This window comes from Lissotriton vulgaris, chromosome 9, assembly GCF_964263255.1.
Source record: "Lissotriton vulgaris chromosome 9, aLisVul1.2, whole genome shotgun sequence".
Lineage (NCBI taxonomy): Eukaryota > Metazoa > Chordata > Amphibia > Caudata > Salamandridae > Lissotriton > Lissotriton vulgaris.
In genome coordinates this window covers 492,882,121-494,035,553 of record NC_141697.1, presented here as the reverse complement: position 1 = coordinate 494,035,553, position 1,153,433 = coordinate 492,882,121, and the positions used below count along the sequence as shown (strand labels likewise).

At 44.7% G+C, this 1,153,433-nt stretch overlaps 3 protein-coding genes across 4 annotated transcripts; 2 read left to right on the top strand and 1 right to left on the bottom strand.

Moving 5' to 3' along the window:
- The first annotated feature begins 2,378 nt into the window (after nucleotides 1–2,378).
- Nucleotides 2,379–50,136, top strand: TRMT5 (tRNA methyltransferase 5). Its single transcript, XM_086937954.1, has 6 exons — nucleotides 2,379–2,474; nucleotides 7,395–7,556; nucleotides 29,506–30,149; nucleotides 45,315–45,439; nucleotides 48,147–48,801; nucleotides 49,782–50,136. The coding sequence occupies exons 2-6, from the start codon at nucleotides 7,552–7,554 to the stop codon at nucleotides 49,850–49,852; spliced, it is 1,500 nt and encodes a 499-aa protein (XP_086794080.1). The 5' UTR covers nucleotides 2,379–2,474; nucleotides 7,395–7,551; the 3' UTR covers nucleotides 49,853–50,136.
- A 150,904-nt stretch (nucleotides 50,137–201,040) lies between these two features.
- Nucleotides 201,041–888,433, bottom strand: MNAT1 (MNAT1 component of CDK activating kinase). The gene is made up of 8 exons (XM_086936667.1): nucleotides 888,226–888,433; nucleotides 727,331–727,483; nucleotides 710,198–710,271; nucleotides 625,343–625,446; nucleotides 587,976–588,116; nucleotides 549,436–549,564; nucleotides 453,945–454,066; nucleotides 201,041–201,449 (listed from the first exon to the last, which is right to left on the bottom strand). Exons 1-8 carry the CDS (start codon nucleotides 888,312–888,314, stop codon nucleotides 201,329–201,331), a joined length of 933 nt encoding a protein of 310 aa, XP_086792793.1. The 5' UTR covers nucleotides 888,315–888,433; the 3' UTR covers nucleotides 201,041–201,328.
- Nucleotides 888,434–1,040,269: 151,836 nt separating this feature from the next.
- On the top strand, nucleotides 1,040,270–1,152,491 carry LOC147690316 (homeobox protein SIX4-like). 2 transcript variants are annotated; one of them, XM_086937952.1, is made up of 3 exons: nucleotides 1,040,270–1,041,111; nucleotides 1,048,204–1,048,841; nucleotides 1,149,795–1,152,491. In XM_086937952.1, exons 1-3 carry the CDS (start codon nucleotides 1,040,276–1,040,278, stop codon nucleotides 1,150,586–1,150,588), a joined length of 2,268 nt encoding a protein of 755 aa, XP_086794078.1. In that variant the 5' UTR covers nucleotides 1,040,270–1,040,275; the 3' UTR covers nucleotides 1,150,589–1,152,491. The 2 variants fall into 2 exon arrangements, with proteins under 2 accessions (XP_086794078.1, XP_086794079.1); XM_086937953.1 differs by lacking the exon at nucleotides 1,149,795–1,152,491 and adding an exon at nucleotides 1,118,564–1,119,687.
- The last annotated feature ends 942 nt before the right edge of the window (nucleotides 1,152,492–1,153,433 follow it).

Below are 1,153,433 nucleotides of genomic sequence, written 5' to 3'. Positions count from 1 at the left end.
GGACACCCTTATCCAACTCCTCCACCAGATCATATTCAAGAGTGACCTCTTCTTCCTCATGATAGAAGCAGTCATCGTCATCCTCATAATATTCCGCCATTGCACAGGTGTGCAGATATTCAGAGCCACTAGATGACTGGAACAATATGGAGTATCGAAGATACAAGTAAGGGGGGAGTGAACACCCCAGGCAGGCTAACTTGAGGTAAAACTCAAGGAAAACAAATACACGTGGAGGGAGACAAGCCTGCCACAAAATATCACTCTAGGCAGAGCCTATGCACAAGTAACAACCAAAACACTTTCCTGTGCTCTGGCGTCGAACGGGGTCGAAAGTTCAGGCTGTGGGCGTGAGCGCTGTCAAAGCGGTCCTTCACTCAACCAGCGTGAGGAAAAGAGCCTCAAACCGGAAACAATGCAGTGCGCATGCGCGACACTGCTGCTACTGAACACCGGCTCGAGAGCGCTTGCGCTCCTCGTGTGAGCTGGCGACCCCTGCTCCCGCTCCACAAACAGCAACCGGGCACAAACGGCCAGGTGCAGGGAGGTGAACCCACGCTCCCAAGAAACACGCCGCTAACGGACGAAACAAACACCGGTACACACCGCAGGAGGAACCGGGACCAGAACCGTACACAAGCAACGCGCACTAAAGCAAAGCTGCGCAAGACAAGGCAAGTGTAGGAATAACAGCATTAAGCAATAGCAATAACAGCAATTGAAGCAGAATAAAGTTAAAGAGACTTAACTGGCTGTGGAGCAGCAAAGAAAGAGGAAGAAAGACTAATGTTTGGACCTTTTATAGCATCATCTCTATGGTCATTCCCTGGTGTTCATGGGAAATGTAGTTTTGTTTTTTATTGGCTGCTGAGCATTTCATTAAAGAAATGAGAAAGCATAATCGGAGCCTCCTGTCCTGACATAGAATTACTATAAGCACTATGCAGGCACTGATCTGTGTCCTCTATAGAGAGGACTGGATGTGCATGTAGTCTGCAGACCTCTATGACGCACTGACAGAAAATGCAAGAAATACGCGCTGCCTTCTGCCTCAACTTCAGAGCTCTCAATATCAAGCTCTTTTGTGTGGTCTCAATCATACACCGTCATAAACACCCACTCACAACCTGAACACCTACTATATCTACTCGTTTCACAGTATGAACTATACAAGTCATAGGTTTCATGAAAAAAGTACAAAAACAGAACAGCTGGAAAAAACAAATATGCTTAGGGAATGCAAGCTCAAGCAAGCGTGAAAGTAAATAAGGATTGCATCACTGACATGGACTATATCTTAAAGGTTTGTACAGACACTGTTGAGCAATCCGATCAGTGTTTTGCCAGTAAAGTTAAGGACATGAACAGAGAAAGAGCTCGATAGAGAGCCGTTTCAAAGTTGTTTTTTATACGCTGCAGGGTCAGACACCCAGCAGCACCTGCCCCACATAAAGTTCTCATCCCAACGTTTTCAAGACGTCTTTCTGACGTTCACACTTTATCGAGTGTACTCACCACTAGATCTCTGTCTGAATGCTGCCTTTGCCTGTTCTTTCCTAAACACTTTATTTTACAGTTCTCGTTTATATAATTGGAGTTTTCTTTCAGCGAAAATAGTTAGAAAATGTTTTATTACATTCACAAAGTGCAAAAGAGTAAAGTACTACGAAGTGGTCACCATCGGCCTATTTAAACCGCTGTTGTGTACTGAAAAAAGTAAAAAACAATAAAGAACAAATAAGCAAAAGTGTTTACTAGCCAAACGTTTACAAAAAAACATAAAATAAGAGAATACCAAACTTACATTTCCCAGCAGCAAAGGGGTGGATTCGTCTTGTTGGGCAGATACATAGTGACCGTGGTCTGCGTTGATGGTGTGCCAGTTAGAATCCATATTTCAAAAGTATATGGAAATCTATGAAAGGGTGAAACTAAACTAAACACTCTTCTCAGTCAGGACACAGTAACTAGCACCAGAGTCCCTTAAACGTAAACTTCATCTACAGAGAGTTCTTAGTAGCTTCCAAAAACACTCCGCTGGCAACGCGACGACCTGTCCACAACTTGCCCCAACAGTCCATTATTTGAGACCGCATTCTGTTCTTGATTATTGCGGCACATTGCCCCTTTCTGTTTTGTTAATTCATTACGGTAATCTGGACGAAAGTTGAAGTACCCGGAAGCCCCGAACCAATCACGTGAGGGGTTGGCTGGACTACACGTGAGGGGTTGGCGGACTAATGCATTATTTGGCGATTGGTAGGGAGAGCACAGTGAGAATGTGCCGTTCTCTGGGATTGGTTCGATTTAGCAATCGTTCATTTGCTACGAGGCTTCGGAGATTGCACCGTGGTTTGGGATTTGTTGGAGAAGGCTTGTTTGAATTGTGCAATTGCTTGTAGCCGGATAATTCACGTGCCTTCAACACAGCACGTAGCTGCTGCACACACCAACATCGACTTCCATTCCATTAGGTAAGTTAGCCCAGAGATGTTGACTCTACTGAGTTATTCCCTATTCTGTTAGACACTGGCTGACCGCTAGGTGACCGTCCGACTTTGACAGCATCCAATCTGCTATGAAAATGTGAAACATGCTGGTAAGTAGATTTGCCACCAAGGCAGGTTGCATCTGGCTCAGCGACTTTTTGGGCGCGACGTGCCACCGAGAAGCACCTGCACTAATTCGTAATATTATGGTTTCTATTCGAAACTAAATAATTTGGCATTAATGTGCGATTTTACAGCGATGTTTATTTAAGGGGAATATCAACTTTCAAGCAAAATTTGCTTTACAGGTTGGTGTAGCTGTTTCAACATTGTGGCATTTCACTTAACTACCTACATAGCCTTGTGCTGCACTGTATTGGAACATTTATTTACGTCTTCAGGCCCATGACAACTTCAAGGACAGAATGTGTCCTCTAAAGGGTGTTTTACGTTGTATGTCCTATGTAGGAGATGTTGGTGGAGATGCCCGCTGTTCGAAGATGTGCTCCTAACCGTGAGTCGCGTAACTTTGTAGCTGATGCACCTCAAGTGGTGCAGAGTGCAGACAGTGTAAGATTCCTACTTGCCAGTTTGTGCATATTGTAATTGCATTTATCTCTCACTTGTTGACGCATGCTATTCAGGAAGCCTATAAAGGATTAGTGGTGAATTAATATGGTGAAATATGAGGTAATTTCAGTGGTGGATATTAGTCTGTTACTTGGAGTGAGTAGGATAGCGGATGGATAAAAGGGGAAGAAAGATTTGCATTCATATAGCACTTGTTACCCCTGATGGGTGTTTTAGCGCTTTTCTGGCGAGTAGCACGCCACTCCGGAACCCATAAAGGATTAGTGTTGAAAAATAGTATAGTATAAATATGAAGTAATTTGAGTAGTAGATATGGTATTCAGTTATTTGGGCAGTATATTAGTATAGTTGAAAATGGAATTTGAGAAGTGAACATGTTAGTCTGTTAATTTTGATTGAAAAGGATAGTGGTAGGATAAGAGTGAAGGTTTTTTTTTTTTAAAGGTTTTAGCAGTAGGAAGAGGCTTTTGGATGAGTAAAAAGGAGTTTTGGAGGGAAGGAGTCAGGGGAGAGTGTAAAAAGTTTTGTTTTAGGGGATCGGTGTAGTAAAAAGGTGTCAGGTGATGCAAGGAGGGGTAGAGCAGGAGAGAGTCTAGAAAGGGTTATTTTGGCGACCATAGTAGTGGTATGGGGTTTGGGATAAATGAGAGAGTGGATGTAGAGGATATATTGATAGATGTATAGGATGAGAGATAGGGTAGTGCATTAGAAGGAGTAGTAGAAAGAAGTTTGAGAGGAGTCAGAAGGTTGGGCTAGAAGATATATAGAGCAAAGTATAGGCTGAGAAATAGGCTAGTGCATTGGAAATGCTAAATTAGAAGAAAGTGATAAATATATAGATCCATAAGTACATTGAAAGTATATAGATACATAAAGGAAGTAAGCATATTTAGATTAAATATATTGATAGAGGCACAGGATGAGAAATAGGGTAGTGCATTGGATATGCTTTTTCAGGAGAAAAGTAACAGACACAAAGATGGAAGGTACATAGATGCACAATGGAAGTATGTATATGTAGACCAAAGATGATTTTTATTTATTGATGAATATTATTATTATTATTTTTTTTTCTCTTAACAACATAATTATTTTACATGTTTTATAAAGTAATACACAAAGATAGGTAAATATCTATATTGAAAACAAATGCTTATATACAGAGGGATATGTGGCACCGGTAGCCAATGCAGGGCTTTCAAGGCAGGGGAGATGTGGTCTCGTGGTTTGATATGCAAGAGTAGTCTGGCAGCCGAGTTCTGAATTCGTTGTAGTCTTTTCATGGTCGTTAAAGGTGATCCGTGGTAGAGGCCATTGGCGTAATAGAGTTTGGATAGAACAAGGGAGATGGTAGCTTGGACCTTTTGTGGAAATCCCAAATGAGGGAAAATTTGTTGCAGCGTTTTTATAGTAGCAAAGCTTGATCTTGCTAGTTTATCCACTTGGAATGACCATGGACTCCAAGCTGTCGATGAATGTCAGAGGTTTCTTACTTCGTTTGATACTTTAGGCAGTGATCCCAGTTCATCAGGCCATGCGGCAAGGGGGTTGTAATTTTTCCAATCGCCACACGTGAGTATTTCAATTTTTGAAGCATTCAATTTGAGATGGCTCCAAGTCATCCACTGATCCACGGCTCTGAGACAGCTGAAAATTGGTGATTTTCCAATGTCTTTGGGGCATTCCAGTTGAAGGAGTATTTTCGTGTCATCTGCATAGTTGTAGCACGTGAGGTGAAATTTATTGATCAGTACTGGTAAAGACTTCGTGTAGATGTTGAAAAGCATGACGAGAGGATAGAACCTTGAGGGACCCCTGCTTTTGTGGAGTACGGTTTGGACGAGAAAGGTGGGGTGTGGATGACATTAGTTATGTTTCGAAGGTAGGACGCGATCCAGTCTAGAGCAGTTCCCTATATGCCGGCTTCATAAAGTCTTTGTTTCAGTGTTATGGTCAACCTTGTCAAAGGCAGCTGAGAGGTCCAAGAGGAGTAGCGCAGCAACCCAGTTGCGGTCAACTGTATTCTTTAGGTCATCCCAGATGGCAAGGAGGGCAGATTCAGTGCTTCTTCCCGGACGGAATCCTGTTTGGAAATCTGAAAGTATGTCATACTCTTCAATGAATTGTGACATCTGGGCGAACGCTGCTTTTCGATCAGTTTGCCCAGGAAAGGCCCATTTGTAATCGGTCTGTAGTTGTCAGGGTTCAGCAGGTTCAAGTTTGTTTTCTTCAGTAAAGGGCGTATGTATGACTTTTTTTGAGTTGTTCTGGAAATATTCCAGTAGTTAAGGAATCGTTGATGATTCTTCTTACTGGAATGGCAGCAGAGGTTGTTAATTGTCTTGAAAGTTTTTTGGCGGACAGGGGTCAGAAGGGCTGCCGGCAGGCCTGCTTGCTTTGACCAGGTCCATAAATTCATCTTGTGAGGTGTGTTGGAAGGAACGGAGAGGCTTGATTAGAGCATTCTTGGATAGTTGTTTTGTACAAGGGTTAGTGCTGGTGCTTTGTTTCTGTTGTAAGTACGAGTCCAACGTGTCTGCTTTGTCCGTGTAATGATTTGCCAGTTTGTCTGTGAAATCTTGAGTAACAGGATGAGTTCCTTCTAGGCAAATTGGTTTTCGAAATTCATAGAGTATTTTATAGAATTCTTTATTTGCACATTTAGGTTTTTCAATTCTGTCTGGATAGTACCTTTTCTTAGCTTTTTTGATCGTTGACTTATATAATCTGTTAATTTTCTGTAGGTGAAGTTTGGCGTTTGTTTTGAGCCAGGTACGTTGCAGCTTTCTAATTTGTTGTTTTATGTCTTTTATTTCTATGTTTCTCCAAGGCGCTTTTTTCTTTTGTTCTGTTGTGTGGTTTTGAGTGGTATCAGGATGTCAAAAGCTTCCTGTAGCCAATCATATAGATTCTGAACAGAATTTATGGTTTCCAGATTTATACTGGATGTTAGTTGTGTTTCCAAGTGTTCCAAATTGAGTTTGTTCCACGGCTGATAGGTGGATGGATGTAAGGTAGTTTTAGGTGAGCCGCTTAGCGTTGTTTTATATTGGAAAGCAATCAAGTGGTATCTGACCATGTGACTGGAGTTATAGTTTGAAAGGTAACTAGTTCAGTATTAGCAAAAATGACATCTAGGATAAGTCCAGCGGTGTGCGCCGGATTGGGGACAATCTGATGCAGGTTCAATGCGTCTAGGCCGGTGATTATTGTTTTTGGATGGGTCATATTGGTTTTATCAAACCAAATGTTAAGGTCACCCAGAATGTATAGGTTGGAGTGTATTGTTATTAGGTTTGAAACTGTGTCTAGAAGTGCAACGGGAATGTTGCCTTGCTAGGTGGAGGTCTGTAAAGGAGCAGGAAGTTACAGGTGGAAGACGGTGTAGGATTGTATCTTGTTAGAAGAGCCTCACAATTCTTTATGGAGATGTTGTCAACATTAGTGATATGTATTGTTTGCCTGAGTACAACAGCTAGACCACCTCCTTTTTTGGCTATACGATTTTGGGTGATTATTTGATAGCCTAGAGGAATGGCTTCATGCAGGACTGGAGCCATATCATCTCCCAACCATGATTCGGTTATGAATAGTATGTTTGGTTTTGCATCGGTGAGAAGGTCGTAGATGTGATGCTTGTTTTTAGAGAGGGATTGAGGATTTATTAGTAGACAGTGTAGAGAGTGGCCTTTGGTGATAGTGGGACTTTGTTTTGTAGAAGAGTGATCAGTATTGTGTGGGTGTGTAGCAGGTGTGTTTTTAGTGCTGTATTGGGATAGCAATCGTGTAGCTGTTCTTTATCGTGTTCCTCATCCAGCATGCTAAGAAGACATTTTGATGGGTCTGCATGTGTATGTTTTGGAGATGGATCGTCTGGGATCTTTATCCGAGCATTTCGTTGATTTTCTAGACTGAAAAGAAAGTGCCCCCGCAGTAAAGCCAGAAATGGTTGCAAGCCTCTACGTTATTTTTTATATAAACTACATGCAAAGGAGGGCTTCTGGGCGATGCGTGCTGTGTGCTTTGCTATTAGGAAGTTTCTTTACTACTGAATGCAAAATTAGATGTTTTTGCATTTCGATTAATTAGAATATTGACCTTCTTTTGTATTATGCAATTTCAAGAAGCCCTATTTACAGGAAGGACGATTTGGATTCAGTTGACTTCAAGACTTTTCTTCTGTAGGATATGGCAACTGCACAGATGCAGCAATGACATTTAATAAAGCATTACACTTAGTATTAAATTACTTTTGAAAACACTTCTGAAATTAAACAAAAGAATATATGGTATAATGAATTATGTTTTCTCTAGGTGGTGTAAATAAGCTTTGATAAATGAGTCTTGCAAGAGCCAGTCAAACCTGGAAAAAGAGGCTGTCCCGTTACCTCCAGTAGGGCCATCAAAGGTTGCTGGTGCACATCATGGGATTTCCTAGCAATTCAAAATATGCTATATCTAGGACCAGAGCATGAGGTGAGTGGACCTTAGATCTGCTTGGGACAACCATGTGTATTATACAATGTGTGTGCAACTCAGACATTTGTGAACTGGCATGGATATTGGTATTTGTTAGCCCTGATGCCCATACTAAGGGTTTGCGTTGTTTCAAAATCCCTACAGTATTGTGGAAAGAGAAAAAATGCTTTTTTAAAGTTGTACATGATTATTCTACATTGTGAGATCATACAATGAGGAGTAGGATGGCGAGTAAATCAGTATATTTTATAGATCAGTCAGGCATACAGTGAACCTCCTTAAGTTGGACGTCAACGCCCATCCCTTCATTATAGGTTTTTAATGAATACATTGTAAATTTCTGTGTCATCAGTTTCTCAGAGCACAGCTGTGCCCACACTGCACTCTGGTGTAAAGTTTTATTTTAAATTCTCTCGGTCATTATCATCATAGATATTTTCTCTAAGTATAAGGCTTAAAGTTGGGGTCCAGAATAAAACCAAGGGAGTCTTACAGTGGGAGAGGCACCATCAATATTCAGTGAATCCAATATTGTGGCATTTGTGAGAAGGTAAAAAGCAAAGGAATTGTTTTTTGTTGGGTATACAAAGTAAATGTTCTGACAGCAGTTCTAGAGGCTTTCAAGGCAGGGGAATCGAGTAGAATAAATGGTACTGGAAAACATGAGACTTTCTGATTACATTGCCTCTGTTCAGGGTCAAACGGCAGACGCTCTCGTGTTGTACCTCCCACTTCCGCATTCGACTCGCCGCGAGCAAACGCAAGCAACACCGAAGGAGCAGCGGTTAAATTACTGGGCAAATCAGACCTTTGGACGGCGCGAGAGAGCGCCTTATAGTGGAAAAACGTGGATGGCGAGATAGCGGCCGTGGGAGCCGCGTAAGTTGGAGCTTGAGACACAGTTCTAAAAGTGTTTTCATCCTTTTAAAAGGATATGTAAATTGCGCACAGCTCTGGTTCTTAAAAGTATACAACAAACTGAAGGCTCAAGTGGTAGAGGGGTCATTAATGGTCTGTGGCCAACTTAGAGAATGGAACAGTGAATTAGTGGCGGAGAAGTGGTGGAGGCGAGAGCAGATGACCTTTGAACTGAGGTAAGTGATTTTTTTTTGTATTTTTGCCTACGAAACCGCCGTGTAAAAGGAAGTGAAGGGAAGATTTCGTAGGCACATGAAGTGTTGGGTGCCTGAATTCCCATAGATTATCACTCAAACCTAAGGCGAAGAATACTCCAGCTGGATTTATACCTGAAGGAAGGAATTTAGGGATGAAGGGACCCTAAGAGGAAGAAAGGAGATGGCCTTAGGGAAATCTAAACCCCGGAAAGTCCCGAAAAATTCTAAAAAATCAGGAAATAAAAGCCCAGGGATGGAAGAACCAACTGAATTACCTATTGCAGCAACAATAGGAACAAAAAAATCAGCAAAAAGAAACACAAAATCATTGAATTTAACCCCACAGTCAGCAACAACGTCTAAAAAGTCAGTGAGTATAAAAGGAGGATCAGCAGTTTCGAAGTCGTTTAAGGATTTTTTTAGGGAAACATTTTAAAGGGAAGGAGTTATCGGAGAAGGAGCAGAGCGTCGTAGAGACTCCCATAATCCTAGAGGATCCGCCACCTCTAAGCTTGGTCTCTCTGAATCAAACGAATTTTAACATCACAGAGACTTCTATGGAACCACGTTTATCCTCCTCGCCAAGGTTATTCCGGTCATTATTCGCCCAAGACACTGAGGCAGAGGTGGTAGTGGAAGAAGGGGCCTCGCAAAGTAAATCTTTGAGCTAAGGAGATATTAATCAAAGGAAAGACTGTTTTTAATGTAAAATGATATTTTGAAAATTCCTATGTTGCTCAATCTGATTTAACATGTTCATCATTACATAGTCTGGAGGTTACGGGATCCTCCAGCGTATCAATGTTAGAGGTTATGCTGATGCTCCAGAAAACACTGCAGGGTATTCTTGAGGTCGCAGTGTTAAACAATGAAATTTTAAAAACATAAAGTAAGCAGTTTAAGATTATGACTGGGGAGCTAACACAAATTAAAGGTCTAATGCCTCTCTAGTAAGGCCAGTAGAAGCCCAACAGGAAATAATAGTTGGTGGGTAGGAAGAAGTAGTAAGTAATAGCCAATTACAGAAAGAGGAACCTACGGTGTGTGTGTGTATATGTATATGTATATGTATATATATATATATATATATATTATATATATATATATATATATATATAATCACGTTGCCCAATGATTATAAAAAGCTGCGGGAAAGAAGGTATAATAAACAATACATTCCGTAAGCAAGAATGGGGAGGAAAAGTCCACCCAAGTGTCACACCTTAAGGGTACAGGTTAATAGGAAAGGGGGAAAGTTAGATCAAAGGGCAAATGGAAATGCAGTGTCTCCTGAGTCTAAAAAGATTAGTTTAAATGAATCAGGAGTATCTATTTGCAGTCCAGAGTTACAATCTAGATGGATAAAGGGAAAAAGAACTTCAAATAGTGCAAATGATAAGAAACCTTTTGAGGAAGCTAAAGAGTTAGTTGCAGAAAGAGGGGCAGGCACGTCCTTGGGTATAGGGCCCTTAAAAAGAGTAGTATTGATGTGGCTCTTAGACAAAGAAGGAAAGAGAGGATAGATGGATATCCATCAAGTTTATATTTAGAACAACGGGGGGACCTTTGGCTCCTTTTGGAGCCTATAGGTCAGGGAAAAGGTGGGACAATAGTTAGGAAACTAAACCCCCTAAATCGCTCCCAACTCCTCTCTTCTTTTTCTAAATGTCCTAGCCTCTGAGACAAAAAGTCATACAAGTACAGTTAGAATATCATAAGCGACTTACAACTCGTATCACAGATAGAACATATTAAAAAAATTAAGGGAAGTCCAGCTGACATTCACACTAGAAAAATTGCAACCAGAAGAGGGCATTACCTGGTATGAAGACATAATAAGGCAATTGGTAGAATGCTTCAAGATAAAAATTAAACAGGGTAAATCTGGGTCAGTAAGTAAGGAAAAACGACCCACTAATAATAAGCCTTGGTTTGACGAGGATTGTCGCAAAGTAAAAGTTAGTATTAGGCAAATGGAAAGAAGCCTAAAGGGGGAGACATAATGACGATGTGTTACTTAGCCTCCAGAAATTAAGGATAAAATATAAATCAATTACTAGAGATAAAAAAAGAACTTATAAGGACAGATTCTGGGTGAAGTTACTCGAGTTAATCGAAGAAAAAAATGTGAAAGGCTTCTGGAAATTAGTACAAGAGAGCACTGGCAAAGTATTAGGGTCCTTACAGTGCTCGGTGACGGAGGATAAGTGAGTAGATTATCTCGAGGATATTTATGGGAATTGGCCAAGGATGGATGAAATAAATATCTTCGTTTGGCCAGGTGTAAGGGAAGAAGTAAAAGAGCACTTCTCCACCCACCATATTAGAAGTATAATCTCTAGGTTAAATCTAACTCGAGCCGCCGGTCCAGATAATCTGCTGGCTGTAATCATAAAAACGAACCCAGAGTGGTGGTCAGAGTACTTTTCGAATATGTTCCAGGGGATCCTTAATACATGGGTTATGCCAGATAGTTGGAAAGGAGCAATTGTAAGACCTATACATAAGAAAGGTGATATAAATTCCCCCAAAAACTACTGTTAAATAAATCTCCTGGACATAGGCGAAAAAGTGTTTGCTAAAGTAATCCTGGGTCTGCTCAAAGACTGGACAGAAGAAAGGAAGATTGTGCCCCAAGAACAGGGAGGGTTTAAAGAGGGTCATTCGACGGTTGATCACTGTTTTGCTCTCTGGTCCATTGTGCGGAAGTCGATTGAGCAGAGGGACAATTTGTTCTGCTGCTTTGTTGACTTCTGCACAGCTTCCGATCTGGTAAACAGGGGGCAGCTGTGGTCAACCTTGTTAGGGTACAAAATTCAAAATGATTTACTGGCTCTGATCCAAGCCCTTCACATAAAAAATTGGGCCCAGATAATCCTGGACGAGAATGGAGAATTATCCAGGAGGATCCAGATTGGTAATGGGTTAAGACAGGGGTGCGTGCTTGCCCCCTGCTTTTTTCTCTGTTTATAGCGGTCCTGCCCTTGGAGTTAAGAAAGGTTAGAGGGGATAGCCCGAAAATAGGAGGAACCCATATCCCCTGCTTATTATATGTAGATGACCTGGTCATTATGGATCAGACGGAGATTGGTCTCCAAAGAAAATTAAACCTGTTTAAAGAATATTGCCAAACTAAAAAACTAGTTGTGAGCATGGAAAAGACCAAAATCCTGTGCTTTGGAAGAAGCAAAAGAAAGTTCTCATGGTATCTGGGCACTGAGTTGCTGGAAAAAGTAACAGAATACAAATATCTGGGGATGTGGTTCACGAATAGTCTCCATTGGCATACCCATCTTGACGCTTTAAAAATCAGGGCTTCTGCTTCAGTGAAGGGATTAAAAAGATTTAATAGTGTATATGGTGAAATGTCTGATAGACCGATGTTAAAGGCTTATCAAGCAATGGTCCCTCCACAATTCTTGTATGGCGCAGAGGTACTCTATATAAGTGGCAAAAATAGCTGGGACAAAGGAGGGAAATATCCTTAAATGTTTGTTCGCGCTACCAAGTTCGACGATGGTACAGGGGGCAAGATTAGAAGTGGGAACCACCGCATGGAGTAATATAGCCTGTATGTCTTTTTAGGTTGAGTTTACTCGAACCTATTACTGTTAAACCAGAAAATTCCTAACAGGCGGATTTCAAACAGTTCACGAGAAAAGAATCACGTGACAAGCTCCTCGTGCACGAGCTTGCCCGAGCCTTCCCCCTACCAGCAGCATTTCTCCTGCAATCGGCCCACCCCCCTTCCTCTCCATATGGTGCGCTCTGCCTCAGGCCAGCATCTCTCCTCCCATAATTATTCACTGCAGGGCCTGCGTCTCGTCACTCTTCCTCCCAGTCCCCACAAGCAGGCAGCAGCTTCAAAGGGATCTGCTTCCCCACCCACTGCTTCACACTTCACGGCCTAGCGGCCGTGACTTGCATTTCTCCTTCCCCCTCCCCACAGCAATGCTAAGACGAGCTTGCCCGAGCCTTCCAGCAGCATTTCTCCTCCCCTTACCATTTGCTCCTGCCTCCGAGAGCTTCAAAGGGATCTGCTTCACACTTCACGGCCGCCGTGACTCACATTTCTCCTTCCTTCGTGCCCAGCCCCCCTCCCAGCACTGCCTTGTTCTAAATCATGTTTAAAGTCACAGAGGTCCATTCATTCTTAGTGGGGAGTTGCCCACTTTATTAACGCTCCCTTGTTTCCCTACAACCCTTTTAATATATCATTGTTATTTATTTTGCAAAAAATTTCATGAATACCTTCCCTCTTAGTTCATTCCTTTGTACTTCCATTCAAACTCTCACCTTTTCAATTGTGTGCCTATTTCTGTAATTTCTCATCAGAACAATCTACTTTTCCTGTCCCACTAGTGGATTATTGGCTTCTTTCACTACATACCGTTCATTTATTATTATTATTATTATTATTATTACATTTATTAAGCGCACAGCTACCCGGAGGTTTCCCGGCGCTAAAGCAAACTGAACGGTGAAAAGAGGGAGGGACATTAGTTGTTAAAAAGCCATGTTTTTATTCCTTTACGGAATTTCAGAAAGCACGATTCCGTGCGCAAGGGTTGAGGAAGAGAGTTCCATAAGGATGGGGCCAACAGGGCAAACGAGCGGCCACCCATTTTGGCTCTGTTGATGCGTGGAATTTTAAATTTGTTTTGTGACGAGGACCTGAGTGTACGGGGGGGAACATATTGTTGGACTAAAGCAGCAAGATAACGCGGGGCTCTATCAGTCATGATTTTATGCATGTAGCAGAGTGCTTTAAAGTGCACTCTGCTTTCAATGCGCAGCCAATGCAGGTTACGCCTGTGATGAGTGACCGATGATCTTGCGGGAAGGTGGCAAATCAGACGAACTGCCATGTTTTGAACCACTTGGTATTTCCTGGTTACCTCTTTGGCAGCACCTAAGAGCAGAATGTTCCCATAGTCCAGGCGTGAGATGACAAGGGCCTGGACAACAGTCCTCAAAGTGTCTGTAGGCAGCATCCAAGTGATCTTTCTCAGCCACCTGATGATGGTAGTACAGGTGGCCGCAACTTTCACAACATGATGTTTGAAAGTGAGTTGGTTATCGAAGATCACACCGAGGTTGCGCGCAGACACTGATGGAATGGGTAAGGGACCCATCTCCGGAGGCCAATGGTGAGGGCCCCAGAGAGAGGTGTCGAGTCCAAACAGGAGCAGTTCTGTTTTGTCCCCGTTGAGCTTCAGTTTGTGCTTCAACATCCAGTCCGATATATGCTTTAATCCAATTTGGAGAGAGGATGAAGGGAGGTTTTTGTTAGTGGAAAGTGAGTAGATGACCTGCGTGTCATCAGCGTAGGAGTAGATTGTGAGACCAGCCTGTTCGGCCAAGAACGCAAGAGGCCTTACGTACAGGTTAAAGAAAAGGGGGCTGAGGATAGAACCCTGGGGAACACCGTGAGAAGAAGGAAAGGTGGAAGATACAGAGGTAGAAGAAAAAACCTGAAACGTGCGATCAGACAAAAAGTTAGCAATCCAGGCCAGGGCGGTACCACCAACACCAACTGCCTCCAAGGTGGATAATAAGATGGAATGGGAGACGGTGTCAAAAGCGGCACTCAAATCAAGCAAGATGAGTGCCACCGTCTCACCATTATCCACTTGGCGCCTGATGGTTTCTGACACGCCAAGGAGAGTAGTTTCCGTGGAGAAACCAGCCCTGAAACCGGACTGGGATCCATGGAGAAAATTGGAGGATTCAACAAAAGAACTAAGTAAGGAATTGACATGTTTCTCCAAAATCTTGGAGAAACAGGAAAGCAAAGAAATAGGGCGAAAGTTGGAAGGATTATTCGGATCAGCATTGGCCTTCTTTAATAGTGGTACCACCATTGCGTGCTTCCATTCATTCGGAACAGTCGCTTCTACCCCCCACCCCCCCCACCCCCCCCTCCCCCGAAGAAAACCGTTTTTTAAAATATAAGATATTTTATATTTAACAAACAAGTCCAAAGGTTACATTTTCCCACTGAAATGCATGAATCCAGAGGAGCAGAGACTGACCGGAAGTTTTCAACATCTGTAAGTTGTTACCCGGGCTGGAGATTGACTCCTGTCACTCAGTAACACTAGGAGCAAAAATATACACTGATGGATGTCGTTTTATGTCCAAATATTGGGGACTCCACATCTTCTCCAATCCTGTCTCCTTGAAATGCACTGGAGGGGAGGTGGGGTAATTGATGTCTAGTTTAGGGGGGGTGGCAGGGATGACCATCTAAAAAGGCCAGCTCAAATTGTTTACAAGGAAGACTTTCCTCAGAAAAAGTTCTGTGGGGTGCAAATCAGTGTTAGAAAGTAATCGTGACTGTCAGTCGTATATCAAACAGTTTAAAACGCAGTAGCTGGGATCCACATCACAGATAGCGATGTATGCAAAACCCCAGTTGAAATGCAATGTGTCAAGATATTTTTTTTAATCTAACCAATAGCCAGACATAAGGAAACGTTTTAAAGGGAAAGTGTGCCCCCAGGCATGATTTATGTTGTCTTCAAAGCACCAGGGCACCGAATGACTTCTCCACCCCCCCCCCCCCCCCTTCCCAGGCTTCTGTGAACTAGGCACAAAAAAGAGCAAAACTAGAACAGGCAGAGCTACTTCAATACACTTCAAACAGCACTTACACTCCAGTTAGTTGAAGCCCTCCACCAATACACACAGAAGAGGTTCCCGGTAGGAGGCTGGAGGGGTGGGGAGTTGGCGTTAGGAATGCATCAGACAGGCATACCCTAACAAAGAAACGGCGCTTCACTGCAGGCCACCTAATCCCTGTCAAGCTAGGGCTTGCAAAATACCTCTAAAAAGAGGCAAAGCGGAAACACTCAAAACTTCAAAAGCTCTTGGGGAGCAAAGTAGACCCGCACAGCCGCGAAAGCAGCTTCTTGGCACATGATCATTAAAACATATTTAACAGGAAACTTAAAAGCAGAAGCCTACTACTTATTTTATCGAACTTGGTAGGATGAAGGTCTGCTTCTCCCTGGATTCCAGTGCGTGGCCAATAAGCTGCACATGTGTTAACCCACTGAACACGGTTACAAATGTTGATAGACTGCAATGCATGCTGGCATATGATTGTGCAATGGCACCTACATATTGACGCCTCGCCTCTGGAGACAAAGGCCTGCCCCTGCCTGTCCACAGGGAGCTGGTGACATCTGGCCATCTGAGGATGCGTGAAATGGCACCGCTTGGGGTGGACTGGCACTGCAGTGTGGCAAGAGAGGGCACGGCACCCATCCCACCGCGTCACAGGGCGACGCTCTGCAGGCTGCACTGCGTAATTCATTAAGTATTTAGGTTGTGTCTGTGAAAGTGATTTACATTGAGTAATGTTAGCGTAATAGGACCGTCAAGTATTTGTAATATGTGCTGGAAGGGGCATATGGTAAGCAGAATTAATACCCTCTCGTGTAACCGTTTGTGCTATCTTGATGTTTCTTGGCGCTAAAAGGTTAGGATCTCGGATGGTAATGGCATTTTAGTGTCTGATATTGAGAGAATGAACTGCCGAATTGGCCCTGTTGAGATCATGACTCCGGTCCTGCAGGTTTCCCACCGGCGCCTGTAGGCTTGTCTCGTTCTCTTTCTGTTAACACTCCGGAGTTAATCAGAGCCACTCAGCCCCAGGGGGAGGCTGCCTGCTGTCGCCCAGTTTTATTGCCTGTGCCTCCGCCAGTTCACCACCAGATGGCACCTTTGCGCGGGAATTGCCGCGTTTTTATCAATTTTACCACAGCTGGTTAAGCCACCGTTTAATTTTTTTTACTATTTTATTTTATAAAGCTACGACTATATAGGTGAAGGCCTATATGCGCTAAACGCTAAAACGGCAGAACAATAAAAGAAATGTAAACAATTTATGAAAACTCTCACTTTCCTTATTGATACAGGAGTGACAAGGAGACTACTTTCAGAACCTCATAGGTTTTATTTATTTGATATTTTTCTAAAGCATGGACCTGACACTCGTGTGGGTCATAGCGATGAACAGCGTGGATGGAATAAAAGGGGTTCAGTTACACAGAGCAAGGTTAATCACAGTTCAGACCAGGCAGCAAACACAAATTATAATATGAAAAGTTGAGGTATATGTAGGGGTGTCTATTTATTTATGTTTTTTTATATAGCGTTAACTTTACACGGAGGTGTCGGAGAGCTTAATAATAGAACCAGATACACCACATAAGGACTTCAGAGTGCATGAATTACATAAAAGATACAAATAGATAAACTCTAAATTCACATACAACTGATAGTAAGTAGATAAGTCTGCTACCAATGCTAACTAGTGCTTAGAGTTACATACATACAAGTTGCAAATTTACTCAAGGTTACATTTTAAGAAATGTTGCAGCGATTAGGAAGCCCCCCTCTGCTTTTTAGGTTTCGCCTATTATTCACTTGCGAATGTAATAGGCGAGAATTCAAGTGCTCCATCGACTCGTCAAACCACTGCGGTTTTTTCACAGTGCATGTGAGTCACGTGACCACAAAGGTGGGTCACGTGACCACACAAGCACGTGCATCTCCCTAATCCGCCTGCCACACTTCTCCTCCCCTCGCTCGCATTCCCGCCCCCCCCCCCTTCCAGGCACCCCCGCCCCCATCCGGCTTCCCTCCGGCCATTTGCCAGCATTGCGAGGCCATTTGCCTTTCCTCCGCGCATCTCCCTAATCCGCCTGCCACACTTCTCCTCCCCTCGCTCGCATTCCCGCCCCCCCACCAGGCTCTCCCGCCCCCATCCGGCTTCCCTCCGGCCATTTGCCAGCATTGCGAGGCCATTTGCCAGGAGCTCTCCCCCGCCCGCAGCTTGACAATGTAAACTCCTATCGCTACAATACGTATCAGGTTGCAGTTAGTAATCTCTCCTAAACTGCCTATGCACTTCCACCCATACAGAAATAGTACTGCGACTTCCTCATTTCTATCTATGTTTGCATCTGTTTCTCACTAGAGCTAGGGGTTGCACACGCTTCCCCTAGGCACAGTCGTACTCCGTTAACATATTGGATTCTACACATGCCCGCCCAGTGAAGCCCCCAGGCACCTCGGGTGTAACCCCACCCTCTCGCAGATGCGGGACAGTACACATGGACCTTGGAATGCCAGGGAGTGCACACGCGCCTTTTATGCTGAATAGGAAAGCCGCTGCACGACTCGCCTGCCCCGAGTGGAATCCCTTTCTGAAAAAAAAATGCACCATAGAAACATTAACCCTGACGACACCTTGCAAGAGGCTGGCATGCGGAGAAAACACTGCGATCGGCCGCCCATCGCTCTCTACTTGTCAGACACACCATAGCCTTGGAGCCACGAGAGGCACTTGGAAAAGGGCTGGTCGAATACGATGGCTCCTGCTGTAGGTTTGGTTTTGTTGTTGCAATTTTATATAGCGCGAAATCGACTTGAATGTAATGGAACACTTTACACGAGCACCAATTATGTAACACAAGGATACATTCGTTTTTTGTTTTTTTTATATGCTCGGGAGATTAGGTAATTTACCCAGAATCACAGGATATTGAGCCTACTAAAGGATCCATCAACTCCTGATTACGGTTACTAAAGGACTTGTAATGCGGTCTGTTCTCTAGGAACGTTTACCTTGCCATCAAGTCCAATGGAACAGTATTTGAAATGTGCGGCAGTGGCCGACTGCATCACCACATGCCGCCGGAGCTTAACGCAGGAACTTTTATTAACCACAGCGGGCAGCACCTCATCTGTTTACTTGTTATGTAGTGAAATGTGCGACAAGGTGTGTGGCAAAATTAAGAGTGGGTTTGTGACAAAATCTTAATTGAGGGCGGTCGCTCTACACGCATGACGCTGACATTCTAAGCATTGACTCTTGAGGCTAGAACCAAAATCGTTCATTGTGATGATATGAAAGTCCCGGGTTCAAATCCAGGCGCGGCCATCCCACCCCTTCATCCAGTCCAGGTCAACCAAAAAATAACAGGCAGTCCCGTAAGAGCTCACCAGAGAGGGGAATCATGTACTCTCGATCAAAGCGCTATAGCGCATTCCCGTTTGAGATGCTAATCAACAACCAGTCAAACATCACTGACTAAGGTTTCATCATCGAGGCGGCCCCAGAAAGCAGGCACATAATTATATTATTGACATTTCACAGGCGGGGCCTTGTAGTACGCTTTACACACTAGAACCACCACTCCCCTCGGCCCCTCCCCTACAGGAAGGCTCTGACACGCACCACACCCCCTCCCGGGAACTCCTGCCCGGCCTGTGGTGCAGGCGAGAGGCAGTCTTGACTTCTTCGCCAGTCTCTGGGCCACTTAGATTTCTGTGGGAATCCCAAAAGGCCTTAAGCAAAACAAGCACTGCCGTTGCCAATAGGTTTCTCATTTGGAAAGTTGGAGCTATTGGTTTTGTAAATGACATTTTATATTTATATATCGTTATTGGCATTGTCAATAACAATATATAAATATAAAATGTCATTTACAAAACCAAGCGGATCTGGGTGGCAACATATCTCAGACGTTACGGGGTGAGCATAGCCCTGCTTCAAGAGACACACCAATGGGGAGACTGTCTTAAATATGTCCAACGTGGATGGAGGGGTCAATTATTCGCTACATCTTATTCGGGATTTGCCAGGGGAGCGCTAATCTGGGTGGCACCGGAAGTTCCCTTTAAGGTTTTGCTCACTAAGCAGGACCCGGACGGGAAGTTTGTGATAGTGGTGGGAACGCTAGATGGGCGCAGTTTATGCCTGGTAAATATTTATGCCCCAAACAGTGATGATGGTGGGTTTCTGAGTCACGTTCTGGGGCAATGGGATCTGGATCCGGACACGGAATTGATTGTTGCAGGTGACTTTAACTGTGCCCTAGAAGGGAAGTTAGACAGGTACCCCTCGAAGCTAGATACTAAACCTAAAGTCTGAGAGGCGATGGGCCAGATGCTCCACAAATATGGCTTGGTGGATGTATGGAGACACTGCAATCCTGGTCGCCGAGTGTACTCGTGCCTCACACCTGCTGCCAATACCCACAGTAGACTAGGCTATTTTTTTTTTGTTCAAAAGACGGCGGTACATCAGATAGCGGAGACGCAATACCTGGCTCGCTATTTGTCTGACCACTCCCCACTGTTAATCACCTACTTGCTAGGCCGTCTGAGATCAAAGATACCACTATGGAGGCTTAACACTGAGGCCTTTGGCGACCTGACCTATAAGGACGCTATCTCGAATTGGCTGGATGTTTATTTGGAGGTCAACTGGGGTTCGGCTAGTACCAGGGCGACCGAATGGGACGCTATGAAGGTGGTCTTGCGTGGGATATGTTTGTCCACGGAGGTGGGGGTTAAAAACGTGACCTCCGGCGGTATGAAAAACGATTGGCGGCAATGGACCTTCCATTGAGCAGGGAGAGGCTGCCTGAATGGACGGACGTGCGGCTGAAATTGGGGGAGACTTGGGACTTGGTCAGCAAATTCAATAGAACGGCTAGTAGGCGATGCTGGTATACGGAAGGAGATAAGGCAGGACGGCTCCTGGCGCTCCTGATTCGTGCGGAGACTCAACATCACCCGATCCTGGCACTTGAGAATGACCGGGGCAAGGTGGTATACACCCAACATGAGATTATCAATGCATTCCAGACCCATTTGACTAAAATATACTCTGAGCCCCAGCATAGATTCGCAGAGTCAGGAGGCCTTAATTGGCCCCCTTAGGGGGGAGGAGGTGCGGGCGGCAATCGTCCACCTGAGGGCTGCAAAGTCCCCTGCGATGGACGGCATAACAGCCGAACTATATAAGGAATATGGAGGGGTCCTGATCCCCAAACTCCTGGACATCGCGGCGGAGGTCAATGAACGCGGAAGGCTCCCAGACTCCATGCGGGAAGCATTGATAGTAATAATCCCCAAACCGGGGAAAGACCCCCTCCTCCCCAGTTCTTACAGGCCAATTTCAATGCTGAACGTCTATCTTAAAATCATTAGTCAGGTGTTGGCAAGTAGGCTCCTCCCTTATCTTCGGCGACTGGTCCACGATGACCCGTCCGAGTTTATACCGGTCAGGAATACACTGCGGAACATTTTGTCGCCTCGCCCACGTCATGCAGACGCTGGAAGGACTGGCTCAGCATAACACCTTGGTATTTCTTGATATCGAACAAGCATTTGTTTCGGTCAGATGGGACTACCTATGGCAGGTACTTTTGAAAATGGGGTTAGGGGAGGGGTGAAACTGCTCTACGCTCGCCCGGTGGCAAGGGTTCGCACGGGCCGATATGTCTGACACCATAACCATAGAGTGGGGAACGCGGCAGGGCTGCCCGCTCTCCCTGTTGCTATTCGCCCTGGCGATGGAGCCGCTAGCGATCCATCTCCGCGGGGTACTCAAGGGACGGGGCATACGGGTGGGGAGCTCGGAGCATGTCTTATCAATGTACACTGGGTCGGCCTACTCAGTCCTTACCGACACTTATGGCTACACTGTCAGTTTGCAGCTACCTCCAGACTTTCAAATAATAAAACAAAATCACTGCTTTACGCGGTTGGACTGGAGAGTGATTGGGAGGGGGGCGCAACGCCCGGAGATGGGACTTCCGTGGGTGGACGACACACTTCGTTATCTGGGGATATGGATTGGAAGGAATGCGGCTACCTTTTTATCAGCATAATATGGGAAGGATTATACAGGGTCTTCCGGGTAGTATTGCGTTCTGGAACACACTTAAACGCTCCCTAATGGGTAAGATTGCCTTAATAAAGATGGTAGTCCTGCCTCAATGCCTATACCCTCTGCAGGGTTCTTTCTTTGAACTTCCGCACCGGGTATTCAGGGAACTGGATGCATGTCTGATCCTATTATTGTGGAATGGTAAGCGATGTCAGATAAGTCTGGCTGTCATGACGCGTATCTTGGGTAAGGGGGGTTTAGAGGTCCCAGACTTGGAACTTTACTATTTTGCGTCACAATTGCAACATGCAATAGCCTGGTTGGACACGGATCCCTCGTGGGAGAGATCCCTGCTGGGAGGTACATACGGGAACCGGCAGCTGGGAATGCTCCTATGGCGGGCAGGAGGTGCGCCGAGACCATGGCCCTCCCTTGGCGCGGCTTGTAGCGGCACTATGGCACTGGGTGGTTAGACGTGTATTCCGAGAACGGCTGTTTGCCCCGGAACGCCACCCTTTGCTCAAATATCCCAGGTTATGACTATGGATAAATGGAAGAAGGGGGGCTGCCTGATGTTGTCTGACCTCTACCCGGAAAATAAATGTATCACTAATCGGGAGGCGTGACTACCTTCGAGCTGGGATCAGGGCAATTCCTGCAGTACGCTAAGTTGGCTGCAACAGCCCGGCAATTGTGGCCCTCCATTCCAGAGGCTCCGGAGCTCACCCAAACCCTAGTCACCATGATCTCGTTGCAGGGGGACGAAAGTTCATTACCCACCTCTACAGGGCATTGAGAGACGATAATAAGATTGGACCCCTGAAGGTAGAGCACAAATGGCAGCAGATGTGTCCGCAGGAGATCACACTGCGAGATTGGGAAAAAATACACGAGCGTGTGCGGAAGGTGTCGGTGAGTAACTGCTTCAAGCAAATCCAATATAATATCATACACATGGCTTATCTCTCGCCCCGGAGGCTCCAAGCCATTGATAGTTCTAGGGATCCACATTGCCCTAGATGTCGCAACGATCGGGCGGATTTTCCGCATATGGTGTGGGAGTGCCCAATAATCCAGACGTACTGGGTAGCGGTCCTTGAGGATCTGGCCAGGATCACAGGGTGGGCAGTCGTCCTGGACCCACGTGCCTGTCTCCTTGGGTCTGGTTGTAGCCAAGCGGCGTTTTGCAATCCATTGGCTAACCCAGCAAGGGCCTGTACTAGCAAAGTGGAGAACAGACATAAGAGAGTGGGCTCTAGCAGAGGAGGGACACATTCGGAACACCAGGAGGGATGCTAAAGAGCCCGAAGTCCTGATGGCGTGGGGGGAAATGATCCAGGAGATAGCAGGCCAGGCATCCCAACCTACACCCGACAGCTCGGAGGAGACGTCCTCTAGGAGGGGGGAGGCCTTAGGACAAAGGGGAGTGACGCACAGTGACCCAAGATAAATATTATGATGCACGGACCTCAAGTTATAAAGACCCGGCGGCTTGGGGGGGGGGGGCGTTAAAGGGGGGAAGGGGGTGGGAGAATGGACGAAAATTCATTATTGTTTGAGTTATGTGTAAACACGAAATGCAGAGGAGAACTCTGAAGATAGCAGAATTTCCAAAGAGGTGATATGCGGTCTACACATTGTCATGTATAACTATGGTCGCGAACACCACCCCGGCTGAGATGGAAATGTATGTTTGTATTTCCGCTTGCTCTAATGGTTCGGAGAATTAAAACTAATAAAGAAATTATTTTAAAAAACTGAGTTTGTCGGACTACCTTGCTCAGTCATTCCATTTGTTACAACCTTCAAGATGCTGGACAACTGAAAGTAAATATGTAACTTTTGAACATTGTAAAGGTTAAAGATGTGTTTTACTTAACAACATTTTTTCCTTATGTAATCCATTATTATATCAAACCAAAGTCTCAGGATTACCTTTCAATTCACATTAATAACAGCTTTTTAAGTACATTTTTCTGGCTCAGATCCATGTTAACCTCTCTCGGAGTTTAGACAAGGCTGGCCTGCTTATAAACTTTGCTTGGTTGGTTAAGTGGTGGGTGTAAAAAAAAATTATATTTTTAAGTGTTTGCCCTAGTCTTTTGCAAAAGTGCCACAGACTCCTAATAGCAGTGTTCCGGGATTTAGGAATCTGCTTGGTAAAACGTTTTATTTACAACAAGGGCTGGTGAGGGACAGAGTCTCTGAATTAAGCAGAAAGCTCTCACCCAGTCAAGAGATCAGGGCTAGATCCAACACCGTTTTTTAGCTCACTGCACCATCCCAGTTTCAGAACCTGGCTGTATGCAAATTAGTCTGTTCCTGTCCCAGTGCATGATGGGAACAGGGCAAACCAAACTACAAAAGCCAATTCTTACACTGGGAAGGAAACAAGCTCCTGGGGACCGGTTTCTGGCATTACAGCCGTCTTCAGCCCGGTTTGCTTGAATCCTGATGGTGCAATGAGCAAGGGTCTCACATCTGAGAATACCCTTCCACGCTTAGGGTGGACAAAAATATTTACAACAAGGGCTGGTGAGGGACAGAGTCTCTGAATTAAGCAGAAAGCTCTCACCCAGTCAAGAGATCAGGGCTAGATCCAACACCGTTTTTTAGCTCACTGCACCATCCCAGTTTCAGAACCTGGCTGTATGCAAATTAGTCTGTTCCTGTCCCAGTGCATGATGGGAACAGGGCAAACCAAACTACAAAAGCCAATTCTTACACTGGGAAGGAAACAAGCTCCTGGGGACCGGTTTCTGGCATTACAGCCGTCTTCAGCCCGGTTTGCTTGAATCCTGATGGTGCAATGAGCAAGGGTCTCACATCTGAGAATACCCTTCCACGCTTAGGGTGGACAAAAATATTTACAACAAGGGCTGGTGAGGGACAGAGTCTCTGAATTAAGCAGAAAGCTCTCACCCAGTCAAGAGATCAGGGCTAGATCCAACACCGTTTTTTAGCTCACTGCACCATCCCAGTTTCAGAACCTGGCTGTATGCAAATTAGTCTGTTCCTGTCCCAGTGCATGATGGGAACAGGGCAAACCAAACTACAAAAGCCAATTCTTACACTGGGAAGGAAACAAGCTCCTGGGGACCGGTTTCTGGCATTACAGCCGTCTTCAGCCCGGTTTGCTTGAATCCTGATGGTGCAATGAGCAAGGGTCTCACATCTGAGAATACCCTTCCACGCTTAGGGTGGACAAAAATATTTACAACAAGGGCTGGTGAGGGACAGAGTCTCTGAATTAAGCAGAAAGCTCTCACCCAGTCAAGAGATCAGGGCTAGATCCAACACCGTTTTTTAGCTCACTGCACCATCCCAGTTTCAGAACCTGGCTGTATGCAAATTAGTCTGTTCCTGTCCCAGTGCATGATGGGAACAGGGCAAACCAAACTACAAAAGCCAATTCTTACACTGGGAAGGAAACAAGCTCCTGGGGACCGGTTTCTGGCATTACAGCCGTCTTCAGCCCGGTTTGCTTGAATCCTGATGGTGCAATGAGCAAGGGTCTCACATCTGAGAATACCCTTCCACGCTTAGGGTGGACAAAAATATTTACAACAAGGGCTGGTGAGGGACAGAGTCTCTGAATTAAGCAGAAAGCTCTCACCCAGTCAAGAGATCAGGGCTAGATCCAACACCGTTTTTTAGCTCACTGCACCATCCCAGTTTCAGAACCTGGCTGTATGCAAATTAGTCTGTTCCTGTCCCAGTGCATGATGGGAACAGGGCAAACCAAACTACAAAAGCCAATTCTTACACTGGGAAGGAAACAAGCTCCTGGGGACCGGTTTCTGGCATTACACCCGTCTTCAGCCCGGTTTGCTTGAATCCTGATGGTGCAATGAGCAAGGGTCTCACATCTGAGAATACCCTTCCACGCTTAGGGTGGACAAAAATATTTACAACAAGGGCTGGTGAGGGACAGAGTCTCTGAATTAAGCAGAAAGCTCTCACCCAGTCAAGAGATCAGGGCTAGATCCAACACCGTTTTTTAGCTCACTGCACCATCCCAGTTTCAGAACCTGGCTGTATGCAAATTAGTCTGTTCCTGTCCCAGTGCATGATGGGAACAGGGCAAACCAAACTACAAAAGCCAATTCTTACACTGGGAAGGAAACAAGCTCCTGGGGACCGGTTTCTGGCATTACAGCCGTCTTCAGCCCGGTTTGCTTGAATCCTGATGGTGCAATGAGCAAGGGTCTCACATCTGAGAATACCCTTCCACGCTTAGGGTGGACAAAAATATTTACAACAAGGGCTGGTGAGGGACAGAGTCTCTGAATTAAGCAGAAAGCTCTCACCCAGTCAAGAGATCAGGGCTAGATCCAACACCGTTTTTTAGCTCACTGCACCATCCCAGTTTCAGAACCTGGCTGAAATGCCAGAAACCGGTCCCCGGTAGCTTGTCTCCTTTCTGGTAAAGAATTGGCTTGGTAGTTTAGTCTGCCCTGTTCCCATGATGCACTGGGCCAGGGACAGACTGATTTGCATATAGCCAGGTTCTGAGCTGGGATGGGGCAGTGAGATAAATAACGGTGATGGATCAAGCCCTGATCTTTGGACTGGGTAAGAGTGGTCTGCTCAATTCAGACACTCTGTTCATCACCACCCCCTTTTGTAAATCGATTTTGGCCACTATAGGTGTGGCAGGGTATACTCAGACATGAGTCCCTTTCTCACTGCTCCATCAGGATTCAAGCAAGCCGGGCCGAAGAGGCTGAAATGCCAGAAACCGGTCCCCGGTAGCTTGTCTCCTTTCTGGTAAAGAATTGGCTTGGTAGTTTAGTCTGCCCTGTTCCCATGATGCACTGGGCCAGGGACAGACTGATTTGCATATAGCCAGGTTCTGAGCTGGGATGGGGCAGTGAGATAAATAACGGTGATGGATCAAGCCCTGATCTTTGGACTGGGTAAGAGTGGTCTGCTCAATTCAGACACTCTGTTCATCACCACCCCCTTTTGTAAATCGATTTTGGCCACTATAGGTGTGGCAGGGTATACTCAGACATGAGTCCCTTTCTCACTGCTCCATCAGGATTCAAGCAAGCCGGGCCGAAGAGGCTGAAATGCCAGAAACCGGTCCCCGGTAGCTTGTCTCCTTTCTGGTAAAGAATTGGCTTGGTAGTTTAGTCTGCCCTGTTCCCATGATGCACTGGGCCAGGGACAGACTGATTTGCATATAGCCAGGTTCTGAGCTGGGATGGGGCAGTGAGATAAATAACGGTGATGGATCAAGCCCTGATCTTTGGACTGGGTAAGAGTGGTCTGCTCAATTCAGACACTCTGTTCATCACCACCCCCTTTTGTAAATTGGTAAAACGTTTTAACAACATAAATCCAGACTGATTGCAAGATTAGTAAATTACTTAAATGTCGAAAAAAGGAAATTATATTATTTTGTGACCTAGCAAAAGCGATGTCCATTCAACTGATTGTTGTCGCCTGCCTTTAAATGAATGATGTTGCTCAAAAAGCTTTCATTACTTGTTACTCTTTGGATAATTTACTTTTATAATTATCCCTTATCTCGCACAGAGATGCTTTAACATTCCTTTTAGCCTCTGTAATGGAGAGGAGCTGTGCTGCACATGATGAATTTTGTATGCTTTGTGATTACTTTAAGTATTGTTCAAATAATATTTTTCGTACACAGATAGTTCATACTATACCTGGGTGAAAATTTGGTTCTGCCACGTCTCAGCAACATTCTAGGTAGAATTTAAGTCTTGGTATTCTCAATGCCATGGGTTGGTAAAAACATTTTTGAGACAAAGCCGCCATGGTAATGGTTATCTCGCTCAATAAATTGAAAGGATCACAAAAAATTCTTGGGTATGGCCTTGAGAATGCTTGGATGTTTATCCTAGATTGAAGATGTAGCGCACTCAAATATTTGATCACTGAGGAATGACATTTGAGAGGGTTTTGCAAGTTAAAAGTGGCAAGCATTATGTTTCTAGACACGTCATCTGCTTCACAGACAGCACGAAATGTAATAGGAAAAGAAATGTACTGGCACCGGGAGTATGATATTTCGCTGGCAGTGTTTTAGGGGTATCGCCAAGCTGAATAATGAATGATTTCACCACTATCAGATATAGTGTTCTTTTAGGATAATAGCAGCGCTTCTGCCTCTTTGTTCAGAGGGATGGAATTTTTAAACACAGGCGAAAGGGCCTCTGCAAATCGCCTGTGCAAACTATTCAGTAAGCAAAAATTCTGGGATGCATAAAATATCAAGGTAGAACTTTTCAAGAAGCTTATGTACTTCCCAACTATAGTTTACTGAGAAGCAGGCATATATGTACCCAAGTTAGATAGTCTCGGAATCGTTCACGGTGGCAGCAACTTGGTGAAGTTTAGGAAAGGCGGCATCTATCACGAAGGAAAGGAGTGTTTAATTGATTCACTTGGTTTAGGGTGGCATATGGTAGCTGAACGAGCTTAGAGGGGCCGAAGTCCTTCAGAGTGTTGCTGCTGTAGATCAGTTGCTGTGCTTGAACCTTGTGAAGCTTGCTGTAGGGGAGGTTCTGGCACAACAGATAGGGCCAAAAACACTTCCCTTTGGCACGCCTGCTAAGCGAGGTTTTAAGATTGGATCTCATTTCTCCCTTCTTCCCTGAGGCAGGACTGGATGACCATTTGGGATGGGTCATTTGTGTTGAGACAGTTAGCATTCTGAAAGTCAGTGTTCAAGTATGGTCATTCTATTTACTTCTGCTGGTTTCTGTGCCATCTGAATGTATTCCAAAATTTGTCTAAACAGTTTGAGTTTTCATCTTCAGTGGCATTTGCAACCTGTATGTTATAAGTAATAAGGGATGGCATTGAATCTTAACATCAGCCTCACCCAACTGGACGCCAACCCCACGCGCATTGCAGGACATATACTAGGTCCTTTCTTCACGGCCAGCGACAGAATCCAGTACCGCTATGTCACCAAGCTAAATTGACTGACCACGCCACTTCGCCATCGTAGGACCCCCAAGCACTACCCTAAGCCACCCAGCACTTTGCACCACAGCTGGAACAAGATCTCAGAGAGCCAATGGATCGAAGCACTCAACCCCCTCCGCCCTCTCACTACAACCAATCTAAAACATGCGGTGAAGAACTTCTCTACCTGGATCACAGACTGCGCTTCCAGAGTCCCTCTCAGCAAACCCAAGAGGTCTGTCAAAAAAACTATCTGGTACACTACGTAACTAAGAACAGAACCATGAAGTGCACCTGCAAACAACTTGCAAGGAAATGGCGCACCAGTATGGATTCCACAGACCGAACAAAAGTCAAAACAGCAAGATTTTCAAGTGACTGCAGACACTAAAAGCACTGTCACACAAGCCCTGGTCACCAGCCAACTGGACTACGGCAATACACTCTACGCAGGAATTACCTTATACCACCTCAAGTGACTCATCCTCGACCTCCCCAAAGGGACCTCAATCACCCGCCACCTCAAGAAGCTCTACTGGCTCCCCATTCAGAAGAGATGCCAGTTCAAGATGCTGATCCACACCTTCAAAGCCTCCACAACTAGGGACCAGTATACACCAACCACTGACTGAACTTCCACCTTCCTCCAGACCATCTGCGCGCCGCCTCCCTCTGCCTCACCCTTACCATCCGTATTTGCCTCAGCAACAGTGGAGGTGTCTCCTTCTCCTATCTCGCTGCAAAATTCTGGATCGATCTCCCACTTCACCTACCATCCTCCCTGCTGGAATTCAGAAAATGACACGACCTTGCTGTTCAACTCAGCCTCCTGCAGCAGCTCCTCAAGCGCCTGGATACCCTCACAGGCATTAAAATGTTCTATACAAATCCAGTTTTATTTGATTGATGTGTGCAATACCATTTGTGAAATGTTACAATGTAAAGCATTATAAAGAATTTAAATTGCAAGGCTTTTGGAATAGTAATTTTTCATTTAAATAATTTAAGTTCCATGTATATGCAAAGTGTAGATATACTTGAATTAGAGAGGCTTCCCAATTTTCACGTACAGAAAATGCAATCTTTTTCATCAAAAGTAAACAGCGAGCATATGGAACTAGGTATGGTTGTAGCTATAACGTGAAAGGAATTATTTCAACTACTGATTTAATATTGTGTTTTTTTTCTCCAGGATTCTGTGGAGAACCTATATCTGGACTGTTAGTCTTCGTCAAAAAAGCCACCATTGGGTAGGAGCAAAGGCAACACTGTGCATTGGATATTTGAGACAAAACAATTTTGAATTGCTTCGATTTTGTGCATTTCAAAGACAGTACGTCTGTGCCATTCCAGAAATGTTGAAGACTAAAGTTGATGTAGAGCTTTACTCTCCTAATCCTGCAGTTAGAGGAATGACTGTTCTTAACAGGTCTGCATTTAAAAGGACAATTACTGTTCCAGCTTTTACAGTTAAAAAGGACATCATTCACAGAATAATGAAGTCTCTTAAAAACAAAGTACTACACCGTCCAGGCCTGAAAAGAGTGGTAGATTATCCCAAAGATGAGGATAAGAAATTAGTGCTGTTGGATCCTTGCAAAATATCCTGTCGGGAATCTTTCGAAAAGGACGAACTTCTTCTTTTAGAAGAATTGGATATCGACCCTCAAATTACAAAATATGATTTGGTGCTGTCGTATGAAAATTTTAAGACTGAAGAAATTTTACGAGCAGTTTTACCAGAAGGACAAGATGTTACCTCAGGATTTAGTCGAATTGGGCATATTGCTCATATGAATCTTCGGGAACATCAGCTACCATATAAGAACTTAATTGGTTTGTATCAGTAATTATTTATTTTTTTATCTTTCATTAAAATTATACATATACCAATAAATGCACTGGAATGTCTTACTCGGTTTTATAGCCTACGATACCACACTGTTGCCCTAACATTTTGATATTTTCTCCTTTTTAAATATGAAGAACGAAAAGAACCTGTTACACTAGTCATGCAACCTCACAATGAGGAAACTGCACTTTGTTTCAAGGCAGACAAATGGTCCTGTAATGTCGTTCATGGCCGTTTCTCTCAGAGTACCTTGTTCCTCTTTGTAAAGATAACGCACACTTACCTCTGCTACCGAGCACTTGTCTATGCCCAGTTTAATTTCTGTTTGTGGAATCCTAGAGCATTTACTTAGCTTTGTTTGACATTTCAAAAATCTATTTTCATTCTAAGATGTTTTTTCTTTACTTTTTGTTTCTTGTATTTTTTAAAAGAATTTTGTTTTAATAAATGTTATAATTTACGTAGAGGTGAAACATGTTCTGTATGTTTTAAGAAAAACCCTCTTTCATTTTCCCTGTTATATATATATATATATATATATATATATATATATATATATATATATATATATATATATATAATCTACCAGCACATTTCCCAGTTAACCTCCCAAGAACTGCTAACATAGCTACAAAGTCATAACTTTGTCATTCATTTAAAGTAGGTTTTGAAGCCTTCCAATGTTCTGAATGTTAAAATCTTGTGTACTACATGGCTTCATTGGGCTTAGCTGACGTCCCCAATCCCTTCCGAAATACACTATTTGACAGTATATAATTTGTCCATTGAATTCTTATATTTGTTCTAATTATGACCTTGCATCTGAATTATTCACAGTCCTGCACTAACTAGTTATGTATGCCCCTTAAACTATAAGGCTATCTTGCACTCTGTGTTCCATGGCTATACATATCTCACGTTGTATGCCATGCTGTGATTCAATTTCTTGTATATAACTTTATTGGTCAACTTTCAGTGCTGAATACCCTTCTAATCTCCTTATGATGTCAGGTTCTGGTTTTGCGGCTTTCTTTGGTACCAGTCTGTGTTTCTTCTAATCCCAGAATGACAGATTTAATTTAACAAGTTTGAACTGGTACTTACCACATTTGTGTGTCTAAAACCCCTTATGAGAGCCTTAAAGCAAACCCACAGCACATGCATGGAAGATCTGTAATTCCCATAGTTTCTTCAGTGTTTGGGGAATTGTGATACTTCTACTTTGGTGGTGCCCTTTATGTGTATTGCAAGACATAACATGAGACTAACTTTGTATTAATGTTCCCGGTGCTTTCATTTCATAAGACTAAGGACTCCCCTAATTCATAATCTTCGAATTCGAGCTTCGGGTATTTTCCCAATTTCACTAGTTATAGCTTCATTAGGCTTCCCTCCTCAAATAATGAGATTGCAAGTGTCCAGGAGATGCTACGTTTCAGTCCCCCATCGTTCCCCTCTTTCTGACTCTTTGGTGCTACTGCTACAGATATTTTAAAAAGTCTCTAGGTGGAATATTCTATTCTTTTCATATCCCCAGATGGTTATCTGATTGTCCTTTCAAACAATATTTTATCTGGTGTAAACCCTTCTAATCTCAGACCTCTCAGTAAAGAAGCCTGCCATCAGGCAAACGTTGGTGTTCATCCAAATGGTATGTGAGAAAAACAATCCCAGGCATAAACTAAGGAGAATACACAATAGATTAAACAAACAAACTAGTTCAGTGGGAAAAATTATTTGTATTTTAATTTGATAAAAAGAGAGATAAAAATTCAACACAGTAATCACAATTGATAAAAAATTGATACAAATGTATTCACAAAACAGATAAAAAGAAAGTTAAATGGTCTCCAGTCAACGCGTTTCGACATATACAATATGTCTTCTTCAGGACATTAACCATCAAAAAGCTCTGTAAGACATAATTATAGCATAAAATTACTATAAAAATTCATTAAAATGAATCTCACATGATTATTACTGAACTAGATTAGAGTTTGTTAGCACATTCTATTGGTAAACAGAAAAAAACTTATTTCATTCCAACTCTGTGATAAAACCGCTCTAACAAGACATCATACATCATACATTTATTTCGTCATAGGCTTACTAATAAAACACCTTATGTACAAGATAATATTCACCTAATCCTATTTAGCGTAAGTTGTAACACAGGGAGAAATATGCTTATAAGATATCCTCTGTTTTAGCCATTTAACATGGTGAACTATTGTTTTAGTTTCAATACAGCTTTGGTTCAAAAAAAGAATTTTCAATGAATTCACAAGCTTGTTCTGTCTTTAACGATGAATGAGTACAAAAAGATGAAAAAGGTATATTTGGTATGAAATATTCAAATGTCTATTACTAAACTTATTATTCAACCAATATAATGATGTCTACTAAAGTAGTGCATGAGGAAAGGTAAAAAGAAAAGATAAAGAAAGACAAAGTATATAGAAATAAGTGGACAGATAACACGTTAATAACTAAACTAGGCTAGTACAAGGCTCTGTTATTTGAAATGATGGCCTAAAAGGCCATACATTATGGTGTTATATTCTTACCTATTTATGCAGTAATATAAGGGGACATATATCAAGTCTCTTCCTTATTTATCCCAGAATTGGAAACACGGTCAGAAGTTCCTAAAGTGAAAAGATATAATCACAATGGTTCGCATTTTAATGTAAGAACTATTCTAGTATGAGAAATAGGTTTAGTTTAGAGCTATGTTTATGTTAATGTTCCACTATTCTTACCCTAAAATTAGAATTCATAGGTTCCACAAAATAAGGTCCGGATTAAAAGGTGATTGGTAGCGTGGTTATTTATGAATATGTTCGTGCTACCTATGAAATCAACACAAGAAAAGTGTACATAGTATCAATTGAGATCGAGCGTGCTGTACTACTTATACGGGTATAGCCAATAAACTTCTTACCAAAATGAAATAGTTGGGTTCACTTATAAACAGTGACAGCTATTCTGAGGAGCGCAGCTGCAAGTTACGCTAAATGCTGTGGTTGTATTGTAGGCTGTGATGAAAATCCTAGTTAGAAGAGCAATAGTCATTGAATTAAATTACTTAAAAAATAGTACACTATAATATTTGGGCTAATTGTACACAACAAGCACGTAAGTAAGCAAATAAAAACAGACCTTTCTAACCGAAGCCAAATCCTCCTCACCAGCAAAGTTAAATGGGAAATGGCGCCAATAATGAAGTCGGTACGTTCAAGAGGCGTGCAAAGGCGTTTGGCCACACAGGCAAGTCCTGTGGGGCGAGGGCAGGAAGGATTAGTTTAATGGAAAGACTCCAGGGGAGTTCGAGCTGTTGTTTAGTTATATACTGCACACGTTTACATCACACGCTTACCGTAGGCGCCAAGGAGGCGAACGCTCCTTCGGGTGTTGATATTTTAAAATCTAATTCTACGGGATACTTCTCGAGTAAATAAAAAGTTCCTGTTTTAAGAAAAAAGGCGCTTTAGTATACCTAGCGTCAAAATAGAGTTAAAGCATTTAACTATCCTAACATGGTTTAACGATAGCTTACCGGGTGCGCTGAGAATGGCCAGCTGCATCGGGGGTTCTGCCGACGGGTCAGATTGCGAAAATAGAGCAACTCTGATAGGTCGGTTGTGGCGTGTATTTATATGCTTCTTTTCAATTGGAAAACCTGACTGCATGTTTCTTAAAGGGACAGGCTATTATATTCATTGGTTAATCAGTATTGTCAAACGATGAAAACGAAACTAACGATGGAAACAAACCTAATTAGAAGACAACACTGTGCTTCGTGGATAGGATTATTACTCTTGCATGCTATAGGGCATCTAACTAGACTACATAGTTCAAAATATGATACGCAGTCATAGAAATGTTATGTATATAATTAGATTTGTATTGAGGACAAGGGCTATTCTATTGATTCTCTGTGTGTTAAACACACCTTGATATTAAAAAGGACTTTAAGCCATTTTAAGTCAAAGATTCAGAGTAACTAAAAGAGTCTTTAGCCACTTATGAGATGGCATTCTCCCAGGGTAATTCATTGTTGAGCCCATGGGTGAAAGTTTTAAGAGAGAAGATCCAAAAAACTTCGCGTTTTTTTCGTATTTGTTCTCCTCCCTTATTATTTGGGGTATTAATTTTTTCAAGTATACGCCATCGCAGATCAGAAGGGGCATGATTGTAATCATTGTAGTGTACAACTAGGGGTGCAGAAAGTTTTTTAGTCTTGATAGCAGACCTATGCTCTGTAAGCCGAGTTTTTATTGGTCTGGATGTTTCACCCACATACCCCAAATTGCAAGGGCACACGAGCAAATAAACCACATTACTTGTATTACAAGTCCATAGGTCACTGGCTTTGATGTCATAGCCATTTAATTGAAATGACTCTCCTATTAAAATGTCTTTGCATGATTGACAAGATCCGCATCTAGAGGTGCCTTTCACAGGGTTTGCTCCTTGTATAGATTTTTGTATGAATGGGGGTTTTTCAGTGGTCCCTATGTGTCTTGATCTTACGATGAAATCTTTAAGGTTCCTATTTCTACGATGTGCAAACATCGGTTTCTTCAGTTTGGGTTTTGCTTGCTCTATATTTAGCAGATGCCAATTTGCATTAACTATCTGCCTGATAGTTGCATTCATGGTAGAGTGTCGCGTAACACACACCAATTTCCTTTCCTGGGTCTCATTTTTAGGTCTTAGAAGAGCATCCCGATCATAAAATCTAGCTCTTTTGTAAGCTTGCCGGACTAATCGGTGAGGGTAACCTCTGTCGATGAATTTCTTCTTCATTAGTTCTGATTGCATGTCGTAGTCCTTGATGTTAGTACAATTACGTCTTACTCTAAGAAACTGGGAAAAAGGTATTCCGTCTTTTTGGCTCCGAGGGTGGTAACTAGAGAAATGGAGCAAAGTATTCCTCGACGTAGGTTTAGTATATAGATCTACTTCTAGCTTTTTGTCACTATTTCTGATGTATATATCTAGAAATTCGACTTTACTGGTATCAAACCTTGCAGTGAAGTGTAGATTATCGTCTGCGAGGTTGATCCATTCCAAGAATTCCACAAGGGTCTGTTCCCCACTGGTCCAGATGAAAAAAATATCATCAATATACCTGTACCAGTGGGAAACAGACTCGTAGAATGGTGCCATCTCGTTGTAAATGTTACGTGCCTCAAAAAGAGCCATATATATGTTCGCTATCGAGGGGGCCATGGCCGCCCCCATGCTTACACCCTTGATCTGCTGGTACATACGGTTACCAAATTGAAAAACATTCTCCTGTAGCACAATGGACAGACACTCATACACAAATTGTTTATTGCAGGGTATTTGGTGGAGATCTATAAACCACATTGTCGCATCCAAAGCGCCTTTCTGCGGGATGTTACTATATAAAGCCTCAACATCCAATGTTACAAGGAGGTCTTTATTTTCATTAAATGTTAGGTTTTCTACTTTTGCTATAATTTCTCCAGTATCTTTAATATAGGATGGAGATAAAGATATATAAGGTCTCAAGATATTGTCCACATACTTGGAGATAGCTTCAGTCGGGGTACCAATTGTGGACACTATTGGTCGATAAGGGGGGTCCTGTTGATTTTTGTGCATCTTGGGCAAACCATAGATGCATGCTAGTTTACCCTGAGAGGTGTTTAGAAATTCATATTCTTTTTTAGTTATTATTTGTCTGTCTAAGGCTCTCTTGGTGGTTTCACGAATCTTTCTCATTACTTTGTTTGTTGGATCATTCATAACTTCTTTATAGAAAAGGTGGTCATTAAGCATATTAAGCATGTTAGTTTCATATGCCTGACAATCTATAAGGACAATGCCGCCTCCCTTATCGCTACTTTTTATTATTAGGGATTTGTCATTTTTAAAATCACTCAAAGAGTTATGCTCTTCTTTTGTAATGTTATACTTGGATTTTGGTATGAACCTTAAAGCCTGTTCTAATTTGGCAAGCACCACCTTCTCAAAAACCGCCACCTCAGGGCCCACTTGGTCTAAAGATGGTGTAAATGTAGAGGGCAAGGCTACAATATTATTAGTAGTTTCTTCCTGTTCCATTTCTACCCTATCTAGAAAGAATTTTTGCAGTCTTATTTTTCTAAAAAATGAATGAACATCTTGATATAATTCGAAGGAATTGACATTTGCATGGGGTACAAAGGTCAACCCCTTCGATAGTAATGAGATATCTGAAGATTTGAGATTGTGTTTTGATAAATTAAAAATGGGGATCACATCCATTGTCGCTGGTACTGCCGACTGCGAGTCTCCAGATAATGTTGGGGCTGGGGTTCCATTTGATGTTGGTAAGACTGATGTTGTCCTCGGGTTGTTGGTTGAAAACGTACCCTCTGTCTTCCCCGTTTCCCTCCTCGGTACCCTAAAAAAGGCTGACGAGTATTCCTGCGGCCATTTTGGGGGTTATAGTGACCATCGTCCGGGTAGTTTTGCTCATTATCGGATTCAGGATCCGACGAGTCAGTAAAGTTATTTACTCTTGGATGGTTGTAGTTACCATCACCTTGTTGGTTATCAGGTTTATAGAAACCTTCACCTAGGTAGGGGTATGCCCTTTCCAAGGTATAGAATTTTTTATCCTTGGCGAATTTTTCTTGCTTCCTTTTGGTTAAATATTCAGAGAAGGACAGAATATCATTGTTCAGGGATTCAAGTTGTTTGTCTGCGTCTGTTAACACTGTTGACGTTTTAATTTTATTTTCTAGTTCTTCTATTTCTTTTTTAATATCTGACGCTATCTCCTTGGAAGTTGATATAATAAGGATCATTAGATCTCTAGAGCACCTACTAGCTATCAAGCTCCATTTGTGGATAAATGTCTTGACGTCCACAAATAGCCCAGGAATATTCCTGACTCGTAAACCTAAAGGAATGATGGCAGCTTTAAGGTAATTTAACATAAACTCACCATGAGCTTCTATCCTTATTAGTTTCTTTTTTAAGTTTGACAGTTTGACTAGATCGCTATTATTCTGTGGTTTAGACATAAAGTTAGTACCTAATGGTATACTTGTGCCAACAAGGGTAGCAAATTCGTCATCAGAGAAACCAAATGTTTCCATATGAGCCATATTTTATACCTATTTACATAGAATATATGAGATGGAAAAATGAAGAGAAAATAGGGAATCAGATAACAAACTGAGGCAAAGACCTACACAGTTTACACAAAGTGAGCGGTAACTTAATAGATAAAGGAACAAGAAAGGTCCCACACGGAAACCGTGGGTAAAATATTGTAGGTAGCAAGGACCCCCTGATAAGGATAGATATCCTGGGACAGGGTAAACAATATGTGAGAAAAACAATCCCAGGCATAAACTAAGGAGAATACACAATAGATTAAACAAACAAACTAGTTCAGTGGGAAAAATTATTTGTATTTTAATTTGATAAAAAGAGAGATAAAAATTCAACACAGTAATCACAATTGATAAAAAATTGATACAAATGTATTCACAAAACAGATAAAAAGAAAGTTAAATGGTCTCCAGTCAACGCGTTTCGACATATACAATATGTCTTCTTCAGGACATTAACCATCAAAAAGCTCTGTAAGACATAATTATAGCATAAAATTACTATAAAAATTCATTAAAATTAATCTCACATGATTATTACTGAACTAGATTAGAGTTTGTTAGCACATTCTATTGGTAAACAGAAAAAAACTTATTTCATTCCAACTCTGTGATAAAACCGCTCTAACAAGACATCATACATCATACATTTATTTCGTCATAGGCTTACTAATAAAACACCTTATGTACAAGATAATATTCACCTAATCCTATTTAGCGTAAGTTGTAACACAGGGAGAAATATGCTTATAAGATATCCTCTGTTTTAGCCATTTAACATGGTGAACTATTGTTTTAGTTTCAATACAGCTTTGGTTCAAAAAAAGAATTTTCAATGAATTCACAAGCTTGTTCTGTCTTTAACGATGAATGAGTACAAAAAGATGAAAAAGGTATATTTGGTATGAAATATTCAAATGTCTATTACTAAACTTATTATTCAACCAATATAATGATGTCTACTAAAGTAGTGCATGAGGAAAGGTAAAAAGAAAAGATAAAGAAAGACAAAGTATATAGAAATAAGTGGACAGATAACACGTTAATAACTAAACTAGGCTAGTACAAGGCTCTGTTATTTGAAATGATGGCCTAAAAGGCCATACATTATGGTGTTATATTCTTACCTATTTATGCAGTAATATAAGGGGACATATATCAAGTCTCTTCCTTATTTATCCCAGAATTGGAAACACGGTCAGAAGTTCCTAAAGTGAAAAGATATAATCACAATGGTTCGCATTTTAATGTAAGAACTATTCTAGTATGAGAAATAGGTTTAGTTTAGAGCTATGTTTATGTTAATGTTCCACTATTCTTACCCTAAAATTAGAATTCATAGGTTCCACAAAATAAGGTCCGGATTAAAAGGTGATTGGTAGCGTGGTTATTTATGAATATGTTCGTGCTACCTATGAAATCAACACAAGAAAAGTGTACATAGTATCAATTGAGATCGAGCGTGCTGTACTACTTATACGGGTATAGCCAATAAACTTCTTACCAAAATGAAATAGTTGGGTTCACTTATAAACAGTGACAGCTATTCTGAGGAGCGCAGCTGCAAGTTACGCTAAATGCTGTGGTTGTATTGTAGGCTGTGATGAAAATCCTAGTTAGAAGAGCAATAGTCATTGAATTAAATTACTTAAAAAATAGTACACTATAATATTTGGGCTAATTGTACACAACAAGCACGATCTCAATTGATACTATGTACACTTTTCTTGTGTTGATTTCATAGGTAGCACGAACATATTCATAAATAACCACGCTACCAATCACCTTTTAATCCGGACCTTATTTTGTGGAACCTATGAATTCTAATTTTAGGGTAAGAATAGTGGAACATTAACATAAACATAGCTCTAAACTAAACCTATTTCTCATACTAGAATAGTTCTTACATTAAAATGCGAACCATTGTGATTATATCTTTTCACTTTAGGAACTTCTGACCGTGTTTCCAATTCTGGGATAAATAAGGAAGAGACTTGATATATGTCCCCTTATATTACTGCATAAATAGGTAAGAATATAACACCATAATGTATGGCCTTTTAGGCCATCATTTCAAATAACAGAGCCTTGTACTAGCCTAGTTTAGTTATTAACGTGTTATCTGTCCACTTATTTCTATATACTTTGTCTTTCTTTATCTTTTCTTTTTACCTTTCCTCATGCACTACTTTAGTAGACATCATTATATTGGTTGAATAATAAGTTTAGTAATAGACATGTGAATATTTCATACCAAATATACCTTTTTCATCTTTTTGTACTCATTCATCGTTAAAGACAGAACAAGCTTGTGAATTCATTGAAAATTCTTTTTTTGAACCAAAGCTGTATTGAAACTAAAACAATAGTTCACCATGTTAAATGGCTAAAACAGAGGATATCTTATAAGCATATTTCTCCCTGTGTTACAACTTACGCTAAATAGGATTAGGTGAATATTATCTTGTACATAAGGTGTTTTATTAGTAAGCCTATGACGAAATAAATGTATGATGTATGATGTCTTGTTAGAGCGGTTTTATCACAGAGTTGGAATGAAATAAGTTTTTTTCTGTTTACCAATAGAATGTGCTAACAAACTCTAATCTAGTTCAGTAATAATCATGTGAGATTAATTTTAATGAATTTTTATAGTAATTTTATGCTATAATTATGTCTTACAGAGCTTTTTGATGGTTAATGTCCTGAAGAAGACATATTGTATATGTCGAAACGCGTTGACTGGAGACCATTTAACTTTCTTTTTATCTGTTTTGTGAATACATTTGTATCAATTTTTTATCAATTGTGATTACTGTGTTGAATTTTTATCTCTCTTTTTATCAAATTAAAATACAAATAATTTTTCCCACTGAACTAGTTTGTTTGTTTAATCTATTGTGTATTCTCCTTAGTTTATGCCTGGGATTGTTTTTCTCACATATTGTTTACCCTGTCCCAGGATATCTATCCTTATCAGGGGGTCCTTGCTACCTACAATAGTTCATCCAAATGGTGGCATTTTTAGATGCTGTCTTCCTAATGTTGCTGGTGTGATCTAGGATAGAATTGTGGTGAATAGTTTCAAGAGGACATTTTCAAACTTCACCCACATTGGTGTCTCCTCCCCACCAAATTGTACACTGGCAGGTTGCAGTAATCTATTTGGCCGACATGTCACATTTTAGGCTGGACACGCATCCCTCTCTGAGTGTTAGCTGCGTATGGCAAATACAGTTTTATGTTAGCTCTTTAACAGCCTGATTCATCAATCTCCCGTTTTGCGAGGCCCTAATAGCGAATTATAGCGATTCGCTATTAAGGACTCGCAAAACGGGATTCATGTAGGATTAGCAAAATTTATTGCGATTCCTACTGATTCCTTATTTGCGATTAGCAAATTGCTAATCGCAAATAAGGAAAAACTCCCCATTCATTCCTATAGGCCAAAAGGCCCATAGGAATGAATGGGGAGTATTCCTAATTTGCGATTAGCAATTTGCTAATCGCAAATAAGATTGCGATTTGAAGGGTGCCAGGGGTGTCCAAAGGACACCCTGTAGCACCCCTCAAATGCACATTTGAACAGGTGTTGCGCACACACATGTCCAGAGGACATGTGTGAGTGTAACATGCAAAAGAAAAAAATGCACTAAAGTGCTTTTTACTCTTTTTTCGCAATTTACCACCAAGTCAGACTTGGTGGTAAATTGCGACTAAATATTGCGAATTCGCAATTTCCAATTGGTTGATGAATTGGATTTAAGGAATCTCTATTAGAGATTCCTTAAATCCAATTCCTCGCAAATATGCGATTTCGGTAATAGCGATTTTTGCATTTGGGATGATGAATCCCAAATGCAAAAATCGCACTCGCAAACGGCCAGATTCTCAGAATCTGGCCATTTGCGAGCGCAATTCATGTTGATGAATATGGCCGTAAGTTTGCTATATACATTTAGCAAGACATTTCTCCACATTTTGTAAGTAGTCCTTGCTTAATTGGAAAGACAGGCAGCTAAACCAAGTTCTTCTGGAATCGTTGCCACCTTGTCTATACACAAGTGGTACGGTAACTTTTGATAGACCATCTTAAATTGCACTCCTAATCTTTGATTGTTCTCAACCTAGTTTCAGTTCTAGTTCAAAGGCGATCAACCAATACTTCAGGGTCTCTGTTTGTCTTATTGCTAGTTCTTCTTGTTTTCTCCTTTCCAATTTCTTCTTGATCAAGGGCATCATTTCGGTTTGTCACTGTTTAATCTCATCAAGAATTCTATTTTGTTGGTAAGTTTGGAGGGATGTATATATGGGTTACACATTTTAAACACAATATCTGTGTAGAGTAACAATGTAGTGTATGAAATACCATTCAGTATCTCACTGATGTCCGAGTCTTTTAATTGGATATGCCAACAGTTTCAGTTCTATTACAAAAAGAAGCCCGGACAGCCAATCGTGGTACCCCTCAGGGGATGAAGAAATCTTTAGCTGGTCATACAGATTTCCTACTCGCCCAATAACCATCTAAAACCAAATTCCTTAAAGGTCCTTTTAAAGGTCCTGATCGTGAAGGGGCACTTTACATGATTACGTGATCAAATATCTTTTCTGCATCTAATAATACGAGGGCTGACACATTCCTTAGTTTGGAGCTGTCATGTATGTCACTAAAACATAAGGTATTGAATTGATCAGGAGAAGTTTGTAAGTGCACGGTATTAGGGTATTGAACATAACGCAATTGTGTATACCTAGCCATAGTTTTATGTTTGCAGGGCATCCAGGTAAAGAAAAGTGGTGGAATCACACAAACCAAATCTGAGTTCCTTGTGTCTTCATAGTTTAAAAAAATGTAAGGGGCTGGCCAGTTTTCAAGGTTTCCTGCCAACCTCAGCCATATTGCAACACTCTTGCGTGGTAAATATTTGCAATCCTCATCCTGAAAATGTAACTTTGGCACAGTTTTTGCCCCTGCTATTTGATGTGCCAACCCACATATGTTGATGAGTATTAATTTAATAAGCAGATCATTTGTTATGATTGTTTAATTTTATCAAAATGTTTAGATTCCTGTTGTGTCTATATATAAAAAAAAACACTTATTACAAAAACTGCCAAAAAGTCTGACAGAATAATGGGTCTTCCCTTGTTGGTTGTACAAATGACCGCTATCCCTAAACACACATTCTTGTGTATAATTAAAACAAGCATTTTCAATGCAATAGGTCTCGCTTTTAAGAGCGTTTAAGCAATTGGCATTGTAAATGACAATGCCTGTTATTTGTGTTTTAAACCCAACACATATATAAAAGGCATTGTTGGTTTTTTTTTTCAGAACAAAATGTTATTGTTTTCTTGAGAGAGATTGCAAGTAAACCACAGTACTCCGAACACCGGAGGGGCTGTGAGCATATAATCAAAATGCACAGAATAGCAATCAATACAGTAGTTCAAAGAAGCATAATTATTACAACTCTCCCACCCCCCTGCCCCGTATTAACTACCCCCTCCCGGATTCCCACCCTAACCCCTCGCACGATGCCCTCACAGGTCTAGGAAAGAAAATAATTATGAAACGGGTAATGCATACTCTCCCTCACCCAGGTTCTAAATGTATCTGTTCTGTTCTGCATCCACATCGCGCTGTGCTGGCGGCCCCAGCCACAATCCCCTGTATTCCGCCCATCTCTTCCATATTTTATAGTGCTTCCTGGGGCAGCCTCGGGCCTCAAACACTGGACGCTCCAACCCCATACAGTAGTCTAATCCCTTTTTCCATACTCTCACCGGGGGGGGCCTAGGGTCCTTCCAGGAGCGGGCCACATCCCTCTTGGCCACGGTAAGGCAAAAAAGGCAGTAAATGTTGTTTATAAATGTTGCCACCCACTTGTTCCATTACATGGAGAAGGCCCAGCTGCGGCGTACGGGGGCGCTCCCATGGCATTGTTATTTTTAATGCCAATAGCTCAAACTCTCGCAAATGCGAGAGCACTTTAATGTTGGCTGCGCCCTTCCTTTAGGCGATGCTCACCGTATTCAGGTTACAGTGAGCAGCGTCTAAACAAAGGGGCACTGACAATATTAAAGTGAACACTCATATGGTGCGCTTTCACACAAAGCAAAAACACAATAATTGATTTAGAAATGTTCTGTAGTGCAGCTGCTGAAGGGAAAGCGGCCCTCACTATTAATAAAATAAATAAGCGCGACCGCTAATTTGAAAGTGGCCACCTGTAAAATCGTTAAATAAGCTTGGACGCTAAACTGAAAGTGGACTGCGCCATAAATAAAATAATTGAATAAGCATGGCCTCTATAGTTAAAGCGGACAACATAGTAATTTTAATAAAGTAGTCAAAGCGTGCAGCGTGCTGCAATATCCAGCGTGCCCTGATGTCTTGGGTGGAATAGGGGGAAGACCATTAAAGAAAATAGTGCTCACCAACTTATATAGTAGACCATGTAATAACACCAGTAAAAGGTCCATTTGTTATGGGAGGTAACAAATGCAGACAAGATGTTACCAAGGAGAGATTAACAAGCCTACTAACGACTTGGAAGCCAGCGTTTACAAAGGACAATGACACAAGCCAATTAAAAATATGGGCAGAGAGTGGGCGGGGCTTCAAAGCCATACTCCACTACTGCATGCCTTGCACAGCGCGTGCGCTGCACAGGCTCGACCTAAAAATTAATAGATTTCCTTGATAACCAGTTTCTATTCATTGTATTTTTCATGGTCTTGTGATGATCAGTACCCATTGAAAACGGATTGTACTCTACTGCTGAACTGTTGGCTCCTGGTTGTTTTGTACAAAGAAATGTTCTATAGCACTGTGAGAGGCAGAGTCCAGAGAACGCAGAAGCATGTTTTGTGTAGCTCCGCCTGTTAAATAAAACTACTCTCAGCCTACTCAAAGTCTGGAACATGTTTATTGACAAAATGCAAAGGAAGTAGTAACCTCAAAAAAAACCATGCGACTTTGCCCTCAAAAACGTATGGAGTATATAACACTAACACCTCTAGGAATTGTATTACATTTATACCTTCCTTCACATAAGAAAACGAAGGAGTTACATAACTGATAGTGAAACCACTGCAGGCAGTAGCTAAGATAGATTGCCTTGGTTCTCATGAGAAAACAGATGGAAAGACATTGCAGGAGAGATGCAGGGTAGAAATTTCTTTGCAGAACTTAGTGTATTCTAATTTTCTCGCTGAACAGTGCTAAGGTGAAAACGAGGCTTAGGCTTTCGCATACGAAAAGGCCTGCAAATCTTGGTATAACACAGGAGTGCATTAAACATTTGGGTTCAAAATATATTGCTCATGCTAAAGCGGTATTCTAATCGATCTATATTCGTTGTTCACAAGCTTTTTGTACAAGTTGCAAGTGCAAATCGGGACTGTGATTTCTCTTTCCCATCCAGTGAATTCACGATTTTGTGAATGTAATTATTATTATTATTGTATGGTAAGACCTTGACTAGTCTTTTCAGTTGAGCCCTTACGGAATACCAACATTTATCTAGTTTTCATAAATATCTAGCTTTCAAGCTTCATCCAGGATTTCACATTTATATTCTCTCACAAATTGCAAGAAGGTAGAAACTGAAAAATATGAAATAGTGAACACCACTTGCAAAATTGCAAAAGCATTTGTAAAAAACATAATCTCTGCAGGTTGCTCACCCATTACCCAGAGAGAAGCATGCGTTTCTGTCCATTTGAAACGGTTATTAGATAGAATTGGAAAAGTGAACTGATATTCGTCTCTTAACATGGTAATCAGTATGAAGTCTCTAGGTTTGGGACCCCGTCCTGCAGTACTGATCTGTCCCTTTCAATATGCTGTTGAAAAAGGTTGTCTATAATAGACAGCCAATAGCTCTGCCTTGATTGGCCAACTGAGGCTACCACACCCTTAACATACATATATAATGTGAAAAAATGTATGAAAATATTTGACTAAAAGTAGCCTTTATTTTCTTTAAATGTTTATTCCAGGTGAAGTCATAATGGATAAGAACCCAGGAATCACCTCCGTAGTAAATAAGACCAACACGATAGATACCACGTACCGAAATTTTCAAATGGAAATTCTGGCTGGGGATAATAACATGATAACAAAGGTGTGTATGGGTTCTGACTGATTTGGAGGAGAAATGTGAAAGAATATTCTGGATGCTGTAACCACAAACGTCTTTATATTTCCCCTGTTGTATCTCGTTCACACTTTATGTACATATGCTCGAAACATTTAGTCCGTTGTTTGTTTAATATTTGTCGGTTTTGATTGTTTTATAGTGTACATGAGATTTCTTACGGTTTATTTTTTGCCCATACTTGTGATGCTTTCTTGGAAAGGGTAAATGCATTGCTTTTGATTTATGCTTTGTTTGTTGCTATTAACCCATTTTTGTTCCTGAAGGATCCATACTTCCATATACCACGTGAACCCCCCTCTCTGTGGAAATACAGTAAGTTGACGATTTGAGGGTTTATCTAGGAACACTTCTTTTTGTCCTTCTCAGCCTGTGGACATTTACCAAACATACATACAGAGGTTTCATTGTCACATCTATCATTATTGGTGTCCGCATCTAAACCTTTCAGGTCCATTGGTTACTCAGCAGGCAATGCTGAGTGAAGTTTGACTTCTCTATGTAGCTATCATTAATGCTGCTTTTTGTTCAGGTTCAGAGGGACAACGGTCCAAAGCAATTTCGAAAATATACAGTAAGGATAATAAGACAAGCCGTGATGAGCTGCTTATATTTTTATCCAGGTCCAGCCGGACATGGAATTTATTTTCATAACAATAGTGGAATTGTATAATGTATAAGAGACATTTTAGAGAGCACAATCCTGTGCTTTTACCACAGAACAGAGAAGGTGAAGAATAAAGAATAGTTGTAAGGAGAAGAAGATATCGCAGGCAAGAGAGAAGTGAGCAATCTGGACACTTTTAAATTGATGGTACAAGTGTTTTGCCAGAGTAGTACATACAGGAATTTGATACACAATGGCTTTACTGTATAGCTACTATAAAAGGTCGACGTTTCGATCCCGCGCTCAAGGGTACAAGGGGATCATCATCAGGACTGTACAAATTAAGTATGCCTGGTAAAAACAATGATGCGCCTCCTTGATGAGGGGAGGCGTGTACAAGAGTAAACGCTATGTGCTCTTGGGCCGGCCAGCAGTAGGGACCGCTGGAGTACAGTCTGTATATTCTTGCATAAAATAGAATATCCGTCCAAAAATGGACTCCGGGGGGTTTTTGACCGTCAATTAATCAAAACGGCGTTCACAGAGGGAGATGATTGAACACGGCAGTTGTCAGGTGAGCAACCTGTGAGTTTGGGCCAGCGGTCCTAGATAAGGCTCGAATCTGCGGCGTGAAGGAGCGGTGTCCTCGTATACACGGCTGGCTGGTGCAGTGACCCGGTCTTTTTGTTCAGGGCCATTGTGAGTCAGGATGCATGTTACTTTTCCCTTCAGGTGTACATAGCCAACCAACAAACGTTCATGTTGGCCTGATATTCCATCAGTTGCAACACAACAGTTCTAGCTTGTGTGGTGTTGGCAGAGGGCAGCTTGTTGATCCCATTAGTCTCAAAGCTTTCTTCAGGCATGTAGTGTAAATGTTTAGCTAAGAGCAACACCATATTTAGTTAGCTGTAGATAGGCATACTAGTAAGAGACACAGTTGGATCAATGAATGCTATGTTTAGCCATTGCATAATGTTTAATATAGGTCAAGTCTTAAATATCTAACTGGAGTCTAGGGACTTTCTTGCATTACTTCTTGGTACATTAATGCAGAGAGCCTCCCTTTTTTCCAACACTCTACAAAACCTGGTTTGTAGCTCTTTATTTTTAACTTGTGTGATGCTTGCATCATGGGGAACATATTATATTCTCTACTTACAGATTTAGAGCAGCCATTTGCTATTTTACCTTGGAACATTCACCTTGACTTGAAACTTTGTGACTCGCAACTTGAATTTTCCCATTGGAGTTTTTTGGGTGTCACCATTTCTTTCTATTGGCTGTATGTCCTTCTGTATGCACTTGAATGGACGAGGAACTGTTTGAAAGACAGTGAGCATCCAGGTAGGAATGGGGCACACGCGCTGATATAACTTCTGGAAAATGGATGCTACAGAAAAGCCAGTCATTTTTGCTTCTTGTAACATCCATTTTCGGATTACTTTGTCTGCACTTTCTCACTGGTTCACAAACCTGCTGTGGCAAAGCTGACTGTGCGCAGTACAATAGTCGCCAGTACTTGTTTTGTTTTCCGGTCCAGAGTTAATAAGGACCAGATTTGTGACGCATAGGTCTCGAGTGCCAAATTAATATCTTGTTGTGCAGGCGAGCTGTTTCTGATCCACTGGGGTCTTAGTTACTGCATCCCTGAGTCTTTGCATTTTTAACAAGTGGAGAGCAACAGTGATTCTGAATGAAAGGATTTGTAGATGTGCTGTTTGCATTCCCTTCACAGAAGAATGTCCTGTTATTTAGCAGGGGCATTTTGAGTGAGTCAACTTAATGAATCCTGTCATCTGCCATATAAAAGATAGCATGTGCAGTTTAACTTGACGAGAGTGAGAGAGCACAGTATCACCCACCCCACCCCACCCCACCCTCTGGGCACTCTCGCTCTGCTGAAATCTTAAAGATCGGCTATAGTCCGCATCATATGGAGCCCTGTTGGCTAGTTAAAAATGCATGCAAAGGTTTTGTATAGTGCCTTCGTCTAAAGTAGCCTTCTGTAAATTGTACTGTAAATAAAAGCTCTGATTGGCTTCTATGTGATTTTTAATTTTTTAGGTTAGAGAAAACAACATCAGCTATGAATTTGATTTTTCCAAAGTCTACTGGAATCCACGGCTGAGCACCGAACACGAACGGGTCATTGGGTTGCTGAAGTCTGGTGACATACTCTTTGATGTGTTTGCTGGGGTTGGTCCTTTCGCCATCCCTGCTGCCAAGAAAAACTGCACAGTATTTGCCAATGATCTTAATCCAGAATCCCACAAATGGCTGTTGCATAATTGCAAATTGAACAAAGTGGATAAAAAAGTACAGACATTCAACATGGATGGTCGTGATTTTATCACTGGGACAGTGAAAGAACAATTAGCTCAACAGTTGGTGCTGCCACCAGAGGAAAGAAAAAACTCTGTGCATATTGTGATGAATTTGCCAGGGTTGGCTGTTGAGTTCTTGGATGCTTTTCAGGGTCTCTTAGATGAACAACCAAGCAAAAACATCATCCTTCCCACTGTGCACTGTTACAGCTTCTCAAAAGATGATAATCCTGCTAGCGACATAAGGCGGAGAGCTGAAGCTTTTATGGGCGCCTCTATCGAGGAATGTTGTTCCATCCATCTTGTGCGAAACGTTGCACCAAATAAGGAAATGATGTGCATTAGTTTTAGGATCCCTGCAAGGGTCGTCTACAAGAATTATTGTGCAACACCAGGTAAGTCTGTTACCAAAAACCTGTTGTAAAATGTTTCAATCTGTAGAGAAAAAAAAGCATGCACGTTTTAGTGACCTTCTCTGAAGGTTCAGAATATCGACCTATGTTTAAAAAATGTAGTCATGCGTGAATCAAATCCTTCTTAATGAATTAGCAGATGGACTATTGCCCGCATTCTGTTTCATTGCAGGTCAAATAGTGTGCATGCTCAATTTGTGAAGGTTTGTTCACAAAAGGATAATTCAGCCTCTACAAGGAAATGTGTGGGTCAGTTATGACTTGTTTGGGGTTTGATTAGCTGTCAGCTAGAGCCTATTAGACATTCATAACTTCAATACATTGGCAGTGAAAAGAGTGTTGAGGCCGTGTGGCAGCAGTAGCAGGTGCACACTACTCTTTCCCCTTCTGATATTGCATTCACCGGGCTCCCAAAACACTGCAGAAAAACATTGTCCATATGGGGCAGGTAGTCCCCTATACACCCAATTTGCATCTAGCCGGGAATGCCGGCCATGAGTTTTGCGCGAGGTGGCTGATATTTCCGATGGACGACATTACAGAAAGGTTGTAAGTTTGGTCGTTTCAGTGGGGACTGACCTCGAAAATCTGTGCTTCACCCATTCCACCTGGGTCAGTCAGAATAGCAGTCAGTTCCATTATGCTGGGAAGAGGGCGGGGACGGCAGAGGTCAAAAGTGGAAGCGTCATATTTGCCTACAATTGTCTATGAAATTAAAGTTATGCGGTGGAGGGCACACCCCCACTCTATCCATTTGAATTGCATAATTAAATGCTTTTTCTTTTTATAGCAGGTTTAACCTGTTCTCCCTTTTTAAAACATGCCTTCCAAATGTTCCTATTTAAGAAAATGTAATTTTGCCTCTGCTTCTGTTTTCATTTGTTTTTACATATTCAGAACATATTACTACACGGTTATTATTTTAAACTTCCGTTAACTTTTTATTTTATACTTTTCTGCAGAAAGTACAGATGAGCCATTGTCTAAGCGTCTTCGAAGAGACGAAGAGAGCAATGAAAATACATCTAACTGATTCAGTATATCATTTATAGTTCTAAGATTCTGAAAAAGTTGAATATATATGAAACACAAAGATGTTTTTTTCAAGCTATGGGGTTTTGCTCTTCTCTAATAGACTACAAATGTGTGCTCCTATGCTCTACCTACAGGAATGAAACATGTTTGGAAAGGGTGCAGACTATCAAAATGTATAACAGTTTGAATTTCAAATTTTGTTTTTGGAATTAATTTAATGATGCAAAAGGTTGTTGATGACATAAGCGCTTTACTCTGATTAAATGTATTCATTGATAGCTATGCCGTTTTCACATAACCAGGTATCTTATTCTTTCAGTGCAATATCTACTGACAGGCTAAGGGTGCCTACCCTGAATGCCATCTTTAGAGTAAACTCACCTGTACCGATAACATTTTTACATCTATTTTCTGTTAGTGGCTTTAAAAGGTAATATAATTTCCAATATGTTTAAGTTGTGGCTAAGTGGAACTTTAGGTTCAGAGCTAATGCGATAGATAAAATTAAAAAAAGAACAAATGATGGGCAAAATGCTGAACAAATCAAACATTCACCCCAGTCACAGTTCTGGGTTTAATCCGTCATTTATTTGCTCCCCACACCACTCCAGTTTGGACCCAGCCATATGCAAATAATTCTTGAGCCTTCTCCCCATTGGGAACAGGCCAGCTCGGACTGCCAGGTCAGGTCCCAGGATGCTTGTTTCCAGTCCAGGAAGGACCTGACCTGGCGCATGGACTGTCCCATGCTTCTGTATCTCACGCTCAGTTGACCTTGATGCAGAACCCTCCACTGGCAACAACCTGAGTTTCCAGGACCGTCTGCATACCAAGGCAAATTCTAGAGTTCTGCAAGAGCATTCTGTGACACTTCTGACACACCTGCAGGCAGGTTTTCTCTACCTGCCAGTTGGACCCCTTGAACCCAAGTTGCTTCTGGTGATCTTAGTGGGTCCGCATCTGGTGCCACAATCCACACTGGTTCCTGAAATGTTAGTGTTGACTCTAACTCTATCGTTGCCGGAGGAGGTGCTCATTGTGCTCTCTGACTGAGCCACAACAACCTCAACCAAGATAGCACTTGGCTGCAATCAAACGTCAACATGCACCCCTTGACATCCCACCTCCACAAGGAAAATCTCACATTCCAGAGTATATTCACAAGTGCGTGGCATTAAGCAAACATTTCTGACACCACGCTTTGCCATTCTGAAAATGCAGGGATGCACTGTATTTACAATGGTATGGCACATCCCTGTGTTTTTGCTGGCGCTAAACTCCGCAGCCTAGTGCTAACGCAGGCATCCTTGCACCGGACTGCAAGGGTGTCTGTATTGAGGTAATGATTGTTTATGTGCAGGAAGAGATACCGTCCTGCACATAAACAATAATTCATGACGATTTGCAGTTTCTGTATGTTCTGCTCATTGCAGCACTCAGACACAGAAGAAACAAGGAGACATTCAACATTTCTCCTTGTTGCACTATGTTAAGATCAGGTTTTTCCTCATCTTTGGCACTGCCCTATATTTATGCCACCCTTGTAAATAGTGAGCAGCATTAAAATCAATGGGTGTTGTGGGTAAACACCCACCGCAACGTCCATTGCCCACCTCTTTCACGGTAAGTGTAGCGTGAAAGGTGCCTTATTTAAAAGGCTGCCTTAACCCACGTTAAGTGGATTGATGCTGCCTTGTAAATAAGCTGAAGGGATTATTGCCACAGAATGTCCCAAAAAGTAAATATTCCCCTTAAATCCATTGTTTAGCAGATTATAACTCGTGATGAAATTGGTCAACCCTACTATGAAGACAGCTGGTATGATGACCTACAAGACCCCAGTGACCTCAACACCTCTCCTAACTCTAGCCTTCTCACACCCTCAGATCCTACTACTACTAAAGAGAGTGCTTTTTTGGCTGCAGTCATAAAGAGGGTGGCCGAAGTTCTCAAGGTCCTCACCATAGTGGTCACAACCAATGACTTGACTGAAATTCTCTAGCCGGAGCAAACTACTACACAGCCCTTATTACCTTTTAGCAAGAGCCACACTGATACCCTCTGATGGACCTGTGCAAATCCTTTTTGTGGTCTCATGGTAAAACTCCAAATTGCACAATGCCACCATCCTGCCCCTTGGAACGCTGCATTTTTGCTTCAGCTCTCCCCTCCCAAGCGTGTAATGATGCAGACAACAACTAGCCAAACTAGGCCTCTTCCGACTACTTACCCCTTAAGGGAGTCCAAAAGGATATACCCCCTTGGGAAGAGGGTATTTTCTTCCACTAGTTTTTCTCGCATGTCCATCAATGCCAGTTGCCTGCTGGGCTGTTATTTCCACCCTGTGAAGGATTTCGTGGTTCCAGTCCTCCCAGGTGTCCAGGAAGACATCTGACCTGTCCTCACCCAAGCTATATAGGTCTTTCTTGGCAAGGCCGAAATGACAATTTGGTGTGACCTAAACACCACCTTTTCCATTGGGTGAGCTGCAGTTGACAGGTTTTTAGGTGATGTCCAGTGATCCCTCATTGACATGCCCTGTGACGGGGCTCCCCTTTTTCCTGTACCCCTTATTTCAAATATTGATTGTATTTACAAAGTGCAATCAGCTACTTCCTAGGAAGTGTCCTGGGTATGCAGGAATAATGTAGGATTGTGAAATGTGAGGGACCGATGGGACACTGGGCTAGCTTCCTAATTTAAGCCGAAAGAGATGTTTTAACCAGTTTTCTGTATATCATCCCATGAAGTTGTAGTCTGATGGATGATGGGAGTGCGTTCCAGATTTCCGCTGTTAATCCCAAATGCTGTCCTCACTTTCTTGAATCTAGTGGCCTCAACAAAGCCACTGTTGGAAGACCTTACTGCTCTGAGAATACCATGAGAAAATGATGTTCATATATGTAGTGCTGTTATTTTGATGTATGGTTTTAAGACCTAGGCGGAGTACTTTAAACAGACATTTTTTTTGCACCGATACCCAGTGAAGTTTATCTAAAAGTGGTGAGATAAGTCCGCTTTTTTTCAGGCCTATGATCAATGTTGATGCAGCATGTTGAAGACTTTATATAAGGTATTTGAGGGTTCCAACCATCAAAGAGTTGTAATATTACACGCAAGACTTAATGAGTGCCTGGATCATGTTCCTCCTTGCAAGTTTGGGTATGTAGGGCAGGATCTTCTTCAAACAATAAACTTATCTGAAGCCTGTGGTACATACTAATTTCACATGGTCCTCGAAATTTAAATCAGCCAGTGCGCAGGGCACTGAGACATGTTCACCTTTTCTCTCATTAGTCATCTGGAGCTATGTTTTCATGAAATTATAATGAAATGTGAGAAACCCAAGACCTAGGTCCAGCTGAAGCAAAATTACCGGGACAGGAGTAGGAGGTAGGGTGGGTGAGATAATAATTGGTTATTTAGGGCTGGCATATTTATAAAAAAATATATATAAATGTTACCGCAACAAGAATGCAGGGAAAGATGGGGTTCTGAAACTAATTCCATCATGGCTGACACCATAGGCCATGCCCACGTGACCAGCAGCGCTCCAGTGCTCCTAGGGAAGGCGACGGACTAATGGCCACAGCCCTCTGGGGTTCAAAGAGCAAGGATAACAGCGAGCTCTTGTGGAAATTGAGCGGAAGACGAAACGCTTGTGGTTCCGGTGTAACTGACACGGAAAAGGAACAGTAGCGGAAAGACACACATGAGACCGGAAATGCTTCCATCGCAATTGGGAGGAATCACTGGAGAGGCAACAGCAGTGTGGAGGTGTGTGGAGGTGTGGTGAGGCTGTTGGTCTCATTGGTCGAGGAGAAGACGCCACATGACAAGACTGGCTGAAGGAAGCAGTTGGCTTCCAAAGAGGTCGGAGGGGAGGAAGCTCCGGACGACACAGCACTGCCGTACACTGCTATCACTGCCTGCAGCCAGGAGAGTGACACAGACACCCCAGGTGCCAACGCCCAGGATATGGGTCATGCCCGGGGGCAGGATGGTCCTTTTGGTGGGGCACACAAATAGTCTAAACACACATAATGGGAGTATTTGGGTGAACTAGGGTGATCAACCTCACATACTTGCATGAGCCTAAATACTACCTCATGGTGATGCTGGCACTGTGGTCGGGTAAACTGATCTTAGTTTGTTTGTTTTGTTTTTGGGGAGGGATGTGTCGCTGTGAAGATGCTTGGGGAGAGGTCCCTAAACCTACCTCGGAAGTCACCAAAGGCGAGAGTAACCTGAGCCCTCGGTCCAGAATACGCCACTAAAGACTAAAATAAAAGCCTAAACAGTACCCTTTGTAGGCTCTCACCTCCTTTCACCACTACAATGATAATGGTTAACTTTTGCTGATTCATGACAATGTAATGGTACTGACCTTTCAGCCAACAAATGACCATGGAGCCGGAAAGTCCTAGCCTTCTAACCTTCACATGAGAGTCTAACACATGAACCAAAAGACCCCTATGACTCTCTCTTGAGAAACACAAACACATAATTATGACACTTGATCTCAAAAATTCTAATTAAAGAGGGTCCATAAGTGCCTATAACATTGACAGTTTTGCGCGGGAGAGGAAAAAAATGTTTAGTTATTTAGAGACTGGCCTATTTATTAACTAAAAATTATAAACATATTAGTGTAGCATTAAAGTTATCAGCCTTTTTTTCTTTCTTTTTATTAAACAAAGTCAACAAAGAAACATCAGGTGACATAGTACAAAATGTTACTGATCAGTGGATGACATTCCATACCTCCAAAATATATTGCAGTTGATGGATCAAGGGGACATGTGCTCCACGGGAACCCACTGGGGGGTTGCAGATGTCCCCCCTATATCTATTCCAGGCCTCCCAGATCTTGCTCCACTTCCCAGGAAAACCCCTGGCTGAATACACTGATCTTTCCCTGAACATACACGAGTCCAAGTCCTCCCTCCATTTCTCCACCCGAGGCGGCTGATTTGCTCCCCACAATTGGGCCACATTGCGCTTCGCGATCATGAGAGCCAACATTACCCATTGCTTTTTATATGTGTTGAGGTCGGTTGGCTCCCAGATATTCAGAACACACAGGCTTCCATACGCAATTCCATACCCAGGACAGCTCGCAACGTGCTGTGGACCCTCCTCCAAAACTCCTGCAACCTCGTACAATGCAATAAAGGATGCATAAACGTTCCCAGCTCCCCGCATCCCCTCGTACATTCCCCCCTCTCTGAGCGGCCCATATGGACCAGTTGGGGCCCTGTGATATAAGACCTATGCAAGATCTTCAGCTGCACCAATCTAAGCCTCATCGGGATTGCCACAACCTGTGGGGAGGACACCTCCTCCTGCCAGTCCTCATCATCCAATTCCAGTCCGTCCTCCTGCCACTGCAGTCTAAGGTGCCCCAGTGGGTCTTCCATATGGTTTATGAGTTTTTTGTTATATATTAAGGAAATGTTTTTTTCTGGAAGGTGGCTATCTAGCACTCTGTCTTCTAGTGGAGAGGCGTCAGGGAGTGTTGTGTCCCGGGGGATATGTGTAAGTAATGCATGCCGTACCTGAAGGTACCGGAAATATTCTCCGTCGCTTAGATGATATTGTAGCTTGAGGGAGTCAAAGGACAGAACCGTACCCTTTCCCCATATATCCTTTATGCATGTGATGCCAATGAGGTCCCATTTTTCGAAGCCTTTCGACTTCCACAGACTTCCCAACTTTTCCGAATTCCATAATGGGGTGGCAACCTTCCCACTTAAGGTGTCTTGTTAGCCGCATGCCACACCTGGACGGCATGCACCGTGGGACCCTTGAGATGGAATTAGCGGGGTCCCGCATATAATGCTCTGGTATAATCCCCTGGCATCAGCCAATGATCCATCGCATAGCCGGGGTCATTAGGGGCCCCATATATCCCGGATTAACTGCAGCCAATTGGGAGGCCCAATAATATTTCTTGAGATCTGGCAGCCCTATGCCCCGGTCGTATCAGGGAAGGGTGAGTTTGGAATAGGCTATTCTGGGTTTACCGTCCCAGGGTAGCTACCTCTGGAGGAACTCTATTTCTTTGAAGTATGACGCTGGAACTGGGTCGATAGGGTTCTGTTGAGCATACAGGAACCGGGGCAGGGCCAACATTTTAAAGAGTACTGCTCTGCCCAAAAGGGAGAGCAGGAGCGTCTTCCAAAGCGCCACATCTTCCCTAAACGTGCCAGAGGGGGAGACAGGCTACTAGCGAAGTTTGTAGAGTTCAACAGGGATGCCTTTTGGCCCGATGCTTTGCCAGAGTTAACCCCCCTGACAGCCTGCACTACCCCCATCATTGGTAAGCGGGAGTCCAAGTATGTATGGTCCTCCTCGGAAAGCCGGGGCATTTGGCTGTCCTTAATCATCCCTTTATTACCTTCCTCCGAATACACTCCTGAACAATACACCGTACTATAGTGGTTGGCGAAGCTGTCAGCAATAGCCTGCGGGTCAGCGATCACTTCGGAGTCCTCCCCCTGCAATTCCCGCACTAATCTTAACGCCCACTCTCTCTTTTCCAACCAAGCAATTAGTTTTCCCGCCTTGTCTCCATGTTCATACACCCTACTCTCGGTTTCGCCACACTGTGACACTGCGCCTTAGCCTCTTCCCTAGCCAATCTACCAAGCTCATCCTGCTTTAATTTGAGATGGTGGAGACCCTCTGGGGTTGCCGTCTGGGATACTTCCCTTTCTAGTGGTATTACTGCCTCCTCTGCTTTCGCCAACTCGGTCCGCCTCTCCCTCTTATTCTTAACAATCAGGGATAGGGCCTCGAGCTTTGAACGCTTTCCACAAGGTTTATGCCGAGACCACCGTACCCTGATTGTCTTGGAAGTACCTGTCCATGGCTTTGACAATGTCCCTCTTAATGGTAGGGTCCCGTAAATGCCAAGGGTTGATGGGGGCGATCCTGCCTGCGGTGACTCGGAATTATTCTAACTGCAACCAAACCGGTGAGTGGTCAGAGATGCCCCTCCCCAGATGTCGCACCTCCCGAACAGCCCACGCCTGAGCGGCAGGGACTGAGATGTAGTCTATCCGAGACATACAGTGTTTTGCAGATGACACATACGTATACTGTGCGCCATTCTGATTCAGCACCCGCCAGCTATCTACCAACCCTGTTGTATCCAAATAGTCAGGGAGCAATCTCTGCGCCAAATGCAGTAGCCTGGCAGGGTGGCGGTCAATTTCTCCGTCAACCACCGCGTTGAAATCTCCCATGACCAAAGTGCCCAGGGGCAGAGTCAGGAAAATTGCGCCCAGACCCCGATATGTATCGGATTGCAGACCTGGTGGGACGTAAACTGAAATGAAGGTGGCAGTCTTCCCCTCCCACTGGCCCGAAATGCCTCCATATCTCCCCCTGTGATCCAACCACGTGGCTTGAATATTGAGGGGAAAGGAGTTTTTAAGTAAAATACCGACCCTGACGTGAATCCCGCATGCGCCACCAACCTGTAGCCCCCCCTGTGTAGGGCCATGCACTTATTTCCAATAAGATGCGTCTCTTGCAGCAGCACCACCACATCTGGGGAGTGACACCTTATGAACTGACTGACCATCCCCCTCTTGATTTTATCACCCAAACCATTCACATTCCAACTAAGCACGTTGATCCCCGATCCCTTCCTACTATTCGGCATCAAACTGGTATAGAAGCATCACATTTGCTACACTGTCCCCGGATGTTATAAACAAAAAACACAAACCAAACAGACCCACAAACAGCGCAACCCCGGAGTCCACCAACCCTGAACCCCCTCCCAGCACCCCTGCTCACGGCTATGCCCATCCCCAATTGGCAGTGTGCCTGTCGCCCCAGACTCTAACTCTACAAACTAACTAAAGGTAGTAATGAGGAGGAGAATTGATGTACAGCACTCCCCCCTCCAGCTCCACATCAAACATTAGTGCCCAAGTTCGGAGTAGCCCATATGCCTCTCATCGTCACTGCGCCTACAAAATAAGAAATATCAGTGGGCATAGCCCCACCATCTTACGATCAACAATAGTCCCACAGTTCCGTCTGCCTCGGTCAGTCCTGCTCCTGTTGTTCGCCTTCTCCCTCACGATTGTGTCCCTCCGATTCGGCCGGGGGACGGCTGTCAATCCAGTCTCAAGCGCGCTGGAAACATCATTGCATACTGCAGGCCGTTGTCTCTCAGTTTCTTCTTCACTGTTAAAAAACGTTGACGCTGTTTCTGGACAAGCTGTGTAAAGTCCGGAAAGAAGGAGAGGGTGACATTCTCGTACCGGAGGGGCCCCCCGTGCGGGCCGCCTGAAGTATAACATCCCTGTCTCTGAAATTCAGGACCCTCGCGATCATCGGGAGGGGTGTCCAATGATTTTACCTTCTCGCTCGCTTTCATGAGATCCGCCCGGATGAGGTTGACCTCTATCGTGACCATGTCCAGTTTGCTGTCCAGAGACTCAATTTTCTGCCCCAGGGATGACTGGACTCCTTCGATAGCCGCCATCACATCAAGCAGCGTCAGCTCCGCAGCCGCTCCGGAAGAGTCACCGCCCACCGACCGGGCCCGCTTAATTTCTGTAGCGGTCCAGCTTGTTGGACTGAACCTGTTTAGACCCTCTGGAGGACCTAGGCAGAGTCTTGTCGGTGTCCGCCCTGGTCGCCATCTGAAACTCTCCTCAGCTGCCACTTCCACTCTCGGGCTTCGTTTGAACGTGCGAGGGCCCGGGTTCGAATCAGCCACACTTGCTAAATTGGTCTTCCCTCCTCTGCCCGATGCCGCCGTTCAGGCCAGGGTGGTAGGGCGCCCCAAGGGGGGGGAGGGGTTCCGGAGCGGCAGCCAAAGGTTACAGCCCAGAGCCAAGTCAGGTTCCTCACAGGCTGGGCGACCCAGGCCCACACAACACACCTCAGCTGTGCCGAAAGTCTTGGGCGTCAGAGGTCGCGACACTCACGGGCGGGTCATCGTCGCAAAGCGACCGCAGCAGTGGAACACCACAGGGTGTCGGGGGCAAATCAATGGACGACCAATGTGGAAGCCGCACCGTGGAAGAACCACCTCAGCAAATCCTCAGAGGACTGCACAGACCGCACACAGCGCCTGCCTTATCCACAAGCAGGACAATCACCCCAGAGGCCCGCAGCAGGAGGATCTACCGGCCGACGGCGTGGCAGCGCCCATGGAACCTTTCACACTGTCAGTTGCTCCCCATGCGACCATGCGGGACAGCTGATGTTGCGGCCGACCCCCACACACGCCACTGCACCCCCGTATGTCAGCCAGACACAACCAGTCCGATATTCAAGCGGGGGTGGGAAGGCCCAGGCCAGTCTGTTTCCCCTCGAGGCACCGATTGCCCCCCCCCCCCCCCCCCCACCTCCTGTCCCACAGTCTCACCGGCTCAGAGCTTCTCCAGCGCGTTCCTAGGGGGAGGGGGGCACAACGGATGCGGCCGATGGTGCAGATAAATCCCCTCTGCCCACGTGTAGCTGCACCTCCCTTCGCTCTCCACCAGCGGGCTAGACCGGTCACTTCCCGTTCCCGCACCCGCTGATGGCTCACTCCGCCTCGGCCACTTGGCTCACGCAAGCCCCTGGTTTCAGCCTCCTCCTAGGCCGCAACTGACGGACGGCGTATCTCCGGCCCCCGATATCGTAGCAGGCTGGAATCGCCGTTGGAGGCTCAGCGGCACTTCTTCCGTCTGGTGGTGGGCTCCAACACCAGGATACCATGTAGGATTAAGGAGCTGGAGGGCTGGCTACGGGGAGCCGAGGTCCTAGGCAGCCATCCTGCTCAAGGCGTAGCTCCTCCCCAGTTATCAGCCTTTTAATTCCATGTACTGGAGCTGACGTTTAAGCAAACAGATGACCACGGAAAGACTTGAACCTTTTACCTCAACACTGAGGGGCTAGGAACTTAGCCACTAGGCACTTCTGACTCTCTGTTGTAATAGATTATCACATTTGTTCTGAAATAATTCAAGTAATTTAGGTTCTATAGGGGACTGTAACATTAACGGGACAGAGGAATTGGGGAGAGTCAGAGAGAGAAAGAGCAAGCGAAGATGTCTTGTAAAACGGGGTCTGACATGGTTATTAAAAATCATAAACATTATATGAGGCTAGGGGTTGTCCTGAGAAATGGGGGAAGATTTGGGGGGCTTGGAATAGCCACCGCGGCGATATATGTACACCCCCAAAGACACTGAGAGACCATGCAACGCTGGAATCCCTGTGATCCCATATACTCTATATACTGTAATCACTATTTGACACGATTGACAGTATTAACCCTGCCATGTTGACATGATTTGCTCGCCTGATGCTTTTATATTGTTATGTTCTTTATCTAATAAAAAAGATATTTAAAAAAAACATAACATGTTAGTACAACATAAAAATGGTTAAAATTGTACTGAACCTTGAAACTGTTTGTAATGGAGCTGATTACTTATAAAAAAAAAAAAGAGAAACTTGAACCCTTCACCATTACACTGGGAAGCAGACATTATTCACTGTGCCACCTGTGACTTTATTGAGACTGATGAAAGCATGAGTGACAGGACAGTGGAATTGAGGAGAGTCAAACAGAAAAACAGAGATGATGTTTTTTTATTTTGTTCCTGTAATATTTATTTTAAAAATTATTAACATCTTCGTGCATCATGAAAATGACTAACCCATTCCCGAAACTTGAAATTCTTTGTAATGGAGGTGACCGTGTAGCAAGCACATGACTATGGAAACAAGAAGACTAGAACCTTTAACCTTCAACCTTCTCACTGAGGAAGGTTAGACCTTTACCACCAGCGTCTCCCTATCGAACGGCACGAAAACATAAATATATTTGATCTAAAAGTTCAACTCAATGAGGTTCCACCACATGTGACTGAGAGACAAGATGTTTTGTTGATTTGAGCCCGGCCTATGTATTTAAAAATAGTATTAACATGTTAGTGCAGTATCAAAAGGATTAACCTTTTACAGAACCTTGGGATTCTTTGTAATGGAGATGACCTTTGAGCAAACACATGACCTTGGAATCAGAAAGACTTGAACATTTACATTTCACACTGCAAGTTTAAGACATTAACTACTAGGCCACCAGTCACTATTGAGAATGATGAAACAGAACGATGAGATTTAATCTAAAAATTCAAGTGAACGAGATTCAAATAGGTAGTTAACGTCATTAAGAGAATAGGACCATGGAGTTTGGGGGAAGAGAGAAGAAAAAAAAGAAATCAAGGTTTCTTCCTATTTGGGGCCTGGTATGTCGTAAAATAATTTATAAACATGTACGTGCAACCTTTTAATTTTTGCAATGGAGCTTCTCTTAGGCAAACATATACCTATGGAGACAGAAAGACTCTTAAGACCTTACCACTAGGATACTTGCAACTCTCTCTTGTTAACTATGACATTTGATCTATAAAAAAAAAGTCATTGAGATTCGATTTATAGGTTACTGCTACATGAAAATGATTATCCTTTAACTGAACTTCCTTTTAAGCAGTCATTCGCATAGATACGCTTGTTTGTAGTAGCTGAAAACGCAACTATGACATTCAATGTAAAAGATTCAAGTCAATGAGGCCTGTATGTGACTGTAACATCCTTAAGAGAACCACAACAGGGTTAGCCGGGAGGGCCATGGACAAACCGAGAGAAGATGTTTTGTTAATTTGGGGCCCATATCATAGTTCAGCATGAAAATAATTCATGTTTTCCTGACCCTTTACATTAGAAGCTCTATGCTTCTACACAAAGTCGAAGAACGTAACCACTAGACCACAAGTGACTGTTGAGGTAGATGAGAAACTAACAATGGCATCTGATCTAAACCTTTCAGGTCAGTGAGGTCCCATAGGTGACTGTAACATCATCAGGACTGGACAGATGGATTGGCGGAGAGAGAAGATGGCTTGTTATTTGTGGCCTGTCTTATTCATTATTAAACACATTTATAGACCTGTTAGTGTTACTTGAAAGTGAATACATTTTACAGAATTTTGAAATTCTGTGCAGTGGAGCTGCAGTTTTAAGCAAACACGTGGACATAAAGATAGAAAGACTTGAAATCTTCACCATTATACTGAAAACTAAAGACCTTAACCAATAGGCCACGTGTGACCCAAGGTTGGGGAAGATTAAAATATTCCTATGCCTTTTTTCTTAACAAAAATCAAGTCCGTGAGGTTCAGCAGGGGGCTGTAATATCATTAACAGGAAAGAGGTATTGGGGGATATATTTAGTTATTTGGTCTCTGCATACTAAGAATAATTATAAGCATAATAGTGCTGCATGAAAATTATTCACCTTTTACTGTATTTTCAAATTCTTTATAATGGAATTAACATTTAAACAAGCATAAAACCATGCAGACTTGAACCTCTAGACTTCACACTGAATGTCAAAGGCCTTAACCACCAGACCACGTGACTTCTGAGGTAGATCCAAAAATAACTATGGAATTTTCACCAAAGAATTTATGTCAGTGAGGTCCAATAACATCATTAATAGGACTGGACCGAGGGATTGGGGGAGATAGTGTGTGGTGTCTTGGTATTTGGCAAATTAAAAAAATAAACCTGTTAAGGAACTTGATTAACATTTTACTAAACCTTTGGATTCTTTGTAAGGGAGCGGCCCTTTAAGTAAGCACTCAGCCGTGGAGACAGGACGATTTGAAGCCTCACATTTCATAATGAGAATATAAAACCTTCACCACTAGGCCACCAATGACTATATAGAGTCATGAAAACAAAAGTATGACATTTGATCTAAAAGTTAATGTCAATGAGCTTCTAACTTCATAGCTGCTATGGAACGTCCAGTTCCAGTGCTGGACGTTCCATTGCGCAGGTGAGGTTCGAACGTTCAACGGCTGACGGCAGCACTACGGAGGTAGTGGTGCCGTCGGCCGCTGAACGTGCGCAGCACCTAAGGGGTTATAGGTGACTGTAACATCATTGACAGGATTGCACAAAGGGATTGGGGGGAGAGAGTGAGCAAGGGAGACAGAAGATGTTTTTTAGGCCCATTTATCAATAAAGGAAATATATAAACATTCTGTAGTAATCTGTTGTAATTACCCGTTGTTATTTCATGTGTAGTTCCGTTTATTTTATTCAACGCTGACGTACATAGCTTAATTTTTTTTCTCGTGTCCGGCAACAACGCTGATGCGCTCAGCTGCAACTTGATTTACCTGCGCATCACCGTCATTCTTCATGCACTAACTCTGATGTGCACAGCTCCTCGCCACAAATTAAAAAGTGTTACTCATTTAAAATGATAATTCTTTTTTAGCATAATCCTTTTGTTGCACTCAGTTTATTTCATTCAACACTGATGTGCACAGCTTATTCTTTTCTTGTGTCCAGTGTGATTCTACGGTGATGCACACACCTCTTTTGTGCTCATACTAGTGTATATCACAGTGATGTACACACCACTATTACATTTTGTTCTCGAATTTCAGTTAATGTGAAATTTTCTTTTTGTTACTTTTCATTTTAACTTACTATTTTATTTTATTCACACACCTAAATTTATTCCTTGTAATATGTGTACTCTTCAGTCAGTCAATCCTCCTCCAGCATTTTTGGGTACTCCTGGTGAGCCAGCAATCAGATGGGAGGTTTGGCATGACGCTTTCGAAACCTATTTAGGAGCCATAGGTGCGTCCAGATTTAGTGCTGACAGAAAGAAATGTTTACTTCTACTATCCCTAGGTTTTGAAGGTAGGTCTGTGTTCAAGCACTTACCAGACTTACCTCAAGATGATGTCGCATCTACTGATGAATACAAAGAAGCTGTACAAAACTAAAACTTCGCTTTGATAAACAACCAAGTCTCATGGTTCTCAGGCATACATTTTTCAAGAGGAAGCAATCAGAAGATGAAGATGTGGATTCATACATTTCGGTACTGCGGAGATTGGCAGCTGAATGCAGGTTTGAGAACTTTACAGACCAACTCATTAGAGACCAATTTGTATGTCATTGTAAAGACAAAAATATTAGACAGAAATTACTTACTATGGGTGCCCTTCCCTAGATGAGACCATAAAACTAGCAAAAAGTTTTGAGATCTCAATGGTTTCTCTAAAAGAGTTGGAGGAGAAAATTGTAGAACCCATTAATGTTATTAACCTCAATTCCGGTGTTAAAACTACAAAGAAACCTGTCAAGTCTTATCTTAACAAAGTGATAAAGTCAGCTAAGTCTTCCATGTCTGTTAATACTGATACTCCTGTTTGTATAAGGCGTGGGAACCCTCCTCATCCTAAAGGATCGCATTGTCCTGCCTCCAATGTCACTTGTAATTATTGCAAAAAAGGTTGGGCATTTTGCAAAAGTTTGTCTAAAGTTACAGGGTCAAAAGAATTTTAAGAAACCTACTCTGTGAATGATCGATTCTGAGTCTTCTTCTGATTCTGAAGTGGTTTCAGTAGTTACCGATCTTACTTCTGGTGAGGTCATAGAAGGAGATCCTAAAGATTGTGTTGATCCCATTGTGGATATTCATGTTGGTTGCAAATGTGTCAAGCTCCTAGTTGACTCTGGTGCCAAGGTAACCATGATCACCCAGAAACTTTTTGATGAGTCTTGGGAAGGTACGCAACCCCTTCTTCCTCCCGACCGCACACCAGTATCATATGAAGGTCGGAAGATTGATCTCCTATGTTATTTTCAAGAGGAGATGTGTTTCAAAGGAAGAAGAATTAGAGGAAAAATCTAAGTTGCTGTCAAAGGACTTAATATTTTAGGGTGGTTCCACCAAGCACTCTTTGGGATGGTCCTTAAACCTGGAACCAAAGACCAAGTCCTTGTTGTAGGGTGTTCAAATGAAGTCCTTCAAGAAAAATGTCCCTCTGTTTTTAGTTCTGAGCTTTGTAATATCAAAGGATTTAAGCATGGAATAACAGTTATAGATGGATCTTTGCCTGTAAAACACAAACTCAGGGGTGTACCCTATAGTGTCAGGGAAGATCTAGAGAAGGAATTAAGGCAACTATGTGAGAACGGAGTTATCGAGCCAGCAGAATCTTCACTTTGGCTTTCACCTTTAGTTGTTGCTAGGAAGAGGTGTGGTAAACTCAGAGTCTGTGTTGACTTAAGGTTTCTTAATAAGGAGATCTGGGTTGACTCGCACCCTCTTCCTAAAATCAATGATCTTTTTGCATCAACCAAGGGTGCAAAATTCTTCACGAAACTTGACCTGGTTGGCGCTTATCACCAGGTTGAATTGCACCCCAAGTAACGTCATCTTACCGCTTTCGTCTCTCCTCTGGGGACGTTCCAATATCGACGCATGCCCTTCGGGTTGGCATCTGCCACGTCAGTATTTCAAAGAGTTATGAGAAATATCCTCAGAGGGGTTGATGGAGTATTGGTCTTCCAAGATGACTTGCTCATTTTTGTAAAGGATACTTCTTCACATGATCTTATTTTACACAAAGTGTTGAGCTTATTTCAAGAGCATGTTGTGGTTTTAAAATTAGAAAAATGTACGTTTTTTGCACAGAAGTGGAATATTTAGGTCACATTGTCACCCAAGATGGTATTAAGCCCAGACCTGGGGCCTTATTTATGAAGACCTTGCGCCACCGGTGCGTTACTTTTTCCCATGTTAAAAGCGACGCACCGGCAGCGCAAGGCCTTCATAAATAAGGCCCCTGGTCTTTTAGAAGCAATCTCCAATGCAGCTACTCCCACAGACAAAACAAGTCAAATCTCTTTTGGGACTATGCGAGTACTACTCAAGGTTTATTCCTCATTATGCTACAATAGTTCGTCCCATCAGCAATCTTTTAAAAAAGGGAACCAAGTTTGAGTGGACAAATGAATGTGTTTAGGCTTTTCAAGAGGTTAAAAATCTCTTAAGTGAGAGTTCTGTACTCCAGTAGGTCTGGGCGCTACACTTACACAAGTTGAGGATAGAGTTGAAAGAACAATAGGGTTTGCTTCTAGGGTTTTCAGATCACCTGAGTCACAATACTCAGTCATTGAAAAGGAATTACTAGCTTGTGCATGGGCCATTGAGAAAATTCGATCCCATGTGTGGGGAAAGCGGTTTTTGCTCCAAACAGATCATAAACCTTTAGTAAATATTTTGGATGGAACTCTCACTAAATGCAGTACCCCCAGAATCATGAGAATGGTTAGTAAATTACTACAATGTAAATTTGATGTCAGACATATATCTGGAGGCAAGGATGGCCGAACGGATTTTCTTTCTCGGTTTCCCTCTATAGACTCCCATGAAGATGATGTTTCTTTCTCAGACCTCATTGATGAAGATTGTTTTGTATCTGGTGTGGACATCCCGGAGTTAAAGTTCTGCTCTGAGGATGAGTGGAAGTTAGCTTTTGCCAATGATTGTGTCCTTCAAGAGGGTTGTAAGTTCGTTAGTTGTGGGTGGCCCAGGGAAAAGGTTTTGTCTCCCGCCCTTCAACCTTTTTCTAAAATTGAAGTTGAGTTATCTGTGGAGGATGAGATTCTGCTGCTGAATGACAAACGTATTCCTCCACATTCATTCAGGAAGGGGATTATTGTTAGAGCCCATCAAGGACATTTGGGTCCTTCGTTTACTAAGCGTCGCATCCGTGACACGTTTTGGTGGCTGGGAATGGACTCAGAAGTTGACGAGTTTGTTATGGATTGTGGTATTTGCAGGTCATCTGACAAGTCCCTTAAAACTTCTGTTCCTCCCCTCATTCATGTTGAGTGTCCTAACCGTCCCTCGGAGAAGGTTGGTGTAGACGTCATGGGACCCTATGTTACTCTCAGTGGCAGTTCTAGATTCATTTTAGATTTGGTTGATTATGCATCAAAATGGGCTGAATACAAGTTAGTTAGAGAAGCTGATACTAAGACCATCATAGATAGTTTTAAGCGAAGTGTGGTCTAGAGAGGGTTTTCCAGAGATGCTAGTTCCTGACAATGGTAAGCAATTTGTTAGTAAAGATTTTGAATCATTTTTGACTCTCTGGTTTACGGCACATTAAAAGCTCTCTTTATAACCCTCAAGGAAATGGACTTGTTGAGAGGATGAATCGGGTGGTTGAGGACTGTGTAAAGTGGGCGAACGCTATTAATCAAGATGTTGTAAAATCACTTAACAGCATGATTTAGTTTTATAGGACCACCCCACTATCCTCAACGAAAATGTCTCCTTTTGAACTGATGAGGGGAAGGAAACCTAATATCTCTTTCCGTCCAGGGTGGATGTCCAAGTGGCTCAATACTGAGTCAGATGTGCATAAATTAATGTCTTTTGTAAAAGAGAATTCTTTTATCACTCAGGCCATGCAAAAGCAGAGGTTTGACACCAAGATGGGGTCTAAAATGTCCATCCTGAAGGTTGGTGACATGGTTAAAATAAGGAATCTATTCATGTTAACAAAGGTGAAAGTAAGTTTGGTCCACCTGTCACAGTTGTTAAAATTGTTGAGAATGCTGTTCAAGTTGAGGGTGGTTGTTGGTGGAACTTGAGCAAGGTAGCTAAGGCTCAGTGTTTTAACCAACGGTCATCCTTAAAGATTGATAACAATGCTAGTTCCAGTATGGGAAATGTCCCTGGAGTTTGCAGGAAAAGTTCCCGTACCATTTTTAAACCTGAAAGATTAAGGTAATTGTTAGAAAGGCGATCTTAGGGGAAGGCCGAGGCTATCTGGCCGACCACCCCGAGACCCACCTCTCCTTATGGAACTGGCCGAGCGCCGTCGAGAGGCCTCCTGGCGAGGTTCCTCTCCTAGGATCGTACAGGCGAGCAATCACACCACTACAGATGGACACCACACAAGGATAGATTCCTAACGTCTTTATCAGCAATCAAGGCAGGTTATCTCAGCAATATATGTACAAATAGATCGAGGGATCCGTAAGGTCTTAGTAACTGTGGGAAGGGGGTAGCGGGACAGTCTTGGTACCAGCCTGGTACAGGGATACCCTACGCTCAGCTCTCAATCCTCAAGCTGGGGGGTTCCTCGGGGTCGGGCCGCGGCAGCGCCAGCAGGGCTCCGGAGATGGTTTCAGCGAGGTCCGGCCGCCACAGCGCCAGCAGGGCTCCGAAGATGGTTTCAGCGAGGTCGAGCCGCGGCAGCGCCAGCAGGGCTCCGAAGATGGTTTCAGCGAGGTTGGGCCGCGGCAGCGCCAGCAGGGCTCCGAAGATGGTTTCAGCGAGGTTGAGCCGCGGCAGCGCAAGCAGGGCTCCAAAGATGGTTACAGGGTTCGAAGTAGGCGAGTTCTTCTCAGGGTCTCTCGACTCCAGGATACAACTGCTGACCCATTTCAGAGCTGCCCCAGATATAGGTCTGGAGTCCTTTGATGTCCGGACCCTCGCACCTGGGGGTCGGAGGGGCAGGGGGATGAGAGTGTCCAGACACCCAGCAGGGGGGGTGGAGCTAGCGCCCAGGGAGGCCGGAGGGCGATCGAAACCAGGCGTCCGGGGACGGCTGGAGGGCCATCGAAACTCTCCTCCTCCTTGATCCGTCAAGTGGCCGTTTTACCACCTGGTCGGATCTTGGTGCCTCGATGTCGGGGCTTCGCTGGGGCCGAGGTCGGGCCGAGGCCACGGGGCCCAGACGTGGAAGGCCCAAGATGGAGTCGGGGCCTGAGAGGGTGGCCCGGGATAAGGGGCGGACCAGCAGCGTGGGGCGAGTAGGGGTCGCCATGTTCTGGAGGGGGAGAGCCGGGGGGCGCCATGAGTGGCGGCTCTCGTGAAGGTTGGAGGGGGTAGCTTCAGGCCGGAGGACAGGGGTCGATGTCGTCCAGGGCCCGCCATGCGGGAGGAGTGGGACCACGCTACGAGGCTGGGTCCAACACACGTCTCCCCCTATGCCCCGGTCGTATCAGGGAAGGGTGAGTTTGGAATAGGCTATTCTGGGTTTACCGTCCCAGGGTAGCTACCTCTGGAGGAACTCTATTTCTTTGAAGTATGACGCTGGAACTGGGTCGATAGGGTTCTGTTGAGCATACAGGAACCGGGGCAGGGCCAACATTTTAAAGAGTACTGCTCTGCCCAAAAGGGAGAGCAGGAGCGTCTTCCAACGCGCCACATCTTCCCTAAACGTGCCAGAGGGGGAGACAGGCTACTAGCGAAGTTTGTAGAGTTCAACAGGGATGCCTTTTGGCCCGATGCTTTGCCAGAGTTAACCCCCCTGACAGCCTGCACTACCCCCATCATTGGTAAGCGGGAGTCCAAGTATGTATGGTCCTCCTCGGAAAGCCGGGGCATTTGGCTGTCCTTAATCATCCCTTTATTACCTTCCTCCGAATACACTCCTGAACAATACACCGTACTATAGTGGTTGGCGAAGCTGTCAGCAATAGCCTGCGGGTCAGCGATCACTTCGGAGTCCTCCCCCTGCAATTCCCGCACTAATCTTAACGCCCACTCTCTCTTTTCCAACCAAGCAATTAGTTTTCCCGCCTTGTCTCCATGTTCATACACCCTACTCTCGGTTTCGCCACACTGTGACACTGCGCCTTAGCCTCTTCCCTAGCCAATCTACCAAGCTCATCCTGCTTTAATTTGAGATGGTGGAGACCCTCTGGGGTTGCCGTCTGGGATACTTCCCTTTCTAGTGGTATTACTGCCTCCTCTGCTTTCGCCAACTCGGTCCGCCTCTCCCTCTTATTCTTAACAATCAGGGATAGGGCCTCGAGCTTTGAACGCTTTCCACAAGGTTTATGCCGAAACCACCGTACCCTGATTGTCTTGGAAGTACCTGTCCATGGCTTTGACAATGTCCCTCTTAATGGTAGGGTCCCGTAAATGCCAAGGGTTGATGGGGGCGATCCTGCCTGCGGTGACTCGGAATTATTCTAACTGCAACCAAACCGGTGAGTGGTCAGAGATGCCCCTCCCCAGATGTCGCACCTCCCGAACAGCCCACGCCTGAGCGGCAGGGACTGAGATGTAGTCTATCCGAGACATACAGTGTTTTGCAGATGACACATACGTATACTGTGCGCCATTCTGATTCAGCACCCGCCAGCTATCTACCAACCCTGTTGTATCCAAATAGTCAGGGAGCAATCTCTGCGCCAAATGCAGTAGCCTGGCAGGGTGGCGGTCAATTTCTCCGTCAACCACCGCGTTGAAATCTCCCATGACCAAAGTGCCCAGGGGCAGAGTCAGGAAAATTGCGCCCAGATCCCGATATGTATCGGATTGCAGACCTGGTGGGACGTAAACTGAAATGAAGGTGGCAGTCTTCCCCTCCCACTGGCCCGAAATGCCTCCATATCTCCCCCTGTGATCCAACCACGTGGCTTGAATATTGAGGGGAAAGGAGTTTTTAAGTAAAATACCGACCCTGACGTGAATCCCGCATGCGCCACCAACCTGTAGCCCCCCCTGTGTAGGGCCATGCACTTATTTCCAATAAGATGCGTCTCTTGCAGCAGCACCACCACATCTGGGGAGTGACACCTTATGAACTGACTGACCATCCCCCTCTTGATTTTATCACCCAAACCATTCACATTCCAACTAAGCACGTTGATCCCCGATCCCTTCCTACTATTCGGCATCAAACTGGTATAGAAGCATCACATTTGCTACACTGTCCCCGGATGTTATAAACAAAAAACACAAACCAAACAGACCCACAAACAGCGCAACCCCGGAGTCCACCAACCCTGAACCCCCTCCCAGCACCCCTGCTCACGGCTATGCCCATCCCCAATTGGCAGTGTGCCTGTCGCCCCAGACTCTAACTCTACAAACTAACTAAAGGTAGTAATGAGGAGGAGAATTGATGTACAGCACTCCCCCCTCCAGCTCCACATCAAACATTAGTGCCCAAGTTCGGAGTAGCCCATATGCCTCTCATCGTCACTGCGCCTACAAAATAAGAAATATCAGTGGGCATAGCCCCACCATCTTACGATCAACAATAGTCCCACAGTTCCGTCTGCCTCGGTCAGTCCTGCTCCTGTTGTTCGCCTTCTCCCTCACGATTGTGTCCCTCCGATTCGGCCGGGGGACGGCTGTCAATCCAGTCTCAAGCGCGCTGGAAACATCATTGCATACTGCAGGCCGTTGTCTCTCAGTTTCTTCTTCACTGTTAAAAAACTTTGACGCTGTTTCTGGACAAGCTGTGTAAAGTCCGGAAAGAAGGAGAGGGTGACATTCTCGTACCGGAGGGGCCCCCCGTGCGGGCCGCCTGAAGTATAACATCCCTGTCTCTGAAATTCAGGACCCTCGCGATCATCGGGAGGGGTGTCCAATGATTTTACCTTCTCGCTCGCTTTCATGAGATCCGCCCGGATGAGGTTGACCTCTATCGTGACCATGTCCAGTTTGCTGTCCAGAGACTCAATTTTCTGCCCCAGGGATGACTGGACTCCTTCGATAGCCGCCATCACATCAAGCAGCGTCAGCTCCGCAGCCGCTCCGGAAGAGTCACTGCCCACCGACCGGGCCCGCTTAATTTCTGTAGCGGTCCAGCTTGTTGGACTGAACCTGTTTAGACCCTCTGGAGGACCTAGGCAGAGTCTTGTCGGTGTCCGCCCTGGTCGCCATCTGAAACTCTCCTCAGCTGCCACTTCCACTCTCGGGCTTCGTTTGAACGTGCGAGGGCCCGGGTTCGAATCAGCCACACTTGCTAAATTGGTCTTCCCTCCTCTGCCCGATGCCGCCGTTCAAGCCAGGGTGGTAGGGCGCCCCAAGCGGGGTGAGGGGTTCCGGAGCGGCAGCCAAAGGTTACAGCCCAGAGCCAAGTCAGGTTCCTCACAGGCTGGGCGACCCAGGCCCACACAACACACCTCAGCTGTGCCGAAAGTCTTGGGCGTCAGAGGTCGCGACACTCACGGGCGGGTCATCGTCGCAAAGCGACCGCAGCAGTGGAACACCACAGGGTGTCGGGGGCAAATCAATGGACGACCAATGTGGAAGCCGCACCGTGGAAGAACCACCTCAGCAAATCCTCAGAGGACTGCACAGACCGCACACAGCGCCTGCCTTATCCACAAGCAGGACAATCACCCCAGAGGCCCGCAGCAGGAGGATCTACCGGCCGACGGCGTGGCAGCGCCCATGGAACCTTTCACACTGTCAGTTGCTCCCCATGCGACCATGCGGGACAGCTGATGTTGCGGCCGACCCCCACACACGCCACTGCACCCCCGTATGTCAGCCAGACACAACCAGTCCGATATTCAAGCGGGGGTGGGAAGGCCCAGGCCAGTCTGTTTCCCCTCGAGGCACCGATTGCCCCCCCCCCCCACCTCCTGTCCCACAGTCTCACCGGCTCAGAGCTTCTCCAGCGCGTTCCTAGGGGGAGGGGGGCACAACGGATGCGGCCGATGATGCAGATAAATCCCCTCTGCCCACGTGTAGCTGCACCTCCCTTCGCTCTCCACCAGCGGGCTAGACCGGTCACTTCCCGTTCCCGCACCCGCTGATGGCTCACTCCGCCTCGGCCACTTGGCTCACGCAAGCCCCTGGTTTCAGCCTCCTCCTAGGCCGCAACTGACGGACGGCGTATCTCCGGCCCCCGATATCGTAGCAGGCTGGAATCGCCGTTGGAGGCTCAGCGGCACTTCTTCCGTCTGGTGGTGGGCTCCAACACCAGGATACCATGTAGGATTAAGGAGCTGGAGGGCTGGCTACGGGGAGCCGAGGTCCTAGGCAGCCATCCTGCTCAAGGCGTAGCTCCTCCCCAGTTATCAGCCTTTTAATTCCATGTACTGGAGCTGACGTTTAAGCAAACAGATGACCACGGAAAGACTTGAACCTTTTACCTCAACACTGAGGGGCTAGGAACTTAGCCACTAGGCACTTCTGACTCTCTGTTGTAATAGATTATCACATTTGTTCTGAAATAATTCAAGTAATTTAGGTTCTATAGGGGACTGTAACATTAACGGGACAGAGGAATTGGGGAGAGTCAGAGAGAGAAAGAGCGAGCGAAGATGTCTTGTAAAACGGGGTCTGACATGGTTATTAAAAATCATAAACATTATATGAGGCTAGGGGTTGTCCTGAGAAATGGGGGAAGATTTGGGGGGCTTGGAATAGCCACCGCGGCGATATATGTACACCCCCAAAGACACTGAGAGACCATGCAACGCTGGAATCCCTGTGATCCCATATACTCTATATACTGTAATCACTATTTGACACGATTGACAGTATTAACCCTGCCATGTTGACATGATTTGCTCGCCTGATGCTTTTATATTGTTATGTTCTTTATCTAATAAAAAAGATATTTAAAAAAAAACATAACATGTTAGTACAACATAAAAATGGTTAAAATTGTACTGAACCTTGAAACTGTTTGTAATGGAGCTGATTACTTATAAAAAAAAAAAGAGAAACTTGAACCCTTCACCATTACACTGGGAAGCAGACATTATTCACTGTGCCACCTGTGACTTTATTGAGACTGATGAAAGCATGAGTGACAGGACAGTGGAATTGAGGAGAGTCAAACAGAAAAACAGAGATGATGTTTTTTTATTTTGTTCCTGTAATATTTATTTTAAAAATTATTAACATCTTCGTGCATCATGAAAATGACTAACCCATTCCCGAAACTTGAAATTCTTTGTAATGGAGGTGACCGTGTAGCAAGCACATGACTATGGAAACAAGAAGACTAGAACCTTTAACCTTCAACCTTCTCACTGAGGAAGGTTAGACCTTTACCACCAGCGTCTCCCTATCGAACGGCACGAAAACATAAATATATTTGATCTAAAAGTTCAACTCAATGAGGTTCCACCACATGTGACTGAGAGACAAGATGTTTTGTTGATTGGAGCCCGGCCTATGTATTTAAAAATAGTATTAACATGTTAGTGCAGTATCAAAAGGATTAACCTTTTACAGAACCTTGGGATTCTTTGTAATGGAGATGACCTTTGAGCAAACACATGACCTTGGAATCAGAAAGACTTGAACATTTACATTTCACACTGCAAGTTTAAGACATTAACTACTAGGCCACCAGTCACTATTGAGAATGATGAAACAGAACGATGAGATTTAATCTAAAAATTCAAGTGAACAAGATTCAAATAGGTAGTTAACGTCATTAAGAGAATAGGACCATGGAGTTTGGGGGAAGAGAGAAGAAAAAAAAGAAATCGAGGTTTCTTCCTATTTGGGGCCTGGTATGTCGTAAAATAATTTATAAACATGTACGTGCAACCTTTTAATTTTTGCAATGGAGCTTCTCTTAGGCAAACATATACCTATGGAGACAGAAAGACTCTTAAGACCTTACCACTAGGATACTTGCAACTCTCTCTTGTTAACTATGACATTTGATCTATAAAAAAAAAGTCATTGAGATTCGATTTATAGGTTACTGCTACATGAAAATGATTATCCTTTAACTGAACTTCCTTTTAAGCAGTCATTCGCATAGATACGCTTGTTTGTAGTAGCTGAAAACGCAACTATGACATTCAATGTAAAAGATTCAAGTCAATGAGGCCTGTATGTGACTGTAACATCCTTAAGAGAACCACAACAGGGTTAGCCGGGAGGGCCATGGACAAACCGAGAGAAGATGTTTTGTTAATTTGGGGCCCATATCATAGTTCAGCATGAAAATAATTCATGTTTTCCTGACCCTTTACATTAGAAGCTCTATGCTTCTACACAAAGTCGAAGAACGTAACCACTAGACCACAAGTGACTGTTGAGGTAGATGAGAAACTAACAATGGCATCTGATCTAAACCTTTCAGGTCAGTGAGGTCCCATAGGTGACTGTAACATCATCAGGACTGGACAGATGGATTGGCGGAGAGAGAAGATGGCTTGTTATTTGTGGCCTGTCTTATTCATTATTAAACACATTTATAGACATGTTAGTGTTACTTGAAAGTGAATACATTTTACAGAATTTTGAAATTCTGTGCAGTGGAGCTGCAGTTTTAAGCAAACACGTGGACATAAAGATAGAAAGACTTGAACTCTTCACCATTATACTGAAAACTAAAGACCTTAACCAATAGGCCACGTGTGACCCAAGGTTGGGGAAGATTAAAATATTCCTATGCCTTTTTTCTTAACAAAAATCAAGTCCGTGAGGTTCAGCAGGGGGCTGTAATATCATTAACAGGAAAGAGGTATTGGGGGATATATTTAAGTATTTGGTCTCTGCATACTAAGAATAATTATAAGCATAATAGTGCTGCATGAAAATTATTCACCTTTTACTGTATTTTCAAATTCTTTATAATGGAATTAACATTTAAACAAGCATAAAACCATGCAGACTTGAACCTCTAGACTTCACACTGAATGTCAAAGGCCTTAACCACCAGACCACGTGACTTCTGAGGTAGATCCAAAAATAACTATGGAATTTTCACCAAAGAATTTATGTCAGTGAGGTCCAATAACATCATTAATAGGACTGGACCGAGGGATTGGGGGAGATAGTGTGTGGTGTCTTGGTATTTGGCAAATTAAAAAAATAAACCTGTTAAGGAACTTGATTAACATTTTACTAAACCTTTGGATTCTTTGTAAGGGAGCGGCCCTTTAAGTAAGCACTCAGCCGTGGAGACAGGACGATTTGAAGCCTCACATTTCATAATGAGAGTATAAAACCTTCACCACTAGGCCACCAATGACTATATAGAGTCATGAAAACAAAAGTATGACATTTGATCTAAAAGTTAATGTCAATGAGCTTCTAACTTCATAGCTGCTATGGAACGTCCAGTTCCAGTGCTGGACGTTCCTTTGCGCAGGTGAGGTTCGAACGTTCAACGGCTGACGGCAGCACTACGGAGGTAGTGGTGCCGTCGGCCGCTGAACGTGCGCAGCACCTAAGGGGTTATAGGTGACTGTAACATCATTGACAGGATTGCACAAAGGGATTGGGGGGAGAGAGTGAGCAAGGGAGACAGAAGATGTTTTTTAGGCCCATTTATCAATAAAGGAAATATATAAACATTCTGTAGTAATCTGTTGTAATTACCCGTTGTTACTTCATGTGTAGTTCCGTTTATTTTATTCAACGCTGACGTACATAGCTTAATTTTTTTTCTCGTGTCCGGCAACAACGCTGATGCGCTCAGCTGCAACTTGATTTACCTGCGCATCACCGTCATTCTTCATGCACTAACTCTGATGTGCACAGCTCCCCGCCACAAATTAAAAAGTGTTACTCATTTAAAATGATAATTCTTTTTTAGCATAATCCTTTTGTTGCACTCAGTTTATTTTATTCAACACTGATGTGCACAGCTTATTCTTTTCTTGTGTCCAGTGTGATTCTACGGTGATGCACACACCTCTTTTGTGCTCATACTAGTGTATATCACAGTGATGTACACACCACTATTACATTTTGTTCTCGAATTTCAGTTAATGTGAAATTTTCTTTTTGTTACTTTTCATTTTAACTTACTATTTTATTTTATTCACACACCTAAATTTATTCCTTGTAATATGTGTACTCTTCAGTCAGTCAATCCTCCTCCAGCATTTTTGGGTACTCCTGGTGAGCCAGCAATCAGATGGGAGGTTTGGCATGACGCTTTCGAAACCTATTTAGGAGCCATAGGTGCGTCCAGATTTAGTGCTGACAGAAAGAAATGTTTACTTCTACTATCCCTAGGTTTTGAAGGTAGGTCTGTGTTCAAGCACTTACCAGACTTACCTCAAGATGATGTCGCATCTACTGATGAATACAAAGAAGCTGTACAAAACTAAAACTTCGCTTTGATAAACAACCAAGTCTCATGGTTCTCAGGCATACATTTTTCAAGAGGAAGCAATCAGAAGATGAAGATGTGGATTCATACATTTCGGTACTGCGGAGATTGGCAGCTGAATGCAGGTTTGAGAACTTTACAGACCAACTCATTAGAGACCAATTTGTATGTCATTGTAAAGACAAAAATATTAGACAGAAATTACTTACTATGGGTGCCCTTCCCTAGATGAGACCATAAAACTAGCAAAAAGTTTTGAGATCTCAATGGTTTCTCTAAAAGAGTTGGAGGAGAAAATTGTAGAACCCATTAATGTTATTAACCTCAATTCCGGTGTTAAAACTACAAAGAAACCTGTCAAGTCTTATCTTAACAAAGTGATAAAGTCAGCTAAGTCTTCCATGTCTGTTAATACTGATACTCCTGTTTGTATAAGGCGTGGGAACCCTCCTCATCCTAAAGGATCGCATTGTCCTGCCTCCAATGTCACTTGTAATTATTGCAAAAAAGGTTGGGCATTTTGCAAAAGTTTGTCTAAAGTTACAGGGTCAAAAGAATTTTAAGAAACCTACTCTGTGAATGATCGATTCTGAGTCTTCTTCTGATTCTGAAGTGGTTTCAGTAGTTACCGATCTTACTTCTGGTGAGGTCATAGAAGGAGATCCTAAAGATTGTGTTGATCCCATTGTGGATATTCATGTTGGTTGCAAATGTGTCAAGCTCCTAGTTGACTCTGGTGCCAAGGTAACCATGATCACCCAGAAACTTTTTGATGAGTCTTGGGAAGGTACGCAACCCCTTCTTCCTCCCGACCGCACACCAGTATCATATGAAGGTCGGAAGATTGATCTCCTATGTTATTTTCAAGAGGAGATGTGTTTCAAAGGAAGAAGAATTAGAGGAAAAATCTAAGTTGCTGTCAAAGGACTTAATATTTTAGGGTGGTTCCACCAAGCACTCTTTGGGATGGTCCTTAAACCTGGAACCAAAGACCAAGTCCTTGTTGTAGGGTGTTCAAATGAAGTCCTTCAAGAAAAATGTCCCTCTGTTTTTAGTTCTGAGCTTTGTAATATCAAAGGATTTAAGCATGGAATAACAGTTATAGATGGATCTTTGCCTGTAAAACACAAACTCAGGGGTGTACCCTATAGTGTCAGGGAAGATCTAGAGAAGGAATTAAGGCAACTATGTGAGAACGGAGTTATCGAGCCAGCAGAATCTTCACTTTGGCTTTCACCTTTAGTTGTTGCTAGGAAGAGGTGTGGTAAACTCAGAGTCTGTGTTGACTTAAGGTTTCTTAATAAGGAGATCTGGGTTGACTCGCACCCTCTTCCTAAAATCAATGATCTTTTTGCATCAACCAAGGGTGCAAAATTCTTCACGAAACTTGACCTGGTTGGCGCTTATCACCAGGTTGAATTGCACCCCAAGTATCGTCATCTTACCGCTTTCGTCTCTCCTCTGGGGACGTTCCAATATCGACGCATGCCCTTCGGGTTGGCATCTGCCACGTCAGTATTTCAAAGAGTTATGAGAAATATCCTCAGAGGGGTTGATGGAGTATTGGTCTTCCAAGATGACTTGCTCATTTTTGTAAAGGATACTTCTTCACATGATCTTATTTTACACAAAGTGTTGAGCTTATTTCAAGAGCATGTTGTGGTTTTAAAATTAGAAAAATGTACGTTTTTTGCACAGAAGTGGAATATTTAGGTCACATTGTCACCCAAGATGGTATTAAGCCCAGACCTGGGGCCTTATTTATGAAGACCTTGCGCCACCGGTGCGTTACTTTTTCCCATGTTAAAAGCGACGCACCGGCAGCGCAAGGCCTTCATAAATAAGGCCCCTGGTCTTTTAGAAGCAATCTCCAATGCAGCTACTCCCACAGACAAAACAAGTCAAATCTCTTTTGGGACTATGCGAGTACTACTCAAGGTTTATTCCTCATTATGCTACAATAGTTCGTCCCATCAGCAATCTTTTAAAAAAGGGAACCAAGTTTGAGTGGACAAATGAATGTGTTTAGGCTTTTCAAGAGGTTAAAAATCTCTTAAGTGAGAGTTCTGTACTCCAGTAGGTCTGGGCGCTACACTTACACAAGTTGAGGATAGAGTTGAAAGAACAATAGGGTTTGCTTCTAGGGTTTTCAGATCACCTGAGTCACAATACTCAGTCATTGAAAAGGAATTACTAGCTTGTGCATGGGCCATTGAGAAAATTCGATCCCATGTGTGGGGAAAGCGGTTTTTGCTCCAAACAGATCATAAACCTTTAGTAAATATTTTGGATGGAACTCTCACTAAATGCAGTACCCCCAGAATCATGAGAATGGTTAGTAAATTACTACAATGTAAATTTGATGTCAGACATATATCTGGAGGCAAGGATGGCCGAACGGATTTTCTTTCTCGGTTTCCCTCTATAGACTCCCATGAAGATGATGTTTCTTTCTCAGACCTCATTGATGAAGATTGTTTTGTATCTGGTGTGGACATCCCGGAGTTAAAGTTCTGCTCTGAGGATGAGTGGAAGTTAGCTTTTGCCAATGATTGTGTCCTTCAAGAGGGTTGTAAGTTCGTTAGTTGTGGGTGGCCCAGGGAAAAGGTTTTGTCTCCCGCCCTTCAACCTTTTTCTAAAATTGAAGTTGAGTTATCTGTGGAGGATGAGATTCTGCTGCTGAATGACAAACGTATTCCTCCACATTCATTCAGGAAGGGGATTATTGTTAGAGCCCATCAAGGACATTTGGGTCCTTCGTTTACTAAGCGTCGCATCCGTGACACGTTTTGGTGGCTGGGAATGGACTCAGAAGTTGACGAGTTTGTTATGGATTGTGGTATTTGCAGGTCATCTGACAAGTCCCTTAAAACTTCTGTTCCTCCCCTCATTCATGTTGAGTGTCCTAACCGTCCCTCGGAGAAGGTTGGTGTAGACGTCATGGGACCCTATGTTACTCTCAGTGGCAGTTCTAGATTCATTTTAGATTTGGTTGATTATGCATCAAAATGGGCTGAATACAAGTTAGTTAGAGAAGCTGATACTAAGACCATCATAGATAGTTTTAAGCGAAGTGTGGTCTAGAGAGGGTTTTACAGAGATGCTAGTTCCTGACAATGGTAAGCAATTTGTTAGTAAAGATTTTGAATCATTTTTGACTCTCTGGTTTACGGCACATTAAAAGCTCTCTTTATAACCCTCAAGGAAATGGACTTGTTGAGAGGATGAATCGGGTGGTTGAGGACTGTGTAAAGTGGGCGAACGCTATTAATCAAGATGTTGTAAAATCACTTAACAGCATGATTTAGTTTTATAGGACCACCCCACTATCCTCAACGAAAATGTCTCCTTTTGAACTGATGAGGGGAAGGAAACCTAATATCTCTTTCCGTCCAGGGTGGATGTCCAAGTGGCTCAATACTGAGTCAGATGTGCATAAATTAATGTCTTTTGTAAAAGAGAATTCTTTTATCACTCAGGCCATGCAAAAGCAGAGGTTTGACACCAAGATGGGGTCTAAAATGTCCATCCTGAAGGTTGGTGACATGGTTAAAATAAGGAATCTATTCATGTTAACAAAGGTGAAAGTAAGTTTGGTCCACCTGTCACAGTTGTTAAAATTGTTGAGAATGCTGTTCAAGTTGAGGGTGGTTGTTGGTGGAACTTGAGCAAGGTAGCTAAGGCTCAGTGTTTTAACCAACGGTCATCCTTAAAGATTGATAACAATGCTAGTTCCAGTATGGGAAATGTCCCTGGAGTTTGCAGGAAAAGTTCCCGTACCATTATTAAACCTGAAAGATTAAGGTAATTGTTAGAAAGGCGATCTTAGGGGAAGGCCGAGGCTATCTGGCCGACCACCCCGAGACCCACCTCTCCTTATGGAACTGGCCGAGCGCCGTCGAGAGGCCTCCTGGCGAGGTTCCTCTCCTAGGATCGTACAGGCGAGCAATCACACCACTACAGATGGACACCACACAAGGATAGATTCCTAACGTCTTTATCAGCAATCAAGGCAGGTTATCTCAGCAATATATGTACAAATAGATCGAGGGATCCGTAAGGTCTTAGTAACTGTGGGAAGGGGGTAGCGGGACAGTCTTGGTACCAGCCTGGTACAGGGATACCCTACGCTCAGCTCTCAATCCTCAAGCTGGGGGGTTCCTCGGGGTCGGGCCGCGGCAGCGCCAGCAGGGCTCCGGAGATGGTTTCAGCGAGGTCCGGCCGCCACAGCACCAACAGGGCTCCGAAGATGGTTTCAGCGAGGTCGAGCCGCGGCAGCGCCAGCAGGGCTCCGAAGATGGTTTCAGCGAGGTCGGGCCGCGGCAGCGCCAGCAGGGCTCCGAAGATGGTTTCAGCGAGGTTGAGCCGCGGCAGCGCAAGCAGGGCTCCAAAGATGGTTACAGGGTTCGAAGTAGGCGAGTTCTTCTCAGGGTCTCTCGACTCCAGGATACAACTGCTGACCCATTTCAGAGCTGCCCCAGATATAGGTCTGGAGTCCTTTGATGTCCGGACCCTCGCACCTGGGGGTCGGAGGGGCAGGGGGATGAGAGTGTCCAGACACCCAGCAGGGGGGGTGGAGCTAGCGCCCAGGGAGGCCGGAGGGCGATCGAAACCAGGCGTCCGGGGACGGCTGGAGGGCCATCGAAACTCTCCTCCTCCTTGATCCGTCAAGTGGCCGTTTTACCACCTGGTCGGATCTTGGTGCCTCGATGTCGGGGCTTCGCTGGGGCCGAGGTCGGGCCGAGGCCACGGGGCCCAGACGTGGAAGGCCCAAGATGGAGTCGGGGCCTGAGAGGGTGGCCCGGGATAAGGGGCGGACCAGCAGCGTGGGGCGAGTAGGGGTCGCCATGTTCTGGAGGGGGAGAGCCGGGGGGCGCCATGAGTGGCGGCTCTCGTGAAGGTTGGAGGGGGTAGCTTCAGGCCGGAGGACAGGGGTCGATGTCGTCCAGGGCCCGCCATGCGGGAGGAGTGGGACCACGCTACGAGGCTGGGTCCAACACACGTCTCCCCCAGCTGAAGGCAGGGAGAGTCGCCCATCTTCTTGGGGGTTCTCCTCGCTGAGGCGGAAGAAGCGGGACAGGCTGTCAGCGTTGGCGTGGGCGATGCTCCACAGTGAAGTCCATCCCTTGTAGGGAGATGGACCAACGTAGCAACTTCGGGTTCTCCCCTCGCATCTGCATCAACCACCGCAGGGGTCGGTGTTAGTCTGCACCCGGAAGTGGGTGCCGAAGAGATAGGGTCAGAGTTTCTTGAGGGCCCACACCACGGCGAAGGCCTCTGGTTCAATGGTGCTCCAGCGTTGCTCTCGGGCCAGCAGACGTCGGCTGATGAAGGCCACCGGCTGATCAACTCCTTCGGCGTTGATTTGGGACAGGACCGCCCCACACCATGCTCAGAGGCATCTGTTTGGACTACGAATTCCCGGCTGTAGTCGGGGGTTTGGAGCACGGGGGCGGTACACATCGCTGTCTTTAGGGTCTCAAAGGCAGCCTGACACTCGGGTGTCCAGTGCACCTTCTGTGGCTGCTTCTTGGAAGTGAGATCAGTGAGGGGGCCCACAATGCTGCCATAATTCTTCACAAAGCGCCGGTAGTACCCAGTGAGCCCCAGGAAGGCTCGGACCTCTGTCTGGGTGACCGGGGGCTCCCAGGCCAAGATGGCGTCGATCTTGGGTTGGAGAGGGGCCACCTGGCCGCTCCCCACTTGGTGCCCCAGATAGGTCACGGACCCTTGGCCGATCTGGCATTTGCTTGCTTTTATGGTCAATCCGGCGTGGCGGAGGGCCGCCAAGACCTGCTGGAGGTGTTCTGTCCATTGGAGGCTGTACACCGCGATATCGTTCAGATATGCGTTGCTGAACTCTTCTAGCCCCGCCAGCACCTTATTCACCAGTCTCTGGAACGTTGCGGGGCGTTTTTCATCCCGAAGGGCATCACCCTGAAGTGGTAGTGGCCATCGGGGGTTGAGAAAGCAGAGCGCTCTTGGGCGCCTGGTGTGAGTCCGATCTGCTAGTAGCCGGAGGTTAGGTCGAATGTGCTCAGGTAGCGGGCCGCCCCCAGGCGGTCGATCAGTTCATCAGCTCGGGGAATGGGGTGGGCGTTGGTCCGGGTGACAGCGTTCAATCCCCGGTAGTCTACACAAAACCTTAGTTCGGGAGAAGCACCAGGGGCGGCGGCTTTGGGGACCAGGATGACAGGGCTGGCCCATGGACTGTCAGAGGGTTCGAACACCCCCAGAGCCAGCATCTTGGAGACCTCCGATTGAATGCAGGTCCGAACTCGATCGGGAACTCGGTAGGCCCGGTGTCGCACAGGCGGGCTGTCCCTGGTGTCGACATCGTGGATGCACCACGGGGTGACTCCGGGGGTGAGAGAAAATAAGTCTGCAAATTGTCCCAACAGCTTTTGGCAGTATCGGCGTTGTTCTGGCGTCAGGGCGGAGGAGAGGTTGACTCCCTCCACGGAGCCGTCTTTCTCGGAGGCGTTCAGGAGGTCCGGTAGGGGCTCTGAGTCGTCTTCGGCCCCGCTGTCAGTAGCCATCAGGAGGCTAAGTTCCGTCCGGACAAAGTGAGGTTTGAGCCTGTTGGCGTGGAGGACCCGGAGGGGGTTCCTGGGTGACTCCATGACCACCAGGTATGTGACAGGGCTCTTGCGCTCCACCACTTTGAAGGGCCCAGTCCACTTGTCCTGGAGGGCACATGGTTCGACCGGGGACATGACCCAGACCTGTTGGCCTGGCTCGAACTCAATGGAAGAGGCGTTTTGATCATACCAGTGTTTCATCTCTTCTTGGCTGACCTCGAGGTTGTTTTTGGCAAGTTCCCGGAACCGCAGAGTCTGGTTGCGGAGGGTCAGGAGGTACCGGTATACGTCGGGGGGAGTATCTTGTGTGGCCACCTCCCAGCCTTCTTTGACCAGGCTTAGAGGACCCCGGACGGGGTGCCCGTACAATAGTTCGAAGGGGCTGAACCCCAGGGACTTCTGAGGGACCTCCCGTTAGGCGAAGAGGAGGCAGGGCAGCAGCACATCCCATTGTCGTCGTAAGGGCTCTTCCAGGCCCATGATCATCCCCTTGAAGGTTCGATTGAAACGTTCCACCAGTTCGTTCCCTTGGGGGTGGTAGGGGGTCGTAAATTTGTACGTGACCCCGCATTGTTGCCACAGAGACTTCATGTAGCGGAAATGAAGTTCGTACCTCGGTCACTGACGACTTCTCGGGGGGAAGCCCACCCGGGAGAAGATCCCCATTAGTGCCCGGCCCACCACGGGAGCCGTCACAGTCCGGAGAGGGATGGCTTTGGGATAACGGGTGGCATGGTCCACCAGGACGAGAATAAAACGGTGACCTTGAGATGTTCGGGGCTCCAGGGGTCCCACGATGTCGATCCCCACCCGTTCGAAGGGGGTGTTGACGATTGGGAATGGTTGTAGGGGGACATTGTGCTTCCCGCCGCTCTTCCCGCTGGCTTGGCAGGTGGGGCAAGTCTGGCAGTGATTGCTTACATCATTCTTCATCTTGGGCCAGTAGAAATGGGTCACCAGGCGGCTGTATGTCTTGTCCTGCCCCAGGTGCCCGGCGAGGGGCACATCGTGTGCCAGATTCAGGAGGAAGTCTCTGAACCGGAGGGGGGCCACCAGCACCCGGCTGGCCCCCAGCTCGGCAATCTTTTGTTCATTGTAGAGGAGATCGTTGTCCCAATAGACCCAGTGGGACCCCGAGGGGTCTCCGGTGGTTTGAGCGGCGGCTTGCTGTCGGATCCCCTCGAGGGAGGAACAAGTTTTCTGTTCTTGTCGGAACTGTTCTTGTGTGGGGCCACCTTCTTGGCGCCATTGGGCCAGTTCCGGGAGGTCGCTGAGCGGGGCAATTTCTTCACGGTTGGGCCCCCGGGGACCGGACTCAGGGTCGGAGTCTTCGGAGATGGCGGGCGGCGGAGGCTCGGACCACTCTGGTTCTTCGGTTGGGGTGGTGGCCCGGGCAGCCATGGATCGGGTGGTCGCACAGACCCACTCAGGGAGGCCTAGCATCCCCAGATGCTCTCTCCGCTCGACGTCGGCCCAGGGGGATCTTTCCAGGTCGTTCCCGAGGAGGCAGTCTACGGGGGCATCATCCCGGACGGTCACTTTCAGCATGCCCGACACTCCCCCCCACTCAAAGGGGATTCGGGCCATCTGGCACAGGCTCTCTGAATTGTCCGCTGACCGCACTGGGCACAGTACATTGGGCAGGATCTGGTCAGGGGTCACCAGGTGGCAACGGACGGCCGTCACGCTGGCTCCCGTGTCGCGGAGTGCTTCGGTCCGGTGTCCATTAATGGTGACACACTGGCTGTACTTCTGAGTGTTGGCCGGGATTGGGGCCCGGGGGACCATGTCTCTTTCGTCCAGACATACCAGGGACATGGCGGCAGGCTCCCACTCAGTCTGGTCTTGGTCATAGTCCTCTTCTTCGCCCCTCTCCTCTCCCAAGGAGGCAGTGACGATCTGGTGGTTTGGCTGACCGGTGGTGCTGGATCGCTGGTTCATTAGGCAGTTGGGGTCATTGGCATAGTGACCGGATCGCTGGCATTTGTGGAAGATAACGTTCCAGTGGGGCCCCTGCCGTGCTTGGGGGGCCCCTCTTCTGGCCAGGGAGGGGGAAGTGTTGGTCGGGGGAGGCACTGTGGGGGCATCCCGGTTCCGGTTCTGGCCTCCTCTGCCGCCTCGCGGACGGTGGGGCCCCTGGGTAGCTCAGCCGTGGTCTCCCATCGAGTTCCGGGGGACCCGGGTGCTTTCCCATCGATCGGCTTCGATGGCGAGTTTACGTGGCTCGGTCAGTTTGCTGTCGAGGAGATGCTGCCTGAGTTCGACAAAGCAGTTGTTGGAGAGGTGCTCCCATACAATGAGGTTGAACAGCTGCTCATAGGTGGTGACTTGGCTGCCTTTGATCCACCCCTCTAAGGCTCTACTATAGAAGTTCACATACTCCACCCAGGTAGTACCGGGAATTCTCTTACAGTCTCGGAATTGCTGCCAGTACATCTCGGGGGTGAGTCCATAGCGGGTAAGGAGGGCGGCATTCATGTGTTCATAAGAGGTCATCTCGGCGTCGGGGAGCTGTAGCAGGGCGTCTCTCCCCTCGTTGACGAACTTTCCCCACAAGGCAGCACCCCAGTCTTTTTGCGGCACCCGGTGCGAGGTCATGGCTACCTCGTAGGCCTTAAACCATTGTTGAATGTCGTCGTTTTTATAGTATTCTCTGACGACATCTTTGGGGATGTGGACCTTTGTGTCAGCAGGAGGAGGTGGGCTCCGGTTCCCGGAGGCGCTGGCCTCTTCGTTTTTAGCCTTGATCTCAAGTTCTTTTAAACCACGCTCGTGCTCATACGTGAGCTTCTTCTCCTCTAAGTCCCTCTGCCTTCGTTTCTCCTCCAGGTCCCCTTGCAGCCGTAGTTGCTCAAGGGCTATCTTTTTCTCGGCCAGCTGTAGTTCTCCATCCAGACGGAGTCGGGCCAGCTCCAATTCGTGGAGCCGGCTCTTTTCTAGCTCTCGGGCGTCTTCGTGGGAGAGGCCCGTGTTTACGTTGGTATTTCTTTCCTCTGCTGTGGTTGTGATGGTTTCCGGGTGCCTATCTGGGATCGTGATATCTTCGTTCTGGGGTGGCGTCGCTCCTGTCTCTACCCATGATTGCAGGGCCTGCTTGAAATCGTCCTTGGTGCTTAGTCCAGTGGTAGCGATGCCCATGTCCTTGCAGAATTGTTTCAATTCTTTGTGGTTATAGTCTTCCAACCGTTCCTTCTGGAACTCCACGGTCGGTCTGGTTTCCTTGGTAGTCATGGTCGTAGTGTGTTTCTGTCAGTAGTGGGTGAGTCACTCTGTACGATTTGCGTCAATTCGGATCGAACCGCCTGCCACCAATGTTAGAAAGGCAATCTTAGGGGGGAGGCTGAGGCTATCTGGCCGACCACCCCGAGACCCACCTCTCCTTATGGAACTGGCCGAGCGCCGTCGAGAGGCCTCCTGGCGAGGTTCCTCTCCTAGGATCGTACAGGCGAGCAATCACACCACTACAGATGGACACCACACAAGGATAGATTCCTAACGTCTTTATCAGCAATCAAGGCAGTTTATCTCAGCAATATATGTACAAATAGATCGAGGGATCTAAGTAAGGTCTTAGTAACTGTGGGAAGGGGGTAGCGGGACAGTCTTGGTACCAGCCTGGTACAGGGATACCCTATGCTCAGTTCTCAATCCTCGAGCTGGGGGGTTCCTCGGGGTCGGGCCGTGGCAGCGCCAGCAGGGCTCCGGAGATGGTTTCAGCGAGGTCGGGCCGCGGCAGCGCCAGCAGGGCCCTGAAGATGGTTTCAGCGAGGTCGAGCCGCGGCAGCACCAGCAGGGCTCTGAAGATGGTTTCAGCGAGGTCGGGCTGTGGCAGCGCCGGCAGGGCTCCGAAGATGGTTTCAGCGAGGTCGGGCCGCGGCAGCGCCAGCAGGGCTCCGAAGATGGTTTCAGCGAGGTCGAGCCGCGGCAGCGCCAGCAGGGCTCCGAAGATGATTTCAGCGAGGTCGAGCCGCGGCAGCGCCAGCAGGGCTCCAAAGATGGTTACAGGGTTCGAAGTAGGCGAGTTCTTCTCAGGGTCTCTCGACTCCAGGATACAACTGCTGACCCATTTCAGAGCTGCCCCAGATATAGGTCTGGAGTCCTTTGATGTCCGGACCCTCGCACCTGGGAGTCGGAGGGGCCGGGATGAGAGTGTCCGGACATCCAGCAGGGGGGTGGAGCCAGCGCCCAGGGAAGCCGGAGGACGATCAAAACCAGGCGTCCGGGGACGGCTGGAGGGCCATCGAAACTCTCCTCCTCCTTGATCCGTCAAGTGGCCGTTTTACCACCTGGTCGGATCTTGGTGCCTGGATGTCGGGGCTTCGCTGGGGCCGCGGCCGAGGTTGGGCCGAGGCCACGGGGCCCGGACGTGGAAGGCCCAAGATGGAGTCGGGCCTGAGAGGGTGGCCCGGGATAGGGGTTGGACCAGCAGCATGGGGGGAGTAGGGGTCGCCATGTTCTGGAGGGGGAGAGCCGGGGGGCGCCATGAGTGGCAGCTCTCGTGAAGGTTGGAGGGGGTAGCTTCAGGCCGGAGGACAGGGGTCGATGTCGTCCAGGGCCCGCCATGCGGGAGGAGTGGGACCACACCACGAGGCCGGGTCCAACAGTAATGAAATGTTGTTATTGTCATCTTAACTGCTTCTGTTGAATTGTTATTATTTTTTTTGTTGTAATGAGAAGGGAAGGTAATGTAGTAATCTGTTGTAATAACCAGTTGTTATTTCATGTGTAGTGTTTCTTTAAGGACATTCTTATGCTGCTTAGATACATTGGAATGTGCATATTTCATTCTTGAGTTTGTGTCTGTTGGAGCTGGTTTGCTTGAAGCTGGCTCCTCATCCATGTAACCTACAAATAAACTACTCAAGACATCTACAGTATCCAGCTTCTTTACTACACATTCTAGTGCAACATGAAATTGATTAAGCCTTAACTCAACGTTGACATTCTTCATAAGTTGATTCACCTTTAAGCAAATACATGACAAGAGGCAGAAACAATTTAACACTTTACTTTCCACTGAGTGTGCGACACCGTAAGCATTAAGCAGCTATGATATTTTATTATTATTTTTAAGGTAGATGAAAACGTAACTATGGCATATGATCTAAAACTTCAAGTCAATTAGGTTCCTTACAAATGTGTGTATGTATTGGCATTTATATAGCGCACTACTTACCCGTAGGGTCCCAAGGCGCTTCGACCGCTGCGAAACCCTTCCTGGCTTCCCTGAGAGATGGTCCCTTAATGGGTATCTCCAGGGTGAGACCAGGCATCCCCGGCGGTCTGGTGGGGCCGTTAGTGAAGATGAGGCAAGCTAATGCCCAGAGTTGCCGAGTGTGATCGCTGATCAGAGTGGGCACCAAGGCGAGAGAATTATCGAGTCCGCTGACCCTGGTCCAGAAACCTGCCGCGCCGGGAATCGAACCCTGGTCCCGGGCCGTCCTCTGCTCTCGGGTCTGCCGCCTCTAACCAGTGAGCCACACTACTTCACTGACAGGACAGATGCCGGGAAAGGGGGTGGGGGGGAAGATATCTTGTCACCTGGAACTTCGTATTTTAAATAAATATATAACATTTTTGTGCAAATTGAGAACGATGAACCTGTTACCTATATTCACTAAGTATGGGCGAATTTTGCGAATTCGCGAATTTGCGTATTTACAAATTCACAATCCGCAAAATTCGCAAACTTTCGCGAATTTACAGATTTTTTTGCGTTCGCAAGGGTTTCTGCCAGTTCGCAAGGGTTTTTTACCAGTTCGCAAATGCGAACTTACTTGTCAGGTCGCAACAGTCGCGACCATGTTGTTTCTACGTCTGGTTCATCACAGCACACTCTGTTTCACCACTGCCACCCTCTGGTTCACCCATACCACCCTCTGGGACATCACTGCCACCCTCTGGTTCATCACTGTAGATTATGGGAGGGAAAGCACACCTGCCCTGCCTCAACTGACATGAATTAATTTGGGGCTGATTAATGTGTCACTGAATTTGAGCTGGCACCTGCTTCCTTAGCTGTAAGTGCTTCCTGATTAATGATGAGCTTGAACTTTTACACCTGCTAAGTGCTTTCAGTTTTGCAAAATTCGTTAGCACACCTGCCCTGCCTCAAGTGACATGAATGAATTAGGGGCTGATTAATGTGTCACTGAATTTGAACTTCCAGTCTGGCACCTGCTTCCTTATCTGTAATTGCTTTCTGTTGCAGTGTAATTCTTTTTAACAGGACCTTTGTGGCATACTTGTAGCTATTCTCTGAGCCTGCTGTGAGGGTCAGAGCAGGGTCATAGAATAGTTGCAAGTAGGCAACTGAACTCTGGAGGGGCCCCTCAGGAAGCACTACAGGGAATGGTTGCTAATGACGAGCTTGCACCTGCTGAGTGCTTTCAGTTTTGCAAAAATCGTTTTTCTGCAATTTCGCGGGGCGCAAATTTGCGCGAGATCGAATTTGGAAGCCGCGAATTCGTGCGAATATGCAATTTGTTTTTTTGCGGCGTGTTAGTTCGCGTGTTTTTTTGCATTCTCGCGAGCCGCTTGTAGCGCAACGACGCAAAGTTACCCTAGCGGTCGTACATGGGCGCGGCCATCTTGTTTGCGTGACGTATTTCCGTTTACGGGTGCTATGTGTAATCTCGCGAAGTGTGCGGCTCGCTAGTACAAGTTTGCGTGTGATCGCGGGGGAAATCTCGCGCGAACTTACCCATGCGGTCGTGAACGGGCGCGGCCATCTTGTTTTTCATTCATTGCAATGGTTCTGGGCATCCTTTCTGTATCCTTTCTCAATCTCTGCCATCCTTTGCTTGTTTGAAGTTTTTTTTTTATCTATTTGACTTATTATCTATCCCTCTATTTTTCTAGCTCTATATTTTTGTGTTTTCTGCTACTTTTGGTTAATTTTAAACTACTTTTTTAAACTCTTTTCTTTTCTTCTTCCCTATTCTATTTCTTATTTATTATTTACCTTCCTTTCTGCCCAGACCATGGTAAAGGGAGCCAGGAAGCAGCCCGAGAAGGCGAAGGGTCCCGCACCCCGTGCCCGGCTCCCGTGCGGGCGTTTGAGGGGGGAGCTAGTGATGCCACGGTAGATCTTTAGCGCAGAGGAGGTGGCCTCACTAGTGTACTATGTACAGCGCCGCCTCCCCAGGACCATCGCGGCAGGTGGCAAGATCGCAAGCGGCTACGGGCTCCGCGAGCACCGGAAGCGGTGGGAGAAGGTGTGCCGGGCCATGTATTAACACTCTCGGGTCTGGTGCACCTACAACCAGGCCACCCACCGTTGGACGGATCTCCTGGACCGGGAACGCGACCTGCTCAACCTGCTCGGCGTCGAGATCCCCGGGCTTGGTGAATAGTAGCAGCTATTTCATCACTACTCTGTTTTCTCCTGCTCTGTGTGTTATTATATTGCACATTTTTGTTTTTTACCAAGAGCAATAATGCTGCCGATTACATTGTAGGTAAATTATATTTCAAAATCTTCTGTGCATTTCAGGTGCACTGCTCTCCTTCTCAGTAGCGTTGCTACAGTGCTTATTTGTTTTCGATTTTGTGTTCATTTCATTGGCCTGAGAAATTATGTATAAGTGTAGTTTACAGAACTGCGTAATGCTAGACACTAAGTGGCAGATTTGCAATTACCGTCGCATCCCTGCAAAGTAACAGGGATGCGCCAGTAATTGTGCACCACGCCACCACCACCCATGGTGCGTCGTATTTACAATGAGGCGCACCATGGGCCCAAAACGTCACCGAAGCGTTACGCATCTGTGCCGTAATGGCGGCGCATTGCTGGAGTTGCGTCGCAACGATGGCGCAGCTCCAGCAATGCTCTGGGGTGCCCTATCTCTCCAATGCTGCGTCAAGCCGTACGTCTGCTTCAAGCAGGCGCAGGGTTTGAGTGACGCATCATTGTCCTAAAAGTGACTGATTGAAATCTTGTAGATTTCCCTCAGCCACTTGTAGGATGCATTCCTGTGCAGGAACGCCCTCCCGTGCGCCGGAACGCCCCTGATGGCGCAGGGCTTTACAACGTGATGCATCTCCCATATGCGTCACATTGTTAATATGCGCTGCACCATGGTGCCTCTTTTGTTCTGCCTCTGCGTCACAAAAGTCACGCAACAACGGAGCAAAAGAGCTGCAAGGGGCTTGTAAATCTGCCCCTACAGACTCAAGTCCAGTCCTTCTTTTGTACACCTAGCAATAAGAAGAAATAGTGGTGGTGGATTGATAGTTTGAGTATTTTAATGACTGGTTAATTTAGTAGGAAACTTTTTAGTGTTGTCACTGATCTGCAATCACGATGGAGTTTGTCTGTCACTTCGCGTGCTGCGGACTGCTGCCTGCCAGTCCTAGGCGAACCTTTTTAGTAGTTTGTTTAGTGAGTTACATAACTTTCCAAGTCGACGGTCCGCAAATCAAGCAATACTAATATCGTAGTAGACCACATGAGATAGGTCAATATATCCCGTGGAATAGTTGTCTATTTGCTATTTCGCCAAAATATTTTGTTATTGTTCTTTTGAAATGTTTGATTTGGTTGACAACAATCATCCATGTTTTCGGGTCTTTCTTTCTTTCATGTTGTAAATCAGTTCCCCCCAGGAGCAAGAGGACAGAGGAGGAGGTGGTATCGGCTGCTGCTGCTGTAGAAGGCCAGGATCGGTCAGGCGAGGGCTCCTATGCTGGCCCCGGTAAGTTTTCATTTTAATATAGAGCACCTATTTTTATCTAGCGTTCCTCATTCGATTTTTTCTAAATCGTCTTTGATCTTCTTGTAGACTGTATCTAAATTCTTATCCTGCCTCTACTATGACTCCCTGTGGTATTACTAGATTATTCTTATTAGACTGTCTGTGTAGCTAACTAAGATTGCACATTTGGCAAAAGGTGTTAAACGAAACTCCCATTCTAGTCAGCAATAGCTCTATGCACTGAGTGCAGTCCTCTGGGATTGTCCATAATGTATTTTCAAGTCTTCTAAATGTTTATGCTTTGGCAATTCCCAACAATAAAATGTGAATGACCACCAAGAAAGAATAAGATACTACTTTACTTTTGGTTTGGGTAGGAGGACAATCCATACTACTACTGTTGCAGGGACAAATCTGCACAAACAGAACTATAGACACTAAATAGTTCATTGTTTATCAATTATAATAGGCGCAGGTAGACTTTCCACATACCTCAGTGATAACAGACTTTGAAGAACCCCCAATCTCCTTACTGACTAGATAGTGTGGCAGAGTCATTTAGCTCCCGAATTCATCAATGATTGATCCCCAATGATGATTATCCAACACAGGACAAGAGTACGGAGTCAGAGTCCAGAAGTGTCAGAGGCACGGACTCATGCTTGCAAATTGCAAAACCTTTTGCTCAGTCACTATTGACCAAAAACCACAGAGTCTATTTAAGTTTTAAAGCTTTATTAAAAGTAAAAACATTTATTAAAATCAAGCTTGTCATAAAACATAAACGGTTGATTAAAAATGGAAAAGTGCTTAGTGATTTATTTCACACATTTATTGTGGGCGAGCCGAGCCCTCACCTGGTTTGAACTTTAATTTTTCTTTTTGGTGCTGAATCGTTGGTCACTCCGTCCTAGTGATGATGATCTGATCTTGCTCTTGTTCTTAGAAGTGAAGCTTCTGTCTGTTATGAGAAAAATGGTGCGTGTTAAAAAACAAGCATTCATCAGTTGTGCCAAAAAGTGCAGCAAGACAACACCCTTCCCTGAAAAAAGGGACATTTTTACTTTAGAGTAGACAGTCACAAATTATTACATTGGTTTCTGTATTCACATTTCTTCATTCCTAGACAAAATACTAGTGAGTGGTGTATGTCTATGACATCTAACATTCTTAAATGTACTTTGTAGGTGGAACATCTGGTGCCGGGGCCAGCGCGGAGGTGGAGGAGGACACTTCTGGGGAGGAGGCGGTGCAAGTGCCGGAAGAAACTGCTGTGAGGGTTGCCATGGTAGTGGCGGGCAGTGGTAAGCTCTTATATTCCTTACTTATTGAGATTGCAGACTGCAGAGTGTGCTCTCTGCACGGGTGTAGTATACTATATATTTTGTACAGTTAAGTTACTATACTGTTAAGAAGACTTTCAAATTTAGAACAAAGTTTTTATCAACCAGGTAGTAGCCTCCTCTAAATTTACTTCAACTCAGCGGTGAATATTTTTTTCGAGAATCCAAATCAGATCTGAGATGAACTTGATGGATGGGATGAACGAAAAGCGAAAGAAGGGTGTAAGTAAGTGTGGAAGGACGAGCAAGTTAAAAGTAATGATGACTGACAAAGAAGATTGATACGTGTTTGATTGGTGCCCGAGGTGGCTGGGAAGGAATATGATGCATGGCTGGGTGAAGGATGAAGCAAGGATGGGTGGAACAGAAACTGTATGTGTGCACAATATATCCTTTGGTTGAAATTCAAATGCAAGTCAAGCACGGATGTATGGCTTGCGGTTTCCCAAATAAAATGAAAAGGTTATTTTCCCGTGAAAAAAACGTAAGGTTTGTCCATATTGTAAATTGTAAATTGATACTTGTATAGCACACTACTCACCCGCAAGGGTCTCAAGGCGCTTGTACGAATACCGCTGTGGAACCCATCCTGGCTTTCCCTGTGAGGCGTCCACTCCTGGGCACCCCCAAAGTGGAGGCCAGGCATCCTTAGCGTTGTGGGGGCCGTTGTGGAGATTAAGCAAGCTATTGCCCAGAGTTGCAGAGTGGGACTCCATGATTGGAATAGGCACCAAGGCGAGAATTATCAGGTCCGTGGAATTTTTGAGCCCAAGACCCGCTGAGGTGGGGAATTGAACCCTGGTCCCGGGCTAGACCTCTGCATCAGGGTCTGCCGCTCTAACCATTGAGCCACACTTCTCATTTGAAGAGCATGTAACACCGCACCCGCACGTCCGTTCCAGTGCAGGTAAGGCAAGTAAAAGAAGTTTTAATTTTGTCCGAATACTACCATGAATAGTAGCAGTAGTGTGTATTGCAAGCACAGCATATATCCGGCTATTACAATGGCCACTCACTACCTCTGTTAATAAGTTTAGTAGAACTCGGTCATTCATGTGTGGATGTATCACTGTTCACTCAATAAAAAGCAAAGCACCTAAAGTCATCCCATATGTAAGCAAATACATACCATGTGCATTGATAGATAATCAGATTATTTATCTTCTTCATTTTCCTTTTCTAGTATTCATTGGCACTGTAGGGTGAAAGTTAAATTAATTAAGCAGTAGCCCTTGTAACAGAGTATTCTCAGTGCCACCCGTAATAGAAAAGTAAGAGCATCACCACCTGCATGTACTGGACTGGTACAGTAACGCAAGTCTTTCTCACTCATCATGGCGGGCGTCTGTTTTTCTCGGGTGCAAGTTGACTGCGCTGGCATTATGCCGGCCTGCAGAAGTTAACGTACCAATTTTGCTAAACAAGAGAGAAGAAGAAGAATAAGACTGGTGTACTGTCATAGTCGACTCTAATGCAGTGAGTCCATAGTGCTCGTAGAATGGATTCCTTAAACTCCCACTAATGATAGAGCAAGGATGAAGAAGTGGGAGGTTGGATAGATACTAGCCACAATAGTTATGTACTGCGCTTGCAAGTTGCTAGTTCTACTGTGACACAACTTTCTGATGAATCATTTTGTGTTAATCTTAAAGAGCATTGGTTACAGACTATGTCTTTCTTTCTTCATACAGATGCCCCTTCCAAACCAGCATGGAAGTAGCTGGCTAAAAGGGCCCAGCAACGGAGGCTGGAGGCGACTGTCGCCGAATATCGGCGGCTGGTGGCCCAGGAGGTCCAGGAGGAGGGGGACACGCAGTCGACCACAACATTGACCGGGACAGCTGCATCCTCCTCCACGCTCCCTGGGTCAGCCAGTCAGCACAGTAGGTCTCCAGCGGTACGGAGCCGGGGTACCGCAGCCACCCGCCACCGCCGAGCAGCAAACAAATCAGCTGCCCCCCACAGCAGTACCAAAAAGAGGTTGCACCGCCTTTCACTCAGGGTGTCCTACCTCGAGCAGGAGCTGTTGAACACCAAAACCCTGCTCGAGACCCTCCGCAAGGAGCATGCCGACCTGGCCCAAAAAGTGAACAGCAGCCAGCAGTAGGAGGAGACTGTCCCTTGCCCCTTTTTTAAAGACTTCTGAGGGTGGGAATTGGGAGTAGGGTTTTTTGGACTTTTCACGGATCTTCGTTGGGGTTAGAGAGGGGGGGTGGGTTGGGTCTTGCAGGAGAATATTTATGTTAGGGATATAAATATACTTTAAACTTTATCTTAGCATACGTGTTTTTTACTGCTTTTGAGGCTGGTGGGTGGGGGTTTAACAGTAAGTTTGTTTTCCTGAAACTTAAGTGGCATTTTGATTCAAGTTGTGTAAGTAATTGCCCAAATGTTTTCAAAACTAAGTGCCTCTCACAGAGTAAGTGAATTCAATAGTCCTAAGACTTTGCTAGTACTACCGTAAGTCTCTCGTCTCTCCTAATACTCCATTATACTACCTCCCCCCAAACGCTTATCTTACCTGTAATTTATGTTTGGAAATAGGGATAGGCACAGGGCTGGCTCCACGGGAAATGGCGATTAAGGTTGGCAATCCTGGGCGGATGAAATGTCATCATTGCGGTAGTACTAGTGGTGTTACACAGTGGCAGTTGCAGCATATGAAAAAAAAGAAAATTAAACCTTGTTTGTCCTTACCGTAGCATTAGAACGATACGATAGAGAATATAGCAGGTGACAGTACACTAGAACAGTGCCACAATGTAGCCTAACAAATGGTAAAGTATTGAAAGTATAACTACTACTTGCGTTGAATTTCTTTGACATTGGCTACTACTACAAAAAATAGTACAGAAGGTGAAGCACAAAGCAGCGTAATCATTTGCCACGTCTAGGAGGAGGATGTTCTTGATGATCAATCACGTTGATGGCGCACATGAAAATCTGCTTTCATTTGCCAATAGTCATGGGTCTGTGTCAAGCTGAGTAAGAACATATCCTCGGATTCCTTCACCAGCCTGTTGCTATGACCTTATCCTCCCCAGCAAGTGGGTGGAATTATTGCTGTCATTTAGTCACACATCAATCAAAACCACACAGCCCGGGGGAAGAGGGTTAGGGTTTGGAAAATGGATGGGAATGGGGTTTTTTGGGAAAGTTTTGTTGAGAGAAGAAAAAAAAGCACAGCATGGACAAACAATAATTGAAGCTAAACAAATCTTTGGGTACAAAGCTATCCATAAATCTTTTAAGTGACATAAAGGAAGTGCCTGCACTACTGCATGCATGGTTACTGAAAAGTAAGTAGTACTTTCGACAACCGTGAATGAAAGAATGCGACAGTACAGGGCTGCAGTAATAATTATGCGTTTTCACTTGCCTATCTCTGCACTCAGAGAAACACTTCGTACATTAAATTAGGTTGGAAAAATAGCAAAAGTAAAACCTATACACTGGCTGTAGGGATGAATTTAGAAGCAGAGATCAAAGAAATGCAGAGTCACACTCATAGAAGTTCACAGCAATAACATTACTTAAAAGATAATTAGAAAAGAACGGATACTGTATCTGTATGTTGTTGTAGTTGTCCTGTTGAATTTGGGAAGTTGCATACATCCAACCATTCCTCTTATTAGCGGGACTCCTCCATTCCATCTGACGCTCCGTCCATCAATGTTGGTGACCAGAAGACACCCTGTCCACCTGCCTGCCTGGCGGACGCTGAATTGCCGCTCGCTAATGTGAAGCCTGACTTCATCCTTTTTTTCCCATTGCACAGGCTGAAACCCGGCCTGTAATTATTGATGGAAAAACAGGAAGTGATATTAGAACACCACTGACAAATAAATATAAGGTACGCACGCTGTTTAGTGCAAAAAGTCCCACTTTGAGTTTCCTAATAGACAGTACAATATTTTTGAAAGTGCGGACTCTGTCTGAGTCTCCTTTTGAAGGATAAATAAGCATGGGCGAATTAATTTAGCGAATCTTTCCCCTCAAGCTAGGTGTACTGTAAACTGTGTTTTAGAACAAAATTAGACCTTCCCAGCAGTGCTCCCAGACCCTTACTAATCCCAGTCGCAAAAATGTAGAAGACCCCCAATCAGATCTCAAAAAACGTGCGATACTGCTACCTGTCAGAGGCCTAGTAGAAATGGTGACAAAACGTACTTTGAAAGTAAAGTAGGCCCAAATCCCCCCTTACCCACCATGGATTGTATTCAAACTACTTGCAAGCAAGCAAAAGTATCCATACCCAGCATTGCTTCAAGACTCGCAAACCCCCCCCCCACAAACACCAGGAACCCCCATAAAACAGCCCCCCAAAAACGATAGAGTGAGCGAAATCTCAGAAAATGCTAAAACTTTTTCGCCAGGGATTGTCTTCAAAACACTTTCTTTCGGGTATTAGACCTTCCCAGCAATGGCCCCAGAAATGTCAACCCGGGCGAAAACAAGTTTAACACCCCCAACAAGCCAAAAGGCAAAACCCGGGAAAAGCCACACTTAGAAAACTTTGGGCTTCCCTGGAATTCAGTCCAAATGCGCTCTGCAGCTAGGCCCCAACTCCCCTTTTCCACCATGGATTTCCTGTAAAACAAATGCAATCAACATTAGAATGTGCCAGCAGTGCTCACAGACCCCAAAACCCACCCCAACAACCTAAAAGCCCCCCAAACAGCACCCCAAAGACAGGCAAGTGATCAAAAGCGCAAACACTTTTTCTGCTCCGATTTTCTCCAAACCACTTTTAGCCGGTATTACACCTTCCAAGCAAGGCCCCCAGACCCGTGAACCCGGGCAAAAACAAGTTTCACCCCCCCAAAAAGCCGAAAAGCAAAACCGGGAAAAGCCACACTTAGGAAACTTTGGGCCTACCTGGAATGCAGTCCAAATGAGCTCTGCAGCTAGGCCCTAACTCCCCTTTTCCACCACGGATTTTCTGAAAAACAAATGCAATCAACATTAGACTGTGGCAGCAGTGCTCCCAGACCCCAAAACCCACCCCCAAAAACCACCTGGAAGCCCCCCAAACAGCACCCCAAAGACAGGCAAGTGAGCAAAAACGCAATATACTTTTCACCTCAGATTTTCTCCCAACCACTTTTATCCAGTATTAGACCTTCACAGCAATGCCCCAGACCCGTCAACTCACCCGCAAAGAAGTAGAACACCCCCACAAGTGCAGAGTCTTTCTTCATTGGACATAATCCAGCCATCTGCTTTGAGGTAAATAGGCATCTGGAGGAGTAGGATAGAGGAGCATGTTCTTGTGAACTTGTGAACCTGAGGAATGCAGACTGCGGCACCTTCAAATCAATAAGCAAATAAGTGAAGACAGTTCTGTTGATGGGCTTGTTTTGTGATTTAGGGCCAGATGTAGGTCGGCCAATACCGGTTGGTAACGGCCCAAAATCGGTAAAATCGGCCGTTACCAAGCGGTATTGCGAGAATGAGATGTAGGTGCCAAAAAAAAACGAATCGGTAAATCTCAAGCGGTAAAATTCCGACTCGGAAATAACCGATTCGATATTTACCGATTCGGAATTCACCGATCGGATAAATACCGACTCGGTATACACCGATTCGGGAAATAAGGAATCGGAAAACATGCCCATCGAGATGTAGGAAAGGGAAAAAATACCGAATTCATCCAAATTCGGTATTTCTGAGTCGGATTTTACCATGGACTGAAAGGTGGTGGTAACCATGTGGATGCTATAAAAAGGCTCCCAAAATGCAACCCTCCAGTCAACATGGCTGCACTCTATGTGATAGCGAGGAGGCGAAGGCTACAGGCTGCAGGACTGAGGGGATGGCAAAGGGAGGAGCAGGTGTACAGGCAGAGGATCACTCCTTTCCAATTGACTGAGCCTGAGATACTCCAGAGGTACAGGCTGCACCCCAATACCATCATGGACTTAATAAGGGACCTCCACCCATACCTGGATCATCCAACACCCAGGGCCCACGCCATACCTCCCCATGTCCAGGTGCTGTGCAGCATACACCTGCTTGCCTCTGGGAGCTACCAGAGTGTGATAGCTGCAGTAGGAGGAGTATCCCAGAGCTGTCTGTCCCGTTTCTTCAGGAAGTTCCTGGATGTCATGACTCAGAGAATGGGAGACTACATACAGTTCCCTGACACACCTGCAGAACTTGCCAGTACTAAAACAGACTTCTATGGACTGGCTCACTTCCCACATGTGATAGGCTGCATTGATGGCACCCACATTCCCCTATGCCCACCTGCAGCCACGGAACACATATACAGAAACCGTAAGTCTACACACTCCATCAACGTGCAGGTGATATGCAATGCAGGGAACATCATCACCGACATAGTAGCTAAATTTCCAGGCAGCACGCACGACTCCTACATATTCCAGAACAATGGAATATATAGACGGCTACAGAATGGCGATTTTGGAGATGGTTATCTGCTAGGTAAATATGTAGCACACACCCTGAAATGTATTTCTGCTCCATGTGGAATGTGTATGAAACCCATGTACCTCTTGTTCTCTCCCAGGTGATAGTGCATATGCCCTGCGTTCCTTTGTGCTGACACCGTACCTGAACCCAACCAACAGAGCAGAAAGGCGATACAATGTTGCTCACAGGTCCACACGCAATGTTGTGGAGAGAACCTTTGGACTCCTGAAGAGCAGGTTCTGTTGCCGCCACAAAAGTGGAGGTGCGCGACAGTACACCCCCCTCCTGTGTTGCAAAATAATAGTGACCTGTGCCATATTGCACAATCTTGCGACCAAGGAAGGCACAGAGGTGGAGTTGACACATCGTGAGAACATAGATGAGGACCAAGAACATGCTGATCCCCAGGCTACAGGGCCAGCCGCAGGAGATGGCAGATTGAGACAGAGTGAAATTACACAACGCTATTTCTAGGTAAAGTATGACACACACACAGGTATACTTCCGGACATGAGTAGTTTATTCTTCACTACTCCATGATGGTCACATGACTGTACGTGAATGTCACTGGCTGCACATACTCAGTTGCTGTCACTGTGTGCATTAGAGTCAGTTCCCTGCATAGTTCAGTTATTGCACCCTCGCACCACATTGCGGGACTTAGATGCCTGTCCTTCAGGTTCCCTGATGGTGCCTGACTCACCATGGCTGTGCCTGCCGCTCCTGCGCACCTCCTGGACAGGTGTACTGGAGCCACTCCTGCTGGTTGACCCCTCAGTCTCCTCCACACCCGTGTCACCTGCATGACCTAGGTTTGAGGTCAACATCTGCTCCATTGCAGAGGTAACTCTGCCCACGCCCCGGGTTAACTTAGTGCAGCAGTGCTCTATTGCCTCCTGCATTGAAATGGAGCGTCTGCAGAGGAGAGCTGTGTTGGCAGCGAACCTGTTCATGTCCTTGGTCTGGTCGCGCATGTACTGCCGTTCCCTTGCACGCTGGAGATGTTACCTATCAAGCTTGTCCGAGAGGACCCCCATGTAGGTTGAAATGTCTGAGATCCCCTGTGCAATCAGGTCCATGCTACTAGCCATTTGGGTAATGCCCTTGTCCATGTTGGACATTGTTGCGCTCAAACTGCGCACCTGGCGCTGCATGGCTTGCAGCGATTTGGCCTGCTGCCGTTGGACCTTCACCATCGTGCCCTCCAGCCCACAGAACACGCTCTCACCATCCTGGCCCTCCCCACCATCACGTGCCCTCCTGCCAAGGACAGTAGTGCGCGCTGAGCCAGCAGACATAGTTGTTCTTGGCCTGTCAGGCACTGGCGCACTCTTCTGGGGGACATCTTCCTCATCCTCTGAATCAGAGGTCTGCAGGATCCTCTGCGGGGGTTCCGCCTGGCTACTTTCCCCTCCCGGCATGGGCGTGTTTGTGAGGTCTGGAGACCCAAACAACAGAGGGGACATTGGGATTGGTGTAGTGGGTGGGTCTGGTGATGAGGGGTCCTGGGTAGTGTAGTCTTCACCTTCTCCTGCGCTGTGACGATTTTTCTGTTTCTCTTTCTCCCCTCTTTTAGATGGTGGTGCCCTCTCCTCCCTCGGCGGTGCAGAACTGCATGACGACTCTCCTGTGGAATGAAATTGACAGTGTCAATGCTGTAGTTTGTCTGTGTGTTTTTCTTAATTAAATGGTCTGCACACCTTTGCACAGTCCACATTGCTTGTTTGGGGATGTGTGTGGCATGCCTTGCTGAGTCATGTGTGCTGTACTTTGCTTCTGTGTGTACATGACTACGTCTACCATGATGCATTGCTGCAATAATTTCTGGCCTCTCCTGCTGTGTCATGTGTGTACACAGTGGTGTGCAGGGTTGGGATAGGTGGGGGTGCATGTGGGTACATGCCTCTTACCTTGTTTTTTAGCTGATTTCGCGATGCTATCCAGGTCTCCAATCCCATGGATGCATTCAGACTCCATGGTGGATGCAACCTGCTCCTCTATAGGTGTGAGTTTTGGGGCTTTGGCCCTGCCACCTCCTGTCAGACCAGCATCCTTTTTCTGTCCTGCTATCTTCTTCTTGGTGACTATACGCAGGTCATACCACCGTTTCTTGATGTCCTCAATGTCCCAGTGGGTGACTCCTATGGCATTCACTTTGCCCTGAATTGCTAGCCATATGTTACGCTTCACAGTCTCTGCAACATGCAGAGACTGTCTCCCAAATATTTGGCTGTAGTGGGTGACAATCTCATCCACAGTCACCTGTAGTTCCTCTTGGCTGAACTTCTGCTTCCTTTTCCTCTCAGCAGCATCCTTCTGCCCTTCCTGTGCCTCCATTCTCTCATTCTGCTGGCCTGTGAATGCTGTGCTCCTCTCTCCTCTGCAGATTTGTTTGTACAGTTAGTTTCCACCTGCATGGGTGTGGCCACTCCCAGGTACTGGGGTGTTGTGCCTCTCTCTCATTGGTTGGATTAACAGGGCCTTGGCTGGGGGGGGGGGGTGTAGGCTCTCCCTGATTGGTTGACAGGCTCACATGGCATCTTTCAAACTCCCAAATCGGTATTTACCGATTCGGTAAAATCCGAGTTGGTGTAATCCGAGTCGGATTTTTCCGAATCGGTAATTCCCATTGATTCCTATGGGCAATGTGGCCCATGGGTTTGCTTGGGTTTCACCGAATCGGATTTTACCGACTCGGTCAATTCCGATTCGGTAAATTACGATTTGGCTTACCGAGTCATACTGAGTCGGTAACTTTTACCGATTTTTTTCCTACATACCATTTTCCGACTGGGGAATACCTATTCGGTATGAGTCAGTATTTTCCATTCGGTAAATGGAAATTACCTACATCTGGCCCTAAGTGATTAAAGTTTTTTTATATAGATTTTGCAAAACAAAGAAAGACAGACACACAGGAATAAAAGTGAATAAGGACGAAAAAGAAAGCTAGTGATTCATTGACTCATTTTCAGGGCTCGGTGTCAGGGAAGAAGAGCTCGTCCTCAAACTCTGCGAATTCAGACGGGAGTAGGTCAGTTAACAGAGAAGAACTTCCCTCCTCTAAGTTGGTGTCCTCCTCGTCTTCTTCCTGCGTGCATTCTCGTATTTTGTAATCTGGTGGTATGAAGTGCTGATTCATCTTGATCATTGTTAACCTCTCCACATTTTTGGGCGAGAGGCGGGTCCTTTTGGAAGTTACAATGCCACCAGCAGCACTGAAAACACATTCAGAAGACACGCTTGTGAGTGGGCAAGACAAGTAATTTATAGCCAGGTTGGTGATCTCTGGCCACACATTATTATTCAAATACAAGATGGCCGCGAAGATGGAGCACTGACCCGGAGCTCCCGTCGCCAGGATCATGAAACAGGGGAAATCCTCGTGACCAACGGGCAATAAGTGGAACATACCAAAGGGAAAACGTACCTGCCAAAGATACGAGTAGCCTGAAGGAGGTGTGTGCACGCCCGGAAAAGTGCCCGATGATTCGCACCTCGTCTCCCCCCTACGCGGAGGAACGACCAGCGAGTTACACCACCAGGGAGATAAGGCAGTACAAGCGGCCCTCGCATCCACTAACGTCCGGGAGTAGAAACGGCCAGCTGAGAAATCACCGCACTCCGGGAATGAAGCTGCGGTGTCTGCGAAACCAGAACCTCCGGTCCCCTGCATACTCCAATCGCCGCATGAAAGGCAACACCAACTCCCGTAATCTCCGAGGAGAGGCAATCGGTCACAAGCCCGACAACAGCGATCCTCCCAATGTGGCGAGGAGACGCTCACAGGAGTGGCGAATCCCGGTGCCTGACCCCAAAATGGAATCGCTTAGGACAGTTAAACTGTAAGCCCAGTTACTGTCGCGATCTGAATCCATATCAGGTCCCGCCATCATCCAAGGCATCTCAAGCTACTCGAAAACCTCACCAGTCACAGCAGCACATCTAAGGAACACCATTAGCTAAGAGGACCTGAATTATGAAGCCAAAACACCGGAACAATTCACAAAAATAGTAGAAGGACTAGAAAGCCAAAAAACGGATCTTGACACAATAATAGAAGAAGGACTATAAAGCCAGAAACAAGAACATTTCAGTAAAATAGAAGAAGGACTTCAATTTTACTTCACACGATGAGAGCACTCCTCAACAGAGAATTACAGAACATGCTGTAAGATCATACATAAAATGCAATTTTAAGCCCAGTAGCTTGTCTGGTAATTAAATTGCTTTCTTGAAAAAAAAATAACTTCTAACTACCATAAAACATAATAACACCTCCCACTGTTTACAGTGGACCCTCGACAAAAACCGGGACATGAGCTAAATTTCTTGAAATTTGCTGAGACAGCTGGTGAAAAACAGGAACCGTCCTGGCAAAACGGGGAAGCCTGATCACCCCTCCATTAGCTCATCGAAGCAGCCTGATCCCAAAATGACGGTCACACAGGGAAATCCACACAGACAACACATCTGTCCATGTGCCTAAACAACTCGAGTGAACCCAAGCAGTCACCTGACCAGTGAAGCTAAGAAAGCCAAACAATAACTAAAACCTGAAGGTCACACTTCATTCAGCACAAGTTGTACAATCCTAAACCTGGGGTAAACCGGCACTTGGGAAGGAAAAAGCACCCAATTGACTTAACTCCTCAACCCATGAACGATAAATTCAGATAACAAGATCATGCTGAATGCCCTTAACCTATCCTCCGACATAGCTGACTCCAACACTCCCTATCCCCCAGCCCCTTTGCGGTCCATAATGCACCTACAGAACAGAATTAAGGGACCCCAGGTCAGACTGACTCTCCCCCAAACCAACTCGAAAACGACTGGGAGGGTTTGGGGTTATTCCAGAAATGACCAGGCGCACACCTGAGTAACCGCAAGGTATATACTACTCCAGAGTACAGCAGTCCAGGCAAAGAAGGGCGGGCGTTAATCCCTCGTAACCGCTCGAGGTGGGACCCCAGGGATCCACACTAATTGCACAGTAACAACAAAGCCCTTGCACTGTAGACAAACAGTAATTACTTAGTGATTTACAGTATCAATGAGAAAAATAGAGCGAGCACATCAAGACTTGAGTGAGTCGATCAATTGATGCAATGAAAAGAGTTCAAAAAGCTGTAAAGTTCTTGGTGTGTAACACCAGTTTTAATGTTCCTCTGTACTGGCCAACACGTGTTTCATCGCAGGGAACAGACTGCGAATCTTCAGGGCTGGGTATAGATACAAAAAATGCATTTGTAACGGTGTTTAGCACGAAATTAGAGTTAAAGTGGTATGTGTGACCGGGGTGAAAAAAATGGCATGCCTTGGAGTGACATTGTGTCAATAGTGACTTGATACAGTAGGTGACTGTAGTGAGAGTGAAAAGTGAATATGATACTGTCATGTATCAGCAGATGGTGAAAAAGTGACTGTATTCTGCGAGTCTACAAACATTTGTATTGACACTGACCAGTGTGAGAGAACGTGAAGGTGACGGAGTAAATAGTGGGTGTTTGTGTATATATCTATATCGAATGCGCACCCCCGGATGACTTGAGTGACTATCAGAATATACATATCGATAATACTATATAACATGTTTATATTTCATAGAATATACCTAAGCATAGCTTTCTCAAAACGTAATCCATTTCACTTGTACATAGCGTTCTATTTGAAAGGCTCAAGCATGGCTTACTTGACTTGTGTGAACATTGTTAAATCGTAAAGGCGAATTATGTAGTTGTCTTTGGATGAACAACAACGCCCAGTGGGATTTCGGTTCTTATGTCTAGGGGGAGCGTCCACCCCTGTTGAAGGGACATTGGTTATGCCCACTAATGGTCCGTAGGACTGCTAGAGGTCAGTGCAAAAAGGAATAATATATTGGCGATAGGAGGATAACTGGGAAGTAGGTGCAAGGAAGTAGGAATGAGTACACCTCAGGGAACACCGTCTGGAGTCCAAATCCTAACTGTCTAACCACGTAGTATGCAGTATTGTGGTGGAAAATGCTGAGTAATTATAAGTCTAGGGCAAAAATGATCATGACAGGTAGTGCCCTAAAAGGAAATATAAATTGTAGAGAGTTTCTAATGAACATGTAATAACATTCAAAGGACTCACCCTCATAGGCTGTGAAACGGTAATGGTAATTTGGCCACCCGGATGGGAACAGATGTGTAGATAAAAAAGAATAAACGAAGCTCGCGTAGTTGGCTGTCTCTAAAAATATATACATGATGCGTGTTTCAATGAAAGTGAATACATTTGAACGGCTTGGTACGATGATAAACATTAAGAAAAAGCACTCTCGTTCGGTGAACATACCTCATTAGTATTCAATGGAGGCCTCAAACCGGGAGGAGAAGATTTAGCGCGGTAGCGCTCAAAATCAAAAACAGGCGGATACACCTGTGTAACAAGTAGATTGACAAAAATAATGATGTAGAAGTGCGATTCTTAGTAATAGGGCACTATTTTTAACTTTTGATAGTATATGGCCAAAGGGCGAGCGTAGTTTACCTGAATATCTGCATTCCCCCTCCTGTAGTTCCCGGCGCCGTGTTTCGAAAGACGGTCACCTGACAGGAAGTGGGGACGCTTTTTATAATCTAGTTCCGCTTTCATTTACCAGAAGAACTAGACCGTCAGTGTAGTGTGCTAATTCTACAAAGCCTGTCTATATTTAGAAGAAATACTATGTTATAACGTGGTATGGGTTGGGAAGGGGGTAGAGGAGAGGTGTTTTTTTTTTTTTTTTGAAGTTGCTCCAAGTAGTGGGTGTTCCAAAAAGGGGGGCACAATATAAAAAACCTTCGGAAACCCGAAGGGTGGAGCAGAAATTGATGAATCAGTTTATGGTTTCGTGGATGATTCAGGTATGGAGAAGAAAAGTGTTGGAGATATGTGTAGAAATTCGCTGTAACTACAAATTATTACAAGGATAAAAAACATTGGTGAACAACATAGGTGAAAAATATAGGAAAAGGATAATTGAAAATATATATATATATATATACAGACGTCAACATAATGGATTCATTAATGTTCAGTAAACGTGTGACATTCAATAATTCTCTAGAACTCGTGTGACATTCCTGAAGCAGGTATACATCCTACTGGTGTTGATCTACGTCAGGGATTTATTTGTTCTGGTAATGCAAAATGAAAATGGGAAGAACAGGGTGTGTACAACAGGTCTTGGTTCAGTTACCCAGGAAATATTGCATCTCAGGGTCATAATTTAATCCGAATTCTATGCTACGTAGACGCATGATCCAAGTTGCTTCTTTGCGTCTGAGGGCTAGTTCACGGTTGCCCCCTCTCACATGTACTGGCACTGTTTCAATACCATAGAAACATATACGAAAATCTTCAATGGCAGGTTGGCATTTGGCTATATGTAGGGCAACAGGATATTTTGGGTCTTGTTTCTGGATGGCCCTCATGTGTTCTGAGATTCTATCTTTTAAACTCCTGATAGTGCTGCCCACGTATTGTTTCCCACATTGGCATTCTATTATGTAAATTACATATTTGGTGGTACAGTTAATGTTAACTCTGATGTCATACGTGTCTTTGTTAGGTCCATTGAATTTCGTGGTTTTGTGTTTGGCCCATTTACACATTGCACAGAAGCCGCATTTGTAGAACCCCTTGCTGCGTTGTGTCAGCCAGTCGGGGGTCATATCTGTTCGTGGAACAGTGGGGCTAAGTCTATTTCTCAAGGTCCTTCCTCTGCGGAAGGTTATCTGAGGAGATGAGGGAATTATGTCTTTTAGTATTGGATCATTTATAAGCAGACTCCAATGTTTGGTCATGCTGTTGCGGATGGATTTATGTAGACTATTAAACTCGGTGATCATTCTCACTGTAGAGTCTTTCGCCTTGTTTGAGTTGTTCATTTTCAGTGTCTCTGGTCTCGTGATCTTGGTCAGTCTCTTTTTAGCTGAGGTTAGGGTTTCTTGAGGATAACCTCGTCTCTCGAATCTTAGTTCCATGTCCTGTAAAGTGTTGGCCAGATCACTGTCTTTGCTGCAGTTTCTTCTAGCCCTAAGAAATTCTCCAAAAGGTATGGATCTGATCTGGTGTGGTGGATGGAAACTGTCTGCTCGAAGAATAGCATTGCAGGACGTAGGTTTCCTGTAAAGTCTACTATGTAGTTCATTTCCAAGGACATAGAATTCCAGGTCTAAAAACTCCATTTTGGTTTTGCTGGATTTCATGGTGAAGTTCAACTCCCAGTTGTTGTGGTTGAGGTGTTCAAAGAAGCTTAGGAGTAGCTCATCTGAACCCGTCCAGAGTAAGATACAGTCGTCAATGTAGCGTCCCCAAAATAATATGGAGGCATTTTTTGTATCTATACCCAGCCCTGAAGATTCGCAGTCTGTTCCCTGCGATGAAACACGTGTTGGCCAGTACAGAGGAACATTAAAACCGGTGTTACACACCAAGAACTTTACAGCTTTTTGAACTCTTTTCATTGCATCAATTGATCGACTCACTCAAGTCTTGATGTGCTCGCTCTATTTTTCTCATTGATACTGTAAATCACTAAGTAATTACTGTTTGTCTACAGTGCAAGGGCTTTGTTGTTACTGTGCAATTAGTGTGGATCCCTGGGGTCCCACCTCGAGCGGTTACGAGGGATTACCGCCCGCCCTTCTTTGCCTGGACTGCTGTACTCTGGAGTAGTATATACCTTGCGGTTACTCAGGTGTGCGCCTGGTCATTTCTGGAATAACCCCAAACCCTCCCAGTCGTTTTCGAGTAATTTGATTTCCAGTAAAGGCTGCCCCCCGCTTTCATCTCCTCTAAAACCACAATTCACGAAGAAGCACATCGACTTTTTTTGACAACTAATCACTTCTCTAGTCCAATATGGATAGGGATAAAATAGCAGCTGATTTATTTGAAAATCTAGCCAAAGGCATGCCAACCCACACTGCCACGGCCAATGCTGGCCCACCCCGAGTGGAGGGCCTTAAAGACAAATTCAAGAAACTAGAGAGACTCAAAAAACAAGAGAACTCACGTTGGTGGGATTCTACGACTCTCAAACAATATATGCGTCTCAAACAAATACCGAGAGGCTTACGCTCTCATACCTTCCCGACATATGATGATCTTGATTTAGACCTAGTAAAGAAATGGGAAGATTCCGTAACTAATAACTCTTTTGCCCTTATGGACATCCTGATAGAGAGTGCAGATCGCAAGTCCAGTAAATTACTGGGAGAAATTGCGGCAATAGAACAAGAAATAAAAGATCTCAATATGCCTGAACCCACTGTAAAAAACTACACCATTCTAGACGAGGTATTATTGAAGCATCAGGAGGAAATAAAAAACAGAAAGGCGAGACAAATTAAGAGAGACGATGCGGACTACCGGAATGGTAGAATTTTCACTTATGACCGCAAATATGATTCACTGATTCGACCCAAAAATGCTAAAAAAAGTGGAAATAATTCATCTGCCCCCAGCTCTGTCTCATCCAGTAATGCATCCCTAAATTCTGCAGGTGTTAGCGAACCTGAACAGGAAAGGGGAGATTTGCAAGACAGCAATAGTACTCCTTTTTTAGTGGAACTAGAACGTATGCGCAAAGGCAACAAAACCCAACCCCAGAGGGATTTCTCAAACCAAAGACCCATAGAGGCAGCCGGGGCAGCAAACGAAGATTATCGAAGCAAACTAAGATCAGGAACAAAGAAATAGGAAAAGAGCTTAATGAAGTTCAAGTGGTGAACCTGTCCTCTTTCCCATTAACTCCTGACATGACCAACCTTCTTTCAAAAGGTCTTAATTTCAACCCCTTCTCAACCGGGGACACATGTCAAACAAAAATAGACCTCTTTAAATTTGTCAGGAACCTTAAATTGAAAAAGCACTTTGCTGGAAAAACCACCAACCTCAAAAATGTTAGAAACATTCCTGATGTTTTCACTGATGATGTAACAACAATAAAAGATATACAAGCAGTTCATCTATTGTTATCTATTACTGATTGTGAGGACAGCCCCCTAGAGATGGGACAGCTTCTAGAAGAACTGAACATAGACATAGACCTGGGGGTTGTTAGTGGTCTTAAAAGTAAATCAACATGGACACCGACACTACCTGGTGGCAACAACATTGACACTTTTTACAAACGGGTTCTCGATGACATTAACAAAATCAACACCAAGAAACTAAATGAAACTTTTACTTTTAAAGACAATCTTACCAAAGGAGAGCGTACTGCCCTCATTACACTCACACAGACTCCCACCATCGTGATCCGCGAGGCGGACAAAGGAGGTAACATTGTGATTATGAATGCAGACGATTACAACAATGAAATACTAAACCAACTAGCAGACACCTCTTGTTATGAACCAATTGCACTAAACCCTATGAGTACTTTGACTGTGACCATCAACAACCATCTACAGAAATGGAAAGAAGATGGTCTCCTGAATGAAGACGAACACCTATATCTCAAAGTACACAAACCTACACACCCATGGCTTTACACCCTTCCCAAAATCCACAAAGATCTCCCCTTTCCACCAGGCAGACCTATTGTCTCGGGAATAGGGGGCCCCACTGAGAGACTGGCAGAATACGTAGATGTATTTCTAGGCCCACTAGTAAAAAACCTACTCTCCTTCATACAAGACTCCAAACATATTTTGAGTATACTAAGCGACCTAGAATGGCAACCGAACACTACTATAGTGACAATGGATGTTGTCGCTCTTTATACGAGCATCAATCCAGTCCTGGGCATTGAAGCAATCACGCGGGTTTTGTCCAACAGACCAGCATCCCTGTGGGCTCACACACAAATGCTAATCTCAATGATGAACTTGATCCTTAACAATAACTTTTTCATGTTTCAAAAAAACTGGTACAGACAAAAACGCGGAGTAGCCATGGGTTCAAAGTTTTCACCATCTTTCGCCAATCTTTTCATGGGTGCTTTCGAAGCAGACCACCTTTGGGGTACCCAAGGCATCCCATATACCGACTCCATATTATTTTGGGGACGCTACATTGACGACTGTATCTTACTCTGGACGGGTTCAGATGAGCTACTCCTAAGCTTCTTTGAACACCTCAACCACAACAACTGGGAGTTGAACTTCACCATGAAATCCAGCAAAACCAAAATGGAGTTTTTAGACCTGGAATTCTATGTCCTTGGAAATGAACTACATAGTAGACTTTACAGGAAACCTACGTCCTGCAATGCTATTCTTCGAGCAGACAGTTTCCATCCACCACACCAGATCAGATCCATACCTTTTGGAGAATTTCTTAGGGCTAGAAGAAACTGCAGCAAAGACAGTGATCTGGCCAACACTTTACAGGACATGGAACTAAGATTCGAGAGACGAGGTTATCCTCAAGAAACCCTAACCTCAGCTAAAAAGAGACTGACCAAGATCACGAGACCAGAGACACTGAAAATTAACAACTCGAACAAGGCGAAAGACTCTACAGTGAGAATGATCACCGAGTTTAATAGTCTACATAAATCCATCCGCAACAGCATGACCAAACATTGGAGTCTGCTTATAAATGATCCAATACTAAAAGACATAATTCCCTCATCTCCTCAGATAACCTTCCGCAGAAGAAGGACCTTGAGAAATAGACTTAGCCCCACTGTTCCACGAACAGATATGACCCCCGACTGGCTGACACAACGCAGCAAGGGGTTCTACAAATGCGGCTTCTGTGCAATGTGTAAATGGGCCAAACACAAAACCACGAAATTCAATGGACCTAACAAAGACACGTATGACATCAGAGTTAACATTAACTGTACCACCAAATATGTAATTTACATAATAGAATGCCAATGTGGGAAACAATACGTGGGCAGCACTATCAGGAGTTTAAAAGATAGAATCTCAGAACACATGAGGGCCATCCAGAAACAAGACCCAAAATATCCTGTTGCCCTACATATAGCCAAATGCCAACCTGCCATTGAAGATTTTCGTATATGTTTCTACGGTATTGAAACAGTGCCAGTACATGTGAGAGGGGGCAACCGTGAACTAGCCCTCAGACGCAAAGAAGCAACTTGGATCATGCGTCTACGTAGCATAGAATTCGGATTAAATTATGACCCTGAGATGCAATATTTCCTGGGTAACTGAACCAAGACCTGTTGTACACACCCTGTTCTTCCCATTTTCATTTTGCATTACCAGAACAAATAAATCCCTGACGTAGATCAACACCAGTAGGATGTATACCTGCTTCAGGAATGTCACACGAGTTCTAGAGAATTATTGAATGTCACACGTTTACTGAACATTAATGAATCCATTATGTTGACGTCTGTATATATATATATATTTTCAATTATCCTTTTCCTATATTTTTCACCTATGTTGTTCACCAATGTTTTTTATCCTTGTAATAATTTGTAGTTACAGCGAATTTCTACACATATCTCCAACACTTTTCTTCTCCATACCTGAATATTACACACCCTCTAGGGGCAATCATCCACGAAACCATAAACTGATTCATCAATTTCTGCTCCACCCTTCGGGTTTCCGAAGGTTTTTTATATTGTGCTCCCCTTTTTGGAACACCCACTACTTGGAGCAACTTCAAAAAAAAATAAAAAACCACCTCTCCTCTACCCCCTTCCCAACCCATACCACGTTATAACATAGTATTTCTTCTAAATATAGACAGGCTTTGTAGAATTAGCACACTACACTGACGGTCTAGTTCTTCTGGTAAATGAAAGCGGAACTAGATTATAAAAAGCGTCCCCACTTCCTGTCAGGTGACCGTCTTTCGAAACACGGCGCCGGGAACTACAGGAGGGGGAATGCAGATATTCAGGTAAACTACGCTCGCCCTTTGGCCATATACTATCAAAAGTTAAAAATAGTGCCCTATTACTAAGAATCGCACTTCTACATCATTATTTTTGTCAATCTACTTGTTACACAGGTGTATCCGCCTGTTTTTGATTTCGAGCGCTACCGCGCTAAATCTTCTCCTCCCGGTTTGAGGCCTCCATTGAATACTAATGAGGTATGTTCACCGAACGAGAGTGCTTTTTCTTAATGTTTATCATCGTACCAAGCCGTTCAAATGTATTCACTTTCATTGAAACACGCATCATGTATATATTTTTAGAGACAGCCAACTACGCGAGCTTCGTTTATTCTTTTTTATCTACACATCTGTTCCCATCCGGGTGGCCAAATTACCATTACCGTTTCACAGCCTATGAGGGTGAGTCCTTTGAATGTTATTACATGTTCATTAGAAACTCTCTACAATTTATATTTCCTTTTAGGGCACTACCTGTCATGATCATTTTTGCCCTAGACTTATAATTACTCAGCATTTTCCACCACAATACTGCATACTACGTGGTTAGACAGTTAGGATTTGGACTCCAGACGGTGTTCCCTGAGGTGTACTCATTCCTACTTCCTTGCACCTACTTCCCAGTTATCCTCCTATCGCCAATATATTATTCCTTTTTGCACTGACCTCTAGCAGTCCTACGGACCATTAGTGGGCATAACCAATGTCCCTTCAACAGGGGTGGACGCTCCCCCTAGACATAAGAACCGAAATCCCACTGGGTGTTGTTGTTCATCCAAAGACAACTACATAATTCGCCTTTACGATTTAACAATGTTCACACAAGTCAAGTAAGCCATGCTTGAGCCTTTCAAATAGAACGCTATGTACAAGTGAAATGAATTACGTTTTGAGAAAGCTATGCTTAGGTATATTCTATGAAATATAAACATGTTATATAGTATTATCGATATGTATATTCTGATAGTCACTCAAGTCATCCGGGGGTGCGCATTCGATATAGATATATACACAAACACCCACTATTTACTCCGTCACCTTCACGTTCTCTCACACTGGTCAGTGTCAATACAAATGTTTGTAGACTCGCAGAATACAGTCACTTTTTCACCATCTGCTGATACATGACAGTATCATATTCACTTTTCACTCTCACTACAGTCACCTACTGTATCAAGTCACTATTGACACAATGTCACTCCAAGGCATGCCATTTTTTTCACCCCGGTCACACATACCACTTTAACTCTAATTTCGTGCTAAACACCGTTACAAATGCATTTTTTGTATCTATACCCAGCCCTGAAGATTCGCAGTCTGTTCCCTGCGATGAAACACGTGTTGGCCAGTACAGAGGAACATTAAAACCGGTGTTACACACCAAGAACTTTACAGCTTTTTGAACTCTTTTCATTGCATCAATTGATCGACTCACTCAAGTCTTGATGTGCTTGCTCTATTTTTCTCATTGATACTGTAAATCACTAAGTAATTACTGTTTGTCTACAGTGCAAGGGCTTTGTTGTTACTGTCTCCCCCAAACCAACTCAGCACATGGCTTAAAACCCCATGGCAGAAACTCCTTCTCCGTCATGTACCCCCCCAACCTATCGCACAAAGCAGAAAGAAATTTTAAGCAAAGGCTACTAAGACAACATCAAGAATGCCTAATTGCAGACCTATACCACTGCGCCACAAAAGGATTACGGTAAATGGATCTCATCTTCCACACACAGAATCCAAGGGGGTGGACCTCCATCCTCAGATCCCACCTCCACCTTTTTAAAACGACCACCACCCCTGCTAGCTGCAAACTAACGTTGCTAATCCCCAACCACCGCACTCGCTGTGAAAACTCCTTTGTGACCATATACAACAATAGAGGGGCATAGGTGCCTTCAAGGGAATTTGTTTAAGCAACAATTGATAATTCAAGTTTAACTAGGAAGGATAAATCAATGATCCTTGTAAGAATTCAATTCCACCAAATGATATAATAATTATAAAAGAACGCAATTCATCAGAACACAAAAAGAATACATGGATAACAAACACAAACACAAAAGGTGTATAGAAATATAGAATTTATCAAGTGGTAAAACAATTAGTTTCATATACAGATATAAATAATTCGAAATTGATTAGGTCTGCAGGTATACAAACAGTATGTTAATGAGTAACTCAACAGAACCTAAAAACACCTATCCAAAATCCAAATACGTAACATAAAGAAAGGATGAGGCTGAGGTCGACGTTTCGGTCTCCTAGAGAGTACTTTGTGAGACCATCTTCAGGATTGGTGTCAATTGGAAACTGTATAATAACCAAGTGTAATCTGAAAAAAAATGTTGGCAGTTACACAACGATATCTACTATTTTGCATTTTATCTATAACACCTTAGTGACCAAACAAAAACACTGATAACAAAAACAAACTACACCAAAAAACAATTATTTACAAAAGACATATTGTTAGACCATAGAGAATTCAAATATGCAGAGTTCGTTATTCCATTCAAGCAGCTGCTTGTATTCACAGTATTTACAAGAATTTTCCTATCACAGTCGCATATGTTTAGTTAATCCAGTATTTAACTGTGGTGACATCAAGAGAACTTAGAGAGGACATCAATCTCATACAGTGAATATGCATCAAGTTCATATATTCAAAGGATACCAATACATATTGCCGTTATTCATGATTGGCACACTTAAATACAATGCCTTATGAGCAAAACATATTGAGAATTTGATATATACAAAACATATTTAGAATTTATTGTTTGGAACGCTTAGACTATTCATAGTATTCATCACTCTGATTATACAGTTATATTGGCCCGAAACCGAAAGTTTCAAGTTTGTGGATGTTTACAATCAGAAAAAATCTTAGGTGGGTAACCATTTTACCTCAATTTAGATGCTAGGCAACGTTATTTTTCAAGTTGGATCGCTAGTCCAAAGAGCGGGTGAAGCTGCTCCTAAATATAAGTATATCAATTACTTAAAAAGATCAAGGATCATGTGTGTAATCTTGGTTGAATACGGAAGTAATAAATACCCTCTAGCAAAGATGGGACACACCGATAGGCATTCAGTTTCAGTAGCAACGAAGGTCAAAAAGCCGAACACATCCAATCTACGAGATAGAGGACTAAGTTATAGGCAAAGAAGTAAACAGCCAAGATTCATATAAGGCAATAGAACAGATGCACATATCACATGAGCGATTCAGAAAAGGGGGTGGTGATGAACAGAGTGTCTGAATTAAGCAGACCACTCTTACCCAGTCCAAAGATCAGGGCTTGATCCATCACCGTTATTTATCTCACTGCACCATCCCAGCTCAGAACCTGGCTATATGCAAATCAGTCTGTCCCTGGCCCAGTGCATCATGGGAACAGGGCAGACTAAACTACACTACATACGGCCTCCTCGCCTGATTATCCGGCCCGTCCTAAGCCCACGTTCACAGTCACATCATAGACCTACCCAATGGTCGTTGTCAAAGTCGTAAAGACAAACAGAGTAAGTAGCGTTGTTAGCTAAACCCACGGAATGGAGACGAGCGATTCCAAATCTAAGGAGGCAAATGATATTGTATCAAATATCCGGTTTAACATAGATTATCACAACCTCTGAATACCGTAGCAGAGCTAGTTTACCTCTAAGTCCAATAGTGATGTAATTGGGCCATAAGGTACGTCGCGTTATTAGCGTGGTAAACCAAGTCGGAATATCGATCCCAGATAGTCAGAGAGGATCATGTGGGTCTTCAGAGTAATTGGTATGATTCTGAAATCAAAAGACAGGGATCTGTAAAAGCCTGTCGACAAAGTGCCAAAAGGGTACCAGTGTGACTGGGACTACGGGCTTACCGTCAATCTCTCTCTGTGGTCGGCAAAAGAAATCCAGCTCATAACCGGGAGGCAGAAGCGGCCCATGCTTTTGCTTGTATTTAAAGCTCCGTTTTGGAGATCGATATGGGACTGCACATATGGGCTCTGCTACGGTATTCAGAGGTTGTGATAATCTATGTTAAACCGGATATTTGATACAATATCATTTGCCTCCTTAGATTCGGAATCGCTCGTCTCCATTCCGTGGGTTTAGCTAACAACGCTAACTTACTCTGTTTGTCTTTACGACTTTGACAAAGACCATTGGGTAGGTCTATGATGTGACCTCATGTGATATGTGCATCTGTTCTATTGCCTTATATGAATCTTGGTTGTTTACTTCTTTGCCTATAACTTAGTCCTCTATCTCGTAGATTGGATGTGTTCGGCTTTTTGACCTTCGTTGCTACTGAAACTGAATGCCTATCGGCGTGGCTCATCTTTGTTAGAGGGTATTTATTACTTCCGTATTCAACCAGGATTACACACATCGATATTTTTAAGTAATTGATATACTTATATTTAGGAGCAGCTTCACCCGCTCTTTGGACTAGCGATCCAACTTGAAAAATAACGTTGTCTAGCATCTAAATTGAGGTAAAATGGTTACCCACCTAAGATTTTTTCTGATTGTAAAACATCCACAAACTTGAAACTTTTGGTTTTGGGCCAATATAACTGTATATTCAGAGTGATTAATACTATGAATAGTCTAAGCGTTCCAAACAATAAATTCTAATATGTTATTGTATATAACAAATTCTCAATATGTTTTGCACATAAGGCATTGTATTTAAGTGTGCCAATCATGAATAACGGCAATATGTATTGGTATCCTTTGAATATATGAACTTGATGCATATTCACTGTATGAGATTGATGTTCTCTCTAAGTTCTCTTGATGTCACCACAGTTAAATACTGGATTAACTAAACATATGCGACTGTGATAGGAAAAGTCTTGTAAATACTGTGAATACAAGCAGCTGCTTGAATGGAATAGCGAACTCTGCATATATGAATTCTCTATGGTCTAACAATATGTCTTTTGTAAATAATTGTTTTTTGGTGTAGTTTGTTTTTGTTATCAGTGTTTTTGTTTGTTTTGTTTTGGTCACTAAGGTGTTATAGATAAAATGCAAAATAGTAGATATCGTTGTGTAACTGCCAACATTTTTGTTTCAGATTACACTTGGTTATTATACAGTTTCCAATTGGCACCAGTCCTGAAGATGGTCTCACAAAGTACTCTCTAGGAGATGGAAACGTCGACCTCCGCCTCATCCTTACTTTATGTTACGTATTTGGATTTTGGATAGGTGTTTTAAGGTTCTGTTGAGTTACTCATTAACATACTGTTTGTATACCTGCAGACCTAATCAATTTCGAATTATTTATATCTGTATATAAAACTAATTGTTTTACCACTTGATAAATTCTATTTTCCTATACACCTTTTGTGTTTGTGTTTGTTATCCATGTATTCTTTTTGTGTTCTGATGAATTGCGTTCTTTTATAATTATTAATTCATTTTGTGGAATTGAATTCTTACAAGGATCATTGATTTATCCTTCCTAGTTAAACTTGAATTATCAATTGTTGCTTAAACAAATTCCCTTGAAGGCACCTATACCCCTCTATTTAATCACCCAAACCCTCAAGGGTATTTTGCGTTGCTCACTGTTCGATTCCCCCCATATACAACAATGGCACGATCCTGATCCAAGCCAACAACGACAACCTAGAGGCCTTTGACCCACTCTTTCCCACATTACGCCTTGCCCTCACCTATCCATCTCAGACCAACGCGAAAGACTCCCTAGTCTCAAACCACACACAAGATGAGAACGTCCCAACCCTTGCACCCACTCAACCCCCCCCCGTGGGTACCGCCAACCTACCGCCCTCTAGCTCCATCATTCACCTCAACGCCTTCCTGAGCCCGCAATATTCATCCTGCTTATGCTCTCCCATCTCTAGACTCTCACCAGACAACACACCCCAACCCCTCTCCAGCACAAGGGTCTCCCCCTACCCCCACCCAGTAACCAAAGAAACCGACCCACTGCTAACTGTCCTGAATGCCCTGCCCACTCTAAACCCAGTAAACCCACCGATACCAGGGATTACCCCCATAAACCACAATAAGATCACAGACAGAGTGAGGAACTCCCACACAGATCCGCTTTCTCCACCTACCATAACTAATCTCCCTCCAACAACCAAGGATCGAACACGGGATACACAAAGCCCCAACCCCTCCTTCCTTGAGCATAACCCAAAGATTGGCTCGACTAGAACTCCAACTAGGGATAGTGACTCAAAATATTAACAGAATCCTATCTAAACTTAACATCCAATCTACTCAAGGCCTACCCCTTTCACTCCCTGGCCCCCTCAACAAACTTAGACTCCACCACATAAATTCACGACTGAGTTGGAAGACAACCCCCCTCAGTAACCATCCACACAGACCCAAGCGAGCGAGCGCTGTAATGTCCATGCAAGAGGCGAGGGTGAATCCTATAAAGCAAAGCCAACCTCCACCACAAGTGCTAGGATCCCAGTAATTATCGGTCTCGGGAGAGAAACCACAACCTCAAAATTAATGAGACCTCCAGCGCTCCTTATAAACATTCCTAGCCCCCCCTCCCCCAATCTTAGAGCTAAACAACAAGAAAATGGCCAACTGCATGCTCATCAACTGCAGATCTGCGAATAAACACGCAACCGAACTGGCAGAAACCATCTTAACACATGACTTAGACATCCTGTTCATCACTGAAAACCTGGCTGAATGAAACCTCCCCACCTATCTTCGACATGCTTGTACCCCCAGGATTCTCTATCCTCAACAAGGACAGGAACAACCAAAGAGGCGAAGGGACGGCAATCATATCTAAAAAGAACATCTCTATAACAGAAATCGACTCCCTCAAATATCATAATCTGGAATACCTGTCAGTCAACATCAACATGTCTGACAACAAAAGACTTCACAGCCACCTCATCTATAGACCACCAGGAAACAATACTATTTTTGGTGAACAGCTGGCCGACCTGATCTTGCACTACTCACTCTCAAATGAGAACAACCTGCTACTAGGAGACCTAAACCTTCACTGGAATGAGACAAACAACCCTCTAATGCAAACCTTAAACGATCTCCTTCACAACAACAACTTGATTCAACATTGCACTGAACAAACTCACGACAAAGGCTCAATCCTAGATGCCATCATAACCCATGAGGAGGCAATCACCATCATTCGCACCCTCCCAGTCGACTGGTCAGACCATCATCTCATCCTCTTCCACATCAATCAAAAAACGCATCAAATTCCTGACAGGAATGATCACTTCCACTGGACAAGAAACCTGAGACAGATCCCCTTGGAAGAACTAGAAGAAAGTCTGAACTCACTCTTCCCCCCCCCAATGAAGACGAAAGGTCCACTATAGAACTTACCACCCAATATAACGAGGCCCTAACCGACATGTTGGACAAATTAGCACCCATAAAACAAAAAAAAGCAAGACCCTCCCATCGAGATCGTGGTTCAACTCTGAACTAAACGTGGAAAGAAGACAGCTCAGAGCAACTGAAAGACTCTAGCACAATAACCCCTCGTCAACTCACCTCGAACTACTCAAAACAAAACGTAGGATGTATAACAAGCACATCGCGCACGAAAAATCCTCCTTCTTTTGCGACGCACTGAACAATGCAAAAAACCGCCCCAAAGAAACATTATCAGACAACAAACATCTAAACCAACTCCGGCTGCTATTCCGGCCTCCAAAGAGCTATGCAACAAATTTGCTAATTTCTTCAGCGATAAAATTCTAAAGATTGAGCTCTCACTGACAGCCCATCCACCTCCGTCAAAGACCGGCCCGCTACTCAGTAAAGATGATGCAAACCCACCCAGCCAACCTACCTACAACTGGCTAACCTTCACTCCCACCACTGTAACTGAAATTATTGAACTAACCACCGGATCCAAACCCTCATCGCACCTTGAAGACCCCATCCCCGCGCAACTGGCAAAACAACTCAAATACTCCTTAGCCCCCACCTGGATTAGGATCATTAACAGCTCACTGGAAACAGGAATCATACCTGACTGCCTCAAAATAGGCCAGGTAACACCACTAATAAAAAAGGCTGGTGCTGACCCCAACGATCTTAGCAACTACAGACCTGTATCCAATCTTCCTTTCCTAGCAAAATTACTAGAAAAATGTGTTCTCTGTCAATTTCCACCACATGGACATCAACAACCTCCTTTACCCACACCAATCAGGCTTCAGGAAAGGATGTAGCACAGAGACTGCCATCCTAAATGTCATAGATGATATGCACAAATCACTGGACAAGAATCGCTGCTGTCTACTCATACTCCTGGACCTTTCGGCGGCCTTTGACACGGTCGACCAAAACTACTCATCAACACTCTCACAGATAGGGTAGATGCCAATGGGGTGGTTGCACAGTGGTTCACCTCCATCCTACAAAACCGATCTCAAAGAATAAAAATAGGAAACTTCACGTCCGACCTACACCCTATAACTAGAGGTGTCCCCCAAGGGTCAGTGCTATCATCCGCACTATTCAACATCTACATGGAGCCCCTCACCATCATCCTCAAACAAGCCAACATTCCCTTCCATCTCTATGCCGACAACACCCAGATATACCTAGAAACCTCTGCCCTAGCAGATATGCAAAGACTAAAAATCACCCTAAGAGAAGTACAAGAGTGGCTGTCCCGCAACCATCTGAAACTAAATCAAAACGAAACGGAAATTCTTCTCCTAGCCAGCAAGGAAAAGATCCCGCAAATCACGGAATGGTTAAAGGCTATTGATGCTCTAGACCAGGGGTCTCCAACCTTTTCTGCAGTGAGAGCTACTTCTGATCAGTGAAAATCATCGTGAGCTACTAAGGGCCATGCAAATCGCAAATTTTTCCAAGAGACTCTCTCACGCGCAGCTTCATTGACTTTTTAAGGCACGCCTAATTTATTCAGAGCCCATACTGTGGTATGAACAAAATACTTGAGTTCCCTAGAAACGCTGACCACATCTGAGCTAATCAGCGCATTGGTTGGCCATGCCGTGCTTCTCAACATGAAATCCTTCCCATTATCCATGTTGGTGAACCCTTTAATTAGTCGCAATGTAATCAAATTAAAACAGACGGTAACCATGGGTGGAGGGGAGGAAATGAACCCTTAATCTTCATGGTGATGATCTCTGGCCTTCACCTGTAGGCCACACATGACTCCCTTACTGCTTCCCATAAGACCACTTCCCATCAAGGCGAGCCGCCCTCCTCTCCTGCCCTGACTGCAAATATGTGCCCTAGTGGAAGTGTTATAAGCCAGGCCAAAAGCAGAGCTAGGGACATCTTTTGGACTTTGGGGGCCTGTGCCAAAGGTATCTTGGGGGCCCCTGTTTGGGACAGCTTTGAATTTATGATCCATTCTCAGCTCTTTCATGCCCTCTATGCCAGGTCACTGACAGTGCACAGGTACCTCTGTCCAAATTCTAAAGCTGCTACATTTGATATATTCAGGGATAGTGGGGTGTGTTTTCAATGTTGTAATGCAGCAGCTCACTGCAAATAATCCATGTGACACCCACCTATTTCTCATATAGGAAGTCTTGTTTTGATCTAATAGGAGCGTAATTTATGGATGTTGCAAGAAACATAAATACAACATTCATTTCTCTGCAAAAACGTCTGTAATAGACTTTCACAGACATTAACAATAAATTAAAGTTAAACAATAAAACAATATGTTGAAGAACTATTTACATTTATGAATGAAGGCAAGACTCTGTGAACAACAGAGCTTGCTCTATCACAGCCCCCCGGAAGGCTGGGGCCTTCCAGGGGGCCAGAGTCCACTTTGCCCATGTATAAAAACATCTCTGAGCAGAGGTATTTATAACTTCTGAGTTGGCATCCATTCACACCCACTATACTTTGAGAGCTTCAATCAGGGGATCTGTACTTCAAGATCCTCCTGCAAATCATTTTATTTTATGAATATTTCATATAATAAGCCAGCCATCTATATCGTGGTGAAAATGAAGTTTGCTGTGGAACCTTTACTATCCTGCTAATTCTTTTTGTTGCATCCCACGAATGTTGTTTGCAGAACTTGTTTAGATTTCAGTCCTTGCCATGTTTGCTCACTCCAAAAGTTTGCCATAGAGTTAGACATCATGGCACGCGATGCACATCTTGACCGTGTAACTTTCACCAAAAATCAATTTTCAGCATCTTAAAGGCTTAAAACAACAGGAAACGGCCACCGTAGTTTTATTTTCTATTAGGGAATGCTATCTCTGGGAATCGACATGTTGCACAAAATATTGTAATTCACAAGTGCATTTTAAATTAGTGAATTTTGGTACGATCAGTTTAGGTGTGTTTCACTGCCAATAATATGAAGTACGTTTTGACATTTTTATTTTAATGGTTAGCATCACAAATCACTTCGCCCCATCCTCACTCTCTTCACGCCATCCATACTCTTGATCTGACCGTGGTTCTGGGCAAGAATATTTTTGGCGCCGGGGGCTGAGAAATACTAATGCTGAGGTACGGGCACACAATTATGCTACGACTAATTCAGGCAAGAGATTCTGCAGGCTGCAAACGCACAACATTGGACATGCACAATGCCATGCTGATACAAAAAGCGGTCTGATCAAAATCTAGGAAAGAATTGTAGGAAGCGTCCTCTCGCTTAGTCTGCTTGCACTTACAACTACACAGCAAGAACAACTAATTCAGGCCAGGGCTTACCGGTCGATCTGCTGCTTCACAAACGGATCAAAGAAGCGGTGCCTGCCTGGAAAATGCTAATGGCGCGGGTACAGGTGGGGTAGCAGTTCAATTCTGCCTGTGCCACACCACTTGTCTTGCTCACTACCAAGCTCTCCAGCCCCTGCTGCTCTGCACTGGAACATGACCTGCGGGATGAAAGCGCGGTGCCTGGCTGCGGAAGGCAGGTGGCGCAAATATGACTCTAATGACGTCCTCTTCAGCCCGCCCCGCCAGCCTCAGCTATGCTTAATTGAGCTTATCAGAGCAGCAGGTTTGGGTGAGGGCGGGCAACTTCTACTGAAAAAAGGCCGAAAAAACAACAAGGACAATAAAGGGCTACAAAATAAAAATGCTGGCTCGAGCTACTCACAGGGCCTCTGCGAGCTACCGGTAGCTCGCGATCGACCGGTTGGAGACCCCTGCTCTAGACTGCACCCTCATCCCAGCAGACTCAGTGAAGTCATTGGGTATCACTCTGGACCCTAACTTGGATATGATTAAACACATCAAGAGCACTGCAAAAGGTGCCCTCTTCAACCTAAAGCTATTAAGTAAAATCAAACCCTTCATCCCACCAACGGACCTCAAACAAGCCACGCAGTCCCTTGTCCTATCCAGATTAAACTACGGGATCGCCACCCTCACAGGCACGGCCAAACTACACCTGGCTCCACTTAGAACAACACTAAATGCAGCAGCCAGAGTGGTGTTGGGAGTGAAGAAATATGAACACATCACTCCAGTGCTAACTGAACTCAAGTGGCTTCCAGTAGAAATGCGAGCTAATTTCAGAACCGCCTGCCTCACACACAAAGCTCTACACACTGGCAAACCCACCTATCTAGCTGTCAAACTCAAGAAAGCGGGACAGACAAGAAACCTCAGAAGCACTAACTCTATGCTTCTCATCCCTCCGAAAACCTGCAAACAAAAGACTCTATCTAGGTCCTTCACCGGAAATGCACCCAAAATCTGGAATGCCATTCCCATACATATTAGGATGAACTCTTCCTACAGAGCCTTCAAGAGCCAGCTCAAAACGCTCTTCCTCAATCAAATCCTCACAAAGTAAAAACGGATCCTCTTTAACTCCCGACCACAATGCAAAAGACCCAGAAACTACGTCAAAGCGGATTAACAAACCTCCTTAGACCTTGGACTCACTATTTACCTGGGCACTCTTGGTGTAACAATCCGTTTATAACAATGTAATCTGTTTATAACAATGTTGTAAAGCGCTCCGATACCTCCGGGTCTGGCAAGCGCTATAGAAAACTCCAAAAATAAAAATAAAAAAATAAAATAAAATAAATCTCTTTTCCCATGCCAATACGCCAATGGGTCATGATGAACATAGACCTCTGTTGAGTCATTCAGATAGGCCTGCACCATCGACTCAAGGTTCTCCAGGGTTCCTCCACTTTGCTTACTTTTTTCTGGGACCTTTTGAGAAGCAAACCCAAGCTGAGTTAGCCAATCCTCTTCTTCACACAATATTACTGTTGTGTCTGGTGCAGATGATACGGTTGCTGGTGTCGTTAATGGCTGAGAGGGAAAATCACTCACTTCTGCTACAGCCACAGATGCAGAAGTAGATTTTTTTGACTCCGGATGGCCTGCTGATGCTGATTTACTGCCTTTTCCTTCAATTTCCTGCCGTTCTCTTTCAAACTGAGGGGCTGACACAGCTAGCCAATGTTTGTACTTTGTAACATCTGCGTTATCAAAAGGAAAGAATACTCTGCCTGCCACTGCCTTTTTGTACCTTGGATCCAGAATAGTAGCAGAAATGTAATGCTGTTCTGTGTGGATCTTTTCAAGACGTTCATCGCAAAATAGGCGCTGTAATAACTTCTCCGCCAACTCAAATGCTTCTTGCTTTCCATCTTTTTGAAACGTAGAAGACACCGCCTTCAGTTGGTGCTCTAGCATGCGCAACAATGGAATAGCTTTTCCCAAATTACAGTCCTCCCTGCTGACTGCACGTGTGAAGACCTCAAAAGGACGAAGCATGTCTGTCAGGCTTTTAACTAGCTCCCATTGCTCCACCTAGTCTAGTCTAGTCCGGATACTTGTATTGCGCATATATCACATCCCGAAGGAGTCTCATGGAGCATGCAGACAGTCCTGAGATAGGAAGATGAGCCAAAGGATAAAACTAGCAGAAGAGCCAGGTTTTAATTTTTTTTCGAAAGCTCATAAGTTCTGTGGTTGTACCAAGGCTCAGAGGAAGTTCGTTCCAGAGGGATGGTGCCATGAAAGAAAAGGCACGACCACCATTTTTGGCACTTTGAACTCTGAGCGGCGTGAGCAGTAACTTAGTACTTGATCTCAGCAGTCGGCCAGGCATGTACCATGTCAATTTCTGAGTCCAGTATTTTGGTCCTCGTCCGTACATGTGTTTGTGAACCAGACAAAGGGTCTTGAAAATAGTTCTTTTTTTTTACCGGGAGCCAATGTAGGATTCTCAAACAAGGCAATGAGGGGGATCATCTGGGTAGGCCTAAAATCAGACGAGCAGCCGTATTTTGTACAACCTGCAGTTTTCTGATATGGCACTCGTTAATGGCAAGGAGGAGTGATTTGTCATAATCTAGCCTATTTACGATAAGGCCCTGAACCAGAATTCTACGTGCTTCGGTTGGTATCCATTTAAAGACCTTGCGTAGACTCCGCATGATTCCAAAGCAGGTGCCCACAGTATGATTAACTTGGTCCCTCATGGATAGCTTCTTGTCCATGTGAAACCCTAGGTTGCGGACTTATTCTTTTGGGACAGGGCACTCCCCCAGTTCCGAAGGCCACCAGTCCTGGGTCCAGTGCACACTTGCTCTCCCAAATAGCATGACTTCGGATTTAGTGCCATTCAGCTGGAGATGGTTTTGGCCCATCCAGTTTTTTACCTCTACCATACATGTTCTGAAATGCCTTTTAGTCTCGTTTGCGTCAGGGCCAAGTGTGACCAGTATTTGCGTATCATCCGAGTATGATAACACGTCAAACCCGCATGCCCTGATCACTTTGGCCAGGGGGGCCATATAAACATTACAAAGCGAGGGGCTCAAAATAGAGCCCTGAGGCACACCTCTTATGACGGGCCGAGTACTGGCCAAAGTTTTATCTACTTGTACTGTGGTTGTTCGGTTCATCAAGGAACTGACAAACCATCTTAAAACCTGCCCTCTGACACCACACTCCCATAATCTTCTGATCAAGATCTGGTGAAAGATGGTGTCAAAGGCAACCGACAGATCTAAAAGGACAAGAATAGAAGATTGACGTTTGTCCAGGGCAAGCCTAATGTTGTCGGCAACTACGATCAGTGCTGTTTCCGTGCTGTGGGCAGCACGGAAACCTGACTGTGAGGGATCGAGTAGGTTGTTCGTCTCCAAGTAGTTTACCAGTTGTTCATTTACAAATGCTTCCAACACTTTCCCTGAGTATGGCAACAAGGAAATGGGGCGATAATTTAAAAAAGCATTTGCATCAGCGCCAGGTTTTTTTAATATAGGTTTAACTCTTGCCGCCTTCCTGTATCCTCAGGTCTATCATAGGTGTACCCAGTTTAGAGAAATACTGATCGACTACCGCATACTGCTCATACAGACGCTCAAGCATGTAGAAGGTTGAGTTCCAACGTGTTACCACCTCCTGGATGAGTGCTTCACTGGCACTTTACGTTCATGTTGCAGGCACCTCAGCTGCTTCCGGGCCTTAAAAGAATGGTTGAAATGTGTGCACATTCTTCGGCAGGTGGTCAGTAACTCGTAGACTGGACTTTCTTCACGCAAGAATTTTTTAACAACCACGTTTATACAGTGCGCCAAACACGGCACTCTGAAATAGTTACCCTTATCCATGGCCTTAACTACATTGGCTCCATTATCCGTGGAAACAACCAATGCTGCGTTTTCTTGGGGACAGCCATTGAAAGACCTTTGTGTTAAACTCATGCAAAATGTTTTCTGCTGTATGAGCTTTCTCCATGGCAAACATGGCTACTGTTGCATGTTTCCGAGCTGCTTTATAAACTTTGTCCGTGTCAACACCTGCGTTTAGCTTTGCTTTAACCCCTGAAAAAGAGACCCAGTGTGCAGTGATGCACATGTAATCAAGGGATTGGCAACTGGTCCACTAGTCTGTTATCAGATGTATAGTGTGAACAGCACTCTTCTGCAAAGCTGCCCCAATCACCTCCAGCACATCTTCATGTAGTGCTGGAACCGCAACTCTGGCAAAATAGAACCGGCTAGGAACTTTCCATTTAGGGCAGAGCATTGCCACCATTTCAAGAAAACCCACCCCTTACACAAAAGAAAAAGGGAGAAGGTCCAGCGCTAGCATTTTAGCCAGCTTAGTGTTATACAGACACGCCATTGGGTGGTTGCGTTCAAATGGCGCATCTGAAAACAACATGCTTCTAATGGTGGGCTGGACCATTATACGGGATGATGATGACTTCTTCGACCCAGTTACGCTCAGTGATGATGAACTTTTTCGCATTGGTGTCTCACTCTCTCCCACACTCTTAGTGTGGCTCATATATGCGGACAGGGTACTGGGTGTAACTGAAGAAATGTTTGACGCTTCTTCCTTACCGTCATCATCAGATGAATCATCAACGGATACAATTTGTTGACTTGCAACTCGGGCTGCCTTGATCTCCCTTAGGTGCGCAGGCCATTTGACAGTGTGCTGTCTCTCAAGATGACCTCTCTGGCCTCCGGTACCATAGTTGGTACCAAGCTTACCACGACTAACTCGAACCTTACAAATGGTACAAATGGCTATATTTTCCCTTGTTGAGCTATGTTAGACGGGGACCGGGAGGGTCGGCCGAGGACAAGGGGAGAGGCCTCCGGTGAGGGCCGTCTCCAGCGATCGTACAGACAAGTAACTTCCCCCCCACAGATGGACACCACACAAGGATAAGGTTAATGTTCTTTATAGGCAATTCTTGAAGTACGGTGATACGATACAATGGAGCAGGACACGAGGGTCCTCTCAATTCTAGTCTCTTGACAGGGAAAGGGGTAGCGGGACAGTCTTTGTTACCAATCTGGTACTGCGATGCGATGATGGTAGCTCACAATCCTCGAGCTCGGCGTTCGAGAGGGACGGGCCGCGGCAGCGCCAGCAGGTCCCGAGGTGGTCGTAGATAGGAACGGGCCGCGGCAGCGCCAGCAGGTCCCGACGAGGACGAAGGTTGCAAGAAGGCCGCGGCAGCGCCAGCAGGTCCAACGAGGATGAAGGTTGCAGAAGGTTGCGGCAGCGCCAGCAGGCAGGACGACAGTTCACAAGGCAGGGCTGCGGCAGCGCCAGCAGTCCGTCAAGGATGAGTTCTTCACGGTGTCTCTCGACTCCAAGATACAACTGCCTTCCTGCTCTGGAGCTGCCCCAGTTATAGGTCTGGCGCCCTTTGATGTCCGGACCCTCGCACTTGGAGGTCCGGGATGAGGGAGTCCAGACACCCAGCAGGGGGGTGGAGCCAGCGCCCGGGGAGGCTGGGGGCGATCGGCACCTGGCGGGGGAGAGCCATCGACACTCCTTTCTCCCATTGACCTGCCAAGTGGTCCGTTCACCTCCTGGGTGGATGGTGGTGCCGGGATGTCGGGGCCTGGCCAGGCCCAGGGTTAGGGTCGAGCTGAGGCCACGCGGCCTCGTGGTGCAGTGTCCAAGATGGCGGCCGGGCCGGGCAATGGAGCTGACAGTGGCCCGGGCCAGTGATACAGAGATGTTCGGGAGCAGGAGTCCCGTAGGGGACGGTTTGCGGGTTGCTTCTGTGGGTAGCACCTGGAGAGCCGGTGTCCGGGCCCTGTCATGCGGGGAGGGAGCGAGCCCTTCATGTGGCCTGTCCAACAAGCTAACACTAAAGAAGTCCCAAACTGCGGACTTCAAATGTCTGTGGGGGGTGGAGGAGGCGATACTGGGAATGCTAATGCCAGATGAAGTGGAGGATGTATGTTGCCGAAATTTACTACGTTGTGCACTTACAGCACCACTAATTGAGGAAATGGAGGTCGAGGTGGATGGAGGTCCCTTCTGGCGAGAAAATATGGAAACTGTAGGTGGTGGTGTACTAGTTAACCGCATTGGTGGTGGTCCCATTGACACGTCGCCAACATCACGCTCAGCATCATTTCGGGATAGGGTAAAAATGTCTGTTTGCTGCATGCCCGCTGAGGCTGGAGTGACGTCTATGATGACTGCGTCGTCGTCGTGAGAGTCTTCATCAGCAGTAGTATATGCCACTTCTTGTTCAGCGTCATCATCACACTCCATAACTATGAGACTTTCGGGGACCTTCCTTTTACGCTTAGCTACCTTTGTCAGATCATGGTGTGCCTCACTCTCAGACGGCACTGGTGGTTCCCAATTTTCATCCATATCATCAGAAGGAAGAGGGCTTGAAGAAGATGTAGACACCATCCTTGATCTTCTCCTTGCTGGGGATCTGGAAGACAATGAATCATCAGGAGGAGTGGCTTCCTCAGATGATACCGCGGCTTGAATGTCGATTTCCTGATGTGCCCCTACTTCGGGAGGAACAACTATTGTGGGCACTTGTGCCGCTCCATGCACCTCTGCTTGCGCCTCTCCTTGCGCTGCCTCTCCTTCCACATGTACTTGGGCTTGTACTTGCACATGTGGTTGTTGTTGCGGCTGTGGTTGTTGAACACTCGTCAGATGAGTTACAACAACCTGTGTTGATTGAGGGATGCTGCTACTTTCTTGCGATGAGCCAACATCACTGGTCGATGGTGATTGAACAACTATACTGGCTGCCTCTGCAGCACTCAAGGGCTTGGACCTAAGTTGGCATGGTGGTGGTGGCACTGAGCCCAATGGAGCGGAGGTGCTGCTCCCAGCTTGGTTCCCAGCAGACCCCGCTGCTGCTGCAGGTGTACTTTTTTTCCCCAAAAAATGCGGCGGTCGGCACACCAGTCTCCTTGGTAAGTGGCGCCACTTGCTTCTTCTGCTCCTTACTGGCAACTTTCTTGCTAGAGGAGCTATGGGCAACTTTTTTTGGGGCCATCTTCTTCAGATGTCAGAACAGCAGGCCGCAGTTGCATAAGTTGCAGAGTTGTCTGTGGCCACACGTGACGTTGTGCTGCACACACCGCAGCAGGACTTCTTCCTGGCACTGATGAGGAACGATGAGGCTGATGATTTGTCTTTCTGCACCTAAAAGCAAACGAAACAAGAAGAACATCAGTTAAATAAATGTTGCATATGTAGCGCTTCAATTAATAGTTTGCAAGTAAGCATTTTTATTATATCCACCCCCCCCCAAAATGGAAAGACCAATAAAATGCACCACTGACAGAGTACCCCTGGGCATAATGGATGAAAGCATGGCAGACTGGGTGCAGGCCTATGGCACAACAAAGCACACTGCCTGGCTTCAAAATGGCCCCTAGACCCCATCCCACGTGGCCAGGCACTGGACCAGGCCTCAAAATGGCCCACACCCACATGGACAGGCCCCAACACCACCCAAAAAGTCGAAACACACACAAAAACCACCACAATCCAATGCCATCCATGCCCTCCATGATGCTTACATTAAAGAGACCCCACAGAAAGACTCAATCCATGCACCACTGAGTACCCCTGGGCAAAAGGCCCCAACAACAGCTAAAAAATCGAAAAACACACAAAAATCACCACAATCCAATGCCATTCATGCCCTCAATGTTGTTTACATTAAAGAGACCCCACAGAAAGACTCAGTCCATGCACCACTGAGTACCCCTGAGCAAAGGGCCCCAACAACAGCCAAAAAATCGAAAAAACACACTCAAATCATCACAATCCAATGCCATCTATGCCCTCCATGGTGTTTACATTAAAGAGACCCCACAGAAAGACTCAGTCCATGCACCAATGAGTACCCCTGGGCAAAAGGCCCCAACAACAGCCAAAAAATTGAAAAACACACAAAAATCACCACAATCCAATGCCATCCATGCCCTCAATCATGTTGAAATTCAAGACACCCCACAGAAAGACTCGGTCCATGCACCACTGAGTACCCCTGGGCATAATGGATGAAAGCATGGCAAACTGGGTGCAGGCCTATGGCACAACAAAGCACACTGCCTGGCTTCAAAATGGCCCCTAGACCCCCACCCACATTGCCAGGCCCTGCCTGGACCAGGCCTCAAAATGCCCCCCACCCACATGGACAGGCCCAAACACCACCCAAAAAGTCGAAAAACACACAAAAATCACCACAATCCAATGCCATCCATGCCCTCCATGATGTTTACATTAAAGAGACCCCACAGGAAGACTCAGTCCATGCACCACTGAGTACCTGTCAGGAACCACAGGATAACCGTCATTAGTACTCCTAAATTCTATGCCCGTAGACGTCCCTTGGTCAAATTCAATAATGTAGGGGTTTGGTTTCCTTATTCCCCAGTCAGGACCTCCTCCCAAGATGGCCGCTGCACAGGCCGTCTTGTTCCCAGCAGAGTTAGTGCAGTCTAGAGTATTTGGAACATTCGCGCGTTTCAAACTGCGCACTTCAATAACGTTCCATTCCGAGTCAGTCATAGTTTGCAGTTTCTCCTTGTCATTTTCTGTGATAAGGAAAACTGAGTTTTGGAAGTAGCGAGTAAATTCTGAGTAATTCCTAGTCAGTAACCTTGGGTTCCGTCAGAGTGAATTCTCAATTTCGACTTTGAATTAGGAATTCAGCAGAGGGTGCTGCGGAGTATCTTTCAGTATATATCTCCTCAGTTCAGCTGACAGCTTCTTCCTCAAGACTTATCTTCAGTTAGACGTTGAATTTGTCGTCCTACTCTACCGAGCTACAGCGAAGAATCCTCCGTTTTGCTAGAAGCTGTGAGTGAACACCAAACCGCCAGCAGAGACAGTAAGACATGCACACCTGCACAATAAGAGATGTACAATATTACCCTTGTTGACTCCTTTTGCGCTTACCCTGGCTTTTCCTCCCTCTTACCCTCCCTTGAACCTTTTTGCGTGCTTTTTATGAACCTCTGGAGTTTGGACCAGATATTGTTGCTTTGAACTGCCGAATCCAAGGAACCCCAGTATCAAGGTATCTGCAGGAGAGCATCCAAGTATAGATAGTAATGCATAGTATTAGTAAAAGGTAGAATACATAAATGTATATTAGATAAGCCTATACCCAATTCCCTTTCTATTCCAGCTCTACGCTCCCTGTAGCAAGTACTATCAATAGAAGAGAAGCATTGCCCTGAGAATTTCTGGTAGGATCAGCTTCAGTTGTTTCATAGAAGTTAAGTAGTAGAGAAGATTGTGTTCTTATGTTCCCTTGCTCTGTGCATTAGGTATCCCAAAAGATTGGTTGCAGAGAACCTATACCTTCCTGTGACGACCTAGAGGATACCAGCGATTGTCAAGGTTTTCTCTTCTCTGTCCACTTCCCATTTTCCCCCTTGCTAGTGAATCTGTTTTTAAAGCGGAGGCACTGGGAGGTGGGCAATAGGGACCAGCATTATACTGCTCCTGCGAAGGTACTGGAGACTTCTGACAGATTGAAGTGCCCACATTAACTACTTCACCTGGGCAGTATGGCTGAAGGAATGGATTCAAAAGCTTTAGGTAACATTCTGGAAGGTATCCAAAGAGAAATAATTGCAGTCAGGGATGAAAATAAAAGTTTTAAACAGGAGTTAGTGGCCTCTCGTCAAGAGACGAGAGTGTTAGCACAGAAGGTGGAGGATTTCACCTTGGGGAATCCTGTTAAGAATCTTTCAAATTCCAGTACTAGTCTTCCACCCTCAGACCCTAAGGCTTTCATTCATTCAGTCTCTCCTTTAATTCCACTGGCCGCTCCTGAAAGGTTTTCGGGAGATCCCCAAAAGGCGCAGATTTTTTTGACCCAGTGTTCTTTACACTTTATGTGTCGTCCTACCCTTTTTCCCGATGCGCAGTCCAGGGTGGCCTTTATCCTATCGTACCTAAGTGGGGACGCAGCTAATTGGGCTATGCCCTTAGTTAGTAGAGATGATCCCTTATTAAGTGATTTTGCCAAATTCAAGAGTGAATTCCTTAGAATTTTTGCAGGAGAAGGATTTCCCAGGCAACCGATAACGAGCTCTTCGAATTGCGCCACGGTTCAAATGATTTAATCACTTATCTTACCCAATTCAATAAACTCATTTTGGAGACTAATTGGCCCGAAGAAAAAAGAACCGCCCTGTTCTATCGGGGACTAAGAGATGAGATCAAAGACGTTTTAGCACAAGTTCCGAATCGTCCTACGGAGTTGACGGCCATGGTTGATCTAGTGTTGGAGTTAGATTTTAGAAATTCGGAGCGTAAAGGAGAAAAGAAGAAGGATTGGAAAATGAATTTCCCTTGATTTGATCGGATGCAAAGGAACTGGGGTCCAGAATGAAGGTGAACCCATGCAGATAGGGGCCGTGAGAGGTCCCTTAAGTCAAGAGGAGAAGGAGCAGCGACGCCAGAAGAAATTGTGTCTTTACTGTGGAGGCTCCGGCCATTTTGTGAAGGAATGCCCTAAGCGTCCAAAGACTCCATGAAGGGAAACGATTCGAGCCATCAGTAGGCGGAGTCGCTCTGGTGGTAAAGAATGACAAGACGGCTCCTGCACCTCATTTAATCTTGAATACATTACAGACCATGACCCGACATGTGATTTTGCACATGACTATCAAGTTTCGTGAACATCAAATTACTGGAGTTTCCATTATGTTAGATTCTGGAGCGACTGGCAATTTTTGCGACATTAAATATGCTCGCAGAATGGGCATACAAGCCATTCGGAAAGAGAAAAAGGAACCAGTACGTGCTGTCGATGGTACCAATTTATCTTCGGGACCCATCACTAGCCACACGGAGGAATTAGAGTTGGTTCAAGCCGACGGTCACAGAGAGCTGTTACAATTCAACTTGATTGATGCCCCACAGTTCCAGTTGATTCTGGGACTGCCTTGGTTAGCCACGCACAACCCCACTGTTGACTGGGAAAAGCGTACAGTGAGAATGCAATCTGATTATTGTCAGGATCATTGTTACCAGTTTGAAAGAAGCACACCAGAACCTTCAGTAGCATCGTTGTTATCTTATGGGGGACAATCCATTGCAGTCATTCATACTGGAGAGATTCCGAAAGAATATCAAGACTTCGAGGAAGTATTCAGTGAACAAGAAGCGGAAGTATTACCACCTCATCGGGTATATGACTGTACCATTGATCTGGAGCCTGGAGCTAGTCTTCCGTGCAGTCGAATTTATGCTTTGACGGAGGCGGAAAATGTTCATTTAAAAGAATATTTGGACCGTTATTTGGCTAACGGGTTCATTTGACCATCGCAATCGCCAGTATCTTCACCGCTCTTTTTTTATATCCAAGAAGCAGGAAGGAAGTTTAAGGACCTGCATCGATTTTTGAGCATTGAACCAAGTTACCATCAAGAATCGCTATCCGTTACCCTTGATCTCAGTGTTATTGGACCAAATCAAGGAAGCTCAAGTGTTCACTAAACTCGATTTGCGTGGCGCCTACCATCTTATTCGCATGAAAGAAGGGCACGAATGGAAGACAGCTTTCCGCACCAAATTCGGACTTTATGAATATTGCGTAATGCCCTTCGGGTTGTGTAACGCGCCTGCAGTCTTCCAACACTTTATAAATGATGTGATGGGAGATCTGATTGACAAGATTGCAATTATTTATTTGGATGACATTTTGATTTACTCTAAGAATGTTCAAGATCATCCCAAACATGTTCGAGAAGTGTTAGAGAGATTGCGAACTCACCAATTATTTGTGAAGTTGGAAAAGTGTACCTTCCATGCTACCAAGGTTGAATTTTTGGGATTTGTCCTAACGGAATTACAATGGATCCTGGAAAGGTGCAAGCGGTGAAAACTTGACCGTCTCCCCAGAACATCAAGGAAATTCAGAGATTCCTGGGATTTGCCAATTTCTATCGATGCTTTATCCAGGGGTTTTCGCAGTTAATTGAACCAATTATGCGCTTGTTGAGGAAAGGGGTCAAATTTGAGTGGTCCACGGAGGCAGAACAAGCCTTCATTGATCTCAAGGGTCAATTTGTGATGGCTCCCATTCTCTTGCATGCCAATCCCGAAGAACCCTTCTTTGTGGAAGTGGACGCTTCCGATCAAGCCATTGGAGGAGTTCTTTCACAACGTCATCGCAAAACTGGACAACTTCACCCGGTGGCTTATCGCTCCAGGAAATTGAATGCGGCAGAATTAAATTACACAATCGCCGAAAAGGAACTATTAGCAGTAAAAGATGCATTCGAAGACTGGAGACATTATCTGTTGGGTGCTAAACACACAGTCACGGTTTTCACGGATCACAAGAATCTTCAGTTTCTCAAATCTGCCAAGACTCTTACTCCTCGACAATTACGTTGGTCACTTTACTTTGCAGATTTCGATTTCGTGATCATGTATCGCCCAGGCACCAAGAATGGCAAAGCAGATGCTTTATCCCGCCTGCATACAGAAGACTCTGAACGCTCAGTAGATCCTCAGCCAATCATTCCTGAAGACAAGATTGTATGTACCATCTCTCTAGATAACTTCATGAGGAAGAGTTTATCTAGGGAAGAAATTTAGCAGTGGGTCCTTCAAGGTGAAGAAAGGCGTTTACATCAGCAATTACCCTATTTTAAGGAAGCTTTATATCTACCTACACCAAAACTCCAGCAGAAGGCCTTACAAAGTTGTAATGATCACCCTCTGGCAGGACACAAAGGAATTGCTAAGACTTTGGATCTGGTGCAACAATATTTTTGGTGGCCTGGATTGTCCTCTCATGTCAAACAATATGTGCAATCTTGTGAACTATGTGCCAGGGGTAAATCTACTAGACAAGCCCCTCAGGGATTGTTACAGCCACTTCCAACGCCTAAACATCCATGGCATACCATTTCCTTGGATTTCATTGTAGATCTACCCTTGAGTAAAAGTTTTGACACCATTTTGGTGGTTGTGGATACTTTCACCAAGATGAGCCACTTTATTCCTATGTCAGGCACACCCACAGCCCCGGAGCTAGCTAGAGTTTTTGGAGAAAATATAGTGAAAATTCATGGAATCCCAAAGGTAATAGTATCCGACCGAGAGACTCAGTTCATTTCCCATTTTTGGAAGGCTTACCTTACGGGGTTAGGAATTGAGAGTCGACTATCTACCAGCTATCATCCAGAGTTAGATGGTCAGACGGAAAGAGTTAATCAGGAGTTAGAACAGTATCTCCGTTTGTTCCTTATTGATCAGGGTGGAGAGTGGGCAGAAAGGCTGTGGATGGCAGAGTTTGCTTGTAATAACGCCAGGAGTACTTCCACGGGTTACTCCCCGTTTTACTTGAACTTCGGTCGTCATCCGAACCATTTGGTTACTAGAGAAGAACTGAAGGTGCCTGCAGTTCAACATTTGATGACGGATCTAGCATCCCTGCATAAATCTGCAGAACAAAATTTACTTAAGGCCAAAAGTACATTTAAAAGTTGTGCTGACCGTCATCGACGGGCCGCTCCGGATTATCAAGTGGGAGATCAGGTGTGGTTATCCACTAAGAATTTGGATTTGAACGGCAACAGAAAGTTTCAACCAAGATTTGTGGATCCGTATTCTATTGAGAAGGTGTTGGGGCCAGTCACGTAGAAGTTGAAATTACCAGCTAAGTTAGGTATCCACCTAGTCTTTCATGTATCTTTATTGAAGAAAACTAGATCCCAAATGAGGCTGAGTAAACCCCAAGATCCACTAGAAATTCAAGGACACTCTGAATATGAAGTTAAAGACATACTTGATTCCAAGTTAAAAAGAGGAAAACTTTTTTACCTGGTAGACTCGAAGGGGTATGGCCCAGAGGAGAGATCTTGGGAACCTGTGTCTAACATTCATGCCCCACAGTTACTTCAAAGATTTCCTTCACAAAAACCATTCAAACCAGGACCGATAAATCGGTCTTTGAGCGGGGGTACTGTCAGGAACCACAGGATAACCGTCATTAGTACTCCTAAATTCTATGCCCTTAGACGTCCCTTGGTCAAATCCAATAATGTAGGGGTTTGGTTTCCTTATTCCCCAGTCAGGACCTCCTCCCAAGATGGCCGCTGCACAGGCCGTCTTGTTCCTAGCAGAGTTAGTGCAGTCTAGAGTATTTGGAACGTTCGCACGTTTCAAACTGTGCACTTCAATAACGTTCCGTTCCGAGTCAGTCATAGTTTGCCGTTTCTCCTTGTCATTTTCTGTGATAAGGAAAATGGAGTTTTGGAAGTAGCGAGTAAATTCAGAGTAATTCCTAGTCAGTAACCTTGGGTTCCGTCAGAGTGAATTCTCAATTTCGACTCTGGATTAGGAATTCAGCAGAGGGTGCTGTGGAGTATCTTTCAGTATATATCTCCTCAGTTCACCTGACAGCTTCGTCCTCAAGACTTATCTTCAGTCAGACGTTGAATTTGTCGTCCTACTCTACCGAGATACAGCGAAGGACTACTGGAAGAATCCTCCATTTTGCTAGAAGCTGTGAGTGAAAACCAAACCACCAGCAGAGACAGTAAGACATGCGCACCTGCACAATAAGAGATGTACAATATTACCCTTGTTGACTCCTTTTGCGCTTACCCTGGCTTTTCCTTCCTCTTAACCTCCATTGAACCTTTTTGCGCGCTTCTTATGAACCTCTAGAGTTTGGACCAGATATTGTTGCTTTGAACTGCCGAATCCAAGGAACCCCAGTATCAAGGTATCTGCAGGAGAGCATCCAGGTATAGATAGTAATACATAGTATTAGTAAAAGTTAGAATACATAAATGTATATTAGATAAAGCCTATACCCAATTCCTTTTCTATTCCAGCTCTACGCTCCCTGTAGCAAGTACTATCAATAGAAGAGAAGCATTGCCCTGAGAATTTCTGGTAGGATCAGCTTCAGTTGTTTCATAGAAGTTAAGTTGTAGAGAAGATTGTGTTCTTATGTTCCCTTGCTCTGTGCATTAGGTATCCCAAAAGATTGGTTGCAGAGAACCTATACCTTCCTGTGACGACCCAGAGGATACCAGCGATTGTCAAGGTTTTCTCTTCTCTGTCCACTTCCCCTTTTCCCCCTTGCTAGTGAATCTGCTTCTAAAGCGGAGGCACTGGGAGGTGGGCAATTGGGACCAGCATCATACTGCTCCTGCGAAGGTACTGGAGACTTCTGACAGTACCCTTGGGCAAAAGGCCCCAACAACAGCCAAAATATCACCACAATCCAATGCCATCCATGCCCTCCATGATGTTTACATTAAAGAGACCCCACAGAAAGACTCAGTCCATGCACCAATGAGTACCCCTGGGCAAAAGGCCCCAACAACAGCCAAAAAATCGAAAAAACACACTCAAATCATCACAATCCAATGCCATCTATGCCCTCCATGGTGTTTACATTAAAGAGACCCCACAGAAAGACTCAGTCCATGCACCAATGAGTACCCCTGGGCAAAAGGCCCCAACAACAGCCAAAAAATCGAAAAACACACAAAAATCACCACAATCCAATGCCATCCATGCCCTCAATCATGTTGAAATTCAAGACACCCCACAGAAAGTCTCGGTCCATGCACGACTGAGTACCCCTGGGCATAATGGATGAAAGCATGGCAGACTGGGTGCAGGCCTATGGCACAACAAAGCACACTGCCTGGCTTCAAAATGGCCCCTAGACCCCCACCCACATGGCCAGGCCCTGCCTGGACCAGGCCTCAAAATGGCCCCCACCCACATGGACAGGCCCCAACACCACCCAAAAAGTCGAAAAACACACAATAATCACCACAATCCAATGCCATCTATGCCCTCCATGATGTTTACATTAAAGAGACCCCACAGAAAAACTCAGTCCATGCACCACTGAGTACTCCTGGGCAAAAGGCCCCAACAACAGCCCAAAAATCGAAAAACACAAAAATCACCACAATCCAATGCCATCCATGCCCTCCATGATGTTTACATTAAAGAGACCCCACAGAAAGACTCAGTCCATGCACCACTGAGTACCCCTGGGCAAAAGGCCCCAACAACAGCCAACAAATCGAAAAACACATAAAAATCACCCCATTCCGATGCCATCCATGCCCTAAATGATGTTGAAATTCAACAAAACAGTTGTATCATGCACCCATAACCAACCCTGGTCCTACTGGATACTGTGGCTACCCACAATATATTTTATTTAATGTTCTGAAAAAGTTCCAAAATTGTAGTTGCAGCAACTGTAATGCCCCAAACAAACAACATCAACTTACTTGTGAAATTTCCCATCCAAAAGTGATTCAAAGAAAGTCAAAAGGCCTCACATCCAAATATCCAGCAGCATCCACAAAAAGTAATCCTTCCAGGTCAAGATCCAAATCAAAGTGACCAGGACATGAACAAAGCACTGGGAGGAGCCTGCTGGATAGGAACAGGAAGTTGGAGACTGTGGGACACTTCCGAGAAAATGGACTCCTTACAAAAAAAAGTGCAGGCAAATGTCAACCTGAGGAGTTATTCTGATAAAAATCATCATTTTCAGAAGGTTTATGCTGCCTGCTGGTGGATTGCTTGTGCAGAATTGCAAATTTTGCAATTTCGCGAGTGCGAGATTATTGCTTCCCGTCGCATTTACGTGTTCGCAATTGTTTACTCCCGCGATGCGTGATCACGGGCCTTTATGACGTACTCGCGTTGAAAAACTCTTGCTGTGCATGGTGGCGGGCCGTGATGACGTAATCGCGGTCGACAAACCCCGTGGGATCACGCAGCAAGATCCAAAATGGCGCAGCACATGCAAACATGGAGAAAAACAACTCTTCAAACGCTGAATGACGATAAGTGAATGCCGCGCACCGCAATATTGTATTTGTCAAGCGCGACCAAGTAAAAAAATCCGCTGCGTGCGAATTTTCGTCAAATTTGCGAAAATTTGCGGATCGCGAATTTGCCGAAAATCCGCAAATTCCGCGAGCGTAACGGATTTTACGCTCATACATAATATTCACCATTAAGCAAACGCATGATCACTGCGACAGGAAGGCTTGAATCCTTAACCTTCATGCTCAAGAGATTACTTACAAGCCCTTTACGCCACCGGGGCATCACATTTAATAGGAAAAAAAGTGACATACCGACAGCGCAAATGGCTTGTAAATAAGCCCGAAGAATGTTTTTAGGACAAATGCACAGCTATGTTTCACTTATATTATCAGGCTGTTTGACTGTGTTTTTTTGGTGCTCTAAAGGTGGCGTCGAGAGTCCCACGGCGTCGGAAATACATAAGCAAAAAGTGATGCTAGTGGGTCACTAGCTTCATCCCTTTAGGCACACATTGATGTCTTTTTGCTAGAAAGAGACTTCCACACTTGTTTTGCCAATTTAGTTAATTGTTATGTTTTTATTCATTTATATTTTCTTTCCTCTTATTTTTAGATCATAATTGGTTGATAACAAGAACAAAACTCCTATCAACAAAAGTCAAGACAGAACAAACCTGGGCTGTGGGGGTCTCTAAATTTTCAATATCCAGTAGGAAATTTAAAAAAATAATTCTAAAACATTGGACACTTTTAAACATTGAACCTGATTTCAAACAGATTTTCAACCTCCCACCGATATTTGCATTCACGAGAGCACGCAACTTGGGGGAAATCCTCCAAAACAAACCCATGCCAACGATTGAGTACTCAGGAACCAAACCGTGTTTAAACGAAAGAAAATATAAATGAATAAAAACATAACAATGAACTAAATTGGCAAAACAAGTGTGGAAGTCTCTTTCTAGCAAAAAGACATCAATGTGTGCCTAAAGGGATGAAGCTAGTGACCCACTAGCATCACATTTTGCTTATGTATTTCCGACGTCGTGGGACTCTCGACGCCACCTTTGGAGCACCAAAAAAACACAGTCAAACAGCCTGATAATATAAGTGAAACATAGCTGTGCATTTGTCCTAAAAACATTCTTCATTGTTATCTCTTTAGCGTCCACACTGGATAAATAGCACGCTTAAAAATCATTCGAATCAACCAAAATGAGCAACTATGAGGAAATATCTAAAAGCACTGAGGCCAGAGCCGCCACCTTTGCTTTTAAAGCAGATGAAGCAGATCGTATATACTCACTTATCAGGGAAGAACTAGCACAGGAAACTACAAGTAGGTCCAAGGAGCAAAATATAAGACAACTACTATATCTTACAAAAAGAAAAATCAATTAACAGCTCCATGCGAGCACCCTCATAAAGTACCACCGCAACCAACGCATACCCCGGGGCCTAAGAATTGCTCTTTAACCATCCCTCTGCAAACATTCAAAAAAATTCCAAGAACGATGGTTTGAAATACTCAACAAATGCTCGCTGGATCTTATCCTATTAATTATCGAAGAGCTATCCACAATACTGGAAGATCTAACCACAGAAATAGAAGAGGTATCAACCGAGCTATCCAAAATGAAGACAGAAGACGAATTAAAAACAACTCTAGAAGACATCCAAGTACAAATGGACAAACACTCAAGAGAAATAAATGAACGCAAAATTCGAAAATTTAAGAGGGATACCCTTGACTATAGACTAGGAGAAGTCTATACATGGGCTGAAATATATGCTCAAAAAAGAAGGAACCGCCCGTACAATTCCAACACAGACACGTCATCAACAGATAGCGACACCAACCAAAGATCACAAAAAACTCAACCTATGAGAAAAACACCAGACACCACTCCGGCGGAACAACCTACCACAAGCGCACCAACTGACATTAATCTTTTTTTAGACCAGGGCCAAGCACAAAAAGGAGACCCCGGAGAGGACAAAGGAAGGGAAAAGGACAGAGAGCCACCCATCACGAGGAGTGTGACAGGAACCAACAAGGAGAAATACAAGAAGGCGAAAAAGAATTAAACACAGAACAGCTTGTGATCAACATAAGTGATTACCATCTCAACCCTTATGAACTGCGACTCTTACAGAAGGGAACATCATTCGTACCCACAACAACCACGGACAACTTGGAATTAGAAGTCAGCTTTTTTAAGCTCATGCGAAAACTCAGTTTACGACACTTCTTTGACAATGTGCTTCCAGAACAACCAAAGAAAGAGCAAGATCAACTATTAGGCCTACGTGCTCAAAGCAGTTTTCAAGCACCTGTTAGTTTTAAAACACTTGACATCTTTGAAAATCTAGTCAAACAGGACCTAATGAAGATGAAACACATAAAAGTGAAGAAGAAGAATGTAACCCAAAAGGATCTAGACACATTACACAAACTAGCAGCCAATGAAAATATAATCTGCACAAAGGCAGACAAAGGCGGAGCACTAGTAATTATGAACAACTCCATGTATGAAATGAAGGTGATGGAACACATCTCAGATACTAACACATATATGCAGCTGGATAAGAATCTGACAGCAGAATTCACAAAGAATCTATGCAACATCATTGAAAGGGCCCACCAACAGGGCACCATCACAGACAGAACAAAAATTTCCTAATCAAATCAAATCCGGGAAGCCCAACTTTGCGAATGGTGCCCAAGATACACAAAAATATAATGGACCCACTGATGAGGCCAATCGTCTCCACCTGTGGAAGTCTCCATGAACCAATTGGACAACTCCTAGACAAATATCTCCAACCCACAGTGCAAGCTATGAAAACATATGTTAAGGACGCCACACAATTCTTGCTCAAACTGCAAGAGGTGACAGTTGAACCTCAAGAAAAACTCATACTCTGCACAGGGGATGTCCGCTCACTATATACCAGTATACCTCATATGCTGGGCATAGAAGCCATGGAGGAGGCACTACTCAATACAGAACTGGATTCCTGCTTTCAGACATTCTTGATGGAACTCATGCTCTTCACACTCTATCAGAGCTACTTCAAATACCAGGACAAATGGTATCAACAACTAACCGGAATGGCTATGGGCAACTCGGCAGCGCCAGTATATGCCAATATCTTTATGCAATGGTCTGAGAATAAGCATATTTTCGCCAAAAAAGAATGGACAGATAACTTGAAATTAATCATCAGATACATTGATGACATATTTATCATTTGGACAAACTCCAAGGAGGAGTTACAATAGGCACTCATAAAATTTAACCAAACAGACGAACGCATACAGCTAACTTGGGAAATATCTGAAACTTCAGTTAACTTTTGGGAAGTCAAAGTTTCCGTGACCCCGGAAGGATTCTCTACAGACCCGTTTGTAAAAACCACGGACAGAAACAAGATGTTACATTACACGAGTTTTCATGAACCCAATCTCAAAAGAAACTTACCGTTCTCACAGATGGCATGTGTGAAAAGAATCACTTCTGAGTCAAATATGGTGGATCAAAGAATCAATGAGACAGCTAAAAAGTTTCTCAATAGAGGGTACCCTCATTCCATGATTGAAGAATCTAAAGAAAGGATCAGAAACATAACAAGAACAAAACTCCTATCAACAAAAGTCAAGACAGAACAAACCCGGGCTGTGGTGGTCTCTACATTTTTAACATCCAGTAGGAAATTTAAAAAAATAATTCTGAAACATTGGACTCTTTTAAACATTGAACCTGATTTCAAACAGATTTTCAACCTCCCACCGATATTTGCATTCACGAGAGCACGCAACTTGGGGGAAATCCTCCAAAACAAACCCATGCCAACGATTGAGTACTCAGGAACCAAACCGTGTTTAAACTGTGGCAATTGCAACAGTGTAATCAAGGGGAACAAGATCAACCATCCCATGAAGGTACATGAAAGCAAACTTAAAGTCAACGCCACATGTGACTCAAGCAATTTGATTTACGCTATAAAATGCCCATGTGGGAAACTATACGTGGGCAAAACAGAACGACGTATCAAGTGAGACTAACTGAACACAAATCAAATATCCGCCTAAAAAATATGAAGTCATCCCTATCAGCCCACTTTGTGGAAGAACAACACAATATTTCCCAACTCAAAGTTACCATCCTAGAAACTGTGAAGAAAATAGAAGGAAGAGACAATACGAAACATTTACTAAGAAGAGAAAACTGTTGGATACAAAGACTTTCCACCCAGAAGCCATTTGGCCTTAATGATAGGATTGAAATGTCATGCTATCTATAGGAATGCTCCATGGACCATATTGTAATTACTGAGACTGTTCACACAGACCCACCATAATTGTCACCTTTTTATTTACATTCACCTTATGTTGATATGCAACCGAACTGACCTTGTTCAAATCACCAGTTCATACACACTAACATTCTCACGACAGTCAAACAACCCCGTAGCTCACGCGCTACGAGCGGTTGCATGATGACACCGAACTCACGAGTTCGTATCCTTATCCCACACGTTGCGGTCAACCCACCTCTTTGTAAACCTTTTTATTTCACCACTTTATTATTTCACCCCTTGCAACTTATTAATAGTAGGATGCCTTTGCATCTATAATCAAGACGTTGCTACCGCTTTACAGACACGCGGCAATGGGTTTAACCACCAACTTCATCGCCCGATACAGTCTGTTGTCTAACTCCATGATCACGTGATCCTATCGTAGTTCAAATCTCTAAAACACGGCTAGACCCGTTCTATGCCGGCGTTCTCAAGGGAGCGAGCATACTAGAATACGCTTCGATTCCACACTAAGGTTAGTCAATAAGCCCCCTTCCAAAACCCCTGCTCGAAAAACCAGGAGACTTATCGCATTGACAGTCTCATTGACTTTCCCCGTTTCGTTTTGCAGATTCACTCTTAGATCCAGCACAACAACACGATAACAGGCTTGTAAGTGACACACCGCTTTAAACCTACACATGTTTTTTGAATGAACCCCACGGGTCTTTGGGTTACAAAAGGTGTTACAACAATGTCATTTCATAACCCTAGTGATTTATGCAACTATTTTGTTACACACTTAATTTACATGACAAAAATGAAAAAGCATTCTAATGTTTTGTTTATACACATTTTTATAGTGTCTGTTCCCTGACGAAGGGCACCACTGTATGCCCAAAATGCATTGGATTTGTTTATAAGACATCGCCTGAAGTGAAATATTTGTTCAAAATCAACCAATTATGATCTAAAAATAAGAGGAAAGAAAATATAAATGAATAAAAACATAACAATGAACTAAATTGGCAAAACAAGTGTGGAAGTCTCTTTCTAGCAAAAATACATCAATGTGTGCCTAAAGGGATGAAGCTAGTGACCCACTAGCATCACATTTTGCTTTTGTAAATAAGCCCCTCAGTGTCGAAGATCTTAACCTAAAGACCAGCTGTGACTATTGTGGTAGATGAAAACATAACAATGAGATTCTATTGAAAACTTTTAACCCATTGTAAAATAGTTTATTAGTTAATAAAAACCATAAACAGAAGCAAAAAATACATTTGACATTACCACCAATCAAGATGTAAGTATAAAAACATCACATCTGGGACCTCCCCTTACATCCCTCCCTATAAAAGCAGATAGAAGCTCAGCCTGGCTAATATCCCGAAATGTTCATAATGCATTACTGTAGTCCCCTAGCAGGCCACCCCAGGATGCCTAGGGCAATGGTGTTTGGCAGGGGATGGAGTGCCTATGGATCAGACACTACCGCTTCCTTGCGCAGCCTAGATTGAGATGTCACTGAGCGGGGCCAGTTTCTCCAGAGTAGTTAGGGTAATAAAGTACATAGCCACATGCAACCAGTGCCTAATTGTAGCGGGAAAGAGGGTAGCTGGGGTGCCTAGAGAGGCAGATGTTTCTGCTACCTTTTCCCACCTAATACTATGTATTGCTAAAAGGGATCAGCCTCGTTGGCACCAACTGGCGGGCAAAAACAATAAGGTGACAAAGTGCATAGTGCATACACCGCATATGTCCAGGTCCTAATCCTAAGGGATGGGTGACATTTACCTAGCGAGCCGGGTGCTCTTGCATCCCTTCCCAACCTAAACTGAAATATTGCTAAAAAGAACTTGGCCTGATTAACGTTAAGCAGAGGCTGCTGTACATAAAGTGCTGGGGTGCATGCTAATTAGCTTGCATGTAACTAAGACCTAAACAAGGCGGAATAGAAAATTAAAGCATTGCTATTCTTACTGCACCCCTAGCAGCCCACCTTTGACATAGACATGGTGGGATAGGGAATTGGAGCATTGTTATTCTTGCAGCAGCCCACCTGCGCGGTGCCAAACATACACCCCCACGGCCCATCGACTGTACTTGCGTCCGTTTTAGGACTAATTTCCTATGTACTGTCTTTGGCCTTCACAGGTTCCTTGAAAATGTTGAGCATAGGGTTCCTTGGGTTTGATTCCGTTGCTGCTGATCTGCAGGTCCTTATTCTTAGCGTCTTAAACTCACTCCACAGCAGGGTCCTCCGCTGCGTATTTAGGTGAGGGCAAAGGATTACAGCAGTGTTTGCTTTGACTGATGGCATAAGTGGCACAGTGCGTCCTCACAATGCCTGTCCTCCTGCCATTTAGGCTTAAAGTCTAAGGTGGGAAAAACATCCAGTCTCATTGACAGTAGCTGTTATAGAGTAAGTGGCTTCAAGGAGAGGCTGGACTTTTTGCTCATCATACGAGTTTAGCACCAGCCATCCAAGCGCTCGCTTAGCTAGTGTTATTTCATCTTCCCATCAGCTTTGCAGCCTAATGCTTTTGTTCACTATTTTCTTAAGCACTAGCTCGCTTGTGTCTATCTTCCAGAACTCACCCAGGCCATTTTTCAATGCTGTCCTCTAGGTACCTTTTATAGCCACCTTTCCCTCTTTCGAGGTTGCTTTCAGACTATATATAATGAGCTATTGACTCCTTGGCAGGTTTCCTGTTTGTCACACCATTTTACAAAAGCCCCTGGTCTTGCAAGGGATTAGTTTACCAACGAGAACTCGAACCTGATTTGCGCGGGTGATGCCAATCTTGGTAGTTGGGAAATGTGCCTAAATGCCTGAGTTGTGAGCTTGTCCAGTAGGCTGACGTCTGAACTCAACATTATTTCGAGGGTAACTTGGCAGCAGTTTTGACTTCATTTCGGTAACTAGGGGTTTGTGATTGTAACCTCAGAATGATTTCCATAAGGTTGAGAAAGTGAAATTTAGAGCCAGTGCTTCTCCTCTTATGACTTACTATTGCTGTGCGAATATGGCCCTCTAGTCTGGCTTGACCCCTAGATAGACATAGCTAGTTGTTTCTTCTATCATGAAACCACTGAGAAGCCAGTTGCTCTGCTTGGAAATGTTCCTGTTTAGAAGAATAACCTTGGTTTTCTTGAGGTTGATCTCGAACTGATTATCTTTTGCATACACCACTAAGCGTGTAACTAACCCTTGTAGCCTTACTCAAGTATTACTGAGGAGAAGCAGATCATCTGCATAGAGGATATTTGAAAGGGAAAGCCACCTAGGCTCAGGGCATGTGATGCCAGCTCGTCAAGAGCCAGAGAGGGATCTGAGATGTACAGATTGAATACAAGTGAGGGGGGGAGGGGCGAGATCACAACCCAGGTTTAGACTAATCGCTGCCATCACCTCCCTTGACCGGTGGGTTCAGTCTCCGATCTTGATCTTAACCCAGGTATTTCCATAAAGCAGCCTAACTGCCCTCGATAGGTTGTGCGGAATCCCCCATCACTGAAGCTTTTTTTCACAGCTTGTCCCGTGGCACATGGTCAAACGCAGCTTTAAAATCAACAAAACACATATAGAGCGGCGTGTGGGTGCCATTTGCTTTTTTCATAATTAGTCCTACAGCCAATAGGTTTGATAGCGTCCCTTGATTGTTTTGTAAACCCCGTCTGGTTTAAAGGCAGCCTCCCTGTTTCAGTTGCCCACAGCAATAGGCCTTGAAGCAGCAATCATGAAAAGTATTTGAGATTCACGTCCAAAAGCACTATCAGACTGTAATTACTTGAGGACAAGGCTGATCCTACTTTGAAGACACACAGGACCCACAGGATAATTTGGTGTTAAACATCATCGCCAGAAAGCTTGCCCATACAGGTGCATTTTGGTTGAAGAGTACTTGGGGAATACCATTCAGGCCAGGAGCACAACAAGGACTTGAGTTCTCAATAATCTTAGCTATTGCTGAGGCAGATCAAAGGCATTGCTAGTCACATGATAATGTTCCAAGGGAAACACTGGAGAAGTTAAATCAGCCATGCCCCCCTGTGAAGTGCAACTTCAGATACATTATCCAGGCATCCTCGTGGATGTTAGTGTCATTTGCCACCCTTGTCGATTTCATTAACTATTTTTCAAAACGTACTTGGGTCAGATTAGCCCATAGGGTTTCGTGCCTATTTCGCTTGAGGGCCCACTCCTCTCTTTTGAGCGTTTTTCTGTCCCTACATAATGATTTTAACAGTTCAAAGTTTTAAGGAGAGCGCTATAGTTGTCGGAGGGTTCTGGCAATTTTGGATCTTATCAATCGGATAAGCCTTGTAACAATGTAGCTCTTTTGATGAACGATGCCCGCCCCTTGTGTGAGCTTTTAGCTGTGTGATTAGCCATTAGGCGGTCAGAGAAACATTCCCATGCTAATATCGTGTTGGGCTCCTTCATTACAATGGTTTAAAGATCTCTGCAGCAGTACTTGACAGATCGCTGATGGTACTAGAATTCCACTTAAAGCGTTTTAGGTTTTCAGAATGAGCATCTTTTTACTGGATTCTTGCAGGACTGAGCGTGCTCTTGTTGACTCCAATTCAAATAGTTTGGGGATGATGATCACTGTCGGGGCGATGGGTAATTTTAAAGTCCATTACCCGGCCATTTAGAGAACAGCTTACAATGAAGTAATCCAGATATCGAACCGTTTTATCTGATGACTCAGACCATAAAGGTAGATTGTCGCCCGGAGAGCGATCATTTAAGACTATTAGGCCAAGCATCTCACAGGCTTTAGCGATTTTTCCCCAATCTTGTCTTGACGCCTTTAGCATGGATGGCATTGGTCTGGCAAGGCCCCAGTTGCATAAACAAGACCCTCATCCGGATGATGGAATAGGTTTAAATTGACGTCTCCAGTAATTAGCAGATTGGCTTTCAAACAGACATGTTTCAGCTGCAACATGGGGGTAGTAACCGTATCCATTGTTACAGATTCCCCTTTAGTGTGAATGTAAACATTTAACAAGGATCAGAGGGTCGGCCGGCTGATGGGACCAGCCATCGAGGCGCAAGGCCAGTAACCAAGGTTCTCGTATGTCCAGCAGTGCAATCTTTGTGAGTACCTTGGTGCTTTTATAAAGAGCTAAGCCGCCCTTTTCTCTTCCGAAGGGCCTATTATTTTGTGCAAACCTGCTGTATTTCACGAATCCTATAAGCAGCATGTTGCCTAGGGCCCATGTCTCCTGAACAGCTATGACATCAAATGCATACAGGAACTCCAATACGGGGGATTCATAATTTTTTTATCGATCCTCACGGATTCCAGTAACATATAGTGAGGTCCTTCCATTCTTGGTGATGGGATTTGGCTGCATTGCTATTCAATCCTTATAGGTAGTCGCAGGTAAGGCATATTGGAAGCCAGCTCCAGCACTCTGATTTATTTTACCTCATTATAGTCCTTCTCTGTTCAGCAGACTGGTGCTCCAGTTTTGCATGAATTGTCAGACCGGAGTGCTTAGCAATAAGCGAGGTGGAAGAGAGAGAATGCCGCCCCAATGCACTTCTCAATACTGATCTTGCAGGGCCTTTCCCCTAAATGTAGTGTTCTTGCTGTAGGAACAGTGGGGGGGATATCAGTCTTCCTGGCAGTCTACAGCCTCTATACCCCAGCTTTATGACAACTTTTTTACTCTCCAGAATTTTTATTGGGAGGCGCTTTACGGGGGATGTGATGAAGGTGTGTTCTGAAACCTGCCTTGCTGTCACTGGTAAGATTTTGCTGGAAAAAAATTCATCTGACACTGCATGCTCAAGGCTTTTATCAATTTGAGGACATTTGCACGATTGAAAACATGCCGAGGGCCCCTGAGTGCTGGAATCCATAGAAGCCGGAGTTCCTGCTTGTTCTGTTCCGTTGGATTCTGGCTCAGACTTTCAGTCGGTCCTGATAATTCAGCGGTTTCTTTCCCCTAGCCCTGAGGAAAGGGCATGGATTTCTTTAGCAGGCTTTGCCTCAATGTGAATATTTTACGGGGTACATGTCTGCTTCTTTCTTTCAATTAATTGGGTATGGAGCTCAGTTCCGGTTAGCCTTTCTGGCGCCATGCCGCGCCTACAGATAAAATCATCTGTGCGTGATGAAGAACTATGGACCTTGGGCTGACTTGTTTCTTCATTAACTGGAATGTGCCTCATACTTTCATTAGGTTTTGTTGGCAAGCTACAGCCCTTTTTGCATTGTGGGGTTTTAACATTCGCAGGTGCAGTGTCTGATGACTCTTCACTGCCCGCTGGTGTGCCAATTCCTTCAATAGGACCCTCTACCTCCAAAGGAGACCCAACTAAATGTGAGGTTAAATACCTGGAGTCCCTGGACTGGGTCTTGTTTTTAACCTTTCTGGCATGCTTTCTTTCCCGCTTTATCAGGCAGGGAGGCACCTTTACGGTATCTGAATCCAGGCTGTTTTTCTGGGTTTCACTCACTGCATAACTCGAAGGCTGTGCAGGCGAGGTGTCCCTCCTTGTCTCCTCCACATAGGGTGGGATAGGTGTATTTAAGGCATTGCTTTGCCCTGGGGACCTGGATGCCCATGTTTTGGAGTGGAGGGGGTCCTTACTTCCCTCAGGATTTCTTCGAGGACCGCCAGTAGGTGCGCCAACTTTTCAATCACTTCTTTGTACAAGCATATAGATAAGTTGGTATCAATATTTGCTTGTACACAGGTTATGAGAGCACGTCATTTTTCAATTTCTTTCATCGATGCCCAACACAAAGACTGCGGTGGTGTTGAGCAGGTCCACTTGTATGTCCATTTTATTGGCATTACTGTTTCTTGCATCGAGTTTAAGATAACTACCCACAGCTTATTTATATCTATTGGGTTTGAAGCATTGACACTGGGTTCATTATTCCCAGCCATATCCCATGGATACCAGGCCAGGGGAACTGTGTTCCCATAGTCCTGATCCTGTGGTGGAGTGGTGGGTCCAGAGAGTCCCTGGGGATGGCCTCAGCGGTTAGCTGAGCTCACCGTGAATGGTGGAAATGAACAGAATGCTTATTGAGAGCTTTTCAAACTGCCTGGGCTAGAGACCAGAGTTGGTGTACACGCTGGTGTGGTGGTGACCTGGACTGACTGCAGGCTAGGAGATGTCTTAGCGGCTTTAAAGGGGATCACTGCATGAACCTTTCAGAGCTGGCATGTCCAGGATGGGCAAAGGAGGCAGTAGACTCTTTATGACCACAACGTTAGGAGACAGAGAAACCAGGAAAAAACTCTCCCATGAATTTATTTTGCTTCCTTCCCAACAGATCCAGGAGTTAGAATTGCATTGGGGCTTTGTGACGCGATCACGACAGCAGAGTTGTCCTCCACCACAATGTGATGCGGGCGGCCTGCACCATTAATGGCTGCTCCATCCCCAATTCCGTTCAATGAGTGGATAAAGTCTGACATTTTTGATGTTTGGGGAATGGCCAGTCCTTGAAGCCATATGAAGACTTGGTCGACTTCATAAGCCCCCTTGCCATGTGGGCTCTCTCCTGGGCCACTATCTCATCCTATGACACAGTCAAATTTGTCCTTGGGCAGTGTACTTTTAGCTTTCCTTTTTAACTCCACTTCCACAAGGGCGACTCGTGCTCCCTCTTTTTTGATGCAGGTAGACCGTAGGTCCTGGATTTACCTGGTCTCATCCTGGTGAACGTCTCTATAGTTAAGAGGGGAGGGATGAACAAATACGCTTGCTCACTTGGAGGTATGGCTTACTGGGTGATTAGTCGTGCTTCCAGTTGCTAATATGCCCGTGGTTTCCTTGGTTGCCTGCCCCAGTAGAATTCAATCATTTAGCCTTGCCCGGCGTCGCTTTACCCCACTCCCCCCATATGTAGCCTGTATGCTCACAGGAGAGGGACATGAGGGATCTGGCAATTATTTGATTGCTGGGACTGGGACACCTACCACGGTCCAGGGGAGGGGTGGGAGCTTGCCAGGTCACAAGCCACACAAGGGCATAGCCGGGCCACTTCTGCGACATGGGGCTCAATCAAACCAGGCAGTGGGACCTAACCTCACTGACACCTTTCCTCCCCCACCCTAGACACCCACCAATTGCTGCCTTGTCTTACCTGTTTCGCAGCCTGTCACTGATGCAGCCCTGCTTCTTCCTCCTTCCTTCTTTCTTTCCCTCACGTCAGTTGTAATAAATGCATTGGGGCCAGGTGGCCTGATATTGGTCAGCAGCTTGGAATGGTTAACGGAGGCTCCCTGCTTTCTGGGTCTACGTTTAATGGTAAACGCTGGAGGCCTTGGAGTGAAAATCATCAGGCGGGTGCAGTCAAATGAATGCCGTCACGTGGGAGTATGAAATGGTGCAACGCTCAACCACTTCGGCTCTGTTCCTTCAGGCAGCCACACAGGCGTGCTCCTTCAAGCAGCTGCACAACCGTGTTCGTGGGTTGGACTGTTCCCATGAGGCACAGGGTCAGACTGATTTGCATATGGCCATGTCTGAACTGGGGTGGTGGAGTGAGCTAACGAATGATGATCGATTAAACCCAGATCAGTTGACTGGGGTGAGTGTTTGATTTGCTCTGGCGCTCCGTCCATCATCCCCTTTGGTATCGCTGTGTTCGTGGGTTACAGCATGCATGCATGTCACGGATATGCCACACGGTACACTGCTCAACACTAACAGCTCTTCAGTTAACCGTGGCTCACCTCACAGCTCCCACTCCAGTCTCCTCCAGGTCCTCGCACTAAGTGCTTGACTGCTGGCTTCACCAGTAGCGTGTCACTCCTCCATAGTATGCAGAAAAGCTCTCTTAGACAGTTATTTTTTTTACTTTTAAGCCAGTGCGATTCCATGGATGACTGTAAAATCATTAGCAGACCAGGACAACGGGATCGGGGGACAGTCGGAAAGAAGAAAAGAAAAGATATCTTATCATTTGGGATCTGACGTTTATTAAAACAAAATTTAAAAACATTATTGCAACCTTAACATAATTAACGGTTTGCTAAACCTTGAAGAAAACTTATCTTTGGTAACACCTTTTCTGGTAGAGACTCTATCTAACCAAGTCTGAAGTGACTTTGTGGTGCCTATATAGGCACCACACCAGCACCCTGATATCAGTTTTTTGTGACTAATTCTGCACCAAAAACTCAGAGCCACGTAAAAATAATGTAACAGTTTTGACCAGTGTCTAAAGGGATCTTTTGGGGGGAGAAGCCCAGTTTGCAGAACAGGGAGTATCAGTGAGGAATCTGTGGTTAGAGTCTGTACCAGAAAAGGCATTCCCAAAAGTTAGTGACTTGTTCTTCTGGCAGAAACTTCTAATCACAGATTCCTCACCTTAGAATAGATACCCAAGCGATACCTTCCCGCGGTGGGTCTGCAAACTTGCTTAGATCAAAAAGTCCTGGAGTACTTAACGGGCGCAATGCTCACCACAACATACTTGGCTGTCCAAGCAGTAGTGCTTTGTGTGTGTGATTGGAACAGCTTAACAGATGTCCAGGACTAACGCAGAAGTGGTAGCCTTGGCCCTGGTAGAGTGAGCCATCAAACCATCTGGATTACTTCTTCACCAGCGCGAGCACAATCCTTCTGGAGATGATTTGTTTATGCTCGGCCTTGCTGTTTTCGCTCCATTGATCCAAACGAACAGCTGATTGTTCAGCGGGTGATCTTTGGTACATGACAGAGCCCTTTTTGGGTCCAAACAGAGTCCCTCCTCCACCTTTTTACAGATAAGGCAGAGCGTAGAAGGGAGGCAGATGCTCTGGCCAATGTAAAAATGGGTGAAAACCTTCAGAAGGAAAGAGCATAGTTTGTCAGGGAAGAAGGTGGTGTATGAAGGCTGTAACAATAGAGCGAGAAGTTCACCGACCTTTCTGTCCAATGTAATGACCACCAGGAACACTTTTTCAGAGTCAAGAGCCAAAGAAGCAGCTATGAACGGGCTAAAAAGGAGACCCCATAAGGAAAGTAAGGACCAAATTGAGGTCCCATTGGGGCATCACAAAAGATGAAAGCAGGAGCAAATGATGCAAACCTTTGTAAAACAGAGTCATAAAGGGTGACTTAAATAGGGAGGGTTGGTCCGGCAGCTGCAAGAAAGCCAAGATGATGACTAATAACCTTTTATGGTGTCCAGAGGTAAGCCTTGCTGAGCTAAAGAAAGAACAAAAACAAAACCTCAGCAAGAAGTGAGGAACAGGGATCCACATGACATGAGGAATACCAAGCCACAAACTATCCCCACATCAGGTTTGGAAAGTTTTAATGGAAGGACGCCTGGCTGCCAAGATGATATCACAAACCTCGGGAGGGAGTTTGAAAACCCTCACCTGTCATTGCTCAATCTCCATGCAGGAAGGCGGGGAGTGCGCAGTTTCGGGTGCAGGACCCTATCCAATTGTTGTGATTGGAGATCCTCCCGAAGGGTAGCCTGACAGATGCTCATGCTGAAGATTTCAGGATACTATATGCTCTGTGTCCAATCTGGATACACTAGGATGACTTGGGCTTTGTCTGTTCTAATCTTCATGTGATGTCTGGGCAGGAGTGGTATTGGTGGAAAAACATATAAGAGTCCCGCATTCCATTCGAGGTGGAACACCAATCAGAGCAAGAGTCGCTTTGGAAACCGCAACCTGCAGAAGTGCTGACATTGCCCTTTCTTGCCGGTGGCAAACAGATCGAATCAAGTTTCTCCCCAGTCTTAAAAGAGACTTTATATCATCTCCGGATGTAGACTTCATTGTGATCTGTGAGGCATCGAGGGCTGAGCTTGTCCACCATGGCGTTCAGAAACCCCGCCAGGTGTTGTATGACCAGGAAAATGTCCTGGCGTCCCAGCCCTGTCTGGAGGCGCAGCACCTCCTGGCACACGCTCCAAGACCCAACCCGGCCCTGTTTGTTACAGTATCACATGGCAGTGGTGTGGTCCGTGAATACCTGCACTAGACATAACCCTGGATCGAAGGAAGAAAGGCTTTCAAGGCCAGTCAGGTCACCCTCCGCTCCAACAAGTTGATGTGGAGCTGTGACTCTGCCAGATACCAGGGTCCTCTGATCTCCACCTATCTCAAATAGCTGCCCCAAACCAGGACTCTGGATGGGTAAGGGAGAGGGGCCTGCCACTGATCTATAACGGTTTGTCAGCCACTACTGTAGATCTTTTGCAGTGACCACCAATATCTGGATCAAGCCGGAGAGATTGCCCTGATGCTGTGACCACTGAAACTTCAGGTCCCACTGCAGTGCCCGCATATGCCTGCGGGCTTGCTTTACAAGCAGGCTGCAGGAGGCTTTGAGACCCAGCAACCCCGGAGTCAGTCTCATTGAAATCAAAGATAGAGGTTGGAATCATAGCCCAAATATCCCAGACTCGCCACTCCAGAGGATAGGTGCGGAACTGCACTGTGTCCAGAATGGCTCGGGCAAAAGGGAGCATCTGCGAGGGGGCCAGATGAGACTTCAGCATGTTGATAGGAAACCCAAGCAAATGCATAAGGTCCACCATAGCCTGGAGGTGGACAATGCTGGCCTGGGGTGAGCCAACCTTTAACAGCCAGTATTTGAGGTAGGGAAGACTAGCACCTGTAACCTCCACAGATTGGCTGCAACCACTTCCATCACTTTCGTGAATACCTGAGGAGTGCTGGTGAGATCAAAGGGGATCACAGCGAATGGAAGATGCTCTTTGCCCACAAGTAATGCCTGTGGGCCAGCAGGATGGGAATTATGGAAATATGCATCCTGCAGATCCAGTGCTACCTTTCAGTCTCCAGGATCGAGGGCAGACAGGACCTGAGCCAATGTGTGCATCTTGAATTTTTCTTTTTTCCGGAAGTAATTGGGAGGGAGCAGGTCTTGTACAGGGCAGACGGAGGCCGCTTTCAGCATCAGAAAGTAGCGGGAATAACAACCATGCCCCACCTCTGGTGCCAGCACCTTCTCGATGGCTCCTTTGGCCAAAAAAGCCTGCTTTGTAGAAAGAAAAGATGGTCCTCCATCAGCCATGCTTGGGAGAGCCAGAGGTGGTTCCAGAAATGGCAGGCCATACACCTTCTGAATGATCTGAAGAACTCACTAGTTGAATGTACTCATCAGCCATGGAAGTAGGTGGTAATTGATTCTGCAACCAACAGAATGGCTGTGCTGGATGGTGGGCACACTAAAGGTGTTTTGTGGCTTGGGCAGTCAGACAGCATGCTGGGACTTGCTCCCGCATCCTTTCTGGGTTCTGCGTCCCCATCTTTAAAATGGCTAGGCAGGCTCCTGGACTGGGTCTGGCTGGTACTTCAGGAACCCAAATTTTACCCTTCCACTTCTGTGGGAGGGACAAAAGGACTGCTGTTGTGGGCAGGTTGAGAAGGAAAGGCCAAGGGATCTGGCAGTAGCCCTTGTTCTTGCAAAAGTGCTCAAGCACTGCATCGAATTTGTTGCCTAATAGGCGGGAGCCATCAAAGGGCATATCAATCAGTTAAGACTGCACAGCCCCTGAGAACCCAGTGAACATTCACCAGGTGCCATGAAGCACCGCCACTGTAGAAGTCATAGCTCTTCTCAGGGAGTGCATTTTCTCCAGTGAGCACCAGATGGCGAACTTGGCTGCATCCTTGGGGTCCACCAGAGCTTGGTTGAGGATGGCACAGCCTTCCACGGACAGCATGGGAAGAAGCTGCACAACCAAATCCCACAATGCATGGGAATCACAGCCCCAGAGGCACGCAGTGTTCACCGACTACGGGGAAAGGTTGGTGGAAGAAAGAATGTGCTCCCTAAAGGTGCCATGTCTCTTGGATTTCCTGTCCGGTGGTCTGGTAGGGAATGCACTTGGGGTGATCTACGCTGTTGAGGGCTACACTAGCAAGCTCTAAGGGGAGCGATGCTGGGAAAGGAAGGCTGTTTGTCCTAAGATGATGTCCAATAATTCTTTACGTTGGTTGGGCGTGGCTTCAGCTCAAGAAACTCAGAGTAGCGTGGAGCGGGCCATAATGCCGGCTCAGCAGGCTGAGTGTGGGAGTGGGGCCTGGAAGCAAGATATCTAAAAAGAGAAGCCAAAGAGTGCTTCGACTTCTTATTCTTTAGCAGACTTCAAGGAGGTGGTATTGGAGCAGGAAGACAACTGTCCACAGGAACAGCTCCAGGAACGACTCTGAGATCTTCCAAGGGAACGGTAGGGGTGCAGAGCCTTCATCTGCTGTGCTACTAGGAGCTTTGTCAATCGCTTGTGAATTGCCTTCCGATGCATCGACTTGCACTTGTCACAGGCTTTGGGGTCATGTCCCAACCCCAGGCATCCAGGTGACAATACCCACAAGTCTTGAACCCTGAAGGTTTAGCAGGGGACATGATGCCCTTTGCACACTGGGAGCAAAAGTTCAACAAAGATAAAAAAACTCGGCCAAAAAATTACTCAGGAAGCACTCCGTATCCACGCTATTGGAGCGGAGCAAAATAAACTGATTTCAGCGTGTCGCAGAGGTAGGGCTCACGATTTTCTGGATCCATTTTATCGCCTGGAGAATATTCTAAGATGAGGAATCTGTGGTTAGAAATCTGTATCAGAAATATTTTTGTAATAGAGCTGACCTTTATGCAAACGTCAAGCCACAGAAAAGCAAGACTGGAACTTTAAACCTTAACACTGAGTCTAAGATCTTAACCTGAAAACGATGAAATTATAATCATGACATTTGATCTACAAATTCAAACCAATAAGGTTCCATAGGTGACTATTGCATAACTGAAAGACCTGAATTTGTAATGGAGAGTGGGGGGCAAGAAACAGTGAAAAGAAGACCTGCTATTTGTCGCCTGGGATATTTCTTTAAAAAGTTTATAAACCAGTTAGACAACATGAACATAAATAACTTTTTACTCAAATTTGAAATTGTTTATAATGTAGCTAACTTTTAAGCAAAAGCACAACTGAGACAGAAGACTTGAACGCTCAACATCCACAGAGTCTAAAACCTTAACCACTAGGGCACCAGTCACTGTCTGGTGAGATTGATCAAAACATAACTATAACATTCGATCTAAAAATTCAAGTCATGAAGGGTCCACACTTGAATGGAACATTAACAGCACAGAGGGACCTGGAGAGAGTCTGCGAGATGCCTTGTAATTTGGGACCTTACATAGTTATTTAAAAAAATTATAAATATGCTAGTGCAAAATGAAAATGTAAACCTTTTACTGAACTTTGAAATTGTAATGAAGATGAACTTTAAGCTACATGACCATGAAAACGAAAACCCTTGAACATTTATCATTCACATCGAGAGTCAAGAGACCTTCACGGTTAGACCATTAGTGATTCTTTATTGATATAGAAGAAAAGGGTTGTATGACGTTACAACGCATGCCATTACCCCGCATGCCGTTGCAATGCAAATCTTTAACCCCAACTTGCTGTCGGGGGTGTGCTAGAAGTTGGAATAGTTTAACTTATTATTCCAACTCCAGTGTGTGCAACCGTAGGGAAGGTGGTGGAGTTAAATCCAACACCTTCTAACCTCTGCTACACACCTTTCATGATGCAACGGCATGTGGGGTAATGGCATGCATTTTAACGCTTGCAGTGTAGCAGCTATTTCCCTCTGAGAAGATAACTATGACAATCGATCTGCAAATTTACGTCAGTGAGATTCCATAGGATACTGTACCAAGGCCTGGCAGAAAGTTCTGTTACACTGGTGTGATTTTGCATAATTTTGCATTACGCTTGTTACAAAAGTATAGTATAGTGCTGCATTTGTATAACTAAGTGCCATTCATGCTAAAAATGTAGCATGACTGCACTGGAAGAACATAAAACACAAGAACATTGTAATCCGCTGTTTGTGGCGCTTGCTATTTTTGTGCTATTTTTTTGTGCCAAATGAGTCTTTGCGTCCAAAATGGATGCATGAACGCATTTTGTGCTACAATATACCACCAAATGCTGGTTTTGCATTTTACATAATTCTGAAGCATTTCTCTAAAATTTACATAGTTATGCATATTAGTCAAATTCCCACTCCCCCTCACAAGGACCACATACATTGCGTCAACAACTGGTTGTTCTCAGCCAGATTTTTTTGTTTTTTGGAAAACCTTTATTGGTACTTCAACCAGTTACAAATATGGGCCTACAACCACCAGGGCCGGCCGCTAATCAGTTTCATCACAGCAAGTCAGCTAGGACACGACTCGGCAGCCCGGGAAGCGAATGTACCACAAATTAAATTAAAACTGGCTATTAAGCCTACCATGTGAATGACAGGATTCTAAAGGCTCCATTTTACAATATAAAAATAGAAGGATCAGGTTCCATACAATATCACAGAGTCGCATAAAGGGCGGGCAAAATAGTAGGGTTTCCACAGTTAGATCGATCTCATTTAAGACAGTGGCGCTAAGGCATACAATTCAGGATAAACAAGCATACAATCACAGTTCGCACCAGTTAAGCGCCCGCCCAATGATACTGAAATACCGTGAAAAGTATAGGCACAGATAAGAAAAATCGATAATTGACAGAAGAGTGGACCCACTACGCTGACCCGAAAAAGGAAGAAGCAAAAGAAAAGGCAAAAGGAAGGATACGAAAGAGAAAAAAGGCCATAGAAACAATAAAGGCAAAACAAAAATTCCCCTCCCCCAACCCCCCCACCCTGCACCCCTGCAGATGACTACAGCCTACCCCCCTAGCAGCGTGCCTGTTGCCCCAAATAACTGAAACCCGAAATATAGGAAGAACAAAGAGAAATAAAGAAGAACTAAACCCCTACACTAAAAGTAGAAATGGAAAAGGGCTTTATCGTACGCATTCCCGGTCTCTCCCCACCGCCTTAACAAAGAATCTCCCACAAAGCTGACACAATCGAGCAGAATACAATAGAAAATTATAACGAAGGAAACTATAAACCCCGCCCGGTCTCCGTTAACCTAGTAAAGCAATCCAGTTACCAATGAAACCATAGTGTGAAACCAAAAACAACAGTCTCAGCCTTGGCCCCGTCGATCAAATTTGCTGATTCCCTCCGATAAGTAGAGCCCCATCGTCAAATTGTCAAAATATACACAGAAGTTGCCGAAATATAGTCTGTTAGATGGAGAAAGGATGGCAAATCCCAAAGTAGATGGCCGGTTCCAACGATGCCCCTCCCCGACTCAGAGGCCAGACACTGTCCCATCCGTCATCTTGATGGACCAGCAGGGAAGGGGGTGCAACACAATCCAACACAGTTCACAGTTCCGACCAAAAGTTTCCAGAGTTGGAACAGCAGTTAAATGTTCCGCTGGTTGCGAAACCAAAGATTCCGACCATATGGTTGATAAGCAAATCTCATCATGTTCGATCAGTTCCACTTCTGTAGGGGCAGGCACAGCTCCATGCACCGGGTCTGAATGCACCGCTGGGGTGTCTGTCGAGAGTTGAGCTGGCCGCCGGGTCCCGGGCAACGAGTCAGGGTCCAGTCCCGATCTTCTAATTCCATCCACTGCCGACATCAGATTCCAGACCTGGGCCTCCATAGTCGCCTTAAGTGCCTCGAGAGCTGCCAGCACTAACCGCAATGACAGGCCGCACTTAGCCCGCTCCACCGGGTTTCGCATTACATCAGGCATAGTGATCCCCTCGGAGAGTCGCCCTCCCCGGGGGAAGATTAGTCGGAGCAGGAATGAACCGTGAGGGACAGATCGTCAACATGCGTTCGTGCGCGCCAAGTCTCCAACCCAAAGGCACCGGCGATGCAAACGCTAGGCCTCCGGGTCAGGGACCCCCGCAACACCGCCTCAGGCATCACTCGTCTCCTCACCTTCGATACGAGACCAGGCAGCAGATCGGCAGCAAAGCAATCCAAAAGATGTCGAAAGTTCCATGGACCGGACCCTGCCACCCTCAACGGTCCGCTGTTGTTCAACTAGGACCCGGCTGGACCAGCACTCGAGACCCCGGCTTCCAGACTGGGTTAGGCCTCAAGTCAAACCTCGACATTACTCCACTCCACAATGTCGGAAAAGTCTCGGGATTGCTCCATCGGACTGCAGATTAGTTCATAGACACGGATATGGGGCGGAATATCAGGATAGATGACAGGATCTTCGAGCGAAAGACGGAGGTCAGTGGAGCCGGGAGACTAAGCGGCCATCTTGCTTGCTGTCGATGATTTCCACCTCAGCCAGACTTTTAACTCAACTTTATAGGTTTATTTATACTGTTCGAGCTATGAACTTTTTGTTTCACGGCTCCTGGTCATTTATGATGGTACTGCAAAGAATCAACTACTTAGAAATTGAGATCAGAAGACTAAATTCTTTTCCCTTGATGTTTGTCAGCATTCTTGCATCCTGTTCTTCATTGTTTCCATTTCCATCGATCCCACTTATGATCTACAGTGTTAACCTCACTTAAAATTGGTGATAAAGAGGTCACTAATATCCTTTTTTATTTACATTTTAACACATTACTGAGCACACACCTTTGTGAATTACGCATGCCAGTTGGGATTACTTAGCCCATTCTGCCTTTTTGAATAGTTCATCTTTGTCCTCACAGTCAACATGGACCACTCCAATAATGCTCATATCCTCTGCTGATGGAAAAGAAGAAGACATTTGATTGGTCACCTCCTCTAAACCTTTTTTCTTTTTTTTGGAAGACCTTTATTGCACAATATACATATACACAGCGGTGTGCCTACAACCCACTGGCAGGGCCGGCCGAAATCAGTGTACCATACAAGATAGACGAGCTTGAAATCATACGTCATTGGCACAAGTGCATGATCCAGAGAGGCACAGCTCACGAAGGCACCACAGATGAACTAAATGCAATGTTCAAAGCACACCTGTAGACTGTGGCCGTGTCGCCCTTATGTGATCACGGTCTCATTTTCAAGTTTTGTAGAAACAAAGTCAAGCAACAACAAACCCCAACTCCCCCCCAACCCTCCCGATCCTGGTCTTAGTGAGCATTCCAAGTTCGATAGGCACAGTGTCCAAGAGGCAACCGACCTAACAGATGGCAAGAAGGTCATTAACAGGGCAGGCAACCGTTAATCGGTCTCTCCAACCGGGCACAAACCATAGCGGGGCACTGCAAGGCAGCTAGGCCACGCCAACCCTTCATAGCGCACGTGAAGCCCCCAATGAACTCCATAGCACAGACACACTACACAGGACATTCGTCTCTCCCGCACTCGGGTATCACTCAAGCAGATTCACCGTCTCCCTCTGACAAGTCGGCGGTCGCACTCCACTCGCTATCAGTGTCAGCTAGGGACGGCATATAGAGCGTAAACGGAGCCCATACGTCCCGTGGGGGAGACTTCGCTGGCAGTCCCTCATAGTAACAGTGCAGTTGGTCCCTGCAGTAAGCCATGTCATTCAGCCACAGCTGCACATCAGGCGCTCTCCTCCCTCCCCATCCCATAGCAACTCTCCTTTTAGCCAATTGAAGCGCCAGCACCACAAGCCGTCGCGATTGCGCTGACACACCAGAAGCGATTCCCAAAAGGCAGAGGCGCACATCCAGCTTAACTTCAGTCGATGTCATGACAGTCAGCTTCTCAGTCACCGCCTTCCAGAGCTCATATACACGCGAGCATCCCCAGGCCAGGTGCACAAAGTCAGCGTCATCAGCACCGCACCGGACACACTGAGCAGTAGCCCGAAGACCAAACCCAACCAGCTGAACCGGCGTGTAATACCACTGATGTAGAAACTTATAATGCAGAAGGCGGAAATTGCCATTGATCACATACCCCCCGGTCATAGTACAACATTCGGTCCATTCGTCATCACTTCTGGGAGGCTCCTATCCCACCGCGCCCTAGCCAGGACTGCACCCCCTCCCTCATCTTCCTGCGCAGCTTTATATAGTTTAGATAGCAATTTAGTCCTGTCCTTAGCCGTGTAAAGCAGTTGTAAAGCCCTGAGTGCTAACGGCTCCCCTGGGTATGTTGAATACAAATCACGCACAGCAGCCCGAAGCCTAACATAGACAAAGGTAGACATACCAGCATTAGTTGAGCGGGCTGTCATGGCCTGTAAGGAGAGAAACGATGCACCGGGAATGAGGTCCCCCATTGTTTGTAGTCCAGCTTCCCGCAGAACCTGTAATCCTCCGATCTCACTCGATACTGACATACCTGAGTGGTAAAGTAGCGGCATAGCCGGCGCATATAACGGCAACCTGGCAGCCCGTCTACCCAGGCCCTCCCAGGCGGTCGCTGTGATTCGCACAGTATCAATCTCCCCCTTCTCAAACACCGAATGTTCGTTAACAATCATGGCCCTCAGGGGATACGGCAGAACCGCACTTGCCTCAAGTGCCACATGCGGGGTATACGGTGGAGCATTCAACCAGTAACTCGCGAAATGCGCTTGCGCGCAGAGATAATAAAGCCTCATGTCCGGTAGGGCGAACCCTCCCAGTTCATATGGCTTGATCAGTACCTCCCATGTTACACGTGGCTTCTTGCCGGCCCAGGTGAGAGATATCAAAAGGGACCGCAACCTTGCAAAGAAATGCGATTTCAGCGGGACAGGAATGTTCACAAAAAGATAAAGAAATTTCGGCAGCACTACCATTTTAATCAAGGACACTCGATTCGCCAGGGTCAGTGGGAGACGAGTCCATCGCGCTACCTGATCTTCCAACTTAGAGACGGCAACGCCATAGTTAGCCCGTATGACTTCCTGACAATCCCTATGTACCCAGATGCCTAGATATCGAACCGACTCTGTCGCCCATTCCAGCGGGAATTCCAATGGAATTTGGTGAGTTGCGTCCGTGAGAGGTAAAACTACAGATTTATCCCAACTTAATGAATTCACGGAGTATGTTTTCTAGATGGAGCACCGGGTCCCTAACATATAGGACCATGTCGTCAGCATACATTGACACAGCCAAAGATCTAAGAGGGAACTTTAACGCCGCTTCCGCATACCTCTGCCGCAAGATACAGGCCAATGGCTCCATCATGATGGCAAAAAGCAAGGGTGAGAGAGGGCAACCCTGCCTCGTCCCCCTCTGAATCGGAAATGAGGTAGAAACATGACCGTTGACCCTAACTCTTGCCGTGGGCGCAGTATACAAGAGGGCAATCAGCGATGTAAAAAAGAAAGGCACCCCCATCCGGTGTAGGACAGCCAAAATATACTTCCACGCCACTGAATCGAAGGCCTTGGCAGCGTCAAGCATGACTGCCACTGCAGCCAGTTCTGGTTTAAGCAGGTGTAGCACATTGTGAGTAGTGGACCTGAGGGGAACAAATCCTGATTGATCCGGCAGTACCATGACTGGCAGAAGTAAACGCAATCTCGTGGCTAAAACTTTGGCAATTATCTTAACATCGGTGTTCATGAGTGAAAGGGGACGATACGAATCGCACTTGTTTGGAGGTTTCCCTTGTTTAGGCAGTGCTACCAACAGCGCCTCTCTCATTGTCGCCGGTAGCCGTCCGCACTCAAACGCTTCCTCCAAGACCATTGCCAAGTGCGGGATCAGCAAATCTGCATACGCTTTATAGAATTCGGAGGGCAAACCATCCGTGCCAGCTGCCTTCCCATTCGGGAGAGCGGCTATTGCGTCCCTAAACTCCGCCTCAGTGACATGATGCATTAGGAATTCCTGCTGACCCCTGGATAGCCATACCAAGGCGATGTCCTCTAAATACCGATTCACGTCCTCCTCATCCGCCGTGTCCCTGTGCTCATAGAGCTGCGCATAATGTTTCGAGAAGCAGGCGAGAATACCGTCCGTGCTAGTCACCACGTTCCCCTGATCCTCAATCTCTTGTACCGTGCAGTGGCGTGCCCATGGGTCCCTGACCCGATCCGCAAGCCCCTTTCCTGGCCTACCCCCTTCGCCATAATACCTAGCTGTAGCATGTTTGGACAGGAATTTCACCTCCTGCTCTGCCAAGTCGTTATATTCAGTGACTTTTGATCTAATGTCAGCCAATAATGTGACCTCCGCACCCTCCTCCAGTCGCCGCTCCAGAACCAACAACTCTCCTTCAAGCCTGGTCATAGAGTCCCTGATAGATGTGAGCACCCCTGACCTTATTCCAATACACGCCCCTCTCACCGTCACCTTGAAGGCCTCCCACACCGTACTCATACTGTCAACAGACCCCACATTGTGCACGAAAAACTCCTCAATTATCTGTCTCAGACGCTCACACAACACCTGATCAGTCAACACCCCAGGGGAGAGTCGCCAAGTGAAAGGAGCGGGAGCATGCGTTGGTAGCTGCAGCACCAGTGTAACAGGCGCATGGTCAGAGATAGTACGAGGTAGATGTTCAACACCCATCACCCAACCACTCACATCACGAGTCATTAGCCAGTAATCCAATCTCGACCACGTATCATGCGCCGACGTGTAACAAGTTCCTGCCCGCTTGCTCGGATTTCGCAATCTCCAGACATCCAGCAGTTGCAACCCACTCATACCCTCACATACCGCATCCACCGCTTTCTTGCGCACATAGGGCCTGTCGTGTTTCTTGTCCAATTCGGAATCCAGCGTGACATTCCAATCCCCCCCACAGAGGATAGCCGATGGTGGAAGCATATAAAGTTTGTTCCAGAGTGTAACAAAGAAATCAGGATCATCGACATTCGGACCATATACATTGAGAAGAGTGATCAGCGTACCACACAATTTACCCTGTACAATGATATATCTACCATCCTGGTCAATCTCCTCATGAATCACTTCAAACGGGACATTTTTCTTTATCAGAATCATCACCCCACGGGCATAGGAAGAGTATGCCGTAGCCAGTCGCACCCCCGCCCACTGTTTGCCCACCATTTCAGCCGCCTTACCCTTAAGGTGTGTTTCTTGAAGAAACGCCACCTGTGCACCATGTCTATTCAAAAAAGCAAGCATTTGTCGAGTCTTTTGCGGCCTATTGAGTCCCCGCACATTCCAAGTGACACACGTGAGTTTACCCCCCCTATCCATATCGCCAAACCTTTAAGCAACCCAGAAGCCAATAGACCCCCACCAGCTCCCACCCGTTAGTACAACCCTCCGTACCCATCGACCTGGAATTGACATGAGCTCCTCTGTGACAAATACCGATCCCCCACCAGACGCTCTGAACACAGCCCACAGACATCTCAGATCCTCCACCTTTGACCAGGAAAAAGAACAACCCCCCAACAAACCCCAAAAGCCCTTCCCCCATCCCACCACCCACTTCAGCACTCCCAATTTGCCAAAGCCATCCCGTATCCCCCCCCTTGCAACCCCCAACAATGCAAACAACTGTGTGTGGGGATCTCCCATGTCAGGGGGCGTAGCGGCACACTACTCCCGCCAGTAACTGACGAGAGTGCAGACCATTCTCAATAACAATATCCCCAACCCTTCAAACCCAGCCTCGTGGTCATGGCAACAAATAATCAGCAGTCAAATAACAGCACATTGCATAGGGCACCCCTTGATGTGTTCACCACCAATAGAGCATTAACTGTAGCTGATAATGCCAGTAGTGATCAGCGCGGCAGACGCACAAGACTCCCCCGGTCGAAATACATCTAGCCAGGCCCCCCATTGAGCCCACAGGAGGTATGGCCCAGACAATAGCAATACATCATCATCTGTAGAGTCACCACTGGCCAGAGTGTCCTTTCCCACTCAGCAGAAATGGCAGCAGTACAAGGCAGTCCAGGCACTGGAGCGCCGTGGGAGCTGGCAACGACCATTAAGTGTAGAACAGTGGAGGTGATCTAGTGCAGCACTCCGCAGTTGCGCCCCTGCCGCAGCTAACAGCGCATAACAGTTAAGGCAACCTCATCCTGCCTCTCATCCTCGCCATCCCGACGTCCATTCGGCTCTTTAGCACGTTTTTTCAGTTTTTTGGCGTAGTCCATGGCCGCCTTGGGGGAAGAAAAAATCTTATTATCCGAAGGGGGCCCAATCCGAAGGCGTGCGGGATACAACATGGCATATGCAATGTCTTCAGCTCTCAGTAGCTGTTTCACCGTGGCAAATTCTTTACGAGCTGTCTGTACCGCCATGGTGAAGTCAGGATAGAACTCAAGTTTGTTACCCTGGTATTCCATGGAGCCCTTTTCCCTTGCAAGGCGTAGAATAGTATCCCGGTCCCTATAGTTCAGGATCCTGGCCACGATTGGTCGCGGCGACGCCCCGGGCGGAGGCCGTTTAGCCAGAGAGCGATGGGCACGTTCCACTATAAAGACACGAGACAGTTGGTCAGCCCCAAAGATGTCGATGAGCATGCGTTCCATGTAGTCCTCCATTCGTCCAACATTCGTGGATTCCGGCAGGCCCGTGACGCGAACATTGTTCCTTCTGGACCTCCCTTCCAACTCCTCGTTCTTCGCTTGTATGACCGCCAACACCCTCTCCATACTGAAAACTTTAGACGAGACCGTGGCTAGTCCATCTTCCGTGGCAGATACTCTTTGTTCCACCTCCCCTATCCGCTCGTTTTGGCGGTCGAATTGCGTTGCCATTTGGTCAAGGCGGTGATTAACTGACTCCATGGTGCCTTCAATGGACTGGAGATTCTTCTGCATAGCCACCAGCGTAGACTCCAAATTCGGGGCACCCCCAACAGCCCCCCCCTGGTCAGAGTCAGTGGGCGCCTGGGAAGACATGAGCGCAGTTTTTTTTGCCTCAAACGTGATTTTCGGTTGATTCCTCTCTGGCCTGCCCATGGCGGCGAGTAATACAGCCCAGGCGAAGGTGCGGAAATGTAGGGCAGATATACCAGGCGAGGCGCCCCAATCAGTCTCCGAGCATATACCAGCTATCCCACACCAAGGGGCAGGCCCAGGCCTCCGCAATTACCCCCAACGCAGGACAGGCAGGTCCACCGCTCCCGGCGGTAAAAGCGCGCCAAGTCGATCTCGAAGTAGCCTCTCAGCTCTCTCGTAGAGCAGTCATCTGATAGTCCCCAAAGCAATCAAGTGGCTATGTCGCCAGGACCACAACCCTGGTATTCTCCTCCTGCCAGCACCCGCGTCTGAGGCTGTGATCGCTGGGTATGTGCCACCTACTAGAACTCAATCTCCAAAGGATCCGGGGATCGGAGCCACAAAATGGCGGGCGCACTGCAGGCCCACAGACACCCAGTGTATAAAGGCACCTCAGTAGTATGTCCGCATCAAGGGTATTGCACCCACGCAGCTCAGGCCAACTTTCCGCTCTGTTCAGAGCCACAGCTCCGCCACTCCGCCTCGCTGCAGGCCCCCTCCCCCTGCCCCCGCTAGCCTCAGCTTGCGCGGCCCGGCGCCACGTCCGCAGCCCCGGGCTTGCGTAGCGCCCCACCCCACTCACGGAAACCAGCAGGGCGGGGTCCAGGCCGTCCGATGTCTTGGCACCACTCCGGGGAGATTTCACAGGTACCGCCGCCGCACCGCCACTGCAGGGACCAGGCGCCGCTTCTTCAGTGTCACACCCGCAGGCGGCAGCGGAGTGTACAGCCCAGGCTGCAGCGGGACGGCTCCTCCTCGAGAAGCGAAGGTTCCGTCAGCGGGATCCCGGCACAGGGTAGTCCGGCTCCGGGTGCGCTCTGCACAGCCGCTGTCCAAGAGAAAAGCGCCTCAGCGAACCCCCAATGGTAGCCGGGTTGGCTCAGCTGAAGTACAGGGCGCAGGTGTTGGGGATAACAGGATAAATGGGCGAATTTTAGATGATCTCGGCAGAGCCTCACTTACGTGCGGCCATCTTGCCCGGCGCCCTCTAGCGCCCCCCCCCCTCCTCCTCTAAACCTAATGGGGTATCTTGGGATGTAAATATCCCCTACCTGGTAAACAGGCGTGTACAATTGCCCTTAGTGATCCAAAAGCATGTGAAACTGGTATCATGGGTTTTGTTGACCTATGTGAAACACTAATCTAGTCTGTGTACTGAGGTCTGGATATGTCCCCAGTAATTCCAAAGTCCAGAACCTATTCTGTGTACTGGAGGGAGACTTCAAGCATGCCTTTTATTTGATGACACAGGACTACAGTCCTTGTCCCAATTTGTTGACATGAAGTATGAGTGGCAGCATACTCTTTTTAGCTCTCAGCTCTAGATGGCGCACATGTGCTATCTCAAGAGAGACATGCTGTATCTACTGTTGTGGGCTTCAGCCCGCCGATAGGCTTGCCATTTGCTGTCTCCGTTATTCCTTCTCCCCATTGGTCCAAGGCATGCATGCATCATGCCTCTTCGCAACTTTAGTCCTCCTCGAGAGCAGAGACAAAGTACTGCTAAACATATGCAGCAGCAATTGTATCGGATTGTCTTGGACTACATTTATATTTCTGTAGGACGCCCCTGCCCTTGCTCAGCCCTGGCATGTGGCTTAGTTTTGGTTAGCGTCTTCTAAAACCTGTGGGAAGAAACAGCTATCATTCTAGTTCCTTTCGAAGGCCAAGCGGACCGATACGCATTTCAAAAGCATTGTCACAGAGGATGATGGTGTTGCAGCTTGGGGAATCCTGTTCTCAAACCAGGATGAAAGACTTGCCATTAAATGCATCTGTATGCATCCATGTACCCAAAAGAAACCTCTGCTCAGCCAACCTCGCCCTAGCAAAAAACGCTGCCCACCTGCAGAACTAGAGCAGATGGAAGAGCTTTCTCCTACATCGCCACCAAGGCATGGAACGAGCTCCCAGTCAACATCAGACACTCCCCTACTCTGCACACCTTCAGGAAGAGCCTCAAGACCTGGCTTTTCAGATAGCCCGGGACTGCAACACCCCCCCCCCGCTCATGGGTGAGGAGTGCACTTTAATAATTCCCTGATTGATTGATTGAGAGAGTGTCACCTTGCACAAAGACTGTGTCTACACTGCAGCCAGCAAGTGAAATTTGAAAAGTAATCACCCAAAACGGGTTCCTGGACTTTACACAGTGGATCAGCATTACATCTATGGAAAATAAGTATAAAGGTGGGACCCAAACAATCCCACTTTGCTCCAGTACTAAGTTCATTATAACCAAGGAATAGGGTGCACCGGAGAGTACTCAAAGAACTGTATTGATACAGAGCTGGTGTCATTCTAGCAGCCAATCTCTCCGAGGTGAGAAGACATCAACTGAAGTCTGCACGCTTGCTGGTTAGCTTTGCATCTGCATAGACATCTACCTGCTCAGAGAGGGAAGGAGTACGCTTGGCACTGCAGAAGCAGAGGCACGGTCATGTTTCTGGACCACCTATAAGAGAGAGCGGACTTGTGACTGAGAGTTTGACCAACTCTTCCCAATCTGTGGATGAAGATGTCCGGAGCATCATAGCGAAGAACTTCCCAGAGACTGAAAGACCACAACTGCTGAAGACTGGTAACCACTGTCAAGGACTGCCACGCTGCTGCCACTGCAACCCTATACCCACTAAAAGAGAGGCCAGATGTGCGAGTACCAAGAGCACACCGCAACTGCAGCCCTATACAACATTCTTACACACAGGTAAACAGGACAGTGCTGAGAGGCTGCCTCTCCCTCTAAAGGAACAGACCTGCACACTGAAAGGAGTAATGATAGTGACTATGAATAAGATACAAAATGAATTGACCTAAGGGTTCCCATGATGAGCAATTGCTTGCATAAGCTGATTAGTGAACTTGCACCTTTGCTGATTCACACCCATGAGTTTTCCTTTACTGCTAGGTCGCTATAGTACTGAAGGAATTGCAGCCAGTGATCTGAGGAATATGTATTTGGGCGGGAAAAAACAAGTTACTTACCTGTACACCGTGGTTCTCCAGTATTGTTATCTTTTATAAATGCACATGCTTGAATCTTCCACTTCGTCATGGAGGGAGTCCCACGCTAACAGTAAAATAGCAGTATCAAGCTTTAAAATTTAATTCCGCTTGGAATTCAAAAGCATTTAGTAACCAGACAACATCATTTAGAACATCCAAACTCCAGCCAATCACAGCATAGACCCAGAGTCCGTGGCGGTTTCTCCATGGGGGCGTTTGGGCGCCGCCCCCCCTGATTTCTCGCCGTGCGAGAAGAAGCAGAAACAAATGGTAGTTATTTATTTATAACTACCATTTCTTTCTGCCTGCCCTTCTCGCAAGGCGAGAAAGCAGTCAGCAGATTAGAACTTCCTGGTTACTAACTCGAGCCTCAGGGCAGGGGGGAGTGGCTTGCCCACTGTTATTAATACTGACTGTTTGGACAGCCTGAGAGGCTGTTCAAACAGACAGTATTAGCAACAGTGGGCAAGCCGCTCCCCCAAGCCTCCTCCCACTCTCCGTTCTGCAGGATGCAGACTAAGAGAAATGACGCAGTTAGGGCAGCCGGCCGAACCAATAAGCGCCGGCTGCCATGGAGGGGAGGGAGGCTGTCTGCAGCCTTCAGTGACAAGAGCGGCAGCATTCAAAATCCAGGACGGCGGAAGCAGTCTCGGGACTCGGGAGTCAGCGCGGGAAGCCAAGGTAAGTTTTTAATATTTATTTTATAAGTCTAAGCTTGTGCCCCGGCCTGCTTTATGTTGTGACCTTGTAATGCAGCAGCAGCAGCGCACTAATATGAATGCAATCTTTGATGCCCCCTAACATTTCTCATGTGTTACGTCCTGTTTAGATTAAGAGGAGTATCAATAAAAATCTTTTTCAGCGCCAATAATTTACTTTACGGACGCCTGGGGGCCCGGCCGGCAGGGTGACTGATTCCCCGTGGCAGTAGTTGGGGGGGGTGGTTTTTTAGGCATTGCCCAGTTTGAGGCCCTGTGCGCCTTCGTTTGCCATTCTTAACAATTTCATTCATAAAGGTAGAAAGACGAGTAAACACCAATCTCCATGTTAAACGAATAGGCAGCAGTTTGTCTTTCAAGCATCAACGTAAAAACGCAATTGGTTTGATGTTCAGTCCTATTACCCTTAACCTCATTAATGAATACCATATTGAACATTTTGAACTGCCCTGGTCTTTTTTTTTAAAAATATGCAGGTCCGGATTGAGAGATCAGCAGTGAAGTGAGGGAAAGGGCCTGTTAATGTGGGCAATAAGTAAAAAAAGCTATGTGGTGAAAAAGGAAACAGAACTGTTAGTCAGTGGGAGTAAATGAGTAATGTTTGTGAATGCTGAAAAGGGTCAAAAAATGTAACAGAAGACATATGGAATTTCTTAACTGATAAATAATTAAATCGTATTCCTTTATTAAGTTCCTGCTTCCTCAAGTTTGCTTGAAAATGTATCATTTGTCCACAATTTCCCCTCAAAAAACCTGTAGGTTGTTCGGGCTCGCTCGGTACGCTTGCTCGCCATTGTGCAGTACGACAATAAGTTTAAGCCCTGCCACTTTCAAATGTCACCAGCCGCCACTGCCCAGAGCATCCATCCCCTGCAGGGCCACCATACCTCAGACTTTGAGCACAAGTGCAGTTAGCAGAATAACAGAAGTATGGATAAGTGAACCTGAAAGGGGAGGACGGAGGGCTGCATGTGAATCTATAAATGGAGAACCACATTGTACAGGTAAGTAACTTGTTTTTTCTCCAGTATTGTCTCTTTTATAGGTTCACATGCTTGAATCAGAATAGCAAGCAGTAACAATAAACCAAAGGAGGTGGGAAAACAGGTGAACCATCCCACCATGTGACCTAAAACAGAAACCAACAATCAGAAGTATACAATATATATATATATATATATATATATATATATATATATATATATATATATATATATATATATATATATATATATATATATATATATATATATATATATATATATATATATATATATATATATATATATATATATAATATACAATCATCAAACAGCATTATAGGAAAAAGAAGAGACCTTTATAAGTCAGTCAGTCAAATTCACTTTATTCGATTTTTTTAAAAATCATAAAAGGCATAAAACATGTATATACATAAGTTAAAGCACTTAAATTTACAAACACCATGCAGGGATATTTAAAAAGGTACAATACAAAACCTGGACCGTAGACAGTGTGGATGGAACAATTACTTTAGAAGGTATAAATACTCTAGAAAACGCTATTTTTAGTTTTAGTTCTACATGCTGCCACCAGAAAACCTGCCATTCCAAATATGATGAGGGTGCTACTCAAAGATTGTAAGTACACTAGGGCAGGCCTGACTTGGGCAAAGCCAGCCTCTCTCAGTATTGGTAACAAGTGTCTTTGTCTTATGTCCGAGTGATGGAGCAAGGATTCGCACGTAAAGCGACTTGCTCACATTCATGAACCTCGTTAACTTGTAATAGTACGATCAATCAATCCTGTTTGTCATTAATATTACACTTTTACAGTACACGCGGGTGTCCCAGAGACGCTTGCCTATGTGTCTATTAATACTAATTACGTTTGCATACTACAGAATGGCCGCTTCGCAGAAATTCAGTCTGCGCATGCGTCGGTCATACCCATGTGATGTGACGCACTCGCAGTTTTGGAGGGATATTTCGCTCATGCGCATTGTAGCTAATATGGCCGCTTGTCTTTAAACACGCTCTCTGCTTGCCCATGCTGCTTTGCACTTCGATCTATTTCTGCTTAACTCTTAACCGCTATAGTTATTGTGAAGTAAGGGGTGCAGTGTAGATTATCATGGTATACAGTGTATTCATTTTTCTGTGTGTTTAATTTGTTTTCGCTTACTTTTCATGTACCGCGTATCTGGGGGCCTGGGAGTGGGGAGTCGCTCCATCTTTGAAACCCATTACGACCCCATCATGTGATGAGGGAGAAGTCGAGCTGCGCAGAAGCAAAACCCCGCCAGCTGGCTGCTGAGGCTGGGATGCTCATGAGAACCTGAACTGTGACCCGACTAGGGGAGCCGAGCTGCACCTGAACTTGAAACATATTGATACTTTACTGTGTGCTCCATTGTCTTCTTCTACACGTATGCCTGGGAACAGGAATGTACGGAGTGGGTACTGAAAAATAAATATTAATTATCGGAACTCAGAATTTTAGGTGGTGACAATGACCTAACCACCTCTCCTGACCAATAGTAAGTTGGGACCCTGTCACTTGCAACATTTGTGGGTGGTCTAGGGACCCGAAAAGAGTATAACTAGCCTAGTTTTAGATAGCGAAATTGTCCGACTTGTCCGAATAGCTGACCTGTCACCGACCCCACGACTCTATAGGTGATTGATACAGAGGGCTGCGGAGCACTCTGTCCGAAATTTTCCACAAACTCCAAGGGGTGGAAATAGTCCTAAGTGCTGGCGGAGCACTTTTTGCTGGGAGGTTCTTGAACCCAATTGGGGTTACTGGCGGATTCCGTGCAGTGAGGGGGTAGCGCAGGCGTTGCATCCGAAGCTGCAGGTGTTGGTCGTGCCCTTTGGTGAGCCCAGTCCTGACCCAAAGTCCTGAGGGGTATCCTGTCCTGATTTTCCGGGAGCGGTACCTGCTCACCAACTGGTATCATAAATCCTAGAGGGCCCTTGTCCTCATCTTTTCCCGAAGCTGACCCGTGGCCAGGGTTAGTCCTCATTCCTGTCCTAGGTAAATATATCAGTGGGTGTTCGTTTACTATCCTTTTCCCTAAACTCCAAGGGGTGGAAATAGTCCTAAGTGCTGGCGGAGCACTTTTTGCTGGGAGGTTCTTGAACCCAATTGGGGTTACTGGCGGATTCCGTGCAGTGAGGGGGTAGCGCAGGCGTTGCATCCGAAGCTGCAGGTGTTGGTCGTGCCCTTTGGTGAGCCCAGTCCTGACCCAAAGTCCTGAGGGGTATCCTGTCCTGATTTTCCGGGAGCGGTACCTGCTCACCAACTGGTATCATAAATCCTAGAGGGTCCTTGTCCTCATCTTTTCCCGAAGCTGACCCGTGGCCAGGGTTAGTCCTCATTCCTGTCCTAGGTAAATATATCAGTGGGTGTTCGTTTACTATCCTTTTCCCTTCTTATTCTTTAATAAAGCCTCTATGCCCATGATATTCTCTCTGTTCTCTCAAATGTCGCATATGCAAACTGTTTAATAGTATGTTCCATTTTTCCCCTTCCTGTAGGGCATATTGAAACTGTTTTTGTTTGAATAGTGTGATGAACATTATTGATGTTTAGGAATCTACGTTTAGGTTAATAGATAGACTAAGATTAGGGTTTGAATCACTTATAGGTTTTTAGTAATTCACTGACTAATGTGTTTTATTCACTGACTAAGGTATTTTAAACTTACCTTCCCTAGTATAAGCCTGAAACTGAATAGCATGTTCCCTGTTACCCTTACCAGTAGGATTTTCCACTCGCACTCAAATGGTGTTTGCCCTTATCCATAGCTATATTATTGTTGTAATCTTGATCATTGATGTTCTGATTTGCATCAGTCTTATTCTCTTGTCACTTTGAATTTTACTTACTATATAAAAATCCTTAAAACCCCCCAGGTGTCTGTGGTCATTGAAGAATTATAAAATGTTATTGAATGAATAGAGTGATTTTAGAATTTTCATGTCTCCTGTCTACAACTAGCTCCTGATTCATTGTGAGGATATGTACCTGTGGTAAGTCAGGTGCTATGGTAATAGTGTTAAAGAAAACACTCACAAAGTACTGATAGTAGTGCGTAAACTTGCCTGACTCACAAAATTGGTGTCGTAATCACGTCATGGGCCCAAGTGCGTGAAAATCTGGTAAACTCAGAGCCGGGTGACCTGCGCGCTCTATCACGAGTATAGCCCACAAAACATAATAAAATGCATGGTATCCTGTATGGAAAAATTGTCACATTTACAACATGGACCTCCTTTCAGGTTTACACCAGGATTGGTAACTGCCTAAATAGAAATTAATCAAGTTAAATCTGAATTTAGTTAATAAGAATCTATGAAAAGGCTTGGTTACAATCCTGAGGTATGGCTCGAGTGAGGGAGAAATTAATAATGTATAATGCGATCTCACAGTAGATTTTAACAGTTCTTGCTCCTCCCGAGCTATTCTGGCTCTAACCATAAAATGCTTTTAGGTCCAACTGACGTCCTCCCTCCTGATAATAGATGGTGATAAGAAGAGTTCCGGGCATCCCAACTGAGCGAAAGTGTGTCTCACGTATTGCAACCAGGGAATGTACTTAGCGTGGTCCAAGGACATGACATCAGTCAGGATTGTGTGGTTGAGGGTTAATTCTTGGTTCAGCCATGTCTTTACCCAGAATATTAGTGGGGCCAATGTAAGCATGTCGGTTACATAGTCCAGACCCACCTCACAATGAATCGAGAAGGTGGGGGTGGACTGAGGAACGGACAAGAGAAATCTCAGGAACCTATTTTCCACCTTTTGGATTAGTTCCTGAGACACGTACCCCAAAGGGGTGAGCCATACATGGCAATCGGGATACATTTAGTGTTGTAAACTTTAAGGAGCGCCTCCATAGGCCTGGCCCCCAGTCTTTTGGAAAACCCTATAAGGGCAGATGTTGCTTTGGCCATGGATGTACTCTTGGCCTTAATTTGGGGGCCCCACGATCCCTTCTCGTCAAAAATCACCCCTAGGTAGGGGAAGACTGTAACCCTAGAAACCACCTCACCCTTGCACATAAAAGATTTAGATTTACTCTTAATTCTATGGGGACCGACCACCATCGTGTGTGATTTTTTAGCGTTAATTTTTAGATCTAAACGATCCATAAAGGCGCCGAAAAGATCCAACAAACGTTGGAGACCCACCCCAGTACGGGCTATCAGGACTGCATCGTCCGAGTGTAAGAGAGCCGGTAATCTTACCTCCCCTACACGCGGAACGTCCACCTCCTCAGCCTCTAGGTGTTTGCCCAGGCCATTTATATAAATTGTAAAGAGGAGGGGGGGCCAGGATGCAGCCTTGGCATACTCCTCGTACCGAACTGAAGCGGCTCGTGCACCGTCCCTCCTTGGTGACCCTTATAGTTGCAAACAGCTCCTGATGGAGGGACGCCATGAAATTCACCAACGATGTATCAATCCCTATCTCTAGCAGGATATTCCAGAGTTTTGCCCTGTTTACTAAATCGAAGGCCGAGGAGAGGTCCATAAAGGCCAAATACAAAGACCCCTCCTTGGCTATCGTGTATTTTGAGATTAACAAGTGCAGGTTGCAGCACTGGTCCAAAGTGCCTCTCTTCTCTCTAAAACCATCCTGGATGTTAGATAGGCCTCCGCTGTTCTCAATGTTACCCCTTAGTTTGGACAACAGGACTCTGCCTAAGATCTTAATGGCAGAGTCTAGGAGGGAAATGGGTCTATAACACCCCGGATCATCGCGCCTCCCCTTCTTAAAAATTGGCACGATAATTGAGGTGACCCATGTGGAGGAAATTACTTTACCATTTGCGGCAGAGAACACATACGTTAAGACCCTAGCCTAAAGTTTGGGGGAATGTCTATATAGGTCCGCAGGGACGCCGTCCGGCCCCGGGGCCTTGTTTTTAGATGTCTCTAAAATGGCTCTCTCCATCTTGGCCTCATTAAAAAGTAGGGGTGCCAACCAAGGACTGCCTTGGGCTCCAGAGTTTGTATCGCCATACACCTCCCTGAAGTGGGTAAGCCATTTATCCTCTGGGATGACACAGTCCATAATGGCGTTATCTTGTTCTGAAAAAAAGGGCTGATTTATTGTGGCCCAGAACTGGGAACTATCACGCAAGACGTCAATAGAGAGTAATTTCTCCCAAGCTGCATTTTTTATCTCAGTCTTCCTCTCATTGATTGTATGCTTATACTCCTTCCTTAAACGGGCGACAACTGCCTTATCTCTTATCTTTAGAAGAAAAGGCCTACCTTATGCTAGAGGCTTGTGTCAAGGCCTGACCCTTCCTAGGGGCAGAGAAGGCAACGAGCAGCTGGGTTGACTTACAGACAACTTTCGTCCTTTGTTATGTTAATAAAATTTGTACAGCGCACGAATACCCTCGGGTGTCTTGGCGCTTCCAGTGCAACATACTGTACTAGGTGCTACTACTGCTAAAAAAGCCAGGTCTTCAGTTGTTTCCTGAATTCGAGAAGGGGGGGGAATTTTTCTGAGATATGAGAGGAGGGAATGCCATTCCTTGATGGTGTTGAAAGTAAAACTCCTTCCCCCCCCAGTTCATCTTTTTGATCCTGACTGGCTGCATCAAATGTGCATTAGCCAAACGCAGAGTTCTATTTAGAGAATACCAACTGAAAAGGTCCTCAAACATTTCGGCCCTTCTTTGTGTAGTGCCTTATGGGCCATGTAGAGTGTCTTAAACTTTATTCTCTGGCCGACTGGCAGCCAGTGGAGTTCTCGCAATGCTGATCTGACAGACTGATATTTCGGTATGTCCAAAATCAGTCTTGCAGCGGCATTTTGCACTGTCTGTAACTTCCTAAGGAGGGTGGATTTCACATTAATGTACAGTCCATTACAGAAGTCAAGTTTAGACAAGACTAAGGAGGTTACTACTAACTTTCTGCATAGTTTAGGGAATGAAAGGCAACATTTTCCTTATAGTCTTAATCATAAAGAACAAACAAGACACAACCTTGGAGACTTGAGCTTTTAAACTAAGTTTTTCATCTATAATAACCCAGAGATTTTTTGCTTTATCTACCGGGGTGAGGGTGGACCAAGATTATCTGGCCACCAGCTGGGGACCAAGGAGGAAAGATGTTTCCGAACATGATCACCTCAGGTTTGCTTGAGTTTAATTTCAAGCAATGAGAACTCATCCAGTGACTTAAGGAGAGCATACAGTCATGGAGTTTTAATGAGTGATTAATGTCCTTATCCACTGTCGAGATCACCAGCTGGGTGTCGTCAGCATAAGATGTAGGAATCAAGTTAAAGAGTAAAAGGTGATGACTTAAATTTACCCAAATGAACTGATTGAGTCCTCTCTGCTAAGAACTATGTCAACAGGGAGACAGCTTTGCCTCCTATCCCAGTTTCTTGTAAACGATGAACCAGAAGAGTATGATTTACCATATCAAATGCAGAGGATAGGTCAAGCAGCACCAAGGCTGCTGACCCACCGCTGTCTAGTGAGGAGCAGATTTTTTCTGTGGTCTTAATCAGAGCGAACTCTGTACAATGGTTAGCTCTAAAGCCAAACTGGCTGTGATCTAAAATCTGATTGGTTGTAATAAAAGTGGAGAGTTCCGCATTCATGGTCTTCTCAATTATCTTGGCCAGAAGTGGGATTCTCGCAATGGGTGTAGTTGGCTGTCTCAGTTGCATCCAAATTGTTTTTTTTTATTTTTTTAGAAGAGGCAGGATACAAGCCTGCGTCCACACAGGGAAAGGATCCTTGTTCTAGCATCTGGTTAAATATCTTCAATAGGTGGGGTCCAATAAGATGGACATTTTTTTGTGAGATCTTAGGAGGGCAAGGATCTTCCGGAGAGCCTGACTTGGCCATGGAGATCAGTTTAGTGATTTGCATGGGAGAAGTCAGTGAGACGTTAAAAAAGGATATATTTCCACTTGATTTCTTGTTCAAATTATTTACCATTTGATGTAGAGTGAGTGAAATGATCATACATTTTGGTCTTCCTTTGTTCTAAAGGAGAGAGCTAAAGCATTACATAATTCTTGATTAAAATTATCAGAATCATCTTTTTTGATTGTGGTTAGGTTTTTCACAGTACGAAATAATTATTTACTAGAACCACTAGCTTTTTCTATCTTCACTGTGTAGTAAAGAGTTTTCTCCCCAATCAACTTTTTTTTAAAAGTCTGAGAGCATGGATGTATATCTATTTTGTTCTAGAAGTTCATAGTTTTTACGCCAAATCCTTTCAAATAATGGAGGGCTTTCTCTGCAGGTTTAGATGGAGAGGGAAAAAAGGAAGGCAGAACCACCGGCTCATTGAAATGAAACGTGGTAGGCACGTTGGGAATTAAAAGAAGGATTAGTGCGGAGTACCACTCTGTCCTGATGAAACTGCAGGTAAGGCTCCGTTGCAGCGAAGGCTTGAATCTCACTAATGCATCCAGCAGACGTGATGGCCAAAAGAAAAGCCACCTTCCATGATAGATACTTCAAGTCGCATTTGTGAGACCTCATAAGTTGTGACAAGACAATGTTCAACTGGCAGAGGATTTGAGGAGCCCGACTCGGTGGGTAGGCCCTAAAGAAACCCTTCTTAAACTATTTCACCAGCCTCTTGGACCACAAAGACAAATTACCTGAATGCCTCCTGTATCTGGAAATTGCCTCCAAGCGCACTCTAATGGATGAATGGGTAAGGCCAGGCTTGGCAAGATACAAAAGATAAGGTAGAATGTCCTCTGGAGGTAAAGAGAGAGGATGACGAGTGTTCGACACAACAGGAACAGAATTGCTTCCATTTAGCCACGTACCACTTGAGCGTGGAAGGAGCTCGGGCTCTGTTAAGTATGGATTGGCATTTATCAAAGAGCATTAACTGTCCAAATTCCGTGTGGTGAGGAACCAAGCGGACAATTGAAGCATGTGAATCTGTGAATGAACCCCTTGGCCTTGGTTCATGAAGAGCAGATTCTTGATTGGTTGGAAACAGATTGGCCAATACTCTGATATGCGATACAGCTCGGTGTACCAATACTGCCTTGCCCAAGCCGGACCAATGAGAATAATGCGCAGGGCTCCCGTTTTAGTTTCTGCAGAACCTTTGGAATGAGCAGGAACAGAGGAAACACATAAGCAATGTTCCTTCCCAGGAAAAGTGGAAGGCGTTCCCTAGAGAGCCTGGTTGAGGAAACCTGCTGGCGTGAAACTCACATTCTTTGGTGAGTAATGTAGCAAATAGATCTAGGGTTGGCAACTCCCAGCACTTAGATACCGTCCGTAGCGGAGTGACACTAAGCTCCCACTGGTGACATTGCTTAGTGTCTCTGCTGAGGGAATCGGTCCAATCGTTCTGTACTCCTGGAACGTGTAGGACTTGCATAGGTATGTTGTGGACTATTAGCCATTCCCAAATGTGCTGCGCTAGGATTGACAGGGCATGAGACCTTCTCCTCCCTTGCTTCTATAGATAGAACATGGTGGTTGTGTTGTCCGTGTGGACGAGTATCGACGATCCTCTGATCCTCGGTAGACACGATCGGAGTCCTAGAAAGACTGCTTTCAGCTCCAACAGGTGTATGTGACACAATGCTTCTTGATCTGACCACCTCGCCTGGACTTGTAACTCCTCGAGGTGAGCTCCCCATCCTTCCATGGAAGCGTCTGATGTCATTAGAATATCCAGTTTTGTTGGGAGGAAGGACAGGCCTTGAGACAGATTGTCCCTGCACCAGGACATTGCCATGGTCATTTCTGTAGTGATTGAAATGATGTTGTCGAAGGAGCCTCAAGATTGAATCCACTGAGACTCAAGCTGCTCCTGTGGAGGTCTCATCTGCAAGCAGCTGTGTAGGATTAACGGGATGCAGGAAGACATCATCCTCAGCATTGACTTGAAAATCCTTACAGAAACGCACCTTTTTAAGGAGAGAGACTGTGCCATTCTTTGAATGCGAAAATCCTTTCTTCTGTGGGAAAAGCCATTGAGTAATTGGTATCCAAGATCACTCCCAGGAACACCAGCATCCTGAATGGGACGAGAGAGGACTTCTCCCGGTTGAGATTGAGGCTCAGGGGCGAAAACGTCTAAGACAGGTTTTCTTAGATTCCCTGGCGCCCTGGAGGGATGGGGCTTTAACTAACCAATTGTCCAGGTAGGGAAATGCCTGGTGACCGGATCGCCAGAGAAAGGCTGCCAACGGCGTCATGCACTTGGTGAAAACCCTGGGTGCTTAATTTAGCCCGGAAGGTAGCACCTTGAATTGGTAATGGCACCCTGCCACCTTGAACCTGAGAAAGCGACAATGTTTCTGGTGTATGGAAATATTAAAGTATGCATCCAGAAGATCCAGGGAGGTCATATAATCTCCTGTATCCATGAGTAGAAGAATCTCCTAGAGCGACAACATCCTGAAATGTTGACTTTTGATGAACTTATTCAACAACATGAGGTCCATATTTGCCTCCATTTTCCTGTCTTTTTCCTGATTAAAAAGAAATGAGTAGAAGCCTAGGCTGTGTTGACTGCGTGGCACCTCTTCCATTGCTTGCCTGGCTAGAAGCAAACTAATTTCTTTTTTGAGAAGTGCAAGATGATGGTGTGCAGTCTTCCGCAGAGGGAAATTCAGAGGCTGTTGAAGTGATTCCATGGTGTGACCTTGATAAAAGATGTCTAACACCCATTTGTCAGAAGTAATGGTGTTCCATTGAGAAAAGAATTTGGAGAAAGTTTGGGCCAATTGAAGCGGGACCGGGGTGACGGGTAACTGCAAATTTTCACTCTCTCCTGTTGGCATCGTGAGATTTTCCTTCAGACGCGGGGCATCTACATGCTGGTGGTCTTGTATATGCTGGCGTTGAAGTCTGGCGGACAGACTGTGCCTAATATTGGGGCAGAAACTCCTGCTGATAGCAGGGCTGAAAACACTGTTGGCGCTGGGGCCGAGAAAGAAACTGACCTCTCCCTCTTCCTCTGAAAGCGTAACATTTCTTCTGCTACAAATTAGTCAGAGATTTGGCCATGTCTGTGTCCGATTTAATTAACTGTAGTGCCTCACCCACGTGCTTCATGAAGAGATATTCGCAGTCAATCGGCATATCCATTACTTTAGACTGAACCTCTGGCTGAAAAGTTGTTACTCTAAGCCATCCTTGCCTCAACACAGCAGCTCCCGCCATTTGCCTAAAAGAGGTGAAAGAAATGTCCAGCGCCACATTGATGATCTCAGAGGAGGGTCTCTCTCCTTCTAATAGAATATCCTTTGCCTCCTTCTTATCCTCTTGAAGATACTCCAGCAAGGGGGAGATGTCGGACCACATTTACCGGTCATATCGCCTGAGGATAGCCATGGCGCGGGAGCACTGATGGCTATTGCTGCTAGCACAGAGAATCTCTTGCCAATGTTATCCAACCTGCACCCTTCCTTATCTGGTGGGTCTGCACATGGTGATGCAGAATTCTTGGATCTTCTCTGGGCGGCCTGCATAATAACAGAGTCAGGTCTTGGATGGCTGATAAGACACGTAGGAGAGTCCTCAGGTGCCCTGTATTTCTTATCCAATTTCAGGGTAACAGCAGGAACGGAGGCTGGGGGCTTCATTAGCTTAAGGCCCTCCTACCATAGGCAGTCCACTATTGGGATGGCTCTAGTGGAGCACTGCATAGCGGCCTCAAAGTTGTACAAAAAACACTCTGTCTGCTTGATGGGCATGGGAAGGTCAAAACGTTAAAATGCCCGCTCTAAGAGGTCATGAAAACCGCTATCATCTGCCGGTGGAGAACCAGCAATCGGCAGAGTGGGAGAAGGTGCTGTGTGTAAAGTTATGTGTCTCTGCAGCGTAGTCGTGGCCTGCTGATTTGGGATGACCATAGGTACCTCCTGGGCAGGAGGTGGCTTCTGACTAGCATTGACCCCAGGAAAACATTTATAATAGTCACTGAGCATCAGACGCAAGTCAGTAAACAGTGAAATAGGGATGTTGATGGAGGGCTCCTGCTTACGCTCCGTCTCCTGTTCATCATAAGGATAGTGTTCCTGGAAATTGTCTAAGTGTTGCACACTGGGACGACCCATGTCCGAAAAGGAATATTCACCCTCTAGATTTGTAGAAGGGTCATCCAGCACTTCCTCATCCTCAGATTCTTGCCATTTGACCCTAGGTTGCGAAGGGCTATATGCAGGACTATAAGGACCCTCATCCTCTGTTTCCTGGAAGTAGAAGAGGAGAGTAGGAGGCAATGGGGAGACCTTGGATTGGCTGGAGTTTGGATGTTCTAAAATAATGTTGTCTGGTTACTAAATGCTATTGAATTCCAAGGGGAATTAAGTTTTAAAGCTTGATACTGCTATTTTACTGTTACCGTGACAATGGGGCAGATTCAAGCATGTGAATCTCTGAAAGATGCAATACTGGAGAACTGTAACAATTGTGCTAGGACACTGTTTGGTGTAAGAAATAGAGGAATTGGTGAGTAGTATGTTGCAGATCCCTGTAGCTGTAGTTTGTTGTTCTATGCTATTAAGGTACTTCTCTTTTTGCGACGACAAGAACTGTGCTGGAGTGCGCATTATTGTGTTTGTTATTTGACAGCCGAGTTCTGAATCTCAAACTCCGCACCCCCCCAAACTTCCTACCTGAGAAGCCTTTGACTGCTCACCCTGAGAATCCAGTGCAGAAAGGAAGTAGTTTGCCTAATATACAGAATAACAGTAATATGGACCCCAGGTGAACAAAGGTAAATGACACCAACCAGCATGGTTGCGGTCTAGTAATCCTCCCTCTGCCCTGATAATGTGACAAGCCGTCCAGTAACTTGTGTCTACACATAATCAGAATTTCTTTTGAATGAAAACTACAATGCCATGACATATGCTTCATGCAGATCCATTATAGATTAACTAAAATATTTGCTCAAATATTATGTTGCATACCTTTGACATTAGAAAGTAGAAAGAAATATATGAAATACACCTGAAATCTACTTTTTAGGCCTGGCATTAACCAAGACCCTTTAATTTTACTAAACGTATGCATAAATATACTTACTTTTGGGGCCTTCAGCCAGCCCTCTTCATTGATTGGTCTGCTGTTATGTCATACACATTTTACCTCCACCCACTACAGCACACAAAATGGGCAGTGGGTAAAAATCACTTTAGCAATTATTGCCTAACTTGACTCTGAGTTACGATATTCTGCTCTTTCACAAAGGGACTACTATGGCAAAAGTGTGTTTTGAGAGGGAAAAATTGTTTTGCTTTAATTGTTTATACAGATGAGGACCCGGCAGCTCCTCAAAAATACAGTTTTTCTCAAAAACCATTAAATAAGCATTAAAGCCAAAAGGCTGGTAGTCACCACCAGACCTTTTGGCTTTGCTACAGCTTCTTTGTCTTGATTTACTCTTCAGATGAATTCTCATAGGGGAAAAACTGAGTTTGAAAGGGCTTTATCTACCTGAGAAACCTAAGAATTAGTCAGTGATGTGTTGATCTGTTTCAGTTCAGTTCAATCTTTATTATGTTTTGGAACTCCTTGGAGGTCCACATAAGAAAAAGTACAACACAAAAGTATCATTGAAAATGAAAGTAGACAAATCATAGCCATTGTTAGAACACAAAGTGACACAATAATAGGCATGCCGGTATTCAAAACATTTCTAAAAAACATTTAAAAAAGTTATATATATGAGAGCAAAATCTCTCATTAGGGGGATTATGTAAAGCATTCAAAAAAGAGTTCACATCTACAATACCCATTTGTAGACATATTTGTCTTAACCATTTGCTGCGATAAGAACGCAGCGCTGGGCATATGAAAAGTACATATGTACGATCTTGAATAGATTGATGACAGAAATTGCAAATACACCATTTAAACAAAAGATTATTCAGGGGTAACAAATCTTGTCTCAATAAAAACCAAAATCTCCGAATACCATGAGGTAGGTTCCAAGTAACATAGGGTTGTATGGATTTTCTTGCGAATGTATTAGTAAGGAAATTGACACCCTTTTTAGCAAAAATTGAAGTAAAGTCTAGCCTAAAGCTAAGATCCCAAGTAGCTTCTTTCAGGACAGACTTTAGCTGGGATGCAGGAAGAGAAAAGAGAGTACTCTCTTCCAGCTGCAAAAAGGATACAGCTTTTCTAAAGTTGTTAACAATTAGCGAGTGTTCCCCTAGACTTCCCAATAGTTCAGACTTTAAGAGGAACCTCATAGTCCCCTCTTCTCCTCTGGCTATGCTTGCGACCCAATGTACCACAGCTGCCAGGCCCTGTACCCAGCTGCTGCGCAAGCCAAACTCAAGTCTGCAGGCTGCCACGGAGCAGGCAGAACTAACGGTGAATATGTCTCTTAGCAATTTACCCTCCACCTTATTTAGAAAATCCCAGTACTTAATATCAATTAGTTCTAAACCATATAAAAGGGTGGAAGGGACTTTTGCCTTAAAGACTTCCAATAAATGTGAAAAATGCCTTCTTCCCAATGCCGAATACAGTGCACTTAAGCTTCTCCCTTGGGCTAAAGCCTTCCGGGCACTGTTATCGGTGTGGGGTTTAGCGCTTAGATTATCACAAATTAATTTTCCAAGGAAAGTATAACTCTTTACTACCTCCAATTTGTCTTCTCCCACAGACCAGGTAAAGTTCCTAAATTTATGTTTTTTCCGGCCTGTGATGCACATAATTTTGCTCTTGGATGCATTGATTTTTAAATAATGAGCAACTGCATACTGATGTAGAGCAAGGAGGCGTTTGGCAAGACCTTTGGGCATAAGATCCAATATTATGATGTCATCCGCATATAACATACATGAAATGTGTTTTCCACCCAAGATTGGAGCAATACCGTCACAGGAGGAGAGGGAAGCTGGTAGGTCTGCAATATACAGCGAAAAAAGTAATGGGGCAAGGAGACAGCCTTGCTTAAGGCCATTAGATGAGGGGATAATCTTAGAGAGCCCCCTATCTCCTCCTTGCAGGACCTGGCACCAGGTGTCTGTATGAAGCAATTGAATCATATCTAGTAGATAAGGTGGCAATCCCATAGCAGAGAGCTTTCTCCACAGCAGTGGACGATCAACCTTGTCAAATGCTGTGGAGAAGTCTATAAAGGCCACATAAACTCTTCCGCCACGTACCCCTATATATTTATCAATAATTGTCTGAAGGGCGGAGAGGTTATCCAGCGTTCCGTGACCCTTACGAAAGCCTACTTGTTCTAAGGGTAAAATTTGTTTTTGCACCACCCAATCATTAACTAGGCTTAATAAACATTTACAGAACACTTTCCCAATAGCATCTAGGAGAGCTATTTGTCGATAGTTAATGGGTAAGTTTCTGTCGCCCTTTTTGAACATAGGAACCAAAATACTCCCCTTCCAGGATGCTGGAATAAATTTTTTTATATAGCAAGTCCTAAAAAGAGGAAAAAGGATTTTACTCCAGGATACTGGATTTTGTTTCAAGACAGATATCGGGAGTTCATCAGGGCCCATGGCGCCTGATGGGCGCATGTCCCTTATAGCCAATTCTATAGATAATTCTGAGGGGTATTCAGTTATAGGGGTAGTATCTTCCTCAATACCCCTTAATTTCACATGCTGATCATTCATAGCATACAGACTTGAGATGTAATTAACCCAGGTTTGTTCGGAAATGGGGATTGGAGATGGACGCACTCTAGAACCACATCCCTCCCCAATAAGGGTCCAGAATTGTCTAGAGTTCCCATGAACTGCGGCTTCCCGCAATCCAATCCATAACAGGTCCTCTTTTTCTCTTTTCATTTTTTTCCTTATCCTGCTTCTCCTCCTTTTAAGGAGAGATATTTTCTGAGATCTTTCTACTGCACCGCATATATATTGTTCCCTCACCAGTTTATTTATCTCCTTATTAAGGGAACCAACTGCTTTAGGGAGGGTGTTTTTTTTTCCCTAATTAAATTCAATTTTTTTACGGTAGAAATAATCTCCTTTATAAAAGCATCGAAAGAGGACTGTTCCACCCCCTTCCAATTGCTTAAATTGGATAGTGTATTTTCAAGAAGAGGTTCCACGCCCTTCATAGCTTTATAATCCCAGAAACATCTTCCTGTTTTTTGGAAGGTGACCGCATCCCTATCCAACGCCCAGGAGTCAGAGTTGGGGAGCTCCAGAGAAAGCGTAAGGATGATAACATTATGGTCACTAAGAGTAGTGTCCATAACAACCAAATCCCTTAAGAGAGAGAAAGTAGGGTGGTCAACAATTATGTAGTCTAGGATTGATTTGCTATTGGAAGAACTATGAGTGTAGTTTGCAGGAACGTCGGATGGGAGCCTACCGTTGACTATAAGTCCCTCCGTGCTATGTAGTTCTTCCAGCAGCTGTTTACCCCGTTTGTTTGTTTTTATGTTATCTGGAAAGAGGGCTTGGGGTATCAATAAAACCTCCTCTTTTTCTTTATTCCTGAATAGTTCCAGACTATAAAGTGTGTTTTGAGAGGGAAAAATTGTTTTGCTTTAATTGTTTATACAGATGAGGACCCGGCAGCTCCTCAAAAATACAGTTTTTCTCAAAAACCATTAAATAAGCATTAAAGCCAAAAGGCTGGTAGTCACCACCAGACCTTTTGGCTTTGCTACAGCTTCTTTGTCTTGATTTACTCTTCAGATGAATTCTCATAGGGGAAAAACTGAGTTTGAAAGGGCTTTATCTACCTGAGAAACCTAAGAATTAGTCAGTGATGTGTTGATCTGTTTGTTCATGCTTTGCTTCGGGACGCCATTATTTTAATTCAAAATTTTATTTAAGAGAGTTTATTTTGCCATGATCCTTTGATATTTCACCCTTTTTTGCGCCTGGTTGGGTCATAATTCTCTTCACTTATTGGTGAATTTAATTCAGGGAGAGAAAAACTCGGCTCCTAAAATTGTGGTGTGGACGACTGCTACTTTCTCCCACAAATTGAAAATCTCTCGTCATTCTATATGGAGCAAGTCTCCTACTTCCCACCAGAGTCTGGGGTTTCAGAGAGATCCTTTAACATCTCTGTCAGGTAAAAGAAGCAGAGTCAGGGCTCTTGCAAGGATTTTTGCCACCACATGCAATGTATTATTTCCCCACCACTACCTAGGCACAAGTGTGACTTTAACTGAATGTCGAGAAAATCTGGCACCCCTGATGCTGGAGTCCTAGGCAGACGTTCCTTCTGCGTACTCGTGTAATCACACAGTCCAGCTGAACTAAAAGGCAATTATGGTAGCATGAGAAAGTCAGTTGTCCCTTGATGTAAATTTAAGGTAAATCAACTAAGTGGCAGCATTTTTTTTGTTTTGAGGAAGTTATACCAGAAAACAGGAAAAAGACAGAATTCTAGAATAGCTGACAGTAGCTCATGACTGGAAATTTCAGCCAGCTACTGTGTTCCTCTCTTCATGAGTAAAGTTTATGGAAGGACGTCAAAACTCGCTATTATGTAAAATGGGAACTCCAAGTAAAGAGAGGGTAAATTATATGCAAATAATAATTAATGAAAAAGTCACACATTTTGTTATGCATAGTAAATCACCTGTTTAATGTTCTAAAAAATATGTATCTAAAAAGTGTGTGTATTTTATAGCTGTATCTCGCTAGTGTTGGCTTAAAAACATGAAGAAAGAGTTTCAGGTTCGAGGTAACTCGTGGTACATCCCCTAAATCACACAATGCACAAGGACACATACTTCAACTTGAATTGTTTTTTTCTTTCCACCATCGGACTCGGACATATCTGACTCCATTACAGTAGAGGATTGGAGTAGACCTTTGATGCCATTAAACATCGTCGAGAACTGTCAAGCAACTGTGGCTGCCTTGAGATGAGCGGTACAAAAGGGGGTGGTGATGGACGGAGCATCTGAATCAATCAAACACTCACACCCAGTCCATCACCGTTCTTTAGCCCACTCTGCCACCCCAGTTCAGACATGGCTGAATGCAAATCAGTCTGACCCTGTGCCTCATGGCACAGGGTCAGACTGCCTTGAGATGAGGTCATCGGAACAGTCTGGAGCAAGGGCAAATGGGGTGACTTTATTTTGTAGGAGAATTACTTTAATTTTGTTGAAGAACAACTTTACTTTTGTTGGAACTTAGTTACTCAGTTCTACCTTCCATACGATCTACCTTACAATTCTGTAAGAGAGACTATGTAATCTGGAGGTGACACAGCGGGCCTGGATATGGCTCGCCTCTTTTCTTCAGGCATCTTCAAGTGTGGGACAAGCCTTAATACTCACATCCGTCATCTCTCAAATGTGGAGTCCCTCAGGGTGGTTCTTTGACCCATACACTGTTCAAAGTCTATATTCACCCTCTTGGAGGTAAGTTTATTTCTCCTCCACTCAACATCCTGGTAGCAACTGCCAATAACAGAACCCCCACATGGAACCCACCCCAGGTTCCATGCAGGGAACCGGAACATAACCTTCCCAACATTTCATCTCTACACACCCACCTTCCTCCGAAAACTAATTTTTTAAAACTGAATGCATGAAGAGTAAAACATTTAAGATATACATGGATGAAAATCACAACAAATGATACTGAAAACTCCTGACCTTATGACTAACAAAGAGAACACACAATGAATGTCATAATATCTGTAGCATTGAGAAGGCAAATTGGGTTTATGCATTTCATAATCCTGGAACTTCACAGGCATTGACCTAGTCCTCCCAGAAACTCTTTGACACCGTCCTTGTCCAGGGTAACATCAATTTGTACCCCCATTTTCCTGCCAACATACTCAGTTTTGGATTCAGGCACTACTGAAAGAAAACACTTGTTCCACGTTTTACCATTTCTAGCACCACAACGTGTTCCTTCAGACAGACAGGAGCAGAAAAGCGTAACAAACGCCTGCAGACAAAACCAGGTCTCTTAATCCTCACCGTCTCAAACCTGGACAAAGTCCTGTGTCAATCATTCATAATCTATATTTTTGCTGTACAGCAACGCCTCCATACACCACATTTGCCATTCTTACAGCGTCAACAGTTTTTCTAGACATGTACTTTTTATTTAACTAACCCTGCAATCCTGCCTCTCAGCAAAGTGAAAGGGGATATTCCTGTATGAGGGGTAGTTCTTACTGCCCACAACATATCATCAATTGCTTCTTTCCAATACTATCCATTGAAAAGCGCAAGTTGTAGTTGGTCCTTGATTGCACGGTTCAGCCTCTCCACCTGACCATTACTGCAGGGACGTTACAGGCAAGTTCAAATGTGCTTTATACGCGACTATTCAAAAAAGCTTTTCTTGTCCCGGGATATCAGTCGGGTACCATTGTCTGTCACTAATTCCTCTGGGAAACCCTCTCTTAAAAGTACCTCCTTGAAAAATCTAATGACAGCATCCAAATTTATATTGTCCACAAATTTCACTTGTGGCCACTTTAACATGTACTCTATCACGACCAAAGCATATTTATGTGCACTAACTGTAACCTCAAAGGCCCAGACATATCAAATTCCACTTTACTCCAAGGTTTACATTGGAGTACGATAGGATTGACAGGAGTGGGCCATGTCACCTGTGATTTATCACAGAGGACACACATGCCACAGTCTCTGACATAATGTTCAATAGCTTTGTCCTCCCCAGGCCGCCAAAAATCCTCCCTTACTCTCCGCTTCATGGCCAGAATCGCAAGATGCGCCTCATGGTCTAAATCCAATACTCTTTTCCGTAGGCATTATAGAACAACAAACTGTTCACTTCTATACACAATGCTCCGAACAATAGACAACTCCTCCTCCACTCTCCTGTGAGGAATCAATGCCTCTGGGGTATTCTTGATAATAGCCAAACTACTAAAGAAATCACCCTGCCTATATATAAGATAAGTATAGAACCCAAGTAGGGTCAAACAATATAGGACAACACTGGGCTAACAGTAGGACACAATCATAATTCCAAGAATAAACATTTTTGCAAAAGTTCAATTTTTTAAATTATTGTTGTTATTTTTATAATCAATTAAGTTTCTCAGGGTTCACAAAAAAGGACTTAAATAGATAAATAATACGTAATAAACATATATACACATGTCCCACACCAAGCATTCAATCAAGGCACACTCATTCAAGGTTCCAAATTTGCATACAAATTCATTTGTCACTCTCATTCAACAACACTGTAACAATCAAACATATTGCTAAAACAATCCAAGATGCTCTACATCCAGAAAATGTAAGTCTTGTGGCCTCTTGTGTATCCTCCCAATAATAGATGGAGGCTGGATGCAAATACACAGAGTAATTCAACGCCAATGCGCCTTTCGGTGTCAGGCCCAGGAGGAAGGGCTACACCTTCATCAGGGGCGTAAATATATAGAGATTGGGACACACAAGCAGGACCTCAATTCATATCATCCACTCAAGGTTGTAAAAAAACATATATTGTCGAGACCAGCTCACAAACAAATATCCAAATGGCTGAATAAATGGCAAATTCCCGATGTCTCACGCAATATCAGACTCAGGAAGAAGCAATCGATCAAAAATACTATTCTGTGAGCGTTTAAAATAATCCAATAATGCTCTTATTCTTGGAATTATTATGATTGTGTCCCACTGTAAGCCCAGTGTTGTCCTATATTGTTTGACCCTACTTGGGCTCTATACTTATCTTATATATAGGCAGGGTCATTTCTTTAGTAGTTTGGCTGTTTTCACCTGCTTCACCTGCCTATTATTCGCCTTCAGGGTTCCCCCTTCTTATTGGGTATTCTTAATAATAGACCAACCCTACGTCACGAAATTAGTCACCTTTTGTAACTCTGTCGTTCAACACAGCTTCCAGCCACCCCTGCTCAGACAAAGCCCCCTTTGTGGTGTCGCTAACCGAACCTACATAACCTACTACCTCATGATCATCCATCACTTCCGATTCTTCTGGATTCCCTTCCAATGGTAATCTAGAGAGGTAGTCAGCAACCTAATTCTTTGCCCCTGGGGCATATCTCAACTTGTAAAGGAATTCTTGCAATCTAGATTGCCATTTGGCAAATACGTAGGGTTGCTCTACCCCTACTTTTTTTGGTAAACAGATCCACCAAGGGGTTGCGGTCTGTTTTTAAAACAAATTCCTTTCCCCACAAGACGTTTTTGAAATTTGGGTACTCGCCACCACATGGCCAAAGCCTCCTTCTCTATTGTGGAATATGTAGATTCTGCTACCCGGAAGGTTTTTGATGAGAAAGCAATGGTATCCACCCTCCCATCACTTCTTTTTTGCATAAGCACTGCACAAAACTCGACGTTACTAGCAGTGGTGGTGATGCTTAAATCATTATTGTCAAAGGTTTTAAGGGGGTAGCACAATTTCCTTTTAGATTAATTCAAAATTCCCTTCACATTCATCATCCCACACATTTCACATTTTTCTTCAGGAGCCTATGCGAACACACCGTTTTATCTGAAAAATTATTCACAAATTTGGAGTAGTACTCTACCAGCTGAAAAAAATAAGCGAAGCTGGTCTTTGTCTCAGGGTTTGGGCGCACTTTGAAGGGCATCTAAAATCTTCAGTTTTGGTGCAACCCCTTTCCTGATACGTGATGACCCAAGTAATTCACACCATCTTGTAAAAATGAATTTGTCGTTTTTTAGGGTCAATCCACTCGCTTTAATGATTTCTAACACACCCCTCACTCTGCTGTAGCGTTTCGCCTCTGTTTCACCAAATATCAAAATGCCATCCTGTAAAAACATGAAACCTCCGGAGTTTTTAAAGAAGCTGTTCATCACCTGTTGGAATACAGCTGATGCAGAAGCCAGTCCAAATGTCATAAGGACGTACAGATATGCCCCATTAGGTGTAATAAATGATTTTAAGTGTCTAGAATCTCTACTCAACTCGATTTGAGGATACACAGAGAAGTGAAGAATTTAGCACCAACCAAAGTTTCCAGCATTTAGTTAGTGTTAGATAAGGGTTGGCAATCTACCCAGATGTTAGAATAAGGTTCCTAAGATCCACAAAAAAGTCTTATAGATTTATCTGCTCTGCATGCAAGTACTATGGGTGCTAACCATTCTGATGCATCAATGGGTTCAATTATGCCTGCAGAACATAGTTTTCTAACTCAAGCTTCAATTCTTCATGCAAACCTTACGGCACTTTCTGTACTTTGCGAGCCACTGGCCTTGTGTCATGCTTTAAAATTATTCGGTGCTGGAAGCCCTAAAGCTTTCCTAAATGTTCACTAAAAATCTCAGGGTAATACTTGATCCACTACTTAGCTTTTACGTGATTGACCTGGGTGGAACTCTGGAGACAGGGCAATAGTTGTGCAAAAAACACCCTACTCAATTTTTGTTTAGATAAAACAATGTCAGCAGAATTGGGGTCCAAAATAATTCCCAGGTCCCCTTGCTCAGCCCAACCCAACAAATGAGCACACTTTTTGACAATGTATACTGGTCCCACAGCATGGTTCCTACAAATTGCAAATCAGCATTAAATTTACACACAGCCTCTACTCTTGCCCCCTATGCAAACATTTGTATGCGAGATTGGTGCACGGCACCGTCCTCAATTTCACCAAAATCACTCTTATTTAATAATGAAAGGAGAACCAGAGTCCGCCAAGAAATCTCTATTATTCACTGAAATTACATAAGATGGAGGGTTCCTTTTGCATGACCCCTCCGTAGATGATAGTTCCATGATTCCACTCCCTTTTTGGCTCGCTGAGGATAACATTAGTACAGTATGACTATCCTCATCAGAGTCAAAAAAATCTTTTTCAATACTCTCGACAGTCTGGAAAGGAGCGGCTCGTTGACTAGTATTTGCTATGCACACTCATGCAAAATGCCCTTTCTTGCCACATTCAAAACAAATTTGATTCATTGCTGAAGAAAATCGGTGTTGCTAAAATGGGACTTGTTGCCACAGCAGAAACTTGAAGTCTCATGTTTCTCAGTCCTTTCAATCTTTGACTTGGATGGATTAATTCCAGATTTACAGAGCACACTAGCCCCGTACGTAGGTTGCTTAGAATAATATTTAGCATTAAGATGTTTCACTTCAGAGGATTTAATACATTAATTCATTTCTTTCATGCAAATTTATGAATGTTCAATGCTTCTAGCTAACTTCAGGACTGTCTCTAAATCGGAGTCCTAAGTTGGCTTGTTACTAGTTCTATCTATCAATTGATCTCAAATAATATCATCTCTGAATGTTCTATAGTTGCACCTTTCAGCAAGTGTTTTGAGTGCCGAAACAACGTTGTCAACTGATTCTCCCGGAATTTAGGAGCACTGACATTCAATTACTATGCTTTTTCTTGAAATACATCGTTTATCTTATGTGCTGATAATGGACACACATTCGTCAATCACAGTTGGATAATCACCACCCTCTCCTACCACTGTAACGATACTGTCTCCAGCAGGAAAGTTTTCAGAATATTCCTGGCTTCGGTACCTAAACTGTGTACTAAAAGCGCCTTTTTATTTTTCAACGTAAGTGTGTCCACATTAATCGCCTCTAAATAGGCATTAAAAGTTGTCTTCTACTTTTGCCAATTCAATGGCGGAGTTGCTGGTGCTTGAAGAAATGGTGCTGGTGCTAATATTCTATCCATGAGGTGACCTATGTGGGTGAGTTGCTTCCACACACTGTTGTAAAATCTGCCTAGATGCAATAGTTCTCTCACCATTTATTATTGCACTCTTCAGAAGTGCCTGACACTGATTTTTATTCAGGCCAGAATAAGTGTACTGCAATATATTTAGCACAATTTCAATTGCCCCCAATACACTATATATGCCTGCCACTGTAAAAAAGTTTAACTTGTTTTGAGGAATATTCAATTTTTGTTGTGCTTGTCACTGAAGTAGAGGACACGCTGGTTATTCATTTTATCAATTATCCATTTTCTGGTGTGCCTGTCACCAAAATACAGTGCAGGAAGTTTAATCTGGAAACTAATATCAAAATTAAGCAGTTTAAATCTAATCCAACATGGCTGACACATTGTGCATGCAATGTGTGTTTTTGCAGGCAATTGTGTACACTTTGGGAAGTTTCACATTTACCCAAACTGGCCACTAGACATGCGCGTTGTTCTTTTTAGGTCTCGCCTGTCGATGCGCATGCGCATCGAGCAAGCGAGAGTATTGCGACTTATCCACTCTTTATCTACACTGCAAGGAATCGTGGCGATTCCTTGCAGTGCCCGTGACTTTTAAGGTCAATGCGCATGCGCATTGAGCTTATGCGCATGCGCATTGACCTTAAAAGCGCGTGCGCGTGCACGTCCGTCTATGTTTACCCGCTCCGCCCCCTCCCGCCGTGTCGCATTTCTCCTCCCCCCTCCCCTCTCGTCTATGTTTACCCGCTCCGCCCCCTCCCGCCTTGTCGCATTTCTCCTCCCCCCTCCCCTCTCTTCCGTCCGTCCGTCTTGTTTTTTTTAAATCTTGGCACTGGATATTGCTGATTCACACTGCCTTTCTCCGCCTCTGTAGTTGGTCTTAAGACGTTGCTATCCATTTGCCTTCTGTGGAAGGTATTTGGGAGAGTCTCTCATTCCCGCAAACAAACGATAGAAAGCTGGTAACATGACTAAATAATCTGCATTCCTTGTTTACATTTACCAACCATCTTACAGTGTGATTGTTCTATTGAAACTTCCTTTTAAAACCCGGTGGTTCTTATAGTAGCAAGCAGAGCAAATGGAAGGCACTAAAAGTCAATCCATGTTTTCACTAAAATTAATGTGAGCTATTAAATCTTCTTAATGATGCCAACACGTACATGGAATCTCTAAGCAGTTATTTATAATGGTTAACAAAGTTGTTCCCAAACCTTATTCTTGACACATCTGTGGAAGATGGAAGATCTGCCCGTAATGATCGCTCTTTGACTTGCATTTCTCGTGCTATCTAAGCCATGGATACGTTTGAGATGTCTGCAACTCTCTGTCTGGTTGCCATCCTTCCTGTACAGCATTTTAGGCACGTAGTGCCTCCCTAGTTGTGTGTGCATGCGTCTTTAAACCGTCTTCCTCGTGTAATGCTGTCTGTCCCTGCGTGCTTCTACCCGCCCCCTTCCTGTTGTGCTAGTCTGTGTTTCTCCATTTTGCAGTCGCCCTCAATCCTGCCCCGTGTGGCCTCTGTGCCCCCCTGCCCTTCCCCTGTTGTGTTTCTGTCTCTCCCGCCCACGCCGCTTTGCTCCCAACCCCCCTTCTTCACCCCCGCCCTATATTCCCATCCCCTATCTGCTTTAAATAAAAATAAACATTTTGTGCGCTTTGTTTTTTTAGTTACCTTAACTGATTTATATCTGTAACTAAAAACAAAAGTAGCCGCATCATTCTGTAGATGTGCGCACCTAAAAGTGACCAGTGGCTATGTATTCGGTTGTTTTTTTGTACTTCAGCGTGCCGGGTGCATTGCAGCTTGGCTAACAGCCATTGGTAAAACCAACAGTCACATAGGTAAGACTTAGAAGAAATAGTTTTATCTTTAGACAACATAAAAAGTGATATTTATTTTAATGTTGCTATTGCTGTGGTTTCAATTAACTGAACAATAAACGTATTTTTACTGTTACTGTTTTTTTACTGAGACTTATTGGTTTTTACCAAAGCTTGTTATGCACAGAAAACAAGTTTATTCTTTTAGTGAGTGAAAAGCAATTAGAAGAAAGATACGATGTTCGTTTTCAGTCACAGATTGTCCTCATACTGTGACATTAATTCCAGAATCAACGCAGGAGTGGCGGGCGGAGAATTGTCAGAATGCATCTCCATTTATTTTACGCCAGCAAAGTTTTACAAAGTTACATTTTTTTCACAATTTGTTAAGTTGCGGGTTCAAGCTTTCCTTCCTCCATGCCAAGTTTGTATGTGCATTGCGTGATACTTTTCATAGCAAGTTGCCTTATATGGAAGTGTTCTCTCCAAGTTTACCTCTTACGAGATAAATTGTTGAAAATAATGGATTGTCGTAAGTGTCACGACTTGTAAACAAATTTGGCAACAATCTCAAACTGTACAAATTTGTGAAGTGGCAAAACACAAACCTCACCAGGGTTGCAAGAAACGACTTGTACAACGTTCACACCCCTTTTGGGAATACCGCCGTTGTCTAAAGGTAGCGCCACTTTAAAATCACCTGTGAAAGAGATCAAACAATCACAGACACTTATGGCCCTGCTCGTGAGGCTGAATAAGCGTGTGTTGATGGCCACGGAAGGCTGATGCATCAGCGTTTCAGGGGTCAGAGGGGCCATTGTTTGGGTACTTCCTGCCCCAGGGTTTGGGGCTGGTCATGCTTCCTGCCCCAGGGTAGGAGGCTGCATCCGTGGATTGTCTCCGTCGCGGGCCCTCCCCACCCCGTGACGCAAGTGCTAATGTGATGTCTGCAGACCAGCACGAGCCATGAATTCCAGCCACTGAAGTCAGTATTTACGGTACAGAAAACAGCTCATTCATTCACTATCCAGGGGTAGGCGCGGTTAGGTTACGTAGAGTCGCTCAGTGGCTTAGCCAGGGTGTAACGGGCCCTCTGTTAAATGCAGCAATAATCAGGGATCAGTGGGTTTCTCAGCCCCGGTGCCACCCTCACCCTCAACGCCTCACCCTCAATCACCCTCAACCCCTCACCCTCACCCACCTTCACTCACCCTCACCCTCACTCACCCTCACTCACCCTCACTCACACTCACCCTCACTCACCCTCACCCACCCTCAACCCCTCATCCTCACTCACTCTCAACCCCTCACCCTCACTCACCCTCAACCCCTCACCCTCACTCACCCCCACTCACCCTCAACCCCTCACCCTCACCCTCACTCACCCTCAACCCCTCACCCACCCTCAACCCCTCACCCACCCTCAACCCCTCACCCTCAATCCCTCACCCTCACTCACCCACACTCACCCTCACTCACACTCACTCACCCTCACCCTCACTCACCTTCACCCTCACTCACCCTCACTCACCCCCACTCACCCTCAACCCCTCACCCTCCCTCACCCTCACTCACCCTCAACCCCTCACCCTCAACCCCTCACCCTCAATCACTCACCCACACTCACCCACACTCACCCCCACTCACCCTCACTCACCCCCACTCACCCTCACTCACCCTCACTCACACTCACCCACCCTCACTCACTCTCACCCTCACTCACCCTCACCCTCACTCACCCTCACCCTCACTCACCCTCACTCACACACACCCTCACTCACCCTCACCCACCCTCAACCCCTCATCCTCACTCACTCTCAACCCCTCACCCTCACTCACCCTCAACCCCTCACCCTCACTCACCCCCACTCACCCTCAACCCCTCACCCTCAACCCCTCACCCTCACCCTCACTCACCCTCAACCCCTCACCCACCCTTAACCCCTCACCCTCAATCCCTCACCCTCACTCACCCACACTCACCTCACTCCCACTCACTCACCCTCACCCTCACTCACCTTCACCCTCACTCACCCTCAACCCCTCACCCTCACTCACCCCCACTCACCCTCAACCCCTCACCCTCAACCCCTCACCCTCCCTCACCCTCCCTCACCCTCAACCCCTCACCCTCACTCACCCTCAACCCCTCACCCTCAATCACTCACCCACACTCACCCACACTCACCCCCACTCACCCTCACTCACACTCACCCACCCTCACTCACCCTCACCCTCACTCACCCTCACCCTCACTCACCCTCACTCACCCTCACCCTCACTCACCCTCAACCCCTCACCCTCACTCACCCTCAACCCCTCACCCACCCTCAACCCCTCACCCTCACTCACCCTCAACCCCTCACCCTCAACCCCTCACTCACCCTCACTCACCCTCACCCTCAACCCCCTCAGCCTCACCCTCACTCACCCTCAACCCCTCACCCTCACTCACCCTCAACCTCATGCTAAAGATTTACAAAAAAACCCATAAACAATTCTAAAAGCACTAACTCTAATGCTGCGAGACCTATTGCATTTCTAATGCTTGTTTCAAATTGGCTCCACGCGCACAGTTTCCTTTTTACAGGCGATCACGCTTGCAGCACAGATCTGCAGAGTAGCATGCATGCAAGCATTAAGCTCTTTTCTTTACAAGTGCTCAATTTCGCCTCAGCACTCTTGCCTTGGACCAACGCGTAAGAGACACAATGGCCCCATTGTACTTTTAGACACCGTCAAGTTGCCAAACTGTCAAAGCGCGGTCTGAAGTATTAGCAGTAACAGAGGCACCACTGGGAAAACCCTGCAGCTGAGGATCGTGGCCACTGAAAAGAAGCCAGACAGGCAGTGAACCAGCAGGTAAGTTTATTTCTCTTCAGCTCAATGTCTCTGCAGAAACTGCGGTAACACCCACATTGAACCCACCCTAGGTTCCACGCAAGGAACCAGAACATAGCCTTCCAAACATTCCATCCCTACACTTTGTCTGTGTAAAGTGTATGATCTACAGCTATATGTGCCACAAATAAAAAGTTTATATATGTGTAATATGTTTGTAGCTATAGTGCTGTAGATTCAAATGCACACCACCCACCTCCCAAGAAGTGTGCAAGCATATTTCAACATTTACGATTCAATTAAAGTTACTAAGTGCACTTATTTTATAACTTAATGCTGCTACCTATACCTATCTACCCTGGGAGGATAATCAATCTAAGGTGGAGTCTGTGCTGTGCCCCGATGGAGTCTGGGTCTTAAAGAAGGTACCATGAGTTCTCTAGATTGAAAAAATCCCTTTTTTTCAAAGAAAAACAAGCTGCATAGTTTGAAGCCCAAAACCAGATTGATGGAGTGTGCAAAGCATGTGAATCTACAGCTCAGCACGCAACATACAAAAAATTATAGGCAAGAAATATTTTTCCTTCCAAGTTCTTAAATGGATGCCATATTGTGTTTTGAAATCACATATTTTTTCATACAATCCAAAGGTACCTGTGACCACTGCAGTTAAATTAGTAAAACTGTAAATTGATCTGCTATTAAAGCATTATAACATTTTACCTGAAAGTTAAAAAAAAGAAATTGTTTTCTAGTTTCATAAAAACATTTTAAATGAATACGTTGGTAACATATGTTTAGTTGGTGGTGTTGCTATTCTTCTTTTTAACCACTAGCAGGAGATGCATCTCAAGTTAGAAATATGCACTTTATAAACACACTACTCAACTAAAAGAAGTACAAGTCAAACAAAAAGGATATTAAAATGATGGTTTATTGAAAAATAAAATATACACCTCAAATTAGGCTTTGACAAGCCTCTTTTAAGTGAGTCCAGTTGATTAAGCTGGTTCTGGTACAGTGCCTTATTACCAAAACGCCATTGGCCTCAGTCCGACAAAAGGTCTTTTTCTTTCCTTAAATTCAGCTGTTTTCGCAACATTGGCTATGTTTTGGTCCAATGTTTTGGGGGTTGGTGCAGTTGTCAACTATTTTGCTGGAGACTGTTATATGCAGTCAGTTTCTGTATGATGGTGTACAGTTTAACTTGGTTGCCAGAAAAGTCCACTGAAAGCATCCTGTAGAGCTCTGTGGCATGCGAGCGAAGACAAATAGCCACCGGCCTGATCCTGTGGCGAGGCTGCTCTTACATGGTTCAGATACCTACAAACAATAGAAGAAACTGTAGTTAAGCACTGTGTATAATTATATGTTTATAAAGTATGTACAGACAAACCATTCTCGTTTGAAATCTTTGAGAAGTTACACAAACTGCAGGAGCAATATCCGAAAACTTTGATAAACAAGTAACACGTCATCATCATCATCATCAAAACACTTTATTCGATTAATTAAAATCATAAAAGGCAGACAAATTCATACAATTCAAAAACATACGACACACATATATATACATCATATATATACACATCAATAGTGCAAACCAGCAGTAAAGGATAAAAATTACTTTTCTGATAAAAATACACATAATAAAATCCATCAGATAAAAAACAATCACGCAGGGTCAAATATGGAAGGCAAACTTTTTGTTTTCACCCGCATAGCTGCCACCAGAAAGCTGGCCACATAAAAAATGCCCCGGGGACAACTTAACATCTGCAGGTAGATGAGAGCGGGTCTGACTTGTATAAACCCTGCCTCTAGTAAAATTGGTAGCAGATATTTTTTCCGTAAACCAGAATAGAGCCCACAAAACATAATGAAATGCATTGTGTCCAGGCAAGAGAAATTGTCACACCTACAGGGCTTACAGCATTCAGGTTTGCTCCAGGACGAATAGGTACCCAGGCAATAGTGGATTAAGTTAAATCTAAATCTAATCAATAGGAATCTATGGTAGGGATTAGAAAGAGTCCTCAAATAAGGCTCAAGTGAGGGAGATGTTAATAACACAAAATTGGCTCTAACTGATTATTTTTTGAGTTCTTTCTCCTCACGTTCCAAACTTGCCATGCCCGCAAAGTGAGTTTTGATCCAATTTACATCCTCCTTAGTGATTCGACCTGGGAATAAATAAAGGTCGGGGCGTCCTAGTCGTGTAAACATCATTCTAAAATACTCCAGCCAGGGAACCCTTTTAACATAATCCATTGCTAAGATATCATCAAGAATTGCATGGTTCAGGGTAATTTCCTGGTTTAACCAGGTTTTGGCCCAACAAATCAGTGGGGCCACCTTCAATTTATCTGTGACCTACCCCAGCCTTACCTCATAGTGCGTAGAAAAAGTGGGGGTAGACTGTGGCACCGTCAGAAGGGATCTCAAAAATCTGTTCTCAATTAATTGTATCTTGTCCTGAGAAACATATCCCCACAGTGAAGAACCATACATAGCAATGGACAGGCATTTTAAGTTATAAACTTTCAACAGGGCCTCCATTGGTCGGGACCCCAACCGTTTCGAGATGCTCATGAGTGCGGAGGTGAACCTTGCCATAGAAATACCTTTGAGCTTTATTTGGGGGCTCCAAGAGCCTTTATCGTCAAAGAGAACCCCCAAATATGAGAAAACGGCAACCCTTGACACCTCCTCTTCCTTACAAAAGAAGGATTTAGATTTAAGTCTGTTGCGAAGTTTGCCCATCACCATAACATGTGATTTTTTTATATTAACTTTCAGATCTAACGTGTCCATGAAAGCTCCAAAAGAATCCAGCAGTCTCTGAAGGCCAACTCCAGTGCGAGCCAATAAAACTGCGTCGTCCGCGTAAAGGAGAACCGGTATTACAGATTCTCGTACACGCAGAACATCCACCTTAAAACCCCCTAAAAACTTCTCCAGAGCATTAATATAGATAGTAAAGAGAAGGGGGGCCAGGGTACAACCTTGCCTAACCCCCCTCTCCGACCTAAAGTGGCTCGTACATCTGCCCTCCTGAGTGACCCTAACTGAAGCTTTGAGATCCTGGTGTAGGGCCGCTAAGAAGCTAACCAGGAGAGGGTCAATGCCGATCTGTAGTAAAATTGCCCACAATTTACCCCGATTCACTAAATCAAAGGCAGAGGATAGGTCCATAAATTCCATAAATAAGGACCCATCCTTCCCCACCGTATATTTACTAATTAAAAGCTAGAGGTTTAAGCACTGGTCGAGGGTGCCTCTCTTTTCTCTAAACCCATACTGTGAATTAGAAAGGACCCCTAAGCTCTCTATGTTATCCCTAAGTTTATGAAGTAGGACTCTGCCCAGAATTTTGACTGCAGAGTCTAGGAGGGAAATGGGTAAATAACAGGAGGGATCCTCAAGCTGCCCTTTTTTAAAAATCGGAATAATAACAGAAGTAGGCCAAGAAGCGGGGAACAAATTCTCACTAGAGGCAATAAAAAAATTTGTTAAAATCTTGGCCCATAAAGTCGGGGAGTTGCCATAGAGATCAGCTGGCACCCCATCCGGGCCCGGGGCCTTATTCTTAGAAGTCTCCTGAATCGCCCTTTCTACTTCGTCAAAATTAAAAGATACTAGGGGCATAGACTCAGGCACCAAGGGAGGAACCCATAAGGCGCATGGGCCAGCAGCGCCATAGATTTCTTTAAAATGGCGAAGCCATTGGTCATCTTGAATAACACAGTCCAAAGTTGTGTTTTCTGAGGCGGCAAAGAATGGATGATTAATTGTTGCTCAGAATTTCCCACTATCATGCAATACATCAATTGAAAGGAGCTTATCCCAGGCAGCCTTTTTAATTTCTGTTTGTTGTCTGCTAGTGGCTTGTTTATATGACCTCCTTAAATCTGCGATGACTATCTTATTTCTTGGACTGGCTTTTAACGCTCTAAGCAAAGCCCCATGAGCCCTGGAACAACTGCTGTCGAACCATCTTGGTTGGGGATTGCCTCTCAGGGTTTTTGTGGTTGTCAAGTACCTCGAGATCTGTGTGCATATGGCTTCAAAAGCACTAATGATCTCTGGTCTGGTTGAGTTGCTATCAAGGCAGATGGCCATATGCCCATCGACCTTGACAAGCAAATCATCAAGTAAAGTTTCAGGGACCACTTTATGCTCCTTCGTTGGTCTTTAGTGGTGACTATTGATAGCCCAACCTGGTGGGGGCATTTCTTGTAAACCATTGTACCCCTAAGTCAAACTCGAGGAACATTGGGTTAGGGTCACTAAATATTAAAGGTAAGACCTTATAGGCCCCTACCCTATATAAAACCCTGGTAGAAATAAAGATGTAATCAATAACTGTGCCAGGATAAGTGCACTTGTAAGTGGCAACCCTTGCCTACCCCTCTACAAGGATTGATTTCGCTGTGGAGGACGGGACGCCACGCCACTATCGTTGAGGTAGCACCATCCTGCTGCCCATTATTTATTTCTTGAAGCAACGAGATTGCCGTTGGAATTAGCCGCTTTCGCACACTGATGTGCATCGTATATCACGTATCTTGGGTCACCCTAACTTAATCAAACAAGTTACATTCGCAACCACGGATACGTGTGGCGACGTCTTAAAAAATAAATATCTCGCTGCTGCACATATATGCTGTACTTGTTACCAAAGTCATCCTGAGGTTCCGTGACAATTATAAGTGGTGTTTTCGACTCGTTGGAATATGGACGAGTTTGGTATCTATGAACCGCAAATGACGAGTTTAGTGGGTGTACGCGTTTTCGCTATGCTGACCTGAACCGTTCGTCTTATTCGTGGGTTTCTTCATCTGAACCCACGGGTTCCATTTTAGATACGGCATCCATTTTGTCTCTTGCCCTCAAGTAGCCAGCGAACGGACACTGTCCGCTTCGTGACCCTGGGATTCCCAAACTTCTGCGGAAGACACGTGTTCCTTTGAGGGTGTCTTTATGATGAGGGGGATGATACTGTAAAGGCAGATGGCCCCGCTCAAGGCTCATCTTGCCGTGCCGGTCTATTGTTTCAGCCGTGCATTCATTAGACACGACTCCTTTGATCCTGCAATCATGTTTCCGATATCGCCCCCCTACACTCTTTTCAATCTGTTGTCTATCTTTGTCTTCCCTTGCACCTGTTTCTGACTCTTCCTTAAACCTCGTTTACAGCTGGAATGGAATGTATTTAATGGTGGGATAATGTACTTTTACAGTTGGGAACCGGCGATGCTACTGTAATTATGTTCCGGGATCCTGAATACATGAAAGCAGCCCTTTTGAAGTTTACTGTGGGAACTGAGTTGAAACCTTTTGTTCGCCATGTTGTGCTATGACGGAAATATGTATAAAAGGAGCGATCCACTGTTGCAATTTGAAGCAGTCTCCTTGAACCTACATGCGTTGTACTTCTTGTGACTTTTGTGTTCCCTGCAGAAAATAAACCTCGATCTTTGACGCCGAAGGAAGTGTCCCGTGTCTCTGTAATTTGTACGCCGGAACAGGTAACCCACGAAGGTTTCAGGTGTTGTCCCCTGGCACCGCTGGGCCTTAGAATAGCCCAGTCCTTCAATCCTTTCAAATAACACAGCAAGAAAGTTTTATATCTTTTCAGGAAAAAACCTCTATCAAGTGATATTTTGCTTATACATATACGAAGATATCAGCTGCCTAGATATACTGCCATGAAATACAACTTTGAATAGTATCGTCTGTGACTCCTGAGGAAGGCGTTTTCTGCCGAAACGTGCGTCGAGTTTTTATGTTTTCCAGCACTTTAGGCACTAATTACAACTCAGAATGTATTTTTAACTGTACTTTGTATAATTTATATGTAATGTATTTATTTTAATAACATTTGTAGATGTTTATGTATGTTTTATGATATTTGTCCATCCTCATCATATAGTCTGACTTCTGTTCAGTTTCTATATGATTTTTACTATGCTAATTAAAAACATGTTTTTTATATAATTTCAATTCGATTGTTCTTTTCACCACTGGGTCTGGTTAATTGTTCACTTATTTAGTAGATGGCCTGGGATACTTTACTCACATACTTTGATACCCTGCCCTAGGAGTCTGTACATTACTACTACCCAGGGGGTCCTTGTTTTTCTCACTTGATTCAAAAATATTACAGTTAGCCAAGAATTCTTCAAGTGCCTCCCCTTGCCTTGTATGCTCAAAGTGAGGGACCGTAGAGCCAAGCGGCCCCTCATGTACCCCGCGTAGCACTCCTCACCACAAGGGTGAATATTAAAATCACCTATGAGGATGAACTCGATAACAGTGTTTTGATTAGAACTATAGTCAAGCATAAACTTTTCCAAGGCTTCCATATGTTGGTTACCCTGATCGTGCTCTCTGGAATTATAAAAATTAATCAAAAGAATCTTACGGGAGATTGAAATCAACCATTCCACCATTAATATGTTGCACGAACCAGATTCAATTAGCTTGAACGACCCAACTAGATTTAGGGAAAAAAGGGAGATTAATCCTTCCTTTGCTCTCCCCGCTGTACCCGCAGTTGCCGGGACTACAAAACTAGTGTAACCATCCAGGCTGAAGCTACATGAGAATCCCAGGATTCTTGCAAAGCAATTATATCATGTTTTGTTACTAAATCCAACAAAACTGGGTCAGACCTCTTAGCTCTAGTGCCAGCAACATTCCAGCTAACTATTTTACATCCAGCCACTGCCTCAAGGTTGGGGGAACTTGGGAAAGTAAACTGGACCGTGTCTACCTGTCAATCATTAGCATCTAGTTCTGATAGTGGCCCGAAACGGTTATTTACGGAAAAACTGGGTGCCTGTATTATGGTATAGTTTAGCGGTGGTTTGGTGCCTGCAATAGTTTTCCCTTCTACAGCTCTTGGTCTTTGGTCCCCCGCAGACAGTATGTATGTACGGTTGGGCTGTGGTTTACGGGGTAGGTGAGCCTTGTGCCATGCAAATTTATCATTATACATATTGTTAGGTCCAAAAAATGGGTATGGTGGTGGATAAAAAAAATCCCAAGGGAACTGGTCTAGTCCCTACATGGCCTATCTGGGATCCATCCCAAAACAATCTGTCTGCCATATCGGGACTATTGAAGTTGACTATGACACAATCGACCTCACTAATCTTTGGGCATTGCCCGATCCAACCCACCCTTCTGACCATGTTGATGCTTGAGGAAATATCCAAACCACCACTACTATAATTAAAGCACCAGGATCTGGCCTTCCTCATCAGTGCACCAGTTGATTCCTCCTCACCAGCCTTAAGAGGAGGGACCCCCAAAAAACTGCCACTAAGGGAGCGGCTTCTGGGGGGAGATCTAGGTTAATATCACATCCCTTTACCTGGGAAACGGAGGTGCTAGGTACACAGAGCGCACTGCCTGACAAGCTCACTAGATGAGTACGCTTACCCGAACTTAATGAGCCCATTGAGCTCAGGCTCCCCCCTCGTAGCATAGCGGCGGCACTGGCATTTAAGCTAGTTGAGGGCACGGGCCCATGAGATGCATCAGTAACCTCAGCCACAGCATGACTAGAATGGGTAGCAATCTTGTCCACTGATTTATGAGATTTGTACTCATTAATAAATAAGTCAATTTTGGCTCATTTTTTCATAAGTCCGGCGACACAAGTGTTCAGGGTGTCCACAATGTCTATGGCTATATCAGCTAGCAGGTGCTCCAGTCGTGAAATAAATAGGGCTTCCAGCAGCTCGCCCAGATTGTTCAATGTAGGGCTATTAGTATTCACTAGGGTCTCTTGCTTTTTAGCCCGTTTGATACTTTTCTTAGCACCCTTTCCAGTGCCCCAGGTCGGGATTACATTGGACTCTAACTGCTTAGCCCCCTCCAGCAGAGTATTAATAGAGTCAGCCATACTGGGAGGATTAGCCACGACCACAACTGGGTCCAAAGGGACATTTGACACTGTCTTAGGCACATTATCGATCTCCTCGCAAACCAGTGGGGGTGTAACCAAACCAAGTTCCATCTCTGCGGTAGCAATTTCTTTGGAAAGAGCCCCAACGGCAGAAGACAGGTAAGAGATGATGGATTCTGATTTCCTGGGAACCTTAGCCTTCTTTCCCCCTCCTCAGAATGGACTTGATGTTTTCGCTTACCCATTGTAGGCGTTAGGGGGATGGCCCGGCCCGTCCTCATTCGTCCTTAGACGGCCCACCCTTTGCCCGGCTCAACCCGCGCGCGTCCTGCGACGCGGAAGGCTGTGTTGGTTATGAGCGCTCCTGGTGCTGCTGCTTGTGTCGTTTGGGCGCCTCGCCGCTGGGGCTGCCGGGGGTTGTGGTCCCGGGGCGGCGGCGGCGCAGCTGGTGGCACCTTAGGACTCCTGGCGGTGGTGGCGGCAAGGTGTGCCCCCCCCCGCGGTTAAGCGCCGATTTTCTAAATGCAACCTCCTGTTGCAGAGCTCCCCCCACACGTCATCTGTAGATGAAATCTGTACCAATAATTGTTAGAAAACAGCGCTTCATTTGAAAGAAGTTGTGTGTGAACGTCCTAAAAGTCAACACTGCTGAGGGTTCGTGTTTGTTAACCGGGGTGGATTATCACATCACCATTGGGACATCTGTACGATACAAATATTGAATTTTAGAACGAACTGGAGAGCCAGTGACTTACACAAAACTTGTCTGGAGCCTGAAATGGCCAACTAGCAACATGACAAGGATATCTGTGCTTGAATTGTATTTTGGTGGACTATTCATCGTCTTGCAAGGCACGTGGAATAAAGACTTCCACGTCCGCCCTGATGAAGCCCTTTGGGGTGAAACGAGTTGGCTGTGTGGATCAAGAATAAAAGAAGAATTTTTCATGAAGACAAGTCTCCCTATCAATCTGTGTGATCTGTGTGCATATTATATGCTAATTACTTTGTGACTCTTTGACCGAGTGTAGTGGACAGTGAGCATTAGTATAGAAAAGCTGGTGACAAAACATACTGGACGACTCAAAGTTCAAAGGATTCTTTGTATTGCTAATTTTGAGAACTTTAGTCAAATGTTCTGATGCTTGGGCCCAAGCTTAGCTTATTATGAAGGAATAGGGACAATAGAAATGATGATCTCCTGTATCCTATAGACCAGAAGCTACCATACTAATTTATCATGCATCAACCTAACCACTATTAGGATAATTTTAAAAGGGCCGCACTGTAGATATGGATTGAGGTAATGATGAAAGTGCAAATTAAAATGATACAGCTTTAGCCAAAGACTCATTTAGTTAAGTATGAACATATTTTCCTGGATTTCTGATTTCAGCTACAAATGGCTCTAGGATCTTTAAATTTGTAATAAAACGAAATGGCACTGTGGTGCACTGGCAGTTACCCCTCCCTGACTCCTATGAGGGATCTTAGGAATTTACTACAGCAACTTCAAGTGGGTATATGTATACATCTTACAACTTTACTGTATCAAGTAAATAAAACTTAAAAGTGAACTTCAGAATTGATCACCATATTGAGCATCTTCAATATGACTAACTGGGTCTGAAATAAAGGAATAGACTTCATATCTCTTTTCATTTTGATGATGGTAAGAGAGTAATACAAGATATCGATTGCAGTCTGAGTTCCTTTTTTTCTACTCCGCTCCTCTTCTATGGAGTTTCTCCGATTTATCTATGGAGCAGAAATGTGGGTGTGGGCAAATGACTACACGGAATCTCTCTGGAATATTCATAACCTACAAAATACAGTACCAGAGGGTACAGCCATAAAGTCGTGGAGGCTGCCATGAGAAAATCCCAATTGAAACCTAAGGAGGAGCTTCTCCAATACAGAGTTAATCACAGCCAAGGAGTAGAGAGCAAAAAGGCGGAGCCGGTTCGTTTGATTTTAACATATTTCAAGCAAGAAAAAGAGTTGAGGAATATTATAAGGCGCAACTGGCATTTCATCCAGGATGATCCTGTGATTGGCAACCTTATGCCTTCGAACACGGCTATTACCTTCCGAAAATCTAAAAGTATGGGCAATGTGTTGTCCATCAACAGCAAGGAGAGCTTCAGGAAAGAAAGTTGGCTGCCCACTAGAAATGGATTTTATAAATGTTTAACCTGTCGTGCATGCCAGTTTGGTGCCAACACTAAAACGTACAGGACAGCTTTCTCTGAGATCACGAGAGAAATTTAACAGCATCTCACATGTTAAACTGAGTACTGTGTGTATGTCCTGGAATGTGAATGTCGTTTGAAGTACATTGGTAGCACCAAACTGGCAGTACACAAACACATCCTACAGCATTTGAGAGCAATTATAAATAAGGACCAGAACTACCCAGTTGCTAGACATTTTCAAACAGTACATAATAGGGACCCCAAATTTCTCAGCTATTATGCCATAGAGTCAATTCCCTCAATGAGGAGAGGAGGGGATAGAGAAGCCAGCCTTCGTAGATTTGAGACAAGTTATATACTAGAGTTTGACTCCAAGTGGCCGAGAGGGTCTTAATGCAACTGAGGACCTTCATACTTTCTTATGAGAAAACAAACATGAATTAGGGGTCCTCCAATTGTAGTTTGGCCTATTTTACCATTATCTTTTGAAATTGCTTCTGTAGTAGATATGAGTACGAAATGAAAAGTTAGAATCCATCATTCCTGCATTTGTTGTAAAAGGAATCCCTGGTGGAGCATCAAATGAATCAGAGTGAATCCCGTATGCACAGGTGTCCCCAGGGCGCAGTTTTTAATGGTTGGTTTTAAGATGTATGGGTAGTTTTTATCTGTGCTTCTTTTTATCGATTGTTTTAAGCGTGTTGTTGGGTGATGATTTGTGTATATTGGTTTTACTATCATGGTTATTGCTTAAGTATATCCTTCAAGTAACTGAATAGATTAGCATGCTGTGATATTGGGTCATGTGAAATAACTCTCTCGATGTAAATCTTTTCAAGTCCTTTTTTCCTGTTTGTACTGTACAGGTACAAGTCACTTTAAAATTTAGCACTAAGGCACAAGTCACTTTAAAACATGTAGTACTGTAGCACCAAAGCACTTTATTCAATGAATTTTAAATTGAATGTTTATCTAATTAACTGTCCTTATTTTGACAGAATTAGTGAAGAGCGTGGGTGCATTAGGAATGTGTTTAATATGCATTCTTCAAACTTTGTTATTGGTAATTTACCAAGTATTTCCTTGCAGTTCGATTTGAAGATATAAAAATTGAAATTATGCAATGTGTACTACATATGTTGAAATATTGACAACTATGGAAATATTTGATTTTAAGCATTTATACTGTTATAATATAAAACTTTTTTTCAGTTGTCAAATTCATCGGAGAAAATTTATTTACACAGTTATTGGTATTTCTTCTATTTTCATTACCAAAATGATGCACTAGCACTTTAAAAATGGGTGATGTATGCATGGTCAGATGACCAAGGCCGCTTGGACGGCCGAAACGCGTCCTGACATTTTGTGTGTGGAAATAAAATAATGCTGCACTGAAGTTTGGTCTGCGCCCGTGATTCCGCGTTTTAAGCGGGAAGGATTACGAGTTGGTGTATATATATATGTATATATATCCACAACACCAAGGTTCCCCCTTCCTTCACCTTCTACTCATCACAGTCGGAATAGAAGGGCACAAACTCCACTTCAGGTTCGCAAAAATATCTTTATTGTTTCACACGATCATCCAGTCATTACGCGTTTCGGTAACAGCCATTACCTTGATCACATGATTTCAATGCAATTCCACCTTACATAAATACCGCCTACCGGTTGTGACGTCATACAATAGACATAGTAAACAGCATATTCGACCTATGCTGATTTGTATACTTATATGCATAGCCACATATTATAGGGCTATTGATTCAAAAAACAATTCATTGAATATAATTCCACATGTAGCTTATAAGTCTTCATAAACATATAAATAAATATATATGATAAATTTAGTTAGGTAAAAACACTATTGTTTAACCATTTATAATTCATATTTGAAATTCAAAATCCTTGAAATTTGCGTCTCTGTGATTCAGAGATTAACTAATAAGTTATATCTGCATGAATGCATAAAACAATGTACTCAGATGTAATCATTGTACATTGTAATTCAACATCTCATTGATTACGAAATTGACTATTAAATTATATCTGTATAAAATGTATAAAACAATGTACTTAGATGTGGTCATTATACATTCCGAATTGGGAAACACATTTTTGGTAAAAAACATTTTATTTAATAGCAGCTGTCGAAAAATAGTTTTTAAAGTGCTAATTTGCTTTCTTTAATGAAAGTGCCTATTGTAAAATAACTGTGCAAAAAGTGCATAAAGTAGTGCAAAAATAGTGTGTCACATTTGTTTGGGGTAAAAAAAACGAAGTTTCATATTATTTATAATGTTTATAAAGTTTTTTTAAATATATTTAGGCTAAAAAATGGGCGGAAGGGTAAATACACCAAATCTTGCCCAAATGTAAAAAATGTACAAAGTCTTTATATTAACAGCAAGCTTCTTCATAAATAATTGTGCATGTCTTCATTATTATTAAGGCTGTTCAGAGTCTTACTATCCAGCTCAAGTATCATGCGCATTTCAAGCTGGCGTAGGAGTTTTTCTCTATTGCCTCCACATCTTAAACTTAGGGCTGCATTGATAACAAGGTATTTTAGACATTCAAGATTTTTATTGTGCACAGCCTTAAAGTGTCTGGCAACAGGGTACGTAACATCATTGTTAACAATAGCCCTTAGATGCTGTAAAATTCCCACGTGCACTTGCAGCTTCGTACTTCCAACATATTTTAAGCCACAAGTGCATGTGAGAACATACACAGTGAAGTCCGTCCTACAGTTGTAATTTCCTTGAATGGCTATCTTTCTAGTGTCAAAAGCTGTTTCATAATGCGTCATGTTAACCCCAAATTTACAGGCTCTACACGACGAGCATTCGAAAAATCCATTTTGAGGTTTAAGCCATGTAGTAGCGGGACTTAGTTCAGGGCTGACTTTCACTAGCTGTGTTCTCATTGAAGGAGCCATTCTAAATGCAATGGATGGAACAGCAGGTAACCTCGGAGCCAGTACCGGGTCAGTTAATACAATAGGCTGAAACATGTTGGCCCCAACCCAGTTATTTGTTATAAACTGATTTTTCATGCACTGTTCCTGGTTTTAATTAGGAAGAGGCCAATCTCTAATAAAGTTCTTTCTTTTGTCCTCTATCCTATTTTATATTCACCACTTACATACACCCCCTCTTTTGGTTTTTGCACTGCACAAATTCCCATCGTAAAATACTATCTACACTGTCCAGGAGTGACTGTGGGTCTAAACCCAACTCAGACCAGAGGTTGGTATAAATGTCTCAATGATCTAGAGGCACACCATCCCCGAAGAATGACCAGATGATAGTATTGATCACAACAAGACTTTGATGGGAATCCTATATTTATATATTGGTTTCACCCACAATCACTGTTTGGTTCTGTGTGTATCGTTTATGCACTTACATCAGTAGCAAATCGCCCTGGTAATTGATAGACTATTATGCTATTGTTACATTGTTCCTGAGGTTCTTTGTTTCCTCATAGACTAGACCCCTAGGTTTTCGTGTTGTGAATAGTTACTATTGGGGATTGTAACCTAGGCTGGTCTATAAACTTCCCTTAGACCCCTCACACAGTATTAGGTTTTTTATATCGACATAGTCACAGAAAAAATACTTTTTTTAAAAGGGGGCAGGGCAAAAAGTTTTTTTTATATTATGCGCTTCATTTGTAATCGGCCCCCAGGTGGGCCGATGCACGGGGCAAGTGTATAATACTCAGAATGGGGGAGAACAGGGCCCCACTCCTTAGAGTATTAAAGCCCCGGAGATCGCTATCTCCCCGGGGCTTTAATGCCCTAGACAACCCTGTGCCCTGGGGACCGGCATCTCCCCGGTGAAAAACTCAACAATAATGTGTGGGGGCGGGCTGCATGCCCCCTGAAACCACAGGGACCCCCACTTCCCTGGGGCAATTTGCAAAACTTAAAGGAGGGGCCCCCTGCAAATCCCCTCAGCCCCAGGGACCACCACCTCTGTATACTGTAATTGAGGGCGGCCTTGTGGCCTCCCTTCTGGAGCCTTAAGTGGCCTTGGGGCCAACCCCGCCCCCAGGGCCGGCTCCAGCAATGTACCGGAGCGCCCACCCCCGGAACATTGCAGTTTGCTATGGCTTGGCAGGAGCCATGCGACCACCTCCCCAGCTGATTTCAGCCCCAGACCTCAACATTCAGGTCCTGGCATCTAGGCTGGGTGCCTGATCCCACAGTGGCGGTTCCCAGGGCAATGGGGGAGCCACAAGGCTCCCATGCATATAATGTCACTGCCTCGGGGAGGTGGAGGCTTCAAATAGCCAAGGAGTGGGGCCTGTGCTCCCCCTCCTATCTTTATCAGATGCCCCAGGGACCTGGCCCACCTGGGAGTTATTCTAAAGCAAGCGCTGGCTTTTTTGTTTTAAATTTTGCTGTGTATTTGAGGTATCCACCAACGAGTCTGCATCAAAATTTAAAAAAAAATGCTTTCCCCACCATGTGGGTACAGGGTATTCCTACCCTGCCCCCTTTTCTTTATTTTAAACTTTTTTCTGAGTTCAAGCAGAGTCCCAAGATGGCTGCAAACACTTTCTGGTTGAAGTGTTGGCAGCCTATCAAATTTTGGTAGGATCCGCTAGTCCACTGCAAGGACTTGCATCCCCAGATACCTATGTTTTTTAAAGTTAGATATCTCAAAAACTACTGTACGGATTTACACCAAATCACAAAAAGCAAACTTTCTGGACCAGCATCTAGCTTTCTGCCAAATTTGGTGTAATTCTATTCAGCAGGAAAATTCCCATAGACTTAACATGGGGAAAACGCATGTTGGGACCACCCTCTTTTCTCGGGCACAGCAGCTGAACAAAAAACGGGAAGTTTTGTGAATATTTTGTGGAGATTCATCAAGCGTTGCTTAAGTTATTGGCACAACAAAAAATTTATCACAATTTATATTATATATATATTATACACAATATATATATTCTTGCATTGATACAGAAGAGCAATTAGATGTGATCAAAGTCTTAACCAGTTCCATGCCACGGACGTAAGGGTTACGTCCAAGGCAGTGGCACTACAGTGTGAAGGACTTAACCATTACGCCCAAGGCACACTATTCAGAAATCCCTAGGCTGTAAACAGCAGAGGGATTTTCTGTTTTTTTTTCCAGCCTCGTGAGCTAAGAGCTTCCCCAGCTGCCTGAGGCATTTTACTTTCACTGCCTACATGCTCCTGGGGCTATCTCAGCCCACCAAGCACCGAGTCAGACAGGAGAGGTATCATTGGAAAGGGGGGAATCTCCCCCTTTCTAATGGTACCCTTCCCTAGTGGATCCTTGCTTGGAGACACAGGAGGGCAATACCCAAGCAGGGGTCCACCCACTACACACCAAGGAGGGAGGGGATTGGCCCCTTGGACGAGGGCATTTGCTCCCCTATAAACATTTGGCCACATTCAGATTTTGGCCCTCCTGGGAGGGCAGAAAGCATACTAGACAGCAGGGTTATTTTTTGTGTGGAAAACTGGACACAGACTTTCTGCTCCCACTAGGGCGCAGATGGGAACAATAGCCCCCCACCCCTCGGGGTGGGGCAGAAAGCCCACTAGGCACCTGGGATTATTATTTTTTTTAAATAGAGGGATGGGGGCTGCACACAATGGGCATGCCAATGCCCCCAACCCAACACAAAAGGGACAGTCTTTCTGCCCCCCCGGGGGAAGATGGGGTAACTACACCCGATCTTCCCCCCAGGGGAGGGCAGAAAGCCTACTGAACACCAGGGATTTATTTTATTATAAAAGAGGGATGGGGCTGCCCACAATGGGCAAGGCTAAGCCCCCTCCCACAGTTATAAAAACATAAGTCTTTCTGCCTCCCCTGGGGGGTAAATGAGGATACTAGCCCCCGATCTGCCTGCCCCGGCCAGAAAGACCTCTAGGGAGTTTTTGTTTTGAATATGTAGGCGTGGGGGCTGCCCAGAATGGAAATGCAAATGCCCCCACCAAACAAAAAAGGGACAGTCTTTCTGCCTGCCCCGGGGGGGCATTTGGTGGGATTTTATCCTGAATCTGCCTGGGGGTGGGGGGCAGAAAGCCCACCACTAGACACCAGAGATTTGCTTTTTAAATAAAAGATGGGTGTGGGCTGCCCATAATGGCTGATGCTAATGTCCCCCCAAAAAATAGCCCCAGTCCACCGGGGAGGAGATGAGGGCAATCACCCACAATCTGCACCCGGGGGGGGGGGGGGGGGGGGGGGGGGCAGAAAGTCCACTAGGCACCATAGATATGTTTATAAGCATGTCATGGAGCGGCTCCTTAGGCAAGGGTTGTACCCCTTTTTTTGTAAACACATTTTGGCTACTTGTAAACCATCCACCCCAAGAGACCGGGTCCAAAAATGAAGGTGCCCCCTTGCAAAGCCAGGTTGTTTTGTGATAGATAATTTTGATGTATACAAAATATGTAGCAGGCACTTGGCCCACCAACACAAGTGAGGTACCATTTTTATTGGGAGACCTGGGGAGATGCTGAGGGTAGGAAATGTGTGTCGGCCCGGTGATTACACAACTTTCTTACACAGCAATGTTACGAAAATGTAATTCTTTTTTTTTTTACCACAATTGAGGTTTGAAGAAAATGTTGGGGGATCCATGCAAGCCAAACCTCCCGGACTCCCCCAGGTGTCTAGTCTTCAGAAATATCTGGGTTTGGTAGGCTTCCACAGAAATGTGAGGAAATTTTGTTTTTTAACACATTTTGAGGTTTGCAAGGGATCCACATAACCTAGTGGGAGCCACACAACTCACTCCATCCTGGATTCCCCTGGGCGTCTAGTTGTCAAAAATGTACATGTTTGCTAGCTTTCCCTAGGTGCCGGCTGAGCTAGGGATCAAAACACACAGCTAGGAACACTGCAAAATAAGAATCGGCTTTCTGTGGAAAAATGTGATGGGTCCACGTTGCGTTTTGGGCCGTTTCCTGTCGCAGGCCCTACCCACACAAGTGAAGTACCATTTTTATAGGAAGACTTGTGGTAATACTGGGTGGATGGAAGTTTGCAGCTGCAGATTCCAGAACTGTTTTTTCTTTTAAAAAACATTTTGAGGTGGGGGGCTTGGTTTGGACGCCGGAGAAGATGGCGGACTGAGCCCTTCTCTCCTCCCGTGGCGCCGAATCCAAGCAAAATATCGGTGACTTCCTGCTATCACCGGTTACTCCAGATGCTTCGGTGAGGTGGCGGAATGCGTCAGGAAGTTACAACGGTGATCTAAATAATGGGGAGTGATCCTAACAGCAGATCCGACGACCGTCTGTTGTGGCCGCATGGTCTCCTGCACGGGGCTCTGCCCACCACGCTGACTCACCCGGTAATTGCCTTTACCTCCCACTGAGCGGCCGCTGGACTTCTGAGGCCCCTCCTGTCAGCCCGTGCAACCAGTTCTGCATGGTGGGTTCCTGAGAACGGTTCTGGAGCGTGCCCCGGGTCCGAACTGCCTTGCATCTGACATCAGGTACCGCGTGCAGTGCACGCAGGATGGCGGCCGGCCGGCCGGCCTTATATCGGACCTTCTCCTCGAGGCGAATACCCCTCTTCCCTATGATGGCCAATTAAGCTTGTATGGCAGCATAGCGACCGAACTTTCACGCATTCCTGTTCATGGCTGCTGTTTCTATAGCGACTATGACTCCTTGTGCCTTGCTAATAGATGTCAGGTTATGGGATCAGTACATATGCGGGCTGGCTGCTTAATTGCTCACGTATCCCACCCACATCTGCCTCCAGTCTGCGCCACACCCAACGCTGCCTTATTTACCTGTGCCTTTGAGGGTATCTGTGTGCTTGGTCTTCCCAGTGTGGAGGGGAAGGTTCCACTTTCAGCCCCGCCTGACCCTAAGATGGCCAACAATCGGGACACTCTCAACAGTCATTGAATGCTACTGGTTTAGAGGCTGTTTTTGCACGAGTTTCTTCTAGATGGGCACAATGTTTAATGCATCCGAGCACTTACCTGCAGAGAAAATAAATAGATCGATTTTCCTGACGTTGCGATGAACATGTGATGGGCATAACTCAAACGGCCACTAATACCTCAACTTGGACCTTGCCTCGCCCTCCAGGCAACCACGTTTCGATCAATCATTAACCTATGTATGCTTCTAAAGCAACTGGGCCCAACCTGCCAACCTACCACATGCTCCTAAAGTAACCAGGACCACTCTACCAACCTATCACACACCGCTGCACGACCTTTTGTTGTGCTACTACTGTTTTGCACCATATCTTGGTACCTACAGCTACTGCAGATCGCATTTCCCAATCATGGGAGATAAGGAAGCAAAAAATCTTAAAAGGCTGAAAGCCGACCCACCGAACCCGGTCTCACCGACCAAAGGCACGCTCGACATTAACGCGACGCTGGACACGATACTACTCAGGCTTGCTGAAGTCCACGAAATCACGAAGTCCACCAGAGAAGAGATCGCGGCGGTGAGGCAAGACAATGAAGATACAAATATCAGGCTCTCAGAGACTGAGTGTAGGATCAGTCAGCTTGAGGATTCAGAGGTGAAGGTGAACAAATCCGTCAAAGAACTCTCATTATCTCCAACCTCCATGTCACTGCGCCACTCCGAGTTGAAAGATAGAAATCGTAGGGGGAACCTGCGTATTTTTAGTATGCCGGAAGGTGCCGAAGATGAAGATGGCTCGTGTATACCTTTCTTGGAGTCCTGCTTCCCACAGGCCACCAACCTCTCCTTCAGCATTCCGCTGGAGTTCGATCGAGCTTACAGAGTCCCTGCTCGTACTACGCCTGGCCAAAGGGGCCCAATACCGATTGTCTGTAAACCTCTCAGGTATCAGCATGTGGAGCAAATCCTATCGTTCATGCGCAAACATAATCACATCCTGTGGAGGACCAACAAAATATGCATTTCTCAGGACCACTGCAAGGAGACGGTCACCCTGAGGAAGAACTTCTTGGCCCTCCGTCCACGGCTCCGCACGCTCAACTACCAATATGGCTTTGCAGGTCCTGCGAGATTTCGAGTCCTGATTCAAGGGGTGCCTCAGATAGTCCCAGACCCATCACACCTGAAGAAATTCCTGGATGGTCCGGATGAATCCTCAATGGAAACTGCTGCATCAGCTGCTCCTGGCGTTGGTACCTAGACCACGTAGACCATGTTGTCCCTGTGATATGCTGACTGCGAGTCCACCGATACCTCTCTGTGACTGATTATCACTCCATGGTGCTATTTTTTGTTCCTATGTTTTAGTACTAGGTTGGAGTGGGATGATCTCTGTTTTGACCATGGGCCTATGATGTACGTTCGTCTTACTTGTTTCAGGAGATGGTTCGCAATGTGGTAGGACGCACTTTTTCATCTTCATTTTTAGATGTACTCCCTACCATTGTGATGCTTTGCATTGTATGCTAACACGGAGTATGGGTGCCTGAACTGTTACCCAACTGATTCATTTGCTTATTCAGTGAGGTGGGCGCTGCACGCTTTCGAATACATGGAGACTTGTACTCTAGCCGCATGCTGTTTGTCGATAGGCTACACTGCACGCTAAGCTTTTGAAATACGTGAATTGATCTGGTTGCTTCTTGTTTTCTCTATGATATATTGCAATTCTGACTTCAGCACTGCCCAATCACCACATTTGTTAGATCCAATGTCTCACTCGGTTATTATGGACTGGCTCTTAGTTATGGACTGACTCTTAGTTATGCTTGCCAATATGAAACGATATACTCAAGATGTGTTCCTAATGGTTTTCACGTTACCCGTTTACAATTTTTGCAAATGTAAGCAGGGTGAACTGCAATTGCCATGGAAGAGAGAAGCTGGTGTTGTTGCTTCTCTCTGGTCGCCATGTCCATGGCATACTTTTGGGGTGGGGAGATTGGGAATGGGATGTGGGGGGGTTCTTGGTTACATTGCTATTTATTATTATTTTTTCCTTGTTCTTGTTTTTGCTTTATCTCTTCGCTTGCCTTTGTATCTACACAGCAACGTCCTATGCCTCAGTACCAATGTTAGTGTCCAACTGGTATACACCTTCCTCCACTGTTTGTCCAATATATGGTCCTTTAGCCTCACCACAGATAGGCTCATAACGATTAGTACATCTTACGTTGTGACTACCGTGGCGTATTATATATCATGTTTCCTCCTGCATCATGGCCCTAAATAGACAGTCTATCAAAATAGTGTCACTCAATGTCAAGGGTATCAATCACCCAATTAAAAAAAGGAACATTCTTGATTATCTACATAAGCAGAAGGGTTACATTATATTATTACAGGAAACTAAAATTGACTCACCACAACTTAATTCTTTGAAAAATAAATGGTATAGTGAAGCAATTGGTTCTGATGCGTTGGGGAAAAGAAACGGGGTTCTAACATTAATTGCGAAAAAAGCCAATATTGACGTTCTATGCAGTACTGCCGACACAAAAGGTAGATGGGTCTCTACAAAACTGTCAAAGGATAATAAAGAATTCTATGTAACTAACGTCTATGCCCCCAACAAGGAGGACCAGGGGTTTTGGAAGGAGCTTTGTGCACACCTCAACACGATACCAGATAATGCAACACATATTTTTGGCGGAGACCTCAATCTTCCTATGGACCCTCTCCTAGATAGGTACTCCCGTTGTTCCTTCCGTCCGAACAGCTCACACAAAACACTCCTCAATCTCTGCTCCCGCTTTAATTTGACCGACTCCTGGAGATTGATGAAACCCAACAGGTAGAGACTATACATTTTACTCTCCGCCGCACAACTCATATTCATGCATAGATTACCTCCTCATATCTGGCCACTCCTCCCCCGACATTGAGGACACTTCCATTAAACCGCGTGTAATTTCTGATCATTTTATGCATTACAATGACTCTGGCAGTGCACAACGTGGTTAAAAAGTCGACTCTATGGAGATTTAATAATGCGGTATTGAAGAAGAAAGCACATAGGATGGCTATTGAGACAGCCATAGCTCACTATCTGAATCACAACAAAAAAGGGGATACTACGGATCTTACAAGATGGGAGGCTCTTAAAACCACAGTTAGAGAGGTATTAATTAAAATCCGCGCAGCTATGAATAAGGACGCCAACACAACCCTAACACGTCTGGAGGAGGAGATATCGACACTAGAAAAAGGCCACATAGCTTTTAAAGATCCTCTGATCCTTCATGACATGATGAACAAAAAGTACGAATATAACAGAACAGTCAGTGAAAGGCGGGAATATGGCTTAAGCACCACAAGAACTTTAAACTCTGTCACACTAATAAAGCTGGTAAAAGCCTTGCATCTTACCTGAAATTCATGCTACAACAAACAACTATCAAAAGTATAGTTGACAAGTTAGGAACTCCGCACTCAGACCCCACCACAATTGCGGACATTTTTAAAGACTTCTATAGCGATCTATATAGTAAAAACAAGGAACTTGATGATTCAAAACTAGAGAAATACCTAGACAATTGCAAGCATCCCTCTCTTTCGACGCAAAGTCAGACCGAACTTAACCGTCCCATATCTACTGATGACATTGTGCCATCAAATCCCTTAAAACCGGGAAAGCTCCGGGCCCTGATGGGTTTAGTGCTATGTTTTATACAAGTTTCTCATCTTCCCTGGTAGAGCCACTCAAGGACTTATATGATCACTTCGCCTATTATTGCGGTTCTCCCAAAAGACGGGAAAGACCCGACATCCCCGAAGAACTACAGGCCGATCTCTTTGATCAACCTTGACTGTAAAATTTACGCTAAGATAATAGCCAAGCGGATTCAAAAGGTTTTACCTCAACTCGTCCACCCGTCACAGGTGGGGTTTCTCAAACACAGACTATCCAGCGATAATACACGAACACTTGCACACATCTTAGAAAAAGCGAGGTTAGCTACCTCCCCCACTGTGGCAGTGACTCTAGACGCCGAGAAGGCCTTCGATAAGGTCGACTGGTTTTATCTGGAATCCACTCTACATGAATTTAAGTTGGGACCCGACTTCATCCGTATGGTAATGGCCTTATACTCTAACCCCTCAGCGAGAGTCCGTGCTGGCGGTTGCCTGTTGTCTCCATTCGATTTGAAGCAAGGTACGAGGCAAGGCTGCTCACTCTCTCCCTCCCTTTTCTTACTTGCCATTAAGCCCTTCCTCTATTCTCTTCGGAATAACTACCAAATCAGGGGAATTTGTTTTGAAGGCCTCACGGTCAAAATCTCGGCCTATGGCGATGACGTCTTGGTGGTGTCCGAAAATGCAGAATTGGCAATACCAGCCCTGATGTCCTCTATTGCAGACTTTGCGGAAGTATCAGGATGCAAGCTAATAAGGACAAGACGGAGGTGAAACTGCTTAGTAATATAGGTGATAAAAATATTATGGGGGACTCTGGCTTGTATTGGCAACCGAAGACCTTTAAATATCTTGGTATAGAGTTTGAGAAAGATTTAATTAGCATCCTCAAAATCAATGAACATTCCCTTCATAAAAAGATATCCTCCCTTTTGGATGGTTTTTCTATCTTGGTGGGGCAGAGTGGAAACTCTGAAAATGATGATCACTTCCCTTGTCAATTATCTGATTAGTATGTTACCTATGGTACTGTCTGATGATTTTCTAGCGAAAATATACAAACTTTTTAATGCTTTTCTATGGCAGGGTAAAAAACCGAGAATCTCCTTGCGGAAACTCCAACTTCCAAAAGACAAAGGGGGCATTGGCTTACCGAATTTTAGATGCTATCCGACGGCATATCTATGCAAGCAAGGTGCAAACGGGTTCCAAATCAACCAGGACTATACTCCTATTTGGGTCCACATTGAGAAATCTATTATCAACAACTTGCCGTTATCCGCCATTATGTCAATGGATGTAACAGTTTTTCCCCATTCCAAATATATATTTCTCAACACTAAAAGGGCTCTTCTTAACTTAGAAAGACATTGTAAAGTTAAAGTTAAGATAATCAAATCCAACTTAACCTCACTCTGGTTCAATCTGGCCTTCAAAGATGAAGGCAAATATCTTTTCTGGGACAATTGGTCTAAGAAAGTACTGAACTTATTGAAAGATCTCTACGAGGGGTCCTCACCCATCTCTTTCGCTACATTACAGGTCCGGTTTGATCTCCAGCCCACTGACTTCTATAGGTTTTTACGTCTCAAAGCCTTTGTCTCTGCCAGAGCCATCTTACCACACGATCCTACACTTTGCAGTAAATTGCTTCAACTCACGTCACTGGGCCATATGGTTTCAAAAATATACAAAATACTCTCCCCTGACCCTCAGAGAGCACACAGGAGGTGTGAAATAGCTTGGGAAAACGAAATCAACTCCTCCAATTTGCTATTCGACTGGGATAAGATTCACCTTACCCCTTTTGCCAACAAAATATCTCCGATACTTTCTCAAACTAAATTCATGCTGATAAATAGAACGGATTGGACCCAAGACAAACTTTTTAAACTCAAACTTCTTGATAGCCCCCTATGCTGGAGCTGCAAATCCCACGTCGGTGACCTGGCCCACATGCTCTTCCAATGTCCGTTGCTCCTGACCTTCTGGGATAAGAATTATAACTTTATTCAACTAATCTTCCACTTCCGTCCGGCCAGGGACTTTGCTTATGTCCTACTGGGAGCAATAGATCCGAGAGTAACAAACGACCATGATCGACATCTATTGGACCTCATGCTCACACTGGCGTGCAAGGTCATCCTGAGTAAATGGAAGAATGCCGCTGATGTTTCTTTTAAAACCTGGCAGGAGTGGCTGACTTCATTGAGGGGTGCTGATAATGACGTCCTCCATTCCTCACCCTGGCGAAAATTACACACCAGACTATGGAGTTCACTTGACTCACTGGAACTTTGTTATGATCCGCCTTAGGCTGATTAGCTGTTTTTTCTTGGTACATACCTTGCCTCTGTTACCCATAGAGGCACAGATATTGGCGCTGTGATTACGATGTCTTGTACTAGGTGTACTAACACCTGTCTCGTTGCTGCTGTCTAACTTTCTCTTCTTCTTTCCTCCCCCTTACTTCGGCCTATTCTTTCCTTCGCTCCTCCTCCTTTCTCCTTTCCTTCTTTATCTTACCCTAGGACCGTATTCCAGGATCAAATTTCATATGTATGGATATTTTGTTCATGTTTTCCGATTGAGAGCTTTCTACCTTGATTTGTTATATATATTTCTTTCATTTTTTTTTGTTCGACTATCTTAATTTGGATTTTTTCCACACTCACCATACTTTGCAAATTTTACAAACAAAGAAATGTGTTATATCATCTCATCTACAAGGCACAATCTGCAGAGGATGTCATGGATTTCCACATTATGATAAGCATGCAACATCATGTCCCCCTCGCTTTCATGTACCAGCATTGTGAAATTGGTAGCAGGTGATTTACACACACATAATGCAGTGATGAACACAGCGTAAGGAAATGTTGATCCGTGTCTAATAACTAATCCAACGCTAAATGGCGTAACTAGGCAAAGGAAAATGAAAGGAAAAAATTCAAAAGCGGAAATAAAGAAAACGGATACAAAATTAAAAGGAAAAGATAGTACCATACGATGTCTTCCGTGGGTGTCTTCAGTGTTAGGGAAGTTGTAGCGTTGGGGGGGGGGGGGAAAGGCGCGATGGGCCAATGGTCCCCGCAGCGAGGAACTCTCCAGTGGGGGGGCACATCCCACCCCGTAGGACATGTGGAGAGCAAGTCTGCCGCTCAGGGGAGGTAATGTCACCACCGCCCGGCTATGTGTCAGTAGTGAGTGAAATGCGTGCAACCCATCAACTGCGCGCGCCCGGCGAGGTGGCGATCGTATGGGCGCGTAGTGCCGTGCCTCTACCCCTTCTCAGTTGCGACTTCGGGTGGGAAATGGCTAAGTAACACCTCGAGCAAGGCACTTACAGTGGAAAGTCTTCAAAGTATCATCCCGGAGTTGCTCAATAGGGAATTTTCTCCGCCCTGCCGTCTCTTCTCCATTTAAAGTAATACTCTCTGCCCTGGCCCAATTGTCAAATGATGTACGCCAGTGTCGCACGATCGGGGGTTCACTACCCTTCCACCTTCTAGTGAGCAGTCTCTTGGCTGTTATGAGTCCCAGGTCCCAGAATCTAGAAGGAACCTTGTTGTGTTTTGTACGTTTGTAAAGACCCAGTAGACACACCTCCCATGACTTTTGATGGCTCTCGCCGGTGCTTTCCACCAGTAGAAGTCCCTGCGCTCCAATATGATTGTATATTGGGGCAGGACCACATCATGTGGAGTAGGTCCGCATCAATCAACGAACATCTCGGGCACGCAGTGGACGTAAGCGCAAAGTATCTGTTAATTTTGCCAGGTGTCAAGTACGCTCAGTGCAGTTTGTAAAATTGAATAAGCTTAAAGCGGGAATTGCGTGGTACATTGCGTGGACTGGCCAGTGCCATCGCCCATTCTTTGTCCGTCCATGTCCTGCCTCTGTCTGCCTCCCATTTATCCCTGAGTGGCTCCAAGGAGCATTGTGTGTGCTCCAATAGCGCCTGCGCCAGCCAGTGAACCACATGCGAGCCATTCGCCATGCAAATATTGGATTAAAAGGTGTGTGGGCAGCTCCTCGGAAATATCGTTCCAGGCCCTTATGAATATGTGTGTGATGCCTGCGTGTAGTAGGAACTGCCCAGCTGGGAGTCCCGTGTCTGCGGCTAGTGTCGCGAAGATATATATTTCTTTCATGATATGTATCTTCGGTTACAATATCCTCATGTATGTATCTCGTGTGCACACCCATGCATTATTCTCTGTCTCTTGTTTTTCTCTTAATTTGTAGTTTTGCCTTGCCTCTTTTGAAAATAAAAAAGATTTGAACTATAAAAAACATTTTGAGGTTTGCAAGGGATTCTGGATAACATAACCTTGTGAGTGCCACACATGTCACCCTATCCTGGATTCCACTGGGTGTCTAGTATTTGGAAATGTAAAGGTTTGCTAAGATTTTCTAGGTGCCGTCTGAACTAGGGCTCAAAATCCAATGCTAGCCACATTGCAAAAAAAGGGCCAGTTTTCAGTGGAAAATGTGATGTGAGGCACTGTTTTTATCAGGAGACCTTGGGAAACACAGAATAGTAGAAGAAGTGTTATTACCAGTTGTCTTTCTATGCATTTTTACCTTCCAAATATAATACAGTGTGTAAAAAAGAAGACATTTTGAAAAATGCCCTCTAATTCACATGCTAGTATGGCTACCCACAAATTCAGAGATGTGCAAATAACCACTGCTTCTAAACTCCATATCTTGTTCCCATTTCAGAAATACATAGGTTTCCTTGGTGCCTATTTTTCACTCTTTACATTTTACCCAATGAAATGCTATATACCCGGTACAGAATGAAAAACCATTTCAAGGTGCGGCTCAGTTATTGGCTCTGGGTACCTCGGGCTCTGGGAGAACCTACAAGCCCTATATTTCTCTGCAACCAGAAGGGTCTCACGGACATAGCAGTATATTGCTTTTAAAAATCTGCCATAGTTAGAAGTTATAGGTGAAAGTGTTTTTTTTTACTACATTTGAATATTTATTTATTTTAACTGTTAGTTTCTATAGGGAAACCTTGAAGGATCTACACAAATGACCCCTTGCCGAAGTCAGAATTTTATCTACGTTGTCCAAGGAGGTTGAAAGCACAATGAATAGAAAAAATAGGCTATGTCCCAGTAAAAGGCCAAAACTTGTAGAAAATGTGGATTTTCTGACAAATGTCTGCCTGTTCCTGAAAGCTGAAAAGGTTGTAATTATAGCACCACCAGCCCTTCTCATTGATTCCATTTGCAGGGAAAAACCAGACTGTTTCTGCTGCAGCAAATTTACACACTTTTCCCCGCCAAAGAACAGATTTAGCTGCATTTTGCCTAATTTATCAGTCCCCTTCAGGAGAATAAACAGTCCCTGGGTTATGCATGCTGGGAGCTTTGGTAGCGAATGATCTACTGTTTCACTTTGGAAAAATATTCTCCTTGTGCTAAATAAAAAGATGCCACTAAATGAAAAGTTGAAGCCTTTCTCCTAATCATCATGAAGGAGACGTGTATACCATCACTACTTTACAGCACAAAACTGCTCCCTTGGCTATAAAGGGAGACATTTTTTATACCTGTCCAAATCAAGGCAAAGGGGCATGTGTTTGGTAAGTACCACAGGGCTATTTGTAAAATACACTTCAGGTAATATGTATTGCCATTGTCATCACAAGCTGTAGCCTCTCTGCTGTGGAAGAGAGGCAGTACATGGGGATCACTCCCCATGGTGACAAAGAATGTGACTAAGATGGTCAATGAATGAAGAGTGGTACATAATTTACAGTCCGACTTCTTGGACACAGATGTTCAGAGCTAGTTCTCTGCTTAACTCCCTAAGCTGTATCTAAAACAGAAATGCAGCTGGATATGCATTTAATCAGGAATTATAAAGTGTTGTTAATCACATGAAAGGGTATCCAGGCGCTAGCAAGTCCCAGAGGCTCAACTGAACAACCAGGTCTTGAGGGTCAGCTTGAATTCTGGAAGAAAGGTGATAGTCCGGTATTGCGCATTGCCCTCTTTCTGCATCGTATAGAATCTACAGCTATCCCTTGGTAGAGCAGGCAGAAGTTGAATGAACAAGCAGTCCCTAAATTACTTGGATGCAATCTCTGCATGTTAGCAGTGGCAAATGATCCCTAGCAAACTGTGCTTTCAGAACCTGTGCAAAGAAGACATAAGCTAAAGTACCTGAAAAATGGGGGGGAAACCTGTACATAGGGAAGAAAAAATATCTATACATTAAAAAAAATAGAAACCAAAGCAACACGGTTTCTCCTGCAAGCAAGGTGGCTATGGAATCTTACAGAGGTGGGAAGGAGGATTGGTGAAAAAGGGTGTGTCCACAAGCCTCCCATCCCTCACAGATTCTAACATTGTAGCCATTGTTTCTACATTGCCAGAATTGGAAAAGCAAAGGACGTGGATGGAGTAATCTGCAAATGTAATGAATAAAACATTTAGGTTTCTGGCCTCCGGTATTCTTAAATACTTAGAAAATTGGAATCTTGTCAGACTGCTCCCTATCCCAAATTCTGTCATCTGATCGCTAGCGCTAAGACACTTTATAAAACAATTTTACATTTACATGTTGTATTCTTCTAACTTTAGGTTATAGCCTAATGAAACGACGCCATTTTGAAACATGCATCATTAGAATTGTGAACTGGCAATTCCGACTGTGGTGCATGCAGCTTTTCACAGTGTTTGTTATTCTATGAAATGTGAAACTACAGCTGCGCTTCTAGGAAAGCATGGGACCACCAGCATACCTAAAACCTTTCGCATACTCGAATTTATGACTGCACAGTGTTTCCATAAAGAGTATATAAAAACAGTGCGTTTTAAGGAAGGAAATGGAATAAACAGGCATTCGTGTGAATGCCAAAAATAGTTTTTTAAAGGATTAATTTAAGTTCTAAACCTGGAAGTATGGAATTACTTAAAACTAGAATGTAAAGCAGAATACTTGTCCGAATAAACATTCATGAGATACTACGAGTACGTACATGTTATAGTACGCACATTTATTCATCAGATACTACGAGTACGTACATGTTATAGTACGCACATTTAACGGTACTGCAGCAAAATGTCACATAGCCTTGTTAGATACATCTTGAAGTTCACTTGAATCTGTGGTAGCAAACAAAGCAAGTTTGATGTAAGTGAATGTCCCAAAAAAAGGTTGCCCCAATGCGAGCTCCACGATTTAATGAGTCATTCATCTTGGCTATAGCAGATATATATCAGGCAAGGGGGGGTATGGTAGAGTGGCTTTCTACGAGAGCATTTAGTTGTTTGAGAATATGTACTAACAAAAAAATCCAAGTCAAATGTATGTTGCGCTTTCGAATAACTTAAATCAAATCTGTGTGACCACAACTCAACTATATGACCATTGGAAAACGAAAACACACAACTTAAACCGAGGGTTCAGGCTAAATAGACAAGCAAAAACAACTGGAGAAGTGTTATTGGATATGTGAAGAAAAACACCAAAATGCAACATGGCAGGCTAGCTTTGAGCTCTATAAACACACAATGTCCCAAACTTGTCTGAGTAAGAGTCACAAGTACAAATCCTACTCCACACATAGCAACGAAGGTTTGGTGTCAGTAGGAACATGGTCTCCACTCAAAATCTAAAAATGCTCCTGATTCCCAACCATTGCTCATTGTTGCAAAGATATAAGATGTGTTGTTTGTTCGGTTGTGCACGTCTGTTAACTATTTTGTCCCCTTAGTGCTTTTCCTGTTGGATCTTTGTGTCTGCGATCCAGGGGGCTGTACTTGGACAGACCATGCCCAAAATACTGTGGTACTGGATCCGATGTTTGCATTTCCCGCAGTCCATTTGGAAGGAGAGTGGGCCATTGCGGAGTGGTGGCGAAGCCCGGGTGAGGAATTTTTAAGGTTGTTGCTACACATTATTCTGCTGTGGAGGTGAGCGCCAGACGACCCTCCATCAAGCCAAAGTCAACTGTTCCGTTATTTCATCCGTTTTGGGTCTCGGTAAGCCGCATGCTGTATGTGTTGCAACTGCGCTTTCCTACGTGTTATTGAAGTGTTTGTAGGAGTTGGTGTCTGGGCTGTTTGCATTGCTGAGTGTTTAATATGATTCACATGCGAGGCTGCTGTGTTGACGATGTATGCAATCTGACAGAAAGTTTGTTGTTTAGGTTTGTCATAATAGGGAAGTCTCTCTGAAGTATTGGCTTAGTCAGAGCAGCCCCATCCTAGTAATTTACCTCTGCCCATCGTACCTGTTTCAGTGTGCTTGTGTCTCCATTTAGGCTCCCTTCTCAAGAGCAAGCGGGTTTTCTAAATGCTTAAGGAGTTTTGATTAACGGAGTGACTGCTATTCACGTGGACGTTTGGCATATTACTTTCTCATAGAAAAGTCATGTCTGCAACTATAGGTTTAAATGCCAAGGACGCCTGCTCTTAGATTTCTGACTGCTCATGTTCTCCGATTTTAACTAGTGTTTCCTTAATGAGCTCAACTTGTATGCAATAATAGCCTTAACACTTAAGACTACTGATTGCTGCCCAATTAGGACTGTAAATCATGAGGAATGTGTTTATGCCTGACTGTTCACGTAACTGGGCTGAATTTTATAATTTTCAGATAAACTCAAATACATTCTCCAAAAAAAGAAATACAAATTACAGAACAGGAAATTGATTCTTTGTGTGAAAATATGATTTTTTTAAAAAAGATTTCCATTGCTACTAGTTAAAACCACACTTAAACTAGTAAACTTGTCCCAGACCCCCCTACATTTATCTGGGAATACCATGACCGCCGAACAACGCAATGCCTTTGCAAAGTGGGTGGAACAACAAATGCGTCTGAACCACGCATTCCATTTACAATGCAAGTCATCGCAAAAAAAGGGTCAGATAAATCTGCGTTGGACTTGAAAGCCCAACGCTTTCCCTACAGTTGTAGGAACTGGAGTTGGAATACTAAATTATACTATTCCAAAGTCTAGCTTCCCCCTAGGGCAAGTCGGCGTAACACTTGCGTTGTAAATGGAATGCGTAGTTCAGATGCATTCTTTGTTCCACCCGCATTGTTAAGCAACGCATGGGAAAGAAAAGCGTGGTTGTGTCATACAACCATTTATTTAAATGTTTTGAAAAAAGTCAAGTATCACATTCCATGTTTCTGTATTTTAAGTAAATTTATACTGATCAATGTCCCGCTTCTGACCAGGTGGTTTATTATCATTGTATTTATTTGGGAGTTTAATAGAATGTTGCTTTTCCCCTTTCAGTTACTTCAGAGCAAGAAATAGCTAGAAAATAAAATCAGCTTTGGTCATATTTAAAGCACATTGCAGTCTGATTGGTGGAATGGAATCTTGTCTGGTTGCCTCATTTCGTATGAAAGCATAACCCTTCCCAAAGACGGGGCAACAAAGTAAAAAAAAGTCAGAATTTCTTCCTCACTACTGCATGCGCCTTACCAAAATAAAAAAAAAAAGGAGTGATGCTCACACTACCTTTCGAGTTTTTGGTATCCAAGACCTGTGAGTTGCACACCTCTAGCTTTGAAAATCATGCTCACCTAGTGAATTTTCACACTAGAGTCCAAGTTTTTGGTAGCAGGATCTGCTGGTGTGGGGCATCTCTTGGTTTGAAGGCCTCCTATGGTATTCTTTTTTCAAGAAAAGCTTTGTGACCTAACCTTCTGCTTCAAACTAATCAAGAGTTTTGGGATTTCCCCTTCTCTGGACATAACCCCAATGATTATTAATTTTCTCTCTTCAAGGCAGACAAAGATGCCAAGTCACATTATACGTTCTAGCTACCTATAGGCTGCAGTGAGCGAGAAATTTAACAAAGCAATGCCACCTCCACTACCCATGGTAACTATTACACACATAAATCCTAAACTCTCCCTGCAAAAGAGATGCAATCTGTGAACGTGCATAGGGAGTGCCTTTGTACTGCAAATATAGAATGTATAAATTGTTTATGGAAGAGGACATTAAAGTGGATCTGTGACATGGTGTATCACATTATTTTTGTCCAATGGACTCACTCTCCTGCTATTTCTCCTGTGGTCTGCTTTAATTGTGCACTAATGTTTTTATACTATTGATGCTTCATTAACCTACTTCCAGCAAATACATTATAATGAAGTAAAAATGTGTAATTTGCTTCATAAAAATGTTAAGATCGTAAAACCTGTAGGCATTATCCATATGTTTTAAAGGTCTTTTCTTTAAGGATTCATAACCAATACCTAATGAACCTAAGCAGATTCTGTGAATGTTTGTCTATGAAAGAATATGCTTTCCTAAGAGTCGATTTAAAAGACTAGAAAAACATGGTTTTATTATGTTTGAATAAGGTTCAAGAAGCGTTGATTTTTGTAAACCATGGCGTTCTGCACTTCGCAGTCACATCCTGCAGAATGTGTTGACTTGTGCATAGTCCAATCCCACTTCCGGGTCTCTGGCTACAACAATCACAACAGTTCCACCATTCCTTTCCAGCCCCAGTGTAGCAGAGCTGCCAGGCTCCTTTGATCAGGCGGAGTCTCGCGTCTGTATAATATCAGCAGAATGGATCAACTCTGCTGCCTCATAATTGGACCCCACTCAAGTCTATGTGGTGGGTGTGTTTTTTAAAAGCTATTCAGAATATATATATGGATGTTATGGGAAGTACAGAACAAAAACGCAACTACTTGTTTTACTGATTAAAAACTGCGTTGTTGCAACTCCTTATGTGACTACATTTGAACTTATTTCCCAGCAACATCAAAGGTTCCAAAGAGGCGGCTACATTAAACCACCAATAAGGAGAAACTGAGCAATAGGATCCTAGTGTGAAAAAAACATGGCATTCTTTCTTGGGAGGTTAACGTTTTAAAATGTTGCTGTTTGTGCTGTCCTTGGGGAAATAGCTACAACTTTGTATGTTCATTTTTGCATGGAGAATCTGTCCTAGGTTTGTCCCACCCATTATATCATGTGTCAGATGTCATGTGTCCTCAATAAAAATACGCATTTGCAATGCAATAGGTCTCGCATTAGGAATGTTTGAGCTATTGGTATTGTAAATGACAAATTGAGTATTTATGTGTTGGTTTTGAAAATAGCAAAATTAATAGCTTTGTCATTTACAATGCCAATAGTTTTAACTTTCGCAAACGTGACACCTATAGCATTTGTAATGCAATATGTGTTGTATTTACTTGTCTTAGATGTATTGATATTACAAATAACAATGGCTTTTAATTTAATTTAATAATTAATACTTAAATAAAAGTTATTTTAATTTATAATGGCAATAGCTTAAACTTTTGTAAATAACTTTTGTGAAGATTATGTTTAGTGTATTTCATTGTGACGAAAATCCAAGAACAGAAGTGAAATATTAACATCTTTTTGTGACATTTGTAATAAAGGTTGAAACATTGAGAGAACATATTTGAACCAGTTGTTGTTGAATGATTGCACAGAGTGATGCTGTTGCGTTCAGTGGTGCTGAATGATGCTGTGGCGTTCAGTGGTGCTGAGTGATGCTGTGGCGTTCAGTGGTGCTGAGTGATGCTGTGGCGTTGAGTTGTGCTGAACAATGCTGTGGCGTTGAGTGATGCTGTGGCATTGAGTGATGCTGTGGTGTTGAGTGGTGCTGTGGCATTGAGTGGTGCTGTGGCGTTGAGTGGTGCTGTGGCGTTGAGTGGTGCTGTGGCGTTGAGTGGTGCTGAGTGATGCAGTGGCGTTGAGTTGTGCTGAACGATGATGTGGCGCTGAGTGATGCTGTGGCATTGAGTGATGCTGTAGCATTGAATGGTGCTGTGGGATTGAGTGGTGCTGTGGCGTTGAGTGGTGCTGTGGCATTGAGTGGTGCTGTGGCATTGAGTGGTGCTGTGGCATTGAGTGGTGCTGTGGCATTGAGTGATGTAGTGGCGTTGTGTGATGCTGTGGCATTGAGTGTTGCAGTGGCATTGAGTGATGTAGTGGCGTTGTGTGATGCTGTGGCATTGAGTGGTGCAGTGGCATTGAGTGATGTATAGCGTTGTGTGATGCTGTGGCATTGAGTGGTGCGGAGTGATGCTGTGGCGTTGAGTGGTGCTGTGGCAATTTAAAATGTAGCAAGGCGAGAGCTTTAGGGGCCTTGTGAGGAACCAGAAACATTTGAAGCTAACGAGGATGGCAGAGAGCTGATGAAAGGGGGATGTTGCAGGGATTTCATCAACCTTGTTCTCTTAGCCCCTCCACAATTCTCCTACCAGTGCAAGCAGCAACAGTGTGCGACTCTCCTCCGCTTACTCCAGGAGATTCGCTTTTTCTGGAGTTTTCAAAAATATGGTTCAAGTTCTGCCTATGCTTCAGGCCATTTTAATAACTTTTAGCTTGCTCAGGGCAATATCGTTGTTCCCGTTCTAGAAGAATTCTGTCCTCTCTATTTGTCCCTTTGTTCTCACTTGCACTTAATGAGCTCAAAGGCATTCCATGCTAAAGTTTTAGAACTGCCAAATATATAAACAAGACAATGCTAGAGAAAACTGTAGGTCCCAGTGAGGAGACAGAAGTAAGACACTTATACCCTTTGGAAGAAAAGTGGCACAGACTGACCCACCCTGCAACATCTACAACTTTACAATACCCCTAACTGTGTCTGTAAACCCTTCTTTCACTATTGAGCATAGATTTAGAAGCTAAACAAGTAACTTAAAACAAGTCATGGTTATGGGTGAGAGCAGTCCAGTCACACCTCTATTTTACTAAGTGCTGAGGAGTTCTGGAACCAAACTGAATTTGGCCTTGTAGAAGTACACGAAACTTAAGACCGTATTGAATTTCGCGTGGGGCGTGGCCAGCAACAAGGCTGACTAGACGCAACCGCAGGAACTCTGGCTGCCGCACTTAAATCCAGACTATAATCCTGCCTTTACCACGTCTTTCATGGATTAACCGAAATTCCAAAGGTTGGCAGTAGCTGGTGATGCAGTCACAGGAAGATTCCGAGATCTGAAACAGCAGGGAAAGGGCTCGGATGGGTTCATGGCCGAGAGAGGAGGCGGACAAAGATGGTGCCCGGACCCAAGAAGACGCTCAAAGAGACTAAGCGACCTCAATGCACCTAGGGAAAGAAGACGCTCCAGCTCAGCGGAGGGGGCGTACGGAGTAGAGAAGAGGAGCCGCTCACACAGAGAAGCTATCAGGAGAAGATAGGTGCGGCGGTGGATCTGCGGAGGCTCCAGATGGGTGCTGAGCAAGCTACGCCCTCCGCAGCCTTCCCGAGAGATGCATCTGCGGTGGACCCCGGTTGCGGCTTAGCAAACTCAAGAGAGAAGAGCCGGGGCTCGCTGACGAGAGCCGATGAGGAACAGCTAAGCGCCCTGGGGTAGTAAGGAGGAAGTGCGACCCCCCCATATGAAGACCCGAGAGATGTCGAGGGCGGGCTGGAGGAGACAGGCCAGGGACCGGGCTGAAGAATAGTGAGGCAGAGGGGAGAATGTGTGCCCGCGTGTGTCTGTGTGTGCGCGAGTGTGTCTGTGTGTGCGCGTGTCTGTCTGTGTGTGTATGTGTGCGCGTGTGCCTGTGTGTGTGTGCGTGCGCGTGTGTCTGTGTGTATATGTTATCCATTTCCTGGCAATGTAGGACAGGAGATGTGCACAGCGTGTGGGTGAACGTGCACGCCTACATGGGAGAATCGCCTGCGCATGCCCATCCCCTGTCTCACATTCCCAGGAAGTGAATAACAATAGATGCTTGGCTGAACGCAGCTGCGCTGCTACACCAGCTCGACCTAAAAAGAACAATTGATGGACAGAATGCTGAACAATGAGAAACAATCATCCCTATTACAGATATCTGGGTCTAAATCCGTCGTTTTTGTGCACCCTATGAAATTTCAGTTTAGACCTGGTCATATGCAAATCAGTCTCGACACTGCTCCCCATGGGAACAGTCCAGCCCAAACTGCCAGGCCAGGTCCTCCATGGATAGGAAACAAGCATCCTAGGACCGGTTATGGGGTGTCACCCCTCATCAGCCAGACTAGCTTGAATCCAGTGGCATAGTGAGCAAGGGACTCACGTCTGGGCATACCCTTCCTACTTAGGGTGACAAAAGAAAGAACAAATGATGGCTGGAATGCTGATGCTTGTTTCTGGTCTAGGGAGGACATGGCTTGGCAGTTGGAGCTGGACTGCTCCCATAAGGAGCAGGGTCATGAATGATTTGCATATGGCTGAGTCTAAACTGGAGTGGCATGGTGAGCAAAAGAACAATGGATTTAACCAGATCTCTTTACTGGGGTGAATGTTTGGTTTGTTCTGCATTCTGTCCATCATATATGTGCTTTTCGCTTTTTTGCCCTCAGTGCTCCAGGTATTTCCAGACGTAGGTCCCGGGCTCACTGTGACACTGGATTCAAGCTAGCCTGGATGATGAGGGGTGATACCCAGAGATTGGTCCCAGGATGCTTGTTTCTGGTCCAGGGGCGACCTGGCTTGGCAGTTTGGGATGGAATGTTCCCATGAGGCGCAGGGTCAAGACGGATTTGCATATGGCTCGGTCTAAACTGGGGTGGCATGATGAGCAAAAGAACAATGGATTTATCTCAGATCTCTTAACTGGGGGTGAATGTTTGATTTATTCCGCATTTCGTCCATCTTTTGTGTGCTTTCTGCTTTCTCACCCTAAGTGTGCCGGGGTATGCCCGGACGTGGGTCCCGGGCTCACTGTACCATTGAATTCAAGATAGCCTGGCTGATGAGGGGTAACCCCCCAAAACTCATTTGAGAGCTTTTTGTGTCCTCAATAATAGCTACCTCTTATGCAAAGATGAGACTAATATAATGTGAATTTTTTCTTTAATATTGGCCATCGCATCAGCGAACAGGAAAAGTAAATCATTTTGCAAGAGAAAAACATACCTCTAGTGGTCCCTTAATAGGGGGTCTGTCTTTCCAACAAGGCTCTCCATTTAAACAACCTGCTCTCTTTTCTTGTGAAATGATCAACTCGATAGAAACCCTAAAAAGTAGAGGTTTAGGCCTTGAAACACTGACATTTTAAACCAAGGAAGATCTCAGACAATTATTTTGGGAGTAGAAGCATATAGAAACGTTCTTCCTCATCTAGAGGTGAATAAATACACCCTTTTAAAGATTCAGTTAGGGATAGGGCTAATGATCAGGAAGGTGAGATTATGTGGGGGTTAGAGCTGCATTTTCCACTCAAAATGTCACAGAATGTTTTATACTCTCCTAAAGCAAAAACTGCTGGACAGTTTTACACAAACTTTGGCATGAAATTAGTTACTACCAGATTTGACCTTTTTCGTTGTTTGATGTAAATGCATTCAGTAGTTTTTGACAAAAGTCTAATAGAAACTATTATGTACACCTAGCAGAAAGCATCAAAGTTCATATATAATTGATTGGCAGCGTTGCAGTTTCTGAAACCAGTTTGTGAACCACAAACATGTTAGAGAACCACTAAATGCTATAAAAGACTAGGCATGTTTTCTGGTCACCATTACGCAATGAGAGTGACTTGCAAAGCACACAATAAAATGCAAGAGCCACAATTAGGCTCCCCTACCCTCGCAAGTGGTGGGGGAGTCAAGGGCAATGGGAACACCCTAGTTGATGGACAGTTCTACATCAAATCCTGCAGGCTCTAGAGGTAAGCGGGCTTGGCGAAGTGCATGGCTTAAGGCCACTCCCTTTGATGGAGCCTGATGAGCACGACCAAAGGCCCAGTGGGATCTGAAGGCAGGGAGACTAGACACGGAGTATGAGCTGCAATAAATAAAATTATAAAGTGAAATACATTTTAAGTGAGAATTCCCTATGATTGAACGATTTATGGCCTTGGTGTGTGCGTGTGTGTGTATTGCCGGTTTACTTGGTATTCGGGGGGACATGGAGTTACTTGTTTTCAAACCTACCCCAAATAAATAATGAGAAAACAAAAAAGGGGGGAAACTCGTAAACCCTCTAGAGCCTCGGTTACTCCACTAGAAAGAGAACTATGAACAAGGCTCTAGCAATATAGATATATTAGATTCAATTGAAAGGTCATCTTATCATTTGTAACCTCCATGGTGCTAGAGTGACACTTAGGAATGAATTCATGATTATTCTAATAATCTGTGTTCGGTTTACATGAGAGGCACGGCTGTGCTACCGTCAAGGAAGGCCACTGACAACACCGCATATACTCCTCACAAAAATGTTTACTTATTGAAATATTGCTTTAATACTTTGCAAAGAAGATTAAGCGATAACTTATTGAAAAAAAACGAAAGACATATAAACTATCCTTGTATGCTGTTACTGTTTCTATGGATCGGGACAATTGTCAAACCAAACAATTTGTACCCAGGTGAAAAGTGTGACTGCAATGACGGACAAATGCACTATTGTTAAGGCAACAAGAAACTGCTGCCTCCAGGTAAAAACGCATAATTATAATAGATCTGCTCATGTGATGCACAAATAAATTGGATAAATCAACAACTATAGCATTGGTCTATAACAACATTCAAATTCTATATGTGTTCTTCTTGGGTGCCATTGAACCCTGGATGATGTGGGTCAACACGTTTCGGCTTTGTGCTTTATGTCCTCTTCAGGACTGTGTGGAACATTTGTCACCCAAGCATCTGAATACTATGGGAAGACTGTTAAGTTGAGGGCTTATCACAAAAGAGGACCAGAAAGCCACCTTTTAAAATAGAAACTGAGATGGAAGTATCTTGGCAGCTGGTCACTGACAGGTGTATGAAGTCGCCCACTTTGCTGGGTGCCTTCATACGCCTGTTTGCGGACCACTCCAGCCACTGAAACCAGCTGCTGACATCCTTTCATCACAGTTTCTACTTTACAGTTGGACGAAATTCACTCCTTACTGGACAATGGACATAGAACGCCACTGATACTATTCATCTCAGCACAGCCTTCGACACGGTCTCTTGCTCGGTGCTGTTACGAAGACTCCTCAACATTGGAATTGGCATGGTTTTTTAAAGGTGGTTCAGTTATTTTCTCAACGCATGAAGTCAAACTATGACCCTTTCACAATTTGTTTCTTTGGCTCACTGAGGCTCCTTGCGATGTTCCGTAGGGCTCATTATTGAGACCTACTTTATTTACTATACATGTTTCATCACATGCAAGTCTTATTTATCATCTTGATCTGATGTTAGTATCTTATGCTGACGACACACAATGAGCGGTGAAGGTAACAGATAAATCAGTGGCTTCAGAGAATTTACGAGTAAGTCTTTCTGCTGCGACTAACTGAAAGCAGTCTCATTACCTTAACTTAAATGGGGCTAAGAAGTGGTGACCTTCAGCAATGGGCTCTCCTGAACTGAGCACCTTCTGCAATGTCTTGGTTTCCTCGTAGACAGTAAGCTGACTCTGGTTAAAGAAATTAGTGCTGATTTTACTATATGCGGATGTGCTGTAAGGTACTTACACTGCTCCTCCAGTTGGTCCATCAATCAGTAATTCAGGCATTGGTTTTTGTCCCACTTAGATTACTCCAGTGTTTTATATTTGGGTCTTCCAGTTCCTGCTAAATCCCTGCTCTGTCTTCAACGGGTGCAGAATGTTGCAGTTCGGGTGGTTTGCGCTCTCCCCATTTCTCCTTCACATCTGCTCATAGGAGAGCACTGTGTTTTCAGCATAAAGTATTTGACAACATTGACTGAAGTGAAATTGGAGAGATATCATCTCGGTGGAGTCCACAAATCATCAGAATCACTATTGATGAAAGTTCAGTGAAATAAACTTGTTCGTATGAGAGGAAGATCTTCTCGTATTTGGCCCCCAAATTGTGGAACTCTGTGCCTCTTTCCCTGCATCCAGACTTAAATCATTAGCCTTTTTGAAACAAAAATGAAAACCTGGCTATTTGTTTAGTACTGACAACTGGTTCCTATTTTGCTTTTGTTAGTGCCTGGACACCAAAGAGGGTAACATACAGATGTTTTGGAAACTGGTTTTAAGTCACTATTGGCCAGTGCTCCCCAAACTTTTTAGCCCCACTACCCAATTTTGAGAACAACACATGTTTGGGACCCATCTAGCTTTAACGGACATGATATGGGGGTGACTTTTTTAATGTTATGCTAGACATGCTTTTGAAATGCTGTGTATTACTAAAGAAGACCAACATCTTCACTTTTTTGTGTTTCGCTATAACAGCAATTGTTTGTAAATGTCACGACCTTCACCACACCCTTCGATATGTTTTAATCAGACTGTGGCCAAGATATTGATCCACCCCAAAAAGTGTCAGCTTGTGAACTACACTGGAGCTGCAATACAATTCAGGGTGGGGTGCTGGTCTGTAGCATCTATTAAGTAAAAAATGCAATTACAGCCAGTACAATACAATATAATGCTTCTGCAAAATCTTGGTGTTGATTCCAGTGATTTTAGCAAATTTGAAAAACCCCTTCTGTAGCAGAGTATTGGGTAAGACCTCATATCCATTTTAAACAAGACTGGAGAGCTTTACACGAGCATCAGATTACATCACATAAGGTCAAATTCATTTTAAGCATGGGTGATTAAGTGATTTGCCCAAAGCCAACACGAGGCCTCAAACTTGGTTCCCTGAATCCAAAGTTGGTAGCTCTGGTCGTTAGGCCACACCCATAATTCTCAATTCATGGGTGAAAGTCCTACACAAATGTGATGATTATGTATTATTACGTTTAGTGAGCACATTCCCTGTTAAAATGGCTTTGTGAATCAAAAAAGACACAGCAGCAAAAATACTGGAAGGTCCACCCAAAGTCTTGTCCGGCAATACTTGGAAGGGTTTGTTTTAAAGCTTAACATAGGGACTAAGTTCAACCCCTTTGCACTGGTGGTACTGGAACAATTTTCAGAGTAGAGTGCTGACATCAATCTTACATCACGGTAGTGATAGGAATTGCTAAAAATCCTAGCTTAGCACAAAGTATAGCAAATGTATTCAGCCAGAGAGTGGTATGGGTGTAGTATGTAGCTGGTGGTATATTTTGGAGCCCATTGTCACAATTATATTACAATAGCATTGCGAAGAAGCACACTATTATTTACATACAGCGTATTTTCGATTAAAATGGACACTAAATTTGCACAAACGTACAGTTTAACTGATAAAACTAAACAGAACACATGATAATCTTCTGAGGCGGCACTAAGACACTGAGATGAGATAAGAGATGAATGTGGGAGGCAGGCAGGGCCAACTCCTACAGTTAACCTTTAAAGGGATATAAAAGTTGGGGGGGTGTTCAGCAAAACAGTTTAGGTGAGAAATGTTTGGTTGCAATGTTCTGTAACTTCCAGAAATAATTAAGAACATTAGGAGATTGTTATACTGAATAGAGAGAAGTTTCGAGAAGAAAAGAAACTCTCTTATGTGGATGGGGAGAATGGTTACAGGTAAGATGTGAAATTATTGTAAGCACACGATTCATACACCATAGACGGAGTGGTGTCAGAATCCAACATTGGGGTGTCCATTTTGTTTCTGGGGAAAGCCTGCCTGCCGATCTGCCAGCTCCACCTGAAATGATTTCTTTTAAAGACAGTAATGGATTTAAAATTAACCCTGGGCGAGTAGGCAAACCAGTGCAAACAGCAATAATCGATGAGACCACAAGGTATATAATTACAACAAAATCCAAGTATAGGCGATGCCCCTGACTAATACACTTGCGACCATACGAGATCTGACGGTCTTCGAGCAATTTATAATTAAACACTTCTCATACAAAGGAGGAAATTCAACTCCTTATAAGTTGATGAAAAACAGTGAAACACTTGGGAAATGGAAGGATAAATCGTATTGGGTACAAGCATTAACCAAGGAAATAAGGGATGAGCAAAGGGATATGGTTTGAGTGTGCGAAGGGGAAAGCGTTATAAAAACACTCAACATAAATCACAATAGTATCAATGAATGCATAACTGGTTTCTACTGCCACAGAAACTCACAGTGATCTACCCAAATATGCAAGGAGTGTGCTGAAGATGTGGGTTGGAAGAGGGTTTGGATATACAAGTGTGGTACAAAGATTTTGGAAAATGGTAGGCTACACCAAACAGATATTGGGAGATCAGATTTTGTAGCTACTAGAAGTGATAAATTCCGGTCTTAGAGACCTCGTACCAAAGTGGTAACCAAGCATTAGAGTATCATAATAAGGCTCTTGCTGATAACTGAGAAGTTGTTGACTGCAGCAGTGTTGAAAAAGCAGACACCTTTGGTGACCCAGTTACACTTTAAGCTGTGGACTGTCCTTGCCATGAAGAAATTCACATACGATTTAGCTAATAAACACATGCCCATTTAAAACATTTGGCACCCTCTGACTTAATAATACAGGACACAAATGGTTAACACACACTACTGACACCTCTTGTGAAGTTCCCTTCAAGGAAGTGTACTAACTTTGATCCGAGAGTTGGGCACAGAGACGATTGTGCCCGGAAGAAAAGGAAGAAAAACGGACTGGACTAGCTAGAAGCGTGTCCAACAGAGAAGTAGATGAATTAAACTGAAGAGAGCTACGACAAGTCTTGAGAACCCAAGACCTCAATCAGTCTTCCGCAAATATATACACGGAACCTTTGGCACTCCCAAACAACAATATCCTGCGACCGGGTGTGTTACACAAGTACAGACAGCTTGTTTTAATGGTCCTGATGAGAACTCCAAAAATCAGTTAGAGTTCGAAACGCGTAGACCAATCGTCCAGCCATAAGATAGTCTGATCCCTGGATTAAAAAAATTCTAATTCATTAATTCACTATTTTGATTCTATTTTCTATGGCTTTGTAAAAAGAATAATGTAAAAAGTTTTACGATTTCTGTAAATATATAGTGTGTTTTTTTGCGGAGAATGTATGGAGTGGGAGTGACTGTGAGTGAGACAGTTTCAGAGTTGGAGTGCCTGTGAATGTTTTGTACATTTATGTAAATTGTATATTATATGTATATTTTTACCGTTGCAATTTTGAAAAATGAACAAAAAATTGATTGAAAAATGTGATTTTGAATAAATACAAATCTCAAGTTGATTAATTCAGACAGAAATAGTAGTCTACCTCACTTTTTGTTGTGTGTCAATTAGTGGATGTCCATTAAGACAAAATAGAATTTACAGTACTGGCAATTATTTTGTTATTTAGTTTATTTAGGCTTGGCCTTACTGTTGGGAGCCTAGACCCAGTGGTGGTGTTTATCATTTAAAACATTTGGCACCCTCTGACTTCATAATACATGACACAAATGTACTGACACCTCTTGTGAAGTTCCCTTCAAGGAAGTGTACTAACTCTGATCCGAGAGTTGGGTCTCCGGATGCAAATAAGATTACATTTCTTAAAGGGGTGAGTGTCTGAAAGGGAGTTGGGGGCTTTCTTTTTATTACAAAGGAATGGTGCATTACAGACTATACTGTAATTAGAACCTGAAGTATACTACAGCACTGAAGCATGTATTATGTATATTTGAACTGTGCATAACTGCTGGCTGTGCTATAAACTGATGTTTGAAGTGAAAGGGTGGATTTGCTTGGTGATAGTCCAGTAAGACCCTCTTCAATTGCGCAGACCCATACCCAGGAGTTAAACACCATAAAGGGGTTCGCCAAACATGGAAGTGTGGTGCTGCAACTGCTAGCTCCACCCACATGTGCGGCACAAAGTGAAGGTGAGATATTGGGGAGCGTTGCAGACACCAAAGTTCCCACTACATCGAAGTCAATTACATAAACATTATTATCATGGAATGTGGCGGGTATAACATGTAAGTTAAATTGTACGGAGTCGGGATCCTTGGTAGACCCGATGGATTTATGTCTCTTTCGGGAGACTTGGACCAGGGACGAACACTCCAGAGCGGGATTTGCCACATTCCATGTACCTGCCAGGTGGGGTGGGAAAGGAAGACCATCAGGGGGTCTGGCTATATGGGTTGCTCTTCACTTGGGTTGTGCGGTGGAAATTTTGGCCACATATTCAGAAGACGTCCAGTGTTTAGTCCTGAAATGGCCGAATGGGTTCAAACTAGCTATTGTGAATGTCTACTCCCGACCAGTACGGTCGGGTCTTGAATCATCTACAATTGATGACTTAACCAATTTTTTTAGCACATTGCCCGGGGATTGTAGGCTTCTGGTGGCAGGGGATGTAAATTGTCAATATGAGCCATTTTTTGGAATGAGTGAAGGTGCTCTAATGGGAGAGGACGTTTATTGGGCTATTCCCCAATGTCAGTCCCCACGCCCCAAATTATGGTCCCCGTTGGCAACCCAGATTACATCCCTTGTATTAAATAATTCCCTTAGGGCTTGTAACGGATGCACACCGTCTGATAGACCATCGATGTGTACCTATAATAAGATGGGGCAAGAGTCTCGAATAGACTACATCATGGTAGAAACCCGGATGTGGTCGATAGTTATTCATTTTAGGGTAGTTCAGAGGGCCCATAGTGACCACAATGCACTATCTCTGGAGAAGGTGTTTCCAGAGCCAAAGGATTTGGATTTACATAGCACTGAAAGGGATAACGAGGGCATCGGTCTTACACTATCAAACAACAGACGTAGGGTAAAGTGGGGGAGAATAGCAGAATCCGAAGAGGACCTAGCAAAAGTATACAATATAGTTTTACCTCGACTCCTGGAGGTTGAAACTTTAATTTCCCAAACTTCTCCGGATCTCAATGGAGAACTTAGTTTGGTCCACTCAGATCTGGTTAAAAACTTGGCTGATGTATTTTACCCCCAGGTAACTATGAGAAGGTCAAGACATCTAGTCTCATCTTGGTATAATTCGACATGTAGGAAAGCAAAGTCCAGCCTTGTTACAGCGATTAAGGCTGGGTCTAGTAAAACTGTGATCCGAGAGCTCAGACTACAGTACAAAGAGGTAATGGGGCATTCAAAAAAATGAATGGGACATGGAAAGGTGGCTGAATCTAAACTTAGCCTTGGCAACAAAAGACGCTCGTAGATTCTGGTCACTTGTTAACTCTGGTTCCGGTGAACCAAAATCAGCTATAGAACCTAATATTGCGGCGTCAGCATGGGAGGCCCACTTTAAAGGCTTATACGGGGATGAGCCTGTTCTGGGAAGTATATTGGAACTATCAGTCCCAGAAGGACAGCATGTATCTCTGGAGTTTACCTTAGGGGAAGGGACAAGTGTGATAGGCAAATTATTAGTGGGCAAGGCCCCAGGACTTGACAAACTCCCGGGGGATCTCTTTAGACATCATTCAGAGGATAGTGAATAGTTTTGGGGATTTTTGTCGTAGCAGAGGTCTTGAGATTAACACCGACAAGACAAAATTCATCATATTTAACCTGCTGGCGTGCACTCGCTCAAATCCGACCCTGGGCAGTGTGTGTTTGGAAAGGGTTATGACCTTCCAGTATCTGGGGTCACTATTCATGAAAATCTGTCATGGGGTCCGCAGAAGGCAAAATCACTTATGAAACTTTCACAGTAGTCGGGTGCCATTTTAAAAGTCTCAAATACATCAAGTTTCAGGCCAGTGAGCCCTGCCCTGGAGGTCTATAAGACCCAAGCAAGGGCAGCTGCTCTCTATGGGGGGAACTCTGGGGTCATTCTAATGCCTCTGAAATCGTTAAAACGGAGTCTAAATTTTAACGGCGACTATTATCGCTTCCTCAGAGCACCCCTCTAACACCGCTGAGGCTAGACTTGGGACTGTCACCCATTTTGGACGAGCTAACAATAAAGCCCCTTAGGTTCTGGCATAGATTATGGTCTACCCCAGATCTTTTAAACTACAAAAAAAACCTCAAACAGATTTTTAGTTATAATTGCGTAGGCAAAATTCCCTGGTTGTCGTTCATCAAGCACAAACTGTTAAGTATAGGACTGCAATCTATGTGGGAAAATCCGGATAGGGCCTGTGGCCAGATATCCCGCAAAATGTTTACTAACATTTATAAAGAAAAAAAGTTGGAATCCCTAATTTCTTTCCCTAATCCCGGTACCCTGACTAATTCTTTTTTAGAATTCAAAAATTATTATTATTTCGAGGACTTCATGGATGTCGTCTTCCCGATTTTAGCGAGGAAACTTTTTATTCAATGGCGACATGGCACTTTACCTCTCAAAGTTTTAACAAGCAAGTGGTTGGCCTCTTCTAATAAGTCGTGCCCTGGTTGTAGCTGTGATACAGAGGATGAGCTTCATGTACTCTTCTTCTGTCCAGCTTACACTAAATCAAGAAAATATTGGCTGTTACCACTGTGCAGAAATTTAGGTTTCAAACACTGTTTAAATGCTTTTAGAATTTTTAAAACTAATACATTGAGTCCTGTTGTCTTTGCACTTTCTAAATTTTTGCTAGCTATGTGGTGCAAGCGGCGACAACTAATTGATATTGATTGCTAGCTCTGTCATTAATTGATTGTTCTGAATTTACTGTTATTTTTAATATCTTAAAATGAGAGGGTAATCTGTCTGTATGAAATTCTGCTATGTGCATGTAAATTAATTTTATAGTAATTTTTATTTTTTATTGTTTTCATGTTTTATTCTGTACACTTTTATGGCCAAATTAGCCGAAATAAAGATTTTTTGAATTGAATTGAATTGATGTTTGAAGTTAAATAAAAATAAATAAATGAATGAGCTGGCAAGGAGTTCCCCTACTAGCCGTTTCCTCCTACTACTGTCTGCTTCTTTGTTGGGCATCAAGTCTACCAACTGTGAGAAGTTGGCCCGATATGCAGTGCTCACTATTCTAGTGATCACTATGTATCAGTCCAAACGACCCTTATGGTGATTGGTTGTAAGTCAACCTTAGACCAGCAATCCTAGTAGCGTGGATACGAGCAGTCTTCGGGCTAAACTCTAGAGGGCGTGTTAAGCCAGCTGTTATACCATCACATACCCCTTGAACACCAAGTGAAAGGACACCACACAAGTGTTATGAAAATAAACAGTGTATTTATTTAAAGTCACAACAGCCCTGTACTCTTTATGAGGACAGGGTACTAAGCACACAACAAAACCCTTAGGAAAATACTTCAAGTGCACAATCTATACAAGTGCCCGAGGGCACGGAAAGTCAGTGGTCTCGGGCGGACCCGATAAGGTAAGTCGGAAGCGATTAGGACTCGGGACCCTTAGATACGGAGGCTATGCGGGCACCGAAATGCCGAAGTTACCTAGCCTGGGGGGCTGCGGCTGCACAAGTCTTTACAGACGTCGGGAGTCCTCGCTGACGAACCAGGAGCCGGAAGGAAGCAGTTGCTGGCCGGCGACCAGTGGAGATAGTTCGTAGAGATCAAAGCCTGGATCAGAGATGGATGACACCTGAAAGCAGAGGGGACCAAGTTCGTACTACTAGCCAGTAGTCGGAGGGTACCAGGAGGGCACCGGATGATCGTCACCTCGACTAGGTGAGTGGGCGACGCTAGGCTCTGCAGTCTCACGGACCAGGAGGCGTTGTCGGCGACCAGGATGGGGGTGCGAGCTGTCCCACGAAGGTTGATGCTGTCGGCGTCGCTGGGCCCAGGATTGGGGCACAAGCCTTGGCAAATTTCAGGGCCACGTGGTGGGCCTAAAATGGCGTCTTGAGCGGACCAGGAGGGTCCGGGGTGCTCCTCTCTCAGAAGGGAGCAAAAGCCGGTCTGGAGCAACCAGACCAACAGCGTTGGTTGTCGGGCTTCGTCAAGAAGGTCACAAGCCAGCGGCTAGTGACCAGACAACGTGCTGAACAGCAAAGAGCAGAAGGGCCCCACGCAGATCGTGGAGATGCTGGGAGGCTGCACTTCGGTGCTGGAGCTGCTCAGGGTCGGGGCTTCTCGGACACCAGAGCACTCACCAGAGGATCCCTCGGTGGTCGTGCTGGTTTAAGAAATCGTGCAGGTTTTGAAGATGGCCGGTCCCTCGAGGTCTCGTCGCACCCACAGATCTCAGCTGAGCTAACGATGTGGGTAGAGGTCAGAGGTGCCAGGGAAGCCGGTTCTCGTCGAGCTGGGCCGTCGGATTCCTGAGGAAGGACTTGCAGCAAACCGCAGAGTTCTTAGATGGTGCCTGCGGATGCAGGGTGACTACTCCTTAGCCACAAGGGAGAAATCTTGAGAAGAGTCGAGAGTTCCTTTCGTAGAAAGTATTCTTGATTCAAAGATGATCTAATTTGGAAGGGTCCCCGCTCCTGCCTTTATCCTAAAGAAAGGGGTGGGTACGTGACTAGGTCCTGCCCTAGGGGTGGGACCAGGAAGGGGGGTAGTTACACCCCTTTCCCATGCCGGACTTTCCCCAGGTCAGGGGCTGGTGTGCCCCTGGAACTGGTTCTAGCCGGCAGATGCGTAGTGAGCACCGGGTGCCACTCCGCAGTCACCTTCCTGTAAAGCCCTGCCTACCCAGGATACACAAAATCCTGTCTGGGATGGTGCGAGCACCGCCCCGGACAGGAAACCCTTTGTCCAAGCTCTCCTCGCTGGAAGGACTCCCAGCAGCAGGAGGTCAAACTCGTGTCTGTGGTGGCAGCATCCATTTTGTGGAGCTGAGGCTTCAGTTAACTTTAACCGGGGTTCACAGTTACGTACATGTCGTGTCCCTCTAGGAGGGTGGAATGCTAACCCCGTCGCCAGCATTGGTTAGGGATCAGCATCCCGATTCGTATGACACCTTACTCGACATGTCTTGATAACGCGATACCGAAGTTACCAAATGGTACGCGTTATCATGGAACAGCCATTGGGTCTTGGTTCCGCAAGCTGCAACTGGGCTCGGCTTGTGCCAGAGCCCAATTCACACGATTCCACGCACTCTGCCTTCAGGATTGTCAAGGCCTGCCATAGGAGTGGCTGATAGGAATTCGGGTGTCCATTTGAGGGTTAGATATAGGTATACTATACCTAAAGCAACGGGCGAGTACGCCACGTTGCCCCAGCTGTCGCGCAGCCAGTTGTGTCAGATTTAGATGGCCATTCAGGGGTGGCATAATACATGCTTCAGCCCCTGGTAGGCCCGGGGTACACCGATGCCCTGAGTTACAGGGTCTGACAAGGTGGCCCAGTCCCAATTGGAAATGTACCTAAGGTACATGGAATCCATTTTAGAGAGAGAGCAGTAGGCCTGGGGTCCTGATTGGCAGGGCCCCAGGTCAACTAAGTCGGAAAACCAGCAAACCACCAGGCAAAAAGTCGGGGGTAACCATAGTCAGGTATCTACCTTCCTACACCAACTAACTGGCAATTTAAGAGTGCAAATGACATATAAATAAAAGCAATCCAATTGAAGGGACATGATGCAGTAGTAGTTAGGTAGATGGATTCAGAGAAGTGATTGTAGGCAAGGGCCAAAAGGAAATTGAAAAGAAATGCCCACAGAGATGGAAGCACATACCCTCCTTCCCAGATCCTGTTTACAACTGTACCTGGTCACCAATGGGTCATGGAATAACGTGAGCATTATGCCCCCCTAACATTACGTATATCTTTGGTGCAATCCTCTGACTTACTTAAGATCTGCTGATGATTCCACAAGTCGTCAAATAAATGTACAACTGTCACAGACAGCTCCACTGATGAACCTACCAGTAGTCAAATAAATGTACATTAGGCACAGATATGCCTGACTGTTCTGCATAGAGTTGTATCCAGCTGTACAAGATATTTTTTGCCTGCATATCCGCAATAAAAAACGTCCTACTTAATGTAGTTGCAAATACCCACTAAGCAACACCTACACTGGGTCGTCAATTCAAAACATGTGGATGCGTACATTCCTCTGCCATACTGGTAGAATTACCGCATCCGTAAATGCCATTTAGAAACACAATTGTTGAAAACTTCGGGGACGATGTACTTACTGCTCAGCCGTTGCGAATAATTCTGGCAGAAAACATTGAGAGGTTCACGGGTTTAAACGAAATGCAGATCTTTTAAAATGTAATTACATGCCTATCTACTTGAGGCAGCTGACATGTCAGCGTCTGCGAACGACATACAGACAATTGTGCACTGCAATGTCAAAAGTAGAACAGTGGTTCTGGTATTCGCACTGTGCTTTCCCCAGGGGAGAAGTTATCAAGAGAGCAGCAGGTGCAGTGGCACCCGGGTCCAAAGGTCTGTGGTGCCAATTCTGTCCCTATTAGTGTATGTTTTTTAACTCTCAAACCATAGGGTGGGGTCAAATTTCGCTGCTTGCATGAGGGCCCATTGTGCCCATGCTACGTCACTGGCCTCCGTTATTACCTCATGCGGTCTCAGCAACGTGCCACAGCAAGCAGCTTTTCAGAATTCAATTGAGCGGGCCCGGGGTTTTGTCGTATTAAATTCGAGGGAGGCTCATGAATATCCCGAGTAAATGCAACCTTAGTTGCAGGAAGCGTTCCCTTAGCAGTGTAACGCTTCCGTCGCTCGCGCTTACCTAACTCGGGAGTTAAAACGTATTCGGTGACAACCCGGGCACCCGGCCCAACATTTGTCATTTAGCTGGGGTCACCGGCCAGCTGTCGGCCCTCTCAGCGCCCTGCTTACTACAGCCAGTGATGGCATTCTGGGCCTGGCACGGCAGCGAACGCCGATCAATCATAACTCGCAAACTCTGGGGGGCAACTGCAAGCAAGCATTTTAACACCCTCCAGCAGCTCTGCCGCATGACAAGGACGCTGCAGTCCCCGCCAGTAATGCGCTCACTCTGCACGACCAGTATAGCTTACAGCCCGGGGGACCGCAGAGCTCCGGCTACATTTAGTTCCTGACTAAATCAGGCTTTCCTTGTACTTGACCCGCGGAGAGAATGTCACGAGCTTGTCGAGGGCTATTCTTGCTTTTTCAGAAGGCCTAGTTTATGAGCAATGCTGTACCTCCCGCACAAAGCAAAGGGTGCTGCTGAACAAAATTCATGTACATTGTTTCACACTTATAGGGGTAGACGAGTTACCCCCTTAATAATACAATGAACACTTACCGTTAAAAAATATACGAAGGCAAGGATTTTTAGCTAATATATGTGCCCATTCATTTTTCCCGCAATACCGTGATAATTCTGTGACCATTTGTGGTTTTATTCTAAAATGGTTTGATTCCCATGCTCACTTTATTTACACCTTGCACAACAATTTTCACCTTTCTGGAGTTTGACCAGCGTATTTAATAGAAATGAAACCTATTTCAGACGATAATCAAACAGTAGCCCCAGATGTGCTCTTAATTTCCATTGTATTTTAGTTACATTCATATAGTGCTTACTTCCACTGCTGAGGTGTGTTGGCGGTCAACACAACTTCAACTGCTCAGAACTGGATATAAAGGTTCAGGATAGTTCTGAGTTTGGGATACCATACTGCCTAGCTTGTGTTATGCGGTGGATTGCATCAACTTAAGGAGAGCATCTAAACGTATAGCACTACATCGTAAGCGTTACTCTCTTGTCCCAGGTTCTAGGGGTACAAGTGAAGTGCTAACCAAGCAAGACCCATGAGATTGACAAGAGCAAACTAAATTATGAATTGTAACTTGGACATCAGCATCTCGCGCCATGTAGCTTTGAAGTACTACTTACACCTCAGCAGGCTCTGAAATTCTATCCTGGTCTTAAAACCATAGAAACAATACAGCGGTCTCCGAGTCTCATTCACATATCTCCATGAAGTTATCCTACAATAAATTCTCTATCACTGTCAACAAGGACTTTGTGTGTTTATTCTACAAATAGGTGTTTTTATCACAGATATTTCAGTGGTGTAGGCAGCGCAGTGCTCATAGGTGCAGTGATGTGAAATAATAGAATATGATACATATATGCAATCAGGATGAAGGATATATGCAATTGGGATGCTCAAATTGATGCAGATGCACAGGTCACTACATACTCCGATTACTGTATTCAACCCTATGGACACTTCCTACTATAGTGTTGATGTTCTGACCCATCCCCCTATTTTCATGGGTCTTCTCAAGACAAAAACATGCCATCTAGCACAACATCCCAGAGCTGTTTATGCTCTTCACATGCTGGGGTTTATCTAGTCACAATGCCTCTGTAGTCAGCTTTTTGATCTCAACTTTGTAAAAAAGTAGCCCCAACTAAATTCGGGTTGGCTTAGCCAGTGCGGTTCACTGTAGCACGTGCACATCCATAGTTGACACATTGGATGTCTTATAACCAGGCATTGCTAGGGGACATCTGTGATACAAGTCATGAGGACACCCTGGGCCTATGTACAATAACAATCTCATCCTGCTGGGATGCAATATTGGTGACTCTCCAATCAGCATTAACCTCAGAGGAAGACACCGATGCCCTTGGTGAAATGTAACTTGCGTAGGAACAAGCACACACACACAAACTATCCTCCCTACAGTCATGCCGATCTTGTAGACACGCTCTGTAATATGTAAAGCAAGGCAATTAAGTGGTGTATGGCAGGGCTTAATTTGAGCCGGTGCTTTCCGGTGCTCAGCACCAGCACTTAATTGCCAGCAACGGGGCTTTTGACTGACTGCCACATGGTAGTGGTGTCTGCCAATTTAGGTACAAGCACAACTCTTCTGTTTAATATTTCAATTTAAATTTCCAATTATTTGTATTTGCCTCCAAAGCCATTCTTATAGCTTTGGGGCCCTGTAAAAGTATGAATTGTCACACTTTTAAGAACGTGATGATTAGAAGTGTGTTGGTGCTGTCATTGGCACTGCTGCCAGGGGCAACGGATGGTGCAAGCTCTAGTGTCCTCCTATAGAGGACCACAGCACTACTTTTTTTTTCAAATTAAGCACTGGTATGGTAATGCTGGTGTTTATTCTGTGGCAGCAGGGCACCGCATGGGGCGATAGCGAACCCTTCCTGTTAGTTGACCCCCCCCCCCACATTTGTTATTAATTTCAAGTTTTCTTGTTTGATTCATGGCTGTATGATGTGAAATTCCTTTAAACTGTTTAACATGGATTCTCGTGACCACACAATACAAGTACAGGTTGGAGGTTGTAGTGATGTTACACGGCAATTTCTCGGTATTTATGGTTGCTTGATTCCTGTGAAGGCCCCCCTCCTTTTTTGTCGTATGTTCACATCTGAAATGCATGGAATACAATCAGTCAATGTATACAACTGATCAGATACGTAAATTCCGCACCCCTGTATTGCAACAATGTTAAAATTATTGGAAGCAAATGTCTCGTGTATAAACACAAAAAGCCAATCAAAAGATCAACCAAAAAAATCAGAGATACAAGTCATCAGCTAATACATGCTGGCAAGTCTGGCTGCAGACATTTAGTGCAGAGCCCCTCCATGTTGGGTGGCCCAATTTGTGAACACTGGAGACAGACACGATATGGTTGGACTGGGTCCTCTTTTAATGAGGCACTAGTGGGAGGGAAACAGTTGTAGATAGACAGATTCCAAGCTCTAGGCCCATGGTTGCGTTTCCAGAATACTGAGCAGCACAGTGGACCGACAACCATCACAGAGGCATTGAAATGGCTGCAAGGGCAGTAACAGAGGTTCTGGGCAGTAAAGGAAGAAGTAAAGTGAAAGACGTACCAGGGAAGGTGCAGATGTAATTTGGGAGGTTACACTTTGCCTTTTGGGCAAACAAAAAGGGGTGCAGGTGTTGCACTCTGGCACTGGCCGCACTCCTCCCCAACAGGGAAAACCGGTCTCCCTCCCCCAGCCCAGCCTCACCAGTGTCAGACAGGAGGTGCACCTCAATTTACCCCTGGGGGGCTCTTAAAAATCCCACTGTCTAGAAGGAATATATATTTCTTAATAAAATAATTGGGTGGATATTGCCCATCCTAACATTAGGCCCCACCCTCACCCCTAAAACCTCAACAGTCTTTCTGCTCCCCTGCGGACTAAAGCATCCAATCCCAATGGCACGCGAGAAGACATTTGATTATTTTGGATGTCGTTTTGACATATGGGAGAGTGTGGCTAACTCCTAACATTGCCTCACTTGCAATGGCGAATGGCTGCACTTTTTGGACCTGGGTAGGCAGCCCCCTGGAAAAAAAACCCAGACCCAGAAAGTTCTGAAAACTAGACTTCTGGTTGAGTCCAGGGTGTTGTGTCTTGCATACATTGCACACCATTTTTAGAACCTCTTCCAAACCCGAAACCTCAAACTGTGGCTAACAAAAGTTCCTTCGCATGGGCTTCCATTGACATTGGTAGATCTGTTCCTGTTGTGGGCAGTATGCCCAGCCAAATAAATGGCGCAGCGCTTTTATCGGCGCAACTGGGGAAACATTGGATGGTAGGGATAATGTGGATTCAACAGTTTCCATTACAAAAATGTAATGAAAATGCATGATTTAAGGCAAATTTTGAGGTTTAAATGATATTGTGGGTAAGAAAACATTGTGGGATCCGCGCTAGGTACGCTCCCCTGGTTGTAAAGTTTTCAAAAATGGGCAGGTTTGTAAGGTTTCCCTAGGTGTCGCCCGAGCTAGGACCCAAAATCCATAGCCACCCACACTGAAAGAAAAGGGTCAGTTTTCCCTGGAAAAATGGGATGTATCCAAGTCAAGTTTTGGACCGTTTCCTGTCGCAGGCACTATGTCTACCAACACAAGTGAGGACCCATTCTATAGGAAGTCCTAGGGTAATGCTGGGCCGACAGACGTTTGTGTCTCTGCAAATTCCAGAACTTTTCGTCACAGAAATGTGAGGACATTGTTTTTTTTTGTCAAAGTTTGAGGTTTGCAAGATATTCTGGGTGAAACAAATTGGTGAGAGCCATGCAAGTCACCTCATCTTGGATTTTTCTAGGTGTCTAGTTTTAAAAAAATGTACAGGTTTGCTAGGTTTCCCTAGGTGCTGGCTGAGCTTGGGTCCCAAATCAACAGCCACCCACTTTGTAAAAATAGGGTTATGTTTCAGTGGAAAAATGAGATGTGTCCATGTTGCGTTTTGGGCCGGTTCCTGTCACAGGTACAAGTGAGGTACCATTTTTATCAGAAGGCATGTGGGAAAATAGCATGGTAATTTTTTTTTTATTACCAATTGGATTTTGCTGCATTTGTGCCCTCCAAATGTAAGCCAATGTGTAAGAAAGAAGACATTTTGAAAAATATCCTCTAAATCATCTGCTCATACGGGTACCCACAAATTCAGAGATATACAAATAACCACTGCTCCTTAATTCTATAGCTTGGGCCCATTTCAGAAATATGAAGGTTTACTTGATACCCATTTTTCAGTCTATATATTTCACCATAGCGACCAGGTAGGTCGCTCCCCCCCCTGCTGTAGCTCCACCAGTGCTTGTGCCCTTGCACCCTTGGTTTTTGCTGCCCATTCCTGGGCTCTGTTTTTCCTCGCCCCCCTGTGCCCACTGCTCACCGTTCCCGCCGCTGCTGCCCATTCGCTAACCCCTGCCTCCAGCCTCCAGCTGCTCCTCCCTCCCAGCCCCCCTTAAAATGGAGGCACCTGCGCGGCCGCGGCGCTGGCGTGCCTAAGGCAAGCCCGTCTGCGCCCATCCGCGCCCGTCTGTGCCTGGACTGCACCCAGCGCCAGAACCCCTGAACCCCACGAATGCCACGACACCTGACTCCACTACGACGCCAGCAGCCTCCACGCACTCAATGCCGGCCGAAACCACACCTGCTTTCAGGCCACCCCGAAACGGACCCACAGACCCTTCTCCTGCCACAGCTGAAGCTTCACCTGGAACAGAACCACCAAACCCCCAAGGACTGGACCCAACCACCTCCACTGCATACTCCTCAACACCTAAGCGAACATGCCGTTGAGCTCTGGGATCTGCTCAACACCTCCGCCCCAGACGCGGCCTTCCTGACCGAGACCTGGTGGAACGACTCCTCAGCGCCCGACATCGCCATGGCCATCCTGGACGGCTACAAGATCACCCGCAGGCATCGCACCAACGGAACCGGAGGAGGAATAGCCATCGTCCACAAGTCTACCATCAAGGTCGCCACCCACGCAGACGACACCCTCAACACCGCCGAACACCTGCACTTCCGGATCCACACTGACCCCAACACCTCCCTCAGAGGAACACATCTACAGACTACCCAGACCCGGGCTCAGTTTAGCGACTCCATCGCCGACCTCGCCAGCACACACACACTCGCCTCCACGAACTACATCCTCCTCGGGGACCTGAACTTCCACCTCGAGAACAACAACAACGCCAACTCCCCCACCCTGATTGACAACCTCGGCCTCAGACAACTCGTCACCTAACCCACCCACGCCGCCGGCCACACGCTGGACCCCGTCTTCTCCACAGGCACCCATGTCGCCTTCGACCACACCACCGAACTCCAATTGACCTACCTCCGCTGCATCCATTTCACCTTCAAGAAACCAACCATGCACCACTGCACCCAACAGCTGCCTCGCCGCTGCTGGAGCAAAGTCACCGAAGACCGGCTGATCACCACCCTCACCCAGATCCCACCCACCGACCCCAGCAACCCAGACGCCGCAGCCCGCAACCTCAGAACAGTGGATCGACGACTGCGCCAACACCCTCACCCGCCCAAGAAACGCTCCAACAGCCACGCCAGCAAGAGAGCCACCTGGTTCACCGACGAGCTCCAGACCTCCAAACGTGCATGCCGGAAACTGGAGAAAATATGGCTCCACGAACGCACACCCGACAACCATGCAGCCCATAAGGACGCCACCTGCAGACATCACCACCTCATCAGATTAGCCAAGAGATCCTCCTTCAAAGACCGCTTGGACAACAACGCACACAACAGCAAAGAGCTCTTCAGCATCGTAAAGGAACTCTCCAACCCCAGCGCCAACGACATCCCGCCCTTACAAGAAGTGTGTGACTCACTAGCCATCTTCTTCCACCGCAAGATCGCTGACATCCACGACAGCTTCAACACCATGATCGCCCGACTATGCCAGACTCCACCTTCCCTGTGAACACCACCAGCTCCATCCGCCTGACCTCCTGGTCCAACGTCAACAAAGATGAGACACGCAAGGCCATGAACTCCATCCACTCAGGATCTCCGTCAGACCCATGCCCACAAGCACGCCGTAATCAACACCCTCCTCAAGAAGCCCAAGGCTGACCCCAAGGACCTCAAGAACCTCCGGCCCATCTCCCTGCTCCCGTTCCCGGCAAAGGTCATCGAGAAAATCGTCAACAGGCAATTGACCCGCCACCTGGAAGACAACAACATCTTGGACCCGACCCAGTCCGGATTCAGACGAAACCACAGCACAGAGACAGAACTCATCGCCGCCACAGACGACATCAGGCACCAACTAGACAACGGCGAAACATCAGCCTCAACCTCTTGGACCTGTCGGCTGCCTTCGACACGGTCTGCCATCGCACTCTAAAGACACGCCTCTTAGAAGCCGGAATCAAAGAGAAGGCCCTTGACTGGACCACATCCCTCCTCTCTGGCAGAACCCAGATCGTCCGCCTCCCACCATTCCGATCCGAAGCCACCGTCATCATCTGCGGCGTCCCCCAGGGCTCATCCCTCAGCCCAATGCTGTTCAACATCTACATGGCCCCCCTCGCACAAGTGGTCCGCCATCACGACCTCAACATCATCTCCTACCCCGACGACACCCAGCTCATCCTCTCCCTCACCAAGGACCCAAACACCACCAAAACCAACCTCCACGAGGGAATGAAGGCCGTCGCCGACTGGATGAGGAGCAGCAGTCTGAAGCTGAACTCAGACAAGACGGAGGTACTCATCCTTGGAACCACCCCCTCAGCCTGGGACGACTCCGGGTGGGCGACCACACTGGGAACATCACCAACACCCACCGACCATGCACGCAACCTAGGATTCATCCTCAACTCCTCCCTCGCCATGTCTAAGCAGGTCAACACAATCTCCTCCTCCTGCTACAACACCCTCTACATGCTAAGCAGGATCTACAAGTGGATCCCGACCAAAACAAGAAGAACGGTGACACAGGCCCTCGTCAGCAGCAGACTGGACTAAGGCACCGCACTCTACGCAGGAATCCCAGCCAAACACCTACGACGACTACAACGCATCCAAAACGCCTCCGCCCGACTGATCGTCAACGTCCCCTGCTGCAGCCACATCACCCCCCACCTGAGGGACCTACACTGGCTCCCCGTCGACAAGAGGATCACCTTCAAGCTCCTCACCCACGCACACAAAGCACTCCACAACGCCGGACCAGCCTACCTGAACAGCAGACTCAGCTTCTACACCCCCACCCGCCAGCTCCGCTCCGCCAGCCTCGCCCTCACCGCTGTCCCCCGCATCCAACAAAAGACCTCCGGCGGCAGATCCTTCTCCTACCTCGTCACCAAGACCCGGAACACCCTCCCTACCCACATACGGCAGACCCAAGACCTACTCGCCTTCAGAAGACTCCTCAAGACCTGGCTCTTCGAGCAGTAGCAGCACCCCCTCCCCTCAGCACCTTGAGACCCTCACGGGTAAGTAGCGCGCTCTACAAGTACTCTGATTGATTGATTGATATGAATTGGTCTATACTCAATGATATACCATTGTACGGTGCAGCTCACTTGTTGGCTCTGGGTACCTCTGGGTTTCTGAGAGAGAAAGGTGTCAGAAAATACAAATTGATTTGTAGGTTCGCAACCTACACACAAACCGCCTTGGCAGAGTGGCTTGAGCATAGCGAAGCTCGACGGCTGTCGAGCCAATCGGAATATATATGTATATACACCTCCCCAACTGGCTCAGATGGAGGATTAGGAGTACCGACGGAGAGTGCGGTGCTTCCCTCGCTCCCTGAGCCGTTGCCAGGCGGGGTGGAGCCCTTTACTCCCACCATCATGTGACAAACATACTTTCTACAAATAGAAGATTACACCTCATATATCAGGTGATCTTTTTTCATGTTGTAAGAAATGTTAATATTGAGTCACTATATTTTGTTGTATTATTTCACTTCACTTTTTGCAGCAGCATTTATACTTTTACCGGTCCTGATGAAAGCAATGGACTCGATAGTCCCTAGTAGATTGCTGAAACATGTTGACCAATGTAAGATCAGAGTAGATATTTGTTAAACCTACTTATGCTGCTTTTTAATATTGGCGGAGCGAGCATAGAACCTAATAAAGTCTTCTTATTTCTGCTCACTCACCCAATTTTAGATACTTTCACTCATCTTTTCTTCACACACCCTTCCTCACAGCACTGCAAATCAGTCACCCACCAAACGAATTGATGGGTAGTTTGTGACACTCTACCACTGTTTGGCCGCCACTTAGCTCTTGGGAGGTTACACCATCTGACCTTACCGTGTCTGAGCCAGTGACGTACCAATCATTGTGAACAACAGGAATGCCAAATGATGAAGGGCGGTTCCGTGTGGTGACTGATGGATATCCTGTAAGTGATCACGGGTATCCAACAATTCTTTCTTTCGTTTTTGGTTAGATGAGTTAACATTGCTCTGTTAGTTTAATGACCCATACATAGACTGGATAGACCCTCTGACACTCTTTTGTTTTTTTACATGTAGATAGGGAATGTGTCTTGGTCTTTAAAATCCCTCAGGCCCTGCTCCTACCTTCTAGTGATTATATATATATATATATATATATATATATATATATATATATATATATATATATATATATATATATATATATATATATATATATATATATATATATATATATATATATATATATATATATATATATATATATATATATATATATATATATATATATATATATATATATATATATATATATATATATATATATATATATATATATATATATATATATATATATATATATATATATATATATATATATATATATATATATATATATATATTTTTTATTTTATTTTTTTTAATATATATATATATATATATTCAAGCTCCAATTCCCTCACAAATACCCAGCCGGGTTGGAACCAACCCGACTGGGTATTCGTGAGGGAATTGGAGCTTGAATTTGTAAACGCGAACACCATCGCGTTACTGGCACCCGCTTTTAGAGTGACTCGTGCGTTTGGTGTTTCTGGAGCTAGGATATATATATATATATATATATATATATATATATATATATATATATATATATACACATACACACCCAATGCCCACTCAATTATGAATGAGCCCGACATATGCTGACTTGCCAACAGGATTTATTTGAGCAAATTAAGCAGAGTTCTGGAAACGCCAAGAAAAAATTAACAGAGTTCTGGAAACGCCAAGCAGACGCGTTTCAAGCGGAGATGTACGCTTTCATCAGTGCCGGTTCTCGTTTCCCTCTCTTCAGAGCCTCGCACCTGGGGGTAATTAAAGTGTCCTGGGCAGTCTCTGGCCACTCCTTTGTTGGTTCCTCCCCACCTCTGTTTGATGTTGTGCTGCCTCCCGTGCACGTGATGTACCCAGAGGAATGCTGGTGCTGCGAGTCCAATGTGCCAGCCCATCCAGTAAATGGCTGACAAATGCACAGTGGCCTGACTCACCGCGCTGCACTCTTCCGTTTTCTGCACACAGGGAGAGTAGTTTGCCATACCTGCTGGGGCCTCTGCAGACATGCTGCAGCCTCCTTCCCCGAAATTAAAGTCCCAAAATAATACCATGAGACTTCTCGGGGGGGGGGGGGGGGGGGTGAGCGCGCTGTATTTTCGTACCCAGTCCAAAGTTTTGCTGACTTGGCGCCTCACACCAGACCAGGAGGGCATGCCGGTAACGCCAGTGAAACAGCATACTGGCCATAAACATGCACCCAATGCCCACTCAATTATGAATGAGCCCGACATATGCTGACTTGCCAACAGGATTTATTTGAGCAAATTAAGCAGAGTTCTGGAAACGCCAAGAAAAAATTAACAGAGTTCTGGAAACGTCAAGCAGACGCGTTTCAAGCGGAGATGTACGCTTTCATCAGTGCCGGTTCTCGTTTCCCTCTCTTCAGAGCCTCGCACCTGGGGTAATTAAAGTGTCCTGAGCAGTCTCTGGCCACTCCTTTGTTGGTTCCTCCCCACCTCTGTTTGATGTTGTGCTGCCTCCCGTGCACGTGATGTACCCAGAGGAATGCTGGTGCTGCGAGTCCAATGTGCCAGCCCATCCAGTGAATGGCTGACAAATGCACAGTGGCCTGACTCACCGTGCTGCACTCTTCCGTTTTCTGCACACAGGGAGAGTAGTTTGCCATACCTGCTGGGGCCTCTGCAGACATGCTGCAGCCTCCTTCCCCGAAATTAAAATATAAATATAAATATATATATATATATATATATATATATATATATATATATATATATATATAACCTACTGGCGATAGCCAGTAGGTATATATAGTTAGGATTTTTTCCCTATGGGATTTTTGAAAATTCTATGTCTAATAACTTTGGCGTTTGTGGACGGAATCGGCTGAAATTTTCAGGAAAATGGCACATTTTGTTTCTGAGCAGCCCTTGAAAATTTGGGGGGGTTTCGTCAAGGGGGGGCCGAGAAAAAAGGGGGGTCCCAAAACGCGTTTTCCCCATGTTAATTTCCATAGGGCGGTTGGCCTCACTTTTAGCTCGAACGGCTGAATGGATTTGCACGAAACTTGGCAAAATTGTAGGGACTGTTAGCCCGATGTGCCTTTGCTAGGTCTCAATATATGTGCTCCAGTGGATTTTGAGAAATTAACGTTCAAAACAAGATATATATCTGATATATCTGTAACAGCGCTCCGGGCTGCGCTCCGGTCCGCTTACTTTTCGCGTAACGGAGCTTTGCGTAGCGAAGCTGATTGGCTCTCCGGTGTCTGTCAACATTCTAAACAGTCCGGTGCGGCCGCCATCTTGTCTCTCGGTAGGATCGAGAGACAAGAGGAGGAGAAAAACGAAGGGGGAATTTAATGAAAGGGGGCAAGGTAGACCCCTCTTGACCCCCTAGGAATGATGTCGGGGTTATTAAAGGGTCCCGTGGGGAAAATAAAAAAAAATTGATTTTTCACGGTAGAAGCGCTTCTCGGGCCGCGAACTGGGCCGCAAACTGGTAGAGAAACGGGAATTCGCCATTTTGTGTTTCGTTTTAATTAAATTACTAGGTATAAGGGGGTGCGGGAGACGTATCCTGATCCCTTATGTTTTCTGAGGGTGGCTGAGGAGGCTCAAATATGTTGATATATGTCTTCCAGCGGCTGTGCGGCCGCCATCTTGTCTCTCGGTAGGATCGAGAGAGAAGAAGAGGTGAAAAACGAAGGGGGAATTTAATGAAAGGAGGCAAGGTAGACCCCTCTTGACCCCCTAGGAATGATGTTGGGGTTATTAAAGGGTCCCATGGGGAAAATAAAAAAAATTTGATTTTTCACGGTAGAAGTGCTTCTCAGGCCGCGAACTGGGCCGCAAACTGGTAGCGAAACGGGAATTCGCCATTTTGTGTTTCGTTTTAATTAAATTACTAGGTATAAGGGGGTGCGGGAGACGTATCCTGATCCCTTATGTTTTCTGAGGGTGGCTGAGGAGGCTCATATATGTTGATACATGTTTTCCAGCGGCTGTGCATGAGCGTTTTTTTTTTTTTGCTGCGTGACGTCTGTTAACGTTCGATTCGATGGAAATCAGGAAGTGTTGACCGCCAATTTGTCACTGCGATAAAATATTTTGTTATAAATGAATCCTTATTGATAAACATTGTCTGCGCCATCTTGCCTTTTTTCCAATGCCACAATTTTGTCGTGCACGGCAGCCATTTTAGATGCCTTGACCAGACCCACTCTCTGCACGCCGCCGATCCTCAGCACGGCTCCCCACCCTCGCAAGCATCTCCCCCACGCACTGGTCACCCCCGCTCTCTCTCTCATGCATGGGCCATAAACTTCCCCCCATCTGCGCTGCTCTTCCCTGAGAATCACACCCTGTGCCCGCCCGACACCTCCCTTTCACCCTATTCACTACCCCATACATGACAATAACCAGATTCAAGGCCCCATTCACCCGATTTTTTAAAAATATATAGTACTCCAACAAAGTAGGATTATAAAACTTTATTAACTTTATAAATATATCGAACGTAACAAAAACTGTAAATACATTTAAACATTTTTTGGCAAAAAGAAGCAACAATGGTCAGTAGCTGTCTTTTGTGCGAATAGTCCCAAGGCAGCACAACGTGCTGAGTTCTGGACGGCACCCAGGTGATGTTACCTGGGTGCCGCACTGGTTTTTTGGTTTCCTACAATGCAGCTCCGAAAAACGGCGTGGGGCGTCCCGGGTGGTGCGCGGGGAGGCCTCGTCAGTAGCGGTCTGTTGTGCGAATAGTCCCAAGGCAGCAGAACGCGCTGAGATGTGGATGGCACCCAGGTGATGTCCAGTAACTTGCCGCACTGGTTTTGGTATCCTACAATGCTGCTCCGAAAAACGGCGTGGGGCGCCCCGGGGGGGGGGAGGGGGAGGGGGGGGGCCTGGGGGAGGCGGCGTGAACGGGCGTCCCCAGGTGGAGGCTCGTCTGCTGTACTGGGGCGCCCCTTTACCGTTTCAGTTGCCATTCCGCCCGCTTTTGCTACACTGTGCCTCGTCCTCCATTCAGCTGTTTATCGCCCGCTCTTGCGGCTACAGCGTCTCGCTCACCATGTAGTTGAGTTGCGCCCACTCTTGCGGTGCAGCGATAGGCGGCTGCCATTGGATTCTTAAAATGGCGGACGGCTCTTCGGATTTGGGCCTGGTCCACTAAAATGGCCCTGGGACAACTTGGAACTCGGACGGTTGCCTGCTAGGGCTTGGGCTCCATCCTCGAAAGCGTCCCCTCAGCCGTGAAGATTCTACAAAAGTCTTGGGGGCCCTCGACTCCTGCAGGCTTCCGGTTGGGAGCGGCTGCCATGATTGCTCGCGGAATGACCACGACGGAGCCACGAGATGGTGGTGCTCTCATGCTGACGCCAGCTTCAGTCTGAAACATCCAGAAACAAGGTGGGGCTTTCATCGTTTGGGAAAAAAAAATGTTCTAAACCAATGAAAAGTGTTATTTTTAGGTCATATGACCAAGCCTTCCATCTTTAGGAAACCAAAAGTAAAATGAACCAATGAAAAGTTTTATAAACAAGTCACATGACCTGTTATGCGGCATAGGGCTACAAAAAGCGTAGAAAATCCGTTGGCACGTGAGGCGGCGTCAGTAGCTGACCGATGTGCGAATAGGCCGAAGGCAGCACAACGCGCCGAGATCCGGATGGCACCGTGTTGGTGTCCAGCAAGTTGCTGCACTGGTGTGGCTATCCTACAATGCTGCGCCGAAAGTCGGAGTGGGGCGCCCCGTTGGCCTGTGAGGTCGCGTCAGTCAGTGGGGGCTGTGCGTCTCCCCCAAGATGGAGGCTCCTCGGCTGCAGTGCGGCGCCCCTTATCTTTTCACTCGCCGTCCAACTGAGTTGCGTCCGCACTTGCGGCTACAGTAGGCCGAAGGCATCACAGCGCGCCGAGATCCGGATGGCACCGAGGTGGTGTCCAGCAAGTTGCCGCACTGGTGTGGCCATCCTACAATGCTGCGCCGAAAGTCGGCGTGGGGTGCCCCGTTGGCTTATGAGGCTCAGTAGTGGACCGATGTGTGAATAGGTCGGAACCAGCACAAGGCGCCAAGATCCGGATGGCAAGTCCTGGATGTTGAGTGCCATAGTTGAGAGTTCTGAGCAGTGCTTGTAAGACTATCTGAAGCTTATTTGCACATGCTGCAGCTTCACTATTGCCCGAGGTGGTGTCCAGCAAATTGCCGCACTGGTGTGGCCATCCTACAATGCTGCGCCGAAAGACGGCGTGTCCAGCTGAGTTCCGGTCACTCTTGCGGTACAGTGACTCGAACGCGCCGAGATTCGGATGGCACCGAGGTTGTGTCCAGCAAGTTGCCGCACTGGTGTGGCCATCCTACAATGCTGCGCCGAAAGTCGGTGTGGGGTGCCCCGTTGGCTTATGAGGTGATGTCAGTAGTGGACCGATGTGTGAATAGGTCGGAACCAGCACAAGGCGCCAAGATCCGGATGGCAAGTCCTGGATGTTGAGTGCCATCGTTGAGAGTTCTGAGCAGTGTTTGTAACACTGTCTGAAGCTTATTTGCACCTGCTGCAGCTTCACTATTGTCCTGGTGTGGCCAAAGATCGCCCATGACATAGGCGGCCGGCTCCCGGGTTCGGCGGAACTTTTTCCCTTTTCCATTCTGCATCTTGTCCCACAATCTGTTTGACCTGAAGACACGACCAGGTCCCTGAATGTGTGCAGGGGGACGCTATTGATTGAATCAAAATGGCGGCTTCACACAAAGCTGACTCAAGCGTTGCTGTTGATGCTAAACAGACAAAAATTGGTTTTCAGTTTGTACATTCTTCAGGATTTTTTTTTCCATCCAAGGCTGGTTGAGAGTTTGTAGAACAATGGCTTCAGATTTTCAACATACTACTCTTCAACATTCTTCCTAAATGTAACAATGTGAGACTCACTAGGAGAACGTCTGTTTATCTTTCCTTTCAAAATGCTGCCAACAATATTTTCTAAATGGAAGACACCATCTTGTAGCATAAAGGTCCGAAAGGGGTTCTGGTCTGGCCGATGGTTGGTGGAGACATTTTGACTATATCTTGGACCTGTCCGGCCTCGCCCAAAATGGCGCCGGTATAAATGGGACTCGTAACTCCTTGTTGTGTACTGGTTGAACAACCTTGATATCACGAGATATGAATGTAGTGTTGATGGTCATGGCGGGCGGGGACGAGAATTGATTGAATATTTCGACATCCCTATTGATATTAAGTTCTGATGTGTTATTGATTACTGTACTATTGAAAGTTCGAATTAACGTCACCCATGGTACTTGCCCGCAAATGTATATCTAGATGATTTTTTTGTAAGTGGCTTTGTCGTTTTTTAATTACAAAATGTACGTCCACCGATTCCGCAACTGTTAGACACCTTAGTTCTTGCAACCTAATGGCCCGCTCGTTACGTTCCTCTACAGTGTAAATGTCTCCTCATCATATACGTTTCCAGTTTGCTCCGTGGCCGGCCCACGTGGTTATAGGCCCGTATTTATATACTGACATTTTCACAATAAAGGTTTTTAAAACAAAACATGGTAGTAGTATTTACATTGGTAAAGTTTTTACTTTTAGTCACTGTTTTCGAATCAGTAAAAGGCAAGTGAAATAAAGCAGTCCAATTACATGACGGATAAAAGGTATAATACGTAGGAACGCAGTAAAGATAAATGGTCAAGGGCAGTTGTGTTTTCCACTCCTGCAACATAAAGTGATCGATAAGAATCTGATAATCAGGCGTATCGGCGAGTAAGACAGCAGGCCGAGCCTCTTTTACTCAACGGCCCGTCATGGGACGAAGAAACACCCTTTTTCTCGAAAAAGGAATATATTTTACTTGCAGGATAGTTGTAAATTTTCCGGGAAAGTACATTAGCCTGGAACATTACAACATATATGTTTAAAAAAAAATAATGTTCGAAACCAATAAAAAGCGTAATTTTTAGGTCATATGACCAAGCTTTTCATCATTAAAATAACAAAAGTAAAATGAACCAATGAAAAGTTTTATTAACAAGTCACATGACCTGTTAGGCTTACGTTACGCGCTGCGCCCCGGATCACTTCCGGGTGCGCTAACGCGGCGTGTCATATAACGCATTACGCGACAACGTAGGTCAAGAATATAGTCAAAATGTCTCCACCAACCAGCGTTCGGAACACAATCCCTTTCAGCAGTCCAAAAAGTTGTGTTAAATGACAACAGAGGGGACAGGCAACAAGAACCATCAGTCAAAGAGGGGAGGGCAAGTTCTTTTCTACCGGGTCATGTTGGGGCGCTACCGGAACTGATCGAATTGGTAGTCTACAGTGTTTCTGGATGTTTCAGACTAAAGCTGGCGTCAGCATGAGAGCACCACCATCTCGTAGCTCCGTCGTGGCCATTCCACGAGCAAACATGGCAGCCGCTCCCCACCAGAAGCCTGCGGGAGTCGGGGGCCCCCAAGACTTTTGTAGAATCTTCACGGCTGAGGGGACGCTTTCGAGAATGGGACCCAAGCCCTATCAGAGAAGCGTCCGAGTTCCAAGGTGTCCCAGGGCCATTTTAGTGGACCACGCCCAAATCTGAAGAGCCGGCCGCCATTTTGAGAGTCCTGTGGCAGCCGCTTATCGTTGCATCGCAAGAGCGGGAGCAACTCAACTACATGGTGAGCGAGACGCTGTAGTCGCAAGAGCGGGCGGTAAACAGCTGAATGGCGGAGGAGGCACAGTGTAGCAAAAGCGGGCGGAATGGCAACTAAAACTGTAAAGGTGCGCCCCACTACAGCGTGTCTTCAGGTCAAACGGATTGTGGGACAAGGTCCAGAATAGAAGAGTCATCAAAAGGCAAAAAGTTCCGCAGGACCCGGGAGCCGGCCGCCTATGTCGGGGGCGATCTCAGGCTACACCAGTGCTATAAGACTTGGGGAGGGGGTCGGAGCCAAGCGTCTTCTCCGAGTCCGTGCCATCACACCGCCCCTCGGGGGCCTCCGTCAAGCGGTTTAGGGAGGTACTATATCACATTGTTTTCAAATGCAGTCAGGTCCACAAACGACCCTCACTTACTTTGAGAATAGTGAAGCTGCAGTAGGTGGAAATCAGCTTCAGACAGTGTTACAAGCGCTGCTCAGAACTCTGAACTATGGCACCCAACATCCAGAACTTATGCCATTTGAGAATGGCAGTGACATCGAAGCAACTCAGGGACCAAAACCATTAACGTACTTTCACGTATGAAAATCTTACTTGGGGAGGGGGCAGGAGCGAAGCGCCCCCTCCCAGTCCGCGCCACCACACCGTATGTGGAAAATCTGAAGCCATCATTCTACAAACTCAACCAACCTCGGATGGAAAAATCTAGAAAAATGTACAAACTGAAAACCAGTTTTGGTCTGCATAGCATCAGCAGCAACGCTTGCTATCAGAGTGCATGAGTTTCATGCTCGATCGATTGAGCTAGCCGGATCGGGCAACAAAAAGTATAAAATAGTTATGTAAATACTTATTTAATAAAATGTTTTTCCCTGTTACTTTGCTGGTGTGTTGTATATATTTTTAATATTTGCATAGGGTTTGTCGTTATTTTGGGCGGGGTGGGTGACGGAGCCGAGCTGTCTTGCAGCCCTCATGGTGTGGAGCTCAATTCATCTCACTATTTTCGTATTTCTCATGAAGGGTTGTTCCTAATGTTTCTATTTTAGCGACGTCAAAAAGAGATCCAATTAGTGGCCTACTGATTTTGCTCGATTACTTTTATTTTTTACACGATTTTTCAGTATCTGCAAAGACTAAACAGAGTATTGCGACTTTGTGCTTGTTTGTAAATAGAGAATGAACCAAAGAGAACCAATTCTAAAACAGTAAATGCTTGGATAACAATCAATCAAATGGAGAGACAAGCAGGCACGATGGATTACAACGGGGTTAAAGGTCTGCGTTAACTACCCTTCACTATCTGCAAAGAGAGAGTACTACTAAGAGTAAAGAGGGGAGGGGGGGGGGGGCAGCGTTCAAAGCACATCAGCGTGCATAAACACGAAAACGTTTTTACCTATCACGTACTTGACATTTGACAGCTTTTGATATTTGCTATTAAAAAACCATTGAAATTCACAGAAAAAACCATAGATTATAGTCCATATATAGTTAGGAATTTGCATTTACAAAACCTTGAAAATTCAATGAAAAAACCATTGGTTATAGACCATATATAGTTAGGGATTAGCCTTTTCAAAACCTTATTTTACTCGCATAAAACCATTGAAATTCCATATATAGTTAGTTGCACTAACTATATATCGCGGACCCGCAATCCACTGCTAATGATGTCACATATTACATCATTCATGACATGGTCAGTGACATCACTGATGACATCACTGATGACATCTCAAATGACATCACTGATGACATCACTGATGACATCTCAAATGACATCACTGATGACATCACTGACATCTCATTTGACATTATTGATCACATCACTGATGATATCATTTATGTGATAATACAATGAACATCTTCAGACTGTAATATAACCTTAGATACACTCAGTGTAAACAGACACTCACAGACTGTCACACATCCATGGAGTTACTCACACACCTAGTCAGTCATGCAAAGAATCAATCACACCTCCATTTCCTCAACTATACAGTTATACACACCTTACTTATTCAAACATATACTAACACATATTTACTCTCTTATACAATCCCTGATACAAGATCACAATGATCCATACAGCCACTCTCACATTAAGTGGCTCTTATGTTCAGTTATTTATATATGTCAATTCTCACATGGACTGTGTTTTACATATGTACTTACTTTGACATGTAGCACTGAGATATCCATTCACTAACCAATACACTCATGCACACAGTCAACTGTCCATACAGCTGTTTCTACATGCACTTTTGAACCAATACACCTAGGGAATTAACTGTTCACACATCTATGCACAGAGGCATACACCTCCCAGCCACCCACACACATACTCAGTCTCCCATACAAATACAATAACCCATATAGTTACTCATATAGCTACTGATTTACACATGCAGCAGTTTACAGAACAACATATATAATGATTGCCAAATTAAGACACTTTAGTCACTAACCCATGCACTCAGTGAGACACATTTAATCATTCTCTCATACAGTCAGTCATGCACCTACTAAATCCTTCATCCAGACACTTATACATCCACTCATTCTTCAATATGTAAGACATATTTTAACTTTACAGAAACATACAGTCACTGGGTGTTGTCATCAGTGATGTCATCAGTGATGTCATTTGAGATGTCATCAGTGATGTCATCAGTGATGTCACTGACCATGTCATGAATGATGTAATATGTGACATCATTAGCAGTGGATTGCGGGTCCGCGATATATAGTTAGTGCAACTAACTATATATGGAATTACAATGGTTTTATGCGAGTAAAATAAGGTTTTAAAAAGGCTAATCCCTAACTATATATGGTCTATAACCAATGGTTTTGTCATTGAATTTTCAAGGTTTTGTAAATGCAAATTCCTAACTATATATGGACTATAACCTATGGTTTTTTCTGTGAATATATATATATATACACACATATATATATATATATATATATACAATCCAAACAGGTAGCCTTAACAGAAGCAGGTGAGAGCTATTTGAGTAGACACTACCAGAAACTGTTTGATTGACCTTCACGAACATTGCCTCTGAGGAAAGGGTCATCCCTGAAACACGTCAGGCTTTTATGTTCGAAGGAGACTCTGAAATCTGCTGGGAAGCGAGCAGTGGTATGGATTCAAATAAACGTGCTCATTGAAAAACTTCTTGTGGCAGTGCTTCTGTTAAGGCTACCTGTTTGGATTGAATATTTTCGGCTGTTGCCCAGTCGGGAAGCAAGTCCCACCTTGAATGAGGGTCCATGCAGTGTGGAGAAGTGTGGCTCAGGGGTTAGAGGTGGCAGACCTGGAGCTTGAGTTCGGCCCGGGACCAGGGTTCAATTCCCCGCCTCGGCGGGTCTTGGGCTCAAAATTCCACGGACTCGTTAATTTTCGCTCCGGTGCCTTCTCAACTCACGGGTTCACACTCTGCGACTCTGGGCAATAGCTTGCTTAATCTCCACAACGGCCCCTCGCGGTGGGATGCCTGGCTTTCACCTTGTGGATACCCTGCCAGGGTTATCTCACAGGGGAATACCAGGACGGGTTCCCTAAGCAAGCGCTGAGATGCCCCAGGGTAAGTCATGCGCTATATAAGTTTCATTCATGCAGGCTTTTGGTAGGAGCTTGCAGTCATGGAACGAAGGCAGGCGCAGCGCCAACGCAGGTGGTGCTGCCTTGGACACAAATTCACTGCTGCAAGTGCGCTTCCAGTCTGGTTCCAGTGCCCTCCTCGCTCCACTGGGAGAACATTGGTTTCAAATTGCAAGGTTGAAGAAGCAGCCCCACTGTGAGTTAAAGGACAGTGTACTACAAAGCCCAGGATGCAGTGCGCCTGAGACACGCCCATAGAGGCAGGTGAGAGCTATTTGAGTAGACACTACCAGAAACTGTTTGATTGACCTTCACGAACATTGCCTCTGAGGAAAGGGTCATCCCTGAAACGCGTCAGGCTTTTATGTTAGAAGGAGACTCTGAAATCTGCTGGGAAGCGAGCAGTGAAATGGATTCAAATAAACATGCTCATTGAAAAACTTCGTGTGGCAGTCCTTCTGTGAAGGCTACCTGTTTGGATTGAGCCAGTGAATGTGTGAGTAGCTGCATGGATCATTGAAAACTTGTATCAGTGATTGTATAAGAGAGTAAATATGTGTTAGAATATGTTTCAATAAGTAAGGTGTGTATAACTGTATAGTTGAGGAATTGGAGGTGTGATTGATTCTTTGCATGACTGTCTAGGTGTATGAGTAACTCCCTGGATGAGTGACAATCTGTGAGTGTCTGTTTTCACTGAGTGTATCTAAGGTTATATCAGAGTCTGTAGAGGTTCATCGTATTAACACATGAATGATGTCATCTGTGATGTTGTCAGTGATGTCATTTGAGTTGTCATCAGTGATGTCATCAGTGTTGTCACTGACCATGTCATGAATGATGTAATATGTGACATCAGCAGTGGATTGCGGGTGCGCGATATATAGTTAGCGCATCTAACTATATATGGAATTTCAATGGTTTTATGCGAGTAAAATAAGGTTTTGTAAATGCAAATCCCTAACTATATATGGCCTAAAACCAATGGTTTTTTCATTGAATTTTCAAGGTTTTGTAAATGCAAATTCCTAACTATATATCGACTATAACCTATGGTTTTTTCAGTGAATTTCAATGGTTTTTTAATAGCAAATATGAAAAGCTTTAAAATGTCAAGTACGTGATAGATAAAAACTTTTTCGTGTTTATGCACGCTGATGTGCTTTGAACGCTGCCCCCCTCCCCTCTTTTCTCTTAGTAGTACTCTCTCTTTGCAGATAGTGAAGAGTAGTTAACGCAGGCCTTTACCCCCGTTGTAATCCGTCCTGCCTGCTTGTCTCTCCATTTGATTGATTATTATCCAAGCATTTACTGTTTTACAATTGATTCTCTTTGGTTCATTCTCTATTTACAAACAAGCACAAAGTCGCAATACTCTGTTTAGTCTTTGCAGATCGTGAAAAATCGTGTAAAAAAATAAAAGTAATCGAGCAAAATCAGTAGGTCACTAATTGGATCTCTTTTTGACCTTGCTAAAATAGAAATATTATAAACAACCCTTCATGAGAAATACGAAAATAGTGAGATGAACTGAGCTCCACACCATGAGGGCTGCAAGACAGCTCGGCTCCGTCACCCATCCCGCCCAAAATAACGACAAACCCTATGCAAATATTAAAAATATAGACAACACACCAGCAAAGAAACAGGGTAAAACATTTTATTAAATAACTATTTACATAACGTTGGTTTATAAGATGATGTCAGTAGTGGACCGATGTGTGAATAGGTCGGAAGCAGCACAAGGCGCCAAGATCCGGATGGCAAGTCCTGGATGTTGGGTGCCATAGTTCAGAGTTCTGAGTTTGAGCCTTTTTCAATGCCTGTGCTTTGTTGTTTCCCCTCCATCAAAAAAAAAAAAAATATATAAAACTGTGCAAAAATACAAAAAAATCAAAAAATGTTTACAAAAGCAGTGCTTGTAAGACTGTCTGAAGCTTATTTCCACCTACTGCAGCTTCACTATTCTCAAAGTAAGTGAGGGTCGTTTGTGGACCTGACTGCATTTGAAAACAATGTTATATGGTACCTCCCTAAACCGCTTGACGGAGGCCCCCGAGGGGCGGTGTGATGGCACGGACTCGGAGAAGACGCTTGGCTCCGACCCCCTCCCCAAGTCTTATAGCACTGGTGTAGCCTGAGATCGCCCCCGACATAGGCGGCCGGCTACCGGGGTCCGGCGGAATTTTTTGCCTTTTGATGACTCTTCTATTCTGGACTTTGTCCCACAATCCATTTGACCTGAAGACACGCTGTAGTGGGGCGCCCCTTTACCGTTTTAGTTGCCATTCCGCCCGCTTTTGCTACACTGTGCCTCTTCCGCCATTCAGCTGTTTTCCGCCCACTCTTGCAACTACAGCGTCTCGCTCACCATGTAGTTAAGTTGCTCCCGCTCTTGCGGTGCAGCGATAGGCGGCTGCCACAGGACTCTCAAAATGGCGGCCGGCTCTTCAGTTTTGGGCCTGGTCCACTAAAATGGCCCTGGGACACCTTGAAACTCGGACGCTTCCCTGATAGGGCTTGGGTCCCATTCTCGAAAGCGTCCCCTCAGCCGTCAAGATTCTACAAAAGTCTTGGGGGCCCCCCGACTCCCGCAGGCGTCTGGTGGGGAGCGGCTGCCATGTCTGCTCGTGGAATGGCCACGACGGAGCTACGAGATGGTAGTGCTCTCATGCTGACGCCAGCTTTATTCTGAAACATCCAGAAACACTGTAGACTACCAATTCGTTCAGTTCCGGTAGCGCCCCAACATGACCCGGAAGAGAAGAACTTGCCCTCCCCTCTTTGACTGATGGTTCTTGTTGCCTGTCCCCTCTGTTGTCATTTAACAGAACTTTTTGGACTGCTGAAAGGGGTTGTGTTCCGAACGCTGGTTGGTGGAGACATTTTGACTATATTCTTGACCTACGTTGTCGCGTAATGCGTTATATGACACGCCGCGTTAGCGCACCCGGAAGTGATCCGGGGCGCGGCTCGCAGCGCGTAACGTAAGCATAACAGGTCATGTGACTTGTTAATAAAACTTTTCATTGGTTCATTTTACTTTTGTTATTTTAATGATGAAAAGCTTGGTGATATGACCTAAAAATTACGCTTTTTATTGTTTTCGAACATTTTTTTTTAAAAACATATATGTTATAATATTCCAGGCTAATGTACTTTCCCGGAAAATTTACAACTGTCCTGCAAGTAAAACATATTCCTTTTTCGAGAAAAAGGGCGTTTCTTCGTTCCATGACGGAGCCGTTGAGTAAAAGAGACTCGGCCTGCTGTCTTAGTCGCCGATACGCCTGATTATCAGATTCTTATCGATCACTTTATGTTGCAGGAGTGGAAAACACAACTGCCCTTGACCATTTATCTTTACTACGTTCCTACATATTATACCTTTTATCCGTCATGTAATTGGACTACTTTATTTCACTTGCCTTTTACTGATTCGAAAACAGTGACTAAAAGTAAAACTTTACCAATGTAAATACTACTACCGTGTTTTGTTTTAAAAACCTTTATTGTGAAAATGTCAGTATACAAATACGGGCCTATAACCACGTGGGCCGGCCACGGAGCAAACTGAAATCGTATATGATGAGGAGACATTTACACTGTACAGGAACGTAACGAGCGGGCCATTAGGTTGCAAGAACTAAGGTGTCTAACAGTTGCGGAATCGGTGGACGTACATTTTGTAATTAAAATAAGACAGGGCCACTTACCATAAAATTTTCTAGATATACATTTGCGGGCAAGGAGTTACGAGTCCCATTTATACCGGCGCCATTTTGGGCGAGGCCGGGCAGGTCCAAGATATAGTCAAAATGTCTCCACCAACAATCGGCCAGACCAGAACCCCTTTCGGCCCTTTATGCTACAAGATGGTGTCTTCCATTCAGAAAATATTGTTGGCAGCATTTTGAAAGGAAAGATAAACAGCCGTTCTCCTAGTGAGTCTCACATTGTTACATTTAGGAAGAATGTTGAAGAGTAATATGTAGAAAATCTGAAGCCATTTTTCTACAAACTCTCAATCAGCCTTGGATGGAAAAAAAAATCCTGAAGAATGTACAAACTGAAAACCAATTTTTGTCTGTATAGCATCAACAGCAACGCTTGAGTCAGCTTTGTGTCAAGCCGCCATTTTCATTCAATCAATAGCGTCCCCCTGCACACATTCAGGAACCTGGTCGTGTCTTCAGGTGAAACGGATTGTGGGACAAGAAGCAAAAAGGAAAAGGAAAAAAGTTCCGCCGGACCTCGGGAGCCGGCCGCCTATGTCATGGGCGATCTTTGGCCACACCAGGGCAATAGTGAAGCTGCAGCAGGTGCAAAAGAGCTTCAGACAGTCTTACAAGCACTGCTTTTCTAAACATTTTTTAGTATTTTTGCACAGTTTTATATTTTTTTTTGTTTTTGATGGAGGGGAAACAACAAAAAACAGGCATTGAAAAAAGCTCAACAGTGCAGGGCGCCTTGTGCTGGTTCCGACCTATTCACACATCGGTCCACTACTGACATCACCTCATAAGCCAACGGGGCACCCCACACTGACTTTCGGCGCAGCATTGTAGGATGGCCACACCAGTGCGGCAACTTGCTGGACACCACCTCGGTGCCATCCGGATCTCGGAGCGTTCGAGTCACTGTACCGCAAGAGTGACCGGAACTCAACTGGTCACGCCGTCTTTCGGCGCAGCATTGTAGGATGGCCATACCAGTGCGGCAACTTGCTGGACACCACCTCGGTGCCATCCGGATCTCGGCGCGTTCGAGTCACTGTACCGCAAGAGTGACCGGAACTCAGCTGAACACGCCGTCTTTCGGCGCAGCATTGTAGGATGGCCACACCAGTGCAGCAATTTGCTGGACACCACCTTGGGCAATAGTGAAGCTGCAGCAGGTGCAAATAAGCTTCAGATAGTCTTACAAGCACTGCTCAGAACTCTCAACTATGGCACTCAACATCCAGGACTTGCCATTCGAATCTTGGCGCCTTGTGCTGGTTCCGACCTATTCACACATCGGTCCACTACTGACATCACCTCATAAGCCAACGGGGCACCCCACGCCGACTTTCGGCACAGCATTGTAGGATGGCCACACCAGTGCGGCAACTTGCTGGACACAACCTCGGTGCCATCCGGATCTCGACGCGTTCGAGTCACTGTACCGCAAGAGTGACCGGAACTCAGCTGGACACGCCGTCTTTCGGCGCAGCATTGTAGGATGGCCACACCAGTGCGGCAATTTGCTGGACACCACCTCGGTGCCATCCGGATCTCGGCGCGTTGTGCTGCCTTCGGCCTATTCGCACATCGGTCCGCTACTGATGCCGCCTCACGTGCCAACGGATTTTCTACGCTTTTTGTAGCCCTATGCCGCATAACAGGTCATGTGACTTGTTTATAAAACTTTTCATTGGTTCATTTTACTTTTGGTTTCCTAAAGATGGAAGGCTTGGTCATATGACCTAAAAATAACACTTTTCATTGGTTTAGAACATTTTTTTTTCCCAAACGATGAAAGCCCCACCTTGTTTCTGGATGATTCAGACTGAAGCTGGCGTCAGAATGAGAGCACCACCATCTCGTGGCTCCGTCGTGGTCATTCCGCGAGCAATCATGGCAGCCGCTCCCCACCGGAAGCCTGCAGGAGTCGAGGGCCCCCAAGACTTTTGTAGAATATTCACGGCTGAGGGGACGCTTTTCGAGAATGGAGCCCAAGCCCTAGCAGGCAAGCGTCCGAGTTCCAAGGTGTCCCAGGGCCATTTTAGTGGACCAGGCCCAAAACCGAAGAGCCGTCCGCCATTTTAAGAGTCATGTGGCAGCCGCCTATCGCTGCACTGCAAGAGTGGCAGCAACTCAACAACATGGTGAGCGAGACGCTGTAGTCGCAAGAGCGGGCGGTAAACAGCTGGATGGCCGCCACCTGGGGAGGCCCGTTCACGCCGCCTCCCCCACGCCCCCCCCCCCCCCGGGCCGCCCCACGCCAATTTTCGGAGCAGCATTGTAGGATACCAAAACCAGTGCGGCAGTTTACTGGACATCACCTGGGTGCCATCAACATCTCAGCGCGTTCTGCTGCCTTGGGACTATTCGCACAACAGACCGCTACTGACGAGGCCTCTCTCCGCACCACCCTGGACGCCCCACGCTGTTTTTCTTTGCTGCATTGTAGGATCCCAAAAACCAGTGCGGCACCCAGGTGACATCACCTGGGTGCCGTCCAGAACTCAGCACGCTGTGCTGCCTTGGGACTATTCGCACAAAAGACAGCTTCTGACCATTGTTGCTTTTTTTTGTGATAAATGTTTAAATGTTTTTACAGTTTTTGTTCCGTTCGTTATATTTAAAAGTTAATAAAGTTTTATAATCCTACTTTGTTGGAGTGTTTTTTTAAAAAAAAAAAAAGGGGTGAATGGGGCCTTGAATCGGGTTATTGTCATGTGTGGGCTTTGCAAGTGTACTGCTACAGGATCGGACATTTCAAACTCAAATGCACGTTCTTTTTCTTACCTTTCCGAAGCATGGAGCGCAATAGCAGGCAGAGAAAGGGTGATGCAAGTGTTGAACACTGCCTGGCCTGGAAGTTGCTGGCAGTGCCCCCCCGCCCCCCGCCCGCTCCTGAAAGAGGACACACACACACCGCCGCCCCGAGTACTTCACAGATCTTTAAAAGACCATGCGCTTGTTCATGAGGCTTAAATGGTTTATCACCCCTTCTAGAACCCCTGCATCGACCCTCTGACGTTTCCTGGAAGAATTACCACGTAACACAATACCAAGCCTTGTCAGCTGAAACCCCCGAGGAATCGTGGGGCATATTATCAAGGGGGTTTATCTACGCTTTTTTGGCTTTAAAAGCCAAAAAGCGGAAATAAAATTATCTCCCTATTACCAAGCTGTCGCTAACACCAGTTAGTGACAGCTAAAAGGAGATAGCGACCATCTTGGGCCCCGCTTTGCATGTCAGTGATATTTATCACTAATGACATGCAAAGTGGGCGTGCCAAAATGTTAGCGACTGGAAACAGTCCCTAACATCGCTATCTCCTATTACCAACTTTTGGAGATATTCGCGCTAAGCGCGAATATCTCCAAAAGCTAACACCTGACCTGAGCAGTTCTTAGCCATGTTATCCAATGGGAGGTGGATAACATGGCTAAGAGCATTTGCTCGATAATACGTGAATATCGCTGACTTTTCTGCGATATTCATGCATTGCGGCCGTTTTTTATCGCATTTGCGATAAACCTTGCTAATAGCAAGGTTTATCTGCGATAAAAATCGCCGATGTGCGGCGATAATTTTTGTCTCTAAACAAGTTAGAGACAAAAATTAACGCTAGTTGTTGGTAATATGCCCCCGGGTTTTTGCTTGCAGAAATCGGGAGGCGGGAGACTAGCACTGAAATCAGTAGTCTCACGCCTGAATCGGGAGGGTTGGCATGTCTGGATTCTCTACAGCTGGGGCCATAAACTACATCCGCAGGGGTAGGTGATAGCCTGGGACCAGCCTGGCATCTAAAATGGCTGCCGTGCACGACAAAATTGTGGCATTGGAAAAAAGGCAAGATGGCGCAGACAATGTTTATCAATAAGGATTCATTTATAACAAAATATTTTATCGCAGTGACAAATTGGCGGTCAACACTTCCTGATTTCCATCGAATTGAACGTTACCAGACGTCACGCAGCAAAAAAAAAAAAAAGCTCACGCACAGCCGCTGGAAGAGATGTATCAACATATATGAGCCTCCTCAGCCACCCTCAGGAAACATAGGGGATTAGGATACGTCTCCCGCACCCCCTTATACCTACTAATTTAATTAAAACGAAGCACAAAATGGCGAATTCCCGTTTCGCTACCAGTTTGCGGCCCAGTTCGCGGCCCGTGAAGCGCTTCTACCGTGAAAAATCATTTTTTTTTATTTTCCCCACGGGACCCTTTAATAACCCCAACAACATTCCTAGGGGGTCAAGAGGAGTATACCTTGCCCCCTTTCATTAAATTCCCCCTTCGTTTTTCACCTCTTCTTCTCTCTCGATCCTACCGAGAGATAAGATGGCGGCCGCTCCGGACTGTTTAGAATGTTGACAGACACCGGAGAGCCAATCAGCTTTCTGCGCGCAAAGTTCCGTTTCGCGAAAAGTAAGCGAACCGGACCGCAGCCCGGAGCGCTGTTACAGATATATATCTTGTTTTGAACGTTAATTTCTCAAAAACTACTGGAGCACATATATTGAGACCTAGCAAAGGCACATCGGGCTAACAGTCCCTACAATTTTGCCAAGTTTCGTGCAAATCCATTCAGCCGTTCGAGCTAAAAGTGAGTCCAACCGCCCTATGGAAATTAACATGGGAAAAACGCGTTTTGGGACCCCCCTTTTTTCTCGGCCCCCCCTCGACAAAACCCCCCCAAATTTTCAAGGGCTGCTCAGAAACAAAATGTGCCATTTTCCTGAAAATTTCATCCGATTCCGTCCACAAACGCCAAAGTTATTAGACATAGAATTTTCAAAAATCCCATAGGGAAAAAATCCTAACTATATATACCTACTGGCGATAGCCAGTAGGTAATATATATATATATATATATATATATATACACATATATATGTATCGAGTCAAACACTCCTGACTTGCATGTTGCAAACAACTGAGAAACGGACGCTTGTTTTCTTCTTCTTGAAGCAGGTATTTTATTTCAAATTTTTCATGTGAACTGCAATGTGCTGTAATCCAGACGCGTTTCGGCGTGACCAACTGTTTTTTCCTCCGGGATGAAACCCTGTTTTAATACGTATCGGCGTGGTTCAGCCGAAGGATTCACACCGCCACAAGAGCGCCAGCTCTCTCCCGCCTTGAGCCACCTTGTTGAATCGGAAAAACCGAAGAAGGGAGAAGGGCGCCACCGAGGACTGGATCTCGGCATTGGATTGGTGTCAGTCTCGATGCAGGCTGACCCGAGGAAGCCGGTCATTTTACTGAGGTACTTTGAAGCAAGCGTCGCCAGAACAGCAGCGCAGTGCTCAACCCACTGGAGGGTTTTCAAATAAACTACAGGCTCTTCAAATCACTGTCCGACCTCTCGTGTCAGAAAAACAATTAACTGATGACAACAACACTGAGGGAGACACGAAACCAAATAAAACAACTTTTGAAGAACTCGGACGGTGTAATGAAGGGTCTGGAACCAGAGCATGACCACAAGTACCACAATGCATTTTTAACAGGAAGTGATTCCGCAAATGAATGCCATGGGAGGCAAACAAAATGACATTGAAAATCGGACTGTGGTGTGACGCATGAGCAAAGGCTTACCTTGAAAAAGTTCCAGGCGGAACGAAACATGTCGGACATAAGCCACAAGCTGCTTGTTTTAACCTCATTAAAAGCTACTGAAATGAGGCTTCCAGGTGTGACCAACTGTTTTTTCCTCCGGGATGAAACCCTGTTTTAATATATATATATATATATACATATATATGTATCGAGTCAAACACTCCTGACTTGCATGTTGCAAACAACTGAGAAACGGACGCTTGTTTTCTTCTTCTTGAAGCAGGTATTTTATTTCAAATTTTTCATGTGAACTGCAATGTGCTGTAATCCAGACGCGTTTCGGCGAACGCAGTCGCCTTGCTCACTGGAAATGAGTGATTAGTGACCCAACAAAGTTTAAAACACCATCTACCAATCCTGTGTATGGAGGTCTCATGGCTACTAGATAAACATGGAAAACAGACTTTTGAACTCCACGCTATATCTAACATAGACACTGGTAAGGACCTAATGCAAAATATAAAAACAACACTATATCCAGAAATTTAAAACTGGGTAATAGAAATGTCACATTTATTTGAAATCTAATCTCATTGAGGCCTCGAGGTTGCTCTCTGCCCATTCCTTCAAAAGTAACGGGTTCGGCTGTTCAAAACTAGGTGCTAACATAATCCTGAGGCCCCTCGGCACCCGACCTGCTACGTGGTATTTTTCGAGCGACTTCACCTCCCACCACTTAGTGAGCTCACTCTTATGATGTTTCTCCAATGACTTTATGAGGCTTTTAACGTCAAGGTTCTGTACACTTTTATCTGTAGTTTGTCCAGTCTTTTTTTCCATTGCCGGTAAATTAAAAAAAAGCTCCTCAGCAGCCTTCTCTCGATTTTTTAAAGCTTCAGCCATATTGACAGCACAGCAGTTCTATTACTTATAACTATTTTGAAAAAGTTCCGCCAATTCCACTGGGTGAAAACACACCTGTTGCCTCTGAAGAATACCTCCTCTCCTGCCTTCGATGGTTATCTCAAAAACCCCAGACTTACTTCAACAATCAGCAGAATGCCACGTACAAGTCCTCCGACCTTCCACGGCAAACGATGTGATGAAAGCGGGCTTTTAATCTTTTCCAAACCAGACCTGGGGCCGTGCACGGGAAAGCTCCACATGAACTAACAATTCCAAACAGCTTGAGAACAACGCGCAGCCTCAAAGTGGAGAGGGGTCCGTTGGAGTGAGGCCTCAGGCCAAGCCCCTCTGATTAACATCGAGTCAAACACTCCTTATTTGCATGTTGCAAACAACAGAGAAACGGACGCTTGTTTTCTTCTTCTTCTTGAAGCAGGTATTTTATTTCAAATTTTTCATGTGAACTGCAATGTGCTGTAATCCAGACGCGTTTTGCCGAACGCAGTTGCCTTGCTCACTGGAAATAAGTGATTAGTGACCCAACAAAATTTAAAACACCATCTACCAATCCTGTGTATGGAGGTCACATGGCTACTAGATAAACATGGAAAACAGACTTTTGAACTCCACGCTATATCTAACATAGACACTGGTAAGGACCTAATGCAAAATATAAAAACAACACTATATCCAGAAATGTAAAACTGAGTAATAGAAATGTCACAATTATTTGAAATGTCATGAATAATACCTGACACATTAGCTCCTGGCCCTCAATGTAGCTATTTTGTAAGTTGATTTGCTCTTGTGAAAGAGCAAAATACTGTCACTCCTTCCGAAGCGAGCCAATGAATTAGGTGGGCTGACGAACTGCCCCATGTTGCATGCTATAGTCAGCTAAAGAAAATGTGAACGACAAAGCAACAAACCAATTAATGAAGAGGGAAGGCTGAAATCCCTATGAGTAAGTGCAGCATATATATATATATATATATTCACTCAAAAAACTATAAGTTTTAGGGGTGTTATAGTTAGCTGGACATTTCACTCATACAAAACCATTGAAATTGCTCCTATATAGTTATAGTTAGTAATATGTGACATCATCAGCAGTGGATTGCGGGTGCGCGAAATATAGTTAGTACAACTAACTATATAGGAGCAATTTCAATGGTTTTGTATGAGTGAAATGTCCAGCTAACTAGAACACCCCTAAAACGTATAGCTTTTTGAGTGAATTTCAAAGGTTTTTTAAATGCTAAATTCCTAACTATATAAGGCCGGAAACCTATGGTTTTTTCAGTGAATTTGCATTTGCAAGGTTTTTTAAATGCTAATTTCTAACTATATAAGGCCTGAAACCTTTGGTTTTTTCAGTGAATTTCAATGTTTTTTTAAATGCTAATTCCTAACTATATTAGGCCAGAAACCTATGGTTTTTTCATTGAATTTCAAAGGTTTTTTAAATTACAATTTTTAAATGTATTAATTGTTATTTTTTTTTATACTGATTTACTACATTTTTGCAGGCAGGTGTTCAGAGGACACGCCCCCTTTTACAACACTCTGCAGCGCAGCTCCATGGCGCTTACTGGAGATACCTGTTGGACTAGTTCCCTCTAGGGGACCTCTGGATTGAACAGGAATTAATTCCCCAACTTAAACTGTGCAAACGCGCCCTGTAGAGTGTTCTAAATTGGGAGATTAAGTTCCCTTGCACACTGGGGGTCCCTGGGGGCCAACTAGCCCACCATGAGCCTCCATTATGCGCCAGGGGGCTGCGTTGCTTTTCCCCGGGGGCGGCGGTCCTCGGGGCAGTGTAGGGGGGATTGAGGCCCCCTCAATACTTCTTTATCACTATTCCCCGCGATTTTGTTCCCCCGATGGGTAATTCGAAGAAAAAAAACGTGTTTAAAAAAAAAAAAAGTGGGTCTTGAGGGTCCTTGTGGGACCCCCTGGGCAGGCCTAGGGGGTCAGGGTGTTTCTACCCTGCCCCCTTTTTGTGTTCTACACGTTTGTTTTTCTGCTTTCTTGTGCCTCAGTCTACCGAGGCACAAGATGGCTGCCATCAATTTCTGTTTTGGAGTGTTGACAGACAATGGCAGCCAATCAGCATGCAGCTCGTGCACGGGAAGGTACACGTACGGTGCGCGCACGGTACGCGTACGGTGCGCGCTAATAGATATATATATTTTTTCTCTTTTGATTTTCTCAAGAACTACTGGAGGGATTTACACCATTTAAGCAAAAGGGTGATCTGCGAATCAGTCTCTACCATTTTGCCAAACTTGGTGTAATTCCGTTCAGCGGTTCGGGCTGTAGCCGTGTCTAAAGGTCCTGCGGAAATTAACATGGGGAAAACACGTTTTGGGTTCCCCCTTTTTTCTCGGCCCCAGCTTGACGAATCTACCCGAGACTTTCAGGGATAAGTGGAGCGGAACGGGTCTTCTTCTTTGAGAAATTCGCGAAGATTCAACAACCGGCGCCAAAGTTATTCCCAATAGAATGTTGCGAATTTCCTATGGAAACTAGGTCCTAACTAAATATAACTACTGGCGACCGCCAGTAGGTAATATACATATATATCATTTTTGTAAAATCGAAGGAACTTGGTTAGCACCAGACCTAAAAATTATGTTTATTGTCCATAAGCCTGTAGAAGGTAATATGTAATATTAATTTCCTTTCCCTACCTTTCGAAAATGACACTGAGGATATCCTACCTACATCCTCAGGAAACTCTTGTACAATGAGATCAAAGTAAACTCCACCCACTCAAGTTTTGTACATTCCGATTTGATTTCAAAAGCAATATTCTCACCTCCCGATCAAAGGGCACAAAAAAGGGTTGGAACATAGGGATTCTCAAAACCTCTAATACAGAATAGAAGTTTCCAACGCCCGCATTCTCTCAAAAAGTGTATTCTCCTAGGATCTCCCATGTTCTTATTGACTAGTCACCAACACGAAGAGGAGCACATCTCTTGAAGGATGTTTTACTTAGCTGCTCAAGCTTTTTACCGGGGATATTGATGATTTGGATGAAGTCCTGTTGTGTATTGGTTGGGGCACCCATATCCCATCCTCAGCCTACTTATAAGGCCACCAGTGTGTCTTTCAAGTCTGTCTTCTTTTAGTTACAGTAAAATACATTAGAAACGTGTTGGGAAATGCCTTTGCCTCTCTTTGCTCAAATTCACAATTGTTGGCACAAAACAGGCAATTTTCAGACCCAAAGATTCCTATTATGCAACCTGATTCATGGAAGTCAGTAATAAATCATTAGGAATAAACACATTTGAGGAGTGATTTGGCCATGATTCTGTGGAGATAACACAGAAAAACCCCTGTCTGACCAAGAAGTAATACAAATATGAAATTTGCATTAAAACTCACTGGTGTTCCCAACTGAATCTGAATTATAATATCCTAGTCATTTGAAATAGCTGTCTTGGAGGATATTTGGAGGGTATTAGTAACTCAAGTGGCTCTTCCAAAGCCTCTCATCTGAGTTTGCCATGGCAGAATATATTTTAAAAAAATGTTTTCCTTCTGTAGCCACACTCACATATGAATAGGTCATCTTCGCCCTTCACATTGTTTTAAGTCCTATTCTTCTACTGTTATGCTTTCAGGGAGTGTATATTTGAGTAGATCTCCAAAAGCAGATCTGCAGCCGCTGATTAGCCAATGAATATGCAAATGCCAGGAAAATGATTGGAACTTGAAAATATACTAGGGTCAGGAATGCTTGACGAGGCAGGGTGGATGCCTCAGATACATCCATTCTGCTGGACATGGTGCCTGTTTTGTGCGGGGGCTCTTCAAGTGGATGCTGTGGACAATTCTTTCTGAACCAGGTATTGAATGATTCAGAAAAATTTACTGAATTAACCAATGATTGCTGCAATGTGTTTATCTATTGCCTTGTTATGTTTTTACATTCCTGGGTGTTTACATAACATATGTTTCATATAACATGTATAGAGCATACGATTTGCATACACCGTAAAGATTCTTTACAGTATTAAATATACTGCTGTAGTACGTATGTAAAAGGGGTTTTGCTGGAATGTGCTTATTTGCTGCACTGCTTGACAGTAAAGGGATATCCACAAGCACTTCTTTTTCACTGTTGGAAGTATCTGTGTCACCTCTTAAGTGCCTCTAGAAATATTGTGTGAGCTACATTTCATAAGAGCAAAATTTAAAAGTGTTTCAACAGGTTTATATCCACAAATTGAATGCGAACATTCTCCATTGGCTTCATTCCTTAAAATCCTGCATAAAAAATTGACATTCTATCAAACTTTGAATTACTTACTTCCATCCCCTAAGCGTGGAAGGGTATTCTCAGATGTGAGACCCTTGCTCATTGCACCATCAGGATTCAAGCAAACCGGGCCGAAGACGGCTGTAATGCCAGAAACCGGTCCCCGGGAGCTTGTTTCCTTCCCAGTGTAAGAATTGGCTTTTGTAGTTTGGTTTGCCCTGTTCCCATCATGCACTGGGACAGGAACAGACTAATTTGCATACAGCCAGGTTCTGAAACTGGGATGGTGCAGTGAGCTAAAAAACGGTGTTGGATCTAGCCCTGATCTCTTGACTGGGTGAGAGCTTTCTGCTTAATTCAGAGACTCTGTCCCTCACCACCCCTTGTTGTAAATATTTTTGTCCACCCTAAGCGTGGAAGGGTATTCTCAGATGTGAGACCCTTGCTCATTGCACCATCAGGATTCAAGCAAACCGGGCCGAAGACGGCTGTAATGCCAGAAACCGGTCCCAGGGAGCTTGTTTCCTTCCCAGTGTAAGAATTGGCTTTTGTAGTTTGGTTTGCCCTGTTCCCATCATGCACTGGGACAGGAACAGACTAATTTGCATACAGCCAGGTTCTGAAACTGGGATGGTGCAGTGAGCTAAAAAACGGTGTTGGATCTAGCCCTGATCTCTTGACTGGGTGAGAGCGTTCTGCTTAATTCAGAGACTCTGTCCCTCACCACCCCTTGTTGTAAATATTTTTGTCCACCCTAAGCGTGGAAGGGTATTCTCAGATGTGAGACCCTTGCTCATTGCACCATCAGGATTCAAGCAAACCGGGCCGAAGACGGCTGTAATGCCAGAAACCGGTCCCCGGGAGCTTGTTTCCTTCCCAGTGTAAGAATTGGCTTTTGTAGTTTGGTTTGCCCTGTTCCCATCATGCACTGGGACAGGAACAGACTAATTTGCATACAGCCAGGTTCTGAAACTGGGATGGTGCAGTGAGCTAAAAAACGGTGTTGGATCTAGCCCTGATCTCTTGACTGGGTGAGAGCTTTCTGCTTAATTCAGAGACTCTGTCCCTCACCACCCCTTGTTGTAAATATTTTTGTCCACCCTAAGCGTGGAAGGGTATTCTCAGATGTGAGACCCTTGCTCATTGCACCATCAGGATTCAAGCAAACCGGGCCGAAGACGGCTGTAATGCCAGAAACCGGTCCCAGGGAGCTTGTTTCCTTCCCAGTGTAAGAATTGGCTTTTGTAGTTTGGTTTGCCCTGTTCCCATCATGCACTGGGACAGGAACAGACTAATTTGCTTACAGCCAGGTTCTGAAACTGGGATGGTGCAGTGAGCTAAAAAACGGTGTTGGATCTAGCCCTGATCTCTTGACTGGGTGAGAGCTTTCTGCTTAATTCAGAGACTCTGTCCCTCACCACCCCTTGTTGTAAATATAAATATTTTATTAAGTGCACCAGGGCCGGACTGGGAACCAAAACCGGCCTCGGCAAAGTGCTCGGCCGGCCCCCCAGGGGGGAGATTGGGGGTGGGACCGAGCACTTTGCCTGGGCCTGTTTTCGGCCGATTTTGTTACAGGGCAGATTTTGAAAGCTATGCTGCATAAACGGCCCTGTAACAAAAACGGCCCCCAGGGGCCCAACACCGGCCCCACCCTTGCGGCGCACCGGGGGATTGCCCGGTGCCCGCAACGGCCAGTACGGCCCTGAAGTGCACCACTGTTTCCCTTCCTTCCTTCCTTCTGCCTCTTCTGTATAAAAGGTACTCTAAATCTCATGTCTATCCATCTTAAGCTCTTTTTGGACACCATGACTATCTTATTAATTACAGCAAGCAGTTTCTTCTCACATAGCCCCCTCTAATGATCACATCTGTGTGTCACTAATGTACCACAAACAAACTGGCGTGAATGAATGGTATGAGAATGCAGAACTAACCTCCAATAACTAATGGACTGACCACTACCTTTGGGCTCCCGGGTAGTGAGCTACTCGCTGTAAAGTATTTTGACGCCCCATCAGCGGTAGTAAGAGCTAAATAAATACAATTAAAAAGTAAACACTTTCAGCTTAGTGGACAGAAAGCAGTCCTCCCACTAAGTCAAATTGTTATTTTAACTTCATACTTTGTTTTGTAATGCGCAAATCTGCCGAAGCCAAAATAATTTAAATGAGGTAAACCGACATAGGTTATGTGTACACCATTTGTTTTAATCAGAAAAACACACTTCTATGTAATAATTTTTACATCCCCTTCTGTATCTAGATACACTTTCTCCAATTTCATTCCACCGACAAAAATTCAAAGCAGATAAGAGTTTACTATTTTTCACATTAGTAAAATCAGAATGGACTGAATACATTAAATGCCAATGATCATTATTTTCACCATTACAATTCCAAATGGCTAAAGAGAAAAGTGTGTTTAGCTTAAGAACGTTTGGTATCCCTTGTTTTGTTCACTTACTTAGTATGGCAATACACCATGACATATTCTTGCCTCATATGGCAATAAAAATACCACAGTCAGACGAGGCGAGTTATATTATACAATTTAATTTTCTTTATTTTTATTTCGGCTTGCATTCATGCGATATCTTTGCCACTTGGTTAATGGACTAAAGGAGCTACCAACTAAATAAAAGTGATAATTATTTTACAGCAGACTGTGAGGTAGTCTGAAGATTTTTCCATTCAGGTAACTGTGAAATGCTAGAGCGCAGGAAAATGTTTAAGATTTTAATCATGCCCCAAGTGGCAAGTACAGAACCAGGTTATAAAGTCAAGTTCAATGACCTTCAAAATATTGAATTCAATGACATAAAATGTATTTTGATCAGTGCAATGTGCAAAAGAGTGAGTTCCATGAAAACCAAAATAATTTTGACATGAAAACGTATAAAAATTGTAAAATCAAAGATGCCTCATTAAGCTTCCTTAAGTTCATTTTTCCACATTTGAAATACTTTACTAACCCATCTACCTCTGCTGGTGTAAAGTTCCTACTAGCCACCTGGCTTTGAGACCACTTCACAGAATAAAACCATATCCAAACCAATCTTGTGGCACCCTAAAAAAGGTCTGTCAAGATGCATTAGAGGGTCATGGCCACTTGGGAACACAAGCAAGTTTTAGCCTTTTTCATCTTGAATCCTGGCAATTTTCTTGATCAATTCGGAGGATGGAGCTGCTCCAAAGAGCGTAGATGTTAACAACAGACCCTGAATTAGGCTATTTTATTATATGCAATAAACCCTCCCATCATATTTTTTTTAAACTAATCTTGGACACACTTACATAATTTTCATGTTTAGTTTTTAGGTCGAGGCTACCGTCGCACTGCGAAGCAGTGGGGGGGCGAAGCCGAAGATTTCATGACTTCAACAGTGTGGGGCTTTAACCCGCCTCTCTCTTCCATTGGCTATCTTCGTAAATGGAGGCTAGCCATTGGAAGAGATGTGTGTCAATTACTCTTTTCCCCGGCTTTATGCGATCCGTGGGCGTTTCTGTCTCTTTTTTTAAGTCCCGCCCCCCCACACACACTCCCTCTCGCCGAGGTCCCAGTCTATTCCTCCTGTAATGTACCTTTTGCTACCTCTTGTATTTTGTTTGCTCACAATTGCCACTTTTGCCTCATGTAACTTAACGTCTGCTTTTGTAACGTGTTCACTCGTATCGTAATCTTCTCATGGATCATTTCTGTTCCTATTGTGAAGCGCTCTGACGCACCGCCTGCAGTGACCTGAAGGGGCCGCCGCGCTGCCCGCGGCGACCCCGAAGTGCCATTCACAGCTTGTCCCTCAAAAGCCACGCAGGTAGAGGGTTAGCGTGTTGAAGCGAGGGGGTTCGAGGTGGTATCATCACCACTGTGAACAGGCTTGACTGTCCTGCCGCGGTATAGGAGGTTGGCTCATCCCGTAAGGCCGTATGCATTGGTAAAAACTGAAGCACTGCGAGAACACGAGCTCCTCGTCCAATTCTCTTCTGCTTCACCTGTTCGCTGGAGTGATTTGGGGACGACGTCGCACAGCACACGCACGGATGAGACTCCAGGTTCAGGGCAGGCTGGAAGTGGATTTCTGCCTCTCCACAGGTGTGGCGCGCGCCGCAGCCAACGGCTACACAGAGAAGTAAAAGCCCACACCTGATGCCACCTCAGCATTGCTATCTAACAATTAGCGAAAATAAGCGGTTACAAGGTGGCCGAGAGGGCCTCCGTCTTCACACCCGAGCCGGGTGATGTTTGTTAGTCTGAGGAGAAGCCATTGAACGCTTAACCTGTGACGGAATTCCAAGTGCCATGATTTTTGTAGCCTAACGTGGCGCGCCACTTTTCGGGACTGAGGTCGTTATACATTATATTCCAGTCCTCGTTATGCTGATATTCGAAATGTTGCCCCTGTATCTGAAACGGGAGGACGCTAGATTAGAATAGGGAGTAGCCTCTAAGAAAAGTTATTTAATGCATCTATGGGTAATCTTTCAATAAACCACAATAAGTCACCATACACTGTAAAGTGTATTTATAATGCACGCGCTTAGCAAAAAGGTTATGTTGATGCTAACTCAGGCCCGCTCTACTCGATTTACCAAAGTTGAGAGATTGATACAGTTAAGAGAATGTCGGTATTGAAACCTGCGACTGCGGAGCCAAGCATTGATGGGTAAAATTGTCTCAGGAGTTAACGTTTTAATGGCAACACGCGTTCCTTTCAGAAAAAAAAAAATCAGATCAGGTAACAACAAAAATAGCCAAAAGGAAAACAAAATGAAACCGAAAATGTAAAGGAAAACGCACATCAGGTACCACCAGCTATGTATTTAAGATCACAGAAGATCTTTCCTTTCAAGCTGACCCCTACAAAACCTTTTTATGAGAAGTGCGACGTAATCTGTGCTGGAAAAATACTTTCACTGCCAAGGAAGGTTGCCCACACTCATTATAGAAACAAGCATTTGCAATGCAATAGGTCTCGCATTTGATAGAGTTGGAGCTATGGGCATTGTAAATGACAATGCCTTTCATTCATTTGTTTTGAATAACCTGCAAGCGGTGCATAAACATACACTTTGTACATATAGTCCTTGCTTACGAGAAGCAAGGCTGTCAGTAAAAGAGAATGCCAGCTTTGCTTCCCATAAGCAAGAGCTATAAGTACAAAGTGCTTGTTTACGCACAGCTTGCAGGTTTTCAAAAGCATAAATAAAAGGCATTGTCATTTACAATGCCAATAGCTCAAACTTTCGCAAATGCGAGACCTATTGCATTGGAAATGCTTGTTTAATTTGTTTTGTATTTGCATTCATGTAACTTTTTTATACAAAAATATTTTTCTAAAAAAAAAAAAGAAAAAGCTTTTAGGTGTATTCACACACCTACGGCACTGCACTGACATGCATACTAGTGGATAGTTTTTTTTCTTTCAATATGGTATCTGTGGTCCGCAAATAGTCTTTGCCACATAATGAAAACAATACATCTCATGCAATGCAATTGAAGCGCCCTTTAGAATACAGAATAATACACCCAGTAGGCAGTAGCAGGAACTGAAACAATTCTCTGGTCGGATCCAAGAACAGCTGAAGGATGCTGACCCAAACAAATAGGTGGCAGAAGGAGGCCGACCACCCTCTCTCTGTTTATTGTTGACATGAGTTCTGGCAGACAGCTAAAGCGTATGTAACTTCACTAACAATGGGATATTTATTGTTAGATAAATTATTTAGAACTTCATTTTTCTTCACACAGAGGAGACATGGCCATCATGTAGGCAGAGGTAATGTGGTAATGTGATTAGGAGGTGGATGTGTCTGAGATTTCTTATCACTGTAGTCTACCTACTAAAACAAGCATTGGTAATGCATCGGTTTCACCTATGTAATGAATAAAGAGCTGATTTCATCAATCATCGTCCAGGAGAAGGAAATAGCTCCCTGGCTGATAACATGGGAGTGGGGAGGATGTGGCACAGAGGCCACACCTGCTGACTCTAGTGCTCCGGATCCCAGCCCAAGTCTCTGCGGCACTGTGCAACATCCTGTGAACCTATGCAAATCACTTAATCTCTCCAGGTGATAAATTGTTATATAAATATGCTGCAAGAGTAATAAAAGGCAAAACTTTCTGAAAATGAAATTCCACCAAAGCGGATGATAATCCTATTTCAGCTGTGGGAAACTCATAAGAGAAGCAGACGACAAACAAGCATTGGTAAATGCAGGAACATATGTACAGCCAATAGGAATGGAGGAAAGGTAAGTGGCATGCACAGGAACTAATGAGAAGCCAGGAAAGAGAGGAGGTGGGAAGTAAGTCCCTTTTAAGTTTATATTAAAAACAATAGATTTTTCAAGCACAGCGTAAGCGCTGTGCAGGCGACACCTAAATATGGTGTGACAAGTGAGGCCATTATTGAGTTGTTAACATTGGTTAGGTTAGGATGCTAGTGGGATGGGGGAGTATTTTGAAAAATAAGCATCATTCCTGCAGGCCTTCAAATCTATCCACGTATTTGGGTGTGTTGTGTACTAAATGGCTTAAGTAAAGCTGGCTACAAGTAGTTAGCTGAGCACATGCTTCAGAGGAGAGATTCCTGCATGTTAAAAGCTGCTATCTAAACGAGATAGATCAGGAGACTGAGACTCTCGTTACGAGTGGCTTTGCTCCTGCATTAGTGCGCCATGTGGTTATATCGCAAGTATCACTAATCTTGGGGGCATTGGTATTATGGGGGATCTTGAAACATAGCATGCAGAAATCAGTGCTACTGCACTTTTTTCCGCTTGTGAACCTGTAATTGTAGGTCTTTTTCCAGGGACAAAGTCCTAAATTGGCCTGGAAGATCCGTTCCCAGAAAACTATGAGGTAATAATATGTAGTACTACCGTGGGACTCATAATATAATTTTGGGTGGAAACTAATGCTTCAGCCAAAACAGTATCAGGAAGCCACTGTTAACAAGGTCTTCCAAGTCTAAATCAGTTAATATACCATGAGCTGATGCTGTGGTCTTTGTAACATACTGGTTACATGCTCCACCAGCAGTATGCTAGTTTCGATAAACACTCCTACTGCAGAGAGAGAGAGAGAGAGAGAGAGAGAGAGAGAGTATACCTTACAGTTGTTTTTTACACTGTACTTTATTTACATACACTTTTTTACATTACACATATGAACAATTTGAAATGAGTAAGGGATACAGCAATTGGCCCACAACCACATGATGTGCTAACACTAGGAATCCAATTCTGGTCTTCAACTTCAAGTTCAAGTTGTGCATATTTTATTATTAAATTAATAAAAAGTATTTGTGGAAATGGGAGAAAGGGCAGAAGGGCCTATGCGCAATTAACATCTAGCCTGTTACAAATCTCCAATCTCTAGCAATACGACAATGATGTCTTCTAACACCGGCCAAATTTACTTTTAAGAAGTAACAAGATGTAAAATATAAAAACATTTGCCCACTAAAGATCCGGATTCAATCTTCTTTAATGGACTATTGTAAAGTATGGTATGTAAAGTATGATTATTCGAAATGGCCCTTTTTGCATGGTTATCCCCAAACGTTTTGCTTCTTCCTGCTACTTTTTCCTGACCTGTTGTTGGCTATAGGACTCTGGACACTATACCACTGCTGATCAGTGCTAAAGTGCATATGCTCTTTGTGTAAATTTTTATTGTGATTGGTTATCCATGATTTGATTTACCAGTAGGTCCCTAGTAATGTGCACTGTGTGTGCCAGGGCTGGTAAATTAAATGCTACTAGTGGGCTTGCTCAGAATAAAACAATATCCCAACTGGTATTACTATAGAGACAATTAGACATGCATGCGAAAAGCATTACTTGAACAGAAACAAGGAGACTCAATTTGTTTTGAATCGTGCTCATGGCATCGTATAATTAAAGAAAAGTAAGAAACACAGTTGTAGCAGCACTGTACATAAATGAATAACAAAACAACCTGAATTGGACTTGATGCTAGGTATGTGCAAGTGACACACAAGGTGGCGACGCAAGTGACAATTGTGGTCAGCGTGAACGGCGCATGGTGTGAAAGTGTATGAATATATACAGTGAATCAAGAGAACAATGTGGCTCAAGATATATTGTAATGCAATACTTTTCGATTTGAAGAAATAATTCAGATGAGCCACACTGGGTGATGCGCCATTTATTGTGCTGAGTTGTCCACTCTTGAGCCACATTTTTCTCTTGATTCACTGTATATATTCATACACTTTCACTTTCGCCTCTGCCTGTTTGTGGATTGACTAAGGTGCCAGGGTTCTAGGAGTATGGATGAGTCAGCCTAGGCTGAATAGGCCTGATCTGCATTTGGAGTGGTGGGAGGAGTATCACCTGTACCTGAATAGGGCTGTGCCTGCCTTCCACAATGCTGGCTCCACCCCCCTGTGGTGTGTCTGGGACCAAGGCCCACACTAACAAAGGATGTTGTTGTGCACTGGCAGAGTGCCCCCAGAACTGGTTTGAACTGGGCTCAGAGCCCCTTTCACAAAGAGAACAAAACCATTTTGGGGTATAAGTATTAGACCTAAAACCCCTGAACTTTAGATCATTCCTGGAATTCAAAAGAACCCTTTGCCAAGGAGAAGAGCTGAGGAGAAGTACTGCCCTTGCTGTGTGTCTAGGGTTGGCCTGCAGTTGCTGTTTCTGCCAAGGTAAGGAGAAGGACTTTGCTGTGCGCTGTGGCCCCTGCTTGAAGGAGATCTCCAAGGGCCTGAAGTGAGCTGGCCTCCTGTTCAGAAGTCTCAGGGACACAAAGACTTCACCCCCAGCTCCCCTGAACTCTGCTGTCGCGAGTTCTGAACTGCTTGAGGTGCCTGTGCCAGTTTTGGGCCTCTGGAGGTTGTTGCTGGCTGCTGTTTGGGAGCTGGAAGAGAGAAGAAACTCAAAGAACTACAGAAACCGACATCGCTATTCTTGTGGCTGTTTTTCCGACGTATCTGCACGGTGCGAAAACCGTTGCAGAGCCTGTCACCGCTGCAAGAATCAATGCATCGAGAGATGGCGGCTGAAGAGGACCGACGCAGTGCCGTGCACCACATTGATTGCCGACGCATCCCGAAGATCCACGCATCACCTCCCGGACTGGAACCTGCACAAAGAATCGACGCATCACTCACCCATACTGGCTGGAATCGACGGAACCCTTCCTCTGCATGCAGCGGAACTGTTACATCGCCTCCTCAGGGTCTCAGGAGGGTTGCATTTCTTTGTTTTCCGACGCTGTGCCTGTTTGGCTTGGTGAACTTTGACGCAACTCCAGGTACTTTGGTGAAAAGTCACGCATCCATAGATTTCTAAGGTACAAGTTCTTGAAACCTTTTGAAAGTCATATTTTTAACTGTGTATGTTGGATTTTTGTAGTTTTGGTCTAGTAAAATTTAGATAAGATATTTTATTTTTCGAAACCGGTGTGGTGTCCATTTGTGGTGTTATCACTGTGTTACTCTGAGTGTTGGTGCAAATACTTTGGGATAAGTCTGTCTGCTCATGCCAAGCTACCGAGGGGGTGAGCAGGGGTTATATAAAGTCTGTATCCCCCTTACCCGGACTAGAAGCAAGGGTCCCTATTTGGACAAATGTACCTACCTCTGCCAACTGGTGACCCTCATTTCGAACACTAACAATGGTCCTATGCACAGAGAACTTTAACCACACTTCCTATTTCCATCGATAAAAAATATACAAAATGTATATGGTGTACTTTAGTCCACCATTCCAAATACAAAAGGTCAGTCATGTACTTTTGTCCGTCACTCCGACTTAACCAGATTCCAAAAAAAGAGAAGTGCTGAACAGGACCATAGGTAATTCCAATGCTATCCCCGCACCATCACAGCAAAATATTTTGTATGACATGTTCTCTTGGGGCATATAAGCCGAGCAGTTTAAAAATATGCAAGGTTTCTTTGAAGCAGGTCTTTGCAGAGACATCCAGTCTCAATGCTTGTTGGTTATCCCCTTTCTTCCACCTGCCAACGATGCATAAGAAGGGAATAAGGACTTGTCTAAATGAGCACTTCATAGTTACAAAGGACAGAGGTCTACATATCATTCGTGAGGCATGAACAGTGGCGCAAGGGCCCAAACAGAGTCCACTGCACCACAATTATGATGCTTCTTTGTTGCTCAACCTTCGGTGGGAGGAGGCCCATTTGCTTTCCTTGCCTTGGGTCACCCTTGCCACACCGCTGTTAGAGGCACATGAAGCATCTACTTCAACTGAGGATCGTATATGAAGCCCAACTCGGTTGCTGGCGCAAGCAATATGAGCCCCCAGACTCGAGGGCCACTTGGAGGATGGACATCTTTGGAGGGTATAAGGAGAAGAAATTTCTCTGCCCACAGAAATATTGTAAACGTGTTTCTCCGCCATGAAAAATATTTGACTGAGAGAAAGTGAAAATGTCTGCCCCACTTACACTTATGAACACAGGATTAAGGAGTAGACATACTGAGGGAAATCTATTACTTTTGTATATTTCTTTGACTCCTTATGAGTATTTTTGCGAATCTCCAAAACGTTAGGAAATCTACCCAAATCGTAGGAATGAACTACATTGAGTGATTTTTGAATTAGATTTGTAAAAAGACTGTTAAAATCTTAAGCAGATAAAATAACAATAAAAAAAATGTGCCTATACATGAAACTAGTCTCGATTCTTGCAATAACTGTGCAGGCCTTAACGTTCAGGAAGGCATCACATAGGAAAGGCTCCTCAGCCTTGGCCACTCCTTCAGCTCGACCAAGTTACCATTAACTGTCAGGAAATGCCCCCACTCGGACTCATTACTTCTTAATTATAAAAGCCGCTTTATTGTTAGTCTGAGGGACACAAACATCAGGAAGAGAAACCTCAATTCAATATTCATTGTCTGGTCTCATTAGTCAAGAACTAAAAGCCTATTTCGGGGAAACTGGAACTAAATTGTAATTGCATCATGCTATAAAGTCGTGGCTACTGTAATAGATGAAAGTGCATCTTGTAACTATCGGTCTCATCCTTGTAAAAAGAAAAATGGAAAGAAAAGCCTACCACACGTCACGAATTTGAAGATCGAGAACTGCTTTGCTTTAGTTTGACAAAGTACATGTAAATTCCGTGTGTGCGTGATAATTTAAAGGCAGTTACAGTTTAAACTTAAAGACAAAATACAAGCCTGTTTATTGGTGAGTTGACAAATGAACCTGTTTTTAATTAAAGCATTTGAGCAATTTTGCAGATTTTCTAGACAATTCTATTGTATATAATTACACATCACAATACTGCCTGTTAGTACCTCAGGAATTCGAGTGATTCCATTTGTGAGTGTTAGACCTGGCATCTTTGGCGGGTTTTCCTTTCTTTTTGCTTCTAAACGCCTGTTTTTGACTTCTAGTTTTAGAACTCTGGGGACTTTACCACCACTGATCAATGCTAAAGTGCAAGTGTTCCCTGTGTAAATTGTGAATATGAAAGGCATATCTGGTTTACTGCTAAGACCTTAGTAAAGTGCACTCTGTGTACCCAGGGCCTTTAATTCAAAAGCTACTAGTGAGCCTGCAGCACTGGTTGCGCCACCCACATAAGTAGCAGTGCAACTATGTCTCAGACCTGCCATTGCAGGGTCTCTGTGGACAGTTTTAAACTGCCTTGTCAACTGGCGAGTACATCCACTTGCCGAGCCCAAACCCTTTTTTTAAAATTTACAATTGAGGCACCTATAAGGTAGGCAAAAGGTAGCCCCATGGACAGGGTGGGGTGCATGTTAAAGGTAGGACATGTAATGGTGTTTTTTACATGCCCGATAGTGAAAAACAGCCAATTTCGTTTTTCACTACTGCAAGGTCCATCTCTCCCATAGGTTAGCATTGGAGAAGCCTTGTAACATCTTACAAGTGTAATTTCCAGGAGATAGAGATTTGGAGTTTGGGGTCCCTGAAATCACAATTTAAAAAATCCTCATTTAGTGAAGTTGGTTTTTAAATTGCATGTTTAGAAAATGCTACTTTTAGAAAGTGGGTATTTTCTTGCTTAACCATTCTGTGCCTCTGCCTGCTTGTGGAATCCACGTCTGGTTAGACTGACAGTTAAGCTGTTTGTGCATTCACTTTAGACAGTCACACAAAGGGAGCTAAGGTGTGAACTACATATCCCTTCACCAGGCTGATGGGCCTTCTTGAGCTAGAGTGGTGGGAGGAGTTGTCGCTCACACCTGAATAGGGCTGTGCTTGTCCTCACACAAAGATGTCTACACCCCCCTGTAGTGTGTCTGGAGCCAGGCCAGGGAAAGGCAGGACCTTGGCACTATAAAGACTTTTCTTTGAAGTTTGCCTACTTGCCAAATAAGGAAGAAACTGGTACAAGTATTAGAGCTATGCCCCCACATTTTTTGAACACTTTTGTACTATGAGGAGATTCTGCCAGGAAGAAGAACTGAATGCTGTAGGAGTGGAACTACAACTCTGCTTGTTGCTTTGTTGTGCTGGCCTGCTGCTTCTGTCCTGGGAGTAAGAGGGCAGGACATTGCTTTCTACATCTTCTTGCTAAAGTTCTCCCAGAGCTAATGTGTGCTTGCCTCCTGTTGAGAAGTCTTAGGACCATCAAAGACTTCATCTGCTGCCCTTCAACTCCTCTGCTGACCTGCCAAGTGACGCCAAGTCCAGTTCCGCCCTTGAAGGTGGCTTTTGTTGTAAAGAACATAGAAAATCCAACGATCGATCTCTAGCACCTGTTTTTCCTGACGCAGCACTGCCGTGCGGTTGAAATGCAAATGCATTATCACAGTGTGGCCGAAGAATCGATGCAGCACCTGCCATGCAGCTGAAAGTTCGCCACAGCCTGAGTCCTGAGCACCGCATCTCTGGCGCCTGAGGCACCCGCTCCGACTCGGACGCAGGACCTGCTGTGCAGCTGAAGATATCAACGCGTCACCTGCCCGTGGCTCGAATATTGACGCAGCGCCTGTTTCGCTGCAGCTACATCGATTTTCAGTGCATCGCACCTGTGCACCAAGTTCTTCATCAACATAGTAAGGAACCAAGGCCATGTGTCCAGAAACCGATGCATCACCTCCTCTCGTAGTAAGGAATTGACGCGTCACCTCCCCTAGCAGTTAGGAATCGATGCATCACTTACTCCGCGAGTAAGAAATTAATGCATTGCTTTGTTTTTCGGTGCTTCATCTCCCCAGCGCCTGTTTTCATCTTTGATTTTGACGCATCCCAGGTACTTTGTCATAAAAGTGATGCATCCATAGTTTCCTATGGACTGAACTGTTTTGAACCTTTTAAAAGTGATATCTTTGCTTGTTTATGTTGGATTTCTGTTGTTTTGGTCTTGTTTTATTCAGATAAATATTAGTTTGTAACCTGAGGGGTGTCCTTTTGTAGTGTTTTCACTGTGTTACTGTATGCATTTACTTAGCACGCTAAGTAAATGTTGTAAGCTCTGACTGCACTACTGGCAGTTGTTCCAGTATAAAAATGTGTACACGCGTTGGCAAAGTTTAGCAATATGGGTGCTATGTATAATGCTCCCAGAATGCTTTCTGATCAGATGCAAATATTTGCAGAAGCTTGAAAGCAAGCTTGAGGAGTCCTTGCTTTCAAAATAAAATGTTCACAAAAAAATGCAAGTGGGATAAAAAACTTTTGGTTAAGCTACAGTAAGATTTCAAGTACCATTTCTTTGCAACATCATTTAGTAAAATGTGTTGATGTATGCTAGCATTTCCCAAAGATATTCATAATGGAAAATCAGTGTAACAAGTTTAAGATTGTGGGAAACATAAAAACAAACAAGCATTGGCAAAGCCAGCAGGTCTGGAATTGATGGTCCGCGATTTGGTGTTGTCAATGTGTAATTTGTTTTGGCATGGTTTTTATAAAACCTTATTTGCGTGGGAGCTGCCAGGCCCTCAACATTATAACAAACATTGGCAAAAGCAATTGTTTTGGGTTCAAAAAGCACACGTTGCCACAGTAGTTCCTAGCACTGATCAAAACTACTTGTGTGCCGATATGCTTCTTGTGAAAGAGCAGAATCCTCTCACTCATAGTGAAGCCATCCGAGAGAGAGAGAGAGAGAGAGAGACAAGAGTTTTAATAAACTCAAATGGTCATAACATAACATGTGTATTTGTAAAGTGCACGTTTACCCCATTAGGGTGTCATGGCGCCGAATAACGAATGTTTATTGGTCATGGTTAACACCAGACTTAATTAGGGGCCGTATTATTAAAGAAAGTCTCAAAAGTGCACCCATGGTATATATGTCCTTGCATTAAGTGCAGATATATGTTTTGAATTCACAAAAAGTTACAGAAATAGGCCTAGAAATATTTGTGACATGCATTTTAGCTTGAGCAAATATGCAAGTGTAGATTTGCTCATGCAAAAATCTGAGTAGTTCGCATTCCCTCCAACCACTGTTTTCCCAACCCTGGAAGAAGTTTCAACTCTGCCATTGTCAGGAGTAAAGTTCCAACCTTTCTTAGTATGGGAAAAGATTAGATTAGAGTTCATGAAAAGCCTTAAAACATGCAAGTTAATAGGTTTGCAAAGATTCAAAAAGGCCTTTCATCCCTGGAACTTTTGCTTACCCCTACCTTCAGTCCTAGTATGTAGCTCTGCGGAAATTGGCAACATAAGAGAATGGCTAGTATTCAAACCCTACTTTGGTATGAGTCTGGCATAATCAGAGAGTCTAAATCAGAGCTCTTATGTAATGAGATTGCTGCCATAATTTGTCACCGCATTACATGGCACAAAAGGGACAAGTGGGTTTTGTAACAGGACAAGTAAATTTACGAAGCAACCTGCCCCCTGGACAAGTAGATATTTTAATAAATTCCACATCCCTGTAACAGTGTGTGACTATAATATGACTTCAGATACCACCACACTTTTCAAAGCCATCAACAACAGTTCATGATCAACATCTTCCTTTGCACAAATGCCACCACTCCGACATTTCCTTGTGGGCCTAAGAAACACAATATTTTCTAAAATAAAATATGGCAAATTATTAAGTAGGCCTTCATTATCCCAAAAAATAGGTCGGGGGGTTGAGATGGCTGTTCGATCTGGTACCATTGGCGAAAGTCTCCCTTCCATTTTTTGCTGTTGTCTCCTCTGTTTTTGATATGTTTTTGCTTGTTAGATGCTTTGGGCACTGTGCCACTGCTATTCAGTGCCACAGTGCAAGTGCTCCCTATTGTAATGGATTAGTGACTTCATGATTGGCTTATTTGATTTACTTGTCAGACCCTAGTACAGTGCACCATGTGTGCCCAGGGCTTGTAGATCAAAGGCTGCTAGTGGGCTTGCAGCACTGATTGTGCCACCCACGGAAGCAGCTTGTAAAGTGTGTCTCAGGCTTGTCATTGCAGAGCCTGTGTGCAGTCTAGTACTGCCATGTTGACTTGGTAAGTGCACCCACTTACCAGTCCCTAAACCTTCCCTTTTCTACATGTTAGCCCCCCCTAAGGTAGGCCCTATGGCAGGGTGCATTGTAAGGTAGAACATGTCCTGATGTGTGTAACATGTCCTGATAGTGAATTACAGCCAATTTCGTTATTCACTATTGCATGGCTACCTGTCCCCATAGGCCAGAATGGGCAGTTTGAATATAACATCTAAAAATGCTAACTGACCCAAGGAACATGGTAGAAAAACTTATTTAGTATGCCTGAACTCAGAATGATAAAATACATCTTTTAGTGAAGTTGGTTTTAACATTATGTGTTTGAAAATACCATTTTTAGAAAGTAGGTATTTTCTTGTCTAAACCATCCAGCCTGCCTCTGCCAGGTTGTGTATTGCATGTCTGGGTTGTGATTGACAGGGGCTGAGGGGGCTCCAGGAGGCAGGGTGAGTCAGCAATAGGCTGAATAGACCTATCTGCATTGGGAGTGGTGGAAGTAGCAGCACCTGGGCCTGAATAGGGCTGTGCCTGCCTTCCACAATGCTGGCTCTACCTCTTTGTGGTGCGTCTGATGACCCTGGCCCACACTGACAAAGAAAGAAGTTGTGCACCTGCAGAATGCACTCATAACTGGTTTGGACTAGGTACAGAAATTCTCTGCCTTCAGAGGCAAATGATTTGTGTGTATAAAATGGGGGACCCAGACTCCAGAACTTTAGATCACTTCTGGACATCAAGATGGACCTTCTGCCAAGGAGAAGAACCAGAGAATCTGCAGGAGTTTTTGACTTCCCCTGTGCCAGTGTGTTGCTTTCTGGGGATGGCCTGCAGTGGTTTCTTTATTGCCAAGGAAAGGAGAAAGGCTTTTATTTGCAACTTTCATCATCTTGAAGAAGAATCTCCAAGGGCTTGAACTGTGCTTGCTTCCTGCTGAAGTCTCAGGGATACAAGACGTCACCACCAGCTCCCCCCAGAATTTCCTTGCTGGGAATTCTGTCCGCAGAAGCCTGCATGTTGTTGGTAGCTGGAAGCACGACTCAACGAGAAGAAGCGTGTCGCATCCGCAGCTGTTGCCGTTGCATCATCGGAGAAGCGTGTCGCCACTACAAGGGTCGCCGTCGCATCACCGGATAAGCGTGTCTCTGTTGCAGCTGTGTCGTGCATCACTGAAGAAGCGTGTCGCCACCACAAGGGTTGCCGTCGCATCACTGGAGAAGCGTGTTGCAGGGTCTGTCGCGGCTCCAAAGTTAGAGAGTCACCGCACAGCCTTCCTTCAGAAGGAGACAAGGTGCTCCGCGAGGCTAATGCTGATTGATAACACAATCGCTGGGCCAATTTAAGAAGGGACTCACTTAAGGAGTTTTTGTGAAAAAGCCAGCTACCTCTGCAGCGGGTATGAGAAACCGTGGCTGACAGAGGATGAAGAAGAACATTGTGTCCAACAGGGGAGCCGTGATAAGGAGTCTAGCCCTGAAGAATTTGTCGAAATTGTAGAGGCAGAGAAACATGTTGGCATGGGTATAGGTATGCAAAGATAGCTACCACCCCCATTTTTAAATTCGACAGTGCACACCCAGGAATTAAAAATAAAGTTGTGAAATTGGTGTGTCTGTGATTTTAATCACTTTTTGTCACGCATGGAGTGAGACTGTTGATCGCTCTATTGCACTTCACACATTCTGTTTCTGTTTGGACCCTTTACTTTCTTCTTTTCTTTTCTGGGACAAGATGACAGCCTAGGATGAGAAAAGGGGCCTAATCTGGTGAGTACCAGCCAGTTACCCCGCAGGTAGTGTGCCCGTGAGGGGTCATTTTGTCCATTTTGTCCTTTTCACATTTTTTCACTTTTCGATGTACTGTTTATTTTCAAGACATCAGTAGTGTCCTTCTTCAATGTCAATTGAAAATTGAAACAAGTGTTTTGAACTTTTTTTATATAAGGGCGATATATTGAGAACACCACTTAAAAATAGGAATACGAAGGGTGTTGTAGCAGAAGAAAATGATGAGATGCATTCTTCTTGCATTAACATTATAGATATCTTGGTCGCCCATGAGACAGGGTTTATGTGTATTGATGACAACATCCATTGAATCAAGAGCAGAACACTGAGATAGGCAACAAAGCAATGCAAACATGAGGTAGGTGCTTACCCAAAACTCACTCTAAATATATGTTCTATAATGGAAACAATGGGTCTGCCTATAACTAGTTAAAGCAGTCCTTAGGCGAAATCTAAAAAGAGAAAGCATTCCATTGCCCATGTATGAGCACTGGAAAGAGGAGTATTTTTTAGAAGGGGAAAAAGATAATATGTAGATACATCAAGGTGATAGAAAAAGTAAAAAATAGATAAGTGTTCACTTTTAAGTGAGTTGAAGTCAAGGCTTAGACAAATAGCAACTCTTTGGCCCATCATGATTCTAAATGGCACCCTGAACTGAAGTACATAAATAGCTGATTGCTGTACAATTCCTTCTCTTCTCTGGTGGCAACGTCCGAATGGCTTAAAGCATCAATACTTATCAGATAACTCTAACGATCTTGACATTTTACTGTGCCACTGAACTGGATACTTTTCAATATGATAACTTTGAAGAGGTATGTTGAATCTGGCAAATATTACCAACGCAAGCGCTTGGGTTAAAAATAGTAATACACCAATGACATTTTTACCCAAAGCAGCTATTTTTTACAATGTAGCAGTAAGAGCTATCACTTATCTCTAGCTTAGACATTAAAGTAGGAAAAAATATATATTCACATCCACAACTTAAAATCCCCACTAGGCACAGAATAAGGCTAGGGACTCAAACCATCAATTATTAAGAATGGAATATACCCTCTACTTAACACTAGTTCTTCACTTGGGATGCCCTGACTCTGTGTCTGTGTCCATATCCTTGGTTACCCTCTGCGAGTTGGACAACCCTTCACTATGTCTGAACACCTCTGCACCTCCTACTCTTCCACTCAGCAAGCAAGAACGACTACCAGAAAAACACACCCACTCTTCAACGCTGGCAAGCTGTGAGGTATTCTAAAGCTTCATGGACAGCACTCTTCTTGCATGCCCAGAACAGCAAATCAACTCTATACAAAGGTCAGCATTACACTCCATGACATCTTTCATCTTAAAATATAATATAATCCTCCAAGGATCCTACAGAGCTAAAGAAATATTTTTAAACGAACATACCTGAATGTCTAAGTTACGCTCCAAGCAAATAACTACTTCTGAACTTCCATTATAAAACCAAACATGTTAAGCCACCATGCAAAGGTGGAAGAATACAGTTCTGACAGATATTACAAACATATCAGCATCACAGAACCTTTCTCACGCCAATGATGCTGCTCTGTTTAGGGATATACACTGCCCCTCTGATTGAAATCAATCATCTAAACCAATCAGTGTTTTTTTTTAACTTTCCCAAATGTAATGTTAACATTTAAGACACACCTTCGTGATGCAGGCAATAAAGATCAAAAATGTTCGATTCTTATCAAAAAGTTGTATTAATTCTAAACACAATTATCCAGCCACGTAAGCATTGTAAGGGCATTGTGAAAGCACAGTCACTCAGTAACAGTAATTCTTCTCAGACTTGCAAACCAAGACTCTGCAGTATTGTTCATCAATTTTATTTGAAATCTCACAGGCAAATCTACTCAATATGTCTGAAGAACAACTCTGTTTCAGGGACCAAGACCTGTTCCCTGTCACTCCTAAGCCTTTGATACCATCATCCATTTCATGTCACTAAGCACCTCCAACAGGAGGCACAGATTACAGCACAGCCTGCCCATGGTTTTTCACCACTCCTGGAAGGTACAACCAATACAGAGGTCTGTATTCATGTCTCACCAAAACCACCCACAGCACATACAAAGTTCCTTGAGGATCCACCCTGTCACTGATCTGCTTGAATGAATACATGGAACCTCGGTCTCACCTTCTGGCAAGGTGCAATGCTGCTTTCCACAAACATGGCAACAAATTATTTTTAAAATCTTGTTAAAATAGTTGGTTATTAAATAGTTGCTTCTAAGTTTCCAAACAATATGACAGATACGATTTTAAGAGTCTCTAACCTTATCGGTCCCTTTAAAGCCTATTTTCATTATAAGTGCAAAAAACCTAAAGTTAGTTTACTGTTCTGTAGCCTCCAGTTCTAAGTGTTCATGGACATTATTGAACAACGTATGTTTAGGTATTTTGGAATCGCCAGTACAGAATTCAAAACCTGACAATAATGTAAATTGGGATGTTCTGACAATAATGAGTTCTACAATCTTACTGTCCCCCTATAATCCTCTCTTGCTATTCAATTCAATTCAAAGAATCTTTAATCGGTGATTAAAAAAACACCATAAAAGCACATTTATATTTACACAATAAAAAGCATTAAACATTTCAGAATTCTTTGTACAAAATATTAACAGACATAGCTGCGGCAGTATGACCATATTTAACATTAAAAAGAGAGAATAAAAAGTTTCAATCTACATCTCTAGTGAGCCTTAGTCTTAGGGCAACTTTAATAAAATTCATGATGCTACACAGTGTCAAAGGGTCCTCGGCTTTCTGTAAGAAAACTAATGCCTCCCTAGCGTGGACCAGATTAGCTTTTTTCAAAATATTCACAAGGTATTTACGCCGGGGCATAGTGTAGAGGGGGCAAAGTAAGACCAGGTGAAGGGAATCCTGCGGGGACCTATTGTCGCAGCCGCAGGGCCCCTTCTGGTCTATTGTTGTGACGAACCCCGCTGGTGATGCCAACATGAATGGGAGTAAGTTTAGCCTAAATCGGCACATCAGGAACCTATCCTGGGCATTGTGCATGAGAAACAAGTATGGCTCCATACCTTGAACGCTTTTTACTTGGCAATGGGCCCTCACAGTCTTTTTACATCCTTCAACCTCCTCTCTGCACGAAGTTTTCTGTTCCAGGTATATTCTCCCCACTTGCTGTTTATCCTGGGCTACAATCGATGCAGGGTGAGAGAAGAGGTTCCCAAAACCTAGCTCCTCTGAGCTATTCTTTACATAAAGGAGCCAGGGGATGCGCATACATTTGTCCCTCTTCAGACAATCTGATAAAATTTCTCTACTTAGTGACGCCTCCGGGTTCACCCAAATTTTTAACCATGCTATGATTGGCCTCAGTTTTATCAGATCTTCTATATATGGTCTCCCTAGCTCACCGTGGACAATCAAACCAGCAGTACATTGTGGGGTCCTCAGAACTGATTTCAGGTATTTGTTTTCTTCTCTTTGTATGCTAGTGGTATTAACAAAGCCCCATACCTCTGCCCCATAGATTACCTTGGAGCAGGATACAGAGCTATACAGGTTTAACACCTGTTCCGGGGACCATCTTCCTAGCCTCCTGCCATAACTGGCAATTGCCCCATTAGAAGATACCATTTTGCCACAACGTTCCACTACCAAGGTGTCAAACCGCAAGGCACCATCAAATGTAACACCAAGGTATGGGAATGTTTTCACCTCTTCCAAAATGTGGCTCCCTATTTTGTAGGTGAATTTAGAGGCGCTTTTTTTCCCTGCCAGGAGGACATAACATTTACTAAGATTTGCAGAAAGGTCCAGGGCAGACATGAAGCTAACGAATCCGTCAATCAGGGTTTGAAGGCTCCTCGGTGTGCGTGCAATCAAAACCGCGTCATCTGCGTAAAGCAGGACGGGAATATGACGCGACCCCACCCTTGGGCAATCTGCCTTCAATCCTAATAAAAACTCTCTTGCTATTCATTATGAGCAAAATGTATCCTCATCTACACAAACCATTTGAAAATAGGCTCAAAAAGCATAACAGTGTAGTCATTAGTATCCCATCTTCCACAGCGGAAGGTCTTTGTTTCAGACTATTGTAAGTCATCCAGTTACAAGAGCCATCAGACACTTAATGGAAGACATGGGGCAGCTTTACTCCTTGAGTCAAGGGGTTAGGTTGGTATGATCAAAATTACTTTCCAAAAGAAAAGAGGAACATCTTGCTGAGGGTTTCCTAGGTTAGTAAAATCTTGTGTTACAGAATGCCATGGTTGCAAAGGTTCTACATTTGTCTGCACACAGATTTGTGCTTTGACTTACTTCATAAGACAGCGCAGGAAGCCCCATTTTCAATAAAGACAACGTGTGAGCTATATCCATTGGAGGAACAACCAGCGTACATAGAAAAGCCTAGGCTTTTATAGTGATCATACCAGTTGACTCCCTTCATTTTAGCAATAATGGATGTTGGATGAAATGATGTACTGTGATAGCTCCTTATACACCAGAATATGATATTAGCAATACGTGCAACAACAAGTATTGCTTATCACATTGCTATGAAGGATCTCTTAGTCATGTAATCAGCACAATTTGGGACGTCTACAAGCATCAGCGTTTAAATGCTGCTGGAATTCTCATATCAATTAATTCACTAACAGAGTTACCTGGGTCCTTTTCTATAAGTTAGTAGTTAACTGTGGTTTAAAGAGAACCATCATATTAATACCAGAAACTTGAAATTTTTTGTACGCCCATATTAACCTGAAGTTATCCTTAAAGAATTAGTGCTACGGGGAGGGGGTGGGCGAGGAGGGGGGAGCTACTGATTCGAAGATGGCGGACGCATGAGCCTGTTGCTCTGTGCCGGCCCACTAAGAATACTGAGCCATCCATGGTCGGAAGTGGCAATGAGCCACATAATTGATGCTGTATCAGTGATATTGCCCCTTGGCAGCATGCTTTGAGCAATGGAAAGCCCAACTGTGTGGAAACATGGCCATCCCCGGGTATGAAGTGCACCTGATCCCTGCTCCTAAGATGGCCACTGGAGCACGGTACCTTGCATAACAGCAAACTGGTTGGCCCACACTACAGAACCAGAGCAGCCCTCGGGGTATGGCGAGGATGCCTGCCCCAGCATCTGTAGTGGGGACACAGTCCCTAAGAAGAGGTAAGTCAGCAGTGCTAGAGGCAGCAGGGCAAAAACCTAGAGGTGGCGGCTCGAGGCCCGTGTTGGGGTCCGGTTGTTGGCACCGCACACAGGAGACACAAGAGGTGCTGCCCAGTGGCGGTTTGCCACCCCCAGGGCAGTGAACCCCCGTGAGCCCTGATTCAGGGACCACCTTGGAGTTGGTCACAATCGCTCTGAGAAAGACCTTGTCATTGCCCAGTGAGAAGATACGGGCCCTGGCTTCTGGGTCGGTGGGGGCCCGCAGCAGCATCCTGACTGGCCCACATTGTATACGCGAGGGAGTGCGAGCACCAGGACTAGGCTAGCACATCAGTCCCCCAGTGCACCCCCTCTCCCACAGCATCATATTGAACTAGAGTGGAGCAGGCGCTGAGCCGGCAGTCAAAGGATGTGCAATTAAATACCTGGCATGCCAGGACCGGGAGAGGAGTGCTGATCCTGTCCTGGGGCAGTGGATGTTTAAAAGTTGTTTGCCCTGCAGCTGGGGAGACCGAGAGTTCTAACAGCGGGGGACGCCGCTCCCCTAAGAAGTTGCCGCTCGCTGGCTGGCCTCCTTAAGGACCTGGTGACAGTTGAGGTCTCACCCATCGAGCCCCGTGGGGCAGCGTGAGTAGTGTTCCGTCCCCGGAGCCTGCTGATTCCCCCATATTTGGCATACAGAAGGAGCCCCTGAACAACGCAGGCAGGCCAGGATAGTGGCCACAAGACTAACCTGGGGAATTATGTGCTATTAACTGACTGCCCCCCTGCTGCCCCGTTGCACTCCACCGCTTTCTAAACCCAAAGTCGCAGTGGCAATTGATGTGATTGGTGGGCCCTGGCTGAGCTTGGGTGTGAGCCCTCCCATGAGTGGATGTTTTACATTTGCCTGTGTCCCAGGGGACTGCCCCCCCTGCCCTGCGGAGCGGGCCGTGAACAGTGACAAGCTTAAAAGGGGGTCCCGACAGCAGAGTACTGAGCCTAACTTCACACCTTGGACCCAGACAGCTCTGGCAGAGCTGCCTTTGCAGACTTAACCTATCACTTGGCCGTCGAGAGCTTTTGTAGACATTGAGACTCAGTACTCGCCGACACCCCCAGACCGGCACACTCCCATGTGGGGACACATTTGCCAGGCTGGGGACTGGGGAACGCATGCCAAATCCCTCTCCTACAACACTGATATGGCTCTCGAATTATCACAAAGACTCGCCTACCCACAGTGATGCCACAGTTCGTGGATAACTTGATTTGATACACTTTGCCACTAGTGTTTGTATGGGTGAATACAATGTCAGTGTATACCATGATATATGCAGGTCCGTCAACGGCAATACAAATAAATACAATGTCAATGTATGCCACAAATGATGCCCACATAACAATGTCAATACCAATAAATGAAATCTCAATGTATGCCATAATCCATGCAGGCATAATAGTGTTGATACCACTAGAAACAATGTCAATGCACATCATGATCTAGGCATGCATAAAAATGTCAATATCAGTAAAGACAATATTGATGTACACTATGACAACTGTGTGCACAATACTGAGGGTGTCAGTAAAAATATCAATGACTGCCACATTATTTGTAAAAGTTCTAAGAAACTTGCATCATTGATGTCAGATTCACCACAGGTGGCCTCCCCTTAAACCCCAATTCAGAGATACGTGGTCAGACAGGTCCTGCGACCCTAACGCTCTCCTATCAAGGGAGAGGTCACAGGTGGAGGTCTCACTTACCTCAAAGACAAATGTGCACCCAGGGAAAACCCTGACTGATCCCACAGATAGGTAGTCCCACCACCAATAGAACATAGGAAATTGGCCCCAATAAAAAACGTTTGGTCAAAATACCACAAAAGTTAGATGCCACAAGTAGTTAGGAACACTCAGCCAACCAGGAAATGGCCTGCACACCGCACAAGGTGATCACTCGCTCACCACACTGGATATCTAGACAAGCACACACTGGCCCACACTAGCTCTACCCAAGGTCGAGAGCCACCTGTGTCCCTCTTATCTGATAGTTTTTCTGGTTATTTAGGACTATGATGCCTTTCAAGGAATGTTGAACTGCTTTTTTTTTATGTACCCACAAAATGTATATATGTGCGGCCCAAACTTCTGCACTGTGAGACTGTCTTCAGACAGGCCTCTGTCAATATTCTCCCGGGTGCTGCATTTATTTAAACCAACTTGTTCCTGTTTTGCTAAACACCTCTTTTCTTTTCATTTAGTTAAGGTAAAATCATATTCAAGCAACACTAGCTCCTTGGAATGTTGTGGAGTCTGGGGGGTTTGGAAACCTTACTCGCTGTGCCGACAGCTGGGGGGTTAGCAGTGGTCGCTGCCCTGGGGAGGATGCAGGTGTGAGGTCTTGTTGCTTCTTTTGGGGCTCAGGACTATGGCTGGCCAGGTGATCGACTATGGACTGGGCTGTGCACCAGAAACTTAACTGTGGGCAGTGCTGGTACAGCACAGACCCCGCCTACATAACTTAGCTTATACCTCCCATATAGGCCCTTGCCAGGCCCCTGGAGGAGACGTTCTATAGACAATGTTTACAAATTTACAGTTTGGGGGGCTAGCCTTTGCTGGGCTACCCTTGGGTTAGTGAGTTTACAGTTCGGAATTTTTCTTATTTCACACACAGATCACTGTACATGTTGAAGTGGGAAATCTGGAGGTGGGCAGTTGGCTCAGATGGGGAATACACACATGTTAAAATGTCTGACCAATGTCACACACTGACTTTCCTGTCCTGGAACATCCGGGGGATGGGATGGCCTCAAAACAATATAACATCCAGAGATATTTAAGGAGGTGAGACTTCAACTGTGTGCTCGATGTTTTGGTAGACAGTTCCACCCATCCCCCCTGTCTGGGGTGCCCATACATATAACAGAGGAAGGCCTTGGAGACAGGCTAGGACACTGGGAACTAGTGGATGAGTGGAGGAACCAGCATGGGAAGGCACATGTCTATTCATAGTTGACACATCTACCAACTTCACACCTGAATAGATAGATTTGAGTGTTGCCATAGGCTTAGTCAACATGTGACACATACAGAGTACCTGGGGCGTAACCTCTCTTGTCGGGTATTCAGGCTACTTTCCTGGACAGACTAACACTGCAGGAACTTCCTGGGGAGGATCGAGAGGGCTGGGGAGGACTAATATCGGGACAGTAGATCTGAATTGCTATCAAATTAATGGCAATGGGTAAAGCCCATGGCCCTGATGGCCTTCCTACAGACTTTTACTCTGCATTTGCCGAGACCCTGGTCCCGAAGCTAGAATCTCTATATGCCGACTCCTTACAACCTCGACACTCCCCGAATCCACCTGGGAGTCATGGTTACTCTTCCTAAGACCCAAGGAGCCCGAACTACAGAGTTTCGGCCCATCTCCATGCTTAACATGGATTTCAAAATTCTTAGTAAAGTGCTGGCCCTTAGGCTACTTCTCCATATGCGTTTGTAGATACGGGCGGCGGATGTGGCTGCTGTAGGTTCTCGAGCAGGGAGCAGTTCAGAAAGAAGTAAGTTCTATGACTTTAGTCTAACAAGGTCTATTTTATATTGAGGTCAGTAAGGGCACGACAGACGATCGTATCTTTATTTAATTTTCAGACAATTCTGAGCGCGAAGATTTCCTCCTGCCGCCAAGCCCATGTTGACCATTACACCACGATATTATGTGAGTTTTTGGCTGTCTTCTTGCCTCTCGTGGAGCACGTAGGGCTTTTGATGTATTCCATCCACGCAAAGGTGTTCTTTTTCTTTTAATTCATGATTGACATGTCAGTTGTCAACATTTACGACGAGCACTATTTACTAACAGTCATACTTAGCGGTGAACTTTAACGTGTAACAGACTCAGTTAACACGCTTACTTCTAGGCTGTGAATAATGAATACTATAGAAAAACATGTATTTTTCCAAACAGTCTAAAACATGCATTTGCCTACTAATATACAGAAGAGTAAATTATGAGGCCATACTAGGTTGATGCACATGAACAGAGATCACCAAAATCGAATGATATTTTGGATACTTCTTATAAGAGTTCAAATTTAGACGCTTCTGTTTGTATGTTTACTTTTACAGATTTTTTCGAGTCTCCCACAATGAGGAGATACTTTGGGAAGAAGTTTCCATAAAAAACTTCGACAAATCAGGTCGTATTAGTTCTCTTTTCTACTCCATAGGTCTGGACACTTTAGGGGGTGTCCACTAGTGAGTAGAAGTGTGTGTTTTTTCTGGTCCTGATGAATGCTGAGCTGATTGAATGCTCGATTAGCAGAAGCATGTTGACCACATTTTATCATTATTCTTTCTTGCACTATTAATAGGACTTATTGGTTCAAACTTACACAACCACTTAGCAGTCCTGAAAAAACTTTTTTTCATTGGTTTTAACAGAGTTAGAGCTACCCTCTCATTAAAATAGTTTTGAGTAGTCCATACTCTTTTTATTGCACTTTTCATTTTCTTTGTAACTAACAGAGACCCAATGAAGACAACTGGCTACCAGCTTTCACCTGGGGCCTGAGGGTCCTTTTAGTTCTCTCCGAGCACGTGCACTCTATTTTCCCACTGTACTAACAGTTTCCTCTGATGCTAGAAATTCTATATAAAAAAATTTTTGTAGCATCTTATTCCTGCATTTAGTGACACTCTTATGTTGATTGATATATACTTCTCCATATGCCCACATTAATACATAGTGACCAGAACTGCTTCATTCCGGCCCGCAACACCTCACTAAATCTTAGGAGGCTATACCATCTACTTCATCACCGAGAGGTTAGATCATGCCCACGTGCCATGCTTATGCCAGTGGTTGTCAAAAAGGCCTTCGACACAGTGCAACAGGGCTTGTTGTTCGAGGTCATGTGTTGAATGGGATAAGGGGAATGCTGGGCCAAATGAGTCAAGCTACTCTACACTGCTCCTACTGTACGGGTCAAAACAGGCACCACCATTTCTCCTCATTATAATGTATGAAGAGGCACCAGTCAGGGCTACCCCTTATCTCCCCTTTTCTTCGTTCTAGCTATTAAGCCGCTGGCTAACCTTTTCTGACTGGAAGGTAAGGGTACCGGAGCGGAGATTTAAGGTCGGGAACATAATGTCTCCCTTTATGCTGACAACCTTCTACTTTACCCTAAAGATGGACCTGCGGGCTCTACGGCTGCGCTGGGCCTTTTGAGATTGTTTGAGAGGATCTCAGGCCTCTGGGTTATTAAAGCCAAGACACATGTGCTTTCTATATCTCCAGATGCCCAGAAGCACTCAGATTTACCTCCTGATCTAGCATGGTCTCCCCCTCATTCTAGTACCTGGGTATTCAGGTCTTCCACTCCTTAGAAGACCTGTGGAAAAGTAACTTAGGGAAGGCCCCCCGCAAAGAGAGCCTTCCTCAATTTGAAGCTACTTAACAAAATAAAACTCTTCATCCCGCCCAAAGACCTCAAACCAGCCACTCAATCACTGGTGCTATTCAGACTCGACTATGGGAATACAGCCCTCACTGGTACAACAAAATCTCCCCTAGCTCCCCTCAAAACAACTCTCAATGCAGCAGCCAGAATAGTCACTGGAGTTAGGAAATACGATCACATCTCACCCACACTCAGAGAACTAAAATGGCTCCCAGTGGAATTGCGGGCCAGCTTCAGAACTGCCTGCCTCACGCACAAAGCCCTGCACACAGAAAAAACAGACAACCTGGCTGCCAAACTCAAGAGGGCTGGTCAGACAAGGAACCTCAGGAACTCCAATACCCTACTACTCATCCCTATGAAAACACGCAAACAAAAACACACTGCACGACCCTTCGCCGGAAGCGCGCCCCAAAATCTGTAACTCCATCCCAGCCGATATCAGGACCTTCACAAAATTAAAAGAACACCTAAAAGACCTCTTCCTCAACCGCTCCCTCTTGAACAGATAGCCGCTGCCAAAGTGCACAAACCTGCTCGCCTTAGCTCCCCGACACTGTATGATTAAGACCTACCTCCTAATTTCTCCTTGACATTTACTTGTTCCCTCCTCCCTGAAAGAGGATCAACCCAAGACAACGTGCACTCAATGAGGTTATCTCAGGACTTACTTACCTTAATGTTGCACAGCACACTGGGACTTCCGAACCAATATGTATACTATTACTCTATTGTGTGACTCTTGCATTTAAACTGTTGTAAAGTGCACCGACACCCACGGGTCAGGCCAGCGCTATATAAAACTTCTTAACTCCATGGCTGCTAAGCGTTTTCCCCTCCTGTGCTGATCCTGGATGAACCCCATTGTTCATGACGAGCTCAGCTCGTCATGAGTGCAGCTCCGGTGTGCCTCATGACGAGCTGAGCTCGTCATGAGCATGGAAGGAGTTAATAAATAAAAGTAAATAAATATATATTGAAAAGCCTAAATTTCATATCACTTAGCTACCAGCAGTTTTTTTAATCTCCCCTCTTTTAGAGAAGTAATTTGCATCCATGCTTACAACTACAATTTGGCTTTTGCTCACTGGCAGATCCATGCAAGCCACATTCTGATAAACCACTTACCTGATTATAGACAGTCATTTAGTAAATTATCAATGCACCCCTGCTCTTGCAATAAGAATTGTCTCTTTATAATCCGGCAGTGTTTGCTCTACTGCTAAAAAGGCTTATTTGATTCATTCTTTGTGCTGAGAAATGTTCAACTTCTGACCAAATCCATTAACACACTGAAACACAAACAGTCTTAAGGCTTGGCCATGGTACAGAATCAATTATCACTTTGGTAGCGCTGCAGATGTTTTCAGATCTCTGTGAATTTCCACTTAGATGATCACTCTATCCTCTAGGATTTTATTCCCACATGTGAAATCTCAGGCACAGCTTTTACCACTAACATATTCAGTTCAATCCGCAACCAGTTCTGTATGGAGTTTTCCAGGATTTATACTTGTATGTACTGCTTTATAACATATGTGCAGTAGATAGCCATCATGCATCACACTCTTCAAGTTTGTTTTTTATGCATGTTGCCAACAACTGAATATTGAATAAGAGAGTAAAACAACCCATATAAAATGTTGATTTTATAATGCGTCTTCAACACGTCACATGCCAATGTCTGCCGCAATCTCAGGGTCATCTGTCCAGTTTCATTGCGAAATGTGAAGTAACTGGTCAATTTCAAGCATGTTACAAGGCCTATTTTTAAACATTGTCAGGCAAGTCATTAGTCAAAGATGTTTCCCTACCAAGTAAATGAATTGAAAATCTTAGTTTATCATGGCTCAATTACAGTCTGATAGTTGTTGCCAGAGTTCTCCTCAAATAAACATTGGATATTTGTTCCTACTCTGGTTGACAGTGGAAGATAATACAAGTCAAATAACTCATCATCATTCTCTGCTCCTGGAAAAAGTAGTCATGCACATAATCCGGACACTAACCACTCCTCGATATTGAACGTCAGGCATGGAAGAGCAGAGACATCATTGCCGCCCGACCCCCGGGTTGTGGGCATGACGGCTGTGTACTGGTCGACGAATCACACTCTATACCTGCTCATTTTTCTGAAGCTGCTTATGTGTAAGAGCCTGTACAGGTATGACTACAATAAAAATTGTTTTAAAAAAAAAAAAAATCATTCTCTGCTCCTACAATGCATCATGTCCGTTTTTATTTCACTAGGACATTTGCTTATGACATACCACATCTCCACCTTTGCTCTTAGTGCAGATTATGACTGGCTATCATTCAATATGTGAGTGGAACAACAGACAGGAAATCTTTTTCAGTTGAACCTCTCCAGTTCTGAAACTACAGACCTTTAACCATTTGTGCCAAAATTGACCAACTGAAATAGTAAAACACCATTAAGAATGGCCTGTTACCGAATAATTATAAACAAGTTGTTTGTGCTCAAGTATTCTGATTCTATGGCAGGACCGGAGGCGAGGATTATGCTTTATCTTTCTTTACTTTATTAACAGCAGTCATTTTAAAGTCATCACAACATCAACTATTCCCATAATATATCGGGAATAAGGCAAAACAATAGAGTGTCCACTTCTAGAGCGTCTCTTGCTCCCTGCACCAATCACAGCTTCCCCAAGGTGCTGATAGTCCTCCCTCAGTGTCCAACCTTCCTCTTTCTTTGCTGCTGCAGCCAAAGATAAGTCACGTTTTATTGTTCTCTCAGTTTGTGACATTACTGATGCTCTTCACGTTGTTATGCGATTATTGACTGGATTTTCATTTGCTTCTTAATCCCTGACCCAGCATTATTTGTTAAGCTTATCGCTGGCTTCTGGGGAGTTTTAATTGTTTTCTCCTCAGGGATCCCGGCACTTTAGCGCTCAGGTTTGTGCTTCCGGCACAAGTTGCCGGTTTGGTCACGCGCCCAGTTTCTTCTTTGAGCAATTGTTTAGATTTATGCCTTTCCTTTTGTCAATTTTCCTTGAATTGTTTCGAGTAGCTTACTGAACAAGTCAACTGCTACTCGGTTGACCCGTTCTACGTCCGTGGGAGTGTTCCTCCCTAGCGGCGGTGCGTTGGTGCGGCTCGCGGTGTGTGCTGTCACCACTGGAGGGTGCGCGTCTGCGTCCTCCGCGCTGCTGCCACGCATTCTGTGCGTTGGTATCTCGGATCGCACAGCAGTTTTGAGCCTCTGCCTGTCAGTCAGTCAGTCAGTCAGTCAGTCAGTCAGTCTGCCTGTCCTTTAGACCGTTCACAGTCTGTGTTTCTGCCATTAGGCAGCCTTTTCTTCTTCACGCCCCCTGAACACCTAAATTGAATAGGTCGGTAACTTGTTGGAGACTGTGTTGCCGGTTGTTGCCCAGTCTCGGGGTCCGTACTGTAGGCCTTATTTTAACACTTCTAGGAGTCTGTACTCGCAGGTTGAGTCCTGCTGGGGCCCATTCTTGGACAGGCTGCTCATTTAGTTGTTGCACCAGGGCTGTTGGGTTCCGGGCTTGTTCCCAAGCGCAAGCTTGGCTTGTTTACATTGCGGCTGACCCCAAGCCTTCCTTATTGCGGAGCTCCCCTCCGCCTGACAGCACTATTGGCCCAAGTACTGTTTTGTTCTCTTATTGTCTACGCGGCATGGAGTCCTACGACGAGAATACTTACCTGGATGGCCAGTGGGAGGCAGACCCTCTCTCAGCATTACAATGGGACAAGGATTTCTACGATGCTGTAGATTCTTCCATACACAAAAGTGGTGAAGCAAGCTATGGCTACCTTGGAGGATCGCCTTTCGCATAAGATTGAGCTGGCCTGCGACAAGTTGGCCAGAGCAGCCCATTCTAGTCTGGCTTCTCTACCTACCGGTGCAGCTGCCACTGACCCTCAACTGTCTCCCACCAAGCGGGCCAAGGACGCAGGGGTGGATACAGATCCCTTCGCCCGCCTCAAGCGGGCTTTCTTAGCCAGTAAGCCTTCTACTGCGGCTGTTACCCCTGACGACTTTGCCAATGGAACTGCTGATGGGGCCGGTCCTTCACGCTACTCAATTCCTACTCAGCCAGTGCCTGTCACTTCTGACCAAGGTGCGGTCGAGCAGAACCTCTGCGCCGATATACGCTGGACTCAAATGACATTTTGCATCCTAGGTCTTCTGATTGGGCACCCTGTGACCAGGCCGTCCTGTATGTCGCCAGCCGAATTCACAGCCGTTAGAGGCATCGGTGAGTAATTGTCTTCAGGCAGAATGTCCACACCCCTCTTTGGAAGGAAAGGTGGCGGCAACCCCAGAAATTGATCCGCGTATGGCGACGTTTCTCCAAATGTTTGTAGGGAATCGATAGATCTTGGCGAGCTTGTCAAGACAAGCTCTTGGATATTCTTGGACCCATTACCAAGATTCTGGATATGGCGGAGGCCAAATCGTCGGGCTCCATGATATCTCCAGAGCACCTCTCCTCCTGGGCCCAGCGTGTAATAATATTTCTGGGAAATGCCAATTGCGTCCAGTTGACAAAAGTGGATCCCAAGCTGGGTGATTTGGCTGAATCAGAGGCGGGGGCCATGGCCCAGGGAGGCCTCTTTGGAGAGCCCTTTATGAAGGAGCTATGGCGCTTTTTGAACACGTTCACTTCTTTGGACAGAGCGCAGATGTCTATCCAAAAGGTTTTTCGCCCATGGGTTTTCAGAGGGGGCGGTCGAGGCAGGGGCCGCTCGTCAGGCCGCCCTAACCAGCAGAGAGGAGGCTCCAACCAGGCGACCTATCAGAACCAAGCCAGATTCGGGAACTTCTACCCGACGAGGGAAGAACCAGGGTGGCAGAGGCGGAGGCGTCTCCAGTTCTTCCGTTGAGTGTTCTCCCTTCTTCCCAACTAAAAGTGGGGGGCCGCCTGGCGCATTTTTTCCAGGCTTGGTCTTCTGTCACAGGCAACGCGTGGGTACTCCAAACTGTCCGATGCTTCCATATAGAGTTCCGCAAGGATCCGGTTCAGCGGGTTCCTCCGCGTCCTTTTGATTCTCGGCCGAGGACGACGCTGTGGTTGATCAGGAGGTCCAATCTCTTTTACGCAAAGATGCAGTCCACTTACCATGCTCACAGCTTTATCAGCAATCTTTTTGTGGTGGAAAAAGCGGATGGGGCCAAAGGCCTGTGATCAATTTACGCGAGTTCAACAAGTGGCTGGTTTACAGAAACTTCAAGATGAAGGGAATCCATCTCCTCCGCGATCTGCTCAGACCACATAACTGGATGGCATGGCTAGATCTAACAGACGCGTATTTGACCACACCGATTTTTCCTCCACATCGGAGGTTCCTTCAGTTTATTTGGAGGGGCCAGGTTTTCCAGTTCGCCACCCTCCCTTTCGGTCTTTCATCCGCTCCTTGGTGTTTCACCAAGGTTCTGCGTCCAGAAATAGAACGTCTGCGTGCGTCCGGGATGCGACTCATAGTTTATTTGGACAACATTTTACTCATGTCGCAATGTCCCGCGGTCCTGGCTCGTCAGCTCCAGACAGCGGTCAACTTGTTACAGAGTCTGGGCTTCGTATTTTTTACGAGTCAAATTCCATGCTCATTCCGTCCCAGCAGGTGACCATCCTGGGGTTTTCCATTGACTCAGTCACCGCTACTCTCAGCCTTCCAGCCCGGTATATGACGAAAATACGTCACAAGCTGCAGAGGGCCCTTGCCCAATGCCATCTTTCTCTCAGGCAGATAGCCCGCATTGTAGGTCTTCTGTCAGCGCCCATCCAGGCCATTTTCCCAGGACCTCTCTATTACAGAGCTTTGCAACCCCCCAAAGCGCAGCACCTTCGCAAAGACCTCTCTTATTCCCAGACGGTATTCCGCAATGCGGAGGCCAAGGAGGAGATCCAATGGTGGCTTTCCAACATAGAAGCCTGGAATGGACGAGCGATTTTCGGTTCTGCGCCAGATATCGTTATCGAATCTGACACCAGCAGATCAGGCTGGGGCGCGAGGTGTGGGGAGTTTACAACCGCAGGTGTGTGGTCCCCTACAGAGCAATGGTTGCACATCAACGGTTTGGAACTATTAGCGGGGTCGTTTGCGATCCAATGCTGGACCAAAGACTCGGTCCGTTCGTGTGTTTTGCTCAAGATGGACAATATATCGGCGGCCCGATATATCAACCATCTGGGGGGCACACGCTCACGGGCTCTCTCGGACATGGCTGCAAACTTTTGGAGGTATTGTCTAGACCATCATGTGTCAGTGACAGCGGAGTACCTTCCGGGCCGGGACAATCAGATAGCGGATTTTCAGTCTCGACATCTCCATGACGTTAGTCTTTGGAGATTGCATCCGTGGTTTTTCGCAGACCTACAGTCTCTTTGGGGTCCATTTACGGTGGATCTCTTTGCCTCTCACCTGGATCATCAGCTGCCCAGGTTCTTCAGTTGGAGACTGGAGCCTCTGGCAGCACAAACAGACGGGTTTCTGCAGGATTGGCAGAACAAATAGGGCTATGCTTTTCCCCCGTTTGCCATGCTCACGAGAGTCTCAGCCCCGGTTCGGCGGCAGAAAGCGGACTTGGTTCTCGTCTCCCCGATATGGAGGTCTCAAGTTCGGTTTCCAGTTCTTCTGGAACTTTCTTGGGATTTTCCAATCCCACTCGCCCTCTTTCCATCGCTTCTGCTCGATCCAGCCGGAACTCCTCATCCATTGATAGAGCAGGGATGTCTCACCTTCATGGCGTGGAGTATTACAGGGGACGCTGGGTGGTCCCTGGCCTTTCGGGAGCGGCTGAGAGATTCATGTCCAAAGCTTGGGCAGAGGGCACAGTCAAGCGTAATCGTTCCACCTGGAGGAGGTAGAATCGTTGGTGTATGCCACTGAGTCTCAATCCAGTGGCAACGGATATAACCTTGATTCTGAAATTTTTGGCCTCTCTGGCGGAGGAAGGCTTGGCCTATAGAACTATCAATTCTTTCCATTCTGCCATTTCTGAGGGTCACACCGTGGTTGACTGGTCACCGGTGGGTGAACATCCCTTGGTCTGCCGCCTTCTTTGGGGCATTCGTCTCTCGCTGCCGCCTGAGCCCTGGTATTCTCAACTTTGCGATGTTAACCGGGTTTTAAATTTGTTCCTGTCATGGCAACCAAATTGGTTCCTCTCTAGGGAGGAACTGTTGGCGAAATTGGCGATGCTTCTTTGCCTTATCTCGTGCAGAAGGGTTTCTGATGTCAGGGCTCTTGATGTTACCAACTGGATTTTTTCCCCAACGGGGGTTACTTTTACGGTCTGCAGGCGGGCAAAGTGTAGGACACAATCTATTTCTTATTCGGCGTTCCCATATTCCCCGAAGCTGTGTGTAGTGGCTTGCCTAAAGGCATACGAGGAGATGTCGGAGGGGTTCCATCCTCCAGGGGAATGACAATTGCTCATTGCACTTCCTCATAAAGCGGTTTCGTCTCCCACCATTGCCCGATGGGTGCGGTGGGTCATGCAGGAGGCTGGCATTGATCTTCGGATCTTTGGTGCCCACTCCGCCAGAGGCGCGATGGCCTCTAAGGCGTTTACCCTGGGAGCCCGTCTGGAAGACATTCTGAATGCAGCAGATTGGTATTCAGACTCCACTTTTAAGCAGTTCTATTTTAAACCGATTATTGATAGGGCTCATTTGGTGGTGAGCAAGCTTTAAACGAGCATAATCCTTGCCTCCGGTCCAGCCATAGAATGAATAATGTCCTAGCTATTGTAACGGAAAGTTTTAATTCTATTAAGGGCTTGGAGGCGAGGATTATCTCATCCAGGATACAAAGTCTCTTTGTTCCTGCCCTCCTGCGTATTGGAGTAAGTACTATGTTTTAATGCTTTATGATACTCAACTGTTATGTGACACTTTGATATGCTGTTTGCCTTGCAGGCTAAACCTTAGCCATGATTGTAGCTTATGTTCTGATTTGCGTTTCAGGAGATGCTGGGAAACAGGACTCATGAAACCTCTGAACTGGCTGACCTACAGCAACTAAAGAGGAAGGTTGGACACTGAGGGAGGACTATCAGCACCTTGGGGAAGCTGAGATTGGTGCAGGGAGCAAGAGACGGTCTAGACGTGGACACTCTATTGTTTTGCCTTATTCCCGATGTATCATGGGAATAGCTGTTGTTGTGATGACTTTAAAATGGCTGCTGTTAATAAAGTAAAGAAATATAAAGCATATTCCTCGCCTCCGAGTCTTTAATAGAATTGAAACTTGCTGTTACGATAGCTAGGAAATTTTTCATTTTTTAGTATTGTGCAAAAATGTCACGACTAATGAAAGTACTAAAAATGCATAAATAGGAAATAAAAATAACTTTTTATTCGTTTGTTAGTATGACATTAAATTGTTTACACATGCATTACAAGGCTAGAATTAAGATGAATACTAATGTTTTTTGAGCTACCTAATTGATTAAAAACATTTTCTTTCATATAATACATAATTGCATGCTTTTTGCAATGACTGTGTGTCATTACTATTACCAACGTAATGGAACTCAACTCCTAAAGGATAAAATGCTAATGTCATCCTTTTGAGATGTAAACTTGTGTCCTCCTGTTCATACAAGACACTCTGTTGCTGAGCCACCTTGATGGCGGTGGAAAAATGAAGATTTTAGATCGTTGATAAATCTTGATAACAGGAGCCGAGCTTTAAAGAAACTATTTGGTTTCACCCCTGGTGGTATATCAATGCTAAGGAGTTAGGAGTGCTCTTAATGCAAATAAAAACTTTTTCTCATTAATAAAAATGTGTGGTTGGAAACACTTCACAGTTTTAGGAAAGTATGTACTAGTAAAAACGTCTTTGAATACTATGGGGCGAATTCACAAAAGCATTTATGAGTACAGAAGTAGTTCTACAGGAATACTCTTTTACGTACTCTTACATGCCTTGATGAATCTGCCTATAAACGTCAAATTCCCTCTCATTAAAAGTGCAAGCCCTTTCTGTTTGCACTAATTGCATTGGAATAGCATGTGAATATTACCATTTTAAATACCTTGATGCTATTGTAGACGGGAAAGTAAGAGTATGTGCAAAGCCCTACAGAAACATGACTTGGGTCAGACTGGGGAAGAAAAATGATAGTGCCTCCATCCCCTTATTGAATTGGATAGCTAAAAAAGTGGCTCCATCTTTCCAAATTGGGGCTTTTTGGAACTTGTAAAGACTAGCTGTAGAAGAGTTTCACAACATAGGGATGGATGCATGGATTGAACCTTGCTGCAGGCAATGTCTATTTTAATAGGGAAATCAACAATAAAAACCGTCTGAGCAGGCCATAAAACAGGACCACAAACAGCCAAACAAGCACTTTCAATGCCAATAGGTCTGTCTTATGAGTTCAATGTTAAGTCAGGCCTAAAAATCAATGTAGGCTAATGAGTGCCTCCTCCCATATGCATTGCTGTCAAGGAAAAGACACTTTAATAGAATTGAATGTGTGTGCCCCTGAATGTTCAACGAAAGGGAGCTGGATAAATAAAATGATCACAGTTGCGTGGAGGGCAAGCACGTTTTTGGGAACGCCTGCTCAATCACAAAATCTATTCATAGCTTCCAACATGTGGGCAGAGCCAAAGCCCCTTTCTAGTGACACTCACATAACTGTCTGCCGACAGCTACCCGTTCAAGCGAGTCTATAAAACCGGTCCACGCACTGACCTGTCAGACAGTGGCGTAACGAAACGTGAGGGGGCCCGCCTGCAAAATTCAGGCAGCCCCCCCCCCCCCCCCCCCCCCCCTCAAAGCTCTAGACCCAGTTAGGAGCTCTCAGGCCATGGATCTGCAGTGCCGGAGACCGCCCTCACTCCCCCCGGAGCTCAGGGGCACCGTAGGAGCTTTTGTTACGTCACTGCTGTCAGACCAGCCCTTTGGGCACAGCCTGATTGTCCTATAGGCCAGTCCAACCCTTTCCCTATTTTAAGTGCTACACAAGGCCTTTATGAATAGGCCCCATTATAAGGAAATACTGCAATGTCTCTTTTACTAGGAGGATGATGAGCTTATTGACCAGATCCATCCGGCCTATGAATAATTTAAATGTTTTTTTCTTAAAGCCTCACATAAAACTAACATACTTAACAATTTGTCTGTTGATTACATTAGCCCGAGAGAACAACCATCCATGGCAACTGCAATACGTACAAAATTGCAGAAAGTCTTTCTTCATATGGTGCACTTTTTTTCAACACAGGCTTCAAAATTTGCACTTCTGAAAAAATATACAACTGGGAACAAAAATAGACTAATTGGTATTCCAGTGCTTGAAATCTAGCCAATTTGTGATGAAAAAAGGATATTGCATACTTAGAACACAATGATAACTCACTGGTTGCCAGATTAAAAAGTCAGACTATTATGCTATGAGCGAATATTTTCCTGTTCAACAGAAACACATTTGATGTAATTTAAAATACCGTGCAACCACGCACCTGATCAGAAAGTAAATTGCTAAAACATACATCACTGACAATATGGAAAATAATTTAAACTGATATAATGATTCTTTTTTGCACGAACGTATAAGCAATGAAATGAAACGGGGGTAATGAATCCCTGATGCCGCAGTGCACGGAATGCAACTAAATCTGCTTTAAGAGAGCCTAATTTTATGGCAAGTCACGGAGGAAGGATAATATTAAGTATTCAACTCGTTTATTGCCCCTCACAGCAGTAAAAGAAGAAAAAAGAATTAAGAACGCATAAGCTTTCCGTGACATCTCATATGTAAATATCTTTTATTTCTTTAACAAACTGGATCCTATTTGCAAAGGCAAGTGATTCCCAACGTTTTTAGAACCACATCCCAATTTTTAGAACAACAAACTTTCGCGACATATCTAGCTTTAATGGACAGGAGGCGGGTGATTTTTTAAATGTTACTGAAGCCTTATGTGGTAGCGCACTGCCACTAAATCAATCATGGAGTTTGTAAAGCGTGGCTACTCACCCGTGAAGGTCTCAAGGCACGGGGAGGGGTGTCTGTTGATCCATCTGGGTGTGGAGGTTCAGTCGAGGAGCTAGGTTTTGAGGTCCTTCCTGAACTGGGTCAACGATGCGGTTTGCCTGAGGAGGATAGGTAGGGTGTTTCACGTCTTGGCAGTAAGGTAGGCAAAAGATCTTCCTCTGGTTCTAGTGTTTTGGAGCCGTAAAATGGTGGCCCGGGCAAATTGGGTGGAGCTGAGTTGTCGGGCGGGTGTGTGGAAAGCGAGGCAGTAGTTCAGATATTCTGGTCCTGCATCGTTGAAGGCCTTGTAGGCTTGTGGGAGGAGCTTAAAGGCGATTCTCTTGTTGATAGGGAGCCAGTAGGGTTGTCAGAAGTATGGCTGCAGCTGGGGATGTCAAGGACCAGTCTAGCTGCGGCGTTCTGGACATTCTGTAGTTTCCTGAGCTGTTTCTCTGTGACGCCAGCATAGAGTGTGCTGACGTAGTCAAGTCTACTGGTGATGAGTGCGTGGGTGACCTTCTTTCTGGATTCTGTGGTGATCCATCTGAAAGTCTTTCAAAGCAGGCAGAGTGTGCGGAAACAAGTTGATGAAACTGCATTGATTTGGCGGTTCATTGAGAGCTAGGAGTCCAGTATGATGCAGAGGTTGCATGTGTGGTCTGGGAGGGGGAATGGGGGGGGGGTTGAGGGGGCCACCAGGAGTCCTCCCAGGCTGAGGGGGTGAGTCTCAGGATGAGTACTGTCTTGTCCGAGTGGGCTTGAGGCAGCTGTCTTGCATCTAGGTAGCAACTCACTTCATTCTGTTGTGAAAGTGGATTTTTGGTTCGGGTTTGTTGGTGAGGGAGATGAACAGCAGGGTGTCGTCAGCATAGGAGACGATGTTGAGACTGTTGCTTCTGACGATGGCTGCGAGGGGAGCCATGCAGATGTTGAAGAATGTGGTGCTCAGGGAGGAGCCCTGGGGCACTCTGCAGCTGATCTTTGTAGGTTCTGAGAGGAACAGAGGTAGTCTGACTTGCTGTGTTCGGCCGGCCAGGAAGAAGAGGATCCAGTCCAGTGCCTTGTCGCGGATGCCAGCATTGTGGAGTCCCGTAATTAGGGTGCAATGAGAGATGGTGTGGAAGGCGGCCACGATATCCAGTAGGATGAGGGCTGTGGTTTAGCCCTGGTTGAGAAGGGAGCGGATGTCGTCGGTGGTGGCATGAGTGCAGTATCGGTGCTGTGGTTGCTTCGGAAACCGGTTTGGGAGGTGTCCAGGACATTGTTCTTTTAGATGAACTCGGAGATGACCTTGGATGGAAAGGGGAGGAGGGAGATTGGTCTTAAATTCTTGCGGTCAGTCAGGATGACGGGCAGATTTATTAGCAGGGGGTTGATGTTAGCGGTTTTCCAGTTGTCAGGGAAGGTGGTGGTTTCGATGGAGCAGTTGATGGTGCAGCGAAGCTGGGGGACGATAGAGGCGGCTGCTCTATGGAAGATGTTGTACGGACAAGAATCCAATGGAGCTCCTCAGTGAATGCTCTTCATGGTCTTCAGTGTGTCGTCTGTAGTCAGCGGAGTACAGTTAAGCGCGGTCTGTTGGGGTGAGGCGTGGTTGCGTGCACTGATGATGGGTGTGGTGGCGGGGGTCGTGGATGTCGAAGCTGTTGCGGATCTGCCAGATCTTGTGGTGGAAGAAGGTGCCGAGTCTGTTGCAGAGGTCTTGGGAGGGTGCGAAGTCTGGTCTTGCTGTTGGGCCTGGCAAACTCCTCGACGATGGCGAAGAGTTATTTGCTCTTGGGTGTTGGCGTTTATTCTGTCCTGGATAGCAATTTTCTTTGTGGTTTTTAGAAGGTGGTGGGTGTTGACGGCGAATTTGAAGGTTGCGTGGGTTTCCGGGGTTTTGTTGTTCCTCCATCTCTTCTCAAGTCGTCTGCAGGTGCGTCTGGACTTGTGGAGGGTGGGAGTGAACCAGCTAGCTTTCTTGGGGTGTTGCTTGTCTGGTGTCTTCTTGAGCTGTGCTAGAGTGTTGGTGCAGTTGGAGATCCATCGGTGAAGGTTGCAAGCTGTGATGTTGGCATGTGTAGGTGTTGGGGGAGTGGTCGTGCCGAGGAAGTTGACAAGACTTTCTTCAGTGGCCTTGAGGGTGGTGGTGTACAGTGAGCATGATAAAGGTGAGATTATGCAGTGGTGGTCGGTCCAGAGGAGTTCAGTGGTGTGGCTGTAGGTGATGTTCCTGCTGGCGGAAAAATGGGGTTGAGCGTGTATCTGGCTGTGTGGTCACTAGCTGCTTGAGTACAATGCTGACTGGGTTCTCTAGTAGTGAGACGGTGTTCTGGTCACTGGGGTTTACCAGGTAGAAGTTGAAGTCTCAGAGTAGGATGTACTCGTGGCTGCAAGAGCCTGGGGTGCGATGAGGTCTATGATGGCGTCGGTAGGGCGGGCGGGGGCCAGGGGGCCTGTAGATGAGGGTGCCGTGGGGGGAGGTTTTCGGGTTGGTCTGAAACGGGAAGGGGAGGTATTCCATGGTTGTTGTTTAGTCGTTTAAGTACGTGGTCAGTTGGTGGGTGTTCTTGTGGACGATGGTGATGCATCCTCCTGGCTGGTCAGCGCGGCCCTAGCGGATGATTGTAGCCGTCGGGGATGGTGACGGCTGATTGAGAACTGGTTTCTGTGAAGAAGGCGATGTCGGGAGAGAGGGCGTTGAGGAAGTCCCAGATTTCTGTGGAGTGTTTGTGGAGGGATCGCACTTTGAGGAGGATATAGTTGAGGTGATCGGGTGCACTGTTGGTCGGCTGGCGAGCTGGCATGGGTGAAGGTGTGACTGCAGTTCCGGCAGACAAAGGATCTGTGGGTCTCCTTCGCCGGGACTAGGTGGCAGGGCGGTGTGGCGTCCTCAGTTGAGGGCGAGGAGGGTGTATGCGTTGTAGCAGTGGAAGGTCTGAGAACCAGGGTCCCTGATGCTAGGCGCCGATGAGCGCAGCCACCATTAAATAGTGCTGCGGGGGCTGGACAGCTGGGAGGTGGGAAAATGTGGGAAGGGTCACTGGAGGGGCGCGGGGGCACAGGGGATCGCAAGGGCGATGAAGGAGCAAAAAAGTAGGAGAAAAAGACAAGCAAAAAAGACAGAAGCAGGAGAAATTTAAAGAGAAAGAGAGAAAAGCATAAAGGGAAACAGAAGGGCAGTCAAGTCAAGTAGCAGAGCAGTGACACTCTACCACTACACCATCAGGGATGAAATGCAGGCAGGAGCCCGGGGTGGAGGAGGACCTCAAACTCCTGACCGGGCTCAGCAGCAGCAACGAGGACAGCTGCAAATACTAGATGGAGCTTCTATGTGAAAGGAGCAAGTCCACCAGAAGAGTAAATGTGCACATACATACAGTTCTACTGATAAAACCATGCTGCACACAAACTATATTGTGTGGAAATCAGGTTTCAGTGAATTTGTATTACTTGTACCTCACCAAGTAATGAGTCTTGATATGTTGTGACCCTATTAAAATCTTTGTTTCCATCACACTTCAGAATTACAAAAAATATGTGCTTCATTTTTGCTTTCCTGACTGCTGAATGTGTATAGTTCATTACAGGTATTTACCATTTCTAGTTTGTTACAAAGCAAAAGGACAGCCTACAGACTCATTTCGCACTCGCTTTTTCCCCAGCAAGATTGGCACATAATTCACCTTACTTTTCTTTCTCTGACTGAAGAATGAGAGGATTTTGTAAAGACCAATATCTATGTTAAAAAGGTAAGCAGCAGTTTGTCAGAAGACCTCTGTCTTTGAAGAACAGCAAATGTGACAAGATAAATCCAGAACTTAAAGGCATCTTTTGCTATTGTTTGGACTTTGCAAACCCACCAAAAGTCAGCTTGTGACCCACAGTTTGGGAAACACTGACAAAGGCAGTTTGGGGAATGTAAAGTAGTGCTCCTATAGAACTCTTTAAGGCAGACTTACATTCATTTGTAAACTGGCCCCAAAACATATAAAATTGTAATATTAATATACAATTGGTACAAATAGAAAGGACTGTGCCCTCTTTGCACTTAAACTAATATAGGTGCTAGACATTTCTGGGCTGATTCCTATAGGCGTTTAGGAACATGTAAAAGAGTACTTCTGTAGTATCACTTCCTGTACACCTAATTTATTCAACCAACTCTTGGAAAACATCAAATAAAGTGTCTAAATTGATATATTTTTTTGGGCCCATATTCCATGAATATTCCCAGTTATTCCAATTTTAGATGTTTTGGAGTTAATTTATTTACAAAGGCATGTAAGAGTAAGTAAATTAGTACTGAAGGAGTGTGATGAAAGACGAGAAGTCGGGCAAGTACTGCAATTACTACTTAATTGGAGAGGAATAAAGATGTGCAGAAACGGGAGACAACAGCAATGGCACCTCCTTCCAGTCCGCTCTAACCAACTCTGCCCAACCGTTATCTCGACTCCTGCTCACGAACGTTTCCCTAAAGCACGGGTACTCAAAGTACGGCCCGCGGGCCGGCAGCGGCCCGGCAAGCTTTCCTTGGCGGCCCGCAGCCCTTACAGACAGCATACCTGTGTTATTTTTATTTTTTGAAAGTGCCAGCAAACACCACTGATTGCAACAGCACAGACTCGGAGAGACGGGCCAGGCGATTCGAGCGATATTCAGAGGGCAGCTGCAGGGGCACTAAGAAGAGGTGAACAAAGCCTCATTAACATGTAAATGGTCTTTTAAAGACCTGTTAAGTACTGGTGCGGCTGTGTTCGTGCAGGGGAAGCTGCCTCATACCGGGCTGACGCGTAGAGTGAGGTGACAGAGGACAGCAGGGGCTGAGGAGGGTTGAGGTCGTTTGTGCCCCTTTTGCTAAACATATTGACATTAGCATAAAGAAACAGTGACTATGCTCGGTGCCTTTGCAGGAACTTTTACTGCTGGCTTTCATAGTTACTTAATCTCAACTTCACAGCAGGAATTTTTTCGAAGCACGGGCAAAATAAGATTTTGCGTTTGTGTACTCCCTTTGCCATGCAATCTGACGCCAACTTGCAGTTTCAAGCGGCCAGGTAGCTGGCTACAGTGGCTTAATGTATCCCCGGGTCTGGTTAATCTTTCAAATATTGACATCTGAGAAATTGCGTCTGTGGCATGACAACATTTTACATAATATTGCTACAATTTAAATAGCATTGCTTCTTCTGAATGGTGAACTTACTAACCTTTATTCCATTCCTTCAAATTGGTCTGCCTTTTCTGCCCTTTTTTCCTCAGCTTCTTTCTATATGTATGAGTGCCGAATGCAAATTGCTGCCTGCTAGAATTAAAGACAATAAATCCTATTCCGTGCATTGCCACTTTAACTGCTAAAAAGATGCTAAAATAATTGGATATTTGTGATGCGGGTGACGAAGGGCAGCAGGGAGTGAGAGCCAGGTGAGATGGCAGAGGGTGACAGAGGACAGCAGGGACTAAGGGGGGGTGAGGTGACATAGGGCAGAAGGGAGTGAGAGCCAGGTGAGGTGAGAGATAGAGACAGAGACAGATAAAGACATATATAGACATATAGAGACAATAGAGACAGGGGCAGATAGAGACTGGGGCAGACAGAGCTAGATAGAGACAGGGACAGACAGAAACAGTTTGAGGCAGAGACAGACAGTGATAGAGAGAGAGAGAGAGAGAGAGAGAGAGAGAGAGAGAGAGAGAGAGAGAGAGAGAGAGAGAGAGAGAGAGAGAGAGAGAGAGAGAGAGAGAGAGAGAGAGAGAGAGAGAGAGAGAGAAAGAGAGAGACAGAGAGAAAGAGAGGGAGACAGAGAGAAAGAGACGGAGACAAAGAGAAAGAGAGGGAGACAAAGAGAAAGAGAGGGAGACAGAGAGAAAGAGAGGGAGACAGAGTGAGTGAGACCGGGGGAGACAGCGAGAGAGGGAGTGAGGGAGAGAGAGAGGCAGAGAGAGTGAGGGAGAGAGAGAGAGATAGAGAGAGGGAGGGAGAGAGAGGGAGCGAGGGATGTGTGTATGCAGGGTCTGTTGGCTCAGTGGACGAAGGCGTCCGCTGCACTGGCCTGTGTTCAACCTCATGGTCACAGTTTTTTTGTTGCTCTAGCCCCGCCCCCTCCCCCACTGATCCCGCCCCCACCGGTGCGGCCCTCGGCCACAAACCACACTGTAAATTTGGCCCCGAGAGAAAGTTTGTGAGTACCCATGCCCTAAAGGAACCCCTAAGAGCATGACTAACAACCATAGCTCAGACAACACCAAGCATGAATTAGACAAAACACACCTCCCCTTTTCAACCAAACTATCTTACCTTTGTCTCAATGTCTGGGAGCAATACACAAAGAACAATGGCCAGCTAAACCTAGTCACGTGACTGATGATAAGGCTGCAGTCACCAAATGGTTATGACGAGAAAATGCCAACTTTTTCTACAAGTGAGATTTTCAGAATTATGATCAAAAATTACCTTTACTATAAAAGAAGGCTTTAATTTCAATTCTTTAGACACCAAAGTAGAAATGTCTACCAGGTCCCAATTGGAAGTTACAGCTTATTAAATGTAATAAGGTAAATCCAATGTCATCCACTGGGAGAGGTAGGTCTTACAGTAGTGAAAAACGAAATTAAGAGTTTTTCATTCTCAGGACCTGTAAAACTTAAATGTACATTTCCAATTGTTTAAATACACGGCACCTGACTCTCTGGGCAGTTCAGGGTCTACCCTAGGGATGACCTATATGCATTAAAAAGGAAGGTTTACACCATGCAAAAGGTTTATTTTGCCATATTCAAATGGCATTTTGAAACTGCACAAAAATGTTGAAATGGCAGACCTAAGACACAATTCGAGTGCTACTTATGTGGGTGGCATAATCAGTGCTTCAGGCTCACTAGTTGAATTGAATTTACAAGCCCTGGGCACAGGTAGTGCCACTTTAAAAGGGACGTCCAAGAAAATTAAATATGCCAATTGGGTATAAGCCAATTCTAACATGTTTTAAGATAAAAGCACATGCATTTTAGCACTGCTAAGCAGTGGTAAAATGTGCAGAGACCTAAAAGCCAACAAAAACAGGTTCCGAAAACCTGAGGGTTAAGGCAGAAAGTTTGGGGAGGATTCTGCAGAAAGAGCCAAGTTCAATATTAACCATTCTAATTCAGAAATATTGTGGAACCTTAAATTGTTTAAGGATGATGGAGGTGAATAAATCCCTCAGAACTGGAACCCCATGAGTAGAAAGTAGGGATACCATTCCTCGTCATGCATGTCCCCAAAAGTGACAGGTCAATGTGTGTCCTTAAAAGTGACAGATCTGTGATTGTCACCAAATGTGACATGTCTGTGATTGTCACCAAATGTGACAGGTCGGGGTCCCTAAAAGTGACATGGTGTTCCTGTCCTTAAAAGTGACAGCTGGTGAGCAAAAAGTTTGGTGCCATGAGGAATTTGTGGTCTCCCTAACTGGAGCTGGGCTGTGGGGGATGTAGCTTAGGGGGTGTGCCAGAGCACGAGACAATGTTAAATGTTATGCTAGCCTAGCAGGGCATTTAGGTTAAGGTAAATGTGTGCGCAAAAAGTGGCGTCGTGTAAGAGGGGGGATGTCTGGGCATGTTTAAATGGCTTCGTGTAAGAGGGGGGATGTCCAGGCATGTTTAAATGTTTGCAGAGTAAAGCTGAGAAGAGGAAAGAAAAACTATTCAACCAGGCCCCACTTTCCCAGGAGAAGGAGTCACGAGTCCCAAGCACTGCTAATTACACATCCCTCCCCTCAGCAAACAATAGGTTTAAAAGCTGTCATAATCCTAAGAGTCTATCTAACAAACAAAGCCCCAAGTAGAAAAACATGGGCATCCGCCATGTCCCTAAACTACGGAAGGAGCTTATCTTCCCCAGAGATTCAGTCACGAGCACAACTGGTTACACCGCTATCCCCACTGTAGACCGTAAGTTTAATTAACAGCTGTTAAAGGGGGGCTAACAGAAGATGTACATTGGTCAGCAAATGTTCCCTCCCAAGACCACCACTACAAGGTTCTAAACCCCCCCCCCCCCCCTCCATAAAGGATGTTGACGTAATTAGCAGGGCAGGCAGTGTATAAAAGCCTACTCTGGGTGGATCAGCAGAAATAGCCATTTTTTAAAAACCCTGGTGGAACGACATACGTGGATTGTTTTGCTGCACAGGCCCATCTCAGGAGTTTAAAAGGGAATAATGGAGCAGAATAACTTATCACAGATTGATGCAGCGTGCTACACATTTATGGATGTAAGTAAAACAGGGGGCTGGTGCAATGTTGCATGTTTAAGGTTGTATTTAAAAGAATTGGTAGCAGCCCTTTTAAGGTGAAGGAGGTTGTATTTTACAAAGGGTACCTAGCGCAATGTAGGACTGGGTTCATAATGTTTTAAATAATATATAATGGGAGTTGGGGGCTGCTGTCTAAGGTGTATAATGCAGGATGTGCTGAGGTATAAAGGAGAGTTGTCATTTTAAGTTTTTTAAATGCGCTAAGGGCATGGGAACTGTATGGTAATGTGATTAAAGGTGGCTGTTTTAGGGTTTGTACATGACTGTTGTGTTACGCTTTTAAGGGTAATTTTATGCGAGGCCGGGGTGTATCTATGATATCTATGGATGCTGCTTTTGTGGTGTGGGGACCTGTTAAAGGTATTTTAACAAAACTGTTGGGCTGTATTTAAGGAGAGTAATGCTTAGGGTATTAGAGGTGCAACAATCCTGTAACGTAAGGGTTTTACACTGTCTACAGACCTATAACAAGGCTATGTTGGGGCTATGGGTGTCAGAGCATCCTAAATAATATACATTGTATACAGGTCAAACTAGATAAATAAATAATGCAACTCAGTACTCACCAACATGTGTAGAGGTCCGGCATAGGCAGGGGTCAGCAGCTGGTTCACAAGATGAATGCTGGTCGGGCAGGGCCTCAGTAGTATACAAGGAGGGTTTTCAAGGAGGGCCTGGGGCGCTGGGAGTGTCCACGGTGCTCCATGTTAAGGCAGGGTCATCAGCGTTGTCAGGGTGAGGGTGTTACAGACACCAATTGCATTTAAGGCCGTTTAATTAAGGGCTCTCTGGGGGTGTTCAGCGTGAACCTCTGAGTGGGGCAGCCATGGTATCCAGGAGCCCTCGGAGGCCTCGTGGGGTGTGTGGCATTATCTGTGGGGGTCACAGTGTCCAACATATTTTAAATAAGCCTCCGGTGCACTCTGCGGTCCTTGCGATGCTCCGATGTGTGGTAAGGTGGTTGCAGGGTCCTCTGTATGGGGTGCGCATGCCCCAAGCATCCTTACACAAATAAAGGCCGCATTTGTGTGGGGCTCCATGCCCCGTTATTCATACATTAAAGGGCCTCGAGCCCCACCGGCCATGCCTCAGCACAAGTCCCAGAGCCCCGCACATGGCCAGAGGGTTCTGGGACCTTTAATGTATGAATAACGGGGCATGGAGCCCCACACAAATGCGGCCTTTATTTGTGTAAGGATGCTTGGGGCATGCGCACCCCATACAGAGGACCCTGCAACCACCTTACCACACATCGGAGCATCGCAAGGACCGCAGAGTGCACCGGAGGCTTATTTAAAATATGTTGGACACTGTGACCCCCACAGATAATGCCACACACCCCACGAGGCCTCCGAGGGCTCCTGGATACCATGGCTGCCCCACTCAGAGGTTCACGCTGAACACCCCCAGAGAGCCCTTAATTAAACGGCCTTAAATGCAATTGGTGTCTGTAACACCCTCACCCTGACAACGCTGATGACCCTGCCTTAACATGGAGCACCGTGGACACTCCCAGCGCCCCAGGCCCTCCTTGAAAACCCTCCTTGTATACTACTGAGGCCCTGCCCGACCAGCATTCATCTTGTGAACCAGCTGCTGACCCCTGCCTATGCCGGGCCTCTACACATGTTGGTGAGTACTGAGTTGCATTATTTATTTATCTAGTTTGACCTGTATACAATGTATATTATTTAGGATGCTCTGACACCCATAGCCCCAACATAGCCTTGTTATAGGTCTGTAGACAGTGTAAAACCCTTACGTTACAGGATTGTTGCACCTCTAATACCCTAAGCATTACTCTCCTTAAATACAGCCCAACAGTTTTGTTAAAATACCTTTAACAGGTCCCCACACCACAAAAGCAGCATCCATAGATATCATAGATACACCCCGGCCTCGCATAAAATTACCCTTAAAAGCGTAACACAACAGTCATGTACAAACCCTAAAACAGCCACCTTTAATCACATTACCATACAGTTCCCATGCCCTTAGCGCATTTAAAAAACTTAAAATGACAACTCTCCTTTATACCTCAGCACATCCTGCATTATACACCTTAGACAGCAGCCCCCAACTCCCATTATATATTATTTAAAACATTATGAACCCAGTCCTACATTGCGCTAGGTACCCTTTGTAAAATACAACCTCCTTCACCTTAAAAGGGCTGCTACCAATTCTTTTAAATACAACCTTAAACATGCAACATTGCACCAGCCCCCTGTTTTACTTACATCCATAAATGTGTAGCACGCTGCATCAATCTGTGATAAGTTATTCTGCTCCATTATTCCCTTTTAAACTCCTGAGATGGGCCTGTGCAGCAAAACAATCCACGTATGTCGTTCCACCAGGGTTTTTAAAAAATGGCTATTTCTGCTGATCCACCCAGAGTAGGCTTTTATACACTGCCTGCCCTGCTAATTACGTCAACATCCTTTATGGAGGGGGGGGGGGGGTTTAGAACCTTGTAGTGGTGGTCTTGGGAGGGAACATTTGCTGACCAATGTACATCTTCTGTTAGCCCCCCTTTAACAGCTGTTAATTAAACTTACGGTCTACAGTGGGGATAGCGGTGTAACCAGTTGTGCTCGTGACTGAATCTCTGGGGAAGATAAGCTCCTTCCGTAGTTTAGGGACATGGCGGATGCCCATGTTTTTCTACTTGGGGCTTTGTTTGTTAGATAGACTCTTAGGATTATGACAGCTTTTAAACCTATTGTTTGCTGAGGGGAGGGATGTGTAATTAGCAGTGCTTGGGACTCGTGACTCCTTCTCCTGGGAAAGTGGGGCCTGGTTGAATAGTTTTTCTTTCCTCTTCTCAGCTTTACTCTGCAAACATTTAAACATGCCTGGACATCCCCCCTCTTACACGAAGCCATTTAAACATGCCCAGACATCCCCCCCTCTTACACGACGCCACTTTTTGCGCACACATTTACCTTAACCTAAATGCCCTGCTAGGCTAGCATAACATTTAACATTGTCTCGTGCTCTGGCACACCCCCTAAGCTACATCCCCCACAGCCCAGCTCCAGTTAGGGAGACCACAAATTCCTCATGGCACCAAACTTTTTGCTCACCAGCTGTCACTTTTAAGGACAGGAACACCATGTCACTTTTAGGGACCCCGACCTGTCACATTTGGTGACAATCACAGACATGTCACATTTGGTGACAATCACAGATCTGTCACTTTTAAGGACACACACTGACCTGTCACTTTTGGGGACATGCATGACGAGGAATGGTATCTTCTACTCCCATGGTATTGGTCATCGATTAAAAGAAGCGCGTCAATGGGGGGTTCGCTTCAAGGCCAATGTTTGTTTAGCAATGTTTGCTTTGCCATTTACAAAGGAACTTAACAACTTGTCTGTGAACAACTTCATATGACTTCGGTTCTGTGAGGTCTGCAATAACTTGATGGCAGCAAGGAGTTGAAAGGTTGTCCATTAGAAAATGGGCAGCTTGCATACCAAAAGGGACCTTACAGAACTAAGCACACAAAGGTGCATGCCTATGCAACTACAGAGTCTGAATGGACAGAACACCTATGCAAGGCTGAAACAGGTTCTCAGAATCAGGTAATGGAGATCAGGGGAGTATATTAAGGAGCAGAAACCCCATTGTACAGTTGGTGTAAATTCTGTAGATCCTTTCAGGAAGATTCTGTTTTATCCAAAATCAATGGAGCATCATTATCACTGGATTGTATCTGTGTATCCCTGCAGGATTCCAGTCAAGGTTTTGCAGGTGACCGGGCGCGAGAGCAGGCAGCAGAGGCAGAGGCGGCAAGGCGATTCAGCGAGAGGCCAGGAGCTCCACGTTTCGCAACTCGCAACCTGCAAACCGCAACCTGCATACCACATTCTGCCGTGGTGAACATGTGAGCAGAGGCGGCAGAAGTGGAGCAGATCACCGCAGGAGAAACGCGATCCGCAAACCCGCATGCCATACAGCATACCAGCACACCGCTGAGCAAACAGACGCGGAGGACGCGAGCCGTGAGTGGCAGCAGGCCTGTAGCCTGTATCAGGTCAGCGGCTAGTGGAAGGACGCCAGCAAGGAGCGCAGGGAGGGGAGAGTGAGCGGTCAGCGGTGAGAGGCTGCGGTAGGCCGTTACCGATGCCGTCAGCGCTTTGTGCATCGAGCGCATAGAAAAGGCTGCAACTGGTGGACACGGACTGGTTGGGTCCTCGCCTGACCCCCTCAATCGGGCCACAGCTCTCTGAGGTTGCCAGCCTCTCTGTGCCTCTTTGTGCTTCTTTGTGCCGCGGCAGAGGCAGGAGCCGCAAGTGACTGTTTAGATGTGGTGGGGTGAGGCCCGCGGGTGTTGAGATCCAGCTGAGCGCTCCCCCCACGACTCAGCCCCCCTAGTTTGGCATATTGCATCCTAAACCTACTGAGGATAGTCCCAAAAAAACGTCAGGGGCCCGCTCCCTGCAGGATACCAGGGGCCGTGCGTTGCTGGATACCTGGGGACGCCTGAAAGGCTGAGGGGCCACGGAACTGGGAAGCTTGGATCCTGAGGACAACAGAGGTCAACAGAGGAGGCACTGGTGGAAGAGGAGAACGGAGGACGGTGCACAGGAATCAGCGGGCGGTACGGTGTACGGTGAGGTCTCTTGACTAACTGATTTACTGATTCACTGATCTTTTTGTGCAAGCCTACAAGCCTACAACCCCCTGGTCTCAAGCACTACTCATACAAAACAGTATCTCTCTGAGCTCCACAGATATAATCACTAGGTTGTAAATCCACCAATCCGGTACAATGTTCAATTATGTTCAGTGCAGGAGTAATATCTTCCTTGCCACAGTAATGTCTTTAATTAAGAAAAATTCCACAAATCCAGTATTCCAATCTCCTTTAATGGTATTTCTTCACTCCAATTCACAATTTGTCCTTAATTGTCTTTCAGCCAACACGTGTTTCGTCTGATGCTAATCCCTGCATCAACAGACTTCATCAGGGCTGAAACCCAAACATATTTACATTATTAGTTGTACCAACTAATAGGAATATTATATTACCCATAACCAAATCCACCAAGAAAAGTGTATAAAACCAAACAAGTCAAATCAGGAGGCTACCAAAAAATTACCCATAGAATTAAGAAAAGAAAGGAAAAAATGAATGAAGTTTTCCAGTGAAAAAAGGTATGTCACATACTAGGTGCTCAAAAGGCAAATACTGAATCAAAGCAGTCCCAAACGCACCATTCCAATATTAAAGATAGCAGAGTATTACCTCAGTCACAATTAAGTCTTGCCAAAAACAATGCTTCACAATATTTTTGTGATACGTAGAAATCAGTTAGAAGAACCTGAAACAAAGGTATACTATCCTAGTAAGCTCATTAAATATATGTGAGAGAGCTACTATTTATACATACTCGATGCCTCTTTTTCATATTAATTTTTGAAGATCTCACCTATCGTTGTATAGGTGATTCTTCTCTGAAGGGAACGTCAGATCTGATACAGAAATTAAAGATATCATACACGATAGGACTGCTTTGGGCTCCAGATTTGCTCAGTCTTTTGCTAATCTCTTTATGGGATGGTTCGAGGCGGAGTGGATCTGGGGCACCAAAGGCGCACAGTGGATAGACCATATATACTACTGGGGACGATACATTGATGACTGTCTCTTAATCTGGAGTGGCTTCTTTGACTATTTGAACACAAATGATGTTAACATGTCATTTACTACCTGTTATAGCAAATGTAAACTCACTTTTTTGGATATTGAACTATTTGTGAATGGGGACACACTTTGTAGTCGGATGTACCGCAAAGAAACTAGTTGTAATGCACTACTACATGCTGGTAGTTGTCATCCCAAAAGCCAAATTAATGCAATCCCATACGGGGAGATGTTAAGAGCCCGTAGGAATTGCTCTCAGGATTTAGATTTTGAACACAACTTACTAGACATGGCAAAAAGATTTGCAAACAGAGGTTATGACAAGAAAATAGTGACAAAAGTGATGTGTAAAGCCAAATCAATGAAACGTATTGATACTTTGAAACATAAACCTACAAATAATCAAGAATGTAAACCTCCAAAGATTAGATTGATTACCAATTTTGGTAATGGTAGTCACAAATTATACTCTATTGTTGACAAATATTGGCACCTTTTGAAACATGATAAGGATATTTCTGCCTTTTTAACTGAGAAACCATCTTTAACATTTAGAAAGGGTATGACATTGGCTAATATAGTTAATCCAAGTTATCCACAAGTGATATCTAGAGATAATTGGCTAACAGACAAATGGACAGGATTTTACTATTGTGGAAAATGTAGCTCATGCAGATGGGCACATAAAAAGATACAAGTCTTTGAATACAATGATACAGGCAAACATATTATTAAGTCAGTTATTACCTGTGATACTACTTTTATAGTGTATGTTATTGTTTGCTCATGTAAAAAGATTTATGTGGGAAGTACTGTGAGAAGACTTAAGGATAGGATGATTGAACATTTTCGTGCATTGAAAAACGGGGATACGAGATATCCCATTGCTTCCCACATGGTACAGAATTATCAAGAAAAAGGCAGACATCAATTTATGTATCACGGAATTGAACATGTTACAATGGATTCACGTGGTGGAAACAGAGTACTCAAACTACGACGTAGTGAGGCAAGATGGATCGTGAAACTCAGAGCGGTTGAGGATGGTCTCAACTTAGACTCTGAGTTACAGTATTTTTTAGGGGATTGAATAGAACATCATGTACCCTTAGCTGAGAAAGATATATAAACAGTATGTAAATTTATGTTTGCTTCTTGTTCTGATCACTGAATGCAAATCGACCTATTTACTAATTTTGTAGTGGGGCAATAATACATAATATATTGAAGTTACTATTATTTGTGTGACACTTAATCAGATATGGTTTCTGTTAAGTACTAGTGGTACAGTTATACACAGAACAATTTATATGTATTTTTATTAATTTGCTTAATAAGATATTTCAATGTTTAGGACTGCCAATGTTTAATGAAATAATTTACATTGAGTAACTATGTTTTATAATAGTGCACGTTTACTTTTTCCACTTCTGTTTTACTCTCCTCCTTTACCTTGATTGTAATAATATTCTTTGCATGTTCCTTTTAAAATACGAAAATGGTGAAATTAGGGTGTAGGAACCGTGATAAAGGTATACTAATCCGACCACGATTTGAAATAGATCATGTGGGTCGGATGTTTAGCGTCAGGTAGTTACTTTTGGAACCATTGGTTCGAGTGAGCTATTGCTAGAAATCTTTTTGAATCTGAAATTAGTTCCAAATTTATTAACTATAAAACTTGATCTCTTCTAATATAATTTTGTAAAAGGATGGTCTAATAGATCTTGGAATGTCCAAACAAAAATAAAATATATCGGTATCATGACTCGATGCGTGGTCTCGGAAAACAAAGATAGGACTAAATTTATGCTATTCTTACATTTATTTAACAATCCGAAAGCTAGGGACAATTGATATCAACTAAGTTTTGATTACTTTGGATTCAAACAAATACTAGAATCTGTTACGGAGTAAAATAATAACAAAATAGATGTATTGAACACTTGATTATAAATCATTTAAATAACGAAAAAATTCATTCACCTAACTATAATTTAATTATGATGTAGCTAGTATATCACATTGTAGAGTTATTCAATATTATATGCTACTTGACTCGCCAAACATGGCGCTGATAGTCGGCAGTTCACGCCTAAACATTTAAATATGGCGCCCAAAGAGAACGCGAACGCGAACGCCGGGAAGTTGACGAGGAGACACTGCGATAACCGAACAGGTAAACGCCGGTACGGACTCGAATGCGGGCATTGTTTTAAACAGAATTACCTATACTGGTATTCTTACACGCCCAAGTATAACTCACGAAGGCGTTCCAGTACAATGCTAAAGCCCGCTACTTCGAGAGAATGTCTATTTTTCCCGCAATGGCAATGAGTACTTAATAAGCATTTCGTTTTTTTCTAGGTACACGTACTCGTGTATCCTGATATCTTTAATTGCTGTATCAGATCTGACGTTCCCTTCAGAGAAGAATCACCTATACAACGATAGGTGAGATCTTCAAAAATTAATATGAAAAAGAGGCATCGAGTGTGTATAAATAGTAGCTCTCTCACATATATTTAATGAACTTACTAGGATAGTATACCTTTGTTTCAGGTTCTTCTAACTGATTTCTACGTATCACAAAAATATTGTGAAGCATTGTTTTTGGCAAGACTTAATTGTGACTGAGGTAATACTCTGCTATCTTTAATATTGGAATGGTGTGTTTGGGACTGCTTTGATTCAGTATTTGCCTTTTGAGCACCTAGTATGTGACATACCTTTTTTCACTGGAATACTTCATTCATTTTTTCCTTTCTTTTCTTAATTCTATGGGTAATTTTTTGGTAGCCTCCTGATTTGACTTGTTTGGTTTTATACACTTTTCTTGGTGGATTTGGTTATGGGTAATATAATATTCCTATTAGTTGGTACAACTAATAATGTAAATATGTTTGGGTTTCAGCCCTGATGAAGTCTGTTGATGCAGGGATTAGCATCAGACGAAACACGTGTTGGCTGAAAGACAATTAAGGACAAATTGTGAATTGGAGTGAAGAAATACCATTAAAGGAGATTGGAATACTGGATTTGTGGAATTTTTCTTAATTAAAGACATTACTGTGGCAAGGAAGATATTACTCCTGCACTGAACATAATTGAACATTGTACCGGATTGGTGGATTTACAACCTAGTGATTATATCTGTGGAGCTCAGAGAGATACTGTTTTGTATGTCAATTACCCTGGAGCCCCGGGGTGTCTCTGGTGACTGTTGGTAACCAGTACCTTTCTCTCTTAGAGTTCACGTTTCAGATTTATTTGAATTTGTGATATATTCCTGCACTTAGAGCTGTGCGCCTGATCTTTGACTTGGTTGCCAAATTACCTCAAGCACTACTAACCTGCTCACCTCCATATCTCCTTCTGTCGCCATTACCTGATCAGCCACACTCCACCACATTCGGGAACTACTGATGCAGGCTCCGCTTGGTGGCAGCAGAGAGCAGTAAACGAGGGAGATCGTGACTCTTGAGTTTTGGGAGCCGTGTGCAGGAGAGAGGAGTCGGCGGCTCCGATAGTGCCTGTTAGTCTCACGGTTCTGTGGGGTCAGCGGGGGCCAGCGGTGGCCTGCGGGTGTTCGGCAGAGGCTCGGCGCAAGCTGTGTGAGCTGAGCCGTGTTGTGCTGTGCGCTCAAGTGGCAGTATACAGAAGCTACAGCAGTACCGGAGAGGAGCGGAGCACGGCGGACCGAGGCAGCAGATCTGGACGGTGAGCCTTGTGAGCTGTGAACTGCGTGCTGTGAGCCTCACCCCCCATGTAAATCCCAGCATTGTGTAACCAGCGGGACCACACAGCGGAACACACAGCGAGGGAGCTGACTACGAGCGAACAGAAGGAAGGAAGCGGTGGTTCTGGCTATTGGACTGCGCCGGTGAGCAGGTGTGATTGCGGGGTGGGAGAGCTGACGTGGTGTTAGAGCTGTACTGAGCTGGGATAATAATCCAACACGGTTCCAACGCTGTCGCAGACACACACCGCGCGTGTTAGCGCCGTTCCGTGCTAGGATAATAATCCAACACGGTCCCCACGCAGCCACTGACTCACCACTGCGGTGTGCCTAGTAGAGGTACCCAGACGGCGAGTTCCTGTAGTCCACCCACGCAGGAAGAGGGTGATTAAGGGAAAATTTGTGGTGAACAGAGAAGCAGACAAAGACCACCAACTAGGGCACAATGAGGTCGGGGAGAATGCGGCACCCGGTGGAAAATAAGAAGACCAAGAAAAAGTACAAGAAGTTAAATGTAGAGGATGTGCCTTCGGGGACATAGCCAACCAAAGGGAGAGGTTGGTCTCAGCACCCACCCCGCAAACAACGTCAAAATTCTCAAATAAGTCAGGTCTCTTAAAATTCTTCTACTTAAAGGATCCAATTGCAGCGATCTACACGTCATCAGTCGAAGCAAGCAATTTACCAAAGCCAATTTCGCCAATTAGTGCTCTACCCTCCCGGGACAACAACAAGTCAAGTATGAGCGACCCCTGTACACTATCCAAGGGTTTCTCTCCTAAGGGAAGCAAATTGACAATTGCCGCACAAGTACACCTTTCAAATGCCCACGCAGGGGAGAGCGATCCCTTAGAAACACATAAGCGCACTATGGTGGTAGACTCCACAAAGGTCCATAGTAGGACAGCAACTGACATTACAATACCAAATGAGGTGGTGGAAGTAAAAAATCCTAAAGGTCCAATAAGACCTCAGGACAGCCCAACATCATCCGACGTGGTAAAAGTAAAAGACCCTAACAGTTCGAAAAGTCTTAAGGAGGGCTCAAAAGACCAGGCTAATCTACACGCAGAATCCATGTTTGATACTGATCCATGGCAAAAACCATTGTTTTTATCTAATGACACAGAACTGGAAGAATTAACGGAAAGGATCTCGATGTACCTAGAAACCCAAGGTAGAGCATTGCAATCTGAGCCAAGTTCGAAAAATTTACACCCGAGTCTAGGTCCGGCGATGTCTACCCCTCGAGGGCCAGTAGAAATAAGAAACCTCCAAGACTGTACCATAAACAACAGTATTAACAAGTCAATAAACGATCCTTACGTAAATAACTCCGTACCAATTACCATCTCGTCAGGAAGTCTGATGGACACTAATTCGAAAGTCGCAATTGAAGCTCAGGAAGAACAATCGGCCATTTGGACTAAGTCCTTCATAAACTCTCTAGACCAAGCTATAAACGCTCTGAATTTTCAATCAAACAAAATGGAGGTGCAGATAGACCTAATCACTTTGGTGGCAGGCCACATTGCGGGCTTAAACTCAAAAATGGATGCACTTACCTCCCTATTAAGAAGCCAAGGGAAACTAGTAGCCCAACCAGAGTTTAATAAAAAACAGCCATGCTGCGATTGTGGTTCAATAATTGAAAAACTAGCAATTTTGCCAGCAATCCTGACGGATATTCTGCGGGAAGTAAGACAACATCACAACTCAGCTGAAAAGATCACAAAACTCTCCCCAGAGAAATTACATTTCCGCAGTAGGTCAATTTCAAAGGAGCATTCAACCAGTAATCACCTGAAGGTCTCAGACCACATCTCAGGGGAAGCGGGGCTAGAAAGATCAGCGCAAGTACAGGAACTAGTATTGTCTTCCCAAATCATAAGTGAAGAGGAAAAAATTGCCGTCAAAGAGGACAAAACGGTAACAAAGAGACAAAAGAAAAAGGCCAGGAAAGCTAGGCTAAAGTACAAACAGCAACAATCCTTAGATCCAGGGAAGCTGTTTTCAATTTTCAACGTAAACTCTGCCCAGGTCTTAAATTCCGATTGTTCCGCCACGCCTCAAGACTGCAAGATAGGCTCAACTCAGACGCCAGTGAATCTAGATTCCCAACTTCCACCGAGGGTGGACAATTCCAGGCAGAATTCACCCGCAACATCCGTTAACCATCAGAGCAAAACGAATTTGGTATTATTTGAAGCTCCCAGTGGCCCAACGGAGAATCCGTCAGTACGGAAAAACATCTGGATTCATACGGAAGGAACCGCCGAAAATGGAACACCTGAGCAAACAAGGCCCAGAAAAAACATAGGCGACCACACAGGGGGACAAGGTCAGTCTAACCCGGCCATCAATAAGAGTCCGCAGCCCACCGGAAGACAGCCTGGTTGTCAGAAATCTGGACCCTTTCTAAAAAATAACCCAGGAGAATCTAATGGACCACAGCTAAAAACCACACCAACCCGAATGTGTGTTACCATTACGGAAAAACACCGCACCTGTGCCCTAACTCAAACTCGGCATAATACTCCTTTAAAGGGTTATCTCAACCCAGGTACAAATCAAAGCACAACCAATCCGACGTCGTTAGCAATTACGGACCATGGGCAAGAGTCCTCCGCATTATCTCCGAAATCCAACGGATTTATAAAGCCTCAACAGTCTAAAGTTGATAAAAAAATCCTTTCTCATTCTGAATTAACACCCCAGAAACTAACATTCATTCCGGAATATTCATCAAAGGGGCTTCAGAACTTCCTAAACCGGGGCAATCTGCTAAGATTATTCCAGGAAATAGAGGAGTTAAAAGAGATAACTTCTCAGGACCTCCTGTCCGTTGAATTCAAAATAATCCCCCAGCACATAGAATCTGAAGTCACCGTCACAACGTGGGCGTCAAAAGCAATTGCTGACAAAATATTCTCCACAAGAGATCACTTTGAATCATGGGGAATTTCGCTTTTAAGAAACATGATCCCAAAATATCCATTTCCGTTACAAAAAATCACCTATAAAGAAACAAAGGATAAAGGGGATAAATGCCCTCCGTTTTCTTGCCTATTAGGAGCCCGCGCCACCTCTCCAGCCGAAGCAAGCGTAGCTGAAGTGGTAAATCTGATAGACCACAATCACCCAAATAGGCAGCCCGGTCGGGACACAACAGATTGGTCCTGGGTCCCAACGTTCCTGTGTAAAAAGAGACCCTAACACGGAGAAAAATTCTTCCCGGTCTCCATGTAGGAGGGAGGAAGTGCAGAGTGCTAAAACTACCTCAACAAAAGTCTCGGTATGCACATGGAACGTACATGGTTTCCACGAAATGGAGCTGGACCATGATACCCAAATCTTTTTTTCCAACCAAGACATAATCCTGATTCAGGAGACATGGAAACTAGCACCAAGTGTCATACCAGGTTTCAAGACCCACTACATCCCTGCAGAAAGACACTCAAAGTTTGGACACCCTCGGGTGGTTTATCAACTTACATCACTCAAAAATGTGACTGGTCTTCAGAAGCACTGGATGTAGGACTAAACTGGGTACAAGTGATTAGAATCACGGAATCTACGCCATCCGGGCACAAAAAATGGCAAATTATAATCCTTAATGTTTATATCCATCCTGACCATAAGCTACAACAAGGAAAACAAACGTGCCTGACGTCGCTGATTAAAACGATGAAAAAAACTTACAAAGGATGTCCTCTATTAATCTCAGGGGACTTTAACTGTGATCTCAATGGAAAATTGAGGGCAAAAGAAGTCAAGCGACTGCCCAAAGGAGGCCTTAGGTTAGCCTTTGACCCAAAAGCTCTGGGTCTGACAGTTCTAAACGGTAACACGACGGGGGACAGGCCGGCAGGCGTTACGTTCCTGAGTGGTAGGGTCCACTCAACAATAGACTATACAATAGTAAGCGAGGAATTAATCCCAGCCATTGAGACTTTCAAAATTGTCCAACGATCAGAAAGCGACCATTTCCCCCAAATAACCTCCCTAAACATCGCGCTAAACTTGGCACCGAAATTAGTAAGTCTGCTTCACCAAGCCACTAAATTCAACTTAAAGAAACTAAAATGGAGAGGTCAAATGTTGGAACGAATTCTTCGTGCCGCAATGGCTAGATATTCAGAGTTAGGGATGCAAAAAAAGGAGGACCTGGTAAAAAATTGGGAGCTACTGGTCCTGGACCTTCTTCACAAATTTCCTGCAACCTCAGGTGTACGGAGTAAGTCCACCGCTAAAAAGGAGCCCTGGTTTTCCAACGAACTGAGAACAAAGAAAAGGAGGGTAGCAAATGTTGTCCGTCACCTTGCGTGGAATAAAAAGCTGGGGTTACCAACAAACAGAGGGGTTCTGACAGAAGCCAGAAGTACCTACAGGAAGGCTTTATACATTGCAAAATCAGCCTACAAAGAGAAGTTATGGAATAGATTGTTAAGTGCCGGAAAACAACCCAATAGTCGTGAATTTTGGGGCATCATCAATGACCTAAATAAAGGACAAAAACTCTTTCAGGAAGCGGGAGTAGGAGCCAACGCTTGGTCTCAACATGTGCAATCCCTTTACTGCACAAGAACAGTAGGTCTTCCAAATAATACGCAGGTAACAAATACAGCAGAGAATGGCCAGTTGGAACTCTACAACACAGGCTCAGAAGGACCGGGGATAAAGGACTGCGCGAAAGAGGAAATGATAGTCCCAGAATTGACAACTAGAGTGGAACTGTGTAAAATCATTATTAGGCTAAAGGCTGAAGGAGCACCAGGTCCGAATGGTCTGCCCAATGCCATTTTTAAACATGACCCGGTATTTTGGGCAGAAATCCTGACACCATTGTTTAACCAAATCTATTGAGACATACAGGTTCCTGCATCATGGAAGCGGAACGTGATTCACCCAATATTTAAACAAGGTGACCATGGCAACCCAACAAATTACCGACTCATATCATTGATAGATGTGGAATTCTTGTATCCTCCTTAAGCTGCAAGATTGGATAGAAGAATCTCAGAGAATCCCCTGGTTCCAGACGGGATTTAGGAGGGACATGGGGACAATCACCAACTTAACTTGCCTGTCAGTATTAATGGACAGAATAGCAGTAAAGGGCGCACGATTATACGCCTGTTTTGTTGACATCAAATCTGCATTTGACAGAGTAAATCGAGAGCGCCTATGGGAAAAATTGCAGCTTTGGGGGACGCCTTTAAAATTAATACAGGCAATAAAAGCTTTGCACGAAGATACATGGGCAAAGGTTAAATTGGGAGACGGAGCGTACACAACGAGGAACATACCAACATTCCAGGGCCTAAAACAAGGCTGTGTTCTAGCGCCTACCCTTTTTAATCTATTCCTTTCTGATCTCGCAACAGTGTTGGACACAGATGAGGTGCATCCACCTTCATTGGCAAACCGGCGAATTCCCTGTCTGCAATATGCAGATGACATTGTCCTGTTGAGTAAAACTCCAGTGGGTTTACAAAGAGCTTTAAACATCTTAGCAGAGTACCTAAGACAAGAAGGATTGGACTTAAACAAAGAAAAAACAAAAGTAGTACGTTTAGTGGATCCAAAAAAACTAAGTTACACATGGTCATTTAAAGGGACAAAGGTGAACGAACAAGGCTCATATAAATATCTTGGAGTAACAATATCCCAGGGTGCAAAACTAACGGAGCACAAAACTGCAATTCGAGCAAAAGCACAAAAACTAATCTTTGCGTACCGATTGCTAAAAGCAAAAATGAATTGCCCAAATTACAGTCACCTCCTGAAGGTCATGTCAGCACAAATATTACCATCATTATCTTACGGTCTTGTCACCTGGTGTGGCAAGGAAGCAGATCTGCTCAACGAGCTCCAAACAAAAATTTATACAGCAGTTTTTAACCTCCCTAAGAGTGCTTCAGCTCCGCAAGTAAGGCTGGAATTCGGTCTGCAAAACCAAAAATATAGGAGCATGAGCGGCTTCATAAAACTGTGTCACAAATTAAGATCTGCAGATCCGGATTCGATGGATTGGTTAAACTGGGAAGCCATAAAAAAATCAAGGAGCAACTGGAACCCCTTGTCCTTGGGGAAAATACCTGAAAACCTGCATGAAAGAGCTGGGGCTGGAAGGAATTTGGGAATCTGTGACGGACAAAGCAACAATAAGTAGACTAGCCAATAAGGCAGCAAGGTCGAAATCTTTTCAAGAGGACAAAGTGTTATTGCTCAAGCGGCGACATGGTTGGACCATAATCAACTCTTTCACAGCTGGTCGACCACACGTATATTTAACCTCGCATTTTAATGTGCACATAAAAAGAGCCTTTACAGCCCACAGGATGGGTATGCACAGTTCGAAAGACTTAGCACCTTTGTGGAAAGAGAAACACCAGACCGAGAGCTGTAGACTTTGGGGCTACAAAACGGAATCATTGGCCCATTTTTTGTGCGTTTGTCCGGCTCTCCTGGTGCAACGTCGAAGATTATTGAAACAGATCTGTAACGAGTTAAAAATCCGCACCTGTAGGCAAGCGGTAACTTGCTGGCTAGGAGGGAGTTCAATCATTTTAGCATGCCGGGGAACAAAATTCCTGGCAGAAGTGAATAAATGCCTGAGTCTTGTGGAACAAGGACATGATGAAATAAGCGGTGTAATAACTCTGCCCTGATCTCTAAGACCGGTAAACCCTGCATTAATATGTACCAAATATTCTGACCTCTTAATGCCGGTGGGAGCTTACCTGAGGAACCTTGTTTTAAAATTGTGTAATCATTTTAACAATGGAAGAGTTCAATCTTCTTTTTAGTAGCATTTATTTTTTGTATCACAATACATGTGGAAATTGTAATGATTTTAATTAATTATGCAATAAACTTTTTTGACCTTTGACCACTGGATTATTTTTTGACACCGAATAGTGCTGAGTATGTGGAGCACTAGTTAGGAACACACAGATATCTATAGAAGTGAGGGTCAATCTGCAGTCAAAGTCCAACCTTGAGACTCACCTTGCCAAATAAGATTGGATGATCTACAAATGGAAGCAAATATTTTGTTTCTTCCTAAGTCTGGAAAAGATTCACTTACGAGTCTAGATTAAGATTAGTAGAATTGCAGGATAGCCACTTGGATGTGTCCAGGCTCCTTCATAAGGTATTCAATTTAGCAAAGAAGGTGCACATTCAGAGAGAGTTTTTTTACATGAGAGCCAAGGCAGCAGGTTCACACAGCCTCAAATGCAAGCACAGCATTATTGATAGGGAGTTGAAGAAGCCTTCAGATAAAGAATGAAAGTAAGTTAGCATACCTGGCTGCAAATGAAGGAGGTTCAGATGCGAAAGGCACTGTAAAACAGAGGGAAGAGTATGTAGGGGGCCTTCATGAGTTATCAGAAAGGGCAGTTAGATATTAAGAGTGCCAGGAGAATGGTAGTTACTTCTCCAGCCAAGGTCAGGGCTTTAACAGTACTTTGTTTGTGAGCAGTTACAGACTGTGCCTTCCTCTGGGTAGCAGTCAATGCTATTGTTTACACAGAAACAGAAGACATTTTTTCAAAGGAGAGAAGCGAGCATAGGCAGCCTCACATGTGTAGCTCGGACACTTCTTTCTTTCCAAGAAGGCTGGGAGGCATACACTGTTTATGAATCCAGAAGATTACACCAGCACCTTGGATGCTGGAGACTGTACATTCCCTCAGGGGTTGAATGTGTGATATTTAACAGTACAAAGATCAACGTGTAGGCAAATAGTATTTAGTGCACAAAAATAGGATCCATATCCCTTTATGGAAGTGTTGCACATGCAGGAGAGTTTAAATGACCGGGTTACATTTGAAGGTTACATGTCTGATTGCCAATTTGTGAGAAAATGATGATTATCAACAGTTATCTTGGGAAGGATAGATGTTCAGGTTTATCTATCTTCCATTGGCTTCTAAGTGCTTCCAGAATGTGTGTCAGACAGCGACCTGGTTATATTCCAATGGAGTGTGATTAATAACTTATGTGTAGGAGATTAATTATGGCCAAGGACATGTATAAATTGAAAAGCCAAAAAGCAAATGCAATGCTGCTTTTACAAGTTTTGAACTTAGTAAATTAAAACAAAAAAAAGCTACTCATATGGCAGGAGATGGAATTTTTGGTATTCTTGGAACCAAGTGAATATATGCTTAAGTTAGCAAGAGTGGTGGTGGTGGTTTTCCAAAGACTCCTACGCTACAGTTTATCACAGAGGTTTAAGGATTTCTAGTTACTTAGAGCGGTGTATCATTCATAGATAATTCAGTAGGCCCATAAGATGGGTGACAAAATGACCTGGTGGTTGCATCACATGGAGTTTTTTGAACAGAGGGGACATTCTTGGGAATGTGCTTGATTTATTCTGATGCAATGAAGAATGGTAAGGTGAGGTAGGCTGTTGAAAGTGATCATCTGAACAAAGTTGCCACAGATGGAAAAGGCGATGCATATAAATTCTTTAGAATTATGAGTGAGGTAATTTGAAGTAAAGAGTTCAGTAAAGGTTAGATTAAAGTGCTATGTAATGTTGAGGATGGGCAATGTTTTGGCAGTGGTATGTGAGCAGGTAGGCAGGGCCACATTTGAAAGGTCTGGCGGAGTTGACCGAAGAGTTTTGGTGTGACTCTCTGTACAGATGAATTGTGGTGCAAACCGAGCGCATTCCTGGGATATGCAATAAGAGAACTGGGTTGGGGACAGAGGTACCTAAAGTATTTCAGCAAATGTAGGCCTAACTGGAGAATCTCTCTTGACAATTCAGAAGAAGTGGATGTATTTGCAGTAGATCGATTTGTAATGAGGTTGAATGCCTATTTTCCAGAGAGTTTTCATTGGAAACTTGTTTGAGAGGTGTCAGGTCTAAGTGCATTCACAAAGGGTTTAACAGGATTGAGACCCTACAAATTTCAATCGTATGTGATTATTCCCCAAGTGTTGTTGTGGATTCACATGTTGAAGAAGATGGGCATTTGATCATTCCATGAGGGTGGATCTGTGCTATGAATGTGTCTTTGCTTCCTCATTCTCAAGGTCAATCTCTTTGCAATCAGGTATATTGTTCAACATTCATTGCCAGAAATCATAACTCAGACAAGGGTGGGGTCCTTGAGTGCAACACTTACGCTTCAGCCTTCTCTTGTGCTCCTCAATGCTTTCCCAACACTTCCTATCCTGGGGAAGATCCTTCTCTGAATCCAGGGGGAAAGAGCTTCTGTGGATTTGCTGGCTCTGGCTTGGATGAGAAAATCATGCCATTTCTTCAGCGAGATGCCAGTGAGCTGAAATGGTTGTTTTACTGTCACCCCCTGTCCTGTGATACTTGCAGGTTCCTGAGTTTTGTTTGAAGGATAGCTTTAATTTGGGAATGCTGGTCAGCAACCTTCCTATTGTAGTTTTTGAAAAATTTTCTATACCTTTGGTGCACTTCCCTATGCCTTCACACTTTTCCCCATTACTTATCAAATGAGGGTGACACACTGCAGGAGACAGCCACCTTGCACGCCTAATGCTTTTTCTTTTTGTTTTAAAATGCCCCCCCCTCCGACCCCACCCAGGAAGAGGCTATAAAGGAGATAACCGCAAAGAAATATTCCTGAAAAACTAGCATGTAGTGAAACCCGCCTCCGATACACTCACTCACAGATCAGGAACAACGGAAGCAGGACTGCGGCGAAGACTAGTAATAACCTATGTAATGAAGATTACCTCTACATAATCGAGTTACTATCACATAGCCCTTATTCCTCGCTGGAATGAAGATTACTCAATAAATAATCTGCCCAACCCAGAAGTTTAAGCCGAAGAAGGTCTGCTGGACCACATCTCATATTTTACTCCTTCCTTCATGCACAGATTTTTTTTAATGAGTGCAGGAACTACAGCTTCATCAAATGTGCTTTTCGTAGCTTCTGTGTTTTTGGGTTTCTGCCTATGACAAATCAAGGCACATCGTGAATTCTGACCGGATGCTATATGTAAGCACTTCCTCTCCCTGCACCTCGGTCATATAGGTCGAATACTCTTTGTCAAGAGCAACTCAGTGAGCGTTCATATGAACGTCAGCGGAAATCAGTCTTTCTACTGCAAAGTTCATTCTATGCTTTTCTTCCCATTATTACGATTCATTTTTTTTTGTTTTACCCCCTAAACCGAGGGCAAGAAGCACAAAATAACATAAAATACATTTTACTTTATACATACACTAGTGAAGAATAAATTCATAAATCAAAAAATTATATAAACAAGAACCGGGTAACCATTAGGAGAAATCAAAAAATTATAACATAAGTACTTCATAGCTAATACATCTTAACTCCATAATTAATAGCATTGTTCATCAATACGTCTCTATGTACAATTCAATTATCCTAAATCGATTATCCTAAGTCTCCTCTTTCCATCTAGTTATCGGTTCCCATATTTTCAATCCCAGTTTCCTCCCCTTCTAGCGTAAATTGCCTTTTCCAAATTATATATATTTAAAATCCTCGACAACCATTGTTGATATGTCGGTGGTATTGGGTCCAGCCAGGCTGAAGCAATACATAACCTTAATACTGCCATAGCCACAAAAATAAAATACAATTCTTCCCCCTGTGTACCATCTGAATTTACACCCAACAAAATTAGAGTGGGGGTTAAATTAACTCTTATTCTCAAAGCACTTTGCATATAAGTCTCTATTTCATTCAGAATTGTACATAATGATGGGCATGTTGCAAAAACGTGTACAATATCAGCTTGTAGGCTTCCACATCTTGCACAATTAATACCGGTTGTAGCTCCCCATTGAGCAATTTTTGCCGGAGTATAATACAGCCGATACAATGTCTTGTAATGTTGCGCCTGCAATGCTGCAGAACACAATGCAGTCTGATCCAACTCTAATGACATATTAAAGCAGTCTATTTCAGCATCTAATTTAGTTGCCCAGCTTTCCCCCCATTTCTCCAAGTCATCTTGTTTTGATTCTATTAATTCGTAGTAGAACCTTTTAATACTACAATCAGTTCCTTCCTGTACCAGCTCAAGAATCTTGTTTCTCTCAAAACCGACAGTTCCACCTCTTTTATTTAACAGAAAGCTTCTTATTTGAAGGTACTTAAAAAAGTGCCTTGTTTCTATCCCATATTTTGCTTGAATCTCTGAGAACTGCATGATACCGTCAGGTCCCATCATGTCTCCAATTTTAATAATTCCCTTTTGTACCCAAACCATGAATACTAAATCAGAAAAAATATCATTAGGAAAATTTGAATTATTCTTCATTCTTGTGTATCTGTTATTTTTACCTAATCCGTATCTCTTACTGAAGGCTTTCCAAATATTGTATGCTGTCATAAGTGTCTTGAAACGGGTTCTCTTATAGTATGCTAAATCGAAATGTCTGAGGAGTACATTATTAACATCTTCTCCCAACAAGAGGCCATATATTGCCAGGGTTCCTAGCTCATCATCCCCCCCTCCATTTCTGCACCGCCTATTAACCCCACCATACCTTGCAGGGCGGCGGCCCAGTAATATAATTTCAAATCTGGTAGTGCCCATCCTCCGCGTTGTCTTGGTAGTGCCATAAAACGTAATGCCCTTCTGGTTTTTCCTTTGGACCATATAAACCTATTAATCATGGCTTCTATCTTTTTAAACCAGTGGTTGTCAAACATCAATGGGATTGCCCTGAATATATATAAAAACTTTGGTAGCACTAGCATCTTAATAATGTTTGTTCTGCCAACTAGTGAGATATGAAGATTATGCAATCTGTCTAGATCTCTTCCAACCTTAGCTATGATGGAAGCTATGTTCAACTCCACCACTTTATCCAGTTCTGAGGTAATTGTAATACCAAGGTAAACACCTGTTTGCACAACCCTGTGATCATTGCATACGGCATTATTATTCCTAATTATTTGTGTTTTATTAGTATTCAAAGAATATCCTGAAACCATTCCAAAATGTTTTGCCTCTATTTCAACCCTTCGAATAGCCTCAGTGGGAGAAGATGTTAAAACTGCCACGTCATCGGCTTAGGCAAGTATTTTACATTCCCCCCTATGCGTAATCAATGGAGTTATATCTTCATTTCTTTCTATTCTCCGAATCAGAGGATCCAAGTACATAGCAAACAGCAGGGGGGAACATGGGCACCCCTGTCTTGTTCCCCTCTTAATTTGAATCTCCCCAGTCAATCCCGAGTTTACCCTTACAGTGGCTACCGGGTCCCTATACAGTGTTTTTATTGCTTTAACAAATCCCTCCCCGAATCCCACTCTCTTTAAAACACACCATAGATAGTCCCAGGAAACCCGATCGAAAGCCTTCTCAGCATCTAAAAACATCACCGCCATCGGGCCCCCTGAGACTTCCATGGTGTCCAATAAAGTAATAAGTTTCCGAATATGGTGAGTCGTTCCCCGCCCAGGAATAAATCCATGCTGATTAATGGAAACTAGTGGCGTTATCACATTAGCAAGCCTTACTGCCAATGCCTTAGAATAGACCTTCGTGTCCGCATTCATAAGTGTAATAGGTCTATAAGAACCAGGTTCCTTAGATGATTTCCCTTTTTTTAAAATGACCACAATTTCTGCGCCTGACCACGAACCTGGAACCGATACCCCTATCTGTGCTTGCTGTAAAGTTTTCACCATGTCCTTACCTAATACTTTCCAAAATACCTTAAAAAACTCTATGGGTATTTGGTCAGGTCCTGCTGCCTTTCCTGATGGTAAACTCATAAGTGCGGCTTCAATCTCCTGAAACTCTAAGGGTAAATCCAGTGTTTGTTGTTCTTCCTCCTTTAACATCACTTTCTCAATACTCTCTAAATATAACGCAATTTCCACTGGGTCTTTTCCTTGCTGCTCTTCGTATAATTTCATATAAAACTGTCTAAAAACCTCTATAATCTCCTGTGCATCTATTACCTCTTTCCCTGAGCTATCTTTAATCGCCCTTATCTCTCCTAACGCCGTTTTTTGTCTTGCTCGTATTGCCAAAGTTCGTCCCACCCTTTCACTAGCTTCATAGCACTTCTCTCTGTTAGCCATATATATTTTTGCCGCCCTAGTTGCTATGTCTTCCTCTGCCTCCATCCTTATCTTTGCTAATTTAATAAGAGAAAGCTCCAGCGGTTTACCTGCCATTGTACATTCATTTAACTCCTCCTCTGCTAAGAGGAACTGTGATTTAATTGTTTGTATCCTAGATCGCTCCTTATTACGTTTCAAATGTCTTGTAATAGGTATATTTAAAAATGTGGTGGACCACTATGCATTACATTAAGGAAGCACATCCTTAAATGTATGGAGCCGGTCAAGGTCTTATTTTCAGTTGATTCAAATAGAAACTTAGTACTAACAAAAACGCCTGCAGATCAACGCTGAATTAACTGTGAGGAATCTATATCAATCTAGATTTTTTTTTAAAGCAATGACCCGTATTCACAAACAAATAACTTCAAAGTCTAAAGAATTGTTTGCTCTTTTCATGCCAGCCACGGAGACACCTGTTGGCTAAGGGAGGCTAATTGCTCCCTCAATGACATCTCCCATCAACACGTCTCTAGTGTGCTTCAGAGCGATTAGCTAGTGTGAAATGCAAAACAAAAAACCTTCGTATCAGATTTTAATTGGGGTACCGTGAGAAATGCAAACATAGAGCAAACATTGTGTTTGGCATTTTTCTATAATCACGCTTTTAACTAGTAACAAGATACATTTGTCAGCCTTGCAGCTGTATTTTTGTGCTCCAACGTTGCTAAACTAAATGAGATTAAGCCATGCAACGGCATCGAAGTTATAAGATGCTTAACGTATAGGGGAAAACTGTAAAAACCGGTTTGTGTGTACAGCCACATAGTCTGGTTTCACAGAATTTCATTTGGGGTTAATTTTGAAGAATTGTATTGAGTAAGGATATACTGATACAAGAACCACATTGTGCATGGAATACAAATATATTATATATATATATATATATATATATATATATATATATATATACACACACACACACATGTATGTCAAACCATTGACCTCTTCAGCAACCCCATTCCTGCTAAAACAGCCACCGACCACCCACTCAACACATTGGAGCAACTCAACACAACAAACAACAAGGCCCTAATGAACACCATCCACTCAGGAGCACCCACGACCCGTAGCCCCATCGACTCAACCTCAGAAGAGGCGAGATCAGCCACCAGCTCACCACCATCCTCAACACATCCATCCCACAACCACCTCCTCCGACACCCGAAAACACTGAGAGGTCCGACCCCTCCTCAAAAAACCCTCTGCAGACCCAAAAGACCTCCAGAACAATCAGCCAATCTCGCTGCTCCCGTTTCCTGCCAAAGTCCTGGAGAAGTCCATCAACCTCCAACTCACCGAACTCCTGGAGAGCACCAACATTCTAGACACCTCCCAATCAGAACTGAGCCAACCACAGCACCAAAAAGGCCCAGATCGCCGCAACAGATTACATCTGCATCCTACTCAACAGAGGGGAATGAGCCGCCCTTATCCTTCTTGACCTCTCCGCTTCCTTCGACATGGTCTCTCACCAAACACTCATCAACCAACTGTATCAGAGCGGAATCAAAGACTACGCACTTAGACGGAAGGCATCTTTCCTATTGGGGCGCACAAAGAACATCCGTCTCCCTTCCTTCCCCTCACAGCCAAAGCGCTTCATCTGCGGTGTTCCGCAAGGCTCGTCCATCAGTCCCACCCTCTTCAACATCTACATAACGCCACTAGCAGACATTGTCATAGCCCACAACATCAATGTCATCTCCTACACCAATGACACCCAGCTCATCCTCTCACTCTCAGCGGACCCCACTACGACGAAAACCAACTTTCAAAACTGCACGAAGAAAGCCGCAGCCTGGATGAACGGCAAGTGCCTGAAACTCAAAACAGACAAAACTGAAGTACTGATCTTCGGCAGTCAAACCTCCCTCTGGAATGGCTCCTGGTAGCCATCGGTTCTTGAAACTACCCCCACTCCAAAAGGTCACACCCACAACCTTGCCATCATCCTAGACTGCAAACTCTCCGTGAAACGACAGGTGACCACTGTCTCCTCAAACATGTAAAAAAAGGACCCCCTGAAACTAGTAGCAAGTTCCTAGGTCAGGGCACAATATTTATTAAAATAACAATTCCTAGGCAACTATGGGGTCCTGTAAGGCTATCAGGTACAGTAACACGGAAATGATAGAGACAACAGAAAATATTAAATAAAGCAGTGTACTGGAAAGATAGACTGAAAAACAATATCATATAGATCTGATTTATTTATAAATACACAGCATAAATTTATTAAAAAACATATAACAATCAATCTATAAGACTGGTAATGTAAGAGATTTCAACATATATAATACGTGATAGGGTCCGTCCAGCACTTTTGTTTTTTTGTTTGTCTTCTTTGCAGTTTAATCTTTTCGTTGTTGTGCACCATTACCTAGTGTTTTAGTCTAGAAACACTTCTTGAATATATTGCGAAAAGTGAGACACTGGGAAATCCCGATGTCTAAATGGTAACGTTCTGCACACTTTCACTTGAACCACTTGGTTCTCCTCAGGTATACTTGTAAACCAAAATAATAATGATGATCCATACAGTATTCCTTGATTCAAAGATCTCTGTTTATTACTTCTTTTTAATTCATCTGAATCCTTTAGTTTCCAGGACAATTTAAATTAACATCTCCCATTTACCCAATGCATTTCGGGTCTATGGTGACCCTTCTTCGGGGGTCTCTATTGGAAAAATCAAGAAAAAGTTGCAATCAGCCCTTTAACCTATGTGCATGTGTACATTGACATTTACATATATTTAAACCCACTATGTTCTCAAGTGCAAACAAACATCTGTAAATCGTGGCATGTCCTTTTATATCGATCGTTTTCACTATTCACAAAAAAAGTACGTTTTTATATTAGCGCTAAAAATATGCCAAACGCCAAGACCATGTTAAACGCTCAAAATAAAACACCCTGAAAGAAAAGCGCAATAGACCTGGTTTAACCACAAACTAATTCTAGACAGAAAAGAGTTTAGCCTGACAAACATTTTGCTCCTCTCTCGCGCTGTACTTACTGAGAAATGAAAACGTCCCTCGTTTGCGTAATGTCGGCCAATCCGCTACTACCTGACAATCTGTGTAACGCTATTTAAAGCTCCATTCTCTTTGATTGGCTCAACTAGCGATCACGTGATCGCAACACCGGACTGCATTACAGTCCTTATTTTATACTTAAAAATAAACATGCTGAGAATGCAAAACTATAAAAATTATCTCTTTAAGGAGAATCTATGCTGACAAACAAGAGTTAAACCATAGTCGGAATTAATTAATTCCGAGTCATATTCACTCGATATTTTTAACAGTTCGGTATTATTCAACATTTAATATTTGCTACTTTGCAAGGCTGTCTCATGTAAAATAAGAGTCTGATAACGTATACTAGTGATAAATAATAAGTAATAATACGAATTAAAGCAACATGGTGTCGGCCCTTTTAGGTAGGGGAGTTCTCGCTGTGAGTGTCATGCAGGAAAATAAAGTTGGCTTTCCACAGTCTATTTACAAAAAGCAGGATAATTCTATCCTGTCATTCAGTCCATTTGGTTGTAAGCTGCCCATTTTCTTTATCCAGAAGTATTCTGATCTTAGTCTTGATTTGTGTGAGTCTTTCTCAGGGTGATGTTTGATGACTTCCAGTATTGTAAAACGTAGTTGTGCTACATTATGTCCTGCTTCTAACCAGTGTGTTGCCAATGTGGATTTCAAATTTTTCAGGCGGATGTTACTCTTGTGCTCTGTTATTCTTACTTTTATTTTTCTCTCAGTCTGACCTATATACAGTTTTCCACATGGACACTCGATTCCATAGATAACATTCTTAGTGTCACAGGTTCCTGAGTGTAACAAGGTCACCTTCTTGCCTGTCATTGGGTGTGTAAACATTTGTCCTGTCATCACATTGTTGCAATGAATGCAATTTTCGCATCTCTGCATGCCTTTATGGTTAGTTTCTTCTGGTTTGTTCTTCTTTTTTAGCAGTTCTTTCAAATTTTTGGATCTGTTGTAGGCAAGCGTTATCCTATCAGCAAAAAGTGGTTCTAAATCCGGTTCTCTTGCTATAAGTACCAAATGTTTTTTCATGATGTTGACTATTTTTGCTGATTGTAAAGAATGTTTTAGGACACATACTGTTTTTTTTGTTTCTCCTCTTTCTTTTGTGACTAGTAGAGACTCTCTCTGCATATTCAAGACTTTGATTTTGGATTCTTCCAATAAGGGTGTAGGATAGCCTCTTAGTTTGTATTTTTGGATCTGTTTGTCGATGGTGGAGAGCAAATCTTGTGGATCAGATGTGATCCTTTTTTGGCGAATAAATTGAGATGTAGGAAGATGTTTCTTTAAGGAAAAATGATGGAAGCTTTCGTAGTGTAGGCCACTGTTTCTATCTGTTTCTTTTGTGTGCTGGACGGACCCTATCACGATTCATTCATAAACCATAGTCTACCCTCCATCCAAGCACCGCAAAGATGAATTTAGAAGAGATAGCGCAAATCACAACCAATAAGGCTGAAACCTTAGTATACACCGCAGAAGAAGCAGAAGGAATTTATAGTTTGATCAAGGAGACTAGAGCCTTCAGCCCACAACCGAGCACGGTGATGCAATTGATAAAACAACTTGAAAATGTAAGCAAACGTGAGATAAATCAAAGATTGCACGCGACAACTTTAATACACTACCACAGGAACCAACGAATCCCTAGGGGTTTAAGAATAGCGCTTAAACCTAGGTTATGCAGGAATAATAAGGCTTTCCTAACAAAATGGTATCAAATTTTGAATAAATGCAGTTTGGACCTCATTTTGCTGATAGTGGAAGAGCTGGCAAAAGAACTCAGAACACTTGAAGAGGAACTAGCCAAAGTAAAAACTGAATTGAACCAATTTGAAGAACTTGATGCTACACTAGAAGAAGTCAACAAAAAGCTTGAAAGATATGCGAAAGAGATCGAGGAGAGGAAGGTTAAAAAATATCGAAGAGACACAATAGATTATAAACTGGAAGAAGTATACAGTTGGGCAGAGGTTTATAATCAGAGGAAGTGGCAACAACCGCAAACTAACGTCAGTTCATCACAAGAAAGTGTGGTATCTGATTCGGACACAGCACAAAACAGGAGACCTATATCTAAAGATAGACGTAAGGATCAACAAAACAAAGTTCCTTTTTTAGACATCAGCCCGGCAGCAAACAATGCCCCTTCAACAAGCATAACAGAGCCCCCAAAACAAGGAGGGGAAAAGGAAAAAGAAAAGACACAAATAAAAGAAACAGTAGCAGAGAGAGAACTGAGATCAAAAAAACCGAAACCGACTTAGTCATCAACATATCAGATAAACAACTTACGGAAGTTCAAACAAAAGTATTGAACAAAGGTCTCACGTTTGTTCCAAGATACAAATCGAATGCCCAAGAAACGGAAATATCAATTTACAAATTCCTAAGGAATCTAAGATTAAAAAACTTCTTCAACAATCTACCACCGAATGAAAGACCAGACATGGAGTTAAAGGAATTCAAACCTAAAAGCACATTTTGTGCTCCCACCTCACACAAAACCATTGATGCATATGAACGGATTATAACATCTGAAATTCAAAAGATCAATTATTCTGGAGGTACTACTAGTAACTTCTCAAGAAAAGAATGGCAAGTTTTACAAACTTTGAGAGACGCCAATGACATCACCATAATGAAGGCGGACAAAGGGGGAGCGATAGTAGTGATGAACACTACCTACTACAAAGAGAGTGTACAAGCTCATCTGCAAGATGAAAATATTTACCATAAGTTGGAACAAGATCCGACTGAGATTTTTGGAATGACACTCAAAACAATTCTAGATAAAGCCTTGGAGATGAAGTGGATCACTGTGAAAACATACCAATTTCTACAGATTAAACACCCCAGGAGACCTCAATTTTACATGCTCCCGAAGATACACAAGGATCCCAAAAGACCTCCTTTCAGACCCATAGTTTCAGCTTGTGGATCATTATCAGAACCACTGGGTCAATACCTAGACTGGTTCCTACAGCCTCTAGTTCAAAAATGGAGCACACATATAAAGGACACCACCGCATTTCTTAACATGCTATCCACAATAAATATCCCAAATGATGAAGAGATATGGTTATGTTCTATAGATGTGACAGCTCTGTACACTTCAATCCCACACAGGGAGGGAATCGAAGCCATGGAATGGTGTTTACTCAATAATGAAGTGCGTGGAGGAGAAAAAACTCTAATGCTTGAACTATTACAGTTTGCTCTACTACATAGTTACTTTAATTGGGAAGGCGACTTCTATGAACAGTGCAGTGGGACCTCTATGGGTTTTGCGGGGGCACCGTCCTACGCAAACACCTTTATGGCTAAATTTGAGCATGACCATATAATCCAAGACACAAATTGGACAACTGGACTTATGGTATTTAAAAGATACATCGACGACATCTTTCTTATATGGAAGGGTGAAAAAGAAACACTAACCAACAACATCAAGAGATTGAACAGTGTTCACGACCGGATCAAATTCACTCATCAAATGGACCAGAAAGAATTGGCTTTCCTAGATGTAAAAATTCATCTTGAACAAAACAAACTGAGAACCAGTGTGCACACAAAAGAAACAGATAGAAACAGTGGCCTACACTACGAAAGCTTCCATCATTTTTCCTTAAAGAAACATCTTCCTACATCTCAATTTATTCGCCAAAAAAGGATCACATCTGATCCACAAGATTTGCTCTCCACCATCGACAAACAGATCCACAAATACAAACTAAGAGGCTATCCTACACCCTTATTGGAAGAATCCAAAATCAAAGTCTTGAATATGCAGAGAGAGTCTCTACTAGTCACGAAAGAAAGAGGAGAAACAAAAAAAACAGTATGTGTCCTAAAACATTCTTTACAATCAGCAAAAATAGTCAACATCATGAAAAAACATTGGGTACTTATAGCAAGAGAACCGGATTTAGAACCACTTTTTGCTGATAGGATAACGTTTGCCTACAACAGATCCAAAAATTTGAAAGAACTGCTAAAAAAGAAGAACAAACCAGAAGAAACTAACCATAAAGGCATGCAGAGATGCGAAAATTGCATTCATTGCAACAATGTGATGACAGGACAAATGTTTACACACCCAATGACAGGCAAGAAGGTGACCTTGTTACACTCAGGAACCTGTGACACTAAGAATGTTATCTATGGAATCAAGTGTCCATGTGGAAAACTGTATATAGGTCAGACTGAGAGAAAAATAAAAGTAAGAATAACAGAGCACAAGAGTAACATCCGCCTGAAAAATTTGAAATCCACATTGGCAACACACTGGTTAGAAGCAGGACATAATGTAGCACAACTACGTTTTACAATACTGGAAGTCATCAAACATCACCCTGAGAAAGACTCACACAAATCAAGACTAAGATCAGAATACTTCTGGATAAAGAAAATGGGCAGCTTACAACCAAATGGACTGAATGACAGGATAGAATTATCCTGCTTTTTGTAAATAGACTGTGGAAAGCCAACTTTATTTTCCTGCATGACACTCACAGCGAGAACTCCCCTACCTAAAATGGCCGACACCATGTTGCTTTAATTCGTATTATTACTTATTATTTATCACTAGTATACGTTATCAGACTCTTATTTTACATGAGACAGCCTTGCAAAGTAGCAAATATTAAATGTTGAATAATACCGAACTGTTAAAAATATCGAGTGAATATGACTCGGAATTAATTAATTCCGACTATGGTTTAACTCTTGTTTGTCAGCATAGATTCTCCTTAAAGAGATAATTTTTATAGTTTTGCATTCTCAGCATGTTTATTTTTAAGTATAAAATAAGGACTGTAATGCAGTCCGGTGTTGCGATCACGTGATCGCTAGTTGAGCCAATCAAAGAGAATGGAGCTTTAAATAGCGTTACACAGATTGTCAGGTAGTAGCGGATTGGCCGACATTACGCAAACGAGGGACGTTTTCATTTCTCAGTAAGTACAGCGCGAGAGAGGAGCAAAATGTTTGTCAGGCTAAACTCTTTTCTGTCTAGAATTAGTTTGTGGTTAAACCAGGTCTATTGCACTTTTCTTTCAGGGTGTTTTATTTTGAGCGTTTAACATGGTCTTGGTGTTTGGCATATTTTTAGCGCTAATATAAAAACGTACTTTTTTTGTGAATAGTGAAAACGATCGATATAAAAGGACATGCCACGATTTACAGATGTTTGTTTGCACTTGAGAACATAGTGGGTTTAAATATATGTAAATGTCAATGTACACATGCACATAGGTTAAAGGGCTGATTGCAACTTTTTCTTGATTTTTCCAATAGAGACCCCCGAAGAAGGGTCACCATAGACCCGAAATGCATTGGGTAAATGGGAGATGTTAATTTAAATTGTCCTGGAAACTAAAGGATTCAGATGAATTAAAAAGAAGTAATAAACAGAGATCTTTGAATCAAGGAATACTGTATGGATCATCATTATTATTTTGGTTTACAAGTATACCTGAGGAGAACCAAGTGGTTCAAGTGAAAGTGTGCAGAACGTTACCATTTAGACATCGGGATTTCCCAGTGTCTCACTTTTCGCAATATATTCAAGAAGTGTTTCTAGACTAAAACACTAGGTAATGGTGCACAACAACGAAAAGATTAAACTGCAAAGAAGACAAACAAAAAAACAAGAGTGCTGGACGGACCCTATCACGATTCATTCATAAACCATAGTCTACCCTCCATCCAAGCACCGCAAAGATGAATTTAGAAGAGATAGCGCAAATCACAACCAATAAGGCTGAAACCTTAGTATACACCGCAGAAGAAGCAGAAGGAATTTATAGTTTGATCAAGGAGACTAGAGCCTTCAGCCCACAACCGAGCACGGTGATGCAATTGATAAAACAACTTGAAAATGTAAGCAAACGTGAGATAAATCAAAGATTGCACGCGACAACTTTAATACACTACCACAGGAACCAACGAATCCCTAGGGGTTTAAGAATAGCGCTTAAACCTATGTTATGCAGGAATAATAAGGCTTTCCTAACAAAATGGTATCAAATTTTGAATAAATGCAGTTTGGACCTCATTTTGCTGATAGTGGAAGAGCTGGCAAAAGAACTCAGAACACTTGAAGAGGAACTAGCTAAAGTAAAAACTGAATTGAACCAATTTGAAGAACTTGATGCTACACTAGAAGAAGTCAACAAAAAGCTTGAAAGATATGCGAAAGAGATCGAGGAGAGGAAGGTTAAAAAATATCGAAGAGACACAATAGATTATAAACTGGAAGAAGTATGCAGTTGGGCAGAGGTTTATAATCAGAGGAAGTGGCAACAACCGCAAACTAACGTCAGTTCATCACAAGAAAGTGTGGTATCTGATTCGGACACAGCACAAAACAGGAGACCTATATCTAAAGATAGACGTAAGGATCAACAAAACAAAGTTCCTTTTTTAGACATCAGCCCGGCAGCAAACAATGCCCCTTCAACAAGCATAACAGAGCCCCCAAAACAAGGAGGGGAAAAGGAAAAAGAAAAGACACAAATAAAAGAAACAGTAGCAGAGAGAGAACTGAGATCAAAAAAACCGAAACCGACTTAGTCATCAACATATCAGATAAACAACTTACGGAAGTTCAAACAAAAGTATTGAACAAAGGTCTCACGTTTGTTCCAAGATACAAATCGAATGCCCAAGAAACGGAAATATCAATTTACAAATTCCTAAGGAATCTAAGATTAAAAAACTTCTTCAACAATCTACCACCGAATGAAAGACCAGACATGGAGTTAAAGGAATTCAAACCTAAAAGCACATTTTGTGCTCCCACCTCACACAAAACCATTGATGCATATGAACGGATTATAACATCTGAAATTCAAAAGATCAATTATTCTGGAGGTACTACTAGTAACTTCTCAAGAAAAGAATGGCAAGTTTTACAAACTTTGAGAGACGCCAATGACATCACCATAATGAAGGCGGGCAAAGGGGGAGCGATAGTAGTGATGAACACTACCTACTACAAAGAGAGTGTACAAGCTCATCTGCAAGATGAAAATATTTACCATAAGTTGGAACAAGATCCGACTGAGATTTTTGGAATGACACTCAAAACAATTCTAGATAAAGCCTTGGAGATGAAGTGGATCACTGTGAAAACATACCAATTTCTACAGATTAAACACCCCAGGAGACCTCAATTTTACATGCTCCAGAAGATACACAAGGATCCCAAAAGACCTCCTTTCAGACCCATAGTTTCAGCTTGTGGATCATTATCAGAACCACTGGGTCAATACCTAGACTGGTTCCTACAGCCTCTAGTTCAAAAATGGAGCACACATATAAAGGACACCACCGCATTTCTTAACATGCTATCCACAATAAATATCCCAAATGATGAAGAGATATGGTTATGTTCTATAGATGTGACAGCTCTGTACACTTCAATCCCACACAGGGAGGGAATCGAAGCCATGGAATGGTGTTTACTCAATAATGAAGTGCGTGGAGGAGAAAAAACTCTAATGCTTGAACTATTACAGTTTGCTCTACTACATAGTTACTTTAATTGGGAAGGCGACTTCTATGAACAGTGCAGTGGGACCTCTATGGGTTTTGCGGGGGCACCGTCCTACGCAAACACCTTTATGGCTAAATTTGAGCATGACCATATAATCCAAGACACAAATTGGACAACTGGACTTATGGTATTTAAAAGATACATCGACGACATCTTTCTTATATGGAAGGGTGAAAAAGAAACACTAACCAACAACATCAAGAGATTGAACAGTGTTCACGACCGGATCAAATTCACTCATCAAATGGACCAGAAAGAATTGGCTTTCCTAGATGTAAAAATTCATCTTGAACAAAACAAACTGAGAACCAGTGTGCACACAAAAGAAACAGATAGAAACAGTGGCCTACACTACGAAAGCTTCCATCATTTTTCCTTAAAGAAACATCTTCCTACATCTCAATTTATTCGCCAAAAAAGGATCACATCTGATCCACAAGATTTGCTCTCCACCATCGACAAACAGATCCACAAATACAAACTAAGAGGCTATCCTACACCCTTATTGGAAGAATCCAAAATCAAAGCCTTGAATATGCAGAGAGAGTCTCTACTAGTCACGAAAGAAAGAGGAGAAACAAAAAAAACAGTATGTGTCCTAAAACATTCTTTACAATCAGCAAAAATAGTCAACATCATGAAAAAACATTGGGTACTTATAGCAAGAGAACCGGATTTAGAACCACTTTTTGCTGATAGGATAACGTGTCTCACTTTTCGCAACATATATAATACATCATGTTTAAAATGAGGTTACATACATGAATAAAATTAAAATACATTCATAAAAACAACCAAGTGGATGGATGAGTAATCTCTACGCGCGTTTCGGCGTTACACACGCCTTCTTCGGGAGAACCACTTGCAAATTCTAAAAAGAAATGATATGTATAAACAGATATATCTTAAACAAGTACACTGCAAGGATTCTCATATGCTCATATGCATATCAGAGGCTGAAAAAGGGTGAAGAAGCTGGTTAGTGCCAAGTAAAGAAAAAAGGCCAAATCACCAAACCCGTCAGTGCGGAAATTCAATTGAAGATAACATGAACACAAAATATGTGTCTGACATGAATGTGCACCCTAGCATGTGCAGGGTAAGATGAAGAAAGGGTAGCAACCCTAAATTAAAATGAGAAAAAAACAATAAATGAGGCAACCCCAGGTGGTGGTGGTGGTATCATGATGGTTTTAGAACCGTTACCTAAAATATCATTTAAAGATATGTGAAGTAACTGGAATCGGATATCAACACAATAGGGGCATGAATCAACTGCCGGCCTTAAAAGAAGTAAAGATAACATAGGGTTATTCGGGCAGTGGGGAATTAAGAAACTGTGTGGGTTAAGTTGCACCAGAGATTTAATGTCCTATAGAGTTACCTATTTTTGGACTGATCGTAAAGACGTCACATTGGAATCACGGTCATCTATTTTAGAAAAACGTTGTGGCTAACCCTCATTTGGATGGTAGAGGGTTGGGATTAGTTTGAAGCCGGCCTCAACATGAGAAACACCCTGCATGGAAGACAATGCAAAGCTGATAGCTCAGTTGGGTGGGTTATATAAAATGTAACAAATTAAAACTTGACGCGATTATGAGTTTACCTAGTATATCATCCGGTGTTTGTATGATGTAGGCAATGCCCTACGTGACTAAGTGGGCTTGATATAAAAATGTGAAGAAAATGATACCGAAATACTTAACGTGCAACGTAATGATGTCGTCTTGGAACAATCTGTTAAATAAATGATGGGAATTACATCAATGACGATATCGTACTTCCTATATTATCATTTACATGAAAGATGAAACATAATATTACTCAGCCAGCTTCCACATGCTCTGCAGAATTATTTTCAAATGGCTACCTACCGGGCACCAGAAAAACAGTGACATAAGCTGTCTGGTCTATGGCAAAGCTATGCAGGCACCACCGGCGAACTCAAGCGGTAACTCCTGACGATGCAGAACTAATCAGCCAGACTGATCCTCAACTTCCCCAAAAGGACCCACATTCCCTAGCACCCGAGGGACCTCCAACTGGCTACACATTAAGAAGAGAAGCTGTTTCAAGCTTCTGACTCACGCCTACAAAGCCCTCCACGTCCAAGGAGCAGCATTCATGAACCACCGCCTAAACTTCCACCAGCCACCCAGAAACCTTCGCTCACCTAGCCCTTGCACAAACACCGCACATCCGTACCGGAGGACAATCCTTCTCCCACCTCACCACCACATCCTGGAACGTCTTTCCCCTCAACATTTGAACATCACCCTAATCGGCAGACTTCAGGAAGGGACTCCAGACCTTGATCTTCGACTGAGACACCTAGCCCAGCGCCTGGATACCCTCACAGGGGATAAGTTGCGCTATATAAGCACAGTTTGATTGACTGTACAAACACACTATATATATATATATATATATATTATACAAACATTGTAACTGTGTAATACATCCACTAAGAAGAGGAAATAGATAAGTTATTTATGATTTCTCTGGCCCTCTAGGTTAGTCCTCCCACGCAATCACATAAGAATTGCTATGCCCGGGAACTGATGAAAATGTAACAATAATATTTCCCCTATATTAACCATGATGAGGGAGAATGGCTGATTTAGAATAATTACTACCCTCATTTGTAGGTCGTAACTGAGACAGTACATGCACCGTCACTTGAGAGAAATTTCGTTAGCTTAGATGGGTCTTAGGGACCACCCATTACTTACCACAGGCTGCCTTCCTCAAAACACTCATTTCCTTGCTTCTCTTTGAATGCGCATGCCGGTTTCATTTCCTCTTCGTGTGTTCATTCCCATCCTTGGAGCATGGACCAAGTTCTGATTCCATTTGGTGATCAGTGCCCATCCACTGTCCGCTTGTTTTTTGCGGTACTTTAAAAAAAATGTTTTTAGTTGCAGCACTCCATTAGAGTGTCTGTTTGCAGGTCTTCTCTCCTCCACCCCACCCAGTGTTGTTGATTGCACATGCGCCCTCTCCCATTTTTCATTGTTGTTTGCTCCATCCCTCCCACCCCTCCTACATTTCGTTATTTTGCTTCCGCTCGTCCCCTGTTGTTTCTTGCCCCTTTTTTTCTCCCATTCATTGGTTGCGCCATATCCTGCCCCCGTCATTGCCATCGCCATCTCTCATTCACCATCCCAACATTGCTACATTGCCCCTTCCCCATCTGCCCCTCCTGCCAGAAATTAAAGCGTTATGAAGCAGCCAGAACTTGCGCATCCTAATGCTTTTGCATGCTCCCTGCCCTTCTTCCCTGACCCCTCCTATCTGTTGCTTGCACTATATCTCCCATGCCTTTCTGCGAGAAGAAAGGTGCTATGACGCAGCTGAGTAACAGTGCTTTTTTCTTCACTTTTAGCCATGCTGCACAGGAGCTGTGCTGCTGTAAAACATGCCTAAATTACATTGACAAATCCAACAGCTCTCACATAGACGAGACCTATTGGCTTTGCCAATGCTTATATTTAGTTTTATATATTCAAAATAAATTATATTTACTTCTACTAGCAAAAAGTGCATTGTTTAAATCAAGCAAATTCTGGATTTAGTAACAGACTTCGCAGCCTTGTGTTAGCACTTCACTTGGCTATTCCTATGGCGCCACTAAACAGTGCCATAAGTGTGCATTATGATTAGGTGTTTTTGTAAGGTATTATATAAATCGTCATATTGTCTAACGATTTGTCATCAGATTTCATGGTCTTTAGTGTGGCTTCGTCAGTAGTCTCATCATTCAATCATACTTTCCTCTGAAACGGTACTGATGTAGATCAGTGCTAATGAATTACATTATGTCTGTCGTCAGCTCCCATAACAAGTAGTAAAATGAGATTAGATGTTGTGATGTCAAACAAGGTGTTGTTGGATGTTACGTTTGTACGATATGTTTTCTGATAGGTACCAGGGTGAGATAAGCTCTATGAAATTTTGCATCCGCTAACAGCTCTAATATTTCGCACTGTCGTTTTTTTCTGCCATGTTGTATACCATGGTTGAAAGTTTAAAAAATAAAAATAAAAAATGTAAATGCACTATGCGGAGTACAGCATTGACAGTGTCATAGTTCTTTTACTCTTCTATTCTATTCTGGCTAGAAAAACATTGACAAAGCCTGGACCTATTGGATTTTCCAATGCTTGTTAAGAAATACTTTTCGTCAAGGGGAGTAATGAGGCAAAGAGACTCATTGTTGCTTCCATTTTCAACTCTTTGGAGGATTAAATATTGCCATTGAGAGATTCTAGTGACATCATAAACCATGAGACCACAGGCCAAGTGGTTTGTGATTGTCAATATAACCCCAGAGATAGAAATATAGAACCATGAGCCATTTGTACAAATTTTAGCAACAGCGATTACCTAATTGCGATTTTCTATGAATCGCAATTTGGAAATTGCTATTCCAACTGTATTAAACCCATTGAGTTTCATTGAGCGATTCCTAATGGGGTCAGAAATAGACCCAACTCATAAATATTAACGAGGTAGGTAGCAATTTGTGACCCATTTGGAATTGCATTATTTCAAGGAACAAGGGTCCTAAGGATTTCAATATAGCAATAGAATAATAATATAGACTTCAATCAGTACTATATGTTTTCAGCGCCCAGCCGGGCGTGAGTTTATTTTAAGGAATGATATAAAATCTTGTTGATCCAAGAAGGACCAAAGTCAACAGTGAGATAGGGTACAGTTCTGTACCTATCCCAAAAGGTTAGAAAGAACAGAACAAGGTATAGGATAGAAGAAGGAAGGAGGTTTTTCAGGCAGGAAACAATTTTTGAGCCAGGGGGTGACTTGCAAATACAATAGAAAGTTTTCTCAACAAATTCACCCTGCAGTGTAAACAATTACAAGTATACATATTATATCATATGTTACACTGCATAGCGCGTCGACGTTTCGATCCCTAAAGGCTCATGATAAACTGGGACCATCATCAGGACAGTTTTACAATTAATACCTGCATTACAAATGCGAAAGCCTGTAAAAAAGAGAGGGGGGGAAAAATAGAAACAGGTTTTGAGGCATATGCCTAGAACATGGAATCAAACACACGAGTGAGTATTTCGCCAAGGCAACAGTGCAGGTTATAAAACAGGCCACTCTCACATTTTGACTCGCTGATCTATGGCTAGTGCGGTGGTGATATTTATAAGAATTTTAACAATAGGTAGAAGTGAGGCTAACGGCGTAGTGGAATCCAAAAATTGTGACATTCATGACCGTGTTGCTCAAGTCTAAGTGAAAATAACGGCGCTGTGACTTGAACAAAAATTGCAGACAATAGTGATTTAAGGTGGCGCTGTGTTCGAAAGGATCTGGAAAAATGGATTTCACGGTGCGTGTTTTGTGGTGATTGTGCAGTGAGATGGTGAAAATTGTGAGGGGGTTCCGGGGCAAGAAGGTCAAGTATTACCTTTCTAGTATATTTTCGAACCCAGAGTATTCGGGAATTGGCTTGCGACTTTTTAACAGCTATACGTGCCTTGATGCTGTTTGGTAAGGAAGGAGTTGGCGTTAATAAACCAGCCATCAGTGGGAATTGGGGCTTTGTGGGGTGTGGTTAAGTGAGCTTACTTTGCGTTGCTGCATGGGGTCGGGGGTGTTTTTGTACCGGTCGAGAGAATTCACAGCCGGTGCCAGAAACAGGGTGCTACAGGATGAGTAATTCATACTGTAAGCATAACACTCGGTGGTGGGTGTCTACCAAGTATTAGGGGTGGGGGTGAAGGCTTACCTAGCGTTACTGGAATGTAGACGCATTCATTTCGAGGAGTGTTGATTTCACAAGATGGGAAAAGGTTTCTGCCGGTTCGGTAATCCGGTTGCTGTATGGTAAAAACAATAATTACCATTAGCGCGTCTTATGGGGCGGGGGGGCTGTCGCAATTGGCAGGAATGGCGAGGCTTACCTGGCTACGTGCGAAGTAGCCGTGCAGGAGGGGATTTTTGGTCCAGAATACGCCGTGTGGAGGGAGAGGGTGGCTCCCACGAGGGTCCTGGGGAATCATAAGTTAAACGAGGGTTAGGGGGAGGCTCCCTTTTAGTCGGAATCCTCTATGGGGCTATCTGACCACAATTCGCTTACCTGGTAGCTGAATCGGACCGACGGCGGGGTGGGGTGAAGCGCAATGGACTTCTACCCCTTTCCTTGCAGCGCGAGTCCGCTGTAATGCAATGACTCGTGGGCTGTGCTTAAGCGCCAGTGGGGGTGGAAATGGAAGATGGACCAATTCCCAGTGGGGCGTATTTCGGCAGACATCTTGGAGGGGTAAAAGTGCCGAGGTAGACATAGGTGGAAGACGGACTAGTTACAAGTGGCGCGTGTTATGACAGATGTCTCAGAAGGGTAAATTGGCCGAGGTACACATTGGTGGTGTAGACTTAGAAGTTGGACAGCGGACACCATCTTTGGTTGTTGCTAGTAGCAGGGTTTGATCATTGCTTAATTAGAGGGCTTATAAAGCGAAAGCGTCGCAATTATTATAAACGAGCCCTATTGATTTAGGTAATTATTGCCAACATTGTGGGTCATCAAATGTTGTGGGTCATCAAATTAAAACAAGATTCATATTGTCAAATTAATAACCGTGAAGGGTTAGTGGTGCCTGGGGTGAGTTATCATTGTGCGCATGCAGCGAGTGGGAAGTGGCCAGACATGCCCTCCATTCAAACACATTTGGCCACATCCGTACAGTCAGTTTCACTGACTCCCACCAAGAGGAGGAAGTATGTCCAATCTATTGAATAGGGAGGAGCTCAAATGCATAATACTGCTAGACTCTATCCGTAATGGATTGAACCGCACGGAGGATTGGACCTCACTACTCTGACTGTACGGATGTGGCTCCAACCATCCCAGTACTCGAGAATGTTTGCCTTTCAATCATCACAATGTCCGTACCATAATAATGTGAAGCAGTGAACCAACCAATGTTTTTATAACACTGTCAATCCAATGAATGTTTTAGTAACACTGTTAGACCAAATGTGTTTGAATGGAGGGCATGTCTGGCCACTTCCCACTCGCTGCATGCGCACAACGATAACTCACCCCAGGCACCACTAACCCTTCACGGTTATTAATTTGACAATATGAATCTTGTTTTAATTTGATGACCCACAACATTTGATGACCCACAATGTTGGCAATAATTACCTAAAGCAATAGGGCTCGTTTATAATAATTGCGACGCTTTCGCTTTATAAGCCCTCTAATTAAGCAATGATCAAACCCTGCTACTAGCAACAACCAAAGATGGTGTCCGCTGTCCAACTTCTAAGTCTACACCACCAATGTGTACCTCGGCCAATTTACCCTTCTGAGACATCTGCCATAACACGCGCCACTTGTAACTAGTCCGTCTTCCACCTATGTCTACCTCGGCACTTTTACCCCTCCAAGATGTCTGCCGAAATACGCCCCACTGGGAATTGGTTCATCTTCCATTTCCACCCCCACTGGCGCTTAAGCACAGCCCACGAGTCATTGCATTACAGCGGACTCGCGCTGCAAGGAAAGGGGTAGAAGTCCATTGCGCTTCACCCCACCCCGCCGTCGGTCCGATTCAGCTACCAGGTAAGCGAATTGTGGTCAGATAGCCCCATAGAGGATTCCGACTAAAAGGGAGCCTCCCCCTAACCCTCGTTTAACTTATGATTCCCCAGGACCCTCGTGGGAGCCACCCTCTCCCTCCACACGGCGTATTCTGGACCAAAAATCCCCTCCTGCACGGCTACTTCGCACGTAGCCAGGTAAGCCTCGCCATTCCCGCCAATTGCGACAGCCCCCCCGCCCCATAAGACGCGCTAATGGTAATTATTGTTTTTACCATACAGCAACCGGATTACCGAACCGGCAGAAACCTTTTCCCATCTTGTGAAATCAACACTCCTCGAAATGAATGCGTCTACATTCCAGTAACGCTAGGTAAGCCTTCACCCCCACCCCTAATACTTGGTAGACACCCACCACCGAGTGTTATGCTTACAGTATGAATTACTCATCCTGTAGCACCCTGTTTCTGGCACCGGCTGTGAATTCTCTCGACCGGTAGAAACACCCCCGACCCCATGCAGCAACGCAAGGTAAGCTCACTTAACCACACCCCACAAAGCCCCAATTCCCACTGATGGCTGGTTTATTAACGCCAACTCCTTCCTTACCAAACAGCATCAAGGCACGTATAGCTGTTAAAAAGTCGCAAGCCAATTCCCGAATACTCTGGGTTCGAAAATATTCTAGAAAGGTAATACTTGACCTTCTTGCCCCGGAACCCCCTCACAATTTTCACCATCTCACTGCACAATCACCACAAAACACGCACCGTGAAATCAATTTTTCCAGATCCTTTCGAACACAGCGCCACCTTAAATCACTATCGTCTGCAATTTTTGTTCAAGTCACAGCGCCGTTATTTTCACTTAGACTTGAGCAACACGGTCATGAATGTCACAATTTTTGGATTCCACTACGCCGTTAGCCTCACTTCTACCTATTGTTAAAATTCTTATAAATATCACCACCGCACTAGCCATAGATCAGCGAGTCAAAATGTGAGAGTGGCCTGTTTTATAACCTGCACTGTTGCCTTGGCGAAATACTCACTTGTGTGTTTGATTCCATTTTCTAGGCATATGCCTCAAAACCTGTTTCTATTTTTTCCCCCCTCTCTTTTTTACAGGCTTTCGCATTTGTAATGCAGGTATTAATTGTAAAACTGTCCTGATGATGGTCCCAAGTTATCATGAGCCTTTAGGGATCGAAACGTCGACGCGCTATGCAGTGTAACATATGATATAATATGTATACTTGTAATTGTTTACACTGCAGGGTGAATTTGTTGAGAAAACTTTCTATTGTATTTGCAAGTCACCCCCTGGCTCAAAAATTGTTTCCTGCCTGAAAAACCTCCTTCCTTCTTCTATCCTATACCTTGTTCTGTTCTTTCTAACCTTTTGGGATAGGTACAGGACTGTACCCTATCTCACTGCTGACTTTGGTCCTTCTTGGATCAACAAGATTTTATATCATTCCTTAAAATAAACTCACGCCCGGCTGGGCGCTGAAAACATATAGTACTGATTGAAGTCTATATTATTATTCTATTGCTATATTGAAATCCTTAGGACCCTTGTTCCTTGAAATAAGTTACTTAACCCACGGTCCGAAGGCCTTTATTGGGTTCCCTTGTCTTCTAAAAACCATTTGGAATTGCAGCCATCACAGGGATAGTGGTCTGCTGAGGTCAGCAGACCACTAGCTTGTGTTTGTTTTTCCATAAATAATCTTATTTATAAAAGGCAGACCATTTTCCATAAAGAAAAACGGGATGCGTTGAAAAGAATAAAACGTTTATGTTTCATTTTCTTTTAAGATTAGGCCTACTCTTAAAAAATATTTATATCAACATACACAAAGGGGAAGGGGTCCCCTGGGAACCTCCTTTTTAAAACAATTTTTAAAGAGTTTTATATAGCGCAAACTAGACCAGAGACATCAGGTCATCAGAGCGCTTTACATGAGCACCAGTTATGTTACAAACGGACGCATTCATTTTTGTTAGGCCAGGGAAGATTAAGTGATTTGCCCAGAATCACAGGATGTTGAGCGTTGTTGCCGAGACTCGAACCCGGTTCCCCAGCTTCGAGGTCGACGGCTCTAACCGCAAGGCTACATCCTCCCCTCCATTTGCGAATGGTTAGCACCTCCTCTGAGTTGTCAGTAAAATTGAATGCTTTGCGACCGTTATTTGGTTGCAAAACATTCATACATACCACTGCAAATCGGTACTAGGATGGATTGTCCTAAACACGCCCCTTTTAAATACAAATAAGCAAATTCAAAATGCAAAACCGTAAAAGGTTACAAACCGTAATATGGCTTTTGTACATTTAAAAATCATTCTTTGTGGTCGCAAATTGTCCATTTCTGTGAATCGGACAGTTTGCAATCTCCAAAATAGGTTTTGTACATACAGTCCTATATTACATGCTACCTGTTATGTATTTTTTATAATGCATTTTTATTTTGGAGGGTTTACCTTAAAAAAGGCAGTTTTCTTCAAAATGCAACTAACAAAGGGAACTGGAAATGTTTAGGTTCTGTTTACCTTTCAAAACAATGGACAAAAGTGATGACCAATGGATAGGAGTGATTTTGTGGCAGCAGGGTTTACCACATAATTAAGGATTTACAGCATTTAAGACATAATTTTCAGATTTACCATAACATTTTGTTTTTATTGAAATGGGTGAAAACATTTCCAAAGAATGAACTGCATATTTTCTAACTTGTAGCTGCATAGTTCAGATAACCTTGCTGCATAATTTAGATAGCCTAGCACATAATAATAATAATCCTAGTGGCTGCGACAAGGACAAAGCACTTCAGAGTTGTGTTCGAGTAGGCATTATTTTAATCAAATACATTTTTCATAGGGATACAGGTATATTCACAAATGCAGTTGAAGTGTAACCCCCCTTGGGCATGGCTTGGGGTAAGATACCTCAACAATCCAGCCCTTTGACAATCAAGAGGGATCTCATATACCCACACCGCACTTGAGAAGTGTGTGGATGGGCAAAAATGGAGCCAAAGTCTATCAAAATAATAAAACACAAATACAAAAGATTTTATATTACATCACACAATAGAAACGAATCTGATTCAGTTTACAAAACATACATTTACAAATTCGTCTTCTTCAAGTTACACAAAAACTTCACTAGAGCAAACACAGTTTCGGAGTTCTTAAATTGTCGAATTAATTTCATCATCTGTGTATTAGTAAAGCAGTCATATCTTATAAACACCGGACATAGGCATAAGCGACTGAGCCTAAAAACAATGAACGATCTAAAATCAAATTCCACATAGAAAAAACTTAGATCTTGGGGTGCAGCTATACATGTTGTTGAAACTGTTAACTCTTCAGCTAGGATTAATGCCAAGAGATAGCCTCAGGATGGTAATACACATTAGGGGATTCGGGAATAATGCCAAATATGTTGCACTTAGGAGAGTGCTCAAATAATTTTTGTTAGTTTAGCTCAGGATCTGGCTGATAGTCTGGGTCACATTTAAAACTTTCTAAAAGAATACATTTACCATGCAGCTTAGATTTTGATTCTTTACCACAAAATACACATACTTTGGTACAAATTACGTAAAGCTTACCCCGAGAAACTTTTAGCAAATTATTCACATCTTGACATTCTGAAAAAAAATTACTTGTATGCATTTTAGCCATTAATAGCAACGCCCAAACTCTGTTGTTAATACATGGATGAAGGACGACTTGAGAAGGGAATAAAGCGCTCTTCAATAGTAGTTTTTTTAATGACATCATAATTTAACAGCCACATGAAAGAGGAGGAAGTACTTTCCTCAATATTGTGTTAAATACGGGGACTAAAGCCATCAAATAATTTGTTAAATCGAACCAGACTGGTCATCTCTTGCCAATGCCAGATGGATGATAAGTCGGTCGTGAATGTCATACCCAAGGACTGGGAAATATCGACAACATTAAGGTGTTGATCATGGAAAAGACACTTTTTTCCCACTTTACATCTTTTGTGTTATAACTATGGGAATTTTTCATTTCTTTTTATGACAACAGGATTATATTGCACCAATTTCTCTGCAAGTTGATTTGTGTCGGAGCCACCAATACAAAGTCATCTACAAAGAGCACGTAACCAAGGTGTTTACATTATATCTTAGGGGAAAACAGTAGGCCATAGTCGGACAGCAAGGAGACATAGCAGTCAAACCTGTGCAAGAGATGGGGATTTTAGCTGCCCATGATGGCACTGCCATTCTGCTGCAGGAAAAGATAGCCAACCTGGAAAGGCTTCTTCCTATGCACCTCTAGGCACTTCACTTTGGCGTCCATATGGGAGGATGTTGGCTTGCCCTTCAGCGAAACTTCTATCTTCAACACAAACCGAGCAGAGTAATTCCTGGTCAGAAAGGCTGAAAATTCCTCAGGGGCCTTGAATTATGTGTCCAATGTGTTGGAAATTGTAGGCTGACATGTTCAAGCACACCACTGGACTTCCTGGGATGTATGATGAGAGCTGGCCTTTTGAGGAGTAGAAGGGGCAGACTTGAAGGCGTAAAAACGCTCAGTCCCTTTTGCGATACTGGTTTCGCAATAGACACACCTCCACTGTCTTGGCCATGTTATAGTTTCTGGTCACATTAAGGATCTCGAGGTCACTGGTGCCTGACAACAGGCTTTTCTATGTGTTCCTCTTGTGGAGAAGTAACCCCAATAGGCTGCTCTCTGGAGAAATTGTCCATACCTGAATGGCAGCAAACCCACCCAGGACAAGGTAACGCCTGGTACCTGGCTCCGAGATTGCAATGCTGGCTGAGTCAAGGGGACTGATATAGAAGGCTGATCTATACACATCCACCTCTAAACTGAAGGCCATGTTTTTGGGAACCCCACAGTCATTAAAACTGGGGTGTGGGAGGATGAGCAGTGGCCATCAGATCATGTGACCTGCAGTTTAAGCTTGTTCTCTTGGTTTATATAAATCTATGACCAGGGGAGACGAACGAGCACCCGTGCTTTCTCCGCTTTCTTTCGATTTTGTTATTTGGCCCTCAGTCAAAATCCAGACCACACTTGTTCCCCTATTTTCCAAAAGAAAACGCTAGAGAGGGGAGCACACCTCATATAAATTGCTCTTTCTCTTGAGCACTACATATATCATATTGGATAAGGCCTTCAACTGCAACACAAAGGAATCACTTCTTTTGAGCGAGACAAAATAAGAGGTCTCTCTTAGTACACTACAACCAGAGAGAGTTTTAAGGGAGAATGCCATCCGTCCTGGCAGACTGGTGCCTACCAAGCATTCTATCAACCTCACATGGAGCCTTCAGAGAGCTCAGAAGGGTGTCAAATGCTGTATTTGGAGAAGGCAGTCTGCTTTTCCGACATTTCGCTGCTTTTGTTTGATGTATGTTCACAGGCACTTCTTTAATTTCCTTTGTTGTTTTTGCCTCCTGAAGGAAGCTGGCTTCCGAAACACTGCCACCCTGTGCTGCTCCAGCCAGAAGCTAACAGTGCTTCCATTTCAACTACTGCAGCTGCTGAGGTGAAGTTGTGCTATTTCAGCTGTCTGGAGAAACTGGAAAAAAACTGCTATATCAAAACAATAATCTTTATGCAGAACAACAAGCTACTATCTAAACACTACAGCCCAGTTGCGCAGCGAATAAAGGGGAACTTTCATGCTTGACTGCTCGACTCCTGGAAATATTAATAAAAGGAGCCGAGAGCCACTAGCCTTAAACATTAGTGTACGAAGAATGGACTGTTATATGAACGTGCTCTGCAAGTGGAAAAACGCACAAAAAGCAAGTCAAAAGCCCATCATTCGCGTATTATTTTTGGGGCTCTTCCAAGGTCTTTCATGCATTAAAAACAGTTTTAAAAACTGGTTTATGAACTAGTTCATAGAGTCCACAATATTTTCATTGATACATGATCCTGGCCAGCCGAACACCGTTCAGTCTCTCTCACCTTCTTCAACCAGCCCATTGGAGAGCAATAAAACAAAGCATTATGTAGAGCAATGACACACACACGCACACGCACGCGTGTTCAGAATTCACCTTAATGTTTTAGAAATTCAATAAAAATGAAAAGTGAAATAGATGCAGCTGCAGACTAAAAAGCGGTCCTGAATACAGACGGTTCTGTAACGTAGCGGGAATTTATTGTTAAAATGTGTGTTCTTACCGATTGGCAGCACATGTTTCTCCTAAGATAAAGACAACTGCTCCCTTTTGAGGAGTCACTACAAAGAGAACCATCCTTTGTGCAAAATCATAGAGGCATGCTTGTATCCTCAACACACCAGATTCCATATACATAAACAGTAGGAGGCACACAATACGTTATTAGATATTGTAATCCGAATTCTGGTTGGCCTGACTTGTCCTCCTTTCTAGGGATAGTAAAAAAAAGGTTAAACCAGTGGGTTCTTATCGAGATTTAGCACGTCCTCCAAATATCTGATTAATTTCCATTACAATCTAACTTTAACCAGGCCCACAGTTTCCTATAGGAAAGATGCAACTCTTGTACCAACTGTGGGATTGTCATACATTTGTAACATGGTGTATCTTGGTGTGGTTATTACTTAATTGCTCAGTTTTTGTGTACCATTCTTTGGCTTGGTGTGTCTCACTTATGCTCTTTTTTGTACTCCTGTATTCGTCGAGGTGTTCTACTTGGCACCCTCTCCATCTGACTGTCACTATGCCTCTAAATGTCTTGCTTGTGTCTCATACTTTGGATGCTAGTGACTGCAGTGGTCTGTATCCATCTCTTGTGTTGTTTCTGTGTTTTGTGTTTCCATGTGGGGTGTTGCTTTCAATGTACCTGTCTCCATCAGGTTATTTCGTCTATATTTTGTGTTTATCTTATCTGTCTCGCTTTTGGCAATTTCGCACATCTCCAGCTTCATTTCATGCTTAGTTTGTTAGTCTCTCCACATGTCTAAAGTTGCCTCTGTTTCTCTCTCTTCCTCCAGCTTTATGCGACTCTGTGGCTGCGTTGTGCATCCAGTGGTGCTGGAACAATTTTCAGAGTGGGGCTGCTGCCATTAATGTTATTACTCTCAAGCCACAGGGACGCTGAAAAATACAAGTGTCAAACAAAAAACACAAGTGTAGCAAATGTGTTGTGCATATTCAGAAGGTGAATGGTATGGAGAGGTGTGTAGCTAATGGTGCATTTTGGAGCATTAGTGAGGCTGCAAACTCATTTACAGCCAGTAAATATTCCGTTGAAATGTCGACTAAATTTGCATAGGTAAAACTAGCGCCAAAAAGATAATGTATGGAAATCGGATTTCAGCTAATTCTATCACTTGCACATCACCAAGCTAAGTGTTTTGATTTTTTTTTACCCTACTAAAATCTTTGTTTCAGCTGTGGCAGCTCCGCTATGGCGGAGGGTCGCCTCTCCCACCCTTCAAAATCGTCAGAAAAAAAAAAAAAACGAGACTCGTATTATTTCTCCTTACAGTGGAGGCTTGGGGGCAGGGCCTGGGGATGACAGCACTGAGGGGCGTGGTAATGCACTCCCTTCACTGCGCATGATGGATTGGCTGGAAATCTCAGGCTGACTAAACAATCATGCACAGCGAACCTCTCTCCAACTCCAGCTGGATTGCTGGAGTTGGTGAAAGCAAAAACAACGATTGATGGACAGAATGCAGAACAATGTCATACATTCACCCCAGTACAGAGATCTGGGCCTAAATCCATCGTTTTTTTGCACTCCACACCACCCCAGTTCAGACATGGCCATATGCAAATCAGCCTTGACCCTGTGCCTCGTGGTAATGCACTCCCTTCACTGCGCATGATGGATTGGCTGGAAATCTCAGGCCGACTAAACAATCATGCACAGCGAATCTCTCTCCAACCCCAGCTGGATTGCTGGAGTTGGTGAAAGCAGGCACAGACTCCCAGTCTGTCCTAGGGCGCTAATCAAGAGCGCTGAGACCAATCCTGAATCTGAGAGCAGCTTCAGGATTGGCAGCAGTGCATTCTGGGAGACTCTGCCTGAAGCAGAGGAGCAGATCAGCGCAATGCGGGAGGCTGAAGGGAAGGTTTTTTGATTTGCCCCCTCCCTTTGCGACCCCTATGCCCCCTCCTCAACCCCACCACTCATCCCAAGCACGGGACGCAATTGCTTTTTTTCCATCGCACTGCATAATTACAAAACAATGCTTTATTCACTAATATGTAAACGTGTGTTTGGATAGAACTGATATCCGACAGCCTTTCTGTTTCCTGTACCCCCACAGGACTGTCATCTACATCACTTTTACGAAAAACTTCACTATGGAGTCAGAGAAATAAAAGTACCCTCCAATTGCCATATAAGTAGCAACTGTCAGAAGACATAGCTTGACATCCGACCTTTGTTTTTGAAGGCACAGCATATTTTACAAGATAAACAAAACATGTGAAGTCATCTTTACTGCTCATTCAGCTTCTGAACTCCAGCATGATTATTTCTGGGGGTGCTGCAGCACCCCTACTTCCAGCGCCTATGTGTACCATTCCCTCTTCCGGTGGTTCATGGGATTTGCATGTCTCTCTTGCTATCTCTTCATGCGTCACTTCCATCCCGACCTGTCCTGCATGTTTCTCCCTGGCTATCTCCTTGTTTCCCAAGTACTCGATCCCTCGACATACACTTCTGAAAAATCTCTAGTTAAATGGAAGTTAAGGTTTTTGAGGGTGTGATAGTGACTACTGCACTAAACCTCAAAAACATGAAATGCACAAGTTAAGGTTGCAGCTTAACCTTACCTTTGAACCTCACCGCCCTTGATTGCCTTTCGGCTCTCCCATGACTTTCCACTGCTGTGCGCTTTCAACACAATTGTAATTTCATTATAGAAAACATGTGCTTCATTGAAACTGCAATGTTTCTGAAAATGTACTGGCCATAGCCATTTGCAGGACCTGGAGTGCAATATGAATGTCCACCACCTTCACCAATGGAAAGAGGGGATAATAGTCCAAAAACACGCTGCCTAGCTGTAGGCCCAAGGGAGGGGGCTATTCTTAAATGTCCCTCACCTTCCCAAAAAGTGGAAGGTATTTCATACTGGACTCTGCCTCGCCCAATGGCGGGTGGTGTTATTAATTCACCTGCCATGCCTTGGCTTACCTAAGTTTGTGGAGGTTTGTATATCTCCTGTCTTGCCAAAGGATAAGGGTGGTCTATTTTCCACAATCCCACCTTTCCTAAGGACAGGGTTGGTTATGTGATCCCTTCATGCCTTGCCAAGGGTAGGAGGATTGCTGGGCCCCTTTTCCCCACAAAGGTCAAAAGGGGGTTGGTGGGCTAGGCATCTCAAATTGCATTTGTTACGTTGATACCGAACAGTTATCAGCTGCCCCAGTCTTATGTGGCCTGTAAAATGCTGCAGGCAGCTTTGCCAATTTAAAGAACGGGCCCAGGGACGCTGTGAAGTGCCATGTTTCTCAGTGTCCCGCAGCATGTGGTGCAGAGAGGATCGGACCATCTTTATTTTTTAACCAGATAGCTGCTTCGAACGTTCCGCGCCAGTGCGGAACGTTAGAAGAAACGGGTGGGGCTGCGTTGGCCAACGGTCGTTCGCAGCACCAGCCCGGTAGTGCTCCCGTTGGCCGACGGGAGCCTGGAACAGGTTAAACCGCGGCCTGGCAAGCCGAGGTGTATTTAGCACCCCCAGCCAGACCAGGGACTTAGGAAATAAGGGCCATTTGGCGCTTAGATCTTTCCCAAGAGTGTATAACAGGGTTGGAAAAAATCTATAAAAGTGGGCATGCCCAAGACCACACACTTATGCATTATGCACCATCAGCTCAACTGCTCGGCAGCATTGTTTTTTGGTTCATTTTCACCCAATGCGCGAGGAAAGCACATATACGTGTCCACAGTCCATGTTATTTAGTACCTAAATGGCATATGTTCAATATTTTTACCTTTCCATTATTTGAATGATTAATATTTTTCCAAAGATCACAATAATTTACAGATGCATCATTGGTGTATGCTCGATGGAAGAAAATCTTCTGACTTATATGTCTAAGGAAAGGCACGAAATGAAGAAAAGTTAGCAGTGCTGTTAAAATATGGTGCACTTTTAATCAGCAGTTTTGGCAGTATTCAAGTAGAAAACTACCCATGGGAAAAGCATTATTATTTGCAACATTAGGGATATCATTAATGATTTTATATGAGTGATGACACCAATGATTTCCTAGAAAATGTAATGAATGATACAATATGTAAGGTCATAAGCAGTGCATGGCGGGGGCACAAGTTATAGTTAGCACTGAAAATTGTGAATTTCAGTGTTTTTTTTTTAGTTTAAAACTACATTGTCACTGAAATTTCACCTATTTATAACTTTACTTTAACATGAGTTTTTTTCAGCTAATTTCTAAGTTTTTTTTTAATGAAAACTTAGATATATTTACAATTCATAACTATATCATCACTTTAACCATTTTCTTTTTCAGTGAATTTCTATATATATATTTTTTTAACTTAAAGTAATGTTTTATTACCATACATATTGCCAACCTCACGCAGGGTCTTCCCTGTTGCCAGGCCCTGCATCCAACCCCTTGCGAGCATCCAACACCATGCATGCACAGCATGCAGTTGGTCTTACAGGTCCTGCCTGCACTCAGCAGGCTTACTGACTTTCTCAAAGAGTCACAACACCAAAATATAAAAAGTGGGCCTATTTGCTTTATCAAGGATGAGCACATCAACATATCTATACAGCGATCTATCATCTTTCTCCAAAAATCACATATATTTTTTAAAGTAATGTAATGTGTATTTCCGTAATTCACACAACGTAATTTGTAATAAAATAGATTATTTTATAAATGTTTAATAAAAACTACATGTCTGAGTCTTTTTTTCGCATTGTTTATGCTTGCATTTCGTGGATTGAAAAATATTTTAAGAAGGATTCAGAGACATTTTTTTTCTAAATAAAACCAACATGTCTCGGAGTCTTTCTTTTAACATTTCTTTAGCCCACAACATGCAATAATAAAAAAAACAAAAAAGGGCCTTGTACTCCAGCAGAACAGCATACAGCTCTAGCTTGAAGTGCTTTAAAAAACATACAGCACGTTCTCCTGAGTTCATGGATTTAATGAACTAGGAGAAGTACTGCACTCCCTGCAGCCCCCCCGCTACACTGAAACATTGATTGATGGGACAAAGCTGCTTTTTATTGGGCACCACAAGCAACTAGTAATAACAGTGTAAAGCCCTCACAGGGCATTTTGGGGCACTCCAATGTTAGAAGCAGTGAATATGAAATATTCTGCTCATTTCATACTCACTGTTCTGCATTTTTAAAAAAATTATTCTATAGGCAGTGCAGGGAGCACTCTTCAGCACTGTACAACCTGTTAAAAAAAATATTTCTATGGGCAGCGTGGGGAGCCCCCTTCATAAATAAAGTTACCTCAGAGGATGGGTCCCCGAGGCGGCACTCGACTTGGAGAGGGGTTGCCCCATGCACACCCTACTCAAAATTATTAAACATTTATGATCCCAAGGAGCTGGCCTTCCCCGCGGGTCATCTTACTTTTACAGAAAATGGAAGCCGCGATTCTGTTTTGGTTTTCCCATGATCCCGTTGGAGTACTGCGGGATTGCAGCAGATGCTGTGCCATTGTGCTGCTTAGTTTTTGATGCATTTTCCCCAATAGTACAAACTATTCCTGTAAATGTTTCAGTTGTGTAGTTCACACACTTCCACTGCAGATGCTCATTATTGCTTATCTCAAGGAAGTCGATATATTCATTGTGTGAGCGTAGCAGTCCTCCTCTATTTGTCCTTATAAATGAACGAATTTCTTAAAAACATACATTTAAACAAAATAATTTTACATTTAATTAATTGAAACATGGTTTAGTTAGAGATATATGTCACTTTAACGCCTTTTTATGAAAATTGATTTACCTTTGCTATGATCCTACTGCTGCAATGACCGTATTCTCTGGTTGACGCTTTTTTACTTAAGTGAATGAACGGCCTTTCCAATTTTGTCTCAAATGATAGTCCTGAGGTAGACTCTATATTGCTTTAAGGTTTCTAGACAAAATCCAGATTCGAGAAATTCTGTAAAAAATGTGCTTTACTTTAAATTTGTATTATTAAATGAGGTTTATGTCTTGGTATTCAAACATATCTTGAGGCATAAGTAGAGGGAACTTTTATCAACTTGCTCAGGCAGACACTTTTTCTCAGCACAATGGATTGCTCAGACTGACCAGACTTTCGGTGCTGTTCACCTTTATATTGGAATTATCGTGGTGTTTGCTTGCTGCGAAAATAAGATTGATCCTTTCATTTTTGAATTATGATTTACTTACTAAAATATCAAATAATATTGCAGGTTTACATTCAGTTGTAATAATTAGTTCTACACGTCTGTGGTGTTGTCAATTTGAATTGAAGTTTTTAAGCCAACAATTTAACAGGGAGAGCAGTGCCGAGCCAAGGGTCTCTTAGTGCCCAGCCCGTGCATAGGCCGAGCACTGAACAGGTTTGTTAAGTAAATCATACAACAAACTCCACGTAAAATATGAAAAAGTCCCTTTAAAATTCAAAAAAGTGTAAAGTGTGGAAAATATGACAATAATACGTCACATTATAGCACTGCACTTAGAAGTACTTATTTAAAGTGAGTTTTTAAACATGAACCATTAGTGAACTAAGAGGCAAGACAGTTGTCATGTAAACCCTGTATGTAGTTTAGATTATTATAGAGCAACATTATAGTCTATTGAATCAAACACAATATGTTTTTGTACAACTTGTATTCTGAACTCACATATTTGAAAATGCCTAAGTTCACACAATTTAAGAAGGGACCTCATGATATATCCACGTTTTCTGGTTTCACTTTGTACAAATTAGCCACTAGAGGGGTGCCTATTAGTCTTTCCTTTTTCATGTTGATGCTTTTTTCCCCTTGTGATCGTGGGGGTGTCGCGGGCCGGAAAATCAGGCAAGGAGGCCGGATATAGTGGGCTATTTTTGAGTTTTATTGTTACGAAAGTCAATATACAGGATGACAAAGGTAGTCCGGTAAGACGGGGTGGTTCTTCCTGGTCGACGATCTTCTTTTGCCGGGTCTCGGGATGTTCTTCGTCTCCGTTGCTGGGGAGGTACCTCGGAGGGCAATAAGAGAGAGAGAAGGGACCATTAGACCGAACTGGGTCTCAATCGTATGCTGACACCGACACCGGGACGTGCGTGGGAAGAAAAGAAGGACTCGTGTGGTAGGGTTCTATGGGGAAGAGGAACGTACGGAAGACAGGGAAGTAGTTCAGAGAAAAGTGTTAGGGTGACGGTGGCGGGAAGAGGGGCGTTTGCAAGGTGAAGTGCTTTACAATAATCACAGTGCAGTTATCGTGCGACAAGTGCCTAAAGGTGAGAGAACTATACAATATATACACTGAACACCTAGCGTGCTCACAGGGAGGTTTACGCTACTCACGCGGTCCGCCGTAGCTCTCCAGTTGAGCTACGGCCGCTCTTCAGCCACCTCCTCAAGGGCTCCACCAGTCCTCCGACCACTCGTCTTCTTCGGCTTGTTCTTCCTCTCGCTCTCCAACACCAGTCTGAGTATCCTGCCACAATGCTCCGACCTCGTCCTCACAGTGGCGTTCGCTTTTCACTGGTGCTGTCGCTGCCTCGGAGGTGGGACTTCCGAGTTCACGGTGACGTACTTCCGGTGCCTGAGGCCCGGTGATAGGTTCCTGGAACAGAGAGAGGGGCGGGGCACTGTGGGTCATGCTGTTCGTTCTGACACTGTTACGGACCCGAGGGGGTTGTCTAAAAGTGCGTGAGTGGGAAGTCCTTGACAACGGTAAGGTTTCAGGGGGCACAGTCCAGGCGGGGGTGAAACAGGGACCGGGTCACATTCCCTTCCCCTAGCTGTCTTTCTTGTACCGGTGGAAGAACTGGGGTACCGGGACAAAAAGTCTGCGTTGCCTTGTTCAGATCCTTTTCGGTGGCGTGTCTGAAACCGAAAGGGTTGGAGAGATAGGAACCATCGGAGGACCCGGTCGTTATGTCCTTTATTCCGGGCCATCCATTCCAAGGGGGCATGGTCGGTGTAAATGGTAAAGTCCCTACCCTCTAGGTAGTATCTCAGGCTCTCGATAGCCCACTTGATTGCGAGGGCTTCTTTCTCTACAACAGCATAGTTAAGTTCCCTAGGAAAGAGTTTTCGACTGAGATACAGTATTGGCTTTTCATTTCCTTGTGAGTCGATTTGGGAGAGGACTGCTCCTAAACCCTGATCGGACGCGTCTGTTTGGAGCACAAAAGGCCGGGAATAATCAGGGCTTACAAGGACAGGACTGGAGGTCAGGGCGTCTTTCAGGTCGTTAAATGCCTGCCATACCAGGGGACTGGGGTGGTTTAGAGCTAGCTCGGTGTGGGTAGCTTTCTTTAACAGGTCGGTAAGAGGGGCAGCCCTTTGAGAGAAGTTGGGGACAAATCTCCTATAGTAACCTAGGAGTCCTAGAAACGCCCGGAGGTCTTTCTTGGTCCGGGGAAACGGGAGAGTCGCAATGGCTTTGGTTTTGGACTCCTGGGGTCGGATCAGACCTTCACCCAAAAGGAAACCGAGGTACTGGACGGTTTGGGCGGCCAGGGTGGTTTTAGCCGGATTGATGGAAAACCCAAAGGAGCCCAAGGAAGAGACAACCGCATGCAAATGGATGAGGTGTTGTTCCCAGCTGTCGCTATAGATGACTATATCATCCAAGTAGGCTCCTGCATAGGCTGTGTGGGGACGTAGTACCAGATTCATGGCCCGCTGGAATGTGGCAGGGGCGCCGTGTAACCCAAAGGGCATGACAATGAATTGAAACAAACCCTCTGGGGTAGAGAAAGCGGTCTTCTTCTTATCCTGTTCTCGGAGGGGGATCTGCCAATAACCCTTGCAGAGGTCAAGGGTTGAAATATATTTGGCCTTCCCTATCCTTTCGACCATTTCGTCAACTCGGGGTAGAGGATATGTATCAAATCGGGAGACTTTGTTTACCTCCCGGAAGTCTATACAAAACCGGACAGAGCCGTCGGGTTTCGGCACCAGAACTATAGGGGAGTTCCACTCACTGACCGAAGGTTCGATGATTCCCATCCTTAACATGTCCTCGGTCTCCCTCTTTATGACTGCTCTGCGGGCCTCAGGGACTCGATAGGGACGCAGTCTAACCACCTTCCCGGGTTCTGTCTCAATCGAGTGTTCGGTGACGGTAGTACGTCCCGGACAAGAAGAAAAGACCTTCATTACAGGGGTCAGGGATGTTTGGAGGGCTTGGACCTGTACCGGAGTTAAAGCAGGGTCCAGACAGGGGTCGAATGGAAGGAAAAAGGGGGTCTACTTCCCATTAGAACAGGACGGGGTCCCTCCCACTTTTTTAGATGGTTTACATGATAGATCTGGGAGGTGCCTCTTGTGGGATCGAGTTCTATCTCATAAGTTACGGGGGTGACCTGTCGTTGAATGGCATAGGGCCCTTGCCACTGGCCTAAGAGTTTTTGGTCTGAGGAGGGCATCATCAAGAGGACCAGGTCACCCACAGGGAATACCCTGGCCTTGGTACCCTTATCATATTGTTTTTTCTGCGTATTTTGGGCCTTTTCCATGTTCTGTTTCACTATCTCTCTTATCTCAGCTAAATGGGTCGTGAGATTGTTGACGTATTCTGGCAAAGGGCGGGTACGGTCAGGCTCGGCTTCCCAGGCTTCCTGGGCCATATCAAGTAGGGTGCGCGGGGGCCTCCCATACAGCAGTTCATATGGGGAGTAGCCCGTACTGCTCTGGGGTTTACATCTTATGGCAAACAGGGCCAAAGGCAGGATTTCCTCCCATCTTTTTGCTTCTAGGCCTAACAGTTTTTTCAATGTCTGTTTCAACGTTGCGTTATAACGTTCGACTAGACCATCCGTCTGGGGATGGTATGCCGAAGTTCGGATTTGTTTTATTCCGGGAAGCGGGTAGCATAGTCTACTATGACCAGGGCGTACCGGCAACCTGTTCGGGAGGGTAACAGGGGCCCTATTATGTCCATCCCCACCCTAGTGAATGGGACATCAATGAGAGGAAGAGGTTGTAGTGGTACCTTAGGGGGTCGGTATCGGCTATGTTTCTGGCAGACAACGCATTCGCGACAGTAAGTTCTAATGTGTTGATGAACCCCGGGCCAGTAAAACTTATCAAGGACAGTCTGGCTCGTTTTTTCGTCCCCAAAATGACCCCCTAACAGGTGACTGTGTGCTAGAAAGAGGACCTTGTCCTGGAAGGGGCCGGGAATCAACAGTTGGGCGGATTGTAAGGGGCCTCCCTTTCGATATAACAACCCCCGCTTCTTAAAGAAATAAGGACCTACTTGTGTGGGGTCTTCCTGTTCTAAGGCCCTTCCCCATGCTTCTTGCAGGAGCGGGTCCTCCTGTTGGGCGGCACGGAACTCTTGATCGGTCTGCCAGGGTGCGTCCTCCACATTCACTGGATAGGCAAAAGAAGGGTGATTCTTCTCCTGTCTTTTCTGGTTCTTTGATTTGTGAGGTTTCGGCTCTTTGCAAGGAGAGGATGGACCCTGAGGGTAAGGGGCTTCCTTCCACCATTGTGACAGGGAGTCCGTAGTGTCCTGGAGAAGGGTTGGGAGTCCGGGATAGTCGCTACCTAATATAGCTGGTTCGGGCAACGCCGGTACCAGACCGACCGTGAGTTGGGTTCCCGGGTCTCCGGGATGTTGTACCCAGACTTGGGTGGTGGGATAGCGTTTGGTATCGCCATGTACACACTGTATTGCCACTGTTCCGGTTGGTGGTCCGTTGGGAAGAACCAAGTCTTGCGGCCGAAGGACGCTTTGTCTGCACCCAGTATCAGCGAGAGCCAGCATCTCTTGTCCTTCAATGGTCACGGGACAATGAAACGGAGGTGGTGTGTCTCTTGGGGTATTGCAAACATAGTTCCGAACCAGTCCAATTTCCATGGGTACCTCCTTCTGAGGACACATGCGGGCAATGTGGCCAAAGTTCCCGCAATGGTAACACTGGGGTCCGGGATTGGGGGGACGATACAGGACTGGAGAATGTAAGAGCGAAGGAGGTTCAGGTCTTCGAGAGGGCAACGGGCGGGTTGGACGGCTGGCCGTGGGGTTGTGGGGTCGGTGCGGGTTTTCCTCCTTACCGCGTTGTAGCTCCTGAGCACGGCCATAGGCACAGGCGATTTCTACTGCAGTTTCCAATGTCAGCCTAGTATGTTGCCGAACCCATCTCTGAGTGGCGGGATGCAAAGAGTTCAAAAACTGTTCAAGATAGATCTTCTCTAATATCTCGTCCTTGGTGGAGTTTTCCGGTCTAAGCCACCGGTTGGCAAGGTCCTTGATGTGGAAGGATAGAGCGCGCGGATTTTCTTGCGGCCCTTCCCTAGCTTGTCTAAGCTTCACTCTGTACGTGTCGTCGTCGACCCCCAAGCGCTCTAGAATACACTTCTTTATGTCGGCATAGGGGTTGTTGCCTTGGATGTTGGCTTGTTGATAGGCCGCCTGTAGGTCTCCAGTGAGGAGGGGACCTAGATATTGGCCCCATCGATCCTCGGGCCAGTTTGCTGCTTGTGCCAGCCTCTCAAAGTTCGTAAAGAAATAGTCCGGGTCTTCCCCCGGGACATATTTTTGCAAGACCACGGAGGGGAGTGAAGCCATGGCCCGTGGTTGTCCTAAGACGTCAGTCAGTTTGCCCATAGCTTGGTCATGAGCGGTTCCTTGGCCCTTCAAGACGTCATGTAGTTGCCCTCTGTCGTCTTCGGCGGTTTTCAGAAACTGCTCCATAAGTTTCCCCAGTTGTTCTTGGGAGTCGGCCATTCTCTTCATGACGGCCTCCATGCTTCCAGCTGATCCCACTTCTGACACCAAATGTGATCGTGGGGGTGTCGCGGGCCGGAAAATCAGGCAAGGAGGCCGGATATAGTGGGCTATTTTTGAGTTTTATTGTTACGAAAGTCAATATACAGGATGACAAAGGTAGTCCGGTAAGACGGGGTGGTTCTTCCTGGTCGACGATCTTCTTTTGCCGGGTCTCGGGATGTTCTTCGTCTCCGTTGCTGGGGAGGTACCTCGGAGGGCAATAAGAGAGAGAGAAGGGACCGTTAGACCGAACTGGGTCTCAATCGTATGCTGACACCGACACCGGGACGTGCGTGGGAAGAAAAGAAGGACTCGTGAGGTAGGGTTCTATGGGGAAGAGGAACGTACGGAAGACAGGGAAGTAGTTCAGAGAAAAGTGTTAGGGTGACGGTGGCGGGAAGAGGGGCGTTTGCAAGGTGAAGTGCTTTACAATAATCACAGTGCAGTTATCGTGCGACAAGTGCCTAAAGGTGAGAGAACTATACAATATATACACTGAACACCTAGCGTGCTCACGGGGAGGTTTACGCTACTCACGCGGTCCGCCGTAGCTCTCCAATTGAGCTACGGCCGCTCTTCAGCCACCTCCTCAAGGGCTCCACCAGTCCTCCGACCACTCGTCTTCTTCGGCTTGTTCTTCCTCTCGCTCTCCAACACCAGTCTGAGTATCCTGCCACAATGCTCCGACCTCGTCCTCACAGTGGCGTTCGCTTTTCACTGGTGCTGTCGCTGCCTCGGAGGTGGGACTTCCGAGTTCACGGTGACGTACTTCCGGTGCCTGAGGCCCGGTGATAGGTTCCTGGAACAGAGAGAGGGGCGGGGCACTGTGGGTCATGCTGTTCGTTCTGACACTGTTACGGACCCGAGGGGGTTGTCTAAAAGTGCGTGAGTGGGAAGTCCTTGACAACGGTAAGGTTTCAGGGGGGCACAGTCCAGGCAGGGGTGAAACAGGGACCGGGTCACACCCCTTCTTTGCGCATTTTTCTGCAGTTTTTATTTAGTGCAAACTCGACCTGGAGGTACTGGAGCGCTTTCCATGAGCACCAGCTACATTACATAAGGCCACATTCATCTTTTTTATAAGCAGGGTCAGAGTAAATGATTTCAGAAGAATTCCAGGATGGCCAGCCGACACCATAACTTCAACGTGGTTCCCCTGTTCCAAAGTCAGCAGCTCTGGCAGGAACTCCACATCCTGGGTAGAAGGAGAATAGCAGACAGAAGCCACATGAAAGCTCGGCTCATTATGGTCTCGAGGCTCCAACAGGATCTCGAGCTGAGCCAGACTTCAGGCTCGAACCTTCAGTGGCTTGTCCACCTCTAATTTCTAGGGATTCCCGGCGTCAAAATCTGTAGGCACAGTATTGGGACTTTAATATAAAACCACTTTAAGATGGTAAAAAAAAAAATGTATATATATATATATATATATATATGTTTAAAAATGTCCTGTTAACCTTATTTATGAAAAAAATAGTAAGCAACAAAACAAGTGCAAAATACAGGTTAACTCAAATATATATATTAAAAATATGAACAAACAAAATGGAAAAATCTAAAACAAAATCCAAATTTATTTACCTCGAAATATAACATACAACCCTTTTTGGCAGCCATTATCCAGCTCTTCGGAAATGGAAATTGAATTGAGGAATAGAGATCACCTCGACAGAATCGGAAAAGGCATATACTTGATTAAAAACTATAGCCAATGCAGGTCTAAATAAGCTCCTGTTACTGTACTGAACCTCGTTGAATGGCACTCAGTAGGATGAATAGCAACACAAGTAGTAAATGCCCCAAATCTGGCTCCTGAGACACCAGGGTATTTCACTTGACTTAGCACTGCCCCTAAGTATTGACATGCTGTAAGCAGGTGACATAGAAACAGTCAGGATTTACTAGTTGCCAGGTCCAAATGACGTCTAAGGCATGCTTACTGGGCATAACACCTTTTGCCACCTAAAATAAGACACACGAAAATAATATTTGTGGCCAAGCCGAGAGTGGCTTATAGATGGATAAGCAAAGATGCCCATTTACAGGATGAATGACTGAGAGTTGTGGGAAAATGGACAAAAATACAGGAGATATGTCTAACAATGTGAGAGTAGAATGAAGTCAGACCCCCCAGGATATTGCGGCATAAATTTGCAAATTTAGCGGCACAAAAATTAAAATTTAGCGGCACAAAAAAGAAGATTTAGCGGCATTATTGCGGCACTTTATTTTACTCGTAATCAGTCCTTTTCAGCCCTAAAATGGAACCTGTTTTAGCATAGTATTCGACTTTGAAATAGGCATATTTCGTTTCTGCATTTCTGCGGAAGCACAGCTCAAATCTACTAACCTCGTGGGAGCAGGCCATATTTCTCCCTGGGATGTTCTAGCACCCATGTATACACCCCTGGCGGGGCACCACTTTCACCACTCCCTGGTTTCAGCCACACAGCTCCCTTCACTCTCTGGTTTAAGTCATGTAGCACATTTCACTCTCTGGTTTCAGTCACGCACCTCCCTTCACTCTCTGGTTTCAGCCACGCAGCTCCCTTTGCTCTCTAGGTGCAGTCAAACAGTTCCCCTTCGCAGGGGCATAACAATAGTCCCAGCAGAACCTGCGGTGCGGGGTCCCCGAACTCCAGGGGGTCCCCTCAAGCACTGTGCACGGCATGTGAGACTGGTAATAAGTGTCGTTCCCTAAAAATGATGTAGGAGTGGGTTAAAGAGTGGTCCATTTAACAGAAGCACTGATGGGCTGAAGCGAAAATAGAAGGCATGGTCAAAGAAAATTGCAGAAACAGCAAATAATTAGGGGATCTACATAAGAGCACTCTCACACAATTATCTACTTTCTATAATGAAAAACATGTCCTTACCCAAAAAAGAAAATTTGACTGCGCAGTGTCTAAACTTCCTGTGAAAGTTTTTCTTTGATTTGAATAGTATATGTTAGTTCACAGAGGTACCTTGCAGGGGGGCCCCCTCCATTATCGCTTTGCCACTGACTGTTCTGTCGGCAATTTGGTGTCTTGTATTGCATGAGTTTGGAAAAGAAAAATGTCAGAAAAAGACATTCCCCTATTGGGGGCCTGTAGCGGACCCCCAGGTATTTTGGGGGTGGGGGGTGCACATGGGGGGTACCTATGGTTGAATGTACAACGTGGCAGGCACCGCACAGTGCCTGTCACGTTGTACATTCAAATGCACAACTTGCAATTGTGGCATTGCGGCGGGCGGTGCTTTCTGCACCGCCTGCCGCAGTGTTAGAAATGCGGGATGCTCCCGCCAGTGTGGCGGGCGCATCCTAATGGTATGTGTGGGACCGCCGCATGCATTGTGGGCGGTCCCATTCCCCAGGGGTATGGCGGGCAGAAAAAGTCCGCCCGCCATGCTAATGACCCCCTTAGTCTGGGATTTTATATGTAGCGGAAATTAGGTGAGAGTAAATATTGTCTTATGGGAATAATTGTGTCAGACTGCTTTAGATTTCCGAAACTCATCCTAAATATGTTTGCGAATCTCCAAAAAGTCAGAAAAATATTCCATTGGTAGGGGTAAACTAATGGGAGTAAATTTCAGATGTATTAGTGTTTGATTTTGTGAATCTGCCCTATGAGGGTACCAGCAAGCAGTACACCTCTGCATATTGTTGAGGAGTGGAGGGCTGTTTACCAAACGCCTATAACTCAAGTCCCTCTTTGAACTTACAGATGCAGAAGGTGAAAAAATGCAGAGAAGATTTAGAAAAACAGATTAAAGAATCCTGTGTTTTCCTGTTTTGGATCCATTTCACATCCAAACTTCCACCACGTCATCAAACCTCACACACCTCCTACAGTATGCTAGTTATAGGCCAAACCACTTTTACTACCGTGCACTCCAATGGGCACCCAGGAATCTGTTAGAACCAGAACATGTCCCAGCCTCTCTAGGGATAAGAGCTATATAAATAATGCCATCTAGCCACCCAGAAAGTGCTTTAGGCCTGACGAGGGTTATGGCAAGAGCTATATAAATACAAATGCAATACTATGTATAGCATATATAGGTGTGTATACATGTATTAACATATGTATACATATATGTATATGTTTAGATGTATCCATGCCTGTAAAAACGAATGTATGGTTTATTTAAAAAACATATATTTATTTTAAAGCTTCCACCTCTACCTTTCACTCCCCTCTTGAATCATCCCAAACCTTTTGGACTAGTGAACTCCCAAACATTCTTTCACAACTTTTCTCTATTCCTATCCAATTCATCCAACTTGCAGGTGCACAAATTTGTGTGCATTGCTAGCTGCTTGGATACCAAGGTCTGTGTGTGGGAAAGCTGGGGGGCGTGTGACAACCACTCAGACTATGCCCGATGCCTACTGTGGGAATGTAGAGAGGTGTGAAAGCACGGGTTGAAGGGGGAGTTTGGGGAAGGGAGAGGGTCTGTTCCGGAAAGCAAGTGCTCTGCAGGTGAGAGTGAGCTGCTGAGTGTATGTGAGTGGTGCGACAGAACAGGTTGGGGAGTTTGGGGTAAAGAGGAGGGTCTGATCTGCAAAGTCTGTGCCCTGCAGCCGAGAATTGAAGTGTGAGGGGGGCCTGGAGGAAAGAGGGTGGGGGGCAGCTCAGGAAAACCCTTGTCTTGCAGGTGAGAACGGGCTGGCACAGCCTGCTGGCCGGGGTGTTTGCTGGGGGGATGCGGTGATACAGTGCAGTACTTACATTTTAACTAAAATGACTCAGCCGGCTTCTGAGGCCTGCTTGGCGATTGTAGTTTTAATATCAAGGCCTCCTGTGAAGAGCCGGGGTGTCCTGTGTGCAGGAGATATACACCGCCACGCTTTATGTTCCTGCCAAGCTGGAAAAAATAATTTAATAAAAAGCGGGCTTCTGAGATGCATATACCTCAGCAGTAAACAAAAAAACTTGATGAAAAGCGGATCTGGTAAAGAAAAATTCGGCGGAAGGAGCGCAGAGATGGTTTTCAGGAAGAGATGAGGAGATGCTAGACAAACGGAGGGAATAATCGGGACGAAAAAAGAAAGGGGGAGGGCTGCTGAAGCGGTAGTGCAGAAGTGAAATGTCCTTTTCTTTCTCTGCTCTTCCGCCAGTCCCCGTGCTGGGATCCTCATATTTTTTTTTACAATCTTTACTGCAATTACAGGACAGTAGTCGAGCCTGCAAGCTGGAGCGTAAAGAAGCAACACTTTCCTTTTCTCGCTCGCCTTTCAGAAATAATGTAATGGAGGAAGCAGGCAGCTCTCACGGTTGTACAGCGCCGTTCACGTGGTGACGTAGGCGCTTACAGCCAATAAAATGGCTTGATTTTTTTTGACCTGCCGGGAGACCTTTTTTAGCGGCCGGTTTGGTAAATATCGCGGCCATCGCGATAGCCAGCTAATTTCGCGATTTTTTCGTGAATCGCGAAATCGCGAAATGCTGGAGGGTCTGTGAAGTGCTGGTAGAAGGCCCAATAGACTGGAAAGCTATGTACAGGAAATGCTGCTTCCTCGCAGCCATAATAATAATCCACATTTGTAAAGCGCACACTCACCCGTAAGGGTCTCTAGGCGCTGGGGGCCGTCAGGAAGATTAAGCAAGCTATTGCCCAGAGTCACATGGTGCTGGGCTAATCTGCCGCCGGTGCCGGGGATCGAACCGTGATAAGCCAACCTGATTGCATGTAGTCCATTTGCCTATGAGAAATGCCATGCCTACGTTAGAATTTTGACACAATTATTCTTGCTTGCTGCAAGACATATGCTTGTCCTGCAGCTAGACCGTACAGTGTCCTCTCTTCTAAGAAAAAAGATGTTGTGCTGTCCCCCATGCCTTGCTAATCGCTTGGATCCTATGCACGTGCTAGATAATTTTGCTCGGTTTGGCTTAATAATGTTTACTTTCCGTTTTATAGATTGTAAAAACAAAAAAGATTTTTCCCCAAAAAGGATCCTAAGACATAAAAGACAAAATACTATTTATTAGTATTATTAAAAAGCAGTTTCTATATTGTCTTCATTACTGTCATTAATAAGGCAGTTTCGAAATTGCCTATATTAGTTTTATTTAAATAGTTGTATTTAAATAAATAAAAAAAAGAGTTGCCTGAAGTGAATCTGTGTGGTTGAGCTTGTGGTTACTTTAGGAGCGGAAGACATGTCATTGTCATGAATAAGGTGAATAGGCGAATGTTGCTTTAATGTTTATTAGAATTCACCATGTGTGCTTGCATTGCTTTAATGTTCTTTAGAATATGGATGTCTGCTTGAATACATATACATGCACCTTGGTGTGCTTAGTTTTCCTTTCGAAAGAATAAATGTGAGCTGAGACACTGAGATAACAACTGCCAATGTACAACCAGGGTGTACTTCAGGTACCAATGAGGAAGGTGGCATATATCAGATTATATTCCAACAAAGGGAGAGGTAGGGAGAATCAAGGACACTCTCTCAGTCCCCGGTTAAATGTACTTCAACAAAAAAAGAAAGGTCTGGTCAGTCAAAGGACTGCCACAAAATTGGAGCAAATTTTGGAACAGTAACACACTCACTCAATTTGAGTAGGAAGGCCCTCACACACCGACCTAGTCAGTGTCATCCTTCATCATCGGGCCCCACCAAAGAGGCCGAGTGCCTCTTTGGTGTGCTGCGACGCCAGAAAGACTGCGGAGCTGGTTGTGTGAGGAGGGCGTGATGTGAGTGAAATATAATTAAAAGTGCCTTAGAGGGTATCAAAAAAAGGTTTTTTAATGAGTGATCCCTAAGACACAGGTAAGTGGTATATATGTGTCTGAATTTACATGCCAAGGTTTTTAGGGTTTGGTTAAATTCAGCTATATACCACAAAATTGATCAGTCAGTCAACATGTTTCTGCCATACTAGTGGTATAAATTTGCCAAGGCATTCTTCAGGACTATACCCCGGCGGTATGGACACTCTAATAGTCCACCCTAATCTGGGGGCGTGAAAGTGAAAGAGCGGGATGCTCATTCTAAAGAAAAAAGACCCCAAAGTCAGGGGTATCTCAGCACTTTAAAACAGGGCGCTACTTGCACCATGGGTCTCGGGAGGAGGGTTGGAGCGCACCTGGCACATCGCCCTCAGCGCTCACAGCCCGCTCTGAACCTTCAGAGTTCCTCGGAACCGGACCCCGACGATCGTCAAAACCTTTTTTTGATACCCTCTTAGGCACTTTTAATTATATTTCACTCACATCACGCCCTCCTCACACAACCAGCTCCGCAGTCTTTCTGGCGTCGCAGCACACCAAAGAGGCACTCGGCCTCTTTGGTGGGGCCCGATGATGAAGCATGACACTGACTAGGTCGGTGTGTGAGGGCCTTCCTACTCAAATTGAGTGAGTGTGTTACTCTTCCAAAATTTGCTCCAATTTTGTGGCAGTCCTATGACTGACCAGACCTCTCTTTTTTTGTTGAAGTATATATCAGATTATGTAAAGAACACAGACAATGAATGAGGATTATAGCAGTACATAAATAATACTCTGCTGAATGGCATCCAACACTAGTCACCAGCAGCGGCTCTTCCGCTAAGGCGAAGGAGCGTCACCCCACTGTTTTTCAGCAGTGCAAAAACTGAAAAATTAAATAACAGTTTTGCGGGGCGGGTGGGACTGGGCTGCTCACAAAGTAGGGGGAGGAGTGGTTGGGGTACTTTCTAAGTGCACATGACGGTTTGGCCGGCCATCTTGGACAAGCCAAACTGTCATGCACACTTTACATGTTCACCAAAAGGCTGTATTACAGCCTGGGTGAAAAACATGCACAGTCTCATAGTCCCCATCTGAGCGTCAAATCACAGCGCTCAGACCAATCACCACGCTGCTGTCATGGTGACAGCAGCATCGGGATTGGCTTAGGGGAGTCTGTGTGCTTCTTGCTTCCATTCAGGGGCTCACCGGGGAGAGTGTAAGAGAGACGTGGGTGTGAAGAAGTCTATTCTTTTTTTTCAACACCCCGTCTCACGACCCCGATTTTTGCCAGTCGCCACTGCTAGCTACACACTCTAAACAAGATGTTGCAAGAAAAAGGTAATGCCTTTCATTTAGCGAGTAGCCATAAAGGGCACTGACCACAGGGTGGCCAGAATTGAGCTTGCGGCCACTACAGGGAGCTGTGCACATGACCACACTATTCTCTCAGCAGGAATAGAAAGGAGAGGAAGAATAAACTTCTTGTATGTGAGTGGAAGAAATCACAAGACAATTTAATGTCAGGCACCTTTACTTCAGGTTTGGAGGGGGAGAAAGAGTAAAGAGTGTAAACTTTTAGAGACAATCAAAGAGACTCATCAATGCAGAGCACAATCATACACAACTGTAAATCCAACAAAGAGAATAGTAATCTTTCTAGAGTGACTAAAAGTGTAGTGAAATTGCCAAAAATAAGATGTCTACTTAGAGGCTATAAACGACGTGCAACAACAGAGCTGCAAAAACAGCAGGAAAAGAACTGTACCACATTCAAAGAAATCGTTCTGGCCCTTTCCCTAGATGAGATACTGAGATAAGTAATGGTTTACTGAAAGCAAGCGCCGAGAGGGGCAAGTCAGAAATACGAGGAAACGTTTCAGAGCCAGTGGCCCATGTGCCACCAATATCCGATACAAAAAAAACACAAATCTAGAATCACCAAAAATGACAAATTTCCCTTTAAAAAGGCGTTGGCATGCCTTGGAGAAAAACACATGGCATGTTGCAGGGGGTAAAAGAACCCTGAATGGAAAAAGTATAAACGTGAACATACAGGAATGGTTCTTCTGCAGGGAGGGAATGGGACCTGTCTTGATCTATGGCTAAACGAATAACCACAGACACATTTTTCAAGACAATTTCAAGTCTGACAACTCTCAATTCAACTTCTAAATGTGACATACCTACGAGTTTCAGAAGAGGGTGAACATAACGTCAAAACCTTTTGGAATTCACACATTTGAATTCAGGTGTTTTCAAGCATAAAAAAAGCCAGTGAACCCAGGGAAAAATGTATTTTAAAAGCAGTTAATAAACTAGACACTTCTCAAGTATCACTTGCACATTCTTTTATCATTGGAAGCAGGACTAGGCCTCCTCCTCCAATTGCCAAAGTATATCCTCCTTCCCCTAATGCTTCATGTTCAGTCTGCCTTAATGCCAAGCAGGCTCATAAACCTATAACATGTTATGTGCATTAGAGTATTTTGTATTTATTTTATGATATGTAATACAATATTATGTAATTTACAGTAAATGGAGACAGTACAGATATCTGCACAGTAAGGGACACCTTAAAAGCCATTGTTAGGTGTTTTTTGTACAATCAATTGAATCAAGAATGGCCAGTAGAACATAAATGTAAAGATGATTCTCAAAGAATCTCTTCAAACCCTGTAAACTCAATAAAATCCTGTTACAATCGTATCAGCCCATAACACAGACTGCCAGTGTAATACTAGACAACATTACAAGTATGACAATACCGGATTTGTTTTACCTACAAAACAAAATATGGTGCATTCGATGAACATCTTTTGCTTCATTCGAAGATAAACAAAATTTCAGATGAATTCTGGCCTTTATGTGATAAGACAGCAAATCAAAGAAAACATTAATGCTATCGAAGATGAGACGGGGGTACATAGCAAACAGAACTGTCAGTAATACAGGATGCATTTTTACATTTCTATAATAATTCCTATCACAAAGAGGCAAGCCCGACTAACTTTTGATATTTGCTTTAGAGTTCAGATAGGTTAATGGGCTCTAAATTGCCTACAGACTCATCTAAAACTCTGGATTTATCAATTATTTATGTGAGGAACTAAAAATATGCTGCTGGGTAAACGGATGATAGCAAAAATGCACAACGAATGTAAAGCTCTTTTGAACCCTGTCTTATTAACAGCTGTTCTGAATGCTGTCAATACAGCTTTATACTGTATTATACAGTTTTTGGTAAAAAAAAAAAGAACAAAAACCACAAATCAAACATATTTTATCACCTGGGCCGAATTGGGAACACAAACCAGCCCTGGCAATTCTGCTGGGCCCAGCCTGGGGGAGCAGGGGGTGCTGGTGAGAAGCAGCACTGCTGCCGCTTTAACAGTGCTGGCTCTTTTGTTACTGGTAACGCAATAGAGGATTTGCTGAACTGTTCCTGTAGACAGGCAAAAGAAGGTTTAACTGGCGTGACCAAAGGTGTATGTATGACACCCTAGGGCATCCATTTTGTTGGATGTAGTTGCCTCACACACCCAGAAGGGTGTCATGCTTCATCATAGGCGTTTGCTCCTCGTCGGGGAGGCGGTGCAACCCCCGACGGGCTCACCTCAAAGAGGGGCTCTTTGGCGGAGATCTTTTTATCCAACTGCCTTATGGTGAAGTGAGGGTGTGTGGGCGGGGTAGCAAGTTGCCTGGTAAAGTGATTAAAATGTAGCAAGGGGTTCCGGAATTCACTTTATTCTGGGGGTCCCCCTGCTGCAATTAAAAACGTGAAGCTAGCTCGCTAGGTATCAACAGGTTAGGTCGAGTGACCCTAGAGGAGACTAGAAGTGAGACTGGTCGACATGTTTCTCGCACTGGGTAAAATCACCCGCGATTCATCAGGACCTCATCAAAGTGAAAATAAGAAAATCAACAACATGCTTGTGTCATGTGTGTAGTGTAAGTTACCTCTGTGGATAATCCTATGCCTAATGGTCAGGGACTACTTGCCACATGAGGGGTCGGCGGGTCAGTACATCGGGGTTGAGTCTATTGGATGTAGCTCAATCTGCCCGTGTCCGCGTGGAAACACCTACCCATCTCCGCCGAGCTCTTTTGTTACTGGGGCAGATATTGCAAAAGCGCCCGCACCGCTTGAAAACCGTCCCCACCCATCCAGGCCACCGGGAAAACGCCAAGTGCCCGCTACGGCCAGTTCGGCCCAGTTCATCACCCGATCTCCCTGTGAAATGTAGTTGAGGAAACGGAAATTTCGGATTAGGCAGTCAACCCATACTGCTCTCAAATGAACCAGATGGTTTGGTTATGGGCTGGAGTACCTTAGACCACATGATGTGACGAAAAACCTGCAGGATATTGAACAAGTCCATACGATTCCTTTGGCTGCCATCTACCTGGGTGCTGACAAGGTCTTCGAATGGATACAATGAAGCTTTCTGTGGATAACACTGGGAAGCCTCAATTCTCCCACCCAACATATTTCTGAAATAAAGGTACTGTTTCTTCAACAAGTCACAGACATATTTAATCATCTGAAATTCTTTATCTGTTACACTGCTGTACCCATATTTACAGCATGCATGATGATGGCAAAATATCCATTCCAAAATTCCTTATAAGCTTAAGGTTTTCATATTTTATTGCATAGCAATAGGATGTCTTTTAGTAGCACATCCTTGGCTTGACAAAGAAATACCATCACCAGCATATCCACAAAAAGGCCACCCGAGATTAACTAGGTTTCATAAATTTTCTATTACTTACTTTCCGTCTGCCTAGTCACTCTTTGACACACACAGTCTGATGGTATGTACTCACACACCTACCAGGTGTCATACTTCATCATTGTACAACCCCACACTCGCCAAAACCATGGTTTGATGCAAAGCAGGCCTACACCCTGAGATCAGGGAGACACTTTACCAATTAAGGATTCATAAAACGTATTAAAAACCAATGTGGTGACCCAGAATGGCTTTTACTCAGCAGGGTAAACTTTGGGATTAAAGGCTGGGCGTGGCATATAGGCGAACAACTGCCCCAACACCACTAAAGTGTTGACATGTTTCTGCCAAGGTACCTCCTATGAGACCACAGCATTGATCAGGAAATGCATGGGATCCTATATAAGTATACACCACTTGCATACCAGAATGAAACTAAACAAATACTTGCTCTCTGGTTTTCTGGTCACCTAATCTAAGGGTCATCTGAACCCCATGGAGGAAGGCCCAGGAACCCCTGTAGTCACACTTACATCAAGGTGCTTTCCTCTCTGTCCACCTACTGCTCACAACTCTTCAGACAATTTACAGGTTTTAAGAATTCATAACTTTTCTTTCTTGTGAGCAAAATATTTTTTTGTCAGAGACCTATGCTTCAGTTGCAGCCGAAATGGCGAACTGTTTGATTACCTCATGCCTTACTATAACTTATCTATTTATTCATTTATTTTGGTTTCTTTGCTTTTCTGGGTCTAATTTGTTTTATTTTCTTGTAGTCATAATGCTGGATTCTAGGTTTCTAATGATATTATATGCTTTCTCTATATGCAACATTTTTATATCTCAATAAAAAAAGAACTCTAATACCTCAAGTGTCACTTATATCACAGCACGTTCATTCTGTGTATGTGCCAAACAGGTGCATGAATCTTTATCTATCAGGGACCTTATTTATTTGTTTACTTACTGTTAGGACAGAAACGTTCTCAACATGGTAATAGACATGCACTCCTGCCCTGAGTACTCAACTGTGCTGATGTCTAGATCCCTAATGCTGGCTTTTGTTGTCATAGGTGAACATGGATCATGTGTGTGTTCCATGATAAAGGCCTGTCTCACGAACCACGGTCTTGCTGGACTGGGAGGGGTGACAAAGAGCTACTCTCGAGGTGGTGGAAGGCTCCCACCTGCACCAGGAGTTAAGCAGCATGAGTGCGTGGTGACAGCATGCGATGTAGTAATTCGTAGGAGTGAACACATTATTTTTAACCTATGTCACTGAAGTGAGACATAGAGGCTCACTCATTATTGTGAGTTCCGCTGCTGTGTACTTAACTCACCCTTGGCCTTCATCGGGTTGATGTGAAGTGCTGCACAGAGCAGAAGTGGTGTATCTGCACTGGGTGTATGTGTGCCTGGGAAGGGCGCAATACAGGAATAATGCAGTACTGAGAAGTGCATGCATGGTGTATGCATGTGCTGGGTGTACATGGGCCTAAGAGTGGGACAATACTTGAAGGATGTAGTTCTGTACAGTACATGCAGGGTAAATGCATGTGCTGCATGTATGTGTGCCTGGGAGTGGTATAATATGTGAAGGGTACAGTGCATGCATATTAAATGCATGTACTGAATGGGATATATGTGTGCCTATGAGTGGCATAATACATAAAAATACATTACTTGGCAATGCGCGCATGTTAGCTGCAAGTGCCGGATGTATGCATGATTTGAATGGTACAGTACATGGAGGATACAGTACTGTCCAGTGTGTGTATTCTGTATACATGCACTGGGTGTGTCTGTGCCTGTGAATGGTACAGTTTCATTTTGAGAGACCAAGGCCTGTATAGTGAAACATAGAGAGAAGGTAAAGAGATTGCTCTAGACAAAAGTGTGGTTTGCTGCATTCCTGTAGGCTGGGTGGAACACATACAGGTGAGGACCAGGCCTCCCCTGTACACTTCAACGGGTGCTCTTTAATTCTGTGAAGGTCACAAGGAAGGGGCCTGGGCACATCTCAGGAAGGACATGGGGCTGATAAGACGATCATAAAGAATAGGGTTGGAGGCCCTGGGCTAACCTTTTAATGCACTTATCACTGTGGCCGACATCAGGTGTTAACTCTAGTGACTCACATTGCCTGTGTCATGGGGCTATCAGCTTTGGAGACACGCCTGCTGTGACAGACCGCTTTTTAAGAGGGAGAAGAGGAGTATGTACATCACAATAAGCAGAACTCCTATGTGAAATCCTCGGTCTGGTGTCAGGTTATATAATCAATTGGTCTAAATCGATTTTGTTCATTTTGTGGGGCCCATCCCACTGCTCCCAGCGGAATGCCCACTCAAAATCATGGTAGAATCCTTTAAATATTAGGGCATTTATGTGACAACCAAGTCGGAGGAGTTTCTCCAGAAAAATCCGATGCTCCCCCTGGAACGGTTTAGGCGAGACGTGGCGCACTGGCATAACCTGCCGCTGACCTTGCTGGGCAAGGCAGCCCTTTTAAAAATGATGACGCTCCCCCGGTTTTTATATGTTTTGGAGAACACTCCGTTTGATGTGCCACTGAAGTATTTCAAGATGATAGCGGCGACTGTCTCTGGTTTGCTCTGGGGAAACAAGCCAGCACGCATAGCACGAGGAAACCTGGCAAGGGGCTGGTACGACGGAGGAATAGTTCTTCGGATATACAGTTATACTATTGGGCAGCCTAGTTAAAGATAATCAATCAATGGTTGCATACGCCTCAGACAGAACCGGCGTTCCAGGCGGATAGACAGGGGCTGGGGGAAGCAGGTGTCATGTCTGCATTATATGATAAGGGTAGATCTTCATCCCTCATTGGACTGACGGCACACACGACCTATATATGGTATGCAGCGCAGATGCGACTAATATGCAGGGGTATTATCACCCAGATGGCACCACTCAGGTCGGCACGGCAGCTAGGATGGCATAAAAAGAGCAAGGGATTCCAGGCTTGGGACTTGATTGGTATCTCCACAGTGGGGGATCTATGGAAGAGGGGTGAAAAGGTTTCATTTGAGCAGCTTAGGATCCAATATGAGCTAGCACCCACCAACAGGTTTCGGTACATGCAAATTAGACACGCACTAAATTAAGTTCTCTCGCCTGGTACCGACATACTGGTGGCCACCCCCTTAGAGGACAGGCTTCTGAGTGAACACATGCCCAAAAAGGCCATCTCCTTCACTAGTCGTAAGCTAATCAATAACATGCCGGACCCGATGCTGCCACTTAGACTTAAATGGTCCACTGACTTGGGAGATATCGATGATGCAGATTGGCAGACAGCACTGTCGTCCCCACGGGGAGTAGCCATACCCTCAAGACTCCGTTTAGTGCAGTTAAAGATACTTCATCGTACATACTATACCAGGGTGACCCTCTACACAATAGGCAAGGCCGCACATCAGTTTTGCTTAAGGGACTGTGGTGAGGAAGGAACCTTTTTTCATACTATATGTCAATGCCCCCAGATTGCAGCTTACTAGATCAAAGTGATGCAAACATTTTCACAGGTTGTGGATGTATCACTTGTCCCGGAACCGAGATGTTAACTCCTGAATTTGTGGGAACCGAATGATCTTTCCCACTCAGCTCAAGATTGGGTTATGCTGGGTGGTGTTTGCCAAATGTAATGTTGCCAGGAACTGGGGGTCCGGGGAGTTGCTGACGCTTAGAGACTGGTGCAAAGATATGGATGAAGCTATGATGGCGGAAAGAGTGGTATACACGCACTGTGGATGCCCCCGGAAATGGGAGAAGGTGTCGGGTGCATGGAACAAATTCAGAGGCTATCTCTGCGACCCGCCCATGCAGGACATGGACAAAGTGTCCGAGTAAAGGGGCGGGGGGGTCCCGCAATATACCAACAGTGCTAACTAGAATGTACCATTTATTAGTAATGTGTGTAATGTCACCGACATTGGTTGCGACTCACAGTGTTCAATGTAGATGCCATGTACTTGTTGTATGCCCTGAATTCTTTCTTAATAACGTTTATTTGTTTTAAAACAATAAGGAGAACTCCAACATAAAACTTCAAAGACTCAGAACTTAAATCTCATTTGGTGTTTGGAAATGGAATATAAGAAGGGGAAGCTCTGCAATACTTCTGCCTATGACCAGGACTGGGGACCAAGGCCTTATTTATTTATAGGCTTATATAGCACTAGACTCGACTCCCGAAGGACTCCTTCTAGTCTTTCTGCTGGGTGAGAGGACATCATCCAGGGAATCCAAGACCACCTGCCCATGAGCACGAGCACATGCCTATTTGCCCTATGCCCTGTGAGGAAGAAGACAGCATTAAATGGAGCGAGGGCCAGTGGGGAGCCCTATAGAGTGGACTCCCAGTGCGAGGTGTGAAGAAACGTCTCCTACACCAAATGGGTTGTTGCCCGTAGGCTGGACTGAGTTGCCGACCCCCGTATGAAAGGAGAGGTTCGACATGAAGATAGCCCTGTGAAAGACTGCAGTGTGGTAAGGGTGGAAGCCTTATGTGGTAGCAGTGTGCAACCCTGGGTGCCAGGAGGGGCAGCTGATTAAAAAACTGCTGTGAAGTAAGGGCCGAAGCCTTGTGCGGTAGCGATGCAACAATGTCCAATTTCAGGAGGGGTTGCAATGGATAAGTTCACTGTGCTGATAAGGCTGGAGCCTGTGGACAGTGAGTTGCGGTGATCCTGTACGTTGAAGGGGATCACCAGAAGGATCACTAATTGTAATTTGTTCTTTCGCCTCTGCCGAAGAACTGAGGACGCCGTAGAAGCAACCATGCACCTACACCTGATTGAGAGACCCAAGAAAGGATTGTCATAGCAAACCTGCCATCGGGAGCCAAAGTTATATTTACCTGGTGCGGGGAGTTGCAGGATGTCACTGGTTCTTTCAGGTGCATGGCTGCGAGTTAGAAAATCTGCACCCCAGAGTGAAGTTACCTAGGCCACTTGTGGCTGACTTACCCAAACTTGGTTGCAGCTGCTAGGACCACCCACAGACAGCCCAATTTCCGGAACTCAGGACACTCCTCACCTACCAGTGAGGGTAAAACTTGTTCCATGCCTGATGGCCCCAGGGAAACTTGCTGCTAATTTGAGTGCAAGACTCAGACTTCTAGTGGGCATAACCTAGATATTACCAATAGTTAAAGAGGAACAACCCCAATCACTAACAGGAGGACTGAGTGAGACAGGGAACAACCAAAGGGACACTAGAGCCCAGACCTCAGGGGAGGGCTGCGTAATTGTTTGTGAATGTCTTATTCTTCTTTTGTTTGTGGAGTGGAAGAATCCAAATACATCTCTTTTTTCACAAAAAGTGAGTATTTGGCTGGACAATGATTTATTGCTGCTGTTACGCGCCTTTTGAGTTGTGAGTCGTGTCACTCACTTGTCTGTATCCGCACCTCTCGACAGTGGGAGCCTAGGACTGCTCAACCACGCATATCACAGAGTCAAAGTGCCGAATGAATACTTGGCCCAGTAGCTCAGAATTCATAGTAGGCCTGGCCCCAGGACATCGAGTAGAAGGCCTCACCCTTCATGGCACGGTTGGGGCCAATAGCCTCTGCGTGTGCCATGGTCCTCTGCACGTGGTTCAGACACTTACTAATTTGTAAGGTGTTAGGATGTTGTCTCGGTTACTTCACAGAACAGGTAGGAAAAGGCTGGAAGTCATTTATCCCGTTTTGAAGTAGTTTTAAAGATAAGGACCGCTGGTCGGAAGCTTGGATTCAAGATAAATATGGTTTGGGTGGGAAGTGGTTAGGAGAATGAGGAGGAGCTTTTACAAGGTGCAAGGGTCTTAGGTTTCTTTAAAAAGGTTTGTCTTCAATGTTTTTCTGAAGGAATTTAAGGTGTTAAGAGCCAACAGGAAAAAGGCCAAGGAATTCCAAAGCAGAGTTCCCCAAACTCTCATTGTTTTTCCATTGCTTCTCCTGTGATTTGGAATGCTTATCAGACTGGTGCTGCTAGGAATGACATTCCGTCACAGCATACAGCAAGTAGGGGGTAGGTCAATCTTCCATTCATGTACAATCTACTTCTCAGAATTGTGAAACATTTTTGATATTTTTAACCTTTATTCTCAAATTAGACATGACGGAGGTCAAACCGAAGCTCCACTCCCCGACGGATATAATATAAAGGCTGAAAGTCCCCCTTCCCCCAAGATACAGAGAGACAGTCTCGCCAAAACAATGCCCGATTTATTGGGTTCCACAAATGCACTGATGAGAGGAAGCCAGAAGAATTCCTCGAGGCCTGGATTAGGAATGCTCTTCGCAAGTGAATTTGTCGACTATATTCATTATAGATTGGGTGCCCATCGTCCCCAGCCAGGGGCTTCCCCCATGGCGATGATTGCCAAAATCCTCAACTATAGTGATAGAGACGAGATCACAAATGTGAACAAGGGTCACATTTCCGGTCCTTGTATTTAATGTTCCTGCATAGGGCACATCATGTTAGAGAGAATGCCTATGACAAATGTACAATAAGTACTTTTCCGTACTACCTGCAGAGTGTACAAAATAAGTGGAAATCCTGCACGGTGGCAAAACAAAATCTCAGGGCCATGGGCCGCCAGTAAATGCTACGTTACCCAGCGTAGCTCCATATACTGTATGAGGGCAGAGCATATTTTTTCACTGGCCCTGATGATGTTTGGGACTGACTGGAAGTATCCATCAGGCCTCAGATGCAAAAGGACACTGGAGGCTTCCTGAAGCAGTGTAGAGGAGAGGAGGGATTGGCCAGAGAGAGAGGACAGTAGTTCCCCCCCCCCCACTTTAATCTGCGTTCTACGGACAGAGTGATGGTGATGGAGATGGTACCCTTGTTGTGGAGACGCAGGGGGAACACCCCAGCAAATGGCTGGGATGTGGAAAACACTTTTAATGGAAGTGACACAACAAGTTCATCAGTGGAATGAATGGAACAAGAGCCATGAGAGGAAAAATGTGGCAAGGCAGCTGTGACCCCCTTAGATATTGGTTATGGGCTGCACATCCTGGTAACATTGACTCTGGCGACCCGAGGATGGGATGCTAGTCAAACACATTTCAAGAGAACTGATTGCTGGGTTGTTCTTCTTATAGCTATGTCATATAACATGTTATACCTATGTCCCAACACATCATTATATGTGTGTGACAAATGTCAAATGGGGACAATGGTTTCGGACCTATGGAAAGACGGAGGCGCTCCAAACTACCCTGTATTGAGTGAAATCCAGCCATTCTAGAACTCTTTTGCTCGCATCACTGGGGAAGTGACACTGTAACGGGCAGTGCCGCTCACAGCTGTGGGTGGTCACCTGTTGGACACCGCACTCTTCCGCCTATGGAGAACTTCATGAGACAGTTTTATTGTTTCTAGTTATACTTATACAAGTGACTTAGGCCTGCACCTAGCCTACACTCGGGGGTCAATGGAGAGACACAAGTTTTTGAGTTTTGTCAGTGTGTTCCCAAGGGGTGTGAGGATGTCTGATGCAGTTATGTTTGTTACAGTTATGGCATGTTCTGTGAACACTATTACGGTGCTCTACACCTAAATGGAGACGTCTACCCAGGCTAAAACACCCACCACGCCCCACCTCAGGCCTTTTAAGGAACAGGGGTCCCATTTGCAGTCCTTGTATTCAATGTTAAAATGGAGAATACCAAAAAAACATAAGAGACAAGAAACGTCATACAAAACCTCATCAAATAAACATCTTCAAGTACCATTGAATCCATTATACTCTCTAAAATCTGAGGCTGTAAGTGAACTGAATTATTGAACAAAGACATTCGGTAACTGTTCCTAATATAATATGACCAGACTGTGGCTGCAGGTCTCAATTGAGTGAAAACCTCAACCTAAGGCTCACAGTCCAGGTTCACGACTCACCATTTAGAAAAAGACAGGCACAGGTCACAACATCTTTTCCAGGAATAACTTGGACTGGAATGTATTTCACTCCTACACAAAGTTCAGCATATGAATGACATTTTAATGCAACTTCTATACTGTGTCAACTTAAGGATTTTGGGAGTCCAAGGCAATAAATATTTTGGGGTTTCCTGTTCGGAACAATTCAATTTGATTACCCTTTTTCTGATAATTCAAGTACCACGATACCAAACAATACTGAATTCTATGTAAAAGTTTGAGATACGGTATATATAAAGATCCCTTTCCCAGGGGCCCCAGACAATTATCTTAAAACGCCTATGTTTCTATAGCATTTCAGTAGTTCAGAAATGTGGATTTTCCAAGTGAAAAGTCAGAAGAGATGTCATGGAAATTCAAAGCATGAACACCCACAAAGTATGCTTTCTGGTACTCAGTAATGTGTATCCCAAAAGTGTCTGCGCAATCATCATAGACACAAGTGACTCACATGCAAGTGGTGCAGTTACTGTCAGAACGCGAACTAATCTGTACATTTCATAGTTTGTCTGCAGTGTGGTAAGTGGTGCGATTTAGAGGGAAAATATTTACAACTATGGACACAAGCACAATTAGAAACTTTAACAGAGTTTTAGAGCATCCCCAAACATCAGGTTATTTTCTGGCGGAGTAGTTCTTAAACTTAAATTAAGTTGTATCATGTAAATGTGGGAGACGATGGTTGAAGAGCTTTGCAGGAAAGGATTATCACGGCAACAATTCACGTTGCATGTCAGGACTCAAGGGAGCGGACATGGGGGAATTTATGAGCACATAACGTGAGTTACTGGGCAGGGCAGACAGGGGCTCACGGAATTGGATGAGGAACTCTGCTTCTGCTCCTACACCTACAGTGGCAATTCTTGCAACAGCTACTACATCTACAATGACATTGCCACAGCTGCACAATGCAAATTCCTAACATGGGGTGTACGTGGCATGGCATCTCTGGCTAAATGCTTTAGTGTGATGGCCTATCTGAGGTAGAGGGTAACACGTGGTGTTCTTCCAAGATGATTGCATAGATTAATTTAAGTGCTTATACTTTTTGGAGGTTCTTTACCCATGTTCTCCTGTGCAGCTTGGGACTATAATTGATTCCAATTATAGCAATCATCATTCTTCCATAATGCCCGCCTTTATAAAGTTGAAGGATGCAAATTGCACAGGAGATGGAAGGGGAATGTGTGTGCTATGAGCTTCTTCTCATGTCCTTAAGGTGTATAGAAATGGGTGAACCCTGGTATTCCATTGGAAATGGAAAACTCAGTGATTTACATAAAAGGGAATTTAAAACAATTAAGAGGTTGCTGAATGGCCTCCCATTATCAATGATTTGTACGTATGCGCCATTGGTGGTGCCAGTTACATTTCTGTATGGTTCTGTATGGTTTTTGTGTATGTCCTTTTTATGGTGCTACTTACATTTCTGCAGACAATGATGCAATGCATCATTGAAAGGGTGATGGTTTTGTTGTATTGGGAGGGGGCATAGACAGATCTTTCCTTCCAATGCAAGCAACCGCAAGCACCTCAAATACAGATGAAGATGTACAATATGTGGAGGAAGATGCACCGCAAATCTTTAGATTTTTCATTTTATTCCGCACTACACAATTTACACACCCAGTCAAATTCTAGCTCCATATGTAAACGGTAGGCTGTGTCATTGACTTTAAATACCTGGGAAAAACACTTTAAGATCACAAGCTTCTACTCATGTTAGTTCAGTGGGCAATGCTGCTTGTTCGAGTCTCTGTAAGCGGTGGCCTTGCAGGATATGTACTTTTGTGGCAAGATTAGGGAGAACATTGACCATTATTTCAGGGTAAAGAAATATTAGTTGGATGTCACGCCTGTTTAAAGGAGGTGCTGAGAGGCGAAAGCATGGAGTGATTTGAAAGGTGCGAGATTAGTCATTACTGGAAATCTCAACACTAGAAGGTATCTTTAACACCATGCGCGCTAGCGGAATTCCGCTCGCACGCTGGGTTTTGCGGAAACACACTTTACGTGACGAGCTGGGCTCGTCATCAGCGTGCGAGGAGGCTACGCCATGACGAACCCAGCTCGTCATCAGCGTCGAAGGGGTTAAACCACCTGAAGTTGTCAGTGGGAAACATATACTAAATTATTAGACGGCTGAAATATTCAGATTATAAGATCTATACCACTAAGGTACACAAAAAGGGCGATAAAGCACACAAATTACCAGCCTGGCGGATGGATATTAAGCAAATCAAGCCTAAACAAACTTTTCCAAATTGGGGCTTTAGCACTGTAATATGAGACTCTCAGTACTCTTATAACTTGAATCCATATTTTACATGCGGCCATAAGTATTTTAAACTTGATTTTTTTCTTAAATGTTTGGGGTGCCCAAATTTATATAGAAAAGAAATCCTTCTTCTACAAGGTTTTTCGTTTGGTTACTTAAGTAGGCCGGAATGTCATTGGAATCCATTAACAGTTTCCTTATATTTTTTATAGTGAAGGCCCAACAGTAAAGTTGAAAATCTGGCAGTGCAATGCCACCTTCTACCTTTTTCTTTCTAAGCCTTTTGCAAGCGATTCATACTCTCATACAACTCCAAAATTAAGCCACTTAATTCCCCCTGCAATTTTCTAAACCATTCTGGAAGAACTAACTTTGTAAAAATGGTAAGATCACCATTTTTGCAATGTTAGTTCTTCCTAAGATAGAGATTGGGAGAGAGGGCCACCGGTGCAGAAGATTTTTTGTTTCTTTCATGAGTCTGTTGAAATTAATGTATACCATTTCATCCACATATTTTTACCACCCCTATTCCCAAAAAACAGATTTCTGTTTTTTCTAAGGAAGAACCTAAAGGTTCGTTCCAGGACATGAGCTCGGTTTTATCTTCATTTACGAGATATCCCGAAATCTTCCCAAGGTTGGCTGCTAATTCCATTATTACTGGTTATGAAATGTGAGAGTCGCTGGTATAAATTATTAAGTCGGTATGTATATTTATCAAGGACCCCCTGAATAAATGAATCAAGAAATTCCTAGGTCAGGGAAAACAGTGCAATTGAAAAAATAACAACCTAGGCAATTGAAGAATTAAAATACCATAATGGCAAAGATATAATGAGAGGTTGACTAAAGCTTGCTAAAAACACATAATTTTATTTATCAGTTAACACAATAAAAAAGATCATTCATATAACACAGAGTCAAAGTTAAAAAAATTTTTAGTACATATATGACATGGACAACAAAACATAAAATTAATATGCAATAAAGGAGGGTGAGTGGCCTAAAGAATGGGTCTCTACGCGCGTTTCGGCAGCCAGCGCCTTCTTCCTGGAGCAGCCACGTATTATCTATAGAATAAAAATACATATGAAATACAAAATTATATCATTTCACGATTACATAATAATAAAAACAAATTCTAATAGTGCAAAAAGATCTAATTTTTAGCAGCTATAGTTCCCTAAAAGCAATTTACTTTACATTTATTTATAGTTTGTCATTTCTTTGCAGTATTTCTCAGGCAACAAGGATTTTAAATGAAATCGAGGGACGAAGTCTACCATGGATAGGTAAGGGAATGGGAAATTATGGCATAAAGTTTTGCCTCAAGGATAACTGTATATGGGACGCATTCTTAGACTCATGGGGGCGTCCCGAAGTTGCGCGGGTGATACATAAACTGGCTAGCAGTTGGTTATTGTATGGACAATCTCGTGTATTTAAATCTGAATAATCTAATATAAAGAAATTTATTTATTCTAGTTTCTTGTTTGGAGTGGGATACTCACTTGATTAAAAAGGTATGTTCTAGCCAATAGTTCAGGATAAGTTTTCAGTTTCTTTTTAGGGTTCTTTCAGCATCCAATCAGGGTAAAACTTAAAGGGGGCATTAAGGCGAATATAAGCAGACTAGTAATATTTCAAGGTAGTCAGATTAGCATCTTTTATAAGAGGTTAGCGTATTACGTTGCATTTACCTGATTAACTTGGTAGTCAAATAATTGCTGCCCGCCAGCCGGATCCCTTTATATGAATTAGTTTGGAATAGACTTCATGATAGGTTCTTCCATAATGTTTTCGGTTTCTGATATTAAAGAGGGCATATTGTCAGGGATGACTGTGGTTAGTTCACTAATTAAAAATATTTACAATATATCCGTGAGTGGCATTTGTCTTACCTAAAAGATATGTCAATCTTTACTCAAATCTTGAAATGTAGCCTTTATTCTAGACGGAGTTCTATACTTGATTCTTTACGCAGGATTAAAAGATCTCCCTGCCTGTTAACGAGAGAATATGTAAACAGTGGGGGAAGTTACATATTAGACTAAATGGTTTAGTATTGCCGATTCTAGCGGGGACGCTTACCCGAGGATATACGGCAGGGCTCCCAATGTCCGGCGGCGGGTTGGTACGTCTGTCGGCAGCAGCTAACGCGGGAAAATGATGGCTAATTAGCTGTGCCGCTAGATTTGTATTTGTACCCGAGTTAATTGGCATATATTACTCGCACCTGTCTACTAATTCGTGCTTGCCTCATTAGCCGTGCGTAGTAGTTTGTTTACGTGTGTTCCTTCACTGATTGGCAGTTGGTATATGCGTGGTTATCTATAAGCTTCAGTGATTGGTGGGTGACTGAAGCAGAATTATGTGTGCGCTTCGTTGATTGGGGATTCGTAGAAACCATTGTCACGGATGTGGTTTCAAGATATACAGAAAATAATTGAAAGCACCTTTCATATGAGATGTTTAGTTTTTTTACACATATATAAATAACCGGCCTCTCTTTTTGTCTTCTGAAATAACGGACGTAAAGTCTTTTTTCAACAGAAAACTAAATAAATATGAGAGCCCCCAAGCGAAGGTCGATGAGCTTTGAATCACCAATCGTGGAAGACCTTGTTATTTTCTGTATATCTTGAAACCACATCCGTGACAATGGTTTCTACGAATCCCCAATCAACGAAGCGCACACATAATTCTGCTTCAGTCACCCACCAATCACTGAGGCTTATAGATAACCACGCATATACCAACTGCCAATCAGTGAAGGAACACACGTAAACAAACTACTACGCACGGCTAATGAGGCAAGCACGAATTAGTAGACAGGTGCGAGTAATATATGCCAATTAACTCGGGTACAAATACAAATCTAGCGGCACAGCTAATTAGCCATCATTTTCCCGCGTTAGCTGCTGCCGACAGACGTACCAACCCGCCGCCGGACATTGGGAGCCCTGCCGTATATCCTCGGGTAAGAGTCCCCGCTAGAATCGGCAATACTAAACCATTTAGTCTAATATGTAACTTCCCCCACTGTTTACATATTCTCTTGTTAACAGGCAGGGAGATCTTTTAATCCTGCGTAAAGAATCAAGTATAGAACTCCGTCTAGAATAAAGGCTACATTTCAAGATTTGAGTAAAGATTGACATATCTTTTAGGTAAGACAAATGCCACTCACGGATATATTGTAAATATTTTTAATTAGTGAACTAACCACAGTCATCCCTGACAATATGCCCTCTTTAATATCAGAAACCGAAAACATTATGGAAGAACCTATCATGAAGTCTATTCCAAACTAATTCATATAAAGGGATCCGGCTGGCGGGCAGCAATTATTTGACTACCAAGTTAATCAGGTAAATGCAACGTAATACGCTAACCTCTTATAAAAGATGCTAATCTGACTACCATGAAATATTACTAGTCTGCTTATATTCGCCTTAATGCCCCCTTTAAGTTTTACCCTGATTGGATGCTGAAAGAACCCTAAAAAGAAACTGAAAACTTATCCTGAACTATTGGCTAGAACATACCTTTTTAATCAAGTGAGTATCCCACTCCAAACAAGAAACTAGAATAAATAAATTTCTTTATATTAGATTATTCAGATTTAAATACACGAGATTGTCCATACAATAACCAACTGCTAGCCAGTTTATGTATCACCCGCGCAACTTCGGGACGCCCCCATGAGTCTAAGAATGCGTACCATATACAGTTATCCTTGAGGCAAAACTTTATGCCATAATTTCCCATTCCCTTACCTATCCATGGTAGACTTCGTCCCTCGATTTCATTTAAAATCCTTGTTGCCTGAGGAATACTGCAAAGAAATGACAAACTATAAATAAATGTAAAGTAAATTGCTTTTAGGGAACTATAGCTGCTAAAAATTAGATCTTTTTGCACTATTAGAATTTGTTTTTATTATTATGTAATCGTGAAATGATATAATTTTGTATTTCATATGTATTTTTATTCTATAGATAATACGTGGCTGCTCCAGGAAGAAGGCGCTGGCCGCCGAAACGCGTGTAGAGACCCATTCTTTAGGCCACTCACCCTCCTTTATTGCATATTAATTTTATGTTTTGTTGTCCATGTCATATATTTACTAAAATTTTTTTTAACTTTGACTCTGTGTTATATGAATGATCTTTTTTATTGTGTTAACTGATAAATAAAATTATGTGTTTTTAGCAAGCTTTAGTCAACCTCTCATTATATCTTTGCCATTATGGTATTTTAATTCTTAAATTGCCTAGGTTGTTATTTTTTCAATAAATTATTAAGTCGTCAGCATATAAGGCTTCTTTCTTTATCCATTCAAGATAGTGAAAAGGGAGAATTCTCTGTTCTGTTTTTAATCTTCTAGCCAGAGGTTCTATGTACATGTTAAATAATAATGGGTATAATGGACAACCCTGTCTCGTACCTCAACTCATCTCAAAGGACAGAGTTAATGAACCATTGACCAATATCCTTGCTGTTGGGGCTTGATAAATGCTTTTAATTGCCCTAAGGAAATTTCCCTCCATTACCTGGTATAAGGATGGCCAACTGACTATCAAAGGCCTTAGCTGCGTCAACCATTATTATGGTTAAAGGAGTTCCTGAGACCAAGGCCACATCATTTGCACATTCCAGATCCTGGGTAAGTTCTGCCAGTTGTCTTCCCCTCATGAAACCTTTCTGGTTTTCATGTATTATGCCACATAGGACCTTATCCAACCTTTTAGCAAGAATTTGTGTGAAAATGTTTTAGTCCGAGTTTAGCAAGGATATTGGTCTATATGCATCACGTTTTATGGGGTCCTTATCTGGGTAAGGTATTAACGTTATTATTGCCCCATTCCATGAAGGAGGTAGGGAAAGATGTTCCATATAAATCCTGATACCTAACTGTAATAGATGGGGAGTCAATCAATCAATCAGAGTACTTGTAGAGCGCGCTACTTACCCGTGAGGGTCTTAAGGCACTGAGGGGAGGGGGAGGTGCTGCTACTGCTCGAAGAGCCAGGTCTTGAGGAGTCTTCTGAAGGCGAGTAGGTCTTGGGTCTACCGTATGTGGGTAGGGAGAGTGTTCCAGGTCTTGGTGGCGAGGTAGGAGAAGGATCTGCTGCCGGAGGTTGTTCGTTGGATGCGGGGGACAGCGGCGAGGGCGAGGCTGGCGGAGCAGAGCTGGCGGGTGGGGGTTAAGGTAGGCTGGTCCGGTGTTGTGGAGTGCTTTGTGTGCATAAGTGAGGAGCTTGAAGGTGATCCACTTGTCGACGGGGAGCCAGTGTAGTTCTCTCAGGTGGGGGGTGATGTGGCTGTGGCGGGCCGAGGCGTTTTGGCTGCGTTGTAGTCGTCGTAGGTGTTTGGCTGGGATTCCTGCGTAGAGTGCGTTGCCATAGTCCAGTCTGCTGCTGACGAGGGCCTGAGTCACCGTTCTTCTTGTTTCGGTCAGGATCTACTTGTAGATCCTGCGGAGCATGCGGGGGGTGTTGTAGTAGGAGGAGGAGATGGCGATGACCTGTTTAGCCATGGAGAGGGAGGAGTCGAGGATGAATCCTAGGTTGCGTGCATGGTTGGTGCTGTTCCCAGTGTGGTCGGCCACCAGGAGTCATCCCAGGCTGAGGGGTTGGGTCAGAGGATGAGAACCTCCTTCATGTCCGAGTTCTGTAAATGTAAATGTAAATGTAAATGTACATGTATTTATATAGCGCAAATCACCGACCCGGTATCTAAGCGCTTGCTTAGGGAACCCGTCCTGGTATTCCCCTGTGAGATAACCCCGGCAGGGTATCCACAAGGTGAAAGCCAGGCATCCCGCCGCGAGGGGCCGTTGTGGAGATTAAGCAAGCTATTGCCCAGAGTCGCAGAGTGTGAACCCATGAATCGAATAGGCACCGGAGCGAGAATTGTCGAGTCCGTGGACATTATTCGGACTCAAGACCCGCCGAGCCGGGAATTGAACCCTGGTCCCGGGCTGACCTCTGCTTCCAGGTCTGCCTCCTCTAACCAGTGAGCCAAACTTCTCCACAACTTCAGACTGTTGCTCCTCATCCTGTCGGCGACGGCATTCATTCCCTCGTGGAGGTTAGTTTTGGCGGTGTGTGGGTCCTTGGTGAGGGAGAGGATGAGCTGGGTGTCGTCGGCATAGGAGATTATGTTGAGGTCGTGATGGCGGGCCACTTGTGCGAGGGGGGCCATGTAGATGTTGAACAGCTTCGGGCTGAGGGATGAGTCCTGGCCACAGATGATGTTGGTGGCTTCAGATCGGAAGGGTGAGAGGTGGACGCTCTGGGTTCTGCCGGAGAGGAAGGACGTGGTCCAGTGTCCAGTCAAGGGCCTTTCCTTGGATTCAGGTTTCTAGGAGGCGTGTCTTTAGAGTGCGATGGAAGACCGTGTCGGAGGCAGGCGACAGGTCCAGGAGGATGAAGGCTGTTTCGCTGTTGTCTAGTTGGCGCCTGATGTCATCTGTGTCGGCGATGAGGGCTGTCTCGGTGCTGTGGTTTCTTCTGAATCCAGACTGGGATGGGTCTAAGATGTTGCTGTCTTCAAATGGCGGGTCAATTGCCTGTTGACGATTTTCTCGATGACCTTTGCCGGGAACGGGAGCAGGGAGATGGGCCGGAAGTTCTTCAGGTCCTTGGGGTCCGCCTTGGGCTTCTTGAGGAGGGCGTTGATTTCAGTGTGCTTCCAGCTTTTCGGGAATGTCGCTGTTTCGAAGGAGATGTTGATGACCTTCCATATTTGGGGTGCGATGGCAGCATCTGCTTTGTTGAATAAGTGGTGTGGGCACGGGTCTGACGGAGATCCTGAGTGGATGGAGTTCATGACCATGCGTGTCTCGTCATCGTTGACGTTGGTCCAGGAGGCAAGAGTGTGGCGCTGGTGGTGTTCTTAGGGGAGGTGGAGTCTGGCGTAGTCGGGGCGGTTCCGGTGTTGAAGCTGTCATGGATGTCAGCGATCTTGCGGTGGAAGAAGATGGCTAGTGAGTCGCACAGTTCTTGTGAGGGCGGCATGTCGTTGGCGTTGGGGTTGGAGAGTTCCTTTACGATGTGGAAGAGTTCTTTGCTGTCGTGTGTGTTGTTGCCCAGGCGGTCTTTGAAGGAGGATCTCTTGGCTAATCTGATGAGGTGGTGTGGAGTAAGTTCCATCCTTAATGCCTTATATATCTCATTTGGCATACCATCCGCGCCTGGGACCTTCCCATTCTGGAGATTATTTATGATCTTATCTATAGCTTCCCTATTAATTTCTTGATTTAGGACAACGTTTTGGTCTATACTTAAACTGGGGAGATTATCTTGCTGTAACTATTCCTTAATCTCGCTCTGTGTTGCTGCTATATCCTTTGTACATACTCTGTGCCTCCTAGATAACTTAGCAATACCATTGCTGGTGGCAGGTATAGAGAAGTAGGGCCAGCTAGCTGAGGAAGGTGCCTTATTATCATAGGATAGGTTTATTTTATTTTAAAAAATTATTTTTCATTTTTATAGTAGTACATACAGCATATGTGCACTCACTTTCAGCTAGTAATGTGAAAGAGGAATTATGGCATTTAACAATACAGAAAATTAAATACATACAGAATGGTACCCGTTCTACATCCGGCCCATCTCAATCCCCTGGCAATGTACATCACAATCCTGCATGATTAAAAGTCGCCAGTGTTACCACATATTAATACAAACCAGTACAGAAGTCCAACAGTTCCCCTCAATGTACTTAATCAACTCTGGGCTCTTAGAACTCAGATGTTTACTTCCCATCCCCTGACTGTTTATCCCACTTCGGAGAGTACAACTCCATCTGGTTGCTGCGTAGCAGGGGCAGCGTTCATTTCAATTAGATAACTTTTGAGCGGGCCCCAGATGTCTTTTGGCCGGGATGCCGGAGGTTGAGTGCTAGCTAAAAGCTCCCTGTTAGTTTTACAGTATGTAAGACTGTGTAACTAGGTTTTGACTGTGGGAGTGGATCTGAACCCCCATTTAAGTGCTATCTCCCTTTTCGCCAATACTAACACAATCACTGTGAATTTACGTACTCACTTGGGGAAGCCCCCCACATATCCCAACAGCGCAGTCTCAGGCGTGGGTTAAATTTCTAGGCTAATCATTTTTGCAATTACCTTACAAACCACTCGCCAATAGGCCTTGATTTTAACACAATTCCAGACAATGTGTGCAAAATCAGCATGTGGTGCCCTACATTTAAAACAAGTATGTTGTCTGTTGGGGTCGATCTTGTCCATTTTCTTTGGGGACATATAAATTCTCCAGAAAAACTTGAAATGTATAATTTGTGTCGGCTATTCAGGGAGACTTCCTTAATTTGTGTACAACAGAATTACCAATGTGAATCTTGGAGTGGGTAGCCAAAATCTTGCTCCTTCGCCTCTCTGATTCTGGTATCCCTACAGGTGACTTTGGTCATGCAGGCTCTATACATTTTAGAAATCAGACGGTCCCCCTTAGGGTCTGTAATTATAATGGACAACAGGGTGAATGGTGTAGGCTCAATAAGAAAGTCTATTACTGACAATAACGCACAGCGGACTGATTAAAAATAAAGTTGTCCATGAAGGATGCTTCACTAAACCTCACCTCGTCAGAACTGGAAAAGACATGAGCCCCATGAAAAGGCCACGAATGGTGGTAATGGAGTATTTGGCGAGCGTACGTTGTACTAATTTCTCTTGCATAATGGGGATCCATGGATTGTTCAATATCGGAATATCAGGAGAGTATATAGTAGGCGCTATGGTTACTCTCTGCAATTTCCGCCAAGCCCAACTGGTATTAGACACCGTTTGAATGTCTCTCGGGTCTCTGGGGTAATCCTGGGGCAATACCGTATTTAAAGTGGCAGGTAAAACCAAGTCCGCTTCAGGTTTAGTATAGGGGATCCGCGCAGCCGGATGGTACCAGGAGTATGCATAACTACACTGCGCGACTAAATAGTACATCTGAAGATTAGGGAACCCAAATCCCCCTCTTTCATACTTGCAAGGTCATATCGTCCCAGGTAAGCCTGGGCCTCCCACCCACCCCCCAAACCAGCCAGATGAGATGGGAACGTATCATTAGAAAAAAAACTATTAGGAAGTGGGATAGGTATGTTGTTAAATAAATACAGGAACATAAGGAGCACAATCATTATCAATGCCACCCGGCCTGCAAGGGAGACAGGGAGTCTCAACCACCTTTCTACTTGTTCCCCCTAATTTATGCATTGTGGGACCATAGCTCAATTGAAGGATAAGTTCAGTGCCTTTTATGATATGGATTCCTAGATATTTTGCAGAATCCTCATACCACGCCAGAGGAAACTCACAGTCCCACCTAGTGAAGGCATAAGTGAGTGGGAATATTTCTGATTTACGCCAGTTGATCCCCAGGCCAGAGTACTCGCCAAACCGTATAATTTCCCATATTAGCGGTTCAAGATTCTCCTGGGGGTGCACGCACACATAAAATAATGTAATCTGCATAAAGATAAATGAGCAGAGGGCCCGTCTTGAACTGCAGACCCCTATGTAGATGTTGTTCTTGGAAATGTCTGACCAGGGGGTTCATCGCTAAAATAACAAGCATTTGCAATGCAATAGGTCTCGCATTTGCGAGAGTTTGATCTATTGGCTTTGTAAATGACAATGTCTTTTATTTATATATTTTGAAAACCTGCAATCAGTGCGTAAACACGCACTTTGTACTTAAAGTGGTTGCTTACGAGAAGCAAGGCTGGAAGTAACTGCACCTCTTTTACTGCCAACCTGCTTCAGGTAAGGAAGGTCTACAAGTACAAAGTGTGTGTTTACGCCCCGCTTACAGGTTTTCAAAACACAAATAAAAGGCATTTCCATTTACAGTGCCAATAGTTCAAACTCTCGCAAATGAGAGTTCTCCTGCATTGTAAATGCTTGTTTCTACTTTTCGTCTTTTAATTTAGCTTGCAATATGCTTGTTGAGCTTGTGTAATTATTTTACTGAGGAAGGGAACGTCAGTGGTTGTAAGAATGAGTGGGTGAATAGGTGCAAGTGAGTGTTAGAGTGCATTCTATGATGACTTACTGAATGCCTAACCTCACCGGGGACTTAAGAGGTGCTTTCATTTATAAGACTTATTGGCATTGCCATTGCTTGTTTTGGTTCTTCGGAGGGTAGAGTTTTGGTTTAATTTGGGCTGCTATAGACACTGCTGCAGGTAAGGGCATAGCGTGGTTACCAATAAAAGCAGACAAACTAAACGACATTAAGCAGGGGCAGTGTGGGCTGATTGTAAGGGGGAAATACTGGAGTATGTATAGAGCCAAACAGGGAGGAGGAGGTGAGGGGCAAGGTCACAATTTGCTTCCTGTTCTCTCGTACCCACCACCAGGGAGCCAAATAGTGGGAGTTTCCAGTCTTCTAATAAGCTTCCAGACCCTCCCCTGCATGCATATCCTGACTTACCTACATTTGGACACTTATTGGGAACTTCCCAATGCATGCCGGGTTTTGTGAAAGTCAGCCTGTAGATACTTAAAGCCAGCCTACTCGCGCCTGAAACTCCATTACCCGGAATTCCCTGATCACTGCTTTGTTTCCACCCCTGCAGGCCACGGATGGGTGGAGGAATTCAGCTCACCTGTGACTGGCTGCTGCTAGCCTGCTCACACCTGATTTTTAAAAAAAATATCTGTATTAACCTTTTCAAACATTTTTTAAAAAAAAGAAAGAATTCTCACTGTACATCATAATGCAGCATGGTGCGTTACAGTGGTAAACATATGCAATTAGAAATAAAGACTGTTTACACAGAATGGTGACCTTGGGGACTTCAGTCCATCTATCTTTGACGCACTGTGAGTTCAAGGGGAAACTGGGGGAAGTACACGGCGAAACCTCGTGTGGGAGGAGAGGGGGAGCAAAAGGAAATTGAAACATGCAAGGGGGAGTGGAACGAGACAGAGTCAGGGTAGAAGGATCGTGAAGGATATATAAGGTGCATCAGCTATGGGCTATTCGGTGGGGGTGGGGGGTAAGGGGGGGTGGGGTGGGACTGTAGGACCAACGTATACTCATGTCCTATCATGGTGTTGGCGCGGTGGGGACTGTAGGGACACTCTGGGAGGCGCTGGGGGTAGTGCATCTATGCACTTGTTTAAACTGGTGTGACAACATGGCCCACTCTAGGGATATGGGGTGTTTAACATGCCTCCAACGGGGGTCCCAAGGTTGCTCCCCACTGCATGGCGATGTTTCTTTTGGCTAGGAGCAGGGATAGAGTCGCAAACCGGACCTGCACTTTGTGTGTTTTTGGCCTATGGAATATTCCCAATGCTATCGCTTCCCAGGTGTTGAGTCCTGTGAGCCCCGTGAGTGTGTTGACAGAGTCGAGTATGGCAAACCAATAGGATTGCAAGGCTGGGCAGCTCCAGAACATGTGTTGGAAGTGCGCGTACGGGGAGTGACATCAGGGACATAGGAACTGTGTATTGGGGTAAAATCGTTGGAGGCGCGCCGGCGTTTGGTACGCTCTATGCAGAATGTGGTACTGTATATTTTTAAACCTCGTGTTTCTGGACACTTTCTTAGGAAATTCCAACGCTCTATCCCATTCCTTATCATGTAATTGCCGCCCGATCTCGTCCTCCCACGTGATCCTCAGAGTGTGTAGTGGCCTGTGTGCAAGTTCTCGTATTGACTTATACAGCCATGTAACGAGGTGTCGGCCTATGCCCATATAGAGTATGGTGTGAATTATTGGGTGCGTTACGGGCTCAGCGACTGTAAGATCGCAGTGTGGGCGGAAACTGTCCATGAGCTGTCGGTGTGTTAAAAACTGTCCATGGGGGGAGGTCGTAATCTTCCATAAGTTGCTCGTATGGACAAAGTTGCCCCTCCGTGAACAACCCCTCCGCTTCCGTTAGCTCGGGCGCTGTCCATATCCGTGGCATGGCTCGTGTAAAATAAGAGTCCCTTTTCGGCCAGCCAACCATTGGCAGTCGCGGGGCATAGCAGGGGGGGTCTCCGCCACGATGCAGTGGATCCGTAGCATGCAGCTACGAGCAACCAACACCTGCAACGGGTATGTCCAGCGCGGTTTGGTGCTAGGGAGCAGTAGGCGCCGGAGTTCTGCGACAGGGACAGGGCCCTGCGTCATGCAGGTCTCCTCAGCAGGTCTGCCCGCCGTCCAATTCAATAGCCACTGAAGCTGCGCCGCCAAGAAATCAGACTCGAAGGCGGGGGCGCCGAGGCCCCCCTGAGTGGTGGGTAGCTGCAGTTTGGTGAGGGCTATGCGGTGGCGACCAGTCCCCCACACGAGTGCACGGAGGAGTCTATCTAATTCGTGGAAGAACCCACCAGGCGGAAAAACCGGCAAATTTGTAAAGTAATATAATAGCCGTGGAGCCATGATCATCTTGGCTATAGCCACCCTGCCAATTGGTGCCAACAGAAGATTCTTCCAGAAGCCCACCGACGATCTAATTCCGGCTAATACCTTGCAACAATTTCCCTCGTAGATGTCAGCGGGAGAGTGGTATAGGTGGACACCGAGTTAACAGGGTGCGTCTGAGTTCCAAGGTAGGTGTTGTGTGCCTATTCGTATCCCCCGTGGTGCAAGGGACTGGTGCAGAAGATAAACCGTGGATTTGTCCCAGTTCACCTGAAGACCCGACCCTTCCGCAAATTCCGACAAGACTGTCCATATGGGAGTCAAGTCCTCAGTGATATCTCGGATGTACAGCAGGAGGTCGTCCACATACATGGAGATGCAGTGGACCGTATCCGATATGGGGATGTCCCAGACGGCTCCCTCCGCACGTAGGCGGATCGCTAGAGGTTCAACCGCCAGGGCAAAGATCAGGGGTGATAGGGGGCAACCCCGTCTAGTACTCCGTTCAACACTCAACGATGACGAGATGTACTGACCGAGCCTGACCCGTGAGGTGAGATTAGTGTAGAGCAGCCGTGTGTACCGCAGCAGGGTAGGGCCCACTCCCGTCAGCTGTAGGACAGCGAATAGGTAAGGCCACGTCACAGTATCAAAGGCCTTTTCAAGGTTGAGGATAATGTAGGTCGCACGGGGGAAGGTGTGTCCTATCTGGTCCTGGACATGGAACAACCATCTGATGTTCTGGGAAGTGTTCCTACTGGGGATGAAACCACATTGGTCTGGATGCTCGTATTTAGTTGTTAGGAGTTTTCCCAAGACCTTGCAGTCGGCGGATAGTAACGTAATGGGGCGGTAGGAGGACAGTTGCTGGGGGCCCCGGTGCGGTTTAAGAAAGGGCACTATAACTGACTCCCGGAGGGATCCCGGGAGTTCTCTGCCTTCGAATCCATCCGTGAGCATGGCGGTTAGCCGAGGCACCAAGAGGGCCAAGAAGGTACTATAGTACTCCAGTGGCAGTCCATCAAGGCCTGGTCCCTTAATCCGTGCTAGCGCGCGTATCGTGCAGGAGACGTCCGTCACTGATATTTTAATATCCAGCGCGGCCCTATTTGCGTCTGTAGTGTGTGGAATCGGTAGCGGGTCAAGGAAGTGGCATATCGCTTCCTGCCGAGAGTATGTCGGGGTGCTGTAAACCATGGCGTAATGTTGCTGGAATGCATCTAAATTTTCTAACTGGGAGCGCACTAAGATGCCCGTGAGGGTTAAAATCTCTGTAATAGGCTTGGTATCCACGTCTTGCTTCGCCAACCACGCCAGAAGTGTGTCCGTTTTGTCTCGCTCTTTGTGGACTCTGGCAGCGTAAGATCGAAAGTTATATTTGCGTAGATCCGCTAGGGTGGTCGAGTATTGCGTTTTGCCTCCGCCACCCGGGCCACCGTCGCAGCCCCGGCATCCTCCTCCTTGGTAAGCGTCGCCAATTTACGTTCTGTGTCTACTAGTGTGTGCTCTAGTGTGCGGCTTACCCCTACTACCTGCTTGATACAAGTTCCCTGGGTCACCACTTTGAAAGCATCCCATTCTACTAGTCTAGAGGTGGCGGATCCGCATTGCATGTGAAATAGTCCTAGATACTTTGCGCGTGTTCCTGCCGGAATACTTGGTCAGTGAGACAGTCCCATTGGAGACGCCAAGTGGGCGGCGGGGGGGGGGGGGGGGGGGGGCGCCATTGAACGCGCAATATGTGTGCATCATGGTCTGAGACTACCCGACCCAGATAATCAGTATTTTGGACCTTGGGAATTTTGGATGGGGTGCACAAGAATCTATCCAATCGGGTCCACAAGTTGTGAGGAATGGAATGAAACAAATATAACCTTGTATGGGGATGGTGAGCCCTCCATGCGTCCACTAGTGCCCAGTGATTGACCCAACGGCGGAAGCGTGCTGACCTTACTAGGGCAGGGGAGTGTGGCGGCGGCAGGTGAGATCTGTCGAGGGTAACATCGAGTTCACAATTATAGTCGCCCCCTAAAATCCATGGGGAGGATGTAAATTGGGCCAGCACACCTGTAAGGGAGTCCCAAAAATGATCCTGTTCAGTATTGGGCGCGTATATGTTGCCTAATAAGATTGGTTGCCCGTCAAGTATTCCTTCCAGTAAGGCATATCTACCCTCCTTGTACACCACTCTACGTGTTTCCTGGAAGGGAGTGCCCGGGCGGATCCAGACTAGTGCGCCGCGCGCGAATGCAGAGTATGACGAGGCGCATAATGTGCCCCGCCACCGAGACCGTATTTTGTCAATCTCTGGCGATGTGAGATGCGTTTCTTGTAGGAACGCGATGTTGACTGGGTGAGAGTATTCTGCTTAATTCAGAAACTCTGTCCATCACCACCCTTTGTTGATTAATTATTTTGTCCACCATAAGCGTGGAAGGGTATACTCAGATGTGAGTCCCTTGCTCATTGCACCATCAGGATTCAAGCAAGCCGGGCCGAAGACGGCTGTAATGCCAGAAACCGGTCCCCGGAAGCTTGTTTCCTTCCCAGTGAAAGAATTGGCTTGGTAGTTTGGTTTGCCCTGTTCCCATCATGCACTGGGACAGGAACAGACTAATTTGCATATAGCCAGGTTCTGAGCTGGGATGGTGCAGTGAGCTAAAAAACGGTGTTGGATCTAGCCCTGATCTCTTGACTGGGTGAGAGTATTCTGCTTAATTCAGAAACTCTGTCCATCACCACCCTTTGTTGATTAATTATTTTGTCCACCATAAGCGTGGAAGGGTATACTCAGATGCGAGTCCCTTGCTCATTGCACCATCAGGATTCAAGCAAGCCGGGCCGAAGACGGCTGTAATGCCAGAAACCGGTCCCCGGAAGCTTGTTTCCTTCCCAGTGAAAGAATTGGCTTGGTAGTTTGGTTTGCCCTGTTCCCATCATGCACTGGGACAGGAACAGACTAATTTGCATATAGCCAGGTTCTGAGCTGGGATGGTTCAGTGAGCTAAAAAACGGTGTTGGATCTAGCCCTGATCTCTTGACTGGGTGAGAGTATTCTGCTTAATTCAGAAACTCTGTCCATCACCACCCTTTGTTGATTAACTAGCACTTAATGTAGGCATATGTTGCGTATCTCTTGCGTGGTGTGTGGAGACCCCGTGCATTCAGGCAGATAATACTGATATCTGCGCACTGCATTGGAAAGCCGGATAATCTCCACCTGCGCCATGTTGCGCGATCCGAACCGCTGGGTGCGTGGATGAGGGGAGTGACCCTGACGCGCTGTCTTCATGAATAGCCCTCGTGAGCCCCCTTCTCGATGTGCTGGTGCCCCGGGTGCTCTTGTCTCCTTTGGGGTGTAAGGGACCAGATAACAGGGGGAGTAAAACATAGAACTGGGTGGGAAAACAGTCCCAATACTTGGGGCATATCGGCAAGCTCGATACAGCCAAACTCATGCTCACAAAACAAAGAGCAAACTGTCAATTTATTGGGGTGGTAGTTCGCGGCTGCGAGGTGGGATTTCGCTAGGGCGTTGGAAGGAGTATTGCTCGTCGTTGAAGAGTGTGATGTCACGAGTGCATAGTGACATACTATGCGGATGACGACCCTTCAGGGGTTTCTGCCTCGCAAGAGTCTGTTGGAGGTGGCATATTTCTGGATGTCCTCTTCCGGAATGTTCAGTGCAGGGCATCGTCAATCAGTGGGGTGGCTGGGGGCAGTATAACAGAGTCCCCCATGGGATGGGCCCCGCTGCGGTCTTCCTCACTGCTCGAGGAAAAGAGGTGGGGAATCCCCTCGATGTCTTCCTCGGAGGGGGGGGGGGCAGGTCTGTGATGGCTTGGAAGGCTTTGCGACGCTCCCGCATAATCTGCTCCAGGTCCGGTGAGTCGAACTTGTGTCTTCTCACGGGTTCTCTTCAGTTCTGTTGCCCTTGTGTTTGCGTCGGTTGAGAAGCGCGTCTCCTGTTGCGCGGTGCTCTATGGCTACGTTTTTGTGGTATGACCGTGATCGGTCCCTTTGCACAGTGGCGGTCCGCCCATTCGCAGGCGTCTGCTGCAGTGGATAAGAAGTGTGTGGTGCCGGCGTGAAGGACTTTCAGGCTGGCCAGGAACAGCAGAGAGTACTGTATGTCATTTGCCCGCAGGTGCCGCTTCACCTCCAGGAAGGACGCTCTGAGCTTCTGCACCGCTTTGGCGTAATCAGGAAGGATCATGACTTGTTGGTTTTCGACTTGCAGTGGACCTGCATGCCAGGCGGCTCGTAGTACTGCATCGCGATCTTGAAAATGCAGAAACTTTGCGAGCAGTGGGCGAGGCGCGTTGCCGGATGGCAGTCTATGAGCTGGGACTCGGTGGGCTTGTTCTATCGAGAAAAACTCTGTGTGGTCTTTGGTTGGAGTAAAAGATTTGACCCAGGCCTCCACGTACTCAATGGGATGTGCCCCCTCCACTCCCTCCGGCAGACCCAGGACGCGTATATTACATCGTCGAGAGCGCCCTTCCAAATCATACAGGCGTTCCTCGACGTTCGTCAGACAACCCAGGGCTGTTTGGAGTGTCCGCTGTTGCGTAGTCAGTGTGGGCTGTATATCAGCTAGGGATTTCTCTCCATCCTTTACCTTTACTGCTAGTTTCCAATGATCGTCGCAGATCAGAGTGATGTCCGTGGTGAGCGTGCCCAGGCGCTCCTCTATTGAGGCCCTGGAGAGTTCGATGGCTGCCAGTACCCGGTCCAATTTGTCTGAGATGGTGAGGTCTGGCTGGGTCGCTGGCGTGTTAGAGAGAGTATTGGCGCGGGGCTGATCCTCTGGTGCCGTTTCCGGGACTGACGTCTGTTGGGTTGCCCTCGGCTTTCCCATACTGCTGGTCGTAGTCACCCCTCCTAGCTGTCGTGAAGTCGATCATGGGGCCGGGGCTGTGGCAGTGCGCCGCAGGGGATCGATTGTCCTGCTTGTGGCCCTTTTTTATAGGGGGCGTAATGCGCCCGTATGTCTACAGCACCCCAGTGGGGCACGCTCCCTCGTACTGCCAGTCGTGCCACCTGGGGGGGGGTGCCCGCTCACTGCCCGGGCTGTTACTCCGCCCTGCTTGTTGGAAGGCCCCCCAGAACACACAGTTATAGTCAGTCCGGCACTTGTTGGTAAAAGCTGCTGCGGGGCACAGTCACAGTCTATGGGCTCTGGTCCTGCTTGGGATGGGACCCACACACTGCGCCGAGGGGCCGGGAGTTGCTCTGTGTCTATTTGTTCACTGCACTCTGGCTGCCATGTCTAGGTCAGGCAATGGTGAGGTGCGGTCCGGTTCTCTGGCGAGGTAGCCTGTCGGGTGGGAGTAGAACTATAGGCACCTCAGGGGTAATGTTGCGCGCCTGCTCACCTCTGGGATCGCCGCCAATTCCCCACTTCAAAGAGCGCGGGCAGTTAATCGCAGGCCTTGCTGTCTCGGGGGCACCATGTCAGGGTCAGGCAGTCTCTGGCGCGCAAAAGTGTGTTTCTGGGAGGCCTGTCAGATCGGGGTCTCTAGGTTGTCAGCCCCAGGGTCTGTCACCCTCTGGCTGTCGGAGGAGGTCCCCAACCTGTCCGTCAAAGGTGTGCTGCTTCCGGGTGATGTCTTCGCCGTCTGATCGTCGTCGGTGGCTTCTGACCTCCGATCCCGCGCGGCTTTCCGCTTGACAATCCGTGGAGTCACGGAGGTCACACCAAGCTCAGGTCCGGCCCCAAGTGCATCTTCCCGCTCCCACCACCGAGGATAGTTCTGCCCGGCCGTGTTCTGCAGGTCAGTCCGGGTTAGGAACGGATGGGCGCCGTGTTGGACTCAGGCCCGGGGACAGTTGTCATCGGCTGCACTTGCTGTTACTTCATGAACCACCACTATTTTCGAGCACTCCCCGGTGTCGCTGGAGTTCCGCTGTCCAGAGAGGTGTTTGTGTCCCCCCGATTGACAAGTTATGAGGGTCTTCTGGGCCGCCCGGCTGCGGAGCCTCAGCAGATCGCGTCTGCCATCGTGGCTTGCTTAGCCACGCCGCCGCCTGCTCATACTTGATGCATGTGATTACTGAGAGCTCTTTTAAGCCCCAGCTCTCTTCAGCCCAGTGTTGGTCATTGTAGCTGTTGACTGGTGAGACCGATCCTTGTTTCCAGTGCTCCCTGAGCTTTTGCTATGCTTGTTTCCAGTCTTTCTTGAGCTTTAGTTATGCCTTGTTCCTGACCTGCTGTTGTTTTCCTTGCTCCTGAATTAGCACTGCCTTCAGTACTTCCTTGACCCCTGAGACTTAGTATTCTTTGTTCCTGGACTGCAGCAGTTTCCCTTATCCTGAATTAGCACTGCTTGCAGTGCTACCTTGTTTCCTGAGTTCCTGAACTATAGCTATTCCTTGTACCAGAATTAGCACTGCATGCAGTGCTCTTGTTACCCGAGTTCCTGAGCTATAGTTATTCTTTGTTCCTGTTCCTGGGCTTCAGCTATTTCTTGCTCCTGATTGGCATTGCTTGCAGTGCTCTCTTGACTCCTTGTTTCTTGAGCTGTAGCTAATTCCCTGTTGCTGAATTAGGACTGCCTGCAGTTCTACCTTGACTCCTAAAGCCTTAGTAATTTCCTATTCCTGAACTAGCACTGCCTGCAGTGCTACCTAGACTCCTGAGCCTTAGATCAATTATTGTTCCTGCCTCAGCACTGCCTTCTATGCTACTTTGTATTCTTGATTCCTTAACCTGCACTATTCTAGTATACCCTTGTAGCCTCCCCTTCTGTATATCCCTTTCCAGTCCCTACTTTTCGTCCCAATTCCTTGATTCCAGTTCCTAGGTTGCTGTCTTTCTATTTTGCTGTCTTACTTCTGTTACCTTGTATGTTTGTTACCTGCTTTCTGCCAAGTGTGCCCTGTGATTCCCTTCCTTTCCTGTTAAGCACTCCTCCTTGCTAGCTCCTTGTCTAGTGTGCTTTTGTTTAGTTTTACCCCTTTGCTATTACTGCCTTGCGTGTTCCTGTTTGATCGCCAGGATCCGTGGGCTCATCTGACTACCTAGGTGGTGTTTCTTGTTCACTGTGAGTTTTGTCTTTGAGTTACATTTATGACATCACCATAGGTATAAGCTCCAAAGACCCTGCTTTGCATGCATATCCTACATGTGGGTATTTGCAGTCAGTATCTCTAATAGCAATTGTGTGTAAGAAACTTACTGAGCTTCAGTCTTACTGTGTAGAGCTCCTGAGTGCTTTACCCCACACACCCCTTTATTGTTAATGTTATATATATATATATATATATATATATATATATATATATATATATATATATATATATATCTTGTACATTCGTCCCGGGTGTAGTTATTCTGAATCTGAATGCTAAATTGCCTTGAGTGCCCTTCCGTCCTGAGTCTTACCCATCTTGTTCACTTGTACAGGCTTCCCCTTTTGGATCCCTTTTTCTCCTCTGACTCCCTGTACGATCATGGGCAGCGCTGTACTCCTCTTCCTGTGTAAATTTTCTACCCAGTTCCCTGTCCTTGCCCAAGTCCCTGACTGTGTTCCCCACATAGTCCCGGACAGTTCCTGACAGGCAAATACTGGAGTCTTGTAAGGAGGCAAAGGGGGAGGAGTAGGCAAGAGAGCAAGAAGAAAAATAACATTTTTTTTTACTAAGGGTTACGCTGCACAATTTTGTGTTGCAGCTTTTAAAATGGTGGAGGAATCAACGTAACTGCTTTGTTTCGTTTTGCAGAAGCGCTCCTGTAAAATATTAGTAAATTACCCCATATTTGTTTATAAACTCAAAAGACCTGGTGAAAGAGGAGAACGTCGGGCAAAGAGAACAGGAGACTGGAGGGGATGGAATAGACAAGAGAATTTAAAGAGAGAAGGGATTTAAGGGTAAGATGAGAAAAAAAGAAGTAAAGATATAAAAATCTGGAAACTCCAGAACAAAAAAATTATACATAAAAGTAACATAGAACGTGAGGATGTAGAAAAGCAAAAAAAGAAGAAAGAGAGAAATTGAGACCACAGAAGAGCAAAATAAAAGCATTTAAAGGGAACAAGAAAATGTGTGCTGAAGAGTTATGTGTGTATGAAAGCAGAGCCATCAAAGGCAATCATCTTTTTGAGTCAATGAATGAAGTATGAGGAGTTGGGTAGTAGCATATGATATTAGAGCGCTTGGAAACATAAGTCATACATAACGCGCACCATGACTCACACAAGCATGTTTGGTAGGCAGGAGGGACATGGGGGAGCAAGAAACAAATGCCTAAGAGAGGGGAGAGGTTGAAGGTTAAAGGGTCGTGGGAAAAGGCCACTGTGAAGAGGAGGGTGAGGAGTTTTAGAGGACCCTGTTTTAAGCACAAGAAAACGTACACACTCAATGCCAAAAAGCCCGAGAATTATACACACATTCTAACGTCTAAAGATTTAAATATAGACAATGTTTTGCACAGGTAGAAACAGAGGCTGGGCTCTAATCCTATCTTTCAAGTCATGCAGTGACCCCACCCCATGGAAGAGATGAAAGACAACCTCCCTGTACATAGTCACCGCATCCTGTACCACGAACTGGAGGCGCCTGAAGGCTGCTTTGTGGCGAAGTTACTCAAAGCGTAATGGGTGCAGTGCAGTGAGGACCCAGGGGCAGGAGCGGCCCCCGGACCCAAATATGGCTGTTTTTACTATCACACTGTGAATGTAGGACATGTTCCTTGACTGTCACGGGACACTTTTCATCTTTGCAGTTTTATCGCAAATTTGGCCCGAAGGTATCATCGCGCTTTACGTGAGTACCAGTTGTATTACAGGCAGACACATTCCTCTTAGGCACGGGGGGATTCAGTGATTTGCCCAGAATCACAGGATGCTTGAATCTCCTGCCAGACGGGAGCCTGGTTCCCCAGTTTCAAAATCGGCCCCGCCAGCAGTTAAGCCGCATCCTCTCATTAAGCCATTAGTCTGGGTGGGGGCATGTAAAGCTTGACAAATCACATCATAGAAGCCAAGGTTTCAGTTTGCGATGTGCGACATTTTCATAATTTCATTCCAATTATTTGTGACATTTTGACAACTATGAGTGACACTTTTTTCGGGAGAAAAATAAAGCAATGAAGAGGAGGGAAGCATATACATTTCAGAAATTACACCCATTTATACAATGAGAAACTCTAAGACGATCTTACAACTGGTGTGGGGTAGAATTAAATGTATAAAAATTATTGATTTCACACCAAGTGAATTTCATTACAAGCATGTTCCCACTTTAACTCGCTATTTAAATGTTTATAAATATAAGCTTATACCAGTCGCCCTAGTTGCCTTTAGTCATGTGTGCTTTGCGCATTCCTCTTAGTGGCCCAGTTCACATTTCAGTGGCGCTTAGTTACAGAAGAGAACTCTAACACCAGTAGCATCGCACTTGTGAACGTGTTGGCGGTGGTACTGAAATATACAACACTTCTGATATATTAATATATTGGGTTCTGAACGCTTACAGGAGTAAGACCGAGGTAAGCATTTTGTGCCAACGTTTTTAACTAAAAGGTTTATTCCACTGTGCTGCCCGAAAACACTATTAGGCACTTGGTCCGGGCACTCTTCGATGGACATGCCCTAATTGGCTGACAGCAAACTTGCCAAGGTCCAATCAGCTGCAAAGTCCCGGCTCCTGGCTTTGAGAAACAGGTTTTTATAAGCGGGAGTGTAACACAGACAAAGTAAGAAAGGCGGAAATGGAACGGTCTTTCAGTCTCGGCTGAGAGCAAGGCTCGCTGCCAAGCCGGTGCTTTTGCACTGCTGCTGTCCGTGCTGCATTTGTTGTGTGGGGGGCGGTCGGGTCCGGAAACGTACTTTACTCCCACCCAGTTAGAAAGGTTTACTCTTCCGCCAACAATGCCGCACTGACTGATGCACGTCCAAACAACTTTGCACTGCAAATTCAATGTAGTGTGCAATTTCAAAAGATCAGGAAGGCGGGTTGGGGCGAACGGGGATTCATAAAATAAAAAGGGGGCGCCGCGTGCAGGTTGCACATTGCCAAAATGCCTGCCGGTCCGGAAGACAAAAAGAAAGTACACTTCACTTACGCTGTCAGCACCGACCCCATTGACGGTACAGGTGCGACGATTGCACTGGCCCTACAGACAGTCCCTGGCAGTGCCGCAGAAGCAGTCTGGATCTACACACTGACTCCTGAGTCTCAGGCCGAGTCCAATCGGGCTGCTTCCTGGCAGTAGTCATCATGCTCAACACCAGCACAGTCAATTCATTACGGCGGCCGCATTCTGGGAGCTGCAGCGGCAGGCCCAAAGCCTGCTTGCTCTGAAAGATGTAAATACGTACATAAATGAGCAAACTGGCATTAGAAACCGTCGGGGGCAGTGAAGGTGCCTGCGAGAGGCTCATGCGGCTTACGAAAGTGAAGGCGTGGGGGAGCGCGAGAAGAGACGCGTGCGTTCACAGCCCATGTCTTCAAACACGCACGGTCTCAGCCATTGTCTCCAATGTGTTGAGAAGCTCGTGCACCTCTTCGGTCCCACTTCGCTAAGCTACCCGGCAACAATAAGTCTTGCTGATGCGAGCAACGCATGGCGCTGCATCGCTAGGCGAAACCTAAAAAGCAGCGGGGAAAGTGGGCAACCCTGCCTTGTACCACAGGTGAGTCGGAAGCAGCGCAAGAACGTGCTGTTCAAACGAAGACGAGTGGTGGGGGCGGTTTAGAGTAGTGCTGTGAAGCCTATAAAACCTTTTGGCATGCCCATCCTCCTCATCACCTCCAGGAAAAAAGGCCATTCCAAGGAATCAAAGGACTTTTCGGTGTCTACAAGTATAGCTGCTGCCGGTACCTCAGGCGAAATTCTGTGGAGTACTGCAAACAGTGTTCTCAAATTGAGGGCGGTTTATCTATGGGGAACAAATCCCGACTGAGCCGGGGTAATAATCCCGTCAAGCAATAAGGCCAACCGTAAAGCTATTATCTTAGCCAAGATTTTATAGTCAAGGTTTAAGAGGGAATGTGGCCTGTACGACACGCAATGTGGCGGATCCTTCCCCGGCTTGGGTAACCATATTGTTACTGCTTCTCTCAAAGTGGGAGGTAGCTCATTGCACTCCAATGCCTCATTATAGACCTCCAGCAGACGGGGCGCCAACAGGTCCTTATATTCCTTATAAAAATCCCCTGAGAAGTCATCTAGGCCAGGGGCTGTGGAGCCCTTCGTGGCATCAGTAGCACTAATGAATTCCTCTGCGGAAAAAAGGCTCCGCAAGGAAATCTTGCATATATTTTCCAAGTATACCAAGGCAATTTCTGCAAAAAAGTCCCCCTGCCCAGCCGCGCTATGAGTAGCCGGGAGGTGTAAAACTTAGTGTAATATGCTAGAAATTCGTCTCTTATTTCAGAGGTACTCATAATGACTCGGCCCGAGGAAGATCGAATTCCAGCGATGCATGATCGCCTGATCGTGGGCCTCAAGAGGCTTGATAATGTGCGACCTCGTCTGTCTCCTTCCCCGTAGCGGCGGGCAATGCCGTGCTTAGTCAAAAAGTGGGTTTACCTTTCGGCGGACTCCCTGAAGTCAGTCAGTAGGGACAAGCAGAGACTAAATCTGTCAGCGTCTGAATTTGGGATCGGTTCGATGTCTAACGCCTCCAATAGCTGCTCAATGTGAGATATTAAAGCCCAGAAATCTCTCAATACCCCTTCATGCTTGGATATACACACCCCTTGCTTGAAGGCCTTAAGGCTTCCCAAATGATGGCCCTGGAACTTACGGAGCCAACTTGTAGACCAAAATATTCCTCTATAGATACACGGAGTTCAGTCCTAAATAGCTCATCCATCAGGACTTTCCCCGGGAATCTCCACTGTCTCTCACTACCCTCCGGTCTGGGGACCCGGGCCTTTAACACCACTGGAGACTGGTCTGAGTACATTTGTGGCAAAGGCTGGGAAGATGTGTACCAAAAGGACAGATTGAAGTAATCAGCCAGTAATCCAGCCTGGTCCATGTATCATATTGTGCCGAGTAGTGAGCGTACGCGGGCCCTAACAAGTTGCACTGTCTCCCAATGTCAATCAACCCAACAGAGTGGCACAGAACCAAGAGCGCCCGGCGTGCGCGTGGCTTAGTGTCAGTAGAGGTCGATGAACTATCAAGGGCCGGATCTAACAATAAATTGAAGCCCCCCCATCCCCCTCCCCCTCCCTCCATATATATGTATTCGGTATCTAGCTGCAAGATTTCAGCATGCAGATCATGAAAAAACTATGGGTTGTCAATATTGCGGGCATATATACTCACAAAGGCAATCACATCATAATGATAAAGAGGGGTGTTGTACAAAGCCCCTCTTTATCATTATGGACCTCGTGCAACTGAAAGGGAAGCCGTTTGTGAATTAATATCACGGTGCCCCTAGCATAAGAACTATCGTTCGCAAAATAGCGATGCAGGCCCCAGCTGGACGCAAAAGCGGTGACATCAGTTCTGGGCAAATGGGTTTCCTGAAAAAGTGCAATATCAATTCCATGTCTTTGCAGGTAATGTATTATGTGCTTTCCCTTCACAGCATTATTAAGCCCCCTAACATTCCAGGTGATGAGCGACAGGTCGGAAAATGTGGAAAGGTCATCTAATCGTGCCATTTATACTCATATACAGTAATTGCTGTTGAATGTCACAGCTAACCATAATCCTTGTGTAGTGAGTGAACTTCAAATTCAGCTGATGTAACCATAAAGTACGAATATCACCTCCCGCCACCTCCACCCATCCCTGTGCACCCAATCGCAGGGAACAACCCCAGGCATTAAACAACCATATGCATCCTGCAAACACAGAAACAAAGTGGGTATTATATAAATCAGATACAATGCTATAATGCGACTTGAAAAATTATATGTGAAATGATAATGAGTGTTAAAATGTTATGAGTACCCTATACTAACATGAATTGATTGCAATTTGTAATATGCTTTATTGAAGAATTTAAACATTGTTCTATGTAACATGAGATTCATATTTTTGCACAAATTCATCCTACATGAGCTGTGTTTCACCAAGGCCTCACACTCTGCTTCCTTACCTAGTATGAACAGAATAGTCTGAAGCCTTTGGGAACTTTTCGTGAAATTTCCGCTTGTGTTCTAACACTTTATCGTTTCCATTCACGTTTGTAGCTTACTTGACTAGACTTGCAACAAAAGTGTTACTTCCTAGAGCGATGGTTGAGAATGGACTGACAAGATATGAGAGCATGAACTCACCTACTTCTTAAATGCAACAAACGATCATATGACAAAAGTACAGTGGTCTTAAGGAAATTGTGAGTAAATGGATAACTTAATTCTTCCGGATTTGTATACTTTTACTTACTACATCATCTGATCCTATCGAGAGCAACCAATGGGACAGGGCGGTCAGACAAATTTGGTGATGTCAAGGGGTGTAAACCTGGAATCGATAAAGTATATTGGCCTAAATATTGAACTGAGGGGCATCTCCCCTTTTACCCATCTTGTGGTACATAGACGGATGACTGGGACTTCCAGAAACAATGAGTACTGTGACGAAATACTGTGTTTGCTGCCGGCTGACATGTTATTGTAGTGGAACCTTTTTGGCTGAAAGGGTTCATAAAGAAGCAGCTGTGGTATTGACGCCACAGTGCAGACAGAGGCAGACAATTCTGTCTATGAACTGAAGTGGTTCCATCTAGTAAATGAGAAGGAGACACATGAGGGTGGGGACAAAGCCTTGTTTGTGAACGTGGAGGTTGAAGATTTTGTGGCCATGGGTTCCATGGTGGAATTAAGCTTCTCCCTTTTGCATGCACCATCTCCAGATCCCAATGCCTCTGGCAGTTTACTTTCTATAGCAGAAAAGTCTATCAAGCACAGGGGAGAGGCTTGAGGATAAAAGTGATTCCAATAAATCAGACAGCCTAGTAAGAGTGTCATTAAAATAAAAATCCAGGTCTGTGGGGGAGGGTTGGGAGGGGGTTCACAGGAATGCGAAGACAGCCGTATTGTCTTTTGATCTAGTTCGTTTATCTCGCTTCTTTCGCTTCCCAAGTTGACAACAGGCCGCGAGGGGCAGGGTCAATGTCATAAGCGGAGAACAAATTGAGGGTGCTTGGATGTTGGTTATGATACTTTTTAGTTTCACAATTTTTGTCATTATTATGATGTCTTTTTAGATAGAAATGGTTTTATATTGTTATTGATTTGATTAATTGAAATAAAAAATGTATATAAAAATATTTTTCATATTTGGTCGTTACACTGAGATTTTTTATAATTGTCTTTTATATGTTATGTTGATATACTTGACAGGTTGTTTATTGCCTAGGCATTTATTAACCATTGCATAATTGCCCTGCCCTAGGAATTGTGAAATCAATTTTACAGGGGGTCCTTGATATCCACAATTAATTTACTATCTGAACCTCCGCCATGAGGCCCTCCAACTGGCACAGATGAACCAACAGGAATAGCAGGCAAGGGTAACTCAAGACTGTCAGTGGGCGAGAGACAGCCCCCACTCAGCAAGCTGAACTCTTAGTCAATTTCTCCAACTGCTTGCTCGATAAAACCATACAAAGTGGAGTTTTTAATTATTGCGAGGTCGGATGCCCCCAGGTTGCATTTGTCTATAGTGCGACTAAAACCTTTGCTTTCACAATAGACCAGGCAATTGGCCAGACGACAGAAAGTCCTAAAGGCTATAGGCTAGCTTAACACCCAAAATAAACAGTCAGAGTAAGAATGTCGCACAGCAAAGCACCAGCTGATCCAGGCTGTCAAAACTAAAAACTCCCATTCTATAAGAGAATGCAGACATGCTTATAATAAAATTCTGACCCAAACGAAAAAAACTTGGGATGATGCACTGTGGGAAGACCTACTAGCAGCAGCCAAACTAAGATCAAGGCACCTTTTGGAGCTTAATTTCTAAAGGGAATAGAAAGGGTAGATCAGCCAAGGATGTTTATCTAGATGAAAAAATCTGGTACGACCATTTTGCTAAACTTTACTCAGAAGACGAAGAGGGGTTGCCCACACAAAATCCAGAGTGCAATTTAGAGCTGAGCATAGCGCCATTAAGATTTAGCATAGAAGAGACTATGCAGGCACTAGGGGCTATCAAAGCGGGCACAGCTCCAGGACCAGACAGGATCCCTGGAGACCTACTAAAACACGATGTGGAAGTATGGGGGCCATACATCAACTTTTCATGTAACTCTATAGTGGCTGGAACGCCAATCCCCGAAAGTTGGAAAGGGGCAGAAATTGTAACAATATTTAAAAAAGGAGATCGCTGTGATCCGGGCAATTATCGCCCAATTAGTTTAATTGACCTTTTACAGAAGGTTTTTGCCAGGCATATTTTAAACCGACTTATAGAATGGATGGATGAGACACAAATAAGGTCCAAATACCAAGCAGGGTTCAGATCAAAAGTCAGTACGGTAGATCAAGTGTTCAAGTTCACGTGCATCTGCTGGAAGTATATTAACATAAGGAAGGGCAGTTTGTACGTGGCATTTATAGACTTGCGGGCCGCCTTCGACCTCGTCCCACGGAATCTTCTGTGGATTACACTAAGAGATATGGGGGTCCCAGGCGAGCTACTTAACGAACTCATTCGATTACACACTGAGAACTATGCATAAGTTAGATGGGGAAAGGGTGGTGAACTATCGAAGAACATACCTGTGAGCCGTGGTGTGCACCAAGGCTGTGTGTTGGCACCTACGCTCTTTTCACTGTACGTTAATGATATACCCACGTATTTAAGGGATTGTGACCACGACTCTCCTAGGTTAGGAGATGAGGCTATCACGCCATTACTTTTTGCCGATGATACAATCCTCATCTCACAGACCCCGAAGGGCCTCCAAAACCTGGTGAATTCTTTTTATGGTTACTGTGTAAAGAAGGGGTTGGAAATAAACTCATCTAAAACAAAATACATGTCAATAAATCCGCAAAAGTCCTTTAGGAAGAATCTGGCCTTAAATAATCAAAAATTAGAATATGTGGGGAGTTTTAACTACCTAGGTATTACATTGGACAGCAATCGTTCATGGAAGGGACACCTGACAAAAAGTAGGTTGGCTTTCAAGCAAAACTCTATGCCCATTCTAAAAGTGCACGGAGCTAGTGACTCCAAAGCCATCACGCCGGCACTGGAAGTTTTTAAAGCAAAGGCCCAATCGGCTGCACTTTACGGTGCTGAGGTCTGGGGGCATTGCTGTAAACACAATTTTGAACGTGAAGAAAACCACTTTTTGCGCAGGCTACTAAAAATACCGACCAGAACCCCCCTAGTTCCAGTATTTTTAGATTTGGATCTTAAGCGGACAGATCACCAAGCAGCTCTTAGGCCATTGCTGTATTGGGTAATGCTATGGACAACCCCGGAGTTGTGTAACTATAAAAATGGATTGATAGAAATTACCCTGATTGATGAGTACAAGAAAATTGCATGGTTAAAACACATTGAACTTTGGTGTATCAGGCTAGGGCTGTCCCATTTTTGGGACGAACCCCAGAATATGACTTCTGCGTGTAAAAAGATTTTAAAAACTACCTATTGGTCTCATGTTAATGACGAGCCATCTCACTGTCCATCTACTGGTATACTGACTCCGAACTTTTTGTCCATGAAAGACAATGCTGCATTCGAACCGTTTATGGATGAGATAAATCCACCAATAGCAAAAACCTTATATTTGCAATTCAGATACGGGGTATTACAGACCAATGCCCATACATGTAAATGGGAAGGTAACAATGAGGATGGTATCTGTACCCGTTGCCCACTAAAGGCCAAGGAAGATGATGCCCATCTATTGTTTTTTTGTTCCGCTTATGCGTTACCTAGACAGCGCTGGATAAAATCCTTGTGCAAAAATATGGGTGTCAGGACGTATATAGAGGCTGAGCGTATCATAAGGTCTAATACCTCACAACTGGTGGTTTTTTGCATAAGCAAGTTCCTATTCAATGTGTTTCTTATCAGGAAACGTCTTGGACATAAACTATAACATAATATTGAAATCTGCAGTCTCACCCACATTACTAAATAACGCAGAATGCACTGAGTTCACCTTTTGAAAAAATTGTGTGGTTTTAAAGATTTTAATCTAGGCTTTTAATCTGGCTTTTTATTAGGAATCAACCTTTTTTATGGTTTTAATTAGATTTTATGGAATACGCATAATTAATTGTACAGAATTAATTGCTACTCTGTCCCACTATATTAATTGTTATGTGTTATGTGATCAATTGTTGTCAAGGGCATTTTGTATTCTTTGTTTGTAAATGTTTTTTTTTGTTTGTACTTCCTGCTTTTATGGCTATATTAGCCGAAATAAAGTTGAACTGAACTGAAATGGGCTTGTAATATACTTCACCATGCACCTTCCATGATGGGACAGCAAAGACGACTTGCGCTAAATCCTCAGAACATAATCCACGAATGGGGGTTGCGCCCTAGCCTCTTCTGGCTGATGAAAGGGAAAGACAGGCCCACTCTTGCCCCGGTCTTCGGCTGAGCAAGTGCTCAGGTGTGTCTCATGCTGCGAGGAATAAGAGCACTTTTCTAGCGTGAAGCGGCAGAGCCCCTCCTCTGGGACCCAGAGATGACCTCTGGAGGTTGGCGTCCCCCAGAGGCAGCAAAGCAGGAGGCTATCATCCCAAATCTCAACCCCAAACTTATTGTTAGATCAGGTGGATAATGAGATTGAATAACACTGCATGGTTGCGGCACAGAACGATCACCAGAGTCCCCCACACCCTCAGCGAGATAAGACCCATGGGGAGATCCCAAATGTGCAATGTGTGACCCCTTGGTAAGAGTAATTGCTATTTAATAATGTATACTGTCTTTAAATTATCTATAAATAAAATACCGGTGCAAACCAAAAGTATTTATGTTTGACCTGAAAATTGACAGCTTAAAATTATAAATGGTATAGGCATTTTTTGTGTTTACTTTTAAATTATCTATGGCATCGTTGGCACTGCCTGCCCATGGAATGTTTAAAGTGCTCTTGTTCTGGACTGCATCCGTGCAACCGTGCTGCATAATATAACTGACACTGGAGAGTATGTCTTGTTCCAAAGATAAATGGTTAATAGAAACATCAATAATGTTTGTATAAAAAAAGTGGCATGCGTAGTTTATGCAAGATTGGATGTACGTACAGAAATACTCAAAGGGCTTACCAGCTACAGCCCTGCTTAGGCATAAACTACACTCGTGGCTTATGCACAAAGTGTATATATCGAGGTAGGTCTGAAGTCTAACGTTTTCTTACCTTTCAGCCATGTATGGCGTGTGATCCATTACTACGGACATGATGGAAATATCTTTCCCAACTCATGAAACGGACACCTTCCAATTTTGTAATTTTTTAGGTAATCTTTTTCCCCCTCTAATATTGTTCAAAACGTTTTCTACTTAAATATATTTAACTCCGCACACTGACTACCCAACCAATGCTTCAAAAGCCGCGTGGTTTCAAGCCAAATAGTTTATTTTACATAGTGGATTCATTATTTACCTCAGAACCTAAAGCAAAATGAAATCAAAACTATGACAGTTGGTTTGAGGAAAATTCATATTCATACCTCAAAAAAGAACTTGCATGCACACCTGCTGGTTTGTGTCAACCTGCAGAGGAAACGATTTTTCCTCCCAATCAAGAGTGGTAGTAAAGTGCTTATTAAAACATTAATCACAGTCCTATATACTGACACACTTCCAACTGTTCCCATTACATCACTGAACATATTTATTAACTTAAAGCCGACTCTGACAAGTTACAGAAGCGCACTGCTTAGCTTGCTCTAAAATTGAAGGTGCTTTCTAAAGAATAGTTACAAAATTGATTTTGCAGTAAGAATCGAGTGTTCCAAGTTGTGGTTGCGTCTGACATTTATGACTGAGGTTGCGTTGATTTAACTGGTGTTTCGCCGTTAACCTATTCCAAAAGTATTACATATGTCACCTTCCATTATTAAACGCATATTAGGGCCCATGTTACATATGGTGGGTTGCAGGGGCAGTTTTGAAAGGAGGAGGTTCTGACATCGGATGTGTAGACATTTTGCTTGTTTTAAATATGGAGGTGGTTTGCGCTCAAGTCTCACAGGAAATTGAACACCAAGAAAAGCGTCTCCTTTTTCCACCAGTACTCCGCACACCTACATCACCCCAAGCGCTATCATCGGCAATTACTCCTCTGGCACAATAGGTTTTCAATACAATGCTTAATAAAAAGCAACCTTTATTGCAGGATGCGTTGATTCATGGAATACCCTCCGCGGTGCAAACTCTAATTGACCAGTCACAAATGACTGAATGGAAGAAACTACATTCCACAGAACCCTACCTCAATATGGGATATTATATCAGACAATTAGTAACAGCCCGTATCTTGAACTTGATTACTTGCAACCATTCACTCCTTTTTCTGGGTCATACCTCTCAGGTATGGGAAATTAAGGATTTTTTTGCACCCTTTAAGAAGGCTATCATCCCGCTCAGCAGCAGTCTGCCTCACAGTCTCTCTAAAGGGTTTAGTCCCTGAATGTCAGTCCTAGCACATGGCATCCTCGAGGTGGAACCTAGTGGCTATCTTTCAAGAGGACATTGTCCCTCAGAAATGTGTGCAATAGCTTGTGTGTGGGCAGCATTCCACCTTTGGATAAGGATGAAACCTCCAACGCACTGACATTAGCAGCCCTCAGGAGATGGTCCATGTGCTCCACCTTCTACTCCAACCTAATCACAGAACTGATCACACAATCCCTGAAATCTATACATGTCAAGTATAGCCTCTCTATGCGACCCATCATCGATTCTTAACCCATAACCTTTTGGCTCCGCTTTGCCCCCCTTTATCTTCACCTTCATCAGTGAGAGTTTGTCATTGGCCACTGACTCATGTTTTGTAGCAGGTCATATAAAAAAAAATTCCCACTGTGTCAGCATGACCAGCGTCTCACTGTGCATTATCAAAATGCCATGGGGTATGCCAGGAAGGTAAAAACAAGTCTCTCTTCTCCTTTTGCCTAGTTTGATGCTGTCCTTGGGAGTACAGTGAGGCATTAGGATTCAATTCAAAGCTGTCTCAACAAGGCAAAGCCCTTCAGTCACTGGTATGGCCCCTCGCAAGCAGTGCACCCTCAGATCGTTTTTGCCATGTCATTGAATAGGTGAACATTCTCAATTGCCCCACAGGCATTGGCACAGATATGAATCAAGCAAACACAAGGAGATGATGGACAGAGCACTGACACTTTTCAGACACTCACCCCCGTCACAGATCTGGGTTGAAGCCATCATTGTTCTTTAGCTCACTTCACCACCCCAGTTCAGACCTTACTATATGCAAATCAGTCTTGACCCTGTGTCTCATGGTAACAGTCCAGCCCGCACTGCCAAGCCAGGTCTTCCCTGGACATAAAACAAGTATCCTGGGACTGGTTTCGGGGTAACACCGTCAACAGCCAGACTAGCTTGACTCCAGTGGCAAAGTGAGCAAGGGACACACATCTGGGCATATTCTGCCAACTTATGGTGAACAAAGCAAACGCAAGCAGATGATGGACGGCGCACAGAAACTTTTCAGACACTCACCCCCAGTCACAGATCTGGGTTGAATCCATCATCGTTCTTTAACTCACTTCACCACCCCAGTTCAGACCAAGCTACATGCTAATCAGTCTTGACCCTGCACCTTATGGGAACAGAGTTACCCGAACTTTCAAGCCAGGTCTTCCCGGTACATAAAACAAGCATCTTGGGAATGGTGTTGGGGTAACATCCCTCATCAGCCAGACTAGTTTGAATCCAATTGCAAAGTGAGCAAGAGACCCACGTCACAAATAACCATGTCATGTTGGGCAGAACAGCCGAGTAGCACAATACAGAAATTACAGCCCAACAAAACTAAGATTACAGAAATTCTGAGAATCAGACGTTCTTTATCATTTTGACCTTCAGATGTAGCTGGAGTGGGCAGAACCTCTTTCCTTAGGATATGCCCATCCAAGCATTGAACTATTCCAGTGGTGCACCTTGGGCCTAACTGGTGATATTCATGGACCCAAAAGCTATCCCCTTTCCAACTTTCATCCCTCTTGATGAATATTTTGGAGAGATCTTTCACCGTAGATGAGGAACCCCAGTGCATAATGGACAACCTTTTCATTTTTTCAAGTCCATGCCTGGAACGTTGTTCTGCAGGAATTAGAGTACTGCATGATCAGATTAGCATCCCTCCACTATTTTCCCATGTGGTTTCTTTTGGCAGGGAAGTGTGATGGTGGATGGGGGTGGGTGGGGGTGTGGTACGGAAAGGATCAGTGTGGAGGGGAAAAGGCATGTTTGGTCATTTTTCTTAAAAGGATGGGCAGTAAAGTGTGCACATATAGCCTAAACATATCTAGGGAGGGCAATGCCAAACACCACTTGAGATTTAGCTCACTTCTTTTACTCTTTATAATTTGGGGAAGGTTTAAAATCTCTTCTATTTCAAATTTCAAAAGCTGATCCTGCCAACAGGACCCTTTGGGTACGCTTAATTTGAGTAAATTCCATAAATGTACAGTATATTTAGTCCTGTGAATCGTTGTATGATCTTCCTTGTCGCTAATATCAAGTTATCTGCAATCAAGAGGGCGGGGTGAGCTTTGGGATGTGTGTGAATGTGGTGCTACAGAAGAAGTACTGTGTGTTTGTGCACATACACATACTCTGTTGAGTTGTTAAGGTCACATTCTGCACAGATCTTAAGCTCATCGTTCTTGGCCCTATGCTGGCGAGGCACTGCTTCAGAAGGCCTGCGTGAGCCATTCGGATTGTTTTCCTCCCGTGCTGGTTGGGGGACCGTTATCCCTCTGGTACCTAGTATCCTAATGATTTTTGTGATACTTCCTGTCAAAGGGCATTAAGAAAGGCAATGAGTGTATTAAAGTCCCTTGATATTTTAATATTTGACAGCAGGATACGGAAGGATTGCCACGGATGAAAAACAGCTTTGGTCAGTAGTTGTTTACTATTCAAAATTAAAATTAGGAGAAAGTGCTTATGTGACATTACATAAACGTGCTGAAATGACATCTTACCAGGAAATTGCTTTTCGCTTCTAACATGCCCGCCAAGAAATGTTTGATTTTCCCCAGAGAAACAATTAAACTCAAGTCGAAAGGAAGTTCATGGATCCAAAACAAATGTAGCAAAAGACATATCCCAGGTCAAATCCCCAAGGACAATCTGAAACTATAAAACTGCTGCAACGTTTTATCAGCAACAAAATAGGGCAATTCATCTTACTTTTGTTTACTTTTTTGTGTGACTAAACATGTTTTTTTCTATCATACCTTAATTCAGTTAATCAGTGTTGTTTTTAAGTTAAAATATGCTCGGTTGTTACAATCAGGTGCAAAAATAAATATATATGTAAATACGCGCTACAAAACGGCCAACCTGGAATAAACTAGATAATTACATTTCCTACAGTGACTTTGTAATCTCTCGAGTACATACTCTAGACTAAACAGCCTCATTCAGCTGCCCTCCGTCTGACTGTCGATGAAAGAGGCCTGTTTGACAACTGCTCCAAGCAGAAACATATTTTCCATCAATGCATAAAAAAGGGTTTAAAAAAAAAAACACTGCACTAGGCTTCAGAGCACGATGTTCATGTTAAATCGATGAGTTAATTCTGAAGAGAGGCGCCAACAAAAACAATCAGTACGGACATTTTGCTGTCAAGGCCAGCTTTTGAGGTTAATTTAGTGATGCAAATAAAAATTCTGCCAACTTCCCACTGAAGGATTACATACCGATTCTTTATACTTTTTCCATATATTGGGCTTTAAGGCACTCAGGGGAGCTCTGTCACTGAACAGAAGAGAGGCTATACCAACAGGTGGGTGGACAGGAAATCAACTCTCCTTTTCCCAGTGTAGCTTTAATATATTAATGACTAATGACATTGACAGAGACACACTAACTCCTCAAACCATTCTGGTGGTTTTCAAGTGAAAGCTCAAGCATTTGTTTTCAGATAAAACTTTTTTTTTCAATCCCAATGCAGCTAATTCCTTTAGGTATCATGCTGATACGCTTTCGGTTCAAAATGAAGATTATTATGCTAGGATGCCTTGTGAACCTTAGTGTGGGCAGAGTAAACCCAAAATTGAACACCAGTTCTAGAATAGAACTGCGTCTCAAGAATACAAACAAAACGTTTATTACAATAAGTGGGGTACATGAGGAATTATCTCTATGCTGAAAACAAAAATCTAAATATGCATACTTCTTGTAATACACACCATTTTACTCTTGGTGTTAGAAGGGATGGTGATCGTAAAATAGCGGTACTGAGCTGCCCAATGGTTGACTGGTTGAGTAATTACAATGCTTACATGCCTATTCATTATCTGAGATCTCTTGTCGGAGGTTTTATATTACCCTTCTAAAAATATATCGTTTAAGGGTTTTCCTAAAGGAATAGAGTGAAGGTATATATTTCATGTTGCTGGCTAGAGAATTCCAGAAGCTGGGACATAGGAGAAGACCATTCCACCGTTGGGCTTTAGTTTCACCTGAGGGATGTTTAACCTAATGTGAGTCTTGTTTGTGTCATGCTTGGATGGTGGATTGAGATTCTTTGAGACAAACAATGAGGGCTGCATTATGTAGGTGCTAAAAAAATAAACAGCCTAATTTGAAACAGTGTGATCTTTGATGGGGACCTAATGACTCTCCTATCCCGAGTAATACAATTCCTTCTGCTAATTGCAGAGATCGTATGGTAGAGTTTTGCACTCTGCAACCTGCAGATGATGAAAACCTATAGCCACAACTTTACCAACTTTGGAGTTGAAGGAGAGATCAGAGTCAAGAGTAAAAATATGATGTGTCACTTTACTTTAGACAGTAATCTACTGATTGAAAATGAGAAGTGGAGGTGAAGAGGATAGAGCTGGTTAGTCTCAAAGAGGATGATTTCTATTTTGAAACTGAACCACACAGACTTTTGCTTCTCCCAAGACTCTTTAAAGGTCTTTCACCAACAAGCGATCATTGAAAAATTTGGTACAAAGCTGTGTGCCAAAAGCATAAAATGTCATTTTGACCTGCGTGTTACTGAACAGCTCAGACATTGGTCAAGTATAAAATGAAGAGGACACAAGATTTTTGACACCCTGGAGGAACGCCACAGGTCATAATTGGTTTATCCGAAAAGAAGGAACCAAGCAAAACATCCTGGGATAATTCACACAAAAATGATAATAATCATTTAAGTGTGGTATCATTTTTTGTGACAGAGGCCAGTCTTCTTAAGAGAATGACCTGATCTACAGTAACAATGTGTAACATAATCAGGAGCCAGCCAGCTCCCCAGTTCATATATCACAGTGCATAGTCACACAAAATTAATAGGATGTTTGAGCCATGTTTGGGTTGAAATCCACACCATAAGGTGGGTACATTATTATTGGCTTCGAAGTGATTCTGAAACAGTGGCACTAGAAGGCTTTCATGGATTTTTAGAGAATACTGCTAGGTTGGTAATGGGCCTATAATTAGCGAGCTCCCTCCCATGCATCAAGTAGTAGAATATTCCTTCCTTCCAAAAAAGATCATATATGTCCTTCTCAGATGGATTTGCATGCCTGTTTGTAGCCATGCTAGTGCAGGATCCACAGGGAGTCTGAGGGTTTTAATGGATAAAGAATGCCTTCTAATACAGTGGTCGAAATCGGATTCAAAGTGAAATGTTTTTCATAGAACTGGACCCCCGATTACTTATCCGCAAGGTAGATGGCGAGATTACTTACCAGAAGCATTATGAACTATCCTGGGGATTATGTAAAATGGCCCGGGAGAGGAGAATGACAGGGGAAGTTTGGTTATTTTTTAATGACTGTTTAACCTAAACGCAGAAAACGAAAAACCAATCAATAATAATAATGAATAGAATCATTTAGAAGCAACAGTAACATGTTTAATATATCAAAATAATGTGATGTGCTCCATACCAACTAAATGAGGTACACCTGTTGCCATCATTGTGCATGAACGCAAAGGCCAGAGTGAGATTTGGTCAAAGTGGAGAGCTAACAAGAGAGATCCAAATCGGATGCCGGGTACAACTAGGGTGCGTGCTTGCTCCTTTGCTGTTGATATTGTATAGTAACAGAACCAGAAACAGATGCACATTACCTCAATCCTAACTAATAATCATGATATTGCATAACCAGTCTGTCCCACTTAATCCAAGGGCATCCTCACAGTTCAGCCCATTCTCACAGCTACCACTACTATTTTAGAATGTTCTTCACTCTGGAAAATCAGGTCCCTCCTTGCTTCCTAGAATGCAAGTCAACCCTCAAGCCTCACCTCCTCCCACGTGAATGAACACTGGGCCTATTACTGTATTCCTTGGTCAAGGAAAATGATCCGCCACAGGGACCATTGTGCTATGTATGTATTCATCCCTTAGGTCCCAGAAGTGAGCTATATGAACAGCTACGCAATTAACTAATACTGCCATCCTAACTTTTACAATCATAGAAAGTGAAAGTGCTTTCTTAAGTGGAATTGGGTGGAAGAGGTACAAAGCCCATCTCAAACTTACCAGCAATGAGCTATCAGTTGCCAAGCAGCCATGGTCCTGATGCCATCAAATCAGAGAGCCATTCTTTAGAAATCCTAGAGACATCCTGCTCTGGGAAAAGGATAGAGGATGTCTAGAAGAGTTCATTTTATTTTACTTTTGCTACCTTCGCCATGATGAAACACCCGTTGCTCTTGAGTCGCCTAAACTTGGAAAGTGGCTTATGGACAAAGTTAAGACTATATAGTAGCTTTGTATAAAATGACTTATCAGGCTAAAATATTGCTGGATCCAAACAAATCTGTGGTCCTTCAGAGACTGGCCCTTCCCAGAACTCTTTAATGCGTGTATATAGTCATGAGATAGCATCTGCAGTTTAGGATATTTGCTGATTACAACCAACTAGCGGTAAGGTTTGAAAAGGGTGAAGGAGGAGCAATAAGACAGCCAACTGCAAAACATTTACAACCTGATGTGCAATAGCATTTTAGCCTAGAATGGTTTGAAAACCTATGTTATGAAATAGCATTTTAGCCTAGAATGGATTTAATATTTTATGAACAGTGGTCCCTAACAACGGAAATGGAGGTAAGAAATAATATAGACATACAATGAGGTCTATATATGTTTTTTCTCTATCTGAACAAGGATTATTTAATGTATTTGTGTTAAAGAAAAATCACAAACAGGGAAGATACAAGTGGGGACACAATTTGTAGCGAAAAATAAAAGCAAAAGAGGAAAAAAGCTCAGGCATTTACAAAGGCTTGGATTCAAATACACAGTTTTCCAAGCAGATACAAAGAGCTACACCATAGCACATTACAATAAACAATTATGAAAGTGTCAAGGTGTACAGAGTCAACGAGGTTTCGATACCATTGAACTTGATATCAAGATTATCATCAGGACATGAAATTAAATGCCCGTGACTACTGCCTGTGTAACGATCATGTAAGTAACTCCTATCCTGGAATGGACTGGGAGCAGCTGAAAAGGAAGGTACAGGAGCGTGCGCCATAAGAAATCCCTAACAGGTTCTGGTGGGTCCTATAGCGATGTGGTTCCTCAAAATCCGTTAAAAAAGGGAACTGCAGTGCTGTAGGTGGATAACTGAATAAGGGAAAGACTCCCAATTGTGGTGAGTGAGAGGGCTTAACAGTGCTGATGCTGTGATATCAAGTAATGGAGGACCGGAATTTAGAATTACATGGACCAATACTTAACTCCAGTAGGAATGAAGTATCTGGTGGCTTCCCAATGGGACTAATACCCTCTGTTGGTGCTACGCGATCAGTGTCGGGCCCTCAGTTCGTCTATGCCAGAAGACCCCCAGAAGCCACCAGATACTCCCTTCCTCCTGGAGTTAAGGATTGGCCCAAGTAATACTAAATTCTGGTCCTCTATTACTTGACATCAAGCATCATCACTGGTATGCCCTCTCACTCACCCCCATTGGGAGTCTTTCCCTTATTTGATTATCCTCCTACAAGACTGCAATTCCCTTTATTAACGGATTTTGAGGAACCACATCGCTATAGGACCCACCAGAACCTGTTAGGGGTTTCTTACGGTGCACGATCCTGAGCCTTCCGTGTCAGCTGCTCCCAGTCCATTCCAGGATAGGGGTTACTGACATGATCATTACACAGGCAGTAGTCTCGGGCATTTAATTTTATGTCCTGATGATGATCCCGGTATCAAGTTCAATGGGTTCAAAACGTCGTCCACTCTGTAAACCTTGACACTTTCATAATTTTTTATTGTAATGTGCTATGGTGTTTCTCTTTCTATCTGCTTGGAACACTCTATATTTGATTACAAGCCCTTGTAAATGCCTGAGCTTTTTACATGCTTTGCTTTTATTTTTCGCAAAAATTGTGTCCCCACTTGTATGTTCCTTGTGTGTGATTTTTCTCTAACACAAATACATTAAAAATTCCTCGCTCAGATGGACAAAAAACATATATATAGACCTCATTGTATGTCTATATTATTACTTACCTCCATTTCCATTGTTAGGGACTACTGTTCATATAAAATTACTATGCCCAAAGGTCCCTGGCCAAAGTTTTGGGTACACTTGTTGTATAAAACATAGACTGGATTTAAGACATATGTGATGAAAGTGGGCATTTCAATCCTCAAATCCCTTCCCTCTGAGTGGCCAAAGATGGCAGGAGATACTCTACCTACAACCATAAGCCTTGTGAACCACTAGCCTAAGGAGTACAGAAAACCCTACAATCATAGAGCCACAGGATTGATTGCAAAGAGAGAAGAAAGGGATTAAGTATGACTGATACTGCCTAAATTAGACTAAAGATTGAGCTGGGTACACTGTGAGCATTTGAAATATGGTCATGTCTTGTTTAGACTTTGCCAAAGAGCTGCTTGCGGGTTTTGCGAGATACCTACTAAAAAGTGCCTACATATAGAACCAGTGTTTACTGTACAATAACGTGCAACAGAATACCATAAAATTACCCCAGACTACTCCAGTCATACAATAAAGATCAGCCCATGAGATACCTGTTTAAGCCCCCCAATTCCTGTACATTGCCAACTCTGCAAGTCCAAACTTCTACTCTGAAGACTGAAGCCATTTGTAAGTTTCCTTCAAGATGGCCGTCTAAAGACTTGCACCAAGCATGGGAGCACTAATCCAGCTATAGCACAACCAGCACCATGCCACAGAATGATCGATCACCCACTGCAGAATTGCAAAGGTGTCCAATAAAAACCAGCATGAGTGCACTAGCATATGAAGCAAGTTTTCAACGTTATTTTCAAACATAATGGCATGTTCATCCTTACTTGCTGCATTTCTACAAAATCCTTCATGCTCGATTTCTCACAATAATTGCTTCCCCGTCGACAGCAGTCAGCAGAAAATCCAGCCCTAACTTTCGTGCCAAGAAGTCTACTTTTGTTATTTTTACTGGCTTGCTGCAGACAAAATTTAATTTTGATTTCTTCTTGGTCGTAAGCAATACAGAATGACGAGTCACTACACTGTGCCAAAGGCAGGATTGGAAAAACATTGCTAGAATCTAGGCGCTCTCTACCCACTGATCCATGAAGGGCCAAGAGCTCACGAATACCTGTCAATCCCCTAAACAATGATGGAAGAGCAGTACAGACAGTACGTCACAAAAATATATATAAAAAAATTCAAAATCAATTAAGATCATAAATATATCTTAACATTAATATTAAATACTCACACGAAAAGAAAAAACGTTGCAATTTAGATGACACAAATATTTCTTACATATAAGGGATTACGACATTTAGTATTTGAGGAGTGAAGTTCGCGACCGATCTGTAAAGTGGAATATTTTATCAATCTGAAAAAAAAAACTCAAAAGTAAACTGATAAAATAGCAGTGGTCCTTACCCCAGCCTTCCTAGCAATTCCAGCTGTGGAACGTCTGATCCATACGTCTCTAACTGAATCGGTTTATACTCGTAGAGAGCCCCCTCGAGCTTCGTAATTGGCGCTAAGGAAACATGTTGACCCTAAAAAAAAAACACGAAAAAAAAACACAGAGTTGTGAAATTAAACATATCTTAAAGAGGACTTACTTATTTTTGTTCATAAACCAAGTTGGGAGCACATTCACGAAGGAAAAGGAAATAACGTTCAAAACGGTTTCTTTATTGGTCATTTCCTGATTGTTAAGTGAGTTCTTGGTTAAGCCCTCCTTTACAGAGCGCCATGTTTTTTAATAGCCATAATTCTTTGGAACTGCAAAAAGGCTTTTTTGAAATCTTTATTTGTGCAGTCCAGCTGCTTTCTAGCGTAAATGGCTAAACCCTTCAGGATTAATGCCGTTAAATAAAATGATATTAATCACATATCTCTATACAATCCCAATATAAAGTACAATCAATAATATCCTTAAAGAGTGACTTATTAAAGAAACTATTGGAATTTTTACAAGCACTGATTTCTAAGTTTCTGCATGTAATGTAATTTCCCAATAAATAAGAATAATTATTTCAGAAAACTTCCACTGATTGAAGCCAAATGTTAATAAAACACAGATTATATGTGCTTATTAACATAATAAGTGCGAGGCTGCAGATGCCTGTTCTTCTTGAAGCTATAGTGAGATTTAAACATACTTATAAAAATGGCTGACATTTATTTTTACAGTAAATCAAGTAACGTTCCTGAAGGGGGCACACTAAAATACCTTCCCACAGAATCAGTAAAATAACACAAAAGTTAGAATTTCAATAATGAGACATTTCGGGAAGGTCATCAGGAAAAGGTGAGTACTGCGAAGAATTTTTTTATTTTTGTTTGTTTTTACAGAGTTTTATATAGCGCAAACTTAACCCCGATACTTTCGGGTCAAGTTCACACTATATAAAACTAGGTAAAAACAACTTAAAAAGCGCTTTACACGAGCACCAGTTGCGTTACATGAGGACACATTCATATTTTTGTTAGGCACGCAGAGATTTTGTGATTGATCCAGAATCACAGGATGTTGCGCGTCCTTGCCGAGACTCTAACGGGGTCCCCCAGATTTGAGGTCGACCGCCCTTGCCGTTAGGCCAACTAATCTCCCCAATATTTCATAACATTTGGAAACTTTGGAGCTTTTTGGAGATACTGCATTCAGGAATGCATACCTGTTGGAGGAAACCCCCAAGGCAGAATGAACAACCACTGCCATGGAGGTTTCAAGCCAACATACCAGGTAAGACAATAGCACACTACTGTTCAGAGATTTAGAAGGAAGTGGCAGCAATCTTGCAGTGTGAATGTAGCCCGTGCATGTTGCGTGTAGGGGTAAAGTGCTAAATGGAGTTACTTACCCAGTTAAATGGCAGCTCAACACGCCGGGCATTCTCACAGTCCTAGTTAAGACTATTCCAGGACAAGTCGATGGGAAAAGAAGCCATTTCATATTTTCTGATAAGTACTAAATACGATTCTCATTTGCAATCGTGAATGTAAAAGGATCACATCTGGATCCCCTAAAAATCTTGCTTGGCTCTATGCCTAGTCCAAGTCTAAAATAATGAACCAATAATTCAAGGTCCTAGGGTCAAAGCACCCTGGATTTATTGAGGCAGTATCAGGAACATTCACGAGGAAGCCTTGACAAACCCTATATACATTCTCATTGCACAAAAACGGAAACCCCATTGCGACCATGCTCGGGTGTATTCCTGTTTGCCAAAATCATTTAATGAGGCAAAGCCATGCCAGGTAATGTGCTGTTTGGATTAAAGATCATTGTGCCAATTCAGTTATGCAAAAAAAACACACTTCAATAATCCTGTTGGCCAAAATGTGAAGTGATTAGAGAAATGAGTCTGGAGGTGGATTTATTTTAGTCATAACTACATATTGGTGCACATACCGTTCATTGATCCAAGAAAATCAATCATTGCAGGCAAAATAAATACCTAACATTTTCTGTGAAGAGCTTGGGTCACATCGACTTCTTTATGGGGAAGCATCCAAGAAGTTCAGTATTATTTAAATTGACTAGCCTTTCTCAAAATTGCACGTAAATTGATTACCTTTACTTGCAAAGAGAGAGTAAGTACCCTGTATTGCACGTTTCAATTATTGAGACAGGGGAGTATATTTAAGTCGACAAGAGTGGCTGACAAGGATTTCAGCCAAGAGGCATTGGCCATCTGAGAAAAAAACAAATTGTTCACCATTGGTCGGGAGGGACACACTCAAAACAAGCATTGACCAAGTCAATATGTCTTGGTTTTGGCAATTGATGGACCAGGCCCTCTCTGCAGGATTACCCCCAAACCTTTTGCCTTCACTCCTATTTTTGCTGAATTCGTTTTTGTTGGCCTTAGGACTCTGTGCACTTTACAACTGCTAAGTTGCTTGTGCTCTCTCCCCGAAACATGGTAAAATTGGTTTACACCTGTTTGGAATATTTAACTTACCTATAAGTCCACTGTAGACTGGTATACATATACCCAAGGCCAGTCAACTCACTGCTACTAGTGGGTCTGCAGCACTTATTGAGTCACCCACTTAAGTAACCTGTTAAAACATGTCCCAGGCCTGTCATTGCAGCGTGAATACAGTTTTAAACTGTCAATTTGACTTTGCAATATAACCCCCTTATCAAGGCTTTAAAACGTCATTTGTTAGATATGTCACTCCTATGGTAGGCCATAGGTAGCCCATAGGTCAGGGTGCATTGTAACTAAAAGGTTGGACATGTACTTTTAAGTTTTACAATTTCAGGTAGCGAAAAATTCTTACACTCGTTTTTCATACTGTGAGGCCTACCTGTCCTATAGGATAACATTGAGGTGTCCTATTACATTTAATAAGTGCTAACCTATGATTGGGGACAGATAAGCATTTCATGTTTGGGATCTATGAAATTGTAATTAAAAATCCTCTTTAATGGTAAAGTCAGATTTTATATTACAATTTAGAAAATCCACTTTTATAAAGTTGGGATTTTCCTGCCCTCCGATGCCTGCAGCCTCCTCTTGGTCACATGACTGAGTTTAGTTGATAGTTAGGCTCTGTGACTTCAAAACAGCCAGACATACAATAGAGCGATTAGGTCTGCCTGAATGGGCGATTTGCTGGCAGTATGGGAGGGGTGGAGATGGGCGCAGCTGAATAGACTGTGCTCTAGCTTCAGACAATGGGCTTGCCACCTCCACATGTCTATGTAGTCAGCTTGGAGCCAATGCAGGGAAGTCAGGAAATTCCAAGCACTTCAAAGAGAAACCACTAGAAACTTCTCCCAACTTCAAGGAAGACATCAAATATAAAAATAAGACCCTGAGACCCATTCTTCAGCTCACTTTCCGGACCTTTGGAAGGACTCTCAGAGGCCTGCCTGCTGCTGTGGCTTGCTGTGTACTACATAAGACTGCCTTGCTGCACCTGGAAGAAATGCTGTGCTGCCTAGATCCTGCCTTGAACCCTCAGAAGCCAGTGCTGCTGTTCTGCATCGGCACCTGAACCCAAGACTACCAGAGACACTCCAAGGGCTGGGTTGATGACCTCCTGTGCAGAGACAAAGGAGCATAATAGGCTCACACTATATTGAACCTAAACATGGACTTAGACTGAGTGCGTCCTGAACAGCACAAGTGGCGTCCCCCCAGTCGCTGACACTTGGTTGTGGTGCCATAGGTGCCCAGATAACTAAAATCCAGCATTTTGGAGTTAGAACATTTTTGGTTAAAAACTGCTCTGAGAACCGAGGGAAGACTGGGACAAATCCGCTTGTCTATTTGCCAAACGTGCCTTGCCGTTTCCAGCTGCTCCTGCTACGTTCTTCTCCACTGCAGCAAATCCTGATCAACGTTTCTTCACCAAAGGGGTATGCGACCCCCTAAAATGGTCTTAGGCTACAGACTCCAGTCTCATCCCGATGGAGGTTTTAGATTGCCATAAAAATTGACTTAAATCCGAACGGTCAGCCATATTTTTAATCTTTGACCCGGTCTCACGCAACTAGATGTCCGCAGTTGACGCTTTGATCTTTTAGGTGCTAGTTTTTACTAAAAACTTCAACTCTTCATAATTCCTGTACTACTGACTGGATTATCATTTTGGTTCAAATAATTTATTAAAATGTACTCTATTGTTCAAAAATGGTGTGTATTTTTTTTGCGTTGTGTTTTTACTTTATTACCGTTTGTGCGTTGCATAAATACTTCACACATTGCCTCTAAATTAAGTCCGACTGCCTTTCTTGTCAAGCTATTCAGATTAATTTAATAACTTTTTGTGGTTCACCCTGCCAGGGATTGTGGCTGTTGCTTGACCAGGTTTCACATCCAAGTCAACCAACAACCCAATTTTTCACAGCAATGTTTCACAGCCATGCTGTACAGCAGCGCGGATGCATTGCAGTACGGCTAAAATGAATTTAAGAATGCGCTATGATGCAGCCAAGGCTAAAGCATTTGTTTTTAAAGTGCATTAGCATTGGACACGTCATAGTCTTTTTAGGTCTCATGCTGCGATGGGTGCGCAGACAGATAGAGAGAACATCACTAGTGAGGTTAAGCCCCGCCCCTCTTCTCCATTGGCTGGCCTCCTAAGCGGTGGCCAGCCATTGGAGAAGTGGTCTTAGTGACGTTCTTCTTTCACTCTAAGCCCCATCCTTTTCAGATTGGGTTCCTTGACTTACTGCTGAAGTAAAAGGTTTCTTATCTTCTTTATGGGTCCAGATGGCCCCATAAAGAAGATAAGGAACCTTTTACCCCAGCAGGAAGTCGGGCGCCCAGTTCTGAAAAGGACGGGGCTTAGAGACAAAAGGCTGGCGAGCGCTTGTTTTCTTTTTGGATCCATTTCAAGGCGAAGCAAGTACCGCTGACGTCTTGTTTACTAAGTGGTTACTTTGGAGCAGGTTGGTATAAAAAAATACGACTTTGGTAGGCATATGCACGTTGTCGTCAGAACAATTAATTTTTTTCTACTAAGGGTTAAGATATCTGTTTGTATCCTTGATGTTATTCATGTACTCTGAAGTCCTTTTGAAACCCATAAATAAATCTCCGAGCTCGTTCAGCCCCAAAAAAACTCAGGTTTGAGTTCAGCAAAGGAGGCTAATTCTGTCTCCGGCATTGACGTCACAAAAAAGCAAAAGGAACAAACCGCGAGAACTGGGCCTTAGTGCGCGTGCTGCCTGACTGAGCTGCCCCGGGTGCTATGTTTAGGGAATGGGGCATCACGACCAACAAATAAATATTGCTGTAATCAGAGGGTGAACGGCCGGTCATTAGCAGAAATGTGACTAGGAGGCTAGGCTGCTAGCAGAGGGGCAGCCAGGGCACTGACTGCAAACACCGCTTGTAGCGCTTCAGGCTCGGGGTTGTGATGCTGCTCCGCTCTCAGCAGATGGGCACACTGCGAGTTCCGAATTGTGTTTCCTCAGCGATGCCTAGTGCGCCCCGCCTAATCCATCCGGTGCCATAATTATATCACTACCCCAGTCCCCCGCCCAGACGAACTGAGGCCATAATCCTTTTAACCCTTCCCTCGTTTACCAGTAAAATAAACCCCCAGTCTTCCGTGCCCCCTCGTCTGCCGAACCGACAGTCCTATGTGCGGCCGCACCCTGCCCGTGAGATGAAGGAACGGCTGCAGCGGACGTGAACGGTAAGTGGGCGACCACCACCACCTCACCTTCTCACCCCCTCACCCTCACACCCCCTCACCCACACACCCTCACACCCCTCCGCCCTTACACCCACACCGTCACACACCCTCTCACCCTCACACCTCCTCACCCTCTCTCCCTCACACCCCCCTATCATCCTCACACACCCTCCCACCCTCACACACCCTCACACGCTCACCCACACCCTCACTCACCCTCACCCTCACACACCCCCTCACCCTCACACCCTCACATCCCCTCTCCCTCACCCCCCCTCACCCTCACACACCCTCACCCCAACACCCACACACCCTCACCCTCACACCCTCTCAACCACACCCTCACACACCCTCTCACCCTCACACCCCCACCCTCACACCCGAACTCTCACATACCCTCTCACCCTCACACACCCTCACACACCCTCACCCACCCCCTCACCCTCACACCCCATCACCCTCACCTTCACACCCCCTCACTCACCCTCACACAACCTCTCACCCTCACACCCGTGCACCCTCATCCACCCTCTCACCCTCACACAACCTCTCATCCTCACACCTGTGCACCCTCAACCTCACACACCCTCTCACCCTCACCCACATCCCCTCACCCCCTCACCCTCAAACCCTCACACCCCCTCACCCTCACACCCCCACTCACCCTCACCCCTGTCACCCTCACCCTCCCCACACCCTCACCCTCCCTCACACCCCCTCACACTCACCCTCACACCCACTCACACACCCTCTCCCTCACCCTCACATCCTCACCCTCACACCCCCTCACCCACCCTCACTCACCCCCTCACCCTCACATACCCTCACACACCCACTCACCCTCACACACCCACTCACCCTCACACCCCCTCACACCCCCATACCCTAACCCTCACACCCACTAACCCTCACACCCCCTCACCCTCACACACCCTTTCACAACCTCACTCACCCTCTCCCACCCTCTCACCCTCACACCCCCTCACCCTCACCCTCACACGCCCTCTCACCCTCACACACCCTCTCACCCTCACCCTCACACACCCTCTCACCCTCACCCTCACTCACCCTCTCTCACCCTCACTCACCCTCTCACACCCTCACCCACCCTCTCTCACACACCCTCTCATCCTCACACACCCTCACTCACCCTCACACGCCCTCTCACCCTCACCCTCAGGGACATGGCTTGCCTGGGGTGACTACTTACCTTCTAAATTCCTAGCTCGTGAGGGGAGAGTTGGGCTCGCGAGACAGTTTTACTGCGATCTGAAAATGCTGCGTATTTCACTTGAGAGCGCGGGGTGTGTTTATGATTTCACTTGGAGAGCGCGGGGTGTGTTTCGTTCCCACGGTGTCTGAAGTCGCATCTAGGCACTGTGGCTGGTCCATTCTGCAGGGCTGTAGGGGGGCGCTGTATAGCGTGCCTTCACTGTTCGCTGTCCCGCGTTCTCAAGGATTATCTCTCTCCATCCAGACATGTGTCCCGGATAGCACCCCCTCCCGTTGTCAGGCACTGATTGATCCAAAGTCTGATGGTCCTAATTTACACCTTTGCCTTAACATGTACTGACTAATTTGTGCCCCCTCTTCATGCCCCCTCTTACCCTGTCCTGTAGTGGACGCCTCTCGCCAGTGACCCGGTCACGCTCACTTCCTAATCTGCCACAAGGCTTTCTCCCACTGAAACTTGTGCTCTTCCTTTGACACCCCACCCCCACTCTCATATGTTCCAAGTCTTCACCCCTCCCCCCAAAACAGCAACGGGATCGCTATTTACAGAGTCGCAAATATGCAGAAGGTGGTCGACACCTTGTACCCTCCAAGGTGACTCTGTGGGTTCTCAGCCCCAGACTTATAAAGGGCTTGGGGTCTCCTTCAATGTAGGGACCACAATACCCCAGGAGGGTAGCGGAGGATGCCGGGATACCCAGAGAATGTAACCAGTGATGCTCCCTACGAAGGAGGTGTAACCTTAGACGTCTGTCCTCATGGGGGACAGTGCCAAGAGGCCTGTCTGTGAAGGGAAAGTAACTAGCGCCTGACTACAAAGGGAATGTAAGCCTAGATGGCTGCCTGTCAAAGCATTGTTGCTGTAGACGCCTTGATGCCCTGAAAGTACCGTCCTATATGTCTTAATACAAGGGAATGGCTGTGGAATGTAACCATACATGTGTACACATTGGAATTACTAGATGATGTAACCTCCACAGCCAGGAAACGTGGGTGTGTAAATGTCCCTGAAGTATGTAGCTGTATCTATTCCGTTACACTTGTAGTGTGACTACCAATGTCAAAGGTTACAAGGAAGCCTAACCGCATAATTCTATATTCTTTACGATTGTGGAAATGTCATTAAAGACTGTTACAAACCCAGGGAATGTAATTGCAGATGCCTCTTAAGCAGCTATTGTACATTTCTGGCGACCCATGGGGTGTTAGCACAGCTGTTTGGCAATGTGCAGTGCTGCTGTGTTATTCAGTAGCTGTGCAGAGGCGGGGCAGCTGTGGGAACGAGGTTAGACAACTCGGGCAATGAGTAGGTAAGTAGGTGATCGGCCTAAACTGGGGAATGACTGCCCGAATGCTGACTGACCAGCTTTGGAAATCTCAACTGATCATTGATTCAGAGAGCAGAACACGCTGCCGAGAGGAGGGAGGGGGCAGGAGGAAGGAGGGGGCAAGCAGTCATAAAAAGGGAATACTGTGTAACCTGGTTCCTATGCTTTGAGCCTTTGCTGGCTCTTGGAATTATGCTCTGGGGCTCTGTGTATGTGTGTGTGGCTCTGTGTATGTGTGTGTGGCGCTCTGTGTGTGTGGCGCTATGTGTGTGTGGCGCTCTGTGTTTGTGTGTGTGTGGCGCTCTGTGTGTGTGTGTGGCGCTCTGTGTGTGTGTGTGGCGCTCTGTGTGTGTGTGTGGCGCTCTGTGTATGTGTGTGTGGCTCTGTGTGTGTGTGGCTCTGTGTGTGTGTGGCGCTGTGTGTGTGTGGCGCTGAGTGTGTGGCGCTGTGTGTATGTGTGTGTGTGGCTGTGTGTGTGCTTCTGTGTATGTGGCTGGGTGTGTGGCTCTGTGCGTGTGTGGCTGTGTGTGGGTGTGTGTGTGGCAATGTGTGTGTGTGTGTGGCAATGTGTGTGTGTGTGGCTCTGAGCGTGTGGCTCTGTGTGTGTGACTGTGTGTGTGTGTGGCTGTGTGTGTGTGGCTCTGTGTGTGTGGCTCTGTGTGTGTGGCTCTGTGTGTGTGGCTCTGTGTGTATGGCTCTGCTCTGTGTGTGTGTGGCTCTGTGTGTGTGGCTCTGTGTATGTGGCTCTGTGTGTGTGGCTCTGTGTGTGTGTGGCTCTATGTGTGTGTGGCTCTATGTGTGTGTGGCTCTGTGTGTGTGTGGCTCTGTGTGTGGCTCTTTGTGTGTGTGGATGTGTGTGTGTGTGCAAATGCAATAGGTCTTGCATTTGCGAGAGATTAAGCTATTGGCATTGTAAATGACAATGCCATTTATGTGTGTGTGGCTGTGTGTGTGTGGCTCTGTGTGTGTGGCTCTGTGCGTGTGTGGCTATTTGTGTGGCTCTGTGTGTGTTTGTGTGTGTGGCTCTGTGCGTGTGTGTGCGTGTGGCTGTGTGTGTGTGTGTGTGTGGCTCTGTGTGTGTGACTGTGTGTGTGTGTGTGTGTGTGTGGCTGTGTGTGGCTCTGTGTGTGTGGCTCTGTGTGTGTGTGGCTCTGTGTGTGTGTGGCTCTGTGTGTGTGTGGCTCTGTGTGTATGTGGCTCTGTGTGTGTGTGGCTCTGTGTGTGTGTGGCTCTGTGTGTGTGTGTGGCTGTGTGTGTGTGTGTGGCTCTGTGTGTGTGTGGGTGCAAATGCAATAGGTCTTGCATTTGCGAGAGATTACGCTATTGGCATTGTAAATGACATTGCCATTTATTTATATGTTTTCAAAATCAACACATAAATAACAATTTTGTCATTTACAATGCCAATAGCTCTAACTTTTGCAAAGGCGAGACCATTGCATTGTAAATGCTTGTTTATTATTATTTTTAGCCATGCTGCACAGCAGTCACATTTGCTATAAAGCATGGCTACAAATCATTGCCAAATTCTGCAATGCCCATGCTGTACAGTATGAACAAAAGGCAATGGCCAAGCCAATAGTTTTAAAAGCAAAACCTTTTGGCTTAGTCAATTCTTGTCAGGTCTCGGCACAATACCTCTGCGATTCTGAGCAGATCTGTTAATCTCCCTATATTTGAAAAAAGTTTTTAGAAAATTTATTTTTGGCATAAAATGTTAACACAAAGAAAGCAATGGCACCGATGTCCATGTCTTAGTGAAAATACATTTGGAAGTAGATAAAACGCAGATAACAACTGTTGTCACTATATACAACTTTTCCAAGGAGAAAACAGCTTCTTTGAAATGCGTATGGTATAGTAAAACAAAGCTAGGGAAGGGGTTCGATATGGATGACGGGGAACACGAGAAAAAAAAAGTACCTCAAACACAGTGCAATCAGTGGAAGGACAGCAATCAAGCTGGAGCAATCGGTACTTGGTCCATGCTCCAGGCGAAAGAAGAGTAAGTGAAGCCAGCACTGGCTGGCCAATTAAAATGCAGCAAATAAGAGTGACAGTGAAGCCAACAAATGTTAACCCATGGGAGGGCTGCAAGCCCCATTGTTGTACACAATAACTTGTTGTAGTTCAACAAAGATAACAGGTCCAGGGATCCTAGGTCTAGATTTTGATTCCTAATATATTGGAGGGTGAAGGAACCGTGCTCTAAGCTCTGGACCGTGGTAGCTTCAGAATTCAAGTGAAGTGAGCTTGTGTTCCTTCGTCTTTGACAAATAGTAAAACACCTAGGATAAATACTTTTTATGAAATATTTCGTTGGTTGATGGTTAGTTCTCCATATCCAATAATCCGTCACTCATTTAATCCATAATGCTCTTTGTATGTTTCATCAAACAAAATGTTATTGAAGAAAGACAGCCAGCTTTTGTTGACAGTGACAGAGAACAGCCGACACGTGTTTCGCCCTATATGGCAAGTCGAGCCAGGGCTTTCTCAAGGCTGTAACACAATGAGAGTTCAATCAATATTATGTCAGCAGTAAGGAGTGTAAAGTGACCCCAAGAGAGTGAACAGAGTGAACCAACATGCTTTTGAACAAGTTCAAAAAGTCTGAAGACAGAAGCCAAAAGCGGCTTCAAAGAGTTTATACTATCCTAAGATAATGAGAACAAGTTAATAAAAAAAGATTTTTTGGAAAAAAAACAAGCAGGAAGAAACTATAAATATAAATATATCCTGCTACTAAAGACCACTGTGTTTCCATAATTTGTGCAGTACTGAACCTTAAAATCACAAAATCGGAAACTGAAGCATACCTCAGATGGTGATGACTAGAAATAGGACAGAATGAGATTCTATTGTTTGGAGAATGTTTTAGAAGAACGAATTTAAGGAATAAGCGGCAGGAAGGTTAGCGCCAATCAATAAGATAAAGTGCACAGAAGATGAAATCAGTGCTTCAGTTAGTCAGTAAAATACATGCTTGAACAGGGCATGCAGTGCATGATGGAGTTTATGGCAAATTGCAGATAGTTTAAAAGAGATACCTAAGTAGTTACAGTAGTTCTTATCATTGTGTCGCAGAGGGCAGTATTTCAGAATTTGCAGTAGTACATTCAAGTTCTAGGAAAATAGATATTTGTTATGACAACATTGCATTATTCTTCATTCAATTTTAACAATAAAACTCTAGTTGTTGTTGTACAGTTAATATACAGTTTACAGTCTAACGTCCGTCTCTTCCAGAGTCCTCAGATTATTCTCAAATATCTACTAGATATTACAAGTTCATCGTCATTACTACTTGAGACGACATGCTGCCCTGCTGTTAGCATGTTTGTGTGCTGTTACCACCACAAGGTACTATTATTGCTATTCACATTTACGGGTAATTTGCAAGTGATACAGTCCATATATCTCAAAGTAGGCGATAATAAGTGTGCATAGTGTTTGGAATAGTAAATTAGCAACGAGAATCTGGGGCGGGCTACTAACTATATATACAAGCGATAAGACAAAGATCTGACGACCGCCATTCTCATCGTGTTCGCATAAATGTGAAAGAATCATTAGATGTAAAGCAAGAGTCACGCTGACTTTAGAGCTCCGATTAGTGAGTTAAAGTAGCAGCCCTTATCCTAAATAGCGAGAAACCCCATCCTCATATACCTAAGCCAAATACAAGGCGTGCATGATCTAACAGCGTAATGAGCAACATAGCAGCTACAAGATATGGCTTACTTGAAAGGTCAATTTGATAAGTCCTCGGATAAGTCCGTATCGGCTCAAGTCCATGCCCTAGCTAAGACGTGGAATACCGCCATAGTTTATAGTCATCAAGGATGTGAACCTGGAAGTGAACCCTATACACTTCCGGGTTAACACAGAGAGCGCGATTAAAAAAAATAACATACTAATACTAAGATCAACATTTAAAATATCTACAAGTTTGTTGGCACTCGAATTGCCATCATGATATTAAACTCTATTTAGAAAATTTCCGATATTAGCACAGTCCCGGGTCAAAGGAAGTCTTCACATGAAAGTACTATATACTGAGAAAGGACTAAGTGAAAGTGCGAACTAGGGCAGCGACCATATTGAAGAATGTTTATTTGAAACTCATTAGTAGAGAATATATGTTATTTTTCTTTTTGTTCCGAGGTTTATGGGACAAAGAATAGCTTAATATATGATTTATCTAGCTAACATGTAATCATAACGAATAATTGTCAGTAGAATTGAAATTTTTGTACATATAGTCATGCACCAAAAAATTTTTTTCGGCAAGTTAGCTAGAAGAATAAGAAGGAAAGGGAGTGATTCCGAAAAAAAACCAAAATTCGAAATACATTTTTTCTTTGCAAAAAGGAATTGGTGAAATAATCTGTATCGCCCTCATTTTCTGAAAGGGCAAATCACATTTTAGGTAGCTCAAAGAATAAATTGGTTACAATATAATTTTGTTATACAAGGCAGCGGCAAGAAAGACTGATTTAACATTCTGGTCACTAAATTGTTGTTTCTTCTTCCTTCTGCTTTTTTCAGTTTTGTGGTGTTTGGTCTAAAGATGCACTGTTTAGAAGCATGTTTTAGGTCTTATTTTGTTATTTTATATACTGTAGAGAATCAGGAAATATCAAAATCAAATTTGATATTTTGGCTACATTTGATTTCACTGATCGGTAAAATGTCTGGTTTCATAAGAATCTTTCCCAATACGTACCATCACATTTACCATGGACAAAGAATGGGTGAAATCCTTGAATACATCCGCCGCCTTTTCTAGCGAGTCGGTATTGATTGTAGGTGAATTGCCAAACATCCAAGGCTTTTAACATTCAATGCAAGGTGTAGTGATAGGTATATGTGAAAAGAGTGTTGTCACTAAGCATCTGAGATAGTGGTGAAAACATGACACCAGATGTTTGGTAAACATGGAACGCAGAGTCACTTGGAATGCTACTGCAAAAAGTTCCTACCAAGTTCAATAAAGATTGAAGTGATATTGTTAGTATTTGCAGTAATTCAGCAACTTATATGAAAAAGTTGTATGATAACCTGTCAAAATCGATACCCGAGTTGAAGTGCTTCCCTGTAAAACATCCTTGTTACTTGCTAGATGGTATGCTGAAAGCATCTTTACAATTTTCAGAGTTAATGAAGAATGCTATTGACTTCGTAGACCATTCTGGTGCACTGTTTCGTAATGCCCAGGAAATAAAATGCAAATATTTCTCATTTTGTGCTTTGTGTGGCATCAAAGAGAGAGTCATCCTAATGGTGTCATTTAGCCTGTGGTTCTCAGTCCTTGAGGCTGTGAATGCTATATTATCCATGTGGCGACCGTTTACAGAATTTTGTGCTTAGTGATGATGCCAAAAGCAAGTAATGTCTTTGGTCACATATTGATAGTGATGAAAAAAGTACAGTCTACTGCATGCTTAGGTTTTTATAGGAAAACATGACTGCTGTAGCGGACATATTCAAAATACAAGAATCTAAAAACACCATTGTCTGCCAAGTGTTCAGCGTAATTGGTGTAGATGTGAAACATCTCCTTGAGAGTAGGCTGAGCGACACTTTTAGTGACTTTGGCAGTGCAACATGCTAGAATTCTCACCACTTGGTAAGCAAAGAAATGTAGGAGCAATTCATGAAATTTTATTTTACAGTCTGTAGGAAATGGTTTGCAATGATGTATAGAAAAGTCCCTTCACCAACCATGGCATTTGAACAAGTTTTAGATCCCTTCTGAATTTTCTCCAGGCTTTGAAAAGTTCTGCTTCATTTTTGACTGCTTCAATAACTGAGGGCATATGCGCCCAATACAACGGATAAGTTGCAGACAATGTCCCAAAGAATCACAATCTTCAGGTGCACCAGTATTGGCATGGAAAGCTATGTCATTGTGTACTAGCTGTTTTGGCATTGCCCATTTCAAGTGCCAATGTTGAGAGGGCCTTTTCACATAGGAAGGACAGAGCAAGCGTGCATGACCAAAGACTCACTTAAGAAGTATTGTACGGTGTACTACAATATGTTTGATTTGTAAAAATGTATTTGGACCTCATATGCCCAGTATACACGCTGTCTATACACATGCACTATCAATGCAGAAAGCAGGCAATAATTAAAAGTGAAACATTCCATAAACACCCGAAAACACTGTTTTTGTTGTTTTTAATGGCTCGAAAATGTGTAACCACTAATAACAACAGTTTTTTAAGGTATTGAAAATACTGAAAAAACCCCACCAGAATTGACCAAAAATAGAAACTGAAAACAGGAGAGCCTAATTATATAGTATCAGAAGAAGGGGGAAGTGCTAGAGAAGCCTGAGGGAGGCTTGGGAGAACTAAGGCACAAAGCACTCACAATTAATGTCATTGGATGCCCCAAAAGAACCCCATTAAGTCCAAAGTAACCCATTCACTAAATTTCTTCTTTAAAATTATGGCCAGCAATAAGGGAATGTCTCAGAAAGACAAGGAGGGGCAATCTGTGGAGTCTAAGCAGCAGCCTACAGAAGAGAGCACTGCAGGTCTGGATGCCCCCTCTATCGATCGATCAGGGCCTCAGGAGGCATCATGAGAACCTTCCTTGGCCATAAGGGGAGGGAATCAGGCCCAAGACAATATTTGGAGTTTCAGAGGAGAACAGATATCAGCAGCTATGTAATCCAGAAGATCAGGTCCCAGATGTGGAAAGTTCACCAGGTCAGGCGGAAGCCTTAATGGTTTAGACAGATAGAAGTTCTTCTGCCCCTGTAGGACCCTTAATGAGTATAAACATGGTCGAACAGATCCTCATGGACTTTCGCCAGGAGATGCAGAAGGGATTTGCAATCTCAAACACAGTCGAACAGATCCTCATGGACCTTCGTTAGGAGATGCAAATGGGATTGGCATTCTCGGTGTCAGAGTTTAATGCTTCCCGGTTAATGCGCTGACTGTTTACGTGCTACACCCGGAAATTACCCAAAGACTTCAATTCCCAGCATGCTCTGGGACACACGTTGTACGTGCGCTGACGCGTCACGCTTCGAAGGAAATAAAAGGCAATCCGGATATCCCCGCTTTTGACGATAATTCTATGAATAATCCCAGTTGGTTCTCTTCGTTCCTCAGCAGTCCTCCTGATAGCGGTAAGAGTGTGGTAGAGTGGTGATCTCCAATATTCTGATTCCGTGGGGGATTCTGTTTTCTTACCAAGGACTGTTGCTCTTTTCAGCCTACCTGTAAGCGAGACGGCCATCTCGTTTCTTGCGGAGGAGGGCTGAATTTCCCCTGAGTACACACTTGGCTGAGTGAGTTCATCTCTCCCGTTGGCTGGGACTGGCAGGCTGCCGTCTCGTGCGGGAGAGATCTCTGTGTCTTGTTTGGGCTTTCCCGTTGGTTGAGACCTTTGCTCCTCAGGTCTCGTGCGGGGAGCCTTGTTATCTGTTTATCGTCTCTCCCGTTGGCTGGGACTGGCAGGCTGCCATCTCGTGGGGGGAGATCTCCGTATCTTGTTTGAGCTTCCCCGTTGGTTGAGACCTTTGTTCGTCCGGTCTCTTGCGGGGAGCCTTATTATTTGTTTCCAGTGTTTATGGATACTGGATTCTGGAATTCTTTTCAGAACAGTTTGAAAGCAATACATTCAGCAGTACTTTAACGATTGCTCTCACGGAAACAGTCGCACAGTGCGTGTTCCCTACTCTGAAACTTAAACTGCTGGTATTGGGCGCTATAGAGGATCTCCACTGTTAACTAGGGCCCTCTATGTTTTTCTATTGTTTTCTATCTATATATATATGTATATTCCCAGGAGAGAGGCAGAAACTGAGGTGCAGTACCTGTCAAGACTATCTAACAAAAGAACCCTCACAGATACTTATGGGTAGGTAGAGAGTGTGTATGATTGCAGGATAGTTATCACGGTTAGAACCTGTGTCTTATGTGTATCCCTTTTGTTCCCTATCCGAGCATTTAAGAACCCTGTATGCACCCTACTCTCTTCTGGCATCAAAAGAATCCGTATTTTCCATTACAGGTAGGCAGTATCGTAGTATATGTGTCATAGTAGGGGAAAGCAAGGGGTATAGTTACAGACAGGGAAAACCTATGTTTACTCATGAGGTGTTCCTTTGTTTTGTCTTATACAGGTCTCCCTCCCTGCTGTCCCCATCCTTTCCTTTCATCGCTTAACTATCCTAACAGTCTGTACATACCCATCTCAGACTTTGGGGGCATTGAGAGGGGGACCCCAATTGAGCATGAGCACAATCCCAAAGATTCTGGACGGAGGAGCCCGACAGAATTATCGGCCCACGATTTCTCTTTCTTCTTGATTGTGCTGAGGGTTACCAACCTTGGAAGATGTCATGGAGGCATTGGCGTTGGTACAAACTGAGCTGGGGGCTTCTAGCCGCATCACGATTAGGGACAGCACATCTACAGAACAGGGTTGATAGAATACAAAGAAACCCCTTCGATGTGGGAGGACTCCCACCTCCTACATCTGTGGTAGTGGAAATGCCCGCAAAAATACCGCTGGCTCCCCCTGAACGATATTATGGTGACATTAAGAAGGTACAAGTATTCATGACACAGGTGTTGCTGCACTTTACCTGTAAACCTAAGATGTTCGCCACCAACCAGGCCAAGGTAGCATTTTTAATTTCGTATTTGGGCGGCGAAGCAGCTCAGTGGGCGGAAGAAGAGACAACCCCCTTCTCTACGATTGGGATAATTTTCGTATAGAGTTTGAGAAAACGTTTGATCGCAGAGCAGAGACGTTTTCGGCCGACAAAGACCTGCTCGAACTGACAGGGATCAACAGATTTAGTCACATACCTCAATAGCTTTCGCCGCTTTGTAGCAGAAACCAATTAGCCAGAAGAAAAACAATCGGCCATATTCTATCAAGGGCTCACTGAGGAATTAAAAGACGTTTTGGCTCACATCGACCCACAACCCAGCACTTGTTCTGCGCTCATTAAACTTACTCTGCGCTTAGACCATTGGATTAAAGAAAGGAAAAGAGACCACAAGAGAAAAGAACGCCATACTCAGCCGTATGAGCGTCCAAACCTAGGGGAAAGGACATCTCCAGCTGCAGAACCTATGGAAATAGGGGCAGTAAGGGCCTCTTTAACGCTAAGTGAGAGGGATCATCGCCGCAAACAATGGTTATGTCTTTATTGTGGGAGAAAGGGCAATTTCCTCCGGGAGTGCCCGGTAAAACCAAAGTTCGGCAGACCTAGGAATAGCCAAGCGACCACTGTAGCCGCCGACAAGGGGGCGGAAAACTCCGAAGCTTGAGGACAAGAGAAGGAAACACCTCAAGCACAACCACCATCCCTTCTATAACCCCGTTTAGGGTCCAGGAGATGGATCATTTCTTTATAGGGATGACCATCAGTATAGACCAAGAACCGATAACCGTACGAGCCATGGTGGATTCAGGCGCCACAGGCTGTTTCATGGACCATCAAGAAGCCCAGCGCCTGGGAGCACAGCTCCTATGCAAAAGTCAGCCTGAAGTGGTGTATGCGGTCGACGGCAAGGAGCTGAAATCGGGACCTATCACACACAATACCCCAGAATATGAACTGGAGTATGACGGTTACCATAGAGAGCGGCTGTCGTTTAACATCATTGAGGCTCCGCCGTACGGAGTGATATTGGGCCTCCCGTGGCTACGAAAGCATGAGCCTCTCATAAACTGGTCTAACAAAACCTTGCAATTTACATCCTTGTATTGTCAGGAGCACTGCATTCAAAAACTTCCAACTCCCTCTCAGGCATTCCAGATGCTTTCTTCTATTACATTTCGTTCCAATTCAGGAACTGTAGAATGCTCTTGGTAAGCCCAGATTATTACAGCAGGGCTAGAGTGTATGCAGCAATGGTGCATACGATAGGACAGAATGGGTTCCTGTGTAAGTTTGGGGATCCCTCATTCTTCAAGAAGGTGCAGCTGACTGTATTAAGGCCTTCTTGGAAGTGTGTCATTATGTCATCAAAATTCTATGCATAGATTACTATTCTGAATGTACCCCTATCTGGAACTCCCCTGGCACATCTCACAAGCTGAGTGACCCATTGATTAAGGCCGGCATAAAGTGTTGGAGCAGCTACAAGCACATCCTAAGATAATCTCTTGGGAGGCCTTAAGGGAGGATTCCAAAGGTAACATCTCTTGGTATAAATGCTGGCATATGACCAGCTGGGGGTCAGAGCAAAAATGGGCAAACAGTACCAGTTGGGGTTTTCAGGATAGACTTCAAGACATTAAGCCACTGAAGAAGAAAGTATCTACATGGCACTGGAAGCTAGTCGAGGCAGACGAGGAGAAATGTAAGATCCTTGTCCACTCATGGGGAGGACACTTGCCGGTAGAGGAACAACCAAATATTTGGCAAATTTCATTGCGCCGCCTTTACTCTAAAGTTAAATCAGTTCCCCTATGAAACAAAAAACACTTATTTATGCTCCCTAGAATCTATTTGACTCTGAGGAAGCTGGTAAAAATATTTATAGGCACCATCCCTTGCTGTCAAAAGTGTGGAGAGAAAAAGGCTAATGATATACACGTTTGTCTCCTGCCCCAGGCTACTTCGCTTCTGGGGAGGCATAGAAGGAGAAGTCTCCAAGACTGTAGGCTCCTATATAACGGTACGCCTTGCCCTGAATTTGTTTGGAACTGATGCCCAATATGATTTAGGTATATCTCACTGTCAGAAACAACTACTTTTGTATATGATCGTGTTGGTCGGGAGAAAGATCTTTGTTAAATGACTGCAGGTAGAGCCGTCCCTTGTGAGTAAATGGATAAAGGCTGTAGACAGGACATGCCAACTGGATATGGACTGCAAAAGAAGTGTGAAGCCGAAAGGCTGTGGGCGAAATACAAAGTTTGGCGACATTGCAATTCTGATCCTCTTTTATTCTGTGGTTAAGCCAACCTAAAGGTATGTGGAGGTGTAAGGAGTTCTCTCTTTCACTCCTGAGCTGCATTCAGAAGAAGCGCAACTGGTTAAACCGGGTTATTTGAAGTCAAAGGTGATCCGTGCTGTGAGGGGGCCCAGACCCCTGCGATCAGCAGCTGAATCGTTAAGACAGGGTAGTCTGAGGGGCAAGGTATTTATTATTCCTCTGTTTGGGAGTTTTACAGAGCACTGCGTGTCTCCTTTCTGGGTACATCAGGTCTCTAAGAATATTAAAGATAAAGTCAGCTCTCTCAGAGTCAGTTGAGGTATAGCTGGACCGAGTGCACCCCTGGACTTGCACATCCACTGCAGGGGCCTGATTTGAAACTCATGTTCTCTCTGTGTCCTCTCAGACTTTCATCTTTCTGAGGAGATGGGACCAAAGGGCCTGAGCTGCCTAGACTGGAACTTTGAACCTGGATTGAGATAGGCGTTGGCTCATTTTGTGATTCTGGACAAATCACTTAATCGTCCCTGCCTAAAAACACAGACTTTGTGGAATGTGATCTGGTACTTGTGTAAATAGCTCTAATGGCCTTTAACAAATTCACTTCTCACTATATGACAACTGAAAAAAGATCAAAAGAAATCATTATCATTGAGTTGGGTATCAATAAACATCCAATGCCTGCCAGTAGCGCCAAGAGGTTTTCTCTAGGGCGAACGTTTGTGCTACAAATGCACATTTTATGGTATCTTAGAATCTGATTGTCGAGGTATAATCCTCTCCAATGTTTTGCTGTTGTAACCCTTTTTCTGCATGAAACCCAGGTGTAGGTGCATTTGAAGCTCTGTTCGAACTGTGTTCTGACTCTCAGTGTAGGTGCCTTGAAGGCTGAGCTGTTTATTCAATGTGCTGCCGATTCAAGGGTCACCAGTGCAAACTCAGAAAAAACGGTTATGTTTGCACACCTGCGAGAACCAGGGATTACACACATAATACACAAATTGGGTAGTGAGCAGGGTGGGGGGGCATTAAAGATATTGTTTCACAATCCAGCTTGGACAACCCCAAGAATTGGATGGGGGTATTACATCTGGCTTTGGGAGGAGTCAATAGAGGAAGTGGGAGGAGCTGGGAAAAGTGGGTGTGGTCTCTGACACACATTTGAGCACCTGAACTTCATATTTTACAAATTAAGCACTGACAGCAAGGAATGACAGATGGTATTACCCAGCTCATGAAAGGATTTCACATTGGCAATATGCAACGCAGTGAAACCAAAGTACATGTCAGTAAAATGTCCAACTCTGTTGCAACCACAATATTTGTATACTCACCCTGTCTCCAGAAAACAACACTCGCAACAGTGTACAGGAAAGTGACAGGCCAGCGGTTCTCTCATTTAGCCGGTGCATTCAGTTTATAACAAAAACGGGATAACTGTATGGAAAGGTGCAACATCGATTTTTTCACCAAGGGGTACTTATGCTGTTTGTTTTAGTCTTGCAGAGGTACCTCAAATTTTCACTTTGGGGTGAAGGCAGTACAGGAAGTGCCCAAGAACGTAGTCTCTACCGATTGAGCACCTTTTAAGGAACACATGACCTATCGATAGAAGGGGGAACTGTATGACATACAATAAGAAACCTCAAATACTGGGTCAACAAAAGAGGGTGTATCCGGAGGTCCTCCAGGAATGATCACCGAGCAATAAACAAATATGCTTTTGACATGAACAAGGATGAGGAAGATTGAACTAATATTTGCCGTCTTCAACTTAGCTCTGGTCATTGTTAGAGGGACCAGATAAAATACCCCTCAGAGTGACACTTCGACAAAATAGGCGCCATCTTGGTACTTTACCAATAACACAAATATAAATCACTATAAAATAAAAGTGATTTATTGTGAACGTTCTTTACCTAGATTTCGAATACCACCAGAGCTTCTTTTCAGTTCTGACCTAAACACAGGTTTAACTATCAACCTTTTGTAATAAAGAAAATATGTATAAATATAATAAAAATAGGTGCTTCGAATCAGTACAATTCAGCCATAGTTTTGCTGACAGTGTCATTCAAATATTGGCTCAGCTCTCAAGTCAGCCAGTTAATGTGTGACACATGAGCCACAAGGAGTAGTTTCTTACCTGTAACTCCAGTTCTGTAGTAGGGGTATCTCTGTTATAGTCATAATCTAGTGAATAGTCCCGCCCATGTGCGTGGACCCCAGAGCAATCAAAAATAATCTCTTAAACTGTCTTCTGTGCAATCCTGCATAGACACTTAAGAGAAAAACAAAGACAATAATGCAGCCTATACCTGTAAGGCTACACTGTCCAGTACTTCAACTAGAAATGCAAAGGAAATTCCACCAATATCGCCTGTAACACAGTCCGCTAAGTTTCATCCATAGAGAAACTTCCCCTTCACAAAACCCTTGGAATGATAGAGAGGAAGGGATAGACAGACAAGCCCCATAGGCTGCCATTATATGTCTGGAAAAGGAATACCGTGCCTTTAAGGAACTCTCCAGAGACCCTCGGTATCCCATGATGCACAGCAAACTCCTTTTACTTTCAGTTCTTTTTGAAGGTGTATAAAGCAAGGCCTGTAGCATACATTACAGTACCATTTTCTCCACCGGGGAGGAGGGCGGGCACTTATGACTATAACAGAGATACCCCTACTACAGAACTGGAGTTACAGGTAAGAAACTACTCCTTCTGTGGTAGGGGATCTCTGTGTATAGTCATAATCTAGTAAATAGAATGGCAAGCCCATCCCAAAAACAATCCGGCGGTGGAGAAAAAGACAACACTCTTACTGTGCAAACAGATTTCTTAACAAAGCCTGCCCAACCTGAGCATCTGCTCTGGGTATTGCACCGTTACATCTCAACTTTTACAACGGACTTCTATTACAACGCAACTTTTACAACGCTGGATCCATTACAAAGGCATGCCTTTACAACGCATGACATTACATAGCAGATGCTATTACAACGCATGCCATTACAATGTAAGTATAGGTAAGTATATAATTTTTATTTTATTTTATTTAATATTATTTATTTAATTTAATTAATATTAATTATAAATAAATATATTTATATATTTTTTTATATTATAAATTAAATATATTAATTTAAGTAATTTTAAAAATAAGTATGAGTATAGGAGTATATGTTTTGGGGTACTGGGATATATGTTTTGGGGTGTTTGGGTATTTTTAGGTTTCAGGGCTGGGTTTGGGTTTTGGGGTACAGGGGTATTTTTAGGTTTTAGGGCTGGATTTGGGTTTTGGGGTACAGGGGTATTTGTAGGTTTCAGGGTTGGATTTGGGTTTTGGGGTACAGGGGTATTTTTAGGTTTTAGGGCTGGGTTTGAGTTTTGGGGTACAGGGGTATTTTTAGGTTTCAGGGCTGGGTTTGGGTTTTGGGGTACAGGGGTATTTTTAGGTTTCAGGGCTGGGTTTGGGTTTTGGGGTACAGGGTTATTTTTAGGTTTCAGGGCTGGGTTTGGGTTTTGGGGTACAGGGGTATTTTTAGGGTTCAGGGCTAGGTTTGGGTTTTGGGGTACAGGGGTATTTAGGTTTCAGGGCTGGTTTGGGTTTTGGGGTACAGGGGTATTTGTAGGTTTCAGGGCTGGGTTTGGGTTTTGGGGTACAGGGGTATTTTTAGGTTTTAGGGCTGGGTTTGGGTTTTGGGGTACAGGGGTATTTTTAGGGTTCAGTTTTTTTAAAAAAACGACTAAATTAATTAATTAAATTAAATTAAATTATATTATTTACAATTTAAAAAATAATTAAATTAAATTAATTAAATTAAATTAATTAAATTAAATTAATTAAATTAAGTTAATTACAATTTTTATATTAATTAAATTAATTTAAATAAATTAATTAAATTATATTAATTACAATTTTTAATTAAATTAAATTAATAAATTAAATTAATTAAAATAAATTTATTACAATTTTAAAATTAATTAAATTAAATTAATTGAATTAAATTAATTAAATTAAATTAATTACAATTGTTTAAATTAATTAAATTAATAGAATCAAATTTATTAAATTAAATAATTACAATTTTTAAATTATTTAAATGAAATTAATTAAATTAATTAAATTAACTTAATTACATTTTTTTTAAAAGATATACTTACCTATACTTACGTTGTAATGGCATGCATTGTAATAGCATCTGCTATGTAATGACATGCGTTGTAAAGGCATGCATTGTAATGGTTCCTGCGTTGTAAAAATTGCGATGTAACGGTCTGTGTTGTAAAATTACGCGTTGTAACGTCATACATCCTCTGCTCTGGCATCAGAGTCCAGACAGTAATGCTTAGCAAAGGTATGGACCGACTTCCACGTGGCAGCCCTGCAGATCTCTGCAATGGGAACATTACGTAGCAAAGCCGTAGTAGCCGCTTTGCCCCTGGTGGAATGAGCCTTAGGCTTACCTCCTAAGGTCTTATTAGCCTTCTGATAATATAACTGGATACAGGACACAATCCACCTAGAGATGGACTGTTTAGAGGTAGCAAGACCAGTCCTGACAGACCCATAGTTAACAAACAGTTGGTCTGACCTACGAATCTCCGTGGTCTTATCCAGATAGAATTTCAACACCCTTCTCACATCCAGGGAATGAGGAGACCTTTCCGCTGGAGTGGAAGAATTCTGGAAAAACGTAGGTAAAGTTATAGTCTGATTAACATGAAAATCAGAGATCACCTTAGGAAGGAACTTAGGATGAGTACGCATTACAACCTTAGCAGCATGACAAACAGTATTAGGTTCTTACCAACATAATGCCTGAATCTCACTCACCCTTCGGGCCGACGTAATGGCCACAAGGAAAGCTGCCTTCCACGACAAGTGCTGCAGTGAAGCCTTATGAATGGGTTCAAAAGGCTCCTTCATCAATCTGGACAGCACCATATTCAACTCCCAGGAAGGCGAAGGACTCCGAACAGGAGGAAACACTCTCTTCAATCCTTCCAAAAAATCCTTAATCACAGGGACCTGGAAGAAGGAAGTGTGTGAAGGACATTTCCTATACGCAGTCAACGCTTCGAGATGAACCTTAATAGATTGAAAATTAAGGCCAGACTGAGCCAAATGCAAGAGATATGGAAGGACCACATCTTCCTTGCAGGTTGTCGGATCATAGTTCTTGGACGTACACCAGATGCAGAACTTCTTCCACTTGTAGGCATAAGACGTCCTAGTGGAAGGCCGCTTAGCCTCCTTGAGAAAGTTCATGCAATCCTCAGGCAGATTTAGGTGTCCATATTGCAATCTCAGGAGCCATGCCGCCAAACTCAACAACGAGAGGTTGGGGTGCACCATCTGCCCCCCGAACTTTGTGAGAAGGTCTGGCCGACACAGCAGTTGCAGGTGAGGCTGAATAGACCAATGGAGCAGGTCCGTGAACCACCACTGTCGGGGCCACTCCGGAGCAATTAGGATCATCCGTGCTCTGGACCGGGACAGCTTGACGAGTACCGCTGGTATCAGGGGAATGGGAGGAAAAGCGTACAGAAAGCTGTTCGACCAGCTGATCCATAGTGCATTCTCCAGCGTCCCTGGTTGGTAATACCTGGAGGTGAAGTCTCAGCATTTTCTGTTTTCGGCGGTGGCGAACAGATCTACGTCTGGAGTGCCCCACCTCTCGAAGATGTCTTCTAGCACCTCGTCGTTCAGAACCCACTCGTGGTTTTCTTGTACGAGCCTGCTGAGTGCGTCCGCCTGAGCATTCTGCACACCTGGCAGATGGGTGGCCGTTATCGTCAGTCCCCTGGCTAGCAGCTAGTGCCAGATCGCCTGCGCTTCCAGTGACAGGGTGCGTGATCGCGTGCCCCTCCTGCTTGTTGAGGTAATACATTGTGGTCGTATTGTCCGTCTGCACAAGCAAGGAATTGGTCTGGAAGAACGGATGAAAGGCCTTCAGTGCCAAGTGAACCGCTCCGAGTTCCAGGAAATTGATGTGGTACGTGGATTCCGCTGGGGACCACATACCCTGGATCTGTAGGATGGTCTGAATGCGCTCCCCAGCCGAGGAGAGAAGCATCTGTGACGATAGTCTGACTCGAAATGGCCATGTGGAATGGAACCCCCTTGGGGAGATTCTCTGCTGAGCACCACCATTTCAGAGACTGTAGGGCGTGAAGTGACAGGCTGATCCGGTCGTCCCAGCTCCACTGGTCCTCCAGACATTCTTGTAGCGGCCTTATGTGGAGCCGTGCATGTGGCGTGAGGAAGATGCAAGAGGCCATCGACACCAGTAGAGAAGACACCGTCCTCAATGTCGTTGATAGAGCAGGTATGAGAGCCTGAGCCTTCCGAAGGATCGATAAGCGTCTCTCCTCCGAAGGAGACACGCTTGCTGACAGAGTATCGATGGAGGCTCCCAAGTACTGCAGGCACTGGACAGGAGTCGCAACAGACTTGGACATGTTTATGCGCAACCCCAGTTGATTCAGAAGAACGGCCGTCCTTGTAAGTGCAATTGCGCTTCATCTGATTTGGCCTTCTTCCTGGCACACTCCGGACACCTGTCGAACAATGCAGGCATTTTCGACAGAAAAGTGGCCAAAAACTGGCAAAAAACCCCAGCAATCGAAAGAAGGATTTGGCAGACGTCGAGTGAACACACTAAACACTTTTAAAAGTGCCAAAAATTGAATTAAACACAAAAAGGGAGAGCTCAATGTTCCAGGGTCCTTAGCAGGAGCCGGAAAAAAGAACTGAAAGTAAAAGGAGTTTGCTGTGCATCATGGGATACCGAGGGTCTCTGGAGAGTTCCTTAAAGGCACGGTATCCCTTTTCCAGACATATAATGACAGCCTATGGGGCTTGTCTGTCTATCCCTTCCTCTCTATCATTCCAAGGATTTTGTAAAGGGGAAGTTTCTCTATGGATGAAACTTAGCGGACTGTGTTACAGGCGATATTGGTGGAATTTCCTTTGCATTTCTAGTTGAAGTACTGGAGAGTGTAGCCTTACAGGTATAGACTGCATTATTGTCTTTGATTTTCTCTTAAGTGTCTATGCAGGATTGCACAGAAGACAGCTTAAGAGATTATTTTTGATTGCTCCGGGGTCCACGCACATGGGTGGGACTATTCACTAGATTATGACTATACACAGAGATCCCCTACTACAGAACACCTGCTTCTAAAGCTTCTAGTAATTTACAGGTAACATATCAACATGCAATCAAAACAGTATCTCTCTGAGCTCAACAAAATTAATGATTAGGTTTACAATTCACCCATCCGGTACAATGTCCAATAATATTTAGTGCAGAGATGATATCTTCCTTGTCAAGTAAAGTCTTTGATAAATGAAAATTTCAAAATTCCAATATTCAGTCTCCTTTATTGATTTTTCTTCACTCCAAATCACAGTTGTGTCCTTTAATAAATTTTCACCCAACACGTGTTTCGTCTGATGCTAATCCTTGCATCAACAGACTTCCTCAGGGCAAAAGTAATGGTTCAAAAAAGGTTTTTCTAATCAGCGAAAGCCGTGAAGCCGAAGAGGAGACGCTGAGACAACTAGATCAGGTACACGTACTCGTGTATCCTGATTTTCTCATTGCTGCATCGAATTTGATGTACCCCTTAGAGAGAACACACCTATAATACGATAGGCTCTTCTAAACTGGTTTCGACTGATTAGAAAAACCTTTTTTGAACCATTACTTTTGCCCTGAGGAAGTCTGTTGATGCAAGGATTAGCATCAGACGAAACACGTGTTGGCTGAAAATTTATTAAAGGACACAACTGTGATTTGGAGTGAAGAAAAATCAATAAAGGAGACTGAATATTGGAATTTTGAAATTTTCATTTATCAAAGACTTTACTTGACAAGGAAGATATCATCTCTGCACTAAATATTATTGGACATTGTACCGGATGGGTGAATTGTAAACCTAATCATTAATTTTGTTGAGCTCAGAGAGATACTGTTTTGATTGCGTAACTCCCTGGAGATCCGAGGTTCTAGGGTCACTGTTGGTAACCAGTACCTTTCTCTCTTGGAGTTCACATCTTTGATTTGTTGGAGTTGTTAATTATTCCTATACTTAGAGCTGTGCGCCTGACCTTTGACTTGGTTGCCAAACCATTCAGTTTTAACATATCAACATGCGTCACACACTATGCACAACTTTGCTCATCTGCGCACTCGCACCCAGACACCACAAAACACTCATGCTACAATTGCATAGCACACAGCTCCAACCTTATTCACCGAATGTACTCTAAATCACCCAAAAAATAGCTCACCTCGACCTCCTCACACGTCCTAGAAATCCTCTTCCTAGGTACTACAACATTTAGCATGCACACAGAAGGTAGTGGGAGAACTCATTCTCATCCATAAATACTCATGGGAATTCATTTATACATATTCACATTCATTTATACATATTTGCCATGGGGATGTGGCAGTTCCAAGGGCCTTTATAAGACATAGGAAGAGGGATCCGTGTGCTCCCTCCTATTTTTATAGTAGGCCCCCGGGGGCCATAATAAGAACAAGTGTGGGAGACCGCTCTTGTTTTCTTCTTTTTAAAAATGTTTACAGCGGGTTCATGACCCTGTCGCGCATTCGCAGAAATTAATTTAAAAAAATGATCCTGGCGGCGTGCCCCTGGGACCCCCTCTCCACAAAAGGCCTAGGGGTCAGGGTATTCCTACCCTGCCCACTTCTCTTTTTTAAATTTATTTTTGTGGGACTCGGAAGAAGCAGAGTCCCAAGATGGCTGGCAACACTTCCTAGCTTAAGTTTTGGCAGACAATTAAATTTCAGCACGGGACTGTCAGATTCTCTGAGGTTCCGTGTCCCTATATATACAAATTTGAAATTCTTGTATTAACCCAGCAACTACTGAACGGATTTCCACCAATTCACCAAAAGGTCACTTTCTGGACCAACGGCTACCTTTCTGCCAAATTTAGTGAAATTCCATTCAGCAGGTTGGGCTGTAGCGGTCTATAAAATTCTTATGGGAATTAACTTGGGAAACTCACATTTGTTGACACCCCCCTTTTTTCTTGGCCCCCGCTTGAGGGATCACCCTGAAACTTTCTATGCACAACAAGAATCACCAGTGCACTTTTTTGGGAAAAGTTTGTGAAGATTCGTAAAACAGCGACAAAGATAGAGGCAAGTGAAACAACGCTTTTCCTATGGAAACATGGTCCTAACTAGAACTATCTACTGGCAACCGCCAGGATATATCACATGCATATATCCACACAAAAAATATTTTCACCCTCACTGTGACCAGTTTTCAATGATTATTATGATATTACCAATGATGTCATAGAGGACGTCATGAGTGATGTAATATGTGGGTAATAAGCAGTGCATGGCGAGGGCACGAGTTTTAGTTACTTGAGATAACTAACTAGAACTGCTGCCTTTCTATGGTTTTGTGTGTGTAAAATGCGAACCTAACTATAACACCCCTGCACCTTTTGTTTTTTTCAGTGAATTTCTGTTTGTTTAATGCTATTTCCTAACTAAACGTCCATGTAAACTTTGCTTTTTTTGTGTACTTCTGTTTTTTTAATGTACAGTAACTCTTAATTACCATACGTTAATCCAACCTGTGTTGCATGCATCCAACCCCGTCCTGTACTAGAAAAAAAGGCATTTGAGATGAGTAGATGCAGAGTGTCATCGGTGTTGTACGTTGCTCTATACAGGAGCTGCTCTCCACCTAAACTTAGGAACTACACAGAGTACTCAACTTCTTTTTGGCATAATTGATGTGGCTCTCTAATCCTGAAAGGTGTGTGTGTGTATTTTCACTGAAAAACCATAGGTTTTAACCAGAGAAATTCTCCGGTTATAGTTAGTTCAGCTAACTATAACTCGCGCCCCCCCAAATGCACTGCTGATGACATCACATATTACATCACTCATGAGATGGTCAGTGACATCACTGATGACATCATCCATGTGATAATTTGATGCATCTTCTCACATCCTAATATAACCTTTGATACACCCACTCTAAATTACAGACTGCCATTCTCAAAACTATAGACACTCCAACAGCAATAACTACATACACACTCACTGATTCTTAGGTTTACACACACATCCACTCACTCACCCGTACAGTCACTCATACTTATGGTCACTCAGTTCAGGACTATCATATGCACTCATTCACCTATATAAACACTCACACACCACCACTCATGCATAGAGGTACTCACAAACCTAGTCAGTAATGCAAATAATTAATCACACTGCCATTTACTCAACTATACTCACAACTGAGGCGAGGCGGTCGGGGGAAAAAGGGATTCCAGTCGACATTGTTAAAAAGGAAACACGACTGACACCTCTGCTGTTAACCCTGATTGCCGCATCTGAAAACGTCTGACAACAAAGTGGAGGAAGACGACTGCAGGGAGGATTGTGCGGTGAAGACCCAGCGGTGAGTGAACAGGCTTGGGGGTGGGCGGTGTTTGCAGTGCTCGTTAATGCGGCGGAGGCAGTGTGCTAGTAGTGGGGACCCGCGACTACCGCTTGCACACAAACGCTGGCATGAGTAACGAGCGTCGGAGCATCAGAGCGCTAGTTAAGAACTTGGGCATCTGCTGACAAATATGCGCTGAAGAGAAGCCGCGCTAAAAAATCCAAAATCAGGCAAGCGCGATTGAAAGCTCCGGAAAGAAACCCGGAATAAGCATCTTTGGAAAGTTTTAATAATTAAAGGGGCAGTACAATATTTTTGTGATTCCACACAACGCGAAAGCGTGTTGAAAAAGGAGCAACAGGTATATGGGTGATTCAGTCAAATCTGAGGAGCAGAAGACGGATAACCTGACATAAAATTAACGTACACACCAAGCATAAATACATGCAATAAAAATAAATATTCAACCTTGATCACATAGATGGCAGATAAGTCTAGAAACCGCCAAATAAGGTCAAGTGAGCTACTAAATGATGACAACACCCCCATAATGAACAAGAACACAAGAGGAAACACGGGGGGAGGAAAAGGACAATATAACAGTTTTGAACATTCTGAGGGAATTACAACAACAACAACAAAATCTTGGAAATTAATAAATGGTGGGAAAAGACAATATTGGAGAAATATATAGAGTTTAAAAGAGTCCCTCGGGGGCTCCGAATACTCATTATGCCCACCCTGAACGACCTGGACCCAGATTTGATCAAACTGTGGCAAACTGACACGAATGAATGTTCCTTCAAACTCATGAGGACACTTATCATACATGCTGAAAGAAAATTGGAGAAGATTACAAGTGTAATTGAAGCATTAGAATTAGAACTAGCCAACATCCCTGCATCAGAAGAAAACAAAGAGTTAATTGAGAACATGGAGAAGAAGGTATCCAAACACGAAGTGGAAGTGGAAAAATGCAAAGCGAACAAATTCACGAGAGATAGGCTGGATTACGCCAATGGGCGCATCTACACATTCGCTCGTAAATACGACACATTAAGGAGTTGTGTTGTGATGGATAAATGTGCAGGACCAGAACACACTGATGTAGTTGATAGCTCGGAGATCAGATCAACTGACGAGGAAGCAACAGCAATGCCACTGGATTTTCGCGGGGAGATGCAACTAGCCCAGATGATAACGCGACAAAGAGGAAGAGGCAGAGCGAATACGTGGGGGAGAGAACCATCAAACCCCCAATCAAAACCTCAACCCGAAGGGGCAGAAGGAGGAGCTAAGCAAAAGAGGCAGAGGAAAACAAAAGTAACCTTAAAAAAAAAGATAACAAAAACTGATAATATAGTCATCAATTTATCAGCCAAGAAATTATCTGATACGCACTTGAAATTACTAAATAGGGGACTATCTTACTGCCCAAATAAGAACATGGACGTACCAAACGCACGTATTGACCTATATAAATTTGGTCATAAAGTCAAATTAAGGAAATACTTCTCTGAGAAAAAACATCGGAAGCATGAATGTCCAGTGGAAGACAGAAACCTGTTGTCTATTGCTCCAAAAGATTTACCAGCAATGAGGTCATTGACATCAATTGAAGAGAGCATACTTTCAAACAGAGAGGAAAATGAAAGCTCATTACAATCTGACATTGACTTTTGTCTGGAATACCCACGAACAGTGGAGGGGAAAGTGGATTGAAGAAACAATCACGGTTCTGCCCGCCATTTCCACCAGGGAATAAAGTCGATCTATTCCAGGAGATAATGGTGGAAGAAATAACAAGAATTTCAGGAAAATCCATCAACGACAAAAATGATGTGTGGAACAGGAAATCACACAATCTCTCGTCAAAAGAATATCAGGCGATGTCAGAACTTAAAAATGATCCCATCACAGATAAGGGGGGAAATATTGTGGTGCAAAACATCACGGATTACATCTCTGAGGCAAAGCGGCAATTGAAGAATCAAGAGCACTATGAACAACTAAAAAATAACCCTATGGAAGAGTAGACAGAGGAATATCATGCTCTACAACTGGGTTGGAAAGATAAAGGCCTGCCTGATTTCGATGAATACTCTTATTTAAAAATGGATAACCCTATCACAGCCACCATCTACTTTTTACCAAAAGTACATAAGGCACTCGAAAGACCACCTGGCAGACCGATAGTGAGTTCCATAGGTTCATTGCTAGAAACAACCTCAAGATTCATTGACATATTCCTAATGAACTATGTAACCTCACTACCTACGTATCTAAGGGATACAATGGATTTTCTAAATAAAATGTCAGGGATCGAATGGAAAACAAGCTACCTGATGACAACGATTGACGTATCATCCCTTTACACCTCGATACGCCATGAGGATGGAATAAGAGCCATTAAAAAGATCTTGGAGACACGATCACTCTGCAATGTTGATTGACATGCTAATTTACTGCCTGACGCACGTCTTTCTTTTCTTGGGCAACCTGTACCTGCAGAAGCAGGGGACCGCAATGGGGACATCTTTTGCCCCAACATATGCAAACCTCCTGATGGCCATCTGGGAGAATGAGGTTGTGGAACAAGAAAAGAAAAAACATTCAAAAATTAAAATCTTGTGTTGTTTCATCGACGACCTGTTTGTCATAAGGGACGGAAGCAAAGAAGAGCTCCAAATTTTCATTGATTCACTGGAGAACAACAACTACAACCTCCATTTCACATCAGCCATAAGTGAAACTAGCCTTGTCTTCTTGGATGTAGAAATCTTTGCGAAGAACAACCGCCTATGCACCAAGATACATAGAAAACCTACTTCTTGTAATAGCATACTACATGCTAACAGCGGGCATCCAGCAAAGCTAAAATGGAGCATACCTTATGGTCAGATGTTAGGAGCAAAAAGAAACTGCTCTGAAACAGAGGACCTAGAACAGGAAATTGAAAGAATGAGCGATCGATTCCGGGAAAGGGGCTACCCGATAGAAGTGATCGAAACAGCAAAATCCAGAATGAATTTGAAACAGGGAACAGACCTCCTAGTCCCAGTAATTCGCAAAACAAAAGGGATGAATGTTGAAACAGGAGAGATAAATAGTCACACGCTTAATCATGGACTTCAACAATCAGAGTAATGATCTCAAAAAGGCACTAAAGAAAAACTGGAGCATCCTACTGTTAGATGAAACTTTGAAGGAGAACTTAACATCATCTCCAAGCATCACCTATAGAAAGACGTCCTCCTTATGGGACATCCTCACTCAGAGTCGTCTACAAATCAGGCAACCAATGAAGATCTCATGGCTAACCACACCTGGATTTTGGAAGTGCTCCAAATGTAAGGCATGTGAACATGGTCTGAATATCACAGAATACAAATTGCAGAATGGGAGATCTGAAAAAATCATGGACCACATAACCTGCGAGTCAAAATATGTGGTCTATAGATTATTGTGCCCATGTGGGAAGTCCTACATAGGAAGCACCCTAAACAAATTAAAATTAAGGATACTCCAACATCTACGTGCATTAAGAACAAGGACCCCAATTACACCATGGCTAAACACTTTGATGAATTTCATCATAGCAACTCCAACCTACTGAAATACTCAGGGATTAAGATCAGCAAACCATCAGAGAGAGGGGGAGATCGCACATTGCAACTACGGAAACTAGAGTCCAGAATGATCCTGGGGATGGGGACGGAGTATTCGTATGGACATAATCAAGATGCTGAACTATTTGTACATCTGTAAATAGACTATGAAAATGATAAATCCAGGCAAGCTTATGAACTCCAATATCGATTGGCTTTTTGTATATAGGTGTAAATATCATGCAAACTTTAATGAAATGATAATATGGGCAGCAGCAAGATTATCTGAAAACGAGATGGAAAAGAACGACTCTGAAGTTATATAATTTGGATGAAATTCAGGAGTTCATTGAATCATAATAATTTTTGGGAATAGAAATATAGTACTTCACAACATACTAAGAAATTGGACAATGAGAATATAAATAAATTCAATATGGACTTCTGTTGCAACATAAAACTGTATATAATGTTTATAGTCGTCATAAACTGAGAACTTTTAGTAGACCCATTAATTTTGAAAGAATCATGGGAAAACAAGACATGATAATCAATTTGATTTTGTACTTTACTGTGATTGAAACAGACGTGATTAGAGACAATTGCTTGCTGCGCGTAATGAGAAACATAATTACTTGAATTATTTGACATTTGCTTGTTCTTTACTGTTATGTTTAAGTTATTTTAAGACAATGGCGACCATCTTTTGGCCATAATATGTGAACAAGGTTGACAGTCTAGAGGAGTAGTAGAAAGAGAAAATGGTATCTGTACTATGCACTTTAAAAATGCACTATGCACTTTAAAAATGGTCTAGACAACAGGGACTCTATGGTCCAGTGGAAGGCTAGGAGTAGCCGAAACGCGTAGGCCGTCCGATTACTGCAGTTAACTTTGCACATGGTGTGTTAAAATAAAAACAAATTGATAAAGGACTTACCTGTTTGCTGCGCTGTGACTTCCGCCAGGAGGGTACAGGAGGCGAGAGGATTCAACTGAATATATATATATCTATATATATATATACTCCAAAGTGCTGCTCGAGCGATCCTCAGCCAAACAACCCTGATGTCATCGGTAGTAGCAGCCGCTACTCTTAATTATCCACAACTTCCGAGTCCCGCTGATTAGAAGGACACAGAGACGACACACCAGGAGATCTTTGCACAAATCCTTTATTGTGCACTCGTAGAACAGTTCTACGAGTGCACAATAAAGGGTTTGTGCAAAGATCTCCTGGTGTGTCGTCTCTGTGTCCTTCTAATCAGCGGGACTCGAAAGTTGTGGAGATATATATATATATATATATACATACATATATTTATATATATACATATATATATATATAAATTATTTTATGATTATTATGGAGGGGGGCTGTGTGGCCTCCCTCCTCAAGCCAATTATGGCCTCAGGGACCCCATCTCCCAGGGACGGTCTTTGCATGCTTTATTTATTTATTTTTTAATTATTATTTGGGAGGGGGCCATGTGGCCCCCCCCCCTCCCTACCGGGCCACATCTGGCCCTGGGGACCTCATCCCCAGGGCATGGCCAGTGTTTTTTAAAAAATATATATATTTGGAAGGGGGCTGCGTGCCCCCCCTCCTCAGGCCATTTATGGCCCCAGGGCCGGCCTCTGCTTATTTTATTTTCTTCAAAATGTTTTATTGGGGGGGGGGGCAGCATGGACCCCCTCCCTGGCAACTTATGGCCCCGGGGACCCCATCCCCGGGGCCTGGCCTCTCGTTGGGGGCCGTGGGGGGCCAATGCCCCTACGTCCCAGCCGGCTCCCCGCCTCCTGCGGGAGCTGGCATTGCTTTTCCACACGGGGAGCTGCTAAGTTGCAGCTCCCCGTGTGGAAAAGCAATCTGGTTTGAATTTTGGGAGAGAGAGAGCAGGTTTCCTGCTCTCTCTCCCAAAATCCAAACCACAGTTTCCTATGACAGGGCGGGAGCCGCGAGGCTCCCACACTGCCGAAGCAAACTGTAGTGTCCAGGGGGTGGGCACCCGGGGACACTGCAGGAGCCGGCCCTGGGGGGGTGGCGGTCCCCAGGGCCATCACAGGCTCCAGGAGGGGGGCCGTGGGTGGGGGGGTGCCGGTCCCCGGGGCTGCGGGGGGGTAGTGTGCCCCTGCGATTATAATTAATGAGAGGCTCGGGTGGCGGTCCCCGGGGCTTGGGGAGGCCTTAGAGGCCCCCCCAAACTTTAAAAAAACAAGCCCCGGGGAGTTGGTGGTCCCCGGGCTGTGGGAGGGACTTGTGCCCCTGCAAATATTTATACCAAGACCCGGGGGCTGGCGGTCCCAGGGGCAGTGTGGGGGGATTGAGGACCCCCCACACATTTTTTTACTGCCCCCGGGACCTGGCCCACCCGGGGGCTTCAATTAAACGAAGCCCGGGAGCCCACGCTTCGTTTTTTTAAAATTTCCTCTGCCGGATTCGAGCATCCAGCACTAATTCGGCCGAGTTTTTTCTTTTTTTAATGCTTTCTTGGGCCCTGAGCTGCCCTAGGGGGTCAGGGGGTCTACCCTGCCCCCTTTTCTTGTTATGAGCATTTCTTTTTCTCTTTTCTTGTGCCTCGGTTCACATTTGATCTCAGAGTATCATCATGCTGGCAGTCTCTCCGCCTAAAACAGGAATCTATTCAAACTACATAAAATTGTATTAAAAGCAGTAAATGGCTTATCGACAAACTACCTTTCAAACAACTTATTTTGATACACACCCTTCGTATCCGCTACCTAAAACCTCCTTGCCACACTTAAGCCACACTCTGCCGTCTTCATGTTCAGGTCTTTCTACATGCTAAACCAGTGGTTCTTAATCTGTGGTCTGGGGACACCTAGAGCTACACGAGCCCTCTGTTTTAAAAAATTAAATAATATTAAAATGAATACATTAAAATGAAAAAGCATATAAAAATCAAGAAGGAAAATTTGAAAGATTTTTTTAGTGAATACACATTTTTGTGTATTGTGTTGAGGTTCAAAACATAGAAATTGCTTAGGCCTCGGTCCCTGTATTCTAACAATGATTCACTGGGGCCCCCAGATTCCAATAATGATTCACTAGGGGTTCACAGCAGTCAAAAGGTTAAGAACCACTGTTCTAGGCAATTTCTACTTGACGTTCGTTCCACCAGACCTTGATGCACTTCCAAAGGGTTCGAAACAGCATTAAAGGTTAGCTATTGCACCTTAAATTCGAGAGTGATAACTTCCACATGCATGTCACGGTTTTAAACATTAAGATATTAAGCCTATATCATTAGTGACAGAAATGTAATCACCCCAGAGAAGTGTTAATTGTCCCCTAATTACATCAGCACATGGTGTACAATGAACTCAAACAGCCACCGCGCTTTCAGTAATGTTAACCACTTCACTCGTCATTGCTAAATATATAAAATGATTAAATAAATATATAAAATACTGGAGAACCGACCTCCTTACAAGAATAGGCTCTCTAACATGGACTAGTTTAATTGCTAAAACAATTTGAGCGAACACCTGTGCAGCAACTACATAAACCCTATGGCTCTATAATAGTTTCTGAAACAAAATTCAAGAATCTAACTTTGCAGTCACCAAAAACAGATAACTGTTAGACTTTCGAATCCCCCAGGTGATGGGGAAAATAGAACAAGGGGGCTGACTTACAGATCACTGACCTAGGACAAATGGGTAGGGCCTGCTTATCTGAGTGGCTTCTCTACTTGCATGTTGTAAACTATTGCCCTCATGATAGAACCAATGGGAGCATTACTAGTTAACGAAAGGGATATCAGCAGCCCTAGATAGATGCCGCTTACGCCTAACATCCCAAAATCCAAACCACAGTTTCCTATGACAGGGCGGGAGCCGCGAGGCTCCCACACTGCCGACTGCCGAAGCAAACTGTAGTGTCCAGGGGGTGGGCACCCGGGGACACTGCAGGAGCCGGCCCTGGGGGGGTGGCGGTCCCCAGGGCCATCACAGGCTCCAGGAGGGGGGCCGTGGGTGGGGGGGTGCCGGTCCCCGGGGCTGCGGGGGGGTAGTGTGCCCCTGCGATTATAATTAATGAGAGGCTCGGGTGGCGGTCCCCAGGGCTTGGGGAGGCCTTAGAGGCCCCCCCAAACTTTAAAAAAACAAGCCCCGGGGAGTTGGTGGTCCCCGGGCTGTGGGAGGGACTTGTGCCCCTGCAAATATTTATACCAAGACCCGGGGGCTGGCGGTCCCAGGGGCAGTGTGGGGGGATTGAGGACCCCCCACACATTTTTTTACTGCCCCCGGGACCTGGCCCACCCGGGGGCTTCAATTAAACGAAGCCCGGGAGCCCACGCTTCGTTTTTTTTAAATTTCCTCTGCTGGATTCGAGCATCCAGCACTAATTCGGCCGAGTTTTTTCTTTTTTTAATGCTTTCTTGGGCCCTGAGCTGCCCTAGGGGGTCAGGGGGTCTACCCTGCCCCCTTTTCTTGTTATGAGCATTTCTTTTTCTCTTTTCTTGTGCCTCGGTTCACATTTGATCTCAGAGTATCATCATGCTGGCAGGCTCTCTGCCTAAAACAGGAATCTATTCAAACTACATAAAATTGTATTAAAAGCAGTAAATGGCTTATCGACAAACTACCTTTCAAACAACTTATTTTGATACACACCCTTCGTATCCGCTACCTAAAACCTCCTTGCCACACTTAAGCCACACTCTGCCGTCTTCATGTTCAGGTCTTTCTACATGCTAAACCAGTGGTTCTTAATCTGTGGTCTGGGGACACCTAGAGCTACACGAGCCCTCTGTTTTACAAAATTAAATAATATTAAAATGAATACATTAAAATGAAAAAGCATATAAAAATCAAGAAGGAAAATTTGAAAGATTTTTTTTAGTGAATACACATTTTTGTGTATTGTGTTGAGGTTCAAATCATAGAAATTGCTTAGGCCTCGGTCCCTGTATTCTAACAATGATTCACTGGGGCCCCCAGATTCCAATAATGATTCACTAGGGGTTCACAGCAGTCAAAAGGTTAAGAACCACTGTTCTAGGCAATTTCTACTTGACGTTCGTTCCACCAGACCTTGATGCACTTCCAAAGGGTTCGAAACAGCATTAAAGGTTAGCTATTGCACCTTAAATTCGAGAGTGATAACTTCCACATGCATGTCACGGTTTTAAACATTAAGATATTAAGCCTATATCATTAGTGACAGAAATGTAATCACCCCAGAGAAGTGTTAATTGTCCCCTAATTACATCAGCACATGGTGTACAATGAACTCAAACAGCCACCGCGCTTTCAGTAATGTTAACCACTTCACTCGTCATTGCTAAATATATAAAATGATTAAATAAATATATAAAATACTGGAGAACCGACCTCCTTACAAGAATAGGCTCTCTAACATGGACTAGTTTAATTGCTAAAACAATTTGAGCGAACACCTGTGCAGCAACTACATAAACCCTATGGCTCTATAATAGTTTCTGAAACAAAATTCAAGAATCTAACTTTGCAGTCACCAAAAACAGATAACTGTTAGACTTTCGAATCCCCCAGGTGATGGGGAAAATAGAACAAGGGGGCTGACTTACAGATCACTGACCTAGGACAAATGGGTAGGGCCTGCTTATCTGAGTGGCTTCTCTACTTGCATGTTGTAAACTATTGCCCTCATGATAGAACCAATGGGAGCATTACTAGTTAACGAAAGGGATATCAGCAGCCCTAGATAGATGCCGCTTACGCCTAACATAAGTGAGATATAGTTACAAGACAAATGAGGAGATATCTTACTGACGGTTGATGCACTTGGTTTTGCATAGTTGGAGGTTCAGAAAGGATGTTGTTTTAATGTTCGTTACAGGCTTCAGTCTGTGGGTTTCATATTGGTGTAATTGACTGCTTAGCAATATACTTTCACAATATACATAAAAGAGCTATTCAAACTAAGAGAGACTGAGTTGACAAAGGAGATACAAATGTAATCAGACCTTGAAAATATTCATGATTACTGTATGTGCAACAGAAGCACCCAAGACTGTGCAAGTAATCGGACATGAGAAACTACATTCAGGTCATACTCCCACTGATGGATGTCCATACATGATCACATACGTTATGAGTACTTAAAATTAATAGGAGCATCCACCGAAACTGAACTTTAAAGAGAGTGAAATGGTGAATAGGGAATATGCACAATCTAGCAGAATGTTTTACTACATTTCCTGTGTGGCTCATCATATAAACTGGTCTTAAATGTGGTTGAAGCTTCGTTTTAGCCCCGTGAAGACTATAGGACACAGCAATAAAATGGAAACCATGAAAAGGAGTTCAGTAGTCATCTAAAAAGGCTAGATGTTGTAAAAACAACTTTGACCTGAGGAAAGACATTGGGAAATTAATTAAGAGTCAATTACAGGATCAACTTTGAGAGTTGAAATGTTGAAAGGAAGAAATAAGCAGGTTACAACTTTTCAAAGATTGTCACTACTCAAAAGATCAACGTAAAGTTTGGGCATATGTCAAACAATTAATATCAGAAGAGCTAATGTGAATAACATCCCCCCACAATCACAGGTTACACATTTAAGAGGTTTGTATACTACAGATAAGTATCCAGTGACTTTAGTAGATGAGAAGAGTCATAATGATGCTGACACAATCATTTTGGCACATGATGTGGAATCTGTATTGGGAACTGTTTGAAACAATGAGGTTGACGGCCCCAATCGCCTTCCAGCAAACGTTTTTAAGGCCAATATCCCTCTTTTGTCACAGGTACTATCTTTATTGAATTCTCATTGATTGGAAACGAATGGACTTCCTGACATCTTGCCTGCAAGCGTCCCTACTGGTGCCAATTCATGGAAATGGGTATTTTACGCCAGGCAGCTACCGTCTGATTGCACTATTGGAAATAGAACGAAAATGTTATGTAAAATTACTGTGAAACGAATTGGAAGCATTAACAATCAATTTTAAATTACTGTCCTACAACCAAATGGGGTTTCAAGGAGGTTGTGATATTGAGGACTCTTTAATGTCATTATCACTGCTTATACACGAATCGACTGTAAGAAAGGGCAATCTATTCTATGCAGCATTTACTGACTTTAAGATGGCCTTTTTATTGAATGGGAGAAGCTATCTAAGCAAATTATCTCTTTGGGGTATCCCGGACAATAATCTTTAGAAAAATCATGACTCTCTTTCATATAAATAGATGATTTAGGGAACTCCCTCAATGAGTGACTTTGTTCCCCTCCCCCAAATTATCTGGCCAAGAACTGAAAATGTTACAATATGCTGTTACAGAGATTTTAGATAAGACATTCATAGGCCTCTTACAAGCAATAAATACCTTAGAAGACTACTGATCATTACTAAAGATAAAACAAAAGTGGTGATATTTGGCAAGAAAGTGCATAAAAAAGTCAGATGGTTCCTAGGCTATAAGTATTTGGGCTTGTGGTTGGAGGAACGAGGCAGTCCATAGCTGCACCTGCCAACTATAAAAACTACAGAGGCAACCTTAAAGAACTCTTATTTGTGCATAATAAATTAGAGGGTCCATTTTTGCACCACCCTATTACAAGCGATAAGAAGTAATCTAACTCAAGAACTCTCTTTTGACAATGTGTCTTTTTTTGGAAGCTTTCAAAAAGATAGGACATTATACAATGCTTATGGACTCAAGCACACTACAAGCGCAGGTGCGTTAGGAGTTCAACTTGTTTAAACAAAGGATTACCCTTAATTAAGGCTTTATTTTATATAATAATGAACAAAGCTTAGAATGGCCCCTGTGGGGTCTTTGAAGACCATACAGTGGCAAGAAATAACTAACCCTTTTAATAGGAACTCTTGGGCGGTATACTTGAAGGGTGTGCAACTAAGTTTACAAGTTGACACTACATGGGTTTAACACAGACTCAACTTAAAAAGGTTGTTTTGATGAAGCTAAATATATTGCTTAGTAAGAAGATCAAGTTGACTTAGAACATAGGAAGCATAAGTGGATGGTCCATATTCCTACAAGAATAGTGAAAGCAAGCATATTTTGGCCTTCCATTAAACCTAGAGAATAAGTGGAAGTTAACTAGAATAAAATGGTGCCTGTTCCACATCAGAGGGTTTCATTATGGCAGTCGAAATGCGGATACTAATACTAAATGCAGAATGAGCTTATTGGGTGAAGTCTCTCCTTCACATTCTACGTATTGGTATGGGGCTGATGAACCAAAGGCGATAATTATTAAGCTCACCATTTCCACATCTTAATATTAGGAAATGTAGCGAAGCAGTAACAGACTGCTTAGGGGATGAAAAACTAAATGGTCACTTTTTGAAACTTATGGATATTCTTACAATCAAGTTGTCTTCCTCTGGATATTGAAAAGACTACTAGGTTTGGCATTTAACTGCTTGCAGATTCCTTTTAGAAAGCTCAAAGACTTTTACCTTTCTGAAAATCTTATAATGTTTATAGTGATTTGCAAGGATTTTAATTATGCATGCAGTACATTTATCAATCTACATACACCTCTACAACAGCATCTAAACCAACTTAAGCTACATGTCCAGACTGTTGAACGGCCTCTCTAGAGCAAGCAAGGCTCACATTTGAAAACCAGTACACAATGAACAAGGCCTTCCAGGCTTAGGCCTTCTTCAATTTTGTACACACTTTAGTCATCGGCTGGAGGTCATCTTCTACAGAACCTCCAGAACGATACCTGCTCCACTTTGTGCACACGCAATTGTCACAGCCTGGGGGTCAGTTGCTACAGAAACTCCAGCCCCAGGCCTGTTCAACTTGTATGCACCATGATCATATTCCAGAGATCAACTGCTACAGAAATTCGAGGCCTAGGCCTCTCCACTTGTGAGCAAACCCTAGTCATTTTCCTGTAAGTCTACTACAAATCCTCAAGGCCTAGACTTGCTCCACTTTTACGCACACAATAGTCATATTCCTGAGATCAACTGATACAGAAATTTCAAACCTGGCCTCGCTCCAAGTGTGCACAGAATTGTCATAGATTGGAGGTGAACTGCTACAGAACCTCCAACCCTAAGCCTGCTCCACGTGTATGCACACTCGAGTCACATGCCAGAGATCAACTGCTTCAGAAATTGCAGGCTTATGTCCACTACCCTAGTGAGCACGCCCTAGTCACAAAGACTGGTGATCAGCTACTATAGAAATTCCAGACTGAAGCCTAAACCACCTGTACGCATGCAGTTGTTCAAGACTGGGGGTCAACTGCTAAAGAAACTCTAGGACTAGGCCTGCTTCACTTGTATGCACACTAAAGTCATATTCCAGAGACCAACTGATCCAGAAATTCCAGGCCACGGCCACTCTATTTAGGAGGAACCCGAAATCATAGACTGCAGGTCAGATGCTACATAATCACCAGATCTGGACCCCCTCTACTTGTATGCACACTATTGCCACAGAGTGGACTTCAACGGTTATAGCAACGCCAGGTCTGGCCTGCTTCGTCTGTAAACACACCCTGATCCTATATGAATTGCTAAAGAAATACCAAGACTAGTTCCACTCTAAATGTGTGTATAGAATTGTCATAAATTGGAGATTAACTGTTTTGCTACCAGTTCAGTCAGCAGAGATGTAAAGCTTCTTTTTGTGCCCTTGTGGGTCTGGAACTGAAATATGGGGGACATTACGGCCTTTTTAGCACCACAAACCGTCTTCAGAAAGCAGATAATTCATAGTTGTTCAAATCTGTACGACCCTCCTTCACTAACACTCATCCCTGAGGAATGATGCTGACTGAAGAATAATGACTCACTTTTGATGGTTGTTGGAGAGCGTACTATTATCTATTCACAGAAAAGTACATTTTGTATTTGAAGTACTGCCATTCTTTCCCTCAACACATCTCCCACCATAACTAAAAATGTGTAAATGCCAGAAAAATAAATCCAAATTTACAGACAAAAGTGCGTAAATAAATGTGCATGTATTATAAACACACACCCCGACCCCATGCTATCCACTTAGCATGTGTGTGTTTCTAAAAAAGGGGAATGTGCTACTTGAGACAAAAAGTACGCCATGTGTAATGTTGTGTAACGTAATATTTGTTGGGTCATTGACAGCTTGTTAGACATCATGAAACGTGGGGTTGCATTTCATTCTCTGTAAAGAGCACTAGTCAGTATTGGCCGTTTATTTTTATAGAAATGCAGAAAATAATATTTTTGCGCAAGCAAACCTAGTCTACTCGTGCTAAAAAAAACAGTTAGCACTGGGTCATTTAAAGAATAACGCCCGAGAACTCGTAAACCTTTTTGGAAAGAGCTTGCCTGACAGACAGACTGACGTTCCGCCAGTTGCCACAGCACATGTTGCAGTCACTCAAACACATTTGCTAGAGCACATTCCAAGGTTTGCTAATTAATCTCTGCACTAAACCTCACAAACGGCTGTCTCCCGTTTTAACATGATCATCGCTTTTTTATTTTAAGACACTGCAGTAAAATGGCCACTTTAAGTCCCAAATTCAAAAACAGGCGCCGGTCTCGAAACAGAAAATCACTTTTACTACACACAGTCATTTGTGTTTTTACCCCCAGTCAGCCCTAAATGATCTTTGCATTTTCATCATCCCAGGGAATTAAAGACATTTTGCAGGTTTAAATACATTTCCTGACACACTCGAGAAATTTTTGTTTTCATGTAAATACGTTTTTTTTAAAATCACCATTCTCTAAAATCTCGAGCCTTTTTTAAGGGTAAGCGTTACTTTATTCGAAAAATAAATGTGTAGCACGACAAACATTCCTAAGCCCCTCCTCCAAAAACTAAAAATGTGATCCTGAAAATGAAAAATATTTAGACACATTTTCACAAGCCGTTTATGTGACTCGGCGTGCAAAAGGATATATATGAGCCAACAACTGTGTGCTTGCAGTCCATACACACCCAGACTTCGCTCAAAAGAACTTTGACCTCTGCAATGACCTCTACAGAAGCAGTTGTGCCTTTGACTGGGGTGTAAATGCTGACAGACATGTCAAACTTGTTCTTTTTGGCACGCAGCCCTTCAGCAAAATACATTGCTGAGATTTATTAGCAAAGGAGAGGGCCACTGTTGGACAGCAGGCATCCTCACATACAGCTTCATCCATCTTTGGAGGGCTCACGCAGCGCATAAGAAACAGATCTTTTCAAACAAACGCAATAGGTTCAGACCTTAACCACATTCTAAACATTTAAAAGGAAGAAATTAAGTAAACAGGTCGGTCACGTAATTTGAATCCTAATGTGCTCTACTTTTTTCTCTACATAAGTCTAGATTTTACTTACAAATGCAATAATATAGGTTCAGTTAGAGCTCTCAGAAGCATTTACACAGTTTCATATTTTAGAAAAACATTAGATTTTAAAAGCTTATTATTATTAAAAAAATATTGGTTTCTTCTAAAACTGCAAATACAAATTCAGACTCAGTTAGAGCCTTTTACTTTTACATGGACAGTAACAGCCTGATTCATCATTGGGAGGTTTTGCGAGTCTGAAATAGCGAATCATAAGGAATCGCTATTCCAGACTCGCAAAACGGGATTCATGTAGGAATAGCAACATGTTTTGCGATTCCTACATATTCCTTATTTGCGATTAGCAAATTGCTAATCGCAAATAAGGAATAACTCCCCATTCATTCCTATGGGCCAAAAGGCCCATAGGAATGAATGGGGAGTATTCCTTATTTGCGATTTGCAATTAGCTAATCGCAAATAAGATAGCGATTTAAAGGGTGCCAGGGGTGTCCAGAGGACACCCTGTAGCACCCCTTAAATGCTAATTTAAACAGGTGTTGCACACACACATGTCCAAAGGACATGTGTGTGTGCAACATGCAACTCAAAAAAATGCTTTTAAAAGCATTTTTCTGAGTTTTCGCTATTTACCACGAGGTTTGACCTCGCGGTAAATATCGGGCCGAAATAGCGATTTTGCAATTTGAAAATGGATGATGAATTGCATTTAAGGAATCTCAAATAGAGATTCCTTAAATGTAATTCCTCGCAAATTTGCGTATTCGCTATTACCGAGTTTTGCATTTGGGATGATGAATCCCAAATGCAGAAATTGCACTCGCAAAGGGCCAGATTCTCAGAATCTGGCCCTTTGCGAGCGCAATTACCTTTAATGAATCAGGCTGTAAATCTTGGAGCAGCGATCCTTGTCCTATCAACATCATAAAATGGAGGAGAGTGGCAACTAGGCCTCAAGCGGTATCGTTGTCAGAAATTGTTTCCCTGGTTGAAACAACAGTCACAAAAGCAGGGTAATAATGCATCCAGGGGATGGGTTACCTTCTTTTTACAGAGATCGAAAAGTTAAGAAGATTGTATATGCTCCAAAGAGGTACTCTTGAAATATAATAAGAAGCACACATTAGCATTTACAATCAAATTGTAAATTGTCTCAATAGTCTTTACTGGAATATTGAATCTGTCAGAAGAGAACACTAGTGCCTACTACGACTGCAGCTTATTAAAGGCAATGTATGCTCTAAATACAGCATACACTAATGTGTTACCTGCCCTGGAGCACAGATTACTATCGCAGGTGGCCCTGAACTCTGGTGTTAGGTCAAACAAAAACAAAAAACTATTTGAGGAATGAACTTTCGAACCACTCATGTAAAGTAAGTCTGTAGAGATGCGCAAAGGTGCTAACACCTAACAATGAATTTAACAAACAATCTTATCCCTTAGTGAAACATATTTATTTTAATTGGTATTCAAGTTCAACGTCTTTATTTCGATTTTTAAACTATAAAAGACTTCATAAACAATACATACATTATTCATAAAATACAAGACAGTATAAACATTAAAACTTGATTAAATATACTTTAAAGACGTACAGAAATTATTTCATATGGAAGATAAAAAAATAAAAATATCAACCAGTTATGTGACTGATAGGTGCCTAGCTCTGATAACCCATACCCACCCTAAACATTTTGCCACTCCTATGGTCAAACATTCGGAGGTATTAGATCTTAAAGTCCAAAGAGCTTCCATGCACCCCCTTGTCTTTATCCTTTTGCAAATGGGTTTAAGCCATTTACGGCGGGGAGCAGTGTAAGCTGGACAGGCGAAAAAGATATGGCCTGTAGATTCCTTTTGGCCATTACACCAAGGGCAAAACTCTGTTTGTTGTCCACGCCATTTGTGTGTGTACTACCTAACTGGTAATGAGCCTACTCTAAACTGATGGTAGAGTTTTCTATCCAAACTTTTGGTGATGTTATCCCAGTAGGGCTCTAAATAGAAATCTACCTTATGGCTCAAAAACAATCCTGTTTAAATGCCCCTCACACACCAACAGGCCCCTTGGTGTCATGCTTCATCATCGGGGCCTTCGCACCCCTCTACGGGATGCGGCGTGCTGCGACTCGCGGATACGCAGGAGCACTTAGAAGTGAACTATGTGTGGGGGTGTGTGTTTTACCAAAGTGTGAGTGAGGTGAGGTGAAAAAAAGAGTGAATAGTTAAAAAATACCTGGCACGTGGGAGCCGCGTTGAGGGAAGGCAGGCGATTAGCCATTGCAGTAACCGTCATTTCTGAGCAGAAAGGAAGGATCCCCCAATATACGCATAGGCTCATGAGGTCTTATAGTTGAGAACTTTAAGTTCTATCGCCAATTGGGCGCAACTGCATTCACTAACATAAAAACATAGTTAGGAATATTACACATTGTGGTAATTATTTTTAAATACACTTTTACATTCTACATGTGAGTAAGGGGAGGGTAAGTGCATAACCCTTGTCCTGAAGAAGGGGGCTTTGACCTCCGAAACATGTTGACACTCTAAACAGTGGTTTTGATACCCTAACACGTATCTATCTAACCACGCCCTGCACTTCTTTTAACAATACCAGCCGGGGATTAAATTAAAAAAAAAATTTCCTCCCACGTGCGAGGTATTTTTTAACTATTCACTCTTTTTTTCACCTCACCTCACTCACACTTTGGTAAAACACACACCCCCACACATAGTTCACTTCTAAGTGCTCCTGCGTATCCGCGAGTCGCAGCACGCCGCATCCCGTAGAGGGGTGCGAAGACCCCGATGATGAAGCATGACACCAAGGGGCCTGTTGGTGTGTGAGGGGCATTTAAACAACACTGTGTGTTCCCCATCACCTTAGGGATCACTATCACTTTGAGTGGATTCTATTTTGTTTATTCATATAACTAGGGAGACTGAATCCACTGACTCTCTCTCTCCCCCCTCCTGTTAAAATCAAAAACAATCCTGTCAGGTTTGCAGACTGTGATAACTTGACTTGTTGTGCTTTTACAGTCGCCCAATATAGTAGTTTAAATTCTTGTTTTGACGTAAAAACATTGTTTCCCGGATCGGACCACTGCAAGCTTAAGCCCATGTTTTGTCATGTGGACTTCACAACCCAGAACCACGGGAGGTTACCAGACCCCATAATTGATCTTAGATCCAAGATTTCGTTAGCAAATAAGATCAATTCTGGTGTGGACCATATGCGTCGCCACAAAGCTACCATCCTATAACATGCTAAATCTTTGATAGAATGACAGCCCATATCCAAAAGAAGGGGTAGTATCGGGGTAGATTGTGGGAGACTAGCCAAGCTCCGCAAAAACTTGTTTTGAATTTTATCCGGAGGAGCAAGGTCCACGAAACCCCATAGATCCACACCATAGAGAATTGCAGATCTAATTTTTGTGTTGTATATTTTTATTGCTGGTAGTATCCTTTTGGTATGTGAGCAAAGTTGCTCCTTAACCAAGCATCCCGTTAGGCGAGCAGATTTTAGGCATAAGGCTTCAATCTGTGGCTTCCACCGCAACCTGTAATCTAAAACCACCCCAAAATAAGTCATGACGTTCCCCTGTTCTAGGTCAATGCCATTCATACTGACATGGCTACGTTGTGGTTTGTTTTTTGTTAAGACCATGAATTTCGTGTTTGAGACGTTTATCTCTAAATCATTAATTTTACAGAAATCCATGAACTTATTTATGGCAGTCTGTAACCCCATCTGAGTTTTTGCCAAAATCAACATATCGTCTGCAAAAATAAGCAGCGGAAATTTTCTACCTCCTAGGACTGGGGCATCTGTAGTGGTATCTTCTAGAAACTGCACTACTTGATTGATAAATAATAGAAATAAGGTGGGAGCAAGCACACACGCCTGCCTTACACCACAAGTGACCGGAAAGGGCTCTGTCACCTGGCCCTGCCTGCCCCATCTTACTCTTGCAAAGTTGTTCTCATGCAGTCTTACAGTTAGTTCCAAAAGTTCTGGTGGCATTCCCAATATTCCCAATGCAACCCACATCTTCTCTCTTGGTACAAGGTCAAATGCGGATTTGAGGTCCACAAACGCTGCGTAGATAGTGCCCCCTCCTAAAAACACAACCTTCCAATAGATCAAGATAAATCTTAACACTTGATCGATTGTACTAGTGCATGACCTGAAGTCAGCTTGCATCGGGGATAAAATGTTGTCCATACTCATCCAAGCCTGTATTCTTGCCAGAACCATTCTTGCTATGACCTTCTGCAGGGCGTCTATAAGACTGATAGGGCGGTAGTTCCCTGGTAATGATCGATCACCTTTTTTAAAGACTGGTAAGATCTCCGCCCCTCTCCATGAATCTGGAACCCTAGCCCCAATGGCGATGGCATTAGCTAAAATCGTGATGTATTGCACCCAATTTACTGATCGTATTTAAAAAGATCTGCCGGGATGCAATCCATTCCAGGGGCTTTGCCCGCGTGGACCAAACTTGATGCCTTCTCAGCCTCTTTAGTGTCAAACGCTACTGGCGAACATTGCGTTGAGGGCAAAGTCAACGAGCTATCGGAGCATCTCTTGATGCCTCATCCAGACCACAGAACTGGGATGCGTAATGGGCCACCCAATCCTCTGCCGAGCCATAATTAGATGGTATTTGTGAGTCCTGGGTCCTTCCCCATTTCACAACTTCCCAAAATTTTATCTGATTTGATGACAAGCAGGCTTCATACAAGTCCTGCCAACGACAATCGTCCTACGATTGCTTCGCCTTCTTTTGGACCTTTTTATAATTTATCCTTTCCGCTTTGATATCAGATGACACCCTAGTTTTAATAGCCTTGATCAAAGAGCAGTGGGCCTGACGGCAGGATTTATCATACCATTTTGCACCAGGCGAAACTCCCCAGACTTTCCCAAATGTACCGGTCTTCGTGAAATGGGTTTTCAAATTATCAAACAGTTGCTCATGTAAAAGGCTGATCTGCTCGAGTGGGCCTGAGTTAGGAATCACTGTTTTGGCTCTGTTAACAGAGGTTGCGACTTCGTGGGATATTTTATTAAGGGACACTGGGTCTTCCAAGATCCTACACCAGCGAACTCTGCGGCAGTCATTTGTTAAGATGACCTCAGCTGTCGTACAGTTAGATGCATTTGTTCTACCGAGCCCCCCCTCAATTTTCAGACTTAGTGTCAGCAGGTTATGGTCGCTCTCAGTCGTGCTGTAATTACCATATCATCTAACACTGACCAGAACTCTATTTTGATTAGAAAGTAATCAATCCTGCTAGAGTTTGTTCCATTATCAAACGTTACCTGCCCTATTTTATCTGAGTTTGCTCGTCCATTGGCTGCTCTTAAGCCCCAATCCAAGCACAAGCCCAGCCAGTGTAGAGCTGCCTCTGTAACCCTTTTAATAGGATTGAGAGCAAGGACTGGTACGTTCCACAATTGGTCAACCACTCCATAGCTGTCTTCACCCTCACTAGGTAGGGGTTCAAAGGTGCTGTTTAGGTCCCCTGCCACTATGATAAATTTGTCCCTCCCAATTGAATCCAATAAATGATCGAGGTCATCAATGATTGCAGGACTCCGCCCACCCGGTAGACCCCTTGCGTAGATATTAATGATAAATATATCACTTTGGTTTTCACTGCTAAGCTTTAATCCCAGGAAATCCGTATTTTGGACTATCAATTCCAGAGGCCTATAGCCAAGGGATTGCCTAATCCAAATTGTCAAACCGCCTGATAGTCTACCTTTTACCCCCCAATGGCTGGTTTATAAAAATTAATATAACCTATTTGAAAGATTTCGTCAGGAGCCCAACTTTCCTGGAAAATTACAATGTCATGCTGATCTATAAACTCTCCCCAATGAGCCCCATCTATTTCCCCTTCAGTCCAGCAATATTCCAGGAAACTAATTTAATCACTGGTTCCTGTTTAGAAATTACGATTGTGTGGCTTTGTTTAGTAGCCACCTGGGGGTTGATTCTTGTTCTCCCTTCCTCGACCAACAACAGTCTGTCTACCAAATCATCTGCCACAATACTACTATCACACTCTTCCACACAATTTTTCCCCCCCAATCGACTTTAGCGCCACCTCATCTTTACTATGCAGTATTGGGGAACTGTTTTGCATCACCTTAACTTGAGATGGACAAGACACCTCTGGACTTCTAGCTGTATTGCCCATACAATTTTTATCGGCTATCATACACAAGGGTCAAGCAACTCCTTCCAGACCACTAAGCGGGTCATACCGATTCAGGAGAGGTGGATAGAACGGGAGATGTGGTACCAGACCCAGGTAATACCTTCCTCTAGGTCTGCTATTTTGGTGTGATTGTATTTGGTGTGATAGTCCACTAGGCCTGACTCTTTGGGGATAGAAGTATTGCAGGGATAACAATTGTACATCTCCCACCTTGCCAAACCTTGGGTTTCTGCGAATAAAATCCACCACCCAGGGATCCCTAAAACTGACTATAATACAGTCCCCCTCTAGATCTTTTGCGCAATACCCCACCCAATTTACTCTTCTAACATTAAGAATCTCTGTTGAGGACATAGGTGGAAGAGTTCTATTTTTATTAAGCCAGAATTTAACTTTGTTATGGAGATCCCTTTGTGTTTCAGGAACAACCCCAGTTAAGATGATGGTATATGGTGCTGATTCAGGTGGTTAGTTAACAAAAGGAGGTTTAGATTTAACAAACATAGTATCTGGTTGACCTTGTCCCAAAGGCTTAGTTGCTTTATCTATCTTACTTGGGGCAGGCTGGGTTTTAGATGCTGCACCTTCTATTGTCGTTTTATCCCTATGTTTGGGAATGACCTTATTTTTCTCCTGCTTTAGATGTTTTTGTTGGTGCAACTGGGATACTGAATTGGCAATTGGCCCTACCCCTAGAGGATCATTGGAGGGCTGTAACTGACATCCAGATTGGACATTTCCTGTATTAACATAAGCTCTGGACATCTTTTCCAACAGGACCGTGTTTTCTCTAACTAGCAGCTCCATTTGGTCCATTTTATCGTTTAACAACCTTGTCCTTTCCAACAATGGCAACATTAATGACTTCATCAAAAATTCTAATTTTCCCAAAAGGATGTCATCAATATTATTGGAAGGGGGTTGATTGATGACTTGATCAATGGTTTTTGGAGCACAAGGGTATTGGTGGGGGGTATTATTGGATTCAAAGTGGGTTTAATTGTACACTTGTTTTTTGATAACTTCGCAGTACCCCCTTCTGAACTTTCACTACCCTCTTCCTCTTGCTATTTTTGGATCTAGGCGGTGCTACCATAATTGGGCTTGTGTCTCCTGCACTAGATATAGTACTAGAGTGAATATCTGTGTTGTTGGTGTGCAATAAATCATTAAGAAGGGAACTACATGATGATATCTCCAAGTCATGAGTCGCTACATCATGTTCCGTGTTCTCTGGTACCAGATCTGGGCTTTTATATAAGGTATCACTGGGATCAAGTTCGCATAATAGAACAGGGGATGCAGTCTGCCCTATTTTCCCCAGCGAGGACCGGTTCCCAGTTACTAAGTCAATAGAAAGCCGTTTTTCAACGAAGGCGATTTCCTTTTCCAAAATACTTGTTGTGCGCTTGAAAAAGTGGTCAATAGTGCCGGTAAATACCCCATTTGATGTCGAGACTTGTACCAGTCTTTCTTTACCTGATCTCAGAGGCATTATACCGTCTCTAGTGAACTACCAACCAGCCTTAAGATTACAACCAGTGTGAGTGGTAATAACAGCAGTCCCAAATTTATAGTAAAAAACTCAGCAACATAACCACGTATCAATACAATTGAACTAAGTCTCACTTGAAAGAAGGGTGACCCAACCCGACCTCTATCGTCCTCGGACGGCCTTAGACGGCCCACCCTTTGCCCGGGCATCGCCCTGCACTTCTGGCCCACACGTGCCCCGCGGTAGCTTGAAGTGCCTATCTGAAATAGTTGTGGAAGGAGGAGGGGTCACGGGAAGAGGCTGCAGGTGCGCGTGATGAAAGCGACGTGCTGACCTGTGGGCCTCGCAGTTCCGGCCCCCAAGACCAGCAGCACTTCAATGTCAGCAAGGGGAACGATAGTCCCAGAGTCACGGTGAACAAAGCAGGTACAATCCCTCGATGGCAGCAGGATACGACTACGAGCGGCTCCCGTGGAGCGGGGGCCGCGAGTCGTTTTTAAAGGGCGGCAGGCAGCAGGGTTAGCAGGGAGGGGCCACGGGAAGAGGCAGCAGGTGCGCGTGATGAAAGCGACACGCTGACCTGTGGGCCTCGCAGTCCCGGCCCCCGAGACCAGCAGCACTTCAATGTCAGCAAGGGGAACGATAGTCCCAGAGTCACGGTGAACAAAACAGGTACAATCCCTCGATGGCAGCAGGATACGACTACGAGCGGCACTCAAAAACAAATGAATTTTCACTAACAGCACATTATGGGGATTTCTAATATTTAAATTATTAAACCTCTTACCCCAGTTGATTTCTATAAGGGGATTTCAAATATGTTGAAGTTGAAAACAGCAAAAGAATTAACTGCCTCACTTCGAAATAAACAAGCATTGGCAACGCTACCAGGGCTGTAACATTTTTACTTCATCAATGCTTCCTTTGTAACTATTTTTGTAACACTTTATTACAAAATAGGGCACAAAAGTGGCTGTCCCTTTGTGTGGACGCATGCACACACATTGGTGTCTATCTGGGAATAGTTTTTGTGGTAAAATTACACAAAAAGGTAAGCTGGCTGCCAATGCGTACACAAGCAGGAGCACATATAAGCAACATCTTTCACTGTTTTTTACTTTTATAAAACCATTCAAAGATGGTCAGCAATGTGTAGCCATGCAGACATACATAAGTGCTATCTTTCGATTAGCTTCAAGAAATGAAAAACACAGAAAAACACCAACATATGCATGCGTATGCTCAAGAATATAGATGGCCATCTTAGAAAAGATTTATTTTTAAGTAAAAAAAATCAATTATGAAATGAGCACCAATGCATGCACAAGCATTTTCTTTTATTATTGAACTATTCGCAAAAGGTAGTAAGGTTAAGGAGCTACTGAGCCCTTATAAATAATTGGGTTTGTCATATTGCCATAGTAGTCCCTTGCACTGAAGGAAACTACTAAGGGCCCGATGTAGGTGGCCTTTACCGGTCGGTAACGGCCGATTTCGGCCGTTACCGACCGGTAAATGGGTCAATGAGATGTAGGGGGACCTTGTTTACCGATTCGGTATATTTACCGAATCGGTAAAGTTACCGAATCTGTAAAATACCGAATCGGTATTCATACCGATTCGGTATTTTACATATGTAGGTGGGACTCTTCTGAGTCCCAGAGGCCTTACAGAATCGGTATTTTACCATGAAATAAAACCTCATGGTAAAATACCGATTCCGGTGTGCATGCACATGTGTGCATGCACACCTATGCCATGTGACAGGCAGACCTGCCCTTAGGGCATGTATGCCTGCCACATGGCACCCACGCCTGTTTAGGGGGTGCCAGGGGGTGTCAAAGTGACACCCCCTGCACCCTTGTGAAATTCGGTATTTACCGATTCGGTAAATACCGAATCGGTAAAGCCTATTGATTCCTATGGGCTTTGAAGCCCATAGGAATCAATAGGCTTTACCGATTCGGTATTTACCGAATCGGTAAATACCGAATTTTACCGATTCGGTAAAAGGGAACATCTGGATTCCCTACATACCAACCCCTCACATTTACCGAATCTTGATTACCGAATCGGTAAAATTCAGAAATTTTCGGTAATTAAGATTCGGTAAATGTTACTTACCTACATCTGGCCCTAAGTGTGTAGCTGTGCACTTTGCAAACGGCCAGAATGCCCCCACTCACAGTCAAGTTAGCCAATGTATGTAGTGAACTGATCTACTGCACTATACTGTGTTCTGTATCAAGTGGAAGAAAAATGTGAATGACACTCCAACAGAACAATGGTAGAAGAGGGTTGGCTCAAACTCCTATTAGTAAGAATGTTATATATAATTTTACTAAAATTAAAAGGCCTTGACTAAATGCAGACCTAAAGAAAATGCATTGTATTAAACGTGCTTTGATTGCCTGCAGTGGCCTCAATGCATCTGAAAGAAACCAGTTTGTCATTATACCAGAGACTGTATGTTACGGTCCATTCAACTAAAATTAAAAAAATGCTTTCATATTAAGAACAGGACTTAACGGCTAAGCATTTCCAATTTCAATTAAAAACCCCATTACCATGTTCATAAGGATATATGCCCAGCAAAACTCTGTACTCCCTAACCAACTAATGCTTTTACACCACTTGACATGATGCCTATAGTTAGTCTCTTAGAAACGTCTCTCACTGCTCCTGACCAATTACAAACAATTCAGGGGAAAGCCCATATAGTCACAAGGCCCAACCATCTGAAACTTCCTTCAATTAACTCGCCAGAGGTTTTTAGCACTTTATTTAGCCCTTCTTGAAATGAAGGCCTGTATCTTTCTTCAATATAGAGATTTAGTATCTCCATGCCAGTATTTATTCCGCCTTCCTTGTGAAAGTTCTGAAACATCAGTCGAGCTCTGCTAGCACTGTATAAAAAACAGTGACTAAGGGCCACATATACAATGGTTTGCGAGTCGCTAATCAGTCGTAATCCGTTTTCCGAATGTGTCGGTCTGTAACGCAACTGGTGCTCATGTAAAGCGCTCTGATACCTTCAGGTCATGTTTGCGCTATATAAGCCCTCCCGCCCCCAAAAACAATCAAAATAAATGCTAAAATGGCCCTACGTAATGTATGACAAGCAGTCTCAAAATGAAAATAGCGATGTAGGCAAATTGAGACTCGCAAAAAATAGAGACCAGATTTTTTTGGGTAATAATTAGAGAATCCCTAATTGCAAGTCAAAAACAGCATGTACAAACAAGTCATAAATTGCAATTAATCGGAAAATGGCACGTTTGCACATGCAATTTACCACCAATTCAAAACAGGTGGTAGCACACCCTAAACTACAAAAACAGCCGCAGAATGCACCAGGAACTTCCACAAAGGCTGCCCTGTACATGATAGCATGGAGGATGCTTAGCAGAGGAGGCAGAGACAGGAGAGGATATCCAGAGTCAGGCTGACCATTTTTGAGAAAACAGAGGAAGAGATATATAAGCAATACAGGCTGAATAGCAATGTGATCTTGGCGCTAATAGCTACCTTAAAGTCACACCTTGAAAGCAGTATGCAGCGCAGGAGTGCTCCCGCCACCTATTGGCCAGTGGTACATGTCAACAGAAACGTCGGATTACAAGATAAGGCATTGAACTGGATCATCTCGTTCCTCGCAGGAAGAACCCAGAGAGTCCGTCTCCCCCCTTTCAGATCAGAGGCCACCGAAGTCATCTGCGGAGTACCACAAGGATCTTTGCTCAGCCCCACCCTCTTCAACGTCTACATGAGCCCCCTCGCATCCATCGCACGACAACACAACCTAAACATCATCTCCTACGCTGACGACACTCAACTGATCCTCTCCCTCACCAAAGACCCAAACACCCCCAAAACCAACCTACACGAAGGGATGAAAGACGTAGCCAAATGGATGAAGAACAGCCGCCTAAAACTGAACTCTGACAAGACGGAAGCCCTCATCCTAGGGTCATCCCCCTCTGCCTATAACGACTCATGGTGGCCTCCGGACCTAGGCACCGCACCCAAACTAACGGCCCATGCTCGCAACTTGGGATTCATCCTAGACTCCTCCCTCTCGATGACCAAACAAGTCAACGCCGTCTCATCATCATGTTTTAACATCCTACGCATGCTCCGAAAAATCTTACGATGGATCCCCACCGAAACTAGGAAGATGGTCACCCAAGCACTTGTCATCAGCAGACTAGACTACGGAAACACCCTCTACACCGGAACCACAGCCAAATTGCAGAAAAGACTTCAACGCATTCAGAACGCCTCCGCCCGACTCATCCTGGACATACCTCTACACAACCACATATCAGAACACCTGAGAGACCTGCATTGGCTCCCTGTCAGCAAGAGAATCACGTTCCGTCTCCTCACTCACGCACACAAGGCCCTCCACAACCTAGGACCCAGTTACCTCAACAATCGCCTATCCTTTTACACCCCCACCCGCCAACTACGTTCGTCCAACCTAGCCCCCGCCGTGATCCCTCGCATCCGAAAAGCCACCATGGGAGGAAGATCCTTCTCATACCTGGCGGCCAAGACCTGGAACTCCCTCCCCTTCCACCTCCGTCTTACCCAGAACCACCTCTCCTTCAGGAAGCAACTCAAGACCTGGCTGTTCGATCAGTAATTATCCCCTTTCTCTTAAGCGCCTTGAGACCCTCTGGGTGAGTAGCGCGCTATACAAATTGTTGACTTGACTTGACTTGACTTACAACATGGCACATAGGTGCACCAGGTCCATGACTGAACACATATTTGGCCTCTTCAAATCTCGCTTCCAGAGCCTTCATAAGAGTGGTGGAGCCATACAGTATGCGCCTGCAACTGCGTGCAAGATTGTGGGAACCTGTGTCATACTCTAAAACATTGCCTGCAAAAGAGGCTTACCCATAGTGGTGTCTGGATCAGACTCAACGAATGATGATGGGCCTGGCCTACCTGCCCAACAGTCAATCAAGGAAAGCAGAGCAGCAGAGGGATGAAGGCGCAGGGACCACATAGGCAGACTCTGCACAGTAAGATATCTCCATTACCACAATACTCTCCTTAAATAACAAAACACCTATTTGATTCCTCAAAATATGCAACCCTTTAATGTCATATTTCACAAAAATATTGATGGACAACCTATCCATCAGAAAAAACATTACTTTTATAATTGCACATGTACGGTTACTCCACCGCAAACAAACAATAATGCAGACAACAAAATGGCTCATTGTCAGTGTGCAGTCATTTCTTCGAGGTACTTACGGCATTGGAGGTGCTGCCAGGCGAAGGTGCAGGTTGGCGGCTGCTGCTCCTATGCAGCACACATTCATTCTGAGGCTTGACACCTCACTGTCCAGTTTATTTATTTATTTATTTATACAGGCTTGTATAGCGCTGGCGTCGACTCCCATAGGAGTATCTCCGCGCTTTTGACATCTGCCACATTGCGTTCAGGAGAACGTTAGCTGTCTAGAAACTGAAAAGGAGTGTCTTTAACATTTTCCTGAAAGGAAGGTATTCAGTACATAGCCTCAGGGTGTTGGGGAGACTGTTCCAGAGGGACGGGCCTGCTATTGAGAGGGCTTTGCTGCCCTGTCTTGCCTTCTTTGCTCTGGGTACTTCTAGAAGGCCCTGTTCGCTCGAGCGAAGTGAGCGGGAGGGTTTATAGGGGACAAATTTGGTGGCAAGGTATGCAGGACCCATACCATTGAGACTTTTATGTATGGTGCAGCATACCTTAAATTTAGCCCTCTGTCTGATAGGTAGCCAATGGAGTTTTTCCAGTAGGGGCTTAGAAGGTGAACGGGGGGGCGCATTTAGTACCAGACGGGCAGCGGTGTTCTGGACTACCTGCAGTCTTGTCAGGACTCCCTCATTGGCAGATAGCAGCAGGCCGTTACAATAGTCTAGACGACTCATGACTAGGGCTTGTACCAGTGTCCTTCTACTGGCATCTGGCAGGAGGGGGAAGATTTTACGCAGCATGCCGATTATGTGGAAGCAGGATCCTACCACCTGGTTGGCATGTTGCTTGAGGGAAAGTTCCTGGTCCAGCCGGACCCCCAGGTTCTTGACAGTTGGTTTCGGCTCCGGTACTGGGCCAAGGTCTTGTGGCCACCAGTCCGGAGTCCAGAGTCGTCTTGCCCCCCCCAAACAACATGACTTCCGTCTTTCCAAGATTGCATTGTAAAAAGTTGGAAGACATCCAGTGTGCCACTGCTTTCATTCCCAGGGAGAAGGAGTTCCTAACCTCGGGAGTCAAGGTTTTGAAGGGAAAGAGGAGTTGAGTATCATCCGCATAGGATATTGGAACAAATCCATATGCTCTTAAGATGTTAGCCAGGGGTGCCACATATATGTTGAAAAGAGTTGGGCTCAGGCATGAGCCCTGTGGCACCCCCTTGGTGATCTCAACTTCCTCTGACCGAAAACTGCCCATGGTTACTTGTTGGGTCCGTTTGGTTAGGAAACTTCTTATCCATTCAAGGGCTTCATTTTTCAGGCCGATGTTCTCTAGCCTGGTCATGAGGATGGAGTGAGATACGGTGTCAAATGCCGCAGACAGATCTAGTAGTACCAGTAACTCCACTGGCTATGCTGACTGTCTGAATTGCGTGACCGGCTGCAGTGATCTGTTGCAGGCCTCGTGACAACACCACTGTAGTGGTCCATCTCGACCTGCAGGGACACAGTGCTTTGGAGTGCTTCGTAGTTGCCTGCACTAGCCTCCCAATTGTTCTCGTCATTGCCCCCAACCTGGTACCTTTGCTACGTTCCCAGCACCTTTGCTGGCTCCTGTCCTCTTCCAACTCTGTGCATAGTTGCCCAGCTGCCCCTTTAAGGGCATCAACTTTAGAATTCAGGCAGGTCTGGTTTTCAACCAACTTTTGGGTTATGGCGGTAAATTCCTATGTTAGCTTACGGTTTATCAGCCTGATCTGTTTCTGCTGCAGGGGCTGAACCTGCAGCATGTTCTCTTCCAGCCTGCCATACACCACCTGGTTGCTAGATCCTGCCTGGGAGCGACAGGTCTGCATTGCCTGCTGGCGCCTACGTGCCTGTTGAGGTGCGTGTAGCTGTCGGCCCCTAGTGACAGGAATGCGTTGAGGAGTGGCTGGCTGTTGGAATTCTGGGACCTCAATTGCAGCTGGCTGTGCGGAGAGGGACGCAGCACTGGCATGGCCATTGAAAGTACTCAGAAGATTCACAGGCACGTTACCCTGCCCTTCCTCCATCTTGGCCTGGTCCTGGTTTTTCGCTCATCAGACTTTCCTGTACTTCCACAGATGTATTTATGTGGCAAATGGGGGAAATTGATAAAACGAACGTATAAAAACCTGTCTCATTCGTCGTACTACATTATTCGGCTTATGTCTGTCCGAGACAGCACTATTTATGTACATGACTACATTTCCCATAAAGCACCAGATGTGACATGAAGAGGATCTACATGGACCATCCATGTATATCTGGGTAGGGGTGCGTTGCATGAATGTAGACATCTGGTTTGGGGCATGAATGTTGGCATAGTAGTATTGCACTTGCCTAGTGTTGGTGGAGGGGCAGCCATTTTGAGGGACCCAAATCCAGCCACTGCCTCATGTTGTTTCGACCATTGCCTCCACAGTTGAGGGCGGGGGTACATTTGATGGACCACATCCAGTTCCCTGAGAGCTCTGTAGGTCTGTTGCCACCCTCTCCTTGGCCCAAGATTATAGGTCATATCAGTGCCTTATTATTACTTCAATGGACTGGTTGCCACTGCCAGGGTATTGATGTGCTGCTGCATTCTCTTCATATTTTTCATTTGTCCGACTGAGGGACAGTCAGGGAAGCACAACCAAATAGCCGCTTGGAATGGTTGCAGCATTCCTCTTTGGGAAATTTCAGATACCTCTCTGAGAACTTCAATATCTGTCGCCCCTCTAAATTTGCCTTCTCAATCTGTTGGCTAGCCATTGCAGAGGTTTGTCTGGAGGCTGGCTGGCTGTACTGTAGGTGTGTGCTGCAGGACTACCCAATGCACTCTGGCTTCTGCCTAGGCTTCTCCAGGGCCACCACTACCTGGTTTCGGGGTCCTTCACCTGTTTTAGGAAGTGAAAAGGCAATTTTTAAATGCGCTGCCACAAATTGTGTCCACAATCACTAATTGCAACCGTAAATGATATTTGCGAACAGTTACCGACTCGCAATTTGCGAATTCAGTAATTGTGACGTGGCACGTAAGCGAGTCGCATTTTGGACCCCAGTTATGTACGTACATCAAAAACTACAACTCGCAATTTGCGAGTCGCTGAACATCACAAATTGTGAGTCGCTAAATCAAATCTGATGGTCGTACACGTGGCCCATAATTACTATGTGACACCAGAATGCATTGTCAAATGAGGTTACCTTAGAAAGCATGGCAGTTGTTGAAAGAGGTGCTGTGGTATAACAATGAAAAAATCTTACGACTCTGAGAGACATTGGTCTTCTGGCCATAGGTCAACAAGAGGAGTTGGGATAAATGCAGTGTTAATGGTGCATTTGTAACTAAACTAGGATAGTAACATTTATTAAATCTTTGTATAATTTAAGGAATATTTTACATGTGGAGGCAAGCAAGAACTTAACTAATTATTTAATAACGATATTTAGCTGCACATGGTGGCTGTGTCTGTGTACTATGAAAGTAACAATGTCCAGATCTGTGTAGAACTTGAAGCTTATTTTACAGGAGGGACACGAAGTAACTGCTTATAGCTTGTTTATTTTGGAAGTTGTTTTCAATGGATATGGTTAAATGCTTTGACCTGAGCTTTGGGAAGCTTCAGCAAAAATATAATGCAAACTGCATTTGCACTTGTTAAGTGCAGTATGTTAGGAACTGCACAAAGACTCATTTGGAATAATGCATGGGCCCAGCCTCAGACTACTGTTTCAACCGGCAGCACTTCCCAACTGTCCCCGGAGGTTACATCAGCCTATTCGCCGGGATGATGGGGACACCAATATTTTTTATCTGTTGCCTTCTTGTGTGCCAGGTTTACCAGTGCACTAGAGGGTTGTGCTAAGTGGCAGTGCTGTCTGCAGATTAGCTCCTCAAGCATTGTAGGACCAGGTCTCACTGAAGAGGCACTAAAGGGAAGGCCTGCAACAACTAGAAGTACCCCTATGTGCTGAACTTTCTTGGTGCTGTAAGGCCACACACCCCACACTGAAGGAGAAGTAGGCACGTTGAGAGTCAGTCATTGTGAGTAGTACCTGGGACAAGGTACAGGCAGGAATTGCATATAAAAGTCACACGCAGGAATGCTGAGGGGCTATTGCCGCAGTAAATGTGAATGTAAATGTGGGATTCTTATAAAGCGTACTGTTACTCTACCCGAGTGTCCTGGCGCTGTAGACCACTGGGGAACCCGTCCTGGTTTTCCCTGTGAGATGGTCCCTTTCTGGGTATCTCCAGGGTGAAACCAGGCATCCCCGGCGTCTGTGGGGGGCCGTTGTAGAGATGAGGCAAGCTTAATGCCCAGAGTTACCGAGTGTGTTCCCTGGTTAGAGTAGGCACTGAGGCGAGAATTATCGAGTCCGTTGACCCGTGGTCCATGACCCTGCCGCATCGGGAATTGAACCCTGGTCCCGGGCCGTTCTCTGCTTACAGGTCTGCCGCCTCTAACCAGTGAGCCACACCTCTCCACAGTACTAGGAAAAGCAAAATCTTAATTGAAAAGAGATGAAGGAGAGAACATTTAACCCAATAGGAGGGACGTAGGAGACCCGTATACCTTTTTCAGTACTCTTTATGGTATGTTCACATCCTCTTTTTGGGGCATCAGCCAAGATTTAAGCCCTTTTATCTTTCTTCACTCTTCAATCATTTCAATTGCATGGACATCTCACTGCTACTAGTAGTAATACTAGTACAATAAGGGGAAGATTGTAAGTAAGCACAATGTAGTGTTTAAACATATACTGTAAACTCAAAGATACAATATACTTCTGCCCAACAGCACACCCCTGGAGGCCTTTTTGTCACAGGAACGTAATCGCTTTACCAAAATTAGTATTCATTTTCCAGATACCACATTGTGGAATAAGAAGTATAACATACGCACTCTTCTGATTTGATAAGTAGTTAGAAAATATCTGACTTCAAGTGAGTTTTACCCTTTTGAAAAGATCAGCATTTTTTAAAGCTATTTTATAAAAGTGGGTGTTAATAAATAAATCCTTAGGAAGTGGGTTTTAATCAGCCAATGCATGTTCGCATTGGTCTACATGAGATTAGAAACTCTAAACGCAGAAGAACATTTTTTGGAGCCTCCCAATTAAAAATCCTATGGTCTGGACAGATGATGTGTTGTTAATCTTTAATTAGAGAGGATAGGAGTAGGATTCTGTCCTCTGTGAGAATAGTCACCTGTAGAGTGGAGTAGTAGAGCTGAATCATCAACATAGTGGGAGACTTCCCTACTACTCAGGCATCTGCGCAACAGAAGTATTCCACTTTCACTGAATGGGTGGATTAGGGATCTAATCACATTGTTACGTCTGTTGGCCATAATCTTGGCAAAGATTTTAGTTTCAATGTTAATAAGCGGACTCAGCAGGTAAGATACATTCACTAGGTGCTCAACATCCTTGGGTATGACAGTGATATTACCGCCACAGAGAATATACGGCATAGATCCAGTTTGTGCGGCTTCTGGTTGTTTTATTAAGAGATTTTTTGTTTCGATTTCTGGTTTCACAGTGTATGGCTGTTTTTGCTAATAGTTGGCAAATATGCCTGCTATTTCACCAAGTCTTTTAATTAATCAAACAGCATTTGTAAAGCGCAACACTGTCAACCTTATGGGTATCTGGGAGCTGTGTCTCAGTTGAAGAGCCAGGTCTTGAGTCTCTTTCTGAAGTCTGCGAGGGGGCTGTACGTAGCTGGAGGAGAAGGTCATTCCAGGTCTTGGCAGTGATGTCGGAGAAGGAGCGGCCATCACTGCGACGGATACAGGCTGTGTGTGCGAGGGTGAGCGGAGAGGAGCACATGTGTTTAGAGGGTTGTTGGAAGTTCAGTCAGTGATTGATGTAGGAAGGTCCTCAGTTGTGGAGGGCTTTTTAAGGAGTGTGTGAGGATCTTGAACTGGCATCTCTTCTGGATGAGGTGCCAGTAGAGGTGTCTAAGGTGGGGGGTGAAGTGGGTATGTTTGGGAAGGTCCAGGATGATTCTGACTGCAGCGTTCTGTATGGTCTGTAGTCTTCTGAAGAGCTCGGTGGAGACGACAGCGTAGAGGGCGACGTCGTAGTTGAGGCAGCTGGTGGCGAAGGCCTGTATGACGGTCTTTCTGGTGTTGGTTGTGATCTATCTGAAGATTCTGTAGAGGGTGTGGAAGCAGGAGGAGGCAACTGTGTTGACTTGTCATTTTATGGTCAGTTGGCTGTTGAGAAGGATGCCAAATAGCTGTTTGCTTGATTGATTTAACAGGTCTAGGATTTAGGAAATTATTCTATCCTCCATGTTGTCAACTAGTACAATAATCTGCCACCCTTATCACCTGCCTTGCAAATTCTGTATTGGGATGTAACTCAGACCTGTCTAGAGGCATCAAATAGGCTTTGCTGAAGGGATAGTCCAAGGACTTCTATTTGGCAGTATTTATTATTGTCATGTCTTATTGCTAATTTCTGTTCCAAAGTGCCGATTGTGAGTTCAAGAGACAAGACCGAGGGACTACACTTTCTAACTTGCCTGGTCAGGAAGGATATCATGTTCCCATGGAAGATGGTCTTAATGTAATCACCGATGCTGTCATATCTAGATTTAGCTCAAAATTAGTTATTTGCTTCTCTGACATAACTTGAGAAGTCATTGTCTAGCAACCACCAGGCATTCAGGTGCCAAATTGCATAAGAACACTGATGGGGCAGCTAAGAGCCATAAACCAGTAAGCAAGCTGGCAGACATTAGGCTGGTATTCGGGGGTCCAGGACAACAGTGAGCTAAGTGGCTAGAATGGAAAAAGAAAACAATAGGTGATCGATGTTAAGATGGATAGAAAGAAAAATGCCTATCTCCCAAGTCACTTAACCCCAGTGGGTTTATTTATTTAAAAAGAGGGGTGGATTCGTTCAATGGGTTGTACCCTGATCCTCAGTCACTATCCACTGTCAAGAAGTGGGTCTGTTGTAAAACAACTATATTGGAGGTGTACCATTCGGCATATTTCAAGACGGCCCCTCTTTTGATCTACATGTTTAATTTTATTGCACTATAATCATTGATTCCTGCAAGGTCGACAAACGAATTGTTGGAATGAAAGGCAAAGTAATTTGCCACATTCTTTCTATGGAAATGACGCAATAGTACGCAATCTAGGAATTAGCTTCAATGACCAGCTGAACCTAGAAACTCAAGTTAACAAGATTGTGGGGATTAGTTTCTCTCTCAGAGTATTTCGGAAGATTCTTCTGATGCTACCAACCCAGGCCTGAGCACAAGTAGTAAGGAGGGTTATTTTGAGTCATCTGGACTATTGCAACGCTTTGCTGCTGGAGTCTCCAAGGTACTTGATCAGGAGACTCCAGAGAATCCAGACTGTGGAGGCAAAGCTTGCTTTAATGAGACCACGACGTCATCAGCATCTCAGACTCTGGCGGAGCTGCATTGGCTCCCTGTATTACAGAGGATACAATTTAAATCACTCTGTATTGTTTTTAAGGCACTGCACGGGCTTGGGCCTAAACCACTGCAGGGCAAATTTGGCTGATACGTCCCCACCCGTAGTCTTCGCTCTTCCGAGGCTAACCTGGTAAAAGCACCCAGGTTCAAAAGAACCACATTTTTTTGGGGGGAGGGGAGAGCTTTCAGCATTGCAGCAGCGCAACTTTGGAATAGTCTTCCTAATGATATGAGACAGATGCAGGACCTGTTGTTGTTCCGAAAGAAAATAAAGACCTGACTCTTTCCTAGAGCATAAGCATTCTGAACACAGCAAGGCTCTCTCCACACTTATGGTGGTAGTGTACATGCATCTCAGCACCAGATGTCCGTAGGGTTACAGTGCGCTTTATAAGTATGGATAACAATAACAACAATAACAAGACCACAGAAAAACTACACACCATTGTGCACGCCACACACAGTGCGCTTTATAAGTATGGATAACAATAACAACAATAACAAGACCACAGAAAAACTACACACCATTGTGCACGCCACACACCTTTCACTAACGCACAATGAATATGTAATTCATCCAAAAACAATCTGACTTCCTGCTTGCTGGTCCCTCCTGCAAAAGCAGAGTTCATATTAGTTCATACTCCCCAGAAAGTACAATACCACATTACTGACCATCTTGTGATGATCCTCTGTGCACGTCATTCTTCAGTTACACATTGTTTGCGGTTGCATCATCTTTTCAAAGAAAGGCACATGATGCAATACAGATTGTTGTGTGAGTAAGATAACCGATCTTAGCTACACCTAGGGAACTTGAATTAACTATGCATAACTTCACCCCCCCAAAAAAAACTATGCATAACTTGTACACACTGTATAAAAGTTCACTAAAATTAAGTGTATGTACGTGAAAAATGTATAAACTTTTATACAAATGAAATGCAGCAACTACCTCGCTTCACTAATAGCATACCTTATTCACAACAAGTGCAAGACAACTCAACTTACACAACAAACATATATCCACAAAACCTCTCCAGGCATGGGATCCACTCTCAATAGCCTTGTCTGCTAACAGAACCTAATTGGTGTAACGTAAAATGACGCCACCCCTGCAAAATGTGGGTCATGTCCCGAGACTCCCATACTACACAGAAATGCATATATTTTATATTGAAAGGGGGTTGTCATGAATGAAAACAACATCGAAGTTGTAGAAGAGGTCTATGTGACTGTTCTTGAGAGCCTGTGCCAGCGCTCTGACAGACACGGAGCCCACCACCAACTGAATTAGAAGGTTGGCCACCAAGGAGTACATACAAAAGTAGAGAGCTTAGAATCCAAAACAACAGGGCCCCTTAGAGGTGCCACCCTGCCTCACATGAGCTGCAGGGGCCTGTGTTACACCCTTGGGCAACGCTTGGCCCTTAATAAGACTGGGTTCTCAACTTCTTAAGAAAGGACAGGTCCATCAAGGTCCTGAAAAGACTGCAGGTAGTCGCAAAAACGTTGCTGAGTTTTCTTTTGAACTTTGACTCATAGTAGTTACATGGTAATCCTGCTACTAATTACGCTGTTCAGACATTAGCCTGTGCTTTGGCGCGGATAAAGTGATTTATGACTGATTGCTTTAAAATATGCTCTATCAACCTTGCACTTCAAACACAAAGTTCAGGCTTTAGAGAAGCGCATGCCTGCCTGGAGTTGTGGAACACCCGAATCAAAACAAAGGCTGCGCAGAACGTGCAAAATATTCAACCTTCCACATGAAGTTATTTTTTTTTTAAATAATGTTTTTTATAATTTGAAGCAAAAGAACAAAATTAAATACCTTCTACAGGTGTACAATACAAAGCTTCTTCTATGGTATAAAATGTGTCTTTTTACGGTGGTCATTTAAAAAAACAAGCACTGGCGTTGCCAATAGGTCTTGCAGTAGGAAAGTTGGAGCTATTGGTTTTGTAAATGACAAAGCCCTTTATGTATTTAAAATGATAACCAAAATAAAAGGCATTGTTATTTGCAATTGTAATGGCTCCAACTTTCGTACTGCGAGACCTATTGGCAACGTGAGTGGCGTTGTGTGTGTGAGTGGCGTTGCCTGTGTGAGTGGCGTTGCCTGTGTGAGTGGCGTTGCGTGTTTGAGTGGCGTTGCCTGTGTGAGTGGCGTTGCCTGTGTGAGTGGCGTTGCCTGTGTGAGTGGCGTTGCCTGTGTGAGTGGCGTTGCGTGTGTGAGTGGCGTTGCGTGTGTGAGTGACGTTGCGTGTGTGAGTGACGTTGCGTGTGTGAGTGGCGTTGCGTGTGTGAGTGGCGTTGCGTGTGTGAGTGGCGTTGCGTGTGTGAGTGGCGTTGCGTGTGTGAGTGGCGTTGCATGTGTGAGTGACGTTGCGTTATTGATTTGCGTTGCGTTGTTGAGTGACGTTGCGTTGTTGAGTGACGTTGCGTTGTTGAGTGACGTTGCGTGGTTGAGTGGCGTTGCGTGGTTGAGTGGCGTTGCGTGGTTGAGTGGCGTTGCGTGGTTGAGTGGCGCTGCGTGGTTGAGTGGCGTTGCGTGGTTGAGTGGCGTTGCGTGGTTGAGTGGCGTTGCGTGGTTGAGTGGCGTTGCATTGTTGATTTGCGTTGCGTTGTTGATTTGCGTTGCGTTGTTGAGTGACGTTGCGTGGTTGAGTGGCGTTGCGTGGATGAGTGGCGTTGCGTGGATGAGTGGCGTTGCGTGGATGAGTGGCGTTGCGTGGGTGGGTGGCGTTGCGTGGGTGGGTGGCGTTGCGTGGGTGGGTGGCGTTGCGTGGGTGAGTGGCGTTGCGTGTGAGTGGCGTTGCGTGTGTGAGTGGCGTTGCGTGTGTGAGTGGCGTTGCGTGTGTGAGTGGCGTTGCGTGTGTGAGTGGCGTTGCGTGTGTGAGTGGCGTTGCGTGTGTGAGTGGCGTTGCGTGTGAGTGGCGTTGCGTGTGTGAGTGGCGTTGCGTGTGTGAGTGGCGTTGCGTGTGTGAGTGGGGTTGCGTGTGTGAGTGGGGTTGCGTGTGTGAGTGGCGTTGCGTGTGTGAGTGTCGTTGCGTGGTTGAGTGGCGTGCGTCGTTGAGGTGCGTGTATGTTACTAGTATACACTCTAGCCTAGAAGTGCTCGCATATTACCAGTATTCACACCAGCCTAGAAGTGCTTGTGCTAGCATGTTATCAGTACTCACACCAGCCTAGAAGTGCTTGTGCATGCATATTGCCAGTATTCATTCTAGCCTAGAAAAGCTTGTGCTGGCATGTTTGCAGTATCCTAACCCTTTGCGAAGTGCCAGTGCTCGTGTACTACCAGTTTTACAACTCAGTCAAGAAGTGCCAGTGTCCTTTTCTACAACCCTATTTACAAAAAGGGGTGGTGAGGGACAGAGTCTCTGAATTAAGCAGAAAGCTCTCACCCAGTCAAGAGATCAGGGCTAGATCCAACACCGTTTTTTAGCTCACTGCACCATCCCAGTTTCAGAACCTGGCTGTATGCAAATTAGTCTGTTCCTGTCCCAGTGCATGATGGGAACAGGGCAAACCAAACTACAAAAGCCAATTCTTACTCAGACATGAGTCCCTTTCTCACTGCTCCATCAGGATTCAAGCAAGCCGGGCCGAAGAAGGCTGAAATGCCAGAAACCGGTCCCCGGTAGCTTGTCTCCTTTCTGGTGAAGAATTGGCTTGGTAGTTTAGTCTGCCCTGTTCCCATGATGCACTGGGCCAGGGACAGACTGATTTGCATATAGCCAGGTTCTGAGCTGGGATGGGGCAGTGAGATAAATAACGGTGATGGATCAAGCCCTGATCTTTGGACTGGGTAAGAGTGGTCTGTTTAACTCAGACACTCTGTTCATCACCACCCTCTTTTTGTAAATCGTTTTTGGCCACTATAGGTGTGGCAGGGTATACTCAGACATGAGTCCATTTCTCACTGCTCCATCAGGATTCAAGCAAGCCGGGCCGAAGAAGGCTGAAATGCCAGAAACCGGTCCCCGGTAGCTTGTCTCCTTTCTGGTGAAGAATTGGCTTGGTAGTTTAGTCTGCCCTGTTCCCATGATGCACTGGGCCAGGGACAGACTGATTTGCATATAGCCAGGTTCTGAGCTGGGATGGGGCAGTGAGATAAATAACGGTGATGGATCAAGCCCTGATCTTTGGACTGGGTAAGAGTGGTCTGTTTAACTCAGACACTCTGTTCATCACCACCCCCTTTTTGTAAATCGTTTTTGGCCACTATAGGTGTGGCAGGGTATACTCAGACATGAGTCCCTTTCTCACTGCTCCATCAGGATTCAAGCAAGCCGGGCCGAAGAAGGCTGAAATGCCAGAAACAGGTCCCCGGTAGCTTGTCTCCTTTCTGGTGAAGAATTGGCTTGGTAGTTTAGTCTGCCCTGTTCCCATGATGCACTGGGCCAGGGACAGACTGATTTGCATATAGCCAGGTTCTGAGCTGGGATGGGGCAGTGAGATAAATAACGGTGATGGATCAAGCCCTGATCTTTGGACTGGGTAAGAGTGGTCTGTTTAACTCAGACACTCTGTTCATCACCACCCCCTTTTTGTAAATCGTTTTTGGCCACTATAGGTGTGGCAGGGTATACTCAGACATGAGTCCCTTTCTCACTGCTCCATCAGGATTCAAGCAAGCCGGGCCGAAGAAGGCTGAAATGCCAGAAACCGGTCCCCGGTAGCTTGTCTCCTTTCTGGTGAAGAATTGGCTTGGTAGTTTAGTCTGCCCTGTTCCCATGATGCACTGGGCCAGGGACAGACTGATTTGCATATAGCCAGGTTCTGAGCTGGGATGGGGCAGTGAGATAAATAAAGGTGATGGATCAAGCCCTGATCTTTGGACTGGGTAAGAGTGGTCTGTTTAACTCAGACACTCTGTTCATCACCACCCTCTTTTTGTAAATCGTTTTTGGCCACTATAGGTGTGGCAGGGTATACTCAGACATGAGTCCCTTTCTCACTGCTCCATCAGGATTCAAGCAAGCCGGGCCGAAGAAGGCTGAAATGCCAGAAACCGGTCCCCGGTAGCTTGTCTCCTTTCTGGTGAAGAATTGGCTTGGTAGTTTAGTCTGCCCTGTTCCCATGATGCACTGGGCCAGGGACAGACTGATTTGCATATAGCCAGGTTCTGAGCTGGGATGGGGCAGTGAGATAAATAACGGGGATGGATCAAGCCCTGATCTTTGGACTGGGTAAGAGTGGTCTGTTTAACTCAGACACTCTGTTCATCACCACCCCCTTTTTGTAAATCGTTTTTGGCCACTATAGGTGTGGCAGGGTATACTCAGACATGAGTCCCTTTCTCACTGCTCCATCAGGATTCAAGCAAGCCGGGCCGAAGAAGGCTGAAATGCCAGAAACCGGTCCCCGGTAGCTTGTCTCCTTTCTGGTGAAGAATTGGCTTGGTAGTTTAGTCTGCCCTGTTCCCATGATGCACTGGGCCAGGGACAGACTGATTTGCATATAGCCAGGTTCTGAGCTGGGATGGGGCAGTGAGATAAATAACGGTGATGGATCAAGCCCTGATCTTTGGACTGGGTAAGAGTGGTCTGTTTAACTCAGACACTCTGTTCATCACCACCCCCTTTTTGTAAATCGTTTTTGGCCACTATAGGTGTGGCAGGGTATACTCAGACATGAGTCCCTTTCTTACTGCTCCATCAGGATTCAAGCAAGCCGGGCCAGGAAGGCTGAAATGCCAGAAACCGGTCCCCGGTAGCTTGTCTCCTTTCTGGTGAAGAATTGGCTTGGTAGTTTAGTCTGCCCTGTTCCCATGATGCACTGGGCCAGGGACAGACTGATTTGCATATAGCCAGGTTCTGAGCTGGGATGGGGCAGTGAGATAAATAACGGTGATGGATCAAGCCCTGATCTTTGGACTGGGTAAGAGTGGTCTGTTTAACTCAGACACTCTGTTCATCACCACCCCCTTTTTGTAAATCGTTTTTGGCCACTATAGGTGTGGCAGGGTATACTCAGACATGAGTCCCTTTCTCACTGCTCCATCAGGATTCAAGCAAGCCGGGCCGAAGAAGGCTGAAATGCCAGAAACCGGTCCCCGGTAGCTTGTCTTCTTTCTGGTGAAGAATTGGCTTGGTAGTTTAGTCTGCCCTGTTCCCATGATGCACTGGGCCAGGGACAGACTGATTTGCATATAGCCAGGTTCTGAGCTGGGATGGGGCAGTGAGATAAATAACGGTGATGGATTAAGCCCTGATCTTTGGACTGGGTAAGAGTGGTCTGTTTAACTCAGACACTCTGTTCATCACCACCCCCTTTTTGTAAATCGTTTTTGGCCACTATAGGTGTGGCAGGGTATACTCAGACATGAGTCCCTTTCTCACTGCTCCATCAGGATTCAAGCAAGCCGGGCCGAAGAAGGCTGAAATGCCAGAAACCGGTCCCCGGTAGCTTGTCTCCTTTCTGGTGAAGAATTGGCTTGGTAGTTTAGTCTGCCCTGTTCCCATGATGCACTGGGCCAGGCACAGACTGATTTGCATATAGCCAGGTTCTGAGCTGGGATGGGGCAGTGAGATAAATAACGGTGATGGATCAAGCCCTGATCTTTGGACTGGGTAAGAGTGGTCTGTTTAACTCAGACACTCTGTTCATCACCACCCCCTTTTTGTAAATCGTTTTTGGCCACTATAGGTGTGGCAGGGTATACTCAGACATGAGTCCCTTTCTCACTGCTCCATCAGGATTCAAGCAAGCCGGGCCGAAGAAGGCTGAAATGCCAGAAACAGGTCCCCGGTAGCTTGTCTCCTTTCTGGTGAAGAATTGGCTTAGTAGTTTAGTCTGCCCTGTTCCCATGATGCACTGGGCCAGGGACAGACTGATTTGCATATAGCCAGGTTCTGAGCTGGGATGGGGCAGTGAGATAAATAACGGTGATGGATCAAGCCCTGATCTTTGGACTGGGTAAGAGTGGTCTGTTTAACTCAGACACTCTGTTCATCACCACCCCCTTTTTGTAAATCGTTTTTGGCCACTATAGGTGTGGCAGGGTATACTCAGACATGAGTCCCTTTCTCACTGCTCCATCAGGATTCAAGCAAGCCGGGCCGAAGAAGGCTGAAATGCCAGAAACCGGTCCCCGGTAGCTTGTCTCCTTTCTGGTGAAGAATTGGCTTGGTAGTTTAGTCTGCCCTGTTCCCATGATGCACTGGGCCAGGGACAGACTGATTTGCATATAGCCAGGTTCTGAGCTGGGATGGGGCAGTGAGATAAATAACGGTGATGGATCAAGCCCTGATCTTTGGACTGGGTAAGAGTGGTCTGTTTAACTCAGACACTCTGTTCATCACCACCCCCTTTTTGTAAATCTTTTCTACAACCCAGCGCATATCAGTGCTTGTATATTTTCAGCATTATAACCCAGCATAGAAGTGCTTGCATATTACCAGTATTCACTCTAGCCTAGAAGTGCGGTGCTCGCATGTTATCTGTAGGCACACCAGCCTAGAAGTGCTCGTGCTCGCATGTTACCAGTATTCACACCAGCCTAGAAGTTCTCGCGCTAGCATGTTATCAGTATTCACACCAGCCTGAAGTGCTCGCATGTTATCAGTATGCACACCAGCCTAGAAATGCTTGTGCTCGCATGTTATCAGTATGCACACCAGCCCAGAAGTGCTTGCGCTCGTATATTACCAGTATCCAAACATGTCGAGAAGCACCACTGATTTTAAATTATGAGTATTGTCAACAACTTAGAAAGCGCCAGTGCTGGTGTATTAGCAGTACTGCCAACTAACTGTAAAGTGCCAATGCTCGTATATTATCAGTACTGCTTACCAGCTGAGAAGTGCCAGTCTTTGTATATTGGCAGTTCTTCTACCCAACTGAAAAGTACTAGTGCTAGTACATTATTAGTACTGCTAACTAACTGAAAAGTGCCAGAGCACATATATTACCAGCAGGGCACTGGAATTATGCGATTTCGTTTTTCACATAATTATAGATTTACCACATTTGCCACATAGTCCACTATGTGCCACATAATGTGCAGATTTTAGCCCCGTACAAAATGTCGATTTAACCTCCAACGGTTTAAACGTTACTAAAAATGCAGTGCCACGTGTTGCAGCGCAGAGGAAGGCCCTTGGCAAAGCTGGAATGGTCAGCTTTCTGTTGCTTAGTGCTATGTATGGGTATTGAATTGGTACAGAAGAAGTGCAACTAATGTACAGACAAAACAGTGTTACCAAGTTTAAAAAGAGGCAAAATAATTAAATCAAACTATTAAAAAATGTGCCGCATTATGCTAGATAATTTGCCCTTTCTTGCTGCATTGTTTACCAAAACCTGCTGCATAATGCGGCCCTCTCCTGCCGCATAATTCCAGTGGTCCTGATTATCAGTACTGCCAACCAGCCGAGAAGTGTCAGTGCTATGTATTATCAGTACTCAAGACCCACTGAGAAATGGTGCTTCCAGTTTGTCACTAATATGGACGTAGCGCGGCAGCGAAATTCAGGTATTTCCATATATAAGTTAGTGAAACCTGTCCTTGAAGTGCCAGTGCTTGCAAATCAGCAACGTCGCTACTCTACTGAGTAACAGTGCCTCGACCCAGACATCCTGTTAAAAGCCGCGCAGAAGAGCCTTTCTCTGTTTAAAAAACTCACGAGCTCTTGAGTTTAACCAGTACTTTAATTTTTCATGTACATTTATTGCAATCCGGCTGAGAGTGTCAGCACTCGTATACTGTCACTGTTGCAGCCGCCGGGTTACAAAATGGTTTTAGAATTTACAAGCACCCGTACTCTCGTCTGAATGTATTACAAACACTGAACATTGCCGATATTACCATATACAAACATTACAGCCTTGCTCACCACAAACCGAAATGCCTCCAGGCGCTAGTAAAACAGGCATTCTTACCCAGCTAGCTCAGTGGCAGACAGTTCATCAACCACGGAATGGTGAAAGGCCGGACTTGAAAGCATGTGGTGACAAGACGGGGGGGAAGGCAGAGAAGGCCAGCTAGCTCAGTGGCAGACAGTTTATCAACCACGGAATGGTGAAAGGCCGGACTTGAAAGCATGTGGTGACAAGACGGAGGGAAGGCAGAGAAGGGGAGGGGGAGGAGAAATGAGACACGGTGGGAAGCACATCAAAGGGCTTCTCCTCCCCTAATTAGGGGAGGAGAAGCCGTTTCGGGAAACTGAAAGTACGGCGTACATTTATTGCAATCCGGCTGAGAAGTGTCAGCACTCGTATACTGTCACTGTTGCAGCCGCCGGGTTACAAAATGGTTTTAGAATTTACAAGCACCCGTACTCTCGTCTGAATGTATTACAAACATTGAACATTGCCGATATTACCATATACAAACATTACAGCCTTGCTCACCACAAACGGAAATGCCTCCAGGCGCTAGGAAAACAGGCATTCTTACCCAGCTAGCTCAGTGGCAGACAGTTTATCAACCACGGAATGGTGAAAGGCCGGACCTGAAAGCATGTGGTGACAAAACGGAGGGAAGGCAGAGAAGGGGGGGGGGGAGAGGAGAAATGCGACACGGTGGGAAGCACATCAAAGGGCTTCTCCTCCCCTAATTAGTGGAGGAGAAGCCCTTTCGGGAAACTGAAAGTACGGCCGGCCTGCGGCCGGCCATGAATAATTAGGGGAGGAGAAGCCCTTTGATGTGCTGGGCTGGCCCTGAATGTGCGTGCTTGTTTGCTCATGTGATTCACGTGAACTTCATGAAAACCGCGGGGCTGAAAGCCCTTGGTTTGACGATGATTTTCGCCACTTGAATTCTCGCTCCGCTCGATGCGCTTTCGCACATCGATAGGTCGCGAGACCTAAAAAAAAAGAAAAGTACAGGGGAATTCTTAACGTCAGTGTGTTTGATTTGCAAAAGAAAGTGTGTGATTTTTTTTTTAATAAAGCATCAGTTGCCACCCTCCCATGTAGGAGTACAATTTCCTAGGCTGCTGAAATACCTTTGATATAAAAAGATTCGGGGTCTGAACATCTGGGGTGGGGAGGGCGGTTTCATGTAAAATAAACATGAAGGAGTAGTTTCTGTCCTGTAACTCCAGTTCTGTAGTAGGGGTATCTCTGTTATAGTCATAATCTAGTGAATAGTCCCGCCCATGTGCATGGACCCCGGAGCAATCAAAAATAATCTCTTAAAGTGTCGAAAAAAATGCAGAACTGCACAGACACTTAAGAGAGAATATGAAGACAGATAATGCAGCCTATAACCAGGCTACACTGTCCAGTACTTCAACTAGAAATTCCACCAAAAATCCACAAACAGCAAGGTCTGTCCAGATTTCCCTTGCCTCAGCAGCAAAAACCCTCTGGAATGATAGAGAGGAAGCCATGGACAGACAAGCCCCATAGGCTGCCATTATGTGGCTCAAAACAGGATACTGTGCCTTTAAGAGAACTTTCCAGAACTTCACAGTATCCCAGAATGCCCTGCAGGTCCCTTTTACTTTCAGTTCTTTTTGAAGGCGTAACACGCCAGACCTGTAGCATTCCTTACATGAATATCTCTCTTCACCGGGGAGGAGGGCGGGCGCTTATGACTATAACAGAGATACCCCTACTACAGAACTGGAGTTACAGAAAAGAAACTACTCCTTCTGTAGTAGGGGATCTCTGTGTATAGTCATAATCTAGTGAATAGAATGGCAAGCCCATCGCCATACCAAAGCGGCGGTGGAGAAACGAGAAATAACACCACTATTGTGCGAAAAGATTTCTCAGCGAAGTCTGCCCAACCTGAGCGTCTGCCCTGGCATCCGTGTCCAGACAGTAATGCTTAGCAAAGGTATGGACCGACTTCCAAGTGGCGGCCTTGCAGATTTCTGCAAAAGGAACATTACGGAGCAAAGCCGTCGTGGCAGCTTTGCCCCTGGTGGAATGAGCCTTACGTTTACCCCCTAAGGTCTTATTAGCTTTCTGGTCACACAGTTGTATGCAGGACACAATCCACCTAGAAATGGACTGCTTAGAGGTAGCAAGACCCGTCCTGACTGAACCATAATTGATGAACAATTGGTCTGACCTACGAATATCTTTGGTTTTATCCAGAAGAAATTTCAACACCCTCCTAACATCCAGGGAATGTAAGGACCTTTCCGATGGAGATGAAGGATTCTGAAAAAACGTAGGCAAAGTTATCGTCTGGTTGACATGAAAATCAGAAATAACCTTGGGAAGAAATTTAGGGTGAGTACGCATAACAACCTTAGCAGCATGAAATACAGTATAAGGTTCTTGACAACACAACGCCTGAATTTCACTCACCCTGCGGGCCGATGTAATGGCCACGAGGAACGCCGCCTTCCAGGACAGGTGCTGCAACGAAGCCTTATGAATAGGTTCAAAAGGCTCCTTCATCAATCTGGACAGCACCACATTCAATTCCCATGAAGGCGAAGGAAGCCTGACAGGAGGGAACACTTTCTTCAAGCCTTCCAAAAAGTCTTTGATCACAGGGATCTGGAAGAAGGAAGTCCGTGAAGGACATTTCCTGTAGGCAGTCAATGCAGCGAGATGAACCTTAATGGAATGAACATTAAGGCCAGACCGCGCCAAATGTAGAAGGTAAGGAAGGATAACATCTTCGTTGCACGTCGTCGGGTCATAGTTCTTGGACTCACACCTGATACAAAACCTCTTCCACTTGTAAGCATAGGATGTCCGAGTGGGAGGTCGTTTAGACTCCTTCAGTATGTCCATGCAATCTTCGGGCAGATTCAAATGGCCATATTGCACTATCTCAGGAGCCATGCCGCCAAACTCAAAGACGAGAGGTTGGGGTGCAACATCTGCCCCCCGAACTTCATGAGAAGGTCCGGCCTGCACGGCAGCCGTATGTGCGGAAGGAAAGATCGGTGAAGCAGGTCCGTGAACCACCACTGCCTGGGCTATTCCGGGGCAATCAGGATCATCCGTGCCCTGGACTGGGACCGCTTGATGAGCACCGCTGGAATCAGGGGAATGGGTGGAAAAGCGTACAGAAAGCTGTTCGACCAGTTGATCCATAGCGCTTTCCCCAGCGTCTTTTGCTGGTAGTACCTGGAGGCGAAGTCTCAGCATTTGCTGTTTTCGGCGGTGGCGAACAGATCTACGTCTGGAGTCCCCCACCTTTCGACGACTTCTCCTAGTACTTCGTCATTTATGACCCATTCGTGGTTTTCCTGAATCAGTCTGCTCAGTGCGTCTGCCTGAACATTCTGCACACCTGGTAGATGGGTAGCCGTTATCGTCAATCCTCTGGCCAGAAGCCAGTGCCAGATCGTCTGCGCCTCCTGAGACAGGGTGCGCGATCTCGAGCCCCTCTGCTTGTTGAGGTAATACATCGTGGTCGTATTGTCCGTCTGCGCAAGCAGAGAGTTGGTCTGGAAGGACGGATGAAAGGCCTTCAGTGCCAAGTGAACAGCTCTGAGTTCCAGGAAAATGATGTGATACGTGGCCTCCATCGGAGACCACGTTCCTTTAATCTGTAAGTCTCCCGAAAGCGCTCCCCAGCCGTGGAGAGAGGCATCCGTCACGATAGTCTGAGTAGGAATGTCCTTGTGGAAGGGAACCCCTCTGAGGAGATTCTCCGCTGAACACCACCACTTCAGAGACTGAAGAGCATGCAGAGACAGTCGTATCTTGTCGTCCCAAGATCCTTTCCTCTGGTCCCACTGGTCCTCCAAGCACTCCTGCAGAGGTCTCATGTGTAGCCGTGCATTAGGAGTGAGGAAAATACAAGAGGCCATCGACCCCAGTAGAGAAGACACCATCCTCACTGTTGTAGATGGAGCGGTCATAAGAGCCTGAGCCTTCCGAAGGATCGATCGCCGTCGCTCCTCCGAAGGAGACACGCTTGCTGACAGCGTATTGATGGTGGCTCCCAAGTACTGAATGCACTGGACCGGGATCGGGACAGACTTGGACATGTTGATGTGCAACCCCAACTTGTTCAAGAGAACGCACGTCTTCTGGAAGTGTGCTTGAGCTTCCGAGAAGGGGGAGGCCTTGATCAACCAATCGTCCAGGTACGGGTAGACAAACACCTTGTTCTTCCTTAGGTGTGCCGCTACCACTGCCATACAGTTCGAGAATGTTCTGGGCACAGATTTCAGCCCGAATGGCAGCACTGTGTACTGATAATGATTGGTGCCGACTTGAAATCGCAGAAACTTCCTGTGTTTGCATGTAATGGGCACATGGAAGTACGCATCCTGTAGGTCTATTGCACAAAGCCAGTCTCCCTGTTGCAACTGAGGATAAATCTGATGCAACGACAGCATGCGAAACATTTCTCTGCGAATCCACTTGTTTGCCTGCCGCAAGTCCAGAATGGGCCTGAACTCGTTCTTGTCCTTCTTGCGAACCAGGAAGAACCGGGAGTACAGGCCTCTTCCTCTTTGAGACAGAGGTACGTCTTCTATCGCCCTTTTCCTTAACAGGATATCGGCCTTCGCCTGGAGCTCGCGTAATTGATACTGTGAGCTGACCGGAGGGATCGCTGGAGACGGGCTGATGAACCGAAGACTGTATCCATTGCAAACAATGTTCAGCACCCACTTGTCCTGAGTAGTTTTTCTCCACTCTGCCAGAAAAAATTGAACGCTTCCCCCCACCGGAGCGGGTAACGTATGAAGGGGAAGTAACAGCTCAGGGTCGCGACCCGACCGGGCCCTTGTTCGCCGTAGAGGACTGCTGTCCCCCTCTACCCTTCTGGCGCTTCTGGAAGGGTCTACGGAACTGCTGCTGTTGTTGCTGCTGCTGTCCCGAAGACTGCCCTCGTCCTCTTCCTTTTGCACCGAACCGTCTTTGGAACGGGCGGTAGGACTTCTTTTCTTTCGGCTTCTCCAAGCCCACAGCCGTAAGGGTCTCCGCCTCCGCCTTCATGCGGGCCATCTCGTCATTTGCGTGTTTTCCGAATAAGGTCTCCCCGGAAAAGGGCAGATTGGCCACCCGCTGCTGGGCCTCCGGCTTGAGTGACGTGAGCCTGAGCCAAGCATGGCGCCGCTGATTGATCCCATGACAGTAACCATGGGCAGCCAACAGGGAGTCATCCGCCGCTGCGCTGATGACTTGGTTTGACACCAGCATTCCTTCCTTGAGGATCTCTTGGAAGTCCTCCCTCTTGTCTCTTGGCAGAAGTTCCATGAACTGTTGCAGGGAGTCCCACAGAGCCCGGTCATAGCGGCCTAGCAGCGCCGCATCGCTGGACGCCTTCATGACCGTGGACGCAGTCCCACAAGCCTTCCTTCCAGCCGAGTCGATCTATCGACTTTCTTTATCTGGAGGCACAGTGGAGGACGGGGAGGTAGAGTGTAACTTCCTGGCTGCCGTCACTATCACTGAATCAGGGACCGGATCTATCCTCAGAAAGGCCGGGTCCGAATCCGGGGCTCTGTATTTCTTCAGAAGCCGGGAGGGAGCAGCCTTCACTACCGCCGGTGTGAGGAACAGCTCCTCTGCAGGTTCTACCAGACCAGGTACCAGTGGTAGAAGAGGGCGAGACAAGTGCCTCTTGTGAAGCGTTTCGAATATCACGGACGTCGTAGGTGTCGGAGCCGTCACCATGATACCCAATTTTGCAGCGCCCCTCAGGAGAACCTCCTGGAATGTACTTATGTCGTCCACTGGAGACACTCTGGTCCCTGGGGAGCCCGACAAAGTCGGAGAGTAGGAGCAGGTCCTGGAGGAGTACGTGCAGGACCTAGATCCCCTTCTCCTATGGCGATGCCTTGATCTGGTGGAGGATCTGCGTCGACTCCTCGATCTTCCTCTCCGTCCGGAGCGTGATCGTGACCTCCTCAGCCTAGGGCGATTCACCGGTTCCACCGGAACAGGTGACTTAGGCTTGGCCGGGGCCTTTGGCTTAGGTGTCCCTTTGGGAGGGGTCGGAAGATTAGGCAATGAAACCGACCTCAGAGGAATCGGAGGCGGCTTCTCTGACAACCGAGGTCCAGATTGAGGTGGAGGTAACGGAGGAGGAGTAGGGTTCCTCGGAGGGGGACCCCTCGGCAATGGAGGCGGTGGAGTCACCTTCCCTGACGGGGTATACACCTCGGAATACACCGAGCCCGGTGAAGCGCCTTCTTTACCAGCCTGGGACTTTGGCGAACCTCCCATGGCGTCAGGTCTTCTTCCACTTTTCTTCGACGACGAAGAACTGCGACCAGACGGCGAGCGTCGGTCCCTTGACGTCGCGCGTCTTCCCCTCGGCGTCGAACACCTTCGCCTCGAGGGCGACCTCGTCCGCCTCGACGGCGACCTTCTCCGCCTCGATTACGTTCTTCTGCGCTTCGACGCGATCTGCGCCTCGAAGGTGATCTGCGCCTCGACGGCGATCTGCGCCTCGACGGCGACCTGTGCCTCGACGGCGACCTGTGCCTCGACGGCGATCCACTCCTTGACGACGAGGATCTCCTCGACGACTATCGTCTCCTCTTCGCCGACGGCGAACGGCAGTGTCGCCTCGACAGCGAGCGCCGACGCCTGGCCTATCGACGTCGATCCCTCGACGACTACGTCGACGAGGAGGACGATGAAATAGTCACCGGGGACTTCGATGGTGGCCTTGTAAGGTCCTTCGACGCCGAGCGTCGACGTCGTTTCGCCCCCGAAGACGGGGAACAGGCCGTAGTCATCCCTCTCGACGCCGTAGTCGGTGCAATCGACCCAGACGGAGAATGGGGACGCTTGCTGGTCTTCCTGCCCCTGGGGAGCCCCCCAGAGGCCTCAGCATGGGCAGATGAAGCCCCTCCAGACCCACCTTGTGCCTTCATTCTTCTTTCTTCGAGGCCCCGAAGTCTGATTTTCTTTCTGTCCTTCAGGGTCCTGCCAGAGAAGCCTTGACAGATCACACACTCCTCTGGGACATGGGAAGATGGAAGGCAGAGGATACACACCTCATGGGGATCTGATTTGGCCTTCTTCCTGGAGCACTCCGGGCATTTATCGAATAATGCAGGCATATTCTACAAAAAACAGAGTGCAAGAACCAAGGAGAAAGGCACCAAGGTACTATAAAGCACTTAACTTTGAAAAAAGCAGTGAAAAATCACCAAAAACCCTTAAAAAGGGAGAGCTCAATGCTCCAGGGTCCTGCTTGCAGAAGCTGGAAAAAGAACTGAAAGTAAAAGGGACCTGCAGGGCATTCTGGGATACTGTGAAGTTCTGGAAAGTTCCCTTAAAGGCACAGTATCCTGTTTTCAGCCACATAATGGCAGCCTATGGGGCTTGTCTGTCCATGTGTTCCTCTCTATCATTCCAGAGGGTTTTTGCTGCTGAGGCAAGGGAAATCTGGACAGACTTTGCTGTTTGTGGATTTTTGGTGGAATTTCTAGTTGAAGTACTGGACAGTGTATCCTGGTTATAGGCTGCATTATCTGTCTTTAAATTCTCTCTTAAGTGTCTGTGCAGTTCTGCATTTTTTTTCGACACTTTAAGAGATTATTTTTGATTGTTCTGGGGTCCACGCACATGGGCGGGACTATTCACTAGATTATGACTATACACAGAGATCCCCTACTACAGAAATAGTTGTTTATTAGCAGGTGAGCTCAGACTCCATTTTGCAACAAAAGACCCAAACGGTATGCCAATATATAGTAAAACATTGCTTTGGAAATTCTGCAGTGCATATTGCGACCAGAGATGTGTGAAATAAAAACAATGGCATGGACAATCAACTCACCAGTTGAGTGATTCGTTTTCTAAGATGACAAACACCTGGAGAAGAGCCCTGGTAAACAGGCCATTAAGGCGCTTGTGCGCAGCACGTCAGGTTTGCATAAATTGTGATGGACGTACCAGGTGGGTCCTATCCAAATTAAGTCTACAGAGAAATTGGAGCTTAGTATCCTTGGAGGGTTCGAAGTGGGCTGGTTTCACAGGCAGCCGCAGATGTCGGGGATTTCGGTCACCCATTTAGAGTCCCATCCTAAAGCAGTGTGGCAGGGACATTAAAAGCTTGCAAGTAGATCTCAGAATACTATATTTGATCAAGCTGAGATCACTGCAGACTGCACTTGGAGATCAACGCTGGAATAGAACTGAAGGTTGTGCTTAGTACCAAGAGCTGCTGCTGATATACAGATCGGTTTTCAAGGTAATGACTGCTGTAACTCTGCCATGTAACAACGGTTTACATTACACATTTCGACTATTTTTGCGGCCTTGTGCAACTTCCGGTCTCTGGGCACACTTTCTGTACATCGGCTTGTGTTCTTTTGATATTTCCTTCTGTCACTTGAAGTGAAAAACTGAGTTAGGTATAGCAGAATATATTAGCCCCAAAGGTTATGATGAACATTCACTGAGCGTGTTTACTGCATGGAAAGTGCACGGGCAGAGAGTCGGCAAGGCCCTTTGATAAAGGAGTCCAGTGCAGCGCCGCGTTTTTGGTCCTATTGGATCGCGTCCAAGTGCTTCACTCCTCGACAAGAGTATTAGTACCTGTCAGTTACAACACATAGAATTAACACGAGCCTAGGTGTGGGTTCTGCAAAGATGCAAAAGTGAACGGGCTGACTGCAATGGGCAGACCTCTGCAACCTCGCACCAGCCTCTGCAGGACATGCCCGGCATTTAATAAGAGACAACTACAGCGCAAGACTTATGAGACTGCTCTGAACATCTGGATCGCGGCACAAGTCTGTTCTACCAGCTGAGCTGAAGTCGGGCTACGACGACAGGTCGGTCCCATCAGCAGGCACAGGACGGATCTTGGAGGGCAGCGACTTCAGAGTTGTCTCACACTTTCCTAGCACTAGCTGAAGATTAAAGTACAGCCTCATGGTGGTGCTGTTGGCACACTTTATAAATGTATTGTTAACGCACAAGAATAGTTAGGCAATACTTTACAGATTCATACTGGACAGTAAAAAAACAAGCGGCTGCCTTTTGTTTTTGTGAGAGTCTGCGTGAGTTTGTCGGAGAGTGAGTGGTGGCAAATGGTGATCACTTTCGCGGCCGCTTTGATGTTCAGTGGCCGCACCTCTCACTGAGAACATCAAAGCGGCCGCGAAAGTGAGCACACAGGCTGACAAATGGTGCACGCACCTGGCACACATGCACTGTGCCCGATCCGCCTCCAGACTTTGGGAGCACTTTCAGAAGCCCCTACTTATTATCTCACCAGAGCATCGCTTACGCGATGCTTAGGCGAGACCTAAAAAGAACAATTGATGAACTACATGATGAACAATGTCATACATTCACCCCAGTAGAGTAACTATGGTCAACAAAGTGGAGGTGTTTGGACCGGTCAGGATAAGACTTAACCATAACTTGAATCAATTCATTGTTAGGCACTGGGTTCAAAGATAATGGAGAATTAGTGGTGTCTCCATCAAACCAGGTGATGAGAGGAAGCCTGGAGGAGCACAGACAACAATACGGAAGCTGTGATGATCCAGCAATCAGTTCTCTTCTGCCAATACTCTTATTTTAAAATGCCAAAACAAAGGATTCTCAATTTTTCTTTTTTAATAACAGCACCAGTTCAAGCCAACATTCGAAACCAGTTAGTGGGGCTTTAGGTAGTTCCTGCAGATTGTATGGCTAACAATTTTAAAAGAACTGCTCAAAACCATAAAAGATAATGGCATGAATAAGTTGTGAAATGGAGATAGTTCTTAATCCCCAGTGTCCCCACAACCTAGGCTACCATGTGCAATGTAGGACCTGGTGGGTTAGATCCTAGCTTTCAAACCACAGAACCTTCACTGCTGAAAACCATCCCCATAGAATCCCAGGACAGTTCCCCCTCTGCTCAGACAAGACAGCAGCGTTAAATGAACATGTTAGAATATCCATCATTGAAGAAAACCACACGCATTGAAATTTAGCTTATAGTCTACTCTGAACATTCAGAGAGCACACACCCTAAAGTAAAAAGCCAAATGCGAGGAACACATGTATAGATATTTAAAGCACGCCTAAACCTCTCCTTAAGTCAAAAATGGTTAGCGAATCAAAGTGCATTTAGTTAAGAGTGCACCTAACACAGTCAAACAGTACAGAGCTGGATTATCGCCTGAGAATATATGAACGAAGTAATATAAACTAATATTTTCAGTCCTTGTAGAGAGTATGGCGCGACCATGCTAACTTATTGCTGCTAGCTGTACTACATAAACAGAATGCCATCTTCGGTTACGATCAACCTTGGCGCTGCGAGTCAAAAACACATTATTATTAATAATAGTAATAATAATAATAATAATAATAATAATAATAACAGTTCAATAGAGATCTTCATGCATATTTTATCTTGCCCTCAACTAAATGGCACGGGCTCTGGCTACTTTATAAGAACAGAACTACCAATTGGGTGAGTACACCGGTGATGTCTGCTTCCTGACCGGATATGTAAAATAGCTGGGGGAAAAATTAAAGACACACCCAAGAGAGCAAACAGACAGTAAGCGCCACTGGAATAATCTGCACGTTCACCTCCTCACATACGTCTTAGACATCACTCTTCCACCATACTCCACTCTGTGGTAACACATTTTACACACTCTCCTTGCTTTCCACATCAAGTGCAATTCCCCTCAAATTTGCTAGCAGCCAAGTGACCTGGAATACAACATATGTAACAAAAGCCACTGAACACGTTGGGAACCTTTGGATTAGCTTTCACACTAACAGCACCCACTACTGGATTCCTTCCCCCTCTCTTTTCAACTCATTCATGCAGAAGGGCCTGTGTTCCACCCTCTTAGTAGAGGGAATCACATCACAAAAGGGAGGCTAATCTTTTAACCATAGTTTTTCTTTGATATGGTCTGATGTACAACATAAAACACATTGTTCTCGAATCCTTTACATGTTGCAGCTAGTTTCCTGAGAGCTCAAATACATTCCTCCAAAGAAACCTCTGGTTGCTGAATTCTCTTCCCAAAATGGTTGCGTCCCAGGATGGTACTTACCCTAGAAAGGTAATGTCACTCAATTTTTTCGAGCACCATTTCATATTCTTTCAAATCCCCCGATTCCTCTAAATCCAAGTCAGGCAAGTTCTCAAGAACTTGTTTGCCTGCCTCCAGTAGACAATGTGTGAGGAGAGTGAGGTTTCTTTTAGCAGTAAATATAGCCCCACACACCCAGGCATAAAGGGTGGAATACCTTCTTTCATTTTCACCAATGTAACTGTGGCTCTGAAGGGTGAATCAAAAGAAAGGAGGAAGTTGGCATTATGCAACTTGTCCACATGGGTAGTAGAGCAATGAAAAGTCCCGCTTCCCATTCAACCCAAGAGGGATACCAAAATATTCCAATAATGTTTGAATGAGGTTAACTAAATACTAACACCAGAAATCGTCATTTTTACACCATGGACAGGCATAGTCAAAGTATGAAAGAGATTGTAAACTCATTTTCTCCACAATTATAAACCTTATAAAAAGCATAGCTGTCACAACATCACACCCCCCATTGTGACTATACGAAATTATGTCAATAATACCTAAAATCAGCAAGTCCTATACTTAGTCACTGCGTTTTCCTCTGCAAGAATTCCTCCCTCCTCTAGTCCAACGCCACTAGAAGTGCTGCCTCATTCAGGGAAAAAGTGTCATAGTGAGTGTTTATGCACTCCAATTCCTGCGCAACAGCTGAGTTGTCATGAAGACCTGCATGTGACTCCATGTACATGAGGATCCATCACAGAACACGCCTTATGTCTAATCTATATTCAGCCATAAATTCTCTCCAAGTCTTCTACAGCCTTCTTTTCTCAGTAGTCATTTGTTGAATTAGTTCATGCATTGGTTGAAAAGTATGCATGCATTCCATGGCCTTCTTGTTTAAGTGGTAAATCATTCATTTCTCTGACAAGGCATAATGTCAATACACAGGAACTACTTGCTCAGTACCGCAGGAAGCAATTATACAATACTTGGAACACAATGCACTTTACTGCTGCTGTCCCAAACGCTTCCATTAACTGAAATGCTTCCACTGTGAATGTAAACTTTCATAGGATCCGCTTCACATACTGAAATCCAGATGATTTTCTCAACAATGCCACCTTCAACAATGCTGCTTTCCTTCATCATGCTGAGGTTCACCTCTTCACCTTATAAGTCCACTGGTCTTCTCACCATCACTATCAGTTGTTGCACAGCAGTCCACACCAGTAAAAATAGAAGAAAAGGAACCACATGGCACAATGACGGACTATAGCAGCAGTATGACTTCCAACAAATAGTTAAGTTGAGCGCCCCCACCCCCAGCACTCTTGGTAATCCTGGACAGCGTAGACGTTTCAGTCACACCAAGTCAGCAGTTCACAACCTGTGGTCCGGGAAGCACCTAGGAGGCCACAGTGCCTAGTTAGGGGGTTCACAATTGCTTAGAACAGTAAATAATATTAACAGATTAGTAAAGAGTAAACAAATAGAGAACCAAAATGTAATAAACAAATGTTGAAATGTTCTGTAAACGTGCATATTAAATTGGAGGCTTAAAATTAAGTTGCTATTTTCATATTGATTTGAGGAAGCAGTACAAGTGCATCAAACAGAATATAACATGGACAGTGGTTGGCCTCAATTGAATTTTTAGATTTGATTGTAAATTAAATATTTCATCGTAAGTATACTTGTTTGATGAATGCATGTTTCTGTATTTTTGTGTATTGTTCTGGTTTACTTGGCAGACAGTTGAGGTCAGTGTGCATGTTGGAATATTGTAGTTGATGCTTATTCTGTTTTCATTTGTATGGCCAATTCAGTTTTTGCAATTCTGCCCTCAGCAGAATTTATACAGTCAACATGTTCTAGCTTGGCTTCGAAGACCACCATCCTCTGATTCATGCTACCTAGTTTAGTATGCATCTTTCTTACGGAGCCCATAAAGGAGCTACTCCCCTTCCATCAGGCTGAACAGATTTTCTTCCTCCTTTATTAATCGGTTGGCCAAAGACGAGGAGCATTGCTGAAATCTGTGCTCTGCAAACAGGTTCTCACTAGGTTTTGCTCATGGTGCCTTTTGTCAGATATTTCCCACAAGTCTCTTTGTTTCTTCAGGTAGTGAACACGGGAAAATCACCAGAGGTCAACTCTCATATTTATAGGACAGAAGTGCAAGCTCCTCAAGGTGACGGAGGCCAGCTCACCTCTTTCTGGAGTCGCTCATTCAGTTGGTCCACCTCAGAGGCACTTCCATCGTTTCCTCATTGACCTCTCAGGCCAGAATATTTTTGATGAGAGGGAGGTAATGCAATCCAGTCCATGTCCTGCCAGTATCAGCTTCTTTCTTATCCTTTTATACACACTCGGTTGCAAAAACAAGGAAAAGGTGTCCACTGCAGCCTCTCAACTTAGCTGCCAACTTGAAGCATTGCATTCACCTTGAAGCATTGTATTCACAATGACCAAGCTTCAGGTTACTGTCTCGAAGAAGAATGGATCGACACCACCCTCACTTTGGCACTTCAGGGTGCGCTGCATTTGTTGGTGCTTGGCACTCTGTGTCTTAGCAGTGACACAGTAGTCTCATAGGTTTCCCGAGCTTTGTCTCAGGCAGGAATGGTAGCCTGTGAAGAAGGAACCACTCCAGGTGTTACGGTGTGCCGCCATTTCAGAGTTCATGTAGCCACGCCCTTCAGCAATCAGCTCTTCTCCATTTGCTCCTTGGGTGTTACCATGGCTCTTCCGGGGCTACTTCGATTTTACCTCAGTGCTCACCTAACGTCACAAGTGTCACCCCTTCACAGTGGAGTTCCTCTTTCATCCTAGTGCTCCTGAGGGACCATTGGCATGCCTCTCGAGCGGCTAGAGCTTCTACTCATGCATAGAGTTGCTCCTCTGCCTTCTTTAGTGCTCACTCTTCCCTTGGTGACACACATCCCCCCTGCCACCTTTAGTAGGGTTACTACACTCTTGTCCCAGGGCTCGTCTCCTTTACCATACCCAAGCAGCTCCCAATCATTGAAAGACCTGCTGATGATTAGCCTAAAATGTGCATACTAGGAAAGGGCTGGGAACAAGGGGGTGGCCCTTTGGCGGGCATGGTAATTCATTGTCAGCATGCAGAGCTCAGAGAGTGTGCCACCGCTGAGCTATAGTGACAGCAGCTGATATTAACAAGCCGTGAGATGTGTGTGCCCAAACAGCAAGTTACAGAATGAGGTGTGCCACAATATAGTGCTAGTCTGTGCTCAGGAACTCCGGCAAGGGCAGCCTGATAGTCATTTTAAGCACAGTTTGTGCGAAAAATTGACATATTGGTTTCGTCAGAGCTTGTTTGTGTTACATCGTTAATTTAAGTGGAAAGGAGGATTTGCACCTGCATCAGAAAATGTCCCATGGATATAGATTACTTCTAAAACCGGACCAAAACTGCTGGCACAGTAAGCATAAAAAAATCTCTGAAATTAGAAAGATTCATCCTATGCACTTGAGACAGCAAAGAAGAACGAATACGTCTGTGTTTAAACACTCTTAATGCCCTCCTCTCCAGCCACCTTCAACGAATCAACCACACAATGAACTAATTCGTTGAAAAAAAATAAAGGTTTATCGGAAATAGTGCGGGCCGAAAAAGGAAATTATTAATTTCAGAGCAACTGAACTAATATTATTCCAAAAAATACAAAGAGCCCCTTGTGCCTCAGCCCTAACTTTGTCCCTTATACAATACCCTTCTTGCCTTACCTTACATCTCACCAATCCCCAGGAAGAGGTCCAGGCCTCTTAAATAAGCACACGCAATCCTACACTGCTGGAAACTGTTTGCTAATCTAAACCCTTCTGCAGATGTTTGTCTTGGCACTTCTAGTTCTAACTATGTAGTAAAATGATTAGAATATATACACACACACAAAATGTTACATATGAATTAAAGTTAGGAAAACTTTATTCAGGTTTGGTATACAAACCCAAATTAAGCTCCACAAACAGAAATTTTACAGTTATGTGTATTTCGTAATGTTATTTATGCCCCACTTACACACTTATTTTTATCTTATTTGTGACAAACACACCTTAAACTACACAACCATAATAAACTCATAACTTATACTTACCGTTTCAAATGATCTTTCACGCACCGCTTGCATATTACTGTAAGACATACTTATAACTCACACTTATACTTGTGTAGCACCTTTCAATTAATATCACTCGCACACTTCTGTACAGTCTTGTCACCTCATTTGAAACACTAAATTAACTAGAACGCCCCACTGTACCATGAATTGTGTTCTGGGTAATAATATATCATTTCCAATGTCATAAGTGTTTATAATTTCACATGCTGTAACTTAGGTGATATCCAAGGGTATAGGTAGTGCATACAGAAGGGGTGAGTTAGTTTAGTGGCGTTAGCTGTTTAGATGTATAATAGAGTGCTATATAGTGGAGTAGCATACAGTACAGTGTCGTACAACTCAATAGGTTTAATTAGTGAAGCGTAGACTGTGGTCACGTACAGTGAAGTTTAGTTTAGCAGTGTAGAGCATAATGTAATCTTGTAAAGTGAAATAGCATACAATTAATTGTGGTACAGTGCAGTGGGGTATAGTGCATTTCAGTACAATGGAGTGGTGTAGAGTGCAGTAGCGGACAGTGTAATCGTGAACACTCGAGTAGTGTACCATCAAGTGGGCCATGGTGGAATAGTATGTAGTTGAGTAGCGTAAATTGGAGAAGGGTACAGTGGTATAGAGTCAGGTTGAGAGCAGTACAGTTTAGGGGCGTCCAGTACACTTGCATACACTAAAGTGTATTAGAATACAGCAGGAAACACTACAATAGCGCACAGTATAGTGGTGGACATTGCAATTGTGTATAGTCCAGTTGAGCCGAGTAGAGTTGAATAATGGGGAAAAAAGGAAAACCTGGGCAATGTTGATTTCATTAATTACGGGCAATACAATATCAATGGGACTCAACCATTAACTTTCACTCTTCACACATTATATTAGAAAAAATAAAGATTTAGTTAATAAATATACATCGCAAACTTTTTTTCTTCATACAAATATGTTTTTTTGTTATTTCACTTTTTATGGTCAAGCTAGTTAATGCCTTGAATATTCATATTTTATAAGGTATAATCATTTTAACAAAAACGGATTTTTAAGTGTGAAAAAGGACATTCAGTGATTTAACATATAAGAGGAAGAGAATTGAGGGGGGCATCCATCTTAAAATGCTATTGAATTTCTAGTCCTTGTCGGGCGAGTGCTGTGACCCAGGCAGTTTTCAAATTCATATATTGGTTAGGCAGTGTCAATGTATAATAACCTTAACTTAATCCAGCTCCAGAAATCTTGCATAGTCATGCAGCAGGCACGCCGTTGGCGCTTAAGGCAAGCCTGTCTGCGCCCGTCCGCGACCCGACCACGACCAGCGCCAGGAGCCCATGTTTTCCTAGACCACACCTCTACGACTCAACCACCCTCCACGCACTCAACCCCGGAAGACACACCAACTGCGCAAGATCCTCGCCTAGCACAACCCACGGGCAGTTCTCATGCAAACCCTGCCGTAGATCCTTCACCATCGACAAGGTTCCCCCGACCGCCGAAGGCCCGCCTGATGCACGCGCCACCGAGACCCTGACTTACATCCTTCTATATGCTGATCTGTTGTATTCAAAATACTTAAGTCCCACGATGCACATCTGATTTAAAAGAGGTCATTATGGAGGGATACGATCGATAGACCACCCAGAAGGATCACCTTGAATATTGCATAATCAAGAGAGGACAGCCGTTAACATCGTAGCACAGTGCTATTATTGCCACTATCCATAGGACGGCTGAATTTATTTTCCGTTTTTTTTAATAAAGACAAACCTAGACCTCATTCATGTCAAGAGGGCAGCCTGCATAGCTTTGGCGAAGCTACAAGAATACCGACTTTCCATTTTAAGCCACGTTATTGGTCTCTTTTAAATCAGATGTGCATCGTGGGACATAAGTATTCACTATTCAAGGCATTAACTAGCTTGACCGTAAAAAGTGAAATAATAACAAAAAAACATATTTGTACAAAGAAAAAAGTTTTCTATGTCTTTTTTAAATAAATCTTTATATTTTTTTAATATAATTTGTGAAGAGTGAAAGTTAATGTTTGAGTCGCATTGAAATTGTATTGCCCGTAATTAATGAAATCAACCTTGCTCAGGTTTTCCTTTTTTCACATTTGTTTCTTCCCCGTCAGGGCATAATTATCCTACATACAGGGGCCCCAATTCTTTCCCAAATATAGAGTTGACTAATGTACAGTGGATTCGCGTGCAACGTAGTGGAGTGTACTGTAGTGCTGTAAAGTGGAGTAGCATACTGTAAATTCAGTGGAGTGGTGTAAACTAAAAAGAGAAAATTAAAAGAAATGTAGCGTTAAAGTGTGTCCAAAGATGGAAATGTTTTCTTGCTAAAATATATACTATAAAAAACCGTCCGCCTTGCTAAATTCATCATTTGGTTTTGGTTAAAACTTGGTAGGATTAAATATTATGGTGCACAGATACTGTTAGGGTGCTTCATACAAAGCCATTTTAAAGTTTGGGGTCTGTCCATGATTGGTGACGAATGCTTACACCAAACTTAAAAAAAGCCTCTTGGTCCAAGGCTCTTGATCCAAGGTTAGCACTCTCCCCAGCAGCTGCCCCTTACAGCCAGACCGCTCCAGCAGAGAGCCCTCTCCCAGCAGGGTTCGAGCCGGCAGCCCGTCCCAGCGCCGCAGGTTTCTCCTTTGCCTATCAGTTGTGTTTCAGTGCTATCTCGCCTGGTTTTTGTCCTTAATTGTTTTCTTGATTGTTGCTCATTGTTTTCTTCTGTTTTATTGTACACACTGTGCTTCTTTTTCCCTGCGTTACTGGTCATACCTTTCTCACCGCTGCTGCCCCTGCGGCCCCGGCCCCAGATTCAGCCCCGCTCCCACCTCCCTTCCTCTGCTGCCGCCCCCTTCCCCTACATATGGCGACCGCTGTGGGGGAGAATGCATGATTCCTTGACCACTAGGTCCAAGGCGAGCACTCTTCCCAGCACAGAGCGGGTCACACCCTCCACCTCATCTTCACGGGAGGGACAAACATCTGCTTCAGCCACACTACCCAGGCCCTCTGGACAGACCACCACTGCGTCCACTTCCTCTTCAACACCACCATCGCACACAAGCCCGCCCCACGCCTGCCACAATGGAAATGGAGCAAGGTCACTGAGGAACTCCTCAACACCACCCTCTGTCAAGCCCCCCCCCCCCCCCCCCCCCCCCTGCCACGACAATCACCAACACCGCAGCCGCTGGGTCTCCTGCTGCACGGACAAGCTCGCACCACTCCGCCATCCCACCAAACAACACCCTCTAAAGGCTACCTGGTTCACCACAGAACTCCAAGAAGCAAGACGCTCCTGCAGATGCCTTAGAAAAGACCTGTCGAAACCAGAAAACCACTGAAGCATGGAACAAACACAAAAGGGCCCTGAAGGAAACCCCCAGCACATAAGAGACACCAAACGGATCTTCATAAAAGACAAAGTACAGACTAACACGACCAACGTCAAGGCACTGTTCAACGTCATACAGCAGTTCGCAAAACCCGCCTGCGTAGCCTTGGACATCACACCTTCCCAGGAACTCTTTGATAAGCTCAGCTAATACTTTCATCGGAAGATCAAGGACCTCTACGACAACTTCAGCAAACCAGCCCCAGATACCACCGCCCTACCCACTGCCATCTACAAGCCAACCGTCACATCTTGGGATCCGCGCTACCGTCAAACTCATCACCACGACCATGAGGAAAAACCTACACAGGGGCACCAACAGACCCCTGCCCACCGCACATATACCAACCACCATCACCGCACCCGAACTAGGACGTACCATCAAAGCCACCCTCAGATCAGGCATCTGCCCAGTCAACTGGAAATGGGCGGCGGTGAAACCCCTCCTCAAGAAATCAACGGCCGACCCCACGGACCTGAATAACTACCGGCCCATCTCTCTCCTCCCCATTGCGGCCAAAGTCACAGAGAGACTCATAAACGCCCAGCGTATCTAGGATGGATGACTCCATCCTAGAAACCTCCCTATCTGTATTCAGCAGCAACCACAGCACCGAGACCACCCTCCTCGCCGCCACGGACGACATACGCATGCAATCGGACCAGGGACACACGGCGACCCTCATCCTTCTAGACCTCTCTGCAGCCTTCAACACTGTTTCACATCGCACGCGGACAGCCAGACTTCATGACGCAGGGATACAAGGAGCCGCCCTCAACTGGATCCAATCCTTACTCTCCGGTAGACCCCAGAGGATTCGACTCCCTCCCTTCCTCTCCGAACCCACGGAAATCTACTGTGGAGTACCCCATGGATCATCCCTCAGCCCCACGCTCTTCAACATCTACATGCCCCCCCTCGCCACCATCGTCAGACAGCATGGGCTCAGCATCGTATCCTACGCCGACGTCACACAGCTCATCCTCTCACTCACGAAGAATCCCGAAGACACCAGCTTCCAGGAAGGAATGAAGAATGTGGCAGCCTGGATGATAGACAGCTGCTTGAAGCTCAACTCAGAGAAGACCGAGGTCCTCATACTCAGACCCTGCACCGCCGCCTGGGACAACACCGGGTGGCGGTCCGCCCTTTGGGACCCCATCCACCCCTACAGACCACGCCCAGAACCTCAGCATCACCCTCGACTCCTCCCTCTCCATGAACCTCCAGATCAACGCTGTGCCTCCACCAGTTTCAACTGCCTTCGCATCCTCTGTAAGACCTTCAAATGGATCCCCTCAGACTGCAGAAGGACCGTCACCCACGCACTCATAACCAGCAGACTTGCCTACGGCAATGCCCTCTATGCCTGAATCAACAGAATTCTTCTACACAGACTCCAACCATCCAGAACGTCACAGCCAGACTCGTCCTCTGGACCCCCTGCGGCATGAGCACATGGCCCAACACCTATGCGGCGCCCACTGGCTCGCTGTCGAGAAGAGGCTCACTTTCAACCTCCTCACCCACGCCTTCAAAGCCCTCTACAACATCGGACCCAAATACCTCAACGAGAGAGTATCCTTCCACGTACCCAAGAGGAATCTTCGCTCCGCTGACCTCACCCTGGCAGGGGGCCCGGCATCCGCAGAGACAGAACCGAAGGAAGAGCCTTCTCCTCCATCGCAGCCAAGACCTGGAACGTACTGCATATGAAAATTAGACGCTCCCAGACACTGCACACGTTTAGGAAGGACCTCAAGACCTGGCTTTTCGACTGAGCCCACATCAATTTAATAATATTGTTACCATCAAATAAGCATTTGCAATGCAATAGGTCTTGCATTACTTAAAGTTTGATCTAATTACGTTGCATTAATTGGAACGTTAATAGCTCAAACTTTTAATAATGTGACACTTATTGCATTGGTGTATCAAAGTACCTTCATATATGAATGTCTAATAGGCATATTGGATAGTGAGCGTCATTAAATTCAAGCTGAAAAACTCTGACAGGATAAAACGGTAATTTTCAGTGTGGAAGTCTGTAAAATTGCATGACTGTCAGAATGTTTTGCTTGGTTAAACCGTGTGATACTGAATAAAGCTCCCCTGCACCTCGCGTCATGTATCTACTAAAGTGGCTAGAAAAAGCGTAAACAGTAAACCAGTGTGCGCTGTGGATGTGCATGTTTGTTTGCTGGGAGCAGAGGGGGAGGGGCAAGGGGTTGCAGGCTTGGAACGCAAAGGAGAGAACTAGTGCTTTAAATGGGCCAACACTTTTTTTTTGAGAAGGAAGGACTGCACTCATCAAGAGTGACATAATAAGTTTGATTGGAGAGTACCTGCACTTCTCAGAAACAAGCAGGTACCGGGTACCTGCACTGCTATTTTTCCATTTCAAGCACTGGAGAGAACAGAGCAACTTTTTGATAAGCCACCGTGGACTCCACGCTTTGATGGAAAGGATTCCGAGCCAACGTCATTTCAGAGCCAGTCAGACGAACGGCGCATCAAAGGCGCGTGCCAGAAGCCACCGGGCCTGATTGCGTGATCACAGGAAGGTGACACTGTGAATGGCGACGCCTACGCTGCTCGTCAGATGGGGTAGGGACGGAACACAATACGCTGTTGGAAAATGTGGACAGAAGAGCACAACAAGTGGTGCATGCGTGCCACAGCTACACACGTGGTTTCACTTATCGCGCCAGTGTCTGGGCACGATAAATGAAACCACGTGACGGGCTATTGGTGTCTATTATGCGCACCAAGTGCGTAATAGACACCAATAGGCCGTGGGCGGAGCAATGCGACCGCCTCTGGCCAATTGCGTGCAGTCTTTAATAAAAAGACTCACGCACAGGCCAATCATATAGCACAAAAGGAATCGAACACGCACATGAGTGTGCGATTCCTAGGTCACACTCAAAACCCCGTTTTTCATCTACTAAATGTCTTGCGCTGCACGAGTAATGCAGCGCAGTGCACGGCTAGGCGCGAGACCTAAAAAATTCTCTATTTCTAAAACGGCTGCAAATTAACAAAAACGAAAGGAGTCTTACCATTTTGATGCCAGTTGAAAATGTGACTGGTTTAATTGGTTTGGGCTGCTTCTCCAGCTTTATTTCCAACTGTGTGGATCTGTCTTTGTGCTGAGCCAAAAGCAGAGCAGCAGGCAGATGTGAACTCTCCTGGAAAAAAATGGAAAAAGAAGGCATTAATTAGCCAATTTTTGTGACTTTTTTGGTGGCTAAATTATAGGATTATTTTACTGCAGAATTCAAGTTAGTAAAACATGGCTGATTCGTTGGTAGAAACTTTTTTAAAGATTGTAACTAGGGGTGTGCCAAATTCGTGCGATTTGCTTTTGCACATTTACATGAATTTTTTGAGAAATTACACGCAATTGCACAGAACGTGATATTAAAATTCTACATTTAGCGCTATATTTTAGCACAAAAAGACATTACAAAAATTGCTCATCTGCCTCCAACAGTTGCTCATGTTCTGGTCTTTGGCATTGGTCCAGGCTCTCCCACAGTATGATATTGCTGGGAACGCAGTGTAGTAACAAGACCGGAAGTAATGGTGTAACTTCTGGAATTTTACATTACAACAATTTCCCGAAAATACTCTAAATATGATCCAAGCACAGTGATGCAAGTATGGCACTCTCTAGCCCAATCCCATGGAGTCCCTTATGGAACACGCCTTGTGACTGATGTTGGATCATGTGCCCGCACTGCTGTGAGGAGGCGGCTGCTTAAGAGATTAACTTATTCATGCAACATTAGGAGGAGACAATGGAAGACAACAACACTGACACAAGAGTTGGGAGAACAAGGACAACAACATTTTGAGACTCAAGATCCCAATCATATTTACAACAAGGGGTGGTGAGGGACAGAGTCTCTGAATTAAGCAGAAAGCTCTCACCCAGTCAAGAGATCAGGGCTAGATCCAACACCGTTTTTTAGCTCACTGCACCATCCCAGTTTCAGAACCTGGCTGTATGCAAATTAGTCTGTTCCTGTCCCAGTGCATGATGGGAACAGGGCAAACCAAACTACAAAAGCCAATTCTTACACTGGGAAGGAAACAAGCTCCCGGGGACCGGTTTCTGGCATTACAGCCGTCTTCGGCCCGGTTTGCTTGAATCCTGATGGTGCAATGAGCAAGGGTCTCACATCTGAGAATACCCTTCCACGCTTAGGGTGGACAAAAATATTTACAACAAGGGGTGGTGAGGGACAGAGTCTCTGAATTAAGCAGAAAGCTCTCACCCAGTCAAGAGATCAGGGCTAGATCCAACACCGTTTTTTAGCTCACTGCACCATCCCAGTTTCAGAACCTGGCTGTATGCAAATTAGTCTGTTCCTGTCCCAGTGCATGATGGGAACAGGGCAAACCAAACTACAAAAGCCAATTCTTACACTGGGAAGGAAACAAGCTCCCGGGGACCGGTTTCTGGCATTACAGCCGTCTTCGGCCCGGTTTGCTTGAATCCTGATGGTGCAATGAGCAAGGGTCTCACATCTGAGAATACCCTTCCACGCTTAGGGTGGACAAAAATATTTACAACAAGGGGTGGTGAGGGACAGAGTCTCTGAATTAAGCAGAAAGCTCTCACCCAGTCAAGAGATCAGGGCTAGATCCAACACCGTTTTTTAGCTCACTGCACCATCCCAGTTTCAGAACCTGGCTGTATGCAAATTAGTCTGTTCCTGTCCCAGTGCATGATGGGAACAGGGCAAACCAAACTACAAAAGCCAATTCTTACTCAGACATGAGTCCCTTTCTCACTGCTCCATCAGGATTCAAGCAAGCCGGGCCGAAGAAGGCTGAAATGCCAGAAACCGGTCCCCGGTAGCTTGTCTCCTTTCTGGTGAAGAATTGGCTTGGTAGTTTAGTCTGCCCTGTTCCCATGATGCACTGGGCCAGGGACAGACTGATTTGCATATAGCCAGGTTCTGAGCTGGGATGGGGCAGTGAGATAAATAATGGTGATGGATCAAGCCCTGATCTTTGGACTGGGTAAGAGTGGTCTGCTCAATTCAGACACTCTGTTCATCACCACCCCCTTTTGTAAATCGATTTTGGCCACTATAGGTGTGGCAGGGTATACTCAGACATGAGTCCCTTTCTCACTGCTCCATCAGGATTCAAGCAAGCCGGGCCGAAGAGGCTGAAATGCCAGAAACCGGTCCCCGGTAGCTTGTCTCCTTTCTGGTAAAGAATTGGCTTGGTAGTTTAGTCTGCCCTGTTCCCATGATGCACTGGGCCAGGGACAGACTGATTTGCATATAGCCAGGTTCTGAGCTGGGATGGGGCAGTGAGATAAATAACGGTGATGGATCAAGCCCTGATCTTTGGACTGGGTAAGAGTGGTCTGCTCAATTCAGACACTCTGTTCATCACCACCCCCTTTTGTAAATCAAGATCCCAATCAGCACTCTTTCCGCCACCAAAGGTATTTGCTCTCCAACTGCTCAGAGCAATGCGATCAGTGCACTTCAGTCAAAACATGTAAGCCCATCATGATTAGGATAAACAAGCAAGATCTTGAGAGGCACTAGATCTCATTTCTGAAACCGAGGCTTCCTAATCCTTTACTGTTATGGAAAACTTTAAGATGAGAGTGGTGAATCAGTATTAACAGAAGCAGTGAAATAATTGTAATTATGATGGCAAAGTTATTGACACAATGGGATAGGGTCTTAATGCATACGTAGGCTGTTGGTGGGGTTATACAAAATGAAGGCAATGGAACAGACAGGTAGAAAAATGCATATAAATGGAGTCCAATCATCGCTCTACTTCTGAAGTCAAAGCCTGCAAGGTTAGCCCACTTATAGTCTCCCATCCAAGTCTTTTTAAATCAAAGACAGACCAATGAATAAAGTACGTTAGGCGAGGAAAAATGTTGTGTGGTGAGCTAGGGAAAGAGAGAGTCTAAAGCAGAGTGAGGAGGAAATTGCTGCCAGTGCTCAGAGGTTAAATGATGCACAAACAAGGCGGAATCCCTTATGTTGCACTAGGTGACAATTGAGTAGCAGAAAAGAAGATTGCTGCAATGAATGAAAACTTTAAGGCAACTTAAATAGCATTACATACTTGAAAAGCCACTGTACTACCAGCATCAAAGCCTTCTTTTACTGTTCGCCATTTGGAAAAGTTGGAGTCTAGGATGACTGGAAAACAAAGATGGGCATCTCCAGCAATCGCTCAACATCTGGGAAGATCACCCATTCCCCCATGCAAACAATTCAGATAAAACATTGCCAGTTTGACCAACTTAACAGCTGAGTGTTTTAGGCCTATCATTTCAGATGAGGCACAGGATCAGCCTGATTTGCATATGGCCATGTCTGAACTGGGGTGGTGTGGAGTGCAAACAAACGATGGATTTAGGCCCAGATCTCTGTACTGGGGTGAATGTATGACATTGTTCTGCATTCTATCCATCAACTGTGGTTTTTGCATTTGTCACCCCGAGTGGGATGGGTATGCTCAGACGTGAGTCCCATGCTCTCCACACCACTGGATTCAAGCAAGCCGGGCTGAAGACGGCTGGAATGCCAGAAACCGGTCCTCGGAAGCTTGTTTCCGGTCCAGGGAAGGCATTGCTTGGCAGTTCGGGCTGGACTGTTCCCATGAGGCACAGGGTCAGACTGATTTGCATATGGCCATGTCTGAACTGGGGTGGTGTGGAGTGCAAACAAACGATGGATTTAGGCCCAGATCTCTGTACTGGGGTGAATGTATGACATTGTTCTGCATTCTATCCATCAACTGTGGTTTTTGCATTTGTCACCCCGAGTGGGATGGGTATGCTCAGACGTGAGTCCCATGCTCTCCACACCACTGGATTCAAGCAAGCCGGGCTGAAGACGGCTGGAATGCCAGAAACCGGTCCTCGGAAGCTTGTTTCCGGTCCAGGGAAGGCATTGCTTGGCAGTTCGGGCTGGACTGTTCCCATGAGGCACAGGGTCAGACTGATTTGCATATGGCCATGTCTGAACTGGGGTGGTGTGGAGTACAAAAAAACGATGGATTTAGGCCCAGATCTCTGTACTGGGGTGAATGTATGACATTGTTCTGCATTCTGTCCATCAACTGTGGTTTTTGAAATTATCATTTCAGAAGCAGCATAAAACAGAAGTGTGTTTCCCCTTGCATCACTTTCCACTCAGCCACAACTACATTTCATAGTGTCAGGTGCAGTGTCTTTCCATCCCAATCCCTATTCTCCTGAATTGCACTGGCTAAGTTATTTGTCTTGGAAGGTAGGTGCTCTTCTAGACAAACTGACTGCAAAGTCTATGTTTGGCAAGCTGATAACCATCGTAGGTAGGAAATATGAATCTCAAATAGGCCTATACAATGGTCTTCTTCATTGATAACCAATGAGTTGATTTTGACCATGACTGTCTCAAAGAGGAAATTGACCGATTTTTCTGATGTTTGCTGGATACTCATTAAGGATAATGGGGTAACCCTGTAACCCTCAGAATCTGGGTATGTGTGCAAAACAAAGTTGTTCTGTAGGGAACCAGACAGATAAATCAGTAAAGTTGAACTAGCAACGTTGACGTTTCGACCCTAAGAGGCAGTGCTGATTCGTAAGCATCCTTAGCGGGTTTAACTTGTTCACGCAAACCCACAACTAGAATAAGTAACATATTATCCTGCTGTGGTCTATTCATCTAATGTTGGACTTCTGTGTAAAATGTCATCCACTTGTGTAAATATGCGTTATATATACGTTATTATTTTTGTACAGCACCTTGTCACTAAACACGATCAGTCACTAATTGCTTCACAGTCCCACGTGCTTTATTGTGTTGGACAGCCGTATATACTTTTACTGATTTATCTAAAGAGTAAAAAGGAACCCATTACCTGAACTCAGTGTACCGTTATGTGTTTGTGTGTTTCCTTCATTAATGATTAATGGAATTTTCATGACATGCATTAAGTATATTAGAAACTAAGTGTACGTGACTCCCGGCAGAACCACTGTTTTTGTTTTCTTTGCTGGATACTGGCAGCTCTGGTTGGGTAGGTAAAGAAACCTTCAAGTTGCATGCTGGAAATTCTTGGTGGAGGGCAGAGTGTGATTGTGTCTGGAGAAAAGGCAAGATTTGAAAAGGTTGTGGGGGAGCAGGCATGAAGAAGATAGGGCTACTTGCAACCCACAGTTTTTGAGGGCAAAATTTGAGAGAGGAGGTCAAGTTGTATAAGTGGCTTTAGCCAAATCAAAACCAGTGCATTATGAGAGCTTTATGTTGGTGTAGCAGTGGAGTTAGTTCAATTCACGAATTAATTCCCCCTTCTCTTTGACAGCATTTTACTACCCTCTCCCTTTGACCCCTTCTGAAAATGTTAATGTTAACATGTCTCAGCTGTGGCACAGGCGAGCTGATATGCTCCAACAAGTAATTTGTAAGAATGTGAACCGTGTATGTAGAAGGGGTCTTGAGAAACTATTCACCAGACATTCTTGACATTACACCTCTCTCCCCTCTTTTCCCTAACTGAACTGTATTACCAGTATCTCGCTTAGCTTCTCTTAGACCGGAAAAGTCATGAAAAATACCGGAGAGACTAGTACGAGGACAAAATGGCTTGATGGAGTAGAAGGCAAAAATCACACAAGTATTACATTTGGAGAATTTGCTAAATATTTGTACATTTCACAAAATGCAAAATGTTCTAATTACGCAAGCTTAGCTGACTTGAGGAAGTATTCGTACAGGCCTAATGTCTGCTGCAAGAAATCTCAGTCAGGCAACATCCAACCAGATGCGTGCCAGCTCTTGAGATTAAAGGTATTTGTTCTTACATCAGCATTATTAAAACGCACAAAACCTCTGCTAAGGTAATGACAGCAGACGTCGAATACGGGATCGGATGTTCCAAGTCAGAAATTACGTGCAAAACAACTCTCGTTTGAAATCTTTCGACATAAGATTTCTTTACCTGGGAAAGTTCAGAATTCACTGCAAGCGTGCAGTGAACAAAGTTGGCAATGTGTGCTAAACCTTGACAACATTTGGTTGTGCTTACCAGTTATTCTCAAGACACCCCGTCGAATAAACACAAGTGCTAAACTAGCTGACATAATCCATGCCTCACAAAAAACGAATAACTTGTACCCTAATATATATATATATATATATATAATTTTCACACAAACACATCACACAAATAACTCACACAGTAGTAGAGGCTGAAACGCATTAACTCAGTCATTTTCCACCTTAAATAGATGTAAATGGCCCTAAAACCTCTATAAAGGAATCTCTCTCATTTAAACTGGGTGAAAATATTTGCAAAATGACTGACAGTCTAAAAATAGGCAATTTGCAATCTTAAAATAGCTAGAAGGATTAATTGTTTAATGGGCATGATTATTTCCTCTTGCTCTGAAGTTCAATTCTCCTTTCTAAAATAGCAATTTCCCCCAGCCAACAAGACAAATGCTATACAGGGATCATTCCCAGATTGCTCCACCATTACACTCTAATACTTAGTTTTAGAAGAAAAACAGACTGTGAAAGCCTAGATACCAAGAAGCATAATCTATCAAAATAAACATAAGTAATGGAAAAAAGTGCTGCAATTTCATGTATTATTTTCATTTTGCAAGAGATATTAGCAGTGTTTCTTTGCTAGAAGTCAAAGCTGGCTAAGTTAAGGTTAAGAGGAATGTCAAGGTTTACAATTTTATATTTATATTCCACTGGTTGTACAATTAAGAATACTAAGAAAAATAGAACACATTGATTATTTATAAAAGCAGTTTATGCCTATTTAAAACATATTTCTTGCAGGGTAAAATGTACACCTACGTTACCTCATTTATTTTGTATTTGAACATTTAACAAAGTATTTTCTGTCCCGATATGCTCACCTATTTAAAACACGCATTGGCAAAGTCCAGTAGATTGGACACTCACTCGAGCCCCAAAAAAGCAATAAAAAAGGCCACTGACGTGCAATTTTTTTTTAATTGCTGTTTGTACCCATTGCAAGGATAACACAAAAATGTAAATGTGTGATGAAAGAGTGTATTTTTCAAATGTAAAATAGTGTTAAACAAAGCTGATCCAAGATGTAATGGGCAATGTCTCAATCCACTAGCGGAATGTTCCCAAGCCAAATCTGCCAATGGCTGAAGGAGGCTGAACTAAGGCCCCATCGAGGACATACAGAATAAATAGTTAACCACATATAGTGCTTCACCAGTACATCGTACATTTTTAAAACTGCTTCATATGACAACTTAAACATAGTTGTGAGCATGCAACTTACTTTTTTCAGTAGCACCAATGTGGCTAGTGAAACATTAAAAAATATATATGTCTCAAGGACCTTAAAAATTTGAACACAAGTAGAAATCCCAAGAAAGTGAATTTGTAGTTTGTTACGGACGGAAGGACCTCCTCCCTTTTCTTGCATTCTAAATCTGGCAATCACCAGTTGCTTCAGGTGAGCAAGCTTCAGATTGCACATAGATATATATATCGAGGAATCATAAACCTGAGAAATGGAAAGAACATTAAACAGTGTCTTCAACATGACACCGTATTTTACCCGGAGTCAATGAAGGGAGTGCATAGAGGATAGGTGGTGTCGATAAGCAGCATCAGATTTGCTGGCCCCCAGAAGCAGATGAACTGCATTTCCAAGACTCTAGAGGATGTTGAGGTACAGGGAGTTATAGTAAATCAACATGCAGCCTTCAAGGGCTCTAACGGGTAAGATATAAACAGCTGGTTAGGATGGGGGGGGGGGATGAAGTATCTCCAGACCTTCAGTGTGAGAAGCCAAAGCTTGACTCCTAGATTTCAGATGCTATTAGCAGAAGGAGGGTGGGCCTCAACTCCTGTTAGAGGCAAAATCCCTACTGGTCCTCAACACTATCTATAAAGATAATCTTAGATTTATCTCCGGTAAGGTTTTGATAGTTGCTGCCCATCCACTGCCATACCTACTTCATGTAGTGCTGTGTCATCAGCACACAGAGTGAGCAGAAGTAGTGGGAATGGATAATGCAAGCATCAGAGATAAACAAAAACAAGTCAATGAATGGGGGAGAGTGAAAAGATAACCCAAGTGTGACCAAGCAAGATTTCACTAACGAGGACTCATTAGGTGGACACCAGACTGGAGTTGCTTGTTTTACTGTCTGTAGGGACCAGACTTGGTACTTCAGGCTGTGCTATTCCTAATGGAGTAGGACCAAGAACAACTTGCATGTGGCAGGTCTCCATCTAGAGCGGCATAGTGGACAAAATACCATACACTGGAATATGCCCATGCAATCACCAGTGGCAGGAATTAATTCAAGCATTCCATCACGAACCTTCTCGTTAGTTTCAATGCAAAGCTGTTGAGTACTCCACTGGATGGTAATTAGGGCTAAGAGGTGAATACTGGAATAAAATTGCCAGAGACAACTGAGACAGAGAAGGTCGGAACAAACCTATTGAGCCCATTAGGGAGTGGCTATTGAGCAACATCATGTGGTTGATGATGTCAAATTATCCTGCATATCAAGAATGATCAGGTTCCTCTAGACATTGCTGATAATCTCGAATCAAGAGGTTTTATCAGGGCAGACTTCAAGAGGAATTATTCTGTTGGTGAGAGAGTTATTTAGAATCACAGTAAATGCTGAAGTGATGGCATGGTCAAAAGCCTAGAAGATAAGCATGAGTCAAGAGGACAGACAGAGATCGGACTATAAAGAATGACGAACATGTGCTCCACGATTTAGACAATTGCAAGGCCAGTTCCAATAATAGTTGTAGGTAACAAATTCAAAGATGCATCCTACGTTTTCAACGATAGACTTGTTCCTTACACACATATTTAAAGGTTGTGATCATAGAGATGAAACAATGTGAATAATTACCAGTGATATCAGATATGTATTTTTTAGGTCAAGCCTAGCGCAGCGCGCATGCGCTGAACTATGGGAGGCTTCTTGTGAGCATTCAAAACTTCTCTGTGTGAGTCTGACTGCTCCCACACGTTGGATTGGCCTTTGCGTGTGTCTTTCAATAATGAAAGCAAGCAAATAGTCAAAGGCGGATGCATGTCCCACCTCTTCTTCAAATGTTCACTCCCACGGTGATTTGCTCTAGGGAGCAAGCAGCGGCACGCAGAGTGCAGCTACATTCCTCGTTCGTCGTGGATCAGGTTACTAATTAAACACAGCGCGGTCACTTTCACTTTAGTTGCCACGATTGTTGTTTTTTGTGGACTGGTTTCCTAACCATGACTTTTGAACTCTGGCATTATTGGCATGTTTGCTCAAGAAGATGGCATTATTTTGTTGCCATTGCATCTTTCGCAAAGCTTAAAGGAATTAGGAGTGATTGCCCGAGGTGCCATGCTTCTTGTACTTGGGACAACATGCCCATTGCTGTGTGATAATGCTAGATACTTATGCAAGAACACTATGTTACTTATGGTGCAAATACATGTTGGCACTGATGGGTGTACACAGTATCTTAATTGATGGAATTATGGGCTAAATTGCTGTATACTAAAGATGGCTTAGTCCCCGAAATTGGTGTATGTTTTTATGGAACGCAGCGATTTCTTGTCAACATCACTAATGGAATTGTGGGCTAAATCGCTTTGGGCTGCAGTTGTTGCATTACTCACAAATGATTTAGTTCTTGAGATCGGCGTATGCTTAAATTGCAGATCACCTCATGTAAGGGTTTATAACTTGTGGTCTAGATGTCGATTTTATTGAATGCAGCTATTTTCAGGTACAGAGCTTCTTGCAAACGGAAGTGAGTCAGGAGCAGGCTCACTTCGGTTATATGATTGCGGTCTAGCTGTTGTAGTGGCGGAGTGCAGCTCTTTGAATTAGAATACTTTTCGTAAACGGAAGTGAGTCAGAACCATGCTCACTTCCGTTTCACATGGTTATCATGCCAGTGTTTGCACGCATTTTTCTGTGCGTGCTTCAAGTTGGCGTCCGTATTTAAATAGCTGAACCCCTTGAACGGTGTAGGAGACCCTTTCCTAACACGGTTTGGCCATTGGATACTTGAGTATTGCGAGCATTGTCTGTGAATATGGACAGTTCTCTTGTACTTTTGGTACTTTTGGTACTACTGATATACTTGATATGGATATACTTGTAGGCTGATCTGTGTGTTTAAAAAAAAAAAAAACGAACGGCCAGTTTCATCAACGTAAAATCGGCCCGCAAAAAGGCCAGATTCTGAGAATCTGGCCCTTTGCGAGTGCAATTTTTGCATTTGGGATTCATCATCCCAAATGCAAAAATCGCTATTATGGAATTACCAATTTTGCGAGGAATTGCATTTAAGGAATCTCTATTTGAGATTCCTTAAATGCAATTCATGAAACATTTAAAAATTGCGATTTTGCAATTTTGGTACGCTATTTACCGCGAAGTCAAACCTCGTGGTAAATAGCGGAAACTTAGAAAAATGCACTTAAGTGCATTTTTCTAAGTTCTATGTTACACACACACACATGTCCTTGGGACATGTGTGTGCGTAACACCTGCGTCCAATTTCATTTCAGGGGTGCAACAGGGTGTCCTTTGGACACCCTGCACCCTTGAAATCGCAAACTCAAAATGCGAATCGCTAATAGCGATTCGCACATTGATATGTCTTCCCATTCATTCCTATGGGCCTTTAGGCCCATAGTAATGAATGGGGAGTTATTCCTTATTTGCGATTAGCAATTAGCTAATCGCAAATAAGGAAGCTGTAGGAATCGCAAAATAAATTGTGATTTGTACATGAATCCCGTTTTGCGAGTCTGTAATAGCGATTCCTTATTAAGCGCTATTACAGACTCGCAAAACAGGACTTTGATTAATCTAGGGGTAAGGGTCCAGGTGTTTGATTATCTAGGTGCGTTGTTCAGGAAGGATTAATCAGCAAAATGTTTCTAAACAGACCTCATGGAATTTCTAAAGGTAGTCCTTTCTCAATCCCTCCTCACTTCAGTGACTAATTTTCCACCCTACAGTCACAGGAATACAGGTGCACTTTAACTGTCTGGGGAAGCTGAGTCTACTCTCCATCTTGTGCAAAGTAGAAACCAAGGGCCAGCGAAAATGGATCACACTGGTCACAGCCAACAGTCTCCCTATGACACGTGCCATATCCAACTAAGCACAAATGCACTCAACTCACACATGAAATGTTAACGCAAGGGATGGTTTGTCACATTCAAGTGGAACTTTACACAAGTGAGCCGGTAGGCTGTACTCCTGTCAGACAGACTCTACCCAGAATTATGAATTCAAACAAATTGGTACGCTGCCACCACCACTGTATGTCATCAACCCAAGACATGGACAGTAGTCTCATATTGATACAGAGAACCTTTGGTGCGCACCCGCAGGTCACAGTTCAGGTTCTGGACCTAGGGTTTACCATCAACAGTCCTGGGTCTAAGCACACACGCTAGATTAGTTTGCTGTCTGGGCCAAACAAATAATCAGGATACTGGATTCACATGAGGTCGGGCACTCAGTTCAGAGGCCTGTATACCATGCAGGGGACATTCCCATTCCAATATTCTGCAGCAGGGTTACTAGTATAAGAGGCTTAAATTGAGTATATGGTAAGTGGTGCGGTTGTGCAAATATATGTGGTAAATAAAAATTACCTGTACTGAATTTCTATGCGGTAAAGTTCAATAAGAATAACTCAATCAGAAATGAGAGGCAGAGTCCGTGGCATCTGAGTTTATAAGGGTTTTATTCCATAAAATGGAATTGGTTCGAACCAGGTATCATGTTCCATCACCACGAAGGTTCAGGAAGGGATAGACAATGCTTTATTAACAGATTACAATATATATAGTAAATGCATTTAATGGTGATGGATACAGAAGGCGTAACAGCTGAGAGAAAAGAGATAAGAACACATGTACGTAACAGAAGGCGTGCACGAGGGCGTACACGGAGGTGTGTGCTAGACAACGTCACATGAAAGTGTCACAGGTAGGTGGATCCATAGAGGAATCCTGCAGTGTCAGCAGAAATACATGACAGAGATGCGCGCGCAGCAGCATGACGTGTGATTGACGTGGAACTGGAGGGTGAAGGGGACTTGACATTTAGCACCATACGTGGAGACAGAAGTCTGGGGTGTCAGAACAACCTAAACCCAAATCATATCTAATATCTTGTGTTTGAGGAACTGTATTATCTAGAAGGAAAGGTCTCTCGGGCACAGGCTATTCTATACTGACTGCTAGTGCGTGCATATGTGTCTACGTGTCTACGTGAGATGCGAGGGGCCATGGGCCTACCATGGTAACGGGAGCATGAATTACTTGCACGGAGACAGAAAGGCCGGGCCCTTTGCTCTGCAGCTGGGGAGATGTTTTCCTAAATCACTAGACAGGAATGAATTTTCGAGGAGCGGAGCAGATAACTTGAAGGCAAAACACAGTCTTGGCAGGCAAGCAGGCCGAGCCAGGCACCGCTCGCCGCACAGGGAGTAAGGCAAGGGTCATGGAAGCGGGTCCAGGCTGCAGCTTTCAGAGACAGAAGGCAGAAAAGGGCTCGATGGCAGGAATCAGGGCCTAACTCGCCAGAGCCAGAAAAACGTGAAAGTGCACCATGTAAAGACGGTGGCAAGGCATACTTAGGAACTGAATATTCGACCCATTCATGGTGGATCTGAAAGAGGACATGTTAACGTTGGACGCAAATGTATTTGCGTCTTCATAGCTGGTTGTGGAGGGAACATACATGTACTTGAAGCACGTACATGGAGCCGTTGGGGTCTACGTTAGGGGACACAATTGACCATAAAAATTCATATTACCTCATTCCCTCCTTGTCCCCTACGGACCCTTCATGATATATCGATCTTCATTAGTCTATCAATTTGTTCATATAACATCATTTGCTCTTCTTTTTTCTGGCGGGATTTTGAACGCGGACTTGAATGGGGAATACATGATGTGGCGCACAAGCCGCAAATCGCTGGTCCACATTGTAAACATAGGCAACAACTGAATACTATGAGAAGGGCTATTCCGAGGAAGGATAGGACCTTCCATCCCCAGGCTGATAGTACGCTCCAGAACCAACCGGACCAAGTCCAGGTGCCTGGATTCTGGTGTATCTGACTTGCAATCTTGTGGAGACGGGTTATGGCTCTATATACTGATGGTGCGTTTTCTGGAATGAAAACACAGCAACTCGATCCGATGACTCTACAAGCTCCGCCCCTATCGGCCAGGATGACGTCAAGGACAAGACGATTTTGAAGAACAACAATCCGCATAGCAGACTGCTCCTCCGTTAAGTTGCCTAGGGCGGAAGTAGTTTCATTCACTACTGCTTCGAGGGTTCTGGTTAATTTACGTATCAGTTTACTATTAAAGACAGCACCTAAATAGGGAAAGAAACCTTTATTGAAGTCTGTATACTGTTCCCATGCCGTTTCAGTGTAGTCGACAATCGGGAGATCTCTCTCGGGTCTAATGTGTACTAGATGGGAGTCCCTATGATAATCAGGAGGGGCTAGGAAAACAGGTGGCAGAAGGAATGCAATGTAAAAAGTACCATCCCAATCTAGAGGTAAGCGTATATATGCTGTATGACCACAAATGAAATAGGAATGACGGGAAGCTTTAAATGTAGACTTGCCTTTATCACTGAATTCGATCACAGTAGTACATCTACTATGACCCAGGTGTACTGAACCATTCTTTCTGACACATAATTCACCTTTGACTGGTAATACGGACATAGCGGGCAAGACTGGTTCGGCTTCGGACTGGACATTCAGAATCATGAGGTTGAGTGTAAAGTTACCTAATCCATATACTTCGTTTTCTAGATCAGTCCCTGTCCTTTGGGGAAGACCCTCCTTGTCAGGGAAACATACTTTATGCAGAACTGTGTTCAGATTTCCCCATACCCAATTGCCCTGGTAAACTACGGAATCGGAATCTAAAGAGTTCATTAAACTAAACCATGCACCACAGGAACCATTATGTGTAAACGGGTACGGAAAGAGGGGCAGAACTCCCTTGTACTTCTGATAGGGAGGGAGTCGGCCACATATCCAACAATTGGTAGCATTGGTGGTCTGATGGGAATGATGTAACATGCTAATGAATGTATTGTTGCGCAGCGCAAGTCGGTAAGATAACTCATGCGGGGGCAGTTCACTGAAAGTATGCTCGGCAGTGACATTTGAGGAAGAATGTGCACGCTTGAAAATAGGAAAATATATGTGTAACAGTATACTTGCAGCAATAATCAAAAGACTCAGGAAAAACAATCAATAATGTCACGATACAGTGACTACGGAGAGATTTACAATACTCATGTTTCTTGATCTGTTTCTGTCTATCTCTCTCTCTATTGGGGTCTAGGGGATACATGTCAGAAACTCGTCTAACCGATTCACCTAGGGGAGGACTTAAACAATTAAACTGTCTGACTTGCTAGACCTCAATTTCATGCGGAATTCCTGGGAAGGAGTTTTCTCTACCAGGGGGAGCTTTGTATCAGTCTCTGGAAGGGGGCAGGGCTGGGAGTCTAGTTTCGGAGGCAGTCCATAATGTTTTTTGACATGACTCGAGTGAAGCCAGCCCTTGCGGCCCTCCACCTTGACCGCGGTCCTTGTTGTTAATAACACGAGCTTCGGCGCCTGCCAACGGGGCTCCAGCGGACTCCTCCTGTCAAAGTTCCTCACGAGCACCAGGTCCCCCGGAACAATCTCGTGTGGCTTCACCTCGGTGTTGTCGGGAAAGGCTGCTGCTACCTGTGAATGACATGATTGTAGTGCAGACATCAAGGAGGCAAGGTAATCTGTCAGCATAGTACAGTCAACATCAGTGATTTTACGAGGCAGAGGCGTCCCCCACATATTCGGTGGCCTACCAAAGACCACCTCATACGGGGATAGCCCTGTTCTTGAATGCGCTATCATTCTCATGTAAAAGAGTGCAACTGGTAAAGCTACTATCCAGTCAACACCTTTCTCTCTACAGATCTTGGCAAGACGTATTTTCAGGGTCTGATTATGACATTCCACGAGACCTGCTGCCTCGGGATGTCTAACACAGTGGAACTTCCACTGATATCCTAGCAGAAGTGATACCTGCTTCATAAGCTCGGACGAGAATGGCTGACCGTTATCTGAGTATACGATACGGGGCAAGCCATACCTGGGGAAGAATTCACGAACCAGCTGCTTGGCAGTGGTCGGAGCAGTATAATCTGGGACTGGATATGCTTCTGTCCAACGGGAGAGTGCACATACAACTACGAGGACATATTTGAATCCTCGACAACGTTCCATCTGGATATAATCCATCTGGAGGACTTCAAAAGGGTGATCGGGAGGATGAAATCCACCTTGCTCTACGGGAATGCTTTTACCTGGGTTGAACTGACAACAGATCATGCAAGTACGCACTTTTTGTTTGGCTGCTGCTCGTAAATGTTTATTGAACCAAAGGTTTTGAATACTGTCTAACATGGCTTTTTCTCCTAAATGTGCAGGACTGTGTACTGTGTTAATGATAACTTGAACCATAGAGTCGGGGAGAAACCATGTGGCTTTCCCCTTCGTCATCCATCCCTGTTCTGTCTGGATCCCTCCTAGTTCAATCCATTTCTTGATTTCGTCTGGTGTAGCATGTGTCTGTATGTCAATTACATCTAGGGCGGGATCCCTAACTGTCATGCAATGTGTCGGTGTCGGGACTATTGTCTTTGTCAGGTCAGTTGCGTGAGTCTGAGTCTGAGCTGTATGCTTGGCTGTTCGGTCTGCCAGGTCGTTACCCTGGGAAATCGTATCTGTGACTTTCGTATGTGCCTTGCACTTCATGATGGATATCGCTGTAGGCAAATGAATTGCGTCTAACAGAGCTTGAATGAGAGGACCGTGTTGAACTTTGGCCCCGTGAGAGGTCAAGAAACCCCTCTCTCGCCAGAGTACACCGAAGTCGTGTACGACTCCGAAAGCATAACGTGAATCTGTGTATATGTTAACTCTCTTGTTCTTTGCTCGAATACAGGCTTGAGTCAGAGCGATGAGCTCTGCTGCTTGGGCTGACAGAATGTCAATACAATTTGTTTCGATGACTTCAGATTCTGTCGTGACTGCATATGCGGCCACTAACTCTCCTGTACTTGTTCTCATACATGAACCATCCACATAAAGTGTCAGGTCTGGATCTGGTAATGCAGTGTCTGTCAAGTCTTGTCTGGGTTTCGTCGTAATGGTAATGACTTCAATACAATCATGTGCCAGAAGGTCTGTCTCACTTAATGGCAGAAGTGTAGCAGGATTCAATGTATTGCAACGTCTGATTTCTATGTGTGGCTGAAACAATGTCAATTCATAACCTGTCACTCGTGCTATAGTCAAGTGCTGAGTCTGTGTTCGGTTTAAAAGAACTTCCACGGAATGCGGAACTTGTACTGTCAATTGGTGTCCTAACACTATGGAATCACTTTGTCTGATTGCTAGAGCTGTTGCTGCTACAGATTTCAAGCACGCAGGCAGCGCCTGGGCTACTGGATCTAATGTACTAGAAAAATAAGCACACGGTTTGTGTGAACCTGCTTGATCCTGAGTGAGTACTGATAATGCAGTACCTTCACGTTCTGTGACAAAAAGTGTAAAAGGCTTACTGTAACATGGTGTCGCTAAAACTGGTGCTTGACATAAGGCTTTCTTTAATTCGTCAAAAGCTTGTGTATGTTCCTGAGTCCAAGGGAGGACAGTCGAAGACGCTGCCTCCTGGGTTGTCAACTGTATGAGTGGTTTCGCTAGAAATGCATACTGAGGAATCCATTGTCTACAGTAAGAAGTGAGGCCTATAAAGGCTCGTACCTCCTTTTGTGTCTTGGGTTGTGACATGTTTACAATTAACTGGATACGGTCAGGCGTTAGCTGTCTCCCCCCTTTGGACAGCAAGTGCCCAAGGTAAACCACTTGCTGAACACAGAATTGCAGCTTCGAAGGGGACACCTTGTGTCCCTTGTCAGCCAAGAAATGCAAAACCGTCAGTGATGCTTGCTCACATTCAGGTTCGCTGCGGGCGGTGATCAATAGATCATCGACATACTGTAGTAGGGCAGTGTTGTCAGGCATGTGAATACTGTCAAGTTGTCTTTTCAGTGCTTGGCTATAGATGCTGGGGCTTTCTGTGAATCCTTGAGGTGCGCGTGCAAATTTGAAGCTTCGACCACTTAAACAGAATCCGAAAAGATATTGGCTTTCCGGATCGATTGGGACACTAAAGAAGGCGTTCTTCAGATCAATTACAGTAAAGAACGTTGCTTCGGAATCAATGGCAGTCAATAGAGACGAAATATCTGGGACCACGGGATATTGTGGTACAATGCATTTATTCAGTTCTCGTAGATCGATCACTAATCGATAAACTGGGGGTGCATTTGGGTCAGTACGTTTAAGAATTGGAATGATAGGGGAGTTACAGAGATTTGAGTCGGTTTCTACAACCACTCCTTGTGCAATGAGCTCGTCAATGATTTTCAGCAAAGCCACTACAGCATCTGGAGGTAACTTGTATTGTCGGATTCGTGGTAGTACTACTCCTGGCTTGAGTGTGACACGGTATGGAGTGATGTGCATACAACCTACATCAGTGGGGCCTTGTGCCCATAAATGTGCAGGAACATTCTGTAGTCTTGGATCAATATCTCTCAACACATAGTGACCCTTAAAGTCACGCAAGAACAATCTTACTCCTTCCGGAGAACAACATATCACAGCACCTAGAGCCTTCAGTGTCTTGATGCCTAATAAGTTTTCTGGACATGATTTCGTGAGCAATAGATCTGTAGTGCGAGACACCGGACCAACTAAAAGGGGTACTGGTTTCGATACTTCATTTACAATAGGCTTGCCTGAAAATCCAAGGGAAACATTCTGTGAGCCTGAGAGGGGTGCCCCTGGAACCTCGTCGTGACTTATTGTCGTCCTGCTAGCCCCTGTATCAATCAAAAACTTTCTATCTTTTCCTAATACTTGACTATGTACGTAAGGACCCTCTTGATCTACAGGAACCTCAATAAGAGGCAAGCCAACCTCCCTCTCTAGGCTGTTTCATGTGTATCGCTGATAATCAGGATAATCTGCTTGTGCACACTGGTACATCTGCTGCGTTGCATGTTGTGTTGCGGCAATCGGTTGTGGCTGTGGTACCGCTACGGTCTGTACTGTCTGTTGTGGAGCATGCATAGGCTGTACATTCTGTGGTACGTGTTGTTGGGCCTGGTCTTGTCTAGGTTGACGTGGTCTTTCTTTAGTTTTACCTGTGGATATATTGTGTTTCAAAACTGCACAATCGTTTACATAGTGACCTGGCTGTTTACAATATTTGCATATCCCTTTAACAGGAGCTGTCGAATTATTGGACTGTGTCATACCCTTTTTCTGACCGTCAGCTGGAACTGACTGAGCAACTAGCATTTTCATTTTCGTGTCTTTCATACGTCTTTGTTCGTGATCATGTTCTTCTCTAATTCTATTCTGGTGGTACTGTAACATTTGTAACATTTGTGAAGGCGTGTTTGCTTGCCATGTGCTCTCGACTTTCAGTACACGATTCTTAACTTGGGGTAGGGAATTCTCGACCAATTTAGATACAAAAAGGTGTGGGTATGACTCGCTACTTGCTTTCAGGCCACTATTAATAATAAAACATTTCTCAAATCGGGAATAGAAGTCACTAGTGTCTTCATCGGGTTTCTGTTTACAGGCTGAGATTGCATCCCAATCCTCCTTTTTAGTTGCTAATAACCTTGGCAATACTTGTACTAACAATCCTGGTAATGCTTTAGTTTTGTCCCCAAGACCTAAACCTGGGGTTCGGGTCGCTTCTTCAGTTTCTAATGCAGCCCAATCAATCTTTGTTTCTCCCACCTCCCATTCTTTTTCTTTCAGTTTCTCGTAGATACCAGCAGGCAATGGTACTTTCAATATCTTCATAATGTCGGGATAGGTATAATCACCCATGAGTATCAGACACCCAAGCGGCAAGAAACTGGCAACGCGAGCCAGTTTCTTGCCGCTTGGGTGTCTGATGCTTAGCCCGATTGACTCGCTTAAAACTTGCCGAACTGCCGCGGCGGCTGCCGCTCGGGTTCGAGCATAAACTCGAATTTCTGCTAACTGAGGCACATCATAACAACTTTTGGTTGTATGCGCATCAGCACCCCATACACTCTTTAGTGTCTTAAACATCAAGGGAGTATCCTGATATTCCAAGCATAAGCAACAACGATCCCCCAATCCTTGTCCTGAGGAGAACCCTTGACCTATTTAACGGGTTCGAAACGCGTCGGCGTCCTGCTCCACCCAGATACTGAACCATCAGGGCATAATAGGAATATAATTTACACAAATTCTACACTGCTGCATAGTTTTGTGTTTTCCTATTTTTTGCACCATATGTAAATATTAAAAATGCGTATCTAGTGGTGGTGAATACAAGTAGGCTAGTGTGTCATCTTGCTTGTCCACTTGTTCATTTTCATCCAGGATTGGTGCCTCAGCTAAACATAATTTTTGAGGCATTGCACAGTTGTTTATATTCATTGTTATCACAATTGTTATATGTGTATGTTTTTGATTCAATGTATTGTATATGGTTTTTTCAATGCACTTGTGAACTTCTGTAAATGTGGTGTGTATCCCTTGATGCTAAAATATTTGCTCAAGAAACTTTTTTCATAAAATACAAGTGATTATTCACAAATGGTTTGTCAGCCTAGCAATTAATTATACTAGGTGTGCATTTGTTTCTATTAATTCATACTGTCCGGCACTGTGGTTTGTCTGTTTCATAAGAGTGGTCCAAGCCGGTCAGAGACAGGACCCAGCCTTCCCCTCCTTTTTTTGTGTGATTTCTTGTATAGCATATCTCATTAAAATAGTGTCCTGGAATCAAACAATGTGTTCTACATATAAACACTGTAGCCCTCACTGTTAACAAAACATCAAATTGTTCAGTATTTTCAAGACCGAGGTGGTCCTCTGTCTCCCTCAGCTGGCGTGGAAGGTTATTCCATAATCATGCCTTTGAACTCAGACCCACCAACAGATCAGGCCCGCAGCTTCAGTAGGCAGATTCTCTGGGTTTGTCTTGTGAAGAAGGATAGAATCCATTTGAGGGCATCACCCAGGATTTCGATGTGGTGGAGTCTCTTGATGAGTTTGTGGTGGGATACAGTTGCAAACTCTGCTGACAGGTCAAGGAAGATCAGGGCTGCTATTTCTCCTCGGTCAAGGAGGGTTCTGATGGCGTCAGTGGCAGCGATCAGGTGGTCTCAGTGGTGTACTTGGCGTGGAAACTGGATTCAGAGGTGTTCAGCAGGTTGTTTCTCTTCAAGTCTTTGGTGAGTTGGCAGTTGATAGCCTTCTCAAGAACTTTGGTGGGAAAGGTAGGAAAGAGATGGGGTGGTAGTTCATGAGTTTGCTGGGATTAGCGGAGGGTTTCTTGAAGAAGGGTCTGACCTCTGTGTGCTTTCCCCATCAGGGAAGGTGGCCATTCTAATGGATGCGCTGAGAATAGAGGTGAGTTTGCCACCGATTTCCTTGCTTCCAAGGTAGAAGTGGTGAGGGCAGGGGTCCGTGGGTGCTCCAGAGTGGATGGAGTTCATGGTGGCTGTAGTGTTCTGCATGGTGAGCAGGTAGTTGTAGGTGGCATCAGTCGGTGTGAGTAGGTTACTGTAGATGGCGGATATCTTGCAGATGTAGTCCACCAGGGTGTTGCAGAGTTTCTGAGAAGGGGAGATCGTATTCTCTGTGGTTGACAGGCATGAGAACTCTCTGATGAATGCTGAAGAGTTTCTGGCTCTGGTTGGAGCTTGCTTCTATACGGTCTGACATGGTGCTTCTTTCATGTCTTGTAGGTGTTAGTGGTATTTGTTGAGGGCCAACTTGAAGGTGGCTCAGTCTGCGTCTGCCATCTTCTTTCTAGCCATTTGCATTTCCTTTTCCTTGTCCTGAGTGCTAGTGTATACCAACTGGCATGATATGTAGATCAGCTGGCCCTAGCTGGCTCGAAGGGGGTGACTCTGTTGGCACAGATGGTGATCCAGGCATAGAAATTCCATTGGGTCTCAGTCTATTTGTTCCAGCTGTGGTTGGAGGAGCTGGGGGGGGGGGTGTTTGGTGGTGGTGCATGGGGATGTTGCAATAGTGAAGTGGATAATGGTGTGGTCGGTCCAGATTGTTAAAAATCTGTTGATGCCTGAAGCACCTTTATGTTGATTACACTATGTAAAGAGTTATGTGATTCTCCTTCTAATTTGTTATTGCAAACATAGCTGCGATCCGACTTGTTTTTTTTTAATTACAGGTAAAGCTGATCCATGCCACAATAAAGAACCAATGGCAGGTTTGTGTCACTGGACTCTTTCCCCTTTCAATTGACATTGTCAGTAGAACAGCAAAATCTAGTAAATCTGGCTCTCCACAAGACCCTGCACAGCATCCATTTATCATAGGACACTCGATGCTCTGGCTCCTGTGTGGACTAAATTATGTAATAGCTTCCTATGCAATGCCAAAACATCCAGCTCAGAGGAAACAAACTCTCAATTTTCTATTATTGATAAAGCCCATAGCAGACCATCAAACCTCAAGCAATGTTATGCTCATTTCTTTGTTACTATTATTGAAAAGAATTATGGAGAAAGATGTAAATATTCAGTTATTCTTTTATATCAAATCCCAAAACTTGCTAGATTATTTAGATTGCCTTTTGCTCTTCCTTCAGTATGAAGACAGTGTTGCTGGCAGTCACAGAGGATCTTCGTTCCATTTTAGATCAATGAACTGGAGCATTCTTTTGGATGTGACAGCTGAGTTTGTCTCACAATGATAACTGTACTTTAAGCATGAACTCTCGTATGTAATTGTTAGACACCAAGTGAAGCATTTGTTGCCTTTGCATTCTAACTTTAAGTCTCTTATTTGTGGTGTTCCCAAGGGTTAGCCCAGTAATCTACTTTATTAAATCTCTATATTATCCCTCTCATTTCCTTGATTACATTGTTTGATTTTGCCATCATGATCTACACAGTTGACACTCAGAGTACAGTTTCCTTCAATCACAATTATGTTAAGGACATGCCTGCTAATTTTCAGTTATTCATGTCTGAGGTGGCTAGGTGGAAGCCATCTCACTCAGTGAAGTAGACAGTGATAGGAATGAAGTCCTTTTCTTTGATTGTTCTCCACATATTTGAATGGCCACCTGGGAGCCGTGTGAGTTGGCAGTTCCCCCAGCTTCTGCTGTGTCTGCAAGCAATCTGGGAGTAATTTTTTATACTTTTCTTTCTCCAATCTTATTACTAAACTGATTACTATGTGTTGTTAATCATGCTTTTCATCTGTGGAAAGTTAATGTTCTTCATACAACTCACTGAAAGTCTGCCATCCAGGCTCCCATGATGGCCAGTATTGACTATTGTAATACCTTTTATCTAGGCCTTCCTTCTTGGACTCTTCATAGGCTACAACTAGTGCAGGATATAGCTGTACATCTAATATTGAAACTCTCTTCTTATCTTCTATTTGTACTAATCTACAAACATTCAATCCTGAAAACATCCTGTTTCTGTCACAATACTCGCTCTAGTGTTTGCCCTCCCTACCTTCAAAGGCGTATATCCCAGTTCTCTCCTACTAGAGCTCTCTGCTCCGCTTCTGCAAATTTCCTTCTAGTCCCTAGATACAGAAGATCTAGATGGAGGGGCAGATCTTTTTTGTACTTGCAGTGAAGCTTTGAAATTTTCTCCCACGCATTTGTTATCTTAAGGAACAAATGAAATATTCTGTTATTTGCACGCAATTAATTAGGTCTGTCCCTGCTTCAGGGTCAGGATACCGCTCTGGTAGGTATCAGTACGCTTTTCAAGTCTTCTTCATTCATTCATTCATAGCCACATGGAAGTTCTCTAAAACACTGTACCATGATACAGATACCTTTCTACATCCCTGTCACATTCAAACATAAATTGTGCATCAGTCATAACAATTAGTCAACCAGTTGGAACTAAAATCTGAAAGCAACTAATCGAGAAACTAGGACAGCAACGTTTGACAAAATGTAATGTAGGGGACAGACATAGCTCTAAACTGAATAAGGTAGGTGAGATGACTGAAATCAGCAAGGGCATGGTAAGAAGGACTGCACACTTCAAAACCTAATTGACATTCAACCATTTAAATCATAAAAGGTAAAAGGTTTCCAAACAGGTGCAAAAAGAAATGTTCCAGCTTACTGTTTTCCATAGATATTCCATAAATACTGGAGTTAAACACAGGACATGACTGCATATGCACCAGTGGCTATTACCTGACCAACCTATGTTGGAATCACAAACCACTACAATCAAAACATTTTGCACCGCTGAAATTCTAAATAAGAAAAACATATTTAAATTACTGAAAGCTAGATGACTGGCAATGGCATAATTCTGCCGCCAAATAATGATTAGGTCTAAGAAGAACTTTTAGTGTTTAATGTGCTCTGGTTTCAGACGGTGGGTACTGTGTGTACCAGGACTTTTTTCCATAATTAAACCTTCACCCAGGGCAAGAGGCACACAAGTCAGAAGAAAGGTGAGAATAAGTTAAATATATAACAGTGGCAAAGGGGAAAAGTAGCGATGAAAAAGAATCCCCAGGAGTGAGATAAAGATACATTAAGTGCAGGGCGTACTTCGATATTTTGGCAGCTCAAACATTTCACCGCACTGGCTCTAAAGAAAAGCTTTCTGCCTCTACACTATTTCCAAATGAAGCACAGAGGACTACCCTGATGGCTAATCCTGATGACATTTGTACAAAATTGATGTTTCTTGCACTGGGGACATGTTTTACGGTTATGGTTTTTCTGTTCCCTTCTGGAAATGTATGAAAATGAAACCATGCACAAAAACTAATGGGCCACAATGACCAGCTTCTGAAGACCTATCCTCAGTAAACAGAAAACAATTGGTGGTACAAACGTGGGTGCATGATGTAGATGTTGTATTGAGTTGTAAAATGTAAAGGTGTGAGATTCTACCAAATAAATCCTCTAACAAAAACATATTGTAAGTGTGCCGACACATTTTGTATCCTAACAAACCATAGGAAATTACTATTGGCCTCACATAATTTAAAAGTTCAAGCTCTTAACAAAGAAAATCTGGAAAATGGGTTATTTAAACTGCTTTGTTAAGTTCACTTAATACCTTTAATACACAACACAGAAGATGATCGTAAACAGAAACAGAGGATATTCAGATGTCATCAGTCATTGCTTATCTCTAAATTGAAATCGTTCTTCTAAATTTCTCGCAAGCAACAAAGCAGCAAATAGAGAATTACTAATGTAATCAGGAACGTGGAAAGTGTTCTATTGGAATTATATTTATGTTTGAGTGTTGCATTGTCAGGCTATGTCCATGTAAATTCCCTTTCTACTATCCTCTGTGGCACTAGCTCCCCCATTCATGGTCCTTATCTTAACAATTGTTAATGCTCTGCATTAGTACGTGAAAGAGACTATGAATACATGTACCCCAAGAAAACAAATTAAAGAATCACAAACTAGAAGTCACATGTATTTTTGAGTGAACAGGATTTGTAGCTCTACACGTACCTTTAAAACAAGGGTGTCCAATCTATGGCCAGCAAGGGCGGATACATGCTAGATTTTCAAGATAACTAGTTACTATGTAAATGGGACTGATTAGATCAGCCTTCCGGGATTTATGTAGGAGTAGGCTAAACTTTAAATATATTTTTAAAGTGTGCCTGTTCCAAACCTTCCAACTTTAAAATAAAAATTGCTATGTGATAAGGGGCGTGGCCTTGAAGGGGGCAAGGCTATGCACAGAGCGGCCTTTGAGGCACGTCTGCCCCAGTTCCCTGCCGCCATCGACTTTACCCACCAACAATAAAGTAAAGAAAAGGTTGCTGAGGCTGCTGCTAAGGTCCTGGCGTATGTTCACACCTTAATGGACATCGGCTGCTTCTGGCCTCCAAAGACAAGCTGGAACCCCACTGAGTGGAGGGGTTTCATGCTTGCCTTGCCAGCCACCGTGTGATTTCGACTCTTCACCGGGTGACCGTGTGAAGGGAGCTGATATCGGGTGACAAGTGGTGGCACCGTGGTAGACTTGAAAACAAGTCCAAACCTGACTGCGGCTAAAAACAATCTGAGATGGAGTCTGTGTTTTGGTGCATTATGGGTTTCAGTGTAGGTATCCCAAGTCACATCAAAACTGAAAACACTTCTTCGAAAATAAAAAAAAACGGTATTATTTTGAATCCAACACTAGATGACAAGAGTGTGCACAGCATGGTATTTACAGCAACACATACCACATATGCTTATACATACGACCTCCTGTCTATTACGATACTTTAACAGGGCCAAATATGTAACCTTCAATAACGCATGGTAAATCTTTGCTTCAGTGAGGGCATTCCCGGTTGCATTTCTGTGGCCAGGGGAAAGTAATAGAGTATATATACCAAGCTGTTTGGTGAAAACCCCATATAAAATAACCACTGAAAGCCGTACAAACATACTTTTTTCAGAGATATGTTAACGCAGTAAAACAATACGTTTTAATGAAGGCTACGGTTACCTTATTCTTTAAGGGAAGGCAATATGGCCCACCAAAGAAGCAGGACAATAGGTGAAGAGAAAGGAATTGCCCCACTACTGTTTCATTTAATCAGAGCCCAGTGTTTTATATGGTCCAGAGGAACTGTTACTAGAATAAGACGTCTCAGCATAGCAATAACATGCATGACTTAATACAACACGATCCCAACAATGGTCAATATATTGAAACGGAGAGGCTAAAGTGGGCTTACTCAGGCACACAGAAAATAACATTAAATACACTGAATAAAATAAATCGATATCATAATAATTTGATTAAGGTTCTAATTATTTTGTAACAATTTGAACACTGACAAACACTAGAAAGCAATAGGATCTGTTGTGTGTATTACCATTCATCATACTTACCCCAGTAACACATCACCTGCACACTAGTATAATGAGGATATATTAGATGTTATATGGTACCATGCAAGTCATAATATTTTTCAGAAATCAACTGAGCAAAATTTTACCTATTAGAACGAAGAATGTGATAATTTTGGAAAGTAGCCGTTGGCATTACTATGAGTCTTTTGTTTGCATGTCCGTTATTTAAAAAGTTACTCAAACAAATGCCTTATTCACCTTAATACGATCACAGCTTTAAGTTTATTTTTTTTAATTACGTAAACAATATTTTACACTTTATGTTAATATATCTATGCCTGTGGGCATGATGATCAGTGCAACAACAAGATATGGCGACATCAATTCTGTAACACATCGTAAGTAAACAAAATACACAGGAAATTTCAGGAAGCTGCTAGGACCTCAGAATAGGCCATTCACAGTTTACCAAGTCAGCAGCTCTCAGTGAGAAATAAAAATTCCTTTAGAAAACAGGGCTTTCGTAAAACAAAATAACAACAATGCTCTTTTACAAGCTCCTCATGTGTATTCGCTGTTAATATGTAAAAATAAGGATATGTATTCATGTAAAGAACAAACTCAAATGGTAACAGGCACTGGGGGAATTAGTGTGGCACCTTGGTGGTGGTACAGTGATTTTAATTGAAGCCAGTGGTACCTATATGAACTTAGCCTTTCTGGATAGAGGCAGTGCTCTTCTGGAATGTCATCACAAATCCACCTAGCTTCAACGAACGCCTTCTGCCCTCAACATCTCATTTAATTTGATAGATGAGCACAGGAATTAACAAGACACTATCTCTATAGACCGTACTCTAAATTGCTTCCTTCTGAAGTTTACATTACATTCCAAATCTGCTGTTAATCTTAAAAGCACTAAACTTATTCAATCCTACTTATTTTAATTCAAACAATCATGACGAGAAAATATTTTTATATATTTTAATTCTGAATACGAGGAAGTAGACAAGACACATCAGGAATATTGTTCTCAAATATGAGAATTTGTCACAAATTGTGACAACACTTGGCAGTCTGCTCAACAAAAAAATCCCTGCCTGGCACTTTGCTGTAAGGCCTAATTTCATGTATCCTCTGCACAAGAAGCTGATGGTCAAGGGTGTCAAAAGCGGCAAGTAAATTAATCAAATCCTGAGCAGCTATAATGCGCCCATCAGCTACCCAGTAAATCTCAACCAGAGGAGACAAGATAGGTACGTTTGTGCTTTCCCCAGGATGGAAGCCTGTGTTGCAGGGCCCAGATTATTGTTAGCTTGTACAAAATTTTGGAGTAGGTGCAAACCTGCATCACTTGCACCCAACTTTCATGCCAAGGGATGAGTCTTCTTAAGACTTCATAAATGGCAGCAGGTATAACGTCACATTTCACCTAACAAGGATCAAAGAGTTTTCTGACCATATGAAAGACCACTGTTGTAAGTAGAAGAGTAAGATACTTAATATGGATCACACCACCCAGTCCTTGGTTCTCGGATTACTGTCTCCCTCCCTGGGACATGATAGAGCTTCCTTCGTTCTTCTTGGATAGAGACTAAATATCACTAGAATCCCCTGGTGAGAGCAGAGGTGTCCCAGTTCCAACAAGAGAATAGGCTCAGAATACAGTGCCACAACCAAAAGAATTAAAAGGCCGCTAAGACCAGCACTAAGTGGAAAGTTTGATTTCCCATTTCGTTGCTTCAGGTTTAACAAGGCTGATCTATCTGATGTCCATCAGAAAGAGCAATTTGTATATCTGCAACTACAGGTTGATTATCTCCCAGTCCCCAGTAAGAGTGCATGTGATGCAGAGGTATTCAAATTGGGGGTGGGCCCCCCTGCGGGGGCCTTAAGAGATCTCAGGGGGGAGTGCCAGTCTTTGGCCAAGAGAAACATCATACTTTGTTAGAAGTGTTAAGAAAATGAAAGGGAGGTAAGCCACCTTGAAATGGGTCATCACTAACAACTTTTGTCATTTATATCCTGACTTGGAGTATGTGTAAAAAGGGGAAATTGAGCCTAACTGCAATGTTTAAATAAGTTTAGACATATATAAATATTGCCAATTAAGCAGCATAATTGTTAAAAAATTGAGGGAGGACAAGGATTTTTTTTTTTTACATGGGGCGCAGCATTAAGAAGTTTGAAGACCATTGATGTGATGGGTCCACCCAGCTACTGAGACAACAAGGACATAGTATGGCACACAGGCTACTGAGTGACAAGTAATATTTGGTGTTATAAGATTCCAACACTAATATTACAGCACCTCTATGTGGTAATGCATAATAATAATATATATATCTCATCCTATAATAATGGTTGAGCTCCCATAAATATTTAAATGCACACTTTCACAGAGCATCTCAGAGTCTATGCGCCTAAGTTTAAAGGTCAGCTGTAATACAGATTTACACACCAATGCTCTACGCAGGTCCTCAAAGCCTTATATGTGGGTAATAAGGGGATTCATAATCATCAAATCATCCCTTTGTTCTCGGTGCAAAGAATCTCTGCCATGAACATCTGCTACCCTTATGTTTTTATCCTCATCTTCTAATCTTAGAGGATCGACAGACCAACTCATACAATTTTGAGGTTTCTTTGAGTGGTTCCTCTGTGGACAGTGGCCAGCAAAGGAACCACTGCTTTCGAGAAGATGGCAATGATTAGAGAAGGCACCTGTATTTTTCTAGACACTACCAGACAATCATCGAGATACAGAGCTGATGCTGTGTTTGTGTTTAGTTGTTGCCTATTAAAGGGGAAAAAACATCTTCAGGGTCTGAGAGGCTGGTGCAGGTTATGTTGTGCCTGATGTGCTTCAATTCAACTAAAAAAGGGCACTGCGGTGTGTTCCGCAAGACACACCCCACAACCCCATGGACTCCTTCTCTCAGTCATGGCATTACTCTTAAGTTGCCTCCCAAAGTACATTTGAGCACCACAGCTGCAGTTGCAACATTATGATGTCTTACTACAGTCTCCCCACTGTTAGCAACACTCTTTCTATCCCTCCCAACTTCCACTCAATTTCACAGTATCCCACATCACACTTCCAGTCCTCCCAAGCCAAGCCAGTATCACCATTGACCACAGCACTCAAAGCGGATATCTAGACATGTGGCGAAGCAAATTATGTGTATGAGAAGAGTCAGTTTCACCTACTTATTCTTTATGGAAGTAGACAGTTGTCCATTCTCAGCTCACATGCATGGAACACAAGTAACGGGATTTGCTACAATGCCTTATTGCTATGCACTGGACACAGATGGTTTCCTTTAAAGACGATTGGTCTTTTCACATATATCTCAAAATAAGAGAGGGGTCCTCTTCACCAAAGGGACAGGACACCAAAATGACACTACTTCAGAAAAAACTTCCCTTTAGATTGTTTAAGAGTGTGCTATCATAAATACAGTACGAATTCATGCACATCCAACAATCACCAACGAGTATGACAAAAGCCAAAAAGTTAATATAAAAAGTGTTTTATTCAATGGAGCCTTGGTTTAAATAAAAGGTATACAAATACACTATAGACATAAGTCAGTTATGTACACCACGCAACACCTTGGGTCTATGAACAATGGTGAAAACATGAGCAGGAGGGGACCAGGTGCAAAGAAAGTATGTCAAGGGGTAATGATACCAACCACCTCATCAGGAGAGGAGAGAACTAGGTTGCCCAAACCCATCATTCACATATCGTGAGTTGTCATCATTTGGGTCTGGCCTCCTCTCGTGGGGTACTCAGTCTAGAAATATGACTGAGAAGCCCTCAGTGTTTTCCAATCAGAGGATGGCTGATGACTCCGCAGAGCATACCATGAAACCCATAGGCATAAGTTCCTGCCAGGTGAAGAGGGTTCTCAAACAAAAAATAACAAGTGCAGCGCTAACTGATACCGAAAAAAGTGTGTTAAAAATGACTAAGGGAGCTCCATATCAATTTTATTCTAAGAGTGCCCCTGTAATGGTTAAAAAGCAGAATACTAACTAATGAAGAGCAAAAGTTAGACGATGGAATAGGTTGACATGTTTCTGCCCTCACAAGGATCTATAAGTATCGGGGAATTCCTCAGGACCAATTTAGCTAGAAAGATATATAGCTGCTGCTCAGAAGTGAAAACACCAAAAATTTGACAAATATCAAAGTAAACGGTTCATATACTCCACCGACATTATCCAGCTTGACAGTTGATGGAACAAATTGTCGGTTACCCACAACAGTTGGGTGTCACCCTCACCCCTACCTGGTAATTACTCAGGGAAGGGGGCCCGCTCTATCCGTCGGTACCCCTGGGCGGTCTATGAGTTACTCATAGACATCTTCTTAATCGTATCACCCACAATGTTTGGAGAACTGAGGCGAGAAAACCTCTCTGTAACCCTTAGTTTAGGCCAAACTATGTACACGTACAGATGAGTCTGTTTAAAACATCAAGCCTATTTCCAGAAGTTGTTGTGCAATCCTTATCGTGGCACCCACCAGTCTTGGACACGAAGCCAAAGTGCCAGGACTAAACAGCCTACTGCCGTGCTCCGGTCATCGTCAGTTGAGTGTTGTAAGTGCTTAATACACCGAAATGAGTTGCTACTTTTCATGATCAAATTGAATTGGTTTGCATTCATAAAATAAGCACAATATACTATTGAATTTGAAAGGACCATCGGTTTGGCGCTTTGTGTGTTGTACATTTTAAATTGTATTTTTATTCCTATCTCCCGTTGCTTATTTTGTATATTATGAGGATCAGTTCATAAATGTTATGTACATAACTAAATTATGTCCATAGTGTATTTTTTATCGTTCTTATTTAAACAAAGGATGCATTGAATAAAACACTTTTTATATTAACTTTTTGGCTTTTGTCATGCTCATTGGTGATTGTTGGATGTGCATGAATGTGTACTGTATTAGTGATGGTATGCTCTTAGACAATCCATATGGAAGTTTTTTCTGACGTAGTGTCTTTTAACATAGAAATTGTTTCAAAGCAGGTAGAGGGTCTGATATCAGCCACATAAAATGCTTGACATAAATGATAAATCTAAAAAGAAAACAAGCATTGGAAATGCAATAGGGCTCGCATTAGGAAAGTTTGAGCTATTGATGTTATAACTGATTTTTTTTTACTTATGTGTTTTTTTTAAATAGCTAAATTTATAGCTATGTCATTTACAATGCCAATAGTTATAACTTTCGCAAATGTGACACCTATAGCATTTGTAATGCAACATGTTTTGTATTTACGTGACTTAGATGTATTGATATTACAAATAACAATGGCTTTTAATTTTTTAAAATAATTAATACTTAAATAATTTATTTAATTTGTAATGGCAATAGCTTAAACTGTTGTAAATAACATTTGTGAAGATTATGTTCAGTGTTTTTTATTGTGACGAAAATCCAAGAACAGAAGTGAAATATTAACATCTTTTTTTGATTTGTAATAAAGCGTGAAAGCTTGAAACCAGCTTGAAACATTGAAAGAACATATTTGAACCAGTGATGCTGTGGTTGCGCTGAGTGATGCTGTAGTTGCGCTGAGTGATGCTGAGGTGGTGCGGAGTGATGCTGTGGTTGCGCTGAGTGATGCTGTGGTTGCGCTGAGTGATGCTGTGGTTGCGCTGAGTGATGCTGTGGTTGCGCTGAGGATGCTGTGGTTGCGCTGAGTGGTGTGTGCATCGGTGTAGCTGTTTGGTGGGTGCATTGGTGGAGCTTAGTTGGAGCATCAGTGGAGCTGTGTGGTGGGTGCATCGGTGGAGCTGTGTGGTGGGTGCATCGGTGGAGCTGTGTGGTGGGTGCATCGGTGGAGCTGTGTGGTGGGTGCATCGGTGGAGCTGTGTGGTGGGTGCATCGGTGGAGCTGTGTGGTGGGTGCATCGGTGGAGCTGTGTGGTGGGTGCATCGGTGGAGCTGTGTGGTGGGTGCCTCGGTGGAGCTGTGTGGGGGGTGCCTCGGTGGAGCTGTGTGGTGGGTGCCTCGGTGGAGTTGTGGGGTGGGTGCCTCAGTGGAGTTGTGTGGTGGGTGCATCGGTGGAGCTGTGTGGTGGGTGCATCGGTGGAGCTGTGTGGTGGGTGCCTCGGTGGAGCTGTGTGGTGGGTGCCTCGGTGGAGCTGTGTGGTGGGTGCCTCGGTGGAGTTGTGGGGTGGGTGCCTCGGTGGAGCTGTGTGGTGGGTACATCGGTGGAGGTGTGTGGTGGGTGCCTCGGTGGAGTTGTGGGGTGGGTGCCTCGGTGGAGCTGTGTGGTGGGTGCCTCGGTGGAGCTGTGTGGTGGGTGCCTCGGTGGAGTTGTGGGGTGGGTGCCTCGGTGGAGCTGTGTGGTGGGTGCATCGGTGGAGCTGTGTGGTGGGTGCATCGGTGGAGCTGTGTGGTGGGTGCATCGGTGGAGCTATGTGGTGGGTGCATCGGTGGAGCTGTGTGGTGGGTGCCTCGGTGGAGCTGTGTGGTGGGTGCCTCGGTGGAGCTGTGTGGTGGGTGCCTCGGTGGAGCTGTGTTGTGTGTGCATCTGTGGAGCTGTGTGGTGGGTGCATCGGTGGAGCTGTGTGGTGGGTGCCTCGGTGGAGTTGTGGGGTGGGTGCCTCGGTGGAGCTGTGTGGTGGGTGCATCTGTGGAGCTGTGTGGTGGGTGCATCGGTGGAGCTGTGTGGTGGGGGCATCTGTGGAGCTGTGTGGTGGGTGCATCGGTGGAGCTGTGTTGTGGTTGCATCAGTGGAGCTGTGTGGTGGGTGCATCGGTGGAGCTGTGTCGGTGGAGCTGTGTGGTGGTTGCATCAGTGGAGCTGTGTGGTGGGTGCATCGGTGGAGCTGGGTGGTGGGTGCCTCGGTGGAGTTGTGGGGTGGGTGCCTCAGTGGAGCTGTGTGGTGGGTGCCTCAGTGGAGCAGTGTGGTGGGTGCCTCAGTGGAGTTGTGGGGTGGGTGCCTCAGTGGAGCTGTGTGGTGGGTGCATCGGTGGAGCTGGGTGGGGGGTGCCTCGGTGGAGCTGGGTGGGGGGTGCTTCGGTCGAGCTGTGTGGTGGGTGCCTCGGTTGAGCTGTGTGGTGGGTGCCTTGGTCGAGCTGTGTGGTGGGTGCCTCGGTCGAGCTGTGTGGTGGGTGCCTCGGTGGAGCTGTGTGGTGGGTGCGTCGGTGGAGCTGTGTGGTGGGTGCATCGGTGGAGCTGTGTGGTGGGGGCATCTGTGGAGCTGTGTGGTGGGTGCATCGGTGGAGCTGTTTGATGGGTGCATTGGTGGAGCTGTGTCGGTGGAGCTGTGTGGTGGCTGCATCGCTGGAGCTGTGTGGTGGGTGCATCTGTGAAGCTGTGTGGTGGGTGCATCGGTGCGGTGAAGCTGTGTGGTGGGTGCATCTGTGGAGCTGTGTGGTGGGTGCCTCGGTGGAGCTGTGTGGTGGGTGCATCTGTGGAGCTGTGTGGTGGGTGCCTCGGTGGAGCTGTGTGGTGGGTGCGTCGGTGGAGCTGTGTGGTGGGTGCATCGGTGGAGCTGTGTGGTGGGGGCATCTGTGGAGCTGTGTGGTGGGTGCATCGGTGGAGCTGTGTGGTGGTTGCATCAGTGGAGCTGTGTGGTGGGTGCATCAGTGGAGCTGTGTCGGTGGAGCTATGTGGTGGTTGCATCAGTGGAGCTGTGTGGTGGGTGCATTGGTGAAGCTGTGTCGGTGGAGCTGTGTGGTGGCTGCATCGCTGGAGCTGTGTGGTGGGTGCATCTGTGGAGCTGTGTGGTGGGTGCATCGGTGGAGCTGTGTGGTGGGTGCATTGGTGGAGCTGTGTGGTGGGTGCCTCGGTGGAGCTGTGTGGTGAGTGCATCGCTGGAGCTGTGTGGTGGGTGCATCGGTGGAGCTGTGTCGGTGGAGCTTTGTGGTGGGTGCATCGGTGGAGCTGGGTGGGTGGTGCCTCGGTGGAGATGTGTGGTGGGTGCCTCGGTGGAGCTGTGTGGTGGGTGCCTCGTGGAGCTGTGCGGTGGGTGCATCGGTGGAGCTGTGCGGTGGGTGCATCGGTGGAGCTGGGTGGGTGGTGCCTCGGTGGAGATGTGTGGTGGGTGCCTCGGTGGAGCTGTGTGGTGGGTGCCTCGTGGAGCTGTGTGGTGGGTGCATCGGTGGAGCTGTGCGGTGGGTGCATCGGTGGAGCTGTGTGGTGGGTGCATCGGTGGAGCTGTGTGGTGGGTGCATCGGTGGAGCTGTGTGGTGGGTGCATCGGTGGAGCTGTGTGGTGGGTGCATCGGTGGAGCTGTGTGGTGGGTGCATCGGTGGAGCTGTGTGGTGGGTGCATCGGTGGAGCTGTGTGGTGGGTGCCTCGGTGGAGCTTTGTGGTGGATGCATCGGTGGAGCTGTGTGGTGGGTGCATCGGTGGAGCTGTGTGGTGGGTGCATCGGTGGAGCTGTGTGGTGGGTGCATTGGTGGAGCTGTGTCAGTGGAGTTGTGTGTTGGCTGCATCGCTGGAGCTGTGTGGTGGGTGCATCTGTGGAGCTGTGTGGTGGGTGCCTCTGTGGAGCTGTGTGGTGGGTGCCTCTGTGGAGCTGTGTGGTGGGTGCCTCTGTGGAGCTGTGTGGTGGGTGCATCGGTGGAGCTGTGTGGTGGGTGCATCGGTGGAGCTGTGTGGTGGGTGCCTCGGAGTTGTGGGGTGGGTGCCTCAGTGAAGCTGTGTGGTGGGTGCGTCTGTGGAGCTGAGTGGTGGGTGCATCTGTGGAGCTGTGTGGTGGGTGCATCGGTGGAGCTGTGTGGTGGGTGCCTCTGTGGAGTTGTGGGGTGGGTGCGTCGGTGGAGCTGTGTGGTGGGTGCATCGGTGGAGCTGTGTGGTGGGGGCATCGGTGGAGCTGTGTGGTGGGGGCATCGGTGGAGCTGTGCGGTGGGTGCATCGGTGGAGCTGTGCGGTGGGTGCATCGGTGGAGCTGTGCGGTGGGTGCATCGGTGGAGCTGTGTGGTGGGTGCATCGGTGGAGCTGTGTGGTGGGTGCATCGGTGGAGCTGTGTGGTGGGTGCATCGGTGGAGCTGTGTGGTGGGTGCATTCGTGGAGCTGTGTCAGTGGAGTTGTGTGTTGGCTGCATCGCTGGAGCTGTGTGGTGGGTGCATCTGTGGAGCTGTGTGGTGGGTGCCTCTGTGGAGCTGTGTGGTGGGTGCCTCTGTGGAGCTGTGTGGTGGGTGCATCGGTGGAGCTGTGTGGTGGGTGCATCGGTGGAGCTGTGTGGTGGGTGCCTCGGTGGAGTTGTGGGGTGGGTGCCTCAGTGAAGCTGTATGGTGGGTGCGTCTGTGGAGCTGTGTGGTGGGTGCATCTGTGGAGCTGTGTAGTGGGTGCATCGGTGGAGCTGTGTGGTGGGTGCCTCTGTGGAGTTGTGGGGTGGGTGCGTCGGTGGAGCTGTGTGGTGGGTGCATCGGTGGAGCTGTGTGGTGGGGGCATCGGTGGAGCTGTGTGGTGGGGGCATCGGTGGAGCTGTGTGGTGGGTGCCTCGGTGGAGCTGTGTGGTGGGTGCGTCGGTGGAGCTGTGTGGTGGGTGCATCGGTGGAGCTGTGTGGTGGGGGCATCTGTGGAGCTGTGTGGTGGGTGCATCGGTGGAGCTGTGTGGTGGGTGCCTCGGTGGAGCTGTGTGGTGGGTGCGTCGGTGGAGTTGTTTGGTGGGTGCATTGGTGGAGCTGTGTCGGTGGAGCTGTGTGGTGGCTGCATCGCTGGAGCTGTGTGGTGGGTGCATTGGTGGAGCTGTGTCGGTGGAGCTGTGTGGTGGCTGCATCGCTGGAGCTGTGTGGTGGGTGCATCGGTGGAGCTGTGTGGTGGGTGCCTCTGTGGAGCTGTGCGGTGGGTGCATCGGTGGAGCTGGGTGGGTGGTGCCTCGGTGGAGATGTGTGGTGGGTGCCTCGGTGGAGCTGTGTGGTGGGTGCCTCGTGGAGCTGTGTGGTGGGTGCATCGGTGGAGCTGTGCGGTGGGTGCATCGGTGGAGCTGTGTGGTGGGTGCATCGGTGGAGCTGTGTGGTGGGTGCATCGGTGGAGCTGTGTGGTGGGTGCATCGGTGGAGCTGTGTGGTGGGTGCATCGGTGGAGCTGTGTGGTGGGTGCATCGGTGGAGCTGTGTGGTGGGTGCATCGGTGGAGCTGTGTGGTGGGTGCCTCGGTGGAGCTTTGTGGTGGATGCATCGGTGGAGCTGTGTGGTGGGTGCATCGGTGGAGCTGTGTGGTGGGTGCATCGGTGGAGCTGTGTGGTGGGTGCATTGGTGGAGCTGTGTCAGTGGAGTTGTGTGTTGGCTGCATCGCTGGAGCTGTGTGGTGGGTGCATCTGTGGAGCTGTGTGGTGGGTGCCTCTGTGGAGCTGTGTGGTGGGTGCCTCTGTGGAGCTGTGTGGTGGGTGCCTCTGTGGAGCTGTGTGGTGGGTGCATCGGTGGAGCTGTGTGGTGGGTGCATCGGTGGAGCTGTGTGGTGGGTGCCTCGGAGTTGTGGGGTGGGTGCCTCAGTGAAGCTGTGTGGTGGGTGCGTCTGTGGAGCTGAGTGGTGGGTGCATCTGTGGAGCTGTGTGGTGGGTGCATCGGTGGAGCTGTGTGGTGGGTGCCTCTGTGGAGTTGTGGGGTGGGTGCGTCGGTGGAGCTGTGTGGTGGGTGCATCGGTGGAGCTGTGTGGTGGGGGCATCGGTGGAGCTGTGTGGTGGGGGCATCGGTGGAGCTGTGCGGTGGGTGCATCGGTGGAGCTGTGCGGTGGGTGCATCGGTGGAGCTGTGCGGTGGGTGCATCGGTGGAGCTGTGTGGTGGGTGCATCGGTGGAGCTGTGTGGTGGGTGCATCGGTGGAGCTGTGTGGTGGGTGCATCGGTGGAGCTGTGTGGTGGGTGCATTCGTGGAGCTGTGTCAGTGGAGTTGTGTGTTGGCTGCATCGCTGGAGCTGTGTGGTGGGTGCATCTGTGGAGCTGTGTGGTGGGTGCCTCTGTGGAGCTGTGTGGTGGGTGCCTCTGTGGAGCTGTGTGGTGGGTGCATCGGTGGAGCTGTGTGGTGGGTGCATCGGTGGAGCTGTGTGGTGGGTGCCTCGGTGGAGTTGTGGGGTGGGTGCCTCAGTGAAGCTGTATGGTGGGTGCGTCTGTGGAGCTGTGTGGTGGGTGCATCTGTGGAGCTGTGTAGTGGGTGCATCGGTGGAGCTGTGTGGTGGGTGCCTCTGTGGAGTTGTGGGGTGGGTGCGTCGGTGGAGCTGTGTGGTGGGTGCATCGGTGGAGCTGTGTGGTGGGGGCATCGGTGGAGCTGTGTGGTGGGGGCATCGGTGGAGCTGTGTGGTGGGTGCCTCGGTGGAGCTGTGTGGTGGGTGCGTCGGTGGAGCTGTGTGGTGGGTGCATCGGTGGAGCTGTGTGGTGGGGGCATCTGTGGAGCTGTGTGGTGGGTGCATCGGTGGAGCTGTGTGGTGGGTGCCTCGGTGGAGCTGTGTGGTGGGTGCGTCGGTGGAGTTGTTTGGTGGGTGCATTGGTGGAGCTGTGTCGGTGGAGCTGTGTGGTGGCTGCATCGCTGGAGCTGTGTGGTGGGTGCATTGGTGGAGCTGTGTCGGTGGAGCTGTGTGGTGGCTGCATCGCTGGAGCTGTGTGGTGGGTGCATCGGTGGAGCTGTGTGGTGGGTGCCTCTGTGGAGCTGTGTGGTGGGTGCATCGGTGACGCTGTGGTGGGTGCATCGGTGGAGCTGTGTAGGTGGAGCTGTGTGGTGGGTGGCACTTTTTATAAATCATTAGTAAAAGAGATCAATGAAATTCAACTAAAACCCATATATAGCAGAAGAGGAGAAAGCTCTAGTAACGGGATGCAGGATGAATGTATTCCTTTGAAGCAAATCGCTAGCATGTGAAAGGTGAATAATAGCAATCAGCATAAAACGAAAATGCCAGCAAAAGACTTTATTAAATTTTGTGTGGCCCTGATAAAATAATTAGAGCTTTTAATTGTATCATGACCAACAACGGTTATTGTTTCAAGAGCAGCGTGTGAGATGGTTAGGCTGCAATATAAACAATCCCTCGGCATTGCTGTGGTGGGAAGGGGGAGTGGGGAGAGGCAAGAAGGGAAGATTAGGGGCCGGGAGCAGCAGCCTTTGATGTGCCGGCCGGCCGGCCGTGCAGTGAATAATTAAGGGAGGAGAAATGCCGGCTGGGGGAAGCTTCAGAAGCCTGAGGAGGCTGGTGGCGATTTGCACGCGCTTCGGGCACTTCAACAAATCGCCGAGTTAGGTAAACTCTGTTTAAACTGCAATATAGCTGCTAGCTATGCGCAAGCGCATCAGCAGGCGAGCCCTAAAGATGTCTGGAACCAAAGTACAAATATATTGCACCTGGAGAGCAATTTCACTTAGAAATATTTGTTTTGTTGCAAAACAATTTGTAAGTTACATTTATTGCAAAGAAAAAATTGATATGAATAAACAGTTAATGCATGTAGTTAAGTACATACTTCATCCTAATCTAGCCTTTAAAATGGCATCCATGACACCTAAGAAAATCATAATGAAGAGGTGCTGGTTAAAACAAATCAAATTTTGATATTAAACACCTCCTTTAACAAGCTATTTTAAATACATTAACAAACAACCACCTACCAGCTCATCAAGAAGAGCTTGTTTATTTTTCTTTTTCAGAATCTGTTGCATTTGTTCCTCTTTTTTGATCAGTACTCTTCTTTGCGTATTAGCATTTCGTTCCTCTTCCAAGGCTTCTTCCAGCACTTCTTGTTCTCGAGTCTAATACAAAGGATGGGAAAATGAAATATACTTTGGATAACTTTATTTAAGTTTACAATCAAATGAAAGTGTGTTTTGATCTAAGTGCAAGTAACAACAGCAATAAGCATTGGCTAAGCCAATAGGACTTTGTGAGAATGTGGATTGTTGGTACAAGGAGGCGTGAGCCCTTCTCAAGCAACAGCCACAATCCCTGACAGGGTGAACCACGAAAAAACACTAAATTAACCTGTGCTTAACCCTCTGGTAGCTTGGCACAAAAGTAATCACGCTTAAATTAGAGGCAATGTGTACAGTATATATGCAGCACTTAAAAAGTAATGAAGTGAAACCACAACATCCCACATCAATTTAGAATACAGTTTTACTAAACTATTTAACATCAAAACAACAACAAATTAGTAGAACCAGAGTTATGAATTTGTAAAGTTTGGAATGAAAAATAGACTGCGTTGGAGCTGCAAGGCAGCCGGCAGTGTCGGGGGGCAGCTTGACGAAGTCGCAGTGAAAATTTCTACGTTTGGACTTAGTCTCTGTTTTTGGAAGTCAAAAATATCCAGCGGGACGAAGATGCAGGCTGTGGCTGACGAGGGCAAAAGGAGAAGGGATCCTCCTCTTGCAAGGAGCCACTGAACAGGATTTTCTGCTGTGGAGAAGAACGCAGCAAGAGCTACCGTGATGTCAGGCCAGCCGGAGATGCACCTTGGGCTGATCAGGAAGCAGGTAGGTCCCAGTTTCCTCTTGCTTCTCAGGGCATTTTTTGGCTGAAAATGTTCTAAGTGGGAAGATTTGGATTTGTTCTATCTAGGCACTTTTAGCACCAGTTGCAAGGGTTGGGGCCTAGAGGGGCACCACTTGGAGGGTCAGGGCTCACTCTGGCTGGGTCCAGATGCAAGTTCAAGATGGTTGGAGCGTTTTCTGTCCCTGGGGCTCTGATTAGGATGAGCCAACTAACCCTTGGAGTCACCCTGAAAGTCCTGGGTTCAAGCGGAAAAGCAGATCTCACGCAGCATGTCAGTCCTCGGAGAGCAGCAGGGCACTCCTCTGTAGGCACAGGGCAGGCTTCAGTCAGCAGGGCAGTCCTCTGAAGTACACAGCAAGCCATAGGCAGCAGGGCAGTCCTCAAAGACCTTCACAGGTACAGAAGTGAAATTAAGAGTGCATCTGAGGGCTTTATAACTGGTGCCAGTTTTGAGTGGTAGTAACTTTTAAAGTGTTACCCCACATATGGTGTTGGAATTTCCTTCCTCATAAAGAATGGTATTTCTACCTGCTCCAAACAAAAGCAACATGTAAAACTTAAGACTACATGTCCAACTTTTTAAAAACAATACAAACTGCCATATGGGCTGTTTAGTGCTTAGCCTAGGGGTGACATATGTATTAAGGAAAAAATGAGGTTTTGGGCTTGGCAAAAGATTTATTTTGCGAATTTGAATTGGCAGTTTAAAACTGCACACAGACCACAATGGCGGGCCGAGACATGTTTTAAGAGGCTACTTTTTTGGGGGGGGAAAACTTTATTTTTTATATTTTCCGTGAAACATGTTATGCATACATCAATCACACATCAAAAATAGTCATACATAGTCATTGTATACAATAATGAGTATCAACAAAAAAAAAGGAAAGCACTCAGCAGCTGGGAACATGAGGCATCGTAACAATTAATGATATCAGTTAGACATTAGGAGCAGTGGAGGCGGGCAGCAGGCCCGGGCAATCCATCCACGGGGGCGCGATAATAAATGTCCAGCAAAAGAGGCGTATAGTGAATAGACGTTCGTATATCAAAGCATAAGAACGAACATTCTTTAACATCCACAAGTCCGCTATCTATAGCACATGTATTCGCTTCACAATAGCGCCAGCCCATAATATATAATCACAGAGTGTAGTGTTAGCGAGAGTCTCTGAGTAGGGTGGCCATCTCTCTCCTCAAGCATTCGAGAGGAGGGGAGCCCTCCCCCCCCGGGTATCAATCTCCGCCTCCTCTCCATCCGCTCTCACCTCAACCTTCAGCAAATATTCTCGTAAGGGGCTCCATATATCCCTTGGCCTAGACGACAATGGCAGCCATTCCGCATGTACAGCAGCCTGCTCTTGGCAATATACAAGATCACGTAGCCAATCCTTGAATTTCGGAGCCCTCCTCCTCCCCCATCTGCAAGCCACTCTATGCTTCGCCATCAGCATCGCAATATCCATACATTTCTTTGCAGTTTTCGGAATGTGCATCGTACACCCCAGCAGCATCAACAAGGGATCAATATCTATAGTGGTGCCCATCATATTTTCAAGTTCTGCGTGGACTTGCGCCCAATACTCATTCACTCCTGGGCATTCCCATGCCAAATGCAAGAAACCTGCCCCAGGCGTCCGACACCTCTCACACCTGTCACTGTCCGATAAATGAAAGCGATAATTCCTAGCAGGGGTATAGTACAGACGTTGTAGAAACTTGTAATGAATAACCTTGAATCTGCAGCTAGCCGAAATATTTTCTGTGATGCTGCAGCAATATTTCCACTGCTCATCCGTCACTTCTTGCCCTAGGTCATCCAACCACTTAACCCGAGCAGAGCCAGTAATACCTGTCCTACAACCTCTGATCATTTTGTACAATTTGGACACTAGGTGTTTCCCATCCGGGGATCCAAGGAGGAGGTGCAGTGGCGCAAATGCCTCCGGTTCTGATGAGAAGTCTGGAAGCACCGCCAGCATCCCCGGTCGGTGACGGAGGTACGAGAAAAGGTCCAGGGGGGTGGGGTTAATGTCATGAAAAAAGAGCTCCCTCGTCCGAAACTGCCCATCAGCGAGGAGCTCGCCCCAGGAAGCTATCCGCAGCTTCCTACACAAGGCCTGAAAGCCCGCCTCTTGTAATAGGAGGAGATTGGTGTGGTATGTAAGTGGCAATCGTGGCGAGTATAGCAATTGCACCTCCAGGATGCGCGCTATACGTTTCCAAGCATCTACTGTGCAAGTGACGGTCGTGAAGGGAGTCTCCACAGCTTCCACCGGGCCATGAATCGCCCCCCCAATCGGGAGCGGGTTTGCTACTCAATCCTCCACCGCCAACTGGGGCATCCATGGCTTAGGCGCCATCCAGTGATGCGCGTAATGGGCCTGTGCACTCAGGTAGTAAATCTCAAAATCAGGTAAATCAAAGCCGCCCTTACCATACGGCTGTGTAAGAACCTCCCACCGTAGGCGCGGTTGTTAGCCACCCCACACAACACGGATCAGCACAGACCGCAGGGTCTTAAAAAAATGGGCTCCAGGATAGTACCGTATGTTAAGGAACAAATATAAAAACTGAGGCAGAATTACCATTTTCACTAGTGACGCCCTACCCGCCAGCGACAAAGGTAATGAAATCCATCGGGTGACTCTAGCCTCTAAATGCGCAATCGCCGTTCCATAGTTTAAGCGTATCATCTCCACGCGGTCTCTCGATACTTGTATTCCCAGATACCGTAAATCATCACTACACCATTCTAACGGAAAATACAATGGGAATTTGGCCACTGCATCCGTTAGGGGAAAGAATTGCGATTTTCCCCAGTGAATATTGATCCCCGACAGTTGTCCAAACACCAGGAACTCTCTAAGGATAGGATTAAGATTGTGTTCAGGGTCTCTCATATATAATGTTATATCATCTGCATATAGCGATATTAACAGTTGTCGCTGATAGCAACGGAAGGCTTTATCATTATGAATCTGACGCAATCTAGCCGCTAGTGGTTCAATCGCTATCGCGAATAGTAATGGCGAGAGGGGACACCTCTGGCGTGTACCCCTCGTGAGTTCCATTGCCGATGACATATGCCCGTTGATCATTACTTTAGCTGTCGGCCTACAGTACAACAATTTAATCCATGCTACAAATATGGGAGGAAAACCCATGCACATTAGTACTTTAAACAGATAACCCCACTCCACAGAATCAAAAGCCTTTGTGGCATCTTAGAAGACCGCTGCAACCGGGAAGTCTGGGGCTATGGTCTGTATCAGGGAGAAGAGGGTGCGCAGATTATGCGTTGTAGCCCTGTCTGGGACAAACCTCGATTGATCTGGGAGCACAATGGTATTCATCAATAGTGTCAATCTAGTAGCCAGTACCTTCTCAAGAAGTTTAGTATCGCAGTTGATAAGCGACAACGGTCTATATGAGTCCAGCCGCTGAGGGGGTTTCCCAGGCTTCAACAGTGAAGTAATGAGCGCTTCTCTCGTCGATGAGGGCAAGATTCCTACCTCCATAGTTTCCTCAAACAGCTCCCGAAGCACCAGTGCCATGATATCTATACAGCATTTGTGAAATTCAGCAGTTATGCCATCTAGGCCCAGCCCTTTCCCATTTTGCAGGGACATTATCGCTGCACGGATCTCGTCTTCCTCTAGTGGAGCACCAAGGAACTGTCTATAAACTTCACTGAGCCAGTAGATTGCTACGTCTCCTAAAAAATCCTCCAAGTCAACCTCGTCCGTCCCGCGCGCAGTTTAGAGAGCTTCGTAATAATAATAATAATAATAATACAGATGCTTATAAAGCGCGAACAGCTACCTCAGGTGAGGTGTCCCGGCGCTAGCGAGTCCTACAGCCAAGAGCGAGTAGTCAAGGGGAAGATCAAAATTATTGCATAAAGAGCCAAGTTTTTAGGAGCTTCCTAAAGCTAGCTTCTGTTGTGGCAGATTGGATGACAGGGGGCAAGGTATTCCATAGTTTAGCCGTGCCAACAGAAAAGGACCTGCCTCCAAGTCTAGCTTTCCTCACACGGGGAGTAATTAGTTTGAGCAGGGAGTTTGAGCGGAGCTCTCGTTCTTGGAGGTAACGGGGGAGTCGAAGTTTTAAGTAGTTGGGACAAGAGCCTTTTAGTGCTCTAAAAGCCAAGGTAAGCACCTTGAACTTAATTCTGCTGGCCACTGGCAACCAGTGCAGCTCGTGCAGATGCGGAGAGATATGCTGCCTGAAAGGGACCCGTTTTATCAATCTCGCAGCCGCATTCTGCACGATCTGTAGGCGTTGCACCGCATATTTGGGCAGACCAAGAAAAAGGCCATTAGAATAGTCGAGACGTGATGTGATTGTTGCGTGAACAACTGTTTTTCGACACTCGACTGGTAGCAGGGGCAGGAATTTTCGCAAATTTCTGAGTTTGTGCAGGCAGCCAGCGGTAAGCTGTTGTATATGCGGCAAGAAGGACAGGTTCTCATCCCACCTTACTCCTAGGTTTTTTGCATGGGTACCAGGGGATGGGGCAGGGCCCATTTCCGTAGGCCACCAGAGGTCTGGAGGGGGGTGTTTGAGATTTCCAAAAAATAAGACCTCTGTTTTGCTCGCATTCATTTTGAGTTTATTAGTGTTCATCCATTTGGCCACGTCTCGAAGACAGCCCCTGATTTTACTAAAAGCTGCCTCTGACGTGTCTGTATAGGGGAAGACCAATTGAGTGTCATCCGCGTATGATATTGCCTTGACCCCCCATTTAGCAATCAAGGTGAAAAGCGGGGCCAAATACACATTGAACAACAGAGGGCTGAGTGCAGACCCCTGTGGGACACCACACCAGAGGCTTTTAGGTTCAGAGGAAAAGGGGCCCAGAGCCACTTTCTGGGACCGCTCTGTGAGGTAGGAGTGTAACCAGTCAAGTGCTTTATCTCCAAGGCCAATGTCCTTGAGTCGAATCAGCAGTCTGCTATGATCTACCGTGTCAAAAGCAGCGGATAGATCCAGGAGCACCAGCATAGCTGATGCCCCTGAATCTAAGGACCATCTGATTGACTCGGCAACCTCAATGAGGGCCGTCTCGGTGCTAAAGCCGGCCCTAAAGCCAGATTGAGTTTCATGTAGGGCACCGCTTTCTTCAATAAAGCTGTTAATCTGCTGTTGGATCAGTTTTTCGAGCATTTTGCCAGGGGCTGCTAAAAGGGAGATGGGTCGGAGATTGCTCAGGTCATCCGGCGCGCCTTGGGGTTTTTTTTTTAGCGGGAGAAGAGTGGCCTGTTTCCAACAGTCCGGGAACATGCCTGTTGTGATGGACGTGTTCCATATGTGTAGGAGGGGGACTGCGATTGCGTCAGACATTAATTTCCAGAGTTTAGGTGGGCATGGATCATCAGGTGCCCCAGATTTACATTTATTTATTTCTTTCAGTGCCTCCAAGAGGGTGATGGGCTGAAATTGAATAATTGAAATAAGTAATGCGCCTGAAATACTGCTAGTATCCCTTCCGAGTCGTGTGTCACCCCTCCCTCCTGTGTTTCTATCTCCAAGACAGTATTGGTAAATCTAGGGCTCCTGGTAACCTCCGCTAGTGCCTTCCCCGGCCGTTCGCCCTCCCCGTACCTTCGTGCCAGCCAGTGTTTACCCCTAAATTTAGCTTCCCTGTCAGCTTCTTCCTCATACATGGACAGTTTTTCTCTAAATTCCCCCTGCAGGGCCCCTTCTCTCCCCTCCACCATTCGGTCCTCTAGCTCCTTCAATTCTTGCTCTAATGTCATCAGTGTACGCTGGATATCTCGCAGTACTCCAAAACTCTTAGCGATTCAGTAGCCACCTATGGTGACCTTGAATGCCTCCCAGATAACCTCGATGCTATCCACCCCTTATTCCTCGAGAAAAAGTCCTTAATCTCCTCCCCTAGCTCCGTGCGGAAGACTAAATCTAGCAATGCCTTAGGTTGGAACCGCCATATTGGTCTCGGCCTGTTAAGGCCTGGCATCTGCACCGTAAGCCGTACCGGGCAATGGTCAGAATAGGTACGCGGCACCACCCCTGCCTTAAATCCCCTGGACACTAGACAGTAATCCAGTCGTGCCCATGAGCCAGTGTATGACGTAAAGTGAGTTCCTTCCCTGTCCTGCGGATGGAGCAGCCTCCAAGCGTCCACCAAGTCACCATCTGTAAGTAACTCCGTCAACACCTCACGGGACCTGTCATGATAATGTGCAGCTCCCTCCGTCCTATCCACTTCGGGAACCAAGCTCACATTGAAGTCACCCCCCTATAACACATGCTGTGATCCTATGTTAACTATTTTCCCCCACAACAGGGTAAAGAAATCTGGGGTGTCCACATTGGGTGCGTAACAATTGACCAAAGTAATCGTGTCTCTGCCTGGTCTCCCCCACACAATGACATAACGTCCCTGTGGATTCGTTGCTGACCCAGCAAGTGCAAACGGAACACCTTTTCGTATCAATAATGCTGTCCCTCTAGCATAGAAGGAGTAGGAAGAGAAAATTCCCATTGATGCCCATCGAGCCGCAAAGGTGTGATGTGCTTGTGGGCGAAGATGTGTTTCCTGTAATAGCGCTAGATGGACCTGTTGTCGATTGAGGTACTCCACAACCTTCCTACATTTGCGTGCATCATTAAGCCCCCTCATATTCCAAGACCGGATATGTAAATCAGAATTCGTGCCCTGTCCCGCCATGACATCCCATCCCAACTCCAACGCCTCTGTACCTCCATAAGCAGTTCAGCAGACCAAGATTCCATCCATACTCCAATACTGCCGCAGCGTCCCCAGCCATCCACACTCCACTAAACATATTTACCAAATATAACACATCTTGATACTCAACATAACACACATGCATGATAAAACTTTCCAACAATACCCCTCCTGTCTCGACCCCCCTCCTCCCCCCACCCCGCCCCATCCCCCAATCCACAAATCGGTACCCTGCATCCGTAAACTTCCTCTCGAAGCACCACATTGATCCATCCAGTCGCACCAGCCACCCATCCTCTTGTGACAGATCCAGAGACGGGTTCCATTGTGCAGTTTGAACATTCCAACTCCCCATATTACCCTCCCCCTCCCACTGAAGCAACCCAATCTTGCCAGCATCCAATCCCCCCCCCCACCCACATCCCTCAACTGTGTCAGACACACCATTTTTCCTTCTCCAACAATGTGTCAATTCTACTCATGGGGGTTCTCCCTCCGGGGTCACACCTAGAGAGATGCGCAGTCCCTCTGCTCCATTCCCCCCCCCTCCCCCCTCCATTGTACCTGTCTTCCCAGGAGGGGGTGGAGGCAGAGTCTGGAACCTATATACCTGAATATCCAATGAGTCAATACAGGATTCATCACCGTGCTCCTATACTGTATTCGCCATCACGAAGTAGTCCCTTATGCAGCACTGTCCGCTAGAACACTGAAGATCCCGGAGATAGTTATTCCATGAGGTCATCATCCTCATGTCAAACATTGCATTGAGCTGACCCCGGACCTCGTCCGTTTCGAGCCGCACGTTTCACTGTCTTGAGAGAATCATCCACCTGTTGCGGATTTGGAAAGAAATGCTGCTTCCCCTGATGAGTCACTCTGAGTCTCGCAGGGTACAGGAAAGCATAGTCTATTTGCGCCCGCCTCAATTTCTTCTTTACAACCACAAACTTGCGCCGTTCTTCCTGTACAATGGGAGTGAAGTCCGGGTACAGTGAAAATGTGACCCCTTCGTATGCCAACGTCTGCTTCCTTCTTGCTATTGGCAGTACCACATCACGGTCCATATAGTTCAACAGACGGGCAATTATGGGGCGTGGAGGGTTACCTGGCGTCGGCCTTGGCCCAAGGGACCTGTGTGCCCGTTCAACTATAAACTGGGAAGAGAATGCCTCTTTGCCAATCGTGCCCACTAGCAGCTTCTCCACATATTCCTCCATCCTGCCAGTATTGGTAGATTCCGGCACGCCTATGACGCGCACATTGTTGCGCCTGATACAGGCCTCTAAGTCTGCATTCTTAGCAGCCACTGCCGTCAGTAGTTTGTCCATTTTTGCCAATTGCGCAGTGTGAGTAGCGGTGACATCGTCCCCATCAGATATTCTACGCTCCGCCTCCTTTAAGTGGTCTTCATGCCCATCCAGCCGCTGGGGGATTGCATCCATCCTGGAGGACATTCTGTCAACCTTGTCAACCACCGTGCCAAACCCCTGTTGTATTTCTTGTAGTATCTCGCCAATATCCGACACCTGCGATGTGGTAGCTCCAGCAGCTGACATCCGGGCCGCCAAATCCTGTTCATCTTGCGAGGTTTTAGTTCCCTTCTTCACCCCATCAAAAGTCAGTTTGGGCTGCCGAGTGTCCACCTTCCCCATGGTTCTCACCGCACCTTATCCCAACGTCGTGTCTCACTAGCTGCTCCCGTCTTGTGCACTGTGTCAGAAACCGCAGTGAATGTAAGGACCTATGCGGATGGTGTGTATCCTGTTGCTCTTCCCCCGTTCAAAGATAAGCCCCGGGGAGTCTAGACAACGAGTAAACGTGCTCCTGAGCACTTCAGATGGCCACTGTGCCCAGATTCTCATTCAGGACTACCATCTCCGCCAATTTTGCGTCACAGAGAGCAGGCGCCAGAGAACCCGCCGTCTTTCCGGACTGCCAGCGTGTACGCCTCACCGAACAGTGTCCCTCATTTATGGCAGTCCCTCAATATCTTTCCTCCTCCGCACTTGCACAGGGCATATATAGATGGGCACGTACCTTCCGGGATGACAGGCCCACTGCAGGGAATAGTAGGCCTGAGTTATTCAAGCACGCTAGTAGCTCCACCCAGCGTCTGCGCGCAGACCAGGCCTTGCGTTCCAGTCTCCAATTATTATCAGTATGCTTGTAAGTGAGCCTCCTTTATCAGCGAGATAGTGCGTCCCCAACTGCAGCTTCGTCAGCGCCAGTCCCGCAAGGCACCCAGCCCCTCTCACCCCCGAGCCAGCACCTCGCGTCACAGAGTTCTCACGAGGACACTCCAGGCTCTCCACAACCGGGATGTCGTGCTCGCAATCAGTATGGGCCCAGCCTGTAGCGCCTTCCAGCCGTCAATGGGGCTCTCCCACACTTAAATCCGATCTTTCACCAGGCGCCCCGCTGCAACAATCAGGGGTCTCGATGGGGGTTCAATCCCTTACCCCAACACCGATGAGTGCCGGCGTAGCCTTCTTGCCGATCTTTGGCTAATCGTGCCCTTCAGCATCTCTGCTCCTTTTTCTCCTACGCAACCCCCAGCGTCTCACCATCTATATCTCCCTCGTCGTCGATCTGCTCCGTGGCCCCCGATCGCCGCCCCTGAGCGGCTCTTGCTGGAGGGCTCTGATTCCGACGCGGCCGAAGCAAGTGTCCACACCACGCTGCCTGCACACGGCCTACTCCTTACTTGTGCAGCCCCGGCCTTTCCTGCGGCCATTCGCCGCACCTCAGATCGCTCCTGCGTCCGCTCGCGGCCCGGCTCAGCCTTCCCCCAGTCGTATCTTCAGAGGTACTGCAGCGATTTTTGTGAAACTTGCTCCGAGCGTCAGGGAGCCATAGTTATCTCGATTTCTTCGGTGATTGGCGATTTATAGGGATATTTACTCAGGATAACTATTGGATTAGTGTTCTAGAGCGCAGGAGTCTCACATTAGTGCGGCCATTCTGCTTGCGCTCTCGCTAGTGCCCCCCCTGTTTTAAGAGGCTACTTGAGTGGCTGGCACAATGAGTGCCGCAGGTACAGTAGTAGCATTTAATTTGCAGGCTCTGGGTACATGTAGTACTAATTTACTAAGGACTTAGAAGTAAATTAAATGTGCCAATTGGGTATATGCCAGTTTTATCATGTTCAGAGGTGTGAGCACAAGAACTTTAGGACTGGTTTGCAGTGGTAAAATGCACAGAGTCCTAAAGCCAACATAATTAACTTCAGAAAACATGAGAGGTAAATGCAAAAAGTTTGAGGACAACTCTGCAGAGAGGGCCAAGCCCAACAGTCGGGCACTGGCTTGGTCAATGTTTGCTTTGCCACTAGAATCAAGCTAGCCTGGCTGATGAGAGGCGTTACCCCGAAACTGGTCGAAGGATGCTTAGCAGTTCGGGCTGGACTGTTCCCTTGAGGAACAGGATCAAGACTGATTTTCATATTGCTAGGTCTGAACTGGGGTGGCGAAGTGAGCGAAAGAACGATGATGGATTCAACCCAAATCTGTGACCGGGGTTTCAGTGTCTCTAAAGTTTCAGGGCTCCGTCCATCATCTCCTTGTGTTTGCTTTGTTCGCCATAAGTTGGCAGGGTATGCCTAGATGTGGGTTCCTCAATCATTTTGCCACTGGAATCAAGCTAGTCTGACTAATGAGGGGTGTTACCCCGAAACTAGTCCCAGGATGCTTGTTTCCGGTCCAGGGAAGACCTGGTTAGGCAGTTCAGGGTGGACTGTTCACATGATGTACAGGGTCAAGACTGATTTAATTATGGCTAGTTCTGAACTGAAGTGTCGAAGTGAGCTAAAGAACGATGATGGATTTAACCCAGATCTGTGACTGGGGGTGAGTGTATAAAATGTTTCAGCTCTTCATCCATCATCTCCTTGTTTTTGCTTTGTGTGCCATAAGTTGGCAGGGTATGTCCAGACATGGGTCCATTGCTCACTTTGCCACTGGATTCAAGGTAGCCTGACTGATGAGCGGTGTTACCCTGAAACCGGTCCCAGGATGCTTGTGTCCCTTACTGTGACAAAAAATAAACATTGGCTCAAAGCAAAAATATTTTTTGGTCTCACAAATTACACATTGCCATAGCAGTCTCTGGTCCTGAAGGAATTCTTGTTGTACTAATTTGCTCATTGGGAAAGAGTGAATGCAGTCACTCACAGTGACGTTAGCTAATGGCTGAAGTGAGCTGCCCAGTGCCTCATTCTGTATGGTGTAGTGGGCAGAAAAGAAATGTGAATGGCACAACAACAGACCAGTGTTTGAAAAAGGCGACCTGAAAGCCCCTTTAAATACACCATTAGTAAAATCAAAAGGCCATGGCCTACGCAAAGACCTAAGAACTATGCCCATCCCCATATTCATTTCAATAGGAGAAACCACTGACTGCTTCTCATGGATAGGTCATGATCAGTCACGAAATGTAAATACCAACATCAGACAACGTTAAACATATTCACTCAAATGTAGATGGTGATATTAATATTCTGATTGACTACTTTTTATTTTGTGTCTACTAAAATATTATCTTGATAATTCATTGTTTTATATAACAGAAACAGCACCATCTGAATTACATTAACAAAAACACTGAAAAGGAAGACAAAATGATGGCAGCATCTCTAGAATGTGGGAGCATCCCCTGAAGATATATGCCTTTCTAGAAATTACAGAACAGGGTGAGGCTCAAAACAACCTAAATAAACACTGTTGTTAGGGGAGGGTCACAATTTTTAGAAACATCTACTACAATGTTATGCTTGGATTCTAATGTTTACAATTCAGATGTTGACTTCCATACACCTGCTATGCCATTTTATAATCAGAATAGGTTTACATAATTTTGCACATATACATCTGCAAGATGAGCTGGATGTAACATCTAGTTCATTGCTTTTTATAAATGTAACAAAATTTGCAGAATACATATCAATAAAATGAGGTACAAAGAAAAGCGCAGATGACTCCTAAGAGTCACCTGGGCACCTAACTTGCCAGTGGCCCTCAGTTCCTGCTTGTTCCAGCCTGATCCAGTAGCCACCTTTTGGTCAAGTGACAATCACTGCTCGCGATTTCCTGCCTGGGTTTATACTGCTCACTGTTCTTCCTCCCAACAGAAGCTCTGCCCACCCCATAACCTACTTAATGCAGGAGGTTGCATAACCGCATCAGTAGGCACCTGGGCACCTAGCTTGTCACTTGCCTCCAGTTCCTGCTTGTTTCAGCCTGATCCAGTTTCCACTTTTTGACCAAGTGTCAATGCAGCTGCCTGGGTTTTCCTGCTCGGGTTTTTCCTGCTCACCGTTCTTGCCACCAACAGAATCCCCACTCACCTTAGGACTTACTTAACGCAGGCTGCAGCACTATCACATCAGTGGGCACCTGAATACCTAGCTTCCCACTTACCAGTGGTCTCCAGTTCCTGCTTTTTCCAGCCTGATCCAGTTGCTCGCTTTTTATCGAGTGACTCTGCAGCTGCCCGAGTTTTCCCGCCTGGGCTTTTTCCGCCAGCAGAAGTCCTGCCTACCCTAGAACCTACCTATTGCAGGCAGCGCATCCCCCAGCTCAATGGTAAAACCTTTTTCCTGCACCCACTGCGATTTCACATGCGAAACCCAGACGCCGACACCACCACCTCCAAACAAACAAACGATGCACGCCAACACTATCACCGCACTCTGGAAACACTTCACCTTAATCTCGGACCTCCTAAACAGCAGCACACCAACCTATCCCTGATTGAAACATGGCTCAACCCAGCTTCCAAACCAGACAGTGCCTGCCTACAAAATCATACACCAATGTCGAACCCAAAAACTAGGCCGAGGACTCACAATCATCTACAAAAACATGATTGACTGCACCACCTCCACAGACACAAGCCTTCACTTCACAAAACGAATCACATTGCAGACTTCAGCGCTCCCCTCTCCATCAGATCAACCATCTAAATCCTCTCCAGGAACCTCAATTTCCACTTGGAAGACACCACAGACCCTAACCCTGCAGCCATCCGACAACCTCAGCAACCTTGGACTCAGCCAGTTCATCCAAGGACCAACCCGCAAAGCAGGCCACACTCTCGGCCCTATTTTCTCTTCGAACAACAGGATCACCACCACCCACACGACCCCCTCACATGGTCCGAACACTACATCATACATTTCAATATACCCACCCACCAATCCACCACCAATCCACAACACCAGAAAAACTCAAAACACCATCAAGACACTGGGGCAAAATATACGAAGAAACTGGACCAAGACCAATGAGGAATGCCCACCCAACCACACCAGCAACCTTGATGTCAACACCAAGCTCTTCAATAAATGACTTGCCTACTGCACCAACTTCACTGCTCCCACCAGAAACAAGACATACAAATATACACAAGAAAAACCGACCCAGCTGGTGCACGAACAACCACGACCTTATGGAGTCCAAGCGCCACTGCAAACAACTTGAGAGAAAATAGAGACTCGACAAATACACTGCCGCAAATCTGCATACAAAGCTGCCCTCAACTTCTACCACCAACAACTATGAGACACAAAGAAAAAGGCCCTAGATTTCAGATTCAAAGCCAGCTCCAAATATGGCAAAGAACTCTTCAACAACGATAAGGAGTTCTCATCTCCTGCAGCTGCCAACAACTACATCATCTCATTCCAAGCACTTTGCAACAACATCTCAAACTTCTTCAGACAGATTCAGATGCCAAGATCTACGACACATTTGACCCACGGCATACCGAACTCCCTCGCCCATCCGGACTCCTTCCTATTTGCCAAACAGCAGGTAAGAAACTGCCAGCCCTCTGGAATGGAGATACTACTGCCCTGATGAATACTATCTACTCAGGAGCCCCTCAGACCTGTGCCCCCACTTCATGAACAACATTGGAAGAACCATCATCTCCTCCGTGCTCACTACTATTATCAAAGGCTCCATAACCACCACCACCTTCCCTTCTTTCTGGAAAGATGAAGTTGTTACCCTATTGAAGCAGCCAACACCAGACCTTAAGATCCTCAGTAGCTACAGACCCATCTCTCTCCTGCCTTTTCCAGCTAAAGTAATTGAGAAAGCCATCAATATCCAACTTGTAGACCACCTAGAACTCCATCAAATTCTAGACACAGGGCCAGACTGGGAACATAAACGGGCCCAGGCAACCTGTTCAGCTGCCTTTCCCCCTGGGGTGAGGGGAGGGGGTGCAGCCGAGCAGTTTGCGAGGGGCCGGTTTCGGACAATTTTGTTACAGGGTGCCGATATTGCCAACCCCGGTAACAAAAACAGCCCCCCAGGGGCCCAAAATCGGCCCCCACCCTAGCGGCCTACTGGGGAAACGCCCGGTGCCCGCTATGGCCAGTCCGGCCCTGCCTAGACAGCTCTCAAACAGGCTTTTGCATCACAGCACGGTCAGCCCTCATTGAGGCCACCAACATCATCAGATGCATCCTCGATCGATGAGAAACGGCCGCACTCATCCTTCTCGACTTCTCCTCTCCGCAGTTTTCAGTCTCCCACAAGTCACTCATCAGAAAGCTTCAGCACTTGGGTATTGGCAGACTTACTCTCTAGTAGATATCCTCCATCCTCACGGACAGAACTCAATGAGTTAGACTCCTCCCCTACACCTCAGAACCCAATAAACCCATCTGTGGAGTCCCTCAAGGATCGTCACTCAGCTCAACATTCTTCAACATCTACAAGATGCCCCTCACGAATATCGTCAGAGCCCACATCATCAACATAGTATCCTATGCTGACAACACATAGCTTATCCTCTCTCTTACAGACTTAACCAGACTGCCAAAGCAAACTTCGCTAACTAAACAAGCAACGCTGTTCTTGGATGGAAAATAACTGCCTCCACCTGGACACAGACAGACCAAAGTCCTAATCTTCAGAAACAACGACTTCTCTGGAACGCCTCTTGGTTGCCCTTTGAACTTGATGCGGACCAGGTCAAGATAATCTTGGAAACCAAATTTGCCATGAGCAGACAGATCAATGCAGTCTCCTTAGCATGCTTTTACATCCTGTGAATGCTACGCAAGATTTTCAAGTGGCTCCCACTGAACACCCGACAAATGGTCATTCAGGCTCTTGTCACGAGTAGACTTGATTAGGGAAACACCCTCTTCATCAGAATCCAAACCCATATCCTACACCGACTCCACACCACACAGAACATCACTGCCAGATTTATCCTGAACATTCCACAAAATAACCACATCTCTCCACACCTCCACAATCTCGACTGGCTTCCAGTCCAGGAAAGATGTAAGCTCAAGCTACTCTCCCACGCCTACAAAGCACCCGTCCAGCATACCTCAACCACTGCCTCAACTTCTATCAACCAACCAGACACCTTTGATCTATGTCCCAAGCAAGAGCACACCACCCTCGCATCAAGAAGACCAGGAGGCAGACTACGCTCCTTCTCATATCTCACAGCCAAGACCTGGAGTTACCTCCTGAAACACCTCAGAACCTCCCCCTCTCTCATGAACTTTCGAAGGAACCACATTACATGGCTCTTTCACACAAAACAGACAGGATCTCCTCCCCCTCAGGCCTACCCTACTCTGCGCCTGGATAGCCTCGCAGGTGATGAGCTGGGCTCCACAAATTCACATAGCATAACAAATTCATATAACATTATTTAATTTGCTGAGACTGGCTCTACACAGTTAAATGGGAGCATCAGCTTTGAAAAAACAATTGCTTCCATTATTACTATCAATTTGTTTTTCTTTTCTCTGCATCTGTTTGGTTCTGCTTTTTATTATTAATAACAGCCTTCTGGAGGCAAACCATGATCTGACTGTGCTGCCACTTTATATAAATGGATTCACAAAACTAATATGAATTAAGCAGGTCGGTTGGTGGGAACTACTTAAGGAGGTTTTTATCTGCTGCAGTCTACAATGCCAGGTGGCCCTTCATAGCCTCAAATATTCTCCGAGCACTGAAAGCGGCATTTAAATAGGATATACAAAAAAGAAAATATACTTGCCTCACCATAGCTCATGATGATTTGGTTTGCCGTGATTTGATTAGACATTTATCATTGCAAATTACGGGAAAGAACACAAAAGTACATTCACAATCATTGACAATTACATTTGCTAGGTCAAACACCTTTGTTTTTCTGGGTGTGTGTTGTGAATCCCACTTGAACCCTGTCCTGCACACCACATTCACCAGGGCATGTTGATATGCCACCGGAACTCATGAGACTATAAGTCCCATGAGTCTCCGCGGCAGCACGTCGATGTCAAAGGGAGAGCGGAAACCAGATAAAAACACTTCCGCTCCCCCAGACGTTGCCGATTATTCTGTGTTTCTGGCCGGAGCCCGGTGGAGTAGAATTGCAGTGCATTACAAGGGTCCGGAAAGGGTGCAGTTGCACCACTGCCTGTTGTGACGAGTTCTTGCTAATTCAACACTCTTGGCGTAGTTTTACCATTTCTGAACAAAGCGCAAGGTGTTCCTCCCCGTTGGGGATACAAAAGTGTGTTGTCTCTTGCGGTGGCAGGAATACCTGAGCTTCTTTGGGGCCATTATTTGATCACCACTTGTCCCATTGGCAAGTTTCGCTTTTGATAAACTCATGCGGGAGGAGTACGCCTAAATTCTTGTTCAGATTACTTCCACCCCCCACCGCCCCCCCCCCGCCCTCTGTTGGCGAGTTTGCTTGTCCACTATTTAATGTGGAGGGAGAGTCAGGAGTTCTATTTATCGACATTTGTGAAAACCATCATTAGCATACAAAACAGCTATACTATTTACATTTGTGCTCCATGTTGGCATTCTAATCTTGTGTGTCTTTATAGGTTAGGCCTTGTCCTGTTGGCATGGCAAGACATATACTCTTTTTATTTCTTGGAACGAACATACCAAGATGATGACCCAGTTGGGTTAAACTGTGTATTTCAGTTATTTATTTCTTCCATGAGGTGAAAGTGGAGGACTTTATTACTGCTGGAACCAAAGGCTTTGGTTAATGTTGATGTTTATGTTTTCTTGCCATACTCTAAAAGGAGATTGTGGTAGAGCAGTATTCACATCAGTTTCTTACATCCTCTTTGAAGCAAGGTACATATTTGCAAGGGTAGGTCATGATGTAAAGATATATATGCCTTGTACACAGAGCTTATTTCACATTCCATATAAAGTCTTACATGGGCCCGATTTCTTGCTTTGTCTTTTCTCCATGCTACAGCACAACTATTTATTGTATGCTACCAAGGGTGTCAAAAGATTTCTGGCTACCTTGTTCTGGAAGGTTCTTGACACTCCTAGTGTGCGCAACTGAACAATTATTTTCCTTCACAGTTAGTTTATCTTTATAAATCAGTGATTATTAGAACTGTCTAGAAGGTTTATCATTTAGATGCTTATTGTCTCATTCTTCTTTATCGTTATAGGTCTCCTTCCCCGCTGTCCCCACTCTTTCCTTCCCTCGCTTGATCGCTTCACTGATCTGCTATATTAGCAAACAGACTTTGAGCTATTGAGAGGTGGCCCATGTTTTAGCATCGTTCCGAAACTGAGGAGTTATTGAACCCGACAGAGTCTAATTGACAGGAGTGAGAAGAATTATTATATTTTCTTATTTCCAATAACAAACTACGGATCCATTATAACAAAAGGTTGCCTATCAGTCCATATTTGATTTGAAAGAAAGTTGAAAGGATGACATTTGAGATATTTCATTATATCAGAGGCTGACAACAGGTCCTCATTTAATTTCTAGATGGATAAAAGGCTTATATTAAGTCCTTATTTCATCTGAATAAGGAGGATGAGAGGATGACAACTGATTTGGTGAATGACTGAAAACAGTTCCTGACGGCATGAAGGATTAGGAGCTGATAATCAATCCTATGTTCATATCATTGACTAAAGCTAAACTTTCTTAGCCAACACCGTATTCCGGTGCTTGATGGATGCTGGACTGCGAACCGGTGCTCATATTATTTCACTAAGCAATCACTCTTTTGACACACATCCGCCCATAAAGGTAAACTGGTTTGCTGTAGACAGATATCTTTTATTTGAGTTAAAAGGTTCAGCGCCCCTGTTCGGCAATGTGTTAAGTCCATAATAGCTCAGCACAAGTTTTTTTATTCCATAATAGTTGCCACTGAGGTGGCGGGTGTGGTAGCATCTTGCCTAAGCCCCTTTTTGTGTAACAGATATCTTTTGATTGACCACCCCAAAAATATACAAAGGAGAATTTGTACTCTGTCGTACGTAAGCAGACGTTTTCCTTCTTCAGAAGTAAACAGGAGAACATTTTCAGTAAAGAAATTGCTTCAACATGACCAGACAATGTGTTTTCACATTTGTACGTACCAAGTTTTACACAACTTATTCTCAAGTAACTGACAAGGCGCTAGGATCCGCTACAATAGATACAACAATAATTCTTGGAGGTATTGCTATTAGCTAGGGAGGAAACGTGGTCTAGTGGCTCGAGCTACTGCCTTTGGGACCGAGGTTCGAATTCAGGCCTCCTTGCTAGACTTGGCATTGTGTGATTTTGGACAATCAATTAATCTCCCTGTGCTGAAATATGTGTAAAATGTATTTGTGTTATCTCCACTTGATGTTATCTGACTCATGAAAAGCTCTGCAATTGTTGGTGGTATGACTTCAAATGAATTTCTTAAACTTTTTGCAGCCTTCTTGCCTTTAACAATTCATTTTGCTCCGGTTCCTGAAGATTTCCATCTCAAGGGTTTTTAACAACGGAGAAGTTACCATACTTCACCCGTACAGAACTATCAGGGAGTTTGATAGCCATTTACTTCACCTCTACTGTATGTTCTAAGCTTTCAAGCAAGAGGCACACACATTATTGCCAACACAGTAATAATTGCCTCTAATCCTCACTACTTTTTAAAAAACAAGGTGTACACGCACTTCACACGCACATCTCCTCCCCTGCCACTCTTCCAGAGTTCAGTCCGCTTGAGGCCCAGGTGATGATGGGGAATCTGGTGAGAGGGGGGTGTCCCGCATCTACCAGTCACTAGTTAATAATGGCCCGCAACTCTAGACCGGCTCAGGGCACGGTGGGAGGGATGGGTGGGCCCTCTAGAAGAGGCAGATTGGCGAGACGCCCTTACGGCACCCAAAACCCTGACCACGTCCTCTAAGTTACGCCTGGTACAACTATATTATTTACATGCATCCTATCTCACCCCACTGCGCCTTTTCCAAGCCCGTATGAGACCGTCCCCAGCCTGCACGCGCTACAACACCACGCCATCGGACTTCTATCATATGGTATGGCAATGCCCGACGCTGACGTTCTGGAAAGGGGTTGAACGCGAACTTATGCAGGCTCTGGGATGGGAGGTTCTCCACGACCCACTGCGTATGCTCCTGGGGGTGTTTGACAGCCTAGATGGCTCCAGGGCAGATAAGAGCTTCCTAGGGACGGCTGTGGCAGTGGCAAAAAGGGATATTTATTTATTTATTTGAGTATTTTATAGAGCGCACAGCGACCCCAACGGGCCGTCCCGGCGCTGAAACTCTGAAAAACAAAGGGAGGTCATAGGGGCAGATATCCAAATTTAGGAAGAAAACAGATGTGTTTTCAGGGATTTACGGAAGACTAATTCTGTCTGACAGGTGCGTAAGGCTAATGGAAGTTTGTTCCAGCACTGAGAGGTACAGACCTCAAAGGTTTTGCCACCAGCCCGAGATCGTTTAAATCGGGGGGGTTTCCAGGAAATGGAGGGGTATTGGACCGTAGAGTCCTGGAGTTGGCATAAGGTCGAAGGATGTTTTTAAGGTGTGCCGATCCCTTGCCTTTTGAAGCTCGAAAGGCCAGAGTCATGGCCTTGAACACACATCTTTTTGCTATGGGCAGCCAATGTAACTTACGCAGATGAGGAGTAATATGGTGTCTGGCCGGGATTCTCTCAACCAGCCTTGCAGCGGCGTTTTGGACCGTCTGGAGTTTGTGGCAGAGGCCCGCTGTGATACCAAGGTAGAGAGCATTAGCATAATCAAGATGGGATATGATCAGGGCCTGGATCACAGTCTTACGGCAGTCTCCCGGCAGATAGTTGATGAGCCGTTTTATGATTCTAATCTTGGCGAAACAGGAGGTTGCTACTGTTTGCACCTGATTTTTGAAGCTAAGTTGAGTGTCCCAGCGGACTCCGAGATTTCTCACCGAGTCTTTAGGGATGGGAGCTAGGCTCAAGTCTTCTGGCCACCATATACTGGAATCCAAGGGGGATGATGTATTGGAAAAAAAGGATCTCTGTTTTTCCGGCGTTGAGCCGGAGAGAATTGGTATCCATCCAGCTCGAGATGTCCCTGAGACAGGATTTCAAAGGATGAAAAGCAGAGGCAGAGTGAGAATCAAAAGTGAAAAGAAGCTGGATGTCATCAGCGTAGGAGGTAGATTTGATCCCCGTCTGTGCAATCAGCTTGGCCAGAGGGGTGAAATACACGTTAAAAAGAAGCGGGCTCAGGGAAGAGCCCTGTGGGACTCCCCATTTGAGTGGTCTGGCCAGAGAAGAAAAAGGGGGTGTGAAGACCTGCTGTGTGCGGTCCGAAAGGTAGGATGAAAACATTTCAAGACAGCGCCACCCAGCCCAAGGTCCTCCAGTCTTTCCAGCAGGATTTTGTGAGAGACGGTGTCGGATGCTGCCGATAAATCCAGCAGCACCAACACCGCCCTCGATCCTTGGTCAAGCGTCCACCTCACCGAGTCGGCCATTTCGATAAGAGCCGACTCGGTGCTGTGGCCCGACCTAAAGCCGTGCTGGGAGTCGTGGAGAAGACCATGGGTTTCAATGTATTTCGACAGCTGGGAGTGTGCCAGTCTTTCCAAGATCTTAGCTGGGGCAGGCAGGAGAGAAATAGGCCTGTAATTACTAGGATTGTCTGGATCTAGGTTGGGTTTCTTTAGGATGGGAACTAAGGAGGCATGTTTCCATTTGGCAGGGAAACAGCCCGTTCTGAGTGAATCATTCCAGATGAGATTGAGGTAGGGGTTAAGAAGGGATGCATGTTTTTATATACCTTGGCAGGCCAGGGGTCTTTGGGTGAGCCTGATTTGCATTTGGTTAGTTCGGCCAGAGAGTCTACTTCTGATATGGTGTCAAATTCGAATAGGGTGGGTAGCTGGGGCGAGAGGGTAGAAAGTTTCTTTTTTTGCCCTGCGGTTTTGGGGAGGGGGAAAGAGGAATAGATGGCCTCAATCTTATCCTCAAAGAATTTAGAGAGTTTGTCGCAAAGCGACTGGGAGGCGGGCTGAGTACGAGTCAGCGCAATAGGGTTTGTGAAGGATCTCACTATGTTGAAAATTTCCCTGGGGCCATTACTGGCAAGTTGGATTCGGGCTGCCAGAAAATCACGTTTGTGTTTTTCAATCATTCTCCGGTATTCTTTAAGGGCTGATTTGTAGGTAATTTTGCTGTCCAGGGAGAAGTTGAGTCTCCAAAGGCGTTTGAGGGATTTACAGGAGGCCTTTTTCTGCCGCAGCTCATCAGAGTACCATGGTGCGGAGGGTGTCGCCCTGTAGGTTTTTATGGGTTTGCTGGGAGCTAAGGCATCCAAGGCCTGAGTAATCCATGAGTCCAGATTATGAGTGCGGCGCTTTGGTCTCAAGCTCAGGCACCGACGGTGCAGAAGTGGAGAAGGGGGGTGGACTGGTGTGGGACGCAGGAGGAGTCCCTCTTTGAGGCCCGGGTTGCCCAGAGTTATTTGGAAAAGTGTGGGGTAAATGGTTTAATTTGTTGCCACTGTGATGATCTGCCTAATTTTTTCTGCCTGTATTGCATACTCAATCTGTTATACCAGACCCAGCCTGGTGACCCATGTACTGTCGACTGTGATTAACGTTGTATTCCTTCCAATCATGCTTAATCTGCTGCCAATGAATTTCTTGTGTTTTGAAAAACCCAATAAAATTGATTATCAAAAAAAATAAAGACAAGGTGTAACAGAAGGGATAAATGATGCTTTGAAAAATGTTACCCCAATTTTGATTTTCAACCCAGAAGTGTAGACATGATCAGTATCAAACCTTTGTACAGTGCATACATTTTCTTACATTTCTCTGGAAAAATATGTAGCAGACCATGAAGGGCCTTGAGGGCCAGCCCTTCCATCGTCCCTTCTAGACAGAATGTAGCCTATTATTTGTCTTAGATTTTAGTCATGTTAAACATGAGTAGCATGCTTTGCAGCATCCCTTGTTTCCCTCAGCCGCTTTTAATGTTGTTCCCCACTTTTATGGTGCTGTAAAGGTTCTATGGATTCTGTGGTTGCCCCAACTGACTACATCATCGCCACTAGACATTAAAGTAGTAATGTATTCATTGCTTGAATGTGAAGATTCTGTCAATTTTTGTTATGGAAATACAAATGCATGAGACTATCCGACCAATGCTTCTACTGGCTTTGTATCTACTTCATTGTCATTTGCATTCAATCAAACACTTGTAAGGGAGTAGGATTCTGCCGAACAAGGTTTCATGCAGAATGCTTCTTTAAGGATATTTTGAATAGTCACGATTTTTGTGAAACTGTTCGTCGACTGGTGCATTTTCATCCTCAATGCAATTTCTTTTCTCAACTCCTAAGTTTTCAGTAGAACTATCAGCGTTCACTTGGGAACAGAGGTTATTCTGGGAAATTGTCTACGGGGATCACACACAGAAAGGAGCAGTTCCATTCCTTATGGCCTTAAATATGCTTAGGTGGGTTTATTCCCTGTACAGAACAGCTAATAAAGAGGAATGTCCTTGCTAATGTTTTACGCTGTACCAGTCAGCTGATTGTTTTATGCTCTAATCCTTGAAGCAGACTTACTATCGGTGAGGTCTTATCTGCTAGTCACTTTATGAGATCTTCATTTCTTTTCAATTGGGGAATATTTCTTTGGATAAATGTACACAGGTCCCGGGGCGGTAAGTGGACAGGCTCATAAACAATGCAAAGCACTGGCGCACGCTCCCATTGACACAGATGGGACGTGTGGCGTTGTTTAAGAGGATAGCCCTTCCACGACTACTCTAAATGCTACAAAACTCATTATATAAGGTCCCTCTCTCCCTTTTTCGAAGAGAAGACTCAGAAGTCCGGTCTTTGATATGGAGCGGAGCTGCCCCTAGAATTGCACTGAGTAAGCTCCAGAGGGGAGCGTGTTCGAGGGAGGGCTAGCAGTACCGGGTGTACAAGGATACTCTTGGGCCTCCAAATTAGTAAACGTAAATGGCTGGATATTTGACAACAGGGCTGGGCAGGCATATAGAGTGAAGAGATTGTCCATGGGGACACAGGGCCCTCTGGGACTGCTATATACAAAACCGATAGGTAAACACCTTCCTGCACACACTAAAACAGTTGTGAAAGTATGGAAGACAGGCCACAAAATATCTGGGATGGGAAAAAAAGTTATCTGGATTACCCCACTATGGTGGGAGACTGCCTGGGAGAAGTCAGTAAGTTAGAGGGGTTCGCTAAGTGGGAGCTTATAGGATTGGAAAAATTGGGGCTTGTCTGGAAAGGGGAAGCATATATAGAGTTTAAAAACCTACAAAGAGACTACGAGATGGGAAAGAGAGAATGGTTGAGATATATTCAGATGGGACACGCAATACGGAAACATATGAGGGAAGGCGATGCATTGTCAGAGGCATCGCCACTAGAAGACAGGGAATTGATTGAACAGATCAGAGACAAAACTATATCCCTATTTAATTAAAATATAGTCAATAATGCTCCAGACCCCACCCTGACACTTAGGTCAGCATGGGAGCAAGATGTTGGTACACTTGAAGAGGAACAGTGGATGGAAATGTTGCAGGGTCCATGAGAGGTGGCGATTCGCGCACGATTCCGCCTGTTACAACTGAAAATACTTCACAGAGTATACTATGCTAGGTCAGCCCTGTTGAAAATGGGATGCAGTGAAAACACAAGAAGCCATAGGGGATGTGGAGCAGAGGGCTCCTTCTTCCACTTGCTTTGGGAATGCCCAACTCTTCAGGTGTATTGGACAAAGTTTGCCCAGAGAATGACGGAAGTGGTGGGCACAGAGGTGCCGGCTGACCCAAAATGGCTTCTTTGGATAATGGGGGCGAATGAGGACTGGCCACAACACACACAGCAATGGCTAACACTGGCTGCGGTGGTGGCCAAGCGCAATATCGCAAGAGGATGGGAAGCAATTGCACCACCCACATTGTAAGATTGGGAACGCAATATGGATCGGTGCTAGCAAGCAGAGGTAACAATCTTGAAGAGTAGAAGCTGCCCCAAGAAAGGAGAGAAAATATGGGGGGCATGGCAGACATATCGGTGTCTATAAAGGAGGGAACAAGATTGAGGATAGAAGAGACGGCTCGAACTAATTGTATCAATCAATATTTTTGGTAAGAAGATTTGGTTATAACTGTGATAACAAGAATAACTGTGACCGTACCATTAAGACCTAAACACGGATTTTATCTGCATGCTCAGATATATGTGATGCACTCTGCTGATGAGGGATACTAATACTCAACAAACATTGTTCTAGTACAAACAGTTTTGTTCCACAGAACAATATGTTCCACCTCTGTATCTTGGATGGATGATCTATAATCAAACTCAATTTCATTGTGCTCTAAATGTGCATTCTATTGATTACCAAATTTGTTATCAAGGTCATTGTTTATGATTTTGAGTTATTTGAACATGTTCATGCAGTCATCCTGAATTTTCTTTGTCAAGCTAGCCTCCGCCCAGGCTTCTGCACATGATGTTGAGTTTTTTACAATGGTAACTGTTCAAAATTAACTTCGAGTTCAGCAGAGAAAGTTCTTTCAGAAGCGGTTTCAGATTTATTTTATTTTCATTTTAGCTACGAGTTGATGTATGTCTCAGATCCCTTCCAATCAGATCATGGTGCGCCTAACAACTTCTCTTCGAAATCCACACTACTCCCCTTTTTCTGTTGAAATGCTTCTCCCTTTTCAGAGAGACTGATCTGCTCGGTACCTTATTCATGTCATGCCCGTTTTCATCTTCTTGTGTATTTTGTGTACTCCTTTGACTGCTGCAGCCTTGCACTTTCTTTCCTTTTCTAAACATCCTTGTTGACTTATTTTGCAAGCCTTGCACTTGTGTACACCACACTTGATGGACGTTTTTTCTACTCGCAGCCAATATTTACAACGCTTTTAGTGACATTCATGCACATTTCTTTCAGACATTCCATGATAAAGTCAATATTCTGCAGTGCTTCCCAATGGAAACCATTTATTCTCTGGCAATTCATTTTGAAAAGATCCTCCAAATCATAACGCTGCATAACCTTCTCTGCCTCGAGGATGGTGCCATTTGTAGCTGTTCCCAGAGATGTTAGATCTGCTTGCTATATTTTGTTTATATCTATGTATATAAAAACGAATGTATGTCTGTCTGTTTGTCCTTTATGCATTACTACACCATTCATCCGATCGCCATGAAACTTTGGGAAGTTGTTGAGTACACTCCCGCAAAGGTTTCTGGCATAACATTTTTAAAATATCGGCCCCCAAGGGCCCTCATAATCTTTCGAATACTGAAATTGTCAGCGAATTTGCGAGCATCGTCGACAGTTATGCCCCCCAAACGGAAATCGATTGGCCGATCTTCATGTGAAGCACGAAAGAAAAAGGCATTACAAGCTTCAGAAAACAGACGAGCAACGGGAAGCAAGATTAGAAGCTGTTCGAACACAAACTGCTCAAGCCCGTTCTTCTCAAACGAACGAGCAACGACAATCAAGATTGGAAGCCGATCGAGTACGCACTGCTCAAGCCCGTTCTTCTCAAACGAACGAGCAACGAGAATCAAGATTGGAAACAGATCAATTACGCACTGCTCAAGCCCGCTCGAATGAAACACGAGAGCAACGAGAATCAAGATTGGAAACCAATCAATTACGCACTTCTCAAGCCCACTCGAATGAAACAGGAGAGCAACGAGAATCAAGATTGGAAGCTATCGAGTACGCACTGCTCAAGCCACACTTTCAAATGTTTTCCATATTAAAAAGAATACGTTTCAATAAAAATGACACAATGTAAATTGAATGTCATCATAACGAGTTTCCTTGAATTTCCTTTCTTCTGAGATCGCAGCAACGCGCGACGGGTAAGCTAGTTAACTATAAAAGGTACCTGTACAATTTCTCTACACAAGGAAATAGCATTCTCATAGTTTGCAGTGACCACAATCATGCAGCAGTTGTGTGGGGCTTGTATAATCTTTTTGACCTTGATACAGCGTGTTTTAGGTGCTTCTGCTTAACATTGGTTCTCTGACTGACCTTTCTATCCAGCTGAGAGGTGATGGGATTTAACATTACATCAATTAAATTGAATTAACAGTGCAACTCATTTGGCTACACAACGAGGACTAGTAATCAGTAGCTATGGGTTAAGAAAGGTTAACACAAATTCAAAATCAAGTTGAGATACACAACTCTTAAAACCATACTATAGAAATACAAAATAGCCACAGGCAGTCCAAGCCTGCGAAAGAAATTAAGGCTAACTAATATAAGGCAAACAAGCAATTCAAGCACAGCAATACAAAAGATTAGTAGTGATTTTTGATGCTCAGAAAAGAGTTGCAAGTTTTGTTGTCTATGCATTGATGAATCTGAATCCTTTATGGTAGAATTCCAGCTAACGGGGTGGTAATTAAAAATCTAAGAATCTCAATCAGGAATTTCCATAAAGAAAATTAAAACAAGGCAAGATAAAATTAAGTAGGGAAGGTGTCAGCATCTCAGAAGCTCGATCTAGAGTCTTCTATGGGACAGAGGGTAAGTGCTAGCCTAAGCCACACTTGGGAAAGAATCAAAGTAAGCATTGCAGTCTAAACCTTTCAGAGTCCAAAGGAAACTTCAGTATGGAAACATGAAAGGATCAGAAAAGCATCTGTCAAGAGCGAAAGGGACATCTGAATCTCCAACAGTGTGAACACTAAATTCTAAAAGATCAAAGTCCTCTAGGTAACACCCCCATTGTACGTATCATCTGGGGTCCATTGTTCTCGTCCATTTCTCATGTTGCAGACTGCACCATTGGGGGAAAATCTAACACTGGCATTGGAACGACATCTCACGCACAGGTCGCATCACAACATTTGTTCAGTAGGACTTTCAGTTAACGCTCTAGTTCCACATGTTCTTTAGTCAAGGTCTTCTCAGGCTCTAACTCTAGTACAGTGATGTATCTTATCTACAACTAACAATGTATGTGAATACCAGTAAGATATGTCACGTTAGCAGAAAATGGAAAACAGTATTTACACAGCATGGTGAAATACAGGCCTAAATTGTCAAGATAACTTTAAGCATTCATTCAATGGTGCGCTTTTAATATGCGTGTGCACATTTAAATACAAATTAATATAAGTTTCTAGTGCATTAAATGTCACATTACATGTAACATTCAGTAAATCTTAAAATAATCATGTGTCAGTTAGGCTAGGAATTACATTTAATGAAATTATGTATTACATTAGTGCACACATTACATAAACCTCTTGTCGTTTTAAGAAAAATCACTTTCTACATATGTGAGGATGATTCTATTTCGTTTGCTGAGCAATAAATATCATTCAAGTTATTAAAGCACACATTATGAAAGTCAAATTTCATCTTTATAGCAAGTACATTAACTACTAAATTAGGATGGTTTAATTCAATAAAACTTCAATTAATAAATAAATCAGTTTTGGTAAAACCCGTAATAGGAGTACATTCTCTAATCCTACAGTGAATGCACTCTTTCATAATGTTCCCTAAACCCGGAGGACTGTAACGGACTTGTTGCATCGAAAGTGAGGAGGGAGACGAGGGTGTTTGCTGCTGCTTGCCTTGCCTCGCCTGTTGCCTGCTCCCGCCGCTGCCCCTCGCCGGACCCGCTCCGCGGGTCCCGCTTCGCGGCCAGGAGTGTGCCCAAGGCGGAAAGGGTTTGCTAACAGCTTGATCACCGACCGGCAGGGCTGCGAGCTACAGGCGGGGGACTCCAAGTTCCAGGAGCCCCCGCGCGCCCGTGGTCACCTGGGCTGCTCTCCCTGCCGGCCCGCCCCCACCTGGACAGTGAAAGCGGCGTTCCACGAGGCTTTCAGCGGATTCCCTAAACCCGGAGGACTGTAACGGACTTGTTGCATCGAAAGTGAGGAGGGAGACGAGGGTGTTTGCTGCTGCTTGCCTTGCCTCGCCTGTTGCCTGCTCCCGCCGCTGCCCCTCGCCGGACCCGCTCCGCGGGTCCCGCTTCGCGGCCAGGAGTGTGCCCAAGGCGGAAAGGGTTTGCTAACAGCTTGATCACCGACCGGCAGGGCTGCGAGCTACAGGCGGGGGACTCCAAGTTCCAGGAGCCCCCGCGCGCCCGTGGTCACCTGGGCTGCTCTCCCTGCCGGCCCCGCCCCTAGAGACCTATCAACCAACAATAAAGGAGGTGTTTTATCCCCGCTGCGCGGGAGCGCGCGGGAGGGCGCCGGGAGAAGCCCGGGACAAGGGCGGGACCGTCTGTGGCCGTCCGGGGCCGAAGGAGGCCGGGCAGGGCCACCCCCCTTGATCGTGTGACTCGCCATCCATCTTAGTAAGTGACACTGTTTCCTAGTACTATTTCGCATTTACTATGGCGACTGTTACTAATACAAGTCCTGTAACCGGCCATTTGATGTCTCTCCCAACGGAGTCTGGCCCTCTGGCCATTGGTCCCCTAGATAAATTCTTTTTCAATCGCTCACTGGCAATGGATAAAGAATTAACTTTGGCAGAGAAGCGCGCTGAGCGCAGGCTATCTATTGAAATACTTAAGAACTCCATGGACAAGTCTTCAAATGTTGTCTACCCCACTTTGGTAACCCCTCTTTCATCAGTGAGCCTTCCAGTTACAAACGAAGGCTCTGAGGCCCTGGGTGACAACACAATTAAGACTGCCACAATGGATTCAAATAATACTTGTGGTAGAACATCGCACCCATTACCGCTCTCTGATTTGGCCCATCAAGTTACACCTGTCAATTTTAAAACTGGGGCTAAAAGGAAACGTTCAGCTGCTGTAAAAAACTGCAAAAAAATGGTCCGACCGCCACCAAAAAGTAGGAAGTTACATACATCTGTGAACATTGGGAATACAGTTAATGAGCCAGTTCAAGGAACAGGACGTGTAACACCAACCACTCCTACTTCTCAAGATAATGAAGACAAAGTGGACGATTCTTGTTCTGTTCCAAAATTACTAAGTAAAGATATTGATGTATTATTTGCAAATGTGCTTCCTGAATTGGAAAAAATGTTTAGACTAGTACTAAGTCCCATAGAGGATAGAATTGCTAAACTCATTGATAGGTTAAACCACTTTGAGCAAAAAACTTTAGACAATTTCTACTCTACAAAATCCCTAATCAAAGCAAGCAGGGTGGAAACAAACCCAAACCCTCAGGTCGTGAATACCCCGGACATTCAGGATAAGGGTAGAAATCCTAGAAATGGCCCCCCTTTACCTTCCAAACAAAATAAAGTCCCAGCAAAAGTCACTGCAAAACCGACAGCTAGGGCCGATAAAGCGGCTTCGGGCTCTGAACCTTCACAGCCGAACCCGATACATCCCACACAGTCCTCATTACCCCAGCAGCAAAAACAACCAGCCAACGCAAACGTTGTAGCTAACGTATGTCAACAAGTGGGTAAAGCATCAACACCTGCAAGCGCCACTACCAATATATGTATACCCCTAAACACCAAGGAGGTAGGAAATGGGGATAATGTTTATCAGCCGGCTGTTAAAGCCCCAACAGCGCACCTAGTTAATAGTAACCAGGTGCAGAAACCTGCCCTCCAACCTGTTCCCCAAGTTCCCAAATCAATACCAACGCCCTTGCCAAAGCCACCCCATAGAAAACCCCCAATCAATCTAACCCCAGACTCCTTCCCCTATGTGGCAGTTCTCATCAATGTACCACCTTTACCCCCAGGACAGAGAGAGAACTTCCAGATGCTCAAAAACAAGACCATGCACTGGTTAAAGGAAAATCGTCCTCTGCCGGGTGGTATAGATGGGCTAATAATAGGGGCTAGGAGAATTGACTGGATGGGCTATACACCAAAAACCCTGGGGGGGGATTGTATAGTGGTTAATTTCCAAGATCCTAGGGTGGTAGGATGGATAACAAGGCAGGGATGGGGAACAAATAAGGGTGGTATTGGTATTGTGGACCTTACCTTTTTTTACCCCAGACCTACAAGTGTTACTACAAGCCTTCTAAACGAACCTATAATCCCCCCCATTGCGCAATGGCCAGTTGTTCCTTTACCACCTCCCCATGCTTGTTTTAATTATGCTCCGCAAACATACAATAATCCCCACGTAGGATGGCAGGATTCGGGTTGGGGATATTGACACACCGGTACTGACAGCACGGGTGGATTTTCAACAGGAGTAGAGGCGCTGGGTGATGTCTGTGGTAATATTATTGCGATAAATATAAAGGAGAACAACGCAGAGGCTGGGTGTGTGGCCGAAGAAGGTGGCCTTAGACTAAGAACACCAAATTCAAATGCAATATATCCTGTAATGGACGACTTAGTTGTGGGTTTAATGGATGACCCAGATAGGCTGGCTAATTTAATGGGAATTTCTATGTCATCCCACGATTCTTCGCTTACCAAAGCTGGAGACGGAACAAATGTAGATATTGGTACCCTTTTGTCTTGGAATATCGCCGGGTTGGCCAGCAAGCTGGACTCCCAGCTTTGGGTAGATTTCATAAGCGGCTTTGACATTTGCTGTTTTCAAGAAACCTGGGCTTGCGACCCACTTTTTTGTCTAGGTTACGTGAATTATTATATACCAGCAATCAAAGGGGCAAGGGGGCGGCCGAAGGGTGGCCTGACAGTGTGGGTCAGACAGAGTTTGCATATTGATGTAAAAATCCTTGACTTGGGAAATAGTGATTTACAAGCCCTTAGAATCTCTGTTGCAAACGGCCAACCAATAGATTTATATAATATCTATGCGAGGGGCGGCAAAGTAACAAATCTATCCACCATAGAGCTGTTGTCTGATGTTATGGAGGCTAATTCCCAGGGAAATGCAAAGATAATTGCAGGGGATTTAAATAGGACCTTCGAACCCCTGAACTGTATAAATGACCCTAATGAGTGTGATGAGGATAATCTCTGGGGAGTACCATCTTTAAACTTACAACCTGTGAAGCGATGGACCAAAGAGATTTTACAGTTAAATGGAATGTGTTTGGAATGTGGTATAAGAGCCCTCAATGGTAGGACACCTGGTGATAGGGAGGGGAGTTTTACTTACGACAATGGTATTAACAGGAGTCGAATTGACTACATACTGTGTAGTCTCCAGCTGTGGAATGGGGTGGTTGACATGGCCGTTAGGTCCCGGGTTGAAAGTGATCATAACCCCTTATGTGTGTCACATAAGTGGTGGAATGCAGGTTTGGGAAACCCTACTGAGACACACGATGAAACCCCTCTCTTAAGTAACGATGAGCGAAGGCTAAAATGGCCCAAGGTGCTAGCAAACGACGTCACTATGACGTATATCATTAATAAGGTTGATGATGCAATCTCCGAGATTGAAGCTGCCGTCCCAGTGGCTCCCGGGGACAATGTTATCACTGAAATCCACAATAAGTTATTTTCCTCTCTAAGATCATGTTTTTTTATAAAGAATAGAAAAGGGAAGAAAACTAAAGAAGTGGGTAGGTGGTTCGATAATCATTGCAGAGCAGCACGTTTAGATCTGGGGCAGGCAATAAGGAGCAGGGATCGAGCTGCAGTGATCAAGCATAGGAAATTGTATAATGCAGCCATCTATCGTGCAAAAAAGAAATGGGACGAAGACCATTGGGCCAAATTAAAAGAAGCCTCCGATAATAAAGACTCAATGTTATTTTGGAAAATCATTAAGTGGGGTAGTGGTGCGGGCCCAGCAAAACCTGATAATAACGTACCAGTGGAATCCTGGGTCGATTACTTCGGGCCCCAGTACGCGGAAAGTAATACATCTGTGATAGCTGAAGATATAGTCCCTGTCTATGCAATCGAAAATCTATTCTCCCTCAAGGAAACAGAAATTGCCATTAGTTCTGCAAAATCTGGGAGGGCGCCTGGTCCAGATGGCATCCCCCCTGATATTTTTAAACATGATGTGGCTAGATGGGCGAGATACATCCTGCTTGTAGCAAATGCCCTAGCAAAGGGGGCAATGGTTCCAAATATTTGGAAAGGTGCAACCATTATCCCCATCCACAAGAAGGGCGATCGCTCATTGCCTGCAAATTACAGGCCCATAAGCTTAATAGCCACTGTGCAGAAAATAGTTGGAAAAATGGTAACAAACCAGCTAATGGACTGGGTAGAAGACAACAGCGCCCTCTCCCCATATCAAGCGGGATTTAGGCGAGCTACTAGTACCATCGACCAGGTCTTTCGCTTCACAATATTGAGGTGGAAGACCGTTGAGCTGGGAAGGGGTAGCCTGTATGTCGCGTTTGTCGATCTGCGGGCTGCGTTCGATCTAGTCCCCAGGTATAAACTATGGTCGGTGCTCCAAAAGCTGGGGATTCCTGCAGAATTGCTAACATTAATTATGCGACTGCACGAATCCAATTTTGCCAGAGTCCAATGGGGAGGAAGTAGTGAGACAACAGTGGACTTTCCTGTGGAAAGGGGTGTTAGGCAAGGCTGTTCTATGGCCCCTCTACTTTTCTCGTTATTTATTAACGGGATAGTCGAGAGAATGCTAAGGGCTAGTGTTGATGCCCCTTCGTTGGCGGACACCAGGGTTCCGATCCTGATGTTCGCTGACGACACTCTTATTTTGTCCAAGACTCCCATGGGGCTGCAGCGTGCATTAAGCATTTTTGATGCTTTTTGCGTGGAGCACGGGCTAGAGGTAAACGTAGGAAAAACCAAACTAATGACCTTCACTGCTGGAAGTAGAAGCTCTCCTAAGATAACCCTAAATAACAACAGGCTTGAACTAGTCAATGAATTTACATATTTGGGAGTGCAGATTGCGGGGGGGACTGGCTGGACGCATCATGTAAACAAAGTAGTTCTAAAGCACCAGCAGCTATCAGGAGCTCTAAGGGGGGAACATCGCAAATCAAAAACCAAACCTATAAGACCAGCACTGACAGTGTATGATGCGAAGGTCCTGGGTGCCACCTTATATGGCGCTGAACTATGGGCTTGGAACAGTCTGATGGCTTTACAGACCTCCGAGAACAAGTTCATGCGCGGGATTACTGGACTTCCGCAGAGTACCCCCCTGATCCCATTGTTTATGGACCTTGGTAGACGAACGATCGTCGACAGAGCTCGATTGCGACCAGTTCTTTACTGGAGACGCCTTTGGACGACTCCAGAAATAAGACAGTACGCGGAGGGCTTTTTGTGGATAATCAAGGAAGATATCTTCCATAAGATAAAATGGTTAAAACATCTGAAGACCATGTTGGAAAATATAGGGTTTTCAAATCTTTGGAATAACCCTGAGGGAGAAACCTTCCCAAGCAAAGAAGCCCTCAAAGAGCAATACTGGGATTGGGTGGGAGGCAAGATGCTGAATGACACCAGGGCAGATTCAATGTCTGGTCGTTTCCTGGAGACTAAGATTTCACCTGTCCTAGAAAATTATTGGGATAACATCACGGTACCAATGGACAGGAAACTTATTTTCCAGTTAAGGTCTGGATCTATCCCTCTTAAGAAATTGACATCTGGTTGGCACAGACCCACTAATAGCCTATGTCCTGCCTGTGAAAATGCCGAGGAGAGTTTAGGCCATTTTCTCTTTTCATGTGTAGCCTATGCGAACCCAAGGAGGAAATGGCTCTCGCCGGTATGCAAAAACTTGGGGACACGTGATAGTTCCGTGGCCCTAAGAATCCTATGTACAACATATCAGGATTCGATAGTCATGGGCGTCGCCAAATACATGGGCTGGGCTTGGGCGATAAGACGACGGTCCATAGGGGGTTGCAGGTAATATAGGGGGTTGCAGGTAATTTAGGGATTCCTTTTAATTAACTAATAAATTTTTATGTATTGGTATAATTGTTTTATTTGTAATGTTGTATGAGCTGCACTGTGTTTAATGAATTTTTACTCTGTATTATGTATTTGTGTAACTGTTCTGATTTTATGTGCTTTTATGAGAATTGACTCGAATAAAGCTTATACATAATGTCAAGTGCAACACTTTACATGAATTTGTTAAACCACATAAGAAATATATTGTTAAGTGCACGTTCATGTCATGTATCTGTTAAGTACTTGTGGCGTGTAAAAGGTGTGCAAGTTTGCGCTGCACCAACCTATAGAGCCAGCGAACAAGGAAGGAGGCATTGAGGAACATAACCCTTCAGCTCATCAGGCCTCGCAAGGAACCTATCCCTATCCACCAAATACGCAGAGTTTTGCACATTCATGATGTAACAATGTCCGTATCGGTGATACCCGCATCTTGAGTATAAAAGAGATGTGAGAGAACAAGTCTAGTTTGCCTTTCTCAACATTCAAAATGGCTCATGAATAATTAGAGGACAATGAGCAGTTTTTCTATACCAGTGATGCCTATATTTTCTCTGGTAAGTGACAAAACCAAGAGTGGCAAATCCTTACCTGCTTCTTAACAGTAAAAATGGCACTCATGTTGTGGATTTTAAATAGTAACGTCTTAGACTGAACCAGTGGAAGCATGGCTTTGAGATCACAGCAGGCTGGGTTTAGTGTCACCTGTATCAAGCTGTAGTGTTAGGAAAGAGACGCAGTACTACACATCTCCTTCTCCTAAAGTGAATGAAAAAGGGCTGTTCATCGAAAGCTGTAAATAACCAGAATTACAGTTTATTGTTTTCAATAAGTTTCTACATTGTGATACAGTCCAGCTAGAGTTAAGACTGTGGCCAGTGCTGGCTTTATGAAGTGCGACCAGTACCGTCACACCTGCTGGCAAGGTCAAGGGGGGACCTTATGCATGACAGGCTTAATCAATCAAGTGGCAGTCTAAATGTCCAGATGACTTGCTTGCAGATCTTAGTAACTACTAATCCTTTTCAATATATTTATTTACATATGTATTTATATCGATGTAGCATAATCCAATCAATTGATATAAAAGCGTTCATCTATACATGGTATCGAAAGATGAATAACTAGGTTCAGTAGGCTTAGCATAACACGTATATAAAGTACACAAACCCCATGACTCCAATGATCTATCACCACCCTTACCGGTTTCTGCTCTCAACCCTCTTTTACTTAGCATGCTGATGTCTCCCAAGACTTCCATATTTTATCGATTTTTTGTAAAGATCCTGTACGTTTACCATACAGCACTTCGTAAGTGTCTACTTTGTGCATCTTATTCGTCACCAGTAGGAAGGTGGGGATCTTATCCGATTTCCAGTTTGATAAGATCAGCGATCTAGCCACCAGCATCGAAATAAAGAATAGCTGTTGCTGTTTAATAGATAGGTCTCCTTCCCGAGCTTCTAGCCGAAAAAGAGCTCCATAAGGATTTGACATGATATGCTCTCCTATTTTAGAGCTGGTTTTTGCGAAAATATATTGCCAACATTCCCTTTGATGGCTGCAGGTGAATACAGTGTGAAGCCAGTCACCATTCCTAGTAGCCGTTCCTAGTAGCCACTCCTGCACACACGCTTTGAGGAGACAAAAAATGTTTTCTCTGGAAAATAGGTTATACTAAACCATGGCTTGAGGAATGTTTACTCAAACACCTCGTGAGCTCCAGACTACCAGGGAAAATGAACTGGATTTACTTGCTCAGATTTTATCAATGCATAATAATGCCTGTATTAGAATTAGCCTCCAAAATACACATACAATAACACTATATAGACCCACTTAATCAAATATACATTGAAAACCAAGAAAAGTAAAAATTAGAATTCCATCTGTCTTCTGTACACAGTTTTTCTCCAAAATAAAAGAAAATCTCTCCGTATACACATACAACAATGCTCTGTGTGACCTGCTTTCACTAAACTAGTAACTGTCACCAGTTAAAGGAGTGTGAGACTGGCTGATGTCATCACCTGCTAACACCAATGGGTCCTATCACTCTACTAATAACCAAAATTATGAAGGATTCATAGATAAGGCCTTGACCATATCAAACAAGATCAGCTATATCCCCTGAGGGGAAGCCAATGAACTTGTGGAAGCAGAGCATTTAAGAAGGACCCAAAGACTATGTACAGTTAAAGAAATGTATTGTTGCAGGGCATAAACGTTCCAACCTCAATCAAAAAAATGTATGTACTGAAAGATGAAGGTTGAGTAGGGAGGCGGCTAGGAACAATTGAAGAAATGCAATGTTTCTGACCACTAACTAGGAGGACATGCACATCAAATAAGCCTGAAGGAAGGTTGGCTGAGCATAGGAGTAGGCAATGTATTTACATTTTTTAAGGTATTTGAGGATTCAAGCCATGGGACAGTAATCAATGGCCACAGAAATGTAAACTGGGAAATGGTAGACAACAAGCAAAGATTGAATTCTGAGGACCATCACAGTATTGCATGTACAACAAATGATCCATTGTTATCCACTTTGGCATCCAAACTTCACCAACATTACGCCTCATCAGATCTCTCCATTATATTCGGAAGACACCCAATTTAGAAAATGAAAGGTAAATACTGGTAACGTACCAACTTTATCTTATTTTTTTGGATGACTTCTTTGTTCTCCTTTTGGTACATTTCCATTTTCCTCTTTGTATTTTCAAGATCAACATTGTTGGTTAAGTTAAAGACTACAACGTATGAGGGAATAGAAAAAAGCAAGAGATGAAAATACATAATGGCGTGCTACATCTAAAATTAAACTTTAAACTTAAACCTCCCCTGAGAAAACCAAAGTTCCTTCAAGAAGGATTTAAAATGCTACAAATAGGTTGTGGTAAAATCTGAAACTTGACCAATACCCATGGGCATTAGCAAACCACTACATATTCATTCTTGTAATCAATGTTATTTCAAAGACATTTTACCTGCCATTAAATTAGTAACTAATAGTAACTAGTAATGTATTGCTTAGTTAATAATAACCTTTACAATAAAGCAAGTATAATTAAATTCACAAATTGAAGTGAAAATATTTCAAAGCCTATAAGTACATTTGCTGCACAGACATTTGAGCATAAGCATATGACCAATTGTGTACACACTTCGATCTTAATATAATTTCAGAAATGTTTCTATATTATCAACAAACTTTACAGTTCTAGCATCAAGTCGAACATTGTCACCTCTCATAACATGTGCACCAATAGCTTTACTAATCTGAAGGAACAAAGCTCTAAGTACTGGGCGCAACCAGAATCTCTAACCCTGTGAGAAGTCCAGGCAGATACAACATATGTCTGACAAAGACTCAAGCTTGTATGCGCAAAATGTACAGACAGGTCTTTTGCCTTTTATTCGCAGATTGTTGTACTTTACCTCCAAATTCTAGAAATGGTTTACACATAAAGATAAATATAAATAAATTGTACCAAATATATATGTGTAAAGAGTCATAAAAAGCAGAAATGTTAATTAATTGAATGAGTTCAATATATATAAATTTCTCTTCAGATTTTCAACAGCCTGTTGGTCTTCCAAAAGAGGCATATCTCAGTGTCAAGTGAGATTTAAAGACTTCATATGCCATTTTTAAGTGACCTTAACTTTGATAAACTAGATTTGTGCAATAAACCTAAAGTATGAGCATACCATAAGATGTAGTCTGATACTGCTTTATATCAGATCTGGCCCATCAAGTGAGTGCTGGTGGTCTGCTTTAATTTAAAAACATACTGCAGTACTCTTCTTCCAACAAAAACATAATTCTCAATAAACTGATTTCTAGTCTCAGTTGGGCTTTGGGACTGGATTTAGAAAAATTAAAAAAGCATTAACAAAACTTCCTAAAGATTATTCTAGCCATGAGTTTAAAGCACCCCAGAAAGCAGTAGCTCTATAAAGGAATGCAGAAATAATTTTTTCTTTAATTTCGCTAAGTACTCACTTTATGGTTAGGGCTACTAACTGGCAATAAAGGTGAAGGATTGCATAGTTAAGTGAGGACAATGTAGATTTCAATGTATGGACAACCGCCAGTTTCCATGGTAACTCCTATAAATTCATAAGGTGAAACTATCACGAGTTTGTTGACTAAGTAGAAGGTGAAATATTACATATTACATGTTCATACAATTTTAGATTACTGGAGCATTTAAGTAACGCTGCACTGCAACAACATTTAAATCTATGAGGACTGCATTGTTTATATATTTCAGATAGAAAGAACTTTGATCACAAATTCCAGTAGAACTCTACTTTTACTCCATTAAATTCCTAGGAGTAAACCAATACACACACAAAAGGGACCCTTTTGCTGACATGTATGGTAGACTGACCCATCATCGAGACTGCCAGCACTTTATCCATGGCGTCATACCCTGCTTCACTGGGAGAATACCAGAGTGACACACCCATTTCTGCAACTTCTATTTCTATTTTAATTTATAAAGCACACATGGTTACCAAAAGGTGTTGTGGTGATGAAGTGAGTACCCATGCAAAGGGCACAGAGTAATCTATAGTGAAACTGGGGGCGGGTGGGATTAAGAAAACAAAAAGGGTTTTAAAGACTTACGGAATCTCAAAATATTGGGTTTAGCAAGAACTGTGGACGGAAGGATGTTCCAGACTTGTCCCGTAATAACTGAGGAGTATCGGCTACGTCTGGCTTTGCGGCATTCAGGCACATCCCTCCAGATGAAGGAGGATGAGAACAGCAGTCTGGCAGACTTGCATTATGTAAATTTTCTGATGATGGATGTAGATGGGGCAATGAGCAGGTAACATGGCTGTGTGGCAAAAGCAGAGGGCATTGCAGAGGCTAATTTTCTGAACAGTATAGTGTTTTGAGGTGGACAGAAATCATGTCATGTTTGAGTCCGCCTACTATAAGTTTTGCTGCCAAGTTCTAAATTGACTGCAATCTAAGCATTAAGTAGTCTGGAAGGTCTACATATAGTACATTACAGTCGTCTAAATGATGAATAGTCAATGATGGAACTAGTAGTTGTCTAGATGTCAATAGTGTAAGTGGAAGGATTTTCTTTAAAACCTTCATGGTGAAAAGGCAGATTGATGTGACTTTCCGGATGTCTGGTTCAAATCACATCTTTATTTAGAATAAGACACCCAAATTCTGAACATTTGTTGCCGGAGTAGGATTTAGTCCATTAATTCAGGTCACCACGAAAAGGGGCCGATGGAGGAGCTCCCAAAGACCAGGGCCACATTTTTGTCAGAATTAAGACAGAGGGGGTTGGAATTAATCCAGCTGGCCATCTCAACTAGACAACATTTAAATTAATCCTGTAAAAAGTTGGGGGTTTCCATTCATACACAGAAAACCCTGGGTGTTGTCTAAATATTCATGAAACTAATACCCAAATAAGGCAATCAAGTTCGCCAATGGAGCAACGTATATGTTAATAAGCGTGGAGTTTAGGGCAGAGCCCTGTGAGCCTCCACATCTTAAGTCTCTAAACTTGGAACGATAAGGTGGCAAGTGGACAATTTGTTTTCTAGAATTCAGGAAGAATTCAAACAATCCCAGTACTTTCCCTCAAATACCTAACAGACGCAGCCCATTTAGAAGGATAGTGGGTAAGACCATGTCAAACTCTGCTGACAAGTCAAGAAGGATGAGGGCCACAGACTCCCGGAATCTAATATCATATGGATGTCATTGGCAGCAGCAATAAACATTGACTCTGTACTGAGGGTGGGTCTAAAACCAGATCCAAATGATTTGAGAGCCTTGTTTCCTTCTATATAATGGGATAGGTGGGGATTAACCCAGCTTTCTAGAATCTTGATGATGAAAGGTGGTCCAAACGTTTACTGGAATACTAGGGTCCAAGAAGGCTTCCTTTTTCAAGAGGGAGGGCGTTACATGAGCAATTTTATAAATAAGAGTGGGACCAAGCCTGTTACTGGGGGCTTATGCTAAATGGCTGGTGTAACCGTAGTAGCAATTTGTTTGAAAATTCTTGCTATCAAGGATACAGCGGACGATCCCGCGTTGATCGTATTCATTTTAACTAAGGTAATGTGCACTTTCAGATAAATGAAATTGGATCAAAAACATAAAGATTTGGTAGCTGGCTCTAAGAAGGCATTTGCCAGGATAGTCAAGCTGAATGAGGATTCTAGATTTGAAATTATATCATGCAACAAATCAGCAAGGCCCGAGCATAAAGTTTGGGATGGGATGGGAACTCCTTTAGCAACAACCTGGCATAAAGTGTTCCCTCCGCAGCTAATAATGCTATCATACAATACCTTACGGTGTTGGTTCTGTCTCCTTTTGTTATACAATTGTGGAATAACCAAACCCTTCTAGGAATATGAAATGTTAGAAGGGCTGGAATTCCTTGATAGGTAGACAATTGAACAGTTTTGCACTAGGAGCAACCGAGTTGGCATACAGGCATAATCAACATCCATGCTGATTTGACTATCATGGAACTTATCACGGTAGTATTACTCAATGTGTCATGGTTTTCAGTGGCTAAGACAGTAGTTTTAAAATATCAATAAGGGTTGTGGTTTATTTTAAACTTTTAAAGCATCTGTCTGAAGGGATTCTTTTTGACAGATAAAAGCTTCTTAGCTTACAGAGAAAGTAGTAGACGTGCAGCAGGCATTTACATGCAGCTGTACGTTTTCCTGCAGTGCCACCTTTTATAGATTAACATGGTTTGTTAAATACAAGAGACTTTGCAGCTGTGTGTTGCTCTTGACATGTACAAACGTTTGTGAACTTGTGTCACGCAAAATGACTCATTAAAAAAGTAACATATTGTTCTTGTATGTCAGGGAGAGTCACAAAAACAGGCTTTTCTTAAGTATTCTTGGCACACATCCCTCCGAGAGAGATTAGCAAAGCAGCTAAACAAAAGTCAAATCACAATCTCTGCAGAGATTATAGCTGGAAGTGTGCATCAGAGTGACTACTGAAACGGCAGTTTTGCAGACTAAGAGAAACATCAAAAGGCTTCCGAGATATATATAGACAAAATGGAATCCAATTGAAACAATCATGCATATCTATGCAACAGGAAATGCGGTATGAAAATGTGTGTTATAATCAATGTAACTAGTGCTCTCCATAACTGGTATGTATAAAGCCTACTGAAAACTTTATTAAAACACACACACACACACACACAAACACAGCCTTACATATGTAACGACACTCTGGTACATCTTCATAAGTAGAAGCAACACTAGGGTAGGGAACTGGAGATAGTAAAGCACTGCAAGTAAAGTGGTAAAGCACTACATTGCCATGTTGACCTCCGAAAGAGAGATGAGTGACTATTAGGAAACGCGGGGTACCTCTTTCTCATAGACTACATTGTACTTATTACCAAAAGTACACACAAATATGGAAAGGTCCCCAGGAAGTCTGATAGTTTCACCAAGAGTAGGTCTGTTCGAAAAGACCTATATATATTTATAGTCATCACGTCCTTTTTTCCACTTATTGTGACTGTACCTAGTTATCTGAGGGACCATACAGATTTTATCAAGAAGACACACGATCTGTATATAGAACCTGAAATTTTGTAAGTCACTATAGACCGAAACAATTTATACACATGCAATGTCCATGAGCAGGGTATCCGTGCATGTAAGGAGTTCCTCAAAGCCAGACCACCTAATAATAAGTATAAACATACAGGTTTGTTGTTACTGATTACAGAGACATGCATAACAGAGAAAGTTTTTCTGTTTCGCAAACAGATGTACAGACAGGCCGTGGAACAGCAGACCAGCACCTGCTCTGCAAATGTATTCATGAGATGGCGGGAGAAGCAGGTGTCCCGTGATGACAGATTACTTAGTCATTTGCAGAAGATGTCGCTATGAATTCTCGGGCTACTTAATGACAATAACTGTAGTATCAATCTAAACAAGGAAGTAAGTTAAATAAGCATATGTTTTTAGATCATAAAGTGGAAACAGTGGGGAATCGCATACACACCTCACTGCATTGAAAATCATCTGCTGGTAAAAGTTAAGTTTGAGCGGTGAACTCCGCTCCGCTTGCGGAGTTTTCCGCACTCCTCATTACACGGAGCTTGCTGAGTTCTGAAAAACGTATTTCCTCACTCACTTTCGTTAATGTCAAGTTGGCGAGCGCGGGTGAAGAAAATCCACCTCCCGCCGAGATTTTTCCTCGTTCGCGATCATCAACATCAACCTGGTGAGCGCAAGCGTGGAAAATCAACCTCCCGGCGAGATTTCTCAACACGGGCGGTTATATTTCGCATTGCAAGTTGTCACGTATGCTCGCGACCACCCGCGTTGAGAAACCGTCCGTTCGCATTGAGAAAGCTGCCGCTCAAATAAAAATCCACTTGAGCAGCAGAAAGAAAGCAGAGCCTGCTTGTGCTGTGCATGGTGCCATTCACGATGATTGCACAGTGAGGACAAGCACCTGACACTGAAAATCGACATGTATCTAACACACTCCGCCACTTGCGGAGCTCCCCGGAGCGCGGCAGAGTTTTTTTTACACATCGCGAAGTTCCGCTATGCAGAACTCCGCAAACTCCGCCCAGGCTTAGTAACAGAGTACTTCACACAGCCAGCTGCCACCCAGCACATGCTAAATGTTGGTCAGACTCATTGACCAAGACGCATTAAGCTTCTCAGTAGGTATACTTTTTGAAAATATGCATCATACCAGTCATACCCGGTGACATACCTCAATGTGACTCGATTCTCAAGTTAGGGACAGATAAACTATGATGTGAAACAAAACCAGTAGTAAATAAACAACAATGGTTCTGTCAGATAAGATTCATCAATTAAAAAAGCAATATTAGCACAAAAGCTTAGGAAGTCAATTGTTATTGTAGAAATACATCACAAGACACGTATGTCTGAATAACACAGTAATTGATGAATGACAAGTATTTCATAGTCACTGAGTTGGAACAATACATCATAAGATCAAACAATAAGGTGCTCCATATGTACTGAGTGAGAAGTGCTCATGCAGTGCATCAGAGAAAAACAAGTGACTGTACATATACAAAAACAGGAACAAAAAACAATTCAGATGCTTCAAGCGGCCTGTCCACTACATCTAATTTTTCAGTCTTTCCTAGATGGGAAATTTTACATCTGGCCTCACAAAAGCCCAAAAGGTGACATTTTGGTACAGGCAATGAATGAACCAACAATGTTTCGACCCTTTTAGGAAGAGTGTGCCTTCTATGCAACAGGACAAAGTGACGGGTCAACCTGTGTGTTAAAATATATATAGTCAGGCCTTATATAATATGAATTATGTATGGTCATGGTGTGACTCTAAAACCACTTTGCAACTCACCAGTAGGGTGAAATGTATGACCTTCTTTAGTCGCACCAAAAGAACATTTTATTTCTGTATTGTAAATATTAATATGGAAATAGATGAATTAATCGATAAAAATGAAATCTCGTCCTTACAAACAAAATCCCTGTTGTAACCTCCATATCAACCTCGACTCGCAAATACGTAGCCAGGCCCGTGGTTTCTAATCAATAGGTCACAGGTGAGAGGGTGCGTAGCTGACAGGCAAACACTTGGGCAGGAAACTCTTGATCAAACCCACAGATAGGTGCTGCGACATTACAATGATCAAGGGAGATTGCCCCAATAAAGCATACATGAGAGGGGTACGCGCGCTCCTAAAAACACCATAAAGTCAGATGCCACATGAGTTAGGAACACAATGCCAATCATGAACTAGCACACGCAGTGATCACTCACTTCCCATCAGGACATCTGGACACGTTATCCACTGGCCACATTGTGTCCTCGCAAGGTCGCGTCCCACCTGTGGTAACTATTAGGCAATTAATTTATGACTCCAAAGGCAGAAATCAACATTTTTAAGCATATATGGTATGCCAAAAAATGTTATAATCTGTCATTTTTTGTATAAAAGAAGGATACATACAAATGGTAAATTGAGTCAGTCCTCAGACCTCAGGCCTGTAATTGTACTCATGGTCGTAATGTTTAATTAAACAAACTGTTCCTGTTTTGCCAAACGCCTCCGGTATTCTGTTTTTTAAAGGATTTCGAACTCGAGTAACATAAACATAATGTGTTGGGTTGACACATAGCGATGAAAGCTCAAATACGCCATACTCACTTTTTATGAAATAAGGTGTACTCCTCTCTTTATAAAAAGTGACTGCTTCATTTGTTCGTCAAGTGGAGGGGTCAAATGTAAGGAAACCTTCTACAAATCAAGACACTTTGTGCTAGGAGAAAATCACTAAGTCCAGAATGGCCACTGGAAGGGGATGGGATATGGAGATATGAAGGTATATGTCTTTGAGATCCAATGCTGTCGACCATCCCCTGGAATAACAAGTAGAATAATGAGCTTGGAGTATTTCCATCTTAAATCAAATCTTGGATAAGAACTGATTCAGGTTCTTCATACTGATTATCAGCCTGAAGTCCCTGATGAAAAGACTCACTTGATATTTGTGATGCAGTCTGTGGATCCCAATTGTGATTTCTGTCTTCCTATGCTTTTAGACAGTGGTTTGTGTTATGAAATGTGAGGTTTTATATTGTTCTTTTAAAAAATGCTAGCTGGAGTTTTTAATATATTGATATAATCTTATTTATTGATATTTATATATGCATTTTTATGTATATGTGTATTGTGGCTGTTTTGTTTGCCTATACTTTTATGATCCACAGAGATCCAAATACAGTTCTTTGATGATGATGATGATGATTTTCGCACCAGAAACACACTGAAATGAAAACCTTGTTCTTAATGGGACTTTGGAACAGCACAGATTGCTTTTTTCATCAGCTTGTCTTAAATCTCCCGAGTCAAAAAGTCTGCTGTTTTATTGGATCTTCAACATAGGAACGATGAACCAGACCAGAGTCTGGAGAAAGCTCCTTGAACTCCAGAGAGTAGACTTGCTTTATCATTTACAAAACCCAGGCATCTGATTTTTTTGCCTAATCTGATGAAGGGAAAAGGCTGATTATATTTCTTAATTCCAGCTTGGAATTGGAACCCACACTAATGCCTTCTTTTTGATGGTCTGAGCAGAGGATCAGGCTTGATCTGTGTGTTAAACAACAGGGCATGCTTCTGATTCTTGAAAGCTCTGCAAAGTAAATCTTATTGAGCCCTAAACAACCAGTCATCAGAGAAGGGCATATGAAGCAGATCAGCCTTCTGGCCCCCTTCTGCTTTCCAATCTCTACAGAAAATATGGCGATGGGCTGCAGTATTGTAGACTGTGGAGAATGCCGCACCCCTTTAAATTATCACAAGAGACATCCGAAGTCTAGCCTGAAATTCTGTTAGATAAATGTTCTGCCCAATCTATCCCTTTTTGAATAACCACTACGATGGTCTAAAGATCCTTCACAAGGGACTGAGATGCATACAATGCATAAACAGCGGCCTTCACAGCAAGGTTCATACCTGAAACCCCCCTTTTTTTTTAAAAAAAAAAGAAGCATCTACCTTACAGTCTACGAAATCTGACACTGTTACCTTCTCTGTGATAACTGTAGAACGTCTAGCAAGTTTATTCAACATTATACCTACTTTAGCAACAATGGCTACTCCATGCCCCCTTTAGCCAGAGGTTATAAATGTGTCAAAAATGTAGGAAGATGTCTTTTCTAGGTTCTTCTTATTCTTCCACTCTCTACGAAGCAAATCCAAAATTTCTTTATTAACTGTCAGAAAAGAAGAAGGATGGAAATGTAACTGTTGAAAAAGTCTAGAACTTGTACCAGGTTGCTCATCCTCCATAGGAATATGTAGATTATTACTCAAATTGCTGAAAAGAGTGACAAGTTCCACTGTCTGAATGAATCGGACAAGGGAGACTCCTCCAGTAAGAGCCACCATGATGACGCTGAAGAATGTGATGAAATGTTCACAGTAGAAGTAAGGAATGTAGCAGAAGAATAGAATAGCAAAAGGCAGAATCATTTTCAAGCTTCAGAAGAGCCACATTCAAAAATGAAACCAAATACTGCATCTACTCATCAGAAAGGCCAAACCCAGAGGCAGGAGAAAGAGTATCTTCTTCATTCCCCTTCTTTTTAGGTTGTGTCTGATACAGAGCATAAGCTGTTGGTAGAATATTTTGCTAACACATTTAAAAAGGTTAAAAATGGTTTGGGGACTGCTGATTACTTACCATTGATAGGCTATGATGTCACTACCTTTTCCTTGCCTCTTATTGGGGAGTGTCTCCTGCTTGCCTCCTGGGGCTTCAGTGTCTGTTCCTGCCATGGAGCATGGACTTTATACAGCTTCCTGTTGGCGGCCAGTGTCCTTCCACTGGCCGCACGCTACTGCAGGTACTTTGTTTTCTAACTGTTTGCCAAGCACTCTATAACAGGGCATGTGACTGCGGTCCATCTGCCTGCTCCATCCCTTCCTCGTGTTGCTTCCCCCCAGCCTCTCACCCGCTGTTTGTTGATGTTGTCTCCTTCTCCCCTGCACCTCCCTCATGTTGCTTGCTTCACTCTGCTTTTTTAGACATATTGCACAGTAGTGTGGACTGCTCTGCAACATGGTTTAAAGAAAAAAAGCACTAGGACGCAGGCAACGCTGGCCACATCATAGAGTTGTTTTCCTTTACTTTAAGCCATTTTGCACAGCAGTCTGCACTACTGTGCAGCATGTCTAAAAAACAAAGTCAAGAGATCTTGTACAGGTGAAACCTAATGGCATTGCCAATGCAATGCTTGTTTATCAACATCATTGTTAGAGCAGTGTTGCCTCTTACCCTCATAGCTGCTATGGAACGTACAGCTCCAGTGCTGGACGTTCCATTGCGCAGGTGGGGTTCGAACGTTCAACGGGCCGACGGCAGCACTACGGAGGTAGTGGTGCCGTCGGCCGCCGAACGTGCGCAGCACCTAAGGGGTTACAGAAGCACGTTGTGTTCCATCAAGAATTGCAATGGAAACATAGTAAAGAATGTATTTTATACCTGTGAGGATCTGCGTGTACTATATGATATGGGGCCTTATCACGGAGTACACTTGCAGATACCGTCTTTGGTCCGGTCCGTATAATTTACTTAACCTTCGCTCAACCCTGGGTAGCTGTGACTGCGAGTAGTAAGGCTTAGCAAAGAACTTAGTGTGAAGCATTTAACAGTATCAAACAACAAAATAAGAAAAGCACACACCAATAAAGAGCCACAACAACAATTTATAAAAATAGAACTTATTTGGGTCACCAAAATGTACTTGAGGATTCCGGAGGTAACAGATTTTAGACGTTTTAATCACTTAAGTACAACCAGCATTGGTCAACAAAAAGTTAGTAAACTTTTCAAAAGTTTGAAAGAATTAGTGCGAGAACTCCAGCCCAGGTTGGGAAATCAATCGTGCAGGGAAGGTCTAAAGGGCCAGAAAGGATACTTTGTATAGTTACCTCGCCATCAGAGCGTTTTTGAGGCAAGTTGCAAACTTCACAGGACAACTGCTATAGACTTCAATGGAGTTATCCTGATTCTGAGGATACAGGCAAATGAGCTCAAATGATGCTTCTGTTGTGATGCGTTTGACGGGGGGGACTTTGTGGTGGTTCCTGGGTCCACGGGTGAAATTCTTGCTATCTTGGATTTGTCTCTTGTCGTGCCCGGCGACTGGTAGCGGCAAAACTTCCATTGTGGATAACAATTTGTTGGTTTGGGCTCTTTCAGCTTTTGTAGCCCTGGTACTGGTTCCAGGGGATCAGGTGACTGATCCTTGGAGTCACTGCTGTGGGTGAAGTTGGGAAATCAACTTTTTCCTGTGTCCCAATCTTGCTACCCCAAAAGTGCAGCAGATGCAGTCCACTTGATGGTGCAACCAGTATTTGTGCGAGTCAAGGGCAGCAGGGCAGTCCTTCTTTGGTCCTCTCTTCCTAAGTGTGAACTGAGGGGCAGTGTGCTAGGGGTGCCATATTTATCACAGGAAAGAGCCCCATGGGGACGAAGCGGTTAAAAGCCAATGGGCTACTGGGTCCCCTTCTACCTAGTGACGAGTTTAAGGTGATGTGTGGCATCTAGCTATCCCCAAGTGCTCCATTCATGCCTCTTTCAAAATGGCACAATCCTTCCTTGGGCGTCAGGAGCAGGATAGCCCACTCTAGAGGTTTGGTTACCAGTGGGCTACATGCCAACGGAAAAACCGGTTTTGGCACATGTTTACCTTTATTAGCTTTGTCTCCGAATTCTCTGCAGGAACAAAGGCACCCTGCTCAGGGAATTGCCACAAGCAGCCCTTCAAAGGCAGGTTTAACTTTAGGGCAAACACCCTGAGTGGCCTTCCTGGGAGAGGAAGTAACACCTCGCTCTGTGGTAACTGCTTTTGTTCCAGGGCCTGGGGGTCATTCACACGTTTCCCCAGGTGGTCAAAAATATGTCTATGTGTCAGGGCCTTTGTGAGACCACAGTAATAGCTGGAGTGCAGAGGAGCAACTTTGTAAAAGCTGCTAATTTTAATAGTGACTTTGAATCAGCCCTGGGCATCAGGGCAGATTTAATGCTACAATTAATTTGATACCTTACTTGACCTTACTGGGTACTCTTAGAGGTTAGCCTGGAGGAGATGCCAGCTGGTAGCCTTGTGTTAGCCAAAGGGGCTCCTAACCTTGCAAAACTACAATTTTAAGTATTGTTACTAAAACATATTTAAAAAACATGTCTTACTTAGGAATATATAGCTCCCTGCTATAGGGCTCCAAAGGCTTTCCTTAATGGAGACTTAGACACATCCTTAAAGGAAGTGGTGCTTTTCCATCAGATGTAATGCCAAAAGTGACACTGCCCTTTAAGTCTACAGTGGCAGGCCGGGGTCCATTATGTCTCTGTCACATTCAGGGTGGCATACACAGTTCTGCAGCCCTGGGTGAGCACTCTACCTTACATGCCCTCGGTATCTGGGATAGCATATACTAAGGCTTATAAGTAAGTCTATACTTGAAAATTAGGTGTATCCAACGTAACATACTTTAGTATATGGTTAGAACACTGGCACTGAGATCTGGATACCAGGCCTCAGTGCACTCTGAGTCAAAAATCCAACAGCATCAGTCCAAAAATGTGGGGTTGAACATGCAAAAAGAGGCATTTCCTTACAATACATTTAAAGAAAGCACATGGATGTCCAAGTTAATGCCCGCAAGGGTTCCGTTCCCACTCTTTCCTTTTTTTAAATAATAAAACAAAGAAGCCAACTCATACATAAGGTCATGATATCCAGATGAATTAGTCCATTCTTGAAATGAATCTGCCTATTTTATACATTTAAAAAAAAAAAACAACAAATAATAATATTATTAAGAAAAGAAAACAAGCATTTGCAATGCAATAGGTCTCGCATTAGGAAAGCTTGAGCTATTGGTATTGTAAATGACAAATCTTTTACTTATGTGTTGGTTTTGAGAATAGCGAAATTAATAGCTTTGTCATTTACAATGCCAATAGTTTTAACTTTCGCAAATGTGACACCTATCGCATTTGTAATGCAATATGTGTTGTATTTACGTGACTTTGATGTATTGATATTACAAATAACAATGGCTTAATCATTAATACTTAAATAAAAGTTATTGTAATTTATAATGGCAATAGCTTAAACTTTTGTAAATAACTTTTGTGAAGTTTATGTTCTATGTATTTTATTGTAAGGAAAGTCCAAGAACAGAAGTGAAATATTAACATCTTTTTGTGACATTTGTAATAAAGCTTGAAACATTGTGAGAACATATTTAAATCAGTTGCTGTTGAATGGTTGCACAGATTGATGCTGTGGTGGCGACGAGTGATGCTGTTGCGTTCAGTGATGCTGTGGTGATGCTATAGATAGATAGATAGATAGATAGATAGATAGATAGATAGATAGATAGATAGATAGGAGGGAGGGTGATAGATAGATAGATAGATAGATAGATAGATAGATAGATAGATAGATAGATAGATAGATAGATAGATAGATAGAGGGAGGGCGATAGATAGGTAGAGTGAGTGCGATAGATAGGTAGAGTGAGTGCGATAGATAGGTAGAGTGAGGGCGATAGGTAAAGAGAGGGCGATAGGTAGAGTGAGGGCGATAGATAGATAGATAGGTAGATAGATAGATAGAGTGAGGGCGATCAATAGATAAGAGTTATGGCGATAGATAGAGTAGATAGGTAGAGTGAGTGCGCTAGATAGGTAGAGTGAGTGCGATAGATAGGTAGAGTGAGTGCGATAGATAGGTAGAGAGAGGGCGATAGATAGGTAGAGAGAGGGCGATAGATAGGTAGAGAGAGGGCGATAGATAGGTAGAGAGAGGGCGATAGATAGGTAGAGTGAGGGCGATAGATAGATAGATAGATAGATAGATAGATAGATAGATAGATAGATAGATAGAGTAAGAGCGATAGATAGATAGAGTGAGGGCGATAGATAGAGTGAGGGCGATAGATAGATAGAGTGAGGGCGATAGATAGATAGAGTGAGGGTGATAGATAGAGTGAGGGCGATAGATAGATAGATAGAGTGAGGGTGATAGATAGATAGAGTGAGGGCGATAGATAGATAGAGAGAGGGCGATAGATAGAGTGAGGGCAATAGATAGATAGAGTGAGGGCGATAGATAGATAGAGTGAGGGCGATAGATAGAGTGAGGGCGATAGATAGATAGAGTGAGGGTGATAAATAGAGTGAGGGCGATAGATAGATAGAGTGAGGGCGATAGATAGATAGATAGAGTGAGGGTGATAGATAGAGTGAGGACGATAGATAGAGAGTGTGAGTGATAGAGTGAGGGCGATAGATAGATAGATAGCGAGTGTGGGCGATAGATAGAGTGAGGGCGATAGATAGAGTCTGAAATCAGTATGGTACAATAAATATTGAAGTATTGAGGCCAGGGGTAGAGAATGAAACACTGACGTCAGAGGGTGTGCGTGTAGGAGGAAGAAATAAACGTGAGAATAGCAGACTGAGTTGGTATGAGAGGAGAGCAACAGAATAGAACGAATGATACCCACAGGAAGGACAAAGGGTGACAGAGAAAGAGAAAAAAGAAAAAGAGCAAGAAATTCTGTGTGTGTATGCGCTTGAGAGATACAGAGGAAGAGAGAGAGAGAATGAGTGAAATTGAGCGAGGAGGAAATGATAGACTGTGTCAGGATGAGAGTGATCACAGGACAGAATAAAACAAATAGAGGATGAGTGCCTAGGTGATGGTCAGACAGAGAAAGAGACAAGGCAGAAGACTAGAGACAGAGAGTAAAAAGAGCAACAAAGAGGAAATTAAAAAGAGGGGAGGGGAAATTATGAGCGGAAGAGTGGAAAGAGATAAATAGAGGAGAGGGAGAGGAATAAGAGAATGGGCGACAGAAGTATTGGAAAATGAAGAGAAATGAATATATAGGAAAGGGGGAATGAGAGTAAAATACGTGGAATTCACTGAGAAAAGCAAATGAGTGAAGGGGAGAAAGTGAAACTGACTGAGAAACAAAATGTGAACTGATGTTTGTCACAGAAAAAAACACAACGCTTGAGAACAAAAAGGTTAGGTAATGTTAGAATTAACAAGTAGAAAGAAAAGAGAAGAATGTTGAAAGATATGAAAGAGGGAAAGTTGAGAGGGGGACACAGATATTAGTGACATGAGCACAATCTATAGAAAGAGTGAGAAGACTGAGTGCAAGGAAGAGAGAGGGGATAATAAGCCAGAGCGTTAGAGAGACAGAAAGAGAGCGATGAAGGAATAAGAGGGCAGAGGAAGAAGACAGGAAAAAGATAAAAAAAGAAGAGAGTGTGCGAGGGACGATAGGATGGCGAGAAACATATAAGGGATTGATGAAGATGAGAGGGAAGATGAAAGAGAGAGATTGGTAGGAAGACAGTAAGAATGAAGTGTTTAGCCATGCAGCAGATTACCCTGCATGCTGTGCCGCCAGGGTTTGAAGAGTTATACAATTACTACACACTGGGTCAAGCAGTCTGACTCCGGAATACATGCTTGCTTCAGGAAACAAGAATACAAGCTTGCCTCAGGAAACATTAAACAACTGAAAAGTACTCATTGCCCCAATTGAGAATAGGTGTTTCTAGGTCAGATACGTCTGGACTTCTGATCTAATGATTATACTGCTGATGTTGTTAGGAAATCAAGTAAAATCTTAAAAGCTGTGAGGTACTTAACATACAGAGGGACCCAAGTTAATTCCCCGTGGTAATTTTCCTTTGTTCTCGTTAAATAGAAAACACGCATAGAAAGAGTAAAGTTTGTAAAAAAAATAGGCAATATTAGCGGTTCTGTATGAACACCACATCACAGTGTAGGTGCTCTGAAATGGTCAGAACCCGATTTTGTGGGATGTTCAGCTGTACGGCAACCCCAATAAAAAACATATGCTGAGAACTTGATTTCCTGCCCTTCCTAGGCAGTTAAGTGCAACTTATTATCTATGACAGCACTTCCAAGAAAACAAGAGCCCAGACTGTCAGTTGCCTTGGCGGATAAATGGCTTTCACTACAATAGGGCAAGAACCCTAAAGGGGAAATGTTTTAAAATCGCATTTCTCCAATAGATTTTCCTTGCAGAAGTTTCACCTCTGACCTTTAAAAATGATGGAACGTTTTAGGAAGGGATAAGCGGACTCCCAACTTAGATGCCTCTTGGAAAAAAACAGCTCCCCAAGTGGCATTCCTTAGGTAAGGAATGGGAGAAGCGCCCTCAACACTATCAGTGAAGGGCTGGAGCTGCCAGGTGTTAGACGGACCGGGAGGGTCGGCCGAGATTACGGGGAGAGGTCTCCAGGGAGAGCCGTCTCCAACGACTGTACAGATAAGTAACTTCCCCCCCACAGACGGACACCACACAAGATTGAAGGTTAACGAGACTTTATATGCACTTCTTAGGTTACGTTGATATAATACAAGGAGGTCTGGACTCAGGGGTCCCCTCGGTTCTGATCTCTGGTTGAGGAAAAGGGTAGCGGGACAGTCTTAGTTACCAATGAGTTCAATAGCTCTCAATCCTCGAGCTCGGCGTGGTTGCTGATCGGGCCGTGGAGGAGCCAAGCAGGTCCCGAGATGGATGAAGGATGGTCGACGGGCCGTGGAGAAGCCAAGCAGGTCCCGAGATGGATGAAGGATGGTCGACGGGCCGTGGAGAAGCCAAGCAGGTCCCGATGCAGATGACAGTTACAACGGTCCGCGGCCTCGCCAGCAGATCCGGACGACGGTGAAGAATGAAGGTTACGACGGCTGTGGCAGCGCCAACAGGCAGGACGATGGTGCACAGGACAGAGCTACGGCAGCGCCAGTAGTCCGTCCAGGATGAGTTCTTCTCTCGTCTCTCGACTCCAAGATACAACTGCCTTCCTGTTCTGGAGCTGCCCCAGTTATAGGGCTGGCGTGCTTTGATGTCCGGACCCTCGCACTTGGAGGTCGGGAGGTCCGGGATGAGGGAGTCCAGACACCCAGCAGGGGGGTGGAGCCAGCGCCCGGGGAGGCGATGGGCGAGCGGCACTGGCCGGGGGAGAACCATCGACACCTCTTTCTCCCATTGACTGGCCAAGTAGCTCGCTCACCTCCTGGGTGGAGGGTGGTGCCGGAATGTCTGAGGCCGGGCTAGGCCCAGGGTTGAGGTCGATCGGGGGCCAGGCGGCCTCGTGGCGAAGTGTCCAAGATGGCGGCCCGGGCTGGGCGCGTGGGTCGGTCGTGGATCGGACCCACGAGGTTATCATGCTCGGGGGCAGGTGTCCCTGAGGGGACGTAGGACGGGCAATGGTGGGGTGTGGTGCTTGTATGACTGGCTCGGGCTTGGTCGAGCCGGGGGAGAGCGGCCCGTCACGTGGCCTGTCCAACATGCGTCCCCCCCAGCTGAAGGCGGGGAGAGTTACCCATCCTCTTGGGGACTCTCTTCGTCGAGGCGGAAAAACCGGGACAGGCCATCCGCGTTGGCGTGGTCAGACCCAGGCCGGTGTTCAACGGTAAAGTCCATACCTTGCAAGGAGATGGACCAGCGTAGCAGTTTTGGGTTTTCCCCCCGCATATGCATCAACCACTGCAGGGGTCGGTGGTCAGTCTGCACCCGGAAGTGGGTGCCAAAAAGGTAGGGTCGGAGCTTCTTGAGGGCCCATACCACAGCGAAGGCTTCCCTCTCTATGGTGCTCCAGCGTTGCTCCCGTGGTAGGAGTCTCCGGCTGATGAAGGCCACCGGTTGATCAAGGCCTTCGGTGTTCACCTGGGACAGGACCGCCCCAATGCCCTGGTCGGAGGCGTCCGTCTGGACGATGAACTCCCGGCTGTAGTCTGGGGCCTGGAGTACAGGAGCGGAACACATGGCGGCCTTTAGCTGTTCGAAGGCCGCTTGACACTCTGGGGTCCAGTTCACCTTCTTGGGCTGATTTTTCGACGTGAGTTCGGTGAGAGGCCCCACGATGGTACCATAGTCTTTCACGAACCTTCGGTAGTAGCCCGTGAGGCCCAGGAAGGCTCGCACCTCAGTTTGAGTGTTAGGGGGTTGCCAGTTCTGGATGGCGGCAATTTTCAGTTGGAGAGGGGCCACTAGACCGCTTCCCACTTGGTGTCCGAGGTAGGTCACTGACCCTTGTCCAATTTGGCATTTGCTGGCCTTGATCGTGAGGCCAGCTCGCTGAAGGGCTTGCAACACTGCTTGGAGGTGGTGGAGGTGCTCGGTCCAGTGGTGGCTGTACACCGCGATGTCGTCCAGGTAGGCGGCGCTGAACTCTTCGAGCCCCGCCAGGACCTGATTGACGAGCCGTTGGAAAGTCGCTGGGGCATTTTTCATGCCGAAGGGCATGACCGTGAAGTGATAGTGGCCATCGGGGGTGGAGAAGGCAGAACGTTCTTGTGCTCGGGGTGTGAGGCCGATCTGCCAATAGCCTGCCGTTAGATCAAAGATGCTGAGGTAGCGGGCAGCGCCCATTCGGTCGACCAGTTCATCTGCCCGGGGGATGGGGTGTGCGTCCGTTCTGGTGACTTCATTCAGGCCCCGGTAGTCGACACAGAACCGGAGTTCGGGTGTGGTTCCGGGGGCGGCTGCTTTGGGGACCAGTACGACCGGGCTGGCCCATGGACTGTCGGAGGGCTCGATGACCCCGAGCGTGAGCATCTTAGTTACTTCCGCCTGGATGCAGGCCCGTACCCGATCAGGTACGCGGTAGGCCCGGTGGCGGATAGGAGGGCTGTCTCCGGTGTCCACATCGTGCACACACCAGGAAGTGACACCTGGGGTGAGGGAGAACAGGCTGGCAAATCGTGATAGGAGGGCTTGGCACTCTTGGCGTTGTTCCTGGGTGAGGGTCTCCGAGAGTCGGACCCCATCCACGGAGCCGTCTTGCTCCTGGGTCCGCAAGAGGTCAGGGAGAGGCTCGGAGTCGTCCTCAACCCCGTTGTCTGTGGCCATCAAGAGGCTGAGTTCTGTTCGTGCAAAGTGGGGTTTCAGTCTGTTGGTGTGGAGGACTCGGAGCGGATTCCGGGCGGACTCCATATCGATCAGATAGGTGGCGGGTCCCTTGCGCTCGATTACCTTGAAGGGTCCCGTCCATTTGTCTTGGAGAGCGCACGGTTCTGTGGGGGACATTACCCAGACCTGTTGCCCCGGCTCGAATTCAATAGATGAGGCGTTCTGGTCATACCATCTCTTCATGTCCTCTTGACTGGCCTCTAGGTTGGCTTTCGCTAGGTCTCTGAACCGCTGGGACTGGTTGCGGAGGGTGAGGAGGTACCGGAAGACATCTGGAGGACTCTTGGCCGGAGGCAACTCCCAGCCTTCTTTGATCAGGCTGAGTGGCCCCCGTACTGGGTGCCCATAGAGCAGCTCGAATGGGCTGAAGCCTAGGGACTTCTGAGGGACCTCCCGGTAGGCGAAGAGGAGGCACGGCAGCAGCACGTCCCACTGGCGACGGAGGGGTTCTTCCAATCCCCCGATCATCCCTTTTAGTGTGCGATTGAACCGCTCAACAAGTCCGTTTCCTTGGGGGTGATAGGGGGTCGTGAAGCGGTAGGTGACCCCACACTGTTGCCAGAGGGACTTCATGTATTTGGAAATAAAGTTCGTGCCTCTGTCACTGACGACTTCTCGGGGGAACCCCACACGGGAGAAGATCCCCATCAGGGCCCTGCCGACCACTGGGGCTGTGACGGTCCGGAGAGGAATAGCCTCAGGGTAGCGGGTGGCGTGGTCCACTAGTACTAGGATGAAGCGATGGCCTTGTCTTGTACGTGGGTCTAGGGGTCCCACAATGTCTATTCCGACCCTCTCAAATGGGGTCGTGACTACGGGAAAGGGTTGCAGGGGGGCCTTTAATTTGCGGCCGCTCTTCCCACTGGCTTGGCACGTGGGGCAAGATCGGCAATGCTGGTGCACATCGTTTCTCATTTTTGGCCAGAAGAAGTGGGTCACTAGGCGGCTGTAGGTTTTATCTTGTCCCAGGTGCCCCGCCAGGGGGACATCGTGGGCCAGATTTAACAGGAAGTCTCTAAAGCGGAGTGGCACCACTAGTACTCGGTTGGCCCCCAGCTCGGCGATTCGTTGCTCGCTGTACAGTAGGTCATTGTCCCAGTAGACCCAATGAGTTCCGGAGGTATCCCCTGCGCTTTGGGCGAGCGCTTGTTGTCGGAGTCCCTCAAGGGAGGGACAGGTCGTCTGCTCCTGACGAAATTGTTCTTGTGTGGGCCCCCCTTCTTGAGCCCACTGGTCGAGATTAGCAAGGTCGGAAGGTTGAGCAGGTTCGAGGGGGATGCCCTGGTCGGGGGTCTCGGCGGGGGCGACCGGAGGCGGAGGCGCCGGCCATTCTGGTTCTTCCGGGTGATGGTTGGCACGGGCGGCCATAGACCGGGTGGTGACGCACGCCCAGTCTGGGACGCCCAACATCCCCAAGTGTTCTTTTCGCTCCACGGCTGCCCACGGGGAGCTTTCCAGGTCATTTCCGAGGAGGCAGTCCACGGGGGCGTCGTCTCGGACCGTTACTTTCAACATGCCGGAGACCCCTCCCCACTCAAAGGGGACGCAGGCCATCCGACACAGACTCTCCGAGTTGTCGGCTGATCGTACAGGGCAGAGAATGTTCGGTAGATATTGCTCTGGGGTCACCAGATGACAGCGGACGGCTGTCACACTGGCCCCGGTGTCTCGAAGGGCTTCGGCCCGTTGTCCATTGATGCTCACCCATTGGCCGTACTTTCGGGTGTTAGCGGGTAGGGGGACCCGCGGGACCATGTCTCTTCCCCCTAAGCATGCGAGAGTCATGGCGGCTGGCTCCCACCCTTGATACTCTTGCTCGTCTGTTTCTTGTTCCTCGGAGATCTGTTCTTCCCCTAGTGCCGCGGCGGCCACCTGGCGGGGTCTTGGGCTCTGATACTGCGGGCAGCTTGGGTCATTTGCATAGTGGCCGACTCGTTGGCATCGGTGACATGTAACATTGGTCCTGTATCCCGGTCGCGCCGGGGTGCTGCCCCGGTTGGCCGGGGGGGTGGTGCTGGTAGTGGGGGCGGCCGGAGTGTTGTCTCTCCCTCGTCCTTGGCCCCCTCCTCCTCCTCTGGATCGGTGGTGACCATTGTTGTTCCTGTTCTGCTCGTAGGACCCATTCCGGCCCACTCGGGTGATCTCCCACCGGTCAGCTTCGGCTGCGAGCTGCCGGGGATCGGTTAACTTGCTGTCGAGGAGGTGTTGGCGTAGTTCAATGAAGCAGTTGTTGGACAGATGCTCCCATACCATCAGATTGAACAACTGCTCGTAGGTCGTGACGTTGTTCCCTCTGATCCAGCCTTCGAAGGCTCGGCTAAAGTACGTTACATAGTCCACCCAAGTTGTACCTGGAATGCGTGTGCAGTCTCGGAACCTCTGACGGTACATCTCGGGCGTGAGGCCATAGCGAGTGAGGAGGGCCGCTTTCATATGGTCGTAGGAGGTCATCTGGTGGTCTGGGAGCTGTAACAGAGTATCGCGGCCCTCATTGAGGAATTTGCCCCATAGGCCGGCTCCCCAGTCGGCTCTATCGATCCGGTGCGCAGTCATCGCGATTTCATATGCTTTAAACCATTGCTGGATGTCGTCTTCTCGAAAATATTCTCGGACCACATCCTTGGGGATGTGCACTTTTTTGTCCGTGGTCCCGGGGGTGGACGGTCTGTCGGGCACCCCTAATTCTTTATTCTGTTTGCGCAGGTTGATCTCGGCTAGGTTCCGCTCGTGCTCGTACGTTAGTCTTTTTTCCTCGAGCTCCCTTTGCCTCTGTTTCTCCTCTCTTTCTTCTCGGAGGCGAAGGTGCTCTAAGTTTATTTTTTGCTCGGCCAATTTGAGTTCTATGTCCATCTTGAGTCGGGCCATTTCAAGTTCGTGTAGTCGGGCTTTTTCTCTTTCTTGGATCTCGTCTTGCGAGAGACCCGTTCTTTGCTCTTCAGGGGCCGTGTTGGTCTTTTTCGTGGTGCTTTGCTCCGGGGCTTCGACATCCCCGGTCTCTGCCCAAGATTCTAGGGCATGCTTAAAATCGTCCTTGGTACTTAGTCCGGTGGTAGCGATACCTAGTTCGATGCAGAACTGCTTTAGTTCACGATGGCTGTATTCCTCGAGTTTTTCCATTTGGAACTTCTCAGTTGATCCGCTCTCTTTAGTTGACATTGTTGTTCGTTGTGGGGTGAGCTACTCTCTGTACGTTATGCGGTGATTCGGATCGCGCCGCTGGCCACCAATGTTAGACGGACCGGGAGGGTCGGCCGAGATTACGGGGAGAGGTCTCCAGGGAGAGCCGTCTCCAACGACTGTACAGATAAGTAACTTCCCCCCCACAGACGGACACCACACAAGATTGAAGGTTAACGAGACTTTATATGCACTTCTTAGGTTACGTTGATATAATACAAGGAGGTCTGGACTCAGGGGTCCCCTCGGTTCTGATCTCTGGTTGAGGAAAAGGGTAGCGGGACAGTCTTAGTTACCAATGAGTTCAATAGCTCTCAATCCTCGAGCTCGGCGTGGTTGCTGATCGGGCCGTGGAGGAGCCAAGCAGGTCCCGAGATGGATGAAGGATGGTCGACGGGCCGTGGAGAAGCCAAGCAGGTCCCGAGATGGATGAAGGATGGTCGACGGGCCGTGGAGAAGCCAAGCAGGTCCCGATGCAGATGACAGTTACAACGGTCCGCGGCCTCGCCAGCAGATCCGGACGACGGTGAAGAATGAAGGTTACGACGGCTGTGGCAGCGCCAACAGGCAGGACGATGGTGCACAGGACAGAGCTACGGCAGCGCCAGTAGTCCGTCCAGGATGAGTTCTTCTCTCGTCTCTCGACTCCAAGATACAACTGCCTTCCTGTTCTGGAGCTGCCCCAGTTATAGGGCTGGCGTGCTTTGATGTCCGGACCCTCGCACTTGGAGGTCGGGAGGTCCGGGATGAGGGAGTCCAGACACCCAGCAGGGGGGTGGAGCCAGCGCCCGGGGAGGCGATGGGCGAGCGGCACTGGCCGGGGGAGAACCATCGACACCTCTTTCTCCCATTGACTGGCCAAGTAGCTCGCTCACCTCCTGGGTGGAGGGTGGTGCCGGAATGTCTGAGGCCGGGCTAGGCCCAGGGTTGAGGTCGATCGGGGGCCAGGCGGCCTCGTGGCGAAGTGTCCAAGATGGCGGCCCGGGCTGGGCGCGTGGGTCGGTCGTGGATCGGACCCACGAGGTTATCATGCTCGGGGGCAGGTGTCCCTGAGGGGACGTAGGACGGGCAATGGTGGGGTGTGGTGCTTGTATGACTGGCTCGGGCTTGGTCGAGCCGGGGGAGAGCGGCCCGTCACGTGGCCTGTCCAACACCAGGTCTTTGATTGTACTTATGCGAACACTAAATGGCCCCAAAACATGGCCCGGAGGAAAGGAGTAGTGGGGGAGATGAGTTGTGGCTGCCTTCTGTTCACATGGCATCGATGGTCTGGTTCCTGTGAAGCTTCGTGAAAGCAACTTGTTAATTTATGTTAATAGGCACGCCGGAGGCCGGGATCACATTCGTGCTAAAGTTTGGCGTTATTTGAAGTGGGGGAAGTGTGCTGCGTATGCCTGCAGGAACTGTAAACTAGTGGGCTCTCGCAAGGCTATTTCAAAGGCAGGATACGTAGTATAGTTATATTCTTAACTAGTCATTTAAAATGTCTATAAAATAGAACAGGAAGCAAAACAAACGTGTTACATATAGAGTAATGCAATCAGGCATTCTTTCCTAGAAATACATATGAACAAAAATTTCAGCATGGAAACGTAGAGAAGACGTGGACTAACGGATAGAGCTGCCGACCTTTAAATGATGGGGGGGTCGCATTCGAGTCGTGGCTTTATCTCAACGTCCCGCAATCCTAAACAAATCAGTTAATCTCTGTGCCTAAAAAAAATGAATCCGACATGTAATGTTATCTGGTGCTTATGTAAAGTCCTTGGGCCAAATTCATGCTAGAGAAAGACTGCATAAATAATAAATTAGTAAATGAAGTGTTTTTAGCAGAAAATAATGTTTAAGGTGTATATTTGTTAGAAGTAGTACTGTCTGAGCTGTTCTGATGAAGCATCTGCTCATACAGAAATACCGAAAATCCCTTGTCTGTACTTTTTCATGGGCTGCCTCGGCAGTCCATGAGTTTGATATTCCAGTCAGAGTAGAGGGTGAAAAGTTCAGCAGAGGGCATCAATGCAACAATCTAAAGCTAAGAGATTGCACCGTTGATGTTAGTCACACGCTGGGAAAAGGTTGAACGGAAAGTACAGGCCATTTCTAGGCGGTTGGCCGCGTTGCCAGCTGAGGGAGTCTGTCACTTCACCAGCACAGCAGAAGTGTGAATGTGAATGTGAACCGCGCAGGTCACGCAGCTCCATGTTGGCTCAACAAATGTCATTTATATGGCGCACGGAGAAGGCGAGCTCGGCGCCAGGAAACACGAGACAGGCACATTCCACAGTTTGCATTACCATAGGAGGGAGTGCTTTTCAATGGAACACAATTTCCTGAGAAGTTCCAGAGTGGTCAGTCAATGTGTATATTTTTTTTGTGGTTTTCATTTTATCAAAGTTGTCTCAGGCTAACTCGGTCTCTCATCGTACCACAATAAAACAAGCAACACTGCTTCATTCACAGTGCTTTAAAATACAAAAACATGGAAACAGCGCTATATATAACAAGGAAGAGTGGGGGTGAATATGAAAACAACATGAGGTTGGGTGGGGAGATGAATACGAAAGGAATACAGAGAGGGCCGTTGGGACATGAAGGGAACATAGAGAACGTGGGAGGAGAGGAGGCGATGGGGACAAGCACACATGGCACTGGCAGAGACATTGCTTGGTCTCCAGCCGGGAGGAAGCATTGGCGTCTGACAAAATTAAAGGATGTACGGAGAGAGAGGGACAGAGAGGAGGAAAGGTGGAAGGGAACACGGCCTAGGTAAAGCTGGCTGGGGAGGGGGAGGAGAAATCTGAGTAAGGCTGTGTGCGGGGAGAGGGAGGGGAGGTGCTGGAGCTGGGGAACAGATGGCCGCAGCCGTGAAGTGCAGGCGGGGGGGGCGGGGAGCAGAGCCTTTGAAGAGCCAGAGTCACGGCTTGCGGTAGTGAATAAGTGAAGTGAGCAAATGGTAAGGGGAGCCTTTGAAGAGCAAGGCAGGGGGATAGAAGCGCGTTCACGAGCACGTGCACTTCTACAAATCCTCAGCTTTCTGGTTTGACTGCAATAGGTCTCTCTACGAGACCTAAAAACACTTGGGGAGGAGAAGGATTGAATGCCTAACACCTCTGTCAGAGTTCAGTGACATTACAAATGAGCCACAGCTTCTGCTACTGTCCCTAAATAAACAAACACATTTTCAATGTTTATTACAATTTATTTTTATAACTGCATCGCACGGTCTCCGCCTCTCAACCAGAAGACAGAGGCGCGCACCCAAATATGTGTAGAGAGGGGATGCCCACGGTTCACAGAGATGCAGAGAACGCCGAAGGATTATGTCTCTCAGGTATAACAAAGTCTGGTGGAAGGACTTCCGTTTCTTTTGACCCTAGAAACTATATGCCTAAAAAACAAATGGACGCAAGCACAAGTAAGCAAGACTCCTGGTCCACCAGTGCATCATTTTTTGTTTAAAACTAGATAAACACAGCAGGCTAACGGAGCCTGGGTTACAGGAAAATCAGATCACCCTGTGGACCGCCACATTCTAACTGCAATTTAAAATATAAATTAATAACCTCTCCCGTGTGGCAGTAAAGGACCCCCAAGCTACCACCAAAAAAGAACACAGGGATGCGAAAGACTAAAGGAGCACTGCTATGGTACGAAAAATGGATTGAGGAGGTAATGGACCTGAGTGTGGCTGCTTACCTTCAACCAGACACATGCGCTAAGGAGGCAGGTACCCTGGCTTGCTGCAACATGGGCCATTCCTCAACACAGCAATGAACACTTACCAATGAACAGTCAAAAGCTGCCTTGAAAGCACTGAATATCAGTGAGGTCGAAGGCCTGGTACCCAGATGATTAACACACATGGCTTTGGTTCGTAATGTAATTCAATGTTTTTTCCAAATCCAAACTTGATGCCATTGTGCAATTAACAGAGATTCGGACAAGGCTACAGAATGATTGACTTGATGTTAATGTAGTGCTACTCTGATAAATTGATTAAGATAGAGAACCATACTGTAGGAAGCTGACTCTTTATTTAGTGGACCAAAACCAGACACACTGTGTAACAAGTCAAGACAACCCTTCTTGGTTTATAGAGGCAAAAATGATAGCACTATACGCTAACTCTTGTGGTAGTGTGGGCAAACAGTTTAGGCTTATCAGAGGGTAGTGCTAAGCATTTGTGGTAATCATAGGGGGCAATAAATGAGACACACACTCGAGAATAAACCGGAGACCAATTTAGAAAAATAGGTTGTATTTTTACATCCATTTTGATACCAAGAACTTTGTCATCAAGTAAGTACTTTTTTAAATATGAATGTTTACAAGTAAGTAAAATGTTTACTTAAATGAGTCTTTACGCTGCAGTGCTTCTCTATGGGAGAAAAGGCATATGTTGTATACAGTTATTAACAGTCAGATTCTGGGAGTCTCCTTAGGAATTCGGATCACAGGGGTCTAAAGAACCACTAGCAGTTACTCATTACCTGCTGTGGAGTGTCAGAGTGTAGAGGTGCTAGGCGGAATGGTAGCTTTGCGCGTTACGCCAGAGGAACGAAGGGAGGGGCCTCCTAGAAACTGGCTGCAAAGAGGGACTTGAGGACACATCCGGGAGCTCCCTAAAGGGGACCTGGGTCACAAGGGTCCTGGGAACAAGGAGGCACAGTTGGTTTACCAGTACCTGAGCTGGGGCTCTGGGGTGCAAAGTGGAAAGACCAGCTGGGCACTGTGAGTCCTAGGACGTTACGGTTGTCAGTCTCGCCAGTTAAGGGTGCCAAAATCAGGACTGCTTGGCCACTATCAAGTGGGTCTCTGTGGTGCTGAGGTCCCTCGACGGCTGCTCTGTCTCGGTGCTGTTAGAGTCCCAAATGGACTTAAACAGTCCTTGGCTGCTGCAAGGGTCCAGTACCCTTGGTATTAGTCCTGCGTGGCTCTGGTTGGTCCTGGTGTAGTCACACTTGTTGGGGGGAGACGACAGATCTGACCTTCAGGAACACAATTATCTCTTCATGGGGGACTGCTGCGTTGGGCTGCCAGTGTAGCAGCAGCACAGTTAATCAGACTAGCTTCATTGGTGCCTGCGGTACCAGCAATCTTCCTTGGAGTAGCTCCCCCGCTCCAAAGGAGATTGCTGGTAATTTGGGAAGGGCTGGTTCTCTACCAGGGTTCTAGGTAGTTGCTCAGTTGCAGGACGAGTCCCTCTTTCACGATTTTAGAGACTGGTGCAGGTAGGCAGGGTTTTGCACCAAAAGTCCACAGCACACTTCAGTTATCGGTATCTCGCAGATCTTCTTTATCCTCTTCTTCTGGATTCGTAGAATTATAATTTCTTGGCATCTGGGTGCCCTTAAATACTCAATTTAGGGATGTAAGGGTGGTGAAAGGCAGTAGCCAGTGGGTTACTTATATCTGGGGTGTCTACACCCTCTATATGACCACTCCCTGTAGGAAGTGGGCATAACCCTGACCCAGTGAGCCTAATTCCACCAAAACCAAGATGGTGGAATTCTAAGTTTTGGGTTCACACCAGACGCCCACCTTAGGGGTGGAACTAAGGGAGGAACACACACTGACTAGCCAATTTTCCCACCTGTCTTGATGCCAAATGGCCCCCAGGACGGGGGTGGCATTTCATCTGTCTGGGGAAGTCTGGAGTCACATATCAAAGGCGGCAGAGACCTTAGAAGCCTTCTGCCTGGATATGCTAATCACTTAGCCATCCTTCTTGGAGGAGGTGACCAAGCAGGATAGCTAAGTGATTACACACCTCCGGCCAGTGCAGGTATTGTTTCTGCCCTCAAAGAGCATAGATTCGCAACCCCAGAGGGTCAGAAACCGGTCTGTGGTGATAGGCTGGTCTACACCAGTCAGCCAGTACACGAGTAGTCGGTTTGTTTCCAGGGGAACCTCTAAGGTACCCTCTGAGTGCATGTATGAACTCCATCACTGGAATCAGTGTGGGTTAATTATAATGCGATGTTTGATACCAAACATCTATAGTTTCAGTGAAGCCATCATGTAGCTGGGGAAATTGTAATTACCAGTGTACAGCACATTTATCTAAAATGGCTTCCCTGTTCATTTGCAATATTCGTTTCATAAACTTTTATTCGATTACCACTGTTTGTAATCATAAAAAGTACACATTAAAAACAATAAACATACATATAGTAATTGTAAAATACAAGTACGTCAAAATTAAAGTGGAAGTTTCATATCAGTTATAAGTTTGACGTATTTTAATACTAGTTTTTAAAAAGGTGACTATGCACTTCGCAACATGTGGCGAGTCCAAGAACTGCAAGAAAAGAAATGCAGGGTGACATAGTCTGTGACCTGAGGAGTGAAGAAGTGAGAGAATCCAGAATTTTCGTGGTAGTTTATAATATTTGCAAAAGAAAATAATATGGATTGTTGATTGTGAAGAAACTCCATCACATGGACAGTTCATGAGAGTGCGAGACCAGTTTTGAACTTCTGGAAAGGAAACTAAACGGAAAAAGGTGTTGAAACGAAATCTAGTCAAGAGGTATTTCTCGTAATTAGACAGATAGTAAGTCAGATAGGGTTGTATGCCTTTAACAGTTTGCGTTGCACAAATTTCGTTGTTCGAAGTTTTTATAATCTCCGTCTGGTTGCGCAGCTCTCTCAATGATGAAGCATCTGCTCATACAGAAATACCGAAAATCCCTTGTCTGTACTTTTTCATGGGCTGCCTCGGCAGTCCATGAGTTTGATATTCCAGTCAGAGTAGAGGGTGAAAAGTTCAGCAGAGGGCATCAATGCAACAATCTAAAGCTAAGAGATTGCACCGTTGATGTTAGTCACACGCTGGGAAAAGGTTGAACGGAAAGTACAGGCCATTTCTAGGCGGTTGGCCGCGTTGCCAGCTGAGGGAGTCTGTCACTTCACCAGCACAGCAGAAGTGTGAATGTGAATGTGAACCGCGCAGGTCACGCAGCTCCATGTTGGCTCAACAAATGTCATTTATATGGCGCACGGAGAAGGCGAGCTCGGCGCCAGGAAACACGAGACAGGCACATTCCACAGTTTGCATTACCATAGGAGGGAGTGCTTTTCAATGGAACACAATTTCCTGAGAAGTTCCAGAGTGGTCAGTCAATGTGTATATTTTTTTTGTGGTTTTCATTTTATCAAAGTTGTCTCAGGCTAACTCGGTCTCTCATCGTACCACAATAAAACAAGCAACACTGCTTCATTCACAGTGCTTTAAAATACAAAAACATGGAAACAGCGCTATATATAACAAGGAAGAGTGGGGGTGAATATGAAAACAACATGAGGTTGGGTGGGGAGATGAATACGAAAGGAATACAGAGAGGGCCGTTGGGACATGAAGGGAACATAGAGAACGTGGGAGGAGAGGAGGCGATGGGGACAAGCACACATGGCACTGGCAGAGACATTGCTTGGTCTCCAGCCGGGAGGAAGCATTGGCGTCTGACAAAATTAAAGGATGTACGGAGAGAGAGGGACAGAGAGGAGGAAAGGTGGAAGGGAACACGGCCTAGGTAAAGCTGGCTGGGGAGGGGGAGGAGAAATCTGAGTAAGGCTGTGTGCGGGGAGAGGGAGGGGAGGTGCTGGAGCTGGGGAACAGATGGCCGCAGCCGTGAAGTGCAGGCGGGGGGGGCGGGGAGCAGAGCCTTTGAAGAGCCAGAGTCACGGCTTGCGGTAGTGAATAAGTGAAGTGAGCAAATGGTAAGGGGAGCCTTTGAAGAGCAAGGCAGGGGGATAGAAGCGCGTTCACGAGCACGTGCACTTCTACAAATCCTCAGCTTTCTGGTTTGACTGCAATAGGTCTCTCTACGAGACCTAAAAACACTTGGGGAGGAGAAGGATTGAATGCCTAACACCTCTGTCAGAGTTCAGTGACATTACAAATGAGCCACAGCTTCTGCTACTGTCCCTAAATAAACAAACACATTTTCAATGTTTATTACAATTTATTTTTATAACTGCATCGCACGGTCTCCGCCTCTCAACCAGAAGACAGAGGCGCGCACCCAAATATGTGTAGAGAGGGGATGCCCACGGTTCACAGAGATGCAGAGAACGCCGAAGGATTATGTCTCTCAGGTATAACAAAGTCTGGTGGAAGGACTTCCGTTTCTTTTGACCCTAGAAACTATATGCCTAAAAAACAAATGGACGCAAGCACAAGTAAGCAAGACTCCTGGTCCACCAGTGCATCATTTTTTGTTTAAAACTAGATAAACACAGCAGGCTAACGGAGCCTGGGTTACAGGAAAATCAGATCACCCTGTGGACCGCCACATTCTAACTGCAATTTAAAATATAAATTAATAACCTCTCCCGTGTGGCAGTAAAGGACCCCCAAGCTACCACCAAAAAAGAACACAGGGATGCGAAAGACTAAAGGAGCACTGCTATGGTACGAAAAATGGATTGAGGAGGTAATGGACCTGAGTGTGGCTGCTTACCTTCAACCAGACACATGCGCTAAGGAGGCAGGTACCCTGGCTTGCTGCAACATGGGCCATTCCTCAACACAGCAATGAACACTTACCAATGAACAGTCAAAAGCTGCCTTGAAAGCACTGAATATCAGTGAGGTCGAAGGCCTGGTACCCAGATGATTAACACACATGGCTTTGGTTCGTAATGTAATTCAATGTTTTTTCCAAATCCAAACTTGATGCCATTGTGCAATTAACAGAGATTCGGACAAGGCTACAGAATGATTGACTTGATGTTAATGTAGTGCTACTCTGATAAATTGATTAAGATAGAGAACCATACTGTAGGAAGCTGACTCTTTATTTAGTGGACCAAAACCAGACACACTGTGTAACAAGTCAAGACAACCCTTCTTGGTTTATAGAGGCAAAAATGATAGCACTATACGCTAACTCTTGTGGTAGTGTGGGCAAACAGTTTAGGCTTATCAGAGGGTAGTGCTAAGCATTTGTGGTAATCATAGGGGGCAATAAATGAGACACACACTCGAGAATAAACCGGAGACCAATTTAGAAAAATAGGTTGTATTTTTACATCCATTTTGATACCAAGAACTTTGTCATCAAGTAAGTACTTTTTTAAATATGAATGTTTACAAGTAAGTAAAATGTTTACTTAAATGAGTCTTTACGCTGCAGTGCTTCTCTATGGGAGAAAAGGCATATGTTGTATACAGTTATTAACAGTCAGATTCTGGGAGTCTCCTTAGGAATTCGGATCACAGGGGTCTAAAGAACCACTAGCAGTTACTCATTACCTGCTGTGGAGTGTCAGAGTGTAGAGGTGCTAGGCGGAATGGTAGCTTTGCGCGTTACGCCAGAGGAACGAAGGGAGGGGCCTCCTAGAAACTGGCTGCAAAGAGGGACTTGAGGACACATCCGGGAGCTCCCTAAAGGGGACCTGGGTCACAAGGGTCCTGGGAACAAGGAGGCACAGTTGGTTTACCAGTACCTGAGCTGGGGCTCTGGGGTGCAAAGTGGAAAGACCAGCTGGGCACTGTGAGTCCTAGGACGTTACGGTTGTCAGTCTCGCCAGTTAAGGGTGCCAAAATCAGGACTGCTTGGCCACTATCAAGTGGGTCTCTGTGGTGCTGAGGTCCCTCGACGGCTGCTCTGTCTCGGTGCTGTTAGAGTCCCAAATGGACTTAAACAGTCCTTGGCTGCTGCAAGGGTCCAGTACCCTTGGTATTAGTCCTGCGTGGCTCTGGTTGGTCCTGGTGTAGTCACACTTGTTGGGGGGAGACGACAGATCTGACCTTCAGGAACACAATTATCTCTTCATGGGGGACTGCTGCGTTGGGCTGCCAGTGTAGCAGCAGCACAGTTAATCAGACTAGCTTCATTGGTGCCTGCGGTACCAGCAATCTTCCTTGGAGTAGCTCCCCCGCTCCAAAGGAGATTGCTGGTAATTTGGGAAGGGCTGGTTCTCTACCAGGGTTCTAGGTAGTTGCTCAGTTGCAGGACGAGTCCCTCTTTCACGATTTTAGAGACTGGTGCAGGTAGGCAGGGTTTTGCACCAAAAGTCCACAGCACACTTCAGTTATCGGTATCTCGCAGATCTTCTTTATCCTCTTCTTCTGGATTCGTAGAATTATAATTTCTTGGCATCTGGGTGCCCTTAAATACTCAATTTAGGGATGTAAGGGTGGTGAAAGGCAGTAGCCAGTGGGTTACTTATATCTGGGGTGTCTACACCCTCTATATGACCACTCCCTGTAGGAAGTGGGCATAACCCTGACCCAGTGAGCCTAATTCCACCAAAACCAAGATGGTGGAATTCTAAGTTTTGGGTTCACACCAGACGCCCACCTTAGGGGTGGAACTAAGGGAGGAACACACACTGACTAGCCAATTTTCCCACCTGTCTTGATGCCAAATGGCCCCCAGGACGGGGGTGGCATTTCATCTGTCTGGGGAAGTCTGGAGTCACATATCAAAGGCGGCAGAGACCTTAGAAGCCTTCTGCCTGGATATGCTAATCACTTAGCCATCCTTCTTGGAGGAGGTGACCAAGCAGGATAGCTAAGTGATTACACACCTCCGGCCAGTGCAGGTATTGTTTCTGCCCTCAAAGAGCATAGATTCGCAACCCCAGAGGGTCAGAAACCGGTCTGTGGTGATAGGCTGGTCTACACCAGTCAGCCAGTACACGAGTAGTCGGTTTGTTTCCAGGGGAACCTCTAAGGTACCCTCTGAGTGCATGTATGAACTCCATCACTGGAATCAGTGTGGGTTAATTATAATGCGATGTTTGATACCAAACATCTATAGTTTCAGTGAAGCCATCATGTAGCTGGGGAAATTGTAATTACCAGTGTACAGCACATTTATCTAAAATGGCTTCCCTGTTCATTTGCAATATTCGTTTCATAAACTTTTATTCGATTACCACTGTTTGTAATCATAAAAAGTACACATTAAAAACAATAAACATACATATAGTAATTGTAAAATACAAGTACGTCAAAATTAAAGTGGAAGTTTCATATCAGTTATAAGTTTGACGTATTTTAATACTAGTTTTTAAAAAGGTGACTATGCACTTCGCAACATGTGGCGAGTCCAAGAACTGCAAGAAAAGAAATGCAGGGTGACATAGTCTGTGACCTGAGGAGTGAAGAAGTGAGAGAATCCAGAATTTTCGTGGTAGTTTATAATATTTGCAAAAGAAAATAATATGGATTGTTGATTGTGAAGAAACTCCATCACATGGACAGTTCATGAGAGTGCGAGACCAGTTTTGAACTTCTGGAAAGGAAACTAAACGGAAAAAGGTGTTGAAACGAAATCTAGTCAAGAGGTATTTCTCGTAATTAGACAGATAGTAAGTCAGATAGGGTTGTATGCCTTTAACAGTTTGCGTTGCACAAATTTCGTTGTTCGAAGTTTTTATAATCTCCGTCTGGTTGCGCAGCTCTCTCAATGATGAAGCATCTGCTCATACAGAAATACCGAAAATCCCTTGTCTGTACTTTTTCATGGGCTGCCTCGGCAGTCCATGAGTTTGATATTCCAGTCAGAGTAGAGGGTGAAAAGTTCAGCAGAGGGCATCAATGCAACAATCTAAAGCTAAGAGATTGCACCGTTGATGTTAGTCACACGCTGGGAAAAGGTTGAACGGAAAGTACAGGCCATTTCTAGGCGGTTGGCCGCGTTGCCAGCTGAGGGAGTCTGTCACTTCACCAGCACAGCAGAAGTGTGAATGTGAATGTGAACCGCGCAGGTCACGCAGCTCCATGTTGGCTCAACAAATGTCATTTATATGGCGCACGGAGAAGGCGAGCTCGGCGCCAGGAAACACGAGACAGGCACATTCCACAGTTTGCATTACCATAGGAGGGAGTGCTTTTCAATGGAACACAATTTCCTGAGAAGTTCCAGAGTGGTCAGTCAATGTGTATATTTTTTTTGTGGTTTTCATTTTATCAAAGTTGTCTCAGGCTAACTCGGTCTCTCATCGTACCACAATAAAACAAGCAACACTGCTTCATTCACAGTGCTTTAAAATACAAAAACATGGAAACAGCGCTATATATAACAAGGAAGAGTGGGGGTGAATATGAAAACAACATGAGGTTGGGTGGGGAGATGAATACGAAAGGAATACAGAGAGGGCCGTTGGGACATGAAGGGAACATAGAGAACGTGGGAGGAGAGGAGGCGATGGGGACAAGCACACATGGCACTGGCAGAGACATTGCTTGGTCTCCAGCCGGGAGGAAGCATTGGCGTCTGACAAAATTAAAGGATGTACGGAGAGAGAGGGACAGAGAGGAGGAAAGGTGGAAGGGAACACGGCCTAGGTAAAGCTGGCTGGGGAGGGGGAGGAGAAATCTGAGTAAGGCTGTGTGCGGGGAGAGGGAGGGGAGGTGCTGGAGCTGGGGAACAGATGGCCGCAGCCGTGAAGTGCAGGCGGGGGGGGCGGGGAGCAGAGCCTTTGAAGAGCCAGAGTCACGGCTTGCGGTAGTGAATAAGTGAAGTGAGCAAATGGTAAGGGGAGCCTTTGAAGAGCAAGGCAGGGGGATAGAAGCGCGTTCACGAGCACGTGCACTTCTACAAATCCTCAGCTTTCTGGTTTGACTGCAATAGGTCTCTCTACGAGACCTAAAAACACTTGGGGAGGAGAAGGATTGAATGCCTAACACCTCTGTCAGAGTTCAGTGACATTACAAATGAGCCACAGCTTCTGCTACTGTCCCTAAATAAACAAACACATTTTCAATGTTTATTACAATTTATTTTTATAACTGCATCGCACGGTCTCCGCCTCTCAACCAGAAGACAGAGGCGCGCACCCAAATATGTGTAGAGAGGGGATGCCCACGGTTCACAGAGATGCAGAGAACGCCGAAGGATTATGTCTCTCAGGTATAACAAAGTCTGGTGGAAGGACTTCCGTTTCTTTTGACCCTAGAAACTATATGCCTAAAAAACAAATGGACGCAAGCACAAGTAAGCAAGACTCCTGGTCCACCAGTGCATCATTTTTTGTTTAAAACTAGATAAACACAGCAGGCTAACGGAGCCTGGGTTACAGGAAAATCAGATCACCCTGTGGACCGCCACATTCTAACTGCAATTTAAAATATAAATTAATAACCTCTCCCGTGTGGCAGTAAAGGACCCCCAAGCTACCACCAAAAAAGAACACAGGGATGCGAAAGACTAAAGGAGCACTGCTATGGTACGAAAAATGGATTGAGGAGGTAATGGACCTGAGTGTGGCTGCTTACCTTCAACCAGACACATGCGCTAAGGAGGCAGGTACCCTGGCTTGCTGCAACATGGGCCATTCCTCAACACAGCAATGAACACTTACCAATGAACAGTCAAAAGCTGCCTTGAAAGCACTGAATATCAGTGAGGTCGAAGGCCTGGTACCCAGATGATTAACACACATGGCTTTGGTTCGTAATGTAATTCAATGTTTTTTCCAAATCCAAACTTGATGCCATTGTGCAATTAACAGAGATTCGGACAAGGCTACAGAATGATTGACTTGATGTTAATGTAGTGCTACTCTGATAAATTGATTAAGATAGAGAACCATACTGTAGGAAGCTGACTCTTTATTTAGTGGACCAAAACCAGACACACTGTGTAACAAGTCAAGACAACCCTTCTTGGTTTATAGAGGCAAAAATGATAGCACTATACGCTAACTCTTGTGGTAGTGTGGGCAAACAGTTTAGGCTTATCAGAGGGTAGTGCTAAGCATTTGTGGTAATCATAGGGGGCAATAAATGAGACACACACTCGAGAATAAACCGGAGACCAATTTAGAAAAATAGGTTGTATTTTTACATCCATTTTGATACCAAGAACTTTGTCATCAAGTAAGTACTTTTTTAAATATGAATGTTTACAAGTAAGTAAAATGTTTACTTAAATGAGTCTTTACGCTGCAGTGCTTCTCTATGGGAGAAAAGGCATATGTTGTATACAGTTATTAACAGTCAGATTCTGGGAGTCTCCTTAGGAATTCGGATCACAGGGGTCTAAAGAACCACTAGCAGTTACTCATTACCTGCTGTGGAGTGTCAGAGTGTAGAGGTGCTAGGCGGAATGGTAGCTTTGCGCGTTACGCCAGAGGAACGAAGGGAGGGGCCTCCTAGAAACTGGCTGCAAAGAGGGACTTGAGGACACATCCGGGAGCTCCCTAAAGGGGACCTGGGTCACAAGGGTCCTGGGAACAAGGAGGCACAGTTGGTTTACCAGTACCTGAGCTGGGGCTCTGGGGTGCAAAGTGGAAAGACCAGCTGGGCACTGTGAGTCCTAGGACGTTACGGTTGTCAGTCTCGCCAGTTAAGGGTGCCAAAATCAGGACTGCTTGGCCACTATCAAGTGGGTCTCTGTGGTGCTGAGGTCCCTCGACGGCTGCTCTGTCTCGGTGCTGTTAGAGTCCCAAATGGACTTAAACAGTCCTTGGCTGCTGCAAGGGTCCAGTACCCTTGGTATTAGTCCTGCGTGGCTCTGGTTGGTCCTGGTGTAGTCACACTTGTTGGGGGGAGACGACAGATCTGACCTTCAGGAACACAATTATCTCTTCATGGGGGACTGCTGCGTTGGGCTGCCAGTGTAGCAGCAGCACAGTTAATCAGACTAGCTTCATTGGTGCCTGCGGTACCAGCAATCTTCCTTGGAGTAGCTCCCCCGCTCCAAAGGAGATTGCTGGTAATTTGGGAAGGGCTGGTTCTCTACCAGGGTTCTAGGTAGTTGCTCAGTTGCAGGACGAGTCCCTCTTTCACGATTTTAGAGACTGGTGCAGGTAGGCAGGGTTTTGCACCAAAAGTCCACAGCACACTTCAGTTATCGGTATCTCGCAGATCTTCTTTATCCTCTTCTTCTGGATTCGTAGAATTATAATTTCTTGGCATCTGGGTGCCCTTAAATACTCAATTTAGGGATGTAAGGGTGGTGAAAGGCAGTAGCCAGTGGGTTACTTATATCTGGGGTGTCTACACCCTCTATATGACCACTCCCTGTAGGAAGTGGGCATAACCCTGACCCAGTGAGCCTAATTCCACCAAAACCAAGATGGTGGAATTCTAAGTTTTGGGTTCACACCAGACGCCCACCTTAGGGGTGGAACTAAGGGAGGAACACACACTGACTAGCCAATTTTCCCACCTGTCTTGATGCCAAATGGCCCCCAGGACGGGGGTGGCATTTCATCTGTCTGGGGAAGTCTGGAGTCACATATCAAAGGCGGCAGAGACCTTAGAAGCCTTCTGCCTGGATATGCTAATCACTTAGCCATCCTTCTTGGAGGAGGTGACCAAGCAGGATAGCTAAGTGATTACACACCTCCGGCCAGTGCAGGTATTGTTTCTGCCCTCAAAGAGCATAGATTCGCAACCCCAGAGGGTCAGAAACCGGTCTGTGGTGATAGGCTGGTCTACACCAGTCAGCCAGTACACGAGTAGTCGGTTTGTTTCCAGGGGAACCTCTAAGGTACCCTCTGAGTGCATGTATGAACTCCATCACTGGAATCAGTGTGGGTTAATTATAATGCGATGTTTGATACCAAACATCTATAGTTTCAGTGAAGCCATCATGTAGCTGGGGAAATTGTAATTACCAGTGTACAGCACATTTATCTAAAATGGCTTCCCTGTTCATTTGCAATATTCGTTTCATAAACTTTTATTCGATTACCACTGTTTGTAATCATAAAAAGTACACATTAAAAACAATAAACATACATATAGTAATTGTAAAATACAAGTACGTCAAAATTAAAGTGGAAGTTTCATATCAGTTATAAGTTTGACGTATTTTAATACTAGTTTTTAAAAAGGTGACTATGCACTTCGCAACATGTGGCGAGTCCAAGAACTGCAAGAAAAGAAATGCAGGGTGACATAGTCTGTGACCTGAGGAGTGAAGAAGTGAGAGAATCCAGAATTTTCGTGGTAGTTTATAATATTTGCAAAAGAAAATAATATGGATTGTTGATTGTGAAGAAACTCCATCACATGGACAGTTCATGAGAGTGCGAGACCAGTTTTGAACTTCTGGAAAGGAAACTAAACGGAAAAAGGTGTTGAAACGAAATCTAGTCAAGAGGTATTTCTCGTAATTAGACAGATAGTAAGTCAGATAGGGTTGTATGCCTTTAACAGTTTGCGTTGCACAAATTTCGTTGTTCGAAGTTTTTATAATCTCCGTCTGGTTGCGCAGCTCTCTCAAGTGGACCAAGCACATCTTTTTTAACTCTTTTCTGGAGATGTCTTCGACACTAGGTGGGTCATCAAAATAAGACCTACGGCCAAGGTCATTGAAAAAGTTCTGCACATAGACCAGCCAGGGGATCTTGTGGCAGTTAGTTAAGGCTATACAGTCCGTAATCAAAGATCGTGTCAGATGGCACTCAGGTTTAGACCATATACGTTGCCACAATAAAATTGGTTGGGAACGAATCGTATCTATAATATATTCCATACCAAGCTCATTGTGTGAAGCGTAGTTTGGGGCGCTTTGCAGAAGGGCCAGCAGGTATTTAACGAAACCATTCTCTGTCATCTGTATGGGGTCTATATGGCAATACCCCCAAACACCTGCTCCATAGGTAGCCACACTATGGCATTTAGCATAGTAAATTTTCAGGAGTTCGGGTGGAGCGGGTTTGCCTAGCTTTCTCGAGAATGAGTCCAGGGCCGATGTTGCTCGCTTGAAGAGAAGATTTCTACTGGCCGTAGCCTGTCGCCAGTTCAAAGAATCATCCACAAGGATGCCCAAATATGGATAAACCGAGGTTTTTTCCAGTCTTGTATTGTCCACCAATATTGGTTTAGGATTTTTGACCCTGGGACCAATATGCATGGTAAATGTCTTTTTTATATTGATTTTCAAGCCAAGTGAACCCATAAAGCTGCTATATTTGTTGAGTTGTTTGTTGAAGTTGATTTAGCGTTCGGGCTAAGATAACGGAATCATCTGCATATAGCAGTGTCGGTATTGGACGGTGATTTATCTGTGGAAGATCCTGGCTCCCTTCCAACATGACCTGCTCTAGTCCATTGGTTTAAAGGTTGAACAGGAAGGGAGCCAGTACACAACCCTGTCTTACTCCCTTTGATATTGAGAAGGAGCGAGTTAACTCACCGTTGGTGCCAAATCTGACACACCCTGTGGCGTCAGAATAGAGTTCCCGGAGGGAGACTATTAGGGGTGGATCCACTCCGAGGTCACTAAGTATTGTCCAAAGTTTTGCATGCTGAACACAGTCAAATGCCGCGCTAAGATCGACATATACGAGGAAGATGTTACCTCCTTTTGCGCCTACATATTTTCCAGTCAGGAGGGCGAGGTTCAAGGCCTGCTCCACGGTCCCGAGACCCTTCTGTAAGCCATATTGCAGGTCGGTCATGATATTGTTTTCCTGGGCCCCAGATTGTAAGTGGTCCAGGAGCACTCGACCTGCAATTTTGCCCATGGAGTCCAGAATGGAAATTGGCCTGTAACAGGCCGGATCGTTACAATCGCCTTTTTTAAAGATGGGGAGCAGGATTGATGTTGACCATGACTGTAGCAGTCCAACAGATGTTACTGCTGCCAGAACTTGGGTGATTATTGGTGACCATAGTTCGATGTTATGGAGAAAAATGTCAATTGGGACTCTGTCAGGACCAGGAGCTTTGCCTGGTTTCGACGCCTTAAGTGCTTTGATAACTTCCACGTGGTTGAAATAGATGTTTATCGGATAGATGTTCTTCTCCAACGCATGGGCTCCGCTGTGATCTGTTCCTACTGGGTCTTGTTGAGAGTGACCAAAGATTTTAGAAAAATGCATGACCCAATCGTCTGCCGTAACTGCGACATCTAGATGCTGCCCCTTTGTAGTGTCAGCCAAGAAGGGGGATCTGATGACTTGCCAGAATAGAGCACTGTCTTTACTTTGGCAGCTGTCGTGGAGTTGGGCCCAGAGATTTTTCTTAATTTCTCTTCTACGTTCCCACCTGGCCATATTATAGAGTTTCCTTAAATTTGAGATTTCCACTAGGTTCCTCGTGGATCTATGAAGGGCTTCTTTTAAACTCGAAAGGGCCTTTCAGCAGGCTGTGTCAAACCACCTCGGAGAGGAGGGCTTATTGATCCTTGGTTTACCAGAGAGTTCCTTTCCAATTGTCTTCAAAATGTTCTGGAAACTACCCACGATTGTCTGGGGAGTGGAGTCTGGCGATAGACAGTCAAGTACCCAAGGTTTAGTTTTTCCAAGGACCCTTTCTGTTACTTGCGCCAGGTCAACCTTGGCCCATTTGACTGTATAGCCGTTCAGTTTGTTCATGGTTAATGCGTTTTGTTGTAGGTGGCTCGAAGTAAAAGAATGTGATTTAACCATTTTTGGCTTAACTCCAACGCTAATTGGGAAGTGATCGCTGCTAGCGTCTGTCCCTGTGGAAATATTAGTCAGTTGTCCCTTAAGAATCTGGGAAGACAGAATGAAATCTATAGTGGTTAAGAAGCCTCTACCATGGAAGGTTGGAGAAAAATCTTTTTGTGGTTCCACTAGATCGTTTACAAAGTCCAGTTCTAGGGAAAATATGGACTCATTTAGTTTATTTCCACAAGTAGAGTGAGCAAAATGGGACAGAGGACTGCCATGTTCATCTTGCAGACCACAGTTTCCGTTTTTATAGTTAGGACATATTGGAGGATTGAAATCGCCACCCCAAATTATGTGTACTGAATTGGGATAAGAATCATTTTGCAAGGATGCTAAAAAAGTGGTAATTTCAGTTAAAGTTATTAAACAATCCATTGTAGCTTAATTGTTGTAGTAATTAATCAAAATTAAGTACAATCTTTGGTGAAATTTATTTGCAGAATTTGATAAGACGGGAATTCTTTTAGCTTCCGAATGGATAAGAAAGGGAGAGTGTTGGCAGCATAAACCACGAGACCCCCCTTTGGTCTGCCCATAGCTCCCTGAATTGCTGGGATGTGGATGTGGAAGGTTTTATAGCCCACTAGATGGTTTGGGGTGATAGACCATGTTTCCTGAAAGCAAAGTATCTGATGTTCCCTTACTGTTTCAAGCCACAGCTCTGATGTCAGCTTGGAACGCAGACCTGCGACGTTCCAGTATATTATGGAGAAATTCAAGTTGTTTGGGTCAGATGGTAGCTGGCAGACAGAGGATTTGGGTGGAAAACGCTCTAATGGGATCGTAGTAGTTTCAGTAATAATACTCAGATCGTTGGGCTGATGGAAATTTGTGTCAGTAGTACCCATAGAAGTTACCAGGAATTTGGTCATCGTTTCATTTAAGGTGACATTGCGAGATTCTGCAGTAGTCCCAGACTGGGAGTTAGTAATAATAGGCGAGAATAATTCTGCTTGACCCTGGGGTTTAAGTGGGTGTGACTGTGAACCGGAAATTAGTGGAGCGACCGTAGATTGTGGGGCCTGGATCTTACTTCTTATAGCCCTTAACGGTCAATCCACCATTTCTAGGCAGTCATACCTATTTCTTGTTGGGAGACCCTGCCAGCCCTCCAATGGATAGTGGGATCTACCCAGTTGCCAGGGCTGGTTGTGCCAATCTCTATTCCTATTTCTGTTCCCATAGCTATAGCTGTATCCCACCTGATTAAATTGTTCTTCCTGGGGATGCTGCCAATTTGAAATGGGAAGGTGTGTGTTCAATGGGGGATAGAAGAAAGAAAGATGTTGGGCGTCAATTCCGCCCTTTTTTCCCAGGGTTGGCCATGAACAAATATGGTCCACGGTACTAGGGTCCCAGCAACTTACTATAATGCAGTCGCCCTGGATCGACTTGTGTTCATCACCTATCCATGTTACTCTGCGGACTGTGGAGATCCCGCCAGTATGGTAAGGCTCTAGTGGTCTATTTATGCTTAACCACTGGAGGACCTTATTCTTGAGTGACCAGGCGGATTCAACCATACCTTTGGTTAATTCAGGAACACCTGTAAGAATAACCGTGTAAGGGGTTGCCTCCGGTGGGAGGTGCACTGGGCGCCTTGATCTTGGTGTCTTTTTGGGTACCATCGAGGGTTGTGTGACCGTCGTTTTAGAAGGTTTGATTGGTGGTTTATTATTTATAGCTTGATTAACGATTGTATCTGCTGTTGTATTTACAGGTTTTACAGTTTTTACAGGTCCTGTTCCTGATGGAGTCTGAGGCGAATCAGTAGATATTTTAGCCTTTTGCACACTAGGCGCTGGGTGATGCTGTTTTGCTAGTGGAACAGTATGCTTTGATTTTAAAGGGGGTGGAATGGTCATAGGAGACTGTTTACTTCCTGCACCAGGTTGAGGTTGTTGGGGAACTTTAGTAGGGTGAGTAGAATTTCCCTTCCCTTGACTGGCTGGATGTGAGCTCGTCACACTATGGTGAGTGCGTGATAGAATTGCTATTTAAGCTTCCAAATTCCTTACACTGATTTGTATAGGTTTTAAATGCTGGGAGAAAAGCTCTTTAATTGTAATTAGTATTTGCGAGGTAGATTTACAAACTTTGCATGGGTTATCTATATCCTCTACGATAATGGTAGGTGGTATAGAATTATTTTCAATTGGAGCATTTGTACTTGGTTGTGTGGTCTGTGGAAGTCGATCCCTCCCAGATTCCAAGGGGGTGTCGGGCGTCACTATGTTACCGCGTGATGTAGTGTTTAGGGATGGCTCCTTCCCTCAGTCCCCGAGATTGCTTATCTATGGTTGATTCCATTGTGCCCTGTGTTTGACAAGCCTCTAGGTCCGGGGTAACCTCTAAGTCGTCTGATAAAAGAGAGTCAGACTCTGATTGAGTTACTGATAGATCCACAGAGCACGGTACTGTATGAGTATCTGCAACAGTCACAGATGGAGGGAGAATAACGGTGGTAGGAGCTTGTTGGATGGGAGATGCCGCAGTTGCTAAAAGGCCCATAGAGGAGCGTTTCGCTTTAATGAGGTCCAAAGAAACTCTGCGTTCCAAAAGGGAAATACTGCGTTCGATGGCCTCGTTGGTCCGTGAAATAAATTGATCTATAGGTCCAGTGATCTGGGCAACAGCCAGTGCGGATTTTGTTTTGCTTCTGGTTCTTCCAGGCATGATGGATATATGCGAAATCCTGAGTAGAAAGACGTGTCGGGATTAGCAGCAGAAATCAAGGGGGGTGGCCCGGTCCGGTCTCTACCGGTCACTAACGGGCAACAACGGGCCCGCCCTTGGCTCGGGCTTCGCCCGGCGTCCCGCGAGACGCGTCTGATGCCAAATTTAAGCGCCGCCTGGCGGAACACCGCAAGGGCCGCTGGACGTTGAAGTCTGCCCCTCGCCCGTCTCCTCTCGGCGGCCCCTGCTCCAGGTGACAGATGAGCAATCGGGCGGTGGGAGACAGGCGGGCGGGTCCGCAGTTGATTTTTACTGGCAGCAAAGAGGTTCGTGGCTCGGTTTAGCTGGAAACAGCAGCAGGCTGCTAGCAGACGTGGTCAAAAGTGATTCCCCCACTCGATGGGGCTGGTGCCATATTTAAGCGCCGGCTGGCGCTTCCCCGTGTGGCGGAACATCGCAAGGGCCACTGGACGTTGAAGTCCGCCCCTCGCCCGTCTCCTCTCGGCGGACCCTGCTCCAGGTGACAGGTGAGCAGTCGGGCGGCGGGAGACAGGCGGGCGGGCGGGTCCGCAGTTGATTTTTACTGGCAGCAAAGAGGTTCGTGGCTCGGTGTAGCTGGAAACAGCAGCAGGCTGCTAGCAGACGTGGTCAAAAGTGATTTCCCCAATATTCAAGAATTGACTTAGACATCACAGGGATATAGTTGCTCATTCAAATATGTCCACACATGTTGAATAGTGCACCCTGCCCTTATGGCTGTATGGCCTGCTGTAGGGGTGTCTTACCTATACTGCATGCAGTGTTTGCAGGCCTGACACACAGCGGATGTGCCATGTTGTGGCTTCGCTTTTCTCTGCACCAAGTGACGCAGCAAGCAGTTTGCTTGAGGTTACTGAAGGGTTTCTAAGGGTGGCACAATACATGTGCCTTAGGAACCCTCTTAGGCATCCTTGCCCTAGGCAACAGGGATACCATTTACTAGGGACTTACAGGGGTTCCTAAAGGTATTGCCAAATGGGGGGACAATTGTACAGTTTTATAGAAAGAGATCTGGCTCTGGGGACCGGATAGCAGGAACTCAGTGCACTTAGGTCCAAACTGAATCAGATAACAGGCAAAAAGTGGCTCTTTCCTATACATACATTTAAAGTGCTGCTGTTTAATGAAAGAAATGAAAACGAAAGCAAAATTATGAAATCATTTTGATTTCATAAAACATAGAAGGCTAGTTATGGATAGCTTGAGTTGTCTAAGCTTAAGTAATCTGTACATAACCAATTGCTTCTTAGTCCAACAGTTTAACATTGAAAACTAAAAACTTTCAAAGAAATTAAAAAAGCTTTTTTTTTAGAACATTATTTTTTTTCTTTCATTGTACATGTGACTAAAGCGTCCACTTTCCACCTCAGTGCCATATTTGTTATATGCCAATTAATTTTTGGGGCATAGGCCTCAGGTCAATGTTACTTACGATTACGTTGAGATTGCAAGATTGAACACAATGAAAAAGCCCAAATGGAAATAATGTTTAAAACTTATAGGGTTGGGCCGAATTTCGTTCATGCTTCTCAAATGCCTATTGCAAAACAACTAGTGCGTCAACAGCACCAACAAAGGAATTTGCGAAAGGAAACAAAAGCAGTCATATAAAACAGAAACCGCTCATCTGTTATTGGAAATTATTAATGACTACCACATGCGTTTGAGAGCACAAAGAGAAAGTATAAAATAATGCTAGCATAGCAGATGGTTAGGCTAAAAGGGGTGAAGAAAGTCAATCTGAATTTTAAGCCATGAAGCGCAAGCTCCCTTGATGGTGGGATTTGGGCCCTCAAGGCAAAGGAACAGAAGTCGATTTGTATGAAACAAGTACTCGAATGCATTTTCGCATTTGCTGTTTCAGAGAGCGCACATCGTTTGACAGCTGGTGAAACATCACAAAAAGCCACTGTATTTTAAAAGGCTTACTACTACTGAAGCAAAGCTTGGCAGGCTCCCAAAATATGTCTTTGTAGAGTAGATGGTCTGTGATTTTTCAAATGGACGCAAATGTCATTTGGGAAAAAGTGGCCCTCAATGGAATGATAAAGTAACTTCGAAGTGGCATTATTCCGGAACCTTGAGGCCAACAGGCCTGCTCTGGGGGGGAAAGCAGCATTGAATGGATACTTTGCAGACCAATCTCGCTAACACTTTGAGAAAGGTTAATTCTTTGGTAAAAACAATTATAATAACGTATGTTGTTCACCTTATGTATACTGAGAAAACAAATGTACCATGTTTGTCTTATTTACTAACTGAACTTAAGTGCTGACAAAAAAACAAAAGATGTGGAGATAAAATACTTCAGGAGTCTTTGGCGTGAGTAAATACAGTGCATGTAGAGAAACGCCGTAGTACAAATTCAGCTCCAATGTCCATGACAACACTCATTCATACTCTGTTATCTTGATTCCACTTTTTGAGAGCACCTCAGCAGTTTCTTAAACCTCTGCAGAAATCAAAGGCACACCATACCCTGTTTTAAAAAAAAAGTGCTTGCCGTCTACTCGTACTGGGCGAGGTACGACAACCGTGAAAAACCGTAAAAACTGACAAGTATCCTGATGTAGTATCATGTTCACTGTGTTTGCTGAAGCTCCCTCAAAAGCAGGCAAAAAATATTGCCAAAAGAATAAATAAGTATAAACCTACAAAAAGGTGGTGTGCTTCTGTTATTAAAGAAAGAATCTCTAGATAGAAAGGTTATGGGTAATTACATCATAGGCATTCTATTGCCCACCCTGGACAAGACAGCAGAAAGGATAGCAGCTGCAAAACTATCTACTTACTTGGAGAAGAACAATCTCCTGGACTTCTAACACATGGGGTTCCATCTTAGAAGAAGCACAGTGACTGCTCTCCTAGCTATATTTTATAACCTGAAATATATAATGGATGAGGGCGGCTTCACCGCACTGATCCACCTAGACCTTTCTGTGTGCAATGGATCATTGCATACTGATGGCATCTATTGGGGAAATTGGAATCACAGGAACAGTGCTCAAATAGCAACACTCTTTTCTAAAAGACTGTTCCCAAGCTCTTACATTCCTTCCTATAAAATTGTCTAGAAGCCTTGTGGATTGTGGGAGTCCTCGGAGTTCTTCACTGTCTCCAATCATTTTTAGGGCTCGTCTACCAGTCATCTTTTAGGTGATTGGTAGGAGAAAGCCTCTTGTGGACAATATCAAAAACCTACAGTGGATTTAGAGCCCACCTGTTGCTTACCATGGGCCAGCTTCATTATCACTCTTATTCGATTGCTTCTTAATCAATGGCTTACCTTCCTCTACTTGTGTTTGTCCCTCTCCTGAGCATAGCATCTGTACCATCCTTTTGATTGGCTGACCTACATACTTCCACTCTCACATTTAGGGAAGTGTTTTATTCTTTTTTATTAAGCATTCCATGATAGTACGCATGTTTTCCTGCTCTCTTACTCAAGTGCTTCTTCTCACACAAATTCATGCCCCATCACACTCAGTATTGGTCTCCCCTCCCCCACATGCTCTCACCATTGAGTTCTGCTGTTTCCTTAATACCTGCCCCCTCCTCCCCCTGACTGATCTCTCCCTTGTGTGCTGCTGCTGCTGTTAAATTTGTATTTCATCTCCACACCCACTTCCAGTTGTTTCCCAAAACAAGGTTGGGTTGGAATGCAAAATAAGCCTGGGTACCCCCCCAAAAATGTGGCCCACAATTGGGGATTGCATCTTTTCAAAAAACACTGGTTCAATGTTTTAGGTATTATAAAAAGAATGGGAAGGGTTGTCTAAAAGAGGCATGTTTTCTTAACTTCACTGAGATAAAAAAAAAATGCAAATGCTGCCAGGATATCTGTGCACGGATTAGTTCACAATTGTGAATCACACCTGAATATAAGTGAGGCCACTTATGCTCAGGCCCCCTGGCCCTGCTCAATCTATATACATTAATGGGCCAGCCCAGAGAGAGACTGGAAAGGACACCTCCGCCCCATTGGTAAAAGGGAGGTAATTGTGGCTCGTCTGCCTTCAGTAAGGCCAGTCAGTCCCCCACTGGGCCGTTGGGGGCATCTGAACAGTACACACACAGCCCAAATCGACCTCCCGGTGCCCAAAAAGCGACCCCGCTGCAACTCAAATACCAGGCCATCGCCCACTGTCCATGTGCACGCCTTACCAATCCGAAACTATCCCCAAACCACTCCTCTATAACCACTCCTCTATAACTCCCCCACCCCTCATGGTCCATAAAATATTGTTTTTATATGTTTTACATGTTTTGGCAGTTCCCATTTGCTGCCGGACGTCATAGTGAGAGCCCATTTAAAGATGCAGGTGCCAAAAGCGCCACAACACATACGCCTTTATTTGCATATCACAGCTTTTCTTTTGGCAGTGCTGTACAGAATCTTTTTGCTTTTGCCGATGCTTTACAGCAGGGGTCTCCAAACCGGTCCTGGAGGGCCGGATCCATGCCAGATTTTTAAAATAAATACATGTATCTCAATGGGGATATCTTAAAAATCTGGCATGGATCCGGCCCTCCAGGACCGGTTTCGAGACCCCTGCTTTACAGCATCAGCATAAAGCACTGGCAAAGCCACCAAGTCAAAAAGGCAAGATCTACAGGCTTTGACAACACTTGTTAACACTTACTTTCAACCCTTGATAAAGTCAGTCAGGTCTTTCAGGCTCTCGTGATATCTTCCAAAGATGATATTCATTTGTCAATTCCTCTAGGTCAAAATGCCTCTCTCTTCATGGGAACTTCTCAATAGCAATCTGTATGGGTCAGATTTAGTTGTACTCACTGACCACAACTAATCTCGCGGCTCCGAAATCAATAAACCTGTTTTTTCTTGTTTTCACTCTCTAAAATAACTGAAAAACATCTCCTGTTTGGACCAAAGAGTGACCATCAGCCGCAACATCCTGAATAGTCTACTTTAATAGACTATGCTTGGGCCTGCCTGATTACTCCATAAGAAAGTAAAAGGATCAAGACTATAGCAATTAAAATGCACCTGGACTAAAAACATGTGACCAAATCACATATGACAGAAAGAGTTGCCACTGACTCCCCATTTAACGGCACATCCTCTCCAAATATGTGGATGTATGATGGTACATCGCAAACGTTTATGTCGTATTCCCTCACATTGCCGTTTTGACATTGCATGTTCCTTTACATCTTAAGAAATCACAACGCACCCATTACGTCGCATTTCTATAGAAAAGCATGCAAAATACATTCACACTGCATACAAACACCCCGCATGGTTTTAATCGCGATTTTTACCCCTATGTGCATTCCCCCTGGCCCTAAGGCCTAAACGACACTGTAAGTAATGTACTAAACACACTACGACCCCCTAAAACCTAAAACACTGCATATACTATTAACATTGGCCCTAAAGCCTAAGCCTAAAACTATCATATACAACCCTTAACCCTAAGCCCTAACCCTAAAGCTTAAAACACTACCATATACACACCCCTTAACCCTAAGCCCTAACACTAAAGCCTAAAACACTGCCATATACGACCCTTAACCCTAAGCCCTAAAAGCCCTAACCTTAAAGTCTAAAACACTACCAGATCCGACCCTAAGCCCTAACCCTAAAGCCTAAAACACTACCATATACTACTACTAACCCTAAGCCCTAAAGCCTAAAACCCTCCCCCTCCACTACACTCCCCATTAACTACCCTTAAGCCTAAAACACTACGAGTACATCGTCGTCCTTACCTGTCTCTCGTGGTTCCAGAAGCGTTGTCTCCCCGCCGCCCGTGTCCGTTGTAAGAGCCCGCGATATAATGGAACCTGCGATGTAATGGTGTGCGCAGTAAACGCACACGTAGTAACGTCGCGTGCGTTGTGACGGCACACGACGTAAACACATGCGCTGCGATAGTCGTTCACCAAATATGCATGCTGGATGCATAAGGTCGTCAACAATGCCGATAGCTTGCATCGTACTACAGGATGTAGCAATTATATTATCAACATTGGGACTGTGATCTGATTCAGCACTTTTGACAAAGGCCAAGAGAGTCAAACGTGTAAGTGAGGTGGCAGGTTCACCAGCCATCTCGATCCTACTATCTGGAATAATCTGCTCTCCGGCTTACATCAAACACAAGATCGTTCTCCTACAGAAAGGCTTTGCAATACCATTTATTTTGCTAACTCACAGGACTGTCTGTATTGATGTGCATTCAGCCTTTGAGTGTAGTACCAAGATGCATTTTATATTGGTGAATGTGCATTCTAGAAATACTAATTCAATCCAGTGCTTGCTTGGTGAGGTGCATGAGGTTTATAGATGTAGTGTAACCATGATGCATCACCTTAGCTTCACAAAGCCATGCAGAGGGGTCATGTTACCGCACAATATTAACAGAAGAGTGGGCGGAAAGAGTGTGGAAGACCGAATCGCTGATTGTATATAATGACCAGTGTTCTTCTGTATTTAGTTGAGTTGGTGTTATGTTTCAGAAAACAACCAGGCCTGTAGGACGCTTATTATGATATTCTTTGTAAGTGTGCCATAAAACTTGCCCATCTATATGGAGGGGGGTATCTTCAAGTTTTTATTTCTTTTTAGGGTGATCAGAAGTGGTGCTATTCTGACTTGAAAGTCCTGTTTTGGCACTAGAGACTGAATTTTGAGTGGTTAGAGATTGGTTCAGTCCTGTACATCACCCGATGAGCAATGCAAAGGGCATGGAAAGATGAGCTAGTAGCCAATTCAAAACAGTCCACAGCATTTAGAGCATGTAAGATGTGGTTACACTTGTGAGGTTTAGCACTTGTCCATTGAAGTTTGTTGTTTTTTGTCTAAAGAGCCTAAGATATTCCCCACTGCAATAGTCTAAGTTCGACACACTACAGCCAGTAGTCACAGTCTGACACATTACAGCTCTAGAGGCCAGGATTATCTGTGAGACAGTTCTAGGAGAGTGAAGATCGTATGTAAGATTCTAATTGTGAAGAACACATTTGTATTTATTTTTAGAGCACAAGTAAGGCTTAGCAAATGGTAAAGTTTTCAGTGCAAGTCTGAAGCGCAAGGGCTTTACTACGGCACCGCCAGTATATTCAGGCTGTTGTCAGACCCTGGTAGGATCCTTGATCCCAGCGGAGGTGGCAGCCCCACCGCCACACTCGTACTAGGGTGGACGGGAGGTGGTGGCCAGACTGCCTCAGCGAGTACTGTGGTCCCAGGACCGCTGTACTCATAATAAGGCCCCAAGTCTTTATCTAACACCCTGATAATCAAGAGAAAGGACTTTCACAGCTTAGGAACCAGAAGTGGAAGGAGATGCCACCACAGCATTTAATTTCACACGTAGATCAAGGAACAGCAGACCATCTACAGAGTGTAAAAGGTAGAATGGAGTATAAGGAACCAGGAGTCTCTTGAAGTCTGATTTTTCTAGACAATAAAAACCCTCCGGGCAATACAGAGGTGACCTGGTAGACCGGTTGTTTGAGGCAAAGATTGAAGTCTATGATACATTTTACCAGTGTGTAGAGGTATCTTGGGTCCATCCAATTCCTTTAACCAGAGAGTGGTGGGGCTTTATTTCTGCTATGCACTGCAAGTGATGATTTTACTTTGTTTCAGGTGATTTTGCAGCATACAAGTAGTTAATGGCCCCAGGCATTTGCCAAGTTCCGACATGTCCAGGTCTGATTGGTTTTGATTTTTCTAGCTTTAGGATGAAATGGGAATTGTCCACACAGCTGAAGCATGTAGAGTTGAATGTTAAGCTTAAATGATATGCAATAAATAAAACAAATGGGACATTGTTCCGCCTTGATAATTCCAACCTGGGTAGTAAATAGAGGAGCTCAGAACTGAGGCAGGGTGATGATATGGACTTTTGCTATGAGGTGGGTCATAATCCAATTAGGAGTAGAGTCTTTCAAACTATTGTAATTAAAGCTTTTGGAGCCATTGCAGGTGATCCACAGAGTGAAATACTGACAACCGGCCCAGAAGTAGGAGAGGAGCCATGCCATATTAATCTACTGTATTCTTATTGAAAGGTTGACTGCCATGTGTGTGCATTCTTTAACATGAAAAAGCAATAAAAAAGGATTGACAAACTCAACAGCCCAGCATCTTGGAGCCCAGCCCTACTTCCTTTTCCAGTGCTTGTTAAATATAGTGTTATGGTGTAATCTAATTGTCAAAACACATAAACCCAGCACATATGTTCTGCTGTGCTTGTACTTGCCACAAAAAGAAGACCCTTCCATGCAGACACCTACATCTTTATCAAAAACGTCCTAAAATGTGCTCAAATAACAGTCGTTTTTCTGACATATCGACTACACTACTTTCTTCGTTTGGCGTTACACAGTGGTATAATTGTGCTAAGCCCTGTACAGCATTGTGCCTCTTTTTTTAGGCATATCTAAAATGTCTGCTCTTTCCATTTAATATTAATATAGATGAAGAGATAGTGCTGTTTAAAATGATTCCGTCTTTTATTTAGTCCATCTTCTTAAAATATTTTATAGATAATAGCACACTTCTGTAATTACTTTCTATCCTTGACTGTCATTTTTAATATGTTGCAAAACCCCAAAAGGATACTTTTTGAACAAATGGAGTTGCACTGAACATAATACAAAAGTCCAAATAATGGTCTTTCTTTTTCGTCTTTTATTTCAAACTTGACAAAGATGTGCAGAGACAACCAACGCGTTTCATTCCTCAAAACCACAAAAGTTTTTGGAACTTCATCAGGGCTTAACTGGTAACGAAACAGTATATATAAATCTCTTGCCAAGGTAATAACACTTGGTGCTTCCTAAAATACAGAGATCATGGCCAGACATTGCTTGATAACAAACCTAATGAATCATACTGTCAATCACAATATAAACACATGAATAATGATAACAAGTGATCATGACGAGATTTGACCTGGACTTCGGCTACATTACCACCTTCAGTGGTGCAATTCCGCATAGGAAAACAATAACTCATAATTGGGTTTCAATTTCTTAAATCAGGATTAGTTCAGCATCAAGTATTATGGCCATGATAAGTGGTCACGTCTTCATTCTCAGGTGCCAGCTGCAAGGAGTTTGTGGATGTCATGGTTTTGGTAAAGCACAGACCTTGTAAATAGGTCAGTAAATTCAGTTTCTAAATGGAATGCTTGGTTTGTTAATATTGTTTTACATTATACAGTGGTTAAAATGTTATTGATGTTGCCATTGAAGAAAAACATCATCGTTTTTAAGCAACTTTATAAGTGACAGGGCAACCTTCTTACTTCCTGTCACACTATTTTACCACCTTCATCTAGCAGTCCAGTCTAAATTGTTCCTAAAGACTGAAATAGGAAATATAATGGCCAGACTGCAACACCACCAGAATGCATAAAAAATAGGATAATAGAGCAGATAAAGAAAATTTAATATATAAAAACACCATTTACTGTGACTAGAAATTCTTAATAGGCTCTAAAATGAAACTAGGATTACAAGGCAACATAGATTTGGTGAAATCCCTAGCAACATCAAAGAGCTAAGAGAGAAGAAAATTAAAATACTCCGGGTTAAGAGTATGGAATAAATCTTATATGAAGCCCTTAAGATGAAAGTAGTAGCCCAACAAGGACCTGCTAGTAACACCGTCTAATCTATGTGCCCAATCTTATTGAAGGATTTAGGAATTAATCTTAAAATATTAGACATAGTACATAAATGTCATTATGCAGTAACAAATGATGCAGTTACCAAGGAACAGGACCATAAATAAACTGGATTTAAAGAAGTTTTGTAAAGCTATCCTACAGGTAATTATGTAGTACACTTTCAACATCCCTTACAAAACACTTTTTGGTTGGTAAATTGTTAAGAGAATTAAATCAATTGGTGACATTGGGTTGTGTTTTATATATGTACAGGATGACCACTAAAGACCGGAAAAAACAAGGTAACTGGCCTCCTTTATTTATGCACCCAGGATCTGGAATCATATCTCATATCGATCAGGCCTAACCCCAAACCCTGTCCCAATTTAAGAAAGGAGCTGAAGACACACCTACTTTAAATACATTAGATCACAATGAAGTAAAAGTAAAGTTTTGCTCTTAGAAGCTAGATAGCCTTCCAATCACATGGTGACTGTGTCTTTGCCTTTGACTCTGTACAGTGATCCACTGCCTCCTGTCTGGTTTGTGCTATAACATACCCTATATACGCATACGCATATGTATATATATATGCACAGAAATCGGACAAATAATTAAACAAACAAGATTCTCTTGTCGGTGTGTTTGCCATCTTGACTCAGGTTTTAGTTGTGTACAGTAGATTAGATGTTGCGAATGCTCTTGACAAGGTATTACCCAGTGTAAATTTGCAACACATCTAAAAAAAACACTATTGTAGATTTAATTTCTTGGCTCCACCCCCACTTTCATTAATCTGCGGATCTACTACCAAAGTAGTAAAAAGGATTACATCAAATTTAAAAGGCTTGCCATTCTTCATAGGAGTAAGATTGTCCCATTCCTTTCTTCTCATAGTCTTTGCTTGTCTCATAAGGTCCACACGTTACCTTTTTAGGTCTCGCCTAGCGACGCAGCGCATGTGCTACTTGCCTTGGCGAGATCTATAGTCGTCGGTTTGGTAGCTGAAGGGAGACTGGGATATGCACACTCACGGCGCCCGGACAGCCCATGTGCACGCTCACAGCGTCTCTTTCAGACGGCCCATGTGCACTCTCGTTTTATTGGCACGTTCACAGTGCATGGCTGTGCGGGATTCAAATTCCTTGACACGGGAGGGATGACTTGTAGTTCCATGCCCTTTTAGTTAGTTATGATGCACGCTATCCTGATATTCCTCTGTTGACTGAGGCTGAAGGAGGATCGAAGATGGCAAATATAACGTTTATGCTGAATAAACAAGTTTTCAAAAAAATGGGAGGTTCGTGCAACGAGAGTTGGCCTTTGCTCACATTTTACTCCACGTTCCCTTCTATTATAGTAGTTGTGTAAACATGTTTAGTGACATTTTGTTTCAGTTACGTAGTTGCACTTCTAGACGTTTATTGGGATTTCCAGTTGAGGCGTTTATGCTAGCAAATTTTTTTTTTAACCGCGTGACTAGGAATGCCATACTTGGTGTTTTGTGGAATGGTAGTGTTCAAATAATGGGTAGTTAAGAGGCTCCGTGTTATCTATGTCACGGTCATCAGTGTCTTGCTTTTGCGGTAAAAAAAAAATAATGTTTTACACGCTACGGTTTGCAATATTACTTATGAAAAGCCAAATTGCAAGTCCATAGATGCTTCCTACTAAGAATTAACGCCGATTTAATTTTTTTTACAAATAGCACATGATAATTGGACTGTTGTATTAATTACAGCAGGATTGGTAATCGTGGCGTGGCAACTGTTGTCAACGGTATAAGGGCGGCGTAGTTCTTCGCTTATTTGCATTTAAGTGGAGGAAATTTTGAATGGAAGATAAATTGAAATAGTCTATTTATTTTTTGGGTGAAACTTATTTTATCGTTCCAGAATATGGACGGTCCAGCGATCACGCTCATCCCCGTAGAGGCAGGGCTTCAGAACCTCCTTTCTTTTCTTTGGCAAATTGCAGAACGAAAGTGTGTGCAGGCTATACGTGTCAGAGGCCACCGGGGGCGCATGGAACACCATGCACTACAATCCCCAGAAGCCTCGTGTTCTTCGTACCGGAAGAGGAAACTCCGGGCGAAACTACAAAGCCCCTCCTGCCTACAGAAGCAGGGCTTGACAATCGGATTCCAGGCAGTGCCATGCGTGACCGGCGTTTCCAAAGTGCAGACTAAGAGGATTCTCCCCTGCCATTCTCCAGAGCGGTTTCAGGTATTTAGGTGCTCAGATAGCGGAGAACTGCGCAGGAGAGCTTTGACCATTCACCGCTAACCCAAGAGTTTCAGGTCCCCCACTCCTTGCTGATTTTGTGAGGTATCCCAGAGCGCAGGAGCGCAAACCTTGCTACCTTCATCTTTTTGTTTCTTTCTTAGCGCATGAGCGCAGTTGTTTGTTTTCTTTTACCCATTGCTGATTTTGTGATAAGTTTTGGTAGCGCAATCGCACTTTACATGGTACCACTGCCTTGCTGATTTTGTACGTGTGCAGGAGCGCTCATGTTTCCAGTTTCGAAACCTTGCTGATTTTGTATTTGTTTTGTTAGCGCTATAGCGCTTTACGTGGTACCACTATCTTGCTGAATTTGTACATTGCGCATGAGCGCTCATGTTTCCAAGTGCCAACCTTGCTGATTTTGGAATGTGATAGAAGAGCATGTGCGCTCATGCTTCGGAACCTTACTTTGATGTTATGTATCTCTTCTTTATCAAACTACAACTGTAGGGCACAGACCTCTATGGGTTTATTTACCACTATCCTGCACTACTAGTACATGAAAATTCTTGGGTTACTTGTGAGTGTCCAGGTGGTGGTTCCTGAAGATATTCTCCTGGGTAATGAATGTACACACAAGGACACAACTGCAGTGTTGAGCGTGTGAGTTGTGAGCATTATATAACCTTCCAATGTGGTGTGAAAGGATTCTCTGTTAAAACACCTAACACATGGTTTCTTCTTTCATCCTTACCTGCAGTTCCCCCTGGTAGAAGACTCCCTCACTTCTGTGATGAACATCTAGGTAGATGAAACAGAAACAGGACTCGAGGGGCTGTCCATCCGGCAGTGTTTTTTATTTTATCCACTTCCCTTTTCCCCGGGGTGCACTGACGCATAGTGGTGTTTTACTTCACTCTGTGTGTGGGCGTATCCAGGGGAAGAAGGGGGACTTTCTCAATACCATCGTTCCTGCTAACGCTCTTCCGAGGTTAGTGGTTAATTAGCACTGATACCACTGGCATCGCGACAGACGGTTGCAGATATACTTAATCCAAAATTGTATCTGGGACGTGTTTGCTGTAGTCCTGCAGAGCTGGCTATATTGGAGCTGCCATTTTAACACCTTGGCTGCTTGAGGTATTTATCTCCTGTGCTGGCCCTAATAGAAACGGGTGTGGTCATGACGAGCTCAGCTCGTCATGAGCACAGGAGCACTGTGCCTCATGATGAGCTGAGCTCGTCATGAGCACCAAATGGGTTAAATACGCTTTAGAAGCGCACGTTTCATGTGGGTTGGGTAGTTTTAGTGGCTCCGTCGTTGTAGAACCCTCTCCCTGTAGAACCCTCTCCCCGACTGCCTAATGTTAAAAGAATAGACCTAAGCAATAGATTATTGTTGTAATTATCAGTACATTGGCACATTCCTCCACCCCCACCCTGCCTCACTTTTGGTATAACCCACTGAAGCTCAACTTAGAATGTTGGTGAGGATAGAGAGGCCGGCTAGCTGGAGAGTGGATGGTCAATAAAGTTCTTGCTGGAGCATTCCTGTGTCATTCAGCTTTTCAACACTGGCGACGATCGCTGCGAAGGGGGCAGTGTTGACCATCTCCCCTCTGTGTACTCTCTCCATTCCATCTTCCCACCTGAGTTCCGTTTGGGCTAAGGAGTTCCATTTCTGTCCATCCGTGTATCCTGTTGTTACACCAAAAAGCCAGTTTCAAAGGTTGCTGCCTGCCTTACGATTTCCTGGCCGTATATCCCTTGTGTAACCTCTTCTCTTCAAGATCCTATGAGGTATGTGACGGTGGGTTTCTGGATTGCCTGCCCGTGAACCCCGCCTACTGTCGCATCCCTCCTGGCTTACTATTCCAATTCTTCAACTGCAGCGTTCCGTACCTGTGAATGTGAAGAGATCGTCTCACGTTCCTGCTTGCAGCCACGATTCTGTGCCTGTTCTCAAACCAACTCCTTCTCATCCTGACAGCGGCGGGGCATTAGGTTGATCAGCTTCCTCATCTGTCAGCTTTTGGCACACTTATTCTCCTGCAAGCGCTGGTTGGTAGCAGTTGTGTGTCCTCCGCAGTATAGAATTTTCTCATTCGGTGCATTCCTGTCAGTGGTAACTCATCGGAGCGGTAGCGGCATAACTCTGTGGTGACCTTCATTTCGACTAACTTTTCTTCTCTCTGCTTTCCGGTCAGCGTCAGCTCTTGGGAACGGTAGCCTCTCCTCTTGAGGTTCCTAGCAGAGCACCAAGATTTTCTGTTCATCCTGCTGAGGTGAGCGCGTAACACACATTGTCTTCCGGCAGATTTCCTGTCAGCGATTGTTCTCCGTATGGAGGGTATAGACTGTGCAACAGTGCTACAGAGTGGGTTTCCAGGCAAGCGTCCTTTTCTCACGGACAGCATAAAATAATTTCCTGTCACCGACGCTGTTCATCTTGAGGCGGTGAGGGCTGCGACCAATAAAATCTTCCGGCGGACTTTCAATCAGCTGTAGCGTTCTAGTGGAATACATAGACTGCGCAACTGTACTGGCGTAGACTTCCGTGCAATAGTCTAATGTTCTCACGGTCATTATAAAGGGGGACTTTTCCACTAGCTTTTCCCACATCAAGCCTTGATTGATTGATTTTAGCTTTTGTATAGCGTATACTGTCACCCTACAGGCATCCTGACGCTTCAGACCAAAGAACTATCCATGACCAGAGTATAAACGGGTCGCCGCAGAGGAAAGGGAATGAGAACTAAATCATGGGATACAGCCAGGTTTTTAAGTTCCTACGGATGTCTAACAGAGAGCTGACTAATCTGAGGCTCTGAGGGAGCTCGTTCCTTAACCGGGCGCCAACCCTGCTAAAAGCCCTTCCTCCAAGCCGGGCCCGTTTAAACCGAGGGATCGGCAACAGGCCAGCGCTGGAAGAGCAAAGCTGCCTTGTGGGATGATTCCACATGAACCTTTTCTGTAGGGGAACAGGGCCGAGCTCATGTACAGCTCAAAAGACCATACATAGAGCTTTAAAATGGACCCTTTCCCTGACAGGCAGCCAATGAAGCTCTCTTAAAGCCATGGTAGAAGAGGAACTCCGTGTCCTGCCAAGGGCCAGTTTGGCTGCTGCAGACTTGATTCTTTGCAATCCCTGTACCCAGGGGCTCCCAGATAGAGGGTATTGCAGTTATCCAGCCTGCTGCCCTCAATGCTACTTACCACCAGAGGACGTTTCTCTTTAGGTAAAAGGGGGGAGTATTTTGCGTAGCATGCAGAATATTCACTCGCCTGTAAATTGTGCATTTACATCTTATTCTGCACCATAAGAGGTTTCCCTCAAGGACTGTAGGCTGTATATCCTGTTTAACTGTTAATGAAGGATTTCGCATCCTCCTGTTCACTATTTTCGCCAGCGTTTCGTCCCTGGGAGTATTTCTGTCCCTCCCCTCCTGGCCACGTCCAGTTACTTTCTTGCTATAGGGTGGGAAGTTACTCCTACTTCCCCAGATGGACACCCTTGTTCTTCCTTCCTTGCTGTGATTGTTTTTTTATGCATTATCCTAGTCTTACAGCACTATCCCTCAGTATGTTGTTTATCCTGCTAGGCTGATCTGCATCCTGTGATCTTTCCTTCTCTCTTCCTATTCTCTCCTCCCTGTGTTTTCCCCTCTTCCCACTCTTGTGCAGGATAGTGTCAGTCTCCTCTGTCCTCTCCCCTGTCTTATCCTGTGCACTTTCCATCACTCCCCTGTTATCCATGATGGCTGCGGCGAGCATGAGTCAACCCCCACCCTTTCTAAATGAGATAGGGGAACCTGAAATATGCTGGAAAGAATGGTTCAACATTTTTGAGTCATACATCATTGCCATTGGGGGTGAGAGATTCACTTCTCTGCGCAAGCAACACATTCTTCTTCACAAGTTAGGGGTCCATGGAAGGAAGATATACAAGACCTTACCTGAACCTGTAGGGAGGGAGGAGGGGTGACATTGATCTGTTTATGTGTACTGTTGAGAAATTGGATACACATTTTGGTGATAAGATTAATGTCGTACTTGAACGCCATACGTTTTTTAACAGAGCGCAAGGGAAACAAGAGTCTGTCCAAAACTATGTGGTGGCTTTGTGGGGTTTGACACAGTTGTGTGAATTTGGTGATCTCACGGATTCACTCATAAGGGATCAACTAGTGTGTTGCACTAACATTCCTTGTATTCAAGAGAAACTATTAACTAGGAACCCTGGCTTGAGAGAAGCGATGGAGATCGCCAAATCTGTTGAACACACTGCCAAGTGCATAAAAGAAATGAAGCATAGTGGTGAAGTGGTAGCTACTGTCAACGCCATTGATGAAGAGTGGGAAGTGTACAAAGTAGTAAGTAAAGAAAATGTAAGTAAGAAGATTATCAGCAAGGAATTTCAATTCAAATGTTACAGATGTGGTAGTAATAACCATTTTGCTAACTTTCCTCAGTGCCCAGCTAAGAATGTAACCTGTAAAAAATGCAACAAAAGGGGGCATTTTGCCAGGGTGTGCAGAGAAGGGGAACCCCACACGAGAGATGGAGACAGAGAAGGAGTAAGGTTAAATGTGTATTAGATGGTGAAAAGAAGTTTGTTTTGCAGCTTAAAAACATTACTGACTCTATCAATGTTATTTATTCCAAATGTGAGGTTCTACTGAACAATAAGAGTGTGACCATGTTTGCTGATTCATGTTCACCCTTCACACTACTAAACAAGGTAGATTATGAGAATATGGGAGATCAAGGGGAGGCCTCTTTACAAAAACCTGACATTTCCCCCACTGGTTATAGCAAGGAACCCATACCACTCATGGGGGTGACAGAAATGAAAATCCAATTCAAGGACAGAGAGACATATGGCAAGATATACATAGTTGAGTCCGGATCCAATTTGCTGGGGTGGCAGCAGCAGAAAGACTTGGGTATCATACTAGACCCCAACAGCAAAGAGCAAGTCCTACTCACAGAGAAAGTCCATGGTGAAGATGCCATTTGCAAAGATTTTTCTAATCTATTCCAGGTGAAATTAGGCTGCTTACATGACTTCCAGCATAAAATTAAACTCAAATCTAATGCCAGGACGGTTTTTCACAAGTTACGCCCCGTACCCCAGCTCATGAGGGCTCCCTTGGAGAAGGAGCTCAACAGATTGTGTGACTTGGGGGTAATACAACCAGTGGATTGCTAAGAATGGTTGGCCCCAGTGGTTATCGCAGCCAAGGCCAATGGTGAGGGCATCCGACTATGAGTGGACCGTCGCAGTCTTAACAAGATTTACAAAAGGGGGTGGTGATGAACAGAGTGTCTGAATTGAGCAGACCACTCTTACCCAGTCCAAAGATCAGGGCTTGATCCATCACCGTTATTTATCTCACTGCCCCATCCCAGCTCAGAACCTGGCTATATGCAAATCAGTCTGTCCCTGGCCCAGTGCATCATGGGAACAGGGCAGACTAAACTACAAAGCCAATTCTTTACCAGAAAGGAGACAAGCTACCGGGGACCGGTTTCTGGCATTTCAGCCTCTTCGGCCCGGCTTGCTTGAATCCTGATGGAGCAGTGAGAAAGGGACTCATGTCTGAGTATACCCTGCCACACCTATAGTGGCCAAAATCGATTTACAAAAGGGGGTGGTGATGAACAGAGTGTCTGAATTGAGCAGACCACTCTTACCCAGTCCAAAGATCAGGGCTTGATCCATCACCGTTATTTATCTCACTGCCCCATCCCAGCTCAGAACCTGGCTATATGCAAATCAGTCTGTCCCTGGCCCAGTGCATCATGGGAACAGGGCAGACTAAACTACAAAGCCAATTCTTTACCAGAAAGGAGACAAGCTACCGGGGACCGGTTTCTGGCATTTCAGCCTCTTCGGCCCGGCTTGCTTGAATCCTGATGGAGCAGTGAGAAAGGGACTCATGTCTGAGTATACCCTGCCACACCTATAGTGGCCAAAATCGATTTACAAAAGGGGGTAGTGATGAACAGAGTGTCTGAATTGAGCAGACCACTCTTACCCAGTCCAAAGATCAGGGCTTGATCCATCACCGTTATTTATCTCACTGCCCCATCCCAGCTCAGAACCTGGCTATATGCAAATCAGTCTGTCCCTGGCCCAGTGCATCATGGGAACAGGGCAGACTAAACTACAAAGCCAATTCTTTACCAGAAAGGAGACAAGCTACCGGGGACCGGTTTCTGGCATTTCAGCCTCTTCGGCCCGGCTTGCTTGAATCCTGATGGAGCAGTGAGAAAGGGACTCATGTCTGAGTATACCCTGCCACACCTATAGTGGCCAAAATCGATTTACAAAAGGGGGTGGTGATGAACAGAGTGTCTGAATTGAGCAGACCACTCTTACCCAGTCCAAAGATCAGGGCTTGATCCATCACCGTTATTTATCTCACTGCCCCATCCCAGCTCAGAACCTGGCTATATGCAAATCAGTCTGTCCCTGGCCCAGTGCATCATGGGAACAGGGCAGACTAAACTACAAAGCCAATTCTTTACCAGAAAGGAGACAAGCTACCGGGGACCGGTTTCTGGCATTTCAGCCTCTTCGGCCCGGCTTGCTTGAATCCTGATGGAGCAGTGAGAAAGGGACTCATGTCTGAGTATACCCTGCCACACCTATAGTGGCCAAAATCGATTTACAAAAGGGGGTGGTGATGAACAGAGTGTCTGAATTGAGCAGACCACTCTTACCCAGTCCAAAGATCAGGGCTTGATCCATCACCGTTATTTATCTCACTGCCCCATCCCAGCTCAGAACCTGGCTATATGCAAATCAGTCTGTCCCTGGCCCAGTGCATCATGGGAACAGGGCAGACTAAACTACAAAGCCAATTCTTTACCAGAAAGGAGACAAGCTACCGGGGACCGGTTTCTGGCATTTCAGCCTCTTCGGCCCGGCTTGCTTGAATCCTGATGGAGCAGTGAGAAAGGGACTCATGTCTGAGTATACCCTGCCACACCTATAGTGGCCAAAATCGATTTACAAAAGGGGGTGGTGATGAACAGAGTGTCTGAATTGAGCAGACCACTCTTACCCAGTCCAAAGATCAGGGCTTGATCCATCACCGTTATTTATCTCACTGCCCCATCCCAGCTCAGAACCTGGCTATATGCAAATCAGTCTGTCCCTGGCCCAGTGCATCATGGGAACAGGGCAGACTAAACTACAAAGCCAATTCTTTACCAGAAAGGAGACAAGCTACCGGGGACCGGTTTCTGGCATTTCAGTTTGGTTTGCCCTGTTCCCATCATGCACTGGGACAGGAACAGACTAATTTGCATACAGCCAGGTTCTGAAACTGGGATGGTGCAGTGAGCTAAAAAACGGTGTTGGATCTAGCCCTGATCTCTTGACTGGGTGAGAGCTTTCTGCTTAATTCAGAGACTCTGTCCCTCACCACCCCTTTTTGTAAATATTTTTGTCCACCCTAAGCGTGGAAGGGTATTCTCAGATGTGAGACCCTTGCTCATTGCACCATCAGGATTCAAGCAAACCGGGCCGAAGACGGCTGTAATGCCAGAAACCGGTCCCCGGGAGCTTGTTTCCTTCCCAGTGTAAGAATTGGCTTTTGTAGTTTGGTTTGCCCTGTTCCCATCATGCACTGGGACAGGAACAGACTAATTTGCATACAGCCAGGTTCTGAAACTGGGATGGTGCAGTGAGCTAAAAAACGGTGTTGGATCTAGCCCTGATCTCTTGACTGGGTGAGAGCTTTCTGCTTAATTCAGAGACTCTGTCCCTCACCACCCCTTGTTGTAAATATTTTTGTCCACCCTAAGCGTGGAAGGGTATTCTCAGATGTGAGACCCTTGCTCATTGCACCATCAGGATTCAAGCAAACCGGGCCGAAGACGGCTGTAATGCCAGAAACCGGTCCCCGGGAGCTTGTTTCCTTCCCAGTGTAAGAATTGGCTTTTGTAGTTTGGTTTGCCCTGTTCCCATCATGCACTGGGACAGGAACAGACTAATTTGCATACAGCCAGGTTCTGAAACTGGGATGGTGCAGTGAGCTAAAAAACGGTGTTGGATCTAGCCCTGATCTCTTAACTGGGTGAGAGCTTTCTGCTTAATTCAGAGACTCTGTCCCTCACACCCCTTGTTGTAAATATTTTTGTCCACCCTAAGCGTGGAAGGGTATTCTCAGATGTGAGACCCTTGCTCATTGCACCATCAGGATTCAAGCAAACCGGGCCGAAGACGGCTGTAATGCCAGAAACCGGTCCCCGGGAGCTTGTTTCCTTCCCAGTGTAAGAATTGGCTTTTGTAGTTTGGTTTGCCCTGTTCCCATCATGCACTGGGACAGGAACAGACTAATTTGCATACAGCCAGGTTCTGAAACTGGGATGGTGCAGTGAGCTAAAAAACGTGTTGGATCTAGCCCTGATCTCTTGACTGGGTGAGAGCTTTCTGCTTAATTCAGAGACTCTGTCCCTCACCACCCCTTGTTGTAAATATTGCAGTCTTAACAAGAACATCTGGGTGGAGAGACATCCCCTGCCGAACATTAATGAAATGTTCAGTACTATGGGACAAGCGAAGTATTTCAATGTGATTGACTTATCTATGGCATATCATCAGGTGGATCTACACCCGGTTTCCAGGCCACTCACCGCCTTCATAACTTCCCAAGGGGCGTTCATGTTCAAGAGATTGCCTTTCGGCCTGGCATCGGCCGCAGCGGTCTTCCAGAAGATAATCCAGCAAGTCCTGAGAGGAATAGACCGTGCAATGTGTTTTCAAGACGACATCCTGGTGTACGGCAGCAGCGTGGAATAACATGACAATACCCTCAGAGCAGTATTTCAGAGGCTCTCTTATTCAGGACTGACGGTACAAAGGAATAAATGTAAAATAAGAGTCACGTCGGTGGACTACCTGGGTCACTCCATCTCGGAAAAGGGGTTCAGACCTAAAGACAGTTTGTTAAGAGCAGTGAAGGATGCAATTACCCGAAGAACAAGATGGAACTTTAGTCCTTCCTGGGACTCATGGAGTATTTGGCCAAATACATCATGAACTTTGCTGCGAAATGTGATTTGATGCGCAGTCTCTTAAAAAAGAATGCAGAATATGTCTGGAAAGAAGAGCACAATGCTGCCATGGATGGGTTGAAAGAAGAAGTCCTGAATTCTCAAGCGCTGGGAGTTTTTGATAACAAGAAGAAAACTATTCTCACCACTGACGCCTCGAATAAAGGGTTGGAGGCCACTCTTATGCAAAAGGAAGGAAAAGAAGAGAAGATAATAGTGTTCACTTCCAGATGCCTCACTGATGCACAACAAAACTATTTGTTGATTGAGAAGGAAGCCCTGGGCTGCTTCTGGGCAGTGAGGCACTTTAAGTTTTTCCTTTGGGGTCTGCCTTTCACCGTCAGATCAGACCACAAGCCTTTAACATCCATCTTTACGGTGAAGGGCATGGAAAACAGCACCCCACGTATAAGCAAGTGGATTTTGGGGCTGGAGAACTTCAATTTTAAAGTAGAGTATGTATCTGGAGCGGAGAATACGATCGCAGACTACTTATCTAGATCTCCTCTTCAAGATATAGTTCAAGAAGAACCCCTAGACAATCCGGTCATGGCAATAGACAATCCGCCCATTACAGAGGAAGAATGGGACAAGTCCATGGAGGAAGACGCGGCATTATACAAACTAAAATAGACCATAATAAAAGGGTGGCCTGATAAAAAGAATGGACTGGAAGAGGATCTGAAAGAATTTTGGGACGTTAGAAACGAGTTGAGTATAATTGGGGGAAAGGTCTACCGCCAATTTAGAGTGATACCACCTAAAGGACTCAGGAAAAGAATAGTTGATCTGGCACATGAAGGACACCTGGGGCGCAGCATCACGAAACAGAGAATCAGAGCAACGTATTGGTTCCTATTGATGGACGCAATGACCGAACAACAAGTCAAGGACTGTGTGAGCTGCGCAAGGAACGACAAATCGAAAGTGGTTCACAAGGCACCTCTTTCTCCAGTCAAAGTACCCACCAAACCATGGAAAAAGTTAGCCATGGACATCATTGGGCCCATGGACAGTTTAGGCGTTCAGAGGCGGTTTATGCTCGTCTTAATTGATTACACCTCACATTGGATCTCTCAGAAGTTTGTGCATCGCGTCAACACCAACTCTGTGTTGGAATTCCTCAGACAAGTGTTTTCAAGAGAGGGCATACCCGCTATCCTTGTGACAGACAATGGGGTCCAATTCACGTCACAGGCCATGAAGGACTTCCTAACCAACATGGATATAAAGCACGAGCTAACAGCACTGTATTGCCCAAAAGCCAATGGCTTCGTTGAACGGGCCAACAGAATGATCAAAGAACACATTCAGTTAGCTATGACCAATGGTCATAACATAGAGCACCATCTAAGGAACTGCCTATGGGCGTATCACACCTCCCCTAATCTGGTCACGGGCATTTTCCCTTTTTATCTCGCTTCGCAGAAAGGAACCCTGCACTAAGTTTAAACCAAGCTGGTTAGGGGGAGGCAAGGAAGCGAACCCTGATGAGGAAGAGGGGGCAAGGAAAGTAGTCTCTCATCAGGCCAATTACAAGGAGAGTTATGACCAGAAACATGGGGTGAAAACACCTAGTTGGGAAATTGGGGACACAGTGCAAGTTAGGAGGGACACTAAAGATTGGCACACCCAAAGCAAATTCTACACTCCGTGCCGCATTACCAAAGTCCTAAAAAAGGTAGTCAAACTTGACAATGGGCAATGGTGGAGTGGTGACAAAATTGTAAGCCCTGGAATGTAACTGTGATGTGCTTTTCTGGAATGTAACTGTAACATGTTATTTACCCTACCCAGGGGACCCCCATGTGTGATTTGCTTAGGTTCTATTTCCCTCACCTCATTCTACTTCCCTTTTTTATTTTCCCCGGTTGCATTTTGCTTCCTTTCCTTGAGTTCTGTGGGAAGGGAGGTGTGTTGTAATTGTCAGTACATTGGTACATTCCGTCCACCCCCACCCTGCCTCACTTTTGGTATAACCCACTGAAGCTCACCTTAGAATGTTGGTGAGGATAGAGAGGCTGGCTAGCTGGAGAGTGGATGGTCAATTAAGTTCTTGCTAGAGCATTCCTGTGTCATTCATCTTTTCAACAATTATGTTCCCACTGAGGTAATATAAATTTTATGGTCATGTTGTGTTCCCTAGCGAGTACCCCACCGACTCCATGTACGAGTTAAAAGTGCATGTAACTTCCCTCCTGTACCAGCTATGAAGACGCAAATACATTTGCGTCCAACGTTAACTTGTCCTCTTTCAGACCCACCATGAATGGGTTTGATGGTCCGTTCCTAAGTATGCTATGCCAACGTCTTTTTGAAGTGTACTCCTACGTTTTTCAGCCTGGCTGAAAGTAGGCCCTGAATCTCTGCCACCGAGCCTCTTTTCTGGCTTCTGACTGCGAGGGCCTCTGCCCAAGCAGCCCCCGTACCCGTGAACTCTGACTTACTTCTAGCGCGGCCCTCCGTGCTCAGCTCAGCCTGCTGCCTGCCAAGATTGACTATAACCTTCGAGTTATCTGTTTTCCTCCCCGAAGATACATTCCAGCCTACTAGCTTCAGTAAACATCCCTCCTCAGCTACAGGGCTAAAGGGCCGACCTGTCTTTATGCAAGTAATTCATAGCTTCTGTTGCCATGCTTCCATGGAAGGCCCCATGCCCCCACGCTTCTCATACAGACACTCAGGCGCTTATACACGCACTCACAGCAAGTATAGAATAGCTTCTGCTCTAGAGACCTTTCTGCCCAGATAGCTTAGTTCCTAAACATCAGATATCAGATATGATAGAAGCACAAGTTGATCTGACATGCCAGACTTCTGTCTCTTTCCGTCAGTGTAAATGTCAAGTCCCCTGCACCCCGTCTATCACACGTCATGCAGCTGCGCACGCATCCAAGCTTCCGATTTCTGCTGACATTGCAACATTCTGTTAGCACCACCCCTTGGTGCCACCCACTTGCGTCACCTATCAGTGACGTTTTCTAGCACACACCCTAGTTCACGCCTAGTTTACGCCTCTTGATGATGTACTAGCACCACGTGTATACTGTTATCTTGTCTTCTCTCAGCTGTTACGCCTCTTACATTGAACATTATGATGTCAATCAAGTATATAAGCTATGTATTGTCAATAAACGTTGGCGCGCTCATCTATCCCTTCTGACACCCTGTGTGGTGGTCAGAACATGATATCCTGATTCCTTTATGAGGAATAAAACCCTTAGAAACTCTTACACCACGGACTCTGTTTTCCTTCATTCCGATTGAGTTATTATTGATTAAGTACTTACCTGCATAGAAATTAAGAGAGTAAATTAATTATTTACATCATTTTGGCGCCCGAACAGGGACCCCTCCCCCACCTCACGCGCCGGAAGGTGCGTTGCAATCCGTGTCCCCTGCCATCAGTTAGACGGACAACACGTGTACTGGCAGGATTTCCTGCATCCCCCTCTGACACACGGAGGTGACGAAGACTGCGATCAGTGCCCAGACGAGGCGGTGAGGAGTGCGGAGGATCCCGACCAGAGCCCAGCCGAAGGAACCAAGGTCCGAGGTGTGAAGAGGCCCACCAGTTTTCCGAAGTTTTCCGAAGTTTTCCGAAGTTTTCCGAAGTTTTCCGAAGTTCCGAGTCGAGTCCAGTCGAGTTTTCCGAGGCCTTCTGTTTTCCGTGCTTCCCGGTGAGTACCATTGCTGGGTCGTATCTAGACGGGTTTGGGTACGCAAGTCCGGTCTGCACTGTTTTTAGGCAGTGTATCTGTACTGTTTAGCAGTATATAAAGTATTCCGAATTTCTGCACTGTTACAGCAGTGTATCTGTATCGTTGAGCGGTACATTCAGAGTAGGGGGAAGTTAACTATGTCTTTAAATGTTTCATGTGATTAATGTCGTGGTATGAATGTGATTGTTTTTGTGCATTATTGTGTTTTTGTATAAATAGTTACAGTTGACATTAAGTATCAAGGATCAAGCATTCCAGTATCAAGTAGGCACAATGCCGTTTTTCAACAAATTAAAGCAGATAGGAACTAGGAAAGGGATGTTAGAGGAAGAGATTCCAATCCCCCCTAGGGACACTCCAGGTAATTTCATGTATAATAAGCATGGCATAGACGCCATCCTGTATCTAGAGTTATGGACCGATTATACCAAGCACTTAGAGGAAAGATACCGATGGCCAGTTAACGGAACATGGGATGCCGAGTGCATCATAAAGGTAGAAGAAATATTACGGAAAAAGAAAGCTAGACAATCTCAGAAAGACGCCATAGAATTTTGGCGTAAGGAATCACGTAAACGTGCTGATAGAGCACTCCGTAGAGAAGACAGGCTTAAAGAATCAGAAAAAGCCCAAGAAAACGAATTAGTTACTGAGGGAATTCGAGTAAAAGTAGAACAAATAGATCGTATCCTAAATGGCAAAGTGAACAACATGTATCTTTTGGCCGATGGTACCCCTGACGCCATTTCAGAAATACCGAAAAATTTGCCGTCACCATTAGTTCCAACTAAAGTAATGCATAAGACTACTAAAGACATATTCCTAAATTCATATCTCGAAGATGTAGCGCCAGCTTACACCAATCTGCCTGTTCGTGCCCTGCCTACTGACAGGGCCGGGGGTGGTACTGGCCCCCAAGATCACGCTCAGCCGACACCGAAAAAAACTAGTTCCGTTCCGCCAGCTCCGCCACTTCCCTCACCTAAAACTGATTTACCGAAACCACTTCAATCAGATCCTACTAAAAGACAAATTCAGATACTGACTACACACAGAGATAATGCCCAAGTTTCCGCTTCAGGAGGTGCGACCGCGGGTCTCCAGACCCCGCCACCGACTCACAGATTAAATCTCAGAGGTATGCAGAGTCCTTTTACGCACAGATCCCCCCGTTCTTCTAATTCATCCCGTCTTGATGCACTAAAAGAAAATATGTCAGTTTGTAGATATGATCCAGAACCTGGACAGGACGACTTAATGGTATTAGCGTCTTTACGGTTAAGATCTGCTACTGATAGTTTGTTATGTTATGCAGGAATGAAGGAGCACCTAGATAGAATATATGAGTTCGTTCAAACGGGAAAGGACCCCGACAGTATTAAGGATGCCCTGGAGAAACAGAAAGTTACCATGCAAGCACTGATACTACGATTTTTCATAAATTGTCTAATAAGAGAACGAGACAGGCCCGGAACAGAGCAGAGTGAATTGGATGCATTGAACAAGTGGGGTCAAAATATAGCCGATGGAAAACATGACAGACAAAATTGCATAGAGGCCATGTATAAAAAGATTAAGAAAGCAGTGATAGCAGTACACGAGAAAGAGAAAGAAAAGGCTCCCTCCGAGGAGGAAGAAGAATCTGAAGAACTAGAACCGACTACAAGCACTATAGCATATGTAGGTAAGGGAACTTATCTTAGGAAGGGTATCCGTCCAGAAAGCAAGAGAGTTTTCTTCTCTGCCTTAACGAATCCGAATTCTGCTGAGCATCAGTTCCAGGAAACTGATAAACGGCTTCGAGATCGAGTTGGGTACCATGTACTCAATTCTATGGATGAACAAGAACTAGCCCGATCAGCGGTAGCATGGGCCGAAAATGCAAACATATATAATGATGACACGGTAGCACAGACATTTCTGAACCTCTCCCCCGACGAACAGAAATTAGCAGGGGTATATATGATTCAACACCTTCTCATCAAATACAGAAAACATTATTCCGATCCAGGTCCCTTACATGAGACACTAGAAGCACTACTGATGGATAGATGGAGAGGCCTAAGCACTAAATTAGTTCAAATAATTCTAGAACAACGACGCAGATATGACACCTTTGTAAGTCCTGAATATGTTCCCGCCCCACCTCCAGGAAGGAAAATGTACCATACGCAGTGCGGGGGTGGTATTGAAAGTCAGAACCCCTTGCGAGAAGTGCACCCTGTTATGGGTGAGGATAAAATTTTGAAACGCGTGTATGTACACACGCCTCTAACTAAATTAGAACTGTTAGAAATGAAGAAATTAGTACCGTGCCATGATAAAGACCCTGCAGGTTTTCATAGAGAGCTCAAAGACATGTTACTGATGGGGGACTACACATATGATGATATCATGAAAATGTTGAAAGTATTATTGCCTACGGGTATATTCGAGAAATTAAAGGAAAAGGACTGGGAGGTGGGAGACGCAAAGATTGCCTGGGCAGAAATAGAGGATGAAGAAAAGAAACGGGTTCCAGGGTTAGGCCTTGGGGACAAAACTAAAGCATTACCAGGTTTAATAGTACAGGTCCTGCCCAGATTATTGACAACTAGAAAGGAGGATTGGGATGCAATCTCGTCCTGTAAACAGAAACATGATGAAGATACTAGCGACTTTTATTCTAGATTCGAGAAATGTTTTATTATCAATAGTGGCCTCCAGCCAAGTAGCGAGTCGTACCCACATCTTTTGGTATCAAAGTTAGTCGAGAATTCCCTACCGTTAGTTAAAAATAGAGTGTATAAAGTCGAGAGTACATGGCAAGCAAATACGCCATCCCAGATGTTACAAATGTTACAATATCACCAGAATAGAATTAGGGAAGAACAAGACCAGGAACAGAAGCGCATGAAAGACACGAAAATGAAAATGTTAGTAGCCCAGACGGTCCCATCCGACAGTCACAGGAAAGGTACGACCCAGACAAGTCACGCTGCAGCTCCTGTTAAAGGGACATGCAATTATTGCAAGCAGCCAGGTCACTACGTACACGAATGTGCAGTTCTGAAACATAACATAGCGACAGGTAAAACTAAAGAGAGACCGCATCCGCCTAGACAAGACCATAACCAGCATCAGTCTACACAGAATACACAGCCCATGCATGCATCCGCACAGACAGCACAGACCGTAGCAGTACCACAGCCACAGCCCATTGCTGCAACTCAGCAAGTCTCACAACAGATGTACCAGTATGCCCAGTCTGCTTACCCCGAATATTCCCGATATACATGAAACAGCCTAGAGAGGGAAGGTGGCTTGCCTCTTATCGAGATTCCTGTAGATCAAGAAGGTCCTTATGTACACAGTCAAGTATTGGGGAAAGATAGAAAGTTTTTAATTGACACAGGGGCAAGTCGCACTACAATAAGTCATGACGAAGTTCCAGGGGCACCCCTCTCAGGCTCACAAAATGTTTCCCTTGGTTTTTCAGGACAACCTATTGTAAATGAAGTCTCAGAACCAGTTCCCCTGGCTGTGGGTCCATTATCACGCGTTACAGACCTGTTACTAACAAAATCATGTCCGGAAAATCTGTTAGGAATTAAAACACTGAAGGCTCTAGGGGCTATAATATGCTGCTCCCCGGAGGGAGTTAGACTCTTTCTGCGGGATTTCAAGGGTCATTACGTCCTTCGTGAGTTTGACGTCAGATTGAAAAATGTACCTGATTACTTGTGGGCAAAAGGCCCAACTGATGTAGGATGTATGCACATTACACCATACCGCGTTACCCTCAAGGCAGGTGTTGTATTACCCAGAATCAGACAATACAAGTTACCACCCGATGCTGTAGCGGCTTTACTGAAAATCATTGAAGAGCTCATTGCCCAAGGAGTGGTCGTCGAGACCGACTCCAATATCTGTAACTCACCCATCATTCCGATTCTTAAACGTACTGATCCCAATGCACCGCCAGTATATCGGCTGGTGATTGATCTTCGAGAATTGAATAAATGCATTATCCCACAGTATCCTGTGGTCCCCGATATATCATCTCTCTTGACTGCTATTGATTCAGAAGCAACGTTCTTTACTGTAATTGATCTCAAGAACGCCTTCTTCAGCGTGCCTATTGATCCAGAGAGCCAATATCTCTTCGGATTCTGTTTAAATGGACGCAGTTTCAAATTTTCGCGCGCACCTCAAGGATTTACAGAAAGCCCCAGCATCTATAGTCAAGCACTGAAAAGACAACTAGATTGTATTCAAATGCCAGTTAACACCGCTTTACTACAATACGTCGATGACCTGCTGATCACCGCACGAAGTGAGCCCGAATGTGAAAAAGCATCACTGACAGTTTTACATTTCCTGGCTGACAAGGGACACAAGGTGTCTCCTTCGAAGCTACAATTCTGTGCTCAGCAAGTTGTGTACTTGGGTCACTTACTGTCCAAAGTGGGGAGACAGCTCACTCCCGATCGCATTCAGTTAATTGTGAACATGCCGCAACCCAAGACACAAAAGGAAGTGCGGGCCTTCATAGGCCTCACCTCGTACTGCAGACAATGGATTCCCCAGTATGCATTTCTAGCTAAACCACTCATCCAGTTAACGACACAGGAGGCAGCGACTTCGACTGTCCTCCCTTGGACTCAGGAACACACACAAGCTTTTGAAGAATTAAAGAAAGTTTTATGCCAAGCACCAGTTTTAGCGACACCATGTTACAGTAAACCGTTTACACTTTTTGTTACAGAACGTGATGGCACAGCGTTGTCTGTCCTCACTCAAGACCAAGCAGGTTCACATAAGCCTTGTGCTTATTTTTCTAGTACATTGGATTCAGTAGCTCAAGCACTCCCTGCGTGCTTAAAGTCAGTAGCAGCAACAGCGTTAGCAATAAGACAAAGTGATTCAATTGTTTTAGGTCATCAGTTAACAGTTCAAGTACCACATTCTGTAGAGGTTTTGTTAAACAGAACCCAGACTCAACACTTAACTATAGCACGACTGACAGGTTATGAATTAACACTATTCCAGCCACACATAGAAATCAGACGTTGCAGCATCCTGAACCCAGCAACACTGTTACCTACAGTTATGACAGATCCAGCTCCGCATGATTGTATAGAAATAATTAATGCAGTAACTAAGCCTAGACGAGACTTAACAGATGTCCCATTGACAAATCCAGACCTGACACTTTATGTGGACGGTTCATGCATGAGAACAAGTACAGGAGAATTAGTGGCCGCGTACGCCGTGACCACTGAAACTGAAATTAAAGAAACACATCGTATTGACACCCTGTCTGCTCAAGCAGCAGAGCTCATCGCTCTGACCCGAGCCTGTATTCTAGCCAAGAACAGAAATGTTAACATATACACAGATTCCCGCTATGCCTTCGGAGTTGTACACGACTTCGGAGTCCTCTGGCAAGAACGAGGTTTTCTGACTTCTCATGGGGCCAAGATACAACATGGCCCCCTCATTCAAGCACTGTTAGAAGCAATACATTTGCCCTCGGGCATATCAGTCATGAAGTGTAAGGCACATACCAAAGTCACAGATTCTGTTTCCCAGGGTAACGACCTGGCAGACCAGACAGCAAAACATACAGCATTGATTCACACCCAGACTACTGATGTGACAACGACAATAGTACAAACACAGTGTATGACAGTTAGAGATCCCGCCCTAGACGTAATTGACATCCAGACACATGCTACTCCAGAGGAGATAAAGAAATGGACTGAACTAGGAGGGATTCAGACAGACCAAGGTTGGGTGACGAAGGGAAAATCTATATGGTTTCTCCCCGACTCAATGGTTCAAGTCATGATAAATACAGCACATAGTCCTGCCCATCTTGGAGAGAAAGCCATGTTAGACAGTTTACAGAATCTCTGGTACAACAAACACTTACGAGCAGCAGCAAAACAGAAAGTGCGTACTTGCATGATCTGTTGTCAGTTCAATCCAGGTAAAAGCGTCCCTGTTGAGCAAGGTGGATTTCATCCTCCCGATCACCCTTTTGAAGTCCTCCAGATGGATTATATCCAGATGAATAGCTGTAGAGGATTTAAGTATGTCCTTGTAATCGTTTGTGCTCTGTCCCGCTGGACCGAAGCATACCCAGTCCCAGACTACACTGCTCCGACCACTGCCAGACAGTTGGTTCGTGAATTCTTCCCACGGTACGGTTTGCCCCGTGTCGTGTACTCAGATAACGGACAGCCGTTCTCGTCCGAGCTGATGAGACAAGTTTCCCTCTTGCTAGGATATCAGTGGAGGTTCCACTGTGTCCGACATCCCGAAGCAGCTGGCCTTGTAGAAAGGCATAATCAGACACTAAAAATCCGTCTTGCCAAGATCTGTCAGGAAAAAGGGGTCGACTGGATAGTCGCCCTGCCCGTGGCACTATTCTATATGAGGATGGTCGCCCACTCGAGATCAGGGCTATCCCCGTACGAAGTGGTCTTTGGCAGACCGCCGAATATGTGGGGGACGCCCGTTCCGAAAAAGATCACTGATATTGATTGTAACATGTTGACAGATTACCTTGCCTCCTTGATGTCTGCACTCCAATCATGTCGTTCACAGGTTGCCGCAGCCTTCCCTGACAACACCGATGTAAAGGCGCATGAGGTCCGCCCAGGTGACCTGGTAGTCGTCCGGAATTTCGACCGGAAAAGTCCGCTGGAGCCCCGCTGGAAGTCTCCGAAGACCGTTCTGCTTACCACCAGGACCGCCGTGAAAATCGAGGGGAGAAAGGGGTGGGTCCACACGAGTCACATCAAGCTATGCAATGAACTAAAAAACGGACTGAAACAGGACTCTGACTCGTCCACCCCCACCAAAGACTGTGTTGAAGCACAAGACGTTACTGTGCCTAAAAGAGAAAAGACTCCTCAAGAACTTTACCGTATGAAGCTTCGATCTAGCAAGTCAGACAGTTTAATTGTTTAAGTCCTCCCTTAGGTGAATCGGTTAAATAGTTTCTGACATGTATCCCCTAGATCGAGTTAGAGAGAGAGAGGAAAAGAGAAGAACATATTGCAAATCACTCCGTAGTCACTGCATAGTGACACTAATAATCATGTTTATTCTGAGTATTCTAATTATTATTGCCAGCATTCTGCTTCCTATGTACTGGCCTATTTTCAGGCGTAAACAATCTGCTTACAATGTCTCTGCTGAACACACTTTTAGTGAACTTCCCGCACATGAACTCTCTTACAGACTTGCGCTGCGCAACAATACATTCATTAGTATGTTACACCATTCCCATCAGACAAGTAATGCTACAGACTGCTGGATATGTGGTCGACTCCCTCCCTACCAGAATTACAAGGGAGCTCTGCCTCTCTTTCCGTACCCATTCACTCACAATGGCTCTTGTGGAGCATGGTTTAAAATAATTAACTCTTTAGATCCTGATATTGCTGTTTTCGATGGGGGCTGGGTTTGGGGAAACTTGAACTTAGTCCTGCTCAACGTCTGTTATCCTGATAAAGAGGGACTTCCCACTCGAATAGGAACTGATCTAGAAAATGAAGTATATGGATTAGGTAATTACACAATTAGCCTTATGATCCTCACTGTTGAATCTGAAACTGCTCCAGTTCTGCCCCATATGTTAGTGTTACCAGTCACAGGTGAATTATGTGTTAGCAAGAAAGGTTCAGTACACTTAGGTCATAGTAAATGCACTACTGTGGTCGAGTTCAGTGACCATGGTAAATCGTCCTTTAAAGCTATCAGTCATTCCTACTTTGTTTGTGGTCATACCGCATACATACGTTTGCCTCCAGATTGGGACGGTACCTGTTACATTGCATTCCTTCTGCCACCTGTTTTCCTAGCTCCTCCTGATTACCATAGAAACACGAATCTAGCACCGAATAGACCCAAAAGAGATATTCCCCTTGTCGACTACACAGAAACGGCATGGGAACAGTACACTGATTTCAATAAAGGATTCTTTTTCTTCCTAGGACCTGTCCAAAACAGTAAATTAATACGCAGATTAACGAGAACACTTGAAGCAGTAGTGAACGAAACTGCCTCCGCTCTAGGTAACTTAACAGAGGAGCAGTCTGCTATACGGACTGTTGTCCTTCAAAATCGTCTTGTGATTGACGTCATCTTGGCAGATAGAGGTGGAGCCTGTAAGGTCATCGGGTCAAGTTGCTGTGTTTTCATTCCACAAAATGCACCATCTGTCTATCAAGCTATCACCCGTTTACATAAAATTGCAAATCAGATACATCAGAATCCAGGCACCTGGACTTGGTCCGGTTGGTTCTGGACTACGTTAACAGCTTGGGGATGGAAGATCTTATCCTTCCTAGGCATTGGTCTTGTTATAGTATTCAGTTGTTGCCTATGCCTGCAGTGTGGGCCAGCGATATGTGGACTGTGTGCCACATCCTGCATTGAGCATTTCAGTTGCCTCTCAAACAGTCAAAGAAAGAAAGACGAACATATAATGTTACAAGAACAAACTGATCGATTTATGAGGATCGATATATCATGAAGGGTCCGTAGGGAACAAGGAGGGAATGAGGTAATATAAATTTTATGGTCATGTTGTGTTCCCTAGCGAGTACCCCACCGACTCCATGTACGAGTTAAAAGTGCATGTAACTTCCCTCCTGTACCAGCTATGAAGACGCAAATACATTTGCGTCCAACGTTAACTTGTCCTCTTTCAGACCCACCATGAATGGGTTTGATGGTCCGTTCCTAAGTATGCTATGCCAACGTCTTTTTGAAGTGTACTCCTACGTTTTTCAGCCTGGCTGAAAGTAGGCCCTGAATCTCTGCCACCGAGCCTCTTTTCTGGCTTCTGACTGCGAGGGCCTCTGCCCAAGCAGCCCCCGTACCCGTGAACTCTGACTTACTTCTAGCGCGGCCCTCCGTGCTCAGCTCAGCCTGCTGCCTGCCAAGATTGACTATAACCTTCGAGTTATCTGTTTTCCTCCCCGAAGATACATTCCAGCCTACTAGCTTCAGTAAACATCCCTCCTCAGCTACAGGGCTAAAGGGCCGACCTGTCTTTATGCAAGTAATTCATAGCTTCTGTTGCCATGCTTCCATGGAAGGCCCCATGCCCCCACGCTTCTCATACAGACACTCAGGCGCTTATACACGCACTCACAGCAAGTATAGAATAGCTTCTGCTCTAGAGACCTTTCTGCCCAGATAGCTTAGTTCCTAAACATCAGATATCAGATATGATAGAAGCACAAGTTGATCTGACATGCCAGACTTCTGTCTCTTTCCGTCAGTGTAAATGTCAAGTCCCCTGCACCCCGTCTATCACACGTCATGCAGCTGCGCACGCATCCAAGCTTCCGATTTCTGCTGACATTGCAACATTCTGTTAGCACCACCCCTTGGTGCCACCCACTTGCGTCACCTATCAGTGACGTTTTCTAGCACACACCCTAGTTCACGCCTAGTTTACGCCTCTTGATGATGTACTAGCACCACGTGTATACTGTTATCTTGTCTTCTCTCAGCTGTTACGCCTCTTACATTGAACATTATGATGTCAATCAAGTATATAAGCTATGTATTGTCAATAAACGTTGGCGCGCTCATCTATCCCTTCTGACACCCTGTGTGGTGGTCAGAACATGATATCCTGATTCCTTTATGAGGAATAAAACCCTTAGAAACTCTTACACCACGGACTCTGTTTTCCTTCATTCCGATTGAGTTATTATTGATTAAGTACTTACCTGCATAGAAATTAAGAGAGTAAATTAATTATTTACATCACCACCTACCTCAATGTTGCTAGTCTTGTTCTTTGTTAATCTACTGCAGGTCTTCTATAACTGTTGCAACTATGTGATCAAAATCTTGACCACTTTGTGTTAAGTATGATAGTTGCAGGACTAGGCAGAGAGATTTGTCCCGCAATCCTGGTTGTGCTCATTTCTCTTCCCCGAAAATTTTGCATTAAATGATAGGCCATACACCATAGTTCATTGCTTCGGTTATATACCATCGTGTCCCGGTCATTTACCATACTTGCCTGCTTATCTCCAGATTTTATCAGCACTAGGGAGAATGGAGAGCAGTCTTTTGACAGAAAAACTTGTCCCCCAGTCACAACATAGTTAAATGTAAAGTTCACAACCTATGAAATCCTGGTATTGTGGGGGCTCTTGTAGCTTAAGGTGTGCCAGTGAACTCTTCCAGATCATTGAGTTCTGTCACTGTTCGCCTAATGGGTTTATTCTGTAGCCTTTTGGAGTTAGTATTTTGGTTACAATCAACTGGCTAAACTTATTGGCCACTATTTGTTGTCAAATATGAGTTTTCCCATGGAATCACGTGCCAACATTTAAAATATAAATACTTTCTCTTAATACATGGGTACAAAACATTACCATTTACAAGGCCAAAAGGTCTAAATCAAACAAATGCAAGACCTATTGCATTTCCAATGCTTGTTAGGTACTGCTGTTGTGGAGCAAAATTGAGATAGGACGATGGCTGCATTCTTAAGGACAGTGCTTAAAATGTACTTATTCAAGAAAGATTCACCTTCATCACTGGCCTTGTGCCATTGCGCCTAGATGTTGATTCCTCTGTAATAGAGATTGTACAAAAGCCAAACTGCTCATTTTAACCCAACCTTTAAAACCTAATTTGATAATCCACGCATGCTATCAGATAGTCTGTTTTGCTCTATTAAAAGAATAATTGCATCCTCATTCATTGTATTCTCAATATTTTAGTACATGGTAATATCAAGCAAACAAATGTAGTAATCACTACACATTCACACAACTAACCACGGATGACCGCAAAGGAATAACTGATTAACCACATGGCTGCTGGGTGTTTTCCCCCCCCTGTGCTGGAAAATGCCATTTTAGTGGCACCATGACGAGCTCAGCTCGTCATCAGCACACGACACCCGTGGGTGATGACGAGCTGAGCTCGTCATCAGCATCGAAAGGGTTAAACTGATCAGGTGTCTTAAAATAAGGATGGTCTCTGTCTGCTGTGACACAGGCAAACTTGATATTTTGTTGTATGACCTCCATGGACAGCTAAGCCCAGATTTCTTCCAGGGTAAAAAATCGTTCATGCTTTGCACTTAAACTCAAATGAATCTGCTCAGTGCTTAGGAGCTACAGAGTTGATGCAGTCTTTTTCCTTTGTGCTTACTGTTTTGTTTCCGGAGTTTTGTTTGACATTGTTCTTTTCATCAAGGGCAGGAGGAAGCTTTGCAGTGTAGAGCACCTGCTGTGCCATCTGTGCGCACCTGAGGTCTGTTGGTTCTAATTTTAGCAAGGTTCATTCAACCTACTCTAGAGGTCCTATAGAATAAAGGGTAACTAGTCACTGGGTAAAAGCAGACACTACAGCATTTATGTGAAGTGCCTTTCCCTTCTTCCAAAGACCATACAAGCCACACTATGGGGAGAGGGGCAACTTTCAACGAAAATAGTAAATATACGAATGGATGCAGATTTACTTCTTTTTGGAATTTGCAAACCTTCCCAGCAGTACGCTTTGAAAGCTGCATCAGGGGCAGGTTTCTAGACATATTACTGGGATGGCCTTGTGACATTTGCCTGGGCTTCAATTTACCCAATGCGTAAATATACATAGTGTAGTCTCGGGTAGTGGATAAATGGAAATACATGAGCAAAGGCACATTTTGTTTTCTATTGTACTCTCTACATGTCCTTCAAATTTGGAGGCGATCCATTTCCCTTCCCATCTTGGGGTAAAGTTACTCATTCTCTGTGCTCTAGTAAATCTCCGACCATTTCCATTGTGGAAAATAATTGGATTAGAGGTTGTGAATACCTACACACGTCAATATAAACCACACCTTGTTTCATCAACTCTCCTCACACCCTCCTGCAAAGAGTATTCTGCCGCAGTTGTGAAAGAGAAACCCTCCATAGTTAACCTATTTATGACTGCCAAGATTTCGTTTGTGAATTCTGGCAGGTATAAATGCAGACATTTTCCACTGTTTACAAGAGAACATACTACTGCAAATTGAACCTAAGCATGTGACTGTTGTGAGCACCTCCATGCACCCCGTAAATCGGAGCGCTAGTATAGTGGACAGATGACCTCTTCTATTTTTAATCAGAAAGAGGAATTTGCACTCTGCAATGTGCTTTACATCAATAGGCAGCACTTAAGCGAATAAAGCACTGTCCTGCTACAGTCCAGGGCAGATCACAGCACAATGTATCTATTAAATGTCTGTGAAGTGAATTGATTACGCTTACTTGGCAGCAGAACCTTCAATAACTGCCATTTGTCTGTTCCAGGACTAACACACAGGCCAGTGTCAGTTTTGTTGACATGTTGTGGACTTGGAGTACAACATTAGTTCATGTCAACTTTACTGTGCTCAAGGCACTGTTTTCCATCCTAGGCCTTTAAGGTCTTTGGAATTCACCTCCTTTTATGGGACCACCAAGTATGTTTAAGAGGAACTAAACATCGCAACAGGGATGTTATTGATATTATACTTTTTCATCACTACTGCATCAACTGGCAGACCGCCTCAACAAAGTACTGTAGATAAAAAAAAACATAATTGACCCCACTGTGAATTTTCTCTTACCTTTTAATGCAACGACTATCAGTTTCACTAATCCCTCGGGCAGCCACTCCCATAGGCATTCACTTGAGGCTCAGAAGTAAGATCAGATTGCGTCTGCCCCGCATACAGACTTTGAGAAAGAAAGCTAGTGCTTCCAGAAAGTGTTGCTGTAAAATGAAACAGTCATTTTGGAAGAATCCATGGGCTCTGCTAATCCCAAGTCTGGATTTTCAAGCAGGCACAGTTTTGTATATCCAGAGCAGAGCATAGGTGCTGTGCTCCGGGGTATCGATGCAGGTTGGGGTGAATGGAGGAAAAGCTATTCCAGGTTTTTTATCATATGCAAATAAGATAAATGTATATACATAAATCTAAACGGAACTAATTTACATAGTCAGCCCTAAAAAATTGACATGGCTCATGCCCACCTGTTCCTATGTTGGCTAGCCCAGATTATTTATATCTGTTGCCGAATTAACATCAGCGATTCTGGTTATTATTGAGCCTAATGCCCTGTAAAAAGACCCTACCTTTCTTCAACTAATTCAATCAACATCTAACCTTCACTGAATACCATATACTGCTTTATGCTCTCTTCCGTTCTTGGTTCATCTTACATTTTCCTATTGTAAAACACCACATTTCGCTAAGGTAAGTTAAGTCTGTGCTCTATAAAACCTAATATGAAAAACTATACGCCATCAGCATATGGGAGCTCCAATACCACTGTTCCTCTACCAGCATATCTGCTGATTTTCTGGGATTGTCAAACACGGCAGTTCAGCTATTGTGCCGAGGGAAACTTTGATAATGAGGACCTGGCACAATCTGAAGTTTTTCAAAATAACCTTAACATCTCTGAAAATATAGGTTGCCTCTAGCGTGCCATTCTCCTCTCTGAACTTTTACTTCTATACGATTTATAAAATGAATATAAAAAGTCCCTGCCTATTCCTTTATGATACCATTCAGTAGCTTTGATTCTGGGACTGTATTTATATTAGACACTCTATTTGAAGGTTTAGTTGGCCACATTAAGCCTACAAAATCCAGTAAATGGTAAAGTTCTGGTACTGGACGATCTTAAACCTGAAATATAGAAAGTCTATTCCATCGTCTCTGAACTCCTCAACTTTTGGGTTGAGAACTGCTGGATCCCAGTTTATTTTCAATCCAATGGGTAGGCTGTTAGAGAGCTCCGCTTTGAACCCCAAAAATACCCTAGTTTATGTGTTTCTTCTCATCCAGTTTCATTCATAAAAAGTATTAAATAAGTAGGTCCATTTTTCAGCTCCATGATTTTGCCGAGCCCTTGTACTGGCCTTTGGTCCTACAAAGACGGCCCTGGAGCCAGAAGGTACCAGCAAAATTATTGAAGCTAATATAATGCCTAAACTATTAGAACCAGAACAACTAACTTCATACATTAATGTGAATTCAACTGTCTAAATCTGTGTAAATTTGTATTTGTATACTGCACACACATTTACCAGTAGTTCTGCCTTGGTGACATAAGAATAATCCACTTCATAGTTTCAACTATGTGGTGGTCACTGACAGCACATGGCCATTGGTTTCTACAATACATCCTTCATGCAAGAAATGCTCAATATGTCCACTATACAACACAGGGGCAGTCAGGCAATCAATTAGTATTACTATTATTATTATTCTTTTTTTTTTTAAGTGGCAGTTTTCGGTGCTTCTCGGACTCTAAAACAATATATGCATCAAACATAGTCCCACTCTTATCCCCTATGAGAAGTAGATGCATTCTCAGTGGGATTATGAATGGAGGCTTAGATGAAAACATTGCCTAGTAGGGAGATGTTGTCCTACGGTATGTGTAAACAAACATAAGTAAACCGCTGAGGCCCAAGTACATCTGGTTGTTCTAGCAGAAACCTCAGTGGATTTTTCCCCAGAGTGGCCTGAACAGAAAGAGCAGTGTGACTCCCTGATACTAAGGAATACAATCAGTTAAATCATCAATGACTGTGTGTAATGTTTGCAAACATTACAATGAGTAAAAAATAATTAAAGGGGTGGCCATCTGCCCAAAGAATCTTGGCTTTGATTTAGAAGGACAGGCAGGCAACTCCCCAAGGCACATGTAGACACCCACAAAGACTATAATTAGCTGCTACCAGATAAAGGCTTCTTCGGGGCTGAGTTTAGGATGATGGGAAACCAATGTAGTCTCTTTCTATTCTCAGGTCATGCCAGAGGTTTTCCATTGTATTCACCAGATCTACAGTTTGACTGGTAATTAGGGTCGGGGGTCCCATACATTGTGCCAAAAATCTAGGGAGACGTCTGGTGGCAAGGGCAATGTTGGCACAGCTAATCTTGGAATTCTGCCCCTACACAAACCATAAAGATCTCACATTCCATATTCACACTGACATGACATTTACGAGAATATAGCATTTGTTTGTCAAGGGTAAAGAAGGGTCTTGTCTTAACGGTGCAGGCATCGCCAGAAATATGATTTCTCATCATGGTCTAGTTCCATTATTTTGGAGACAATTGCAAACCACGTGAAAATATGAAGCTACTGATTATCAAAGATCTGTAGAACCATTTTGAGATCAGAAACATTATAAAGGAAAATACTTGGAATTGAATGACTAAGGGTAGAACTCAAATGCAATGATTAGAAGGCACTTATGTAATTGGTACATGGTAAAGTGATGACAAGCCGAACAAATCTTAACTCGTCTAGAACTCGTACAGACAAACCTGAAGAAGGAATTGAAAAATAGAATAAAATACAGATAATGTGGGAAAATGCATTGCTATCAGACATTCAGTCTTTGACAGTCTTACAGGTCAGTAAATATTTGCGTTGAACAATAAAGAAGATTATACTATATTCTTATCAAGTTGAAATTTTTGGAAAAAGTAAAAACAAACAAAATGTTGGGATCGAGGTTGAATACAAAGGCTTTTGTAGGTGATATTCTCTTAAGGACCCAACAGGGACTACGACATTCTCAGAACAAAGTAAAGTATATGTAGTCCTTTACTTCTCTAAGAAACGTTACACCGCTAACACTCCTTAGACCCAAATCAACAGACATAGTTAGGTGCAATCTCACTGTTGAGAATACCAGATGACAAATGAGCTAGGGGGCCTGCTAGAACACCATAAAACACTGGAAATGTATTGATTCTCTCCAACACATTTTTATGCAACACATCAGAATGTCTTAGAAATACTGGTTTTATTAAGTTCTACAAAGGATGATTTAATGAAGCAACTGATAATAACACTCTGAAATCTGCATGCACACATACAAAAACAAGAGGGTTGCTCCTAACAACACGTACCATGGGATTTGGAGATAATGATGTGGAGACAGACTAAAACATGGGTTTTACAAATTTATTTGGTAATTTACTTGCTTTCTATTCAAGCTTAATGCCTCCTATTTTGATTACGTTTGAAGAATGTGTATATGCCTAAACAGTAAGCCTCTACGGAGGGGATAGCAAACCTCAAATAGCTTTAATGGTATGGCGCTCTTCAGACATCCACTTTTTAAACAGGCAAAATCTACCGTTGTCTTTATGATCTCGAGTCAACAGATCTGTTCTCACAACTTACTTCATAGCTTCCGAAGGTCTTCTTTCCTGGCTCAATTTGCTTTTTAAGCATGTTAATCACAATCTTCTCTCGCTGTCTAAAATATTTGATAGGTTTTTCCGCTGTGTGACAATACTACTAAAAGGTAACTTTCTAACCACAGTTATTATAACCCATTCACATTTTACCCAACAGGTGCAATACTACCTGGTAACAGGCCTCTTGCTGCAGTGCAAACCAGAAATAGTAACCTACTGAATGCAGGACCTCCTTTTGAGACTTTAATTTGTCTTTCAGTATTTTAAAAGTCCAAATGACAAGACAGTCCAATAGGACTAGCATCAAGGAACTTGGCTGGTGGAAATGTTTCCAAATGTTAACCTCTACTACTAAATAGAAACAGATCTGGCCACACTCTTCATGCCAGCAGGAATCACACATTGTGCAAGTCCTGATGCACTCTTTTAATCCGGACTGCTTAGTACTCGAAGTCCTGGCACTCTAACAGGTACACAGCATGCTTCAAACACATTAGGTATTAAGAATCAACTTTGAGGAAATGAACTATTTTGGTAAGCTATAGAACTACTGTCTGTCAACAGTATGGTACTCTCATTTTGCCTTGTAGCCTGTCAAACATTTTTCATAAATTTACCGTTTACTATGCATCCATAACACAGTTGTTATTTACAAGTTCTATTGTTTGTGTATATTCATGTAAAATATACTTGGGTCATCAGAGTACATTTCAGCAAAACGAATTCAAACAGGACAGCAAATCAATAGTATTGCCAGTAATAAAGAAAGGCTAAAATGACAGAACTTACCAATATCTTCTATTTCCTCCAGATAATCATTATATTGATTTAGACTTCGAAAGTCTTCCTCTCTTTTATTATATCTTTAAAAAACACAATAAAAATCAATAAATAAAAATGAAGTTCAAAGCATTTAGAAACGAAGACACGAAAAGACTAACAAATGGTAAATAAGTTGCGACTCTGATAAATTAGAGAAAATATAGAAATTGGGTACACAAAACTGGTCCTGCATTAGGGCTCATTCTAGACAAAACAGCTGTAATCTATTGTGTCCAAATGCGTTTTTTTTTTGCTTCAGTATGTTGATCAGTGGTGCACTTAGATGTTTGTGAAAATCCCTAGTGCACATAGACTTGCATATTTAAAAGAAGGTCAGTAAGTTAATTTTTAATTGTTGTTTTCCATAGAATGTTTAGTTTTAAGCTCGGAAGACAATGTTAGATGTTTTCTAATACAATACACTCTTATCACACATGTTGCCTTTCCTAGAACAAAATTCCCCAATGAGACTCAAAATACTTTGTAGAGTGATTTTAAAACAAATGATTTCATTTTGTTTTGTGGAAAGATGAAACATATGCATTTTCTTAAATAAAAACCATGGGATGCAAACATAGGAATAAACTTGGAAACAAAAAACATAAAATGAAAAAAATATCGGACAGGATAAAGGTAAGTAGAAATGGAAAAGGGTAACGAAAATAGTTAAAGTATGACACAGGCAAGAGAAGGATCAAAAGATTAAGACCGGGAGAATTTATTAGATTAAAGCAATTAAACTATTAATAAAAAAAGATAAAGTGGGAAATACTTCGGAAATTAGTGAAAATAATAAACCAGGGATTTGGGAAAAAATATAAAAAAACAAAGTGAATTACTCCAAGATTAATCAACAGTGTTTAATCCTAGGGTGATTAATTAACTCAAAATTAGCAAAAGTAAACAAGTTTGAAGATATTTTATTGGATAAAAGGGCTGTTGGTCATTCATTCATCTAACAATGAGTCTGTTGAAATATACACCAAAAAAGGTGTGCAGCAGGGGCTGATATTCTTCTCTTCCTCTTTGAAGCCTTTGCCATCAAAATCTGGTTTCTTCCACAGACCAGACTTTCATAACCCTTTAATATATCGGTATGCAATAATGAATAGTTTAACTTTCCATCAAACAGTGAGTCTGTACACAGCCACTAAAAACTAAGAAGTACCTTGTTTTTGTTTAAGGCCACTAATTAACCTGAGCTCAATCCCCTGGTAGCTAAGGCACAGAGCAGACATGTCTAAATTAGAAGTGACGTATAAAGTATTCATGCAGTACAAGAACAGTAATAAAGTTGTAATGCCAAAAGTTGAAGCCAAAAGATTCCTAATGAACAAATTCTTACCTTAATTTGGCCGGTGTGCATTTGTGCGCAACCACTGATCCTACAACAGGTGTTGATTGACTCTGCATTCTTTTTACCATCCTGTATTTTTGCTCGCTGCTCCTCTCGGATGTAAGGTTTTCCCCCGTAGTAGCCTGTTATTGACCTGTTTATTTGTTATTACTCGCTGTGTACCGCCGGTATTTGATTATTGTGACTATAACGGTTTGGTATCCTTATCTGATATTGTTACTGGAGCTGTATTCTCCCTCTCTTCTCATTGTGTATCACCTGTATGTGATTTTTGTGACTACAACTGTTTGGCATTCTTACTTGATATCGCTATTGGAGTAGTACTCTCCCTTTCATCCTTTTGTAAAGTGCTCTGATATCCCTCGGGATCTTGTTCGCGCTATATAAAACTTTATAAAATAAAAATAAAAAAATCTAAACCATAAAAAACAAATCACAAAATAAATTTGAAAAATTAAGTAAAATTTAATAAACAAAATGACACCAAAATAACAATCCAATAAGGGGAACCGGAGAGATGAATGTTTAATATTTTAAATAGCGCCAAAAAGAAGGAAGTGTCAATGACAGCTAATGGTTGCGGCAGAACCATTCGTAGGTGCAATTTGATGCTGACTGTGATGGAGCAAAGTCGACTATACTAACCAGGTTCGTCTTGTCAAAGATGTTAACTTCTGACTTTAGTCCTTTATGTCCCAATACAGCACAGCTGTAAACTTCTATAGGCCCCAGCGGGGGGCACTTGGAGACTCACAAGGGGGCAGAGGCCAGCAGGAAGGTTTAGTCCAAGTCTAGTTACAACTGGTTAGCTGAGCTATTATAGGAAAAAGCCTCTTGTATCTTGCTGTGCCCCTGTAGCTTTAACAGGAGGTCACCCATATGACCCATGGAGTCCACTTCTTTGTCCGTGGGACGGAGAGCAGGTCCAGTCTTCTAGGCTCTTCTCAGGTCTCAGACAGCAGGTTAAATCCTCTTCTGATTTTCCACAAGAGTGTTCTGAAATTGGTGTGTAGAGATGCCAAATGTAAGCCTGGCACAAGTTAGTGGATGAGAATGACTGCTGGGGGTCGCCCTTACCAGTGAGGTAAAGGATACCAGGGCTAACCCTACCCACTTTAGGCATTTTCAAGATGGCCAAAGTCTTCGTCCTCATTAAACTCTGAGGGCTGGGTGTGTGTAGGGAGTGTACTACTTTTAATCCAAGTGTCCCATATAACACTAAAATCCAGTTTTAGACAGTCCCTGTACGACCAAGAAACTAAGAGACAGGCATCACATGGAACAAATTTGACCTTTCAGTAACCAGACAGTGGATACACACAAATAGTTTTAAGACTTTGTTTCCCTCTTTTGACGTACATAAATGTTATATGTCAACCCAGCAGACCTGTCAAGCAGGTCCTGGTACTCCAGCAGGACCTGACACTGCAAAGTCCACTGTGATGGAGGTCATTAAGGCTACGGGGACAAAAGAAGGGTCCATGCCTGGGTGTTTTTTTTACACATGCTTGTGACAGGGTAGGCCTCAATAAAGTTAAACAAGTTCTAGAGGTGAGCCCACTGGCCAAAGGTAAAACAAGACCTCCCCACACATAAGGCCTTTTCGTCTTTGTCCTGGTGAGCAGCTCACACCTCATTTGCGCCATCTGAAATGCGGATTACTGGTGGGCAGAAGTGGGAGAACAAAATGCAGATCTAGATTCCAGGGACTTCAGGCAGGGCAACAGTATGTTCGTTAAAAGTAATCTTTCCAAAATATTTATTACAAATTTGACTTCACGAATGAAATTGGTCTTGCGATAAATATTATAAAAATTCTGAAAATACATTTGTTGCTGTGTCATAGGCAGACATAACATTTAGTCAACTTACTACTGTATCCCAATCCTTTCCTATGGAACAGCCAACCCTGTTACAGTGAAAATAGCCTTCAGAGCTTTTTTACTGTAAGGACATGTTTAATATTAAACTTTTGCATGTTCTATGTTTAAATAAAATGCAACCTGCTTTCTGGGCAATAAGTTTACTTACGGGGTGACTTCTAAATATTTTAAAGAAAGAGTTAGGTCTGCCAAATTGGGTTATTTTGACTTTTAATTTTTCCAGTTAAGATCAGCACAGTCAGGCAAATGGTGGCAGGCCTGCAATCATGAATAAATTGACACGGTTGTGTATGGCACAACGAGTGCTGCAGGCACTTATGACATTCAGCTTACAGGCCATGGGTACACCTTGGTACCTGTCATTCAAGATTATACCAATTTTATCACGTTGAAAGGAGTAGCATAAGCAGACATTAGCAGAGGTATATTGCACAGAGTTCAGGATAACCCTGCAGAAAGGGCAAATTTCCAATAATATCCATACAGAGCACACTGTTAATAGTATGATGTACTGAACTGGTTGATGAGACTGCATTGATCAGCATTAAAATGAAGTGGCAGGTTGTGCCACTAAACCACTCAAGACCTATATAACTGTTTTTGTTTTCCTTTACGGTTTCATTAAAAAGTATAAAGCAAAAATAACGCTATAGGGTATCTGACAGAAGGCAAGCTCAGGATAGCCATTTCTGGCTTCTGTGCACCATCTTCCTGTGTTCTCTTGCTTGTAATCATATCTGAGTAACAATTCTTATGAAATCAAAAACAGGGTGAGGCAGAGGGAAATGCTAGGTCCACCCTCCTGATACAATAGTAGACCTTCAAAATCCGAGATGTTGGATAAGGAACCTAGCTGAAAAAGGAATGGATTTTCGCTCAGTCCGAGTCGGAAAATCTGTTGGAAAGGAGAAATTTCCTTTCTTGAGTCCCCCTCACTCACCAGGGTTTCCCCACTGTGACATGCTTTATCATAGGGGCCAGCTCAATCTGCTGCGGATTGAGGTGTGCTACGACATCCGACGTTACATAGGAGCACTATACAGTGAGGAGCTATGTGTAAGTGCAGTGGTGTTGTGGAGTGGAGTGAGTTAATAGTACCTAACTAGTGGGCGAAATAACTTTATTCTGGCTCCTAGTTGGTTTGTAAAAACGGGGGTGAGTTTTGAGGGGGCCTAGCTATAATGAGTTAGTGGTCCCTAGTAAACGCCAACATGTTTCGAGCTTCCCCAATGCTCTTCTTCAGGACTAACACAGGGTCCCGCCCTGTGTGTACCTCTCCGACGGTGACCTGCAGTGAGGTATAGTGAAATTAAAAAAACATGCTGCAACTAATAAGCAAGCGTTAATAAGGTGGCCTGCACAATTTACCTACCAGTTCAGGCGTGCTATCCTGCAACTGGTACCCCAGGGTCTGTACTCCTAGGCTAGGCAGGTGTCAGGGGTGATGCTGCCCTCTCACCGCCTCCCCCCCCCCTTACTGGGGCCCGCACCCTCCAACCTGAAGTGATGTACCCCAGAAGACAAACCAGGAGGAGCACTGGTAGCAGTCATCCCTTTTTCCAGGGCAGGAGGGACACCGTAAACCTGCCCCTCCAACCCAGGGTCTGCACCTTTAGGCTGGACCTTTACCTGGCAACCCAGGACTTCTGGGTGAGAACACCAACCCCTTCCCTCATGGGAAACACACTCCACCCAGGTCAGAGGTGGCCTCACCAGGGTCAGTCCTGGGGTGCCCTGAACTGGCAACCCTTGACACACTGGTCCTTCCACTGAGAAATGTGTCCCCACCACCCCTCTCTCTGGACTCATACACCCTCCCAACTGGAGAGGTTCTACCCGACACCAGAACTGGTGAGAGGGGTGTTAAAGCAGCCCCTCCCAGCTCACCTGACACCTTGGGATACCCTCTGGGATAACCTCCTGTTACAGACCAGGCCCTCCTCCTGGTGTTCCTTCATGGAACCAACCAGGCCTTGAGAAAAGGTTCCGGGCACCTCAGGACACAGCCCACTCCCACTTTTCCTCTCGGACAGGACATTGGAGCCTACACCCCTCCCACTACTCTAGGACCTATCTGGGCTACCACAACCCTCCACTACCTCACATGGCTGGGGAAAACCTGATCCACCTCCTTCAGGATCACCCCCAGATGCTTCTTCAGACCCTTTGGAATCCACTAAAAGGTCCAACTCTGGTGCAAGCTCCCCGAGATCAGAGAACTCGCACTCTACCACGTGTTGGCATAGCTCTGGAAAACAGGGACCTCAAAAATGCTCTCCAACAATTGAATCACACAGCCCAACACATGTGTTAACCAAGGTACCCTTTGCCTCACCATCCAGTGCCTCGCATACGTACCTTATATAACTCGCCTGAGACTGGCAAGAGAGTGTCTCACTGTCTTTGTCACTCAACCCACACTCTTCTGGGTGATCTACACTCTCACATACCAGGACTTCTACCATGGGGTAACACCCCACCCTGCACCTCTCATCTAGAGTCAGTAGAGTGGCCCTCCCACCACTAGGAATATGATCCCCTGTGTTAGTTCACGAATCTACATCAGGGACACAGCGGACCAGTGCAGCCACTTCATAAACCTGAATCCTCCAATGTACGTAGACCGCCTTTGTCAAGTCAGGCGCCACATCTCTGGGTGTGTGTACTTCTCCCTCAGCACTAGATAACCTCTTTTTGCTTCCACCATCGAAGCTGGACTCCACCCTCCAGCCCAGCCCCTCTCACTTCCTAAGCTACACACATTTCTTTTTCAGCCAAGGCTCGCTCTATCTCCTCGCACTTCCTGTCCAGCTGTCCGAGCAAGAGCATAAATCCAAATCCTCTCCTCACAAACTGATCTTTCCCACAATGTTTGCTTCTCAGGGCCACTGTCCGCTTGGTATTCTGGCTGGGGATCCCACCCTCAGATTCCTCCTCAGAGTCATCTGATAGTGTTGCTTCCCAACTTAGTACCTCAAAGCTATGCAGGACTGCTTCAAGATCCTGCCTGTGGATCTCCTCTACACAGGTAGACCATCTCCTAACAAAAGGCTTTATGTTCTCTCATCTTGTAGATATGCAGGTGCCAAAAGTTGATATCCATTTTGAAAAGGCCCCACGGGTGCAGCAACTAACCAGAGTTGCAACAATCAAATTCCAAAGGGAAACAGGGAAAATATTTATGTGGTTGCGTAATGGTCTGCACTATACTAGTACTGTACACCAATCACTGTATGTTAGGCCCAAATGCAAGTCCTAATACTCAACGCTGACCACCATTGTTAAAATTGGGGGTCTCTAGTTGGTAAATGGTTTGCACCTTTGCCCAAGTAGGGACCCTTGCTTCTAGTCAGGGTAATGGAGTTATGCACTTAAGACAACCCCTGCTCACCCCCTTCGTAGCTTAGCACGAACAGATAGGCTTATCTCAGAGGCAGTGTGTAAAGCATTTGTGCACACATACAGTAACAGTGAAAACACTACAAATGTACACCACACCAGTTTCGAAAAATGAGTAATCTTTATCCAAACAAGACCAAAACGAGAAAAATTCAAAATAAATGTACCAAGATATCCTCAAAAATAGGTTATTCACACAAATAACTCCACCTGGAGCTATTACAATGTCGTGACAGATGGAAATCCACAGTAGGGCGCTGACCGAGAGGTGCACAGTGTTGGGCACAGAGTCACACAGAGCCCCAAAGAATAGTATCTTGACAAACGGACGGTGCACGGCGTCGGGAAGGTGATGCTTCCTTGGTGCCGGGCAGCGGTGCTTCCATACGACCCCAGGGAAGGTGAGGCCTTGGTTCCTTATTGCAATGCAGGGGAGGTAAGGTGTCAGTTCCTTACTGTTGCTGGGGAGGTGATGTAGCGGTGGCGGTGAGGCATCGTTTCCTTACGACTGTGCGGTGTCGATGGATTCAGGAAGTACCAACGTCCGGTATCGACTGCCTGCATTCTGCTCTAGCACAATGTGCAAATCCGCACAATAAGTAATCCCTTCAATGCCAAGGACCAGTGGCGCAATGTGTACTTTTACATAAAAAATATACATTTTTGGATTTTGACAGTGCTTATTTTCATACATAAGCATCTTCATACAACAAATGGTTAGCAGCCAAGGCTAGTCCTACTGGCTTTGCCGCTGCTTGTTCAACAATGCTCCTCTCAAGGAACATCGGCAAACCCTACTTTCTATCACTGAGGTTAGCCCAAGCAGGTTCCAAAAGATTTCCATCCATTGAAATTGCCATCGAGCAAATACACCTGTGTCTCCACATACCTTATGCATAAAGACATCTTGCATGTCCAACAGGAATTGCCCTATCCTAGAGTCTTTCGAAAAAAGTAGGGTGTTGCAAGGTTTGCTCTGGAAACTGCCGCCACACCCCACTAGACTGAAAACTGCAGTAAAGTCACATCTTGAATAAGGATTTTTTTTCTGCTGTCCCCCAAAACCTCCTCCACAGCTGTTCCTATGTAAGATTACATCACATGTGTGAACACAACCACTTGCACTTTATGGTAACTGAAATTATTTTCGGCTTCTTAGCATGGAAAAACATTCAGTGTCATTATTATACACCACACAGATCCCTTCACCTCTTCCACTACCCTCATGTAAAAAAACAAATAAGCAAATATATTCATTAAATTACATTCGTTTTTTTAATCACACTCGAATCATGAGATCTCTAAGCCGGATAGGTGTGCTCCTGTTCTGTTTGAGCGTTCCAGTGTGGCACTGCTGGCATGCACTTATCGTAATCAAGCAATACATCACTGAAAGTAAGTAATTTAACATGGCTTGGTGACTAGCGACGCCATACTTAAAGTGGCACAGCCTTCATCTTAAATGGGGATACAGCCAAACCAACAACTTCTGCTCGTGGTGAAAACTCGAGATTAAGGGCGGCAAGTGATACGCACAAACGATCAAAGCTATTTTCCTGCTTCTAACATACATTTGTTAACTCCTCAAAGTTATTTGGCCTTCACTGTTACAGCGAGGATTCTTTTTTTTGCATAAGTCATCTTTACTTTGAATAAGTACATTGGCCAGCTTGTGTGCTTGTTCATGTTTTGTTCTTCTGGTGTTGGTAATGTGAACAATGTCCTGAGAGGAACAGCAGCTGTAGTGTGTGTAAATAAGGCTTATCATACGCATGCAAGGCTAGAATCTGTTTACATGCACACAGGTTAAATTATCACCACGCACAAAATGTCTTCCATTGTGTCGGCATGCGTGGACTTCACGAGAAACTTGGTTTCACTTCCATGAAGAATCCGAGGTCAAATGCAGCTCGGAGCAAGGTGAGAGTGTGAGGCTGGGCTTGGTAGCCGTGTGCTGTCCACGGTGGCTCGTTCGTACATCAGGCACATGGCGTCAAATGTCATCTCTAGATATGAGGCCGACCTTGCCCTCTGGTGAGCGCAGTAGTCTTTTCATTTATTTTTTTAATAGATCAGGGAGAACGAAGTAGTTGGGTCAAAATTTCTGTCAGTGCAGCATGTACAGAGGAGGTATTTCTTATACTGACTCAGAGCAAGGGTATCAGTCTGGCCTCTGAGTTTTCCAAGGCAGTGCAAAAGGCAGGTCAGAATGGTCTCGAGGGAATCCTTTCTGATTTGACCCAGACAGGACTATGGCTATTATTGTTAAAACAAACTTTGAGGTAAAGCTAGGAATAAAACTGTCTACATGCCTGATGTGCTGAAAGAGGTTTTAAGAAGACCGTATATTTGGGGTGAATGGTCTATAGCCTCGGGCCACAGTCGCTCAGATGTGCTTGATCGTCCACAGGCTGCTCCAGCATGAAGTGGACTGAAGCTTTCGACCGAGGGCAAAGAGACAAAACGCACTTTCATGGTGAAGATAAACTGGGTGGACCAGACAGTATTATCTCAGATTACTCTGGGTTCAGTTTGAGATGATTTTGAGTCAAAACAGATCATCTTCGAGCAGGAATCAACAGACACAATGATTGTGGAGATCACTTTCATGCCAATTGCAAAGGTTTAACTTTGGCCCATAGAAACCGATTACGAAAACCTGGAGGTGGAGATACTGCTTCAAAAAGGAAAGAGATGGGTCAGACTCAGGGATGTTTACAGCCGAATAGGCAGGGAGGGTTCAGCAAAGAAAGTCCTAGATATTATTTAGGATCTGAAGGACAAAAAGAATTGGATCCATTCAAGGGAAGTGTTTACAATTCCCTTTTGTTGAGCGCAGATGATTAGCGTGGCATGGTCAATGGTACTGACCAAGAGGAATGGTCCTATTAGTTGGAGTTTTGCGGTTTCTTAAGGCTGTTCCAAATGGAGATACAGGCTGATTTTGTTCTTCTGGAGGGTTTGAAATGCATGTCGTTTTCATGCAGGGAGCAAATAGATTCAAGTGGGTAATTTTTTTTTATACACAAATTTTATTGCATTTTATCACATTTTACATCAGGAGTAAATCGCATTGAATGACTGTGTATGTGAATACTCAAAAAAGAACAGGGACTCTTACAGTGAAACAGCTATAGAGCAGGTTGCTCACAATACAGCATCATTGAATGTAGTGTATTATAACATATAAACAAACATTCCAACCCACTCACCCGTAAACCAAACATTTGGCACCTAGTGTGTACACCTTTTAGATGGGAGTTTGTGCGCTAGGAGTCTGAGGGTCGTACGCAGAATCTATAGTGAACTTTAACTGTCATGTTGCCGATCTGTGCACTGAACCATTCCAGTCAATCAATCAGAATATTTGTAGAGCACGCTACTCGCCCGTTAGGGTCTCAAGGCGTAGAGGGGGGCAGCTACTGATCAAGCAGCCAGGTCTTGAGGAGTCTCCTGAAGGTCAGCAGGTCCTGGGTCTGTCGCAGGTGGATGGGGAGGGTGTTCCAAGTCTTGGTGGCGAGGTGGGAGAAGGATCAGCCGCCGGTAGTTGTTCGACAGCTGCGTGGGATGGTGGAGAGGGCGAGGTTAGCGGAGCTGCCGGTTGGGGGTGTAGAAGGTGAGTCGCTTGTTGAGGTATGCTGGTCCGGTATAGTGTAGTGTTTTGTGAGCGTGGGTGAGGAGCCTGAAGGTGATCCTCCTGTTGACGGGAAGCCAGTGTAGGTCCTTCAGGTGGGAGGAGATGTGGCTGTGACGTGCGATATCGAGGATGAGGCGTGCAGGGGCGTTTTGAATGCGTTGGAGTCTATTCTGTAGTTTGGCCGTGGTTCCTGCATTGAGGGTGTTGCCGTAGTCCAGCCTGCTGGTGACGAGGGCCTGGGTGACCGTCCTTCTGCTTTCGTGGGGATCCATCTGTAGATCTTGCGAAGCATGCGGAGGGTGTTGAAGCAGGAGGACTAGACGGCGTTGACTTGTTGGGTCATTGGCATATCCCATTCAATTGAAATGGGTTTCTTCCAGACGGCTCGATATTCTTCCCTTCTGAAGGCCTTGCTTTGAGCCTGTCCCTATCGCAGCACCTCCTCATGCCAGCTATTCACCGGAAGAGCCGTAGAGGCCTTCCAGCGCAGTGTGATCAACCATCTTTTTAACAGTAATGTCAGTCCCGTGAAGCGCATCATCATCCTGAGTGCAGTCCCAAGACACACATGTCCAGAGTATTCCAGCAGTCTAGGCCAGTCACATTCACCACTGTTGTTGCAATGGCTCCCCAGTAGCCAGACAGGAGAGAACATGACTATATCATGTGCAAGAGGTCTCAGCCTCCAGGGGCTGACATCGAGGACAGGTTGAGGCGGCCATGAGGAACATTTTATTAATTGTATGCAGGGTTAAATAAGCTCTATGTAAGGTAGTGAACTGGATGAATTTAAATCTTGATTTCCGTTAGACTTTTTTGGGGTATTCCAGAATGCTAGCCCATTCTTTAGCTATTAGCTCTCTTGTGAGACCAACCTCTCATTTAGCTTTTAAGGTCGTGAGTGGAATGTCAGGCTGTGCCCAAAGCTCCCTGTTGAGCCATCATATCAAGTGCCTACCGTGTCCCATGGTATATAGTGCTTGGAGGAGCTCATGCGTCTTGGGTTCTACACCTTCTGAAGCCCAATATTCTGGATGATACAGACATGAGTCAGAAAAAGTGTCTTGTCTTGGACACGTCATGAGTGTGAACAAAGTCAGCAAGTCTCATTGACATGCCATCTATGAACAATGTACCCACCGCTGTCACCCCGGCTTGTTCCCACGGGTCCATCCTCTGTGCTGTCAGTGTGCCTGAATATGTGGAGAGACTGCGGAACAGGACATTGGGTGCAAAAGGGGCCAGTGTAGAGAAATATCTAATTTCCATCCTGCTATACGTTAGGGCCGTGCACAACTAAGGTGAATCCATATGCAACATCCAGATACCGGGACAGATCAGTATATGTACCAGACCCCTGTTCAGCTCTGCATTGGTATACCCTATTTTGGGCAAATTATGGCTGGCCAGCCAGTACCAAAGCCATTGTAATTGTATGGCTATGCTATAGGCCTTGAAATCAGGCTCCCATCCCACCCGTAGTGGTCAGTAAATCAAGTTTTGTTAAACCAACTCTTCGATGTCCTGTACCCCATGTGAATTACATTCGAATAGTATTCAATAGTTGAAAAACCAATGCCAGAATTACAACCGGCACATTTGCAAATTGAAATAGTAGCTGGGACAGCATAACCATTTGTGCCAGGGTAAAACAACTAGCCACTGACGGAGGTAGTGTTACCCAGAAACCTACCTGGGATTGAAGTGCAGTGATCGCCTGAATAAGATTACATTCCAGGATATCTTGTGGATCTCGATACACCATGGGTATATATGCCTCACCAAACTGGAAGGATCGTCCGGTGTATGTGCCCACAAATGAGTATGCACAGGACTTATTTGCGTTAATGGGTCCAGATAGTTCCCCGAACCTCACCAGCAGTTGGGATGGGTCACTAAGGTCTTCCAGCAAATCCTGCAGGTAGAGGATCATGTCATCAGCATATAAAGATATAGAATGTGTTACGTTATTGAGTAGGATCTTCCGATCCAGGACTTACACCTCATTTGCTGCGCTATGGGTTCAATTGTCAAAATAAAAAGAAGAGGGGAAAGGGGCAACCCTGCCTCATACCATGTTGTACGTGATAGGGACTTGGCATAGAAGGCCTTGTCCTGACCGTGGCTGTTGGTGCTGTATATAATAGTTTCACCCTGCAGATGTATCCGGGGGTATTTTGAAGCTGCTAAAGTAAAATCCCAGCCAATTGTACCAAAGGCTTGGCAGACCTCTAGGGGCAGGTAACTGGCATAGGGATGATAATAATAATAATAATAATACTGGAGCTTGTTTAGCGCAACAGCTACCTCAAGCAGAGCTGTCCCGGCGCTGCAGCCGCAGGCATTGTGCGCAGAAGAGGCTAAGGCACTAAAAACCCATCCTAATCAGCCCCAAAGAGCCAAGTCTTCATGGCCTTTCTGAAGCAGGTCTCTGATTTAGCCTGGCGGAAGTTCCCAGGCAGAGCATTACACATTATGGCTGTTCTAACTGTAAGCGCTCTATCACCCAGATGTGCTTTCGCAAAGCGGGGAGGGCAAAGCAAATTTTGAGAGTTCGACCTCAAAACTCGATTTTGCTTATAGCAGCAGATTCTTTGTTTAAGATAGCCGGAGCATTTTCCATTGAGAGCCCGATAGGCCAAAGTCATGGCCTTGAATTTGATTCTTTTGGTTACTGGGAGCCAATGAAGTTCATGTAAATGCAGAGAGACATGGTGCCGAAACGGTATGCGTCTGACCAGTCTCGCAGCCATATTCTGTATCATCTGGAGGTGGCGCAATCTTCTGGTAGGAAATTTAAAAAATTCTGGAGATTTCTTAATTTACTTTAGCAGGTAGCGGTGACCAGTTGAATTTCGGCCGAGAAGGAGAGGTCAGCCTCCTATCTCACACCTAGATTTCTGATATTAGTGGCGGAGGTAAGGGGGTGGACCCATTTTTAATGGCCACCATAGATCCGAAGTTGGCACTGGGCCCTTTCTGAAGAACAGTACCTCTGTCTTTCCCACATTGAGTTTTAATTGGTTTGTTTTTATCCATAATGCTATGTCTCGCAGACACCCTATAAAATTCTTAAAAGTGTCTACCGTCTGCTCTTGAAAGGGAAAAACCAACTGGGTATCGTCAGCATTGGAGATCGCTTTCACTCTCCAGTTGGCAATCAAAGAGAAAAGCAGAGCTAGGTAGAGATTAAAGAGTAAAGGGCTCAGTGCTGAGCCTTGAGGGACACCACACCAAAGATGTTTGGGTTTTGATTCAAATGGCTGTAAGGCGACTCTATGGGTGCGACAGCCTAAATATGATTTCAGCCAGGTCAGCACCTTCTCTCCGAAGCCTGTATCTTGTAGTCTCTGGACCAATATGGTATGATCGACCGTGTCGAATGCCGCAGACAGATCCAGGGCGAACAAAGCGATACAAAAGGGGATGATGGACGGAGCGTTTGAGCAAATCAAACACTCACCCCCAGTCAACTGATCTGGGTTTAATCCATCACCATTCTTTAGCTCACTCAGCCACCTCAGTTCAGACATGGCCATATGCAAATCAGTCTGACCCTGTGCCTCATGGGAACAGTCCAGCCCGAACTGCCAAGCCATGTCTTCCCTGGACCGGAAACAAGCATCCTGGGACCGGTTTCGGATTCATAATCCTCATCAGCCAGGCTATCTTGAATCCAGTGGCCAAGTGAGCAAGGGACTCACGTCCGAGCATACCCTGCCAACATAGGGCGAACAAAGCGATACAAAAGGGAATGATGGACGGAGCGTTTGAGCAAATCAAACACTCACCCCCAGTCAACTGATCTGAGTTTAATCAATCACCATTCTTTAGCTCACTCAGCCACCCCAGTTCAGACATGGGCATATGCAAATCAGTCTGACCCTGTGCCTCATGGAAACAGTCCAGCCCGAACTGCCAATCCATGTCTTCCGTTGGCTGGACATCTTCTACACAAATTAGTTCATTAGTTAATTGGCTGATGGATTGTTGACTTAAAGAGTTTATTTGAGTTGCTGTCTTTCAAAATATCAGACCCAGAATTCGTATGTGATTTCAAGCCTTTCACTGTGGTCCAAATGCCATTTTAGGAGCTCTTGGCATCAAGGGCTTCCCTGTAGTAAGCAATTACCTTAGGGAGCTGAAATGCTTTCATGACCTCCAGTTGGCTCACTGTGCTCGAATACATTAAATAAAACTCCATAAACAGACATAACTTGGCTGCTCTTCCTTGTTTTTTTGTCAATCTGGAATAGCTGCAACCTGGGAAAGTGGAAAGGTGCAGTCACGGCCCAGTTACAAAGCTTACTTCGATGGCCCACCTCCTCTTTTGGTGGACTTTCTTATACAAGGATTTACCTCATATGTCCACACTTTTTATATTTATTAAAGTTGCCCCCCGGCGTACTCATGTTTCTCTCCTCTGTTTTTGTATTTCCCCACCTACACCTCAAAAGATATGTTATTTATTCTGTAGTTTGGTGCAGTGGATAAAAGCTAGTTTGTGAGGAGGCAGCAGCAACTACACCACTTACTGCTTCAGCTGCACCAGGGTCAGGATTGTTTCCTTCTGGGGGTTACTGTACAATATCACAGGATTTGTGGAACAGAGGTGGATCACCTGAACATGGTTATGCAACCTAAGATGTAGCACTCGATGGGTGGTTGAGCGATCACAAAACTGGCACTGGAAAGCTTCAGGAAAAGACAGGCAGGCCAGGGTCTTGTGAGCGTGTGGAGGATCTTTTCTGGGGATCCGGAGCTACATGTTCTTCTCACACAAGAACAAATCGTATTGTAGGAGTGACCTCTTCCTGGTGTGTACAAAACGTATGACGTGGATCAGAAACACTTTGAAAGGCTTCACCACCATCTTAAAACAACCTCTATTCTCAGTGACACTTGACATTAGGGTGGATTACTCAGAGGGCAGAATGTGACTTACATTCTGCAAGATGCAATCAAATAATTGGGAGTTAGGATGGCTATTGGGAATATCTATAGGCACATTTGACACCAGAAGTACTTATATTGATGGTAGGGAGAGACTTGTAGGCAGTGTTGATTGGTAATTTCGAAGCAAAGCATCTGAGGCTAAAGGGGAAAGGTCATTAGTAGGGGTTTAACTTTTAGAGTGAACCAACTCAGGAGGAGAGATCTTATAAAACTACAGGCTCCCATAGGGCCTGAGGGACTATTACTATAGCTGGGAGAGTGTTCAGTGCTTAGGTGGTTAATTGGTTAGAAAGGACTTTGCTACCACTTAGAGAAAAGTTATATGAGAAAGGCACTAAGGCCTAGAGCATTCTGGTTTGTAAGTAAAAGGCCAGGTCTACTAGCACATATATTGAGAACATGTCTGTGTGTTGTGGGTGGACCCTTCCCTGAAAACAGACAAGCTAAATCTATTCATTGAGTTTCAGAATGTTTATTCGAGTAGGGTGAGCGATCATCAGGGTGTAAATGAATTCTGAGCTCCTTGAGACTATTGCTTAGTGAAGGAAATACATCTTTTAGGCCTGACATAGCTGGCTGAGCAGAGATCAAAAACACCCAAGAGGAGCATAATTATGTACCCGCTTTGATACTATCACTGAAGGAATAGCTTTCAAATGAGATCCGGCAGTGGCCTTAATTTTAAGCTGAACAAAAACAAAACTCAATGGATTGCTAAAGCAGTGACAAAGCACAGATACTGGAGGCAAGCTGATAAATTCAGCCATAAACGATGGAATGAGATACAAATTCAGCCATAAACGATGGAATGAGATACAATCAAAAATTAATTTCTCACGATATTTGCGTTAATCCTAAAATAGATTAAATAACGTATCATTACAATCAGAAGTTAAAACAGATATGTTATGACCTAACTTGACGCTTTATCTATCCCTTTACCCTGCATATAAAAATCAAGAACAGAAAGTTGCCAAACCTCCTGGACGGAAGAGTATTTTAGTTGTATATTCAAGTTTATTGAATTAATTTTTGTTTAAATTATATAATGATAGTATCCAACGGGGGGCGGGGGGTAGTGAGTGTGTGTGTGTGTCTGTTTGTGTATGTGTGAGTCTGTGCGAGATAGAAAGAAATAAGTGCAACTGAAACGCGATTCTGCAAATGTGGCATTTTTTCCCTCATAATTGTGGATTGACACACTTACCCCAAACACTCATCTCCTGCATAATTCGCAGGTTTTAACACGAAAGTATTTTTTACCTAGCTCAAATGCATGGAAAGTTATTAAGAAATCTGCCCGATATGTTGCTACAAAAGTGGCATACCATTGCAAAGGTTATCTGGTCACATTTCAGTTGCTGAATGCTGTAATTATGTGTTAAAATGACTCCCACAAAATGTGTTGCCGAATACTGGACACTTTTCTTTCTCTTGCCGCATAACTCAGCCAACACTGATGTATAATTTAGTTCTTCCTTGTCACAAAATTCCAGTGGCCCTGACCATGAGGATTGCACCATAAGCAGTAAAAAATTACAGAGAAAGGTGAAATGTACTGCAATGTGTAGTAAAAATGTACAGCGAGCGCACAGCTGTTGTTGGCGGTACTCTTGTTTAAATGCATCCTTGCGCCAAAAAATTGATGCGTGGAAGTATTTTTGGTGCTTAAATATGGTACAAAAAAAGATAGCATTGCATTCCGCGTGATTTCGCTATCATAACGCGAGATTGAACCACGCCAATATTCGTACACCCCTGGAAATAATGAACTTGTTGTGGTTATCCAGAAAATATGAGATGGACATGGACCCTCCCCAGGATACCCCAAAAGGGGGGAAATCGTTCTTAGAAAAGACAACACTCACATTTTTAGCACCTTCTTTCGAATCTCGACTTCTTTGTCTACCGTGGGATCCTCGAAGAGCTGAACTCTAAAATTATTTTTTCGTAGAGCTGTTCCACACTCCTGACAGCTTCCAGCCCCTCTGACGAACAGGAGCTCCACACAGCTCTCACATCTAGAAAGCAAAAGGAAGAAACAAGCAGTGTTCATATGGATGGTTGAGAAATATCTATCTAATTTTTAGACTTTCGCCTCTCCTAACACCTATGTCAAAACAAGTATTAATTACCAATTTTAACAACAATAATATGGGAACAGGTTTAAACGTATCGCAGCAGGACAATAACCACAGAAAATACGACCAGTAAACATAAATGCGATAATCAAACTTGTTCTTATACACCACTTCATAGAACAGTACTCAATTTACTGATCTCGGAATAAGGGTAGACTGAGGTGGCCTTGCCGGAGATTTCAATTTGTAGCCGCAATTCAGCGTACAACAGCAGCAGTAGCGAGCTCACGCACCTGCTCACATCTACCTTCCAAAGTTGGATAATTCATGAAAGGGTAGTGTCGGCTTATGTGCACTGGAGTTGCCCTGGTGGACCCCCAGGGCTGGTAGGCCCGCTCCCAGGTTCCTTGGACATACCACTCCAGGACACTAGGCACGCGTTTCAAAGTGAGACCCTCAGACCACTCTCTTTTATTTAAAGCCTCTGGCCACGCCTGGCCAGAGGATGTAGTGCATACAAATCTGGGTGATTCCCAGATAGCAGGACTTCTAACTTGCTAAACTTAGTAAAATAACTGCCATTGTCCATCTCTTGGACTAAATAAATCCACCGTTTTAGAAACATTTATGCAATCAGTCTGATGCAACAGAATCACAGTCTGCAACCTTAATTGGGGTACAAAAGCAATTATTTGCTTACATTTTTCAGTCATGCCTATCTAGTCATGGGGTTTACATGTCTTTAGTTAGAAAATATTTGTTGTAATCTTCCTCTCATTGCTAGTGTGTGCTGCTCAAATGCAAATTTCTAAATATTTAGATATCACCTCTAAAAACAGTGCTGTGCCTACTTAAAACAATCTGGTTTGATGTTCACCAGCCCAACTAATTATTCACAATGGGCATATCATTAACATACGGAATTCAAGACTGGAATACAAGAGTGGTTTGCCAGGGAGAAGTGTATTAATTAGGTCCAAGCAGTTTCTCGGCATACTAGATGCATTTTGTAGCTCCAAAATAAAAAGTAAAGCCCCTCTTGCTCAAAATAGACTTTTGGCTCTATTCACAAAGCCCCGCCTGTAAAAATCAGAAATTTGCTTCTGTAGGATTAAGCCAGATTTGGAGCACATTCGTCTCAAGTAAGAGAATAACAATAGAAAAGTGGCATATTTCTTTGTGTGGTAAAGAGTGTATATTCCATGAGGCAGAATGCATAAATCCGATTACATTAGCACACATACTTTATTTGTTGTTCTCTTCATTGAGAAACATCATTCCCTGTGCTCACTCTATTCTTACAGTGGCAATGCAATCACACTTTCTTGCCTTTGAAAGGAGTAAACTTGTCCCTGTGACAGGGTTGGAAACCACTCTGCAAGAAGAATGAACCCAAATGTAAGGGTTATGTGGTGTATACCTGCCTTTGCAGGTTAAGGTTGGGCCCCCAACTATGTCAACAAGTCCACCTGAACACTGTAAATGTGGAAATTCCTCTGCATGCTAGAAACATGTCTGCACTGTCAAAATGCACATTATGTACCTATTAACAATTCCACAAATTCCAATTTTGTGACTCAGGGCTGGGCTTGAGCAAAGTGGTCGTTCTCCACACCCAAGGTCACATCAGTGTGCAAAATGTTTGGTGAACTTGGTCTTAACTCTTATGAAAACAGCTGATGGAAGATATCAGAATTCAATTTTTTCTACAAACCGATTGATCTTCCCCAGAACGGTCAGAAAGGAGATTTAACAGTTACACTGCCCTGATGAGGAGGGATAACTGTGAAAAGGTGAGAGCCTGATATCGATCTAATCTTGCCCACGGATGAAACAATGAAAAGTTCTTCACATCAGTCATGAACAAATACATCTCTCGCCCCTCTAATATTATTGTGGGTTGAAACTAGGAAGCAGATGGACCACTAAGTTTTGAGTATGTCATAGTTATCTTGAAATTCATCCAGAGAGATAGTGTGTCTACCTATATTGGTTGTATCGTCTAGAGAATTTCACTGGTTATAGTCGGTAAGAAATATTTCACCTTCTAGAAAATAATTTAAACCTTCACGATTTTTACAAGGAAAGTTTTGGAATACCAGTCCCTTTTCTTGCAGTCCAATGTCATCAAACTGACGGGTGAAGTGTGCCTAGCCGACAAGATAAAGAATAGAGGAGGCTGCCCGTCTTAGAAACCAGAAGGCAGATTGGCCATCAGAAAAGGAGTTTCTATAGTGTTGCCAAAAGAGATCGGCTGAGGCAAGGGTCTTGGTGAAGTTCGTGGCACTGAAATGTTATTCAGACAGGTTCCATCTGGCCATCTTGAGAGTAAAAACCTCTATAAGGGTGCAGTGCTTACAACTAGTTAGCACTGAATAAGTTACTGATTCCACACTCTTGTTGTTTGAAGACTGAAGATCCATTTCGAGTTGTGCAGTTTGCACTATTCGGCGCTTTACCAGTGGCCCAAAACAGCTTGATGGTTGATAAACGGTGTGGAGATACTGGCTGGATTCTTAACTCCAAGGACCAGTATTTCCCCTTCGGTTACAGGCAGAGGAACAATTTTCAGACTGGGGGTGCTGTCATCAATGTTACATCACTGTACTCCTAGGAATATCACCAGCATCTCTCTACGGGGAACTCAGGGCAAGGGACATTTGTCATCTATCAGAATTTATATAGGTACTGTATTTGGTAAAGCATTTGCTAAATGGGTGGGATACTGAAAAGGAGTCAAATTAAGGGGAAATAACTCAAGTGGGCAACAATAGCAAATGTAGTCTTTTCTACTAGTATGCCAAACATGATCATTGATCATGAGGACATCTGAAAAGAAAAGACAGTAACATGTTTAAACTATTTTAAGCGTTGCGGAGGTCTCAGAGTGCCTACCCTTCTTTAACGTGCCCTCCAGTAAAAAGATACATTTTAGAGACAAGCCCTTGAAAAAATTAGAATCTGCCCATTATTGGTTTAGAGATGTAGATCTGAATTAAGCCCTGTTTTGCACCTGCAAAAATTTCACCCTAACGATAATAGATGATTGTCCACTAAACTCCAAGCCAAATGAGGTTAACGGCTGCGAGGTGCCAAAAGCTGCAAGGTGTTCCATGGCCTGTATTGGGCCTGTACGATACAAACTGGCAGGCACACGTGCAGAGCTTGGGGATATGGTGTGAACAGCAACAGGAGTAACTAGAACACTGAGGAGGAGAAACAATGAAGACACTAGTGATGCAGTGAGGGGAAACAAGGCATGGTAGATAGAGTGAAAGTTATCAGTAGCATAGCTAGCCTGTGTCATGAGCCCTAATGCAAGGAAGGAAATATGCTCCCTGGCCTCGGTTTCACTACGAAATACAGCAATAATCAGGGTTCAATGGGCCTCCTCAGGCCTCTGAGTCCCAGGGCCACATCATCTGCTGCCTCAATGGAAGCTACGCCACTGCACGTTTTAGAGACACGACAGCAAGGTGGAAGTGCGCTTCAAGCCACAGCAATGTAGTGGTCTTATGGGTATATAGCCTCCTACTGGTCTTCTGTGTCTAGAAAGTGATGGTTCTCTTTTTTTATGTCCCTGTCACTTTGGGCACCTGTTCGAGTGGCATCAACGCGCTAGTAAATAGAGTGCAAAGGGAGAATTGTTTCTGCTGCTCCTGTGGATTCCAGAGTGTTTTTCCTGACCTTCCACCATGCCAGTGCCCACTATACACGGCCAACAGTCATGCACCATGAGTTCTGCGACAAAGCATGTCAAAAGGACACACCAAACTCCAAGTGCCAGCACGCCCATGAGTAGCAGATGCTAAAAACGACAGGTTGTGTCCAAAGTAGAGCTAAAGGTTATGCCTGCGCCCACTGGACACAACTAAGCTGAGAATGCCACCCCTGGCTGGCACCTATTGCTCAATGTGCATGACCAAAGGCTGCGCAAGGCAAACCAAGCGACAAGGGAAATGTGTGCAGGGCTCTGGGGCCCTATGTATCATGACAAAAGCAAATAAATGTACTGAAAAAGCATTTTTATATAGGTAAGTTAGGGTTATTTACACACAGACACTAACGTAGATTATTAACATAAAAACAGCAAGTCCCCTAAACTAGGTTGAGGGTCATGGTTGTTCACAATCTAGAGACCACTAAGATGTGCATAAATAACTGGTGGCATCCCATTTCACTTTATCACTTACATGCAGTGTGATAGTGTATTGTGCATGGCTTACAATGGAAGCTTCAATATTGAGTACCTTACTAGAAAGCCATAGGGGCAGTTAAAAACAGATTCTGAAGCTGGCGTTCTGTTAGAAAAGGTCTCCCGTGTCCCAAGGGACCAGAGTGACGGAGAATGACGGTCCACCACCTCCCATGCATGTCTCCACCTCTCTGTGGTCTCCAGACAAGGAATGTGGGTGGTGCTCTCGCATTGCCAACTGTCACCGCCACGGTTGACCGACCTCAATCCGCGCTATCTCTATTCTGGAACTGACAACAAAGAGCAAGGAATTTGAAAGGGAAGGCTGTGTTTTTTGTTTTAAGTATTTTTGGAAGGTGAGGTGTGGTGAAGAACGGTAGCAAGACTCTAGTTTTTGGTATGTGAGCTAACTTCTGAGCATGGTTGGGTGGCAGTGTGCTATTTCTTTTTTTTGTTAACGCATTTGGGCCATGAAGATCGTTTGTTAAAGGGGTGGTGGGAAGTTCGGCAGGGCCAAATACATAAAAAAATAAAAACTAGTAGAAAGATAGTACGGGTGGGAGGGGTGAGGGTGTGGAACTTGGGTTAGAGTATTTTGTGTGCACCTCCGCCAAGGCCCCTCCTTCTTGCATAGGTACTCCATGAGATCAGCTTCCAAAGGAAGACTGTGGAGGGTTTACACAACATAAAATTGTGACTTTTCCACGCTGGGGTTCCAAGTGACAGACTACTCGAGTTTCATCTCCTTCATTAATTAATGTTACTTGAAGCTCCTCTGACAGTTACCAACTATAATTCGATGTAGTCATACAGTCTGGATGCATGGAGGTGGCTCTGTTGAATGCCAAATGTCATCACCCATTCACAGTCCTTTTTTAAACGTGTGTATTGTTCCAATTTGGAAGAAGCATTCAAAATACGTTTGGAATTCACTTTTCAGTTAAAAAAAATTACAAAGACCGTTTCAAAGATGCTTTCACCTCAGTTCAACTGCAATTCAGTCTTTATAACAATTGTCACAGCTGTCATCATAGTTTGCAAAAATAAATCATGACCGTGAAGAGAGACATAACGAAAATCCTTGTAGGTACACGCAGCAAGCCAGTGAATGCAGCACCTGCTCCAATCAGTTCCTTTTGTTGACGTGCCATCCTATTTATAACTTCGTTTCACGCGGCCAGTAGGGAGTGATTTCACTTTTATAACAGACATGGGCTAACAGACGCGCCCGGAGTGATGAACAAGCTGAGTAAATGAGAGTAGCCTACATCACTCGAGTAATAGGGACCGTGAAGCATCCACGCGTTTTGAAAAGAACAAGAGTAGCACATGTATTCAGCTGGAGAGTGGTAAGGCGGTTGTGTGTAGCGAATTAATTCAGAGTAGAGTGGTAAGGCAGTTAGTTGTGTGTAGAAAATGTATTTAGCAAGAGAGTGGTAAAGCGGTTGTGTGTAGAAAATGTATTCAGCAAGAGAGTGGTAAGGCGGTTGTGTGTAGAAAATGTATTTAGCAAGAGAGTGGTAAGGCGGTTGTGTGTAGAAAATGTATTCAGCAAGAGAGTGGTAAGGCGGTTGTGTGTAGAAAATGTATTCAGCAGGAGATTGGTAAGGAGGTTGTGAGTAGCAAATTTATTCAGCAGGAGAGTGGCAAGGCAGTTGTGTGTAGCAAATGTATTCAGCAGAACAGAGGAGGGCGGTCGGATATGTGTAGAAAATGTACTCAGCAGGAGAGTGGCAAGGCGGTCGGTTGCGTGTAGCAAATGGATTCAGCAGGAGAGTGGTAAGGCAGTTGTGTGTAGCAAATGTATTCAGCAAGAGAGTGGTAAGGCGGTTGTGTGTAGCAAATGTATTCAGCAGAAGAGTGATAAGGAGGTTGTGTGTAGCAAATATATTCAGCAGGAGAGTAGTAAGGCATTTGTGTGAAGCAAATGTATTGAGCAGGAGAGTGGTAAGGCGGTTGTGTGTAGCAAATGCATTCAACAGGAGAGTGGTAAGGAGGATGTGTGTAGCAAATGTATTCAGCAGGAGAGTGGTAAGGAGGTTGTGTGTAGCAAATGTATTCAGCAGGAGAGTGGTAAGGAGGTTGTGTGTAGCAAATGTATGCAGCAGGAGAGTGGTAAGGTGGTTGTAGGCAGGTAGTTTTTTTGGGGAAAAACTGTTGCACATGTATTATGAAAGCAAAGTATGATATTGCTGTATAATTTACTGACAGCACCTTCTCCATTGAAATGCCAGCTACATTTCCACAAACATACACTTTTACTGATTAAAGAGGTGTGCAAAAGATAATGTGTGGGTACAGGGGTCCAGGAACAAAGCATGTATGCATTTGTTTTGATCCTAGTAAAATCTTTGTTTCCATCACACCTCAGAACTACAAACAAAATAAATGGTGCTACTTGTGTTGATTTGATTTGATTTGATTTTGGATTCATAGAGCGCGTAGCTACCCGTGGGTGTCCCAGCACTAAAGTATCAACCTGAAGTGCTCCTGGAGCTGCAGATCTATTATGAAACACTTGTGCATTTAATTTACAGGCCTTTAAATGTTATTGTGTGTTAGAAAAAAACGACAATTTACAACCGTTCCTTTAACACTACCTGTATCTTGCAAAATTGCTACATTGTTCACTTTACAAAACCATCTCATTTTGCAGTCTCATAAAGAATACTAATCTACACAAAAGATACGGAAGATACGGCTTGACATTTGACCTCTGCCTTTGAACCACAGCAAATGTTACCAGATAAAAAACGAGATTTAAAGGTATCTTTGGTGCTCATTCGCCTTCGGCGTGGTTATTGAGGAGGTGCTGCAGCACGACCAGCACCCCTACTTTCAACACCTATGCTGCCGACTAGAGTGAACTACTTAAATCTTCCCGATATGAAAAAAAAGTCAATTGCAAGTGTTACTAATTTCATTCCAGACTGAATCTTGCTTCTTTTACAGAGATGCCATTCACAACTGTCAACATGCTCAGAGTCATACGCAACAAGCACTGTTTTGTTGTTTCATTTTCGTATGGGAAAATGTTTTGGTCTCAGAAAATGACACATTGTAATACAATTCCCTGGCATTGAAGGGAACTACTTTGTGTGTGAATTTTCTCCTTGTTCAGGGCAGACAGCCATAATGTGTGGTGACGTTAACCAGTGGTTAAAGTGGGATGGCCCACTGCACGATGCTGTAATGGGCAGAATATTTTTAAATGACACTATAAAAGACCAATGGATGAATAAAGCTTTCTATAAATATATCATACATATAATGTTGGTCAAAGAAAAGTAGTATTGGCCAACACGAGAACTAAACAGGTTTATGCACTTTCAATGTATCCTACACCAAGAAGGAAATATTGGTGTATGGAAATTAAATACTAATTTGCTTTTCCATGTTATAAACCTGCAGTTAATACCCTAGTGAGGAAGAAATCTGCTACTGCACATCCAACATTTTGAACAAGGTTATTTTTTAATAGAAATCACATAAGAGGAGATGTTGTGCTAGTTTATATTCATGTTGAAGACAAACATTTGATGTATCTTATTTAAATTGTGTTATTCAATTCATATCCACCAATTTGATGCTTAAGAAGCGTCAGTTTTCACCCAATAACCTGGGTCCTACTGCTAGAAGAAACAAAATAAGAAAACAGGGTGTCTCAAAGGTTATTATTTATTGTATCAGCTGTCAGCTTTACAATAGTTAAAACTGTATTTTAAAAAACGCTATAAATACAAAACTAGTTGCTTAAAAACGTGTTCAGTGCAATCAGCAGGGTGGCACATTCACGTTGAGACACAGCATTCCATTCCAATATAGCAGTCATCAAATTAATCAAATATATAAAAGTGGAGGTGCAGAGAAACATTAAAATATATACTATAAAGTCAAAGCCTTATTACCTAAAAAGCATATACAATACTAACTTTTAGGTATCCTAAAAACACTTAAACAATATATTCCATCCCATTAAAAACAATCAACGAGCCAGATGTGGAAGGTACACGTGCAAAGGAACATTGAGGAACATACAGTTTAAGTAGTTTACACATTTTAAACCAGGCTAGCAGCAAAGTGTATGATGTAAAGTGTGCACAGCCTCTTAGGTTATCAAACTAAACTGATACCTAACGTGGTAGACAACTCTCTCAGGCAAGGCCACGCAACCCATAAAAAGAATGCTACTGAATTAACCATAAACATAACGCCTGGCCTAATGCACAGCACCAGTGCCAATTTAAACATATCTAACCTCATATGATTTATAAAAGGGGGAGAAGCCATCGCCGCCAAGCAGAATCGTATTTATTGCAGAACAGGATAACGTGGGATGAATTATCCATCTCTCCAAAGCTGCAGTCACAGGGACCAGATCCAGTGGCAAGCCCATAGATTTGGGTTAAATAGTCCCTAAGCAGCAGGATACTCCACCTGTATTTCACATAAAGAGTTCTCTCCAGTTCAGGGTATAACACGTCAAAATACTCAATACAGGTGAAACCATAGGTGTTACTAAAATAATTACAAGCAATAGAGCCTGGTCTCAACGCCAGGATCTTCCTTGTCTGCATATGTACATGGTACAGTTATTTAATTAAATCTGCAGTATCCTGTCTGACTCTACAGGGTGCTGCCATAGGGTCTCCATCCTCAGGTCGTGTAAGATATTCTGTACAGGAGACGACCATGTGCTCCCCCGCAATTACCGCTGTAGACAACTTCCTCTAGGGTTATCAAATATATTGCTGCCTTAGGATTTCTTATCAGCCTAACCTAGTAAAGAACTGGCATGAGAGCTGCTGTTCCGATATTAGAATAAAATGTAGCCCTGCATAAATGGTTCCTAAAGGGGGGCCCAGCCCTAACCTCAGCAGAGCTCTTAAAAAGATATTCTCCGCTACTTGGAGTGATCGCACATTCGCATACCCCCAGAGCTCCGCCCCATAAAGTGCAGCCGTCACAGCCATGTGCTTATATATTTGAAAAATGACACCAATGCTTCCGGCACTGGCTTCATGCCTAAATTTAAATACTGTACCTGCCCTTTGTTGCAGGACTAAAGTTGCCTTCTGTGTATGGTTACCCCAATGTAGATTCCCTGAAAAGCAAATTCCCAAATAGTCAAACTGCCTGACGATTTTTATGGATACATCTTGAATCAAGGGGCCCGCTTAAAACTGGGCTACCATTAATGTTAGAGACTTTTTGGCGCAGTATTCCTCAAATTGCTTTAATAGCTTATGAGTGACATTTTCTGTTTGCGCCATCAATACTGCGTCATCCACATCTAGTAATAAGGGCACCCTTTTTCCGACTTTGATGGGGATGTCTAAGAATTACCATCAGGTATTCTGCTGCATCATTTAGAAAAGACTGAAAAGAAGGGGTGCCAGCACGCACCCTTGACAGACGCCCTTCTCAGCCGAGAATGGTTTGGTACATTCTTCACTTGGGTTGTACCTGACTCTGGCTGAGTTACTAGTGAGAAGAGCCTTTATAGCCATTACCAGTGTAGAATCTACTCCAAGATCTACCAGGGATCTCCACAGCTTCTATCAACTAGATCGAAAGCTGTTTCACATCTATAAATGTAAGATAAAGTGATGTCTTCTTAACTACCCTAAATTTAAGCAATCATATATAGTCGGAGTTCCGGGTCGATGGCCCATATTTGTGGCCAAAAACCAGCTTGCACTTCTGTCAGATTGTTATGGGCATCAACCCATCCCTGGAGGCGACTGATAAGGACTTTCGCTAACAATTTGTCCACCCCAACCAGGAGGGAGGTCGAGCAGTAGTTGGTTGGCCTATCCTGATCAGTCTTTCTGTAGATCAGCACAATAAGGGCAGACCACCATGAGGGGGCATGGCATTACCGGTGCGCACTGCATTAAACACTTTAGTAAGGATGCTGACCCACAGGTAGTACTCCTCACAGTAAATATCGATGGGCACTAGGTGAGGGCCTGGAGCCTTGTGTCTCTTCATTTCTTTCAGTGCACTCTCCACCTCAGGTATTAGGATGTCAATTGCATGGGGATCAATACAAGGGCTTTCATGGGCTGGCTCAACACCAGACAGTCCTATGGGGTTAGCACCATATAGACTGCTAAAATGCCTAATCCATACAGATGGACCAATATGGGTTTATAGAATATTTACAGTTCCTTTCTTTACCCGTGTTATTAGTTCCCAAAACCTTCTAGTATTTTCCAAGTGTGACGCCCCCTCAATTCCTCCAGAAGGCTAATTGGTGTAGCAATTTCTTAGCTTTTAAAAGGCATTCATACTCGCCCCTACACTCTCGGAATACCAATTCACTCTCTGGGTTGGAGTTTCGTACTAGGGCAGATGATATACAGCTCCTTTCATTCTAAAGTATGCTCCATCGGGCCAATTATCCCCTGTACTTCGTCTACCTCTTTTAGAGCCCGCGGTTTTAGTTCCGCTGGGCTTGGACCATAGAGCAGTCAGCTCCTTCACCACCCCCTCGTAAGCTGCTATAATATCCCTGCTGTTAGCAATTAGGGAATACAAAATTGTGGGTCCGTGTTTATTCATGATATCTTTCAGCAGTAGGAGTTCAAGTTAATATTTCTCAATGCTCCATTTTATTCTCCTTCTGCTACTGGATCGAGTGATTGCAGGACCGTAATTCCTCTCCTGTGAATTTACCACACCATCTTCAACACAGTTTTAAGCAGAGTGTCACAGGGTCATGATGACTCTCCACCCTTCTAACAACAATAAGATCATACACACATTCCCACCCCTCTGCATTGACTAGAATATAATTGATTAATGTTGAGCTTCTCCCATTATCAAAATACTTTATAGCAGTACTATCTGAGGAGGTGCGGCCATCAATGAAACGCAACTGATAGTTTATCAGGAGATCCAAGAATACAGTCCCTTTCATAGTATATTTAAAATTGATTATAGCTGTTTTGGGGTACTGAAACAAGGGTCTTCCATTAAGAACTTTCTATTAATAATTGAATCAGATAGTTGTGTGTTGAAATCATCACAGATCCATAGTAAGTACTACCCCCCCCCCCTTTCCCCGCCTTTATTGGCTTACAATTTGCCACCTCCTCCTTAACACTACCAATATAAGAAACAAAATTGGCCCACATCTCCTGGGCTGCTTGGGACCCTCCCGGTGGGATACATGCATTCAATGTCTCAACCACAGTTTATCAAAAACAGTGTTTTTCAAGGCCTGTGAAACATCACCGTACTTACTTAAGGCAAGACAACCACTGGCCATCAAGGGTATCCCACGATAATGGAAAAACACATTGAATGATCAGGCCTAGAATTCCGAAAGAGAATGAGAACAGGCCATGGGCGGGGAAGCCCCCACACCCAATGTCTATGCCCCAGGATATCCTCTTTGGTGATATGCACGCAACACATATACACATAGCATTACAACATAACATGAAGCTGAAGATGACTGAAAACTGTGTGCGAGGGAGCCACTGAGAGAGACAGACTGAGCTGAGCACTGGAAGAAGGTGCACATTAGGTCTCCTGAATAGTCTTTATCTGAGATGGTCCCACGACAGAGTTTTTGTTTTAGAAACATACCCGGGAACCCCTCACACTTTACATCATGAAGGGCTCCTAAACTTTAACCTGTACGTGTTTGAACACTTATCTTACTGTGGCGCTGCGAAAGAAGCAGGGGACTCCAGCGAAGACCACAGTTGACCCACCAGTACTCTAATTCACAAGTGATATTAACTGAAGGTATTATCTCCTAGACATAGGACTAGGTGCATTTGATGAAGAGTTAAAGTAATGCGTGACTTCGACAAAGCTTACTGTTCTTAGTAACCATCCTGTGGCCTCAATAATGATAGTGCACACAAGGTAAGTGGGCAGAGGGGTTTAAAGCATTAACAAAGGGGGCAAATGCCCCAAGTCCCAGACTTTTAGAGGCATCCTGGAGAAGGAAACTCACACTGTGGCATTTCTGACACTACTCCTGTCTGAGAAGCTCAGCTTTAGTGCAAACTTTGATTTGTTTTTGTGTTTCCTATTGCATTGCAACGGTGGATGGGATCCATTAAAAAAACTTCAGAGAGATGTACTGTAGAGTATTTATAACACAATCACATCTCTGCAGTTTGTTTTGGTAAACTAAGAGAACCTATATTCGTAAACAGTGTAAAACAAAATGCAATCTAATGTTTAAGTAAAGTGGGAGTCTACAAAGTTAATTCATGACTACACAACGAGTTGGCAATAGATGTATCACTGAATAATAAAAGCACAGTTATTATTATAGAGACCACTAGTGCATACATTGCTTCTACTCGAGTTGAACGTGCTAACAGGACAAACTAGTGCCAGGCACGTATTCCTATGCTGTGTTTATTGATTACTATTAAAAGTAACTAACTTCTTACTGAGAAATTTCCAACCGTTATTAAAGTGCCAGTCTTTGCTTCACAGTACATCCATGAACACAAAACAATTTCTAGGATTGCTTGTGCTTCTCTATATGTTCATGCTTTCAATCATGTATTCCTGAAGAGAGAAACAGAAACACAGGCAAATCGGGAGCGAGAGAGAGGGAGAGCAGGGAGGGAGATGGAGATAGAAAGAGAGAGAGTTTGTGTCTGTAATTGAGTGAGAGAAGATAAATGGTTGTGTGCTGTGATTGTGAGGAATTCTTGCTCTTTCGCTGCCTGTCTGGTGTACAGCTTAACTAGGGGCACTTGTTTTACAAAGGACAGTTGCACTTCTGCTGTCTGTGTGGTCTTTTATGTGAGTGATGAGAAATGCACAGTTGTTCCTCTCTGTGGTGTGCCTGTTGTGTGGGCGACGCTTGAAGTGACGCTGCCTCTCTGTTGAGCCAGGGAGGCTAGCACAACTGTGAATCTTACACTATTTAAGACTAAATTACAAAAGTTTTTTTTTAAAGTACAGTTTATTTTAACTTTTATGTTTCAATATTTTTTATTGGAATGTTGTATAAAATATCAAACAGCGGTCAGATTCAGCAAGATGCTAAAGTTCAACCTTTGACTCCTCTACACCCCATATAAACACCCACTCACCCAAATGCATTTTCATTGCTTTATAAAGTTACAGGACAGCAATTTTCCCTTTGCGTCACACAGTTTCTTAGAGCCGAGTGCTGGTATTTCATGAGGCTCTCTGTCCGTAGTCTTCTCATCACCGAGTCAAAGTGCCCTTCATCGCTTGGGGTGACAAATGCAAAAACAGTTCGGTCTAGACTGTTCCCATGAGGCACAGGGTCAAGACTGATTTGCATATGGCCATGTCGAACTGGGGTGGCTTGGTGAGCAAAATAATGATGGATTAAACCCAGATCTGTGACTGGGGGTGAATGTTTTACCATTGTGCAACATTCAGTCCATCATCTTGTGTGTTTTGCTGTTCACCCTATGTGGGAAGGGTATGCCCAGACGTGGGTCCCGTGCTCACTAAGCCACTGGAGTCAAGCTATCCTGGCTAAAGACGGCTGATAGCTAGAAACTGGTCCTAGGATGCTTGATTCCGGTCGAGGGAAGATATGGCTTGGCAGTTCGGTCTGACTGTTCCCATGAGGCACAGGGTCAAGACTGATTTGGATTTGGCCATGTCTGAACTGGGGTGGCTTGGTGAGCAAAATAACAATGATTAAACCCAGATCTGTGACTGGGGGTGAATGTTTTGCCATTGTGCAACATTCCGTCCATCACCTTGTGTGTTTTGCTCTTCATCGCTTGGGGTAGGTCACAACATAATTGACTGTGTAAAAATCTTTTAGATCAGTGCCATAGCCCAAGACCATGCAGCAAGAGTTCTTAGCAATTTCTCAAAATGGGTTAGCGATCTGGAACCACCCTCTCTTACTCGATGCTGCATCAAGCGTGACGCACCTCTAGCCTCTAGATACAACATTCTTCCTCAATTTGAGGGACAGACTAGTTTCACTTTTATTCCTGCAACCTTCCTCAGGACCCCTCCCTATATACAGCAGCAATATATTTGAGTGTCCAGTGAAACCTACAATAAAAACAGAAATTGCGATGCCTAAGAAGCTGAAAAATTCATCCTCATAATTTCTTTCAAGAAATTGAAACAAAGGTCCTGTATCTAGTAGATATTAGCCATTGAGATACTGAATCGGAGAGCACAGAGCCTACACAAAATCCTATGCAATACTGTCACTCACTGCTGCTGTTGTCAACCCAAGAGATATCATCAGTCATGTCATAAAAGATGTCACAGAACAAGTCATGAGTCATGTAATAGGTGAGGTCATAAGCAGTGCATGGCGGCGGTGCAAGTTATCGTTAACACTGCTAACTATAACCGGCGCATTTTGGTGTTTATTTTTAGTTCAAAACATTAATGTTGTCATTGACAGATTCACCAAATTATAACATTAGTTTACCCTTTTTTTCTGGTGAATTCCTAGGTTTAAAAAAAAAAAGTAAAGTAATATTTAATTACTATATTTAATTATGATACATAAATCCACCCCGGGCTGCAGACAGCCTTTGGCCATGGGCAGCGACCGGTGGGCTGCAGGGCCTGCAGCCAACCCACCCTGCACATGGCCTGTGGGCGTACACAGTGGGGGATTGGCCACAAGGTTTGTCCTGCAGCCGGGCCCTGTGGGTTACCCCCGTAAAGGCAGCCAACCCCACACTGCACACGACCTTCAGACGTGTATGGCAGGGGTTTGGCCACAGGGCCTGGTTCTATGGATCCCCATTTTTAAAGGGGATGGGGACCGCATGTGAGTTAGCTGAATAGACCAACATTTATTGATTATATAAGAAGACTCAGTCTCTGTATTTTGAAGTTTTGGTTGTTCTAAATACACAGTCCTACTAGATTAGTATAAACTGTATAACCCAACCTATAATCATATTAGGGCCCAGGGGTCGGCTATGTGGCCCCCACCCCATATAAACAAATATCAGCACCTGGGTTTGGCTCCCCGGGGCCTCTAGAAGATCAGGGAGGGTGGGGTGCCTGGCCAACCTCCCCATATTATTAAATTTCAGCCCTGGAGGTGGGCTCCCCGGGGCGTCTGGAAGCTCTGGAAGGGGGCCCACGGAGACCCCTCCCCTTCATGGTTCCAGCCCCGGGGGTTGGCCCCCCGGAGCTTATAATTATTGAAAGCAGCCTGGTGTACATTTTTTTTATTTTTTATTATCCAATTGCAGCATTTTTTGCTGATTTGTTTTCCTTTTAGGTCCCCGGGGGGTCCCTCTGGGTCCCCTCTCCCTAGGGCCTAGGGGGTTAGGTTCTACCTACCCTGCCACCTTATACTATAAAAAAATTATTTCAGGAAAGAGGACTAAGTTCCAGAGACCTGTAATGGCTGCCAGCAACATTTTCCTCATGTTACTGGCAGCCAATCAGAGCGCTCGCTTCTGCAGGAGTCTGACTCCCACAGGAGTGAGATGGCTCAAGGGAAAAAAAGTTCAGTGGGCCAATAAGAAGGCTCCATTTTTAAATTTGTGTCCTGGCAAGAGTCTCTCGAAACTACTGAATGGATTTACACCAAATCACAAAAAGCGTATTCTGCGGACCAAGATCTAGCTTCCTGACAAATTTGGTATAATTACGTTCAGCAGTGTTTGCTGCAGACCCTCTTAAAGTAGTCTTGGAAAATGCATGAGGATTTTGTGTTTTGGGACCCCTATCTTTTTCTTGGCCCCCGCTTGACAGATCACCCTGAAACTTTTCCAGGAAGCAGCAAAGGTGGATGAACTTTTATTTTGGAAAGGTTTGTGAACATTCATCACACTGGGCCAATGTTATTAGCAAACCAAAAAACACTCTTTCTATGGAAAAGCAGACCTACCTAGGGGGGCGTAGCTTGGGCGCCGATGGCGATGGTCGCCTGAGAGCTCGGCTCCGGGACTGAGCCCGGGATTATCCTGTTATTCGGAGGCCGCGGGGCGCCCTAGCCCCCGCAAATAGTCGTTCGGCCCGACTGGACCCTACTGAGACACCTGGCACAGCCTGGACGGGTGGTGATCCGCCTGAAACTCGAAGTTTGTGGTCCCGAGGAGAGCGACCCAACATGGCGCCCGGACCCCTTTGTCCCCTTGGACGGGACCATTAGCCTGGAAGAACGTCGCTGGTCACAGCGTGCCCTCCGCTCCTTTGTCTTCCTGGAGAGTGAGGAGCTGGACTTTGCCCTGCTGAGACTCTGATGTTGGTGATTGCGCCTGGACGGTCGGAAGCCCCTACCATAGTGAACCCCGGCACACGGACGCCTGGAGGCCCTGACGGTGGTGCCGACCCCCGACGCGACGCTTGGCTGCATCCCCCGATCGACCCGATCCCATGGGAAGCACAACCCCCTGGCGCCACAAAGTCTCTGGTGGTGTGGGTGGCCCTCGCTCCGGATCCTCGTCAACCAGATGGGCCTGCCCGGCCTGGCGCCAAGTGTTTCCGCCTCCTCCTCAGCGCTCTCAGACGACACGGTGGTGGCGCGAGCCGAAACTGTGGAGATCCACCTGGCCCTGGAGAAGAGAATCACCGGCCCTCACCCCGAGGGCCAGCATTCGGGAGAGTTATAGCCGACGCCCGCACTCGGTGGCACCTTCATCTGAGTCCACACTGTGCGCTTCCCGCGACATGGGGAAGCCGAGAGGGGCTAAGGGGACTACCCCGGCCGCCTCTGACTCGGAGACCCCGGACAAGGAGGGCCATGGAAACCCGGGAAGTGCTGGTGGCGCGCCGCTGCAGCAACAGTTTGATCGAGTCCTGGAGGCGATTGCGACCACACGCTCGGCCCTTCAGCAGGACATTGCCCAGGTGGCGACGAGCCTGGGCCTTCTCAGGGCGGATCACGGCAAGCTGTCGGACAGGGTCAAAGAAGTGGAAGGCTCGGTGAAAACCTTGGAGCCGGCGCAGCGAACCTTGGCCGCGACAATGAAAGATGCCCTAACCCGGATTTCTGCCCTGGAGCAGCGAGCGGAGGATGCGGAAGGCCGCAACAGGCGCAACAACATCCGAGTGGTAGGCCTGCCGGAGAAGATCCAAGATGGCGACATGGTGGCCTACTTGGAAGCCTGGCTCCGAGACACGGTGGCCCCGGAGGGCCTATCCTCTTTCTACACCCTAGAACGAGCTCATAGAGTCCCAGCAAGGCCACCGCAACAGGGCCGTGCACCGTGTCCAGTGGTGGCGCGCCTCCTGCATTTTCGCGACAGGGACCTCATCCTCAATGCCGCTAGACATAATGGCCCCTTCAAGGTGGAGAACAGCCAGGTGAACATCTTCCCGGACTACACCTATGAAACCCAACGCAGGCGGTTTTCATTCTTGGCGGTCAAGCGCGAGCTCCGGAGCGAGGGCATCCAATACTCGCTCCTATTTCCTGCACAGCTCCGCGTCATTGTCGATGACAAGACTCAATTTTTTGATACCCCGGAGGATGCCTGTAACTGGCTTGAACTCTATAGAGCTGGGAAAGATGGTTTCGCCTCCGCATCTCAGCCAACGGCGGAGCCGGGACAGCGACGGCGATCTACGAGGGTGCGGAGTCGCCGGGGCCGGTCGGGCGGCCCTTCCACTGCGGAGACATCGACGGAGCGGAAAGGAGTATTGGAGGTGTTATCTGCACTGTCTGGTTCACGAGATGATACCATTGCGGAAGAAGAGAACCCTGGTGACGAGGGGGCATCGACGGACTCGGAGAACTCGGTGACAGATAGCATCAGCACACCGGTGATCACGCCGAAATCGGTTGAGGACCTTCTTGATGGACAGGGTTGACGGGGTGAGCTGCATCCTTTTGGGTGGGGGCCCGTAGCGGGGGTGGCGGGAGCCGATGGTTCAGCATGATCTCCGGAGAAGCGGGGGTGGGGTGCCTTGCCTTTGCCCCGAGGGTTTCCGTTACTGTTTTGGGCTTGCTTTAGTCCTGGTAGCCAGGGCATCGAGGGCCCACTGCCACCACCCAGCCCGCACCTGGCCCTTAAGGCCTCCCTACGGTGGCGACCGTAGGATTAGTTGGGGACGAAGGGTTTTTCTGAGGGCATGGTTTGGATGGGAACTAGATGGAGTTATTTGGGTCCTGTTCTGGGGAGGGTGGGCAGGGGTTTGGTTAACATAAGAGTTGTTGAGTTTTGGTTGGGGGAAATGGCCGCCATCAGTGCTGGGGTGATTGTTGTTCGCTCTTTGTTGGGACCCAGATGGGGAGACTTTGCACGGACAGTATGGGATAATGGCTGACGTTGCTAATGTGAAGTGTATTACTTGGAACGTGCGGGGGCTTCATACCATGTCTAGGCGGCACAAAGTCCACGCTTATTTAGTGCGTTTGGGAATACAAATGGCGCTGCTGCAGGAGACCCATCTGAACAAGGCGGAAGGGGCGGCGCTACAGCGTAGGTGGAGGGGGCAGGTCTTCTACACGTCGTACTCCGCGTATGCCAGGGGGGCGCTAATTTGGATTAGGGCTGGGGTTCCCTTCCAGGTCACAAACTCAGTGGTAGATCCAGAGGGGCGCTACGTGGCCATCTCGGGCACTCTGGGGGGGAGGGACCTGAACGTTTGCTGTGTATACGCACCTAACATGGACCAGATTGCCTTCCTTTCTAGGTCATCGGGCTCGTTGGCCCACTTTTTCACGGGGCCCCTCCTGCTCGGTGGGGACTTCAATTCGGTGATGGATGTGGAGACCGATCGCTCGCATCCGCCCCTCCCTGATTCGCCGGTCCGCCGTGTGGCTAAAGGTCGTAGGGACTGGCAGACATGTTGGGGTCTGACGGATATTTGGAGAGCGCAAAACCCCGACGCTAGAGACTACTCCTACTTTTCGGGCCTACACGAGTTGCACGTTAGGCTGGACGGGTTTCTTGGCTCGACTGAACTGGTTTCAGCGGCGATCCGTTCCGAATACTTGACTAGGACCATCTCGGACCATAACCCCCTCCTGCTGGCCCTTCGCTGGTTTACGGGGGCGCCGGCGGTGCCCACCTGGAAGTTACGCCCTGAGATCCTCGAGGACACTGTATTCAGAGCGGACTTAGGTGATAAGATCGAGGAGTATTTCGCGTCCAACAGGGGCTCTGCGAGCTCGAGAGCGCTGGAATGGGACGCTTTTAAGGTGGTGGTGAGGGGTTATTGCATCACCAAGAAGGTAGGTATGAGGCGGGTTATCCTCGATGACTTGGACGTGGCTGATTGGAGGCTTCGTGAGTTGGAACTCCGCCGCCCCGGGCACCCTGAACTCCAGGGACGCACGGCAGAGGCGAAGGAAGCGGTGGCGGCAGAGGTCGAGCGGCTGCGCTGCTTCGACTACAAGGCCTATACGGTTCGGTCCCTCGCAGAAGGGGATAGATCGAGCGCATTGCTGGCATGGCTGGCTAACCCTACGCGCCAAACCTCACTGACGACGTCCATGCGCATGGCGGACGGGACCATGGTGCACACTCAACCGGAGATTTTAGGCTGCTACCGGCACTACTATGATCAGTTATATCGCAGTCGTGCTGCCAAAGACCCTGACCTTCTCGAGGACTATCTGAGACCCCTGGAGCTCCCAGCGGTGGAGCCTGACGTGGCGAAAGCCCTGGGGTCCGATATTGAACTGGGGGAGATCCGCAGCGCCATTAAAAAGATGGCGCGGAATAAGACCCCAGGTCTAGACGGTCTTCCTGTGGAATTTTACGCGGCCTATGCCGACCTCCTAGCTCCGAGACTGGTGATCGTATATAGAGAGGCGAAGAGGCTTGGCCGACTACCCGGCTCAATGCGCGAGGCCCTGGTGGTTCCCCTCCTCAAGCCGGGGCGGGACTCGACCGATCCGGCGTCCTACCGTCCCTTATCGATGCGGACGGTCGATTATAAGATTCTGAGCAGCATCTTGGCCTCGAGACTGCTGGGCCACATGAGCTCCCTGGTACATGAAGACCAGGCTGGGTTCATCCCCAAGCGCAACACGACAATGAACATCCGTAGGTTGTTCCGCTTGCTGGGTGAACCGCTTGTGGATGCTCCGTGCCCGGTGGTCCTATCGGTGGACTTAGAGAAGGCGTTTGATAGCCTGGAATGGGACTACCTGCACACTGTGTTGCGGCGGTTCGGCCTCGGCGAGGGTTTCATCAGGTGGACCGCGGTCTTATATACCTCCGTATCGGCCAGGGTTCGGGCGGGTCCGTTAATTTCCTCGCAGTACCCGGTAGAAAGAGGCACGAGACAGGGCTGCTCGTTATCCCCACTTCTCTTTGCGCTGGCGGTGGAGCCTCTCGCACTGCTACTCCGATCGGGGGCTCATTACAATGGCTTCTGGACACCTTCGGGCCCGCACCACATTTCGTTATATGCCGACGACCTGTTGCTCTTCCTTGAGGACCCAGTCGAGGCCCTACATGGAGCTGAGACGGCGCTCACGGCGTTTGGGGAGGTCTCGGGCCTACGGGTGAATTGGGCTAAGACATGCCTTTTCCCGGTTCGCAGAGGCACCCCTAGTCCAGTCCTCAATAGAGAGCTTAGATGGGAACCTGACTGCTTCAGGTACCTGGGAGTGTATATCTATCATGACCCATCTGACCTCCTGGACGGAAACATTACCAGATGCAGTCGAGCGCTACGGGGTAATATGGACTTCTGGGCTACGCTACCGCTTTCGTTGGCGGGACGGGTCGCTCTCCTCAAAATGGTGGCTCTTCCCCGGCTGCTGTATTATTTCCGGGCGCTACCGGTTTGGATCCCGCCAGCCACATTTAGGCTCCTACGGTCGATGATAGTCGGATTCCTCTGGGGCTCGGGCCGCCGAAGAGTGGCCCTTAAAACCCTGATGAGGCCGAAAGCCGAGGGTGGGCTCGCGGTGCCGGATTTTGAGAAATACTATCTGGCGGCGCAGCTCCAGACCCTCACCCAGGAGATTGCCAGGGAATTCCGAGGCCCGGAGGACAGGAGAGGTATAGGGATGGCCAGGCATGTCCTATCCTTCATAGCTCTACGCCAACGTTTGACCTTGCAAGACCTGACGCTGGAGGAGAAGACCATTCGCCTGTGTTGGAACCGGGCCCACGCCCGGGGCCACTTGCGAATACCGTATGCGCCTGAAATACCATTAGGGATGTTGACGGCCTTGCCCCATGGAGGTGATTGGTCACGATTGGCGGACTGGGAGGACGCGGGGTTGCAGTTGGTGGGGGATCTTTATGAGGCTGGGGTACTCTTGCCCTTTCAGGAGCTCATTGACCGCTTCGAGATTCCCTGTGGAGACTTCCTATTGCACTCGGCCCTGGTCCGAGCGATCCAGGCGCACTGGAAAGGCGGACAGGAGGAAACTCCTACGTCTCCGGTGTGCCAATACGTCATGATGTCTGCGGGCACGGTGAAGGCGGTCACCTGCCTATACGGTAGATTGATCAATGAAGGGCTGACCCCCCTTACGACCCTGAGGGCCCGTTGGGAGGCAGACATAGGCAAGGAGATCCCGGAAGCGACCTGGTCTCAACTCGTGCGGCGAGCTTGGAAGGGGACGCGCCACGCCCGTTTTCAGTTGGTCCACTATTATATACTCCATCGGGCATACCTGACCCCGGCGAAAATCCAACAGTACTTCGCCACGGGCTCGGCAACCTGCCCCAGATGCCCGGCGCCGGAGGCAGACCTCCTCCATATGTTGTGGGCCTGCCCGGGTTTGTCCTCCTACTGGGTGGAAGTGGGGAAGACCCTGACGGAGGTGACGGGGAGACCCCTATCGGTCGATGCGGCGGTGGGACTTTTGCATTGGTTTCCACATACCCCCAAAAACAAAATTTCCAGTAAATGTATTGATTTGGGGCTTCTCTTGGCCAAGCGAGAGGTGACCAGGAACTGGAAGGCACGAGCTGGTCCGACTGGGAGCAGGTGGCACAGCGAACTCTTGAAGTGGGCGGCGGGAGAAAGCACGCTGAGATACCAACTAGCTGGGAGACAGCGTAACGAAAAAGCACAGGAGGCAGCGCTAGAATGGGAGACACTAGTGCAGGCCCTCAGGGACTATTGCGCCCCCAGCGACTCGGATAGCGAGAATGCAGCGCGCCCCGAGTCCCGATAGGCGATTGCGTTTTCTGTTTCTGATACGCTCCTCTTGGGTCCTCTCATGAATCCTACTGCGGCTGCTACCATACACTGATGGCGGGGTTGGGTTGGGGAGGGATTTCTTTGTAATTTAGTGTTTTGTGGGTGGGTCTTTCTTTTGGGTTTTGTGGGCTTGTTTAGAAAAGCAGATGACGGACAGTGGATCATCCGGACCAGCTTTGCTCTCCTGCTGAGCCCCCACTGGGTTTTGTCGCCCGACCTTCGGACTGTGGGCTGAGTGATTGTATAGGAAAACATGCTGCGGGGGGTGGGTGGGATGCAGTTAATTGATTTTATTGGATTTATGATGCTGGTCATATATGTAACAGTTTGCTGATTCCTGCAATAAAAATATATTTCACAAAAAAAAAGAAAAGCAGACCTACCTAATGGCGACCACGAATAGGTAATACATTTTAAAAAAATTACCCTGTGGTAAAGCCAATTTAGGCAAAACCACCTATAAATCAAGGACATGTTTCTTTCAACTCACAGGCAGCTTTAGCAGTACATTGGGAAAAGATGGGAAACTGCATCAATCAGTTAAAAGGCCAGATCAAACAATAGTGAATTTGAAAGAAGGCAACATCGTTTTTCTGTTACAGCAAAAGGAGCATTTTTGGACAAACGTTATTACACACTGCAAGCCACTGGACTAAATGATAAGGATAATAGGAAATATTTTTTTTTACTTTATGTACTCAACTGAGACGGGTACCTAACACATTTGAAAATATAGAGTAAAGGCACATCTGACTAAGTCTGTTGCTTTACGATTGTTCCATTAACTACTTTATGCCAGTAGTTTATACATTTGTGTGAGATGATATGTGACAATACCACAAAAATGGTTAATTACAACTGGTATCCTTTATCCTTGCATCTTAGGAAGATCAAATGTTTTGTGCCTTAAGTTCAGCATTGCAAGAAGGTGTAATTATTACAACCAGTGTTCATGCAGTTTAGGAGATCAAAACGGTTGTGCATTCATTTCAGAAAAACATGAAGGAGGAACTGTTGGCATATAGATAACACGAATAACTGAAAGAGAATATGAAAGGGAATAAATAAGGGAGAACAAAAAGAAAAGGGTTGGTTACCTAGACCGAAAGAACTGTATTACACAGTAGTATATAGTTAGCACAGTAGGATATAATTGTTCAGTGGAATAATTAGTACAAAGTGAAAGCAGGGCATTAACAGCAGTAGAAAAGAGAGAAAAAAGCTATGATAAGACACAGCCAAAAGTACAATTATTCTACCACTAATTATGAGGAAGCACAGATGCAGGGCGAAGTAGGTTCTGAATGGTGGCTAGAGTGATGAAATGGACATAGATTAGGAAAGTCTGTTCAGGCTTGGGAACCAAATGGTATACACTTTACACAAGCTGACATCCCAATAGTACTTAATTGTCAGAACAACAACTAGGCAGGTGACTGGAGATGTCGGCAAAGGCAACGTATACGACTGTTTCATAAAGATGGGTGGTTTAAAAGATCTTTTATTTTTATAGGCAACCTGTTTTGAAACAAACAAGTCAGTGAAGCACAGTTGGGTACGAGAAGGAGAACAAGCACGCCTTGGACTCGTACCACAAAGAAGTATGTTTAACTTATATTTCCTTTGGTGATCAGGCAATAAATTAAAAATGAGTTATGGAATTTGTTTCATGCCTTAACCTCATGCGCGCTAGCGGAATTCCGCTCGTACGCTGAGATTTTTAAAAGCGCATGTTACGGGCTCGTCATCAGCGTGTGAGGAGGCTACGCCATGACGAGCCCAGCTCGTCATCAGCTTGGAAGGGGTTAAGGTTGTTGATAAACTGGTACAGTGGACGGTCTGAGCGGTTTTCAGAGGTAAATGGGGGACTGGTCACCAAGAAGGGCTTCATGTTAAAGTGGTGGTTTAACAATTCCAAACATATTTTTCTCAAATACACATGTCCTAAACAGACTAGAATATACCTAATTCGACTAACGGGAAATTGGACATTAGGATCTTTGCCCAAAAGAGAGTTTGCATGACAGAAGAGCCATAAATGGTGATGTTCAGAAGGACTTCATGTTATGGTGGCGGGTTAACAAATCTTAAAAAATACCAACAATATATCAGTCGATAACAATAATTGGACAGTGAAAAGATATTAAAGGAGCTTTGTCCCGAACAAAAGTCATTCAATGAACGGGTTTCAAATTGTTATGGTATAGAGATTTCTTCCATATAGTTTTTATGGTTTTGAAGATTTAAAGCAGAGACAATGATATTGAAATAACAGGAAAATATATTGAAGTTGTAATAAGAAGCTTCTTGGAATGTTGATCTTAAAAGGATTGTGGGTGATATAGGTGAAAGTTTTAAGAAAACAATATATGACTCTATCGTAAACACCTGTCCCAGTCAGTGTGGGAGTGTATCAGAATGTCATGGGACAACGATCCCCAAATTTAGGAAATTCCTTCAAGTCTTCCTAGAGCAGGAACATATACCTGCCAAGGTTCGACCTCTAGTTTTGTTCCTCTGGGTTTCCGAATTGCGGGGATAACTGACATGGATGGGCTTTCAAATATGTTCAGGGTGCCTACTAATCTGGATACATTGTATTTGGGAATTAAAATAAAAAAACAACTAAAAGCAACATGACAGTTAAGTCTAAATGTTTTTTTACCACAAGTATCGCCGCTAGGCTGTTTAGAAATCTATCACAACCATATATTTTTGACATCTATATGTCATAAGATTTCAATCACTTGGTGCCAGACGGCTGTTAACTTGATTGGCTGGCTGAGACAAAGGACATAATAAGACATTTGTCAGATGTTCAGTATTTCTTCTCCATGACATCATGGTTCCTTTCAGTGCTCCTTTCACAAAAACACCTCCTTGCTGAGACTTGACACAAATCTGAGTTATCATAGGTCTTCTGAAAGTGGGGTTATCAGCCATACATGGGTTTTTCATGGGAATGAGCAGTGAGTCACACACTAGATACCAAGGAATATACTGGATGGGGGAGAATCCATGGTGAATGTTTGCCAAATTTGAACCTAGGCTCGGCTGACACTCAGAGGAACCTAGCAATGCCAGACAATTCTGAAAATTATAGAAACAAGGAAATCCATAGTGAGGTGGCGTGAATTTCCTGAAAATGTCAAAGTATAGTCACAAAATATATCGCAATTTCTTCACTTTTCTGTAACAGAAAACTCAAGAACTTTGGGCAAATGGCATAAGTTCTACGACCAATGTTGCTACACTTCTAATGAAAAAATAAAATGGCACCACCACATGTCTGGACAGGCCTAATGCAAGGACAGAAGTAGGCTAAAATTATGGCAGTGCAAAGACAACACTGACATCATTCTTGACTTTCTACAGTCACAGATTTGGCCTGTTGCTGCCAGTTACACTAGACCAACCATAATGTGTAAAGTACTCTATTTATTTGCTGTACCTGCAAATTCTTCAAATTTTTTTCACTGACGCTTGTCCTGTGCAAGTCATGCCTGGTAAGCAAAAGTGGGGGAATTATTCCCAAATGCCACACCACTCATGTTTTCTCCACGTGTCTAGTGATCACAAATATCTGTGGTGGTAGGTTTACCTAGGTGCCAGAAGAACCCAGGCCCAAATACTGCAGCTACGCACATCCAAATATTCAAGTTATTTCCAAGCTTTTCTCTTGCGCATTCCACAGTCACATTCTTGAGCCTTTCCTCTCCCAGGCACTTCATCGTAAGCAACTGCTTTAATCGGGAGATGTGCAGTAATGCAGGTAGGTAGCACATTTGCTATTACCTATTGAATTTCACAACACTATGGCTACCTATTGTAAGTCAATGTCAACAAAAACATGTTTTACAAAAACCTTCCTCAGAATCACCTGGCATTATGGGTAATCCATAATTTGGGGAGTACAAGTGCCCCCTACCTGTAAAAGCAGGCTCTTGGGTATATTTAAAAATAAATATAGCTTTCATTCAACCCTAATTTCTATTACTAAGATTTTTTTTGCCTCTTTATTGAGCCAGCCTTAGCTGTCTTGCCAGACTATTGTTTTTCCCCCAAAAAATCAGACATAGAATACATACATAAAGAAGCCTTTGGTGAGATGGATTCATCGGTTGGCCTTTTAAATTGTCATTCACATTTTGCTTCACGCACCACAGCAAAAAGCCCTGGGACAATGGGTCAGGTGCCTTTACATATTGGCTTCCTCTTTTGTTTTGGCTGTACAAAGGCTGTACATATTGTTCAAATTCACCTAAATATAGCTAATTTCTCTTCAGTAACAAAACGGGGATGATGCGTTTTTGTATTTATTTATTTTTTATCTTTAGATAGCTGCTTTTATTTTGCCTGCACTTGGAGTGATTATTTTCTGTGTCTTTTTAAAAGCTGACGATATCAAAAAGTGTGTAAGGGACTCGGTAATATTATAGTTCCTTGCATTCTGAGTGCTTGATTATGTCTTTATTTATTATTGTCTCTGTCGCAAATATTAACTCTGTGGATCAAGTGTCCTGCCAGCCTACAGTGGGCAGCATTTGCATTGGTTCAACTACTTTTTATGGACTCGAAGTCTGTATTATTGCAATGCAATCAAGGAAACACTACCTCTCTTTGGGGGTTGGAACTGTCTGAGGAGGCCGAGTATAAATAGGCAAATGATATCCGAGTTTCTCCCTGTCCCACTCGGTCTTCATCGTTTCCCCTGGGCGAGATAGCCTGTGTCCCTACTGCAAGAACTAAGCGTATTGGTTTCTGGGACGCACAGGACTTAGACCCTGGCACCTACCATGCTGTATAACTGGGAGGTCACAATGTATAAAATGATACATAATGGGCGGCCAGCAACAGGGATGTTTTTTTAATGAGGGTATGCACGTGACCTCACCAGTAAGGAGAGGAAAGCTGCTGAGCCACTTTGACCCAGGTTGTGAAAACAACCCCATATTCACAGCTAACCATCCATGATTTTATGTTATGCATTGATGACGTAAAAGGCTGTTACACTTTTTGTAAGGAGGAGGGTGGAGACAGAGGTTCAGCCGTCCCACACCTGTCTGCAGACTCAGCTGTCAGACCTCAGCTTCCATCATCCTCTGACCAGACACACTTGCGTATGAGGTGTTCGTGGGCAGCAAGAATCCAGCTCTTCAGTCCTCCATTTGTAATTGTTTTTCCAGGGATTCACGATCTCTAGAAAAGACAGTGGATCTGTGCCGGCCCTATCGTCACTTCCTTTGGGTTTCTGGAGACCGGGGTAGGAAGGATGAACACCGGAAGTGGTCGTTTCCACCTAATGACTTCATAGATGTGCTTTTCACTGCCGTGAAGTCAGTGCAGGTAATAACAAGGATTCAAATCCACGATTTCGGATAATTTGTTTCATATAGGAGGGGTATAAGAAAAGAATAATGTAAATAAGCACTGATTATTGCATACGGTTGCTCATTTCCCTCAGCTACGCTAAGCGCCTGTAATGCAAGTAATGCAGGTTAGTGAATTTAGTGGTCGTATTCTATATCTGTGACAACTATACCTTACATAGACGCTGGAAGTAGGGGCCTGGAGTGCTGTAGCACCCTCAAAATAACCATGCTGGAGTTCAGAGGGAGAATGAGCAAAAAAGAGGCGTTTACGTTTCTTTTTTTTCTTGTCCCATGTGCTGTGCATTCAAAGACAGATGTCAAAGGTCAGACTAGGACTTCTGACAAATTGATGCTTATTCTTTTAACATGGAGATTGGAGTTTACTTTTCTTTGTCAGACTTTAAAGTTAGAAGGTTTTGTAAAGTGAACTATGTGACAATCTTGAGTACAGGGAATATAAAAGAAAAAGCCGTAGGATGTCAGCTTTTTCTAACACAGAACAAAATATAAATACCTGTAAATGAACTTTACACATATTTAAAAGTATACCAAGAGGTAGGAAAGCACATTGGAAGTTCTGCTGTGCGACGGAAGCACAGATCTTTATAGGATCAAAACAAAGCAAGCACTTTACTTGTGATGTGCAAATGCTAAATTATTTGCAAATTTATTTATTTATTTATTTATTTATTGTAGAGTTTTATATAGCGCGAACAAGACCCGTGGGTATCAGAGCGCTTGACATCAGAATAGGTTAACTAAACATAAGTGATGACATTATAATAAACAACATATATGAGGTAGATAATAGAATGAATATGATTGTGTTAGACGATATAAATGCAGATAAAAACACAAGTGAAATTCGCATTAATAGGTTAACTAACATAAATGTTGACATTACAAGAAATTAACAGATATGAGGTAGATAAAAGGATGACAATGATTGTGTGAAACAAAGTATATGCACACAGAAAAACAAGTGCAATTCGCATTAAGAGGTGGGGTAAGGCTAAGCTTATATCATATGCCATGTGATAAATTATTTGCGGAAACCAGATTTCCACACATTATCGTTTGTGCGCTATATAGTGTTATTCAGTCAAAACCATTGACAGTGCAAATTTTGTGGCATTTTCACAGGAAAATGTGCTCTTTGTAAATAAAAGTGTGCTACCACACCATAGTATAGTAATAGATTTGTGTCAGTGAACTCCTAAGTGCTCGACTGGCTACAAACCATGCATTTACCACTCTCCGGCAGAATGGGCGCAAGTCCTTTGCTGTACTTGTTCTTAATGAAGTGCTTGGATTTTTCACATTCCCAATGACTTCAGTAACATTGATGGCAGCACCCACAAATTGTTCCAGCACCCGTGATGCCTAACAGGTTTCAGTCCCAGAAGGGCGCAAGCAGCCTTTATTATTTCAAGATCAATATATTAGAAACGATTGCATTGGGTAATCGCACAACCTAATAATTATAGGACTATGAATCAAAAAACTTGGCAGCAAGTGCTCAGTTAAAATAAAATGATTACTAAGCGATGCCTGTCAAGGATAACCTAGACAGCACCAAAGTAGTTTGGTAAGATCTCCAGTCACGCCCCCGAACACCATAAATCCCAACTATATCAGTGATTGAGAAGCACTGACCGGAAACACTCACCGACAATGTGTCAGATAATGCCAAATCAACCAGAATCCGGTCTGCCATATAATTCAAAGAAACTTTATAAAATAAAAATAAAATTAACCAAGGTTGGCATATACACAGACTCCATTAGCCCTGAAAGAATGTAGTAATACAGAATGTGCGCTATACAAATTACTCTGGCTTAATATATGTGTGGCAATTTTATGGGGAAAGACACATTTGTATTAATATAATTGAAATGCACTGCTAACTGCAGAAACAGTGTGCAAAAAACAACCAAATGGATGAAGTATACAAAGTAGGATAAATCAGGAATAAATACGTCCAACGACATATTTTCACTGACATATTCTACCAGCCTTACTCTAGTGACTGTGATCAGAGAGAAGAATCTGTGAATCACCTGTGCTTAATGCATGCAGGAAGGGAACAAAACATGTGTGTGATGCTTTTTTCAGTACCACGGCATTACACTCTTCATTAAAATGACTTGAGAAACTGCAAAAGGTCTAAATCCCTCCTCCTCTGGCCAATTCTCAGAATCCTCTTCAAATATTTGCACTTGCCTTCTCGATATTTTGGTCCTCGATATTTGTGACACAATATTATGTCCACATGACATTTCTGTTTCCGATATTCTGTCAGTGATTCAGGCCACGGATGAAATAATTTCAATCTTTTAAGAACACTATTAGAAAGACATTGTTCGCATGTTACAATATGCAATTGGGTGCCAATTGCCCTGGGCACTACATCACATTTTTGCCAGACAAAGAACACACACAAGAGCTGGGAATCTCATGCACTGTTTTGCATAAATTGTGTAAATTAACTGGTCCGAAATGAAAACCCGAGGTAATGGCTGAATATGAAAGCTTTAAAAAAGAAGGTTTGAAAGAAAAGGTTACCTACATGGTGATACAAGTTTATTTGTGTAGCTTGCTTCAATATTGATGTGCTGATGGAGAATCGTAGAACCCTGCTTACAAAGTCTAAAAAGGCAAATATGGAAGCATGGGCTGAAAATTCGTTCAGCTCGCGGAATTTGCGAATTTTTGGAAATTTCGCAATCTGCTAATCGCGAGAAATTGCCAAACAATTCGCGAGTTGGCGAATTTATTTTGCTTGGTCGCACTGCGTTGACTTACAGTGATTCTGAGTTCGCCGAGTTGTTTTCCTCCCGATTTGCATGCGCTGCGCCATTTTGGATCTGGCTGCGTGATCGCACAAGACTTTGACTTGACAGCCAGTACGTCATGGAGTCCCGCCATCTTGCACTGCGAGACTTTGAGAACGCGAATACGTCATAAGGGCCCGCGATCACGCATCGCGGGAGTAAACAATAGCGAATACGTAGATGCGACACGCAGCTGACATTCAGCAGGAGATTTGAACAGCTCGTTTTCCCGAAGTCGCAAAAATTGCAACTCTGCACAAGAAATCTATCGCTGGCAGCATAAACCTTCTTAAAATGAAGATTTGAATCAGAATAACTCCTCAGATTAACAATTGGCTGCACTTTTTTGTGCAAGGAGTCCATTGTTTGGGGGGGGTGGGAGGAAGGAAGTGCCCCAGAGTCTCCAACTTCCTGTTCCTGTCCAGCAGGCTCCTCCCAGTGCTTTGTCCATGTTCTGGTCACTTTTCACTTAGTTCTGGAGCTGGAAGGATTACTCTTTGTGGCTGCTGCTGGATATTTGTATTTGAGGACTTTTTGTTTGGCTCACTTTTGGATTTGAGATTTTACAAGTAAGTTGGTGTTGTTTGTTTGGGGCATTGTAGTTGCTGCAACTAGAATTTATAAACTTTTTCACAACTTAAAAAAATATATATTGTGGGTAGCCACAGTACCCAGTAGGCCCAGGGTTAGTCATGGGTGCATGATACAACTGTTTCTGTGAGTTTTGTTGAATTTGAACATCATTTAGGGCATGGATGGCATTCGATTGAGGTGATTTATGTGTGTATTTCGATTTTTTGGGTGTTGTTGGGGCCTGGTCCAGGGCCTGGCCATGTGGGTGGGGGTCTAGGGGCCATTCTGAAGCCAGGCAGTGTGCTTTGTGCCATAGGCCTGCACCCAGTCTGCCTTGCTTTCATCCATTATGCCCAGGGGTACTCAGTGATGCATGGACCAAGTCGTTCTGTGGGGTGTCTTGAATTTAAACATCATTTAGGGCATGGATGGCATTGGATTGCGGTGACTTGTGTGTATTTCGATTTTTGGGTGTTGTTGGGGCCTGGCCCAGGGCCTGGCCATGTGGGTGGGGGACATTTTGATGCCTGGTCCAGGGCCTAGCCATGTGGGTGGGGGTCTAGGGGCCATTTTAAGCCAGGCAGTGTGCTTTGTGCCATAGGCCTACACCCAGTCTGCCTTGCTTTCATCCATTATGCCCAGGGGTACTCAGTGGTGCATGGACCAAGTCTTTCTGTGGGGTCTCTTGAATTTAAACATCATTTAGGACATGGATGGCATTGGATTGGGGTGATTTTTGTGTGTATTTCGATTTATTGGGTGTTGTTGGGGCCTGGTCCAAGGCCTGGCCATGTGGGTGGGGGGCATATTGAGGCCAGTCAGTTTTTGCCATAGGCCGGCGAGCTTGCAGGCCAGTAGGCCTAGGGTTATAAATGGGTGCATGAAACAACTCTCTGTGTGGTCTCTCTTCTATTAATTTAAACATCCATATTTTATTAGATTTGCAATTTTTATTTTGGGTCTTTCCGTTTTTGCGTGTGTTGTGTTAATAATACATTCTTAGTTTCAATAGTATTAATTTGAGCACGACATATGCAACATTTATTTAACTAATGTTCCTCTGGCTTCTTTGCTTTTAGGTGCACAAAGACTGAGAACCAGGAATCATCCTCATCATCATCACTTGTTGTAGTGCCAGGAAGAAGTCCTGCTGCGGTGTGTGCACATAGTCATGTGACGTCACGTGTGGCCACAGACAACTCTGCAACTCGTGCAACTGCGTCCTGCTGTTCTGACATCTGAAGAAGATGGGCCCAAGGAAAGGTGGCCGTAGCTCCTCTACAAAGAAAGTTGCCATTGCCACTGCTAGTAAAAAGGAGCAAGTGGCGCCACTTACCAAGGAGACTGGTGTGCCGACCGAAACTTTTTTAGGGAAAAAAACTACACCCTCAGCAGCGGTGTCCGCCGGAGAGCAAGCTGGGACCAGCACCTCCGCTTCATTGGTCTCAGTGCCACCATGCCAAGTTAGGCCCAAGCCCATGAGTGCCGCAGAGGCAGCCACTTTAATTGCTCTTTCACCATCGACCAGTGATGTTGACGTTCACTCATCGCAAAGTAGCATCCAACGCAGGAGGTAACTCATCTGACGAGTGTTCAACCACAGCGACAACGACAACCAGAGGTGCAGCAAGGAGAGGCGCAAGGAGAGGCGCAAGGAGAGGCACAACTGCCTACAATACTTGTTCCTCCAGAAGTAGCGGCACATCAGGAAATCGAGATTCATGCAGAGGTATCAGCCGAGCAAGCCACTCCTGACGATCCATTGTCTTCCAGATCCCGAGCAAGGAAAAGGAGGGCTAGTACAACTTCTTCGTAAAGCCCCCTTCCTTCTGATGATCTAGATCTTGATTGGCACCCACCAATTCAGTCTGAGAGGGAGGCACGCCATGAGCTGACAAAGCTCGGTAAAAGGACAGTTCCCGCAAGGCTTTCAGTTATGGGTGAGGAGTCTGACGAAGAAGAAGTAGAAGTGGTGTATTCTGCTGCTGATGAAGAGTCGGACGATGACGACCCAGTCATCACAGTCGTCACTCCAGCCCCAGCGGGCATGCAGCCGACAGACATTTTTACCCTATCCCGAAATGCTGCGCGGGATGTGGGCTGCGTGGCACTGGTACCACCACCAACACAGGTAACTACTACACCAACACGACCTACAGCTTCCAAATTTTCTCTTCAGAAGGGCCGGCAGGGACCTCCATCCAGATCGACCTCCATTACCTCAAGTAGTGGTGCTGTAAGTGCACAACAGAGTCAAATTCCGCCACGCCCATCCTCCACTTCATCTGGCATTTAAAGTGGCACCTCCACCACCACCAGAAATCTCAACTCCCCAGTTTGGGACTTCTTTAGTATTAGCAAAAAGGCAGAAAACCACGTTATTTGTTCGATTTGTAAACAAGTAGTTAGTCGGGGTAAGCTCGGTATCAACTATGGTACCGGAGGCCAGAGAGGTCATCTCCAAAAATACCCCAGCATCCAGTGGGAGGCGCACCAAAGTAACATCCGGAAAGCCAAAAGTACAAAACCAAATGTAGCCATTGATATTGCATCTGATGACGAGGAGCTGATTGTGTAGGGGGGAGGTGAAGAAGCGAGAGATATTTTTTCTGGTACACACAGTACCCCTGGCAGCAGCACTGCAGTGGTAGCGCCCACACCCTCTACCTCAGAAACATCTAGGAGGCACAGTAAGAGTCTGGTAGAGACACCAATGCGAAAAAGTACATCAATGAGCCTAACTGGGTTGAAGAAGTCTGGATCATCATCACATATGAAAACGGTCCAGACCACCATTAAAAGCATGTTTTGGTCGGAGGCGCCATTTGAACGCAACCACCCAACGGCACGTCTGTACAATGCAATGCTGGCTAAAATGTTAGCGCTGGACATTCTCTCCTTTTTCTTTCGTGGAGGGGTGTGTTTTCTAGAATTTGTGGCAACAGTCTGCCCTAAATGGAAGGTTCCTAGCTGGTCCAATTTTGCCAGAGTTGCGGTTCCAGCACTACATCAAGATGTGCTGGACGTGATTGGGGCAGCTTTGTAGAAGAGTGCTGTTCACACTATCCACCTGACAACAGACATGTGGACCAGTTGCCAAGCCGTTGATTACATGTGCATCACTGCACACTGGGTCTCTTTTGCGGGGTTTAGAGAGAAGATAGCTGCAGGTGTTGACAGTGTCACCATTTTTCAAGCTACTCGGAAACATGCAACAGTAGCCATGTTTGCAATGGAGAAATCTCATATTGCAGTAAACATTTTGGAGGAGTTCAACAGTAAGGTCTTTCAATGGCTGCAGCCAAGAAGGCGCATGATTGGTTATGTTTCCACGGATAATGGCAGTAATATAGTTAAGGCCATGGCTGATGGTGGCTATTTCAGAGTGCCGTGTTTGGCACACAGCATTAACATTATTGTTCAAGATTTCTTGAAAAAAGAAAACGCAGTCAGCAAGTTACTGACCACCTGCCGAAGAATCTGCACACATTTCAGCCATTCTTTTAAGGCCCGGAAGCAGCTGAGGATCATTCAACGTGACCGTAGAGTGCCAGTCAGAGGACTCATCCAGGAGGTGGCAACACATTGGAACTCAACCTTCTACATGCTTGAGTGTCTGTTTGAAGTTCAAGTTCAAGTTCAGGAATTTGTATAGCGCACTACTCACCCAGAGGATCTCAAGGAGCTTGGTAATGGCAGTACTTGGTAATCAATGAGTATATCTTTCACGCATGGGGTGCTTCTATGAAAGACATGAGGCTAGAGGTGGAGGAATGGGACCTAGTTAAAAGCCTGACAGACATGCTTCGTACTTTTGAGGTCTTCACGCGTCAAGTCAGCAGGGAGGACTGTACTTTGGGCTAAGCTATCTCATTGTTGCGCATGCTAGAGCACCAACTGAAGGCGGTGTCTTCAACGTTCCGAGTTGATGCTGAAAAACAAGACGCATATCGGTTGGCGGAGAGCTTATTAAGCCGCCTAGTTGACAATGCAAGGCTTAAAGCAATACATTTAGAACAACATTACATTTGTGCCACTATTCTGGATCCACAGTACAAAAAGGCACTGGCCAGCAATACATTCATTTCTTTTTCTGAAGCAGATGTTTCCAAGTACAAACATTGGCTAGCTCGGTCAGCCACTCGGTTCGAAAAAGAGGGCAGGAAATTGAAGGAACCACCACAAGTACTACTGAAGCAGCAGGCCATCCGGCGTTAAGGCCCACTTCTGTGGCCGAAGGCAGTCACTTTCCCTCAGAGCCATTACCGACACCAGCAACCGTATCATCATGACCTGTACCAGGCCCAGCAATAATACTGTCGAAAACGGATTGGATAACTCATCAAGGGTTTGCTCGTTCCAGTGTTGATGCAAAGGCAACAGATGGTACGCAAAGTGGAGCACCCCTGGAGGCCCTTGAATGGATGGTGCAGGCCTGGATGACCCAACACAGGTCTTCTTTGATCAGACCCCATTGGTGTATTGGTATAGGAAAAGGCCTCAATGGCCACTGATCACCAAGCTGGCTATAAATTACTTGGCTTGCCAACTCGCAAGTGTTTCTTCTGAACGTGTTTTCAGTGCTGCTGGTGCCATTGTAACTTCAAAAAGGACCCGCCTCTCGCCCAAAAATGTGGAGAGGTTAACAATTATCAAGATGAATCAGCACTTCATACCACCAGATTACAAAATACGTGAATCCACGCAGGAAAAAGAGGACACCGACTTAGGTGACGGAAGTTCTTCTCTGTTAGCTGACCTACTCCCGTTTCAATTCACAGAGTTTGAGGACAAGCTCTACTTCCCTGACACCTAGGCTTGAAATAATTACTTTTTTATTTTCGTCCTTATTCTCTTATTTCTGTGTGTCTTTCTTTGTTTTGCAACTTTTAGCACAACAAAACTCTAATCACAACAAATCCATCAGCAGCACTGTCTTCGTCTTATTTCTAGATTGAAGGTGCCGCGGTCTGCGTTCCCCAAGTTCACAACTCACTCATGCTCCTCTATCCTCCTCCTCCAGACTCCCCCTATCCATTTCCCTCAAGGCAGATCGCAGGATTACGCAGAATCAAGAAACTGTCACTTCGTACACACGTCCCCTCAAAAGAAGTGGGACTGGAATGACTGACTATGTTGACTCTTACTTCTGAAATTGACAAGAGAGGCTGCCCTGTGGCCCTTCACTTAAGAATAAGATGCTTACAAAAAGTGGATGCATGAAATGAATCCTATGTTTTCTGTTATTATTTAATCTTTTACACACTAAATGTAACTCAAGTCTACTCTGTTTAATGCAAATTGTGCTTCTACTGCAGGGGCCACTACGTTGCATGATTTTTTAATAAGGAAAATGTCCTTGGACTCACTGTGTGTAGACTGTGACTGCATGAACAACATTGAGTTTGCCAACACCATGATGATTGATGACGAGTCATGATGACCAAAGTTACATAATATCTTTACAGTCACTCACTGGGATGGATGGATCATCGTCGATTTACGGAAGAACTATGGCCATTTCGTGAGTGGCAAACAGGTAAACAAGTCAACAACTACCACAGCAGAACTACATGTTTGTCTAGTCGTGGTATGGAGTGGTCGAGCCAGTGTAGTGTTATGCCAGAGTCCAGACAGTGGTTCATGTAAAATTGCGGCTATGTGGCTTGCTGAATAAAATGAGATCTGCTTCGTCTGTCTGTGCCAAAGAGGTATGCTACATGGAGGTTGGTTCACTCAGTGGTCCCTGCCTTGACCGTCTGCATGGCCCTGGCCTGCTGTGTGCTAATTATTATCCTGGAAACAGAGACTCAGAATAGGCATTTTAGAAATGATGCATGTATGTAATACTGTCGCCTCTGAAAGTGAAAGTGTTATTTTTGCACTACACACCGTACCTTATATTTTTCCTCCAGGGTGTTTTAATATCCCTTTTTGTTTTTCCATCGACAATTACAGGCCGGCACTTACCCTGTGCGATGGGAAAAACATTAAATCAGGATTACCATAGCAATCCGCAACTCCGCATCCGCCAGGCAGGCAGTGGACAGTGTGGTCACCAAGATTGATCGACGGAGCGCCCATTGGAATGGAGGAGTACCGCGAATAAGAGGAATGGCTTGATGCATGCAACTTCCCAATTTGACCAGGACAACTACAACATACAGTTACAGTATCCACTTCACTTGTCCTGATCTTTTAAATAATGTTATTGTTGTGAACTTCTATGAGTGCGACTCTGTGCATTTGCTCTCTGCTTCAAATTCATCCCTACAGCTGTTTGATAAGTATCTTTGCTATTTTTAAAACTAATGTAATATACCACTAAGTGTTTATTCTCTCTGAGGGCAGATAGGCAAGTGAAATTGCGTAATTACTGCAGCCCTGTACTATTGTTTAGCACTATTTAGTAAGTTGTAGTAAGTACTACTTTTCAGTAACCTAACCATCCATTTAGCAAACAACTTCATGCATGCACTTCCTTTATGTCCCTTAAAAGATTTATGGATATCTTCATATCCAAAGATTTGTTTTTCTTCATTTGTTGTTTGTCCATGCTGTCTTTTTTTTCTCTCTCCAAAAAACATTTCCAAAAAATCCTATTCCCATCCATTTTTCAAACCCTAACCCTCTTCTCCCGGGCTGTGTGGTTTTCATTGAGGTGTGACTAAATGACACCAATAATTCCACACACTTGCTGGGGAGGAAAAGGTCAAAAGCAACAGAAAATCAATTTCAAGGCAGGTCAAGGAATCCAAGGATATATTCTTATTCTGCTTGACACACACCCATGAGTATTTGCAAATCAATTCAGAATTTCATGTCCACCATCAAGTGGATTCATCATCAACAACATCCTCCTACACGTGACGAAAGCTTACGCTGCTGTGTCCTTCAGTACTAATTCTTGTAGTAGCCATAATCCACGCAACTAGTAGTTAACTTTTGATTGAATACTTTGGCATTGATTAGGCTACAATTTATGGCACTGTTCGTGTGTACTGTGCGATCGTACTGTTCTAATGCTCCTCTCAGGCAACTCAATGTCTCATTTCCTTTTTTTTCATATGCAGCTACTGCCAGTGTGTACCACTACTACTACTACCACCACAACAATGCCATTTCATCCGTCCAGGATTCCATAGCCAACCTTAATCACCATTTGCCATGCAGTCAGCCCTGTGCCTAGCCCTATTCTCAAACACGAATCACAGGTAAGATAAGCATATTGGGGGAGGAAGAATAATGGAGTAGGCGGAGAGGAGAGACTGACGGTAGTACTAGTAAAGTAGTAGGACAATTGAATTCACTAACTCTGTCAGTGGCACTTTTGTACAAATTTGGGCGATTACTTAGACAATTTGAATCAACCAGCCAGTTAAGTTTCAGGAAAACAAACGTACAGTTAACCCCCCCTGCCTCCCCCAGAAAACAGTAAAAACGCATATGCTATGTTTAAGTGGAAAATAAATCATTATTTTGACCCTAACAAAAAAACCCGACCTAACCCCCTCACTAACCCCAACCAATGTCCATGAAATGTCCGCAAAAGTTCTAAAAACCCAAGGCCCAATTCACACCCACCCAAAAGTCTTTAAAAAAAGGGGCAAGGGACAGTCTCTACTTTGGCCGGTGGTGTCCTGTGGCCAGGTGGTCACGCAGCTCTCTCCGGAGGGCCTTGAGCTGGACTTTCTGCCTCTCCTCCTCCTGCTCAAGGTAGGCCACTCGCAGGGTTAGGCGGTGCATACGCGCCTTGCAGGTACTGTGGGGGCAGCTGTTGGTTTCGATGCTCGGCGGCGGGGGGCTGCCGGACCACGGCGCTGTACAATTGGAGGATTGCGCTGGCTGTATGACCCAGGGGCAGTGGAGGAGGATGCAGATGTTGTTGTTGACTGAGAGTCATCCTCCTCATCCTCCTGAGCCACCAGCCGCCGATATTCTGCGACAATTGCCTCCAGCTTCTGTTGCCTGGCCCGGATAGCCAACTCCTTCCTTGACAGTTTAGAAGGAGTATCTATATGAAGAAAGAAAAAAATACTGTAACCAATTCTCTAAGATTAACACAAAATAATTCAACAGAAAGTTGTGTCAAAGTAGCACTAGCAACTTGCAAGCACAGTACATAACATTTGTGGCATGTATCTATCTAACCTCCCACTTTGTCGGCCTCTGCTCTAACATTCGTGGGAGTTTCAGGAATTCTACTAGCACTATGGACTCACTACATTAGACTCAGACAGTACACCAGTCTTCTTCTTCTCTCTTGTTTAGCGAAATTAGTACGTAAACTTGTGGAAGCCGGCATAAGCATAAAGCCAGCGCAGTCAGCTTGCACCTAAGAAAAACAGACGCACGCCATGATGACGCAGACTCGCGTTACTGTTACCAGTACATGCAGGTGGGGAAGCTCTTACTTTTCTATTACGGGTGGCACTGGCCATACTCTGTTACAAGGGCTACTGCTCCATTTATTTAACTTCCACCCTGCCCTGCCCCTGACTACTACAAAAGGAAAATGAAAAAGATAATATGATCATCTATCCCTTCACATGATATTTGCTTATATAAGGGATGACTTTAGGTCCTTCGTTTTTATTGCTTGAGTGAACAACAATAGGCCACACATGAATGACAGAGTTGAAACAAAATTATTAACATAGGTAGTGAGTGGTCCGCGTAATCACCGGAGGAAGGCACTTGTGACTAGACTTGATAATGTGAACTATACAATAGATATACAATATATGCTGTGATTGGAAACTACTGTTAGTCAAGGGAGTATTCTGAAAAATTACAACTTCTACTTTCCTCGGCTTTGCTACTCTGGCACGGACGTGCGGTGTTACATGCTCTTCAAACTAACATTCTTCATCCAGTGACTGTCTACTCTACATACACATTTTCTATCTATGAGGAAGGTACCATCCAGGCATCCATCCATTCAAAGTAAATGTCAATCATTCTTCTTAATGTCTCAACTGGACAAACCTTACTTTTTCTCACCGACAAACACCCTTTTTATTTTATTTTGTAAACCACCACCCATGCATCCGTGCTTGACTTGCACTTGAATTTGACCCAAAGGATATATTGCGCACACATACAGTTTCTGTTTCAACCACCCAGGCAGTCCTCGTTTCTTTCTCCTTCCACCCATCCTTGCTTCAACCGCCCATGCATCAGATTCCTACCAGCCACCTCTGCCTGCATTCAAAAACACATATCATTCTTTGCCAGTCATTAGTTTAACTCGCTCGTCCTTCCTTCTTCCTTACACCCTTCTTTCCCTTTTCGTTCATCCCATCCATCAAGTTCATCTCTAATCTGACTTGGCTTCTCGATAAAACTTTCACAGCTGAGTTGAAGTCAAATTTAGAGGAGGCCATTGGTTACTCGTCAACTTCCGCCGCTAATACTATTGCTAATGCGAAGTCAGGGGTGACTGTCTTCTACCTGGTTGACAAAAACTTTGTTCTAAATTTGTAAGTCTTCTTAACAGTAAAGTGTACTTGTACTATACAACATACACCCCTGCAGCGAGCCTACTCTGCAATCTCAATAAGGTGAGGGGTCGCCCACAATTAATGTGTAAATCAGCCACTGTTCAGTTTTCATGAGTACACTGTTTCTCTTAATATACAGAGTACACACAGAGCTAGTTGTTTTACTTTGAATAAAGCTTTAACACTTACATAGACTCTGTGGTTTTTGGTCATGAGTGAGTGAGCAAAGGGTTTGCAATTTGCAAGCATGATTCCGTGACTCTGAGAGGTCGGGACTCTGACTCCGTAGTCTTATGTTCTGGGTTGTATAATCATTGGGGATCATCGCTGCATTCGGGAGCTAAATAATGACTCTGGCACACTAGCTAGTCAGTAAGGAGATTGGGGGTTCAACTTGTGTTATGACTGAGGTATGTGGAAAGTCTAACTACGCCTATTATCACCAATGCCCTATTTCTTGTCCATAGTTCTGTATGTGCAGAATAGTCCCTGCAACAGTAGTAGTATGTCCTCCTATCCAATCAAAAAGTAAACTAGTATCTTATTCTTAGTGTTGGGAATTGTCAAAGGGAATTGTCAAAGCATAAACATTAAGAAGACTTCAATAGACATTATGGACAACCCAGAGGACTGCACCCAGTGCCTAGAGCTATTGCTGAATAGGAGTTTTGTTTAACACCTTTTGCCAACTGAGCAAGCTTAGCTAGCTACACAGACAGACTAATAATAATAAATAGTAGTAGCACAGAGAGTCATAGTAGAGGCAGGATAAAAATTTAGAAACAGTCTACAAGAAGATCAAAGAAGATTTAGGAAAAAATAGAAATATGATGAACGTCTGAAATAAATAGGTGCTGTAAAAGTTAGGGAAGTATAATTATTAATATTAACAGAAAAACTTACTGGGGCCAGCAGAAGAGCCCTCGGCGGACCGATCCAGGCCTTCCTGCTCCACCGGCGCCGCCACCTCTGTCCTCTTGCCCCTGAGAGGTGCTGATGTACATGAAAGAAAGACACAAGCATGGATGATTGTTGTCAACGAAATCAAACATTTCAAAAAAACAATAACAAATTATTTCGGGGAAATCAACAACAATTGCACTAAATTTATTGACCTATCTGATGTGGTCTACTAGGATATTAGTATTGCTGGATTCGCGGACCGTCTACTTGGAAAGTTATGTAACTCACTAAACCAACTACAAAAAGGTTCTACTAGGACTGGCAGCACGCGAAGTGACAGACACAGTCCGTCATGATTGCAGACCACTAAAATATTTCCTACTAAATAACAAGTCATAATATACTCAACCTATCAATCCACCACCACTATCTCTTCTTAGTGGTAGGAGTACAAAGGAAGGACTGGACTTGAGTCTCTAGTCTTTCTAGCACTACGCAGTTCTGTAAAGAACACTCATACATAATCACTCAGGCCAAATGAGCACAAAATTGAAAACAAGTAAGCATAGTAGCACCGCCACTGAGCAGACGAGCACCTGCAATCACAGAAGCTTTTGAAACATCATTTACCTGCAATTGTAATCGTCAGCATTCTTGCTCTTCGGAAAAAACATATATTTGCAATATAACACAGAGCAGAAGAAAACAAAGTAGTTATTAAATAGCTACTAGTACTCACAAAGCCCAGGGATCTCGACGACAAGCAGGTCGAGCAGGTCTTGTTCCCGGTCCAGTATGTTGGACAACCGGTGCGTCACCTGGTTGTAGGTGCGCCGGACCCCTGACTCCCGATACATGGCCCAGCACACCTTACCCCATAGCTGGCGGCGCTCCGGGAGGTGGTACCGGTACCGGGCCTGCTGTGATGGTCTTGGGGAGGTGGCACTGCACAAAGAAGACCAGTGCGGCCACCTCCACCGTGCTGAAGATCTCCCTGGGACTTACAGACTCCCCCCTTAAACGCTCGCAAGGGAGCTGGCTGCGGGGTGTTGGACTCTTCTCCTTGGACTTGCCGGCTCCCTTTGACATGGTCCTGGGTTAAACAAAGGAAAAATAGGAAAGAATAGGGGAAAAAAGTAAATAAAAGAAAAGAGAGAGCTAAAAAAAAAGTAGTTATTAAAGTAACACAAAGTAAACAAAAACACAAAATATAGATGTACAAAAATAGAGAGATAGATCATGAGTTACAAATATTTTTTTTAAAGTTCAAACAAACAAAGGATTACAAAGATTGAAGCAGGATAGAAAAGGCAAGCCCAGAACCATAGCAATGAATGAAAAACAAGATGGCCGCGCCCATTGCAACCACGTGGGTAAGTTTGCGTGATATTTTCCTCACGAGCACGCAAAAACGGACGCGAAAATGCAATTGTGATACCAGAACAGGAAATGCACAATGCAAGAAACAGAAAAACGGTTAGCAAACAGTGAAAACAAGATGGCCGCGCCCATATACGACCGCGGTGAAAAAAAATCCTGCGAACTCGCAAAAATAAAAAAATCCGCAATCTCATGAAAGTTTGTGTATTTTGAGGACCGCGAGTACGTTTTCGCGTACCGCAAATTCTCAAAATTCGCCCATAATTCAGCTCATGCATACGAGTCCTACCACAATGCCATTGGTATAACCCTGTCTGAATTTTCAAACCTTTCCAGTCTGTGTATCGTATGTGACAAAGCAAATTGTCAAAACAGGACGATTGCTGGGCTCCTGTGGAATTATGCAGGTTACAACCTTTACATATTTGTTTTTGCCTTTTGATAACAACAGAAGCAGACCTGTGTTAGCAGGCGTGATCATTCACAAATGGAAGCACATAAATGAAGCAGCTTACAAGACGAGAGCATGTAGGATTTTTATAGATTGGCACAAGAAGGTCAAAAGATATCCAGAGACTTAAAGCCTCCTCTTCTCTAGCCTAGTGTTCCATCTTGAGTATAGAAAGTCTTATATGATCTTTTTCCAGCAAAGATTAGAACGTTGCATATGGACCTACCAAAGAGAGCCACACCTGAGAATAACTGCAAAAGATAAGTAACTAATTTATAAGTAAAACAAGGTATTTACTGTCACATAAATAGAATAGGGTACCTAGAAGGTGATATTGGAATCTGAAACACAGTCTTCAGCTGAAGAGTGGACAACTTAAACAGGGCCTTGAAGTCTGCATCAGAGTAAACATGTTTTTAAAAGTTATGATCCTCTTTCCAAATGACTGCTTTAAAAAACTTTAAAAGACAACTATCTCTCAAGTTTGCCACAGTTTAAGCCTTCCTAGATTTTTCTATAAGCTCAGTGGCAGTTGGTGACATTGAAAAATGGTGCGCACACAATCAAGCTCACAAACACACACACAAACGCATACAGTCACAATCATAAACACAGCCACACAAACACACAAGGAAGAAAGGCATAAAAAAACACACAAGTTTCACATACCTTTGGTTGCAAAACGTCCTCATGCTCTGCAGTCCATGACTCTGACTCCTATAAGCATGAGGTGACGTAGCAAAGCAAACTACACCTAATCCAATTCAGAAACTGCTCTAAAGCAGCAGGAAAGCAGAATCTGGATTGGCTAGAGCAGCCTGCCTCAGTTTTGATTTGTTCTGCATTCTGTCCATCAGTTGTGTGTCTTTTGCTTTCTCACCATAAGTGCGCCGGATAGGCCCAGACATGGGTCCCTGGTTCACTGTGCCACTGGATTCAAGCTATCCTGGCTGATATGGGGTGAAACCCTGAAACCGGTCCTAGGATGCTTGTTTCCGGTCCAGGAAGCACCTGGCCGCGCAGTTCGGACTGGACTGTTACCATGAGGCAAACGTCAAGACTGATTTGCATATGGCCAGGTCTAAAGTGGAGAAGTGTGGCTCAATGGTTAGAGCGGCAGACCGTGATGCAGAGGTCTGGCCTGGGACCAGGGTTCAATTCCCGCCTCTGCGGGTCTTGGGCTCAATTTCCTCGGACCTGATAATTCTCTCCTCGGTGCCTATTCTAACCATGGGTTCCACTCTGCAACTCTGGGCAATAGCTTGCTTAATCTCCACAACGGTTCCAACAGCGCTGGGATGCCTGGCTTCACCTTGGGGGTGCCCAGGAGTAGACATTTCACAGGGAAAAGCCAGGAAGGGTTCCACAGCGGTATGCGTTACAGCGCCAGGACACCCCAGTTGAGGTATTAGTGCGCTTTACAAGTACAAATTACAATTACAATTAAATTGATGTGGCAGGTGAGCAAAAGAATGATGGATTTAACCCAGATCTCTTGACTGGGGGTAAATGTTTTGATTTGTTCTGCATTCCGTCCATCAGTTGTGTTTCTTTTGCTTCAGCTCTCCGAAAGGCCCTGGAGCCATGTGTCCGTACTGCAACCCAGCTGTCTAAGGCAGCTATGTTGGAAAGTTTGAACTGTGCATGTCGGTTTGGCCACAGCAAGGTAGCCGGCCAAGACCTGTATACAGGTATGGTGACAGGAATGCAACAGGCTTTCCCCGTACTTCAGTGACCTGTCTCTTAACTTACGGGAGCTTAACAATTTCCCAAAGGCTCTTGATACTTAGACTAGCGTTGTGAAATTGTCACGTATTGGGAATCATTGATTTGAGTGTAAGCTTGATTTTGGATTTGACCGACTTAAATCGGAAACAAGATCTCTTGAAAGATTTTACGTTTTAGGAGATCGTGATTTTGAACATATTCAATACGCTAAGCCCTGAGGAAGTCGTAGGGGTGTTACCCCCAAGCAACGAAAAACATTGGCTAAAAGGAGGGGATGGAATAAAAACACCAAAGAAGAAACAGAGTCTATATCAAAGCTTTGATATTACTTAATTGTGCTATACTATGATTTGATTTGGAAATGTGTGTGCTTCGAAAATTGTGATTGTCATTTTCAATCTTGGATTGGTGGTTGGGGAATCAGGGAGTATCTCCCCTTTCTGAACGCACCGCAATGATACTATTTGTTTAGGCCTGGATTGATACGTGTGGTCGTAATTTCTATATTAGCGCATGTTACCCCTTGCACCCAACTCAGCAGACTCTGTCCTCCAACCCAGCTGTCTAAGACAGCTAGGTTGTAAAGTTTGAACTGTGCATGTCGCTTTGGACATAGCAAGGTTGCCGACCAAGTCTACATGCACACTCCAAAGTGAAGGGGCCACTCGTCATTGATGCCAATCAGCAGCAATGAGGCACAACCCCATCTGCCCTCTCCATTTGTCAGAAAGCTGGAAAAAGTAAAATAGTAATAATTTTTATTGCCATTTTATTTTCCAGCTTTTTGTACAGCAGTGTGGGGGGTGACCCTCCTCCGCTCGTATAGGAGCACCGCCACTGCATAGGATGACTCCTAAGAGAGAGATTGTCCCACTGCTAACAAGTTTGCATACAAAAAGTATCTACAGGTTTTGATGCAAGAGGCATCTAAATAGTTTAAAATTCTCAGTAGACAACTTATCTCATTAAAGTTTGGATATACAGACTTCAAACAACTTCTTTATAGTGGTCTTATGCCTGTCTGAGAATATATAGCAGCTTAGTACTTCTTCAAAAGTATGCATACGTCTAGAGCTCAATGATGGATTAGGAAAGAAAATATGAAGAAAAATTAATTAATTATCATGAGCATCATGCAAACACCCAGATCATGTTAAAATAACTGTTTCACCTACAACTAAATGGAAACAGCTTGATAATGGATTTGACTTTACATTTGCTAAATCTTGTAAAATTAATACATGGAAACTGAAACATTTCACAACCATGGGCTAAACAATGGGGTCTTCATGAAGTTAGACAACACAAAGAAGTGCAATAAGGGACATAGTGGTAGATGCTCCCATTCAGCCAACCAAATAATTATGTTTGTTTGACATCATAAATATGCTGAATACAATAGGTATGTACACTATAAGAGCGGATTCTGGTACAACAGATATTACTGTGATCTAGAACTCCAGGAAACAGGATGCTATGTTTAGGGTAAACAAGTTGCAATCAACAACCTTCTCTCTTCAGACATGAAATCTATTGAGAAGCCAAGGATGAGGCATCTAGAAGAGTGGTTGCATGCCCAACTACCACATACCTGTGGAGAATTTAAATGTAGGGTATTTAGATACCAGGCATAAAAAAAAAATGTTTACTCCTTTCTAGACTAAATCTTAATCAAGTTTTAAGACTGATCAAGATAAGGTCACGAGTTGTGTGTCCCGGAGCCTTAGCAACTATACCCAGTTAAAAACAATGTGCTTACCAAACCTCCTTGCTGCTCAACTTACTGTCTACAATTTCCTCCCTAGCCGATATGGCTATTGCCCAAGTGTCAATGTGTATACATAAAATGTCGAAGGAACATCTGCAAGGCTGATATAATATTGGATTGTAAGTACATTTTATAATGCATAATTATTAAAAACCATAGCATACATTAGGATAATTTTGCAACGGCTGAAGTGTAGTGTAGTTCCTAGTTTCCCACTAGGCCCTGCGCATTGGAATAACATAAACAGGAGTATCGACGTAGAAGTGCGGATCTTCCAGGCCTCTACTGACTATGCTAAACTTAATTGGGTGTGTTACCAACTAGCTCAGAGGTCACTGGAAACTTTCTTCTCTGCATAGGAAGTGATCAGCTTCCCTGGCACAGACAAGAAGGGATTCAGCTTTCCAACAACCGTGCAACATGACAACTGTGCTCCTCAGATTAAGAGTCAATCTCTAGGGTTGTGTGAAACAGTAGACAGTTATTTTACTCAGTCAGGTTAGTGCAGTTTACTTTCACGATATGTAGAGAATAGAGAGACGGGCGTTTGTCAATAAAGGGTTAACATTTATTGAACAGTCTTTCTTCTCGTACAAGAGAAATGTATTGCCACAATTGCAAGACTTGTTATGATAAAAAGTACGTACAGTAAGATAAGTATTGCAAGATAATACTGTAAAAGCATTGATATGGTTTCTTAGCCATACAATGGTTTAAAAGTAATAAAACATATATACATTCATATATACATTAGGCTAAAATACTCAACAGGTGCTTCTAACTACGCCTACCCCAGTGTACCTGACCTAAGCCTAATACGTGGGAGGGGAGTAAGTAAGTAGCTCTAAGTTAAGTTGGTTTTGCCAAGGTTTGCTTCAAGAACTCTCACTAAGGGTTTAGTCAACACCATACCTCTGAATAGAATGATGGAGGTCTGGTATCTCCTTCAGGGGGAACTCGGTATCCCAGTCACCCGCGAGGGCAGACTAGAAACGCTGGAGCTGGATTTCTCTGCAGGAGAAAGGCAGCGTCTCTCTTCAGCGCGTCGAGGAGGAGGAGGGGGGACAGCGTCCGCGGGTAGCTGGCATCTGCTGGGCTTCTTCGCAGAGGGACGGCTGTTCAGCTCCTAAGCTCACCACACCATCGTTCGCGCTTTAGCAGCGATAATGGTATCAGTAGCTTCACCAACAGCAACGGGGCAGCAGCAGCATCAGCGTACTGCATACAGCATACAACAGCAATGGGACACCAGCAATTGCTTAAGGTAACGTTGGTAATATTTATACCTGACAGGTGCCTGGTTTGACGTAAGTTTGCAGGACATAAGACGTCAATTAAAGATGTCACTAGAAAGTGATAGCTATCAGTTGCTCATTAGAGTTCCATTACTAATCAAAACACAGCAAGCGGGGATTTCCAGGTTTGCTGAGTTTTTATCTTGTTGAAGAACTCGGAGTGTTAATCTAGGAATATCAGATAGTGACTTCTGCTCTGTCATTGCACTAATTGGTTGCAAAGGAAGTGGCAGAGAACTATTCTGGAATGTGGCTCTGTTCATTTGAGGCCAGAGATGACTTTCTGAATATCGCACTTGAACGGTTATGCCAATATAGGGAATAAATGGATTTATAGCCGAATAGGGGCATAAGGTCACAGTATCGATCAGGAACCTAGATAAACACGCAACACCCACTCCACGAGTTCATGTCCATCAAATTACTAAAACTAGAGCAATAGGATGCATGTGTAACATTGCCCACCCCAAAATACATAAATGCATTCGAAATAGGCGTATAATGTAATACGTGAAATTTAGGTACTGTACGTTTTTTGAAGCATAGAAATCATTCAAAAATTATTGCATATGAAATCAATGAACGATTATGCAAAAAGAATTACACATGAAATATCTCTGAAACAGAAGGGCGAGATAAATCATCACATATAAATGCATTGCAATAACATGTGCTAGAGGCTGATGTAAAGTTGTTATGTCTCTAGATGTGTTTAGAAATAGAAGTTTGAAGCTTCTGTTCTCTAAGAATAGTTTTTACCTTAAGCAAAGAATTGTTCGTGCCAAAAAAAGGTCAATATTAAAAAGTGTTCAATTCAAAAGAATTATTGCTTGAACGGGGAAATAGAGTTCCAACGCTTAAGCAGTTTTTGTTGATCAAAACTGAAGGCCGAATTCAGAGTTCATGGGAACGCTGTGTGTCGGAAAGCTTCTCTAAGTTATTGTTTCTGTTCAGGTGAGAACATCGTATCAGACAGGCTCTCAAAGAATTGGTCTACAAAATCAGGTGACAGTTCAACCAAATTCGATAGTGCTGTAACTTGGCAGGTGTGAGAATGATTGCTGTCATCATAGTCGGGATCAGCAATGCTCACAGAAGGTCGTACCTGGGTGATGTTGCTTTTGTCACTCGCTCCACTGTTACCACCTAGTCGTAGCACAGGAGTCTCAACGAATGCCATCATCAGGATTGGTAGCCGCTGGGGACAACACAATGCGTGAGCCGTTATTGGACTGAGCAAAGTATCGACGTCCATTGGTACTGCTGATGGAAGTGAAAGACAGATGTCCAACACGCACTCATCTCCGCATAGCATACATCGAAGTACCGGTAAGATACAGTTCTGCCATATAGGTCTGAATGAAAGGAACCAGGTCATGTTTAGATCTCTCAGCCTGGCCAATCCAAGGACGTTAGTTATCCTGTCCCGGTAGCGCATTGCTAGGATTGTCTCTTCCATTCCCATGGGAGCTATGTCTGAGCTTTGGCTTGCCAAAACGAAGCAGGAGGGTCAAAAATAAAATCCCTGCTACAAGTCCCAAAAATAAGGGTATGCCGCCAAAAACAGAGTGAACAAAATTAGGAACGATTCCCAAAATTGCTTGAAAGGGTGTTAGTAGTCCCGTAAAAATCGTCTTAAATATGCCTGGGATGCCTGTGGCACTAGACATGTTAAGGAGTTGGCTAAGCATTTCTATGAAATGCACGGGGCAATTTGTTGATAAAAGTTCATGAACTTCAGTAGCTGTCCTTGCAACTAGGAGATCATACGTCTCTTTTGATGAAGTTATAGGCACTGTTGTCTGCAAAAGCACAGACTTCATTTTGCTTAAAGTATCAATTCGTATAGAATAGAGATTCAGACGAGGCCAGATGGGAGTCACTGTGTCTGCAGGCCCACTAGGGAACAATGCCTGCATACAGCATTTGACCATGGATGTTACTCTTACTAGATAACTTTTCCCTGGCACAAGGCCACAACATCTGTGATCCGTTCTAAGAATGTAACTCCTGTTTGCAAGTTGCATAAAGAAGGGCTCCATCTGAGTTGCAGGTGTGACAAGCTGGTGGCATGAAAGGTTGTTAGAATTTCCATCACATGCTCCGTGTAAATTAATACCCTGACACAAAAGTATACCGCTTAGTGAATGTTTACAGTTTTCACCACTAAGAAATACATTTTTGTCGCTGTCACTATAGCAAGAATGTGTGTATGGTAATTTCCATTCTGATTTTACATATCCTTTACCCAATTGTTCATACTGGCCAGCAGGTATGTACTCAAGGCACTTTTTAAATCGGAAAGTTGTTATCGGAATAGTGATAATTCCGTGTATTATCCATTCAATGACAGGACTCTCTGACATTGTCAATGGTAATCTCTCAAGTTTTTCGATGCTCAGAATTGTATAGTCTGCTCCTTTCTGTGCCAAACTGATCTGTTTATCAGTAAGGTTAAAAATGGAAAATAATGACGTTGTGTTGATTAAACGCCAAGGCACATAGCCTGAACGAAGATTTTGCAGCGTCCAGCCCAATTGTACAATAGAACGTAATTGAGATTGGCCATGTTGTAACATTAGCAAGTCTCTGTCTATCACATCAAAGGCAGAAGATACAATATTGTCCAACGAATATATTCTGGAGGACAGAGTCATTAACCCATTGTCCACTACAGAAAGTGATTTTTCCAAATGAATACGATCAATTTCTCGAATTTTTTCAGCTGTTTCAATTTGTTTGACTTTCCAAGCCTCGTTGTAAGCAGTATAGATACTGGTCGCTATGAAACGCTTTTGACGCTGTTTGCGTGGTCCAAGAATGAAATCGCGCAAATCAGCACCATCTTTTAGTAAAGACAAGTGTTGCTTAATTTCAGCCAGTGTGGATGATGTTAGCCATTCAAGGCAGAGTTTCCCTACACTGTATGTTGTTATTATCCCTGGATGTTGTCTCTGGGAGTATCTCGGGTCTTGTCTGGTCATTTTTAACCCCTGTGTTTTATTCAGGAATCTATCTTGACAGTTGTTTGTGTCAGTAGGCCAGATTAACCACTTTTTCCAATCAGGATGTGTTCTGTTAAAATGTAAAATTTGTGACACGTCTAACTCAATATCTGTAGTTGTATTTTCAGGTATTGGCTTTGGAATAGACGGTATTTTAAGGTCTTTGATCTTAGCTAGGCCAAGACAGGATGTTTGGTGTATTGGGTCATTTAAAAACATCATTTGTTCTGGTACCATGCAGGTTCTGAATAGTGCTTCAAGGCCTTGTACCTGCCAATCTTTTGTACCCCAAATTGTTTTCGTTTCAATATTATTTTTCCAATAATCAAAACCAAATGTCATCATTTTTTCATAAAATGCTTCTGAATATATCAATTTAGAATTTGTCAGCATTGTTTTCATTCCTGTTTTATCTAACAGTTTGTAATAAAACGTTTCTGCATCACTGGTGTTAAACCCTGAGAAGTATTTGAATTTCTCAAAAAATGCTTTAGAACTGCTTTTAGGTGGTGTAGCACAATGTTCCCATTGATTATACATAAAAACATTTCTAGGCTGTGCAGGTTTATGCAAGTAATGATCACCATAATGTGTGTAGCAGAATAATTGCTCATAACTAGATGAACCTTGTAAATAATCATGATCTGTGAATCTAGCTGACATTACTAAATCAGACATCATGTCATTATAACTCTTAAAGTCCCAATCATCAGAGAATGTACTAGGTGTTACAAAGTCACTTAAGGAAACCTTCAGTTGATGAGGATACTTCAGGATCTCGACCGGACCATATATCTCATAGTCAGATTTCTCCCATACTACCCCACCAGGTATTGGAATTGCTGTGACATTTACTGTTGACAGTTCTCTTTTCTTCACGTGGGATGATCTGTGTGGTTTCAGGACTAGGTTGATGTTCTGACTTGCTGTGTCCATTCAATTGTAATAAACTTTCCTAAAATTAAAACTAAAATTAGGCATAGTAGGAGTATGAATACCCCTGACATAATCCAATGCTCAATCAACGGTGAATCCAGATATAATTCTTTGATTTGTTGAAGGAGTCCTGTTGTATTTTCTTTAGAATACTTTTTTGTTTCTGGCATCACTTCGGGTTCGTTTTGATCTTCAGAGAAGTTGTCGAAGTTGATGAAATAACCAGAGGCAGTTCTGTCAATTGTTGGGATTGTTCTTTCAATCTGTCTTTCAGTAGCAGATTCTGATGCCACATTATTGTAGACTGGTGTTGTTTCTTGACGAACTGTTTCAATCTGTGTCTCAAGAGGCACGAGTTCCATGGCATTATTGCATAGTCCTTCACTGTGCACTGCAGGCTGATCGAATGTGATTAGTCTTTCAGTTTGAACCTCTTGGATTGTTGCAAGTTTGGGTATTCTGTTGCTTCTTGGGAGTCCACTGGGCCTACTGTTGATTATAGGCCACATGCTTGTGGTTTTACCAGGTCGATAGACACGACTCTGTTCTCCTTTTTACCAGCAAGGGGCGGTAGTACAACTGATCTTGTTCCGGTGACTGCCAAGACAGGTACTGCTTTTCTGTAAGAAGGCCCAAATTCCTTCTTCACCGCGATCTTTTCTCTGACTAGATCCCCAATCTTTGGAATCCAGACAGGCCTTGCTGGGGCTGTTGCTTGTGGTGCCTCATCAGTGGTAGATGGCTGTTGCTTTAACTTTATGTTGCTTAAGGATTTTCTTGTTTCATTCAGTTCCTGTAAAACAGCCAAACGATCTTTGATGTCAAAGTCTGTTGTTTTTTCTTGTACCACTGATATCCGACTATCGAGGTCCTGAATGCTCATTCTAATTCCGAACAATAGTTCGTATGGGCTGAAACCTTTTAGAGAATTTCTTGGCAAGTTATTAAGACTAGTCTGGACACTTATTAGATGTTTGCCCCACCCAGCGCCTGAACCTAATACCTTCGCTGTTATAGATCGCTTTATGTCCCGGTTTTTTCTTTCAACCACACTATTCCCTCCGGGGTGCGACGGACAAGAATACCGCAACCCAATTCCCATGCTGGCCATGGCCTCCCTATAAGCTCGAGAGCTAAAAGCAGGACCCTGGTCAGAATGGAACGTGGTAATTGCGTATATGCCGATATTGACTCGCAAATCTTTTATAACAGTTCTAGGCGTCAGCCGAGCGCTGGAGGCCACATTTTTATGTGCGTATATGCCGATATTGACTCGCAAATCTTTTATAACAGTTCTAGGCGTCAGCCGAGCGCTGGAGGCCACATTTTTAAGTGTGTTTAGCCTTAACTGTGTACAATGGGATGCGCTTCTAATCTTTGATTGCGCAGATAGACCGCCTTATGCTGTCTAGCAGGGATCCTGAAACTACACTGGCCTGTTCATTACTGCGATCTCTGTTGCAGTCTTCACAATTTTGAGCAAAACATTGAATATCTATGCTCATTCCTGGCCACCAGTACTCTGATTGTAATTCTTTCAGAGAATCCTTAATTGTTTGGTGTCTCAGACCCAACCCCATGTGTGCTTCCAGTAAGAGGAAGCCCCTCCTGCTCCTGTTTGGAATTACTCTGTCCCCCACTCCAGGGATTTGAGCAAAAGGAACGGAGTTTGCATCAATTACGTATGCATAATTGAGTGGATAGTTTACGGGTAGTGCTGCACAGTCGCCTTTTACGGTCGTTTTTACTGCCAGCATGGTTTCCCCGTCTATGTATATTTCTGTACGCTTTTTTGTGGCTACGGAAGCCGGGTTAGTTGCTTCCGCTGTGGCTGTATTAGCCAATGAATTCCCTGCAACGTGAACGCCATCACATTGAAGACTCTGTGCGTGTATCACGTGAGTCTTTTGTAGTTCTTTGTGTAAAAGAGCTACCTGTTTCCAGAGCAATTTATGCTTTATTGTGGCACCTGTGTCATCTTTGTAATCGTTTTCAATCCACCTCTGCAATTTATTGTTGTAAGAGTTGACGCAAAAATGAGAATCGCACACAATAAGTGTCGGGAATTCACGTTCTGCATTTTCGAGCGCCATCTTTAAACATCTGATTTCAGTTCTCTGAACCGAACAGTTTCTTACAGATTCAGTTTTTGTTACTTTTGGTCTGAATTTACCGCACAGCCAACGACCTTTAATGATCGCACATGCTGCATCGTAGGATTTGCTCTCTACGTTGAAATGCTGTACAAATCTATCTGTATAGATTATACAGGCGTATTGTGGGAGAGGCAGAACTTTGATTGGCAGAGGATATTCTTCTTCATATTCTAAATCATTCAGTTCTTCGAATTGCGGGGCGAAATAGTATTTCACATCTTCCGCTCCTAGAGAATCTACACACTGTATCCATTTCGGATCCAGTGACACTGTAGGCAGGTTTATTGGGCTGAATAGCGCCTCGAAGGGGGATTTCCGCTGTGAGGATATTAATCCTTTTGCCCTGTGCTAATTCTCGTTCATTTGCTAATGCGATTTGCACTGCTTTCACAGTTCTTTCTGTGAGACTGAATGCTTTTTCTGCTTGTGTGTACAAGTGAGATTTAATTGAAATAGGTACCTTTTCTCCCTCATTAGAGGTTAGGTACGTGAATCCGCATCTTCCTGGGATGACTCGGATTACAAGATCGCGTGTGTTGTCACGTGTATCTAATTTAGTTTTTGCTAACATGTCTGTTTGCAGTGATCTCAAAATTTCTGTGTGTTTTTGAGTCCAATTGATTTGTTTAAAATCAGGTTTAATTAGTTCGTAGAGAGGTTTAACCCTCTCTGCGTAATTTAAAATGTAAGTTCTTCCGAAATTCAGAAAACCTAGAATGGATTGTAAATTCTTCAGCGTTTTTGGAGCTTGGAGTACAGCGCACTTCTCTAAGAAGTTGTCCGCTAGGCTTTTCCCTTCACTTGATAATTCGTACCCTAAAAATAGTACTGTCAGATGGGCAATTCAGGACTTTTTAAAGTTGAATTTGTAACCCTCTGCTGCAAACCCAAGTATAATGGTGTTCACTCTTTTCAAGTGAGTATCCAAGTCGTCGTCTGTGAGATAGATATCATCTACGTAAGATAATGCCTCATCATCATATATTTGTAGTAACTCTGTTACCCTAGCTGAGAATAGTCCTGGGCTGTTCTTGAACCCCTGTGGGAGTCGACAGAATTTTTCTGCGACCCAAATGCAGAGAAAGCGGTCAAATATCTGCTTTCTGGTCCAATGTTTTGACAAAAGAAACCATTAGATATGTCTAATGTCGTTTTATATTTTTTCCTAACTATGTTATTCATTAGGGCTGCACTATGCGAGTTTTGTACTGCAAATGTTTTACAACATGTATTAAGGTGTCTGTAGTCCAAAACTAGACAATATGAATTGTCTGGCTTGGAGACAGGAAACAAAGGATTGTTCATTTGAGAGGTGCATGTTTCAATCACCCCCTGATATTCAAGTTGATCTAAGATCTCCCTGACTTGTTTTTTAGCTTCTTGCTTAATGGGATACTGCCGTTGGGCAGTTGGTTCATTTTTTAGCTGGATTTTGTGGGGAGGTGAGTCCTCATCCCATCCTACATGATTTTTATATAATGCAGGTGCCTGGGCCACTGCCCATTTCCTTGCATAAGTATATTTTTTGTGAATCGGAATGTGATTCGAGAAGGCAGGCATAATCACTTCTTCGCCACGAGGGCACTCCCTGACAAACTCTGGGGGCCAATCTTTTTCAGCTAACAGAATATCATAGCCTTTTGAGAGCTTATCCCAAAATAGACCCTTAATTTTCCTAGTCTTATCACCCTCTATACGCAATGTTATTTCGTATATTTTATGGGGCTCGCTAAGTATGGTGTCGGCAGTTTCAACCTGAATGAATTCATTCGTGTCCACTGTCTCCAGATGACTCATCAAGATCCTGCGCGCTATACTGATTTCTGCTGCACTGTCCAACATTGTCAATGCCCACTCCCCGTTTTTCAACTGTGTCCTCAGTATTCTCGGCATGGTTGATTACTCTAATACTGGCTACCTTCTTTTTTGAAAATTGAGATTTTTTACTCTGAGCAGGTTCCTCGTCTTTGGACTTGGTGTGCTCTCCTGGGTCTGACCGTCCTCTTCTTTCCGAATTCTGTGGAAAAGATCGAGAGGGACGTGTATCAATACTTTGATATCTATCAGGTTTTTTCAGATTATCCCTATTTCTAAGGTTATATCTTTTCTCAGAGGGCTCCCTCTGGGGAGACTGGTGTTCTCGAGTCGGAGTTCTTTCCCTCCGTCGAGGAGACCTTCCTCTGGACTGGAAAACTTTTTCCTTGGGAGTGGATTGTTTATTTCCATCCCAGCTCTTTTTAGGAGTGTTTGAATTATTTTTAAATAATTTTACTAACTCTCTATATGCTTTTGTTAATTCTCCTATGTTAACTAAGAGTTCTTCTTTAGACATTTTTGTAATGTCAGGATGTGGTGTGTAGCTGGCTAGAACCGGTCACGTTGCTCCTGGTCTACCTAGTGGACCGAGCCTGGTAATATGATCATTGTGTTTTAGGGCGCCATTAAACCAGAGCAGGTGCTCTTGGAATTTTAGTGGGATTTCAGTCTCCTCGAAAGGAGCGTACTCTTCCAGAGGTTCCTCTATTTTGTAATAGTGAAACTCTTTTGTTGTAGCGTTTGCCGCTGGAAAGTTTATCCATGAATAGAATACCTCTGTCTGCCGATACTCGTGAGCCTCTATCACGAAAATTACTGTACCACCTTGTGGTGTCAGTCCGTTCTCTATAAGTTTAACGTTATAGATTTTCTTAAGTGGACCGGGATGATAATAGCATCCGGGTCTGTGTGTTCGGGACCCTGCTGAGTCGCATCTGCTGCGGCCCCAGTGGTTCCGTTTTCTCCTGGCATTGTATAAATGCAGGTTTTGCAGAGTTGGTCTCCAAGGAGACAAAGATTAGGTGCACAATATTTTGGAACACTGTATCCTTCAACGTTGAATAAACCAGAGCTTTACATAGGAATCTCTTCCTACTGAGTTCGGGCGGATTTTAACCTTTCACCCACTCCAGACTTCTATTGGAGTAATTACAGGAGAAAGGGGTCTGTGTGAAATATGCACGACTGAGTTACTCTAACGTCTTGCGTTAGTTTATCGCCTTACCAAACGTTGGGCGCCATGTAGTGTAGTTCCTAGTTTCCCACTAGGCCCTGCGCATTGGAATAACATAAACAGTAGTATCGACGTAGAAGTGCGGATCTTCCAGGCCTCTACTGACTATGCTAAACTTAATTGGGTGTGTTACCAACTAGCTCAGAGGTCACTGGAAACTTTCTTCTCTGCATAGGAAGTGATCAGCTTCCCTGGCACAGACAAGAAGGGATTCAGCTTTCCAACAACCGTGCAACATGACAACTTTGCTCCTCATATTAAGAGTCAATCTCTAGGGTCGTGTGAAACAGTAGACAGTTATTTTACTCAGTCAGGTTAGTGCAGTTTACTTTCACGATATGTAGAGAATAGAGAGACGGGCGTTTGTCAATAAAGGGTTAACATTTATTGAACAGTCTTTCTTCTCGTACAAGAGAAATGTATTGCCACAATTGCAAGACTTGTTATGATAAAAAGTACGTACAGTAAGATAAGTATTGCAAGATAATACTGTAAAAGCATTGATATGGTTTCTTAGCCATACAATGGTTTAAAAGTAATAAAACATATATACATTCATATATACATTAGGCTAAAATACTCAACTGGTGCTTCTAACTACGCCTACCCCAGTGTACCTGACCTAAGCCTAATACGTGGGAGGGGAGTAAGTAAGTAGCTCTAAGTTAAGTTGGTTTTGCCAAGGTTTGCTTCAAGAACTCTCACTAAGGGTTTAGTCAACACCATACCTCTGAATAGAATGATGGAGGTCTGGTATCTCCTTCAGGGGGAACTCGGTATCCCAGTCACCCGCGAGGGCAGACTAGAAACGCTGGAGCTGGATTTCTCTGCAGGAGAAAGGCAGCGTCTCTCTTCAGCGCGTCGAGGAGGGGGCACAGCGTCCGCGGGTAGCTGGCATCTGCTGGGCTTCTTCGCAGAGGGACGGCTGTTCAGCTCCTAAGCTCACCACACCATCGTTCGCGCTTTAGCAGTGATAATGGTATCAGTAGCTTCACCAACAGCAACGGGGCAGCAGCAGCATCAGCGTACTGCATACAGCATACAACAGCAATGGGACACCAGCAATTGCTTAAGGCAACATTGGTAATATTTATACCTGACAGGTGCCTGGTTTGACGTAAGTTTGCTGGACATAAGACGTCAATTAAAGATGTCACTAGGAAGTGATAGCTATCAGTTGCTCATTAGAGTTCCATTACTAATCAAAACACAGCAAGCGGGGATTTCCAGGTTTGCTGAGTTTTTATCTTGTTGAAGAACTCGGAGTGTTAATCTAGGAATATCAGATAGTGACTTCTGCTCTGTCATTGCACTAATTGGTTGCAAAGGAAGTGGCAGAGAACTATTCTGGAATGTGGCTCTGTTCGTGTGAGGCCAGAGATGACTTTCTGAATATCGCACTTGAACGGTTATGCCAATATAGGGAATAAATGGATTTATAGCCGAATAGGGGCATAAGGTCACAGTATCGATCAGGAACCTAGATAAACACGCAACAGAAGCAAGTTAAAAAATTTAAAATTGTAGTTCAAAATAATATCCATAGGGTTAAAACATAATTAATAAAGTTCAGTCTTTCGATTTTTTCGCAGCCTGCTTTAAAAATTAAGTAAAATGACAATTAAAAGTGATGTCCGTAGCTTGAAGCACACAACCACAGCCTGCCTGAAGGTGTGAACGCCACGTTTGTTAAAAGGTGCTTTCATCAACGCTCTTCTTTCATTCATGAGACCAGGACTAACACATTCTAAATGACCAATATTTTCCTCTTCAGCTTTACACAGCCTGCAATGTGGCGTTTCTACTTCCCGAATTCAGGGCACAGTATGGGCGCGTATTGGAAGATGCCTGAAGCAGCATCTAATAAAGTCCTCTTTTAGTTGCTTAGACCACCCAACCTCCAGATAAGGCTGAGGTTTGATGATTTTATTGCCATCTATGACCATCCAAGCACGAGATCTGGCTGATATTGTCTCTTTGTCCATAGCAGCCGAGATTTTTTTCATTATGCCATTAATCGAGTTTTTTAAATGGCCCTTGAGGAAGGGTCATTTCCCATTATGGTTGAACACCCAGGACATCAATGGCCGAATCTAGATACCGGCAAGCAGTGGCATTTTAGTTTGTTTGTTCTTCGTGCTAGCAGGCCTTACACAGTTGGTTGGCCAATGAGGACTGTACTCTTTTCCATACTTTGTGATGTATGCCCCCTTTCTGACTGATTTAAAATCCGAACTCAATTCTTATCTGGGCCGGAAAGTAGTTAGATGGAAGATGAAAAAGTGATCTAAATATATTTGGAATAATCAAGTTTAAAGTAGTGACGTCTTTACCTCGTAACGCCTCACTTCCATAGGTTAGGCTCCAAGTTAGTTTTGCAGCTATTACCTTTAGCAATGGTAAGAAGATAAAACTATCCAAGGATCTCTCTTGCATTCGAATTGGCAAAATGAGTGCATTACTCTTTCTTTGTAGCTCCTGCCTGGGTTGGAGGAAGGAGCCTTTCTTCTTAAGTAATACTCCAAGACATCTATGGGTTTCCACCGATTCCAGTTGCTGTCCTTGTAGAAACCATGTATGACTTTTCTGTGTCCTATTACTCATTTCAATGACTTTGGTTTTCTTTTGATTTATAGACATGCTATTGGTTGCTGAGTAATTAGATAGTCTGATTAGATTAGTTTAGTAATTAGATAGTCTGTCATGAGACTTTTGTTTGACTGAGGAGAATCACATCATCAGGTTAGAGATATGCAGGTCTCCTAATTTTGGGGCATGAGCCCCTAACTCATCCAGGGCAGGGGTCAGGTCTGCCAAAAATAGGTTGAACAGATATGGTGCCAATATGCATCCTTGCTTTAATCCCTGGGGAATATCTATTTTTCGGAGCAGGAAGGAAGGTGCCATCCCCTATTGTCACTCTTCCCCAAGTATAGCATTTGTATTGCTTTAAAAAGGTGTTCAGGGATGCCCCAGCATGACAATTTCTGAAAATTACGCTGCCCACAATCAAAAAGGCGGCCTTGAAGTCCACAAAGCAAAGATAAGTCGCTTGCTTGTTTTACTTTAATTTATCCCCGGCGTGGCTGCTGCCAATCCGAGGTGGGTGTGCGGGGAAAAAAACACATATAAACGTACCTTTCTTGCCGGCCGCCACAATCTTCTGCTAACGAGCCGCGATGCTCTATTGCTCCCATACAGGCACTACAATTCCCATCAACACAGGCTCTCAGACCCGACGCAATCCCAACGCTTCTCTCATGCTATTACTCCCAGCATGAGAGAAGCACTGATTTGGGCGGAGCGGGACAGTTTTGCTCTCCAGCAGGGTCTGGGAGCCTGTACCACTGATCACCAGGATATCTCCAAGCAACAGCTTGGAGATATCCAAGTGTGCATGTCGGTTTGGTCGGATGTTGAAGGACGGCCAAACTGACGTGAACTTTCAGTGCGTACCACTCCTCTCCCGGCTGTGCGATGCTGCGAAATGGCACTGCTCCGCCCTAGACTCGGCGGACTAGAAGTAAAAATAAAATGACAATAAAGTACTTTTCATTTCATTTTATTTTTTCTTCTGGCTACTGCATTTCAGCAGTGGGACGACGCTCCTCAGCCAGAGCACAGGAGCCGCCCCTGATTTATCCATTATTAAAGAAAGTGATAAGATATTAATTCCCGTGTCACCACCTTGTGTAAACCCAGATTGATTAGGAGGGATGATGTATGTTTCTTCCGCCCATAGCGATAATTCAGTTAGCAAAACACCTGCAAAATGTTTTGCCTCAGTATCTAACAGTATAATGAGAGGATAATTTTCGGGTTGTTGACAGTCACCCTATTTGAAGATCGGATTAATTATGGAGCATTTCCATATATCGGGGATACTTTCCAGCTGCAAAGCACTGTTAAAAACCATTGTCAGGCTAACCACCCAGAAGGTGGAATTGTTTTTATAGAGTGCCTGTGGTATTCCATTCGGGCCCGGGGCTCCATCGCATATACACTTCTGAATGGATTTACGTACTTGATCTTCTGAAAAGTTGAGCCTACTTTCGTCTAGACATGTGGTCATTATTGAGCTTGTACTTTTTGACTCGTACTTGGAGGGTGCCATTTCCTCTGAAGATTGATTCAAATGTTTGGTTAAAAAGTTGACAATCTTGTTGTTGACAAGTTTTTATTAATTGCAGCGTTTGGGGCCCTATTTAGGCTATTCACCGTTCTGAAGAAGTGCCTCGAGTTTTTCTTTTTACTGAGATACAAAGCTTTTGCCAGGAAGTTTTGCTTTGTTGCTATCTTTTCCTCACAAACCATCTTCCGAGGAGTTTTATTTATAAGCTTCAGATTGGCATTTATCAGAGAGTTTCCAGGGTTTCCAAGCTGCCTCCAAGCCATTCTTGGGATTCTGTTATGAATCCTGTTAGAATTGGGGGTCTCTAGGTGGCAGAGGCAGGTACCACTGTCCAAATAGGGACCCTTGCTTCTAGTCAGGGTAAGGAGGAAACACTCCTCAGATAACCCCTGCTCACCCCTTTGGTAGCTTGGCACGAGCAGTCAGGCTTATCGAAGGCAATGTGTAAAGTTTTTGTACCAACACTCACAGTAACTCAGGGAAAACACTACAAATGGACTCCAGAACAGTTTAGAAAAATATAAGGTATTTAAATCTAAACTACACACAACCAAAACGACAAAAATCTAACATACAAAGTTCAAGAATATGGTTTCAAAACAGTTCTTAAGGTTGCGTTAAAATAATCCACAGTTGCGTGAAAACAGTTCATAGTTGCATCACGTTTAGCCAACAGTACCTGTAGAAGCGACAAAGTTCCAAACCAGAAACTGGTGCGGTGGAAAACAAGCGATGCGTCACTCCTGAGACCCTGGGGAGGCGATGCGACAGCCCCACTGGACGCAGCGGGCGTGTTGTGATGAATCCTGTCTGTATGGGGAGGGAGGCGATACCTTGTATGGATTCCGGTGCGTAGGTTCCGTAGGGAGCGTCTCGCAAAGGCACGATGCGAAGATCTTCAGGATGGCGACGATCTCAGGTGCGGCAGCGATGCACCGTGCAGCGTCCATCTTCTCCTCTCGCGGCCCCTCGATGCGATGGCTCTACGACTATGTTCGCAGCGACGTTATGCAGTCCGCAAGCAAGCGTTGCGGCGATCTCACCCAGCGACGACAGGCTCTGTGACGATACTCGCAGAGACGGTACTTTTCCCGCACCGGAGCGATGCGTTCCGCAAGCGAAGGATGCGTCTGTTCTTGCAGCGGCAACAGGCGCTGCGACGATCTCGATATTCGCAGCGTCTGGAATTTCCTCGCACTGAGGGGGATATGCTCTGCAAGCGAGCGATGCGTGAACATTTGCAGATAGTCTTAGTTTCTTGTTCTCCAGCTTTCCAAACAGCAGGCCACAACTTCCACATGCCCCTCAGTCGGATTCAGCAGTCAAGAAGGGCAGAACTCTATCAGCAGAGTTCAGGGAAAGCTGGGGGTGAAGTCCTTTTGTTCCTGGGACTTCTTAACAGGAGGCCAGCTCACAACAGGCCCTTGGAGCTCTCTTCAAGCAAGGGGACAATGCAACAACAAAGTCCTTCCCCTCTCCTTGGCAGCAAAGCAACTGCAGGTCAGTACAGCAAAGCAACAGCAGTACACTCTTCCTTCCTCAGTCTTTCAGCTTGCTCCTTGGCAGCGGTTCCTTCTTGATTCCAGGATGATTAATTTTCTGTAGTCAGGGGTCCTGTACTTATACCCTTAAAAGTCTTTGTTCCCTTTGTGCAGGAGGGCTCTGAGCCCGGTCTGAACCAGTTCTGGGTGTTTCTTGAGCACTTTTTTTCTGGCTTCTCCTTTTCTTTCAGAGTGAGGGGCAGGGTCGGAGGTGGAGCCAGCATTGTGGAAGGAAGGCACAGCCCTATTCAGGTCCAGGTGCTATCCCCTCCCACCACTCTAGATGCAGATGGAGCTATTCAGCCCAGGGATGGCCCACTCAGCCTCTGGGATCCACCCAGCCCCTGTCACTCACAAACCAGACAGCCAATTCACAAACAGGCCAAGGCACACAGAAAAGTCAGACAAGAGAACAGCCACTTTCTAAAAGTACTGTTCTCAAACGCAGGATTTAAAAACAACCTTTCCTAAAAGATGTGTTATTACATTCTGAGTTCAGGGATACCAGACTTTTATGTCCTATCTTGCTCCTATGGGAAGATATGCGTGTAGCCAGCATTCCCCATGATAGTCTATAGGGCAAGATAGCCTTATAATAGTGAAAAACGGAAATGGCTGTAATTCACTACCAGAGCATGTCACCTGCACTGGTACATGCTCCACCTTTAACATACACTGCACCCTGCCCAAGGGGGTACCTTGGGCCTTCCATAGGGGTGACCAATGTGCACAGAAAGGGAAGGGTTAGGCCTGGTCAGTGGGGACACTGACCAGGAGGACATGGCAGTTCACAGACTGCACACAAGCACTGCAGTGGCAGGCCTGAGACACTATATTAGGGCTACTCATGTGGGTGGCACAATCAGTGCTGCAGGCCCACTAGTAGCATTTGAATCACCAGCCCTGGCACTTTTTTTTTTCTTTATTGAAGTAGAGATCACGAATACAAAATAGAGCATACACCTGGTCATCAAGCAATTGTGGGGTTGCAAAAACAGTGTACTAGGCATTATTTCTCCAAAAACAAAAGAGAAAAAATAAAGAGAAATATGAAGGTACAGTCAGATAAGCCTTAAAACCTAAACAGAATTAAATTAAATCCGCTGTTTCATATATTATATATTAAACTACATACTGCGGTATTTCGTAACAATCCTGCGGGAAATCAAGTATAGGTATTACAAGTGGTACATAGAAAATCAGGATTAATCAATCTTCTGCATCCATATATGCTCTAACCGGACCCCATATTTGCTGCCCCAATGCCATTTTCCTCCTTCCCTTCATGGAATACAAATTATATTCCATATTATAAGTGAATAGGAACCGAGTTTGCCATGCTTCAAATGAAGGAGGTTCACTTTGTAACCAACATGAGGCAATACAGAGCCTTAGGACCGCTGTAGCAACAAAAATCAGATAGCCGGTATTATCGCTAGGCTCAACTTGATCAGGTTCCATATCTATACCCAACAAAATCTGCATTATTGAGAGCTGAAAAGGGGTGCTCAAAATCTCTGATAGAAACTTGTTTACATGCCTAAACAGTTCCCCTAATTTTACACAAGTGCCAAAAATATGCTTTACATCCGCCTGTTGGGCACTACATCTGAAGCATTTTCCTTCTGGGTCTCCACCCCACTTTGATATTTTATCTGGAGTATAATACATATAAAACAAGGTTTTATAATGTTGGGTTATAAGATGAGCAGACATAAGTATTCTTCCAGCGAGTTCAATTGACCTTTCAAGCGGTACTCCTTTACATCCTAACCTATTCTCCCATTTAGTCACTTGTGCTTTTAAGTCATTAGGCATAGTCTCTAGCATTAAATTATAAAGTACTCCAATCTGAGCACCTTTCTTGTTGGCCTCTATAAGAGGGTTAGATACCATGCTTATAGTAGTTTTCATTAAATACTGACAAATTTGTAAATATTTTAAAAAATGTGCAGTTGGGAGTTGATATTGTTGTTTCAGCTGACTGAATGACTTTAAGCCGTCCCCTGTGTATAAATCCCCAACTGTAATTAACCCTCTTATGCGCCAACTCACCACTGTACAGTTCCAGCAGATACTGGGGTGTAAGCTCGGGGCAGTCAGTGGAGTATATATAGAGATCTTTTCGATTTCATAGTAATTTTTTATTGCCTTCCAGACTTTATAGGCAGCCGCTAGCACCTTGAATCTGGTGCGTTTGTAGTAGTTCCAATCCATACTCGGGAAAAGGCGATTCCTGACTTCGGCCCCCCAAAACAGACCATATATTGATGGTTGTAAGCCTGGCTCCAAAGGTCCTATCCATTTGAGCAAAATATTAATACGCAAAAGCATACAAGCATAATAATATAGAAGGAAGTCGGGTACCACCCAACTCCCGACAGTCCTTGGCAGTACAATATACTTTTAAGCGCGCCGCTCCTTTCCTCGAGCCCATACAAATTTCATACAGATCGCTTGCAACTGTGTAATGTATACAAGGGGAATCTCGAACGGTACGCAACGATAAAAATATAAAATTTTGGGTAATACCATCATTTTTAATGTATTGCACCTGCCTTCAAGCGTCAGATGAAGACATTCAAATTGATCCAGTTGTTTACGAATCTCGCTAAGCAGCTTCTGCCAGTTGGATTCTACCATAGCCAAAGCCGAGGCATTGATCTGAATCCCTACATATGTGACCTCTGATAGAACCTGGATATTGTGAAAGGACTTGATATTAACACATAATATCTGGGTCTTAGCAGTGTTTAATTTATACCCGGATACCGAGCCATATACCGCTGCTAGATGTTCAATCTCAGGCATTGAAGAAAGCACGGCAACATCATCAGCATTCGCTAGGACCCGGTATTGTTGGTGTTGTATCCTGACTGGGGGGATCCGAGGACTGTTCTTCATCATTATAAAGAGCGAATCTATGTAGAGGGCGAATAACAACGGGGAACACGGGCATCCTTGCCTTGTACCCCTTTGTATTGAAACCAATTCTGATTGTAGCCCCATTATATGGATCTGTGCACTGGGTTGTTGATAAAGTGTCTGTGTTGATTTTATAAATTTTGGCCCAAACCCTTGATACTTCATCAGATCCCATAAGAAGGCCCACGACACTTGGTCGAAGGCCTTCTCAGCATCCAACAATATAAGGCTCAATGGGATTCCCAGACCGTTTGCATAGTCTATTAAAGCAAATCACCCGGTTGACATGATCGGTTGTGCCCCGCTTGGGAATAAACTCAGGCTGATATACAGAGACCAGTGGGGATATCACATCTGAGAGCATTGTCGCCAATATTTTCGAATACATTTTCCCGTCAGTATTCAACAATGAGATAGGCCGGTATGAGGCTGGTTGATCCGCAGGTTTCCCCTTTTTTCTAAAAACCACAATACTGGCCTCATCCCACGTTTTAGGGTACCTCCCAGTCTGTGCCATCCTGAATGTGGCTAACATATCATGTTTCAAAACTTGAAAGAAAGATTTGTAAACCTCTAACGGAAGCTTGTCAGGGCCAGCTGCCTGGTAATGCTTTAATTGCTCTTCAAGTTCAAACATCTCTATTGGAGCCTCTACATTAGCTGCAGTTTCGCTATCTAGGTTTTGCTCAAAGAATTGTCCTAACAGAGCAGTAGCTTTACTACTGTCATAGTCTTCTCTAGCATATAAACGAGTGTAGAATTGTCTAAAGACTTCCACAATTTCCATCTCAGTGTCTACCGTTTGCCCGGCTACATCTTTAATACATTTGATACGCTGTGCAACTTCCCTGGGCCAGGCTCCTGCCACTTGCCTCCCCATACTCATATAAAAACTGACACTTAGTGGCGTAAGTGTTTGCTGCCTCCTTACGCCAATGATAGTTCACCTTTGCCTTACATCGGGCTACCTCTGCTGCTGAATCTTGGATATATCTACTTAAGCGTATATTCTGAACCAAGCGCTCCTCGACCTTTCCTAGATCACTTTATAGCTCCTGGAGTTTGGCACGTAGTTGTTTTTGCGCATATAGCCCAAAACTAAGGACCTCCCCTCTGAAAGCGGCTTTGAACAAATCCCAAACTATCCCCCTCTCAGTACTCCCTCTATTATAATTGAAGAACTCTGCAACCCAATCTCTCATATACTCTTGAAATTTTATATCTAGCAGCAGCTTGCGGTCAAAGGTAAATTCCCGTGGCTTACTAAGAGGGCAGCTTATCTGAATGGAAAGGACTAAAGGGCCATGATCAGACGTAACTCGAGGGTATACTTGCATTTGTGCGCCATGGAGTAAGCTTTGTGGTAGTAAAAAATAATCCAAGCGCACCAGTTTCTGGTGAGGTGCCGAGAAGAAAGTATAGCCAGGGTTACCCCCCCTGAGATAAGACCAGCCGTCAGTCAATTCATGTGCGGTAAAGCGTGGTTGTAATGCTCTATATACTTTAGGTTTCCTACCTACATAAATATATTTGTCATTACCTAATGAGTCTAGTTGGAGATTCATATTTAAATCCCCACAAACTATTACTGGGGTAGACCAGATTGCTAATTCAGCATTAAGATGTTCTAGAACAGCTGGCTCATCAGAGTTGGATCCATAAATGGAGCACACCGAACATTTGAAAGTGCATATGACACATTCTGGAATTGCCCATCTGCCACTGGTATCCTCCAAGACCCGCCCAGAGCCAGAAACATGTTTTCTAGCTAATATGGCGACCCCTCGGGTCGTAGAAGTTTGCTTAGTGCATACTAAAACATTATACCCGAGCTCGGTCAGAAATGTCTGCTTAGACCATGCTACATGCGTCTCTTGGAGACAGATGATATCGCAGCTAAGCCAATGCAATTCCCTAGCCATCCGTTGTATTTTATTAATAGCATTAAGACCCCTGACGTTCAGTGTACCTATTATCAACATTCTAGCCATTCCATATTCTCAAAATAACCAGAATGTCATTCCAACACTGCCCTGCGTACCACACATACAAAATAAAGAAAAAAATGCACTTGTGATCTCTTTTTATATTTATCCCCCCCTCCAAGGTTGCCCCCAACCAGCCCCCCCTCTCTTCCACCCTTCCCTCCCCTACCACCCACTATAGGGCAAAAGGACATAGTCCTTGGTGATGCGGGTGTGCGAGATCCACCTCCACAGGAAGCCCGCCAGGCCGCCACTCTTTTAATACTTTTTCCCCGCTATTTTACCACAAATATAAGACAGAAAGAAAAAAAAAGAAGCAGCTTATCTCTAACCGACCGAGAATATCAGTTAATCGAAATTGCCTTTAGGTAGAGAAAAAAACATCTCTATACCATTTAAGACTTTTAATCAAAAACCCAAAACTACATATTTCTGCTTATAATCTGCTCAAAAACCATACTTAAGCCATATAGCAGACTTATTTTATGCTGCTAAGGCGAGCTGAAGTCGACAGATTTATTTGTGATACCAAATGTGCACCCTGTGAATTGAATTGCCAAATTCTTCATTATCAGACTCAGGTTAAGGTGCTCAAGTGTTTGTGTCTATAGTCTTCAGATACGCTTGTGCCTGGGACTCTGATGAAAACATTTTAGATTGCCCCCTGTAGATCACCTTGAGCTTTGCTGGATTTAGGAGGAATACGTGTGCCCCCTTGGCTTGAAATGGCGAAAACAGCTGTCAAAATTGCCATCTTATTGTCACAGTTGTAGGACAAAAATCTGGGGGGGGACAAAGAATTCGCACCCACTGCCTGTGCGGCGCTTATCCGGACGAGCTAAATCATACAATGCTTCTCTCAAATTGAAATTGTTTAAGCATATCAGTATCGGACGTGGCTGTGCCTTAGGTCCTGCTGCTGAGTTAAAGGCTCCATGAGGTTTGCGCTGAGTAAACGGGAATCGGTGTGCCCCAACGACCTCATTCTCCCATTGCCAGTCGCTTAACTCGGGGAAGGCTTCTGTGAAAGTCTCAATAATGAATTTACGAGCATCTTTCCCTTCCTTCATTTCAGGTATGCCTAAAACTCGTAAATTATTGCACCTTGCGCGATTTTCTAAGTTCGTCAATTTCCATTCCACATCTGTTCTTGTCGCCTATAGAGTCTCTATAGCCACTTGCTGTTTTGTCAGTGAGTCTTCGGCACTAGAGATACGCTCCTCCGTTTCTGTAACTCGCGTAGTAAGCTCGTTAAAAGATTTGGGCATTCGGCGCATGGTATTTTGAGGTTTCCGGACTGCTCCCGGAGTACGGTTACTTCCAGCTTTGGTCTCTGCCCTATGTGCCATAATGCTTTTATAAATTATATCCAGAGTGACCCCATTAGCTTCTTCCTCCATTAAACCTTGATTCTGGCCTTGGGCTTGCTCTTGCTGTTCAAATTCTTCGCCTTCCCAAGCGGGTTGTACAAGAGGAGTCATCGCTTGTGTTAGGCTCTCTGCCTCAAAATTCCGTCTGACAGTATCTTGGTAATCAACCAAGCCCTTAACCTATATAGGTGACTGCTCTATGTCCACATCTTCATCTTCATCTTCTCCTGTAAGTGCCTCCTCATCTCCCCATTCACCTGGCAAACTGTTACAGTCATCCTCTGAAACAACTGAGAGATCTGGCATAGAATAAAACTTGCCCTCTGAAATTGCAGACTCCGAATCAGCCAAATCCTCATTTACTACTCGGTGATTCATTTCAGCCTCTGCATTAATAGTGCGCTCAGGGGGAGCCAGGCCATTCATAACCCCAATATTACCAGCGTTGCCATTTGATATTATCACAGCACCAGATTTTACGCCAGCCGCTGCACCTTTCTTCAAAAGAATTGCATGTACAACAGGGGTTTTAGAGCCTTTCCCACTCCCATTTGCATTTTAGTTTGCATTTGTGCTTGGCTCACCTTGACTAGCCTTAGTAGGCGCTGCAGTTCCAGTTACAAATCTGGTGCTGTCCCCAGATATACCAGTTGTGAGGTCAGGGGGATTCAAAGCTTTAGCCGTACTTGATAGGTTCGGATTCAGGTTCACAGCTTTGGCGGCATTAGCGTTAGTGCCTCTGCCCTTCGGGGCCATGATTATCCCGCTGCACTGTAGTAGCAATGCGCTACCGGAATATATACCAAATGTCCCGCACCGAAGTATCACTGAAGAGTTCTTTTTATTTCTTCCCAAAAAGAGGAAAATAAAAACCAGCCGGCAGCCGTCTCCTATGCCGACCGTCTCGAGACGTTTTCTCAGCGGTTTTCAATCACCCGCCCCTCGAGGCTGTCAAGCACCACAGCAGCCCCGAGCTGAAAGGGCTGGAGAGCCCGCCCCAAGCTCCGTGCTACGTGCTACCGCGGGGGAAACGAACAACAAGAGCCGTCAAAAGTTAATCCTCCATCGGGTCACAACCACGCCACGCTGCAATTCTCCGCATCTAGATGGTCTAGACGAGTCCCGGTTCCGACGGCATTCAGCCTGCACTTCAGAGAAACGGGTAAGCGGCTTTCCCTGGCGTCCTTCTCTGCGGAGGTGAGGAGCGCACACTCACACTCACACAGCCATCCACGCGGCCGCCATCTTGCCCCCTTCAGACCCTGGCACTCTCAGTGAACTTTACTAGGGACTTCTTGGTAATACAGATATGCCAATCATGGATAACCAATCACAATAACAATTTATAGAGGAAGCACTTGCACTTTGACACTGATCAGCTGCGGCAAAGTTTCCTAAGAATCTAAACCAGCAAAAACGAAATCCAGCACAGCATCAAAAATACAGGAGGTAGAGGCAAAAAGATAGGGGGAAACGACGCCAAGGATGCCAGGTCTAACAATTCCTCTTAGCAATATGACATGAGGAGGATAACTGATTACTTTTTAAATCTTGTGAGCACTTTGTGGCTTGGCGTGTTCTTGGGCGGTTTTTTGACAAGTAGTTGTTTGTTAAATTTCTTGTAAAGAGTGCCAATTTGGAGAGGGGGTTAGATATTTATTAATAAAGCAATCCCTAATAAGGGCTACTCTGACTTCCCCAGTATCAAGATATTTTACAAACTACACCGCCTTGGTGTCCCTTGTCCCATTGCTGGCTGCTCTAGGAGATAGTTTGGTAACAAGCCAGAGTTGGTACTGCTGTGTGATAGGATCATCCCGGGTGAATAGCCACAGCAGGTTCATATTAAAGCCTCCTCTTACCATAATGTCTGGTGACGTTGGGTCTTGCAGACTGTCTAGTAAGATATTTGATTATTTATATGAAATGGATTTTCTAGATCCCGGATCCGGGTGAATATCTAAATTGATTAATAAAAAGGATTTCAATTTTTGCATGCCAGCTCATCAGCTTGACGATTAGCGTGTTTTCATAGCCTGATTCCAACATCTCACAATCTACTTAACCCCTTCACTGCTGGCCCGTTTCCGCCCCTGTGCTGTAAACAAATGAACAGGGGCGGGCCATGACGAACCCCAGCCGTCATCAGCACACGAGCACCGTAGTGCATGACGGCTGGGGTTCGTCATCAGCATGCAAGGGGTTAAATAGCCAACAAATCAGTCAATGGAGACATGTTTCTTGTAAGAGTATAATTTGATAATCCTTTGGTAGGGTTTAGCAAGTCCTTATTGCGACTTTTATATGAAAGCCATTTATGATCCATGAGCACAGTTTCATAGATTTGGGCGCCTGGTTTATGTTGTGTTTTTGGATGTCAACGGGTCAGGACTGCCTGACACCACCATACAGGGCTGCCGATAGCCAGCTTAGATCTAGATGTTGGATCTACATGTGTCTGTTGGGAGGATACATGTCATTTTTTGAGGGAGAAGATTAAATCATTTTGCCGATAGGGTTTCTAAAGATGGAGTAAACTTGCTTATTACTTTTTGAGACTCGTTGTGGAGTGGGGTCCTTTTGCTTAGGGAGTGAGGCTGGATGGTACCTGCTGATTCTAATTCCCCAGCCATGCAAACGGTTTTCCTCCTGGAAGATTTTTATAGCCTTTACGTTTGAGGCCGAAGTCACAGGAGTAGACTCCTGTGATTTGCCTTTCATAGGGGATAAGAATTTGATGGATTCAATGCCCGCCAAGGAAGTCTTCTCAAGGGTTGGCACAGCCTGTAATAGTCTTAAGATATTACCATGATTTAAAATATCATGTCTGCCCCTTGACTGATATTCTGGGGTGAAGGTCATTTAGATGCTGTGCATTAGATTACTGAATGATTGTGCGGTACACACTTACTCTTGGTGTGCAGGGTCCTTAGCATTTTGATTGTGAAGATCATCCATCATGCTCTGCTGCAGATTGGATAGGTTGTTGAAATGTCGAATTCTGTTTTCTGAATGCATGATCAGTTTCTCTTCTTGAGGGGGTAAAATGGGAGACAGCCTGACCAAAGTTGTTGTTGAGGCTCCTAGGGTTTCATGTTTACCAATTGTAGGTATGTGATGGAGTAGGGCCTCCTTCTTTTATTTGTTTTCCAATGAGGTGTGTGCCTTAGATGAACTAGTGTCGGTGGGAGCTGGGCTAGGAGATATGAATTGGTTTGAAGGTGATTTCTCGCTTGTAAATAAATCATAAATCATACGTTCTTATATAGCGCCTTTCACCGTAAGGTCTCAAGGAGCTTGCTTTGGGAACCCTTCCTGGCCTTTCCCTGCGAGATTATCCCTACTGGGCATCCCCAAGGGGAAGACCAGACATCCCATCGCTGTGGGGCCGTAGTGGAGATTAAGCAAGCTATTGCCCAGAGTTGCAGAGTGTGAACCCACGATTCGAGTAGGCACTGAGGCGAGAATTATCGAGTCCGTGGACATTTTGAGCTCAAGGCCCTGCCGCGTCGGGGATTGAACCCTGGTCCCGGGTCTGACCTCTGCATCAGGGACTGCCTCCTCTAACCGGTGAGCCACACTTCTCCTTGTGGTGGCGTCATGATCGTCATGTAATGGGGTGGCGCCGATTAATGTGGCTTTTTCTGGTTTATCAAATAATGGATAGAACTTCATTTTCTTTGCTGGGTTGCTACTAGGCCAGCTGCCCAATTGTGTTGGTTCTCCATTAGACAATGTTGTGTGTACTACATTTTGAATTGAGCTAATGCTTGGTTTCTCTGTTTTTTGTCATGATGTTCTCTGTCAATACTTGGAAAGGCAATTGAGCCTTATCAAGGGATCTCTCCCGCTTGGACTAACCTCATTTTTAGCATGTTCGCCGGCCTCCTTGGTTGACACTGTCAGTAAGAGGTATTCCTTTCCTCTTAATACTCTATAATTGCTTTAAAAGAGTCACACTGACAAGTAGGTTGCACTGGTGGAATTATGCCCCTTTTAGAATATCAAATGACGAGATTAAGTTTTAGATCTTCTATTATAGTAACCAGTGCATCTGGTATTGTTGCATGTTTGTTAATCACTGGTGCAAAAGTACAGTCTGCATATGTTGCGTCTGTGTAATGTTGGGCCTGGGTTATCAGTTTGTTTAAGTCAGCCAGCTTATGGTCAATTCCGGGGACAAATACAGCTAGGGTGTTTAACAGGTCTACCTGCACATCCATTTTGCTTGACTGATAGGACAGAGCATCTAATGTCAACTGTGAGGTTCTGAACAACAAGTCCCATATCTACTGTAGTCCCCATATCATGTGAGATCACATTTGAATCATTGAGTGCAAAGCAATCTGGTTTTCCTCCTCCTCTCATGGGTCCAGATTGTCAACCCACTGGTCTCTGTGTAGCGGTGTTAGACTGTGCAGACATGAGTTGCTCATCGTTTATTTGTATTGACTATGGGGCATGTCTGGTATGTGGTCGAATTGGGGTGAGCCCAGTATGGGTTTCGGGATCAGCAATTGTTGCCTCAACAACCTGTGTACTTTATGGCATCGTGCGTCTTCTGAGTCCGGTTGTGGTAGATTTCCAAGCTGTTCTGGCCCATGGCCAATAAGTCCCTAACCTCATTTGGTAATGGGGCGCCATTTGTTAGAAATAGTCTGGAGACATTTGAGGGGAGAATTACCTGAATGAGAGTAACTCAAGGTCGGTTATCGAGCCTTTTGTTCTCATCATTCTCATCGTTCTCAAAAGTTGCTTCAATGCTTGCATCCAACTTGTGAGGTTCAGTGCCTTGGATTGTATCAATGTTTTGAATTGCCTCGTTAATGGGGCTGTTAGTACTTGTGGCGGTGAAATTGGTGCTGGAAGGGCTTCCATATTGCCTGCAGCATAAAAATGGCCCCAACTGGGTCCTTAAAGAAACCGAATTCTGATGGCACCTTTATTGAATTTTCAAACATGCAGGGCACTGGGAAGATTAGACACGGACTGTTTCAGACAGATTTTGATTTGATGATTTTGTGGGGGGTTTTACTGGCTTTTCCCAAGCAGGCCTAGTCTGTGGGATGCTGGGAGAAACTGGATTATAATCCTGAGCTTTTTGTGGGCTTTACCCAGAGCAGGTCTAGACTTCTGGATATTGGAAGACCCCCTGAGCCATGCTTTTTGATTCATTTATGGCTCTATGGATGTACCGGAGCCTAAGTATATCAGCTGTGTAGCCCCCGCACCTCAGACTTCATTCATCCAGGGGGCTGGGGGTCTGTCCGGTTGTTTGACCAATGGAGAGTGTCCCCGGGGTGCAGTGGTGCTGGAGAGGCAAGGGCAGAGTGCACACTAAAACGCACACAAGTCACACCAGCCTAATGCTGGCCGCCTCCGTGCAGCAAGTGGAGCCTGCAGCTAGTGCTTCTAGCCCTGTAGCCAAGCTCCTATGCATCTGAACCTCCTGTCACCTTTACGATTACACCCCTCAACTGTCCCACTGTGGCTATCGCACCTTTCTGGCTGCTGTTTTTGCCGCTGCCAAACTCTGAGATTGTGGGCTGAACGGCGTACTTGCACCGCCTTTTCCCTCTGCCTTCTTTCCCTGCCTGCTCCGCTCCTCGTGGTGTTCCTCCTAAAGATGCTGGGCTACAGCATGTTGAAGGGCCTGCAGGTAGCTCATAATCCTACTGCTGGGTGCTGGATGAGGAAGGGGGACAGGCAGTGCGGTATAGTGCAGCACTTTAAACCGGCAGTGATCCATCCGGCAAGCTGCGCTATCGCTGGTCCCTCCTTTTCTCTGACTTTGCGTCACAGGCGGAGTGAAGTAGTGTGGCTCACTGGTTAGAGGCGGCAGACCCGAGAGCAGAGGACGGCCCGGGACCAGGGTTCTATTCCCGGCGCGGCAGGTTTCTGGACCAGGGTCAGCGGACTCGATAATTCTCTCGCCTTGGTGCCCACTCTGATCAGCGATCACACTCGGCAACTCTGGGCATTAGCTTGCCTCATCTTCACTAACGGCCCCACTAGACCGCCGGGGATGCCTGGTCTCACCCTGGAGATACCCATTAAGGGACCATCTCTCAGGGAAGCCAGGAAGGTTTCGCAGCGGTCGAAGCGCCTTGGGACCCTACGGGTAAGTAGTGCGCTATATAAATGCCTATACATCGTACACATAGTGCATCTCACAAGTTTAGGACTACTGGTGGGATCATCTTTTGCATTGGAAACAGTTTTATTGCCATCTGCTGAATTTGTAACAAAACAGGCAAAATAAGGCAAAAATGCATCAAATTCTGTTTTAGACACTTTTGAAAGGATCGTGAAACAAGATAATTTCTGTACATATATCAACTAAGTAAATTAATTTAGCGTTCAGAAGTTTTTATAATCAAAGAAAAATTCCATAAGTAAGTGTTTTCAATAAGTTGCTAATTACACATGTATCTATTAATAATTACTGGTTTATGATATATCTGGGCGGAATTAATGTGAAGCAGAAACGCATCAATCCTTCTGAAAGTTGTCAAGAAGAAAATAAATAGGGGGGCGTGGCTAAGGCGCCGATGTAGGTGGAAGCGGGACTCCGGAGCTCCTCCGCGCCCGCCTCGCACCACCACATACCCTGCACCCCGGCTCGAATCCCGAACCCCCAGGCACGTTCAGGAGGGTCTCGGGAGCACGAGGGGTGAGCCTGGCGGACTGGGAGTCCCAGTAGCTACCTTAACCGGACTTTTTGCAAGGAGCGCGGCGCCCGGAGTAATGAGCGCCCAAAATGGCGACCGCCGTCCCGGCCTGAAACGCCTGGCGACGGAGCCTTGGAAGAAGTAAAGAGCCCGGGGACTCTGTAACATTTGCCCACACGGCAGCGGAGGTTCCTCGAGTCTATCAGAGGTAGGAGGCATCACCTGGCGTAGCAGCACGGGCGAGACCGGGGGGCAAGGGGCGATCGGACTGCCTGACCCCAAGATGGCGCCGCCCGCATGACAGCGTCTGCCCTGGCTGCCGGTAGCGGAGACCCAGAGACCTCGTGGGGTGCTGAGCCCACCCTCCAGACGCGGAGGTAGTCTGGGAAGCGTGGTGCCCAATTAACCTGCAGGCTAGCGGTGAGTGGGCATCAGTGGAGGGGGGAGTGGAAGCGAAGGATCTGGACATCCACTCCTGTGAGGCACCCGGGCTGAAGGCGGAGAGAGGCGGTTTCCTGGCCAGGGACGCCCGCGCACCAGGAACCGCCCTGGGGCTGGCGCTCGAAGGCGCAAAGACAGTCTGGGACATCCCGGAGGGGGAGACCTCCCCAAGCGACTGAACGGGGGGCTCTGGTGCCCCGCCGCCCTGGTGGAGTAGGGCCTGCTCCTGGGACTGCTCAATGATCTGGAGCCCCGCCTGACAAGGGCCCAGAGGCGCGAAAGAGCAGAGTGTCTGCGTAGAATCTGGTGAGGAGTGTAAGAGTACCCCGATTCACTGGTGACCACCGAAGGGGCACGCGAGGCTAGCCGCCCGGCAGAATGGTGCGAGGAGTCAGAAAGAAGGGCTTTGTCGCCCTGAAGCTGGATGACCCGGGCCACCTCGTGGAAGAAGATGCACCGGGCCTGGTGCGGGAAGCTCAACCTGCCCACGTGATCCTTCCCTGGGGGACATCATGCAGGCGATAGTGGCATCACGGGAAGCTCTCGAAAAACGAATGGACACCATCGGATCGGACCTAACCTTGCTGAAGGACGACCACAGGAAGCTGAAAGAGCGAGTGGCAACCTCGGAGGTAACCCTGAAAGATCTGCCGGGAGATGTAGGTGCTCTAAGAACGTCGTTGGAGGAGATGGCGCAGAAGGTCCGGGTGCTGGAGCTCAGAACGGAGGACAGCGAAGGACGCTCCAGGCGCAATAACCTCCGCCTCGTGGGGGTCCCAGAAAAAGACGAGGGGCAGGATGCGGTCTCCTACCTAGAGGACTGGCTGCGGTCCGAGGTGGCTCCGGATGGACTTTCCACGTTTTTCGCCATAGAGCGGGCGCACAGAGTCCCTGCATGCCCTCCAAAGCTGGGGGGACCGCCACGGCCGATAGTACTGCGTTTCCTGCACTTCCGAGACAGGGACCACATCCTCCAGAGGGTAAGAGACCTTCCGGACCTGAGAATCGATAATAGCAAGGTCATGGTCTTCCCGGACTTCACCAGAGACGTGCAAAGACAACGGGCCTCTTTCCTGGCGGTCAAGCGGAAACTGAGGTCGCTGCAGCTGCCCTATGCTATGCTGTTCCCGGCTCGGCTGAGGGTCGTTGCTGGGGATCACACCCACTTTTTCCTGACACCACAGGAGGCTTGGAGCTGGTTAGATGCCAGGGGGGAGCCGAGCGCAGATTCCCCGCCGGAGAACTCGCCTAGGAGGCGCTCTACGGAAACGGCGCCGACGCGGAGATCTGGTTCCCCATCGTGATGGCAGCAGGAAAGAGCTCAGGCGGTGCTGGCAGTGGTGGCCATCAGCCAGGGAGACGCCAGCCCTTCCAGTAGCGGGTCGGAGCACTCGAAGGTCAGTGTTCCCAGTCCGGGACACAGTAGTGGACACGAGCTCTCGGAGACGGACCTGCCGGTGGTGACTCCCCTAACAGCAGATGGAATACTTGGCTGAGCTGGATCGCAGGACACTGGTCACATCTGTTAGGTACTGGGGTGCGGATGGGGGCTGCTTCTGGACGCTATGCGGTGAGGTGTGGATGCCTCCTGGGACTTATTGCTGAGATGAGGGGGAGGGAAGAGCCGGGAGGCCTCTCCTGAATGTTTGGGGGGGGGGTTGGGCGGGGGGCTTCGGGCCTGTTTGGGTCGGCGTCACGGCCACCCTAGCCCTATTCTACTGTGATACACTTTCATTAATTGAGTTTGGATGGGGTTTCCACGTTGGTTGTCTGTCCTGGGGTGTGGGAGTTGGGGTAGTTTGCTTGAGCAGGTTGGGGGGGATGGGAATGGGACCCGGGCGTGCTGGGGGGGTCACTGAGAGAGCAGATGGAGCGCGTTGGGCTCTACAATGGGATCCGACTTAGGCTACAAATGTCTCACGTGGAACGTAAGGTGGAGGCATTCAATGGATAGACGCCACAAGATCCACTCCTATTTAGTCAGGCGGGGCATTCACATCGCCTTCCTCCAGGAAACACATCTGCTAGCTAGGGAGGGGAAGGCGCTGCGACGACGATGGAGGGGCAAGTCTACCACACTGACTACTCTGCTTATGCTAGGGGGGTGGCCATTTGGATACGGGCGGGGGTACCTTTCCAGTGCACACAGCAGGTAATTGACCCGGAGGGGAGGTACATAATGGTGCGGGGCAAACTAGATGGGAGGGACCTTAATTTGGGTTGTCTGTACGCCCCGAATGTGGACCAGCCTGCATTTCTCTCCCTGCTGTCCAACAAGCTGGCCCCGTTTTTAGTGGAACCCTTGCTCCTGGGCGGGGACTTTAATAGCGTGACTGATAATGCCCTGGACAGATCGCACCCCCCCCTACCCAATGCACAGCTGGCAAATTGGCACTTGCGCGCTCCGCCTGGCAGCGCCAGTGGGATCTGGTCGACTCATGGAGGGCTAACCACCCTTCGGACAGGGACTACTCGTTCTTCTCCGCTCTCCATGAATTGCATGTCCGCATTGATGCATTCCTGTGTTCCCAGGACGTGCATGCAGAGGTGTTCCCCAGTGAGTATCTCACGCGCTCGATCTCTGATCATAACCCGCTTCTTGTGCAGCTGCGCTGGTCGCAATACCGCCCGCAGATCCCAGCCTGGAAACTGCGCCCAGAGGCGCCGACGACCAGCTCTTCCGGTCCACAATAGCCTCGGGCATTAAGGCGTACTTCCAGATCAACACGGGCACAGCGGGCTCGGCCGCGACGGAATGGGACGCCTTCAAATCTGTGATGCGGGGCCAATGCATTGCGACGGCGTCGGGAGTGCAGAGAACCTTACTAGAAGACATCGCGAGGGAGGACGAGAAGCTTCGGGGGCTGGAGAGAGCAAGGCCTGAACGTCCGGACACACATGAGGCCCTGCTCGAGGCGCGGGAGGTGGTGACGGGGACGGTGGAAGGCCTCTGGTGCTTTGACTACAAAGCCTACCTTACACGCGCGCACTCGGAGCGCGATAAGTCAGGAGCTCTTCTGGCCTGGCTGGCCAATCCAGCTCGCTGGAGCTCGGTCATCCTTGAACTCAGGGACCACGCGGGAGCGGCGCGATTTGACCAACAGGGGATTAATGAGTTATTCTATGATTACTATACGGAGCTTTACCGCAGCAGGGTCCTTCCATCGCTAGATGAATTCCAGGCCTTTATGGAGGGGCTAGATTTGCCGGAGCTGGGAGAGGAGGACGCGAAACGGCTCGGGGACAAGATCGAGGAGAGAGATGTGAGAGTCGCCATCAAGAGTATGGCGAGGAACAAGACGCCAGGCACCGATGGATTCCCAACGGAATTTTATCTCACCTATGTTGATCTCCTTGCGCCCTGACTGACGTGGCTATACAATGAGTCGAAGCGGCTGGGTAGCCTGCCTGTGACCACCGGTGAGGCGCTTATCGTCCCCCTACTAAAACCGGGCAAACAGCCGTGGGACAGAACGGCGTATCGCCCATTGTCCATGCTCAACCTGGACTACAAGATTTTAAGTAAAATCTTGGCAACGCGTTTGCTCCCCCATATGCCCATGCTGATCCACGCGGACCAGTCGGGCTTCATCCCGGCCCGCAACACAGCGCTTAACGTGATGCGGCTCCTACATGTGTTGGAGGCTGACACCTATGACGGCGACGAGGCAGTGGTGTTTGCAGTCGATATGGAGAAGGCCTTTGACAGCTTAGAATGGCCTTATCTCTTCCATGTCATGCGCACGCTGGGCCTGGGCGAGGGCTTCGTGAATTGGACGGCACTGCTCTACCAGAACGCGACGGCGAGGGTCAGAACTGGGAGGATTATCTCTGAGATGTGTGTGGTGGGCAGGGGCACCCGTCAGGGGTGTCCTCTTTCCCCCCTATTGTTCGCCCTGGCTGTCGAACCCCTCGCGGCGCGAGCCCGGCTGGGTCGGGCGTTTCAGGGGCTAGACGTCTATGGACAGGTACACCACATCGCATTGTACGCAGATGATCTGCTGATGTTCTTGGCGGACTCGGCTGACTCTCTGCGTGGGGCTAAGACCCTCCTACAATCTTTGAGCAGAGTATCGGGCCTCCGAGTGAACTGGGCGAAGTCCTACCTGTTCCCAGCCCGCCCACGAAGAATATGCCCACAATCTACGGAGGGTGTGATGTGGGAGGAGAGGAGTCTGCGGTACCTTGGAACCTCGATCTTCCATGACAGGGCGGATATCCTTGAGGGAAATATTGGGTTGGCAATCAGGCACACTAAAGGGAACTTTGACTTTTGGAGCACGCTCCCATTGTCGCTCATGGGGAGAGTGGCGCTTCTTAAGATGGTGACCTTGCCGCGGCTGCTTTATTTCTTCAGGACCCTCCCGATCTGGATCCCGGCGAGCTACTTCCGGCGGCTGAGGTCGATGGTTATCGGCTTTCTGTGGGGAGCGGGCAGACGCAGGTTGGCACATGACACGCTTCTCCGCCCTAGGACAGATGGAGGGTTAGCAGTGCCAGACTATGAGCTCTACTACCTGGCGGCGCAGCTGCAATGGCTGACGTAATGGGTGGCAAGAGCCAGGAGAGGGGAGGACGGATCAGGAGAACCGGCGGGCCCGGTCCAGGTGTTGTCCCGGATTGTTCTGGGGCTCCCGATGAGAGATTTCCACCTCACTCAGGAAATTGCGACAGCCCGAAAATGCTGGAATAGGTATCGCCGGAGGGGCGGTATCGCGGTCCCATATGCACCTGAGATCCCACTCAAGCTCTGCGGGGCATTACCGCATGGAGGCTCGTGGCGCGGGCTAGAAAGTTGGGACCTGCAGGGGCTGACGTCCATGGGTGACCTCTACGAGAACGGGGTGCTGCTGCCTTTTGACCTCCTGAAGGACCGCTTTGAGTTGGCGGGGGGGACTTCCTCCTTTATGCGGCACTAACGACGGCGATCCGCAAACATTGGAAGACGGGCATGACGGAGCCGCCATTGTCTCTGGGCTGCCAGTATGTGGTGATGATGGCGGGGACAATCAAGGCTGTCACATGCCTATATCGGCGCATGGTCTCGGAGACTGTCGCCCCACTGCTGACCCTGAAGGCGAAATGGGAGGCTGACCTGGCGACCGAGATCCCTGAGGAGGCGTGGAATGGCATACTGGAACGGGACGCGCAACGCTAGGTTCCAACTGGTGCACTTTTATGTCCTGCACAGGGCCTACCTGACCCCTGACAAACTACATAAATACTTCCCAGCCCACCCATCGTCCTGCCCGCGATGCCCGGCGGACTTAGCTGATTTCCAACACATGTTCTGGTCCTGCCCAGAGTTGGGTTCCTTTTGGAGAGAGGTAGTGGATGTTCTGAGGGAGGTAACGGAGAGGGACTTACAACTCACCATGGCACACTGCATCCTACACTGGTTCCCACACACATCAAAGAACTAGGTTACTAGCAAGTTTCTGGACCTGGGTCTCCTCCTGGCGAAGCGGGCCATCACATCCCAATGGAAGGCGACTAGGGGCCCCACGGGAGAGAGGTGGAAGGCTGAGCTACACAAATGGGCCCGGTGTGAGGGAGAGCTCCGTATGCAGGCTGCACTCGGGGCAGGCAATGACGCGGCTCTGGAGAGGGCCAGGGCGTGGGAGAGGCTGGTCTTGGACCTCACTCTTCTAGACATGGATGAGGAGGACACCCCGGCGCATAGCCCTGCTCCGGCGGAACGCCCGCCTGACATGGTGGGGGTCTAGGCCCCCTCCCTTGCTCCCCTACTTCCATTGTGATAACTGACAGCTGGTTGTTGATAGCGACTTCGGATCTGGATTAGTCGGGAGGGATGAGGACTCGTACTGGTGGTACTCTAGCACGCCTGGGGGGGTGGGGGGTACGGTTGGGAGCGGGGGGGACAGTTCTGGGAGAGGGGAGGGGAATAGGAGGGGTTGGGTGAGTTGGGGGGGAAAGGGGGGACTGGTTGATCAGAAATGGAAAAGAGTGACTCTTGGTTCTATCGAACATTAGACACAGAGAAGGGTGCGAGAGGACTGAAAAGCAGCACTGCCATTTCCCGAACACCTGGTAGTCAACGAACAATGCAGTATTCTTCAGCACAGATCTTTCTTCATGATTGCGCCGCTCGACCTCCGGGTTGTGAGCTAAATGGCTGTGTGACACGGGTGAGGGGAAGTCGTATATTTATTGGGCAACAACGGAAATGGCACAAATGCTCTGATTGTATCACCTACATTGCTGCAATAAAAAGATATTTACTAAAAAAGAAGAAAATAAATAGTGATAAACGTCATGCTGACAGGATTTTCTCCTCTTTCCCCAATAATATACATTTGTCATACTTAATAGTTCCATTGTATGCAAAACCAAACATAGATCACATATATCTAAAGCTTAACATCATTATCTCCCAAAGCAGTTTCCTATGTGCATTCCCACTGCCATAGATGTTTTAAGGTATGGGCAAAGTGGGCTCTAGCCCAGGACCCCAGCCTGTCAAGGGACCCTGATACAACCAGCTCTGCTCTTCAGAGTCTTGTCCTGATGACATTGAATAATTCTCAAACGGTTTGTTTTAAATACCGTTTTCCTTTAATTTGTTTTTAAGGTGGGTGATGTGTGAGAGTCTATTACCTACATTTTGCATAGAAATGTTGTAATTATGTTTCATGCAACATCCATAAAACCGTTTCTTTTAGATTAAAACAGGACCTGCGTTACACTATTGAAGAGAAACATCACTATCCCTGAATATTAGATGTAAACACATTTAAAATCTGGGTCAGAGTGTCTAAAAGAGTTGAAATTGGATCATAAATTCAAAAATGTTACAAACAGAGCCCTTCTCAAAATACATTTGGCCCAGGGCACCCAAAATCCTTAAGCTGTCCCTGCCCACTGAAAGATTAAATACAAAAAATTCAGGAAAAGAAAACAACTACTTAATGATTTTTGCTTTCATAAAGAACCATGTGTGAATGCAATCTTCTTATTAAGATACTTGTTTGAATTAAGACAGCAAGTCACATTCCACTGAAGTGGAACCCATCAGTCATGAGCCAATCAAACAACTTCTGATACCTTTCACCTGATCAGGTCCTGGATAAGGAGCAGGGAGGGGCAACTCAAACATTACTCTGTTCCGCCTTGTAGACCCCGCATGGGCGCCTCATGGCTATGAATGTCAAAACCATATCATGCAACGAATAGGACATTTATTAGACTGAATTGTTCCATATATGTATTACCGACCATTAATGCTGCTTGGAGTACCAAAGTGAGGCCCTAATCAACTAGGCTGCAGTAAGAAGCTGATTATTGAGTTGTCCTGCTCAGACTGCAACAGAAAGACATGGATCTGTGGTGAGACAAACAAACAACAATGTCTCCACATGGAAAAGCATTTTTATCATTTCAGATGACACATCCAGAACAATAGACCAGTAATGTGCCTGGTTTGGACAGTTCACAAAAGAAAATTAAAGGATTCCACAGTCTGTCTTTTAGAGACCACACCAATTATCATCAAGTGCGGCACTTACGTCAGAGTTAGGTAGCACTGATACACAATGTACCACATCTCTTTGGAAAATGTTGCACGAATGAAACATTTTTTGTCTGTGTGATCAGGTGCCTACTATGTGACGTAATTTGCTATATGGGTCTTATTGTTGTGCTGACTAAAAAGAAATACAATTTCATTGAAGCAATCTAGCACGGATCTCTTCAGCATCGTCAGAGAGCTCTCCAACCCCAGCGCCGGAAACAACAACATCACTCCCTCACAAGACCTCTGCGACTCACTCGCCTCGTTCTTCCACAGCAAGATCGCAGACATACACAACAGCTTCGGCGCACAGACCACGCACCCAACCACTGAACCAATGCCCCCCACCACCACCCTCCGCGCCTGGACCCCGGTCAGCACCGAAGACACCATCCACACGATGAACACCATCCACTCCGGATCACCAACCGACCCATGCCCCCACCACGTCTTCAACAAGGCCGACTCCGTCATCGCACCCCAACTCCGGGACATCATCAACTGCTCCTTCAACACCGCCACCTTCCCGGAGAGCTGGAAGCATGCCGAACTCAGCGCCCTCCTGAAGAAACCATCAGCAGACCCCTCCGACCTCAAGAACTACCGCCCCATCTCGCTCCTCCAGTTTCCTGCCAAAGTCATCGAGAAGACCGTCAACAGACAGCTTGCCGCCTTCCTCGAGACGAACGGATCCCTCGACCACTTGCAGTCCGGCTTCCGAGCCAACCACAGCACCGAGACCGCCCTCATCGCAGCCACTGACGACATCCGAGCCCTGCTCGACAACGGGGAAACAACGGCCCTCATCCTCTTGGACCTCTCCGCAGCGTTCGATACGGTCTGCCACCGCACCCTAGTCCAGCGCCTCAGCAACATCGGAATCCAAGGGAAAGCACTGGAGTGGATCATCTCGTTCCTCACCGGAAGAACCCAGAGAGTCCGCCTCCCCCCGTTCAGATCCGAGGCCACCGAAGTCATCTGCGGAGTACCACAAGGATCATCACTCAGCCCCACCCTCTTCAACGTCTACATGAGCCCCCTCGCAGCCATCGCACGCCAACACAACCTCAACATCATCTCCTACGCCGACGACACCCAGCTGATCCTCTTCCTCACCAACGACCCAGCCACCGCCAGAACCAACCTACACGAAGGGATGAAAGACGTAGCCGAGTGGATGATGAACAGCCTCCTGAAACTGAACTCAAACAAGACGGTTGTCCTCATCCTTGGTTCTTCACCCTCTGCTTGGGACAACTCCTGGTGGTCCCCTGCCCTGGGCAGCGCACCCAAACCAACGGACCAGGCACGCAACCTGGGCTTCATCCTGGACTCCTCCCTCTCGGTGACCAGACAAGTCAACGCCATCTCATCATCATGCTTCAACATCCTTTGCATGCTCTGAAAGATCTTCCGATGGATCCCCACCGAAACCAGGAAGACGGTCACCCAGGCACTCGTCACCAGCCGACTCGACTACGGAAACACCCTCTACACCGGAACCACAGCCAAACTGCAGAAGAGACTCCAAAGCATTCCAGAACGCCTCCGCTCGACTCATCCTGGACATCCCCCAACACAGCCACATCTCCGGACACCTGAGAGACCTGCACTGGCTCCCAGTCAGCAAGAGAATCACGTTCTGACTCCTCACCCACGCACACAAGGCCCTCCACGACCTGGGCCCCAGGTACCTCACCAACCGCCTGACCTTCTACACTTTCACCCGCCAGCTACGATCGACCAGCCACGCCCTCGCCGCCGTTCCACGCATTCGAAGAGCCACCATGGGAGGAAGATCCTTCTCCTACCTGGCAGCCAAGACTTGGAACTCCCTCCCCATCCACCTCCGTCTTACCCAAGACCACCTCTCCTTCAGGAAGCAGCTCAAGACCTGGCTGTTCGAGCAGTAGCGGACCCCCCCTCCCCCAAGCGCCTTGAGACCCTCCGGGTGAGTAGTGCGCTATACAAATTTCTTGATTGATTGATTGATTGATTGATTGAGCACACCTCTATCAAGTCACTAACGTAAGATTAGAGTCCCAAAGGAGGCGAGGTTTGTAACCAAGACAGCTTTAAAATAAGGTAATCTTTCTTTCTCTTGATACCTGAATAGCTTTTAAAATATCAAAAATGACACCTCTTGGAAGGGTCAGTACAAACTGTGTTGTGAAATACAGAATGCAATGAAGATGTAAAGGGTAAGTCCCACCATGAACCCCTCTACCTCACAGGAGATGCTAATTTATTTTAAACAAGGCATCAGTCTAAATATTACCCTCATTACATTTTTCAATGTGATGTCTGCAGCAGAGGAATATATGTTCCAATCAGTTAAATTTGGACTAATTTTGTGCCTTGCTACCCGTTGCTGGAATGGCATATTTGTTTTACAAATATTGGAGGAGTCTAATTAATTAATGTTCTCAGTAGCCATCAGTGGCCTTCAGGAAACCCTCAGAGAATGCATCACCCAAATAAGTTGTACAATATCTCTAGAGGGTCTTCCCAATACTGGATTTGGCAACATGTCCAGACATACCTAGAAACCCATAACTCATAGACAAGATTCCTCTTACTGTATTCTACCCAGTCAGGAGAAAGGCATCCACTACATCTACATACTCATGAAAGGGATTCCATGCTCCAAACCAGGATCCGTAATGGAGGGGGACCAGGAGGCAATAGTCTTTACAGTAACATTATCTCATTGGCAGGGGCTATAGACCTATACATTGTCACAATACATTTCTCTTCACAGGGAATAGACCATGCAAGAGTGTGTGCCAACCAGCCTCCCACCTGCACTGTCCTCTGGAACCTGAACCTTCTGCATTCCCATTTTCTGCCTTCTTATATGGGCAGCTCTCTCCCAAAACAAAAGACCCTGCAGCATCTGCTTTGGAGGCCAGCCTGATAATGATAGGGTTCCACTCTATTGGGGCAACCTCCTCTACTTTAAAAGGAAGATGATCAAACACCACAGAGGTTGGAAAAACAAGGGTAACGCAGGATAAGCCAAGCCTCTATGTCAAGCCCTGCAGACATTAGAGGGCTAGACCTTGGTATACAGATAACAGGATCTAGGAGACAAAATACCCAAAGGCAACAAATATGGGGTTTATATAGAGTGGGAGGCCTTTTTTAAGGCATGGTCAATATCCACTGCACAATCAAGAGGGCGGGGCATTAAACAGCACTGAAGTATGAAAAACAGAGGGAGTGAGCAGTCTTAAGAAGTCACTGGAGAGAAAGAATCTACCCTGAAGGATGATCTCCCTTTTCTACAATAAAAGCAAGTGTTTCCAGCGAGGCAAAGGTGGAATACAAATGGGTGAATATGTTCTTTATCTCTAGATACGTGTTTCACAAGAGACAGAAGGGAGCCTGTGAGGGAAAAGGACCTAGCCGGAAGGTGTGCTTTTTTTTATTCACCTGAGATTTTCTTCTTCTTTCCCCACTTTATTAAGGGTTAAACTATAAAAGCTAGCTGCCCGAACAAAGTAAACACTGTCACATTATGCGAAGTACAATTTCTTTACCTAACGTTCATTTTTAGATGGCAATACACAAAGTTGGTCTTTCATTTTTAGGTTTGGTGTAAGACAATACCTTTTGATTTTTGTAAAATTACATATAATAAGAGCTGTTGACAGCCCCCTTCATTCATTGATCTGCGGTGGTGTCATTTACATTTTTCTTCTGCCCACTACAGCATTGGGTAATGGATCAGTCTACTTCAACCAATGACTATGTTCCCTATGAGTGACTGTCTATGTTCTGCTCATTCACAAGGTGCACATCAACACACAAAGTATTTCCATTCAATGCCAGGGGCTTCTATGGCAATGTGTGCTTCTTTAAGACAAATAAAAATAAAATCCCCCATAACTTTGTTTAATATTGGTGAGGGCCTGGTTGCTCCCACAACAACGATTTATATATAAAAAATATCTTAGCATAAGCGTTGACGAGGACAAAAGACTGGAAGCCAACGTCAGACCGATTGGCTTTGCTAATGCTTGTTGTTACTGGAAAGGACTATATTGCACAGAAGCACTTTTGGGGTATATTTTATAGACGGAAAATATGAAATTAAATCACATTTCTGGAACCAAAAACCAAGCGATACCGCGGGATACATAACAAATGGTGCAGGTTTAAACACACACGTGCAAATCTCACCCAAAAATAACGGTTCTCACACCACCTTATAACATACGTTTGTAGTTTCGAAATGCAAAATGTCATATTTCCTTTTGCAAACCAGAAGATTCGCCTTTGAAACTAACGCATTTCTGGTTTTTTTTCCAGAGGGCAAGCTAACATTGAAAAGTTAGTTTGTTTTTGAAAGGCACGTAACTAAGAGACCACTAAACTGGTTTTTCTACCCTACGGTTCAGTGCATAAGTGTTTTTGTTCATTTTATGCAAATACATTGTACACGGCTCACATAGGCATGAAGTCTTCAGCAAGCTAATCACAAAATGTTAAAATTTATGTTCATTGAATGAAATGTTTTTGTCAAGGACAAAGAGACTTCGACTGCTCATTATTTGAGAATTTCACTGCCTTGTCATCCTTGTTTAGTACTACTGCTTCCCTACTATCTATTCAGAGAGGTAAAAGCCACAGGCTACAAAAACCTGTTGTTCACGTTACCAAGGTATTTCTCGTTCCACTGTATATATTGACATTTTACACACTGCTTTCTTTACCACTGAAAGCCAAACCCTGCTTGTTTTGTAAAAGCTTTATGAGGACATACTTTTCAACGAAACAACACAATGATTTTCCTTATTCTAAGAAAGCAATTTCTCTAGAAATAATATTTCATGAACAAAACAATTTCTGCACGTTATATCTCGACACCTAAAACAAGTTCAAAAGCAAGCCAGTGCTATGGTACATTTATGGCGAAATCGGGGGGAGTGGAAGAAATGTTTTCCTACAGGGAAGTAGAAGATCGACTGCGGGGAATAGGGGATCGCAAACTAAAACTTTTTCTAAGGCTGCAAAAATAATTGCATCTGCTATCGTCTTAACAAGGATATTATTTAATTTAAAAAATTGGATTCGCTTTTATTTTTTAACCAAAATCAATCACCATACATTTCACTTTATCGATTATCCTAACAAGTAATCAAGTGACTAACAGTTAAAGGAAATTATGGATAAGCTTATCAATTTGATATGTTGTTTCTTTTTTCAGGACCTTTTTACCACAGAGTAAGAAAAGATAACCTGGTCTCTTCAGCCAGCACCAAAAAGCATCCAGACCCTCAACAAATCCTGCATACCTTCACTTTATGGACTCCATAGCAATTTACATCCTTCCTCTTTATCTGTAGGAGTGTTCTAAAGAAGGTGATTTTGACCCCTTACTGAACATAGCTTTTTATATCAAGAGAAAAACATGAAACCTATGTACAGAGTCTGCACTCAGTCGCCATAGCCTCTACCCTGTCGCAATGGCCCCCTAATAAAGGGGTTCTAACTGCTAAATACAGAGCTAGAGTCTTGGGTCACTCCTTAAGGCACATAGTATAAGATAAATGCAGTCACTTATACTGAGGTGCTTTGACAGAACACTGTAGGCCACAGTACAATCACTGAAAGCAGGGTAGAGAGAGCCATCAACTCTAAACATAACCAGTTTACAAAGCGAGATAAAGTCGGCTGTAGCCAGCACCTGACACCTCCTGGCTTCCTCTTCTGAGGAAACCCCAAATTTGTGGACATCTTTCTTTTAACTGCCCGCCGCACCACCTGGGAGTGAGACCGGTCTACTGAATGGAGAGAAGAAGGGGTAGAGGAGTCTGAAGAAGGAGAAGCCTTGGTGGGGTGAATTACCTAAACAGTGTCCACAGGAGGGGTGTGCCTCAACTGATGCCATCCCCGAGTGAGTGGAGCAGAAGATTTGTTTTTCTGAAACACATGCAGGCAGGGAGGTGGGTTCGGCCTTCTGGTGGACCCTACCAGTGCCACCAGTCCCAGGACAGACTTGATGTCTGGACCTGCAACCAGACAGAGTCAAACTCGATTTAACAGGACAGGATCTCAAATTAGGGTTTGATATTAAGTTTATGACTGGCGAATGAACATTCCCCTGGATCTTGTCAAATGGATCTGGTCAAAACAAGTTCAGGTATATGCGAAATATCGCTGTGTGACTTGACAATTTTACCTTTCTGAAGGTTAGAGACATAAGTCATATCTGAACAATCACAGTGACCTCAATGTGAGAGAGGTAGGGCCCTAGGACATTGCGCCCTTTTTCATGGAATGAATAGCTGCTGGGAACAGTGCATAGATTCTGACTTCAAATGTACTTTCTTGACCCCTTTAATTAAAAAGGATATCTAATAACTTATACGCTATGGATTGTGTACGCATACCAACATCTCGATGGTCGTCAGCATATTGCAAGCATTCAACTGATGACTGTTCGTACAACAGAACAGACAGAAATAATTCGTTTCAAGTGCTGCAGAGGCCTTGTGGCCCTTCGCACGCAGTTTGAACTCTTAAATATGACTGCTTAGATTGCCAAAACACCTAAAAAAATGGAAAACAGCAAATTAATCTAATAATAAAGGTGCTATAAGAGTGGCACTCTCAAGATCATTGCACAACAGACGCGGGTTCTAGTTCTCACTGTTCAGCAGTGAACACAGGAACGGGCAAGGGTACACACTTGTGTCAGGGGCATGGCCACGTATACATAACTAAGCCAGGATAGTACCAGTCTCAAAAAGCTTCGTATTCAGAGCTCTCAGAAGCAGTTTCCTGGACTCGCACTAAGTGTCCAGGTAACAAAAAAATGCTGCCAATAGGGAAAAGCTAGGATGTATGTGTAACAGCATGGAAAAGGTAACATAGCCTATTCCATCAAGAGGACAGCTATAGCCTGAATGACTGAAGCATTCGAGCAGGTACAATGCTCTTTTAAGGAACAACAACGACAAAGCAAATGTCTTAGAATGTGCACGCAAAGATGCAATTACATCCACAAAGCCATTTTGTAGTCTGTGGTGTGCATGCCTCATCACATCATGAGCTAAACCTTCCCTTTCATATTCTACCATTCTGTTGAGGAACAAACGTGTTACAGTGCATCTTATATTTAAGTTTAGTCATCTCAAAACAGTTGTAGAACTTGAACCTTTTGACAATGACATGCATTAATAAATACATTTAAAAAACGCGCCTTTGTCTCCACTTGGAGAGGAAGCTATAGGTGTATAATATACGGACATAAACAAAGCCAGCACTTTGCCAACAAAGGTCTGCAGAGGTGTCCTGATAGTTTGCTCTTTTGTAGTTGGAATTTGCACTACAGCAGGAAAAAGAACATTGTTACCTGAAAATATATACTAGCGATTCAGCCGTGGAAAAAGGCTCTCTCCTAAAGGTTTCTTTCTAAGCCAACAAACTTCGCTTCTTCTTGAACATCACTTCCTAGGAGCTTATTATTATCGTCATTAATTATTTAGCGCATCCTGACAGAAAATCCCATTACTGCATAAGGACATTACGCAATGTGATCGCAGCGTTTTCCAAGACTGCAGACTTCACACGGATTGCACATATTTAGCTGGGGTTCAGATATGCTCTACCCTCGTCTCCAGTCATGCCAAATACACCCAACCTGAACATATGTATCTGAAAACGGAAATGAAAGCCAATCAAGGAGGAAGTTCTATTACTAGTTTGTACCGTAAAACGTCCATGTACGACTTGGAATGAGAAGCAAGGGAATCTCGCTCAGTACCCAAACCGCGAGCCGCAGTTTCTAGCCCAAAAACTCACAGTGGTTCATCACGTTGGTGGATTCTTTACAGGATCACAGGGTCAAGCCATCAGGCAAAGCTTAAATCAAATATATAAATATCAATCCCACCCACTCCACCCATCAGCCTAGCTCTAACAGACTCATCAGATCAAGGAGCACAAACCCATCTCTGAGAGGCGGTGCTGCTGTCCCAAGCGAGCATGATGAGTAGATGGGAAAGCACAGAAATCTAGCTGATCTCCTTCCTCTCCAAGGAACTGGAACAAAGACCAGCAAACCCAATTAAGCCCCCCCCCCCCCCCCCAAGATAATTGTACGTTCAGAGTAGCTCCCTCCTACACTAACTGGGACAAGCCCCACAGTGGTCCCAGAAGACCATATGACCCAAGGTCATATGGTCTTCTCGAAGAGAGAGGAATGGCTGTGGCATCTTGTCTCCTAGGAGCAACTACCTCTGTTTGAACTTGATCCTGATAGATCATCCTGGCAACCTGCATTTAAAGACTTACCACTTTTCTTTATCACTAAGAGGTGGGTATTGGTTCCTAAAGTTGTGGCCTTAGGTGAGGCATGGACAAAGTAGCAAGAACTGCAGAAAAAAGGAAAGACAAAAGGGTTGAATACAACCCACAAATTCGCTCTGTTCCCTCTCACGGCAGGCTCTGTTAACCCGGTTTTCCCATGCATTAACCAAAGGGCAGAGTATGAATACGCTAGCCGAAGAACCAAATAAAAACCCTATACATTCAATTTACTGCCAACAAGTCAAGGCAGATCATTATTTGAAACCTAAATAGTCTTCAAGAGAGTCAATAACTGCACATCCCTGAAAATCTAAAGTGCAAACCATGTGTGTCGTTTTGAGATCTAAATGTTTTCTTTTGATTTAGTGGGCAATTGTGAGAGAGCGCCTTAGTAGTAAAGGATAACAAACTTTAACTGCCATGTTCTAATTCCATCACGTCTCTGACAAAGTACAGCAATAGGAGGTTCTGCTCAATGTTTGTGGCGGAATATAAAATGTAATACTGGTAAGTTCAAACAAGTTGTTTCTATTCACTATCTTTAAACTCCCCAAACACTTCTTCAATTATGCAAGATTTTTATAAATTATTTCAGAACAACAAGAATTCATCTACAACAATTATCAATATGTTCCTGTTCGAACCTCTTGAGTACAGCAGAACAAGTGATTGTCCGAAACAGCAGATGGGTACTAACTACACCAGCAGTGATAACATTCTGCCCTCCGAAGCTTTAGGTTATCACAGACAGTCCAGGACAGCAGCTTCCAACTCCCACGCAGGGGTTTGGGTGATTAGACATCTCTGATGAGGTAAAGTGCAGAGGCACATCTACTTTCATAGGGATATTCACAAATTTAGCCATTCCTTTTGAGTGTCACACCAATCTTTATTGAGGTAGGTCCTCCAGTATTTTAAACATCTATTAAGTGGAGGATCCTGCCACATAAAAGGAAGATTCATGTTTGAAAGAAGGCTGAATCTTTGCAACACTACTTGGATCACAGAAGATCACTTATAAAAATAAGTTAAAGCCTCTTTAGAGACTCACGCATTAAGGTACGAAGGAGGACACAACAGCTCAATATTCATTTCTTACTATTTTCAGAATCTTCCATGATCATCAGTTGTCCAGAGAAATATCAACAGGGATTTTGGACGTCTGGTAAAAAAAACTAAGAATCCCTACCCACTCCATCAATCCAGCTACTATCTCAAGCATTCTAAATCCAGTGCAGACAAAACTGTGCACCATTACCTGGATATAATATCTCTTGGTGGAACCCAAATGTATTCTGATCTGAGACCACAAGTCTTCTTGGTAACAAGTCAGAGGAGCTTAAACCGAGACCTTACTTGACCATATATTTTGTAGTATCATGTGAAAAACACAATCCTCTTCTCACATAAGTGAAAGAGTAAAACCTTATCTCATTGTAACGTACGCTGATGATACACAATTGATGATCACCATAGCCCAAGGCCAGAATGAGGCAGCAGCGAACTTTGCCTCCTGTCTCAAGGAGGTATCTGTATGGATGAATGACAACTGTCTACACATCAATGGCGATAAAACGGAGCTATTGGCGATTGGTAGAGCTCCCACTATCTGGTCATCAGCCTGGTGGCCATCTGAGTTAGGGCCCACACCTATCCCCTCAGAGACGGTTAAGAACCTAGGTGTCCATTTGGATTCCAGCCTATCCTATGGACAGCACATTGAAAGGCTAGTAGGTAAATGTTATGGAGTCCTTAAGACCATACGTAAAATACTTGATTATCTGCCCATTGACACCAGGAAATCTTTAATACACGCATTGGTCACCCCCACCTAGATTATGGAAACTCCCTGTTTTTAGGCCTGAGTAAGAAAGGGCTACAACAGTTGCAGTGCGTACAAAATTCAGCTGCCAGATTCGTCCTGAAACTGTCTAAAAGAGCCTCAGGGCAACAGGCTCTTAACCACTTCGATGCTGATGACGAGCTCAGCTCGTCATCAGGCTTACCAACCGTGTGCTGATGACGAGCTGAGCTCGTCATGTAACGCGGTAATATAAAAAATGCCGCACACAGCGGGAAAAGCCGCCGCATCGATGCGGTTAAGACTCTCCATTGGCTTCCCATACAGGAACGCATCCTGTTTAAAGCACTGTGTATTACACACCGTGTAGCCCAGGGGAAGGGGCCTAGCTATCTTCAAAAACTCTTAACGATCCATCGACCAAGACGCAATCTGAGATCATCGGGGAGCATGCAGTTTCAGGTCCCTCGTATCTTTAAAGCGCGAATGGGAGGACGCTCGTTCAGGTACTTAGCTTGTAAAAAATGGAACGAGCTCCCAATTGAACTCCGTATGGAACCGTCGGAGGTAAGATTCCGACTTAAACTGAAAACCCATCTATTCCCACGAACTCGAGGCACTTATTAGTTCCCTCTTCCTCCTCTGTGATTCTAAATACAGAAAGTCATGCTAGCTGGATGGATGCTTCAATAGCGCAGGGACACACTGTTATAGTGTAACCATGCACTCTACAAATGGTTTTATTATTATTATTGTTATATTTTGTCACAATATTGAAACTGTAACTCGCTCCAGCCACGTTTTTTTTGTTTACCTTAAAATTTCCCACAGGAAGTGCCCATCTCTGATGCGAACCCTCCTCCACGCAAAATGTGAACACAAAAACTAGCTTGCTCAACTGAAGGGTTTGCATATTTTGTCACTATCACGGGTCTTTTCACCCTTGCCCATGGGCTCAGCTTGACACCTGTTTGTGCATTTGTATTTTTCGATAATCAAGCGTCCCTGTCGGAAACTCGAGTACTACTTTATACATTTGGGTCTTGCTTTTTTGCAGGGAACTTATTCCAATTACCAGTTATGTGATCCACTGACTATTTTTCTTTTGTCAAAGCCTTGATTGGCAAGCATGAAGGTTTTCTTTGACAAACTTGGTGCACAAGCTGGAAACGCTTTGCCGGATGCTGTGACCGAAGCTATGCCGAACTCTGTATGGAAAAACCCATGTACCAAATTTAAGACACAGAATTTTTCAGTATGGCAATTCGGCGTAGAACAAGTTAGTATTTGGATCATTTATTAGGCCAGATAATGCTTGACCTTTTAAAATTCTATGAAAAATAAAGTCTGCTTGTGTTTATCAACCATGTAAGGGCATTTTTGTGTTAGAGCTTGACATATGTTATCTGGGCAGGTGACAAAGGGTTAAAATTGTTATGGTAGGTACCGAGCAGTCACAGTATACCAGGAATTAGATGTTTGAATGAAAAATTTCCTAGTAATCATGACCGCAAGTTTCAATTCTATTAAGGACGCAGAGGCGAGGATTATGCTCATCTTTCTTTTATTTCCATACTCAGCAACTTCAACTTTAACAACAAAAAACTACAAGTCCCATTGTTCGTGTAGTTTATAGGCCACTCCTATTCCATCAATCAGTAGTGTTAAATTGTCCTCGAGGGTGTGCTGTTACCAATACCCTTTCTCTTTCTTGACTGCAACCATCATGACACGAAGCTAGTCAGTCAGTTTTGGAACCTTCAGACCCTAGGAGAACCCAAATGAGAGGCCAATGAAACCATTCTCCGCACTGTGTGAAGCAGTAAATAATGCACTAAAGTGTAATAAACCTTAACCAGCCAAACACCAACTAACAGCGTGGAAAGGCAGATGCTTATCCCATCCGTCGAGGAAACTCCAAACCTTAACCATGTTCAGGTGAGCATCTGCGACTCCGCATGTATGGGTGGGAACAAGTCTCCTTGAGCCGAGGGCGGGAATAATCCTCACCTCCACGTCCTTAATAGAATTGAAACTTTCCGTCATGATTACTATGAATTTTTTCATTCTATGTCAGGACCGAAGGTGGGGATTATGCTCATTCAAAGCTTATCCACCACCAACGATGCCATATTCACTACTGGTTTAAAGTAGAATCTTTTAAACATGGAGTCCGAAGACCAGTCTGCAGCATTCAGAATATCTTCTAGTTTGGTACCCAGAGAAAAGCCTTTGAGTCCATAGCTCCTTGTACAGAGTGTGACCAAACTGGAGACATTTATGCCTGCTTCCTGTATCACCCACCTGATCCAACAAACTATTGTTGGTGGCGAGACCGCTTTGAAGGGCTTCCGTAAGGAAACCAGTAGCTGGCGTTCGCATGGTGGGCGAGTCTCTTCCGTCATGCTCTCATACCCTTTGATACATAAGCAGTTGGCAGAACCACCGGGACGTCCAATCGTCTCCGGGTGCGATTCCATCCTAGAACCCATATCTAAGCACGTAGATGTTTTCCTAAAACCTTTCTTGGAAGAAGTAGAATATTACTTCTCACAAGAAGTACAATCTTACTTGAGAGATACGACTGACTTCATAAAGAAGGTAGAAGGAGTCGAGTTTGATGGTTCAGAGCAGTGGATGGTGACCTTGGATGTCACCTCCCTGTATACTCAGATCCCACAGGATAAAGCACTTGAAGTGATTGAGCTGTACTTAGACAAAAGACCAAGACCGGATAGAGTCTCTACTGAATTTATCCTCAAATTGGCCGAGGTGGCCCTTAGAAAAAACTATTTCAAATTCGAAAATGAGTTCTACCCCAAACGAAGGGGACCGCCATGGGATGTCATTTTGCACCGGAGATGGCGGTCCTCTTTATAGCCCAATATGAAGCCAGATTCATTTTCAATAATAATCCCTTTTCGAGTAATCTGAAGCAGTGGCTCCGCTATATCGATGATGTCTGGTGCCTGTGGTCTGGCCGAGAGGAGACCCTTGAAAGCTTCTTAGGGTGGCTTAACTGCAGGCATACAGACATCAAATTCAGTTACACTTAAAGCAAAACCAGACTAACATTCTTGGACGTGGAAGTGGTCCCTAGAGAGAGGGTATTAACAGTAGCACTGCATCAAAAAGTGACCGATAAAAATTCCATCTTGCACTATAACAGTGCTCACCCTAAGAGTCTAAAAGATAACTTGCCTTACGGCCAACTACTACGAATCCGTAGGAATTGTTCTTTAAGAGAGGATTTTGAACACCACTCAAAGAATTTTTGTGAACATATGGCAGTAAGAGGCTACCCAAAACAAACGTTGAAGCATGCTAAAAAGTGGGCATGGTTCACACCACGTGAAACATTGCTTCAGAAAAAGATGAAACCACCACTAGAGAGACTAGTTTGTGTCTCAACATTCGGACCAGACACAAATAAATACAAACAAATAGTACTAAAAAACTGGCATTTAATTGAAAATTTAGAATGTGGTTTTCCCAGACCTTTATTTACCATGAAAAGAAACAGAAGTATAGGTCAAGAGATAGTTAGATCTGACATTTTTCTTAAAGAAGCCAGAATGGATTTACGTAGTCAGTGGGGACTAAAACCAGTAGAAGGTCACCACAAATGTGGGAACTGTGTTGCTTGCGACTCTACAATCGAGGGCACGGACTTTGTCCACAAGGAAGTTAAGTGGAAAAATACCATGTTTAGGAATTGTAAAACTAAGAACGTGGTGTATGCCATAGTGTGTCCATGTGCGAAACTATACATTGGCAAAACGAATCAACAGGTAAACCAAAGGAGAACACAACACAGGTCCAGGATTAAATAAAAGGTGTTAACAGCCCCAATGGTTGAGCATTTCTTAGATGCTGGCCATTCTGAGAGGGACCTTAAATGGACTGTGTTAACTACATTGAACATATCAAAGAAGGTGGCAGATGTGGAGTCTCTCCTGCTTAAAAAAGAAGCCTATCTGATTATGAGGTTCAACAGCGTACAAGCAGGGTTGAACGAGATGTCTGAAATCGAGGATTTAAAATGTGGTCCAAGCAACATGTAATAATGCCATGTGGGTAAACTGTTCAGCATTAGCATGCACGCTATACTGTGAGTCATTATTTCGATTAATATCTGTCTGACGACACCATAAGCGAACAGACTTTAAAAATATATCAAGAGGAGGTTTAGTATATCCGCCTCACACACAATCCCACATACCACCTCGAGTAGTAAAACCATAAGCAGTGCGTCCTGATAGCATTAAGCAATAAAGATTTGTTACCTTTAATGTTGTGGGCCAGTAAACTACAATTCCCGGCAGCACCTAATATGCACCAAAGGGAAGCTTAGAATTTCCCTGGGCATGCATAACCCCCGCACACTCCCCCGTGGCACAATATCAGTAAAAAGTAAGTTCATATAACAATAAAAAGATGTTTTTTCGAAGTTGCGGGTTAGTGAACTACAACTCCCAGCAACATCTACACTGTTTAACATGCATCAGCGTTCATGCGGCGCTCACAGAGGAAGCGCGTACGCGGCAGAACGTAGAGAGAGCAACAAGTCAAGGTGTGTGCCCGATAAGGTAAGCGGCTCGAACCGCACGAAACAACGTTTTTTTAAAAAATATGTGAGAGGGATTGTGGCTGCACATCAGACGGTCTTTTTTCCGTTGCAGGGAAAAAGGTGCCAGTGTGAGCACTTTTACAAACAGTAGGCGAGGATAGAGTACGACTGCTGAAGGTATGTGACAACACGCACCCGTTCAGTTTTAGAACTTTGGGCAGTAAGCAGCCTTTGTTCATTAGGTGGGCACTTGTTTTCTTTTCTTCTAAACAGATCACCCTTCTATTTGAAATACTAAATCGTATCCGAGCAGAAGGAGCTCAGGTATCTTTGCAAGTCATGTCGATCAGGACAATTTAATCTACAGTACATGATATGGCTTTTTTCAAAAACAGAATGTAATTGCTTACTGATTTAGATTCAGAATAGTTTGTGCACGCTTGTCTTCCAAGACCGCAAAGACAAATTTACCATATTGGCAGGTATGTGCTTTAAACCACCAGAGGGGAAAGGAGTCAGAGTTAAAGGGACAGTGCAAATGAGTGATAGGTGTTTCATTTTATGTTCTAGATAAGTACAATGTGGGAAATTAAGATGCCCTGATGAGAGCCCACAGAGACACCAGTGAGGCTTGAACGCGTCGGCAATTAGCTATTAATTTAGCTGGATGAAATAAAGGATCAAACTAAAGGAATACAATTGATGCTTTATAAATACATAGAAGAAAGTTGTATGGAAAGGTTTTTAAAAAAAAAACGTTTTTCATCATATGTGAACAAAAAATTTAGTATTTGTTCCACATTGGTTTGTTTTGATGTGGTCGTATCGTGAAAAGTATTGTAAAAGTCTTATACATTGGTCAAAATTTGTTTTGGTTGTACAGATAAGTGTAAATTGTGATATATGTAAATGTTTGTAGTATATGTCAAAAACTTGTTGCATTTCTACGTGAAGGCCAAAGTCCTTGAAAAAAATGAGAATTGAGAAAAAACAGGGTGAATAAATAACCCAATCCGGGAAATAATATAGCATGGTTAGTTTAAAATTAATAAGTATAAATGACAAGGATACCAAGTATTTCATTGTTTAAAGCTCATATCCTTTGAGACATCTGATGACGCACAGCTTTGGGGAGTTATCAAAAGCTGGGTAGGACACTATTCAAGAATCAGAGTCCGTGTTATATGAAAGGTAACTCCTTCCGGAGTAAAATTTGACCAGTAATGGCTAGAGCTCTCACATCAGACACCCGCCGAAAAGACACAAAGCAGAAAAGCATAGCCAACTTGGCGGAGAGCTCCTTACTGGAAAGGTATTTATTAACTGGCCAAGACTGGAACAGGTGTAACACCCTATTGACGTCCCATGGCGAGGAGTATCAGGGTTCTGGAGGGCGCAAAAGATGGATCCCCCGCAATGGTTTGCAAATCAATTGATGTTCCCCCACCGGGGCTCCTGCAACTGGGAGGTGTCCGGCAAAAATCGCCAATCTATAAGAATTGATGGTGCGATATGCCAGGACTTGGCCGCCAGGGAGGCCAAGAAATTCATAATAGCTACCACTTTGCACCTCATGGGATTGTGGCCGTTCCGAACACACCAACAGACTTATCTGGCCCATGCTCATTTATACCGTTTATTGGTGCTGTCTGCCCAAGCCGCTCCCAGTAATGCTTGAGCGCCAGCCGATAGGCCATAAATTCTCCAGGGATGCCTGAAATCCACCATGCTACCAAGGGCGTTCGCCCTTGCTGGACTAGAGGGTGTGGAGCACCCTGGGGATCCCTCAGGAGAAAAGGATCTTGGGGTAGAAGGACTGGAGAATCCCAGGAAAGTTCCAGAAGAACTGGAAACCACTCGAGACCTCCAATATGGGGTGACCAAAACCACCCTTGCCTGTTGTATCCGGATTTGTGTCGTGAGCCTCATTATCATGGCGAACGGGGGAAAGGCATACTCTGTTTCCTTGGACCAATCCTGGAGGAAAGCATGCATCACTGATGCTAAGGGATCCGGTTTCCAACTAAAGAAACGCGGGAGCTGGTGATCCAACCGGGATGCTAAGAGGTCCACTGAAAAAGGACCCCACATGTGTGGAGACGCTGAAAGGTCGGGGATGGAGCTGCAGAGACTCATGTCTGACCAGCTCCTGGAGCACCAATCCGTTATGACATTGGAAGCCCCAGGGAGGTACTCTGCAATCACTGAAACATTGCAGGAAAGACAAAAGGTCCAAAAGTCCTTGGCCAGATCTGCCAAGGCCTTGGACTTTGTCCCCCCCAGATGGTTGATGTACCGGACCGCCGATACGTTGTCCATCTTCAGAAGCATGCTGCAGGACGCTTTGTCCTTCGTCCAACACCGGATAGTGAAGGACCCCGTCATCAGCTCCAAACAGTTGATGTGGAGCTGGCCTTCGCCTCCTGACTGTTAGAACCGGCTGTCTCTAGTTGGCAGAGGTATACACTTCTGACAAATAGGGACACTCATTTTCTAGTCAGGGCAAGGGGATCACACCCTTCGATAACACCTGCTCACCCCCTTGGTAGCTTGGCAGAGCAGAACAGGCTTATCTCAGAGGCTGTGTGTTAAGCAATTATGACCACATACAGTAACACAGTGAATACACTACAAATGGACACGACACAGTAGTATTATAAAAATAAGTATTTTTTTATAAGGCTTAGCACAAGACCAGATAACGACAAAATGGTACACAATCGGAATAAATACGTTGGGAAGGAAAAAGGATAGTTCAAAGGTAGTTTCTTCTTTAGCACAAAAGTCTTTAGTATCAAAGCAAATCTTCTTCTTGGCAATTCAGTTCTTAGCAACAGGGTAACCCACACGGGGGCTACACGACGTCGAGGCAAGTTAATCCAAAGGTTCGGCGTCGACCGCGAGGAGCGCTACGTCAAGCCCGGAGTCAAACGGACCCCCAACAACACAGTACCTTTAGGAAAATGAAGCACACGATGATCAGCGGCGTCGAGCAATCCGGCGTCGCGTCTTCGGTGTCGATCAGGCCTCAGCAGGGGTCGTCGATGATGCGGTTGCACAGAGTGAGCAGCGCTCACGGCGTCGAGGTGGGCACACAGGTGATGCGATCAGCAGCGGTGCAGACACGAGGTCCTCTGGAGCTAGAGCCGTACTCCCACTCACTGGCGTTGCTGCTGGCGTCGGTCGGGCCCGGCGTCCGGTTGTCGTGATCGCTGGTTCTTTCAGAGGTGCCGGATTTACAGTTCCAGCAAATAGCACTTTAGCAGATGAAGTCCTTTAGCCCTGTGACTTCGGCAGGAGACTGGCACTCTTCCAGTCCTTGGAGATTTTCTTAGCAAGCGTGAGAGTACACACAAAGTTCCTCTCTCCTGGTTCCTTGGCAAAAATAAAGAAGCACTGCAGGATTCCCCCAACAACAGCACACTGGCAGAAGGGGTAGGCAGTCCTTAGATCAGCAGGCCTCTTGTCCTTGGTTACAGGGTTCCTTGTCAGAAGTGATCTAAATTCTTGGTTCAGGGGTCCTTCTCTTATACCCCTTTCCGGCTTTGATCCCTTTGTCCATGCCGGGGATTTCCCAACATCCTGGGTCTGTTGTGGGTGGAGCCAGGCAGAAGCACCTGGCCTATTCACTGAGCAGGGCTGGGTCCTCAGACGCCCAGCAGGAGGTGGAGCCAGCATTGACACTGGCAGGAGCAGAGCTATCGGCCTCCTGGCAGGAGGTGGGGCTAGGATCGTCCATGGCAGGCACGGAGCCATCAGCCGCTTGGCAGGAGGTGGAGCCAGCATTGTATCAGGCAAGGCAGGCTATCAACAACTACTCTCCCCCTACTCTCAACGTAAATGTCCCACTCATCCCACACTGACTCATCCAGACCTGTGGAGCCACCCAGCTCCTGTCACACACAAGCAAGACCAGCAGAAACCAGATATGGTTAGACAAGAAAATAGACACTTTCTAAAAGTGCTATTTTCAAACCCAGAGTCCAAGAACCATCCACACCAACGGATGCGTACTTAAACCCCGAGTTCAGGGATACCAAACTCGACATTGCACCATACTCCCCGAGCCAGCTAGGATCATAGCATGAATAACCCCGGCGGCACATTCTAACTAATGGAGAGCAGGCTACCTTGCAATAGTGAAGAACGAAGATGGCTGTAATTCACTATTAGGACATGCCAACTTGGTCAGGCGCGTCCCACCTTATACTTCCAATGCACCCTGCCCGTGGGCCTACCATAGGGGTGACTAACATGAAGTCAAGGGAAGGTTCAAGGGGCTGGCAAGTAGGTATACCTGCGCAGCCTGTGTGACAGCACGAGGCTGCACGCGGGTCTCGCAATGACCGACCCGTAGACATTCTTTTACGAGGCCGCTCCTGTGGGTGGCACAACACGTGCTGCAAGCCCAAGAGCGGCATTTGTATTTACAAGCCCCGGCACTCCTGGTGCACTAGACTAGGGACTGACAGTAAACCAAATAAGCCAAACATGGATACACTAGATACATCAATTTAACATAGGGAGCACTTGCGCTGTGGCACTGATCAGCAGTGACACCGCGCCCAAAGCATATACCAGCAAAACATCATGAAACAGTGGAGGCAAACAGAAAAAATGGAGGAGAGACTCAAGCCAATGATGTCAGGTCTAACACTGACCTTTTTCCTCCGGTGCAGGAATCCCTGCAGCAGGCCCCCCAGCCCGACTTGCTGGCGTCAGACTCTATTACTAAGTCCAGTTCGCAACCGAAAATTGCCCTTCCATTCCAGGCTTCCATGTGGTCGAGCCACCAGTTTATTTCCGTTTGAACTTCATCCTTCAGGAGTACCTGATCCGAGTATTTGAGGCCCCTCTACAGGTGGAAGGCCTTCAGGCATAGCAAAGCTCTGTAATGGAGCGGACCATAAAAATCGCCTGAATTGAGGAGCTCAAAAGGCCTACCAGACGAGCAATCTGTCTCAGCGAGGTCGAAGGACGGGCCAACACTCATTTCCGCTCTCTGCGGATCTTGGACACCTTTCGAGCCGGAAGGCTCAAGGTGTGGGATAAAGAATCCACTACGAAGCCCAGGAAGATTACCTGTTTGGCAGGAAACATGATCGACTTCTTTGCATTGATTATGAACCCCAAGTTCTGAAGGAGGTCCACCGTCTCTTGGAATTGCTGGGAGAGCCTGAGAGCGCAATGCTCCAAAAGGAGAATGTCGTCCAGCTAAATGATAAGACGAAAGCCTTTGGCCCTTTGAGTTTCTACCACCGGCTTGAGAACCTTGGTAAAGCACCACAGGGCTGATGACCGGCCGAAAGGAAGCAAGGCAAATTCGAACACCTGTTCCTTCCACGTAAACTGCAGAAAACGGAGATGTGGGTGATAAATTGGCACCACCAAGTACGCGTCTTTTAAGTCCAGCCTTACCATCCAAACGTCCGGTTGAAGGAGGTCCCGCAGTAGATGGATACCCTCCATTTTGAAATTACGGTATACCAAGCTGAATTCCTTCAGATTTATTACGGGACGCTGACCCCCGTCTGTCTTCCCGACCACGAAGACACCTTTCTGCAGTAGATTCCTCACCTCTTGGTCTAAGAGATACCGGGTCTTCTGCAAAAACCAGTGGTCGAGGAAGAACATCCTGTACGGGGGAGCTGTAGAACTCTATACGGAACCCTTGCACGGTTTGTAACACCCATGCGTCGGCAGTAATAACCTTCCAATTGTTTACGAAAGCTGCCAGCCAGCCGCCCACCGGTAGATGTGAGAAAGAGAGAAGCCTCACCTGAGTTAGGCACGTTGTGGCCTCTGCCTGCTCCTCTGCCACCGGGGCCTCTGAAGTTTAGACCGGACTGGAAAAACTCCTGCCTGCCCGTGTCTTGCTGCTTCTTGCCGTTGTCTCTGAGAGCTTTGGGTGAAGAAACAGCTGGTCGAGCGCCCTCTGCCACAGCAGTCCCCAACGAAAACCTTAGGGTGAAATACCTTCTTTATGGAAGCCTGCGCTTTGTCTAGCAACGTGAAGGTGGTCACAGACTTGGTGAGCTCTTAAATAAACAGCTCTCCGAATTGACCGCCCTGTGCCACTGCCGCCGCCCCAGCCCCCGAAGCGGCAAGGTCTCCTTATTTATGGTCTACCTTCAGCAAAAATGAGAGCCTCCTATCAGTCGAAAGAGCACAGTTTGTGATGCCTAAAAAGACAATAGCACTTTGAGACCAACTCGAGATCCTTTCAGGGGAAAGTGGGGTACCAGACGACTTGTCTTCTTCCGCCAGCTCCAGGACTTTGGTGAGGTGGCCGGCAATGTCCAACAGCTTATCTTGACACAATTTCCATGATTGATCAATCCCTCTCTTTGGGTCGAGAATATATTTCTGTAGGAAGGTCGCCATCCTGGGTCAATCTCCAGAGTCAAGGCCACTTTGTCTGGTAGGGCAGGGCACGGGACTCTGCTTTGAGGCAAGCCCTAACTTCTTTTTCAAGGAACTTACGTAGGGGTCCCGCCACAAACGCAGAAACTTTAGTGGAGGGGGTCCACTCTGAGGAGCGGGGTGGACGAGGGGGCCAACATACCTAGCGTTCCTCACCCTCCTTGGAGTCAGTGGCTGAGAGCTCCACGGGACGCCAAGGCCTGGACGGACCTGCTTCCTCTGCAAACTCGTCTGGTGAAGGAGGAACCTCCAGGACCTCAGAGAGGATAGATTGTGAATCCCTGTCAGATCTGGCCAAAAACGCCTTTTTCGGCGGTCGAAGGCCCCCAGGTCTACATTCAATGTACTTTTGCATTTTGGAGGGCGCTGAGCCTGACAGGCAAAGGCAAATTGCATTTTGCGACGTTCGAATGGCCCCATGGCAGCAGAAACTGCCGTGGATGGATGCATTCACCTCATCGCAAAAGTCGTCATCTAGGGGAATGACTTGAAGGGATTCCTCCTCTGTATACTCCTCCATAGCCTAGACTGGAAGAAATTTAGCTGGAGGATGTGAGGAGAGTAGAGAAACAATCACCCGAGCGCTCTATGCGCTAGAAGTGGCACTACCCTGCAGGGGGGTAATTTGGGCGTGAAAACAGTCACAAATTTTGTTGCACCAGGTGTCGGCTGGGCTAAAACCCACTAGGGGCGACTCCCCCTTATCTGAACACGGGTGTCGGAGCTTCTGGGCCCACCCCCAAAATCTCCCTGCGAGCGCTCCAACACGCTTAACAAATCGTGTCAAACTCGCCGTGCGGCGTAAATAGGGACCCGCGAGGCAGGCATAAGGGAGAGTCATTTTCAGATACAGACCTGCTTTAGTTAGGCGTATGGGCTTCCAGAGCTAGAGGCGGTAGTGCAGCGCAGGCAATTGTCTGAGGCTCTCTGATCTCGCCACGCCTAGTGCGCCGGGGACCAGCGAGACGTGGACATACACCCCCTGCCTCGTGCGAACAGCACTGCACCCTGCCTCACGAGAGGCCACAAAAGGGAGCGGTTTGAAAGCTCCCACAGCCCCTGAACCTAGATGGGGAAAACATGAAAAGTAAAGATAAGTGTCACGTAAAACCAATCAGGCAAAGCTGCTAAAGATATGCTCCTAGAGTTACGCGGTGACGCACAGAATGTCCGAAAATAAACACAAGCGTTCGCATAACATTTAAATAACTATAAACTATAAAGTACATGCATAAAATTAATTAAATCATAGAATGCCTCCCGCCCAGACGAGCGAGAGGAAAACGGCACTTATCTTGCTGAGAGCAACAAATAAAAAAGGAAGGGTATTGGCAACAGCACACCCTCGAGGACCATGAACACTACTGATTGGTGGGCTAGGAGTGACTTATAGACTACACAAACAATGGGACTTGTAGTTTTTTGTTGTTAAAGTTGAAGTTGCTGAGTACTGAAATAAAAGAAAGATGAGCATCATCCTCACATACGGTCCTGACATAGAATTTATTCCATGATCCCCAAAGAAACTGAGAAACCAAATTATCCTCATGGGGCAGAGTTAGGGATTGTGCCCCCACTGCACAGCCACTTATTCTTTTGCCAAAATGAACAATAATGTAGAAGAAAGCATATGCAAAAGGAAGAGGATGTATTACACATTTTCAGATTTCCGATGCCGAGATTGCATAACAAAGAGTGCCTCAAAATAGTGCAGTTTCAATTTGTGAGCCAGTAGTGGGGCAGTGGCAAAAACACGGAGGAAAGCACAGTGAACACCTTATCAACCAATTAATCACAGGACAAGAGGATGACAAGCTTATGACTAAAGGCTGACACAACAAAACCTCTCACAACTCCAGGTGAGATCTTGCTCCCTAGCCCACTGATCCAAAATGCAGGTTCGAACCAGAACGATACGCAGTCTGTTACACCCGATATTACGAGGGTGACTGTGGAACAAAAGGCAGGAAATCTTGAAAGAGCACCTGAACTGTCAAGGTATGTCTCTTCAGAAAGTGACAAAGACAATAACAGCTGACAGAACTCTCCCACAACCCATTTGATGCCTTTCAACCCTTGTAAGAGTACCCCAAAGCTCAGATGGTCCAGGTTTAAATTTCATTATTATCCCTCAACAATTTCCCAAAATATCAGATAAACGTAAAAAGTTTGAGAATAATTTGAAAGCGTTTGTGAATGTTACAGTCCAAACTGAATCAATGTTCATCAATTGTTACATATAATATACCAGAGGATATAAAGGATGGGCTGCTGGATAAAGCGGATTGGCCGCAGCAAGCACACACTTAATGGAATAGATGTGGTACTGGAAGTTAAAAGATTCAGGAGTATAGAAGTGTTTTAGTTTGTACTAATAAACAGAGCAAAAAGGGAGAGGTTGTCAAAGAGTAAAATTGTACTTGCACTACTGTAACTGTAACTTCCTTCAGCCATGCTTTCTTGCTCATGGTAACATTGCCCACAGGAAGTTCCCATTGGTGACAATGAGCCATCTCCACCTTTTGGCTCCTGAAGCAGAAAAACTTAAGACTAACTAGCTTGCTCAGTCAAAAATGTTTACCTATTTTGTTACATGGAGGAAGATCATCTTTTTCATCAACAAGAGGGATTAGAAAGGGCTTTTAGTCAGGTCCAGCATACTTGCCCAAGTGATCAAGAACAGAAAGGGTATGCAGTTCCTCGGCGGGTCACCATATAGGCGAGTAAGGAGAGGTAATTAATATTAATATTAATATTCTGTAGCTCATCGTCACTGCGCCAGATGACCTACCCCTGCCGCTGATACTGTTGAGGCATGAGCAGTGGTTCTATAGGATTACCCTCAACTGTGTTTAGGTATTTTTCTTAAAAACAAACGTGGTAGGTAGATTCTGACAGTCACTACCACTATATGTAGATAGTTTGTACATCGATCCTGATGAATTGCCGTCAGATCTTTTAGACACTTAGGCAAGAAACATGTAGACCAGAGCACTAGAATCTTGAACTAATTATTTTCAGATAGAAGACGCCACTCTAGTTTTATTTTAATCAGGTAGGAGCCAATCTATTAAAGTAACTTTTTGGACCACCTAACCGGTTTTAAATCTCACCTTCACTACACTACATCTACACTAGCCTAGGCCCCTCACATACACCTCACCAAATGGTAAGGAACAAAAGATCTCCACCAAAGAGCCCATCATTGGGTGCCCGTCGGGTATTGCAGCGTCAACCCGACGAGGAGCAGTCCCGAGGATGAAGCATGACACCTAGCTGGCTGGGTGTGTGAGAGCCTTAGTTCTGAAACAAGGAATTCCCCCTCCGCCATTTTTTCCTTGAAGGACACAGTGTCCCAAAGGGAATTGAACACTTCTTACCTCTCTGGCCTCACCTATATGGTGGCCCGCCGAGGAACTGCATACCCTTTCTGTTCTTGGAAGATCATCTTTGACATCTACAACCACTTGATAGAAGCTCAACAGTAGGATACTGAGATCGCTGAAGAATCCATACACATTTTTTAGGTTTAAATGTTAGTTGAGAAAGGACTTGACTTTAGTAGGAAAGGCCAACAAAGTGTTCCGATATACTTATCTTTTGGCATTAATAATAATCGTCATTGGTCTCCCCTCCAACATGCAGAAATGAAAGCTGCATGTGAACCCAGACTTGGACGCTCCCGAAAATGAATACATTCTACTGTATTCACACCATAGAATCTGTCAATACTAAGAATGCAATAATCCACATATTTCTGTGTCTAGGGATTGATAAAGTACATAGAAGGTTATTTTTCAATTCCTTTGCACCAGTGTTTGTCCCGCTGTAATGCCAGGTAGACGAATGTAGACATCAATATGGAGCGATAGTACTGATAATGACCAGCTAATTCCAACAAACAATTTATTTTCAAATTACTCTGTTTTGACTGGACTTTTTAAAATAATTTTCTATACCATAACCATAGACAAGCCAATAACGTTTTGCTTTTTGTTCAGACATAATTGATCAGATGTACGCTGAAGCATCCATAATAAGCCATGTTCGCACTACAAGGAACACTTGAACCTGCAACAGCTAATAGGTTTATTGAAAGTACAAACTGTGATCAAATTCTTGTCAGAGGAGAAACTCATCCTCTAACAAGTTCAAATAAAAGCTCTGGCAAACGCAATAGGTCTCACTTTGTTACGCATTGGGTAATTGTCTGGCTTTGGCAAAGCTTGTTACTGGTGTGGTGCAGAATGAGCAAAAATAAAAGAACAAAATATGAAAAAAATAATCCAAAATACCAGGTAAAAGGCAATGACGCATACATGAGCACAAGTGACCAAGCATGTAGTGGCAGTCATATTATTTTGCAACACTTTGCACTACTATTTGAAAATGAAGTAAGCCTATCTTGGAGCAATAAATTGTAAGGAACATAAAAAGAGTATACAAGCATGATTTAGGGAAAAGGATCAGCCCTGTAGCAGATTGCAGCAGCTGAACTGTTCAGGAAAAAAGAAACAGGATGGGGAGTGGTAGAGGAGCAACAGTCTCCTGGGGCAGAAAAGTAACGACTGTCCGGGCTAGTGGGTGTTGGAGATTGTTGGACCTGGCCCTTTTTGCAGGGTATTCTCCAAACTTTTTGCCTTTTACCTCCTGTTTTTCTGAACTTTTGTTTATTGGCTTTAGGACTCAGGGCACTTTCCCACTACTAATCAGTGCTACAGTGCATATCCTCTCTCCTTTAAAACATGGTATAATTGGTTTCTCTATGATTGGCATATTTGTAAGTCCTTAGTACAGTGCTTCATGTGTGCCAAGGGCCTGTAAAACAAATGCTACTCGTGGGCCTGCAGCACTGACTGTGCCACCTACATGAGTAGCCCTGCACACATGTCTGTATGTGCAGTTTTAAACAGCTATTTTGAATTGGTAAGTGGATTTGGAACCAGCGCCAACAACACCAAGGAACTTTTCAACATCATTAAGGAATTCTCCACCCCGGCTGCCTGTGAAAACAACATCACACCCTCACAAGAGGTGTGCGACAACCTCGCCCACTACTTCCACGACAAGGTCGCAACCATATACAGAAACTTCGAACACCAACTCACACCTCTGGACTTCCTCTACAGATATGTCACCACCATAACCGACACAAACCACACACTGACCACCTGGAACATCCTCTCCACCCAGGATACCACCTCCACCATGAAATTCATCCACTCGGGAGCTCCCACAGACCCAAGCCCGCACCACATCTTCAACCTCGGACATCAAAAGGATTGAAAGGAACTCACCATGCAACTCAACACCTCTAGCACCACCGCAACATTTGCCGATGCCTGGAAACATACCAAAGTCAGACCACTACTCAAAGAACTTTACGCTGACCCCAGCAAACTCAAAAACTACCAGACAATCTCCCTGCTCCCATTCCCAGAGAAGATACTGGATAAGATCATCAAAAATCAACTCATGACACACATGAAGCAGAACCGGCTACCCGATGCCTCCCAATCCGGCTTCCGCAGAAATCACAGCATCGAAACCACCCTGATCGCCGCCACAGACATCATCTGAACCCGCCTTGACCAAGGAGAAACAGACTCCTTGACTTATCTCCAGTCTTTAACACCGTATCCCGCCACACACTAATCGAAAGACTCCACCACATCTGCATCCAGAAGGAGGTGCTCAGATGGATCACCACCTTCCTCACCGGAAGAACCCAGAGGATCCCCCTCCCACCTTTCACATCTGAAACCAAGGAGATCACCTGCGGTGTCCCCCAGGGTTCAGCCCCATGCTCTTCAACGCATATATGACCCCGCTTGCCAACATCGTCGGATCCCACGGTCTCAACATAATTTCCTACGCAGACTACACCCAACCCATCCTCTCACTCACCGACTACCCCACCACCATCAGAACCAACTTCCAAAGATGCACGACAAACGTCGCCGACTGGATGAAGAACAACTGCCTGCAGCTGAACACAGACAATGTGGAAGTACTGATCTTTGGCAAAAGCAGTATCACATCGAACGACTCCTGGTGGCCATCAGACATAGGACCCGCACCCACTCCCTCCAACCACACCAGAAACTTCAGAATCATCATTGATAACAAACTCACCATGAAATTACAGATCAGCGCCATCTCCTCCGCCTGCTTCCCACTCTGCCCATGCTACATAAGACCTTCAAATGGCTACCCCTACACACGAGACGCACCATGACCCACGCCCTCATAATCAGCTGACTAGATTACGGCAATGTCCTCTACATATGAATCGCCGCACACCTTCTACAGAGACTTCAGACCATACAGCGCCACAGCCAGACTCATCCTTGGCCTTCCCTGATGAACCAACATCACACCCCACCTCAGGAAACTCCACTGCCACCCTGTACAGAAGAGAGACCAATTCAAGGTGCTGCCCACACACACAAGGTTCTACACAACCAAGGGCCCGCCTACATTAACCACTGCCTGAACTTCCACCAACCTTTGAGAAGACTAGCTCCTCCTCCCTTTCACTTGCCAATACTCCTCGCATCTACTGAAGCAGAAGTGGAGGATGCTTCTTCTCCCACAACACAGCAAAGACCTAGAACAGCCTCTCCACACACCTCCAGACCTTCACCTCACTTCCGGAAATAAGACCCTCATGGCCTGGCTGTTCAAATAAGCCTCCGAGGCCTGAAAGCACAAGATGCCCTATCGGGTGATTACCCGTGCTTTACAAATTTTAATTGATTGACTGAGTTGTCTCCCTAACAGTGAGAGGGAGATTTCATGTTCAGTTGTGTTCTCCCAAAGACAAAAACTTGTTCACGTAAGACCAACTGGACCAAGGAGGGGAGGGTTGAGGTAGGAGAAGGAGAGTCCCAGGCAGGCCACTACTCTGCTGTTTTCCCGGGGTATCCAAAGATATCGGAGAAGATGCCTTACTCACTTATCGTGGCATTCTTCATCTTCAGCACCTATCCACGCCCTGGTAGGATGATACCACCAGGTCGGACTCAACCAAGGGAATGTCTTGGGAGTTCCTAGATAAAATAAGACAGTATAATGTAGGGTTCCAAGGGGGAAAGTGTAATGGGTTTTAAAAATACCTTTCAGTATACCCTGAGAAATGTTCTTTATTGACAGGGTACTGAAGGTATGGTTACAAAGATATTGAACAGGGTTATAGTGGAGAATCTACTGCTCAACTAACCTTGATTTTTAGGGTACCAACATGTTTTGGCCCACACAATGAGTCCACTTTGATCTGGGGCCTTCTTCAGGCTATAAGCATATCCCTGCATGAAAAAAAACTGCACATTCATTCTGTGTGCATGTATGAGGTGTAAGGCTCTCACCTGAGACTATGTTCCATCAGCTGATAATGCCTATGGACAGAGAAGAGACATATCAGAGACGCAATACTATAAGGTGTCCCTATAACCGTCATGCAGTTAGTAATCTCTCGCAGAGATGATAGGCCTGCTGTGTCCTCCTACAGGAAGTATAACTATTTTATTTTACAGTAACTGCCTATTTTTGTAGGTTAAGTGATGTGAAATTTTCTATAATTCTTCACGATTTCTCAAATGTCATAAAAGGCCTTGAATATGTTCATTTCAGGAGACTGGATTGCGCGTAAACTGAAGGTTATTTCTTTTTGTGCCTTCAGTAATATAAACAACAGCAAAATCTGTTCACAGGAGTGCAGGTCCCTTTGCCCTCGTGTATAGATGCCCCCTTTTTAAAAAATATACCTGGCAACTCCTGCCAAACTGAACAGTTTAAAAAATCAAATGGCAACCCAGTGTGACAGTATTGTACCGGTTGAGGTGTTTGCAAGAGTTGGGACTATCCCCAGTCTTTTGCTGGGTTAACATATATGCTTCAATTCAAGGTCCTGCTGGAAACTAAATTGTGCTTGTTCTGTAAAACCCATCTTGTGACAACAACAATAAAGCATTTTATCTTGAAAAAGCAACTACCTCATCTCAGACAACTCCCCATACGCCTACGTGAGGAATTTAGCGTCTAATCATACATCTAGTACATATCGTGTCTAAAGCGTACCGGCGCGTTGGTACTGAACTACCATTACTCACTGCGTCAAGGTAATGGCACCGCCTGTATGCCTACAGGTTTCTGCGGCTGAGATCACAGCTGAACGCTCGTCTGGTAGGAGCATGCGGTTTTGAGTCTTCCCGAGAGGCAGTGTCGCGTTGGAGTGATGTGGGTTTTTGAGCCACGCCTAGCGCTCTGGATTTCTGGGACCTGCAGTCTTTTTTCTCCAAACTTCAGTATTTATGGAAGCGGACTCTTGCAGTGTTGTTGATAATCAACCATACTAGACCCAGGAAGTGACAATAAAAGTAAAAATATTTTGATATTTGGTTCTATTTTTATAAGTTTAGCATCATTATGTGTATTCCTTCCGATGACATGGAGGTAGGAGAGGGAAGTTTTGTCTGACATGCATGTATAGGACACAACATTAATTACGGCACTTTACCAACTGAAATATATGTATTGTGATATTTTTCAAGCTCAAGAATCTTACAGATATTTATCCTCAAATTGCGATTTTACTGTAATGCTGACCAGATTGTTATCTCATGCTGACATCTTAGTGAAAATATGCCACTTTGTCTAAGGTTCTGAGTGTTATAACTCATCTTGCAGGGAGGCACTTTACATCGATGACAACTGAGTCCAAGGGATGCCCAAGTTCAAACCCACGAATACGCTGCCTAACCAGTAATCCCATCTTTGTCCGTATCTCAGTAGGGTTTGTTCATTGGCAGATGGGGGTAGTTTCTCCAGGAAATACCAGTTAAAGTCATTTACAGAGTGCCCAGATAACTCAAAATAGCGCATCAATTTGGTGATGGTTTTCCTACACTGAAAGGTACTGCGGTATTCATTGATACAAGTTTTTACTCTTCTCGTGGTCATGCCAACGTACTTCAAATCACATTGTAGCGCGCGCCCTCTGGCCCCTCTCTGCATTTAAAAAGTGCACTTCTGTGCCTCCAAGCACCACCACTTTGGTGGGTCCGGGTTCTGGGGATCGATTTTGGGTGCCATTTTGGATTGGGGCTTTACTCTCAGCGCCGGCCGCCATCTTTGAGCGGACTCGCGCGCGCAGGGTGACAGGAGAGCCTACTTAAAGTCGCCCCCTTCCGCGCAGCGGAACGCGCAGGTGTACGCCTTCGCTTAGCCTGAGTCGTGCCAGAGTCGTGCCAGAGTCGTGCCAGAGTCGTGCCAGAGTCGTGCCAGAGTCGTGCCAGAGTCGTGCCAGAGTCGTGCCAGAGTCGTGCCAGAGTCGTGCCAGAGTCGTGCCCGTCTGCGCCCGTCAGCGTCTCGGAGGCGGCGAGGCGGCAGTGGACTCTGACTAGGAGCTGGGAGGATGATACATTATACCTCTGCTTCGCTTCGGTCCTTGCGTACTACATCTTGCCTGTGTCGCTCTGTGTTCCCCGGCCGACACAAGGGTAAACGTCGTTGCCCGGCGTGTGGCTGGTCGCCCACTGGGTCACGTTGCTGCACCCCTAGGTCATCCAAAGTGCATGTGAAACATCTTTGTCTGCTGTTGAACACTAGATCGGTAGGAGGACATGCTCAGCACATCTACGATCTTCTTGTCAGGGATAATCCTCTTTGCCTGCTCCTGACCGAAACTTGGTTGGGAGAGGCGTCCAATCCGGACGTCTTTACTGCGATCCCTCCATCCTATAATATCTTCCGCCAAGACAGGGCGAAGGGTAGAGGGGGCGGAGTTGCTGTGGTGGTGAGGAAGAACATTTCCTGCTCTGTTCTTCCTGTTAACTCCATTGAGGGCTCTGAATCCCTGGGCTTTACGCTCAGACTGTCTCCAGTTCAAGCACTTAAGGGTCTGCTAGTCTACAGACCCCCTGGCCCGGTGGGTTCCTTTTGGGAGGATCTACAGGCAGCCATCTCGGAGCCGGCGCTTTCTGCACAGCATTGCTTGCTGGCAGGCGATTTCAACTTTCATCTCGATGTCACGGACGATCCGAATAGGGCTAAATTGCTGGATATTACATCTCCGCTCGGCTTGACACCGTTTGTGTCAGGGCCCACACATGAGAGAGGGCATACCCTCGATCAAGTGTTCTCTTCTGTCCCAATTGTTGACATCGAAACACGGCCGGTGCTCTGGTCGGATCACAGTCTGATTGGGTTTTCCGTGTTGGAAAATGGGCGGTCTGACATCTGCGCCCCCACGGTGCCCAGAACGGCTTCGAGAGCGCTGCACAGAGTGACGCCAGATATGTTGGAGCAGGCGCTCACGGAACATCCCTGTCCCCTCTCGGGGGATCCGGAAAGAGACACTGAGGCCCTGCAGTTATGGCTGACTGAGAGGTTAGATGATCTTGCACCAAGGGTGACCCCCCGGTCCTCGGTGATACGGCAGTCGGCACCGTGGTTTACGGAGGTGCTGCGTCTGGCTCGCAGTCAATGCAAGGTTGCTGAGCGGGCCTGGCGCTTTCAATATGATGGGGAGGCCAAACTCGCCTATAGATCGGCGGTGAAGGCCTATCATCGTGACATTCTTGGTGCCAAGCGGTAATATCTTGCCAGGAGGATTGAGACGGCGGCGAACTCCTGTAAGGAGATCTTCACGATTGTGAAGGAGTTCACGGCCCCTTCCTCCTATTCTCCCCCGCCTGTCTCTTCGGATGCGTGGGCATGTGATCTTGCCACTTTTTTCACCGACAAGATTAAGGCTATTCAGGCCTCCTTCTCGGAGAGCGTTGTGGAGGGCTGCTGTGGCCCCGGGGCAGGACTTGGAACATCGTCCCTGCCTACGGCAGTACTGGCTGACTTTCCACCTGTCTCAAGTGATATGTCCCGGGCCCTGCTGGCCAGTCTCAAATCTGGTTCCCCGCTTGACCCCTGCCCTGCCAAATTTTTGGCCGGGATGGCGGCAGTGGTGAATCCCCTGGTCAACCCTATCCTCAATGCCTCCTTGAGAGAGGGGAGTGTCCCTCACACCTGGAAAAGGGCGATGGTGATCCCCCTCCTGAAAAAGCCTGGTCTTGATGCCGAGGTCCTGGCCAATTATAGGCCAATTTCACTGCCCTGGCTAAGATCACCGAGAAACATGTTCATGGTGTCTTGTCGAGCTTTTTAGAATCTAACAACTTGCTCCATCCGTCCCAATCCGGGTTCCGTCCGAACTTCAGTACGGAAACGGCGTTGGTGGAGGTCTCTGAGATCATCAGGGAGACCTTGGATGTGAGTGGCAAGGCCATGCTAGTCATGTTGGACCTGTCGGCGGCCTTCGACACCGTCCCTCATGAGGCGCTTCTCGCTAGGCTTCATGACATCGGCCTAAGGGGGACGGTGTTCAGATGGTTTTCATCTTTTCTGGAGGGCCGCCGCCAGACGGTCTGGGTTTCCCAGAGCTCCGCCGAGATGCCGCCATTGGGAGTTGGGGTTCCACAGGGATCTGTGTTGAGCCCGACATTGTTCAACATCTTTATGTCCCCTTTGGCGGCAGCGGTGGAGGCTTACGGAGCCCAGATCGTGTCCTATGCCGACGACACGCAACTCCTTTTCACATGTGCTAAAGACCAGCCATTTGATGGGGAGAGAATTCGGGACTGTCTGGACATGGTCTTTGGCTGGTTCCAGCGGAACAGTCTAAAGGCCAACTCCAGTAAGTCGGAGGTGTTATTCTTCGGCTGTGTCACCGATCCCGAGTGGCGGCAGTGGTGGCCGGCCGCCATGTGTCCTCCGGCACAATCTTCCTTGGTGGCCAAAAATCTTGGCGTTAAGCTTGACAACAAGCTTTCTCTCAGATCACATGTTCTTGGCCTGGCTGGCACCTGTTTCGGCGTTCTGAAAATGCTCCGCAGGTTTCTTCCACTTCTTTCTGCGGAGCATAGACGGATTACGGTGCAGGCGCTTATCAGATCCAGGCTAGACTATGCCAATGCTCTTTTCCTGGGTCTTCCAGATTACTTGGTCCAGCGTCTGCAGGTGACACAGAACTCGGCAGCGCGCGCAATCTTTGGTCTGCATAGACGCGCACGGGCATCTGGTCTTCTGCGGACGCTGCATTGGCTCCCGATCCGTAAGCGGATTATGTTCAAATCTTTGACGCTGGTGCATAAAGCTCTGTTTGGCTCAGGCGCAGGATATCTACAGAAGAGATTGGCTTTCTATCGCCCTGCCCGCTCATTGCGTTCGGAATCCCTTTTCACGGCTGTGGTTCCACGCGTGAGGAAGGCCCGGATTGGGGGGCGCTCTTTCAGCCTCAAGGCCTCCCAGCTGTGGAACTCGCTTCCACTGGAACTTCGCAGCACTCCCAATCTGCTTCAATTCAGAAGGAATTTGAAGACTTGGCTTTTTAATCTTTCTGTTTAGGTGGATTTTCTTCTTTGTTTTCTCTTGGGCCCTTGTTTTTCTTGTTATGTTGTTATACACTGTAGCTTTATGTGGAAAGCGCCGGGACACTCTTTTAGAGTAGCTGAGCGCTATATAAACACATTTTAACATAACATAACATAACATTTACAAATCAATATGTAGACCACATTGGAGCTGTTGCAATTTGAGTGTTTTGTTAAAATCCATGGTGTATGTAAACATAGTTCCTTTGTGACCTTGGTGAGAGGGCAGATGTTGCACTGTCTTCAGGGGTAATGACCCTGTACACCGGAAAGATTCCACATTGTTGACAAAGCATGAGCTGTAGTATCTTTTTTTCTTCGATCTGGTATTCACTAGGAGGTCCCTCAGTGGTCTTCCCTTTTTGAAGGTGAACATTGATTGAGCAAAATCTAAGGAATCTAAGAAATTTGATGTTAAGGTTCTCCAATGGTTCAAAATCGGTTTCTGGTTTGAGTGGGTGGCATAGTTGGAAACACAAACAAGACAATAATTTTTAGGTTTGATGAAGTTTTGAAGAAGTGATTCTATTTGGTTGTTCCTCGCTCGTTTTTTTGCTCTTTTTATTAGATTTTTCGGGATTGAGCTTTGCTGGAAGCTTGCTCAAGAGGTGTTCAGCATGTTCATTATAAGTGGTTCTTTCTGTGCAATTTCTGCATTGCCTTAGAAACGGACGATAGGATGAAAGCTGTCATATCGAAGCATATTATTCACATCAGTGGGTTTATAGTGGACCTCTACTTTTAAATGGTGGTTATCTGACAAAATCTTTAGGTCCAAGAATGTAATGGACTCAGAGCGTGTTGTAATGGTAAATTTGAGGCAACTGTCCCTTGTACTGAACCAGTTTGCAAATTCCTTCGCTTTTTGTTCTCTGCCTTGCCAGAGGACAAGTATATCATCAATAAATCGTTTCCACACTTTGATGTTAATGAAAAAAGTATATGAGTTACTGTAGATATTTTTCTGCACAAACGCATGAACATAAAGGCAGGCAATGCTTGGGGCAAAGGTACTGCCCATAGATGTTCTATGTGTCAGTATATAAATGTTCACCTCAAATTGAAAGTAATTCTGCGCAAGTGCCATGTGCACAGTCCAGGACAAAATCCTTAGGTGTAATAGAATTCCACTTTGTTTCACTTAACAGGGCGTCCAAGACCTTGAGGGAAGCTTATTGAAATATACTAGTGTATAAGGCCCCGACATTGAGAGTGATGACTAGTGCAGTGTCTCAGTCAAATGGTAGATCTTGTATCATCCGTAGGATGTTGTGGTGTTCTCAACGTACGAGCGTAGTGGTTCTAATAATGAACCAATGCTTGAAACAATGGGCCTTCCTGGGGGTGGGGGGCGGATTTTCCCCATATGAATCTTTGGAAGTATGTAGAAGAATGGTACTCTCGGATGTTGTTTGATCAGGAAGTTGGCTTCTTGAGTTGCATTCCAGTTTTTTTCCTTGGCCTCATCTACCATATATTGTATGTCATCTGGGACCTCATTTGAGGGGTCTCTCTCAAGTGTCTTATAGTTCCTCAAGTAGTTCAGGAGTGAATTTCTTTGGGAAGCATTACAGTTGCTCCGCCTTTATCAGCCAGCTTGATCACTATGTTTTCCATACTGTCTAGTTCTCTTACGGCCTAAAGTTCCAGGTTACTGAGGTGCTTCAAACTCTATGCGTTTTCCATTCTGAGTTTGTTAATTTCCAGTGAGATAGCTTTTTCATATACCAAGACTGCTGATGTCATTGCGCTACTTGGTGTGTTAAAGTGGGATTGTCTCCGCGGTCGAGTATTGGTGTCTTCATCTGTGGGTATCAAAGGCAGCTCCTTGAAAAAGACCACTAAGTGGATCCGGCAGAAGAATTCCGCTAATTTCAATCTTAGATTGAAGAGGTAAGGTTAGGCAATCAGAACAAAAGCCCAATTCTTTGTTTAAGTCCTTAAGTTGTTTGTCAAAATTGGCCACTTGGCTCAGGTTTACTACATTCATGCACTTTTGCTGGTCCCGGGTTGAGGATTGTTGTTGGGGTCCGCCTGGGGCTCTGTCTGCCATTGTATTTTCTGGCCTCTTCTTATTCCTCTGTCTCAATGTTGGCCTCTCCCCCCAAAAAAAAAAACGCACTGGCGCCAATTACCAGGGTTACTCAAATTGGGGGAGTGGTGGACAAAAAAGCTTGAATATACTGGTTGCACCCGAAAGGCTGGGGAGGGAAGACAGTTGGTTGTAGGTAAAAGCCCTTGCTTCTTCGAGGACGACACCCAAGTCTTCCATCTGGTTTGTAATGAGGGTTGCCATTGGAGGAGCCACTCGAATACTTGTCGGATCATGAGCTGTCAGTGTCAGAAAAATATGAAGTATCTGTGTTCTTTGGTTTAAAATCCGGTTTTGAGTATGGGAACGTGCCTTCAAAAGAGAATCCCTTCAGGTCTTTCTGGGACTTGCTAATTTTTACTTGGGTCACGTATTCTTTGGACTCAATCATTTTATTATTCGCCTCTAGTTTCTTTTTTAAAACGGTTATTGAGAGTTGTATTTTTAGTTCATTGTCCATAGTCTTGATGTCAACAAGTAGTGCATCTGAAAGGTTTTTTGCAGTTTGAATTATGAGGACAAGCCAGTCCCTCTTACACTTACATGCAATGAGGGACCAGCTGTCTCTGAATTCTGCGCCATTAAGGAAAATGTGTAGAGCATTAGAGACAATAGGAATGTTGGGGGCTATGTTTCCAAGTAAATATTCGGTCATAATTGCCAATGCAATAATAATTTTTTAGTTGAGATCATTATAATTTGGTTAGTGATTTTTAATCTCCAGTGTTTACACCAGTGTGGGACAGAGTGGCAACAGCAATCAAAGGAGATGCAAATAAGATAGACGATATCACATCATCTTCAAAAGATAGAACCTCCGCCATTTCTCATATTTTTAGATAATGGCCGTGTACTTGACTACTCCAATTCCTTGGGTCTACTGACTACTATGTTGAAGCTCCCGGGCTATTGAGGCCCCACAATGCTAGTCTCACTGACAGAGAGCGGGAGATTTCATAACCAGTTGCATTCTCATAAAGACAAAAAATTGCTTACATAAGAGCAACTCGACAATGGGGAGTGTGGGGAGAGGGAGGGGAGTCCCAAGTACCCCACTACTCTACGGTCTTCCCAGGGTATCCAAATATATTGAAGTAGACACCTCACTCAGTTTTCGTGACATGTGTAATCATAGGCGCTTATACACACCCTTGTAGGGTTATAGCACTAGGGCGAATGCAACAAAGAGAATGTCATGGGGATTTCTTAAATAAAACAAGACTGAATAACGCAGGGATCCAGAGTTGACACTGACACCTGAAGAGGGCTGTGACTATCCTCACACAAAGAAGTTGCCACCCCCTGTAGTGTGTCTGGAACCAGGGCAAAGACAGGCAGGGGATTGTGCACTACAAAGACTCTTCTTTGAAGTTTGCCTACTTAAACGGGGGAAATGGGTAGAAGTATGGACCTGTGACACCAAATACTCGGAATGTTTTTTGCTTGAGGACATTCTGCCAAGAAGAAGAGCTGGATAGCTGTCAGGAGAACTGCCAGTTTGCTGGTTGCTTTGCGGTGTTGGACTGCTACTTGCTGCTTCTGTCCTGGGAGTGATAGGACTGGACTTTGCTTTCTACATCCTGCTTCCAAGGTCTCTAAGTGCTTGAGTTGAACTTGCCTCCTGTTAAGAAGTCTCAGGGCAATCAAAGACTTCACCTGCAACCCCTGGGCCCCTCTGCTGAGGAGTCCTACTTGCCAAGTGGTGCCAATTCTAGTCCTGGGCCCTTGGAAGTGAGTTTGGGGTGCTATTACGCAGAAACCAAGGCATCAACGACGATCAACTTCAGAATCGGTGCCAGTCTGCAACTCCGATGCCATGCCGCTGCCTTCACTGGAGCCGTGGCCCCGCTCAACGCATTGACCGCGACTTGCACTGCTGGCTCCGAAGACAATGCAGCACCTCCAAAGCTCCGGCACTACACGAGTCTCTAGCACCGCACCCCGAAGTCCATGGCACACCACTCCAATGCCTGTGGCCTGGTCTGACAGACACCAAAACCTCGCAGCTTGCCTCTCGACACCTCATCGACACTGCTCCACAGTAAGGAACTGAGGTATCCACAGTTTCACCTCTCCTGCAGCATTAAGGAACCAACAAATCACCTCCCATGCAACAGTAATAAACTGATGCCGTAGCAGCCTCAGCAACGCCTCACCTCCTCTGTGTTTTGTATCATCTTTGTTTATCATGACGCCCCCAAGGTACTGTACTGGGGTCCGTCTAACTCCATAAGCGGCCCTCGTTCCATCGAGGTCAGACTGACTTTGTGGAGTCGTCGACTGCGCCCAATTAGCCCAAATTGGAGCTAGTTTTGATTTCTTAGAGCTACACTTGATTTAATATTTTTTTTCAAATATCTTGATTTGTGTATATTTACTATTGTAATACTTTATTCGATATGTACATATCATAAAAGTACAAACAATTCACACATAAAAACAAGATATTTAAAATATTATGTTCATTTCATTTCATGAGATAAAAAGATAAAAAGGTATTTACAATTAAAACGACGGGTTATATAAAAAGTTATAAAGTGCATACACAGTGATGGGTTTAATGACCAGATTAGGTAACATGGTCTAAGTTGTTACAGTGTTTAGCAGCATTGTGCGTATGAACCAAGCCTTTGCTTTGTACTTAGCAACACCACATACGATAACCAGAGATGTAGTGTCTGATGACAGAATACGAAGGGTTATCCTAAAATCTCTCACTCCCAACTCCCTACATACAGGCTTTCGCCATCTAGTTCTAAGTACTTTGTATGCTTTACAAGCGAACAGGAAGTGGGGTAGAGATTCACTCGTGGATGGGCACCCAGGACAGGTATGCGAATGGGTCCTCGTTCCTTTCCATCCCTCGATGAATTTATTAAGTGGGAGTATCCCATATCTCATTCTCAAGAAAAGAGATCTGTCTCTAGGGATTTGGATGAAATCCAGGAAAGTTTCGAGCTTCTTAGTGGGCTTGTGTTCCATGAATCGGTTAGTTAGCACTCCCCACTTTATACTTGTGTATATTGGATTTTTGTTGTTTTGGTCTTTTTTTATTCAGATACATATTGGCTATTTTTCTAAGCTGGTGTAGAGTCCTTTTGTAGTGAGTGTGTGTCTGTGTGTGTAAATACTTTACACATTGCCTCTTGGATAAGCCTGACAGCTCTGTGTCAAGCTAACATGGGGGTGAGCATGGGATTATCTTAGATGTGTAACTTACCTACCCTAACAAGAGTGGTGAGGTCTGCCTGGCCTAGCCAACCAGAAACCCCATTTCTAACAGGGAGGGCAAAGCAATTGAACAATGCAGAGCAGTGGTGAGCCGCAAGGATCGGTGGAGATTGTGGAGACTAGAGGAACTAAGGAACGGGTTGACAGGAAATAAATATTTTTTTAAAAGCAGACCAGGGACCGAAAAGCACTGTGGAGCTATGGTGGTGTAGTGGAGGGGCAACATGAAGAGCGTGGTGTGCTCAAAGAAAAAGAAAAGTAGCTCCCAGAATGTTAGTATTGGAAGGATGTAAGTAATCAGATCAGAAGGATGGCAAAGAAGTTATGCACAAGGGGAGGTACAAACATATTACGAGGAATAAAAGCCAATGAATAAGAAACAATCACAAGACAATGCCAAGAGAAGTGAGCAATGACTGACCCAAAGCCCTCATTAAGTACTGGTATTGTACTGAAAAGGTCTTCAGCAATAAACAGTTAAATAATTTCTGTAAATGAGACCTCAAACTGCCCAGATTTACCTGATAACTTGTGAGTTTTGTAGAGTACCAAATTGTGTATTACAAGCCCTTGACATGCTGGACAGAAATGCTGCGGAAATGTATGGTTTTCATACAAAGTCCTAATGTGAATTACACAATTATCAGGGACACACAGGCTAGGGAAGAGTCGTGGAGTTACACCTCTCTTTCACACCTGCATTTCATTTTAAAACGTGTGCATAGCCAATGCGTGGTGCAGAAGAGCAAGGCCCAAAATATATATATAAATATTATATTCACATGAAAACGAAATCTGAAACAATTTAATGTGAACAAAAAGCTCATTATATTTGGATAACAAAAATGTAATATTTGGAAGTGTTGTCTATCTGCCACCAAAACACGACTTAAATAAATAGATTTTCTTGGTAAGTAATAAAGACTTTTATGCACTATTGTGAAGCCACTAGAACAAAAGGTGCTTCTGTTGCTATTATGAGTTGAAGTCGACTTTTAGTGGCAGTTGTAACGTTCTTCGAGGGTTTTTCTTCTTTTCTTGAGAGGTCAGCAGAGCAGGTTTGATGCCTTGCAGAAGCTTCCTGACCTAGCAACTGACGCGACGTAGCCATAAGGGATGAAAAGCAAAACATATATGTTACATGAACTAAAATATGTTAAATAAGTTAGGCAGCATTAACAGTGTAACCTACTACCTTCATATGCTGCAGAGGACTGAGAAGAAGTACACAGAGGAAAACATAGCTATTGTATATGATCTAATATTGATTGAGGCGGGTGACAACCAGTAATAATTATATTAGACTCAATTTCTGCTAGTATTGACAATACCAACAAACAGGAAAAGATAAAACATTGAAGAACTTGGCTAGCCACGAACATTTAGACATGTTGGATAAACCATCATACATTGACCGTCCTCTTTGAAAACAGATACAATTGACCATTTCATAGTGGGTATAGAAAGCATTTCTATAAGACTAATTCCAGAAGAATCTAAACAAATTCAGTTACACTGCCCTATTCTGAATTCTAATCATCATCGCACAACAAAGTTTAACACTGCTACACAGAGATCAAAGTCACAATTTTTGCAATACAATAAATGCCTCTCTATGCATTCTAATTTTGAAAAGAATGAACAATTAGGCAAATAATAGGTGAGAATATAAATGTATAAAAGGATAAAGTGCATAGGTCTTTGCTTGGATGTATGGTCAAAGGGGCAACTTGGCAGTTTTGTACTTCAACTGGCAACCCTGGGAAAGGCCACTAATAAGTGTAGTGAATTAAAACGAAGCCTGGTACGATAAAACCCACTATTCATAATAAAAGTTGAATTAAAATCAAATTCACAATCCAGCGATGCTTTGATAAGATTATACTTGACACTACCTCCTAGTTTATCAAAATATGCCTATTGGAGACTATGCTGTCTTTCCCTAAATGGCTCTTTCTTACAAATCAAACCCAAATTCTGATCCAAAGTAACAAAGGGACCAACTTGATCTAATCACCCAGGAAGTACAAACCCACCTCTGAGTGACAAAAAAAAAGAAGGGGTGGATTGGGCGACTGCAAGAAGTCTTCTTAAAAATATATTCTCAAACTTCTGGAGTGGGTCAGCGTCTTTATATCCCTAAACCCCTGCTCCATACGATGCTACAGAAATGCATTTACTTTTGTAAATGCTAATCATCCTGCGCATCGGCTTCAGCCCTATCCGGAGCGCAAAAGAGAATACCGCCTCCACGGCTCTTTTGGACTGGATAACCCTATTGGTCAATAGGCTATGCCAGGTTAAATTGTGGTCAAGGGGAATACCAAGATAATTAAGTCTGGACTATATAATTTTCCAAACCACCCAAATGGAACATGCGGGTTTAAAAAAAATGTGGGCCAATGCTCATAGCAAGGGAATTACTAAGAATGCTTTTTAAGTCAAGCCCCCCCCATAAATCTATAGAGTCTAAAAGGCATTGTAATCCATCAGCAGTTCTTGACATAAGAACGGAATCGTAGGCGTACAATAAAACTGGTAGGGCATTTGACTTCACTTTAGGCAGATCTTTACCTGCTTTGCTCAAACTCACCTCTAAATCATTGATATATGAGTAACATCAAGTGGGCCATCACGCCCCCTGCCTAACTCCAATAGAGGATTTGATTACAGGGGAGAGTTCGCCCTCAGTACCAAACCGGACCCTAATCAGGCAGTCCCATTGCATCCTCTGCAGCAAGCCGAATATGGCCTGGTCAATTCTCCCCCTTGCCATTTTACCCCAGAGCTTTGGCCTATTAACCACGTTAAACTCTGAGGAGAGGTCCATAAACTCTAGGTGAATGGAACCACTCCTAGCCTTGACATACTTGCCGATGAGCACATAATTATTACTGATCATCGCCTGGAGGGCAAAGAAGTGAATTTTAAAAAATGGCAGCCGATAACACCCACAGCTTTGGGATGGAGTGAACAACTGTGTGCTAAAGCAGTTATACCACACGGTTAAACAGGAATAACAAAGAAACTAACATGGCAACTAAGGCAGGCACCACATCAGCACTGTGCCAGCATGTCAACAAAAATGCTGGATGCAAACATCATCAATTTTGCAATGCACTGAGCCAAAACATGCACCGAATAGGCTAACCAGCAAAGCACAAAAGGATTAAAGATACACTTATCCTCTTGCAAGTTGTAAAAAGCTGTAGAAGTTGAAGTAGTAAATTATACTGATATTGAAAAGTTGGGATGACATGGCTTGGACACAAACATATCATTAAACATTGTACAAGCAAATGTTAAACAGACCCTCATATGAGAAAATAAGTGGTAAACTCATTAAGCCTGAAAATCAGAATAATGAAAATAAGTACAAAACTGAAACTTTCTGATTCCAATTAATTCATTCAGATAACCGATATTCACCTACAAAATGGAGACATTCTAATAACCTTTAATTAGTACACCAACGTCCAAAATGCAAAAGATTTTTTGTTACTCTTACAGAAGATTGAGGGGTTACCAAATTCAATAAATGCAACCAAGAAAGCCCTATCTGTGGACTCCAATTCCACATTTGGAGCCAGGATGAAGACTTTCGAGAAACCAGACAATCTGGACAGACTTACATTTTGAACCAACTGTAACTAACACCTGGCAAGAAAGGGAAGGAATAAGCAATGTACTGTGCCTCTAAAGGGGATGGTGTCATTCACCCATAAAAGCAGTCAGTCAGCTGTGGCCCATACCTATATTTAGCACAGGCAAATGTTCCTCAGTTGTTGGATATGATTTAATTCCTCTAGCAAGATGCTTTCAAGAGCTGACATTGATTTGCAAATGTAAAAAGATCATAACTCTTTAATAATTGAATAAGCCTAACTGAAACTTAGCAACTGGCACGTAGAAGAGGGAAATGAATCAGAAGAATAGAATAATACTCAGGTACAGAGGGTATAAGAACAAAAGAAGTTGAAGCATAGACTGCAATACGTGGTTTAGAGAACTTCAGACCAGAAATCCTTCAAGAATTCAAGAACACCTTGAGTTGCAAGACGTTTCATGAAGAGAAAATACGTCAAGGGACAGTAGATTTAACTTGAGATTCTTTGATCACTACCAAAATACACACCACCAGTATCAGATGAAATGGAGCTAGTGTCCACAAAAAAGTTAAGATGGACATTTACATTACTAATCAAAACAGAAAATCAAAGCATTCGGAAACAATGTAGACAGAATTTTAATCAGCAAATTACAATGACTCCTAACCATTTTGTAAACTAGCATCCATTCAAATGCATTCTGCTTCAGCATGCACCACATCTCAAGACACCTGGCAAAATTATAAGTTAGCAAAAGACAAATGCTGAAGAAAATTATAAATTAGCAAAAGAAAAATGTTGAAGCCAAGAAGTTGCTGATTAGCTACAGTGGCTTGTGGTTATTGTACACCTTATGGTTAGGAAAAGTATTGGGAATGTGATTTCATTAACTTTTTTGTTAAAGTGTGTATGCTCCCACATTAATTTTCCTTCTTACTAGCCTCTCAAATCCTTGACAGTTTCCCATCACACCACCTGTATCTTCGGTTATGAGCCCTGTGTTATATCTGCAACTCCGTTTTCTATATACAGCAGCTATTTATCACATTTGTACTAAAGTGGTAGTAAACATGGCTCATGGATCTGACACACATTACTCTATAAAGATACAAAGATTAGCCAGATATTAATTGAAGGGAAGAAACACAACCCATCTCTTTACAATACAAACATATTGTTCTTCGCTAACCAAACATAATTTTACTGTAGGCACCGATAATACAGATCAACGAGAATTCAGAAAAAGCTTAAATAGAGAGGCACCAGACATCAAGAAAGCTGCAAGACCTTAGAAATACATTATACAAATGCTAAAACTATAACACCAAGCTTCAAATAACCTATTTATCCTTCTCTCTTTTACTACTCCATATTTTATAGAGAACAGGTACCAAAGTCAAAATTAACTCTTGTCGAACTAGTTTACAACACTGTGGATTAGGACAGGAAATTAATTATATATGAATGACCCTCATTTTTGGATATCAACTACTTCCAAAGTACGGAAACCACTCCATTACAAAAAAGTAATAGGAAATAGGATTTAAAAGTGAGCACTGGTGGTCAATCAGACTGTCGACAACAATAAGTTAACACTATTCATAAGCACTTCCAGCTGTGTTGCAAGAAAAATATGCCCATCACTCATTAAATGACAAAAATCACATGACAATTATGTTTTTTTTTATATACTAACGTGAACCATAGAAAGGCACAGTAAAGGGTTCTTCATTTGAACACATAAATGGCTCTTTATTAAAGCAATGTAACATAAAACCCATGAATAATTCAAAAAAATAGAGGGCAGGTGGGAAAGAACAATCATGGAACGGCTGCCTTTCAGAGAAAACAATTTACCCCCTCTACCCACGAATTCGGATTACATCAGGCCTTGGTGATAGTAACAAATCACGGAGTTACTACCATCACATTCTCCTGAAAACTCGTTATTTATTCTCCTTCCAGGTTTTGTGACTACCAACCAACAGGAGAATACTTTTTGCTCCACAAGCCAAAACAGTGAATTTATTTTTTGCAGTCACAAAACTAACTATCATCTATCTACTCCTAAAACATTCAGTTCAAATACTACAAATCAACAATGAAACTGGAATATCAAGCATCTGAAATGAAGAAACTGTGTCCTCCACATAAAAGTGACTACTTTTTTAGGTCGGGGTTTTGACAGCACAGCTGTCAAACCGGTCTATGGATGTCAATAATCTATGGCACTCATTTTGAGTGAGTCAGAACACCAAGGTATGTAGTGTTTACTACCCTCGATATTTGAACAGTGTGCTTAATAGCTCACCCTTTTTTAAACTTCATCAGGTGAAGCCTGCCAGAATTTAACTGGGGAAAAAGAATATCTTATTTACTCTAAAATGTGGGTTTCGGAGCAAAAAGCACCAACATATGCATGTTCTACAAGAACTCTGATAAGTTGGTTTAACACACCTGATAAAGTCTGAACCCATCAGATGGAATAAATAAAACCTACTCCTACAACACAGTCATAATCTGGGCCTTAGGGTGAATGTTTGGTGTGTCTCTTTCAACTACTGTCTTTTCTCAACCAGTATGTTGTAGGTACTAGCTTGAGACTTAGTCAAATACGTCTTAATTCAGTCCAGTGGAACACTCATCTCTGACCTTATTATAGTGAACGCTTGACAATATCCTTCCGCCTCCACTCAAGAACTTGCAGTGAACTGCATGAAGGGCTGTTTTACAAATATAGCCCTTCTGTCTAGGCTTGGTGTCTTTAAAAATGTTTAAATTGAAAGTGTTATCACATTAAAATTGAGACTTACTGGCTTTACTATTTTTTTTCTTCTCCTTTAACCTCTGCTCTATGTGAGTTTCAAAATATAAAGTAAATCACGTGAGCTATACTGAAGACCATTTTTAGGTCTCACCTGAGTAAGTGCATGGGATGTTGCTTGCAAGATCTTCTGTTAACTTAAAAGTGGCTAGAGCGGGCTCATTATTTACCAATGGTAGGGCTTCATCGTCACTCATTTCCTTGCTTCACATTTATCAGTACCTGCTGGTTTCATTTTCTTTTTGTCTGTTTGTCTTTTGCTGAAGTATGGATCAAGTACTGAATAATCTCTTTATTAGTGTGCTTCTGCCGCTTAACGCTTGGATTGGGGTACTTTGTGGTGCTCTACTACTAGCACTCCATAATAGTGCCTGTGTTTGCAGGCCATCTCCCTAATCTGCGACATTGCTTACCCCATTCCCCTTCCGCTGTCCATGGTGCTATTTGCTCCCTCCCGCTGTCATCTTGCCACCTGCTCCCACTGTTTGTAGTCTCACTGCCCCTTGCAACTCTCCTCCTGTTGTCCCTCATGTTGCCTGCCCCTCCTGTCACTTACTATCTTAGTGCCCTCTTCCCACTGTGCCTTGTATTGCTTGCCTCTACATGCCCTCCTCCTACCCTATTGCCTGAGTTGGCCCAGCCACACAACGGCCTTCACAAAAAAGCTATATGAAGCAGCCTCGCCTGCTGCCTCAGTGTTTTATTTTTTAGGGCTCGCCTGCTGATGCGCTTGCGCATAGCTGGCGAAGCTCTATAGTTTCTTATCCAGAGTTTAACCACTGGCGATTACACTGGCGATTCCATGCAGTGCATGTGCGCTTTTTAGGTCATTGCACAAGCGCAAGCCCTAAAAAGCGCGTGCACAATGCCACCAGCCGCCTGCCTGCCTTCCTCGCATTTTATTTATTTTATTTATTAATTTTTTGCATTTGTAATGCGCGCAGATACCCACAAAGGGTTTCCCGGCGCCAGGACTAAGAACCCAACAGCACAGAAAGCAGAACGGCCAGAGACCACAATTATTTATTGAAAAGCCAGGTTTTAACGCTTTTCTTAAAGCTGGCAAAGTTTTCCTCCTTTTGTAAAGCTGAGGGAAGGGAGTTCCAGAGGACTGGTCCCAGATAGGAAAAGGATCTCCCTCCCATTCTGGCCAGTTTAAATCTGGGTACCACAAAATTTGCTGCATTTGAAGAGCGGAGATTACGTGCAGGAGAGTAGGGCCTAACTAATTTTTCCAAATACTTTGGTGCGGTTCCTGCCTTTATTTTAAACATATAGCTCAGGGCTTTGAACCGAACCCGGTTCTCCACCCTGAGCCAGTGCAGGTCCTTAAGGTGCTTAGAAATCCTCGCTGTCCTGGGGATTTTACACAGCAACCTGGCTGCGGAGTTCTGGACAAGCTGAAGCCGCCTGATCACGGCTAAGTTGGAACCCAGGTAAAGGATGTTACCGTAGTCAAGCCGTGATGTAATAAGGGCATTGACTACGGTCTTCTGGGTATCAACAGGCAACATCCAGATAATCTTCCGCAGCCATTTGAGGATAGTGAAGCAGGTACCAGCCACTTTGTTGACCTGCTGTTTCATCGATAGTGTGTCATCGATGTGCACCCCTAAGTTTCTGACATGGGTAGCTGGAATAGGAAAAGCGCCCAGGGATGGCGGCCAGTGAGTATCCTGCCAAAGGTCTCTGTTTTTACCTAAGAGAAGGATCTCCGTCTTCTCCCCATTGAGTTCAGCTGGTTCGTTGACATCCAGCTGAAGACTTCATGAAGACCTAGTTTCAGCACAGAGGGGGATGAAGGATCCGAATTGGTGAGAGAAAAGATAATCTGCGAATCGTCCGCATAGGTCATTAGTTCTAGACCAACTCGCTCCGCTAGATCGGCGAGAGGGCGGAGATACAGATTAAAAAATAGTGGATTCAAGATTGAGCCCTGAGGCACGCCGTGGGGCGAAAAATAGGTGTCTGACTGGGCCTGTGAAGACGAGATCTGAAACGTCCGGTTGCACAAATAGGATTCAATCCAATCCAGCGCTGCCCCTCCGACACCATCCTCACTCAGCCTGGTAAGCAGTCTGTCGTGTGAGATGGTGTCGAAGGCTGCACTTAGATCGAGCATTACCACATCAAAGGCAGCCCAGCCTCCATCCCACAAGCTTCTCAGCGTGCGCTCTGCATTTCTCCTCCCAGCACATTTCTCATCCCCTAATTATTCACGGCCGGCCGGCCTTACTTTCAGTTTCACGGCCGCCAGGCCGTGTCTCCTTTTATGCTCTCTGATGCTTGTTTTCTACAGTATTTGGACTCGGTCTCTACTTTAATACACACTTTAGCTCCTTCTTATCTCTTTTCTCCTCCCCCTCTCGCCAGCCACATTTCTTTGCCTCCCTCTCTACCCCTCCCTCCACCGGCTTTCCTTCTTTTTCTTTCCTCCCACATCTCTCCATCCCATTCCCTCCCCCTGCTGCTCTCTGTCTTATCTCCTCCCTCTTCCTTTATCTCCTCTTCCTCCCCGGCACAGAAAGCTCTCGTGACCCGCAGTCCCTTCCCTCGCACCCTCTCCCTCCTGTCGCCCTGATATCTATCACCAGTCCCCGCGCTCACATCATTCTCCGGTCTCTGCCCGCCTTTTCTTCTCACGGTCTCCTCTTTCTGTCTCCATCTTTTACGAACAGCCGTCTCCCTCCCTACCCTCTTCCCGCAGTCTGCCTCTTCCTCCCCCACCATGATAAACTGTTGTTTTCCATGATGTGCAGAGCAGCACCGCCTGGCCCAGCCCCATTCCCATTCTCGTGTCTAGTTTCACCGGTGCAAAGTGTGTCTGTACTTCTCTCACGTTAAGCTTTAACTGCGTTTCTGCACTGTGGCCCACGGCTGTGTCCGTCATGTTTTCAGAGCACAATTTTCACAATCGCATGTCCACTGTTGGTGCGAACGGTTAATCATTCCTACCTTCGTTCTGTGCTCACCCTGACCCCTCTAGCTCTCCATTTCATCATACTCTTGTCTCTTATTTTCTTGCCCTTTGTTTCAAGCTTTTTTTAAAGTTTAGTTTTCATTCTTCTGTCCTTTTCCTGTTTTGCATTTTCTCTTCATACCCGTTTCTTCTTTTGTTGGTCCATTTTTCTTTCTTTTTTTCCTTATTTGTAATATCAATACATCTAAGTCACGTAAATACAAAACATGTTGCATTACAAATGCTATAGGTGTCACATTTGCGAAAGTTATAACTATTGGCATTGTAAATGACAAAGCTATTAATTTAGCTATTTTAAAAAATAACACAAATAAAAAAAAAATCATTTATAAGACCAATAGCTCAAACTTTCCTAATGCGAGCCCTATTGCATTTCCAATGCTTGTTTTACTTTATTAGCTGTGGTGCCCTAACACGTTGTTGTTGATCCCCTTTACAACCTGAACCATGTTGCCGCTTCCCCCCTACAGCCCATTGGTCCCATCCCTCGTAGTTTACCTCTCCCTTCCCGCCACAAAAAAACACAGACAAAGCCATTTAGCTCTCGTGCATGCAATAGCTATCTGGCTTTGTCAATGTTTTTCAGCCTTGCTGAAAGTAAAGAAAAAACTCTATAATTGCAGCCAGCATTCATCACGTCAAATCGCTTTTATATTTCACAGCAGCTGTGACGCTGTACAACTTGTTTAAAAAACATTCACAAAGCCATCAGATCTCGCACAAGAAAGATCTATTGGCTTTGCCAATGCCTGTTCTTAAATGAAGCCATTAACGATATACCACTAATATCAGCAAACATATTAGTGGAATACCTTAGAGCAGGGATTTTTTTTAATCTGGATATAAACTGTCTTCAGTCCAATCCAAGAGAAGATACAGAACCCTACAAAAAAGGGCACACTGCGCTGCTAAACTAATGCAAGAAATGCAATGTACATATGAAGCTGAAAGCCTAACTAGCGGGGAGGACATACAGCATTTTTTTTACAAACCCGACACTACCTGGAAATGGAACTCAGACTTAATTAAGTCACGAAAGATATTACAAAAGTGAAAAGCGGGCAAACCTCAGGCCCTAGGGGGCTCCCCACGGAACTGTATAAAACACTGTTCATGCTCTTAAACCCACACCTATAACGCTATATCAGGCCACGCCAGGGGAGAGGTCACCACCACAGGATTTCAGGCATGCAACTATGGTTTTGCTACGCAGGACAGGGAAGCCCAAGGAGAAATTTTTTCATATCACCAAATGTCGCTAGAAACAAGGGTTAGCAACAATTCTGGCCTCCAGACGGATAGGGTTCATACAAAGCTTAATACATATAGAATCTAGGCTTATGCCAAGTGTAGGAAGCTGGCTCTTTATATCGTATACCAAAAAGATGTGTCCTGTGCAAAGAGTCCATCCAGGTTTTCCTTATAAGTGGACAGTGGCTTTCCCTAGCAATTCCAAGGTGCTCTCTCAGAGTGTAGTTTGGTCAAGCAGCCTAAAGCTTATCAGAGAGGAGTGTTAGACATCTGCTGTATACACACAGTCAATAAATGATACAAACAACTTAATAAGGAGATCCACACCAATTTATAAAAATAAGATATCTTTATAAAATTTTTGGCATCAAGATCATCAAAATCAGGTAAGTACGTTCCAAGATATAAATATTTATAGTTTAAAAAAGCTGCCGCTTACTGCAATTTTTAGAAGTGGCAATGTTATCCTATGGAGGAAAAACCAATACTGGGCGACCGGGTGCAGAGGTGTTCTGAGGCATCATGTTTCTGTCACCTGAGACACTTGCAGTAGAGGGGACATGCACAAAGAGGCCGCAGGCAGCATTGGTGAGTCCACTGTGGGCAAACCCAAGGTGGGGTTCTTCTCTGGAGGGTCTGGGGACCACACTGGCACCATTGGCCCACTTCAGCTCTGGCTAGGTGACACTGGTGCAGTGGTGCTTTTTGGTGTCAGGTTTAGATCCTCAAAGGTCTATTGGGGTGCTTGCAGAATCTGCTGCTCCATTGGAGTTCCTGGGTCTTCGGTGAAGCTGGATGTCCCCCCTGATATTTTGAGGCACAGACAGCTGTAGAACGAGTTGTCTTTGGCACTATTGTCAAGCACAGCAGACAGGCCAGCAGGGTTGGCGTCAAGTCAGTTGCTGGTCTTCTTGTCTTGCTTTTGTGACTCTTCAGCATCCATCTTCTTCTTTCAGGTTGGCTGGATTTGATTTTCTGGTTCTAGGGGCTCCTATAAACACTGCATTTAGGGGCATTAGGGGAGTGTAGGCTAGTAGACAATGGGCTACTTACCACTGGGGTCACCACGTCCTCTATATGACCACTTCCTGTGGGAAGGGGGCAAGATACCAAACATCATTGGTTTCAGTGAAGCCATTATGTTGCTGTGGAACTCATTTTACACCAGTGTCCATTACTTTTATTTAAAATGGCTTCCCTGGTCACTTGTACTGGAAGTAATTGTATTGGCCAGCAACGGGACGTATCTGCTTATGCAGATATGTCCACACATGTAGTATAGTGCACCCAGCTTTAGGGCTGTTGTAGTGGGGACTTATCTATACTGTATGCAGTGTCTGTAGACATGATACACAGGGATATGTGCCATGTGTGTTTTCATGTTTTTCTGCAATGGCAGTCTGCACACAAAGCACTCCACAACGCCGGACCAGCCTCCCTGAACAGCAGACTCAGCTTCTACACTCCCATCCGCCAGCTCCGCTCCGCCAGCCTCGCCCTCGCCGCTGTCCCCCGCATCCAACGAACGACCTCCGGCGGCAGATCCTTCTCCTACCTCGCTGCCAAGACCTGGAACACCCGCCCTACCCACCTACAGCAGACCCAAGACCTACTCGCCTTCAGAAAACTCCTCAAGACCTGGGTCTTCGGGCAGTAGCGGCACCCCCCTCCCCTCGGCGCCTTGAGACTGTCACGGGTAAGTAGCGCGCTTTACAAGTACTCTGATTGATTGCATGAGTTAGGCGAGAGGTCCCTTAGATGGCACAATACATGCTGCAGCCCTTAGGGACCCTCGTTAGTACCCTTACCCTAGGTACCTGGGGTACAATTTACTAGGGACTTACAGGAGTGCTAAAGGTATTGTCAATTGGGGGAACAATTGTACAGTTTTAGGGAAAGAGATCTGGCACTTTGGACCTGGACAGCAGGAACCCAGTCCAGACCAAGAGTTTCATGTGACCATGTCAAAAAGGGGTCTTTTCCACATCAAGGTGTTCCACCAAGCTTAATTTAAGGAGGCTACATAACTGATTATTGGATATGTAGGGTTGGGTAGCACCACTCACCATACTTTCTCTTGATTCCGAAAAGGCATTTGACTCAACACAGTGACCATATTTAATCCTGACACAGCAGAAAACTGGCTTTGGTCCGATGTTATGTAACTGAGTCGCTCTTCTTTATGCCCCGCCAATAACACAGGGAGTCCACATTCTCTACTGCGCTTTGCCTTATGTATAGACACATTCAGCATATTGGATTAGGTCAGCAGAAGATATTAAAGGGGGTTCAAGGCGAATGCTAGCTGTACAGGAGAAGATTTTGCTATATATAGATGATATATTGCTAATTCCAGTCAATGATATACAAGATCCTCCAGATGTTTGAAGAGTTTGGTAGACATACAGGGTACAAAATCAACTTGGGGAAATCAATTCTATACAAAAATTGTGGATGCTTGACCATGAAACCTCCAGCCAAGAATCAAGGTAACTGAAAAAGGTATTAAATATCTAGGAATATATGTAACTCCCAAGGTTTAATTGTACTGGACCAAAACATAGAACGTATAGTATTAGTTTGAGAAGATGTATGTAGATGGAGGACGCTTCCGCTATTGCTCCTGGGTAAGGCGGCAATCTTTAAGATTATTTCACCACCAAAGTTACTCTATGTTCTGCGGAATACTCTCTTTCCCATGTCAGATGGAACCTTTGACATGATTGACAAAGAGGTCAAAACCCTTTTCTGGGATAAAAGAAAAGCAATTATTATACTGAACATTTATAATGGGGTGCCACTTCTAGATATCTAAACCTACTACTGGACCTTGCAGATCCTCCCAATAAATGACTGAATATCTGCCCCGTGGGATGACCCTCTCAATAAGGATGGAAAGGTCAACCATTTTAACTCCCACTTATATGCACTAAATATATGGTGGGAGTGAATACTCTAATCTCCTACAGGCGACCCAGGCAACATCACATGCTTGAGAGAAGGTGAGAAAATGTATAGGATGGAAGGACGCAGTGACAATGGTGACACCAGTGCGGCACAGAAAGCTGTTGAGAAAAGTACACAAATTAAAGGGGTTTAAAACAGGGGGCCATATAGGTATCACAAAAGTGGGAGATGTGTCGGGGACTTTGTACATGCAATGGGTTTGAGGACCTATGGAGGGCACATAATCCCCACCTTAGACAGTACGCGCATATATCCGCGGCACATGGTTCGGGGTCCAGGATTGATTACCTCTTTACACAGGTGGGTCACATGGGCCTCTTCCATAACAGTTGTCATAAAGCCAAAGGTATATCCGATCATTCCCCGGTGGGAGTACATCTAGGGGGTCCCGAGTGGGATTGGTCTACTCCTCCTAGGTTGGAAGTTTTCCTGTTCAAAGACCAGGAGTTTCAGTAACGGTTTGGGGAGCGAGTGGACCAATATTTTGAGGAGAATGTGGGCTACGTTAGATCTCAGTGTACCCTCTGGGAGGCTTATAAGACTGTGGCTAGAGACTTTGTACAAGCAGAGACAGGAAAGCGAAGGAAGGAAAAGTATGCTCAAATTGATAGCCTAGAAACAGAGATTCACGACTTGGAGTGTGCTATGGGGGAGTCACAGGAACAGGAGCTGGAAATCAGCCACAAACAGACTCAAAGAGAAAGAACTGAGGGATGTGATGACTGACAAGGCGAGATTGCGTGCTATAGCTACGCAGCGGCGTGTCTATGACTTGGGGGATAAAGCGAATAAGATGATAGCCTGGCTTGTGAAGCTCGACAGAGACCGTAACTGGGATCCTGGAATCCGGCCGGCAGACGGGACTATGCGTGACCCCAGTGCAGACATAGCTGAGGCGTTAGCACAATATTATGAGACAATCTATCAGCCGCACACTGAGATGCAGGAGGGGGAGTGCGCTGACTTCTTGCGCGACATACCCATGCCCAAATTAGATCCTCATGATAGGAAAATCCTGGAGTCAGGTATTACAGTGGAGGAGGTAGAGGCGGCCATGGGAGACTTGCAGGCGGGGAAGGCGCTGGGTCCTAATGGGTTCCCGGCAGAGGCGTTCAGATGTGTGTCGGGCGGGTTGCTCCACATATGCTAAAAATTTTTAATGAGGCCGGGCAGGAAGGGCTGCTCTCGAGGGATCTTTGATCTGCCACGATAGTGGTAATACATAAGTCGGGCAAACCGCAGGATTTATGTAGCTCCTACAGGCCCATTTCACTCAATTATGAAACCAAGGTCCTGGGCAAAATCCTTGCCACCAGATTGGGGGCGGTCCTTCAATCCTTGATCCACCCAGATCAATCGGGCTTTATGCCCCATAGAAATACAAGACTCAATTTGCGTCGCTTGTTTGGGGTGCTTTAAGCAGTGTCTAAACGAGAATGGAATGGCAATATATATGCGCGGTCTTGGCCAGACTGGGCTTTGGTGACACCTTTAGAGCATGGGTGAGGTTGTTATACACTGCACCGCTTGCAAGGGTTCGTGTAAACGGCGCCCTCTCCAGGGAGTTTCAATTGGGGCGGGGCACGAGGCAGGGCTGTCCGCTTTCCACAACATTATTTGCCCTTGCCCTGGAACCACTGGCAACTTGGGTGCGGACTGATCCCATGGTGTGGGGCATTAACTTGGGAGGGGGCTGGGAGAAGTGCATATCGTTATACGCTGATGATGTGCTAATATATGTCCAAAACCCGGCCGATTCTATTCGGCGACTCATGCTGATCCTACGCTCGTTTGGCGAGTACTCTGGATACCGCATTAATTGGGACAAGTCCCTGGGTCATCTGATGACAGGACCTCCTCCGGACTTAGCTGCAGAATGTTGAGGGCTGGTATGGAAGGAGACCTTCTGATACTTGGGTATCTGGATTACGAAGTCAGAGGAGGAGTTCATGCGTTTGAACGTATACGCTCAATTGGAGCGGCTACGTGGGGATGTTGCATACTGGAGAACTCTCCCGCTCTCCTTGATGGGACGTGCTGTACTATTTAAAATGATGGCCCTTCTCAGGCTACTTTACGTTTTGCAGAGCACTCCCTTTCCAGTCCCGGAGAAAGTCTTCTGGGTGGTTGACTCGGACTTAGGGGACTTAGGGGAGGGGGTTGCCCGAGAATCGCTCTGAAAAAGCTTCAGTGGGGGTTTACGAGGGAGGACTCGCTATCCCAGATGTTAGGCTCTACTATTGGGCAGCAAAGTTAGTAAACATTAACGGGTGGGTGTTTGCCCCAATGGATGAGCTGACGTATAGGGTGGACCGTATGGTCTTGGGTAGTGATACCTACTTGGACGCGCTGTATGGAAGGGGTAGATGCAGATCGCCTCTGCCGCCTTTGACGGCAGCGGTTGTGGAGGCGTGGAGGAAGGCAACAGAACTGCTGGAATGGGAGGCGAAGTTTACTGCTCAAACCCCGCCGTGGGCTGGGAAGGATGTATGACGTTACAACGCATACTATTACAACTACCTACCGTTACAACGCGACCATTACAACGCATACCATTACAACGCATAGCGCTTTGAGGTGCTGGATAGTGGTAAGTATAATTTACTATTCTAACTCCAGTCCCCGTGGACCCTAGGGAAGGTGTTGGATAGTAAATTATACTTATTCCCTATCCTAGAGCGCTCCCCAGCGCAATGCGTTGTAATGGTATGCGTTGTAAAAGTCGCGTTGTAATGGTAGTGCGGAGTAAAAGATGCGTTGTAACGGGTGTATACCGCTGGGAATTACCTCTCAGAGGTTGCGAAACTACAGGGCCTTCGCAAGTGGAGCCTAATTGGCATCGATGTGTTGGGTGATATATGGAAAAGAGGGGACATGCTAGAGTTTTCTACCCTGCAGATGGAATTCCAGATGGGGAGGGGGGAGTTCCTTCACTACCAGCAGCTTAGGCATGCCGTCTATCACCATCTCCACCACGGGGAACAATTACCAGACTACGCCCCACTGGAAGATAGATTGTTGCTGGAGGAGGATGATTGGAGAGAAGCCCTGCATAGCCCCTGAGAGGTGGCGATTCGTGCCCGGTTTAGACTTGTTCAGCTGCGCATCCTGCACTGCTCCTACACTCCATGCACGGCACAATGCCGTATTGGGTATGTTGATTCACAGTTCTGTCTTAGGGGCTGTGGAGAAGTGGGCACCTTCGTCCACATTTTGTGGGACTGCGCCAGGATCCGGGCGTACTGGTCCAGCCTAGCAGACATAATGTCTGAGGTGGTTGGTGCGGAGGTTCCTCTGGAGGCCCGCTGGCACATCTTAGGAGTAACGAGTGACATCACCTGGCCTAAGTGGGATAAGTCCTGGTTGGCATTGGAAAGCATGGTCGCCAAGAGAAATATAGCAAGATTGTGGGGTAGTAAATTGGTGCCAACAGTGGAAGAGTGGGGAAAAGATCTAGATTGGTGCCAAAGGGCTGAAAAAGTTACATATAAGAGCAGAGGGTGACCCAAGAAGTGGGAAAAAATATGGGGGAGCGTGGAGACTGAACAGGGGGGATTTGATGGATACCCAATCTGTTTCCACAGCTAGCTAATATTGTGTATGAATTTGTGACTATGTATGCAGGCCAAAATGTTTGTGGCGAATTCTATGCATGTCTCTGTCACTTGCATGTTCATTTACCATCTGATGCTGTACAGTGTGTAACTGTCTTAGAGCCGGTTATCTTAATAAAAAGATTTTCACAAAAAAAAAGGTGGGAGATGTGATTGAGGGAGGTGGAATAAAACAATTTGCTATACCACAGACAGAATGTAAAATGGCTTCAAGCCAGTAGTTCAAATATGTTCAGTTGGGGCACCCCCCTTCAGGCAGAGAATGTGACCTGGAATGAGATCACCTGTTGGAGAATAGACTGCTAGTGGTTGAGCTGAGGGATGGGAAAGGGAGAATCTTCTTGATATACAAAGCTCTCAATAATAATAACAAAAATATACCAGCTGTCTGCAAAATCTTAGACTAACATGGGAGACTGATATTGGGTAGATGGAATACATAAAATACCTATCTACCCCAAGACTGTATCATCAACATATACTAATGTCTTCCTTATACTTCATTTACATATGGTCAATATGTATCAATATTTACTCCAAATGTAACTCAAGTAATTGCTGCTATGCCAATTCTATGAAGTGCTCTGATACCAACGGGTCAAGTTAGCACCATACAAAACTCGGTAAATAAATAAATAGGGCAGCGGCCCTGATGCACACAAGACAAGTGGCAATAAAAATGCAGCTATGCCTGAAGCAACTAAAAATTCTCCACAGGTCTTACTATGAAAAGAGAAATTCATACAAAATTGGAAGAGCCCCATCACCCACCTGCTTGGAATGTAACAGGGAGAAGGGTTCTGCACGTCCATCAGTCCTTCATTATACGATATGCGAATGCAATAAAATACCACAGTACTGGATTAATTTGGTATAATTCTTGACACGGATAGACCTCCGATGCCTCTGTTATTGATAATGGGAATTCCAAACTATATGGACCTACCCTAGAAAAACGACTATTTTGCATTGGCAGTAGCAATTGAGATTTGTCAAGTCACTACGGGTCTCATAGAATGTCAATATTAAAGGAAAAGCAAGACGGCATGGATATGTTCATAGGGGACGGAAAGAGTAAGGTATGAAGCCAGAGGCTGTCCTGGAAAGATATGGAACTGGTGAAGGGAATTTTATTGATTTGAAGTGAATTGCCTCTGGATGATCCTGTAAAAGACAAGTACCAGAACAAGGGGGGTAAATGGTCTTTCACAAGGGACTACCAAGTCATTGATATACTATGTGTTTATTGAATCCTCGCGGCGAACTATATAGATCTTTCGTATATGAGTAGCAAAATTATGATTGTACTGGTACAAGAGGATTATTGTTGTAAATCAAAAAAGAAAATGAACTAAGAAATGAAAAAATAAATTCAATATTCAAATGTAAACAACATAATATGTGAGGCAAAGAACAACCACCTATTACAACGAGCAAACCAAACTTCTCCAGATTGTATCTTGGAACAAACCATAAACCAATTAGCCATGAAACCAAAGGACAATTTACAAACCGACAAGAGATTGATTTTTTGTGGAGAAGGGTGACTGACAGAGTGGAAATTCACAGACACTCATGGCACAGACCGACTTATAGAAGTCTGCTGCAAAAAGAGGGAAGAATAGGATGCATACAAAAGAAACGGTTAGAGAATGAAAAATTATTAAATGAAAAATAACCTAGGACAACAGGATGACAGACGGATATAAAATAAGGGGTGCCTAACACGAGGAAGTGATACTTCGAGGGGATGAAATGTATATGAGTCTGCATAAAGTTTGTAAAGTTTACAAACTACATATTTACCTTTGCAAGATTATTTTTTTCATGTCAGATTTGTAAAGATTGTACAGCTCTGAAATAAACGTCCTAAATTTTGATTTGACCTCTAGTATAATTTAAGCTTATTAAAAAAATGCCTATTTGCTCAATGAAGCAAATGTTGGTATAGTTTGTTAAACATGTCAATTCAGCTTTAGGGCATAAGTCACTTCAGTTCTCAGCTGTACAAAATGACATTTCCATGTATGAACCAACTACAAAGGTCTCAACTTGCCCACGCTGATGTGCCTTCCCTTCTACTGACTTTTAAACTGCCATTACTAAAATCAGTACATATTGTTGAAACATTTGGTAAATGGATGGGGACATGAAGCTTAATGAAACACTTTAGGCTGTTTTTTAATACTATCCAAGGATAGTTGTTCCTTATACTCTCCATTCTTTAAATACTGCTTCCAGGAGGTCTCATCTAGCCTCATTTTAAACAAAACACACATTTCCTCATATGTTAAACTTACACTAGGAAGCTAAAACTAAATTAAGCGAAGAAAAATTACTCACGTTAACCACAGGTATGATATTTTTTTGAGGGAAGTGGAGTGAGACAATTGTAATCCATTCAGTTACCAAAAGCAAAGGCAATCCTCACTGCCTTCAGCATCATAAAATATGAGACAAAATTGCAGAGTCAATGCCATGTGTATATGATGCAAGTCTTTAATATAGACACATGCTGTTTGGACATATCCTTTACTTTGCATTTCTTTGAAAGCCTCTTTTCACTCTATATTTAATGGCACCTTAAAGAGTGTTGTCACCAATTAGTCCCTTTTCCTCATCACAACCATAACAATTTGAAGATTAATAACATTTAGGAGGCACCCTTTACATCTGAATGTCCCCTTGGTCTATTTCTAACACAAACAGAGCATTAAATGCTGCTCTCTCCTGGTATGTGTCGATTGTTGCTATGTCTGGGCTGTGCTGTAGGGTTTCTGCATGCCGCTCAAACTACTTGCTAACTTTATTGTTTTATGAATGCGCCTGGTCACACAGGCCTATACCATGCATATATGGTACATTTTAAGGGATGCTTTATTTCACACTCATTTCTGGAGACTCCCCTAAATGTGGTGGCTAGGATTTATTTGAAGTTACAGTACACAACTCCCATTCCAGGGGACTGAATAAGAGGCCAATAATTTCCTGATGTGCAGGGAGCCTAGCTATCTCCTCCCCTCCACCACAATCTAGTCTCATTCTTAATGCCCATCCGTTCCTGTGGTTGTGCAGAATATGCCAAACTCTTCGTACAATGTACACATCCTGGAAAATGTGGGTTTGTAACCAAAATGTGCGCAATGATCTTGCTCTGCAGGGTCAATATCTCATCTCTCTTCCCCCTTATTCGTAGTACCCGATTGTCATGGTTGGCAAGGGATGGCATCCGTTTGAAGTCCTCAGAATTTTAATTGAGCAATGAGGCATTGATCTACAGATTGCCACTTACATTTCTCTTCCTAGTATTTTGATGGAGGTAACAGTTTCTTATTTCCCTCCTTAGAGGTTGTTGTTTTAAGTTTGAGCACTGTTGAAAGCCAAATGTCTGTGTTTTTTATGGGAACGTACTACAACTCTCGTTAGTGTATTGTTAGGTAGAGAGTCAGAGTCCATGGTATGCACAATCATTCTCTCCTGCTGGCTAATTAGCATTGGCCTGCCTGTAGCTGGCCTGTCAGTGCGGCTTTTGTAAGATGAAAATACTCTTCTCCTGGCAGAGATAATAGCTCGCACCTGGCAGCATGGTTTGGGTGACGAATGTTACCCAGCTTGATAGGATATGATAAAGGGGATTTGTAGAGCGCACGTTCAACAGCGGTTTCTTGGCACTAAGTGGCGGGGCTGAGGGGCACAGCAATGTGTTGGAATTAGTTGAAGGCTTGAGAGAAGAACCAGGTTTTAAGTGACTTCCTGAACTGGGCATAGGAGGGGAGAAGGCGGAGTTCTGGGGGGAGGGAATTCCAGAAGAGTGGGGCTTGGGGGGAAAATCTTAGGCCACCATGCCTCTTGCGTCTGAAGGAGCAGGGGGACAGGAGATTGGAGCAGGAAGAGCGTAGGACGCGGGAAGGAACATAGCGGTGTATTCGGGAAGCAATGAAGGAGGTTCCCTTGGAAGAGAGGGCTTTTGTGGATCAGGCAGCCCAGTTTAAAAAGGCTGCGCTGGGCCACCTGGTGCCAATGGAGGCTCCTAAAGAGGGGTTTAGTGTGGCTAGACTTGGGCTGGCCAAAAATAAGACTGGCTGCTTGGTTCTGGATGAGTTGGAGTCGGTGAGATTGGTACGCGGGTATGCCAGCATACAACGAGTTTGCATAGTCAATGCGGGACATGACTAGTCCCAGGGTGACCTGAACGAGAGCTTCATGTGACAACAATCTGCTAATTCTCCTAATTCGACGCAGATGGAAGAAGCAGGTGGAGACCACTGAATTGATCTGGGCCCTCATGGAGAGGTCGCTGCTGATGGTGATGCCTAGGCTCTAAACCAAGTTAACAGGGGAGGGAGGGGAGCCAAAGGAGAGGGGCCAGAAGGTGGAGTTCCAGGCGTTACCTAGGGGCCTGTAAGAACCAGCTGAGTCTTGTCAGGATTGAGTTTGAGCTGCTTTGCGTTCATCCAAGTGCTGATGAAGGTGATGGTGGATTGAACGTTCACAATAGAGGAGGGGAGGGGTCAATGTTAAAAATGAGCTGCAGGTCGTCAGCATAGTTGAAAACAACTACTGATCTTTTCTGGAGTTCGGAGATCAGGGTAAGGATATACAAGTTGAACAAAAGGGGGGAGAGGGAGGAGCCCTGAGGGACTCCGCAGGTGAGTCGTTTCCCTGCCGAGGCGAAGGGGGGGAGGCAGACGGCTTGGAATCGATCTTGGAGGAAGGAGGTGATCCATCTCAGTGGTGGGCCCCGGATGCTGGTGCTCTCACCCGATCGAGGAGAACAGCGTGGTCGACGGTGTAAAACGCTGCCGACAAATCCAGGAGCACCAGTGCCTGTGAGGTGTTCTGATCGGCTCCCTTTATGAGCTCATCATCGACGGCAAGGGCAATGGACTCAGTGGAGTGTGGAGGCCTAAAGCCAGCTCGGTGGGGATCCAGGTGGTGGGTGGTTTCCACAAAGGTACTTAGGCAATTTATCACAAAGGCCTCCAGGATTTTACCCAGGTAGGGGAGAAGAGAAATTGGGCAGAAGTTACATAATGCCCCAGGATCGGATCCTGCTTTTTTGAGAATGGGCGAGACCACAGCAGTTTTAAAAGAGTTGGGGACTACGCCAGAGGTGAGAGAGTTAAGGAGGGAGAGGGGGGTCAGGGATGTTGAGGAAAATCTCCCGGGCAATGTGAGGGTGGCAGCTGTCCCGCGGAGAGCCGGAACAGACTTTCCTGAGGAGGGAGAAAGAAACCTCTTCAGTGAGCATAGGGAAATTGGAGAAAAGCACTGAGTTACGGGGTGTGCCATTGCAATCAGGGGGGATGTGGCCTTGGGGATGCTTGTTTTAATTGTGGTGATCTTTTCGATGAAATAACAGTTGAGGGAATCACAGTGGGATTGTGATGGAAGGGGTTTGATAGTGACCCGGTCAGGTTTCACAAGTTGGTCCACGATTGAGAAGATGGCTCTGGTTTTACAGGTCGAGTTCAGGATTTTGGCGGAGAGGTATTCGGTTTTGGCTAGGAAGATAGCTGCTTTATAATCTTGTAAGGCCGTAAGAAAGGTGAATTTCTTAAGGGGACAGTAGTCTAGTCTCCACTTGCGCTCAGTTTGGCGCAGCGCAAGTTTCTGGTCTTTGAGGTCCTTAGTGAACCAAAGCTGGGCGTCATGGGGCCTCTTCTTCTTAAGTTCTTTCAAAGGAGCAAAGTCATCTCTAGCCTGGGCCAGCAAGGAATTGAGATCCTCGGCTTGTGAGTGGAGTGGCAGTGACAGGCTGGAGGATTGTGAGGTGTTGGGCAAAGCAGAGGTGAGGAAGGCACAAAGGGTGGGGATGTCTACCCGACTCCAGCTCCTGACCCTGATAGGGGCAGTGATGGGGGCTTTGGTGGTGGGGGTTTATTGATGGAGAAGGAGATGGCCATCCTATGGCCATCAGAACTGGGCACTAGAACTGGATATCCAAGTTAGTCCTTTTATGCATTTAACTCTCCAAGCACAGTATAGCTGTTCGTGTAATGCTTAGTTTAGAAGGTGGCAGTGGGTTAGAAACTCACATATAGAATAACATTAATTTGTATTTATCTATATGCTTGTTGAGAGCAAACGAGGTTGACTGGGTATAAGAGGTCTTTACATAGAGGTGCTCTATCTTTTGTAATATAGTAAACTTGAAGGTAAATTAATACATTATTTAAAAAAATCAAATGTAAAAAACAACACGTAGAGGAATAATTCACAAGTAAGAGAGATCCAGTGTAAAACCACTGCACAAATACTTCAAAGGACCATAATTACAATTACTGTATACGGCCTCTAATACCCGGGTCCGAGTTGGAGGTATGATCTCTGAGACCTTTACACTGACTTGTGGCACTAGACTGGGATGTCCCATGTGGCCGCTTCTATTTGAGGCGGCGATGAAACCTTTAACGGAGAAACGGAGGGAAAGTATGGGTAGATGGGGGATATAGTTGGGAGACACGCACGAACCACGTGGCTTCTGTGTATGCCGACGATACCCTGGTGTATATCCGGCAACCAACACTGGCTGTTCCAATTTTTGGGATGTATTGCAGAAATTCAGAGAGGTGTCCGGATTAAAAACAAACTCCAATAAGTCTAAGCTGGTTCCAATTGGACAGTTGGCAAGAGGACCGTGGGATATGTTACCCTCTGCACGACTTCCATGGGTAACCGCCAAACACTTGAGGACTGGACTGGCACATACACCCGAAAGGTACCTGGAACTCAATATAGGAAGGGTGGTGGAAAGAATATGCAGTACAGTGCTCTGGAGGGAGCTGCCACTGTCGCTTATGATCAGGATTGCAATTACAAAAATAATTATTATACTCCAATGTCTATATGCGGTACAACACTCACTCTATAAAATTCCTAGTCATTACTTCAAAGCACTAAACAGTCAGTTAATTGAACTGTTATGGGGCTCTAAACGTAAACGAGTTAGCCTGATGACATTGCAGAAAACGTGCCGAGGGGGAGGTTTGAATTGCCATGTCTGGATTTTTATTACATGGCCTCCCAAATGCAATATGTGGTCCATTGGTTGGACGAACACCACAACTGGGAAAAACGGCTACTAGCGGGTACTTACAGGGGGGCTCTCTACCAGAGCACCTGATGATGGGTGCAAGAGATGCCCAGGGGGAGGATAGTTCATGCAACACAATATAACGGGTCTCACGTTGAGAATGGGGAGGATGTAGCACTGGCACACCAACACGGAAGAGGGAGGGGGTTAAAAATGACTTGCTTTTCTTTTTTTTGACAGACGAATGTTTGTTTGAGTGTGGCGCATCATATATGTAAATGACCACTGGGTCGGGGGAAAGCTACCTGCTAGTTAGAGATATGCATAAAACTTGTAATGTTTATTCAATGTCAGGATGCTTCAGATGTATGCCTTTCACCGACACTTTACAAACTTGACAAAAGCCAGATATATATTTTTTTTAAGTATTTCAAAGGACTAATTCATATCAATTTAAGAGGCTGTATGTCACTACAGTGCAGTGCAATACATTGGGAGTCACTAGATCACAGCCACTACATAGGGAGGGGGAGAAAGTGGAAACGGGAACACATACAAACAAATATTTTGTTTATTATAAATTTGTGCAAATATAGTTTTTTTATGTTTTAGGGTTTAAACCGAAAATATTAAAGATTCTGCTAAAGTTTATAAATAATAGACCACAGGTCAATTGATTTGACTAAGAGTTTTAGTGGCTTCAGCCCATTCCATCAATATTGCCTTTTGAGCCTTGTACAACCATTTATCAAAAAAACTAAAGTACCCGTCTTCCACCTACTAACAATGATTAACCTACCTACACCAAGTGTTAAACAAACCAGATGCCCCCTAATCTTATTCTTGGTTTGATACAATTGGAAAATCTTGAGTATGGCTGATTTTGCAACAAATAGTACTTCTTTATCTGTAATGTGTTTATTAAATACATATTTTTTGAGCTATACTTGCTTGGCCTGAAAAGATTATATGAACAGTAATGAACAATGTAGATCTTCCTTCTTACTTCCGGGTGATGTGTTTATTTAAGTACATATTTTTGTAAACCTTGCAGGGTTTTAATACGGAGGATGAATTATCATTAGTAGCTAACATGGCTGTTTTATAATAGTGAATGTGGGTTTGGTAAATTTAGGGTAAAAAGCTAAACATCCTTCCAGTTTGTGGTTTGCTCATATGTCAATTCTCAGTTCTGAATAATTTGGAATATATTTGAGAAGTATTCCGACGACCTAATGGCACAAAACATATGACTGTGTTGTTATAATTAACCTTGAATCTCAAGCAATTGAAATTAGATCTTAAATGTGCATATATTTAAAGACTGAAGTCTGCTCATAACTTCCAGTCTTTATTCACAAAGTTGATTAAACAGGCCCCAAGACTATACAAATCCTCTTCAGAAATGGTAATCTACTGAATAGTTTAAGATGACATGCCAAAGACTACTTCGCAATTGTGAAAGGGCTGTGGAATCTCCACAACCTGTTAAGCGGAGCACAGCATTTGTAGGGCGACCGGAGTCGTCTCCTCAATCAATTATAAACAAAATTAATGAATGTTAATCAATACTCTCAAAAGGTGTTGAGTTTAATTAAACATGTAGTACATTTTCATTGTATGCCGTAAATTATCTCATGCAGAACTAAATATTTCATTTCTGAAGCAACATCAATATATACGTTATTGAACAAAACATACCTGGCCAAAAAATATGCATAAATATACACTTCAATCATAACCAAAATCGGGTCTTGAACAGTTATAAAAACAAATCCCAATGCATTTCAGGTTCTATACAGCACGAACCCTTCTTCAGGGGATATATTAGATTTTAGATTCCAGAAAACGTTCAAGTATTCTTTCCACAGGAACCTACAAAAGCAATGAGTACCAAAGTCTCAAAAATGTATCAAATATGTACAGCCAACAAACATTTCTTGTAAACAAAACAAAACTGATAGAATTTGCACTCCAAAAAAGGAAAGAGGAAAAGAGGAGGTGCGCGATGGTGAGGTGCTTTCATATCATGCAAAAGAAATAGAAAACAAGATGATTGGGAAACTGCAAAGTGATAAGGTATGTGAGAAAAAAATGCAACAACTGTTCTGTGTAAAAGACCCTATTTGCCATATCTGTCTCAGGTGCACCATGAATGAGGTGATTAAGTGCTAGGTGAAATGGAAGCTTACCGCCCACTCGGAATCTCAGTAATAGCAAGTAAGCACTTGAAATCTGTGACTGTAAACTCAATACCAGAGCTCGCTGAAAAAAATTCCAAACGGGGATAATGATAATGGAACTGTGTGGAATGGTCCGCAATCTGACTGTAATTAAATGCGTGCCCGAAAGCACTTACCGATATCCGCGCCCAATGTTGCGCTGTAAGAGTTATGACCGTCAATGTTCTGGGAAGATTTCTGGGCAAATCTGAAAAGAATAGTAACGGTGGAACTGAGTGTAATACTCTGTGCGATAGCAGCTAAAACGGCTGGTTAGCGAGGGAGTATCTTACCTCTGTGAATGTATTGAACGGGACGAATCGTGTAAACCCGCATATAAGTCTGTTTCCTCCGTGAGAATGCTCGACGGGCGAGCTGAGTAATCCCGCGACAGGGTCTGATGCTTCTGTGTTCGGTGAAAGCTATCCCAGTATGCTCTGCTCATTTAAAGGGATAGCGTGCAGTATGTAGGGAGCTTATAGAAGCGAGTATATAACGAAAACCAATAAAACAGGGGAAAACGTAAACTATGTAGTTAAATAAATTGAAATGGATGTGTATATAACAACTATTAATGAGATGCTTAATAGCAAGAAGAGGAGAAGCGTGGTAAAACCGAGCAATGTGAACACGTGGTTTTTTTAAATGTAACTTTATTGTCCAGCGTTTACGAGAATCGTAAATGGGAAAAATGTAATGTGCAAAAAATGGTCGCATATGTCAATATGCAAAAACGTGGGAATGCTAGTCAGTGAGGTGTGTAGAAGATATGTGAGTGAATGATATGAGATGTTCAGTTGAATGATAGACAAGAACCCTGGGTTATTGTGAGTTCTGAAGAAAGGATACTTGGTCTACTACCATGTAAACAATTGTGAACAGAACTGTGTCAAGAAAAGGAGTGCAAATTCTTTACATCATAGTTACAGTGTCTCAATGATTCCTACTTATAAAAAACAAATCATTTCATAATGATCATTAAGACCTGACGGTGTCACTGTTCCTAGAGTTTTTATCCAAAATGTTTCTCTACGGGCTAGCGTAGTGTTGATGTCTGTGCCTGCCTTTGGTTGGATATGTTCAAGTATGGTGAAGCGCAATTGTGGTATGGTATGCGATACCTGTACCCAATGTGCTGCTAGCGGTGAGGTCGTGTTGCGATTGCGAATTCTGCTCTTGTGTTCCACAATTCTGATTTTGATTTTGATTTTGCGACTGGTCCTTCCAATATATACCAAGCCACATGGGCATTTAATGGCGTAAATCACTTGTTCAGTATTACAATCTGAAGTGTGTTGTAACTTAAATTGTTTGCCGTATGTGGATGTGCAAACTGATTGCCCAAGATAACATTACTACATTGTCCACAATTGTGACATTTCCGCATTCCCTTATACGTCTCTGAACGTTTTTGTTTGGGCTTTAAGAATTCACGTAGATTCCTGGACCTGGTGTGCGCAAATAGGGGAGGTCCATTGAATATGGATGAAAAATCTTTTTCTTGATCTATGATATCCCACCTATTTCTGATGATCCTTTTGATTTGAGAGGCTTGGATGGAGTGTTTTAAGACAAACGTTTTTGTGTTGACTTAACTCGTGGTTCCAATAGTTGAGCGCGTGATTTAGTTTCAATGCGTGCAAGAGCTGTCTCCATTATCTCCGGGGGATAACCCCTGGCTTTGAATCTCTTAGATTGATCCTGAATCAGATTGTCACATTGTTGAGGATCCGAGGTGATTCTTTTAATCCTCATAAATTGTGAGAAAGGTAGATGTTGTTTTAGTGTCATGGGATGCGCACTGTGGAAATGGAGAGCGTTATTCACATCTGTGGGCTTTCTGTAGACTGATGTAGTCATGCCATTGGGGGTTTTGTGAATCTCTATATCCAGAAAATGGATGGTTTCGCTTTGTATGTCATGAGTAAATTGTATTCTGGGATTTTGCAGATTCAAATTCGCAATGCAATCCTCCAACTCAAGTCGTGACCCTCTCCAGATTACCAAAATGTCAACAATATACCGCAAAAAAATAGCTGTTTTTGTCTGCCAACGTGGGTTATTCAGAATGTGTGTGTGTTCAAAAAAGGCCATGAATATGTTTGCATAGGAAGGTGCTCCTGGAAAGCCCATAGAAGTTCCTGTGCGCTGTAAATAAAAATGATCCTTCCAACTGAAATAACTGTGATATAGAGAAAAATGTAATAGTTCGAGTAGAAAGGTAGATTGATCTGTACTCAAGGTTGAGTTGAGAAGTCTCCATTCGACGGCCTCTATGCCCTCGTTATGGGCGATTGATGTATAAAGAGCAGTTACATCTATTGTGCATAATAGGATGTCTTCTAGAAATACTGCTTTGATCTTTTCCAATTTTAATAAGCAGTCCGTGGTGTCTTTAACATAGGTTACCCAAGATTGAACCAGAGGTTGTAAAAAATGGTCTAAATAGTATCCCACTGCTTGATGAATCGAATCGCAACCAGCCACAATGGGCCTGAAAGGGGGTCGTGTTCACATTGCTCGGTTTTACCACGCTTCTCCTCTTCTTGCTATTAAGCATTTCATTAATAGTTGTTATATACACATCCATTTCATTTTATTCAACGACATTGTTTCGTTTTCCCCTGTTTTATTGGTTTTCGTTGTATACTCGCTTCTCTAAGCTCCCTACATACAGCATGCTATGCCTTTAAATGAGCGGAGCATACTGGAACAGCTTTCACCGAACACGAAGCATCAGACCCAGTCGCGGGATTACTCAGCTCGCCCGTCGAGCATTCTCACGGAGGAAACAGACTTATACACGGGTTTACACGATTCGTCCTGTTCAATACATTCACAGAGGTAAGATACTCCCTCGCTAACCAGCCGTTTTAGCTGCTATCGCACAGAGTATTACACTGTTCCACCGTTACTATTCTTTTCAGATTTGCCCAGAAATCTTCCCAGAACATTGAGGGTCATAACTCTTACAGCGCAACATTGGGCGCGGATATCGGTAAGTGCTTTCGGGCACGCATTTAATTACAGTCAGATTGCGGACCATTTCACACAGTTCCATTATCATTATCCCCGTTTGGAATTTTTTTCAGCGAGCTCTGGTATTGAGTTTACACTCACGGATTTCAAGTGGTTACTTGCTATTAAAGAGATTCCGAGTGGGCGGTAAGCTTCCATTTCACCTAGCACTTAATCACCTCATTCATGGTGCACCTGAGACAGATATGGCAAATAGGGTCTTTTACACAGAACAGTCGTTGCATTTTTTTCACACATACCTTATCACTTTGCAGTTTCCCAATCATCTTGTTTTCTATTTCTTTTGCATGATATGAAAGCACCTCACCATCGCGCACCTCCTCTTTTCCTCTTTCCTTTTTTGGAGTGCAAATTCTATCAGTTTTGTTTTGTTTACAAGAAATGTGTTTATTGGCTGTACATATTTGATACATTTTTGAGACTTTGGTACTCATTGCTTTTGTAGGTTCCTGTGGAAAGAATACTTGAACGTTTTCTGGAATTTAAAATCTAATATATCCCCGGAAGAAGGGTTTGTGCTGTATAGAACCCGAAATGCATTGGGATTTGTTTTTATAACTGTTCAAGATACGATTTTGGTTATGATTGAAGTGTATATTTATGCATATTTTTTGGCCCTGTATGTTTTGTTCAATAACGTATATATTGATGTTGCTTCAGAAATGAAATGTTTATTTAGTTCTGCATGAGATAATTTACGGCATACAATGAAAATGTACTACATGTTTAATTAAACTCAACACCTTTGAGAGTATTGATTAACATTCATTAATTTTGTTTATAATTGATTGAGGAGACGACTCCGGTCGCCCTACAAATGCTGTGCTCCGCTTAACAGGTTGTGGAGATCCCACAGCCTTTTCACAATTGTTTCAGTATTCAGAGACAGACAGGGGTCTGATCTTTCTCATAGGCGGTAGCACGCACACATTCTCTAGTTTAGTATAAACGGATTCACTAGAGATTATTTTGATAAATACTGGTGTGCAAACACAATACCTCTAATTGTAAAGACTACTTCGCAACAGTTTGTGCCCAAAGTAACATGACTACCCGGAAGCCAATAATCAGTCAGTCAGTCAGTCAAATACACTTTATTCGATTAATTAAAATCATAAGAGACATAAAAATTTACATATATACAAAAAATTGAGCAATTCATATATTAACAAACTCAGTGCAAGCCCCTTTAGAACAAATACGCTACAGTATAATCAAGTTAAAATCAGAGTGGTTATTAAAAATCGATCAGGTTGATACATTTTATGGCACAATATTCATTTTAATTCTAAATGCCGCAACTAGGAAACTGGCTACATAAAAAATGTTGCGGGTGCTACTCAACGTCTGAAGATGAGTGAGAGCAGGTCTGACTTGAATAAAGAATTCGCTCACTCACTCTGGACATTCTACTCCCCATTCATGTTCACTGGTCAGAAACTAATAAACAACGTTCACAGACTTTTTTATAAAAATAGATTTACATTTATTATAAAACACAATTCATTACATAATCAATTGAGAAACTCATTGTAGAAACAGTATAATAAAAGAACAATAAAACCATTCAATATTGACAGAATGTGGGCTTATGTTTATCTCAACAAAGCACTGATGCAATATACCCTATATCGTTTAAAATTTCAAATCAAACATATAACATATAGACTTAGGATTCCACCCCAACACAAAAGCACATGTACTATTATTGCTGATTTCTACGATTCGAAAGCCCTTGTTGTATATTTCATCACATCTCTCCTCCACTCCTTGGCCTAAAGTAAGAGATTTTTTCTGGGCTTGAATTCTAGAACATGAAAAAGCGTCGACGCGTTTCGGTGTCTATGCCTTTCGATAATGGCACACCTTCCTCAGGACGGTTTGGAGTAGTTGGAGTTAATCTCATGTGTCCTTTCCTCTGTTTCTGATTTCCTTACTCGGCTTTGTTGCCTAATGTTGTGGATAGTAGATCCTTGAGGTCTGTATGTATAGATAGGATCCTTAGTTTGTCTTCAGTGGGCGTTTTTCATAGATATATGGGTGGCCTGTTCTGAAGCGACGATACGGGATCGGTGAACTCCTTTCACCGTTGAAAGATGTTCTAGAATTCAAGCCCAGAAAAAATCTCTTACTTTAGGCCAAGGAGTGGAGGAGAGATGTGATGAAATATACAACAAGGGCTTTCGAATCGTAGAAATCAGCAATAATAGTACATGTGCTTTTGTGTTGGGGTGGAATCCTAAGTCTATATGTTATATGTTTGATTTGAAATTTTAAACGATATAGGGTATATTGCATCAGTGCTTTGTTGAGATAAACATAAGCCCACATTCTGTCAATATTGAATGGTTTTATTGTTCTTTTATTATACTGTTTCTACAATGAGTTTCTCAATTGATTATGTAATGAATTGTGTTTTATAATAAATGTAAATCTATTTTTATAAAAAAGTCTGTGAACGTTGTTTATTAGTTTCTGACCAGTGAACATGAATGGGGAGTAGAATGTCCAGAGTGAGTGAGCGAATTCTCTATTCCAGGGATTCTCTTTGACTTGCAGTCTCTCGTACCCTGTTCCCTGGAACTTGTGGGGTCGTCTCTCTCTTTTTTAAATCTGACTTGAATAAAGCCAGCCTCTCTCAGGATTGGTAGCAAATATTTTTTCCTGAATAAAACCCGCAGAACATAATGAAGTGCATTGTATCTTGTTGCGAGAAATTGTCGCAGTTGCTGGGTGGGTGTAATGGTTGGGTTTTCTGATTAGATGGGATCAGCCCCTAGGGGCCCCTCCAACCCAGCCAGAACGTAACCACCTCCCTCCTCAGGACCATCTATCCAGGCACCTGGGTACCTACCTGAGGATGGGGAACTCGCAATATACAAGCTCATATTATTAGAAACACCACTAAATCTATAGGGATACTAAGAATACTCACTGATTACTAAGGATAACTTATAGTCTCGCGGCCACTCAGACCCAGACTAATCTACCCTGAGGCAGATATGACACACAATCCGGTGCGTCTACACACGTGGGTCTGCAGCCCCAGTGCTCTCCCTTATTTCCAAACGGTTCGCAATCCGGCAAACCTCCACGCCAGTCATCCCCCCTGACGCTCTCACTTACACACGGGCCGCAATCCGGCAGCCCTCCACGCTGGTAATCCTCCCCAGCGTTCTCACTAACGCCGTATATCAACGACGACCACATTCCTATGAACACCTTCAGTTATATGTTGGGAAGTCTCTCTCCCTATTCACTAAGGGCTTGCTACTACAATATTAGGAGTTAGCCAATTAATATAATGTACCTCTTATTCTTGGCATCATAGGTCCACTCGCTCCCTATTTATGTGATCACCACTTACCTGATTGGGGTTACTCATCCATTCATAAAAAATAATAACCACCTAGGAGATACATTTACCTGGATTGAACAAGAATACAAGGCACTGCTCAGTTTACTACAAACTGGGGGTTATTGTATTAGAACAATATAAGCACCTACACAGATCTGTAACTGACAAAGACTATAGATAGAACACACCGCTGAAAGAGAAAAGATTAGCAATACAATAGCTTAGGGAATAAGAACAAGATTAAAGAACGAATTCACCTGATTAGTGTGAAGTCTTGTTCTAGCTGTCATCTGGGTTCCTCTCTCGTCTGTGCCTTGGCTCATCTCAGACTCTCTCTCTCTCCTGCACTCTTGGGTACACCTCTGCGCTGATCACTTTGCACTGGACTCCTCTCCCCCACGAACTGTCTCCACCTTCCAGCTTCAATCTAATGGTTCCTGCCGCTCTAATGCTTTTCATTCCACTAGCTTGTTCACTCTGTCTCTGCGCCAATGTCCAAATAACTCCAGCTGCTCCCACAGATTAGTCCACGATCTCTCCTCCGTCTCTTCTAAAAGGCATTACTTCAGACTCCAGCTATTCACACCTCCTCCTGATAAGTAACTGCTTCTGACTGCTTCCTTCAGTTCCAGCTCACTATTCAACTCAGCTCTCTCCAGCTTGAACCCTCTCTCTCTGCCAACTCCACTCGACTGCTTACCACTCCTCCACCTCAACACGACTGACTGGCTCCGCCACCTCCACTCGACTCACTAACTCCGCCTCTGCACTTCACTGATATAGAATACTCTTTCCTCATGGAAAGTTCCAGCCAGCAGCTTCCTCCCACCAATCCCATGCACCAGGCTCCTTGCGCTAGACGCTCCCACAGTGACCAGTCTGCTTGTTTCGTCTAGAGACCTGAGCCTGGAAACAATTCCTGATTAGATTCAGCTCTGGCCGGTTCTCTCCGGTTCGCTTAGGGCGAACAACAGCTATAACTATAAACTTTACCTTTACCCTGAAAAGCCTCTCAGCTTCATCAAGATGGAGTCCCTCTAGCTCTAGGCCTGTAGGCCTGAAAGGGATGAAATGCCCCTTAGCTCTGCCAGAATACCTACATAAACCATACCAATGTGTCAAGTATGTCAAAGCCAATAGGCAATAGACAGGTTAGAGTCAAGAATAAAGGATCTATCATCATATTAAGCAGCTATCCTCTTCTAGGTCTGGAAGAAAGGGCTTAAAAGGGCCAACACAAGCTAAGAATAGATGTGAGCAAGACTAAGATCTATATCACTGCTAAATAGAGCCAAAAACTCTGCCATAACAGTGGGCAACCTTCTGGTTTGCCCCATGATTGATAAGTACCCAGGGAATAATGTATCAGGTTAAATCTAAATTTCGTCAATAGGGCTCTATGAAAGGGTTTGGTCACTATTTTTAGATATGGCTCGAGTGAGGGAGAAATTGATAGCATATAATGCGATCTAACTGTCGGTTTCAATAATTCCAGCTCCTCACGAGCCAATCTAGTCCTTTCTGCAAAGAGTAACTTAATCCAATTTACATCCTCCTTCCTAATACAAGATGGGGTTGAATAAAGCTCCGGGCGTCCTAACTGTTTAAATGTTTTTCTCAGATATTCCAGCCAGGGTACCCTTTTAGCATGATCCAATACCACAACATCGCTCAAAATAGCATGGTTCAAAGTTATTTCTTGGTTGAGCCATGTTTTTACCCAGAATATTAATGGGGCTATTTTCTTTTTTTTTTAATTTCAAATCATATTTTATTTATTAATCATAACAGAGATGATAGCGGCAAGAAAACATCAAAAGAATTACAATCATGTTGCCAAAGTACCGCAACCAGACATGGGTTATTACACAAAACAATACGTATACAGTAAAGAAAAATAAAGTACCATCCTTGCATTCACATTTTTGTACATAGTTCCGTAGAGCCCTCTGTCCAAGCCAAGTCATATCACACCATGTATGTTGCACCATTCCTGCTTCATGGTTCTAAGGTTGTCAAGCCCGTGAGCCCAAAATATAGCCGTCATAGTTCACGCAACACAGAGCCCATAATTCACTGAGAACGGACCTCATCGTATGGAGCTTCAAGGTGGGTCAAAGATGAAGGAGGCTCGGTCCAGTGAAGACCATAATTTTTTGTTGGTGACCTGCCATGGTGATGAGTGTATCGCGGGGTTGTCAGTGCCCCTAATGCAGGACAGCCATTCCCTCCAGGCATTGAAGGAGACCTCACCCGTTGATTTCCAGTTACACAGGATCACCTTACATGCTAAAGTCAGTAGGAGATCCAGGAGCTGGCGGTCATGGTCACCTTTTAGTGATGGATCTAATGCCCCTAGGAGAATGTAGATGAATTCCCTCGTAGGGTGTATGTGGAGCGTGTGTGCAATGTAGTCAAAGATTTTTGCCCAGAAGGCGTGGAGCATGGGGCAATCAAACAACATGTGCGAAAGGTCACCAATACCAGAGGAGCAGTTCCAGCAATCCGGTGTGTCCCGTAGGCCAATCTTAAATAGCCTCTGTGGGGTCCAAAATGCTCTGTTGATAATCATATATTTGGTTTGTGATAGTATCGGCGATACCTTGTGCGTGAGTGCTGATGCATGTATCCTGACCCAGTCTATACTTATGCCAGTGTTGTTTGTTTCTGATTCCCATTTCAACTCATTGCGCTTCATTGATTTGCTGGCCGTTGGCGCGAGTAGTTTGTATATTTTAGAGACAAAATGTCCAGTGGATTGAAAGTGGGGTAGCATAGTTTTTAGCCAAGGCTTCACTAGTTTGAATGTTTTAGTGGATAGGGCCGATTTTAGTTTTAAAAAGGCATAAAAGTCTATCGGCAACAGGGAGTGTCTGGCCTGTAGAGTCGAGAATGGCAATGGCATATTATCTTCGTACAGATCAGAGATCACATTAAGTCCTTTATCGGACCAGTGGTCCCATACGACAGGTGATTCAACTTATCTGTAACGTATTCCAAGCCTACCTCTGAGTGGATCGAAAAAGTAGGGGTAGACTGGGGAACTGCCAAAAGGTATCTCAGAAACCTGTTTTCCACTATTTGAATCTTTTCATGAGATACGTAGCCCCATAAAGAAGAGCCATATGTGGCAATTGGGATGCATTTTGTGAGGTATACTTTTAAAAGGGCCTCCATGGGCCTGGACCCCAACCGTTTTGAAAAGCCCATAAGAGCGGACGTAGATCTTGCCATTGATATGCTCTTGGCCTTATTTTGAGGGCCCCACGTACCCTTCTCATCAAAGAGAACCCCTAAACAGGAAAATATGGGAACCCTGGAGGCCACCTCACCCTTACACAAAAAGATTTTAGATTTATACTTGTTTCTGTGATGACCAACCACCATTGAATGGGAATTTTTTGCATTAATCTTCAGATCCAACCGATCCATAAAGACCCCGAATAGGTCCGACAGTCTCTGTAGTCCCACCCCAGTACCAGCCAATAAGACTGCGTCATCCGCGTATAGGAGAGCTGGTATTATTGCATCTCCTACACGCGGTACATCCACCCCTGGTGCATCTAAGTGATTTCCCAATCCATTAATATAAATGGTAAAAAAAGGAGAGGGGCCAGAATACAGCCCTGTCTCACTCCCTGCTCTGATTTAAAGTAGCTCGTACACCTGCCCTCTTTAGTGACCCTGACCTTTGCAAACAACTCCTGGTGAAGAGACGCCATGAAGCGAACAAGTGAAGGGTCAATGCCAATCTCCAAAAGAATTGGCCACAACTTAGCCCTATTCACCAGGTCGAAGGCCGAGGAGAGGTCCATAAAGGCCAGAAATAATGACCCCTCCTTTGCAACCGTATATTTGGAAATTAAGAAATGCAGGTTCGAACACTGGGTAAGGGTACCTCTCTTTTCTCTGAACCCATATTGTAGGTTTGACAAGACCCCAAGGCTCTCTATAATATCCCTTAGTTTAAACAATAAGACTCTGCCTAAAATTTTAATCGCAGAGTCTAGCAGGGAGATGGGTCTGTAACAAGCGGGATCATCATGCTGCCCCTAAAAATCGGTACGATGATTGAAGTGGCCCATGAGGCAGGGAAAATTTTACCATTAGCAGCATAAATCAAGAGTTAAGGTACACTGGTCAGTCACTCAAAGTAGAGAACAGTTACGAGTCCATTTGGTCCAAAAACAAACCTAGGGAGGAGCGGGTGTAAAATAAACCCCACCCACACCAACGTTTAAAGGGCTTGTTTCTTGAAATTCACCTGTCAGTCAATATTTCCCCTTGATAAGGGCAGAAAAGGGACATGCAACACCCACCGTTAAGTTACGGTTCACCGTTCTTGGCGTTTTCCATGATAATTAGAAAGAAACGTGCTTCCATCAGACCGTAGGACAAAATATGTTATTGATGTACTTTTAAGGATTGTGGTATCAATCTAGAAATAATTTTTTGCATTAGAAAAGAAAAGCAACATAACTGAAGTCACTCAGAGCTTCAAGTGGTTGTGTCTAGCTAATGTTTACAAGATTACAACATTCAGTGTGCCCAGTACACAGCACCAATGAAAATAGCTAAAAATGAAGAAACCCATAAAATTGTATTATTTTTATGAATTTGACAAGGCACGTGAACATCTTCCTTTTGCTAGATATTGTCAGGGTCTCTTCGTATTTGCCAAGTGTAGGGCGAGGAATGTATGCCTGCATTTGAGACCAACTGCAGCACCGACAGGCTTGGTATCACTCAGGCAGTTAATTGCCCTAAAACCATCAGTGGTCATCGTTTTGACTCCATCACTGACTGTCACGGTCTACATCCACAGAGCTCCAAGGACACACTTTATTTTATGCATATTTATATAGTGCGTACTTTACCCGAAGGTGTCAGAGCGCTGAACAATAGAACCAGTTTCGTTACAGGAGAGCTCATTTGAAGTAAATATTCTTGTTGACAACTCGAACATTTAATCAACTCCAATGTTTACTCCATAAAGATACGCGGTGAATAAACAGTGCAATGAACTTACTCTTACTCCCGCGAACTATTGCGCAGTAAAAAATAGACTTACAGCGTGTGCCCAGTAAAAAATAGACTTACAGCGTGTGCCCGCAGACGTTCACCATCAGCTTCAGGGAGGGGTTCCTGTACTTGGTGGTCTTGCACCGCGGGCATCCCTGGTCATCCATCTCTGTTCTCTAATGCACTAGAAACTACCTGCAAGCGATCCGTTCACACGGCAAGTGTTTCCCCGTGCGGAGTTCCTGTCCTCCAACACGCATCAAGCAGTGCCGAAACCGGTAACAATCAGTTCCGCCGAATAAAGGTCAACAGTTGCAGCGCCAGCACAGGACACATTGGGGTTAGTTTCACGTGAAATCTGGATGGTTTTCAGTTCATCTTTAATGTATGTGTCTTGTATTAGAATTGTAATCACATCAAAAACAGAAATATCGATGCGCATTGATAAATATAATATGTCTTATCCTATTGAGTACGCTAACGTTTGGAACAACCATCGTCAGAAATGCTATAAATTGTTAGCCGGATGTAATGTTCTTATTGCTTCAGTATCGCGCGTATTAGTGCGGCCATAGCTGCCAAGCGGCCTCATGTCTTGTGACAATTTTAAGTCAGTAATAGTTAAGGCTCGTCTGTTATCAAACACTCCTTTGCATGCTGGGAGTTGTAGTTTTTTTTACATAATACTATTTGGTTTAAATGTCCTAAGAACAAATGGCTTTTTTTCGCGGTCTCGGCTCCAGTAACGAAGCTGTCTGACATAACGTGGTCACTTTACGGGTATCATTCAATCTGAAGCTTGTCTAGTCTTTCTGTCTTATTGACTAATGACTTTTCAGAATGCCCAGCAGCCTATATTTTATGTATGTACTGCTCCAACATTATCACGTTTCTCTCGCATCTTTCGAATTTTAATTTTGTAGGCATAACTTTCACACACTGAATCGAAAGCAGCTTCAGTGATGTATGCAAAAGGTTATTAAAATATCGCTTTTAACATTTGAAAGTAAAAATAAACTGGTTGTGGGCCATATGAAAACAGGGTGTGTGAAATTTTTGCAATCACAATTAAAAAGCAATACACTTTATTAGACATTTAATTCCATGTAAGCACCCTAACAAACAGTTCCGAGACGAATGGCCGTTGTCATATTTTTCCATCTAAAATTGCCTTTCAATCCAGATAGCGCAGATGTGGTGGAGAAAGACTAATCCTTATTTACCGTAATTAATGCATGCTTTACATATATTTCTTTTCAGTATTGTCCAATTTGGTCAAATGTTAAGCATTGTCATTGATTTCATGGTGGGTAGGGACAGTTGTGATAACTCTTGAAAATGTCTCGTGATTATATTAATTTCAGTAAGGTTTATAGTGAAAATTAGCACGAGGGAGGTCATTAAAGTGAAGTCAAAATATGCCCAATGAGATAGCTATATGCAAAAAAATTTAATTCCGACTTTGAACAGTGTACAGTAAATTTGTGCACAATCCACTCTATTCAAACGCTTGTTGTCAATTCCCCGACATACCTCGCAAGCCCAAATCCGACTGGAATATGGGGAAAAAAACTGCAACGAGCCAGACAAGGCGCACTAGTTAAATACTACTGGAGGATGAGAGCAGCTGTAAAGAACTACGATCAAAGTATATGTATCTAAAGTAAGTTTATTAGATAACAAGCAGGTACGTCATTATCCGGTCGGGCACCGCACAATAAGAGAAACTATCCCTACGTTCTGGAGTGTGGTTGTGGTGCATCATCCAATACTATGGCAACTGGAGAATGCACCACGAGCACGACACCACATCTTCCCTCTTTACATTAATAGAGAAACAAAAGAACATTAAATCTTCATAATGAACTTTGCAAAATAACTTATCTAAATAACATTGCAAAATGATAAACATTGCAAAATGACAAACAATATAAACAATATAACCAAAATAACCCACACCCCCTTCTTCCAATATACTTAAAATAAAAGAAGAGCAATAACTACAAAAACATAAAGGAATTTACATCACATAGCTCCTAAAACGAGCAGGAATCTTAATTTGCCTACCAGTGCGTGTGGTATTCTGGTTACAAGCAGATGAAGAAGGCAGCAGTGTGGACAAACTAGAGGAAGGCAACTGAGAAGGAGACAAAGCAGGCAACTGCGGAGATGATTCCAAAACATCATTGGTAGAAGTTCTAACAACTTCCTTCCCAGCACAATCACCCTGCATAACCTCATCCCACATCCATTCAAAAGACGGGTCAGGTCCATTGCTGGCCTTTGAACATGAGAAGTTCCCTTTACATTTTGCCATCCTATTATGATGCCAAACCTGGTTATCACTTAGCTTAGCAGACTTTGCGTATAACTCCACAACTTGCAAAGGATCAGAAAATTTACTTTGACCTTTCTTAACCTTAGTGTCAAGTTTAATTCTGACCCAATCCCCAACTTTGAGCTCAGCCTCTTTAGTAACATTTTACCTTCTAAATTCACTAATGTGAGAATCCTGAATCTTCCTTAGTCTTGAACGAACTAAAGCAGGAGACCACTTACCACAAATTTTCTTTGAGTTCCACGCAACATTATCCTTAGTAAATGGCTCCCTACCTCTAAGGATCCTAAACGGGCTGTAGTTGGTACTAGTGGGAGTGATTCTATAGGCCCAAATGGTTTCTAGTAATTCCTTTTCCCAATCCTTATCAGCACAAATAGAAGCTTGTATGCTCCCCATGATTACCCTGTAGAATCTCTCAACAATGCCGGTCCCAGCGGGATGGTAAACAGGTGTCTTTTTAGGAGTAATACCATTCCTTTCCAAGAAATAAAAAAAAAAACTCGGATCTAAATTGTGGACCATTATCAGTTAAAATGTTCCTCGGAACACCTTCTTGCAGAAACAACCTTCGAAGAAACGCAACAACAACTCTAGCATCAAACTTCTCAGTTATCTCAACTTCAGGCCACCTGGAGTAATTGTCAATCACAACCAAGATATGTTTAATACTACCTTCACAATTTTCTACAGGACCCAGCCAATCCATGCTTAAATCCTCCCAAGGATATGTTATGTTATGTTAAAAATTCTTATATCGCGCACGTTCACCGAAACGGTTTCTTGGCGCTCATAACAGATGTGAAGGGCAAGGGCAGAAGTTTACTCAAATGCAGATTTGAAAAGGAACGTCCAGTGTCCTGCGAAAACATTCATAAGAGGGGCAGTGACGGAAGGGGGAAGGGAGGGAGTTCCAAAATGTAGGGGCTAAAAAAGAAAAACGGAGGCCACCATGTTTCTTGCGATGGATTTGAGGGATGTGCAAGAGGTTATCAGCAGAAGAGCGTAGGTTACGTGTTGGTATGTACCGCTTCAAACTGGAAGAAATAAAAGCAGGTGCAAGATTGTAGAGGGCTTTAAAAATAGTGCATCCAAGTTTAAAGGTGCAACGTTTGGCCACAGGAAGCCAATGGAGGCTCCGTAATAGCGGCGAGACGTGCTGGTGCTTAGGCTGGTGGTATACTAAGCGAGCGGCCTGGTTTTGTATCAGCTGTAGCCTCTGGAGCTGGTCGGCGGGGATCCCTGCGTATAAGATGTTGGCGAAGTCAACTCTGGAGATAACAAGAGCCAGAATGACTAGGATGAGTGCATCTCTGGTGAGAAATCTACAGATCTTGCGTATCCTACGCAGATGGAAAAAGCAGGATGATGTTACCGCAGAGATCTGAGACTTCATGGATAGATCACCAGAGATGACTACACCAAGGCTTTTCACAGAGTTGACAGGGCGAGGGGGAATCCCAAGTGAGGGGGGCCAAAAGCTGTCGTTCCATGGGTTGGCTGGCCCACCCACTAGCACAAGCTCAGTCTTTGTAGGATTTAATTTGAGCTGGCTGTGAGCCATCCAGTCAGAAATGTCTAACATGGTGTTTTGAAACTCAGTGTGGGAGGAGGCAGAGGTATCGATAGGGAAAATCAACTGCAAGTCATCTGCATAGTTGAAAATTGTTGCAGAGGATTTGTGGAGAGAAACCATAAGGTGCTGCATATACAAATTAAAAAGGAGAGGGGATAGAGCTGAGCCCTGAGGGACTCCGCAGGAAAGGGGGGAGGAAGAAGCAGAGAAAGTAGAAAGATGTACGGCTTGAGAACGCTTATGAAGGAAAGATCGGACCCAATCGAGGGCAACGCCCTGAATGCCGGCGTTAGTGACACGGTCGATCAGTATAGAGTGATCGACCGTGTCAAAAGCCGCCGACAGGTCTAACAGGTCGAGGGCTTGAGAGATGTTGTTGTCAGCCCCAGTTCTTAGAGTGTCCATGACGGCAGCAATGACCGCCTCGATAGAGTGAAGGGGGCTGAAACCGGCCTGTTGGGGATCCAGAAAGGATGAGCTCTCAATAAAGGCGCTCAGACAGCGTGTAACATGGGTCTCCAAGATTTTTCCTAGATAAGGGAGGAGGGAAATAGGCCTGTAATTGCTTAGGACCAAAGGGTCTGCATTAGCTTTCTTTAAAATTGGTACCACCACTGCCTGTTTGAAGGAGTCAGGAACTACTCCAGTGGCCAACGAGGTGTTAAGAAGTTCCAAGGCAGGGTCGGGACAGGCCAAGAAGATTTCTTTAAGGATATGAGGAATTTGTCTAAATCCAAGAGTAGGTTTAAATACACGTAAGGACTTATCTGCATTAGCACAAATATCACATTCTTGAACAAACTTCTCAACCTCCTTATCCAATCCAGGCCACCAATATGATAATTTTACTCTAGATTTCAATTTCGTGATACCCAGATGACCTTCATGGTTGATAGACAAAATTTTGCTCCTTAAAGAACAAGGAACAATAACTCTTTCGCCTCTACACAAGTGGTCAGCATCATCTATGCAAAGCTCATCTTTGACTTCCCAAAATGGTCTAAGCTCTTCCTTCAAATTTGATTTATGTGGCCATCCACTAACGACAAAGTTACGGATAGAGCTCAAAATCTCATCTTTATTACAGCACACTTCCCAGTCTTTTTTAGAAATGGCCACTAATCTTTGATCATTGTCCTCATGGATAACAGCAACCTCATTAGACTCAAATGAATCATATGAGTCATCACAACCAGGTAAGGGAGAACGACTTAAGTAATCAGCAACAATGTTCTTTTTGCCAGGAAGATATTCAACATCATACGTATATCCTAATAACTTAAGACTCATTCTAGCAAGTCTTGGAGTGGCCTTCAACATCCCTTCTGAGGTAAGGATTTTCAGTAGGGGCTTGTGATCTGTTCGCAAGGTGAATCTAGTGCCCCAGACAAATTGTCTAAACTTCCCAATACTCCATACAACAGCTAGCATCTCTCTCTCAATAACTGAGAACTTTCCTTCAAGAGTGGTTAGAGACCTGGATGCGAAAGCAATTGTGACTTCGAATCCATCACTCCCAGACTGTGAAAAAACAGCACCTAATCCTTTACCACTAGCGTCAGTAGTGATTATGTTGTGCAAGGTGTGGTCAAATGCCCGGAGAGGAAATGCATTAGCAATTTATTTCCTTATATTATCAAAGTCATTTTGTAACACATCATTCCAAGCAAATTCCTCTCTTACTTTAAGTAATTGTCTAAGATTAAAAGTCTTGTCTGCAAAACCCTTCACAAATTTTGAATAAAACTCAACCATCCCTAGAAATGATCTAAGATCATCTTTAGAACTGGTCATAGGAGCGTTTTCAATTGCCTCAACCAACTTTGTTTTGGGGAAAATACCTTTTGCAATCACTTCATGTCCCAAATAGGTCAAGGAATTCATACCAATTTTGCACTTTTTTAACTCAGCTGTCAAACCATTACTCTCAAGAGTTTTCAATACAGAAATAAGTCTTTTGTCATGATCTACTCTGGCTTTACCCATCACAAGTATGTCATCTTGGAAATAAGTTACACATTTCATACTCTTGAATAACTTATGCATCAGGCGTTGAAAAACAGCCGCTGCCGATGCTAGTCCGAATGGCATTCTTATAAACTGATAACACCCAAGAGGAGTTATAAAGGCCGTTAGTTTTTTACTTGACTCGTGCAGGGGAATCTGATGGTAAGGTGATACCAAGTCTATAGAAGAAAACCATTTTATACCACAGCTTTGTGCTAGAAGTTCATCAATCCTGGGAAGAGGAAATTTATCAATTACAATGTTTTTATTTAGGTCCCTTAAATCAATGCATAAGCGGAGACGGTCGTCAGATTTCCTTGCGACGACCAATGGAGCCAACCATTCTGAGCTTTCTATAGGCTCAATGACTCCCTTCATTTCCAAGGTATCCAATTCCTTCATGACAACGCTCCTGACGCTCAAAGGGATATTCCTCGCTTTATGGCAAATAGGTTTAGCACCATCCTTTAAGATGATTTTGTGTGTGTAGCCAATCAATTTCCCAATCCCACCTGAAAAAACTATAGGAAATTGCAAGGTTATTCGGTCTAGGAATTCTTTGTTATCTTCTTCAAGGATCAAAACTTGAACATCACTTCTTGCGTTTAATATGATGCCTAATGCACCTTGATCGATCCAGCCAAGAACGGATGGACCAACTTCAGCAACATATAATTTGCCTAAACATTTCCGTCCTTCGAATTCAAAAATTTCCTCAACGAACCCCACAATGGGAATTCTTTCACCAGTATACGTAACAGGTTTAATATCAGGTGGCAATAACTCCCTTTTTGAAACATGTGCAAACAACTTTTTCCATATATCACGCTTAACAATCATGTAGGGAGAGCCAGAATCAGGTACAATGTTAATTAAAACTCCCCCTATTAAGATGTCACAAGTAGGTTTTTTTAGATCTGCAATTTACATTCAGAACAGCATTCTCATCCTCCCAAAAGTCAAGGATGCAAAAGATGCTATCATCACTAGATGCATCATAGTTTTCAGCATTCGGCTCATTAGAGTCCTCAATGCATTTCACCATTTTCTTATCTTTCCCAGATTTAAATTTACAAACTTTAGAAAAATGACCAATTTTATTACAAAAATTACATTTCGATTTTAAAGCTGGACATTTAGGATCATTAGCATAATGTCCATTGAACCCACATCTGAAACAATTAGGAATGCTTTCTTTCCTATCTTTAAAAGATGGACCAGGATTAGCGTTTTTTTTATAGAGGAAGAGGATTTATAATTATTCTTTTTTGATAACTATGAGACACTTTGCTCACTGTTAGTCCATCATCTTTGTCATTATCCTTAAGAGCAACTTTAGCACACCTCTTAGACATCTCTGCCTTTCTAACAATTGCAAAAATTTCGTTAAGTGGAGAATCGCCACAAGTCCAAAGCTTTTCTTGAATAGAAGTATTGTTGCAATGCATTACTAATTGGCCCCTAATGAAACTCTCATGAAGGGTGCTAAACTCGCACTTAGTAGCTAATTTCTGTAGAGATGAAACATAGTCCTCAACAGACTCTGACTTCCCTTGTTTCCTTTTGAAAAACACATATCTGCTTATTCCTACACAAACTGGTGGATGGTAATGCATATCTAAATCCTCCAGAGCGTCTAGGAATACAGTATTGTCATCAGCTCTAACCTTTTTTTCCATCTGATTAAAAATTCTATTGCCTTCCGGCCCTAGACTATGTAGAAGCATTTTCTTCTTTCTATTTTGAGAAAATGCATCATCCTGTTCTTCCTCTAAGGCCTCTATATAATTTAAAAAGTAGACTTTCCAATCCAACCATTTAATTGATGGTTCACCAGGACGGGGTAAGAATGGAACAGGAGTATTTAACCCTCCTTGTGATGCCATTTGATAACCACTAAAGGCAACCTGAAAATAAAACGTTAAAATTAGAGCAGAATGACAAAATGAATGAAAATTGAAGGTATAAAAGTACAATGTAAAGGAAATGCAAAGGATTTAAAACAAGTAAGAGAAATGTAAGGTGTGCATGTCACCGAAACTGTTCAATGTAACATGCGACAATGGTGTGCATATCACCGTGGAACTGTTCAATGTAACATGCGACAATGGTGTGCATATCACTGTGGAAAGAAATCTTCAGAATATTCCAATGTTTCCTAAATTGACTGAGAAAAGGGTCAAAGCAGTACCTTGAGTGTTAAAAGAATCCGTTCGAGTGATTCCTAAAACTCCGTTAGTGAAAAATGAAGTAAATACCACTCGTGGGTAAATCAACGAACCGGAATGAAATTGACAGTGAAGACAAAATGGAGTCACGTTGCGTGACCTTGATCACGTGATGATGTAGAGCGTAACGACACACAGGTACCGTTGCTTTTAACCAAACAAAGTACAGTTGCTTTTACAAATAACAACGTATAAACTTGAATTAGTTAAGTGGAAATAGTAAGATTCCAATTAAAATAGCAACGGGTACCATTTAAGTTTGTGCAAAACAAGTATAAATCCAAATGTTCCGGTAAAATTAAAGTAATCGGAGTTTAACGATAATTCTTCAGGACGATTACTTGTATAAGTTCAGATGTCACCCACGATATTAAAAGGAGTCATGACATTGGTACTCACGATACGCAAATGTTCCTCAAGGAGTTCCTGTGCTCAGGACTATGAAGCTTTTTCCATATTTTTAAATCCAGGAAAGGAATAGAAGATAAAAAAAAAAATTCTTGCGTAGGTTCTTGATCTTCCTGCTTGCTAGTAGAAGTCAATCCCAGCTTCAGTCGCCAAAATGTAAAGAACTACGATCAAAGTATATGTATCTAAAGTAAGTTTATTAGATAACAAGCAGGTACGTCCTTATCTGTCGGGCTCCGCACAATAACAGAAACTCTCCCTACGTTCTGGAGTGTGGTTGTGGTGCATCATCCAATACTATGGCAACTGGAGAATGCACCACGAGCACGATACCACAGCAGTTGAAGAGAACACTTCAGCACATCACTGTTGCTTCTGGCACTACAGTCAGAGGAGGCATGGTTGACCATTACAACGTTTTCCGGATGCAAAAAAAGCAGTGAATAATACGATCAAACGAACATCCTTACTAATCGATAAAACAGCCATAACAAAAAGAAATCACGTATGGGAAATGATACAATCGTACCAGACTCTAAAACCCCAACAGTACTTGTCTGAACACTTCTCATATTACAACAAGATTTTGGAATGCAATAGGTCTCGCATTAATTAATTTTGAGCTATTGGCATTGCTAAATATTGCAACACCAACTGCAACAAAAGTCTATAAATTGTAGGCCAAAAAAAAGTGTATTTATTTTTGTAGCAATGGTGTCATGCTGCGCTTTAGATGAATATGTTTAAAAGTAAAGTGGGCCATACTGTGATTGCTATAATAGTTAATTGTGGATGCGTTAACAATTGATGTGTGCACTGATGGCTGGTGGTGTGTGTGCCTGTAGAAATTGTGCACTGATGGCTGGTGGTGTGTGTGCCTGGTGGAAGTGTGCACTGCTGGCTGGTGGTGTGTGTGCCTGGTGGAGGTGTGCACTGATGGCTGGTGGTGTGTGTGCCTGGTGAAAGCGAGCACTGACAGCTGGTGGTGTGTGCCTGGTGAAAGCGTGCACTGATAGCTGGTGGTGTGTGGGTGCCTGGTGAAAGCGTGCACTGATGGCTGGTGGTGTGTGTGTGTGTGTGCCTGGTGAAAGCGTGCACTGACGTCTGGTGGTGTGTGCCTGGTGGAAGCGTGCACTGACGGCTGGTGGTGTTTGTGCCCGGTCAAAGTGTGCACTGACGACTGATGGTGTCTATGCCTGGTGAAAGTGTGCACTGATGGTGTGGTTGTGTGTGCCTTGTGAAAGCGTGCACTGATGGCTGGTGGTGTTTGTGCCCAGTGAAAGTGTGCACTCATGACTGATGGTGTCTGTGCCTGGTGAAAGCGTGCACTGACGGTTGGTGGTGTGTGCCTGGTGAAAGCGTGCACTGACGGCTGGTGGTGTGTGTGTGCCTGGGGAAAGCATGCACTGATGGCTGGTGGTGTGTGCCTGGTGGAAGCGTGCACTGACGGCTGGTGTTGTTTGTGCCCGGTGAAAGCGTGCACTGACGGCTGGTTGTGTTTGTGCCTGGTGAAAACATGCACTGACGGCTGGTGATGTGTGTGTGTGCCTGGTAAAAGCGTGCACTGATGTCTGGTGGTGTGTGCCTGGTGGAAGCGTGCACTGACAGAGTGGTTGTGTGTGCCTGGTGAAAGGGTGCACTGACGGCTGGTGGTGTTTGTGCCTGGTGAAAGCATGCACTGACGGCTGGTGGTGTCTGTGCCTGGTGAAAGTGTGGACTGACAGCTGGTGGTGTGTGCCTGGTGAAAGTGTGCTCTGACGGCTGGTGGTGTGTGTGTGTGCCTGGTGAAAGCGTGCACCGACGTCTGGTGGTGTGTGCCTGGTGGAAGCATGCACTGACGGCTGGTGTTGTTTGTGCCCAGTGAAAGTGTGCACTGACGGATGGTGGTGTTTTTGCCCGGTGAAAGCGTGCACTGATGACTGATGGTGTCTGTGCCTGGTGAAAGTGTTCACTGACGGTGTGGTTGTGTGTGTGTTTGTATGTTTGGTTGTGGTTGTGTGTGTGAGACAGGAATCCACTGTAATGCTTAAATATGTGTAGCGAGGTGAGGAGGGAGCCGACTCCTGATGACTGGTGGGTTGTTGACGATGAATCCCCTCCTTCCCTCCAGAGAGACTGGGAGCCCTGGCAGAGAGACACCGACACCGAAAAGGAGGAAGGAGCCTTTATTTGGGCATTCACCAACGAAGACGAGAACACGCCCACTGATGACGTCCCGGAGTCCGGAGTGGACAAGAGGGAGGAAGTCCTCTACGTGGCGTGCAACGTCACCCCGGAGGAAGAAGGCGGTCGGAAAGGGGAGAGAGGAGTTCGGAGTCCGGAAATCGTGTGGAGAGGCGAGCAGGGGAGAGAAGGCGAAGACGTCGAGAGACAGCCAGGAGGCCAACGTTCCCACGAATTGCTGTGCCACACTCCCGAGGAAGGAGTGTGGCTTCAGCAGGTACGGAGGCGGTTGTCAGCCTGGGTGGAGAAGAGAGGCGGCCCTCCTGTGTAGATATTCTTCCCACGTTCCATTCCGGTGTTCCTTCCTTCCTTCCCGCGTACCTACCCTACCATACCCACCTTCCTTCCCTTAACTTTACCTTCACTCTTCCCTCACGCTGCCCCGTCATTGTAGACAGCTTGTAAAGCACATAACAGCCGTGTCCCTGTCACTCCGGTCCCCCCCCCCCCCCCCCCCCCCCCAGGGCATTCAGTATTAAACACCTGAACTAACGGCGGTCCCTCTTGTTGGTTCTCTTTTGGCTGGCTGACGAGGAGAGGTGAGAAGAAGACTCCCGAAGATCGCCTACGGCCAGCAAGGGTTCCCCAAGCCGGAACAGGCTTCATCCACCGCAGCCACGGACCAATCTGGATTCGCCCGGGAAAGACTGACCTCACGCAGCAGAAGAGCATTGTTGAAAATAAAACCCAGTTTACCGAAAAAAGGTCTCCGGTCTGTTCCTGAACCCCAACCCACGCTACAACTGGATTCAGAAGTGGGATCCGGTCCCTCCATCCAGATACCCAAGATGGATCAGGTTATCCAACACCTGATTGAGGGTCAACAAAAACTGGAATGGGCTGTTAACCAGCAGTTGACCTCGGCGGACGCTGATAGATCCATGTTCCAAAACACCATCAGCGCCCAGATAGAAGGATTACAAAAGGCGGTCCAGAACCCACTGCCCCTACACCCCTGGAAAGACGAAGCATGGCGCCACATCCTGCCGGGGTGTTCCTCCAAAAATACGTGCCAGGGGAGGACCCAGACGCTTTCCTCACAAACTTAGAAATAGCTGTACGGGCCTGTGGGTGGCCCGAGGACAAATGGCCTTATTTTCTTGCACCGCTCCTGACAGGGGAAGCCCAGGCGGCTTATCAAGTCGCAAACCATGCAGGAGGTACCCCGTATGCAGAGATAAAAGGAGTGATTCTGGACCACTTAGGGCTAGACTCAGAGGCCTATAGACTAAGGTTTAGAAAAGAGAGAGGGGTGACAGGCGAAAACCCCAAGACTCTGTTTCTACGTCTCAAAATGGCAGCTGACAAATGGCTGAAACCAGAAAGTCGCAGCAAAGAGGAGATAATGTCGAGCATATACCTTGAGCAGTTTATGGAGGCATTAGCTTATGGGACACAGCGATGGCTGAGGCAGCACGCAGGCCTCACAGTAGTACAAGCCATAGAAATGGCCTCCAATTATGCGAGGGCTCAACCACGACCTTTTCCTTGGGATACAGACAAAGGTACCAAATCCGTCCCTTCAATGAAACCAGAGAGGAAAAACAGACCTGGTCCAGAGGTCCCTAGGCTACGACCCGTACGGATGGATGTGGTTCCTGCAAGGGGTCCCCAATGCTTCGAGTGTGGAGAGTGGGGGCACATCGCACGGCTATGTCCAAGAAAAAGAAGCCCGGAAGAACCGATGGAAGTCGGATACATCCCCAAAGCGGTGATGTACACCGCAGAGATGGGACCGTCCTTCTATGTACGGGTATATGTGAATCAAAATCGTGTTAAGGCCCTGTTGGATTCAGGGTGCAGACAATCAGTCATAAAAAAGGGTCTAGTTCTTCCCTCCCAAATAATACCCAAGGTCCTGGTACATATACAGTGTGTGCACGGAGATGTGAAACCATATCCTGTAGCACACCTTGCTTTGCAACCGGTAGGCAGGACTCCTTGTACAGTTAGAGCAGGAGTTGTGAACTCCCTTCCGGAGGAACTGATCATAGGGGTGGATAACCCGGACTTCCTATCCATGTTCCAAACAGAAGTCAAGGAAAGGGAAAAGAAACCGCATAACACCTATGTAGCCTCCGAACCTTGGGTTTTGGACCGTAGCTTCAAATTCGCACAGGCCAACGATCCGACCCTCCTTAACGCATGGGAGCATGCACATGTAGAGCAGACCACCCCCTCTGGCACCTACCCTCGTTTCTTAATACAAAACGATCTCCTATATAGGGAAGGAAAGGCCGATATGACCCCCCAACTAGTGGTGCCAAAAACGTTTAGGGAACAGATACTCTTCTATTCACATACACACCTTACCGCGGGTCACTCGGGGGCTGAGAAGACCACCCAGAACATAGTCAAGCACTTCTTCTGGCCAGGCATATATAAGGAAGCAGAGGTATACTGCAAACAATGTGCAGTATGTCAGAAAAAAAATATGTACAAACCTCCTTCGGTCCCTCTACAACCCCTGCCTATTATAGGGAATCCATTCGAACGGATAGGGATGGATCACATAGGGCCCCAACCACGTACTGCGATAGGTCACACTTATGCCCTAGTGGTGGTGGACTACAACACTAGGTTCCCAGAGGCCTTTGCATTAAGTTCCCCAACCTCCAAAAACATAGCAGAGAAACTGATCGAGCTATTCTCAAGGGTGGGGTTCCCCAGGGAGATCCTGACGGATCAGGGTACGCCCTTTGTCTAAAAAATGATCAAGGAGATATGCGCCACGTTAGAACTACGGCACATACGCACTTCAGCATATCACCCCCAGACAGACGGCCTTGTAGAGCGGTGCAACAGATCCCTCAAGGCCACATTGAAAAAAATGTTGGCGATAGAAAACAAAGAATGGGACCGTATGTTGCCATTGGCCCTGTACGTTTTGAGGGCCCAAGTACAAAGCAGTCTAGGGTACTCTGCCTTCGAGCTTCTCTACGGTCGCCAGCCTCGCTTTCTCCTGGAGATAACGAAGGAGGCCTGGGAGAAAGAAGAGGCCTCAAACCAAAAGTCACTGTTGGAATACACCCAACACCTCAGATCGAAGCTAGGGAAATGAAGGGATCTGGCCTATTCCAACCTAGATAAATCCCAACAAAAACAAAAACACCATTATGACAAGGGAAAGAAATGGAAAACCATGGCGAAAGGCTATTGGGCCCTGGTGCTACTGACCTCCTCAACCCAGAAATTCAGGAGCGAATGGATGGGGCCATATCAGGTCATCGAGACGCTAGGTAAAACGACCTATAGGCTACGGATATCCCCTACACGGCAGCAGTGCTTTCACATCAACATCCTAAAGAAATGGATCAGTCCTCTACCCAAAGCCACCCACTTCAGTGCACCCTCTGGAGAAGAGGGTTCTACCCTAGAGCAGCTACCCATAAACCCGGACTTAACTGATAAGGAACGAAAGGAGCTGATAGGCACCTTACGTCTCTTTTCAGGTCTTTTCTCTGACACCCCAGGGCAAACACAAATGGTAGAACACCGCATAGAAACAGAGGAGGGAAAGATTGTAAAGCAGAGGGCATACAGGATACCAGCAGCCAGACTACAGGACATAAGAAGGGAAGTACAGGAGATGCTCAGGCTTGGGGTGATACGACCATCCCGGAGCAATTGGTCATCCCCCATTGTCATGGTCCCTAAACCGGATGGGTCAACCCGGTTCTGCATGGACTTTAGGGCTCTTATCGCCATCTCATCCTTCAACGCCTTCCCTATCCCGCGTATCGACAAACTAATAGAAAGGATAGGAGAAGCATGTTACATTACCACTTTGGACCTGACCAAGGGATATTGGCAGGTCCCACTGAGAGAGGAAGACAAGCGTAAAACGGACTTCGCCACTGAAGGCGGCCTGTTTGAATTTAATGTTCTGCCCTTCGGCCTCCATGGGGCCCCAGCAACCTTCCAGAGGTTGATGAATGAAATCCTAGCCCCACATACTCGATACTCATCAGTGTACTTAGACGACATCGTCATCTTTAGCAACACGTGGAACGAACACTTAGGTCATATAGCTAGAGTTCTGTCAGCATTGCAGACTGCAGGTTTACACGTCAACTCAAAAAAATCCAGAGCGGCCTTTCCTGAAGTTAAATACCTGGGTTTCATGCTTGGGGAGGGTGTCATAGCGCCACAAGATGAGAAAATAAAGGCGATAACCCATACTCCCTTCCCCACCACAAAGAAAGGACTAAGGGCTTTCTTGGGGCTCATAGGGTATTATAGACGGTTTATTGGGAATTTTGCTGAGACAGCTGCTCCACTGACCGACCTTTTAAAGAAGAACGTTAAGAACACCCTGGCATCACCCCCTCCGGAAAGGGCAAGACAGGCCTTTGAACGCCTGAAACATGCCATAACCTTTAGTCCGGTTTTGATACCCCCTGACTTTACCAAACCCTTCACTCTCGCTACAGATGCCTCCGACATCGGCATCGGGCGGTATTGTCACAAGAGGGGGAGGATGGGACAGAACACCCACTGCTTTATATAAGTAGGAAACTGCATCCCAGGGAACGTAACTACCCCACGGTGGAAAAGGAATGTTTAGCCATACGTTGGGCCATTGACAAATTACGATATTACCTGGAAGGCCAGTCATTTGTCTTATATTCAGACCATGCACCCCTCCAATGGATGCAGAAGAACAAAACCCTCAATCCTCGTGTGGTTGCAATGGTTCTTGTACTTACAACCCTTTGCATTCACAGTAAGGCATAGGAAGGGGGCTGAGAACGGTAACGCTGATTACCTATCCAGAACACCTATCCTCCCCGATCGGGAGCATCCAGGGGGGGAGGAGTGTAGCGAGGTGGGGAGGGAGCCGACCCCTGATGACTGGTGGGTCACTGACGATGAATCCCCTCCTTCCCTCAAAGAGACTGGGAGCCCTGGCAGAGAGACACCGAAAAGGAGGAAGGAGCCTTTAATTGGGCGTTCACCAACGAAGACGAGAACACGCCCACTGATGACGTCCCGGAGTGGACAAGAGCGAGGAAGTCCTCTACGCGGCGTGCAACGTCACCCCGGAGGAAGAAGGCGGTCGGAAAGGGGAGAGAGGAGTTTGGAGTCCAGAAATCGTGTGGAGAGGCGAGGAGTCCTGTGAGCAGGGGAGAGAAGGCGAAGACGGCGAGAGACAGCCAGGAGGCCAACGTCCCAATGAATCGCCGTGCCACACTCCCGAGGGAGGAGTGTGGCTTCAGCAGGTACGGAGGCGGTTGTCAGCCTGGGTGGAGAAGAGAGGCGGCCCTCCTGTGTAAATTGTGTAGATATTCTTCCCGCGTTCCATTCCTGTGTTCCTTCCTTCCCGCGTACCTACCCTACCCTACCATACCCACCTTCCTTCCCTTAACTTTACCTTCACTCTTCCCTCACGCTGCCCCGTCACTGTAGACAGCTTGTAAAGCACATAACAGCGGTGTCCCTGTCACTCCGGTCCCCCCGCCCCAGGGCATTCAGTATTAAACACCTGAACTAACGGCGGTCCCTCTTGTTGGCTCTCTTTTGGCTGGCTGACGAGGGGAGGTGAGAAGAAGACTCCCGAAGATCGCCTACGGCCAGCAAGGGTTCCCCAAGCCGGAACAGGCTTCATCCACCGCAGCTACCGACCAATCCGAATTCGCCCGGGAAAGACTGACCTCACGCAGCAGAAGAGCATTGTTGAAAATAAAACCCAGTTTACCCAAAAAATGTCTCCGGTCTGTTCCTGAACCCCAACCCACGCTACAATATGGTGGATTCCTGCCCTTTCCCTTTGGTGTAAGGCAGCGCATCAGGGTGCCTTGCTGCGCTGCCCTCCGCCAAAATGCCATAATGAGGCACTTAGTTTGAACCTGTAGTTGAAGGTGAGGTTCAGCGGAAATCATTTTTGTGGACTGGCACTTATATTCCCTCATCAGAGTTTGACTCAGAGCAAGAACAATTACCAGATACCAGATGTGCTGATCGTGTAGTAGTAATGGGGGGAGGGGGCGGCAGGGGGATGGGTGGGACACGAGTGCAGCAAAGAAGGGTGTGACTGGAGGAAAGTCGGGGTGTGATCTGATGAATGAAAGGTGGTGGCAATGAGAAGGGGGGACGGAGTATGGAGTTACGTAGGTTGAGTTGTGTTGGGGGAGGAAGCGGGGAGTGGGTACTATAGACAAGCATTGGAAATGCAATAGGTCTCGCATTAGAAAAGTTGGAGCTATTGGTCTTGTAAATGACAAATATTTTATTTATTTGTTGGTTTTTAAAATAGCTAAATTAATAGCTTTGTCATTTACAATGCCAATAGTTATAACTTTCGCGAATGTGACACCTATAGCATTTGGAATGCAACAGGTTTTGCATTTACTTGACTTAGATGGCAGCTCTGGTCATTAGGCCACATCTCTAGAGAGCAGGGTTGGATTTTTTCAAAAGTGTCCATTTGCTGCAAACAGTTGCGATGAAGTGATACCATTGCTCGGAGTGCGCACCCCCTTTCAGCAGGTGTTGGCAGATGCCATCTTCAGCATGGACAAGTTTTAAAGAGCAAAGGAGCCTGACCATGCAGGTCTGCAGTCTGCAGAGTGAGACGTGACGTCACAGGGGGCGGGTGCAAACATGTGTGTGAGGAAGAGAGTCAGATGGGGAAAACCTGAGAGGTGCTGCATGGCATGCACAGCTGACGACAGTCAAAGTCTGCACCAACCGGGATATATGCTGCCACACAGGAGGAGCTCAACTACATTACTATCATGTAATCCAAAGTTTTTCACATAAAACATATTTATTCAACATTTCTCTTACTCAGTGGAGAGCCCTGAACAATGTACCAACATTGGAAAGATGAATGTTTAGGACGACATGCTAGGATTCCGCCTAGATCCTGGCAGGTCATACACAGATGAAACTGAGCGCTTGTTTATCTCTTGAAATGGTGAAGCTGAAAGACGTCACTCTGCGCACAGAGATAAAATTAAATAATTATCCCCACTCTTTTCTGCACGAGCATGTTTCAAAAGAAGCTGAACAGTTTCATCTGCAGGTTTATTGTGCTAATGAGCCAAGCTGCAATCCGAGAGCTTCTTTTGAAAACTGCTCATGGAATTTGGAGCGGCTCCTTTGATGTGCGCCGGACCCCGGGGGCCGTCTTGGGAGAGAAGGGGCAGAGCTGCTGGAGGCGGGAATCTCACATGATGTGAGGGGACTTGGAGTGGGTGCGGTGCGGAGCCGTGAAATAAAGATGCCTAAACTGTGTGGAGACCTGGCCTTAAACCCCACCGGGAGCCAATGTTTTGCTGCATGTTCCTCAGTGCAATAACCTCTGCTAGCCCTCCTACACCCGTAAACCTCTGGAACAGTTAATGTACACCCGGTTGGCTGCAGGTCACATGGCACCAGGCTAGGTTGCTCCTTTGTGCTGGACATACTGGGAGTAGGCACCCAAGGAGACGAGCCAGTTATTGTTGAATTGTTGCACAGATTGATGCTGTGGTGGCGCTGAGTGATGTTGTGGTGGCGACGAGTGATGCTGTGGCATTCAGTGATGCTGTGGTGGCGCATAGTGATGTTGTGGTGCCCCTGAGTGATGCGGTGGTGGTGCTGAGTGATGCCGTGGTGATGCGATAGAGTGAGGGCGATAGATAGAGTGAGGGCAATAGATAGATGGAGGGGAGAGAGGGGAGTGAGGAGAGGGGGGAGTGAGGAGAGAGGGGAAAGAGAGGGAGGGGAGAGAGGGATTGGAGAGTGAGGAGAGGGGAGAGTGAGGAGAAGGGAGAGTGAGGAGAGGGGAGAATGAAAAGATGGGAGAGGGAAGAGTGAGGAGAGAGGGGAGAGTGAGGATAGAGGGACTGGAGAAAGGGAGGGGAGAGGGGAAGTGAGGAGAGAGGGGAGAGTGAGGAGAGAGGGGAGAGTAAGGAGGGAGGGAAGAGGGTAGGGGAGAGAGGGGAGGGGAGGGGAGAGAGGAAGGGTAGGGTAGAGAGAAGAGAGAGGTGAGAGAGGAGAGGGGAGAGAGGAGAGAGGGGGGAGGTAGAGAGGAGAATAGTGAGGGGAGAGAGGAGAGTGGTGAAAGGGTAGAGTGGTGAAAGGGGTGAGTGGTGAAAGGGGAGAGTGATGAGAGAGGATAGAGTGGTGAGAGAGGAGAGAGAGGGGGAGTGAGGATAGTGAGGAGAGGGGAGAGAAGAGGGGAGGGGGGAGAGGGAGGAGAAAGGAGAAAGGAGAGTGAGGAGAGTGAGGAGAGGGGAGAGAGTGAGGGGAGAGTGGTGAGAGGGGAGAGTTGTGAGATGGGAGAGTGAGGCGAGAGGGAGGTGAGATAGGGAGTGGCGAGTGAGGATAGGGGAGAGTGGTAAGAGAGGAGAGAGTGATGAGAGAGGAGAGAGTGGTGTGAGAGGAGAGAGTGGGGAGGGTGAGGATAGTGAGGAGAGGGGAGATTGAAGTGAGAGGGAGATGAGAGAGGGAGGGGAGAGTGGTGAGAGACGGGAGAGTGGTGAGAGGGGAGAGTGGAGAGAGTGAGGAGAGGGGAGAGAGGAGGGGAGAGGGGAGAGTCAGGAGAGGGGAGAGTGGTGAGAGGGGGGAGTAATGAGAGAGGATAGAGTGGTGAGAGAGGAGAGAGTGGGGAGAGTGAGGATAGTGAGGAGAGGGGGATAGTGAGGAGAGGGGAGAGTGAGGAGAGGGGAGAGCTAGAGAGGAGAAGAGAGGGGAGAGGGAGGGGAGGGAGGAGGAGAGAGGAGGGGAGAGAGTGGCGAGAGGAGGGGAGAGTGGGTAGAGTGGTGAGAGGGGATAGTGGTGAGAGGAGAGTGGTGAGAGGGGATACTGGTGAGAGGAGAGTGGTGAGAGTGGAGAGTGGTGAGAGGGGGGATGGAAGGGCTTCGCTGGGATGGAAGGGCATGTTCTTCACTTTGCTTAGAAAATACGTTCATAATCTGTTCCTAAAGTTGTCACAGTATCTGTTTTTTCTCTGCTGAAATGATTTAGCGGTCTCGTTTTTCGTCTCTTACAAACGGAAAATATAAATGACAGCTTCTGTCAAAAGCTAAAAAGGAAAGTGGTTGTAGGCCCTACAATTTAAAAGTGATGTATAACATACCTTTCATCTGTAAGGGAGATGGCCGTAGCAGGGTCAGGCAAACGAGGCCCCCTCTGTTATTAAAGCTGTGCTCGTTGCCTGCCGTGGCCTTTGTCCACACAAATGACATTTTCACGACCATAACATGACATGTCCGAGGCCTGTGCAGGGTGGGCGCAACAACGGCACCTCAAATACGCAGTGCAAAACACGGCCCGTTTCTAAACCCTCACATCGGGAATTTATAGAATTTAAGAAAAAAATCAGAATAGGGGACGCAATTTGAAATTTGTAGGCATGCCAAAGAGAAACGATAAACCCGGAGCATTACAGGATTCTACAACAGTGCCGAACACAGACAAACAAGCAGTCCGATTAACCGAGATCCCTGTAGGAATGACAAAACCAAACCGAGGAAACCAGTCACCATGAGAGTTTTTGCAAAACTAGCGATTCTTTATGCAAAACAGACACTCTTGTGTCAGAACAGCAGCAAGCAAGCAGTCACCACGAGCTGACCTCTGTATTTCGGAACCTTTTTCTCCAAGTATGCCTGTACCTCTATTACCGAGCCCTGCTCCATGGCTCTCAATGAGTCGCTGTATTATTGTAGGTGATGTCCTAGCTTTCCAGGACACTTTTCAGTTCTATGAAGGACACAGATGAGGATTAGGCTCGTGTTTCTTTATTAGCACAGCAACATTCACAAAGAAATTCACCTACAACACCAATAAAATCAAAGTGTGGCTCACTTTGACCACTCTGCAGTAAAAAAACAAGCAAAACAAAATAAACCGAGACACGGCCTATCGGCAGTGAAAGTAAAAGTACGGCCGGCCGTGAATAATTAGGGGAAGAGCACATGACATGTCAGAGGCTTGTGCGGGGTGGGCGCAACAATGGCACCTCAAATACGCAGTGCAAAACACAGCCCGTTTCAAAACCCTCACATCGGGAAATTATAGAATTTAAGAAAAAAATCAGGATAGGGTACGCAATTTGAAATTTGTAGGCATGCCAAAGAGAAACGATAAACCCGGCGCATGACAGGATTCTACAACAGTGCGGAACACAGACAAACAAGCAGTCTGATTAACCGAGATCCCTGTAGGCATGACAAAACCAAACCGAGGAAACCAGTCACCATGAGAGTTTTTGCAAAACTAGCGATTCTTTATGCAAAACAGACACTCTTGTGTCAGAACAGAAGCAAGCAAGCACTCACCACGAGCTGACCTCTGTATTTCAGAACCTATTTCTCCAAGCATGCCTGTACCTCTATTACCGAGCCCTGCTCCATGGCTCTCAATGAGTCGCTATATTATTGTAGGTGATGTCCTAGCTTTCCAGGCCACTTTTCAGTTCTATGAAGGACACAGATGAGGATTAGGCTAGTGTTTCTTTATTAGCACAGCAGCATTCACAAACAAATTCACCTACAACACCAATAAAACCAAAGTGTGGCTCCACTTTGACCACTCTGCAGTAAAAAAAACAAGCAAAAAAAAATAAAACGAGACACGGCCTTCCGGCCGTGAAAGTGAAAGTACGGCCGGCCGGCCGTGAATAATTAGGGTAGGAGCAGCCAGGAGAGAGCAGGAGAGCAGGAGCGGAGGCGCCAAGCTGGGGAACAGATGGCTGGTGATTTGATGATGTGCACGCGCATTTTAGCTCAATGCGCTTGCGCATTGACCTAAAAGCGCACGGGCACGGGCACAGCATCAAATCGCCAGTCTAGTTAAACCTCTGTTTAAGCCCCTATAGTCTCGCTCCGCTCAATGTGCAAAACGAGGAGTGACGGAAACAGAGTGAGAGAAAGGAGGGGAGCAGAGGATTGGAGAAACGTGGCAGGTGATATGGAATGATGAAGGAAATGAGACGTTTGATAAAGCGTTAGAGGTGGTGATGAGGGCAGGGTTTCAGTCGCAAGGAGTAAGAACAGTCACATATTTTCTAGTTCCATGCACATTTTGCAAACTCCTTGCTGATTTTCTCTAGATGTGAATTTCCACGTACAGAGGAGTCAAACGGAATAATGACTAATAAACAGGCCCCAGCTGTCGACACTACCCAGCAACGCTGCTGACCATGACTAAGTGCCTCATTTTATCACGAAGGAAGGCCAGCCCGCACCGGGGCCACAAGGGGCCGGAGAATTAACATACCGACGGCCCTGGTGATAGAAGATTCACAGATGTGCTGCAGTGGGGAAAAACGTGCCACGAAGGTCAAGGAAGGGCCTGGGGGAGGCCAGAAAAAGGAAGGTCAAGAGGCCAGCCAAAGTGTGTATATGAAATGTGTTTCCTGAGTCATGATCTAGTCTTGTAACTAAAAGAATTCCTTTGTCGGGGCAGTGTCATGCAATTAACTTTGCAGTCGTTCAGTTCAAGAGCTATATGAAACAGACAATGGCGTTTTTATGCTGCACAGTCCACTCAGCGTGCCCAGGAAAGGGGCACAAGAGGTAGTAAAACTAGCTCTCCATAGTGCAGAGTCATGCGGTACAGCAGAATAAGTGACTGTGTCAGAGGTCATTATCTTGAAGTAATTGGCCTTGTCACTTATGATGCGCCTTTGGCTTAAACCCAGCAATAGGTGGCAGGCAATTATCTCACGGTAAAGCTATCTAGAATGTATATTAATGGTATAGAAATGCAGTCGTGCTTCTGGTTCTTCATGGTTTTTATTGCTTAGAAACTGGTACATTTGCGATAAAATGCAAAAAGACATCAATAAGACAAGTCAAGACCCCATTAACAGTAAACACTAAAAATACAACTATCTCCGTTTCATGCATGGTAACATGAAGGAAATTTGAGAAGCCGTCCAAGGGCCTTAGAGTGGGAGGCAGGGAGGTCAGCGTTGTGGGGAGAACGAGTATAGACAAAAGGTGATTTGTTCATGCTGTGGAGCCCACCAGGTTTGGGTGTGTGATCTCTTTTGCGGCCGCTTTGATGTTCTCAGTGGGCGTGCGGCTCACTGAGAACATCAAATCGGCCGCGAAAGTGATCACGCAGGCTGACAATTGGTGCGCGTGCCCGATGCACATGCACTGTACCCGATCCGCCTGCTTTGGGAGCACTTTCAGAAGCCCCACTAAATATCTCGCAAAGCATCGCTTACGCGATAGCTAGGCGAGGCCTAAAAGCACTATTTGAGGTTGCTGAGGTGGGGGATTACCCCACGAAAGACTTGACCCCCAAATGGAAACACACATAGCCAACTCAAAAATGTTGGCTATGTGGACAGGGGGACAAGTCTTTGTTACGGATGTATGACGTTACAACGCATACTTTTCCCACACATACCTTTACAACGCGGTATTTACAACAAATACCGTTACAACGCATAGCGCTTAGAGGTGCTGGATAGTGGTAAGTATAATTTTCTATTCCAACTCCAGTCCCCGTGGACACTAGGGAAGGTGTTGGATAGAAAATTAAACTTATTCCCTATCCTAGAGCGCCCCCCAGCGCAATGCGTTGTAATGGTATGCGTGGTAATGCCTGCGTTGTAATGGTAGTGCGTTGTAAAAACTTCGTTGTAAACGTTGTATACCCTTTGTTACACCTCCTATGTATCTGCCCCGCACTATTAGTAATCAGGAAAAGTGTCCTGCCGGAGGCACTAAGAAATGCACAAATAAGGACATGCAGAGCAGCCATTATAAAATGCCTCGGAGGGACGTCTATTCAACTGTCCTGCAGAGCTATAAACTTTTAGAAAAAAGCAGCAAAAGAACTGGACAAAAATAGCGATTTAACACAGGTAGCTGGAAAATAATTGTATACAGCTACTTAATTGCACTGATTATATAATCTTTTTAATGATTTAGCGGTTAATTACCCAGGACGGCTTCCTCATGTTACAAACTCTTGGAAAAGGAGGCAAAATAACTTTTAATTTCTTAACCATTTATTGCCCTTTGACAAGACTTAGCTTCAATCCCCTTCTATCTTTTGCTGCCCTACAACTCTTATCTCTTCTTAAATTCTATTTTTTAAATGTTGATCCTCAGTTTTATGAAACATGGTGGTACGCCCACCCTTTTATGATTCATTATTTTTTTTTTTGAAAACCTTTATTGCACAATAGAATCATACAAATACGGGCCTACAACCATCCGGCCGGCCTCGGTCGCATCTGAAGTGCAATAGCAAATGGTAAAGGCGTCCCGGCAACATAGGAGCACAAGCAGGATAATAGCAAGTTACACTGGAGACATATGCGCCACCGGGAAGCAGGAGAAGTGAGGTTTAATTTTGAAGTTTTTAGTATGTCCATAAAAAGGGGCTAGAAAGGATCTGAGGCAAGATAGACCATCCAGGACATAAGTGGGCAAGTATCAGCATCATTATTAAGCAAACAATTTCCGTTCAGCAATTGACCGCAGAGGACCGGACAGGAGAAACTGTAAGCTAGCATTACTACGGTCGGCAGTTACCACCCACACCATATCGATCCACCCAAAAACCCCAGGAAAAAGTGGGAGAGAGAGAGTAAAAGTAGGAGAATGAAAACCAAGGCCCATAGTAACAAAAAAAAAACATAAGTACACCTGCCCCACCCTACACACATGCAGAGGCTACGGCCTACCCCCCCTCGCAGAGTGCCTGTCGCCCCAAAAGAATACCCGAAATGCAGAAGAGAAGAAAAGAAAGAAAGGAATTCACAGAAGACCGGGGGAGGGCCCAGGCAAAGGAAACATACAATCAATAAAACCACCCTCGGCCATCCCTCCTCGGATCCCGACCCGACACCGTAATAGCATATACCATCCCAACAGTTCCAATTTTCCGTCAATCATGTAGCATCCGACCGCAGTCAAAACATAAATAGTGTCAGCCTTGTCCCCGTCGATCCAGCCCAACAATGAAGTCCAGGCGGGCAGCGGCCATCTTGGACAAGAGGTGCAGAAGTAAAGACCACCACCAGTTCAAAAGCCCCTCGCTGAAATCTGTCCCACGTGGTGCCGAACAATCAGTAGCTACCCAGTAAAGGTGGAAACCCAGCAGCAGTACCTGAAGGCCGACTGGCCAGGGCCGTTGCAACAATCTCTTGGCAGAGCAGGGGGGCCCTCCGGGGGACCCCAAGGTGGACACGGGGCAAGTCGACCAGCAAGAGCTCTCCAGCCGGTGGGCAGGGTCCAGTGTCTCACTCCCCAGCATCTCCAGAGTAGAGGGCCCAGCAGCCGAGTCGTCCGGGGTGTACCATGTCTCGACACACGGCGGGATACACAGGTCCCACCCGCCGGTCACCGGGTACAGTGGGTCCGGCGGGGAACAGCAAGCAGCACAGTCAGCTCACCAGGCATCACTCCATTTAGTCGGTCTCCCAGGTCACGGGCGCAAGCCCGCATTGATGACCGCAGATCGTGCAGGGCAATAAAAACATCTGCAAGGACAATGGGCTCCACAGCAGCAGAGTCCCGCACCCAGAGGGCGTCGCCATGTTGTCGTCCACTGTAGTGTTCGCCGGAGCCCATCTCAAAGGCGAAGCCGATAGTGTAAGCAATGGGTGCAATCACCACTAAGCCACGATGCAAGGTAGTCTCCCGCCGTCCGGGTCCTGCCGTAAGCAACTTGCGTTATGGAGAGCGTCTCATGGAAACCCCCGGGGACTACCAGCCGAGGTGCAGGGCGCCTGGTAAAATGGCGTCTACCGCAGCACCAAAGGATAGGGAAATCACCCAGCGCCGATCCTGGGACGGATGAGGGATACAATGTAGCTCCTGCTATAGTATTGAAGCAAACGTGGAAGCGCGGAGGGCCGGGCGGCACACTGTAGCAATCGTTGCAACAGTAGCACAGCAGCCTCCGGCCCCTCCCGCTGCAGGCGTCCGCTGCTGCCGAGTCAAGGGGCAGCCTCTCCAGAGAACAAAGACCCGGTCCCTCACACGCCGCGGTGGGGCAGGACGAAGGCGAATCTCCGGCTCCACAGCGAGCTGACCGACGGGGAACACACCATTCGAGGCGGAAGCCCAGCCCGGCTCCGAAGCGCCGGTTTTCATTCAGGATAGAGATCAGGATCCGCTGCGCTTCGGACAGAAAGCGGGCGGGTCAGCGGAGCCGAGGAGTCAGGCGGCCATCGTGGTTGCTGGCTTGGCTCCTCCCCCCCCCTTTTATGATTTTAATGAAATCAAATAAAAGTAATTTTTGATTGATTGATTCAGTAAATTTGTGAATTTGGTACTTCCCCTTTCAATTGTGAAGGGGGTGTGAGTGAGCGAATAAAGGAGGGGATTTAGTTACACTACACAAGCTTAATGAACTGAATCGTCTTTAGAGGTTCATCATCCCTTTATGATGTGAGCAAGTCTACAAGAAATGGTCTTTAAGTGATTCAGGAATTGTTCAATTTAAAAAAATTGACGAGGATCAATCAGGATTTTTTTCATTTGTTTCAAATCTAAGGGGCATACGTAAGCATAGATCAGAAGAAAGCAATGTTTTGGAGACAAATGTGGTCTAACTGATCACTAAGATCCAAAGGAGGGATGTGTGGGGTGTACATGCATTGTCCTACTACATTAGATCTCAGGGCATCTAAACGGAAGCATTATGTTACCTGGAGCCACTATAGTTACTGTTTGCGGGGTGACTGTGTCATGTTAAGAACTTTATCTTTCTAGTGGTCCACCCTGAAAGAGAGTTTTATTGAAATGCAAAAATAATATATTCACATGTGATATGCTAATGAGCAATTTATATTGAGCTGACACAACATTTAAAATGTGAAAATGCAGTATGTAGCTATACTTATTACTACTAGGCCTCATAACGCCTAAAGCAACTTTGCTCTACTTGTGACTTAATCAAATGTGCTAACACAGGTATACGTCTTTAAAAAATGCCTTTACCATAACACGCCTTTAATGGAAACGTCACATAACACCTCAGAATGTTTTTGATTAATAATAATGTTTGGAAATTATTTGCTGGAAAAAACTTTATCTCTGAATAAAATAGTTCACACAAAAATACAATGCATGAATGAGAAATGTTGACCCTGTTAACATATTTTTCTCATTTTAAGATTAAAAGATGTGGTGCTGAATAATATATTGTTGCACTGATGTTTCTATTTCACATAGTCCATTATTAGCTCAAATTAAATGTGCTTTATTAAAAGGTTAGGAATGTAGTCATGCTCATGTGAAAGACGATCTGGAATCAAAAGATCTCAAATCTAGACACAATTTTAATTTTGTATCACACTTCACAATGACTGTCTAGCTTATTGTGGGAAAGGAAGAGGAGAGTCTGTTCTCAAAAGAACAACGAAAGTTGTTCAGACGAGAAGAGAAGAAGATACAACTTGGACTGCAACATTTATTTTCGACTGTTTGTATTAATGCATGTTACGAGAGTATGTGAATGCCTTTTTTTCCAGACCCTTACTCCGTATGCTTTTCCTCAAAGAAGCTGATTGCTAATCGCTTATTACTGAAAGCTGAATGAGGATTTACCATCCTCCTCTGAACCGATTGCTAATTGCAGTTTGCTACTGCTGCTGCATAATTATTTTGTCTTATCTGCTGAGACTCTACTGAATTTCATGAACCTCTCTTTATGGAAAGTTCTGCTGACAATTATTGATTGAATTTGAGCTTAATGCTCTATCTCACACTCTCCTCTTAAATTTTAACTCTTTATGGGTTTCTGCTAACACCATTTTCGCCTTATTCTTAGAATAGGAATTATTTCCTTTATGGAACACGTTGGATTAATTATTGATTAAGATTTGTTCCAACCATATTTTTTTATTATCCATTCTGTTAATTGACTGATATAATTGAACTTACTGAATAAAGAGAATTTCCTAGACTTTAATGAAAATAAAACCCTTAAAGCGTATATTTTACTCTCATGATTAACAGAACTTAGAATAGCTATTGTGATTTAAATTTGTGTGACACATAGCTCCTGCTCTTCTAATACACGAAGACAAAGGACTGTCACAGAGCGAAGCATGAACTCCACACCAAGCGGGGATCACCTCTGTTTGAGTAAGATGGAGATGATGGTGTTATTTAAATTGATTCCTGATCCAGCAACCCTATGCGCAAAGTCATCTGGGATATCAGAAGTAGTGAACTTGGCTAATCAAAAATATGGAATGAAAATTTCAAGCTCAGAGGAGTGTCCAGATTATTTGTCCTTTGGGTCTGTACCAGGCCCCACTCTAATGCCTGGGCTTCTGGTATACTCCTCTAAATGTGTAAAGTGAGACTTCAGCAGCTGGCGACGAAGGTGGGGGGTAGTCATGAATAGAAGCACATGTGCATTATGTGGTGCTTGACTGAGTTATTGCAGAAAACATATAGGATGCGTTCACATCATTCAACCCCCAGGATTTGTAATCCTGAATAGCACCTTACCGGAAACTCTGTTTTCTGACAAGGCATGCTACTGTCTCTTCCAAAGAGACTAGAGGCTGAGGGCATGGTGAGAAGATCAATATCATTGCTTTTGAGGAAGAGTATGTCTGCAATACTTATATCACCACACAAGTAAAACCCAGACAGAGGCATTACTGCTGCGCCAAGCCCAGTATGTGACTTGAGAACCACATGTCAAATGCCACTCACGCCTGAGTAAACTCATGAGCATCTGCATAGTCACCAATAGAAATGAGGACCATCGTTACAGATAATAATATGCTGGAAGTCATACATTCAGATTTAGCTAGAGTTCTTTAGAGAGTCTTGTGTCAAGCTTAAACTCATCAGTACGCTCAAAAGTAGAATATACCACATAGAGCCACATTTTTATCAATCACATACAAGAAAAACCAGCTGATTGTGATCCAGCGGCCTACCAACAACAGATACTCCACTACCATGAAATCACCGGGGCCCATAAACACATACGGATGATTAAACCGCTGGAGTCAAGGTTTATATATATATATTTTCTATAATTTTCACAATAAATCAGGATTATTTATTTGGTACCTCTGTTCATCTCAAACTAACCCTTCCACTGATCAAGTATTCTTTCCTCTGGTCGATGGACCATTAGTTGAACAGTAGATGGTGACAATGTACATAACTCTAACTTTGCTATTTTAAAGTAAAATAATCACAAACTCAGGTAGGTTTAAAATCTTTATCTAAATTTCAAACGCATGTGAACCATCTCAAATACACAGTGAAAGCACCATCATTCTCAGGCGAGAACATTCAATAAATCATCAAACAGATATAACACTGACTTACTCAATGAGCAATGTCTAAGGAAAAGAGAGGATAGAGAGAAAAGAACAACTGTGAATAATGTGAAAATATAGTTACCAAGAATGGTGTGAAGACCAACCTCTGGCCAAAGGGCTGGTAAGGGTCCCCTGGGATAAGGCCGGAGACAAAGACTTCAGGACAGGAATCAGGACAGGATAGATGACCTCTCTGAAATGCCGATGACACACTCTTTCTCCTCAAGACTCTTCTGTGATCTTCTTATCTAACCCAAATAAATTAGGATAGAAGGTTCTGCATTCAGCTCTTCATCAGCATCTCGCAGCATCAGCATCTCCCGCTCAAAGCTCTCAGCAACCTCTGTTCTGACTAACTACCTAAAACGATCTCAATTATACCTTTCCTTCTTCATGTTCCACCCACTAAAGTTTCAATATTGTAAAAATACGAAATCTAATTGGTCAAGCAAGGGGGTAAGATCATCACACCATGCTTACATGTCACTTAAATGAGTTCAACTATTGTTTGCAAACCCATCCCCTTAATTTTTATTCAAAATTTTTGTTCATACATGCATTCGCATTTTATTTGTAACACATTTTATACAGTTTGAATGCGAGTCCACTTCGTTGAACTCTTCACCATCCTTTCCCAGGGTATAACACTTGCGACCTTGGCTCCCGTTCAACATCTTAAGTCATCATCATGGGGTTAACTTTCAGTGGACATGCGCAGTCTTCCCTCTATTCAGCTTACTTCAGCTATACATGAGAGACCCAAATGTGCACTAGTAATAAATTCAGAAAGACAAATATTAATTTCACAGACAAAATTATTTCACTGTATACCGCCCATCTCTTCTACTGTATTCCCCTTTACTTATTAACACTTTCCCTGCATTAGCATTAGTAAAATGGCTTGTTTCATTTCAGCTAAGCAGATGCCATGTACACGAGTCTTCAATACTCCATTTTAGTGTCTTATGCTCAAGCGCAAGAATTTCCCTCCAAGGGATAGCTCGTCATACTGCATAGATGCAGTTGACGCATGTGCAGTAAAGATTTCCCGTTTAAAGCGGTTTTAGTCCTTTGTTCATATTATTCATGTTAGTAAACACATAAGCAAGCTTCACTAACCCGCTTATTCATGTGGTGTGCATTCCTTTTACACAAAACATTTTTAACAACTTGTTATTGAGCTAAAGGAGCGGATTGCTTCTGAGCAAGTTTTTTTTCCATGAGTCCTTGCTCCATCAATCCCCACTCCCATGGCATTTCGAGCCGTCACAAAATTACCCATCGGGCCAGATGCCAACTTTCAGCATTTGTCATTCTGATTTTACCCTTTTCTTTTTTAATTTCATCTCTGCTTTCTAAATCTTTCATCTTTTTGTATATCCTTCCTTTCAGTTCCTCCATCTGTATCTCCTCATATTCCTCTTTATTTTCTTTTCTTTCCCATTCACTTCATATTTTCTTTCTTTTCGTTTATTTCTACAACATCTACACCAGATCATTATTGCTAAAACTATTATTGTTATACCAACTATTGGAAGAATTATTTGACCTAAAATACTTTTCCTTAAATCAGAAAACCAAGTCTCTATTGAAGAAATACTCTTTGTTAGTCTTTCCCATACACTGTCAACCTCCAGTGGTTTCAAATCTTCCTGAAGTTTCGTAATATTCTTAATATACCCTCTAATTTCCTTACTTTTATCAGGAATGTAAGTGCAACAATGTTGAACTTTCAGCATTCCACAGATTCCGCCTTCTATTGCTAATAAAATATCAAGCGCAAGTCAGTTTTGTAAAACCATATACCTCTTCCCCCCTGATTGCCAACCTCGGACTCAGACAACTCCTCACAACACCCACCCACTCCGCCGGCCACACGCTTGACCCCATCTTGTCCGCAAGCTCCCACATCTTCTTCAAATACACCACCGAATTCCACTGGACCAACCCCCTTTGCATCCACTTCACCTTCCGGAAACCCACCACACAACACCGCCCGCTCAAGAAACCCCCCAACAGCCACACCAGAAAGAAAGTGAGCTGGTTCTCCGAAGACCTCCAGGCCTCCAAGCAAACCTGCCGAAAGCTAGAGAAGAACTGGATCCGTAAACAAACACCGAAAAGCTACGCAGCCCACAAGAACGCTGCCCGCAGATACCACCACCTCATCAAATCCCTCAAAAGAGCCTCCTTCAATGACCGCCTAGACAACAAGGCACACAACATCGTGAAGGAACTCTCCAACCCCAGCTCCAACCCCAACAACATCCCACCTTCGCCAAACCTGTGCAACTCGCTGGCCACCTTCTTCCACCGCAAGATTGCAGACATCCACGACAGCTTCAACACCACGACGGCCCTGGCAACCACCAAGACCTCCACCACCCGCACCAACCGCCTGACCTTCTGGACCAACATCAACAACAATGACACCATCAAGATCATGAACTCCGTCCACTCCGGATCCCCGTCAGACCCATGCCCACACCACATCTTCAGCAAAGCCAGCACCACCATCTCACCCCATCTCCGGAAAGCCATCAACACCTTCCCGGAGAGCTGGAAGCACGCTGAGATCAACGCCTTACTAAAAAAAAACAAGGCAGACCCCAAGGACCTCAAGAACTTCCGACCCATCTCCCTGCTCCCGTTCCCTGCGAAGATCATAGAGAAGGCTGTCAACAAACAACTGACCAGATTCCTTGAAGAGAACAGCATCCTGGACCCGTCTCAGTCCGGGTTCCACAGCAACCACAGCAGCGAAACTGCCCTCATCGCCGCCTCCGACGACATCAGGACACTGCTAGACAACGGAGAAACAGCGGCCCTCATCCTCCTGGACCAGCAGTAGACTCGACTACGGAAATACCCTCTATGCAGGGGTACACAGTCTAAATATCGATTCCTAATTGTCGACCTACACAAATATCGAGTTGGAAATATCGAAGGTACGGAATTTCGATGTCAAGAATATCGTTGGACAGAATATCGACCATTAGTTAAGTAATATCGAATTTATTTATATCGATGTAAGTAATATCAAAGTTAAAAACACCGATATTTGTATTATTTTTATGGATTTAATTATGTATGTGTAATATGTTTTTGTTAAGTATTTTTATTCTTTTAAATTATTTGTGTATTCTTTTTTTATATTAATAATGTTATTTTTAAGTAAATTTTATGTTTTAGTACCGGAGCGGGTTGTGGGTTTATAGGGGAATAGGGTGGGAAGTAATTTAAATATACTAAATTAATTATTAATTTTGAGGAATTATAAATTAGTTTTAATTAATTTTTGTTTTTATTTCTGTTGCGGGTTGTGGGTTTATAGAGGAATTGGGTGGGAAGAAATTTAATTGTAATTAATTAATGATTTATAATTTTTTTGTTATGGATAATTATTTTATTTATAATTAATTATTAATTGGCAATCAATTATTTAAATTGATAATTAATTTTCTTAATTGGAAATTAATGTTTTTAATTGTTATTTAATTTTGTTAATTGGTAATTCATGTTTTGTGATTGGGAAATAATTTTTGTAATTGGTAATTAATTATTTAATTGGTAAATAATTTTGTTAATTGGCAATTCATATTTTTAATTGGTAATTGTTTCTTATTAATTGGAAAATATCTGTAATTAATTGGTAATCAATATTTTATAAAAAAGTATTATTTGGTATAAAAAAGAATTTTATTGTTTAATAATTTTTAATTGTTAATTAATTTTAAATAATATTTTTTTGTAATGGAAAATATTTTATTGTTTAATGTTTATTATTTTGTGAGTAATATTTATTAATTAATATTTATTGGTATTTGTTGTTAATTTATTGGTAATTAATTATTCAAATGTAATTGCTTTTAATAATTATTAATTGTTTGTAAATGATGTAGATTTATTTTAAAATTTAATTATACATTATTTTAATTATAGAAATTATTTATAAGTATGTTATATTTAAATTCTACGTTATCCAACGCTTTCCCTACTGTTGCACCCTCTGGAGTTGGAATAGTAATTTTTACCCCTACGCTATCCAACGCTTTCCCTACTGTTGAACCCTTTGGAGTTGGAATAGTAATTTTTACCCCTACGCTATCCAACGTTTTCCCTACTGTTTCACTCTCTGGAATTGGAATAGTAATTTTTACCCCTACACTATCGAACGCTTTCCCTACTGTTGCACTCTCTCGAGTGGGAATAGTAATTTTTACCCCTACGCTATCCAACGCTTTCCCTACTGTTGCACTCTCTGGAGTGGGAATAGTAATTTTTACCCTTACTATTTACCCTTACGATATCCAATGTTTTCCCTACTGTTGCACTCACTGGAGTGGGAATAGTAATTTTTACCCCTACGCTGTTCAACGTTTTCCCTACTGTTTCACTCTCTGGAGTGAGAATAGTAATTTGTACCCTTTTATGCTATCCAAAGCTTTCCCTACTGTTGCACTCTCTGGAGTGGGAATAGTAATTTTTACCCCTACGCTATCCAACGTTTTTCCTACTGTTGCACTCTCTGGAGTGGGAATAGTAATTTTTACCCCTACGACATTTAATGCTTTCCCTACTGTTTAATTTTCTGGAGTGGGAATAATAATTTTACATTATACTCTATCCAATGTTTTCATTACTGTAGTTTTTTTCGGACTTTAAATAGTAGTTTTATTTATTTATGTATTTAATATTTTTTGTATTATTTTAGATACTGTTGTATTTAATTAAGTTTAAAAATATTGAAAGTATAATTAATTTTTTAATGTATTAAATATAATTGTTTATTTGTATTTATGTTATTATTTTGTGTGTAGATATTTTTGTAATTTATAGTATATTTTAATAATTTATAAGTAATTAAAATAATTAATAAAATGTATTATTAAGTAAGTATATATTATATTGTAGTGTAGTTCCTATTTTCCCAATAGGCCCTGCGCATTGGAATAACATAAACAATAGTATGGACGTAGAAGTGCGGTCTTCCAGGTCTCTACTGACTATGCTAAACTTAATTGGGTTTGTTACCAACTAGCTCAGAGGTCACTGGAAACTTTCTTGACTGAATAGGAAGTGATCAGCTTCCCTGGTACAGACAAGAAGGGATTCAGTTTTCCAACAACCGCATAAACATGACAACTTTGCTCCTTAGAATAAGAGTCAATCTCTAGAGTCGTGTGAAACAATAGACAGTTATTTTACTCAGTCAGTTGTGCAGATTACTTTCACCAAGATACTGTTGTATTTAATTAAGTTTAAAAATATTGAAAGTATAATTAATTTTTTAATGTATTAAATATTATTGTTTATTTTTATTTATGTTATTATTTTGTGTGTAGATATTTTTGTAATTTATAGTATATTTTAATAATTTATAAGTAATTAAAATAATTAATAAAATGTATTATTAAGTAAGTATATATTATATTGTAGTGTAGTTCCTATTTTCCCAATAGGCCCTGCGCATTGGAATAACATAAACAATAGTATGGACGTAGAAGTGCGGTCTTCCAGGTCTCTACTGACTATGCTAAACTTAATTGGGTTTGTTACCAACTAGCTCAGAGGTCACTGGAAACTTTCTTGACTGAATAGGAAGTGATCAGCTTCCCTGGTACAGACAAGAAGGGATTCAGTTTTCCAACAACCGCATAAACATGACAACTTTGCTCCTTAGAATAAGAGTCAATCTCTAGAGTCGTGTGAAACAATAGACAGTTATTTTACTCAGTCAGTTGTGCAGATTACTTTCACCAAGATGCAGAGAAATAGAGAGACTGGCGTTTTCAATAAAAAGGTATTATTTATTGAACAGTCTTTCTTCTCATGCAAGAGAAATGATTTACCACAATTGCAAGACTAGTTATTATAAAAAGTGCGTACAGTAAAATGAGGATTGCGAAATAATACTGTAAAAGCATTGATATGGTTTCTTAGCCATACAATGGTTAAAATGAATAAAATATATACATTCGTATATACATTTGACTAACGTACTCAACTGGTGCTTCTAACTACGCTTACCCCAGTGTACCTGACCTAAGCCTAATACTTGGTAGGGAGTAAGTAAGTAGCAGTTTTAGTTAAGTTGGTTTTGCCAAGGTTTGCTTCAAGAATTCTCTCTAAGGGTTTAGTTAACACCATACCTCTGAAATAGAATGTTGGAGGTCTTGTATCTCCTTCCAGGACTCGATATCCCAGTCACTCGCAAGAGTGGGCTGGAAACGCCGGAGCTGGATTTTCTCGGCAAAAGGAAAAGACAGCGTCTCTCTCAGCGCGTCAAGGAGGAGGAGGGGCAGCGTCCGTGGGCAGCTTGCATCTGCTGGGCTCTGCAGGGGACTGCTGTTCTGCTCCTGTATTCACCACACCATCGCTATCATCGATGTCGTTGAGGCAGCGTTTGCTTAAGGCAACGTTGGTAATATTTATACCTGAAAGGTGCCTGGTTTGACGTAAGTTTTTGGACATAAGACATCAATAAAGATGTCACTAGGAAGTGATCGTCTCTCAGTGCTCATTAGAGTTCGATTACTAATCAAAACATAGCAATCGGGGCTTTCCCAGGTTGCTGAGTTTTATCTTGTTGAAGAACTCGGAGTGTAATCTAGGAATCTTAGATAGTGGCTTCTGCTGTGTCATTTGCTCTAATGAGCTGCAGAGGAAGAGATTCTGAAATGTGGCTCTGATCGTGTTAGGCCAGAGACGAGTTAAGATGCATGTGTAACATTACCCACCCCAAAATACATATTCGCATTTGAAATGGCGTATTTGAAATACATGGAATTATTTGTACTGTACGTCTTTAAGCATAGAAATCATACAAAATTATAGCATATGTAATCAATGAACGATTTTGCGAAAAAATTACACATGAAATATCTCTTTATACAGAAAAGAAGGGCGAGATAATTTCATCACATAGAAATGCAATTACTGTAACATGTGCTAGAGGCTGGTGTAAAGTTATTATGTCTCTAGAATTACCTAAAAATAGAAGTTCTGTTCTTTATGAATAGGTTTACTTTAAGCAAAGAATTGTTTTGTGCCAGAAAAAGGTAAATATTTTGAAAAAATGTTCAATTAAAAAAAAAATTGGGTGGACGGGGGAATAGAGTTCCAACGCTTTTCAGCAGTTTTTGTTGATCAAAACTGAAGGCTGAATTCAGAGTTCATGGGAACGCTGTGTGTCGGAATGCTTTTCAAAAATTATTATTTCTGTTCGGGGGAGAACATCATATCAGACAGGCTCTCAAAAAATTGGTCTACAAAATCAGGTGAGAGTTCGACCAAGTTCGATAGTGCTGTAACTTGGCAGGTGTTAGAATGATTGCTATCATCAAAGTCTGGATCAGCAATGCTCACAGAAGGTCGTACCTGGGTGATGTTGCTTTTATTTCTTGCTCCACTGTCACCACCTAGTCGTAGCACAGGAGTCTCAACGAATGCCGTCATCAGGATTGGTAGCCGCTGGGGACAACACAATGCGTGAGCCGTTATAGGACTTAGCAAAGTATCGATATCCATTGGTACTGCTGATGGAAGTGCAAGACAGATGTCCAACACGCACTCATCTCCGCATAGCATACATCGAAGCACAGGTAAGATGCAGGTCTGCCATATCGGTCTGAATGAAAGAAACCAGGTCATGTTCAGATCTCTCAGCCTGGCCAATCAAAGGAATCAAGTTATTCGGTCCCGGTAGCGTATTGCTAGGATCGTTTCTTCCATCCTTGTCGGAGTCATGTCTGAGTTTTGGCTTGCCATATCGGAGCAGGAGGGTCAAAAATAAAATGCCTGCTACAAGTGGAGAAGTGTGGCTCACCGGTTAGAGGAGGCAGACCCAGAAGAAGAGGTCGGCCCGGGACCAGGGTTCAATTCCCGACGCGGCAGGGTTTGGAGCCCAAATGTCCACGGACCTGATAATTCTTGCTTCGGTGCCTACTTGAATCAGGGGTTCACGCTCTGCAACTCTGGGCAATAGCTTGCTCAATCTCCACTACGGCCCCCGCAGCGGGATGCCTGGCTTTCACCTTGGGGGTGCCCAGCTGGGCTATCCCACAGGGAAAAACCAGGACGGGTTCCCAAAGCAAGCGCCGAGATGCCCTTTGTGGTGATACGTGTGCTATATAAGAAACTACATTTAAGTCCCAAAATCAGGTGTATGCCGCCAAAGACTGAATGGACAAAATTAGGAATGATTCCTAGAATTGCTTTGAATGGTGTTAACAGTCCCGTAAAAATGGTCTTAAATACGCCTGGGATGCCAATGGCACTCGACATGTTAAGAATTTGGCTAAGCATTTCTGTGAAATGCACGGGGCAATTTGTTGATAAAAGGTCATGAATCTCTGATGTTGTCCTTGCAACTAGGAGATCATATGTCTCTTTTGATGACATGATGGGCACTGTTGTCTGCAAAAGCACAGACTTCATTCTGCTTAAAGTATCAATTCGTATAGAAGAGACGTTCAAACGAGGCCATATGGGAGTCTCAGTGTATCCAGGGCAGTTTGGAAACAATGCTTGCATACAGCATTTGACTATGGAAGTTACCCTTACGAAATGTGCTTTCCCTGGCAAAAGGCCACAACAGCTGTGATCCGTTATTAGAATGTAACTCCCATTCGAGAGCTGCTTAAAGAAAGGCTCTATCTGCGTTGCAGGTGTGATATGTGTGAAGTAGTGTGGCTCACTGGTTAGAGGCGGCAGACCCGAGAGCAGAGGACGGGCCGGGACCAGGGTTCGATTCCCGGCGCGGCAGGTTTCTGGACCAGGGTCAGCGGACTCGATAATTCTCTTGCCTCGGTGCCCACTCTGATCAGCGATCACACTCGGCAACTCTGGGCATTAGCTTGCCTCATCTTCACTAACGGCCCCACCAGACCGCCGGGGATGCCTGGTCTCACCCTGGAGATACCCATTAAGGGACCATCTCTCAGGGAAGCGAGGAAGGGTTTCGCAGCGGTCGAAGCGCCTTGGGACCCTACGGGTAAGTAGTGCGCTATATAAATGCCTATACATTTACATTTACATTTACATATGTTGGTGGCATGAAAGGTTCTTTGAATTTCCTTCACAGGCTCCGTGTAAATTAATACCCTGGCACAAAAGTATACTGCTTAGTGAATGTTTGCAGCTTTCACCACTAAGAAATACATTTTTGTTGCTGTCACTATAGCATGTGTGTGTGTATGGTAATTTCCATGTTGACTTAATGTATCCTTTACCCAATCGTTCATACTGGCCAGTAGGTATGTATTCAAGGCATTTTTTAAATTGGAAAGTTGTTATCGGAATTGTGATAATCCTGTGTATTATCCATTCAATGACAGGACTTTCTGACATTGTCAAAGGTAATCTCTCAAGTTTTTCGATGCTCAGGATTGTATAGTCTGCTCCTTTCTGTGCCAAGCTAATTTGTTTATCAGTAAGGTTAAAGATGGAAAACAATGGCGTTGTGTTGATTAAACGCCAAGGCACATAGCCTGAACGAAGATTTTGCAGCGTCCAGCCTAACTGTACAATAGAACGCAATTGTGACTGGCCATGCTGTAACATTAGCAAGTCTTTGTCTATTATATCTATGGCAGATGATACAATACTGTCCAGTGAATATATTCTGGAGGACAGAGTCATTAACCCATTGTCCACTACAGAAAGTGATTTTTCCAAATTAATACGATTAATTTCTCGTATATTTTCAGCTGTTTCAATTTGTGTGACTTTCCAAGCCTCGTTGTAAGCCGCATATATACTGGTCGCTATGAAACGTTTTTGACGCTGTTTGCGAGGTCCCCGAATGAAATCCCGCAAATCAGCACTATCTTTAAGTAAAGATAAGTGTTGCTTAATTTCAGCCAGTGTGAATGATTCTAGCCATTCAAGGCACAGCTTCCCTACACTGTATGTTGTTACTATCCCTGGATGTTGTCTCTGGGAGTATCTAGGGTCTTGTCTGGTCATTGTTAACCCCTGTGTTTTATTCAGGAATCTATCTTGACAGTTGTTTGTGTCAGTAGGCCAGATTAACCACTTTTTCCTATCAGGATGTGTTCTGTTTAGATGTCAAATTTTTGATACGTCTATTTCAATATCTGTTGTTGCATTATCAGGTATTGGCTTTGGAATAGACGGTTTGTTAAGGCCTTTAATCTTAGCTGGGCCAATACAGGTTGTTTGGTGAATTGTGTCATTTAAAAACATTAATTGTTCTGGGATCATGCAGGCTCGAAATAATGCTTCTGCCAATCTTTTGTACCCCAGATTGTTTTTGTTTCAATGTCATTTTTCCAATAATCAAAACCAAAATGTCATAATTTTTTCATAAAATGCTTCTGAATATATCAATTTAGTATTTGTCAGCATTGTTATCAATCCTGCTTTATCTAACAGTTTATAATAAAACGTTTCTGCATCACTGGTGTTAAACCCTGAAAAGTACTGAAATTTCTCATAGAACGTTTTAGAACTGCTTTTAGGTGGAGTAGCACAATGTTCCCATTGGTTATATTTAAAAACATTTCTAGGTTGTGCAGATTCATGCAAGTAATGATCTCCATAATGTGAGAAGCAGTACATCTGTTCATAACTAGACGAACCTTGTAAATAATCATGATCTGTAAATCTTGCTGACAACACTAAATCAGACATCATATTATTAATACTTTCAAGATCCCAATCATCAGCAAATGTACTTGGTTTTACAAAGTCACTTAGGGAAACCTTGAAATGATGAGGATATTTCAGGATTTCGACCGGACCATATATTTCATAGTCAGTTTTGTCCCATACTACCCCGCCGGGTATTGGAATGGCTGTGACATTTACTGTTGACAGTTCTCTTTTCTTCATGTGGGATGATCTGTGTGGTTTTAGGACTAAGTTGATGTTCTGACTTGCTGTGTCCATTGAACTGTATTTTCCCTCAATGAAGTTTCCCAAACAAAGTACCATGATGAGCCAAAGCAGGAGGAAAAATATACCTAGACCAAACCAGAACTCTAACCATGGAGAAATAAGGTAAATTTCCTTGAGTTGATGAAAGAGTTCTGTTGCTTTTTCTTTGAAAGTCTTAGTTTCTGGCATCACTTCAGGGTCGTTTTGATCTTCAGAAAAGTTATCGAAATTGATGAAGTAGCCAGAGGCAGTTCTGTCAATTGTTGGAATTGTTCTCTCACTTTGTCTTTTGGTAGCAGATTCTGATGCCACGTCATTGTAGACTGGTGTTTCATGACGAACTGTTTCAATCTGTGTTCCAAGTGGCACGAGTTCCATGGCATTATTGCATAGTCCCTCTCTGTGCACTGCAGGCTTATTGAATGTGATTAGTCTTTCAGTTTGAACCTCTCGGATTGTTGCAAGTTTGGGTATTCTGTTGTTTCTCGGGAGTCCACTGGGCCTACTGTTGATTATAGGCCACATGCTTGTGGTTTACCAGGTCGATTGATACAACTCTGATCTCCTTTTTACCAGCAAGGGGCGGTAGTACTACTGATCTTGTTCCGTTGATTGCTAAGACCGGTACTGCTTTTCTGTAAGAAGGCCCAAATTCCTTCTTCACCGCTATTTTTTCTCTGACTAGATCCCCAATCTTTGGAATCCAGACAGGCCTTGCTGGGGCTGGTGGTGCCTCGTCAGTGGTAGTTGGCTGTTGCTTTAACTTTATGTTGCTTAAGGATTTTCTTGTTTCATTCAAGTCCTGTAAAACAGCCAAACGGTCTTTGATGTCAAAGTCTGTATTCTTATCTTTTACCACTGATACCTGACTATCTAAGTCCTGAATGTACATTCTAGTTCCAAACAATAGTTCATATGGGCTGAAACCTTTTAGAGAATTTCTTGGCAAATTGTTAAGACTTAACTGGACACTTATTAAATGTTTGATCCACCCATCACCCGAACCTAATACCTTAACTGTTATAGATTGCTTTATGTCCCGGTTTTTTCTTTCCACTACACTGTTCCCTTCGGGTGTGATGGACAAGAGTATCGCAAGCCAACGCCCATGCTGGCCATGGCCTCCTTATAAGCTCGAGAGCTGAAAGCAGGACCCCGGTCAGAATGGAACATGGCAATTGCGTATGTGCCGATAAAGACTCTCAGATCTTTTATAACCGTTCTAGCGTCAGCCGAGCGCTGGGGCCATATTTTTTACGTGGATTTTGTCTTAATGATATACAATGGGACGCGTTTCTCTTGTTTGATTGCGCGGATAGATCGCCTTATGCTTTCTATTAGGGTTCCTGACACTACGCTGGCCTGTTCTCCACTGCGACCTCTGTAGCAGTCTTCACAGTTTTTTGCAAAATCATGAATATCTACGCTCATTCCTGGCCACCAGTACTCTGATTGTAATTCTTTCAGAGAGTCCCTGATTGTTTGGTGTCTCAGACCCAACCCCATATGTGCTTCCTGTGTGAGGAAACCTCTCCGGTTCGTGTTTGGAATTACCCTATCCCCCACTCCAGGGATTCGAGCAAAAGGAACGGAGTTTGCATCAATTACGTATGCATAATTGAGTGGATAGTTCACGGGTAGTGCTGCACAGTCGCCTTTTACGGACGTTTTTACTGCCAGCATGGTTTCCCCGTCTATGTATTTTTCTGAACGCTTTTTTGTGGCTACGGAAGCCGGTTTAGTTGCTTCCTCTTTGGCTGTATTAGCCAATGAATTCCCTGCAACATGAACGCCATCACGTTGATGACTCAGAGTGTGTATCGCGTGAGTCTTTTGTAGTTCTTTCTGTAAAAGAACTACCTGTTTCCAAAGCATTTTATGCTTTGCTGTGGCACCTGTGTCATCTTTGTAATCATTTTGAATCCAGCTCTGCAACTTATTATTGTAAGAGTTGACGCAAAAATGTGAATCGCACACAATTAGTGTCGGGAAGTCACGTTCTGCATTTTCAAGCGTCATCTTTAAAGATCTGATTTCAGCTCTCTGAGCCGAACAGTTTCTCACTGATTCAGTTTTTGTTATTTTCGGTCTGAATTTACCGCACAGACAGCGACCTTTAACAATTGCGCAGGCTGCATCGTAGGATTTGTTCTCTACGTTGAAATGCTGTACAAATCTATCTGTATAGATTATACAGGAGTATTGTTGGAGAGGCAGAAGTTCGATTGGCAGAGGATATTCTTCTTCATAAGTCAGATCATTCAGTTTTTCGAATTGCGGGGCGAAATAGTATTTCACATCTTCCACACCAAGAGAATTTACGCACTGTATCCATTTCGGATCCAGTGACACTGTAGGCAGGTTTACTGGGCTGAATAGCGCCTCAAAGGCGGATTCCGCTGTGAGGACATTGATCCTCTTGCCATGTGCTAGTTCTCGTTCATTTGCTAATGCAGTTTCTACTGGTTTCACGTTTTTTTCTGTAGGACTGAATGTTTTTTCTGCTTGTGTGTAAAAGTGTGATTTGTAAGCTATTGGTACCTTTTCTCTCTCATTAGAGGTCAGGTACGTGAATCCGCATCTTCCTGGGATGACTCTGATTACAAGATTGCGTGTGTTGTCACGTGTATCTAATTTAGTTTTTGCTAACATACCTGTTTGCAGTGATCTCAAAATTTCTGTGTGTTTCTGAGTCCAGTTGATTGGTATAAAATCAGGTTTAATTAGTTCATAGAGAGGTTTAACCCTCTCCGCATAATTTAGAATGTAAGTTCTGCCGAAATTCAGAAAACCAAGAATCGATTGTAAGTTCTTCAGCGTTTTCGGTGCTTGGAGCACAGCGCACTTCTCTAAGAAGTTGTCCGCTAGGCTTTTTCTTTCACTTGATAATTCGTATCCTAAAAATAATACTGTCAGATGGGCAATTCTGGACTTTTTAAAGTTGAATTTGTAACCCTCTGCTGGGAACCCAAGTATTATGGTGTTCACTCTTTTCAAGTGAGTCTCCAAGTCGTCGTCTGTCAGATAGATATCATCTACATAAGATAATGCCTCATCATCATATATTTGTAGTAACTCTGTTACACTGGCTGAAAATAGTCCTGGGCTGTTCTTGAATCCCTGTGGGAGCCTACAGAAATTATTCTGTGACCCCATTACTGAGAAAGCGGTCAAGTATCTGCTTTCTGGTGCAATATTTGGCCACAAAAGAAACCATTAGAAATGTTGTTTCATATTTTTTCCTAACTATGTTATTCATTAGTGCAGCACTATGCGAATTTTGTACTGCAAATGTTTTGCAACATGCATTAAGGTGTCTGTAATCCAAAACTAGACGATATGAATTGTCTGGTTTGGAGGCAGGAACCAAAGGATTGTTCATTTGAGAGGTGCATGTTTCAATCCCCCCCTGGTATTCAAGTTGATCTAAAATCTCCCTGACATGTTTTTTAGCTTCTTGCTTAATGGGATACTGCCTTTGTGCAGTCAGTTGACTTTTTAACTGGATTTTGTGAGGAGGAGAGTCCTCATCCCATCCTACATGATTTTTATATAATGCTGGTGCCTGGGCCATTGCCCATTTCCTTGCATATATATATTTAGTTTGAATCGGAATGTGATTCGAGAAGGCAGGCATAATCATTTCTGCGCCACGAGGGCACTCCCTGACAAACTCTGGGGGCCAATCTTTTTCAGCTAACAGAATGTCATAGCTTTTTGAGAGTTTATCCCAAAATAGACCCCTTATTTTCCTAGTCTTATCACCTTCTATACGCAGTGTTATTTCGTATATCTTATGGGGCTCGCTAACTCTGGTGTCGGCAGTTTCTACTTGAATGTATTCATTCGTGTCCACTGTCTCCAGATGACTCCTCAGGATCTTGCGAGCTATGGTGATTTCTGCTGCACTGTCTAGCATTGTCTCAAGTCAAGTCAAGTCAATAGATTTGTATAGCGCGCTACATACCCATAGGGTCTCAAGGCGCTTGAAGAAGGGTGGGGAGTTACTTGTCAAATATCCATGTTTTGAGTTGCTTTCTGAATGCTAGGTGGTTCTGAGTAAGGCGAAGGTGAGTGGGGAGTGAGTTCCAAGTTTTAGCTGCTAGGTAGGAGAAGGATCTACCTCCCATGGTGGTTTTGTTGATGCGAGGTACAGTGGCGAGGGCTTGGGTGGAGGATCGTAGCTGGCGGGAGGGGGTGTAGAAGGATAGTCGTGTGTTGAGGCATTCGGGTCCTATTTCGTAGAGTGCTTTGTGTGCGTGGGTTAGGAGCCGGAAAGTAATCCTCTTATTGACGGGGAGCCAGTGGAGGTTTTTCAGGTGATCAGAGATGTGTTCTTTACGCGGGATGTCTAATATGAGCCTGGCTGAGGCGTTTTGGATGCGTTGTAGTTTTTTCTGGAGTTTTGCGGTAATGCCGGCGTAGAGGGTGTTTCCGTAGTCCAGTCGGCTCGTGACCAGAGCGTGGGTGACTGTTTTTCTAGTTTCGGTAGGGATCCAGCGAAATGTTTTTTTGAGCATGCGAAGAATGTTGAAGCAAGATGAAGAAATGGCGTTGACTTGTCTGTTCATCGAGAGTGAGGCATCCAGGATGACGCCCAGGTTCCGTGCGTGGTCCGTCGGGATGGGTGCTTTTCCAAGGGCCACCAAGAGTCGTCCCAGGCGGAGGGGGAGGTACCTAAGATGAGGACTTCTGTTTTGTCTGAGTTCAGTTTCAGACAGCTGTGCTTCATCCATTCGGCTACTTCTTTCATTCCTTCGTGTAGGTTGGTTTTGGCCATGTTAGGGTCTCTGGTGAGTGATAGGATCAGTTGAGTGTCCTCGGCGTAGGAGATGATGTTGAGGTTATGTTGGCGTGCGATGGCCGCGAGGGGGCTCATGTAAACGTTGAAGAGGGTGGGACTGAGTGAGGACCCTTGGGGTACGCCGCAGATGACTTCAGTGGCCTCTGATTTGAATGGTGGAAGGCGGACTCTCTGCGTTCTTCCGGAGAGGAACGAGGTGATCCATTCTAGTGCTTTTCCTTGGATTCCGATGTTTTTGAGGCGCTGTAGAAGGGTGCTATGGCAGACCGTGTCGAAGGCTGCGGAGAGGTCGAGGAGGATGAGGGCGACTGTGTCTCCATTGTCCAGTAGAGTTCGAATGTCGTCTGTTGCTGCGATGAGGGCGGTTTCGGTGCTGTGCTTGGCTCGGAAGCCGGATTGTGAAGAGTCGAGGGATTTGTTGGTTTTGAGGAATGCGGCGAGCTGGTTGTTGATAGCTTTCTCGATGACTTTGGCCGGGAATGGAAGGAGTGAGATAGGGCGATAGTTTTTGAGTTCGGTGGGGTCAGCTGTGGGTTTCTTCAGGAGGGCGCTGAGTTCGGCGTGTTTCCAGCTTTCCGGGAAGGTTGCGGAGTTGAGGGAGCAGTTGATGACATCTCGGAGGTGCGGTGCAATAATGGAGTCTGCTTTGTTAAAGATGTGGTGAGGGCAAGGGTCTGTGGGGGATCCTGAATGGATAGAGTTCATCAGACGTATGGTGTCCTCGGTGGAGATTGGCTTCCAGTCATTGAGGATGTTCAGGGGGGGTGGGGGTCCTGCAGTGGATTGGGTGGGTTGGTCTCCGGGTTGGTTGTCGAAGCTGTTGTGGATGTCTGCAATTTTGTTGTGGAAGAATGAGGCTAGGGAGTCGCAGAGGGCTTGAGAGGGGGTGATGTCGTTGGAGTTGGCTGAGGGGTTGGTAAATTCCTTGACGATGTTGAATAATTCCTTGCTGTTGTGGGCGTTGTTATCTAGACAGTCCTTGAAGGCTGTTTTCTTGGCGTTTCGGATTAGTTGGTGGTGTATGCGGGTGGCGTTTTTGAAGGCGTCTTTGGTGCTGGTGGTTGGGTCTTTTTTCCAGGCCTTCTCGAGGGATCGACAGAGTTTCTTGGATTTCTTAAGGTCATCGTTGAACCAGGAGGCCTTCTTGCTGCCTAGTTTTATTTGTCGTTTTTTCAGTGGTGCTAGGATGTCGGCGCTGTTGGATAACCATTGGGTGAGATTGGTGGCTGCTTGGTCTGGGTTTGAGGAGTGGGCGGGGGGGTTTTGAAGAAGCGATGAGGAGATCTGGTCGATGGTGATTTTGTTCCAGTTTCTTTGCAGAGTGGGATGGTGGTGGTTGTTGGATGTGGGCTTGTTGTAGGTGAAGTGAACGCAGCTGTGGTCAGTCCAAAGGAGAGCTGTGGTGTGGCTGAAGGAGACATGTTTGCTGGAGGTGAAGATAGGGTCGAGTGTGTGACCTGCGATGTGGGTGGAGGTAGAGACAAGTTGTTTAAGTCCGAGGTTTGCGAGGTTGTCCAAAAGGGTGGTGGTGTTGCGGTCGTTGTTCTTTTCAAGGTGAAAGTTGAGGTCTCCCAAAAGGATGTAGTCCTCGGAGGGGAGTGCGTGTGGAGTGATGAAGTCTGTGATGTCTTCACTAAATTGTGCGCGGGGTCCTGGTGGCCTGTAAAGGAGGGTGCCTCTGAGTGTGGTCTTGGGGTCGATGTGGATCTGGAAGTGAAGGTGTTCAGAGTTGGCGAGATTGACGTCTGAGCTGGTTGAGATGTGGATGGATTTCTTATGGACGATAGCGATGCCTCCTCCTGTGTGTCCGGTACGGTCCTTGCGAATGATCTTATAGGCTTCCGGAATGGCAATGGTGATGTCTGGGGCTGAAGAGGCATTCATCCATGTTTCTGTTAGGAAGGCGACGTCCGGAGAGATGGTGTCGAGTAGATTCCAGAGGTCGATGGCGTGTCTGTGGACCGAGCGGGTGTTGAGCAGGATGCATTGTAGGTGGTTGGGATCGGATATCTGTTGTGTGTTCGTAGATGAGGAGTTGTTATTGGTGCAGTCGAACTTGCAGGAGTAGCAGGAAAAGGGTCCATGGGTGTGTCCAGGAGCGGCTTGGGCGCAGTTGGGGGAGCGGCCGGGGTTAAGGGCTAGGAGGGTGGTGGCATCGTACGTAATGCGGGAGGGCTGGGCAATGCGAGGGCCAGGGGGTCTGGCGCTGGGCGCGGTCCAGGCGCGGACGGGCGTAGACGGGCTTACCTTTGGCGCACCTTCGGCGCGACTGGGGCGCGAACGCTGCGCGTAGACACTGCGCCCAAATGCAGCGGTCATATAAGGATGGTGAAGGGGGGGAGGGGCAAGGGCGGCTCAGCTGGGAGGCGGGGCGGGCTCAAGGGAACGGAGCACAACAACAACAAATACAAAATGGAGGGGAGGGCAGAGCAGGGCGCCGGGGGATATCGTAGAAATAATGTGCAGGTCAAAATCTAAGCAAGCCAGCAAAGCAGCGACCAAGCAAAGTAAACGCTAGTATATTCCTGGCGCTATTAAAACCAAACTTTGTCACAATCAATGCAGCTTCACAATACGATACCACGTCTCAGCGCGGAGACAGGGGAGCGACCACTCAAGGCAGGAGCGAAGAATGGATCACAGCGCTGCGAGGTCAGGGGACGCTGTATATTGGTAGTGGGAGGGCGGCTCAGCTGGGAAGCGGGGCGGGCTCAAGGGAACGGAGCACAACAACAACAAATACAAAATGGAGGGGAGGGCAGAGCAGGGCGCCGGGGGATATCGTAGAAATAATGTGCAGGTCAAAATCTAAGCAAGCCAGCAAAGCAGCGACCAAGCAAAGTAAACGCTAGTGTATTCCTGGCGCTATTAAAACCAAACTTTGTCACAATCAATGCAGCTTCACAATACGATACCACGTCTCAGCGCGGAGACAGGGGAGCGACCACTCAAGGCAGGAGCGAAGAATAGATCACAGCGCTGCGAGGTCAGGGGACGCTGTATATTGGTAGTGGGAGGGCGGCTCAGCTGGGAGGCGGGGCGGGCTCAAGGGAACGGAGCACAACAACAACAAATACAAAATGGAGGGGAGGGCAGACCAGGGCGCCGGGGGATATCGTAGAAATAATGTGCAGGTCAAAATCTAAGCAAGCCAGCAAAGCAGCGACCAAGCAAAGTAAACGCTAGTATATTCCTGGCGCTATTAAAACCAAACTTTGTCACAATCAATGCAGCTTCACAATAGGATACCACGTCTCAGCGCGGAGACAGGGGAGCGACCATTCAAGGCAGGAGCGAAGAATGGATCACAGCGCTGCGAGGTCAGGGGACGCTGTATATTGGTAGTGGGAGGGCGGCTCAGCTGGGAGGCGGGGCGGGCTGTGCCCACTCCCCGTTTTTCAACTGTGTCCTCAGTATTCTCGGCATGTTCGATTACTCTAATACTGGCTACCTTCTTTCTTTGAAATTGAGATTTTTTACTTTGAGCAGGTTCCTTGTCTTTGGACTTGGTGTGCTCTCCTGGGTCTGACCGTCCTCTTCTTTCCAATTTCTGCGAGAAAGATCGAGAGGGACGTGTATCAATACTTTGATATCTATCAGGCTTCTTCAAATTATCCCTATTTCTAAGGTTATATCTTTTCTCAGAGGGCTCCCTCTGGGGAGACTGGTGTTCTCGAGTCGGAGTTCTTTCCCTCCATCGAGGAGACCTTCCTCTGGACTGGAAATTTTTTTCCTTGGGAGTGGATTGTTTATTTCCATCCCAGCTCTTTTTAGGAGTGTTTGAATTATTTTTAATAAATCATTTTTCAGGATTCTCGAGCAGTTGGGGCTTTACTGGTTTTCCACCCAAGCTGTCTCTACCTAGTTCTTCATAACATTTTTCTATAATTCTGGCAAGCTCAATTGTTTGATCTGTTATATCTGTTTCCTTCAACTTCTGGCGGATCGCCACAGATGCTGCTTCTCCTTTTATATTGGCTAGTAATATAGCTGAGACCTGCTTGAAGTCTTTCAGTAATTTCATACCAAGAGTTAAAGCAGGTTCTGGACCGTATTCATTCTGAATCTGTTTTAGCACTTCTGGTATTACCGCCATTGACGGAACACCATGTGTTTTTGTGTAAATGGAAGCAAAGACTGTACCCCAAGTGTCACAGTCCTCCACGTGTGGTGCAACCCCCATTGGAAGGCAGATGGTCAGGATCCTGTGTTTCTCAACAGGGGTAGTATTCGGAAATACTGCCTCTATTTGAGTGATTTTCTGCGCTAACCAGAATGGAATTCGTTCCCGTTTTATGGGTGTTTTACCAAGACATGATTGTATGTTCTGTGGTGTAATTTTATTGGTGTTCCCCTGATGAGGGGTCAGCTGTGGAACATTAACAGCTGTTTGGACTGTAGCAGTCCGCATTACATATTGGACTTATTGTCTATGTATTTTAATTAATGTTTTTAGCTGTATTAACAGCTCATATCTTGACATTTTTGCAATGTCCGGATGTGGTGTGTAGCTGGCTAGAACCGGCCACGTTGCTCCTGGTCTACCTAGTGGACCGAGCCTGGTAATATGATCATTATGTTTTAGGGCGCCTTTAAACCAGAGCAGGTGCTCTTGGAATTTTAATGGGATTTCAATCTCCTCGAAAGGAGCGTACTCTTCCGGTGGATCCCCTATTTTGTAATAGTGGAAGTCGTGTGTTGCGGCGTTTGCCTCTGGAAATTTTATCAAAGAATAGAATACCTCTGTCTGCCTATATTCGTGTGCCTCTATCACGAAGATGACTGTGCCACCTTGTGTGGTCAGTCCATTTTCTATAAGTTTTGACGTTATAGATTTTCTTAACTGTGCCGGAATGATTATTGCACCCGGTTCAGTAACACCGTCGGGACCCTGCTCAGTCGCATTTACTGCGGGTGCAGCGGTTCCGTTTTCTCCTGGCATTGTATAAATGCAAGGTTTGCAGAGCAGGTCTCCAAGGAGACAAAGATTAGGTGCACAATATTTTGGAATACTGTATCCTTCAACGTTGAATAAACCAGAGCTTTACATAGGAATCTCTTCCTACTAAGTTCGGGCGGATTTTAACCTTTCACCCACTCTAGACGTCTATTGGAGTATTTACGGTAGAAAGGGTCTGTGTGAAAAATGCACGACTGAGTTACTCTAACGTCTTGCGTTAATTTTATCGCCTTACCAAATGTTGGGCGCCATGTAGTCTAGTTCCTATTTTCCCAATAGGCCCTGCGCATTGGAATAACATAAACAATAGTATGGACGTAGAAGTGCGGTCTTCCAGGTCTCTACTGACTATGCTAAACTTAATTGGGTTTGTTACCAACTAGCTCAGAGGTCACTGGAAACTTTCTTGACTGAATAGGAAGTGATCAGCTTCCCTGGTACAGATAAGAAGGGATTCAGTTTTCCAACAACCGCATAAACATGACAACTTTGTTCCTTAGAATAAGAGTCAATCTCTAGAGTCGTGTGAAACAATAGACAGTTATTTTACTCAGTTGTGCAGATTACTCTCACCAAGATGCAGAGAAATAGAGAGACGGGCGTTTTCAATAAAAAGGTATTATTTATTGAACAGTCTTTCTTCTCATGCAAGAGAAATGAATTGCCACAATTGCAAGACTAGTTATTATAAAAAGTGCGTACAGTAAAATGAGGATTGCGAAATAATACTGTGTAAGCATTGATATGGTTTCTTAGCCATACAATGGTTAAAATGAATAAAATATATACATTCATATATACATTTGACTAACGTACTCAACTGGTGCTTCTAACTACGCCTACCCCAGTGTACCTGACCTAAGCCTAATACTTGGGAGGGAGTAAGTAAGTAGCAGTTTTAGTTAAGTTGGTTTTGCCAAGATTTGCTTCAAGAATTCTCTCTAAGGGTTTAGTCAACACCATACCTCTGAAATAGAATGTTGGAGGTCTTGTATCTCCTTCCAGGACTCAATATCCCAGTCACTCGCAAGAGTGGGCTGGAAACGCCGGAGCTGGATTTTCTCGGCAAGAGAAAAGACAGCGTCTCTCTCAGCGCGTCAAGGAGGAGGAGGGGCAGCATCTGTGGGCAGCTTGCATCTGCTGGGCTCTGCAGGGGACAGCTGATCTGCTCCTGTGTTCACCACACCATCGCTATCATCGATGTCGTTGAGGCAGCGTTTGCTTAAGGCAATGTTGATAATATTTATACCTGAAAGGTGCCTGGTTTGACGTAAGTTTTTGGACATAAGACGTCAATAAAGATGTCACTAGGAAGTGATCGTCTCTCAGTGCTCATTAGAGTTCTATTACTAATCAAAACATAGCAAGCGGGCTTTCCCAGGTTGCTGAGTTTTATCTTGTTGAAGAACTCGGAGTGTAATCTAGGAATCTTAGATAGTGGCTTCTACTGTGTCATTTGCTCTAATGAGCTGCAGAGGAAGAGATTCTGAAATGTGGCTCTGATCGTGTTAGGCCAGAGACGAGTTTCTGAAATATCACTTTTGATCGTTCATGCCATTATAGGGGTACAAATGGATTATAGCCGTATAGGGGCATAAGGTCACAGTATTGATCGGGGTCCTAGATTAGAACGCGACAATATGTTATGTTTATTTTAAATTAAACTTTTATTATTCAATATGTTTAAATATGTTTCTTTTATTTGTAAGTATTATTTACTTTATTTTACTGAAAAAAAACGATATTTTTAATTACGATATTTTGGTTTTGATATTTTTGTACTTACCATGTTGTAGATAGGGGGTCGATATACTAGCCTTCGATATTCCAGCGTCAATGTTTTGTAGGTCGATATTATGTCCGTCGATATTCTGTAAGAGATTCCTACGCAGGAGCCCCGGCCAAACTCCTGAAATGGCTCCAGCGCATCCAGTACATTTCCGCACGCCAGATCCTCGACATCCCTCGCCACAGCCACATCACAGCCCACCTGAGAGAACTGCACTGGCTCCCCGTCAACAAGAGGATATAACCTTCAAGCTTCTCACCAACGCACACAAAGCACTCCACAACACCGGACCAGCATACCTCAACAGCTGACTCAGCTTCTACACCCCCTTCCGCCAGCTCCGCTCTGCCGACCATGCCCTCGCCACTGTCCCCCGCATCCAAAGAGTGGCCACCGGCAGCAGATCATTCTCCCACCTCGCCACCAAGACATGGAACACCCTCCCCTTCCGCCTATGGCAGACCCAAGACCTACTAACCTTCAGAAGACTCCTCAAGACCTGGCTCTTCAAACAGTAGCAGCATTCCCACCCCCCCCCCCCTTCAGCGCCTTGAGACCCTCACGGGTAAGTAGTGCGCTTTACAAATGCCTGATTGATTGATTAATTGAATTGCAACCATTTCTGTATTAATCATCAAGAAACCCCCAGCAGTATCAGTTGAGAGACGATCAGCTACTGTTGGCAATTTACAAATTCTATGTAAATTCAGAATGACTCCTACTCTAGGTATCAATCGCCTACTATTTCTGAAAAACTAGCTCTCTTTGTCTGTGTTAGTCCATTAGTGGTTTTTTGCTTCCAGTAATTCTTTTTACATGATACGTTTTCGGAGATACTATCCTAAAGTAGTAGATTCCGTTCCACCGTGCAGGCAACTTATAATAAGCATTATTCCCACACACATAGTAAACCCCAGGAAATACTGGATCAGTTCCCTCTTTTAGTCTCCAACCTCCCAAAATTAAGAAATTATGTTCATATTCACTGGAACCAATGAATCTTCACAAAGTCCATGGACATCACAGCATGAGCTATGCCAGCTGTATAAATCCCCTCTTTCCCTGCCCATGGTGGTACATGGGTTTTCTGTTCAGCAGCTTTCTTTTGAAAATCCTGTCTTCTTCCTTCAACTAAATTCAAAAACACTTTCTCTTCTTCACGTAATATACATGTTAAATTATTCTTGTGTGCTTTGACTATATCTATTGATTTCAGTGTTAAGAAAAATTCACCCATAAACTGTGCATCTTGGCTACTAAATACTGAATTCATATTCTTTCATATAGGAAGCTCTGAAAATACTGCATCTAAGTTTGGATAATAATACAGAAGTTTTCCCGTTGCATAAAACAGACTTGCTAGAACGCTACATGATATATCCTATGTTAAAGGTAAATGGTGAAATGTAATTCACTCTTGTTTTTAAGGTGGTCTCAATTTTCTTTCACAGTCTGTGTAGCATCTACTTCTTCTGATTCCTTACTTAAGTCTAAATTCTCTAATTCTTCTAATATTACCTAGGTCCACTCAGGGGCCTTGTATTTCTTGTTCAAGATTCTCAGTCTTGGGCTTCTCCAGTGTTTCTCACAGTTGACTGTTTAGACCGAGTTTGGCTTGTAACCTCATTCACTTGCTCTGGTCTTTCTTTTGTTTTTCTCAGATAGTTTCTCAATCTTTTCACTCCACCTGGCCAGTTATCATGTTTTCTGACCCTTTTAACCTGAACTGCACTTTCACTCTCTTTGTCTTTTTCTAGAGTTCTTTTATTTTCAGTATGTCTGGGCACAATCTGTTCTTGTTCTGAATCACTCTCTAGCTGCTCCTGTTCAGGACTTATTATTGTTATTTGATCCACCTAAACATGTTCTTCTTCCTCTAGCTGGTCCTGTTCAGGTCTTATTTTAAATTGATCTTCTTCTTCTGCCCAAACTTGTTCTTCTTCTCCCAACTGGTCCTGTTCAGGTCTTACTACAATTTGGTCTTCTGCTGCTTGAATGTGTTCTTCCTTTCCTGTCTGTCCCTGCTCAGGTTTTTGAATAGTTCTGTTTGCCTTTGCCTGAGTATATTCTTCTTTCCATGTCTGGTCCTGCTCAGGGTCTCGAGTTCACTGTTCACTTCTTCCTGAGCGTGTTCTTCTATACCTATCTGATCCTCACTACTTTCCTGTCTCTCTAATCTGGTTCTTCTTCTTGTTTGAATAACAACTTCAAATATATCAATCACTGGTATCCAACCCTCCTGACTTGTGCTCAGTTGTTCCTCGTCTATTACTTCAGAATCTATAAAATCAAGATTTTTCGACTTCACAACCTTCAGCTGTTTAAACTGGTTCAATCAGTTGTTATTCTTCTTCAATAGGACCTGGGACTCTTTTGGTATGACTGGCATGAATACAAGTGGGTAAACCTGCACACTTCACTGCTGTGGTAGTGACCAGTATGACTTTACGTGGTTTATCCCACATGGGTGCTAGGCACTACGTTCTGACGTGTTTCTTCACTACCACCCAGTCTACAGGATTCAAATCATGCGCCTGCGCTGGCTGCCTGGCAAATGCATCTATTCCAACCTGGTGAGAAACATAACGCACTAGGTCAGCCAATCCTCTGCAATAGTCTAATACCAGATCATCAGTTATATTCATCAATTTATGTCCAGGAATACATGCTTGTCTCATTGCCCTTCCCATGAGTATTTCATTTGGACCTAATCCTATCCTGTTTTTCTGTCAGGAATACTTCTGAGTCTCATCAACACAAGAGGCACTGCTTCTGGCCATTTCATTGATGTGGATGTGCACATTTTCCCTAACCTTGACTTGATTGTGCCATTTAGTTGCTCGCCCACTCCAGAAGCCTCTGGACGGTATGCACAGTGGAGTTTTTTTCAATATTGAATGCTTCACAAATTAATCAAATTATTTCATTATTAAAATGAGGTCCTCTATCTGATTCCAAAGTGACTGGGAAACTGAAACGAGGAATCAACTCTCTTAACATCAATTTGGCAACTGTTAGACTGTCATTTCTCCTAGTTGGATATGCCTCCACCCATCGTGAAAACAAACACACTATGACAAGGACGTACTTCATTCCATTGCTGGTAAGCCACTCTAGGAAGTCAAGCTGCAGTCTTGTGAATGGTCCGTCTGCCTTTCCAATTTTTCCCCAACTGACCACTGTCTTCCTGCCTGGATTTAACTGCTGACAGATCAAGCATCTTTGGCAAAGGCTCTCTAAGACTACCCTGAACTTTGTATTGTACCAATTCTGTCTAAATAATCTAATCTTTGCGTCCCTGCCAATATGCGTGTCCCCATGATACATTCTTGCCATTTGAGAGAGTAAGCAGTCTGGCATGACTGGTCTGCCATCGGTGTATACCCATACATCATCGTCTGGCCTTCTTTTACAACCTGACCGTATCCAGTTTTCTTTTTAATTTGTCTCAACTTCATCCTGCAACTGTCTAATCCCACTTTTCTAGAGCTGAGAAAAACATACGTTGGCAGCTGATTTCACTTGTTTCAACTTTTCTGTTAAGTGCCATGTTATTTCTTGCACACTATTGAGCAATTTGTTCAGCATATCTGTTACCGGCCTCCACAAAGACATTTCCTGACTGGTGAGCAGCACACTTAACCACTGCTATTTCTTTTGCCAATTGTATTGCTTTCAACAATTCTTTTACATGTTTGCCATTTATTATAGGAGATCCTGAAGAAGTCAGATATCCCCTCTGGATGCAGAGCTGGCCAAAATCATGCACAACCCCGAAACCATATTGACTGTCCGTGAATATGGTTATTCTCAAATTTTTCCCAATTGAGCATGCCTTTGTTAAGGCCACCAATTCTGCTACTTGTGCAGATTTGACACCCGGTAAACAGGATGCTTCAATGACCCTTGATATTTTACATACAGCGTAAGCTGCACTGAGTCCTCCTCCCTCTGTTCTCATGCATGACCCATCAACAAATAGTTCATGATCTGATTCTTTCGAGGGCACTTCTTTTATATCGGGACGAGGCTTGGTACACATCTCAGTTACATCCATACAATTATGATCCACTTCATATTTCACTTCTTCACAACATGGGTCTGGCAATACTGTGGCAGGATTCATTATTGTACATCTTATTACTGTCACATTTTCCGCTCCCAGAATCATTCTTTCATATTTAATCATCCAATTAGGGGTAAGGTGCTGCGTTCGAGTTCTTGTTAAAAGAATCTCAACTGAATGTGGGACGTATACTTTAACTGGATGTCCCATCACAATCAATTCACTTTGTTCCAGACTCATACAAGTAGCAGCACTGCTTCTAATTAGCCAGGTAACACTGAAGCCACAGGATCCAGAGCAGCAGAGAATTATGCTACTGGACATCGGCTTAATCCATGCCTTTGAGTCAAAACTGAAAGTGCACAACTTTCTCTCTCACAACAGAACAGTGCTAATTCTTTTGTATAATTGGGCATGCCTAAGGCAGGGGCCTCACATAGACAATTTTGCAATTTCACAAATGCTTCCACGCACTCATCATTCCAGACAATCGGATCTTTTGCTCTTTTCTGAGTCAACTCAATCAATGTTTTGCCAGCAGGGAAAATCCAACTATCGACTGCCTAAAATACTCTCAAACATTCTCATCTCCTTTTGCGTCTGAGGTAGTTGCATCTGTTTGATTATCTTTATCCTTTCTGGGGTCACTTTTCTAACTCCTCTTTCTGTTTTATGCCCTAAATATCTAACTTCTTGTTGACAGAACTGCAATTTTTCTGGAGACACCTTGTGTCCTCCTTCGGCCAAATGGTTCAGTAATTTAATTGTGTCATTAACACAATCTTCCCGTGATTTTGGTGCCACTAGTAGGTCATCAATGCACTGAACCAGGACTGAATTTCTGGGCATGACCAATGTTTCTGGACACTTTTTCCGGATTTGATTAAAAATCGAGGGGCTCTCTGTATACCCTTGAGGAACTTGGCACCATGCCAAGACATGGTCTTCAAAAATATTGGCTGTCTGGGTGCAAAGGAATAGAGAAAAAGGCTTGGTATAAATCAATTACAGTAAACCAGCCTGCATTCCAGTGTATCTGATAAATAATCTTACAGAAGCTCTCCCCGGTGAGGGGAACTGGGGCTGCGAGCTGCGTGCACCTCATAACGTGGTGTTTTAATTTGTTACTTTATTTTATTTCTTCTGCATTTGGAGCACTTTTTAAAATTGTTCACCTTTCACCACATTGATCCGCTTTTGTCTGGGTGGCTTTGAAAGAGTTAAGGGGAATTTATTATTGAGGCACTCTGACACTCTAACACTCCTATCAGCCTTTGAACGCCCTCACTCGGCACAGCCGCTTTTGCCGACACTCGGCGGCGGTGGGCGCCATCTTGAGTCAGGCGGGGACAGCGCTCTAGTCGCGCCGTCCTCCCGCCCTCTTCTCTCTCTATAATATGTGCAAACCGGCCAGACGGCGCAGCGGGCTGGCGCAGCGGGCGCGCCGGACGCGCGCCGAAGCCGCGCCTAAGCCAAGCCCATCTGCGCCCGTCCGCGACCGGACCGCGCCGGGCGCGGGGCATGCTGCCCAATTACCCCCTACAATCAGGTACGATAGCAAAAACTTATTCGCCTTACGTTCTAAAACAGTCAACCACTACGATGATTGCCCCCCCATTGACCCCCTATCCAGCCCCTTCCCATGTTTACACTGTAAATGAGCACCCCCTGTATTAACCACTGAAGTACTCGATTCGCCTTCCCCTTTAAAGATTAATCACATTTACTTTAAGGGAGGTCATATTAACGCTAGATCCCTAGCCTGTCATAGCCAAGACATACATGATTTAATATCAGGCCACGACTTAGATGCTCTTTTTATTACCGAAACCTGGCTCAATGACTCGTCCAATCCTGATCTGGCTACTGCCCTTCCTTCTGATTTTACTATTTTTAGGCGGGACAGACCTCTTGGGCGTGGTGGTGGGGTAGCACTTGCTATTAAAAAAACCCTCCCCTGCCATATCTTTGATCTAGGCCACCTTAAAGACAGTGAGGGCATAGGTTTTTCAATCAAAATTAATGCCTCTACCTCCTTTTCGGGGGGACTTATATACCGTCCTCCTGGCAATGCCTCTCCCTTCCTTGACTCTCTAGATGAGGTCCTGGGAACACTTACACTACATTATCCCAACTTCACCTTATTAGGAGACATGAACTTGCATTTAGAGTCTTGTGCTGACCCCCACGCCATTTCTTTTCAACATTCGTTAAATATTTTTGGACTATCCCAACGTGTCACTGCTGCTACTCATCTTGCGGGACATACTCTCGACGGTATCTGTTCTAATCTCACAACTTTGACCACGTCCCTCCCGATACCTCAAATTTGGACTGATCACTTTTTTATGGATGTATGACGTTACAACGCATACTTTTACAACGCCTATCTTTACAACGCGGTTTTTACAACGCATACCATTACAACGCATAATGCTTTTAGGCGCTGGATAGTGAACAGTTTAATTTACTATTCCAACTCCTGTCCCCGTGGATAGTAGGGAAGGTTATTGGATAGTAAATTAACCTATTCCCTATCCTAGAGCGCCCCCCAGCGCAATGCGTTGTAATAGTTTGCGTTGTAAAAGTTGCCTTGTAATGGTAGGTAGTTGTAAAAGTTGCGTTGTAATGGTTGTATACCCTTTTTTATTCCTTTTGATATCGAGATACAAACCCCTGCCTTACCCAGCAAGAAACGCCCCCACCCCTCCTTTACAGTTAATTGGAGGAAAGTGACGGAACGCATTAAGCTAGATTCTCAACCCTTACCTAAATCCTCAAAACCAACTGGAGACGTGACAGTTGACTCCCACAATTTCCATGCTTGGATGGATCAAATTGTTTCGGCTAACTCCGAACCTAAAAGCCAACATGCGAAACAGCATAAAAGTAAACCCAACGCACCTTGGTTCACCCAGGCCCTATCTGATAGCCATCTTCTCTGTCGAAGGCTAGAAAGAAAATGGAGAAAAACGTATGATGAGGCTGCAAGAGCACTTTATGTTCAACAAAGGAAATTATATCTCTCCAACATAAAAGTGGCAAAAAAGGAATATTTTACTAAAGCCATAAATGATGCCCAGCAAAAACAAAAAACTATCTTTACTATAGTTAAGTCCTTCACCCATCCCAAAACTCTTGCGCCCGAAATCCCACCATCTGTAAGCCTGTGCAATCAAATCGCAGACTTCTTTGTAGATAAAATTGCTAATATCCAGAAAGACTTCCCTTCTCCTTTGTCCACCTCTTATGAGGCAACAGATAACTACCTCCCGCTATCTAGTTTCAAACCTGTCTCCCTCCAACAAACACGTAAGGCAATTTTGGCATGCAAATCAGGAGCCCCCACCGACTCCTGCCCTCCCAGCATCCTCCACCATTTGATCGATATAGTTAATCCTCATATTAACACCATCATTAATGAATCTCTTGAGTCCGGGATAGTGCCCAATGACTGGAAGAAGGCTATTGTGAAGCCCCTGATGAAGAAGCAGAACAAATCCCCTACTGATCTTACCAACATGCGCCCCATTTCACTACTACCTGTCCTTGGCAAGATCACGGAACAGTTAGTACACGGAGAGCTAAAAACATTTGTAGAGACCCATAACATCCTGCATCCTCAACAGTCGGGGTTTCGGTCCGGTCATTCCACCGAAACAGCCTTGATCGAACTAGCTGATTCCATCAAGTTCTTGCAGGATGAGGGTAGGCAAGCCGTCCTCATCCTGCTTGACCTAACAGCAGCGTTCGACACTATCTCGCATGTCATCCTGATCAACAGACTGCGAGAGATCGGCGTGACAGACACAGTCTTGGCATGGGTTAAATCCTTCCTATCTAATAGGTCCCAAACTGTGTCCTTGGGTCCTATCTATCCAGCGAGAAACCTATTACATCAGGAGTTCCCCAGGGGTCCATATTAAGTCCTCTCTTTTTTAACATCTACATGGCTCCCCTTCTCGCTGTGATAGAATCTCATGGGATCCTTGTCACGTCATACGCTGACGACACAAAACTTGTCGTCACGATTGACAAAAAGTGTACGGGCGCAGACTTGCGTTTCCAAAATTGTCTCTCCGATGTTTTCCAGTGGCTTAACAAAAACCATTTAAAATGCAATAGTGCCAAGACTGAAATCATACCGCTGAGCAAAGATCTATCTTTCTGCCCGAAAGATTTGTGGCCCGTAGGATCTGAGGCCCCTCCCAGCGCTGTACCTTCAGCACGGAACCTGGGCGTGCAATTCGATTCATCCCTTTCTTTCGATGACCACGTCAGGATCACTGCTGGACGTTGTTTTGGACTTATTAAATCTCTAAAAAAATTCTTTGATCTCCTCCCCATTGCAGCTCGAAAGTCAGTCACAGTAGCTTTAATACTCTCCCGACTTGACTACTGCAATGGATTAATGGCAGGAGTGAAAAAGTCCACCCTTAAAAAGCTGCAGAGCATACAACATGCATCTGCTAGATTGGTGCTGGGACTTCCCAGGAGGTCATCAGCTTCGGCGGCGCTGAACGCCCTCCACTGGTTACCATTACACAAAAGGATTCTTTTTAAACTTCTCCTTACTGTTTTTAAAACTATGAAAAACACAGGGCCCCATTACTTTGCAAAGCGCTTTACACGCTACAACCCCTCGCGATGTCTGAGATCCTCTGGTACAAATCTCATCACTATTCCAAGATTTAAGTACAAAACTAGGGGTGGGAAAACTTTTACCGTTCTGGCAGCAAGGGCATGGAACAACCTACCTGTCAATCTTAGATTAACTGAAAAGGAGAGCCTTTTTAGAAAACTCCTAAAGACATGGGTGTACCAACAACCAGACACCTCTCTATTGGCAGCCATCTAGTTCCAGTTTCTTCATCATGCACCATCTTCAGCGTACCTACTGCACGCTAGCCTAGCGCCAAGATGCTCCTTTCAGAGCGAATGTTTGCGCTTTATAAATACCCACAAATATCAAATATCAAATATCAAAATAATCGATGCTGGATTTGGCACTACTGGGCAATAAGGCGCTACAATGTTGTTGATTTTTCTCAAATCCTGCACTCTCCTGTATTTTCTGCTAGGCTTTTTAAGTCCCATTATTGGCGAATTACAAGGACTATCCATTATTTCTTTTAAAATGCCTTGTTTAGTCATCCGATCAATTTCTGGAGCAATTCCTGCTTTCACTTCTGGATTCATTTTATGCTGTCGTGTGTTTGGATAAACTGCACCTTCCTTCACCGTCACTTTCACTGGATCTACATTTGACATTAGCCCAATATCTTTTCCTGTAAAATCCCACACTTCTGGATTCACTGTGGTTCTCAACTTTTCTGGTAATTCCCTTTCAGTCATCAATGAAAACATTTAATCTACTTCAGTACCTTGTTTAGCAAGCATCATTTTGTATACAGCATCTTCAGCAGGGGTTTGGAAAGCAACATCATCTGGTTTACCGTAGATTGTGCAATTCATTTTGCACAATAGATCTCTTCCCAACAGATTTCCTGGACTGGAATCGCAAACTACAAGCTGATGCATGTCTTTAAAATTTCCAATAGGTACCTCCGTTGGTTTTGGGATCGTGGTTCTAATCTGTTGATTCGAAACTCCTACAACTTGGATAGATTCTCTAGAGAGGGGTAGGTTTGGGGTGTCTGCCGTTCTCACAGTAGACCGGGTAGCACCAGTATCCATAGAAAAGTGATATCACAACCTTCCACTTTCCCGTCAATAAATGGACCTGACTGATCTACCGGCAATGATGCGCCAAGCACGCACTCCTCTTCCTCCCCTCTTAGGCACCGTCATTCCGCAAAGTCCATCCTGTCATCATTGTTCTGTAAAAAATATTGTGTAACCACAGAATTTTTCTTACCACTTTCTACGTGAAACCCGGTGTTCGCACTGTATTTTTGAGTGTTCACAAAGTTTGGCATAAGAGCTGATGGCACCTGATACTGTGGAGTAACTACCTTCTGCGGCTGATTCATAATCACTTCATTCTGCATCTGTGAATTAAAATTTTAGTTTCGCCCATTATTATTCTGAATATTCTTACACTCGTTCTTCCAATGTCCAACCTTTCCGCACGCATGACAAGGAAACTTCTTCTTCGCTTCCTCTCTATTCATTCGTTCTCTTACGTTACCACCATTTGCCACTTGATTATTCTGATTTTGCTCTTTCACCTGATTATCAGTCTGTACATTTCATTTATTTTCCTGCTGTTCTGCCAATTTCACTAGTGCCCACATCATTTTCTCGTTTAGCTTCCTACGCTTTTCCTCAATGTCATCTACACAATACTGGGCATACTTTAAAATTTCATCTATCGTTTTACTCTGACAGCACATGTGCGGCTTGGATCATCTTACTAATCTCCGGTTTCAGGCCATACACAAACCGATACACAAAATATCCCACATCCTTATCACCAATGTTCACAAATCCACTATACTGCTTAAACACTTGCAGTAACCCCTCATAATATGCATGTACAGACTCAGTTGGCTCTTAAGTTGTTCTATCTATCTTTACCCAATCTGTTTCTTTCGGAGGGATTTCTAGCATACTCCTCACTTTGCCAATCAACTGTGATCTTATACTCTGTCCATAAGTCAACAGGTCCTACAACATCAAACAAACCATCCAGATCCTTCAACAGAACCGTCAAAACTTTCACAAATCTTTCAACCTGTTTGTACCATTTCACAGGCTTCTCTCTCAACCTAGGAAAATCATTTGTAAATGATAACATATCCTGTCTACTCCACGGAACATGGACATATCCACCACCAGGAACCTCTCTCATGGGACACAATCTCTCTGCCTTTTCTGATTCTCTTAGCAAGAATGAAGATGATGCTTCCTTTGCTTGTGCTTCCTCTTTCTTCCTTGTCCACCTAGTCCTCCACTTGTCAGTGTCTCCCCATTTCTGCAAAATGTTCATTAACTCTTTTATCTGTAGTATTTTACCATTAATATTCTCCAAATCCTTGTCAGTAAACTCCACTCAATATGGTTTCTGTAATAATTTTCATATCCCTATATCTACTCCAATTTCTGATGCAACCTCTGTCAATCTCTCATGCAATAATTTTTAATTTCTGGTTATACTCCTACATATAAACAACAACTTATAAACAACAACTCTTCATCATTGTAAAGGTTCAATCTTTCTATTCCCACATTTCCAGCTACCATCTCTTCCAATTCCACTTTTAATCTGTAAATATCTAAGATCTTTGGTGTTGAGCTTTGTTTTTCTATTCCCTGTGCCCATCTTTCTAAATCTTCTGGAGTGACCGCTGTTGAGCCTTTAGTTCCAAACCGTATCATAGACCCTTTTTCTTTTGAATTTCCATGTGTAACTCTTTTCGGAGTCTCAGTTAAAGGTTCCCTTATTGGAAGGTCCATTAATGAGATGACTGAATCGCACTCACTGGCCTGGTCATCAGATATTATTACCACTTTTCTGGGATTACTCAAAGGAGTTGTTACAGCTTGGGGTTTTGGGTAACTCGTTTTATCTCCATATAATGGGATAACAGGACCTATAGTCACTGGTACTGTCAAAGATTCAGTATTTAAATTCAATTGACTTACTTTCTGTACTACTTCCTCCCTAGTTCTTTTCAAGACTTCTCTTTCTTTATCTTATAGCACCTTGTAAACTGATGTATCATTTAAAATTTGCGGAATTAAGGGTGTTACCATTACTGGTGCACTTGGGATGACTCTACTGGGTCCTTCTTGGTATGGTGACTCGCATTTTAAAATTGTATTTTGTGTTCGAATTCACTTTTAAAAAACCTCTGTACCTCTAAACAGAGCTCCTCTCTGTTCACCGCCTTGCAGGCTCCATACCAAACAGCGGACCTAACGCTGCACCGTAGGAAAGAAAGATTACACGGCCGCCCTCGCTGCTCAGCGCGAGGCCACGCCCACCCGTGAGGCCACGCCCACCTCCTCGCTCTCTAAATATGCCTCCCTCGCAAGCGCAGCGGACGAGCGCAGCGGGAGCGCCGTTTGCGCGCCGAAGGCACGCCTAAGGCAAGCCCGTCTGCGCCTGTCCGCGACCGACCGGGACTAGGGGCTATACCCCCTACAGGCTCCAGCTCATCCACGGCCAAACCCATTCGCTACACTCGCAATGATTTACTATCTCTCAATAAAACCATCACGGTTGCTGGATCGCCCCCATGCATCCAAACTGGCCCTGGCCTATGTTATTGACCTATCTCTTGCCGCTCATGTCGATGGTCAAGCCTGGTTCAACTTCCAACTGATCATCACATACTCCCCACCAGCAATCAGCTGGAACTGAAATGCCTATACATTATTGCCAGATCTCTTCCTAAACATGCATTAGACATCTGGGACATATTGACATCTAGGACCCCTGATCTGGTCTTTATTACCGAAACATGGCTATCTGACGCCAGCGCTCCAGACCTGGCCAACGCCCTTCCCCCCGAATACAAAATAATCACACATAATAGACAAAGCCAAAAAAAAGGAGGTGGAGTTGCTGTGATCTTCAGAGACCACCTCACATGTCTTACGGAAACGACATCTGTCTACCCCGAACATGAGATTCTTCCATTTAAAATCCTCGTGGAGAACCTCATCATACTAGCCGGTGCAGTTGTCTGTAACCCGCCAGGACAACAAACCAGCATAGGCACCAAACTACTGAATCAATTGCTTCCACTCTGCCTGAAACACAAAAATTACATGATCATTGGCGACTTCAATGTCCACTATGAAAATACTAATGCACCCGGATCGTCACAGTTGAAGTATGACATGGAAATACTGCAACTTAAGCAGTTGGTTGAGGGCCCCACACACTCAGCAGGACACACCCTGGATCTCCTTTTCACCAATATTGAGTCGACCACCATGAAGGAAATCCTCCCCCTGTCCTGGACTGATCATTCCATGCTATCCTTCTCCTTTAAACTCCTCTGTAAACCAGCGAAGTCCAGATTCACCCCTCTCACCACCAACAGAGCTTGGAGACTAATCAATGACTCCAACTTTCAAAATCACTTTCTTGAGATAGATTTCATATTGCAGGATGACTCCTCCGTCTGTAATAACCTCACTTCGCTAGAAACCAGAATTCGCCAAACTTTAGATAAACTAGCACCCATGCGGGAGCTAAGAAAAAAAACAACAACCAGGGAAAAATGGTACACCCCTCTCCTTAAAAGCCTCAAAAAGGAATGCCAGAAAACTGAACATCGATGGAGACAAACCAAGCGGAAACAATATATTCTTGCCATCCGAGATGCGAAAAAAGCAGTTTCCACGCAACGAATCCATGAAAACCATAACTCCGCAAAAGAACTGTTCAAAATTGTAAAGGAGCTCAGTAATCCATCCAGCACCTCACAAACCCTCACCCATCAACTGAGGCCTGCGAACGTATTAGCACCTTCTTTGTCGAGAAGATTAATAAAATTTACTCCACCTTCACCCCTTCACATTCCTCTTCCATGCCCGATAACCTTGACGAAAATTCGCCAACATCAGACAAAGATAATGTCCATCCAGACGCAGGCAACTCCCCACGTCTAACCAATTTTCAACCATTTTCTGAAAACGAGGTACTATCGGTTCTAAAGACAATTAAATCAGGCTCTCCTGCAGACCCATGTCCTCATTTCGTGCTTTCTGAAATTGCACCGACACTCTGCCCTTTCATCACCAAACTTTTTAACCAGTCCCTCACCACCGCGTCTTTTCCAGAAACCTGGAAGCACGCCTCTGTAACCCCCCTCCTGAAGAAAGCCGGATCCGACATCCTCAACCCGGAGAACTACAGGCCAATTTCCCAGCTCCCTTACCTCTCCAAGGCTTTGGAAAAAAATGGTTAATATACAACTATCCAAATACTTGGAAGACAATTCACTTCTGGACTCCACCCAGACTGGCTTTAGAGCCAATAACAGCACCGAGGCAACGTTGCTGGCAGTGTCGGACAGTGTCAGATGCATCACAGATCAAGGAGGATCTGTGGCTCTGATACTGTTAGACCTGTCAGCGGCGTTTGACACGGTATCACACGACTGCCTAATAAACATCCTCCTGAGCAAAGGAGTGCAATCCACAGCGTTAAGATGGATTAAATCATTCCTTAGCAATCGCACCCAAGCTGTGCGTATGGGCCAATTTCACTCAAATCCCTGTCCCATCGGCTGTGGGGTCCCACAAGGGGCCTCACTAAGCCCCACTCTCTTTAATGTCTACGTTTCATCTCTGGCCGACATTGGAAGAAAGTGGGACATCGGCATATGTTCCTATGCCGATGACACTCAGCTGATGGTGACAATGGAAGGGTCGGAAACAACTAAGAAAAAACTACACAGCTGTCTCTCCGAAATGGCAGAATGGATGCGCAACCACTGCCTAAAACTAAATGCCGGAAAATCGTAGATACTACAGTTCGGAGGAGCCAAACTCTCATGGAACGACACGTGGTGGCCACCGTCTCTGGGATCAGCCCCCGTCCCGAAACAGTACGCCAGAACCCTTGGCATCATGATGGACGACTCCCTGTCCATGAAAGACCACATCCGCATTCTCTGGGGCAAAGGTTTTGCAATTCTTAAACTCTTGGCAAAAGTTTTCTCCTGGATACCTTTGGACTGTCGACGCACAATCACCCAGGCCCTCCTGGTTAGCCGCCTAGATTACGGCAATGCCCTGTTCGAAGGGATGAACGAGCAACTGTTCTCCCGCCTACAGGTCCTACAAAACCAGGCGGCCAAACTGGTCTGTAACAAAGACAAGCAAGATTCGGCCTCTGCATGCCTAAAAAAACTTCACTGGCTACCAATGCGTCAGAGGGCCACCTTCAAACTACTTTGCCACGCACACAGAGCCCTTCATAAAACGGGCCCCACTATCCTTCAAGGGAAAATTGAATTTTATATCCCCAACAGGAATCTAAGATCCAACAACTCAGCCCTGGCGAAATCCAAGAGCATTTACAAAGTAAGGACTGGTGGACGTGCCTTCTCATACTTGGCGGCTAAAAGATGGAATGAGTTACCTATGGACCTCAGACACACCACTAACTACCTCCATTTCCGCCAAAAATTAAAAACTCACCTCTTTCCCAAAAACTAACCCCCCAGCACAGCTTCAGTAGTCTTCTTTTCTTACAGCGCCGTGATATCCCATGGGATGAGTGTCGCTCTCTATAAATACCAAAATAATAATAATGGTGGAGGATTTTTAGTTAAAATTTCCTACAATAATTCGTCATCTCATTCACCATATCCTATCATATTCATGTGTTTCGTTTTCTCTTTACACTTGCTCCCTGACTCTTTTTCAGCCATTATTACTGGATATAAACCCTCTGATACTACAGCTCTTCTTCAACGCTTCATTTGATCTCTACTTGACTCATACGAATGTCTCCTCTACATCTCCGAGCACTCCTGAATTTTTCACGATCAAATGCCTCAATCTCCCATTCTTCCAAAGTTTCATACTGTGTTATTCTAGGACATGGTTCTAGCATATTCATTCTATCTCTCAAATTCTGAAGTATCTTTAAATTAAAACTACCATGATCTGGAAAAGCCAAAACACCATCACCTTTCATATACTCTACCCAATTCTCCAACCACACACGTCTGATGATATCCTTTCACCATCATCATAAATAAATCAGGCGTTTTAGGAGGCGAAATAGGAATTTTCTCTCTAGTTATTAAAGGTTTATCTCTTTTTAAAGAAATGTTTATTTTCTTCATTAACCTCATTTTCTTTGGACTTCCAAACATTTTGGATGGACAATATAGGAAAGAGTCTTCCGTATATCGTCTAGCTCTATTGCCTACGTCTTGTCCTATGTCAGCACGACTCACACCTGCAGTCAAATCAGTACTCAATATACATTTCTTTTTTGACCAATCCTAACGCGGCTTCTATCTATTAACCAATCAGACTCAGTCTCACGCTCGTGGTCTGACCAATGCCAGCGCGGCCTTCTGTGACGTCAGTATTGCTCCTTACTACTGACCCCATCTTCACAATCTGCTTCTGTCTCACGCCCGCTGTTTCAACCAATCCCAGCGCGGCTCTCTGTGACGTCAGCTCAACTCCGGCGACTGACCCTCCCATTACAAGGTAATAGAAAAACGTATTTCTTTACTTTTCTTAAAATAAAAATCTGTTAGCAACAACATAAAAACATTTGCTATTCTGTCTGTTCCACTACACAAAGGAAAGATTTCAATCTCACTCCTTTTCACTACGAGTAAAACCCCTGTTTACTCTTCATTCAAGCTCAGAACAACCTGTTACTTCTGCAGTGTTACCCCTACTGGGGAATAAGACCAAAGTTTCACCAGCAAACCCTCTGCTATCACTCAAACTCTACTTTTATACAAAATAGTCCCTAGTTTAATACTGCCAGCCGTACGCAGCTTCTCAGTATTATTCCAACAGACGAGTAACCTCACTGCAGTGTGGTTTCTGTCACCACCTGCTATTCATTTTCCTGGGATTTCCAGACAACATAAAACAAGACGATAACTTTTTTGTTAAACATGAATCAATAGTCAATAATCAATCATCAATATTTAACACCATATTAGTCAATAATAACCATAACTCTGCTACCAGAAAACTGATCCAGCGGCGTACCAACGACAGATACTCCAATACCATATACTCACCTGGGCCTATAAACACATACGGTTGATTAAACTGCTGGAGTCAAAGTTTATATATATTTTTCTATAATTTTCACAATAAATCAGGATTAGTTATTTGGTACCTCCGTTCATCAAGCTAACCCTTTCACTGATCCAGTAGTTCTTTCCTCTGGTCGATGGACCATTAGTTGAACTTGTTGATAGTGACAATGTACATCACTCTAACTTTTCTGTTTTAAAGTAAAATAATCAAACACTCAGGAAGGTTTAAAATCATTATCTAAATTTCAAATGCATGTGAACCATCTCAAATACACAGTGCAATCACCATCATTCTTAGTAGAGAAAATTCAATGAAACCATCAAACAAATATAGACTCAATGAGCAATGTCTAAGGAAAAGAGAGGATAGAGAAAAAATAACATCTGCGGATAACGTAAAAATATAGTTACCAAGGATGGTGTGAAGACCAAACCCCTGGCCAAAAGGCTGGTAAGGATCCCCCGGTATAAGGCAGGAGACAAAGACTCCAGCACAGGAATCAGGACAGGATAGATGACCTCTCTGAAATACCGACAATTGCTTTTCACCCCTCTCTGACACTCTCTTCCTCCTCGAGATTCTTCTGTTATCTCCTTATCTAATCCAAATAAATTTGGATAGAAGGTTCTGCATTAGGCTCTTAATCAGCATCTCACAGCATCTTCCCCAGCATCAGCATCTCACACTCCAAGCTCTCAGCAGCCTCTGTTCTGAAAAACTACCTAAAACTATCTCAATTATACCTTTCCTTCTTCATGTTCCACCCACTAAAGTTTCAATATTGTAAAAATACAAAATCTAAGCGGTCAGGCAAGGGGGGAAGATCATCACACCATGTTACATGTCACTTAAATCAGTTCAACTATTGTTCGCAAACCCATCCTCTTAATTTTAATTCAACATTTTAGTTCACACACGCATTCGCATTTTATTTGCAACAATGTTTTATACAGTCTGAATGCGAGTCCACCTTATTGAACTCTTCACCATCCGTTCCCAGGGTATAACACTTGCAACCTTGGCTCCCGTTCAACATCTTAAGTCATCATTTCGGGTTAACTTTCAGGGGACATGCGCAGTCTTCCCTCTATTCAGCTTATTTCAGTTATACATGAGAGGCCCAAATGTGCACTAGTAATAAAGTCAGAAAGACAAATATTAATTTCACAGGCAAACTTATTTCACTGTATACCACCCATCTCTACTCTATTCCCCTTTACTTATTAATACTTTCCTGCATTAGCGTTAGTATAATTGCTTGTTTCGTTTCAGCTAAGAAGATGCCATACATGCGAGTCTTGAAGACACCATTTTAGTGTCTTCTGCTAATGCGCAAGAAATTCCCTCCAAGCAATAGCCCGTCATACTGCATAGATGCAGTTAACACATGCTCAGTAAAGATTTCTCATTTAAAGCAGTTTTAGTCCTTCGTCCATCTTATTCCCGTTAGAAAACACATAAGCAAGCTTCACTAACCTGCGTATTCATGTGGTGCACATTAGTTTTACACAAAACATTTTTAACAACTTGTTAGTGAGTTAAAGGAGGGGATTGCTTTCGAGCAAGTCTCTTTTCTACGAGTCCTTGCTCCATCAATTGGACAATACACCGAGAGAGTTTTTTGAGTCTAAGCCAGGATTCCAGAGACAAAAATTAGGAGGGGGAATCTGGATACAAAAGGAAGAATGCACAGTGCAACAATTTGGGTTATTGAGAGTTGTATGTATCTACCTAAAATAATAACCACAATTTTTGTCAGGGTGAGCCACTAAAGTCACTAAATAAACCTGAGTTCAACTCCCTGGTAGCTACATCACAGAGCAGACAGGCTTAACCTAGAGGCAATGTGTAAAATATTCATGCAGTACTAAAACAGTAATAAAGTCAAAATCTAATACAAAAAAATCCCCCAAATTAGAAAAATAGAGTAAAAGTTCATTAAAAGTGACACCAAAATTAAAAGAATCAAATAAGTTGAACCAAAGATATTAATCTTTACATTTTTAAGTAAAACTAGTGCCAAAAAGTTCAACATGCCTATTAAAGTCAATTGTTGTGGTAGAATAGGACGTAGGTGCAATTTGAAGCTGACCGCAATAGACCATGGGTCAGATACACTATTGGGTTTGTCCTGTTGAAAGATTTTACCTTCTGACTTTAGTCCTTTAAGTCACAACCCACCACAGAGATACATTTCCAAAGCATTCCAAGAGCACATCAAAGGGACTTAGAGACTGAATGTTGGCAGGCAGAGGCCAACAAGAGACTCAAATCTAGGTGCTACTGGTCAGCAGGGCAGTTGTAGGAAAAGGCCTCTTGAAGCGTGTTGTTTCCCGTAGCTTTAACAGGAGGTTAGCCGTATGACTCTAGGGTCCACTTATTCATTTTGGTTCCAAGAGGGAGAGCAAGTCCAATCCTTTAGGCTCTTCTAAGGTCACTGTCCATGTCTGACTTTCCACAAGTCCAGGATTGTTATGAAGTGGGTATCTGGAGGTGCCGCGTTTATGCCCGGCACGAGCAAGTGGGTGGGAATGACCCCTTGGGGCACCCTAACTAATGAGATTAACGTCATGTGACTAACTCTACCCACTTTGAACATTTACAAGGTGGCCTAAGTTTCAGCCACGGCTGGGTGTGTATGTAGGAAGTATGCTAATGTAATCCTGGTTACCTTGTACATCTAACACTAAAATCCAGTTTCAGGAAGCCTGTGAGCCCCAACAAATATAGAAACAGAACTCTGATAAAATCAAAGATGAGCTTTCAGCACCCATAAAGTCGATAAACACATAGGGGCCTATTAGGATGGCGGACGGACCAGCGTCCGTCCGCCACCCCCGAGGTGGAGGGACCGTCTGCAGGGGCAGCGGCGTTCCCTCTGTGCGAATTAGGATGTGACCGCCACCCTGGCAGTCACATCCCATATATATTTTACATTGCGGCGGGTGCTGCTTTAAGCAGGACCCGCCGCAATGTAAAATATGCATGTGTAGCCTTGGCATGCACAACTTGGCAGGCACCGCGTAGTGCCGGCCACCCTGTGCATGCCGTACCCCCCATGTGAACCCCTCACCCCCCAACATCCTGGGGGCTCGCAACGGGCCCCCAAACACGAAGGACCACATGCTTTTCCACGGTGGAAAAGCTGCAGCGGAAAAGCATGTTTTCTGCCCCATCCTAATATGGCTGGTGGTGTCTGATAGACACCGCCACCATATAAGAATTTTATGGGATAATCCAAAGTAGAACTGTGAAGCAGGAGCTGACATTTAAGCAGGACTTGGCACTTTCATGTCAAAGAGAACCCTCACAACCCCAACCTGGTGGTCCCTCAAACCAGTTCTGGGGAATCTCTCCCTCTCACTGAGTTAGGGGCTTGATTGACTAAAAAATCGAAAGGGGAGGTAGGCTCTAGTGTGAGCTCAATCTGCCTATGGCAAGGAAGGCCCCTTTGAAGTGCATGATGGCCTGAACACAGCCCCCAGGCCATCCTGTCAACACAGGGGAGCCATCAAGCTGCCAGGGACAGTTTAATTCTTATAGAAAGGCCTCCAGAGGCTTTAGGCAAGCAAAAGGAAACTTTTCGAAAGTACCATCCCTGTAACAGTGATGGAGCAAGGACTCGTAGAAAAGAGACTTGCTCTGTAGCAATCCGCACCTTTAACTCACTAACAAGTTATTAAAATTGTTTTGTGTAAACTAATGCGCACCACATGAATACGCGGATTAGTGAAGCTTGCTTATCTGTCTACTAACGAAAATAACATGAACGAAGGACTAATCCCGCTCTAAACGGGGAAATCTTACCTGTGCATACGTCAACTGCATCTACGCAGTATGACGAGCTAACGCTTGGAGGGAAATTCTTGCGCATGAGCAGAATGTACTAAAATGGAGTCTTGAAGACTCGTGTGCATGGCGTCTGCTGGCTTGCACGAAATCGGGTGGTTTTTGCTAAAGCTAACGCGGGGATAAGTCTAATAAATAAACTGGGATAGAGTAGAGGTGGGTGGTATACAGTGCGACCATTTTATTTGTGAAAGTAAAATCTGTCTTTTGACTTTATTACTAGTGCGTATTTGGGCCTCTCATGTATAACTGAAGTAAGCTGAGTCACGTGACTACTGCGCATAACAACTGAAAGTTAACCCGGAATGATGACTTAAGAGATTGAATGGATGCCAAGGTCGCCAATGTCTAACCTGGGAACAGAAGGTGCAGAGTTCAACAATGAGATGTTCCATTCATCATAGTGTCATTAATGTTTCAAAATGTAGTGGATGGGAATAACATTTTGATAAAAAATGAAGGGGATGGGTTTACGAACAATGGTTTAACTGAATTATATAACATGTAAGAATGGTGTGATGATCTTCCCCTTTGCCTCACCAATTAGAATTCGTATTTTTATGATATTGAAACTTTAGTGGGGAGAACATGAAGAACAAAAAGTGAGATAGTTTTAGTTAGTTAGGAAGCAGAGCTCGAAATGCTGTCTGTGTAGCAGGAGAAACTGATACTGGGAGAGATGCTGGGAGATGCTGATGAAGAATCGAATGCAGAACCTTCTATCCTAATTTAGGGGTCGATTAGGATGTCGGACGGACAAAGTCCGTCCGCCACCCCCGAGGTGGAGGGACCGTCCGCAGGAGCAGCAGCGGTTCCTCCATTGGAATTAGGATGTGACCGCCACCCTGGCGGTCACATCCTCCATATGTAACATTATGGCGGGTGCTACTTTAAGCAGCACCCGCCACAAAGTGAAAAAAGCATGTTTTCCTTTGACATGCACAACGTGGCGGGCACCGCGTGGTGCCTGCCACCTTGTGCATGCCAAAGCAGGGGGGTTCCATAGGTACCCCCCCATGTGCACCCCCACCCCCCAACACCCTGGGGGCCCTTAAGAGGCACCCAGAAGCAAAGGTCCACATGCTTTTCCACGGCGGTAAAGCAGACGCGGAAAAGCATGTATCCGCACCCATCCTAATGTGGCTGGCGGTGTCTTGCAGACACCGCCACCATATTGCGGTCCACACCCCGCGGATCAGCGGCGGACGGACCTGCTGTCCGCCGCTGATCCCACCGCCATCATAATCTAGTGGTGGGTGTTTTCTATGCCGCGGCGATGAATCCGCCTCCTCTGGGCCGGCGGTGGCTTTCACCGGCCCGGAGGATGCGGATTCACCGCCATCGTAATCGACCCCTTAATTGGGATAGACAAGAAAATAGCGGAAGAATCTCGAGGAGGAAGAGAGTGTCAGAGAGGGGTGCTACGCAATCATCGGTATTCTGGAGAGGTCATCTATCCTGTCCTGATTCCTGCCCTGAAGTCTTTATTGCCTGATCTATCCCGGGGGACTCTTACCAGACCTTTGGCCAGGGGGTTGGTCTTCACACCATTCTTGGTAATAATATTTTCACGCTAACTTGCAGATGCTCTTTTCTCTCTTTCCTCTTCCTTTCTGAGCATTGATCATTGGATGAGTCCAAAGTATATGTTTGATGATTTAATTGAATGTTCTCTCCTAAGAATGATGGTGATTGCACAGTGTATTTGAGATGGTTCACATGCACTTGAAATTTAGATAAAGATGTAAAACTTTCCAGAGTCTGTGGTTAATTACATTGATTGAAAGAACAGATAGTTTTATGTCATTTTCACCATCAACTAGTTCAAATAATGGTCCATTGATCAGAGGAAATAACTTTTTGAATAATTAGGAATATTAAGTAACTAATCCGGAACACTGTGGAAATTATAAACTTGACACCCAGCGGTTTTAACGACTTGTGAGTTTATTGGCCTAGGTGAGTATATGGTAGTGGAGTATCTGTTGGATCACAGTTGGACAAAAGTAGACTTTACAATAAAATTGGATATTATTTAACTATTAAAAAGAGTATTTGAAATATTTCTCTATCGTTTTCCTAGGCAGAGAAAACATTTATTAAATGTAATATTGTGTTCCAGTGTTTCCTATGGATCAGCCAACCCTGCTACAGACAAAATAGCTTCAATGTGTTAGCCACCATAAGGACATGTTTAACGTTAACCTTTACATGTCCTACATTTAAATATCATGCATCCTGCCTTAATGGGCAGTAGGTTACTCAATCAGGGGAGAGTTATAACGTTTTTTAAAACAAAGGTTTTAGGCCTATCAAAAGGGGTTATTTTGACAGGTCTACTTTGCAGTTGAAGCCGACACAATCAAGTTACTTTTGTCAGGCCTGTAGTCATGTTTGTATTGTCACTGTAGTGGCTGGCACAAAGAGTCTCATCCCACTTGTGACTTGTAACTTACTGGCCCTGATTACTCTGTGGGTACCAAATACTAGGGGTGTATAGGTAAGTGAAACATGCCAATAAATGATATGCCAAATTACTGATGCTGAAAGGAGGAGACAACCACTTTACCACTAGGAAAAGTGCACAGAGTTCTATAGCCAGCAAACATAGGGTTTAGCAAAAAGACAAAATCTCTGTGGTGACTCTGGAGATATGGCATATTTCTAACACTCAGTAATGGTATGCTGAGGTTGAGGAAATGGCAACATCTTCACCAGACTTTGTCACTCAGTGGAAGTCACAAACAACGAGAGGTCATGTAATTGCCAAGCAGCACTCAGACAAGGTGAGTAGGAGGAGGCTTTAGTCAAGTCTGCCCCAAAGAAGATGCACATAAGACGTACACATCATAATCTATGGGGAGGAACCATGAATCATCTAGTAGGGTATACCTCAAATGCCAACTATCCGTGCAGAGACAAGTCAACAGTACTCCAATCACCAATGGGGCAACTGTTAACTTCATTAGATTGGAACTGTATTACCAGTTATGGTCCAGACCAACCTTAAAAAGAATTTATACTTAAGCTGGCCTAGCACAACTCCCAATTACAAGCTGAATTGAATACATCATTTGACATGGATACGTAGAGAGCAAAATATCAAGTCTACCGTCATCACCAAAGCCATTCTTCCAGAAACAAATGTTACATGTCCTCCAGACTCTGCAGTCTGTGGCACTAGGACACCAGCAGACACAATTTCACCACTCACAACATATAGACTGAAAGCTAGAGAAACAGGAATAAGCTAAAGTGATTGAAACCGTTCACATCAACACCTTTTGGGTTTAACCTACAGCAATCACCTGCTAGATGGCAAAGTGAGGATGTATGTGGACATGAAACTCTGAAACTGCACCAGATAGAGGGAGAGGCATATAAAACACATCCACACTTTTTGACAAAAGTCATAATTCTGGAAAATCTCAGTGGAGACCAATGGTTCTCTTTTTTCAAAGCATTTATTAACGTCAGATGATTAATTGTCTTCTGCATAACAATTAACTATTTGTATCTATTTACCACATATGAGAAACGAGTTCTAATATTATAGGAAAAACAGATAAATGGCATATCTATGGAGTAATCGTTACAGTAAGAACTAAGGGGTCGATTAGAAATGCGGTCAATCCGCATCCTCCGGGCCGGCGGAAGCCACCGCCGCCCTGGAGGATGTGGATTTACCGCTGCGGTGTCTTCGAAGACCCCCCGCCACATTAGGATGGCTGGTGGGTCAGCGGCGGACGGGAAGACCGTCTGCCGCTTTTCCGCCGCGGTCGCCTTCCGACCGTGGCGAAAAAGCTCTTATATGGTGGCGGTGTCTATCAGACACCGCCAGCCATATTGGGATGGGGCAAAAAACATGCTTTTCCGCGGCTGCTTTTCTGCCGTGGAAAAGCATGTGGTCCTTCTTGTTTGGGGGCCCGTTGCGAGCCCCCAGGGTGTTGGGGGGTGGGGGTGCACATGGGGGGTATCTATGCTACCCCCCTGCTTCGGCATGCACAGGGTGGCAGGCACCATGCGGTGCCTGCCAAGTTGTGCATGCCAAGGCTACACATGCATATTTTACATTGCGTCGGGTGCTGCTTAAAGCAGCACCCGCCGCAATGTAAAATATACGGATGTGACCGCCAGGGTGGCTGTCACATCCTAATTCGCACGGAGGGAACGCCGCTGCCCCTGCGGACGGTCACCCCACCTCGGGGGTGGCGGACGGACGCTGGTCCGTCCGCCATCCTAATAGGCCCCTAAATTGGTATTCCACGAAGGCTCAACAGTACATTTGTAATATTTCCAGAAACAGATAGTGTGTAATAACATATCAACACATTGCAACTCAGTAAATATAACATTTAGAAAACACTCAATAAACATGTAACACGAAGGGAAGACTAACAACATAAACATGTAAACATTGTTCAGACAACTAAAATAGTTTACAATTAGTGCCTGTTTTTCCAGGTAAGATCAAAAAGATTCTCTTGAACTGTCATTGTAAAAAAATTCTTTTCCACTTATTTTACATTTTCTTTATTTACAAGCCACATTTCAACACATGATTTAAAAGAAGTTTTTCAAATCCTTATAATGATGATTTTGGCCATCATTTGCCCTAGAAGCTTGAGTTTTGGCCATAGTCTCAATGATTTCATATTGTAATATTATTGAAAAGGAGCTCTTTGTAAGATAATCCCGTATTAGTTCCTACAACAAATGTTACCCTATTTTGCACTGCCTCCCACCAGTCTGAAATAATTTAGCATTCTAGAAACAGGTGCTGTTATCCAGCTTCTGGCATACTGCCTCTCCGACACTTCTCACCTTCCAGCAAACCATCTTTCATCATCTTAAATAGAGTCCAATAACGTTGTGGAAATATTTTTTGTTGTGGTTGTACAATTCTAATGTGAACACTCAATTGTAATATGTTGTTAATTGGAAATATATTAATATAGCGCTTACGACCCCTGACAAGGCAATGACGTGCTTTTTTATAAACAGATTATTCTGTTTTGGGGCTACCCGTAAATTAGATAGATAAGTTCATGTTTTACATCAATTATTTCAATAATGATTTAATAAAGTTCGTATTGTTCAAATAAGCAACCTGTTGTTAGCGCCGTTCAGATAAATAGAATAAAAGGAATGCACTTAATAACTTGTCCTTCAATCTTAGCCCATTTTGGTGTTTCAGAAGTACCTTTTAAACTAGTATTGCAGTTGAAAGAATATAAAGCTCATTTGGATCTCTTTTAGAATAGAGACATCAAAGTCGCCATTCTTTAAATATATCATCAATCTCTCCAAGAATGTAGACAGGTGTCATTCTGGAAAACAGATAAAGTGTGGCATTAATTGATTCAGCTATGAAATCTTAGGCACATACATTTTGATGTATAGATGAAATTCTATGGAAAATTTTACATTTTATGGCATTCATTTTGGATGCTATACCAAGCTTAGGTTTATACCACATATGAAAGTTAAATTTTAATTTGCTTTGCAAGACTATCAAATGTAATTGCATAGTTAACCCTATCACTTCAGGAATTATTATTACAAAATATATCCCATGAATAAGTTCCAATGATATCATCAAAGAATCCTAATTCTTATGATTTAACATCTTCAAAGGAGACATCATAACAGATTTCAACCACTTTATTGACCAGCATGAAAATTTGCCAAATAAATAAGGTAATTTTAAGAACTCTGGCATTAATGTTAATGGTTATTATAGAGTCAAAAGCATGTAGACATTTGAACTCTATAATGCTTTTTCTGCTAAATATGATAGTATTAGTAGCTCTGATCATTATCATTAAAGGTTCTAGGGATAAACTAAACAGCAGAACAGACAGTAGGCATCCCAGTTTTGTCCCTGTAAGAAGTGTAACATGTCTGGATAAAACAGTTTTAAACTTAAAGCACGTTCATTTTTCTTTGTAAATGTCTTCAAAGCTGTTAATGAATATTTTCCAAAGTTCATCTTGTCTAGAGATTCAGGAAAATACAACCAGTTTATGCTGTCAAGAGCTTACTCAGTATTTAATCTTTCATTGCATGATGACTTGGGCAGGGCTTAGTAAAGTGAATAACTGTCTGTCTTATATTATTATCTCCTGTTTGATTTTTGTCAATCAGTTGTCTGATTAGATTGCTCAGCCGATTAACTCAGAGCTTGGTTAACATTTTTGCATCAAGGTTAATTAATTAGAAGAGTCTAAATTTGGCACAATCTTGGCGATTCTTGTGTGGCTTTGGTAATAAATGCACACATATTGTTTCACTTAGATTCAAATCTACTTAACATAACAATTGCATTAGGAAGCAGGTAAGGGAGCTAGTTTAGTTATACAATGTTTGTAAAATTCTACGGTTAAACCATCTGGGTCGGGTGATTTCCAAATTTGTAATGATTTAAGAAACTCACATAATTCTTTTCTGTTATAATTTCATCAAAGTTCATAAAGCGATTTCCATTCTTCGGTTAGTTTAGATATGGTTCATTTTTTAATAAACTCCTGCATTTTACCCATATGATTAACCAGCGTTTTGTATAGAGACATTCATAAAAATGTGCCTTTCTTCCCTAATGTGTTTCTGAAATATAGCACTCGGACCAGTAGATTAAAAAATAAGTGAATTATCTTGTCATTCTCCATTTGTTTAAGTCAATTTGTAATTAATTTCCCATTCTTACCTCCCAATACTGTTGTTTAGTTCTTAGGAGCTCAAATGCTGCTGTATTAATGTATGCCTTATTTATCTCCATCATAGACTTTATTTCGGTTGTATGACCCTAAAAGTACAAGTACAAGTACAAGTACAAGTACATACAATTCATAAGTACAAAACTATTAAGTACATACAAAAAAGTAACAATATTCAGTGAAAATTAACACTCAATTGCTTACTCTTTAAAAAATACAAGTGACACAAAGCTTTAAGGTACAAGATGCAACAGGCCAATCTGAAGGAAATAGTGAACAACATGGCCCACTATAAAGGCTTAGTGGTTGGCATAGCGCTAAAATGGTAAATGGTAAACCAGTAAACCAGTTAAAATCATGACTTACAAATTTACACAAGAAATAAATATATATAAATGTAAAACTCCATTAAAAGTACATTAAAAATAATTTTTACATTGTCTAGAACGTTGGTGTTGCAGTTTCAGGACAGACCATTTAATTACCCACATAATGCAGAGAAACGTTGGTACTGCTCAGTCTAAAAGTAAACTAGCATCAGATTTTAAGATGCGCAGTGCCTCAGTATGGCACGGAATACCGAAGCATTTACATACGGGAGCTAGCCATTTGATTCTTGGCCATTGGTACAGTTTGCATGCAAAAAATATGTGACCAATCGACTCCACAACACGAGGACAGCCTGGGCAATATTGTGAGTCAGTGGATGGCAAACGCCCGGAAGCTGTAAAAGAGTTCACAGGAAGTGAGCCAAATCTAAATTGCATAAACAGCTTCTTATCCTTGGGGATCATGATAGCCTCCAGATAATATTTGTATGAGGCAATCTGTTTGAACACCATAAACTTTGTGGTTAAATGGCCCCAGAGCAATTATGAAAGGGAGGACTGAGACACCCAATGCCAGTAATGTTTCTTTAGCAATTCCTTTGTAGGCAGCCCTTCAGGATCCCTTGATTCCAACCTTTCCTCCAATTAAGGTAAGCAGAGATTTCACCTCCTGAAGCCAAGAAATCTTCTTAATTCGATCAAGTGCCATAGAGGGCAGCAACACATGGAGACAGCTCTGGGGTTGATTTTAAACAGAGCCAAAATAGAAAATGGCCTTCCCGGTAATGGTAGCTCGTCCCATATCCAGCCTTAGTGGGTGAGGAGGGGTGCTCTGCTGGAACGAAACCAAGGCCATCAAAAACTTGTTCTCTGTAGTCAGCAGACCTTCCATCTTCTTGAATCCCCACAATTCTGCTCTATACAACACTGAATTTATTGCCTTACAGTTATATATATGGAGAAGAGCTGCTACCGGTTTACTGTTGGAGGACCTATGCTTGTTGATCAAGGCCCCAGTTATCTGTCTATGTTGCAGTGTGCGCTTCAATATCTGGGGCTTCCAGGAGGTGTCGGCAGAGAGAGTGATCCCCAGATAGTCAATGGTACGCACTCTCTCCAGCGAGACCCCACCCAAATGTTAACTTACCTTTTAATGACTTATGTGGGTTCAACATTATAAGCTTTGTCTTGGAATTGTTAAACTCCAAGCCCGAAAGTCACAAAATGCATTAAATCGGTCTAAAAGCAGTTGTAATCCTCTACGGGTTTTGGAGACTAACACGGTATCGTCAGCAAACAGCAAAGTAACCACTTTGTCGCCTCCCAAGGTGGGGGCGTCTGCAGGGACCTCAGAGAGGTACTGGACTACTCCATTTATAAATATCAAAAAGAGTGTGGGTACCAGTATACAACCTTGCCAGACCCCCTGGTTTACTTTAATTTGATCAGTAAGCTTCCCTTGATTGCCCCAGCGAACCGTTGCGTGTTAGATTCATGGAGGCGGATGACAAGTGCTAAAACCATGGGAGGAATGCCCATCTCTTTGAGGACAGTCCAAAGCTTATCACTTGGGACTAGGTCGAAGCAGACCTTAGATCAATGAAAGCTACATAGAGGCTTCCTTGTCCAATAACCACAGTTTTCCAGGTCAATAAGAGGAAATAAAATGCCTGGTCAATAGTACTTGTTTTTTTGCCTGAACCCAGCTTGATATACAGACAGAATACTATGGCCGGTGATCCAGGCTTGTATTTTCAGAAGGAGTGCGCGTGTGAAGACCTTCTGTACACAATCAATGAGGCGAATAGGCCTGTAATTGGAAGGTAGAGATCTATCACCTTTCTTGTATACGGTAATTACCTCTGCTCCCTTCCATGAAGATGGTATTTGGGCCCCTGCTGCAATCCCGTTGGCTCGGGCAAAGCTGTAAGATTACCAATTCTCAGGGTCATTAACAAAGACATCACCTGGAATACCATCCGGGCCAGGGGCTTTAGCCTACAATGGAGTTAACACTGGACGTGATTTTATCTCTCGAGAAGAAATCAATGGCAGTAGGATGGGCTCTACCATTGTTGGAGTCATTCTGCTAAGGGACGTAGGGCCCAGAATAGAGTAACGAGAAGTAGTCAAACCAAGCTGATGTTGAGATATTGTTGGTCGGCGGCAGGGGTCTACTGGCATCCCTCCTAGTTAGTAGGAACCAGAAATGCTTAGAATCTTTTTTAGCGCAGCCTCCCTAATTTGCTCCCATCTATTCTGGCCCCATTTCCTTTTCACTCTCGCCTGAGCTAGCTAATAAGCTTTCCTCACTTCCCAGTTTTGCAACGCATCGTTAGTGCTAATGGCATGAGATAGTTGTTTACTATGGCTTCTGCACTCTTTATTGAACCAGGCAGACTGCGACCTGGGCCTCTTGCCTCTTTGTGGGTGATGTCTTGGTTCTTTAAAGCAGGCGGCCAGTTGATTAAATCAAAGGTCATGGCAGGCCGTGATCTTGTCCAGCGCTTCCTGATGGATGGACAATTTATGTAAGTCCTCAGTGCTTTCCAAAAGATTAGATTTGATTATTTTAAGTTTATCTTCATCCATAACTACCTGCGATCATTTTAGCCGCCTACTATCATTCATTGGATAGACCTCCCTAGACATGAGGGTAATGTTAGAGGGATTCAAAAGGGTATCCCATGGGGAAACCAAGTGTAATTCCAGGGGTTTGTGGTTGCTGTCTGTGGTATGACCCACTCTAGGCCACATTCTGAGGTCGCTGTCTGTGGTATGATCCACTCTAGGCCACATTCTGAGGTCCAGAAGTAAGTAGTCTATATGACTTAGATTGGTGGTTCTGTTAAATGTGTTAGTCCCTATTTTGTCTGATTTTGTACGGCTGTTTGCTGCCTTAAGATCGAACTCAAGATTGATTGTGTTAAGCTGGAGCGTAACTTGCAACCATTTTTGATTGGTGGTAAATCAAGGTGGGGAACAAGCCACATCTCTTCTTCCTCTATACCCCCACATATGTCCTCCTTCTCTAGGGGTTCAAAGGTAGCCTTAAAGTCACCAGCTATAACCAGTAGAGGCTGTGCGGCCCTATTATCCAGTAATTCCTCCAACTCTTGTAGGGTGATTCATTTCACATTTAGCCACTTTAGTGCATGCCTTATTTACCTCATATTTAGCCACTGTCCACACAAAATTGTGATGAAAAACATGTAAAAGGACTTAGATTGAGAACACATAGTTGGGCTTGTAGCTCACAAGGGTGGAGAAGATGGTTGTCACAAGTAAGAACCAGGTATATGGGAAAGGCTTTGGAGCCTATTGAAGTTCAGGGCTACATTTCTCAGTAGTCTTAGTGCAGCAGCCATTTTGGTTGTCCACACTATAAAGAGGTCCAAACCCAGCTCCAGAGACTTGATATTCTTCAGTGTTCCTGTGTGATGTGACTGCTCCAAGCGCAGTTTGGTTTTGTGACTGGCAAATGCTTTCTAGAAATTCATTGTGGTCTGTTGCTGTGATGAATGAGCGCCGTGAAGCGTTAGATCTGGTAGGGGTGTGTTTAGCAGATTAACTTGCTAACATTGTATTTAAAAAAAGATTAAGGCATAGTTGTTTTTTCACTTGAGGTCTTGAGTCACAGAAATGTCTTAATAAGCAGTGGAAAACACAATCCCTGTGGATATTTACAGAGCAAAAAGGAATAATAATTTATAACTACTGATTTTGGCAGTTTTTAAAACATTGAAAACACTGGAAAAATCTACCAGAATTCACAACAAATATAAACTAAAAAGAGGAAAGTCTATGTATATTTATGCCAGTTAAAACAAATCTGTCCTTGAATAGACTTTGTGCATGGCTGAACATACATACTAGGGGATTTTAACCATCATTTGGAAAAATCGACGGACCATGACACATTCACATTAGTCGATACAATGGCTAGTTTCTCCTTGACACAGATGGTCAAGAATGATACACACTTCGCAGGGCACACCTTAGATGATATCTTTACGTCAAGCCCATCTCTTAAAATTGTAGAAGTGATTCCCGCCTCCTGGTCAGATCATAAAGCCATAATTTTCACATTAAGTACAGATCAGCACCTGCCAAGACCCCCAATTCCTCCAGTCTCAGTCAATTACCAGGACTGGGGCAACATCGACCCCCTCACAAGCGACATTACTCCGCTCAAAACCAGACCCTACTACTGACACTAATTCATCGGTTCTTAGGCTGTCCACTTGGATCAAATCAGCAGTAGATCTTCTAACCCCTACGAAGAGTTTTCTCTCAAGGCGGAAAAACCCATCAGAACTATGGTTTTCTGATAAGCTAATAGCTCAAAACCAAACCTGTAGAAGGGCTGAAAGAAAGTGAAGAGCAAACTATGATCCCATAGAAAAAAACCAAGCATGCTCAATCCTTGGTAGAATATAAGAAACCGATTGAAGAGGAAAAAAGCTAATATTTTTTAATAGAAAATCCTTGAGGCAAGGAATTCTAGCAAGGAGCTCTTCTCAACAGTAAAAAAACTAGCCAAACTATTAGAGACTCCTAGTACGGAGAGCGGTGCTGAATTCTGCAACAAACTGGGACAGTCGTTCAAGGATAAAGTTGAGAGGGTATACAAATCCTTTAAAGATAGCACTGACCTCATTCCTGAGAATTCTGAGGCAGTTACGGATTCCACTTTCACCAACTCGTCCTTCGCTTTCTCTCCACCCACATTAGAACAGATCATTCAGGTGGTAAACACATCTAAATTAGGGTCCCCAGTGGACCCCTGTCCGCCTAAAGTTCTACACTTAATTTCGGAAATACTAAGTGAACAATTAGGGGTCGTTTTCAACTGGATAATTCCGTCTGGCTTTTTCCCAGATGCCTGGAAAATAGCCTCTATCCTTCCTTTCTTATAAAAACCGGAATCTTGAGCCCAATGTTCCCGGCAGTTACCGACCCATCTCCAGACTACCATTTTCAGCCAAGGTGATGGAGAAAATACTAAATGTTCAGCTTACCACATTTATTACCTCCAGGAACCTCTTAGATCCCTCCCAGTAAGGGTTCCGGGTGGGGCACGGAACAGAGACAGCTCTGGTCATGGCGGCAGAGTAACTAAGAGCAATTCTAGCCATGGGGGCAAGGCCGCCTTTATTTTGTTAGATCTATCAGCGGCCTTTAACACTGTGAAGCATGGAAATATTAGTCCAGAGGTTAACTGAGTCGGGGATCAGAGTCACCGCCCTTATGCTACTGTCAACCTTTTCTGCCAATAGGCCTTTCTCAGTAGAAGTCGGTGCCTTTTCCTCTAAACCTTTCAAACTTCCCTGTGGTGTGCCACAGGGCTCGCCGCTGAGCCCCACCCTTTTCAATGTAGACGTGGCCCCACTGGCAGCAATTATCAGGGAGTTTGAGTACTCAGTGGTCTCCTATGTTGATGATACCTAGTTAGTGGTGTCAGTATCAAGCAACTTGGATGAGACTGTGGACCGTTTTAACAGTTGCATGACACAGGTTAACCTATGGATGCAGTCCAACTGTCTAAAATTAAATGGGGGAAAGACTGAGGTCTTGTTGTTGGGCTCTGACCCTTCCCTTTGGTCACCTAAATGGTGGCCTGCCAGTTTTGGAGACTGCCCAGCTCCAGTGTCCAAGGTCAAAAATCTGGAATTCATCTTCGATGATAAACTGACATTGAACAGTCTGATCAATACTCTCTCCTCAACAATCTGGTTTGTCCTAAAAATTATCAGGAAAATTCATCCATTCATTCCTCCTGATTCCCTAAAATCTCTGATTACAGCACTAGCCTTATCCACGTTGGACTATGGCAACGTCTTGTATGTTGGCAGCCAAGCCCAGTATCTACAAAGGCTGCAGCGCCTTCAAAATGAGGCAGTCAGAGTAATACTGAATATCCCCAGGTTCGAGCCAGTTACCCACGGTTTAAGAGCCTTACATTGGTTCCCAGTGGACAAGAGGATAAAGTTCAAATTCCAATGCCTTGCCTATAAAGCACTACATGGCGCCGGGCCTCAATTCCTGAGGACTCATTTGAAATGGTATGCGCCGTCTAGAAGTCTAAGATCTGCACACAGTAAACTGCTACAAACACCCAGGGTTAAAAAAGCTCGCTGGGGTGGAAGAAGCTTCCTGTCAGGGACAAGCAAGACATGGAACCTACTCCCCGTCACCATAAAGAGTAGCCCCACGCTTTTATCTTTCAGAAAGGAGCTGAAAACCTGGCTCTTCTCCAACTAACAGGATCAACACACCTTTCTGGCAACCCTACTTGACCTACTTACATAGCACCAAGACACCCCTGGGCAATCGTGCGCTTTATAAATGCACAAATCAAATCACAAATCATAAAGGGTAGTCCCTTGCTTTCAGATTATTAAATCTTCGAGTATCATTTAGCCCCAAAGATTTACAGAACTGCTTGAATGCTATCCTTCCAGTTTTTAGTTTGTCTTGTGAGCGCTGGCATGTTTGCAATACGGAATTATCATCACCACCCACCATATTGTGTGATCTCTTCAGCTCCGAATCTTCATACACCACATCTTTCTACTAAGAATGAAAATAGCATGTCTTTTATGTCATTTGCATGGAGTGTAAACATAGGGGATGGTTAGGCTTACTCAAGTGAAGTCCTAAGTGCCCTAAGTGTGTTGGGAGATATAACATGGAATTTAACATGTCTCTGAGATCATAATTAAACCTTTAATCCCAGCATGAATACACTCTCTGCATCTACCAAATGACCGGATCCTGCCCCTATCTATGCTAGTGTTCTTGAACAGTGAAATGCCTACGATGTTCAGCAGAAAAATCCAACCATCTGGTTGGAAGCACCAATTGACCTTCACAGCTGCTTATGGCTTAAAATGATGTGCAATTTTAAAAATGGGTACAAACCACCACCGATTAGTATTCTTAATGAACATTCATATGTAGGTTAACCAATCTATCTTATGAGAGTATAAGAGTGTACGCACTCCAAATAGAGAAATTTGAGAAGGTATGGGGCAATTCACTAACCATCAAAATATTCCCCTTACTGACCAAGGGTCCGTCCCTCAACTATCTACTAGTGGGTCCATTATGTAAAAGTTGTATTCCTCGATTATAGAGGAGTGGTCTCTGTTCCTCCATACACCTTAAGGTTACTTTCTACAGAGCGGGTGAGAACCCCAACAGGAGACATATTATACTCCCAAAGCCCCTAGGATACACTGGACTCCAACTGCCCTGTGACTATACACTACATGGCTTGTAAGACCACAACGGGCTTTGGACAGTCCTCATACCAGTCCGAACGGCTACCACCTGGGATATGTTAGCGCTGCAGGTGGCCTGTCGGAGATGTTATCTTTCTAGACCACAGTCACAACCATCCCTGTCTTTTGAGAGAGGAAAAGCTATTCTTAATGTTATGTGGGGAAGGGGGAAGAGATCTGGGGGTATATGTATCAAACCATTTTCATTCGCAACCGCTGCGATTCGCAAAAATACAGCGTTTGCGAATGAAAAATCGCTAAACGCGATGTATGAGCTGTTTACTCATCGCAAAATTAAGGAATCGCAAAATTTGCGATTCCTTAATTTTGCGTAAGCATTTAAGGAATCGCAAATTGCGATTCCTTAAATGCTATGTATCAAGCACCCAAGTTGTGCGATTTCTCATTAAGAAATCGCAAATTACCACCAACTTCAAGTTGGTGGTAATTTGCGATTTCTTTCACAAATGCACTTGTTTGCATTTGTAAAGGTGCCATGTGGCGCACATACTGGCCCTTAGGTCATGTATGCGCGCCATATGCGCACACATGTTCATTTCAGGGGTGCATCAGAGTGTCCTTATGACAACCATGCACCCTTGAAATTATTCTCAATTTGCGATTCTCAAATTGCGAATCGCAAATTGAGAATGAGTTCACATTCATTCCTATGGGCCTCCTGGCCCATAGAAAGGAATGGGATAGTATTCCTTAATTGCGATTTCGCCATTTGTAAATCGCAATTAAGGAAAACTTGTGATTTTCTACATACATCCCTTTTTGCAATTCTCAAATAGCGATTCTCAAAAAATCGCTATTTGAGAATCGCAAACGGGGATTTTCATACATATGTCCCCTGGTATGTAAACAAGAAGAGGGTGATACAATAGCCATAGAGAAGTGGCAGAAAGATAAGTAATAGAATACATCAACCCAGGGTGAAGGGCAAGGGAGGAGAGACTTGTAAGGGAACCATTGTAATTCATAGGTAGGGAGGACTAACTCCACTGGTGTGGAATGGCAATCAGGCTAGCAAAAGTAGTGTTGGTTGTCTCAAGATGGACAGTATGTAATATTGAGGGGAGTGGTAACAGATAGTCCGCAAGGTGGGGTACCCTGGCACTTAGGTGGTGTAGAGGCTAGAGAAGAGGCAAAACTACCTTCCCGAGCTCCTCAATGCTATATCATCGTTTACCTCTTATTTATCACAGTGGAGCCTAAAAATCCATCTTTGTTCCTTGTGGAATAAGACTGATTCTTGAGGTCCCATTGTTTGTAGATAGTAGGGTTTGCCAATAATTGCCCATCGGATGTCGTCTTCCATATGGCCCACACTGAGGTAGTGTCTTGAGAGTTTGTGTTTTCCTTCTTGCACTGGACTGAGCTCCGATGATCAACTATGCTCTGTTTCACCTTGCGTGTGGTCATCCCCACATAGATCAAATTGCAAGGGCAGCGTAGTATTTAGATAACCCCATCTGTGTTGCAATTAGTGAGAGTGCGTAACTCCCAGGGGGTGGTCAGACCTAGATCTATCGATGACATGGCGATGGTGTAAGGACAGACAAAACACGATCCACAGGGGCAATGTCCTTTGGCAGGCACAGTTGACCATAGAGTGTTCTACCAAGGTTCTCTCAATGTATTGTATTCTTGCTATGTTTGAGAGTAAACAGGGGTCTGGGTAGCTGGTTTTCTCTAGTGTTAAGAATAGACCAGTTCCTGTTAATGAATCTCTTCACAATGTTGGTCATGCGGCTGTAATTGGTGATGCAGACCATTCAGTCCATGAGGCTCTTCGTGTATGTTTCAAGGACGGCTTCTCGATGGTTATTTTTGGCCCTTTTTGATACATTCTGATAGGGTAAGGTTGTTCTGACAGGTGGGCACTGAGTGCATTTGCATGCTCTCTGTACTTTCATAACTTCAGCGCAGTTTCTGCGTATCCTGAGGAATTGACCCACCGGAAGGTTGTTTCTGAGAGCATGTGGGTGGAAGCCAGTATAGCTCAATAAAGAGTTGCGAGCCATGGGTTTTCTATATAGCTCTGAGCATATGCCACCATCTTTGGGATATACCCGTAGGTCTAAAAAGGAGAGGGAGGTACTACTGAATTCACATTTGAACTTCAAATGAGGGTTCCTTGAGTTCAGCCAGATAGCAAAGGTTTCTAATGAATTAGCAGAGCCTGCCCATACCAACAATATGTCGCCGATATATCTTTTCCACATTTTGAGATTGGCAGATAAATATGTTGGGACTCAAAACTGCATGTAGAGATTTGCCATGCTGGGGGCAAAGGTGCTGCAAATCGAAGTCCCTGTAACCTGCTAGTACAGTTGTTTCTGGAACTGAAGGAACTTCTCTTTCATTGCGACAGTGGTGCAATCCATCACAAAGGAAGTTGGAGTCAAGTCGTCCTGTCTTCTCTGGTCTAAAAGTTCTCTCACTGTTTGTAAGGACTCATCTTGTGGGATGTTGTTGTAGAGGGAATCCACATCAAAAGACGCCAGCAGATGTTTCTCAGAGTCAAACGCAATCTTAGTGAGCACGTTCAACATATGCTTGGCATCTTGTAGGAGACAATCGGTGTTCCCGATGGGCGTCTGGTGGGTTTATGTATTTTAGGTAGAATATAAAAATACGGTGTTTTTGGCTGGTTTTGAACCAGCAACTCTGACTCACCCTTTGTGATCCAACACGCATCTCTCCCATGCTCTATCATTGTTCTTATGGTGGCCAAAAGTCTATGGGTGGGGTCCATCTGTAGACGTTGGTAGTATCTCTAATCACTGAGTTGACGAAGATACTCATCTTGATAGCTCTGGTGGTCCATGAGGACAGTGGCACATCCTTTGTCCACCAGCTTTATAAATATCTTGCTATCTGAGCCTAGTAGTTGGAGACAGTGCAATTCCGTTTTGGACAGATTGAAGTAAGGCATCTTGGCTGATGGTCTGAGTCTTTCAAATTCTTTGATCACTGCCTTCTCAAAAATTGCCAATCCTGGTGGGACCAAATGAAGGGGTGGATTAAAGGTGGGTTTGTTCCTCAGGCCCATGTTGGTTTCTCTAACAGGGTTATCAACTCCAGTTTAATCGCAAAAAAAGAAAGCCAGTCAAATTCTGCTGAAGAACTGGGATAGTTCAATCTGTGTGATAAAGTCGTCATCCGAATGAGTGGGCACAAGCCCAGACCCTTATTCAGGACATCTTCTTCCAATGGAATTAGAATCTTGGGACTGAGATTGACGACTAGATCGGAGTGGTGCTTGTTGATGGGGGGATCCGGCATCACATTCTGTGTCAAGAGTTGTTCGGTTGCTGGATCCCACTGTACTCTCTGAGCGACTTATTGGTTCCCTGGTCTGTTCCCTCTTCTCAGTCCGTTTTGGCCCGACCCTGATCTAAAAAAGGATGGTAAATCGGGGCTCAAAATGGTGTGGAGTGGAAGGATTGCATGAGGTATCACCAAGGTTGGGGTGGCCACCAGGGTCCTGGTGGAGGTTGTGATGGGGGTCCGGCATACCTGCCTCTTGGTTGTCTGTTCCTCATCTGGCGGGAATTATTGGACCCACTTGAGTCAAAGTCCTTTGAGTTACTCCACTCATCTGAATTAGAGGTCCACTAATCTGTCCCTTGTGTTCAGCCTTTCGCACCTCTCCTATTGTTCTTCTTAGAGGAGGATGATTTATAATCATATGCTGCTAAGTATGGATATACTTTCTCATGTGTGAATCTCTCCATGTCCTTCTTTAGTTTGTTAATCTTATATATTAAGATACCTTCCCTTGTCTTAGTAAGGTTCTTGTTGACTTCTTCTAGCTTATTTTTGTAAGCGGTCAGTAATATCTTGTTTGTTTGAGTATATTGAGTTGTATTTAAGGTAACAGATTTCAATAGCCATCACATTTCACATGATGTAATGGTACTTGTATGTGTTTCTACTCCAAATAACAAATAACATATAGGTGTTTAACATAATAAATATCCGTTCTGTTTCGAATGCAGATTTACACAAGGTATGTTCAAGTCACAATTTTGCAAGTATTGTGGATTTTGCATTGAAATAACTACAACTACCATGATGGCTTTGTTTGTCTTGTGATAATAACATTGCCATCTCATTTTGCTCATTCTCCCTTTTCTACCACATTTTCATCTATGGTAAAGTGCCATTTATTAAATGCTCTCTTTTAAAAATTGTTTGTGTTATATTTTGTATGTTGTCCTTTTCTTGTCATGTAATTTAATTGATGGCATTCGCTTCACAAATCAAACTTGGTTGAGCTTTAAAATGTAAGGCATGTAAAATTGTTTGCTGAAAAAAAGTGGTATTTGTGAAAACTGAACTCTGCACTGTTTATATGATCACTAATTCTAAACATCTCTCTAAGGTGAGTAAATGTCTGTTTTGTAGCCTGCTAGGACTCACATTTCTCCTCTCCTCTCTACTGTGTTGGGTTCAATGGTCCATACATTTCATGAATACTTACTATTGTATCTTTTTTCATTTCAGGACATCATCTTACCTGTTTTTGAAGTAGTTTTGTATGAAACTTAAACTATTTATGTAATTCATTTAATTTACATTGGAAGGTCTAAGCATGATATTCAATTCCTTTTCTCTTTTTGGTTGCTACATTATATTTGCTTATAACTCATGGAACTTATAATACACACTGTTACAAATTTTTCTTTTTGTCACAATCATTATAGGGCCAACAGCCAGAGTATGTGTCCAAACATCTGTGTCTTAGGATACCTCCAATCCAGCCTAGGATCAGGCCTCCAGGGAGGACTCGACTCGTGAAAGTCTGGATGAAGAGGAGCGACCTGGTCCATCTGGCCTGCCTGGGCAGGTATCTCCAGTGAGTCTCCTTCGGCCCACATCTACACCTCCCACTCCAGCTTTTACAATACCTCAGCAGACATACCACCAGTTCCTGTGTCCAAACAATCATAACACCTGTCATGTGCCCCACAGTTCTGGCTGGTGGTAAGGCAACACCACCACCACCTGCAGTTCAGCCACCACCCAGTGGTATGGGGCACACTGGCTCAAGGCCACAAGTTAGTGGGAGTAGGGGTCATGGTCATGGGAAGGGATCCTATGGGCCAGCATAGTGAGGCCACTGGGGTCATTATCACACACACCGCCATCAACCAAGTCTTGGGTGCTCACCATCAGTCCCAAGACATGATGGACCAGGTCCTTACACAGCCCCAGGACATGAAGCATTTGCAGAGGGAGCACATGTTCAGATGGAGAATCTGAACTCCAGTTTGGGCTCCCTGACTGGGGTGCCGCAAGACATTTACACCCATATATGCAGGGCTTATCCTGCACCATCGTCTCCTTTCTGTGGTCCAACTACATCTAGGCCTACTACATCTGCGTCAGCCATGGAAGGGTAGGCCTAGTCACAAGAGGCAACACCTGGACCCACCTCAGTCCCTGCAACTGTGGATCCACCAGCCACCCCCAGGAACACACATTCATCCGGACCACCAGGATGGAATGGCAAGACCCCGACCATCAGCAAGAGACGATGCACCTCATTTCTCCCAGTGTGTGACTACCATTCAGTCTGTGGGCTATTTTCTGATTACATTTACCTTTCTGAGGCTAGTTGTATTTTTTACATTGGACATCAGTCAATATTGGCTCTCCAACTATGGTCTCATTCCCCATGACTGACTTGTTCTTATTTTGTTTGTTATTTTGGTTGACATCCACTCTTACTTTATTTGCTTTTGTATAATAAAAGCAAAACAAAATAGCAAATTCAAGGACTGGTATTGTAGATATGTTCTGTATTCATTCTATTGTTTTTCCTGCCATCAAACATTTCAAAATATAAATAACCGAAATATTGTTTATTCATAAATGAATTGCAGGTTGGTAATGTTACTCACTCATTTCTAGCATGACACCAAACCTACAAATCCCAAAACCCATCAGTTATTTCATTCAATTAGTAACAGATAGTTTGATGTAATTTTATTGAACATTCCAAACCATACATAACACAAATACTCTGTGCCATTTTTACATTTGCAATTCCACACCTTGCCACCATGGAAGAAGGGGATATAATATAAAGATTGTGATTCAATGATATTATTGTATCATGCCATGAGCTGGAGCCAGGTAACCTGCCTCACAATAGGAATTGCACAACAATAACAACAATAGTCTTAAATCCAGGCAGTACTCAATTTTGTGGCCACAGTATCAGTCCAATACACTGTTGCAGTATCTGGGGGAATGTCACAACCATCTTTAAGTGGTGTGCTACAAGACGTTCTTCCTACAATGACGAGACACCAGCATATTGAAACACTTAACACAAAATGTGCATTTGGCCAATGTGAAGGGGGGTGTCTATGCCTTTGGTTGACTACCATATGTGGTTAGAGCAAATCAAAAGCACATATTGGTTTGGTGCCAACATTCAAAAGAAAGTAAGTCAACTGCTATCTAAAAATCCTCCAGTCAATCACTGCAATTTGTCTCAGTACAAGATATGTACACACAAAGACTGAGTGTGTCTTCCACAGGAACAACCCACTGCCCCCTTTGTATTTTGAAACAGCCACCATTTAACTGCAGATGTCACAATTTTGAAATGTCCAACTGAAGATAACATGGTGAAGATATCTAAAAAATATTAAAACAAAAAGATGACTAATGAAACATAATAAAATAGACACATTACAAATTCATGTTTTTTAGGACACCTTTTCCAAATCCCAATCTGAGATAAACAATGAAAATTAACTCAAAAGTCAAAACTTTAATCAACAAATACTTGTGGCCTGGATTCACCCTGAACTTGCCCTTCCTAAAAAATGCCTAGCACATACATTTATACTCATTAAATCAATAGTTGGCTTACAGTTATTGTGATAATATGTAAAGGGATACTTACACTCATGTGAAGAAGTTGTCAATAACATCCTAACGTAAGTCAGCTTCTTCCTGCTCCCCACTATCATCTTCATTTGGCATTTCAGGATCCTCACCTGGTGGCTCTTCATGGTCTCCATCCTCTGCGATGTAAGGGATGTTCTGTCACAGGCCATGGCGATTTAGCACACCATATCGGGTTATTAGAGGGGGGCTCCACTAGTCTTGTCCAGACAGTGAAATTTGGCCTTTTAAGCCTGAAAGCCAGCTCCACTGACCTGTGTGTTCTTCTATGTGCCTCATTGAAGTGGACCTCTACTGGCGTTGTTAGATTCCTCAGCGGTGTCAACAACCATGGCCGGTTAGGATAAACTGAGTCTCCTAAATGGGGAAAAAAGAGAATAGCCAAGATATGTAACACCATTTCAGATAATTCACCTTGAAATTACCTAAAAAAATTATTTTATGCCAGATTGTACTTACCAACAAGCCAGGCCCTCTCAGGTCCAAGGGTATGCTGCTGTTCCGTAGTACAAAGGAATCATGTGCTGATCCAGGGAAATGAGCACAGACACTTGTGATGTACAAATCAGATAAGACAACTTGCACATTGAATGGAAGTGCTTTTGATTCCGGTAGACTTGTTCCCTGGCGTGTGATGGCACAAAGGCAATATTTGTGCCATCAATACCTCCAACCACATGTGGTAGGCAACCCAAAGCATAGAAATCACCCTTCACATCACCAAAATCCTCATGTCGTGGAAACTGGATGAAGCTCTTGATGTGTCTCATCACTGACTATTGAACTTCGTGCAGCACACCACTGGAGGTAGGTTGTGACAATCCACCAGATACTGCCACGTGTATTGGAATGATCCTGTGGCCACAAAATGAAGAACTGCCATCAGTTTGACAATTGGTGTAACAGATGTGGGATTTCTTTTGCGAGGCAGAAGATCTGGCTCCAGCTGATGACATAAATCCAGTACAGTTTGCCTCTTCAGACTACACTGTTTGCTAATATCCTGTTCTTCCATGGTGGCAAGGTCTGGAAATGGGCATCAACTTGATGCTATAATCTACTCACTCTCCCTGGGTTCAAATGTCTGCATTGGAAGAACTATGAATGTATTTAAACATTGTCCACATAAATAATTCTTTTGTATTTTGACATTAATGTAAAGTTGTGCTAAAAGGATATGTGGTGTTAAAACATATTTAAAACAAACTTTAATTCTTTTGTCATTTCTACTTCACAAAAGTATTTTTTAGCTGTCAACTTTTTAAAAAAAACATATTTTATTGAATAAAAGCATTACAGTACATAATCATACAGTGCACCACCCCTACAAAAGTGTGCCAAAGTTGAGCGTAACTCTACAATGAAGCTAGCCAAACATTACATTGTATTAAGCAGGCATTGAGACTGATAGTACTGTAGTTATACATCCCTTTTCAAATGAAGCTTAAGAAAACCAAACGGAACAAACCCCAACCACCCCCCTCCCCCCTCCTACCCTTGGGGTCACACTACAGAGAAATGCAAAACATTGTAGGTATAAAAGCAACCTTGTGTCTCCGTACGCAGCTGTGGTAGGTACCAAATTATGGAAGGCCCATACCTAGCCAAAATGAAATATGTGCTGTAAATACTGCCCATCTTAAGCGTTGGCAAATTAAACAGAGGAGTGCCCCCGAGGCCACCGCCCCAAAAGTGCAGGGCTCTGCACTCCAGAGACCACTGCCTCAGCAATGCATAGAACGCAAACGGTCAGAAAGCTTACTATAGAACCAGGCCACACTGCCAGGGAACGGAGTCAAATGAGCCCATTAACCAGCTCCCCCCCCCGCCCGCTCTCCCCACCTCAGATTGCGCTACCGACCACGGGGTTCAAAGCATAGACTACCAAGAGATCACCCGTTGAAAACCACTCACACACACAAAGGAGAGCCTGCAGCAAAGTCTCCCCCCGACCCCTCCCCACCCGGGAGCTCCGGGCCCAGGAGAACCCACCCCTACAATCGGCCCCCCTCATCTCAATCACCAGGGGGAACATCAGATTCACCCGGGGGATCCAGCCACAATCCTCTACAGTCAGCCCACCTCTTCCATATCTTATAGTGTTTCCCCAGACAGCCCCAGGCGATAAAAATGGGTCGCTCTAATCCCATGTTAAAATCTAGACCATTCCTCCAAGCAGAGAGCGGGGCCCAGATCAGCCTTCCAGCCCCTAGTGATGTCCCGTTTTGCCAGGGTGAGCCCAGGAGCAGCAAGTGTCGTTTATAAGCATTGCCACCGATCCCCTCCATCACGTGGAGAAGAGCCTACCGCGGGGTGCGCGAAATCGTCCACCCCAACACCTCCGACAAGCACGCGAAAACCCCTCGCCAAAAGCGGTCCAATGCGGTGCAGGACCATACCGTATGAAGAAAGGTGCCCTCGTCCCTGCCGCACCGAAGGCACTCCGGGGAAGCGATCAGACCCGCTCGCCACAGACCGGTCCGGGTAAAATAGACGTGATGCAGAAATTTAAATTGAATGAGTCGCAATCGCATGGCTATCACAGCCCCCCGCGGGGCCGCTAGCGCCTCCCTCCAATCCTCCTCCTCGAGAGCGCTGACGTCCTCCTCCCAGATGCCTCGCAATTTGTCTAGTGTCGGGGCACTATGAGTGACCAGGGACTGGTAAATCCTCAAAAACCTTTTAGTCTCCAGATCTCCCATAAAGACCTTGGCCTCCAGGGGGCTAAACTTCGGGAGTGCTTCAATGCCCATCAAGGTAGGAGAGAGGGTATGACAGAGCTGCAGGTAGCGAAAGAATTGGGATCGAGGCATATGAAATTCCTAGTGCAGGTCCGCGAAGGACCTAAGCGTCCGATGTCGCACCACATCCCCCAGGGTCAAATCCCTATGGCATCCCAATCCCGGAAACCCCCAGGGTCGCGAGTGCCGGCAAGCGCCCGTTATGCCACAGCGGTGTCTCCTCCGTCAGCTTACCACACCACCCCATGCGCTTCAAGGACTGTCGCCAGATGTTGAAGACCAGCTTCGTAGCTGACGGCAGATGCCTCCGCAACGGCGCCGAATATAATACTGTATGTAGGGTGTGAGGTTCCATCAAGAGCCGCTCTAGTGCATACGCCGGGTCACCCCTGTCCTTGTACCACCACTCATTCAGAATCAGGAGATGGGAGGCCTGATAATAGGAGAGAAGATCAGAGGTCGCCAGTCCCCCGCAATATGTGGACAGAAAGTACGTACGGATGGCAAGTCGGACCGCCTTTCCCCACCACAGGAACTGCCCCAGCGCAGAGTTAACCTGTGAGAACCATCTGAGCAGTATTGGATAGGGGTGGTTCTGCAGTTGGTAGAGCAGCCGCGGAAGGCCGACCATCTTAAAAATCGCCGACTGGCCATAAATCGTTAGCGGCATACGGGACCAGATTTTCATGTCCGATCTCGCGCGCTCCCAAACCGCCGCCAAGTTCCTCTCCCACGATACAACGGCATGTCTGTGAGGAACTCCCCCAAGTATTTGAGCCCCCCCGCCACCCTCTGCAGCACATCAGCCCTAGTAGCCATATCGTCGATTTCCGAGGGTATATATATAGTCCGGAGGACTCGCCGAAGATCTTCATAACTTCCAAAATTCTCGGCCCGACCTATTCAAGTCCGTCAGAAAGAAGAGGACGTTGTCTGCGTATAACGCAATTCTATCCGAGGCCCCAGGGGCCCACTCAAATCCCTGCAATTCCGCATCCATGCGCACCCATGTCGCCAGCGGCTCCATCGCCAGGGCGAATAGGTACGGGAACAAGGGGCAGCCCTGCCGCGTAACACGCAGCACCGAAAAGCGCACCGAAAAGCGGGAAGACACGGCCCGAGCACTCTCACCGACGCTGTCAGGTCAATGTAGAGGAGGCGGATATAAGATAAGAAACGGGGGCCAAAATTAAGTCTGAGCAGAAGAGCAAAGAGGTAGACCCAGCTGAGGGAGTCAAACGCCCTATCGATGTCCGCTAGCAGGAGGGCCGCTGGGGTCCCCAATTGTCTAATAGCCACCAGCGCCACATGCGCCCGCCTGATGTTGTGGCGTGTCGCCCGCTGAGGCATGAAGCCCGCCTGGTCTGGGTGTACCAGAGCCGACATATGCGGCAGGTGACGATTAGCCAGCACCTTGACCTCCACATTTAGGAGCGATATTGGACGGTAGGAGGCATGCTGCTCCGGAGGTCGGCCCTGCTTCAGAAACACCACCACCTCCGCATGGCGCCAGCCTGAGGGAAGCCCACCCGCCTCCCTCGATTCCACTACTACCGCACGATAATGCGAGGCCAGCTGGAGATGGTAGCACCTGAAAAACTTGCTCGGAAACCCATTAGGGCCAGGCGCCTTCCTTGGGTTTAGCTCCCCCAGGCCCCCTGCCAATTCTTCATCAGATAAGGGTAGGTCTAATTGATGCTGCGTCTCATTAGACACCGCCTTCGGCGGGAGATCCCCAATGAATCTCTCCACCCACTCCTCCGCCAAGCACTCCCACGGGGCATAGAGGTCAGCATAGTACTCCGCAAAGCTATCCGCTATCGATTGGGGGCCAGCCAGCGGTGTTCCGCTCCCGTCCAGTAGTCCCGGGAGGGCCTGGGGGCGGATGGTCCCCTGACAGAGCCTGTGCAGCATTTTGCCTGATTTGTCCCCCCATTGGCAGACCCTGCTACGCGCTGCCAGCCACGCCTGTCGCGCCTCATCTAAAAGAAGGGAGGCATACGACTGCTGAGCCCGAAGCAGGCGTCGCACCTCCCCCGCCCCCTCGTCCTCCCTACTCTGACGCTCCAGTCCCTCCACCTCCGCTTCGGCCCGAACCAAAGCGTTTCTGCGCTGTTTGCGTGCCGCCGTGCACCAGGCGATATCTCCCCTCTCGGAGGGTAGGTTTCATTGCCTCCCATAAGGTCGTTGCGTCCGAGACCGAGCCCAAGTTGGTAGTCAAGTGGTCCGTGATCGCCTCCCTTATATGTTTATCATATTCCGCGTTTTGTAGATGCCACACCGAGAGGCGCCACCTGAACGGAGGCCGCGCCCGCCCAGCTGCAAGTCTAGGTATACTGAGGAATAGTCTGAAAGCCCTCTAGAGTCGATACCAGCCGACACCAACCTCAAGACCACCCCCCGAGGAACAAACAGGTAGTCAATCCTTGAAAAGGATGCATGTACTGCGACAGGAAGGGATACTCCCTCCTGGCGCCATGGTGAAGCTGCCAAGCTGTCAACTTTTTAAATCTGAAAGAATGTGTAAAGAACACATTTTACAGTATTATTTACTCATCAAATTCATTTTAAACATTTTTTTTCTAACAGGATAAAATCAAGAGAGGTGTAAACAACACCGCACAAAATTTTCAAGTCAAGTCAAGTCAAATAGGCTTTATTTCGACATATAAATATCTTAAAAAGCGTACATACATGATAGATTCATTTAAAACATTACTAGATAAAAAGCATAAAAAGCCCTTAATATACTAATACTAATACTAAACGTTTATTTTCTAACATTTCTGAAGGGGAAATTATTTAAATTAGCTAAAAAAGAAATAGGCCAGAAACAGACCATATGTTAAAATCTTAATTAAACAATTTGCCTAAGTCTTTTTGACCGTATTCGCCATGCCCAACCTAGGTACTTCGAGGTGGCGCATGCGAAGAATGAACGAGTGTCTGTAAGTAAAATTCGTAGTGCCACATTACAATGTCTGGTGCCCAAGGTGAGACACATTGGTTTAATCCATTTCATGCGAGGAACCTTATAGGCAGGGCACTCGAATAACAGATGGGGGACAGATTCACGGCGCTGAGGGCAGAATGGACACCATGGCGCAGTCTGGTAAGGAATTTTCCAGTGGCATGTGAGCTCCATTACAGGGAGAAGACCTACTCTAAATTTGAAATACAGGGATCTATCCCATGGGGCAGAAATAATGTCCAGATACAATTCTCTGATGGGGGCATCTTTAAACTCCACAAAGTTTCTGGTGGACTTACAAGTCGTTGAGGAAGAGTTTCTTTTGCTTGCCACCCATGACCAATAGAGTTGTTTTAGCCTCAATTTAGGCGGGGCTGACTGTTGGTGCCATGCTTCTTCCAGCCCCAGATTGGCAAGTAGAGCCTTAATGTCCCTTAGCCATTTTATTTTTGCCCAACTTGTGGAATTAATTATCTCCCGTAGGCCATCCGCGTAGCTTGAGAGCTCTGGCACTCTCCAGATGCGGGCCCACAGTAGCAGGGGGCGTAATTTTGCTTGATCTTCAATCGCCCGGCAGCCCATGTCCAGTTGCAAGGGTAGAATAGGGACAGAAGGACCGAGAGACACTAGGCTTCTCAGGAAGGCATTCTCGGCTCGGGTTAGCTCTTTCATGTTTGACATCCCCCAGAGCTCTGCCCCATAAAGTGCTGCACTCACTCCTCTGGCCGAGTAAATGTCCATTACTGCCGCTATTGGCCTTGTAGATGCTGCTCTCTGCTCTTTCAACAGGGCCCCAGTCACTCTTTTCAGGCTCAACAACATTTTAGTCAGATGACAGTCCCATTTCATAGAATCCACCAAGCAGATGCCCAGATAGTCGAACATCTTGGTTCTTTCTAGTGCAACGGGCCCCAATGTCGGAGGTGGGCCGAGCTTTTGTGGGGGGTTCAGGATGAGATACTTAGTTTTGTCTGTATTGATACAGAGGCCTCTCTGCTTGCAAAAGTTGTCAAATCCGGAGAGAAGCTGCTGGAGGCCCATTGGAGATTTTGACAAAAGTAAAGTATCGTCAGCAAAGAGCAAGGTAGGGATTAAACGACCTGCCAGACGGGGCGCATCTGCTGGTATCTGGGTCAAGAAGTCCACCACCCCATTTACATATAGGGAGAATAGGGTTGGGGCAAGTACGCAGCCTTGCCGCACACCTCTATTCACCTCTATTCTTGAGGTCTTTTGTCCATTTAGCCCCCAGCGTATTTGGGCGTAGTTATTTTCGTGGAACCTCATGATCAGATGGAGCAGGTAGGGTGGCATTCCGAGGTCACACAGCACCTTCCACAAGTTATTTCTAGGCACCAAATCAAAAGCCGTCCGGAGGTCGATGAAGGCCAGATATAAGGTACCCTTCCCAATCGTGACGACCTTCCAGTAGATCATGAGCAGCCTTAGCGCTTGTTCTATTGTCCCTGTACCGGCTCTGAACCCAGCCTGAAAGTCCGAGAGTATCTTGTTTTCGTCAGCCCACTGCTGGACCCTGGATAAGAGGACCTTACCCGCCACTTTTTGGGAACAATCTATTAAGCTAATCGGTCTATAATTAGCTGGGTCGTCTCTTGAGCCTTTCTTGTGCAGGGGAACCACCTCAGCTGCCATCCAAGAAGCAGGGAGGGGGCGCCTGCCATAGCTGCGTTCAGTAGCGATACAATTAGCATACCCCATTCGCTTATGTCCATGCGGAGAAGGTCGCCAGGTAGGCCATCAGGTCCAGCAGCTTTGCGGGGGACCAGAGATTTTATGGCGGTTTCAGCCTCTTTCCTGGAGAATAAGTTTTCCTCATAGCTGCCATCACCTTGATGGATCTGAGGTAGTGGAAAGTCCATCACTTCTACAGCAGATGCAGTATACAGTTTTGAGAAGTGTGAGTGCCACAGATCTTCGGTTATATTGCATGTGATGATAGTGTCCAAAGGTCTGTGTTTCTTTCGCAACAAGTCCCAAAAGCCTTTGGCATTTTTTTCTGCGCTAGCTGCACGAAGTTCCTGCCAGAAGGCATCTTCCCAGTCTCTCCTGGCTGCCTTTAATACAGATTTGTAGGACTTACGTTTGGCAGCTATTGCTGATGTATCACCACTCTTTACTGCCAAGATTAGGGCTCTCTTTCCAGCACGGCACGCCGATGAGTACCAGCCTGATTTGCCCTGTCGCTTATCATGGTTTTTGTTTCCCTTAGTGTTTAGTTTAGCCATGAACAAGTCCCCTATCGATCTCGAAACCTCGCTAAACATAACTGAAATCTTGTGAGGGCTGGGAGGATGACTTTCCAAAATTTCAGAGGCTGCAACAATAACGGCTCTGATGCAGGATAGTTTTTCTTCATCAATAGCCACTTTGTCCCATTTTAAACGTCTGAGGCAATTTGAGGGGACCACCCCCCCCGATGACCTCTGCTCAGATGCGTCAGGAGCTCCAAGAAATGAACTGCTGTCCCTCCACCAATGTAATAGGGATAATGAAAGTGCATTATGATCACTTTCCAAGGAAGGCAGAACTATCATGTCCTCCATGTAGGCCCACAAAGGAAAGTTTAAGAGGATATAATCTATCCTGGATGAGTGACCCACCCTATTATACGTGTGTGCCCCCCTCTAGGTCTGACCGTGTTCTCCCGTTGGCTGCTCTCAAGCCGTACTCTAGTGTGAGGGAATTCAACTGGACGATTTTAGGTGTCCATCTTTTGACAATCGGAAGATCGAGGGACGGGATGCCTCTCCTTGAATCTTCGTCATGCAGGTCCAAGGATTCATCGGCCATCAAGGGCTCGAATGTGCAGTTAAAGTCTCCCATCACCAAAATTAGAGAGTCTCCACGGCACTCCCCCAAGGCTGCTTCCAGAGCCGTGAGGGTTGGTGACGAGGCCCTCCCTGAAACCCCTCGTGTGTAAATATTAAAAATCTCCAGCTTCTCAACTTTATTTGGGCATTTTACTGTGAGCCACATCAAATCTGGTGATTTTTGGGGATGATGGTGCACTCGCCATCCTAGTGATATGTCGACCCAGACTAAGAGACCTCCAAATGGACGCCCTCTTCCTGATACTGAGATACCTGCCGGGACAGAGAAGGTAGCATATCCTACTCTGTGCCTTGGTTCCACACACCACGTTTCTTGGAATGCGCAGACTGCGTGGGGCTCAGTGAGCGCCACCCAGTCCGGGGCATCCAACTTATTATTTAAGCCTGCCACATTCCAGCTGATAGCCTTCAGGGTATGGCGAATTGGAGACCCAGCACACCCAACATCCCTACTCGGGGCCCCCGAGACTTCTACTCCTTCCATGGGTTCAGTAAGCTCAGTCCGACAGCCTAGGGGAGAGGGGGTGAGGGAGGTGGGCGTGGGTTGGGACGCAGTGGGACTAACTAATATCGGGGAGACCCTCTCAGCTGTGCATGATACATTAACCTTAGGTGAGGGGGCATTTAATACCACTTGATCGCCAAGTCACCAACCCCAGCCCTGGGGTGGGGCCGCTTGGGTCGGCGTCCATGCCCTAGCTCTAACATCCAGGGTTGGATAATGGGGGTACCATGCACCTCTACCTCCATCCGGCAAAAACTTCTTAAACCCAGGTGACGGGGGAGGACGATAGAAGTACCCCAGGTCCCTAGTTTGTATGTCGCAGAAGTTGTGTAGCGACTGTTGACTGCAGATCATACCTGCTGCTCTAGGATCGCTGAAATTAATCAGCACGCAGTCCCCAGTTAAATCCTTGCGTCTATTGCCAATCCACCCCACACGACGGACATAGGCTATTCTCCCATCAATATGCCCTGGGAGGGGTCTGTTTGCTCTAAGCCAGGAGAGGGTCTTGTGTTTGAGGTCAGAGTACAACTCACAAGAACCCTCTTCAAGCTCCGGGACCCCCGTGAGGATTACCACATACGGTTTGCACCCAGGGGGGAGGCTAGCATTGGGTGTGTGTGTTTTTGCCCTGCCTGATTGTGGTTTAGCTGGAGATTTAGCTAAGGGTTTAGGCGCAGCCTGATTGCCAGAAATGGGAATAGATGGAATTATATTTCCATTCGGCGTGGTTGGCGCATTTTCTGCTACTTTAGAGGTTAGCGCTGTAGGCTCAGGATTGGGGGCAAAGTTAACCTTGGGGGCCTTCGGTGCTTGAGTATTGGATTTTTTCCTTTGGGGGCCCGAACTGGGTCTAAGATTAGAGGTTTGTGGAGCGGGGCTGGTTCCAATGTTAGATTGTAGTGTCTGTGGGGCCTCCCCAAGTACAGGCACTTTTTGACAAGGCATTGGCTCCGAGGGTACTAGAGTAACGGCACCACTCCTTGACCCTCCATTGTCTTCGCCCTGCATCTTGGAGTGGAATTTAACCAATGATTTCACAGCGTAGAAATTATCCAACATTGATTGCTCAAGGGTGGCTAATTTTCGTGTGAGACAGTCGATCTTATCTGCAAGGGGCATCACCACAGACCTCATTAGGCTCTCAACATCTAGGGATGGGGTGGCGATGTCAGTGTGCACAGCCTGAGGGACTGGGGTGGTGCTAAGAGACGCTGACGGGCCTGATATGCCTAGCGGGCAAACAGGACCCTTGGGTAGTGTAACTCTAGTGTGGGTGGTAGTGGTTTTTGGGTGTAGAATGTGATTTGAGGAGGTAACCCCTTTGGTCACATTGTGCCTACTTACTTTGCTGTATGGTTTTTGAGAACCCCCCCTGCGAGGGCTGACAGGACGCTTTCTCTTCCTGTGTGCAGCTAGTCCTGGTGCTGGTTTCCCTGATGGGGTAGTTGTTAAAGCCGCTACTAGGGAGGTACTAGCTTCGATAGGTGCGGCTATGGGGGGAGGGATTAAAGCTTCGTTGGGCGTGACAGAAGGACTTTGGGCATTGTTGATCTCACGCTCAAGTTCATAGTTTTGGGCCCCCAGCAGAGGATCGATTGGATCGGGTGAGTTAGGGTATGTTGAGTCATGAGCAATGTCCAGTGCAATGGTCGATACCCTTTCTAGACTTGCCCTGATCCGACTCACCCTCTCGTCAATGTCCGGAGAGTCAGTTACCACCAATGGTGTAGTTGGTACATTTGCTGGACTAGGGGCTAGGGCAAGGGCGCCCAGGGATGAGCGCTTGTGTGATAGGCCCTTGGAGTCCCGGGATAGTCTTCGTTCGGCTAGGATTATCTCCTTTTCTACAATGGAGACAGCCCGAGTTATAAATTGATCCATTGTACCTATGACTACGTCTCCCGCAGCTTTCCTAGATTTGCTTGCTCTAGTGCCTGTGGCCATGCTCCTGTAATTCCCGTGCCCGCTTAGCAGAGCCAAGAGATATGGCCCGGCCCGGCCTCTTCTGGCCCCTGATGGCCAAAGATGGTCCCGCTCTTGTCCCGGGTTGAACAAAGCAGCTACAGCAGTAGCAACAGCGACCACAAGAGAACGCCGGTAAGCCCTCGGCGTGTGTGTGTCCCCGCACAAAATTGCATTTACGATAGTAATGCACTACATTTACATTGTTCTTGTACATATATGAGTGAACGCTGTTATGTAAACAAACTGCCCACCATTTTGAGTGGTGGTGATCCACTCAACAGTGACAAACACACTATTTGACCTTCTAAAATTGCTGCTGTCAGGACATTTGTACGATTTACAAAAGGGGGTGGTGATGAACAGAGTGTCTGAGTTAAACAGACCACTCTTACCCAGTCCAAAGATCAGGGCTTGATCCATCACCGTTATTTATCTCACTGCCCCATCCCAGCTCAGAACCTGGCTATATGCAAATCAGTCTGTCCCTGGCCCAGTGCATCATGGGAACAGGGCAGACTAAACTACCAAGCCAATTCTTCACCAGAAAGGAGACAAGCCACCGGGGACCGGTTTCTGGCATTTCAGCCTTCTTCGGCCCGGCTTGCTTGAATCCTGATGGAGCAGTGAGAAAGGGACTCATGTCTGAGTATACCCTGCCACACCTATAGTGGCCAAAAACGATTTACAAAAGGGGGTGGTGATGAACAGAGTGTCTGAGTTAAACAGACCACTCTTACCCAGTCCAAAGATCAGGGCTTGATCCATCACCGTTATTTATCTCACTGCCCCATCCCAGCTCAGAACCTGGCTATATGCAAATCAGTCTGTCCCTGGCCCAGTGCATCATGGGAACAGGGCAGACTAAACTACCAAGCCAATTCTTCACCAGAAAGGAGACAAGCCACCGGGGACCGGTTTCTGGCATTTCAGCCTTCTTCGGCCCGGCTTGCTTGAATCCTGATGGAGCAGTGAGAAAGGGACTCATGTCTGAGTATACCCTGCCACACCTATAGTGGCCAAAAACGATTTACAAATTGGCTTTTGTAGTTTGGTTTGCCCTGTTCCCATCATGCACTGGGACAGGAACAGACTAATTTGCATACAGCCAGGTTCTGAAACTGGGATGGCGCAGTGAGCTAAAAAACGGTGTTGGATCTAGCCCTGATCTCTTGACTGGGTGAGAGCTTTCTGCTTAATTCAGAGACTCTGTCCCTCACCACCCCTTGTTGTAAATATTTTTGTCCACCCTAAGCGTGGAAGGGTATTCTCAGATGTGAGACCCTTGCTCATTGCACCATCAGGATTCAAGCAAACCGGGCCGAAGACGGCTGTAATGCCAGAAACCAGTCCCCGGGAGCTTGTTTCCTTCCCAGTGTAAGAATTGGCTTTTGTAGTTTGGTTTGCCCTGTTCCCATCATGCACTGGGACAGGAACAGACTAATTTGCATACAGCCAGGTTCTGAAACTGGGATGGTGCAGTGAGCTAAAAAACTGTGTTGGATCTAGCCCTGATCTCTTGACTGGGTGAGAGCTTTCTGCTTAATTCAGAGACTCTGTCCCTCACCACCCCTTGTTGTAAATAGTTTTGTCCACCCTAAGCGTGGAAGGGTATTCTCAGATGTGAGACCCTTGCTCATTGCACCATCAGGATTCAAGCAAACCGGGCCGAAGACGGCTGTAATGCCAGAAACCGGTCCCCGGGAGCTTGTTTCCTTCCCAGTGTAAGAATTGGCTTTTGTAGTTTGGTTTGCCCTGTTCCCATCATGCACTGGGACAGGACCAGACTTATTTGCATACAGCCAGGTTCTGAAACTGGGATGGTGCAGTGAGCTAAAAAACGGTGTTGGATCTAGCCCTGATCTCTTGACTGGGTGAGAGCTTTCTGCTTAATTCAGAGACTCTGTCCCTCACCACCCCTTGTTGTAAATATTTTTGTCCACCCTAAGCGTGGAAGGGTATTCTCAGATGTGAGACCCTTGCTCATTGCACCATCAGGATTCAAGCAAACCGGGCCGAAGACGGCTGTAATGCCAGAAACCGGTCCCCGGGAGCTTGTTTCCTTCCCAGTGTAAGAATTGGCTTTTGTAGTTTGGTTTGCCCTGTTCCCATCATGCACTGGGACAGGAACAGACTAATTTGCATACAGCCAGGTTCTGAAACTGGGATGGTGCAGTGAGCTAAAAAACGGTGTTGGATCTAGCCCTGATCTCTTGACTGGGTGAGAGCTTTCTGCTTAATTCAGAGACTCTGTCCCTCACCACCCCTTGTTGTAAATATTTTTGTCCACCCTAAGCGTGGAAGGGTATTCTCAGATGTGAGACCCTTGCTCATTGCACCATCAGGATTCAAGCAAACCGGGCCGAAGACGGCTGTAATGCCAGAAACCGGTCCCCGGGAGCTTGTTTCCTTCCCAGTGTAAGAATTGGCTTTTGTAGTTTGGTTTGCCCTGTTCCCATCATGCACTGGGACAGGAACAGACTAATTTGCATACAGCCAGGTTCTGAAACTGGGATGGTGCAGTGAGCTAAAAAACGGTGTTGGATCTAGCCCTGATCTCTTGACTGGGTGAGAGCTTTCTGCTTAATTCAGAGACTCTGTCCCTCACCACCCCTTGTTGTAAATATTTTTGTCCACCCTAAGCGTGGAAGGGTATTCTCAGATGTGAGACCCTTGCTCATTGCACCATCAGGATTCAAGCAAACCGGGCCGAAGACGGCTGTAATGCCAGAAACCGGTCCCCGGGAGCTTGTTTCCTTCCCAGTGTAAGAATTGGCTTTTGTAGTTTGGTTTGCCCTGTTCCCATCATGCACTGGGACAGGAACAGACTAATTTGCATACAGCCAGGTTCTGAAACTGGGATGGTGCAGTGAGCTAAAAAACGGTGTTGGATCTAGCCCTGATCTCTTGACTGGGTGAGAGCTTTCTGCTTAATTCAGAGACTCTGTCCCTCACCACCCCTTGTTGTAAATATGTCAGGAAATTAGTAATCAGGCGTCATTGGCGAAAGTCCACTGTGTAGTGGATGTTCAACTCAACGATGGACACAGCCATATGCTAACATGTCTGAAGGCAATGTAGGAAGACCAATTGACAATTGAATTTGAGACTTACCTAACTTCTTGAGCTAACACTTGATTTCATTTTACTCCCATTTCAATGCGTGTCATGTCAAAACTGCAGGCCCCTTACTCCCAGTGGCCCGTCGTCATGGTGCCATAAGTATTTATGTTTAGCCTTCAGAAGTTCATAATGTTTTGCACTGATCAAAAGTAGGTCACATCACAGAATACGTGGGAGCCCTGAATTAGTGAGATTAGTCCATGTCATGGAATGAGGGTAGTCAACAGATCACTACAAAAGTGGGTATTTACATATTTGTTTTGGTCAGCATGTAAACATATACCTGTTTTATGGTAAATTAAGAGTTTTGCTTGTGATAGATTGTGTTAAATAAATTCAGACGAACAAAAAGTTTTTTTCTTCATTTCTTGTATCCATACAGGTCAATGCCCCTCAGAAGTGTTACATTTGGAAGACCCTTGCTAGGAAGGTGTGGTTCCTGGAGGCACAGCCTCCATTGCAGGAATAGGTGGGTGGACCTACGACCATGTACCAGAAGGTCAGCCGAAGTCCAGTCTAAGCAGTCCTTCCAATGTGGGAAGCACATGCACTGCACCGTGACCCCTTACCCCCCAACCCCCCCCCCCCCCCTTCCCGGGCCTGCATTCTTGTAGTGGCAGATCCGGAGCTTGATGGCCAGTTGACAGCCCTCCAGCAGCATAGAAGGGGTTAGTTCTTATTCTTATTAATGTTTCAATTGTTACATGACAATTGTTTTTGGTACAGCCAGGATTTTTCCCATCAACATTTAACCCCTTCGATGCTCATGACGGAACGGTTCCGTCATGAGCATTGGTCGCGCTGAGCTCACGACGGAACCGTTCCGTCATGACCACACCCGCAAATGGAATGTTCAGCACCGGGGGAGAATCGGCGCCGCAGGCAAGGTGTTAAGGTGACTCATGTCCAATACACAAGAAGAGTTCTTGAAGGTGCAGATTTTGCTCAATGTGTATGCTTATGTGGCTTGTCTATTAACTTGTTGGAAAAGATCCCACCTGATTCCAGCTAACAACCAAAAGATTGGTCTGACCAGCCACATGACTGCCTAATCTCCACATATACAACTTTTCTTTGATGTCATGAGGGATAGTTGTACCATACAGGCCAATTTTCTTCATGGTGTCAGGTGAGATGCTCCTTCACTATTGTGGATGATGTAATGGTAGCCCTATTACATGTGACATACCATACCATTTAGGCGGTCAGCTGCAAGCGCGCCTACCCTGCATCTCATCAGAACTCCCGAGGCGACTCCGGGAGCAACGCTGTTTTTAAAACCTCTTGGACACTTGTCTACAAGTTCTTAGCCCGCCTACCTGCTTTGCTGTTTGGCGCTACGGAGCCAGCGCTTCTGCTCTTCCTGGCTGCCCCTGTCCTGCTCGCGACCCAGACCGCCACCGCTGATCGCCCCCTCCTTGCCTGACTCTTGGAGTGGGACGGGCGGCTCCACCATCTTGGGCGGGTCTGGGCTCGGCGCTGCAGTTCTTTGGCCCCTCCCCCCTCGTCAAGTACTTTAGGCGGTCAGCTGCAAGCGCTCCGACCCTGCATCTCATCAGAACTCCCGAGGCGACTCCGGGAGCAACGCTGTTTTTAAAACCTCTTGGACACTTGTCTACAAGTTCTTAGCCCGCCTACCTGCTTTGCTGTTTGGCGCTACGGAGCCAGCGCTTCTGCTCTTCCTGGCTGCCCCTGTCCTGCTCGCGACCCAGACCGCCACCGCTGATCGCCCCCTCCTTGCCTGACTCTTGGAGTGGGACGGGCGGCTCCACCATCTTGGGCGGGTCTGGGCTCGGCGCTGCAGTTCTTTGGCCCCTCCCCCCTCGTCAAGTACTTTAGGCGGTCAGCTGCAAGCGCGCCTACCCTGCATCTCATCAGAACTCCCGAGGCGACTCCGGGAGCAACGCTGTTTTTAAAACCTCTTGGACACTTGTCTACAAGTTCTTAGCCCGCCTACCTGCTTTGCTGTTTGGCGCTACGGAGCCAGCGCTTCTGCTCTTCCTGGCTGCCCCTGTCCTGCTCGCGACCCAGACCGCCACCGCTGATCGCCCCCTCCTTGCCTGACTCTTGGAGTGGGACGGGCGGCTCCACCATCTTGGGCGGGTCTGGGCTCGGCGCTGCAGTTCTTTGGCCCCTCCCCCCTTGCCACACCCCCGGACTCTCCCCCCCATGTGTCTCTACTTAATGGTTACCCAGTCCCGGCCGCGCAGCGGACGCGCGCAGCGGGCGCGACGAAGGCGCGCCGAAGTTGCGCCTAAGTTAAGCCCGTCTGCGCCCGTCCGCGACGGGCCGGGACCAGGGGCCACACCCCCTGCTCTTTTTCTGACTTATACCTCAGCACAACTCCTAGCTCTCACTGCTGTTTCCCCACTTTCATCTCCACTCTTGCGACACCTTGACACACTTGGTATTCTTGCCTCTCCTCCCCCTCACCTGACCTCGCTTCCTTCTAGCCCCACTAGCACTACCGCCCCAGCTGCTGATCTCCCCTCCGCCTCTTGTTCCTCCTCCCTCTCTGCCTCTTCCGCAGCCTCTGCCATACTGCTCAACACCCGCTCAGCGGCCAAACATCAGACGGCTCTCTTTAATCTCCTTACCTCCGACTCCCCGGATTTCCTCTTTCTGACCGAAACCTGGTTCACTGCTGACTCCCTGCCCGACCTCTTAGCCATTCTTCCCGACACCTATTATGCCCTCCGGGCTGATCGTCCGGACGGCAAGGTGGGGGGAGGGGTGGCGATGATCATTCGGTCAACCCTTAAATTCCAACTTCTTAATCACCCCCCTATTTCTAATGTGGACTATCTAGTGGCCCGCTCTCTCAATCTACCTGCCCCCCTCACTGTTGTCCTTGTGTACCGTCCTCCTCAATCTATGCCCTCCTTTGTAGCCTCCATTCAGGACCTTATGGCCACCCTCGTGGTCAATAATTCCTCCGTCCTATTGCTCGGCGACTTTAATTATTGGCCGGGCGACCCCAGGGAAGACCTCCCTTCGAAAGATTTTTCAGGCACTCTTCAATGCCTAAACTTCACATCTCATATTTCAGCCCCCACCCACGTCCAGGGTCACATCTTGGACCAAATCTGGTCCTCCCGCCCCATTGTTTCATCCCTTCTTATTTCCCCATGCGTCTGGTCGGATCATTTTTCCATTTCTTTCGCCATCCACCTGGGAGTGGTTGACAAGCCTCCCCTCCCTAAGAACATCTTAGCCCGTAATTGGAATCGAACCGACCTTGACTCCCTCTCGCTCACTTTGGCTTCATCTGTTCCAACCCTTACCAACCTTTCTCTTGATTCTCAGGTCAACGCCATTGGCACATGGCTCTCCTCTTCTTGCGACCTTGTCGCTCCGCTCAGAAAGATCAAGGCGATTCGTCCACATGACGCGCACAAATGGTTCTCTCCAGAACTCAAAACTTTCAAACTCGACCTAAGGCGGTCGGAACGTCACTGGAGACGGAACTATTGCCCCTTGTTGCGCGCCAAATACAAATCACTCCTTGCTGAATATAAAAAAGCCATCCTGGCGGCTAAAACCGCCTATTTCTCTGAGAGAGTAGCTCTCGCGGCTAACAAACCCCGTGAAATCTTCTCTCTGGTTCACAATCTTGCCACCTCTGATCTCTCTACCCCCAGCCCGGTTCCCTCACAGTCCCTCTGTTCTTCACTCAACGATTTTTTTATCGACAAGATCGTAAAGATCAAAGCCAACATTCCCACACTGCCTCAACCCCGCCCCACCTGTCCTCCCATCTGTCCTTCCTTCTCTTTTTCCTCCTTCCCTCCTCTTTCCACTGAACTATTTCTAAAACTCCTGATCAAAATCAAGTCTGGCTCCCCCATGGATTGCGCGCCAGCACGCATTCTTAAAACCCTTTTCACCAATTGCTCTGGACCTCCCCTTGCCCTCCTCAACTCCTCTTTGGCTCTCAGATCCGTCCCCTCCTCTTTCAAATCTGCCATAGTGCTTCCGATTCTAAAGAAAACTGGTCTAGATCCCTCTCTTCCCTCCAATTTCCGTCCCATCTCTCTCCTTCCCTACCTCGGCAAGATCCTCGAGGCTCATGTCACTTCCTGCCTCTCCTCTTATATTGAGGAGAACGGCCTCCTTGAATCCCACCAGGCAGGATTCCGCCCGGGCCACTCCACGGAGATGGTGGTCCTCGCAGTCTTGGACGAGCTTAAGGGGAAGGCCGACTCCAATCTCCCCCAAGCTCTGGTCCTTCTCGACTTGTCCGCTGCGTTTGACACGGTTGACCATGCCATCCTCCTCGACCGTGTCAGCGCAGCAGGCATTCGGGGCGCGGCCTTTTCCTGGCTGGCGTCCTTCCTTCAGGATAGGTCCCAGGCTGTTCATCTCTCCGGTTTTTCCGCTCCTCCCCGTCCTGTCACTTGTGGTGTTCCCCAAGGCTCTTCTCTTTCCCCTCTCCTTTTTAATCTTTATATTCACCCCCTCATCACTTCTCTTCTTGCGCTGGGGGTCTCTGTGTATAATTACGCAGATGACCTTCAGCTCGTTTTCGATCTTTCTTCCACCCCTGATTCTCTTCCCAAGTTCTGTTCCACCTTAGTTTTCATTTCTGACTGGATGTGCGCTAACCAACTGAAGCTCAATCCAGATAAAACGGAACTTGTTCTCACCGGTGGCCCTTCTAACCCCTGGACCCCCGCACATTGGCCCCTTTCTTTTGGTCCCCCCCCTGCTCCCTCTTCTTCTGTCCGCACTCTCAGCATCAAAGTCAGCCATGAATTATCCATGCACAGTCAGATCAGCTCTGTTGTGTCCTCCTGTTTTCTTTCCCTCCGTTTAATTCGGAAAATCTCCCGTTTCTTCTCCACTGATGCTCTTAAATCCATAGTCATGGCCCTCGTCATCTCTCGCCTTGACTATGGGAATGGCCTGTACGTGGGCATACCTGCTTACGAATCTCGCCGCCTACAGGCCATTCAAAACCAAGCTGCTCGTCTCATCCTCTCCCTCCCTAAATCCTCTCATATCACCCCGGCTCTTAAATCACTTCACTGGCTCCCCGTTCGTTTCAGATCCTTCTTCAAACTGGCCTGTCTAGCATTCCTGGCTCACTCTCGATCTGCACCCTTGTTCATCAACACTCTTGTCTCTTCTCATGCCCCTGTTCGCACCCTTCGTTCTTCCTCTCTCTCTCTTCTTCACACCCCTCGCTTCCGCAAATCCAGAACGGGGGGAACCCGATTCTCAGTCCTTGCCCCCCAGTTCTGGAATAGCCTTCCTCTTTCTATTCGCTCAATTCCCATCTACTCTCACTTCCGCAAAGCCCTTAAAACCTTCCTCTTTCTTCAGGCATTCCCCTTTTAAACTCCCCTGGGTCCCCCCTGCTGAGTTCTTGATCAGGTCCCTAGCGCCAGGAAGCCGCTTGGCCATCGTGCGCTCTATTAAATATTTTATTCATTCATTCATACTAGGCACTTATGATACAGTGGAAGTACTGAACATCACATTGGTTAATTAAGATTCTACACAAACAAGAGTGAGCATGTGATGGGGCGTGGCCTACAGCCGATGGAGTAGGACACTGCCTTGAGAGGCTCCGGCCGGCTAACTCCCAATCCATACCATCCTGCGGAATTACGTGACTCAGGGACCCCTGAATGCTTTTCAGGCACCCCGCATACCATAGAGGACCGACAAAGCGGAACTCCTGGCGGAATAAGTTATGCACGAGAGACTGCACCATAACCACAAACACCCGTCCAGGATCTAAGATGGCGAAGGAATTGGCAGCGGACTCATACCACTGGTCACCGAAGGAGGTCCCAACGAAGGTGGGGACCCTCTGATGCCAGAGCGGAGGCAGGAGTGCACCTGACTCATGGAGAATGGGTCCGGAACAAGGTGAGAGCGGCTAGCAATACCCACCAGGAACTAGAAGTGAGGAGGAGCGGGAGGCTGCAGGGATCCACCCTGGTGTGAAGCCGATGAGTAGCGGATGGCTGGCTTCACCCTTGGTGAGCCAGTGGAGGCACTGCGAACCACAGCGACGCTTTGCTTGTTGGTGGCGCGCGGTAGGGGCTGTGGAGAGGGAGAGAAGCCACAGAAGGATAAATTGCAGGGGGCCTCCCATAGCAGTGAATCGAAGCCCCGAAATGCAGAAGGCAAGTCCCTTCTGAAGAGAGAAAACCACCGGGAGAACAGTGAACCCAATAGACTGCTGCTCTAAATGCAAGAGCTGATTAGGGGGGGAGGAGATTATAACGCCCCCATTCTCCTTTTACCTGTAAGATGAGGATATGGGATTTACCACAGCAAGCTGAATAGCAGGACATACAGGGAAGGGGCCCCACATATGCAGCGGAACAGCTCCACTCTTGGGACTGACCCAGATCATACCTTAGAGGAGGACAGTGAGGTTCAATATGGCATTGGGGGCTGAAAGGGAATCCTTCTGCATCGAGAAAAATAAATAAATAAAAAAGAAAGAGACCCGCGACACATGTCACGATGGGTAAATAGGAGTTAACACTGTGGCCTTAGCTGGAGAGGAGATCTGATGACCCCCACATAACTCCAGGAATGGAATAGCCAATGCTAGGTGCCCAGGGCACGTGGAATGAGTTCTAGCAACGGGCCCTTGCCTGGAGGAGGGAGGCGGACCTAGGGGACTGCCCTAGCCTAGCACTAGCATGGACGGCATAATAATCCTTGGTCCATACTTTGGACAACACCAACCCAACACACCGAATATAACCCCTGTATTACGAGGAAATTGAAGGCAAATCGACCCATCTTCAGAACAACAATGATTACCGGCCTGAGGCCCCAAGGATGTCAGGCAGGTAAGGAGATTTCCCAGAAGAAGAAATTCTTGGAAACGGGGCCGGCTGTGCTGTACTGGGAGATCGACACCGGTGACAATGGGAAGACAAGCAAACGACGTGAGCCCGAGCCCCAGCCCGAGGTAATGGTCGATATAGGCGTGAAAGAACTCTTCACTACCTCTAGAATTAATGATGCTTAAAGTGTTAGTTTTGTTTGGATGAGTGAGGTCTGCTCACTTGTCCTGGGAGGGAAGTCGGGTTTATTTAAAGTTAAGAATGTTGGGAATTGCAGACACCATAGGCCATGGAATGATACAAGCAATGGAGATGTTGTGCTGTCACAAACATATAAAAAGAAAGGTGCTATGGGGGAATGCACCTGTTCTCTATAGCACCTTCATCAATGGCTGGCTACCTCTCGGATAAGATTATTACTTGGAATGTCAGGGGGATGCACACTATGGCTAAATGGTATATAAATGTTTCCTAGCTGAATAGGTGAGGGATTCACATAGCCCTCCTAAGAGAGACCCACTTGCTGGCGGGGGAGGGGGCTTCTCTTCAGCACAGGTGGAGAGGTCAAGCATATTATACATCATACTCTGCCTATGCCAGGGGAGTTATGATGTGGGTCAGAGCTGGGGTCCCATTTCAAAGAACTGGAGAATTGATAGACCTGAATGGGCGATATGTGGCAATCAAAGGCAGGCTTGATGGAAAGGACATAACCATAGTTAGAATGAACAGCCCCTTTGCAGAGCAGGGAATGTTTCTAAATGGGGTCTTGCTGCTTCTCGCCCTTTGCTACCTCCTGATATCGAGGCCGCAGCCAGCGCATTTAATTCATGGGTGGAATGCGCGACCGCTGCATCAATCAATAGCAGCCGGGTCTGCAGACTCCGTTCTACCCCCTCCAAACCCTGGTTTTCTCATGCCCTCCGCGACCTCAAATCAGGCTGTAAAAAGCTAGAGAGGCTGTGGAGACAAGCCTATCTTCCCGAGGCAAAAAAGGATCTGCGGGCTGCACAAAAAAACGTTTTATGCAGCCATTAGATCGGCCAAACGCAGCTATTATGCAGGACGTATTAATAAAGCGAACAACAATAGTAAGGAAATCTTTACGATTGTAAAAAGTTTTGTATCTCCCTGTGCATCACAACCTCTGTTACCTGCTTCGAAGGAATGGTGTGAAGAACTATCTGAGTTTTTTATTGAAAAAATTGTTAAAATTCAGGAGGATCTGCAAAATGTTTGTAATGGCCCCACATCGTCTCCAACTACTCTGCTTCCTTCAATGCCTCCACGCACTGAGCAACTGGCTACATTCACCCCCCAACTAAAATCTGATATCATTTCTATTGTTGCTGCTCTAAAATCAGGATCTCCTTCTGACCCCTGCCCGGCTAGAGTATTTGCGGGTTTAGCGGAAACATTGGGAAATGAGGTTACCCAGCTCATCAACCTTTCGCTTCTTACGGCTACTGTCCCCGCTTGCTGGAAGCAAGCAAAATTGCTCCCATTGCTAAAAAAAAATGGATTAGATCCGGCTACGCCGTCTAATTTCCGGCCTATATGTTTGCTCCCAGCTCTTGCAAAAATCTGTGAAAAGACTGTCTTCAAGCAGCTGGATAAATTTGTTGAATCAACAGAGGCCCTACATCCAGCTCAGTCTGGCTTTCGGGCCTCCTATAGTACCGAGACGGCCTTGGTCGAAATCTCGGAAGCTATTCGGGAGTGTCTTGGCGAAGGTGGCAGAGCGGCTCTGATTTTACTAGACCTCTCTGCTGCCTTCGATACGGTGCCTCACTCCCTATTACTCGCCAGACTAGCCGATATTGGTGTTATTGGCCCTGCATTTGACTGGCTGACTTCATTTTTAAATAACCGCACTCAACAAATTTGGCTGCCTCCATTTGCCTCCACCCCTAAACTATTTTCTACAGGTGTTCCCCAGGGGTCCATTTTAAGCCCTTTACTTTTTAATATTTACCTTACCCCTTTGATTTACCTTGCTGAACAGTTGGGGGCTAAAATTATGGCGTACGCCGACGACACACAGCTTTTGTTTACCTGGTCTAAAGATAATTTAGATACGTCGGCTGCCCAACTCTGTTTGTCCTCTGTTTTTCAATGGTTAGCACACGCACAGCTAAAATGCAATGAAAGTAAATCCGAGATCCTGCTGTACGGCTCTTTTCCTGAGGATTTTAGTGAGCGTCTCTGGCCTGCTGACCTCCCCCCTCCAAAAGCCACATCTGGCCCAGTGAAAAACTTAGAAGTCTGGTTCGGTAAGAACCTTAAGTTTGAGGACCACATAAAGAAACTTACGGGGGTTTGTTTTGCTACCCTAAAAACTTTACGTAGGTTCTTTCCCTTCCTACCGAAAGAAGCTAAAGAGACTGTCATTCGTGCCTTAGTTCTCTCTAGGTTGGATTACTCGAATGGACTGTTCTGCGGATTGCCGGCATACCTGATTCACCGCCTTCAGGTCATTCAGAACGCCGCCGCCAGACTTTTGTTTAATGCTCCTAGGCGTTCCAGTGCCCGTCCCCTGCTATGTGCTCTCCACTGGCTTCCGGTTGCCCACAGGATTTTGTTTAAAATTCTAGTGCTGGCCTACCGAGCTATTCATCAAACTGGCCCTGTCTATTTGAGGAAAAGGTTCTGTTTGTATGTCCCTAATCGCCCTCTGCGATCGGCCAACTTGTGCCAGATGTCCGTTCCCAAATTTAAATATTGCAGACTTGGCGGCCAATCAATCTCAGTAAGAGCAGCAAAATCCTGGAACGCCCTTCCCCTCCACTTAAAAACTGCATCGTCTCTCAGTGCTTTTAAGAAAGGACTAAAAACTCACCTTTTTAATATTAAAGTCTAAATTTTTCTTTTTCTATTTCTGTTTCTAGATATTTGTCCTCTCCCATACTGCTCTGCCTTGATCGCGCCAGGATACTATTTTTTTAGTAATAGAGCGCGCTATAAAAGCCTTTATTAATAATAATAATAATAATAATAAATGTGCTCTCTCATACCCTGAAGGCATACCTCCCCCACTCAGCAGTTATCAGAGGAGACTGTAACTGCATAGCTGACCTCCAGAGGGATCGCTCCCATCCCCCAATTACAGATGCACCAGCCCGCAGAACGGCATGAGCATTCAAGGAATGGCAGGAGAAGTGGGGCCTAATTGATAGCTGGAGACATTTAAATCCAAAGGGTAGGGACTAATCTTACTATTTCCCAGTTCATGACCTCCATGTTAGGCTGGACACTTTACTGTGCTCCCTAGAAATTCATGCTCAGACTATCACAGTGGAATACCTGACACGCACAATTTTGGACCATAACCCTACCCTCTTTCATATCCACTGGGAAAATCAGCATCAACGGATACCTACCTGGCGCCTTAAAACGGAAGCTTTAGAAGACCAGGTATTTTCTAGAGAATATTAGGGGGCATATGAGGGATTATTTTGCTGAGAACGCAAATACGACTTCATCTAGGCTGAGTGGGACACCTTTGAGACAATGCTAAGGGGTTGATGCAGGGCAACCAATGTGGGAGTTTGATGCTCGCTTGAAACAGACTTAGCATAAGCAGACCAGGCACTCTGTAAATTAGAATGACAAAGACCAGGGCACCCTGAGCGTAGACAGACTATTCTAGCTGCTAAGGAGGAGGTAGCCAAGAATACAGATCGTCTGCGATGCTTCGATTACAAGACGTACATGGAGCACACACATGCAGAGTTGGATCGAGCAGGGACCCTATTGGCCTGGTTGGCTAACGGGACTCAAAGAGGCAACCAGACATTAGAAATTGGGGACGCAGGGGGGAGCATACCATATTGGCAGGAGGCCATAAACCAGATATTTCTTGAGTAATATACCAGCCTTTATGGTAGCCGACTGCGACGAGATGAGAATTCTCTAAGGGAATACTTAACAGCAATACCACTACCCAGGCTAGGGTAAGAGGAACCAGAAGCATTAGGAGCTCCCATAGACATACATGTGGTACGTACAGCTATTAAGGGACTTGCCAAAGGCAAAACTCCCAGCACGGATGAGTTCCTCATAGAATTCTATGCTGCCTATGTCGAGGAACAGGCCCCCAAACTGGTAGAGTTATTTAGAGCAGCATTGGAAGAGGCTAATCTCCCTAGCACTACGTGAGAGGCGCTGATAGTCCCCCTTATCAAGCCAGGCAAGTTTCCAAGGGATTCTGGAGCTTATAGACCCCTATCTATGCTCAACCTAGACTTAAAGATTCTCAGTAGGATTTTGGCAACCAGACTGTAGCTGTTAATGACAGAACTCATACTTTCTGATCAGGCTGGATTTATCTCGGGATAGAACACTGCGCTCAATATAAGACGCCCACTAGCTCTCATGGAAGCATATGGCGGAATAGGGGGAGAATAGGTGGTCTTCTATCTGGATATCCAAAAGGCATTTGATAGTCTAGAGTTGGAATTTTTATATGGTTCATACACAGAATGTGGTCAGGACAAGGCTTTTTGAAATTGGTCAATCTATTCTACACAGGCCCATTAGCCAGAATTAGACCGGGTAAGACAATATCGGAACAGTGCCAGGTAGAGCGGGGTACGAGACAGGGATGCCCCTCTCCCCATTGTTGTTTGCCTTGGCTACGGAGCCACTGGCATGTTTAGCCAGGACAGATACAAAATACAGAGGGATACATCTGGGAGATAGTGTCCATCATATACCATTATACGCGGATGACCCTGGATGTTCTTGGGAAACACAGGCAAAGCCTTGGTGGGAGCTAGAGACTTAATGGCGGAATTTGGGGAAATGTCAGGCTACATATCAATTGGCAAAAATCCAAATTGTTTCCTCTAACAAAAGATAGGGACCCCCCCATCCGAGCTGAGAAGCCTACGACGGGAACCCAGGTGCTTAGAGTTAGGAGTAAAGACATATCATACTCACTCTGACAGGTTTGAGGGAAATATGGCATGGGCTATAAGATATCTGAAAACTAGTATGGAATTTTGGAAGGGCCTCCCGCTATCACTGGCAGGGAGGGTTGCTCTTTTAAAGATGGTTGCACTGCTGCGACTATTATACTTTTTCCCTACACTTCGAATATGGATACGCCCTAGATGGCATGCTGAGTTAAACTCTTTAGTGGTGAGCTTCCTATGGGGCACGAGACGCAAATGGGTTCCCCTGAAAACATTGAAATGACCAACATCAGAGGGGGGGATTGCAGTCCCGGACTTCGAAATGTATTACCTGGCTGGCCAACTACAGTGGTTCGCTCGATGGATAGCAGATCAACAGGAGCCGGAACGGGATGCAGGACCGTTTGTACCAGATTTAAACACATTACTGAGAATGCTGGTGCAAATAGCCAAGGCACTGAACTGAGAGCTGTAAGTAGTATGGATGGTGTTGGAGGCAATGCCTCCAGAAGAAGCGGACGCAGGTCCCTTATTCCCTAACCTACCCATAACAGTGCTGAGACAGCTACCACATGGGGGCACGGGGAGGGTCTAGGAGACTGGGAGTGGGCAGGGGCATCACAACTGGTGGACTTATTCTGGGACGGGGTGATGCTTCAATTTGAAGAATTTAGGGAGAGCTTTGATCTTCCTCAAGGGCAAGTCTTACTATATGGGGTAGGTAACGGCCACGATTAGGGAGTATTTGGGGTGGGACTTTCGGAACCTCCACATCATGAAACTTGTAGATATATAGGTATGGGAGGGGGTAGGATTAAAGCAGTTACATGCCTTCATAGAGTACTAAGCAAAACCAAAGGGGATGATGGACGGAGTGTTGATCATTGCAAGCACTCACCCGCAGTCAACTGATCTGGGTTAAATCCATCATTATTCTCTAGCTCACTCCAACACATCAGTTCAGACATGGCCATATGCAAATCAGTCTGACCCTGTGCCTCATGGGAACAGTCCACCCCGAACTGCCAAGCCAAGCCATGCCTTCCCTGGACCGGAAACAAGCATCCGGGGATCAGTTTCTGGCTAATCAGCCGTCATCAGCCAGGCTAGCTTGAATCCAGTGGCAAAGTGAAGCTTGAATCCAGTGGCAAAGTGAGCAAGGGACCCACGTCTGGGCATACCCTGCCAACTTTAGGGTGAACAAAGCAAAACCAAAGGGGATGATGGACGGAGTGTTGATCATTGCAAGCACTCACGCCCAGTCAACTGATCTGGGTTTAATCCATCATCCTTCTTTAGCTCCCTGCGCTACTAGCTTGCAATGTTCAACACTCCATCCATCATCCAAAATGACTAGCGACATATCCAAATTGTTTTTAGCATAATATTTAATACATGTTCAAATTGACAGATTTGCATGATGTATTACTCCTTCATAAATGTGTGTGTAAACCAGTCTGTTTTTGGACAAATAATTGTGTTAGACATACAATTTTTGTTGAAACGCAGACAGAATATGTACACATTGGACGCAGAGTAACAAATACCCGAAACCATTTTTCAATGTCCTTTGTCATATCCAGATGATAAATAAAAGAAGGGGAAAAATGGGAAAGTTAAAGGGATTTTGGAAGAGGAATGTTCCATCACATATATGTAGGAGTAACCCATCAAAATCAGGGCAACCTCATGTCTCATTAGGCAAATGTAGAAATGCATCAAGGTGTAATATGTTGCATTTTGGGATTTAGAATTGTTGAAGTAATTATTATATAGGTATCAGTGTGTGTAATAATTACTGTGATGTTCTGCACATTTCTGACTACAGTGAAAGACAGCATATTTAGTGAAACAATTTCACAATGATACAACAAACTTCAAATAACTAGAGGTATTTTGGAGTCAAATGTGGAAATGTTTTGCTCTGTACTGAAGTGTATTAGAAATGTTTCAAGGGCTTTGTATTTACTATAGAAGTAATTTGTCAAGCCACCCAAATAGTTGTTTCTTACTGTCTTCAACATCCTAGGTATCTACATTGTATGTGATACATTGCTAAGCTACCTCAGTGCAGAATCCATTTATACTTTTTTTACATTTGACATATACTTTATTTACTTGAAGTTAGTGTTACCATTGTGAAATGCCCAAACAGAGGTAACCTTCTTTGAGTTTATACTAATATTGCTACAACATTGAAGTATTTCTTGACACACATGCATTCATATTTTACTGATTGAGAAGGAAAAGTATGCAGATTATAAGGTCTTGTGAACACGCTGTACAAAGGTATTTTTTGTACATATCCTTTATGGTGACATCAGTTCACTATACTAAACAACAAAGCCTGATCATTCGGAGGTGTGAAACAGTTCCTAGAGCTACATAATAATGGATAAAAAACAAGATCATACATGATGTAGAAGCTATCTTGGGGAATGACATAACAATGACCAAATGATGTCTGAAAATATTGCCTACATGCATTAACTTATGCTAATGTAGAAACAAAGTATGAGGACATTGAAGCAGGTGAACTATGAAAACTCTGAAACTATTTTGTGATCAAAGTTCATGATCAGTTCTGTTTACACAGATTCAATAAAACTATTGTATACATAATTTCATCATTTTCCGAAGGAGAAGTTGGCAAAATATATATGGTGAAGCAACAAGCCGCTGTAGGTCGGGTGCTGAAAACACCGACACCCAAGGACCCAGTGGTGTGGTGGTGAGGGGAGTATAACGGAGCCCACGAGCTCCTCAACCTCTTCTTTAGAAGCTTCCTCCAGGGTGCACTCCCTAGTGATGGCAGTGCCAACAGGAAGACTACCAACTGCATCCTTGTCTACCACCCAAAGTACCATCTCCACCCTCCCTCTTTCTCCCGCCATGTTGGCTAAACCAACCCCCCTAAAAGGGGTGCCGTCTCCTTCACTCCAGGCACCTCACCCCCTGCCCCCGTCCCCCTGGAGTGAGGAAGATATTGACCTCCTCTGAACATGTCTGTATTCCAGACTGTATTACTGAAGGCCATCCAGGGGCTTATCTACCATATGCAACAAATGGTTGCATACCTGGAAGGCATTTACAGTGCTATGTCTGGCCTACAAAGGATTTTTCAAGGTCTAGCCTCCTCACTGACCACAGCCTCACATCCATCCCAATCTTGTACCCCATCACCCGCCCCTTCCCCATCCCGATTCCCTATTCAATTCAATTCAATTCGACAATCTTTATTCGATCTATACAGATCATAAAAGAGAAATGCACATAAAAACCAATATTGTCATTAAAACATTGTATAACAGTGATAAAAATATAAAAACATGATTGATAATTCCTTGTTACCAGACCTGTCCTAATGCCACTCACACCTTTGCACAAACCTACTCAAACAGACACAAGCAGCACACCTACACAGAAAACCCCACCACCAGCACACCAACAGAGACCGCACCCACATGCACCACCACCAGCATACCAACAGACACAGCACCCACACCACACCCACATGCACCACCACAGCACACCCACAGACTCCACACCCACCACCACACCCTTATGCACCACAACCACACCCAGCACCTCCACAGCACACCCCATTCACACGCACGCACACCTTAGAATCCACACCCAAAAAACACAATGCTCACACTCAACCAAACAACAGATACCTAGTAAGCAATACACACACAACTGTGACAGACATAAACCAGATCCAGTCACCTGCACTCTTAACAGACATATGCACATCAGCCACTGCCACTCCCTCTACTTCCCAAACCCATCTTCCTGCCGAACATCCTACCCATTTTCCCAATGAGAGTTTATTGTTTGCCTTTCCCTAACCCTGTCTAAAGCTCAAAACACCCTCCCAAATGCAAATCTACCCCTTCCACACCCAACCAACCCCTTCCACATCCCACCCAACCCTCCCAATACAAAACCACCCCTACTAACACCAAAGAAACCCCTTCCCGAATGTTAACTTCCCCCAAACCCAAGAACATCCCTCCCAAAACCACCCCATGTCAATAGTAACAGGTAAATGTGGAGTTTACCATCGATTGCGTTTACAATGTTGTTGATTTTGTTTACCATCAAGAAGCAGCAGCTGAACTTGGTAGATCAGGTTCATAGTGGAATAGGAAATATGAAAATGAGAAAAGGTGAGTTTCTGTATTATATCTCTTGCATTCCATCTACTCAGGTGTGGAGGTTTAATCACCACATTCACGTCGTCACGACCGCCCTTCGACGGCTGCTTTTGCCTATCCCACCGTCGACGTGGTTGAAAATTCCTGGCTGTGTCGGCCGGGCAGTGTCGGTCTTTTGTCTATGGACCCGCTAACATCTAAAAGTCGGGGTGGAAAAACCACAGAAAAAGCGACAGCGGGACTCGATTCTTCAAGATTTACATCAAACACTGAGTTATGTTAAGTTAAAACATTTATATAGTGCAGTGTATACCCAAGGGTGTCTTGGCGCTGATAGGTATTCCACTCAAAAAAGGGTGCCCCTGAAAAGGATGAGGTAGCGAGAACAGGGGAAATAAGTAGTACACTCTAAGAAGCAAACTCTCTACCTGTGCGAATCAAATAGTGCAACAAGTCGCTGATTAAAAATCAACTAACAACCCATGCCAGGAAATGTGACCAGAACATACAACATTCGTTGTTGAATTTCAAGAAGAATGTTTTATTATTATTTTATCATTATTTATTTAACAATTCTGTTTTCTGCATAAATATAACAAAAATGGTACACAGAACACATCCCACACCACAAGCACTCACCACGTCAGGCATCCAAATTCAAAACCACGTATACTCATACGTCCAATTAAGTCAGTCATTCCATAGTACAAAACAATATAATGGATGTATAAACATGGACAAATCCCCCGGAAAGAACAGTTGCTCAGAAGGTATAGTCCTCTTGTTGCAAGAACGTCAGAGTGACTAATCGGGAGATAGAAAGGGGTAATTCAATAAAGATCATTAAAGGGTCACATAATGGTAAGCCAAATTGATATCAATTGCATGATCGAGCAGTTTAGGGAAATAAACAGGATTTAATCAAGGACGTCCACGTCACTATTTCAGCTCCAATGCGCGTTTTGGTGTTAGACCCCACTGTGGGTCTCACCTTCCTCAGGGCGCATGAACCAAGAGAAAGTAGTAGTGGGACGTGCCTGAAAATCAGGGCAGACAAACAGCAGGTGGTAGTCGGGTGTCAGCAAGGGCACAATGAGTACAAAGCCCCGAGGATATATACAGTGTTTCGGAAAGCCTTTCTGGGCCTAGGTCCATGGGCGTCTGCAGGGGGGGCAAGGAGGGCGCTTACCTCCCCCTGGAGCACCTCTCCTTGCTCCCCCTGCAGACACCCATGCTTTTACAGACGCCTTTATTTTGTAATTCTGGGTCCTGCAGGGAGCAAGCGGTTCCCTGTGAGTGGCCTCAACTCCCTGATGGGGCGACTTGCACACCGCCTTGCAGCCCCACCCACCCAGTGTCATTCTGTCTGCGGCTGATCATCACATACAGAATGACAATGGCCAGTTTGAGCTGCTAAAGCATACATCCCACCTTGAACAAATGAGGCAGCACAGCGGGTTGGATATGCGCTGCCGAGTCCAGCGGACACAGAGCAGTGTTGTGTGTGCCATGATCGGGTTTTTCTCCCTAAGGCCATGAAACGGAACAGGCTCTGCCTCGAGTGCCACTTGACATCACCACTGCTAGAGGTGGTGCGAAAATACACCCACCCCCTTCAAACTCGTGCTCAATGGCATTCTGTCTCATGCAGTCCTCCTTTTCTTAATCAGCCATAGGTGAAAGTGCAGGCTGCATCCTAAGGGGAAGTGGCAAACTAGGTCTGGACACCAAGACCTCTTTTAACACTGTGAAGCCTGAGAGCAAGGGGTCTTCTGAATGAAGTTCGGGGGGGGGGCAGGGGGGGGGGGGGGTGTTGATGCATTATCCTCCCAAGTCAAAAATTAAGGTTGCAGCATAGCCCGGATTTCAGATCCCACTAAAACGTACACAATCTCGTGTTAATAACATATCTATCTGCCAGTATGCACCTCATCACGTCTGGCAGGACGTCCCGACTCTGTGTTTCACTGCCGTATATCCCTCTGTACCCCACTCCCTGCGCTCACTGATTAAAATCCCGCTGTACCCACACCTCTCGCTCACTGCCTTATATCCCTTTGTACCCCACACCTTGCGCTCACTGCCTCATATCCCTCTGTACCCCACACCTCGTGTTCACTGCCACAACATAGCCCTCTGTACCCCACTCCTCGCGTTCACTGCCACATATCCCTCTGTATCACACTCCTCACACACACTGCCTGATCGCTCACTTTACCTTGCCATTCATCTTCTATGTCTTCTCTCCCTATCCACTCGTTCTACCTCTGTTCACCCCCTTACTTCTTTTTTTTGTACCTTACGCCTTTCTCAATACTCTACTTCTTTTCCTCTTCAGTAACATCTCTGACACATCTCTGCACTTCCTTTATATCAAAGCACCCCTCTACCTCAACTGTCTACCTCAGTCTTTATTATTCCCTCTTCCTCAGCTGTCTCTACCTGTCTCTGACACACCTCACCCTCTCTCTACCTGTTCCTCTCATGTTCTACGACTGCGTTATTCTCCCCTCTCCATCTTTGATTTACCTGTCTCTACTCCTGAATCTTTTTCTTCTACACCTCACTTCTTTGTCTACCCTTCACCCCTCGCTACCCTTCTGTTTGCCTCACTACGGTCTTTACATGATCCACCTTTCAGTGCCTCTTCCCATTTCGCCTCCCTCCCTCACAGCGCTCTCCTAGCATGCATCTGTTTCTCCCCTCACCACCATGCCTGCCTCTACCCCCTCCTTACCTTTCTAACCAGCCTAACTTTCTACCTTCCTGTTATTCCTGGTAGTGAACCTTTCATTTCACGCCTCCGGTTGTATTACCTACGCATTCATATTGAGTAGGTCATTGCTGTGCTCCCAACCAGACATCGAGACCCAGTCCCCTAGCCTCTCAACATGCCCAGATATAACAACAAGCAAAAATTTCTGTGGACGCCCATGCCTAGGTCCTCTGGTTCGTTAAAAAAGAAGAAGGGTGGAAAATAGCTTGTGATGGGGAAGAGCCAGAATTATTAGTAAAGTATAGTATAGTATAGTAGAGCCTGCTTCAGTAAACGGAGGCGGCGGGCGTCCAAAAGTCAGGAAACGTTCCAAGCTCTGCAGTGGAGGCTATGGCAGGAGGCACACGCCCGCACCCCAGGGAGGGTGCAGATCAGATCAAGATATGGCCGCTATTGTATGGATAGAAGCCTCGTAACAGGGCTCCTTTACAGGGTAATGCGCGATAACGGAGAGCGGGCCGGTCGAGGCACTGAGTTATGTTATGTTCCGTTAAAAACATTTATATAGCACTGCTTGTACCCGAGGGTGTTTTGGCGCTGATAGCTACACAGAGTAAACGGAAGACTGTTTAGATCAAAACAGTTAACAATTAAAAAGACAATTTTTAAGAAGTTTTCTGAAGATGTGGATCTAATGTGGAGAAGCCGCAGATTCCAGTATCTATTGGCTCCAGCAAGGAAACTGCTACCACTGCTTACTCAAGTGAACCAGAGACTGATAATTTCAGTTTGGCTGCTTTCAAACTTAAAGCCTAACGAACTGTTCCTGAACAGTGATGGGTTTATTGTTTTTCCCCAAATGTTTTAATTTATCAAATGTTATCGATCCCATGTGGTTTTCCTGTAATTTTCCCCTATTGCAGCCTATGTGTTTGCCACTTCAAATGACCAAACCTTGGTCTAAAACTCAGTAATGGTGTTCCTTTGCATCAGGATTGGGACAATGTCTATTTTCTGTTTGTAATTTGTTTGATTTCATGTCCTTGCTCACCACCTTTCTCTACTTTTCTGTACTTCAGGTGGCATGCCTTCTCTTGGATACTGATCAGGACTAAAAATGCATTATTTCTCTTCCAATTTTAGCTCTCAGTAGTTTACATACACATCCTTTCGTATTCCCTCTAGTCCAAGAAAGTAGCATTATTTAGGTAGATAAAATCGGTAGGCTGCAGCACCAGCTCTAATGATATTTAAAACTAGTGACATCAGGCCGGCTTTAGGGTAATACGAGTGGTACAACCACACCTGGGGCTGGGCTCGGGGGTGCAGTGTTTAGAAATAACTTATGGGTTTGAAAGCACCTGCTGCAAAGTTCCTTGTGTGTTCAGCGGTTTTTGGGCAACACTAAAAATGTGAAGATAACTATGGTGATGAATGTTCTTGCTGGAGCGATATTTGAGTTTTGTCTATTGGCCATCTTGACTTGTCATAAAGTAGCGCAGAGGGTTAATATGCCTGCTTTAAAGTATGTGTACCATGCAAATCGCTGAACTGTATTTTGTGTGGATAGTTTAGTAGATTATTGCTTTTGTCATAGAGAACCTGTTGTTGATGCAGTTCATAAATTACAATCTTAATATATCACATTGAATTATGACTGTCATCAAAGTGCAGCACGCAAACTGCTATAAGTTACCACGTTGTTTTACCCCAGTTATTCATTATGCTAATGTGGCTAAAAAGAGTTTGTTTGGGTAGCAAGACATTCTCATTAGTAAAGCCACCTCTAACCACTGAGGTACATTTTTAATCTAGAGTGTTTGCTTCTCCAGTCTAAACACACTTAAAATATACTGTCCACTAGTATGGATGTCAAGGGATTCCTACACCCTGAAATATTCATTGTTTCATGCAAAATTTCCTATAGATTGATTTACACACGTGATTAATTGTCTCTTTATTATATATGTGTTATATAAAGTGCTCTGACACCCTACACTAGTGTGACTATTGCTTAAAAAAACATATAAAATGCATGTGAAAGAGGGGCTATGAAAATATGATGGTGGTAATGTGGGAATCTGTGGAGAAGAGGTCATGTGAGGGGTGCTAAAAAAGATTGTCACACCCGCAGGTGTTACCAGCGCCAAAGCCAGTCCTGAGTGACATTATATATTTTCTAAGTCCTGGAAGTTGATATTGGTGCAGATTGCTGGAGAATGTTTGTTCCATTTCTTAGGAGCAAGTTGAAACAAGCATTGGCATAGCCAATAGGTCTACCCTTTGGGACCTTATAAGTGTTTAGCCATGCAACACTTGATGTTGTTGCACCAAGGATATTGTGCTGGATAACTAAACACTTATAAGGTCCCAAAGGCGAGACCTATTGGCTATGCCAATGCTTGTTTCCTTTGAGTTGTAGGCCTTCTTGCCTTCTTTGTTCCATTATACAACAGGACTTCTTGTCCCAAAGTTCAACAAAAAAAAACTCGACTGGACCAACACATCACACATGGACCTCGGAAGCTTGGCAAGAAGACAGCCAGATAAAGCACGACCCCAGGCTCCTCTCTTCTTCTGGAGCACTCTGCCAAGAGGTTTCATCCCAGTGTTCAAGCGCAGTTTTGGGTATTCGTATACTCAAAAGAAAGAGGCGTTCATGTTCCAGGTCAGCTTAAGCAAGTGTTGCTTTACACACGTCTCAACCTAAACCACAACTCCCAGAACCACTGCATCGACCACATGCTTGGGTTAAAATATTTCACTTCCTGAGCTAGTAGCAACAATGCCAGCACGGGCTGCCCTTCAGCAGGCTGCAGCTGGGTTTGCCTGCTCGGCAGGTTTTCTTCAGGCAGAGCAGCCGCGTAGCAGCGTATTGCGAAAGGAGCAATTACGGTGAGCATCATTGTTTGGTTTCTAGTAGGTGTCTGGTGACCCGGTGCTCTTGCACGTACTGAATACGCAGTTTTATTTATGTGACACTTGCAGTGACTGAGTGCAGCTAGTTGTTCGTTGGGCGCTCCACAAAATGACTGGCAAATAGCTGTGGCGATGTTTCACTGCTGTGTCAGTCATTTATGTCCACGGTAGTGTGTGTACAATGATCTGACGTGTTATTGTTACATAATTCTTCCACAACTCTTCGATTCAAGCATTCAATAGATTAATTATTAATTGGTTTGTTTTTGATTTTGACACTCCGTGACTCCAATGCACATCAAATGCATTTTACTGCTCCCCTGTCAATCGGAGTGTTTGTTGAGTCAGTAAATACTGGAAGGGAAGTTCACTGGGGCTATCCATGGACTGGTGAGAATTGTAGGAAACATGCGTCACAGGGTGGAGTCCTGGGTGGTTTGCTAAACCTTTAATTCTTCCAAAGTTAAGTTAAAAAAAAAAAGACGAGCATCATTGAGAAGGATGAACAATAGCACATGTTTCAAATGCATTCAAATCTGCAAGGCTGTGACAAGTAAGAAAACTATAAATGCCAGACTAATTCCAATAAGGCCCACCTCATAGCAATACCCAGCTTCAAAAAAATTTGACTCTGTGGGACCTCCTTCTTAGTATAGTATGGCCTGCCAAAATCAGGAATCGCCTCCCCCATCAGCTCTGCAGCATAGAAACAGAATCTACCTTCCGCAAATCCCTAAAAACCTTTTAGTTCAGCCAATAATACCCTCTCTCTTTTTTACCCCACTTCCCTGTTACTTCTTGTGGTGGCACCAGGTACTCAGTTTTGAATAGCTGTTCAGGCTATAAATGATCATCATATATTCATGCTGCAGGCTCAGTCTTTGGAGGGCATAAGTGTATCTAAGTGCCTTCAAAGAGTAAACAGAATATTTAGCTGCCTGAAGGCTCCCCTGAGACTTAAAATCCTCAGAGATTCGCAGACGCAATAAATAATAATAAGCGCGGCAAGCTGCCGGCAGCTGGGGGAAGAGCTTGCGCGCGCCTCAGGCGCCAGCAGGAGGATGAGGGGGGCTGCGCGATTCCCTTGTGAGAGCGATAATTGCTACCATATGGCGGCGCTCGCTCCCGCAAGGGAATCACCACACGTGCACGCGTTGCCATTGAAGGCAATGGAACGCGTGCACGTTTTAGCCTAAAAAGGCAATCGATGGCTACAGGTCTATTTCCTATTCAGCGCATGCACGCTGCATAGGCGAGACCTAAAAAGCGCGCCCCTCCATGAATACACTGGGCACGTGTAATGGAAAGATGTCTAACATTAAATAAACTACACACGCTCTTAGGTACATAGGACATGATAGTACCAAGAACATACTTGAGGCCTCTGTCAGAGAAAGAGTTATATGTCAGCAGGGCAGGACACAAGTCAAAGATGAATGTGGACCCACGGAGTTCCCCCACTATGTTCAAAAAGGATGATCCCAGCTCAGTTGAGACCAAAGTATATATTTGCTTTTAGCCAATCCTTTTTTTTTAGGGTGACAAGGGCCTTGCAGCTTACACAACAAAAAGTGGTGCACAACCCATGATTAAATAAAACACACATTAGCAAAGCCAAAGCCAGACCTATTGGCTTTACCAATGCTTGTTTCTCCTTTTTCCTATAACCATATCGGGAGTACATGGGCAGGATCGCACTCAAAATTCTTCACCCCAGCATTTTCACAGTGGGCTTCAGATTAGGGGGCTGCTTGCAGAGCTGTAAGTCTTCCATAACCCGACCATAGTCCCAAGGCCCCAATCTAGTTGTAGCCTCCTGCAGTGTGGGGCGAATGTATGATGTTACAACTCATACATTTACAATGCTTGCCTTTACAATGCAGTTTTTACATCGCAACATCCTTTACAACGCATTCTTTTAGATAGCATGCTATGACATCGCATTTTCAAAAACTACCTACACAACGCATTCCATTACATCACATTATATCTTTACAACGCATACCACGCAATGCAAACCATTACATTGCATTTAAGGTAAGTGTTGGATAGTATAGGGGTAATAATTACTATTCTAACTCCAGTGAGTGCAACAGTTGGGTAAGTGTTGGATAGTGTAGGGGGAAAAATTACTATTCTAACTCCAGTGGGGGCAACAGTAGGGTAAGTGTCGGATACTGTAAGGGTACGATGCGTTGTAATGGTATGCGTTGTAATGACTTGCGATGTAATGCCGGCATTGTAGTGACATGCATTGTAATGACATGCGTTGTAGTGACAAGCAATGTAATGGCTGCGTTGTAATGACATGCGATGTAAAGGATGTTGCGATGTAATGACTGCTATGTAAAGGTAGTGCAATGTAATGACTGTGTTGTAAAGGTTGTTTCCCGTGTGGGGCTGGTTTTGAACATTGTTTTCAGGGCTGATTTTGGTTTTCAGTCCAGTCATTTTTTTTTTCCAAAGCCCTTATATATTTGCTGGTATGAGAGTAATGATTATACAGGAGTATGATGTAGTGGCATAATGCCATGAGTAACTCTTGCCATTTGAGCTGCAGGACTGAAGTGACTACAAGTCCTGCTCACGGCCGGACTGGGAACCAAAACTGGCCCTGGCAAAGTGCTCGGCCGGCCCCAACCCCCCCGCCCCTCCCTGCCCCCCCCTGGGGCAACCCCCCCCTCCCTGCCCCCCCCTGGGGGGGGGGGCGAGCTCTTTGCCGGGGACGGTTTTTGAACGTTTTTGTTACAGGGCCGATTTTGCAGCTATGCTGCAAAAACGGCCCTGTTACAAAAACGGCCCCAAGGGGCCCAAAACCGGCCCCCAACCTTGCGGCACACCGGGGGATTACCCGGTGCCCGCAACGGCCAGTCCGGGCCTGGTCCTGCTGTTGGTTTTTCCAAGTCTGCACCGTGGGTTTAGGGCTATATTCAAAATATACTTCCCAAGTACTGTGGCATCATTGTTTTCAAGATATTTTAAGAAATTATAACTACTTGTTTATTATAGCTTACAATTGAAACATACAGTGATTTAACTGTAAAATACAATATGTCACAATGTAGGATGGAACCACTTGTGTTTTAAATGTAAGTTCCCATAAATGTTCCTTTGTATAATGATAGCTACTTGCCCTCTTAGCTTCAAACTCAATTCAACGATGGCCAGAGATTTAGCATTACAAATTATAATTTGCTTTATTCTAAGTCTTTTCCCCAAATTGTTTAAAAAAAATGTATTTTCCGACTATCAAATCTCAGCATTGCCTATTAGTGTCTGATTCTGAAAGAGGGAGTTCCATCCCCCACCGTTCCCTTCTCGGGGCTTTGAACGGTCCACAAAATAAAATCGCATAATCACCCAGTCTGGTTATTTTCCCAATGCAACTTCTGTTACTTTTTTAGAACTTCAACACCTGAAATGGAACATTTCCTAGTCCACATCATTCTCTGATACTATTTTTGAAAGGTTTAAAGTGGAAAAGATGCAAATGATACTTTGTTGCTTTATGTTGATGCAGAGGCAAGACTGCTCCAATAACAAGGTATCAATTTGTCTTGAAGTTAGTTCGAGTACGTTTACAGCCTCTTGGCTTAAAATGTCCTTTGATGATGTTGATGCAGAGGCAAGACTGCTCCAATAAGAAGGTATCAATTTGTCTTGAAGTTAGTTCGAGTACGTTTACAGCCTCTTGGCTTAAAATGTCCTTTGATGATCCAGCTAGAGTGATCTTTATTCTCATGTTCCACTATGTGGGTCCAGTTCAGCCTCATGGTGATCTAGATTGCGTTGCGCTTTGTTGTCTTTATTGTGTCTTCAGGGAAGCTTCCTAGTGTGAGTTGTGTACTTGATAGTAATTTGTCCTATTGCCTCCTCATGCATCGATCCTGGATTTTATCGTGACTTGCAACCTCACTTGTGGTGGGTACATTTTGGCAGCTTATTTTCAGTAAAGTTTTGTTTTCCTATTAGAAGATGTTAGTCTGGCAGTTTTTCACGTGGTGAGCTGATACTCTTAAAGCATGACTATTTATCCCTCTGTTCAAGAGATCGACTCATTGATCTTTTAGAAAACAAGCTTCTCTCAAATATTTACTGCATGAAAGGTTTAGAAACTATGAGTCAGATGTACAAAGCCATTTAGCATTTCTTAACGGGCCGAATTGCTAATTCGGCCCGTTAAGAAATGCTAAATAGCCTTTTGCCATGTTCAAAGGCCGCATGGGAATCGCAAAATGTGATTCTTACCCAAGTAGACATTGCATTGTGCGACACCCAAATAGGAAATTGCAAATAGGGATTTCCTAGTTACGATTTCTAATGCAGGTGTACAATGCATTTCCTAAATGTGAATTGGGCATTTAGAAAATGCTATTACCATTGGCTCTAAGTTGATAGTAATCATGTGCAATTTAAGAAAAGCATTACCAAATGCTTTTTTTAAAGTGCAAAAAAGCGCACACATGCCCCCAGGGCAATTGTGCACTTTACATGTGCACCACTTTTTTCGGGGTGCAGCAAGGGGGACCGTAGGCAGAATCTCACCCTTGCTTTAGCATTTTCTAATTTGCGATTACGAAATGCAAAACCATTCATACCTATGGGCCTTTTAAGCCTTTTAGGCTCATAGGTACGAATTGTCTGGTATTACCTAAATAGCGATTTCCTAATAGTGATTCTTACTTTGTAGGTCTCGCTATTAGGCAATCTCTATTTTTGTACATACCATTCTGCATTTTCTAAATAGCGATTTCTAAGGAGTCGCTATTTAGGAAATGCAAAGTAAGTATTTTGAACATCTGGCCCAAAGTGTTTTCTCTAGGCGTCAGAATTGTGGACCAAGACATTGTTTCCTGTTTGCCTCATAGCTAAAGGTAATATAGGTGCCTACTCTCTGCTTGGAGACACAACAGGCTTTTGCTCTGCCCTACAGTTGGTGATTCTCCGGATATCTTGTCTTCTATAGAACTGGCGACAATGCATGTGCAGGGTACCTATCAAAGCATTTATCTGTACCCTGATATCAATCAAAATGTTTGGGCAAAAATGTTTTTTGACTAACTGAAACTATCTGGGTGCATTCCTGCCTTTTGCGGAGGTATAGCTGCCCCAAACCATGACTGATGGATATCACAGAACACTAAATATATGGTAATAAATATTGATCTAGTAAGTCACTGAAATGACATGACCACTTCAGAAAGGTAAGCTACGAATTTGCAAGTATGCAAATGTCTCTGGGAAGGAGGAGAAAGGTAAGTCAATAGTAAGCTACCTAAATGGGTCCCTCAGCACTAACAGACAGTACTACTCCCTTTTATGGAAGCAGAACCTGGCTAAACTAAAGGCAGGAAACGATCCTCTAGTTGGGGCATAATTCCTCTTCCTAGATTTTTGTTATGATGGAGGGATTTCATAAGGAAGATTGATATGGAGCATTTTATTAGTTAGCTAGCCTTTTCCATTAACATGCGGGACCACTGGTTAGGTAGAAAGTTCCAGCTGTCAACCAAATGATCATATTTTCCTGGTTGACTTCCATCCCACTTCATACAGGTTACTTTTGTCCTGATTGAAGAAGGCACATAAAATGATGGCAGTTAAAGATTCTATGATGCTTATATTCCAAACCAAATCTGGATAATACATTTGTATTTGTTAGCATTCTTCGCGGGAGACTGCTAGATAGGAACATCATGTTCTATGTTCTGGAGCTCTAACACTTATCCATGTTTCCTCAAGTACTGACCACTTGGATGCACAGAGAAGATTTCACAGTGGAATAAGCCGGCCTTTTCTAGCGTGTGTTCCTTTGCTTAGGTATCCAGTCTTGAACACACATGGGCTAGTACGTTACTTAGTCTTAGACTGGTGGTGGGGCATGAATTAGCTCACAAATGCTTCATGCAGAACACAAGTCAGTTGCTAACTTGACACAAAGGGCTACTAAATTGAACAAATCAACAGGACAGAGTACCTTGATTGAATGTAAGAGGATTCATCAATCACAAGACCCATTGGGTTCAATTGACTTTCAGACACTCACCATATAAGCCCCAGCCCATTTTTTTTTATTTAAATCTACCTTTGATGTATTTCAAGCTTTGACTTCTCTGCTACTCCGTGAACTTCACTACGTCAGTCCTAAGTGAGCAGCACCTCCAAGAAAACAAGACAATTAGATCAGCAATGGACCATATGAATATTCGAAAGCAAAGGTGTGAATTTGAGCCTTCTGCTGATGTTCGATTATTGGGATTGTCCTCTCTTTAATATTCTCAAAGGTCATGATTGTGGTATGTCGATAAATGGCCTTTACCCACTCATGAATTTGTTTAATTGAATATTTAGCATGTCAAAGAAAACTCTGTCCCACATTTAGGTTGAGTTTGAAAAGTAATTTTTGTCAAATATAAATTGATTGTTAGTATAACAGCAGACCAACAAGTGGATCCCCCTGGCAAGGTGAGATGTACAAATATACCCTATCACAGAAGTAGCAATCACACGACTAAAATTGCACGAAGAGTACAAGCAGATGCATGAATGAGTTTACAAGAGAAGGTGTAGACGACCTTCATATTTTGAAAAAATGTAGACCGTTATTGCTGAATAAGCTCTATTTTGAAAATTCATGCCTCAGGTGTCAAGGTACATGCTTTCTCAGCCTGAAGATGGACACCTCAGGGGAGAAGAGTTAACAGGAGCAGAAAAATGCGTCAATCACGAGTTAACATAGCCAAGAACTATACACTTTAATTCCACAAGCATGAATCACCTCAATTAAGTCCTAGGAACAATCTTCATACTCCTACATTCTCAAGTTTATTAATTTATATAAAGCAAGCACAAGCAGATGGACGGGCGCTGAAACTTTTCAGACACTCACCCCCAGTCACAGATCTGGGTTGAATCCATCCTTGTTCTTTATATGCAAATCAGTCTTGACCCTGTGCTTCACAGGAACAGTCCAGACCCAACTGCCAAGCCAGGTCTTCCACAAACCAGAAACAAGCATCCTGGGACCGGTTTCAGGGTAACACCCATCATCCGCCAGGCTAGCTTGAATCCAGTAGCAAAGTGAGCAAGGGAACCACATCTGGGCATACCCTGCCAACTTAGGGCAAACAAAGCAAACACAAGGAGATGATGGACGGAGCGCTGAAGGTGCAAAATTACCAGGTGGTGTAGGGGTACCTTTTCCAGGATTGTGCATCATACACACCATACAACATTTTACCAAAAGAGTGGCAGTCTTTGGGATATTATAATTTTGCCATATAGGGTCTAAAAATGTGCAAATACCTTTACCGCTGATATGGGCTGGCCCGTGTGCTATGGTGACTACAGGAAGAACCTATGCATCTGGTAGCATCCATCTCTGTTTTTCTGACTTATCAGTCCAACACCCATCCTCATCCAAACGTGCTGTGCTTTCCTGCCATATTGCTAATTCCTCTATCGTTGCCTCAATCTGTATTTCCTTGACATTCTCCAGTGTATCCTCAAACATGGTGACCTCGGGCACCCACCTAGTGGGACCTGCTACAAACATCCTTTTCATCTTTGTTCGGGCTGTCTCCTTGGCTGTCTGGTCTGCAAAGGCATTCCCCTTACCCACATTGTCAGTAATTATTTTGTGGGCGCTGCACTTCACCACGGCCAATTTCTTGGGGAGTGTCAAAGCAGACAACAGCCTATTTATAAGGGGGCCATGTTGGATCTTCATCCTGTGGGAAGTGAGGAACCCTCTCTCTCCCCAGAGCCGCCCAAAATTATGTGCGACTCTGAAGGCGTACTGGCTGTCAGTATAAATATTGACAACCAGTTCCTCATTCAACTCGCAGGCTCAGATAAGGGCTACAAGCTCTGCAGCTTGGGCTGACTGATAGGGAACCTGTGATGTCTCAACTACCGTGTGCAGTGTTGTGATTGCATATGCAGCAGTTGTAGTGCCATCTCATAATTTAAAAACAAGAGCCATCGACATATAGTTCCCCTTAGGGTTTAGATAAGGGAACATCAGTAAGGTCTACATGTCCTTTCGTCTCTTCCTTCGTCCGGAAGATACAATCATGTATGTCAATTTCCTCATTCTCAGAAGGGAAGGGTAGTAACGTGGCTGGGTTCAGAGTGGCACATCTTTTAATCGTGACATGTGGTGCAAAGAGAGTTAGCTCATAACTTGTCAAACGTGCACTGGTGAGGTGATGCATCTTGGTTTTATTGAAAAGGTTATCCACAGCATGGGGCACATTGCCTGTGATGTCAGTATTAAGTACGAGCCCAGCCCATTGTCTTATAGAGACGTCCATAGCTGCGACTGCTCTTAGACAATTCAGGAGGGCTCTTGCCAAAGGATCAAGAAGAGCAGAAAAATAAGCACATGGTCGTTGCTTACCTCCAAAGGCCTGTGTTGAAACAGAAGGCGCACAACCAGCCATTTCGTGTACGTACAACACGAACGGCTTTGCATAATCAGGCGTACCGAGTACAAGCGCAGAGCAAAGCGCAACTTTTAATTGCTCAAAAGTCTGCTGACATTCAGGCATCCATGGCAAGGGTTCATTCACATCTTTAGTGGTTAGTGTGAGCAGAGGTTTTGTTAATAACGAATAATTAGGGATCCATTAACAAAAATAGGAAGTAATGCCTATAAAATCGCGCACATACCTTTGAGTTTGACGGATAAGCATTTTAACAATGGTACTGATGCGCTCAGGGGTCAATCTCTGACCCTCCTTCGACAGTAGGTGACCTAAGTAGGTGACTTCCTGTCGACAATATTGAATTTTGGAAAGGGACATTTTATGTCGGTGATGTGCCAAATGCAATAACAATTTAACCGTACTGTCTTTGCAACCCTTTTCAGTGTCAGAAGCGATGATAAGGTAGTCTAGATACTGAAGCAATACATTACCTGAAGGTAGCTCAAGGGCGTCCAATTAGGCTTTTAATGCTTGCTTATATATACTAGGGCTCTCAGTATAGCCCTGAGGAGCTTGAAAGAATCTCAAGCTTCTGCTAGCTAGTGTAAAACCGAACAAGTATATGCTGTCTGGCTGGATCGGAAAACTGATGAATGCATTTTTTAGCTCAATGACAGAAAAGAATTTAGCCTAGGAAGGAATCCTCATCAAAAGGGCAGTAATGTCAGCGACCACCGGGAACTGAAGAACAACTATTTTACTAAACGATAAACATCTGGATGATCATCAGAGGAGCCCGAAGGGGCCCTCTTAAGAATAGGAAGAATAGGGCTATTAAACATATTAGCAGTCGTCTCTTCAACAACTCCTGACTTAATCAAGTCCTGTATAATTTACAACAAAGCTCGCTCCCCTTATTGCGGTATTTTGTACTGAGACATATGAGGCAAAATGGCATTGTCTTTAATTTTGATGGAAACTGGGAATATTTGCAATAGTCCTACATCCGTGTCACCCGTTGCCCACAAAGTGGATGGCACATCCTTAAATTCAACAGGGAGGGGCGCATCTTTGGACAGAGGCTGTGTAGCGCTGACCATCTTCGGGCCCATTGTCATGTCAACGCCTTCTGCAGAATAATAAATGGTAGCATGCAACGTCTTTAACAAATCAAAACCCATTAGATTTTCTACGCAATTGGACGTCAACCAAAATGGCGATTCCACAGCAAAAAGACTTATAGTCAATGTAAGAGGTTTGGAAATGGGGTTCACAACCGGTACACCAGAAAATCCTACCAAAACATTATTATGGCCAGACAGAGCTGCCCCGGGGACCAAGGGCCTGGAAATAGAGCTATTCATTGCACCTGTATCCACCAAAAATTCCTTGGCTGTGCCATGCAAATTCGCAATAATGTAAAGACTACGCTGATCTACAGGTATCTGAACTGGTCCCTCACTCTGTCCCTGGCTGTCCTAGCTGTGAGACATTTCTGTCACCTCGTCTATGTCATAGTCATCATAATAATACTGTCTGCCCCAATTGCCATCAAAGTAGTTACTATCCGCACAATCCTGTGAGGCTGCGGCATGCTGAGCTCTGTCCTGTCTACCAGCTCCACGACCCCGTCCATGAGAACCTTGACCTCTAAGGGCCGTGACTTTCTGCAACAACACCGGAAACTCACTACGCCAATGTCCCTCCTTACATTACGCACATTGATTCGGCCCTACAGGTGTAGTTTTCCAACTAGGACGTGGAAGCTGTCGTTCCAAACGACCACGTCCTCTACCATTTCCCTTAGAAGCCTGCTGCAACACCTTTGTCTTCAAGTCTTTATGATTTTTCTCGGTCTTCTCCTTGTCTTCATTCTCCCTTTGCTCATAATACTGTGCTATGTTCAGAATAACAGAAGGGGAAGAAGTGGATCAAGTATCTCAGATGCCTACAACGATTTGTGATGTCTGGAAGTAAATTCGATAAAAACCTGTTAACAAACAATCAGATACCTCCATCAACAGACAAGTCCAGCCCGCTGTAATTCAGAAATACACATTCAAACCGAGTGAAAAAATCTGAAACACTCTTTTCTTTCTTTTGACGACAAGCTGAGAGCTTGTCCCAATCTATCTTTCTCTGCGGGATGAGAGAATGCATATAAGTGATGATACGTCCTGGCAAGGCAAGTATCTCCGTTCTAGGCTTCTCACCAGGTTTTCTCTCTTGATCCCATGCCTTTATCTGACACCATGAACCCCCCAATTCCGCAACATGATCTTGTGTGTGCACTTGTCTCCAAATATCAACCAGAACCAACAAACCAAAGAACATTTCAATATCCACAAGAGTCATAGCCGTCGAGGATGCAGCCTCAGTCAATTATTTATGATACGCTGTGGGGGTTTTCCTAGGGACAGGCAACTGAGTCTTAAGGGATAAAACTTCACTCCTTTTCCATGGAGTGCAAACCCACTGTTGTTGGAATCGGGCCTCTACCCTTGGTCTAATCACATTATCATGCTGATCCCGCAGCTCAGTTATTTCAGGATGATATATGGGGTGGACATCCCTCATCAGAAACTGGGATACTGTCTTTGGGCTCTTCTCGAGCAGCCTACTCCGATAAACGACCAACGTCGCGACATTACCAAAAACATTTTCAGGTACCATATCAGCAGCATATACATGATCCCTAATGTCATAAATAACCTGGGGTGCTAAATCATTGAAACACTGCTCCCACAGTCTAATCAAAATAGCCAACATGTGCTTAAGGGCTTGCTTCTGCACAAAAGGCTTATAATCTTTCATTACGCTCCACACATCTTCCACACTGTAGCTAGGGTTACGAGCCCACTGGGTGGCCTGATTGGCTACCACCTTTTTCTCTTCATGTCCCATATCCGATCGTATCAATGTCTGCCCCAATAGCTCCTGAGCTGTCGCCGAATCTCCATCCCCTAGTCCACGTACAGACGTTCCACTACCCAATAACGTTGGGGGGTGGAAAAACAGGGTGGGAGTAATAACAGAAGGAACAGGCACCAACGTTGCTGCCGGCTGTGTCGTAGGTGTAAGGGTTGGCATAAGAGATGCTGAAAAAATAGGCGTAGCAGGGAGACTGGTAGCCATCGTAGCTGCAGAAGGCGAAGTAAAAAAAAAAAAAGGACAGGAGGCACTGTGGCCAAAACAGCGTGATCAGTAGCAGAGGAAACAGAAGCAGCAAAGACAGAAGGAATGGATGACTGAGGCTGTGGCAAAGCAGGGTATATTCTCTGCGGGTAGTATGGAGGTGGAGGTAGAGTATCTAACAATTCCTCCACTAAGGTGTTGTTCCCTTCTCGGGCAACATAAGACTTTTCACATTGTAATCGGAACCTCCCATCTGCACACTGTATTCCTTTTACTATATTTTCTCTATCATGCGCTACAGCTTTCTGGGTCACTGTTTGCATCCTCCCCTTCCGGGCCTCTTTCTCTGCTTTCATTCGTCTCTGTTTAGCTTACTTTTGCCATGTTCTGAGGGAATCAAACATTGACTGCCTACTCCTTTTCGCAAACAATTTCTCCTGTAGAAAATAAATTTTCTGCTCATTATAAGTGCCCGTCAATGGCCATTGCAACTCGGCATTGTCCCTTGTATATTGTGCCATAACGTACTAAAGATAGTAGGGCCAGGGCCAATCTTCACATACACATCAAATTTTGGAGTGCCATCTGGAGACGCTGGCAGACTTTCTTCCAACTGAGCATCAGAAGAACAACAACGACAGCCCAAAAAAAACATTGTACTTAAACACAGCATTTTTAAAAGAAAACAAGTTCACTACTATGTTTGAGGACTGACTTTGGTAAAGATATTTGCAAATATCTTTACCAAAGTCAGTCCTCAGTCCTCATCAAATACAAATCTAAGTGGTAACATGTTCATAAAGAACTCAAACAAATTCAAGCCCTTGTCCAAAGACGGTCCTCAAACTGTGTCAAATACAAACCAAAATGGCGCCATATCCACAAAGAACCAAAGCAAACTCACCCGGTGCACACAGGTCAAACTAATTTCTTCTCCACTGTTGACTATTCGGACCAAACGTTCACATCCAAGGGTTTTGCCGTCCAGGACCCTAGTCGGGATGATTGCTGAGGGAGGCACCGCCCAGTCAGACAGACGGGCAGCTGCGACTTCAAGACTCTCGTGCAGGGACCTCGACCCGTCTGCGTGTTTGAGGATGGGTCACCCGTTGAAGTTCCTGTTCGGGCGCCAAATGAAGAAAGTGACCCAGTTAGGGTCACCCGGGGTCACTTCCACTCAGCATTCCACACAAATGAAGAGTAGGTCAGACAGTAGAGAGTACAAACCAGCTGTATTTATTAAAGGTACACTCGAGTAGAGTCCGGTCTGACCATCCTCCTTGGATTGCTGCAGAGGGACTGACTTCATTTCAAACCAACAAAAACTCCGCCCAGAGTGGAAAATTCCAGGCATGTTACAGATGTTTAACACAATTTAAAGAAGTAGCAGAGGAACTCAGAGTCCCACTGGCCCCAGAGAAGATGGAGGGACCCAGTACAACTCTAGTGTTCCTAGGTACAGAGCTGGATACAGTGGTAAAGGAGGCCGAGTTACCACAGGCTAAGGTATGAGAAACGATTCTACTGTTGGAAGAGGCGTTGACTGCCCCAAAATTGACGTATCGACAGGTGCAGCGCCTTTTAGGCCATTTGAAATTTTGCATGTAGATTATTAAGAGAGGGCAGGTCTTTTTCACAAAATTTGGGTTTCTTGACAACAGGTTTGTAGTTGCCACATCACGGTTAGGAATACCAGCGACGTTGAGAGAGTATCTAGAGATCTGGCTGCTATTTCTGTGACATTGCAGTGGGGTGATCATGTGGTCTTTGGACATAGACTTCTGTTGGTTGACTCAGATTTTCTCAGATGGGGCAGGTGTAGATGGTTTTGGCCTTTTCTGGGAAGGAAGGTGGTGGTGCTCAGAGGGGTCGCTAAGAAATGGATTGACAACGGCAGGAACACTGATTTTTTTATATTATTCCCTTTATTGGTGGCACTAGCCTTATGGGGAGAAGAGCTAGCAAAAAAACAGTCACTTTCAATTTGGACAATAAGCAAATGGTAGCACTGGTGCATGGTCAGAAGGCACAAAATAAGACACTTTTGGAATTGTAGTAAAATGTTATGCTTAGTTGCTGTAACGAGGACAACATGCCTCAGGTTCGCTCTACGAACCTGACAACCCCGAGCGGGTATTCACCTTGTGACCCCCCTCCTTTCATTTCAGCCATCACACACGCCGATCTGGACTGAGACCAACGAACTATACAGCTGTGACACCGAGGAGGAAGGATGCGGCCCCTTTAACCGCTGAAAAGGAGGAGCCCGGATACACCTCAAATACGGCAGGTGAAAGCACTCAGGTGTGCTTGTTCACCGGAGGAGCGGAAGGCGAGTGGAGAGGAGAGGCGTGGAGCGAGAAGAGAGGAGAGGCGTGGAGTGAGAGGAAAGTAACGAGAGAGGCGAGGATAGTACCCGGTATTCCATCTACGGAGGAACCAGAGGACGAGCGGAGTGACCCGTCAGCGGCGCGGGAGCCTGGAGGCTAACGGCAACACGAGCCGCCCAGCCGCACGCCAGGAGGTGTGTGGCTCTCAGAGGTACGCAAGCGTATCACAGGCTGGGTTGGGAGAAAGGGCGGAACTGAAAGTAAACGGCTTCCCTTCGCCTCCTGCATTACCCCCCCCCTTCACTACCTTGTTCCCTCACTTAGTGTGCATAAGTCTCTGCTGGTGTCCCCTCACCCCCTTTCCTGATTTCCTGGTTTTGCCAAATAACTCGAAACTGATACGACCTCTTTTGTGTCATCCCTCACGGCGGAGTGCCTTCCACCACGGAGACTGACGAGGAACCGACTCGACGGAGCCCCATCCGGAGAAAGGAGGAAGGTGTCCGAAGAAGACCGAAAGAAGAAAAAAGCAGATCCCCGCGGAGGCCTCCTATATGGAAGACGTGTACTGATTTTTTGTATCAGCAAATAAAACCTGCAAGAACTAAGACTCGACTCCTGCCCATTACTACACACCCCGCTACAGTTGCCTTATGCACAATATTGTACTTAGAGCCAGACATGTGCCAGGTGTGAATAATGACATCACGGATGCCTTGTCTCGTTCACAGTGACAGAAATTCTGTGGTTTGGAATCTGGAGCAGACAAACTAAAGACCAAGGTACCAGCAGAGATTTGAGAGCTGGGAGACTGAAAATTCTAGGTTTGGTAGAAAACTTTTTTGTGCTGGTTACAAGTTCAGCTTATCAACAAGCTTGGGAAGAATTTCCATCATGTGGTGGAAATAGGAGAGGGCAGGACGGGAAGAGCCTTGAGGACAGGAGGGAGGATATTGTACGTTTCATTATGTCACATTTTATGGCAAGTTCTTTCGGTGCTACGAACCCACTGCAGGTGTAATGGGGAAAAGGATTTTGCAAAGATGGGTGAAAGAAAAGAAGAAAGGGAGCAGAAACAGGGAACCCATTACTATAGTGAGATTGAGATTTTTGATTTGCGATTTACAAGACATATGTTTTAGCAAGTTCAAGGTTTTACTCATGAGTCTGTGTATGTTATGAATGTTTTTCAAATTTTTGAACTTTTGGAAAACTGCAGATAAACAGGGATTGAGGTAAGGGATGTGGAATGGGAAAAAACCTCATTGACCTTAATGTTACGCAAATCAAAAACAGTTTGGACAGGGAGAGGTGTGCTTAATGTGATGCAAGTCTGTAGAGGGATTGTTATACCCAGTGAGAGCCTTTAAGGAGTTCAGACTAGCAAAAGGGACAGTTGAAGTTAGGGCATGTTGTCATGAGGAAGGAATAGCATTGAAGGCATCACAAGTACAGAGTGTCCTGAGAAGATATTAGCGAAAGGTGGCAAAAAGGTGGAACATTTGGCACACACTCCTTCAGAATAGGGGCAGCATCTGAAGCTAACAGTTTGGGTTTCTCATTAAAAGAAACTATGAGGCTGGGTCAATGGGCATTTGATTGTTGCCTGAGATACATTAGAACACAGATGGCATGCAGTGACAGGTTAAGTGATATGTTACTTTCATTTCAGGTCACGTTGCGTTGCGGGTGCAAGCATGGTGGTCTTCTCCATATGAATTGTTGAGTATTTATTTGTAAATGGGGCACCAAAAAGAAGGAACGTCGCCCATGCAGAAAGAAGTTGGGCTTTTGTTCAACAGAGTTTAAAATTGACTGGTAGGGAAAAGTGGGGTTAAAATGGGGTCAACTACTTCCATGGTTGCCTGAATTAATGAAAATGAGACCTTGCCTGGATGTTCTCATAATCAATTGGGTGAGAATGATCTAATACAATAGTCAGGTTTTGGTTTGATTCAGGGCATTAAAACAGCCTTGGATGTGACTGGATGGTCGTTGTCTGGTGCTTATGTTTTTTGGACAGCGCTAGTTGCGAGATAGATTTTGCGTGGAAATGCCAAGTACATGGTAGTGAAGAAGTCCAGCCACAAGGCGAATAAGGAGATGCACTGTTTTTGTCAGAAGAGGGACATGGGCATGATTGAACACCACACCATCACAAAACAGGACTTTTCTTTGTTCAGAATGGAGGGGGTACACTCTTCATTTTTAAGGAATTATTCATATTTACTTGAGATAAGGGACCAATTGGCAAAGAAGCTGGCTACAAAGAGATGGGGGCGAGTCAAGGTCTGCTGTTATGCGACAGCCACATGTATGATAATGCAAGTCTGTTGGGGCGACAGCCAGGGCTTTGTATGCACAGCGATAGCAGTTGTAAGGGTAGCAGACTGGCGACAAGGAGTATGAAAACACCTTCAAGCGGAGGGCTAATACATTAGGCCTGAAGGGTTTAGGCCTTGCAGAGGGGAACTTGTCAGAAGGAAGGTAGGAGAGTGACGTTGGGGTTAGGGGTTAAAAACAGTGAATGGAGTGAAAGGGGAAGCGTGCTGAATCTTGGGAGTTTTTGTTGGGATTTTTGTACAGGTTTGGAGAGAGGTTTATGGGTGGGAAGGGTCAGTTTGACTTTTTGTATTAGTGAGGTGGGGTTGTTTGATGTTAATGTATTGTTTTATAAAGTTCAACTGCAGCTTGTCCTAATAAAGCGGCCTTTTGCTCCTATTTTGGTTGGTTTATTCTGCTTCGTCGCTCCAGATTGTTGCGCTGGGTGTGTTCTTCACATTTTGGGGAATTGCCCTTACTTTACAGTCTTTAGAATCAATGTATGGGTCTCCTCCAGGCTAGCGTAGGGAATCCTTGTTGGTGACTGGCCTGCTCTGTCCTTGAGCTGGGACAGTGTAAATTCCTTGTTTCTCCTGAAGTTGGGGGCAATTTACCAATTTACCCAGTGGCGCCGTCAACCTCTCGCTTTGTCAGCTGGAGTGGGGTCTATGTTACCCATACTGTTGGAAATTGGATTTTTGGCAGGCTAGGGCATGTGCCAAAGCCAGGCAGAAACCACCCTTCTAGTCAGCATAAGGGAGTTACACTCCTAAAATAACCCCTGCTCACCCTCTTGGTAGCTTGGCATGAGCAGTCAGGCTTATTTTAGAGGCTGTGTGTAAGGCATTTGCACATCACCAACAGTAATACAGTGTAAGCTCTACAAAATGACCCCACACCAGTTTAGAAAACTATCCAATATTTTGATATACTTAAGACAAGACCAAAAACGATAAAAATCCACAATACTTAAGGATCTTCAGTTACCAAAATAACCTTGAAACACAGTTCCTTGATGTTGATAGCACTGTCCGGGGCTTTCACGGGGTTGTGAGAAAACAAATCCAAACAGTTCTGGCTGACCGTGGCGTCGCGGGCCAGCTGCGGTGTCGGAAAAACCCACAAACAGTACTTTTTAGAAATGCAGGGCGTCGACCTCTCGTTGAGCTTCCGAAAACACAGCGTCCGTCATTTCCGGAGGTCGGTGCAGGAATCGTCGGGCCCTCGAAGTCACACGCGTTGCAGGTCGATCTCCTCTCTGATGGAGTCAGGAGCGCTGGCGTCGGCAGGCGTTGTGTGCTGCGGTGGGAAATGCAGCGGTGCGGCATGCGGTGCCCTCAGGTCACGGTGCGAGCAGCGGATCGTGGCAGTGTTAGATGGCGTTGTCGGTGAGACCAGGGTCACGGTACAAGATGGCGGTGCTCCTCACGGTGCTGGCAGGTTATGGTGCAAGCAGCGGCGTCATCATTGCTGAAGCACTGTCATCGGCTGATGAACCAGAGTCGATGGAGCCGGCGTCAGTAGGCCAAGGCTGAGGTATGGGATGCGGGCGGTGCTTCATGCAACTTTACGAGCTGTGCCCTTGAACCACAGTGCAAGCAGCTGCGTCGGTTGTGGCTTGGAGCGGCATCGTCAGGGAGGCCAAGGCATTGTCATGAGGTGAGGCAGTATGGAGTGCCGTGCCCACAGGTTGCGGTGCGAGCAGCGGCTCGGTGGCGTTGTCGTCGGTGAGATCAAGGTTGCGATGCGGCATTGCGGCGGTGCCCTCTGCGGTGCCAAGGCGTCGTCATGAAGTGAGGCGGTGCGGAGTGCAGTGCCCACAGGTCGCAGTGCGAGCAGCGGCTCGGTGGCGGCATCAGCAGGCGTCATTGGTGAGACCAAGGTCGCGATGTGACATTGCGGTGGTGCCCTCTACGGTGCCAAGGCGTCATCATGAAGTGAAGTGGTGCGGAGTGCGGTGCCCACAGGTCGCGGTGTGAGCAGCGGCTCAGTGGCGGCATCAGCAGGCGTTGTTGGTGAGACCAAGGTCGCGGTGCGGCATTACGGCGGTGAACTATGTGGTGCCGGCAGGACACGGAGTCTGCAGCGGCGTCGAAGACGTCGTTAAATTGCTTTTCCTCTGTTGCAGCACAAAACACACAGTCACCAGTGCTGCGGGCAGAAGAGCTTGAAGTCTTTGTTGTTCCTGAGACTTCGTGAGTAGGTGGCAAGCTCTCTCTCAAGCCCTTGGAGAAACTCAAAAAGCAGATTGCAGAAAGTTCAGTCCAGTCATTTCACTGCCCAAGACAGAAGCAGCCACTGCAGGCCAACACAGCAAGTCCCACAGCAAAGTGGTAGTTCCTCCTCACAGCTTCTCCAGCTCTTCTTCTTGGCAGTCTTCTTGATCCACAAGAGTTCTAAAGTTCAGGGGTCTGGGCCCCAATATTTATATCCCAAAATCCTTTGATCTCTTAGGCAGAGAGTGTCTGTGCCCAGCCAGAACCAGTTCTGGCTTCTCTGGTGTGAATTCCTGGCAGGAGGTGGAGATTACATTGTCAGAGGCAGACCAGGCCCTTTGAGTTGCAAGGAAACCTCCTCTCCTTTCCCCATTGCAGCCCAGGTCTATTCAGCCCGTTCCTGGCCCTACCAAGACTATCTGCAGCCACTCCTGCTCCCCAGCTTTCTGTCATCCAAAACCCAGACAGGCAATCCACATTCCAAAGAGGCACACGGTATGACTGAGCAAGAAAATACCTTCTTTCTAAAAGTGGTATTTTCAAACACAGAATATAAAAATCACCTTTACTAAAAGATGCATCTTTAGATTCTGAATTCAGGCATCCTAACCTTTATTTTCCTACCTAGTTCCCAGGGCCCGTTATGTTTATAAGATGTTATAAGCAAACTTCCCATTCTGTCCTATGGGGAACAGGTAGCCTTGCAATAGTGAAACACGAAATGGGCTGTAATTCACTATCAGGACATGCCACACACACCAGGGCATGTCCTACCTTTCACATACACTGCACCCTGTCTACAGGGGTACCTTGGGCCTTCCTTAGGGGTGCCTGACATGTAAGAAAAGGGAAGGTTAGGGACTGGCAAGTGTGTGCACTGGCCAAGTCGACATGGCAGTTACAAACTGCATGCAGACTCTGCAATGGCAGATCTAACTTACCTTTTTAGGGCTACTCACATGGGTGGCACAATCAGTGCTGCAGGCCCACTAGTAGCATTTGATTTACATAACCCTGGCACACTCAGTGCACGTTACTAGGGACTAACAAGTAAATCAAATATCCAATCATGGAAACACCAATCCATAACACAATTTACACAGAGAGCATATGCACTTTAGCACTGATTAGCAGTGGTAACTTGCCCAGAGTCCTAAAACCGACACAAACAGGTCAGGAAAAAATAGGAGGAAGAAGCAAAAAGTTTGGGGATAACCCGGTAAAAAGGGCCTGTCATGGACTGGCAGCAGCGCAAGCTCACACACGCCACTAACCTTTGCTCAGGGTGTCCGGCAGAAACGACTTCGGATGCTAAGCTCTCCTCCCCCAGCCAGCCACGAAACCCACAGTGGAAGCGAAACTCACTGTGCGCCCACGTACCTAGCCGGGAAAGGGGAAGTGGATAAAATAATAAATGGGTAGCGATGATTCGTTGGGATCCCCCGGGAGTCTGGTCACCAAGATGCGTAAGACAGCAAGGAAGGGCCCACCGGAATCATACACAACCCAGGCCGTGAAGAAAAGCACCACAGCAATCCTGCTTGATCAATAATAGTTCTGCCAAGAGTTCAGGACTGCAGCAGGCAGTAGTCACAAAGAAAGTAAAAGATCACGGTTGTTAAGAAGCACAAACCGCTCTCAGAGGTCCGCCACGAAATGGAGACAAGAAACCAACAAAGAACATCACAGGAAATATGTCTCTGTCTCTTGTGGCAATAATGTCCGAGGAATCAAAACAAAAGCAATTCGGAACTACATCTCCCAGAAACCTTCTCTTTGGGAGATCAAACACGGAATATCAGCGCAGCGCTTCTTCGAGCAGAACGCTCCCTGATAATGAGGTAAAAGACAAGCGATATGTCCCAGAACTGCCCTAATCTAACTAGCTAGGGACGAACAATCACTAAGGTAGAAAACGAAAGCGAGCCCGCTTTCGTTACTTGAGTACTTAGCCGCAGAGCGCCGTCTTCAGCCAAGCGCTGGGGGAATCACGGTTTTCACTCCTGGAATCTTCTTGCTTCTCGCTGGAATCCGGCGGGGAAACACCTTCCGCCACTCCGACCGACTCTAGAATCACATTGACAAGCACCGTCCGTGAGGATGGGAGGTGCTAATATGCCTTTGGTCTCGTGGCTCTTCCTGCTTGCCCCTTGGAATGCTGGTCACTGTAGTTCACTCTACCTCTCCTACACACATCCCCACACGCATACCATCTCCGAGATCTTGAAAGTAGAACCATTCCTCGTCCCCCGGGCACCACAATCGCTACAGGGCCATTTCCAACACATACCCACTGGGTTGAGAACAGTGGGCAGCAAACCCACTTTTACTTGTCTTGTCGGAGTTTACACTGATAGACAGCACTTGGTCAGATTGCTTGTAAACTGTGTACGTTAATGCACAACGGCATCATGGGGATTGCAGTCCACAGGCCTATTCTACTTGCTGGTGATTGGCCTTTTTCAGACCACAACTCCTGAGGGCATTTCCAAGAGCATGTGGTGCAGAGCGTAATGAGATAGAGATGCCTTTCTGCTCACTGCAGCCTCAGTCACTCAGTGCGAAGAGGCTCAGGCGATTACAACCATTTGTCACAGACTTTCTGTTTTTTTGCCGTTTTATAGAACACAAATTCTGCCCGGAGTGCTCTACATCAGATTAAATTAAACAAGGTCAGGTTTAATTTTTTCTTCTTTTAGGCACAGCGGCTTAAACCTGGTTTCTCAGCTCCAAAGACAGAGCTCTGGCCATTAGGCCATATCTTCTTCCTTTTCTCTTTTAAGTAGAAATACCAGAACAATATTTAGATGCTATTAGCATGTGGCAGTGCTGTGTGAGAAGTCACCCAATATGTAGCCTGGCCTCTTTAGGGTTATTCTTAGCTCTACCTTTGTATTTACATTGCTACAGGTGATCCCAGTGGAAAGCTGTGATTCCAGTGTAAAGCCTTCACGAGTTTGCTCTGTGGCTATTCGCCAGATGATGAATCTGTTCTAAACAATTATATGCACCGGGTATTTCTTAGTTCCAGGGACTCCTGCTACCTATGCAGCTCATTTTAGTGCCCACATAGAAACAGGTATTTGTACTTGTTAAAGAATGGTAATCCTCTCATTATTATATTTCTTCCTCAACCTTTTTCTGTTGCCTATTTTCTGCGACTATCACCAGAGCGCTCATGTTTCCCAGACCAATTGTAAGTACCTTGTCGAGTCCATGATTTATCTTTACATACTGGCATTTAAAGTTCTAAATGTATAATTGGATTATCAGAACTACAAATCCCAGAATGCAAAGAAATTGCCTGGACTTGAAGTGTGACTTACACATTGGACTGGGAAAATTTCAATTCAATTGAGCTGATTTATATAGCGCCTTGCTACCAGGGCCGGACTGAGAACACAAACCAGCCCTGATAACCGCAGTCATTAGTGTAAGCAGAAGCCCAGCCACAATGGTCAGCTGTAGGAATTATTTCCTTTTCTTGGGTCTGTGAGGAGGGAGAATCAACCACTTATGTCAGGCTATCTATACATGGTACCCGCGAGTGCAAAGTTTCTACAGCACTGTGGTCATATGGCTTCACAGTTAGACTTGTGCAGTAAGGAACCTTAGGACGTGCACTGTCACTGAAAGAATACAAGGAAGACAGTCTTGTCATTTCATTCTATTTACTGATACCTTAGCTCCCCTCTCCACAGAATACCAAGGAAAGTATTAGCCTTGGCCGTGAGCTACCAGAAGGAACGAAATGCTCAGCTTGAATTGAAAAGGCGACCTGGGGAATTATGTCACAGTACATCTAAAAACCCAAGCTGAAGTTCTGAAAGAAAGCAACGTTCTAAAGGGTCTATTTTGGGTGATTGTTAGAGCAGCACAACTGGTTTAAAAACAAATAGTGTACACTGGATGGCCTCTTTAAGGTCGAAAATATGATGAAAGTAGTGGACCTTAATACTGTCCTTTGATGATAGTGCGTTGGTACGATTGCGGTACTTCACTAAATAGTGGTTGGTCCATTTTTTAATAGAGAGAGAAACTGCCAGGTAAAAATGAGGGTCGAGAGTTTTAACACCGAGGAAATATTTCTAAATCAAATTGCAAACCAATGGGTGGTTGTAGCAAATTTTTCATTTAAGTATTGTTGTAGAAACATTGTTTTGCACCATTTTTGACTGAGATGGAAACACTCATATAGACCCTTTCGTTCTGGATTATTACATGAGTGCCCCTAAAAAAATAAAGGCTTATTTTTTGCCCAAATTCTATTAAAATTGTGCTGTGAATGCATCCATTGGCCCCACTTTAAAAAACTATTCTCAGGCCCCTTTAAGAAGATAGGGCTCACTCGCTTGCCTATATGTATTCAGGATGTTATTTCAAGTGGGAGTACTTGTGTTTTTTCTGGCTACTCTCCTGTATGTCTACTCCGTCCGACTACTTGATAGAATGTCTGTTCAGTTTAGAGCGTTGTTGTTTGCTGTGTCCCGTTGTTTGGCAGAGCAGGCAGGTCTAACCTGCTGTCCTTCCCAGTGGCCACATGGTATCCCAGACTCCCCTCAGGTGGAGGTGTTGTCAATGGCCGGCTCCGGTCTGTGATTGACGGTTCTCATGGAAACGGCGGGGTTTGCCTGCTCAGGACCCACCTCCAGTGTCCCTCGTCCAATGGGGCTGGCGAAGGCCGGGTCGGTGTGCAGGACGGTGCGCGGGGCAGGCTCGCTGGGAGGGCAGGATCCCTTTACACTCGGGGGGGCAGAGATCGGATGGTTCCCGCAGAAACCTGATCCACGACCGGCGGACATGTCTTCCCCGGGCAGAGAGATCAAGCAGGAGGAGGTGGCGGAGGTTGGCGGCGGGCTCGTCTTCCCGGGACCCCCGCAGGGGTCCCCACCGTGCATCCTTTCCCTCTCCCCGGAGCACATTGCCTGCGTGTGCGAGGCGCTGCAGCAGGGCGGCCACCTGGAGCGCCTGGCCCGGTTCCTCTGCTCGCTGCCCCCGGCGGAGCTGCTACGTGGCGGGGAGAGCCTGCTGCGGGCCCGGGCGCTGGTGGCCTTCCACCAGGGCCGATACCCGGAGCTCTTCAGCCTGCTGGAGAGCCACCCCTTCCCGGCCGCCAGCCACCCGCTGCTGCAGGACCTGTGGTACCGGGCGCGCTACAGCGAGGCGGAGCGGGCGCGGGGCAGACCCCTGGGCGCCGTGGACAAGTACCGGCTGCGCAGGAAGTTCCCGCTGCCCCGCACCATCTGGGACGGCGAGGAGACGGTGTACTGCTTCAAGGAGAAGTCCCGCGCCGCGCTCAAGGACCTCTACCGCACCAACCGCTACCCGTCCCCCGCCGACAAGCGCAGCCTGGCCAGCCTCACCGGGCTCTCGCTCACTCAGGTCAGCAACTGGTTCAAGAACCGGCGCCAGCGGGACCGGACCCCGGGCGAGGCGCACTCCAAGAGGTGAGCAGGCGGCGACGTGCCGCGCCCCATCATAACACTCCCCAGTCAAGTACACACCTCACTCACCCTATATATACTACCAGACCCCGGGCAATGTGTATTAAAGAGTACCACCCCTTAATACCCTACCTTAAAGTTGGTACTGCCCCGTGGAATGCGCACTTTACAAAGATAATACTATACTCTGCATATTGTCACATATTCATCGTACACGTGTCCCTATCTATTGTACCTTGCATGTTCTCACATTCATACAGGCCCCCGAGGGGAGGCACCTTACACGAGGTATCCCTCCTTCTACTTCCATGTGTGAGTATGTCACACCAGGCGAGACACCACTCGAAAGGTGAATGAAAAAGGTACATTTTATTCCCATAGACTGAAGTTAGTACCACCGTGTCCGCTCTTATTACTTGAGGTTCCCCGGAACGAGGCGTCTATAATCTATGAAGTGGGGGTACCCTGGGCACAGCGCTCTCCTTATGTACAGAAGCGCTACTGTAATTGCATGCCTGATAGGCACCTCCCCCGACCTCCACTGGAGGGGTAACACGGTGACAATACACCCTCAGTCTCGAAACGCAGAGCTCCTGCTAGGCAAAATCCCCTGCTTCCCACAGAAGTCAAACCACCGTACCCGGAGGAGGTGCATGGGCAATTCTGACTGCAGTTGTCCATTTCGCAGCACCCCAAGAATGCAAGGTTTCGCACAATAGTAGTTTTTTTCCGTTATTAAATGTGTTCTTAAAATCAAGCAAATGATGAAACGCAATTCTTTGTACAGAAAAAGGTAATTTTTATGCTAAGTTAAAATACATGTGCATCAATTAGACTGGGTGGGGTGTTGTGCCACCCCGCAGGAATCAATCTTTAGTTCTTCACTGTTGTGCCACATGAAGGCGCCTCCGGGCGCGTGAAATGTATGAAGAGCCTCCGTGGGCCCCCTCTAATACACACCTGAGTTTTTACCCCCGCTGCTTTCTTGTCTTCCTTTAGCCTGTCCTTGTCATCTTGGGTTCAGATGTCCCCTGGCGCACAGACTGTGCACTTCGCATGCACGCTCCTATGACAGAGTTAATGATTGCCGCGGTGCCGTCTGCCATCCACGAGGCTCGCCGTGTTTTGAAACTTGATTCTGAGGCCACGTTCTGCTCGGATTTCACTCTGGTCCGGACCCAGAGGATCGGAGTACGAAGCTGGCAGCACTGCGCCGCCGGTGTGTGAAATACGCGCAGGAGACGAAGGGGGCGCTCGCCGCAGATACCAGAACCCCATAGCCTACTACCCTTGTTATAAAAGTATTTTATTTGTTATCGTTAACTCCTACAGCCTCTTGTTCCGGGTAACCCCGAGTAGAGGCATCACAGGTCAGTGCAGGTTTTCCTGTGACCGGTATAGGGTGACCAACCGTCCGGCCGCCGGTACCTTGGGATGTCACAGGTACATTTTATGCGCTGTACCATTTAAATATTGCTGTTTGACCACCGTCGGCGCTAGTAGTGTTTGTTGGAACTCGTCGGGGCGGTGGCCCAAATAATGATTTTATATTGCAAGAAATGTGTATGAAAGCAAAAATTAAAACTCGCATTGTCATGCTGGCTTGCTGTAACTTCACTAGTCCCTGGTATCGGGGCTGTTTCTGTGACCGTGAACCAAAAAACGTGGCGTTGTGTATTGTTCTTTGTTTTTGTTAGTACTTAGTGTGGCCAGCTCTGTGGGTGAAGCCAGAGTGTGATCCACGGACCAGTGAGCCATTATGAGTGCGTGCGCAAGTGTCTGACACAGATCAGTGGCCCACATTCCGTGTATGTACATGGATTGAATCTGTGTTCTATGCAGCTGAGCACTGACATGTGGCATGGATAGCCCAGGTACTATTCTGTACATTTTTGTTGATACAGAATGGATTATGGACTGGTTTTATGTGAGCCTATGTTATGTACCTTCGACCAGGGCCCTGATTTTACTGAACCTGGTTATGCAGCATGGCAGAGAGCCCTCACTTATGAGCTTGGCAATTCAGCTTGCATCAGGTAGCTGTGAATAAGGTTTTTCCCTCTGGATCAGGGCCCTGTCCTTTGTGAGCCTGGCCACGTTTGCTTATTCAGCTTGTGCCAATCCCTGTTGTCCTTGAGTCTGGTTATGGGGCTCGTGCCTGAGCCTTGTTATATCTAAGTGCAGGAATGCTCTGTGCTTAAAGCCTTGTTTTTTGGAACACGGTTTTGTGCCATGGATCATGGCCATCTTCAGAATTACCTGTTTCAGATGCTGAAAGGAGGATGTAGAATGGTCCTTGTTGAACACATTTTTAAATGCTTCGAAAATTGCAGTAGTGGAACAGATAGATTGCTGATATCCTGGAAAGCTATTGCTCGCCCCTGATAGTGTTTCCAGAGGCATATTTGTTTAAATGAGTGGTAGTGGAGCTTGGTGCCACAGTCATGAAACTGTAAAGGGACAACATTGAATCAGTCAAGTGTTAAATGCCGAACTTCTCACTCCCACCAGCTGGGAAAGAAGACACAGGACATCTCACTGAATGTCCTAGACGTCTATTTCTGACCTGCACAATCACCCACCCATGTACAATCCACTGCAGAATGGCTTTACATTGAGGATCAGTCTAACAAAGATGTTAGAACCCTTGTAGGGATATTATTACCTTTCTCATACAGTCTTAGCTAAAATATTACAGGATGCTCATCTGCTTATTTATAACGAGCCCTTAGTTTTTCCAAGTATGTCTCAGCCAATAAGACTTGGCAACTGGCAAACAGAAAAAAAAATATAGCCACTTGCGACCTGGCAGAATATCCATTTTCCATGGTCTGGAAACAGAGTTGTGCCCTATTCCTTTAATTATGAGTCCATTGTTATGTGGTCAGTGCCCCATTCAACATGGCGGTGATAAGTGCTCTGGGGCAAACCTGCTTTGTTTTGCTCTTACTATGCAAGGGTTAATGTCTTTGTTTGCACTTGTCATCTTGTATTGTGGATTCTGTTCCCCAAGCTGAACCCTACCCAGCCTCTAGTGGTACATTACCCACTCCTGCCTGCTTCTTGTGGAAACATGGCTTGCACCAAATGCCTCATTTTGTGCTCTGCAATGCAGGTCTTTGCAGAATGCTTAACAGGCCTGCCATGACCTTGTGGGTCGCTGCTTTGACCCTTCCTCCTCTGGTGGTGTACTCTCGAGCCCATCTGGCTCAGGATATATAATGTAGTATTGGTAGAGCTCTTGGTTTGCCAGCTACTTTCCCTTGTGGTGCAGATGTCGGCCTGCAGTTGAGTCAACAAGCTAAAGTTCTCAAGATGGCCTTTCCTGAACCACATTGATGTGGGTGAGTGGTTTGGTTTAGAGAGGGGGTGTGTTATTCTCACAGTGATGCACAATATGAGTGCTGAGGGGCTTTTGCGACCTTCTAACCTGAGCTATTTGAATGTTGAGAGGGTAGTGTTGGCTTCCTTTGTGTGGTTAGTAGGGTCTTGAGCCCCCTTCCTCCCCACTCTGTGTCGGCTGTCATTTTCCTGACATGAGTTGAGTTTGGATGGGCCTCTTTCAGCTAGGGTCTTTTGCTAAACAAATGCTTTATGTGTAGCTAGAGTGAGAGATCATGCTATGATCGATTAACTGTATAATATAAACAGTGAGGAAAAGTTCTTGATGTTGGTAGAATCTTGGGGCCTGACGTATCAAATGATTTTTCCAATTTGTGTCTATGTGAAAACATGTTAGTATAGCTGGGCTAAGGTATGTTGATGATTGTTCTGAGGGCCTGCTTCTTGAGTTGGCAGCATATCCATTGCTTAACATGAGACCCTTAGTGCCCCAAGGTGGTACCCTGCATCTGTTGGGTCTTCTTTAGTTCTTGCTTTCTTTGTTTCCCTCTTCCTCCTCCTGCTTTTTTCTTTTCAGTGTTACTCACCTCAAGCAATGGTATTGTGTTTTTTGGCATATTTTTACTTTGGGGTTGGAAGAAGTCAGAACTTCGTTTCTTGTACTGTGATTTGCCCCATTGCGCCTCTACCCTCCTGTGGATCTCTCCCCACCCACAATCCCCTTTTTTCTACACTTAAGCCTCGCCCTTCTCTTGTGAGACTGTTAAATGATTCAGCCTTGGGAGTCCAAGCCACCTTGGTTGTACTCTGTCCTTTTCCATTTCTCCAGGCAGGCGTAGTCCTTGACTGCTTGTTTGTGCCGGAAGTGTTTTTGTGTTTGAATGTAACTTAAGAGTGAACCGCATCTGACCCCTTGAATACAGTGCTGACCATATTTGGGGTAAGTACAGGGTGAGGCCTAGGGTTTCGGAGCAGGTTCCTACTGCCTTACCCTCTCAGACAGCCTGTTTCTGTCAGTTTAGTCCTGTTGGTTACTTTCTGGTCCAGTGTGTTTCTGTGGCGAATGTCCACGTCCACAACTTCTGTGAAGGAGCATAGTGGGCCCAACAAACCCGTGGTGTCGGAGGGAGAGCCAGGCAGGCGCCAACCTTGTAAAATATTCATGCCCGGCGTCCGTAATGACAGCGTCTTTAGTGATAATAATACGAGCCGCGGCTCCGTTAACCCGCGGTGCGCAGCCAATTATTTTATGGAAAGTTGTTGCCTCGACGCATCGCCAGTTCACTTTTAACCCGCGATTAAACTGTATCATTATTTTATCGTTCCCTTTCAGGCTATTGGTGTATTAGGAGGCACTTGTAACACTGTAAATGCCTTAGAGCTTGTCGTTGTAACTACAACGCTTTATTTCCTGTCCTTCTGGGAGCTGGTAATTGAGCTGACAGCCAGCCCCGTCTCCCCACCCACCCCCGCTGCCTCACTAGGTCGAGGCTTTAAACTGAACAAAAAAAAACACAGCTTAAATCCCCCGCTGGCCAAAAGAGCACACCAACCTCTTCATCTCCATTCAGACAATTAGCTTCTGAATTGAGGGTGGGTCTTAAACAAACACACACTTAGCCCCCAAGAATGCGGATTGTTCTCTCGCATTCATGGACTCCCGGGGAGGGCCTTGCCCAGTAAACCTTTTTAGGGTTTACCAAATGTCAACAGCCATTTGGTCTTTTATGTTGCAGCAGCTGCATTCATGCCCAGCACATGGCTTTAAAAGAGCAGCGGCCATTTGCTGTGTTGAGCAGCCCGAGCAGCACTCGTCGGCGAATCGGCGTCGTGTGAGGCATTCGGCAGCCACTAATGTTAAGTGAACACACAACTCCAGGAAGTTACGTGTAACCCGCAGACCGCGTGCTCCAAGCCAACCAGAACTTTGATAGCTTGATCGATTCGTCATTACCAACTATCGACTCTAGACGATTGTTTGCGTACAGGGACCTATCTATATGTGTCGGGATTCTATTTTTAAATCTGAATTTAGCCATGACAATTGGATCTTACTAAAATTAGCGATTTTGGCTCTTTGAGCCAACACTCTCCATTCAGTGGTTTGTTGTTATTCTCGTTTTTTCTTCCGCCCACCACAGCGTACAGCAAGGGGCAAAGGGTGAGCCCACTTCAGCCAGTGGCAAACTTAACTGTGAGTGAAGACATTATACTCTTTCAGAAGAAACACATCTGTGCACAGTTAGTTCCTTCAGTGCCTGGGCCTACCGTGGCAATGTGTATTTTATAATACCCAAACACATTTTTAGTTTTAGCCGACTCAGAAGACCAAATATATCTTAATGTTTAGTAAATTATGCAGCACAGCTGGGCGTGATTCCGACATATAAAGTAATTGTACACGTGACACATTTACAAAGCCAGTGGATCTGTCAGCCTTTGCTCTTACTGTTGGAGGCACAAACAGCTATGCTGCATAAGAAACGTACCTTTAGTATCCACTACCTTTGCACCAGTATTCGAGTAGGCTATTATTCCCTTAAATGCACCTTCAGCTGTCAAAGTGGCTTATTGTCTTTTGCCAGTCCGTTCCTTGCATCAGTGTGCTTTACCCAGGGCCTAAGTAATGACCCTGGCAAAGGGATGGCCAGTGCAGAGAGGATGAGGTCTGGTGGGTAAGTTGTTAATCATGAAATCATGGTGACAGAATTTCATTTCTGGCTTTCCTGTTTAATCACATTGTGTTATCCTGGGCAGTTTGTTTAATTTGCTTCTGTCTCCACTATGGTAAGTAAAATAAAGGGCAACCCAATAACCCTTGCGTGCTACAGCAACAATAGAAAATGCAAACAAGGATTTCATTCAAAACAAGCATACAAACTTCTGTAAAGACAGCAGATTTAAACATTCATAACTCATTAATTTCATTGTTATCATTGCTTCCTAACTCAAATTAGGAAAATCTATCCCGAGGCGTATTTGTAAAATAGAACGTTTTTGCATTAAGAAACGAGTATACAACAGTACTTTGACCATAAACTATTGTATAACATATTTTCAACCTGTAATTGAATTGACCTGTTTTAAAGAGCTCTGTCTAAATAAAGTAATGAAGATCACCTGAGTGTTGTGTGCTAGAATACACAATCCCTACATTATCCCTCCAAAAAGGGAATTTATAAATGAGGTTAACCCTAGGATTAGTTCTTTGCATAAAAATGGTTTTACGAAGTTGGTCAAAGGCAATAGAATGATTTTTCATCTTTAAAAGTTGTAACTCTCATGTAGCATCAGATTCTGGTGAAATTTGAAGGGTATCCCCCGATTTAAATTAACAAACACAAACTGAAAACTGGAACATGGGTGGATTGCTTGAATTAATCTTGTCCATTGGCAATTTGGGCTACAATCGAAACTTTAGTTTTTTTTTGCTCACTATGCCACTACAAATGAGCACCAGCCTTATGTAAACTGGCCAATAGGAACAGTCCAGGCCAGGTCCCCTCTAAATGCAAACACAAGCAGCCCCAGATTGGCTTTGACCAGTCTGGGCCTCTTCAGTAGGATATAGCTTAAATTCAATGGTACAGTGAGCAGATCTAAATCATGGCATTTATAGGACTATGTATTACTTTTCCAAGTATGACTACTATGGCTGTTATGTATATATTTGCATTTCAAAAGCATTACTTTTAACTTGTAAATTCAAATTTGTAGGTCTTGTTAATAGAGGTTTCTTTTTTTTTACTCCAGCGAGTCTGATGGTAATCATAGCACTGAAGATGAATCCAGTAAGGGACATGACGATTTATCGCCTCATCCTCTATCTATGTCTTCCGATGGGGTTTCCAACCTCTGTCTCTCCGGAAACGCAGAAGCACTGTACATGCAGCAAATTGGCAATGCCAAGATCTCTCTCAGTTCATCACCTTTGTTCCTCAATGGCAGTTCTTTTATCCAGGGACCCAACGGAGTGATTGTGAATGGCCTTAACACCGGACAGTCGCAGTCAGTAATTTTGAATCCACCAAAAACGACTTCCAGTACTTCAAATAATGAAAGTTCATGCAACGGTACCCTGACGTCAGCAACAGATGATGTGAAGGACTTCAAACTTTTTCAGACTGCTATGTCCAGTTCAACAGTCTACAATCCCAACACCCCAACCACTTTTCCAGGGTTAATACCACGCAGTGAAGTTAAAACTGAAACCATAGAGGCAGTTGCCTCGCAAGATGGTGGTTCTGTTGTTACATTCACAACTCCACTGCAAATTAATCAGTACGGCATCCTTCAGCTTCCTAATTCTGGCACAAACGGACAGCTGCTCAACGGAAACATTGGTTTTTCATCACTCCAGTTGCCTTCTGTTTCAATGTCTGCTTCACAAGGTAACCCTTTTCTTTCTTATCTTAATCTTCTTTTCCAGCTATAAGATTTTTCCGGATTTCGTTTTTGAAATGTCATTGTTGTTTTTTGGGTGTGTGTGTGTTAATGCACAAATAGCAAGCAGCACAGCAAAGGATCAAAGATTGTCCCTTCAACCAACCAGTGTTCTCCCTAGAACCTGATTAGTTTGAGCTAAGATCTAAATTTCGTCCAAAATCAACCAAAAATATATTTATACGTTTTCTCTCAATACCAGTCAATGAAATTTGATCATGTGACAGAAACTTGATACTCTCAGCAAAAACGTAAATTAATGTTCAGGTGCCAGGAACTTCCCCCTGATTAAGCACAGAAATTCATTGAGAGGTAGATATCATCATTCATATGCACAATATTTGCTTCATTATTCTTAAAAACAAAAGTAAAAAAATCTGCGTTACAGTATTGGAACATATGCATGGTATAGCCCCGAGCCCTTTGAAGTCTAGGCCTACATCATCCAGGAAATTTAGCAAGTAAGTTCAGTGTTACAAGAATTATCAGACTAATATAAAATCACATTGATAATTTGATTCTGAGTTGATACGTTCTGGGTTATGTATGTTATTGCTAACACTCCATTACATAGTAAGATATGAACAGGATACAAACAAGAATTAAGGGCCTGATTAGGATGGCGGACGGACCCTAACGGAGATGGGGAGTTCCGACATAGTGTCGGGGGGTCCCAAAGGCCAAATTACAATGTGACCGCTACTGTGGCAATCGCATTGTACATGTTTTCCATCGCAGCAGGTGCAGCTGGTTGTAGCACCTGCAGCAATGGAAAAAAATGCAGGTTGTGCATCTCCCTGTACTATGTGGCAGGCACCATGCTGTGCACAAGTGCAAAACCAAAGTGCCCGGGGTAAATGGGGTCATGCTACGGGCCCCCAAAGTCCATCCCTGCCCGCCTTTCCATAGCGGGTGAACCGCTATGGAAAGGCTGGCAGGGATGGACCATCCTAATAAACCGGTGTGCTTGCATTTTACCCGACTGCCACGTTTCCGCCCGACATAGTAATCTGGCGGGTGGAAAACGGCAGTATGATGGCGGTGAACCAGCTACCAGCAGCCTGCCGGTGGCGGGTTCACCGCCATCATAATCAGCCCCTAAGTTTTTGCATTTGCGTGAATACAGTTTTCACAATCTTGTGTAGATTACACATCTATTGCATATTTTTGTAATTGTAGGAAGGACAGAGGCCTGAAAGTCAGTCACGAAATATTTAATCACATTATGTTACTATGTGTATTAAGCACTTTTAAAATGCTCCATGTACTGGTGTGTGAAGAAAAACGGAATAAACCCACTGTGTTTAAAAGAAACACAGAGCTTAAAAAACAAATACAGTGATTGGAGTTATTTATCAATTAAGTGTAACCCTTTCCGATAAAAATGCACTCATTCGAACAGTAGACATTTCGAGCCAATTTTCTCAAAGGCTTCAGACCTTCATCGGAACAACAGCATTTTGAAAAAATGCAGACGAAAATAGAACTCTGAAAGCAAACTTAGTCTGAGAACTATGAAAACTAGTTGAAATTAAATTCAAAGAAAGAATCCAGAAGTGTGTGCGAGGGTCACCGTGTGATGGAGAAATGCATTCTCAGCTCGAACACAGGAGAGTCTATGAAGGAAATACATTTCTCACCACAAAATGAAAAGGCAGTGATGGATATATGTAGTCTCAAGGCATACATATGGATATGTTCACTGCAATAGGAATTTAGTGTTTTAATTTTTAAAAGCCGGCGTAGGCCTTTCTGAGAGGATGAATCGCACTTCAGATGGTGAAAGCCAAGCTCACGAACAAGTCTTCTTCGTGCTATATGGTGGAGCATGCATGGAAAGTCACAACAGCTCGGGAGCCACAACTTTTTTTAAATTTAGAAATACAGTTGGCCTCCATCACCAAGTAGGTATATTAATACTGATAATAGTTCCCAATGGCACGCAATGACGCTTTAAAATTTCGTTATTGCTTTTTTGGGGCGTGCACATTTTCCACATTTGGAATTTTGGCTTTCAAGTCCACTAGAAATGCGAGACACTTGAATGCCTCGTATAAACGTTGCTGCCAGAAAATATTGGTTCAGTCTGATTGGCCTCTTTCTTTTTTAGGTCTCGCCTAGCGCAATGCGTATGCGATGCTCTAGGAGAGGGCCTCTTGTAATCACTCCAGACATTCGGAAAGCTTTCTGAAAGCTTGTGCGTCTGGTTGTCAAATTCTATTGGACTTTGCGTGTGGCTTTCAAAAAATGAAAGCACTCAATTGGCCAAAGGCGGGTGCATGTCCCACCTCTTCTTAAAATGTTCACTCCCATGACGTTTTGCTGTCTGGAGCAAGCAGCGGCGCGCAGGGTGCCGTCTGTTGTGGATCATGTTACTTTCCCTGGGACATGTCGCTTTCACCTTTGCGGCCGTACTTGTTTAATTTGGCTTTGACAAAGGCAGCCACAGGTTTATTTTTGTATCGCGCCTTCACTTTAACTGCTATTGTTAAAGTGAAAGCGCGATGCAAAAATAAACACGTGGCTGCATTCGCGCATTGGTGACAGCTTGTTATTTGATTACTTTTGTTACACCTGACGACAACATGTTACGTTACTTGCATGCATTTATTTATGCTAATGTTCGGAATGACAAAGAAAGGGCAAACAAGCAAGCGCTCCTCCACTGATGCAAACTTTACTCCTTTTGGCAGTCTGAGGATGACATTCCAAACAGCTTTGATGTTTGTCGCATACCAGAATTTGTTGGGCTTGTGAGGTGTTGCCGGTAGTGCGCTCTTTCACGTCTCTCATTTTGTCGTTATTAGTCCTTATTAATTGGGCTGTGGGCGTCGGGAGGCACACCCACTGTCTGGCATACATAGATAATCCGAGGCTGTTGTTTCTGAGAACGAGACATGTCAGAGCCATGTTAGTTTTGTGCGTTTTTTTAAGTAGTGGTGCGTTCTTACTGTTCCAAATTGTTGTCTTCCAGCGCCCATTAGAGGCTGGAATCCCAGGTAGCTTTCCCTCTGTTTCTCCAAAGCTCCCCCTCTTGTAAAGCTGAAGTTCTCTCCTGCATTCCATTTGTGATAGATATCATGCCCTGTAGTTTTTACACTGATTTGCAGAAAGCCTACATTTAACAACATGCCGTTCACATTTTCAAAAGTGCTTGGGGGTCCAGTTCTGTTGTCGGGGACTTTTAATTTGGTATTTTTGTTTTGTACAGTGTATCAGTATTCAGATTTCAGTTGCACGATTGCCAATCATTCTCTATCGCATATCCTAAATCCTAAACCATAATTTTTTTAAAGCAAAATAAATCCATAATAGATAAATATAAAGGAATGGGTTTCTGTAATTCCCTGCATCTATCCAGTCTCATGTAAATAAAAAAAATGCATACCGCTATACCAGAGAGGCTTTGCATCAGCCCTTGGCTTGTTCAGCTGCCATTCACATTTTGTTACATCCCATCACAGCATGAGACAGTGGGCCAACCCTCTTCAGCCATTGGCTTTCTTTCTGTATGAGTGATGGCATTTGTGACGTTATTTCTTTCTCTTCCGCCTTCCTCTTAGGGCGTGCACTTGTGTACCTCACACACATTACTTTATCTCCTGCCCTCTACTGTTGCCATTGCAGAACATCTCAGGCTGATCCTCCAGTGCCACAGGACTTACAAAGTCCCTCCACTGCCACAGGACTTACAAAGTCCCAAAGGATAGACCAATTGGGTATGCCAATGCTTGTTTACGGTGCAAGAGATTCAAACATCTTTATCTGCTTAGAGTGCAATAGCATTGAAAGGCCCTTGGGTGCAAATGGTGTTGGTCTGCTCTTGTATCCTCACAATGGAGGAGGGTGTTTCTCTTTGCCTTTCAAACCAATCAGCACTAGTAAAATACCACCCCGTTAATTGATTGGTTCAAATGCCAATGCTGCCTGTTGCATGTGGCCATGGCAAACAAGGAACCTAGCGTATTCTACATAAAAGCGTCCATAGAATTACACATTTTTATACTTTATTAGGTGACTGCATTCAGGGTTTGCGATACAATCCACAGGGGAGCGAAATTTTCAGTTTCCAAAATTAAATGTTTTCCTCACGTATCAAGTTGGTGAGCTTTTGTTACATTTTCACCTCAGCATCTTTTCCCAGTCTTTTTTTAGGTGGAGCCTGGGCAGCTCATGCGCTGCTCTGCATGCTGTATTTGAGTATGGACTTGCTCTGCCCACTCACCGCCCATATATTTCATTGGCTTGCAACATTATCCTTTGTAAATGCTGGCTTCTGGTTCGATAATTGTCTTGTTAGTCCCTCCTTAGTACCACCTTGTCTTCATTTGTAACCTCCCATGAGGACTGGCCCTTTTACTTCTGTTACACAGTATGTCTTATGTAGTCTGTAAGCACTAGTTTCTTTAATGAGTTTCTCCTACTGCAGACGCAACATGTTTTCCTGCAACATTTAGTGTGCCAAGCGCTTTTACTTTCCAAGTAGCCCTGGACAATGGCGGACGTTTCTTTGAAATGAAATCGGTCGCACATTTAGAGAGTTTAAGCAAATGGCATTGTAGATGACCAATCATTTTATTTATGTATTAATTATCAAAACAGATAAAAGGCATTGTCATTTACAATGCCAATAGCTTAAACTCTCGCACAATTGAGACCTATTGCATTACAAAATGCTTGTTTATTTTTTAATGCCGGTTTCTGTCTAGGGCTGTTCTCGGTTTCATTTGCGTGGACGGCCTTCCCCACCCCACCCCACCTCACCCCCACCCCCCTCTAGCCCAGACAAGAAGTGAAACACAATTTAGGTGCAAGCCAGGTGCGTATGTATATGTATATGTATATATGTATATATATATATATATATATATATATTGCGCTCCAACTCCTCCTGATTAGTCAAGAAGACAAAACAGCACTCGAAGAGGTATACTGCCAATCACGCTGATTTTATTTCGCGAAAAGGGGCTCACACAGACGCGTTTCGGCGTGCTGCCTTCGTCAGTGTGTGTGTGTGTGTGTGTGTATATATATATATATATATATATATATATATATATATATATATATATATATATATATATTCACTCCGATCTCCTGCACAGGCAATACGAGTGAAGGAATCACGAGCCACTCCAGCCGGGTAGGTTCAAAGTATTTTTAATGGGCACAAAAAAAGACGCGTTTCGAGCGCACAGGCTCTTGGTCACATGACCAATACAGACATATTGTTGCTTTAAGTAACATAGGATTTAAGGAAATGAAAGAAAGACTCAATGTTTACGTCACGTTGAGTTCTCTGATGTGCTTTAAAAAAGGTACATTGCATCATGTAAAGACATGTAAATAAATTATTTACGTAAAGCACATTTTTTATACCTTTGTGTTCTTATGCAAAACATTGTGCAGAATTAAGTTCATCTGGTACAAAATTGTATATATATATATATACTGTAGCGTCATGCGTTCTTGTGAACTGTAGATCTTTCATATCCGAGGCCATATCTTCGACAGCTTGTCAATAGTTACTCAGCAATGGCCCTATAAAGGTATGCATATGCCTCCACCTGGCTACTGTATTAAATCAGATAGGAAGATAATGTTTCACTCGCAGTACACGATTGATTCTTTCTAAAGCGTGCTTAGTAGCTTCCTGCCACTCCAGCAGAGAAAACATCTTTGGCTGCAGTGACGTGAATGCCTCTGTGACGGGCAACTGGGCCTGCAAAGTCTATATATACTCTCTTGGGTCACTTGGTCACGCAGTCAAGATGTATGTGTTTATTTATTTATTTTTTGCAGTTGTATATGGCGTGACACTCGGCCCAAGGGGCATTGGAACACTTTACAAGAGCACCAGCATTTTACTTAGCTTCTGAGAAGTGCATGAAAGATGAAAGTCCAGCGAACATTGTTCCTTCAAAGACTAACACTATAATAAAACCTTAAATTACAGAGCAAAACACATTTAAAATGAATGGTGGCAATCCGTTTCAAGCAAATATAGTTAAAAGGTATGAGTTGTTGATGTGTGTGTGAGAGATCTAATCTGAATGTGATAGCAGTTTGAGGATGGAGTCTTATGTATGTAAAAAAAAACGGAAATTCACTGCAACACCTTACCCCAATGTCATGATGGCTTGGGTAATAAAATAACCCTATGAGTAAAGTTTAAAGTTAGATTAGCTGGTTAAGTCATGGTACAATTTTTGGAGGGTCTCCCCTAGGCAGTTCTGGTTCCTATGGTTTTCAGGGGCTGATTGACTGATTAACCTGAACTAATCTACAATAAATCGAACCTATTATATTATACTGGATTCAAGGACTTTTAATTGTTACACCAGGTATGGTAGGTGACACCCAAACTTTAACCGCATCGCTGCGGCAGCTTTTCCTGCTGTGTGCGGCGGTTTTGAAAATACCGCGTTACATGACGAGCTCAGCTCGTCATCAGCGCACGGCAGGTAAGCCTCATGACGAGCTGAGCTCGTCATCAGCGCGGAAGGGGTTAACAACTATATCTGTAGGCCAATACATTCCATTGTTGGAGTTCAGAGGAGAAATTTGCTGTTTCTTGGCTCATGCTTGTTAAACTCCCCTTTCACCCATCACCAATGGAACTCAAATATCGCTGTTTCCTGTAGCAACATAGGGTGGTTTCAATGTTTCCAGTCACAAGGGAAGTCCCTGTGGCTCAAGGGGCCACAAAAGGCTCTGACCCAAAATTTGTTGTAGGGACTCCTTTGATGATGGGAGCCAATAACCAGGCTCTGCATTGTTACGGTGAACAGGAACGTTGATATTGAACCTCTGACCTTAGTTCGATCCAAGTTAGCAAATAACATACAAAGGACATTATGATCAGTTATTAGCCCAAGATCTGGTGAGCCAAAGTCCAGTGCGACAAGGGGCCAAACACAGGTGATTATGCCTCAAAGGTGAACACATCCTGTCTTCCGCCTCTGGAATTCTCTTGTATGTTTGTACCTGGGAATAAAAGAAAAAAACACAGGTGTGTCTGTGCGTTTGATTCCGTTTTTACAACACACCTTTTAGGCACCACCTGATTTGTGTGATTCACTCAGTTTATGCCTGTCCCATGTTGAGACTTTCACTCCTCTTCAGTGTGGCACATCTGTTGCAAATGTCCTTTTCTCATCTAACCATGGACTGAGCTTCTGGTGGGGCATGGCAATATAGGAGATAGCACCCCTTTCCTAAAGTGTTTGGTGGACCTAATACAACTTTGATCTGTCTTCAATAACTCACACATCCGAGCCCAGTCCACATCCGAAATAGTGGTCCCCAGATAAACTTTCTAAGCATTCCACACCCACAGTGGTCCCCTCATCGGATCAGCCTGCAGTGCCTTATAGGTCAGTGAAATAAGATGACGCCCGACCCCCATCGCCAATATTGTGCACAAAGTAGGCGAGGCGAACAGGACCACTGGATAAGACAGCCAAATCCCCCTCACCATGTTGGAAACACTAGCATAATGAAAGAAGTGCCCCGGGCCCAATGCAAGCCGATATTGCACTTCCTCAAAGGATATAAAAACCTCACTAGGATACAAATCACCCACTAACTTGCAGCCACCCTCACGCCAAGTATGATAAGACATAGCCTCTTCCTTCTGGCGTAACATAAGTAAGATCCACATTGGCAGTTCTGACCTCATAGTGGATATGCGCTGGGTGCCTCGGATTCATAGTTGTGCTACTGTCAGGGATGAACCTACGCTGGTATACATGCACCAGGCCCGACACCACAGGGCTCAGACGACAGACCAATAGCTTACAGATTATTTTAATGCTGGTGTTTATCATCGTGAGAGGTTGGTACGACGCAGGATCAGAAGTGCCCCTCCTCCGGCTTCAACAGCATAAACATATAAGGAGGCCCTCACACATACTATGCAGGAGCAGCCCTTTCTTCTTAGCTTACGGAAAAACCTCCAAAAAATGGCTGATAAAATTCCACAGGGAAACCTCCCCTCGGGTGCCTTGCTGTTTGGGAGCAACCGCAGGGCAGCCCTGATTTCTTCCAATGCATCTTCCACATCCAGTTCCTCTGCAGCCACTGCACAAAGCTGAGGCAGTTCCAGTGTAGCCAAAAAGGGATGAACCTGCACCACCGAGCTACAAGTGCCCATCTGTTGCCCATTCCAGGTGTTGCTGAACGGCAGCCACCACTTCTACCCTGGAGGACGCAATCACTCCGTCTGGCCTACCAAATGCATCATGGGGGCCAATCACCCAACCTCCGGTGCAACTAAGCCTAGCATCCCACTCTACTGTTCCCCCTCACGATGCAAGTGCTGCCTATGCTGTGATAAGCATATACACATCCAACCTATCCCACTTATCAGCTATACTCCTATGCGCCCTTAATTCTTCATTGAGTCTCTGGAACGGCCAGGTCTAGCTTCTGCAAATCTGCCAGCCCCCCCCTCCTCTGCACACAACTCATGCAGTAGCTGCCTGCGCATCCTGAACGCCAATCCCACACACTGCCCAGAGATCACTGCCTTCATGGTATCCCACTCAACTGCGCCGGTACTGGTGGAGCCCCAATTAGTCTGCAAACCGTCCTTCACGGACTGCAATAGCATACCTCTGCCCTCCACGTCAGCCAAGACATTCAGCGGAAATCTCCAATTGCAATCCAGTGCACCGATTCCTCTCCCCCCAAGCCATCTCCCCAAATACCGGTGCATGATCTAACAAGAAACTGGCCAAGTGTTGCACCCTCGGCACAGCGTAAACTGGAAATCCAGCCAACAGTGTGCGATCCAGCCAGCATTGGCTATGATGGATAAGTGAATGATGGGTAAAGACGCTAATCGCAGGTCTTTTGGTCCTCTACACGTCCATGAGCCCCATATTTGGCATAATGTCACACGACGACTCAGTGAAATGTGGCTTTGTATCATCCCTGGGAGGACCCCTTTCCCGCATCCAGTTCAGGACACAGTTGAAGGCTCCTAACTATATGAGTGGGCCATCAACCTCGGAATACAGTATCTCCTGCAGCCTGAAGTACAATCGAGGATCATCAATATTGGGCACATACATTTTAAGAAATGAAAGGGCTCTCGCATCAAGCCTACCCTGCAGTAAAACATACCTCCCTGCGCATCCGCCTCACATAACTAAGCATGACCAAATTCCTTGGGACACCCAAAGTAGAACCCCGTGGCATAAGAGGCATGTAACAATTAACCCTTCCTCTTCTTGGCATCCCTATCAATCTCCCACCCATGAGGTGCGTCTCCTACAGAAAGGCGATGTCGACCATATGACGTTTTAAAAAAGAAGGCTCTATTTATTTTTAGCTTTTATTTTGCGCCAGCTAGACCCGTAGCTATCGGAGCGCTTTATATATAATATGAGATCATTTGATTGAAGTACATACATATATACAAACAAAATCGTTAGGCAGTCAAGGTAGTTACAATGTGTGGACATTAGAACAGCATAAGTTAATGGAGTAAATCACATAGTAGACAGCTGAAACAATGAATCGACTACTGCAACGGGTCTAGTCAGTTTGGGTGTGAGCCTTGGGAGCATAGCCTGGTTTGTGTGTGTGTTGAAGCATTTATTGAGCAGCAGGTATTTAAGGTCCCATTTGAAGCAGGAAATGGAGGGGTTGCGCCGTAGATCGCTGGGGAGTGAGTTCCAGATCCTAGGGGCATTCCCAGAGAATGAGTGTCCTGGAGGATTTCTTTTATTGTTTGGGAGGTATGAGAAGAAGTGAGTTGGCGCTTCTCAGAGTCCTGACTTTTCCTGCTTTTGAAAGTTTGGTATCTAGATAGTTGGGGTTGTGTTTGAAGGGGTTTGTGGGTGAATCAAGCAGTCTTGTAGATACCTCTTCCTTTGATGGGAAACCAACTGAGGTTCTTGAGGGCCAGTGAGATGTGCTCAAATCGTTCAACACCTGTTAGCAGCTGTGTTGAGAACTGTTCATGGGGGCTGGGGGGAAAGGTCATTTTTCAAACGTTCCTGATGGATGGTGTTGCCTTAATCCAGTTTTGAGAGGGCTAGATATTTCATTACTATTTTAAAATAATCAAGGGGAAGGAACTGTTTGATTTTCTCGAGGTGCTTTAGTGTGTAAAGCACTCCTGTGGCTGAGTTGTTGTTGTTGTCCTTCATTGACATGTTTTTGACAAGGGTGATGCCCAAGAAATTTACGGAGTTGGAAAGTGTGAGAGACCAATTTAGGGCGTCCAAATTCTTGAGCTAATCTTTAATTGTTAGAGGGTTGTTTTAGGGCAGAAAATTTGTAGCTAAGTTGTGTTGGGGTTCAATTTTAAGTGGTGGGTGTTAAGCCAAGTTTGTATCTTGATCAGTGTGGCTTTCAGATGCAGGATGTCACTCTGTGTTTTCATTTTTTAGTAGATTTGGGTGTCATCGTCATATAGGTGATATTTGACCTCTGCTTGTTTCAGGATAACAGTACGTGATTCCATAAAGAGATTGAAAAGGGATGGGCTGAGAATTGCGCCATGGGGTATAAAATGAAGAACTAGTGTAGGTATCGAGTGGCAGTTGTTGATTTTTATTTGTTGCGAGCAATGCTGCAAGTAAGATGTGAACCGTCTTAGGATTGTGCCATTGATTCCACTGCGTTTCTTGAGTGTCTTGAGTAATGTTGGGTGATATACTTTATCAAAAACTTCAGATAAGTCAAGTAGGATTTGGATAATCTGAGGAAATGAAGGGCGTAAGGAGCACTCCGTTAGTTTTTCACGTTATCAATGTATCCACTGGTGCTCCGATTTATCAGGGTAGTCAATCCTGTAGGTAACTCGGGGTTATGATGGGTTTTTAGACCCGTCAAATCGGGCACTGTTCACTTGGCGCTCCGCGCCTTAATTATGCTTAACACACTTTTTTAGATTTTGTACTTATTTTTATTCTTATTTTTGAGTTTTTTGATTAGTTTCATTTACTCATGTATTATTTTCATTTCTCATAATACAAACATATAATTCAATTCATCAATTTTGTAAACATTATATCATATTTACATATTCAATACTTTGGCTTCATATTTACACAATGAACAGTACACAAAAATTTAACAGAAGAGCCCAATGCATTTTGGCGCCTCTACGGTGCCTTCATCAGGGGCGTGTCTGAAAATAAAACATATAAAATTGTGTGAGAATCTTAATTCAATGTAGTTCATGGGGGATATGTGACTAAACTCTATGGTGGTATCGTACCTGGTGTTTGTCATAACAGGTGGTTATTTAAATTTGCCTCACTTGCTGGACTCAGTGTTCAGTCACTACAAGTAATAATGAATAACCTGTGTTGGTTATAAGATTTTGACAGCATATGGATATTGAAATGAGTCTTGAAAAGACTAGTGAGGACATACCTGTATAGGATGATATGTAATCGCTGCAAGGATAAAATAACATAAATTAGGACTAAAGGTTTTCCTGTCCTGTATATCGATTGCTCAAACAACGTGGGTCTGAGAACCCTTACCTTATCTTCACCAGGAATGTTAATCTGTTTGGTGAAAAAAGCGCAATTACTAAAGTGTTTATGGGCATCTAACGATAATATCAATACACTCCGAAAAAACGGGTCAGTGCATACCTGAATTGCCAAAGATTTCCGCCGTATCTGGGGTTCCACTGTCTATCGATCTCCATGCACTGTGTGCCGAAAAAACGCCATTAAAACTCCGCGAGCTCCGCCTGGGAACGGAGTTTGTAAACATAAAGAAAGGACTTAGTCTTAGTGCTGTGGCCATTCTGATAGAATGTTTGGGCGCCATACTGGAATGCGTATAATACCGGGCTGACTACCTAAGATATTGGCTTTATTCGTTGAGATAAAAATATTTGTACAGTATTAATATCTGTGGAATATGTTTGTTCTTAGAGTCATGGCGATAAATTGTAATTTCATAGTCTGACTCACAGTTAGGAGTTGTCAAAAAGTGATCACTCGCGGTTGTACATCCCGTTGATCAAACTACATTAGTGGTCAACCAAAACTAGAATGTTAGCATATGATAAGATTGCGTTTAAAAAATCCCGAAGGGTTCTTTGTAGCCGGCACTCTGTTCGTATTAAAGAGTCAAAGATATATCTTGGAATGTTGTTATTAACGAAATGTCTCGAGGGTGGGTAGGTTCATGTGGTAAATTGATCATGCTAGAAAAACTAGAATATAGTGGAAGTGCTATCGGTATTTTACGCGCTTAGGGTGCATTTGTTATCACTGCCTAACCTTAGGTGAACGACCTGCTGGTGTGCACATATTATGATAATATACTTCGTCAAAGTGATAAACCATGGCACATGTTGGTGCATATAAAATACATTGATACATGGTCAGATACTCTGTTTTACAACAATATACATAACCAGTTCCCTCTAGTATAGTGATTTAAGGTATATATCAGCTAGTACATAACTCATATTGACACATATAAAGTTCACATAAATGCATAGTCAGACGCTCTGTTTTACAACAATATGCATAACCAATTCCCTCTAGTGTTGTGGTGTGAGGAATGTAGTAGTCCCTAAGTGTTGAACAGATTTTATCTTGACTGGGTAATTTATGTTATTGTTTTGACTCGTATTGCTAATGCGGTTTGTGTCTTTACAGATAACACGAAAGGTCGTATTTGTCATTAAGCCCCGTTGGAGCTAAAGTTTTTAAATATTTTATCCAGAAAAGTTCGCGTTGCATCAATCTCTGGTGATTGTCAATTCCTTCCTTAATCTGTACTTTTTCAATGATGAAAAATCTCAGCTGAGATATAGTATGTTTTTCATCTCTCCAGTGAAGTACTAAAGGTGACATCAAGTTCTGGTTGCGGATTCTGCTTTTGTGCTCCGTTATGCGTACTTTCACTTTACGTTCCGTTTTACCAACGTACATTTTGCCGCAAGGGCACTTGATTGCATATACAACATTATTGGAATTACAGTCACTATGTTTTAGCTGTATCAATTTTCCTGTAGTTGGGTGAGTGCACGTATTGCCTGTGATCACATTGTTACAGTTGGTACAATTTGAACATCCTGTTGTGCCCTTGTATGGTACCGAACTTGTAGAAGGCTGTTTGTATTTTAATCTTGTTCTCAGGTTATAAGTACAAAATCTAAAAAAGTGTGTTAAGCATAATTAAGGCGCGGAGCGCCAAGTGAACAGTGCCCGATTTGACGGGTCTAAAAACCCATCATAACCCCGAGTTACCTACAGGATTGACTACCCTGATAAATCGGAGCACCAGTGGATACATTGATAACGTGAAAAATTAACGGAGTGCTCCTTACGCCCTTCATTTCCTCAGATTAACCACTCAGTCAACCAGTAAGGAGGCACCCATCATTTCAAAATGCAGTTTGATACTATCACAGGAATGACCGACAACAGAGCCAACACATTGGCTTACACAACAGAACAGGCGGATAAAATCTATTCTTTAATCAAAGAAGTAAAAAATATGGACGTTCACGGGGGATCAATTACTCAACAACTCAAACAGCTGGAGTACCTGACACGTCGTCAATTAAATCAAAGGATGCACGCTTCGACCCTTATTCAATATCATCGAGCAAAACTAATTCCAAGAGGCCTACGTTTGTCCATAAAACCCATGTTATTTCGCTTCAACTTCAATTCGAAATTCATGGAGAAATGGTTTAGCATTCTCAACAAATGCTCCTTGGACTTAATACTGCTAATAATTGAAGAACTTGCTAAAACAATAAGGGAATTGGAAGATGAAATCTATGTCCTAAAAACAGAACTAGAAACTAGAATGGAGACAGATACTTGGAAAATGAGCTTGGAAGGTATCAATATTAAACTAGATAAATACGAAAAAGAGCTACAAGAAGGAAAACTCAGAAAGTATAAGCGTGACACTATAGATTATAAGCTCAACGAGGTTTATACTTGGGCAGATATATACGCCCGTCGCCAATATATACCGAAGAAAACACCAACATCAGCACGTTCTTCCGAGGAAAGTCTTGTAACAGATAAAGAAACATCTATACGTAGAGGACCAGTTAAAGCCACTCAGGAAGGCAGCATAATATCTGGCGAAAGCACTCACCAAGCAACAACTAGCAGTGAAGCATCGTCTTTTTTGTCACAGGAACAGGACTCCGGACAACCACCAACAACATCACCCGAGACATTAACATCAAGCGGAAAACAAGGCGAGGAAGTGGCCGGAAAAGCACTGAGGAGCGGACGAACAGTGATTTAATTATCAACATATCCTCCGTTACATTGACCCAACAACAAACATCAACCTTAAACAAAGGCCTAACTTTTGTTCCAACAATAACTACAAATGAAATGGAAACTGAGGGGGCATTCTTCAGATTCATGAGGACATTAAAATTGAGACATTATTTTGAAAATGTAATTGAACCTACAGAGAGCACAGGTGAAGACACCAGCAGAATATTCAAACCCAAAAGCGTGTTCCAAGCACCAGTATCGCATAAGATGCTCGATACTTTTGAAATAATGGTTAGGAAAGACCTACAGGAATTGGATTACAAAAGAAAACGACATAACAATCTAACCAAGCAAGAGCAAAATACAATCAACAACCTGGCAAACAATTCAACACTGACAATACAGCCAGCAGATAAGGGCGGAGCCCTGGTACTAATGGACACGGAGTTCTATGATCGAAAAGTCGAGGAACATGTGGCAGACATAAACACATATTTGAAATTACCGACAGATCCAACAGGAACTTTACAACAGATGCTGAGTGATATACTGAAATCAGCGATGGATAATGAATGGATTGATGAGCAAACCTCAGCATATCTAACCCAGAGGAATCCAAGACGTCCTAGTCTTTACATGATCCCAAAGATACATAAACACCCGACAAATCCTCCATTTAGACCAATAGTGTCAGGATGTGGATCAATCTTTGACCCATTAGGAAAATACATCGATTATCATCTACAACAGTTTGTCCAACAATGGGGATCCTACATACGGGACACGACAGATTTTATCAATAAATTGAAATGGACAGAAGCGGGCTTCCAAGAACACTGGATTATGTGCACCATTGACGTGGTGGCACTTTACACTTCCATACCACACCACGCAGGACTGGAATCTATTGAATGGGCACTGCTCAAAATGGAGAACATATCAACGAACCAAAAAATCTTTTTGATTCAGCTGTTAAAATTTTGTCTTCACAACAGCTATTTCACATGGAAGAATTAGTACTTTGCCCAACGGAATGGGACTTCTATGGGCTTTGCAGGGGCCCCTGCATATGCTAATACCTTTATGGCTCAATACGAAGCGATCAACCTAATGTCACTGAGAGAATGGTCACATGTTAAAATGTACAGTAGGTTTATTGATGATGTATTTTTAATCTGGGACGATACACGAGAAAAACTTGAGGAGCTGATAATTGCTTTGAATTCAGTGGACAACAGGATCCAATTCACTCATAAGATCAGCAACAGTGTCATCGACTATCTTGATGTTAGGATCACAAAAACGCAACAAGGCTTCGAAACAGCATTGTACACGAAACCAACAGATCGCAACAGTGCGCTTCACTACAAAAGCTTTCACCCCAAAAGCCTTATCAACAACTTACCAGCATCTCAATTCATAAGAATTAAACGCATATGTTCAGAACCACATGTATGTCAACTCAATCTGGAAAAACAGACCCAGAAATACAAAGACAGAGGTTACCCTCCAAATGTACTGGAACAACATTTGAATAAAGTACAATCAATGAACAGAGACGATCTATTGAAACCAAGAGAGAGAAAAACACAAAAGAGGATGGTATTTGTGACCAAATATACAACCCTATCCACAAAAATCAGAGCAATAATTAACAAGCGATGGGAGTTATTATTAGTAGAACCAGACTTTCACGGGATCTTTAGAGAACTGCCAGTACATGCACATACCAGAGGACCAAACCTGAGAACAAGATTAAAATACAAACAGCCTTCTACAAGTTCGGTACCATACAAGATGTTCAAATTGTACCAACTGTAACAATGTGATCACAGGCAATACGTGCACTCACCCAACTACAGGAAAATTGATACAGCTAAAACATAATAGTGACTGTAATTCCAATAATGTTGTATATGCAATCAAGTGCCCTTGCGGCAAAATGTACGTTGGTAAAACGGAACGTAAAGTGAAAGTACGCATAACGGAGCACAAAAGCAGAATCCGCAACCAGAACTTGACGTCACCTTTAGTACTTCACTGGAGAGATGAAAAACATACTATATCTCAGCTGAGATTTTTCATCATTAAAAAAGTACAGATTAAGGAAGGAATTGACAATCACCAGAGATTGATGCAACGCGAACTTTTCTGGATAAAATATTTAAAAACTTTAGCTCCATCGGGGCTTAATGACAAATACGACCTTTCGTGTTATCTGTAAAGACACAAACCGCATTAGCAATATGAGTCAAAACAATAACATAAATTACCCAGTCAAGATAAAATCTGTTCAACACTTAGGGACTACTACATTCCTCACACCACAACACTAGAGGGAATTGGTTATGCATATTGTTGTAAAACAGAGCGTCTGACTATGCATTTATGTGAACTTTATATGTGTCAATATGAGTTATGTACTAGCTGATATATACCTTAAATCACTATACTAGAGGGAACTGGTTATGTATATTGTTGTAAAACAGAGTATCTGACCATGTATCAATGTATTTTATATGCACCAACATGTGCCATGGTTTATCACTTTGACGAAGTATATTATCATAATATGTGCACACCAGCAGGTCGTTCACCTAAGGTTAGGCAGTGATAACAAATGCACCCTAAGCGCGTAAAATACCGATAGCACTTCCACTATATTCTAGTTTTTCTAGCATGATCAATTTACCACATGAACCTACCCACCCTCGAGACATTTCGTTAATAACAACATTCCAAGATATATCTTTGACTCTTTAATACGAACAGAGTGCCGGCTACAAAGAACCCTTCGGGATTTTTTAAACGCAATCTTATCATATGCTAACATTCTAGTTTTGGTTGACCACTAATGTAGTTTGATCAACGGGATGTACAACCGCGAGTGATCACTTTTTGACAACTCCTAACTGTGAGTCAGACTATGAAATTACAATTTATCGCCATGACTCTAAGAACAAACATATTCCACAGATATTAATACTGTACAAATATTTTTATCTCAACGAATAAAGCCAATATCTTAGGCAGTCAGCCCGGTATTATACGCATTCCAGTATGGCGCCCAAACATTCTATCAGAATGGCCACAGCACTAAGACTAAGTCCTTTCTTTATGTTTACAAACTCCGTTCCCAGGCGGAGCTCGCGGAGTTTTAATGGCGTTTTTTCGGCACACAGTGCATGGAGATCGATAGACAGTGGAACCCCAGATACTGCGGAAATCTTTGGCAATTCAGGTATGCACTGACCCGTTTTTTCGGAGTGTATTGATATTATCGTTAGATGCCCATAAACACTTTAGTAATTGCGCTTTTTTCACCAAACAGATTAACATTCCTGGTGAAGATAAGGTAAGGGTTCTCAGACCCACGTTGTTTGAGCAATCGATATACAGGACAGGAAAACCTTTAGTCCTAATTTATGTTATTTTATCCTTGCAGCGATTACATATCATCCTATACAGGTATGTCCTCACTAGTCTTTTCAAGACTCATTTCAATATCCATATGCTGTCAAAATCTTATAACCAACACAGGTTATTCATTATTACTTGTAGTGACTGAACACAGAGTCCAGCAAGTGAGGCAAATTTAAATAACCACCTGTTATGACAAACACCAGGTACGATACCACCATAGAGTTTAGTCACATATCCCCCATGAACTACATTGAATTAAGATTCTCACACAATTTTATATGTTTTATTTTCAGACATGCCCCTGATGAAGGCACCGTAGAGGCGCCGAAATGCATTGGGCTCTTCTGTTAAATTTTTGTGTACTGTTCATTGTGTAAATATGAAGCCAAAGTATTGAATATGTAAATATGATATAATGTTTACAAAATTGATGAATTGAATTATATGTTTGTATTATGAGAAATGAAAATAATACATGAGTAAAGGAAACTAATCAAAAAACTCAAAAATAAGAATAAAAATAAGTACAAAATCTAAAAAAGTGTGTTAAGCATAATTAAGGCGCGGAGCGCCAAGTGAACAGTGCCCGATTTGACGGGTCTAAAAACCCATCATAACCCCAAGTAGGATTTGGAGGCATGCTTCGCCTTCATCTAAGGATCTCTGAATGTCATCCACGATATTGAGCATCGCAGTTTCTGTGCCACAGCCTTTCCTGAATCCTGATTGGAAGTGGTAATGGAGGTTGACTTAGTCTATATGTTGGTTGAGTTGTAGTAGGACACACTTCTCTATTGTTTTGGCTAGGCTTGAAACAGGAGGTTGGTGATCGGTCTGAGGTTATTGAGGTCATTGAGCTGAGCCCTTGGATTTTTGAGTATGGGTGTGATTTGGCTTGGTTGGAGGTTGCCCGGTACATGGCTTGAGGAAAGAGATGTATTGATGATTTTTGTCCAAAATGGGGGTTGATATGGTTTGTTTTGTACTATTGTGGATAGGAAGGGATCAGTAGTGTGGAAAGTGGGCTTCAAGTTCACAATTATCTTGAAGACTTCACTTTGGTCATAGGTATGAAGTCACACCAATTAGCACCATTTTTCAGTTGAAGGAGCCCATAGTTGACATTAGTTTTTATTGGAGCCATACGTTCATTTGGGGGGGGGGTCTATCATGGTGGGATGTGAATCAGTGGGGAAGGTTGCTAGGGATGTCAGATTTGTGACTTTGATGAGGGATTGCTCAATTTTTGCGACTTTATCAGTGACAAAGTTAGCAATTTCTTACATTCATTGGTGGCTGTTTTTTCAAGTGGGGAGAAAAAATAGTTTTTTCCGTTTAATGACATTGAAGAGCTCGTTAGGTTGGTTCTTAGTGCGGTCAAGTTGGTTGTGAAATAAAATGGCGTTTTCTCTAAAGATGTTTTTCGTATAGGAAAGCAATGCAGTTCTTAGGAGTGAAAGGTGCACTTTAGAGAGGTTCTGTCTTCAAATCCATTCGGGTTGTCTTAGCTGTCTCCTCTCGTTCTGAAGATCCAGGATTTCGATTTTGATTTTTCTAGATTGTTTTAGTTTGAGTGGTGCCGCTTGGTGAAGAACTTCAGTCATCGCTTTAGTATAGTGAGTGGTGAGGTCATCAACAGTGTGAGTGAGAGGATGATACTGTAGTTTGGCACAGGTTCTAGATCCAGTTCCGTTATTGGGATTTGTTTGATGTCCCTAGCCCAGTGCATAGGTTTGTTGGATGGGGCAGGCTGGGATCTGAGGTGTCTTCATATTAAGCAGTCTGAGATGGTGGTCTGACCAGTAGATCGGTGTGAGCGATTGAAGTGAGACATGCGATAATCACCAAAAATGAGCATCTAGAGCTAAACAATTAATATGGGTCGGTTTGTTGCAAAGTTGTTTGAGGTCGTTTAGTTCAAGAAGGTTTGTATGGTTACGGACTGTGGTGTCTTCTGAGTTGTTCCAGTGAATATTGAAGTCGCCCAGGAACACCTACTTCAAGTCAGTTAGGGAGAACCGTGCTATTAGGTCAGTTAGTTCTTCTGAGAAGAGGGTATGATCACCAGGTGGGTGGTAGATCGTTTGAAGTCTGATAAGAGAGGTGCCTTTGGTGGTAGGTTCTACTCCGAGTTATTCGAAAGCAGAGTGTTTTGAGGTTTGTAAGGTGAAAAGCTGGATTCCTTCTTTGTGGATGATTGCTAGTCCGCCACTTATTCTCCCTAGTCTGTCCTGTCTAATGATGGTGTATCAAGAAAGTTTGAACAGGTCTAGTATAGGGGTTGAGTGTTCGTTCAGCCAGGTTTTGGTGAGGAATACAATATCTATTGGAGTATAGCTTCAGTGATTTTTTTTGGGTATTTTTAACTGCTGATCTGCAGTTGACGAGCATGCATGCTAGAGGTATGCTAGAGGCCTAGGACTATAGTTAGTAGTATATAGTGTCTGAATGTTGGTGTATTGAGCAGACAGTCTAGGCAAGTTGATCGTTCAAGGGATTCTATTTGTGCCCATGATTACTGGGAATGTGGAAGGAGGCTTCTGGACTTTTCCTTGGTCTTTGTGATGTAAGATTCGTTGAGAGCACCAGTTTCCAGACCGGATATGGGGCTAAGAGCTCAGTGGGGTCTGTGGGATGAACAACTCAAGGAAATTGAGGTCCAATGGGTGTGTTTGCTGACAGTTGGAGAACCTTTAAGAGAAGACAACTTCTAAATACCAGGTGCGGGATCGCGGGTTTACTTGGCCTGGATCGAGAGGTCCTTTTTAGGTCTCGCCTGATGTTAGCAGCGTGCATGCGGTGCTCTGGCCATGCGAGGGCCTTTTGGAATCAATACGGATTCCATGTGCACGCATAAGGGTTGACAAAATGTGCACGCGTATGGACAAGAGATGTGCACACGCGAACACATGGTAACGTGCTTTCTCTTTCCCACCCTCCCCCGTTGGGTCCCTCTTTCTTCCATTGTGTGAAGGCTGAAGAATTTGCCAATCGCATTTTGGTGTCTGCGACCAGGACAGTTGAGTTTGCCTGGCAAGGGAGCTGTGGTGGTCAGCTAAGCAGGACGAATAGTTTTTTGTGTGCTGACGAGCAATAGAATTGTATTGCTTCGTAGTCTGTGTGGACTCAAGACCGGCAGTTCTGCATTTTGTGTCGTTGCCACTCGTGTGTTGGATCTGGGAAGCCCGTATCTTGAATGGGGAGGGGGAGCGGGTAGGGTTGGGTGTCCACTACGGTTCACAAAAGGGGCTTGTGTTTGTCTCATTGCATGGACATGGCTGCTTTTGTCTGCTCGCATTGGAGTGTCTCTCGGGAAGTGTCACACGTGGACACCGAGGACATGGAGATGTCGCACGTGATGGAGCTCGTAACTTGGCAGCAGTGGCACTGTGGTGCTGTAAACCCTGGAGGCGGTGGCTGGCACCTGGGGTTTCCACAGGGTGTGGATCCATTTCAATGGCTTTCGCGTTGCAAGAAGTGGACCAGCTCGCAGGGTGGGGGCGAGCTCTCTCTGGGTGGTCTTCTCTCGGACATCTCAGCTCCATCCTCGGCAGTGGGTGCCCCTTCTTGTGTCTGAAGTAGTGTTTCATTTTTTAATTTGCAATGTTTTTATTTGTGGGGGATCGGCAGGGGCCTGGGCGTGTATTTTTTGTTTTGCACCTGAGGTGCCCCCATGTGTAGCGATATGCACTCATGTTTGTTGTATGTGCCCCGTCCCTGTTGTCTTCCATCGTTCGTTTGTTTGCTTTCTCAGCTCTTGGCGCACTGGCTCCACTTCTGCTTGCCCTTCCCTCTCTTCCGCCTTTGTGGCCCTTCTTTTCGGACCCGGTTCCTGCATCTCCATTTTCTGCCTTTATTCCTTCCCTGTGTACCATTCCCCCCCCTCAATTTAGTTTTTTCTGCCTTTCCTTTCTGTTGGCCTCTTTGATTTCCATCTGGCAAGACCCCAATGACTATAAAACTATAATATGCTTCATTCACACTTGCCTCTGTGTTTCTTTACAATGGGCTTCCTCCAAATCTGGGAAGTCGGGTTGAGCCGATAACAGACCTGAGTTAACTTGTGTTAAAATGATTGGGGTTTTTTGTGTTTTTTTTTTTTCAATTTAAAACTCAACTTGAAAAATATAATAAGTGTTGCTACAGATTTCCCTTCCAAACTTTGGCGAGGGGTTCATATCATTAGGTTTCGCCTGGCCGAAGGCTGCGCACTTGTGCGCAGCTTTTCGGCGCACGTGAAATCTTTTGTTTACAATATGGGCTCAGGAACGTCCCCCGGCTCCCATTGGCTAGCTCCATAAATGGCCATCGGGAGCCATTGGGAGCCAGATCTGTCCGTCAAGGCCGGACCAGATTCGGGGGCGTTTCCGCAATTTTTTCCCTCTCCACCCACTTCTGTTCGTCATCACGGCGGTGGGTGTGTGTTATTTTTTTTTTTTTTCGAGAGGGCCTGTTTTGTTCCTTTTCAAAGTGTCTGTTGTTGGAGTTGGCTGCAAGATTCGAGTTCCCACGAGGCGATCAGGTAAGGAGCATTTTGTTTATAAATGTGCGTGCGCCGTGATCTCGCCCCCCCTCCCGCTGTCCGTGCACCGTTCCCGCCCCCCCCCCCTCCTGCTGTCCTGTGCCCGTTCCCACCCCATCCCGCTGTCCGTGTGCTCGTGGTGCTTGTTTTTTATTTCTTAAACAAAAATAATCGTACCAGTCCGGCCAAGTACCAGGGATCAGGCGTTAGACTAACGCATTTCAGTGTGGTGGTCCGCATCACCACACTGAAATGCGTTGTCGTGCATTTATAGCACATTAGCTGTGTGTTAAAGCGCTGCTATTTAGCACTTCCACCGACTGCACAAAGCTCTTAGCTGGCTTCGCGGCAGACTTGTGGGCTGGCTCAGCTCGCGGCTGGCAGTGGCTACAATGTTTACATTTTACTTACGACGTCACAAGATTCTTCAGGCTGATTTAATTTGCGCGAGTACAGTACAGTTTACGTTGTATTAAAACGTTCGATTCTCAAGATGTACAAATCAATAGTCTATATCTAACCGCCACTGAACTATAAATCAGATACTGGTGACCTAGTGCCTACAGCAGTCGCCAACATTTGCATCAAAATTACAAGTGGTATCCCACTCACAATTTAACTTGCAACATTGATTTACTATATTTTTTAACTTGACATGTTTAATCGTTTCCCTCTTCTCTCTTTTATATGTGGTAACATTATGGCTGTAATCTCTCATTTCACGTCTATTTTTTGTGATTTGTCTCTCTTTTTGCTCTTTTCATTTTGCCATTATTTTCTCTTCTCTAGCTCGATTCCATTTGTTTCTCCTTTGCCATCATCTTTTTCCATCTCTCAGTCTTGTTGTATTTACCTGTAATTCTCTTAATTCATGATGTTTTGAGCTTTCTCGTTTTATTTCCGGCTTTTTTCAAGCTCGGCCCTTTCCTACACTCATTTCATATACTTTATTCTGTTTTTCTGACATTTTTACAGACATTCCCTGCTGTGCTCATACTTTCATTTCCCACCGTCTCTTTCCATTGCATTTCCTCTTCCAGTCTCTACTTTCTGCTCCTTTATGTGGAACTTGACCTGTCATTGTGTTGTCACTGCGGTTATCTCACCTTTATTTTTTGATATTGTCCAGTTACCTTTTTATTAAAATTTATACGAAGTATTAACCAGGACAATTTTAACACTCACACTTTTTTTGTCTGCAACCCACACCTCACTACCTGCTCCACTGTAACTCAGGTGTTGAAGCACACCCAAGTGACGCTAGGCCACTTGGGTGGGCCCCGATGATGAAGCAAGTCACCACTAGGTGGTGAGTGAGGGGTTTACTAACAAAGGAACAGTGTTTCCTAGTCTGGAAAAGCCTTCATCTCCCTCATCGGATAATACTCCTCCAATTGTTCTTTATAAATTCTTGACCAGGGGATCAGGAGTATTCCCCGTCCAGCATCCAAGGACGAAATTCCTTACTCTCCATATGTTCTAAATGTAAATAACAATGCCATTTATTTCTAAGTAAAAAAAAAAAAAGAAATGTCATGAGCAATGCCAATAGCTCTAACTTTTCCAAAGGCGAAACCATTGCATTGTAAATGCTTGTTTTGTATTTTGAAATTGGTTGCATGGTCTTTAGTAGAAGCAGTGATGCTTACCACCCCATCACCTAATAAAGTAGCTTCTGTGTGTGCCCGTTAGCACCTTGATTGTGTTTGCACGGATAGGGTTATTTGCTGTTGTGGAACTCCCTTCTTGCTCCTACATAGCTTTTGAAAATACAGGAGCCACAAAACATTTTGTCCAAACCAAGTATGACCCCCTTATGCCATTTGAAAAAGGCTGCTTTTATGAAGTAGGTCTCGATCACATTGTATACAACCCTGGCAGACGGCTTGCAGGCTATTTTGTCCTACTAAACATTAGTGAAAACCTGTCCACAAAAATGCACACTGCATAATTTCACTACACAACACATGGGAGAAGTGTGGCTCAGGGGTTAGAGGCGGCAGACCCGGAAGCTGAGATCGGCCCTGGACCAGGGTTCAATTCCTCGGCGGGTCTTGGGCTCAAAAATTCCACGGACTCGATAATTCTCGCTCCGGTGCCTTCTCAACTCACGGGTTCACACTCTGCGACTCTGGGCAATAGCTTGCTTAATCTCCACAACGGCCCCTCGCGGCAGGATGCCTGGCTTTCACCTTGTGGATACCCTGCCGGGGTTATCTCACAGGGGAATACCAGGACGGGTTCCCTAAGCAAGCGCCGGGAAACCCACTGCGGGCTGTGCGCTATATAAGCTCAACTACATTTACATTTACATTTCACCATCTATTAATTCCACGCCACACAAATCAACTCCACATTATTCCACAACATACCATATAATGCCAATCCATCAAATTCAACTCCTCATATTTCCACTTCCCTCCATGCCACATAATTCCACTTACCAACCCACTCCCTGCCATACAATTCCATTACACGCATCACAATTCAACTCCAAATAATTCCACTACACATAATTACACTCCATCCTACATAATTACACATCACGCCACAGTCACACTCCACATATATCCACTCAGCTTCAAAACACATAATTACATATCAAAATCCAATTTAACAACTTGCCCCATATTTACACTCCAAATAATTCCTCACCATGCCACATCACACAATTCAATGTCACATAATTACATACCACAGAACATATTTGCACTCCACTCGATGCCACATAATTCTACTCCACATAAAACTACTCCATGCCACATACCAACACTTTCCCTCATGTATTCATCATTCTGCATAATTCAACAATACAAATACACTATACAATTCCACCCTGCAGAATTCCACAGCTAACAAAACCGAATCAAACTCCACAGCTAGCAAAACCGAATCAAACCACATAGTTCCACTACAAGCAACATACATCAACTTTGCTGCAAACAATGAACCTAAGCAAAAATACAATACCATTTACAGCACCAAAAGCTCTAATTTTCCCAAATACGAGTCGGATTGCATTGCAAATACTTGTTTTACATGCGAGATGTCATTAGCAAGAGAATCGCTTAATTGTCTCATTTGTTTTAGGAGCTGGGTAAGTATATCTCAGAGGCTTCCTGCCCTGAAAGTGAGTGGATTAGCAGTAGATCTTGTGCTCTAAGGAGGCCAATGTCATTGAGGTTGGAAAGGTGGACAATTTGTGTGAGCTGAGTAGGATCTACATTAGGAGAGAAGGTAGAGTCAATAGGGAACTCAGTGGCGGACGGTCTTAAGTTGGGGCTTGTACCATCTGGCTCTTGGTATGTGGGGTGTCAGCGAGTTTTGTTAGTGTGCTTGTTGTTTAGAGGGGGTTTATTGGAATTTGTTCTAGTGAGTACTTGGCATAGGCGTGTATCGAGGGGGTCAGCAATATTGCTTAGTGTGTCAGGGGATGCAGCAAAGGTACATAACGAGTCAGTGGAGTCAAGGAGGCGAGAATGTTCTGGGTTTGGCGGTTGAGGGTAGAGGGGAGGAGGGAGTTTGGGGCACTTGGCAATGTTGTGTTAATGAAACGAGAAGTGATGGGAAGTGTCGGTCAAAGAAGGTGAGGAGATGGTTGGTAGCTTGTACAAATATGTTTCCTGTCCTGAAAATAAAAATGGAAATTTCCCTACTAAAGGTTGTGCTGAGTGCTGAGTTTTGATACATGGGGGATTTTGATTGATTTAGTAACTTGTAGGAGGAGAAGGAAGATGTTTCTCCACTTTTCAGGATGTTTCGAGTAGAAGATAAAGTTGCTTTTTCTTGTTGCCGTTGCTCATGCTGTAATAGGCATCAGGTATTTGTTTTTCCTGAAGTTTTTTAAGTAGGCTGTTTGAAATTTGTTTTGGCATTATTATACCTAAGTACTCATTCCCTGGACATTCCAGGTAAGCATTTAAAACCTTCCTTCAATTTGTGGAATAAACTGATGCCTCACCATTTTCCCTGTACTCTGACAACCTGCCAAGAGTGATGCTTAAAAAGCTGCACAACCAACCAAAATGCAAACCACAATAAGCAACCCCCTTACACCGGAACAAATATAGTACAGCAGTCATGCTACGTAAGCGCACCCGTACCATGTACCAGGACAAAACAATATCCCAGAGTTATCCAAACGGGATAAGGACCCCAACAACTACTGCACCCCCAGCTCCCATCCAAAGCACTCCTCCCCCAGGCTTGCAGCGCAAGTGTGCATCAACACGCCACTGATCTCAAGGAGGGTAAACCTCAAGCCCTAAAATGAAGGAACAGCAGAATAACCAACATCATTGTACATTTAAATGAAGCACATCATCACCAAGTAAAAACGGACCCCCCCTCCCCAGCAAGCTAAAAGCCGCCCAATCGGCTGAGCAATTTGGCCTAAAAGGATAAATACAGTTGCCATTAACCAACCCTTCCCTTCTCCCGCACACATCAGAGAACACTGGATCCTTCCACCTCCAACCAAAACATCGCAAACCAGATTATTACACAGCAGTAAGATTAATCTCTGACAAAATGTTTGCTGATTGAAGCCGAGAGTCATTCAATAAAGAGGCCAGCTCCCCAGTTGGGGACACCACCCTTTCAATCCTCAGTAGAGCCGTCTCAGCCACCTGTATGGTGCCATCAGCCTGAACCGTGATGCAATTCTTGGGACTCACTACCCGGCAAGCCCTCTCCAATGTGGCCTCTCTTATCACCACGGCTACTCAACCCCCCCCCCCCCCCCCCCCCCTCCCCCATAACGGCCATGGGCTCTCAGAGCACTGTTTGATGCCCTTTCTCATATCTCAAGTCAGTTGCATAGTCAGTTGCACAAATCCTGGGATCTCTAATAAAAAGTGAGCCCTCCCATTAGCAAGAACCTTCAACTTGGAGAGATGAAGCAACATTTACTTTAAGTTCGTAGCCCGGCAGTGGTTAAGTTGTAATAATAAGAAAAAGAGTCCTCGGGCTCTTATCAGGAGGCTGTTTCGACCAGCCCATTTCTCTTGTTAGCGCTGCGTAACACAGAACCAGCAAACCCTAGTAGAGTGGAGGGGGTGTGGAGTTCCAGGCTTCCCCAATGACCACCAGTGACACAGGTTACTATTCGCAGGAATACTATTTATTTATGAGTTACACACAGAGAAGAGCGCCGGGTGTCTTACTGTAACCGCGCTCCGATACGCTCTGCCAAGGCGCGAACCACTGTTCGCGCATGCGCACTATCGTGCGCTCTCTCCGAGTGCGTGTTACGTCACACGCACATCAGCGCGACTAGAGCGCTGACACCACATATCTCCTCCTTTTACACAATGTAAATGTTATAGTTCAATGTCTAATGTTCCATCATTCAAAGTCTCTAAAATGTGCCGGTATGATTATCACTCCCCCAGCACGCGTGCGCCTTACCGGAGTGGATGCTTTGTGGACACCCTTGGTAGCTGGGCTACCCACATTTTCTCTCCCCTGACCAATTTTGTTCTTCCTGGGCGTCGCTTCTTCGTTAGCTTATGACTCCCTCACACTTGGCTCACTTAGCTCTCTACTCTCCATGTACGTTCCTTCTTCTCCATGGCTTTCACCGCCTGACTCTCTCTCTTCTGCTTCTCCTTCTTGTCTCTGAACAGGCGTGCTATTTCCTTTCTCCTCCAGCCACTGCACGATCTTATTTATCTTCGCCATGCGATCCTGGGACCACACTTTGCCATCGCTAAGAAGCGCTGCTCTGCTGTAACTTCTTCTACTTGTAGGGGTGGGCTGTACTTGCTCTCTCCTTTCTTCCTCAGTACTGCCTGCTTGACTCTCACCCATTCTCCCTTCTCCAGAACCGAAACCTTCACTTTCCTTTTCTGGTTGTAGTGTTCAGTTTACACTTTCTGGGCCTTCTCCAAATTGTGTTGGACCACGGCAGGCGACCATTTACTGGTGATGGTCTTTTCTCTCCTTACCACATTGTCCTTAGTGAACGGATGCCTGCCCCTTAAGATCTGGAAGGGACTATACCCTGTTGCGGTGGGGGTGATTCTGTACGCCCACATCATCCTCTGGATCTCTGCTTCCCAGTCCTTCCCGTGCATGATGGCCGCTTGAATGGACCCCATGAGGACTCGGTTAAATCTCTCCAGCTGTCCATTACTTGCCAGATGGTACACTGAGGTGTGTTTAGACTTGATCCCGTTCCTCTCAGTGTATCGGTGCCACTTGTCTGATGTAAATTGCGGGCCATTGTCTGTTAATATTGTCCTTGGTATGCCTTCCCTTAAGAACACCGTGGTGAGGAACCTGATCACCACCTCCGAGTCCATTTCCTCTTGTATGTGTACTTCCGGCCATTTGGAATACTTGTCAACTATGACACATAGGTATTTGGCTGTCCCTTGGCCGTCTAAGATCGGTCCCAGTATGTCAACTGCAAGGTCCTCCCAGGGATTTTGGTGTTTTTCAAATCTCCCTAGCGCAGGCCTCAAGGGCTTCAGCACTTTGTCCCGACCCCTGGCATTGGTCGCAGTCTCTAACATGTCTCTCGATCTGGATGTCCATTCCTGGCCACCAGTACATCTGTTTCACCCTTGACTTGGTCTTCACGATGCCCAGGTGACCTTCATGTAGCAGGTTCAGCAGGGTCGGGATCAACTTTTCTGGTGGCACCACCTTGCCACCGTGATACAGGAAGGTTCCTGAGTCGCTCATGGATAATTCTTCCCGTACTTCATATAGTTTCCTCAGTACTTTTAAATGTTTCTTTACCGGCCATCCTCCTCCAGGTTCTCATCTTCCTCGTACGCTTGCTCCAACTCCTGTAAGTTGATGGCCCTTTCCATGTCTTCCATCACCGCTACCATTTCCTCGTTCTCTGCTACCGGTGTGGGCGCCTCCTCCATGGCCGAGGCCCTGCTGAGGTAGTCCGCCACTTTGTTGCTTGTCCCCGGGAAGTACTCTACATCGTACGTGTATTCTAGGAGCTTGAGAGTCATCTTGGCTATCCGCGGGGTGGCCGTTTCGTGTCCACTTGAGGTAAGTACTTTAACTAAAGGCTTGTGGTCAGTCTGTAAGCGGAACCTCGTACCCCATAGGAACTGTCGGAACTTCCCCATGGCCCACGTGACAGCTAGCATCTCTTTTTCTATCACGCTGAACTTTTGTTCGGTGTGGGACAATGCTCTGGACGCAAAGCTGAGTGTCTCCACGGTGTTGTCGTCTCTCTCTTGTGCCAGAACTGCTCCCAAACCTTTTTCACTGGCATCCGTGGTGAGAATGGTATTTCCCGCGGGATCATGTCTGTGTAGAGGCACGGCCTGGCTGATGTTCCCTTTGAGCTCCTCAAACTCCTTCTGAGCCTCGTCGTCCCACTGGAACGTTGATTTATCTCTTATAAGTTGCCTCGGCTTGTGCGTTTTTGTGGCAAAGTGTTGGACGAATTTGCTGTAGTACTCGGCCATTCCAAGGAATGACTGCACCTCGTCTTTGTTGGATGGAGCTCTGGCCTCGTAGATTGCTTTCACATTCTCCCTCTTGGGAGTGATCCCATGTCCGCTTATCTCGTGTCCCAGATAGGTGACGGACGTCATCCCGAATCCCGAAATGGAGAAGTGTGGCTCACTAGTTAGAGCAGGCAGACCCTGAAGCAGAGGTCAGACCCGGGACCAGGGTTCGATTCCCGACGCGGCAGGGTGTTGAGCTCAAATGTCCACGGACTCGATAATTCTCGCTTCGGTGCCTGACCTAATCATGGGTTCACACTCTGCAACTCTGGGCATTAAGCTTGCTTAATCTCCACAACGGCCCCCCTGCGGCGGGATGCCTGGCTTTCACCTTGGGGATGCCCTGTAGGGGCTATCTCACAGGGAAAAACCAGGACGGGTTCCCAAGGCAAGCACGGAGATACTCCTTCGGGGGTCGATTCTGGCGCTATATAAGAAATATAATAATAATAATAATTTTCCCATTCTGCCGTTAGTCCTTTATCCTGCAGCACCCCTAGCACCTTGTTCAGTTTGTCGTTGTGGTCCTTACGATCCTTCCCCATTATTAGTATGTCATCCTGGAAATACTGGATGCCATCGACTTCTTTGAACAGGCGGTGCATGAGTTTTTGGAACACCGCTGCGGCGGACGCTAGCCCGAAGGACATCCTGCGAAACTGGCAGCATCCATATGGCGTGATGAAGGATGTGAGTTTTCTGCTTGACGGGTGCAGGTCAATCTGATGGAATGCGGACGTGAGGTCTATAGTGGAGAACCATCTCACACTTCTTGTCTTAGCCAGCATTTCTTCAATTCTGGGGAGCGGGAATTTCTCTACCACCAAGCATTTGTTTAGCTCGTGCAGGTCCACACACAGGCGCACTTTGCCATTGGGTTTCCTGGCGACCACCAAGGGGGCTAACCACTCTGAGCTATCTATAGGCTCTATGATCCCTTGTTCTTGTAGCCGGCACAGCTCTCGTTGCACCGCTTCCCTCAGGGCAATGGGCACATTCCGGACTTTGTGGGACACTGGCTGGGAGTCCTCTTTGAGAATGATCTTGTGCATGAACTTCTCAAATTTCCCTACCTTTCCTCCGAAGACCTTGTGAAACTCTCCTCTCACTCTCTCCAAGTCTGGCCAGCTTTCATTGTCCGTGAGCAGCACTTGTTCCTTGCCCCTTGGGTCCAGCTTGATTTCGAGGTCTCCCTGGTCTCTCCATCCTAGGACCGATGGGCCTTTTTCTGCCACATACAACTTGCATGTCGCTGTCCTCCCTCTGAACTCTAACTTCAGGCATCCAAGAATTGGGATTAGGTTGCTCGTGTATGACACAGGTCGTATGTCCGGCGGTTCTAGTTTTGGACCTAGGCTGGGTTTGAATTCCTCTTCCCATACTGACCTCTGCACGATGGTATATGGGGATCCTTAGTCAATCGCGATTCGGATTTTGACTCCCCCCTATTAGCATGTCCACTCGCTGTTTGTCGGAGCGCTTGGTGTCAATGCCTAGCACTTGCTCTTCAATGCACAGCACTCTGTCGTCTTCATCTAATTCTTCGTCAGCACCCTCTTCAGGCTGCGGAAGCGCTATGTATTTTACAACTGACTTCTTCTCTTTCCTTCGACACACCTTCTCGTAGTGGCCTACCAGGCCGCAGAATGTGCACCTCGCGTGAAAAGCCGGGCAACATTTGTCTTGGGCCACGTGGTTCGCGCTCCCACATCTATAGCACGTGGACTTGGCGTGCGAGAACTGTTTCCCTGCTTGTCCGGGTCTTCCCGCCCATTTGTTCGTTCCTCTGCTGTCTCCGGGCGCCATCTTGTGTCTTCCCGATGGCTCCACGTCATCTACTTTGTTGACCATGAATCTCGGCGCACTCTTTTTTTTTTTTTTTTTTTGCTGCTTCAGCACCACGCTTGGAAAGTTCGGCCTTCTTCACCATCCTGATTACTTCCTTTAGCGTTGCCTCACCATGGGCCCACAGCTTGACCTTTACATTCCTGGTGGTGGTGTGCATTACGATCTGGTCCTTAATGAAGTCTTCTTCCGATGCTCCATACTTGCACATGACTGCTAGTCTCCTCAACCGACTCTCCTTCTCCTTGCTTCCTCTGTTGAAAATTGTACAGATCAATGGAGACACACACCGCTGGGCGGTAGTGGGCGTCTAGATCTTCTAGAGCTTGTTTGAAGACGTCTGCATCGGCTGCTTGTCGAGGTGTTGTTGCTATGTTCGTGAACACCCTTATACCTTTTGGGCCCAGGTTGTGCAGTAGTATACGCTTTCTTCTTGAGGGGGTTAATTCCTCACTGGATTCGTCTTCTAGGGCTTCTAGGTAGTTCTTAAAGTATTCCCTCCAGTCGTCCCACTTCATCTGTGATTCCCCCGGCCTGGGTAGGAACGGGATCGGTGCCGTGAGTGAGGGCCTGGTTACTCATTCTGGCCTGTCTTTCTGGCTCTCCCTCCTGATTCCTGGGGCTGCCGGGTGTGCTGACGCTCACTGCTTGCTACGTGTTGGGGCTTGGATTCCCTCTTCCCCCTTCCTCGTGGTCACCCTTTTCTGCCAGGGCCTTGATGAGGACGCTCGCTTGTTCCTACCGCTGGACTCTTGGCCACGTGGTGTGTTTGTCCAGGTCTCTGCGCCTCTGCCGCGCTCTTCCTGTGCTTCCTGCGGCGTTTTTTTGTGCCTCGCCACCTCTTCTGTCGGGGGCGGTGTCGGTTGGTGTGTCCTGGGTCCTTCCTTCTCTCCACTCCACTGTTGTTCCTCCTTTTTTGTTTTGTGTGGGGACAGATCCCACTCCTCGTCGCCACTATGGAGTTCCAGTCTTCCCCAATGACCACCAGTGACACAGGTTACTATTCGCAGGAATACTATTTATTTATGAGTTACACACAGAGAAGAGCGTCGGGCGTCTTACTGTAACCGCGCTCCGATACGCTCTGCCAAGGCGCGAACTGCGGTTCGCGCATGCGCACTATCGTGCGCTCTCTCCGAGTGCGTGTTGCGTCACACGCACATCAGCGCGACTAGAGCGCTGACACCACAGGGGGTGTAGTGCGATAGCCAGAGCCACCGACCTCTGAGCTGATAAACCAGGTTCGAGCCTCGGCTTCCGATCAACATCCTGTGATTGTGGGTGAATTACTTCATTTCCGTGTGCATACCAAAAATGAATTTGTCCATAACTTTTGCTCAAGCGCCAGTGTTGCTGATTAAGTGCTGATGCTGAGCACGAGAAACCACTGACTCATATTAAGCACTGTAGCCCGCAACGTCTGTTTGACATGAAGGAATGACTTGTGTTGCTCCTGAACTTTTCTCGTATAATCTGGGAAAATGATGGTGGCATGATTGTCATCTCATGGGGTATCATGTTCTCAAGCCGCTCTTAGGATACAGTCTCATAGTTCTGTATTTTGGCTATAACAGCCTGTTGGGGGCGGAGACGGTTTCAATGCCCGGTGTGCCCTCTCAACCACTAATCTCTCAGTCAGCCCACTTGGCCGCAACTGCAGTATGATCCAACGCTCCAGAAAGTACACTGCTGGATAGCCCTTAACCCGCTTGGGAATCCCCAGGAGCTGCAGGTTACAATGGCAGGAGGGCCACTCCCGTCCTTTCCTGGGGCCTTCAACTCCCTAGTGACCGTTGCCCTCTTAGCTGTCTGCTGCTTTAGCATAGAGACCTCACCTTGCAGTGTCTCATTGTTAATTTCCTGTCTGTGATCAATTACATACAATTCCAAAATGAATTAATGGTCAAACGTAGAACTGATCAACAACACTAGAAAGCAGAAAACGCAGCCAGATAAAAATATATTCCTTGCAAAAATACATGTATTTTTTTTATAGAGCGGTTACATGGAGATATCTATGTACAATAGATTTAAGGTTTCTCTGAAAAGTGGGAACAAGTGACACAAGAGCTCGCACATGGTGAACATGTGAGAGGAGAGATTAAGTGACTTTAAATGTAAAATTCAATAAAACATGAGACGCAGTGCTACAGCAGCATGCCTGAATTTTGAGGTAAACACATTAAATCCATACCTGTACAACCACCTTCTGTTTTTTTACTTATTTTTTTTTACATTGCCCAAGGTCATGGAACCATTAGCAGACTTACTGTCTGAGCACAAATGTCCATCATCTGGGGCTGCTCTACTTTGCCTGCCCAGTGGCCTCCCTTTATAGTACAATCCTGGGCAAAGTGAGGTGTAGGCAAGGTTGGGAGTGGGCTTGCACTTAAAGAGCTCAGTCTCACTAAATTCCGTCTGCTTCGGACTAGGAGAGATTATATTGGGCAGACTGGAAGGAGGTTCTCCCGCATAAAACGGATATTGCCAGTTGCAGCTTTGATTAAAGATGTTGTTTTAAATGTTTGCTTTTTCCTCCCAAGGCCTCTGATAATTTTTGAAATGTCATGGGAAGTAATTTTTTGGTTTTGCCATATTAATTGACACCGCAGCAAATTAAGGCAAAAGTATTTTGGGTGAGTAGAAAAATTAGCATTTCTCAAGTCGTTAGGCATACCGGAGCACACGTTGCTATGCAAGTTGAAAAAAATATCCTGCATGAACAGCATTGGTACAGCATGTCCTGAGTCTGCCTGTTGCCTCTCCTCCATAAGTGAAGGTCCTTCCACGTGCACGTTCTTTCTGTCTTGCCTCTCCTTCTCACTGTTGTGATTTGGAGGAGTTGCACTTGCAGAGGGACTATTTTACAAGCCCTTGTGCTGAAAACACCTAATGAACCACTTACAAAAAGTCAGGTTCTGGCCTATGAAGAGAAAGCGTGCGCCATTCTGCGTAGCTGGCTGAATCATGCTCCCCTTTAGTTGGGCATTGTAGGCAGGGCCTAATTTACGCCAGTTTGCAACTGCACACAGGAGGGAATGGGCAGGCAAAGTGAGCTAGAGCAAACGACAAGTGAGAGGTTTGTAAGGAGCGCAGTGGGGAAGCGCAAGTCTTTAACTCAAAAGTGGCCTGTCGACAAAGGCTTCCTGTTTATTTTTTTAGTATGTATGTTACTTTGTGCTGATAGGGAAGTGCCATCGGTCCTGAAACAAAATTTAAATCTGCTTCAAAATGTATGCTGACCAGCATAGGCAGGTGAGATGTGCAAGCCCTTTTTATTAATAAATACAATTTTTAAGGACTTGCCGATCAGCAATGCAAGTGGTCTACTGGCGAAAAGATCTATTGTCTGCTTACAGTGGACTTAGAGCCCGCCTGCTTTTTATAATTGAATGGCTTTATGCTCTTATATTTGCTTGGTTTTTATTCGTCAACCTGTGTGGCCTTTACGTCTTCTTCTGTTTGCTCCTCGCATAGACTCTGTACTCACATCATTCACTGCTCACCTTTTTAAAGCACGTTTTTTTTGTGGTTAAGCACTCCATGAGAACACGTGCTTTCCAGCGGTTTCTCTTTTGTACTCTTCTCACACCGCAATGCTCCATTTTGATCTCTCTCGCCTGTGTTCTTCTCACCCACCTCCTCCGTTTTCTGCTCGCTTATGTGAGCTTCTACCCCCAATGCATTGCTTTCTTCTGTACCTGCTCCTTCCTGCCCACGCCAAAAAAAACGCTTTTGCGCTGCTTTTAATTTTTTAATTTTCACAATCAAATTCGGTTAGGTAAATAAAAAGAAAAGGGGACTGCGTCATTTTGTAGGCATAGGCATAGGCATGCATGTTGCATGTGCCTACTAAATGATGCATTAAGTGTGATAGGGTTGCTCTGTGTCCCTCAGCACCTAGGTATACTGTTATAAATAAGGCTCCCTGTTTTCCTTTTTTACTGACTTTTACAGATAAATACAGACGGAAAACTATTTATTTTTAAATGTGCATAAACACGGAAATTGGGTGGTTCTTGAGTGATTCCAAATACATTTTGCCACGACTGCCAGGCCAATAACTGTGTGGATTGATAAGTAAGGAAGTAAAAAAGAAAGGAATTTGCGTAAAGTGGCTTAAACAGCAGGAATTATGCACAAGGCTGATACTGAAATGTGCATATTTCCATATAAGTGCATTGATTTATTTTCAGCAGGTGTTCATATCACTGAAACCTGGCAGGCATTCAAATGTGACTGCATATTTATTGGTTAAATAAATGCAGAAATATAAAAGTTTCAGCTTTGTTTTTTCACAAACCCATAATAAATATGGATAAATACAGACGGAAATGTAACAAAAAAAAATACCATAAAACCGGGAGCCAGTTATAAACTACAAGCGGTTTGTCGGGTGTCGCAATTCTAGCAAGAATTGCGACAAATGCTATTCACTAAGCATTGATATTGAGGGTCAAAAAGTGATCCCCTATAGGCAGAGTACGAGAGCTTCTATTAGTAATACATTAGCTAAAACCTCTGCACAAAAGAATTGTTATAGCCCACAAAACATGACACAAAAATCAGTCTCTCAATTACACGTATTGTTCAGCTGTCCATAACACACAGAATACATATAATACAAATGAGGCTAATCTATATCATGTGAAAATCAAAGGTTCACAGTGTTTACACACACAGACATGAACACATAAACACAAAGTTAACCCCTTGTGTGCTCATGACGAGACCAGGCCGCCATGAGTCACAGTTGAGCTGTGCTCATGACGGCCTGGTCTCGTCCTAACACAGCCGCTCCGCCCACGCGCAGTTAATTCCCCGCCTGTGCAGGAGAATTAATGAGTGGGCAGGGTCACGACGCGACCAGGCCGTCATGAGCACAGCTCCACCGTGACTCATGACGACCTGGTCTTGTCACCAGCACTGCGGCGCCGCGCTCACCCCGCCACCCCCCCACGCCCCCCGCAGGGGAATTAGCACCGCAGGGAAGGGGTAAATGTCCAAACAATTGAAGTTTAAGATATTATTGTATTGTTTATTTTTGTATTTGTAGGATAGCTGACGTGGGACATATGATATTCATGTCGATGTTTTGACCTTCTGATAACATGTTAATGGCTGTGCATCATAGCAGGTCTTCCTCAAGGGCTAAAAAAAACAAAAGGAAAGTCTTCAATGGAAGTATCCAGGAACACAGAGCTTGTGTCCTGTAGAATATCTTCAAAGTAGAATATCTTCAAAGTATGTTCCATGTTGCCATGGTCCCCAGTCGGGGTACACTTAGTGTGCAAAATGGGATATTCACCCAATAGTTCTCATGTTCACAAAACCCTTTCAATTTGGATTCTTGGTTTTCGTGTCAAAAGTTATTCCAGTTCAGCAGCGGCCAGCTTGCCGCACAGCCTCTTTGTGTTACAATTCAAAGTGTTTCGTGAACCTAAGGTGGAGGACTGTTGGGGGATACTTACCGCATTTTGCACACCATGTGTAATCTGGCTGGGACCATGGCGAAATGGAATATACTTTGATGATATTATATCATGCTCTGCACTTCTGCTCTATTCCTCACCCCCCACCTGGCCAAGCCCTCAAAACCATCCCAGTCCCTTACCCATGCTGCCCAAGGTGCTCCTCCACCCCTCTCCATTCCTGTATGCGCTGATCTGGAGCTGCATGAGAGAGAGGAGATGGGAAATATGGCTGCTAGACCAACAGCACCAGTCTGAAAGTAGGGTAAGTGTGTTAGTATGTGTGTGTGTACCTATGTGTTTTATTTGAATGGTTGTGTGCGGGTGAGGAACAAGTGTTTTGACTACTGCACCCACACACGGTGGTGTTATCATCAGCCGGGTGTGTGGACTATTACACAGGCCAACCGGACAATGATCACCGTCTGTAAGGGTAATAAACTTGACACGCAGAACATATCATGGTTCCAGATAGTAGAATTCCCCAGTTAAGCTGAACCGGAAGAAGAAGAGAACAATGCAATGTGGGAGGGCCATTGAACACTGGAAAACCACATGGAGGAAGAAGCTGCCCCCGGTCACTTGACCCGCAACCAAGCTGGGACTAATGGTGAGGTCGACTCCCGAAGCAAGCAGAACCATGGGGAGGCAAGAGGACCTCCCCGGTAGCACTGGTATCACCTTCGGCCTAACCCACCACCGAGCCAGAGGTCCGAGACTTTGCATGCTGAGTTCATCGCCAAGGTGAGAAGGGATGTAATAGCCAGCTGACCCCTCCCCCACGGCAACTAATTGCTCCATAAATGCACCATGTACATTCTCTGGCCTTGGCCAGAGGCTATATAATAAATGTTCGGGGACCGCTCGTGGTCTTCACGCCCATGCCAAAACTAAGCTGTGTGTGTCTCATTTTTTCACCCGGCCTACCTGATCCCTGGGCCTAACGGACAGGCCCCGCCATTACCTATGTGGCTCCAGGCACACACTATACTTTTGAAAATCCTTCAAAAAAACTGCCAGGTTTTCATCTTTAGATGAAGTGGCACAGAGAGTGGGTGATTTTCAATGCGAGTCTCCCAATATTAGCCCTTGATTAATGATTGTTATGCAAAGTCTTGTTCAAATACCCTAAAAGCAGGACAGAGCAAGCTTTGTGTGTCAAAATGACCAACAATGGTGATTAAATGAATTCCAGGCATCCACTTAATACATTGTATTCGCTTGCTTATCAGTGCGTCTTAACGCTGCTGAATAAATGTTAGAACTTAAAACATTCTGTGATAGTAATCCACATGTAATTTGTATGCTAACTAAATTAAATTTTTAAAAAACTAACTAGTTTGCTACGGTCATCAGAAAGAAGTGCTTGACATTTTTCCAAAATTTGAATTGACTACCAGTCAGTGTGTTTTCCAACGAGTGTTTCACGCCCAAATTGCACAGGAGACACAAAACTGCATTCCATATATTTTTAGTTCTAAGGGAAAAAAATTAGATGGTATAAACGTAAGTAATCCGAGCCCGCCGGAATAATTTTACGTATTTAAAGTTGCTACGTCTCAAAGTTAAATGCAGGTCTAACCCCTTCAGAGAGGCAGACTAATACCACACACTACATATGAAGCCCGGACTTAGTTTAGCAGCAAAGGAAAAATCTGTATAAATGTGCAAGCAGGAGAAGCCAGAAGTCCCAGCCCATATCCCCCACACACGCAGCACCTCTCCCTGCCCTCCGGTATAAGAAAATTGGTTGTTGAGTTTGCCTGTTCGCTATTATATTAATTGTTAGTCCCAGGAGTGACCTCTGAACCGGCCCATCGCACACTACGTGCATTGTTCCTGCCTCCTCGCGCACAGCGCCCCCTCTCAATCTGTACTGTTCACTGTCTGTCCTGCACAGGGATACTGAGATTTAACTTTTTTGGCGCAGGCAGACTCCACATCTAACTTTTATTGTGTTGTCAGTTGTTCAGACGACTAAAATAGGGGTGTGACTGCAGCTTCGTCCATAGTATGGGAAGCAGGGATCAGCAAAGGGGCAACAATAACTAGCTCAGTGCAAATTGGTATGGAACGCGCAATAAATACAATACTGCAGTAAACGTTTTGCAAAGCCGCAGCTTTCAAAGTATCAGTGAATGTCTTTTCTTAACGAGCTGTCGTGAGTGGTTCTATGAATAAGAATATCTGGCATGTTTGGTTGGCCTTCCTTTAGCTAAGCACAGTTCCTGTGGCGAGTCGTGTGCACAGAATGGTGATTTTACAAAATAGATTCGTCTGGAGCAAACCGTATGGCTGCTAATCTCATGAACCTCATTTGTTGATTTTGTATTGTTAGTTTTTTTTAATATCACGTTTGCCATTTTACTATGTGCCTTTGGTGTAGAGCTCGTCTGCAGTTGTTGGTTTGTCCATAGGAATGGGGCTCCATGAGGTTGGTGTCTGTGCATATTCCTTCCATCCTTTGATACGTATAGTGTGGAGGGGTTTCTTTACAAATGGGATCAGAAAGGTTGGGTGGGAGCGATTTTGCGACCTCCTGCCCTAACCTGTGTAGGATTGGTATATGTTTGACTTGTATCTGCGTGGTGCACCACTCTGGGTATGTAGACCCTTTACCTTACCCAGGTCGGCTATGGAGGTGTGGTCCATTGTTTGTGGTTCTCGCAGGACCCCAAGACTCGGAGGATACTGCATGGTCTTGTATCTGCCTTTCTTATGCGTATGTGAGTTATTTTGCTTGGGGCAGGGGGTGATATAATTGATATAACATATATGGTGTTCTTTGGTTAGTTAAGGAACTGGCATTTTTCACAGGACTCTTGACTGAAGTGCACTCTACACAGACCCAGTTGCTGTTTTTCCTTGCGTCCATTTCTCGAATTCTTGATTTTCATTACCCCATCCCCTCTGCCTTGCAGTGGTCTGATGTGGCGTCCTCTCTCACACATTTTTCCCCATCACCTTTTTAAACCATCCCCTTCTCACTCGTCACGTGTTACCTTGAAGTAATTGTGGTCTTTTAAATGTTTGTATTGTGGTGCTTGCTGTGTGTTGTGGGAGTCTGTTCAGTTTTGCAGTGTGTTATACAGTGGTAGTAGAGGTGTTATGACGTGGTTGTAGAGATGTGGGCTAATGAGCCAAAGTACACTGTTGAGAGTAGTTTGATGTGTGAAGAGAGTGAGCAGTAAGTCCCTTGGCAAGAGGCGTGGTGTGAAAGGTAGGTAAACGTAAAGTATTTTACCACCACAGGGGTTTTTGGAAAGTTGGTGATGCAATAGTCGGTGTATCTGAGTTTGCACTGCTGTGTAAAGGAGCTATTAGTATCTGCGCCAACAAAGTCCTTCTTTACCTGCTGCCGCCCTTCATTGTTGCTCCTCCTTTGACCTCTTTTCAGCTGGTTTTGCTTCGTGCTGTTTCTGGGTTAGGTGCATTAGAATACACTTTAATTCAGTTGTTAAGGTTTTAGTAAGTGAGGTTTGGTTAACTATGTCTTTTATCACTTAAATATTGCATTTTCTTACGTTTTCGAGGTTGCTATGATGCCGCATTTGTCAGTGTCCTCCACCAATCCACTTTTTTTTTCTTTTTAAGCATAACTGGAAAAATATGAATAATCATGCAAAGAATTGTAGACCATAATTTCCCACTTTTTTGGCTGACTGTTGGGGCTAGTGGTCTAGTCTCCCACACCAGCAGCACTGGTGCTCGTTGCACAGGTCGACGCAGGAAGAGAGGGTCTGAGCTGCAGGACAGGATGGTTGAGGGACCAGCAATGTTTTTAGGTCTCGCTGAGCCAGCGCATGCGCTGCTCTGTGAGCAATTTAGTAAACGGGCTTTTAAAAGTGCTACCATTCCTGGCCTCAAGCTGGTGTGCGCCTTAAATATGCGCAGCAGCCATGTGGGTTTCTGTCAAGGCTCATTAAGCGTTGCAGCCTTCCAGCGCGTGAATCCCCCCTCCCCCCCTCCCTTCTCCCACTCCCTCCTTGTCCGTTTTATTTTACTTTTCCCTTCTTCCCGCTCCCCTTTGTTCATGCTCACGTTCAATTTCGCATTCATGGGCGGCAGCGTCACTTTTGCTTGTTTATTTAATGCCGTCTCTCCCTGACTGTTGCAGCCCATCTCAGTTTCTCTTCTGCAGTCTTAGCTCGAATGCTTCACTCTGCAATGTTTCTCCCCACCGAGCTTGCTGTATTCTTCTACAAGTCCGGCTCTGTGCATCATGTTTACATAACGATTCAGTGCTGATGGAATAGAATGTTTGTAGTTCTGCACCTCAATGTTGTGCTGTTTATCCACCTCGGAAGAAGCTAAGACTAATTTGCCCCACCAAAACTCCAAGATGTGACTTTAAAATTTCAGACAGCTCTCTGCAATCACTGTTCGTCCTCTGAGCTATCTTATCTGCCATGTCTATATTTCTATTCTCTGTTTGCCTCCCAATCTTTCTTTTACTTCTCTCATCCTCAATAGCTTATTTTGTCTATTTCTGTAGTTCCTTTTGTTCTCTTAGATTTTCCTTTCTTTATTTTATTTGTGTGCATTGTGGATTCTTTTTTTCCTTATTTTTCTTAATTTTTTTAAAATTTCTTTTCCTTCCTTATTTCTTTCCCTCTGTTTTTTTCAGCTGATCAACCCTATTACCTGGACGCGGTCAAAAGGTGCATGACGTCACTTCCACTAGTATAACATATTGGAGATTTCTTCTCTGCTGCATTATACTTTTGGGGAATAAATTATAAAACTATCCTTATCACATGTACACTCTTTTCTCCGCTATTCTTGTGAGCTTGATGTTTCAGACTTCTGAGTAATGCTCTGCAAGTATTTATGTGCGACACTGTACGAGTGCCGAGCGTTCCATGTCTGAGTCCTTGCCTAAATGTTGTCCTGGACGCATATCTATTTGTTCATGTATGTGGCTATTCGTCTTGTGAACCTAGTGTGCCAAATCACATTTCATTTTCCTTCTGTGAAAGGATCAATCGATACTGATAACCAAGAGCTACCGCTAGTATGCCAGCACCAGTATTTTACCATTGGTGCTTCTTTAAGTCAATATTTACCTTCAGTATGCCAAAGCAAACAGACTCACAAGCATAACAGCACATTCTTACTTGCACACTCACGTATACACTCAGTGATGCTCATTCTCTATTAGTTATCCATTAGCACTCACGCTCATTAATACTTGCATTCTCACTGTTACACTCACTCACTGTCACTTAGACTTCTCACACTCCTAACACTTCCTCACACCCATTCATATTCATCCAAATTCATCCGATCTCATTCGCAGTTTCTTACTCACTGTGACTCACTTGTAGTATTATTAACAATCAGTCCCACTAGTTACCTGTCATTGACTGTCACTCACTTTCTCACACACACGCTCACACATACACGTGCTGTAACTTTCACAGTAACACACCCTCACCCACAAACATACACACAACATACATGTAAAACATTTATTTACTTACTTCTGCTGCCAGTAAAGCTCTATTTCCAGCTCCTGGTGCTGCAATTTTTATTACTCTAACAGTGAATAAAAGACCAATATTTCTTATCAGTATAATACAAAAATGGCACGAAACCAGAACCATTTAGCAGGACAATTTATGAGTGCTGCCCATGCGAAGGTAGTGGCAAAAGTCGCAAGGGGCAAGTCTGGAATTGCAGATGCAGCGCTTACATGTTGTCCATGTAGTGCCTGCTTTGAAACAAAGGGATAATGTTTTTGTCACGTGAATAAAAAAGACTGACATTTCAGCTATGCAGTCACAATTATTGCACCACAAGACACTTGAGCTACTTAGTGGTTCATATGGCTGCCATAGCCGCCCGTATCTAACCTGCAGATCATAGAGTTGCATCCCAGCAGGGTGACTCAACTTTTCCTTGGCAAACTGGGTAGAAGAATACAATGGAACGGAGTAGGAAGGCTTTTTTGTGTGTGGAGGCTTTACTTGAGTACTCTTGCCTAGGTGGTAGTAATCTTGTAATTCTATAATTTTACTGCCCTTTCTCTGTTTTCTTCTTTAATTTTTGGCTTATTTAGTCACTCTTCTATTGATTTGGATGAGTATTTCTAAGGGGTATAAGAGTGTCTTTCTGACACTTTCTCTCTTGTTGTTTCACATGAACTTGGCAGCGTGCAGCTGTGAGAGTATAATCATTTTAATTGGTTAACAAGTGCTCCGTTTACACCTTCATTATGGAAACCTCAGGTCTTTCCTTCTCTAGAGAGGAGGCAGACGCTATTTTAAATGATCCCACTCTTTTTCCTGACCTTTAGTCGCTCACACTATATCACAAACTTCTGATTGGGATAAATTGGGCGAACAGAAGCGGAGGCGCATCAGAGCCATCTTACATGGCACAATGATGGAAGAATATTTGACGAACAAAATAGCACCTAAGGGCCTCCTAGTGACCAATGCCCCCGCATCTTTTTGGAAGATAGTGTTTCAGGACGGAATGGGCTCAGATTGCATGGCATTGCACACACGATTGGGCCATTTTAATCATAAAAACTGCCATGCGTCTGTCAGAAGCCCTCCTAGTAGAAATACAGGCAACAGAAACCCACATAAAGGCAACGATCACTAGTTTTAAGAAGTTGAACGAATATAAATAAAATCTTGCCCAATCCAAGGTTGCCAAATTTCAAAAGGATCTAAAAAAGTGGTCATATGAAAAAACCTATACGTATGCTAGCTCAGAATATACCCCACCAGATCGGACCAATTACAACTCTGACACTTCTGATGACTCTAACTCCAGTGGATCTAGCACTGGTAGTAGAAGTAATAAACAACTTGGGAGGGGTCGAGGAAGGAGAGCCCATAACGTCCCCCAGTGGTTTCCATACCACCTACAGGGCAACGGGGGTTTCTATCCGAACCCTTACAATCAACCACCCTACCCTCCTCATATGGGTTGGAACTCACCTTTTGCTCCACTACCCCAACATTTTCAACAGAATATGTTTCCCCAACCTTTTTTAGAGTTTGGCCGCAGGGGCAGGGGCAGGATGAGAGGAGCGAACCAAGCACAGAGAGGATGGAACCAAGTACACTGGGGCCCGACGGACTCCGTGGTCGACAACACACGGAGCAAAACCCAGGATCAGAGGGCGGGGCCCAGCAATGTAAATCCCTGATCACTAATCTATCCAAATTTACATTGAGTACTGAAGAAACTGCAGTTCTGGAAAAAGGGCTAGGCTTTATACCAACGCCATGTCTTGACCGCTTTAAATTACAGTGCGAACTAAGTGAGTTTTTTTTAGAAAACTCAGGTTGAAAACCTTCGAACACCAAAATACAACAGAGAGCCAGGCCACTGCCAGTGAAACCAATTTTAGGAAGAAGTCATCTTTTACACCACCGTCACATCTAGTATCTGCTAACATTATTGCCTTTGAGCAAGCAGTATCTTACGAGGTGGAGTCACTAACAGAACATGTACCTTTCAAACACCTGACAGCGGGTGAATACAAAGCCATACATTCACTGCAGCAAAACCGAGAAATCGTCATCAAGAGTGCCGATAAAGGGGGTGGCATCGTTATCCAGGACGCCACTGCCTATGACCAGGAGTGTAGACGCCTACTCGGTGATACAACAAATTACTCCGTTCTCCATCAGGATCCTTCTCCTTTCCTGAAAGATGAAATAACGAAACTGGTTATGACCGCAGAGAGGGACAGCTATATAAACAAACATGAAGTAGATTTTCTAACCAACTCTGAAGGTAAAATCCCGTACTTTTATACTTTTCCGAAAACCCACAAAAACCGCCTTCCCCCTCCGGGAAGACCGATAGTTTCCGCTATTGGCTCCTTATTGGAACCACTTTCCAAGTACTGTGATTTTTTCTTTAAACCTCTTGTACAATCTACCAGTACATATATAAAAGATACTAAAAGTCTGCTATCATTGCTTTTAACCGTCCAATTACCAGAAGAGCCATGCTTTCTAGTATCGCTCGATATTGAAAGCTTGTATACCTGCATTCCGCAGGATGCAACCCTAAAAGTATTGGCAGATGTCCTAGAACAGACCACTTGGGACTATACAACTTCCCGTACTTTTGTAATCGAGTGTGCCACTTTAGCCCTCAAACGTAATGTGTTCCAATATGAAGATACCATCTATTTACAAAAGACGGGAACTTCGACGGGCAGCACTTTTGCCCCCAGTATTGCGGGTTTGTACGTGTACAATTTAGAGCGGAAACACATCTTGTCTGCTGCCAATCCCTACACTCTCAATGTTATCCTGTGGCAGAGGTACATTGATGATGTGCTTGTAATTTGGAAAGGCTCTGAAGAAAGCCTAATGGCATTCTTTGATTGGGTGAATACATGTGACCCTCGCCTTAAATTCACCTACCAGTACCATCCTAACTCCATTGTCTTTCTGGACGTTGTAATAACTAGGGAAGATAATCATTTAACCACTAAAACCTATTACAAGCCTACCAGCAAAAACAACCTGCTCTACTTTTCAAGCTTTCACCCGCGTCCATTGCGGGAGAATTTACCCGTTGGCCAATATCTACGCATTCGTAGAAATTGCAGTAACCTGACTGATTTTAACACACAGGCTGAATATCTCACAAATAAACTACTTACCAGGTTACCCGAAAAGAATCCTGCAAAAAAGCTGCAAAAAGGGCAAAAAACCAAAACAGAAAAGCCCTTCTAGAGGATTACATGAAGGACAGTGAAGCAGAGACGCCTCTGACATGTGTAACAACTTACAGCAATATATCCAATGCTGTGAGTCGCTGTATAAGTAAACACTGGCGCATCTTAACTAGTAATGGGCGAAATTGGCAAAAAACGCTATTTTCCTATAAACGTGAAAGGAGTCTGCAAGATGCTTCGTTCACACTCGGCCCATAACGAACCCTACAACTCGGGAGAATAATGTACTTACCACATGGGGTCTACCCCCGATTAATGGCCATTTCCCATGTGGAGGGTGCAGCGTCTGCCACCTCACCACTGCAACTAAGACACTGAACTTAGAGGACAGCAAACTTTGGCACCTCAGAGGACACACGAACTGCAATTCAAGCAATGTCATTTACCTCGTCAGTTGTCCCTGCAATCTTAGATATGTAGGGATGACGACGAGGAAAGTAAACATGCGCATTGGGGAACATCGCAGTAACGTGAGATGTCGTAAGAACGCTACAAAATTAACTGCTCACTTTCTGGAACTTGGCCACTGTCCCAACGATATCAGATGGACAGTGATAGAGCAACTTAGTCAGAGTAGTGAGAGTAGCATCTTTGAGAAGGAATAAAGATGGATTTACCGTCTTTCCACACACACACAGGGACTCAATGATGCTATTCCCTGGGGCTCAGTAATGGGACGGTAATTGTTCCATCAGTTTCTCTACATGGATCTACCCTGGTCTCTAAGTGGCTGGTCATTTCTTTTTCAATGATAACAAATATAATGATAAGGTGATATGGTATTATGGACAGCTTTTCCATCCGTTTCCATCATTATTGAATGACAACTTCTTCAACTATACACTTTACAATTCCAGCCTGATATGACTTATGAATGTTACTTCTCTCTGTCTCAGATGGCCTATTGACTGTATGACCTTTACATACATTTGTACCAACTACGAGCTTTCCGCTACATTGTACATTAGGAATGACTTAGAATGTCATTTAGTATTCATGATAAAATCGAACAAGAAACAACTGTCAAAAAATCGTTTCCCAAAATATCTTTTAACAGTTATTTGCCATGACATGGCATTCCATTTAGAAGTCTGATTATGCTCATGGTGAATACATCGTACGCATCAGCAAATCGCGTGAAGTAGTCTCGATTCATGTTTACACGGCCTTACATCAGAACACTCTGTTAGATTGATAAAGTTTTTCATTCAATAGTGAGAGTTACTACTACACACACATTCAACCTCTAAATAGCTTGGCCCCTTTAAGATTGTAAAGTGGAACGGCGGTCACGTGATCGCAGCTAACGGCGGTCACGTACTTACAAAACCAACATCCTTCCCACGGCTTCCTGGTATTCAGGCCGTGCATGTGGACAAGTCTGGTTCACAGGAGGGCAGTCGCCGGGACGCAAGTAAGTCAAACGACGATGTGGGCTCGTCTTATTTTCACTTCGTGCGTTGTTTGTTTCGGGCTGGGCTTCTGTCATTGGTACACATATCTATTAAAGAGAGACCCATAGCAGATGAATTACACGTTTGTCTGACCCGGTCTTTCGTCTTTCTCTAGATGCTCCTGGCGTGAAGAATTCCCCCTGTCACGAGCCTAAGAGGCGTTTCTCATTTTGCGCACGAGTGAGTGTGATCCCTTAAGGTTTCATTTTTACCGGTTCTCAATTTATGAAGGTGTATTTTATATATTTATTAATTTCTAACGGGCACTTGTTTAACCATGACAATTGGAATCCCACTTGGCCTACTAATTGCAACAGATAGTTTACGCCCAAATGAGGCTGATATCCAGCAGATCATTGTATCGCCAATAACGCTGCGAAGTTGATGCAGTGATTTTTAAAGACATTTGATTTATATGAATGTCACTCTGGTTCAATAGATTTAACTAATACACAATTGCGTTTGAAGTACATATAATGTGAAGTTACTGTCTTACACTGGGTAAGAGTGGGTTTCAATTTTGTGCACTTTAAATAGTAATTTGTACTGCTGCTAATGGACGGCCAAATTGGGAAATGTTTTTTAGCGTATCCTTTTATTCCCTTGTTTTGTGTTTTATGTCTTGTAGATTCTACATCTTTCACACAGTGCAGGGGATACATGAAGAAGTTCCTATGCACCGATTACATACAAGTTTGTTACTGTCTTGTTTATCCCGCCTCATTTGGCAGCGAAGCCTAAGCGTGCGTCACCCATGAGGTGACAGTTACAAACTTGAATGTAACCTGTGCATAGGAACTATTCTGGTCCTGATGAATGCTGAGCTGAATTTTGGCTCTGTATAGCAGAAACATGTCGACCTTTTTTGTAAGTTTATTTGTATATGACAATTTGGTTCAAACTTATTCAACCACTTTTATGTCCGTTTCTCACTATTGTTTTTAATGGAGTCAGAGCTACCCCTTCATTAAAAGGGTTTGGGGAGTAGCCCGCGCTCCTTTTAACTCACTTTCTTATCACTGTTGGAGATAACTTTTCCAAATAAGAACCCAATGAAGACAACTGGCAACTGACTTACAGTTGGTGCCTGAGGGTTCTTTTTCTACACCGTGCATGCTAAACCCACTGTAGTGCTGTCCCTTCGGGTCTGGTACTCTTGCCTAGGTGGTAGTAATCTTGTAATTCTATAATTTTACTGCCTTTTCTCTGTTTTCCTCTTTAATTTTTGGCTTATTTAGTCACTCTTCTGTTGATTTGGATGAGTATTTCTAAGGGGTATAAGTGTCATTCTGACCCTTTCTCTCGTTGTTTCACATTTACTTGAGCAGAGACTTGTCTGCAGGCTCCACTCTTAAATAAAAAACACAGGGTACGGCGGGTTCAGCCTCATCCACGGTCCTGGCGGATGGCGGTAGTAGACCCTAAGGGTTGAGACTTGCCTGGAGAAGTTTCCGTGGTGAATCCTGATGTTTGCGACCGTGTCAGAATTGTAGGAGTCATCAACACTGAATTGTTGCATGTAAAAGAGCAATTAATTTCCTGAAGTTAAGTGTTCTGATTTAAAGCTATAGTATGGGGGAGGGGACATGGGGCTAGATGCTCTCCGTATGGGGGGCAGGGTCCATCCAGGAAGGGGGGCAGGGGGAGTTTAATCCCGGCGCAACCTAATCCACATTTTCCCGGCTTCACATTTTGTGATTTGGCCAGAGTCACAAGATGTTGTATTGTACAGGATGTTGAGCCGACACTCGAACCTGGTTCCCCAGCTCCAAAGTCAGCAGCTCTGGCCGTTACCTTACATCCTCTCCCCTATTGGCAAACAAGTATTCTAATCCAGAAATACTCTCTACAGGGAGGAAGAGTGTTTTGATACCTCTCAGCTTCTTCACACTCTGTAACTGATTTCGCAAACTGTGTAGCCCTCCAAGTTATCTTATTTATCCTTCCAATTCTTTGATAACATGCCAGGCTGCTTTCAGAGTCAGGAGCATGCGTTCCTTTTTAATGGACAATTATGTTTGGTATGGAGGCCTCAGCATGCCTTTGTTTACCTGTGCATACCTTCCATTGTGTTTACTGTTGGAACTAATGGGGCCTTAGCCGCGTTTACTTTATTTGCTGGCAGTTTCTTTCAACACGTTTCAGTGTTTTTTCAGCTACTGTAAGTCCCTCACTGTTACAGAAAACCAGTGGGGCCAATGGCGGTCACCATGCAATGATTAGATCTGGCTTGACAGGACTGTTGGATTTACTTTAGTGATCAACAGAAATAAATCTTTAAGAAGCACGAGTAAGAGAGGGGCTTTGGCTCCGCCCACATTTTGATCCCATTGATTGAAGCTTTTGATTTGGGTCAAGGTTGTTAGTTTCCACTGAAAAGTGTGCTTGTTTTATGCTTGTTGCCTTGGAGAAATTGTATTCTCAAAATAGCAGGACTGAGCTTGTCAAGGTGACAAGCCTTTGGTTGATCAAGGATATAGGTCTGATCTCCTTATTATTATTAAGTACGCCAAAGGCTATATGACTGACCTATTTCTTGGGGAAAGTGTATGTTAAGACCAAAAGGCCTTCATTGGTGGATTGTCATTACACTGTGTCAAGCTTCTTGGCTGTTTTTTTGTTACAGGCCAGGGAATTTCACAGATTACTTTAGCAGGCAAGGCTTTTGGTGTTGGTTACCCCTGCGACAAGCCCTGCAGGTAGAAGATTTGCACTTTGAGAAGTCTTGATTTGCTATTTTAGAAAGGTGTGAGGATGGTAATGGCCCTTGCATCGTAAACCTATCCCTTCCCTGAGTACTCAATTGCATATGGGATTGGTATCCTGGTTGCTATGTTGGCCTTGATGTCAGGCTCAGCTTGCCTTTGCACAGAGGCCCATCCCTGTTGAGGGTAATTGAGGCCCAGAACCTGTTCTGTGACTTGTAAGGGGCATTGGACTACTGGCTATCACATAAAACAGAGATGGCATTGTAACAAATAAGAAGGAAGTGTATCCAATCCCATTTCATTTGAGTTGAATAAACATTCTAATGCCTTTGCAAGGGCGATTCCCTGCAATTCCCAGAATTAAATTTTTTTTTTAAACAAGTGGCGTTGCTGTTTACTATATCTATTATTTTTTGTCATTCATTTAGGATTTCTTTACAGTGTAACACTGCAAAGTTAATAGCCTCTTGCTGCATACACTGACGGCTTGGATGGTTGTTTCTAAGTTAGTTGCCATGGTTTCTTCCTGTGGTGTGAGTAGTATCCTTTAGAGGAGAAGATAGTCAAGTGTAAGCTCTCTTAATGTAAGGCTTAATTAATTAGTCTAAAAAGCAGCGGCATGAGTGTAGAGTAAGGTGCCATGGACAAGTCCTCTTGGGGCATGTTAGGGTGTGTAGAACGGGGTGCTCTTGGGGTTGGGCCACATGTGAAACTCCTGAATAGCCAATTTGTTTGAGATTATTTATGTACAATGTATTGCTATCGTCCAAGTGAGTGTTGACATTGTCTTGTGTACTACTGCATCAAATGTCATTGAAGGTCCATTTAGCCTTGTAAGAATTAGTTGCTGCATGTGGCATTCTATCAGTCTGGACGATTGACACTGCAATCATGCATAAAGAAGAAATACCGATAATTTATGTAGTCAGGAAAGAACCACATTATGAAGCCATGCGAAAATGTAGGTGATCATCTCACTGTCTCTGTTTTAGGAGGGGTTTGATAATCAAACAGCCTAAACAATATATATATATATATATATATATATATATATATATATATATATATATATATATCTCCTGAACAGAGTGATGAAGTAGCCTTATTGAAAAAGAACATCATGTACAGATTGATGCATAATGGTGATATTTTATTAAAACCTACACTGGAATCATACGGAGAGGGCTTAGGCAGGCATATCCTTGCCCCAATACGAGTCAACATTTTTGCTGCCTTAATTTGTATCTGTTAAATTCAAGCTAAAGAAGAGGCTTGTTGTCCAAGAGACAGATTGATGAAATGGCGGCAAGAACTATCAACTCTTGTTGAGAAATACTAGAATCTTCTTGCATGTACTGGTTCATCAAAATACGTACCAGGAACAGAATTCATCTGGGGTGCCAAGGGGAGTGGCGTGTTGACAACATGCTACTCATCTCCGTGAACAGAGCTCTTTCTAAAGATGCTAATGCTTAGTGCAGACATAGTCTTAAAGCACTTCGACTTGAGTTGCTGATGATACAACCATGGATGGTTTGCAAATAAACCGGTCTTAAGTTAAGTAATATTAGTCGAGGAGAATTTGGAAAGACTTATCCAGAAGTGTGAAATTGAAATAAATATTTACTTGTGCAAGGGGCGAGATGCTTCAGAAATCTACTTGTCTGGTAAATCATAAAATTCTTCAGTTTGGTGGAAAATAATGGTAGAGTTCTCACTTTATCAGATCTCCGATTATAGCTTCTCTGATTATGCCAGGGTTGATATGACAAGTTTTGGAGTCAAGGGAGGCTCTGATTATGCAACCTTTTTGATTATATTTGATTCTGAACTTACCAGGCATTTTTAGGCCACTCTTTGAAAGTTCACAGGCTCTGCATGTGCAAAGGCTCTGCTTCTGCGTGGTCTCTCTTATGGGACAGCTGATTGATAGTCGTAGGCAAGCCCGCAGCCAGGCATATTTGTTTGGAGGGGGAGGAGGCAAATGCAATACCCCGAGTAATGACCGCAACATAGGAGTGGTTCAGTGGATGGGAAAATAAGCTTTCTCACTGAATTGTTTAAAAGATGTTCACGTTTTGGTAAGATTGTAAAGACTGCTGAAAGCAGGGCAAGCAGTGAGAGTCGGTGTATACATTTTGGAAAATTGTAGGAAGGGCTTACAGAAGGTTTTTGGCTTGGTTAGGGAACTCTAGGGCCCTATCTATGTTAACCATCAGAGAAGCAGCAGTTTGCCAAACACTCTCTTGCCAAATCACACAATAGGTTTATTAATACATACCGAATCGAAATTTGGAAGGGGGCCTCGAGTACAGCTTCCCTTCTAAATTGCATTTCATAATGCTATGTAACAATTCTTTGAGACAATAATTTGGGTCTCAAACCATTCAAAGATCAGTTTAACACATTCACATAGACGAAGTGGTCCTCTTAGGACACTTTCCCTGTTGTGAATGTAAAGCAAAAGTTTGGAATGGGAAGTGAGTCAGTGGAAAAAAAACATTTTAAATGAAGCACTGTTTCATTCAAGACAAACGGCTGGATTATTATTTTTATTTCATTGAAAACATAATCCCAGACATGGTCTGCTGACAGCAGGCCACCATTCCTCTAATGGCCATCCATTGGAACTAGTCACGATTTGACACTTAATCTATGAAGAGTAATGGGGTAGGTTGGATTGTGCCTCTCTCCAACTGACCTATTAATACATAGGTCGGTTCACTAAATAATTTAGCTGCCACAAAAAAATGTAGCAAATTATGTACATCTGCCTTAAGGTACAGTTATGAATTGCTAATAATAATTGTATAGTAAATGTCCTTTGCAGAGGGTTATACAAATAACAATTGTGCATTATTATCACTCTTATTTTTGTTGTTTTGATTTGAAAAAAGATGGGGAAACTGTTCCTTCCTCCTTAGATCTTAACACAACAGAAGAAACAAGCACTGGCGTTGCCAATAGGTCTCGCAGTAGGAAAGTTGGAGCTATTGGTTTTGTAAATGACAAAGCCCTTTATGTTTTTAAAATGAAAACAAAAATAAAAGGCATTGTTATTTGCAATTGTAATAGCTCAAACTCTCGTGAATGCGAGACCTATTGCATTGCAAATGCTTGTTTGTTTTTTGTTTTAATGCCTGCTTTGTTTGTCCTGTGCACCATAGCATTAGTGAGTACTTAAAAGATAATGAATATTATTGTTATCACAATACATTTCAGCATGTTGCAACGCTTCACAAATCTGCTAATAAAATAAAGTAGCTGCCTCGTAGCACTATAATTAGGCCAGAGCCAGCTAACTCCTAGAGACAAGTATAGCTGGATTGCCTGGGGCGGGAGAAGCAAAATCTAATTTCAATTACAGAACGATGAACTGACAATGTGTGTAATCTAACCCACGCTGTATCCAATACAGGAACTGGGCAATGGCTTAAAGAGGATTTTGAACCCATTTGGGGTCATCTAAGAGCGTGTGGGACTCAACCCCACGCTCAGAAGTGGCCTTCATTTGCAATCCTCCTCCCATCCCGGTCCAAACTGTTCGCAATTTGGGCTTTCAATTTGATGATGCCCTCTCTTGTAAAACCCAAATAAACAAGGTTACTGCAGCCTGTTTTGGGAAACTGCGCATGATGAGAAAGATCTTCCCATATCTTCCAGTGGATGCCCGCAGAACGGTCACTCACGCCCTAATAACATCACACCTGGATTATGCCAACAGTCTATACGCCGGGGCCCATCTGTATCAAATTGAACGTCTGCAGATCGTTCAGAACGCGGCGGCGAAGCTGATTGGCAATATCCCCTACCGTCAGTCGGTTACATCTTACCGTAAAGAGTTACATTGGCTCCCCATCTCCAGACGCATCCAGTTTAAGATGCTGACTCTTGCTTTTCGGGCCCTTAATGGGTCAGGCCCGGGATACTTGTGAAAGAGACTTGTACTCTCCCAATCGGTCAGATCCCTGCGGTCTAACAATCTACGTCTTATCACAGGCCCTCGATTCAGCCGCTCCAGAATGGGCGGTAGAGCTTTTACTGTTATGACGGCCAAACTCTGGAACAACCTCCCTCTAGACCTTAGGTTCACTCCGTCTGAATCCCTTTTTCGTAGCCGATTGAAGACCTGGCTATTCTCTACCGCATAATTGTTCCTTTCCTTTTCTAGTCTGCAGTCTACAGCGCCGGGACACCCCCGTTGGGGGTAGCCGTGCGCTTTACAAGCTTAATAAATAAATAAATAACTAAATAAATAAATAAATATCTAACTATAAGTAAATATTTGTCCTATTATGGCTCAACCCTTAAAACAAATATTTCAAATCATAAACCATAAACCAAACTTCGTATTATTATTATCCAGTGTTAAGGCACTCCATTTGTCTCCCAGAGAAGGGTGGCAGGCTGAGTTGGACTCACCAGGATTCAAATTCATGCCATTCGGTTGACCGCCGATGTCAGTGGCGAGCGTTCTAATTACCGAGCTGTCTTACAAGCATCAGTCCGAGAGGACAGCGGGGGTTATGAGTTGGGTCCGAGTAGTGTCGGGCCCATGGAATGCAGCCCTTAGCTCTGGAATATGAGTGGACATCTGCCAACCGGAAGCGGAAGGACCTTGTAACGTTTCTCTGCTTTCACCTGATAAGAATCTCTGTAAAATAGGAGCTTATCCCAGAAAGCGTAAGCTTCTCGTGCACCCGCTGAGGCACACTGTCTGCTGTTTTTATTGTGACTGTCTGTACTTTCTGAATTTCACTAAACATTTTTCGTATTTATATATATTTACAGTGCTGCAGTGCTTTTAGTGGCCCAGCGGCACAGTAGTCATATATAAATCATCTAAGCAAACAGACAAACACGGCAAGGCTTTAAATATACTGTTTAAAATAAACTGTTCCAAGAAGCCTCCGATATTAATCGTAGGGTCACATTAGCACAGGCATCTGGCTACTGTTTTCTGGAAAACTTTCACAATTGTAGTAAAGCATTGGCTGGCGTCGGGAGGGGAAAGAGCATTACGGAGTGAGAGAAAGAATAGGTCTCGCTTTTGGGACCTTATAATTATTTAGTTTTGCAGAACAATATCCTTGATGCAACATCAGCTGTTGCATGGCTAAACCTTGTACCTTATAAGTGTTTAGCCATGCAACAGTTGATGTTGTTGCACCAAGGATATTGTGCTGGATAACTAAACACATGCCGATGCTTGTTTAGCGATGTTATGCAGCATGGATAAAGAGGCACCCCCCCATTAAAATAAAGATGCTAATATGCAGTCGCAGCAGCTGTGTAATTTTGTCGGTAAAAGCACAATACATAAACGCCCCTACAGCGTGCGTGTGAAGTTATCTTTTTTTTTAACTGATCCAAGTTGTACTCGTATATAAAGAAAAATAAAGCAGTGGCAAAGCTTTTATTTTAAGACGGGTGGAGGGAAATAACGAAAGCTGGGCTCAGAAGTAACACGGAAAGTACTGGTGCGGGAAAGATCATAGAGGATGGCGGCTGGACAAGCAGGGCGAGAGAGAGCAACGTGGAGCACGTGAGAACAGAAGCACACAGGAGAAAGAGAGCAACATGGAACGGGTAGAAGCACACAGGGAAAAAAGCAATGCGTGGGAGGTGAAGCACACAAGGGCAAGCACAACACTGAGGGAGTGGCAAGAACGAAAGCTGGGCTCAGAAGTAACACGGAAAGTACTGGTGCGGGAAAGATCATAGAGGATGGCGGCTGGACAAGCAGGGCGAGAGAGAGCAACGTGGAGCACGTGAGAACAGAAGCACACAGGAGAAAGAGAGCAACGCGGAACGGGTAGAAGCACACAGGGAAAAAAGCAATCCGTGGTAGGTGAAGCACACAAGGGCAAGCACAACACTGAGGGAGTGGCGTAGCAACATGGAGCGCGGTGGAGTGGCGATGGATAAAGAGGCAACCCCCCCCACCCCCCATTAAAAAAAAAACAAGAGCGGCCAGGAAACTGAAAGTACGGCCGGCTAGCCATGAATAATTAGGGGAGGAGAAGCCGCAGAGCGCACGCTGGGAGAAGCCCTTTGATGTGGTGGCGGCCATGAAAAAATGCAATTAGGAGGGAGGGAGGGAGGCTGATGCGTGTGCTTCTTTGGTCACGTGATTCACGTGAACTCGAAGAAAACCGCACAGAAAAAAGCCTTCGTTTGACGAGTATTTTGAGCACTAGAATTCTCTCCATTTTCCATACCTGCGGAATGGAAAAGGCGAGACCTAAAAACAGGGGTAGGGTATTTTACAAAGCTCACTTCAGCTTCCTTGTGGGTCTCTCTCTCCTTGTAGGTAAAAGAAGTATATTTCGAGCAGCAGAAAACAAATAGGCCTGATGCAATGGCCTAATGTCTGCAGCTCAGTGCAGATATGGTCAGGACTGCTAACTGGCGCCAAAATGTGGGACTGACTCCATTCAGTTGTCTTTTTACCCAACACATTTTGATATTCTGAGATTTGCAGCCTCACTTTACAATATGCAACTGATACATTGTTTGGAAAAGTGTTGTTGGCCAGATGGTGGTCTGACTGAAGAGGTCAACTGTGACAGTATTTGTGAGTATGTGTAAAATAGATAGGCTACCTTATTCCAATTAGACAACTTCTGTCCATATGATGAACTAATCTTAGAGGCATCCGGTTCTACTTTTGACTTGTGAACTCCTGGTTTAAAGTGCAAGTGGTCTTGGGTACCCAACCAACGTATGAGAAAGTCAAAGGCATCCATTTGTTGTGATTTTGAATGTACAGTAAGTTTAAAATGTCTCTTCCTCTGCTTTGTTGTTTTTCCTCCCATGAGACTAGCATCATGTTTTCCCATTATTGGGCCATGTTCATACCCTGCAGCACCTTGCTTCCTCCAAGTCCTAAGCTGACTAACTCCACATCAAGGTCTGGTCTCTTAATGTCTCTATTAACCTGCAGGAGCAGTAGTTGAGCCCACAGCAGACCAGCCCCTTCTCCCCCGATAAATGATGCACAGCTCACTTATTTTATCCCTCCAATCAAAGTGTCCATCTCTGGCATCCAACTAAAAGGAAGGATAAAAGTGTCTGTCTGTGGTGTGTTCACTGTGGCACATGATAAAAGCGGGGGCTAGAACAAGAGTTTGGTTCCCTTCCATCTGTTCTTATTCTCGAGCCTCTACCCACTCAACCTTGGGTGAACTCCATAGACTGCTGTTTTGGTGGGTGCTTCTATGTTGCACACTGATAGACTCCTTTGTAGTTTAAAAATCCCTCCAATGGATTTCTCCTTTGTTTCTCCTGAGAGAACACCAGACATCACTCTTTTGATGTTTCTACAGCACCTCCAATTAGTTGCTCCTCTGTTTCTCCCTGATGCTTCTAGAGAGATTTCATATAATATGTTGAAATCTACAATCCCTGAATAAAGGCCCATGCCTGATTTCTTTGTAACCGTTGAGGTGCGACGCATCTAGTCATCTATAATAAAGTAGCAACATAGCTGCTCAACTATAATGTTACTACAGTTGAGTTCAGACATCAGAATGCCTGCTGCCAACAAATGAAAATGGGAGCGGACTATTCCTTTGGATATGTATTTCTAAAAAGAAAAGGTGAACAGCAATACAGAGATATTCATGCCAACGCATTTATTTATTTTCCCACACTGTAGGTCATTGCAAATAAGTTAGATTCTCTACAAGTCTCTACATAATCTGACCCACAGCCTTTTTAACCTCACTTGCATTGAAGTGATTGTATTATATTTTTGAAAAAATGAGTATGCGCATTTGGTATCACACTACAGATTCTGCTTTATACTTATCTGTAATGAACATGAAGGAGCAAGGCACCAAGCCCAAATAATATTTTGTGCTGCGTTTGTGTCACAAAAGTGACGAGAACCTGTGCACATCTTTTTTTGTAAATGTACTTTCCAGTGCAAAAGTTGAGTTTCCTCAAAGAAACTTAAAGAACCCCTTAGCTTTGCATTACTCTGCAAAGTGGGGTGTTGCATGGGTTGCAGGCATTAACAAGCATTTACAATGCAATGGTTTTGCCTTTGTTAAAGTTAGAGCTATTGGCATTGCTCTTGACATTATTTTTATTTATGTTTTTTTTAACATAAATAAATGGCATTGTCATTTACAATGCCACTAGCTTTCTCTCGCAAATGACACACACAAACACACACCCCCACACAGAGCCCCCCACACACAGCTACACAGAGCCCCCCACACACACAGCCACACAGAGCCCCCCACACACACAGCCACACAAAGCTTCCTACACACACAGCCACACAGAGCCCTCCACACACGCCCACACAGCACAAGCAGGCAACAGGGGCACACGGAGGCACAAGCAGGCAACAGGGGCACACAGAGGCACAAGCAGGCAACAGGGGCATACTGAGGCACAAGCAGGCAACAGGGGCACACGCAACAGGGGCACGAAAACGGAGGCACAAGCAGGCAACAGGGGCACGAAAACGGAGGCACAAGCAGGCAACAGGGGCACGAAAACGGAGGCACAAGCAGGCAACAGGGGCACGAAAACGGAGGCACAAGCAGGCAACAGGGGCACCCAGAGGCACAAGCAGGCAACAGGGGCACACAGAGGCACAAGCAGGCAACAGGGGCACAAGCAGGCAACAGGGGCACGAAAACAGGCACAATCAGGCAACAGGGGCACGAAAACTGAGGCACAAGCAGGCAACAGGGGCACACGGAGGCACAAGCAGGCAACAGGGGCACACGGAGGCACAAGCAGGCAACAGGGGCACACAGAGGCACAAGCAGGCAACAGGGGCACACACATCAGGGGCACGAAAACGGAGGCACAAGCAGGCAACAGGGGCACGAAAACGGAGGCACAAGCAGGCAACAGGGGCACCCAGAGGCACAAGCAGGCAATAGGGGCACACAGAGGCACAAGCAGGCAATAGGGGCACACAGAGGCACAAGCAGGCAACAGGGGCACAAGCAGGCAACAGGGGCACGAAAACAGGCACAATCAGGCAACAGGGGCACGAAAACTGAGGCACAAGCAGGCAACAGGGGCACACAGGGGCACAAGCAGGCAACAGGGGCACACAGAGGCACAAGCAGGCAACAGGGGCACACAGAGGCACAAGCAGGCAACAGGGGCACACGGAGGCACAAGCAGGCAACAGGGGCACGAAAACGGAGGCACAAGCAGGCAACAGGGGCACGAAAACTGAGGCACCAGCAGGCAACAGGGGCACACGGAGGCACCAGCAGGCAACAGGGGCACACGGAGGCACAAGCAGGCAACAGGGGCACACGGAGGCACAAGCAGGCAACAGGGGCACACGGAGGCACAAGCAGGCAACAGGGGCACACGGAGGCACAAGCAGGCAACAGGGGCACACGGAGGCACAAGCAGGCAACAGGGGCACACGGAGGCACAAGCGGGTTGGGGTTGGAATCTTCACAAGAGGCTCCCAGAGAATATTCAGAGGTTGACAGTTCTAGTTAAAAAAAAGCCCTCTTCTCATAAAATCATATCCTATGACCCATTAACTGACATCTCTCTTTTTAAGTAACTTCTAAATATCAAAGTGTTTAGAAGATGTTACTGGAATTAAAATCAAAATCAAAGAGGAAGGCTTGTCTCCACAGATATACAACATTAAAACATAGGGGACAAGTCATCAAGAAAACAGACTACTGAATGTCCCTGGTGTAATTTATGAACATACTAAAAGATGTCCAACCTGAGCAAGGCAGGATGACAGAAGCCTGGGTTACTTCTGATCACAAAGTTGACCAGCACATCCATTTCCAGTAAGGGTGGCTTTGAAATTGCTCTACAATGCTTACAAATGTTTCTGAAAAAACAGTGACACCCGTTAGGTCCGCGAGAGCCAGATCGCCGGAGCTGCGCCTCGGGGGTACCACACGGCCCGACAAAGCTAGGCCTGAAGATCTGACCCAGGAGCCCGGCAGTGCAGCTGAATCTCCTTCACTCGCTCTGTCGCCCCCAAAGTAGGGTTCGCACCCCTCACTGACAGCGTCCAGCGCCGTGTCCGTCAAGCTCCAGACCCGGTGACCACCCCCTCCCCCAGCCCCGTTCCTTCCTTACCTTCAGCCGTCATCGGATGACCCGCTTCCGATGTGTTGGCAAAACCAAACTCCAAGCTGGCCACCCCTCACTGACAGCGTCCAGCGCCGTGTCCGTCAAGCTCCAGACCCGGTGACCACCCCCTCCCCCAGCCCCGTTCCTTCCTTACCTTCAGCCGTCATCGGATGACCCGCTTCCGATGTGTTGGCAAAACCAAACTCCAAGCTGGCGAGTGAGTGTTTACAGGTGGCTGCAGAATGTGCGGAGCCGGGGCATAACGTGGACACAATAATCTACCGCCACAACCTGTCTCCACATTCAAACACTCCGAGCAGCGGGCGGCGCGCAAATCCCGGCACTGGACTCCCGGGAATGGAGCCAGGACGACGCAGCTGGCTGACCGGGGCCTCCCCGCCCCCTGCTCTTCCCAAACCAAGAGTGCCCCCGCAATGCTGTTCAAGGGCAGCTCCACGGGCATTTGGCAAATCCTCGCACTCTGTGTGGGGCTAGTGCAAGATTTATAGCTATTTGTCTGCTAAAACTTTCTTTTTATTTTCTTGCCAACAACGTGTCTGTCGCTCTTGTAAGTTGAGGTGGGTTTGGTGCGGAAATAGTTTTTTGCAACTTTACACGAGAAATAAATCCCGAATATAGCCTTTCCCTTTACACGTGAAACAGACGGGGTTATTTTAAGGGAACGCATGTACAGCGAGATTTTATCTCCCTTTGGATTCTGTTTAATTATTACATGTCTTTCATTAGCACTGTATGCGGAGGAAATATATTTTTTGGGGGGGGGGGGCGGCGAGATGCTGAATGGCATGCGTGGCCTGCAGAATCGTTTATTTTGTTGAACACGAAAAATGTGCCTCCTCTGTCTCTTAAATTAAATATGTATCATCTACTTCAGAGCTTCGTTGGGGCCATGCCCCAGAGTGTTGCTACGTGACCTGCACAGGAGAAACGGCACTGCGGGAACAGGGCGGCCCAGGCAGCTGTAGGGGGGCGGGAACGGGAGCCGAGGCAGCGGTAGGGGGCGGGAACAGGGCCGGGGAGACACGGAGAGCGGGAGAGGGGGTGGGAACCGGCAAACATTTCGCTCACCTTCCGCACCCGACGCTTGAGCAGTGCCTCCGCTGCAAACACTCGCTCCCCAACAGCCGAGAGCTCCATGTCCGTCCCGTTCCCTACAGTGCCGGCAATGCCGGACCAGACACGGGGGCGTTCCCGGCGTCGCGTGACGTCGGCAAAAGCCAAAGAATGCCGGGAACGCCCCCGTGTCTGGTCCGGCATTGACGGACAGGCCCCTCGTCCAATGGCAAGGCTCCGTTTACGGAGCCAGCCAATCAATGACGAGGGCCGAACCAAAGCCACACTACTGTTCTCATCAGGTTTTCGCCTGCGCGAAAAAGCTGCGCAGAAAGCGCAGCTTTCGCCAGGCAAAACCTAAAAGGAGAAATACTTTTATTTCTTTTAACTGTTCCCACATCTCATGTGTGCTGCTCTGCAAAGGTGACATTGCATGGGTGTTCTATGCAACTACCCATGTTTTATGATGCAAAACCCTACTTACTAACAATAGTATGTAGGGTTTGTGCCAAAAAATACCACTTGAAACAGGCGTTAAAAATGAGAAATGCTTTTATTTGTCCTAACTGTTCCCACTTTGCATGTGTGCTGCACTGCACAGCATATGTCTTAAGTGGGAAAAGTTTTAAAGTTAGTCTAAGCATAGTATTTTGTACTGGAAAGATGCCCTTCCAGTGCAAAATATATGCATGACTCTTGCACAATGGTGCAAATGTGTGTGCATGGCACTCAGCAACCTGATTGCACTTTGGCACTAGGGAGAGAGGAGAAGAGTCCCATACTTCTGTAGATATGGTGGCTTACTCTGCTCTCCTTTTCATGCGATTTAGTGCAGCAGCTTTGGTTGCTGTGCTGCATTGTGTAACACTTTGATTTTCTGGCCCAAGGTTTTAAGATGTTTGTAGGAAGGAGGATGTTGTACCTGTCCTTCGTCTTTGCTCCCCTATGTGGTCTAGGAACTCCTTGGTGACATGGAATATCTTTATAATGTACGGAAGGGGAAACTTTATCCCATTTTATAATACTACTTGGTGATTAAACAATGCCTCTAAAATACGTATGGTCTCCGGTTTTTAGGTCTCGTAGCGAAAACAGCGCGTAAGCGCTGTGTCTCGCTAGAGATCTTTTGTTACTTACTCTGCTTCCCAGGAGACAGTACCTGGCCGCGCGCATCTCGCAAAAGGCGATCGGCGCAGGCCACGCGCGCGCGAACGCGCTCGCCGTGTCTGTCTCCTGGGAAGCGCATACATACACAGGCACACTTCCCCCTGCACGCATGCGCACACACAGACACACACACACACACGAGCGGACATACATACATACACGCACGCACACATACAGAGACCCCCGTCGTGCGCTCACACACACACACACACGCTCCCCCGTCGCGCGCACACACACACACGCTCGCACACACAAGCGCACCGCCCCCCATCCCACTTACCGCCAGTCCGGTATTCTGTAGGCTCCGCCCGAGGGAGAGCCCCGCGTCACCGTGAATTATGTCCGCCTTCCAGCGCGTAGAAGATCCGAGGCTGGGGCCAATGGACTCCGAAAACGAGGCTGGCTTCACAGCACCCCTCCTCGCCCGCTCCGCCGCCGCCGCCTGACGACGCAGACTGCTATTTGAGCGGTGAAACCCCTTGTTTAAGATAAACATCACATAGGTCTCGGGGCTCTTGATACACATAATTAATGCTGCTTTGCAATCTTTAAAAACATGTAGGTTTTGCAATAGACTTAAAAACAATAGGTTAAGTCTATAGTAAAATATGGTAGTGAACGTGCTTTTCGGCACTTGGGAAGAGGGTATGACGCCCTTCATGCACTTACAATACAGGACATGCAAGTAGTGAAATGAAAAAAGTAACATTTAACTACTAGGTTTCGAAGTCAAGCAGGAGATACTGTTAAAAGGCTTCAGACGTCTGAATGTTGTGTTCTGCTATGACACAATTTATACACCATTGCTGATGCTTGGAACAATGACAAATACACTGGGTGCTTAGGTTAAGGCTATGAGAAAGGAATGGCTTTTTAGCGGCAATAAAAATGTACCTTACTTTATCTAACTCACATTACATAGTGCTTCACTATTAAATGCAGCCATATGAAGGGGTCGCGCTAGCTGCCAGAAAGGCAGTTTGGCGAAAACAACTCTAAATCCACCACATAGTAATGCGCTTGCTTAGTGTCAACACATGAATTTATTGGGTGCACGCCTCGTACAACTTAACATGTTTCAGCCATGCGGCTTTGTTCACCTGATCCAAAGTGCTACAATATGTCTCAAATAACAAAAGACATCAACAAAGGACAACTGCTAGTGTTACTGTGGGTGCCATCATAAAGCAGTAAAGTTGCTAATGAACAACATGTTCTCAGTGCCTTATGCATATATTCAATGCTTCATTCATGCAAAAGCAAGCATAATGTGACCTTTGCATCATCAATGCAACATGGACATGATGAAATATAAATAAAAAAACACTATATTAGCAGGTTTTCAGCACATGCAAAATTATTTTGCATAACAGAAGCTCGAAGGGGACGCTGGTATAATAAACCCCAATTGGGCTAACAACACGTATTCCTTTAATTGACCTTTTCTTCCCCCCTCCACATCTTATCCACGTGTAACAATAGTGCCTGGGATGTTGGTATCCAACATAAATAAAACCCACTGCAAATCAGAACTTATCAAGGCTGATGTGATCGTTGCGTTTGTATTTTATTTTTTTTAAACACATTTTATTGCAAACATTTGCTTTAAAAGTGAAAGTATACATTACATTGCGGCGGGCACAGGAGCGCGGTGGGGTAGGCTCCCGTCTGCTTCCTGTATTTGTCCGGGCAGCCCCTGTCCCCACAAAGGTTTCCTGGCTTCCTGTTGAAGCCGGGCTGCGGCGGTGAGTTTGCTTGTTGTTTGTTTCTTGTCTCTTATGGAAACTAATTGCAACCCTATTATTGCCTTGGGCTTCCTATGAAGAGTAACCGAAACAAGCAAGACACTACAGTGAATCAGACGGGACGAACGACATCCTACGCTTCTTCTCTTTACGTTAAGAATAAGAATCAATCGACCCCTCAAACTTTTTTCTCGCAGTATGGAGACTGTTCTTGCAGCGGGCTTCTAGCGGTAGTCTGTGCCGGTTTTGGGCTGCTTTTGAAAGTGGATTGTGCTTGTTTTGTTCTGCCAGCTCAGGCCCCAGTGCGCACAGGTGTCTCCTCTCCGAAGAGAGACGAACAGTGGCTCTTCATTCCGAGCCCGCACACGCCCCCTCCGGACCCTGTCCCCTGTGCAGTGTTGATCCCCGGACGTCCACAAATAGAAAAGGCATTCTTCTCTGTCTCTCTTCCCCCTGTTCTCTGGTTCTGTGGAGGTCAAGCTCTGAGGGTCACGTGCTGGTGACCGGTGGGCAGCGGTGGAGGACAACCCGGCGCCTCGCGCCGCTGCACCAGGGCCCGAGGCGGTATCCCTCCCGCCGGGCCGTGCTGCGATGCCCTCGGACTTCATCTCTCTGCTCAGCTCCGACCTAGACCTCGAGTCTGTACTCGCGAGGTGAGTCGCGCCACAGGTAGCAGGGGTGTTGTGAATGTGGGTAGACATGAGATAAAGGGGTACTTCTGTGCAGGAAGGGTTCTTGGGGACGGTCAAGGTTAGAGGACGGAGAGCACCCCAGGGGCAGGAGGGGTTCTGGTGAGGTGGGAGTGGCAGGCATGTTATGTTTTTGAGGGTAGGGAAGGAGGGGCAGTGTCTCTCCCTCAGTGTAGTGGGTGGTGCCAGGCGCTGAGCACCTTTTGGTGAGAGACCCCCTAAAGATCCTGGGAACCTGTCAAGCACTAAGAATTCTTCTACCTTGCACCTACATTGAGACAGTGTTGCTGTTGTCTCCGATCACATGTCACAACATTGCCCTTTTACAAGTCCAGTCTCTATAACGTATGTCCCGATCTTTACTTGGCCCTGCTGCATGCATGTCGGCTCGCTGGATGGATTCTGCTCTGTTGCTGGTCACCCCTGGTGGACTGCTTGTGGCACCTTGGCGAGGCTTATGTCATACTTTCTTGATTCACGAAATTTAGTTGACTTATCTCGTCTTGCAGATCTGCTGCACATCCTGCTACAGTTGTGGATTATACTATTTGCCTAGCTGGGTCAGAGCGTTCTGTTACACCGTAACTTCCAAATAGTTGCCTTTTCCAGCGTCTGCCCCTGCAATTCTTTAAATAAACGTTACCCTAATTCACACTAAACGCCTCACAGATGGCTTCCCCTCTGAAGCCGAACGCATCATTTATTTTTATGTTGTGGACTTTGCTCGCCCGTCCCTAAAAAGCGAATGTCTAACTTTTTTAGCGCCCTGCAAGAGCTGTACCCCTCTCTGGACTTTATCATATTTTGCCAGGTTTCCCCCTTACACTGGGCAGTAATTATTTGGTCGTTGGCCACTACATTGTTCAGTGGAGTTTTTATGAATCATGTGCTTAGTAAATGCGAAATCGACGGGATTGAATGCACTATGCTTCCTAAGTGTACAGGAACACTTTTTGTTGTTTGTTTTTCTGTCGCTTATATATAGAACTTGGTAGAATGCTACATCTTGTACATTTGCAATTTTTTCTGTTTGTATCTTTTATGTAACGCACGTAATCCTTAGACCTTATGTTTTGCAACTGGTTCTTATGTAAAGCGCTCTGACACCTTCGGGTAAAGTTCGCGCTATATAAAATCGCATTAAATAAATAAATAAAAATAAAAAAGTGATAATAGAGGTAGCAGTAACACAGCATCTCAACCTCCTTCGGGACCACGGATGAAAGGAGGCAGCACACCGAAGCCATGTCAAAGTGCGTATGGGCACTGCAGAAACATGTCTAGTATAAGCAGTAATACTAGTTCACCAACTAACCATTCACAAACAATGGTTATATACCAATTGCTAATAAAAAAAATTAATGCAAAGCATTGTCATTTACAATGCCAATAACTCAAACTTTAATGCTGCGAGACCTATTGCATTGCAAATGCTTGTTTAGTTGGTGAGCGCAGTATACCATAATGGACCCTTCTGATGCACAACAACAGTGGATTCCATCAAAAGTGCATGCAGGTGCTGCTGAGTCTTTTTCACACCCTCTGCAACACTTGCGTGCAGCTACATTTCATGTGACCTGTGCCCACTATGTCATCATATGTATATATTTTTTTATATTCTTTATTTTTGAACAACAGAAGAAATTACTTTCAATTGTTAAAAATTGTACTGATACCTTTGTGTTACACTTTGTCCTGATGGACCTCAGGTTTACCTTTGGGCTGAAACGTCGTCGGTCTGTACTCATGTAATATGGACTGCTGAATAATTTTTTTGATTATGTAATCCAATCTGATTTATTGTCCGATTCAATTAATTGTGTTCTTTTGTTGAATCAATGGTAGCCAATTGCTCGGTATAGGGTATATTATGATTTCTTGTGTTGCTCTCAAAATGTTTTTTTAGTTCACATTCATTTATGACCAATATTCAGTTACTTGTAGTATAACTCTTATAAGAAATTCTCCAGTGGTCATTGTTATCATATTAGAGGTTAATTGTGCTTCATTATTGGTTTCCTTGGGTGTATATATGTTTCTTTGGGTTGTTTAGGTGTTAAGCTTATTTATTTTATTTATTTATAAAGTTTTATATAGCGCAAACATGATCCCAAAGGATATCGGAGCGCTTTACAATTTGAGGGAAAGGACGGTAACAGTTGTAGTACAGGTATGAAAAGGGATAACAACCTAAACAAATCAAATAGGCATATCAAACAAAAGTTTACAATCGAAAGAGGACAACAAAGAACAAGATATAAACTGGTACTTAGCGAACTAGGAGGGGAGCAAATGATTAGTAAATGAAGAATAGCACTAAGCGCAGGGCTTGGGGTGTAAGTCCAATGCATTGGAGCAGAGGATCCAAGACCCTTTTACAGGTAAGAACTTGTTCACAAGGAATCTTTTGTCTTCCAATTTGAATGCAATATTTCCGGTGGGAGAGAGTTCTAGGCCTTCGGCACAGAGCCAGAGAAAGCTTGGTGACATTGTTCTCTTTTTGCAAAAGATCTGTGGTTTCAGGAGGAGAGAGTTAGCACTCCTAGAAGGTCTACCCCTCTGGATAATTTTAGCTTTTGCGCTGGATAACTGGGGGTTTTGAAATGGAGGGCCTTGTGAGACAGGCAGGCAATCTTCAGCTGAATTCTTGCTTTATAGGGTAACCAATTTAGGGATTTTAAGACTGGGCAGATGTGCACATTTCTTTTGGTACCTGTACCCAATCGAGCCGCAGCATTCAGTGAGGCCCTTAGTGGGGCCAAGGTATAGTTGGGGAGTCCACATAGCATAGCACTGCCATAGTCTAGCCTCAGCAATACAAGCGCTTGGACCACTTGCTTGAAGTCAGCTTGTGGGAGGAAAGGTTTGAGATTCCTGAGTATCCTCATCAGATAATTAGATCCCTTGCACACATTGCTGATATTGTTCTTCATGTTCAGATGCTTGTCTAGGGTGATTCCAAGAGATTTGGCAGAGTCAATAATGAGGGGGGTGCAGTTGAATGCAGTGAGGTGGCTCATCCAACGGTCAAACTTGGGGATGAGATTCAGAGGAGAAATGAGAAGGAATTCTGTTTTGGAGGTGTTGAGCAGAAGGTGGTTCTCAATTAACCAGTTTTGAGTATTAGTTATGGTAGTGTTGAGTTATCCGGGGAGGAGATTTTCAGATAGTTGCGTATCATTAGCATACATATGGAAGAGAATGGCCATGGAATTTGAAGCATTAGCTAATGGCTCCAAGAACAAGTTGAAGAGTATGAGAGATAAGGCGGACCCTTGCGGGGATCCCCCATGGATGCTGGTGGTGGCTGGGAGAGAGCGTGGTTCGCCTAAATTCTTTGGGATCTGTGGTGGAGGAAGGACGAGAACCATTGCAACACTGATCCAGAAAGGCCCATCCTGTGCTCCATAATGGATATGAGGTTATCGTGATTAACCGTGTCAAACGCAGAGGAAAGGTCAAGAAGGATAAGGAGGCAAGATTTTTAAAATGTCATCCATAACGTGCGTGAGAGCCGATTCGGTGCTGTGCCCACTCCGAATGCCAGATTGATGTTGTCCAGGAGATGGAAAATCTTGATGTGAGCACAGAGTTGAGATTGGACGCATTTTTCTAGGAGTTTGCTAGAGTGGGGATGTTAGAAATAGGGCGGAAGTTGTTAATGTCAGACCTCGCTGCGGTAGGCTTTTTTAAAATAGGTGTTAACTGAGCAGCTTTTAGGCACTCCGGGATCATGCCTTGTGACAGAGACGCATTGACAATCTTTGTCCAGATGGGAGTGACGACATCTGTGATTTCTTTGAAGATGGAACCTATGAAATTAATATGTGCTGTAATGTATTTATATAGCTTCATTCTTTGTTGGTTGATGCTATTCCAAGTGAACCATAGTTATTTGAATATATGTTTGAGTTATTATGGCAGTGGGTACAGACATACTGTTTTCAGACCATCCTGTAAAAAGAAAAAACACATTTGTGTTGTTCGTTGAAGACCTATTTATTCTGCATTTTTCTTCCCACAGGTATAGAGAAAGTGACCCACCTAACACATTGTGTCTTTTCGCTCGATATGCGAGTGCCACACAGTTGTGATTGTCTGTCTTGTTTATTTGCATTTGAAGTGAGGGGTTGACTGAAATTTAGATCCACAGTCTTTCAAACCTCTACAATGGTTCGCCTTATTGAGACTGAAAAGTGTGTTTCAAAACGTGTTTCTCTTTTGGTTTTTAAGGACAAGAGACATTGTATTGATGATAGATTTAAGACAAAAGAACATTAGTCCAGGTTTGCTTTTTACACGGTCAATAAAAGGTTTCAAAATAAATGCATATGGGAAGAGTTTCTTAATTTCACAGCTTCAAAGAAGGGACTTTTTGTAGAGGGGTTAATGATGTGGACCTGGATCATTGTATACATTTTGGGCTACTGCAAGACTGATTTCATAGGATGAATCCAACGAGAAGAAGACCATTAAGAAGACTATGGGGAAATGCAAGAGTAAAATAGGGACTCAAAGAGAACTGCATGCACACATTTGACCTCGCCTCCGGGAAAGAAAATGGATGCTAGAGAGCATCATTTGAACTTGGCACCAATTGAAATCTGCTTTAAGGATCAGTGAAACAAAAATCAAGGTAAGAAAACACTAGTCCACTCAGACTCTTAAATGATTGCTGATTACATATTTTTTATTTCAATACTTCGGTTTACCAACATAATAATTTTACGATATAGAATACACTTACTCTTAACTTACTCTAATGAGATTCCCACACTTTTTCCCCCCTAACTTTCACCCTTTAGAGTATGTTGGCAATATCGTGTTTCTGGGTCAGGTCAAGTGAGTGACAGCATTTTTCTGCAGTCACAGATGGTCCAGTTATCTTCTCCTGGTCTTCTGCAGTAGCCCAGATGTCTACAAGGTCCAGGACCACAGTCGTGATTTCTTCTGACTCTGCAAGTAAGTGTATGGGACATGCAACTATGTTGTAAGTACATGTTTTACAGTATTAACTTAGAAATCTTTTTGTGTTCATTTTCATAGGTATAAAAAGATCAGCGTCATCAGCCGGAATTGATTCATGTCCAAAGCAATCTCCTATCCTAAACAGGAAAGACTTTGCCAAGTCTCCAGATTTCATTACATCTCTGCGATCAAATGAGTTTACAGTAAGCACACCAAAAATGGTCTGTTCAGAGATTCCAAATGAGAAGAAAATGAAACTAGCCTCTTCAAAGCAATACATCAGCCACCCATCCCTCGTCTCTAAAACCTCTATCTCTTATGACTCTATCAGGACGGAATCAAAAACCTCAAATCCTCCTAGCCTACATTTGTCAATGCCTGAAGTTCAAAATTCTCAGCTAACAAATCGGGACACTAGGACTTCGAGCAGCCCACATGTGATGTTAGATTTGAGCAGAAGCTCTCAGTCTAACACCAATTATGTAAAAGCTCATTGCATGCCATCAACCAGAATATCCACTTTAGAAGACCTTTCCTCTACTTCTGACAGCAGTGTATCCTATTCATCTCTAGACTCATTTGTTCTTGCACAGTCTCCAGTTTCTTCCACTTCAAGATTGGGTTCAAGAGAAAGTAGAAGAAAGAAGCGAAATTCATCTCAACCTTCTCGCACTTCATGTCGTTTTGGTCTGACTGATCTTTTGGAACTGGAGCAAAAGAGAACAGAAGCTCAAAGACATCAGCATGAGCAGTTTATGAGTCAGATGACACACATTGATGAGCGATTAAAGAGTTTACATGGCCTTCACAGCACTATGGCTTCTGGCTTGCAAGGCCTTCACAAAGAGATGATCAATGTTGGTCAAGTTTTAGGTCGAATATTAGAGGTACTTGAAAAGTCTGTTGGTCCACTTCTTTCAGCTAATCAAGCTTCAAGGGAAGTTGAATCTAAAATGCCAGCAATTGACAGATCTGCTGAGAGACCACAAGATACTGAAAGGCTGGCCTCTCCGTTTTTGCCTACTCAAGTAGATTCTTCCCATTGTGCACCCATAGCCGCTTCCCATTGTGCACCCATAGCCGCCTCTGAGGAAACAGCAGCAAGTGGAAGAGTTCAACCAGAGAGCTGATTATCATCTTGCTTGGGCATTACAGTTTTTCTGCTTTGGCAGACTTTTGTGCTCTTTTGCATTAAATATAGATTTGATAAACTGTTGTGGGCGTATTTTTAAATTGAATTCAGTTGCAAAATCTAGTTGTAGTTGATTTGAAAACCTCATTAGTTGCAGGATTCATAGGATTTTTTTTTATTGGTTCCAGGCTAACAGAATGCTGGCACTGAAAGAAGTATGGTACTATTACACAATGTTTCTTAGTCTGGCCTTGATTCTGTGTTGTGGCACAACAGAAGGGCTATGTAGCCATTGGAGGTGCTCCACGTTGTATAGTGGGGTTCAATGTTATACTCTGTTTCCCATTAGTAAGTTGGTGCCTTCAACAGGTTTTACACTGCACACCAGACTAAGGGGTGACATGGCAGTTTGTGGTAGTGGAATTGTAGCCCCAGGTATGCTTACACCCTTTATTTGTTCATCTAAAAGGGAGCAGACCTGTCGGTTTCTCTAAAACTCAAAGGAGATTTGTGTAGATCTGCAGAGATTGGTATTTCTATCATTGCATTTGCTCCATCTAGATGGGGCAGCCTATCTAGGTCCCTTCCCTGAAAATGAACCTGTTGATAGGTTGAGCGGGAAAACATCTGCTCCACTGGCAAACCAGTTTCCCTTCACTGTTCTGTTCCATAAACCCACCTTTTAATTTTCCTATCTTTTGCTGTGTCTAGCTTATCAACTAGAGCCCCAGGCTGTCTAGGCTCATTTGGAAAGTCTGGCGGACGCTTCCTCTGAGAGGAGCAGTATTTTGAATAAAGCTGACCTTGTGATTGGCACTGACTTTGCCCGCAATTTTAATATTTATCCTAGGTTAATTCAGTCAAGAGACTCATCTGTTTGCATAAACCTTTTTTGAAACTTAATGCAAAAAATGCAAATTATGTATTACTGAACTATCATAGGTTATAAAACAATTAAATAAAAAGTGAACAAAGGATAATAACCGGAGATATAGAGATCTCTCAATTGTCGACATACCTATGGCATGTGACCTTCTAATCACAACCGTAATGCACCTGTTTGAACCGCACATTCATGTAACACTGGGGTCTCCTTAGAAGACTGTTGCCCACCTCACCCTTCAGCCAAAGAATTTCACAGGAGTGGGTAATTCAAGCTCCTGGGTGAGATGAATCACACATCACAGCATATAAGGAGGATATAAAAGCTTCCTTTTTTGACAAAAAAAGACAACATAGAGTGGAGAGTGTTTTGAAGAGTTGCCTCTAGACTAGGCTCTGGTGAAATTTCATTTATAAGCCAAACGGGGGTGGATTTTTGTGTCGAGCAGGATTTTACTCTGTTTTGTGCAAAATGTGTCCTTGTGCCAAAAGCACACAAAGACACATTTTCCAATGAAAAGATATTGCAAAAACGCTTACGCCATCATTTAGTGGAATAACACATAATTTCAAGTAATTGTTATGCAATTCATGTAAAGAAATTACGCAAATTCTTTTCAGGCATACTTCACACCAGTAATCTCTATAATCTAATGCTTGAAGCTCTGCATATGTAGACTCTGTAGGATGACTGCATATGAAGGGGTACATATATTTTAGGTAATTTTGTCCACAGGAAAAAGAGAAACCTGTTTGTGTGTCATAATGTGATTGAATAATCTCAATCTGTAATAATGAGACATAAACTATTTAGTGGAGTCAAAGACTTCCAGAACTTAAGTTGATTTTCTGGTTTGAACTGAAAGATATTGTGATACAGGATGAAAAAAATAATCTAAGCCACTGATGTGAAGGAGCCTAGGGCAAGGTTACCGGAGTGCAGCAGGATGACTGTTTTAACTGTGTCTCGGTCAGTGCCAGGCGCTTGTGTTCATGGATGTCAAATAATGCTGAGTACATCCCTATTTTCCTAACACGATATCTAACTTTCTGTAGGAGTTCATACAGAATCAATAGTACATCATACACCAAATAAAGAAGCTATTGCAGCAATGGATAACACTTTCCTAAACCATCCCACTAAACAGTCATGCAGGGTTTTCTAAAATATTAGCAGTATTCAGTCTTTGTGTTAACTGTTATTCTTGGATTAATACAACGCAAATGGCCCGGAAACCTATCATTGAAAGTTTTCAGAGAAAATATGGAAATTTACTTAAGCCTTTATTTGGTATTGGGTATTGCAAGCCTATTTTGAAATTAAGGGACTGATTTAGATCTTGGGGGGGGTCAGGTTACTCTGTCACAACGATGACCGGTAACCCGTCAGCCGAAAATATAAATCCAATTAATTGCTACGTTATTTATATTTCGGTGGACAGGATGTCGGTCTCCTTTGTGATGGAGTAACCTGTCCACCAAGATCTAAATCAGGCCATAAGTGGCTAATGCAGTGCTAATATGGTAATTAAAGTTATATGAAAAATGTAATCTAGTTGGGTAATTTCATGTGTTTTGAATATTTCTTATAAAGTTTATGGCATGTTGATAACTGGAATATTCCAGGTTTAAATATAGAGGATTTATTTTTAATCTAAACAGTTAGGAAAGTTAAACGTAGATTTTTTTTGATTTATTAAAATTGATTTTGGGTTCCTTTAAAGAGAAGATTAGAACTGTTTGTTTTACAATTCTTAAATTGCAAAATAGCCCAGTGACAGTGGACCTGAAAGGGTAGAAATCTAAAACCGTTAGTCAACCCTTTCCAAAAGAATCCTATGATAAGCACCATCATTTTTCTCAAATGAACAAGCAAAGTCTGCCATGCTAAAAATGGTGATTTAAAATGTTTTTTTTTTTTTTTTTTTTTTGAAAACCTTTATTGAGCCTTCACAGTTATTACACAGCTTGTCGCCTACAACCCAACCGGGCCGGCCGCTATGGAGGCGTTAGGTAAATTAACTATTCACTATCACAATACAATTGCACCTGCGGTCGTGAGGTCGTGAAGGTAATGATCCAGAAAGAAATTGTGAAGAAAAAATTGCGCATGGTCCATGCTGAATTAAGAGGTTTTCGTTTTCTGTTTTTCACCTAAAAAAAGAACAGTCAAAACTTCGGGAAATCACATAGCCATCGATACAGGAAACTTAATGCCAGTTAGGTGGAAGCGTACTTCTGAGTCCGAGCCATCAGCACTTTGCACGTCTTGTTAGGTACAGTGTGAGCCTTCCCCTCCGGTATCCCGCCCCCTCCCGGTGTTGCCCCCCTCCATCACTAAGCCCTTCCCGCACATTCATTCTTCTTCGTCTGACTCTAGTGCGTCACCTTCAGGAAGTGGCTCGCAAATCTCACCTCGGTAAATGTTCCATGGGGACCAAACTTTGTTCCACTTGGCCGGACACCCCCTGTTCAAATACACTGCCCGTTCTGTGACCATGGCCCTGTCCATATTGACACACCATTGTGAGGCCTTCGGTAGGTCCGCCACCCCCCAGCGCTGCGCGATATCCCTCTTGGCCATCATCATTCCTAGCGTTACCCAGAGGCGGCCATGCCGGGACAAGTCAGTTGGCTGCCACACATTAAGAAGGCAGCGACGAGGGTCTGGGAGCACTGAGACCTCCAGCACCTGTGATATGGTGCGCATGACCTGACGCCAATAGGTTTGTATAAGGGAGCAGTCCCAGAGTGTGTGGAAGAGTGTGCCCTCCTCCCCGCAGCCCCGTAGGCAGAAGGGGTCAGGGGCTCGCTGTATGCGGTGAAGCAATGTCCTGGTGTAATATGTTCTGTGCAAAACCTTGAGTTGGATGAGTCTCATTCTAGAGGATATGCCCGCTTCCTTAGGGGATGCTAGTGCCTCATTCCATTCATGTTCATCCAACTCCCCCACGTCTTGCTCCCATTTACCCTTAAGAGGCACTAGCGGTTCTGGGGAATTGTTAAGGAGTTTTCGGTAGGTGAGGGAGGTGGCCTTTTCCACCATGTAGTCGGTCAAAAGGCGATCCTCTAGCGGGGACGACTCGGGGAGAGTTGACCCCACCGGAATAACCGCCAGCAGAGCATGGCGAACTTGGACATATCGGTAGGTTTCATGTGGCCCCATGTCGTAGAGTTCCTTCAGGCGGTCAAACGTAATGACAGCCCCACGTTCCCACATGTCCCCCACCGTTGAAATGCCAAGGTCGTCCCAGCGGGAGAACCCCTTGCTGGTCCGAAGGTTGCCCAGGGCACGCGAGTCCCAGAGTGGGGTGAGCTTGGTGATAGTATCTTTCCATCCCAGCGCAGCGGTGGCTGCATGCCAGGTGGCCACCGTGATCTTAGTGGGCCCCTTCAGTGACCTGAGTTTTCGTTTATCGTAAAGCGGGGCCAGCAGGGTACCAGCCCCCAACTGGGCCCGATCCGCCTGGAATGCTGGGTCCGATTGCGATGCGTGCAACCATTGATTGATTGGCCTAAGCTGGGCCGCCCAATAGTAAAGGTGGAGGTTAGGAAGTGCGATGCCACCCTCGTACCAGCCCTTACAAAGCTTGGCGTGAGCAATCCGTGCCGGGCGGTTACTCCATAGCAGACCGGAGACCACCGCCGCTACCCTCTTGAAGTACCTAGGGGGCACAGCAAAGGGGGTATTGTCCAGAATATATAGAAAGCGGGGCAGGGATTTCATCTAGAAGAGGGCTGCCTTCCCCAGCATCGTCAGCGGTAATCCTGCCCAGAAGCTTGCATCTCGCCTGAGGCGGTCCAGTGGTGGCGCTAGGTTCAGTCTTTCGTATTCCGCCGGGTCACCCGTGACGTGAATACCGAGATATTTAAATGATGAACCGGCCAGTCGCAGAGGGCAGTTGGAACCACCCGTTGGTGGGCTGCCCGTCAGGGCATATAATTCGGATTTATTCCAATTGATGGTGTAGCCAGACACCTCTCCGTGGGCATTGCAAATGTGCAAGAGAGCCGGAATGCTGTGTTCAGGATCCGTCAGGTAGACCAGCATATCATCCGCATAGAGCGATATGCGGTCCTCCCAGCCCTCTCTCCATTGAATCCCTTGAAGCAAGGGGGTGGTCCTAATGCGGATCGCCAAGGGCTCTAGCGACAGCGCAAACAGCAGGGGGGAAAGAGGGCAACCTTGTCGGGTGCCGCGCCTGAGCGGAAAGGAGTGCGAAATGTGGGCATTCGCCACCACATGTGCTACCGGCATGGTGTATAGCAGTTTGATCCATGAGATGAAGACAGGACCAAAACCCATGTATTGGAGAACCTCAAAAAGATACGCCCACTCCACCATGTCAAAGGCCATCTTTGCATCAAGGGCCAAGATGGCCGCGGGTTCGCCGATTTCATCCGTTTTAGCCAACACCCCATGCACCCGTCGTAGATTGAGTGAGGTGTTCCTGTGGGGCATGAACCCCGACTGGTCCGGGCGTATAAGGTCAGATAGGTGGGGCATGAGACGATTTGCCAGAAGTTTCGCTAGTATTTTGCTTTCCGCGTTAAGTAAGGATATAGGGCGGTATGAGGAGCATTCCTCCGGGGGCTTACCAGGCTTAGGAATAGCCACGATCGTGGCCGTTCGTTGGTCCAGCGGGAGCACCCCCGTAGCACGACATTCCTCGTACATTCGGAGCAAGTATGGGCTAAGAACAGCAGTGCGGTCTTGAAACCATTCAATTGGGATACCGTTCGGTCCAAGCGCTTTGCCCGTATGGAGGGCCCCAATGGCGATCCGTAGTTCGTCAGCAGTAAAGGGCGCCTCAAGCTCAGTTGCCGCCTCCGGCAACAGTGCCGGGATGGTCAAATCATACAGTGCGCTTTGGGCCGCAATCGCAGTGACGTCCCGTTCCGGGGTGTAGACTTTCTCAAAGTGGGCAGCCAATGCCTCCACTATCCGAGCTGGGTCAGTTTGGATAATTCACTTTTCGTCCTTAACCTGTTGGATCCCCTTGACGCTACCCCCTCTCTTGTCGAGCCAAGCCAACATTTTCCCTGCCTTGTCCCCCATATCATATATTCGGTTTTGTGTGTCAGTGATGTGACCTTGTGTAATGTGCCGAGCATGGTCTGTATATAGGCGCTGGGCCAGCATGAGCGCATGCAATGTGTCATCAGTGGGGTCTGCTTCGTGTGCGGCAGTTGCTTCACGCAGTCGGAGCTCGAGCGCCGAGTGTTCAGCCGCCTGTTCTCGTCTATGTGATGTTATGGAGCTTATGGCTTGCCCCCTCAGGACGGTCTTATAGGCCTCCCATAGCACCTCAGCCGAGGCTGCGGTAGGCTCATTCTCCATGAAGTAATGTGTCGTGGCAGTCTGTAGTGCCTTCCTGACCTTAGGGACCTTAAGATAAGAGGCGTGCATCGGAAAGACGCGGTGGCGTGTGCGTGTTTGTGAGGTAATGGTGAGAGTTAGTGGGGAGTGATCCGAGATGCCCCTAGGGTGTATGAGCACCTCTTCGACGCGTTGTAACCCATCCCCCAACGCCAGGAAGTGGTCAATGCGGGACAGGCTATTATGGACGGTGGAGTGGAAGGTGTACTGTCGCAATGTTGGGTGGACGTGTCGCCATATGTCTATCAGCCCCAGTGCCTCAAGGAACCGCTGAAATCTGGAGGGACCCCTGGGGAGAGTGGTCGCTGGGAACCTGTCGAGTTGTGGGTCAGCAGGGGCATTAAAGTCCCCGCCTAGCAGGGTGTCTCCCTCAGGGAGGGATAGCAAGAATTCGCCCAGGGCAGGCAGCATCACTGAGTGTAATGACGGCGGGATGTATACTGATACTATAGTCAGGGGCGCCCTTCCCATTGACCAATCACTGCCGCGAAACAGCCCTGCGTATCAGTTTTTGTGCCAAGGGTGATAAAAGTGGAGGATTTTCTGAGCAGGATACCCGTGCCCCGGGACCCAGCAGAGAATTCTGAATGGGTCAACATTGTATACCCTCGTCTGTCCAGGGCCTTAGTGGCATTACCCATAAGATGGGTCTCTTGAAGGAGTATGAGGTCAGGTTTATGACGCTTAACCTCTGACAGAACAAGGCCGCGCTTCACTCTATCACCCAGACCGCGCACATTCCATGCCAGAAGCCTGAGGGAGGAGCCGCCCAATCGCGTCTCTCCCGCCTGCATCACGTTAGGGTGTGCATCCACCACCATCGAAACTTAGAGACAGAAACCATCAGTACAGGCCCCACCCCCCCAGCATTGTTCCAGTGAACAGCACAGTACATTCTACGTTTTGTGATCGATATCATGAATCTCCCGTAAAACCAAACAATTCCCACCCCCAACTCCCCCCACCCTGCCTCCCTGCCAAACGGACTCAAAACTGCCCGCCACCCCAACTTAGCAGAGCGCTTATCCCATGTCAGAAACAGAGTACTTGCGCGTCAGGGGAGAGTGTCCCCCAAAGCAGGCGGTCCCTTTGCAGTCCTCGGGTCGTCCGGGCCAGCGTCCATGAACGACTCGGTGAAGAATCAGAAGGGGAGTAAAGTTCAGGCGTAACTCGTTAGTCCCCCGTGGTCATATCATTTGCCTCCAGCAGCTCCCAAGTGGTCCTGTGACGGTGATCCATTCTCGCTGTTCCTGGTTGGAGAACGTGAGCCCCGCCGGCTCTCCCCTCCCGACCTGTTGCGTCGACGGTTGGAGGTGCGGTCCACAGTGCGCCAGCCATCCAGCCATTCCCTGGCATTCTCCGCCGAGTCAAAAAACCAGACCTTCTTGTCCGCCACCACTCTCAGCCGGGCCGGAAATAACATGGAGTACGGCAGGTCTTGGTCGCGAAGTGACTTCTTAACTTCGAGGAATGTTCTCCTCTTACGGGTGACTTCCGCCGTGTAGTCAGGAAAGAACGAAATCCATGAATTCTGGATTTGGATGGGTGGTGCCACCCTGGCTGCTTGGAGGACCGCATCACGGTCTCTGAAGTTGAAGAGTCTCGCCAGGATGGGGCGTGGGGCGGCCCCCGGAGTAGGCGTCCCTCCCGGGACCCGGTGGGCCCGCTCCACTGTAAAAAAGTTGGACAGTCCCTTCGGGGCCAGCTTAGACTTTATAAGGTCTTCAACGTATAGGTCCATGGCCCCCTTTGTTTCAGACTCCGGAACCCCCAAGATACGGACGTTGTTGCGTCTGGAACGCCCCTCCTGGTCATCCAGCTTACTTTTCAGAAGTTTATTGTCCGCCTGCAGCCTCTCCATTGCCACTTGTAGGTCGGAGACGTCTTCTATTAAAGATTTAGTCACCACCTCCACCTGCTTCACTCTTTCGCCCATTTTCTGGAGGTCAGCTCTGATAAGGGTAACCTCCACCGCGGTCGAGCCCACCGTGGCCTGTACCTGCTCCAGCGCTCGTAGTACATCGTCCAGCGTGGCTTTTTTAGCACCGTCGTTGTCAGCGCCCTTCCCCAGTGATCTGCGCTGCTCAGGCTGGGTGGACGACTGGTTGTCGTAGGCATATTTCCCTAGCTTCGCCTGAGCAGCGGTCTGCCGCTGCCCCTTCCCCGCCATTTCTGTCCAGTGAGACAAGGTTTATAATGGAGCGGGCCGGAGGTCCGTAGCTTTCCGCGGGGGGGAAGGGTATGCAGGGGGGCCCAGAATGGGTGCGGGCCAGAGATCGCTGATGCTGGTATAGTGCCGCCGATTGCCGCGGGGCTGTGGCGGCTTCGGCTAGGCCAAGCAAAATGGCGACTGGTGCTGCACAGGTCCTCCGGCTTGTGTCGAGCGCAGCCAAGGGGCACAGCTGCCTAGCGTCACTGGGTACGCAGCGTGAAGGATGGAGCGTGCGGCGGGGAGGATCACCAGCCAGGAATGTCGGGCAGTGGCGTCGTCGGCTACTTCCGGATAGCTGCGCCGGGGAGGGTGAACTTCCGCCCGGCCTCAGGATTCACTCGACACCGATGCTCGCCTCGTGTCACCAGGCCTGTCTTCCACGAGGGACGTAGATGAAGTTTCGCCCCGATACCGGGGTCCAAGCGCTCCCAAATTTTCTGTGCCGGCGCCGTTCGGTCACCGCACCCAGGACACCCTCTTCGGACTGAGCAGTGAGCGGATAGGCATGCGGATTGATGCGGGAAGCCGCCTCGCTACGGGAGCCTCTCTAGGTTGCTGCCGCCATCATCGGCTGCTAGCCACGCCCCCTGATTTAAAATGTTTACTGTATTTGAGTGTTTATTAATCTGTCCATCTAAACCGAATTATCAGTGCAAATAATAAACTCCTAAAAGGGGATCTATCATTATCAGATTTCCACAGCCCAATAGACCTGACAAAATGAACAGTCTACATGTTGTCTATGAACTCTTAAATTACTTGGATTTTCTTACCAAGCCGATTTAAATCAAGAGAACAGGAACCTGCAGAAAACTAAAATGAAGCAAGTCATTCCATACCTTACTCTTCATTTCTAATTTGAAGTATTAAGAAAAACCTGGAGGGCCAGTGGAACAACTATTAAAGTTATTAACAAAATTAGCCTCTGATGCGCTAGAATTATTTTAAAAAGTTTTTAGTGATGAGGGTGATTTTAATATTGACATTCTCCTAGTACCGTAATGTGGCAGATTGTATTTATGAAGCAAGTTTTCAAAATAAAACTAATAAATATTACAGTTTAAACATTATCCCAAAGTAATTACGTACCAAACTAGATGAAGTAAAGAATTTGATTATTTTCTTGCTTTCATAAGACAAACAAAAGCTTTATTCACAAACTAGCTCAGGGAATTTCAAATTTCTAAGCCGCTGTAATATCTACAATGAATGGGAGTTATTTGAAGCACCTAATTAATATTGAATAAGATGTGGATTTTATTTGCCCAACCTTATGCACTAGTGAAGCATAACTAAGGATGCCATTCATTTTGTAGGCTTTGATGTCCTGAGCTAAATTATAACCTCCATAGAATAAGCTAAATATTTTCATCCATAGCCTAATACTTCACTCCAAAAGGAGTGCTTTTTAGCTTAAGGTAAGTGATGACTTTGCCTTATATATGATCGGTTGTAAACCTTTCCAACTGTGCTCCCTCAAATCAAATAAATGTTGTCTTGCCTCAAGCATTATTATGATCTATTTTTCAGTGATTCACTCGGTCACTTATCAAAAATCTTCTACAATGTTTTAAGTCAATTGGTGTTCTTTCCCAAAGTATTATTAGCATATATAATTTAACACAGTCCAGTCATTTCTTAGTTTAAGGGTGGCAGGTGGAAAATTAGATGACGTTGATTTTGTTTAAGAAGTCCACTATGCACAAATTGATTGGCAAAGCTGCAAGATCTAATCTTCCTTGACTTAGTTCGACATTTGTTTTTGAAGGAAAGGCCATTTTGGCTTGGTTATTCTTGTTCAATTGTAAGTGTTGGATTGAAGGTAATGATGAGATTGTGTAGGTCCCTATGTACCATAAGAATTTGCAACTCAAAGCAGAAGCTGCAAAAAACACCCAAAACAAGTAAAAAATGGTGTGCTCCCAAAAACAGTGATTTGTGAACAAGGGCACATCATGAGAATTGTGTTAATAGTTGACACTCCTTCTAATTAGTGTTTGATTTAGATGAAGGTCAATAACTTGATTCAAAGAACACAAGACAGTGTTTTGGCTATATATGATAGACATCCCCTCTCTCTCATATATTTTCTACTGGTGGTCACCAGTAGTATAGTTCGGACCTTGTTTCTGTTATCTATTCAAAAGCATTTTTTCTTTTTCCAATATCTTTGGCGCAGTTCGGGGTGATTTGTCAAGCGGGGGCCGAGAAAAAGGGGGAGCCCAAAATGTGTTTTCTCCTCGTTAATTTTAGTAGGAAACTTGAGACACAGCTACAGTCCAAACTGTTGAACAGAATTGCACCAAATTTTGCAAAAAGGTAGCTCTTGGTTCAGAAATCACTCTATTTGTTAACTGGTGTAGATCCGTTCAGTAGTTGCTGAGAAATGTAAACATTTCTCAGATATCCATATATCAACAGGAAGCGATCTGATTGGCTACCAACAGTTCCAACCAGGAAGTGTTGACAGTCATCTTGTGACTCTGTTGAACCGAGTCACAAGAAAAAAGGTAAAAAAGGAATTAAAAACAAGAAAAGGGTGCAGGGTCTAAACCCCCTAGTCCTGTTCAAAGGGTCCCACAGGGAGCCCCTGGGGCAAAATAAGCCTTGTTTTTTTCCCAATTTTTGGCAGTCGCAAAAAAAAAATAAAAGCATGGCCTTCTGCCCTTTGTTTTCTTTAAGCCCCTGGCCGACGGCAACGCTACCTCCCCAGTGCTGCGAACGACCGTTGGCCGACCGGCCAGCGCTCGTTATTCGAACGTTCAGTACTGGGTGCTGAACGTTCGACGCAGCTAAGGTGTTAAAAAGAAAATGTCATGGGGGCTCTTATCCCCCACACAGCCCCGGGGACTGCCACCTCCCCAGGGCTATCTTCAAAAATGAAGTGTGGGCGGGGGCTCAAGCCCACCCTCATAGCCCCAGGGACCACAACCTCCTTGGGGCACAAATCACGTTCATGCGGGAGTCTACTGCGGAGCACAGGCCCTGGGGATCACAACCTCACTGTGGCTAGGAGAAGGTGGGAGAGGGCCAGCACGGCCCCCCCTCCAGGAGCCCTCCATGGCCCTGGGGACCACCAACCCCTGGCTCCAGCACCCGGGACATTTCCGTTTGCTATGGCATGGCGGGAGCTTAGCCCCCCTCCTTCAAAATAATTTTTTAAACCAGGAATGGCCCTAGGGGTTGGGGTCCCCGGGGCCCAACATTTTCAAAGGATGGGGTGGGCACACAGCAACCTTCTTAAAATAGAAAAAAAGGAAGCCAGCAACTCACTGGAGTACCCGCCCCCTTTCTCCATTACTCTGCAAACGCACCTCCTGGCGCGCTCTTGGTTGGAAGAAGAAGTCCCCTTCGATGCAGAGGATCATTGGGGGCAACTAGCCCACTTGTTACCTCCAGTAATCCCTACATAGTGGGATTGCTGAGAGGTGGTCCGAGTCCATGCCCCTTTTTACACCACCGCCTTTTGGTGGACTGCTGGTGTGGCGATGAGGCCCCCTTGTGTCCTAAGGACCTCAGGACTTCATCCTCAAAGCAGCAGTGCACCAGGGGACGCGTTTGCAGAATGTTGTAAAAATGGGGCGTCACCTCTGACCATCTCTGAGCAATCCAGCTGTGTGGGGCTTATTGGAGGTAACAGGAGGGCAAGTTGGCCCTCAGGGACCCTCAAGAGGCAAGGGGACTTCATCCCCCTACCAAGAGCATGCCAGGAGTGCGTTTGCAGAGTGGTGGAGAAAGGGGGCTTGGCCTGCAACCACCTCTCAGCCATCCCACTGTCATTTGAGATGTATCAGTGATGTCACTGACCATGTCGTGAGTGATGTAATATGTGAGGTCATAAGCAGTACATTGCGGGGGCTAACTATAACAGCTGAACTTCTCTGGTTCTCTGTGAGTGAAATATTAAACTAACTAACGTCCCTCTAACCTGTGTTTTCTCCGTGAAATTTGTAAGGTTTTTAAAATGCTAATTCCTAACTATAATGTCACTGAAACCTGTTTTTTTCTGTGAAAAAAAATATATATTCATTCTATCTCCATCCATCATAGTTTAACAAGAAGCCATTTGAAACCAATCGGCGACAGGAATGGACTAACAAGTAACAGAAGGGGCTTCACAAAATGTAGCTCTTGCTGAGCATGTCAGTTTGGAATTAATCAAACAACCTACACAACATTGGATGGAGAAAGGACCATACAGGGTAGAATCGCATGCGAGACTGAGTTCGCTGTATATGCATTAAACTGCATCTGCAACAACAATTATGTGGGTAGCACCATTGAGAAACTGAAACTACAAATATTACAATGCATGCCATTAGAAATGGAGATAGGAGTTACCCCATGGCTAATCACTTTGAAAGTGAACACAATCACTCCCTGAAAGGATTTGAATACTTTGGGATGAAACATATAACAAAAGATGCGAGAGGAGGGAACAGGCGAGAGGGATTTGAAGAAAGAGGAGTCAAAATTGATTATCTCGATGCGCACAGAGGTCCCGAAGGGCCATAACACAGATGCTGAGCTCCATGTACATCTTTAATAATTCGGAGTAATTCAGATGGAGGTGATTCCCCCTCCTTAATTTGCAAGGACTCCTAATATACAAAGAGAAGTTCATTTATTGAAATTGTTGGCTGAATCTTAGAGAGAACTCTGTCTTGAGGCATAGAATATTACATTTGGATAATGGTTATGCTGTAGTCGTGGTCATATGAATTACTGTACAAAAGTATATATTTCAACTCACTCACAGATTATGGAGTGGAAAGAAGATATCCCCTATAAGATACTTTTCTAAAGTGTAGAGCCCGTAATTTGAACCTTTTGAATTGATTATAATGGGGAGGGTCATATGACCTGTGTATGCACTAGCACTTTATTTAAATGTAAAGGCATTAGCACCTTATTGAGGATCTTTATTTCAGGTTATGAGCAGTAGTTTGATAAAACATCTCAACAATGTGTGGGATTTCAACTATGAATTTTGAAGTGACTATAACTTCTATGACCAGTGTATACACTAGCACTGTAATGGATTAATTACAGCCTGAGTAAGCATTAACACTTTATTGAGGATTATTATACTAGATCATGGATTGAAAATATGGAAAAGCTGATTTAGAAAATGTAAACGAGTACTGTAGCACATGTCACTTTATGGAAAATAGGGCAATATATCCCATCAATGAATTGAGCAAGCCTTCTTTCTTACCTATTGTAGGCACTAGCAACTCATTAGGTCCTGCCATTACCATGTTATGTGCACTAGATTGATTTGTAAGAATATTTAGCACTTTACTTAAAACATAAGCGTACTCTAGCACACGCCACTTCATAGAGAACAATGCAAAATGACACCCCTTTAGTGAAATGCATAAGTCCAGTTTCTTCCCTTTGTAGCACAAACATCATCATTAGGTGCTGCCTTTAGTATATTACGTGCAACACATTAGTTAGAAAGAATAATGAAAAGGTGAACAGAATGATTGGAAGAAGTAAAATAACTGGGAGTAGTTAAGCACGAGTCACTTGAACGAAAGGCAAAAAAGAGAACACATATACAACGTGGGAGTTTTCATAATGAATAGGAATGCTACTATAATGATTGTGTTTAAACGTTCAATGGAACGATGAAATAGCGGAGCTTGAAATAAGTTAATTACAAAAGAAAAATAATTCATGGTACTGTGTGTCATGTAGGGGTATATGAGTTATGTTGATAAAAGCGTTTACATGCCAGTGCTCAACTGGACATGAAAAGAGCAAACGGACATTCAAAAAGAGTTGCTCAGCCTTACTGTGGTGTAACTTGAGGCCCAGTAGAAGGGGGAAGCTGAAACGGGTCCACCTGGGAGATGATTTGTTTGTTTATCTTGCACTTTAAATGAACTTTACTTTCGGAACTTTGTGAAAAATAAAAAATAATAAAAGGGAGATACTCACGGAGGAGGAGTCTGAGGAGTTTTTGTGCCTCCGTATCACAGGTCCTGAAGGACAACAACGCAGTATCACAGGTCGTGAAGGACGACAACGTTCTATATATCTCAACAGTTGCAGGGACGTTCTAGTTGGGCTCAGATTTGACTTGTCCTAAACCATAGAAATTCAGCAGTTATAACTACCTGAGCTAACTAGAACTTACGCACACAATGCATTGTTTATGAGCTCACATATTACATCACTCATGACATGGTCAGTGATATCACTGACATCTCAAATTACATCACTGATGACACCATCTAGTGAGTATACGTATTGATTGTTAAACATACAAAGTAAGCTACTACAAAAGTTACGTTAGTATACTTGGTGTACCACTAATGAGTGATACTATTGAGTGATACTATTTCTAATATACATTATGTGAGTGACTGTATCTGTGTGTGGGTGGGTGTCTGAGTGGTTGTATTGGTGAGTGAGTGGATGTGTAATTGGCTGTATGGGTTAGTGTGTGAATGTGGGTGCTTGTATGGATGTGTAAATGGATGTGTAAGTGGTTGTGAGGGGTGCAAGAGCATGAGTAAATGGCTGTGTTGAGAAGCTTTTTGGATGAGTGAGTGGGTGTGTGTGTCTGCATAGGTAAGTGGCTGTGTGAGTAGCTGTATGGGTGTGGCTATGTGGCTGGCTGTACTGGTGAGTGACAGGTTGTATGAGTAGCTGTATGTACGAGTGACTGGTTGTGTGAGTGGCTGTGTGAGTGACTGGATGAGTGGTTGTTGGAGTATTTTATGGATTTATGTACGAGTATGTGGGTGGGTGAGATATATATATTATATATGTGTGTGAGTAGTTCTGTGGATGATGTCATCAGTGATATCATCAGTGATGTCACTGACCAGGTCATAAGCAGTGCATTGCAGGGGCGTAAGTTATAATTAGCTTAGGTAACTATAATTGCTTAATTTCTATGGTTTTGTACGAGTGAAATCGGAGCCTACTATAACGTCCCTGTAACCTTTTGTCCCCATTGAATTTCAACTTATTTCAAAAAGTTATTTCCTAACTATAACTGCACTGTAACCTTTGAATTTTTTAAAGTAAATTTCTAAGGTTTTTTAAAATGTTTTTTCTTTACTGTAACCAGTACATTTTGACAGTGCATGAGAATCTCAGTAGGTCTGTGAGTGGGTGTGAGAATGCCTGAGTAGGTCTGTTAGTGGGTGTGTGGGTGTGTGGGAGTTGCTGCATAAGTCTCTTACTGGGTGTGTGCGTGGGTCTCTTGAGTGGCTATCTGGGTGGGTGCATGAGTACCGAAGTGGATCTGTGTGTGGGTGTCAATTTCTGAGTTGGTTTGCGAGTGCCTCTATAAGTGTTTGTCATTCTGTGAGTGAGTGCATGAGTGTCTGAGTGGGTCTGTTTGTGGGTGTGTGAGTGAGTATTTCTGTGAATGCCTGCATTAGTGACTGGGTATGTCAGTGGGCACATGAGTGAGTAGTATGTGAGTGAGTGTGTGTCTCTGAGCAGATCTGTGAGTGCATGAGTCTCTGAGTGGGTCTATGAGTGAGTCTGAGTGAATATATGAGTGGGTGAATTAGTCACTGAGTGGGTCTCTTAGTGTGTGTGTGTGTGTGTGTGTGTGTGTTTGTATCAGTGGGTCTGTCAGTAGGGGTGTAGGTGTGTGAGTAGCTATTTGGGTCTGAGTGGGTATGTGATTTCTTGTTTGGGGAGTAGATGTGAGTGGCTGTGTGGATCTGTAAGTGGGTGTTTGAGTGGCTTTGTGGTTATTATTGAAATGGGAGCATGGAGACTAGACCACAAATGCAGCTGGTTTACCATTTTTCTGATTGTCTCCTCCTATGCTTCCAGCATTGTCTGCATTTCAGGTACTGTGTTTTCTTTTTCATGAAGCACTCCATGAGAGTGCATGTATTTTCCAGCTGTCAACTTGGTGTGCTTGTCTTCCCACCCTTAGCGCTACATGTTTTCTCTCTCCCATGTTCTGCTGTCCCTCCATGTTCCATTTTGTTGTCTCACACCTGAGTACTTCTGCCCCCACTCTCCCTGGTCTTGCGCATCCTCCACCCACTCCCCAAGCATGCATTTATATCTTGCACTCCATGTTAGTCTCCCTTCCCGGTGTGCTTATTTATCGTCTCCATAAAGATTCTATCCACCTGTTGTTGCTTTTTTCCCCATTCACCATCTCCTTCCGTTCTTGCTTAATATCTGTCCACCCCGACTCCATTCCTGCCATTGCTACTATTGCTTTTTCTCTGCCTACCCACTCTCTGGTCCCTTCATTGACACTCTTACTTTTTCCCTTACTCCCTCCATTGTGACTGGTCTTAGCTTTGTGAACCCTTTCTCAATTGCCACTTTTGCTTTTATCCCTCTGTTTATGCTATTGCTTTTTCCCCATCTCCCTTCATTTCTGTTGTTTATTTTTCCCCCTGGGCCTGCTCTTAAACCAATGGAAGAGGGGGCTGCGCAGACCCCCTCCCTGGGTTGATGTCTGCCCCAGGGACTCCAACCCGGACCATGCCAAGTCAAGTCAAGTCAAAGAATTTATATAGCGCACTACATACCCAGAGGGTCTCAAGGCGCTTAGGGAGGGGAGGAGGATTACTTGTCAAATATCCACGTTTTAAGTTGCTTTCTGAATGCTAGGTGGTTCTGGGTAAGGCGAAGGTAAGTGGGGAGTGAGTTCCATGTTTTAGCAGCCAGGTATGAGAAGGATCTGCCTCCCATGGTGGTCTTGTTGATGCGAGGTACAGTGGCGAGGGCTTGGCTGGAAGAACGTAGTTGGCGGGAGGGGGTGTAGAAGGACAGTCGTGAGTTGAGGCATTCTGGTCCGATGTCGTAGAGTGATTTGTGTGCGTGGGTTAGCAGTCGGAAAGTGATCCTCTTATTGACGGGTAGCCAGTGGAGGTCTTTCAGGTGGCCAGAGATGTGTTCGTTGCGCGGGATGTCTAATATGATCCTGGCTGAGGCGTTTTGGATTCGTTGGAGTTTCTTCTGGAGTTTAGCGGTAGTACCTGCGTAGAAGGTGTTTCCGTAGTCCAGTCGGCTCGTGACCAGAGCATGGGTGACTGTTTTTCTGGTTTCGGTGGGGATCCAGCGAAATGTTTTTTTGAGCATGCGGAGAATGTTGAAGCAGGATGAGGATACGGCGCTGACTTGTCTGTTCATTGAGAGTGAAGAATCCAGGATAACGCCTAGGTTCCGTGCGTGGTCTGTCGGGATGGGTGCTTTTCCAAGGGCTTCCGGCCACCAAGAGTCTTCCCATGCAGAGGGGGATGTACCTAAGATGAGGACTTCTGTTTTATCTGAGTTCAGTTTCAGACGGCTGTGTTTCATCCATTCGGCAACTTCTTTCATTCCTTCGTGTAGGTTAGTTTTGGCGGTGCTGGGGTCATTGGTGAGAGAAAGGATCAGTTGAGTGTCATCCGCGTAAGAGATGATGTTGAGGTTGTGTTGGCGGGCGATGGCCGCGAGGGGGCTCATGTATACGTTGAAGAGGGTGGGACTGAGTGAGGATCCTTGTGGTACGCCACAGATGACTTCAGTGGCCTCGGACTTGAATGGTGGAAGGCGGACTCTCTGGGTTCTTCCGGTGAGGAACGAGGTGATCCATTCAAGTGCTTTTCCTTGTATTCCGATGTTTCTGAGGCGTTGTAAAAGGGTGCTGTGGCAGACTGTGTCGAAGGCTGCAGAGAGTTTGAGGAGGATGAGGGCGACTGTGTCTCCATTGTCCAGTAGAGTTCGAATGTCGTCTGTTGCTGCGATGAGGGCGGTCTCAGTGCTGTGTTTTGCTCGGAAGCCAGATTGTGAGGAGTCGAGGGATTTGTTGGCTTCGAGGAAAGCGGCGAGCTGGTTGTTGACAGCTTTCTCGATTACTTTGGCCGAGAATGGAAGGAGCGAAATGGGGCGGTAGTTTTTGAGTTCCGTGGGGTCCGCTGTGGGTTTTTTCAGAAGGGTGGTGAGTTCAGCGTGTTTCCAGCTTTCCGGGAAGGTGGCGGAGTTGAAGGAGCAGTTGATGACATCTCGGAGGTTCGGTGCTATGACGGAGTCTGCTTTGTTGAAGATGTGGTGAGGACATGGGTCTGTGGGGGATCCGGAGTGGATGGAGTTCATCAGGCGGATGGTGTCCTCAGTGGAGATTGGGTTCCAGTCGTTGAGGGTGTTCAAGGGGGGAGAATGTTCAGCATATGGTTGGGTGGGTTGGTCTCCGGGTTGGTTGTCGAAGCTGTTGTGGATGTCTGCAATTTTGTTGTGGAAGAATGAGGCTAGGGAGTCGCAGAGGGCTTGAGAGGGGGTGATGTCGTTGGAGTTGGCCGAGGGATTGGTAAATTCCTTGACGATGTTGAAAAGTTCCTTGCTGTTGTGGGCGTTGTTGTCAAGTCGATCCTTGAATGCTGTTTTCTTGGCCTTTCGGATTAGTTGGTGGTGTGTGCGGGTGGCGTTTTTGAAGGCGTCCTTGGTGCTAGTGGTTGGGTCTTTTTTCCAGGCCTTTTCAAGGGAGCGGCAGAGTTTCTTGGACTTCTTAAGATCATCGTTGAACCATGAGGCCTTCTTGCTGCCACTATTCCCTGGGTGCCCTGGCACCCAGTTACCCCTGTTGGCGGACCACGGGGGAAGCTTCAAGGCCCGCTGCCCCAGCAGGCTCCCTGCCTCCTGCGGGTCCCAGAATCACTGCTGCATGCAGAGTGCTGCTGGACCGAACGCTCCCTTCATGCAGGAGCAATAGTTTAATCTCTTTCCCAGCCCGCATGTTTTTGGGCAGGGGAAGATATTAAACCTTTGCTTCCAGCTTCTGCCCGCAGGAACCGAGTGTTTGCTTTTGCTTGGTGGGAGCTGTCAACTTCTGCCAAGCAAAAGCAAACCGCTGTGTCCCGAAGGTGGGACTACCAGGACATGGAAGGAGCCGTACCTGGGGGGTGGTGGTCCTCAGAGCCAAATATGGCTCCACGAAAGGGGCCATGTAGACCCAGTAATTTCTTTTCTTTTCAGGGCCTGACCTGAGGAGGTGGTGGTCCCCAGGACCTTATGTGGCCCAAGAGGGGGGTCTGCTCTGCTTCCCTTCCGTCATTTAAAAAATATTTGACCGCAGGAAGGTGGTTGTGCCTGCTGGGTCTCCCATTAACTGTTATTTAGTCCTAGGGTGGTGGGGGTCCCTGGCGATTATTGGGCCTCAGGAGGGGGGTCCCGTGCACCTCCCTCCTTTAAAAAAAATAGTTTTTCGTTTATATAAAGACTCAGGGAGGTTGTGGTCCCTGGGGCTCAAAAAGCCTCAGGAGAGGGCCACATACACCCACCTCTTTTCTTATTTTTTTAAACAATGCCCCTGGGACCTGGCCCACCCGTGGGCTTTTTTCAAAGCAAGCTCTATAGCCCACTTGTATTTTAATTTTTTTTATTTTCACTGGAGTCGTGGATCCGCCGTGTTTTTTTTTTTTTGTGGAAATAAAAAAAAATGCTTTTTTTGCTCTGGCCAGAGGTAACGGGTCAGGGTATTCCTACCCTGCTCACTTTTCTTTTTAAAAAAAATAATAATTCTGGGACTCGCATAAAGTAGAGTTCCAAGATGGCTGCCAATACATCCAGCTTGAAGTGTTAGCAGCCAATTCGATCTCAGAACAACATCGAGAGGCTTTGCAAAGCCTTTGCGCCCCTAGATATCCAAATTATTTTTTCTTTAATATTTCACAATCTATTGAACAGATTTACACCAATTTACAAAAAGGTCACTTTCTGGATCAACCGCTACCTTTCTGCAAATTTGGTGTAATTCCGTTCAGTGGTTCAGGTTCTAGTCGTGTCTATAATTCCTATGTGAAACACACATTTTTGACCCCCCCCCTTTTTCTTGCCCCCCTCCCTCCCTTGACGGATCACCACAAAACTTTCCATGCACAACAAGAATCACTGGCACACTTAAAAAAAATGTGGTGAAGGTTTGTTGAACGGCGCCAAAGATATAGGCAGGTAAAAAAAAAAATCCTTTGAAAACCAGGTCGTATTGGATATATATATTTATTCACTGAAAAAAGATAGGTTTTAGCCACGTTATAATTAGAAATTAGCATTTAAAAAACCTTTATAATTCACTGAAAAAACCATAGGTTTCAGGAACTTTATAGTTAGTTGGACATTTCACTCGTACAAAACCATAGAAATTCCGGTGTTCTACGTGGTTCAGAAATTTTGGAGGTTCTTATGACTTGCATGACTGGGTTTCTTGAAGATCAATCTCTTTTCGGTGGATAGCCTGTTAGTTTTGGTATAGTTCAATCTGATTTTATTTTCTGCAGATGTCTTGCATGCCTTAGAACCTTATGTTGGAAAACCAATCTAAAGGTGATTTGGAGAATTGTAGCATGATGAGCTTTGTATAGACATCTTCGTGGGTCATTTTCAACACCCATATGGTTGGCTCCTGCTTTTCCATTTAATAAAGCACAATGTATTCTTGCAAGTTTAAACAATAAATCATATTGTAAATCTATCATTGAAACAAGCTGCCTAACTGCTATTGTGGTACGTTTTATGCCATTCTCCCATTAACATTGAAAAGTCCTTCATTTTAATTCAGTACAATATTGTGCTTCATTGAAATAGCACTTAACAAACTTGCCATGGACCTTTTAGCCTTTGTATATATGTACCCATGTTAGTTTAAGATATTCCTGAAAATCATACCTACCATACAATATTTAATTCTAACCTTTTGCCGAAATCTGACTGGCAATTTGTGAATGGTAACGTCAGGTTCGCCCCAATCAGTCAATACCTAGGGCCACTGCTCCCTTCTACACTGCCCCACCAACCCCATAAGAATTAACATTAGAAAACCGAATTAAACAGGAGCAGTATGAAGTGATCACAATTATTTCTTACCCATTAAGTAAAAACTGAATTTTTGGAAAATGCAAGATCTTCCTTGAATTTCTTTAAATATGTAGTTCTTAGCTTGATAGATAATTTTCAGATTGACTGCTTGAATAGTTGAAAACTGATGAATCGTTTTCCTTTCCCAGAAACTGAGTTCATAAAAGTGCACACCCTTAGGCTGGACATAGGCGAGATATCGCCATTGAAAGGAATTTATTTTTTGTTTCTTGATGAATGGAAAAGAGTTTTAACAATATTTTTGTCTCCATTCCCCCGTTGTTGCTCAGCGTATTCTTTGCTTCAAAACCCTCCGACACTCCCCTGCCCCCACGGAGATGTTGCCATAAATCTAAAAAACCTTCTATAATAGGATCTTCATTCATCATAATAAATAATACTGGTGCAGATTTCTCTTATACTGGATGGGTGTCGAGCACTTTGCATGTACCTAATCGTAAGATTACTATCAATAAGCTTGCATTTAGCCCCTATACAGACAGTGCTATTTATACAGAACTCAATAAAGAACTGTTAGCCCCTTCACCACCCCTGATTCTCTTGTATCATCAATACCATGTTGACACAAGGCAAATTCCCTTGTTTTCTCAAATGGGCAAATTATCCCTCTTCTAAAAATAGCCACTGTTTAACTATATAGACTTTTTTGTTTTTACTTTAAACTAGTCAACAAATTGCTATCTCTGGAATAATAATCAAGGAAGCATTGTTAATCCAACTTTCCTAAATGCCCACAACTGCCTACAAACTAGTCTCGCCAACGACTATGATAAAGCACTGACATGGCAAACTTAAATATGTTGGATGAGCTATAGGTCATTCAGCGGTGGTACATGTGAAACATTGGTGAGCATTTAATGCAGTCCGCCATGGCTGAGATGTTCTGAACTGGTTTACCTCATTCTTACTGGGGATGTAATATTGAAATATCTGCACAGCTCCCTTACAACCAGAACAGTTCAGCGCTAGATTATACCGCCCATGCTATTCAGTATAAATATGAATCTGCTGAAAGTACTGGTATCTGTTCGGTGTGTTAAAATTCATCAATATGGTGATAAGATCCAGCCGTCCATGCTCCCTGAAATCATTCCTTCCCAATATTGAAAGTTAGGTACAGAATACCTCAGCACCTACCTAAAAGTCAATGTGTGCTAACAAAATAGTGCAGTACAACATCCAGAATAATAGTCAAATATGAAATAATCTGCCAAAAGAATATATTGAGTCTTCAGATTCCTATGAAAAAATGTTTTTTTAATTCCTTTGTGATGCTTTTTCATCAGATTTTGTTCATTAAAAACACAATACAAAATTCATAGCCGACGCGGCGCGTTTCGTCCCCACGGGATTTCTTCAAGGCTATAAAAATACATATATTCAAAAACATATATTACTACATTTATTTACAAACAATTATGATTACATTGTATATATATATATGGAAATATTGACTAACACAAGAATTTTAAATCACTTTGGGAGATTATTGTTCAGTATGTAAATATCTTAAATCTGCCATATTTTACAGAGTGAGCAGAAGCTATGACAGAATAGTCACAGGAACAGGGAGATTTGTTTGCTGACACGAAGCATGTATATTTTTTGCTGAAACAAAGCATGTATATATTATATGCCTATGAATACAGACTGCAGCACATCAGAAAATTATTATTCATTATGTAGATGTCTTATTCATAATGACATATCTTACTGATAGAGCTAAAAGCTGTGACAGCATGGTCATGAGAGCAGTGAGATCTTTACGCTGACAAACTATGCAGTGAAGCATGTATATGTAACTTTAAAGGCAGATTACAAAACATGCTACAAAAGCCATATTATTAGCCAAATTATTTTAATTGCTACTATATGTATGTTTTCTATTTCTTCTTTTCATTTCTCAAACTCTTCTGTAGTTATCGCAAAAATCTAAAGGGCCTAGCCTACCTGTTTGTGTTTTTTTTTTATTGATTCATTCACAATCATAGCGGACAAATTCACATCCTGGTTGATCCAATAGAATTCAGCAAATCTAGTTATGTAACGAAAATGTATCAAAATTTCATGATACGTACATGAGTATGAAGAGCCTAATCACGTTATACACATTGTTGGGGAACATACCTTAAGTCAAAGTTAATGGTGCCGTTGTTGTTTAATGAACAAAATTTGATGAAGAAGCATCACATAAAGGAATAAAAGAAACCTATTTTTTGATAAGAATCTGAAGACTCAATCTATTCTTTTGGGATATTATTTCATGTTTGACTAATATTCTGGATGTTGTACTGTACTATTTTGTTATCACACATTGACTTTTAGGTATGTGCTGAGCTATTCTGTACCTTGTGTTTTTGGTCATCAAAATTTCTGCCCAAACTTTCATATCTTAACACTTACTGGTGCAGGCCTTGATTGCCCTGACCTTCCATCTCGTGCTTTATTTAATATTGAATGTTGTTTGCCTTCTTGAAACATAGTGTGTTCGAGTTTCTATTTTACTGTAAAGAATCTCCTTGATGCATCTAAAATTGATCATCTTAAGCAATCTCTAGGAATTTCTTCCCTCTGGTGCCAGGGCTAATTCTCTTGGTTTCATTCTTAATCTGTCTCTCTCTCTCTCCGAGGACACATGATTACTGTATAAAAGTGTCTATTAACATATCTGATACAATGGGTCAATTTTTCCAAGTCCTTGAGTGATCTGCTGTCCACTAATTTAATCCATAATTCCGCCTTTCCTTGACAGAGATAAGGCTGTTTGGTGTAGCCTTCTGTGCTGCAGTCTTGTTCTGGTCAAATCCATCCAACAGTCAACAGTTTGACCCATCCTTGGAACAAATAAAAGCACCTTCTTTACTAAGTATGGGCTTTCTGTGCAGCCTTGTGATATAAAGATATTCTTTTCCTATATCCATCTTTCCGAAAATTACTCAAACTTCTCATCAGGACATCAAATGTATAACCGCTCCAGCAGCCAACAGCTGAAAAATTGGAAATTTGTGCAAGTTGGATGACTTCTGTATTAGGGGGAATTTCTAACTTTTTGGGGATTTTGAAGCATTCCTAGGATACTTGTGGAAATCTTGTATTTTTTAAAGAAGAAATCAAAGCATAAAATGTATTCATGTGAAAGTTGCCTTATGGATATGATTTGTGTAAATAAGATTCAAATGTATATTCCATTTTACATTTGTATTTTCCCTTGATGTGAAAAATATTTTGCCTTTGACGACAAACATATTTCTATTTCTCCATCTAATAAGTGAGGCTTCCCGCCCCCATCCTCCCCCCACCAAATACAAATATATGTAATGGAAATTGACTTCTGCCCCGTCTGAAGTTTTTCATTTCCAGCCTGGGAAGTTACCTGTGAGGGATATGTAATTTAACCAAATGTAAGTTGTTCAGCTCCACCCAGAAACAACAACAAGCTTTCCTCATCCTAAATTTGTGCTTGCAGGAATTTTGCTACACTGATATTTTCTAGACTCACAAATTTAATTGGTGAGCATAATTCCCAACAATATTGATTCTAAAATATGGGAATGAAAATGTTCCTATCTTATTTTATTTTAGCACATTCAAGGTGACCTTGAGTGTACAAATAGTTTTCTAAATAGTAAACCAAGGCTATCAATCCAGACTTGTGCACCACAAGAAAATGAACCCACCCTCCTCCGCCCGACTACCAGAACACAACTACATCTGTGTATATCCTGATTTTCAGTAGAAACAAAATCTTGCTCTCGAACTGCAAGTGTTAACTGTTATTGGTCTCTGGTTCTCTTTTGATGTGGTGGGTCTATTTCCCTCCTCTATATTTATGATGTATGGTCTTTTCTGTCTTGCTGTCAGTAAAGCTGAAGGCTTCTATATGAGAAATAAACTGGGAGGAAAATGGAATTGCTAAAAGCAGGTATGGTGTTTAATAGAGTCATCCATGTACACCTGAATGTTTGGTGCAAAGTCACAAAAACTATATTTTCTTTCAGGACAAAACTAGCATTAGGAAAGCACAAAGGTCGGACACCGGCTGTGAGGCTTTCTGCTTCGTCAATAATTATTTATTGACATGGTCTTTGTTAAACTTTATTGTTGGTGAAGATGCTGGGAACTTACCAATATTTAAAAAATATATAATTTTTATAAAGGACAGTTTTTTTTCATTCCAGAGAGCACACATTAATTACCCTTGTAGTCTCTGGCACTGAAAATATTACTTTGGGTGCATAAGTGCTCTTTGGGGAACAGCAGAATGCAGTCACTCACAGTGAAGTTATCCAGCAGCTGAAGTGAGCTGACCAACTGTACCATGTTGTATGCTGCAGTGAACTGAAGAAATATGTGAAAAACACAATAATACACCAATAGATGAAGAGGTCTGACTGTAAGCCACTCTCAGTATATTAAATGTGAAATTTTATTAAAGTCAAAAGGTGTTGGCTAACACAAGATGTAAAAACAATAGGTATCTTCAGAGATACAGGCCAGCATTTGTGAAATAAATAAAAATAAAATGGCAGCGCCTAGTAAACAACCAAGACTCCGCTGAAAATGGACTCCTTTAAAACATACACTCATTTAGACTATTGGTGTTCCCCTTTACCCTTCCCTTGTAATTGTTTTTCTTTCCTATCATTCAAAGCTTTCTAATAACGACTGGATGAATAATGAAGTTCACTGGTTTACATTAGTGGGATGTGTTACAATACAGTGCCTTAGTCACCTGTGAGCAGTATATGGATAAACAGATTGATGGTTATAGGTACATGGAGTGGTGAATGAGTGGATCAGTGGATAGTGTGGTGCATAGCTGGATGGGTTCAGGTGGGAGTGGATTGATAAACACCTGGGAGTAGGCAGGTGACTGCATGGGTGGGTGGAGGCGAGACCGACAGAAGCACGAGCGGTAGGATCTGAGTGTATTAGTCTGCCTTTGTGGGGTGGATGATTCAGATTTAAGGGACATGGTTTTGGTGTTCAAAATTGATGACATATAAAGTGGAGACCACAAACTTTTGTATCGACCCTCTTAATATTGTGGTTGGTGGGAAAATTCTGTTATTGGTAGACTATGGTGCTCGAATAACAATGATAACTCCTGAATTATTTGATAGAGTTTGGCCTAAACGAGATTTGTCTCTTCCTAACCGCAAAGCTGTATCATATGAGGGGCGTAGCATTGATCTATGTGGGTATATAGATGAGATACTAGAGTTCAAGGGGTGAAGTATTGCTGGCAGAATATTTCGCAAACAAGGGTCTAAACCTCATGGGGTGGTTTCACCAAGGACTTTTTGGTATGGTTCTTAAACCAGGGACATCAGAACAGGGTTTAGCCATAAGGGACAACTCATAATTTCGGAATATTATGAACCAGTATCCATACGTCTTCTAATGCGAGTTAGGAAGGATCTCTGGGTTTAAACACAAAATAATCGTGAAGAAAGGTGCTAGGCAGGTCAAACATTAACTCAGAAATGTTCTGTTCAGCATTGCTAAGGATTTAAAAAAAGAATTAGACATGCTGTGTAAGAGGGGTGTGATTGAACCAGTGGAGTCCTTTCTTTGGTTGTCTCCTTTGGTGGTGGCACAAAAGCACAACAATGAATTGAGAGTATGTGTTGATCTCAGATGTTTTAATAAAGAAATATGGGTGGACTCGCATGCATTGCTCAATTGAGCTCTTGCCAAGGTTGTCAGAGGCCAAGGTCTTCTCCAAGCTTGACCTAGCCTCTGCGTATCACCAAATAGAACTGGATGATGAATCCAAACTCCTCACAGCTTTTGTTTCCCCTTTTTGTACACACCAATATCGTAGGAGGCCTTTGGCTTAGCTTTAGCCGCATCTGTGTTCCAGAGAGTTATGGTGAACATGCTCAAAGGTATCACAGGGGTATACATTTTTTCAAGACAATATAATCTATGCTCCTGACAGACGTGCTCTTGACCTCATCCTTGATGATGTTCTGAGCAGATTTCAGTGTAAAGGTGTGGTGCTCAGGTGGGACAAATGTGCGTTTCTCACAGGCCAGGTGGAATATCTTGGTCATCTCATCACTGAACGTGATGTTGAGCCAAAGCCAGTGTTAGTGAAGAGCATTATAAATGCCAAAGCCCCAGTAGACAAACCTAGTTTGAAATCTTTTCTTGGCCTATGTGAGGTATACTTTATGTTCATCAAGGATTATGCTACAAAGTTGAGGCCTCTGTCCAGCATGTTGAGTAGAGGTGTTGTGTTTGACTTCAACCAAGAGTGTCAAGATGTGGTTGATGTGTTTGAATGAGTGAAAGAGCAGCTGTCTTCGCCGAAGGAATTAAAAAATCTACGATCCAGAACTTCAGTGCGTATTGAGAGTAGATGCAAGCAATGTGGGTTTGGGTGCTGTACTCAGCCAAGTGAAGAACTCTGAAATGTACACACTCTGATATGCATCCTGGATGTTGTCTGACACAGAAAAACAATATTCTGTAATTGAGAGAGAATTGTTGGCTTGTTGTTAGGGAGTCTTGAAATTTTGAAACTATATTTGGGGAACACTTTTTGGTATTCAAACCGACCACAAACCGCTAATTTACATTTTGAGTGGAAAAAACTCAAAAGGGTCCCCCCGTATTGCACATCTTTCCACTAAATTGTTACAATTTGATTTTTGCCACCATGTCTATTCCTGGCTCGAAAAATGGGCGTGCTGATTTCTGATTTCTTGTCATGCTCATCAGACTGGAGTGAAGATAACCAGATGTTCTGTTATGATGAGGATACAAAAAAAATTGCAGTGTGGTTTCCATTGATTTACCATTGATTGGTGCTTTTTCTGAAAAGTATTAGGGGGATGCTCTGGAGGAGGACATGCCAGCCAGGAGAGGTTTATTGTCTACCTAGGGCTCTTAACAAATGTGACCAAGAACGTTGCCATTTTGCTATCAGTGTCTGATGTGAGAGCCACCTTACCCTCCCATGACATATGAGAGCACTGTGTCCTCTGTCTACACCAGATCTTTCAGTTCAAATGTTTTCGTATCCTGTTGCAAATGTGCTGTGTGACTTTGTCGCTTGTTCCCACTCTAAGGACTTCGATGACTTCATCTGCCACTAGCAGGTCTGAAACAATGGTCTTACTTGGGTCTACTAAAATTCATTCTTTCAACTGGGGCCTTTAACCACCAGAGATGGGACACCATAGCCAGCTGTGCCTGGCATCCCTGAGGGATGTCCTCTGAGTAGCCCACATCTTCTGTCTGAGGTACCTTCCACTTCTGGTACCACTACACAGGGGGGGGGGGGTTCTATTGTGGTGACATCTTCCACCTCACACTGTGGGGCGTGATTGGGGTCCGCAATGTCTTTAGGAAAGAAAGCCTCTCACAATAGGATAATGCTTACTTTTAGCCGCCCCCTGTTTCTGAGACAGATCACTCTGGGGTTCTGGGTCCTTTGGGACCAGGGATTCCTTTTTCACTGTGAGGGCTATACTCCTGACAGCAGCCAGGAATAAGAACTGCCTACCGAGGGGCTTAAGGGCAATATTTACAGCTTTCTGAAATGAGGATTCAACCGCCTTGAAAGACCTTCCCAGTTTGGTGCACACCTCTTCTATGATCTCCTTGAAGAAGTCCTGATCACCGCATCCTGACCTTTGCAGCGCTTTCTTTGACTAGGCAGCATTGCCTGAGATAGCTTTTGTAATAATGAGGGGTTTACAGTAGACACTTGAAACAACCTAATTTCTATGAAGGCATGCATCCACATGGTGCCTGTGAGTCTTCTTTTGCTGTGCTTGCAGATTAGTACAGGCCCTATGTCGGTTATCAATAGTGGGTTTGTATGAGAAGGAGTTGTTACAGAGTTTAGGCAGGTAATACATTGTCTGGCATAGTAGAACTGTGATTGCCCAGCGACCAAGAGTGGCAGTTCTGCTGATCTGCCAGCGAGTTGCTCCCTCTTTGCCAAATTTGCCTTGAGGCCCACCGATAGTAGAGAGACTTGCACATAGTGGGTTACATACGGCACTCCTTGTGGTTGGCAATTACACCTCCTGGAGGGCTTGACTCCGTCCTCTTTCTTTCCTCCTCTCCCCGTCAGATGCAGTGGTGTCTCTCTCGAGTCCAGGCTTACGCACTGCCAGTCTAAGCTTCGCCCTGAAAGGAGGTTTATCGGCCTGCTAGAGTGTACTCTGTTTCCAAAATGAAAGTGCAAAGAGTACCATTTGTGAATATAGTGCATGGTGTGGGGCAGGAAGGCGGAGTCATGAATATATGCACCTTGTTGCGGGACCTGAGCAGAGTGTCTTGAGAGAGGCAAGCACCTGTTAATAGGCGGTAGACCCGAATAGCAAGAATCCTGTTAAATAAGTTGCTTCACACTTTAGTTCACAGTGAAGATGCCATTGATATTTAGTAGAAATATGTAAGGGAAACACATGAGAAGTTGATGCCACCCTGTGCAGGTCCTAGAGTAGATCAAACCCCAGGAGAAGCACTTAACTGGATGCCGAGCAGTGAAGAATTTGGATATGCTGTTTCTCTTGAGGGCTTATGTCTTTGTTGGGACACACTGCAATTAGCCAATTCTGTTGTGTTCGTTTTCCATGGACTCATGGGAGTTGTAGTCCCAGCTAGTGGTTTGCTTGAGTTACTTTGAAAGTTGTTAAGAATAAAAGCTAGAAACTCTTACATGATCCTCTCCTCCTGCCCAATGTTAGAATCAAGGTGCAGCATGGAATTCCCATTTTCAATGCATTTGTGTTTACTATAGATTACTCCACTTTACAAATGAAGTTGTGACTGCACTTTGCCTAAAGATTTGCCAATATTAACCCCAATTTTTCTATCTCTGTAGGTAATGTTTTGATGAATCCTGGTACGTCCAATGGAGTAACGTTTACAAATGACTCTAATGCAACAGCACAAGGAAAGATTTTCATGGGCACTCTTCCATCTAACACCGTGGTGTACACAGTTCCAAATTCAGGGCAGGCATTGGGATCTGCCAAACAACAAGGACTGGAGCGAAGCCTTCTGTTTTCTCAGTTAATGCCCGTAAGTCAAAATGCACATTTGAATGTTAGCATACCTTCGGACGGGAGCCTTCAATCTATGGCAGCCACCTTAGTAAATGGTACAATGCCAAACTTTTCATTAGCCCAGCCAACTTTGGTAAATGGTACCGGGGAACTGAATTGTGTTACTGGGATGATAAGTGATCAATCTGTGTCTGCACCTGTAACCAGTTCACCCACTGTGATCTCGGTCAGCAACGCTAACTATGCAGCTCTCCAAAACTGCTCTTTTATCACCGGCCCGGATACTTTATCCTTATCAGCAGCACACTCTACTCTTAGTGAAATAGGCTCTACAACTGACGAGAATGAGAGTCACCAGTCTGGACAGGTTCATCAGGATGTAAACGGGCAGCACATGATGGTTCTTCAGGCGCTACCCAATGTTAAGGAGGACTTCTTATCCATGTCACAATGTACATCTACAAATGGCATTGTTGTTGTGCCGGATTCCAGATCTACCTATGTGATCAGTAGCATGATCAACACAGCCTGTGGAGACCTGGACATGGACAAGAAAAAGCTTGCCAAACTCCACAATGTTCACATGGACGAAGAGATGCAAGAGATTTAATGAATGGCATTGTGGGGCTTATGCAAAATAGTACAGATGCAAATCCTTCAGAAAATGACTTATTTAATGAAAAATAGGATTGTATACATAATATTTTTTCGTTGTCAAATGCTCAGTTACTAAGTAGTGGGATGGGTTGATGCCTGGTTTGGGCATCCAAAATTTGCTGTTACAGAAGAAGAGAAATAATTACATAAAGAGCACAGAACAAATATTCATTAGTGTGTCTCTCCAGAATATCTTCTAATCCGTTGGTGGCAACAGTGTGAATATTAAAAATTACTCTGCACGAATATGCAATAAAAGGATAAATGGAGTTATGTCTCCCCGTGGGCATTGCAACATTTGAATGACATACAATACCTCATACACACTCCCTTTGTTTGAGTTTTAAGTGATACTTCAGATTGGAAATCGACTAATTAAAAAGTTTTTTTTTGTTTTCGACAAGGGATGTAAATGTTTAAATCTTCGTGGTGCAACTTCTGGATTTTGTTGCCCTCCTTACCAGTGAAATAATATGCATATTGACTTTACCAACACTGAAGATTTTACTTCTAAATGAATGTATATTGACAGTCATTTTAATCAAGATTTATTGAAGTGTGAGCATTGATTTGTGTTTGTTATTTATATGTCTTTTTTGTTTGAACAAGTGTCTTCTTTTAAAAAAAAAATAATAATAATTTTAAGAGATTTTTGCTACAGAGAGCACAGTCTAAATACTGTCAGTGCTGAATCTATAAGACAGGAAATGCATTTACAATGTATAGTTGGATTTTTATTTCAGATGTTTTGCGTTGTCTTTTATTAGGACCAGTTTTATTTTTAAACAGTGTTTGTGTTTTTAACCAAATTCGTTGTGCCTTTCTTCCTAGTGGCCTTTCATTACTTTTTATTTTCTTAAAGCACATATCTGGAATGACTGACAATTCAAATACAGTATACTAGTGAGGAGCATACAGTATGAAGTGTTCCAGGAATACAAGATTTGAAATCTCTAATGTCTACACACTATTAAAAAAAGCTGAACATTTGCTGTATCTCTACACAACGGAAAGACAATCACTTTGTGCCCTTTCATTCGCATTTTCTTTCTTTTTTTTGTAAACCATTCTAATTATGAATATGTTCTTCATGTTTGTAAACTGGGACACTAATCTATTGTATTGCACTACTGTATTAATTGGCCTCTTAATTGCATTTTCACTTCAAGTACCTGCATGGCCTTTGGTACGCTTGTTGTTGACTGCAGTGGTTACATTCTTAGGTGCCTGAATCATCAGAAACTGCGTGTGTACTTATGTTTGTTGGTGTAACCTAACCCCAACAACGATCAAAATGTTTTTGACACAACTGTAGCTGTTGATCCACAACATGAATTGTTACACTATTCTTCCTGTTGCAGTGAAGTTTCAGAACAAATTGTTGAAGTGTTTCATTCGTCATTTTTAGGATTAAAGTTAAACTTTTATATTTCTAAAACAAATCTATTTCTGAACTCAAAATGATTATATAACATCTATATTGCATGTAAATCTTTTGGGATCCCCACTATGGGAAAGTCAAATAATTTGTTGCATGTTTGTCTAGATCTAGTCATCATTTTCTGTTTCTACGTGTACTGTAATTTTAATTGTGCCTTACAAGAAAGAATGACATGAACTATTTATGTTTTCAAAAGAATAGCCAGAACCCCTACTGCACTGTTACATGATGGAACACAGAGCATGTCATAAAACATTTCTGTGCTAAAGTACTCAACCAAAGAGGTCTAAAGTATGTATGTTTATTGTACTGTAAAAGGGATTACTTTGTGCCTGGACAACTAAGTGTTTTATTGTATTCTGAAGCGAAGTGTACTTATTTTTCTAAACTGTAATGAATAAACTCTCTATATTTATACACCGCTTGTGTAGTATTTTTTTTAAAGTTATTAGAGATGTTATTCAACTGAAGATGGCATACAATAAAATAGTACAAAGCAATTAAACAAGAATTACAGAAAGGGCAAGGTATAAAATAAGGAAAACAGAAAGAGAGGAAAAAAAGTTAATTGCATATTAAAAAGGACATTACAGTCTGATTATTTGTCATTGTTACAAACTTGAAAGAATATAAGGAGATATTTGATATTAACAGGTCTTAGAGAATTTTTGTAGGGAAGTCAGGGAGGTTGTAAGACTTCCTGGAGAATAGGTGGGGGAGCAAAAGCTGTAGTAGTGGAGTAATCTAGAAATTGAGAGACCGGTGTCCATTAGGCTTTTCATTTTGACACAAGAGATAAAGGATGCATGTAAGCCGTATCCATTCGGTGATTATGGCAGACTGCGTACCACCATGCTCTAAAAGACTTGTGTAAAATCTTTCCTATTAGTGGTCATTTGTTGGAAAGCAAGAGCTAATAACAGATCTAGCATCAGCATGTGAAAAGGAACATTCGCCCAGTTCTCGATTATACTGCCTAGAAACACCTTGGAGATGGAAAAAGAGACGTTGTAACCAGAAAGCAGAAACAAAGGGGCAAGTGAAGAGTAAATGCATCAAGTCAGCTTGTGGTGCAGAGCAAGTCCAGCAACTGTCAGGGATATCCTGTTTAATCTAGTGCAGGAAATGAGGTGTAATAAAAAGTCTGTGCAAATGAAAAAAAGTGTTTGTGTAGTTAGCAGCACAGGAGGACTTCCTAATTTTAATCCAGATTAGTTTCCAGGAAGATATAGATATTGTGGTGGAAAGATCTTTTTCCCATTTAAGTTCTATCATGGTTTTGTATCTCAAAATGGGAGAATCAAGTAAGTGAGCATAGATATGTGATGCCTTAGGACACATAGGTAGGATGTCAGAT

Bases quoted from the DNA above. Each gene is read 5' to 3' on its own strand.
- TRMT5 (XM_086937954.1), top strand. The intron at 45,440-48,146 runs GTGTGTATGGGT...TTAATTTTTTAG, and splicing joins ATAATAACATGATAACAAAG to GTTAGAGAAAACAACATCAG. The intron at 48,802-49,781 runs GTAAGTCTGTTA...ACTTTTCTGCAG, and splicing joins GAATTATTGTGCAACACCAG to AAAGTACAGATGAGCCATTG.
- MNAT1 (XM_086936667.1), bottom strand. From the start codon at position 888,314: ATGGATGACCAGGGATGCCCGCGGTGCAAGACCACCAAGTACAGGAAC. The intron at 625,447-710,197 runs GTAAGTTCTGTC...CATACGTTGTAG, and splicing joins GGAGGAAATAGAAGATATTG to TCTTTAACTTAACCAACAAT. The intron at 454,067-549,435 runs GTAAGACTCCTT...TTTTTTTTTTAG, and splicing joins TTTCAACTGGCATCAAAATG to GGTCAACATGTTTCCTTAGC.
- LOC147690316 (XM_086937953.1), top strand. From the start codon at position 1,040,276: ATGGAAACGGCGGGGTTTGCCTGCTCAGGACCCACCTCCAGTGTCCCT. The intron at 1,041,112-1,048,203 runs GTGAGCAGGCGG...TTTTTACTCCAG, and splicing joins GGCGAGGCGCACTCCAAGAG to CGAGTCTGATGGTAATCATA. The intron at 1,048,842-1,118,563 runs GTAACCCTTTTC...TCATTTTCATAG, and splicing joins TTCAATGTCTGCTTCACAAG to GTATAAAAAGATCAGCGTCA.